General features: G+C 45.2%; 5 protein-coding genes and 1 long non-coding RNA gene across 8 annotated transcripts in view; 3 read left to right on the plus strand and 3 right to left on the minus strand.

Annotated features, from left to right (window-relative positions):
• The window catches only part of LOC144608865 (uncharacterized), a 32,584-nt gene extending 15,433 nt beyond the window's left edge, over positions 1–17,151 (minus strand). Inside the window, exon 1 of the mRNA XM_078427062.1 lies at positions 16,906–17,151. Coding sequence (XP_078283188.1) covers positions 16,906–16,943 — 38 coding nt within the window. The 5' untranslated portion in view covers positions 16,944–17,151. The remainder of the gene's footprint in view (positions 1–16,905) is intronic.
• A 101,434-nt stretch (positions 17,152–118,585) lies between these two features.
• mboat1 (membrane bound O-acyltransferase domain containing 1) lies at positions 118,586–204,177 on the minus strand. The gene is made up of 13 exons (XM_078427076.1): positions 204,059–204,177; positions 183,842–183,987; positions 167,606–167,683; positions 163,869–163,964; positions 154,642–154,697; positions 151,305–151,359; positions 150,965–151,148; positions 148,322–148,514; positions 143,439–143,542; positions 139,667–139,731; positions 135,907–136,039; positions 123,585–123,736; positions 118,586–119,759 (listed from the first exon to the last, which is right to left on the minus strand). The coding sequence occupies exons 1-13, from the start codon at positions 204,146–204,148 to the stop codon at positions 119,594–119,596; spliced, it is 1,518 nt and encodes a 505-aa protein (XP_078283202.1). The 5' UTR covers positions 204,149–204,177; the 3' UTR covers positions 118,586–119,593.
• A 25,960-nt stretch (positions 204,178–230,137) lies between these two features.
• LOC144608877 (transcription factor E2F3-like) lies at positions 230,138–279,570 on the plus strand. Its single transcript, XM_078427090.1, has 7 exons — positions 230,138–230,559; positions 258,679–258,790; positions 271,428–271,647; positions 272,891–273,049; positions 273,950–274,064; positions 275,124–275,262; positions 278,817–279,570. Exons 1-7 carry the CDS (start codon positions 230,374–230,376, stop codon positions 279,089–279,091), a joined length of 1,206 nt encoding a protein of 401 aa, XP_078283216.1. The 5' UTR covers positions 230,138–230,373; the 3' UTR covers positions 279,092–279,570.
• Positions 279,571–301,150: 21,580 nt separating this feature from the next.
• Positions 301,151–842,155, plus strand: cdkal1 (CDK5 regulatory subunit associated protein 1-like 1). 3 transcript variants are annotated; one of them, XM_078414892.1, is made up of 15 exons: positions 301,151–301,226; positions 305,120–305,283; positions 310,605–310,717; positions 379,243–379,327; positions 440,960–441,056; positions 454,195–454,243; positions 458,984–459,104; positions 471,399–471,502; positions 565,331–565,497; positions 604,847–604,992; positions 691,448–691,628; positions 728,639–728,701; positions 820,100–820,183; positions 827,395–827,559; positions 841,695–842,155. In XM_078414892.1, the coding sequence occupies exons 2-15, from the start codon at positions 305,123–305,125 to the stop codon at positions 841,872–841,874; spliced, it is 1,716 nt and encodes a 571-aa protein (XP_078271018.1). In that variant the 5' UTR covers positions 301,151–301,226; positions 305,120–305,122; the 3' UTR covers positions 841,875–842,155. The 3 variants fall into 3 exon arrangements, with proteins under 3 accessions (XP_078271018.1, XP_078271025.1, XP_078271010.1); XM_078414899.1 differs by lacking the exon at positions 301,151–301,226 and adding an exon at positions 303,004–303,988; XM_078414884.1 differs by lacking the exon at positions 301,151–301,226 and adding an exon at positions 303,983–304,116.
• A 206,318-nt stretch (positions 842,156–1,048,473) lies between these two features.
• Positions 1,048,474–1,098,922, minus strand: LOC144608882 (uncharacterized). The gene is made up of 3 exons (XR_013549250.1): positions 1,098,856–1,098,922; positions 1,062,531–1,062,608; positions 1,048,474–1,048,603 (listed from the first exon to the last, which is right to left on the minus strand). It is a non-coding gene; the product is annotated as an uncharacterized LOC144608882 (long non-coding RNA).
• sox4b (SRY-box transcription factor 4b) lies at positions 1,094,338–1,097,634 on the plus strand. The gene has a single exon (XM_078414908.1). The coding sequence runs from the start codon at positions 1,094,839–1,094,841 to the stop codon at positions 1,095,991–1,095,993; it is 1,155 nt and encodes a 384-aa protein (XP_078271034.1). The 5' UTR covers positions 1,094,338–1,094,838; the 3' UTR covers positions 1,095,994–1,097,634.
• Positions 1,098,923–1,147,500: the final 48,578 nt, after the last annotated feature.

Consider the following 1,147,500-nt stretch of genomic DNA (forward strand, 5'->3'; position numbering starts at 1 on the left):
TGGAATTCTCTGCCTCAGAAGGCAGTGGAGGCCAGTTCGTTGGATGCTTTCAAGAGAGAGCTGGATAGAGCTCTTAAGGATAGCGGAGTGAGGGGATATGGGGAGAAGGCAGGAACGGGGTACTGATTGAGAGTGATCAGCCATGATCGCATTGAATGGCGGTGCTGGCTCGAAGGGCTGAATGGCCTACTCCTGCACCTATTGTCTATTGTCTATTGTCTATTAACCTGTACTTGATGTTGCACTCCAAGAAGCACATGGTCCTTCACAAATCAATCAACCAATTCCAATGGCAAGGGAAACAAGACGATTGGAGCTGATGGATCTGTTGCAGCCTTCATCCGCCTTCACAGCCGTCGAGTTCAAGATAACTTCGTCCGCCTGGTCTGCCATTGACAATAGACAATAGACAATAGACAATAGGTGCAGGAGGAGGCCATTCGGCCCTTCGAGCCAGCACCGCCATTTAATGTGATCATGGCTGATCATTCTCAATCAGTACCCCGTTCCTGCCTTCTCCCCATACCCCCTCACTCTGCTATCCTTAAGAGCTCTATCCAGCTCTCTCTTGAATGCATTCAGAGAATTGACCTCCATTGCATTCTGAGGCAGAGAATTCCACAGATTCACAACTCTCTGACTGAAAAAGTTTTTCCTCATCTCAGTTCTAAATGGCCTACCCCTTATTCTTAAACTGTGGCCCCTGGTTCTGGACTCCCCCAACATTGGGAACATGTTTCCTGCCTCTAACGTGTCCAACCCATTAATAATCTTATACGTTTCGATAAGATCTCCTCTCATCCTTCTAAATTCCAGTGTATACAAGCCCAGTCGCTCCAGTCTTTCAACATATGATAGTCCCGCCATTCCGGGAATTAACCTAGTAAACCTACGCTGCACGCCCTCAATAGCAAGAATATCCTTCCTCAAATTTGGAGACTTGTGGGTTCTTAATCTGGACCCTCATCCTCGACCTCACCGCCATGGGTGGCCCTACCAGAAGCTAGTGCTTCCGACGGCATCGCTCTCAGAATCAGGGGGGCAAGCAAGCCTCTTCACCACGACAAGGTGAACGACCCGAAGAGGTGTCAGGTGTTCCGAAGTACAGTGAAAAACTTTTGTTTGCGTGCTACCCAGTAAAAGAAAAGAATTTACATAAATGCAATCAAGCCGTCCAATTCACAAATAAAGGATAAAGAGTACAATATTCAGTGCAAAATGTAATATTGAAACACGATAAAGTACAATTAAAGATAGTTCAAAGGTCTCCATTGAGGTAGATGGCAGGTCAGGACCACACGCTAACTGATGAGAGGACCATTCGGTTGCCTGATAACAGCTGGGAAGAAACCTCCAGGCCTCCACTGCCTTCTGTGGCAGAGAATTCCACAAATTCACAACTCTCTGCGTGAAAATTTTCTTCTCACCTCAGTTTTAAATGGCCTCCCCTTTATTCTTAGACTATGGCCCCTGGTTCTGGACTCCCCCAACATTGGGAACATTTTTCCTGCATCTAGCTTGTCCAGTCCTTTTACAATTTTATACGTCTCCATAAGATCCCCTCTCGTCCTTCGAAACTCCAGTGAGTACAAGCCCATTCTTTCTAATCTTTCCTTATATGACAGTCCCGCCATCCCGGGGATTAACCTCGATAGACACAAAATGCTGGAGTAACTCAGCGGGACAGGCAGCATCTCTGGAGAGAAGGAATGTGTGACGTTTCGGGTCGAGACCCTTCTTAAGACCTTGGAACTTCCTTGCCCAAGATCACCTGTTGCCGGTCTTGGATTGTGCTGGACATTTCTTGCTTTCAGTCGTCCCCCCCCCACCCCCACCATCCCAAGTTCACAAATTTTAGGAGCAGAATTAGGCTATTCGGCCCATCGAGTTTACTCCGTCATTCAATCGTGGCTGATCTATCTCTCCCTCTCTCTACCCCATTCTACCGCCTTCTCCCCCTAGAACCCACAGTCCAAATAAGGCCAGGCTTACAAAGGTAGAGCAAGAGCACTACGATCAAGCCACACCGCCCAAACAAACTACCCAAAAGACTAGACTCGGGCATATAAACACACAGTTTAAAACTGAATCCCAGTGGTAGTGCACTGTGTTGGTAAGGTCGCTGTCATTGGCATCCCTCTACACCAAAGATAAGTGCTGTGGGCGAGCGTGAATAATGATGTGAAGGCAGATTCAGCAGCAGGGAAGCTGCTAATTGTTTGATTATACAGATCTCCACATTAATGAAGCACTATTCCATGGGTCTGGAGCATGGCAAGCTACCAAATTACCACCCTAACACTCAAGCTGTGAAAGTTGATTACTCATTAACCAGCCGCAGAGTGGCACAAGAGGCACTTTTTCTTTTTTTGCAGGCTATCTATCGGATGCGCAAAAAAACGTTCGTTTGCGACGCGGAGAAGGGGAGAATAAATGGGGTCTGCGATCTTTGGGTTTTTTTTAAGCAACATATTGTCCTTTAGCCCTTTGGGTGGCACGGTGGCGCAACAGTAGAGCCACTGCCTCACAGCGCCAGAGACCCAAGTTCGATCCTAACTACGTGTGCTTGTCTGTACGGAGTTTGCACGTTCTTCCCGTGACCTGCGTGGGTTTTCTCCGGGATCTTCAGTTTCCTCCCACGCTCCAAAGACGTACAGGTTTGTAGGTTAATTGGCTTGGTTTAATTGTAAATTGCCCCTTGTGTGTGTGCGTAGGATAGTGTTCGTGTGCGGGGATCTCTGGTCGGTGGGCACCCAGTGGGCCGAAGGGCCTGTTTCCACGCTGTATCACTAAACTATAAATAATGTTCTGTAGCATGTCAGGGTTGAACAATATCATGAGAATGAATGGCCAAATCACTGGATGGATTTAAGAGAGAGTTAGGTAGAGCTCTCGGGGCTAGTGGAATCAAGGGATATGGGGAGAAGGCAGGCACGGGTTATTGATTGTGGACGATCAGCCATGATCACAATGAATGGCGGTGCTGGCTCGAGGGGCCGAATGGCCTCCTCCTGCACCTATTTTCTATGTTTCTATGTCTATGTTTCTATGAGAAGAGTAAATCGGGTAGTCGCACAGAGTCTCTTGCGCGGGTAGACGCACGAGTCAGGGAATCGAGAACCAGAGGGCATAGGTTTAAGGTGAGGGGGGAAAGATTTAATAGAAATCTGAGAGGTAACGTTTTCACTCAAAGGGTGGTGGGTGTATGGAACGAGTTGCCCGAGGACGTAGTTGAGGCAGGGATTATCGCAACAGTTAAGAAACATTTAGAGAGGTACATGGATAGGACAGGTTTAGAGGGATATGACGCAGGCAGGTGGGACTAGTGTAGATGGGACATGTTGGCCGGTGTGGGAAAGTTGGGCCAAAGGGCCTGTTTCCTCACTGTATGACTCCAGGACCCTAATAAATCAGAAGTGGCGGCGCCTAACGGCTGCGGCTCGCTAGCAGTCTGTTCGTCTTTTTTCCTTTTTTTTTTGTTCTGTGTCGGTTTTGGGATGGTTTTTTTTTTTTTTTGGTTGTGTATGTGTGGGGGGTGGTGGTGGTGTGGGGGGGGGGGGTGAAACCTTTCTCTTTTAGGTCTCTTCCTCACGGCGCGGGGTGCGGCTCGGCCGCGGGGCCTAACATCGCCCGGCGCGGCTCGGCCGCTGGACTTAACATCGCCCGGCGCGGCTCGGCCGTGGGACTTAACAGTGCCCGGTGCGGCTTGGCCGCGGGGCCTACCATCGCCGGCCGCGGGACTTAACAGTGCCCGGTGCGGCTCGGCCGCGGGGCCTAACATCGCTGGTGCGGCTCGGCCGCTGGACTTAACAGTGCCCGGGCCGCGGGGCCTAACATCGCCCGGTGCGGCTTGGCCGCGGGGCCTTCCATCGCCCGGTGCGGCTCGGCCGCTGGACTTAACATCGCCCGGTGCGGCTCGGCCGCTGGACTTAGCTGCGCACGGCTCGGTCGCGGGGCCTTCCACCGCCCGGTTCGGCCGCGAGACGTCTCAGCGCCCGGTGCGACTCGGCCGCGGGGACTTCCATCCCCTTGCGGGGACTGTGCGGGTCGGTCGGGGACGAGCTGTCTGTCCGTGGGCGTGGGGAAGAGAGTGGAAGTTTTGTTGCCTCCATCACAGTGAGGGGGTGTTTGGAGTCACTGTGATGGACGTTATGTGTTGGGGCCATGTGTCTTGTGTTCTTTTTTGTGTGTGACTGCTATGTAGTTTCGTTCGGTACCTTGGTACCGAATGACAAATAAAGCTCTGTTGTTGTTGTTGAACTACACTCCTCATTGGAGAGGTAATGTAATGCCAGCACGAAGAGACACTGCTCTTTTTTACAAGGAATTACAATCTCAGCCTTTCTAGCCATCTACCACTCAAGCCAACTCTAAAAAAAGACATGAGTAGGAAGGAAATGTAGGTGCTGGTTTAGACCGAAGATAGATGCAAATTGCTGGAGTAACTCAGCGGGTCAGGCAGCATCTCTGGATGCAAGGAATAGGCGAGGTTTTGGGTCAAGACCCTTCTTCACACTGAGAGTCAGTGAGGAGGGAAACTCTCTGTCGTGGGCCTCCTCCACTGTCAGAGTGAGGCCAAATGCAAAGTGGAAGGACAGTACCTCATATATCGCTTGTGCAGCTTACAACCCAGTGGTATGAATGTTCTATTCACCAAAGGTTGAATATGAAAGTTCAAAACTCAACACCTTGATCGTTTCATTCGTTATCCGATGGCATTGAGCAATTATGACCAAACGCTCCTGAGGGTCGGCACGGTGGCGTGGTGGTAGAGTCGCTGCCTTACAGCGCCAAAGACCCAGGTTCGATCCTGACCACAGGTGCAGTCAGGATGGAGTTTGTACGTTCTCCCCATGGGGTTTGTTTCTCCGGGTGCTGCGGTTTCCTCCCACTCTCCAAAGATGGTCAGAGATTGTGGGAGGAATCCGAAGATCTTGGTGGTTTGCGTGGACCCGGCGGGCCGAAAGGGCCTGTTTCCGTGCTGTATCTCTAAATTAAACTAAACTGGTCCTACCTCCTGCATAAAGCCAAACTTCCTCTCAATGGCAACCAGGGTCAGGGAGACCCGGGGCATCTCCCTGCAGAGGCCCAGATTTAGTTTGCAGTTTAGTTTAGTTTAGCGATACAGAGTGGTAACAGGCCCTTCGGCCCATCGGGTCCACGCTGACCTGCGATCCCCGCACATTAATGCTGCCCGACACACACACACACACACACACACACACACACACACACACACACACACACACACACACACACTAGGGACAGTTTTTACATTTACACCAAGCCAATTAACCTACAAACCTGTCACGTCTTTAGAATGTGGGAGGAAACCGAAGATCTCCGAGAAAACCTATGCAGGTTTCTCATGGGGAGAACGTACAAACTCCGTACAGACAGGAGAAGGCAGGAACGGGGTACTGATTGAGAGTGATCAGCCATGATCGCATTGAATGGCGGTGCTGGCTCGAAGGGCTGAATGGCCTACTCCTGCACCTATTGTCTATTGTCTATTGTCTATTGACAGCACCCGTGGTCAGGATTGAACCCGGGTCTCCGGCGCTGCTAGCGCTGTAAGGCAACAACTCTACCGCCACACCACCGTGCCGCCCAGATTCACCACGCCACGCTGGATACATTACCTCTCCAATTTTCTTCTTTCGTGTCCATCATCCATGCTTCAAATGTTACATCACTGTGATCGTCCGTCCTGAAAAGGGCGCAAGCTTCTGGCGACAATCAGCGGGAGCCATCGCTTGTACAATAGATGATGGTGGTAGCAGAATTAGCTCAGGACACTTCCAGTTTCCAGCCCCGCGACATGGACGCTTCTGGTATGGGGCCGCCTCCCCAATAAAGAGTGCAGTGACTCTTGGCACTGATGGTTGTCAGAGAAGATTGAGGGGGGATCTTATAGAAACTTACAAAATTCTTAAGGGGTTGGACAGGCTAGACGCAGGAAGATTGTTCCCGATGTTGGGGAAGTCCAGAACAAGGGGTCACAGTTTAAGGATAAGGGGGAAGTCTTTTAGGACCGAGATGAGAAAGCTTTTTTTCACACAGAGAGTGGTGAATCTGTGGAATTCTCTGCCACAGAAGGTAGTTGAGGCCAGTTCATTGGCTATATTTAAGAGGGAGTTAGATGTGGCCCTTGTGGCTAAAGGGATCAGGGGGTATGGAGAGAAGGCAGGTATGGGATACTGAGTTGGATGATCAGCCATGATCATATTGAATGGCGGTGCAGGCTCGAAGGGCCGAATGGCCTACTCCTGCACCTATTTTCTATGTTTCTATGGTTCAGTTGCCTGATAACAGCTGGGAAGAAACTGTCCCTGGATCTGGAGGTGTGCGTTTTCACACTTCTGTACCTTTTGCCCGATGGGAGAGGGGAGAAGAGGCAGTGGCCCAGGGTGCGACTCGTCCTGGATTATGCTGCTGGCCTTGCATCTCTGGCAGCGAGAGGTATAAATGGAGTTAACGGAAGGGAGGTTGGTTTGTGCGATGGTCTGGGCTTGAATCATTGAACCGTTGGCATTGGTTTGACTATCCTTCTGGTCACTTTGGAGTATTTGATGGCGCGGACTCAGTGGGCCGAAGGGCCTGTTTCCTTGCTGTATCTCTAAACTAAACCAATCTGAGCCAAGGACTTTAAGCTTCGATGAGTCCAACATCAAAGTAAACAACTTCAGTGGAGTTACACAGATCAAATAGACTGAATCAAATAGATCAAACCAGATTTAATTGGTTAAATTAGTCAATCTGGTGTTTTCATAGTTTCACTCTTTCCTTTCTTTTAAGGGAGGTGGGTGTAAATCAGTGAGATGCCTATGTTTGACATATTTCATCATCTGTATGTAATGATGTGCAAGTAAGAAGATTCTGTAATAAAGCAGACTCTAGTTCACGTTCTCTGCAATAGGTCGCCCTTGTCTCTGAAGTATACATAGAAACAGTGAAAATAGGTGCAGGAGTAGGCCATTTGCCCCTTCGAGCCAGCACCGTCATTCGTTATGATCATGGCTGATCATCCAGAATCAGTACCCCAATCCTGCTTTCTCCCCTTATCCCTTGATTCCATTAGCCCTAAGAGCTAAATCTAACTCTCTCTTGAATACATCCAAAGAATTGTCCTGAATTGCCTTCTGTGGCAGAGAATTGCACAGATTCACAACTCTCTGGCTGAAAAGGTTTTTCCTCATCTCAGTCCTAAATGGCACTGCCTTGATTCCATTAGCCCTAAGAGCTAAATTTAACTCAGTCAGAGAGTTGTGAATCTGTGGAATCAAGGCAGTGCCATTTAGGACTGAGATGAGGAAAAACCTTTTCAGCCAGAGAGTTGTGAATCTGTGCAATTCTCTGCCACAGAAGGCCTAAGAGCTAAATCTAACTCAGTCAGAGAGTTGTGAATCTGTGGAATTCTCTGCCTCAAAAGGCAGTGGAGGCCAATTCTCTGAATGCATTCAAGAGAGAGCTGGATAGAGCTCTTAAGGATAGCGGAGTCAGGGGGTATGGGGAGAAGGCAGGAACGGGGTACTGATTGAGAATGATCAGCCATGATCACATTGAATGGCGGTGCTGGCTCGAAGGGCCGAATGGCCTCCTCCTGCACTTATTGTCTATTGTCTATTGTCTATTGAATACATCCAAAGAATTCTTAAACTATGACGCCTGGTTCTGGACTCCCCCAACATGGGGAACATTTTTCCTGCATCGAGCCTGTCCAATCCCTTAAGAATTTTATACAGGAGGGCAGGGACAACTGCTGCCCGGTAGAACGCAAGCTTTGCGGACAGGGGTGAACACTTGATCTCCAAACGCCTTTTATACTCAATATTCCTCAATTGTGTTGTTGCATTGAAGGCTACAGGGACTTTCATCGCTGATACGTCTCCAGTCGGCTCCAAAATTTAAAAATGTCCTACGGGGCTTCAAGGGCTCTTCATCAAGGGCGGCACGATGGCGTAGAATTGCTGCCTTACAGCGCCAGTGACCGGGTTCGATCCTGACTATGGGTGCCTGTTCTGTACGGAGTTTGTACGTTCTCCCTGTAACCGTGTGGGTTTTCTCCGGGTACTCCGGTTTCTTCCCACACTCCAAAGACATACAGGTTTGTAGGTTAATTGGCTTGGGTTTGTTTATTTCCAATTTCCGGTGCTGGCTCGAAGGGCCGAATGGCCTACTACTGCACCTATTGTCTATTGTCTATTGTATCATATCAGATCGTATACTTGGTATGTGTAAATTGTCCCTAGTGTGTGTAGGACTGTGTTAATTTGCGGGGATCGCTGGTCGGCGTGGACCTGATGGGCCGAAGGGCCTGTTTCCGCGCTGTATCTCTAAACTTAACTAAACTGTGATGGAAGGAACTGCAGATGCTGGTTTAAACCAAAGATGGACACAAAATGCTGGAGTAACTCAGCGAGACAGGCAGCGTCTCTGGAGAGAAGGAATGGGTGAAGACCTGAAGAAGGGTCTCGACACGAAACGTCACCTATTCCTTTCCTCCAGAGACCCGCTGAGCTACTCCAGCCTTTTTATGTCTATACTATCTGATTTGATTGATCAATAGCTTGCAAAACAAAGCTTTTCGCTGTACCTCGGCACACGTGACAAAAACAAAAACAAACGTAAACCTAATCCTGAACCCAAAGAGACATTGGAAGATGCATCACCAATGAGGTTGAGAGCTGTGGAAAGTCCCGAGAAAGAACGTGCTACAGACTCCAGAAGATAGACTCAGCGGGACAGGCGGCATCTCTGGAGAGAAGGGATGGGTGACGTTTTGGGTCAAGACCCTTCTTCACACTGAGAGTCAGTGAGGAGGGAAACCTTCTGTCCTGGGCCTCCTCCACTGTCAGAGTGAGGCCAAACGCAAATTGGAAGGGCAGCACCTCATATTTCGCTTGGGCAGCTTACAGCCCAGCGCTATGAATGTTCTATTCACCAAAGGTTGAATATGAATGTTCAAAACTCAACACCTTTATCGTTTCAATAGACAATAGACAATAGACAATAGGTGCAGGAGTAGGCCATTCAGCCTTCGAGCCAGCACTGCCATTCAATGCGATCATGGCTGATCACTCTCAATCAGTACCCCGTTCCTGCCTTCTCCCCATACTCCCTCACTCCGCTATCCTTAAGAGCTCTATCCAGCTCTCTCTTGAAAGTATCCAACGAACTGGCCTCCACTGCCTTCTGAGGCAGAGAATTCCACACCTTCACCACTCTCTGACTGAAAAGTTCTTCCTCATCTCCGTTCTAAATGGCCTACCCCATATTCTTAAACTGTGGCCCCTTGTTCTGGACTCCCCCAACATTGGGAACATGTTTCCTGCCTCTAATGTGTCCAATCCCCTCATTATCTTATATGTTTCAATAAGATCACCCCTCATACTTCTAAATTCCAGTGTGTACAAGCCTAATTGCTCCAGCCTTTCAACATACGACAGTCCCGCCATTCCGGGAATCAACCTAGTGAACCTACGCTGCACGCCCTCAATAGCAAGAATTCGTATTCCGATGGCATTGAGCAATTATGCCCAGTTGCTCCTGAGGGTCGGCATGGTGGCGCAGCGGTAGAGTCGCTGCCTTACAGCGCCAAAGACCCAGGTTCGATCCTGGCCACGGGTGCTGTCAGTGCGGAGTTTGTACGTTCTCCCCCCGGGGTTTCTCCGGGCGCTGCCCGGTTTCCTCCCACTCTCCAACGATGGACAGGTTTGTACGTCAATTGACTTCTGTAAAAATTGTAAATTGTCCCGAGTGTGGGGGACAGTGGACTATTGGGAATCGCTGGTCAGCTAGACATGGTGGGCCGAAGGGCCTGTTTCTGCGCCAAGTCAAGTCAAGTCAAGTTTGTTTGTCACAAGATGTGCAGTGAAATGAAAGTGGCAATGCCTACGGATTGTGCAAAAAAAATTACAATTACAGCATAAATTAATACAGAAATTTTTTTTAGTCCCTGGAGTTATAATAGTTAACAGTCCTGATGGCCTGTGGGAAGAAACTCCGTCTCATCCTTATGGCGGCACGGTGGCGCAGCGGTAGAGTTGCTGCCTTACAGCGAATGCAGCGCCGGAGACTCAGGTTCGATCCTGACTAAGGGCGCCGTCTGTACGGAGTTTGTACGTTCTCCCCGTGACCTGCGTGTGTTTTCTCCGAGATCTTCGGTTTCCTCCCACACTCCAAAGACGTATAGGTATGTAGGTTAATTGACTGGGTAAATGTAAAAATTGTCCCTAGTGTGTGTAGGATAGTGTTAATGTGCGGGGATCGCTGGGCGGCGCGGACTCGGTGGGCCGAAAGGGCCTGTTTCCGCGCTGTATCTCTAAATCTAAATCTAAAAATCCTCTCCGTTTTCACAGCGTGACAGCGGAGGCGTTTGCCTGACCGTAGCAGCTGGAACAGTCCGTTGCTGGGGTGGTAGGGGTCCCCCATAATCTTGATCTGCACCTCCTGATGTATAGGTCCTGCAGGGGGGCGAGTGTAGTTCCCATGGTGCGTTCTGCCGAACGCACTACTCTCTGCAGGGCCTTCCTGTCCTGGGCAGAGCTGTTAGCCACATCGCTAAACTAAAACTAAACAAAAAAAACGTGAAAATACGTGAATATTTGATTTGTTTGTTATTTCCAAAGCATCAATGGCTGCAGGGATTGCATTGGGACTGTTACCTGTCAGCCCTGGTCCCATGCAATGTTTCTGGCAACAAGTGGCTCGATTATGACCAATTACTCCTCTCACGAAAGTCCTGACTTATATCCACCCTCCCTCAGACTGGCTTCCAGCTGCCTGTCCCGCTGAGTTACTCCAGCATTTTGTGCCCATCTTCCTACATTCTGCCCATGCTACAAACTCCAATGTAGAATATGTCACTTGTGAGAAAAATTGATGGGTTTGCCAGGAATGTAATATGTGTGCCCCTGCAGTTTCCCGAGCTACAGTGAAGTATCACACAGAGCATTCAAATAAATATGCAGGGAACATTAAATAGAGTCTGCTTTATTTCAGTCTTCACACTTGCACATCATTACATACAGATGATCAAATATGTCAAACATAGGCATCACACTAATTTACACCCACCTCCTTTAAAAGAAAGGAATGAGTGAAACTATGAAAACAACAAATTTACTAATTTAACCAATTAATTCTGGTTGGAATTCTATTTAATCTGTGCAGCTCTACTGAAGTTGTTTACCTTGATGCTGGACTCATCTATATACTAAAACTCTAAGTATAAGAAGATAACTGCAGATGCTGGTACAAATCGAAGGTATTTATTCACAAAATGCTGGAGTAACTCAGCAGGTCAGGCAGCATCTCGGGAGAGAAGGAATGGGTGACGTTTCGGGTCGAGACCCTTCTTCAGACTGAAGACTCTCAGAACCTTGGCTCAATTCCAGCGGAGAAACGTCACCCATTCCTTCTCTCCCGAGATGCTGCCTGACCTGCTGAGTTACTCCAGCATTTTGTGAATACTAAAACTCTCGTTTGTTTGTTTGTTTGTTCCTGAACTGCAGCCAAAACGGTGCACGATAGCGCGACAATTTCAGGCCCACCTTACTCACCGTCGTCCCTTTGGTGCTAATGGAAGAAGTTTCGTTGAAATCGGTGTTATATTTTTAAAGTTATTCACATTTTAAAGTTTAAATCTATCTCTTAGGGGGGGAGGGGGGGGGGGAAGACGTTGGAGGGAGGGGGGTAGGACGATAAGGGGGGTTAAGGGGGATGGAGTGAGGGGGAGGGGAAGGAGGGGGAGGGCAGAGGGGGGTTGGGAAGGAGGGTCATTCGGAGAGTTTCTTGTTGTATACTGAGATTGTAGGAAGATTGTGGGTTTGAATATTGTAGGAAGATTGCGGGTTTGAATATACTCGTGGTGAGTTCTACCATTGTCGTAGATGACTTGATGCAAAGCATGACTGAAGAGGCTGAACAGTGGCACAGCGGTAGAGTGCCAGACACCCGGGTTTGATCCTGACCACGGGTGCTGTCTGTAAAGAGTTTGTACGTTCTCCCTGTGACCGCGTGGGATTTGTCCGGGTGCTCCGGTTTCCTCCCACATTCCAAAGGCGTACAGATGTAAAATCATTGGGTCGTCAGGTCATAAGTGATAGGAGCAGAATTAGGCCATTCGGCCCATCAAGTCTACTCCACCGTTCAATCATGGCTGATCTATCTCTTTCCTCCTAACCCCATTCTCCTGCCTTCTCCCCATAACCCCTGACAGCCGTACTAATCAAGAATCTGTAGGAAAGAACTGCAGATGCTGGTTTAAATCAGCAGGGCGGCACGGTGGCGCAGCGGTAGAGTTGCTGCCTTACAGCGAATGCAGCGCCGGAGACTCAGGTTCGATCCTGACTACGGGCGCCGTCCGTACGGAGTTTGTACGTTCTCCCCGTGACCTGCGTGGGTTTTCTCCGAGATCTTCAGTTTCCGCCCACACTCCAAAGACGTACAGGTTTGTAGGTTAATTAACTGGGTAAATGTAAAAATTGTCCCTAGTGTGTGTAGGATAGTGTTAATGTGCGGGGATCGCTGGGCGGCGCGGACTCGGTGGGCCGAAGGGCCTGTTTCCGCGCTGTATCTCTAAATCTAAAATCTAAATCTAACTCTAAATCGGAGGTAGACACAAAATGCTGGAGTAACTCAGCAAGACAGGCAACATCTGTGGCAAGAAGGAATGGGTGACGTTTCGGGTCGAGACCTCAAGGAGGGTCTCGACCCAAAATGTCACCCATTCCTTCTCTCCAGAGATGCTGCCTGTCCCATTGAGCTACTCCAGCATTAGGAGGTGAGGGATAGATCAGCCATGGTTAAATGGCGGCATAGACTTGATGGGCCGGGCAGCCTAATTCTGCTCCTATCACTTATGACCTGATGACCTTAATGTGGCAGCGTTGGACAGCAATTGGCACCGTAGCTGAAGGCCACAAGGCACTTTCACTCTCAGAACCTTGGCTCAATTCCAGCGGAGATAAGTAAGACGGAACTCTTCTCTCCTGCACAGATGCAGGGGGTTGTTATACATGTCCGTGGGACCTCAGTGGCAGGTTTTGATGATGTGATTACACCGTGTAAAACTGCTCATAATTTGCAAATAATGGACAATAAACTAAACCTGATTCACACAAGCCCCAGGGCTAATGGGCATATAAAGTGGAACTGTAGTTCTCCTTAGATTAGGGCACTCAAATCTTCCAAAAAAGAGCTTTTGATAATATACTCACATGAGGTTTCATCCTAATGCAAAAACCCTCTGGAATCTGACTTAACTGGGTTGGAAAGATAGAAGTGGAAAAGAAATGCATTATTATGGTCATGTATTTCACAAAATGCTGGAGTAACTCAGCAGGTCAGGCAGCATCTCAGGAGAGAAGGAATGGGTGACGTTTCGGGTCGAGACCCTTCATCAGACTGGTCATGTGATCATAAGATCATAAGTGATAAGAGTAGAATTAGGCCATTCGGCCCATGAAGTCTACTCTGCCATTCAGTCACGGCTGATCTATCTCTCCCTCCTAACCCCATTCTCCTGCCTTCTCCCCATAACCCCTGACACCCGTACTAATCAAGAATCTATCTATCTGTGCCTTAAATATATCCACTGACTTGGCCTCCAGAGTCTTCTGTGGCAAAGAATTCCTCAAATTCACCACCCAGAGATACATGACGAATCGTACTATAGGGATCTGTTCGAGTCTGTTCACCTGCGGTATTCCCTAGAAGTATAATGCCTCAATGGTTGTTTATTGTCACGTGTGCACTCCACAATGAAATCCTTGCTCAGGTCGTCATATGTGCCGTATTTATAAAAGAAAAGTCCAAATTCCACAGTCCGGTCCACATGCTGGATGTAATGGAGTGCCCCCGATCCAGGTAAGTCTTTGGCTGCAGCAGGGACTCATAAGGTCATAAGTGATAGGAGTAAAATTAGGCCATTCGGCCCAACAAATCTATTCCGCGTTTCAATCATGGCTGATCTATCTCTCCCTCCTAACCGCATTCTCCTCCCTTCTCCCCATAGCCCCTGACACCTGTACGAATCAAGAATCTATCTATCTCTGATTTTAAAATATCCACTGACTTGGCCTCCACAGCCTTCTATGGCAAAGAATTCCACAGATTCACCACTCTCTGACTAAAGAAATTTCTCCTCATCTCCTTCCTAAAAGAATGTCCTTTAATTCTCAGGCTATGACCTCTAGTCCTGGACTCTCCCACTGGTGGAAACATCCTCTCCACATCCACTCTATCCAGGCCTTTCACTATTCAGTAAGTTTCAATGAGATCCCCCCTCATCCTTCTAAACTCCAGCGAGTACAGGCCCAGTGCTGACAAACGCTCATCATAGGCTAACCTCCTCGTTCGTACCTGGGATCATTTGGAACGGAGATGAGGAAAAACTTTTTCAGTCAGAGAGTTGTACATCTGTGGAATTCACTGCCTCAGAAGGCAGTGGAGGCCAATTCTCTGAATGCATTCAAGAGAGAGCTAGATAGAGCTCTTATGGATAGCGGAGTCAGGTGGTATGGGGAGAAGGCAGGAACGGGGTACTGATTGAGAATGATCAGCCATGATCACATTGAATGGCGGTGCTGGCTCGAAGGGCTGAATGGCCTACTCCTGCACCTATTGTCTATTGTCTATTGACCCTCTCCAGAGCCAACACATCCTTCCTCAGATATGGTGCCTCGATCAGCCCTTGATCGGCTCGGCCCATGAACCGACGTCCCCCCTCCTCGTCCGGCCTCCTCTGTGTCCCGGGGTGGGGGGAGGAGGGGGGATGTCGGGGGAGAGCCTCCTACAGCCGACCTTGAAGGCACTGAAGGCAATACCCCTGGTCCCTCTCCTACCGGCCCAATTCTCACGTCCGTCGTCTCCAGCCGCTCCCTCCTCCTCCACTCCCCGGCCATCGGGGGGCGTGCTCGGCGGCAGCGCCGTGGCGGTAAACCCGGCCCGCTGCCGCACATGGGCGCTTGTACAAGATGGGTCTTTGTGCACAGTTTGACCTGAAGCTTCAGTGCTTAAGCTACCACTGGACTCCACAGAGTCAGAGAGTCTTCAAGTGACACAGTGTGGAAACAGGCCCTTCGGCCCAACTTGCCCACACCAGCCAACATGTCCCAGCTACATTCGTCCCGCCTGCCTGCACTTGGTCCATATCCCTCCAAAACTGTCCTATCCATGTACCTGTCAAACTGTTTCTTAGACGTTGGGATAGTCTCGGCCACAACTACCTCCTCTGGCAGCTTGTTCCATACATCCACCACCCTTCGTGTGATAAAGTTACCCCTCAGATTCCTATCAAATGTTTTTCCCTTCACATAGAAACACGGAAAATAGGTGCAGGAGGAGGCCATTTGGCCCCTCGAGCCAGCACCGCCATTCATTGGGATCATGGCTGATCATCCACAATCAGTAACCCATGCCTTACCTCGCCCCCATACCCCTTGATTCCACTAGCCCCTAGAGCTCTATCTAACTCTCTTTTAAATTTATCCAGTGAATTGGCCTCTACGGCAGAAAATTCCACAAATTCACAACTCTCTGGGTGAAAAAGTCCTTTCTCATCTCAATTTTCAATGGCCTCCTCTTTATTCTTAGACTGTGGCCCCTGGTTCTGGTTTGCTAGACTGTGGCCCCTGGTTCTGGATTGTTAGACTGTGGCCCCTGGTTCTGGTTTGTTAGACTGCGGCCCCTGGTTCTTGATTGTTGGTCTGTGGCCCCTGGTTCTGGATTGTTAGACTGTGGCCCCTGGTTCTGGATTATTAGACTGTAGCCCCTGGTTCTGGATTATTAGACTGTGGCCCCCTGGTTCTGGTTTGTTAGACTGTGGCCCCTGGTTCTGGATTATTAGACTGTGGCCCCCTGGTTCTGGTTTGTTAGACTGTGGCCCCTGGTTCTGGATTATTAGACTGTGCCCCCCTGGTTCTGGATTATTAGACTGTGGCCCCCTGGTTCTGGATTATTAGACTGTGGCCCCTAGTTCTGGATTATTAGACTGTGGCTCCTGGTTCTGGATTATTAGACTGTGGCCCCTGGTTCTGGATTGTTAGACTGTGGCCCCTGGTTCTGGATTGTTAGACTGTGGCCCCTGGTTCTGGATTATTAGACTGTGGCCCCCTGGTTCTGGATTATTAGACTGTGGCCCCTGGTTCTGGATTGTTGGACTGTAGCCCCTGGTTCTGGATTGTTGGACTGTAGCCCCTGTTTCTGGATTATTAGACTGTGGCCCCTGGTTCTGGATTGTTGGACTGTGGCCCCTGGTTCTGGATTGTTGGACTATAGCCCCTGGTTCTGGATTATTAGACTGTGGCCCCTGGTTCTGGATTCTTAGACTGTGGCCCCTGGTTCTGGAACCTACGAACCTTGAACCTACATCCTCTGTTCCTCCATTCTCCTACTCTGGGGAAAAGACTCTACCCGATCTATCGCTCCGGTGTGTTCCCAGTCAGGCAAAGCTTGCACACCAGATCTTGCACCCATTATCCTGGATTTAATAATGAACATTACATGGGTAGTGCAATATTTTCCGGGGATTTTGTTGCTTGTACATTCCTCAGGGGAGAGTTAAAAGAGTGACAGTCGATGCCGTTTACACATGATCTAATAAGGAAAAGAAAGAGAGTAATTTATGCATTACCTGCTGAACTGTCTCCCGGTCTCCCTTGAGGGAACCCGTGCATCGATCGCTCAAGCAATCTTCCCTCTCTCTCTCTCTCGCTCTCTCTCTGTCTGACACCGTTTGGTGTTTCATTATCAGTGTGTCTTTGCTGTAGCCCACCAGACCTTTTTTGATCCGGCATATTTTAAAGTGAAATCACTCGGGAGCTTTTCAGTCCACACGCCTTGTTACCGAAGGGAAACAAAAAGCGTGCAGCATCCCCCTGGAAATGTTGTCCCACTCACCTGGCCCACCAGTGCTTCTTTGGCTGTCCCGTTTGCATCAATAGACAATAGACAATATTCGATGATCATCATTATGAATGGATTCTCGAAATGTGCCTTCGCTCCCATTATTAACGGTTGCTGCTGGTTTCTCCTGCTTGCATAATTCATGAATGCCCGTTGCATTTACATATTTTAAGGGCATAAATTTCAATCCTTCAAACTCCTTCGCTCGGCAATGGGGGGCGAACCATGCAGAGAGTTCTCCCTGGAGAAAGGAAACAAACAGGGGAAAAAAAAGACTTAACCGTGCTTCTTTGCACCGCGATCGTAGAGCTAACTACACCACCACTTCACGGAGATAACTCTGTCCACACAAAAAAAAATAACAAGAGGAAGATTTCTCCCCTGCATTAATTATGGGAAACAGAATCATACATATCTTTCTCAAATTATTTTTTTTAAATTTCATTACAAATCGAATATCAAAGGGGCTCACCCCATGAATAGACAATGGACAATAGACAATAGGTGCAGGAGGAGGCCGTTCAGCCCTTCGAGCCAGCACCGCCATTCAATGTGATCATGGCTGATCATTCTCAATCAGTACCCCGTTCCTGCCTTCTCCCCATACCCCCTGACTCCGCTATCCTTAAGAGCTCTATATGAAGATATAATATGACTTAGAAACATAGAAAATAGGTGCAGGAGGAGGCCATTTGGCCCTTTGAGCCAACACCGATATTCATTGTGATCATTGGTGATCATCTACAATCATGTTTTTGATTGTGTTGTGTGTAGACTTATGTTTGTGAAAATTCCTGATCGCCAGCAATCTGTTCGGTTCCACTCTCCCTGAAAGCAGTGATGGTAGAAAGCCTGTCTAAAGTTGAGCATTGCAGATGGAGGTACACCCACCACCCTTTGTGTAAAAAAAGTTACCCCTCAGGTCCCCATTAAATCTATCCCCCATCACATTAAACCCCTATGTCCTCTGGTTCTCGATCCCCTACTCTGGGCAAGAGACTCTGTGCGTCTACCCGATCTCATTCCTCTCGTGATTTGGTACACTTCTATAAGATCACCTCTCCCTCATCCACCTGCACTCCAAGGAATAGAGTTCCAGTCTACTCAACCTCTCCCGATAGCTAAAACCCTCGAGGCCTGGCAACATCCTCGTAAATCTTCTCTGCACCCTTTCTAGCTTGACAACATCTGTTACCATAAACAGCATCAGTTAAAACAATAGACAATAGACAATAGGTGCAGGAGTAGGCCATAAGTTCACGAGTTCATAAGTGATAGGAGCAGAATTGGGCCATTCAGCCCATTACGTCTACTCCGCCATTCAATAATGACTGATCTAACTCTCCCTCCTAACACTATTCTCCTGCCTCCTCCCCATAACCCCTGACACCTGCACTAATCAAGAATCTATTTATCTCTGCCTTAAAAATATCCGTTGATTTGGCCTCCACAGCCTTCTGTGGCATTGGACGAGTTTAGAGGAATAGACAATAGACAATAGGTGCAGGAGGAGGCCATTTGGCCCTTTGAGCCAGCACCGCCATTCAATGTGATCATGACTGATCATTCTCAATCCGTACCCCGTTCCTGCCCTCTCCCCATACCCCCTGACTCTGCTATCCTTAAGAGCTCTATCTAGGTCTCTCTTGAAAGCATCCAGAGAACTGGTCTCCACTGCCTTCTGAGGCAGAGAATTCCAGAGAAAAAAGGACAAACGCAGGCAGGTGGGACTAGTGTAGATGGGACATATTGGTCGGTGTGGGCAAGTTGGGCCGAAGGGCCTGTTTGCACATTGTATGACTATCTGACTCTATATGCATTGAAAGAGCTTAGACACAAAGGAATGCAGGTGCTGGTTTACAAAAAAAGACACAAAGTGCTGGAGTAATTCAGCAGGTCAGGCAGCACCTCTGAAGGACATGGATTAGGCATCGTTTTGGGTCTGGACCTTTCATGAGAATGATTGCAGGATGGGGAAGAAGCTGGAAGAGAGGTGGGGGTATAGGACAAAGCCAGGCAAGTGATAGGTGGATGCAGCTGAGGGGTTGGATAGGCAGATGGTTGGTCAAATGCCAGAGACTGGGTGGCAGGGTGGCGCAGAGGTAGAGTTGCTGCCTTACAGCGCCAGAGCCCCGGGTTCGATCCCGTCTATGGGTACTGTCTGTACGGAGTTTGTACGTTCTCCCTGTGACCTGCATGGGTCTTTCTCCAGGTGCTCAGGTTTCCTCCCACACTCCAAAGACGTACAGGTTTGTAGGTTAATTGGCTTTGTACGGTTGTAAATTGTCCCAGGCGTGTGCAGGGTAGTGCCAGTGTGCGGAGATCGCTGGTCGGCGCGGACTCGGTGGGCCGAAGGGCCTGTTTCCGTGCTCTATCTCTAAACTATACAATGCAAAAGCCTGTGAGACGAGAGAAGGAGAGACACCTCCCGGTGGGCTGCTGAGTAGGCAAGGCCAGGGCCCTCGTGTATTAGTGGAGAAGTCGGTGTGGCGGCCGATGATGTCGCCGAATGACGGACGAGGACGGACCACGTGGAGGTGAGGACGCCGCTGCCGATGGAAGGAACAAAGGAGGAACAGGCGTGGGGGGGGGGGGAGGGGGGGAGAACAAAGGGACACTCTGTTACTTTGTCGGCGCCCTTTATGTTGCGACCATTTGCATACCTCGGGTATTGCAAGCAAAGAATTTCACCGTGACTTGTCTCATGTGACATATTCATTCATTCACTCAGAAGAGGCACGGGATGTGAAGCTAGTGTAAGGAGGCAGGGGAAGGGGAAAGGCGGGTCGGATTATGATTATGGGAGAAATGAAAGTGCATTCACGTGAGTAACGGTGAAGAGAGGGATGTGAGACCGCACCTGGAGTACTGTGTGCAGTTTTGGTCTCCAAATTTGAGGAAGGATATTCTTGCTATTGAGGGCGTGCAGCGTAGGTTTACTAGGTTAATTCCCGGAATGGCGGGACTGTCATATGTTGAAAGACTGGAGCGACTAGGCTTGTATACGCTGGAATTTAGAAGGATGAGAGGGGATCTTATTGAAACATGTAAGATTATTAAGGGCTTGGACACGTTCGAGGCAGGAAACATGTTCCCAACGATGGGGGAGTCCAGAACCAGGGGCCACAGTTTAAGAATAAGGGGTATGCCATTTAGAACTGAGATGAGGAAAAACTTTTTCAGTCAGAGAGTTGCGAATCTGTGGAATTCTCTCCCTCAGAAGGCAGTGGAGGCCAATTCTCTGAATGCATTCAAGAGAGAGCTAGATGGAGCTCTTAAGGATAGCGGAGTCAGGGGGTGTGGGGAAAAGGCAGGAACGGGGTACTGATTGAGAATGATCAGCCATGATCACATTGAATGGCGGTGCTGGCCCGAAGGGCCGAATGGCCTCCTCCTGCACCTATTGTCTATTGTTTATTGAAAATGGAGGGTGGGTATTTGTTGGTTAATTTTACACGACTGTTGGGTATTATTTGATTCATTGACTTCCTTTTATTGGTTTCGTTTTTAACCTATTGTGTACTCTGTCTGTAGACTGTTATGTTGCTGTGAGGAGATTCTTTGTTCCGTTTCAGCACGCATGACGTGTGGGCAGCATGGTGGCACAGTGCCAAAGTGTCTGTACGGAGTTTGCACGTTCTCCCCGTGACCTGCGTGGGTTTTTCTCAGAGATCTTCGGTTCCCTCCCACACTCCAAAGGCGTACAGGTCTTTTGAGGTTAATTGACTTGGCATAAATGTGAAATTGTCCCTAGTGTGTGTCGGGTAGTGTTAATGTGTGGGGATCGCTGGTCGGCGCGGACTAGGTGGGCGTGTTTCCACGCTGTATCTCTAAACTAAACTATAAAAAAAATATTCTTAACTCTTGACTTAACTCTGAAATGAAAATTGGAGAATTCAGTGTTCATACCTTTAGCTTGTAAGCTACCCAAGCAAAATACGAGGTGCTGTTCCTCCAGTTTGCATGTGGCCGCACTCTGACAATGGAGGAGGCCCGAGACTAAAAGGTCAGTGTGGGATTTTGAAGGGCAGTTAAAATGGTTGAAAGAATTTGCATTCACATCATTTTTTATCTTAAGAACAGCTCAAAGCACCTTCTTCACACCCCATTTAATTTTTCTTTTTGCAATTGAAACATCATCCTAACACGGGCAAATATAGCAACTGATTTATGCACAGCTTAACTTGATCTGGTTTTATTTGAGGGGCGAATGTCGGACAGAGAACTGATAGAGTCATAGAGTGATACAGCGTGGAAACAGGCCCTTCGGCCAAACTTGCCCACATCAGCCAACATGTCCCAGCTACACCAGTCCCACCTGCCTGCGTTTGGTCCATATACCTCTAAACCTGTCCTATCCATGTACCTGTCCAACTGTTTTTTAACGTCGGGATAGTCCCTGCCTCAACTATCTCCTCTGGCAGCTCGTTCCATACACACACCACCCTTTGTGTGAAAAAGTTACCCCTCAGGTTCCTATTGAATTTCCCCCCCCCTCATCTTAAATCAATGTCCTCTGGTTCTCGATTCCCCCGCTCTGGGCAAGAGACTCTGTGTGTCTCCCCGATCTATTCCTCTCATGATTTTGTACACCTCTAGAAGATCACATCTCGTCCTCCATGGAATAGAGTCCTAGCCTGCACAAGCTCTCCCTGTAGCTCAGAGCCTACAAGTCCTAGCAACATCCTCGTAAATCTTCTCTACACCCTCTCCAGCTTGACAACATCATTGGCTGTTACCAAGGCTGTTACCATAAACAGCATCAGTTAAAACGTTCATAAGGTCATAAGTGATAGGAGCAGAATAAGGCCATTCAGCCTACCAAGTCTACTCCGCCATTCAATCATGGCTGATTTGTCTCTCCCTCTCAACCCCATTCTCCTGCCTTCTCCCCATAACCCCTGACACCCACACTAATCAAGAATCTATCTAGACAATAGACAATAGGTGCCGGAGGAGGCCATTCGGCCCTTCGAGCCAGCACCGCCATTCATTGTGATCATGGCTGATCATTCTCAATCAGTACCCTGTTCCTATCTTCTCCCCATACCCCCTGACTCCGCTATCCTTAAGAGCTCTATCCAGCTCTCTCTTGAATGCATTCAGAGAATTGACCTCCACTGCCTTCTGAGGCAGAGAATTCCACAGATTCACAACTCTCTGACTGAAAAGGTTTTTCTTCATCTCAGTTCTAAATGGCCTACCCCTTATTCTTAAACTGTGGCCCCTTGTTCTGGATTCCCCCAACATTGGGAACATGTTTCCTGCCTCTATCGTGTCCAACCCTTTAATAATCTTATACGTTTCGATAAGATCTCCTCTCATCCTTCTAAATTCCAGTGTATAAAAGACTACTCGCTCCAGTCTTTCAACATATCTCTGCCTTAAACGTTTCCACTGACTTGGCCTCCACTGCCTTCTGTGGCAATGAATTCCACAGATTCACCACCCTCTGACTAAAGTAATTCCTCTTCCTCTACTTCCTTAAAGAACGTCATTTAATTCTGAGGCTATGACCTCCAGTCCTAGACTCACCCACTAGTGGAAGCATCCTCTCCACATCCATTCTATCCAGGCCTTTCACTATTCGGTAAGTTTCGATGAGGTCCCCCCACTCATTCTTCTAAACTCCAAAGAGTACAGGCCCAGTGCCGACATCACATGTTAACCCATTGATTTCTGGGATCATTCTCATAAACCTCCTCTGGACCTTCTCTGCACCCTTTCCATCTTGACAATCTCTTGGAGGCTGTTACCATGAACAGCATCACTTTTCATGCCCCCCCCCCCCATGAACTGTCTCCTTCTGATGGTCACGTCGCACAGCGACCCGGCACAGACAATAGACAATAGACAATAGGTGCAGGAGGAGGCCATTCGGCACTTCGAGCCAGCACTGCCATTCAATGTGATCATGGCTGATCATTCTCAATCAGTACCCCGTTCCTGCCTTCTCCCCATACCCCCTGACTCCGCTATCCTTAAGAGCTCTACCTTGCTCTCTCTTGAATGCATTCAGAGAATTGGCCTCCACTGCCTTCTGAGGCAGAGAATTCAACAGATTCACAACTCTCTGACTGCTATTTGCACTCAGACCTATTTGCACTTTATACTGTTTTAACTGTTTCTAATTTTGTTTCTCTGGGTTGTCTAAATTTCTGTTGATTAGCTAACTAATTTATTGCATCGAATGGAAGTCGCATTCCCAATCTCGTTGTACCCCCCTGTACAATGACAATAAAGATATATTGTATTGTATTGTATTGTGTTAAAACGGGCATGATTTTTTAAGAAAAATTGGTGCTTTGAGCGGTGCAGCTGTCTGCAGCTCACCACCGAGGAGTCTCGGGTGCACCATCGAAACAGGTGAACTGGGCTGAACAGGTGTTTAGCAGTTTTGTACACAGCAGTTAGGCATGAGATCCATACAATTACAAACTCCCCTCAGCAGAAGCCGCCCCGCTATAGAACTGCTTCATAGAGCCATAGATTGATACAATGTGGAACCAGGCCCTGTGGCTCAACTTGCCCACACCAGCCAACATGTCCCAGCTACACTAGTCCCACCTGCCCGCATTTGGCCCATATCCCTCCAAACCTGGTCTATCCATGTACCTGTCTAACTGTTTCTTAAACGTGGGGATAGTCCCTGCCTCAACTACCTCCTCTGGCAGCTTGTTCCATACACCCACCACCCTTTGTGTGAAAAAGTTACCCCTTCAGGTCCCTATTAAATCTTTTCCCTTTCACCTTGAACCTATGTCCTCTGGTCCTCGATTCACCTACTCTGGGCAAGAGACTCTGTGCGTCTACCCGATCTATTCCTCTCGTGGTTTTATACACCTCAATAAGCCGGAGGATAATGGGCGGGAGGGCTGTGTGTACACAATGCCATCTCCAGCTGAGCTATTACTGGGGCGGGCAATGACTGTAGCAGCCCACAGCTGCCTTCCCACAGGCCCTCACTGGTGAACGAAACAGAAACAATTCCTCAATTGCCCCGAGCAGGAGGGGAAGGAGGGGTGGGGATGGCGAGTAAATCGACCCGCACTGCCTTCCACATCGGAATATGTCCTCAGTCAGAGGCTGGTGAATCTGTGGAATTCGTTGCCACATGAGGCTGTGGAGGCCAAGTCAATGGATATTTTTAAGGCAGAGATAGATAGATTCTTGATCAGTACGGGTGTCAGAGGTTATGGGGAGAAGGCAGGAGAATGGCGTTGAGAGGTAAAGATAGATCAGCCATGATTGAATGGTGGAATAGACTTGATGGGCCGAACGGCCTAATTCTACTCCTATCACTTATGAATTTATGAACTTATATCTTCAACAGGTAACTTAATTTACTCAACCAACTTAACTCAACCATTTAAAACTGAGATGAGAAAAAACTTTTCCACCCAGAGAGTTGTGAATTTGTGGAATTCTCTGCCACAGAAGGCAGTGGAGGCCAATTCACTGGATGAATTTAAAAGAGAGTTAGATAGAGCTCTGGGGGCTAGCAGAATCAAGGGATATGGGGAGAAGGCAGGCACGTGTTACTGATTGTGGATGATCAGCCATGATCACAATGAATGGCGGTGCTGGCTCAAAGGTCCAAATGGCCTCCTCCCGCACCTATTTTCTATGTTTCTATGTTTCTAACTCTCTTCCCGAGTATTCCGTGTTGCAGTAAAAAAAACATTTTTGGTGAGAACCTGCTGATTTGCATTTGGTCGAGCGCTTTATGTCACTGTATGACAGCCTACCACAGTAACATTCGCATAATTTGCCTAGCCGTCCAAACGCTGAGAAGTGATTTAATATTTGCTGTCGCTACATCACAAGCTATTTCAGGGAAAGTTCCCTTATAGCGACCTTATAGCGACACATTTATCATGTGTGTATGTTAAACCTCGCATGTTCCGATGGGCGGCACGTTGGCGCAGCGGTAGAGTTGCTGCCTTACAGTGAATGCAGCGCCGGAGACTCAGGTTCGATCCTGACTACGGGCGCCGTCTGTACGGAGTTTGTACGTTCTCCCCGTGACCTGTGTGGGCTTTCTCCAAGATCTTCGGTTTCCTCCCACACTCCAAAGACGTACAGGTGTGTAGATTAATTGACTGGGTAAATGTAAAAATTGTCCCTAGTGTGTGTAGGATAGTGTTAATATGCGGGGATCGCTGGGCGGCACGGACTCGGTGGGCCGAAGGGCCTGTTTCCGCGCTGTATTTCTAAATCTAAAAATCTAAATCTAAAAATCTAACCAGTCTAGAAGTTACCTCCAGATCTAGCATAAAGCACTGTCAATTAGCAGTCATTCCACTGACTGGAAAGCATGCAACTAAAAGCTTTTCACTGTGCCTTGGCACACGTGACAATAAACTAAATTAGACTAAACTAAACTAAATTAAATGTGTGTTTGAAGGAACTGCAGATGCTGGATTAAACCGAAGATAGACACAAAATGCTGGAGTCACTCAGTGGGACAGGCAGCATCTCCGGAGAGAAGGAATGCATGACATTTCAGGTCACCTGAAGAAGGGTTTTCGACCCGAAACATCCATTCCTTCTCTCCAGAGAGGATGCCTGTCCCATTGAGTTACTACAGCAATTTGCATGTATCTAAACTCACCCTTTTCCCCTCTCCCTTTTAAAAAAAATATCTATTTATTTATTTATTTTCCGGTCAATACAATACAACAGATTGACCATACAGTTGTGAATTTAGAAGATTGAGGGGGGATCTTATAGAAACTTACAAAATTCTTAAGGGGTTGGACAGGCTAGATGCAGGAAGATTGTTCCCGATGTTGGGGAAGTCCAGAACAAGGGGTCACAGTTTAAGGATCAGGGGGAAGTCTTTTAGGACCGAGATGAGAACGTTTTTTTCACACAGAGAGTGGTGAATCTGTGGAATTCTCTGCCACAGAAGGTAGTTGAGGCCAGTTCATTGGCTATATTTAAGAGGGAGTTGGATGTGGCCCTTGTGGCTAAAGGGATCAGGGGGTATGGAGAGAAGGCAGGTATGGGATACTGAGTTGGTTGATCAGCCATGATCATATTGAATGGCGGTGCAGGCTCGAAGGGCCGAATGGCCTACTCCTGCACCTATTTTCTATGTTCTATGTTTCTATGAAAGTTAAATAGTGCAAAATCATTGTATCGAAAATAAAACAATATAATCACACATAATATTTTCTGACCGAAAAAAAAGGTGTAGGCAGAAGAGTTTATTGTGCCTACCCTTAATACTTAACAAAATATGATTTAAAAAAAAATCCAACATCATAAGTCAGAAGCAGATAAACGAGACATAGAAAGAAACACAAATATAGTCAAGAACCATCATTTCTGTCATGTTAGTCATTTCTCAGTGCTGATCACATATTTTGTATCGTTCAAATATAATATTTTTGAACATTTTCTTGAATTTACACATATTACTACAATCTTTTAATTCATTGTTGCAACTATTCCATACATTGACCCATTTAACAGTCACACGTCTATTTTTCACATTTGTTTTAACCCTCATTTTTTCAAATATACAATTTCCCCTGAGTGGATCCCTGCTCTCCCTCACTGAAAACGAACCTTGGATACAGTCAGGAAGTGTTCTTTCTTTTGCTCTAAACATTATTTTGTTGGCAAGTTGTAAAAGAAAGTATATGAAAATAACTGCAGATGCTGGTACAAATCGAAGGTGTTTATTCACAAAATGCTGGAGTAACTCAGCAGGTCAGGCAGCATCTCAGGAGAGAAGGAATGGGTGACGTTTCGGGTCGAGACGTCTGAAGAAGGGTCTCGACCCGAAACGTCACCCATTCCTTCTCTCCTGAGATGCTGCCTGACCCACTGAGTTACTCCAGCATTTTGTGAATGGGCAAGTTGTAAAAACGCACACCTCCAGATTCAGGGACTGTTCCTTCCCAGCTGTTATCGTGCAACTGAACCATTCTACCAACAACTAGTGAGCGGTTCTGATCAACTATCTACCTCATTGGAGACCCGAGGACTATCTTTGATGAACTTTACTGGACTTTATCTTGCATCAAATGTTATTCACGTTATCCCCTTTATCACAGGGGTCCAATCCGGCCCCGCGGGATGATTCGGGGAAGACCTGCGTTGTCATTCGTCATGTGGAGGACGGGCGGGTGGCATTTATTGCGGCATGTCGGAGGTTGTAGTTCGAGGGTAGGCGTGAGTAGTAGCCGGGAGGAAGGTTGCAGACTACAGCTCCCGGAGGGCGGGTAGCGCGACAGGAGGGAGGGAGGGTGCGGGCGGGCGGGCGGGCGGGCGCAGTGCAGGTTGCAGTCCCACCTGGTTCGGCGACGAGAGCCGCGGGTCCGTGGCTGTGGCTAGGGGTTGCCAACTATAGCACTCCCAAATATGGGACAGGATGACATCACCGCCCCGCGCCCCACGTGACCTCACCCAGCCAGCGGCCACGTGCTCCCGCTCCACCAATGCTGGCCGCCCGGGCCGGAAGGCGGGTTGCTATGCAACCTCCGTCAGGCGGTGCCCGGGCCTTCCGAGCCTACACTATTCCGACCCTTCCCCCCGGGCCTAATACAGGACAAGGGTGGTCCCGTACGGAACAAGCCAATTTAGCTCAAAATACAGGATGTCCCGGCTAATACGGGACAGTTGTGGGGGGGCTACAGTTCTCCACAGGGAGTGTTTGAGTTGATGGAGGTTAGACAATAGACAATAGACAATAGTTAAGTCCAATGGGACACTGCACACGGAAACAAACTTAGCTTGGCATCAACAATATTCATAAAGCTTTTCTTTTGATTTCTGTTTGTCCAAAGCAGATATAAATACTTCCTATATTGGTGTACATTTCATGCTACCTGTTGTAATGATTCTTCCATTAAAACTGTTGCCATAACAAAGCAATATTTAGAACCAGGAGCAGGCCATTCAGGCCCTCCTGGTACCATTCAAAAACAGCATGGGCAAGCGTTTATCTTAGCACCAAAGATAATAGAGCAGAGCAAGACAGGCCACTTGACCCTAAAAACCGTAGTCTGTCATGGCGCCATTTTAGTAGGCAGAAACTTGTAGAAACATTTAAAAAGGAAAATAACTGTGAGTTGATAGCTGAGATATATTCTGCATTTTTAAGGTATCATCACACGCACTGATTACACTGCGAGAGGCATAGCGAACGGCGGGTTCCACCCAGCTTTGTGTCATCCGCAAACTTGCTAGTGTTGCTTCTAATTCCCTGCATCAAGCTTGTCCAGTCCTTTTGTAATTTTATATGTTTCTGTAAGATCCCCTCTCATCCTTCTAAACTCCAGTGAATACAATAGACAATAGACAATAGGTGCAGGAGGAGGCCATTCGGCCCTTCGAGCCAGCACCGCCATTCAATGTGATCATGGCTGATCATTCTCAATCAGTACCCCGTTCCTGCCTTCTCCCCATACCCCCTGACTCCGCTATCCTTAAGAGCTCTATCTAGCTCTCTCTTGAATGCATTCAGAGAATTGGCCTCCACTGCCTTCTGAGGCAGAGAATTCCACTTTAGATTTAGAGATACAGCGCAGAAACAGGTTCTTCGGCCCACAGGGTCCGCACCGCCCAGTGATCCCCGCACACTAACACTATCCTAAACCCACTAGGGACAATTTAAAAAAAACATTTGCCAAGCCAATTAACCTACAAACCCGCACGTCTTTGGAGTGTGGGAGGAAACCGAAGATCTTGGAGAAAACCCACGCAGGTCACGGGGAGAACGTACAAACTCAGTACAGACAGCGCCCGTGGTCAGGATCGAACCTGCGTCTCCGGCGCTGCATTTGCTGTAAGGCAGCAACTCTAGCGCCGCCCTTCTTCATAAGACAATCTTCTTCATAAGAAATGAAACTCGTAAAGTGAAACACGTTGTAGTTATAGCAGAGACTGCGACGCATGAGAGCAGGTTGAAAGAACGAAGGCAACGAAAGCCGTGCACTACTTGTCTGGCCCGCATGAAGTCGCATTGTGCCCATTCCGGTCTGTGACCTAAAACGAGTTTGACACCCCTGCTTTATCATGTATCTATACGCTGTGGACGGCTCGATTGCAATCATGCGTTGTCTCTCCATTGACTGGTTAGTACGCAACAAAAGCTTTTCACAGTATCTCGGTACATGTGACAATAAACTCAACCGAAATTCGAAAAATGTTTCTAACATTCACCTTACTACTGTACGGATAATGTCAACGTTCAATTTAATTATTGGCACAGACGTCTTCCCAATTAATTGGATATTAGTTCATTAGCCAACAGAGTTAGTTATTATATTCTTATTACACCTTTGCTCAGTCCGCCTGGACCTACCTAATCTCCCACTTGCCAAACACATTAATTCTCCTTCCCATTCCTACACTGACCTTTCTTTCCAAGGTCTCCTCCATTGTCAGAGTGAGGCTAAACGCAAATTGGAGGAACAGCATCTCATATTTCCCTTGGGCAGCTTACAGCCCAGTGGTATGAATATTGATTTCTCTAACTTCAAGTAACCCCTGCATTCCCTCTCTCTCTATCCCTCCCCCACCCAAGTCGCACTAGCTTCTTGTTTTCACCCAACAAACAGCTAACAATGGCCTGTTTCCTTTTTATCTTTGTTACTTATTTGCCTATCTTTCATTCATTGTTCTTTATCTCTCTACATCATCGTCTATATCTCTCGTTCCCCTTATCCCTAACTAGTCTGAAGAATAGTCTCGACCCGAAACGTCACCCATTCCTTCTCTCCAGAGATGCTGCCTGTCCCGCTGAGTTACTCCAGCTTTTGGTGTCTATCATAGTTATTATATTCGCCCAGTACAGTACTATTCCGTCTCACCCTTTTCCCTCCCCACTCACTGAAAGAGTTACACCGCCATCTAGCAGCATCTTGCAGTAGTACAACTAGTCGAGCTTATGATCATGTGCACAAGTACAGTGAGGTACAGGTAAAGGGAAGTGTTGCAGTAGCATCACAGGTACAGAGAACAAAGAAGATGGAACAGCACAGCACAAGAACAGGCCCTTCAGCCCACAATGTCTGTGCTGAACATGATACCAAGACCATCTCTTATCTGCTTGCACATAATTAGTTCATAAGTTCATAAATAATCGGAGCAGAATTAGTCTATTTTGCCATTCAGTCATGGCTGATCTATCTTTCCCTCTCAACCTCAATTCTCCTGCTTTCTCCCCATAACCCCTGACACCCGTACTGATCAAGAATCTATCAATCTCCGCCTTAAAAATACCCATTGATACAGCCTCCACAGCCTTCTGTGGCATCTACATACTAAAACTTTTGTTTGTTTGTTTGTTTGTTCCTGAACTACAACCAAAACGGTACACGATAGCGGGACAATTTTAGGCCCACCTTACTCACCGTCGTCCCTTTGGTGCTAATGGAAGAAGTTTCATTGAAATTGGTGTTATATTTGTAAAGTTATTCACATTTTAAAGTTTAAATGTATCTCCTAGGGAGGGAAGGAGAGGGAGGGAGGAAGGGAGGGGGTGGAGGGAGGGAGGGGGAGGATGGAGGATAAGGGGGGTTAAGGGGGATGGAGTGGGGAGGGAGGGGAAGGGGGGAGGGGGAGGGGAGGGGGAGTGGAGGGAGGAAGGAGGAGGTGAGGGGGGAGGGGAGGAGGGGGTGGGGGGAGAGAGGAGGGGGAAGGAGAGGGTGCTGCAGGAGAGGTTCGGGCCCAATAGGTTCACTTGGTCTAGTATAATCTCTCTGTTCCCTGCAGATCCATGTGCCTCAACTACCACCCCTGGCCGCACGTTCCAGGCACCACCCTCGGTACGAAAGAAAACTTGACCCACACATCTTTTTCCTATCTCACCTTAAAACTGTGGCCTCTAGTTTTATATTTTTCCATCCTGACGTAATCCTCTCTCCCCCTCTTGATCTCTCTGTCTCCGTCATAGGGGACAGACTACAATACAATACAATACAATATATCTTTATTGTCATTGTACAGGGGTACAACGAGATTGGGAATGCGCCTCCCATACGATGCAATAATATAATTAGCTAGTCAGTATTAATTTAAACAACCCAATGAAAGAAATTGTAACAGTTTTAAAACAGAATAAAGTGCAAGTAGATCTGTGCCGGTTCACTGTGCGATGTGACCATCCGGCTCAGCAGGACCGGTTCATAGCAGCTATGGCCCTGGGGATGAAGCTGTTCCTGAGTCTGGAGGTGCGGGCGTAGAAGGCCTTGTATCGTCTGCCCGATGGTAGAAGTTCGAACAGACTGTTGGCCTTCATAACGAGGAGTTGAGTATAGGAGCAAAGAGGTCCTTCTGCAGTTGTACAGGGCCCTAGTGAGACCGCACCTGGAGTACTGTGTGCAGTTTTGGTCTCCAAATTTGAGGAAGGATATTCTTGCTATTGAGGGCGTGCAGCGTAGGTTTACTAGGTTAATTCCCGGAATGGCGGGACTGTCACATGTTGAAAGACTGGAGCGACTAGGTTTGTATACACTGGAATTTAGAAGGATGAGAGGGGATCTTATCGAAACGTATAAGATTATTAAGGGGTTGGACATGTTAGAGGCAGGAAACATGTTCCCAATGTTGGGGGAGTCCAGAACCAGGGGCTACAGTTTAAGAATAAGGGGTAGGCCATTTAGAACAGAGATGAGGAAAAACTTTTTTAGTCAGAGAGTTGTGAATCTGTGGAATTCTCTGCCTCAGAAGGCAGTGGAGGTCAATTCTCCGAATGCATTCAAGAGAGAGCTAGATAGAGCTCTTAAGGATAGCGGAGTCAGGGGGTATGGGGAGAAGGCAGGAACGGGGTACTGATTGAGAATGATCAGCCATGATCACATTGAATGGCGGTGCTGGCTCGAAGGGCCGAATGGCCTACTCCTGCACCTATTGTCTATTGTCTATTGTTGCAGGGGTGTGAAGAGTCTTTGTGGATGCTGGTAGCTTTTCTGAGGCATCGTGTGTTGTAGATGCCCTCCAAGGCTGGTAGCTGTGTTCCGATGGTCCTCTGAGCTCTATGGATTACCCGCTGAAGAGCTTTCCTCTCTGCCTCTGTGCAGCTGAGGTACCACACTGGGATGCCATGTGTTAGGATACTCTCTATGGTGCAGCGGTAGAAGGTCGTCAGCAGCTGTTGGGGTAGACCAGACTTCCTCAGTGTTCTATTGACTGACGTCTACTACAAACCTACCAAGTCCAACGTTATCTGGACTACACCTCCTCTCACTCCGCCTCTTGCAAAGATGCTATCCTTCACTCTCAATTTCGCAGTCTCCGCCTCAATGTGCTTCCAAGGTGATGTGTTCCACCAAGACACCAAATGCAGGAGAAATGTTCCCCATGTTGGGGGAGTCCAGAACCAGGGGTCACAGTCTAAGTATAAGGGGTGGTTGGCCATTTAGGACTGACATGAGGAAAAACTTCTTCACCCAGAGAGTTGTGAATCTGTGGAATTCTCTGCCACAGAAGGCAGTGGAGGCCAATTCATTGGATGTTTTCAAGAGAGAGTTAGATTTAGCTCTTGGGGCTAACGGAATCTAGAGATATGGGGAAAAAGCAGGAACGGGGCACTGATTTTAAATGATCAGCCATGATTATATTGAATGGTTCAAAGGGCTGAATGGCCTACTCCTGCACCTATTCTTCTATGTTTCTACGTTCAAAACATTCATGTGATAGGAGCAGAATTAGGTCATTTGGCCCAACAAAGTCTACTCCGCCATTCAACGATGGCTGATCTATCATATCATATCATATCATATATCTACAGCCGGAAACAGGCCTTTTCGGCCCTCCAAGTCCGTGCCGCCCAGTGATCCCCGTACATTAACACTATCCTACACCCACTAGGGACAATTTTTACATTTACCCAGCCAATTAACCTACATACCTGTACATCTTTGGAGTGTGGGAGGAAACCGAAGATCTCGGAGAAAACCCACGCAGGTCACGGGGAGAACGTACAAACTCCTTACTGTGCAGCACCCGTAGTCAGGATCGAACCTGAGTCTCCGGCGCTGCATTCGCTGTAAAGCAGCAACTCTACCGCTGCGCTACCGTGCCGCCCTATCTATCTCTCCTTCCTAACCCCATTCTCCTGCCTTCTCCCTATAACCCCTGACACCTGTATTAATCTGCCTTACAAATATCAATTGACTTGGCCTCCAAAGCCTTCTGTGGGAATGAATTCCACAGGTTCACAACTCTCTGATTTAACTTGGGCTAGCTATAGTCAGTGCAGGTGTGCTCTAGCAGAATAAATCAAAAGCTGCACCACGCATGGAGGAGGGCCGTCGGAGAGATAGGAAGGCCGTCGGTGAGAGAGGGGGGCCGTCGGTGTGATAGGAAGGCTGTCGGAGAGTGAGGGTGGCCGTCGGAGAGATAGGAAGGCCGTCGGTGAGAGAGGGGGGCCGTCGGAGTGATAGGAAGGCTGTCGGAGAGTGAGGGTGGCCGTCGGAGAGACAGAAAGGCCGACGGAGAGTGAGGGGGGCCGTCGGAGAGATAGGAAGGCCGTCGGTGAGAGAGGGGGGCTGTCGGAGAGACAGAAAGGCCGTCGGAGAGTGAGGGGGGCCGTCGGAGAGCGAGGGGGGCTGCCGTGAACAAAAGGGGACCTGGCGGGGGGAGGGGGTGGCAGGCAGTAGACAGGACTGTTCGGTGAACTTGTGTAACTTTGTCGGTGCCAGAAACGTGGCGACTCTTGTGTACTTCCTAGGTGAGGTCCGATGTATGATTCCAGAGAAAACCCACGCAGGTCACGGGGAGAACGTACAAACTCCACACAGACAGAGCCCGTAGTCAGGATTGGACCGGGGTCTCTGGCCAACGTCTTCTCCGCATGCTTCGGTTTCCTCCCACACTCCAAAGATGTGCAGGTTGGTAGGCTAATTGGCTTGTTATAAATGTAAATTGTCCCTGGTGTGTATAGGGTAGTGTTAATGTGCGGGGATTGCTGGTTGGCGTGGACTCAATGGGCCGAAGGGCCTGTTTCTGAGCTGTACCTCTACGCTAAACCAAAACTAAACTGAGCATCTTTCCTATAACATGGTGACCAAAAGAAATTTGTTGTTCGGGAGAAGCTATTCACTGGAATTTAGAAGGATGAGAGGGGACCTTATAGAAACATGTAAAATTATTAAGGGAGTGGACACGTTAGAGGCAGGAAACATGTTCTCAATGTTGGGGGAGTCCAGAACCAGGGGCCACAGTTTAAGAATAAAGGGTAGGCCATTGGGAACTGAGATGAGGAAAAACTTTTTCACACAGAGAGTTGTGCATTTGTGGAATTCTCTGCCTCAGAAGGCAGTGGAGGCCGATTCACTGGATACATTCAGAAGAGAGTTAGATAGAGCTCTTAGGGCCAGCGGAATCAAGGGGTATGGGGAGAAGGCAGGAACGGGGTACTGATTGTGGATGATCAGCCATGATCACATTGAATGGCGGTGCTGGCTCGAAGGGCCGAGTGGCCTACTCTTGCAGATATTTTCTGTTTATATGTTTCTACTCTTTCCATTTCAACACTGGTGACCATTGTCATGTAGTCTAAGCCTAGGGTGAAAGGTAGACTGAAACCGGTGAGTCTGAGGAAGGGTCTCAACCCGAAACGTCACCTATTCACTTTCTCCTATAAACATATAAACATAGAAAATATCTGCAAGAGTAGGCCATTCAGCCCTTTGAGCCAGCACCGCCATTCAATATGATCATGGCTGATCATCTAAAATCAGTGCCCCGTTCCAGCTTTCTCCTTATATTCCATTGATTCCTTTAGCCCGAAGAGCTAAATCTAACTCTCTCTTGAAAACATCCAGTGAATTGGCCTCCACTGCCTTCTGTGGCAGAGAATTCCACAGATTGACAACTCTCTGGGTGAAAAAGGTTTTCCTCATCTCAGTCCTAAATGGCCGACCCATTATTCTTCAACTGTGACCCCTGGTTCTGGACTCCCCCAACATCGGGAACATTTTCCCTGCAAAACTCAGGACTTGAGTGGGAAGGGACTTCAGATGCTGGTTTAAACCGAAGATAGGCACAAAAAGCTGGAGTAACTCAGCGAGACAGGCAGCATCTCTGGAGAGTAGGAACAGGTGACGTTTCAGGTCGAGACCCTTCTTCAGAACACTTAGGCCTTAATGTCTTGCAACCGTGATGCCACTTTAGCCTCTTCACAATCTCCTTATCCAGAAGCTCTGCTGGAAGATTTGCATGGCTTTGCAGAAATGAGCATTTAAAATCAACAGAAGGTTAGCAATAAAATAAAAAAGCCATTTGGCCTGCTCAGCTCATTGAAGATGCATGTTGAGGTGCCTTGAGGTGCTATTTATATGTCACGATGGCCATAACTAGACAGCTCATAAGCGACAAAGTTACGCGTGAGTTGTGGTCAGTGTCAGGATGAGGAGATAAAAAAAGTATTCCACAAGCCCACCTCATTACCATTTTAAATCGGTACTCGTCTGCCTTTTTCTATATTTTTCCCCACGGTGGCATCTGTTCTCAGTTCAGCTATCGTCTCCACCAAGCGAGAGAGATATATATATTTCTTTGCGGCGATCATGCGGAGGCTGCAAAGATGCCACTTTACAGTTCCTGGGAGGCCGGGTTGGATAATGCGGTAAAGCATGCGACGGAATTATAACTCGCAATTAACTCTGCAACCCAGGGCTGGAGGCGCGCTGGATTCGCCATCTCGCCTCGTTATCAAGATACCGGCATCCGATCGGCCCACCTGTACTTTAGCACGCCTCCGCAGGGTCCGACTGTGCGGGTAATTAAGTTAAAGCAGGCTGGTGCGGACGGTGGGGCCAGTCGACCCGTCTTAAAGGGGCGCTGCTCGTTACCGGAAGCTGGTGGTGAGAATTATTCACCAATCTGCTTGGGCAATCTGTTGGGAAACTTGTAGAATTCAGAGAATGGCATCGAGTGCTGCTGGAAGGTCATCAACTCGGTGAAAGACGCTCTTTGGTCTGCCCGAGCTTTGTTGACCTCCCAGCGGAGCGAGCTGTCCGTCGGGGAATGTTGCCGACTGGCAATAGACAATAGACAATAGGTGCAGGAGGAGGCCATTCGGCCCTTCGAGCCAGCACCGCCATTCAATGTGATCATGGCTGTCATTCTCAGTCAGTACCCCGTTCCTGCCTTCTCCCCATACCCCCTGACTCCGCTATCCTTAAGAGCTCTATCTAGCTCTCTCTTGAATGTATAAAGAGAATTGTCCTCCACTGCCTTCTGAGGCAGAAAATTCCACAGATTCACAACTCTCTGACTGAAAAAGTTTTTCCTCATCTCAGTTCTAAATGGCCTACCCCTTATTCTTAAACTGTGTCCCCTTGTTCTGGACTCCCCCAACATTGGGAACATGTTTCCTGCCTCTAACGTGTCCAACCCCTTAATAATCTTTTACGTTTCGATAAGATCTCCTCTCATCCTTCTAAATTCCAGTGTATACAAGCCTAGTCGCTCCAGTCTTTCAACATACGACAGTCCCGCCATTCCGGGAATTAACCTAGTAAACCTACGCTGCACGCCCTCAATAGCAAGAATATCCTTCCTCAAATTAGGAGACCAAAACTGCACACAGTACTCCAGGTGCGGTCTCACTAGGGCCCTGTACAACTGCAGACTGCTCGGTGCAGCCAACGCTAAGGCTCTGTGGGGGAGAACCACAGTCTAGGGTCCTTCCGCTGCTGGACATGGGGGGTAGGGTGTGGTGGAGAGAGACGCCCCTTCAAATAAGGGAAGGGATTCTATGTAAATTTCTGTGTAAATTTGGAAATGGATATCTGCATTGAATGTGTAACCTGTGGAAATGTCGGATGGGGTTTTTGAAAAGAGGATGGTTTGTAAGTATTTATTACTTGAATAAAGTATTTTTTGATTTAAAAAAAAGAAGCCAGCCAGCATTCCACTTTAGTTTAGAGATACAGCGCGGAAACAGGCCCTTCGGCCCACCAAATCCGCACCGACCAGCGATCCCCGCACATCAGCACCACCGTCCCACTGGGGACAATTTACATTTTTATACCAAGCCAACTAACCTACAAGCCTGCACGTCTTTGGAGTGTGTGGGAGGAAGCCGAAAGATCTCGGAGAAAAACCCACGCAAGTCACGTGCAAACTCCGTACAGACAGCACCCGTAGTCAGGATCGAACCTGGGCCACTGGCACTGAAAGCGCTGTAAGGCAGCTACTCTACCTCTGTGCCACCCAACGCCAAACAACACTATAGAGGTACAGCGCAGAAGTAGTCCCTTAAGCCCACTGATTCCGTGCCGACCAGCGATCCCACATAGGAGATTAGTGGGCAAAATTAGGGCACATGGTATTGGGGGTAGGGTACTGACATGGATAGAAAATTGGTTGACAGACAGAAAGCAAAGAGTGGGGATAAATGGGTCCCTTTCGGAATGGCAGGCAGTGACCAGTGGGGTACCGCAAGGTTCGGTGCTGGGACCCCAGCTATTTACGATATACATTAATGACTTAGACGAAGGGATTAAAAGTACCATTAGCAAATTTGCAGATGATACTAAGTTGGGGGGTAGTGTGAATTGTGAGGAAGATGCAATAAGGCTGCAGGGTGACTTGGACAGGTTGTGTGAGTGGGCGGATACATGGCAGATGCAGTTTAATGTAGATAAGTGTGAGGTTATTCACTTTGGAAGCAAGAATAGAAAGGCAGATTATTATCTGAATGGTGTCAAGTTAGGAGGAGGGGGAGTTCAACGAGATCTGGGTGTCCTAGTGCATCAGTCAATGAAAGGAAGCATGCAGGTACAGCAGGCAGTGAAGAAAGCCAATGGAATGTTGGCCTTCGTAACAAGAGGAGTTGAGTATAGGAGCAAAGAGGTCCTTCTACAGTTGTACCGGGCCCTGGTGAGACCGCACCTGGAGTACTGTGTGCAGTTTTGGTCTCCAAATTTGAGGAAGGATGTTCTTGCTATGGAGGGCGTGCAGCGTAGGTTCACTAGGTTAATTCCCGGAATGGCGGGACTGTCGTATGTTGAAAGGCTGGAGCGATTGGGCTTGTATACACTGGAATTTAGAAGGATGAGGGGGGATCTTATTGAAACGTATAAGATAATTAGGGGATTGGACACATTAGAGGCAGATAACATGTTCCCAATGTTGGGGGAGTCCAGAACAAGGGGCCACAGTTTAAGAATAAGGGGTAGGCCATTTAGAACGGAGATGAGGAAGAACTTTTTCAGTCAGAGGGTGGTGAAGGTGTGGAATTCTCTGCCTCAGAAGGCAGTGGAGGCCAGTTCGTTGGATGCTTTCAAGAGAGAGCTGGATAGAGCTCTTAAGGATAGCGGAGTTAGGGGGTATGGGGAGAAGGCAGGAACGGGGTACTGATTGAGAGTGATCAGCCATGATCGCATTGAATGGCGGTGCTGGCTCGAAGGGCTGAATGGCCTACTCCTGCACCTATTGTCTATTGTCTATTGTCTATCCCCACACATTAACACTACCCTGCACACACTAGGGACCATTTACATTTATACCGAGCCAATTAAAGGGTAGTGGGTGTATGGAACGAGCTGCCGGTGGATGTATTTGAAGCAGGTTCCTATCGCAACTTTTAAGAAACATTTAGACAGGTGCATGGATAGGACAGGTTTAGTGGGATATGGGCTAAATGCAGGCAGTTGTGACTAGTGTAGATGGGGAATGTTGGTCGGCGTGGGCAAGTTGGGCCAAAGAGCCTGCTTCCACGCTGCATGAGTCTACGATCCTATGACAATGTTAGGAATAACGTTACTGAGAGTGTGGATGAAATGCAGCAAGCTTATTGACATCACCCATTGTGGACTGTATTCAATGGTCTGACAGCTGCCGACATGCAGTGCTTCATCGCTCTTCCAACAGCCTGGGTGGCACGGTGGCACAGCGGCAGAGTTGCTGCCCTGCAGCGCTTTCAGCGCCAGAGACCTGGGTTTGATCCTGACAACAGGTGCTGTCCGTACGGAGTTTGTACGTTCTCCCCGTGACCGGCGTGGGCTTTCTTCAAGATCTTCGGTTCCCTCCCACGCTCCAAAGAAGTACAGGTTTGTATGTTAATTGGCTTTCTATAAATGTAAATTGTCCCTGCTGTGTGTAGAGTAGTGTTAATACAAGGAGATCGCTGGTCGGCGCAGACTCGGTGGGCCGAAGGGCCTGTTCCCACACTGTATCTCTGTGTACCTGTCTATCTGTTTCTTAAATGTTGGGATAGTCCCAGGCTCAACTACCTCCTCTGGCAGTTTGTTCCATGCACCCACCACCCTTTGTGTGTTCAAATGTTACCCCTCAGATTCCTATTAAATCTTTTCCCCTTCACCTTGAACCTATGTCCTCTGGTCCTCGATTCCCCTACTCTGGGCAAGAGACTCTGTGCATCTACCTGATCTATTCCTCACATCATTTTGTACACCTCTATAAGATCCCCCCTCATTCTCCTGCGCTCCATGGAATAGAGACCCAGCCTACTCAACCTCTCCCTGTAGCTCACACCCTCTAGTCCCGGTTACATCCTCGTAAATCTTCTCTGAACCCTTTCAAGCTTGACAATATCTTTCCTATAACATGGTGCCCAGAACTAAACGCAATATTCTAAATGCGGTCTCACCAACGTCTTATACAACTCCAACATGACCTCCCAACTTCTATACTCAATACTCTGACTGAAGGCCAAAGTGCCAAAAGCCTTTTTGACGACCTTATCTGCCAGCGACTCCTTTTGGCCATGTACATGGATAGGAACTGAATCGTCCAACCATAACCAGAGAGCAGTGCTGAATACTATCTACCTCTTTGATGTCCCTCGGACTATCCTTGACTGGACTTTGCTGGCTTCACCTTGCACTAAACATTATTCCCTTATCATGTATCTATACACTGTAAATGGATCGATTGTAATCATTCTATTGTCTTTCTGCTGACTGGTTAGCATGCAACAACAAAGCTTTTCACTGTACCTCGGTACACGTGACAATAAACGAGGAAGAGCCAGTGCTGCCGTCGCAGCTGCGGCTTGCCTGCAGTCCGTCTGTCTTTTGTGTTTTTTGTTGTTTTGTATGAATTGTAGTTTTAATATGGTGTGATGTAGTGTTTGTATGTTAGGCTTGGGGGGGGGTGGGAGGGAGGGAACGGGAACTGTAAAATTCTCTCTCCCAAACGGAGTCCCGACCTTTGTTTCTGTGTCGTGTCTCCGTTCCCGCTGCGGCCTACCACCGGCCATGCACCTGGGACCACTTGGGGCTCTGGTTCGCAGAGCCCGCGGCCCGGACTCACCACCTGCGGCTCTGGCTGCCTGCGGATGCTGCGGGAGCGGCTGCGACTCGTCTCCGGAGGCTCCGGCGCGGGCCGCCTGGACGTCGGAAGCCCGCAGGCCCCTGGGTGGGGGCCGACATCGGGACCTCCGGCAGCGGCAGCGTCTTCGCCCGCCCCGAATCGCGGAGCTTGGGTCGGCCCGCAGCGGACCTTTCACCGCCCGGCGGGGGCTTCAACGTCGGGAGCCCTGACCGCCCCGACCGCCCCGATGTGGCAACTCCAACAGCCTGACCGCGGGAGAAGACGGCAGGGGAAGAGAAAAGACATTGTGGCCTTCCATCACAGTGAGGAGGTGACCGGAGGAGACTCACTGTGATGGATGTTTTTTTTTTGTTTGGTGTTGGTTTATGATTGTATGTGTTATTGCATTTTTATTGATTATTCTTATTGGTCTTATTGTTCAACTGCGGGTAATGTTTCATTTCACTGCACATTTATGTGTATGTGACAAATAAACCACTATTGACTATTGATTGACTAAACTGAACTGAAACTGAACTGAACTGAGGAATAGGGGCCAAAAGCAGAATAGAAACATAGAAAATAGGTGCAGGAGTAGGTCATTCGGCCCTTTGAGCCAGCACCGCCATTCATTGTGATCATGGCTGATCATTCAAAAACAGTACCCCGTTCCTGCTTTTTCACCGCATATTCCTTGATTCCGTTAGCCCTAAGAGTTAAATCTAACTCTCTCTTTTAAACATCCAGTGAATTGGCCTCCACTGCCTTCTGTGGCAGAGAATTCCACAGGTTCACAACTCTCTGGGTGGAAAGGTTTTTCCTCATCTCAGTCCTAAATGGCCTACCCCTTATTCATAAACTGTGACCGCTGGTTCTGGACTCCCCCAACATGGGGAACATAGCTCACTGGGGACATGTTAGTGGGCATGGATGAGCTGGGCTGATGGGCCTGTTGCTGTACTGTATGACTCCATTTAAAAAAAGGTAGCCACTCCCACTTAGGAATTAAGTGAAAAATAATATTTTACGAATATTGCAGAGACATGTTTATGAATACTACAATGTCTATTCAGATAATTCCTTCCGTTAATTTATGTACAATCTGCTTTCCCTGGGTCTCTGCTGTTACATTAATAGGTGTGTGTTCATGCAGTAGCTGGATTAAAGTGAATTTCGCTTAATAAATATGATGTGTCTGTACATCAAAAATAAAAATTAAGATTGGGTTGGTAAACACCTAATTGATTCATTGTCTTTCAGGAATCCTATTCCCCTCTCGTTTCTGGGCTATATGTAGCTCCAACCAGACTGCACGCAATAGGGCAGCATGGTGGCGCAGCGGTAGAGTTGCTGTCTTACAGAGCCAGAGATAAATGTGAGGTTATCCACTCTGGTGGCAAGAACAGGAAAGCAGACCAATATCTGAATGGTGGCCGATTAGGAGAAGGGGAGATGCAACGAGACCTGGGTGTCGTGGTACACCAGTCATTGAAAGTAGGCATGCAGGTGCAGCAGGCAGTGAAGAAAGTGAATGGTATGTTGGCATTCATAGCGAGGGGATTTTCAGTATAGGAGCAGGGAGGTTCTGCTGCAGTTGTACAGGGCATTGGTGAGACCACACCTGGAGTATTGCGTACAGTTTTGGTCTCCTAATCTGAGGAAAGACATTCTTGCCATAGAGGGAGTACAGAGAAGGTTCACCAGATTGATTCCTGGGATGGCAGGACTTTCATATGAAGAAAGACTGGATAGACTCGGCTTGTACTCGCTGGAATTTACAAGATTGAGGGGGGATCTTATAGAAACTTACAAAATTCTTAAGGGGTTGGACAGGCTAGATGCAGGAAGATTGTTCCCGATGTTGGGGAAGTCCAGAACAAGGGGTCACAGTTTAAGGATAAGGGGGAAGTCTTTTAGGACCGAGATGAGAAAGTTTTTTTTCACACAGAGAGTGGCGAATCTGTGGAATTCTCTGCCACAGAAGGTAGTTGAGGCCAGTTCATTGGCTATATTTAAGAGGGAGTTAGATGTGGCCCTTGTGGCTAAAGGGATCAGGGGGTATGGAGAGAAGGCAGGTACAGGATACTGAGTTGGATGATCAGCCATGATCATATTGAATGGCGGTGCAGGCTCGAAGGGCCGAATGGCCTACTCCTGCACCTATTTTCTATGTTTCTATGTTTCTAAGTTCTTTATAATTAGAGAATTCAACGTTCATACCGCTGAGCTATGAGCTCCCCAAATGAAATATGAGGTGCTGTTCCTCCAATTTGTGTGTGGCTTCACTCTAGCAATGGAGGAGGCCCAGGACAGAAGGGTCAGTGTGGGACTCAACCCAGTCTATGGGCATAACACTGCCATTCCTTCCATTGGAAGCATCTACCATGAGGCTCTACCTCAAGAAGGTGTCATCTATCATCAAGGATACCCATTGTCTCCCCTCTTATCACTGCTCCTGTCAGGCAGGAGTTTTTTTTTAATTTCCAAAAATAAACATAATTCAGAATAAAAAATAAATACAAAACAATACAATACAATATATCTTTATTGTCATTGTACAGGGGTACAACGAGATTGGGAATGCGCCTCCCATACGATGCAATAAATTAATTAGCTAGTCAGTATTAATTTAAACAGCCCAATGAAACAAATTAGAACAGTTTTAAAACAGAATAAAGTGCAAGTAGATCTGTGCAGAGAAGGTTCACCAGATGGATTCCTGGGATGGCAGGACTTTCATATGAAGAAAGACTAGATAGACTCGGCTTGTACTCGCTGGAATTTAGAAGATTGAGGGGGGATCTTATAGAAACTTACAACATTCTTAAGGGGTTGGACAGGCTAGATGCAGGAAGATTGTTCCCGATGTTGGGGAAGTCCAGAACAAGGGGTCACAGTTTAAGGATAAGGGGGAAGTCTTTTAGGACCGAGATGAGAACGTTTTTTTTCACACAGAGAGTAATGCCACAGAAGGTAGTTGAGGCCAGTTCATTGGCTATATTTAAGAGGGAGTTAGATGTGGCCCTTGTGGCTAAAGGGATCAGGGGGTATGGAGAGAAGGCAGGTACAGGATACTGAGTTGGATGATCAGCCATGATCATATTGAATGGCGGTGCAGGCTCGAAGGGCCGAATGGCCTACTCCTGCACCTATTTTCTATGTTTCTATGTCTTTCTGCAAATAACATGGATTTGGTCAGCACAGACCCACCCAATAATAAATAGCCAATATGTGTGCATCTGTCAAGATATATGTGTGGGGAGGAACTGTTAAAGTGTGGAAACAAGGGGAAAAGATTTAATAGGAATCTAAGGGGCAACTTTTTCACACACAAAGGGTGGTGGGTGTATGGAACAAGGTGTAGTTGAGGCAGGGACTATCACAACGTCGAATAAGCAGTTAGACAGGTACATGGATAGGACAGGTTTGGAGGGATATGGACCAAACTCAGGCAGGCGGGACTAGTGTAGCTAGGACATGTTGGCCGGTGTGGGCAAGTTGGGCCGAAGGGCCTGTTTCCACACTGTGTCACTCACTGACTCAATGCAATGCTAGTTTAAACCAAAGACTGACACAAAAAGCTGGAGTAACTCAGCGGGTCGGGCAGCATCTCTGGAGAAAAAGGAATATGTGATGTTTGGGGTGGAGACTGAAGATGGGTGTTGATCCGAAAAGTCAACTGTTCCTTTCCTCCAGAGATGCTGCCTGACCCGCTGAGTTACTCCAGCTCTTTGTGTCTATCTTCTGCCAAAATATATGTTAGATGTAAAGTGCAGATTGTTATAACATTTAAGATACAATTCATCTATAAATTATAAGCCTTGGTTCAATTTTAATCGATAAAGTTAACTTTTTTTTGTGTTTAAGGATAAGGGGGAAGTCTTTTAGGACCGAGATGAGAACGTTTTTTTTCACACAGAGAGTGGAATTCTCTGCCACAGAAGGTAGTTGAGGCCAGTTCATTGGCTATATTTAAGAGGGAGTTAGATGTGGCCCTTGTGGCTAAAGGGATCAGGGGGTATGGAGAGAAGGCAGGTACGGGATACTGAGTTGGATGATCAGCCATGATCATATTGAATGGCGGTGCAGGCTCGAAGGGCCGAATGGCCTACTCCTGCACCTATTTTCTATGTTTCTATGTATGTCCTCCGGTTCTTGATGCACCTGGTCCCACCTGCTCTGGTTTGGTCCATATCCCTCCAGGCCCGTCCTATCCATGCCCTTCCCTGAACCAAGGCCACACACTGGCACACATCAGCCACCCAGGACTGGCACAGCACAAAAGTCTGACTTCCACCGCTTCTGATACTAGAAACTCACATGTTCTGATCATGAAGGTATTTTAATTGGTTTGGATGATCTTATTTTACATTCCAGTACCGTCTTCGACTTGCAGCTCGGTTCTTTGTCGCGATGCTAAATAGAATTAAATGAGACGGAGAGGGGAAAAAATTAGTGATGCCGCTTTTAATTCATCAGGGGATTTCACCCATGAAATTAGTTACATTCAAACCTCCTGGAAAATAAAGTATGCTAGCGTATTCAATTAACGTGACTGTATTCACTGCATCAGCGATGTTGAGACTGAGATGGGTCTGGATATATGCAGCATACTGCTGTTAAACCAGGGTGAGGTGAGCTATTGACTCCATCTGCACCTCACACTGCCTCGGCAAGGCCGGCAGCCTAATCAAGGACCAGTCTCACTCCGGCCACTGCCTCTTCTCCCCTCTCCCATCAGGCAAGAGGTGCAGAAGTTTGAAAACGCACACCTCCAGATTAGAAACATAGAAACATTGAAAATAGGTGCAGGAGGAGGCCATTCGGCCCTTCGAGCCAGCACCGCCATTCATTATGATCATGACCAGAGAGCTGGATAGAGCTCTTAAGGATAGCGGAGTGAGGGGGTATGGGGAGAAGACAGGAACGGGGTACTGATTGAGAATGATCAGCCATGATCACATTGAATGGCGGTGCTGGCTCGAAGGGCCGAATGGCCTCCTCCTGCACCTATTGTCTATTGTCTATTGTCTATTGTCTGATCTTCCACAATCAATAACCCGTGCCTGCCTTGTCCCCATATCCCTTGATTCCGCTAGCCCCTAGAGCTCTATCTAACAGCCCGATTCAGGGACAGTTTCTTCCCAACTGTTATCAGGTAACTGAACTATCCTACCAACAACCTGAGAGTGGTCCTGAGCTACTATTTACCTCATTGAAGCCTTCTGCCTATCTTTAAGTCAGACTTTACTGTACTTGATCTTGCACTCAACGTTATTGCCTTTATTAAGTATCTGTACACTGTGGACAGCTCGAATGTAATCATTCCCGCTGACTGGTTAGCACTCAACTCCTCTTCCCAGTCCCATACCAACATTTTTGTCCTTAGCCTCCTCCATTGCCAGAGTGAACCAACAGGTTACCTATTGGAACAGCGCCTCACATTCCACTTGGGCAACTTACGACGTTGACTTCTCCAATTTAAAGTAAAACCCTCCTCCTCTCCCCCTCTCGCTTTTCTAAGAACCCTCCCGCCCTGAGTCACGCCAATCCCTCCAATAAATCCCAGACCTCCAGTCATCCTAAGTTCATATGTGATAGGCCATTCAGCTCATCAAATCTACTCCGCCATTCAATTATGGCTGCACTTGCACTTTATTCTGTCTTAAAACTGTTACAATTTGTTTCGTTGGGTTATTGTTGTTTAAATTAATTAAATTATTGCATCGTATGGGAGGCGCATTCCCAATCTCGTTGTACCCCTGTACAATGACAATAAAGATATATTGTATTGTATAGTATCTATCTCTCCCCCATAACCCCATGTTCCTGCCTTCTCCCCTTAACCCCTGACACCCGTACTAATCAGGAATCTATCTATCTCTGCCTTAACAATATCCACTGACTTGGCCTCCACGGCCTTCTGTGGCAAAGAATTCCGCAGATTCACCACCCTCTGACTAAAGAAATCCCTCCTCATCTTCTTAAAGGAACGTCCTTTAATTCTGAGGCTCTAACCTCTAGACCTAGACTCTCCCATTAGTGGAAACGTGCTCTCCACATCCACTCTATCCAGGCCTTTCATTATTCTGTATCCATTGGCGACCTCCACAGCCTTCCGTGAACATCCTGCTCTCTTCCCCTTCTTCGCACAGTCATCTCCCATTCCCAAGTCCCTTGATTCCCTTTTATCCTCCCACTCTCCCCTCCCCTTTATCCCCTTCCACCCATATCCCTCCCTCTGGCTTTTCTCCTTACCGGACTTCCTTTAGTCTCCTTTGTCACTAAACAACGGTGTGCCAATCCAACCCCATCACCTGTATCCACCTATCACTTGCCAGACTTTGCCCTGCATCCACCCCCCTTTTGCAGCTCTCTCTCCCCCCCCCCCCCCTTGCTATGGTCAATGTGAAGAAGGATCCCGACTGGAAACATTGCCTGTTCATCCCCTCCAAAGGTGCTGCCACACACGCTGAACTCCAGCTCTACGACCATGTTTTAAACTGGACTCCACTGTTCGCATCTTTAAATCACTTCGTTCTCACCTCTTCCCCAGCCAACAATGGGCCATTGTGGGCTCCACCCTTCCTTGGTCATCTGTTGTCGGCCCTGCTTTGTTCTGGCCTTCAGTTCCCTCCCCTCTCCTCTCAGTCTGAAGAAGGGTCCCGACCCGAAGCATCACCTGTCCTTTTCCTCCAGAGATGCTGTTACCCCAGCATTGTGTGAGCATCTTTCCTTACTAGGATGACCAAAACTTAACACAATTTGGGCGGCACGGTGGCGCAGCGGTAGAGTTACTGCCTTACAGCGAAAGCAGCGCTGAAGATCCGGGTTCGATCCTTACTACAGGCGCCGTCTGTACGGAGTTTGTACGTTCTCCCCGTGACCTGCGTGGGTTTTCTCCGAGATCTTCGGTTTCCTCCCACGCTCCAAAGACGTACAGGTTTGTAGGTTAATTGGCTGGGTAAATGTAAAAATTGTCCCTAGTGGGTATAGGATGTTAATGTGCGGGGATCGCTGGTCGGCGCAGACCCAGTGGGCCGAAAGGCCTGTTTCCGCGCTGTTTCTCTAAACTAAACTAAACTAAACTAAAACAATACTTCAAATGGAGCCTCACCGATGTCTTGTCCAAGTTTAGCATAATGTCCTGACTTCTCTACTCATTTCCCTGACTGATGAAGGCCAACATGCCAAAAGCTATCTTCACCACTCGATCAACCTGCAATGCCATTTTCAGGCCCAGCATTTTCAAGCTGAAGTTAGGCACAAATTCCACTTCAAATGGAAGTATTAGTTCATAACACTCATCCTATTGTTAATTAAAATCTGAGCTTATTAGACTAAAGCTTCATAGAAACATAGAAAATAGGACCAGGAGTAGGCTGTTTGGCCCTTCGAGCCAGCACCACCATTCAATATGATCACGGCTGATCATCCAAAATCAATATCCCGTTCCTGCTTGCCCCCATATTCCTCGATTCCGTTAGCCCTAAGAGCTATATCTAACTCTCTCTTGAAAACATCCAGTGAATTGGCCTCCACTGCCTTCCTTCTGTTGCAGAGAATTCCACAGATTCGCAACTCTCTGGGTGAAATTTCTTTTCCTCATCCCAGTCCTAAATGGCCTACCCCTTATTCTTACACCTTGAACCCTGTTTCTGGACTCCCCCAACATCTGGAACATATTTTCCTGCATCTAACCTGTCCAATCCCTTTAGAAAAGGAATGTAGAATTAAGAATTAAGAAAAAGGAATTGATCTTACATTCAAAGGAGTGTCGGGCAAAAGGAATTAGGTCCAAAGTAGAAATATAGAAAATAGGTGCAGGAGGAGGCCATTCGACCCTTCGAGCCAGCACCGCCATTCATTGTGATCATGGCTGATCGTCCACAATCAATAACCCGTGCCTGCCTTCTCCCCATATCCCTTGATTCCACTAGCCCCTAGAGCTCTATCTAGCTCTCTCTCAAATCCATCCAGTGATTTGGCTTCCACTGCCCTCTGTGGCAGAGAATTCCACAAATTCACAACTCTCTGGGCGAAAAAGTTTCTTCTCACCTCAGTTTTAAGTCAGCCATAATCTTTGAACGCTTCCTGTCTTTGAACGCCACCTATATCCTTCCTTTGTTCCCGCCCCCCTGACATCAGTCTGAAGAAGGGTCTCGACCCGAAACGTCGCCCATTCCTTCTCTCCTGAGATGCTGCCTGACCCGCTGAGTTACTCCAGCATTTTGTGAAATAAATACCTTCGATTTGAACCAGCATCTGCAGTTATTTTCTTACATTGACCAGAGCAAAGGTGTTTTTCTGCTTTTGCTTGAAAAATCAAATATTGGTCACGACATCAGGCAGGATTCTTCACCGCTGTTCAGAATGCAATATCTGACGTCCACCCAGAAGGCAAGCAGAGTCACCGTGTAACACTGCGTTTCAAGTGTGACTGTGCAGCACTGCCTCCCTGTGTCAGTCTAGATTTACTGCTCAAATCCACAGTGGGAGTTCCCCACACAGCCCTCCAGACCCGGAGCGAGATAATAGACAATAGACAATAGACAATAGACAATAGGTGCAGGAGTAGGCCATTCGGCCCTTCGAGCCAGCACTGCCATTCAATGTGATCATGGCTGATCATTCTCAATCAGTACCCCGTTCCTGCCTTCTCCCCATACCCCCTGACTCCGCTATCCTTAAGAGCTCTATCTAGCTCTCTCTTGAATGTATTCGGAGAATTGGCCTCCACTGCCCTCTGAGGCAGAGAATTCCACAGATTCACAACTCTCTGACTAAAAAAGTTTTTCCTCATCTCTGTTTTAAATGGCCTACCCCTTATTCTTAAACTGTGGCCCTTTGTTCTGGACTCCCCCAACATTGGGAACACGTTTCCTGCCTCTAACATGTCCAGCCCCTTAATAATCTTATACGTTTCGATAAGATCCCCTCTCATCCTTCTAAATTCCAGTGTATACAAGCCTAGTCGCTCCAGTCTTTCAACATATGGCAGATCATTCATCAAATAACTAAACCAATTTCTGAAAAATAAAAATGCACTATTTTAACACCTTTTTTTTTACACTGCAGTTTTATGGAGTTTTACAAGTTCACTGCGATCTTAACATTAGAAGCTGCAAATATAAATTTGATTGGTGAAAAGATAGCCTTACATTTTGTGTGTCGTGTGCAGATATAGCTTTCCCTCTCTCTCCATCCCTCCCCCATCCTAGTTCTCCGATCAGCCTGACTGTCTGCCTGATTACAGCCTGACTGTCTGCCTCATTGTCACCTTCCCCTAGCGAACAATGACCTATTCTAAAGATAGACACAAAATGCTGGAGTAACTCAGCGGGACAGGCAGCATCTCTGGAGAGAACTTTCGGGTCGAGACCCTTCTTCAGATTCAAGGGTCTCGACCTGAAACATCACCCATTCCTTCTCTCAAGGGATGCTGCCTGTCCCGCTGAGTTACCCCAGCATATTGTGTCCAACTTCAGTTTAAACCATTATCTGCAGTTCCTTCCTACACAATGATCTATTCTACATTTTCCTTATCTTCTTCCCTTCTGATCTCTCGTTTTTCACACCTTACCCTTCCATATCTCTATGTCTCCCTCTGCCCTGACTCTCAGTCTGAAGAATAAGAAAATAACTGCAGATGCAAGGTTTGGGCGCCAAGCCATTCCGGCAGACTAGACCCGTCTGAGACCCACGAACCAATAAATATACCTTCCCAAAATACCTGGCTCCTTGCCTTTATCAACACGCTACAGCCTCACATTTAAGCCACATTTATTGGAATACAACATGGGTAGCCACACATTACTTGCTGCCGACCATCACCCATATCTAGGAGTCGAATTAGGCAAAGAACTAAGTTGGGCACGGTAGCGCAGCGGTAGAGTTGCTGCTTTACAGCGAATGCAGCGCCGGAGACTCAGGTTCGATCCTGACTACGGGCGCTGTACTGTAAGGAGTTTGTACGTTCTCCCCGTGATCTGCGTGGGTTTTCTCCGAGATCTTCGGTTTCCTCCCACACTCCAAAGACGTACAGGTATGTAGGTTAATTGGCTGGGTAAATGTAAAAATTGTCCCTAGTGGGTGTAGGATAGTGTTAATGTGCGGGGATCGCTGGGCGGCACGGACTTGGAGGGCCGAAAAGGCCTGTTTCCGGCTGTATATATATGATATATGATATGATATTGGTCAAGTGTCTAACAAAGCAGATAGAACGCTCGGCCTTCTTAAAAGAAATTTCCACGCATGTAGTACATCCGTCAGAGAGAACGCCTACAAGTCCTTGGTCAGGCCTAAATTGGAGTATTGTGGAGCTGTGTGGGATCCTTTCAACAACAACAACAACAACATCACCCTGGAGAAAGTACAACGCCGAGCAGCCCGCTTTGTATGTAACGACTACGAGCGCAAATCAAGCGTGAATAATATGCTGACTTCTCTCGGATGGGATACCCTAGAGCTCCACAGAATCAGGCGAAGACTTATTGCAATTTACAAGGAGATTCACAGAATCACGCCATCAAATCCTCCGTCATCCCAGAGCACCAACCGCCATGAAACAAGACAAAATACCGGTCCTTACATCATCAACTCGCTGAATTTTAATAAACTTTGCTACCAATATTCCCTTTACCCAAGGGCGATAAGGGAATGGAATATGTTACCACCCAACACATGCGCCTCTCCCGATGTTCAGTCATTTGAAAAGGGGATTGAGCAACTAGATCGCCTCAACGTGGTCAAACAGGCCCACTCCAAAATGTAATCATTACTCTACTCACTCTGACCTGCGCGAGATAACCACTTATGAGGTGTCTGTGCAATAATCAGCCAGAACCAGAACCAGAATCAGCGTTCAGTTATCATGGCCTGCTAGACACAGGTTCAGTCATCCCACGTCATTTGACAACAGCAGCAGTGAGTCTGAAGGATTGCTATCGTTTATTAAACATCAAGGTAGTTTAGTTAGTTTACAATAGACAATAGACAATAGACAATAGGTGCAGGAGTAGGTCATTCAGCCCTTCGAGCCAGCACCGCCATTCAATGCGATCATGGCTGATCACTCTCAATCAGTACCCCGTTCCTGCCTTCTCCCCATACCCCCTCACTCCGCTATCCTTAAGAGCTCTATCCAGCTCTCTCTTGAAAGCATCCAACGAACTGGCCTCCACTGCCTTCTGAGGCAGAGAATTCCACACCTTCACCACTCTCTGACTGAAAAAGTTCTTCCTCATCTCCGTTCTAAATGGCCTACCCCTTATTCTTAAACTGTGGCCCCTTGTTCTGGACTCCCCCAACATTGGGAACATGTTTCCTGCCTCTAATGTGTCCAATCCCCTAATTATCTTATATGTTTCAATAAGATCCCCCCTCATCCTTCTAAATTCCAGTGTATACAAGCCTAATTGCTCCAGCCTTTCAACAGTTTAGTTTAGAGATACAGCGCAGAATCAGGCCCTTCGGCCCACCGAGTCCGCGCCGACCAGCAATCTCCGTACACTAAGACTATCCTACACACCAGGGACAATTTTACAGTTTTGCGGAATCCAATTAACCTACAGACCTGTACGGGAGTTTGGGAGGAAACTGGAGCACCCGGAGAAAACCCACATGGTCACGGGATCCCAAACATTATGGAGGGCACTGTATGTGTTTTTATTGTCCAAGTGTTGCAGTGCAGAGTGGAGACCCAGCGAGATCGTATCCCCTGTTGATCTATTGTGGCGACACGCAAATTGTAGTGAGTCCAGGTTGTTGCTGAGGTAGCAGTTGATAAGACCCATAATAGTGAATGTTTCCTTTTAGTTTAAGAGCTACAGCAAGGAATCAGGCCTTTCAACATACACCAGACCATTCACACTAGTTCTATGTTAATCCATGTTCACATCCACTCCCTACACACTAGACACAACCTTTCAAGACCAATTAACTGCAAATCAGCATGTCTTTGGGATGTGGGAGCTAAATGTTATTTTAGTTTAGTTTAATTCAGTTTGGAGATACAGGCCCTTCGGCCCACCGAGTCCGTGTCTAGCAGGCCATGATAACTGACGTTCAAGTTGCCGAACAATGCCATGATGCAATCAGTCAATATGCTCTCTACTGTACACCTGTAGAAGTTCAAGAGAATCCTCTTTGAAATACCGAATCTCCGTAATCTTCTCAGGAAGTAGATGTGCTTTCTTTATAATTGCATCAGTGTGCTGGGTCCAGGAAAGATCTTCGGAAATATGCACGCCCAGGAATTTGAAGTTTTTGACTCTCTCCACCATCCTGTTGATATAAACAGGATTGTGGGTCCTCATCCTTCCTCTTCCAAAGTCCACAATCAGTTCATTGGGTTTACTGATACTGAGAGCCGGGTTGTTGTGCTGCCACCATTTGTTCAATCGGTCGATCTCACTTCTATTCCCCATCTGTAATTCGTCCAACAACGGTGGTGTCGTCGGTGAACTTGAAAGATGGAGTTCGCACTGTGACTGGCTACACAGTCATGAGCATAGAGTGAGTAGAACGTGCAAACTCCGTACAGCCAGCACCTGTAGTCAGGATCGAACCCGGGTCTCTGGCGCTGTGAGGCAGCAGCTCCACCAGCTGTGTCCCCCATTTTAAATATTCAACAATATCAGCTTGAGAATGTAAATTATGCAGGTTTAAACCTTGGGATTTAAAACGAGCACCTGAACAGAGACTTGAACTCAGATTAAAAATCTGATGCTCTCCAGACTGCTACCCAAGCTTGACAATGAAGGAATTCACTGCATAATCTATATTTTGCCATTAATCTGGAGTTTGCAACTGTGACATTAGTTGACAACAAACAAGTTTTGAAAGACGCATCAAGGTGGCACGGTTGCGCAGTGGTAGAGTTGCTGCCTTACAGCGCCAGAGACCCAGGTTCCATCCTGACTGCGGTCCGTACAGAGTTTGTACGTTTTCCCCAGGAGCTCCGGTTTCCTCCCACACTCCAAAGACGTATATGCTTGTAGGTTAATTGGCGTGGTAAAATTGTAAATTGTCCCCAGTGTGTGTAGGATAGTGTTAATGTGTGGGGATCGCTGTTCAGCACGGTCTTGGTGGGCCTGTTTCTGCGCTGTATCTCTAAACTAAACTAAACTAAACAATCATTTCAAAATAGCCAAATGCTTCCAAATATATATATATCAATGCTCCATTTAGAGTGCAATGGTGTCATCAGTTCAGATCGTACTTTGGCTTTAGACTTGGTTTTCTTGGTTGAGTGCTTATCCTGGTGTCAAGAGCACAAGTAGATTTTAGATTTCGATTTAGAGATACAGCACAGAAACAGGCCCTTCGGCCCACCGGGTCCGCGCCGCCCAGCGATCCCCGCACATTAACACTATCCTACACCCACTGGGGACAATTTTTACATTTGCCCAGCCAATTAACCTACAAACCTGCACGTCTTTGGAGTGTGGGAGGAAACCGAAGATCTCGGAGAAAACCCACGCAGGTCACGGGGAGAACGTCCAAGCTCTGTACAGATGGCGCCCGTAGTCAGGATCGAACCTGAGTCTCCGGCGCTGCATTCGATGTAAGGCAGCAACTCTACTGCTGCGCCACCGTGTCGCCCTGATGTGCCGAATGGCCTTATTCTCCTCCTAGGACTTAGGAACACATGAATTTATGAACTCCTAGTTTATGAACATTGCTAGTTTAGTTTAGTTTAGTTTAGTTTAGTGTAGTTTAGTTGATTTGAGTTTATTGTCAAGTGCACCAGGGCACAATGAAAATCTTTTGTTGCATGCTAACCGTACAGCTTGGGAAGCTAACCACGATAAGACTGTAGTTTGCGTTCCCATTCTCAATTATATCATCGAGGGGATGGATGTAAATGAGGCCAGATGCTCTCCCATTGGGAAGGAAGGGAGATCAGATGGCACACCAGCTGTGTGGCTCCTGGTAAGAGACTCATCTGCCTGTCCTCCAGCTAGGTAATGTTGCGTGACCCGAGGAACTAGTAACAACAAAAAAAGAAATTGTCACAGAAAACATTAACAGATAAATTGCCCAATTAAACCAACCAGTTTGTTTTTTGGTGAGAATCCTCAAAGCTGTTCAGTTTGTCAACTTTTGAATGAAAAGATTTTAGAAACATAGAAAATAGGTCAGCTATGATCACATTGAATGGCGGCGCTGGCTCGATGGGCCAAATGGCCTACTCCTGCACCTATTGTCTATTGTCTTTAGGTGCAGGAGTAGGCCATTCGGCCCTTCGAGCCAGTGGCGCCATTCAATATGATCATGGCTGATCATCCAAAATCAGTACTCCGATCCTGCTTTTTCCCCATATCCCTTGATTCCGTTAGCCCTAACAGCTAAATCTAACTCTCTCTTGAAAACATCCAGTGAATTGGCCTCCACTGCCTACTGTTTTTTTGACAAGATTTGATCATTGTTCAGCAGGTCTTTTTTGCGTTTACCAAATATAACTTTTACTTTAGTTTACTTTAGTTTAGAGATACAGCATAAAAATAGGCCCTTCGGCCCACCAAGTTATAAGTTCACAAGCTTATGTTCATAAGTTATAGGAGCAAAATTAGGCCATTCGGCCCATCAAGTCTTCTCCGCCATTCAATCATGGCTGATCTATCTTTCCCTCTCAACCCCATTCTCCTGCCTTCACCATAAAATATCCATTTATTGACCTCTACAGCCGTCTGTGGCAATGAATTCCACAGATTCACCACCCTCTGACTAAAGAAATTCTAGCACATCTCCTTTCTAAAGGTTTGTTCTTTTATTCTGAGGCTATGACCTCTGGTCCCAGATGCTTCACTAGTGGAAAAATCCTCTCCACATCCCCCTCTATCCAGTCCTTTCACTATTCGATATACAATAATATCTGAAAACTGAACACCTTTAATTTTCTAATTCTGCCTGTACACAGTGTGTGATTTTGAACCTCGGATCAACGATCCCGATATATGATTGTACATGGCTGCTGTTGATCTAACTTCTCATCTAAATTTTCGTTATTTTACTAAATATACCTTCTTAAGATTGGTACAAATTAAGATGATCATATTGAATGGCAGTGCAGGCTCGAAGGGCCGAATGGCCTACTCCTGCACCTATTTTCTATGTTTCTAAGATTGATAGTTCTTTCAAGCACTCAACATTTATAAGAGTTGCAGACTTACAAAGCCAGAGTCCCGGGTTCGATCCTGACCACGGGTGCTTGTCTGTACTGAGTTTGTACGTTCTCCCCGTGAACTGCATGGGTTTTCTCCGAGATCTTCGGTTTCCACCCACGCTCCATATGACGTACAGGTTTGTAGGTTAATTGGCTTGCTGTCAATGTAAATTCTCCCATGTGTGTGAATGATAGTGTAAGTGTGCGGGGATCTGTGGTCGGTGCGGACACAGAGGGCCAAAGGGCCTGTTTCCGCACTGTATCGCTAAACTAAACTAAACTAAACTAAACTAAACTAAACTAAACTAAACTAAACTAAACTAAACTAAACTAAACTAAACTAAACTAAACTAAACTACAACAAATTAGCTTTGCAGCCCCCCTATAAAACATTGCCTTGCCTTTTAAAACTAACAAAGGACATTTAATTTACAGAAGGGTCAGCAGAAATAATGAGCCAGGGGATAGAATCTAGACAAAGGCCATCTACTCCACAGGAGGACCCCGACAGGAGGTCTTATTCATGTTTAGCCTGACTTCAAAATTTGGATCATCTTTGAGTTTGAGTTTGAGTTTAGTATATTGTCACGTACATCAAGGTTCAGTTTAGTTTAGAGATACAGCGTGGAAACAGGCCCCTCGGCCCACTGAGTCCGCACCACCAGCGATTCCCGCACACTAACACCATCCTACACACACCAGGAACAATTTTACATTTTATACCAAGCCAATTCGCCTACAAACCTGTACGTCTTTGGAGTGTGGGAGGAAACCGAAGATCTCGGAGAAAACCCACGCTGGTCACGGGGGGAACGTATAGACTCCGTACAGACAGCACCCGTAGTCAGGATCAGACCCGGGTCTCTGGCGCTGTAAGGCAGCAACTCCACCGCTGAGCCACCGTGCATTTTACTATTTGAGAACCACAGCTACAAACATTTGCTTTTAGAATAGACTTTAAAAATACTGGGAATTGCTATCAATGTAAATTCTCCCGATGGTGTAAGTGTGCGGGGATCACTGGTCGGTGCGGACTCAGTGGGCCAAAGGGCCTGTTTCCGCACTGTATCGCTGAACTAAACTGAACTAAGTTAAACTGAACTACAACAAATTAGCTTTGCAGCCCCCCTGTAAGGCATTGCCTTGACCTTTAAAGTCAATCTTGACAAACCAACTTCCCAGTAAATTTTTTTGGGGGGAATTTTACCTCAAATTCGGAGAGGATGTGAAAACGGAGAGGATGAGACGGAGTTTCTTCCCACAGGCCATCAGGACTGTTAACTTTTATAACTCCAGGGACTAAATTTTGTCTTCTCTGTATTAACTTTAATTTAAGAAAATAACTGCAGATGCTGGTACAAATCGATTTATTCACAAAATGCTGGAGTAACTCAGCAGGTCAGGCAGCATCTCGGGAGAGAAGGAATGGGTGATGTTTCGGGTCGAGACCCTTCTTCAGACTGAATTTATATTCGGGTCGAGACCCTTCTTCAGACTGAATTTATATTTATATTTATATTTATATTTATATTTATATGAACTTTAATTTATATGCTGTAACTGTAATTCTTTTTTGTGCACAATCCGCAGGCATTGCCACTTTCATTTCACTGCACATCGTGTATGTGTATGTGACAAATAAACTTGACTTGGCTTGAATAAAATTCTGGGTAACCGGATCTAAGTGGAAAACTGTCATTAAAAATAGGTGAATGTAATGTTGTCTTATTGTTCGAAGCACCCTCAAGATTTGCAACAATGCAGGACAAATGGACGTTTTTTGAGAGGATTGCATAGAATATATAAAATTGTAGACAGCTGTTTGGCACGACAGAAAAGGTGCCTTTACCTTTTTATCAACTGCGGTGGATTTTTTTTTTTGTCTATCCATTTTTCCACCTGATAAAAATAGTTTCCAAAGCCTGAGGGGCGGAATGAATAGGGAAACGTGGTATCAGCAGTTAGATTAGACTGTCAGCTTCAAACAGCCTCATGAGCACTTCCCTGCGAGAGTGCAGATAAGAGGGAAAAGGTGAATGTGAACACTTGTCACACCAGATGGTGCCTTTGATTCGAAGTAGGAAGGGAGAGGAGGAGGAGGAGGGGGGGGATGGGGGGTGGGAGGGGGGGGGATCTGCATTAGGCACTGCTCCACGGCTGGGGTCCTGTCCTTGAACATTCTAGTCGTAGATCAACAGTCCATTTTAAACACAGGAGATGAGGACACGATTCCAATGACTTCTAAACATTTGATAGCGCATTTGCCACCAAGCTCAAGGTTTTCCTTTGTCTGCCCAACATAAAACAGCCGGAGAGTGGCGTGCTGCGTGGAAAAAATCTATGAGAGCGTCAGAATCTATGAGAGTTTTTAGCCCTGTTAAATTCTATAAACATTTGGCTGGAGATTGCCCCTACTGAAATAATTCTAACATATTGTGCGCAAAGTCATGAGAGGAACAAAATCGGGTAGACGCACAAAGTCTCTCGCCCAGAGTAGGGGAATCGAGAATCAGAGGACATAGGTTTAAGGAGAGGAGGGGGAAAGATTTAATAGGGACCTGAGAGGTAACGTTTTCACACAAAGGGTAGTGGGTGTATGGAACGAGCTGCTGGAGGAGATAGTTGAGGCAGGTGCTATCGCAAGGTTTAAGAAACGTTTAAGGACAGGTTTGGTGGGAAATGGGCCAAACACAGGCAGGTGGGACTATTGTAGATGGGACATTTTGGTCAGTGTGGGCAAGGTGGGCAGAAGGACCTGTTTACACACTGTATGAACCTATGACTCTATGCCTCTACTGAGTATGACACAAATGAATGTATAGACATTGAGAATGTCAGAAAAGTTTTTATACCATGCTTGTTTTGTATATGTTTCATATACCGTGCTTGTTTTGTACATGCATCAACTTCCGTAGGTCACACCACAGGGAATACGCCCCGATCTTTATCAACGGGGACAGTGTGGAGAGAGTGTCCAGCTTCAAGTTTCTGGGCACTCACATTTCAGAGGACATAACATGGTCCAATAACACTGCTGCGCTGGTCAAGAAGGCACAACAACGACTGTTCTACCTAAGAACACTGAAAAAGTCTGGTCTACCCCAACAGCTGCTGACGACCTTCTACCGCTGCACCATAGAGAGCATCCTAACACACGGCATCCCTGTGTGGTATCTCAGCTGCATGGAGGCAGAGAGGACAGCTCTTCAGCGGGTAGTCCATAGAGCTCAGAGGACCATCGGAACACAGCTACCAGCCTTGGAGGGCATCTACAACACATGATGCCTCAGAAAAGCCACCAGCATCCACAAAGACTCTTCACACCCCTGCAACAGTCTGTTCGAACTTCTACCATCGGGCAGACGATACAAGGCCTTCTACGCCCGCACCTCCAGACTCTGGAACAACTTCATCTCCAGGGCCATAGCTGCTATGAACCGGTCCTGCTGAGTGAACAGTGAACCGGCACAGATCTACTTGCACTTTATTCTGTTTTAAAACTGTTCTAATTTGTTTCATTGGGCTGTTTAAATTAATACTGACTAGCTAATTAATTTATTGCATCGTATGGGAGGCGCATTCCCAATCTCGTTGTACCCCTGTACAATGACAATAAAGATATATTGTATTGTATTGTTTTGTATTTATTTTTTATTCTGAATTATGTTTCTTTTTGGAAATTAAAAAAAAACTCCTGCCTGACGGGACCAGTAATAAGAGGGGAGACAATGGGTATCCTTGATGATAGATGACACCTTCTTGAGGTAGAGCCTCATGGTAGATGCTTCCAATGGAAGGAATGGCAGTGTTTTGCCCATAGCCTGGGTTGAGTCCCACACTGACCCTTCTGTCCTGGGCCTCCTCCATTGCTAGAGTGAAGCCACACACAAATTGGAGGAACAGCACCTCATATTTCATTTGGGGAGCTCACAGCTCAGCGGTATGAACGTTGAATTCTCTAATTATAAAGAACTTAGAAACATAGAAACATAGAAAATAGGTGCAGGAATAGGCCATTCGGCCCTTCGAGCCTGCACCGCCATTCAATATGATCATGGCTGATCATCCAACTCAGTATTCTGTACCTGCCTTCTCTCCATACCCCCTGATCCCTTTAGCCACAAGGGCCACATCCAACTCCCTCTTAAATATAGCCAATGAACTGGCCTCAACAACCTTCTGTGGCAGAGAATTCCACAGATTCGCCACTCTCTGTGTGAAAAAAAACTTTCTCATCTCGGTCCTAAAAGACTTCCCCCTTATCCTTAAACTGTGACCCCTTGTTCTGGACTTCCCCAACATCGGGAACAATCTTCCTGCATCTAGCCTGTCCAACCCCTTAAGAATTTTGTAAGTTTCTATAAGATCCCCCCTCAATCTTGTAAATTCCAGCGAGTACAAGCCGAGTCTATCCAGTCTTTCTTCATATGAAAGTCCTGCCATCCCAGGAATCAATCTGGTGAACCTTCTCTGTCCTCCCTCTATGGCAAGAATGTCTTTCCTCAGATTAGGAGACCAAAACTGTACGCAGTACTCCAGGTGTGGTCTCACCAATGCCCTGTACAACTGCAGCAGAACCTCCCTGCTCCTATACTCAAATCCCCTCGCTATGAATGCCAACTTCTACTAATACTACCCCTCCCTCCTTGCCCCCTTCCCCCGCCCTAGTCATTTAACCCTTAAGAATAAGGGGTTGGCCATTTAGGACTGAGGTGAGGAAAAAAACGTTTTTCACCCAGGGAGTTGTGAATCTGTGGAATTCTCTGCCACAGAAGGCTGTGGAGGCCAATTCACTGGATGTATTCAAGAGAGAGTTCGATATAGCTCTTAGGGCTAACAGAATCAAGGGATATGGGGAGAAAGCAGGAACGGGGCACTTATTTTGGATGATCAGCCATGATCATATTGTGTAAGAAAATAACTGCAGATGCTGGTACAAATCGAAGGTATTTATTCATAAAATGCTGGAGTAACTCAGCAGGTCAGGCAGCATCTCAGGAGAGAAGGAATGGGCGATGTTTCGGGTCGAGACCCTTCTTCAGACTGATCATGATCATATTGAATGGTGGTGCTGGCTTGAAGGGCCGAATGGCCTACTGCACCTATTTTCTGTGTTTCTATGTTAACCCATTCCACAGTTCCCCACATTGTATGCCTCTTGAGATCACACCTTCTCTAGCCAACAGTGGGCCCACCAGGGCACCTTCTTGCCAGAGGTTATTTGTTGCCTGCCCCAATCGCTCCTGGTCTTTCCTCGCCTCCAGCTCCCCACAGTGGATGTGGACATATGGAACGAGCTGCCTGAGGAGGTAGACGAGGCAGACACTGCAACAACATTTAAAAGACATTTGGACAGGTGCGTGGATAGGATAGGCTTAGTGGGATATGGGCAGATGGGACTAGGTATAAATCTAAGCAGAGTCTGGAATTTAAGAAGGGTCTCAACCCGAAACATCACCCATTCCTTCTCTCCAGAGATGCTGCCTGTCCCGCTGAGATACTCCAGCTTTTTGTGTCTATCTTCAGTTTAAACCAGCATCTGCAGTGCCTTCTTACACACTAAGTCTTAAATGATGTGAACAGTATTTTATGTTTTTAAATATCTAATAAGAACAGGGTACTGATTTTAGATGATCAGCCATGATCATATTGAATGGCGGTGCTGGCTCGAAGGGGCGAATGGCCTCCTCCAGCATAAGAAAATAACTGCAGATGCTGGTACAAATCGAAGGTATTTATTCACAAAGTGCTGCAGTAACTCAGCAGGTCAGGCAGCATCTCGGGAGAGAAGGAATTGCCGACCTGCTGAGTTACTCCAGCACTTTGCGAATAAATACCTTCGATTTGTACCAGCATCTGCAGTTATTTTCTTATACTACTCCAGCATCTATTTTCTATGTTTTCTATATTTGGTACAATGTGCACTAAATGCTATAATCTATACATTTTATAGATTAAAAACAATATAAAAATAGTTGTGGGTGGAAAACAAAGTGAAAAGTAAATCAATTTTGAGAAGAAGATTTAATGCTAAAGAAACGAACATAGCTAATTGTACATTTGACAAGAGTTGTAAATCGAGGTCCTTTAAGTCACGTTTGACTTATGGTTTAATATTCCATGCACTATTAGGCTAATAACTAATCACATTTTCCCAGCTAAATATAAATACGTGATTTATTCAACTGTGGGGGTGTGGGTCATGTTCACCATGATACAACCTGAAAGGAATTTGAGGGCAAAGAGGGCAATTGACAATTTATCAAAAGCATGAAACGCTACAATGATTACATATTTCGCTGAAAGGAATGGCGCTGAATATGATCGCAATGATTTCTTCCAGTAAGTATTCTGCATTATCTGAAACAAGCCCTCGTCTCTCTAGTCTCCATATTAAAATAAATGAGGACCCAGGAGATGTGTTACAGAATACTGCCCTAGCTTTTCTTTCCCCACCGAGAACTATTCACGGGGAATGTTAAGGTTGAGTCAGGCAAATCGTTAATATGTATAAAGTGTTCAAAAGCTGGAGGATAGGAATGGGGTAATGAGGATAAGCAGGGAATTCAGACATAAATATTTCACACGCTAACAGTTCGTGCATGGATTTTGTAACGTGGGGAGTTCATTTAAATGCAAATAAGCGTTCGTCGGCACCGGGCCTACACCCGCTGGAGTTTAGAAGAATGAGGGGGGGGGGGGGGGAACCTCATTGAAACGTGCAGAATAGTAAAAGGCTTGGATAGAGAGGATGTGGAGAGGATGTTTCCACTAGTGGGAGAGTCCAGGACCAGAGGGTACAACCTCAGTTCTTTTGGACTGACGTTCTTTCAGGAAGAATTTATTTAGTCAGAGGGTGGTGAATCTGCAGAATCCTTTGCCACAGATGGCTGTGGAGGCCAAGTCAGTGGCTATATTTAAGGCAGAGATAGATAGATTCTTGATTAGTATGGGTGTCAGATGTTATGAGGTGAAGGCAGGAGAATGGGGCTCGGAGGGAGAGATAGATCAGCCATGATTGAATGGTGGATTAGACTTGATGGGCTGAATGGCCTAATTCTACTCCTAGAATAAGAAAATAACTGCAGATGCTGGTACAAATCGAAGGTATTTATTCACAAAATGCTGGAGTAACTCAGCAGGTCAGGCAGCATCTCGGGAGAGAAGGAATGGGTGACGTTTCGGGTCTTGGGAGACCCGAAACATCACCCATTCCTTCTCTCCCAAGATGCTGCCTGACCTGCTGAGTTACTCCAGCATTTTGTGAATAATTCTACTCCTATCTCTTATGATCTTATGAAATAGTCAAAATTATTTTAAGTTATTTTGAACTATTTTATCTGCACTCTCAATTTAAAAGTAATCTGGTGATTCTCTAAGGCAAAACATTCAAGCCACAATTGTACATGAACACAATTTTGGGAAATTGACCTTCCTCAGTCCAAGCTTTGAGTATAATAGCTGGGAGGTCATGCTGTAGTTACATAAGATGTTGGCGAGGCCGCATTTAGAGTATTGCGTTCAGTTCTGGACACCATGTTACAGGAAAGATATTGTCAAGTTGGAAAGGGTACAGAGAATATTTGCCAGGACTCGAGGGTCTGAACTATAGAGAGACGCTGAGCAAGCTAGGATTCTACTCCTTGGAGCACAGGAGGATGAGGGGTGATCTTATGGAGGAGTACAAAATCATGAGAGGAATAGATCGGGTAGAGTAATTTACCCAGAAGAGGTGAATCGAGAACCAGAGGACATAGGTTTAAAGTGAGAGGAGAAAAATTTAATAGGAATCTGGGAGACATGTTTTTTACACAAAGGATGGTGGGTGTATGAAACAAGATGACAGAGGAGGTAGTTGAGGCAGGTAGTATCGCAGTGCTTAAGAAACATTTAGACAGGTACTTGGATAGGACAGGTTTAGAAGGATTTATTCACAAATGCTGGAGTAACTCAGCAGGTCAGGCAGCATCTCGGGAGAGAAGGAATGGGTGACGTTTCGGATCGAGACCCTTCTTCAGTCTGAAGAAGGGTCTCGATCCGAAACGTCACCCATTCCTTCTCTCCCGAGATGCTGCCTGACCTGCTGAGTTACTCCAGCATTTTGTGAATAAATCGATTTGTACCAGCATCTGCAGTTATTTTCTTATACTACAGGTTTAGAAGGATATGGGCCCAACACAGGACGTTGGGACCAGTGTAGATGGGACATGTTGGTCGGTGTGGGCAAGTTGGGCCGGAGGGCCTGTTTCCCCACTGTATGAATCTATGAGTCTATGACTCAGATAAACAAAATGTCCACCCTTCGATCCATGCTTCCGACTATTGAGCTAAAAGTCAGAAATCTACGTCAGTCAGATGTGCAGTCTTAAACATTGTCATCAGTATGGATAGAAATGAGAAATTGTAAGGGTAAAAAGACCCTAATGGGAGTTATCTATAGGCCCCCAAACAGTAGCCTCGACATAGGGTGCAAGTTGAATCAGGAGATAAAATTGGCGTGTCAAAAATGTAATGCTACGGTGGTTATGGGAGATTTCAACATGCAGGTAGACTGGGAAAATCAGGTTGGAAATGGACCCCAGGAAAGAGAGTTTGTAGAGTGCCTTCGAGATGGATTCTTAGAACAGCTTGTACTGGAGCCTACCAGGGAGAAGGCAATTCTGGATTTAGTGTTGTGTAATGATCCTGATCTGATAAGGGGACTAGAGGTAAAAGAGCCATTAGGAGGCAGTGATCACAACATGATAAGTTTTACTCTGCAAATGGAAAGGCAGAAGGGAAAATCGGAAGTGTCGGTATTACAGTATAGCGGATTACAGAGGCATGAGGCGGGAGCTGGCCAAAATTGACTGGAAGGAGGCCCTAGCAGGGAAGACGGTAGAACAGCAATGGCAGGTATTCCTGGGAATAATGCAGAGGTTGCAGGATCAATTTATTCCAAAGAGGTGGAAAGACTCTAAGGGGAGTAAGAGACACCTGTGGCTGACAAGGGAAGTCAGGGACAGCATAAACATTAAGGAGAGGAAGTATAACATAGCAAAGAAGAGTGGGAAGACAGAGGATTGGGACTCTTTTAAAGAGCAACAAAAGTTAACTAAAAAGGCAATACGGGGAGAAAAGATGAGGTACGAGGGTAAACTAGCCAATAATATAAAGGAGGATAGCAAAAGTTTTTTTAGGTACGTGAAGAGGAAAAAAATAGTCAAGGCAAATGTGGGTCCCTTGAAGACAGAAGCAGGGGAATTTATTATGGGGAACAAAGAAATGGCAGACGAGTTAAACCGTTACTTTGGATCTGTCTTCACTGAGGAAGATACACACAATCTCCCAAATGTTCTAGGGGCCGGAGAACCTAGGGTGATGGAGGAACTGAAGGAAATCCACATTAGGCAGGAAATGGTTTTGGGTAGACTGATGGGACTGAAGGCTGATAAATCCCCAGGGCCTGATGGTCTGCATCCCAGAGTACTTAAGGAGGTGGCTCTAGAAATAGTGGAAGCATTGGAGATCATTTTTCAATGTTCTATAGATTCAGGATCAGTTCCTGTGGATTGGAGGATAGCAAATGTTATCCCACTTTTTAAGAAAGGAGGGAGAGAGAAAACGGGTAATTATAGACCAGTTAGTCTGACATCAGTGGTGGGGAAGATGCTGGAGTCAATTATAAAAGACGAAATTGCTGAGCATTTGGATAGCAGTAACGGGATCATTCCGAGTCAGCATGGATTTACGAAGGGGAAATCATGCTTCACAAATCTACTGGAATTTTTTGAGGATGTAACTAGGGAAATTGACAAGGGAGAGTCAGTGGATGTGGTGTACCTCGACTTTCAGAAAGCCTTCGACAAGGTCCCACATAGGAGATTAGTGGGCAAAATTAGGGCACATGGTATTGGGGGTAGGGTACTGACATGGATAGAAAATTGGTTGACAGACAGAAAGCAAAGAGTGGGGATAAATGGGTCCCTTTCGGAATGGCAGGCAGTGACCAGTGGGGTACCGCAAGGTTCGGTGCTGGGACCCCAGCTATTTACGATATACATTAATGACTTAGACGAAGGGATTAAAAGTACCATTAGCAAATTTGCAGATGATACTAAGTTGGGGGGTAGTGTGAATTGTGAGGAAGATGCAATAAGGCTGCAGGGTGACTTGGACATGTTGTGTGAGTGGGCGGATACATGGTTTAATGTAGATAAGTGTGAGGTTATTCACTTTGGAAGTAAGAATAGAAAGGCAGATTATTATCTGAATGGTGTCAAGTTAGGAGGAGGGGGAGTTCAACGAGATCTGGGTGTCCTAGTGCATCAGTCAATGAAAGGAAGCATGCAGGTACAGCAGGCAGTGAAGAAAGCCAATGGAATGTTGGCCTTCGTAACAAGAGGAGTTGAGTATAGGAGCAAAGAGGTCCTTCTACAGTTGTACCGGGCCCTGGTGAGACCGCACCTGGAGTACTGTGTGCAGTTTTGGTCTCCAAATTTGAGGAAGGATATTCTTGCTATGGAGGGCGTGCAGCGTAGGTTCACTAGGTTAATTCCCGGAATGGCGGGACTGTCGTATGTTGAAAGGCTGGAGCGATTGGGCTTGTATACACTGGAATTTAGAAGGATGAGGGGGGATCTTATTGAAACATATAAGATAATTAGGGGATTGGACACATTAGAGGCAGATAACATGTTCCCAATGTTGGGGGAGTCCAGAACAAGGGGCCACAGTTTAAGAATAAGGGGTAGGCCATTTAGAACGGAGATGAGGAAGAACTTTTTCAGTCAGAGGGTGGTGAAGGTGTGGAATTCTCTGCCTCAGAAGGCAGTGGAGGCCAGTTCGTTGGATGCTTTCAAGAGAGAGCTGGATAGAGCTCTTAAGGATAGCGGAGTGAGGGGGTATGGGGAGAAGGCAGGAACGGGGTACTGATTGAGAGTGATCAGCCATGATCGCATTGAATGGCGGTGCTGGCTCGAAGGGCTGAATGGCCTACTCCTGCACCTATTGTCTATTGTCTATTGTCATTTAATGTTGAAACAAAGAACTGCAGATGCTGGTTAACACACAATAGGGCACAAAGTGCTGGAATAACTCAGCGGGTCAGGCAGCATCTCTGGTCGTACTAGCTTCACTGTCATCCTGTTGCATTAACTGCCTGTTTAACCTGTTATCACCTACCTCACAGCCAATAATGGACCATAGTAGGCTCCACCTTTCCTTGATCATCATTGTTTTTTCAATATCTTTCATTCATTTGGTCTATGTACCATCTATATTTCTCGTTTCCCTTACCCCTGACTCTCAGACTGAAGAAGGGAACTTTATTGCCTTCCATCACAGTGAGGAAGGTGGAATCCACTGTGGTGGATGTTTATGTTAGCTTTTATATAGTTGCTTTTCACTTAGTATGGCTGTATGGTAATTCAATAGACAATAGACAATAGGTGCAGGAGTAGGCCATTCGGCCCTTCGAGCCAGCACCGCCATTCAATGTGATCATGGCTGATCATTCTCAATCAGTACCCCATTCCTGCTTTCTCCCCATACCCCCTGACTCCGCTATCCTTAAGAGCTCTATCCAGCTCTCTCTTGAATGCATTCAGAGAATTGTCCTCCACTGCCCTCTGAGGCAGAGAATTCCACAGATTCACAACTCTCTGACTGAAAAAGTTTTTCCTCATCTCAGTTCTAAATGGCCTACCCCTTATTCTTAAACTGTGGCCCCTGGTTCTGGACTCCCCCAACATTGGGAACATGTTTCCTGCCTCTAACGTGTCCAACCCCTTAATAATCTTATACGTTTTGATAAGATCCCCTCTCATCCTTCTAAATTCCAGTGTATACAAGCCTAGTCGCTCCAGTCTTTCAACATATGACAGTCCCGCCATTCCGGGAATTAACCTAGTAAACCTACGCTGCATGCCCTCAATAGCAAGAATAGCATAATTCAAATTTCACTGTACCTTAACTGGTACATGTGACAATAAACTGACCTTGAAATTTTGACCCGAAGTGTCATCTATTCCTTTTCTCCAGAGACACTGACCCGCTGAGTTACTCCAGCTTTTTGTGTCTACCTTCGGTTTAAACCAGCATCTGCAGTTCCTTCCTACATATCTCGGGGGAACATGGCTAGGTGATGTTTCGGGTCGAGACCCTTTTAACGTGATTTGGCATTTGATCCACTCAAAAAAATCCAACAAATAACTCAACTTTGCCATAGAAAGGTTGATCGTAAAGGGTTGAAAGACTTATGTAGAGTGAAATTGTATTGGACATTATTGATTGTCCTGTCTAGATGCAATTACCAGAGGGAGTCTGGCAGTGAGACCCAAAGGAATAGTGTCTAGCAGCTTTGCTTAAATTTAGATCTCTCTCTCCTCTCTACAGAATATACATAGTGGTATCGCACTTCAGGCACGGTACTTAGTAAATCAGCATTAGCCTGTATGGATCATGCGACATGGCCAATAAGCAGGTCAAAAATGATATAAAGAGGGGCAGCACAATGATGCAGCGGTAGAGTTGCTGCCTTAGAGAGCCGGGTTTGATCCTGACTATGGGTGCTGTCTGTACGGAGTTTGTACGTTCTCCCTGTAACGTGCGTGGGCTTTCTCCGGGTGCTCCGGTTTACCTCCCTCACTCTAAAGACGTACAGGTTTGTTGGTTAATTGGCTTTGGTAAAATTGTAAATTGTCCCTTGTGTGTGTCGGGTAGTGCAAGTGTATGATGATCGCTGGGCGGCGCGGACTCGGTGGGCCGAAGGGCCTATTTCTGCGCTGGAACTCCAAGCTAAACTGAGGTTAAATAAACAAAAATGATCCCTTATTAGTAGATTTTGCAGAATTATAATAGCAGAAGATTAAAATTGCTGACTTGCCTTTAATAGTCTCCAGACGATTGACCACCCATTATGTATCTGCGTTATTAGACTGCATAAATCTACAATATTTGAACAACTGCTTATTTATTGCCTTATTTATTTTATTTACCCACAGTTGAGGCAAAGGCCAATTACTCGCAATCTGCAAACTATCACCAACAGATTATTCAGGTTGTTCCGCGATCTTTTTCTTCCCCGGTTTTCTCGGCAGTAGTACGACGACATTCATAAGTTCATAAGTTCTGGGAGCAGAATAAGGCCATTCGGCCCATCAAGTCCACTCCGCCATTCAATCGTGGCTGATCTATCATTCCCACTCAACCCCATTCTCCTGCCTTCGCCCCATAGCCCCTGACACCTTGCAATTACGTGGCGTATAAATATTTCAAGCTGGTTTCTCGCTGCAGAATTTGGCAAAAAATATAAGTGACAATCTAATCACTGGTCTGGGAACGTAGGAGACGGGACAGATGCTTCAGGGAATCCAAGTCAGTAAGTTACAGATTAAAATCAAGAGTCAAGAGTGTTTTATTGTCATGTGTCCCAGATAGAACAAAGAAATTCTTACTTGCAGCAGCACAACAGAACATGTAAACATAGTACACTGTAAACAATATGATAAACGTGAGAGAAAAAAAGTTCAGTGTGTGGATATGCTGTATACACATACTCACAAATACACACATATATAGATCATATATGTGTGTGTGTGTGTGTGTGTGTGTGTGTGTGTGTGTGTGTGTGTGTGTGTGTGTGTGTGTGTGTATGTGATATATATATATGTGTGTGTGTGTGTGTGAGTGTGTATGTGATATATATATATGTGTGTGTGTGTATGTGATATATATATATGTGTGTGTGTGTGTGTGTGTGTGTGTGTGTGTGTGTGTATGTGATATCTATATATGTGTGTGTGTGTATGTATGTGATATATATATGTGTGTGTGTGTTTGTGATATCTATATATATGTGTGTGTGTGTCTGTATATATATATATATATTTGTGTGTGTGTGTTTGTGTGTGTGTATGTGATATATATATGTGTGTGTGTGTGATATATATATATATATATATATGTGTGTGTGTGTGTGTGTGTATGTGATATATATATATATATGTGTGTGTGTGTGTGTGATATATATATGTGTGTGTATGTGATCTATATATATATGTGTGTGTGTGTGTGTGTATGTGATATATATATATATATATGTGTGTGTGTGTGTGTGTGTATATATATATAAATATATTTATATTCACAAAATGCTGGAGTAACTCAGCAGGTTAGGCAGCATCTCAGGAGAGAAGGAATGGGTGATGTTTCGGGTTGAGACCCTTCTCTCCTGAGATGCTGCCTGACCTGCTGAGTTACTCCAGCATTTTGTGAATAAATACCTTCGATTTGTACCAGCATCTGCAGTTATTTTCTTATATGTATATATATTTCTATATATGTGTGTGTATCTACGTATATAGATATATATACACACATAAGTACACACATAAAAACACAATAATAGTGCAATAATGACAATAATAGTCTATGTAGTTCAGAGCTTATTTGAGATTGCAGTGTTTAATAGCCGAATGGCTGCAGGGAAGAAGCTGTTCTTGAACCTGGACGTTACGGGTTTTAAGGCTCCTGTGCCTTGCTCCTGACATGGCATTGATGCTGGCTGACTGAGAGCAGGTTGTCAGCTGCTGGGGAGGACGCATTGTATTTTAGACAAGAGCTGACATTTCATTTGCGTCTGATAGTTTATGGCTCGTGTATACCTTTTATCAATTCCTGTACCATAAACCCTGGACACAATGCTGACAATTCCCTCGCATCCAAAGTTGGTGCCTCACATACGACTGTGTCAAGTATTGTCAAAAGCGCACTGGGTAAAAGCAGGCATTGCAATCAATGTCTATCTGATTTTGTGCAGTTCTTTGTTGCGTTGCTGTCAAATATCACACAAAGCCAACTGGGTTTGAGTTGACAATTCACTACTGCCTGGCGGCAAGTGGCTGGAGTATGAAGCTTAGCTCATTCTCCAGTGTATACAATTTGCCGTTGCACCTCTACCTCTGTTCTGCCTCTACAAAGTGACTCAATGACATCTGTGAAGAAACCAAAGTGTGCCCTGTAACAAAGAGCCAACAGCTATCTGATAAAGCAAATTATTCACAAAATGCTGGAGTAACTCAGCAGGCCAGGCAGCATCTCAGGCGAGAAGGAATGGGCGACGTTTCGGGTTGAGACCCTTCTTCAGACTGATCACGTTTCGGGTCGAGACCCTTCTTCAGACTGAGCAACCATCCCAACAATGTATAAACTCCACATAGACATAAAAAGCTGGTGTAACTCAGCGGGTCAGACGGCATCTCTGGAGGTTTACTAGGTTAATTCCCGGAATGGCGGGACTGTCATATGTTGAAAGACTGGAGCGACTAGGCTTGTATACACTGGAATTTAGAAGGATGAGGGGGAATCTTATTGAAACATGTAAGATTATTAAGGGCTTGGACACGTTCGAGGCAGGAAACATGTTCCCAATGTTGGGGGAGTCCAGAACAAGGGGCCACAGTTTAAGAATAAGGGGTAGGCCATTTAGAACTGAGATGAGGAAAAACTTTTTCAGTCAGAGAGTTGTGAATCTGTGGAATTCTCTGCCTCAGAAGGTAGTGGAGGCCAATTCTCTGAATGCATTCAAGAGAGAGCTGGATAGAGCTCTTAAGGATAGCGGAGTCAGGGGGTATGGGGAGAAGGCAGGAACGGGGTACTGATTGAGAATGATCAGCCATGATCACATTGAATGGCGGTGCTGGCTCGAAGGGCTGAATGGCCTCCTCCTGCACCTATTGTCTATTGTCTATTGTCTATTGAAAAGGAATAGCTCATTCTCCAGTGTATACTGGAATAGGTGATGTTTGGGGTCGAGTGAAGGGTCTCGATCTGAAACGTCACCTATTCCTTTTCTCCAGAGATGCTGTCTGGCCCGTTGAGTTACTCCTGTTTCTCGTTTAAACCAACGTATCTTCGGTTTAAACCAACATCTGCAGTTCCTTCCTACACGTATAAACTCCATGTTGATAAGATCATGAGAGGAATAGATCGGGAAAATGATTTTACCCTGTGTAAGGGAATTGAGAACCAGAGAACATAGAATGAAGGTGAGTGTGTGTGTGTGTGTGGGGGGGGGGGGGGGGGGGGGGGGGGTGGAGATTTAATTGGAACAGAGGGACAACTTTTTTACACAAAGGGTGGTGGGTACATGGAATGAGCTGCCGGAGGAGGTAGTAGAGGCAGGTATTATCACAATGTTTAAGAAACCTTTAGACAGGTACATGGATAGGACCGATTTAGAGGGATATGGGCCAAACGCAGGCAGGTGGGACTAGTGTAGATGGGGCATGTAGCCTGATAGTTGTTGGGAAGAAACTGTTCCTTTTTTTTGCAGTTTAGTTTAGAGATACAGCGCAGAAACAGGCACTTTGGCCCACTGGATCCGCGCCGACCAGCGATCCCCGCATATTAACTCTATCCTACACACACTCGGGACAGTTTTTATATTTACCAAGCCAATCGACATACATACCTGAACCTGGACGTTACAGTTTTCAGGTACCTGTAACTTCTTCCTAATGGGAAGGGTGAAACGAGAGCGTGGCCAGGGTGATGTGGGTCCTTGATGATGCTGGTCATCTTTTTGAGGAATTCTCTGCCTCAGAAGGCAGTGGAAGCCAATTCTCTGAATGTATTCAAGAGAGAGCTGGATAGAGCTCTTAAGGATAGCGGAGTCAGGGGGTATGGGGAGAAGGCAGGAACGGGGTACTGATTGAGAATGATCAGCCATGATCACATTGAATGGCGGTGCTGGCTCGAAGGGCCCAGCGATCCCCGCACATTAACACTATCCTACACACACTAGGGAAAATTTTTACATTTACCCAGTCAATTAACCTACATACGTGTACGTCTTTGGAGTACGTCTTAGGGATCACTGAGACATGGCTACAAGAGGACCAGGGCTGGGAACTAAATATTCAGGGGTACACAACGTATAGAAAAGACAGACAGGTGGGCAGAGGGGGTGGGGTTGCTCTGATGGTAAGGAATGATATTCATTCCCTTGCAAGGGGTGACATAGAATCAGGAGATGTTGAATCAGTATGGATAGAAATGAGAAATTGTAAGGGTAAAAAGACCCTAATGGGAGTTATCTATAGGCCCCCAAACAGTAGCCTCGACATAGGGTGCAAGTTGAATCAGGAGATAAAATTGGCGTGTCAAAAATGTAATGCTACGGTGGTTATGGGAGATTTCAACATGCAGGTAGACTGGGAAAATCAGGTTGGAAATGGACCCCAGGAAAGAGAGTTTGTAGAGTGCCTTCGAGATGGATTCTTAGAATAGCTTGTACTGGAGCCTACCAGGGAGAAGGCAATTCTGGATTTAGTGTTGTGTAATGATCCTGATCTGATAAGGGGACTAGAGGTAAAAGAGCCATTAGGAGGCAGTGATCACAACATGATAAGTTTTACTCTGCAAATGGAAAGGCAGAAGGGAAAATCGGAAGTGTCAGTATTACAGTATAGCAAAGGGGATTACAGAGGCATGAGGCGGGAGCTGGCCAAAATTGACTGGAAGGAGGCCCTAGCAGGGAAGACGGTAGAACAGCAATGGCAGGTATTCCTGGGAATAATGCAGAGGTTGCAGGATCAATTTATTCCAAAGAGGTGGAAAGACTCTAAGGGGAGTAAGAGACACCTGTGGCTGACAAAGGAAGTCAGGGACAGCATAAACATTAAGGAGAGGAAGTATAACATAGCAAAGAAGAGTGGGAAGACAGAGGATTGGGACTCTTTTAAAGAGCAACAAAAGTTAACTAAAAAGGCAATACGGGAAGAAAAGATGAGGTACGAGGGTAAACTAGCCAATAATATAAAGGAGGATAGCAAAAGTTTTTTTAGGTACGTGAAGAGGAAAAAAATAGTCAAGGCAAATGTGGGTCCCTTGAAGACAGAAGCAGGGGAATTTATTATGGGGAACAAAGAAATGGCAGACGAGTTAAACCGTTACTTTGGATCTGTCTTCACTGAGGAAGATACACACAATCTCCCAAATGTTCTAGGGGCCGGAGAACCTAGGGTGATGGAGGAACTGAAGGAAATCCACATTAGGCAGGAAATGGTTTTGGGTAGACTGATGGGACTGAAGGCTGATAAATTCCCAGGGCCTGATGGTCTGCATCCCAGGGTACTTAAGGAGGTGGCTCTAGAAATAGTGGAAGCATTGGAGATCATTTTTCAATGTTCTATAGATTCAGGATCAGTTCCTGTGGATTGGAGGATAGCAAATGTTATCCCACTTTTTAAGAAAGGAGGGAGAGAGAAAACGGGTAATGATAGACCAGTTAGTCTGACATCAGTGGTGGGGAAGATGCTGGAGTCAATTATAAAAGACGAAATTGCTGAGCATTTGGATAGCAGTAACGGGATCATTCCGAGTCAGCATGGATTTACGAAGGGGAAATCATGCTTGACAAATCTACTGGAATTTTTTGAGGATGTAACTAGGAAAATTGACAGGGGAGAGTCAGTGGATGTGGTGTACCTCGACTTTCAGAAAGCCTTCGACAAGGTCCCACATAGGAGATTAGTGGGCAAAATTAGGGCACATGGTATTGGGGGTAGGGTACTGACATGGATAGAAAATTGGTTGACAGACAGAAAGCAAAGAGTGAGGATAAATGGGTCCCTTTCGAAATGGCAGACAGTGACCAGTGGGGTACCGCAAGGTTCGGTGCTGGGACCCCAGCTATTTACGATATACATTAATGACTTAGATGAAGGGATTAAAAGTACCATTAGCAAATTTGCAGATGATACTAAGCTGGGGGGTAGTGTGAATTGTGAGGAAGATGCAATAAGGCTGCAGGGTGACTTGGACAGGTTGTGTGAGTGGGCGGATACATGGCAGATGCAGTTTAATGTAGATAAGTGTGAGGTTATTCACTTTGGAAGTAAGAATAGAAAGGCAGATTATTATCTGAATGGTGTCAAGTTAGGAGGAGGGGGAGTTCAACGAGATCTGGGTGTCCTAGTGCATCAGTCAATGAAAGGAAGCATGCAGGTACAGCAGGCAGTGAAGAAAGCCAATGGAATGTTGGCCTTCATAACAAGAGGAGTTGAGTATAGGAGCAAAGAGGTCCTTCTACAGTTGTACCGGGCCCTGGTGAGACCGCACCTGGAGTACTGTGTGCAGTTTTGGTCTCCAAATTTGAGGAAGGATATTCTTGCTATGGAGGGCGTGCAGCGTAGGTTCACTAGGTTAATTCCCGGAATGGCGGGACTGTTGTATGTTGAAAGGCTGGAGCGATTGGGCTTGTATACACTTGAATTTAGAAGGATGAGGGGGGATCATATTGAAACGTATAAGATAATTAGGGGATTGGACACATTAGAGGCAGGAAACATGTTCCCAATGTTGGGGGAGTCCAGAACAAGGGGCCACAGTTTAAGAATAAGGGGTAGGCCATTTAGAACGGAGATGAGGAAGAACTTTTTCAGTCAGAGAGTGGTGAAGGTGTGGAATTCTCTGCCTCAGAAGGCAGTGGAGGCCAGTTCGTTGGATGCTTTCAAGAGAGAGCTGGATAGAGCTCTTAAGGATAGCGGAGTGAGGGGGTATGGGGAGAAGGCAGGAACGGGGTACTGATTGAGAGTGATCAGCCATGATCGCATTGAATGGCGGTGCTGGCTCGAAGGGCTGAATGGCCTACTCCTGCACCTATTGTCTATTGTCTATTGTCTATTGAGTGTGGGAGGAAACCGAAGATCTCGGATAAAACCCACGCAGGTCACGAGGAGAACGTACGAACTCCGTACAGTACAGGGCCCGTAGTCAGTTTCGAACCTGAGTCTCCGGCGCTGCATTCGCTGTAAGGCAGCAACTCTACCGCTGCGCCACCATGCCGCCCAGAGCACGCAACCAAAGCTTTATCCTATACCTCGGTACACGTGACATCAACCAAACTGAGTATTTTGATCTGGGGGGCACTGGCTGAAAATGGTGGAAGCAGATTTAAAAGTAACTTCTCGAAGGAAATTAGATATTGAATTTGTCAAGTAAAAATATTCAATACTGTAGAGCAAGAGAGAATGAGTCATCGAGTCGTACAGCATGGAAACAGGCCCTCTGTCTCAACCTACCAACATGTCCCATCTACACTAGTCCTGTGTTTGGCATGTATCCCTCTAAACCTGTCCTATCCATGTACTTGTCCAAACATTTCTTAAAGATGGCACCTGCCTCAACTACCTCCTCCGGCACCTTGTTTCATACACCCACCACCATTTGTGTAAAAATGTTACCCCTCAGATTACTATTATATTTTTCCTCCCTTACCTTAATCCTATGTCATCTGGTTCTCAATTTCACTTCTCTGGACAAAGAGACACTGTGCGTTTACTCGATTTATTCGTCTCACTATTTTGCATTTGTTAATCAATTTTGTCTGTGCCTGGCATAATTGCACATCCTGCACGGGCACCTGTAAAATTGATGAAAATGGTAATCTCTACCAAGATAGACATGGTAAACAACAACAAAAAACGCCTCATTCTAAGGCATCGCTAAATGTCCCTCTGCAGATATCCTTTCTAAAACACATTTTTTTGTGAAAATATTCTGCAGCGAGTCTGTGGCCTTTAAACCGACGTTCGACAAAGTTATCGCTCGGGACTGAACCCATGCCGATTTCTTCCATTGTCTGCGCCTTTCAGCTAATCTACGGCAGCGGTGGAGGGAAAGGGCGCTTTTTCAAAGTTGTAAAGAAGGCAAGGCAACCTGGCTGGAGGCTGATATCGGCTGGGTTTGCCATTTGAAAGCGTGCCCTGCCAGGATCCCATTCTCAGCCACACAAGTAACAGCGTCTGATAGCAGCCGTGAGCAACAGGTGACTGACTCCTGGTGGAAAGGAGATTGGGTCACCTCATTGTTTGCCTTTTTTTCCTCCTCCTTCCCCCCCCCCCAACCTACTTCTTTGTTCTTCACACAATAAAAGTTTTTTTTTTAATAAACTGAAAGGTTCTTGCACCCCGTTCGCCGGTGATAAAATGAAAGGAACCAGTGAGGTATGGTACAATGTGACAGTGAAAGGCAGGAGCTCGTCAGACAATACCAAACGTGTGAGACTGAGATAAGGAGGCTGTCAGAGATTAATCCCGCCAGACCTGATTGTTTTCTTTAATACCGGGCCTGCAAAAGCGCGTGATAAGTTGCTGAGTAATTTGGATTTCTGTGGAGGAAATAAGGTTCAGGTGTGTTTTGTAATTGATTTTTTTTTCCCGGATTTTAAAAAGGGAAAGGGAGAAGAAGAAAAATTAAATGCAGAGCCAATTGCCGTGACCGTACTTATCTTCAGAAACCTGTTCAATTAGCTTTGTTCTTGGAGAATATATCTCTTAAGCGTTATTTAACAAGGCATCAACTAAATATCCTGTTTGATTTTGTCACTCGAGGACAAAGCCTCCATCCGAAAATAAATAGGCTATCAGATTCAAACAGATTTTCTTATTCCTCATATCATTCCTCACAACTTCAAGGGTTACTCTACTTTTTTTTTTTGTCGATAGCTAGGCTCGCCTTCATATACTTACAAAACCCTTCTGTTTGGCCCCAAGAGCAAACCTTTAGTCATTTTTTTTGTCCTCTGTGGCGTGCTGCAAAATGCTGATATGGATATTAGGCCCCGCGACAAATAGCCAGTCTTGCGAATGAAATTCACCCCCAGAAAAGCAAAATTATAAAGAGAGTGCAGAACGTGCGATAACAACCAATAATAATTATTTTAAAAACACTTGAAGGAATATTCTTGCAGCCACGTGACACTGAAAAAGCAGGGGATCGTGCTAAAAACCAAAGCTGCTCCATTTTCCCCAACAACAGGATGAAATGAACTTGCTTTGACGTGGTGATGTGGATGAATATGAATACAATACAATATATCTTTATTGTCATTGTACAAGTACAATGGCTTGTATTCATTGGAGTTTAGAAGGATGAGAGGGGATCTTATAGAGACATATAAAATTATAAAAGGACTGGACAAGCTAGATGCAGGAAACATGTTCCCAATGTCGGGCGAGTCCAGAACCAGGGGCCACAGTCTTAGAATAAAGGGGAGGCCATTTAAAACTAAGGTGAGAAGGAACGTTTTCACCCAGAGAGTTGTGAATTTGTGGAATTCTCTGCCACAGAGGGCAGGGGAGGCCAAATCACAAGGAATGTGCCTTGGTGCTCCGCTCACAAATGACAACACAAACATACAGTTAACAATTAAAAATAAAGCATAAACACATCAAAACAATACAACATTATGGTCTAAACACGTGGGTGAAAATAAACCAGAGCATAAAAGAGACTACAGACTTTGGTTATTGAGTAGAACTACCACTCGTGGAAAAAAGCTATTTTTATGTCTGGCTGTGGTTGCTTTGACAGTCCGGAGACGCCTTCCAGAGGGAAGTGCTTCAAAGAGTTTGTGGCCAGGGTGAGAGGGGTCAGAGATGATCTTGCCCGCTCACTTCTTGGCCCTTGCAGTGTACAGTTCGTCATTGGGGGGAAGGTTGCAGTGTAGGATAGTGTTAGTGTACGGGCGATCGCTGGTCAGTGCGGACTCGGTGGGCCGATTGGCCTGTTTCCGCACTATATCTCGAAACGAAACTAAACTAAACTAAACCTGCTCGGACTTTGTTTCCGTTTCCATCACCCACTGATATGGAGGATAAACATAGATCATCACGATCCCACCAGTCTTGGAGCTGCAGAACTAAGCGGACACCAGAAATAAACAATTGCCTTTTCTTTACGTGAAAATAAGAAACAATTGGAATGTGCAAAGATAAGAAATCATCGGCGTGATCCATTATTCCAATGATAGTCGGAATCACGGGCAATAATTTAACCAAAGGACATTTGGTCCAAACCCAACAGATATATAAATGTGGAGATAAACATCACCTACCGGAGTTGATGAATTCAAATATATTTACACAGAGAAAATAACTTTAGTTTGGTTTAGAGATACAGCGTGGAAACAAGCCCTTCGGCCCACCGAGTCCGCACTGATCAGCAATCCCCGCACATTAACACTACCCTACACACACTAGGGTCAATTCACACTTATACCAAGCCAATTCACTGCCTCAGAAGGCAGTGGAGGGCAATTCTCTGAATGCATTCAAGAGAGAGCTAGATAGAGCTCTTAAGGATAGCGGAGTGAGGGGGTATGGGGAGAATGCAGGAACGGGGTACTGATTGAGAATGATCAGCCATGATCACATTGAATGGTGGTGCTGGCTCGACCTATTGTCTATTGTCTATTGTCTAATTAAACTACATACCTAGTGTAAATGGGACATGTTGGGCAATGTGGGCAAGTTGGGCCGAAGAGCCTGTTTCCACGCTGTTTGACTCTATGACTCTAAGGATCAGGAAAGCATACTGTACGCTTGCACTCATTGGTAGGGGCATTGAGTATAGAGTCAGGAAGTCATGATTCAGCTTTGGAGAAATTTGGTGTGGCCGCATTTGGAGTATTGCGTGCAGTTCTGGTCGGCCCATATCAGGAAGGATGTGGAGGCAATAGACAATAGGCAATAGACAATAGACAATAGACAATAGGTGCACGAAGAGGCCATTTGGCCCTTCGAGCCAGCACCGCCATTCAATGTGATCATGGCTGATCATTCTCAATCAGTACCCTGTTCCTGCCTTCTCCCCATACCCCCTGACTCCGCTATCCTTAAGAGCTCTATCTAGCTCTCTCTTGAATGCATTCAGAGAAATGGCCTCCACTGCCTTCTGAGGCAGAGAATTCCACTTTGGAAAGGGTGCAAAGGAGGTTTACCAAAATGATGCCTGAATTAGGAGGTATTAGCTGCAGGAATAGTGTGTAGGAAAGAACTGCAGGTGCTGGTTTAAATCGAAAGGAGACACAAAATGCTGGAGTAACTCAGCGGGTCAGGCAGCATCTCGGGAGAGAAGGAATGGGTGACCCGAAACGTCACCCATTCCGTCTCTCCTGAGATGGTGCCTGACCCGCTGAGCTACCCCAGCATTTTGTAGCAACTGGGAGAGGTTAGACAAGCTTGGATTGAATTATCTAGAAAGCCAGTGGTTGCGGGTAGATCTGATAGTAGTATATAAAATTACGAGAGGCACAGAAAGGGTAGACAGCCATAACCTTTTTTTCCAAGATGGACGAATCAAATACGAGAGGGCATAACTTTAAGGTGAGAGGGGCAAAGTTTAAAGGAGATGTGTGGGGCAAGTTTTTAATACACAGAGGAAGGATAGTGTGGCATGGCGGTAGAGTTGCTGCCTTACAGCGAATGCAGCGCTGGAGACCCGGGTTCGATCACGACTACGGGGGCCGTCTGTACGGAGTTTGTACGTTCTCCCCGTGACCTGTGTGGGATTTCTCTGAGATCTTCAGTTTCCTCCCACACTCCAAAGACGTACAGGTATGTACGTTAATTGGCTTGGTAAAAGTAAATAATTGTCCCTCGTGGGTGTACAGCAGGATAGTGTTAATGTGCGGGGATCGCTGGTCAGCGCGGACCCGGTGGGCCGAAAGGACCTGTTTCCGCACTGTATCTCTAAACTAAGCTAAGCTAAACTAAACAAATGCCTGGAACACACCCCCGGGGTTGGTGTCGAGGCAGCTACGATTGTGACTTTTGGAAAGGTAGAGAATAGAGGGATATGGATTATGTGCAGATAGATAAGAGGTGGTCTTGGCATTGTATCGGTACACTCAATCACAGCTGATCTATCTTTCCCTCATAACCCCATTCTCCTCCCTTCTCCCTATAACCCTTGACACCCGTACTAATCAAGAATCTAGCAATCTCCGCCTTAAAAATATCCATTGACTTGGCCTCCACAGCCGTCTGTGGCGATGAATTCCACAGATTCACCGCCCTCTGACTAAAGAAATTCCTCCTCATTTCCTTTCCAAAGGTGCGTCCTTCTATTCTGAGACCTTGCCCTCTGGTCCTAGACACTCCCACTAGTGGAAACATCCTCTCCACATTCACGTGGCAAAAAGAATTTCACTGTGCAGTTGCACAAGGGACAAATAAAGTGCCATTGAACTCCATCCAAGCCTTTCACTATTTGATGTTTCAATCATTCTAAAGGGCCTGTCCCACTTAGGCGATTTTAAGGCGACTGCCGGCCACTAGGCTGTCGCCGACAGTTCGCCGGGGTGTCGCGGGCATGATCGTGAGGAGTCTTCCAAGAATCGTAGTGGATCTCAGCACGTCACTGAGAAATCATCCGGAGTGAAATTTCTCAGCCACAGCTGGCTTGTCGCCAGGTATCGTTGCTTATTGCGGGCGCTGCCGCATGCTGTCCCCAGGTTTGCTAGGTTCTCTCAGATGCATTTAGAAGCACATAATATTAAAATAAGTAAAGTCATTTCAAAATACCATAAAATGCTTGTGTTTAACCAATTTATTTACCGTCAGGACATTTGACAGGTAGATTGGAGGCGACAGTTTGACGGTCAGGTAAGCGTGGGAATTTTTGTGAGGTTTATGGCCATCAGCAATTACATTTAAAGTGGGCTCCCAACCCAGATATGCAACCCAGAAACCAGATATGCATCTCCCGTACATTTTCAAAGAATGCCCACACTTTTCCACTGAACCACTTTTTTTAATACAGCTATTAATAAACTGGAAGTCAATCCAGTTTATGCCTTGTTACTGTGAACCTTGGTTTTTAACCAACCCATACAAGGTGTTATAGTTCAAAACTCTCAAGTACTTACCAACTTGTCAGTGATTTCAGCGAAAATTAGGACACCGGAGAAGCATTGACAGCGTGGGAATTTTGCGATGTTTCCGAAGACGCTGTAATCTCGACCTGACTCGACATTGTCGTGGTCATTGTCGTCGGGTAAAAGAAAATTTTGGCGATCTGCTACAACTTTGACAGATCGCCTAAGTGGGACAGGCCCTTAAGTTCGCCTTCTTGAGGTAGCGCTTCATGTATGTATTCGGAGAAGAGGAAATTAAAACCACAAATGACTCAGTGAAAGAAGTAGAAGTTACACAAACATAGAAACATATAGAAACATAGAAAATAGGTGCAGGAGTAGGCCATTTGGCCCATCGAGCCAGCGCCATTCAATATAATCATGGCTGATCATCCAAAATCAGTATCCTGTTCCGGCTTGCTCCCCTGTATCCCTTGATTCGTTTAGCCCTAAGTGCTAACTCTCTCTTGAAAACATCCAGTGAATTACCTCCTGCCTTCTGTGACAGAGAATTCCACAGATTCACATTCCTTCTGACAGAAAATCAAAATTCACAACTGTCTGGTGAGAAAGTTTTTCCTCATCTCAGTCCTAAATGGCCTACCCCTTATTCTTAAACTGTGACCGCTGGTTCTGAACTCCCCCGACATCGGGAACATTTTTCCTGCATTTACCCTGTCCAATCCTCTAAGAATGTTATACATTTCCATAAGCACCACCGGGTGGCGCCAGCAATGGCTGTCTCGCCAACAGCCAGTCTGTCCCTTTCTTCTTTGTTGTTTTTTTAGTATGTGTTAAATGTATGTTTTTAGTGTTCTTTAGCTTGTTTTATGTGGCGGGGGGGGGGGGGGGTTGGGGGAAACTTTTTCTAATCTCTTACCTCGACGGAGATGCGATTTTTTTCCGTATCGTATCTCCGTCTGCACTGCGGCCTAACATCGAGGAGTTGGCGGCCTTTGCTTGAGACCGGCCTTCGAGAGCTCCACTGCAGGGAGCCTAGGGGACTTTAACATCACTTTGCTAAGGATCGACCTCTGGGCTCCCACTGAGGGTGCCTGCGGACTTTAACATTGTGGAGCTCGCGGTCTCTGGTCAGAGCCCGACTTCGGGAACTCCAAGCCACAGGAGCTTCAATCGCCCCGACACGCGAGCTTTGATCACCGGCTGAGGGAGCATCGATCGCCCCAACTGATGGTCTGACTGCCCCGACCGCGGGAGAAAAATGAGGGAAAAAGATTTAAACTTTATTGCCTTCCATCACAGTGAGGAATGTGGGGAATCCACTGCGGTGGATGTTTATGTTAACTTTTATGTAGTTGTGTGTCTTGTTGCTTTTTTAGTATGGCGGTATGGTAATTCGCATATCACTGTACCTTAATTGGTACACGTGACAATAAAAGACCTTTGAAACCTTTGAAACCATTGAAGATCCCCTCTCATCCTTCTAAATTCCAGTCAATACAAGCCCAGTCGACCCATTCTTTCATCATATGTCAGTCCCGCCATCCCGGGAATTAACCTGGTGAACCTACGCTGCACTCCTACAATAGCAATAATGTCCTTCCTCAAATTAGGAGACCAAAATTGCACACAATACTCCAGGTGTGGTCTCACCAGGGCCACAAGAGACACGGTGGCAAAGCAGTAGAGAGCTTTCAGCCCCAGAGACGCAGGTTCGATCCCGACTACAGGTGCTTATCTGTACGGCGTTTGTACGTTCTCCCCGTGACCTGCATGGGTTTTTTCCGAGATCTTCAGTTTCCGCCCACACTCCAAAGGCGTATAGGTTTGTAGGTTGATTGGCTTGGTATAAATGTAAAATTGTCCCTAATGTGTGTAGGATAGTGTTAATGTACGGGGATCGCTGGTCGGTGCGGACTCGATGGGCTGAAGGGCCTGTTTCTGCGCTGTATAACTAAACTAAATGAAACTAAACAAAACTGAAATAAGTAATTTTTTATATCAAGATTCACTTCACCATAATAATTTATATAATCAGATACAGAACCTACAGAAAATGCAATTTCAGTTTTTCAATTCTTTTTCAATTCATTTTTCTCCTTCTCAGAGACAAGGTCTGTGGAAAATGGAGCAGGAATTGGATCCACTCTGAAACAAATTAATGTGTTGATTTTGACACTGGAGTAAAATTGAAAGTGTAGTTTTACAGACCTCTGGAGATGGTGACTCTGGAGTGATATCATTACAACAGGAGCAATGCTTGTTACAGGCATGACCTTAATCACCGAACCAATAAACTGCTTCAAGCAACTTAAAAGGATATCAGCCATCTTAAATTACTTACCCCAAAATTGAGAAATCAGACAGGACAGATGTAAAAATACTATTAAACCAGATGCCGTTTTTATGGCATGAAGGCCAGCAACGTAATCAAGGACAAGTCGCACCCTGGCCACTCCCTCTTCTCCCCTCTCCCATCGGGCAAAACGTACAGAAGTGTGAAAACGCACACCTCCAGATTCGGGGACAGTTTCTTCCCAGCTGTTATCAGGCAACTGAATCATCCTACTGCAACCAGAGATCAGTATCTACCTCATCGCTGACCCTCAAACTATCTTTGATTGGACTTTACTGGCTTTACCTTGCGCTAAACATTATTCCCTTATTGTGTATCGGTACACTGTGGACGGCTTCATTGTAATCATGTATTGTCTTTCCGCTGGCTGGTTAGATTTAGATTTATTTAAATTTAGAGATACAGGCCCTTCGGCCCACCGGGTCCGCACCGCCCAGCGATCCCCGCACATTAACACTATCCTACACCCACTAGGGACAATTTTCACATTTGCCCAGCCAATTAACCTACATACCTCTACGTCTTTGGAGTGTGGGAGGAAACCGAAGATCTCGGAGAAAATCCACGCAGGTCACGGGGAGAACGTACAAACTCCGTACAGTACAGCACCCGTAGTCAGGATCGAACCTGAGTCTCCGGCGCTGCATTCGCTGTAAGGCAGCAACTCTACCGCTGCGCCACCGTGCCACCCAGAGCACGCAACCAAAGCTTTATCCTATACCTCGATACATGTGACATCAACCAAACTGAGTATTTTGATCTGGGGGGCACTGGTTGAAAATGGCGGAAGCAGATTTAAAAGTAACTTCTCGAAGGAAATTAGATATTGAAATTGTCAAGTAAAAATATTCAATACTGTAGAGCAAGAGAGAATGAGTCATCGAGTCGTACAGCATGGAAACAGGCCCTCTGTCTCAACCTACCAACATGTCCCATCCACACTAGTCCTGTGTTTGGCATGTATCCCTCTAAACCTGTCCTATCCATGTACTTGTGCAAACGTTTCTTAAAGATAGCACCTGCCTCAACTACCTCCTCCGGCAGCTTGTTCCATACACCCACCACCATTTGTGTAAAAATGTTACCCCTCAGATTACTATTATATTTTTCCTCCCTCACCTTAAACCTATGTCCTCTGGTTCTCAATTTCACTTCTCTGGGCAAGAGACACTGTGCGTTTACTCGATTTATTCGTCTCACGATTTAGGTATACCTCTGTAAGATCACCCCTCAACCTCTTATGCTCCAAGGAACAGAGTCCTAGCCTGCTCAACATCTCCCTGCAGCTCAGACCCTCGAGGCCTGGGAACACCCTCGTAAAATTGTACTTAGACAATGATAAACCCTTACTTGGTTTAGTTTAGTTTAGTTCAGTTTAGAGATACAGCGCAGAAACAGACTCTTTGGCCCACCGAGTCCGTACCTATCAGCGATCCCCGTGCACTAACACTATCCCACACACACAAGAGACAATTTAACATTTATACCAAGCCAATTAACCTGAAAACCTGTACGTCTTTGGAGTGTGGGAGGAGAACGAAGATCTCGGGGAAAACCCACGCAGGTCACGGGGAGAACGTGAAAGCTCTGTACAGACAGCACCCGTAGTCAGGATTGAACCCGGGTCTCCGGCGCTACAAGGCAGCAACTCTACCGCCGCACCACTGTGCCACCCGATGATAAACCCTTATTCGGTTTTAGCAGACAAACGGCAATAGCACTCCCCACCATTCCCCGCTCTCCCCCACATAGTCTGTTGTAACGAGGGTTTATGGTGGGACTAATAGGTTTAATTTGTATATACTGAACAACCACAGCTGCACAGGTTATTGCAGTTATAAGGTCATAAAGTCATCAGGAATAGGAGTAGAATTAGGCCACTTGGCCCATCAAGTTTACTCTGCCATTCAATCATGGCTGAACTATCTCTCTCTCCTAACCCCATTCTCCTGCCTTCTCCCCATAACCTCTGATACCTGTTCTAATCAAGAATCTATCTATCTCTGCCTTAAATATATCCACTGACTTGGCTTCCACAGCCTTCTGTGGCAAAGAATTCCACAGATTCACCGCCCTCTGACTAAAGAAATTTCTCCTCATCTCCTTCCTAAAAGAACATCTTTTAATTCTGAGGCTGTGACCTAGACTCTCCCACTAGTGGAAACATCCTCTCCACATCCACTCTATCCAAGCCGTTCACTATTCTGTATACTTCAAGTCAAGTCAAGTCAAGTCAAGTTTATTTGTCACATGCACATACACAATGTGCAGTGAAATGAAAGTGGCAATGCCTGCGGGTTGTGCACAAAAAAGAATTACAGTTACAGCATTTAAATAAAAGTTAATACAGAGAAGATAAAATTTAGTCCCTGGAGTTATAATAGTTAACAGTCCTGATGGCCTGTGGGAAGAAACTCCGTCTCATCCTCTCCGTTTTCACAGCGTGACAGCAGAGGCGTTTGCCTGACCGTAGCAGCTGGAACAGTCCGTTGCTGGGGTGGCAGGGGTCCCTCATAATCTTGCTTGCTCTGGATCTGCACCTCCTGATGTATAGGTCCTGCAGGGGGACGAGTTCTGCCGAACGCACTACTCTCTGCAGGGCCATCCTGTCCTGGGCAGAGCTGTTCCCAAACCAGACTGTGATGTTGCCGGACAGGATGCTCTCTACAGCCCCAGAGTAGAAGCAATGAAGGATCCTCAGAGACACTCTGAATTTCCTCAGCTGTCTAAGGTGGTAAAGGCGCTGCTTTGCCTTACCCACCAGTGCGGCAATGTGTGTTGTCCATGTCAGATCCTCTTTGATGTGGACTCCCAAGTATTTAAAACTGCTCACCCTATCCACAGTAGACCCATTTATCTCCAGTGGCGTGTACGTCCTTGGATGTTGAGCTCTTCTAAAGTCCACAATCAGCTCCTTCGTTTTTTTGACATTCAAGAGGAGGCTGCTGTCCTGACACCAGAGTACCAGATCAGCCACCTCCTCCCAGTAGGCCCCCCTCATTCTTCTAAACTCCAGCGAGTACAGGCCCAGTGCCGACAAAAGCTCATCATAGGTTAACCCATGATTAATGTTAAGAACTGCCAACCGAGTTCACAAAGCCCAAAACCAGCTGTGACTTCTGGCTTTATGCATTGAACTCATCCAGAGTTTGCTGCACCATTTGCTCAATTAGTTTCGCCATTGTAGCGAGAGGAAAATGAAGGCTTCTTCATTCAATGTTATAAAGGTTTTTGACGCAGAGATTGAAGTCAAATAATTCTTTTCTATCACTTTGGTGACCGTCGGACTATCCTTGATCGGACTCTACTGGCTTTACCTTGCACTAAACATTACTCCCTTATCATGTTTCTGCACACTGTAAATGGATCGATGGTAATCATGACATGGTGGCGCAGTGGTAAAATTGATGCCTTACAGTGCTTTCAACACCGGAGACCCGGGTCCGATCCCGACCACGGGTACTGTCTGTACGGAGTTTGTATATTCTCCCCGTGACCGCATGGGTTTTCTCCGAGATCCTCGGTTTCCTCCCACACTCCAAAGACGTACAGGTATGTAGGTTAATTGGATTGGTGTATGTGTAAAATTGTCCCTAGTGTGTGTAGGATAGTGTTAATGTGTGGGGATCGCTGGTCGGCGCAGACTCGGTGGGCCGAAGGGCCTGTTTCCGCCCTGAATCTCTAAACTATCTCTAAACTCTAAACTCTAAACTAATCACAAAATGCTGGAGCAACTCAGCGGGACAGGCAGCGTCTCTGGAGAGAAGGAATGGGTGAGACAACTTCTTCAGTAATCGTGTGCCTTTCCGCTGATTGGCTAGCACGCAACAAAAGCTTTTCACTGCACCTCGGCACACGTGACAATAAACTAAACTGAATGAGCTAGTTTCCTTGGATAGATGGTTCTGAAATCGCAGGTGATCGATTTAAACATCAGGAGGAAAGTGATGATTTTTACTTTCGAGAAGCTGCCGTGTCGTGGACTGTACGGCAGATTCAATAAGGACCTTCAAAAGGCGGTGACAATGGAATTGAAAAGGATGAAAATTGCAGGTGGAGGGGAAGAAGAACAAATGCTTTAAAAGGGATGTCAGAGACACAATGTCAAAAGGTTTTCTTCTGTTCTCTCTGATTCCAAAGTTATTTGGTTAATGCAGTACCAAAGCCAGCATGAAGGCACAAATGAAACCAGGGCACACATATTGAGCATGGGGATAATGCTGGAGAACATTGTAGATGAATGGGACTACAAAATAGAGTCCCCGTACGCCATCTTTCTGCACTTCTGCTGCTCCGAGACAATTCTTAACGTCCCTGTGTTTTACCCTCACCCGATCAATGATAAATTGTATGGCCAGGGCACCTTGTCCCAGACGGGTATGAATAAAATAAATATCACTCCCTGCGATTCGACAGATGATCCACCAGCATGTGCCGACCTGGAGCACGCTGGTAAGGTGACATTCAGGAATTTAGCTCGGTGAGCAGATTGACTTTGGAATTTCTCTGTCTGTTTAGGGTGGGGGGGGTTAAAAACAGAGCTCAGGGCATCTGAGCTCATCCTCCTGCCCCCCCCCCCACCCCTCTATATCCCCTCCCCCCCCTGGCAACGCTTAGAATATGCTTCAGTTCTGGCACAGTCACGTTCACCTTGATCAGGGATGCACTCCAGATGTTACCTTGGGCTTGGGCTTGGCACGACTTTCATCATCTTTATCCCTTTCCCTTCCACAGCTTAAGTGCAGCCACGTTGGCGCTGGGGTAGAGCTGCCGCCTTGCAGGGTTCGATCCCGACTACGGGTGCTGTCTTTACGGAGTTTGTACTACACGTTCTCGAGAGCATGCAAACTTGCTTCTCTATCTCCTTCTCAATGTATGATTGTACATTAACGGCGCGGTGGCGCAGCGGTAGGGTTGCTGCCCTACAGCGGCAGAGACCCAAGTTCGATCCCCACTGCGGGTGCTGTCTGTGCGGAGTTTGTACGTTCTCCCCGTGACCACGTGTGTTTTCTCCGAGATCTTCGGTTTCCTCCCACGCTCTAAAGACGTCCAGGTTTGTAGGTTAATTGGTTTGGTATAAGTGTAAATTGTCCCTAGTGTGTGTAGGGTAGTGTCAATGTGTGGGGATCGCTGGTCAGTGCGGACTCGGTGGGCCGAAGGGCCTGTTTCCGCGCTGTATCTCTAAACTGAACTAAACTTAAAGTTGCTGCTTTTTAATTGACACTGAAATTATAGTTTTAACATGCTGAAGACTATTTTTGACCAACATGTCTGAACCATCCTTTTAAGGAGTTAGCTTTAACTTATTGAAAAGAATTGTTTTTTGTTTGTACATTGGTTCCATTCAGACTTAATCCAAATTTAATTTTTGGGTTAATGGAATATTTTGGAATCATTTTAGGCCCTGCTCTCGATAGGTCTGTGTTGTGTGATATAAGGAGAACAAGTAGAATCTGGGACCATGTAGGGAGAGTCATAGAGTCATAGACCCAGACAGCATGGAAACAGGCCCTTCGGCCCAACCTGCCCAGGCCGACCCATCTCCACGAGTCCCACCTCCCTGTGACTGGCACCAAACTTTTTAAAAAGGGAGGAAGAGAGAAAATGGGGAATTATAGACCAGTTAGCCTAACATCGGTAGTGGGGAAAATGCTAGAGTCAGTTATTAAAGATGTGATAGCATCACATTTGGAAAGTGGTGAAATCATCGGACAAAGTCAGCATGGATTTACCAAAGGCAAATCATGTCTGACGAATCTTATAGAATTTTTCGAGGATGTAACTAGTAGAGTGGATAAGGGAGAACCAGTCGATGTGTTATATCTGGACTTTCAGAAGGCCTTCGACAAGGTCCCACATAGGAGATTGGTGTACAAATTTAAAGCACACGGTATTGAGGGTTCAGTGTTGAGGTGGATAGAAAATTGGTTGGCGGACAGGAAGCAAAGAGTAGGTCTCCTAACCTGAGGAAAGACGTTCTTGCCTTAGAGGGAGTACAGAGAAGGTTCACCAGATTGATCCCTGGGATGGCGGGACTTTCATATGAGGAAAGACTGGATAGACTGGGCTTGTACTCGCTGGAATTTAGAAGACTGAGGGGGATCTTATAGAAACATATAAAATTCTTAAGGGGTTGGAGAGGCTAGATGCGGGAAGATTGTTCCCGATGTTGGGGGAGTCCAGAACCAGGGGTCACAGCTTAAGGATAAGGGGGAAGTCTTTTAGGACCGAGATGAGAAAACATTTCTTCACACAGAGAGTGGTGAGTTTGCCTGTCTACCCTATTAATAACTTTCATAATTTTCTAAACTTCCATCAGGTTTTCCCTCAGCCTCCAATGCTCTTAAACGCCACAATTAATCTGCCTTCACCACCACCCCTTTGCTTTTTACAGACCGCAGGTCTCCTTCAGTTTAGTTTAGTTCAGTTTAGTTAGTTTAGTCATCTGTACTGACTGAGGTTACAATGAAAAGCTTTTGTTGCGTGTTATCCAGTCAGCGGAAAGACTATACATGATTCAATACATTCTTGCTATTGAGGGCGTGCAGCGTAGGTTTACTAGGTTAATTCCCGGAATGGCGGGACTGTCATATGTTGAAAGACTGGAGCTACTAGGCTTGTACACCCTGTAATTTAGAAGGATGAGAGGAGATTTTATCGAAACGTATACGATTATTAAGGGGTTGGACACGTTAGAGGCAGGAAACATGTTACCAATGTTGTGGGAGTCCAGAACAAGGGGCCACAGTTTAAGAATAAGGGGTAGGCCATTTAGAACTGAGATGAGGAAAAACTTTTTCAGTCAGAGAGTTGTGAATCTGTGGAATTCTCTGCCTCAGAACGCAGTGGAGGCCAGTTCTCTGAATGCATTCAAGAGAGAGCTAGATAGAGCTCTTAAGGATAGCGGAGTCAGGGGGTGTGGGGAGAAGGCAGGAATGGGGTACTGATTGAGAATGATCAGCCATGATCACATTGAATGGCGGTGCTGTCTCGAAGGGCCGAATGGCCTCCTCCTGCACCTATTGTCTATTGTCTATTGATTCCAATCGACCCATTTACAGTATGCAGATACATGATAAGGGAATAACGTTTAGTGCAAGGTGAAGCCAGTAAAGTCCGATCAAGGATAGTCCGAGGGTCACCAATGAGGTAGATAGTAGTTCAGGGCCACCCTATGACTTTATGACTCCAGCTATTGGCAGCATTATCAGATTTTTACTTCATCCAAATGACTGCCGCCTGGCACTGTGAATGAATGAAAATTGGTTGTTGGAAACAGCGCAACGGCACGTTAATAGAGTAATTATGATAGCACACTTAAGATATATCAATACCTCACATAATTGCTGATTGTAATAATCTGATGGAAGGTAAGTGGAGCACTTGCTCATTAATAGATGGTGTTTTCTATTTACAAGATAATAACTTCTCAATGAATACTGTGCATGACGCAAAGCTACAGAACCCAGATAGACACAAAAAGCTGAAGTAACTCAGTGCATTTTAGTTTATTGTCACATGTCCGGGTGTCAGGGGTTATGGGGAGAAGGCAGGCGAATGGGGTTAGGAGGGAGAGATAAATCAGCCATGATTGAATGGCGGAGTAGACTTGATGGCCCGAATGCTGGAGATGCTGGAGTCAATTATTAAAGAGGTAATAACAGTGCATTTTGATAGCAGTAAAAGGATAAGTCCAAGTCAGCATGGATTTATGAAAGGGAAATCATGCTTGACTAATCTTCTGGAATTTTTTGAGGATGTGACAAGTAAAATGGATGAAGGGGAGCCAGTGGATGGAGTGTATCTAGACTTTCAGAAAGCCTTTGATAAGGTCCCGCACGGGAGATTGGTGACGAAAATTAGAGCACATGGTATTGGGGGTAGGGTGTTGACATGGATAGAAAATTGGTTGGCAGACAGGAAGCAAAGAATAGGAGTAAACGGGTCCTTTTCAGAATGGCAGGCAGTAGCGAGTGGAATGCCGCAAGGCTCGGTGTTGGGGCCGCAACTGTTTACCATATATTAATGATTTGGAAGAGGGAATTAGAAGCAACACTAGCAAGTTTGCTGATGACATAAAGCTGGGTGGCAGTGTAAACTGTGAAGAGGAAGTTAGGAGGTTGCAGGATGACCTGGACAGGTTGAGTGAGTGGGCAGATGCGTGGCAGATGCAGTATAATATAGATAAATGTGAGGTTATCCACTTTGGCGGCAAAAACAAGGAGGCAGATTATTTTCTCAATGAAGATAGGTTAGGTAAGGGGGAGGTGCAGCGAGACCTGGGTGTCCTTGTACACCAGTCACTGAAAGTTGGCGTGCAGGTACAGCAGGCAGTGAAGAAAGCTAATGGAATGTTGGCCTTCATAACAAGAGGATTTCAGTATAGGAGTAAAGAGGTTCTTCTGCAGTTGTATAGGGCCCTGGTAAGACCACATCTGGAGTATTGTGTACAGTTTTGGTCTCCTAATTTGAGGAAGGACATCCTTGTAATTGAGGCAGTGCAGCGTAGGTTCACAAGATTGATCCCTGGGATGGCGGGACTGTCATATGAGGAAAGATTGAAAAGACTAGGCTTGTATTCACTGGAGTTTAGAAGGATGAGAGGGGATCTTATAGAAACATATAAAATTATAAAAGGACTGGACAAGCCAGATGCAGGAAAAATGTTCCCAATGTTGGGCAAGTCCAGAACCAGGGGCCACAGACTAAAGGGGAGGCCATTTAAAACTGAGGTGATAAAAACACTTTTTCACCCAGAGAGTTGTGAATCTGTGGAATTCTCTGCCACAGAGGTCAGTGGAAGCCAATTCACAGGATGGATTTAAGAGAGAGTTAGATAGAGTTCTAGGGGCTAGCGGAATCAACGGATATGGGGAGAAGGCAGGCACGGGTTATTGATTGGGGACGATCAACCATGATCACAATAATAATAATAATAATAATAATAAACATTTAATTTATATAGCGCTTTTCCAAGTGCTCAAAGACGCTTTACAAAAACAGTCATGACATAAAAACAAACAGACGAACTGTCCTGACGGAGAAGCGGCGAACAAACAGCGCCAGCGTCCTCTCACGTCAGGGTCCGGCAGTAGACAATAAAGAACACAAGACACACAATTACCATTTTAACACAAACAGCCATCACAGTGATTGCTCCAGGCACACCCTCACTGTGATGGAAGGCAAATAAAAGTTTTATCTCCTCCTCATTCTTCTCCCGTGGTGCCACGAGGCGATCGAGGCTCCCGACTTTTGAAGCCCCCACCGGACGATGGAAAGTCCCAGGGCCGAGCCGAGCAGGCCGATGAAGGTCCTGAGCCCCCACCGGGCGATGGAAAGTGCCGCGGCCAGGCTACGCAGGGCGATGAAGGGCCAGCGAGCGGGTCGATCAAACCTCACGCTCCGGGGCGGTCGAAGCTGCTACGGCTGGAGCTCCCGAAAGCCAGTCGCCAGCCAGGGACCTGCGAACTCCAGATGTTGCGGTCTGCAGGGCCCACGGCCGAAGCCTCCGAGATGGTAAGTCCAGGCCCTGCGACTGGAGTCATCAAGGTCGATCCCAGCTGGAGGCCATGGAGTTAGACCGTAGCGCGAACGGAGATACGACACGATAAAGGTCTCATGAGGAGGAGATTTGAAAAAAAATGTTTCCCCCACCCCCCCACCACCCCCCCCCCCCCCACACATACACAGAGTTAAAAATAGATCAAAACGTACATTTAAACGATGACAACAGACAAAAACAAAAAAAAGACAGAGAGACTGCCGGTGAGCCGCAGCTGCAGAACGCAGCCACGCCCCTTAATGATGGCGGTGCCGACTCAAAGGGCCGAATGGCCTCCTCCTGCACCTGTTTTCTATGTTTCAATGAATGGGTCTAATTCTGCACCTATTATTTATGACCTTATGACCTCCTGTACCGAGGTACAGTGAAAAGCTGTTGTGTGCCACCCAGTCTGCGGAAAGACAATACATGATTACGAATGAACCATTTACAGTGTATAGATACATGATAAGGGAATAACGTTTAGTGCACGGTAAAGCCAGCGAAGTCCGATCAAGGATAGTCTGAGGGTCACCAATGAGGTAGATAGTAGTTCAGCGCTGCTCTCTGGTTGTGGTAGGATGATCCAGTTACCTGATAACAGCTGGGGGGGGAGGGGGGCAGGGGGTGATGTTATGGGTCGAGACCATTTCTTTAGACCGAGAGTCGGGGGAAAGGGAGACAAGCAAAAAAAACGGTGACGTAGAGAGATATAGAACAAGTGAATGAAAGATACGCAAAAAAGTAACGATGATAAAGGAAACGGGCCATCGCTAGCTGTATGGCTGGGTGAAAACGAGTTACAGTCAATGAGACTCAACAAGATGACTTTGAAGCTGGTACGACTTGGGTGGGGGGGCGGGGAGAATCCAGCGTTAAATGTGCCAGGGAGACATATTAAACTATTTCTCAATCAGCGTTTATTATGTATTAATAAAGCAGGGCGCATGATGGTATCAATATTCATGAACTTCATTTCTAATTCTGTACTTGGAGGTTTACTGAGATATTACTAATTCATCAGTCCAGTTCTCCTGCAGCTGTTTTAATATTAAACACATGTTAATTATTTAGAGCATTGTTATTACCATGTTATGAAACAACTGTTCTCTTGCTTTCGTTGGGCTGTTGGCATTGTTGCTTTGTTCAATGGCAAGTATTAGTTTGTAGCATGTGTGGAATACAGAATTGCACATCACATTTGTAATGGGCGTCATATACTGCGTATAAAAATGATTATAATGATACTCCGTGATCATAAAGGTGGCGCAGCGGTAGAGTTGCTGCCTTCCAGCCTAGAGACCCAGGTTCGATCCTGACTACTACGAACCTCTGATCCTCTATATTCTGCACACTGTATCTTCCCCTTCACTCTATCTTTTAGAGATACAGAGCGGAAACAAGCCCTTCGGCCCACTGAGTCCGCGCCGACCAGCAATCCCCGAACACTTACACAATCCTACACGCACTGGGGACAGTTTACATTTACACCAAGCCAATTAACCTACAAACATGTACTTTTATTTTACAATAGGTGCAGGAGGAGGCCATTCGGTCCTTCGAGCCATCACAGCCATTCAATATGATCATGGCTGATCATTCTCAATCAGTACCCTGTTCCTGCCTTCCCCCCATACCCCCTGACTCCGCTATCCTTAAGAGCTCTATCTAGCTCTCTCTTGACTGCATTCAGAGAATTGGCCTCCACTGCCTTCTGAGGCAGAGAATTCCACAGATTCACAACTCTTTGACTGAAAAAGTTTTTCCTTCTTTGGAGTGTGGGAGGAAACCGAAGATCTCGGAGAAAACCCACGCAGGTCACGGGAAGAACATACAAACTCCGCACAGACAGCACCCGTAGTCGGGATCGAACCTCGGTCTCCGGCGCTGTCAGCACTGTAAGGCAGCAACTCTACCGCTGCGCAGCCGTGCCCATTGTAATGGAGTTTGGCTTGATTGTATTTAGGTATAGTATTGTCTGATTTGATAGCGTGCAAGCTTTTCACTGCACCTCGGTTAATTGGCTTCCGTAAATTGCCCCTAGTGTGTGTAAGATAGTGTTAATGTGCTGGTCGGTGCGGACTCGGTGGGCCATAGGGCCTGTTTCCGCTGTTTCTCTAAACTAAACTAAACTAAATTTCTGCTTTTCGTGTCACTGTTGAACATTCGCCTTTATTATAGTTCCTCGTGACCAGAAAGTGGATGTAGGGTTATTAAAAATAATGTGCTTTCTGCTCCTATGTTCCTGCCTTTGGGGCTGTGAAGTAAAATGTATGAATATGTAATACTGTGGCCACTTACATCATTACACTCGGTTAAATCTGCTACCAATGGGGCAGAACCCATGAATCTAGTCAGGAGTTTGAGGAAATGAAATAGCCGGCACAGTGGCACAGCTAATTGAGCTGCTGCCTCACATAGAAACATAGAAACATAGAAAATAGGTACAGGAGTAGGCCACTCGGCCCTTCGAGCCTGCATCGCCATTCAATATGATCATGGCTGATCATCCAACTCAGTATCCCGTACCTGCCTTCTCTCCATACCCCTTGATCCCTTTAGCCACAAGGGCCACATCTAACTCCCTCTTAAATATAGCCAATGAACTGGCCTCAATTATCTTCTGTGGCAGATAATTCCACAGATTCACCACTCTCTGTGTGAAAAAAACTTTCTCATCTCGGTCCTAAAAGACTTCCCCCTTATCCTTAAACTGTGACCCCTTGTTCTGGACTTCCCCAACATCGGGAACAATCTTCCTGCATCTAGTCTGTCCAACCCCTTAAGAATTTTTAAAGTTTCTATAAGATCCCCCCTCAATCTTCTAAATTCCAACGAGTACAAACAAAGTCTATCCAGTCTTTCTTCATATGAAAGTCCTGCCATCCCAGGAATCAATCTGGTGAACCTTCTATGTACTCCCTCTGGAACAGTGCCATATACCTAGGTTCGATCCTGACGTCAGGTGCTGTCTGTGAGACTTTTGCACATTCTCCCCGTGACCACGTGGGTTTCCTCCGGGTGCTCTGGTTTCCTCCCACACTCCAAAGACAAAGACTTTTTACTTCAAGACTTTAGACTTTAGAGATACATTCTGGAAAGAGGCATTCTGCCCACCGAGTCCACGCCGACCAGCGATCACCCCGTGTACGAACACTTTCCTGAACACCAGGCCCAATTTAACAATTTGTATCAAAGCCAATTAACCTACATTACAAACCTGTATGTCCTTGGGATGTGGGAGAAAACCAGAGCACCCAGAGAAAGCTCATGCGGTCACAGGGAGAACGGTACAAACTCCGTAAAGACAGCACCCGTAGTCAGTGTAGGAAAATAACTGCAGATGCTGGTACAAATCGAAGGTATCACAAAATGCTGGAGTAACTCAGCAGGTCAGGCAGCATCTTGGAGAGAAGGAATGGGTGATGTTTCGGGTCGAGACCCTTCTTCAGACTGATGTCAGCGGGAGCAGGACAAAGGAAGGATATAGGTGGAGACAGGAAGACAGTGGGAGAACTGAGAAGGAGGAGGGGAAGATAGGGACAGAGAAACTATCTAAAGTTGGAGAAGTCAATGTTCATATCGCTGGGCTGTAAGCTGCCCAAGCGAAATATGAGGTGCTGTTCCTCCAATTTCCGGTGGGCCTCAGTTTGCGAGTCTTGGTGGAGTCCATTTTGCCATCATGGAGTCCATGAGGCCCACCGGAAATTGGAGGAACAGCACCTCATATTTCGCTTGGGTGACGTTTCGGGTCGAGACCCTTCTTCAGACTGAAGAAGGGTCTCGACCTGAAACGTCACCCATTCCCTCTCTCCTAGATGCTGCCTGACCTGCTGAATTACTCCAGCATTTTGTGATATCTTCGATTTGTACCAGCATCTGCAGTTATATTCCTACTCATATTTCGCTTTATCATCTTTCAATAGACAATAGACAATAGACAATAGGTGCAGGAGTAGGCCATTCGGCCCTTCGAGCCAGCACCGCCATTCAATGTGATCATAGCTGATCATTCTCAATCAGTACCTCGTTCCTGCTTTCTTCCCATACCCCCTGACTCCGCTATCCTTAAGAACTCTATCTAGCTCTCTCTTGTATGTATTCAGAGAATTGGCCTCCACTGCCCTCTGAGGCAGAGAATTCCACAGATTCACAACTCTCTGACTGAAAAAGTTTTTCCTCATCTCTGTTCTAAATGGCCTACCCCTTATTCTTAAACTGTGGCCCCTGGTTCTGGACTCCCCCAACATTGGGAACATGTTTCCTGCCTCTAATGTGTCCAACCCCTTAATAATCTTATACATTTTGAAAAGATCCCCTCTCATCCTTCTAAATTCCAGTGTATACAAACCTAGTCGCTCCAGTCTTTCAACATATGACAGTCCCGCCATTCCGGGAATTAACCTAGTAAACCTACGCTGCACGCTCTCAATAGCAAGAATATCCTTCCTCAAATTTGGAGACCAAAACTGCACACAGTACTCCAGGCGCGATCTCACTAGGGCCCTGTACAACTGCAGAAGGACCTCTTTGCTCCTATACTCAACTCCTCTTGATCATCATTACTTTTTGCATAAAAAGTTTCATTCGTTCTATATCTCTCTGCATCACCGTCTATATCCTGCGTTTCCCTTTCCCGTGACTCTCAGTCTGATGAAGGGGCTCGACATGAAATGCCACCCATTCCTTTTCTCCAGACCTGACCCGCTGTGTTACTCCAGCTTTTTATGTCTACCAGGATGTTACCTGGGCTTGTGAGCTTGAGTTGCAGAGAGAGATTCGATGGACTTGTATCTAGGAGACTAAGAGGTGACCTTATTGAAGTGGACAAGATCATGATGACCGTGAATAAAGTTAACACAGTCTCTTTCCCAGGGTAGAGGATTCTAAAGCTGGAGGGCACAGATTTAATCAATGGTTTAGTTTAGTTTAGAGATGCAGCATGGAGACAGGCCTTTCACCACCCCCCCCCCCCCCCCCCCCAAAGCCAACGATAACTAGTGATGGCCTGTATGCTATTTCTAAAGGGCGGCACGGTGGCGCAGCGGTAGAGTTGCTGCCTTACAGCGAATGCAGCGCCGGAGACTCAGGTTCGATCCTGACTACGGGTGCTGTCTGTACGAAGTTTGTACGTTCTCCCCGTGACCTGCGTGGGTTTTCTCCGAGATCTTCGCTTTCCTCCCACACTCCAAAGACGTGCAGGTTTGTCGGTTAATTGGAGTGGGCAAATGTAAAAATTGTCCCTAGTGGGTGTAGGATAGTGTTAGTGTGCGGGGATCGCTGGGCGGCGCGGACACGGTGGGCCGAAGGGCCTGTTTCTGCGCTGTATCTCTAAAAAAAATCTTTAAAAATCTATTCTACGCACTAGGGACAATTCACAGAAGCCGAGTAGCCACTAAACTTGCACATCTTTGGAATGTGGGAGCACCCGGGGAAAACCCACACGGTCACAGGGAGAAGGTAAAAACTCTGTACAGTTAGGATTTTGGTACGGCAGCGCAGTGGCGTAGCGGTACAATTGCTGCCTTACAGTGCCAGAGACCTGGGTTCGATCCTGACCACAGATGTTATCTGACAATAGACAATAGACAATAGACAATAGGTGCAGGAGTAGGCCATTCGGCCCTTCGAGCCAGCACCGCCATTCAATGTGATCATGGCTGATCATTCTCAATCAGTACCCCGTTCCTGCTTTCTCCCCATACCCCCTGACTCCGCTATCCTTAAGAGCTCTATCTAGCTCTCTCTTGAATGTATTCAGAGAATTGGCCTCCACTGCCTTCTGAGGCAGAGAATTCCACAGATTCACAACTCTCTAACTTAAAAAGTTTTTCCTCATCTCTGTTCTAAATGGCCTACCCCTTATTCTTAAATAGTGGCCCCTGGTTCTGGACTCCCCCAACATTGGGAACATGTTCCCTGCCTCTAACGTGTCCAACCCCTTAATAATCTTATACGTTTCGATAAGATCCCCTCTCATCCTTCTAAATTCCAGTGTATACAAACCTAGTCGCTCCAGTCTTTCAACATATGACAGTCCCGCTATTCCGGGAATTAACCTAGTAAACCTACGCTGCACGCTCTCAATAGCAAGAATATCCTTCCTCAAATTTGGAGACCAAAACTGCACACAGTACTCCAGGTGCGGTCTCACTAGGGCCCTGTACAACTGCAGAAGGACCTCTTTGCTCCTATACTCAACTCCTCTTGTTATGAAGGCCAACATTCCATCTGCATTGAGTTTGTACGTTCTCCCCGTGACCGCGTGGGTTTTGTCCGGGCGCTCCGGTTTCCTCCCATACTCCAAAGACGTTCATGTTTGTAAGTTAACTGGCCTCGGTATAAAGATTATAAATCGCCCCTAGTGTGTGCAGGACAGTGCTTGTTTGTGCACAAGGATCGCTGGTCGATACGAACTCGGAGGGTCGGTTTCCTCGATGCATCTCGCAACCAAACTAATGACATGATTTGTGATCAAACGGGCAATTTGAAGGCTCTGAATTATGAAAAGATATATTTAGAGATTTTATAAAAATCGTCCGATTGAACTGGAAGGGACCGTTTCAGCGCTGTATCTCAAACCCAACTAAAACCAAACAAAATATCAAATAGGCCAGAAAGAACTTCTCAAGGGTTTGAAAATAAATAAAAATCCGCTCGTGTACAAAGAGAATCATCGTAGATTAATTGGATTAATTTGCAACCGTTGCTAAAGAGGGCAATAAAAATTTGACATTGCAGATGTGTTAATTATGCGATCATTTGAGCGTCGTATCTGGAAACACAGGGCCAGATTTATAAATCTTTCATTAAAGAAAAAAAATGATTGCAACATATTGCTTGTATATATATGTGACACGCGCTCTGGCTGTGAATTGCCTGGTTCGGTTACACAATGAGAGGCTGAGTTTGTTCCACCATCTGCTGGCTGTGTAGGTTCAGTTTTGTGCAGCAGCTGCTGGTGTAGGATGAGACAAATTATGGATAATTAATCAGCAGACAGTTTTTCATAAAGGCCCGCACGGGCGATTATTTGGGGCTGGGTGGCAAACAGAGCGAAGGAATTAATTGCACGGCTAAATATCCGCTGTGTAAACTATGTTATTAAATGAGCTATCAGCTGCATATTCGTGAAGAATAGTGCATTTTATAATGATGAGCACTTGACGGCACTGGGCCTCTACACGCTGGAGTTTAGAAGGATGAGGGGGTGGAGGGGGACCTCATTGAAACTTACCTAATAGTGAAAGGCCTGGATAAAGTGGACATGGAGAAGATGTTTTCACTAGTCGGAGGTACAGGTGTCAGGGGTTATGGGGAGAAAGGCAGGAGAATGGGGTCAGAAGGGAGGGATAGATCAGCCATGATTGAATGGCGGAGTAGACCTGATGGGCCGAATGGCCTAATTCTTATCCTGTTCCTTATGACCTTATGACCTGACGAGAGTCTTAAAAATATCCATTGACTTGGCCTCCACAGCCTTCTGTGGCAATAAATTCCACAGATTCACCCAACTCTGACAAAAGAATTTCCTCCTCATCTCCTTCCTAAAGGAACGACCTTTAACTCTGAGTTAAAGGACGTTCCTTTAGGAAGGAGATGAGGAGGAAATTATTTTGTCAGAGTTGGGTGAATCTGTGGAATTCTTTGCGACAGAAGGCTGTGGAGGCCAAGTCAATGGATATTTTTAAGGCAGAGATAGACAGATTCTTGATTATCATATCATATCATATCATATCATATCATATATATACAGCACGGAAACAGGCCTTTTCGGCCCACCAAGTCCACGCCGCCCAGCGATCCCCGTACATTAACACTATCCTACACCCACTAGGGACAATTTTTACATTTATGGGTGTCGGGGGTTATGGGGAGAAGGTAGGTGAATGGGGTTAGGAGGTAAGGATAGATCAGCCATGATTGAATGGCGGAGTAGACTTGATGGTGTGAATGGCCTAATACTGCTCCTGTCTGTTATGAACTTATGAACTTGTGACAGGATGAGGTTGCAGGAAAACTTCATTTACAGTGCATTTGAAGCCAAAATGCATTAAATGTCTCTGGACATTCTCATTGTAAAAGCAATAAAGCAAAACAATGACCTCCTTAGAAGGCTTTGGTAATCCGTTATGTCCCCAACAACTCTCACCAATTTCTACAGATGAGTTGAAGAAAGCATTTCATTGGGATGCATCACAGCTTGGTTTGGGAACAGCTCCATCCAAGACCGCAAGAAGTTGCAGCGAATTGTGGACGCGCCCAGACCATCACACAAACCAACCTCCCTTCCATTGACTCCATTTACACCTCGCGCTCAGGGCCGTCTTAACGCATGGGCCTGATGGGCACTTGCCCGGGGGCCCACGAGCATAGGGGCCCCATGCTGATCTGTGTATGTTAAGTGACTTGCAATAAATAAATACTACTTTAAAAATGTAGGTTCAATAAGTGCTTTTTTCGCAACATTTTCGGTCACTACGTGCTTCTCACAGCGATCTGTAAGTACTTTTCGCAACAATGTAGCACCCTAAGTCCATCGCTAAGTGCTTTTCGGTAAGTGCTTTTCGCCGGCACGACAGGGGGGGGGCTGGTAGGGAAAGGGGGGTGGGGGAGAGTAACGGTAGGGGCCCCAGTACACTGCTTTGCCCGGGGGCCCATAATGCTGTAAAAACGGCCCTGCTCGCGCTGCCTCGGCAAGGCCAGCAGCACAATCAAGGACGAGTCGCACCCTGGCCACTCCCTCTTCACTCCACTCCCATCAGGCAAAGGTTATAGAAATGTGAAAACACACACCTCCAGATTCAGGGACAGTTTCTTCCCAGCTGTGATCAGGCTACTGAACCATCCTACCAACAACTAGTTTAGTGTAGTTTAGACATAGGGAGCGGAAACAGGCCCTTCAGCCCACCGAGTTCGTGCCAACCAGCGATCCCCGTACACTAGCATTAGCACTAACTAGAGAGCAGTCCTGAGCCACTATCTACCTCATAGATAGACCCTTGGACTATCTTTGATCGGACTTCACTGGCTTTATCTTGCACTAAATGTTATTCACGTTATTCCCTTTAGTGTGCATTATAGATGGCTCGATTGTAATCATGTATTGTCTTTCCGCTGACTGGTTAGCACGCAACAAAAGCTTTTCACTGTACCTCGGTACACGTGACAATAAACTAAACTCAACTAAACTTAATATTAGTCAATTGAAAATAGTTGGAAGCATGGATTGAAGGGTGGACATTTTGTTCATCTGAGTCATAGAGTCATAGAATGATACAGCGTGGAAATAGGCCCTTCGGCCCAACTAGCCCACACTGACCAACATGCCCCATCTACATTACTCCCACCTGCCTGCGTTTGGCCCATATCCCTCTAAACCTGTCCTATCCATGTGCCTGTCCAAATGTTTCTTAAATGTTGCGACAGTCCCTGCCTCAACTACCTCCTTCGGCAACTCGTTCAATACACCCACATTCTGTGTGAAAAAGTTGCCCATCAGATTCCCATTAAATTTCTCCCCCTCACCTTAAACCTATGTCCTCTGGTTCTAGATTCCAATACTCTGGGCAAGAGACCCAATCTATTCCTCTCATGATTTTGTGCACCTTGTTAAGATCACCGCCCATGCTCCTGCGCACCAGGGAATAGAGTCCTAGCCTGCTCAACCTCTCCCTACAGCTCAGGCCCTCGAGTCCTGGCAACATCCTCGTAAATCTTCTCTGCAGCCTTTCCAGCTGGACAACATCTTTCCTATATCATGGTATCCAGAACTGAACACAAATGTGGCTTCACCAATGTCTTATATTACTGCGACATGACCAACATTAGTGAAACTTCGGTACTCAATACTCTGATTGATGAAGGCCAATGTGCCGAAAGCCTTTTTGACCACCCTATCTACTTGTGATGCCACTTTCAAGGAACTATGTACCTGCATTCCTAGATCCCTCTGCTCTACGAATGCTCTATGTGATCCTGCTATCCCCTGCTCTTCCACGTGCCTATCCAAATGCCTCTGAAACGCCACTATCGTAGCTGCCCCCACTACCATCACTGACAGTGTGTTCCAGGCTCCGCTCCACTATGTAAAAAACCTCCCTCACACATCTCCATTACACTTCCCCCCATCTCACCATATAGCTTTGCCTATATGTTGGACATTTGTTGGACATTTCCACCCTGGGGAAAAGGGTTCTGAGGGTCAACAGTCTCAGCCTCGCTCTTCGTAAGTCCATGTGCCTTCAGTGGCAATGAATCCCACAGATTCACCACCCACTGAGAGGAATTCCTCCTCATCTCCTTCCGAAAGGAATGTCCTTTAAATCTGAGACTTGGACCTCTGGTCCTAGACTCTCCCGCGAGTAGAAACATCTTCTCCACATCCACTCTGTCCAGGCCCACAAGCCCAGAACTTCTCCTTGAAACTTTGTCCCCGTCTTCTTGAGATGATGTCTTCCAGTCCTATTTCTGCCCCTAGGAAAAAAGTTCTGACTGTCTACCCTATCTATGCATCTGATAATTTAAAATACTCCCCTCAACTACTGACACTCCAGACACAGTCAGAGAGTTGTGAATCTGTGGAATTCTCTGCCTCAGAGGGCAGTGGAGGCCAAGTCTCTGAATGCATTCAAGAGAGAGCTGGATAGAGCTCTTAAGGATAGTGGAGTCAGGGGGTATGGGGAGAAGGCAGGAATGGGGTACTGATTGAGAATGATCTGCCATGATCACATTGAATGGTGGTGCTGGCCCAAAGGGCCGAATGGCCTCCTCCTGCACCTATTGTCTATTGTTTATTGTCTATTGAAAACAATCCATGTTTGTCCAACCTCTCCTTATAGCTAGTGCCTTCTAATCCAGGCAGCATTTTGCTCACTTTGCTAGTTCTCCATTTCCCTCCACATATTGTTTGGTCTAGAATGATGTCTGCAAACTAAAATAATCATTACTCATGGGTTAATAGAAAAAAAATCATTTGGACAGGTACATGGAAAGGATAGATTTAGAAGGATAATGGTGCAAACGCAGGCAGGTGGGACTAATATAGATGGGGCATGTTGGTCAAGTTAGGCCAAAGTGTCTGTTTCCACAGTGAATAACTCTATGACTCTGACTCATATGGGTTTATTCTAGGGTTGCCAACTTTCTAACTCCCAAATATGGGACAAGGTGACCTCACCCAGCCAGCGGCCACATGCTCCCGCTCCAACAATGACGGCCGCCCGGGCCGGGAGGCGGATTGCTATGCAACCTCTGTTAGGCAAACACATTCGCCCCGCTTCCCAAACACACTCAGCCCCGCTCCCCGAACACACCCGGCCCCGCTCCCCGAACTCCGTTAACAGTAACAAGCTCCGTTAGCCAATACTGTCCGGGCCTACAGTGTTGGGGCCTACAGTGTCGAGGCCTGCAGCGGCCCGCAGGCCTAATACGGGACAAGGGCAGCCCTGTACGGGACAAAAAAATTTAGCCCAAAATACGGGATGTCCCGGCTAATACGGGACAGTTGGCAACCCTAGTTTATTCATACAGCTTTATAGGACTTTGGTTAAGCCACGTTTGGAGTATAGAGTGTAGTTCTGGTCGCCTCATTACAGGAAAGGATTTGGAAGAGGTGTAAAGGAGGTTTACCAGATTGTTGCCTGGATTAAGTGGTATTAACTACATGGAGAGGTGGGACAGACTTGGATTGTTCTCTCTGGAATGTCGGAGTTACGGGGAGAGCTGATGGAAGTATATATAATTCTGACAGGCATAGACAGGGTAGACAGTCAGAAGATAGACACAAAATGGTTGGAGTAACTCAGCGGGTCAGGCAACATCTCTAGTGAAAAGCATTAGGCAGCGTCTTCGCCCGCCCCGGATGGCGGGGCTTGGGTCGGCCCGCTGCGGACCTTTCACCGTCCGGCGCGGCCTGGAACGTGGCAACTTCAACAGCCTGACCGCGGGAGAAGACGGCAGGGGAAGAGAGAAGTCATTCTGGACTTCCATCACAGTGAGGAGGTGACTGGAGGAGACTCACTGTGATGGATGTTTCTTTTTGTTTTTGTTTGTGTGGGTTGTGATTGTGTGTGAAATTGTTTATTTTTATTGCTCTATTGCTGGACTGTGGGTGAACTTTCATTTCACTGCACATCTTGTATGTGTAGGTGACAAATAAACTTGACTTGACTTTTGGGTCAGAACCCTTCTTCCACCCCTGGGAAAGAAACTCCCTCGATCAGAACACTTCGGCCTTCAGTCAGAATCTTTTTCGCAGGATGGTAAAATCAAATACTAGAGGGCTCAGCTTTAAGGTGAGAGGGACAAGGTTTAAGGAGATGTGCGAGGCGACCTTTTTACACAGAGGGTGGTGAGTGCCTGGTTTTGTGAATGATCATACAAGAATGATTCCAGGAATGTGTGGGTTAGCATATGATGAGCGTTTGACAGCACTGGGCCTGTACTCGCTGGAGTTTAGAAGGTTGAGGGGGGGACCTCATTGAAACTTACAGAATAATGAAAGGCGTAGACAGAGTGGATGTGAAGAGGATGTTTCCACTGGTGGGAAAGTCTAGGACCAGAGGTCACAGTCTCAGAATTAAAGGGCGCTCTTTTAGAAAGGAGGTGAGGAGGAACTTCTTTAGTCAGAAGGGAGTTAATCTGTGAAACTCATTGGCCAAGTCAGTGGATATTTTGAAGGCAGAGATGGACAAATTCTTGATTAGAATGCGTGTCAAGGGCCATGGGGAGAAGGCAGGAAAATGGGATTAGGAAGCAGAGATCAGCCATGATTGAATGGCAGAGTGGACTCGATGGACCGAAAGGCCTAATTCTACTCCTATAACTTGTGAACTTGTGGTGGATGCAGATACAATGTATATAAGAGGCTTTTGGATGGTCTCATGTATATGCAGGGAATGAAGGGTTGTGGATAATACACAGTTTGATCTTGGCATCATGTTGTGATGACAGAGTCATGTTGTGGCCATCTGGGCCTGTTATGGGCCTGTTCTTGTGCTGTACTGTTCTTTGTTCTGTGTTCATTTCATATTCAATCTTCCTACATTCTAGGTTTACATTAGGGTGGCGGTTGAGTTGCTGCATTACAGTGCCAGACACCCGGGTTTGACCCGGACTACGGGTGCTGTCTGTACGGAGTTTGTCCATTCTCCCTGAGACCTGCATGGGTTTTCTCCAGGATCTCCGGTTTCCTCCCACACTCCATAGACGTACAGGTTTGTAGGAAGTCTGAAGAAGGGTCTCGACCCGAAACGTCACCCAATCCTTCTCTCCTGAGATGCTGCCTGACCCGCTGAGTTACTCCAGCATTTTGTGTCCACCTTCGATTTGAACCAGCATCTGCAGTTATTTTCCTACAGGTTTGTAGGTTAATTGGCTTGGTTCTAAATGTAGCAATTGTCCCCCAGTGTGCGTAGGATAGTGTTAATGCGCGGGGATTGCTGGTCGGTGCAGAATCGGTGGGCTGAGGAGGGCTAGTTTCCATGCTGTATCTCTTAACTAAACCAAACTGAACTGAAATAAGTAATCTTTTACATCACGAATCACTTCACTATAATATTCACAAACACTCACAAATGGTGAGACCATTTTACAATGTCCACATTTTTTCAAGATGAGTGATAACAAGCAACTGTCCAAACCAACCGATCTCATCTCACTAAATGGGCTCCAGAGGTTTTATTAAAAATCAACATAGATTTCTCCCTTGTTTGCCAGAGACAGTATGTGGGGTAACAGCAGGGACATCACATGCTGGTTGTTAATCAGCAAACGCCCACTCACTTCAGGCATTGACTGTCATTGAGCACCACCTGCTGGCCTTTCTTTCACATTACAACAAGAATGGTTCAATTGTTCAATGGTTTGACGGTTCTTTATTTCAGTTTAGAAACATAGAAACATAGAAAATAGGTGCAGGAGTAGGCCATTCGGGCCTTCGAGCCTGCACCGCCATTCAATATGATCATGGCTAATCATCCAACTCAGTATCCTGTACCTGCCTTCTCTCCATACCCCCTGATCCCTTTAGCCACAAGGGCCACATCTAACTCCCTCTTAAATATAGCCAATGAACTGGCCTCAACTACCTTCTGTGGCAGAGAATTCCACAGATTCACCACTCTCTGTGTGAAAAAAACGTTCTCATCTCGGTCCTAAAAGACTTCCCCCTGATCCTTAAACTGTGACCCCTTGTTCTGGACTTCCCCAACATCGGGAACAATCTTCCTGCATCTAGCCTGTCCAACCCCTTAAGAATTTTGTAAGTTTCTATAAGATCCCCCCTCAATCTTCTAAATTCCAGCGAATAAAAGCCGAGTCTATCCAGTCTTTCTTCATATGAAAGTCCTGCCATTCAAGGAATGTCGTTTAGAGATAAAGCACAGAGACAGGCCCTTCGGCCCACCGGGTCCGTGCCATCCCCGCACATAATCACTATCCTACACACAGTAGGGACATATTACAATTTTTACCGAGAAAATTAGCCAACAAACCCTGTACGTCTTTGGAGTGTGGGAGGAAACCAGAGCACCCGGAGAAAACCAATGCAGGTCGCGGGGAGAACATACAAACTCCGTACAGACAAGCACCCATAATCAGGATCGAACTCGGGTCTCTAGCGCTGTAAGGCAGTAATATTTGGAGGGAAATTCTTTGCGCAACCCACAAATACACAGCTGCCATATTTTACCATATTTACAAAGAGAAAGAAAAAGTCCAAACTATGAACTCCAAATCTGGTCCACATATGATCATATGTAGGTTAATTGGCTGGGTAAATGTAAAAATTGTCCCTAGTGGGTGTAGGATAGTGTTAATGTGCGGGGATCACTGGGCGGCACGGACTTGGAGGGCCGAAAAGGCCTGTTTCCGGCTGTATATATATGATATGATATGATATGATAAGGTTATAAGGTCATAAAGTCATACGAGTAGAATTAGGCCATTCGGCCCATCAAGAATACTCCGCCATTCAATCATGGCTGACTTATCTTTCCCTCCTAACTCCATTCTCCTGCCTTCTCCCCATAACCTCTGAACCTGTACTAATCAAGAATCTATCTATCTCTGCCTTAAAAATATCCACTAATTTGGAGACTTGGCCTCCACAGCCTTCTGTGGCAAATAATTCCACAGATTCACCACCCTCTGACAAAATAAATTTCTCCTCATCTCGTTCCTAAAATAACATCCTTTAATTGTGAGGGTATAACTTCTAGTCCTGGACTCTCCCACTAATGGAAACATCCTCTCCACATCCACTCTATCCAAGCCTTTCACAATTCTGTATGTTTCAATGAGATCCCCCCTTATTCTTTTAAACTCCAGCGAGTACAGGCCCAGTGCCAACAAACGCTCATCATAGGTTAACCTACTCATTCCTGGGATCATTCTGGTATTATTCTGGACCCTCTCCAGAGCCAGCACATCCTTCGTCAGGTAGACACAAAATGCTGGAGTAACTCAGTGGGTCAGGCAGCATCTCTGGAGAGAAGGAATGGGTGACGTTTTGTGTTGAGACCCTTCTTCAGATCTTCACATCAGTCTGAAGAAGGGTCTTGACCCGAAACGTCACCCATTCCTTCTCTCCAGAGATGCTGCCTGACCCACTGAGTTACCCCAGCAGTTTGTGTCTACCTTCGATTTAAACCAGCATCTGCAGTTTTCTTTCCTAAGATTATTAAGGGGTTGGACACGTTAGAGGCTGGAAACATGTTCCCAATGTTGGGAGAGTCCAGAACCAGGGGCCACAGTTTAAGAATAAGGGGTAGGCCATTTAGAACGGAGATGAGGAAAAACTTTTTCAGTCAGAGAGTTGTAAATCTGTTGAATTCTCTGCCTCAGAAGGCAGTGGAAGCCAATTCTCTGAATGCATTCAAGAGAGAGCTAGATAGAGCTCTTAAGGATAGCGGAGTCAGGGGGTATGGGGAGAAGGCAGGAATGGGGTACTGATTGAGAATGATCAGCCATGATCACATTGAATGGTGGTGCTGGCTCGAAGGGCCGAATGGCCTACTCCTGCACCTATTGTCTACTGTCTATTGATCCCAGGAATGATTGGGTTAACATTTGATGAGCATTTGTCTGCACTAGGCCTGTACTCACTGGGGTTTAGAAGGATGAGGGGAGATCTCTTTGAAACTTACCGAATAGTGAATAGAGTAAATGTAGAGAGGATGTTTCCACCTTTGGGAGAGTCTAGGGACAGAGGCCATAGCTTCAGAATAAAAGGATGTACCTTTAGAAAGGAGATGAGGAATTTATTTAGTCAGAGGGTTGTGAATCTGGGGAATTCATTACCACAGATGGCGGTGGAGGCCAAAACATTGAGTATTTTTTAAGGCAGAGATTGACAGATCCTTGATTAGTACGGGTGTCAGGACTTATTGGGAGAAGGCAGGAGAATGGGGTTGAGAGGGAAAGATAGATCAGCCATGATTGAATGGCGGAGTAGACTTGATGGGCTGTATGGCCTAATTTTGCTCCTAGAACTTATGAACTTACGAACTTTGCAATTAATAATTCGATAAAGCTAAGATACACCTTTCACCCAATTGTCAGGGATGTGCCTAAAATATTAGCATGAATTCGGCACAAGATTTAACCTTATCTGAAGTGATTTTTTGGGCTCTTGAGTCAATGCTGGATACTCCAGGCCCAATCTCTCCCAAACATGCAGGGTTATTGCCCCTTGCGTGTCTGAGTAATAGATTTGCACCATTGTGGTTACCTAGTATTATTGTTATTAATTCATTGTGTTATTGATTATTATCTATTTATCTGTGCATTATAGCATTTCCAGCAAGTAAGAATTTCATTGTTCGCTGTTCCATTGCCAATACATGTGACATTGAAACACCTGTAACATATAGGAACTGCAGATGCTGGTTTCTACCAAAGATTACACAAAATGCTGGAGTAACTCAGCGAGCCAGGAAGCAGAGAGCCACAGAGTCATAGAGTGGGGAAAAAGGCCCTTTGGCCCAACTTGCCCACACAGACCAACGTGCCCCATCTGCACTGGTCCCACTTGCCTGCGTTTGCCCCATATCCCTCTAAACCTGTCCTATCCATGTACCTGTCCAATTGTTTCTTAAACATTGCAAAAGTCCCTGCCTCAACGATCTTCTCTGGCAGTTCATTCAATACACCCACCACCCTTTGTGTGAAAAAGCTACCCCTCAGATTCCTATAAAATCTTTCCCCCATCATCTTAAAGCTATGCCCTGTGGTTCTCGATTCCCCGACTCTGTGTCTACCCGATCTATTCCTCTCATGATTTTACACATTTCGATAAGGTCACCCCTAATCCTCCTACGCTCCGACACTGGGCCTGTACTCGCTGGAGTTTAAAAGAATGCGGGGGGACCTCATTGAAACATACAGAATAGTGAAAGTCCCAGCCTGATCAACCTCACCTTATATCTGTGACCCTTGAGTCCCAGCAACATCCTCATAAATCTGCATCTTTTCCAACTTAACAACATCTTTCCTATAGCATGGTGTCCAGAACTGAACACAATACTCTATATTATAATGCTGAGGCTCTATAAGGTGCTGGTAGGGCTGTATTTGGAATATTATGAGCAATGTTGGAGGGATGTAATGCTGAGGCTCTGTAAGACGATGGTAAGGCCGTATTTGGAGTATTGTAAGCAATTTTGAGCACCTTATCTGAGGAAGGATGTGCTGACTCTGGAGAGGGTCCAGAGGAGGTTTACAAGAATGATCCCAGGAATAAGTAAACTAACCTATGATGAGTGTTTGTCGACACTGGGCCTGTACTCACTGGAGCTTAGAAGGATGAGGGGGGACCTCATTGAAACATACAGAATAGTGAAAGGCTTGGATAGAGTGGATGTGGAGAGGATGTTTCCACTAGTGGGAGAGTTTGGGACAAGATGTCATAGCCTCAGAATTAAAGGACGTTCTTTTAGAAAGGAGATGAGGAGACACTTCTTTAGTCAAAAGGTGGTGAATCTGTGGAATTGTTTGCCACAGAAGGCTGTCGAGGCCAAGTCAGTGGATATTTTTAAGGCAGAGATAGATAGATTGTTGATAGGTAAGGGTGTCAGAGGTTATAGGGAGAAGGCAGGAGAATGGGGTTAGGAGGGAGAGATAGGTCAGCCATGATTGAATGGCGGAGTAGATTTGATGTGCCAAATGGCCCAATTCTACTCCTATCACTTATGACATGATCTTAAATGTGGCCTTACCAACGTCTTGTATAACTGCAACATGACCTCCCAACTTTTATACTCATCTCTGCTGAAAGTGGATAGGTGACGTTTCTGGTCGGGACATCTGGCTTAAACAGCTGCCTGACCCGTTGAGTTACTCCAGTACTTTGTGTCTACTCTAAGCTCTTGACTCTTTCCTGTTTAAGTGGTTGCAGATATCAAGCTCAATTACTGGAGTAACTTCACTACCAATTTCCATCCTGCTCGTAAATATACTTGGACTATCTCCAACATCTCCCTACCATTTCTGGACCTCACCATCTCCATCACAGGAGGCAGACTAGTGACTGACATCTACCATAAACCCACTGACGACCACAGCTATCTGGACTACACTTCTTCCCACCCTGTCTCCTGCAAAAAGTCTATCCCCTACTCCCAATTCCTCCGTCTACGCCGCATCTGCGCCCGGGATGAGGTGTTTCACACTAGGGCATCAGAGATGTCCTCATTCTTCAGGAAACGGGGCTTCCCCTCTTCCATTATAGATGAGGCTCTCACTAGGGCCTCTTCTATATCCTGCAGCTCCGCTCTTGCTCCCCCTCCCCCCATTCGTAACAAGGACAGAATCTTCCTCGTTCTCACCTTCCACCCCATCAGCCAGCATATCCAACAAATCATCCGCCAACATTTCCGTCACCTCCAACGGGACCCCACCACTGGCCACATCTTCCCATCCCCTCCCCTTTCTGTGTTCCGCAGAGACCATTCCCTCCGTAACTCCCTGGTCCACTTGTCCCTTCCTATCCAAACCACCCCATCCCCGGGCACTTTCCCCTGCAACCGCAGGAGATGCAACACCTGTCCCTTTACCTCCCCCCTCAACTCCATCCAAGGATCCAAACAGCCTTTCCAGGTGAGATAGAGGTTCACCTGCACCTCCTCCAACCTCATCTATTGTATCCGTTGCTCTAGATGTCAACTTCTTTACATCGGCAAACGCAGGCTCGCCGATCGTTTCGCTCAACACCTTCGCTCAGTCCGCATTAACCAATCTGATCTCCCGGTGGCTGAGCACTTCAACTCCCCCTCCCATTCCCAGTCTGACCTTTGTCATGGGCCTCCTCCAGTGCCATAGTGAGGCCCACTGGAAAATGGAGGAACAGCACCTCATATTTCGCTTGGGCAGCTTGCAGCCCAGAGGTATGAACATTGACTTCTCCAACTTTAGATAGTTCCTCTGTCCCTCCCTTCCCCTCCCCCTTCCCAGTTCTCCCTCTATCTTCCTGTCTCCACCTATATCCTTCCTTTGTCCCGCCCCCCTGGCATCGGTCTGAAGAAGGGTCTCGACCCGAAACGTCACCCATTCCTTCTCTCCTGAGATGCTGCCTGACCTGCTGAGTTACTCCAGCATTTTGTGAAATAAATACCTTCGATTTGTACCAGCATCTGCAGTTATTTTCCTACACTGAGCCCAATTACTGGGATAGGTTCCAGCACTTCTCATGTTTCCCACTAGAGGGGGTAACATTTCATTTAAAAAATGCCAATAAACTATTCCCACTGCACTGCCAGTGTGTTGAAAGGGACCCGATGTGTCAAGTGTTAATGTAATTTATCATTATTTGAATGGCCCCATAGCAGAAGCGTCCATGTCGCGGGGCTGGAAACCGGAAGTGTCCTGAGCTAATTCTACTACCACCATCATCTATTGTACAAGTGATGGCTCCCACTGATTGTCGCCGGCAGCTCACACCCTTTCAGGACAGATGATGAAAGTGATGTAACATTTGAAACATGGATGATGGACATTGAATTACATTCTTGCATTTAACAGAAAGGGCATGGCGGTTTTACACAAGCACTCAAGATCCATAGTTTAGTTTAGTTTAGTTTAGTTTAATTCAGTTCCGTTCAGTTTAGTTTATTGTCACGTGTACGGAGATACGGTGAAAATCTTTTGTGGCATGCTAACCAGTCAGTGGAAAGACAATACACGATTGCAATCGTGCCGTTCACAGTGTACAAATGCATGATAAAGGAATAACGTTTAGTGCAAGGTAAAACCAGTAAAGTTCGATCAATGATGGTCCGAGGGTCTCCAAATGAGGAGGATAGTATTTCAGGACTGCTCTTTAACTGGGGTAGGGTAAGTCAGTTGCCTGATAACAGCTGGGGAGAAACTGTCCCTGAATCTGGAGGTTTGTGTTTTCCGCAGTTCTATATTCATTAGTACATTTGTATCGATACTCTCATAATCTCAAGACATCCCTTCAAAGGCAGACTGCCGTAAAGACTCCCACAAATGTCAATGCGTTTGAAGTACCTTCACTATTACATTGGTCGGAGTTATGCTTGCACAGAAGCTCCTATACCAGGGGCGGCACAGTGGCGCAGTGGCAGAGCTTTACAGAGACAGAGACCCGGGTTCAATCCTGACCTCAGGTGCTGTCTGTGTGGAGTTTGCATGTTCTACCTGTGACCATGTGGATTTGCTCCAGGTGTTCCGGTTTCCTCCCACATTCCAAAGACGTGCAGGTTTGTAGGTGAATTGGTTTCTGTAAATTTTCCCTAGTGCATGGGATAAAACTAGTGTATGGGTGGGCGCGGACCCAGTGGGCCGAAGGGCCTGTTTCCACAATTCCACGTTGTATCTCCAAACTAAACTAAACTAGCCCTGTAACTTTGTGTTTTTTGTACAAAAATGAATAGGGCAGAAAGTCATCTGAATATCCTTCAAATTCATTGCTATTCCATTTCCAAACTGAAGCTAATGCATGAACTATGAAACATCTCAGGAGAGAAGGAATGGGTGACGTTTCGGGTCGAGACCCTTCTTCAGACTTGACCCGACCCGAGACTTGACGTCTCGACCCGAAACGTCACCCATTCCTTCTCTCCTGAGATGCTGCCTGATCTGCTGAGTTACTCCAGCATTTTGTGAATAAATACCTTCGATTTGTACCAGCATCTGCAGTTATTTTCCTACATTAACTATGAAACATTGTTTTCATTCTTTGGTGTGCTATTACATGGGTGTTTTAATATTACAGATCCTTTGGCACCAAATGCAAAAAGGATACTTTTCATTGGTTGACCACTAATTTTGACATGCATTGCAATCATTAGTTTATGTTCGTACTCTGCTCAAAACCAGAACTCCACTAATGGGAACATTTTGACTGTTACAGGAGCTAAATCTTTCCACTGAGCTGTCCGTTTTTAATTTGTTTCAGATGTTGTACCAGATCTCAGAGGGCTTATAGTTCTCGACATTATGGGCCATTTTTGTGCAAATCCTTTCAGCATAAATTTATGATTGCTTTATCAAGAACAATAATACCTAAGGGGATTTTCATTTCAAAATATGGCATAGATGGTGTTATTAATGCACAAAATATTTAATAAAAATAATCAGTTCAGTTCAATTTAATTTATTGTCACGTGTAGCGAGATACAGTGAAAATGCTTTTTTGTTGCGTGCTAATCAGTCAGTGGAAAGGCAACACATGATTACAATCAAGCCACTTACAGTGTGTAGATACATGATATGTTGTGTAGGTCATAACTTCAGAATTAAACGGCGCTCTTTTAGAAAGGAGGTGAGGAGGAACTTCTTTACTCAGAGGGTAGTTAATCTGTGGAACATTGCCACAGAGGGCTGTGAAGATCAAGTCAGTGGATATTTGTAAGGCAGAGATAGACAAATTCTTGATTTGAATCTCCCACCAGTGGAACCATCCTTTCCACATCCACTCTATCTATGCCTTTCATTATTCTGTAAGTTTCAATGAGGTCCCCCCTCAACCTTCTAAACTCCAGCGAGTAAAGGCCCAGTGCTGTCAAACGTTCATCGTATGCTAATCCACTCATTCCTGGAATAATTCGTAAAATCTCCTCTGGACGCTCTCCAGAACCAGCACATCCTTCATAATTTATCATCTTGGGCATCAGTGCTTTGTAGCTGGAGAGGGCTGAGGACCTGAAATTCAATAACGAATTAGTCAATTAACCAAAAAGTCAATTAGGGTGGCACGGTAGTGTAGTGGTAGAGTTGCTGCCTTACAGCACCAGTCCTAAATGGCCTACCCCTTATTCTTAAACTGCGACTCCTGGTTCTGGACTCCCCCAACATCGGGAACATTTTTCTTGCATCGGCTCTGTCCAATCCTCTAAGAATTTTATGTTTCTAAAAGCACCACCGGGTGCTTATACCGGGAATTAACCTAGTGAACCTACGCTGCACTCCCTCAATAGCAATAATGTCCTTCCTCAAATTAGGAGACCAAAATTGCACATAATACTCCAGGTGCAGTCTCACCAGGGCCCTGTACAACTGCAGTAGGACCTTCTTGCAATGAAGACCAACATGCAATTGGCTTTCTTCACTGCCTGCTGTACCTGCATGCTTACTGATGTACAAGTACACCCAGGTCTCGTTGCACCTCCATTTCTCCTAATCTGCCACCATTCAGATAATAATCTGACAGTGGGATGGAGGAAATTGGAGCAGTCACTCAGTAGTACAGCAGTTTTGTACATGGGAGGTTGTGTCTCACAAATTTGATTGATTTTTTTGAAGACGTGACCTAAAAGGTTGATGAGGGCTGTAGATGTTGTGTACATGGGCTTCTGTAAGGCATTCGACAAGGTTCCGCATGGTAGACTGCTCTGGAAGGTTAGGATTGCATGGGATCCAAGGAGAGATAGCTGAATGGATAGCAAATTGGCTCCATGGAAGGAAGCAGTGGGTGATGATGGAAGATTGCTTCTCGGACTGGAGGCCTGTGACTAATGGTGTGCCTCAGGGTTCGGTGCTGGGCCCGATACTGTTTGTTATCTACATCAATGATTTGGATGAGAACATATAGGGTAAGATTCCTCTGCTGCCTGTATACCTGTTGCCATTTTCCATACTTTAAGGTTAGACTTTAAAGATATAACGCGGAAATAGGCTCTTCAGCCCACTAAGTCTGCAGCGAAAGGTGATCCATCCGTCCGTCCATCCATCCACCACAACCTCCCCCCCCCCCATATATACTAGCACTATTCCACACACTAGGGACAAATATTACAATTTTACCAAAGTCAATCAACCTATAAATCTGTACGTCTTTGGTGTGTGGGAGGAAACTGGAACATCCGGAGAAAACCCACACTGTCACAGGGAGAATGTACAAACTCCATACAGACAGCACCCATAGTCATGATCGAACCTGGGTCTCTGAGCTGTAAGGCAGCAACTCTACAGCTGCCAAACCGTGCTGCTCTTGCTGTATTTTTATATACTCTTAAGTCTTTATTTATCTACGAAATCTTATATGAGAACTTCATTTGTTCCTTTCCTGTAGCAAAATATATTTTTCTTGTGCGCAGTAGTGGGAGTAAGGAAACCACCTCAGACATTTCCCATTGTTGTTCTATTCATTTGCCAGTATTGCCGGCCATTTTATCCTTCCAAGTTCTATTTTTAGTCGTATAATTTTTAGCACTTCTCCAATTTATAAACCTGGTTCACTTCATTCATATGTTCTTCTTTAAACATAAGACATTATGGTGTGATCACCGAAGATAGACACAAAATGCTAGAGCAACTCATCCAGCACCAGGCAGTAATAGCCACAGGCAGCATCTCTGGAGGGAAGGAATGTGTGACGTTTCTGGTCGAGAGGTCTGAAGAAGGGTCTCGAACCGAAACGTCACCCATTCCTCTCCAGAGATTTCTCTCCAGAGATGCTGCCTGTCCCGTTGTTACTCTACCATTTTGTGTCTATCTCCTTCCTACTTACTCCTTAGCTCACGTTTCAACCAAAGATACTAGAGGAGCAAGATGGGCCACTCGACCCTAAAATCTGTAGTATGCCATGGCGCCATTTTAGTAGGCAGAAACTTGCAGAAACACTTAAAAAGGAAAATAACAAAAATCTGTGAATTGATAGATGATATACTTTCTGCATTTTAATGATATCATCACACATACTGATCCCCAAAACACTGATTACACTGCGAGAGGCATAGCGAACGGCGGGTTTTGCCTATTAAAATGGTGGCTGTTACGCTCCTTTGCATACTACACTTCAGTATAGGCGATTTCAATGGAGTGGTCCATCTTGTTCCTCTAGTATCTTTGGTTTCAACGTTCAGTCTTTATTCTTTTCCTTCTTGTCATTTCAGATCTTATTCATCTCCTACTTACAATTCCCCAGACATACCTATTTCCCTCTTCTTGTTGGCATAACCAGCACTTGTGCCATTCAGTCTCTCCTATGCTCCACCTTATGCTCCCTACTTTTCACACAGAGGGTGGTAGGTATATTGAACAAAATGAAGTAGTTGAGGCCGATACAATATCAACATTTAAAAGATAGTTGGATCGGTATTATAGATAGGATATGGGCCAGGCACATGGTGCATCTTGATTGGCATGGACCGGTTGGGCCAGAGGGCCTGTTTCTGTGCTGCATGACACTTTCTCTGGAACTTAAAACCTGTAATGCTCTAACATCAACCAGTTCTGATGAAAGGTCACTGGCTTGAAATATTAACTGTTTCCCTCTTCACATATGCAGTTTGACCTATTGAATATTTCCAGCATTCGGTTTTATTACTTCCAGCATCTATAATATTTTGCTTTTGATAAATAGATAATGATGACCAAATACCTTCAAATTGTCTCAAATGTCCACCAGGTATATTGGGAAGCAAATCTACTTTTCTTAACAAGTTTATCTTTTATCCAATACCAGACTCACAGGAATGTGATTGGTTTTTAACAGTTCTTTCAAATTACTTAACAAGCCACTCAGGTAAAGCATATTTAGGTACAGGGTATTACATTTTTGTGTGAGGTCCACATGCTAACAATTAATTAAAAAACCTTTACGTTTTCTCCCCCTTGTGTGCTTATTCGGCTTTTCCCTTGAATTCTTCTGCACAATTTGCTTCAATAACACTCTGTTGCAGCCATTTCCCACATTAGCCGCAGTTATTCCTGGAAGAATCCGTTAAAGCTTTAGTCATCCTCAAAAGAAGGATAGTGCAGCATGGTGGCGCAGCAGTAGAGTTGTTGCCTGACAGCGGCAGAGACCCAGGTTCGATTCTGACTACGAGTGGTGTCTGTACAGAATTTTTATGCTCTCCCCGTGAGCTTTCTCCGGGAGCTCCGGTTTCCTCCCACACTCCAAAGGCGTGCAGGTTTGTAGGTTAATTGGCTTGGTAAAATTGTAATTTGTCCCTAGTGTGCGTAGGATAGTGTTAATGTGCGGGGATCGCTGGTCAGCGTGGATTCGGTGGGCTGTATCTCTAAAGTCTAAGAACAGGGAAGTCAGTTCTTCAATGTTACACAGTCACAAACAAAAAATAACCTGCTTTCAAAAACAGGTTTGTCATCTTGTAAAAGACCAAATAGACAACACGCATGACACAAAATAAAATAAATAAATAGCTTTAATATATATATATTTTATATATATATATATATATATAAAATATATCTATACATAATATATATAGAGTATTGGCAACATCCAGTTTTCTATCAGAAAATCTATTAGCATACTCGAAAAGCTTTCTCACAAGCAGTTTTGATTTTTTATCAAAAATTGTATAAACAAAACAGAACACGGAATTATTACAAGTTTGGTGAAGTCATATTTAGTGCAATCAGTGGAAGTATTTGTTTTGATCTCAATCACTTTGTCAGTATACCTCAGCAACTCATTGAAACAATCTAGGGCTGTAAGTGTAACGAGTTACAACCATCCTCCTGCACTTTCTTTGACATTCTCCATCATCCAGCTAGATTGAGGGATGGAGGCAGTGGTGTATCCATCAAGGAGCTTCACTCCAGAAGAGGAGAGACCCACCATCCCCAGAAGAAAAAAAATAGTTCCCTATTCCTTCCAAACCATGACTTGGCAAAACATACCACATACAGCCTTGAGGCTCAGAAGGTATTACATTATCAAATCAATACATTGAACTTATGACCAAAGATTTTACTGTTTTCCAGTGTAAGAAGGCCAATAGTATGAATGGCTTAATGGCTGGGTCAATAGTGCTCTGCAGTAGGGAGGTATAAAAAGGAAGATCAGCTTCGAATAAAAGGACAGGTTTCAGAGCAATAGGTCCAGGAACAATGAAATCACTTGCACAGGTCTTTATATAAATATACTTCATCCAGAGTGTAAAAATAGTGTCCAAAAATTAATGGGACAAACATATCACTTTGAGCAAACAAAAAACACAAGTTTTGGCAAATATCAGCAATCCCTGGATTCCACAGTCACCCCAATGGTCCTGGTTCAATGGTGTGGCTCAGGCAGGGTTGGTGATAAGTGGCTGCACAATGCAGAGATTACTCTAAAACCACACATATGCATATACACACACTTCATTAGTCTACTCAATTCCTTCAATCATCACCGGGGCATTCTTGTAGTTAAGATCACTCAGGTGCAAACCACTGGATTTTTCTTGGTTTGCTTTTCTCCCTCAACAGTTTCCCACTGGCATTTCACATGTCCAGCATACTTAATTTCTACTGCTCCTTCTTGGACTGCAGGTGACCGGAGGCTGAGTGGGAGGAGTTGGCACTCAAAGAAGTCAGGTCGATTTTTGCCATCTTTTCAACAATCTTCAGTTTCCTGATGGTCAGAACTGGTAGCACAAGTGCGCACAGAATGTGAAAATGGAAATACATTGACCTTCAAAGCCAAGAGAGAGACAAAAACAAATTATTCAATGTGTGTACAGCACCAAGTACAATCACACCAAGTACAATCACACCATCCAGATGGCACACAACATAATGACCTTGCTGTTTTAATGTTCAACCAGATGATTCTTCTTACACTGGAATTATCTATGAACAGCTAACGTGACGTCGGTCGGCGGAACCAGGAGGGAGCTGGAGACGTCGGACGCAAGGAGCAAGGGCCGGTAGGAGGGTGAACCAGGGTACTACCTCCAACAGCCTCATGGTCGGCTGCAAGAGGCACCACCCGGGACGCAAAGATGGCTGGACGAGGAAAGGGACATTGGTTCGCGGGAACGGCTCCAATACATCGAGCTAGCGGGCCGACTGGACTTTGGAAATGGCACCAAAACACGGTAATATATGCAAAGAGAATTTCCTTGTGCAGTTGCATATGTGACAAATAAAGCATCATCGAACCATTCAATAAGGCAGCATCTCAGGAGAAAAGGAATGGGTGACTTTTCGGGTCGAGACCCTTCTTCAGACTGATCTGAACAGAAACTGGTGCAAAGCATAAATTAGCAGAGTTGAGTAAATACTCTAATGCAATGTGCCGATATTTGAGTTTGCTTTTAAACCAGTACTGCAATGTGAGTGAGTTGAATCTGGCAGCTGTTATAAGGGGATGCTCACATCTGGCCAAAAATAATCTAAATTGGAACTGGCTAGGCTGAAATCAAATTCTGGGCTCAGTTCAAATGCCAATTTTGTATAGCCAGAAAACTGAAGGTCAGCCAGTTCTAAATATTCAACGCTGAAAACGATTTTACTTGCCCTGCTGGATTCTATATTAAGCCAGGAACCAACTTGAATCACTGCTTTTCTCAAGATGTCTCACAATTGTATCAAGCCGCATCAAAAAATAAAATTCCCTGCAATAGCCTAAACAAATGGAGCCATCTGTCAGAACAACAACACCATCCAGTAGACAAGGGGTAAAACTAACATTTCACGAACAGCCAGTGTATATAGGCCAAGTGCGCCTCACTGTTGAAGAGCTGCTTAGTATCCAGTAGTGCAGATGTAATGAGCCTTTATTCAATCAATCTCAACATAAGCATTCGTGGAGTGGAGTTCATATGGAAGAATCTCCTTCAAAATAAAATACTTGTTTTATAGCATTTAGGTACAATAATACTACCTGGCAAATGATTTGATAGTCCATATGTTAGGGAAGTGAATCTATGGAATTCATTGCCATAGACGGCTGTGGAGGCCAAGTCATCAGGTATTTTTAAAGCAGAGATTGAAAGGTTCTTGATTAGTAGGGACATTAAAGATTACGGGGAGATGGTGGGAGAATGGGGTTGAGAAGGAAAAATAGATCAGCCATGATCGAATGGCTAATAATACTCGATGGGCCAAATGGCCTAAATGCCACTCCAATGTCTAATAAAGATGTGTATTATGGCTAGTAAATCTGGTGCCACATAGATCCAGTGACTCCATGCTGTTTGTATGGAGTTTGCATCGTCTCCCTCTTAACCGTTCATTTGTGCCCCCCCCCCTTCAGTTTCCCACACATCTCAAAGTTATGTTGGTTTGTCGGTTTAGACCATAACACATAGGAGCAAAATTAGGCCATTCGGCCCATCGAGTCTGTTCTGCCATTCAATCATGGCTGATCTATTTTTCCCTCTCAACCCCATTCTCCTGTCTTCTTCCCATTAAGGATATTTTTAATTCTCCTCCTTCAGTCAAATGGCAGATGGAGTTTATTCCAAGCAAGTCTGGATTATTGCACTTTGGGAGAATGAGCACAAAGGGAAAGTATACAGTTATGATCCTTAACGACTGATGTACAAAGACTTTGGGGACCTAGTCCATTGCTTCCTGAAAGTGGCAACAGAAGTAGATAAGAGTGGTAAAGAAGGAATATGGTATGCTTGTCTTCATCATTGAGGGCACAGTGGGGAAGTCATGTTGGAGCTTTACATAAACTTTGGTTAGGCCACATTTGGAGTATTGTATGCAGTTCGGCTCTACCGATTGCAGGAAGGATGGGGAGTCTTTGGAGAAGGTGTAGGAAAGGTGGAAAGGTTTACCAGAATGCTGCCTTGATTAAGGGTGTTAAAACATACACCATAGAACACTACAGCACAGGAAGAGACCCTTTGGTCCACACTGTCTGTGCTGAACATGATGCCAAGTTAAATTAATCTCCTCTATAACAACATCTTCCTGTACGGTAAGCCTCGATTTCCCCTCAGATCCAAAGGAATAATTTCAAATATCAGATGGAAACTGAACAAAACTCACTGTCATTCTTGAGCAAGTTTACATTTTCATTTCTCACTGGAATCTTAGAGTCCAACTTGTGCAGGTCATTTTGTAATTGTAATTAATTTATTAGCCAAATATGTAAACATACAAGGAATTTGATTTGCCAACAGTCATACAAAAAAGCAACAAGATACATAATCACATAAAAATTAAACATAGACTTAAACAGCCACCACAACGGTGTGCGAGAATCTCCAGGGCACACAGCAATAAGCAGAGACCCACAGCCATCACTAGTAAATCTGGTGCCAGCTGATTTACAGCTGATCTTTTTTGTCTGGGCCACACACACGCTCCATCACCGTGATGTGACCAGAGTTGACCAAGGTCAAGTATGCAGGGGGGAACTGCAGATGCTGGTTTAAACCAAAGATAGACACAAAATGCTGGAGTAATTCAGCGGGAGAGGCAGCATCTCTGGAGAGAAAGAATGGGTGACATTTTCGGGTCGAGACCCTTCTTCAGAGTCTGAAGAACTCTGAAGGAGTCTGAGTTCTGAAGGAGTCTGAACGGTCTCAACCTGAAACATCACCCATTCCTTCTCTCCAGAGTTACTCCAGCATTTTGTGTCTGTCTATGGCTGTCAATATCTGCATGGCACTCCCTCTAGTGGCCAGCCACTGGAGAGCAATGGAAATTTAGGAAGAAGGAAACGTTTTGAGCTCCTCAAGACTTTACTCACCCTGCTCCAAATATTTCTTGACCCATTTCCATTAACAACTTCGGTTATCAAAAAGCTTTAACTCGGGTGCAATAAAAAAACCAAACACACAATTGAACTAGAATCAAATCTCATTGTGGAAAATTTGGGAGTGCTGAGACTATACCCTCCTTGTAACTTAAACTTAGGTGTCTCAATGCACAAATTTATACTTCACAGAGCAAAAGCGCATACTCTGTTACGAATGGCTCTTCAACTGAACCTGGTGTTGATCTTTTCCTCAAAGTCATTAATAAACTTGACAATATTTACCCATCCATGTAAAGTAGAAACAATTTTCACTTTCATTGTACAGATGCACTTGGGTTCATGCATCACAATTCTACCAGATCAGAATTTCAAATTTTCTGGGTAGTTTAGTTTCCCCATACACAATCAAATAAACTTGTCCCATCCTTGGTCAGCCAAATGATAAATTATCTGCGTTACTGTGAAAAGCAAGAGGAGGATTACAAATATTTGTAGTTATGATTTTCATATATTTCCAATGCTTTTCGGAGCTTAGAGGTGAAATCCAAAAATCAGACAGCAGGTTGACTTTTACTTGTGTAGGAAGGAACTGTAGATGCTGGTTTACACCAAAGATAGACACAAATTGCTGAAGTAACTCAGCGGGTCAGGCAGCATTTCCAGAGAAAAGGAATAGGTGACGTTTCGGGTAGAGACCCTCTTCACACCGAGAATGGAATCTTCAGGCACAGTCTGAAGAAGGGTCTTGACCCGAACCGCCACTTATTCCTTTTCTCCTGACCCATTAGGTTGACTTACCTGTAGAATTTGATGGTAGGCTCTGTGGCCAGTAGAAGGAAAGGTGTTACAATATAGCATAGAGCCAGCTGAGTCGAAGCCCAAGTGAGAATATCATAGACAACTTTCTTTGTTTTAGAAGAAAGGAAGTAATGTCTGAAGTTGGTCCTCATCTACAAGGCAGGAGAAAAGCAAGAGGTTCAGAACAAAATTCAATAATAACAAAACTATTTCAAAACTTACGAGAAACAAGGAACTGCAGATGCTGGCTTACAAGAAAAGACAAAGTGCTGGAGTAACTTAGCAGGTCAAGCAGCATCGTTGGGGTTCATGGATAGGAGACATTGGGGTCAGAGTCCCTTTCGGGACCTGAAACATCACCTGTCCATGTTCTTCAGAGATGCTGCAAGACCTGCTGAGTTACTCCACCAGTTCGTGTCTTTTATTATTTCAAAACATTTTAGAAATGCATGCGGTCCCAATGCTCATAGGCTTCTTTAAAACACACATAATAGTGGCCTAGAAATTCATTAGCTCTTCCCATGACGTTCACAAACTGTGGTGGATCAAGCATTTGGATCAGATTCTCAATCACAATTCTAGCACAACAGAGCTTGCACATTTACCAGGCAATGCTTCCTTATGGGAAGCAAGAGCAGTGTCATCAAGTCATAGTTATAGAGCACGCAAACAGGCCCCTCAGCCCAACTTGTCCATGCCCCATCTACACTAGTCCCACCTGCCTGCATTTGGCCCATCCCTCTAAACCTATCCTATCCATGCACCTATCTAAATGCTTCTTAAAGGTTGCAATAGTACCTGCCTCAACTAGCTCCTCTGGCAGCTCGTTCCATACACCCACCAACAACCTTTGTGTAAAAAAGTTTCCCCTCAGGTTTCTATTAACTCTTTCCCCCCTCACCTTAAACCTATGTCCACTGGTTCTCGATTCCCCGATTCTGAGCAAAAGACTCTGTGCGTTTACCCAATCTCTTCCTCCCATGACTTTGCACACCTCCACAAGATCATCCCTCGTCCTCCTGCGCTCCAAGGAATAAAGTCCTAGCCTGCTCAAACTCTCCAGATAGCTCAGGCTCTTGGGTCCTGGCAACATCCTCGTAAATCTTCTCTGCGTCCTTTCCAGCTTGACAACATCTTTACAACAGTGCATGTGACCATTGTGAGCAGTACAATCTCACAGATCAATGGCACTTAGCCACGTAGCCAGCACAAAGAGCTCCAACATGACAAACTACCTTGCTTATCACACATGTGGACTGGTACATGAATGAAAGGTTTGGAGGGTTATGGGACAAATGCATACAAATGGGACTAGCTTAAATGGGCATCTTGGTTGGCAGTATCGAGTTGGGCTGAAGGGCTTTTTTCTGTGCAGTATGACTCGAAAATACCACTGAAAATGGTACAGCTAAATGAATGTGCCCGGTGCAGCTCGGCTGCGGGGCCTAACATCGCCCGGTGCGGCTCGGCCGCGGGACTTTACATCGCCCGGTGCAGCTCGGCCGCGGGACTTTTCATCGCTGGTGCGGCTCGGCCGCGGGACTTAACATCGCCCGGTGCGGCTCGGCCGCAGGGCTTTACATCGCTGGTGCGGCTCGGCCGCGGGACTTAACATCGCCCGGTGCGGCTCGGCCACGGGACTTAGCTGCGCAAGGCTTGGTCGCGGGGCCTTCCATCGCCCGGCTCCGCCGCGAGACGTTTCAACACCCGGTGCGACTCGGCCGCGGTGACTTCCATCCCCTTGCGGGGACTGTGCGGGTCGGTCGGGGACGAGCTGTCTGTCCGTGGGCGTGGGGAAGAGAGTGGAAGTTTTGTTGCCTCCATCACAGTGAGGGGGTGTTTGGAGTCACTGTGATGGACGTTTGTGTTGGGGTTAAGTGTCTTGTTTCTTTTTTTGTATGACTGCTATGTAGTTTCGTTCGGTACCTCGGTACCGAATGACAAATAAAGCTCTGTTATACTGTTATACTGTTATAATGGGGATGGAGTGATTTGAGAGGCTTGGGAGACTGTACTTAGATTCGGAGCTTGGGATACCGATATTTTATTCCTCCCTGGTTCATCCCTGAAGGCTGGTCCGATGCACCTGGGGAAGGGGTGAGGAATGGGTGGAGAACAGGTGGAATCAGGAGCCATTCTAAGCAACTAGCAGAAGGACTTAACAAGTTATAGCGAACATGACATTGGTCAGGTGTAAAGGCCCAGGAACCCTCAACAATATTGAAAATGGCATTGTTACCCAACAAGAAATGGTTGATTGGCCGCTATAAGCAACTGAGGGGGTTAAAGTTCAACCCAAGGCTGGGAGGGAAGAAACAGCCTTGGCATTTGGGTCGCGGTTAAACATGTGGGAATTCACAGGCTGGGAGGCACAGTCAGATTAGTGGGTAACTGGAAGAAGTGGGGCGGAGGGGAGGGGGTGGTGCAACGGGAGTTTCAGTCCGCTAGAACCGAAATCCATTATATAGAGGTCCATTATTGCAAGGCTTTTCCGTATTACACTTATCGGGATCAGGGAACATGGTTATTATTAATGTGGAGCTATGAACCTTACTAGCTAACTAATAGTAGAGGCCACGTTCTATCAACCACTGCTTTCCCCTGGAGGCCATTGTATTTTTTTCTCTCCATTCTGGTTTTCTCTCTCTTTCTCATTCCCAAAGCTTCACAGGCTTGCGCAAGTATCGAACCAGTTCTTGACTTTTTGTACAGCAGCTGGCATGATACCATAATACCATCACACAAATAAACCTCCCTTCTATTGACGCCATTTACACCTCACGCGGCCTCGGCAAGGCCAGTAACATGATCAAGGATGAGTCGCAACCTGGCCATTCCCCTTTCCCATCAAGAAAAACGTTTAGAAGTATGAAAACATCCCTCCAGATTCAGGGACAGTTTACTCCCAGCTGTGATCAGGCAACAGAATCATCCTACCACAACCAGAGTGCAGTCCTGAGCTACAATCTACCTCATTGGTGACCGTTGGACTATCCTTGATCGGACTTTGTTGACTTTACCTTGCACTAAACGTTATTCCCTTATCATGTATCTATACACTGTAAATGGCTCAAATGTAATCAGATATTGTCTCTCCGCTGACTGGATAGCTCGCAACCAAAGACTTTCACTGTACCTCGGTACACGTGACAATAAACTAAACTAAAAACTGATGAGTAAAGAAACTCAGTTAAGGCACCCAATGTTCATCAGGTAAAAGCAAAAACGTACACAGAGGTAACATGCACAGGCAGCATGTGGCCAATACTGCAGAAACATCTCAAGCCAAAGCAAAAACACACAAGTATTCATAATAGGCCTTGCTAATCATAAGGCAGCAGGCTATGTTCAATATGCCTTTGAGGCCCAAAAAGATCATGGAATATGATACCTTAGCTGTTAGTTCTTTCTGTTATCTTATCAGCATATTAATGTACCCTTAATGTGTTTCTGTTTACCAGAATCTTTGCAGTTCAGTAACTCAAACACCACTTTCTTATCACAATACAACCTACACACCATGACCTGTCCAACGCCAAGGAGTTCCTGCAAATTCACTTTGCCTCTGTGCCAGCTGGTTGTAGTAACAGAGGTTTAAAAGGGTTGTAGTTTTCAGCTTCAGAAACACAAAAGGCTAATTTGTATAATGCCTGAAAACAGGCAAAGGTATTGCGCTGTGGATTTACCACACACCTGTTGCTTCTGAAGCATCCTGTTCAGCAACAGGGATGTAATGCTGAGGCTTTATAAGGCATTGGTCAGATCGCATTTGGAGTATTTTGTGCAGTTTTGGGCCCTATAACTGAGGAGGGATGTGCTACGATTGGAGAGGGTCCTGAGAACGTTTGCTACAATGATCCCAGGAATGGTTGGGTTAACAAATAATGAGTGTTCCCAGCCTGTACTCACTAGCGTTTAGCGGGGACCTCATTGAAACTTACCGAAAAGTGAAAGGCCTGGATAGAGTGGTTGTGGAGAGGATCATAAGGTCATATGTGAAAGGTGCAGAATTGGGCCATTCGGCCCATCACGTCTACTCCGCCATTTAATCATGGCTGATATATCTCTCCCTCTTAACCCCATTCTCCTGCCTCCTCTCCATAACCACTGACACCTGTACTAATTAAGAGTCTATATATCTCAGCCATAAAAATATCCATTGACTTGGCCTCCACAGATTTACCACCCTCAGACTAAAGAAATTCCTCCTCGTCTCCTTTGTAAAGGAATGTCCTTTAATTCTGAGGCTGTGACCTCTGGTCCTAGACTCTCCCACAGCATCCTCTCCACATCTACTCTATCCAAGCCTTTCACTATTTGGTAAGTTTCAATGAAGTCCCCCTTCAGGGGAGTAAGAGGCACCCGTGGCTGACAAGGGAAGTCAAGGACAGCATAAAAATAAAAGAGAATAAGTATAACATAGCAAAGAAGAGCGGGAAGCCAGAGGATTGGGACTCTTTTAAAGAGCAACAGAAGATAACTAAAAAGGCAATACGGGGAGAAAAGATGAGGTACGTAGGTAAGCTGGCCAATAATATAAAGGAGGATAGTAAAAGCTTCTTTAGGTATGTGAAGAGGAAAAAAATAGTTAAGGCAAATGTGGGTCCCTTGAAGACAGAAGCAGGGGAATTTATTATGGGGAACAAGGAAATGGCAGACAAGCTGAACCAGTACTTTGGATCTGTCTTCACTAAGGAAGATACAAACAATCTCCCAGATGTTCTAGTGGCCAGAGATCATAGGGTGACGGAGGAACTGAAGGAAATCCACATTGGGCAGAAAATGGTGTTGGGTAGACTGATGGGGCTGAAGGCTGATAAATCCCCAGGGCCTGATGGTCTGCATCCCAGGGTACTTAAGGAAGTGGCTCTAGAAATCATGGACACATTGGTGATCATTTTCCAATATTCTATAGATTCAGGATCAGTTCCTGTAGATTGGAGGGTAGCTAATGTTATCCCACTTTTTAAGAAAGTTGGGAGAGAGAAAACAGGAAATTATAGACCAGTTAGTCTGGCATCAGTGGTGGGGAAGATGCTGGAGTCAATTATAAAAGACAAAATTGCGGAGCATTTGGATAGCAGGATCGTTCCAAGTCAGCATGGATTTCCGAAGGGGAAATCATGCTTGACTAATCTTCTGGAATTTTTTGAGGATGTAACTAGGAAAATGGACAGGTTAGAGCCGGTGGATGTAGTGTACCTTGACTTTCAGAAAGCCTTCGACAAGGTCCCACATAGGAGATTAGTGTGCAAAATTAGAGCTCATGGTATTGGGGGTAGGGTACTGACATGGATAGACAATTGGTTGGCAGACAGAAAGCAAAGAGTGGAGATAAATGGGTCCCTTTCAGAATGGCAGGCAGTGACTAGTGGGGTACCGCAAGGCTCGGTGCTGGGACCGCAGCTATTTACAATATAATTAATGACTTGGATGAAGGGATTAAAAGTAACATTAGCAAATTTGCAGATGACACAAAGCTGGGGGGCAGTGTGAACTGTGAGGAAGATGCTATGAGGTTGCAGGGTGACTTGGACAGGCTGTGTGAGTGGGCGGATGCATGGCAGATGCAGTTTAATGTGGATAAGTGTGAGGTTATTCACTTTGGTGGTAAGAATAGGAAGGCAGATTATTATCTGAATGGTGTCAAGTCAGGAAAAGAGGACGTACTACGAGATCTGGGTGTCCTAGTGCATCAGTCACTGAAAGGAAGCATGCAGGTACAGCAGGCAGTGAAGAAAGCCAATGGAATGTTGGCCTTCATAACAAGAGGAGTTGAGTATAGGAGCAAAGAGGTCCTTCTGCAGTTGTACAGGGCCCTAGTGAGACCGCACCTGGAGTACTATGTGCAGTTTTGGTCTCCAAATTTGAGGAAGGATATTCTTGCTATTGCACCAGCACTCCCAAGTCCCTTTACACCTCCAATTTCTGGATTCTCTCCCCATTTAGAAAATAGTCGACGGTTTTATTCCCACTACCAAAATGCATAACTCCACTCTTTGCTACACTGTATTCCATCTGCCACTTCTCTGCCCACTCTCCCAACCTGTCCAAGTCCTTCTGCAGAGTCCCTGCCTTTTCTACACTACCTGCCCCTCCACCTATTTTTGTATCATTGCAAACGTGGCCACAAAGCCTTCAATCCCCTCATCCAAATTACTAATATGCAACATGAAGAGTAGCGGCCCCAGCGCCGACCCCTGCAGAACTTCGCCAATCACTGGCAGCCAACCAGAAAAAGTCCTGTTTATTGCCACTCTTTGCTTTCTGCCATCCAGTCAACCTGCTGTCCATGCTAGTATCTGCCCTTTGATACCATAGGCTCTCATCTTCCTTAACAGCCTCACATATCGCACCTTATCAAAGGCTTTCTGAAATCCTAGGTAAATAACATCCACTGACTCTCCTTTGTCTGTCCTGCTATTTACTTCTTCAAAGAATTCCAGCAGAGTCGTCAGGCAAGAAGATCTCCCCGTCACAAAACCAGGCTGACTTTGGCCTATTTTATCATGATTCTTTAATATCATCCTTTATTATGGAATCTTACCAAAATCTTACCAACCACTGAAATCAGACTAATCGGCCTACAGTTTGCACTCTTCTGCTTTGCTCCCTTCTTCCACAACGTGCTAATATTGGTAATTTTCCAATCGTCTTGAACCACTCCTGACTCTAGTGATTCTTGAAAATATCACTATTAATGCCTACACAATCTGTAAAACCACCTCTTTCAGAACTCAGGGGTGCAGTCCATCCAGGGCCAGGTGACTTATCCACCATCAGACCTTTCAGATTCCCAGGAACTTTCTCCAGTTTGAATATGACAGACAATGAGAAAACATTTGCATCTACAGGGGGGAGCTGAGCGAAGGATCATAAACACATAACAGTAATTAGCAATCCAGTTGGGAATTAAGATTCAACATTCTCTGCCTCAGAAGGCAGTGGAGGCCAATTTTCTGAATGCATTCAAGAGAGAGCTAGCTAGAGCTCTTAAGGGTAGCGGAGTCAGGGGGTATGGGGAGAAGGCAGGAACGGGGTACTGATTGAGAATGATCAGCCATGATCACATTGAATGATGGTGCTGGCTCGAACGGCTGAATCCTGCACCTATTGTCTAACATTCACAAGGTACTTACAAGATATAGTGCAGAACTTGCTACAAGTCTTCAGGACAACTGACAAAGGTGCTGGGGGCATGTGATTAACATAAGTGAGAAGAGAGTACTGTAAAAGCTGACATGGTCAGACAAAGAGGAGTGAAAGGATGTCCACGTGGAGCAGAAACATCAGCAAAAACCAGATGGGACAAACAGCTACTTGATTGTTATAAAAATCCAGAGTTTTCAGTTATGTACAATAAGTAACCCTATGATTGCTTTGTAAAGATCATAAATCCATTTATAGCACCTCTTGAAAATATTGCTGAGGCTTTGCCTTTCTTTCAAACAAATGACTGACTCGGATGACAGGAGAAAGTTAGGAGAAACTAATTAGTATTTTCAGCAAACACAGCTAACCACAAACACGCAGCAGAATCTATTTTAAAACAAAGCAGAACGCCTATTTTAAAATAGATTTTTTTTAAAATCAGAAAAGCTTCTCTCAATAGACAATAGACAATAGACAATAGGTGCAGGAGTAGACCATTCAGCCCTTCGAGCCAGCACCGCCATTCAATGCGATCATGGCTGATCACTCTCAATCAGTACCCCGTTCCTGCCTTCTCCCCATACCCCCTCACTCCGCTATCCTTAAGAGCTCTATCCAGCTCTCTCTTGAAAGCATCCAACGAACTGGCCTCCACTGCCTTCTGAGGCAGAGAATTCCACACCTTCACCACTCTCTGACTGAAAAAGTTCTTCCTCATCTCCGTTCTAAATGGCCTACCCCTTATTCTTAAACTGTGGCCCCTTGTTCTGGACTCCCCCAACATTGGGAACATGTTTCCTGTCTCTAATGTGTCCAATCCCCTAATTATCTTATATGTTTCAATAAGATCCCCCCTCATCCTTCTAAATTCCAGTGTATACAAGCCCAATCGCTCCAGCCTTTCAACATACGACAGTCCCGCCACTCTATAATCTTTACTATCTCGTACTCCTTTGGCCAATTTCTTTTGAATTAAACATTTAACAAGTTTAGTTTTAACAATATCTGCTCAGCGTGTTTTGCAGTACAGATCTAACACCGATTTTCCAGCATCTTCGGTTCCAGGGCCTTTTCTGGATTATCCGTTTTGCCAGACCAACAGTGGTTGCAGCCTACGAGAGAAGTCCAACAGTTCCCGCAACAGTCCACCTAGGCTGTTGAAGAGCTGAAATACCGGCGTGCAAAGTCAGCCTCGGAATGCGGTTATGGGAACAGATCTGGTTAGGCCAGATTCTGGAACTCCGGCCACAGGGGATGAATTTGGCTCGCTGATCGGCCGCGGAAGTCGGCTATGGGAACAGATCTGCCGAGGTGGGGGATTGGATTTCAAGTATGATCTTGTAATTTTGTCCGGATTTAAGGAGGTGCTGGGCCACCAGTTACCAGAATTTTGTTAGTGGACCTGTACTTTCCAATCCATATCTCTATAATCTTTACTATCTATATCTCCCATAATCCATACCTTTTACAACCTTCCAAGACATTTGACCTCGTCAGTTCTGGTTTCATGTACATGGTGACCATGCCTTCAATTACCTATGTAATTGAAGGCATTGATTACATAGGTAATTGAATTACCTACTACCTTCTGGAATTCCCTCCAATAACCTCTTTTTCCTAAAAACTGCGTCATTGACCAAATGTACATCTGTTTTCACACTGCTCTGTGAACTTGTTGTATATTTTCTCTGTTAATGGACTGAGCGCTATGCAAAGCCAAGATGCTGCTGTTAACTTTACCCGACCACCATATTCCTAGGGCTTGGAATTTCCATCTCCCCCTTGAGCTTTCCAAAACAATAGAAAATTGCAGATCTGTTGTGAAGTAGATGTATGGTCATTTACAACAATATTATAAGGTTGTTAAAATCAGCACTATTATACATTGCACTGTGATCCCTGGGACCAAGATTAATTGTAAAAACTAATTAGGTTGGGTTAAAATTGCAACTAAAAAAAATTGAAACTAATCGGATGCTAAGGGGAATACATCAACAGGAACCAAGATGATCATTTAAATGTTGTAATGAGACTACCTTCATTCTAATGGTATCACAGAATGCTGGAGTAACTCAGGTCAGGCCAGGCAACATGTAGGAGAGAGGGAATGGGTGACATTTCGGGTCGAGACACTTCTTCAGACTGAAGGCATGGTCAATTGAAGGCATGGTCACCATTCATTCTAATGGTGATCGCATGGTCACCATTCATTCTAATGGTGATCGCATGGTCACCATTCATTCTAATGGTGATCAGGTAGTCCCGAGGTGCCTGAAGGCTCGGCGGTTCTCAGGACCCACCAGAAGGCTTTTCGGTCGGCAGGATCCACCAGAAGGCTCATCAGGGCCCGCCCGAAGAATCATCGGTCAACGGGACCGGTAACCTGTCGAAAGGCTCATCAGATGGCGTAACCGGGAGGGAGCTGGAGATGTCTGGTGCTAGGAGTGGCAAGTAGGTGGGTGAACCGGGTAATGCCTCCAGCACCTTCAGGGTCGGCTGCCGGAGGCGCCCCCGGGACACAAAGATGGCCGGGCGAGGAGACAAGAGGGACGTCGGTTCATGGGAACTGCTTCAGTATATTGAGTGCACGGGCCAACCGGACTTTGGGTTTTGTATAATGACGAAAATGGCGGCGTCTGCACGTGTAATATATGCAAAATGAATTTTGCTGTGCAGTTGTATATGTGACAAATAAAACACTATTGAACTATATTACATATAATCAATTCCTGTCACAGATCAACTGGACGATTATATTGCCATTATCAGATTATATTTCCATTATCAGAGTAACAGTTTTGCTTGCTGAATAGAAGAGTGCCCTTCATGTTCTTTCCATGTACTTCTTCCATATAAAATGAGCTCTGCTTTAATTTTTTTTTGCTGGGATGGTGAAGATCACAAGCCAGGGTAGCTGCATATGAAGTTCCTGTGTCTTAGGGAGGCCTAAGCTGAATACAAGATAACTTAAGCATGGTGTACATGTACAATTCAAAATGCACTGTGGCTTCAACATAGGTTTATGTGAGCAGTTATACAATGCTGTCAAAGGGGAAACGCCCTGGTTAACAGAGAATCTTGAACATTTGTCAGCAAGATGAATTTAACATGTGCTTGTTGCCATGATGAACATCTATTCAAATAAACCATAAATGAAATCAGTACCTCCCACGCAGATCATCCCAGACCCTCACCTTAGCTCCCATCTGGTTCTCATCTGTGTCTGCCTCTTGGCAAAATAAATATTGATAATTTAGACTTTAACTTTGGAAGCATAGTAAAGAGAGCTAGCTTATGACACAAAATTTGGCTATGTAGTTGACACAAGGAAAGGTTTGGACTGCAGGAATACATGTCTGGCTTGGTCAGCTGGGAGGAAAATAAAATAAGTGGGAGGATACTGAATGATGAAGAGGAACAGATGGACCTTACATACAGAATGTCAAAAACAGCAGAACATGGGAACACGGCAGTTAAAAAGGCTATTATATTCTAGCTGAGGCATAGAATACGAGAGGAGGAAGACAGTTAGAACTGCCACAGCCTTAGCTCTGGTCACCAGATTACACATGATTACATGAGGGGTGCAGAGAAAGTTTATAATAATCATATAATACAGAAACCCTTGGATTCACCAATTCTATACTGCCCATCAAACACTCATTAGTTTAGTTTGGTTTAGAAATACAGCGAGGAAACAGGCTCTTCGGCCCACCGAGTCCATGCCGCCCAGCGATCCCTGCATATTAACACAATCCTACAAACACACTTGGGGCAATTTACATTTATACAAAACCAAGTAACCTACAAAACTGTACGGCTTTGGAGAGTGGTAGGAAACCGAAGATCTCGGAGAAAACCCACATGGTCACGGGGAGAAGTACAAACTCCGCACAGACAACACCCACAGTCGGGATCAAATCCGGGTCTCTGGCGCTGAAAGCGCTGCAAGGCAGCAACTCTACCGCTACACCACCGTCCCGCCCAGTACACTACACTCATCTACACTAATTCTATTTTATTCTCTCCACATTTCCATCATCTACTCAACCACACACAAGAAGCAATTTACTGTGATGAATTAACCCTCGCCTCTGGAAGGCAGAAGGACCCAGCCACATATTGGCGACACACTAGTGCTGCCTTACAGTGTCAGAGACCAGGATTCGATCCTGACCATGGGTGCTGTCTGTACAGAATTTGTACATTCTCCCTGTGACTGCATGGGTTTTTCTCCGGGGGCTCTGGTTTCCTCTCACATTTGCAAAGACTTGGTTTGTAAGTTAATTGGCTTTGGTAAAAATTGCAAATTGGCCCTAGTGTGTAGGATAGTGTAAGTGTACAGGATGATCGCTGGTTGGCATGGACTTGGTGGGCTGAAGGGCCTGTTTCCATGCTGCATCTATAAAGTCTAAAGTCACACAGACAACACAGGTCAGGGTTGAAATGGGTTCACTAGAGCTGTGAGCAATAGCTCTACTCCCCACACCATTGTTCCCTTGACATGGAATAAGGGATTATGCAAGAGAGCTCTTTTCCCCATGCCACATACACAATGGGTGAACAGTCTTTGGCTGTGTTGTGAATTTTCTGTGACGCTATCTAATTGAAACAGGACCGACGGAGAGTTGAACGAGGAGGGCCGCCGACCACGACAGGCGATCCAACAGAGGGGATGGGAGCCGCCGAGAATGTGGGGGACATGGTGGGGAGCGCCAAGCAAAGGGTGGACCATGCAGGGGGGTGCCGCCACGAGCGAAAGGGGACCCAGCAGGGGGACGGGTCGCCAAGACCGTAGGGAGACCCGGCGGGGGGTGGGTGCATGGCTGCCTGTTGCCATGTGCAGTGGCAGGCAATAGAGAGGAGTGTTCAGTGAACCTTTGTAACATTGTCGGCGCCAAAACGTGGCGACACTTGTGCACTGCTACATGATTTTACCGGGTTGCATGCAAACAAAGCATTTCACTGTACCTAGGTAATTGTGACAATAATGTATCATTGAATCATTAAATCCGCATACAATAGGAGAGTGGCTAACCTTAAGAGAAATCAGTGTTACTTTTAAGAGTTAGAAATCAGTGAATATCTTCCTGCAGTTTATTTAATGCTTAAGGTAAGAAATTATATCAACCAGTAAACAAGCATCTTCATGCAGTGGATAGGTACTCACCGTTCTTGCAGCAAGTGTGATAGGGATTGCAGTGACAAAAGTGAAGTAATAGCCAGGGTACACTCCATGCCACAAGGCTGAAAGTATGAATGTTAGAGCAGTGGGGAAGAAGGGAGCCCGATTGTAGCAGACACTGAGGAAGATAGAAAAGGACAATGCTAGAAGAAACTTGATGAGAAAGTCAGATTTGCTCTGCATTATTACCCACTACGAACACCAAATTGGCTCTATGTGCTATAGTCGGTATTATCTCCCATACTATCTGCCAACCAACGGTTGTTTCAGACGCAGTGAGTTGATCCAAAATGGCATCCATATCTGATAATATTGTGCACCATCAAATTGGAAGTTACATGTTCATGTGCATAATAGACATATGAATAAACTTGCATTTAAAAAAGTACCTTTCACTGTCATTAGTTCAACTCTAATGAGACAAGTTTGCTTTTGTACATAAACATGAAAATCATATTCTACACAGCCAGGTTGCACAAAAGAACCAGATAACTATCTCTGGTAGCCAGATCGAGCGAGGGGGGACAGGGAAGGGGAGAGGGAGTCACTCACCTTGGCCCCGTGCCGCCAGCGCTGAAGCCAGAGCGAGCCATGGACCCAAAGCTTCTCCTGCAGCACGGGACCAGGATTCTCCTGCAGATGGACCCAAAGCCTCTCCTGCAGATCGTCAGCAACGGCCATCTTGTTGGACCCTCTGCCGCGGGGCTGCACCACGGGAGGAAGGTCAGGCGCGGGGCACGCCGGGACGTGTACCTGTCCTCCCAGCGGGAGTTAGCGGCAGTTCGTGGGCTCCGCTGCCCCCCTCCCCCTCATTGGCTGCAAATCTCTCCTGCATTGGTCCAGCACCCTCTCCTCCCCCGCTCCCCCTCTGACTCACCCACTCCATCCCCCTCAACCCTCCTCCTCCCCTCCCTCACCAACTCCATCCCCCCTCAACCCTCCTCCTCCCCTCCCTCACCCACTCCATCCCCCCTCAACCCCCCTCCTCCCCCCCTCAACCACTCCATCCCCCTCAACCCTCCTCCTCCCCTCCCTCACCAACACCATCCCCCCTCAACCCTCCTCCTCCCCTCCCTCACCCACTCCATCCCCCCTCAACCCTCCTCCTCCCCTCCCTCACCCACTCCATCCCCCCTCAACCCGCCCTCCTCCCCCACTCAATCTCCCCTGAACCCTCCTCTTCCCCCCCACTCACCCACTCCATCCCCTCTCAAGCTCCCTCCTCCCCTCCCTCACCCACTCCATGCCCCCTCCTCCCCCACTAAGTCGGGGAGCATCTGCAATAGATGGACGGGCCCCAACTGCGCAAATGCAGACTGATGCCAAAAACACTGCTTGTCCTCCTGGCGGGGGGGAGGGGGTGGGGGGGACGACGACGACGACGTGGGGCAGGTGAATGGGTGAGGGAGGGGCGTCAGTCTTCCCGGCGGGGGGGGGGGAGTTAGCCCCCCTCCCCCATTGGCTGCGACTCCAGTCATTCTGGCGGATCCTACCCTCGGCAGTCATCGTGGCTCGCCCCTCATTGGCCGTCACTGAGGCGGGTCCCATTGTGACGTCATTCGCTGAACATGGCACGCATCGGTTTAATAAGGAACTTTAAGAATATAATACCAACTTGAATGAAACTTGGATGAAGGTGTCCCCAGGGCAAAGGTGAGTATGGTGGTGCTAAAACTGTTGCGCTATTGTGTACCGTTTTTTTTCGTGCATCGTTTTTTTGCTATTGTTGTCTAACGAAAACAGCCTGAATCCATTAGGATGCGATGGCTAACTTAATGTTTGATGGGGATGGAACAGGTTAACTTTTCATTATATTCCAGTGCAATTTTATAATTTGTATTGGAAGTCACAGAGAGAAATCAAACAGGCTTGCAACAGTTAGTCAGTCAGCTACAGCCTTATATGTCATCAGTCCAGAGTGATAAAATGGCATGTCCAGGACATTGCATCCATGAATCAGCAGTTACAGGTATTAGAAATTGATTGAATTCCTACTTAGCATATGATTCTAATTTATCAATGAAAGGTGAGGATTGCTAATGGGTAGTTCAACCTGTTCAATGATAAGTTTTGTTTTCACTATTGACCATGACCCGAGTATACTCGGGGGTGGCACTGAACAGGTTAAGACAATGAGACTTGACCAACTAGTATTCATTCTGGAAAAAAAGTTCCTTTCTATTGCATTTAATTGATTCCTTCTGCCAACTGGATCTTCATCATTTTCTTGTTCTTTGGCCTCAAAGGCATTTAAAAGTAACAAACACATCTCCAAGGTCACACACAACCCTTAATCTCTGAAATAAAACATTTATTTTTCTCAATCTAATCAAACTTTGGTTAAATATTCCCCGATAAGGTGACGTCGAGGGTCCACTTACAGTAGCCAACACATAATAATCGGAACATTCATTGCAATAATTTAATGAATAATTCATCATTGTTACATGGAATATGGGTGCACTCTCCTTGTGGGAGGAGTTGGCTGCGCCTAACGGCTGCGGCTCTCTGGCAGTCTGTTGTCTTTTTTTCTTTTTTTTTTGTTTGTGTCGGTGTTGGGATGGTTTTTGTTTCTGTTTTTGGCTGTGTATGTGTGGTGGGGGTGTGTGGTGGGGGTGTGGGGTGGGGTGGGGGGGTGGGGCGGGGGGAAACCTTTATTTTATTAGGTCTCTTCCCCGGGGCGCGGCTCGGCTGCGGGCCTTAACATTGCCGGCGCAGCTCGGCTGCGGGACGTTTCAGTGCCCGGTGCGGCTCGGCTGCGGGCCTTAACATTGCCGGCGCAGCTCGGCTGCGGGACGTTTCAGTGCCCGGTGCGGCTCGGCTGCGGGCCTTAACATTGCCGGCGCAGCTCGGCCGCGGGACGTTTCAGTGCCCGGTGCGGCTCGGCCGCTGGACTTAACATCGCCCGGTGTGGCCGCGGGACGTTTCAGTGCCCGGTGCGGCTCGGCCGCGGGACGTTTCAATGCCCGGTGCGGCTTGGCCGCTGGACTTAACATCGCCCGGTGTGGCCGCGGGACGTTTCAGTGCCCGGTGCGGCTTGGCCGCTGGACTTAACATCGTCAGCGCTGTTCGGCCGCGGGACGTTTCAGTGCCCGGTGCGGCTCGGCCGTTGGACTTAACATCGCCCGGTGTGGCCGCGGGGCGTTTCGGTGCCCGGGGCGGCTCGGCCGGGGGGCCTTCCATCCCCTTGCGGGGGCTGTGCGTGTCGTTTGCCTCGGTAGGGGTCGAGCTGCCTGTCCGTGGGTGCGGGGGGAAGAGAGGGGAAGTTTTGTTGCCTCCATCACAGTGAGGGGGTGTTTGGAGTCACTGTGATGGATGTTTGTGTTGGGGTCGGGTGTCCTGTGTTCTTTTCTTTTTTGCTGTATTTTGTGTGACTGCTGAAATTTCGCTCGGTGTTGTGCCGAGTGACAATAAAGTGTTGTTATGTTATGTTATGTTATGTTAGCTGGAACGCACTGGCAGGGGAGCTGATAGCAGATATGTTATTGGCACTCAAGAGACTTTTAAATCGGCACATGGATGTGTGGGGAATGGAGGGACACGGATCATGTGAAGTCAGTGGAGATTAGTTTAACTTGGCATTATGTTCGGCAGGGACATTGTGGGCCAAAGTGCCTGTTCCTGTGTTGTTCTATTCTTTGTCTCAAGACGTACTTTATTTAATTTATGCAGAATTGTGATAATTATTGATCCTGTATTATTTTGAAGAACCTCTTTAAAGGCTGCATCTAATTGTCTTGCTTACCTCTTTAGCCAAGCTCCAGTTTGAATGTTCCAACTGTCTAGACACATTTTAAAACTTGTAGCAGTCTGCAAAAGAAAAGTAAAAGTGCAGAAAGTTGTCAGTAAATAGAATACAGGAATTTCCCCCAGGGAAAAGCAAAATTTTCCCATACCACTGTCTGATTAAAGGAACATTTCTACCATCTTTATCACCATCAATGTCAAAATATTTATTTTAAAGTGGAATTTCTATTTATCAATCAATAAAAGTAACTTCAGACTTTAATTTAGAGATACAGCGTGAAAACAGGCCCTTCGGCCCACCAAGTCTGCGCCGACATGCGATCATCCCAAACACAAGCATTACCCTGCACATTAGGGACAATTTGCAATTTTACCAAAGCCAATTAACCTACAAACCTATACATATTTGGAGTGTGGGAGGAAACCAGAGCACCCAGAGAAAACCCACTTGGTCATAGGGAGAACGTACAAACTCTGCACAGACAGCAGCGATAGTCAGAATCGAACCTGGATTTCTGGCTGTGTAAGACAGCAACTCTACCGCTGCACCATCGTGTTGCCCTTAACTCACTATCACAATCTTTAAAATTATTTTGGGACAAGAATATTATTTCAACCATTCCTCTTCTGTGATATTCAAGTGTCAGAGGTTAAGGGGAGAAGACAGGAGCATATGGTTAGGAGGGAGAGACATATCAGCCATGATTGAATGGCAGAGTAGACTTGATGGGCCAAATGGCCTGATTCTGCTCCTATCAGTTATGATCTTATTCATTAGGTAAGCATTTACAAAGAACATATGTACAGAGCAGTTTGATGTAGAACTCCAAAACATATGCAATTCCTGGAAATGGCCAATCAACTGTAACAATATTCTTTGCCTTTGAGCAATACTACCAGATGTATCATCGGAACATGGAATCATTATATCAATTTCAAGAAATTTAAAAAAAAGGAAAACATTTGGAATAGAGCAGAATAGTGTTACTTGACCCACGGATCATGAAACTTATTTCCTTGCATGCCAAATACAAATAGCCAAACATATTCCAAAATGACTCGCATTTCCAAAGTTCAAAAATCCCTATTGATTTAAGAAATAACCAACCATATACCTATATTTTCAACTCGAGAACTTGTACTTTCCATTGCAATTCACTTAAATTACTCAGCTTCAGTACTGGTGACAATTCTTATTGAGAATAATAAATGCATACCATTAATTACAATTGTATGACACAGGTAGCATGTCACATCTGATGAGGGGGATTTAAACAATTAAAACTAGCTCGGACCACTTAAATACAGTTATAGTCAAGAGTATTTCAGATTGATTTAGTCTGCTGAGTTACTCCAGCACTTTGTGTCGTTTTGTAGGGACATACGGATTAGCGGGGGGGTCTCGAACCCTCGGTTGGGCTAACGAGGCACGAGATGCGGGAGCACGGGATATAGTTGTGTCTGGCGACCAGCTGGAAAGATGAGATTAGATTATTATACCTAGTTAAGTAGTGTGTGTCCAAAAGCTGCAGTTTTTGCAAATACCTTTGAATAAAGACTTTGAACAAAGACGCTCGTTGTGGACTCACTACAGTTTCACCTTAAAACTCGAGCCCATGCTCTACACCAGCGAACCCTTCTTCACCATCTACTACATGGTCCGGTTGACACGGCTGTTATTGCGTTCACATCTTCCAAGATGAAGTATGTCGGGGACTCCAGGGGAGAAGAAGGAGGTGGCGGTGCAGGGGGGAGCAGAAAAATTGTCCCTAATGTGTAGGATAGTGTGAGTGTGCGGGGTGATTGCTGGTCGGTGTCGACAGTGGACCGAAGGGCCTGTTTCAACACTATCTAAAGTCTAAAGTAAAGTAAAGAAATGGATAGGCAACATTTTGGGTCAGGACACTTTAGTTTAGTTTAGAGATACAGCGAGGAAACAGGCCCTTCGGCCCTCTGGGTCCACGCTGACCAGCGATCCCCGCATATTAACACTATACGACACACACTAGGGACACTTTTTTTACATTTACCAAGCCAATTTACCTACATACCATGGGTTATCTATGTATTTGGAGTGTGGGAGGAAACCGAAGATCTCTGAGAAAACCCACGCAGTCACGGGGAAAATGTACAAATTCTGTACAGATAGCACCCGTAGTCTGGATCAAACCCAAGTCTCCGGCGTTGCAAGCGCTGTAAAGCAGCAACTCTTCCGCTGCGCCACAGTGCTGCCCGTACTTCTTTAGATACGACAGATGCTGCTCAACCCACTGAGTTACTGCAGCATTATGTATTTTCCTTAAGATTCCAGCATCTGCTGTTTCCTGTCTCCTCAATGAAAATCTTGGATGGATATCACAGTAGACCAGCAACCTGATCGCCAACAGATCTCTTAGACTGCAGTGGAACCATCTTAAACCGACAGTCCTGTGTCAGTGGGGAAGTCATATTGATCTAACCATAGACATTCTGCCTGTACCCATCGATCAACTCGCCCAACTTTCTGCCGTGCACAAAGAGGTGTGATGCATTACTAGCAGTCCATTGGAAATCTGCAGTCCAGGGTACCAGATGTCAGGAACACTCCATTGTGAATCAGGCTTGAAGCCAGCACTGGAACTGAGTGCAGAACACAGAGGAAATGCACTGGAGGAACATGAAAAGGATGAACGATTAATGTTTCTAATCAATGATTTGGACATTTAGTTTGGAATATCTATTTTATGTCGAATTTGGATAGTGGCCAAGAAAATTCTGCAATGGCTGAGAGAGTGTAGCCATGATATTAGACGGTTAGTGACTGTGAAGTGGGATGGCTTTTATTGTATCTCAGTCACACTAATTGCTTTAAAACAGTTCAGATAGGAAGCAGTTGCAGATGGCCTCCTCCCTTGCACATCCCCGTCCACAGTTGTTTGTCACATAGTTTGTGGCACGGGCTGAGGTTTCACATTGGCGAGGTTGTCAAGTATACAGCATTTCACCACAGCTCTTGACACCCACTCTGCTGAATACTGTGGAGCTTCCCCTGAATCACCGGGCAGCAGTCTTGTTTCAGGACAATGACCTGTTCTCATATTCTGGGTGGCAGTGTAACATCTGTTATCTGCACGATGCCCACGTGTATGGATTCAGCAGTCAAGTCAATGAGCAGCCTTACGTAGAACATAGAAAAATACAAGCCCATCAACCCGCAATGTCAGCGCAGAACAACATCCAAGATAAACTAATCACATCTGCCTGCCCGATCCATATCCCTCCACTCCCTATCTTTCCGTGTGCCAAAAGCCTCTTAAACGCCTCTATCGTGTCTGCCTCCACCACCACTCCTGGCAGCAGGTTTCAGGCACTAATTGGCTTCGGTATAAAAATGTAAATTGTTCCTAGTGGATGAAGGATAGTGTTAGTGTGTGGGGATCCCTGTTCGGCGCGTCGAAGGGCCTGTTTCCATGCTGCATCTCTAAGTTTTAAAAAACGGAACTGCAATGTGCTCTTCTACGGAAACTATTCCACCATGGTCACAATGGAATTCCTAGCTCCAATTTAGGTTGAAAAAGACGTTAGATGTGCACCTGCCACTCGGAAAAGGACAGGGGTGCATGGCAGTGCCCAGATCAATTTTACAATTGCCACAATTTCACTCCAAAAAAGATAATCTAACCCAGATAAAATCAAATCTTACATGACTGCCACCTCTAAAGAAGAAATTGGACATTACTTAATTTCTAGGCATTGGTTTACATAATCTAAAATACATTCAAGAATCTCACCTCAATATTCCAGATGTTTAGGTTTGAGATTAAGTCCCATCGCAAATTGCCATTTTTATCAAGGCCATTGAAGCCAAAGCCACCTGCATTATTGACTGTGTCAGCTAAAGGGAAGCAGAAAACCATATAGTTATTGCACAAGTTACATTACGAAAGAACATCAATTTACTGGAACAGTTAAACCACAATCCTTATTTCATTCTATAAATGAAAAAAATATGCCATTGCAAAGGATAGATTCTACTTGAAATGAATATGAACAGTTATAAACTCCCTCCATCACTATTAGCTCTGAATCCTCCAGACCTCCTCACCCTCCCCTCCTGGGGCATAGATGACCCATATAGACAACAAATTTGAATTAATTGGAATTTTACACATTTTGGAACAATTACATTTTTAGTTGAGTTTAGTTTAAAGATACAGTGCAGAAACAGGACCTTCGGCCCACCGTGTCCACGCTGACCATATATTAGCACTAGGGGCAATTTACAATCTTCAGCAAAGCCAATTAACCTACAAACCTGTACATCTTTGGAGTGTGGGAGGAAACCGGAGCACCAGGGGAAAACTCACACGGTTAAGGTGAGAACATACAAACTCCGTACAGACAGTACCCATAATCAGGAATGAACCCGGGTCTCTGTTGCTGTAAGGCCGCAAATCTACCGCCATCATGCCGCCCAAATTAGTTGAGATTGGTTCTAAGTAACTCTTTCCATTGGGTTAGGAAATATTTAAACTGGAAAATTCCAATATTCCAGCAAGTTTGGGACTTTAATGGTGCCAGATCAGCAGATTTTCTTGACATGGAATGCATTTGTATTGATATAGATGGGTCTCGACCTAGAAACATAGACATAGAAACATAGAAAATAGGTGCAGGAGTAGGCCATTCGGCCCTTCGAGCCTGCACCGCCATTCAATATGATCATGGCTGATCATCCAGCTCAGTAGCCTGTACCTGCCTTCTCTCCATACCCCCTGATCCCTTTAGCAAAAAGGGCCACATCTAACTCCCTCTTAAATATAGCCAATGAACTGGCCTCAACTACCTTCTGTGGCAGAGAATTCCACAGACTCACCACTCTCTGTGTGAAGAAATGTTTTCTCATCTCGGTCCTAAAAGACTTCCCCCTTATCCTTAAGCTGTGACCCCTGGTTCTGGACTCCCCCAACATCGGGAACAATCTTCCCGCATCTAGCCTCTCCAACCCCTTAAGAATTTTATATGTTTCTATCTATAAGATCCCCCCTCAGTCTTCTAAATTCCAGCGAGTACAAGCCCAGTCTATCCAGTCTTTCCTCATATGCAAGTCCCGCCATTCCAGGGATTAATCTGGTGAACCTTCTCTGTACTCCCTCTAAGGCAAGAATGTCTTTCCTCAGGTTAGGAGACCAAAACTGCACACAATACTCCAGGTGCGGTCTCACCAAGGCCCTGTACAACTGCAGCAGAACCTCCCTGCTCCTAAACTCAAATCCTCTTGCTATGAATGCCAACATACCATTCGCTTTCTTCACTGCCTGCTGCACCTGCATGCTTGCTTTCAATGACTGGTGCATCATGACACCCAGGTCACGTTGCATCTCCCCTTCTCCCAATCGGTCACCATTCAGGTAATACTCTGCTTTCCTGTTCTTGCCGCCAAAGCGGATAACCTCATTTATCCACATTATATTGCATCTGCCATGCATTTGCCCACTCGCCTAATCTATCCAAGTCACTCTGCAGCCTCCTAGCATCCTCCTCGCAGCTAACACTGCCACCCAGCTTCGTGTCATCCGCAAACTTAGAGATGTTGCATTCAATTCCCTCGTCCAAATCATTAATATACACTGCAAATAACTGGGGTCCCAGCACTGAGCCTTGCGGTACCCCACTAGTCACTGCCTGCCATTCCGAAAAGGACCCGTTTATTCCTACTCTTTGCTTCCTGTCCGCCAACCAATTTTGACCTGAAATGTCAATACCTTTTTTAGATATTACATGGTATTATAGGAATTTACCAATTAACCTGGTAACCTTAAAGAGAATGTGGGAAATTGAACCTGGTCAGTTTGAACGGCGCACGGAAAATGGAGTCCCACAAAGCGGAATAGACCAGGTTAATTACTCGGATGAAAGGGCTATCCTTATTAAGAGATTCTAAACAGTTTGGGTCTGATTTACTTGGAGTTTAGAAGAATGAGGGGTGACCTTGTTCAAACATACAAGATCCTCAGGGGACTTGGCAGGGTATATGTTGAAAAGTTTGCACTAGTGGGAGAGTCATGAAAGAGGTGACATAGCGACAATTGTGTGAATTGTGAGGAAGATGCAATAAGGCTGCAGGGTGACCTGGACAGGTTGTGTGAGTGGGCGGATACATGGCAGATGCAGTTTAATGTAGATAAGTGTGAGGTTATTCACTTTGGAAGTAAGAATAGAAAGGCAGATTATTATCTGAATGGTGTCAAGTTAGGAGGAGGGGGAGTTCAACGAGATCTGGGTGTCCTAGTGCATCAGTCAATGAAAGGAAGCATGCAGGTTCAGCAGGCAGTGAAGAAAGCCAATGGAATGTTGGCCTTCGTAACAAGAGGAGTTGAGTATAGGAGCAAAGAGGTCCTTCTACAGTTGTACCGGGCCCTGGTGAGACCGCACCTGGAGTACTGTGTGCAGTTTTGGTCTCCAAATTTGAGGAAGGATATTCTTGCTATGGAGGGCGTGCAGCGTAGGTTCACTAGATTAATTCCCGGAATGGCGGGACTGTCGTATGTTGAAAGGCTGGAGCGATTGGGCTTGTATACACTGGAATTTAGAAGGATGAGGGGGGATCTTATTGAAACATATAAGATAATTAGGGGATTGGACACATTAGAGGCAGATAACATGTTCCCAATGTTGGGGGAGTCCAGAACAAGGGGCCACAGTTTGAGAATAAGGGGTAGGCCATTTAGAACGGAGATGAGGAAGAACTTTTTCAGTCAGAGGGTGGTGAAGGTGTGGAATTCTCTGCCTCAGAAGGCAGTGGAGGCCAGTTCGTTGGATGCTTTCAAGAGAGAGCTGGATAGAGCTCTTAAGGATAGCGGAGTGAGGGGGTATGGGGAGAAGGCAGGAACGGGGTACTGATTGATAGTGATCAGCCATGATCGCATTGAATGGCGGTGCTGGCTCGAAGGGCTGAATGGCCTACTCCTGCACCTATTGTCTATTGTCTATTGTCTAAAATAAAGGGCCAGTCATTGAAAACTGAGGTGGAGATATTTTTTTCTCTGAGGGCACTAAATCTCCGGGTCTCCGGGTTTCTCTGTTAGTGTTGAAGACCAGGTCATTACACTTATTTAAGGTGGAAATAAATACATATTGGAAAGATCAAGGAATTAAGAGCTGTGGGGCAGAGGTCAGCATACATCAGCCATGATCACATTAAATGGTGGGGCACGATTGAGCAGCCTGGCGGCTTATTCCTGCTCCTATTTTCTTGCGTTAATATTTGTCAAAGTTTATATCGTTAAATCACAATTTACCTCTGATTAATGTCAAAAAGGGATTAAGTTTTAACTTCTGTTACTAATTTCAAATATATTATTTTGACAGAGGCATATCGGTTGTGGTATGAAAACCTAGTGAGAGAACCTAGTTTTATATAGACAAGCATTTTTCTTTATAAAGTGACATCTTTTACTTTCTCATCTCTTTAGATCCAAAATTTAATTGCAGACAGATATGTTAACTAAATTTCATTATGCCAGACTTTTTTCTTTTAATAGATGCATTTGATCAGTGTTTTATGATGAGTATGAAGGATTCTAAACCTTGGCAATTGCAAACTTTCCAAAGTGCACTCACAATAAATTAGGGAATAAAAAGATAAGAATATTATAAACATGTTATAGACAATGGATTATTTTGCTGCTATTGATCTTGACAACCATACAAAACCACAATCTGAGCTTAAAAAGAATGGCCTAGAAATCGAAGCGTGGGGTAAAAGGCAAACTATATGGGCATATGGGTGTCAGGGGTTGTGGGGTGAAGGCTGAGGAATGGGGTTAGGAGGGAGAGAAAGATCAGCCATGATTGAATGGCGAAGTAGACTTGATGGGCCGCGGCCTAATTCTGCTCCCATCACTTATGACCTGATGGCATTGTGCATTGAATCAAAAAACAAGCATCAACGCATTTCCAACATCTGGGGAAGTTTATTTTGAAGCCGACAGATTTCCCATGATATTATTTTCAGATAGTCTTTGAGATGGCACATGTTTAGAAAGTTAGCTGCAAACCTGATTCAGTAATTCTGTGAAAAATACGAGAACAAGTGAGCGAGAAAGTGAGTGTGAGAAAAATGAAACCGAGAAAACAATATCTATTTAAGTCAATCTAATTCATTGGAAATCCAGGAACTATCTTGGGAATGGGGACAGAGTGGAAGGGAAATTAAAGTGTGCAACTATTTTTTCTTTATTAGTCAAATTCCACTTCCCCACCAAAGCTGGTTTCAAACAGTTCATTATAAAAATAAAACATTATAATAGATCTTACAAATTGAATCCTTCCCAATTTTCACCTAAAGGTTTTCCAATAAACAACATTTAAAAAGTTTAGATTTCTAAGATCAAAGTGCCCTATTGTTTCGAGATTTAGGTTGATTACTGTCATGTGTACCAAGGAAGAGGAGAGAGCTTTTTTTCACATACTATCCAAACAGTTAAGATGTACCATAAGTACACACAATAAGTCAACAGAAACTTTTTGTTAACTTCTGAACTTGCCAATTCCCGTTGCTTTTCTTATTTCTCCATGACGTTCAAATGAAGATTGAAGAAGCTTTAATCCATCATAAAAATGTAAATACGGCATTAACGTATAGTCAAGCAGACAGACCAAAATACTCTACCTAAAGTCCATGCAAAATAATATTTGGGTCTAGACGCATGTACTGAGATGAAGAGGTAACAGAGTCTCCAGAAGAATGAGGATTCACTTATAAACTTATCATCCACGTTATAGGAGATAGGAAAGTTCTTTGTGATTCCCATGAACCAGACCATACAGATGAATGTGATAATCATTTTGTTTGCTACAGCTCTCTAGAAAAACAAAACAAATCCAACAAAAGATATAATGTTTAGATAGCATTGTGTCATCAGCAAAAGCATTTCTAGGTAGGGATAATAAGTCAAAAGTGAATAACAATGCAATAAATTAATATTAAAACAAAGCGATTTTGAGTCAAGAGACCTTGGTCATGAGGTTACAGATACTTAAGAAACCAAAAATAAAATACTGACTCGTAATAACAACAAAGGGGTATAAAGTGGAATGCCCTAGTATGTGCACACTGGGATTCTGATGCATGATTGTTCAGCAGGTTAGCAGGAGACAAGCCCATGATCAATGAGAAGGCGGCCTGCAAGAGAAAATGCAGTGTAGCTTCCCCTAGAATCTGAAGAGTCCCGATCCAAAACGTCATCTATCCACAATCTCCAGACATGCTGCCTGACCCTTTACATGGATAGGATAGGTTGGGAGGGATATGGACCAAATGCTGGCAGGTGGGACTAGTGTAGCTGGGACATGTTGACCGGTGTGGGCATGTTGAGCCGAAGTGCCTGTTTCCACACTGTATGACTCTATGACCCGCTGAGTTACTACCAAAGAGTAACTTGTGGAAGTTATTTATTCACAAAATGCTGGAGTAACTCAGCAGGTCAGGCAACATCTCGGGAGAGAAGGAATGGGTGACGTTTCGGGTCGAGACCCTTCTTCAGACTAAGAAGGGTCTCGACCCGAAACGTCACCCATTCCTTCTCTCCCGAGATGCTGCCTGATCTGCTGAGTTATTCCAGCATTTTGTGAATAAATACCTTCGATTTGTACCCGCATCTGCAGTTATTTTCTTATACAACGTGGAAGTTAATCAGTGGAATTTTTTTTAAATTTTTTTTTAAATTAACATCATCAGATTCAATATACAGCTTACTTGCTATTGACCACCTTCTGACAGAATTCCAGCATAACATGGGGAAACAGAGTGGCGCAATTTATAAAGAGCTGCCACCCCACAGCCCTAACTGCTCATGCTCAATCCTGATCTCCAGTGCTGTTCGTGTGCCGAGTTTGCACATTCTTCCTGCAACCATGTTGGTTTCTCCCAGGTGTACAGTTTCCTCCCACATCAGCCAATCATCCCTGTCCCGCCTGCAACTGGTCCAAAACGCCGCAGCGAGACTCCTGATGGGTACCCGTAAAAGGGACCACATCACGCCGATTCTGGCCTCTCTCCACTGGCTCCCTGTACGGTACAGAATCAACTTCAAGCTCCTCCTATTCACATATAAAGCCCTAAATGGACATTCCCCCCCCCTACATCAAAAATCTTCTAACCCACCTCTCTAACTCCAGGTCCCTCAGGTCGGCCGACTTGGGGCTACTCACTATCCCGCGGTCTAGGCTTAAGCTCAGGGGTGACCGCGCTTTTGCGGTTGCAGCTCCTAGACTGTGGAACAGCATCCCTCTCCCCATCAGAACTGCCCCCTCCATCGACTCCTTTAAGTCCAGGCTCAAAACCTATTTCTACTCCCTAGCGTTTGAGGCTCATTGAGGAGGCGCTGTGAACTGTTTTGTATGTGCTGTTATGTTTGTGTGCTACTGTATGTTTCATTTTTTCCTTAGTACCTAATCAGATGTACAGCACTTTGGTCAACGTGGGTTGTTTTTAAATGTGCTATCCAAATAAAATTGACTTGACTTGACATTCTAAAGATATGCAGTTCAGCAGGTTAATTGGGCACTAAGTTATCCCAGTGTTCAGGTGAATGGTAGAATTTGAGGTGGTTGATGGGAATGAGGCAAGAATAAAATGGAAGTGTAAATGGAGGCTTGATGGTCGGTGTGGACTCAGCACGCTGAAGGATCTGTTTTTGCTGTATCACCAAGGCTAAATTGAATCAGTGACAAATGTATCGTGCATGCATTAGCACGTGGATGTTCACCAAAGAATTAGAGAACACAATATTTGTTATTTCAGCACTCACTGCTAACATTGAATAGTACACTGGCCTTCAAATATAATCCAATGTGCAGCACGAGATGGATTCAGATTCCCCAGATATATTTTAACAATTGAACTATGCAGTTTGCAGAAAGGACAGACTTGCAGCTGACTGGTTAGGTTGAATTCAAGCTCAAGTCCTGGGAAGTTTAACACAAAGCGCTGGAGTAACTCAGTGGGTCAGGCAGCATCTCTGAAGAAAAATAGGTGACATTTCAGGTCAGAACCCTTCTTCACACTAAGAAGGGTTCTGCCCAAAATGTCATCTATTCCTTTGCTTCAGGGATGCCGCTTGACCCGCTCAGTTACTCTGCGTCTATCTTCGGTATAAACCAGCATTAGCAGTTCCTTTCCTCCCCAGAAAGTTTAGCCTTTTGCATTATCCAGTTTTAACACACTACCTCTCCAATCAAGTTACCATGCATGTAAAAAAAAAGCACAATCCCAAGAAAACACATCACAGAATCAATAGCATTGAATACTCGCCAACGGTGAAGGATCAGGGAACTTAGTGTAGCCACTTTGCTTCCAATGGTCTTCTATTAGTTTCATGTTTATATGATTTCCTTCAATAAAAGCAATATAGTCCTTGAAATTGCAGGTCGGTCCAGCCAAGATACCTAGAAAATTCAGGTGATAGCTGCAATATTCTAGTAAAGTAGGCCTTGCACTGTAAATATAAAAAGAGGAATTCATCCCTGATGTTATATTCATGCTGTATCTCTAAACTAAATTAAGTTATAATGAATTGAGCTGGAAGCAGCCATATGTTCAATTTGGATTAAAAACACAAAAGTGAAGTTAAACGTGGACCTTCATATCTTACCTGACAGCAAGACTGCGCTGTTCAGTTGTCAGTTCTTCATCTTTACGACCCATCCCTATTGAAAATTAGAAGGAAGAAATTAGTGGAAAACACCAACATATGATCTGTGCCCCATTAATGGCAATGCAGACTTTTAAAGTTCTGAAATGTAAGTGATTCAAAGCCATAAAAGACTTTCACAATACATATCACCAGTATTGGTATAAGATGTTTTCGATGGTGCATCAAGAGAAGTTGGCAAAAGTCATTGGAGACATGTCAAACTTCCTGAGTCTTCTGAGGAAGTAGAGGCATTGGTGTGTTTTCATGGCCATTGCTCCAATGTGGTTGGTCCAGGACAAATTGTTGGTCATAATTAGGCCTTCGAATTAGACGTTCTTAACCCTCTCCACCTCGACCCTGAAGTCAATAACAGCTCCTTCATCTTGCCGATACTGAGGGAGCGGTTATCTTCTTGACACTATGTTACTAAGCACTATATATCATTTTGGTACTGTGTTTCGTCATTCAAAATCTGGTTCACTGCAGTGATATCATCTGTGAAGTTGTGAGCAGAGAGTACAGTAAGGGACAGGGAATGTATCCTCCAGTGTTAATAATACTCACAATTGATGTTTTGTTGCCTCTCCTCGCTGGTTGTGGCATATGGGTCAGGAAATCAAGCATCCAGTTGCGGGGGGGGGATTCCGACATCCTTGCAATACTTGCAATTGGCCTCTCAGCTAATACCGTATTCTCAATATATCTCGGCGCTCTGAAGCTTAACTTAGACATGTACCAACAGGAGCTGTTCAGTTCAACGGGAGAACAAAATCCTCTATAGACAATGCTTTTTCACCACTAGCCTCCAACTTTTATTGACAATATACCACAAAACAGCATTCACCCTCAATTTGCCTTCCTGCTTCTTTTCGCCCCATTCAGCAATCTGCTTTACTTTCTGCTTCGAGCGTGCTGAAAGAATTTTCACATAGTGCTACTCTCCAACTTAATCTACACAGGCCATAAATACTGTGCAGCATCTGAATTGCATCACTCACAAGCATATTTCTGAAACGGAAAACTGATATCTGTTCATTATTTCCAGATTTACTTCAGTATGTTGTCTTTCAGAATCTTGGCAGCCTCTCCAATTTAAAATATCATTTGGATGTCTGTGAAAATAAAAATATAAAACACAGGAACCGGCAAGCAGACCAACTGGTCCAGCCTAATGTTTATTTGGACACCTTCCAAATGCCTTCATCGCCCTTTGACAGCTTATCCTTTTGTTCCTTTTATCCTCAAGTAAATATCTAGATGCTACAATGTTATCCACCTCAACATCAACGTTATGCACCTCAACCGCGAGATTAAATTTCCCAGTATACGAGCACTCTTTGCGTGACAAGGTTTCTTCTGAATTTATTGTACAAACGATATTGACAAGCTTCAATTTATGACCCCTAGTTTTGCGCCCCTGTGGGATTAACCTATACATATCCAAGTTTGTTGTAGTAATAGAAGACAAACTCCAGGCAACCCCCACGATGTAGGGGCAAGTGTGGTTTGCATTCAGAGGAAAAAGTGCACAACATGATTTTCTGTAATGTGAAGCTGCATCGTCAATGCATGCACCAAGAAAGCAAGTTAGAAAAAAAATTAGACTTTAATTTAGTTTAGAGATACAGCGCAGAAGCAGGCACTTTGGCCCACCGAGTCAGCACCGACCAGCGATCCCCGCACACTAACACCATCCTACACACTCTACGTAAAGGAAAAAAAATAGAACATAGGACACTTTTCAGTTGACCATTTCCTTGGTTTCTAATTAGATGCAAATGTACCAAATTTAAAATTTAACTCCTGCTCTTTCTTTGTTTTAGTGATGTGAAAGAGACTGGTATTTCAGGTAGAAATGAAAACAGAAAATACAAACTCTCAGCAGGTTATGCAGCATTCACAGAAAAAAACCCAATTAACATTCAAGGCTAAGGACGTTCTACAGAATTAATTTTTTTTAAACCATGTTTGTTTCTCTCTCGATAGATGCTACCTGGCCTGCTGAGTATTTTAAATCTTTTCTTTATTTCACTTTTGCATTAATTACAGGTTTTAAAATTTGTATTTGGTATTTCAGGTAATACCACTTTCATGACATTCCTCAGACAATCAAAATCTGGATTAAAAATGGTATTCAATTCATTAAACCTGGCTACAGGGTATGATAATTTAGTGACGGAACATTTGAAGTATCCGTAAAATGTCATCTAATCATAACCTGGTGTTGAAGATTGCCAGTACTTCTGCTGTATTCACATGCACATTGGGGTCTACAGCTTGATTAAATAAAAATTCTCCATGAATCATTACTTTCTGTTCTGCAAAAGCAGTTCTTATTTTTTTTTTAAAGGAATATAAATGTGCAACAACAACTTCCAAAACATTAATGGAAACCCTAAAATATACCAATGCAGATTCTTACATTCCTTTTCAGACATCAGGGGTGGTCCCTTGAAACTCACCTGGATCTTCTTATTGTATTACCATGAAACTCCATGGATTTTTATATTCCCCTCATTCTCCTTTTAAACTTAACGGTTGTACTCATCGAAAATGTATACTACTAGGTAACACAGTTTTTAAAAATGAATTTATAAATATGTTGGAATGTTAGGCTGGCCTGGTGACACAGCCGTTGAGTTGCTGCCTTACAGTGCCAGAGATCCTAACTACGGGTGATGGTACGGAGTTTGTACGTTCGCGCCATGACCAGCGTGTGTTTTCTCCGGGATCTCTGGTTTCCTCCCACAAAAACAAAGGTTTGCAGGTTAATTCGCTTGGTAAAATTGTAACTTGTCCCTAGAGTGTGTGTAGGATTGTGAAAGTGTGCGGGGATCGTGCGTCGGTTCGGACTCAGTGGGCCGAAAGGCCTGTTTCTGTGCTGTATCTCTAAGCTAAACTATTAATAAGAAAAACAAACAAATTCAGGTGCTTTTGTTTAATTTTTAAATGGTGAATCCAGCTTCTGCTGACTTGTGTCACCTCTTTAAATGTTGAGTCTTCCTCATATCCAAAAATTGGTGAGGAAAGAGGCCAAGGATTACAATGTTTCCTGGTGACTCATCCAGTACCGCAAGACTCTTCCACATCCTCAGTCACACTGCAAATGCATCCAAGGCATTGATGTTTGAACACATGTTGCTATACTTAACAAAGTAAATGCATCCTGGAAGTTGCATTGCACAGATTTGCCATGACGGTTATTCCATGCACACAAACACAAAATTACAATAATTTACTGGGAGAAAGAAATTTAAAGAAGTTTTACACTAATCATAGATCATCAGGATCTTACCATCATGTATTTGAAAGGCAAGGCTGGTGACCTTCTGGGTGACTATCATCAGAGGACTAGAAAGGAAAGGAAAATAGCTTCAGCTTTTCTTTGACATGGAGCCAATAATGTAAGGGCGGCACGGTAGCGCAGCGGTAGAGTTGCTGCTTTACAGCGAATGCAGCGCCGGAGACTCAGGTTCGATCCTGACTATGGGTGCTGCACTGTAAGGAGTTTGTACGTTCTCCCCGTGATCTGCGTGGGTTTTCTCCGAGATCTTCGGTTTCCTCCCACACTCCAAAGACGTACAGGTATGTAGGTTAATTGGCTGGGTAAATGTAAAAAATTGTCCCTAGTGGGTGTAGGATAGTGTTAATGTACGGGGATCACTGGGCGGCACGGACTTGGAGGGCCGAAAAGGCCTGTTTCCGGCTGTATATACATGATATGATATGATATGATATGATATATGATATGACATGCAAAAATTCTAAATGTGACTTAGCCTTATTGTCATGAGGGGGAGGTCTCATTGAAACCTACCAAATAATGAAAGGCCTAGGTACAGTAGATGTGGAGAGGATGTTTCTGGTGGTGGAAGAGTCTAAGACCAGAGGGCACAGCCTCCAGAATAAAAGGAGGAGGAATTTATTTAGCCAAAGGGTGGTGAATCTATGGAATTCATTGCCACAGATGACTATGGAGACCAATTCATCGGGTATTTTTAAAGTGGAGATTGATAGGTTCTTAATTAGTAAGGGTGCCAAAGATTACGAGGAGAATGGAGTTTTTGAGCAAGAAATAGACCAGCCATGATCAAATTGCGGAAGTTCAATGGCCTAATTCTGCTCCTATGTCTTATGACCATAGTCATTTCTTTCGGATCCCCAAGAGCCCAATCACAATGTTCAACTTTAACATAAAATGAATGAACTGGAATTCTTGATGTACAACACCCACCAATTTTAAACTTTTGCTGCATTAACTCTCCTTAAATGTGTAATTGGCAGGGTTTATTCTTTCTGAATTACTGGCACCACCATTCCAAAACACTGAGCGAATGACTTTGGTTATTAATTATTTTGTGGGTAGTTGTTCAATGTTTCATGTTGAATATTTTGATTCTGAAAATTTATAGTTCAGGTTTTAATCATTTTGTTTTCTTGCTCGTGATAATACAAGTTACCAAAACCTGTGATTCAGCAATTAATATATACAATGCTTAAAACAATAATTCATACATGGATAGTTAATAATTTTTTTGACACAGTATGATATGATATACATTTGGGTTCGAGATATTTAACCAAATATAAATTGGCAATGGAATTAGAAATGATAGGATACTGGATATATATATATATCTCAAAATTCACTGCTGTTCTTTTAATTTCCCTGCTCAAGCGTGTTCATCTGTCCCTATTTGTGTGTTGAGCCTGATGACAATACTTCACAATACTTTGGAAATCACTTCCTTTAACAAAGACAGCTATTCTGGGGTACATTTTTCTGAAATTGAAAAGAGGCAGCCAATTCAGTTGGAATTATGTTTTTTTTTTTTTACATCATATTTTGACAAAGAAATAATCATTGACATTTTGAACTACACCCATAGGTGCAAAGTAAAAGGAAAGAAAACAAGGGACCACATCAGAGTAAAGTAGTTTAATATTAGGGTGCTGTGAAAAGACAATAATGTAACCATAGCACACTGTTTCTGAAATATGGCTGAGTAGAACACCGTGATGGCAGATTAATTAAGGACATTCTTTTACATCTTTAAGAGACATGAGCATTGTGGTCAAGGTCAGTATTTACTACTCATCCCTAACAGCCCTTGAGAAGTGAGTCGTCTTCTGAACCGCTGCAGTTCTTCGGGTCAAGATACTCACACAATACTACTGAGTCCGGAGTTCCAGAATTTAGACCAAGCCACACATGGATCGGCAACACATTTGCCCAGTAGGGCGGTGTATGAATTGGAAGGGAAATGGAGAATTGATCGATAGTAAATAACCCAAGGTTAATTGATTTTTGATCCACACCGAAAACATTTTCAAAAGCTGTAGTCGTCCTGTGCTTTACCTGTTGTGTTAACTAGGTACCTGTGATTCAAAAGTGCACCCTTTTCTGCCTCACTGGCCCACAAAATTAAACATTATTACTCATTGTGGAAACAAGATATTTCTTCTATAACTTTAATTTTAGATGAAATGCTCCTGGCTGGGAGATATGAAATCTCATATTAAACTGAAATATTAAACTAGCTTTAAAAATATTGTCTCACCCACAAAACAAATGCAGAACAGTTTTACATATTACTTTCAGTCATAGAAAAAGAAAATAGGTGCAGGAGGAGGCCATTTGGCCCTACAAGCCAGCACCGCCATTCATTGTGATCATGGCTGATCATTCACAATCAGTAACCCGTGCTCTTCAAAAAAGGAAATACTTTGTTTCCAAAATAAATAATAGTTATTAAAATATTGCAACATTACAGATTATAAATTGCACTTTCAGTTCTACATTGCACTTTCACTCCTAATTATGTCTCATAACTAGTGGAGAGAATTCTTCAGGATTGGATTTACTCCCATTTGGAAGAGAATTGAACAGACTTGGATTGTCTGGGGGGACAGGGAAAAGGCACTGACGTCGGCCCCGTTTCTCCTGCGGGCCTCTCCTTCGTGGAGCCGAAGATCTCCTGCAGTTTGGCTGCAATCAGCGGCGGGGAACACTGGCAACAGCATGGACCCGTTGCCGAGCGGGGAGCGTCTCCCGGGGCAGTGGGTGGGTGAGAGTGGATAGGGAGAAGACACTGACCTCGGCCCCATTTCTCCTGCTGCGATCGGCGGGGACAGCCATCTTGATGGACCCTCTACCGCTACCTCTGCGGCACGCTGCGCCATGGGAGGAAGGTCAGGCGCGGGGCACTCCGGGACGGGTGCCGGTCCTCCCACTGGTCCTCCCCGGGGGGTGGGGGGCGAACGCATTTATTAAAGTTTTTTAGATAAATTGTTTTTAAAAAGTAACAAAAGTGGGTTTATTCTCACCACAGGGGAATGGTGAGTAGGGTGGGCCTAAAATTGTCATGCTGACCTGTACCGTTTTGGCTGTGTAGAGGGCATGGTTCACACATAAACATATACACACAAAGAAACCGAGAGTTTTAGAGATGGATGAATGGATGGATGGATGGATGGATGTATGTATGTATATATGTATGTATGTATGTATGTGTGGGGCAAGTTTTATTTAAGAGAGGGTGACGACTGCCTTCGCTACACTACCAGGGTGGTGGTTGAAGCAGATACATTAGTGGCATTTGTCAGATTTTGGAAAGGCATATGAATATGCTGGGAATGGAGGGACATGGGTTGTGTGCAGGTAGATAATAGACAATAGGTTGTAGGTTGTAGGTATGTAGGTTAATTGACTGGGTAAAAATGTAAAAATTGGCCCTAGTGTGTGTAGGATAGTGTTAATAGTGTTAGTGTGTGGGGATCACTGGGCGGTGCAGACTTGGTGGGCCGAAAAGGCCTGTTTCCGCGCTGTATCTGAAATATGAAATATGAAAAAAAAATATGAAATAGGTGCAGGAGTAGGTCATTCGGCCCTTCGAGCCAGCACCACCATTCAATGTGATCATGGCTGATCACTCCCAATCAGCACCCCGTTCCTGCCTTCTCCCCATACCCCCTGACTCCGCTATCCTTAAGAGCTCTATCTAACTCTCTCTTGAATGCATTCAGAGACTTGGCGTCCACTGCCTTCTGAGGCAGTGAATTCCACAGATTTACAACTCTCTGACTGAAAAGGTTTTTCCTCATCTCCGTTCTAAATGGCCTACCCGTTATTCTTAAACTGTGGCCCCTGGTTCTGGACTCCCCCAACATTGGGAACATGTTTCCTGCCTCTAACGTGTCCAACCCCTTAATAATCTTATATGTTATAAGTGATGTGCAAGTAGATAAGTCCTTGCATCAAGTTCGGCAGATATTGTCGGACAAAGGACCTGTTCTGGTGCTGTACTGTTTGTTGTATGTTCTAAGATCACCGAATTTTTTTTTTTTAAATCAGCAATTTTAGAAATCAACAATCAACTTATGTTTAGTGCTTCTGAAATAGTTTTGGTAGTGCATTTATAGATTTTACGGATATTCCTCAGAAGGACACGGTGGCCAAATAGCTATCATTATTCTGAGGATACGTTCAAATCTCACCATAGAAATTGAATTTAGCAAAACCAGGTCTTTTGTGACATTGGATCGGAAACAATGACTGTAAAAGGAAAACAGAAGGTTATTAAAAACCCAAACTGGTTCACTTATGTTCTTGCCAAACCTCTTGCTGAAACTGCACATGACCCCAGCTCCATATTACTCTCAATAAGGGTTGCCCAGTGTCTTAGACATAGACAGAGAAAGTAGGTACAGGAGGAGGCCATTTGGCCCTTCGAGCCAGCACCGCCATTCATTGTGATCATGGCTGATCATCCATAATCAGTAACCCGTGCCTGCCTTCTCCCCATATCCCTTGATTCCGCTCGCCCCTAGAACTCTAACTCTCTTTCAAGTTCATCCAGTGAATTGGCCTCCACTGCCTTATGTGACAGAGAATTCCACAAATTCACAACACTCTGGGTGAAAAAGATTTTTATCATCTCAGTTTTAAATGGCCTCCCCTTTATTCTTAGACTGTGACCTCTGGTTCTGGACTTCCCTAACATTGGGAACATTTTTCCTGCATCTAGCTTGTCCAGTCCTTTTATAATTTTATATGTTTCTATAAGATCCCCGCTTATCCTTCGAAATTCCCGTGAATACAAGCCCAGTCTTTCCAATCTTTCCTCGTATGATAGTTCCGCCATCCCGGGGATTAACCACACTGCCACCCAGGTTTGTGTCATCTGCAAATTTACTCGTGTTACTTTTAATTCCGTCATCTAAATCATTAATGTATTTTGTAAATAGCTGCTGTCCCAGCACCAAGCCTTGCGGCATCCCACGAGTCACTGCCTGTCATTCTGACAGGGACCAGTTTATTCCTACTCTTTCAAGATTCAAGATTCAAGATATCTTTATTTGTCATCCTTTTGGACGAAATTTAGTCACCCACAGTCCAATAATAAAAGCAATAAAACAAACAAATTACACAACCCCACCCAACGCACAAAAAAAGAAACATCCATCACAGCGAGTCTCCTCCAGTCCCCTCCTCACTGTGATGGAAGGCCAGAATGTCTTTTCCCTTCCCCTGCCGTCTTCTCCCGCGGTCAAGCTGGTGTCGTTGCCACGTTCCAGGCCGCGCCGCCTGGTGGAATGTCCACAGCGGGCCGACCAAAGCCCCTCGATCTGGGGCGGGCGAACACGCTGTCGCTGCCGCTGTTGCTGCACGTCTGGGCGGTCGTGGCTCCCGACATTGAAGCCCCCGTCAAGCAGAGAAAAATCCCGCGGCCTTTTTCAGGCCGCGCCGGATGGTGAAATGTCCGCGGCGGGCCGACCCAAGCCCCGCGATCCGGGGCGGGCGAACACGCTGCCGCTGCCGGAGCTCCTGATGTCGGCATCCACACGGCCCGAGCCTAAGGCTAGTCGCAGCCGCTCCTGCAGCCTCCGAGGACGGCCAGCTCCGCTGATGGTGAGTCCGGTCCGCGAGCTCTGCGAACCGGAGCCCTGGAGGCCGCCAGCTCCAGGAGTTGGGCCGATGGTAGGCCGCAGCAGGAACGGAGACCCGACCCAGAAAACAAAGGTCAGGTCTCCGTTCGGAAGGGACACATATTACAATTTTACAGTTCCCCCCCTCCCCCCCACATACACACATAGTACACAAACACAAAAACACGATATCACAACTACAATTTAGACAAAAAAAACAACAAAACACAGAGACAAACGGACCGCAGGTAAGCCGCAGCTGCTAGGGCAGCGCCGCCATTTTGGGTACATTCCTTCTTTGTTTCCTGTCTGCCAACCAATTCTCTGTCCATGTCAATACCCTACCCCCAATACCATGTGCTCTAATTTTACCCACTAATCTCCTGTGTGGGACTTTATCAAATGCTTTCTGAAAGTCCTGGTACACTACATCCAATGGTTCTCCTTCATCCAGTTTATTTGTCACATCCTCAAAAAATTCCAGAAGATTAGTCAAGCAGGATTTCCCTTCATAAATCCATGCTGACTTGGACCAATCCTTTCACTGTTATCCAAATGCGCCGTAATTACTTCTTTAATAATTGACTCCAGCAGGCTAACTGGTTTCCCCCTTTACTCTCTCGCTCCTTTCTTGAAAAGTAGGATAACATTAGCTACCCTCCAATCCACAGGAACTGATTCTGAATCTATAGAACAGTGGAAAATGATCACCAATGCGTCCACGATTTCTAGAGCCACCTCCTTGAGTACTCTGGGATGCAGACCATCAGGCTCTGGGGATTTATCAGCCTTCAGTCCCATTAGTCGACCCAATACTATTTCTCACCTAATGCAGATTTCTTTCAGTTCCTCTACCTCCCTAGGTCCTCTATCCACTAGTACATCTGGGAGATTGTTTGTATCTTCCTTAGTGAAGACAGAACCAAAGTACCTGTTCAACTCTTCTGCCATTTCCTTGTTTCCCATAATAATTTCACCTGTTTCTGCCTTCAAGGGACCCACATTTGTCTTTACTAATCTTTTTCTCTTAACATACCAAAGGAGCTTTCACTATCTTTCTTTATTTTCTTGGCCACCTTACCCTCGTACTTCATCTTTTCACCCCGTATTGCCCTTTTTGTTACCTTCTGTGGTCCTTTGAAAGTTTCCCAAACCTCTGGCTCCCCACTACTCTTTGCTATGTTATACACCTTTTCTTTTAGTTTTATACCGTCCCTAACTTCTCTTGTCAGCCACAGTTGCCTCTTACTCCCCTTAGAATCTTTCTTCTTCTTTGGAATGAAATTATCCTGCATCTTCTGGATTATGCCCAGAAAATTCCTGTCATTGCTGTTCCATCGTCATCCTTTTCCAGTTGACCTTGGCCAGCTCCTTGCTCATGTCTTCATAGCCCCTTTGTTCAACTGCAACACTAACACTTCAGATTGAACTTTCTCCCTCTCAAATTGTAGACTAAAACTTATCATATTATGGTCACTACCTCCTTTACCTTGAGTTCCCTTATAAAATCTGGTTCATTAGAAAACACTAAATACCAGAATTGCCTTCTCTCTGGTAGGCTCCAGTACAAGCTGCTCTAAGAATCCATCTCGGAGGCACTCTACAAACTCCCTTTCTTGGGGTCCAGAACCAACCTGATTTTCCCAGTCTACCTGCATATTGAAATCTCCCATAACCACAGTGGCATTACCTTTACATGCCAATTTTAATTCCTGCTGCAACTTGTACCCTATATCCAGGCTACTGTTTGGGGGACTGTAAATAACTCCCATTAGTGTCTTCTTACCTTTACAATTCCTCAATTCTATTCACGGTGACTCTATATCGTCAGTCTGATGTCACCCCTTGCAAGGGACTAAATTCCATCCCTCACCAACAGAGCTACCCCACCTCCTCTGCCAACCTGCCTGTCCTTTCTATAGGACGTATAACCCTGAATATTCAGTTCCCAGTCCTGATCCTCCTGCAGCTATGTCTCTTTCAAGGAAAAGAAAATCGACAAACATCCTTGAGAAGACTCGATTCCCTGATAATTCAACATAAAGTATAATTAAAAGAAAACAGTATTAATTATGCTAGCTAAACATCCTTTCTTAGAAATTAGATCATGTCACACCACATTTTTCTACATCACACCAATCACATGCAATTTCTATTAAAAATAAATTGGAGGCAACCATCAGTGACATAGACAAAAGACTTCCGAGGTCTGCAATTTTATTAGCGTAGAAAGAGCCCCAACAATTCCTGGACAACATCTCCAGTTTTTCTTTAAATCCTAGAGGGATGAAGCATATTCTTACAAAAACTGGATGTCTCCAGAATACTAATGGCCAAAGCAAGCTCTCCTTCTTGGACTATCTAAGCCCAGAGAGATCCACGGAGAGGCAATCATTAGAAAAAGCCCTCAACCAACACCTCAAGCTCATCTCCATATTCTCACTCTGGATCTGAGAACTCTCAGGGAGAGCTGCTCCAATTGACCCTCAAAGAAATCAGGGACAGACAATATACATTACATAGTATAATCTAGATCCCAATAGAGAAAAAAACTCTGCAGCAAAAACTAGCCCCTTCAACCCAACTTGCCCATGCTGACCAAGATGACCCATTGACACTAGCCTCACCTGCCCACATTCCTCTAAACCTTGTACCTGTTCAAATGTCTTTTAAATATTGTTACAGTACCTGCCTCAATACCTCCTCTGGCAGCTTGTTCTGGCATCCTCTGTGAAAATGTTGCCCCTCAGATTCCTATTAAATCTTTCTCATCTCACCTTGAACCATATGCTGCAGCATGCTGTTAATGTTTTATTTTATTCAAATATTGAATAATGTCATATGACATTATATAAATACATTAACCGTCACATTTATACACAAAATGCTGTTAAATGTGTTATTTACCATGTCCACAACAAGTAGAGTCGAGAGTAATGTTGGCTCTTGTTACAAAATTCAATAAATGCTCAGTTATCTCACAGCCAACATGCCACAATATACAGCACACCAAGATCTTTTTTGCATCTGATATAGCAACCATGAAAAGGCTCAACTTACCAAAAGGATCCACTGAGCATAAAGGAAAAGAAGAAACAGATCAACATGACAGACGTCACATAACAGGAAGCTCAGTGATTGAAATGAAGGCTAAAAATAACCATGAAGGTGTCTTTAAAATGTCAATAAATTAATTTAGCAGGTTATCACAGTGCCACACCTTCTCATCACAAGAGGTTTCAATATTTTATGGACCCTTGAAGGAACAATCATGGAAGCTTCATGGATACGACATTACACCAGGAATTACAGAACAGATTTCAAATCCGACTATTGGCAGTGGGAAAACACAGTGGAAGCATGCAAAGAGAAAGCAGAGCTGGGTTTCACTGAACAAAAGGGCAGAAGTCAAGGTATTCCTCCCCACTTCACTCAAGCACCTTTCTTGGCCTCTCAGCTGTTGCACTAATGGACTGGCTAAATGATGAACTCTCTTATAAAAAAGTAGCGATAATCTTGCATCTTGAATATGTTAAGGGCCTAATGTTTTAAATACTAAATCACAAACAAAGCAATATCTGAAAAAGAACTCACCCGGAGAAATCTGTGGAGAGCAGCCCATAATTGAAGATATATACTCTACTAATTTGGCACACTGTGAGATAGCCCATTGCTACTACAAATGAATACCTAAAGGAACAAGAAACAAAACAATTATCACCATGTTGTTATATGCAGAGAAAGGATAATGGCAGCCTCTATTTTCCGGAAAGGCAGGTTCTCAATTTCCTCATCTCTTCTGCAAATCTCTTCTGGCATCCGGTTTAATGGGAAACAATCAACTTTCATCCACTGTTTTCATACAAGTCAAAACCCACACACACTATGTAGTCAAGGAGAAATTATATGCTCTGTGGATAGTTCTCCCATGATTCAAAAGATTATAGGGTGATTGGTTTCCATGAAAAGGAACATTAGGTAGCTAAAGAAAAAACATTTCCGTTAAGAGTGATAGATTGATTAATTGAAACATACAACATGGAAACGGATCCTTTGGCTCACCAAGTCCATGCCGACCATCGATCATCCATTCACACTGGTTCTGTGTTATCCTACTTTTGCATTCACTCCCTTTGCAGTGGGGGCAATTTACAGAGGCAAGGTAACCTGCGAAACCGCACATTTTTGGGATGTGGGAGGAAACCCAGGCAGATTATTATCTGAATGGTGTCAGATTAGGAAAAGGGGAAGTACAACGAGACCAGGGTGTCCTTGTACATCAGTCACTGAAAGTAAGCATGCAGGTACAGCAGGCAGTGAAGAAAGGTAATGGTATGTTGGCCTTCACAACGAGAGGAGCTGAGACTAGGAGCAAAGAGGTCCTTCTGCAGTTGTACAGGGCCCTGGTGAGACCACACCTGGAGTATTGTGTGCAGTTTCGGTCTCCTAATTTGAGGAAGGACATTCTTGCTATTAAGAGAGTGCAGCGTAGATTCACGAGGTTAATTCTCGGGATGGCGGGACTGTCATAAGATGAAAGAATAGAGCAAATCGGCTTGTATTCACTGGAATTTAGAAGGATGAGAGGGGATCTTATAGAAACATATAAAATTATTAAGGGATTGGACACGCTAGATGCAGGAAACATGTTCCCGATGTTGGGGGAATCCTGAACCAGGGGCCACAGTTTAAGAATAAGGGGTAGGCCATTTAGAACTAAGATGAGGAAAAGCTTTTTCACCCAGGGAGTTGTGAATTTGTGGAATTCTCTGCCTCAGAAGACAGTGGAGGCCGATTCACTGGATACATTCAAAAGAGAGTTAGATAGAGCTCTTGGGGCTAGCGGAATCAAGGGATATGGGGAGAAGGCAGGAACGGGGTACTGATTGCGGATAATCAGCAATGATCACATTGAATGGCGGTCCTGGCTCAAAGGGCCGAATGGCCTACTCCTGCACCTATTGTTTATGTATCTATGGAACTCAATGTCAAATGGAGGAGCTGAATGGAGATCTCTTCACTGTTCCACAACACAAGGACAAATATATGCTTTCCACATTTATCAGGACAAATACATACTTTCCACATTTATCAGTCAGGTCCTGCACTGAGCCTCAACAGCACAGCCAGTAACAGTCGCTTGGATTTTCAGAAGACCTTTGATAAGGTGCCGCATGTGAGGCTGTTAAACAAGATGAGAGTCCATAATATTTGAGGGAAGATACTAGCTTGAGAAGATTGGCTGAACAGATGACAACAAAGAGTGGGAATAAAGGAGGTTTTCTTTTGTTGGCTGCCAGTGGTGTTTCACATGGGTCAGTGTTGAGTCAGCTACTTTTCATGTTGTATAGAAATGATTTGGATTGACAACCACATTTGCCGATGATACAAAGATATGTAGAGGGGCAAGTAGTGTAGAGAAAGCAGGGACTCTGCAGAAGGACTTGGACAAGTTGGGAAAGTGGCCAAAGAAGTAACAGATGGAATACAGCGTGGCAAAGTGTGCAGTCATGCACTTTGGTAATAGGAATAAAGACATAGACTATTTTCTTAATGGGGAAAGGATTCAGAAATCTGAGATGCACAGGGTCTTGGGAGTGATAGTGGAGGAGTTCCAAAAGGATAATTTGCAAGTTGAATCGTTAGTAAGGAAAGTAAATTCAATTTGAGCATTCATTTCAAGAAGACTAGAATATAAAAGCAGGGATGTACTGCAGAGGCTTTATAAGGCCCTGGACAGACCGTATTTGGAGTATGATGAGCAGTTTTGGGCTCCACATCAGAGGACTAACATTGGAGAAGGTTCAGAGGTGGTTTACAAGAATGATCCCAGGGATGATTGAATTAACATTTGATGATTGTTTAACTGGTCTGAGCCTGCACTCGCTGGAGTTTAGAAGGATGAGAGGGTATGTCGAAACTTACCAAATAGTATCGTAGAGTGATACAGTGTGAAAACAGGCCCTTCGGCCCAACTGATCACACCGGCCAACATGTCCCAGCTACACTAGTCCCATCTGCCCGTGTTTGGTCCATATCCCTCCAAACCTGTCCTATCCATGTACCTGTCTAACTGTTTCTTAAATGTTGGGATAGTCCCTGCCTCAACTACCTCCTCTGGCTGCTTGTTTCATACACCCACCACCCTTTGTGTGAAAAAGTTACCCCAGAGATTCCTATTAAATCTTTTTCCCTTCACCTTATACCTATGTCCTCGATTCACCTACTCTGGGCAAGAGACTCTGTGCGTTTACCCGATCTATTCCTCTTGTTATTTTGTACACCTCAATAACTCCTCATCCTCCTGCGCTCCAAGGAATAGAGTCCCAGCCTACTCAACCTCTCCCTATAACTCAGACCTTCTAACCCTGGCAAAATCCTTGTAAATCTTCTCTGTACACTTTCCAGCTTGGCATCTTTCCTTTAACATGGTGCCCAGAACTGAACACAATACTCTAATTGCAGCCTCACCAACGTCTTGTACAACTGCAACATGACTTCCCAACTTCTATACTCAATACTCTGACTGATGAAGACCAATGTGCCAAACGCCTTTTTGACCACTCTATCTACCTGCAACACCACCTTCAAGGAACCATACACCTGCACTCCTAGATATCTCTGCTCTACAACACTCCCCAGAGCACCACCATTAACTGTGTAGGTCCTGCCCATGTTAGGCTTCCCAAAATGCCACATCTCACATTTCTCTGCATTAAATTCCATCAACCATTCCTCAGCCCACCTGGCCAATTGATCAAGATCCTGCTGCAATTTTTTACAAGCATCTTCACTATCTGCAAAACCACCCACTTTTGTATCATTTGTAAACTTGCTAATGTTTGGCCTGAAAAGTGAAAGGCCAGGAGATAGTGGATGTGGAAAGGATGTTTTCATTAGTAGGAGAGTCTAGGACCAGAAGGCATAGCCTCAGGATTAGAGGATGTACCTTTAGAAAGGAGATGAAAAGGAATTTCTTTGCCACAGCTGCTGTGGAGGCCATGTCTTCGGGAATTTTAAAATTGGAGATTGATGGGTTCCTGATTCGTGAGGGGATCAAAGTTCACAGGTAAATGGAGTAGAATGGGGTTGAGAGAGAAGGATAGATCAGCCATGGTTGAATGGCGGAGTAGACTCGAAGGGCCGAACGGCCTAATTCTGCTCCTCTGACTAATGAACAAAGATCAAAAAACAGGTCAGGTCTCATGAATGTAGAAACTTAATCAAAATAACTTAAAGTAATAAGTATTGTCATATTTTGACGTAAAATAGTAACCCGGTTGACTTAAAACCGCGGAAATATTTTCAAACTGATTTTATTCAAACCATACCTGTGTATATTTGAGATGCTTGCTTTTGTCATAATGAAGTAGCATAAAGAAACTTCTATAAAAATATGTAAAGAGTACCTGGAGAAGAAGCAGTAAAAAAGGTCAGACATCTGGCTTGAAATTACAAATACAGAAAACATAACATTTAGCTCTCTGTCACTCAGTCACAGCCAATTTGTACCTCAACTCCATACTATTGAACACTTGTGCCAACAGATTGCCAATATGGATCCACCACCGATTTTCTGGCTCCCTTGGTTCCAGAGCCTTTCTGGATTATCCGTTTTGCCGGACAGGCCCGTTGAGTCCGCTTCAACCAGCGATCCCCATACACTAACACTACCCTGCACACTCGGGACAATTTACAATTTTTACCGAAACCAATTAACCTACAAATCTGTACGTCTTTGGAAAGTGGGAGGAAACCGGAGCAACTGGGGAAAACCCACGCGGTCACGGAGAGAATGTACAAACTCCATACAGACAGTTTTCATGGTCAGGATCGAACCCAGGTCTCTGGCGCTGTAAGGCAGCAACTCTACCACTGCGCAACCACACCGCCCCTTTTGGGGCCGGATCACCAGTTGCTGGAAAAATCAGTGGTGGACCTGTATCAGTTTCGTAATTTTCAATTGATCTTATCTTAACTGCATTTAGGTACCTAGATTTCTGTGAACACTTTACCACCAGACAAGAAAATTTTAGGACTTCTTAAATGACACATTAAACCAAGGCCTTGCCGATGCTTAAAGTGAGTGGAAAAGATCTTACAGTATTATTTTAAAGCAGGTACAGACCCGGCCAACATTTATTCCTCCCAACATGTCTGCTAAGTTGTGGTACCGGCTGGCCACTCTGGTCTCGTCCTCTTTATTTGTCACCATGATCCAGAGGAGGTTCGTGAACTTCTTCTGGGGTGAGAGGAATCACTGGGTCTCTGCTGGGTTTCTGAGTCTACCGTTGGAGGGCAGTAAGCCGCTGGTTTGCGTCCGTACTCAGGTGACGGCTTTCCGTCTCTGGACCCTGCGGAGGTACATGTACTCTGAATTCCCTCCTAAATGGCACGCGATGGTGACGTACTTTTTCCGCCAGGGGCGCTGCCTCCGGGAGGGCACACAGCTCCCGATAGCGGGCATGTCGACGCGCTAGGTGGGAGTTGCCTGGCTTTTACTGTGATCTCCTTAAAGCCAGGAATCTGGTCACCTTCAGCCAGGGCGCTGCTCCTCAGGGAGAAGGTGGTGGTGTAACTGCGAGAGTGGTCGGTCCTCACCCTGTCACAGTGGGCGTCGAGGAGAGGCATGTGCTTGGAGCGATTCCGACCGAGCTTACCCCCGCTCCGTTGGAATTGCTTATAGGACCCACGGCCCAGATCCCTTCCCGAGAGCCAGCCACACACAACATGAGCCGCCTTTCCAAGATGCCCAGCATACCGTCCCGTGACGCGGAGAGGCACGTATTGTACAGGCTGCTCCTGCACACTCTCAACTTCCTCGCCCTCGTCTTCCATCAGGACACACCCTGGCGGTCCGTGTTACCACCTGACGGTGGAAGGCAGTAAGACCCAGTGGAGGTCTCTCGATGAGGGAGTCCTCCCCCTTTACATCGGGGACCTGGAGTGGAGAGTGTTGCACAGAGCTGTGGCCTGCAAAACAGGAACTTAAGCCAGTTCATGGACTCGCCAGCCGCCTATCACTTCTGTGGTGAGGAAGAGACCGTGTATCATTTGTACTTACAGTGTGAGAGGTTGCAGCCCCTGTTTGAGTATCTGAAGGGGCTGCTCCTCAAGTTTTGGCTCCATTTTAGCCCTGCGCTCCTGATTTTTGGGTACCCAGTACAGAGGGGGGCAGGTCGGGAGTGAGGAGAGGGTCTTCCTGTCAGTCTGATCCTGGGCCTGGCCAAGATGGCCATTCGCAGGTCCAGGCAGCGGGTAGTCGACGGCCGCACAGGGGTTGGCTGCCTGCCCCTTTTCCGGGCTTACGTCTGTGCTCGCGTGTCCCTGGAGAGGGAACACGCGGTGTCCACGGGAACGCTGGAGACCTTCTGTAAACGCTGGTTGCCGCGGGAGGTCGAATGTATTATTGACAAAGTTGGCGGAATTTTAATTTGATAACTGTTTTGTTTATAAACTGCCAATATAGGCAGCTTTTGATTTGATTGCGTTACTACTTTGTATGTTTGTTTTGTTTTGGAATAAAGTATTAGTAAAAAAAAATTTTTTTTAAGATTATTTGGTCATTATCAGAATGCTGTGACAGTTTGTTGTGTGTTCTTCCATTGGAAATGTCCTGAAGTCATAGAGTAATACAGTGTGCAAACAGGCCCTTTGGCCCAACTTGCCCACACCAGCCAACATGTCCCAACTACACTAGTCCCATCTCCCTGTGTTTGGTCCATATCCCTCTAAACCTGTCCTATCCATGTACCTGTCTGTTTCTTAAACATTGGATAGTCCCAGCCTCAACTACCTCCTCTGGCAGCTTGTTCCATACACCCACTAGCCTTTGTGAGAAAAAGTTACCCCCCAGATTCCTATTAAATCTTTTCCCCTTCACCTTGAACCTATGTCCTCTGGTCCTCGATATTGGAATCTCCTGAAAGTGAAACGATAGAGGTGCCTATATACATCAAAAAAAATTTAAAAGTTGGAACCAGAGTCATACAGAACAGAAACAGGCCCACCTCGTCAATGCCGACCAATATGTCCCATCTCAGCTTCTCCCATTTACATGTTGACATCTCTCATAACCTTTCCTATCCATGTTTATGTCTAGTGTCTTTTAAATGCTTTGATAGTACCGGCCTCAACCATCTCCTTGGGCAGCTCATTTCATATACCCACAATCCTGAGTGAAAAAGTTGTCCCTCAGGTTTCCATTAAATCTAGCTGTTTCCACATTAAATCTACATCCTCTGGTTCTTTATTCTTCCACACCCAACACTGTCTATTTTTGAGAATTTTCCCGAACAGTCTGTGACCCATAGCGCTATGGCCATAGCGCTATGTTTAAAGCCCATAGCGCTATGTTCAAAGCCCATAGCGCGATGTTTAAACCCCATTGCACTGCAACTGGTAGCACTATATTTAGAACCCATAGCGCCTCAGCCGACAGCTCTTTGTTTAAATTCCCACGCACTAAGCCGACAGCGCTCTGTTCAAACCTTTGCGCGCCAAACCGACTGTGTGTATTTTCTGTGGCTTTGAGTTCAGCAAGATTATTTCTCCATTACAAACACAGCATGTTAAACATTACAAATTGTGTGTATAAAATCAATCACATTTCCAGTGGTGCTCCTGGAAGGATTGTTAGGACAAATAATCAATTCCACTTTATGTAATCTGTATCATCAGTATAGTATGGCTGTATGGTAACTCAAATTTCACTGTTCCTTAATTGACAATAAACTGACCTTGAAACCTTGAGTGAATCCACACCCTGTTTTCTTTTTCCAACTTAAAGGAATATTTGATATTCAGCACCATTGGAGTTTACAGCGCCAAGAAGCTAACTAGCTCAATAAATCTTTGTTAATTTTCAGCTCGAACTAACCAATAATAAACCTGCTGTATTCCCATATCTCACCCAGAACTTGGTAATTTATTTTGCTTTAAATATTAATCCATTTACAGCATAAAAGATGTTTGATCATATTATGCCTCTGTGGGCATAATCTACTGTTCATTTATCCGCTCTTTATAATATCTTTAAAGTGTCACTGGCTCAACTGCATTCCATTTTCTAACACTCTCAACAGTTCCATATTTATGGCTCAAAAAGCACCGATTTCCCAAGCAGAGGGAAAAACACTTCTCGAAGTTTTCCCTGCTCCACTAGAAATTATCTTAATAGCTCCTGTCATTGTTCATCATTAGTTTCTCATCGCTGTTATCACCCTATTTTATCATTGTGTTTATTCTGCACTGCCTGAAAATTCAATCACCCCAACACTCGTTACAGCACATTTTGCAATTTTTACTGGGGTGTGGATGTTGCCCGTGGGACTGACAATTCCTGTCCATTCCGAACTCAGTCCTCAGTCAAGATTCAGTCACATTGCAGAGTGTTCAGAATAACAACAGACCAACTAACAGACTTCCTACTCTGTGGGAAACAAGTAAACAGATATATTTTCATGGGTCGGCACAGTGGCGCAGAGGTAGAGTTGCTGCCTTACAGCCCCAGTGACCGGAGTTCGATCCTGACTTCAGGTGCTTGTTTGTACGGAGTTTGTACGTTCTTCCCGTGTCCCGAGTGGGTTTTCTCCAGGATTTCCGGTTTCCTCCCACAATCCAAAGACGTACAGGTTTGTAGGGTAACTGGCTTGGTAAAAATTGTAAATTGTCCCTAGTGTGTGTAGGATAGTGTTAGTGTGTGGTGATTGCTGGTCGGTACATAGGGACTTGAGATGCTGGTGTAAGATTCCCAAAAGGTTAATTTGCAGGTTGAGTCGGTAGTAAGGAAGGCAAATGCAATGTTAGCATTCATTTCGAGAGGATGAGATTATAAAAACATTGTTGTTGTAATGAGGATTTATAAGACCACAGTATGTAAGTCCAGGAATGGCAGGACTGTCGTATGTTGAAAGACTGGAGCGACTAGGCTTGTATACGCTGGAATTTAGAAGAATGAGAGGGGATCTTATTGAAACATATAAGATTATTAAGGGATTGGACACGTTAGAGGCAGGAAACATGTTCCCAATGTTGGGGGAGTCCAGAACCAGGGGCCACAGTTTAAGAATAAGGGATGGGCCATTTAGAACGGAAATGAGGAAAAACATTTTCAGTCAGAGAGTTGTAAATTTGTGGAATTCTCTGCCTCAGAAGGTAATGGAGGCCAATTCTATGGATGCTTTCAAGACAGAGCTAGATAGAGCTCTTAAAGATAGCGGAGTCATGGGGTATGGGGAGAAGGCAGGAACGGGGTACTGATTGTGAATAATCAGCCATGATCACATTGAATGGAAGTGCTGGCTCGAAGGGCCGAATAGCCTCCTCCTGCACCTATTGTCTATTGTCACATTTGGAATTTTCAGAACAGTCCAGAGGAGGTTTACAAGAATGATCCTTGGAATGAAGTTATCCGATGATAAGCGTTTGTCGGCACTGGACCTGTACTCGCTGGAGTTTAGAAGAATGAGGGGGGGACCTCTTTGAAATGTCCAGATAGTGAACGGCTTGGATAGAGTGGATGTGGAGAGGCTGTTTCCACCAGTGGGAGAGTCTAGGACTAGAGGTCATAGCCTCAGAATTAAAGGACATTCTTTTAGGAAGGAGATGAGGAGAAATTACTTTAGTCAAAGGGTGGTGAATCTGTGGAATTATTTGCCGCAGAAGGCTGTGGAGGCCAAGTCAGTGGATATTTTTAAGGCAGAGATAGATTATTGATTAGTACAGGTGTCAGAGGTTATGGGGAGAAGGCAGGAGAATGGGGTTCAGAGGAAGGAATAGATCAGCCATGATTGAATGACGGAGTAGACTTGGTGGGCCAAATGACCCAATTCTACTCCTATCACTTCAAGGTTTCAGGTTAGTTTATTGCCCAATTAAGGTACAATGAAATTCGATTCAATAAAAATAAAAAATAAAAAAGCAACAAGACACACAACTACATAAAAGTTAACATATACATCCACCACAGCAGATTCCCCACATTCTTCACTGTGATGGAAGGCAATAAAGTCCAATCTTCTTCCTCTTATGGCCTGAAACGTCACCTAGTCCTTTTCTCCAGAGATGCTGCCTGACCTTTAGGGTTGCTCCAGTATTTTGTGTCTATCTTTGGTGTAAACCAGCATCTGCAGTTCCTTCCTACACATGCTGTCCCAGGAACAGCTATCACTGGGTACTGCGAGGATAACTAGGTCTAACCTGCACAAGCTGGGCAGGGACTCACCAGGCACATTGCTTCCTTGCCTTATATTGTTCAGAGACTTACCACACCCAGCTGCACCAACCACACACCAGCTACCTCCCCCATGGCCAGGGAGGGTGCCCATCACCTCCCTGTTCTTGGTCCCTGATGGTGGCCTCAATGTCCTACACCACCACACTGATCACATAACACATCATTGCCCCCAATCATTGGATCCCCGCTCCACCATCTTTCTCCACCATCCCACTCCCCACACAGCATACCCTTATTCTGCTGTGTCCCTTCCACGTGTCTCACTGCCCCCATCCCTGGCCACCCCCAGCAGCCTCTGCCACAATTAGGTCTATGTTTGGTGCCCATCCCAGGTCCCCGAACCTGGTCCCAGACAGCACACTGTCATCACCAGAAGTGTGCATTTCAATCACAATAAGGATATCACTCAAGTTTACCGCAGGTTAGGGGACAGGTGGCAATTAAAGCTGTTTGTCAATACCCCAAGTCAATGACAAGAATCATTGGCAACCATGGCTTTCAAGTTCGATGTAATTAGATGCCCAAAACTACCAATGCAACCTTCCCTTTGCCTTATACATTTATCATTAGTACTTTGTTTGCCTGCTCCATTCACTACCCCAAAGTGTTTCTTTTTATCACTGCGATGTTACCTCTCAAAACTTGCACTCATGTCATTTGCATCTTCTTCCCCCCCTTAACTTTCCTCGCTAATCGTTCAACAATCCATTGATTCATCACTCTTATTCCTCATTTCCTCTTTCTAAATCCATCACACAACACTTTTCCAAATGTAGTCATTTTTACCATTGCCTGCCAATCCCACCAACATTTATTTTTAAACTGTTGAGGCCCCTTAACTTCTCCTCATTCTATTTTGCCAGTAAGGCAACCTAAGCCATATGTCAAGAGCACTTGGAACTTTTAATGATCCAAAACATCATTGGATTAAAATACAAAACATCTGCATACTGACAACTTAAACAATTGAGCTCAAAGGCATGATCGTTATGTATCAAATATGTTTCATATTAGTTACCAAGGTTTATCTGCTGGAAAAATGATCTAGGATGATAGGCTTCCCTTTTGCTCTCATATTGGCCTTTGTTAGCTTCTGATCTGCAAACAATGTTTGTTAATCTCAGATATAAGGATGGAAGTGATTCCCATAAAGAAAGTTAAAGAGGAGCAGCTGAGTTAGACTGTGATGGAAGTTATTGTTCAAATACCTAGTGTTGTGCAAATGGCAGTAGACCGCACAACATTATGCTGCTGGGAATGAAATTTTAAACCTTAAGGCGTGAGAAATAATCATCAAGGAGGAGAAAGAACTGGAGAACCAAACATCCCATCCATCACATGTTTGCTCCTCCCCCTTGGTCCCTCAAGTAAATCTTTGCCTGTTACTGTCCAACCCCGACACCAGACCTCTAAACTACAATCCCTCAGTCCTTTCCAACTCAACCCTACCTTCTGGGCCAAAGTGCTGGAGTGATTCAGCGGTTCTGGCACCATCTGTGGAGGACATGGATAGGCAACATTTTGGGTGGGGACCCTTCTTCAAGCTCTGAAGATGGGTCCCGACCCAAAGCGTCGCCTATCCATATCCTCCAGAGATGCTGCCTGAGCTGCATCTCTTTTTTGTAAACCAACATCTGCAGTTCCTTATGTCTAAATATCGGTCTAAAATTGCCATTCCATATCACTCCACCTGGTCTTTCCCAGTTACAGGCACTATTCCCAATGTCCACAGCTGCAGTTTTATCATTGTTTCTTCCCCCCCAGACCCTCAACCTGACTATTTCCTGAGCACCCAAGGTAGGGTTTGGAATCTTTAGCAATAAACAAAGTGCTGGAGCAAAAAATAAAAGATTATGTAGGAGCAAGGAACTGCAATATAAAATATATTACATTGAGGGCCTGCATTAAATCTGTCAGGACATCTGTTTCTGATGTTCTGGAATCGATCCTCTTACAAACAGGCTCCCTATCTGCATACACTTCAGTCATCAAGACTGGAACCTTGCAGGAGATCGGAAAACAGAGCATTTGTTTATATTTGTTTAATTTCTAATGTGGACATGTTTCCAGATGAAAGTATGGCAATCAAAACTAAGTGAGTAATTTAGGAAACTACTGCAACTAAATTAAAAGGCAAGATTAATGATAATTTCATACAGGTCCACCAACAATTTTCCTGCATCCTTGGTTCCAGAGCCTTTTAGGATTATCCGTTTTGCAAATTTGAGCCACCGATCGGAATGGGAAGAAGAGTTGCAATGGTTAACAACTGGGAGATCCAGTACGTCTGCCAAGGCATTTAATATAGCATTCCTCTCATGAGCTTGCCAATATTTTGGGAAATTTATGTGAAATGGTATTTGATAGAACAGCTACAATGGAGGTTGCAGGAGTGCACAAAATCGTACATAATTTTATCATTGGTGCATTTATATTCATGATGTTACTGTTCAAAGCGACAATAACTTGTTATAGCCCCTCTGTCTATTTTCACATGGGTTTCCAGAACTAAATGTTATAATATCATATTTGCATAATTAAAATGAAATTTGAAATTTGAATAGTTTCATTAAAAAATTGTACGTAAACAAATTGCTTGTTCCTTGTGTCTTTATATTTCTTGCACTCCAGCTAATGGATTCCATTTGCTTATGAGAATAAGTATAATATCTGATTTCACATGCTATGCTGGAAAACTGAATCAAACACAATAACAACAGCTAAGATAAAAATTGCAAATGTTGGACATTTTAAATAAAAACAGAAAACAGAAACAATCTACCCACTTTGATCGGTAGTATAAAATTATTTATTCACCTCACACAGGAAAGATGGAAGACTTGAAAGTTTTTGAATCCCTTCTCCTAACCACGACAAGTATTCTGTAAATCTATCCTTTTGAGTACTTTTGATTGTGTCCCAAGATTTTCCACTGCGTCTCAATGTCCAATGTTGCCTGACCATAACTCCTGCATTTTTAAGTTCCTACAACTTAGCAGTATAAGTCCAAGCTGTTTATTAGGGACTAAATGGCTTAAGTTCTTTCTTAAGTTCTTGCACAATCACCTTTAACTTAGAGATGCTTCTGTCCCCTCTACTGTAAACACACTAATAATTGATCTTTACAAAATGTGTGATCATCGTGAGCATCAGAGTAACTGAGTAAGTTCTTAAAGGGTCAAAGAAGGCATGGAAAACCAAAACTTGCACATACATATCAGCAAAGCAAAATGCAGCAAGATTGCAAGAGGTCATGCTATGACGAGAATCAAAGTATGCTAGGTCTTTTGGTCTATTCATCTTAGAAATATGGTTTGAAGCATTTTATCGGGATGCATCACAGCATGGTTTGGGAACAGCTCCATCCAAGACCGTAAGAAATTGCAGAGAATTATGGACACAGCCCAGACCACCACACAAACCAATCTCACTTCCATGGACTCCATTTATACCTCATGCTGCCTCAACAAGGCCACCAACATAATGAAGGATGAGTCACACCCTGGCCACTTCCTCTTCTCCCCTCTCCCATTGGGCAAAAGGTACAGAAATATGAAAATGCACACCAGATTCAGGGACAGTTTTCCCCCAGCTGTTACCAGGCAACTGAACCATCCTATCAACAACTAGAGAGCAATCCTGAGCTACTCTCCACCTCATTGGAGACACTCTTCGATCTTTAATGGAACTTTACTGGATTTTATCTTGTACTAAGCTTTATTCACATTATTCCCTTTACCGTGTATCTGTACTCTGTGGGTGGCTCGATTGTAATCATGTATTGTCTTTCCGCTGACTAGTTAACACGCAACAAAAGCTTTTCATTGCACCTCGGTACAATAAACTAACCAAAACAGCAACAAGCCAAAACAACTTTTAGGATCTTGTATCAATGTTATATTTGTCTGCATTCCTTAAACTTACACAAGTTAAAATTAAATGCATTGCAATTTTTTTTATATTTGATGATTAACAGAATATGGATCTATCTTCCTGCAAAAATCAGTAAAGAGCTTCATCTCATTGCTGAAGGAAACCTCTCTACTTTATTGGAAAGGGCTTGTATACTCTGGAATTTAGAAGGATGAGAGGGGATCTTATTGAAACATATAAGTTTATTAAGGGATTGGACACGCTAGAGGCAGGAAACATGTTCCTGATGTTGGAGGAGTCCCGAACCAGGGGCCACAGTTTAAGAATAAGGGGTAGGCCATTTAGAACGGAGATGAGAAAAAACGTTTTCACTCAGAGAGTTGAGAAGCTGTGGAACTCTCTGCCTCAGAAGGCAGTGGAGGCCAATTCCCTGGATGCTTTCAAGAGAGAGTTAGATAGAGCTCTTAATGATAGTGGGGTCAAGGGATATGTGGAGAAGGCAGGAATGGGGTACTGATTGTGGATGATCAGCATGATCACAGTGAATGGCGGTGCTGGCTCGAAGGGCCAGTTATTGTCTATTGAGTGCTGGAGCAGCTACATTCGCATTAGAACCATTTGAAGCCTTTCTATCAATAGACAATAGATGCAGGAGTAGGCCATTCAGCCCTTCGAGCCAGCACCGCCATTCAATGCGATCATGGCTGATCACTCTCAATGAGTACCCCGTTCCTGCCTTCTCCCCATACCCCCTCACTCCGCTATCCTTAAGAGCTCTATCCAGCTCTCTCTTGAAAGCATTCAACAAACTGGCCTCCACTGCCTTCTGAGGCAGATAATTCCACACCTTCACCACTCTGACTGAAAAAGTTCTTCCTCATCTCCGTTCTAAATGGCCTACTCCTTATTCTTAAACTGTGGCCCCTTGTTCTGGACTCCCCCAACATTGGGAACATGTTTCCTGCCTCTAATGTGTCCAATCCCCTAATTATCTTATATGTTTCAATAAGATCCCCCCTCATCCTTCTAAATTCCAGTGTATACAAGCCTAATTGCTCCAGCCTTTCAACATACGACAGTCCCGCCATTCCGGGAATTAACCTAGTGAACCTACACTGCACGCCCTCAATAGCAAGAATATCCTTCCTCAAATTTGGAGACCAAAACTGCACACAGTACTCCAGGTGCGGTCTCACCAGGGCCCGGTACAACTGTAGAAGGACCTCTTTGCTCCTATACTCAACTCCTCTTGTTACGAAGGCCAACATTCCATTGGCTTTCTTCACTGCCTGCTGTACCTGCATGCTTCCTTTCAGTGACTGATGCACTAGGACACCCATATCTCGTTGAACATCCCCTCTTCCTAACTTGACACCATTCAGATAATAATCTGCCTTTCTATTCTTACTTCCAAAGTGAATAACCTCACACTTATCTACATTAAACTGCATCTGCCATGTATCCGCCCACTCACACAACCTGTCCAAGTCACCCTGCAGCCTTATTGCATCTTCCTCACAATTCACACTACCCCCCAGCTTAGTATCATCTGCAAATTTGCTAATGGTACTTTTAATCCCTTCGTCTAAGTCATTAATGTATATCGTAAATAGCTGGGGTCCCAGCACCGAACCTTGCGGTACCCCAGTGGTCACTGCCTGCCATTCCGAAAGGGACCCATTTAGCCTCACTCTTTGCTTTTTGTCTGTCAACCAATTTTCTATCCATGTCAGTACCCTACCCCCAATACCATGTGCTCTAATTTTGCCCACTAATCTCCTATGTGGGACCTTGTCGAAGGCTTTCTGAAAGTCGAGGTACACCTCATCCACTGACTCTCCCCTGTCAATTTTCCTAGTTACATCCTCTGGTTTCCCTTAGACATATCATTTCCCATACTCTGAGCTTTCAATTATTTCCTGCTCACTTGCACTTGGCTAAAATAGCATTCAAGCCTGTAAATTCTACTCTTGCAAGATTCAGTAAAGAACTTCATTTAAAACAAACATCAAGAATGTACTAAAAATGAACTACAAATCCTGCAGATTTTTGTGGAAGGGGACAACTCTCGACTTGGCAATAACCGACACTAACATAATTAAAACCAGAAAGTTTTCTGTGAGAAATCTTGGTGCAGACTCACACCCTACTTAGTAGTGTTGCCAAGAGTAGCACTTCACAAAAAAGCTAGTGTTCAACAGGCTTGCAGACAACCATTGGGTAAATAACTAATACTTTCTTGCAAACAAGAACCTGTAAATTACATTTGCTCCCACAGATCATATCCTTTTCCTCAGCTATCAATGGTAAACTTTAATTAGTGCTCTGCAATACCACAATGTTCTTCTCTTCTAAACTTAGACATCAAATAACAAGAGCTGAAAGCTAAATAACCGTATGAGTGAGATGTCTGTAGGTAAGCTATTGTTTACTACAGTACAGCTATTGTAAGCTACAGTACAATATTTGGAATCCCCCTTGTAGAAGCCATAAATCCGCTTTAATCTTTAAATATTTTTTTTATTTGTCCTTAAAATGCTATAATTAAGTCATTCTGTTTGCAATTAATTAATTTATTCAGATTGAGTAATTACCTGTTTTAATCCAATCCACATTCCAAGCTAAATTGCTGGATGAACATTGGTCTCACCTCTTCAAAGTATGGATTCACAGTCTGAAGAAGGGTCTTGACCCAAAATGTCACCCATTCCTTCTTTCCAGAGATGCTGCCTATCCCGCTGAGTTACTCCATCATTTTGTGTCTACATTTGTCCAACCTCTCTCTCAAAGCTCTATTAATCTGAATTATTCCTTAATTCCTGAATGATCTCCCCTTTGCTCTATTTGTTATATTTGAGTTTGACAATTGTATTTATGAATGGTATGTATATCTGATCTGTTTGGATAGCATGCAAAACAGAGCTTTGCACTGTACCTCGCTACATGTGACAATAATAAACCTAAATTTAATTAATCAGTCACAAAGTGCTGGAGCAACTCAGTGGGTCAGGCAGCATCTCATAGAAACATGGAAAATAGGTGCAGGAGTAGGCCATTCGGCCCTACAAGCCAGCACCGCCATTCAATGTGATCATGGCTGATTTTGTTAGCCCAAAGAGCTTTCTCCAACTCTCTCTTGAATACATCCAGTGAATTGGCCTCCACTGACTTCTGTGGCAGAGAATTCCACTCAACATCTCCTCAAGGTATGCCTACTTTGAAGACATTCTCCTTCTCTCTGCCTGACCCGCTGAGTTACTCCAGCACTTTGTGTATTTTTCTTTATTGTAATCGTAATTTTATTAGCGAAGTATTTTTTGCAAAATACAAAGAATTTGATTTGCCATACAGTCAATAGACAATAGACAATAGGTGCAGGAGTAGGCCATTCAGCCCTTCGAGCCAGCACCGCCATTCAATGCGATCATGGCTGATCACTCTCAATCAGTACCCCGTTCCTGCCTTCTCCCCATACCCCCTCACTCCGCTATCCTTAAGAGCTCTATCCAGCTCTCTCTTGAAAGCATCCAACGAACTGGCCTCCACTGCCTTCTGAGGCAGAGAATTCCACACCTTCACCACTCTCTGACTGAAAAAGTTCTTCCTCATCTCCGTTCTAAATGGCCTACCCCTTATTCTTAAACTGTGGCCCCTTGTTCTGGACTCCCCCAACATTGGGAACATGTTTCCTGCCTCTAATGTGTCCAATCCCCTAATTATCTTATATGTTTCAATAAGATCCCCCCTCATCCTTCTAAATTCCAGTGTATACAAGCCTAATTGCTCCAGCCTTTCAATATACGACAGTCCCGCCATTCCGGGAATTAACCTAGTGAACCTACGCTGCACGCCCTCAATAGCAAGAATATCCTTCCTCAAATTTGGAGACCAAAACTGCACACAGTACTCCAGGTGCGGTCTCACCAGGGCCCCCCGATACAACTGTAGAAGGACCTCTTTGCTTCTATACTCAACTCCTCTTGTTATGAAGGCCAACATTCCATTGGCTTTCTTCACTGCCTGCTGTACCTGCATGCTTCCTTTCAGTAACTGATGCACTAGGACACCCAGATCTCGTTGATCAGTCATACCAAAAATAGCAGTAAGACACACTACATAAAATTTAACCTAAACATCCACCACAGTGGCTCCACCACATTCCCCACTGTGATGGAAGGCAAAAAAGTCTTATTTCTTTCCTCCTTTTGTAAACCAGTATCTACGGTTCCTTGTTCCTAAATAATCAATGTAAGTCCCAGATGCAGTAAATTCCACACAGAACCTGAACAACCCTCTCACCAATGAGAGAGCAGTCCTAACCTCCTACCTACCTCATTGGAGACCTTCAAACTATTGTTAATCAAAGTTTACTGGACTGTATCTTGTACTAAATATACCCTTTATCCTGTGTCGATAGACTGTGGACGGCTTGATTGTAATCACATATTGTCTTTCTGCTGACTAAATAGCATACAACCAAAACCTTTTCACTGCACCTCGGTACATGTGACAATAATAAACTGAACGAAACTAAACTAAGAAATTCACTTCCCAGTTTCACAACAAGATAGCATGATAGTTTCCACTTGGGTAGCCTACAAGCCAACTATACGAACACTGAATTCTCCAATTTGGTGGGCACCCATTTCTCCCACTATCCTGCTCCTCTTCCTGCATCCACCGCCCAACCGTTCTCATCCACCCACATCCCTCCCTTTGTCTTCGCATTTTACTCTTCTTCTCTCTTTGCATGACCCCCATTTAATATCCTTTTCATCTATAGCCCTTGTCACTTACTCCACCCATCTGCCAATCAAACCCTCCCCATCACTTGTATCCACCTATCAATTGCCAGGCTTTGTCCTGCCAAAACCTCTCTTTTCTAGTTTTCCCTGCCCACCCACAAACAAACCAATCAGTCTGAAGAAGGGCCACGACCTGAAACGCCACTTTCTCCTGTCCCTCCACAGATGCTGCCTGATCCACTGAGTTACCCCAATATTGTGTGTTTTGCTCAAGATTCCTATAACTCCAGTCTTGCACATCCTTTATACTCCCCACGTGTCCTGTAAATGTCCGCAACTTCATGCATGCCTTTAATGCATGAAGATAGCTCGAGGTGTTACAAAATGTGTAGAAAGGAACTGCATATGCTGGCGTATACCGAAGATAAGACACATAGTGGTGGAGTAACTCAGTGGGTCAGGCAGCAACTCTGGAGAAAAAGGATGGGTGACGTCTCGGCTCAGGACCCTTCTTAACACTGAAAGTAGAAGGGAGGGAATTGGAGAAAGAATAAGGATAGAACATAGCAGGGCCGGCAACAGATGACCAAGGAAGGGTGGAGCCCATAATGGCCCAATAGTTGGCTGGGGAAATGGTGATAATGAAGGGATATAAGGATGCGAACAGTAGAACTAGTAGGACAACTAGCGTGAGGGAGGGAGGGAGGGAATGCAATGGTTACTTGGAACTGGAGAAATCAACGTGCATACCGCTGGGTTGTAAGCTGCCCGAGCGAAATATGAGGTGATACAAGTTGCACAATCAATGTCAAAGGAAAAGATATATGAAAAGGGGACAAACATCTAGATTAATAATGCACAAATGACTGACAGTGAACTGATGACATGCAGAAGTTCAGGAAGGGAATTCCAGAGCTCAAAGTCAGGACAAGTTAATGTGCAGCTGTCAGCCTGAGGAAAGATAGATGGATAAAGCTTCAGAGCCAGACCAACACAGCTCTCCAAAAAACAATGATATTGGATGATCACACAAGACATGAACATGTGAAACCACCAAAAAGATGCGTCTTTAGTTGTGCAGCACAGCTTAAGTCTCTGGATTGGATCTTAAACCCACAACTATCTGACAATAAGACATAGAGTGCTATTATTGAGCCAGGTTTGACATTGAGCTGCCAGAGGTAGCTGAGCCAGGTAGTGTTGCGACGTTTATAGAAACATTTAGACAGGTACATGGATAGGACACGTTTAGAGGAAAATGGACCAAATGTAGACAGGGAGGGACTAGCGTAGGTGGGACATATTGACTGGTTGGGCCGAAGTGCATATTTCCAGGCTGTAAGACTCAATGATTTCATCTGTTTCGTGGCACCCGAGTATACTCGGGTCATGGCCAATAGTGAGAAGAAACTTGGAAGTGAACATTTCTTCAAAAAAAGTCACAAATGGATCATCACAATTATCAAAGTATTCCATCCATAAATTTTCCAATGGACTCAAACCTCCTGTTACTGATTAATAAAATACATATAGAGTAATTAATTGGCACTTTTCACATTTAAACATTTTGAATTAATTAAAAACATGAAGTGTTCAAAGTGGCTATATTTTGTATGTCAACTGCATTTGGGATTTCATTCATAAATATATAGTGGATGGTGAGATGATGAAAATAACATGATCAAAATAAACGGTGCCATTTTTACACTTACCATCCAAAGCAGAAGATAGCAAAATATATACCAATCATTGTAACGACCACATGACGTACAACAGTCCCCGCTCTACTGGGACTGAGGTAAAGACGGAACCAGAAGCCAGCGAACAGGGCAAACAACTGACAGACTGTAAAATTAACCTGAAAAAAAAAAGTGCAGCTTGAGCAAACAATGGTCAGATTTTGATTCCAGTTCTATTTGTTGCAATGTTTTCTGATAGTCATACAATGTGGAAATAGGCCCTTCGGCTCAACCTGCCCATGCCAACCAAAATCGCCCACCCCCCCTCTACTCTTGTCCCACCTACCCACGTTTGGCCCTTATCCCTCTAAACCTTTCCTATCCACGTAACTGTCCATATGTATTTGGCAGCTCATTCCAGCCTGTCCATGGAAAAAGTTGCCTCTCTCACATTGAACCGGTGTCCTTGGGCTCTTGATTCCCCCACTCTGGGGGAAAAAAAACATTGGTGTATTCACCCTATCTATTCCCCTCATGATTTTATAAACAGATCAGTCACTTAATTTGTTGCAGGAAATTATAAGAAACCCACATCTAAAATGGATGACGCAACCACAGCAGACAAAAGTTACTATTCATTTCCTATTCTCTCATCAAATTATCTGAGTTACCATTCATTTAGAATTTTGAAGTGCTGGATAATATTGGCTTTCTACGTCCAGAAGTCATTCGTGAAAATGGCTGTTGCTCATTCTCAGGAAGGGAAGTGCATCATCTATGAGTCAGGGTCAAGGCTATGATAAGGGGCTAGAGGTGGAAGATGAGGAGGGGGGTGTTGATGCTCTGGGGCAGGGGAAGAGGGCCCATGATCACAACTGAGGGATAACTGGGGGATTTGCTGCTAAGTGGACTAAGGGTATTCAGGATTTGGGGAAAGGTGATCAGGGCTTCGCTAATAACATTAAAGGATGGGATTGGATGTGCGGGTGGGGATGCTAGAACAGTTAAATATTAAGAAAGTCAAGTCAAGTCAAGTCAATTTTATTTGTATAGCACATTTAAAAACAACCCACGTTGACCAAAGTGCTGTACATCTGATCAGGTTCCAATGGGAAAAAAATGAAACATACAGTAGCACGCAAACAGTTCACAGCGCCTCCTCAATGAGCCTCAATCGCTAGGGAGTAGAAATAGGTTTTGAGCCTGGACTTAAAGGAGTCGATGGAGGGGGCAGTTCTGATGGGGAGAGGGATGCTGTTCCACAGTCTAGGAGCTGCAACCGCAAAAGCGCGGTCACCCCTGAGCTTAAGCCTAGACCGCGGGAAAGAGACTTATTTGAAAGAATTAACTGACACATTTGGCATGGCGTTGGAAGAGTTAGTTTTCTCAGTCATGGCCAGTCATGGTTGCACTTGGGATAAATCAGTTCAGTTTCTCCCCATGATGCTCCAAGACAAGAGAAGCATGTGAAGCAATGGGGAAGTTGTAACAAGTGTACAAGGATGACTCATTATGTCGAGTGCCATGTACATTTCGCAATGTGCGATTAAATAATCCATAACTGGTGCAGGGAGCAGGGTTTCAAGTTTCTGGATCATTGGGACCTCTTCTGGGGGAAGTATGACCTGTACAAAAAGGACGGGTTGCATCTGAACCCGAGGGGAACCAATATCCTGGCGGGGAGATTTGCTAAAATAACTGCGGAGACTTTAAACTAGTACGGTTGGGGGGAGGGACTCAAACACAGATAGCTAATAGGCAGTGTGTGAGGCAGGAGGCAGAAAAGGGAAACACTCAGACCCAATATGTAGGAGAGAAAGAAGGGAAAAGAAATAAACTGAGAATAAGAAATGATGGGTCCCTTAAATGTGTATATTTTAATGCTAGGAGCATTGTAAGAAAGGTGGATGAGCTTAGAGCCTGGATTGACATCTGGAAGTATGATGTTGTGGCGATCAGTGAAACATGGTTGCAGGAGGGTTGCGATTGGCAATTAAATATTCCAGGATTTCATTGTTTCAGATGTGATAGAATCGGAGGGGCAAGAGGTGGGGGTGTTGCATTGCTTGTCAGGGAGGATATCACAGCAGTGCTTTGGCAGGACAGACTAGAAGGCTCGATTAAGGAGGCTGTTTGGGTGGAACTCAGAAATGAGAAAGGTTTAGCAACACTTATAGGGGTGTATTATAGACCGCCAAATAGGGAACGAGAATTGGAAGAGCAAATATGTAAGGAGATAGCAGATATTAGTAGTAAGCACAGAGTGGTGATTGTGGGTGATTTCAATTTTCCGTATATAGACTGGGAATCACATTCTGTTAAAGGGCTGGATGGTTTGGAGTTTGTAAAATGTGTGCAGGATAGTTTTTTGCAGCAATACGTAGAGGTGCCTACCAGAGAAGGGGCAGTGTTGGATCTCCTGTTAGGAAATGAGATGGGTCAGGTGACGGAGGTATGTGTTGAGGAGCACTTTGGGTCTAGTGATCATAATGCCATTAGTTTCAATATCATTATGGAGAAGGTCAAATCTGGACCAAGGGTTGAGATTTTGGATTGGAGAAAGGCTAATTTTGAGGAGATGAGAAAGGATTTAAAAGGAGTGAAATGGAAATTGTTGTTTTATGAAAAGGATATAATAGAGAAATGGAGGATATATAAAGGTGAAATTTTGAGAGTACAGAGTCTTTATGTCCCTGTTCGGTGGAAAGGAAAGAATAATAATTTGAAAGAGCCATGGTTTTCCAGGGAAATTGGACACTTGGTTCGGAAAAAGAGGGAGATATACAATAAATATAAGCGGCAGGGAGTAAATGAGGTTCTTGAGGAATATAAAGAATGTAAAAGGAATCTTAAAAAGGAAATTAGAAAAGCGAAAAAAAGATATGAGGCTGCTTTGGCAAGTAATGTAAAAGTAAACCCCAAGGGGTTCTACAGATATGTCAATAGCAAAAGGATAGTGAGGGATAAAATTGGTCCATTAGAGAGTCAGAGTGGACAGCTATGTGCTGAGCCGGAAGAAATGGGGGAGATATTAAACAATTTCTTTTCTTCGGTATTTACCGAGGAGAAGGATATTGAATTATGTGAGGTAAGCGAAACAAGTAGAGTAGTGATGGAAATTAGGAGGATTAAAGAAGAGGAGGTACGGACACTTTTGAAGAATATAAAAGTGGATAAGTCTCCAGGTCCTGATAGGATATTCCCTAGGACATTGAGGGAAGTTAGTGCAGAAATAGCAGGGGCTATGACGGAAATATTTCAAACGTCATTAGAAACAGGGATGGTGCCGGAAGATTGGCGCATTGCGCATGTTGTGCCTTTGTTTAAAAAAGGTTCTAAAAGTAAACCTAGCAATTATAGACCTATTAGTTTGACGTCTGTGGTGGGAAAATTAATGGAAAAGATACTTAGGGACAATATATATAATTATTTGGATAATCAAGGCCTGATTAGAAACAGTCAACATGGATTTGTGCCTGGAAGGTCATGTTTGACTAATCTTCTTGAATTTTTTGAAGAGGTTACCAGGGAAATTGATAAGGGCAAGGCTGTGGATGTTGTCTATATGGACTTCAGTAAGGCATTTGACAAGGTTCCACATGGAAGGTTGATTAAGAAGGTTAAATCGTTGGGTATTAATAGTGAGGTTGCAAGATGGATTCAACAATGGCTGAATGGGAGATACCAGAGGGTAACAGTTGACAATTGTATGTCAGGTTGGAGGCCAGTGTCTAGTGGAGTGCCCCAAGGATCTGTGTTGGGTCCACTGTTGTTTGTCATTTACATTAATGATCTGGATGATGGTGTGGCAAATTGGATTAGTAAATATGCAGATGATACTAAGATAGGTGGAGTAGTTGATAGTGAGGTAGATTTTCAAAGTCTACAGAGAGACTTGGGCCTTTTGGAAGGGTGGGCTGAAAGATGGCAGATGGAGTTTAATGCTGATAAGTGTGAGGTGCTGCATTTTGGTAGGACAAATCAAAATAGGACGTACAGGGTAAATGGTAGGGAATTGAGGAATGCAGTGGAACAGAGGGATCTGGGAATAACTGTGCATTGTTCCCTGAAGGTGGAATCTCATGTGGATAGGGTGGTGAAGAAGGCGTTTGGTATGCTTGCCTTTATAAATCAGAGCATCGAGTATAGAAGTTGGGATGTAATGTTGAAATTGTACAGGGCATTGGTGAGGCCAAATCTGGAGTATGGTGTGCAGTTCTGGTCGCCAAATTATAGGAAGGATGTCGACAAAATGGAGAGGGTACAGAGGAGATTTACTAGAATGTTGCCTGGGTTTCAGCACTTAGGCTACAGAGAGAGGTTGAACAGGTTGGGTCTTTATTCTTTGGAGCGTAGAAGGTTGAGGGGGGACTTGATAGAGGTTTTTAAAATTTTGAGAGGGACGGACAGAGTTGACGTGGGTAGGCTTTTCCCTTTGAGAGTGGGGAAGATTCCAACAAGGGGACATAGCTTCAGAATTGAGGGACAAAGGTTTAGGGGTAACATGAGGGGGAACTTCTTTACTCAGAGGGTTGTGGCTGTATGGAATGGGCTTCCGGTGGAAGTGGTGGAGGCTGGCTCGATTTTATTATTTAAGAGTAAATTGGATAGGTATATGGATAAGAGGGGATTAGAGGGTTATGGTCTGAGTGCAGGTAGATGAGACTAGGTCAGGGAGAATGGTCGGCGTGGACTGGTAGGGCCGGACAGGCCTGTTTCCATGCTGTAGTTGTTATATGTTATATATGTTATAAATAGTAATTTTCATATTTCCCTCCAGGAGAAAAAAATACTTTTCAATAGCATTTTGCTGGAGAAAATAAAACATTGTATTCATAGGATTTTTTGGCAAAAGTCTTAAACTCATCAAGCTTTAAAAGTAAAGAACCAATGCTAACCAAATGGGAGATAAAATGTTACATATTTACAATATTTAGTCAAATTTTTCTGCTCCACAAATGCCTCCCCCTGTATCAGCCTACCCGATTAACATACCTTCCAATCCTTGCATCCTCTTGTAATTATATTGATTCCTCTTAAATGTAGCCATCTAATTTACCTCGGGTACCCACATCTAGCATTTTCTGCACTCTCTTCGACATCCAAGTAAAGAAGTCTTTCCAGCATTCCTGACGACCATTATTTGAGACATCAAGTTTATGTTTTACTCAAACGAAGTTGGTCGTATGTCAAATATCGCCATCTTAAATGCTTTAAAGCCTTTTTTGTCTCCTTGACTAATGTTACACATGTTGAATTATTCCCTGGTAAAAACTGAAGCAAACTATTCAGTATTTCTGCCAATTATAAATGTTTCAATCATATATTTTTACATTCCTGGATAACTTTTATTTGTAATAGTTTTTTTTCTGCTTGATTTAAAAAAAATATTTACAACCTGTGCACTTTTTGTTACTTTCTCATGTGAAAACTAGCATCCATTTATTCATTGTAGGAAAGAACTGTAGATGCTGGTTTAAATCGAAGATAGTCACAAAATGCTGGAGTAACTCAGCGGGACAGGCAGCATCTCTGGAGAGAAGGAATGGGTGACATTTCAGGTCATGACTCTTCTTCAGACTGATGTCAGGGCTTACTCCCAATTCCTCCGTCTACGCCGCATCTGTGCCCAAAATGATGTGTCCATACCAGGTCATCGGAGATGTCTTCATTCTTTAGGGAACGGGGGAGGGGTTCCCCCTCTTTCATTACAGATGAGGTTATCACTAGGGTTTCCTCGATGTCCCGCAGCCCCGCTCTTGCTACGCCTCCCCCCAAAGACGGAGTCCCCCTTGTCGTCACCTTCCACCTTATCAGTCGTCGCATACGGCACATAATCCTCCAACATTTTCGGCACCTCCAACGGGATCCCACGACTAACCACATCTTCCCATCTCCACCCCTTTCTGCATTCCACAGAGACCGTTCCCTCTGCAACTCCCTGGTCAACTTGTCCCTTCCCACCTAAACCATCACCTCCCCAGGTACTTTCCCCTGCAACCAACCGCGGGAGATGCAACACATGTCCCTATATCTCCCCTCTCGACTCCGTCCAAGGACCCCAACAGTCTTTTCAGGTAAGGCAGAGGCTCACTTGCACCTCCTCCAACCTCATCTACTGTATCCGCTGTTCCAAGTGTGGACTGTATATCGGCGAAACCAAGCGGAGGCTCGGCGATCGTTTGCTGAACACCTCCGCTCAGCCCACCTAAACCTAGCTGATCTCCCGGATGCTCAACATTTTAACTCCCCCTCCCATTTCCACACTGACCTTTCTGTCCTGGGCCTCCTCCATTGTCAGTGAGGCCCAGTGCGAATTGGAGGAACAGAACTTCATATTTTGCTTGGGTAGCTTACACCCCAGCTGTATGAACATTGACTTCTCCAACTTCAAGTACCCCTTGCTTTCCCCCTCTCTCCATCCCCTCCCCTTCCCAATTCTCTGACCAGTCTTGCTGTCTCCGACTACATTTTATCTCTATACCGCCCACTCCCCTGACATCAGTCTGAAGAAGGGTCTCGACCTTAGGCGAAGGGATTAAAAGTACCATTAGCAAATTTGCAGATGATACTAAGCTGGGGGGTAGTGTGAATTGTGAGGAAGATGCAATAAGGCTGCAGGGTGACTTGGACAGGTTGTGTGAGTGGGCGGATACATGGCAGATGCAGTTTAATGTAGATAAGTGTGAGGTTATTCACTTTGGAAGTAAGAATAGAAAGGCAGATTATTATCTGAATGGTGTCAAGTTAGGAGGAGGGGGAGTTCAACGAGATCTGGGTGTCCTAGTGCATCAGTCAATGAAAGGAAGCATGCAGGTACAGCAGGCGGTGAAGAAAGCCAATGGAATGTTGGCCTTCATAACAAGAGGAGTTGAGTATAGGAGCAAAGAGGTCCTTCTACAGTTGTACCGGGCCCTGGTGAGACCGCACCTGGAGTACTGTGTGCAGTTTTGGTCTCCAAATTTGAGGAAGGATATTCTTGCTATGGAAGGCGTGCAGCGTAGGTTCACTAGGTTAATTCCCGGAATGGCGGGACTGTCGTATGTTGAAAGGCTGGAGCGATTGGGCTTGTATACACTGGAATTTAGAAGGATGAGGGGGGATCTTATTGAAACATATAAGATAATTAGGGGATTGGACACATTAGAGGCAGGAAACATGTTCCCAATGTTGGGGGAGTCCAGAACAAGGGGCCACAGTTTAAGGATAAGGGGTAGGCCATTTAGAACGGAGATGAGGAAGAACTTTTTCAGTCAAAGAGTGGTGAAGGTGTGGAATTCTCTGCCTCAGAAGGCAGTGGAGGCCAGTTCGTTGGATGCTTTCAAGAGAGAGCTGGATAGAGCTCTTAAGGATAGCGGAGTGAGGGGGTATGGGGAGAAGGCAGGAACGGGGTACTGATTGAGAGTGATCAGCCATGATCGCATTGAATGGCGGTGCTGGCTCGAAGGGCTGAATGGCCTACTCCTGCACCTATTGTCTATTGTCTATTGAATGATCAGCCATGATCACATTGAATGGCGGTGCTGGCTCGAAAGGCCGAATGGCCTCCTCCTGCACCAATTGTCTATTGTCTATTGACCCGAAACGTCACCCATTCCTTCTCTCCAGAGATGCTGCCTGTGAAAGTAAGCATGCAGGAACAGCAGGCAGTGAAGAAAACTAATGGCATGTTGGCCTTCATTGCGAGAGGATTTGAATTTAGGAGCAAGGAGGTCCTACTGTTGTACAGGGTCCTGGTGACACCACACCTGGAGTATTGAACCTGACAGACTGGAGCGACTAGGCTTGTATACACTGGAATTTAGAAGGATGAGAGGGGATCTTATCGAAACATATAAGATTATTAAGAGGTTGGACACGTTAGAAGTAGGAAACATGTTCCCAATGTTGGGGGAGTCCAGAACCAGGGGCCACAGTTTAAGAATAAGAGGTAGGCCATTTAGAACGGAGATGATGAAAAACCTTTTCAGTCAGAGAGTTGTAAATCTGTGGAATTCACTGCCTCAGAAGGCAGTCGAGGCTAATTCTCTGAATGCATTCAAGAGAGAGCTAGATAGAGCACTTAAGGATAGTGGAGTCAGGGGGTATGGGGAGAAGGCAGGATCGGGGTACTAACTGAGAATGATCAGCCATGATCACATTGAATGGTGGTGCTGGCTCGAAGGGCCGAATGGCCTACTCCTGCACCTATTGTCAATTGTGTGCAATTTTGGTCTCCTAATTTGAGGAAGGACATTATTGCTTCACCAGGTTAATTCCCAGGATGGCAGGACTGACATATGATGAAGGAATGGGTCAATTGGGCTTGTATTCACTGGAATTTAGAAGGATGAGAGGGGATCTTATAGAGACATATAAAATCCTTAAAGGATTGGACAGGCTAGATGCAGGAAAATTGTTCCCAATGTTGGGGGAGTCCAGAAACAGGGGTCACAATTTAAGAATAAGAGGTAGGCCATTTAGGACTGAGATGACGAAAACCTTTTTCACCCAGAGAGTTGTGAATCTGTAGAATTCTCAGCCACAGAAGGCAGTGGAGGCCAATTCACTGGATGTTTTCAAGAGAGAGTTAGATTTAGTTCTATGGGGCAAAGGAATCACGGATAAGGGGAAAACGTGGAAAAGGGGTACAGATTTTAGATGATCAGACATGATCATATTGAATGGTGGTGCTGGCTTGAAGGGCCAAATTGCCTACTCCTGCACCTATTTTCTATGTTTCTATGAGATGCTGCCTGATCCGCTGAGTTACCCCAGCACTTTATGAGTGATTATTTAAGTTTAGGTTTATTATTGTCACATGTAGCGAGGCACAAATGAGTTTCAAAATGAATTTCTTGCTATGTATGATGGCCTGTCAAAGCAGGGCAGGACAGACAACGGTTTACTATTTGCAGGCTCACATCAACCAGTTACAAGATCAACTGCACAAACTTGAAGGTGGGATTAAAATGTGCTAAAATGATTGTGTGAGAAACCCAATGTCGACCATTTAACTGCACACTTCCCCACGTTTAGAAAACCTCTCTGGAAAGGCAGGTTGAATGATCACCACAGGCTATTGCTCACTAGAAACTGATACTAGCTGAACTTTAGGACTTAGTCAGTGTGTGTGTGGGCTTCCAGAGCTCTGTGCAACGCAGCAGTGGAATCAGAGAGCAAGAACTGTGACACTGGACATGGTTCAAAGGCAAGTTCAGTAATAAATACTGCAGCCCCACAGCTGCTTGAGTGACTGCGAAAGACCTCCTTCATAGTTGTTTTTGGGAGGCCATGCAGCAAGCTTGTGTTAAATTCGAGCATGGTTTGCGAATTCTGCTATTTGGTTTCCAAATCTGGGAGGTTAACTCGATTTTGCAGCTTTCCATGGCCACATCATCATGGGTTCCACCACAATGCAAGTATGAAGAAGGGTTCTGACCAGAAACGTAACCCATGCTTTTCATCCAAAGATGCCCTTTCATCCGCACTTTGTTATTCCAGCACTTTGTGTCTATCCTGGGTTCCACCAAGCTATGGTACAGTGTGAAGATAAACATAAAAAGCTGGAGCAACTCAGTTCATCAGGCAGCATTTCCGGAGAAAAAGATCAGGTGACGTTTGAGGTAGAAACCCTTCCTCAGACTAAGAGTCAGGCTATACATGTTACAGTGTGGCCTGGAAGAAGACCATGCCAAACACCAAGAAACTCAGGATAACAGCAAACAACTGCTTCTCCACGCCTGATGGACAGATATTAGATGGGATGCCCAGTTGGCGGATGGCCTTAAATCAGAGCGACAAGGTGCCGGCCGAGTATCCTTTAATTTCAAAAACCAGGGTCGCAGGTTTCCACAAGTTGGTAGAAGGATTAGATCAATTAAGAAGAACATTCTTACTGCCGCCAAGGTGGCCAGTGTCAAAAACTCTCAGAAGGGAGGGATGGACGAGTAGTAAAAGATTACTTGGACCAGCACTTGAAGAGTCATGGCCTGCACAACTACAGACCAGGGGCTTGAACGTGGACAATGTTGAGCAGCTCCTTTTCATCCAGCACTGGTAAAACAGGCCAGGAAATCTCCTTCTGGGTTATACATTTTCTTTGAAACTATTGCTAGGATCCTTCTTTGAGCATGAATGTCCAGGAGGTAGACACAAAATGCTGGAGTAACTCAGCAGGACAGGCAGCATCTCTGGAGTGAGGAATGGGTGTTGTTTCGGGGCCAGTCCCTTCTTCAGACTGAAAGTCGCGGGAAAGGGAAACCAGGAAGTCCAGGAGGCTCAGATGTTGAATCAAACTGTGGCTATGACATCCTGCATTCCAGAAACAAAATTCCCTTGACAGATTTGGTAACTACACTTTGCCAGGGACTCAAAGTCACCAATTCATCAACTTGTTTTCTTTTCGATTCTTCCAGGTATGTGCAGCAGACAGTTTGAATTTAATACAGTTGGCCAAGCAGAAGTGCAACATGCAGTCCACCAAATGCTATTTTCCCAGGCAGCCAATTACATTCGTTTTTAGGGTAGTCAAATAGCAAATTAATTTTGACTCTACCACTTCCAGGTGTCTGCAGGTGGCCATCAACTTACTTCTCATGACCATTCAAGAGCGGTCATGAATGGAGGGCTTCCATTCCATGAAAGAATAAATAGCTACAAAGAGATCTTTCTGTGAGTGTGTTGAAGATTCCCAGAAGCTAGCATGATGCCTTCATTCTAGGAAAATCCACCCAAGATTACTTCCCATCTCAAAGAAGACTAGTCAGCTACCAATGTATAAGGGAGATTCCCCTTAAATCATGGCTAATGATATCCGCAAAGCAATGCGAGAGCAATACAATCAAAGGCAATGCTGGTGAGTAAGCCATCAGTACATTAAAATTACACTTCAGAGGCCTGGATAAATGTGGAAACATGAGAAGTAATGGCATAAGGTCATGTGATAGGTGGAGAATGAGGGCATTCGGCCCATCAAGACTACACCATTCAATCATGGCTGATCTATCTCTCCCTCCGACCCCCAATCCCCTTCCTTCTCCCCTCAACCCTTGTACTAATCAATAATCTATCTATCTCTGCCTTAAAAATATCAATTGACTTGGCTTCCACAGCCTTCTGTGGCAAAAAAATCCACAGATTCACCATCCTCTGAAGAAATTCCTCCCCATCTCCTTCCTAAAGGAATGTCCTTTAATTCTGAGGCTATGATTGGTCTTCGACTCTCCCATTAGTGGAAACATCCTCTCCACATCCACTCTATCCAAGCCTTTCACTATTCGGTAAGTTTTAATGAGGTCCCCCCCTCATCCTTCTAAACTTCAGCGAGTAAAAAGCTGTCAAAAGGCTGAAATCCAGATAACAATGTGTAGTCCCCAAACATTGAAGAGAGCAGGGGCACTTCAACCAAGGAGTAGTAAAAACATGTGTAGGAAGCAGCATCTCTGGATAGACGGAATGGGTGGCATTTTGGTCGAGACCCGAAGGGTCTTGATCCGAAATGGCACACGTTGCTGGAGTCCCGCTGAGTTACTCCAGCATTTTGTGCCTATCTAGTAGTAAAAACCTGTAGGCAATGCAAGTGTTGTTATCTCCAGGGCCCCACCTCCTTTGTTGATAACAGTGTAATCAATTAAAGGCACAATTATAGGATCAATTATGCTCTTTTCCTGTAGGGAGGGAAAAAGGCTTTGGAATGCAGGTTACAACATGTATTAAACTGATGGAAGGAGAATATTTGCTGAAGTTTACTATAAGGGAGAGGCTGCACATCATAGAACATGCTGTCCACACTACGGCATAAAACAGGCCCTTCGGCCTACAATATATGTGCCGAACATTGTGTCAAGACCAACTCTTATCTACCTAGACATAATCGATTTCTCTCCATTCCCTGGATATCCACATGCCTATCCAAGTCTCTCTTAAATGTCGCTATCAAATCTGCCTTAAACACCACCCTTGGCAGCACATTCCAGGCACACACCACCTCTGTATAAAAAATGTTGCCCTGCACATCCCCTTTAAATTTTGCCCCTTTCACCCTAAACCTACGCCCTCTAGTATTTGAGTTTTTTTCCATCTTGGGAAAAAGGTTCTGACTGTCTACCCTATCTCTGCCCCTCATAATTTTATAATCTTTTATCAGTTCTCCCCTCAACCTCCGGCATTCCACAGAAAACAATCAAAGCCTGTCCAACCTCTCCGTGTAGCTAATATCCCTAATCCAGGCATCATTCTAGTAAACCTCCTCTGTACCCTTTCCAAAGCCTCCACATCCTTCCTGTAATGGGGTGACCAGAACGACATACCAAATGCAGCCTCCCAAAGTCCTAAAAAGCTGCAACACAACTTCCTGACTCTTGTGCCCAATGCCCTGACCTATGAAAGCAACCATCTCATATGCCTTCTTTACCACTCTATCTACTTGTGTTGCCACTTTCAGGAAATTGTGGACTTGGATCCCAAGATTCATCTGTACATCAATGCTGTTAAAGGTTATGCCATTAGTTATAATATTGTCCCCTTGACAACCAAAGTGTAACACCTCACACTTGCTCAGATTCAACTCCATCTGACATTTCTCCTTTGCCATGACTTGACGGGGTCTTTGAAGCGCTCCGAACAATGAATTCAAGGTTGATCATCACAATCCTGAGACAATCTCTCACTAGTTGGGAATATAATGTTTCTGGGGCATTCTCAACAGCTCCCCCAAAATCTCTGACAACATTCCTCAAGGTATGTTCTCTCTGACTATAATAGTTAGTAAAGAGGCACTGAACATTTAGCAGATGTGGTATGTCTCTTGTCCACTTTCTTTCCTTTGTTATGTAGTCAAGTTCAGAGCCCACCAAAAATCTTGGCCAAAAGGCATATTAAATAATAGTGTGGAAACTCAATCATCTATTTCACACCCACTCGGTTTAACTGGTTGCAAGTATGCTGTTGCTGCATTAGAGCAGTGACAAAAAAAGAGCTGCACTCAGGCCACAAATGTTACGTCAATTTTCATAAGCACATAAGTTCTGAGAGCAGAATTAGGCCATTCGACCCACCCAGTCTACTCCGCCATTCAATCATGGCTGATCAATCTTTCCTTCTCAACCCCATTCTCCTGCCTTCTACCCATAACCCCCACCATCCTTACTAATCAAACTGTTCCTTCTGTCTCAAAAAAATCAGATTAAAAGTTAACAAAACAAAACTTACAATTCCCTTCCTCACTTGGAATTTATAGAACATGATTCTGATACAGGGGCGATCCATCATCACATCAATACACATTTGATGACTGCTAAAGCATGGCCTGAATTTGTGGCCGATGGCAAAACAGAGAAGTTTGTTTTACTGACTTTGAAAGAACTTGTGACAAAAATCTGGCAACCTCTGTTGTGAGAATGTCTTCTCGGGTATTTCCTATTGTCAGATGTCGGTTCAGTGGGGTCCCTGATACGCAATAGTTGTGAATGTATCAATCTCTGTCCTGCTGAGAGTTTCCTGCATTTTCTATTTGGATTTCAGATTTCCAGCAACTGCAGTATTTTTTAAAGTTTTGTGCACTTTTGGATGCCCTAAACTTCCAGATAAATGTATCACAATTCATAACAAATAAAGCTAGCAGAACAAAAAACGTATCATAAACCCTTCACCTTCCAGCACGGTTTTTTAAACCTGGAGCCATTTCACAATTTTTACTAAACAGTCAATATTATGCTAATTTCCTGGCTCTGTGCATTACAATTTATTTCGCTATGAACACAGATAGAGCCAAAATCCTTATCTTAACTGGAATTTGACAGGCATCGATATTAATTTAGTAGAACGATGTGGTTCTCCAAAAACAGACTGCATAAAAAGGAATACAAGAATATTTTATGTATATAAACGACTAGTGGTTGCCAATAATCATTCTCTTTGCACGCCCTTGGTTGCACCTTCCTCTTAGGAAGCCCATTTTCAATCAATTCCATCTTAGTATTACTCCATTTCCAATCTATAATGTTACTCGGACATTTTGTCATCCTCTGCTTCATGCTCATTTTTCTTTACTGACTTCCAGAGTATATATATGAGGAATATTTTCTAAACCCTAACCTGGTTGAGTTTCAGAATCCAAACAGAACTGGGCTTGGGTTAGCACTTGATTGGGATTATGACTGTTAAGACCAGCTGATGTAGTTTTTCAAGAGCAGCTCCCGGCTCCTCTGAATAACCACATGACCGACCTTTGGGCATTACTGTCATGGGGATAGAGAAGACCTACACAGGGTTTGCTCCAGGCTGATATTTACAAGTCCAAATGGTGCAGGCGAACCCTGGAGCCGTATCCACCATTACTCTTCATGGTTTCTAGAAATGGTCTGCTCGCGGACAATAGAAATATTAAGTACGCAAATCTGGATGTAGAAACAAGGATCTGCAAATGCTGGTTTACAAAAAAATGGCCCAAAGTACTGGAGGAACTAAGCAGGTCCGACAGCATCCCTGGAGAACATGGATGCACAAGCCTTGTTGTGATTACATTTGGTGTTTTTATGCTACAATTCTTCATTTGTTATTCCCTCCATAAAAGGGGAATATCTCTGGGGCTTGGTTGATGACACTAGGTAGTACATTTACCTCCTTGCAGTAGAGAAAAGACATTCACACTTATATCACCATTCCTTATCGATCATTTTGGGTCTATTTTCAGACTTGCCCATATCAAGGACTGTATTGGCCTGCTGAGGAACCTGAAGAAGGGTCTCGACCCGAAACGTCACCCATTCCTTCTCTCCCGAGAAGCTGCCTGACCTGCTGAGTTACTCCAGCATTTTGTGAATAAATACCTTCAAGGACTGGCTACCAAAAACTTGTGTACATGATGGAAATACTTTTTCCCTCCTTTTTATTTGGTGTTCGGCAGAATTGATGCAACTACCGTTCTCCATATTCCACTTCACAACTATCATTGCCCCAATGGAACAAAACATCTTTTGGAACTTCCACTGATTTACCACAAAATATCTCACGTTCCATTTCTGGTCTGCTCCTAAACTCAAACTGTGTTCTGATAGGGTCTTCTGTCTGGAGTCAATGTCATATGAATATCAGAAACCAACTAGCTTATTTTCTTCTGTTATCATGCTTCTGAACGGTCCTTTCATAATAAGCTAGGCTATGGTCCAATTCACCTCTACCCCAATGTAGAAATTGGACTTTGTCTATGGAATTGATGCGTTATAATGTGTTACAGTGCTGAGAACTATATTCTGCACTCTATCTCCCCTATCTATTGTACCCGAGTTTGATTTGATTGTATGGTGTATCTGGTCTTTTTGGATAGCATGCAACACTATACCGCAGTACACATGAGAATAATAAATCTAAACTGACTTCTCCACCAGGATTCTCAACTCCAGCAATTCCTAATTTCTGTTCTGAGATTGTTAAACACTAAGAATGAGTCAAACCAGCTGTCAATCCAATATATATTAAAATAAATGCATAGGATGGAACTGCAGATGCTGGTTTAAATCGAAAATAGACACAAAAAGCTGGAGTAACTCAGCAATAAATACAAACTATTTGACTATTCTATACCTAGCTCCTTATTTAAAATTTAATTTGCAATTGAGCAACATTGAAAAGATTTGTGATATATTTGACTCTTTGGCGCAAGGCAGACACAAATACACTTCTCAGAATGGCAACATTTTGAATACTGTATAGTTTTTGAGGGGGATTTTGATCATGTCTGAAACAGATTTGCAGTTTCAATTAAAATGTCTTCATTGGAAAGATGCATCAAATAAAATGGACTGTAAAGTTCTGTAAGACTATGGAAATTCAGACTATTTTAGCAGCACTGAAAAATATTCTTTATTTCCTCCCACATCCAAAAGGCATGCCGGTTTGTAGGTTAATTAGCCTCTATAAAATTGCTAATGTGTCAGAAGTGGATAAGAAAATGGGATCACTTAGAACTAGTGTCAATGGGTGATTGATGATTGTTGTGGACTCGGTGGCTAGAGTCTGTTTCAATGCCGTCTCTCTAAAAATAAAAAAAGGCTAAAAATATTTATTTATAGATTTACATATGCAACTGGGAATTGGCATAGAATGAGTTAAGATTGGGACGTGAAGTCCCTCTCTACAGCTTGCTCTGGTTTTACCATTGTTGACCAAGCCACCATAAAAACTTGAGAAAGTTTGAACAGAAGTTACTTCTGGCACCAATTAAGTTTCCATGATCTTTTATGCTGATGGAAAGCAAACATTGAGCTGTGAGCACCACCCACAATACTGGCCATGCTTCCAGTTGAAATTAAATACCATGAAATTTTTGCCAATTAAATCTATTGATGGACCTTGGAGCATGCTCTTCCAACCAATTGAATTCCTTTTGAAAGTGTTTAATGAGCAAATATTTTTAGATCATATTATTGAGGTGACTGGGGAGATGTTGCTACTAAAAGTAGTTCTGTTATGTGACAAAATTATTCTTGCCAATCTTCATGAAACTATAAATAGATACAAAAGGTTGGAGTAACTCAGCGGGTCAGGCAGCATCTCTGGAGAGAAGGAATGAGTGACGTTTTGGGTCGAGTCCCTTCTTCAGATTGGTTAGGGATAAGGGAAACGAGAGATATAGACAGTGATGTGGAGAGATAAAGAACTATGAATGAAAAATATGCAAAAAAGAACGATGATAAAGGAAACAGGCCATTGTAAGCTGTTTGTAGGGTGACAATGAGAAGTTAGTGCGACTTGGGGGGGGGGGGGGGGGGAGGGGGGATAGAGAGAGAGGGAATGCCGGGGCTACCTGAAGTGAGAGAAATCAATATTCCTACCACTGGGCAGTAAGCTGCCCAAGCAAAATATGAGATGTTTTTCCTCTAAACAACAACATATACCACCTTTTAGTCACAAACTATGCCTGGGTTGCTAACAGTGCACAAAAACTCTACTTCATTACTTGTTCGATGTTAAGTGGGAAGTCAAAATCATGTACACATTGTTTTTGGATGGATCAGAAATAGAAAGAAATTGTAGATGTGGAAGCTGAGCCCCAGAGGATTGAAACTATGATGAGACTTTCAACAGCGCAGTTAGAAGCAGGCAATCTATATGGGGTTGAATTGTACTGCACCATTTTGTCGATGATTATGATCCATGAAGTTGAGGGTGGCATCCGGGAGCCAACCATGGTCATCCTGAACATTGTGTACTTTTCAGGATGCAACGTGACTTGGATAGGTTAGGTGAGTGGGCAAAGCCATGGCAGATGCAGTATAATGTGGATAAATGTGAGGTTATCCACTTTGGTGGCAAGAACAGGAAAGCAGACTATTATCTGAATGGTGGACGATTAGGAGAAGGGGAGATGCAATGAGACCTGGGTGTCGTGGTACATCAGTCATTGAAAGTAGGCATGCAGGTGCAGCAGGCAGTGAAGAAAGCGAATGGTATGTCGGCATTCATAGCGAGGGGATTTGAGTAGAGGAGCAGGGAGGTTCTGCTGCAGTTGTACAGGGCATTGGTGAGACCACACCTGGAGTATTGCGTACAGTTTTGGTCTCCTAATCTGAGGAAAGACATTCTTGCCATAGAGGGAGTACAGAGAAGGTTCACCAGATTGATTCCTGGGATGGCAGGACTTTCATATGAAGAAAGACTGGATAGACTCGGCTTGTCTAGAAGATGGAATTTAGAAGATTGAGGGGGGATCTTATAGAAACTTATAAAATTCTTAAGGGGTTGGACAGGCTAGATGCAGGAAGATTGTTCCCGATGTTGGGGAAGTCCAGAACAAGGGGTCACAGTTTAAGGATAAGGGGGAAGTCTTTTAGGACCGAGATGAGAACGTTTTTTTTCACACAGAGAGTGGTGAATCTGTGGAATTCTCTGCCACAGAAGGTAGTTGAGGCCAGTTCATTGGCTATATTTAAGAGGGAGTTAGATGTGGCCCTTGTGGCTAAAGGGATCAGGGGGGTATGGAGAGAAGGCAGGTACGGGATACTGAGTTGGATGATCAGCCATGATCATATTGAATGGCGGTGCAGGCTCGAAAGGCCGAATGGCCTACTCCTGCACCTAGTTTCTATGTTTCTATGTTTCTATGATTAAATTCCATCTGCAATGATGAATTTTTGGAAAGCCAAATAAGAAAATGACATGAACAGTAATGATAGGGTGCTAAAGAATGTTAATGAACAGAGGAGGGATATTGATGTTCAAGTCTACAGTTCCCTTAAAGAGGCAATTACTGGAAGCTTGCCTTCCTAGGTCTCGGCATAGAATACAAAAATTGAAATGTTATGTTGCAACTCCACAAATAACTGAATAAACTGTACTTCCAGTGTTGTGTTTAGTTGGACATAGAGTCACACAGCCTTTCTGCCCAATTTGCCCATGCCAACCAAGATGCCCCATCTATGCTAGAACCACCTGATGCATTTGCCCATCTATTTACTCAAACTCTCATCTGCTTGTTGTTTGTTCCTGAACTGCATCCAAAACATTACACGATAGCGCAACAATTTTAGGCCTACCTTACTCACCGTTGTCCCTTTGGTGCTAATGGAAGAAGTTGCATTGAAATCGGTGTTATATTTTTAAAGTTATTCACATTTTAAAGGGGAGGGGAGAGGGGAGGGGAGAGGTTTGGGCCCAACTGGTCCACTTGGTCTGGTATCCTTCTCCCTCCCCTCTCCTTCCCTCCCCTCTAAACCAAATGTCTTTTTAATGTTGTCATTGTACCTGCCTCAACTCCCTCCTCTGGCAGCTCATTCCAGAAACCCACTACTTTCTGTGTGAAAATGTTGCCCCTCGGGTTCCCATTAAATCTTTCCCCTCTCCCTTTAAACCTATGCCTTCTGGTTCTTGATTCCTCTACTCATAGTTTTTGACTCTGTGATTTTATACACCTCCATAAGATCACTCCTCAGCCTCGTGCATTTTAAGACATTAAAGTCCAAGCCTGCCTAACCTCTTCCTATACCTCAGTGCTCTGGCAACATCATCATTAATCTTCTCTGCACTCTTTTCAGCTTAAAAACATATTTCGGCAGGACGCCCAAACTGAACACAATACTCCACAGGTGGCCACACCAATGTGTTGCAGAATCATAACATAACATCCCGACTTCTCAATACCCTGACTGATGAAGACCAGTGTACCATAAGAAAATAACTGCAGATGCTGGTACAAATCGAAGGTATTTATTCACAAAATACTGGAGTAGCTCAGCAGGTCAGGCAGCATCTCGGGAGAGAAGAAATGGGTGACGTTTCGGGTCGAGACCCTTCTTCAGTCTGGTCGAGAAGGGTCTCGACCCGAAACATCACCCATTCCCTCTCTCCCGAGATGCTGCCTGACCTGCTGAGTTACTCCAGCATTTTGTGAAAAAAGACCAGTGTACTTCTTAGCCACCCTATCTATCTGTGACGCTACTTTCAGGGAACTCGGTTGCTGCACTCCAAGATCTCTCTTCTCTACCTCACTCCCTAAGGCTCTGCCATTGACTCTAAGGTCCACCCTGGTGTTCCTTCCGAAAATGCATTTATCTGTTTTAAACTCCATTAGCCATTCCTCAGCTCGCTTGCCCAACTGATCAAGATCTTGAGTAATTTTTGATTATCATCTTCATTATCTACCATACCAGCCACTTTAGTATCACCTGCAAACTTACTGATCAGGCCTTGTACATTTTCATAAATTCATAATTCCTGTCCCCATAATCTACCTTCCTGTTGAATTTTATTGGTAGCCAATAAAAGTTTCACTCTGTCAGAAACAAAGTTGTTTTTTTCATGAGTGCCATGTCGGGAACCTTCAGATTACACCTGCTGGAGATGAGCCAACTTCACAGCAATACCTCTCTGCTCATTCATCTGAGGCAGCATCCCGACCAGTGCCTACACCCACCTAAGCGGTCTGGTACCATGGACGGGCTTGCCACGGCAAACTTTAAGGAAGCCAATGCAGGCAAGGCAAGACAAGACAAGCTCTGACTGTAAACTTGGTCGGTCAAGAGCGAAGTTGGGCTGAAGGATCAGTGGTTATGGGGAGAAGGCAGGTGAATGGGGTTAAGATGGGAGAGATAGATCAGCCATGATTGATTGATTGATTGATTGATTGATTGAATGGCGGAATAGACTTGATGGAACCGAACGACCTAATTCTGCTCCTAGAACTAATATGAACTTAAATGTCCTGCAACTTATGAACATATGGCTGGAGTAGCGGCTGGCTTCTGTTCCTGTTTCTGGAGGTTTTCCCCTTACCTGGTCGAGCGGCACGTTGAGGAAGACACTGAGCGGGTGCAAGAGCGTGGAACCGGTGGTCCTGAAAGGAATGCTTGGCTGTTCTGCCATCGTACATGGTGGTGAGCTGAGCGTCTTGTTGTCTAGTCTTGGCTTGGCTTGGCTTGAGGGGTGGGGTGCAAAGTGAGAGGAGAGAGAGGAGAGGGAGGGGGCGGCGATGGAAGAGTGTCAACGCCGGACGGGCGCCGCTTCACACACGGTGCCGCCGAAGCCGCCGCCGAGCAACCAGCGAGCGAGCGAGCGAGCCAACAGCGCGCGCGCTCTGAGCTTCAACCGTCGGCGGCCGGGAGGGTGGGCTCCCCTCAAGTCCCGCGCATCACCTCAAGTCCCGCCCCTCCCCCTCAAGTCCCGCCCCCCATCAAGTCCCGCCCTCCCTTACCCGACCTCAGCCAATCCCGCGCCGCTCCCTGACGTCCGCCGCCTCCCATTGGGCTTCTGATTGGCCAGCCGGATTGTCAATCAAGGGGAAGGAGGTGTCGCGTGTGTGTGGGGGGTGGGGAGGGGGAGGGGGAGGGGGAGGGGGCGGGTCGTCGCGCCCGCTGTGGGGGCGGGGTCGTTGTCGTTGCCGTCGTCCGTATCAATGATGTCTGTGTGAGGAAAATATGTCACCATCACGACGGCTCCATCTCTGAGAGGAGGAGAAAACAAAAACTGGAACTTGCCCGGAGAAGTTTTACTTCGCGCAAAACTTTTTGCTTTCGCGAAGCGGCCGCTGAGAGTGAAGGGTGTGAGGGACAAGCTGCCGAAGGAGGAGGTAATTGCGGCAGGGGGGCTATCCCACAACGTTTAAGAAACAGTTAAGACAGGTACATGGTTGGATAGGGACAGGTTTGACTCCCAAGCAGGTGCGAGCTGCCACAAATGAATAGACACAAAATTGCTGGAGTAACTCAGCGGGGCAGGCAGCATCGCTGGAGGGGAGGATATTACAATAGACAATAGGTGCAGGAGGAGGCCATTCGGCCCTTCGAGCCAGCACCGCCATTCAATGTGATCATGGCTGATCATTCTCAATCAGTACCCCGTTCCTGCCTTCTCCCCATACCCCCTGACTCCGCTATCCTTAAGAGCTCTATCCAGCTCTCTCTTGAAAGTATTCAGAGAATTGGCCTCCACTGCCTTCTGAGGCAGAGAATTCCACAGATTCACAACTCTCTGACTGAAAAAGTTTTTCCTCATCTCAGTTCTAAATAGCCTACCCCTTATTCTTAAACTGTGGCCCCTTGTTCTGGACTCCCCCCAACATTGGGAACATGTTTCCTGCCTCTAGCGCGTCCAATCCTTTAATAATCTTATACGTTTCGATGATCCCCTCTCATCCTTCTAAATTCCAAGCCTAGTCGCTCCAGTCTTTCAACATATGACAGATATTGGTTTCTATATGAACTTCAAGTAACCTTTTTGGTAGTCACAAAATGCTGGAGTAACTCAGCGGGTCAGGCAGCATCTCTCTGGAGAGAAGGAATGGGTGACGTTTCGGGTCGAGACCCTTCTTCAGTCTGATATGGAAGGGTAAGGTGTGAAAACACAGATCAAAGCAGAAGCATGATCGAGGAAACGTGGGTCTGAAAAAGGAAGGGTCTCGACCCGATACGTCACCCATTCCTTCTCTCCAGAGATGCTGCCTGTCCCGCTGAGTTACTCCAGCATTTTGTGTCTACCTTCGATTTAAACCCAGCACCTGCAGTTTTCTTTCCTTCCAGTAACCCTTGCTTTCCCCCCTCTCTCCCCGTCCCATCCCCGAACCCAGAGTTCTCCGACCAGTTTCACAGTCCTCCTGATTATAATGTTTCTGTTTGTATGTCTCCTTGTCGCCTTCACCCCTCAGCTAACACTGAATCATACACAGATGGACACAAAATGCTGGAGTAACTCGGCGGGTCAGACGGCATTTCTGGAGAAAAGGAATTGGTGAAATTTCGGGTCGAGACCCTTCCTTCTTCAGACCCCGTTTCCTCGATCATGCGTATGCTTTGATCTGTGTTTTCACACCTTACCCTTCCATATCTCTATTCACAAAATGCTGGAGTAACTCAGCAGGTCTCCCCTGACTCTCAGTCTGAAGAAGGGTCTCGACCCTGAACGTCGCCCATTCCTTCCCTCCAGGGATGCTGCCCGTCCCGCTGAGTTACTCCAGCATTTTGTGTCCATCTTAAGTTTTATGTCGAGGAAGTTTTGTTTTACCAAGCGGCCGCAGGAAGGACGAGCTGCCAGGAATGAATGCTTGAAAATGTATCCTAGGTTACCACGTCGCCAAAGAGACTTTGGAGCGTCTAACGAGAGTTCCCGGGCTGTTACCTATTGCGATGACCTGTGGTAAACCTGCCAATCTCCAGTTACCTGATTAATTGCATTTTTGACAAACCTCCAAGGGAGTTTAAAGCTTGCACCCTTCTTAAATCGAATTTAGCCAGCCCTCTCGTGTTAATAATTGTGTAGATTAAATATAACTCCCACGTACAAATGCCAAGCCCTTGATTGTCGGTTTAACAGATCCACACATAGTTCGGTAAATGGCTTGGAATTTTCAACTCTGTCATTCAAAAGACACGTCGATTTACCCCCCACCACACACAAAACAACAACAAGATTGTTTGTATTCAGACAATGCTTTCAGAGTAAACGAGTTAAAGCTTGGCACCTGTTTTGCATTATCCGTTGGAAAGGTTATCCAAACACTGATTAGAATGCAAAGGCAATTTTTCCTCATTTCATCTCTTTGTGTTACTTCCAGAAACCCTGTTGTCACATACATGGGACAGAAAAGGCGACATAAAACAACAGCATGGCCAACTGTTTTATTTAGAAGCATAGTTTAAGTAGCTTGAAGAGGAATCTCAAACGGAAACTTTTCCTTTTCTCCATAGATGCTGCCTGACCCGCTGAGTTACTCCAGCATTTTGTGTCACTGTGGTGTAAACCAGTATCTACGGTTCCTCCTTCCTCCAGTCATTAGTTCTGATGAAACTTTGACTCCAGCACACGGGAGGGATTATGAAGCACTATCCCTAAATTGGGATGCCTGCAGACACCCGCCTCCATTTTTTTTAAAAGTCACATCGTGCTGGAGTAACTCATAAGGCCAGGCAGCATCTCTAGAGAACATGGATAGGTGACATTTCGGGTCAGGACTCAGTCTGAAGAAAGGTCCCACCCGAAACATCACCTATCCATGTTCTCCAGAGATCCTGCCTGAACCATTGAGTTATACCAACACTTTGTGTCTTTTTTTGTTAACCAGCATTGGAAGTTCCTTGTTTCTACATGTTGTCTTCATCTTAAGTTTATTTCATGATGGCTACAAGCCTAACTAATTGCTCCACTATATAGCCAAACTCAATGAAGACCATTGTCCAAACATGCTGCATCATTGCTATTTCTTGTTGTAATATTGTACATTACAACCAATAAAATTCCTACTAGAATGGAGCTAAAAGAGTCATATGGTGTGAAAACAGGCCCTTCGGACCAACTTGCTCCTATTAAAAACGAATGGGAAACTGTTCAACATACAATTCGCTGCACTCCAGAATCAAACCTCAATTGTTGATGGTCATGCGCATCTGGAAGCCAAGTTCAGATTCATTAACGTTCATTGAATCATTTAAACATTTAGGTCGTACATGCAACAACTGCAAGAGTAAGTTCCTTTACCAATCTTCCCTGGCTGTACAACAATGCCTTAATTTATCACTATGAATCTCTGGAAAATTTGGACCGTTTCTCAAATCCAGGGAAGATGTACATAGGTGAAAAGGTGAATTTCACCAATTTACTCAAGAAGAAGACAGATATATCCATCTCCATTCGTAGGTGATGCTGGAGCATGGCAACTCTAGACTGGATCGGGTGCCACTCAAGGAGACCGAACGTGGACTAGACCCATTTGAAAATGGGTCCAAAACCTGGCGACTCTTGCGTGTGGTCTCAGTGGACTATTTTTATACACTTGGTACGAATTGGGGATTGTGCATAGTTATGGCAATTCTTTACTGATTGTGTGCAAAAAAATAATAATTTCACTGTAAAAATGTGACAATAAAGAACCATTGACCATTGTGTACTGGTCCCAGAAGAAAATCCACTATCATCCAATACAATTGTTCCACTTTTCTAAATCTCTATAAACTGTAGTACTTGTGTATGGCTTCATTATACTCATGTACAGTATTTAATTGAATAGCATGCAAACAAAAACTTTTCACGGTGTCTCAGTTCACATGACAATAAACTAAACCAAAATTAGGGGATTGGACACATTAGAGGCAGGAAACATGTTCCCAATAAACTAAACCAAAATTAGGGGATTGGACACATTAGAGGCAGGAAACATGTTCCCAATGTTGGGGGAGTCCAGAACAAGGGGCCACAGTTTAAGAATAAGGGGTAGGCCATTTAGAACGGAGATGAGGAAGAACATTTTCAGTCAGAGAGTGGTGAAGGTGTGGAATTCTCTGCCTCAGAAGGCAGTGGAGGCCAGTTCGTTGGATGCTTTCAAGAGAGAGCTGGATAGAGCTCTTAAGGATAGCGGAGTGAGGGGGTAAGGGGAGAAGGCAGGAACGGGGTACTGATTGAGAGTGATCAGCCATGATCGCATTGAATGGCGGTGCTGGCTCGAAGGGCTGAATGGCCTACTCCTGCACCTATTGTCTATCTATGTGCAAACCTTTTGTTCTATCATTTTTAATCTTTTTTTCAATCTGGCATTTTCTATCAAAATGATGCCCAGCTGATATGGTTATTCCAAAGTGCCTAGGTCAAAACCCTTCAAACCTGCAGTGTCATCGTCAAGTGGGCAAGCTGAAAGGCAAGGAAAGTATTTAAAACTTTTGTGCAACATTACGAGACAGCTGGAGACTTGCAAACTGGACATCTATTGAATGATTAACTTTACATTAGTATATATTTATTCATTTTTATCAGATGGAATAGATAAACAAATACAGTTATTTCACAACCTTAGAATGCCCCAAATCAATTTTTCCAAACAATGGAGCATGTTTAGTTTAGAGATACAGCATGAAAACAGGCTCTTCAGCCCACAGAGTCCACCCCAAACATCCATCACATGTTCACACTGGTTCGATGTTATCCAATTTTTTAATCCACTCCTTACAGGTTAGGAGCAATTTTACAGGTGCAATTAACCTACAAACTCACAAGTCTTTGGTGGTGGGAGGAAATTGGAGAACCTGGAAGGAACCTATGCAGTTGCAGAATGAATGTGCAAACTCAACCATACAGCACCCAAGGTCAGGTTCAAACTCAGGTCTCTGGCGCTATGAGACAGGTGCTCAACCTGCTGTGCCGTCCAAAATATTTCAGAGCTGTAATGTAGGAAACATGGTAAATATGTTTTGTGAAGCCTTAGAATTATACAGGCTTTTCATTCCACTGACCATTAAACGCCCACTTACATTAATTCTCTGCGAATCCCATCTTTATATCTTCCCCGCATTCTTATCAATCCCCTCCAGTTTCTACCATTTGAATGCACATTAGATACAATTTACACACTCAGTGCAATTTTCATTGACCCAGTGCATCTTTGGGGTGTGGGAGGAAACCAAAACACCTGGAGAAAATCCATGCAGTCAAACGGAGAACATGCAAACTCACACAGATAAGCACCGGAGGTTAGGATTGAACTTGATTCACAGGAATTGTGAGGAAGGTCTATTGGCTGTTGAAAGAAGTTCTATTCCACTCCACTTTTTAATTCACAATCTGATGTACCAGATAATAATCCATTTAAAAAAATTAAGTTCGGTTGAGGTATCGGCCATCTAGGAATAACACTGAGATCTTTTATGGCCACCTCAGGGGTAGATAGCCTCGGTCTCATCTTAAATTTGATGGCAACTCCAAGAGAAGAGTTGACTGTAGGCCTCAGTCTTCGCAATGGAATTTAGGCAGATGAGAAGCAATCAAGGCTGCCCCTTATATGAGACATTTTCAATATGAAATGTTATTCTTCAGGATATTGCAACTCCTTTGAGTTTTATATCACAATGATGAAGTACACATTTGTTCTTTTAATTTTCCAGGATGTTGAATACCTGACATTAAAAGTTTGGAAGTCAATACAAATATTTTCCTTTGATCTTTGTATGGTGTGTGTAAAAGAGTGTCATTGGACCCACCATGTATAAAAACAATGAAAAAAAAATCACAAAAAATTCTACTAAAACTTCTGTACATGTAACATTGGAAAACTTAAGTTCAGCAAGATAAGTTTTATTGGAGGCAAACGAGCAATTAAAAAAATTGACCGACTGGTTATAAACTAGCAAAATGAATAGAAAAATGATGAGGTGAATCTTCCCCTTTCTCTGCAATTAAATATTGTTTCAATTTTAATGTTTCCAGTTATGATGTGATTTTGTCATTACCGTGAAATTCTAGTTGCTTCCACATATATTGTTTGAATTGCTGAATACTTTTAACATGTTCTTTTTTGTTTCAGATTTGCACTAATTTCTTACAATTTCATATTCTACTGTTCCCCACTTTTAATAGGGAAACTCGATAATGGAATGACTGGGTCCTGCTGCCCTCTCCCTCTTTAAACCATGCTACTTCTCACCATTCACAGCCCCCACCTCTCTGAACCCCCATCACCCCCCACATTACCTCACTCGAGTTCTCCAATTGAATTCTCTAATTTAAGATAACCTACAAACACACCGTTCTCCCTCCCCTTCCTCCCCCAAATTGTCCTCCTCTTCTTTCACCCCACCCCGCTCACTCCTCTTTCCTGAACCGTGGCGAACCTTGCACCAGTTTCCCCCTCCCCCTCCACCTACATTCCTTCCTCCAGCTTCATAATTTGCAAGTTTTCTATCTTCGAACTTCGTAACTCTTTATCCTTTTGGCTCACAACTTTTTTTTATCTCTGGCCTCTGAAGCCGCTGGTAAGAAGAGGCCGACTCGGGAGCTCCGTGCCGCGGAGAGTTTCAATCCGTCCCTACGCCGGAGCTTCGACCATCCTGACGCGAGGGCCTCGGACAGTCGGCAGCGGCGACTGCGGATGGTTCAACAGCCCCGACCGCGGGGGAATAAAGAGGAAGGTGATTGAATTTTATTACCTTCCATCACAGTGAGGAATGTAGAATCTGCTGTGGTGGATGTTTATGTTAAATTTTATTTTATGTGGCTGTGTGTCTTGTTGCTTTTTACTTAGTATCGCTGTATGGTAACTCAAATTTTACTGTATTTTAATTGGTACCTGTGATAATTATATTGAATCTTGTCCAGCAATCTTCCTATCAAAAAAGCCACTCGCCTGTGTTCATATTTTACCAGTCATGCTTTGTCCTGCCTCTCCTCTCTTCCAGCTTTCATTCCTTCCCCTTCTGCAATCAGTCTAAAGAAGCGTCCCGACCCAAAATGTCACTTACCCATGTTCTCCAGAGATGCTGCCTGATGCGCTGTTACTCCAGCATTTTGTGTCTTTCTTTGGTAAACCAGCAATTACAGTTTCTTGTTATTAAATTTCATGTTCTTGTTTTGTTCCGTCTGCTTGTTGTTTTGGTCATTTCTATTCACTGCAGTTGGTTAGATGACTTCAAAATATCATTAATATTTTTATCGCATTAAATTTGACAGCATCATGTGAAGTTAATTCAACATCAATATCAACTTGTGCTTTATGAAATATAATTTCCCATTTTTCAGTCATTCAAAAGAATGGTTGCAACCAAACAGGAAATTATATGTTTTATTAACCTCAGAATCCGTTGCATTTACCTGTAATTAACTTTCCTATTTGTTTTCTGATCATAGTTTGAACCTGTCTACATATATAGTTTATTTTAGTTATAATTGAATTTAAGTTCCAGAGGGAGTTTGATGTTATTCGGTTTGTTTTGGGTCCTGGGTCATTGAAGGAAATGTCTTCATCTTGTTAAATGCTCAATTCTTATCATACAATAGATGGTGCCCAATGGTTTCAAGTTTATTTGCATAATGAAAATCAAGTAAATTGGTTTCAGTCAAACAAAGACCTGGATATACTGCTCTTAAGAAGCAGTTGAGCAGGCGAGAATTTTTGCAAGGCCTTGGTGTTTATCTGCTCTGTTTATTTGGAAATCACTTAATCGCATGATTCCAATGGATCAGCAGACAACAGCTGGTTTGAAGAAACACTGTATGGTCTTATTGTTAAAAAAAATGAAATTTATGGTGCCCTGTGTAGTTTTGTAACACTGCACAATGTTACTTGGGGTCTAAGTACAAGACTAGATTATTCTTGTGGTAACTTAACACTTTCCTAACTTGCCTGGAACTCGGCACTCTAACTCATTCCAATAGTCTTGCAAAACAAAAAGATGTCCTTCTGGGGAAAAGCCTCTTCGAACAGGACTGTCTCAAATATTTATTGTTTATTTTTCAGTCAGTTATTGATTCCAACAGGCTTGATGTCACTGTAGGGACTTTGGTACTTTTAACACATCCTTAAAACTGCAGGACACTACTTGTTGAAGATATGGTGGTGCAGCCTTGAGTGATGTTTTATCACAGTGGCATGGTAGCACATTGGTAGAATTGCTGCCTTTCAATGCCGGTGACTTGCGTGGATTTCCTTCGGGTGCTCCGGTTTCCTCCCACGCTCCAAAGCGTCCAGGTTTGTAGGTTAATTGGCTTTGGTAAAATTGTAAATTGCCCCTTGTGTGTGTAGGATAGTGCTAGTGTGTGTGGATCGCTGATTGGCGCAAGCTCGGTGGGCTGAATGGTGTGTTTCCGTGCTGTATCTCTAAGCTAAACAAAAAAAAAATCTAAAAGCTCCCGGGATCAACATATGAACCTGACTGAGATAGTCTTAGAGTCATATAGCATGGAAACAGGCCCAGCGGTCCAACTTGCCTACACCGGCCAACATGTCCCATCTACACTAGTCCCACCTGCCCATATCCCTCTAACCCTATCCTGTCCATGTCCCTGTCTAAATGTCGCCTGGAGTTTTTGCCTTGCACATTTATTCTGTGTTTGCATTAGTTTGCATAAATAGTGCTCCGGCTTGTTCTCATACCCCAAAGTCATGCTGGTAGGCCAATTGTATGGGAAATTACCCTTTAATGGCAAAAAGAGCCAAAGGGGAGTTGGTGGGCATATGTGAAAGAGAATAACTCGGAGAGGTACATGCACAAAATAAGAGTGAACTCCTGGGAGCTGGAATAGACCCGATGGGCTGAATGGCTTCCATCCATGTTGCCATAAGTATAAAGTCCTGAAAAACTTTGGTCTTGACTTAAGGCTTCCCTGAGAGTCCAGTGTAACTGAGAAAATGAGCTGAGGCCAGGCAGACCAGGAAAATCTCAAGACAAGGGAAGAGGTGAAAAAAGGTCTCTACCATAGCCACTGAGGATAGAACCAGCGCAATTCTGAACCCAAGTACAGAAGTTTATTGAGAACACAGATCAGAATAGCATAGGAACAAGCCCTTCAGCCCACGGTGTCTATGCTGACCATTATGCCAAATTGAACTAATTCCATCTGCCTGCACATTGTCTATGACCCTCCATTCCTTGCCTGTTCGTGCTCCTTTCTCAATGTCTCCTAATCATTGCTGTTGTATTTGCTTCCATCACTCCCCCCACCCAACCGGCAGCACATTCCAGGCAGGTGCTACTCCTTGTGTAAAATCCTTGCCTGACATCTTCTTTGAACTTTCTCCCTCTCACGTTAAAAATATGCCCTCTAGTATTTAACTTTGACACTGTTTATATCAAAAGTAAACTTTGTACAAGTTATAGATAGGAAATACAATACAATCAGTAAATATCTTTATATTCATTCTGTCCTCAAATCAATGCAATGCATTAAAGCCACTCATGTATCCCTTTCAACTTAAACACTCAGGAAGTGTTTAACATGCTGTTATGCAGAACCACACCCCTCAGTGTTGAGTGGCACCAAAACGTTAGATTGTGATCCTTCCCCACAGAGCCCTTGCATTGGCTATACTGACCTCTGTTGCATCCTTCAGCATGTATTCCTGGTGCATGGAATGCCAAGGTCGGCAGTATTCATTGTCGGATATCTCATTACACTGGAAAACCAACAAATTTTATACGATCCAAAGTGCATCTTTCACCATATTGATGATCCTCCAGCAGCAGTTGATGTGTGTCTTAGTTTGTGTCCATGGATCATAGAGTCCTCTGTTACGCAGCTGTTGGGGAGGAGCCTCGGCAAAGACCCTTGCATCCTTTTGCGAGGCATTCTTGGCATCTCAGCTGTACAGTAGCCATCACACGGTCAGTGTGCCTTGAGAATGAGACTCCAACTACACAAGCTGACAATGAGGCAATCCACCAAGTGGCTTTGACAGCTTGCTTGGGAAACCATCCAATAGAATCTATAGTATTCTTCTCTCGCAGGCCTGCAGGATATTCCATGCAGCCCACTGCCTGCTGGACGTGGTCAACGTTGGACACAAAATGCTGCAGCAACTCAGGTAGGTCAGGCAGCATCTCTGGGGAACATGGATAAGTGACGTTTTGGGGCGGGACACTTCTTCAGACTGATTGCAGGATGGCGGGTAAGAAAGCTGGGAGAGAGAAGGGGCAGGACATACAAACATCGAAAATAGGTGCAGGAGTAGGCCATGTGGCCCTTCGAGCCAGCACTGCCATTCAATATGATCATGGCAGATCATCCAAAATCAGTACCCCGTTCCTGCTTTCTCCCCGTTTCCCTTGATTCTGTTAGCCCTAAGAGCTATATCTAAATCTTTCTTGAAAACATCCAGTAAATTGGACTCCATTGCCTTCTGTGGCAGAGAATTCCACAGATTCACAACTCTGGATGAAAAAGTTTTTCCTCATCACAGTCCTAAATGGCTTACCCCTTATTCTTAATAAACAGAGCATGGCCAGTAATAAGTAAACACAGATGCAGGCAGGTGGGACGAGTGTAACACAGGCAGGTGGGATGAGTTTAACGCAGGCAAGTGAGACTAGTGTAGATGGGATATGTTGGTCGGTGTGGGCAAGTGCGGTCTAACGGCCTGTTTCCACGCCGTATGACAGACGAGGGGATTATTTGACAGGCAGATTGTTGGACAAAGGCTAGAGGTGAAGAGGCAATTGTGAACCTGAGATAGCGTTGTAAAACACATGGCTGTGATAGCGGGTCCGGTCGTAGAGTGGTCAAAGCTCACTTTATACAGCAACTTTTTACGAAGGATAGTTAGGCTGGTCAAGATAGACACAAAGTGCTGGAGGCGGATCAGGCCGCATGTCTTTGGGATTTGGGATATGGGAGGAAACCAGACACCACGCGGTCACAGGGAAAACGTGAAAATTCCACACAGCCAGCAGCCGAGGTCACGATCAAAACCGGGTCTTTGGTGCTGTGAGGCAACAGCTCTACCAGCTGCACCACTGTGCTGTCCCGCACACCTTTCACAAACAGCTATTCATAGAGTTATAGAGTCATACAATTTCTTCTGATTTACAAGATGTAGGTATGCACCTCTAATTTGCCATGTTGCCTCACGATAATCTAATGCCATTTTTCTTTCGGACACCTGGCCTGACCAAGAAGACAACAATGGGGAAGTAGTTCCGTCATTCAGTTTATCACTTGTGGTCAGCAGCTCAGCTGCTGAGTGTTCCCATTGTGTAGAAATAGTTTTGAGGTTGAATCTGCACTCAGTGAGTCACCAGGCATGAACTGGTGCAGGGCAGAAGGAAATATTAACCCATGTGCCAGCTCCCAAATAGTGGCTTATGGGGAAGGTTGACTAATACGCACATTGAACAAATTTAGTTTAATTTAGAGATAAAGCGCAGTTACAGGCCCTTTGGCCCACCGAGTCCGCACCGACCATCGATCCCCGCACATTAACACTACCCTACACACACTAGTAATAATAATAATAATAATACATTTCATTTGTATAGCGCTTTTCTGGAAACTCAAAGACGCTTTACAGAGTAAGTAAAACATAAAAATAAATAAATAAACGAACAAAAAAAGGAAGGATAAGGAGAAGCGACGGTCAGTGGTTGAAGGCAGTGTTGAACAGGTGAGTCTTAAGTGATGTTTTGAATGTGGTGAGTGAGGAGGAGTCTCTGATGGTTTGAGGTAGTGAGTTCCAGAGGGTGGGAGCAGCGATGGAGAAAGCCCTGTCCCCCCAGGATCTGAGTTTGGTCCGGATGGGGGGGGACAGGAGGTTAGCAGCAGCAGAGCAGAGGGTGCGGGTGGGAGTGTGTCTGTGGAGGAGGTCAGTCAGGTAGGATGGGGCCAGGCTAGTGACAATTTTACATTCATACGAAGGCAATTAACCTAAAAACCTGTATGTCTTTGGAATGTGGGAGGAAACGGAAGATCTCGGAGAAAACCCATGTGGTCATGGGAAGAACGTACAAACTCCGTACAGACAACAATAGATAATAGGTGCAGGAGTAGGCCATTCGGCACTTCGAGCCATAGTCATAGTCGGGTCGAACTCTGGTCTTTGGCATTGTAAACACTGTAAGGCAGTAACTCTACCACTGCACCACCCTGCCACCCTTGAGGGATAATGATGGCCACCGTTGATGGAGATGGAGATAATGATGGCCACCGTTGATGGATGATCAGCCATGCTCATATTGAATGGCGGTGCAGGCTCGAAGGGCCGAATGGCCTACTCCTGCACCTATTTTCTATGTTTCTATGTCTTGAGGTGTTTTGACAGGTGTTACCAGATAAAAGTTAAATGACCAAAAGCATGAGGCAATACAGCTACAATCTTCTGTGCTGTTGTGCATGCAGCACGGAGCTTGTATTTTTCATTGTGGAAACCAGTTGACGTTGCATTCTCAACCTTGAATAAGGACAAGCAGAAGGTACCCAATGTCAGAGTGTTGCAGTGGGAACTGAGGCACCCACAATGTGACCTCTGATTGTCATAGGTTCATAAGTGATAGGAGCAGAATTAAGCCATTTGGTCCATCAGATCTACTCTGCCATTTAAATCATGGTTGATCTATCTTTCCCCTTTCAACCCTGCCTTCTCCCCATAACCCCTGACAAGCTTTCTCTCAACGTCAGCAGGACAAAGGAGATAGTGATCAACTTCAGGAAGCAAAGCGTGACACATAGCCCAGTTTGCAATGATGGTGCCAAAGTAGAGATGGTCAAAAACTTCAAATTCCTCGGAGTCAATATCACCAACAACTTCTGTGTAAGAAAGAACTGCAGATGCTGGTTTAAATCGAAGGTAGACACAAAATGCTGGAGTAACTCAGCGGGACAGGCAGCATCTCTGGAGAGAAGGAATGGGTGATGTTTCGGGTCGAGACCCTTCTTCAGACTCAACGGGTGACGTTTCGGGTCGGGACCCTTCTTTAGACTCACTGGGTGACTTTTCGGATCGAGACCATTCTTCAGACTCAATGGGTAACGTTTCGGGTCGAGACCCTTCTTCAGACTGAAGAAGGGCCTCAAACCGAAACGTCACCCATTCCTTCTCTCCAGAGATGCTGCCTGTTCCGCTGTGTTACTCCAGTATTTTGTGTCTATCACCAACAACTTCTCCTGGACCACCCATATTGAAGCAATGACTAAGAAGGCACTCCAATGCCTCTACTTCCTTAGAAGGCTAAGGAGGTTTGGCATGTCCCCTACAACTCTCACCAACTTGTACAGATGCACCATAGAACGCTTTTTATCAGGATGCATCACAGCTTGGTTTGGGAACATTTATTCACAAAATGCTGGAGTAACTCAGCAGGTCAGGCAGCATCACGGGAGAGAAGGAATGGGTGACGTTTCAGGTCGAGACCCTTCGTCACCCATTCCTTCTCTCCCGAGATGCTGCATGACCTGCTGAGTTACTCCAGCATTTTGTGAATAAATCGATTTGTACCAGCATTTGCAGTTATTTTCTTAAACTATTGGTTTGGGAACAGCTCCATTCAGGACCATAAGAAATTACAGCGAATTGTGGATGCAGCCCAGACTATCACACAAACCAACCACCCTTCTATTGATTCCATTTATAGCTCACGCTACCTCGGCAAGGCCAGCAGCATAAGAGTCACACCCTGGCCACCCTTCTCCCCTCTCCCATCAGGAAAATGGTATAAAAGTGTGAAAATGCACACCTCCAGATTCCGGGACAGTTTCTTCCCAGCTGTTATCAGGCAACTGAATCATCCTACCACAACCAGAGAACAGTCCTGAACTACTAGCTACCTTTGATGTCCCTCAGACTATCCCTGACTGAACTTCGTTGGCTTTACCTTGCACTAAACGTTATTCCCTTATCATGTATCTATACACTGTAAATGGATTGATTGTCATCATATGTTGTCTTTCTGCTGACTGGTTAGCACGCGACAAAAAGCTTTTCACTGTACCCGTGACAATAAACTAAACTAAACTTAACTAACTAAACACCCGTACTGATGAAGAATCTATGAATCTCCACCTTAAAAACATCCGTTGGCTTGGCCTCCACATCCTGCTCAGGCAATGAATTCCACAGATTCACCACCTTCTTCCAAAATAAATTCCTAAATTTCTAAAGGTACACCCTTTTATTCTGAGACGATGGCCTCTGTTCTGAGACTCTTCCACATCCTCTCCACATTCGCTTGATCCAGGCCTTTCACTATTCAGTAAGTTTCAATAAGGTCCCCCCTCATCTTTCTAAAGGAGTGTAGGGCCCAGTGCCGACAAACATTCATCATATGTTAACCAATCATTCCTGGGATCATTCTCATGAACCTCCTCTGGACCCTCTCCAATGCCAGCACATCCTTCCTCAGATGTGGGGCCCAAAACTGCTCACAATACTTCTAATGTGGTCTTATTTGGGAGTACTACAGTATTGCGAGTATTGCTGCTGCTATGACTTCACTACCAGTGTTAAATGGAGCTTTATGTCACACCACTCCTGCAAATAACCAGAATTGCTGAGGTGGTCATTCAGTTCCTCTTGTGTCCTTTTAACACATATTAGCTGGATCATCATGGCTCAGTATGGTAGCAATGGATTCAAAACATCATTGTTCACGCTGCACAGTTCCAGTAATACAAATCAAGTGCCTGTTACTGCCCATTCCAATTAGCTGTTGACCTATATCTCAGTAAGAATACACACTTGTACAATGCACCAGCATTGTTGGTGTGTTTGCTCTCGAGCCAGTTAGAACACAGAGGGTGGTGGGTATATGGAACGAGCTGCTAGAGGAGGTAGTTGAGGCAGGTACTAACTAGCACAACATTTAAAAATCATTTGGACAGGTACATGGATAGAACATAGAGCGATATGTGCCAAACGCAGGTAATTGGGACAGGCGTAGATGGGGCATCTTGGTTGGCAATGGTAAGTTGGGCCAAAGGGCCTCTTTCCCTGCTGTATGACTCTATGACAGCAGGGTCCATGATTTGGACGAGGGAATTGAATGCAATATCTCTAAGTTTGCGGATGACACGAAGCTGGGTGGCAGTGTTAGCTGCGAGGAGGATGCTAGGATGCTGCAGAGTGACTTGGATAGATTAGGAGAGTGGGCGAATGCATGGCAGATGCAATATAATGTGATTGAAAGCAAGCGTGCAGGTGCAGCAGGCAGTGAAGAAAGCGAATGGTATGTTAGCATTCATAGCAAGAGGATTTGAGTATAGGAGCAGGGAGGTTCTGCTGCAGTTGTACAGTCAAGTCAAGTCAAGTCAATTTTATTTGTATAGCACATTTAAAAACAACCCACGTTGACCAAAGTGCTGTACATTTGATTAGGTTCCAATAGAAAAAAAAATGAAAGCATACAGTAGCACGCAAACAGTTCACAGCGCCTCCTCAATGAGCCTCAAACGCTAGGGAGTAGAAATATGTTTTGAGCCTGGACTTAAAGGAGTCGATGGAGGGGGCAGTTCTGATCGGGAGAGGGATGCTGTTCCACAGTCTAGGAGCTGCAACCGCAAAAGCGCGGTCACCCCTGAGTTTAAGCCTAGACCGTGGGATAGTGAATAGCCCCAAGTCGGCCGATCTGAGGTACCTGGAGTTAGAGAGGGGGGTTAGAAGATTTTTGATGTAGGGGGGGGAGTGTCCATTTAGGGCTTTATACGTGAATAGGAGGAGCTTGAAGTTGATTCTGTACCGTACAGGGAGCCAGTGGAGAGAGGCCAGAATCGGGGTGATGTGGTCCCTTTTACGGGTACCCGTCAGGAGTCTCGCTGCGGCGTTTTGGACCAGTTGCAGGCGGGACAGGGAAGATTGGCTGATCCCAGTGTATAGGGAGTTGCAGTAGTCTAGGCGGGAGGAAATGAAAGCGTGAATGATTTTTTCTGTGTCGTCGAATTTGAGGAAAGGTTTGATTTTAGCTATGGTTCGAAGTTGGAAGAAGCTGGCTTTTACCACAGCGTTGACTTGCTTATCAAATTTTAATGCAGAGTCAAATATCATGCCGAGGTTTTTGACATGCGGTTTGACTAGGCAGGATAGGCTTCCAAGACTGCCTGTTATCAATTTGATGGAGTCGGGGGGGCCGAATAGGATGACCTCAGACTTGCTCTCATTTAATTGGAGGAAGTTCTGTGCCATCCAACATTTTATGTCCTCAAGGCAGTGTGAGAGGCTGTTTAAATTTGACTGGTTGTTGGGTTTCAGGGGGAGGTAAAGCTGAGTGTCATCGGCATAGCAGTGGAAAGAAATGCCGTGCCTTTGAATGATTTGGCCAAGGGGGAGCATGTATAGAGAAAAGAGAATGGGGCCTAGGATTGAGCCTTGTGGAACTCCGCAGGAGAGGCTAGCTGGAGCAGAGGAATAACTGCCTATGTTGATGGCGAAACTCCTATCTTTGCCTTGGTGAGACCGCACCTGGAGTGTTGTGTACAGTTTTGGTCTCCTAATCTGAGGAAAGACATTCTAGCCTTAGAGGGAGTACAGAGAAGGTTCACCAGATTGATCCCTGGGATGGCAGGACTTTCATATGAAGAAAGACTGGATAGACTAGGCTTATACTCGCTGGAATTTAGAAGATCTTATTGAAACATATAAAATTCTTAAGGGGTTGGAGAGGCTAGATGCAGGAAGATTGTTCCCGATGTTGGGGAAGTCCAGAACCAGGGGTCACAGCTTAAGGATAAGGGGGAAGTCTTTTAGGACCGAGATGAGAAAACATTTCTTCACACAGAGAGTGGTGAGTCTGTGGAATCCTCTGCCACAGAAGGTAGTTGAGGCCAGTTCATTGGCTATATTTAAGAGGGAGTTAGATGTGGCCCTTATGGCTAAAGGGATCAGGGGGTATGGAGAGAAGGCAGGTACAGGTTACTGAGCTGGATGATCAGCCATGATCATATTGAATGGCAGTGCAGGCTCGAAGGGCCGAATGGCCTACTCCTGCACCTATTTTCGATGTTTCTATGATATTATACAACCTACTATCACATTTTGGGGAGTGTTTGTTAATATTGCATGGAAAAACAAAAATGCTTTTACCTATACTGACATGGTGTTCAGTTATTGACCATGAAACAAGATAAAATCTTATAGAGTTGGAACAGGTCTCAATCCTTCTCTTAAGACCTTCTCATGTGCTTGAATCCCACTCCATTTGTGAATGTCGTGGATGTAATCGAATTTTGTAATTAGACAAGCCAGTTTGCTGTGTTGCTGTCACTGTAGTGCCACCAGCCTCTATGTGTGAATTGCTCAGAAGACAGGGAATTAATATTTGGAACTTTGCTGAATGCACACAAAGTCCCCTATCACATATAGCATCAAGATCATGAAGAAATGCACTCTCATCGTGAAGAGAATGTTGCAAAATTTGACAGAATGCCCAGGCCAAATAACTTTAAAAAGAAAGTAGAAATAAAGAACTGCAAGTTTATACTGGCCCTGATTTGTTCTGGCCTTTTCCTAACTCCAGTTTCTTCCACCCACCCCTCTACTTTCTCTCTGAAGAAGGGTTCTGACCCGAAACGTCACCCGTTCTTTTTCTCCAGAGATGCTGCCCGACCTGCTGAGTTACTCCAGCACTTTGTGTTTATCTTTGGTATGAACTTGTAGGAAGGAACTGTAGATGCTGGATAGACACAGACTGCTGGAGTAACTCAGCGGGTCAAGCAGCATCTTTGGAGGAAAAGGAATAGATGACATTATGGGTTGGGACCCTTCTTCGGAATCTGAAGAAACACTCAACTCAAAGCAACACCTATCCTTTTCTTCCAGAGATAGGTTACTATCTAACTGAGTTGCTCGAGCACTTTGAGTCTATCTTAACGTAAAAAGAAATATGTACATACTGTACAACATTTAATTCATGAGATTAGAAGCAGATAAGCCCATATATATTTTTATCATTAGTTCTGTTCCAGTGCAGAACAATGAAAGAGAAATAAAGCAATGTGGTAGTTTTCTTGCCTCTACTGAAGTAAGTCTATGTTCCTTGCCATGTTTGGAATACATTATCCAAGCAACCATTATTGCAGTAATGAGGAAATGCTGAGCAACAAATACTCCCAGTTTCCTGGCCAACGTTTATTTTCTGGACAATGGATTTGTTGGGCATTTAAACCAAGCCTTTGGCTGTGAAGTCCTGAGAAGGAAGCTAAATCATGTTCTTGTTCATTGAGGAGAGTTTCACAGTAATGGCACAGAACCTTTAATTATCCGTTATAACAAAAATAACTGTGAGTAACACATGTCTTCAATAAACTAACAAGGGAGTCTCCAAAACCCTGCAGGCACCACAGCAGGAACGGGAGAGTCTAATTCTGGCACAGTGGCGAGAATGTCTGGATCTTTTAAACAGCCATCGAGTGTTGGATTGCAGGCAACTTTGCTGGATACAAGAAGAATCCTTCTTCTTGCACTATGTTCCCCGTGTAAATTGCCGTGCAATGTTACAGTGCATTATTTTTAATGTATTTACTGAATGTATTCTTCCACCACTAATGTTGTGGTTTGGCTTACAGTGTGGAAACAGGCTCTTCGGCCCACCGAGTCCGCGTTGACTGGCAATCACCCGTACGCTAATTCTGTCCTACACACAAGGGACAATTTACAGAAGCCAATTAACCTACAAACCTACACGTCATTGTAATGGGGGAGGAAACCAGAGCACCTGGAGAAAAACAGACAGCATCCGTAGTCAGGATTGAACCCGGGTCTCTGGGGCTGTAAGGCAGCGACTCTCCCACTGTGCGTGACTCATTCACTTTCATCCTCCCGGACCCCACTGTACTCAGCCTGCAGTTCCACAGATTTCCTTGTACAGATTTGCACTTCAGTGCCAAGTTTGACAGTGAGTGTGTTGGCCACTTTTGTGTTTTAGTGCAGAAACAAGGAACCTCGGGTGCTGGTTTACAAATGAAGGGACAGAGTGGTGGAGTAGCTCAACAGGTCAGGCAGCATCTCAGGAGAACATGGATAGGCGACATTTCGGGTCGGGACCTTTCTTCAGACGGATTGTAAGAGGGGAAAGAAAGCAGGAAGAGAGGTTAACTGGCTTGGCTTGGTGTATGTGCAAATTGTCCCAAGTGTGCGTAGGATAGTGTTAATGTGCGGGGATCACTGGTCAGTGTGGACTCGTTGGGCCGAATGGCCTGTTTCCGCGCTGTATCTCTAAACTAAACTAAATCTGGTTTCTCACATTGGACTTTCATTATATAATTTGTTGTATTGAACAGAATATCTTTTCTCTGCACATCTTTTCTCACTGATAGAATAACTCTAATCATAGTTTTAATCAAGCCAGGCTTTATTGAAGGGAAAATAGGCCACAAAATTAGTCAAACAGCTAATTTTCTATCCTCTAAAAACACATAAAAAATAAAACATTTAGTTATCAAAAGAAATATGACAAGTATATTTAGAATTTATCATAGATAAATACAAGTGGACTTAATATAAATTAGTTAATTAAATGGATCATATGAATGAATTAATTTCATTTCAGTTATTAAAAAAATCTTTAAATCATGAATATTAGGTACAGATTGCTTTATAAAAGTTATATTTTGAAACCATTAAAAGCTCAATCTAGAGATAAGGAACTGCAGATACTGGTTTACAAACGACAACGCAAAATGCTGGAGTAATTCAGCAGGTCAGGCAGCATCCCTGGAGAACATGGATAGGTGACTTTTTGTGTCGGGACCCCTTCTTCAGACTAAATCTATCTGACTTGCCAAAAATGTGTTGAAATTCTACTGGCAACGCTTTTGTCATTAGTTCTTGCAACATACTTCGCCATCTAGTGGCTTGGAGAATTGATGTCAATAAATAAAACAACTAAGGGAAAGGATTTTATTTAGTTGAGTTAATTTTTATTTTGGTTTAGAGATACAACATGGAAACAGGTCCTTCGGCCCACTGAGTTCACCGACCATCGATCACCCATTTGTACTTGTTTATGGTATCCCACTTTCTCATCCACTCGGGACACACCAGGGGCAATCTTTACAGAGGCCAAATGACAGGCAAACCCTAACTAGAAACATAGAAAATAGGTGCAGGAGGAGGCCATTCGGCCCTTCGAGCCAGCACCGTCATTCATTGTGATCATGGCTGATCATCCACAATCAGTAGCCCGTGCCTGCCTTCTCCCCATATCCCTTGATTCCACTAGCCCCTAGAGCTCTATCTAACTCCAGATGCAACTAAATTTAAGGCAGCTCTTCTTCTCCAAGAAGCCTTTCTTGCTTAAGTCCGCACTCCGCCACCTCCAGTTTAAATTCCATTTGCAATATTTTGGAGGACCAAGAACCAAGAACTCTCTCTTAAATCCATCCAGTGATTTGGCCTCCACTGCCCTCTGTGGCAGAGAATTCCACAAATTCACAACTCTCTGGGTGAAAAAATTCCCTTCTCACTTCAATTTGAAATAGCCTCCCTTTTATTCTAAGACTGTGGCCCCTGGTTCTGGACTCCCCCAACATTGGGAACATTTTTCCTGCGTCTAGCTTGTCCAGTCCTTTTATAATTTTATATGTCTCTATAAGATATATAAGGGCGGCACGGTGGCACAGCGTTAGAGTTGCTGCCTTACAGCGAATGCAGCGCCAGAGACTCAGGTTCGATCCTGACTACGGGGGCCGTCTGTATGGAGTTTGTACGTTCTCCCCGTGACCTGCGTGGGTTTTCTCCGAGATCTTCGGTTTCCTCCCACACTCCAAAGACGTACAGGTATGTAGGTTAATTGACTGGGCAAATGTAAAACATTGTCCCTAGTGTGTGTAGGATAGTGTTAATGTGCGGGGATCGCTGGGCGGTGCAGACTCGGTGGACCGAAGGGCCTGTTTCCGCGCTGTATCTCTAAATCTAAATCTAAAATAATCTGAAGATCCTCTCTCTTCCTTCTAAACTCCAGTGAATACAAGCCTAGTCTTTTCAATCTTTCCTCATATGACAGTCCCGCCATCCCAGGGATCAATCTCGTGAAACTAGACGATTAATTGAATTAAAATCCGTTAATTTAGTTTACTACTATCATGTATACTGAGGTATACAGTGAAAGCTTTTGTTTGCATGCTATCCAGTCAAAGAAAAGACGATACACGATTATAATCAAGCTGTCCACTGTGCACAGATAAAGGATAAAGCAGCAGGAGCAAGCGTAAGGCGTACATATAAATGTGTGTGTGTGTGTGTGTGGGAAGATACTGCAGATGCTGTTTTACACCGAAGATAGACACAAAATGCTGGATTAACTCAGCGGGTCAGGCAGCATCTCTGGAGAAAAGGAATACGTGACTTTTTGGGTCAAAATCCTGCACGTGTGTGTCATAGTGTCATAGAGTGATTCGGTGTGGAAACAGGCCCTTCGACCCAACTTGCCCACACCAGCGAACATGTCCCAGCTACACTAGTCCCACCTGCCTGCCTTTGGTCCATATCCCTCCAAGACTGTCCTCGCTGTGTACCTGTCTAACTGCTTTTTAAAAGTTGGGATAGACCCTGCCTCAACTACCTCCTCTGGCAGCTTGTTCAATACACCGACCCACTTGTTGTGAAAAAGTTACCCCTCAGATTCACATTAAATCTTTTCCTCTTCACCGTAAACCTATGTCCCCTGGTCCTCAATTCACCTACTCTGGGCATGAGTGTGTGTGAGTATACATATATATACACAGATGTATATTTATATATAAAAAACACTGATGAGCCAAAACATTATGACCACCTGCCTAATATGCTGTTGGTCCTCTGTGTGCCACCAAAACAGTGCCGACCCGCCGTGGCATGGACTCTACCAGACCCCTGAAGGAGTCCTGTGGTACCTGGCACCAAAACATTAGCAGCAGGTCCTTCAAGTCCTGTAAGTTGCGAGGTGGAGCCACAGTGGATCGGACTTGTCAATCCAGAACATTCCACAGATGCTCAATCGGTTTGAGATCTGGAGAATTTGGAGACCAGGGCAACACCGTGAACACTTCATCATGTTCCTCAAACCATTCCCAAACAATGTGTGCAGTGTGGCAGGGCGCATTATCCTGCTGAAAGGGGCCACTGTCATCAGGGAATACCATTGTCATGAAGGTAGGAAAATAACTGCAGATGCTGGTACAAATCGAAGGTATCACAAAATGCTGGAGTAACTCAGCAGGTCAGGCAGCATCTCTGGAGAGAAGGAATGAGTGACGTTTCGGGTCGAGACCCTTCTTCAGACTGATGTCGGGGGGGCGGGACAAAGAAAGGATATAGGTGGAGACAATTTTCCATATTTCGCTTGGGCAGCTTACAGCCCAGCGGTATGGACATTGACTTCACTAACTTTAGATAGCTCCTCTGCCCCTCCCTTCCCCTCCCCCTTCCCAGTTCTCCCACTGTCTTCTTGTCTCCACCTATATCCTTTCGTTGTCCCGCCCCTCCCTGACATCAGTCTGAAGAAGGGTCTCGACCCGAAAGGTCACACATTCCTTCTCTCCAGAGATGCTGCCTGACCTGCTGAGTTACTCCAGTATTTTGTGATACCTTCCATTGCCATGAAGGGGTGTACCTGGTCTGCAACGATGTTTAGGTAGGTGATACGTGTCAAATTGACATCCACGTGAATGGCCAGACTGGGGGTTTCCTTGCAGAACGTTGCCCAGAGCATCAAACTCCCTCCAACGGCTTGTCGTCTTCCCACAGTGCATCCCCAGGTAAACCGCGCACACGTATACGGCCATCCACGTGATCTAAAACAAAACGGGACTCATCGGACCACTGCTCTAAGGTCCAATTGCTACACTCGTGTGCCCAATGTAGGCATTTTCAACGGTGAACATGGGTCATCATAGGCACTCTGACCGGTGTGCGGCTAGGCAGCCCCATACGCAGCAGGGTGCGAGGCACTGTTCTTCCCGTGACCACCATTAACATTTTCTGTGACTTGTGCCACAGTAGACCTTCTGTCAGTTTGAACCAGACGGGATAGCCTTCATTGCCTTTGCGTATCGATGAGCTTTGGACGCCAAACACACTGTCAGATCAACACACTGTCAGTTTGTCCCTCCTTGGACCACTGTTGGCAGGTACTCACCACTGCTGACAGGGAGCACCCCACAAGCCTTGCTGTTTCAGAGATGCTCTGACCCAGTCGTCTGGCCATAACAATTTGGCCCATGTCAAATTCGCTCAGGTCTCTACTGCCCATTTCTCCTGCATCCAACACACCAACTTGAAGAACCGACTGTTCACTTGCTGCCTAATATATCCCACCCCTTGATAGGTGCCGTTGCAACAAGATAATCAACGTTATTCACTTCACCTGTCAGCAGTCATAATGTTTTGGTTCATCGGTATTCATATACATATGTGTGTGTGTATTTCTATATATGAACACAAATATAGAGATATAACATAACAGAGCTTTATTTGTCGTTCGGTACCGAAGTACCGAACGAAACTACATAGCAGTCATAGAAAAAAAAAAAAAAAAGAACACAAGACACATAACCCCAACACAAACGTCCATCACAGTGACTCCAAACACCCCCTCACTGTGATGGAGGCAACAAAACTTCCACTCTCTTCCCCACGCCCACGGGCAGACAGCTCGTCCCCGACCGACCCGCACAGTCCCCGCACCGGGCGCTGAAACGTCTCGCGGCCGAACCGGGCGATGAAAGGCCCGCGACCAAGCCTTGCGCAGCTAAGTCCCGTGGTCGAGCCACACCGGGCGATGTCAAGTCCCGCAGCCGAGCCGCACCAGCGGTGAAAAGTCCCGCAGCCGAGCCGCACCGGGCGATGTAAAGCCCCGCGGCCGAGCCGCACCGGGCGATGTTAAGTCCCGCAGCCGAGCCTGTGTGTGTAATATAAGACTTTCTTCTTACATCACAGTGAGGAGGTGCCTGGAGGAGTCACTGTGATGGATGTTTGTGTTGAATTATGTAGTTGTGTGTTTTTGTTGCTTGTGACTGCCTGGTAACTAAATTTCGTTCAAACCTGTTTTTGAATGACAAATAAAGAAATTCAATTCAATTCATTTCAATATACGTGTGTGTATGGATATATTAAAATATGGATATATTATGGATATATCTTATCGAAACGTATATGATTATTAAGGGGTTGGACACATCAGAGGCAGGAAACATGTTCCCAATGTTGGGGGAGTCCAGAACAAGGGGCCACAGTTTAAGAATAAGGGGTAGGTCATTTAGAACTGAGATGAGGAAAAACCTTTTCAGTCAAGAAGGCAGTGGAAGCCAATTCTCTGGATGCATTCAAGAGAGAGCTTGATAGAGCTCTTAAGGATAGAGGAGTCAGAGGGTATGGGGAGAAGGCAGGAACGGGGTACTGATTGAGAATGATCAGCCATGATCACATTGAATGGCGGTGCTGGCTCGAAGGGCCGCATGGCCTCCTCCTGCACCAATTGTCTATTGTCTATAAAAGTTCAGTGTATACTGAATTTGTTTATCGCTTATTATATTGTTTGCAGAGTACGATGTTCACATATTCTGTTGCGCTGCTGCAAGTAAGAATTTAATTGTTGTGTTTGGGCCATTGTACAAAAAACCCCCACTCTTTTGACTCTTGACCCGCGGCAGTGGCGGCGGAGGAAGGTCAAAGGGAATCTCCTGTTGACGTCAGAGCGTGGCGTGGCGTGGCGTGACGTGTGCGCGGAGCCATGGCAACGGGGGAAGCCTCGCAAGCCGGAGGGATTCCCCGCCCGTCTCCAGCGCCCCGCAACCTCCCTGTCGGCCAATGGGAAGGCGGGGAGCGGATGACGTAGAGAAAGGGGCGGAATCTGCTCCGCCCTGCCCTCTCGTTGTCGACCAATGGGAAGGCAGGTCAGCTGGTGACGGGGCGGAATGGGGCGGGGCATGCAAATCATGTTCGAAAAAATGGCGGGAAATGCGAGTTTCGCGGGAGACTTTTACCCGCGAAAAGTGTCTCCCTGCCTTCATTCATTCATTCGTCGTCAGCTTCCTGGAACCATTTTCACAGCTTCGGGGCTGCTTTCGGGACTTTTAAATCGTTCGCGTCTGTGTGCCTCGCCTTCAATCTGCTGCCGTGACTGAGCCCACAGCCGCTCCGGGGGGGTGGGGGAGAGTGGGAGGGGGAGAGACCTCTCTCCAATTGGTATTGGGGGGGAAGGGGAGGCTGCTCCACGTTGCACTTACTTTGCACCCACTTGGCCCAAAGAGGAGTGGGGCTGACCCCACTTGGCACAAGGGGGAGTTTGCACCCTTGTCACTAATGGGAAGGGGCGGTCTGCACCCACTTAGCACTAGGGGGTGGTCGTTATTTTGTTCTTTATTTTCCCAGTGAAAGGTTATTTTTGTTATTTTGTTCTCTTTATTTTATTTCCTGGTGGAGGAGGAGGTAGAGAGTGAGGTGGGGAGAGAGAGAGAGAGAGAGAGAGAGAGGAGAGAAAGATGAGGGAGAGAGAAAGAGGGGGAGAGAGAAAGGAGGGGGAGAGAGAAAGAGGGGGAGAGAGAAAGGAGGGGGGAGAGAGAAAGGAGGGGGAGAGAGAAAGAGAGAAAGGAGGGGGAGAGAGAAAGGAGGGGGAAGGTAGAGAGAGAGGAGGGGGAAGGTAGAGAGAGAGAGGGAGGAGCGAGAGGGGGAGCTTTTTTTCTGTTCTGTATTTTATTTGCCCGCTGTAGGAGGAGGAGGAAGGAGAGGGGGCTGGTTGAATTTGTTCTGTCTATCTTTATTTTATTTCCCCCGGTGAAGGGGGAAGAGGAGGACCGAATAGATTAAATCCCGCCGGCTTGTGGCGAGAGGGGTTGGTTGTGAGTGTGAGAGAGAGAGAGAGGGGGTGAAAGAGAGAGAGAGAGAGTGTGTGTGTGTGGGAGAGTGTGTGCGAGAGAGAGAGAGAGAGAGTGCTAGAGTGAGAGATATGCGGAAAGGAAGGCAGCAGCACAGTCCGGCCGGAGCAGCACTGGAGAGACCGGCGGCCCACAGCGTGTTCGCCGCCAATGGCAGCCCCGAGGTCCGGCTCTTGACTCAAGTAGCAGCGGCGGCGGAGGGGGAGGGGGGCTGCTCCAGTCCCCGCAGGGCGGGCTTGTCGCCGGCCAGGACTCCGGTAAGTCGGGGCTTGTTGTGTGTCGTTGGGCCCGCAGCGAGTGTGGAAGGGGAGGCCCGAGGGGAGGGGGGGTATTTGACGAAAGGATGATGTTGACAGATCATCGCCCCTCTCTGGCCCGGGGCTCGCCTCTCCTCTCACCCCCCCGGCCCGGCTCCCTCAGCCGGCCGTGGCTTTTACTTCCCAACCCTCCCTCCTTTCGCTTCCCTCAGCCGGGCCAGACTTTCACCTCACTCCCCCTCCCCCCTCGGTCCATTCACCCCTCTTTTTACCTCAGGGCCTCCTTCTCCCGGGGCTGGGGCCCTCGCTCGGTTACCTTCAGCCGGCCCAGACATTTACCTCCCCCCCCCGACTGTCGATTCATTCCAACCCGGCTAGGCCCTTCCCTGTCTCCCCCCCCCCCCCGCCTGTTCCCTCTCGCCCCCCCCCCCCCCTTTTCCATTCCCCGGTCTGACTATCTATGGTTCATTCAGCCGGGCCTGGCATTTACCTCACCCTTGCCCTCTTCCCCCCCCCCCCCCGGCCTGTTCCCTCTCTCTCTCTCTCTCCCCGGCCTGTCCCCCCCCCCCCCCCGGCCTGTTCCCTCTCCCCCCGGCCTGTTCCCTCTCCCCCCGGCCTGTTCCCTCTTCTCTCCTCCCCCCCCCCCGGCCTGTTCCCTCTCTCTCTCTCTCTCTGTCTCCCCGGCCTGTCCCCCCCCCCCCCCCCCCGGCCTGTTCCCTCTCCCCCCGGCCTGTTCCCTCTCCCCCCGGCCTGTTCCCTCTTCTCTCCCCCCCCCCCCCCCCGGTCTGTTCCCTCTCTTCTCTCACCCCCCCCCCCCGGTTCATTCAGCCGGGCCTGGCATTTACCTCATCCTCGCCCTTCTTTCCTCCCCCCCACCGGCTTTCGGTTCATTCATCCGGCCATGCTTTTACCCCATCCCCCTCCTCTCCTCCATCTCCCCATCTCTCCCCCTCCATCTCCTCCTCCCCGGGCCCTCTCTGATCCCTCGGGCAGCCCCAGGCCAGACATTTACCTCACACCTCCCCCCCAGGCCAGACATTTACCTCACACCTCCCCCCCTTCTCTCTCCCCCAGGCCAGACATTTACCTCACACCTCCCCCCCCCCCCCTCTCTCTCTCCCCCCCCCCCCCCCCCCCAGGCCGGGGGGTTCATCCCACTCAAGGCCCCTTGATGTCGGCGCCCCTTTTCCCCATCATCAGCTCCTCTCTTCCACCCCACCCCAGGGTGCTGGAGGGAGGGAGGGAGGGAGGGAGGGGGTTGAAGGCTGAGCCGGACAGGCAAGGCTGGGCAAGGGCAGGCAGATCGACGGTGGCGCCCGCCGCGTGTGTCCACAAGGGCCTACCTAGAGTGCCTGCAAACCACCACCGCCGCCACCACCACAGCAAGTGCAGGCCCTGACTTAAATCCCCCCACCCCCACACCACCCTTCCCTTCTCAGCCTCTCTCCATTCGAGCCACCCCTCAACCCTTCTCGAACATCTGATTTTATTTCCTCCTGTCCTCTTCCACTTTAAAATGTTCAGAAGTTCACACAGGTCAGGGCAAAACGTGGCGCAAAATGCACGAAGAAAAATAAATCCTCTCATGATGTGCATAGACGGCCTTGTCCAAATCATCTATATACTAAAACTCTCGTTTGTTATCATATATATATATATATATACAGCCGGAAATTTATCTTGTTTGTGACTGAACTTCAGCCAAAACGGTACACGATAGCGCGACAATGTTAGGCCCACCTTACTAACCGTTGTCACTTTAGTGATAATGCAAGTAGTTTTATTGAAATCGGTCTTATATTTTTAAAGTTATTCACATTTTAAAGTTTAAAAGGAGGGGAGGAGGGAAGGGGGAGGACAGGGTGCTGCAGGAGAAGTTTGGGCCCAACGGGTCCACTTTGTCTAGTATTTATTAAAGTTGTGTTGATTTAGTGTAATACTTTCATTTTGCTTCCCCCCCCCCCACCTCACCTCACTTTCAACAAACAGATGTTTCTTAGTTTTAGTTTCTTCAGGCAATTCCTAAAAGTTTCATTTCAAAAGACACGAATTCCCATGAAATAATTTATGTTTGCTGCAACATAAATACATTTTAATTGATTAGAAATGGTTTATGTGCACCTGATATTAAATATTCCAGTCAAACTTGGTGTGCTGGGTGGTATGGACTTACTTTGCAAGGTGCCATCAGTCCACTCTTGAGGGGAAACCTTCCAAACTATGACTGGGCGAACAGTTGTTTTTTTTGTTCGGGTGTTTCAGTTTTAGATGAAGTTTGCAGCAATTTGAAATGTTAATAGAATGCGATCCAGTTTAGTTAACTTCAAGCAACTGTTTAAATTATGTGTAACTATCTTCTTCACTGTTTTAAAGCAGCAAGGAGCTCTAATTAAGCACGGTGCTTCAGCCAGCAGACATTTCAAAATGTCTTCTGCTTATTCCGGTTTCAAATTTAAAATATTCATTTTGCAAACCTAATCACAAGTGACCAATTTTATGTTGCATGTCTGAGGCAATCTCTTGATGATCGAATACAGCTTTGATCTCTTTCCCTAAAAAATGTACATGCCATAACTACTTGATTAGTATGGTTGTCAGGGGTTATGGGGAGAAGGCAGGAGAATGGGGTTTGGAAGGAGCGATACATCAACCATGATTGAATGGTGGAGACTTAGAAACATAGAAGAAACATAGAATTGATGGGCCAAATGGCCTAATTCTGTTCCTATCATTTATGAACATATGAACAGAGGGGAGAGCAGCGAAGGTTCAATAGGCTTGTTCCAAGGAGGGGTTGAGGAGAGGTTGAGTTGACTGTCGCCTGTAGAAATCTGAGGCATGAGGGATAATTTTGTTGACACTTTAAAATTGTTGAAGAGACTGTGCAAATTAGTGCCCCATACCTGAGGAAAGATGTGCTGGCTCTGGAGAGGATCCAGAGAAGATTTACATGAATGATTCCAGGAATGAGTGGGTTAGCATATGATGAGGGTTTGACAGCACTGGGCCTGTACTCGCTGGAGTTTAGAAGGTTGAGGGGGATCTCATTGAAACTTACAGAATAATGAAAGGCATTCGATAGAGTGGATGTGGAAAGGATGTTCCACTGGTGGGAGAGCCTCGGACCAGTGGTCATAGCCTCAGAATTAAAGGGCGCTCCTTTGGAAAGGAGGTGAAGTGAACTTCTTTAGTCAGAGGTTAGTGAATCTGTGGAACTCATTGCCATAGAGGGCTGTGGAAGCCAAGTCATTGGATATTTTAAGGCAGAGATAGACACATTCTTGATTAGAACGGGTGTCAAGGGTTATGGGGTGAAGGCAGGAAAATGGGATCAGGAGGCAGAGATGAGCCATGATTGAATGGCAGAGTGGACTTGATGGGTCAAATGGCCAAATTCTACTCCTATAACTTGTGAACTGCCAGACTACAATTTGGGGAGGATATTTCCCTTGGCTGAAAGTCAAGCACCAGAAGACATCTTCCCCAAATAAAGGGCTGGCCCTGTTGAACTAATTGAGGGGAAAAATTGCCACTCAGAGGCTGCTGAAACTTTGGAATTCTCTGGCCTGGAGTTCAAATGAACCTTACTCATTGTGTTCATTCAGAACGCTGATCAATGGTTCTGAGTCAAAGGAATCGAGGATCTGGGGATAGGGGTTGGGAAGTAGGCTGAAATAGCTGACCAGTCATACTCTCAATGAATGGTGGAGAAGTGCGAAGGGTTATATTCTAATAATCCATTGGGTTTGGGATTATTTCCTTCCCTACTACTAGGGATGTCAAATTACTCTTCGTTCTAAATAACTTAAATTTGTATGTTGTCCCATGCACTTTAGCTAAAGTTCTTAACTTTAAAAAAAATAGCTAGATTTTGACCAGTGATGTTCATGGAACCATACAGTGTGGAACCAGTCCCTTTGGCCCAACATGCCTACATCGACCAACATGTTCCTTCAACACTAGTCCACTTGACTGTGTTTGGACAATATCCCTCTAAACCTTTCCTATCCATGTACCCGTCGAATTGCTTCTTTAGTTTATGTACGCCTGATTTTAAACTTTCCATTTGCTAGATATCTGTATGCTACAAATGTAGATGTGGTAGATATGGTAAATTGCTCAGGGTGAAGAACAATTTACCATATCTAGTGGTAAGTATGGTTGGTCACATTTCACAAAATTTGGTGGTTTTTTTAATTTCTGTCATCACACAACTGTTTGCCGATAGCGAGCAAATTTTAGTGCCACGTCGTTGGCCTCAGCAAGATCCTTTACTGTGCGTGTGTCGTGCAGCATGTTACAGCTCAGGATATGTTCCATAGTTTGGAGGCCCCGTCCGCACTCTCAGTCTGCCACATCTTCAGTATATCCCCACTTCAGCATGCTCGATTTGCTCCTCCCCACGTCTGTTGAGACTGTGCCAGGTTATCCACGGTTGGTCGGAACCTGGTGGTAGTTTCTCAGAGGGATCGATTGCCATGTGAATGTCTTCTGGAGTTTTCTCTAGTCCCTCTTCCCAGAGTTTGAGCCTTCTGGACGATGCACTGCAGTCTAGGGGATGGGCAGAAGAGAGGAAACTTCCGTGTGATTTCAAACGCTGAGGTAGCAAAGGGTGGTCATGTGTTTCATCCTCTGATTTGGTGTTAAGATGTGAGAATTGAATACATAGTTTAATTCTTTCAGAGCTGCCCTTTTTGTAAGTTGCTTACGATCTGGTAATGTTATGTGGGAATGTTACCAATATGAGTATCAGCATACTACTTTCAGAAATGCATGTACTGACTGAATTTGGCTTAGTGTTGTTATGCTCCTGGTTGCCCAACTGGACTGCATAGCTCTTGCCTTTTTTTGATATTTAAAAAAAAAAAGAGGAAGCTCTTTAACTCCTCAGGTGACAAGGTAGCAGTTTGTCGCTTGTCAAATTGAAAGACACAAAATACATCTTAACTACAAAGGTGGCAAGATAGCAGTTTGTAGCTTGTAAATTGAAAGACACAAAAAGCCGGTGTAACTCAGGGGGACAGATAGCATATCTCTCTATATCACCGTCGATATCTCTCGTTCCCATTCCCCTGACTCAGTCTGAAGAAGGGTCTCGACCCGAAACGTCATCTATTCCTTTTCTCCAGAGGTGCTGTCTGACCCGCTGAGTTACTCCAGCTTTGTGTGTCCAGTAGTGGGAGAGTCTGGGACCAGAAACAGAATTTGGCTGCTTGGCCCAAACAGTTAATGTCAGCATTAATGCTCCACTCCCGACCCCTCTCTTCATCTTTCCTTGTCCACGTATATTGCTGTGACCCATAACTCCTTTCCGTTGTGAATTTGAACATAGTAAAACTGCACAAGAGCAGGATCTTCAGCCCACAAAACTTTGTTAAACTAATCTCCTCCGCCTTCACATGATCCATACCCCTCCATTCCTTGGACATACTTGGTCTCTCTAAAGCCCCTTGAGCACCACTAAGTATCTGCTTTCGCCACCACTCCTGACAGTGTGATCCAGCTACCCACCACTCGCTGTGTCCTACATATCACTCCACTTCTGACCACAAAGGTATCCCCACTTGTCTTTGACATTTCCACCCTGGGGGCAAGGAGTACTGACTGTTTACCCAATCTCTGCCTCTCAGAATTTTATATGCTTCTGATAGAAGCCTCCCCTGAACCACCGGTATTCCAGAGGAAAAAAAAATCCTAGTTTGTCCAACCTCTCCATCGAGATAATACTCTCTAATCAGACGGCATTCTGATAAACCACTTCGGCAGCCTCTGCAAAGCCTTCACATCCTTCCTGTAATGAAGCAACCAGAACTGCATACAATGCTCCAAGTGTGGCCTAAGCAAATTCCGAAAAGCTGCAGCATAACTTCACGATGCTTATTACAAGTGCCCTGACTGATGACAGCAAGATTACTATAAGTCTTTCTTTCCTGGTCTTTTCTACTTGTGTTGCCACTTTCGGGGAGTTGGACCCCAAGAACCTTCTGCACATCAATTTTATTTAGGGATTGGAGGTGACAAAAGGGAATTAGGGCGCTCGGATGGGAGATGGGAGTACGGAGGGAAAGGAGCAGGGCTGTGAGTTCATAATGTCATAAGTGATGGGAGCAAATGAGGCCATTCGGCCCATCAGTTCTACGCCATTCAATCATGGCTGATCTATCTCTCCCTCCTAACCCCATTCTCCTGCCTTCTCCCCATAACCCCTGACACCTCTACTAATCAGGAATCGATCTAGCTCTGCCATAAAAATACCCATTGATTTGGCTTCCGCAGACTTCTGTGGCAAACAAATCCACAGATTCACCACCCTCTGACTAAAGAAATTGCTTCTCAACTCCTTCCTAAAAGAACGCCCTTTAATTCTAAGGCTATGACCTCTAATCCTAGACTCCCCCACTAGTGGAAACATCCTCTCCACGTCCACTCTATACAAGCTTTTCACTATTCTGTCTGTTTCAATGAGGTCCCCCCTCATTCTTCTAAACTTCAGCGAGTATTGGCCCAGTGCCGACGAATGCTCATCATAGGTTAACCCACTTGTTCCTCTGATCATTCTTGTAAACCTCTGGATCCTCTCCAGAGCCAGGACATCCATCCTCAGATATGGTGCCCAAAATTGCTCTCTGTAATGCAAATGCGACCTTACCAGCACCTCAGCATTATAGATACATAGAAAATAGGTGCAGGGGTAGGCCATTCAGCCCTTTGAGCTAGCACCGCCATTCACTGCGATCATGGCTGATCATCCACAATCAGTACCCTGTTCCTGCCCTCTCCCTATATCCCTTGATTCCGCTAGCCCCAAGAGCTCTATCTAACTCTCTTTTGAATGCATCCAGTGAATCGGTGGGCGAAATGTGTGTGCAGTGGGGTTGAGGGATGGGGGAAGAAAATGGGTTGTATTGCTTGAAATTGGATTATTCATTGTTCATGCTGATGGGTCGTAGGTTGTGGTGAGGATGCCAAATTTGGTCAAAAAGAGAAAGGAAGCACATACACGGTTCAGGAAGATGAAATCAGGGCCTTTGAGCAATAGAAAGCAAGCAGGAAAGAACCTGAGCAGGCAATTGGAAAGGCCAAAAGAGGCCACGAAATGTCATTGACAAATTAGATGAAAGAAAAATCCCTCGCGTTTGCTGTCCAAAAACTAGGGAATTTGCCAATGGAGTGTCAGAGGATGTAGGCAAGGTTCTAAATGTGTACTTTGCATCTGTATTTGCCAAGAACATTTTAGAAGGATGAGGGGGGACCCTCCTTGAAGCTTATTGAATAGTGAAAAGCCTGCAGCGTCGATGTGGAGCGGATGTTTCCACTGGTGGGAGAGTCCAGAACCAGAGGAGGGCTTGGCCTCAATAAAAGGACGCATACCGTTAGAAAGTAAATGAGAAGGAATTCCTTTAGAGGGTGGTGAATCTGTGGAATTCATTGTCACAGGCGGCAGTGGAGGCCAAGTCATTGTTTAAGGCGGAGATTGACTGATTCTTGATTAGTGCAGGTGTCAGGAGTTATGGGGAGAAGGCTGGAGAATGGGGTTGAGTGGGAGAGATAGATCAGCCATGATTGAATAGTGGAATAGACTTGATGGCCGAATGGCCTAATTCTGCTCTTATGACTTATGAACTTAATACATCTATTCCATTGGTGTTAACTGTTCTCTTAAGTTCCACATTCTTGTCACACTTGGTGACTGTCTTATTCTTCTATTGTCTACTCTTCCTGTCAATAAAACACTTTCTTTTTGCATTATATACTGTAAAATCTTTCATGTTTTAAAAAGTCCTTTAAGCTACCCGTAGCCTTCTCAAGAGCAGAATCAGCCTATGTAGTCTCCAACCTTTGGTTATTTTTCCAATTTTTGCCTATACTGTCAGTTTTCAAAGCCGCAGCGAAATATTTAATGTTTTATTTGCTTTGGCTTGTTCGTCCAAGTCGAGATGCCCATTTCTGGAGACTTCTGCTCACTATAGTTGCTCTTTTGCTTTCATTATGGTTATAAAAACCTTTAATAAATTCTGCAATGTTTGCTTTGCTGACTTTAAAACTTGCTGCATAGTGGAATGGTTTAATGTCTGAACGTAGTTCTGTTGTATTTTGTTTAAAGTTGAGAAGCCTTTGTTTTGCTTGCGCTGAAATTCCACAGAGCTGTTAGGTCAGGTTTTGATAAGGTTTTCAAGACAAGCTACTGACTTGTTCATCTTTGCACGATGCAGAAGGACATTAAATATCTTCTAAAATCTTATCGAAATGTATAAGATTATTAAGGGGTTGGACACGTTAGAGGCAGGAAACATGTTCCCAATGTTGGGGGAGTCCAGAACAAGGGGCCACAGTTTAAGAATAAGGGGTAGGCCATTTATAACTGATATGAGGAAAAACCTTTTCAGTTAGAGTTGTGAATCTCTGCAATTCTCTGCCTCAGAAGGCAGTGGAGGCCAATTCTCTGAATGCATTCAAGAGAGAGCTAGATAGAGTTCTTAGGATAGCAGAGTCAGGGGGTATGGGGAGAAGGCAGGAACGGGGTACTGATTGAGAATGATCAGCCATGATCACATTGAATGGCGGTGCTGGCTCGAAGGGCCGAATGGCCTCCTCCTGCACCTATTGTCTATTGTCTTAAAATGGCAGGCAAATTAACAATGGTGCAGGGAGCCTTTGGTGTGACTAAATGGCATCGCCACACCTATCTGTACTCCTCAAAAGACCAGTAAGGGTGTCAAAGGTTATGGGGAGAAGGCAGGAGGATTAGGTTGAGAGGGAAAGATAAATCAGCCATGATTGAATGGCGGAATAGACTTGATTCATAAGCGATAGGATGAGAATTAGACCATTCGGCCCGTCAAGGAATGAGTGGGGAAACATATGATGAGCATTTGACGGCACTGGGTCTCTATTTGCTGGAGTTCAGAAGGATGAGGGGCACTGAAACTTACTGAATAGTGAAAGGCCTGGATAGAGTGGATGTGGAGAGGATGTTTCCACTCGTGGGAGAGTCTTGGATCAGAGGCCATAGCCTCAGAATTAAAGGACGTTCATTTAGGAAGGAGATGAGGAATTTCTTTAATCAGAGGGAGGTGAATCTGTGAAATTCATTGCCACAGAAGGTTGTGGAGGCTAAGTCAATGGATATTTTTAAGTTAGAGATAGACAGATTCTTGATTGGTACAGGTGTCAGGGGTTATGGGGAGATGGCAGGAGAATGGGGTTAAGAGGGAAAGATAGTTCAGCCATGATTGAATGGCAGAGCAGACTTGACTTATGATCTTGTGAAGACTGCTGGAGCCATTCTTTTTTAATGTTTGTGAATTTAGTTTATTCCGCCTCACATTTATTTTATAGGCAGCCATACCTTGTTGCTGGGTTTTAATCAAGGCTTTCACAAGGCCGTTACGTTGCAACATCTTGTACGTAGCCTTTGGAAGAAAGTTGCTGCAAGAGTAGAGACCAAACATTACAAAATAATTGTTCGATGGCCACATTGGCCTGGGATGTTTTAAGTAGAAACTTGTTGCCAAGTAAACTATACAGTTAACTGTAAACTTAGCTACTTTTACGTTTGGACATTGGAGGACTTGAGTCGATGGTTACAAGTTTTTTTTTTTGTCATGCCTCCATGAGTTGGAATTTTAATATTTTGCTTGGCTGTACATCATAATAACAACCAGAGATCAATTAAAAATGTCCCGCTGAGTTACTCCGGCATTTCGTGCCTATCTTCAATTAAACATAATATGCTTCAGCTTTGGTGACAGTGAAGGAGCTAAATCTGTTCCACGTCATTTTTGGAGAAGTTTAAATTGGTAAAGAAGAATCAGCACGGATTAACTTCAAGTAACACCTGCATTCCCCCCTCTTTCCATCCCTCCCCCACCCAAGTCATAAGTGATAGGAGCAGAATTAGGCCATTTGGGCCATCAAGTCTACTCTGCCATTCAATCATGGCTGATCTATCTCTTCCTCCTGAGGGAATGTGCAGACCAATTATCTGAGGTCTTCACAAAAATCTTCAACCTGTCCCTTTTAAAATCCACCATCCCTCCCTGCCTGAAGTCCGCCATAATCATCCCACTGCCGAAAAAGTCTGTCATCAGCGGTCTTAACGACTACCGTCCGGTAGCACTCACACCGGTCATCACAAAGTGCTTCGAGAGACTGGTCCTGCAGCACATCAAAGCCAGCCTCCCACCCACCTTCGACCCACACCAGTTTGCCTACAGAGCAAATAGGTCTACAGGGGATGCCATCGACACTGCTCTTCACACTGCACTGACCCACCTTGAACACCAGGGGAGCTATGTGAGGATGCTCTTCCTCGACTTCAGCTCTGCCTTTAACACGGTCATCCCGAGCAGACTGGTCACCAAACTTTCCGACCTTGGATTTTCCCAAACCATCTGCCAATGGATCAAGGACTTCCTGACCAACCGCCCCCAGACCGTCAAAATAGGTCCTCACCTCTCCTCCACCATTACACTGAGCACCGGCTCACCACAGGGCTGTGTGTTGAGCCCCATCCTTTACTCCCTCTACACTCACGACTGCGCCCCCACCCATCCCACCAACACCATCATCAAGTTCGCGGATGACACGACTGTGGTTGGACTCATCTCAGAAGGAGATGAGACAGCCTATAGGGATGAAATCCAAAGGCTGGCAGCATGGTGTTCCGTGAACAATCTGGTCCTGAACTCCTCCAAAACAAAGGAACTTATAATTGACTTTAGAAAAACCAGTGGAGATTACGACCCACTCTACATCAATGGGGTCTGTGTGGAAAGGGTACCAGCTTTCAGGTTCCTGGGTACGCACATCGCAGAGGATCTTACCTGGTCTACCAACACCATCACCACAGTAAAGAAGGCACAGCAGAGACTCCACTTCCTGAGGATCCTCAGGAAAACCAACCTGCAGGAGAAGCTCATGTTGTCCTTCTATCGCTGCTCCATCGAGAGTGTGCTGGCATACTATATAACCACATGGTATGCCAGCTGCTCAGAAAAGGACAGGAAGGCCCTTCAGAGGGTCATCACGACGGCCCAGAAGATCATCGGCTGCTCACTGCCCTCCCTGGAGCACCTGTTCAGCCTACGCTGCCTCAGTAGAGCAGGCAAAATAATAAAAGATCCATCCCACCCCGGCCACCGTCTGTTTGTTCATCTGCCCTCTGGTCGACGTTTCAGGTCGATCAAATCCCGAACAAACAGACTTAAGAACAGTTTTTACCCCAGGGCCATACGAGAACTGAACACTACCTTTGCACTAGGCAACACCGTTAAAAAATCTTGTACTTAATATAATTGTATTTATGTATTTATTTGTTTTGCATTTATTGCATATATGTTTGTACGCACCGTCAGGATTGGCTATTTTTTAATTTCGTTGTACTCGTTGCAATGACAATAAATGAATATTATTATTATTATTATTCTTGTGCCTTCTATCAATAGTTCCTGACACCCGTACTAATCAAGAATTTATCTATCATTGCCTTAAAAATATCCATTGACTTGGTCTCCACAGCCTTCTGTGGCAAAGAATTCCTCAGATTCACCACCCTCTGACTAAAGAAATTCCTCTTCATCTCCTTCCTAAAAGAACGTCCTTTAATTCTGAGGTTATGATCTCTGTTTCCAGACTTTCCTACTAGTGGAAACACCCTCTAGTGGAAAATCACCTCAGCTTCTTGTTCTCTCCCAGCAAACAGCTAACTATGGCCTGTTTCCTTTATCATCATTACTTTTTTTGCACATCTTTCATTCATTTGTTCTACATCTCTTGTTTTCCCTTTCCCCGATTCAGTCTAAAGAAGGGTCTCAACCCGAAACATCACCATTCCTTCTCTCCAGAGATGCTGCCTGGCCTGCTGAGTTCATCCAGCACTTTGTCTATCTTTGCTAAAGACTATTTGTGTTTGACTAACTCAATTTAACAAAAGAAATGAAGTAATTGAGATGGTGAAAAGGAATGCAGTGGATGTTGTTTACATGGGTTGTCAGAAGGCATTTGATAAGCTGATCAATGATTCCAGGAATGTGTGGGTTAGTATATGATGAGCGTTTGACAGCACTGGGCCTGTACTTGCTGGAGTTTAGAGGGTTGAGGGGGGACCTCATTGAAATTACAGAATAATGAAAGACTTGGGTAGAATGGATGAGGAGAGGATATTTCCACTCGTGGGAGAGTCTAGGACCAGAGATCATAGCCTCAGAATTAAAAGGTGCTCTTTTAGAAAGGAGGTGAGGAGGAACAGCTTTAGTCAGAGGGTAGTTAATCTGTGGAGTTCATTGCCACAGAGGGCTGTGGAGGCCAAGTCAGTTGATAATTTAAGGCAGAGATAGACAAATTCTTGATTAGTATGGGTGTCGAGGATTGTGGGGAGAAGGTAGAAAAATGGGATTATTTGGCAGAGATCGGCCATGATTGAATGGTGGAGTGGACTTGATGGGCCAAATGGTCCAATTCTACTCCTATTACTTGTGAACTTGTGAAGTAAAACAGAGGTCCTTGGAACTAAATGGTCAGTAGCATCCTGAGCAAGGAGTAAACTCTGAGGCAGACAACTAGAGAACAGTACAGAATGTATTTTCCCCCCAGACTGGACTGTGTCAGATGTGGTGAGATTCAGTGGTCAGTGCTATGACTAAGAAGGTCTGAAGAAGGGTCTCGACCCGAAATGTTACATACTCCTTTTCTCCAGAGAAGCCGCCTGACCCGCTGAGTTACTCCAGCATTTTGGTCTATCTTTAATGCTCTGACTAATTGTTTTTTGAAATGTATTTATGATTAGACATGAACGTGGCAGTCTTAGGTGTTGGTTCCGAGAGTGAGGGATTGTACTTGAGTAAAAAAAACAAGTGCTGGAGGAACTCGGTGGGTAAGACAACATCTGCGGATGGAAATGGGCAGACTATGTTTCAAAATGTGCAGAGAATGTAAAGCCTAGAATCAGAGAGGATAAAAATGGACCAAAAGGCGCAGCGGTAGAGTTGCTGCCTTACAGCGCCAGAGACCCGGGTTCATTCCTGACTATGGATACTATCTGTACAAAGTTTGTGCATTCTTCCTGTGACCACGGTGGCGCAGCGGTAGAGTTGCTGCCTTACAGCGAATGCAGCGCCGGAGACTCAGGTTCGATCCTGACTACGGGCGCCGTCTGTGCGGAGTTTGTACGTTTGCCCCGTGACCTGCGTGGGTTTTCTCCGAGATCTTCGGTTTCCTCCCACACTCCAAAGATGTACAGGTCTGTAGGTTAATTGGCTGGGCAAATGTAAAAAAAATTGTCCCTAGTGTGTGTAGGATTGTGTTAATGTGCGGGGATCGCTGGGCGGCATGGACCCAGTGGGCCGAAGGGCCTGTTTCCGCGCTGTATCTCTAAATCTAAAAAATCTAAAAACCATATGGGTTTTCTCCGGGTGCTCCGGTTTCATCTCGCACTCCAAAGACGTACAGGTTTGTGGGTTAATTGGCTTTGGTAAAAGTGTAGGACAGTGGGCTGGTGTGCAGGGTGATCGCTGATCGACGCGGACTCGGTGGTCCGAAGTGTCTGTTTCCGCGCTGTATCTCAGAAGTCTAAAGATGAGGTGGATGCACTGAATGGTTAGAGACGGGTAGATACATTTAATATGGGGAATTGGGAAGAGATGTCCTTCAGCAGAACAAGAGATCATTCAGACCAAATGGCACTGCTGTTGATGGCGTGCGGGAACAGGGCCCCCGGTGTGTAAATGCACTAATTGAAGTTGGCAGGACAGGGTGAAATTGCTTTACTAAAGCTATGGGGAATCTGAAATTCATAAACTGAGTTGCAGAGTGCAAGGTTGGGGGAGTTGTGTACCCACCTGTACAAAACATTGTTCGGGCCACAGTTGGAATGGTACACAATTCCGATCACCACACTTTCGAAGGGATGTGAATATCTTGGGCATTGAATTTAAAAAGTGGTGGAATTTACTCGAGGGGGAAAAAACAGAACTGGAGGAACTCAATGGGTCAGGCAGCGTCTGGGCAGGGAAATGGGAGACTAAATTTCCGGTCGGGGCCCTTCTTAAGAGTGATGGAGTAGCGCAAAAAAGCTGGAAAATAGAGGTTGGGGCGGGGCAAATTTTAGCAATTGATAAGTGGATACATAGAAACATAGGTGCAGGAGTAGGCTATTTGGCCCTTCGAGCACGCACCGTCATTCAATATGATCATGGCTGATCATCCAAAATCAGTACCCCGTTGCACTTTGGTCAACGTGGGTTGTTTTTAAATGTGCTATACAAATAAAATTGACTTGACTTGACTATATCCCTGATTCCGTTAGCAGGTGAGGGGTGAAAATAGTGACAAAGGCTAGAGGTGAAATGGAGACAAGGGTAGTTTAGTTTATTAGATTTTTTTTTTAGATTTAGAGATACAGCGCAAAAACAGGCCCTTCGCCCTACCGAGTCTGCGCCACCCAGCGATCCCCGCACATTAACACTATCCTACACACACTAGGGACAATTTTTACATTTACCCAGTCAATTAACCTACATAACTGCGCATGTTTGGAGTGTGGGAGGAAGCCGAAGATCTCGGAGAAAACCCACGCAGGTCACGGGGAGAACGTACAAACTCCGTACAGACGTAGTCAGGATCGAACCTGAGTCTCCGGCGCTGCATTCGCTGTAAGGCAGCAACTCTACCGCTGCGCCACCGTGCCTCACATACACCGAGGTTCAGTGAAAAGCTTTTGTGTTGCGTTTATCCAGTCAGCGGAAAGCCTATATGGAATATTGTACAATCAAGCTGTCCAGTGAACAGGATATAGGGAATAGAGAAATGGAAGATGGAGCCGGTGACAATGATGGAAGCGACGGGCGAGTCCGGTAGGAGAGGGGACCGGGGGTGTGGCTTACCGCACCCTCAAAATCGTCTGGGAGGCACCCCAGGGCACAAAGGTGGACGGGCCGGGGGGGAGTGACGTCACGTCCAAGGGAGACAATGTCTGGTGGCCTGCAGCAGCCTGGGGCTTGCCTGGATCGCAGAAGAACTAGAGTGGGGACTTTGAAAATGGCGCCACTTGCAAGCGGGCTCAGTGGACTATTTCTGTACGTTTGTCAGTCAGGGATGTGTTTGAGTATAGGAATACTGTACTGTTGTTGTTGTTGTTGTTCGTCCTTCGGGTTCGAAGATGACCATGACTTCACTTTCAGTTGGAGGATTGGTGACTGTGGGTCCGGAAGTGACTGGTGAGGCCAATCCGGGCCCGGAAGGCACGCCCACACGTAGGAATACTGTACTGGACTGTATGTAAACGAATGTCACTGTGCATTTACACGTGACAATAAAAGCACCACTTGAATGTTTAGTGCAAGGTTAAATCTGATCAAAGATACTCCAATGAGGTAGATGGTAGATCAGGACTGCTCTTTAGTTGGTGATAGGATGGTTGAGTTGCCCGATAACAGCTGGGAAGAAATTGCCCCTGAATCTGGAGGTGTGCGTTTTCACGCTTCTGTACCTCTTGCCTGATGGGAGAGGGGAGAAGAGGGAGTGACTGGGGTGAGACTTGTCCTTGATTATGCTGGTGGCCTTGCCGAGGCAACATAAGCAGGGATTTAATTTGCAAGCTGGGCGTATGGTATTTGGTCCAAGGTTGGAAGAGGTTGTGATTGAGTTGTAAAGGGAAGCTGTTCCCATCTGCAGGTTGTTCAAAGACCAGGAGGCAAGGGGTTTAGCATTTCTTACAGAAGATACAAGACACAAGGAAGACGTAGATATAAGGAACTACAGATGCTGGTTTACAACAAAAAAAGGCACAAAGTGTTGAAGTAACTCAACAGGTGTGACATCATCTTTGTTTAGTTTAGAGATACAGCGTGGAAACAGGTCTTTCAGCACACCGAGTCTGTGCCGACCAGCAATCCCCACACACTAACACTGTCCTACACACACCCAAGCCAATTAACCCACATACCGGTACATCTTTAAAGTGTGGAAACTGGAGATTCCAGAGAGAACCCACGCAGGTCACGGGGAGAACATACATACTCTCTACAGACAGCATCCGTAGTCAGGGTTGAACCCGGGTTTCTGGGCATGGGCAAGGTGGGCTGAAAGGCCTGTATCCATGCTGTACAGTTCTAAACCTTCATAAGCTATCGGAGCAGAATTAGGCCATTTGGACCATCAAGTCTACTCTGCCATTCAATCATGGCTGATCCTTCTCAAACCCATTCTCCTGCCTTCTCCCCATAACCCCTGACACCCGTACTAATCAAGATTCAGTCAATCTGTGCCTTTAGAATACACAATGACTTGGCATCAACAGCCATCTATGGCAGTGAATTCCACGGATTCGCCACCCACGATAGAAATTCTTCCTCATCTCCATTCTAAAGGTACGTCAGTTTATTCTGAAGCTCTGGTCCTGGACTCTACCGCTTGTGGAAACATCCCCTCCACATCCACAATATCCAGGCCTTTCACTATTCGCTATGTTTCAATGTCCCCCCCTCATCCTTCTAAACTCCAGCGAGGACAGGCCCAGTGCTGTCAAATGCTCATCATATGTTAACACACTCATTTTCTAAGCCTCCGCTGGAACCCTCTCCAATGCCAGCACATCTTTCCTTGGATATGGGGCCCAAAACTGCTTACATTGTCTCTGTTCCAGCATACAAAGCGGAAGAGAGGACTGGAACAGTCGTAGAATTGCAGAGCATGCAAACGGGCCCTTCGGGTCAGCTGCCTCACTGTGGAACCAGTGGTGGAGCAAGAAAATTAGAAGTGTGGATGAAGGAACATTCAAGAGAGAGCTAGATAGAGCTCTTAAGGATAGCGGAGTCGGGGGGTATGGGGAGAAGGCAGGAACATAGCGGTCTGGAGGCTTCCTGACCCTTGATGATCGGCGTGGACTCAGCGGCGCAGCAGCTGCAGCTGTACGGTCCACAGTCCCTGGCTCGCTGCATGATGACATGTCCTCCGGCTGTGCGGGTTGGCTCGGTGCAGAAGTGTCAGTGGTTGAGTTTTCAGTGTCCTGATCCAGTCCATCTCCCATGACTCTGAATCTCAGCTGATCTCCATGTCTCCTGTAGGTGATGTCGGTGTCTCCTCCTTGTACTTTGTAAGACACCGGTCCTGTTTGATCCACTATGACTCCAGGAATCCATTTGCGTCCTCCCCCAGCCGTATTGTATAAATACACTGGGTCATCCACTGAGAAACACCTGTCTGCTGCACGGAGGTCATGGTGAAACTTCTGCTTGTACTGTTTTTTACGAACAGCGGCTGCTGTGTCCGGACAGATGAAATCCAGACGGGTGCGCACGTGTCTGTTCAGAAACAGGTCAGCAGGTGACTGACCAGTAGTGCAGTTTGGTGTGGTGCGATACTGCATCAAAAAGATGGAGACCCTGTCCTCCACATCCATTGTGGTGTGTGTCAGCTTTTTCATTCCACCCTTGAATGACTGAACGTACCGTTCTGCCAGGCCATTCGAGGCAGGGTGACCAGGAGCACTTGTAGAATGAAGGATTCCATTCTGCTGCATGAAGTTTTTAAACTCCTCTGACGTGAACTGCGTTCCATTATCCGTGACAATGTGCTCCGGCAATCCATAAGCTGCGAACAGTCTTCTCAGTCGTGTGATAGTGGCTTGTGATGTGATGCTAGACATTTTAAACACCTCCAACCACTTGGAGTAAGCATCCACCACCAACATGAAAGTGTGTCCCAAAAATGGACCAGCAAAGTCTATGTGTAGTCTTTTCCAGCTCTGGCCAGGAAATTCCCATGGATGCAAAGGCACCTGACGAGGCATCCTTTGCTCCAATTGACATGACTCACATGCTCTGCAAACTTGCTCCACCTCTGCATCAACTTTAGGCCACCATACGTACTTGCGTGTTAGTGCTTTCATTTTCACAATTCCTGGATGGCCAGAATGCAGCTCCTTTAAAACAGTTTTTCGCAACTTTTCAGGAATCACCACTCTGGTGCCCCACAGGACACATCCTCGCTCTATTGAAAGTTCACATCTACGCGTGTGGAAAGCTTTCAGAGTCTCATCCACTTCAGCAGGCCAGCCATCCATGACAAATTTCAGCACCTTTGACAACACGTTGTCTGTGCGTGTTGCACGTGCCACTTGGTCTGCGTTCAGTGGAGCCTGCTCAAGATGTTCAGTTAACAGTGTGTATACGCTGTCAGTGATGGCTGTGGTCCCTGCGTCGTTTGTGTCAGGCAGCGGAACTCTTGAGAGGCCATCTGCATTACCATGTTTCCCTGAGGCACAGTACTCAATGTGATAATCATAGGCAGAGAGAATTATTGCCCATCTTTGGATTCGAGCTGCAGCCATGGTAGGCAGGCTTTTGTGTTCTCCAAACAGTGTTAGCAGGGGTTTGTGATCAGTCACAAGTTTGAATTTCCTCCCCCACAGGTATTGGTGAAACTTCTTTACACCAAAAATGAGCGCCAGTCCCTCTTTCTCAATCTGAGAATATTTCTTCTCAGCAGGGGATAATGTGCGTGATGAGAAGGCGATGGGGCGCTCCTCCCCTGTAGGCATTTTGTGTTGTATGACAGCTCCAATGCCATACGCTGAGGGGTCACAGGCCAGAGTGAGAGGAAGCTTTTGGTCATAGTGCACCAGGATCTTGTCACTTGTGAGCAGCGATTTGCACTTGTCAAAAGCTTTCTGCTCTCGACGTTTCCACTCCCACGACACCTGGTCTTTCAGCAACCTGTACAGGGAAGCAAGCACGGTGCTTTGGTTGGGCATGAACCGTCCATAATAATTCACTAGTCCCAAGAAAGCTCTCAGCTCTTTCACACAGGTGGGGGCTGGTGCATCCTTTATTGCTCTGACTTTCTCCGGTGACGGCTGAATGCCCTGGCTGTTTAACACATGACCCAAGTATTCGATTTGTTTCTTTCCAAACTCACACTTTGAGTCCCTGACTCTCAGTCCGCTCTCCTGCAGTCTCTGTAGCACTTTATGCAGGTTTTGCAGATGCTCTCGTTCAGTTTTTCCTGTGATGAGGAGATCATCCAGATACACCACTACATTCAGATCTTTCATGAGGTTCTCCATGATTCTTTGGAAGATGGAGGGTGCTGCGCTCACACCAAAAGCCAGTCTGTTATAGACAAATAAGCCTCTGTGTGTGTTAATGGTCAACAGTTTTTTTGATTCTTCCTCCAGAAGTACCTGCTGGTACGCTGAGGCGAGGTCAATCTTTGAAAACACCTTTCCTCCACTGAGGGTTGCCATCAACTCCTCTATCCGTGGCAAGGGACAAGTCTCTGTAGTGGCAGCTTGGTTTACAGTGAGTTTGTAATCTCCACACAGACGAATGGTATGGTCCTTTTTTTCAACCGGAACAACGGGTGCTGCCCATTCACTATGTTTGACTGGAGTAATTATATTGGCCTTTTCCAGTCGGTCCAATTCAGCCTCCACTCGTGCTTTCATGGCAAATGGCAGTGGACGGCTTTTGCAAAACTTTGGGCGGGGCCCCTGGTTCCACCAGAATTGTTGCTTTGACATCACGCAGAGTGCCAAGTTCATCTTTAAACACTTCAGCGTGTAACTCCAGTACATCCTGTATTGATGTCAGGTGAGGCATCTCCTTAATATGCTTTATGTCTTCCTGATAAGACTTGTCACTGGCATGTTTAATTTCTTTCCAGTTTAAGGTGAGCTTTTTTAACCAGTTCCTTCCACACAAAGCTGGTCCTGCTCCCTTTACCACAATCATTGGTAGCTGCTCACTCTGACTGTCATATTTGACAGTGGCTTCAAACTGTCCCAACACAGGAATAACCTCCCCTGTGTATGTCTTCAGTGTGACTTCAGCAAGCCCTAGTGGTTGCTTTAAAAAGGTGGTCTGGAACAACTCCTCTGAGATAATGCTCACGGCAGCTCCGGTGTCAATTTCTAGTTTGACTTCTTTGCCATTAACCACAAAACATGCCCGGTATGCTTGTTTACAGTTGTTGCCATTTACTAATGAAAACATTGGCAACACTATTTCCTCTGCCTCCACATACTTTGTGTTTTTATCAGTCTGTCGTTTATATCTGCTCTGTGTCGGTGCCGCCGCCACTTTTCCTCTGCATGCCCTTTTAATATGCCCGGTTTTACCACAGTTGTAACACTTTGCATCTTTAAAGCGACACACCTGTGGGCTGTGATTTTTGCCGTTACATCTATGGCAGTTCCTCCCCGTTTGCTTAACCGTGTGCGCATCCACTTTATGCACTTGGTTCGGACGTACCTCGTGTCCCCGCAGCTGCTGCGTGTCTCTCTCCGCAGTCTCCATGCTGAGGGCGATTTCAAATGCCCGTGCAAAAGTCAGGTTGGACTCCGACAACAGCCGTCGCTGGCTTGCCTCATTACAAATTCCACTGACAAAACGGTCCCGAAGCGTCTCGTTCAACGTCGCTCCAAACTCACAGTTAACTGCACACTGTTTCAGCTCCGCAACGTAACTGGTCACAGATTCATCCGCCCGCTGGTTGCATCGGTTAAAGCGGAATCTCTCCGCAATAAGCAACGGCTTGGGTTCAAAATGAGTCTTTAAAATGTTCACAATGTCATCGTAGGACTTATCTTTTGGCTTCAGCGGCTGCACCAGGTTCCTTAACAGACCATATGTAGATGCTCCCATCACACTTAACAGAGTAGCTACTTGCTTCTCCGCTGCAATGTCGTTAGCCTCAAAATACTGCTCTAAACGTTCCACATACGCCGACCAAGACTCTGTCTTCGGGGCGAACTCCCCTATGGAACCTATGATAGGCATTTTCTGCTTGTTTTATCCTCGTCGCCAACTTTAACTGTGGTGTATTATGATAAGAATCGACGAGTGAGACAGGTTAGCATACAACATATGGCTGCTTTACTTCAACACCACCAGAGAGTATAATCAGGTATCCCACAATGCTTTATACCCGGAACTACGGCAAGGCTCAGCTGCCAAAACACAAAACTCAAAATGGTAAATACACCACAGATCTGATGATGAAAAGAGCTGCATTTTGTTTCGTGTTTTTCAATTAATGAGCAGCGTTGAATAGACGGGAAGACGCAAGGAGGAGACGAAATGTGTAGGAAGGAACTGCAGATGCTGGTTCAAAACCGAAGATAGACGCAAAAAGCTGGAGTAACTCAGCAGGTCAGACAGTTTCGGAGGTTTCGACCCGAAGCATCACCATCAGGGGTTATGGAGAGAAGGCAGGTACAGGTTACTGAGCTGGATGATCAGCCATGATCATATTGAATGGCGGTGCAGGCTCGAATGGCCGAATGGCCTACTCCTGCACCTATTTTCTATGTTTCTATTTCTTCGGAGACGCTGAGTTACTCCAGGTTTTTGTGTCCATCTTAAATGCAAGGAGGAGTTGCCTTCCCCACAACGCAGCAAGGTGTGGATTAATAAGATCTTCCGACACTGCTATTTGTTTTCTATAATTTATCAAATTGTTATTTGAGGGATTACCATGGAACAGATTTGATAGTCATCCAGCATGGAAGCAGGCCCTTTGGCCCAATTCATCCATGGTAATCCCTCAAATGGCGGCACGGTAGCGCAGCGGTAGAGTTGCTGCTTTACAGCGAATGCAGCGCCGGAGACTCAGGTTCGATCCTGACTACGGGTGCTGCACTGTAAGGAGTTTGTACGTTCTCCCCGTGACCTGCGTGGGTTTTGTCCGAGATCTTCGGTTTCCTCCCACACTCCAAAGACGTACAGGTATGTAGGTTAATTGGCGGGGTAAATGTAAAAATTGTCCCTGGTGGGTGTAGGATAGTGTTAATGTACGGGGATCGCTGGGCGGCACGGACTTGGTGGGCCGAAAAGGCCTGTTTCCGGCTGTATATATATGATATGATATATGATACTTTCGTTGAAACGTACGGAATAGTGAAAGGCCTGGAGAGAGTGGATGTGGAGAGGATGTTTCCACTGGTGGGAGAGTCTGGGACCAGAGGCTATAGTCTCAGAATTAAAGGACATGCCTTTAGAAAGGAGACGAAGAAGAATTTCTTTATCATATCATATCATATATATACAGCCGGAAACAGGCCTTTTCGGCCCTCCAAGTCCGTGCCGCCCAGTGATCCCCGTACATTAACACTATCCTACACCCACTAGGGACAATTTTTACATTTACCCAGCCAATTAACCTACATACCTGTACGTCTTTGGAGTGTGGGAGGAAACCGAAGATCTCGGAGAAAACCCACGCAGGTCACGGGGAGAATGTACAAACTCCTTACAGTGCAGCACCCGTAGTCAGGATCGAACCTGAGTCGACGGCGCTGCATTCGCTGTAAAGCAGCAACTAGTCAGAGGGTGGTGAATGGCGCCTCTCCACGTCCTCCACAGATGCTGCCTGATCTGTGGAGCTACTCCAGCACTTTGGTGAGTTCTAGTGCTCCCCATCTTTTGGCTTTTTTTGAAGCACTGATGAAGTTGCCTTTATGTTTGGGGGTGGGAATGATGATTTGTCTGAGAATAAAGTAACTTGTATGTTTGTTGCAGGCAGGTCTTCCACTAGTGGGAGAGTCCAGGACTACCGGTCTGAATCAAAGGATGTTCCTTTCGGAAGGAGATGAGGAGGAATTTCTTTAGTCAGAGGGTGGTGAATCTGGAATTCTTTGCCACAGAAGGCTGGGGGCCAATGGATATTGACTGGAGGTCAATGGATTTTTTTAAGCAGAGATAGATAGATAGATTCCTGATTAGTATGGATGTCATGGGTTATGGGGAGAAAGCAGGAGAATGGGGTTAGGAGGGAGAGATAGATCAGCCATGATTGAATGGCGGAGTAGACCAGACCTGATGGGCCGAATGGCCTAATTCTGCTCCCATCACGTGACCTTATGGCCTTTTCTATTGAGGCAAAATTAATGTCACAGAGCAAAAAAAATGTAGCTCTTGCTTTTCTTTTCATTTTGCTTCATCATTTGACCCATCGTCCTCCACCTCCAAGCCCCTATTTGAAGGAATACTGTTGTGAAGTAACTGTGGGTCAGGCAGCATCACTGCAGGACACGGTGGTGTAGCGGGAGAGTTACTGCCTTTCAGCGCCAGAGAGCCGGGTTCGATCCTGACTACGGGTATTGTCTGTACGGAGTTTGTACGTTCTCCCAATGACCTGCGTTTATTTTCTCCGGGATCTCCGGTTACCTCCCACGCTCCAAAGATGTACAGGTTTGTAGCTTAAATGGCTTCGGTGACCCTAGTTTATGTAGTTGTCCCTAGTTTATGTAGAATGGTGCTAATGTGTGGGGATCGCTGGGTGGCTTGGACTAGGTGGGCCGAAGGGCCAGTTTCCCCACTGTATCTCCAAACTAAACTAAACTATAAAGGACATAGAAAGGCAACGTTTTAGGTCGGTTCCCTTCTTCACATGCAGAGTCTTCCAGAGATGCTGCCTGACCTGTTGAGTTTAGTTTAGAGATACAGCGTGGAAACAGGCCATTTGGCCCACCGGGTCTGCGCCGACCAGCGATCCCCACATATTAACACTATCCTCCACACACAAGGGACAATTTTTACATTCACCAAGCCAATTAACCTACATACCTGTATGTCTTTGGATTGTGAGAGGAAACTGGAAATCTCGGAGAAAACCCACGCAGGTGCGGAGAACGTACAAACTCCGTACAGACGGCGCCCATAGTCGGGATCGAACCGGGTCTCCGGCGCTGCATTCGCTGTAAGGCTTGTACTCGCTGGAATTTAGAAGACTGAGGGGGGATCTTATGGAAACTTACAAAATTCTTGAGGGGTTGGACAAGCTAGATGCAGGAAGATTGTTCCCAATGTTGGGGAAGTCCAGAACAAGGGGTCACAGTTTAAGGATAAGGGGGAAGTCTTTTAGGACCGAGATGAGAATTTTTTTTTTCACACAGAGTGGTGAATCTGGAATTCTCTGCCACAGAAGGTAGTTGAGGCCATTTCATTGGCTATATTTAAGAGGGAGTTAGATGTGGCCCTTGTGGCTAAAGGGATCAGGGGTATGGAGAGAAGGCAGGTACAGGATACTGAGTTGGATGATCAGCCATGATCATATTGAATGGCGGTGCAGGCTCGAAGGGCCGAATGGCCTACTCCTGCACCTATTTTCTATGTTACTCCAGCACTTTGTGCTCAATGCAAGATCCCAGCATCTGCAGTTCCTTGTGGCCCCTATTTGATGGGTTTTGTTTTGCCAAGTTGCGTAATGCTTTAATTATGTGTAGGGACGAACTGCAGATGCTGGTTCAAACCGAAGACAGACAGAAAATAGGCACGAAGGGGGGTCTCACAGCAAAACATCACATTCATTTTCTCCAGGGATGCTGTCTGACCCGCTAAGTTACTCCAGCTTGTTGTGTCTGTCTTCATGCAATCATATCAGTTCATAAGTGATAGGAGCAGAGCTAGGCCATTCGGCCCATCAAGTCTACTACACCATTCAATCATGGCTGATCTATCTTTCCCTCTTAACCCCATTCTCCTGCCTTCTCCCCACAACCCCTGACATCCGTACTAATCAAGAATCTATCTATCTCTGCTGTAAAATTATCCACTGACTTGGCCTCAACAGCCTTCTGTGGCAATGAATCCCATCATGTTTTAACTTACTTGAATACAATCACATTTTGGAAAATGAGCTGGTTTACAATTAATTGAAGTGATTCCAGGTGCTGTGATATCTAATCAGTAATTATTCTTGTCCCAAGGTTTCATTTGTAGATTAAGATGATTATGGTTAATTAGATTGAACAAAAACATAGCGATCTGCACTTGGTGGAATGTTCATTGCTGAGAAGAAATGCGGTTAATCAGTTATTTACTTGAACCTTTCAGTATATTAATCCTGGTTGACTGGGTCATGTTCACAATCCATCGGCATTGATAGTGGTGCACAGCAGGTCGATTGAGTTTACCTCCACCTCTGTGTTCTCATTGCCTGAATGTTTGAACTCTTTAATTCTCAAACTGTAACCCATATAGTTATATAATAACTGGTTTCAAGTTAGATTGGAATTGTGCAATTTTCAGATTTTACCACCAAGCTTGAGTTGCATGTTATTCCTTTGAAAGTCAACTTTGGGTAGGAAAGAACTGAGATGCTGGTTTGCATGGAAGATAGACACAGAATGCTGGAGTAGCTCGGTGGGACAGGCAGCATCCCCGGACAGAAGGAATGGTGACGCTGCGGGTCGAGACTCAGTCTGAAGAAGGGTCTCGACCCGCAGCATCACCCATTCCTTCTCTCCAGAGATGCTGCCTGTCCCACTGTGTTACTCCAGCATTTTGTGTCTATCTTTGTGAAGTCTTGTTGAGGTTCATTTTGCTCCTGTTGATGTCATTTTGCGTTTTGGAGTTTTTCCAAGAGGGTTTGTAAAAACAAAGAACTGCAGATGCTGATTTATTCCAAAGATAGACAAAGTGCTGGAGTAACTCAGCAGGTCAGGCAGCATCTCTGGAGATTAAGGATAGGTGATGTTTCAATTTGGGGCCCTTCTTCAGACTGGACATGAATTGTCACCTATTCTTTTTCTCCAGAGATGCTGCATGACCAGTTGAGTTACTCCAGAACTTTGTCTACATTCAAGTGGGTTTATTTGCCATATGGTCTGTTTAAAAACTGGATCAATGAAAATCTTACCTGGTGAAGGTTTAAATGGACATTAGAGCCAAAAGGACCAAAACAACAAATTAAGTAATATGTCAGTTATTGTAAGTAAACTAGACCATGATGGTACAAAAATCCAAATCATACAGAGCAACCATAGTAGTGCAAAGTCTAAAGTTGTTCTGTGCTGAGGTAGGGTTGTGGTTAATTTTGTGCTGGGTGCTTCAAGAACCTGCTGGTTGATGGGCAGAGGCTGTTCTTGAACCTGCAGATAATGTTTTTTGGGTCTTGCTCGTGCCCTGGCGCGGGAGAAAAATGAGGGAAGAAGATTAGACTTTATTGCCTTCCATCACAGTGAGGAAGTGGGGAATCCGCTGTGGTGGATGTTTATGTTAACTTATGTAGTTGCGTGTCTTGTTGCTTTCAGTATGGCTGTATGGTAATATGAATATCACTGTACCTTAATTGGTACGCGAGTCAATAAAAGACCTTTGAAACCTTTGAACTATTTTCTCTGCACTGATGTAGAAGGCATCGGGACTTGCTGCCTGGTGTTTGTTGACCGTGGCTTGTGGTTCAAGTATCAGTCGAGCGTCTGCCTGGGGTGGGTTGTGGACCGCAGTCATGATGAGGGAAGTGATTTCCCTTGGGAGATAGAAGGAGCACCACTTCACTGCTGGATGTTCTCGGCGGGGGGGGGGGTTGCTGAGGTGGACAAGACCGCCATGTCTGAGCGCAGCAAAGGGTTTACCTCGGGGCAGACACTGCCACCGTTACCACAAGACGGCACGGTGGCGCTGCGGTAGAGTTGCTGCCTTACAGCGAATGCAGCGCCGGAGACTCGGGTTCGATCCTGACTACGGGCGCCGTCTGTACGGAGTTTGTACGTTCTCCCCGTGACCTGCGTGGGTTTTCTCTGAGATCTTCGGTTTCCTCCCACACTCCAAAGACGCACAGGTATGTAGGTTAATTGACTGGGTAAAATGTAAAAATTGTCCCTAGTGTGTGTAGGATAGTGTTAATGTGCGGGGATCGCTGGGCGGCGCGGACCCGGTGGGCTAAAGGGCCCGTTTCTGCGCTGTATCTCTAAATATTTTTTTAAAAGACCATCACCTATCTCATCCTTTTGCTGATAATTCTGTCCAGTCCACACGATAGATCGAAATATGTGTGTATTAGATGGCTGTGTTTGGGGGAGCCCGGGATATGCCATGTTGATGAAACAAGGTACATGGCATTCCCTCAAGTCCTCAAACATCTTTTCCAGGGGCTTTAGGTTGGCCAAGAGGTGGTGGGGATGATTTCACTCCGTTTAGAGATACAGCATGGAAACGGGCTCTTTGGCCCACGGCGTCCACACCGACCAGCGATCCCCGCACATTAGCACTGTGCTACACACTAGGAACAATTTTACAATCATTTTTTTACCCAAGCCAAATTAACCTACAGGCCTACAGTACGTCTTTGGAGGGTGGGAGGAAACCGGAGCAGCCGAGGAAAACCCACGCTGGCAGGGGAGAAGCTACAAAGTCTGTACAAACAGCGCCCGTAGTCAGGATTGAACCTGGATCTCTGGCGCTTAAGGCAGTAACTCTACCGCTGCGCCACCGTGCCGCCCCATTACTTGGAGGTTGTCCCAGCAACCATATATCTGTGAACAATGGACATCACCTGCCTCATCCAGTTACTGTGCCTGCATGCGACTTCCATCCATCTGTGGATAGTAAAAAATTCACAACTTTATTTATACTGTCCAGCAGCTTGTCAGGATCACATGACGAGTCTCACCCCAGACATTCCCTCTTCCCCCCCCCCCCCCCCCTATCAGGCAAGTGGCACATAAGTGTGAAAACGCACACCTCCAGATTCGGGGACTGTTTCTTCCCAGCTGCTATCAGACAACTGATAGAGCGGTCCTATCAATCCTAGCAACAACGAGAGAGCGGTACTGACCTCCCGTCTACCTCATTGGAGACCCTCGGGCTATCTTTAATCAGACTTTACTGGACTTTATCTTGCACTAAATGTTATTGCCTTTATCCTGCAACTGCACATTGAGGACGGCTCGATTGTAATCATGTGTGGTCTTTCTACTGACTGCAGTGCGCTGCAAAAAAAAGTAGTTCACTACCTCGGTTCACGTGACACCAAAGCTAAACTTAATTACACCATCGATTTGTGTTTTTTTCCCCTCTAATGTTAGAAGTGTCAAATGGGAATCCCCAGAGATACAGTGTAGAAATAGGCCTTTCGGCCCAGCAAATCCACACCGACCATGGACTATGCATAAACACTGCTGTAACATGGTGAAACCAAAATGTATAAAAATATCCCTTTAATAAAATCTAACAATGTGCTCTTTAACCACATGTGATTTTCTTTTTTTCTATTACAAATCTCAAATTGTGGAGTACAGAGGCAAATAAATAAATGATGGGTCTTGGTCCCAAACACTATGGAGGGTGCTGTAAGATGTGTTCGGATGGGTCATTAGATTGTTTTTCATTGCTACAGGCAAAAAGAAGATTGGCATTGGATGAAAGTGACCATCATTATCTGACTGCTGACATGTGTACCCCAAAAGGAAAAGGAAGGGGTGCAATGAGAAGCCCAAGTAGTCCAAGAAGTAAGTGGAATCTGGTTGTAGCTTGTGCATTCAATGTTTTGTTTGGGACGTAAGTGATTAGGAGCAGAATTAGGCCATCCGGCCTACTCTGCCATTCAATCATGGCCGATCTATCTCACCCTCCTAACCCCATTTTTCTCCCTTCTCCCCATAACCCCTGGCACCTGTACTAATCAAGAATCTATCTGTGTCTGCTTTGAAAATATCCATTGCCTCCACAGCCTTCTGTGGCAAAGGATTCCACAGATTCACCACCCTCTGACTAACGAAATTCCTCTAATCTTCCTAAAGGAACGCCCTTTAATTCTGAGGGTATGACCTCTCGTCCTAGACTCTCCCACTAGTAGAAACATCTTCTCCACATCCACTCTATCCAAGCCTTTCACTATTCTTCCAAACTTCAGCGAGTACAGGCCCAGTGCTGTCAAACGCTCATCATAAGTTAACCCACTCATTCCTGGGATGAATCTTGTATATCTCCTCTGGAGCCTCTCCAGGGCCAGGCCATGACTTCCTCAGATATGGTACCCAAATTTGCTCACAATACTAATGAGCCTGCACTAGTTTACACAACATTTACGCTTATCAACTTATTTTTTCTTTGTGTTCTATGTTAACTGATAAATACATGGTAATATATTTCCTAGTATGTTTATTTATTGCACTATTATTGTTTGTTGATTTGTTTTTAATATATATTAAAACAAATATATATATTTGATATTTGTGTATATATATTTTAGATTAGTTTTTTAGTTTAGAGATACAGCGCAGAAACATGCCCTTCAGCCCACCGAGTCTGTGCCGACCAGCGTTCACTGCACAATAACACTATCCTATGCACACTAGGGAGAATTTATAAGAAAATAACTGCAGATGCTGGTACAAATCAAAGGTATTTATTTCACAAAATGCTGGAGTAACTCAGCAGGTCAGGCAGCATCTCAGGAGAGAAGGAATGGGTGACATTTCGGGTCGAGACCCTTCTTCAGACTGATGTCGGGGGCGGGACCAAGGAAGGATATAGGTGGAGACAGGAAGATAGAGGGAGATCTGGGAAGGAGGAGGGGAAGGGAGGGACAGAGGAACTATCTAAAGTTGGAGAATTTATAATTATACCAAGCCAATGAACCTACAAACTTGTACATCTTTGGAGTGTGGGAGGAAACCGGAACACCAGGAAAAAACCTATGCAGGTCACGGGGAGAACGTACAAACACCGTGGTCAGGATCGAACTTGGGTCTCTGGCGCTGTAAGGCAGCAACTGTACCGCTACGCCACCGTGCCGCGCCACCATCATGCTGGGGATAACAGTGTAAATTTTTAACACCTCGAATCTGGGGTCAACCTTTGGTTTGGTTGCAGGATTGTTCCACGAAAAGAGCTTGAGATGCAATATTAAAGTAACTGGGTGGCTCAGCAATTGCTGTAAACTTGATGGCAGCGATAAGCAGTATACTGGCAGATTTCCTGTTTCCACTTTTTTAAACTCAAATCTTTTAATGCTTTTATGTCAAAAAAATTTCAGTTTTCATCTTCTGCTTGGTTTTAATTAAACATTGTTTAAATACAAGTTGACAATAAGGATTTAGTTTGGCAAGATTATTTGGGTTATTGGAGTTCCTTGCTCAGCAGTTAAAGTTTCGAGCCTGCTCTCATGATGTGTTGTGAGCTGTAAAAATATTGTTTTGGATGGGGTTCAGTGCCATTTGCTGACTTCAATACTGGAGAATGTCACTGACTCCAAATAAATTATTTATTGCATTCGGATGCAATTTTAATTTTGGCCATCTGAAAATGCGCTCTTAGTTGAAGTCAAAGATAGATACAAAACGCTGGAGTAACTCAGCGGGGTCAGGCAGCATCTCTGGAGAAAATAGGTGCAATGTTTTGAGTCAGGACCCTTCTTCAGATTGATTGCAGAGGGCTGGCGGGGGAGGGGGGGGGGAGAGAACTGGGAGAGAAGGAGGGCTGGACGAAACACAGCTGGCAACAAATGCCCGTAGGTGAGGGAGTTTCCCTGGTAGGGAGATTGTTGGATAGAAGCAGAGATATGAGCTGCAAAAGCCCATAGTTGTGAACAATAAAGCTTGTTGAAAGACTTTTGGTGGAAGGGGTGGGGGGAGGGAAGAAAGCAACATCAGGTCAGCCAGGGTGGGATGGAGAAGGGGGGGGGGGGGGGGTGTTTGAAGTTGCCTGAAATTGAATGTTCATGCTGTTGAGAGCTACCTGAGCACAATGAGGTGTTGTTCCTTCAGTTTGTGTGTGGCCTCGCTCGGGCGATGGAGGAGGCCCAGGACGGAAAGGTCAGTATTGGAGAGTGTGGTCAGTATGTCAGACAACTTGGAGTGCCACTAGTCCTTGGCGGACCTAGCACAAGCATTCGGCAAAGCACTGAGTCCGCGCATGGTCTCGCCGATGTTCAGGGGCCCACATCGAGGTTGATGATGTTGTGCGCATGGATTTCAAAAAGGCATATGACAAGGTTCCACATGGTGGGCTGCTCTGAGAGGTTGCATCGCATGGGATCCAAGGTGAGATTACTTGCCTTTATTCCAATTTCAGAAGAGATTTTAGACATGAAATGATAACCTTGTTTCTCTTTCCACAGCTGCTACCTGATTTGCGGAGTATTTCCAGCATTTCAGTTAATTTAGATTTCCAGCAGCTGCAGTCTTCTTCAGTTTGGAAAACTGACGTTGTTTGCCTTCCTAATTACTGTACCCTGTAGGTTAACCTTCAGTTATTTGCAGGCAAGGACACTCTTAAATGTCTTTTCATTAAAAGAAAATACGTGGCTTTTTTTTATTGGAACATAGAGTAGTTCCAGGGAGTACAGCCCACAATAACATGATGCCAAGACTAGCTCTTACCTGCCTGCACATCATCCCTCTGTTCCCTGTATATACATTTGCCTATCCAAAAGTGCCATTAAATGCTGCTATCGTAGCTCCCTTTTAATTATTTTGTTTTGGGATATGACAATAAAACACTCTTGATTCAACTCGAACACCAACCCTGGCAGCACATTCTAGGCACTCACCACCCTCAAGAATCCATCTGTCTCTGCCTTAAATATATCTATTGACTTGGCCTCCACAGCCTTCTGTGGCAAAAAAATGAAACTTGCCCTGTATATCTGCTTTAAACTTTGCCCCTCTTACCTTAAAGTTATGCCTCTGGTATTTGATTTTTGGGGGGAAAAGGTTCTGACTTGCTCCCCTACCTATACACCTCATCGTTTTATCTAGTTCCATCAGGTCTCCCCGCAACCTCTGGCGTTCCAGACTAAACAATCCAAGACTGTCCAACCTCTCCTGGCAGCTAATAATGCGGTCGTGCAGCGTAGGTTTACTAGGTTAATTCCCGGAATGGCGGGACTGTCATATGTTGAAAGACTGGAGCGACTAGGCTGGAATTTAGAGGGATGAGAGGGGATCTTATCGAAACGTATAAGATTACTAAGGGGTTGGACACGATAGAGGCAGGAAACATGTTCCCGATGTTGGGGGAGTCCAGAACAAGGGGCCACAGTTTAAGAATAAGGGGTAGGCCATTTAGAACGGAGATGAGGAAAAACGTTTTCAGTCAGAGTGTTGTGAATCTCTGCAATTCTCTGCCTCAGAAGGCAGTGGAAGCCAATTCTCTGAATGCATTCAAGAGAGAGCGAGATAGAGCTCTTAAGGATAGCAGAGTCGGGGGGTATGGGGAGAAGGCAGGAACGGGGTACTGATTGAGAATGATCAGCCATGATCACATTGAATGGCGGTGCTGGCTCGAAGGGCCGAATGGCCTCGTCCTGCGTCTATTGTCTACCCACTAATCCAATCGACATTCTGTTAAACCATTTCTGCACCGTTTCCAAAGCATCCACATTCATCCTGTAATGGGGCAACCAGTGCTTCACGCAGTACTCCAAATATGGTTTAACCACAGACAGGCAACATCTCTGAAGAGAAGGAATGGGTGACGTTTCCATTGGCGAAACCCTTCAGACCCGAAACGTCACCCATTCCTTCTCTTCAGAGATGTTGCCTGTCCCACTGAGTTACTCCAGCATTTTGTGCCTATTTTTGGTTTAAACTAGCATCCTTCCTGCACATATGGTTTAACCACAGTTCTTTAAAGCTGCTTCATGACGTTTGGACTTTTGCACTCTGCGAAGACAGGCGTGTCAGAATCAGAATAACCGTTATTGTCATCCAAAAAAACAAGTCTTTTGGGCGAAATTCCGTCACCCACAGTCCAACAATAAGAGCAATAAAAATAAGCAATAACACACCCAATCACAAACCAACACAAAACAAAAATAAGAAACATCCATCACAGTGAGTCTCCTCCAGTCACCACCTCACTGTGATGGAAGGACAGAATGTCTTTTCTCTTCCCCTGCCGTCTTCTCCCGCGGTCAGGCTGTTGAAGTTGCCACGTTCCGGGCCGCGCCGGACAGTGAAAGGTCCGCAACGGGCCGACCCAAGCCCCGTGATCCGGGGCGGGCGAAGACATTGAATCCGACTTAAGCTGACTTTACCATTCTATCCAGTTGCGTTGCTGCTTTCAGGGAGTTATGGACTTGGACATAGAATTCTTAAGGGATTGGACAGGCTAGATGCAGGAAAAATGTTCCTGATGTTGGGGGAGTCCAGAACCAGGAGTCACAGTTTAAGAATAAGGGGCAGGCCATTTAGGACTGAGATGAGGAAAAACTTTGATGTGGAAAACTGAGATGTTATTTGATGTTGAAAAACTGAGATGTGGAATTCTCTGCCACAGAATACAGTGGAGGCCAATTCATTGGATGTTTCCAAGAGAGAGCTTGATATAGCTCTTTGGGCTAATGGAATCGAGGGATATGGGGAGAAAGCAGGAACGGGGTACTGATTTTGGATGATCAGCTATGATCATATTGAATGGCAGTGCTGGCTTGAAGGGCCGAATGGTCTACTGCACCTATTTTCTATGTTTCTATGGACCCCAAGATCTAATCTTTTATTTAAAGCAGATGACTTTGCATTTTCTTACATTGCATTCCATCTGCTATGTCATTGTTCCACTCGCCAGCCCCTTGGTAGCCTCCTGTAGCCCCTTGGCAGGCCTGTATTGCTGCAGAGCAATGCAAGTTTGCAGTTGATCTCCAAATGTGCATTGGTTTTTGTCGATTACGAGCAGTGCAGGTGCCACTCTGATCGCTGTGGCATTCGACTATCATAAGATCAGAAGTGATAGGAGCAGAATTAGGCCATTCTGCCCATCAATACTCTGCCATTTAATCAAGGCTGATCTATCTCTCCCTCCTAACCCCATTCTCCTGCCTTCGCCCCATAACCTCTGACACCTGTACTAACCAAGAATCTATCTATCTCTGCTTTAAATATATCCACTGTCTTGGCCACTGCAGGCTTCTGTGACAAAGAATTCCACAGATTCACCACTCTCTGAATAAAGTAATTCCTCCTGATCTCCTTCCTAAAAGAACATCCTATAATTCTGAGGCTATGACCTCTCATCCTAGACTCTCCCACTGGTAGAAACATCCTCTCTACCATGTTCTATGTTTACCAATAATTACATGATAATATAGTCCCTCAATCCATGTTCGCAATTTTATGTTTATTTATTGCATGATTATTGGTTATTGATTTGTCTGTTTTAATGCATATATATTTGAGTTTGGTTTAGTTTTATAGTTTAGAGGTGCAGCGCAGAAACAGGCCCTTCGGCCCACTGAGTCTGCACATACTCGCGATCCCCGCACACTGGCACGCACTATACTGCACACCAGGGACAATTTACAATCACCGAAGCCCATTAACCTCCAAACCTGTACTACTTTGGAATAGACAATAGGTGCAGGAGGCGGCCATTCGGCCCTTCGAGCCAGCACCGCCATTCAATGTGATCGTGGCTGATCATTCTCAATCATTCTGTGGAATGTGGAAAGAAACTAGCACCCGGAGAAAACCCATGCGGTCACTTGGAGAACACACAAATTCTGTACAGACTGCACTTGTGGTCAGGATCGAACCGTGATCTCTGGCGATGTAAGACAGCAACTCTACCTCTGTGCCACCATGCCGACCTTATATTGACTTTTTTTTCTTTTTTGTTTATTACGGGTTTTATAGTAGAGTACTACTATGTTTACATATCGGTTGTGCTGCTGCAAGTAAGAATTTCATTGTTCCGTTTTGGAACAAATGAAATAAAGCACTCTTGACTCTTCACTTATTTTGGGCCTCCTTAAAGCCTAAATGAGCTGTATTTATTGAATCCTCTTGCCTATTCTGCTAGTTGCAGCCTCAAAGAAAAAATCTAATCCATTGTCAAACATCGTTTCCTATTCATTATTCCATGTTGACTTTGCCCAGCTTTCTGATTATATTGGTTTTCTGTGCAAAGATATTAGATGATGATTATCTTTGTTTGCCAGTGGCTGGCTATCGGTATGTATGTTTAGTGCTGCTTCATTGAGGCCAGTTCATTGGCTATATTTAAGAGGGAGTTAGATGTGGCCATTGTGGCTAAAGGGATCAGGGGGTTATGGAGAGAAGGCAGGTATGGGATACTGAGTTGGATGATCAGCCATGATCATATTGAATGGCAGTGCAGGCTCGAAGGGCCGAATGGCCTACTCCTGCACCTATTTTCTATGTTTCTATGCTTCGGACCATGTTATTTTTCCAGCAGTCAATCCAGTTTAAATTCTTGTAAACTGTTGTTGAAAACCATAATGTCGATGCCTTAAAGATAAAATAACAAATCCAGTCAGGTATCTAGGTTCCTTGTTTGTCAACTACCTCTTGAAACTTTGTCCAGAATTTCATGTCCACTATTCTCTTGTTAATTCATATTGTGTTAATGAACGTTTAAATCTCCTTGCCCATACAAATTGGATGATATGACATGCTGAGGTTGCTCATTTAAGACTGGTTGTCTACATTTTATCTTCCTCAGGCTAAAAATGTGCTTGTATTTATTAAAGCAAAGATTAAAGTAAATGCACTAAGGAAAAAAAAGCTACGTTTTGGAATCTTCAGCCCATCTGTGAATCAGCTGCTCTGGTTAGAATGTCTGTTGTAATTGAGAATTTAAAGTATTTTCCTATTTCCATATATGGGATTATGGGATTATGTAAAAATTGTCCCTAGTGTGTGTAGGATCGTGTTAATGTGTGGGGATCGCTGGGCGGCGCGGACTCGGTGGGCCGAAGGGCCTGTTTCTGCGCTGTATCTCTAAATCTAAATTATGCACAAATTGTGTTTGAGCGGGAGTTGTAAATTAAGGCCAGCTTGGTTACGAAATGGAGTGCACTTATTCAATTCCCTTTTTCACAGATACAGTTGAATTTGTTTCCACTGCTTGACCGCAAAGCATTCCAGGTCATCCTAACACATTGGACTAATCTTTCTTTCATTTCAGCAGTTGGCCAGTTATCTTGTTTGTTTGTTGAATCCTGGGTGACCAGAAGCTGTTTCTTGTTCAAGCTTCTACCAGTGATAGATTTTGACTGCTTCTGGATCTCTTTTTTATCTTTTTTTTCCGTGTTTAGTTTAATTGAGAGATACTGTGCGGGAACAAGCCCTTTGGCCCACCTGGTCTGCGCCAACCAGCGATCCCCACAAGCCCACACTATTCCACGCACGCTGAAGACGATTTACAATTGCACGAAGCCAATTGGCCTGCAAGCCTGTACATCTTTGAAGTGGGAAGGAACTGGAGATTCCACTGGAAAACCCACGCAGGTCACAGGGAGAATGTGTAGACGGCACCCATAGTTAGGATCGAATCCGAGTCTCATAGAAACACAGAAAATAGGTGCAGGTATAGGCCATTCGGCCCTTCGACCCATTCAATATGATCATGGCTGATCATCCAACTCAGTATCCCGTACCTGACTTCTCTCCATACCCCCTGATCCCTTTAGCCACAAGGGCCACATCTAACTCCCTCTTAAATATAGCCAATGAACTGGCCTCAACTACCTTCTGTGGCAGAGAATTCCACAGATTCACCACTCTGTCCTAAAAGACTTCCCCCTTATCCTTAAACTGTGACCCCTCGTTCTGGACTTCCCCAACATTGGGAACAATCTTCCTGCATCTAGCCTGTCCAACCCCTTAAGAATTTTGTAAGTTTCTATAAGATCCCCCCTCAATCTTCTAAATTCCATTCTCTGGTGCTGTAAGGCAGCAGCTCTACCGCTCTGCCTCTGTGCTGCCCTTAGTACTGGAGTCCAGTTTAGTACTGGAGTCTGGGGGTGGGGGGGCTGTAAGGCAGCAACTCTACCGTTGTGCCACCATGCCATGTTATGGAGAGTGATTCCAGCCAAAAGTGTTGCCACGTAAAGTGGGGCTCTTGTCCATGGCACCATTGAAATATATTTGACTGGATCAATTTATCCTTTCAAAGGCGGCACGGTGGTGCAGTGGTAGAGTTGCTGCCTTACAGCGAATACAGCGCCGGAGACTCGGGTTCGATCCCGACTACGGGCGCCGTCTGTACGGAGTTTGTACGTTCTCCCCGTGACCTGCGTGGATTTTCTCCGAGATCTTCGGTTTTCTTCCAAACTCCAAAGGCGTACAGGTATTGGCTGGGCAAATAGACAATAGACAATAGACAATAGGTGCAGGAGTAGGCCATTCAGCCCTTCAAGCCAGCACCGCCATTCAATGCGATCATGGCTGATCACTCTCAATCAGTACCCCGTTCCTGCCTTCTCCCCATACCCCCTCACTCCGCTATCCTTACGAGCTCTATCCAGCTCTCTCTTGAAAGCATCCAACGAACTGGCCTCCACTGCCTTCTGAGGCAGAGAATTCCACACCTTCACCACTCTGACTGAAAAAGTTCTTCCTCATCTCCGTTCTAAATGGCCTACCCCTTATTCTTAAACTGTGGCCCCTTGTTCTGGACTCCCCCAACATTGGGAACATGTTTCCTGCCTCTAATGAGTCAATAGACAATAGGTGCAGGAGTAGGCCATTCAGCCCTTCGAGCCAGCACCGCCATTCAATGCGATCATGGCTGATCACTCTCAATCAGTACCCCGTTCCTGCCTTCTCCCCATATCCCCTCACTCCGCTATCCTTAAGAGCTCTATCCAGCTCTCTCTTGAAAGCATCCAACGAACTGGCCTCCACTGCCTTCTGAGGCAGAGAATTCCACAACTTCACCACCCTCTGACTGAAAAAGTTCTTCCTCATCTCCGTTCTAAATGGCCTACCCCTTATTCTTAAACTGTGGCCCCTTGTTCTGGACTCCCCCAACATTGGGAACATGTTATCTGTCCAATCCCCTAATTATCTTATATGTTTCAATAAGATTCCCCCTCATCCTTCTAAATTCCAGTGTATACAAGCCCAATCGCTCCAGCCTTTCAACATACGACAGTCCCGCCATTCCGGGAATTAACCTAGTGAACCTACGCTGCACGCCCTCCATAGCAAGAATATCCTTCCTCAAATTTGGAGACCAAAACTGCACACAGTACTCCAGGTGCGGTCTCACCAGGGCCCGGTACAACTGTAGAAGGACCTCTTTGCTCCTATACTCAACTCCTCTTGTTACGAAGGCCAACATTCCATTGGCTTTCTTCACTGCCTGCTGTACCTGCATGCTTCCTTTCATTGACTGATGCACTAGGACACCCATATCTCGTTGAACTCCCCCTCCTCCTAACTTGACACCATTCAGATAATAATCTGCCTTTCTATTCTTACTTCCAAAGTGAATAACCTCACACTTATCTACATTAAACTGCATCTGCCATGTATCCGCCCACTCACACAACCTGTCCAAGTCACCCTGCAGCCTTATTGCATCTTCCTCACAATTCACACTACCCCCCAGCTTAGTATCAACCCAAAACATCGCCTATTTATTTTTCTCCAGAGATGTTGCCTGACCCGCTGAGTCACTCCAGCATTTTGTGTCTATCTTTGGTATAAACCAGCATCTGCAGTTCCTTCCTATGCAGATGTTGGAGATCTGAAATTAGTTTGGTCTAGTTTAGAGATGCAGCACGGAAACAGGCTCTTCGGCCGAGTCTGCACCGACCAGCGATCCCCGCACATTAACACTATCCTCCACACACATCAGGGACAGTTTTTACACTTATATCAAACCAATTAACCCACAAACCTGCACATCTTTGGAGTGTTGGAGGAAACCGAAAATCTCCGGGAAAACCCACGTGATCACGGTAAGAACGTACAAACTCTCCGTACAGATAGCACCCATAGTCTGGTTCGAACCCGGGACTGGCGCTGCAAGCGCTGTAAGGCCGCAGCTCTACCGCTGCACCACCGTGCCGCCCATAAAACAGGGAAATGCTAAAACGCTCTTCAAGCCAAGTGTATCTGTGGCAAAGAAAGCAGAGTAAACATTTGGATCGAGGATAGAAGGGAAAACTGTAATTCTTTGCTTGCATACCTTGCCACGGTATGCAACAGTTGCCAATGAAGGGCACTTACAAAGTTCCAAATTCATCCCCACCCCCCACCCATTGTTCTTCAGAGGTTCTCATTGCTCCCCTCCCTCCCTCACTGCGGTCCCCGCACACCGGGTCCTCCATTGTCCATTGTTCTTCACAGCGCCCCCTCCCCCCACCAGGTCCTCATTGCTCCTCCCCCTCCCTCACTACGGTCCTCCCATGCTGGATCCTCCTTTGTTCCTTCCCTCGGCAGTGGCGTCAATCGGTCGGCGCCATCATCAACCGCTGCACTGACCTCTCCACTGACGCTGCCGGGTCCTCATGAGGCCACCATGCCGCCCACCCCAGGTGAGGGGCCCCGCCGGCCGCTTCCGAAGGATCCCAACCCGAATGTTCGTATGTCCATTCCCTCCACGGACGTTGCTTGACCCACTGAGTTCCTCCAGTGCTTTACTTTTTGCTTTTATCTTTCCCAGTTTTTGGCGGTCTTTGGTCTTAAGCAGTGTACAGAAACCACCTAACACGAATGTTTTCAGCATGTTTTCATATCTACTGCCCCTCACTCTTAAAACCTCCCCATTATTTAATCGAAGAACTTAATCAATGGCATAGGGACTTCTTTGTACTTGAGAGAATAGAACTACAGTTTTTTTTTGTAAAAAGACGGATTGAGTATATTTGTTCTCTGAAACAGGCTGAAAAGCTCTTTCTTTAGTGTGGTGATGTGAAATACCACTGATTTGACATTCAACCAGGATCGTGCTGGTACATTCTGTACTCGGCACCATAAAAATGTTCATGCCAGTGTACGGGGATTTCATTGAGACTGGTCTTGTGTTTCTAACAGTCCAAAGTTTAAAATCAAAAGGTCGTGTGTTGGTGGTGCACAATTTCTAAAAATGTTTCATACACTGAATTATCTTTGTCTTTGTGCACTATTTTTGTGTGTTTTTGTGTGTATATATACTCACACTCGCTATTTGTCTTTTGTGTGTGTATATGCGTGCGCATATATATTTCATAGATGTGTGTGTGTGTGTGTATATGTGCGCACACACAGACAAAAACACATACACACTCACATACATACACACAGACAAAAACACACGCACGGATGCATGCACATAAACAATAATAGTGCAAAAAGACAATTCAGCATATTAAAAAAGTGATATTTTCATTTATTATATTGCTTACAGAATATAATAAATATTCTATTGTGCTGCTGCAAGTAAGAATTTCATTATTCTGTCTGGGACAGATGACAAGAAAACATTCTTGGCACTTAACTCTTGAATTGGAGTTAAATTATATTGCTGGTGAGGATATTCTAAGTTTTTCCTGGTCTTTTACTTCCGACATGTTTGCAAGAGTAGAAATATTCCCATAACTAAATACTGACCTCTTTCACTATTCTGATAGGAAAAGGTATGTTTATGAAATCTTAAATGGATAATTGTGTAAATCATAGATGAATGGTCAATGTTATCATGCATTAGATTTTTCGTGTCTACTGGGAAAAATGTTGCTCAAATGTATTGAATTGCAATTTTTCTAATGTTGTTTATATTTGGGGCTTGTACCTTTTAAGTGTAAGCCCCATGAGGAAGCCAAAATTCTCCCACAACAGCCCATCAACCACTCAAACATAACTTCATTCTTGCAGGCAATTTACTTTGGACTTTAGAGATAACGGCGCAGAAACAGGCCCTTTGGCCCACCGAGTCCGTGTCGACCAGCGATAATCCCCTAACTAACCTACACACACTAGGGACAATTTTACAAAGTACCAAAGCCAATTAACCTACAGACTTGTACGTCTTTGGAATGTGGGAGGGAAGCGGAGCACCCAGAGAAAACCCACATGGTCATGGGGAACACGTACAAACTCCATTTAGACGGCACCCGTAGACAGGCTCGAACATGGGTCTCAGTTGCTGTATGGCAGCAACTCTACAGTTGCATCACTGTTGCCCCATTTTAAGCATTTTTACTGTGAGTTACCTCTGTGAACTCTGATAAATAAGGCTTTTGAGGTAGGTTAATTAATATCAGTTACGAACGGGCAATTGCTGTGCACAAGGCACCTTGTTGGAATACCACGGGATCAGCACTGGACCTCAACGTTTGAGAGCGGCAATGTTTAAGTTTGTATTTCACATGGTGCACGTCAGTGATGGTTTGTAATTCCTTCCTCGCCACAGCTCCCAGGTCCCCATCAGAGAAGACTCGCTACAATACCTCTCTTGTCCCCCTCACGAAGAACATCGTTCAGCTCCTGGGTCAATCGCCAGATGGTGTGCTGGATTTGAACAGGGCTGCCGACGTCTTAAACGTGCCGAAGCGAAGAATCTACGACATTACCAACGTGTTGGAGGGTATTCACCTCATTGAAAAGAAATCCAAAAATAACGTCCAGTGGATGTAAGTTCTCTCTTTAATTTCTGTTGCCGTACTATTTTCTACGTAACCTGGATATTTGCAGTGACTGGAGTTGAATTTCACGTGACTGGAATGGAATGACCCCAGTTTAGTTTATTGTCACGTGTACCGACCGGCATACAGTGAAAAGCTTTTATTGCGTGCTAACCAGAATGCAAAGAGTAATTATAATTGGAGTAATGACATTCTATCTTATTTTCAAAATGCTGCAGTAACTCAGCAGGTCAGGCAGCATCTTGGGAGAGAAGGAATGGGCGACGTTTCGGGTCGAGACCCTTCTTCAGACCCGAAACGTCGCCCATTCCTTCTCTCCAGAGATGCTGCCTGACCTGCTGAGTTACTCCATCATTTTGTGATACCTTCGATTTGTACCAGCATCTGCAGTTATTTTCTTATTCTTTCTTATTTTTGTTCTTTCGCGTCACCAAACTCTCATGGGATATTGCCACCATTGTTTCTTGTCCATTCTTAATTGCCCCTAAACGTAGAAGGCAGTTGAGAGTTGATCACAGCTCTAGGTCTGGACTTGCTTGTAGGTCAGGCAGGATAAAGATGGCAGGGTTCTTTCCTTTTCTGTAGAACATTGGTTTTTAGGTCAATATAGTGAATGCACTTGGTGTTCAATTTGCAGATGCATTTGCAAGACTACATTATCAGTTTTGCTGGACCAACAGAGCTTTGTGGGGGGTGGGGTCTCATGACTCTATGGGAACGTGTCCTCCACCCCCGGCCAGTCTGGAATTCTAGCGTCCCCGTGCACGTGGCAAATTGGACCCGCTGATCACCGCGGAAGTCCCGATGAGGTGGAGATCGGCCACCTCACCCGACCTTGGTGTCAGGGGAGTGTGTAAGGCGGGGCCTTTGGCTCACCAAGACTGCGCTGACCATCTGACACGAGTTCTATTATCTTACTTTCACATCCACTCTGCCATACTGTAGGGGCAATTCAACAGAGCCCAACTAACCAAACAAATCTGCACGTCTTTGGGATGAGGGTGGAAACTGGAGCAATCCATGTGAGGTCCAAATTTGCAAGGTGTAAAAGTTCAAAGATGTTGCATCCTTGAGCATTAAACCGATTGAGAAGTTGGCTATTCTTTGAGTTAATATAGAGACAAAATGTTCTTTTTTTTTTTTTACATTGACTTTTTGAGACTGGGAATTGTGTTTCAGTTGGTTAAGTTGAGTGGTTGATTAATTGCCATGGTGCTGCTCTATCTCCCAGGGGTTGCAGCCTGACGGACAAGGATGGTCTGCTGAAACGATGCCAGGGTCTCAACCGGGAGGTGGCAGAACTTAGCCTGAAGGAGAAGAAGTTGGACGACTTAATCCAAAGCTGCACCTTGGACCTCAAAAAGCTGACGGAGGACTCGGAAAACCAAAGATATCCTTGCTAAATTATTCCCCCAAATTCCCAACGGGTTTGCGAGAGCCTTGTTTTCACCGATAGGAAGTTCCGCAAACCAGTGCACGCAGTATGAAGAAACTTGTCAGAAGAGCAGCAGAGATGAGAAAAACATTTTTCGTAACAAGTTGCTTTGGACCAGGCTCGACAGCTTGACTGAGTTCGGTTGTCGATTTAAAAACAAAAAATTAAGGGGTAAAAAGGTGAAATTTGCCAGACCCGGGGGGAGGGGAGGATGTTAGTGGGAAAGCATGGGAGTAGAACTAATGGGATATTGGGCTGAATGTACTTTTTGACTGGTAACAAGATCCAAACTTGTAAGACATCTTTGAAAATTATATCAGTGAATGTTCCAGCGAAATGAGGAATAGACAAGCGATAAACATTGAGGGGGGAAAAACCCTCCATCTTTAATTCAGAGTACCATCGTCCAAAATGAAAAGCTAAGCTTAGATAAGTTGCTTATTTAGGTTTAAATGTATTATTAGCACTTGTACTGAGGTGCAGTGAAAAGTTTTGCTTTGCATGTTATCTAATCAAATTGGATAATGCTATACATAAATGCAATCGAGCCAAACTCAAGTAGAATATGTAGAGAAATGGCGAAGATTATGCAGAATGTAGTTCTCAGCATTATAGTTCACCATTTCCAGAGATAAAGTCCAATGTCCGCAATGAGGTAAAGGAGAGTTGGACTGATATCTATCTAGCTTATGGAAGGGCTGTGTGGAAGCCTGACAAGAGGGAAGATGTTGTTCCAGAAGCTGTTTCTGTTTTTTAAATGGGTGGAAACCACTTCATACTTTATTTTGAACTGCACTGACTGAATGTGAAGAATTGAATTGCGATGCTTGGTTCACTGTCCTTAACATCTACCACGTTAAATTACGTAACATATCAAGACATCAGAAAAATCCAGAGTTTGAAGGGCCAGGTGGTAATAGCTGTTAAAGCACCGCCTGAAACCAGGCTGGAAGTACCTGATCCTTACGATGTAAGTCTGGTCTCAGAGTTGGCCATATGAGATTTTGATCAATATTTGTAAAAGCAAGTGCCGATAATCCAAAATAAAATCGGAACATGACAAATGCAAGTCAGTGACGAGACACAAAGCTGGAGTAACTCGGGAGGGGGGGGGGGGGGGTCAGGCAGCATCTCTGGAGCAAAGGAATAAGGTGACGTTTGGACTCGAGACTCTTCAGACCAGGGCCCTTTAGAACGGAGATGAGGAAAAACTTTTTCAGTCAGAGAGTTGTGAATCTGTGGAATTCTCTGCCTCAGAAGGCAGTGGAGGCCAATTCTCTGAATGCATTCAAGATAGAGCTCTTAAGGATAGCGGAGTCAGGGGGTATGGGGAGAAGGCAGGAACGGGGTACTGATTGAGAATGATCAGCCATGATCACATTGAATGGCGGTACTGGCTCGAAGGGCCGAATGGCCTCCTCCTGCACCTATTGCCTATTGAGAGAGAGGAGAAAGGGAACCCAGAGATACAGGTGGTGATATTGCGAGATATAGAACAAATGAATGAAAAATATGCGAAAAGCATCGGTGATAGTGTAAAGGTGGATCCCACAATGGTGCGTTGTTGGCTGTGGGCTAGGTGATAACGAGTTATACAAACAGTGAAACTTAACAGGACGACGGTGAAACTAGTGTGACGACTGGGGGTGAGAGGGACAGAGAGAGAGAGAGGGAGGGGATGCAAGGCTTACTTCAAGTTGGAGGAATCAATATTAATGCCGCTGGGTTGTAAGCCGCCCAAGCGAAATATGAGGTCGTTACTCCACAATGGAGGAGACCCAGGACGGAAAGGTCAGTATGGGATGTGGAGTTTTTTTTGTAAAGCCTAGTCTCTTTATGGCATCTTTACATATCCCTCTGTTTACATTGATCAAAACAGAACTGATTGAGTTGCGCTTTTGAGAAATATTCATTGGAGTACATTTGCAAAGAAAATTTATATTTGGCCTATTTTTCAAGTGGATTGTGTTTGCCATCTATTTCACTAAAATGCTAACTCTCTATGACCATTGTCATTAATTTCATTCAGAACTTGCAGATACATTTGTCGAGTACGAGGGGGCCGATCGAGGTTTATTTATGTCCCGAGGATTCTGTGGCATCGAGTAGCCCATTGAAGTCCAGCAGCAAGGAACATTCTAGAAGTATTTCTCAGTTGCGTGTCCGAGGTACGCCCTATACAAAAAATACGGATGGAGAGAAGAGTGCGCATGCTACATGCTTCATCTTTTGTATTTGGCCTCATGGTAAAGTCAATTGGAAAATTATTAGGGAAGTAAAGGCTTGGTTGAAAGGAACTTGTTGCATTTAATGAAGAAATCCGGTGACAGTGCAACCTGGAGACCACACACTTGTATTTGATAACTCGTGCCTTGGGAATTTTGGATCAGTGCAGGTTTGATGGTTTTAAGTCTTGGAATTCCTTGGATTTTGAAACGATTCCAGTGGAAAAGGTAGTAAAGCCAAGCATTCTAAAAAAGACAGCTTAGAAATGAAAGTTACATGTCAGTTAAATATTTATAGTTTGATTCTGGTGTGGGGGGAGGGGTGTGGGGTCACAGAGAAAGAAGTACAGTGCCCTCCATAATGCTTGGGACAAAGACCCATCATTTATTTATTTGCCTCTATACTCCACAATTTGAGATTTGTAATAGAAAAAATCACATGGTTAAAGTGCACATTGTCAGATTTTAATTAAGGCAATTTTTATACATTTTGGTTTCACCATGTCGAAATTACAGCAGTGTTTATACATAGTCCCCCCCCATTTCAGGGCACCCTGATGTTTGGGACACAGCAATGTCATGTGAATAAAAGTAGCCATGTTTAGTATTTTGTTGCATATCCTTTGCATGCAATGACTGCTTGAAGTATGCGATTCATGGACATCACCAGTTGCTGGGTGTCTTCTCTGGTGATGCTCTGCCAGGCCTGTATTGCAGCCATTTGTAGCTTATGCTTGTTTTGGGGGCTAGTCCCCTTCAGTTTTCTCTTCAGCATATAAAGGGCTCAATTGGGTTCAGATTGGGTGATTGACTTGGCCACTCAAGAATTGACCATTTTTTGGCTTTGAAAAACTCCTTTGTTGCTTTAGCAGTATGTTTGGGATCATTGTCTTGCTGTAGAATGAACTGCTGGCCAATGAGTTTTGAGGCATTTGTTTGAACTTGAGCAGATAGGATGTGTCTATGCACTTCAGAATTCATTTTGCTACTATCATCAGCAGTTTTATCATCAATAAAGATACGTGAGCCAGTACCTTCAGCAACCATACATGCTCAGACCATAACACCCCCACCACCGTGTTTCACAGATGAGGTGGTATGCTTTGGATCTTGGGCAGTTCCTTCTCTCTTCCATACTTTGCTCTTGCCATCACACTGATGTAAGTTAATCTTTGTCTCATCTGTCCACAAGACCTTTTTCCAGAACTGTGGTTGCTCTTATAAGTACTTCTTCGCAAACTGTAACCTGACCATCCTATTTTTGAGGCTAACCAGTGGTTTGCATCTTGCAGTGTAGCCTCTGTATTTCTGTTCATGAAGTCTTCTGCGGACAGTGGTCATTGACAAATCCACACCTGACTCGTGAAGTGTTTCTGATCTGTCGGACAGGTGTTTGAGGATTTGTCTTCATTATAGAAAGAATTCTTCTGTCATCGGCTGTGGAGGTCTTCCTTGGCCTGCCAGTCCCTTTGTGATTAGTAAGCTCACCAGTGCTCTCTTTTTTCCAAATAATTGATTTTGATAAGCCTAAGGTTTGGCTGATGTCACTAACAGTTTTATTCTTGTTTCTCAGTCTCATAATGGCTTCTTTGACTTTCATTGGCACAACTTTGGTCCTCATGTTGTTAAACAGCAATAAAAGTTTCCAAAGGTGATGGAAAGACTGGAGGAAAGACTAGGTGATGAGAGCTCTCTTATACCTGCATTAAGGAGGCAATTAAACACACCTGAGCATTTACAAACACCTGCGAAGCCATGTGTTCCAAACATTATGGTGCCCTGCAATGGGAGGACAATGTATAAACGCAGCTGTAATTTCTACTTGGTGAAACCAAAATGTATTAAAATATCCCTTTAATAAGATCTGACAATGTGCACTTTAACCACATGTGATTTTTTTTCTATTACAAATCTCAAATTGTGGAGTACAGAGGCAAATAAGTAAATGATGGGTCTTTGGCCCAAACATTATGGAGGGCACTATGTTTTTGCAGAGAAGCCTTCAATATGAAAGGGAAATTGTGAGAAAATTGGTTTTGGAAGGAACTTCAGATGGTGGTTTAAACCGAAGATAGACACAAAAAGCTGGAGTGAATTGGCGGGCCAGGCAGCATCTCTGGAGAGAAGGAATGGGTGATGTTTCGGGTCGAGACCCTTCTTCAGACTTGCTGGATCAGGGGCTCCCAGTATAAAGTTTTATCTTTGTGTTTGCAGAAATCCTTTAGCGTGTTACTTGAGGTTGTGACTAATGGAGTACTGTCAGGTTCTGTGCTGTGCACAAAGCTGAAGGGAAAGGTAGTGCATTCAATTTTGAAGATGCTGCTCAGCCATTATATTTCTATCCGATCTGGTGAAATCTCAGACTGGCTGTCACTTTCTAGATTGCTATTCCCCTTGTCTTGTGTAGCTATTCCCTTTGGAGATAAAACAATTAGTTTGCTCTGTACTGCAGTTTGAGCTGCAGGAGTTTCATTACTCCATGCTTTGGCAAAATTGTTTTTTTTTTTGTTTTTGCTAAATATTCTTAAATAAAATAAAACCCTTTTTTTGTTTTTTAGTTAAAGGTGTTTATTGATCCCTACCTAAATGGTAGGAATAGTTTACACAGCAAAATAATTTTGTATTTCAAATCATTTTGTCTTGATATTCTTTGATCTATGTTCACATTTCTGATGTGCTTTAAGCATACGCCGTTGACATTCTCAGTGGTGTTTTTTTTCCCCTTCCCTTGGACAGAGTTCATTTGTGCAGTTATAGCCTCTGGTACAAAAAATGGGCATGAATGAGACAGTTTGCTTGAAGGAGGCCAGAATTTAAACCTCTTGTATATATTTCAACACGTAGATCCTTTGCTTAAAGCTACTTGATCTTGCGTGTCCTTTGCTTCCATCCCTTGCTGAAGTAGTTGTTCAGGTCCTTCACTGCCGGGCCTGTCGACACAAGGAACTGCAGTTAGTCATCGCACAAAGAAACAGGCCCTTCAGCCAAACCTGCCCACACTGTCCAAGATTTATCATCTACACTAGTCTCACCTGCCTGCATTTGGCCCATATCCCTCTATATCTTTCTGATCCTTGTACCTGTCGAAATGTCTTTTAAATATTGTAATAGTACTGGAATCTGTAGATCTCAAAGTGCTGGAGTAACTCAGCAGATCAGGCAGCATCTCAACCTGACCCATTGCATTATTCCAGTGTTCTACCTATCTCTGTCAGTTTATTTTTTTTTAAAGAAAAAGATTCACTCGATGAATTGATAATCACCCGAGTTTGACACACAATGCTGGAGTAACTCAGCGGGACGGGCAGCATCTCTGGAGAGAAGGAACGGGTGACGTTTCGGGTCGAGACCTTCAGATTTAATACATCCAGTTTGGTGGCGATTCCCTGGGTGAATAACTCATCGCTAGTATAATTGGATTGACATGGAAGTGGCATGTGTTCTTGAAACAGTTAAAAGAAATGAGTCCTGATTGTTTTAATTTGTCCTCTTGACAGACTTGGACATTTCAAATGGAACACAGCATGGAGACGATCCGGGCTCACAATTTTCGCACCTATCACCATTGAGCTCATTGAATAACCTTTTGCAGGAAACTGAAGATCAGATTTCATCGCCCATGGAAGAGGAAGGACTGTTTGTAAATTTGTCCCCGTCACTATCTCAGGAAGATTATCTGTTGAGCATTGGTGATAAAGCAGGAATCAGTGACCTGTTTGATTGTGATGTTGATAGGTTTTTCTCGATGGAAGGTTTTTATGTAAGTAATTAAGTGCCCTTCAATATTACATAATTGCCAGTATGGACCTGAAAACTCAATACAAGGTTGGGTGCTGGTGAGTGAATGGAAATCTGCATCAGTTATAGAAATAGTAATAGAACTTTATGCTGGTAAACCCACGACCGGATGCGTTGCCCTTAAGTCTATATCGGCTACTGAAATGACTTACATTGGTATTTTATATAAATTATGTATAAGCATGAAATGAAACTTCACTATTGAGCATCATTTCTGACTGGTGTGTTTTTTTTGGCCTTGGACATACACAATGTAACTAACTGTTCAAACATTTCAAATCCCGGTTAGCATTTTGACCAGTCTTCCAAGGTTGATTGATAAGTTGTTGAAATCCTTTTTAATTGAGGTGTGCGAATGTTGTGCAAGAAAACAATCTGTGAAGGGGCTGTCACTGTGCTGGCAATGGACACAAAAAGCTGGAGTAACTCAGCGGGTCAGACAGCATCTCTGGAGAGAAGGAATGGGTGACGTTTTGGGTCGAGACCCTTCTTCAAACTGAAGGAATCTGAAGAATGTCTCGACCCGAAATGTCACCTATTTCCTCCAGAGATGCTGTCTGACCCGCTGAGTTTCTCCAGTTTTTTGTGTCTATCTTCGAATTAAACTAGCATCTCCAGTTCCTTCCTACACACCCGACTGGCAATGCTTTGTTCTGTAGCTGTGCTTGAGTACTGCTGTCAGTGTGTATGTGGATTGGTAAATCTGCTTTTATTCTGCGTCACCTTGGGAGAGAAATAAATCTTCAGATGGCAATGAATCGATTTTTTTTTAAACCTTGGGTAGGATTTTAAAAACATATTTTAAAAACCTGCAGTTATTGGAAACTTGGATTAAAAACAAACTGCTCGCAAAACTCAGCAGGTCAGACAGCATCTGTGGGGAGAAGAAAACGGTCGATGTTTCGGGTTGAAGACTTTCCGTCAGGTCGGGTATAGTTTCTTTAAAAGGTTGAAGACTTGAAGTACGGCACAGTGGTGCAGAGGTAGAGTTGCTGCCTTGCAGCGCCAGAGATCTGGGTTCGATCCTGACTACGGGTACTGTCTGTACGGAGTTTGTACATTCTCCCCGTGACCTGTGTGGGTTTTCTCCGGGTGCTCCGGTTTCCTCCCACACACCAAAGACATACAGGTTTGTAGGTTAATTGGCTTGGTAAAATTGTAAATTATCCTGTGTGTGTGTTGGATAGTGTTAGTGTACAGGTGGACCGAAGGGTGTGTTTCCGTGCTGTATCTGTAAACAAAATTAAAGGATGTTTTTTTAAAAGAAAAATCCGAAGTTACAATTGTAGCAATAACTAGCAGCAGTCCCTCTTGTTCTTTTTGTAACCTGTACTTCCTATGCCCCATCCCTTTGTCTCCCAGCCCAGTGATGATCCTTTGTCTAAAGTGAAATCTGGCCGATACTGTGAGACGATCTTCACCGCTGGCATGTGACATGGAGAAGGTGTCTTCCTGTCACTCTTATCATGTTTGAGGTGCAACTGGCCAAGTAAGAGATAATTGAGATAAACCTATGCCACTGACCTCAGCCGAGTGTCTGCCCCATTCCAACAGCATGGGAGTATTGCTGAATTTATAGATTGGATTTGACAAAGTGCTTAAAAATAGCTTGATGAGTAAAAACGTCCTGCTTCATTGACCCGTCAAATGTGTACAAGCAGTTTTCAATGTCGAAATTGGAATCCTTGGACCAAAGACATAGTTAGTTAAGAGATCAGTCATCTTATTATAAGAAAATAACTGCAGATGCTGGTACAAATCGAAGGCATTTATTCACAAAATGCTGGAGTAACTCAGCAGGTCAGGCAGCATCTCGGGAGAGAAGGAATGGGTGACGTTTCGGGTCGAGACCCTTCTTCAGACTTTAAAAGGTTTTTGTAATTAACCTGACCTCTGTTGACAGGAACCATGTGCAGCAATAATTCTCCAAGTCTTCACCGCTGTGATTTCAAGCTCGGAAGTTGACATATTGACATGATATTGATCCAGCTCATCAAAATGTCATTCCCCGGAGGAACAGGCCCTTATTTGAATAATAAATGCAGTTACTGCAGATGCTGACACCATGGGTGGGGTCTGGAAAGTATAGAGAATGGGCTCCCTGCTATCTTGGGAAGAAGTGCAGTGTCTAATGTCGAACCAAGTCATGAAGACTACCTTTGAATGTAGTATCTTTGACCTGCCATTTGTTAGCTGATGTCAGCTCGGGCAGGAGTGGGGAGTGGTGCTCTGGCTGTGGCTTCAAGAAGGAGGGGATAGATCAACTGAGGGTTGACATGATTGAACTACATTTTGTATGTCTGATAGTCAAATTCATACACTTCCTTGATGGCTTGTATTGCAGCAATTTGGGTAGGACAATGAAGCTCAACTGGTGTTAACGCAAAAGTTACACATGCAAATCGATGCCTTCAGGAATGGAGAACTGGAAATCCAGTGTGATATATGGACTTTGCCTTTTGACAGAATTGTTGGAGACGGAGATGAAGTTTGATGTTAGGAGTGTGAATGTGTTTTTTTTATTTGTGTACTTTTGGGTGTGGCTTTCTTCATGAAGGAGGGGAGAGATCAACTGAGTTGATCACACCCTGAAAGAAATTACTACAAATATACCATGCCCTTGGATTGAGAGGAGGTGAGCAATATTGAACACTATTTTCCTAAAGCTTAGTCCTGATCCCTAGCGGATTTTGCTTGTCTATTAATTTTGCACATATTGAGCATTTCCATGTAATTGTCAAATATTTTGAAGGAGACATTTTGTGTGTCTCCAAAGGAGTAAAAACAAACCACTTACCTTTGAGTTACAACTTTAACACCTTGACATCAATTGTTAGGTCTTATGGTATTCTTGTGCTCATCTTTGAAGCTATTAAATTGGCATGTTTTTCAGTCTACCAAGTCTTCCAGCATGGAAATAGGTGCCTTTGTCCCATTCACTTTGCGGAGTCCCTCAAGCATCCTCTTGCTTTAACTCCATTTTATTTCTCTCTGCATTCTCATCATCTTACTCGCCGCAACCTCTTTCCCGCCACCAATTCTTCCACTTGCATGCATGTAAGACAATTTATAATAAAGTGTTAACCTAATGAATGAAAGATACAGCATGAAAACGGGTCCTTCAGCCCGCGAAGTCTATGCCGACCATCAATCGCACATTCACATTTGTTCTGCTATTCCACTTTCACACCCACTCCTTCCCAAATAGGGGCAATTTACAGTGGTCAATTAACCTACAAATGCATCTTTAGGATGTGGGAGGAAACCGGGGCACACTGAGGAAACCCACACAGTGGCAGAGAGAACATGCAAACTCCACACAGACGGCACCCAAGGTCTGGATTGAACTCTGTTCTGTGAAGCAGCAGCTCTATTGATAAAGCACACTTTTGGGCATGTAGGAGAGAGTGCAAATTTTACATGGCAGCACTGGAGGTCAGGATTGAACCTGGGTCGCTAAAGCTGAGGCAGCAACTTTAGTATCTTTAGTGCCACTGGTTTGGCAGTAAAGTGTGCTGAAACTTCAGGTGGTGGCGATGCATTAAATCCTTGTCCTTGTGTCAACTTGTTTACAATAAAGCAATACCAATGAATCACATCATTTCAATTTCAACATTTGAATTGTATTTAATGTTTTTAAAAAACCTAACCAAATTTTTCCTCGTCTTCAGTGTCTCTGCTATGGAATGGACATTGCTAGTCTGGTCAAAAGTCATGATATTTGATGGTGCTGGGACACGGGCACTCTGCCTTTGAGTTTAACAATGTTAAAATTGTGTGTCCTTATTCTGCCAATGTAATTTCCTGCTTTCCTGACTCGCTACCCATCCATCTCTCCCCCCCCACAACACCACTGCATCAATTCACCAACTTTGCATGCCCACAAAATGGCACATTGGTGCAGCGGTAGACTTGCAGTGCCAGAGACCCTGGTGACCATCTGTGATGTCTGTATGGAGTTTGTACCTTTTCCCTGTGGCCGCGTGGGTTTTCTCCGGGTGCTCCGGTTTCCTCCCACACACCCCAAAGATGTGCTTCAGTAAAATTGTAAATTGTCCCAAGTGTATAGGATCGTCCTGGGTGATTGCCGGTCGGCGTGGACTCGGTGGGCCGAAGGGCCTGTTTCTGCGCTGTATCTCTAAACTAAACTAAAACTACAACCACTAAAGCTCCAAGGCTTTACTTCATTCATACCATGTTCTTTCTGAGGCAAGCCTTTGGCTGTTTATGATCTCACTGCTGTAGTTTCATGTCCTTCTGCCTAGTACGTAATACGGTATTAGCTCAAACAAACAGGGATATCCATTATGATTATTTCTCAATTTTTTGGGTGAATGATTTGATCATTTGGACAATGTTATTGGTAAAACATTGTCTGCGCAGGTTTAATTTTTTTTATCCACTACCTGCAAAAAATCGATCTATTAAAATGTTAATCTTTGCAGGCATATGCAAAAATTATTTTTGAGTTTTGATCCTTTCAGACATGTTCCAACTTTATTCCTTTTGAATAAAGGCCCAGAACTTTGGCAACCTTGTTTTATGTTGTTGCAGTTGAAGCTGTACAGTCAGAATCCAATGTCGTTTAAGCTGTGTAAATGTGTACAGAAAGATCAGTGTAGGATGATGTAAAAAGGAACTAAAAGCATAAATATCCAGCACTGACTCTTGTGAATAGAAATCATGAAAAAGAATGATCTAATATTCTATTTAATTACTTAAGTGGTATTCATTGTTCTGCCTCTTTGCACATGTTTATTCACCACCAATGCATTTTCTCTGATTTTTCCAAAGTTAAGGTGGTTGCTGCCACTTTGTACCTTTGTAAAGTTTGGGTCACCTACATTTGTAATACATTTTTTCAAGAAAAGGTACCGATTCACCTTTGAGAAGGATGCTGGTTAAAATAAATTGTACATAACATTTATAAAGTGTGCATCACACGTTAAACCTGCACAATAGTAGCACAATTCTGCATTGTGGTGGTACATTGAACATGTTAAACTTTTTGAGCTTTGTGGAGAAGCTCCCCTTGAATTTCTAATGTTTAAACTTAGATCAGTGTGAATAAAATATTTGAATTTAAATGATGTATTTCTCAGGATTTTGATTAAACAATTATCTATGTATGTTGATGGGCAAAAGATAATTGGGGACATCTTGGGGTGAGATTAATTTAGGGCAAGTACCTAACTTGCCCAGAGTACATGGACACAATATAAAAAGCCAACATGGCGATTCCTCCTTTGGTTATGATATTTCAAAAATTTTGGAAGGATTTGGCAATTTAAAGGGAAGTGCTGAGCCACCGGGACTTCTCTACTTCGGCGAGACCAAACGCAGGCTTGGCGATCGTTTCGGTGAACACCTCCGCTCAGTCCGACTCAACCAACCTGATCTCCCGGTGGCTCAGCACTTCAACTCCCCCTCCCATTCCCAATCTGACCTTTCTGTCCTGGGCCTACTCCATTGTCAAGAGTGAGGCCCAGCGCAAATTGGAGGAACAGCACCTCATATTTCGCTTGGGCAGTTTACACCCCAGCGGTATGAACATTGACTTCTCTAACTTCAGGTAGTTCCTGCTTCCCCTCTCTATCCCCTCCCCCTTCCCAGTTCTCCCACTAGTCTTCCTGTCTCTGATTACATTCTATCCTACATACAATTACAGTGTTGGGCACATGTTACTGAGTGTGGATAATCAGCCATTATCACAATGAATGGCGGTGCTGGCTCGAAGGGCTGAATGACCTCCTCCTGCACCTATTTTCTGTTTCTATCTTTGTCCCTCCCCTGACATCAGTTTGAAGAAGGGTCTCGACCCGAAACGTCACTCTTTCCTTCTCTTCTGAGATGCTGCCTGACCCGCTGAGTTACTCCAGCATTTTGTGTCTTATCTTTGGCAATTTGAATGTCCTGCTCAAATTACAGACTTTAATCTTTTGAATAGTTGTTGGGACATTCTAAAGCACTTTGCACGAAAGGGACTAATTTTGAAGTGCACACGAATAAAATATGCAGGTGTAGCAATCCACCCCTTCATGGGTGTTTTGTGATTCAGCAGTGTTGTGGCTGATGCTTACCTTGTTGCCTTTTTTTCTGCACAATTCCTTTACCCTTAGATGCTGATGGATTGCTGGAGATGCAAGGAAGGACAAATGCTGGAATCTTGAGCAAAAAGCAAATAGTTGACGAGGAAGAGTGAAATGTAAAGCTGGGGGCAAGGGATATGGTGAGAGGGGACCCTCTTTCTTTATTTGACACACATTTGGCTCCTTTACAGCTCTGTCCTCTTGTCAATTCACCCATCTGCCAATCACCACCCCCTCAACTGTATCCACCTATGACTTGCATGGCAGATGCAGTTTAATGGGGATAAATGTGAGGTTATTCACTTTGGTGGTAAGGACAGGAAGGCAGATTATTATCTGAATGGTGTCAAGTTAGGAAATGGGGAAGTACAAAGAGATCTGGGTGTCCTTGTTCATCAGTCACTTAAAGTTAGCATGCAGGTACAGCAGGCAGTGAAGAAACCTACTGGCATGTTGGCCTTTATGACAAGAGGAGATGAGCATAGGAGTAAAGAGGTCCTTCTGCAGTTGTACAGGGCCCTAGTGAGACCACACCTGGAGTACTGTGTGCAGTTTTGGTCTCAATTTGAGGAAGGACATTCTTACTATTGAGGGAGTGCAGCGTAGGTTCACTAGGTTAATTCCCAGAATGGCGGGACTGTCGTATGTTGAAAGACTGGAGCGACTGGGCTTGTATACACTGGAATTTAGAAGATTGAGATGGGATCTTATTGAAACATAGGATTAAGGGATCGAACATGCTAGAGGCAGGAAACATGTTCCCAATGTTGGGAGAGTTCAGAACCAGGGGCCACAGTTTAAGAATAAGGTGTAGACCATTTAGAATGGAGATGAGGACATTTTTTTTCCCAGAGTTGCAAATCTGCGGAATTCTCTGCCTCAGAAGGTAGTGGAGGCCAATTCTCTGGATGCTTTCAAGAGAGAGCTAGATAGAGCTCTTAAGGATAGCAGAGTCAGGGGGGGTATGGGGAGAAGGCAGGAGCGGGGTACTGATTGAGAATGATCAGCCATGATCACATTGAATGGCGGTGCTGGCTCGAAGGGCCGAATGGCCTACTCGTGCACCTATTGTCTATTGACTTGCTAGTCTTTGCCCCATCTCCCAACTCTTGTTCAGATTCCCCTCTCCCCCGGAAGGATGGTCTCGATTCAACATCATCAGTCCATTTCCCTCCACAGGTGCTGCCTGACCTGCTAATTTACTCCAGCACTTTGTGTTTTGCAATAAATTTCTGGATATCGCTTTCAATAAATTTGAGTGAATCTTAAAATCTTGTACCTTTTTATCCTGAGATTGCGACTCTTAGTTCTGGACTTCTTAGCCAGGGAACCTTGAAGCCCTATAGGAATGTGAATTCCATTCACTGCCCATGTTAGACTTCCCAAAGTTCAACACTTCACATTTCTCAATTAAATTCCATCAACCATTCCTCAGCCCAACTCTTGTAATAACGGCTAACGTGCAATTTGCATTCCAGACACTTGCACCCGCACAAGCACGCAGGATTTTTGATATCAACGTTTGCTCATCCCTTGACTATTTAAGAATAGAATACTTGTCTCTTCTGTTTTGTGCATCAATGTGGATGACCTTACTTTTTACTTACTTTTCGGTCTGAAGAAGGGTCTCAACCCGAAACGTCACCCATTCCTTCTCTCCTGAGATGCTGAGTTACTTCAGCATTTTGTGAATAAATACCTTCGATTTGTACCAGCATCTGCAGTTATTTTCTTACAGAATATATTGATTAGTACGGGTGTCAGGGATTATGGGGAGAAGGCAGGAGGATGGGGTTAGGAGGGAGAGATGGATCAGCCATGATTGGCAGAGTAGACTTGATGGACTGAATGGCCTAATTCTGCTCCTATTACTTTTGACCCTATCAGCCATGTTCTCACTTGCTCTGCTTGTCCCCTTGAAGCTTCTGCTTCTTGCTCCTCCTTACAATCTTGCCAAAGTCAACTTGATAGTCAAACTTGCAGATATGACATTAAGCTTCCTCAGCAAATTGTTGATAGATTTGAATAATTGAAGTCTTGGCACTGATCCTGTGATACCTCATTAGTCTCAGCCTTAAATTCTAAGAAGGACCTCTTCATTACTTTTTAATGCATCATAACTAATTCTCAATACATACCTACACATTGCCCCAACTCCATGCTCTGATCTTTTATCAACCAAGCTCTGAGACCTTTTAATGAGAATGAGTGAAATATTTTTTTTTCTTCTGCTCTTTCACTCATTCCACTTTTCCTACCCTCTGAGCTCAGGCAGATTAACCAAATTATTTTCTGTTCCTAAACCCATATTTAGCTGGCAGTACGGTGAATAATCTCCCCAGTTGGTGGAGCCGCTGCCTTATAACACCACTTGGGTTTGATCCTGAACTCTGGCACTGACTGTAGAGTTTGCACGTTCTCCCTGCGACTGCGTTTCCACCCCAATTTCAAAGACGTGCGGGTTTGTAGGTTAAATGGCCTCTACGATTGCTCCTCTAGTTTCTTTAGTCGGAGGGTGGTGAATCTGGAATTTCTTGCCACGGTAGGCTGTGGAGGCCATCAGTGGATATTTTTACGGCAGAGATAGAAAGATTCTTGATCTTTACAGGTCTCAGATATCATGGGGAGAAGGCAGGAGAATGGGGTTAGGAGGGGGAGATAGATCAGCCATGACTGAACGGTGGAATAGACTTGTTGGGTCGAATGGCCTAATTCCACTATCACTTATGACCTTATTACCTAATGTGTTGGGATGGATACGAAAATGGCATAAAACAACAAGTGATTGATGGTCGGTGTGGACTTGGTGGGTTGAGGGACCTAGTCTTATTTGCTATATCTCTAAACAAAATCACCAGATAATTTGGTGAGTATTAAGAGTTAAATAGTTTTTACAATGTGTGAAGTAAATAGACTCTCCTTATGCCATTGCATTGGATATCCTGCTCCACCTGACAGTAAATGGGCTGTCGGTCTATATTTCATTGGTTGCTATCCTGTGAATGCAAGGCCGGATTAAGCTGCTGCAGGGCCTGTAGCATATGTCATAAAGGGGCTTTAAATTTTAAAAATGCACATTAATATTAAAACATAAATTATTTACTTGCATAGTAAACTAATTCAATTTTTTTTCATTTGCTGTACAGCCAGATAATACAACAAATATGTCTGACACTTCAGTAAAAGTATTACTTACATGTAGGTATCAATTTCAAATGTCAAAATTAACAAAACTACAATTTAAAAGTTACATCTTCTAGATTTAGCATGAGCAAATATGTTGACGATATTGGAAATGTCTATTTCACGCAGAAGTTCATGTTCAATTCTCATTAGAGTGAGCTTGTTCAATCTGTTTTGACCCATGATGCTCCTTAGTTCATTTTTAATCCTTTTCAGTTTTGAAAATGAGCGTTCTCCACTGCAGTCGGTAATCATGAGTGACAAATAGATGCGCCAGGCATGTTCTACATTTGGAAAACAAGACTCCAAAGAATAGTCAGTTATCAAGCAGTACAACTATAACTCTACGAGGTCTTGTTTGGTGCCAATATGAGATGCAAGATCAGTTTTCAACAGTTCAGTAAACTGCACAAATTCTTCACCAAGACTTTGTTCCAGATCTTCCGGATATGATTTGATAAGATTTGCTGACCTCTTTACAATCTCTTCAGGTGTAAACGACTAACTGATAAAGGAATCCAAATACCTTTTGATACGCTTTCTGGCGTTTTGACAGGGTAGAAAGCAAGCTATCAATAGTGGCAAGAAATGTTCGGCTTTTAATCTTCTGAGAAGGCGTTTGAGATTCAACAAGTAGATTAAGAGTGCTGGAACCACTGAAATCATCATATGTGGGATTTTGCTTGTGTTCTCTTCGAGTTTGTTGTTGATCATCTTCACACTCTGTCAGAACCTTGGCTTTTTGCTCAATGTCTGAAAAAGTAGACCGCATAGCTTGAATATATCCATGCAAAGATTCATAGTGTGCAAACTGTGTTCAAGTCTTGGCCAGAAGATTGCAAAGAAGCTGGTCGTTTGAAAACGCTGTAATAGTTGATCCCACAATATGACCATTATTCCTGTTTCCAATTTCATGGTTGAAAGTAGTCCACGAGCCTGTTGTCGACACTCCGCACGAGCTGACCACCTGGTATCTGACATTCTTTTCACAATGGGCGAATGAGCACCACCATCAGATAATGCAGCAGAAAGGAGATCCCACCGATAAGTGGAAGCAGTAAAAAATGTGTACAGGCTTTCTACGAAGTCAAAGAAAATTAATGCTTCTTGACAACGTTCAGCGGCGCACTTTCCAACCAAATTTAGTGAATGTGCAAAACATGGAATGTAATCCACAAACTCATTGAAGGCAGAGCTATAGTCAATGAATAGCATCCTCAAGTACGTGCCCTGTCTCTCCAGGTGAGTCAGGACAGTGTGAAGAGCCAGAGAGATGGCGTCCTCTGTGGATCTGTTTGCCCTGTATGCAAATTGATGCGAGTCCAGTGAGGCAGGGATGCTGGATTTGATGTGTGAGAGGACCAGCCTTGTAAAGCATTTCATGATTATTGGTGTTAGGGCAACCGGACAGTAGTCATTCAGGTTGGTGATTTTTGTTTTTTTTGGCACCGGCACGATGGTAGCTGACTTCAGGCACTTGGGAACCGTTGCTAGAGATAAAGACAGGTTAAAGATCCTGGTGAATACCTCAGCCAGCTGTTCAGCACAGTCCCTAAGTACCCTTCCTTGAATTCCTCCGGGCCTGCAGCCTTGCGTGGATTGACCCATCGCAGAGCGCGCTGTACATCCTTTGTGCTCAATGTTAAGACCTGTCCCTCCTCCATGGCTGGGGTTCTTCCACTCATGGTGGTGTTGCCGGTTTCGAAGCGAGCAAAGAAGGTGTTAAGCTCGTTGGCCAGTATGACATCACTGTGGGGGCAGTCAGGGCTGCTCTTGTAGCCAGTGATGTCCCTGACACCCTGCCACATGCTTCTGGTGTCCGTGGTATTGCAGTGGTCTTCCACCCGTTGCCTGTGGATGTCTTTGGCCCTTTTTATACCTTTGTTCAGGTTTGATCTGGCAACACTATGCTGAAGTGTCACCGGATTTAAAGGCATTGTTGCGTGCCTTTAACAGATTTTGTACCTCCTTGTTCATCCATGGTTTCCGGTTTGGGAACACTTTATTTCCTTGTCCACTGTGACAGTGTCTTCTTGTAATTCCCAAGCTTGTCTTGAATATACAACAGAGCCTGATCATGATGCCTCTCATCAATCATGATATTTGGATCATCGATTGTTCTCCGTTCTCTTTGAAGGTAATCTTTATACATTGAATTCTTGAAGCGATCCCATAATTGTCGAGTAGTGTTGATCTCAGCAATCGTCAGCAAAACAAACAAATCTCTCATTGCTTCGGGGAGTCTTGTCCGCTCAGCATCTTCCATCGTCTATTGCCAATGGTCGTCAGTTTGCAACAAACCTCTTTCTATGCAGACGTCTTTGAAGGAAGGAAGAATATGTCTGTCATGCGTCCTCGATGAATCGAAGGATACTGGCCCTTATTACGTGATGCAGAACCAGTCTCAAGTAGTAGAGGTCACATCTTGGAGAAACGGTATACACTCGTCCCAGAACGTTGGCTTCAAAAATACCTCGAAGATCTTCCACTATCTTCCCAACCTTCCTTCTTTGCCATTTCTTATTGTTCGTTGTGTAAAATCGGGGTACCTCAGCGTAGTACAGTGTTCTTGCAAATTGATCTTGAGAACACAATTCCATAAATTCAGTTAAAGTTGTTCTCGTGATATCCTCATTTCTCACCAGCCGACCAGCATTGACTCTGATGACAACTTGTTGTTCTTGTGGTAGATGTACCTGGAGTTGAATGACAGCGGGGCGTCCCTCATGAGTTGGAAATCCAAGGATTTATCTCACTGTTTCCGACAGACCAATGTATCTGCCAGTAAAGTACTGTGCAATTTCGTCATCCCTGTTAACTACAAAAACTGCTTGATCACTTCCCTTCAAGGTGTACTTGAAGACGTATTTGACCGAATTTACAGAGGAGCATATCTCAACGTTGATGTGACATTTGAACAACCTCAAGAGTTGAGCATTACAGGGCACCACCCATTCAGAAGTAATAGGTCGATCCCGACGTCCTTCTTGATGTCCCTGAAATCCTCCCATATCTGGAGATCGTCTCCTGTACAGAGGATGTGACTCATCTCCACAACTTGTGCTTTCGATAAACGGCTTCGGGAATCTCTTTCTGCCTCTTCCATTCTTCCAACATGGAGAGGTGTGATCGCAGTATGGTTCATGAACAGACCTCCCAACATTTGATTTTACAAATTCATAATTTTGATGTCCAAAATTCAGAACTTTACATCAAATTCATAATATGGCACGTAATGCAACTTTTCAGCAAAAAAAGGATGCACGCCAAATGCGCAGACGCGTTGCGCTACATTCATGTGTGAGAAACGACTATTATTTCCAACAGTGTAGTTCATGGACTACATGTACAATGTCAGGCCTACCATGAGTATATTCTGGTATTTATAGAAAGGTTATTGAACAGAAATGCTTTTTACAACAAAGAAAAAATTGTTTTGTTTTGGTTTTTCTATTTTGGTTTTTCCGTACACATCCCAATTCTCTTGATATTGAATAAAAGAACAATGATCATAAAATGTATGACTAAGTTATGAAGAAAGAATTTCATTTAAAACTGCACATACCTAATTTCAATGAAGACATACTTGCTCCAGTGGTCTTCAATAGCAAATCACAATGACCCGGCGGGGGGTGAGGTGAGGCGAGGCAGGGGCCCGGGAGCGGTGAGGCGAGTGGCGAGGCCCGCTGAGCGGAGAGGCCTGGCGAGGGGCGAGGCCCATCGGGCGGCAAGGAAAGGCCGGCGAGCGGCGAGGTGAGTCGAGGCCCGGCCAGCTTCGAGGCCCGACCCGGCGAGCGTAGCGACGAGGAGAGGCCCGTTGAACGGAGAGGCCCGCTAAAACGGCGAGGCCTGGACTGGTGACGTCGGGCATGCAGCGAGGCCAGGTGTGAGGCGGGGTGGGGCGAGCGGTGGGGCAAGTGTCAAGGCATGTGTTTTCTGGAGAAATGTGAGGCGAAATCGGAATGGCAGAAATGAAATAAGGCGGAAGTTTTCTGCCAAATTCGGAAGGGTTCGGAGGTCTGCATGAGCATAATGGACTGGGAGGAGCCAGAATTAAGGAATATATCTGGAGATGCAGAGACAGAGAGGTCAGACACGGAGAGAGAGATACAGTTCAGACCTGCGACAACGAGAGCTGAAAGCTTGGAGAGATACAAACTTGGTTATATTACTACTTCAATAAATGACTAATTAAACTGAAAATATGTTTGGAAAATCTCTTTGTTGGTTTGTGTCAAGTTCACTCCCACTCCATTTGAAGTAATGGCAGATGGAAAGGAATTGATTGGAAAGGACTGAAGTTGCCATTGCAAAGACCATCTTAGTGAAAGATGCACTTTGGTCTGCTTTAAGTTCATTGATCTTCCAAGAGACGTTCATGAGGGAATGCTGTCAACTGTCCCAAAAGACGTAGACTATTTTCTACATGGGGAAATAATTCAGAAATCGGAGGTGCAAAGGGACTTTGGAGTGCTGGTGCAGAATTTCAAAGTTAATTTGCAAGTCAAAACAGTACTATGGAACCCAAATGCAATACTTGCATTTATTTCGAGAAGGCTAGAGTACAAAAGTGGGTGTAACGCTGAGGCTTCAAGGCATGATAAGGCAAGAACGATTGGGTCAACAGATGATCAGCATTTGAAGACACTGGGCCTATACTCGCTGGATTTTAGAAGGATGAGCAGGGACCTCATTGAAACTTAGCGAATAGTGAAAGGCCTGGATTGAGTGAATATGGAGAAGATGTTTCCACTAGTGGGTGAGTCTAGGACCAGAGGCCATCACCTCAGAATAAAAGGACGTACATTTATAAGGAGATGAGAGATAACTTTCGTTAGAGTTCATAAGTTCTCGGAGCAGAATCAGGCCATTCGGCCCATCTAGACTATTCCGCCATTCAATCATGGCTGATCTATCTTTCGTTCTCAGACACAAAATGCTGGAGTAACTCAGTGGGTCAGGCAGCATCTCTGGAGAGAAGGAATGGGTGATGTTTCGGGTCGAGATCCTTCTTCAGACTGAATCTTTCGTTCTCAATCCTATGCTCCATAATCCCTGACACCCTTACTAATCAAGAATCTGTCAATCCCTGCCTTAAAAATATCCATTAACTAGACCTCCACAGCCATCTGTGGCAATGAATTCCACAGATTCACCACCCTGACTAGAAATTTCTTCTCATCTCCCATCTAAAGGTATGTCCTTTTATTAGGAGGCTCTGGACTCTCCCATTAGTGAGGATGGTGATTCTGTGTATTCCAGCATACTGCTGTACGTGCTGAAGGACACACTGAAGTTCAGCCACTGCAAAGGCTCTATGGGGACGGATCACCGTCTATCCCTGCTTCTCTACTGGGAATGGAGGGGCTGGTGTGGAGGTCTCTCCAAAGGGAGAATCACCGACATGAGTGGTGATGGTGCTTTTTGCCCACGAAGATATGCTAAAATGGGAACAGAAGGAACTGCAGATGCAGGAATCTTGAGCAAAACAAAGTGATAGGTCTTTGACACATCTCTCCCCCTTTTGATCTGTCTCCATCACTGATGTCGACTACAAACCCACCTCTTCCCACCCTGCCTGTAGCAAAGATGTTGTTCCCTACTCTCAATTTCTCTGTCTCCGCTGCATCTATTCCCAAGATGAGGCTTTTTATTCTAAGACATCCGAGGTGTCCTCTTTCTTGAGTATGTTTTCTTCACTCTCCCCCCTCCCCCAGGTTATAGATGGATCCCTCACCCGTGTCTCCTCTCCCAGACGGAACAAGGATAGAGTTCCCCAGGTCCATACCATTACCCCCAACAGTCTCTGCATCCAAAATATCTGCCACCTTCAACGTGATCCCACCACCAGTCACATCTTCCCATCCCCACCCCTTTCTGCCTTCAGCATTGACAGATTGCTCCAACCCTGTACACCCAAACCACCCCTGATATTTCCCCCTGAAACCACACTTAGGAAACACACTAACAAAACATGGTGTCAGATCGGGGCCTGCTTCAGGATCAATCGAAAGGACGACAGCAGACAACATTTGTGAGTAATTACTGCTGAGAGACAACTGTGGGGCCTACATTGTTTCCATTGATAGAGGGGCAGATTTATCAGGAAAATGGAGCAGCTGAAGCCCCCTAGGCAAATGAATTTTGAGGCAAGGGACCTGCCAATGGAGTGGAGACAATGGAGGGAAGAGTTTGAGCTCTATGTTGATTTGAGCATGGAAGGGAAGGAGGACGACAATGAGGAAACTGCTAATGTACCTAGTTGGACCGCAAGGGAGAGAGCTCTACCAAACGCTCGAGACACGGACGCCGGAGGGCAACGTACAAGAAGTTACGCTAGCGCAGGCACTCGATGCTTTCGAAAAGCATTGTCAACCCGTGAGGAACGAGACCGTCGACAGGTATAGATTCTTTATGCGGAGCCAAGAGAGAGGGGAGACTTTTGATTCGTTTTTAATAGAACTGAAGCTCTTGGCAGCTCTTTGCGGTTTCAGAGAGTTGAAGGATTCACTGATACGTGATAGAATAATATGCGGCATAAGGGATGACATGCTGCGGGAAAGACTTCTCCGAGAAACCTCACTTGACTTAGAAAAGTGTGTGAAGGCATGCCAGGCTTCGGTGCTGGCCAAGGCCAGAGTTGATGTCCTGGTAGGGGACCAGCGACAAGATGTCTGTGCAGTGAGACATGAGGGGAAACGGTACCAGCCAACCATAGAGTGCAAATATAGTGGATACAAACATGAGAGAAAGAAGGAGAAATGTCCGGCATATGGCAGGGAGTGTTTCAAATGCCATCAGAAAGATCATTTCGCCTCACAATGCAGGGAAAAGCAGGGGCAGCAGAAGAAAGAAAAGAAAGGGAAAAAACCTGTGCATGCAGTGGTGGAAGTGGAGAGTTCCAGTGATGAGTATGATGACAGTCAAGAGGTTGATGAAATTCACACAATGGAACTGCAACCAGAAGCAGGAAAAGCAGAAAGTGTGCACAGGGTTGAGGAGACTCAATTCCCAAAGAAAATCTTTGTGACCATGATGCTGAAAGGGAAGGAAGTAAAATTCCAGGTGGACAGTGGAGCCACATGTAACATAATTCCCAAGATGTATGCAAAGGATGTGGATGAAACCAAGCAAGTATTGTCCATGTACAACAATACGACAGTGGTGCCTCTTGGGAAAAGCACGATGAGACTGGTGAACCCGAAGAATGGAAGGAAATACAAAGTAGAGTTTGTAGTCCTGGAGGAAGACTGCATTCCAATCCTGGGAAGCTGGGCATCCCAGCAGATGGGGCTCATCTCAGTGTGTACAGAGAACATAATGACACTGAGTGGCAGTGAAATCCCTCTGACCAAGGAAATATTGATAGTGGAGTATGCTGATGTGTTTGAAGGGACAGGTAAATTTGAGGGCAAGTACCATCTGCTGGTAGCTGACAGCATAACGCCGGTGATCCACCCACCACGAAGAATCCCTGTAGCCTTACGGAGTAAGCTGAAAGAGGAGTTGGGCAGACTGACAGAAGCGGAAATAATTGCCCCAGTAGAGACCCACACACCATGGGTATCCAGCCTTGTGTGTGTACAAAAGCCCAATGGGAAGTTGAGAGTGTGTTTAGACCCGAGGGATCTAAACAAGGGGCTTAAAAGAAGTCATTACCCAATGACGACGATCGAAGATGTCCTCACCGATCTGAATGATGCCAAGGTCTTTAGCACGTTTGATGCCAAAAATGGGTTTTGGCATGTGGAACTGGATGATGAGAGTTCTCAGCTTACGATATTTAACACACCATATGGTAGATATAGGTGGAGACGCATGCCGTTTGGTCTGTCCACGGCCCCTGAGGAGTTCCAGCGACGACAGAACCAAGTGCTGGAGGGCCTGGAAGGAGTGAGGTCTGTTGCTGATGACATCCTAGTGTTTGGGAAAGGAAAAACGGCAGAGGAAGCAGAAAGAGACCATGACAGGAAGGTTAAAGCTCTGATGGAGAGATGTCGTGACCGTCACCTGAAGCTGAACATAGAGAAGGCAAAGCTGAAGGTGAAGGAAATCACTTTCATAGGACATAGAGTCTCTGCTGCAGGACTGAAACCAGATCCAGGGAAGGTAGAAGCCGTGCTACATATGCCTAACCCGACGGATGTCCAAGGAGTTCAGCGATTTATTGGCTTTGTTAACTACTTGAGCAAATTCCTTCCTGGATTAAGCGACCTATGTGAACCGCTACGCAAGCTGACACAGAAGGATGTAGTTTGGTGGTGGGCACAGGTGCATGACAGGGCGGTGATGGACATAAAGAAGCTAGTAACTGCCGAGCCAGTACTCAGATACTATGATCCATCCAAGGAGCTGACAGTACAGGCTGACGCGTCAGAAACTGGACTTGGTGCGGCGCTGATGCAGGAGGGCCATCCAGTTGCCTATGCCAGCAGGGCCCTGACGGATGCGGAGACCAGATATGCACAAATAGAAAAAGAATTGCTGGCAGTGATGTTTGGTCTAGAGAGGTTCCATGTGTACACATATGGAAGGCCAGTGAATGTGCAGTCAGACCATAAGCCACTGGAGATAATCGCCACAAAACCACTTCATCGGGCACCAAAGAGATTGCAGAGGATGCTGGTGAGGATGCAGACCTATGATGTGACAATAAGATACAGACCAGGGAAGGAGATGCACCTTGCAGACACGCTGAGCAGAGCATATATTCAGACTGGCAAGACTGACAAGACCATGAGAGAACTGGAGACTGTAAACCTGGCAAGGCACATCCCAATAGCACAGCCTCTGCTAAATGGCATAAGGGATGCAACAGGAGAAGATGAGACTATGCAGAAACTGCAAGAGGTGATCAAACGAGGCTGGCCAGAAAACAAGAAGGATGTTGACCCAGAGCTCATCTCCTATTTCCATGTGAGAGACGAGCTGAGTGTTGGAGATGGTCTCATATTTAGGGGAGAGAGAGTAATCATCCCTAAAGCCAGGAGACGCGACATGCTCACAAGAGTACATGATTCCCACATTGGTGTGAATGGCTGTCTAAGAAGGGCAAGAGAATGTCTGCACTGGCCCGGAATGAGTGCAGAAATCAAGGACTTCATACAAAAATGTGAGACATGTCAAGCTCAAGGGAAAGAGCAACCAAAAGAAACGCTGCATTCCCATGAAATTCCAGAGAGACCATGGGCGAAGGTGGGTGCAGATTTGTTCCACTTGGATGGAAGGAACTATTTGATCACTGTGGACTATTTCTCAGGATATTGGGAAATAGACTATCTAGAGAAAACACTGGCAGTGAATGTCATCCATAAAATGAAAGGCCAGTTCGCAAGATATGGAATACCAGATCAGCTCATCACAGATAATGGGCCACAGTTCACAGCTGAGGAGTTCAAGAGTTTTACCAAGAAGTGGCAGTTTGAACATACGAGCACATCACCCTATTATCCACAGAGTAATGGAAAGGCGGAGAGCAGTGTGAAAGTTGCGAAGTCATTGCTGAGGAAGGCTTAGGCTGCCGGAGCTGATCCTTACCTGAGCCTACTAGCTTTTCGCAACACACCAACACCTGGCATGAGTAGCAGTCCAGTTCAAAGATTGATGAACAGACGTACCAGGACCATTCTACCGACTACTCAGAGGCTGCTCAAACCTGAAATTCCAAAAAAAGTAAGAGATGAGTTGAGAGCAGCTAGAGACAGACAAGCAGATTACTACAACAGAGGATCTCAAGATCTGATTCCCCTGAAAGCTGGCGATCCAGTTCGAGTGAAGCCGACCGATAATCGACATCAGTCCTGGAGGAAGGCTGTGGTTGTAGGCCGTGTTGCGCAACCCAGATCTTATGAAGTCAGAACCGAGGACGGCGTCTATCGTCGGAATCGCCACCATCTGAGGAAGACCAACGAGCCATTTCATCACGTTGATGTTGACCTAGATGACCTGGTGACGTTGCCTGAACCGGAGCGAGAAAATCGACCTATGAGCCGACCACCGGTCCCTAGGGAGCATCAAACCCTGACAACAAGATCTGGTAGATGCTTTCGAAAACCACGCTATCTGCAGGATTATGTGCCCAAATAAGGATAGGGCCTGTACCTGTAGTTAAATATAGATGTAAAGGCTATGTTTAAAAAGTTAATGTTATATTTTCGGTTATAGTTTGATATGCATTGTTTTATGTAATGGCTAATAAAACTAAATAAATAAACAAACAAATTAATAGATAAAAAGGGAAAGGGAATGAGGAACCAGACATGTGTTGTTCAAAGTTTAGATAATTCCGAGCACTGAACTGTCGCAGTTCCAAGGGAGGAATATTTTGAAGCTACCACGGAAATGGATTGTCAAAGGCATGTTGGAAAATGGACTGTTGGAGACATGTTGGACTCAGTGAAATAAGATACCATGGAAGAATTTAATTTATGGCTATACATGTAAAGTTCCTGTACATATCTGTTTTGTATATAAAGGGGGATGTTATGGGAATAGCGCACCTGGTGGTGCAGTACCGGGGATATATTACCCATGAGGCATCCTGAATTACCCGAGAGTGATCCTGAATTAAAATGGCTGAACCCAAGACTCGAGTGTAAAGCCTCTGTTAATTAGTTGTGTAGCTGTACTGTAGCAGGTTACAGAAAGGAAACACACTAACAAAACAACTTGTCCCTATACCTCCTCCATCTAGGGATCCCAGCAGTTCTTCCAGGTGAGAAGATTCACATGCACCCCTTCCAACCTCATCTATTGCATCCAGTGTTTGCTGAAGTAACTCTGGGTTAAGCAACATCTCTGAAGAAGGGTCTCGACCTGAAATGTCACTCTCTGTATTATCTAATACCCCAGTTTCAACCCTGAAGTTTAGTTTCAAACTACAACGCGGAAACTGGCCCTTTGGCCCACCAAGTCTGAGCTGACCAGCGATCACCCCGTACATTAAAACTGTCATACACACACTAGGGACAATTTACAATTATACCAAGTTAATTAATCTACAAACCTGTAGGAAGGAACTGCAGATGCCGGTTTAAATCGAAGTATATACATAAACCATAAAGGTCGAATCGCCTTTATGGTTTATGTACATCATGTGAAAAATAAGATGAGAGAAATAGAGCATTGCTTTAAATCGAAGTTGCTTCTGGTTCCACACCAGAAGGAACTTTGAGATCTATTTATCTCTATCTCGTCTCACTCACACACACACATTCATATATATATATATATATATATATATATTTATGTTAAAATTGTGCAGAGTGTGTGTCTGAGCAATGCAAGGGAAACTACACAAAAGAGGGGGCTGGGGAGGAAGGATGGGAGGGAAGTGGGCAGAAACAGTGAGAAATAATAAAATCAGAGAAATTAAGCAGGGGGAAAACATTAAAAAATAAAAATAACAAAAAAATGTGAATTGATAGATGAGATATATTCTGCACGCCCCGACGTGCAGCGGCAGTGTCTTCACCAGCCCCGAATCGCGGTGCTAGGTCGGCCCGCTGCGGACCTTTCACCGTCCGGCGCGGCCTGGAACGTGGCAACTTCAACAGCCTGACCTCGGGAGAAGACGGCAGGGGAAGAGAAAAGACATTCTGGCCTTCCATCACAGTGAGGAGGTGACTGGAGGAGACTCACTGTGATTGGTTTCTTTTCTTTTTGTGTTGGTTGTGATTGTGTGTGAAATTGTTTATTTTTATTGCTCTATTGCTGGACTGTGGGTGACCTTTCATTTCACTGCACATCTTGTATGTGTATGTGACAAATAAACTTGACTTGACACATACTGTTTCTCCACAATACTGATTACACTGCGAGAGGCATAGCGAACGGCGGGTTTTGCTTACTAAAATGGCGGCTGTACCGCTCCGTTGTGTACTACACTTCAGTATAGGCGATTTCCACGGAGTGGTCCATCTTGCTCCTCTGGTATCTTTGCTGCTTACTAAAATGGCGCTGAAATGTACCCATGACCTACTACGGCTTTAGAGTCCAGTGTGCAGATCCATGTCTGGTTTTACTGTTATGCATCTGGTCCATAATCCAGGCCGGGTTTGTAAATTAGTGTAATGTATTTTTGGAGTAAAAACCAGACATGGATCTCCACAGTGGTCTACCTTGCTCCTCTGGTATCTTTGCTGCTTACTAAAATGGCGCTGAAATTTACCCGTGACCTACTGCGATTTTTTAGCGTCCAGTGGTCTATCTTGCACCTCTGGTGTCTTTGCTGCTTACTAAAATGGCGCTGAAATGTACCATGACCTTCCACGGTTTTTTAAAATCCAGTGGTCTATCTTGCTCCTCTGGTATCTTTGCTGCTTACTAAAATGGCGCTGAAATATACCATGACCTACCACGGTTTTTTAAAGTTCAGTGGTTTATCTTGCTCCTCTGGTATCTTTGCTGCTTACTAAAATGGCGCTGAAATGTACCATGACCGACCACGGTTTTTTAAAATCCAGTGGTCTATCTTGCTCCTCTGGTATCTTTGCTTCTTACTAAAATGGCGCTGAAATGTACCCATGACCTACTACGGTATTTTAGTATAAAATAACTGCAGATGCTGGTACAAATCGAAGATATTTATTCACGAAATGCTGGAGTAACTCAGCAGGTCAGGCAGCATCTCGGGAGATGCTTACTAAAATGGTGCTGAAATGTACCATGACCTACCACGATATTTTCGAGTCCAATGGTCTATCTTGCTCCTCTAGTATCTTTGATACTAGATGACGATGCCCCTCTCGCGCTCCGCGGCAGGAAGTGACGTCCAGGGAGATCTGGCGCGTGATGGCGCAGCGCAGTCGGAGCTCGAGCGAGTGAAGCCCATCGACGGTAAGTTGGCGGCGGACAGGCCGAGCGGGGAGAGGGGCACTGGGGCGGCCATCGGGCACGGCCGGGGAGAGGGGCAGCGGGACTGGGGGGGGAGGGGACAGCCGGGAGAGGGGTACGGAGGGAGGCTGGGCACGGACGGTCACGGCCGGCCAGTGAAAGTGGGACAGGGCCCACTGTGCACTGGGGGAGTGGAGCAGCGCCAGAGGGGCCTCAACACAGGGCGGGCAGGGGCAGGAGATTGGCAAGGCAAGGCAAGGCAAGGAGAGGAGCTGGTGGGAAGCGGAGGCTGGGCCTGGGGACGGGCACGGCCGGCTGGTCGGCCGGTGAAAGTGGGCCTCTCCTCTTCCACCGCCGGGGGAGAGGAGCTGTGAGAGGGGGCTAGAGGCAGCAGGACTGGGGAGAGGAGAATGGGCAGTGGGAGAGGAGCTGGGAGAGGGGCGAGAGGCAGCAGGACTGGGGAGAGGAGCTGGGAGAGGGGGCTAGAGGCAGCAGGACTGGGGAGAGGAGCTGGGAGAGGGGGCTAGAGGCAGCAGGACTGGGGAGAGGAGCTGGGAGAGGGGGCTAGAGGCAGCAGGACTGGGGAGAGGAGCTGGGAGAGGGGGCTAGAGGCAGCAGGACTGGGGAGAGGAGCTGGGAGAGGGGGCTAGAGGCAGCAGGACTGGGGAGAGGAGAATGGGCAGTGGGAGAGGAGCTGGGAGAGGGGCGAGAGGCAGCAGGACTGGGGAGAGGAGCTGGGAGAGGGGGCTAGAGGCAGCAGGACTGGGGAGAGGAGCTGGGAGAGGGGGCTAGAGGCAGCAGGACTGGGGAGAGTAGCTGGGAGAGGGGGCTAGAGGCAGTAGGACTGGGGAGAGTAGCTGGGAAAGGGGGCTAGAGGCAGCAGGACTGGGGAGAGGGGGCTAGAGGCAGCAGGACTGGGGAGAGGAGCTGGGAGAGGGGGCTAGAGGCAGCAGGACTGGGGAGAGTAGCTGGGAGAGGGGGCTAGAGGCAGCAGGACTGGGGAGAGGAGCCAGCTTAGATAGGGGCAGCGGGGCTGGGAACGGGCGCAGCCGGCTGTGAAAGCGGGCACCACCGGGGGAGAGGAGCAGCAGGTCTGGGGTTGGGCAAGGAGAGGAGCCGGGAGAGGGGCTGGAGGCAACAGGACCCTGGAGAGGCAGCAGGATCTGGGAGCGGGGGCAATGGAGAAGTGCCCGGGGCAATGGGGCTGGGACCGCCGCAGAGAGGAAGTAGGACCTGGGAGCTGGGGCAACAGGGTCCGGGAGAGAAGCCGGGGCAAGGCGTGAGACGGGGAACCGAGGACACCATACCTGGAAGGGGCTGCGGAAAGGATGATCGAGGCGCCAGGGGACGAGAAGTGGCACTCGGTTAGGATCGAGACTGATGTTGAACCAGAGCAACAGGCGTGTCCGGGGCTCGGATGGGACTGGAGTGGGATCGGATGTTCAGCGAGTTGGATAGGCCGACTGGGTGCTCTGCAAAGCCAGGCGCATGGTCCGTGTTACTGGCCGCATTGGCTCCCTTGGTTTGAGGGCAAGGATCTTATCTATAAATTTGAAGAGGGAAATTGCTTCTTACACATGTTTCGGCATCACGTTGAACTTTAAACCTGGTGCTGCCCATCAAGGAAGCCTCGGTTGATGCATGGAGAAGTTTGTGCCCGCTGCCCTTCATGCTCTTGAAGTCTGTTCATCTTCAGCACATCACGCAATGTAAACTTCATTAACATATTCTGCCTGGTTCTTCATCTCGGTCCTGAACTTGGAATTGAAGGAGGAATATTCCACGATTGGAGTCACAGGGTATGTGCAGTTGTTGGAGTAGGTCATCGCAGCCTCAGGATGTCACTGCAGGAGTTCCTTAGTTCATCAGAGACCTTCCTTTCGTCATAAGCCAACAAGTGGGAATGTACAAGAAGGAACTGCAGATGCTGGTTTAAACCGAATACTGACTGCACAACATTCAATTCAATACACCTGCCCTCTGAACTGAATCACTGAATTCCTCTTTGCAACAAGAACCACACAAGAAGATTCACACACAGGGAATGGCAGATGCCAGAATCTTGTTTGTAAAATACAAACTGCTGGGGTCAGTCAGCAGGCCAATCAGCATCTGTGGATGGAGTGACCCAATTTTGGTATTAGCCAACTTTTGTTTATGGCTGATGAGTTGCAAGTTTTATGAATAAGTGCCAGAGAAAGTCTTCAGTTGGCTAAAGCATTCTTTAGACTTACAGTCTTTAGAGATACAGCTTGGAATCCGGCTTTTCAGCCCACCGAGTCACCGACCAGTGATCACCCCGTACAGTGGCACTATCCTACACACTAGAGGAATTCGGACCACCGTGTTCACAGAGTGAACGTACAAACTCCCTGCACAAAGTACCCGTGGTCAGGATTGAACCCGGATCTCTGGTGCTATAAGGTAGCAGCTCTCCCCCTGCGCCGCTATACATCACTATCACAAGACTCTTCCTTGACATCTTGCTGTCAATATTAACCAGGATCTGGAGCACCCACATGTACACTGTGGCAACGACAAGATGTCAGAACCTGGATTCAAGCAGCAAATAGCTTGCCACTTGCAATAAATCTTGACATGATCGTCTGGTACAAGTCAGCAATGTAATTGAATCGTTTCCATTTATCTGGCCTCAACAACGTTCAAGAATCTAATATAAATCAAAGCAGTCGATTTATTAAGTTGTTGAAACATGCAAGTCATTCCATCGTCTTTCTTTGGCAGCAGTGTTAACCATCCAAAAGGTGCGCTTCATTGACTCGTGAAGGCCTTCAATGAGAATCACCCCACCCAACACATGTCTGCTATCTAGAAAGGAGTATAGGCAGCAGCAGTGAAGAAAGAAACAATGCTTCAAGATGACTTTTCACTGGTATTACTTTGAGCACACATTTTCAGTACAAAGGCCTTCATCAGTCAGTATTTTCAGCACCTTAGCCTTCATCAGTCAGACTATTGAGTTGGGAGTTATATAAGACATCAACAGAGTAAGGGAATTGCGAACCAGAGGACATAGTTTTCAGGTGAGGGAGGAAAGATTTGATAGGATCCTGAGAGGTAACTTTTTTACACAAAAGGTGGTGGGTGTACAGAATAAGCTGCCAAAGTAGGTAGTTGTGACAGGTACTATCGAAACTTTTAGACAGGTACATGGATAGCATAGGTTTGTAGAGTTAATGGCCATACACAGGAAGGTGGGACTAGAGTAGACGGGTCATGTTTGGCCAAAGGGCCTGTTTCCACGTTGTATTACTATGACACATCTGTAACATCGGTAGTGATGGTTGACAAATTTTGTTCTTGATTGTGAATTTTGGATCTGATAAGGGGAGAGCACAGTTGCATGTTTACATCATAACTTCACTGAGTGTTTTGGTTATGGCCAGGACTGCTGCATGCTTTTCTACATTGCTGAATGAGCCAGTTTTGGCCTTGTGTCATCATGGTGACAGCAGGGTCAATTATATTCTGGGACAAGAGGTTACAGAGTTGTGGAATACAAGGTTAAGAAACATTTACACAGGTACGAGGATAGGACAGGTTTATAGTTGTGTGGACCAAATGCTGTCAGGTGGGACTTGAGTAGACTGGTCATGTTGGGCTGAAGGGTCTGTTTCCACACCGTAACACTTTATGACCCTATAAGTCTGCTACAGATGGCATTGATGTACAGCTTTGAGGTTCTGGATCCTTTTGGATTCGATACCATTCAACATGGTGATAGTTTTACATAATATAACAGAAGCCGTCTTCAGTGGGAAGAGGAAATTTTCTTACCATTACAAATACGAGAACTTGTTTAAAAGTAAGTTATATGGGCATTAGTTCCAAATGTTTAAAATTTGTAATGAAATTATTGAGTGCTTGTGTTGCAGAACATGCCTGCTATTTGTGATTCGTTAGTGGAGGACATTGAAGATATTGTATCAGCGCAAGATCCAACACCTCATGACCGATTGCTGGCGAGGAAGAGCATTGTGCCTCGTGTTAGAAAGAGAAATAAACAGGATGAGTTGACGGAAGATTTGCAGGCTGACAGGTGAGTTCCAATTCCCTCATTTGCCACCTCGTGTAGAAACCCTTTCTGTTGTGATTCTATCTCAACCTTCGTTCTGGGGGACTTGAATAATGAGAGTAAAGTTTTTGTAATGAAAACAGAAATAAAAAGCAAGATATTTGGATAATCAGTTACTTTTTCCCCCCGTCTCTTATGTGGTGCATCTCACATTTGTTATATTTTAGTCTGCTGGAACTATTCCAGAATCAGTGTTTTTTGAAATTCCCAACGAACATGTAGATTTCTCTGCATCCATCCCGTCTAAAAAGCTTGGGTGTAGGATTATCCAGTTCTGGGAATTTGTTGACTTTTAGTCCCTTTTGTCTCTCCAGTATTTCCTTTCTTTTTGTTATTTCACGTTTTTCATTTTAGTTTATTTTAGTTTAGAGATAGAGCAGAAACAGGCCCTTCGGCTCACGGACACCACGCTGACCAACGATCCCTGCACATTTACACTATATATTATACCAAGACAATTAACCTACAAACTTGTATGTCTTTGGCGTGTGGGAGGAAACCGGAGATCCAAGAGAAAACACACACAGGCCATGGGGTGAACGTACAAACTCCGTACAGACAGCACCCGTAGGCCGGTTCGAACTCGGGTCTCTGGCGCTGTAAGGCAGCAACTACCCCTGTGCCACCCACAAAATGTTTTTGGATTTTCTCAATTTCTGATACATTTACTGTATCTGTCTTCACAGAGAATACAGCATATTTGTTGAATGCTTTAGACTATTATGCAGCAGGTAAATAAAATTTTGAACCAAGGGTTTAACTAGATAATATGAACCAAATGAAACTAAGGACGGGTGAACTGCAGAATGTGTTTTAAATGTAGTGAATGTAATATCCTCCACCAAATGATCCAGAAAGGTTGAACAGAAGCATGTAGAAACAAGAAACTGCAGATGCAGATGCTGGAGAAACTAAGTGGGTCATGCAGCATCTCTGAGGAAAGGGATAGGTGACATTCTTCAGCAAAAGTATACTAGTTGAGAATGAGTTCTGGGGAATTCGAGAGGATCAGTCAAATTTCAAGAGAAGACTGTTTAATGGGTTGATGTCCCCAAAAACCAACATGTAGCCATTCGGAGGAACACATCCAATTTCATTTTGAATTGTTGGGGAATGTCTGCGCTTTACACCCTCCAATAAATTGTTCCAGACGTCTGTGATTGTGATAAGATTTGTTTTGGAATTTTTCTTATTCCCTGTTTAGCGGTAACACCCATTCTCCTTCACTTGTTTGAATCAATTAGCCTTTCTGCGTAGATCAGATCTGGAGACCCAGTTTCCAAAGTAACTTTTAGGCGATTCTCTCGTTCCCGATCAAAATATCATTATAATCCATTTGGCTCTTGTAATGCAATCAGTGTTCCCTTATTTATGACTCGTGTTATGGAAGAGCGCATCATAGCAGAGCAGTACTAGAGAAATTAAAGGGATTAATAGGAAACAAATTCTGAGCACTTGATAGTCTGCATCCCATTGTTGTGAGATATGTGTCTACAGAGATACTTGATCTATTTAGTTACGTATATGTTCATAAGTTATAGGAGCAGAATTAGGTCATTTGACCCATCAAGTCTACTTCACCATTCAATCGTGACTGCTATCTTTCCCTCTCAACGCCATTTTCTTGCCTTCTCTCAATAACTACTGACAATGTTCTATCCATGTCCCACGTTCTATCCAAATTCTGTAGAATCTGAAATAAGAATGTAACACTGCTCTTTATAAAGAATGGGGAAGAGAACGGCGAGGTGTAAACTACAGGTAGTTCTACGATAATGCAAGTTTCCATATCACAAATTAGATATAATGCGAGCAATGAATTTGGGAGCATTTTGTATGATGCTGGCCAAATTGATTATTGCAAGGTTTCGATCAGGATCTGCACTTAAAAGCTACCTTGAAAATTGACAAGCAGAAGAAAAAAACTTGTCTTGCACAGAAAAAGCCTAAATGAAAATAATATTGTTTCTGTGCAACCGCTCACCACAGCAATCAGATACCATTGTCTCTTGAGAACGCAGTCTGTCAATTTCACCACAGTGACTGTTGAAATTGATAAGCCGAACCGGCACCCATTCCGACTCTCCAGAGATGCTGCCTGTCCCGCTGAGTTACTTTGATATTTTGTGTCTATCTTTGATTTAAACCCGCATCTGGAGTTCCTTCCTACACAGAAATTGATAAGCAATTACTTCCATTGACACTTGTGCAATGATGTGTATTAAACTGTGCAACATAAGGCCTTTAGTATTTTCAGCTTGCAGTAAATGTAAAGCTATTGGCAAGACCTTTTTGTTTTTGAAAATCCTGCAGGGGGATTAAAGAAAAGTCGTTCATAAGGCATAGGAGCAGAACTAGGTCATTTGGCCCATCGAGTCTACTTCACCATTCAATTGTAGCTGATCTATCTTTCCCTCTCAGCCCCGTTCTCCTGCCTTCTTCCCTTACATAACCTTAGGCACCTACTGATCAAGAACCATTCAATCTCCGCTTTAAAAATACCCAATGACTTGGCTTCCGCAACCGTCTATGGCAAAGAATTTCCTGGATTCGCCACCTTCTGACTAAATAAATTGCTGCTCATCTCGTTTCTAAAAGTAGGTCCTTTTATTCGAAGGCTGTGCCCTCTGGTCCTGGACTCTCCCACTAGTGGAGACATTCTCTCCAAACATACATATCTTCATACATACATTTACATACATACATATTCATAAGTCGCAGGGTGTCCAGCACCTAATTGACTGTAATATGGAATGTCCTCAAGACATCTCCATTAACCTTCCCAAGTTCCCAAATCTAAATGTCTTTGCCTTAAAAACAGGAAAAATATTCATTGACTGTTATTTTCTACCAGACCAAGTGGACCCATTGGGCCCAAACCTCTCCTGCATTGGTGCAGCACCCTCTCCTACCTCTTTCCCCCATCCCTCTTCCCCCTCCCCCCCACTCCATCCCCCTCAAACCCCCTTATCCTCCCTCCTCCCGCCCCCACCCTCCTTAGGAGATAGATTTAAACTTAAAAATGTGAATAACTTAAAAAATATAACACCGATTTCAATGAAACTTCTTCCATTAGCACCAAAGGGACGACGGTGAGTAAGGTGGGCCTAAAATTGTTGCGCTGTCGTGCACCGTTTTGGCTGTAACAAACAAACAAGAGTTTTAGTATATAGATAATACGAGGTTTCCTCAGAACTATGGCATTCCAGCAGAACTACTTGTATTTGTAAGATAGGTAGGGGATGGTGGTAAAGGCAACTGGAGGGAAGAAGTCACCACTGATTGGAGCAATACCCAAGGCAAAGGAAAATGTTAAAGCTTATTGGAGGCCAATCTTCTGGATCATTTCATAGAACAAAGAACAGTACAGTAGAGCAGAGGGCCAGGCCCTTCGGCCCACAATGTTTGTGCCGAACATGATGCCAAGACTAATCTTATCTGCCTGCACACAATCCATATCCCTCCATTAGAGGGGAAATAGGTGCAGGAGGAGGCCATTTGGCCCTTCGAGCCAGCGTTGCCATTCATTGTGATCATGGCTGCCTTCTCCCCATATCCCTTAATTCCACTAGCCCCTAGAGCTCTATCTAACTCTTTTAAATTCATTCAGTGAATTGGCCTCCCCTGCCCTCTGTGGCAGAGAGTTCCACAAATTCACAACTCTGGGTGAAAAAGTTTTTTCTCGCCTCTGTTTTAAATGGCCTCCCCTTTATTCTTAGACTGTGGGGCCTGGTTCTGGACTCCCCCAACATTGGGAACATTTTTCCTGCATCTAGTTTGACCAGTCCTTTCATAATTTTATATGACTCTATAAAATCCCCTCTCATCCTTGTAAACTCCAGTGAATACAAGCCCAGTCTTTCCAATCTTTCCTCGTATGACAGTCCTGCCATCCCGGGGATTAACCTCGTGAACCTACGCTGCACTGCCTCAATAGCAAGGATGTCCTTCCTCAAATTAGGAGACCAAAACTGCACACAATACTCCAGATGTGGTCTCACCAGGGCCCTGTACAACTGCAGAAGGACCTCTTTACTCCTATACTCAAATCCTCTCGTTATGAAGAACAACATGCCATTAGCTTTCTTCACTGCCTGCTGTACCTGTATGTTTACTTTCAGTAACTGGTGTACAAGGACACCCAGGTCAAGTGGCACTTCCCTTTTTCCTAATCTGACACCATTGAGATAATAATGTGTCTATTTGCTCTTGCCGCCAAAGTGGATAACCTCACATTTATCTACATTATACCGCATCTGCCATGCATCTGCCCACTCACTCAACCTGTCCAAGTCACCCTGCAACCTCCTAGCATCCTCTTCCCAGTTCACACTGCCACCCAGCTTTGTGTCATCTGAAATTCTCTGCATATTCACATGCTTATGCAAATGTATTAAATACCACCTTCATATCTACGTTCCAAGCACTCACTGCCCTCAGTGAAAAAAACAAAAATAACCTGCTCCTCATATTTCTGCTAAACTTTACCCTTCAAAATTATGGCCTCTTGTCGTTGATTTTTTTCCATTCTGGAAAGTATTTTATTTTTCCATTTGATAATCCCAGTATCAGCATTCTCTTGGTTACCATTGAATTGGAAATGAAAGTGGACTCTGTTAAGTAAATACACTGGCTGTAAGTGCAGGTTGGAGCTTGGTGTGCAGTATGTCTGCGCTCCTAAACCGTTAAATAAAACATGTCGTGAGAAATAAAGAGCACGTCTCCAATAATACTTTTGATGCTGGTTTTAAAATATACTCTTTTCATCACCGTAAACGTGAACTTCTTCAATCATGGTCATAGTCTATCTACACTGTTTACATTTTGCACTGCATCAGCTTTAAAGCATGTGATTGTATATCACATGTGATTGCATGTGCGTTCAATAGGATTTCAGTATTTCACCTCTGCCGAAATATAAAGATAGCAAGTGCATGGGAACATTTTCATTTAATTTTCCTTCTAAGTTATTGACCACTCTTTTTTTGGTAATAAACCACCATTTCTCCATTGTCACTGAGTGAAAATACTGAAAGTAACAAAAACTGTGATCGTTGCACATTGATGTGATCACAAACCATTCAAATAGGTAGTTTAATCAACTCTTGCATTTTGAATTTGCACATAAAGGATATTTTTGTGATTGTATTTATGGTGTTGCTAAACTGATATTACTAATAGATTATCTTTTTACTGTTAATGTGACTAGAATAGAAAATTATGTAAAACGACTTGAAATTTTGAGTTTAATTATTGTTTTCATTACTTTTTCAAATTATTTGCAGTGTTATTCCTGGTACACAGACAATTTGGGTGAAGACTTGGGGTTGTTCACATAATAATTCAGATGGCGAATACATGGCAGGTCAACTAGCCGCCTATGGGTACAAAATTACAGGTAAATACCAAATAAAGTGCCTTCTATAATACTCATAATCACGGAATTTTATCGTAGCAATGTAAACAATGTTTTCTGGTGGTATTTTAAGTTTCCTTTGAAAGTACTTCAAAATTGGATTTTAAGTTTCCTTTGAAAGTACTTCAAAATTGGATTACTGACCAGAATCACTACTTGATAGCTTATGTTAATTGCTATGTTTTGCAAAGTGTGTTTTGTCACTGTTCAACTGTATTCTTCCCGACTCTTTTAAAATGGAATTTAAATTACAGAGAAATTCATCTTTATAAAGTTCTTGAAAATCAATAGGATGGCAGTAATGTAAGAATAAGTTGACACCATTTTTACATTATTTATATCGTTTAGTTTTAACAGTGTTGCAAATAAGTTGTGCCATTTAAAAAAAATCCCAGCCACTTAAAGTTTATGGTGTAGAAAGATGTTCCCTTTGATCTAGCATTTTCTACCAGTACACTACATTATTGTCTACCTGTACACTACAATATTGTTCCCATACACTACATTATTATCAACCAGTATAATAATTATTATCTAAGATAGACCCAAAAGGCTAGAATAACTCAGCGGGACAGGCAGCATCTCTGGATGGAAGGAATGGGTGACGTTTTGGGTTGAGACATTTCTTCAGTCTGAAGAAGTGTCTCAACCCGATACATCAGCCATTCGTTCTATCCAGAGATGCTGCCTGTCCCACTGAGTTACTTCAGCATTTTGTGTCTATCTTTGGTGTAAACTAGCATCTGCAGTTCCTTCTTACTAATAATTATTATCTATCAGTATACTATATTATTTTCTGCTAGTGTATCACATTAGAACATAGAACAGTACAGCACAAGAATAGGCCCTTCGGCCCATAATTTTTGTGCCGAATAGGATACCAAGACCATCTCTTACCTACCTGTGCATAATACTTATCCCCCCCCCCCCCCATTTCCTGCATATCGTTATGCCTATATGTGAAGTCTCTTAAATGTTACTATTGTATCTGCCTCGACCACCAACGGTAGCGCAATCCAGGCTTTCACTACCCTCTGTATAAAAAAAAAAGTTGCCCTGCATATATCCTTTAAACGTTGCTTCTCTAACATTAAAACTATGGCCTCTAGTATTTTATTTATCTATCTTGAGTGAAAGGTTCTGACTGCCTATCCTATCTGCCTCTCATAACTTTATATACTTCTATCAGGTCTCCCAACAATCTCTGGCATTCCAGAGAAAATAATCCAAGCCTGTCTAACCTCTCCCTGCAGCTAATAGCCTCTGATCCAGGCATCATTCTGGTAAACCTCCTCTGCATCCTTTCCAAAGCCTCCACATCCTTCCTGAAATGGGGTGACCATAACTACACACAATATACCAAACGTGGCCTAACTAAGTCTATAAAGCTGCATCATGACTTTCTAACTCTTATATCCTATGCCCCTATGCACACCATATGTCTTCTTTACGACTCTATCCATTTGTGTAGGAAAATAACTGCAGATGCTGGTACAAATCGAAGGTATCACAAAATGATGGAGTAACTCAGCAGGTCAGGCAGCATATCTGGAGAGAAGGAATGAGTGACGTTTTGGGTCGAGACCCTTCTTCAGTCTGAAGAAGGTTCTCGCCCCGAAACGTCACCCATTCCTTCTCTCCAGAGATGCTGCCTGACCTGCTGAGTTACTCCAGCATTTTGTGATATTATCCATTTGTGTTGTCACTTTCGGGAAGTTGTAGACTTGGGCTCCAAGTTCGCTCTGCACATCAATGCTGTTAAAGGTCACGCCATTAGTTGTATTTTTTGCCCATTTGTTTGACCTCCCAAAGTGCAACACCTTATACTTCGTTGGATTAAACTCCATCTGCCGTTTCTCCACCCATTTCTGTAGCCAGATCTACATCCCGCTGCATACCATGACAGTCTTCCACATTGTGTTCGTTCGTCCATGTTTACATCCAAGTTATTTATATATATCACAAACAGCAGAGGTCCCAGCAAAGATTCCTGTGGAACCCCACTGTTCACAGATCTCCAGCTTGAATATTGTCCTTCCATCACAACCCCGTGTCTTCTATCAGTAAGCCAATTCTGAATTCATACGACCGAATCACTATTAATCCCGTGCATTTTATTCTTCTGGACCAGCCAACCATAGGGGACTTTATCAAATGCCTTGCTAAAACAACATCCATGTAGAAGCTACCCTCATCGATCACAATTGTCACCTCCTCAAAACATTCAATCAAGTTGAGAAGACATGACCTTCTGTGTACAAAGCCCTGCTAACTGCCCTAATTAACCCATTCTCTACCAAATGGAAGTAAATCCTATCCTGAAGAATCCTCGCCCAATCCCAGTAGCATCCCTATCACTGTCATGAGGTTTACCGGCCTATAATTCCCTCGATTCTCTCTACTTTTCTGGTCGAGATCCTTCTTCTGACGAGTCTGAGGAAGGGTCTCGACCCGAAAAGTCACCCATTCCTTCTCTCTAGAGATGCTGCCTATCCTGCCGAGTTACTCCAGCATTTTGTGTTTATCTAAGCATATTAGTATTTTCACTGTCCTCCATATCCTTATTGGATTGTTTTTGCTGTTGTCTAATCATTTTGCCATAATCTGAATCAGAGATTAACAATCTCCACCCATACAGCAGTTTTGTTTTCCAAAATAATTGTGTTTGAATTGTCATATAATAAATGCATGGTCAAGATTGGAGACCATGGACTGAATGTACTTGGAGCAGAATGGATACAAAATTGGCTACGTAGCAAATGAGGTGTTAAGGTGGGTGGTTGCTCTGCAAGGATGCGTACTCAGCCCCTTCTTTACTCCTTATCTACCCACAACTGTGCAGCCAAGTACAAATCCAACTCAATTTACCAATTCGCAGATGACACCATTATAGTGGGCTGGATATCAAGTAATGACGAGGCAGACTACAGGAAGGAGATTGAGAACGCTGCGACCTGATGTCAAGACAACAACCTTTCACTTAATGTCAGCAAGACAAAGGAGATAGTGATCGACTTCAGGAAGTGAAGTACATACATTGACGGTGCCAAAGTAGAGTTGGTTAAAAGCTTCAAGTTCCAAGGAGTAAATATCACAAGCAACTTGTCCTGGACTCGCCATATTGAAGCAATGGCCAAGAATGCACACCAACGCCTCTACCTCTTTAGCAGGTTTGGGAAGGCCAACGCGTCCCCAACAACTCTCACCAACTTCTACAAATGCGCCGTAGAAAGCATTTTATTGGGATGCATCGCAGCATGGTTTGGGAACATCTCCATCCAAGACCACAAGAAATTGCAGAGAATTGTGGACACAGCCCAGACCATCACACAAACTAACCTCCCTTCCATTGACCACCTGCACCACGTGCCTCGGCATGGCCACAGCATAATCAAAGACGAGTCTCACCCCGTTCCCTCCCTCTTCTCTCTCCCATCAGGCAAGAGGTGCAGAAGTGTGAAAACGCACACCTGCAGATTCAGGGACAGTTCCTTCCCAGCTATCAACAGGCAACTGAACCATCTGATCAACAACTAGACAGCGATCCCGAGCTGCCATCTACCTCATGGGAGACCCTTCGACTACCCTTAATCGAACTTTACTGGACTTTATCTTGCACTAAATGTTATTCGCTTTCTCCTGTATTTGTACACGATGGGCAATTTAATTGTAATCATGTTTAGTCTTTCTGCTGGCTGGATAGCACGCAACTTGGTACAAGTGACAATAAACTAAACTAAACTGGAGGGATGTCATTATGCCGGAAAGAATGCAGAGATTTACGAGGATGTTGCCGTGATTTAAGGGGCTGAGCTATAGGAAGAGGATGGGCAGGCTACGACTATTTCTTGGAGTGCAGGAGGATGAGGAATGTTTGTACAGAGATGTACAAAATCATGAGAGAAGTAGATAGCGTGAATGCACAGTATTTATCCTAGGACGGGAATCAAGAGGTAAGGCCATAGGTTTAAGGTGAGATGGGAAGATTTAATACGACCCTGAAGGGCAAATTTGTCACCTCGAGGGTAGTGGATATATGGAACAAGCTGCCAGAGGAGGTAATTGAGGCAGGTACTATAATAGCATTTAAAAGACTCTGGGACAGGTACGTGGATAGGATGGATATTGGGCCAAATGCGGGTGGATGTTGGGCCAGGACTGGGCCCGGCTGCTGTCTGAGCGAGGAGAGACGTCGGTGAGCGAGCAGGCCTGTCGGCAAGAGTGGAGGGGTGTCGGAGAGACATCGCCCACTTGAGTGTCGGTCAAGGATGGACCCGTGTGAGTCCCGGCGGTCAGTGGAGGACGCACCAACGAGAACAAGGAGGAACCCGGCGTGGGGGAGCCACTGAGAACAAGGAGGGACCTGGCGTGGGGGGTGGGGGGGACCGAGAACAAAGAGTGGGCGGGGCCACTGAGAACAAGGAGGGGCCTGGCGTGGGGGCGTCACTGAGAACAAGGAGGGACCTGGCATGAGGGGGGTCACTGAGAACAACGAGGGACCCGGCATGGGGGGGGGGGGGGGGGGGACTGAGAACAAAGAGGGAAGGTGGGGATGAAAGGGACTATATTGAATATTCTTGTAACTTTGTTGGCGCCCTTTATGTGGTGATTCTTGCATACTAGTCTCACTATACTAAGTACACGTGACAATGAAGTATCAATCAAATGGGACTATCTTGATTGACATCCACAAATTGGGCCGACGGACCTCTTCGTGCTGTACGACTGTCTAAGTGGAGGAGCAAAATTAGAAAACTGAAGAAGGGTCTCGACCCGAAACGTCACCCATTCCTTCTCTCCTGAGATGCTGCCTGGCCCGCTGAGTTACTCCAGCATTTTGTGAATAAATTCCACAAGTACATGCACTGCACAGCACTCTTCTCCTTTGTATGTCATTCCATTGGCATTATCAGTTTACTGAGGCAACTCTGTTACAATTTACTCTGTTACAATTAGAAGAGCATCCTGGTTTAATCATGTATTAGTTCTTGCCGAGCTACCAGAGGAAAAGGTTGCAAAAGCCATTACTATCAAAAGGGCACGATGTGAAGCAAACCACCTTATAAACAAAAAACTAAACTGAATGGGTAGTCACAATGAAACTGTGAATGGAATACTCAAAATCTTGGACGCATGACAGCAACACCAGCCAGGAGAGTTCTATATTTAACATTTATAACCAACCCACAAGCTTCAACTTTTCAATTTAATCATATCATCATATCATATATATACAGCCGGAAACAGGCCTTTTCGGCCCTCCAAGTCCGTGCCGCCCAGTATAACATTTCATCACGAAAGCTTGACCCGCAAATGGCTCCCAGATGCCTTCATCTTTTTTTCTCCCCCTTCAGCTCAATCTTTTCATTCCCAGTCAATGAAGCAGAGTAGGATTCAGCAGAGCAAGACCACCCGCACCCCATCCCACCACCACCAGCAGCTGATAAAATTGAAAACTGGGTTTATTTTCAAGCTGCCAGTCTGATAACAAACAGATGCTGGGTCAGTCCAATGTAAGCACTTAAAGGCACAAGGAGCCTGTTGTCAATGAGAACATGCAAAGGCAAGTTGGAAAAGGCACTGTAATGCCATTTAGTCATACACTGGTCTCACATTCACCATTCAAAGACATTGTTGGTTAAAATAATCCTGTAATCAAATGCTGCAACAGGATAGCTCCTAATGTTGTCACATATTCCTGATGTGGAAGTTAATCCTTGGCTGCGTTTTAAAACGGAGATTCCTTTTTGTAACAAATTAACTTTCACTGTATTCAGGTTAACAAAACAATATCAACCTAGTTGATCTTGGCCAAGAATGAATATCTTTAGAATAACTTAAGTGCACACAAAGCAGACACAGTTGCTTAGTTCTAAATTATCACCATATCTCTTTTCATTTTCACTTTTATCATGTTTTTATTCAAAGCTCTGGATTTGAAACCTGTCCTATTCCTCCCAAAACCTATGCATTTTTCAACCTTTTATTTTTCATTTACCATTACCAATGGGGCGGTACAGTGGTGCAGCGGTGGAGTTGTTGCTGTACAGCGCCAGAGACCCGGGTTCGATCCTGACCATGGGTGCGGTTTGTACAGAGTTTGGAAGTTCTCCTGTGGATTTCCTCAGGATGCTCCAGTTTCCTCCCATACACCAAAGATGTGCAGGTTTCTAGGTTAATTGGCTTCTGTAAATTGTTAAGTGTCCCTCGTATGTAAGTCAGCGTGGAAGGGCTTGAAGGGCCTGCTTCCGTTCTGTGTCTCTAAAGTAAAGTAAATTTTACCTACCAATTTTTGTTCCAATCTACCCGAACCAGACAGAAATTGGCAAAAAAAATTGTTTTTTTCCCTCAGTTTGAATTTTGGTTTTTTTTCCCTCACATTAACTCTATAAGAGCGATTTAAAAACATTCTTATCTCCAATATTATGTTTGTGATTTGTGAATCCCCTAAGGGTGAACTTTTGTTACCCGAACGGCCGTAATGTGGAGGTGCAGAGAAGTTGCCAACACGAGATTATTAAATTTGAAGGTGTAGGGAGGAACAGCAGATGCTGATTTAAACCAAAGACAGATACAAAAAGCTGGTGTAACTCAATACGTCAGGCAGCATTTATGGAGAAAAGGAATAGGTGACGTTTCCGGTCGAGACCCTTCCCGAAACATCACAAGTTCCTTTTCTCCAGAGATGTTGCCTGACCTGCTGAGTTACTCTATCTTTTTGTGTTTGTCTTTTATTAATAAATTTGACATTGATAGGAACATGACATTGTGAGTAGATGACTGTACAAGATTTTGTGACTAATGACTCAGATATGAGAATTTAAATCCCAGCACAACAACTGGGGATTTGCATTCAGTCAATTGGATAATCTACCGTAATTTGAAATAGTTTGAAATAATGGTGACCCTGTCACATACAGACTTGTAATAAACCTCTCTTTCGGGGAAGGTAAAGAAAATGTGAGGTAAAGTTCATTTTTGCCGACATCCCCATTCCTCCAAATGCTTTAGTTTAGTTTAGAGATACAGCATGGAAGTAGGCCCTTCGGCCCACTGAGTCCACGCTGAACAACGATCCCCGCACATTAACACTATACGCACACACTAGGAACAATTTACTATTTTACCAAGCTGATTAACTTACAGACCTGTATGTCTTTGGAGTGTGGGATGAAACTGGAAATCCTGGGGAAAACCCATGCAGGTCACGGGGAGCACAAAACTCCGTACAGATAGCACCCGTGGTCAGGATTGTGGTCAGGATTGAACCCGGGTCCCTAGCGTTGTAAGGCAGCAACTCTACCATTGTGCCACTGTGCCTCTCCGTCTAGCCAGCTGTTCAGCTGTATCAAAACTTGTGCTTTAAAACTGCCAATGTGAAAAGGAAATGTGGGATCACTGAACTTAATCTGATGCATCTTCAGACTAGGAGTTGCACGATGGCTCCTCTAGCCTTCTTTGCCAATCAGCAAAGTTACAGTTGAGCTGCTGTCCACTTCCTGATCTCTCTAATGCCTGTTTTTTTTCTCTGTGACTACTTATCACTCAGATTTAGCCTTCTATTCGGTGGGCTTCATCAGTGTCCACGATAGCAATTAATTTGGTGAGAACGAATGATGAGGTTTGTGTCCTGTGGTAATAATCTTTCTTGTTTGAAGCATTTGGTAAACTGACTGTGCACAGTCTTTTGGCCACAGTAGGGGGAATCGAGAACCAGAGGACATGAGGTGAGGGGCGGGGGGGGGGGATAGATTTAATAGGAACATGAGGGGTAACTTTTACACACGGAATGGTGGGTGTGTTGAATGAGCTGCCTGAGGAGGTAGTTGAAGCAGGTAGTATCGCAACATTTAAGAAACATTTACAGATACATGGATACGATAGGATTAGAGGGATATGGGCCAAATACAGGCAGGTGGGACATGTTGGTCAGTATAGGCAAGTTGGGCTGAAGGGCCAGTTTCCGTGGGGTAGAAAATTGGCTTCATAGAAGGAAGTAGAGAGTGATGGTGGAAGGTTGCTTCTCGGACTGGAGGACTGTGACTAGTGGTGTGTCTCATGGTTCGGTGCTTGACCCATTACTGGTTCCCATCTATATCTATGATTTGGATGAGACCATACATGGCAAGATTAGCAAGTTTGCTGATGATTTTGTGGATGGTTTTGTAGATAATGAAGATGGTTGTGCAAAAATTGCAGCAGGATCTTGATTAATTGGCCAGGTGGGCTGGGGAATGGTTCATGGAATTTATTACAGAGAAATGTGAGGTGTTGCATTTTGGGAAGTCTAACATGGGCAACACTTACACAGTGAATGGTAGGGCTCTGGGGAGTGTGGTAGAGCAGAGGGATCTTGGAGTGCAGGTGCATGGTTCCTCGAAGGTGGAATTGCAGATAGATAGGGTGGTCAAAAAGGCTTTTGTTACATTGGCCTTCGTCAGTCAGAGTATTGAGTATAGATGTTGGGAGGTTATGTTGCAGTGTATAAAACTTTGGTGAGGCTGCATTTAGAGTATTGTGCTCAGTTCTGGGCACCATGTTGTAGGAAAGTTATTGTTAAGCTGGAAAGGGTAGATTTACGAAGACGTTGCCAGGACTAGAGGGTCTGAGCAATAGGGAGTTGAGTAGGCTGAGATGCTATTCCTTGGAGTGCAGGAGGATGAGGGATGATCTCATAGGAGTATATAAAATTATGAGAGGAATAGATCGGGTAGATGCACAGAGTTTCTTGCCCAGAGTAGGTGAATCAAGGACCAGAGGACATGGGGTTAAGATGAAGGGGAAAAGATTTAAAAGGAATTTGAGGGGTACCTTTTCACACAAAGGTTGGTGGGTGTATGGAACAAGCTGCCACAGGAGGTAGTTCAGGCTAGGACTATCCCAACGTTTAAGAAATAATTAGACAGGTACATATATAGGACAGGTTTGGAGGGATAAGAAGCAAACGTGGGCAGGTGGAGCTAGTGTAGCTGGGACTTGTTGGCTGGTGTAGGCAAGTTGGGACAAAGGGCCTGTTTCCACGCTGTATATCTCAATGACTATATGCCTCTATGACTAATCACATGTCTAATTTTTCACATGCAAATGCAGGCACTCATGTCTCCTACAAATGTTAAGTGTACCTGTTGAAGGTTGTAGAGCAATTGAAGAAAACTAGTGCTAAAATCTGCAAAGTTTGATCTAGTCCATCTGCAAACTCCTTGGTGTCTCATCTAGATTTTCCATAACTGTCTAGAAACATGACAGAAAACCTTTCTTTTGATAAACAAACAAGTGTTTGTAACTGCTCTGTTTTATTAGTAAAATCTGTTGGGCAAAAGCCACCTATAGCATATGAGCTCATGTATTGAATTCCATCGTTTTAAAGGTATTATTAAGTGGTTTATTAAACAAATAGGAATTTTATTAGCTGCTGGGCATATTAAATAGTGGTGGCTGTACTCAAACCCTAAAGAAAATCACAATAACACTTTTCATCAAATAGGCTGCATCAAATAGGCTCTTTATACTTTGTGTTTTTAACGTTAACCAGCCTGGTTATGCACTTCTCGTATGTTTCTACAAACAGTATATTTTTATTGTCACCTCGCTATATACAGGCACAAAAAACATTCTCACTTGTCTTTATATTTCTGATGCCTTGAAGATAACACTGCTTATTTATCATAATTTGGAAGCTATCCAGTTTTCTTAACCAATAATGTTTATTTAACTGCATTGCGGTGATTTAAAACATAGTGTGAAATATAAATTTTCATGACTAATCGTTGCAGACTGCATTGGTTTCAAAACTGCTTTTTACTGATTAGCTGAATTAGATTTGAATGACTATTTTGCATTCTGTACGCAATAGCAGCAAGATGGAAAGTTTACCTCAGTACGTTTTATTTCAGTTGAATGAGCTGTGCAGTGTGTATGTGTACATGGCTGGCAGTATATTTGAGGGAGAGCTTGTGTATTCTGAAGCATGGGAGGCCTATTACGTAATCTGGAATTGTACACTGCTGTGAAAGAATGCTTAGTTGGTTGAATGGATAATTTACACCCCTGTCTTCCACCGTGTGGAATAAAGCAAACTTTCTCTTGATATATTCAGTGCCAAGGATTCAGTTTGCAATAACTGAATCGGTTCCATTAACTAAAGCCATTTCTACACAAGTACCTTGCTTGTGAACAATGGCGTAAAGGCCTTTCTTGCCTCCCCTCTCCAACATAGTGCAGTCTGAGGGTAGACTTCATGGATTAGCCTATAACAGAAATAGATGAGCGAGAGAAAATAAACTGTATGCTACTTAAGAGTCAACTGTGGTCAGTTTAAGTAGCATAATAAAGTACTACTGCTATTTTCAGGTGGTAGAGAATATGGTTTTCTTTGTATAAACAAATATTCAGCATCCATGTGGGCATCACGGTGGCACAACAGTAGAGTTGCCTTACAGCGCCAGAGACCTGGGTTCGATCCTGACCATGTATCTATACACTGTAAATGGCTCGATTGTAATCATGTATTGTCTTTCTGCTGACTGGATAGCATGTAACAAAAGCTTTTCACTGTACCTCAGTACACGTGAAGATAAACCAAACTGACTACGGGTGTTGTCTGTACGGAGTTTAGTGAGTTCTCCCTGTGACCACGTAGGTTCTCTCCGGGTGCTTCGGTTTCTTCCCACACTCCAAAGACGTACAGGTTTGAAGGCTAATTGTAAAGTTTCCCTAGTGTGTGAATGATAGTGTGTGGGGATCGCTGGTCGGCGCAGTCTTGGTGGGCCGAAGGGCCTCTTTCCGTGTTGTATCTCTAAACTAAAAAAATACTAAATCTGTTGAATATTGGTATTTATATAAACAAAGCAAAACTCTTAAGGTCTCTAACATTTTCAGACATTGTGAGATAAAAATGATATGATGTTGAGCAAAATAAATTATACCATAGAGCCTCAGGTTCTCCATTAGACTATCTTACATACATATCAGGTGGAGGTGCTATTGTTTACCACAGGGTTTGGGACTTGCGTAACTGAGAACCCAGTCTAAGAACTTAGCCGGAAACCTACAACCGAAAATTTCCTTAGACTTCTTCCTGTTTTAGACTAAGTTACTTGTTCCGAAAATCAATTATTTGCATCGTTTTCCAATGCACAGAAAACAGTCCGTTGGTGCACAGAGCTGCGGTGAACAATTTTCCACTCTTATGTGCCTTCTATATAACAAGAGGGTCAAGCTGAGCTAGTGTAGCTTAGTTAGTTAGTTTAGTTTATTGTCACCTGTACTGAGGTACACTGAAAAGCTTTTGCTGCGTGCTAACCAGTCTGCTGAAAGACAATACATCACAATACAATCGAGCCATTTACAGTGTACAGATACTTGATAAAAGGAATAATGTTTAGTGCTAGATATAGTCCAGTAATCTCTGATTACAGACAGTGCGAGGGTCCCAATGAGATAGATGGTAGCTCAGGACCTCTCTCTACTAGTTGATAGGATGGTTCAGTTGCCTGATAACAGCTGGGAAGAAACTTCCTGAATCTGGAGGTATGCGTTTCATACTGCTTGCCTGAGGGGAGAAGAGGGTGAGACCCATTCTTGATCGTCTTTCACTCGTCCAGTATTTTGAGTGTTAAAACAGTAACATTTGACTCTTGCGCTAAGATAAGGCGCAACCATATGTGGAAATACACTCACACTGGCCTTTAAGAGGACACAGGCAAGGTTCAACAAGGAACTGCAGATGCTGGTTCACAAAACAAGGAGACAAAGTGCTGGAGTACTCAGCGGTGGGGTGGGGGAAGTAAGCTGGAAGGGACAAAGCCTGGCAAGTGAGAGGTGGATACGGTTTAGGGGTAGAGGATGAGGTTTAATAGGCAGATGGTTGGACAAAGGCCAGAGATGAATGTTCAGGTAGGACATTCTGTTCAGGTAGGACATGGGGGATGAGGGGGTTGAGATGATTTACCTAAATTGGAGAATTCAATGTTAACAAACCTCAAAATTCACCACCTTGTAGTGGGAGAGAAGAAAGCTGGAAGAGGGTAGAGGCGTGACGAAGTGTGGCGTACAATAGCTGAACACAGGTGAGAGGGGTTTATTGATGGGGTTTTTTGATAAAAGCAGAGCGTGTGCAACAGGGTGAAGAGTTGCAAATTGCAAAGCTAGAGGGAGGCAAGTGGCTGGAGCGGAGGGGGATGGGAGAAATAGGTGGGACTCCAGGTGGGGCGTGGCGGAGGAGAAGAGGAGGAAGGGGATGGGATGGGAAGAAAAAGGGGAGCGTAGGGGGAAAAGCCAGAACCACTAGATGGCAGTGTTTAACAGCAAATTGCACTGGCATTTCACATTGTATCATATCATATATCATATATATACAGCGCGGAAACAGGCCTTTTCGTCCCACCAAGTCCGCGCCGCCCAGCGATCCCCGCACATTAACACTATCCTACACACACTAGGGACAATTTTTTACATTTTACCCAGTTAAATTAACCTACATACCCGAGTTTTAGAATCAAAGAGAGAGAGAAGCACAGTGCACCAAGTCTGCACCAAACATCAAGCTCCCTCTTTACACTAATCCTATATTACTCGCTTTTTAAACTATCTCTCCACATTCTCATTAGATCCCCTCAGATACTACCGCTCGCCCACATACTGGGGGCATTTTGCAGTGACGAGTTAACCTGCCAACTCTCGGGTCTGGGATGTTGAAGAAAACCGGAGCAACTTGGGGGAGAACCACGTGGTAACAGAGAATGTTCGCTGTTGTCGCTTGAAGTCAGGATTGAACCCAGGTCCCTGGCGCTGTGAGGCAGCAGCTTTATCAACTGCACCACTCCCATTTTATTTAGAATTTCAATGATTATTGTGGTAGTCAATTTAAAAGGGAGTGAAGCCATTTAAAAGAATATCTGGGTATTTGGAGGTTACCTAATTGTACAATTCAATGTTCAAACCAATGGGTTATTAGCTACCCAAGCAGATTATGAAGTGCTGTTCCTCCAGTCTGCATGTGGCCTCACTCTGGCCAGGACAGTAAGGTCAGTATGGGACTGGGAAGTGGTTAAAATGGTTAGCAACCAGGAAATCCAGTAGGCCTTGGAGGACCAAGTGCAAGTGTTCAGCAAAATGGTCGTCAAGTCCACGCACGGTCTTGTTGATGTGCAGGAGGCCACATTGGAGAAAACCAGATGCAGTAAATGAGGTTAGAGTGGGTGCACGTGAACCTCTGCCTCACCTGGGGTCCCTGGATGGGGGCGAGGGAGGACGTATAGGGACAGGTATTACAGGTGAAAGGTGACGACTTAGGGGAATTCTATTCTTGTTCACTCTGGGGCAAGGTGGCGTGAGAGCTGAACCACGGTACACAGAGTAGACGCTGGTGAAGGATCCATCTATAACTGAAGGGGAGAAACCATGCTTATAAACTGATTATCGCCAGAACCACTAGATGGCAGTGTTTAACAGCAAATGGCACTTGCATTTCACATTGTATGTTTTAGAATCAAAGAGAGAGAAGCACAGGAACGGGCCTTTCAGTCCACCAAGTCTGCACCAAACATCAAGCCCCCTCTTTACATTAATCCTATATTACTCGCTTTTTAAAATATCTCTCCACATTCTCATTAGATCCCCTCAGATACCCCGCTCGCCCACATACTGGTGGCAGTTTTCAGTGACGAGTAAACCTTCCAACCCTCAGGTCTGGGATGTTAAAGAAAACCGGAGCAACTTGGGGGAGAACCACGTGGTAACGGAGAATGTTCGCTGTTGACGCTTGAAGTCAGGATTGAACCCAGGTCCCTGGCGCCGTGAGGCAGCAGCTTTATCAACTACACCACTCCCATTTTATTTAGAATTTCAATGATTATTGCGGCAGTCAATTTAAAAGGGAGTGAAGCCACTTAAAAGAATATCTGGTATAACTTGATTTTTAAATCTAGGGTTTGAAAAACATAATTTATGGAACATTGAGCAAAATGCCAAGTGCTGGAGTAACTTAGCTGATCAGGCAGCATCTGTGGAGGGAATGGTTAGGCGATGTTTGGGTCCTGACCCAAAATATTACCTAACCATTCCTTGCGCAGATGCTGCTTGACCAGCACATTGTGTTTTGGAATGTTTTGTAGACTTTTTTAACCAGAAGATGGCAGTGACGAACAAGAAATGAGCGTCGTTCGAAGGCTGTGTATGTTTTCGTCCTTATAAATTTACATATTCTGTATTTTTCGCATGCATCAGCAAATAAAGTTGAATAGCTAAAGCACTGAAAATTGAAATTTAAATTTAGGCAAGAGATTAACTCTTTTAGGCAAAAATTTATGGTACTGAAACGAATTTGTAGGTTAACTAAAAAGATCAACTATTGGTGGAATATGGGGCTAAGTATTAAAGTTTTAAATTGATGTGTGGCTCATTTGGTGAAAATACTGGGGATGTTAATGACTTATTGATAAGAAGGTAAAGGATTTGGGAAAAACAGTAAGGGAATGCATACTGTTCTGGTTCCCGAAATTGTGGTGCAGTTGTTAGCTGATGGAAATGATCACATCCAATTAAAGCTAAATGGTGGCATGGGAGCAATGTTACGCTGCACACCTTTGTGTCCAATGAGAAGTGATCGCGTTCCTCCTGACCCACTACTTGTATTCACGGAGGTAAACTAGCAAGGTGGCTTGCGACAGTTAAAAGTTATTGATTGTGCCGGCAGTGATTTTTATTGAGAAAAAATCAATCCTTTTGGGAAGAGATGAGGACTCGGACAATAAAAATCTAGTGGTGCAGAGAGATACATATGATATGTATGTTGTCTGTGCACACAACCTGATGGAAATAACATGGTATGGCTGGCAGTGCCTTGCATCCAGATACAGCACTTTAATTAAGGTTGGTTTTAGGACTGTGTCATATTATTCTTGGACTATTTATTCATAATGTGACATCTACTACCTTGTTTTGAATTGTAAACAGTGTATGATCGCATAATTTTTTTTGAAGGCTGCTTTAGAATTCGGACACAATGATCGATGTTATTTCATTAAAACCTGAATGCTGTATAATAAATAAGCAACAGACCATTTTATCTGTATAGGTAGATCTTAAAAGGATTGATTCCAGCTGTTTCTCACGACACAGCCTTCAGTTGCTTTTCTTGATGTTTTACTTGCAATACATTTTTTTTAAAGGTTTAAAAACATGCAGATAGTTATGTTGATACTTCTAATGAAGTGACAGAAACTGAAAGTAAAAACTTGTAGGATTAAGAACAGCTGAGGCTTTTTATTTCTGCGTAACATAGCTCATTTTGAATCAAAGACTACACTGTTGTTAAAAGAAGCACGTTTCCTTCGTAGCAAAAGGGCCGCAGATTTTATTGCATCGCATTGAGGGATAATTACTTTGGAGATAAATACCACAACTGGTCAATGTATTATTCAATATTATTCAAGGATGAGAGACTTCAGTGATGTAGACAAACTGGAAAACAGGGTTGTAATCCTTGTGACAGAGATTGAGGAGAGATCTGATAGACACATTCAAAACCATGAAGGGTATAGGGAGAGTGGGTAGCAAATCATTTCCATTAACGGTTAGTACCAAGTAGATTTTGTTAGCAATGTATATCAATGACTTGGACTTTCTAAAATTGCAGGTGGTGCAATGCTTGGAAGCAGTGAATTTAGTTTAGTTTAGTAATTCAGCTCTGAAACAGGCCCTTGGGCCCACCGACTCTGTGCCGACCACCGATCCCTGCACACTAAAACTATCTGACACACACACACACACGCTGCGGAGTTCCACAAAGCTCCATCCTAGGCCCCATTCTCTTCTCTCTATACATGCTCCCCCTTGGCCAAATCATTCAAAGGCAAGGCATTGGGGGCGTGGCTGTGTTCTGCAGCTGCGGCTCACCGGCAGTCTCTCCGTTTTTTTTTTTTGTGTTTTTTTTGTCATTGTCGGTCTTAAATGTACGTTTTGTTTTATTATTAATTTTGTGTATGTGGGGGGGTTGGGGGAAACCTTTTTTTCAATCTCCTCCTCAACGGAGATGCGACCTTTACCGTGTCGTATCTCCGTTCGCGCTACGGCCTAACATCGTGGAGTCGGCGGCCTCCAGCTGGGATCGACCTCGAAGACTCCGGTCGCAGGGCCTGGACTTACCATCTCGGAGGCTTCGGCCGTGGGCCCTGCAGACCGCAACATCGGGAGTTCGCAGGTCCCTGGCTGGCGACCGGCTTTTGGGAGCTCCAGCCGTAGCAGCTTCGACCGCCCCGAAGCGCGAGGTACAATCAACCCGCCCGCAGGCCCTTCATCGCCCTGCGTGGCCTGGTCGCAGCACTTTACATCGCCCGGTGGGGGCTCAGGACTCTCATCGCCCTGCGTGGCTCGGCCCTGGGACTTTACATCGCCCGGTGGGGGCTTCAAGGGGTTGGGAGCCTCGACTGCCTCGTGGCGCCACGGGAGAAGAATGAGGAGGAGATAAGACTTTGCCTTCCATCACAGTGAGGGTATGCCTAGAGCAATCACTGTGATGGCTGTTTTGTGTAAAAAATTGTATCTGTGTGTCTTGTGCTTTTTGATGTCTGCTGCCGGACCCTGACGTGAGAGGACGCTGGCGTTGAGTATTCGCCGCTTTTCCGTCAGGATAGTTTGTCTGTTTGTCTTTATGTTAAATGTATTTGTAAAGCGCTTTGAGCATGTGATAAGGCGCTATATAAAATAAATATATTATTATTATTATTATTATTATTTCTTTCCACTGCTATGCCGATGACACTCAGCTTTACCTCCCCCTGAAACCCAACAACCAGTCAAATTTAAACAGCCTCTTACACTGCCTTGAGGACATAAAATGTTGGATGACACAGAACTTCCTCCAATTAAATGAGAGCAAGTCTGAGGTCATCCTATTCGGCCCCCCCGACTCCATCAAATCGATAACAGGCTGTCTTGGAAGTCTATCCTGCCTAGTCAAACCGCATGTCAAAAACCTCGGCATGATATTTGACTCTGCATTAAAATTTGATAAGCAAGTCAACGCTGTGGTAAAAGCCAGCTTCCAACTTCGAACCATAGCTAAAATCAAACCTTTCCTCCAATTCGACGACACAGAAAAAATCATTCACGTTTTCATTTCCTCCCGCCTAGACTACTGCAACTCCCTATACACTGGGATCAGCCAATCTTCCCTGTCCCGCCTGCAACTGGTCCAAAACGCCGCAGCGAGACTCCTGACGGGTCCCCGTAAAAGGGACCACATCACCCCGATTCTGGCCTCTCTCCACTGGCTCCCTGTACGGTACAGAATCAACTTCAAGCTCCTCCTATTCACGTATAAAGCCCTAAATGGACATTCCCCCCCCTACATCAAAAATCTTCTAACCCCCCTCTCCAGGTCCCTCAGGTCGGCCGACTTGGGGCTACTCACTATCCCGCGGTCTAGGCTTAAGCTCAGGGGTGACCGCGCTTTTGCGGTTGCAGCTCCTAGACTGTGGAACAGCATCCCTCTCCCCATCAGAACTGCCCCCTCCATCGACTCCTTTAAGTCCAGGCTCAAAACCTATTTCTACTCCCTAGCGTTTGAGGCTCATTGAGGAGGCGCTGTGAACTGTTTGCGTGCTACTGTATGTTTCATTTTTTTCCTTAGTGCCTAATCAGATGTACAGCACTTTGGTCAACGTGGGTTGTTTTCAAATGTGCTATACAAATAAAATTGACTTGACTTGACTTGACACGCACACGAGGGACAATTTACAATTTTACCAAGCCAATTAACTGACAAACCTGTTTGTCTTGAGTGTGGGGGAAAACCGGAGATCCCAGAGGTAACCCACGCATGTCACATGGAAAACGTACAAACTCCGTACAAACAGGACCTGTAGTGAGGATCGAACCCCGGTCTCCAGTGCTGTCAGGTGGCCATGCTGTCCACATTATGAGGAGAGCAATTGATTCTAAGCAGATATAGATGGTTGACAGAAACGGCTTTTAGTAATATTTTTTAAAAGTCTTGTGTTGGATTAGCAAATAAAGTATACAATTCTTCTTTTCTAGAACACAAAGTACTGGAGTAACACAGTGAGTCAGACAACATATCTTGAGGGCATGTTATCCAGGGGTGCTGCCAAACCCGCTGAGTTACTCCAATGCTTTGCATTCTGTGCGAGATTCCTGCATCTGCAGTTTCTTCTATCTCCATAAAATTCTTGTAGCCTAGTGTCCTCTTCGCAATTTATCAGCAGATTTGGTAATCGTATCTGCTAGTCATCTTAAGAAATTGTAAGGTTGAAGCATTCCCAATGGCAAGTCATGAATTGCCATTTAATTGTAATGTGTTTTTGTTGATACCTGTTATTGTGACTTCAGGAACTGGGGGATGCCAAGTGCAAATGGCAGCAGAGTGCTCCATCTCCTACACTGCTCACCAACTGGCCTTGTCAAGCAACACTAACTCCACCATGAACCCTCCCACTACTTTAGAATGCATAGACGCAGGGTGGAACCAAGTTATCACCAGCCCTAAGGCACTGTCTTACAGGAGGTTTAGTGACTCATGTTTCTTGTGTTGTTGGCGAACCTGGATACAAGATTTTGTTTTCCTTCACGAATATGAGTTGAATACAATGAATAGTTGTTACCAGACCATTCGTCATAGCCTGTCAATTTGGACATTATTTCCTCTTCCCACACTCCAAAACAACTCATGTCACAACCGGGTCAAGGATTTCCTGAGAAAGACACAAGATGCTGGAGTTACTCAGCAGGTCAGTCATAATCCATAGGGGATGTTTCGGATGCTCCGACCTGAGATATTTGTGTTCTGACCCGAAACGTCATCTATTCATGTTCTCCCGGGATGCTGGCTGACCCGCTGAGTAACTCCAGCATTTTGTGTCTTTCCTAGGTAAACCCGCACCTGCAGTTCCTTGTTTATATGTCATTGGGAGCAGAATTAGACTTCGGTCCAGCGAGTCTACTCAATCATTCAATCATGGCTGATTTATCTTTCCTTCCCAACCCCATTCGTCTTATAATCAAGAACCTGTAATTCTACACTTTAAAAATACCCAATGATGGCCTCCACAGCCGTCTGTGGCAGTGAATTCCACAGATTCGCCACACTCTGGCTATAGAAATTCTTCCTCATCTCTTTTCGAAAGTTGAGTTATTTTTTGTTGAGACTGCCCTCAAGAATTTCTTTTCAGTTCTATGGTATAAGTGATGACCTCTTTTGAGGGATACCTGGAATTTTAAAACTAAATAAGTACATTATGGACATTTCTCTTAATGAGTTACAACTTTAAAAAAAATTAGGTCAGATGAAGGGATGTTATTCTTGAACCTGGTGGTCACAATTTTTCAGGTACCTGTACTTTCTTCCTGATGCTAGGAGTAAAATGACAGCATTGCAAAGCTGCCGTGGGTCTTTGACGATATTGGCTCCCTTTGATGCAGTGCCCCTGATAGATCTTCACCAGTGTTTTAAATATTTAAAAAGCCGTGTATTCACAATGTCATTCTTTTCCTTGGAATTAGTAGATTTCCATAGAATGTACAGCACAGGAATGTATCAATCCATCAGTCTGAAGAAGGGTCTTGAACAGAAACGTTACCCATTGCTTCTCTCCAGAGATGCTGCCTGTCCCGCTGAGTTACTCCATCATTTTGTGTTTACGGTGTAAACTAGCATCTGTAGTTCCTTCCTACACATTTAGACTGCTTTTCAAAATGCTTTACAGCTGCTCAAATGATTTTAAAAAATGTAGTCACCAACAAGTGGAGAATATAGTCAAGCTTGTATACAGCAGTATATAGAAGTGAGACTAGTTGCTGGCTAGTCCTGCCATAGTGGACATTCCTCTGACTAGGTGCTTAGTCACATCTTCTAAAAGTTTCAGTCCAATTAATGGATTATCTAAATCCATGCAAATCGTCTTAAATCAGCTCCCCTAACTATACTAACGTTCTGATACCTGGTGTTAAGCTAAATAGAGTCTTACAGGCGGAAACAGGCCCTTCGACCCAACTTGCCCACACCGGCCAACATGTCCCATCTACACGAGTCCCATCTACCTGCATTTGGCCCATATCCCTCCAAACCTGTTCTATCCATGTACCTGTCTTCTAAATGTTTCTTAAACTTTATGATAGTACCTGCTTCAACTACCTCCTCTGGCAGCTCTCTCCATACATCTACCACCCTTTGGGTGACAAAGTTACCCCTCAGAATCCTATTAAATCTTTTACCCCATACCTTAAATCTATGTCGTCTGGTTCTCGATTTCACTACTCTGGGCAGGAGTTTTGAATTCACTTGTTTCTTTCTCAACTTTCTCATAAGGCAGAGCAGCATGAGAGCTTCTGGGGTTTATCAGAATGGTCCCAGCTTTTCAGAATGACAAGAGCATCTTTAATATTTTCATTTATGCCCTTTAAGCTAGAGACGGGAACCAACTGGTTCCTTGGGGTTTGTCAGTTTTTATCACCACTATGATCCTCATTTTGTTTATATTTTGAGGAATCTGTCTCCCTGATTGAATATTTGTTTTCTTTAATGTCTAACATGCCATCTCTGAACATTAACATCTCTGGTGTAAAGCAATCATTTAAACTCTCCTTCATTTCTAATACTAGTTGTTGTTACTTAAAGGGCCCCACATTACTCTTGACTGCTGTCTCAGCGGATATAATTTTATTTAGTTTTGATATTTCTTAGGATTCCTTTTTGATTCTGGTAGTAGTATACACTCTAAATGGCTTGATTGCCATCATGTGTTGTCTTTCTGCTGACTGGTTGGCATGCTACAAAAGCTTTTCACTGTACCTCTGTACACATGACAATAAACTAAACTAAATAAACTTGCTGGCTGCATTGTCACTTTATCCTCTATCTCTTCTAGTCACAAGCATCTGTCCTGGTTTTTTTTTGCTCTGTGTACTTGGAGTGTGTGCCATGCCCCTTTTAGTTATCCATGGCTTAATACTAAAGCACAAGTTCTCTCCTCTTTCACATGAAATTCCCCTTGAATAAGGTCTACATATTTTGTTTCACTGAAGGGTAAGTTGGAGGGGTGGTCTGTATCCCATGGCATCGAAGCAAGCCTTTCCTAAAACCTGAATGAGCAGTTGAGCAGTTTAGAGATACAGCACGGAAACGGGCCCTTCGGTCCACCGAGTCTGCGCCGACCAGCAATCCCCGTTCATTATTAGCACTGTCCTACACATTAGGGACAATGTACAATTTTTACCAAAGCCAATTAACCTACAAATTTGTACCTCCTTGGAGTGTGGGAGGAAAACGGAGCACCCGGGGAAAACCCACACGATCACGGGGAGAACGTACAAACTTTGTTCTGACAGCACCAGTCTGAGTCTCTGGCGCTGTATGGCAGCAACTCTACCACCATGCCACCCCTAATTTCGCCCTTTCAGGTATTGCACTTAATACTTAACAAATCATAATTGTTCTAATGTAAATATTCATACCATAACAGGTTATTTATGAAATCTGAATGAATGTTGAGTACCAAATCTAATTTGGCCTGATGCTTTATTGGTGCACACTTACAATTCTATACACTGTCATGCATTGCCATTTCAGATAAATGGTTAAGCAAAAGAAAAAGTACAGGTAGCATCTCTGGAGAACTGAAGAATGTCCCAACCCAAAACATTACCTATCCATGTTCACCAGAGATATTGCTTGCCCCGCTGGTTTACTCCAGCACTTTGTGCTTTTTTGGTGTAAACCAGCATCTGCAGTTCCCTGTTTAGTTTAGTTTAGAGATACAGTGCGGCCCACTGAGTCTGCACTAACCAGCGATCCACGCACATTCACACTATCTTACACACATTAAGGACAATTTACATTCATACCAAGCCAATTAACCTACAAACTCGTACGTCTTTGGAGTGTGGGAGGAAACCGAAGATCTCGGAGAAAACCCACGCGGTCACGGGGAGAACGTACAAACTCTGTACAGACAGCACCCATAGTCGGGATCGAACCTAGATCTCTGGTGCTGTAAGGAAGTAGCTCTTCCGCTATGCCACCGTGCCGCCCTGTTTATTCAGGTAGTCGTGGTTTACCTAGCAATATATTTGAAAGTTAAAACTTCCTATTAAAATCACTGTGTCTTTGCTGTGTGATTTGTTCAAGATCTGCATTACGCATTATGCCATGCAAAGCTAGTAAAAGTGACATACACACATCTCCAACTGGATTTGACAATCCTTTTCTGTTCTTAATTCTACCTGTAGGATCTTCACTCTGCATATCTTTTGTGATATTTTCTTTCATCATTGATGTCTATACATTTAGTTCCCAGCCCTGTTTGCATCCAATTCATAATGATGTTTTCAATATATTCCTCCAAGTTGAATTTGTGTTATTGATTGAGTGTGTCGCTTGATGTTGTGTATGTATAAAGAGCCTTCATTTGGTCCATACTCTAACCCATCCTCTGCATTTTTTAATCATATTTATTATTAATTTCCTCTGCCTGCATGTGATTCATATCCCTCTTTTCTCTGCTGATTTAAAGGCCTCTTAAATGCCACTATTGGATATGCCTCTATCACATCTGCCTGTATCACCATCTCTGGTAACGCATTCTAGGCACCCACCATTCTCTTGTGTAAAAAAAACACGTGTTCTGCACATTCCCATTAAACTTTATCTTTCTCACTTTATAGCGATGCTCTCTAGTCTTTGATACTTCCACCCTGGGGAAAGAAGGTAGTATATAACTTTTGGTAGACACAAAATGCTGGAGTAACTCAACGGGACAGACAGCATCTCTGGAGAGAAGGAATGGGTGACGTTTCGGGTCGAGACCCTTCTTCAGATTGAAGTCTGAAGAGACCCATCTTCAGTCTAAAGAAGGGTCTTGACCCGAAACGTCACCCATTCTTTCTCTCCAGAGATGCTGCCTGTCCCACTGAGATATGCCAGCATTTTGTGTCTACCTTTGATTTAAAGCAGCATCTGCAGTTCTTTCCTACATAGTATATAACTTTTGATACAAATTTATCCTTTTAGCTAATCTTTGATCAACTTTCTTACTATGCCTTTCTCCATCTCCATAAGTCATAGGAGCAGAATTAGGCCATTCGGCCCCTCGAATCTACTCTGCCATTCAAACATGGCTGATCTATCTTTCCCTCTCAACCCCATTGTTCTGCTTATGAAACCCTCACACACTTACGAATCAAGAACCTGTCAATCTCCGCATTAAAAATACCCATTGACGGCCATCATAGCTGTCTGTGGCAAATAATTCCACAGATTCACCACCCTCTGACTAAAGAATTTTCTCCTCACCTCCATTCTAAAGGTGTCCTTTTATTCTGAGGCTGTGCCCTCTGGTTCTAGACTCTCCCACGAGTGGAGCCATCCTCTCCACATCTACTCTATCCAGGCCTTTCACTGTTTGGTAAGTGTCAATTGGGTCTCCCGTCATCCTTGTAAATTAGCAAGTACAGGCCCAGAGCTGTCATAGGCTCATCATATTTGAACCCAATCATCCCTGGGATTATTCTTCTTGTTGCACTCATGAAATGTGGAAGAGTAAGGGGTCTTAAAAGGCATTGTATAAATGGAAGTTGCTAAGACAGATTGAAAATTCAAACTTACGTTCCGAGATAAAAGGCATGATTAGTGTTGAAATTGTACAATTGGAAGCTTGTGACTTGAAGTTGCTACCTTTCTGGTGAAATGTAGATTGCTTAATTTTCCTGTTATGAAGAGCATAAAAGTTCACATGATATTTCTTTCGAGAATTGCAGGGAATACTTTCAATGTTCTGGCTAACTATTAAAACCAATAAATCAGAGGAATTGGCCATGTATGTGCATGGTTAATAGTTTCTCGTACTATAAATGCTGCTTGAACTGCTGAGTATTTCCAGCATTTTTCCTCCTTCCTGCAGATGCTGGGAATCTGAAATATCTTTTTGTTTTAATCATTATTTTATTTGCTGTGGTTGAGGTCTTCTTTTGCACATAGAAGTCGGGTTCGTTCTAAGGAGAAGGGTGACTGCATTTCATGCGTAATTCATTCTGCCTGTGCAAACGTTGGCGGGTGCATCCATCCATGGAACAGCAACTTTCTTTTGTGCTTTAGTGTGAAGTAGACAGGTGGGAACCATAAAAACGGCACTGAGCTTGAAACGTCTTCTTGGGTAGTCCCTTGGTACCAAGATGATTTGCTTCCATTTCTGTTATGAGACGGCTGAGGGGACCAATCTTCTGCAGATGGGGCAGTAAATATCTGATAGGCTAGTTTGGAGAGAAGGAATGGGTGACGTTTTGGGTCGAGACCCTTTTTCAGACATCTTCAACATCTGCAGTCCTTTCCTACACATCTTGACAGGATAATTTGATGGGTAGTTTTGGAGGAGATGTGTTGCTTCCACCATGAGGAGCAAGTTCTCAGCTAATGACTCTTCAGTTTGGAAGGGCTTGCAAGAACTCACCAGTTACAAGAGGAAAACCTTGGACAATCGTCAACTGACCAACGACCTGAAAGAGTTCTCCTGCAGGTTTGAAAAACAGAAAAATAACCCTGGGACCCCCTCCCCCAATCACCTCTTCACACTTACTCACACCCTGACTGTTCTGCAAAGACTGGACCCTTCCCCACCCAATCCTCCCCGATCACTACTTCACACCTACTCACAGCCTGACTCCAGTCGGCAAAGACTGGCCCCTTCCCTTCCCTTCCCCACCTCTCTGCAATCACCACTTCACACCCACTTACAGCCTGACTCCAGTCTGCAAAGTCTGGGCCCTCGTCCACAACACACCCCCTCCTTGCTGCCCCACATCAGTCTGGCCACTTCTCCATCTTCAACAATAGAAATTGAGGAGGTGAAGTTATTCAGGAGACTGAAAAGCTGGAAATCTCCAGGACCGGACAATGTTTCCCCCTCTACCCTCAAGCTCTGTGCCGACCAACTGGCACCGTCTGCACAGACATTTTCAACCAGTCCCTGCAAACCTGTACTGTCGCTGCCTGAGTCAAAGTCTCCACTATTGTCCCTGTACCCAAAAAGACAAGGGTCACTGGTCTTAATGATTACAGGCCTGTTGCACTGACCTCTAGTCATGAAGACCTTTGAAAGACTTGTGCTGGTCCAGTTGAAAAACATCACAAACTCCCTGCTAGACCCTTTGCAGTTTGCATATCGGGCCAATAGATCGGTGGATGACGCAGTCAACCCAGGCCTGCACTTCATCCTCCAGCACCTAGACCGCAAGGGGATCTTTGCAAGGATTTTGTTTGTGGACTTTAGCTCTGCATTTAACACCATTGTGCCAGAGCTACTACACTCCAAACTCTCCCAGCTGACTGTGCCTGAACCCCTCTGTCAGTGGATCATAAACTACCTGACAGACAGGAAGCAGCATGTGAGGCTGGGAAAGCACATCTCAGACCTGCAGACCCTCAGCATAGGAGCACTGCAAGACTGCGTACTCTCCCCTCTCCTTTACTCTCTCTACACCAACGAATGCACCTTCACAGACTCCTCTGACAAGTTTTCCAAGTTTGCAGATGACACAACCCTGATTGGACTGATCCAGGATGGGGAGGAATCTGCCTACAGATGGGAAGTGACATGGCTGGTATCCTGGTGCCTTAGTAACAACCTGGAGCTCAATGCTCAAGACAGTGGAACTGATTGTTTGCTTTAGGAGAGCTCCCCCTCCCCTCCCCCTACTCACCATCAACAACACCACAGTCACATCTGTGGAGTCATTTAAGTTCCTTGGAACCATCATCTCCAAAGACCTTAAATCGGGGGCCACCATCGACTCCACAGTCAAAAAGGCCCAACAGAGGATGTACTTCCTGCGGCAGCTGAGGAAACACAATCTGTCACAGGCAATGATGGTCCAATTCTATACCGCCATCGTAGAGTCCGTCCTCACCTTCTCCATCTGGTTTGGCTCAGCACCAAGCACGACATCCGGAGGCTGCAACGAATCGTTTGATCAGCTGAGAAGGTTGTTGGCTCCAACCTTCCCCCCATTGAAGAACTGTACACTGCAAGGGCCAGGAAGCAAGGGGGCAAGATCATCTCTGACCCCTCTCACCCTGGCCACAAACTCTTTGAAGCACTTCCCTCTGGAAGGCGAGTCCGGACTGTCAAAGCAGCCACAGCCAGACATAAAAAAAGCTTTTTTTTCTGCAAGTAGTAGCTCTACTCAATAACCAAAAGTCTGTGGTCTCTTTTTGCTCTGGTTTATTTCACTCGCATGTTTAAACTGTAATGTTGTATTCTTAATGTTTTATTGTTTTATGCTTTATTCGTAATTGTTTACTGTATGTTCGTGTTGTTACTTGCGAACGGAATACCAAGGCACATTCCTTGTGTGTGTGTACAAACTTGGCCAATAAACCTATTTATTCATTCATTCATTCATTCATTCATGTTTGGTGTTGGTTTATGATTGTATATGTTATTGCATATTTTGTATTGCTTATTTTTATTGGTCTTATTGTTGGACTGTGGGTAATCTTTCATTTCAGTGCACATTTATGTGTATGTGACAAATAAATTGACTATTGACTATTCATTCATTCATTCATTCATTTACCGTGGATGCCTGTATGTTCTTCACAAATGGACTCCAGGTACCCCCTAACTGCATCCTGAGTGCTCCGTTGATACTGGTGGATTACTGTCACATTTACCGAGTTAAAGCGATAAACCGTTTCTGTATGCCATTTAATCCAATCGCACAAGTACATTAAGCTGTGCAAAATATAAAATGAACAGAGTGCGAAACAAATGGTTACAGCTACAGAGAAAGTTCTGAAGCATTTGGGAAGATTTGGCATGTCAGCGAGGATTCTCTCAAACCTGAAGGTTTCCTGGCGCTAGGCATCTCTGCTTGGTATGGAAGCTACTCTGTTCTCGACCATCGGAACCAGCAGAGAGTGGTGAACCCAGCCTAGTCCATAAGTTTTAGGAGCATAATTAGGTCATTCAGCCCATCAAGTCTACTCTGTCATTCAATCTTGGCTGATCTATCTTTCTCTCTCAACCCCATGCTCCTGTTTTCTCCCCATAACCCCTGAATACTGACTAATCAAGAATCTGTCTATTTCCACCGTAAAAAATATCTATTGACTTGGCTTCCACAGCCGTCTGTGGCAATGAATTCCACATACATGATCCATCACAGTCCTGTCAGTTACCTCCATCTAGTCCACCTTAACTGTGCGTTGCATCAGGAAGGCTGGACGTATAATTCAGGATACCTGGCACCCTGACCATTTCCTTTTCTCTACCTTCTGGGAAAAGATGCAGGAGCTTGAAAGCTCAGATATCCAAACTAAAGAACAGCCCCCACAACCGAATGTGAACTAGCTTAGATGGAGCATCTTGGTCAGCATGGAAGAGTTGGGCTGAAGGGCCTGTTTCCGTGCTGTATGACTCTAGTGTGAACGGGTAATCGATGGTCAGTGTGGACTCGGTGGGTTGAAAGGATGTTCAATACTGCATCTATAATTTAAAAAACAATTAAAACTATCAGTCTCTTGAATCAGTTACCTCTTTCTTTCATACCCCACTCCTGAAGGTGCTGCCATATACTCTTACTTTTAACCCTACTTCATTTGGTCATTACGTTATTGTACTTTTGCATTATGGAGCTTTTTTGCACTGTAATCTTGTACCAATCTGATGTTTTGCACTTTATTAAACACTTTGTGTTTATTATTTAATTGATCATCGCTGTGTATTTACTGTTTAATCTGTGAGCTTCATGTGAACAAAGAATTTGATTGCACCCTGGTATATATGACAATAAACTAATCTGATCTGATCTAACCTGAGATGACTAAAACCAACCGACAAGATAGATGAGGGTCGGCAGTGGATATGCGTCCATGGATTTTATTAAAGCATTTGATAAAGTCCCCCATGGCTGGCTGATCCAGAAGATTAAGATGCACTTGATTCACAGTGACTTAGTTTGGATTCCGAACTGGACTGCTGATAGACGACAAAGAATTGTGGTGGAAAGGTGTTTTTCTAGCTGGAGGCTTAAGAACAGTGGAGTTCTGCAGGGATCTGTGCTTTGTTTGTGATGTGTATGCATGTAGATAGGTTGGTTCGTAAGTTTGTAGATTTTAGAGATACAGGGCGGAAACAGGCTCTTCGGCCCACCGAGTTTGCGCCGACCAGCGATCACCCTGTACACTAGCACTATCCTACACACTACGGACAATTTACAATTTTACCAAAGACAATTAACCTACAAACCTGTGCGTCTTTGGAGTATGGGAGGAAACCAGAGCACCCGGAGAAAACCCATGCAGTTACAGGAAGAATGTACAAACTCCGTACAAATAGCACCCATAGTTAGGTCCCTGGCACTGTAAGGAAGCTACTCCACCACCATGCCCCTGTGCTGTTCTAAATCGTCACCAAGATTGCTAGGGTCGCGGACTGCGAGGTAGGCTGTCAAAGTATGCAGTGGGATATAGATCAGCTATAAAGATGGGTGAATAAATGACAGGAGGAAAATATATAGGTATCACAAAATGCTTGAGTAACTCAGCAGGCCAGGCAGCATCTAGGAGAGAAGGAATGGGCGGCGTTTCGGGTCGAGACCCTTCTTCAGACTGAAAATATATATTTATGAAAAATACAGGAGGAAAATATATGGATAATTGCAAGACCCTCGACTGCAATGATGTAGAGAGGGATCTTGGGGTCCAAGTCTATAGCTCCATGAAAACGGCAACACATTAGAGTGGTAAAGACGGCATTATGGTATGTTTGCCTTCATTGATTGGAGCATTGAGTAAAGAGGCAGAAACAATAGGTGCAGGAGGAGGCCATTCGGCCCTTCGACCCAGCACCGCCATTCAATGTGATCATGGCTGATAATTCTCAATCAGTACCCCGTTCCTGCCTTCTCCCCATACCCCCTGACTCCGCTATCCTTAAGAGCTCTATCCAGCTCTCTCTTCAATGCATTCAGAGAATTGGCCTCCACTGCCTTCTGAGGCAGAGAATTCCACAGATTCACAACTCTCTGACTGAAAAAGTTTTTCCTCATCTCCGTTCTAAATGGCCTACCCCTTATTCTTAAACTGTGGCCCCTTGTTCTGGACTCCCCCAACATTGGGAACATGTTTCCTGCCTCTAACGTGTCCAACCCCTTAATAATCTTATACGTTTTGATAAGATCTCCTCTCATCCTTCTAAATTCCAGTGTATACAAGCCTAGTCGCTCCAGTCTTTCAACATATGATAGTCCCACCATTCCGGGAATTAACCTAGTAAACCTACGCTGCATGCCCTCAATAGCAAGAATATCCTTCCTCAAATTTGGAGACCAAAACTGCACACAGTACTCCAGGTGCGGTCACACTAGGGCCCTGTACAACTGCAGAAGTAACTCTTTGCTCCTATACTCAACTCCTCTTGTTATGAAGGCCAACATTCCATTGGCTTTCTTCACTGCCTGCTGTACCTGCATGCTTCCTTTCAGTGACTGATGCACTAGGACACCCAGATCTCGTTGTACGTCCCCTGTTCCTAACTTGACACCATTCAGATAATACTCTGCCTTCCTATTCTTACCACCAAAGTGGATAACCTCACACTTATCCACATTAAACTGCATCTGCCATGCATCCGCCCACTCACATAACCTGCCCAAGTCACCCTGCAACCTCATAGCATCTTCCTCACAGTTCACACTACCACCCAGCTTTGTATCATCTGCAAATTTGCTAATGGTACTTTTAATCCCTTCATCCAAGTCATTCATGTATATTGTAAATAGCTGCGGTCCCAGCACCGAGCCTTGCGGTACCCCACTATTTACTGCCTGCCATTCTGAAAGGGACCCATTTATCCCCACTCTTTGCTTTCTGTCTGTCAACCAATTTTCTATCCATGTCAGTACCCTACCTCCAATACCATGTGCTCTAATAGTAAGATTAAACGAGAACTTACCAGTTCGAAGTTTGATCTGTATTTTATGAGGAGTTACGATGAGGGATTACGTGAAGACCCCGTCCAGCACGCATGCGCGACATTCTTCAAAGCAGCGGTGTGGATTCACAGAAAAAAACACAACGATTGAAATAAATATAGTAAAGAAAAAATAAGAACTTAATTACCAGTTGATCTGTATAATAGAGGGTGGGAGCGGAGGGCACGTAATCCCTCATCGTAACTCCTCATAAAATACAGATCAAACTTCGAACTGGTAAGTTCTCGTTTAATCTTACTATTTTATTTCGGAGTCACGTGAGTGACTACGTGAAGACTTCAAAGCTCTGTGATTCCGAACCGTGTACCAGCTCATGCTTCACTCACTGTCTGAAGACCTTAGAGGGAGGAAGTATGTTATCGCGATCAAGAACCTGTTTGTGAACAAAAAGGTTTATTAATGACAACAAAAAACAGAGAGCTCCCCAGGGCTTAAATTAAATATTATCTGCAGACTCTAAAATTCTGTCTGCAAATGTAGCAGGTTGCGCCAGCGGTTTATTATAAAACCTTTGGAAAGTTCTTTCCGAGGACCATCCTGCTCGGCCAGAATATGGTCCATAGGCACGTCCATTCGACTAGCCGCCGACGTAGATGCAGCCCTGGTGGAGTGAGATTTGTAAATATTAGTATTGACTCCCGCGGACTTAAGCACCTGCTTGAGCCACCTTGAAATGGTTTGGCTCGTCACCTGACCATGAGGCTTCTTGTGGCTTATCCATAAGGCTTTTTCTCTCCCTCTTAAGTTGTATGTTGTGTCTATGTAATTGGCGAGATGGGTCTTGGCACACAGCCGTGGTTCAGATGAATATGCCCAGAACTCCATGACTGGAGGCGTGGTACCTGGTCTAGTTTGTTTGACCAGTCCCTGAATATGGAATGTGAAACAGTCCAATGACTCTGTCATGCTGTCCAGCCTCAGAAGGTGGAGGGACTGTACCCTTTAAGCTGACACTAGTGCCATGAGCATGACTGATTTCAGTGTAAGTTGTTCCAGCGTGAGTGCCCTGGGCGGTGGCCATCCCCTAAGGTACGTCAGCACAATGCTGACATCCCAGATCTGAGTGTACCTTGGTCTGGGGGAGTTAGTGTTAAAAATGCCCCTCATGATTTTGATTACTAGTGGATGGGACCCCAAAGCCAGTTGTCCTGCTGCTGGAACCAAATAAGCTGACAACGCACTCCTGGCTGTATTTATGGCGCTGTTGTAGATAGTTCCTGTTTTGGAGCAATACCGTTCCCATTTCCTTATGTTGGTCAGGTATTGTCTCCTGGTGGACTCCCGGTGGGATGCGGTCATCATGTTGATGGCGTCCTCAGACAGTCCCAGGCCCAGTAAAGGTCTTTTTAGAATCTGCAAGCCCGGAGATTGACTCTGTCATGGCACGGGTGACTAATGCCTGACACTGGGTGGATTAATAATTCCGGACTGCTGGGGAATTCCAACGGTGTTTCGACAGCCATGTCGAGGGCCACTGGGTACCATGGCTGTGTAGGCCAGTCGGGTGTTATCAAGATTCCTGAAGCGGAATTCAATTGAATCTTGCGTAATACCCGACTGATGAGGCAGAAGGGAGGAAAGGCATAAAAGAACATTTTCCCCCAATACAGCGTGAATGCATCAACTGCTGCTGCCTCAGGGTCTGGTTCCCAAGCGACATACGTTGGTACCTGGTGATTCAGCCTGGATGCAAATAGATCGATATCTGGTGTGCCATATTGCTTTGTAATTTCGGCAAATACTTTGGGATTTAACATCCATTCGATGTTATCGTTAAATTTGCGTGACCTGGTGTCTGCCACTGTATTTTGCTTACCTGGTAGGTAAGTTGCTGGTAACCAAGTATGTCTTTCGACACACCATTGCCAGATTAGGTTGACCAATTTGTCACACGATATCGACTTTACACCACCCATGTGGTTGATATAAGCCACCACCGTGGTATTATCTAATTGCAACCGGACATGTGCATGATCCGTATTAGATGAATATGCTTTTAAACCATAAAACGCACCCAACATTTCTAAATAGTTGATACCCCGTGTCTGTAGGCAAGATGATTCAGAATTAGTCCATCTGCCCCCTGTGCTGGATTGCATGTTAGTTGCTCCCCAGCCCAAAGCACTTGCATCCGTTTGAATGGTTAATACTGGGTTGGTGATTATTATGGGACTGGAAACTGAGCCTAATGTTCCTTGTCCACCATTGTAACTCTGGAATGGATTCAGCAGTTAAATACATAGCTCGGTCAAGTGACCTGAGTTTTGCTTTAGTGCGTGCACTTTTGCTCTTTGTAAATTTTGGTAGTGCAAAGGCCCAAATTGTACAGCTGGAAAAGCTGCTACCATTTTACCAATAACTCTAGCTACCTGCCGTATGGTTGGCTGACGTTTATGCAGTAGTTCGTGGCATGTTAGTGTCAATTGTGATGCTTTCCCCTTCTGCGAACAGTATCAATCGTAAATCCAAGATAGTCCATGGTAGTGGACGGTGTAAAATTGGATTTATCTGGATGTATGACAAACCCCAAAGTTTCAAACAAACGTTTGGTGGCTGCTACTGCCAAAATAGCTGTCTCCAAGGTTTTCCCTACTATTAAAATGTCGTCTAAGTACGCCATGACTATATGCTTTTGTTTCCTCAATAATGCGAAGGCGGGTTTTAAGATTTTAGTGAACAACCTTGGAGCGGAGGTTAGTCCATTTGGTTTTAAATTGCCATAGCTATTTACGATGCTCCTTGTGTATGGGTACTGAGTAGTAGGCATTTTTTAAATCAATGCCTGCTAGAAAGTACCCTCTAGAAATCAAAAGTCTGGCGGTTTCAAAGTTTCCATCTTAAAATGTGTATACTTAACTGACTCGTTTAACGTAGTTAAGTCAATGATGATGCGACATCCACCATCTTTTTTAGTTTTAGTGAAAATATTAGACACAAATTCCAAAGGTTGATGTTTTGTTCTTTCAATGACACCTTTTGCTAGTAGCCTCACAAGTTCAGCTTGACCCTCTTGTTTCTCTTTGACTGAGAGGGTGAATACCCTTTGGGGTATATGCTGAACTGGCGGAATGTTTTCATGAACAAAGTCAATTTTATAGCCATGAATGCAGCTTAGTATGTACTTGTCATTAGTGATGGTTTCCCATGCATCCAAAAACAAGTGCAATCTCCCCCCTGATAGTATAGAGCCCCTACTGCTCATATGCTGAGAGGAACCAGACCCACCTACCTCCATGGTTACTGGTGCTACTTCTGCCTCTTCGCTGGGCGATGAGGTGTCTGCTGGGCTGTAGAGGGCTGCTGTTGAAGTTGTTGGGGGTGGCGCATTTTCCATGGGGTCCGCTCTGGGCCCTGGCCTAAAAAGGCTTACGGGGAATGGTTGCGGACCCCGAGCTTTCACCAGTCCCATATGGTGGTCTACGACTGGTGGACGCCGTGAGGTACTGCCGCCTGGGTTTGTTAGGTCTGCTCGGTCCCAAACCTGCCCTCACGAGACCAAAGGTCTTGGATTCTTCCTCTAGGTTTTTCACCTTTTTTGGAAGGTCCTTTCCAAAAGCAGAATTGGAGGTTCTGAACCCGGTGTTTTGCAAAGTCCCGCAAACTTAGGGTTGAGGGCAGGCTTGATGATTTCCTTGGTGCACAGCAGAGCTAATGTATCTTGCTGATTTGTGGAGATGTCCACACCATCAATGGACCGAGCATATAATGTCATCCCTGCAGTCAGGGGTTTAAGGATTTTCTGGAGCTTCAACTCCAGGTTCCTGATGTTCTGCCCCAAATGTCCCCAAATTTGGCTGTTTACAGCTGGTACATTCAATGATGTACAATTTTCTGGGGCTGAATATAGTTTAAGAGCCTCATTGACCACCCGTTCTTGTAGGGGTTTTGAGGACAGGTGGTCAATGCTGGCTGCAAGTTTCGGCTCTAAAGGCCGACCCCCTCGTGGAATGACCACGTAGCGGTTGACCACACCCAGCAGCTCTTCCTGATCCTGTACACTCTGCGTACTCCGGACATCTTCAGCCAAGAACCCATCTTGTTGACCAGCCCAGACCTGGTCGCCAATGCTGCCTTCAAAAGAAGGTGAGGCAATGGCCAGTGCCGTAAAGGGCACTGCGGGAGTACCTGGGCTCCCTTGGCGAGTCTGCTGCTGCTCTCTCAGCAGATCTCGCTGGAGCATTTGCTCCATAAGCCGTTTTCGGCTTAGGCGGCTGCCAGTGCCGCTCTGTAGCGGTGTGGCATCTTCATCCGAATCGTCGGATACTACCGCCCGGTTCTGGCTGCAGGTACCTCCAGCTCGCTGCTCAGGCTGCGCTAGCGGTGCTGGGCTCGGCTCGGTAGTTTGCCGCCTCTTGCCCCCCCTCCAAAGAACGTTCCTCAACGGAAAACGAACGGGGGCGAGCTGCAAGTTTCTTCCCTCTGGTCTGGAACATAAAACAGACAACAGAGAAAATACTCACGGCCACGGTAAAACTTACCTGTCGGCCCGACTTTTCAAATTGTAGCGGGAGCACCTTGAACTCCCGTTCGTCGCGCTGCACTGCTTGAACGCTAATGTCGCGCATGCGTGCTGGACGGGGTCTTCACGTAGTCACTCACGTGACTCCGAAATAAAATTTTGCCCACTAATCTCCTATGTGGAACCTTGTCAAAGGCTTTCTGAAAGTCAAGGTACACCACATCCACCGGCTCTCCCCTGTCACATTTCCTGGTTACATCCTCAAAGAATTCCAGAAGATTAGTCAAGCATGATTTCCCCTTCGTAAATCCATGCTGACTCGGAACAATCCTGTTACTACTATCCAAATGCTCTGCAATTTCGTCTTTTATGATTGACTCCAGCATCTTCCCCACCACTGATGTCAGACTAACTGGTCTATAATTTCCCGTTTTCTCTCTCCCTCCTTTCTTAAAAAGTGGGCCAACATTAGCTACCCTCCAATCCACAGGAACTGATCCTGAATCTATAGAACATTGGAAAATGATCACCAATGCGTCCATAATTTCTAGCGCCACCTCCTTAAGTACTCTGGGATGCAGACCATCAGGCCCTGGGGATTTATCAGCCTTCAGTCCCATCAGTCTACCCAACACCATTTCCTGCCTAATGTGGATTTCCTTCAGTTCCTCTGTCACCCTAGGATCTCTGGCCACTAGAACATCTGGGAGATTGCTGGTATCTTCCTTAGTGAAGACAGATCCAAAGTACCGGTTCAACTCGTCTGCCATTTCCTTGTTTCCCATAATAAATTCTCCCGCTTCTGTCTTCAAGGGACCCACATTTGCCTTGACTATTTTTTTCCTCTTTACATACCTAAAAAAGCTTTTACTATCCTCCTTTATATTATTGGCTAGTTTACCCTCGTACCTCATCTTTTCTCCCCGTATTGCCTTCTTAGTCATCTTCTGTTGCTCTTTAAAAGAGTCCCAATCCTCTGGCTTCCCACTCTTCTTTGCTTTGTTGTACTTCTGCTCTTTTATTTTTATGCTGTCCTTGACTTCCCTTGTCAGCCACAGGTGTCTCTTACTCCCCTTGGAATCTTTCCTCCTCTTTGGGATAAATTGATCCTGCAGCTTCTGCATTATTCCCAGGAATACCTGCCATTGCTGTACCACCGTCTTCCCTGCGAGGGCCTCCTTCCAGTCAATTCTGGCCAGCTCCTGCCTTATGCCTCTGTAATCCCCTTTGCTATAGTGTAATACTGACACTTCCGATTTTCCCATCTCCCTCTCAATTTGTAGAGTAAAACTTATCATATTGTGATCACTGCATCCTAATGGCTTTTACCTCGAGTCCCCTTATCAGATCAGGTTCATTACACAACACTAAATCCAGAATTGCCTTCTCCCTAGTAGGCTCCAGTACAAGCTGTTCTAAGAATCCATCTCAGAGACACTCCACAAACTCTCTTTCCTGGGGTCCATTACCAACTTGATTTTCCCAGTCTACCTGCATGTTGAAATCTCCCATTACCACCGTAGCATTACATTTGCGACATGCCAGTTTTAGCTCCTCATTCAACTTGCACCCTATGTCGAGGCTACTGTTTGGGGGCCTGTAGATAACTCCCATTAGGGTTTTTTTACCCTTACAATTCCTCATTTCTACCCATACTGATTCTACATATCCTGATTCTATGTCACTCCTTGCAAGGGAGTGAATAACATTCCTCACCAACAGAGCGACCCCACCCCCTCTGCCCACCTGTCTGTCTTTTCTATATGTTGTGTACCCCTAAATATTCAGTTCCCAGCCCATGTCCTCTTGTAGCCATGTCTCAGTGATTCCCACAACATCATAGTTGCCAATGTCTAACTGAGCCTCAAGCTCATCCACTTTATTTCTTATACTTCGCGCATTTAAATACAACACTTTAATTTCCGTATTCACCTCCCCTCTCACACCGGTCACAATTGGCCCTGACCTTACTCTCTTATCCCTTCTAGAACTTCCCTTCCCATTCATTCGAGAGTCCTTTGCAATTTCTCCTGTATTTGCTTCCCCTTTAACTCCATCTCCATATTCCCAGTTTGTCAACCCCTCCCCCCCACTACTTAGTCACAGTAGCGCAGCGGTAGAGTTGCTGCTTTACAGCGAATGCAGCGCCGGAGACTCAGGTTCGATCCTGACTACGGGTGCTGCACTGTAAGGAGTTTGTACGTTCTCCCCGTGACCTGCGTGGGTTTTCTCCGAGATCTTCGGTTTCCTCCCACACTCCAAAGAGGTACAGGTATGTAGGTTAATTGACTGGGTAAATGTAAAAATTGTCCCTAGTGGGTGTAGGATAGTGTTAATGTACGGGGATCACTGGGCGGCACGGACTTGGAGGGCCGAAAAGGCCTGTTTCCGGCTGTATATATATGATATGATATGATATGATATGAAAGTCATGATGCAGCTTTATAAGACTTTGATTAGGCCGCATTTGAATTATTGAACGCAGTCCTGGTTGCCCCATTACAGGAAGAATGTGAAGGCTTTGGAAAGCGTCCAGAAGCAGTTTACCAGAATGCTGACTGGATTTGGGGATATTAGCTGCAAGGAGAGTTTTGAAAGACTTGAATCGTTTTCTCTGGCGCGTTGGAGGTTGAGGAGAGACCTAATAGAATTAGAAAAGTTACGAGAGGCATAGGATAGTCAGTCAGAATCTTTTTCCCAGGTAGAAATGTCAAAGGCTCGAGGCAAAGATTTAAGGTGAGAAGTGAGAGGGTCATTGTTTAAAGGAGAAGTGTTATATAGAGAGGGGTGGGTTCTTGGAATTTGCTGCCAGGGGTGTTGGTGGAGGAGGCGGATACATTAGTAGCATTTAAGAGCCTTTTAGATAGGTACATGGATGTGCAGGGATATGGATCATGTGCAGGCTGATGATATTAGTTTGTTTTGGCGTCATGTTTGCTGCAGACATTGTGGGCTGAAGAGCCTGTTGCTGTGCTGTACTGTTCTATGTTCTAATGTGCATGTACATTAGGTAGCTGGTATCATGGTAACAGAGTCGTAGACTGATACAGCATGGAAACAGGCCCTTCAGCCCAACTTGCTCACACAGGTCAACATGTCTCATCTTCACTAGTCTCACCTAATATACGATACGATAAAACTTTATTTATCCCAGGAGGGAAATTGGTCTGCCATCAGTCATAAAACACAAGTTACATGAAGCATGAAATTAAAGTGATGAGTGGAAAGTCCAGGATTGGGGATGAGCAAAGATTGGGGAGGGGGAAGGGAGATCAGTCTACCCCATGACAAAAGGGGGAGGGGTTGTACAGTTTGATAGCCATAGGGAAAAAGCTACACAGTGAAATTCCTTTTGCACATTTACACATGCAGGCGCTGCCATGTTTTGGCGCCATTTCCAAAGACCAGTCCACCGTGCGTTCGGTGTATTGATATCTATCAAGGGATATCAATTGATATCTATCAAGGGATATCAATTGATATCTATCAAGGGATATCAATTGATATCTATCAAGGGATATCAAGCCTCTCCTGATAGACAATAGACAAGAGGGGCAGGAGTAGGCCATTCGGCCCTTCGAGCCAGCACTGCTATTCAATGTGATCATGGCTGATCATTCACAATTAGTACCCCGTTCCTGCCTTCTCCCCAAACCCCTGACTCCGCTATCCTTGAGCTCTATCTAGCTCTCTTTTGAAAGCATCCAGAGAATTGGCCTCCACTGCCTTCTGAGGCAGAGAATTCCACAGATTTACAACTCTCTGAGTGAAAAGGTTTTTCCTCATCTCCGTTCTAAATGGCCTACCCCTTATTCTTAAACTGTGGCCCCTGGTTCTGGACTCCCCCAACATTGCGAACATGTTTCCTGCCTCTAATGTGCCCAATCCCTTAATAATCTTATTTGTTTCAATAAGACCCCCTCTCATCCTTCTAAATTCCAGCGTATACAAGCCTAGTCGCTCTAGTCTTTCAACATACTACAGTCCCGATATTCTGGGAATTAACCTAGTGAACCTATGCTGCACTCCCTCAATAGCAAGAATATCCTTCCTCAAATTTGGAGACCAAAGCTGCACACACATGATCTCTCTACATGTTTATTTGTATTGAGATTGAATGACAGTTCAATGCATTTACTGCTGCAGTCTGCAGTCTGGAGTGGCTCAAGAAAATGTCATAAGGTCATAAGCGATAGGAGTAGAATTACGCCATTCGGCTCGTCAAGTGTACTCCGCCATTCAATCATGGCTGATCTATCTCTCCCTCCTAATCCAATTCTCCTGTCTTCTCCCCATAACCTCGAACACCTGTACTAATCAAAAATCTATCTATCTCTGCCATAAAAATATCCACTGACTTGGCCTCCACAGCCTTAGAGTCATAGTCATAGAGTCCTACAGCACAGAAAGAGGCCCTTCGGCCCATCGTGTCCGCGCCGCCCGTTACCAAACACAGTCTAATTTTAATCCCATTTTCCCGCATTTGGACCGTAGCCCTGAATGTTGTAGCATTTCAAGTGCCTTGTGTGGCAAAGAATTCCACAGATTCATCACCCTCTGACAAAATAAATTTCTCCTCCTCCTTTCTAAAAGAACGTCCTTTAATTCTAAGGCTATGACCTCTAGTCCTAGACTCTCCCACTGGTGGAAACCCTCTTCTCCGCATCCACTCTATCCAAGCCTTTCACTATTCTGTACGCTTCAATGAGGTCCCCCCTCATTCTTCTTAACATGTGCCTTGTCCATCTACTGTGTCTTATGTTTGCCTCAGCTGTTAAATAATGGTAGCGGGTCACTTTGTCATTGCCGACAAAAGTGGCTAAATTGGAGAGAAAGACATCTGGTGGGAATGCATCTCTGCTGAAAGTATGGGATTCAATCGGAAAAAGTTTAGTTTAGTTTAGAGATACAGCGTAGAAACGGGTCCTTCTGTCCACCAAGTCCACGCCGATCATCTTGCACTAGCACCTTCCTACACTCGAGGGGCAATTTTCAAATGTACCAAAGCCAATTAATCTACAAACCTGCACGTCTTTGGGGTGAGAGACAAAACCGAAGTACCCAGAGGAAATCCACACGGTCACGGGGAGAATGTACAAACTCTGAATAGACAGTACCCGTAATCAGAATCAAACCCGGGTCTCTGGCGCTGTAAGGCAGTAACGCTATCACTGCACCACTGTGCCACCCACATTACAGAAAGTAGCGATACGGACGATTTTGTGTGAACGGACGGAGCCCCTTCGCAATGTGTGGGCCGCATATCATTGAAATATCTGTTTGAGGCTTTCAAATGATTTAAAGATAAACTGTTTAATGGTTATCTGAGTTAAATGTTACATATTTTATTGTTTAATGACCAGGTGAAGTGTTCAGTCATAACTTGAAATAATTGTGTCTTATACATTGAATTTTCTATGTTGGCACTATATCACGTCGATCCTCCCAATGTTTTAAATATAAAAACAGGCGTGTACTCACAATGGCATTATTTTCCTTGGGGCTTATTAGATTTGCATAGAATGCACAACACAGGAGTGAATCAATCACTTCTACTAGTACATTCCAGATTGTTTTTCAAAATCAGTCTGAAGAAGGGTCTCGACCCAAGACGTCACCCATTCTTTCTCTCCAGAGATACTGCATGTCCCGCTGAGTTGCTCCAGCATTTTATGTCTATCTTTGTTTTTCCAAATACTTTACAGCTGTTGAGTTACTTTCAAAAAGATAGTTACTAATGTGTGGAAAAGCCGTCAGTTTTGTTCACAGCAGTAAACAGGAACGAGAGGCCATGAAGGGCCTGTTCCTGTGTTGATTGTTCTATGATTTATGACTATTGCAATGTTGAAGAAATATTTAGACAGGTACATGGATAGGACAGCTTTAGAGGGATATGGGCCAAAAGCAGGTAGTTTAGATGGGGCATGTTGGTCGGTGTGGATAAGTTGAGACGAAGGGCCTGTTTCCACACTCTATGACTCCTTACTGCCAGGTCCCAGAGAATGGGTGGGATTCATAATAGATTTCCTCTGTTCCACTTTGAATATTTCTCAAAAATCTTTGATTATCTGAGAATGAAGATTTTACCTAGTTTTAATGTCTCATCCGAAAGGCACCATCTCCTGCAACGCGTCAATCTTTCAAAACTTTGTTCAAATGTTAGTCTGTAATCTCAAGTCGTAAGAATGTAATAACAAGGAGATGTTTGCAGCCCGATCAGAAGTGTCTTAATAAAGTAATCACATTTCACTGTATCAATCTATGCTTTATTAAAACGCAAAAGGTTTAAATAAAATGGCAGAAATAAATACGTAATGGGGTTGGGATAAAGATGATGAATGAGGTGATTTGTGTAGGAAGGGTCTCGACCCGAAACGTCACCCATTCCCTCTCTCCTAGATGCTGCCTGACCGGCTGAGTTACTCCAGCATTTTGTGATACCTATGAATGAGGTGATGATCACAGTGCTATATAACAGGAAACAGGGCTTACAGGCCACCAGGCCTCAAGCGACCATCAAATGCCCATTTGCGCTAATTTTTCCCAGAGGCCATTTTTGTTTCCCCTACAATTCCTATCAACTCCCCCCAGATTCTCTAACTCACCTGCACTCTGGGGGAAGCTTACAGTAGTAAACCAACCAACCATCTTGCACATTTTTCGGATGAGGGAGGAAATCCACAATGTAATCGGAAGAACACACAAACTCCACACAGATATCACGGTGGCACAGCAGTAGAGTTGCTGCCTGACAGCGCTTGCAGTGCCAGAGACTTGGGTTCGATCCCGACTACGGGTGCTGATGTACGGATTTTGTACGTTTTCCCCGTGAACGCGTGGGTTTTCTCTGTGTTCAGTTTCCTTCCACACTCCAAAGACGTACAGGTTTGTAGGTTAATTGGCTCGGTATACGTGTAAATTGGCCCTAGTGTGTGTAGAATAGTGTGAATGTGCGGGGATCGCTGGTTGGTGCGGATATGGTGGGCCGATGGGCCTGTTTCTGCGCTGTATCTTTTGAAAAAAAGTCAGGATGGAAACTAGGCCGCCAATGCTATAACACAGAGGTCTACAATCTGCTCCACTGCTACCCTCAACACTTGAATACATTCTGAAATTTTTTTAGAGCTATTTTATTTATGTCTCGATTATTTTTATATCTCATTTTGCACAATCATATTGATCAACTGCAGTTAGGTATTCTGGATATGTAATTACCAAAGGCAAAAGCATATTTTAAAAAAAAGTTTAGACTTTTCAATATGATTATTTGGCCAATTTTTGTTTGTTTCAAAGCGAGGTCATTCTTTAGTGTCCTTTGTTTAAAATAGGAGAACTAGTTGACAATTTGACATTTTTGTTTTGTGCAAGGTAAAAAATGTTTCAGCATCAAATAACATTGCTTTGCACATTTCTGGTAATGTTGACAAGATTGTTATGATTAAATATGGAGTTTACTTGAAATTTAGAATTTATCTTCTGGTTTCAGCCAGTTCCCACATAAGAGTGATGTTAAAATTATGGATTAATACACTTTCTTGCATTCTATTTACTTATATTGTTATAGGAAAATATGTGGATGGGAATCACACATTTCAACTGCTGAAATATTTTTCAATGCTTCAGGAAAACCTAACTTGGTGTTTTGATATTGTGCTAATCTGCCCAGTTTGGGGAAAGTGACATCCCAAACACTTGGAGTCATAGCATCATACAGTGTTGAAACAGGCCCTTGAGTCCAACTTGCCCATGCCAACTAACATGCCCCATCTACACTAGTCACACCTGCCTGTGTTTGGCCCATATCCCTCTAAACCCATCCTATCCACGTATCCGTCTAAATGTTTCTTGAACATTGTGACTCGACTACCTCCACCGGTAGCTCGTTCCATACACCTACCAACCTTTGTGTAAAAAAGCTGCTGCTCAGGTTCCTATTAAAATTTTCCTTCCTCACCGTAAACCTATGTCCTCTGGTTCTCGATTCCCCTACTCTGGGTAAAAGTTCTCTTTCCAGATCACTTTGTTCCTGACTTGACAATCTGTAGGTCTAAAGTTTCTAAAGGTTCCGGACAAAAGGAGCCCGATAAATGTGTTGTTTCATAGTAGGTAATTCTAAACTGTCTTTTAAAGTAGTTGATTTGTCACATGTTGTTGTGAGATCACCTGCTGTGCTTGAGAGTACATAGTGGTAATGACTGAAATATTTAAAGCCAACTGCAATAAACTGCAAAGAACAAGCTTGCTTTGATTAAACATGCAAAGTGCTGAAATAGCTCAGCATGTCAGGCAGCATTTCTGGAGAATGTGGATATGTGACATTTTAGGTCAGTACCTTTCTTCAGTCTGAAGAATTGACCGATCCAAAATCCCATCTGTCCATTCCCTCCACAGATGTTGCCTGACCCTCCAGGTTACTCCAGAACTTTGCGTTTTACTCGAGATTCCATCATGTGCAGTTCCTGTGTCTCCAAGGTTGATTTGATTTTTGAATTACTGCTGCAAAACCTTAATAATTTGTTGATCTTGCTAATCACATGTATTTCATTACTGATAAAATTACAGCTGTTCATATTTGGCCCACCGAGTTCGCACTGACCAGTGATTACCCCCACACTAGCACTACCTTAGGCACTATGGACAATTCACAGATTTTATCAATGCCAATTCACCTGCAAATCCGGAGAAAACCCACGCAGTCATAAGGAGAACGTACTAACTCCATACAGACAGCACCTGTGGTCACGATCGAACCCGGGTCTCTGGCGCTGTAAGGCAGCTACTCTACCACTTTGCCATCGTGACCCTAATTAGATTATCCAGTGGTTGTATGGTAGCCTATGTATAAAATTGGCAGATTCTGCACTCTAACAGTAACTGCATGTCAGAAGTTGTATGTTGTCTGGAAAGAACTTTGGAATATTCTGAAAGGGAGGTGAAAAGCTTTTGAAAAACACAAGTCTTCATTTTAATTTTATCTTTTAATGTATAAGGAAGTTTATGTTTTGGACAACTAAATCACTTTTAGGTTGTAATTACATTTTGGAATCTAAAGCTTTATTTCGATATCACAGTTGAATTTTTGACCAACGTCTTGAACTTCCAGCCATCCAGGCAGCATCTGTGGAGGGCATGGATAGGCGTCGTTTCGGGTCAGGACCCTGCTCCAGTCTGATATATTACCTATTCACATCCTCCAGAGTTGTTGCCTGACTTGCTGAGTTCCTCCAGCACTTTGTATTCCAGCAAGACTCCAGCATCTGCAGTTCCTTGTGTCTTCATTGAACAGGAAATGTATTATATTGAATTGGAAAAATCATGTGTGAATAGCTGCCGTGTGGAATGTTTGCCAACTGGATGCTAGGTTGGGAAGAAATGAGGGGAAAGTATTCCATCCAGTTTTTCATTTTGGTCTCAGCAACACTGATTTCCCTTCGCACAGCAACACTGATCGTTCGCACAGCTGAGAAGGTTGTTGGCTGCAATCTTCCCCCCATCGACGAACTGTACATTGCAAGGGCCAGGAAGCGAGCGGGCAAGATCATCTGTGACCCCTCTCACCCTGGCAAACAAACTCTTCGAAGCACTTCCCTCTGGAAGGCGACTCCGGACTGTCAAAGCAGCCACAGGCAGACATAAAAACAGCTTTTTTCCCCACGAGTGATAGTTCTACTCAATAACCAAAGTCTGTAGTCTCTTTTTTGCTCTGGTTTATTTTCACCCACATGTTTAGACCGTAATGTCAATAGTCAATAGTCGTTTATTTGTCACATACACATAAATGTGTAGTGAAATGAAACATTACCCGCAGTTGAAACATTAAGACCAATAAGAATAATCAATAAAAATGCAATAACACATACAATCATACACTAACACCAAACAAAAGAAACATCCATCACAGTGAGTCTCCTCCAGTCACTCCTCACTGTGATGGAAGGCCACAATGTCTTTTCTCTTCCCCTGCCGTCTTCTCCCGAGGTCAGGCTGTTGAAGTTGCCACATCGGGGCGGTGGGGGCTCCCGACATTGGAGCGCCGCGCCGGACGGTGAAAGGTCCACGGCCTATTCCAGGCCGCGCCGAACGGTGAAAGCTCCGCGGCGGGCCGACCCAAGCCCCGCGATTCGGGGCGGGCGAACACGCTGCCTCTGCCGCTGCCGGAGCTCCCGATGTCGGCCCCCACCCAGGGGCCTGCGGGCTTCCGACGTCCAGGCGACCCGAAACATCACCTATTCCTTTTCTTCAGAGATGTTGCCTGACCCGCTGAGTTACTCCAGCATTTTGCATCTATCACTGATTTGTATTTGTCATGTTCTGATTTTATTTTGTATTATCAGCACTTGCTTTTCTGTTTTATCTCTTCTGAATAGATTGGTCTATTTGCTGCCCTGTTTCTTCAGCTGTATTCAGGAGAAACCTGTCAGTGAGCCCTTATTTACATCTATTTGCACAAGAACCCCATTAGAAAGGTGTTGACAAAAAGCCATCTGCTGTGTAGCCACAATGTTTGCGGTGATAAGGGCTCCTGCAGCAAAAGCACACAGACTTCAGGAAAAATCATGAAACAGGCCCTTGCCAACGGCCATGCGTAATGACTTAATTAAAAATTACCTTCAACAGTTAAAAAAACAAAGGCATTGCACAGACAGCTGCTTCATGTATGGCCTTTGAGGTATTTTTTGGGGAACCTTAATAATCATAATCCATTTGTTTAAATGTATAAAGCTGAAGTGTCGCAGGTTGAAACTTGATTTTTCTGTAATGGTTGTGTAGGATGGTTTCAAAATGTTTTTCAATGTATATTGTTTATGGTTTTATCACAAATTAGAAATCTTTGAGGGTTTTTTTACTTCCCAACAGTGACTTAACAGGTAGTCAGTCTGTTCAGCAAAACGATTGATTTGTGGAAATAAATGTAGGATTTTTATGTTCACAGTAAGTGATAGGAGCAGAATTAGGCCATTCAGCCCTTCAAGGTTGATTTTAAAATTGACACACCAGCATGTATGCTACATAATCCCTGGACCGTTTTAATGAGAGACCAAATAAAGATTTTCAGAGTATTTGTGAATAAAGGAGCGAATGACTTGTTGAAAGAGTTCTTTTGAAGGCTTGTCAGATTAGGAACATGATCTTTATTTGTAGTTTCAGAAAAACAGAAAACATTTGCAGTTGAATAGGTCAGAATATATGAATATAGAACTCCACAAGTCTTGTAATTTAATAATTTCATTATCGCTGCAAATATATCTTATGGTTACCAAGCCAATTTGACATATTAATTTGATTAAATGGATTTCAGATTTATGTAAACTGAATCTGATACCTTTTCACCATCACCTTTTCCAATTCTTGGATTTATCATGTGGACGCCTAATTCAAATTTTAAACCTGATATTGGTATTGATTTACTATTGTCATGTGATATAGAGTGAAAAACTTTTGTTTTGTGTGCTATCCGGGCAAATCAATCCAGATGCATGTACATCAGATAGTGCAAAAGAGTAAATAAACAGTGCAGAATGTAGTTTTAGAGTTGCAGAGAAAGTTCTGATTAAAAAAGTGCAAGGTAAATTGGAAGATCGGGAATTCATTCTGCAGTCTCTTGTGTCCCCGCTGTTCCAAAGAAGCTCAGTGCAAGCGGAGAGCAGCACCTCATCTTCTGAAAGCAAATTGCAACTGTCCAGATAATTAACTATCCTAAAACACATCAACTGAAGGTAAATATGATCTTGTGTAGGAAGGAACTGCAGATGCTGGTTTACACCAAAGATAAATCAAAGGGGACGATGCTTAAGAAAATGTTTAATGGTACATCGTTAGTTGAGGGAAAATCGCATGTTTCTGTGATAGCAAGTCTCGGTTAAAACGTGTTCGTAGAGCTGGAGAACAGGAGCAAACAAAGAGGGGGAGCAACGAGAGAGGGTGTTGCAGAACTCTCGTCGGAGAGATGAAGGGAACTTCGTCAAAGCAGGCATATCTTGATGAGATTTTGCTGTGGAGCAGACAAAATGTGTAGGAAGGAACTGCAGATGCTGATTTACACTGAAGATAGACACAAAATGCTGGAGTAACTCAGCAGGACAGGCAGCATCTCTGGAGAGAAGGAATGTGTGACGTTTTGGGTTGAGACCCTTCTTCAGACAGAGCCAGGGGAGAGGGAGACAGAAAGAAATGGAAGCGTAAGATGTGAAAACACAGATCTAAATATGATCTGGCTTATTGCATTTATTTTTTACTCTTAAGTTGCCTTGCAAAGGTTGTCATTTTTAATCATTTGGTTATGAGGCATTTTATTTCTAGATTTACAACAGTACAAAAAAACCTTTGTTTATTATTTTAAATGGATGTGACGATGATTACTGATGTATCCAAGTGTCATTAAGTTGAATTTGATTTACTTAAAACTGCTGAGCAGAAAATATTTCTGAGTGCTCCTAAACTATTCCCTTTTTATATTAGATCAGATCTGTTTCGTTGACAGAATCATTTTACCTGGATGAACATGATAACATTTTTCCTTAGATTTCCTGTGAATTCTCAAAGTATTTATTTCATTTTTGATAGTTGTGTTTAACGTCCACCCCTTCAGACGCCTGCTGGATTAGAACTGAAATGCCATGAACATTGTTTTCACTTAACGAATGAATGAATGAATGAATGAATGAATGAATGAATGAATGAATGAATGAATGAATGAATGAATGAATGAATACTGTATTGTCATATGTGACGGGTTGCAATGAAATTCTTTGTTTTGCATACTCAAGGTCCCCCCACTCCGCATCCTCCTTTGTTCTCCCCCCCCCCCCCCCCCACTCACGGCTGTTCCCCCATTGCTCTTGATGACCAACTATTTGTTTGATTGTGAGGACTAACTCACTTCTGGTCTGTTGGCAAGGCATTGATTTCTCACACAGCAACTTGAACTGAAGACGTACTGTTGTGCCATTTGAAACATTTACAACAATGCAGTCAATTTTTCAGAGCCTGGATAATACATTTCATAGAACTCATTTAATTGATATTGACTTCCACCTCGTAGCAAGCATAGGAATGCATCAAAATCAAGAAGGTACTGAACCTGTGATTAGTCTACGACCAGAAACCACAGCCTCAGAATAAAAGGACATACCTTTAGAAAGGAGATGAGGAATTTATTTAGTCGAACGGTGGTGAATCAATGGAATTCATTGCCATAGACGGCTGTGAAGGCCAAGTCATTGGGTATTTTTAAGGCGCAGATTGATCGATGGAGATGCGATTTTTCACCGTATCGTGTCTCCGTCCCCATTGCGGCCTAACATCGTGAAGTGGTGCAGCCGTTCCTGGAGACCGGCCCGGCGCTTCAACCCGCGGGGACTGCGCGGACTTATTGGGAGCTGCGATCCTTGGCCGAGGATCGTCTGTGAAGAGCTCCAACCGCTCCAAAATTACCCTTCGGCCCACAATGTCTGGACTGAACATGATAGGTTTTTCTGCCTCCATGAGACCAATATCCCTCAATTCCCTACATATCCATGTGTCTTATCTAAAACTCTTAAATGCCACTATTTAACATGTTATCCAGTCTGTCTACACCACCACCCGGTGGCATAGTGGCGCAGCCGTAGAGTCGCTGCCTTTCAGCACCAGAGACCTGGGGTCGATCCTGACTACGGGTGCTGTCTAATAATAATATAGTCCTTTATTCGTCCCACACCGGGGAAATTTACAGTGTTACAGCAGCAAAGTGGATAGCAAGAGAGCAAGAGAGCAAGAGATCATTCATTATAAATAAATAAAAGATACATAAATTGTCATCAGTTTTCTGTGTGTTCTTAGCTGTTATTGTTGACTCGTCTGCTGGGAGCAGTGCTGGTTGTGCAGTCTCACAGCAATGGGAAGGAAGGACCTCCTATATCTCTCCTTCACGCACTTGGGGTGAAGGAGTCTGTCACTGAAAGAGCTACTCAGTGCATGAGTGTCCTGCATGGGGTGGGAGTCATTGTCCAGCAGCGCTGTTAGCTTTGCCATCATCCTCCTCTCACCATCTGCACTGAGTCGAGGGGGCAACCCAGGGCAGAGCTGACCTTCCTGACCAGCTTGTCGAGTCTCTTCCCTTCCACCGCTGAGATGCTGCTGCTCCAGCAGACCACTCCATAGAAAATGGCCGATGCAACCACTGTGTTGTAGAAGGTCCTTAGGAGTGCCCCCTGCACTCCAAAGGACCTGAGTCGCCTTAGCAGATAAAGTCTGCAGAGCTGTGCCTGAAGTCCGCAGTGTACAGGGTGAACAATAATGGAGCTAGCACTGTTCCCTGCGGAACCCCAGTGCTGCAGACCACCCTGTCCGAGACCAGGTCCTTTGTCCTCACATATTGTGGTCGGTTGGTGAGGTAGTCCAGAATCCAGGATGTGAGGTGGTGATCCACTCCTGTGCACTCCAGCTTGCCCCCCCCAGAAGCCCCGGCTGGATGGTGATGAATGCACTGGAGAAATCAAAGAACATGATTCTCACAGTGCTATCCGGTTTCTCCAGATGTGAAAGAGCTCTGTGTCGTAGGTAGATGATGGCGTCTTCCACCCCGATGCGAGTCTGGTAGGCGAACTGCAGCGGATCCATCTATATGGAATTTGTATGTTCTCATTGTGACCTGCTTGGGTTTTCTCAGATCCTCCAGTTTCTTCCCACATTCCCACAAAGACGTACAGACAGGTTGTAAATTGTCCCAAGTGTGCAGGATAGTGTTAGTGTGTGGGGATTGCTGGTTGGCGCAGACTCGGTGGGCCAAAGGGCCTGTTTCCATGCTGTATCTCTAAACTAAACTAAACTAAACTAAACTACCCCTAGCAGCGTGGTCCAGGCACTCTCCACCTCCCTCTGTAAAAAATAATTTGCACCACACATCTCCCTTAAACTTTGTCCTTTTCACCTTAAAGCTATATCTCTAGTCTTTGACATTTCCGACCTTTGAAAAAGATTCTAACTGTCGACTCTATGTATGCTTATAATTTTATCTACTTGTGTCAGGTCTCCCCTCAGCCTTCGAAGTTCCAGTTAGAAATAGCCCACGGTTGCCCAACCTCTCCTTACAGCTAATACCTTCAAATCCAGGCAACCAAACAGGTATTGACAATGCTGTGCACACCAAACAACTACGTGTAGATCAGTAACTTTTAAAGATCAAAACAAACATGCTGAATGTGCATGTTTGAGTGTGAAAGTCAACATTGCATGACAAAAGTAAATATAATGACCAATAAAACACATGGGCTGTTGAAGGAAATAACATTTACATTTATATTACACTTTTCAAAGCTCAGAATGTCTGAAACACGGTAAACAAAGTATTTTTGAAGAGAAGGCAACACTGATAGAGTTATAGAGTCATAGAGTGATACAGTGTGGAAACAGGCCCTTCGGTCCAACTTGCCCACATCAACAATGTCCCAGCTACACTAGTCCCACTTGCCTGCGCTTGGTCCATATCCCTCCAAACCTGTCCTATCCATGTACCTGTCTAACTGTTTCTTAAACGATGGGATAGTCCCAGCCTCAACTACCTCCTCTGACAGCTTGTTCCATACACCCACCACCCTTTGTGTGAAAATGTTACTCCTCGGATTCCTATTAAATCTTTTCCCCTTCATCTTGAACCTATGTCCTCTGGTCCTCGATTCCCCTACTCTGGGCAAGAGATCTGTGCATCTACCCGATCTATTCCTCTCGTGAAATAACACGGATTGCAATTATTTTTCTGATTTCATTAAATCTTTGAATGATCTACCTAAGGGAGAAGGCAGGAAAATGGGATTAGGAGGCAATCAGCCATAATTAAATGGCGGAGTAGGCTCGATGGGCCAAATGGCCTAATTATACTCCTATAACTTGTGAATTAATTATTCCATCCTACTTGTTGTTTCCATATACCTCTACGCTTTTCATTTTCAAGTATTTATAAGAAGTACAAGGCGTAGGCCAAACAGTCTCTCAAACTTGTGTCGGAAGGAACTGCAGATGCTGGTTTAAATGGAAGATAGACACAAAATGCCGGAGTAACTCAGCGGGACAGGCAGCATCTCTGGAGAGAAGAAATGGGTGACGTTTCGGGTCGAAACCCTTCTTCAAACTCTGAAGTCTGAAGAAGGGTCTCGACCCGAAACGTCACCCATTCCTGCTCTCCAGAGATGCTGCCTGAACCGCTGAGTTACTCCAGCATTTTGAGTCTATCAAGCTTAGCTTAGTTTAGATGGGAGATGAACATATGGAGGAGAGGTAAGGAGCAAGGTGACTATGGTGGTGTGAGATGGTTAGAGGAAAGTGTGCGTACCGAGCGGGGTGAGATTGTAGGGAGCGTGTAATGCTTGAAATTGGTGTGTTCCCTGTTTATACCCTTGGATTGTAAGCTACCTAGTCGGAATATGAAATGCTGTTCTTCCAATTTTGTTCTTTCAATTTGCAAGTAGCCTCACTCTGGCAATGGAGGAGGCCCAAGACAGAAAGGGCGACACAGGAATGAGTCTTAGAGTCATACAGCATGGAAACAGGCCCTTTGGCCCCACTTGCTCACGCTGACCACATGCCCCATCGGCACTCGTCCCACCTGCCTGCGTTTGTCATCTGTTTAATCATCGTCTGTTCCTTCCATCCACAGATGCTGCCGGACCCGCTGAGTCCCTCCAGCACTTTGCTTTTTACTGTAAAATTAGATTTAATTTCTATGACTCGGTTTTTACAGAGTCCAGTTCACAATTTTTCAGTATGCTGTTTCTTTTCAATTTCAGCGCCAACATTAATTTATACTATTGGTCTTGTTCAGATTTTTGACATTATTTTTGTTTCAGAATTTTTTTTTCTCTCAACCTTACATTTAAATAAACATTTTGCAATAAAACCATAATTTATAAATGTTGGCATGCAGTCATATTGCAGAAATGTTTAAACTTTAAGCCCCAATAATGTTTTTATAGATTTCCAGGCTATAACCAGGAGGCTTGGTATTTACTGTCACAGACTGTGTTTGCACTCCCCATAGTTGGTCTGGGCTAATGGTCAGTCTCCCACTGTTTGTCACAGTTCACTTGCAGTAAGTGAAGCAAATAAAAAGACGCCAAACAGCTTTCAATTCAGGTTTCCAACTGTTCGGTTCATAACGATGCCCACAGTAGTATAGTTGTTATTGTGCATAGAAGCTTGTTATGCTATTTTATTGAATTATTGCAAGTCATTTGCGTCTTATAATATCTCGCACAAGGTACGATCCAAGTACGTTCTTATTTTGAAGATAGAAACAAAATGGCGGAGTAACTCAGTGGGACAGGCAGCATCTCTGGAGAGGAATAGGTGAAGTTTTGGGTCGAGACCCTTCTTCAGACTGAGAGTCAGAGAGGGGAGGTAGAGATATGGAAGGGTACAAAGAGCATGTAAGGTGTGAAAAGGGCAGATCAAAGCAGTCAAGGAAATGTACATATTCACAAAATGCAGGAGTAACTCAGCAGGTCAGGCAGCATCTCAGGAGCGAAGGAATGGGTGACGTTTCGGGTCGAGACTTCAGATGCTGCCTGTCCTGCTGAGTTACTCCAGCATTTTGTGAATAAATATCTTCGATTTGTACCAGCATCTGCAGTTATTTTCCTACAAGGAAATGTACATTGTTGGTTATGGGGAAGGTGACAACGAGGCATACAAACAGTAAGATTAATCAGGGGGACAGTGAAACTAGTCATGGCACTAGGGCAGGGGAAGGATAGAGAGAGGGGAAAAGCAAGGGTTACTTGAAGTTAGAGAAATTAATATTCAAACCGCTGGGTAAGCTGTTCTTTGTCATTTTGTGTTTGAGTTTAGTTTATTGTCACGTGTACCGAGGTACAATAAAAAGGTTTTGTTGTCTGCTAACCAGTCAGCGGAAGGACAATACATGAAAACAATCGAACCTTCCATAGTGTACAGATACATGATAGGGGGGGGATTAATGTGAATAACGTGTAGTGCAAGATAAAGCTAGTAAAGTCTGATCAAAGATAGTCCAAGAGTCTCCAATGAGATAGATAGTAGTTTTTATCTTGATGTATTTCTGCGACTGGTGCCATTGCTCAAGAGTGAAACATACTTCCGTCCTCACTGCATGTGAATCTGTTCTTGAAAGTAGCTTGGGACAGATTTTAGAGCGTCCTTTAATCATTTCCACTGTATGAGGGCCTATGAGGGCATTGTACCAGGGCCTATTCCTGTACTCTGTAAATGTGAGCATCGGTTGATACACACTTACACTGATGTTTCTTGGTTTAATAACCAGTTTATGCACTTTTGCACAAGGTTTTCATTGCACCTGTACCTCACCTTACTTGTGCATAAGACAGTAAATTTAACTTAGAGTTATAGAGTCATACAGCGGGGAAACAGGCTCCTCGGCCCAACTTGCCCATGCTGACCAACATGCCCCATCTACACCAGTCCACCTGCCTGCTTTTGGCCCATATCCCTTTAAACCTATCCCATCCATGTACCTGTCTACACGTGGTGATAGCACCTGCCTCAACTACCTCCTCCAGCAGCTTGTTCCATACATCCACCACCCTTTAAGGAACAAAGTGCTATTGAGGACGTGCAGCGTAGGTTAATTCCCGGAATGGCGGGACTGTCGTATGTTCAAAGACTGGAGCGGCTAGGCTTGTATACACTGGAATTTAGAAGGATGAGAGGGGATCTTATCGAAACATATAAGATTATTAAGGGGTTAGACACGTTAGAGGCAGGAAACATGTTCCCAATGTTGGGGGAGTCCAGAACCAGGGGCCACAGTTTAAGAATAAGGGGTAGGCCATTTAGAACGGAGATGAGGAAAAACTTTTTCAGCCAGAGAGTTGTAAATCTGTGGAATTCACTGCCTCAGAAGGCAGTGGAGGCCAAGTCTCTGAATTCATTCAAGAGAAAGCTAGATAGAGCTCTGAAGGATAGCGGAGTCAGGGGGTATGGGGAGAAGGCAGGAACGGGGTACTGATTGAGAATGATCAGCCATGATCACATTGAATGGTGATGCTGGCTCGAAGGGCCGATTGGCCTACTCCTGCACCTATTGTCTATTGTCTATTGTAAAGTTACCCCTTAGGTTTCCAATAAATCTTTCCCCCCTCACCTAAAACCTATGTCCTCTGGTTCTCAATTCCCCTACTCTGTGCATTTACACGATCTATTCATCTCACGACTTTGTACACCTCTATAAGATCACCTCTCAACCTCCTGCGCTCCAAGGAATAACTTGATGATGCACAGTTTGGAATTGATTTAAAACTGTCTTGTTGCATTTCTTCCAAGGACATTAAGCCAGAGAGGAAACAATTATTCCAATATTTGAACTTAATTCAAATCTACTCTGCACAGTGAATAGACATTATGCTGAAAGGCTGCTGTATGTAGTTTCCTTTGATGCTTAAAATTATGTTGGATTTTCCTGCACTTTCCCTGGCTAATCCATGAATGAACCCAGCAATGAATGAGACCACGTGGCTGTCTCTGCCTTTACTGTCTGTTTTGTAGATCTGTTCATTCAGTCCCAGTCCCCTGCTTTTTTCCCCATGGCTATATGATTGCTTTTATTTTCAAACAATAATCCAATTTACATTTTGATGTTATTATTCAATCTGCTCCCATTATCTTTTTTTCAGCAGTGCATGACAGATGGCAGTAATTATAGGAGGAAGACATTTTCTAATTATTCCTCTGGATCTTTTGATTAGTACGGGTGTCAGGGGTTATGGGGCAAAGGCAGAAGAATGAGGTTGAGAGGGAAATCAGCCCCATGATTGAATGGTGGAGCAGACGATGGGCTGAATGGCCTAATTCCGCTCCCGGAACGTATGAACTTATGAACTTGCGAACTTTTGAGCTTTTGCTAATAACGTTAAATTAGTTTGATCAGATTGCTGACCCTTACGCTACCGAAAACAGATGCTATCACAAATCCCTTAATTTTGAACTTTTCTATTAGATCTTCTGCTGCAAGGAAAACAGTGAGCTAGTCTCCTGATGCAACTAAATTCCTCATTTTGCTCTGGTAAATCCCTGTCTGCACCCCCTCTGTGTCCTTGACAACCTGCCCAAAGTTTGGCATGCAGTATTAAGCATTAGTCTAGCTGAGGTCTAGCCAGCGTTTTATAAATATTTAGCGTAACTTCTTTGCTTTTGTACTATTAGGAAAGCCAAGAATCTTATACGCATATTGTGAAGATTATTAAAAAATCATGCTGTTTCAAACATTTGTGTGCACATAATCTTTGTGCCTGCACCTCTTTAAAATTACACCATTTTTATATTGGATCTTTGGAATCTAATTGATCTAGTTTCATCTACCAGGCTAGACACAAAATGCTGGAGTACCTCAGTGGGACAGACAGCATCTTGGGAGAGAAGGAATGGGAGACGTTTCGGGTCGAGACCCTTCTTCATCTACCAGGCATTTTGGTAACCCAACTGTTCTTTTGTTATGAAACATCGAAACATAGAACAGTGCAGCACAGGAACAGGCCCTTTGGCCCACAATGTCCGTGTCGAACATGGTGCCAAATTAAGCTAGCCCTACATGAGATTCATTGCCTGTGTATCCCGGCACCCACCACTCTGTGAAAAAAGAAAATTGCCTCACGCATCTCCTTTATAATTTCCTCCTCTCTCCTTAAAGCTATGCCCTTTAGTTTTTAACATTTCCACCCTGGGAAATGGTTCAGACTGTCTCTCATAATTTTGTAAACATCTGTCAGGTTTATGTTTAGGTTTATTATTGTCATGGAGGTACAGAGGTACAGTGAAAAGCTTTGCTTTGCGTACTATCCAATCACATCAGATAATATGATACATAATACAATCAAGCCAAACTCAAGCACTGGTTCACCACCAATTTTCCGGCAATTGGTGGTCCGGCACCTCCTATAATCTGGCCAAGATTGCGAGAGCGCACTTGAAATCCCCATGGATGTGGCGCCTCGGTCGGATGAGGCGGTCGATCTCGACCTCATCGAGACTTCCACGGCTGATCGGCGGGTTGAACTCTGGCACGGCCAGAGCCGGCAGATTCATTCCCATAGCTGACTTCTGTGGCTAATCGGCAGGTCAAATTTGCCCTCTGCGGCAGGGGCTCTGGAACTCCACTGGGACAAAGCTGGCAGATCTGTTGCCAAAGCCGACTTCTGAGGCTGTCTTTGTGAGCCGGTGTCTTGGCCCCCTGGTGGTTTAGGTGGTCCATTCTGGTATAGTTCGACTCCTCTCGGAGGCCGTAATCTCTTGGTCTGGCAAAACAGAGAAGGGGGAATGACTGGAGTGGAGTGGGACAAGTCTTTAATTATGTTGGCTGCTTTTTTGAGGCAGCGTAAAATGCAGATGGTGGAGAAATAAGAACTGTGCAATGGACTGGGCGACATCTATAACTCTCCGCAATTCCTTGCGGTCTCGGGCAGAGCTGTTCCCAAACCAAGCTGCGATATGACCCAAAAGTTGCTTGCAATGTTGCACCAGTATGAGGTCTTCCCTCATACTCCGATGATCCAGAGAAAATGGTCCAAGTTTGTCCAAACTCTTCTTATTGCTAATACCCTCTAATCAAGGCAGCATTGTGGTGAACCATTTCTGCATCCCCTCCACGTCTTTCCTGTAATGGGGGAACCAGAGCTGCACGCAATACTCCAAATGCAGCCTAACTGAATATATATAAAGCTGCAACATGAATTCCTGACTCTTAATGCCCCGACTGATGAAGGCAAGCAAAACATACAACTTCTTTACCACTCTATCTACTTGTGTTGTGATTTTCAGTGAACTACGGACTTGGACACCAGGATCCACACTGTACAAAAAGCTGTTCAGGATCTTTCTATGAACTGTATACTTTCCTCCTGTGGACGGCACAGTAACGCAGCGGTAGAGTTGTTACCTTACTGCGCCAGAGACTCGGGTTCCATCCTGACAACGGGTGCTTGTCTGTACGAAGTTTGTACCTTTACCCCATGACCTGCGTGGATTCTCTCCGAGATTTTCGGTTTCATCCTACACTCCAAAGACGTACAGGTTTGGAAGTTAATTGACTTGGTATAAATGTAAACTTGTCCCTGGTGTGTGTAGGGTAGTGTTAATGTGTAGGGATCGATGGTCGATGCGGACAAGGTGGGCTGAAGGGCCTGTTTCCGCGCTTTATCTCTAAACTAAACTAAACTAAACTAAAATTTGGCTTCCTTAAGTGCAATACCTCAAATTTGCTTACATTAAACTCATCTGCCATTTACCTGCACATATCTATAACAAATTATCCCCTTGCTAGCTATTGTATGCCAGAGCTTTGTGCTATTTGATAACTTTGAACAAGATCCTATCTAACCATTACAGCTCTGTGAAAATATATTGGGAAAAAAGAGCAGTGCTAGTCATATTGACTGTTTCCTGGAGTGTGTCACTGTGCTTCCAGCCACAATCATTCTTCACTACTCCCTGCTTCTCTCCATTAGCTACGCTTCTCTGCTTTCATTGGCTTCAATTTTATTAAATTTATATCCTGATACTTGGTAAATCGAGTTCCATCAATATAGCATATGAGACTTGACTCAGGCAGTAAGGTGCAAATGAAGGAGGTTTTAACTCTATATGGAAGAATCACGTGTGTTCTATGACAGTCTGAAGAAGGGTCTCGACCCGAAACGTCATCCATTCCTTCTCTCCAGAGATGCTGCCAGACCTGCTGAGTTACTCCAGCATTTTGTGATACCTTTGATTTGTACCAGCATCTGCAGTTATTTTCCTACACACGTATGTTCTATGTATATGTTGCTGTCTCGTCTTATTGACATTTTAAACCACGCATTGAATTCAGGTGGTCCACAGCCAATAAGTCTACAGAATTCACCTTTGCAGTATTGAGTTTATTTTATTGTCCAGTGCACCGAGGTACAGTGAAAAGCTTTTGTTGCATGCCAACCAGTCAGCAGCAAGACAATACTTGATTATAAATTAGCTATCCACAGTATACAGATACATGTTAAAAGGAATAATGTTTAGTGAAAGATAAAGTCCAGTAAAGTCCTATTAAAGGTAGTCCAAGGGTCTCTAACAAGGTAGAAAGTAGCTCAGGACCGCTCTCTATTTGTTGATAGAATGGTTCAGTTGCCTGATAACAGCTGGGAAGAAACTTCAGAAGTGCCGCTACAGTAAGAGAATAATGTGAATGACATTTAGTGCAAGATAAAGCCAGTAAAATCCAATCAAAGATAGTCCAAGGGTCACCAATGAGGTTGGTAGTAGTTTAGGACTGCTCTCTAGTTGTGGTAGGATGCTTCAGTTGTCTGATACCAGCTGGGAAGAAACTGTCCCTGAATCTGGAGGTGTGCGCTTTCACACTTCTATACTGTTTGCCGATGGTGAGGGGAGTGGAGGGAGTGGGCCGAGTGCGACTCATCCTTGATTATGCTGCTGGCCTTGTCGAGGCAGCGTGAGCTATAAATGGAGTCAATAGAAGGGAGGTTGGTTTGTGTGATGGTCTGGACTGTGTCCACAATTCGCTGCAATTTCTTTTGGTCTTGTATGGAACTGTTCCCAAACGATGCTGTTATGCATCCTGATTTTCTGTTGCTTAATATTATATGCCACATGATTGCACAGAAGAGGGTGCAGGAAAGATTCATCTGGATGTTGACTGGATGGACTTGTTTTCCTCAGAGTTGAAGAGTCTGGTGTGAGGGGGGGGGGGGGGGAGGGGCAGTTAGAAGTATTCAATTTCGTGAAGGCAACAGATAGGTTAGATAGTAGGAAAGTTTTCCTTGTAGCAGAGCTATCCAAAGCTAGAGAGGCTTGGGTTAGGGTAAGAGGGGATCTGAGGAAAGACATTTTTATCTCAAGAGTGTTTGGAATCTGGAACGTGCTCGACTGATGGGCCTATTTCTCTGTTGAAAGACTTGCTTGAAAACATGGAATGGCGGGTAAACTAAAGTTTATTTTCAATGCCTTAAAAATTAATCAACTGTTAAAACTGTCATGTTTAAGAACTTTGGGAAGGGCGCAACCTGACCAGAAAGTAGGATTTTCTAAGGAGCAGCGAAAACAGAGACTTCAGTAATTTCTCCTGGTGAATGCAGTCTAATTTTTCCAGAATATTGCTGTGAATACAATACAATATATCTTTATTGTCATTGTACAGGGGTACAACGAGATTGAGAATGGAGGAGTGGTGCATATAGAAGCAGCTGTTTTGAAGACAGAATTAGAATGTATCGCCCAGAGATACTGCATGTCCCGCTGAGTTACTCCAGCATTTTGTGTCTAAGAATATATCGGAGCAGGGTAACAGCGGTCCTGAATTTCCACATGCAACTGCTCGTGTGGAGACTACAGCAGTTGCTGTAAGAACAGCATTGACAATGAATCCTGTCTGCTTTGCTTCTTCTTCTTCTTCTTAAGCCCTTGGCTCCTCTAGGGAGCATAGGCCATTGACAAATGTCCTCCACCTCACTCGGTTGTTGGCGGTTCTTTCGAGATCTCCCCAGTTGAGCCCACTCCCAGACATTTCTGCCTGGACACCTCTTCTCCAGCTGTTTCTGGGGCGACCTCTTTTCCTTTTTCCTTGAGGGTTCCATTTCAGAGCTTGCCGGGTGATGTTTGTGGCAGGTTTTCTGAGGGTGTGTCCAATCCAACTCCATTTTCGCTCTCTCATCTTCCTTTCCGGAGTAGATAATGGACTGCCCACTGGCCAATTTGATCTCCCCTGACTGTGCCCATCTTGTTTCTGCCAAGCCCACGACTGAGAGATTGTAGCGCACCATTTTGTTGGCAACAGTGGCAGCCTTGCCAGCCTGGAACATGGTTCGGATGTTCCATGTCCCCACAAGGATGGATTTCTTTGGCGTCAGAAGGTGTGTCAGCTTCCCAGCGCCCTTGCGGGTTTGGCTGGGAAGCGTCATGTTCCCCGTCGCTGGGGCACCTTCTTCAACCAAGTGTGTAATTTGGTTTTCATTCGTCAAAGTTTCTGTAACTCACACTTTTTTCTAGGGTGGGGTAGTTAACCCCACGCCCAACCCTCAACTTGGAGGACCAGGGACTGCTTCGTCTGCCGCCTCACCCATGACCTGTCCGGTTTGGTTGAACCTGCCAGGGATATAAAACCCCATCCGGCATAGCTCACAGGATCACTGGAGTACGCAAGCCTCTCCACCACGTCAAGGTTGCAGTCCAGGGGAAGTGTCTGCTTTGCAATCATTATTAAAAAATCATCATTATAAAGGTGTCAGGGGTTATGGAGAGACGGCAGGAGAATGTGGTTGCGAGGGAAAGATAGATCAGCCATGATTGATTGGTGGAGTAGACTTGATGGGCCGAATGACCTAACTCTGCTCCTAGATCTTATGAACTTATGCACTATCACCATTAATTCCGTATCAATGCTCTTCTTCTAAGCATTGCCATCGCTTTCTGTTCAGTTCATACTTTATACTGAATTAAAAAAGCAAAGTAAATATGATTCTGTCCCAGTATTTGGTGTTGAGGACAAAGATTGAGCTAATATTTCATTTCATTATCTGAAGCATCACCTCTCAGTACTTGTTGACAGGACTGAAGAAGGGTCTCGACCTGAAAAGTCACCCATTCCTTCTATCCAGAGATACTGCCTGTCCTGTTGAGTTACTCCAGCATTTTGTGTCTATCTTCAGGTTTGTAGGTTAATTGGCTTTTGTAAATTGTCCTCAGTGTACAGGATGCAAAACTGGGATAACACAGAACTAGTGTATGGGTGATCATTGCTTGGCATGGAAGCGGAGGACCGAAGGGCTTGTTTACATGATGTATCTCTGAACTAATCTTTATCGACGTATTCATAATCATAGTTTAGAAGTACTGAAGAAGGGCCTCGACCTGAAACATCACGCATTCCTCTCCAGAGATGCTCCCTGTCCTGCTGAATTACTCCAGCATTTTGTGTCTATCTTTGGTTTAAACCCACATCTGCAGTTCCTTCCTACACATTTAGAAGTACTTTATTGGTTACAGTACCTTAGGACAAAAAATATATATAGCTACAGGTTTAAAAAAAAAATCATATGTCTCCAAATATAATATGACTCAAACTTGAAGATCTGCAAATGTTTCAAAAGATATGTCAAGGATAAGTCTAAAATTTAAATAATGATGTAGCTTCTCAGATCGGTATACTGTAATAATATTGTTAACAAGCAAAAATCAAAGAAAATCTTTGAAAAGGCATACTGAATTCTGAGCTGACAAATCTACACTTATCTGGCTAATTATTACTCACTTTGTGAGCTTTGAACTAGGGCTGCTTTTTCAAGTCTTTTATCCAAATTATGTTTCCATGTTGTATTACAGCTGGATAGCACAAGGTGTTGGCATTTAAAAAAGCTTTAGGCAACAAGCATAATCTCACGTTCCCACTCAGCTATTCGATTGTTCATATGCAAAGCAGTGGCCAGGTGTTTCTCTCAAGTTGGAGAAAAAAATCAGGGGTTGCTCTGTGGTATGATCGTACATCCACCGTAACAATAAGATTAGTGGGTAAAGTGTCTTGGACAAGTCATGGGCTGGCTACATTTAGTACAGCAAGGTGACTAATAAAGATTGATGAATGTCTGCAGGTTGCCAACCCCTTTAACCCCCCCCCCCCCCCCCCCCATTCTCACACTGAACTTTCTGTTTTGGGCCTCCTCCACTTTCAAAGTGAGGCCAAACGTAAACTGGAGGAACAGCACCTCATATTTCGCTTGGGCAGCATACAACCCAGCAGTATGATTATTGATTTCTCTAGCTTCAAGTAACCCTTACATCCCCTCTCCAAAGACGTACAGGTATGTAGTTAATTGACTGGGTAAATGTAAAAATTGTCCCTCGTGTGTGTGTAGGATAGTGTTAATGTGCGGGGATCGCTGGGCGGCGCGGACTCGGTGGGCCGAAGGGCCTGTTTCCGCGCTGTATCTCTAAACCTAAAAATCTAAAATCTCTCCATCTCCGTCTCTCTCCCACCCTAGTCATCGTAATAGTTTCACTGTTGTCCTGCATAGTTTCACTGTTTGCATAACTCGTCACCCACAATGAACCATTGTGGGCTCCACCTTTCCTTGATCATTGTTGCTGGCTTTGAACTGTCTTTTTGCATATATTTTATTAATTTGTTCTATGTACCTTTTCGTATCTCTCGGTTCCCCCCCCCCCCCCCCCCGACTCTCAGTCTGAAGAAGGGTCTCGACCCAAAACGTCACCAATTCCTTTTCTCCAGAGAGGCTACCTGACCCGCTGAGTTATTCCTGCTTTTTGTGTCTATATTCGGTGTAAACCAGCGTTGGTAGTTCTTTCGTACACACCTTGTGTTACGAAGTTTGAATCTTGTTCCACATTGCCCACTACTCGTGATGAGTAGTATAAACTAATGGTTTAATAAGATCAAAAAAATATTGTGGGTATAAATATTGATGGCCAGATAGACCAAGAGCTCTGCTGAAAGTTCATTGTTAGATGCTTTGTTCACAGATGGTGTTTGATCTTTTGAATATTTCCAGCATTTTTGTTTTTAATATCTAATTTCCAGCATCTGCTGTATTTTGCTTTATGACTTCTCTAAATATTTGTCAAAATATTTATGTTTTACATTCATCTTAACCATGGACAGGGTAAAAATAAAACATTAATTTCCGGGCATGTATCCAAATACTTGTAAAAAGTGAATGCCATTTGGAGAAATTTGGAAAATATTTTTTTCCTTGAGTTAAGTCAATATTATTTCACTGATCACATTTCTAAAGACTTCAAGGTCTTTTCAAGATCACTCCGGACTGTTTTGTATTGATTGCAGTTAATTATATTCAACTTTAATGCCCCATGGTTATACCAATGTCCATGTTCATTGCTGATGAAATAATGTGTAGGAAGGAACTGCAGATTCTGGTTTAAACTGAAGATAGACACAAAATGCTGGAGTGACTCAGCGGAAACAGGCCCATCAGCCCAACTTGCCCACACCAGCCAATATGTCCCACCTGCCCACGTTTGGTCCTTATCCCTCCAAACCTGGCCTATCCATGTACCTTTCTAACTGTTTCTTAAACGTTGGGATAGTTCCAGCCTCAACTATCTCCTCTGGCAGCTTGTTCCATACACCCACCACCCTTTGTGTGAAAAAGTCACCCTTCAGATTCCTATCAAATCTTTTCCCCTTCACCTTAGACCTATGTCCTCTGGTCCTCGATTCACCTGCTCTGGGCAAGAGACTCTGTGCATCTACCCGATCTATTCCTCTCATTCGTCTGATATTCCTGTTCTGAAGTGAACTTGGAACATAATCGGCAATGAATCATGCAATTGGCAGTGAAAACTGAAAATAATGAATGAAAGAAAATAAAATAATTAGAATACAATATAAGTTTGGGTGTTCACTTTGTATCCATTTAATATATGACAATGACATTTTCACTGTGGATGAAATCACTTGTTGATTTCTTAGTATTTTAGTAACTACTTTATATGGACTGTTTGCAAATGATTTGAATATCATCCATTGCTGGCACATTATTACTCTCTTTTTGCTTATTATTTACATGATCCTTGACTGAAACCCAGTGTTAAACAACTGATTTGTAGGCTGTTAACTGAAAGGCAGGTTTTCCATCTCAGTCATACTTGCTAGCTTTTGTATTCATAAAGGATTCATTGCAAAAGAATAAAACGCTGTGTAAACAAAAGGACTGCATTTTGCTATGGGAACTGAGTACAGTAAAATTCTGATAATCTACTGTATTTTTAATTTGAAATTCCAGTGATTTGGTTTCTTGTTCACTGGATAACGTTGCCCAGGCTCTCTTTAAAGTCTTCAGTGTCCTGTTTCCCGCACCGCTTTTAAACTCATGCGAGACCCATTTTTGCATACCCTTCAAACCTGCTCACTAGGAAATGCTTAGGAAGGAACTGCAGATGCTGGTTTAAATTGAAGATAGACACAAAGTGCTGGAGTAACTCAGTGGGACAGGCAGCATCTCTGGAGAGAAGGAATGGGTGACATTTCAGGTCGAGACCGAAGTCTGAAGAAGGGTCTCGACCCAAAATGTCACCCATTCCTTCTCTCCAGAGATTCTGCCTGTCGCGCTGAGTTACTCCAGCATTTTGTGTCTATCTTCACTAGGAAATGTATTGTACCAATACAAGTGGAGCATAGTGGCGTAACGTTAGAGTTGTTGCCTCACAGCGTCAGAGACCCAGGTTCAATCCTGACTACAGGTGCTGCCATATGTATTAGGGTTGCAAACAGGGTTGGTACATTTTCCCTATGATCGCATGTGTTTTATCTGGGTGCTCCGGATTCCTCCCACACTCCGATGCCTTACAGGTTTGTAGATTAATTGGCTTCTGGATATTGTCACTAGCCTGTAGGATCAAGCACCGTTGGTCAGCGCAGACTCAGTGGGCCAAAGGATCTGTTTTCATACTGTATCTTTAAACTAAACTAAATTAAACTAACATTATATATCACTTAAAAAAAAAAAATGAATGTAGGCATAAGGAACTGCAAATGGTAGAATCTTAAGTAAAGGAGCAAAGAGGTCCTTCTGCAGTTGTACAGGGCCCTAGTGAGACCGCACCTGGAGTAGTGTGTGCAGTTTTGGTCTCCAAATTTGAGGAAGGATATTCTTGCTATTGAGGGCGTGCAGCGTAGGTTTACTAGGTTAATTCCTGGAATGGCGGGACTGTCCTATGTTGAAGACTGGAACGACTAGGCTTTTGTATACACTAGAATTTAGAAGGATGAGAGGGGATCTTATTGAAACATATAAGGTTATTAAGGGATTGGACGCGCTAGAGGCAGGAAACATGTTCCCAATGTTGGGGGAGTCCAGAACCACAGCCACAGTTTAAGAATAAGGGGTAGGCCATTTAGAACAGAGATGAGGAAAAACCTTTTCAGTCAGAGAGTTGTGAATCTGTGGAATTCTCTGCCTCAGAAGGCAGTGGAGGCCAATTCTCTGAATGCATTCAAGAGAGAGCTAGATAGAGCTCTTAAGGATAGCGGAGTCAGGGGGGTATGGGGAGAAGGCAGGAACGGGGTACTGATTGAGAATGATCAGCCATGATCACATTGAAAGGTGGTGCTGGCTCGAAGGGCCGAATGGCCTGCTCCTGCACCTATTGTCTATTGTCTAAAATGCAAAGTGCTGGATGAACTCAATGGGTCAGGCAGCATCTGTGGAGCGACCCTTATTCAGACTTGAAAGTTTGGTGAGCTATTAATTAAAATAATATCAAATAGTTCGGAAAATCTGTCTGGCAGATCATAGGGAAAGTCCTGAGCGCGCCAGATTATTAGAGTTTCATTGTACATAGTGTAACCTCAATTATCTATTCCCCATGTCAAGACTTACATTCTATTTATTATAAAACTATTATTCATTCAAAGAGTACAATTGATTTCAACTAACCCATCCGCTGCCCATCTGTCACCTCAGTTCTTCTGCCCTCCACTGGCAACACCAACAACACCTCTATTTTAAAATTCCCATAATTTTCACATATCTCCACACCCTCATTCATCCCCATCACATCCTCCAGTCTAAGAAGTCTCCTGGATCTCAACCGTTGTCTAATTCTGGCTGCTCGCTCATCTTTAATTTGTGTTGATGCTAGACACAAAATGCTGGAGTAACTCAGCAGGACATGCAGCATCTCGAGAGAAGGAATGAGTGATGTTTTCGGTCGAGACCCTTATTCAGCCCACTGAGTTGCTGCATCATTTTGGTGTAAACCAGCATAGGCAGTTCCTTCCTACACATTTTGATTTGTGTTGCTTGCCATGGGGCAACATAATTTCAGTTGCTGATTTATATTATAAACTGTTTAATTAGGGGATGCAGGGACGCATGTTTTCTATACTTTGCTGCATGATTGAATTGTTTGTATTTCTTTTGTATGTACGGTGTCTTCTGTTAAGCTTGCATCACAGTAAGAGGAACAATTTAATCAGTGCCACACGTTTCTGTTTATTTGCCTGTACCCTTGTAATTTATCCCATCGCACACACATTCTCATGAATTCTCCTTTTTAAGTATTTTTGCCACTAACCTGAGGGGAAGTTTACAATAGCAAATTAATCTTCGAGCATGTCTCTACGATGTGGGAGGTAGGCTTAGCATTTGGGGGAAACCCATGTAGTCACTGAGGAGACACATATTACACACAGACTGTACCTGAGATTAAGATTGAATCTAGGTATATAACACCTAGACTGCACTAAGATGCTGCCTAATCGAGAGGGCTGATAACAAGAATGTTTCATTTTGTTTCATTTCTAATCCTTTCTTAACTGCTCTTACACTTCTGTAACTGTTGCACACATTTTAACGCTTAAAGCCTCTTCCCATTCCCATACCGACCTTTTCCCGTTTCCACACTGACCTTTCTGTCCTGATCCTCCTCCACTGTCAGTGTGAGGCCACACACAAATTGGAGGAACAGCACATCATATTTCGCTTGAGCAGCTTACTAGGTCTCGAAGCCCTCCGTTTCTTCCTCGACCGTAGAACCAGCCAATCCCCATCGACCAACACTCTCCTCCGCCTAGCAGAGCTGGTTCTTACCCTCAACAACTTCTCCTTTGACTCCTCCCACTTCCTCCAAACCAGAGGCGTAGCTATGGGCACTCGCATGGGCCCTAGCTACGCCTGCCTCTTTGTCGGGTACGTCGAACAATCCCTGTTCCAGACGTACACTGGCCCCATCCCCGAACTCTACCTCCGCTACATCGACGACTGCATTGGTGCTACCTCTTGCACCCATGCAGAACTCACTGACTTTATACACTTCACCTCCAATTTCCATCCTGCCCTTAAATATACCTGGACTATCTCTGACATCTCCCTCCCGTTTCTGGACCTCACCATCTCCATCACAGGAGAAAAACTAGTGACGGACATTTATTACAAGCCCACCGACTCGCACAGCTATCTGGACTACACTTCTTCCCACCCGGTCCCCTGCAAAAAGTCTATCCCCTACTCCCAATTCCTCCGTCTACGCCGCATCTGCGCCCGGGATGAGGTGTTTCAGACTAGGGCTTCCGAGATGTCCTCGTTTTTCAGAAAACGGGGCTTCCCCTCCTCCATTATAGATGAGGCTCTCACTAAGGTCTCTTCTACATCCTGCAGCTCCGCTCTTGCTCCCCATCCCCCCACTCGCAACAAGGACAGGATCCCCCTCGTTCTCACCTTCCACCCCACCAGCCAGCGGATCCAACATATCATCCACCAACATTTCCGTCACCTACAACAGGACCCCACCACTGGCCATATCTTCCCATCCCCTCCCCTCTCTGCATTCCGCAGAGACCGTTCCCTCCGCAACTCCCTGGTCCACTCGTCCCTTCCTACCCAAACCACCCTAACCCCGGGTACTTTCCCTTGCAACCGCACGAGATGCAACACCTGTCCCTCTACCTCCCCCCTCAACTCCATCAAAGGACCCAAACATTCTTTCCAGGTGAGACAGAGGTTCACCTGCACCTCCTCCAACCTCATCTATTGCATCCGCTGCTCTAGATGTCAACTTATCTATATCGGCGAAACCAAGCGCAGGCTCGGCGATCGCTTCGCTGAACACCTGCGCTCGGTCCGCATTAACGCAACTGATCTCCCGGTGGCCCAGCACTTTAACTCCCCCTCCCATTCCCAGTCTGACCTCTCTGTCATGGGCCTCCTCCAGTGCCATAGTGAGGCCCGCCGGAAATTGGAGGAGCAGCACCTCATATTTCGCCTGGGCAGTTTGCGGCCCGGTGGTATGAACGTCGACTTCTCCAACTTCAGATAGCTCCTCTGTCCCTCCCTTCCCCTCCTCCTTCCCAGATCTCCCTCTATCTTCCTGTCTCCACCTATATCCTTCCTTTGTCCCACCCCCCCGACATCAGTCTGAAGAAGGGTCTCGACCCGAAACGTCACCCATTCCTTCTCTCCCGAGATGCTGCCTGGCCTGCTGAGTTACTCCAGCATTTTGTGAATAAATCGATTTGTACCAGCATCTGCAGTTATTTTCTTATATTACAACCCAGCAGTATCAGTTATGATTTCTCTAATTTCAATTAACCCCTGCCTTCCCTCTCTCTCTGTCCATCCACCACCTTAGTTGTCCTGCTAGTTATCATTTCCATGGCCAACAATGGACCATTGTTGGCCCTTTAGTCATCAGTGTCAGGTCTGATCTGCTCTGTACCTTTCCATACCTCTAGTTTCCCTCTCCCCTGGTTCTCAGTCTGAAGAAGGGTCTAGATCCAAAACTTTACCTACTTCATTTTCTCCAGAGAGACTGTCTGACCTGCTGCGTTACTCCAGCGTTTCGTGTCTATCTTACACTTCTTGCGTCCTCTTCGAGTCATAAGGTCACATATCAGGGAAACAGGTAATTCAACCCACCATTCCTCTTTGACTGGTGGGCACCCACCTGTATTAATGCCATCTTCCGCCACTTGGCCCCTAGCCTTTAATGCCTAGATGATTCAAGTGGTCATCTCGACATCCCTTAAATTATGTCAGCGATTCTGCTTCCACCACTCTCCCCACAGTGTATTCCAGATGCTCGCCACTTTCTGGGTGAAGAAGCTCGCCCCTCCCAGAACCCTCTTGGATCCACTTGACTGGAGGCTCAAAAATTCTTCAATTGGTATTAAATTAAATGAAACACACCAACTGTGTTAGATACAAATACGAAAAGTGTGAAAGTGCACACCTTCAGATCCAGGGACAGTTTCTTCCCAGCAACAGCAATTGAACCATCCTATCAACAACTAGAGAACAGTCCTTAACTACTATTTACCTAATTGGAGACCCTCGGTCTTCCTTTCATAGGACATTACTGGCTTTATCTTGCACTAAACGTTATTCACGTTATTCCCTTTATCGTGTGTACACTGTCGACAGCTCGATTGTAATTATGTATTTTCTTTCCATTGACTGGCTAGCATGCAACAAAAGTTTTTAACTTTACCTCGGTACACTTGACACTAAACTAAACCAAACTGATTTTCTAACAGGCACCTTTTTCTCTCCACTTGCAGAAAATCCATCCAGTGCAGATTTATGGCTGCTGAACAGTTGCACTGTGAAAAACCCAGCTGAAGATCACTTCAGGAACTCAATTAAGTAAGTAAAATAAGAAGTAACCCACCAGTAATTCATTCTGAAATATTATTTTTGAAAGAACATTTGACATTTCATTCCCAAACCCTTATACTGATGTGAATTAAAATTTGGCACAATGGCATGGCAGTTTCAGCTTTCAATTTCCACCAAGTTCAGCAGAATTTACATCTATATACTGAAACTCTCGTTTGTTCCTGTACTACAGCCAAAATGGCACACGATAGCACGACAATGTTAGGCCCATCTTACTCACCGTCGTCCCGTGGTCCTATGGAAGGAGTTTCATTGAAATCGGTGTTATATTTTTAAAGTTATTCACATTTAAAAAAATTTAAAACCGTGCATGCGCAGTTGGGGCTCTGTTGATCTGCTACTTACGTAAGATGGCGCCGCATCCGCGCGTGCACTGAACAAACACGTCCGCGCCTGCGCAGTTGGGGCCCGTTGAGCAGGGCTCGGCCGCCTGCCTCTTGGGGGCGGGAGAGCCAGGCCTGGTGCCAGGGGAAGCAGCCGGAGCCTGGGCCTGGGCCTGGAAGTGACCGGTAACCGCGAGCCTCAGGTGGGCCAAGGGGAAAGTCGGCAGCAGCAGCAGTGGCGGTGAGGCCGGGCGTTGGTGGAGGTGAAGGCTGAGGCCTGGGCCTGGCGCTGGGCCTGCCCTCGGCTCCCCCTTCCCCCCTCCTCTCCCCGGCCGGCCTAGCGCCTTCCCCGCACCGCCCAGAGTCCAGCAGATCAGCAACAGTGGGAGAGCCGCCACCGTCTACCACTGAACATCCCCGCACCGGGACAGGACAGGACTCTTCCCCCCCCCACCCCCGCTCCATCAATGGTGGCCACCCGGACCGGGAGGCGGGTTGCTATGGCAACTGCGGGTTGCTCCCGAAAGGGAGGGGGGAGAAGGGGAGGGAGGAGGGGAGGGAGGGGGAGGAGAGGGGGGGATAGGAAAGGGGACGGGGAGTGGGGGTGGAGGAAGTGGGGGAGGAGAGGGTGCTGTACCAATGCATGAGAGGCAACCCTAGGGGGGAGGGGAGGGGGGAGTGGGGGAGGAGAGGGTGCTGCACCAATGCAGGAGTGGTTTGGGCCCAACGGGTCCACTTAGTCCAGTCAATGTTAATAGCCAAGAGTGAATGTTTCAAACAAAATATTATTCATTCTCAGCCTTATAGCAATCGACTGAATATTTAACTATTAAATTCTGATATGTTTTAGATGCTAGAATGCAACAAAACAGAAGTTCTGCAAATGTGTATATGTTTTAGAATACTTAATGATTTTATTTTTCTTGATTTAAAGTCTAAAGGTTTTCATGATTAAATAGATTTAGAGAATTAAACAAGTATATTTATAGATTTTAAAGATACTGACATCTGGATATCACTTATATACTCTTCAGTTTAGTTTAGAGATACAGCGTGGAAACGGGCACTTTGGTCCACCGTGTTTGCACCTACCAGCAATTATCGCACATTAACACTATCCTACACACACTAGGGACAATTTACAATTGTACTAAGACAATTAACCTACAAACCTGTACATCTTTGGAGTGTGGGAAGAAACCGGAGATTTCGGAGAACAGGGATAACGTAAAAACATCGTACAGACAAGCACCCGTAGTCAGGATCGAACCTGTGTTTCTGACGCTCCAGGGCAGCAAATCCAGTGCTGCACCACCTTCAGGTGATAAACAATATATAAAAATAATTCTATACTGAAAACTGCATTATTATCGAAATGGAGAGAGACTGCAAGTGAGTAAAATTCAGAGGGTTTGAGGTGTTCTAGTGCATGAACCACAAAAAAAGTTAGCTGGCAGGTCCAACAGGTATCTAAGAAGGTACACAGTGTGTATTTCTACTTATCTTCCTTTCATCATTGGATGTCCATGTTTTTCCTAATCCATTCAATTCATTGCCAGCATGAAAACACTAAATGGTTTCAATACAAGCTTTAGCCAGATTTTAATACAATAGAATAGTTTCATGGGTATAGAATAGCTGTTGGGCGTGATCAGAACATAAAATGTTTATTGCCAAGGTGTACCTATGCCCTATGATTTATTCTTACTTTCTCCGACAGCTTTCATGAAGTGCAAGAGCACTGTCTGTGCCTTTTTATTGAGCTATAAAAATTCAAGATAGGATTTGGCTCTCTGCTGACATAACAGTGGTTAAGCATTTGTAAGGCTGGTAAATAGGAACAGTAGAGCAAAGGAACAGGCCCTTCAGTCCACATTATTCACATTGAACATGTTGCAAAATTAAACTATTCTCCTCTGACTGTACGTGATTTATATCTCTCATTCCCTGATATATCCATGTGCCTTATCAAAAGCATCTGAAATGCTATTTTGCCAATGTAGCTTTGCCAGTTTTGTGAAAGATCTTTTTTGATTAGAGCTTGAGAGAGATACAGTGCGGAATCAGGCCCTTTGGCCCACCAAGTCCGCTCTGACAAGCGATCCCCGCACACAAACACTACCCTACACACACTAGGGACATTTTTTACCGTTTTACATTTATACCAAGCCAACTTGTACGCCTTTGGAGTGTTGGGGAAACTGGAGATCCCGGAGAAAACCCATGCAGGTCACGGGGAGAACATACAAACTCCGTACAGACAGCACACGTAATCGGGATCGAACCCGGGTCTCTGGCGCTGTAAGACATCAACTCTACCACTGCGTCGCCGTGCAGTCTTTTTTGATCTTGATGTCTTTGAAACAAGTTACACTTTTACTTGAACAGTTGTAGTACTTTGTGTCCACTAACATGCACACCTTTAACATCTCAAAGCATTTTATTTCATTATATTTATACGGTAGTCAATATTCTGAGGAATGGTTATCTTCATTGAACAGAGAAATCGAGCATCGCTTTGGGGTTGGAGTTGACGAGCGATTGAAGCTCAAGCAGAACAGTCTGTGTGCTAAACACGTGTACTTTTGCGTCTAAACTGACAGCCTTGTTTTTTAATGGAGTCTGAAAGGGTATGGATAAGCCTTCTTTCCCCTCTTTGATTGTCACGGCAGTCTAGTTTGGAGATACAGCGCGGAAACAGGCCCTTCTGGCCACCGAGTCCGCGCCGACCAACAATCCCCGCACACTATCGTACACACACTAGGGACAATTTTTAGACAATAGACAATAGACAATAGGTGCAGGAGGAGGCCATTCGGCATTTTGAGCCAGCACTGCCATTCAATGTGATCATGGCTGATCATTCTCAATCAGTACCCCGTTCCTGCCTTCTCCCCATACCCCCTGACTCCGCTATCCTTAAGAGCTCTATCTAGCTCTCTCTTGAATGCATTCAGAGAATTGGCCTCCAATGCCTTCTGAGGCAGAGAATTCCACAGATTCACAACTCTCTGACTGAAAAAGTTTTTCTTCATCTCAGTTCTAAATGGCCTACCCCTTATTCTTAAACTGTGGCCCCTTGTTCTGGACTCCCCCAACATTGGGAACATGTTTCCTGCCTCTAACGTGTCCAACCCCTTAATAATTTTACAATTATACCAAGCCAATTAACCTACAAACCTGTACGTCTTTGGAGTGTTTGAGGAAACCAGAGATCCCAGAGAAAACCCATGCATGTCACGGGGAGAACATACAAACTCTCTACAGACTGCACAAGTAGTCAGGATCGAACCCGGGTCTCTGGCGCTGTAAAGCAGCAACTCTACCGCTGCACCACCGTGCCAGTCCTGTAGCCTCAAGCATGATGTTTGTACTGAAAGAGAATGCTTGGAAAAGCTGAAAGAGAATTATTGGACATGCTGACCTATGCATGAAATATTAAAAGTAAAGCCTCTCTTGCAGTGTAGGTTGTTTAAATGGCTCTCCCCATTAAAAAAAACTGATGCCAAAGCTTCCCCAATGTTTCCTGCTCAAAACTCATTCCCTAAGTAACATCACAACTTGCATTTATATAGTGGCTTTATAGAGTGTCTTTATAAGTATGGCTTTAAAAGTGTCTTTAGTGGCTTTATAAATGTCTCTAGAAGCTACACAAGGGTAATACATAATGGAAACAGAATCTTCGGTACAACCCGTCCTTGTCAACCGAGATAAGATCATATGACATTGGAGCAAAATTAGGTCATTTTGGTCTTTTGAGTCTACTCTGCCATTCGATCATGGCTGATCGATTTTTTCCTCTGAACCCCATTCTCCTGCCTTCTCCCGGTAACCTCTGACATCCTTACTAATCAAGAACCTATCAATCTCCGCCTTAAAAATACCCTATGACGGCCTCCACCACTGTTTGTCCTTACACTAAACGTTTTTCCCTGTATCCTGTACCTGTACACTGTGGAAGCTTTGCTCTGTACCGTGGTATATGTGACAATAAACTAAACTAAACTCTGTCTAAAAAAATTCATAGAAACATAGAAAATAGGTGTAGGAATAGGCCATTCGGCCCTTTGAGCCAGCACCGCCATTCGATATGATCAAGACTGATGATCTAATATCAGTACCCCGTTCCTGCTTTCTCCCCATATCTCTTGATTCCGTTAGCCCTGAGCTATATCTAACTCTCTCTTGAGTACATCCAGTGAAATGACCTCCACTGCCTTCTGTGGCAGCGAATTCCACAGATTTACAACTCTCTGGGTGAAAAAGTTTTTCCTCATCTCAATCCTAAATGGCCGACCCCTTATTCTTAAACTGTAACCCCTGGTTCTGGACTCCCCCAACATCAGGAACATTTTTCCTGCATCCATCCTGTCCAATCCCTTAAGCATTTTATATGTTTCTATCATATCCCCTCTCATCCTTCTAAATTCCAGTGAATATAAACCCAGTCGATCCATTCTTTCATTATTTGGCAATCCTGCCATCCCAGGAATAACCCTTCTCATTTCTCCTCATCTCCATTCTAAAGGTACATCCTTTTATTCTAAGGCAAGATTCTCTAACCACTGGAAACATTCTCTCCACATCCAATCTATCTGGGCTATAACCACTCTATCTAGATGCCCCATCTCAGCTAGTCCCATTTATCTGCATTCCGGCCCACATCCATCTAAACCTTTCTTAATCACTCAGGGAAATTACAACTGTCAAGTGGTTGAGAAACAGTTAACATGGCATTTAATGGTGCTTTGGCTGTGAATGTTGTTTATTATGAGGGGGGATCTTATTGAAACATATAAGATAATTAGGGGATTGGACACATTAGAGGCAGGAAACATGTTCCCAATGTTGTGGGAGTCCAGAACAAGGGGCCACAGTTTAAGAATAAGGGGTAGGCCATTTAGAACGGAGATGAGGAAGAACTTTTTCAGTCAGAGAGTGGTGAAGGTGTGGAATTCTCTGCCTCAGAAGGCAGTGGAGGCCAGTTCGTTGGATGCTTTCAAGAGAGAGCTGGATAGAGCTCTTAAGGATAGCGGAGTGAGGGGGTATGGGGAGAAGGCAGGAACGGGGTACTGATTGAGAGTGATCAGCCATGATCGCATTGAATGGCGGTGCTGGCTCGAAGGGCTGAATGGCCTACTCCTGCACCTATTGTCTATTGTCTAAATGTAAGTTGTTCATTTCTAGCTTGGTCGACAGACTTAAAGTAATTGCTACTGCATTTCAGATTTACGGTGACAGTGTTACAAAGATGGGTATTGATTGGTGCAGAGAAATCAATTCAGTTGCCACAAGAAAATTATAATAATTTGGGACAGGATTGACCAAAAACACTGAAGTGAAAAGCCACTATTTTATGTAGGAGTGTGTAGGAAGGAACTGCGGATGCTGGTTTAAACCGATGATAGACACAAATAGCTGGAGTAACTCAGCGGGACAAACAGCATCTCTGGAGAGAAGGAATGGGTGACTTTTTATGTCTATTGTCAGCCACAATTTTATGTTCTTCAGTTGGACATCAAAATTCTACGACTGAAAAATATACCTGCTGCATGTTGAGATTTGAACTGAATTTCCTGCAGAGCTACTGGAGGTGGTTAATCATTAACGCATTATTGTTTGTGTACTTTAGATAAAGTGAATATGATCTCATTAGCGGCACAGATGCTGAACTGTAATAGCACACAATTTTTATTTCAGTTGGGCTTATGAAAAACATCTGTCAGGTTTGCAAAACCAGCTTTCATTTCACAGTCCGGTAATTTGCATATGTTTGTATCTCCACTATGTTTAAGATCTTTTTCCTTGCAAATTATTTAAATGTTCTAATAGAATGCTTTCCTTTGACTTTGGAGAGCTCTTAGATATTTGCATAAAAACAGCCAACTAAGCTTGAAACTATTTTGCATTTTTATATTCTGTTGTGATCCGGGCAGGATTTCAGGTGGATTTGTGTGCCTTTGTTCCAGATAGTCATTCGGGTGTCACTAAATTAACAACCCACATCATACGGAACTTATGAAGATCATGAATGTACACGCGAGTGTGTGACTGGAATTTTCCTGACTTTTCTCACAGGCTGTAATTTTAGCTTTGGTACAAAATGCATGAATAAAATAATGCTATATTAGCAAAATAATAGTAGAGAAAGGCGTAATGTGCAGGAAGGAACTGCAGATGCCAGTTTACACGGAGGATAGACACAAAGTGCTGGAGTAACTCAGCAGGACAGGCAGCATCTCTGCAGAAAGGTGACTTTAGATTCTCAGGAATGAACATTGGTTTCTCACTTAGAATTTGCCGCTATTCTTGCTGATAAAAATGAGAAAAGAACCATAATTCCCAGCAATTCTTGCTTATTAACTATTAATCAAGTTCCTACTCTATGCCTGATGCGAGTTTGTTTACTGTTAATTGTTTTTACACATTTTAAGGGGCAATTGCAACTCTTAACTACTCCATGTTATAAAGGGTTCTGTTGCCTTGGTTATACAAAGACGCTGAATTATATTGTCAAGTCACAAACATCAGAAGTACTACTGTGGGAGAAAAGAAACAACAGCCCTTTTTCTGTTCCTCCTCTCCACAAGAGAAAAAAATTGTAATAACTGGTTTGGTTTCTCTCCTCAAAAGCATGATGGTACATTCAAGATGTTATGTTTTGTTTCTGTCACCCTGTAAATAAATGAAATGTTTAGCAGACAACCTTGTAAATTTTGATTGATTTTTTCTTGTGTAAATCTAGATTTTACTGTAAATTCGAACACAATGCTTATACTGCATAATAAATCAGTTGTCTGATGAGAGCTTCATAACAGTTTGTGTGGAAAAGAATTGCAGATGCTGGTTTACACTGAAGATAGACATGAAAAGCCTGAGTAACTCAGGGGGTCAGGTGACATTTCGGGTCGAGACCCTTAATCGGCCAGACAGGCAGTCAGTCAGTTTAGTTTATTGTCATGTGTACCGAGGTACAGTGAAAAGCTTTTGTTGCGTGCGACACAGTCAGCAGAAAGATAAGACATGATTACAATCGATCCATTTGCAGTGTGAAGATACATGATAATGGTATAATGGTTTAGAAGTTTGCTTAGTTTTTTAAAAACAATTCTGCATCATATTTGTAAGAAAAGTGTAGAAACAAATAGGATGCAGAATTCTTTTAAAAACAACATGCATGTTCTGTTTGTTTATCTGAAAGATGCATTTGTAGCGTGTTGATAAAGGCAAGGAGCCAGGTATTTTGGGAAGGTATATTTATTGGTTCGTGGGTCTCAGACGGGTCTAGTCTGCCGGAATGGCTTGGCGCCCAAACCTTGTCCTTATATCTCTGAGTCCAGGACCGCCTCCCGGGACTGGTCCATTCCCGTGCCGAGGGGTCGGTAGTAGTATGGCCCGACCCTTGGGAGCCGCCACAGTACCCCCCCCCAGATCCGGAGGCACGAAACGCACTGGTGGTCGCACAACCCGACCGGACCGCGTACGGTAATCGGTCGACAGAGGGGCCGGCGGAGGCACAGTTGGAGAGACAGGCGGTGGGACCCGCAAAGGGGGGCGACCTCGTGGCCGAGGCTGGGCCACCCGCACCGGTTGGTCGATGTCTAAGTGGGCCGGCTTCAGGCGGTCAATTGACACGGCCTCCGGCCGGCCCCCCATGTCCAAAACAAAGGTTGTCTGCCCGTGCTCCAGCACCCGGTACGGGCCTTCATACGGCCTCTGGAGTGGCGCCTGGTGGGCGTCACGGCGCAGGAACACAAAGGCACAGTCCTGGAGGGCCGATGGCACGTAAGGGCGGAATGTCCCATGGCGGGACGTCGGCACGGGTGCGAGCTTGCCAACTCGCTCTCGGAGGCGATGTAGGGTGGATGAGGGCGGTTCCTCTCGCCCCGGCAACGAGGGCACGAACTCCCCGGGCACCGTGAGCGGAGACCCGTAGACGAGCTCCGCTGAGGATGAAGCCAGGTCTTCCTTGGGGGCAGTCCGGATGCCCAGCAAAACCCATGGTAGCTCGTCCATCCAATCGGGGCCGGCGAGTCGCGCCTTCAGCGCTGCCTTCAGCTGCCGGTGGAACCTCTCCACCAAGCCGTTTGCCTGCGGGTGATAGGCCGTGGTGTGGTGCAGCCGCACGCCCAACAGGTGGGCCATGGCCGACCACAGCTCGGAGGTGAACTGTGGCCCCCGGTCCGATGAGATGACCACCGGCACACCAAAGCGAGCAATCCAGTGCGCGGCCAACGCACGAGCGCATGTGGCTGTGGACGTATCAGCCAATGGTATGGCCTCCGGCCACCGCGTGAAGCGGTCCACCACCGTGAAGAGGTGGGTGATGCCCCGGGACGGCGGGAGCGGGCCCACAATGTCCACGTGCAGGTGGTCGAAACGGCGGCAGGGTAGACCGATCCCTTGGAGTGGCGCCCGGACGTGGCGTTGAATTTTCGACGTCTAGCACGGAATGCAGGTGCGGGCCCATTGGCCAACCTGCTTGCGCAGACCATGCCACATGAACCGCGCAGCCACCAATGAGATCGTTGCCCGGATGGATGGGTGAGCCAGCCCGTGGACCACGTCGAACACCCTCCTGCGCCACGCGGCCGGGACGATGGGGCGCGGCTGACCTGCCGACACATCGCAAAGTATCGTCGTTGCTCCGGGGCCGAGGGGAACATCCTCAAGGCGGAGGCCAGAGATGGCAGTCCGGTAGGCGGGCATCTCCCCGTCCGTTAGTTGGGCCTCCGCCAGGGCAGAATAATCAATGCCGGGTGCCACTTCTAACACGGCATTGATGGCGGGGCGAGACAATGCGTCGGCCACTCGGTTTTCCTTCCCCTCGATAAAGCGGATGGAGGTGGTAAATTCTGATATGTAGGCCAACTGGCGCTGCTGTCGGGCGGACCATGGGTCGGAGACCTTTGCCAGGGCGAAAGTGAGCGGCTTGTGGTCCGTGTAAGCGGTGAACGGGCGGCCCTCCAGAAAATAGCGGAAGTGACGAACGGCCAGGTACAGGGCGAGGAGCTCGCGGTCGAAAGCGCTGTACTTCTTCTGGGCGTTGTCGAGGTGCCGGCTGAAGAAGGCCAGGGGGCGCCAACCCCCGTCCGTGAGTTGTTCCAGTACGCCACCAACCGCCAACTCTGAGGCGTCCACTGTAAGGGCTGTCGGGGCATCCTCCCGTGGGTGAACAAGCAGCACAGCCCGAGCCAGGGCCTCCTTCGCGCCGTCAAAGGCTGTTACGGCCTCGTCGGTCCACACGACGGTCTTACGCTTGCCCGCCAGCAGCTCGTATAGCGGCCGCATGATGTGGGCCGCGGATGGCAGGAACCGGTGATAAAATGCCACCATGCCGACGAACTCCTGCAGGCCACGCACCGAGGACGGCCGGGGAAACCGGCGGATGGCGTCTACTTTGTCCGGCAGGGGAACCGCTCCTTGCGAGGACACACGGTGGCCGAGAAAGTCGATTGTGGCCACGCCAAAACGGCACTTGGCTAGGTTTATGGCCAACCCGTGTTCGCTGAGCCGCTGGAAAAGCTGCCGGAGGTGAGCACAGTGCTCCTGCCGCGAGCGGCTGGCTACCAAGATGTCGTCGAGGTAGACGAACAGGAAATCCAACCCGCGACAAACGCCGTTCATTAATCGTTGGAATGACTGTGCGGCGTTCTTGAGGCCGAACGGCATCCGCACGAACTCGTAGAGTCCGAACGGCGTGATGATTGCCGTCTTGGGTACATCCTCCGGGTGGACCGGGATCTGGTTGTAACCTCGCACCAGATCCACCTTTGAAAATATCGTGGCCCCAGCCAAATGGGCGTTGAAGTCCTGGATGTGGGGCACGGGGTATCGGTCCTCGGCGGTAGCGACGTTCAGCCGCCGATAATCCCCGCAAGGCCTCCAGCCCCCGTTTGCCTTGGGGACCATGTGGAGTGGAGATGCCCATGGGCTGTTGGAAGGGCGGACGATCCCCAAGGACTCCATCGTACGAAACTCCTGTCGTGCCAGGCGTAGTTTCTCAGGCGGGAGTCGGCGTGCTCGTGCGTGGAGGGGTGGGCCGGTAGTTGTGATGTAATGGTACACCCCATGCTTGGGGGTCGATGACCGGAATTGCGGGGCCATAATATCCGGAAAGTCCGCCAGCACCCGAGCGAAATGGGAGTCCACGGACGACAGCGGGCGTATAATCGGGTCATTCAGCCGCAACGCGATGGGCTCCATCGTGGCGGAGTGGACCAAGCGCTGCTGCCTGACGTCCACGAGGAGAGAATGAGCCCGCAGAAAGTCGGCCCCGAGCAACGGCTGGGAGACGTCGGCGATCGTAAACAGCCACGTAAAATGACTGGCGCCGAAAACGATGTGGACCGTGCGGACGCCATAGGTCTGGATAATGCTCCCATTTGCCGCGGTGAGGATGGGCCCCCGCTTCCCAGAACGAATGTCCAGCGGCGAAGGGGGCAGGACGCTCAGCTCCGCCCCGGTATCCACGAGGAAGCGGCTCCCGGACCGCCGATCCCAGGCGAAGAGGCGGTGAATCTGGCCGGCCACCGCAGGGACTATTGGTAGCCGGCCCGGGCGTTTTCCGGAAATGTGCACGGCTGGCGGCATTGTCGGGCTGCCGCACCCCAGCGCTGGTGGTAATAACACCAGTACCTCTTGCTGGTGCTGGCTGGAGCCTGCTGGTGTGGGACTGCAGGTGCACGACCCGCAATGGCCACCGGGGGCGATCTCGCAGGCCTCCGGGACGTAGCTGTCACTCCTTCCACAGCTCCCCCGCCCGACCGGAGAAAATCGGGCGCTTCTCGAGTGACGTTAAGCGCACTGACGTCATCACGGCGCGCCGCCCACAGCGCGTCCGCGCGCCTGCCGAGGGCCCGGGTGTCTTCCCAGGAGACGTCGGTGAGCTGCAGGCGAATGTCGGCCGGCAGCAGGTGCAGGTAAGTATATTCAAACATCAGGCACGGTCTGTGCCCGTCGAGCAGCGCGACCATCTCCTTCAGGAGGCTAGATGGGCGCCGGTCACCGAGGCCTGGCATGTGGAGGAGCCTTTCGGCCCGCTCCATTCGGGTTAGCCCGTAGGTTTGGAGCAGCAGCTCCTTAAGGGCTTCATATTTACCGTCGGCCGGTGGGTCCTGGAGGAACTCCGTTACCTCTTCGGCCGCGTCCTGGTCAAGGGCTCCCACCAGGTGGAAAAACCGGGTGTTATCCACTGTAATGCCCTGCAGCTGGAACTGGGCCTCCGCTTGGTAAAACCAAATGCGAGCCCGGGTGGTCCAGAAGGTCGGGAGCTTGATTGCTACCGCGTCGACAGCTGGGGCCTGGTCGGCCTGCGAGCCGGACGGGCGGTCGGATTCTGCTTTTGTGCCCATCCTAATGAATGGACCGTCGAGGTCACCAATGTAGCGTGTTGATAAAGGCAAGGAGCCAGGTATTTTGGGAAGGTATATTTATTGGTTCGTGGGTCTCAGACGGGTCTAGTCTGCCGGAATGGCTTGGCGCCCAAACCTTGTCCTTATATCTCTGAGTCCAGGACCGCCTCCCGGGACTGGTCCATTCCCATGCCGAGGGGTCGGTAGTAGTATGGCCCGACCCTTGGGAGCCGCCACACATTAATCATTATTTGCATTTTGACACAAGGAACTGTGGATGCTGGTTTATATTAAAAAAACAAAGTGCTGGAGTAACTCAGCGGGTCAGGCAGCATCTCTGGAAAATGTGGATAGGTGACATTTCGGGACCCTCTTTTGGACATTTATTTGATTTTGCCCATACATTTTCTGCAGTAAAATTTGTAATAGAATTTTACTACTTGATTATTGATGCTGAATTCTATACAGTTTACGAACATAAGTTCACATCAAAAGAATGCAATCCTTAGTTAGCTTTGATATATCCTGTCTGCTGAATTTTGCTTCAGATGAAACCCATCTATTCTAAAAGCAACCGATTAGGTCAAACATTTTGCAGCTCTGCGGACCCACTATAAAGCTCTAATGACAGGTATTACAGGGATGCCGCATAAACCTTAACCTACTTACGCTGATAACAAATTAGATTTAAGTGCAATATAATATTTTTACCATACATCTTCCACATGATCTTCCACATCTTCCACATTAGGAGCTGCACGGTGGTAGAGTTGCTTCCTTACAGCGCCAGAGACCCGGGTTCAATCCTGACTATGGGTGCTGTCTGTATGTAGTTTGAACGCTCTCCCTGTGACCTCCGTGGGTTTTCCCTGAGAACTTCGGTTTCCTCCCACACTCCAAAGACGCACAGGTTTGTAGGTTGTTTGGCTTGGTATAAATGTAAATTGTCCCTAGTATGTGTAGGATAGTGTCAGTGTGCGGGGATCGCTGGTCGGCGCGGACTCGGTGGACTTTGTATCTCTAAACTAAACTAAACTAAGCTAAACACTTTAAGTCTTTGGCCCATGCATTCTTTAATACAATACAATACAATACAATATATCTTTATTGTACCCAGGGGTACAACGAGATTGGGAATGCGCCTCCCATACGATGCAATAATTTAAGTAATTTAGACAGCTGCAACCCAACGAAACGAAACAGTTGTAACAGTTTTGGACAGGGTAAAGTGCAAGTTGATCTATGCGTTGTGGCCATCCGGCTCAGCAGGACCGGTTCATAGCAGCTATGGCCCTGGGGATGAAGCTGTTCCTGAGTCTGGAAGTACGGGCGTAGAAGGCCTTGTATCGTCTGCCCGATGGAAGGAGTTCGAACAGACTGTTGCAGGGGTGTGAAGAGTCTTTGTGGATGCTGGTGGCTTTTCTGAGGCATCGTGTGTTGTAGATGCCCTCTAAGTCTGGTAGCTGTGTTCCGATGGCCCTCTGAGCTCTATGGACTACCCGCTGTAGAGCTTTCCTTTCTGCCTCCGTGCAGCTGAGGTACCACACAGGGATGCCATGCGTTAGGATGCTCTCGATGGTGCAGCGGTAGAAGGTCGTCAGCAGCTGTTGGGGTAGACCAGACTTTTTCAGTGTTCTTAAGTAGAACAGTCTTTGTTGTGCCTTCTTGACCAGCGCAGCAGTGTTATTGGACCATGTTAGGTCCTCCGAAATGTGAGTGCCCAGAAACTTGAAGCTGGACACTCTCTCCACACTGTCCCCGTTGATAGAGATCGGGGCATATTCCCCGTTATGTGACCTACGGAAGTTGATGATCAGCTCCTTGGTCTTGGTGGTATTTAGGGACAGGTTGTTATCCGAGCACCAGTCCGCCAGGTTCTGCACCTCCGCTCTATAGTTTGTTTCATCCCCGTTGGTGATCAGCCCGATCACCGTTGTGTCATCTGCAAACTTGACAATGGTGTTGGTGTCGAATGCAGGAACACAGTCGTGTGTGAAGAGGGAGTAGAGCATGGGGCTCAGAACACAGCCCTGTGGTGTGCCGGTACTCAGGGTGATAGTGGAGGACAGGTGCGGGCCCATTCTCACTGCCTGCGGTCGTTCCAGCAGGAAGTCCAGGATCCAGTCACATAATGACGAGCTGAGGCCTAGCTGGTGGAGTTTGGTGATGAGCTTGGTGGGGATGACCGTGTTGAAGGCGGAGCTATAGTCTATGAATAGCATCCTCACGTACGTGCCCTTTCTCTCTAGGTGAGTCAGGACAGTGTGAAGAGCCAGAGAGATGGCGTCCTCTGTGGATCTATTTGCCCTGTATGCAAATTGATGTGGGTCCAGTGAGTCAGGGATGCTGGATTTGATGTGTGAGAGGACCAGCCTCTCAAAGCACTTCATGACTACCTTCAGCTCTTTTGTGAGATTATTCATCAAGTATATCAGGCACTTGATCCAGGATCACATTTTCAATCTGCTCTGTTGCTTGATTATGTCAATGAAACAATGTGGATGCTAAATTGATGTTAAAATATCAAGATTAGACGATTAGGGAGATGGGAGATGCTGGTACTTTGTGCTCCAGACAGCTCTTCGATGACCAAGTGCTGGAGTAACTTAGCGGGTCAGGCAGCATCTCTGGAGAAAATGGATGGGTGAGGTTTCTGTTTGGAACCCTTCTTCCCGAAATCTCATCCATCCGTTTTCTCCAGAGATGCTGCCTGACCCGCTGTTACACCAGCATTTTGTATCTATCTTCGGTATAAACTAGCATCTGTAGTTCCTTCCTACACATTTATTAGAAATAATTGGTTCGTAGACGTCGTGCAAGGGCTAAAACGAGGTTTGCTAATTCCTTGAAATTCATTTTCAATGCCCTTAATCAACTGGTACCATCTAGATGTAATGCTGGATGGTGCCTAGGGCTTATTCAACACAAGGCAGCAAGAAATAATTAATTTGCGATGAGGAAAAAGTGAAGTATCTTAAAACTAATCTTAATGTTAACCACGAAAGCTTCAAGTGAAGCCTCAAGTTATTAATACCAATCAGAATGATCCTTCTCCACACTGAGCAGGATGCCAAGAGACAATACCGGGACAAACTTGAGTACCAGTATAACCACTCGGACATACGGAGAATATGGCAAGGTCTGAATAAGATAATTGGCTGCAAAGCAAGGTTGAGCAACACCATTGGTGATAGTGCGGCCCTACCCAATGAACTGAATGGTTTCTATCATCACTTTGAGCAGAAGGCCAACAGGGCGGTGACACCTGGCCCTTCAGTGTGTCTCTCAACCTTCCTGAGGTTAAATTCATGAAAAGCAATTGGCCCAGACGGAGTTCCTGGCCGTATTCTTAGTAGCTGCGCAGTACAGCTAGCGGGAGTATTCGCGGACATCTTTACCCCAGTTTGCATTGACGATGCCGAAGTAGAGATGGTTGAAATCTTCAAATTCCTAGGTGTCAATATCACCAACAACTTCTCCTGGACCACCCATTTTGAAGCAACGACCATGAAAGCCCACCAACGCCTCTACTTCCTTAGAAGGCTTAGGAATTTTGGCATGTCCCCTACAACTCTCACCAACTTCCACAGATCCACCATAGAAAACATCTTATCAGGATGCATCACTGTTTGGTTTGGGAACAGCTCCATCCAAGACCGCAAAAATTGACGCAGCCCAGACCATCCTACAAACCACCCTCCCTTCTATTGGCTTCATTTGTACCTCACGCTGCCTCGGCAGGGCCAGCAGCATAATCAAGGACCAGTCGCACCCTGCCCACTCCCTCTACTCCCCTCTTCCATCAGGCAAGAGGAAAAGAAGTGTGAAAACGCACACCACCAGATTCGGGGACAGTTTCTTTCTTCCCACTGTTATCAGGTCACTGAATCATCCTACCACAACCAGAGAGCAGTGCTGAACAACTATCTACATCTTTGATGACCCTCGGACAATCCTTGATCGGACTTTGCTGGCTTTACCTTGCACTAAATGTTATTCCCTAATCATGTATTTATGCACTGTAAAAGGATCGATTGTAATCATGTATTGTCTTTCTGTTGACTGGTTGGCACGCAACAAAAGCTATTCATGTACCTCGGTACACGTGACAATAAACAAAACTAACTAACAGCTGACTAACAGAGTCAGTGAAGATATCGCATTTGAGCAAATCCTTGAACCTTTTCCTCTGTTCACCTATACATTTCCTAGCTTTGTGATGGCATTATTCGCTCTAATTCAGAAGGTTGTAAGATCAAACTTCATCCAAAACTTTGAGCATCCAAGCCAGCGAATGTGCCACCATAGCACCGAGAGAGCGCTGTATTGCAGCATGTATCTTCTTTGAAAGAGGTTAAGCTAGTATGTATAGACAAAAGGTACTAGAGGAACAAGCTGGACCACTCCATTGTAATCGCCTATCCTGATGTGTAGTACGCAAAGGAGCATAACGTCTGCCATCTTAGGAGGCAAAACCCTCCATTCGTTATGCCTCTCGCAGTGTAATCAGTGTTTTGGGGGAGCAGTATGTGTGATGATACCATTAAAAGAATATCTCTCAGCTATCAACTCACAGATTTTTGTTATTTTTCTTTTTAAATGTTTCTACAAGTTTCTGCCTACTAAAATGGCGCCATGACTTACTACTGTTTTTAGGGTCGAGTGGTCTATCTTGTTCCTCTACTATCTTTGGTATAGCCACAAATCTGGAGTAACTCAGCGGGACAGGCAGCAACTCTGGAGAGAAGGAATGGGTGACGTTTCGTGTCGAGAAAACATCACCCATTCCTTCTCTCCAGAGATGCTGCCTGTACCACTGAGTTACTCCAGCTTTTTTTTGTCAATCTTCGGTTTAAACCAGCATCTGCAGTTCCTTCCTACACAAGATAGTGTGTAGGTCCTCCTTATGAGGTAAATAATGCATTAACACCATTAAAAGAACAGGGACATCCGCTGCTATCTTGACAATATCTACATATGAGTCGGAGAGTCATACAGCGTGGAAACAAGCCCTTCGGCCCAACTTGCGCACACCCGACCAACATGTCCCACCTGCCTACGTTTGGCCCATACCCCTCTAAACCTATCCTATTCATGTACCTGTTTAAATTCACCTTAAACGTTGCGATCGTACCTGCCTCAAGTAATTTTAAGGTGAGGGTGGAAAAATTTCATAGGAACCTGAGGGGTTTCACACAAAGGGTGGTGGGTGTATGTAACGAGCTGTCGGAGGAGGTAGTTGAGGCAGGTACTATCACAAGATTTAGACAGGTAGACACAAAACGCTGGAGTAACTCAGCGGGACAGACAGCATCTCTGGAGAGAAGGAATGGGTGATAGAAACATAGAAAATAGGTGCAGGAGTAGGCCATTCGGCCCTTTGAGCCTGCACCGCCATTAACTATGATCATGGCTGATCATCCAGCTCAGTAACCTGTACCTCCCTTCTCTCCATACCCCCTGATCCCTTTAGCCACAAGTGCCATATCTAACTCCCTCTTAAATATAGCCAATGAACTGGCCTCAACTACCTTCTGTGGCAGAGAATTCCACAGACTCACCACTCTGTGTGAAGAAATGTTTTCTCATCTCGGTCCTAAAAGATTTCCCCCTTATCCTTAAGCTGTGACCCCTGGTTCTGGACTTCCCCAACATCGGGAACAATCTTCCCGCATCTAGCCTCTCCAACCCCTTAAGAATTTTATATGTTTCTATAAGATCCCCCCTCAGTCTTCTAAATTCCAGCGCGTATAAGCCTAGTTTATCCAGTCTTTCTTCATATGAAAGTCCTGCCATCCCAGGGATCAATCTGGTGAACCTTCTCTGTACTCCCTCTAAGGCTAGAATGTCTTTCCTCAGATTAGGAGACCAAAACTGTACACAATACTCCAGGTACTCCAGGTCGAGACCCTTCTTCAGATAGGTACATGGATAGGACCGGTTTAGAGGGATATGGGCCAAACACAGGCAGGTGGAAGGCCAGAGAGCAGTGCTGAACTATTATCTACCTCATTAGTAACCCTTGGACTATCCTTTATCGGACTTTGCTGGCGTTACCTTGGACTAAACGTTATTCCCTCATCATGTAGCTATACACTGTAAATGGCTCGATTGTGATAACGCATTGTCTTTCCGCTGACTGGTTAGCACACAACAAAAGCTTTTCATTGTACCTCGGTACACATGACAATAAACTAAACTGTAAACTGGAACTAGTGTAGATGTGGCATGTTGGTCGGTGTGGGGAAGTTGGGTTGAAGGGCCTGTTTCCACGCTGTATGACTCTCTGACTCCATGTTACAACTACAACTACATTTTGCAAGAATTTTATTGGCCGACAAGTCATAAGGCCATATGGTCATAAGTGATAGGAGACGAATTAGGCTTGTGCTTTGCATTAGGCGTTGGCATGTCCTAAATCACCAAAGGGTTTATAAATGCAAATTTCCTTTTTTCTGTATTAGTATAAAACTAGAATTTACAGGTTTCAGGGCATGCTTTCAGTGCTTTCCTGTAAGTTCACCAATGAAAGTGGATTAATTCTCTTGTTGAAGCATTTCTTTTCCATCATTGTGCCTTTTATAAGGCTCCTTCATTTGATACCACAACCAGCAAGGCCAATGTGTTTATAAGGAACACTTTGTTCATTTGTGCTATGCAATGTGCAGACCAGTACTACCAGTTTTTTTAAGCCATCCTGGCAGGGTTTTCAGACTCTGCCTCATATATTATTTAGTCCCTTTACTTAGCTTCCGTCACTGCCACTCGAGGTTCTATGATCCTCCTTACTTAGGTATAAGCCTAACCCACACTCTCAGCCACATGTTTTTTATCTGTACATCTAAATCATCGCCTGCCCTCATCTCCATAGAGTCATGCAGCGTGGAAACTGGGCCCTCATCACAACTTGCCCACACCGACCAACATGTCCCATCTACACTAGTCCCACCTGCCCGCGTTAGGCCATAGCCCTCTAAACCTATCTTATCCATCTACCTGTCTAAATTTTTCTTAAACATTGCAATAGTCCCTGCTTCAACTACCTCTTCTGGCAGCTTGTTCCATACGCCCACCTTATATTCTATTATGTTATAAAATATGTTTCTATGTTTCTAATCCGAAGATTCTCATTCATAAGATCAAGATTCCCACTTCTGCTTTAGTGTGGAAGTCTCACCAATGTTGGAGGTTGAGGGGAGACTTGATAGTAGATAAAATTATGAGAGGCATAGATGGGGTAGAGAGTCAGAACCTTTCTCCCAGGTGAAAATGCCCAACACTGTAGGGCCTAGTTATAATGTGAGAGGGGGAAAGTTTAACGGAAGATAGACACAGAGTGCTGGAGTAACTCAGAGGGTAAGGCAGCATCTCTGGAGAAAAAGGATAGGTGATGTTTCAGATCGGGACCCTTCTTCAGACATTTGCTCTTATACCAAGTTGACTTTGATTTAGCTCTTAGGGCTACCGGAATCTAGGGATATGGGGAAAAAGCAGGAATGGAGTACTGATTCTGGATGATCAGCCGTGATCATATTGAATGGCGGTGCTGGCTTGAAGGTCCGAATGGCCTAATCCTGCACCTATTTTCTATGTTTCCATGTTCTATGTTTACCAGCATCTGCAGTTCCTTTCTACATGAAAGTTTAAAGATGTGCGGTGCACATTTTTTTTACTCAGAGTAGTGGGGCCAGGAATGGTTTGCCAGGGCTGATGGTGGAGGCAGATACGATACTTGCATATGAGGCTTTTAGATAGGCACATGGAAGTGCAGGGAATGGTGGAATGAATCATGTACAATCAGGTGAGATCTGATTAACGGCATCATATTCGGCACAAACATTGTGGGCAGTTAGGCCCTTTCCTGCGCTGTGCTGTTCTACGATCTGTGTCAGAATCTCCTCTCACAGCGGAGTTCTTGCAGTCGGAAGGTACACACAAAATGCTGGAGTAACTCAGCGGGCCAGGCAGCATCTCGGGTGAGAAGGAATGGGTGACGTTTCGGGTTGAGACCCTTCTTCAGACCTTGCAGTCCTCTGCTGCCTAAGCATTCCCTAACTTCATGATCCTAAGTTATTGGAGCAGAATTAGGTAATTTGGCCCATCTAGTCTACTCTGCCATTCACTCACTTATAGCTGATCTATCTCTCGCTCTCAACCCCATTCTCCTGCCTTCTCCCCATAATCCCTGACACCCGTACTAATCAAGAATCTATTTATCTCGGCCTTAAAAATATCCATTGACGGCCTCCACAGCCTTCTGTGGCAAAGAATTCCACAGATTCCGACTAAGGAAATTGCTCCTCATTTCCTTTCTAAAGGTACATCCTTTTATTCTGATGCTATAGCCTCTGGTCCTAGACTCTCCCACTAGTGGAAACATCCTCTCCACATCCACTGTCTCCACGCCTTTCACTATTCAGTAATTTTCAATGAGGTCCCCCCTCATTCTTCTAAACACCAGCGAGTACAGGCCCAGTGCCGTCAAACGCTCATCATATGTTAACCCAGTCATTCATGGGGTCATTCTTGTAAAGTTTTAGAGCCTCATTCTCTGTATCCACTGTTTCCCTCACTCCCTCTGCTGTGAAAGGGTCATCACAGACATTTCTGTTTCATTGATATGTGCTGCACTGTCTTGGAAATCAAGCTCCATCACATCTCACCTCAGACCCAACCGACATAGCTTTTAAGTGACAGGAGCAGAATTAGGCCATTCGGCCCATCAAGTCTAATTCACCATTCAATCATGGCTGATCTATCTCTCCCTACTAACCCCATTCTGCCTGCTCCCTAAAACCCCTGACACCTGTACTATTCATCTATCTCTGCCGTAAAAATATCCATTGAATTGGCCTCCACAGCCTTCTGATGCAGAATTCCACAGATTCACCACCCTGTATAAACTAAGGTTTCACAGAGAAAAGATGGGTTGATTACATGAATACAGAAGGTTGCAATAAACTTCTGAATATCATGTGATTTGAAGCAAAAGGAAAATGATTATAACAATGAGAAAAGTGCGTGAGAGCAAAAGGTGCTGGTAAAATAGCAGAAAATCATCTGTTTGAAAGTACATTTTCTTCGCAACTTGATATAATTTGTTTTGCTGCAAAAATAAACCATTTGGCCCATAGTGCCCTTGCCAGCTGTAAGAAAATGATGTTCATGTCTAAATCCTCGACTGCTCTCCTTCAGAGGAAGAAATCTGCTGCCCTTGCCTGATGTGGTTAAATTTAACTCTGCTGGAATCTTAAGAGCCTTCTGAAATGGCTGAGTAAACCACTCAGTTATATCAAAACTGCTTTGTGAAGCAGAAAAATAATAAAACCAGATGGACCACCTGATATCGACCCAGACATTACATTCAGACATAGCAAAATCACTCCTAGCCTCTTAAATCTTTAATGATTTCTTCTCACAAAATTAAATTAAGAGAGCTGTGCTCATGACCATTCTGCTAACAGCTCGGCACAGATGCACTCACATATCTTGCATACTCGCTGGGTATGTCCTGATCCAAGAGCACAACAAAACCAACTGGAGGTGGCATTATAAAGGCTAAACTGCCAGAGGAGGTAGTTGAGGCTGGGACCATCCCAACGCATGTCGTCAGATCAAGCGCCTCTTCTTAATTGTCAACTATTGTCCACCCTGAGCTGATGAATCAGTTTGCCTCCGTGTTGAACACTGTGTTGCACTACAGCATGGTGGTACAGCAGTAGAGTTGCTGCCTAACACCGCCAGAGACCCAGGTTCGTTCCTGACTACGAGTGCTGTCTGTGTGTAGTTTGAGCTTATTACCTGCGACCAGATGGATTTTCTCCAGGTGCTCTGGTTTCTTTGCTCATTCCAAAGACGCACAGGTCTGTCAATTTTCTGTTGTAAATTGCCCCTAGTGTGTAGGATGTGAAAGTGGGATAACATGGAGCTAATGTGTGGGTGATGTGCGCGTAATGTGCGTGCGTGCGGTCGGCATGGACTCGGTGGGCCAAAAGGCTCGTTTCCACACTAACAGTAAATGAAAGAAGCATAGATGGTAACAAGGGCACAAAATGTATTCCGCATGGGATTTCACCACGGATGGCTTAGTAGCAGCACCACTGGCTGAGCTAACAGACTTGAAAGCCCCAGCTGGGACTGTGGTAGGTCGTGAATGATCCAACGAGGAATGAACCTGCTTGACCTCATCTGCAAAATCTTGCAACATGAAATCTTGCAACCTCTGCATGAATAACAAATAACGACCGAGCAATATGATTTTATTTTCATTCAGCGATATCCACGTAATTATTCCTTTGGGAATCAAATGATTACAGCGGTCCATAAATCACCAGGCTAGCATTAATATTACAATAAAACGAGCCGAATGAGTAGGCAGACAGACACTTATTGCTTTCATTAAACAGTTGATGAACTGCTCAGAAGGCAGCAATGACAAACAAATCTAGTGCTTGTCAACAATTACTTGAAATACTGTTTGCACCAGATCATCGTGATATGCAATGGGGGTATTTGTTATCTCAAAATAAAAGCGAAGCTAAGTGCAGTAACTCCAGGAGAAAGGCAGTATTTTGATGGGCAAGACCACAGCGGTTAAAATGTTTCTGCAGCATCTGTGATCAAATGATTGCCAACTTTTCTTCATTTGTCCTGAAGTCTCTGGGAATTAAATATTAAACCTCTGCTCATTACTGTGACAAATCCAGCAGTAAATTCAGTCAAGATTTTTTTTACCAACTACTTTTAAGAACTTGAGTTTATTAGTTATAATAACATTAAATATTGGGTAAAAAGTTTTGCCACGTAATGTGGTCATTTGATGAACACCAAGGAACACATCCAACCAGAGTTGGCTGTCATTGCTCATCATTTTCATGAAAGTGATATGTATTATTACGTGGCAGAAAATACATTTTCTTTGGATAGGCATATGGGTATGTAGGGAATGGAAGGATAAGGTCTATGTGCAGGTAGATAAGAGATGGACACAAAATGCTGGAGAAACTCAGTGGATTGGGCAGCATTTCTGGAGAAAATGGAGTAAGGTTTTGGGTCGGAACCCTTCTGCAGACTCAGGTGGGTCCTGACCTGAAATGTCACCTATCCATTTTTGTTGGATAAGAGATGGTCTTGGCATCATGTTCGGCACAGACATTATAGGCTGAAGGGCCTGCTCTTGTGTTTTACTGTTCTATGTTCATGGGTTGAATATTGTGCAAGGCCCCTTGGGCAACAGTGACCATAATATGGTGGAATTCTGCATTAGGATCGAGAGTGACATAGTTAATTCAGAGACTAGGGTCCTGAACTTAAAGAAAGGAGACTTTGAAGGTATGAGATGGGAATTGGCTAGGTTAAACTGGGAAATTATACTTAAAGGGTTGACGGTGGAGATGCAAAAACTTAAAGACCGATGAACTCCAAAAATTGTTCATCCCTGTCTGGTGAAAAAATAGAACGGGGAAGGTAGCTCAACCGTTGCTAACGAGGGAAATCAAGGACAGTGTTAAATCCAAGGAGAGGGCGTATAAATTGGCCAGAGGAAGCAGCAAACCGGAGGACTGGGAGAAATTTGGAACTCAACAAAGGGGTTGATTAAGAGGGGGAAAAAAGAGCACGAAAGAAAGTTTGCGGGGAATATAAAAACTGACTCTAAAAGCTTCTTTAGATATGTAAAAAGAAAAAGATTAGTGAAGACAAATGTAGTTCCCTTACAATCAGAGTCAGGTGAATTTATAATGGAAAACAAAGGAATGGCAGAACAGTTAAATGAATGCTTTGGTTCCGCTTCACTAAGGAAGGCACAATCTACCAGAAATACTAGGGGGCCGACTATCTAGTGGGAGGGAGGAACTGAATCCACATTAGTCAGGAAATGGTGTTAGGTAAACTGTTGGGACTGAAGGCAGATAAATCCCCAGGACCTGATGGTCTGCATCCCAGATTACTCAAGGAGGTGGCCCTAGAAATCATAGATGCATTGGTGATCATTTTCCGATGTTCTCTTGACTGGATCAGTTCCTGTGGAGTGGAGGGTAGCCAATGTAACTCCACCTTTGAAGAAAGGAAGGAGAGAGAATTCGGGGAATTATAGACCAGTTAGCCTTACATCAGTAGTGGGGGAGATGCTTGAGTCGATTGTTAAAGATATTATAGCAGCGCATTTGGAAAGCAGTGACAGGATCGGTCAAAGTCAGCATGAATTTTTGAAGGGCGAATCATGCTTGACTAATCTTCTGGAATGTTTTGAGGATGTAACAAGTAGAATGGATAAGGGAGAGCCAGTGGATGTGGTGTATCTGGACTTTCAAAAAGCCTTTGACAAGGTCCCACACAAGAGATTAGTGTGCAAAATTAGAGCACATGGTATTGGGGGTAGGGTATATGGTATTGACATCGATAGAGAACTGGATGGCAGACAGGAAGCAAAGGGTAGGAATTAACGGGTCCTTTTCAGAATGGCAGGCAGTGACTAGTGGTGTGCCGCAAGGCTCGGTGCTGGGAAACCAGTTATTTACAATATATATTAACAATTTAGACGAGGGAATTAAATGTGACATCTCCAGGTTTTTGGATGACATAAAGCTGGGTGGCAGTGTGAGCTGCGAGGAGGATGTTATGAGGTGCAGGGTGATTTGGATAGGTTGGGTGAGTGGGCAGTTGCATGGCAGATGCAGTATAATGTGGATGAATGTGATGTTATCTACTTTGGCGGCAAGATCAAGAAGGCAGATTATTATCTGAATGGTGTCAGATTAGGAAAAGGGGAGGTGCAACGAGACCTGGGTGTGCTTGTACATCAGTCACTGAAAGTCAGCATGCAGGTACAGCAGGCAGTGAAGACAGCTAATGGCATGTTGGCCATCACAGCGAAAGGATTTGAGTTTAGGAGCAAGGAGGTCCTACTCCAATTGTATAGGGCCCTCGTGAGACCACACCTGGAATATTATGTGCAATTTTGGTCTCCTAATTTGAGGAACTACATTCTTGCTAATGAGGGAGTGCAGCGTAGGTTCGTCCGGTTAATTCCCGGGATGGCGGGACTGACATATGATGAAAGAATGGGTCGACTGGGCTTGTATTCACTGGAATTTAGAAGGATGAGAGGGGATCTTATAGAAACATATAACATTCTTAGAGGATTGGACAGGCTACATGCAGGAAAAATGTTCCCAATGTTGGGGGAGTCCAGAACCAGGGGTCACAGTCTAAGAATAAGGGGTAGGCCATTTAGGACTGAGATGAGGAAATACTTTTTCACTCAGAGTTGTGAATCTGTGGAATTCTCTGCCACAGAAGGCAGTGGAGGCCAATTCACTGGATGTTTTCAAGAGAGAGTTAGATTTAGCTCAGGGCTAACGGAATCAAGAGATATGGGGAGAAAGCAGGAACGGGGTACTGATATTAGATCATCAGCCTTGATCATATTGAATGGCGGTGCTGGCTCAAAGGGCCGAATGGCCTATTCCTACACCTATTTTCTATGTTTCTATGAATTTCTTTAGACAGAGTTTAGTTGAGTTTATTGTCACATATACCAAGGTACAGAGAAAAGCTTGGATGTTTTCAAGAGAGAGTTAGATTTAGCTCTTGGGACTAAAGGAATCAAGGGATATGGGGAAAAAGCAGGAGTGGGTACTGATTTTGGATGATCAGCCATGATCATATTGACTCCAAGGGCCGAAAGGCCTAGTCCTGCACCTATTTTTCTATGTTTCTATACCTTGCCCTTATTTTATCAATCTTTTTTACATTACATAAAGATTTTATCAATCTTTTTTACATTATTCTCAAAAGCATGCACCAAACGCCTGCTGTTGGTAAACTCCAGGAAAACATCAAATGGGCACGAATGGAGATTAAACCCAGCAAATCCTGCAGTATTTCCATCGTCAAAGGCCGGCTGACTGACGAAAGGTTCCGCATCAACAACGAGACAATACCAACTGTCCTGGAGAAGCCTATCAAAAGCCTTGGGCGATGGTACACCGTACACCTCAAGGACGCAGAGCAGGTGGAACAACTCAGGCAGGATACAATCAGTGGCCTCAAGCAAATTAACAACACTGCTCTCCCAGGGAAGCTGAAGCTTTGGTGCCTTCAATTCGGTCTGCTGCCCCGACTCATGTGGCCAATTACCATCTATGAGGTCACTTTATCCCATGTGGACAGCTGGAGAGACTTGTGAACTCACAAGTGAGGAAGTGGCTTGGGCTACCGAGATGCCTCAGCAGCATAGGACTCTATGGGAATGGAGCCCCCTCACTGCCAGTCTCAAGCCTGGTGGAGGAATTCAAATGCGGCAAAGCAAGGCTGGACATGACACTAACAGAATCCCGGGACCCAATAGTTAGAGGTGTCGCTCCAACCCTAGCAACAGGGAAGAAATGGACTCCAGCAGCAGTGGTACAGGACGCAAAATCTGCCCTCCGACACCGGGACATAGTGGGCCATGTCCAACAAGGCCGAGGGAGCTTTGGTCTGGGAGCAATGAAACCTACCTGGTAAAAGGCTACTCCAGCTGAACGTCGGCACCTGGTGGTGGAGGAGGTGTGCCGCCAAGAAGAAGCAGCCAGGTGTGCCAAAGCTATATCTCAAGCCAAGCAAGGCCGCTGAATGAGGTGGGATGGCATTGAGAGGAGGAAGATCACATGGAGTGAGCTGTGGAACATGGAGTCAAGTATGTTGAGCTTTATTATCAGAGCCACATATGACATCCTTCCCTCTCCCACAAATTTAAATCTTTGGCTGGGAGAGGATCCAGCCTGCCCCCTGTGTGCAGTTCCAGCAAACCTCAAGCACACCCTGGTTGGCTGTAAGACCAGCCTAACACAAGGCAGATACACCTGGCGACACAACCAGGTGCTGAGGTGTTTGGCAGCTGCACTCGAGTGCAAGAGAGTTACCACCAACGCCATGCCTATCAATGCCCAGCTAACATTCCCGCAAATCCCATCGTTCATCCGGGAAGGAGAGAAACGGAAGACTACCACCTCGCCTCTCAACTCATGCCCACTGAGCGCAGCCAGAGACTGGGAAATGCGGGTTGACATAGGCCAGAGGCTTTCTTTCCCAGTTGAAATCGCAGCTACCAACCTGCGACCAGACCTCGTCCTCAGGTCCAACTCCTGTCGGCGTGTTTTCATCATTGAGCTGACGGTGCCCTGGGAGGAGGCTTTGGACGAGGCATTTGAAGGGAAAAGGCTGAGATATTCCAACCTTGCAGTAGAGGCAGAGGAGCGAGGCTGGAGTGTATGAATGCGTCCAGTGGAGGTGGGATGCAGGGGCTTTGTAGCCAGTTCCACCGCAAGGCTCCTGAGGGAAGTTGGAGTCAGAGGGCAGGCCCAAAGGAGGGCAATCAAAGAACTTGCAAATGCCGCGGAACGGAGCAGTCACTGGCTGTGGCTGAAAAGAAAAGATACTGTCTGGGCTGCCACGTGACCATCTAGAGGCTAACCATAAGACACACACCCAGGTCTGATCACCCTGCGGTGGGCCTGCCTCGACTGAGGGTGTCTTGTGATAAAAGGCCGAAACACCCAGTGACGTTGAGGTACACAACTGAAGATGTGTCTGAATGGTAGCAACATCACCTAGTGGTCACCCCCAAGAACAACACCAGTCAATTGTAGTGCAAACCTTAGGGATTGTAACATCTAGTCCTATTAATCAATTTGATTTTACTTTCATTTTGGGGAATGGAAATGGCATGATTATTGTTCATATGATTATGATGGTTGTTTAGCTGTGTCAAACCTCCAAGCGACATACCAAGCTATTACAGTTATATCCAGATACACAATTAATTTAATTTGAATACATAATCGCTGACCTCCTTGGGTTTAATGTTTTTAAAATAGCTTGATTCATATTTTAAAGGCCCTCTGCAGGCTTCTCCACTTTAAATTAAAGAGCTGAGAATCTCATGCAGAAATCTCCAACTTATTAAAAATGTATTTGGATGCATACTTAAAAGGTGCACCAATCAAACTTTGAGGAAAGCCAAATTTAAAAACCTTCATTTATTGGTTTTGGTTTATAAATGTCATGTTTTTAGTTATAGTTTGAGAGCCACAGTGTGGTAACAGGTCTTTCGGCCCACCGAGTCGGCGCCGACCAGCGATCCCTGCACACTAACAGTATCCTACACACTAGGGCCAACATACCATTTTACCAAAACCAAGAAACCTACAAACCTGTACGTCATTGGAGTGTGGGAGGTAACCGGAGAAACCCAGGCAGGTCACGGGGAGAATGTACAAACTCTGTACAGACAGCACCCATAGTCAGGATTGAACTGGGGTTTCTGGCGTTTTAAGGCAGCAACTCTATCGCTGTGCCATCGTGCCGCCCTTCAAGTCTACCGATATACAGTAAAATACTTTGCATGCTATTGAGCCAAATCCTACTGTATAACCCCAGTTCATTGGCTATATTTAAGAAGGAGTTAGATGTGGCCCTTGTGGCTAAAGGGATCAGGGGGTATGGAGAGAAGGCAGGTACAGGTTACTGAGCTGGATGATCAGCCATGATCATATTGAATGGCGGTGCAGGCTCGAAGGGCCGAATGGCCTACTCCTGCACCTATTTTCTATGTTTCTATGTTTCTATAATAAAAATTTACACAAGTACAACAGATACAGCAAAGAGAAAAATTCCAGAGTGCAGAATATAATGTTACAGTTGCAGAAAAAGTGCAAAGTATTCTGAATCTGGTGCTATGTGCCTTCATTTTTCTGTATCCTCTGCCCGATGGGAGAGGGGTGAAGAGGGAACCACCATGGCCTCAGGGAGGGATGGTGAAGTGTAGATTAAGTCAATGGTGGGGAGTTTGGTCAACGTGATAAACTGGGCTAATCTCTCTGCAATTACTTGCGGTTATGGGCGGATCTGTTGCCAAACCATACTGTGGTGCATCCCATTAGGATGCCTTTTACGATGTGTCTGTAGAAGTTGATAAGAGTCGTTGATGGCATGCCAAATTTCCATGGTTTAGTTTAGAGATACAGCGCAGAAACAGGCCATTCGGCCCACCAGGTCTGTGCTGACCAACGATCTCCACACACTAACACTATCTTACACACACTAGGGACAATTAAAAAAATTACCAAGCCAATTAGCCTACAAACCTGAACGGCTTTGGAATGTGGGAGGAAACCCACTCAGATCACGGGGAGAACGTACAGACTCCGTACAGATAGCACCTGTAGTCAGGATCAAACCCAGGTCTCTGGCGTTGTAAGAAAGCAACACTACCATTGTGCCACTGTGCCACCGTTAGTCTTCTGATGAAAGCGAGTGTGGATGTAATGGGGCAATTGGCCTTCTTAATGCAGTAAACTGCAATGGTCCTTTGGAGATGTGTACTGTGGATTAAACTCACTTGCGACAGAATTTAATTTTTTGTCTGAGTTAATAAAGCTGAAAAAAACTTTGAAAGCTTTCAACTGTCTTTGTTACTATCATTTTATTCTTTTGAAGACATTTATGAGAAGCTGCAGTTTATTTGCAAAATGTTTTTGCTGTCTCCTTCTGAAGCAGATCTTGTGGGAAATCAGTGAAATCAATAGGCAAGATTTGTGGTGGCAAATTCTCTGTGCCTTCACTGCAGATTTCCTGGGTGTCAGAGCAGTTAAAAACACTCGCAGGTCACAGGGGAAAAAAAAGAGGGCCAACTTGCAGGAATATTTGAAATTTAACATGCAAGGGATATTGGCTCTTCTCCCCATCCAGAAAAAGGCCATGAGCAAACTTGAATGGTATTGCCGGATGCAGCAAGATGTTTGTCGTAAATAACGAGATGAAGGCACAAGAAACGAGGAACCAAGCTGTGAGGATGCGTCCTTCCTTTTGGAAATTGGTTACAGATCCTCAGGAGATTTAAAATGATACATGGCCTCCACATGTTTTGATTCCACCGAAAATCTATTTGGCCAGCAAAAGGAAAGTGGGCTTCAATATATTTGATTCCCAGTGCTAAATTCCTCCTTCAATTTATGGAATCTCTCATATTTGCCTCATGCCCCGAGTTGCACCTACTCCAAATTCTCTGCCAGCCAAGCCTTGATAACAAGATTTGTGCGGTGTGTGACCAGTGGTTCTCAAGCCCTCTGCTCCAGTGATCCCTGCCCATCCAACTCACCTCTTACACTTCCCACTGTAAACTTGCAGCAAGATCCATTGCACGATTCTCCAAATTAACATCGATTTTGCCTTCATGACACAATGTTAAGTCTTGTTGAATACATTGTGTGTTACTCCACAAAATGCTGGAGTAACTCAGTGGGTCAGGCAGCATCTCTGGAGAGAAGGAATGGGTGACGTTTCGGGTCGAGACTCTTCTTCAGACCGATCAGTGTTTTGGGTCTACCTTCGATTTAAACCAGCATCTGCAGTTCTTTCCTACACGTGTGTTTTCAATACCCTTTTAGTAACCTCTTCATTGGCTTTGTGGAACATTATAGGGAGAAGGCAGTAGAATGGGGTTAGGAAGGAGAGATAGATCAGCCATGATTGAATGGCGGAGTAGATTTGATGGGCCAAATGCCCTAATTCTACTCCTATTCCTTACAACCTTATGACCTCATGGACATTCTTTGTTTCGGTCCTACACTGTGACCACTGAGCAAACATTTTCTCCATTACATTAATGACTGCATTGGTACTTCATTGTGGAATTTCCCCACTAACCTCCACCCTGCCCTCAAATTCATTTGGACCATTTCTGCCATCTCTGTCCGCTTTTTATTTGATCTCTCTGTCACTTTCTCAGGAGGCAAACTATCCACTGACATTTAATACAAAACCACCTGATTCCAACAGCTGCCTAGACTACACCTACATCCCGTCTCTTGTTGGGATGTCCTCCTCTCCTCTCAGTTTCTCTGCCTTGGTTCTCCAGATAAGGCCTATCACTCCAGAGCATGAGAGATGTCCTCATTCTTCAAGAAACATGATTCTCCCTCACTGTGATTGATGGTGCCCTCACTCACATCATCTCACAGGTTCACAAGTTATAGGAGTATAATTAGGCCTTTTTTTAAAAGATTTTTTTTTTAGATTTAGAGATACAGCGCAGAAACAGGCCCTTCGGCCCACCGGGACTACGCCGCTCAGCTATCCCCGCACATTAACACTATCCTACACACACTAGTGACAATTTTTACATTTGCCCAGCCAATTAACCTACATACCTGTACGTCTTTGGAGTGTGGGAGGAAACCGAAGATCTCGGAGAAAACCCACGCAGGTCACGGGGAGAACGTACAAACTCCGTACAGACGGCACCCGTAGTCAGGATCGAACCTGTCTCCGGCGCTGCCTTCGCTGTAAGGCAGCAACTCTACCGCTGCGCCACCGTGCCGCCTTGGCCTATCAAGTCCACTCCGCCAGTCTCTGATCTCTGCCTCCTCATCCCATTTTCCTGCCTTCTCCCCATAACCCTTGACACCAATTCTAATGAAGGATTTGTCCATCTCTGCCTTAAAAATATCCGCTGACTTGGCCTCACAGCCCTCTGTGGCAATGAGTTCCGCAAATTAACTACCCTCTGACTAAAGAAGTTCCTCCTCACCTCCTTTCTAAGAGAGCGCCCTTTAATTCTGAGGCTATGATCTCTGGCCCTGGACTCTCCCACCAGTGAAAACATCCTTTCCACATCCACTTTATCTATGCCTTTTATTATCCTGTAAGTTTCAATGAGGTCACTCCTCAACTTTCTAAACTTCAGCGAATAGAGGCTCAGTGCTGTTTAGCGCTCATCATATACTAACCCACTCATTCCTGGAATCATTCCTGTAAACCTCCTCTGGGCCCTCTCCAGAGCCTTCCTCAGATATGGGGCACTACATTTCCCACAATCTCCATTTCCGACATATCTGCTCTCACCCGGTCTTCCCCCCCAGATAGAGTCCCCCTGGTCTTCACCTTTCACACTTCCATTCTTCACGTCCAGCACATCATTCTTCAACACTTCCAACAGCTGTAGCATAGTCCCACCACATCGTCGCATCCCCACCCCTTCCTGCTTTCCACAAGGACAACTCTCTCTGTGATTCCCTAGTTCGCTCATCCCTGCCCACCCATCCTTCTGTCCTCTCAGGAGGTGCAACACCTGTCCCTACACCTCCACCCTCATCCAGGGACCCAAACAGCCCAACCAGGTGAAGCAGAAGTTCTTATGCATCTCCCCATTATGAAATGTAAAGGCAGAGTGAGGGTTGTAGGTGGAAAGTTTAATGTATATAAACAGCATGGACGCTGACCCATTGGCCCACCGAGTGCATGCTGACATCGATCACACGTTCACACCTGTTCTATGTTATCTCACTTTCTTATCCACTCCCCACACACTAGGGGCAATTAATCTACAAGCACACACATCTTTGGTATATGGGAGGAAACAAGTACACCTAGAGAAAATCCGTTCAGTCTTTAGTTTTCAGTTTAGAGATACAGTGTGGACAAAGGCCCTTTGGCGCACCAAGTCAGCACCGACCTACACAGGCATGCGGCAATTTACAATTATACCAAGCCAATTAACCTACAGACCTGTACGTTTTTGGAGCGTGGGAGAAAACTGGAGATCCCGGAGAAAACTCATGCAGGTCATGGCGAGAATGTGCAAACTCCGTACGGACAGTAGTGGGGATCGAACCCAGGTCCCTGGCGCAGTAAGGCAGCAGCTCTACCAGCTGCGCCACTGTACCACCCTGGAAAGCATTTTTTGGGTGATTTGAACAGTGCTGTTACTTGCTTCCTTGGATTTGGATCAACTTTTTCCCTGCTAAGTGCCTACAAATTGGATATTATTCCATAGAAGGTACAGATTAAACGAAAGGTGCTGGGTGCATTGGAAACAAAACATGCTGCATGTCACCTGAGCACAACATATGTATGTGCATATACAGTCCATCTGCCTGAATAGTAACCTACCCACCCGAAACATTACCCATTACTTCTCTCCAGAGATGCTACCTGTCCGACTGAGTTACTCCAACATTTTATGTCTATCTTTTGTATAGTAAATACGTTTGCTTGGGCAACATATGCCAGGAGAAGATTAATTTGGCTTAGAACATTCATTTGTCATATTGTTTTCATACCTACCTGGTGGTTGACAGATTTGTTGTGGAGGTAATCACACAAATCTTCTATATACTTGGGATTGAGTGCTTACCAGATTGCTGGTTTATTGACTCAAAATGTTGAGTCTCTTCCAGAAATCTACCACTATCCATCAACTTTAGCTTATGATAATACCACCCGACTGAACTGAATGCAAAGAGCAATTTTTTGGGCAGATCTGAAGAACCACATTAGTAGTTTTATCCAAATTATAATGGACTTATTGAATCCAAACACCAGTTCACAAGTTATTGTAGTAGAATTAGGCCAGTCGGACCAACAAGTCCACTCCGCCATTCAATCATGGCTGATCTCTGCCTCCTAATCCCATTTTCCTGCATTCTCCCCATAACCCTTGGCACCCGTTCATGAAACCAGTTGTTTCCTTTATAGCCGTTACTTTTTTTACATGTCTTTAATTCATTTGTTCTATATCTCTCGAGATAACTGGCTATTTCTCTTATTTCCCTTTCCCCTGACTCTCAATCTGAAGAAGGGTCTCGACATTCTGTTTACATATTCTGTTGTGCTGCAGCAAGTAAGAATTTTATTGTTCTATCTGGGCCATCTATATACTAAAACTCTCGTTTGTTTGTTTGTTCCTGACCTACAGCCAAAACGGTACATGAAAGCGCGACAATTTTAGGCGCACCTTACCTACGTCCCTTTGGTGCTAATGGAAGAAGTTTCATTGAAATTGGTGTTACATTTTTAAAGTTATTCACATTTTAAAGTTTAAATCTATCTCTTAGGGAGGGAGAGAGAGAGGGAGGGGGGGTGGAGGGAGGAGGGGGAGTAGTGCAGGAGGAGGGCGTGGAGGGGGGTAGGGAGGGAGGGGGAGGAGGGAGGATAAGGAGGGTTAAGGGCGATGGAGTGGGGGAGGAAGAGGAGAGAGGGAGGGGGTGGAGGGAGGGGGTTGGAGGGACGGGGGGGAGAAGGGGAGGGAAGGAGGGAGGGGGAGAAGGGAGGAGAGGAGGGAGGGAGGGGGAAGAGGGGGGTGAGAGGGGTTAGGGGAGGAAGGGAGGGGGAGGGGAGGAGGGAGGGGGAGGGGGAGTGGGGAGAGGGGGAGTGAGGGGAGGGGGAGGGGGAGAAGGAGAGGGTACTGCACCAATGCAGGAGGTTTGGGCCCAACGGGTCCACTTGGTCTAGTATGATAATAAAACCACTCTCTTGACTCTCTTGATCCGAGATTTCACCTATTCCTTTTCTCCAGAGATGCTGTCTCTGGTTGAGTTGACCTTAGTTACTCCAGCTTTTGGTGTCTATCACCAGTTGTAACACAGTAGGTGGCACGCTTAGCTTAGAGTCGGAAAGTTGCAGTGCCGTTCCAGGGATGTAAATGCTGAACTTGGTGGTTGACGTGCCAGAGCGTTGTTGGAAGTGCATCTTGTGGTAAGCGTGTTAAATTGCTTTCTCAAGTGAATGTCAAAGAAGATTTCATGGCATTAATTCAGTGGTGAGCAGGGAAATCGCCCCAAACGGCTTGGCCAATATATATTCCTCAATTAGCATTGTGTAGAAAAGAACTGCAGGTGCTGGTGCAGGTGCAGTGCCAGCTCCTCCTTAGCTGATGACCTGAACTCTTTTTATGCACGGTTTGAGACGGGTAACACCACCAGCTCGCCGTCTAAAAACAGCACCGAAGGGGCGCTGGCTAGCGAGGCTGGAGGGGGATCCACCCCTGGGGATGTGCACACATTCTCGGTGTCCGAGCATGAGGTGAGGTGGGCTCTGACGCGTGTGAACACGAGGAAAGCTGGAGGCCCAGATGGTATATCTGGGCGAGTACTAAAGTCTTGTGCTACTCAGCTTGCTCCAGTGCTCACCACAATATTCAACCTCTCCTTGGCAAAGTCCATGGTCCCTACATGCTTCAAAAGATCCATCATTGTACCGGTGCCAAAGAATGCCTCTCCAGCGTGTTTAAATGACTACCGACCGGTGGCCCTCACCTCGGTTGTCATGAAATGCTTTGAGAGGCTAATCAAGAAGCACATCTGTGCCCTCCTTCCTCGCAACATGGACCCACTACAGTTCGCATACCGTCCGAACAGGTCCACGGATGATGCGGTCTCCCAGGTTCTACACACCGCTCTCTCTCATCTGGACAGCCAGGGGGGCTATGTGAGGATGCTGTTCATTGACTTTAGTTCAACATTCAACACAATAGTCCCCAGCAGACTGGTTGAGAAGCTGCTGGAACTGGGGCTTAGCACCCCTCTGTGTGCCTGGGTCCTGGACTTTCTCACTGCCAGGCCCCAAGTGGTCAGGATGGGGGAACACACATCTAGCTCCCTCACCCTGAACATATGATCTCCCCAGGGCTGCGTCCTTAGCCCCCTACTGTACTCCCTGTACACACATGACTGTGGGGCCAGGTTCAGCTCAAACTCCATCATCAAGTTTGCTGATGACACTGTGGTGGTGGGCCGGATCTCCAACAACGATGAGAAGGCCTACCAGGAGGAGGTGGCTGATCTGGCACTCTGGTGTCAGGACAATAGCCTCCTCTTGAATGTCACTAAAACAAAGGAGCTGATTGTAGACTTCAGAAGGGCTAAACATTCAAGGACGTACACGCCACTGGAGATAAATGGGTCTACTGTGGATAGGGTGAGCAGTTTTAAATACTTGGGAGTCCGCATCACAGAGGATCTGACGTGGGCAACGCACATTGCCGCACTGGTGGGTAAGGCTAAGCAGCGCCTTTACCACCTTAGACAATTGAGGAAATTCAGAGTGTCTCTGAGGATCCTTCATTGCTTCTACTCTGGGGCTTTAGAGAGCATCCTGTCCGGCAACATTACAGTCTGGTTTGGGAACAGCTCTGCCCAGGACAGGATGGCCCTGCAGAGAGTAGTGCGTTCGGTAGAACGCACCATGGGAACTACACTCATCCCCCTGCAGGATGTGCAGATCCAGAGCAAGCAAGATCATGAGGGACCCCTGCCACCCCAGTAACGGACTGTTCCAGATGCTACGATCAGGCAAACGCCTCCGCTGTCACGCTGCGAAAACGGAGAGGATGAGACGGAGCTTCTTCCCACAGGCCATCAGGACTGTCATCTTTTATAACCCCAGAGACTAAATTTTTGTCGACACTAATAGTAACTTATTAAATTTATTTATATGCTGTAACTGTAATTCTTTTTTGTGCACAACCCGCAGACATTGCCACTTTCATTTCACTGCACATCGTGTATGTGTATGTGACAAATAAATTTGACTTGACTTGACTTGGTTTGAACCGAAGATGGACACAAAATGCTGGAGTAACTTAGCAGGACAGGCAGCGTCTCTGGAGAGAAGGAATGGGTGGCGTTTTGGGTCAAGACCCTTCTTCAGTCTGAAGAAGGGTCTCAACTCAAAACTTCACCCATTCCTTCTTCAGTGTATAAGGGTCTCTCTAGAGCAGGGGGCTCCACTTCAGGTGCTCCCGTACTGATTGTTAATGAGGAAGAAGTATTTCTGCCAATTCGATCAGACTGTGGTCCGTGGATGAGGAAGTCGAGGATCCATTTGCAGAGGGATACGCAGAGACCCAGTTCCGTGAGCTTGGTAACCTGCTTGGAGGGGATGATGGTATTGAACGCCGAGATGTAGTTTAATCCATTTTCACTCAGAGTTTCTTTGCAGAGTCAGCATAGAGAGGGGTTGATAATCTGGATTGAGGTTGGGTGGAGTGAAATTGAGGCAATAGATTTAATATATGCCATTGATGCCTACATCCTGATCCTGTGAATAAGTAGGGCAGCACCCAGCGACTCGAGGATAGTCCTAATCTTGGGCGGCGTCTGTATGAAGGATAAGTGTACAAGTGTAAATAATTGTAAAGTGATCTTGTAGAGGTGTATAAGATCATGAGAGGAATAGATCGTGTAGATGCACAGAGTCGCTTGCCCAGAGTAGGTGAATCGAGGACCAGAGGACATAGGTTTACGGTGAAGGAGAAAAGATTTAGTAGGAATGTGACGGGTAACTTTTTCACACAAAGGGTGGTGGATGTATGGAACAAGCTGCCAGAGGAGGTAGTTGAGGCTGGGACTAACCCAATATTTAAGAAGCAGTTAGACAGGTACATGGATAGGACAGGTTTGGAGGGATATGGACCAAATGCTGGCAGATGGGACTAGTGTAGCCGGGACAGGTTGGCCTGTGTGGGCAAGTTGGGCCGAAGGGCCTGTTTCCATGCTGTAAAATTCTACGACTCCACTAGACCAAGTGGATCCGTTGGACCCTTCCCCTTCCCCTCCACCCACTGACCCACTCCATCCCCCTCAACCCCCATTATCTCTTCCCCCTTCCCAACCCCTCCCCCCTTCCCCGCTCCGGTCCCCTCCTCCCTCCCTCCTCCACTCCCCCCTCCCCCGTCCCATTCACCCACTCCATCCCCCTCATCTCCCATTATCTCCCCCTCCCTCCCCCCTTCCCCACCCCTCTCCCCCTCTACCCCCTTCCCTCCCCTCTCTCCCCCTCCCCTCCCCACCCCTCCTCCCTCCCTCGGCCCGGACGCTGCCTAACGTCGGTGGGGGGGGGAGAGTCCTGTCCCACCCCGGTGCGGGGATCTTCAGTGCGGTGGGTAGACGGCGGCGGCTCTCCCACTGTTGCTGCGCCGATGCCGCTGGACTCTGGGCGGTGTGGGGAAGGCGCTGATCCGGCCGGGAAGAGGAGGGGGTCTTGGGAACCGAGGGCAGGCCCAGCACCAGGCCCAGGCCTTGCCTCCACCACCACCAACACCCGGCCTCACCGCCGCTGCTGCTGCTGCTGCTCCCGGCTTTCCCCTTCGCCCATCTCGAGCTCACGGTTACTCAGTCACGTCCAGGCCCAGGCCCAGGCCCAGGCCCAGGCCCAGGCTCCAGCTCTCCCGCCCCCAAGAGACAGGCGGCCGAGCCCTGCTCGTACCCGAGATCAACGGGCCCCAACTGCGCAGGTGCGGTTGCGGGGCCATCTTACGTAAGTGCCAGATCAACCGGGCCCCAATTGCACGGAGAAAACGCACATGGGTCACGGTGAGAATGTACAAACTCCGTACAGACAAGCACCCATGGTCAGGATCGAACTAAAGATGTAGTTTCTTACAACTCTTGCACCTGGCTCTTATAGGCAATGGTTTTTTGTTCAAACATTTGAGTGCTCTCATTTCACTGATGGTAACTTGACAGTCTTGTGTGGATTTCTGAGGTGGCATTGGCATAAATGTAAATAACATAATCTGTCCAAATTAAGCATCCAGCCTAATAGAGTGCAGATTCTGTTCAGTATGAAGAATGTAACCCTGCAAAGGATGAATGGTTCAATGGTAATTTATTGTCATCTGTACATAAGTAGTTGATTGTAATCATGTATAGTCTTTATGCTGACTGGATAGCACGCAACTGAAAACTTTTCACTGTGCCTTGGCACGCGTGACAATCAATCAAACTAAACTACAGTGAAATTCATTTTTTGCACAGTTCCATGTGAATGCTGCTGTACATTAGGTATTATACTAGGTATAAGTGTAAGATCGTAGATCGCACTGAATCCGTCTCTTGTGTACGGGCACTTTTTAGACGTCAATTTGTATCCGAGATTTTTTAAAAAATGTTAGTTTTAGTAAATGTCTTAGTTTGGCCATAAAGGTCCATTGTCCTGGTGGCGACACTAGATCGAGGTTGTTGGGGTCGGCCCAGCCAGGCAATGTATCGGTGTCCTCTGCCGCTGCTCTGTCGTTCCGTGCCGCTGCAGGTCGCACCCGTTCCGCACCCGTTCCGCACTTTCGATCTACTTGATTACAGTAAAAAGGATGTATTTTGAGTATTTAATTTTTTAAAGACATTTACATCATTTTTAATTCAGTTTGGTTTAGAGATACAGCACGGAAACAGGCCCTTCTGCCTATTGAGCCTGTGCTGACTAGAGATTCCCACACACTAACCCTGTCCTACACACACCAGGGCAAATTTACAAATTTACCAAACCAATTAACCTACAAACCTGTACATCTTTGGAGTGTGGGAGGAAACCGGAGCTCTCGATGAAAACCCATGCAGTCACAGGAGAACGTACAAACTCCATACAGAAAGCACCCGTAGTCAGGATTGAACCCAGGTCTCTGTAAGGCAGCAACTCTACCGCTGTGCCACCCATGTTCTTTGCCTACTGCTGCGACAATATCCTATTGACGGCCATGAAGTAAAGTTGCACTGCAACATATGTATGTACATGCTTGTCAACACTATCTGCTGTTAGACTGTGGTGCTTATCAAATGTGAAACCTGACAGTAGATGTTGGTTGGTCGTGCTATTCTGTCTGATAGCAAATACATTAATTAGCTAGGCAACAATACCTCTTTAATGTTGTCTGACAAAAGGAAATCCGGCCTTTTAGGTGTCCACATAATCAATGTGAACTGTCCTTCAACTTCTCAAGATTTGAATTATTTCCACGTTAAAGATTAGCCCATGAGTCAACCTATCTTCTCTTTTAATTCATTTACCGCAGGTCTTATTACATTCATTCTTTTTATCTTCATCGGCCATGTCCTGAGCTCTAAATCTTCCCAACTCAGTATTGCCATGATAACGCTGAACACAGCATTATCTTTCAAAGGGGAACTTAAATCTTTGGAGAATTAAGCATGAAAAATTAAAATATATTTAGTACCTAGCATAACATTTTGAATGTAAATTTACCATGCTCCTTTTCATTAATTCAAACAGAATGAAAAAAACATTTTATTATGTTTGAGGTCTGTTAAATTTAGCTAATTGTCTTCACCATTTAGAAACCTAGAAAGGTGGAAACGTTGATGCAGGGGTAGGCCATTCGGCCCTTCAAGCCAGCACCGCCATTCAATATGATCATGGCTGATCATCTAAAATCAGTACCCTGTTCCTGCTTTTCCCCCATATCCCTTGATTCCTTTAGCCCTAAGAGTTAAATTTAACTCTCTCTTGAAAACATCCAGTGAATTGGCCTCCACTGCCTTCTGTGGCAGAGAATTCCAGATTCACAACTCTCTGGGTGAATTTTTTTTTTCCTTATCTCAGTCCTAAATGGTCTACCCCTTATTTTTAAACTGTGGCCCCTGGTTCTGGACTCCCCCAACATCGGGAAAATTTTTTCTGCATCTAGCCCGTCCAATCCTTTAAGAATTTTATGTTTCTATAAGATCCCCTCATCCTAAATTCCAGTGAATACCCAGTCTTTCATCATATGTCAGTCCCGCCATCCCGGGAATTAACCTGGTGAACCTACGCTGCACTCCCTCAATAGTAATAATGTCCTTTCTCAAATTAGGAGACCAAAATTGAACACAATACTCCAAGTGCGGTCTCACCATGGCCCTGTACAACTGCAGTAGGACCTCCTTGTTTCTAAACTCAAATCCTCTCGCAATGAAGGCCAACATGCCATTAGCTTTCTTCACTGCCTGCTATACCTGCATGCTTATGTGTGGGGCAAGTTTTCACGGAGTGTCCGGAATGTGAGGGGTGGTGGAAGCAAATGTGATATTGGTGTTTCAAGAGGCTTTGGGATGAGTGTGGAGAGATATGAATCATGTGCCGGCAGAGAAGATTGATGCCTCGTTGTCACCTCAGGTAACAATATACCATTCTATATTGTCATTGGCATTGTCCCCTTTGATCTGTGTTTTCACACCTTACCCTTCCATGTCTCCCTCTCCCCTGACTCTCAGTCCACCTGAAATGTCACCCATTCTTTCTATCCAGAAATGCTGCCTGTCCCACTGAGTTACTCCAGGAATTTGTGTCTGTCTTTAGCATGTTTGGCACAAACATCATGCGCCGAAGGGCGTGTTCCTGATTCTATACTATGTTCCAGGTAGTCTGTGGAGTGATGTGCTCTTCATATCACTTACACATGCCTTCTGTGACATCTTGATGCATGGGCTCTTCTAGGTGTTCCAATTCTAGTTACTTCCAGTTGCTCCTATTTCCTCTAACACCCCTCTAACACGGGGCAGGTTGTTCGGTTCATTGATAACTGTAAATTGCCCATACTGTGTAGGTGGATGGCAGTGTCTCGGTGGGGGACAGGTGCGGATAAAAAGTAGGGAGAAAGGGATTAATGTAGGACTAGCTTCAGGGCAGCACGGTGGCGCAGCGGTAGAGTTGCTGCCTTACAGCGAATGCAGCGCCGGAGACTCAGGTTCGATCCTGACTACAGGTGCTGTACTGTACGGAGTTTGTACGTTCTCCCCGTGACCTGCGTGGGTTTTCTCCGAGATCTTCGGTTTCCTCCCACACTCCAACGACGTACAGGTATGTAGGTTAATTGACTGGGTAAATGTAAAAATTGTCCCTAGTGTGTGTAGGATAGTGTTAATGTGTGGGGATCGCTGGGCGGCGCGGACTCGATGGGCCGAAGAGCCTGTCCGCGCTGTATCTCTAAATCTAAATCTAAAATGAGCAGATGATTGTAGGTGTGCACTTGGTGGGCTGAATGGCCCTTATCTGTGCTTTATCTCTCTGTGACTCTATCAGGTTAACTGTTGTTTCTGCTGAAAGTTGCATCAGTTTTATTTTGGATTTTCTTTTGGCATTGTGGAATGCTTGCTACAGTTATTGGATTTATCTACCTTTTTCAAGAAACAGTTTTTTTTCCAAAGATAGACACAATAAGCTGGAGCATCTCAGCGGGTCAGACAGCATCTCTAGAAAAGGAATAGGTGACTTTTTGGGTCGAGACCCATCTTCAGACAGAAGGGGAAAGGGAAACGAGAGAAATAGATGGTGATATTGAGAGATACAGTACAAATGACTGAAAGATATGCAAAAAAAGTAACGATGATAAAGCAAACAGACCATTGTTAGCTGTGGGCTAGGTGAAAACGAGTTACAGACAACGAAACTCAACAAGACGATTCTGAAATTAGTACGACTTGGGTGGGGGAGGAATGGAGAGAGATGGGTTGCAAGGATTACTTAAAGTTAGAGAAATCATTATTCATACCACTGGGTTGCAAGCTGCCCAAGCAAAATTTGAGGTGCAGTTCCTCCAATTTGCGTTTCCAATCTTTTTCCAAAGTCTCTTTTCAAAGATTGCCTGTTTTCTGTGCAGTAGCCTATTCATTCTGAAATGTGAGATTAGAGTAGTTGTTTGTCTTCTGCATAGGCTTATTTCTAGTTAATTTTGGGAGTTCAAATGTATTATAAAGAAAACTTTCCAAAATCACCAATGAGGCCAAAACTACAGCAACAGTTCAGGGATCATCCATTAATTTCTTTACCACAAATTTTGCGATATAGATAACAGTGTGTCACTGTGTGTCACAACAGTGTGTCACTGTTGATGAGGGTTGGACAGGCTGCAATGCAAATTGCTGGAGGAAGGCGAGGAAAGGCTGGCTTTATTGTTTAGATGTTGAAGGAACAGAAGGCTCTGCCTTATGATTTGGAACAGATTCTAGCAACATCTTGCAGGCTCATAAACCTATCAGTGGGAGAGCAACGGTCGAATATTTAAAATACCATAGCTAGTTTGAAAACAAAATGTTGAGGTGAATTATTGATTTACTTGAATTTCTAACAGTGAAGTGTTGTAACTGGAATATTTAACAGTGTAGTGTTATCCCTACAACCTGCTGTGGGATTTAGTTTAGTTTAGTTTAGAGACACAACACGGAAACAGGTCCTTTGGCCCAACGAGTCTGCACCGACCAGGGATCCCCGCACATTACCACGATCCTACACTACGGACAATTTTTACATTTATACCAAGCCAATGAGCCTACATACCTGTACGTCTTTGGAGTGTGGGAGGAGACCGAAGTTCTCAGAAAAAACCCCACACAGGTCATGGGGAGAACTCACAAACTCTGTACAGACAAGCACCCGTAGCCAGGATCGAACCCGGGTCTCTAGCGCTGTAAGCGCTGTAGGGAGGCAAGTCTACTGCTGCACCAATCTTTTATCTTAATCTTAATCTTTTAAGTTTGGTTATCCTGACAGAAGTCTTCATCAGGGTGATGCCAAGCTTGCACTTCAGGAACTACTCACTGTCACCAATGCCCTTGAAACGAAATATCCCAAGGCCTTATTCATAATAGCCAGGGACTTTAATCAGGCCATGGAAGTTGGGAAGTTGTATAGAAATTGGTGAGGCCACTTTTAGAGTATTGTGTTCAATTTTGGTCACAATGTTATAAGGAAAATGTTATCAAGCTGGAAAGGGTGCAGAGAAGATTTATGAGGATGTTGCCAGGACTCGAGGGCCTGCTGTAAGGAGAGGTTGAACAGGCTCGGACCTTATTCTTTGGAGTGCAGGAGGATGAGGGGTGATCTCACAGAGGTGTACAAAATCATGACAGGAATAAATCGACTGAATGCACAGTCTTTTGCACAGTGGGGGAATTGAGACCCAAATGACATAGGTTTAAGGTGAGAAAGGGAAAGATTTAATAGGAACCTGAGGGGTAACTGTTTTACACAGCCAGGTGATCAGATTTACCAAAGTGCCGTCTGTGAATGGAGATGTCGGAGAAGGTCATTGAGGCAAGTACTATCATAACGTTCAGTCAGGTACATGGATTGGTCATGTTTAGATGGTTAAGGGCCGGGGGGGGGGGGGGGGGGGGTCTACGACTCTATGGCTAGGTCAACCTCAAGTGCACACTGCCAAATTACTATTAGCACATCTGCAGCCCAGCCAGAGGCCCAAACACCAAGACCACTGCAACACAAACATCAAAAACGCATACAGCTCCATTCACAGACAGCACTTTGGTAAATCTGATCACTGGCTGTGCTTCTTCTCCCAGCTTTCAAGCCGAAACTGAAGCGGGAGGATCCAGTGCAGAAAGTCATGCAGTGCTGGTCTGAGGATACAGATGAGATCCTTTGCAACTGCTTTGAGTCAGTGGACTGGACCATATTCAAGGATTCTGTGGGTAACCTAGATGAATATACCACTGCCGTCACAGACTTCACCAGCAAGTGTGTAGAGGACTGTGTGCGAAAGAACATGCATCCCCTGCAGGTTACTTTTGAAACACTGCAATGTCAGCACCCATCAGCGACAAAACCGCTGGATAATACACATTTCAGCATCTCCTGTTCATGGTCATGCTGATTTTTAAAATCAGATTTTAAGATATAATTAAGGCATTGTCGCTGGATAGGAAACACTGCTGGATTAATTGGCAAAGATGAATCGAGTTTGTGGGCGGCACGATGGCGCAGCGGTAGAGTTGCTGCCTTACAGCAGCAGAGACCCGGGTTAGATTCTGACTACAGGTGCTGTCTGTATGGAGTTTGTACGTTCTCCCCGTGACCGCGTGGGTTTTCAACGGGTGCTCCAGTTTCCTCCCACGTTCCAAAGATGTACGGTTTTGTTGGTTAATTGGCTTCGGTAGAATTGTGTGTGCTAGTGTGTTCGGTGATCGCTGGTCGGCGTGGACTCGGTGGGCTGAAGGGCCTGTTTCCGCTCTATATCTAAACTAAACTAAACTAAACTAGTTTTCAAGAGAGTTAGATTTAGCTCTTGGGGCCGAACGGCCTACTCCTGCACCCATTTTAACATGTAAATTAAGCTATACTAAAAATTTTCGAAGCAGGTAATAGTGACTGAGTAGCCACAGCCAGGATTTCCTTTACATTTTAACATGCATGCAGGGACAAGCAGATGTTCAGTTGCCTGTGATTAGATAAGAAGAGAGGTACTCCAAAATGTTCACATTGAGCCGTTTATTCCTGGCATATAATTTGAATTCTAAGTCTTTAAACATGCAAATGAGAGTAATTAGAGTAATCTTACATAAGATCTTTGAAACAGTTGAAGTAAACATTTCCCACCAAGTCCTTCCAATGGAATACCCATTATGCATAGCACAGTCGAAATAATGTGATTGATGAACTCAAATGCATGATTCAGTGATTCAATTATACTTTATTGTTACATGTACCTAGGTGCAGTGAAATGCTTTGCATACTACTCGATAAAATTATTTACCAGACCTCACCTAGGCAGTACACAAGTGCACAGAGACAGCGTAGCTCGTTATACTCAACTAATTCCCTATTAAAAATATTGCAAATGTTCAGAATGTTACATTTATTTGCCCAGAAACTTCTCTATGGCAATTTGGGGACTACAGATCCACCACCGATTTTTCAGCAACTGGTAGTGTAACATACCTTGAGGAGAACTGGTGATCCGGAGCCTACTTTAATCCAACCAAAATTATGAGAGTGCACTTAAAAATACTCCCAGAAATCCCCCTGAAAGTGTGATTTAAGATTTTAGATTTTTAGATTTAGAGATACAGCGCGGATACACCGAGTCCGCGCCGCCCAGCGATCCCCGCACATTAACACTATCCTACACCCACTAGGGGAGAACGTACAAACTCCGTACAGTACAGCACCCATAGTCAGGATCGAACCTGAGTCTCCGGCGCTGCATTCGCTGTAAGGCAGCAACTCTACCGCTGCGCCACCGTGCAGCCCTTGGGCAGGTGGGTCGGCCGATCTCATCCTCGTTGGGATTTCCACGGCTGATCGGTGGGTCGAATTTGCCCCCTGCGGCTGGGGCGCTGGAACTCCGGCCCAGTCGGAGCCGGCAGATCTGTTCTCACAATTGACTTCTGAGGCCGACTTCTGAGGCCCCTCGGCTGCCTGGACAGACCTTTCCAGTACCTACGGGCTCCTCTCGGATGCTGCGACCTCTGTTGGTCCGGCAAAACGGATAATCCAGAAATGCTCTGGAACCAAGGATGCCGGAAAATAGGTGGTGGTCTTGCATATTATTTTTTTGGTGGACGCACTATTGCAGTTGTACCCAAATCATGTATGTAGTGGAGTTTGCAAATGTTGTGGAGTTTCAGACTGAAGAAGTGTCTCAACCTGAAACGTCACTCATTCCTTCTCTCTCGAGATGCTGTCTGACCCGTTGAGTTACTCCAGCATTTTGTATCTACCTTTGATTTTAACCAGCATCGGCAGTTTTTTTCCTACATGAGTATCAGTCCAACGTGGCAGAAGTAAGGATTTAGTCTTCTGGGAGGGACTGACAAAATGGTTACCTATGTTGACAAAAGGAGCTCTGCATGGGGAATGATGTCACTTCCTATATCCCAGGGGTTATGAGGAGAAGGCAGGAGAATGGTGCTGAGAGGGAACGATAGATCCGCCATGATTGAATGGCAGAGTAGACTTAATGGGCCTAATGGTCAATTCTGCTCCGATAACTTATGAACTAGCCTGGAATTTGCAAGTGGAGCAAACACGAGGAAATGCCCAGTCAGATTTCCAGACACAAAGTAACCAGGGAACCAGGCATGCTTCCTCCATCCACCTTGCATTCTGAGGCACTCTGCTTTGAAGTAAACAATACAAGTATTTATATTACTTTTACGTACTTTAAACTTTATGTCCAATGCAATTCATGTAAAATTAAAAAAAGATGCCAAACAAATTCACAATAAAAATTTATCAAAATCAATTTTGAACCTTTAAGCTGGAGAACGTTCCTGGTTACCCCCTGTTACATGAGTTTCCTGACATCACACTGAATGGTCTGACAACAGTTCCGTGGTTTCCCTTGCCTTGTTCCACACTCCCTCACACAAAGATGCAGCACTGTTTGCAGGGCAATCATTTTCTCTGTATCTGTTTTCCAAACTGCCTGCTTTGAGTGTTGAGCTCTACCTCGCTATTGCTTCTCCCCCTGGCTCAAGGCTCATTTCCATTATTTTTGCAGCATCACAGGAGCATTGAATAATTTTACTGTATTGATCGTTGCACTCTTAAAGTTGGAGGGATCATGATTCTTAATCAATACTTCCTTCTCCAATAAACAACCTTTAAAATCCCAAGCCACCTTAATTTTTTCCATATTTCCCAACATTTTTTAGCCTTAATTCTTTACAACATTCACCTAGATTTTATCATCTTAAATAGTGGAAGTCAATTCCAGTTTGTTTTCCCATTTTGTTTTGAATTAACAAAGTGGTAAGTATTTTTTTTTGCTTAAATCACCTATTTGCATGAAATATCATTGGGGGTGATATTTGATTGCGTAATGTGTTCTCATTTAAATCCACAGTATTTATCCAAGATGTGAAATTGATAGGGTAATATTGGGCCTGTACTCACTGGAGTTTAGTAGGATGAGGGGGGATCTTATTGAAACTTACTAAATAGTGAAAGGCCTGGATAGAGTGGATGTGGAGAGGATGTTTCCACTAGAGATAGAGTCAAGGACCAGAGGCCATAGCCTCAGAAGAAAAGGAAGTAACTTTAGTAATTAGATGAGGAGAAATTTCTTTAGTCAGAGGGTGGTGAATCTGTGGAATTCATTGCACGGCCAGCTGTGGAGGCCAAGTCATTGAGTATTTTTAAGGCGCAGATTGACATATCCTTGATGACTAAGGGTGTCAGAGGTTACGGGGAGAAGGCAGGGTTGAGTGAAATGTAGATCAGCCATGATTGAATAAGGGGTAGGCCATTTAGAATGGAGATAAGGAAAAACCTTTTCACCCAGAGAGTTATGAATCTGTGGAATTCTCTGCCTCAGAAGGCAGTGGAGGCCGATTCTCTGGATGCTTTCAAGGTTACATAAATTGTGTTCTGTAGCAGGGAATCGATAGCCAGAAAGCATGGTTCACAAATGGACTGAAGATTATATGAGCAATCTGCTTCAACACAGAAAGTTTTTGTGTTCTGGATATTTACTATATGGATGATTGCCAGTTGGACTTTTGTAATGTTTATTGTGTCAACATTATTTGGGATTTGTAAGATTTTGTACACTTGTATATGTTTGGTGTCTGATTATTCGTAATGATAGATGATGTTTTGCCTATCTATGGTAGAGTAACTATTCCGGTCATATATGGGATCAAGTGCCTAAAATTTAACTGGAACCGAAAGAACGTTGTACTGGAGCATGACCTCAGCAGCCATTTTTAACTCTGGTGGGGCATAACTTATTTACAGGAAGAAATGGATTAAAGGTTTGAAACATTTCCGAGAACCATTCTTGTGAAATGTCTTTTACTTAGCAAATGTAAGGCTACATCTCTGAGGTGCTTTTTATGGTTTCATCCAAAGTGATTGTGGACATGCTTTAAGCAAAATCTGCAGCTGCTTTAATTATGGGGTTCTCAACATGAGGTTTAACATTTGCCACAAGTTTATGTAACTTGCCCATCAGAAGTAACATCATGAACCTGGTCCACCTGACCCAAAGTGCACTGCATAAAAATGAAAGGTGGCACAGCATTAGAGTTGCTGCCTTACCGCGCCAGAGTTTGGTCTGTGCTGTCGGTACGGAGTTTGTACGTTTTTCCCAGGTGCTCTGATTTCCTCCCATACTCCAAAGACGTACAGGTTTGTAGGTTAATTGGCTTTGGTAAAAATTATAAATTGTCTCTTGTGTGTAGGATATTAGCTAGTGTACGGAGATCGCTGGTCGGTGCAGACTCGATGGGACAAAGGGCCTGTGTCAGTGCTGTATCTCTAACCTAAACTAAACTAAACTATGAATTGTGGAAGTGGGTTCTACTGAAAGGCAGAATGTTTTCTCTTTGTTTAGTATGTTTAAGTAGTAGAGCAGCACAGGAACAGGCCCTTCAGCCCACTATGCCCACAAACCCTTCAGCCTAGGTTCACTAGGTTAATTCCCGGAATGGCGGGACTGTCGAATGTTGAAAGACTGGAGCGACTAGGCTTGTATACACTAGAATTTAGAAGGATGAGAGAGGATCTTATTGAAACATATAAGATTATTAAGGGATTGGACACGCTTGAGGCAGGAAACATGTTCCCAATGTTGGGGGGGTCCAGAACCAGGGGCCACAGTTTAAGAATAAGGGGTAGGCCATTTAGAATGGAGACGAGGAAAAACTATTTCACTCAGAAAGTTGTAAATCTGTGGAATTCTCTGCCTCAGAAGGCAGTGGAAGCCAATTCTCTGGATGCTTTCAAGAGAGAGCTAGATAGCGTTCTTAATGATAGCGGAGTCAGGGGGTATGGGGAGAGGAACGGGGTACTGATTGTGAATGATCAACCATGATCACATTGAATGGCGGTGCTGGCTCGAAGGGCCGAATGACCTACTCCTGCACCTATTGTCTATTGTCTATGAGGAAAACTCAAATTCATTTTGCACAGTGAGATGACAAAATATGGAACTAAAATGAAGGCCAAAGAAGTAGCATAGACTGAATTCATTTAAAGGGAGATTTAAAAGGGGCTTGTTAATATACCACAGTAGATAGATTCCAAACGGAATGAGAACACCAATTTATAGCATTCAGACAATAAGTATTTCATCACAATAATGAATATATGTCTCTCCCTCCCCATTTGGTTCAGTGCAACATCGTAACTCCAATGCACATGACCGGTCTTGTCCACTTCTCTCCAACCCACTCAATTCAAATATGGCCGTCATCAGTTATGCTGAATGAAAACCAAACCTGACAAATCCCACCAGTAGATACTTTATAATCCTGCCTGAGCATTTCTTAGCCCCATTACAAAAAAAAGGGAGTCTTTATATGTTTTGTTTTGATAATTCTAACTTGTTTAGGTTTGGGTATTCAAAAGTGACTGCAAATATTACTCTATGATTTTGATTGTTTACATTGAAAATTTGCAGAACAGTAAGTCTTTCAAACAGAAGTGGGGGGGGGGGGAGGGGGAGGATTCAGTATTAGCCATGCAGAAAGCAACATAAGTAACAAAAAAGTAAATAAAGTCATACAGCATGGAAACAGGCCCTTCCGCCCAACTTGCCCATGCCAACCACCATGCTCCATCTACACTAGTCCCACCTGCCTGCATTTGGCCCATACCTTAACCCTATCCTATCCATATACCTCTCTAAATGCTTCTTAAATGTTGCAGAAGTACCTGCCTCAACTACCTCCTCCAGCTGCTCGTTCCCTACACCCACCACCCTTTGTGTGAATAAAGTTGTCCCTCAGGTTCCTACTAAATTTCGCCTCCCCCATCTCGGGCCCAACCTAATTTGCCTTTACAGGGCAGGACTCCTTTGCACGGGAATGTGCGTACAAGGTCTGGCCGCCTCGTCCGGCTGCCCGACCATTTCTGCGCCTCTGGTTCTGGGGGGGGGGCACACACAGTACATAACCTGAGGCTCGTGAGAGGTCACGAGGAGTCCAAGAGCAGAAGATAAGAGAGTGGGGAAGGAGGGTGCGACTCACGGAATAAAGTGGTGTTGGATAACTCAGTGTGCTGCCTCATTCTTGGACGGACAGCTCCGTGTCCGCCCCCCCCACACCTGAAATTAAATTTGAGCCAAACAATCCCAAATTTCTGCTGTGATTAGTATTTCAGAGTTAGTTTGGACAGTGCACATATTTAACAATAATGGAATTGCGTTCCAACATGCAATTCAAGTTTGATAAATTGCACAACTTTCTGTTGGCCATTTGCAGATATTTTGTTGTCAAATATTTATTCTGTAGCCTCTGAATTTTATTGAGAAACATTACTCGTGGATAGTGGATTAGTCAGTCGTGAATATTTTAGGAACAATGTTCCGTTTCTGTTTGCAGGAAATTGATTTGAACTTTTCTGATGGTGCATGGATGGATTATAGATCGCGTTAAACAAAAGGGTGTCCAATTATAAAATGCTGCTTACCGTTATTGTGCGACTTTCCTACACTTTTATATTAACTTTCTCATTGGGATAATTTATTTTAAAATTGGTAATCAATGCAGTCCAATTTCCAGCCTCGGAGATTAATAGTTTTCCATTTAATACACCTTAATACATAATAAACATTAGGTATCGATATTAATTTACTATATTCCACTCCTTCCCATGCCTAGCTCCTTTTGTAATTGAGTTGGTGCATGTGGTTTGTGGATGGTAAAAGTTCGATCAAATCTTTTAAAGAAATGAAGGAGTTTTAGTTTCAGAGATACAGCTTGGAAACAAGCCCATGTAGGAAAGAACTGCAGACGCTGGTTTAAATCGAAAGTAGACACAAAATGCTGGAGTAACCCAGCGGGACAGGCAGCATCTCTGGAGAGAAGGAATGGGTGACGTTTCGGGTCGAGACCTTTCTTCAAGCCCTTTGGCTCACTGAGTCCACGCTGACCAATGATGACCCGTACACTAGTTCTACGTTATCCAATTCACCTACAAACCTGCACCTCATTAGAATGTGGGAGGAAACCGGAGCAACCAGTGAAAACTGTCACGGTGGATGTACAAACTCTGCAACGTCAGTACCAGTAGTCAAGATCGAACCCGGCCGGGTCTCTGGCAATGTGAGGCAGCAACTCTACCACTGCCCCAATGTCCCGCCCAGAAGCTTCAGCAGTTGGGCTAGATTTGGCCTCATGGTTCTGTAACCGTGTGACAAGTTCACAAGTTATAGGAGTAGAATTCGGCCATTCGGCCCATCGAGGCCACTCTGCCATTCAATCATGGCTGATCTCTGCATCCTAATTCCATTCTCCTGCCTTTCCCCCATAACCCTTGACACCCGTTCGAATCAATAATCTATCAATCTCTGCCTTAAAAATGTCCACTGACTTGGCCTCCACAGCCCTCTGTGGCAATGAGTTCCACAAATTCACCACCCTCTGAATAAAAAAATCCATCTCATTTAATTTCTAAAGTTACATCCTTTTCTTCTCAGGTAATGGCCTCTGGTCCTAGACTCTACCACCAGTGGAAACATCCTTTCCATATCCTCTCTATGCCTTTCATTATTCTGCAAGTTAACACCCCTTTTGTGACAGATACCATGGTAGTGGTACATATACAGGGCTACCTGGTAAGATTTAATGTGCATCAAGTAGTAAATGATCAGTTAAGTTTTTAGAGGTTGAGAACATTGTTGTGTGGTGACATTAATTTTAATTTTATGCCGTACACATTTATATGCTGTAAATGCTTGATTTTGTTTTTCTTCGTAACTAAACATAGAAACATAGAAAATAGGTGCAGGAGTAGGCCATTCTCCCCTTCGAGCCAGCAATGCCATTCAATATGATCATTGCTGATCATCCAAAATCTGTACCCCATTCCTGTTTTCCCTCTATATCCCTTGATTCCGTTAGCCCTAGAGCTATATTTAACACTCTCTTGAGAACATCCAGTGAATGGGCTTCCACTGCCTTCTGTGGCAGATAATTCCACAGATTCACAACTCTCTGGGTGAAAAGGTTTTTCCTCATCTCAGTCCTAAATGGCCCACCCCTTATTCTTAAACTGTGACCCCTGGTTCTGGACTTCCCCCAACATCAAGAACATTTTTCCTGCATCCAGCCTGCCCAATCCCTTAAGAATGTTACAGTAACTACATTACTGCTCCCTAGTTACTAATCCTCCTGCAGATGGAAAATCTTCTCATTATTTACTCTTATCTGCACACATTGACGACAATAAAGTTTTTATAAAATCATTTGCACTGACTTTTTTATCACATTCTCTATTAGTTAGGGCAAGGATGAAAATGTTACACACAAACAATATTGATTGCCCAGGGTAATTCTTGGCTGGTGGTAGAAAACCTGCTTCAGGAAAAGTCGCACTTCATCAATTTGGACATCAGACCCAAATTGGTCTGTCTTAATACAGTACAAGTAGAGATGGAAAAAATCTACAATTTATTGTTTGATATTTATGAGTGTTCATCTGGGTACAGCCTGAACTTTCCTTCATTCACTGTTTTGATAAACTGCTTGAGACATTCTTAAAATGCTTTAGACTTTACAAGGAAATCTTTGACAATGTGATTATCAACAGTTAGAGCAAGCTTGGAATATTAACATGCTTTATATCTACCAGGAATAAATAGTTCTTCAAAAATCTAATTGTACACAGCTAACATGGAAATTGTGCAGAAGGTGTAGGAAGGAACTGCCGATGCTAGTTTACACCGAAGATAGACACAAAATGCTGGAGTAACTCAGAAGAATTGGCAGCATCTCTGGAGAGAAGGAATGGGTATCGTTTTGGGTCGAGACCATTCTTCAAACTGAGAGTCAGGGGAGAGGGAAACTGGAGATATGGAAGGATACATAGAGAATGACAGATCAAAGCAGACGACGATCAAGGAAATGTAGAATGGTTCATTGTTGGCTGAAATTATGCAGATACAAGAATGCATTGAGTAGTCACAATGGATGTTGCCACTAATCCAGATGAAAATCTAACTGAAGAGAGTTAAGAGTGAAATATATTGAGGTATATGAGCCAATATATTGCTCCCAGTTCCATAAGCTCCAACCTTGTTCATAGATCTTCTGTGTGGATCTTTATCAAAAGCCTAAGGCACAAGGAACTGCAGATGCTGGAATCTTGAGCAAAAAATCTTGAGTAAAACTGAGGTGAGAAAGATTAAAATTGAGATGAGAAGGAATTTTTCTGGGAGTTGTGAATTTGTGGAATTCTCTGCCACAGAGGGCAGTGGAAGCCAAATCACTGGATGGATTTAAGAGAGAGTTAGATAGAGCTCATGGGGCTGGTGGAATCAAGGGATATGGGGAGAAGGCAGGCACGGGTTATTGATTGTGGACGATCAGCCATGATCACAATGAATGGCGGTGCTGGCTCGAAGGGCTGAATGGCCTCCCCCTGCACCTATTTTCTATGTTTCTATGTAACACAATATGCTGGAGTCACTCAGCAGGTCATGCAGCCTCACAGTCTGAAGAAGGGTCTTGAGTCTGTGTGGTGAATAACTGACATAGACGGCTGTGAAGGCCAAATCAATGGATATTTTTCAGGCGTAGATTGACAGATTTACAGAAGAAAGGGTTGTAAGGGAAAGATAAATCAACTATGGTGCTGTCGATTTGATGGGCTGAATGGCCTAATTCTGCTCCTAGAACTTATTAATTGAAACATTGTAGTGAGTCCAAACGAGCGATATTATCCAAAGACTTTATTGTCGATAAAACCCGTGACCAACGCAACGCACTTACTTTTGGACACTCACTAACTTCGCTCGCTAATCTAATCTCTAACCCCAGTTTGGCGCCAAACACTCAAATACCTCGCGCACCCGCACCACGTGATCCGTAAACCAATCCGAGGGTTCTAGACTACCTGGCCAATCCGTATGTCCCTACATGACCCCCCCAGAACCCTCGAAGGAACACGTAATCGCAGTCCCGCAAGTCCGACGGGACGTGGACTGCCGTGCTTCCGTGCCTGGAGGTCGGGACTGGAGCCAGAGAACCCACCCGCGCCCGGAGGGAACCCAAAACCGACGTGACGGACAGCGGCAAGGCGGGAGCAGAAGGGAGAATGTCACCCGGCACCCGCAGGGGCGAACCGTAGACGAGCTCGGCCGAGGATGTGCCTAGCTCAGCCTTTGGGGCCGTACGAATGCCGAGGAGGACCCAAGGCAGCTGGTCAGCCCAATCGTGGCCGGTCAGGCGAGCACAGAGGGACACCTTCAGCTGCCGATGTAAGCGCTCAACCATCCCGTTGGACTGGGGATGATAGGCGGTGGTCTGCTGTAAGCGGGACCCATACAACTGTGCCAGCGCGGCCCAGAGGGACGAGGTGAACTGGGCCCCCCGATCCATGGTGATGATAGCCGGGACGCCGAAACGGGCCACCCAATGCAACGCCAGGGCCCGTGCACAGGAGGCCGCCGAGGTGTCTGACAACAGGAGCGCCTCCGGCCAACGTGTAAACCGATCAACCACCGTCAGCAGATGAGTATAACCCCTAGAATAGGGCAATGGACCCACCAAATCCATATGGATGTGGAAAAAACGGACGGGGGGGGGACCTCGAATCTCTGGTATGGGGGCTGGACATGGCGATGAACTTTGGAGGTCTGGCACGGAATGCAGGCACGTGCCCAGGCTGCCACCTGCTTCCGCAGGCCGTGCCAGACAAACCGGGCGGCCACCATGGCTGAAGTCGCCCTGATGGACGGATGTGCCAGGCCATGAATGGCCTCAAAAACCTTACGCCGCAGAGCGGCAGGCACCACCGGGCGAGGGTGTGGAAGGGAAACGTCACACCACAACTTGGTACCTGTGGGGCCACACGCCACCTGTTCCAGACGCAGTCCCGAGGCTGTGGAGGTGTACACTGCGGCAGTTCCTTCCAGGCGCTGAGCCTCCGCTAGCTCCTGGAAATCCACCTGTCCGCCTACCACGGCTATGGAGGGAATGGCCGGCCGGGACAGGGCATCAGCAACAGCATTAAGCCTACCCGCAATATGACGGAGATCGGTGGTAAACTCCGAAATCAGGGTGAGGTGCCGCTGCTGGCGAGCCGACCACGGATCAGAAACTTTAGCAAAAGCGAATGTCAGAGGTTTGTGATCCGTGTAGGCCACAAAAGAGCGGCCCTCCAAAAAATAACGGAAGTGGCGGACCGCTAAATAGAGGGCCAGGAGCACCCTATCAAACGCACTATATTTGAGCTCGGCTCGCGAGAGCTGCCGGCTGAAAACGCCAGGGGCTGCCAGCGACCTTCGACCTGCTGCTCCAAAACCCCACCCACCGCCACGTCTGAGGCGTCCACCGTCAGAGCCGTGGGGGCGGAGGAGCGCGGGTGTACCAGCATGGTGGCGTTGGCGAGGGCCTGTTTGACCGCGACAAAAGCCGTCTCTGCAGCTGCGGATCATACCAACTCAGCGGGGTTACCCGCGAGGCATTGAAAAAGGGGGCGCATGACCCGAGCTGCTGCAGGCACGAACCGGTGATAAAAGTTCACCATGCCCACGAATTCCTGCAAACCCTTGATGGTCGTAGGGCGTGGAAAAGAGCGGACCGTGTCCACCTTAGCTGGCAAAGGAGTGGCACCGGCCGGTGTAACCCGGTGACCCAAAAAATCTACCGCCGACAGGCCGAATTGGCATCAGGCCGTGGTCTTGCAGCCTCTGGAATACAGTGCGGAGGTGGACTAAGTGCTCCTGGACCGAACGGCTGGCAATCAAAATGTCATCGAGGTAAATAAACGCTGGAATGCCTGAGCTGCGTTTTTAAGGCCGAAAGGCATGCGCAACCACTCAAACAACCCGAACGGAGTAATGGTAGCCGTCTTTGGAATGTCCGGCGGGTGGACCGGGATCTGATGATATCCCCGCACCAAATCGATCTTAGAAAAAATTGTAGCCCCCTCCAGGCTGGCTGAGAAGTCCTATATGTGCGGAATCGGGTAGCGATCCGGCCGTGTTGCCGCGTTAAGTCGTCGGAAATCCCCACATGGTCTCCACCCCCCAGATGCTTTGGAAACCATATGCAAGGGGGAAGCCCACGGACTACTCGAAGGCCGCACAATTCCCAGCCTCTCCAAGTTCAGGAACTCCTCTCGAGCCATGGCCAGCTTGTCGGGTGGGAGGCGCCGTGCCCGGGCAAAAACCGGCGGCCCCTCGGTCGGAATGAAATGCACGACCCCATGCTTCTCGGAAGGTCCATCGAACTGCTGAACGAGGAGCTGCGGGAAGTCCGCTAGGACCGCATCGAACTGGCCGGGGGCCGTGGTAATGGCCTGGGCGGGGCGGCGCTTGGAGGGGCCGCAGGCCCCGTACCTCGGGGCCGTACGCTAGCCGAGGGCTGCAGGCCCCTCCCGCGGACGTCTACGACCAACGAAAACGCCCATAGGAAATCCGCACCCAAAATGGCCTGGCCCACATCCGCAACGATGAAATCCCAACGGTAGGTCCTGGACTCGAAGGTCAGGGACATAGCCCTTTTACCGTAAGTGCGGATGGGGCTACCGTTCACCGCAATGAGGGGCGGCCCCTTCCCCCCCGCTTGAACTTCGCCGTCATAGGGGGGCACAATACTCACCACCGCTCCCGTATCCACCAGAAAAACGATCCCGGTACCTTGGTCCGTCGCATAGAGGCGGCAATTACGGCCAATCGAGACTGCCTCTACATTCGATCGGCCCAGGCATTTCCCGGAAACGAACACGGGGCTCTGCAGCTTCGAGCCTCACTGCCCCACCGCCGATGGAAGAAACACCAGCCGCGCCTATTCGGCCCTGTTGCTCGAGCCCGCGACCAATAAACATGTTCTGCAGCCCCTTCTTGGCGTGCTGACTGCGAAATAGCGGCCGATGCATCGCTCTCTCGGCCGCTCCACCGACTGCCGCTGGGCCTCGAGACCCGATTAACCGAGTCTCGGGTGTGTCGCTCCCTGACGAGCGCGTCGGCTTTCTCGGCGAACGCTACCGGATCTTCAAACGAGACGTCGGCCAACACTAGCCTGACGTCCCGGGGTAGTTTCTCCCGAAAAGCCGCTTCGAAAACCATGCACGGCTGATGGTCGCCTACCAAGGTCAGCATCTCGGTCATCAACTCCGACGGTAGCCGCTGCCCCAGCTCTGGTAAATGGAGGAGCTTCAGAGCCCGCTGGTTCTGGCTCCTGCCAAAAGTCCTTAGGAGGAGCCTCTTGAGCCCCACGTACTGCTCCGTTTGGGGTGGACTGGTCAGGTATTGACTGACCCGCGCAGCCACCTCCGACTGCAGACAGCTCACCAGGTGGTGGAACTTCTCCTGGTCTTTCTCCACCCTTTTAAGATGGAACTGAGATTCCGCCTGCACAAACCACAGGTGCGGCTGATAGGCCCAGAACGGCGGTAGATGAATCTCGCCCGCGCTCGCTCCCGCCTGCGACATGCTGCTGCTTCAATTCCTACGTTCGAGGTCACCAATGTAGTGAGTCCAAACGAGCGATATTATCCAAAGACTTTATTGTCGATAAAACCCGTGACCAACGCAACGCACTTACTTTTGGACACTCACTAACTTCGCTCGCTAATCTAATCTCTAACCCCAGTTTGGCGCCAGACACTCAAATACCTCGCGCACCCGCACCACGTGATCCGTAAACCAATCCGAGGGTTCTAGACTACCTGGCCAATCCGTATGTCCCTACAACATCACCTGTTCATTCAATCCAGAGAGGCTGCCTGACCTGCTGAGATTTTCTACCACTTTGTGTTTTTATAAAATGCATGCTGAATATTCAAACACACCATAATCACTGGTTTTGCCAGTCATTCCTCAAGGTGCTTCAGTAGATCACTCAAACATGATTTCTCCTTCACATAATTCTATTATTCTTTCCTTAGTTTCTCATTCTAATATCCTAGAAAACATAGAAACCCATACCATTCGCTTTCTTCACTGCCTGCTGCACCTGCATGCCTACTTTCAATGACTGGTGTACCACGTTATATCTATCAGCATCTTCCCTAATGCTAATGTTAGGCCAACAGGCTGGTAGTTCCCTCCTTTTTTAAATAGAGCAGTCACATTTGCTATTCTCCACTCTACAGGTACCATGTAAAAATCAGTTGTAAAAGGTGAGAACCAAAATGGTTCACCATCTCTTAACTACCTCGTGCAATACTTTGAAATACAGCTCATCACACCCTTGGACTTTTAGTGCAACAAAGATTCTCCAGCCTGGTTCCTCGGGATGGGGATTGGGGTGGAGGTTTGCAGTGTGAGCGGAGATTGCGTGAATGAGAATGAGAAGTGACCTGGTTGACACAGGCAAATATTTAGGGGATTCAACAGGGTAAATGCAGGATGGGCAGAGGTGGGGATAGGAGATGCTGACTGAATATCAAGATGCAGGCCTTTGTTCCAGAATGAGGAGTAGGTCAGTTAGAATGTAGGTTCGGCACGGTAGCGCAGTGGTAGAGTTGCTGCCTTACAGCGTCAGAGACCCGGGTTCGATCCTGACTACGGGTGCTGTCGGTACAGAGTTAGTACGTTCTCCCCGTGACCATGTGGGTTTTCTCGGGTGCTTCGCTTTCCTTCCACGCTCCAAAGATATGAAGGTTTGTAGGTTAATTGGTTTTGGTAAAATTGTAAATTGTCCCTAGTGTGTAGGATAGTGCTAAACTAAATGTTACTAAGGTGCATTTTCTTCAGTGAGATAAATCCATGAAATGCTCTCCCTTAAATGGCTGTGGAGACTCGGTCTTTGAGTTAATTCAAAACAATAACCCATCATTAACTGAGGCTCCATAGCTTTATTGGATAGCGCATTCCAAGCATTTATCAATTTCTCCTCATTTAAATTCTAAATTCATGTTCATAAGTGATAGGAAGAATTAGGCCATTCTGCCCATCAAGTCTAGTCTGCCATTCAATAATGGCTGATCTATCTCTCCCTCCTCATCCCATTCTCCTCCCTTCTCCCCATACATCCTAAATGGCCTACTCCTTATTCTGAGATATTTCTTTTCTTTCCTCAGTCAGCATCTCCATTCCATCACAGAAAGTGATGCTGAGGTAAAGATCAACTGCAATTTTGAATTGCAGGGTAGATTTGAAGAGCTGAACAACTTATATCTGTTGAAACGAGGAACTACAGATGCTGGTTTATAAAATAAGACGCAGAGTGCTGGAGTAGCTTAGAGGGTCAGGCAGCATCCCAGGAGAACATGGATAGGTGGCGTCTCAGGGCGTGACTCTTCTTCAAACTGATTGAAGGGTCTCAACCCGAAACGTCACCCATTCCTTCTATCCAGAGATGCCCCCTCTCCCGTTGAGTTACTCCAGCATTTTGTGTCTATCTTCTTATATCTTACATCCATTTATTACTTAGTTCTATTATAGGTTCAGTTTACCCTATTTCTAATAAAAGCTGTCATCAGAAATGTGCATATTCCTTTCCATAGATATGCTAATAGGTATTCCCAGAATTTTCTGCTTTGTTTCTAGTTTTCTAGTTTTTATCAGTTTCGTCCAGTTAGAATTAATTCTGTGTTCGGAGTAAACTGAATAAATGTTCTTGGCAAACTCTGTGAAAATATCCATTGCTGTTCTCGCTGTGTTGACATTCACAATATTTTGTGTTTTATTTGTGTAACCGAAATATGCTAGTTGGCGAAAAAGTACCCTGTCCCTCTTAAGCTTTGTTGATTGTATCACTTTCACTTAAGACTGGCCTGAAGTTTTTGAATTTATCAAATTGTCGTATGTACACATGGCTTGTGTATGTTTTGGTGAGGATCTATTGAACAAAAGGACAGCGCGATGGTGCAGCCTGGTGCCTTACAGCGCCAGAGACCCAGGTTCGCACCTGTCTATGGGTGCTGTCTAGGTTCTCCCTGTGACTGCGTGGGTTTTCCCTGGGTGCTCCGGTTTCCTCCCACACTCCAAAGGGATACAGGTTTGTAGGTTAATTGGCTTTGGTAAAGATTGTAAATTGACCCTAGTGCGTGGTATAGTGCTGGTCAGCGTGGACTAGGTGAGCCTGTTTCTGTGCTGTATCTCTAAACTAAACTAAACTAAAAGGTTTGTATCACAATCGCACATTTTAATGAGCTGAAGAACTTCCAAAGTGGTGATGGTAGTCAAGGTTGCAACTCTGAGAAAGCAGCAGCCAATTTGTGCACTACAGGATCCTATTATCAACAATGAGATAAATTACTAATTGATTCCTTTTGTATGTTAGTTCAGAGATAAATGTTGTGCTTTACTAAGGGTGAACTCCTTTGCTATCTCCCAGTCAAACTATGGTGCCCCAATATCTACTACGTAAGGATGCAATGAGGCCTTTGTTTAATGGTTCATTGAAGGTGACACTTCCATAAGTACTGAACTTATTATTGCACTGAAGTTTTAACTTTAGTTTAGTTTTAGAGATGCAGCATGGAAATGGGCCCTTCGACCCACCAAGTCACTATTTGATCACCTGTTCTTGCTCGTTCTATGTTATCTCACGTTCTGCATGTGCACATGTCCGCATGTGCACATGTCCGCATGTGCCAATTTTCTATTTCTTTCACATACTGTGGACTTGACGGGCATGTTTCAATCCAAAGGTCTCTTAAATGCCATTATTGTAGCTGCCTCCATCACCACCCTTTGTGTAAAAGAAAATTTGACCTGCACATTATCATTAAACTTTGCCCCTCTCACCTTAATGCCGTGCTCTCTAGTATTTGATTTTTCCATCCTGGGAATAAGGTTCTGACTCTGCTCTATCTTTTGGCTCTCATAATTTTATATATTTCTTTCCGGTCTCTCCGTAATCTCCGAAGTTCCAGAGAAAACAATCCAAGCCTGTCCAGCTCCACCCTGTAGCTAATAGCCCCTAATACCTGGGTATTATTCTGGTAAACCTCCTCTGCACCCCTTCCAAAGCCTCCACGTTCTTCCTGTAATGGAGCGACCAGAACTGCACTCAATATTCCAAATTGGGCCTCTTCAATGTGCTCTGAAGCTGCATCATGATTTCCTGACTCTTATGCTCAAAGGTCGATCGATGAAGGCAAGCATACTCAAACGATTTCTTCCCCACTCTTATCTAGTTCTGTTTTTTTTAGACAATAGACAATAGACAATAGGTGCAGGAGGAGGCCATTCGGCCCTTCGAGCCAGCACCGCCATTCAATGTGATCATGGCTGATCATTCTCAATCAGTACCCCGTTCCTGCCTTCTCCCCATACCCCCTGACTCCGCTATCCTTAAGAGCTCTATCAAGCTCTCTTGAATGCATTCAGAGAATTGGCCTCCACTGCCTTAGCTACAGCGTGGAAACAGGCCCTCGGCCCACTTTAGGAACTATTTACAATTTTACTGAAGCCAATTAACCTGCAAACCTGTAAGTCCTTGGAGTATGGGAGGAAATCCACGCAGGTCACGGGTACAGACATTACCCGTGGTCAGGATCGAATCTGGGTCTCTAGCGCTGTAAGGCAGCAACTCTACCGCTGTTGTGTTGCCACTTTCAGGAAGCTATGGACTTGATTGGATAGATGGATAAATAAACGTGCTAATGTGGAAATTGCAGTTTTATGACGTTAATTCGTTATTTGTAAAATATAACTCTAACTCTGTTTCTTCTTGTAATCATTTCAGAAAAGCTCAAGAACAAGACAAGAAAGTGGTAGTTGCTGGATGTGTTCCTCAGGCCCAACCACGGATGGACTACCTCAAAGGATTAAGCATTATAGGGGTATGAACATTCTTCCGCAGTTTCATCTTCAGAAGTCAGAAGAGAATTGTGTTCAGTTCTGGGCACCATGTTATAGGAAAGATACTGTTAAGTTGGAAATGGCGCAGAGAAGATTTACAAGGACTTGAGAGTCTGATCTGTAGGGTGAGCTTGAGCAGGCTGGGACTCTATTCCTTGGAGCACAGGAGGATGCAGTGTATAAGGTCTTATAGAGGTCTTATAGAGGTGTATAAAATCATCAGAGAAATGGACCGGGTATATGCACAGAGTCTCTTGCCCATAGTAGGGTACTCGAGAACCAGAGGGCATAGGTTTAAGACGAAGAGAGAAAGATTTTATAGGAATCCGAAGGGTAACTTTTTTACACGAAGGGTGGTGGTTATATGGAACGAGCTGCTGAAGGAAGTAGTTTAGAGATACAGCACGGAAACAGGCCCTTTCGGCCCACTGGGTCTGCCCCGACCCGACCAGCAATCCCCAGACCTTAACACTATCCTATACCCACTACGGACATTTTTAACATTTACCATGCCAAATAACCCACAAACCTGTACGTCTTTTTACGAAGCAATTTAGACAGGTACATGGATAGGACAGATTTAGAGGGATACCAGACCAAGTGGACCCGTTGGGCCCAAACCTCTTTTGCATTGGTGCAGCACCCTCTCCTACCCCCCTCCCCTCTTCGCCCCCTCCATCCCCCCTCCAACCTCCCTCCCCCTCCCCTCCCCCTCCCTTTCCCTTCCCTCCCCCTCTCCCCTTCCCCTCCCTCTTCCCCTCCCCCCACAACCCCCCTTATCCCCCCTCTTACCCCTCCGTCCCTTCCCCCCTCCCTCCATCCCCCTCCCTCCCTCCCACCCCCCCTCCCCCCAGGAGATAGATTTAAACTTTAAAATGTGAATAACCAAAAATATAACACCGATTTCAATGAAACTTCTTCCATTAGCACCAAAGGACGACGGTGAGAAAAGTGAGCCGAAAATTGTCGCGCTAATGTGTACAATTTTGGCTGTAGTTCAGGAACAAACAACCAAGCAAACAAGAGTTTTAGTATATAGATGGGGCAAATGCAGGCAAGTGGAACTAGTGAGGATGGGACATGTTGGTCAGCGTGGGAAAGTTGGGCCAAAGGGCCTGTTTCCGCACTGTATGACTCGATGACTATGACTCTGAGTCATTTCTTTAAGAGGTTTACATTGATTCTTGGACGTTTGTGATCCAGATCATACATTTTGTCTGGGTTCGAACTTGTTAAAAACTTTGAGATTTGTGTTTAACTTGGACTCGAATGTTTTCTCAATGCAACATCAAGGAAATTTTTTAACAAGTATCATCTTCTAACACTGAGCAAAATTTGTTTCCTTTGATTTTTTTTTCATGTCTTTCAGGTAAGGAAACCTTAACCCCAAGAATTCAGTTGAGGAGGGAATTAATTTCAATTGATCTGAAGCCTTTTCACTTTAATGGAGGTGGGCTTGGATGGGTTGGGAGCTTGCCAAGTACAATAAGATCATTAGGTTTGGCACATTAGCACCTCTGTTCACATCATTATTATATGGCATTGAGCTGATTTTGAATTAATTGAAACAAAATTAAATTAATGTCTCCAATACAGATTCCTCTGGGATCAGGAATCTTGCCAGGGAAAGGAAATAAAATTGAGCAGCACTTTATGGAATTGCATTAAGCTCAGATTCAAAGTCACTTCATCATTTTCCTCTAGCAAATATTGTGCAATGAATTCTTTAAGCAATAGGATTTTCACTGTTTTGAAGGTCATAGAAAGAGTAAGGAGATCATACTTCTCCTTGGAAAGAAATCACGAGCCATAAGAAAATAGGAGCAGGAGTAGGCCTCCGGGCCTTTCAAGCCTGCCCTGATATTTGATATGACCATGGCTGATCTATACTGGTCTCAACACTTTTGTGCTATTTCTCCCCCCCCCTCTACTCAATCGACCAAGTATTTATCCTGTGTAAGAAGGAACTGCAGGTGCTGATTTACACCGAAGATAGACGCAAAATGCAGGAGTAATTCAACGGGCCTGGCAGCATCTCTGGAGAAAAGGAATAGGTCATGTTTCAGGTCTCAACCCGAAACATCACCTATTCGTTTTTTTCAGAGATGTTGCCTGACCCACTGAGTTACTCCAGCATTTTGTGTCAATCTTTAAATATTTATCCACCACTCCTTCTTCTCCACTCTCCCATCGCGCAAAAGGTATGGAAGTGTTGAAAACGCACACCACTAGATTCAGGGACAGTTTCTTCCCAGCTGTTATCAGGCAACTGAAGCATCCTACCACAACTAGAGAGCAGTCCTGAACTACTATTTACCTCATTGGTGACCCTCGGGCTATCTTTGATCGGACCTTACCCAGCTTTACCTTGCACTAAACGTTATTCCCTTATCATGTATCTGTACAGTCTAAATGGCTTGACTGTAATCATGCACTGTTTTTCCACTGCCTAGATAGCACGCAACAAAAGCACTGTAACTCGGTAAACATGATAATAAACTAAACTAAAAGGAACATCTACCCTGTCAATCCTCCTAAGGATCTTATATGTTTGAATGCCACTCTTCATTCTTCTAAATTCCAAGATTTACACACCCAAACTGTTTAGTGTTTATTGAGAGGATAACTCACATCCCAGAATTAGCCTGGTGAATCTCCGCTGTACTGCCACCAATGTAACGATATCTATTTTTTGATAAGGGAACCAACACTTAATGTAGTACACCAGTTGAGGCCTCACCAACAGCCTTACAATTGCAGCAAAACCTCCCTAATTTGTAGACACCGGTAGCGCAGCGGTAGAGTTGCTGCTTTACAGCGAATGCAGCGCCGGAGACTCAGGTTCGATCCTGACTACGGGTGCTGCACTGTAAGGAGTTTGTACGTTCTCCCCGTGACCTGCGTGGGTTTTCTCCGAGATCTTCGGTTTCCTCCCACACTCCAAAGACGTACAGGTATTATGTAGGTTAATTGGCTGGGTAAATGTAAAAAAAAATAAAACATTGCCCCTAGTGGGTGTAGGATAGTGTTAATGTACGGGGATCGCTGGGCGGCACGGACTTGGAGGGCCGAAAAGGCCTGTTTCCGGCTGTATATATATGATATGATATGATATGATATGATGGCCAAAATGCTGTTATCTCAGTCATAGAGTCTTACAGCATTGAAACTGGCCCCTTGGGCCCAACATACACACAGCGGCCAACATGTACCATCTACATTAGTCCCATCTGCCTGCGTTTGGCCCATATCTCTCTAAACCTGTCCAATCCATATACCTAAATGTTTCTTAAATGTTGCAATAATACCTGCCTCAAATGCCTCGTCTGACAGCTCGTTCCATACATGCACCATCCTTGGCCCTTCAGGTTCCTATTAAATCTTTCCCCCCTCATCTTAAACCTATGTCCTCTGGTTCTTAATTCCCCAACTCTGGGCAAGAAGTTCTATGCATCTACCCGATCTAATCCTCTCATGATTTTATAGTTGTTGGATTTGCCTGCTAGCTTTTTTATGATTCATAACCCCGCTGAACCTCATTCCCTCTGAACCCCTCTGAACCTCATTCCTTTGCAGTCTCTCTCAATTTGGATAATATTCTTCTCACCAAAGTGAAGGAACACACACTTCCCCACAATAAACTCTATTTGTCAGGTTTTTTTCCGAATCACTCAATCCAGCTACATGCTGCTGCAAAATTACAACTTCGTTGGCACAGCATGTCCCTTCTCCTATTTTTGCATCAGGCAAATTTGGAAACCTTCCATATTATTCCTTCCTGATTAAATTAAATAGTGAAGAATTGAGGGCTACGACCTGACTTCTCCAGTACTGTAGTGGTTACCTCCTTCCAGTCTGAAAATAATCAATTTATTCTTGCTCTGTTTTCTGTGTGCCAATTTTTAATCCATTCTCACACACTTCGTTTGGCACCCTGAGGTTTAATTTATGCACCAGTCTCTTATGTGGCACCTTGTCAAATGCCTTTTGGAAATCTAAATAGATCACATAGATTCATAGAGTCATACAGTCCGGAAATAGGGCCTTCTGCCCAACTTGCCAACGCCTACCTACATATCTCATCTACACGAACTCCACCTGCCTGCGTTTGGCCCATATCTCTCTAAACCTATCCTATCCACGTACCTATCTAAATGTTTCTTAAACTTTGCAATAGTACCTGCCTCAACTACCTCCTCCAACGGCATGTTCCTTACACCCACCACCCTTTGTGTAAAAAGGTTACCCCTCAGGTTCTCATTAAATCTTTCCGCCCTTACCTTAAACCTATTGTCCTCTGCTTCTCAATTTCCCAACTCTGGACCAAAGACTCTGTGTTTTTACCCGATCTATTCCATTCATTATTTTGTACCCAATAATACGATCACTCCTCATCCTCCTGCACTCTAAGGAATAAAGTTCTAGCCTGCTCAACCTCTCTGCATAGCTTGCTTCCTAAAGTCCAGGTAACATTCTGGTAAACCTTCTCTGAACCTTTTCACTGATTCGAATAGTGAAAGGCTTGGATATAGTGTAGAGTCTAGGACCAGTCATAGCCTCAGAATTAAAGGACATTCCTTTAGGAAGGAGATGAGGAGGAATTGAGTAAGAGGGTGGTGAATCTGTGGAATTCTTTGCCACTGAAGTCTGTGGAGGCCGTCAATGGATATTTTTAAGGCAGAGGTAGATAGATTCTTGATTATTACAGGTGTCAAGGGTTATGGAGAGAAGGCAGGAGAATGGGGTTAGGAGGAAGCGATAGATCAGCCATGATTGAATGACGGAGTAGACTTGATGGGCCGAATGACCTAATTCTGCTTCTATCACTTATGACGTTATGACCTTTCAAGCTTGACAGCATCTTTCCTATAACATGGTGACCAAAGCATCTACAAGTTCCCATCTATTATCTCTCCCTGTCACATCCTCAAAGAATTCGAGCAAATTTGTCAAACATGATTTAACTTTCACAAAACCATGTTAACTAAGTTTAATTATATTCAGTTTTCTTAAGTGATTAACGTCATGCCAATAATTGCTGTTAAATTAATTGGCCAGAATTTTGTCAGCATCCATATATTCTCCACAGATCCCTGCTATAGTTGTGTGTAGACACAAAATGCTGGAGTAACTCAGTTGGTCAGGCAGCATCTCTGGAGAGAAGGAATGGGTGACATTTCGGGTCGAGACCCTTCTTCAGACTGATGTCAGGGGAGGAGCCGGGACAAAGATAGGATGTAATAGGAGACAGGAAGACTAGTGAGAGAACTGGGAAGGGGGAGAGGAAAGAGAGGGACACAGGAACTATCTGATGTTAGAGAAGTCAATGTTCATACCGCTGGGGTGTAAACTGCCCAAGCGAAATATGAGATGCTGTTCCCCCAGTTTGCGCTGGGCCGCACTATGGCATTGGAGGAGGCCCAGGACAGAAAGGTCAGATTGGGAATGGGAGGGGGAGTTGAAGTGCTGAGCCACCGGGTGATTAGGTTGGTTAAGGCGGACTGAGCGGAGGTGTTGAGCGAAACGATCGCCGAGCCTGCGCTTGGTCTCGCCGATGTAGAGAAGTTGACATCTGGAACAGCGGATACAATAGATGAGGTTGGAGGAGGTGCAAGTGAACCTCAGTCTCACCTGGAAAGACTGTTTGGGTCCTTGGATGGAGTCGAGGGGGGAGGTAAAGGGACAGGTGTTGCATCTCCTGCGGTTGCAGGGGAAAGTACCTGGGGAGGGGGTGGTTTGGGTGGGAAGGGACGAGTGGACCAGGGAGTTACGGAGGGAATGGTCTCTGCGGAACGCAGAAAGGGGTGGAGATGGGAAGATGTGGCCAGTAGTGGGATCCCGTTGGAGGTGGCAGAAATGATGGAGGATAATTTGGTGTATGCGACGGCTGATGGGGTGGAAGGTGAGGACAAGGGGGATTCTATCCTTGTTACGAATGGGGAGAGGGGGAGCAAGAGCGGAGCTGTGGGATATAGAGGAGGTCCTAGTGAGAGCCTCATCTATAATGGAAGAGGGGAACCCCCGTTTCCTAAAGAATGAGGACATCTCTGTTACCCTAGTGTGAAACACCTCATCCTGAGCGCAGATGCGGCGTAGACGGAGGAATTGGGAGTAGGGGATAGACTTTTTACAGGAGCCAGGGTGGGAAGAAGTATACAGGAAACAGGGTGAGTCAGTTGAAGGCCTCTGATATCCATAAATATTGGTCTCGGCCACAGTATTGAAATATCTGAAGTTCCCTTTTTTTAACTCCAGAGTTCTGATTTTATAAATATTATGAAACAGCATGTTCTTATCCAATAGACAAATAACACACTTTAGAGGTAGAGCTATGGTCAATATACTTTCAACAGGGGTGTATTCTATGATCTGTCACTGTTCACTAACTGCATTGAGTGGATCCCACTTCCAAACTCTCCCCATTAAATCAAGCAAGTTGGAAGCAACCTGAAGGGTCTCAACCAGAAACGTCACATACCCACGTTCTCCAGAGAACATGCTGCCTGACCCGTTGAGTTTCTCTAGCATTAAGTCCTTTTCTGTAAACCAACATCTGCTGTTCTGGTTCACTTGCACCTCCTCCAACCTCATCTACTGTGTCCGCTGTTCCAGGTGTGGACTCCGGTGAGACCAAGGGCAGGCTTGGCGATCGTTTCGGTGAACACTTTCATTCAATCCGCCTAAACCTACCTGATATACTGGTTGCTCAACACTTTAACTCCCTGTCCCACTCTAGCATTTTGTGTCTATCTTCGATTTAAACCAGCATCGACAGTTTTTTCTACACATCTGCAGTTCTTTGTTTCTACATTTTTTACATTATAGCTTTTCAATGGTTCAATGGTGGTGTCATTATTATCATGTGTACCAGGTACATTGAAATACTTGTTTTGCATACAGCACAGCAAAACTATCACCATACATACAGTGCCCTCTGTGATGTTTGGGACAAAGACCCGTCATTTATTTATTTGCCTCTGTATTCCACAATTTGAGATTTGTAACAGAAACAATCGCACGTGGTTAAAGTGCACATTGTCAGATTTTAGTAAAGGCCATTTTTATTCATTTTGGTTTCACCATGTCGAAATTACAACTGTGTTTAGACATAGTCCCCCCATTTCTCCTTGGTGGCTCTCTTCACCCCTTGTTCCTTCACAGCTGACCTCGAGGGCTTGGAAAGTAAGACCCCCCCCCCCAGGTTCCTATCAACGGGCCCTTTGTCCCAGCGTCTACAGCTGTCTATCACCACCTCCTCTCCAATTCCTAGTCCACAGCACCAGCAGGGGCCAGGCCTGTGGCCTTCTCTCTGGGGCTGGGGGCTTGCCGAGCCACCGGGGTCAGAACCATAAGGTCCATACCTTATGATCTGATCTCTGCATGGATAGCCATCAAAAACTGCATAGATTAGAAACAGCTTTTGATGAATATCCATGCAGATATTAGATAACAGATAACAGATTCGTGAGAAAACTCTTTAGTTTCAGTATATTTTAGATCTAATGTCTTCTCGCTTTTTAGGGAGTTTTTAATTGCATTATTTGTTTTCTAAAACTTCCACTCAGATGGAAAATCATGGTGGTTTTGGCATCTTGTAAAGTTCAATTATTACTTAAGCATTGCTAAAAAGGCATAAAGAATCATTCACTAAAGTGATTGTGTGCATTCCCAAATCTCAAAATTGCAATTGAAACCTCTGGCTGACGTTGTCTGTAATAATACATAACTCATCAACATTTCAAAACAGTATCTTGTGGTGTCTACACACACGCAATCAAAACTAACAAAGATTCTTTAATTCCTGCTCACTGCAATTTTAACAGAAGCCGACTGCAAACTTAATTCTGGAGATATTTTGATAAGCACAAAATTGATTGAAGCACTACGTGCACTGAGTATTGTAAATCTGTAGAACGTGGCAATACTGCTCATTTTCTGAACATTTTCAGTTTTTCTATTTAATTTCAAACAAGGGGGATTGTTCTACAAAGGATCGTACAAACTAAAGGATCGTAAAGAGGCATACAAACTAATCCAAGTTGGACTGTATCTTCCCAGTTTCCTCTTACCTCAAAGTAATCAAAGTTCTTAATGTCTAAACAGGAGCGGCACAGTGGCGCAGCAATAGAGTTGCTGCCCTACAGCGCCAGAGACCCGGGTTCGATCCTGACTACAGGTGATGTCTTTACGGAGTTTGTACGTTCACCCTGTGACCGTGTAGGTTCTCTCCGGGTGCTCCAGATTCCTCCCACACTCCAAACACGTACAGGCTTGTAGGTTAATTGGCTTCAACAGAATTGTGCATTGTCCCCAGCATGTAGGATAGTGCTAGTGTGCGGGGTGATCGCTGGTCGGCGCGGACTGGTTGGGCCAAAGGACCTGTTTCTGCACTGTGTCTCTAAAGTCTAAAGTCTTAAAAGAATATAAGCATATTTATCGTATTTTAAAGGCAGTAATGCCACTGACCACTGATAGGCTAGATGCACCCATAAGTCAGACTTGTAATAAAGTTCATTTGTGTGGTGAAGCTTTTCTCCTTGCCATTAGTTCCTGTATTGTGTGAGGATCTTCTTCCTCTGTCGTATGTCTTTTAGACCTGCAGCTCCGTTGAGGCGAGCCAGGCCAACGTGTCATCGTCCAGGTCAATCAGACCTCGTTCACCATTCGGTGGCCGGTATTTGGGGCAACTGGTGACTATGTGCTCCACTGTCTGTGTTGGGTCCCCACTCTCGCAGAAGGCACTGTCCACGAGACCCCACCTCTTCATCGCTACTCCTTAGCGTCCGACGCCTGTCCTCAAGCGATTGAGGGTTATCCATTGCTTTCGGGGCGGGTCCTGGCCAGGGACGTCCATGGGTTCACCGATGTAATGGTACAGCCTAGATGGTTCCGCTGACTTCCACTGGTCTCTCCATCTCGTCTTGACCCAGGTGGCCTTGGAAGTGTCAACCGGTGTTGTACAGAGCAGCTCGTGGGCTTGCATGGCAAAGGGGCGCCGTGACTTGAGGTGCACATGTCGTGGTGTCTCTGTGACGATCTGATGGAGAAGGTGGATAATAATGTGTGATTAAATATTGGGGAGGTACGCAGATGAAACAGAAGGGAAAACCTTGATAAATGATCAGAGAGAAGATAGGTTGTGGAAATGGAGGTGGCAATGGGGAAACATGGAAAGACAGTGGACAGTGAATGTCAAAAAGTGATATCTCAGGAGGAAAATTTAAAAATGCCTCAACCCAGGATATCATTTTGTGGATGGGAATGAAATTGAAAAAGACCCTCATGGCTAGTTTAGTTTGGTTTAGTTTAGAGTTACAGCGCAGAAACAGGCCCTTCGGCCCACCGAGTCCGTGCCAACCAGCGATCCCTGCACACTAGCACTGTCCTACATACACTAGTGGCAATTTACAATTATACCAAGCCAATTAACCTACAATCCTGTATGTCTTTGGAATGTGGTAGGAAACCAGAGATCCCGGAGAAAACCCACGCAGGCCACGGGGAGAACGTACAAACTCCGTACAGACAAGTACTCACCCGTAGATGGGATTGAACCCGGGTCTCTGGCACTGTAAGGCAGCATCTCTACTGCTGCGCCACTGTGCCGCCCTAGTTTAGTTTAGTTTAGTTTATTATTGTAATGTGCACTGAGATACAGTGAAATGCTGTTCTTTCGTAACAGTTTGTGTGCTGTCAAAGAAAAGACTATACATTATTACAATCAAGCTGTCCACGTTGTACAGATAAAGAGTGCAACATTTAGTACAAGATAAAGTCTACGACAGGTCTCCAAGGAGATCAAAGACAGCATTGTAAAAAATGCTTTTGCTGAACTAAAGATTTGAAACAGTGGAACAATTGTAATGGGTAATAGCAAATCCTCTTCTGGGACTGGCATGTAAAGAGTCGCCTGGCTTCGGCACAAGGAGAACTAAGCGTTTGTTTTGGATTCTAAAAGGGGAAATGAAGACAGGAATTTGGCTGGGGTGGTAAGAAAAGGACCTTTTTAGTAGGGGGAAGAGGAAACTCATGAAAATATTATCTGCTGAAGTTGAGGGAAGAGGGTGCTCCTTTCATCTGGTCGAACTGTACCCATAGAGAGATATCTAGTTGGTCATAAGGTCATAAGTGATAGGAGCACAATTAGGCCTGACTTGGCCTCTACAGCCTTCTGTGGCAATGAATTCCACAGATTCACCACCCTCCGACTAAAGAAATTCCTCCTCATCTCCATCCTAAAGGAACGTCCTTTAATAAGTGAGTTCGGTATCTCGACTGAGCATGTGCCGATCATGGGTCGCAGGGGCTAAACATTCTCGCCGGTTGATCTGCTGCGTGTATACAGACCTGTGTTTCATTCGTATTTTCCAGTTTTGCTTCGTAGAGGTAAGAAAATTCTGCTTTAAAAAATATTAATTAGGTGTATTTATGGTTAATTTGTACTCCGGTAGACACAAAATGCTGGAGTAACTTACCGGGACTGGGAGCATCTTTGGAGAAAAGGAATGTCTGATGTTTCAGGTCAAGACCCTACAGGAAGGGTCTTGACCTGAAACGTCAGCCATTCCTTCTCTCCAGAGATGCTGCCAGTCCCGCTGAGTTACTACAGCATTTTGTGTCCATGGTGTAAACCAGCGTCTACAGCTCCTTCTTACACGTTAAAAAATCCCCATGGTTGGTGCTTCATTGCGGGTTACAAAGCTCCCTCCCACCCCAGGCAATCTCATGTGTGCCGCCTCCCGACAGGTATATGCCCGCCTGTCCCAGGGACCACTCTCACGGCAGCGCTGGCTGTGAGGATTGAGCCTGTCGGGTGCCTCTCCATCAGGTTACAGGTGTTGCAATTGGAAACGCGCAGCGCGGGTGTGATCGAGGGAGCAAGACCCAGACAACCGGCTACAGGGAGCCAGTGCTGGCGAACACAGCCTCTGCTGGCACCGCCATCCCTGGCAGCAGCGTAGGAGAGGAGGAAGGAGGTTTGTGTGGAATGAGGGTGAGTTGGTGCAGCGCTCGTGTCTTCTCTGGGAGGCGGCACAAATGACATTGCCTGGGGTGGGGGGGGGGGGAGCTCTGTAACCCACAATGAAGTACTAAGCATGGGGATTTTTTTAACGTGTAAGAAGGAACTGTAGATACTGGTTTCCACCGAAGATAGACACAAAATGCTGGAGTAACTCAGCGGGACTGGCAGCATCTCTGGAGAGAAGGAATGGCTGACGTTTCAGGTCGAGACCCCTCTTGTAGGTTCTCGACCTGAAACGTCAGCCATTCCTTCTCTCCAGAGATGCTCCCTGTCCCAGTAAGTTACTCCAGCATTTTGTGTCTATCGGAGTACAAATTAACCATAAATACACCTAATTAATATTTTTTAAAGCAGTGTTTTCTTACCTCTATGAAGCAAAACTGGAAAATACGGTTGAAACGCAGGTCTGTGCACACGCAGCAGATCAGCTGGCGAGAATGTTTAGCCCCTACAACCTATGACTGGCGCATGCTCAGTCGAGATACCGAACTCACTTATTCTGAGGCTGTGACGTCTGGTGCACATCCACTCTATCCAAGCCTCTCACCATTCGGTAGGTTTCAATAAGGCTAAGCAGATCATTCCCTCTGTCGTGAAGTAGATTCTATTGTGGCTTAGCTTGCTGTTTAAAATGTAGATGGGGAAGAAACTTACTGCCTGTCATGCACTTAAACAGCAATATAGCAATGTATGGACATCAAATTCCACTCCCAAAGCAGTTGCAGCAGAGCTCAAATTTTAATAGTTCGATTATTCAACACATTTCAAAATCATCTTGGTATCATTGGGTAAAACAAAAAATACAAGGACATTTTAAATCCTAGAATAGAAAAATGTAAGGAGATCTAACAGCTATTTGAATTTAATAGTGCAAGATATTTGATTGTGTGACCTGGAAGAAAGTTCAGAAATAGACTTTAGGAAGTTTGGGATTCATTTGAGTGATGAGGGAATCTTAAGTAATACCACATAAAATGGGTACTAAAGGTTCTATTTTAATAATAGGTTAAAGTACAATATGTTCTGTCATGATTCTCTCTTGTGCAAGTGCAAGTTCAATTTTGTTACTAGTTTAGCTCAAGTCTTGGTTCCCTTGCTCAAAGACTCTGTATTAACGCTATCTATTCCTCTCATGATTCTATATACCTCTGTAAGATCACCCCTCAGACTCCTACCTTCCAAGGAATAGGCCACCCAACCTTGAGCGCAGGCCTTTGATTGAGAGCATCCCTGTAAATCTCTGCACCCTTTCCAGCTTATTGATCTCCTTACTAGAGATTTCCTGATTCTTGTACTCAATGTTTTGACCCTGGAAGGCAAGCAGACCATGTGCCTTTTCTTCCACTCTATCTACGTCAGAGATGTAGAGAGCTATTTCAAAGAGCTATGGACTTGCACTGTGAGATCCCTCTGTACATCAATGTTGTTACGTGTCTTACCATTAACTGTTTACTTTCTCCTTACATTTGACCTCCCAAAGTGCATCATCTCACACTCGCTGGGATTAAAGTCCATCTGCTATTTCTCTACCCATATCTGTAGCAGATCTAAATCGTGCTGTTATCCTTTGACAGCCTTCCTCACTGCCCACAGTTCCACTAATTTTAGCGTTGTCTGCTAACTTACTAACCAACCCATCTACATTTAAGTCTAAATCATAGATATATATGTCATAAACAACAGAGGCCCTATCTCAGAACACCCTCTGGAATACCACTGGTTGCAGATCTGCAGTCAGAATAACACCCGCCCATCACAACCCTCTGTTGTACATGGGTCAACCAGTTCCGAATCCAAACCACCAAGTCACCGTGAATCCCATGCATCTTAATCTTCTGGATCAATCCACTATGAAGGACTTTAATAAAAGTATGTAAAGATTGCCTGGAGCAGCTGAGAGTGCAAATCTTGCAAATAGCTACAGAAAATATATATTTTTTGATTTTGGTGCATTTGCAGGAGTGTGCGATATTTCAGCTTCAGACTTCATGGGTCTAGTCCATGACTGAATGTGTTCCCAGGAAGGGTGCCTAACAACCAGCAGTTACGAAAGTGAATTATTACAAGACTGTTCACATATTATTTTTTCCCTTTAGGTTCAGCAAATAGATCGTGTAGTTGAAGTTGTGGAAGAAGCAATTAAAGGTGAGTAGGTGGCCGCTTAAATTAGCTTGTATGTCTTCACTCATTTGAAACTAGAGGTAGGAACAGGCTGGAACTCATATCCGATGCTTCACCTGGTGGAATTGGTAGGGTGTCAGATGGGGGAAAATGAAGAGGTGAACGTGCCATTTGTCGTATTAACTTGGAACAATCCGTGCGTTCTGTGTATTTTTAGGGCCGAATCAATTTAAGGATTATAGTCGCAATGCAGTGCTGGCATGGTAACCTGTCGTGGTCCATCGCTGGCAAATGGTGTGTTTCTCAGCAAACCTGTGCTGTTAGTTTGAATTCCCAATTATTTTCCAGTATCTTGGAGGGGCATGCTGGGGCATAGTGTGGTACTGGTTGATGAAACGGTCACGGAAAAGGACACCGGGCATGAGCCCTCCCAATTGAGATAGTATGTGGATGTGTGCCATGTGGTTCAATTTATTCTAGTTCAGTTTAAAGATACAGCATGGAAACTGGCCCTTCGGCCCACCGTGTCCGCGCCGTCCAGCGATCCCCGTATGATAACGCTATCCTTCACACTGGGGACAATTTACAATCTTTACTGAAGCCAATTAGCCTACAGCCCTGTACATCTTTGGAGTGGGAGGAAACCGGAGCATCCGGGGGAAACCCACACGGTCACTGGGAGAACGTACAAACTCTGTACAGACAGCACCCGTAATCAGGATCAAACCCGGGTCTCTGGTGGTGGAAGGCAGCAACCCTACCACTGCGCCACTGTGCCTGCCCTAATTTAAGTACGATGTGATGGAATAAACGGAGACGTGGAACCTCTGGATTTCCAGGCAACTAACGTGTTTAAAAATAGATGGAGAGTGGAAGGAAGAGTTCACATTACTTATTGAGCTTGAATGAGTAAAACATTTTCTTGTTATTAATTCATATTTTCCATCTGATGGGGAAAGTGCATGATGATAAATAAATTCCAGCTGGCAATCAAAATTCCAGAATGTAGAATAAAAAATATTCTTAAGAATTATATATGCGTATCTCTCAGGTATGCATGCACGTCTTGCGATTGCAACAGCAACACTTTCCAATTACCGCGACTTTATACGATCATGATGAGGCACCCACGTGAAAACTACCCACTTTACAACAGCTGTATTTACGGTGGAATTACAAGTCAGTGAGGAGCAATTAATATATTCCTTTATTCGTCCCACACCGGGGAAATTTACAGTGTTACAGCAGCAAAGTGGATAGCAAGAGAGCAAGAGATCATTCATTATAAATAAAAGATACATAAAATGTCATCAGTTTTCTGTGGGTTCTTCGCTGTTATTGTTGACTCGTCTGCTGGGAGCAGTGCTGGTTGTGCAGTCTCACAGCAGCGGGAAGGAAGAACCTCCTATATCTCTCCTTCACGCACTTGGGGTGAAGGAGTCTGTCACTGAAGGAGCTACTCAGTGCAGTGACAGTGTCCGCCGGCATGGGCAACTTTGATTCCAGCAGCTCATTGACCGGAAGCATGTGATTTGGCTCCCTTAATAAAAGTGAGCTCTTCTGGAATATAACGTCGATTTTTGCGAGTTGGAAGGCTCACAAGACCCTTTGTGTTTCTGGCTGTGGATGCTGAGCTCACCAAAAATTATCACTCCTTAGGAAGTGCCTCTGGCATTGAGGCAGTTGCCAACCGATTTGACTGACAATGGAAGTAGGTGCTTTTCTTAGGTCAGACATTAATTAAATTCGATCACAAGAGTTTGTTTTTCTTGGTGGTATTTTGAATATTGTGACTCATTGTCATTGGCAGGAGATGCAAGTTTGGGATGAGAACTTAAATTGTTTGCTTCATTAGCTGCCGGCTTAATTGTTGAATGGCTGGGCTGTGACAGGGCAAGGGGATTGTGTGTGAGGACTGATTCAGTTTCCTGAAAGCATGTTTATGATCAGATGCTCATTTCAGCACAGTTGAAAGTTATTTTTCCGTCACAGAACCTCATTTAGAATTGTTTAGCTTTTATCTTGTGAACCGAGAAGTCAATTGAAAATGATGATTCATAACCTGTTGAAATCACAAGTATTCTCTCTAAATACAATACGGTGCATAAAAATCAGAAAAATTAATGACTGAACTGCTTGACATTCATAACATAATAACCAGATAGATGATTCAGTTCTTTAATAAAAATAGATTCGTAAGTCAGAACCGTAACATCATAAGCATCATGTGCTTAACATTTAATTATCCTTTTGATCTAATGGATCAACTCATAGCGAAAAATTGGGCGGCAAGGTGGCACAGCAGTGAAGTTGCTGCCTTACAACGCCAAAGATCTGAGTTCGAACCTGGCTACAGGTGCTGTCCGTACGGAATTTATATGTTCTCCTTGTGACCGAGTGAGTTTTCTCTGGGTGCTCCGGTTTCCTCCCACATTCCAAAGACGCACAGGTTTGGAGGTTAATTGGCTTCCTTAAATTGTAAATTGTCCTTAGTGTGCGGGGTGATCGCTGGCGTGGACTCGGTGGGCTGAATGGACTGTTTCCATGCTGTATCTCTGAAGTCTAGAGAAAATGTTGTTTTCCAGCTGGTGCAAGTATGTTCTTGAAATTTAATACACAGGGACCCCTGCATGCCCATCGTACACAAACCTTGGGTACAAGATGCTAATCACTGGGGATTGATGCAAGTTTAATACGCACTGATGGCCAGTGCTGTGTTAAACCTAACAAGATTGGTTTCAAATATAAATTGGAAGTGGTATTTAAAGGGACATAAAACTGCAAGAAGTCACATGAGTATCTGCCACTGTAGTGATTATTGGATTTCACTGAGCTGTCTCTGGAGTTTGCATTTTCAATTCAGGTAATCTGTAATGTGACAAGCAAGAAGTCATTTTTGCTTTTTAAAGAGAAGCCAATTAAACTGTGCTCTTGTAAGAGGGCTGTCAGGATATGCAGTGTACTGTACCCAGCCAGACTTGCAGTCCACTGGGCCACTTCGCTTTGTCTCTCCTTTCACAATGAAAGTTATTGCAACCTTAAGATCATAAGATCATGTGATAGGAGTAGAATTAGGCCATTCGACCGATCAAATCTACTCTGCCATTTAATCATGGCTGATCTATCTTTCCCTCTCAACCCCATTCTCCTGCCTTCTCCCCATAACCTCCGACACCCATACTAATCAAGAATCTATCAATCTCTGCCTTAAAAATATCCATTGACTTGGCCTCCACGATCCTCTGTGGCAATGAATTCCACATTCACAACCCTATGACTACAGAAATTCCACCTCATCTCCTTCATCAATATTCAGCTCTATTCCAGGTCCATTAAAAATTGACAGTGCCAGATTAAAAAAATATTTTTTTAAATTAATTATTAAAACCATAGAAAGCAGGGAAACATTCTGCACTTTTGATTTGTACCTTTGCAGAGATAAAGAAGCAGTTTCTTTCGGTCCCATTATAGATACATTGCAGTAACTTGTATCAATTATACAAACTTAAAAATAATGATCTAAGATTCATGAGACTGAGCTTCCCATACCATTGAGCTGTTTGTTGCCTCACAGCGCCAGAGACCCAGGTTCGATTCTGGTTACAGGAGCTGTCTATGGACTTTGCACATTCGCCTTGTGACCATGTAGGTTTTCTCTGGTTTCCTCCCACATTCCAAAGAGGTGTAGGTTTGTAGGTTAATTGGCTGAGATAAATTGCCCCTATTGTGTAGAATGCGAAAGTGGGATAACACTGAGCTGGTGTTATAATGCTGTGAACGGGATGGTCGATGGTTGGCGTGGATTCGGTTGGCCAAAGGGCCTGTTTCCACGCTGTATTTCTCTAAAAATAAAATGACAAATGCTGATGCTGTATTAAACCTCAAGCAAAATGGAAACGTAATCCATAGAGTCATACAGCGCAGAAATAAGCACTTCGACCCAGCTTGTCCATGCCGACCAAGATGCCACATCTAAACTAGTCCCATTTGCCCGCGTTTGGCTTACATATCTCCAAACATTTCCTAGCCATGAATCTGTTCAAATGTCTTTTAAATGCATTTAAACTGGATATGTGATTGGAAAAGGAACCGCAGAATTGTTTTTGCAAGTCAGTATTTGGAAAGTCATGCATTTGACAAATTATAATTGCACAATAATTTAAAAAACGGGTAATTCGATTTCATATATTTACTGATATTTTAGGAGTTAACCAAGAGAGAACGAGGCTGGAATTACAAGACACTCTTCTCATTGTTTTAAAGCATGTACTTGGTGACCAAAATATAGAGTCAGAGTCATGTAGCATGGAAACAGGCCATTCAGCCCAACTGCCTGGATTTGGCCCATATCCCTCTAAACCTGTCCTATCCATGTACCTGCCTAAACGTTTCTTAAACATTGCAATAGTCTCAACAATCACCTCCGGCAGCTCGTTCCATACACCCCCCACCCTTTGCTTGAAAAAGTCACCCCTCAGGTTCCTATTACATTTTTGTCCCCGCACCTTAAACCTATGCCCTCTAGTTCTTGATTCCCCTACTCTGGGCAAGAGACTCTGTGTGTGTGTCCACCCAATCTATTCATCTCATGATTTTGTACGGCTCATATATTTGACGATTAATTCTTAATTTCAAATCAAAAAATGCCTGGTGAGAGATTTTTTTAAACTTGTTTTACACAGCATTATATTTTTTCGAATATGAAAATTGGCATTTCAAATTGAAATTTTTGACTGAAATGTAAGGGTGTATTTTGATTTGCAGGTCACTCTGTGAGGCTACTGGGTCAAAAGAAGGAAAAGGGGAAACGGCTGGGGGGAGCTCGACTGGATCTGCCAAAGATTAGGAAAAACCCTTTGATAGAGATCATTTCCATCAATACTGGGTAAGCTTCTTTAAAATATACCCATCAAATATTCAGCAGTATTTCAGGATGCAATTTATTTTCAAGTGCTCCAACTTTAATTGAACGAGGTTTCCAAATGCACAGCACATCGGAAAATACACCACGGGGTTTATGCCATTTGCGAGATTTATTTTGTGATTTCATTGAATTATAATGCTGGACCGTTTTCGCCCGTGGTATCACCATGGATGCTTGGAGCTTTGTGTTTGTGAAGATCATTGTCCTTCTGTGATCAGTCTTTAATATCGATGCCTTTCCTCTTTGTTAATCAGCCACCTGAAAGTTCAAACACTCGGGCTAACATTGCCACGAGTTTGCACAAGTGATCTCGGAGGGGTTTTTAAAAAGGCATTTTAAAAGTATGAACAGATCGCGATCAACATGCCTTTGCATGGTTGAACAAGGCTATTTTTGCATTTCATCCTTTGATGATTTTAGTTCTATGTCTTCAAACCTCAATATGAAACTGAGGACAGAATGAATTGCAGATGCTGGTTTACAAAAAAAAAACAAAGTGCTGGAGTAACTCTGCTGGTCATCCCTGTAGAAAATGGATAGGTGACGATTCGGGTTAAGATCGTTCTTTAGACTAATTGTAGTGGGAGGGGGGCGAAAAAAGCTGGATGAGAGATGGGGGTGGGGCAAAGTTGGGCAAGTGAAAGGTGGATACAGGTGAGGGGGGGAGGTTGATAGGTAGGAGGGTGGACAAAGGCCTGAGATGAAAAGACAAAAAGTGTGAAATAAGGATAGAAGAAGCGCGAAATGTGAACCCAGAAGAAGGAATCTTGGTGGAAGGGAACAGAGGGAAGGGGAAACGGATAAGTGGTGCGCATCCAGGTGGGGCACAGGGAAGAGAGGGGAACTGTTGTGGGTTAGTCACCTAAGTGTTAATGTTCATATCGTCAGGTTGTAAGTTAAACAAACGGAATCTGAGGTCTGAGTGTGTGCTGGTTTTTTTTATAGAGATACAGCGCGGAAGCAGGCCCTTCGGCCCACTGGATCCCCGCATATTAACACTATCCTACACACACTAGGGACAATTTTTACACTTACCAAGCCAATTTGCCTACATGCCTGTACGTCTTTGGAGTGTGGGAGGAAACTGAAGATCTTGGAGAAAACCCACGCAGGTGACGGGGAGAACGTACAAACTCCGTACAGGTAGCACCTGTAGTCGGGATTGAACCCGGGTCTCTGGCGCTGCAAGCGCTGTAAAGCAGCAGCTCTACCGCTGCGCCACCGTGCCGCCGTTTTTTGTGATATTTGAGTGTGGTTCAGTTCTGGGTGTAAGTTTGAGTCTGAGTGTGTGCTGGGTCTATCAGCGCAACTCCTACAATATAGCAATGGAATATTACACTCCTGAACATTAATGAATGGTACATTATACTCCTGAATCCTGAATCAATTAAAGATCAGAATGAAAAGGAGCTTGCTTCATTAAAAAAAGTGAAGGTAGACACAAATTGCTGGAGTAACTCAGCAGGACAAGTAGCATCTCTGGATTGATGGATTGGGAGACGTTTCGGGTCAAAACACTTGTTCAGATGCAGTCTGAAGAAAGGTTTCGTCCTGAAACGTCACCCATTCCTTCTCTCCAGAGATGCTGCCTGACCCGCTGAGTTACTCCAGCATTTTGTTTCTACCTTCGATTTAATCCAGCATCTGCAGTTCTTTCCCACACATAGGGATCTTCAAGAAACATTGCCCCGAAAAGGCAGCTAATATCCCACATGCCCCTGGCCATGCTCTCATCTCGCTGTTACCATCGGGAAGAAGGTACAAGAACCTGAGATTCATTACCGACAGGTTCAAGAACAACAACTTCACATCAACCTTTAGGTTCTTGAACCAACCCACACAGCCCAACTTCAGCAAGTGGGGACTATAATGGACTTTGCATAGGTTCCACTTAATACTTCAGTTTGCACTATTAAGATCTGAATGTACCTAATATCACTGATAATTTTTTGTATCATTGTTTACCGTATATTTATTTGTTGTGTGCTGCATTCATGTGCCGTAAAGCTGCAGCAAGTAAGAATTTGATTGTTCCGTTCCTGGTGAATCGGTCATCAGGTCAAAAATGATAGGAGCAGAATTAGGCCATTCGGCCCATCTAGTCTACTCCGCCATTCATGGCTGATCTATGTCTCCCTCCTAACCCCATTCTCCTGCCTTTTCTCCATAACCTCTGACACCCATAGTATGCATCTGACAATTATACACTCTTCACTCTTAACTCGTGTCCAATAATGCCCTACAGTTAGTACCCTTAAAACTCCTGTTAAATGCTTTTCTAACTTGCCAGCAAGAAAATTATAGCTATAAATTTGGCTTTGCATTCATTGAGATTAAACACCGTTTACTTGACGGACTAATAAATATAGTCAATTTTCAGCTTTGCCTACTTTTTTCCCCTGACAGGTAATGGCCTTGCCAGAAAAGTGTAAAAATTCCACATAGTTACTTATTGGAAAAGGAAACAAGAAATATTTCAGCTGGCTTTTTGAAGCTGCTTTACTATTTATCAAAATCATGGCCTTTTCCTGCATTATCCCCATAGCCCCTGATTCCCTTAATATTCAAACATCTACCGATGTCCTGAATGAACTCAGTGATTAAGCTTCCCCAGCCCTCCTGGGTAGAGAATGCCAAAGATTAACTACCGCTTAAGTAAAAATATTTCTCCTCACCAAGTCTTGAACAAGGTGGCCTTTGTTCCTGAGGCTGTGACTCTCAGCTGTGAGCATCCTCCTTGAACCCAACATGTTGAGCCTTGTTAGAATTAGAGTCAGAGAGTCTTACGGCGTGGAAAAAGGCCCTTCAGCCAAACTTGCCCACGCCGGCCCATCCACACTAGTCCCTACTGACCTGCGTTTGGCCCAGATCCCTCTAAGTCTGTCCTATCCATGTACCTGTCTAAATGTTTCTGCCTCAACTATCTCCTTTGGCAGCTCGTTCCATGCATCTCCCACCCTTTGCATGGAAAAGTTACCCCTCAAATTCTTATTAAATCTTTTCCCCCTCATGTTAAACCTATGTCCTCTGGTTCTCGATTCTGCAAGTTTCAGTGTAGTCTCCTCTTAGTCTACCAAACTCCAGAAAATGCAGAACTAGCCTCTTTATACGGCAAACTGGTCATCACCTTATGAATACATCTTGTAATCTGTGGAGATGCAAGGAACTTCAGCTGCTGGAATCTTGAGTAAAACACAAAGTGCTGGAGTAACTCAGCGGGTCAGGCAGCATCTCTGGAGGGACTGGACAGGTGACGTTTCAGGTTGGGACCCTTCTCCAGACTGCTTGGAGTCAAGGGGAGAAAGCTGGAAAAGAATTGGAGGCGGCACAAAGCTTAGTAAGTGATTGGAAGGGGTGGCACAGTGACACAGCAGTAGAGCTACTGCCTTACAGGACCAGAGACCTGGGTTTGATCCTGACTACGGGTGCTATCGGCAAGAGGTTTGTGCGTTCTCCCCTTAATCGCGTGGGGTTTCTCCGAGATCTTCGGTTTCCTCCCACACTCCGAAGACATACAGGCTTGTAGGTTAATTGGCTTGGTATAAATGTAAATTGTCCCTAGTGTGTGTAGGATAGTGTTAGTGTGCAGAGATCGCTGGTCGGCGCGGACTTGGTGGGTCGAAGGATCGAACCCACGTCTGTAAGGCGGTAGCTCTATCGCTGCACCACCGTGTTGCCCTAATGTGGCTGAAGAATATCACTGGAGGCATGATTATTTTCTCAATGCCCCTCTGATTTATTATTACACAAATCATAATTTATTGTGTAATACCAAGAGGTGACATTGGCCTCTACTGCAAAATAAACTTATGTTGCAGTTTGGAATAACTAAATTTGTTTCTTTGCCTTGATCTGGCTTTTTGAGAATAATAACATGTTAAGGTTCCTTTCAAACAATTGTGTGAACCAGAGGCTTATAAAAAAACCTTGGTATAATTTGGTACCAACAAGAAATCAATCATGAAACATCCATTGTGGCTTTAACAGGAGGTGCTTTTCAGACAAGAATTAATATCCTTTAATAGGTGGAAGTTTGTAGTTTGAAAGGGAACTGCACATAATTAACAGACCAAGTGATCACACCCTGAGAATACGCAAATATTAAGTTAACCATGCAGCCAGAATTAATAATATTACTGGCACTTATATGAAATCCTGAACATCAGTGAAAAGTTCAGAAGCTACACTTATTTTTTCTGACTATTTAAATTCCTGGATTAGGGGATTTTCCCACTGCCTTGAAAAAGTGCGCTGCTCCCTGAATTATGCAATCATAGTTTCCTTGAACCAGGTTATGAGCAGCTCTAGTTTTTTTTTTTTTTGCTTTGTTTTCCCCTAATTTGTATTCTTCAAACTTAAAATGATTCTGCAGAAACACAATGTAAGTATACTTTAGGCTGAAAGGTCATTTTGAATCATGGACTGTCATCTTATCTGCGATTATCAGTTTATCTGGGGCAGCACTGTGGCGCAGCTGGTAGAGCTACATCCTCACAGCGCCCGAGATCGGGGTTCGATCCTGACCTCAGGTGGTGTCGCTGTAGTTTGCACGTTCTCCCTGTGCCCGCCCACATGTGGTTCCTTTGATGCTCCGGTTTCCTCACACATCCCAAAGGCGTGTAGATTTGTAGATTAATTGGCCTCTGTAAATTGCCCCTAATGTGTGGGGAGTGGATGAGAAAGTGGGATAACATGAAACTGGTGTGAGAAGGTGATAGATAATTGTGTGGATTTGGTGGGTTGAAGGACCTGTTTCCTTGCAGTATCTCTCAACTATACTGAATTAAACTTAACTATCCATGTCCTCCAGAGATGCTGCCTGATCCGTTGAGTACTCCAGCACTTTGCGTTCTATGCAATATTTAAACACCATTCAGTTTCTTGTGACTCCATTTGTTAGTACATGTGGTCTTGCCAACTTGCATAGTCATGCAGGACCACGTCCAGTGACAGACATAGCTCTGAGCTTGCCACTTCTAATCTTTAAAAGGACTTTAAATTTGTCGGTCATCCACTGGTAGGAAAACAACTGCAATTTACCAATTGGGACAGGTACTTGATAACTATTCCTATCAATCCTTTTGGAAAGATGAGGGGGGACATCTTTGAAACGTAGAGAATAGTGAAAGGCCTGGATAGAGTGAAGCGGATGTTTCCACGAGTGGGAGATTCTAGGACCAGAGGCCATAGAAGGCTGTGGAGGCCAAGTCAATGGAGGATAAGGTGAGATTGATGGGTTCTTGATTAGTATGGGTGTCAGGGGTTATGTGGAAAAGGCAGGAAAATGGGGTTGAGAGGGAAAGATAGATCAGCCATGATTGAATGACAGAGTAGACTTGATGGGCTGAATGGCTTAATTGTGCTCCAAGAACTTATGAATACAATGGGATAAATCATTAATGTTTCATTGACGAAAGATATTTAAAAAAAATAGTGTGTCATTTTGATTTCCTTTGGCCACAAGCTGCTAATGTAGCAATGGCAAGGTCAGCAGTTGTAATAATTGAGATTTGAATCATAGATTTTGTGTTTAGTGCAATTATTGTTATTAATCTGATTTTGGATCAGAAGTTAGCGTGATATATCGTGAATTCTACTGCGAACCTCCATCCAGTATTTGCTCTTGTAAGCATCAGCACTTTTGGGATTCCTGCACGAACGCGAGAGTCCCAGACTTGCCTGTCGGGATGTGCTGGCAGATCCTGGCTGTGTATCAGAATCTGGCTGTGTGTCCTGATTCTGTTTGTCAGATGCTACACAAGGGTGAAGGATGAACTTGCTGAATTCCCCAGCCTGAATTCCCCAGAACCTACTGTCTGAACCAAAGATAATAGAGGAGCAAGATAGACCACTCAACCCTAAAAACCGTAGTAAGTCATGGGTAAATATCAGCGCCATTTTAGTAAGCAGATTCTGTGTGCTAGACTGGGCAGTGTTCACAACTCTGCGATTTCTTCGTATATAAAATGTTTGCAAACAATTATTTTTGTTCAACTTCTTGGATAAGTTGATAGTGGATGTAGTGTACCTGAACTTTCAGAAAGCCTTTGATAAGATCCCACACAGGAGATTAGTGGGCAAAATTAGAGCACATGGTATTGGAGGTAGGGTATTGACATGGATAGAAAATTGGTTTGCAGACAAGAGTAGGGATTCACAGGTCCCTTTCAGAATGGCAGGCACTGATTAGTGGCTTGGTGCTAGGACCAAGCAAGGCTTGGTGCTAGGACCGCAGCTATTTACAATATACATTAATGATTTAGATGAAGGAATTAAAAGTAACATTAGCAAATTTGCAGATGACACAAAGCTGGGTGGCAGTGTGAACTGTGAAGAGGATGCTATGAGGATGCAGGGTGATTTGGACAGGTTGGGTGAGTGGGCAGATGCATGGCAGATGCAGTATAATGTGGATAAATGTGAGGGTATCCACTTTGGTGGCAAGAACAGGAAGGTAGATTATTACCTGAATGGTGTCAGGTTAGGAAAAAGAGAAGTACAACGAGACCTGGGTGTCCTTGTACATCAGTCACTGAAAGTAAGCATGCAGGTACAACAGGCAGTGAAGAAAGCTAAGTGAAGTTGGCCTTCATAATGAGAGGAGTTGAGTATGGGAGCAAAGAGGCCCTTCTGCAGTTGTACAGGGCCCTGGTGAGACCACACCTGGAGTAGTGTGTGCCGTTTTGGTCTCCTAATTTGAGGAAGGACATTCTTGCTATTGAGGGAGTGCAGCTTAGGTTCATGAGGTTAATTCCCGGGATGGCGGGACTGTCATATGATGAAAGAATGGAGCGACTGGGCTTGTATTCACTGGATGAGAGGGAATCTTTTAGAAACATATAAGATTATTAAGGGGTTGGACACGTTAGAGTCAGGAAACATGTTCCCGATGTTGGGGGTGTCCAGAACCAGGGGCCACTGTTTAAGAATAAGGGGTAGGCCATTTAGAACTGAGGTGAGGAAAAGTGTTTTCACACAGAGAGTTGTGACCCAACCAACCCATTATTTATGAAATCATATGCCCTAAAATTTATGGACCTAGTAGACTTTAGTACTCTACAAATAATGTTTAGAGCAAAAGAAAGAACACTTCCTGACTGTATCCAAGGTTTGTTTTCAGTGAGGAAGAGCAGGTATCCACTCAGGGGAAATTATATGTTTGAAAAAAAGAGGGTAGGGACAAATGTGAAAAATAGATGTGTGACTGTTAAAGGGGTCAATTTATGGAATAGTTGCAACAATGAATTAAAAGAGTGTAGTAATATGTGTAAATTCAAGAAAATGCTCAAAAATATTATATTTGAAAGATACAAAATATATGATTAGCACTGAGAAATGACTGACATGACAGAAATGATGGTTCTTGACTATATTTGTGTTTCTATGTTTTGTTTATCTGCTTCTGACTTACTTCTGAATTATATTTTGTTAAGTTTTAAGTGGAGGCACAATAAGCTTTGGCTTCTGCCTACACCTTTATTTTTCGGTCAGAAAATATAATTTGTGATTATATTGTTTTATTTTTGATACAATGATTTCGTACTATTTAACTTTCACAACTGTATTGTATTGACCGGAAAATAAATAATTATAAAAAAATTAAAAATGTGGAATTCTCTGCCTCAGAAGGTAGTGGAGGCCGATTCACTGGATGCATTCAAAAGAGAGTTAGATAGAGCTCTTAGGCCTAGTGGAATTAAGGAGTATGGGGAGAAAGCAGGAACAGGGTACTGATTCTGGATGATCAGCCATGATCATGTTGAATGGCCTATTCCTGCACCTATTGTCTATGTATCTATGAAATTAGGGACTGTTGTCAGAGACAAGCTCTTCAGGTAATCCATGACACGCAAAGATAGACTGCAATGTGTCTATTGTTCTTTCTTTTGTTGTGTTTGTACCCATATGTACCACCTCAATCCACTTTGAGTGGCTATCTACCAAAACAAGAAAATTATTATTCCTGTGTTCTCAAAAGTCCACATGAACCTCTGAAAAGGTCCAGTAGGCCATGACCATGTTTGCAATGGGGTTTGGGCAGGCCTACCTCTACAACTCTGACAGGTGCTACATTTGCTTGCCATTGCTTCTATGTCATTGTCCAATCCTGGCCAATACATGCAACCTCTGGCTGTAGACTTCATTCACACAATAACTGTGTGTTTCCTATGGAGTTCTTTAAGTAATCTTTGTCTTAAACAATAGGGTACTAGTACTCTGTGACCCCATTTAATACACCCTTGCTCACATGACAGTTCATGTCGTCTATTGTGATAAGGTTTTAGTTCATTAGTACATGTTTTTATTTCTGACCATCCACACAAAGTTTGTTCCTATACTTGTTTTAGCACTGTGTCCTTTTGAGTTTCAGCAGCAATTTCAGCTGCTATGACTGGAAAGTCATTGTCCACTGCTTCTGTGACATAGATAGCACCTTCAGTGCCAACATCTGATTCTTCATGAGGCAAACGCGACAATGTATCAGCGGTAGCATTTTCTTTTGAGCTGCGATACTCAATGCTGTAGTCATAATCAGGCTTCTGAACGGACCTTCCATAAGCTGGACACAATTCAATTCACCCCTACCCGTTGAGGATATTGGACTTTGACTAAGGAACTGCGGCCCGGTGGCGCAGTGGTAGAGTTGCTGCCTTACGGCGAATGCAGTGCCGGAGACTCGGGTTCGATCCCGACTGCGGGTGCTGCCTGTACGGAGTTTGTACGTTCTCTCCTCGACCTGCGTGGATTTTCTCCGAGATCTTTGGTTTCCTCCCACACTGCAAAGACATACAGATGTCTAGGTTAATTGGCTTGGCAAATGTAAAAATTGTCCCGAGTGGGTATAGGATAGTGTTAATGTGCAGGGATAGCTGGTTGGCGCGGACCTGGTGGGCCGAAAGAGCCTGTTTCAGCGCTGTATCTCTAAACTAAACTAAACCACTGCACTGCAATGCTGAGAATTATATTCTGCACGCTTTCAAACCATCTTCTTCTTTGCTCATCTTGTATATCTGATCTGTTTGGATAGCATGCAAAGCAAAGATTTTCACTGTATCTCGGTATATGTAACAATGAACCTAAATCTGAACACAAGGTGGATGATTATCCTATTGGCCCTGCAAACTGACAATCTAACCAAAACGCTATGATTGAAATGCTATGATTGTTCTTTTCATGGAAGGAGAACTCCATATACCCAATTCAGTAGCTTCTGGGCATAAAACACAAGTCTAACTACAGAATCTCCCCTATCTTAATTGTGTTAACAACTGTTGGAGGTATTGAGAATAAGCAATTCCTGTTATGCTTCTCACCTGTCAAATTTTCAAGGAACAAAAGTGATAAGATTTTGATAACTTCCCATTCATTTTTGTATACTTGGCACATACTGAAGAACCATCAGGAAATTTAGTTAATATTATGCTTATCAATAGCAAAGCCTGTTTCTTTCATGGGACTGATTGTTGAACTGAACTGCTGGACTCTGTGGGGAGGATGGCAGTCGATCAATTGGGGATCAGTTTGGTTTCATTGTGTAAAATTATTTTCTTCTTAGTGATTTAAGGTTACAAACATTATGGCCACCCTTCCAGATTACTTTGCACATAAAATTATGCCTGCATTCTCAGGAAATAGTTGGATGCTGGTGGAAGTTAACCAGCTAAATCTTTTAATCTGCTTATCATGAACCTGAGTCACACACAAAGGGAGACTATGGGTGGGTGGCAGTGGGTAGAAGTTGTAGGATCACTGATTTCTCAGTGATTTGCTGAGTCTAGTCGTAGCCTTTTAAAACGTTTTATTTGAGCACAACGGTTATACGGCATCAGAGCAAAGCATTAAAATATCTGTTGTCCTTAACTAAAAACTGAACATATCACAACTAACAAAACAAAGAAACAGTGGAACTGTAACTGAAAGACTGAACATGCCAAGCAGACCAAAGACACTGGACATTCACACAAACCTTTATACAGATTACACTGCTGAAAAACAAGCACGCTAGGAATGAGTGTCATAGAATCATGGAGCGATACAGCGTGGAAACAGGTCCTTCGGTCCAACTTGCCCACACCCGCCAACATGTCCCAGCTACACTTATCCCACTTGCCAGCATTTGGTCTATATCCCTCCAAACCTGTCCTATCCATGTACCTGTCTAACTGCTTCTTAAGTGTTGGGATAGTCCCTGCCTCAACTACCTCCTCTGGCAGCTTGTTCCATGCATCCACCACCCTTTGTGTGAAAAAGTTACCTCTCAGATTCCTATTAAATTTGTTCACCTTAAACCTATGTCCTCTGGTCCTCGATTCACCTACTCTGGGCAAGAGACTCTGTGCATCTACCATGGGTTAACATATGATGAGCGTTTGACGGCACTGGGCCTCTACTTGCTGGAGTTTAGAAGGATGAGGGGGACCTCACAAATAGTGAAAGACTTGGATAGGGTGGATGTGGAGAGGATGTTTGGATTAGTGGGAGTGTCTTGGACCAGCAGTCATAGCCTTCGAATAAAAGGACATTCCGTTAGGAAGGAGATGAGGAGAAATCTCTTTAGAGGCTGGTGAATCTGTGGAATTCATTGCCACAGAAGGCTAAGGTAGCCAAGTCAATGGATTTTTTAAGGCAGATATAGGTATAATTCTTGATTAGCACAGCTGTAAGGGGTTATGGGGAGAAGGCAGGAGAATGGGGTTGAAAGGGAGAGATAGATCAGCCATGATTGAATGGCGGAGTAGACTTGATGGGCTAAACGGCCTAATTCTGCTGCTATCACATGAACCTATCCTGATCTAAATAGGGTGATTGATGCCCTTTGAACACAGCTATCCAGGATGAGAGCCTCAAGGGTTAAATTGCTGTGCAGCTGGATGATACCTCACTGTTCACATGTTTTTGTACTAGACTTAACAGAGACACAGCTCTTGCAGCCCCCTTTCTTGTCAGAAACAACAATCCTGGGAGTTCACCCTGTACCAAGCACCACAGAATACGCCTCTGCTCCAAGCTTGATATCACAGTGAACTTCCATCCATTCTCTGCAAGAGGCTAATGCCATCAATAATGTGCAAGCTCCCACGAAAGTAAAGGGTGTGGTACTTTATACTGGGGAGATGGCAGACCAGGGTCAAGCTAAATTCTAATCTTAATCATTCTTTATTAGCCAAGTATGCTTTGCAACATACGAGGAATTTGATTTGCCATACAGTCATACCAATAAAAAGCAACAAAACACACAAAATACATTTTAACATAAACATCCACCATAGTGACTCCTTCACATTCCTCACTGATGGAAGGCGAAAAAAAAGTTCAATCTCTTCCCTTCTTTGTTCTCCCGCGGTCGGGGGCCTCGAGCCTTCCGTTGACGGGCGATCTTGGCTCCCTTAGCCGGCGGTCGAGCCCTCCACATCGGGGTGATCAAGCTCCCGCATCGGGGGGACCTCAGCTCCCCGTGCTGGGCGATTGGACCCCTGGTCTGGGCTAGTCGAACCTCTTGCGACTTTGGAGCTTCCTGACATCAGTCTCTACCTGAGACTGCGAGGTCCTCGAAGTTGAAATCCGCAGCCCGCAGTTGGAGTGTCGATCCCAGGCAAGGGATCGCAGGCTCCGATGGTAAGTCCACGACCCGGCGGTGGGGCTCAATGTCAATCTCGAGCAAGGCCGCCAGCTCCATGATGTTAGGCCTCAGAGCGACCGGAGATACGATCCGGAAAACAATTGCATCTCCGGCAACGTAAGGGATCGAAAAAAGTTTCCCCCCACCCCCCATGAAAAACAAACCAGAGAACATTAACACAAACTTTTAAAAACACACTAAAAATAACAAAAAAGACGAAAAGACAAGACAGACCGTTGGCGAGGCTGCCATCGCTAACGGCGCCACCTGGTGGACAGATAACATTTGGGGGTTGTTAAACGGCCAGCTGATCAAAGTGTAGGATCAACATGTTCCAGTAATGAGAAGGCATAAGGACAGCAAGATAAGGGAACCATAGGTGACCACGGAGGTTGTAAACTTGGTCAGGAAGAAAAAGATAGTATAGAACAGGTTTAAAAAAGTGGCATGAGGCAGCGCTTATGAGCAATATAAAGCGAGTGGGACAGAACTGAAGTTTATATTATCTCATAATTTTATATATAGATTGAATACATAATGAGAAGCATGCTTTTAGCCTCCTAATTTCCTTTCACTATATGTCTTAAATTTTGCTGCCATTTAGAGTGAAAAGTGTACTGTTCTTATTGCTGCAGATGCCTGAATGCTTGCACATACTGCAAAACCAAGCATGCGAGAGGAGAGCTGGCTAGTTACTCTGTGGAGGAGCTGGTAGACAGAGCCATCCAATCATTCCAAGGTAATATTTACAAATGAATACCTCACTAATGTTTTGGTCTGAAACTCAGGGGAAAAAAAAGCTTTATAATCTTTGCAGAATGTTGTGATTATTTTAAATGTAAAGCAAAAACGGTTATGGCAGAATATTGCTTTTTTTGCATCTGAGTGCGAAAAGCAAGGGGATGATTTGGTATTGTACTTCTGAGTTTTGTGTGTTTCACATTTTGCCAGAAGAGATTCTTCAATCGATGCATCAGATGTACATTTTCTCTGATAAACTGAAATAATTTGTGTTCTGCAGTTACAAGCGAGCAATTTTGGGCACTGTATGTGAGGAAAATATAGTGGCTCTGAAGAGGGTCCAGAGGTGGTTTACAAGAATGATCCCAGGAATGAGTAGGTTAACCTATGATGATTGTCAGCACTGGGCCTGTACTCGCTGGAGTTTAGAAGAATGTGGGAGGACCTCATTGAAACATACAGAATAGTGAAAGGCTTGGATAGAGTGGATGTGGAGAGGATGTTTCCACTTAGCCGCAGAAGGCTGTGGAGGCCAAGTCGGTAGATATTTTAAAGGCAGAGATATATAGATTCTTGATTAGTACAGGTGTCAGAGGTTATAGGGAGAAGGTAGGAGAATGGGGTTTGGAGGGTGAGATAGATCGGCCATGATTGAATAGCAGAGTAGACTTAGTGGGCTGAATCGCCTAATTCTACTCCTATAACATGTGACCTTGTGACCATTCCTTCGCTCCAGAGATGCTGCCTGTCCCGCTGAGTTACTTCAGCATATTGTGTCTACCTTTATAGACAATAGACAATAGATTATAGGTGCAGGAGTAGGCCATTCGGCCCTTCGAGCCAGCACCACCATTCAAAGTGATCATGGCTGATCATTCTCAATTAGTACCCCGTTCCTGCTTTCTCCCCATACCCCCTGACTCCGCTCTATCTAGCTCTCTCTTGAATACATTCAGAGAATTGGCCTCCACTGCCTTCTGAGGCAGAGAATTCCCCAGATTTACAACTCTCTGACTGAAAAAGTTTTTTCTCATCTCTGTTCTAAATGGCCCTTATTCTTAAACTGTGGCCCCTGGTTCTGGATTCCCCCAACATTGGGAACATGTTTCCTGTCTCTAACGTGTCCAACCCCTTAATAATCTTATATGTTTCAATATGATTGAAGTTCATTTTAAATGTATGAAAGTCCACAATACCTTTTAAAATCTAATTTCTACATGGCGTTACTTAAATGTTATCAGAATGGGAAGTGCTAGCTTTGAAACAGTTGCTTCGTCAATTCTTAGTCCCATAATCACGTTTCAATTCATTTTGACCAGCTTAGCACCCACAAAGTGGACATCAAATTCTTAGCCAGCTGTCTGTTTTGCCTGGTAATATCAAATTTAATGTGAGATAGGCACAATAAGCTGGAGTAACTCAGCATGACAGGCAGCATCCCTGGAATGAAAGAATGGGTGACGTTTCAGGCCGAGACCGTTCGTCTGAAGAAGGGTCTCGACCCAAAAGGTCACCCATTCCTTCTCTCCAGAGATGCTGCCTGTCCCGCTGAGTTACTCCAGCTTTTTGTGTCTATCTGCGGTTTAAACCAGCATCTGTAGTTCCTTCCTACAAATTTACTGTGAGGTTTTGTATCCACTGGACATCATGGGGATTCCATGCTGCAGTTTAAAGTTTCTGTGGCCAAAAGTGATTAGACTTAACTTTCAATTTTAATAAGATGCTAGACCAAGTGGACCCGTTGGGCCCATTCTTCGTAGAGGGGGGGGGGGGGGGGGGGGGCAGGGAAGGGGAGAGAGTGTGAGTGAGTGAGTGAGCCCTGGACCCAAAGCCTCTCCTGTATTGGTGTAGCACCCTCACCCCCCCACTCAATCCCCCTTCAACCTCCACCCCCGCTAACCCACTCCATCCCCCCTACCCCACCCCCACTTGCACCTCCCCTGCCCCCACTCCCCTCAGCCCTGCCTCCACCCCCCTTCCACCCTCCCCACCTCTATTCCCCCCTCCACCTCCCCTCACCCCCACCTCCCTCCCCTCCCCCCACCCCCACACTACCGGCCCGCACCCCACTCTCCCCCCCACCCCTACTCTCCCCCGCCCCCACACTTCCCTTCTCCCCACCCCACCCTGCCTCCTCCCCAGCCCTACTCTCCCCCCCCACCCCCACCCCCATTCTCTCCTCCCCCACCCCCCCACTCTCTCCTCCCCCACCCCAACTCTCACTCTCCTCCAACCCCCCCTTTCCCCTCCACCCCACCCTTTTCCCCTACCCCTTTTCCCAAACCCCCCTTTTCCCCATCCCCCCTTTTCCCCATCCCCCCTTCTCCCCACCCCCTCTCTCTCCACCCCCTCCCCCCCACTCTCCCCTCTTCCCCATCGCCACTGTCCGCCTTCCCCCCCACCCCCAATCTCTCTTCCCCCCACCGCTATCCCCCTCCCCCGCCCCCCACCCCCACTGTCCCCACCCCTCCGCCTCCCCTCTGCCACTCTCCCCCCGATCCCCACTCTTCCCTCCTCCCTACCCCAGCCTGCCCTCCTCCCCAGTCCCACTCTCCTTCCCCACCCCCTCTCCCTCACTCTCTCCTCCCCCACCCCCACTCTCACTCTCCCCCACCCCCCCTTTCCCCACCACCCCCCCTTTCCCCCTCACTCCCACTCTCTCCTCCCCCGCCCCCTCCTTCCCCACTCTCTCCTCTCCCCTCCTACCCCCACCCTCCCCTCCACCCTGCTCGGCCCCCAAGCCCACTCCCCTCCGCGGACCCGTTGACAGCACTTTAAAAAATGTGTCTGTGAATGAAATTTTTAAACTTTAAAATCTCTCTAACTTAAAAAATATATGACCAATTTAAATAAAACTTGTTTTAAACAGTCACCAGGAGAGTGGTGATTAAGGTGGCACTAAAATTGTGGCGCTATGGTTTACCATTTTGGCTGCAGGTCCACATTTCCACAACCAAATTTCAAAATCTCAGAGAGATATACATACATACACATATATATATATACTCGCGGCGGTTGTGGGGGAGAGTGCGACGGGCCCTTCGGTCCATCCAAGGTCCTCGTTGACCAGCGATCCCCGTACGGTAGCACTATGCCACACACTAGGGACAATTTACAATTCTTGCCGAATCGAATTAACCTATAACCTGTACGTCTTTGGAGTGTGGGAGGAAACCGGAGCACATGGAAAAAACCCACGCAGGCCACAGGGAGAACGTACAAACTCCGTACAGACAGCACCAGTAGTCAGGATCGAACCCGGGTCTCTGGCGCTGTAAGGCAGCAGGTCTCCCGCTGCTTCACCGTGATGTATTTGCATGGCAACCTGGGGTACTTTGCTGTCTTGTAGTTCCTGTATAAATACAGGTGGTTACCATTAAATTGGTGTTCACGTTGTGAATCTTATGTCTATTTCAAAATATAGCTTGATTATATTTTCTTGCATCAGGAAGAATATTTGTATATTTAAAACCATAAATACACAACATTTCACCCTTCAACTGTCGGTACCCAGTGTTGCCCATAACTACACGTCCTGGGAATGAAAGATTAACCAAAATACAAAGTGCTGGTGGAAATATCAAATACTAGAGGGCATCGTTTTTAGGTGAGAGGGGCAAAGTTTAAAGAAGATGTGTGAATCAGGTTTTTTTTACACAGAGTGTAGTGTGTGCTTGGAACTCGATGCCAGGGGTGGTGGAGACATATATGATAGTGGGGTTTTATGGGTATGCAAGGGATGGAGGAATATTGATTACGTGCAGGCAAATAAAAGTTGGCTCTGGCATCATGTTCAGCACAAACATTGTGGACTGAAGGGCCTGTTCCTGTACTGTACTGTTTTGTGTTAACTCAGTGGGCCAGGCAGGATCTGGGGAGGGAATGGATAGGCGACATTTTGGGTCAAGACCCTTCTTCAGACTACCTCGTATGAAAGATTAATCATGAGATCATGTGATTGGAGCAGAATTAGGCATTCGGCCCATCAAATCTACTCCGTCATTCAATCATGGCTGATCTATCTCTCCCTCTCAACCCCATTCTCCTGCCTTCTCCCCATAACCTCTGAAACATTAATATTATCTTAATAATATAAATAAATATATATAATTAAAGTAGTAATTGTACTTTCAATCTATTTAAATCCAGCATCTTCAACTTAACCTTAGTGCAAATTTATCTGTGCCACATTCTGACCAGACACAATGAAGGGTATTGACCCGAAACATCACCCATTCCTTCTCTTCAGAGATGCTGCCTGAGTTACTCCAGCATTTTGTGTCTTATCTTCTGACCAGAAATAATCTGACTGCATTTTCTGAATCCAGGTGTATCTGGCAATCTATGTGAGTGTTATTTTTATTATTTTACAACAGGAATTATTGTCTATTAGTTTGATCTTATGGAGGTGTATACAATCATTAGGGGAATAGATAGGGTAAATTCACAAAGTCTTTTACCCAGAGTACAGGAATCAAGAACCAGGTTTAACGTGAGGGGAAAGATTTGATAGGAATCTGAGAGGCATCTTTTTCCACACAGAGGGCGGTGGGTATATTGGAACGAGCTGCATGGGGAGGTAGTTGAGGCAGGTACTGTAACAGCATTTAAAAGACATTTGGACAGGAACCTGGATAGGAAAGGTTGTGGTATATGGGCTAAATGTAGTCAGGTAGGACTGGCGTAGATGGTGCAGGGATAATTTGGGTCTGTTTCTGTGCGGTATGATTCTAAAAGTGGTTTAACCCGCTGTTCCCGGGGAAAGGCTAAACTGCAACAAATGGATTAAATGTTTGCTCCATCTTGGCTACGACTCAAAAAAAAATTTTGAGTGATCAGTTTTTGACGGTTTAACTGCTATAAATGAATTACATGCCTGAGGAAAGTGAAAGGAAGAACTCTTATAGGGTGTTGAAAATATTCAGGTTACTTGTACCATTTAATTTGACACTATGCTGAGAAAAAGAGAAGTTAAAAGGTAGATGGGAACTGCTTCTAGTTTGTAACCATGGAAGTTTTTAGAAAAGGAACTGAAAAAATGCAGAACTGCCAATACCAGGGAACAGACTCTTACCTCATGTCAGTGCTCAAATCAAGTGCCTGTGTAATTATTCTTGTCTATTGAGCAGTGTTATCATGAAGCCTATTAGATTGGCAAATCCTTCAGAAAGCAAGCTGGAAATAACTCTGGCATTCTTGTATTCTATCACTAAAAGTGAATGATTTTCTCACATATAGTTTTTGGATATGCCACAGAAAGCTGTGGAGGGCAAGTCAATGGATATTATTAACCATATAACCATATAACAATTACAGCACGGAAACAGGCCCGTTCGGCCCTACCAGTCCACGCCGACCACTTTCTCTGACCTAGTCTCATCTACCTGCTCTCAGACCATAACCCTCCAATCCCCTCCCATCCATATACCTATCCAATTTACTCTTAAATAATAAAATCGAGCCTGCCTCCACCACTTCCACCGGAAGCTCAGGCGGAGATTGACCGATACTTGATTAGTATGGGCATCAGGAGTTGTGGGGAGAAGGCATGAGAATGGGGTTAGGAGTGAGAGACAGATCAGCCATGATTGAATGGCGGGGTAGACTTGATGGGCCGAATGACTTAATTCTGCTTTCATTTTACTTGTCACATCCTCAAAAAATTCCAGAAGATTAGTCAAGCAGGATTTCCCCTTCATAAATCCATGCTGACTTGGACCAATCTTTTTACTGCTATCCAAATGCGTTGTTATTACTTCTTTAATAATTGACTCCAGCATCTTAGTTACTTATGAACTTATGATATATCATTACCATAATGCAGTTAGTTTCAAAGTTACATAAGGTGGTCAATCCAATGGCAATTTCTTATTTGAGAATTTCAACTTTGGACATATTCAGTGAAGACTTAAGTAGTTTGTGCTTCTGCAGGAATATTTAAAGTTAAATGAGGAATTAATAATATAGTGGTTTCCTGCTCTGATTTAGGGTGGCACCGTGGCGAAGCGGTAGGGTTGCTGCCTTACGGCGCTAAAGACTCGGGTTCAACCCTGACTACTGATGCTGCCCGTTTGCAGTTTTTGGGTTCTCCCTGTGACCGCGTGGGCTTTCTCCGGGATCTTCGATTTCCTCCCACATTCCAAAGACATCAGGGTTTGTAGGTTTGTAGGTTAATTGGCTTCTGTAAATTGCCCTAATGTATAGGATAGAACTAGGGTGATTGTGGTCAGCATGGCCGAAAGGCCAGTTTCCATGCTGTATCACTAAACTAAATCTATGCTGTGAAATTCTCCTGGTAATCGGATTTGAACCTCTTTTTTTCCCCATATCCTTCGAATAAATGATCTTGATCTCTCAGTATCTTTTCAGGTATAATTTTCCAGAATTAAGATCTTTCATGGGAAATATACTTGACAAATTTGCATGACAATTGGAATAACTGCGACATTTAAAGGTGCTATGTGAATGCAAGCTATTACTTGAGCACCATCTTGGTTTGGTTCAGTTTAGAGATACAGCTCAGAAATGGGCCTTTCGGCCCACCGAGTCCCCGCCGAACAGCGATCCCCATACACTAGCAGTATCCTACACCTTAGGGACAATTTACAAATTTACCAATTAACCTACACACCTTTACGTCTTTGGGAAGTGTGGGAAGAAACTGGAGCACCCAGGGAAAACCCACGTCCACGGGATGAAGGTATAAACTCCGTATAGACAACAACTGTAGTCAGGATTGAACCCGGGTCTGTGGCACTGTAAGGCGGCAACTCTACCGCTGCACTACCCATCTTCTTTATCCTGAGAGCGAGAAAAAAGGCAGTCGTCAGATCAACAGCACTTTATGATTAGACAATACATTTTGGGTTGGGGAAACCCAACAGCAGCCAAGATGTTAGCTCTTAATAGACAATAGGTGCAGGAGGAGGCCATTCGGCCCTTTGAGCCAGCATCGCCATTCAATGTGATCATGGCTGATCATTCTCAATCAGTACCCCGTTCCTGCCTTCTCCCCATACCCCCTGACTCCGCTATCCTTAAGAGCTCTATCTAGCTCTCTCTTGAATGCATTCAGAGAATTGGCAGCAAGTAGGAGAGTACATTAAATATTGACAATATGTGGAACCAGCCACCGATAACCAACAATGCTGCTCCTTGATCCTGGTCTGAAGAAGAGTCTCAACCCGAAACATCACCTATTCCTTCTCTCCAGACTTGCTGCCTGTCCTGCTGAGTTACTCCAGCTTTTTGCATCTATCTTCAGTTTAAACCAGCATCTCCAGTTCCTTCTTACACACCCTTGATCTTCCCTGTTTGATACTATTGACCACAATAAGCACTTCCAACACCATTCTTGCAACTATGATGCCATATTTTATCCACTTGTCTTATACCAATAGCGTCGTACAGCACAGAAATGGGCCTTCCAGCCCACCATGCTCATGCTTACCTTTTTGCCAAGTCTCCATTTCTGATTCACATTATAGGTTATGTATCTTTGCATTTCCAAAATCTGTTATATTTATTGGGAAAAAAATAATTTTGTTTAGTGAAGATGATTTTTATTTCTCATATATAATAATCTGAACAGCATTTATGAACCATAACTAATTCAAGTCAGGTCGAATATAATGACGATGCTTTAGTAAATTGGTGGTCATTTTTGAAATTACACATCGTGTTATTAGAATCATGCAAGGGAATAATTTTGCCATGGTAGATTGGAGATAGATAATTAGATTAAAAATTGCTTATGTGGGTTACTTTCAACCGTTTAACTGGAACATGATTCAGTGCCACTCAGTAGCTTTGGTATTTATTAAAAGGAAACTATTAACTCAAGCGGCACATTTTTTGGATCAACTTCATAGACAAATAGGTGCAGGAGGAGGCCTTTTGGCCCTTCCAGCCAGCACCGCCATTCAATGTGATCATGGCTGATCATCCACAATCAGTAACCCGTGCCAGCCTTCTTCCCATATCCCTTGATTCCGCCAGCCCCTAGAGCTCTATAACTCTCTTTTAAATTCATCCAGTGAATTGGCCTCCACTGCCTTCTGTGGCAGAGACTTGCACAAATTCACAACTCTGGGTGAAAAAGTTTTTTTCTCATCTCAGTTTTAAATGGCCTCCCCTTTATTCTTAGACTGCGTCCCCTGGTTCTGGACGCCCCCAACATTGGGAACATTTTTCCTGCATCTAGCTTGTCCAGTCCTTTTATAATTTTATACCCAGAGAGTTGTGAATTCACCCAGAGAGTTGTGAATTTGTGGAATTCTCAGCCACGGAGGGCAGTGGAGGGCAAGTCATTGGAAGAATTTAAGAGAGAGTTAGATAGAGCTCTAGGGGCTAGTGGAATCAGGGGATATGGGGAGAAGTTGGGCACAGGTTACTGATTGTGGATGATCAGCCATGATCACAATGAATGGCGGTGCTGGCTCGAAGGGCCGAATGACCTCCTCCTGCACCTATTTTCTATGTTTCTGTTTCTATGTATCTACAAGATCCCCTCTCATCCTTCTAAATTCTAGTGAATAAACGCCCAGTCTTTCCAATCTTTCCTGATATGACAGTCCTGCCATCCCGGGGAATAACCTCGCTGCAGTGCCTCAATAGCAAGGATGTCCTTCCTCAAATTAGGAGACCAAAACTGCACACAGTACTCCAGATGTGATCTCACCAGGGCCCTGTACAACTGGATAAGGACCTCCTTACTCCTGTACTCAAATCCTCTTGTTATGGCCAACATGCCATTAGCTTTCTTCACTGCCTGCTTTTCCCGCATGTTTACTTTCAGTGACTGGTGTACAAGGACACCCAGGTCTCGTTTTACTGCCCCTTTTCCTAATCTGACACCATAATCTGCCTTGTTCTTGCCGCCAAAGTGGCTAAACTCACATTTATCTACATAATACTGCATCTGCCATGCATCTGCCCACTCACCCTGCAATCTCCTTGCATCCTCTTCGTAGTTCACACTGCCACCCAGCTTTGTGTCATCTGCAAATTTGCTCGTGTTACTTTTAATTCCATCGTCCAAATTATTAATATTTATTGTAAATAGTTGCGTCTCCAGCACCAAACCTTACGGCACTCCACTCGCCCCTGCCTGCCATTCTGACAGGAACCCGTTAATCCCTACTCTTTGTTTCCTGCCTGCCAACCAATTCTCTATCCATGTTAATACCTTACCCCCAAATACCATGTGCTCTAATTTTGCCCACTAATCTCCTGTGTGGGATCTTATCAAAGGTTTTCTGCACTACATCCACTGGCTCTCCTTCATCCATTTCACTTGTCACATCCTCAAAAAATTCCATAAGATTAGTCAAGCAGGATTTCCCCTTCATAAATCCATGCTGACTTGGACCAATCCTTTTACTGCTATCGAAATGCGTTGTTATTACTTCTTTAATAATTGACTCCAGCATCTTCCCCACCACCGATGTCAGGCTAACTGGTCTATAATTTCCCGTTTCCTCTCTTGCTCCTTTCTTGAAAAGTGGGATAACATTAGCTCCCCTCCAATCCACAGGAACTGATCATGAATCTATAGAACATTGGAAAATGATCACCAATGCTTCCATGATTTCTAGAGCCTCCTACTTAAGTACCCTGGGATGCAGACCATCAGGCCCTGGGGATTTATCAGCCTTCAGTCCCATCAGTCTACCAATACTATTTCTCGCCTAATGCAAATTTCTTTCAGTTCCTCTGTCTCCCTAGATCCTCGGTTCTCTAGTACATCTGGGAGATTGTTTGTGTCTTCCTTAGTGAAGACAGAACCAAAGTACCTGTTCAACCCTTCTGCCATTTCCGTGTTCCCCATAATAATTTCACCTGTTTCTGCCTTCAAGGGACCCACATTTGTCTTTACTAATCTTTTTCTCTTAACATACCTAAAGAATGTTCACAAATAGCCTATTTTTTGTGCTCCAATATGGTTATGTTACAACAGCATGCTATTTGCGGAGATGTTTTGACAGAAGGCTAAAAGTTTGATCAAAGAGATTTGCCAGGAGTGTCGCAAAGTGAGAGAAAATGGTGGCGAGAGATTCCAGCGAAGAACTGGGCACCTGAAGATATTGTTGGAACAATTAAAATTCAGGAATGTTCATATTACCAGATATGGAGTAGAGCAGAGATATTGGTGGGTTGTAGTGTGAAAGTGTGGAAGGAAGCAGTGGGGAAGAGAAATGTCTTTTTATACTTTACCCTAGAGATACAACGTGAAAACAGTCCCTTCGGCCCACCGAGTCCATGCCAACCAGTGATACTCATATTCTAACTCTATCCTACACATGAGGGACAATTTACAATTTTTACCGAAGCCAAATGAACCTACAAACCTGTAAGCCTTTGGAGTGTGGGAGGAAACCGGAGCACCTGGAGAAAACCCACTTGGCCTCAGCAAGAGCGTACAAACTCTGTACAGGCAGCACCCACAGTCAGGATTGAATCCGGGTCTCTGGCGATGTAAGACAGCAATTCTACCACTGTGCCACTGTGCCGTCCCAATGTCAAGGAGACATTTTCAAAACAAGGATGAAACTTTTAAACTGCAAGTGTTTCTTAATCAAAAGCTCTAGTAGAGCTTCACCACTGTAACTACTAAAATTGCGACAGAGCTACAGTAAGATATATTTTATAGAGAATAGTGTCAGATGTACAGAGAGGATGGAAATTGTCAAGGAAAGGCACAAAATATTGGAGTAACTGCGATTCAAGCAATATCCCTGGAGAACATGGATAGGTGACATTTTGGGTCGGGACCCTTCTTCAGTGATTGTTGTACAGAGTTTGTACATTCTCCCCATGACAGGGTGGGTTTTCCTCGGAGCTGCAGTTTCCTCCCACGATCCAAAGACGTACAGGTTTGTAGGTTAATTGGCTTGGGTAAAATTGTAAATTGTCCTGAGTGTGTGTAGGGTAGTGTTAGTGTGCGAGGATCACCGGTCGGCGTGGATTCAGTGGGCCAAAGGGCCTGTGTCCGCGCTCTATCTCTAAACTAAACTAAACTAAACTACTAAACTGAGGAAGGGTCTTGACCCGAAACATCACAAATTCCTTTTCTCCAGAGATGCTGCCTGACCCGCTGAGTTACTCCAGCATTTTGTGTCTCGCTTTGGTGTAAACCAGCATCTGCATTTCTTTTCTACACATGTGAAAATCAGACTCAGCTGTTTGTTAAACAAACTGGCTGAGCTATTGAAAAAGCTTTTTCAAATATTTAAGGAATTGGCTTCCTGGGGACAGCAGATGAAATATGCACGAGTTTCACCGTTGAGAATAATTCACAAGTATTAAACAATGTTTGACCAACTCAGCTATTTATATTACAGCTTAGCCACGAGGGTATCTTTCAAGCAAGCACCAAAATGGTTTTCATTTGTCCCCCTCATTCTGTTGACACACATTTGGTTTACTGACGGCTGTGTCAACTGAGGTCAAGTCCCTCAGTGTAGATTTAGAAACGAACTTAGGATCTTGCCAATTAGTAGAGCTTTGACCACTGCATTTTTTTTGCAAGCCTCATTTGCTGAGTTAATATTTTGAATCTAACATGCTGACATTCTAGCCTGGTTCCTTGTCTCCTGGACCTGATCCAGCGTCTGATGTTCATGCAGTTTCTTTGGCCGACCATCAGTTGTTTTACTTCAAAATATTAAATGGGTAATGTCCTCAGATATATTCTCTCAAACTGAAGTACCACTTCAGACCTTGGCTGAATTACCCATGCTTGTTTATATACAAATTTACAGGCAGTTTCTGATCTTTCATGGTTTACATTTAACAATATAAATAATATTGTCCCCATGTTTTAACAACATCCATATTAATTTCATTATATAATAAAAAGTAATAAAAGAGAACTGCTGATGCTGGTTTATACCAAAGATAGACACAGGGCGCTGGAGTAACTCAGTGTGTCAGGCAGCACGTCTGGAGAAAATGGATAAGGGATGTTTCGGGTCAGGAAATGGCCCGATTGCAATCATGTATTGTCTTTCCGTTGACTGGATAGCACGCAACAAAAGCTTTTCACTGTACCTCGGCACATGTGACAATAAACTAAACTGAACTGACCCTTTAGTTTCAAGACACAGCGTGGAAACAGACCCTTCGTTCCACCGAGTCCCCGCAACCAGTGATCACCCCGTACACCAGCACCATCTTACAAAGTAGGAACTATTTAAATGTTTTATCGAAGCCAATTAACCTACAAACCTGCACGTCTTTGGAATGTGAGAGGTAACGGGGGCATACGGAGACCACCCTCACGGTCACGAGAATGTACAATCTCCGTACAGGCAGCGGTGATAGTCAGGATCGAACCCTGGTCTCTGGCCTGTAAGGCGACAACTGTACCGCTGTGCCACTGTGTTGCTCTTCTTCAGATTTTTCTCCAGAAATGCTTTTGAGTTCATAAACCATAGGAGCAGAATTGGGCCATCAAGGCCCATCGTGTCTGCTCTGCCATTCGATCATGGCTGATCTATTTTTTGCGTTCAGTCCCTTTCCCCTGCCTTCTCCCTGTAACCTTTGACTTCCTTAAGTCACTTTGCTTAACCACATAACATTATTGTTTCTTATTTAGGTATAACAGATTAGATGACAGCTGTTCTTTCTCCTTAAAAAATTGCTGGAAAAAATTGCATGCTGCCAAATAGCATGCATTCCCTTTAAAACCCACATTCCTAACAAACAAGATCGCAAATAATAATTTAGAATTGTTCTTAAAGTTCTAGCCATAACAATGTCCATAGTTATTGAAGTAAGTTGCATTGCACAGAAAAGCAAGTTGAATTATATAGCAGTTTTAATGCAGCAAAACATTGCTTCACGCTTTCATTTTTAAAAAAATCACAATATCACAAGGATAGGCAGGACAAACTTGGTCAAAGGGATGAATCTTCAGGACCGTTTTGAAAGGAGATGGGGAAAATGGGAAGGCTTTGGGAAGCAATCACAGACTTGGGTTCCAATGGTTGAACATACCATGGCCCATGATTGAGCTAATTGGAAATGCCAGAGATGCCAGTATTGGTGTAGCCCAGAACAACAGCGAGCTGGAAGGTTACTAAAATCAAGGGAGGCAAGGCCATGGGGAGGGAGGGAGGGTGGGTGTTTGAAAATAAGGATCAGTGTTTTGATATTATTGTATTGCCTTTTCATAATTTCACAAGTTATAGGAGCAGAATAGGGCCATTTGACCCATCAAGTCTACTCCACCACTGAATCATGACATCTATCTTTCTCTCTCAACCCCATCTTCTTCCCATAACCCCTGACACCCTTACTAAGGACTCTAAACTTAGTATGACTCTAATATAGAATCTGTCAACCTGCGCCTTAAAAATACCCAATGACGGCCTCCACAGTGGCAATGAATTCCACAGATTCACTACCCTCTGACTAAAGAAATTCCTCCTCATCTCCTTTTTAAAAGTACGTCCTTTTATTCTGAGACTATGGCCTCTGGTCCTAGACTCTCCCACTGGTGGAAGCATCCTCTCCACATCCACTCTATCCAGGCCTTTCACTATTCGGTAAGTTTCAATGAGTTCCCCCCTCTTGGAGCAGAGCACAGGGATTGATGAATGAATGTGTCCCGGTGTGAATTGGGCGGCAGACCTTTGAATGAGTCGAAATTTAAAGAGGATATAGGATAGGAGACCAGGCAGAATATTGTCAAATTTTAAAGTAACAAATGCCAGGGTATGATTTCAGCTCTAGTTGGTTTGAGGGAGGCTGAGGTAGTGGCAGACACATATGATGAAAGTGGAGGGTATTGGTGTGGGGCACATGAAGCTGGAGGTCAGTTGCCCAGTTGCGGACGATCTGATTCAGCAGTTGACCTTGGGAAGATAGGCAGTCGGCAGCCAGGAAATGGAGCAAGTACCAATGGCATTGCCTTATTCAATACAGTATGTATTTGAGGAACACTCAAACAATAATTAATGCTTTATAAGCAGTATCATATATCAAAGAGAGTGGTATAGGGAATATAGTAGGGGCCTGAGAATGCATCCTTGTAGGGATGTGATATTTTCATTGGGGAGAACTACAAAAAAATATTATTTCTGTGTCAGTCTGAGTCAAGTGCGTTTTATTGTCATGTGTCCCAGATGGTACAATGAAATTCTTACTTGCAGCAGCACAACAGAAAGGGAGGGTCCCATCCCGAAACTTTGTCCGTCCATTTCCCTCCACAGATGTTGCCTGACCTTTTGGGCACCCTATCTGAGGAAGGATGTTCTGGCTCTGGAGAGGGTCCAGAGGTTTACAAGAATGATCCCAGGAATGAGTGGATTAACATTTGATGAGCGTTTGAAGGCACTGGGCCTGCACTCACAGGAGTTTAGAAGAATGAGGGGGGAGGCTCATTGAAACACACAGAATAGTGAAAGGTTTGGATAGAGTGGATGTGGAGAGGATGTTTCCACTAGTGGGAGAGTCTAGGACTGGAGGTCATAGCCTCAGAATTAAAGAATGTTTCTTTAGGAAGGAGATGAGGAAGAATTTCTTTAGACAGAGGGTGGTGAATCTGTGGAATTCTTTGCCACAGAAGGCTGTGGCGGCCAAGTGGATATCAAAGATATTTTTAAGGCAGAGATAGATAGATTCTTGATTAGTACGGGCATCAGGGGTTATGGGGAGAAGGCAGAAGGAGAATTGTGTTAGGAGGGAGAGATTCCCTTCAATTCGATCATCAATTGAATTGAAGGGAATTCAACTCTGTGTCCACGAAGTCCGTGTCGACCAGCGGTCCCCATTCATCAGCACTGTCCTATGTTCACATGACAATTCCGCCATTCAATCATGACTGATTGAAGTATGGAAGTATGGCTAACCAGCCGTTACCAGCCAGATTGCTTATTTCAATTAAAATGAATTCCTGCTCCAAGCATTGGAATATGTTAGGGTGAATGCACAGAGTCTTTTACCCAGAGGAGGGGAATCAAGAACCGGAAGACATTGGTTTAAGGTGAGAGGGGAAAGATATAGTAGGAACCCAAGTGGCAACTTTTTCACAGAGTGGGTGGTGGGTATATTGAACAGTCTGCTAAAGGAGGTAGTTGACGCAGGTAGTATAATGACTTTTTAAAGATATGTGGTCAAATACATGGATAGGAAAGGTTTAGAAGGATGTGGGCTAAAGGCGGGCAGTTGCAACTGGCATAGATGGGGCATTGTGGTCGGAATGGACAAGTGTGGCTGAAGGGTCTATTTCCTTGCCGTATGACTCTACGACTCTTAGCAGAAAAATATCTCAATTTTACATTTTCATTTTTCCTTACTACATGAGAAGGAGTAAAGAACTAGATTCTGCATTATAATTCTTAAAATGAAGTCCTCATTAAGTGTGGGCAACTGGCTGAAGTACAAATGTACAAATGTAAAAATGTTGTTTTTCTTTTATTAATTATAAACAGTTTACAGAAATCTCGAGCCAAGTATTGTTTTTCTTGGCAGACCACCTTCTTATCAGCACTTCAGTCCATTGGGGAAATTGGCTTATTTGAGAAAAGAATCTGCTGTTCTTGCAGGTCTGGCATGCATTGAACCTTGAAATTTTCTTTGAATTTTTTTACGACTAGCAATATGCACTTGCTCAACAATGCACTGTATTGGTGAACCTTGCACATGTGGATGAATCCAACCGAGATCATCACTATCTTCTGGAAATTCCATTGCTCCCCGGGAAAACATGGACCATTTACCATCTCCCTCAATGTCGAGCCAAGGGTATTTAATTGTCATATTATGGGGAGAAGGCAGGAACGGGGTACTGATTGAGAATGATCAGCCATGATCACATTGAATGGCGGTGCTGGCTCGAAGGGCCGAATGGCCTCCTCCTGCACCTATTGTCTATTGTGGAACATCAAAATTCTGACTTGCAGCAGCTGAACATGCTGCACATGCAATGCACATGCATAATATATGATCTTAAAATTACATAAATTAATAACCGCAGTATGTTAAAACAAAGTTCTTAATACAACCAAAGGCAGTCCATGGAAGTTCATAGTTGCTGTAGTAAGTATTGGGTAGTGCTCAAGAGCCTGACGGTTGCTGAGAAGAATCTATTATTGAACCTAAAAGGACACAAAGTGGTGGAGAACATTAACGGGTTAGGCAGCATCTCTGAGAACTCCAGTCTGAAGAAGTGTCCCGACCCGAAACATCACCTACAGCACGCATGTTCTCCAGAGATGCTGCCTGACCCGCTAAGTTACTCCAGCACTTTGTGTCCTTATGTGTAAACCAGCATCTGCAGTTCCTTGCATCTCTGTTCTTGAACCTGGTGGTCACGGTTTTCAGGCTCCTGTACCTTCTTCCCAATGGTAGGAGCGAAATGAGAGCATCGTCAGTGTGGTATGGGTCTTTCTGAGGCAACGTCTTCTAAAGATCCCTTTGATGGTGGGGAAGGACAGTAACTACGATGCAAAATCTATCCAGATGTCTTGACAACATCAAGTCTCAGTACAGAATGAGCTGCATAAATACAATGATTCTTTCAAATCATTTCCAAATGACCATTAAAAAAATCTGCTGTACAATTCTGCTTCTTTTTCTTCAACATCAGTTAAGATATTAAATAATGCAGATGGTATGATTAAAGTACAAGTAACATTTTTCTTTTATTAATTATTGGCAGAACTCTCTGTACCTGAAAGAATTCTTTCCAAACATAAGATTTATATGAAATGACAACAATTAGTAATTACATTGGGTCTACAAAGCTTTTCATGTTTCAATATTTTAAAATTTAGGAAACACTACTTCATAAAGTATAGATTTATTGACCACAGGATGTAATTCTTCACCTTTCCCCATTAAATTTTCCACAGATCTGCTGTTAGGGCCCTGAATCATTTTGTCTGACTATCATTCCTTGTCATCATCCATTTAAGTATTTCAGCCTTAGATACTAAAGCTTTTTTAGTTTAGTTTAGTTTAGTTTAGAGATACAATGTGGAAACAGGCTCTTCGGCCCACCGACTAGCGATTCTCGCACATTAACACTATCCTACACACCAGGGACAATTTACATTTATACCAAGCTAATTAACCTACAAACTTGTACGTCTTTAGAGCGTGGGAGGAAACAGAAGATCTCAGAGAAAACCCACACAAGTCACGGGGAAAACGTACAAACTCCGTGCAAAGAAGCATCTGTAGTCAGGATCGAAACCGGTTCTCTGGCGCTATAAGGCAGCAACTCGACCGCTGCTCCACCTTGCCGCTACCCCTCCAGGGTAATTTTGTACTACGCCACAGCCCGATTAATTTGATGTAAAAGGACACAAAGTGCTGGAATAACTCAGCAGGTCAGGCAGCATCTCTGGAGAACATGGATAGGTGTTGTTTAGGTTTGAGACCCTTCCTCAGACTGTCATTGTCCCCTTGCTGGGTCAGTCTAAAATTTGTGAAGGAATGCATTATGTGGGTCTTATTTAAAGTGGGCCATGAAAACAGCAACATGATTACCCTGAGCCCAGGAAGCTATTGCAGTCAGTGTAACCTGGTACCAACCCACTTGGTACTTTCCCTCCATCGTAAATTTCGAAGTGGGGATATTCATTAATTGCACAAGTTTCATTACCATTTGCAGTTCATAAATTCAGAAGTTCTAGGAGCAGAAATAGGCCATTCGGCCCATCCAGTCTACTCCACTATTCAATCATAGCTGATCTATCTTTTCCTCTGAACCCCGTTCTCCTGCCTTCGCCCCATAACCCCTGACACCCTTACTAATCAAGAATCTGTTAATGTCCGCCATAAAAATATCTATTGATTTGGCTGCCTTAGCCGTCTGTGGCAATGAATTCCATAGATTCACCATCCTCTGACTAAAGAAATTCCTCATCTACTTTCTAAAAGTACATCCTTTTATTCTGAGGCTATGGCCTCTGGTCCTAGACTTTCCCACCAGTGGGAGCATCCTCTACACATTCACGCTATCCAGGCCGTTCACTATGTTTCAATGAGTTCCCCCTCATCCTTCTAACAAGTACAGGCCCAGTGACGTCAAATGCTCATCATATGTTAACCCAATCATTGCTGGGATCATTCTCGTAAACCTCCCCTGGAACCTCTCCAGAGCCAGCACGTGCATCCTCAGATATGGGGCCTGAGGACAAAAGGACAAATACAGTGCTGAAACTAAGAGTTACAGGACCCTATATTCACAAGAAATTCAAAATAAAAGCAAATGCTGGGTCAGCCAATTTGGAGGGAAAAGAGTGAATTAATGTCACAAGTTAGTGACCTGTGACATGTATCGCAACTTGGTTTGGGAACAGCTTCATCCAAAATCGCTGGAAATTGCAGAGTTGTGGACCATCATGCAAACCAATCTCCCTTGGTGGAAGGGTCTCGACTTGAAATGTCACCTATTCCTTTTCTCCAGAGATGCTGTCTGACCTGCTGATTCTTGCTTTTTGCGTCTATCTTCAGTTTAAAGCAGCATCTGCAGTTCCTTCCTACACAAAGAAATATTGTAGTTGGGTTTAATGGTTGGAAGGTACTGTCGGCAATAGCAATTATGTTTACCTTTAGTATATCTTTCTCTTGCATAATGTTCACAGCTGTAGGAGGGTTTTGGCTGCATGTTTCCTTCTGTTTATACTTTGCAATTGATTTGGAGTAACAGAGAACACGAGAACAAAGATGTATTTGCAGTAGTCTTCAGACTCAGACCTTTGGGAATCAAGGTCCCAGTGTAACTTTGACCTACGAGGGCTTGACTCCAAACATCTGCGAACTTGACAACTCTGATAGAATGCACCTGGGATTAGAATTCCCATTTTGATGCCAACACAAATGAAGGATATCATCAGTTATCGCCGGTGGAGCAGAACAGAAAGTTATAGGTGGCTTGCTTATCCCGAGTTACACTTCATCGAGCATAATATTAAGAGAATTGTCAATATTTGTGGAGGAATCTGAGATTCACAACTTTACAATCCAGATGGGAAGCCTCCAAACTGTTAACGTGCAAAGATCAGGGAAGCATTTATAATAAATGCAAATAATATTCAACCCGAGATGCCAGAATTGTGACATTTTAAAACTTTCTAAGTTTAGGGTAGAAGTTCTGTGTTTCCTCTTGTGGGTAAGGCCAAATTGTGAACTACTGCAAAAGCAAGGAAGTATTAACTCCAATAGGGAATTCAAGTGAAGTTTCACCCAGAATCTTGAGCTTCCTACCAAATAGAATACCCAAGGCAAATAACGTGGCTACATTGTAGACCAAACTATCCAGGCACATGACCTGAGTGGGCTTTCTCCGGATCTCCGGTGTCCTCCCACACTCTAAAGACGTGCAGGTTGGTAGGTTAATTGGTTTGGTATAATTTAAATTGTCCCTAGTGTGTATGGGATAGTGTTAGTGTACGGGGATCGCTGGTCGGCAAGGATTTGGTGGGCCAAAGGGACCGTTTCTTAGTTGAATTTCTAAACTAAACTAAAAAAAGATGGGAGGCGATTTGCAATGGTAGTTGTGGGATTCTTGCCTTATTAGAAAAGTGCTACGAAAGTAGGGCCTTAAAATGAACGTAGTATCAGAAGCACCTGTGATTGTAAAGATGTTTGAATGACTTATGCAAGTTTTTGCATGCCGTTTGGCCACTAGAGTAGGGCAGAGGGGACTATGGCTTTAATGGACTTGAAGCACATCAAGAGCTAACTTCTAGAGAGAGGGATTAAAATAATTTAAAAGGCAAATTGCAAGGAATACAAGATGTTTATTTTTATAAAAGTTGTACATCACTGCTAATGTATCAAAGAGTCACAAAGTCATAGAGTGAAACAGTGTGGAAACAGCCCTTCAGCCCAACTTGCTCACACCGGCCAACAGGTCCCAGCTACACTAGTCCCACCTGCCTGCACTTGGTCCATATTCCTCCAAACCTGTCCTATCCATGTACCTGTCTAACTGTTTCTTATTCTGTAACTTGACAGCTTTAGACAAAACACATCAGTAAATGACTCATTTTCTGTCTTCTCATCTAGTTCAATACTCATGCAAAGCCATCTGCCGTTAAAGTTTAGGTTTACTATTGTCATGTATTCTGAGGCGCAGTGAAAGGTTTTGTTTTGTATGCTATCCAATCAGATGATTCCAAAAACATATTCACATTTACTGCAAGAAATTGCAGCAAATTGTGGACGCAGCCCAGACCATCACACAAACCAACCTCCCTTCCATTGACTGCATTTGAACCTGACGTTGCCTCGGCAAGGCCAGCAGCATAATCAAGGATGAGTCGCACCCTGACTACTCCCTCTCCTCCCCTCTCCCATCAAGTAAAAGCTATGGAAGTGTGAAAAAGCCCACCTCCAGACTCAGGGACAGTTTCTTCCCAGCTGTTATCAGGCAACTGAATCATCCTCCCACATCTGGGTGCTGAACTACTATCTCCCTCTTCGGTGACCCTCGGCCTATCTTTGATCGGACTTTGCTGGCTTTACCTTGCACTAAACGTTATTCCCTTATGTATCTATGCATGGTAAATGGCTCAATTGTAATCATGTATCGTATTTCCGCTGGCTGGTTAGCACGCAACAAAAGCATTTCACTGGACCCTAGCTTATCAAAGGACCGTTCAGAAGCCTGAGAACAAAGGGGAGGAATCTGTTTGTGAGTCTGGTGACGTGCACTTTCAAGCTTCTTTACCTTCTGCTGGATGGGAGAAGAAGGAATGACCAGGGTGGGACAATCCTTTGATTGTGTTGGCTGCTTTTCCGAGGTTGCCTGATGGAGTCAATGGTCGGAAGTGTGGTCTGTGTGATGAACTGGGCTACATCTATTACATTCAGTTATTTATTGCAGTCTTGGGCAGGGCTTCTCCCAAACCAAGCTGTATGCTTTTTATGTTGCATCAGTATGGGAGTCATTGAGATGCCGAATGTCCTCAGTCTCCTAAGGAAGTAGAGGTGTTGATGTGCCTTGATAGACACAAAATGCTGGAGTAACTCAGTGGGTCAGGCAGAATCTCTGGAGAGAAGGAATGGGTGACGTTTCAGGTCAGGACACTTCTTGCCTTCTTGGCTGTTTCTTCAATGTGGTTGATTTACAACAGATAATATTAACGCCAAAGAGTTTGAAGCTTTCAACCATTTCCACTTCATCACCATTGACCACTAGACGTTCACTTCATGTTTACTTAAGCAGGTCCTTTCCAAAAGCTGTCTGCGTTTAAAAAAAACACACACACGGATGTGTCGCCTTTAATTAATGTTCTTTCCTAACTCACTTTTGGGCTCCTGAGTCCCACCAAGCTCTCAGTAGGAGGCGAATCCAGCAGCCAATCCATCAAAATAATGTTCTCCCTTGATTACCAAGAGTCATAGAACCTCACAGCATGGAAAAAGGCCCTTTGGCCAAATTGCCCACACCGACCAACATGGCCCATCTACACTAGTCCCACTTGCCTGTGTTTGGCCCACATCCCTCTAAACCTGTCCTATCCGTTTACCTGTCTCATTGCTTCTTAAAGGTTTCGATAGTCCCTGCCTCAAAGTGCCTCATATTGGGCAGCATGGTGCCGCAGCGGTAGAGTTGCTGCCTTACAGCGCTTGCAGCGCCGGAGACCCGGGTTCAATCCCGACTACGGGCGCCGTCTGTACAGAGTTTGTACGTTCTCCCCGTTGCCGCGTGGGTTTTCTCTGAGATCTTCGGTTTCCTCCCACGTTCCAAAGACGTACAGGTTTGTAGGTTAATTGCCTTGGTGTATGTGTAAATTGTCCCCAGTATGTGTAGGACAGGGTTAATGTGCGGGTATCGCTGGTCGGCGCGGACTCGGTGGGCCAAAGGGCCTGTTTCCGCGCTGTATCTCTAAACTAAACTAAACTAAACTAAACTAAACTACCTCCTTCAACAGCATGTTCCTTACACCAACCACTCTTAGCGTGAAAAAGATACCCCTCAGAGTCCTATAAAATCTTTCCCCCTTCGCCTTAAACCTATGTCCTTCAGTTCTTGATTCCCCTACTCTGGGGAAGAGACCCTGTGCGTCTACCCGATCTATTCCTCTCTTGATTTCATATACCTCTACAAGATCATCCTCCTGCACACCATGGAATAGCTTCCCAGCCTGCTCAACCTCTCCCTATGGCACAGACCCTCGAGTCCTGGCAATATCCGTGTAAATTTTCACTGCACCCTTTCCAACATCTTTCCTATAACATGATGCCCAGAACTGAACACAATACTCTAAATACGGCCTCACCAAGCCTGTAGATTGGATCCTTTAGTCATTTCACAGCTCCACCTCTCCAACATGAGTCATAAAGTCAGAGTGATACAGTGTGGAAACAGGCCCTTCAGCCCAACTTGCCCACACCGGCCAATATGTCCCATCCACACTAGTCGCACCTGGCCGCGTTTGGTCCATATCTCTCCAAACCTGTCCTATCCATGTACTTGTCTAACTGTTTCTTAAATGTTGGGATAGTCCCAGTTTCAACTACCTCCTCTGGCATCTGGCAGCTTGTTCTGTACACCCACTATCCTTTGGGTGAAAAACATACCTCTCAGATTCCTATTAAATCTTTTCCCTTCACCTTAAACCTATGCCCTCTGCTCCTCGATTCACCAACTCTGGGCAAGAGACTCTGTGCGTCTACCCGATCTATTCCTCTCATGATTTTATACACCTCAATAAAATCATCCCTTATCCTCCTGCGCTCCAAGGAATAGAGTCCCAGCCTACTCAACCTCTCCCACTAGCTCAGACCCTCTAGTCATAGCAACATCCTCGGAAATCTTCCTTCTTAATTGGAAAGCCCATTTGAGCTTGAGCCTGCTACATATATATTTGAATTTTTCAGTGCTAGGCCCTAAAAGTTAATAATGCCAAAGACTTTATTAACACTGGGGCATGCTTGTAGTGCTGGAGACCCAGGTTCGATCATCCCGACAACGGGTGCTGTCTGTACAGAGTTTGTACGTTCTCCCCGTGACCTGCATGGGTTTTCTCCGAGATCTTCGGTTTCCTCCCACACTCCAAAGACGTACAGGTTTGTAGGTTAATTGACTTGGTGTATGTGTAAATTGTCCCTTGTGTGTGTAGGACAGTGTTAGTGTGCGGGGATCGCTGGTCGGTGCGGACTCGGTGGGCCGAAGGGCCTGTTTCCGCGCTGTATCTCGAAACTAAACTAAACTAAACAGTTTAGCAGGTAAACGGATAAAATCCAATTTTAAGGCAGATATTTTGCCCAGCGATGATTTTTTATATTTGAAAATGAATAAAACACAATTGATTCTTTGGGGAGTTTTCGCAAGTATACTTTGCGAAAGGTCAGGAAATCATCCATAGGGATTTCTTTCTGTAGAATCGGGTACCTTATTTAACAGGTGTAAGCTTTCTCTGTGGCCGTTCCAATTCTACTCTCGGCAGGTGAGTTATCTCCCTTGTAGACAATCAAAAACGTATTCCCCACATCTCAGTGGTTGGCGACTTGTGAATGCAAACCCGATTTCTGGTCTTTGTTCTGATTTCTTTGTCCTGTTTCCCGATAAAAGGACCAATTACAGGCTTTATGTACCGTTGCTTCAATAGGAGGTTAGCGTAGTTTGTGAACCTGCGCTCTTTATCGAATGAATACAGTTAATTAATTCTTCAGTGTTTTCATTCTGCGCCTCAACGATAGGCATTGAAATAACTAATGATTGTGGCTTCGGTAAGGTTTGGAGTTTCCATCCGAGGTGCTGCGGTTAGATTTTAATGTCTACAGATGCTTTTCCTGTCAAGTAGTGGAGAGGCTATTGTTTTGAGCTGGCACTTATTCTCGCATGCCCTTGAAAGATAAAATAGAGGAGGGCAGCTGGCAACGCGGCCACGGTTTAATCAATCGTCCTCGTGCACGCTGACATTAAGACGACGGTGACAAAGAAGCAAAGCTTGTGCCTTTAAATTTTGCATCGTCCTCCAAGAGAAACGAGAAGACAGAAACAGAGATTCAGCTGCCACGGCCAGTGTTTTGTCTGTCACAATTTGTTGCATTTGCCCTCTCTCATTACGGAGCCTTGTTATTGGTGCGGAGAAGATGACGCCATGGCTAGCAGTCCCAATTGGTGCCTCACGAACGAACAAATGATTTGACTGCGGCGGTGTTAAAGAAAGGGAGAGGGCACTGAGATATGAAGTCATGTCGTCTGAATTAAAGAAGGCAGCATTTGCGTGCAGATTACAAATACGGTGGCGAAACCTCAGTCAGCAGGCACAGCGATTTTTCAAGTGTAATGAAACAGAAGTACCATTTAAGTAATTATACCTCTACCAGGTGGTGCCCTGGGGCTGAGCTGTTGCAGAAATCGCTTGAGATGGTGGCTGTGCACATCAGACCATAGCTACACCATCTGCTCCTTCCTATTCACTCATTAGCTCCTCTGTCTCCTTTAGTTTGGGCTGGATTGGTTCTGTTATTGCATACACATGTACCCCCTTGTAATTCTGCGTTCGGGAAACTCTTCTGGGCATTGCAAGCTTGCTGCGCTTTCAAATGTGATTGAAATAGAAAATGTGTAGCGATAATCGTCATCTAATTGTAGTGCTAATTGTTTAACTCACACAGCACCAACGACCCTTTTGGCTGTGAGGCTGATACCGAGAAATGCTGTAGCACCTGAGGAATAAGTCACTGGGGAAGGGTAATAACATGGAAGAGGGAGGGGGAGGGGCCAAGGTCAGATGTTGGTGATTGATACGGTTTAGTTTAGTTTAGGGATACAGCACGAAAACAGGCCCTTTGGCCCACCGAGTCTGCACTGACCAGCGATTCCCGTACACTAACACTATCCAACACACTGGGGACAATTTACATTTACACCATGCCAATTAGGCTACACAATTTTGGAGTGTGGGAGGACACCGGAGATCCCAGAGAAAACCCATGCAGGTCACGGGGAGAACGGAAAACTCTGTACAAACAAGCACCCGTAGTCAGGATCGAACCCGCGTCTCTAGCGCTGTAAGGCAGCAACCTTACCGCTGCACCACCATGCCACCCTGGCGGGATGTCTTCTGCAGTCAGGAGCAGGGGTGAGTTTTGCATAGGAGGACTTTGAGCCTTGTGGTGTTGCTCTCTGTGATTTTTTGCATGGCCTTTTGTTATTATTTTCCTATCATAAATATTTCATTATGACATTTGACCTATTAACTCAACTCTAGGACTCGAGGTTTCTGAGCTTTCGGGACAGGTTGAGCAGGCTGGGACTCTATTCTTTGGAATGCAGGAGGATGAGGGGTGATCTTATTGAGGTGTACAAAATCATGAGAGGAGTAGATAGGGTAGATGCAGAGTCCCTTGCCCAGAGTAGGGGAATCAAGAACCAGGGGACATAGGTTTAAGTTGAAGGGGAAAAGATTTAATAGGAATCTGAGGGGTAACATTTTTACACAAAGGGTGATGGGTGTATGGAACAAGCTGTCAGAGGAGCTAGTTGAAGCAGGTACTATCACAATGTTTAAGAAACATTTAGACAGGTTCATGGATTGAATAAGTTTAGAGGAATATGGGCCAAATGCAGGTAGATGAGACTATGAGATGCAGGCAGATGAGACTATACTATATCCAGGCAAATGGGACATGTTGGTCGGTGTGGGCAAGTTGGGCCAAAGGGCCTGTTACCACACTGTCTGACTCTACGTAACTCTGTGTGACTCTATGACTACCCAATCTCATCATCCCCCCCCCCACCACCTACTTTCTTCCCTTCGATCCTCCTATCATCTACCTTCATTGGGGTAATTTACAGTAACCAAGTAACCAACCAGCTAGGGCATTGTTGGGATGTGGAAGGATACCAGACCACCAGGATTACTGAAGCTGTGAGATGGAAGCAGAATCTGCCGGGCCAATTTGCAAATCTACAAAAGAGAGGGAGATAAGCCAATGAACGTTGCTCAGTAATGATATAAGCTAAATGAAAGCTGCAACAAAGATAGATGTGACAATTAAATACTCTTGACTGTCTTCACTTCTTGAGTTCATTACAAACTTTCAGCATCTCTTGTGTGTGGACAATATCCAAGACATGTTTAAAAACAAAGAAAGTAGGTTCAGGAGTAGACCATTTAGCCCTTCGAGCCAGCACTGCCATTCAACATGATTATGGCTGATCATCCAGAATCAGTACCCCGTTCCTGCTTTCTCCCCATAATCCCTTGATTCCGTTAGCGCTAAGAGCTACATCTAACTCTCTCTTGAATACATCCAGTGAATTGGCCTCCACTGCCTTCTGTGGCAGAGAATTCCACAGATTCACAACTCTCTGGGTGAAAAGGTTTTTCCTCATCTCAGTCCTAAATGGCCTACCCCTTATTCTTAAACTGTGATCTCTGGTTCTGGACACCCCCAACAACGGGACCATTTTTCCTACATCTAGCCTGTCCAATCCCTTAAAAATTTTATGTTTCAAAAAGGTCCCCTCTCATCCTTCTAAATTAGAGTGAATTTCTCTTTGCTGGTACATCTGATGATATGGCAAAAAAAATTGTACTTACGATCATCAGACCTGTTATAGATCTGTACAAGAAGATGGACACAGAATGCTGGAGTAACTCAGCGGGACAGGCAGCATCTCTGGAGAGAAGGAATAGATGACGTTTCAATAGACAATAGGTGCAGGAGTAGGCCATTCAGCTCTTCGAGCCAGCACCACCATTCAATGTGATCATGGCTGATCATTCTCAATCAGTACCCCGTTCCTGCCTTCTCCCCATACCCCCCTGACTCCGCTATCCTTAAGAGCTCTATCTAGCTCTCTCTTGAATGCTCGTGTCAACACCCTTCTTCAGATGTGCATTGACTTCATCATCTATCACCAGTTTTCATAGAATTTACTGAGTTACAAACGTTGTAGAATTGTTGTGTTTTCTAAGACAAGGACATCTGTTTAGCTCAGAAAATTAATTATTTGCAGCAAATTGTCACAGATGCGTGTGACATTGGTCAATTATTTATTTTGCTTGCCTGTGCAATCAAACACAATTCTGCAGTGCAATCAAACACAATATCTGCAGTGAGGGCAGTTTTTTTGTTACTATTCATAGTGTAATTTTACTGATTGTTTGCCTTGTTGTCACCTTCCCCTCAGCTAACAATGATCCATTCTACATTTTCCTTGATGTTCGTCCCCTTTGATCTATCGTTTTCACACCTTACCCTTCCATATCTCTTATGTCTCCCTCTCCCCTGACTCTCAGTCTGAAGAAGGGTCTCGTCCCGAAACGTCACCCATTCCTTCTCTCCAGAGGTGCTGCCTGTCCCGCTGAGTTACTCCAGCATTTTGTGTTTATTTCCACTACTCACACAGTAAGGATCACATAACTGTACATCGGTAATGTGAAAGTAAACACAGTGCTCAATGCAAGGACAACGAGCAAAATGAAAGCTGCATCAAAAATAGATGTAGCTCTATTATTAGTCGTCGGTGAGAATGTTTCATAAATGTCCTGTAATTATTCACTTCTATAATATAACTGGATTGCTTGATCCTAAAATGTTTCCTGATCCTGCCTTTACTCCATCAAAACCACTTATCCAGCAAGCAGAACTGAAGGTACCTCAGAATATAAGTTCATAGAACAGTACAGCACATGAACACGCTCTTCGGCCCACAATATCTATGCTGAATATGATACCAAGACCATCACTTACAGTATCTTCCTGCACATAACCCATATCCCCCCACTCCCTGCATATCCATATGCCTATCCAAAAGTCTTTCTAACGCCACAAATGCCACTATGCAAATGCTTCAACCACCAACCCCAAGCAGCACGTTCCAGACACTCACCACCATCTGTTTAAATAATCTGCCACGCACATCTCTTTTAAGCTTTGTCCCTCTCAACTTAAAGCTGTACCCTCTGGTATTTGATTTTTCCATCTTTTGAAAAAGATTGTGACTGACTACCTGGTCCATGCCTCTCATAAATGTTATAGACTTCTATCAGATCTCCCCACATCCTCTGGCATTCCAGAGAAATCTACCCAGGTCTTTCTTTGTAGCCACTACATCCTAATCCAGGCATCATTCTGGTGAACCTCCTCTGCATGCTTTCTAAAGATTCCACATTTTTCCTATAATGGGGTCGACCAGAACTAGATGCAATGCTCCAAATGTGGCCGAACCAAAGTCCTATAAAGCTGCATCATGACATGGGAAGAGGTTAGATATGGCTGTGGTAGTCTTAACTGTACGCAGATACAGCTTAGATGTATTGGAGGTACTAAGAACTAACATCTATTTGAAATTATTGGGCTGGCACTAATTTGGATTAACTTAAATAGTGGCCAAGAATTTGTCTCTTTGGAAACCGCAATATTAATCAGTTACATTACAAACACAGCTCGAACAAATTCTCCATATTGGATCATTAGTCAACAGCAAAAATTGGTTTATTTTAGGGTAATACTCACACGCTGGAGCGGGAGCGACGTGGGGGGACAGCCGTGAAGAACAATGGAGGACCTGACATGGGGGGACCGCCGTGAGGGACGGAGGGAGAACAAAGGGGGACCCAGTGTGGGGGAGCGGGGAGGGACTTTAGAGGAGTTTAGAATCGTCTGCCCAGGGGATAAGTCTGCGTTCGTTTGTTGTTTGTTCGTTCGTTCCGGTGAAGAAGTTGTGCACACGGCAGCCAGACAACAATCTCTTTTCCTTTTCTTTTTTTTTCACTTTTAATTTGAAGTTTTTTTGTACCTTGTGTGTTGTGACTGTTGGTAGACCAATTTCCCTCCGGGGATGAATAATGTTTATCGTATCGTATCTGAACACTCATACCAACAGCAACTGCACTTCCAGGACTTTCGTCCTCATTGCCAGCTTTGGTTTGGACTGTTAAACCATTGTATCTGTCATAAAGTCCACAGATTACTGAAGACAATGTTAACAATGTCTGCTTTTCGTATTACCACAACATAAGCACTGGGCTTGCTTATCACTATATAAAATTTTATATAGGAAATATACTTAATTTTCTTTTTAAAAAAAACCTAATATAGCAAATATATGATCTCCCCATAAAAATCCTTCAGGCTTGACCGTGTGTTTGAGGTCATTGAATTTGTTATGACACTTTGTAAATGTCATGAATACTTGACTCGTGACAGTTTGACTTGAAAGTCACTTGTCTCCTGTACCTACTGGGAGTTTGTCTGAATGACTCCCTGGCCTTTAAAGGATAGACCACATTCTTTAATACCGTGCGTCTGTAAATCTTGGAAGCTGCATGCTTCATGGTTTGGCAATCGCATTGACTTCCAAGTCAAGTCAAGTCAATTTTATTTGTATAGCACATTTAAAAACAACCCACGTTGACCAAAGTGCTGTACATCTGATTAGGTACTAAGGAAAAAATGAAACATACAGTAGCACACAAACATAACAGCATATACAAAACAGTTCACAGCGCCTCCTCAATGGGCCTCAAACGCTAGGGAGTAGAAATAGGTTTTGAGCTTGGACTTAAAGGAGTCGATGGAGGGGGCAGTTCTGATGGGGAGAGGGATGCAACCACAGTCTAGGAGCTGCAACCGCAAAAGCGCGGTCACCCCTGAGCTTAAGCCTAGACCGCGGGATAGTGAGTAGCCCCAAGTCGGCCGACCTGAGGGACCTGGAGTTAGAGAGGTGGGTTAGAAGATTTATGATGTAGGGGGGGGAATGTCCATTTAGGGCTTTATATGTGAATAGGAAGAGCTTGAAGTTGATTCTGTACCGTACAGGGAGCCAGTGGAGAGAGGCCAGTTCGGAATGAGTTACAAAGTGCCTTCCACTTTCAACTGTGGACACTTTGGCATTAAAAGAATCATAATTTTCTGCTTTATAATCCATAAAATAAGCAGCTTAGCTTAGCAACAATTTTGAGTTAATCACTTTCAAGATTCTCCATGTCCATATTCTCTATGTCTGACATGGTGATTGATTTTCATTCTCATTTTTAAAACCATTCTCCCAAATAAATTTCCTTGACCCGACAAATGTGGGAGCAGAATTAGGCCGTTCGGCCCAACAAGTCTACTCCGCCATTCAATCACGGCTGATCTGTCGTTCCCTCTCAACGCCTTCTCCTGCCTTCTCCCCATAACCCCTGACATAGGTACTAATCAAGAATCTATCAATCTCCACCATATAAATATTGACTTCTCTAAGTTGTAGACCCATCTCCAAGTTTCTGTCAAGTACTCCCCATTCCATTTAGTATTGAATCACTCCAATCAATTCACTGTCCCTCTCACAGTGTAGAGCAACGGTTCCATCTAAGTTAACAAGCGACATTGGGATGTAATGTTGAAATTGTACAGGGCATTGGTGAGGCCAAATCTGGAGTATGGTGTGCAGTTCTGGTCGCCAAATTATAGGAAGGATGTCGACAAAATGGAGAGGGTACAGAGGAGATTTACTAGAATGTTGCCTGGGTTTCAGCACTTAAGCTACAGAGAGAGGTTGAACAGGTTGGGTCTTTATTCTTTGGAGCGTAGAAGGTTGAGGGGGGACTTGATAGAGGTTTTAAAAATTTTAAGAGGGACGGACAGAGTTGACGTGGGTAGGCTTTTCCTTTTGAGAGTGGGGAAGATTCCAACAAGGGGACATAACTTCAAAATTAAGGGACAAAAGTTTAGGGGTAACATGAGGGGTAACTTCTTTACTCAGAGGGTGGTGGCTGTGTGGAATGAGCTTCCGGTGGAAGTGGTGGAGGCAGGCTCAATTTTATTATTTAAGAGTAAATTGGATAGGTATATGGATGGGAGGGGATTGGAGGGTTATGGTCTGAGAGCAGGTAGATGAGACTAGGTCAGAGAAAGTGGTCGGCGTGGACTGGTAGGGCCGAACGGGCCTGTTTCCGTGCTGTAATTGTTATATGGTTATATGGTTATTGTCTGCGACTGCAGGAATGGAGGAAAGAAGCGCCTGCATTGTTACACTGTGACAACAGCTTTATGGCCTTCTGTGGAGCTTCTGACAAATGAAGCACACCATTGGTCACCAGTCTAATTTCATTTAGTTTGAGTTTAGTTTGCAGATACAGCGTGGAAACAGGCCTTTCGGCCCTCCGAGTCGGCGCCGACCAGCAAACCCCGCACACCAGCACTATTCTACACACTAGGGACAATTTACCATTTAACCGATGCCAATTGACCGACAAACCTGTACGTCTTTGGAGCGTGGGTGGGAACTAGAGCACTTGGAGAAAACACGCTCAGGTCACGGAGAGAACGTACAGACAAGCATCCATAATCAGGATCAAACCTGGGTCTCTGACGCTGTAAGGCTGCAACTCTACCGCTGCGCCACCGTGCCGCGCCCTTGTCCACTCATTCATTGTCCAGTGATGATGCCGACCAAGCTGATTTGTACTTTGTGTCACTCGGTTAAACACTGCCTTGATGTCAAGAGCAGCCACTCTGAGGTCGCCTCTGGAATTCAACCCTTTGGTCTTTGTTAAGTGAAAGGCTGTGCCGAGACCTGGTGCTGAATGTATCTTGTCAAGTCCAAGCTGTGCATTGGTGAGCAGGCTATAGGTGAATAGGTCATGGAGACATAAGAGTCATTCAGTTATTAAGGAATGCAATATTCTTTTGCTTGTTTTAATCTGAGCATTAAATATCTAAAATATCCTAGATGTTGTATAATTGTGGTGGAAAAACTGCTTGTTTTCTCCTTCATTGAGACATATAGAGTCCTACAGCGTGGAATCAGGCCCTTCAGCCCAACATGCCCACACTGACCAACATGTCCCATCTACACTAGTCCCACCTACCTGCGTTGGGCCCATATCCCTCTAGACCTGTCCATATACCTGTCTAATTGCTTCTTAAACATTATAATAGTCCTTGCCTCTGTTCTGGCAGCCCCCTTCATACACCCCCCCCCCCTTTGTGTGAAAATGTTGCCCCTCAGATTCCTATTAAATCTTTCCCCCTTTCACATTAAACCTATATCCTCTGGTTCTTGATTCCTCTACCCTGGGCATCAGATTATTCCTCTTATAATTTTATATAGGTCTGCTTGAAAGAACCGTTACAACACCTTCCATCAATCTGTTGACAGAGTAGATGGGCAATAATTAGTCATGCTGGATTTGTGGCCTGTTTCACGTTAACAGGACATACTTGAGATTGGTATTTGTAGTGTTTATTATTGTCACATGCACTGAGATACAGAGAAAAACTTAGTGCGGTATCCAGTCAACTCATACTATACATGAGTACAATCCAGCCATAAACAAGTATAATAGGTAATGCAAAGAAAATAAAATACCAGAGTGCAGAATGTAATGTTCCAGCATTATAGCATTACATTTTCAAAGAAACGTGCATATTAAAAATGTGCAAGGGCTGCAGCGACGTAGGCCGGAAGATCAGGCATGTGAGTCTGAAGAAGGGTCTCGACCTGAAACGTCACCTATTCCTTTTCTCCAGAGATGCTGCCTGACCCACTGAGTTACTCCAGCTTTTTGTGTACCCTCAGTGTAAACCAGCATCTGCAGATCCTTCCTAAACAGCGTTATGAGAGGACCGATCAGTAGTCTGATAACTGCGAGGAAGAAGCTGTTCCTGAATATGGTGGTACGTGCATTCAGGCTTTTGTATCTTCTGCCCGACGGGAGAGAGGAGAAGAGGGAATGACCGGGATGTAATTGATTATTGATTATGTTGAATACTTTCCCAAGGTAGCGTGAAATGCAGATGAGCTGAGGCGGTGGGGGGGGGGAGGTTGGTGTGACAGACAGGGCAATTTTCCACATTGCCTGGTAGATGGCACTGTTGTAACTGCAATGGAACGGCGTGGCTTTAGCAGCTAGTTGTAGAGCGGAAACCTTTTGCCTTTGATACCGTCGCTAGGATGCTGTCTGCTCCCATTGTTTTTGCTGCATTGTGCTTTCAACTTCTTCTTGCTGGCCTTTAGATAGAAGCAAATTGACTGAAAACTGGCTTCTGTGATCGCGGGGATCTCAGGAGGAAGCCAAGACAGATAATTCACTGCACCTGGCTAAGCGTGGTTGCAAATGCTCCAGTTTTTTTCTCTTTTGTACTCATGCTGGCTCGTGCCATTGTTAAGGATAGTGCTGTGCTTGGAGACTTTATCCACTCTCTGCCACTGTTTACAGCAAGAAGTACCAGGTCAGCTCTGATCTGTTGGTTGTGGAATTGCTCACCTTTGTCGATTTTCTGCCCTTTCTGCTACTGGAAAACACAGAACAAAGGGCATGGAACAGTACAGAAGACAGACACAAAAAGCTGGAGTAGCTCAGCGGGACAGGCAGCTTCTCTGGAGAGAAGGAACGGGTAACGTTTCGGGTCGAGACCCTTCTTCAGACCTGAAGAATGGTCTCAACGCAAAACGTCACCCATTCCTTCTCTCCAGAGATGCTGCCTTCACGCTGAGTTACTCCAGCTTTTTGTGTCTATCTTCGGTTTAAACCAGCAGTTGCAGTTCCTCGTTACACATGGAATAGTACAGCATAGGAACAGGCTCTTCAGCCAACATTTTCCATGCCGAACATTATGCCAAGATAAACTAACCACCTCTGCCTGCATGTGATCCATTTACCTCCATTTTCTGCACATCCATGTGCCTACAAAAAATAGACAAATAGGGGCGGCACAGTGGCGCAGCGGTAGAGTTGCTGCCTTACAGCGCTTACAGGGTCAGATACCCGGGTTCGATCCTAGCTACGGGTGCTTGTCTGTACGGAGTTTGTACGTTCTCCCTGTGACCTACAGTTCTCTGACAACTTCGGTTTCTTCCCACACTCCAAAGACGTACAGGTTTGTAAGTTATTTGGCTTAGTATAAATGTAAAAAATGTCCCTAGTGTAGGATAGTGTAAATGTGCGGGGATTGCTGGTCGGTCGGTGCGGGCTTGGTGGGCCGAAGGCCCTGTTTTCACACTGTATCTCTAAACTAAACTAAACTAAACTGAAACAATCAACGACCACACAAAAAAGAAACGAATACTCAAGTTCAAGAGACATCAAAGTGCTTCATAATAAAATTAGTATGTTTGAGATGTTCCGTTATGATGAATTAAATCTAGAAAAGAAACATGAATTGTCTCAAATAATGAAGCCGCTTACATTAGAACATAGAACGGTACAGGCAGCGTCTGGAGAGAAGGAATGGGCGATTCTTCTGACTGAGGGACAGGGTAGAGGGAAACAGATCGTAGAGCTGGAGAGTAGAAGGAATCACAGAGGGGGAGCAGCGAGAGAAGGAGCTCGTCGGAGAGAGGAGGAGCTTCAAAGTCGGCATACCTTGAGGAGATTTCGATATGCTCCCCAGACTCAGTCTTAAGAAGGGTCTCGACCTGAAACATCGGCCATTCCTTCTCCAGAGATGCTGTCTGTCCCGCTGAGTTTCTCCAGCATTTTGTGTCTACCTTCAGTGTAAACCAGCATCTGCAGTACCTTCCTATACATAGAACAGTACAGCCCAGGAACAGACCCTTTGACCTACAATGATGGGCTCAACATAATGCCAATAATCTAGTCGTCTCTACTTGCATGTGATCCCCCTATACACTCCATTCCCTGCACATCCATGTGCCAATTAAAAGCTTCTTAAATACCACTGTTGTATCTGCCTCCACCACTGCCCCTGGCAGCACGTTCCAGGCACACACCGCCCTCTGTAAAACAACTTGTAAAGTCCTCCAGAGGACGTCCTTTGTTGCAGCTTCTGCAGACTGGCACCTCATTACTTTTGCAGCTGCTGGTATTCCTTCCAGCACTCCTCATTTAACCAGAGATGGTTTATAATATAATAATGAGATTTTTAAAAGAGCCAACAGTGTCTTGGTGTGTGTAGGAAGGAAGCAGATGCTGGTTTACACTGAGGATAGACACAAAAAGCTGGAATAACTCAGCGGGCGGGACAGGCAGCATCTCTGCAGGGAAGGAATGGGCGATGTTTCTGGTCGAGACCCTTCAGACTATCCTGTGTCTGGGAGTGACTGCTCTTGGTGGCGTAAGTCAAGCATACTCAGGCAGAGGGGTCACGTGGGAGCGGCCATTTTGGGTGAGGCTTTGTTCTGAGTTGGGGTGGCTGCGTTTATGGGACAGTTCTCCCAATTTATACTCAGCTTAGTTTAATTCAGAGATACAGCGAGGAAACAGGCCCTTTGGCCCATCGAGTCCACACCAACCAGCAATCCATGCACAATGATACTATCCTACACACACTATGGACAATCCTACGTTACACCAAGCCAATTAACCTACAAACCTGTACGTCTTTGGAGTGTGGGTGGAAACTGGAGATCCCGGAGAAAACCCACGCGGTCACGGGGAGAACGTACAAACCTCATACATACAGCACCCCTAGCCTGGATCGAACCTGGGTCTCTGGCACTGTAAGCGCTGTAAGGCAGCAACTCTATCGTTGCACCACCGTGCCGCCATGCCACCATTGGTGTTTTATGAGGAGGATTTAGCCGGATTGATCTGAAAATGACGTCGTTGTGTCAGTACAAAGTCAGTGTCAAATGGACTGTCCCGTTTCACTCGTTTTACGTTTATGTAAATAACAAATTACTGTAATCGTACAGATGAATGACTTGCTATGCCATTTCATGAGCTATTAGGATTCCACCGCATTACTGAAGATCTAAAGTTACGTCAGGCCTGAGTTTGGCAGGTTACTCTCCATGAATGAACCACATGGGATTTTAACAACAAAATCAAAATAACTTTTAGCTCTTTATTACTGAGATTAGTCACTCTTTCATTTGGGAAGATCCTGCATTATAAACAAACTTTAAGTATTGGTATTGTTTTATTATTGTTACACGTACCGAGATACAGTGAATAGCTTATTGCATGAGCTATTTCATTAAATCAGATCATACATGAATACAATTCATAGAATCATAGAATACAGCGCTTTTGCGGTTGCAGCTCCTAGACTGTGGAACAGCATCCCTCTCCCCATCAGAACTGCCCCCTCCATTGACTCCTTTAAGTCCAGGCTCAAAACCTATTTCTACTCCCTAGCGTTTAAGGCCCTCTGAGGGGGTGCTGTGAACTGTTTATGTATGTGCTGTTATGTTTGTGTGCCATTCATTCATTGTATGTTCGTTTTTAGTACCTGAACTGATGTACAGCACTTTGGTCAATGTGGGTTGTTTTTAAATGTGCTGTACAAATAAAATTGACTTGACTCGACTCGACTTAAACAGGCCCTTCGGCCCAAATTGCCCACATCTGCCAGCATGTCCCATCTATACAAGTCCCACCTGCCTGCGTTTGGTCCATATCCCTCGATACCTGTCTTATCCATGTACCTGTCTAATTGTTTCTTAAACGTTACAATTCAGCTATACAGAAATGTGACAGGTAGTACAAGGAGAAATAGTTTTGTGGCAAAGTAGGGTTGCAGTTCCAGAGGAAAAAGTGATGGGACTGAAGGCTGATAAATCCCCAGGGCCTGATGGTCTGCATCCCAGAGTACTTAAGGAGGTGGCTCTAGAAATAGTGGAAGCATTGGAGATCATTTTTCAATGTTCTATAGATTCAGGATCAGTTCCTGTGGATTGGAGGATAGCAAATGTTATCCCACTTTTTAAGAAAGGAGGGAGAGAGAAAACGGGTAATTATAGACCAGTTAGTCTGACATCAGTGGTGGGGAAGATGCTGGAGTCAATTATAAAAGACGAAATTGCTGAGCATTTGGATAGCAGTAACGGGATCATTCCGAGTCAGCATGGATTTACGAAGGGGAAATCATGCTTGACAAATCTACTGGAATTTTTTGAGGATGTAACTAGGAAAATTGACAAGGGAGAGTCAGTGGATGTGGTGTACCTCGACTTTCAGAAAGCCTTCGACAAGGTCCCACATAGGAGATTAGTGGGCAAAATTAGGGCACATGGTATTGGGGGTAGGGTACTGACATGGATAGAAAATTGGTTGACAGACAGAAAGCAAAGAGTGGGGATAAATGGGTCCCTTTCGGAATGGCAGGCAGTGACCAGTGGGGTACCGCAAGGCTCGGTGCTGGGACCCCAGCTATTTACGATATACATTAATGACTTAGACGAAGGGATTAAAAGTACCATTAGCAAATTTGCAGATGATACTAAGTTGGGGGGTAGTGTGAATTGTGAGGAAGATGCAATAAGGCTGCAGGGTGACTTGGACAGGTTGTGTGAGTGGGCGGATACATGGCAGATGCAGTTTAATGTAGATAAGTGTGAGGTTATTCACTTTGGAAGTAAGAATAGAAAGGCAGATTATTATCTGAATGGTGTCAAGTTAGGAGGAGGGGGAGTTCAACGAGATCTGGGTGTCCTAGTGCATCAGTCAATGAAAGGAAGCATGCAGGTTCAGCAGGCAGTGAAGAAAGCCAATGGAATGTTGGCCTTCGTAACAAGAGGAGTTGAGTATAGGAGCAAAGAGGTCCTTCTACAGTTGTACCGGGCCCTGGTGAGACCGCACCTGGAGTACTGTGTGCAGTTTTGGTCTCCAAATTTGAGGAAGGATATTCTTGCTATGGAGGGCGTGCAGCGTAGGTTCACTAGGTTAATTCCCGGAATGGCGGGACTGTCGTATGTTGAAAGGCTGGAGCGATTGGGCTTGTATACACTGGAATTTAGAAGGATGAGGGGGGATCTTATTGAAACATATAAGATAATTAGGGGATTGGACACATTAGAGGCAGATAACATGTTCCCAATGTTGGGGGAGTCCAGAACAAGGGGCCACAGTTTGAGAATAAGGGGTAGGCCATTTAGAACGGAGATGAGGAAGAACTTTTTCAGTCAGAGGGTGGTGAAGGTGTGGAATTCTCTGCCTCAGAAGGCAGTGGAGGCCAGTTCGTTGGATGCTTTCAAGAGAGAGCTGGATAGAGCTCTTAAGGATAGCGGAGTGAGGGGGTATGGGGAGAAGGCAGGAACGGGGTACTGATTGAGAGGGATCAGCCATGATCGCATTGAATGGCGGTGCTGGCTCGAAGGGCTGAATGGCCTACTCCTGCACCTATTGTCTATTGTCTATTGTCTATTGTCCAGAATAAGGTAGATGGGAAGATCCACCTTTGCAATAATGAGATTTCACCTCCCATCCAGGGAGTACAACCCTTTGGATTACTGATCAGTGACAACTGTGGTGCTCCAAAATGTACCTGATGTACTTCTGAAAGTGGAACTTTCTTGTTAGTCAAGTAGAATATATATACTGTGCTGACTTCCTTAATTTCACCCACTGTCAACCTTCCGAGCAGCAACAGGAGATAGACACAAAGTGCTGGAGTAACTCAGCGGGTTAGGCAGCATCTCTGGAGACTAAACTGAGGAAGGGCCTCGACCTGAAACGTCACCTATTCCTTTTCTCCAGAGATGCTGCCTGACCCACTGAGTTACTCCAGCACTTTGTATCTATCTTTGGTATATACCAGCATCTGCAGTTCCTTTCTGCACAGTAGCAACAGATTTCTTCTTACGTGAAGTTCTGTGAACCTTTTTGATGTTTAGTGCAATGTTTAATTTGTAGCTTGGTGGATACAAATCACTTGAAACCTTGTATCAGAATAACAGGTTAGACATTAATGAATAAACAGAACGTGATAACGTTTGCACTCATTCAAAACCTGTCGCAAGCTATGTAATTAGTTCAGCTTGTTGCAAAATAATTAAAAAGTTACCTCTGTTATATTGCTTGAGGATTTAATTCCTAGGCTTGAAGAACCAGCGAGAAAGTATACGACTGGCAGCAGCACAGTGGAACATCTGGTAGAGGTGCTGCTTCACAGCGCCAGAGACCCTGGTTTGATCCTGACCTTGGCTGCCGTCTGTGTGGAGTTTGCACGTTCTCCCTGTGACCGCCTATGTTTCCACTGGGTGCTCCAGTTTCCTTTCACATCCCAAAGACATGCGGGTTTGTAGGTTAATTGACCTCTGTAAATTGCCCCAGGTGTGTAGGGGGTGGATGTGAAAGTGGGATAATATGGAACTAGTGTGAATGGGTGATCGGTGGTCAGCATGGATTCGGTGGGCTGAAGGGCCTGTATCCAAGCTGTGTCCCTAAATAAAATAAACTAAAGTAAGACTGCCATTTCAGAGCAGGAATGCAAGTCATGTTATATACAGATGCCTTAAAATGTATAATTTACTGTGTCGGACAGGAGCATAGGCCTACATTCACTCTGAATATTGTGGTGGTTGAGAATTCTAAGTGGTATTTATTTGCTAAATGTATACATTTTTAACTTTAATAGACAATAGACAATAGACAATAGGTGCAGGAGGAGGCCATTCAGCCCTTCAAGCCAGCACCGCCATTCAATGCGATCATGGCTGATCACTCTCAATCAGTACCCCGTTCCTGCCTTCTCCCCATACCTCCTCACTCCGCTATCCTTAAGAGCTCTATCCAGCGCTCTCTTGAAAGCATCCAACGAACTGGCCTCCACTGCCTTCTGAGGCAGAGAATTCCACACCTTCACCACTCTCTGACTGAAAAAGTTCTTCCTCATCTCCGTTCTAAATGGCCTACCCCTTATTCTTAAACTGTGGCCCCTTGTTCTGGACTCCCCCAACATTGGGAACATGTTTCCTGCCTCTAATGTGTCCAATCCCCTAATTATCTTATATGTTTCAATAAGATCCCCCCTCATCCTTCTAAATTCCAGTGTATACAAGCCTAATTGCTCCAGCCTTTCAACATACGACAGTCCCGCCATTCCGGGAATTAACCTAGTGAACCTACGCTGCACGCCCTGCGTAAGTGTTTACGTAAGTGTTAGCCAGTTGTTTCGGGAAAATAAAGAGCAGAAAACATGCACTTCAATTGGTTTCTTCCCAATCTTCTTACTCTATCAGTATAACATATTTCATCATCATATATCTATCTAGATTCCTGTTAAAACATCTATTCTATTTACCTCATCTGGTCTCTCTGGCAGCGTTTTTCAAATCTAATCTCTGGGTAGTGGAATTGTTTCTGAAGTACCATTGGATTTATCATTGTTCTGAAGAAAGGTCTCGACCCAAAACGTCACCTATTCCTTTTCTCCAGAGATGCTGTCGGACCTGCTGAGTTACTCCAGTTTTTTGTGTCTATCTTATGTTTATGACCTTTAGGTTTCATCTCTTCTCTCTGCTGACATTTTGTTTTACGAAAAATAACCTACGGTGTACTAACATTTTGTTGTACTGATTTATTTTCCTTTGGCATTGAGTTTGCTTGCAGGTTAAATGTAAATACTGAAGCAATGTCCAAGAAAACACAACAATGTCTTTATTTTCTTAGAAGTTTGGCATGTCCCCTACAACTCTCACCAACTTCTACAGATGCGCCATGGAAAGCATTTTATCGGGATGGTTTGGGAACAGCTTCATCTAAGACCACAAGAAATTGCAAAGAATAGTGAACATAGCCCAGACCATCACACAAACCAACCTCCCTTCTATTGACCCCATTTACATTCCACACTGCCTCGACAAGACCACCAGCAGAATCAAGGACGCGTCTCACCCCCTCCCTCTTCTCCCCTCTCCCATTAGGCAATAGGTACAGAAGTGTGAAAACACACACCTCCAGATTCAGGGACAGTTTCTTCCCAGTTGTTATCAGGCAACTGAATCATCCTATCATCAACTAGAGAGCAGTCGTGAGATACCATCTACCTCATTGGAAACCCTCAGACTATCTTTAATCCGACTTTACTGGACTTCGTCTTACAGTTAACGTTATTCACTTTACCATGTGTCTATACTGTGGACAGCTCGATTGTAATCTTGTATAATCTTTCCACTGACTGATTGGCACGCAACAAAAGCTTTTCACTGTACCATAGTACACATGACAATAAATTGGTTGATCATATTGCATTATTGGTTGATCATATTGCATTAACAGAAGGTTGAACTGAGGGTGCAAAAATATATTGAAGTGATGGGGCATCATTGGGGCAGGATCGAAGAGTTCATTTGGTCCAGTTGTAAATAATATGGCAAAAGGAGCTTCTTGTTGCTTGCTTGGAGAGAGTGATAGTTGCCTTGAAGAGATCCACAGAGAATGAGCATCAGAGGGAAAGGGTGGTGTTATCCCCTGGGAAAATCAACAATGCAATTGTAGGGGAATGGCAAGATTCACTATAGCACAGTAGCAGAACTGAAAGTAGATACGACCGAGGGGCAGAAAGAAGGGGCCCGAGGTGGGAAATCACAAACCAAGATATCTGGAGCTGCAGTCAAAATGCACTTGAGAATAACCAGAGAGCAGAATCGCTATTTATAGACAGCAAACATTCAAATTGATGTGATCGCAAAGCAGCACACTATAAAAATGTGTAGGAAGGAACTGCAGATGCTGGTTTAAACCGAAGATAAACACAAAATGCTGGAGTATCTCAGCAGGACAGGCAGCATCTCTGGAAAGAAGGAATGGGTGGCGTTTTGGGTCGAGACCCTTCTTCAGACTGAGGACGTTTTGGATTGAGACCCTTCTTCAGGCTGCCTGTCCTGCTGAGTTACTCCAGCATTTTGTGTATATCTACACTATAGAAATAAAATGTTTACTCTGTTCAGCTCTCTGTAGACGTTGTCCGACCTGCTGAGTAGCCCTGGCGATTTTTGGTTCTGTTTTAGAAATGCAGACAGTGGCAGATCGGGAAGCAAAATGCTGGAGTAACTAAGCGGGTCAGGCAGGTTCCTTGGAGAACATGGATTGGTGACGTTTTGGGTTGGGACCCTTTTTGAGACTCATTGCAATGGGTGGGGTGCGGGGTTGGGGGACAAGAAAGCTAGAAGGGAGGAGGGGCAGGACAAATCATGGCCGGTAATAGGTGAACACAGGCAAAGTCGTTTTTTGATAGGCACATGTTTGGGCAAAGGCCAGAATTGAAAAGCCAGAAGGTGTGAGACAAGGATTGAAGAGTCACGAATTGTGAAGCTAGAGGAAGGAATGTAGTTGGAGGGAGAAGGGAGAATTAGCAGTGAGTCCAGGTTGGGGGGGGGGGGGACTGCATGGAATTGGTTTATTATAATCATGTGGCTGTTGCACGCTAACCAGTCAAATCAAATCATACTGTACATTGTACAATCAAGACATGCACCAGTCACCAGGTAGTGCAAAGAGACAAATACCAGAGAGCAGAATATAGTTTGACATCACTGTACATTACAGTTACCAGAGGGAATTATAATAAGAAAAAAAGCAGCATGGTGGCACAGCGGTAGAGTTGCTGCTTTACAGCGCTTGCAGCGCCGGAGACCCGGGTTCGATCCCGACTACGGGTGCTATCTGTACGGAGTTTGTACGTTCTCCCATGACCTGCGTGGGTTTTCTCCGAGATCTTCGGTTTCATCCCTCACTCCAAAGACGTACAGGTTTGTAGGTAAATTGGCTTGATAAATGGAAAACATTGTCCCTAGTGTGTGGAGGATAGTATTAATATGCGGGGATCGCTGGACGGGGCGCACTCGGTGGGCCAAAGAGCCTGTTTCTGCGCTGTATCACTAAAATTAAAACTAAAAACGAAAAAGTTAAATAATTGAACTTCTGTGATGGCATGAAGTTGACTTGTAGATAGGTTGATGACAAGCTAAATGTGTTAACATGGCGCACAACCCAGGCGACTATTTGCATGCTGGCCACAAATCTCTTATTACAATCACTCCACACTCTTAAATCTCTACTCTTATCAAACTGTGCTGGCTTTATCTTGCACTAAACGTTATTCCCATATCATACAGTGTAAATGGCTCGATTGTAATCACGTATTGTCTTTCTGCTGACTGGATAGCACGCAACAAAAGCTTTTCACTGTACCTCGGTACACGCGACAATAAACTAAACTGATAAACTAATATCAACACAAATATGGAATTTTGTCTTGGGTGGTAAACAGTATTGTGAAAAAAAATGAATGCTTAGTGATATATATAGATTAATTGAATATTTTATTGCCAGCAGATGGTGTCAAAGGCATACTTATTATCTAACATGTTACCTTGTGTTTACTTGGGATTTAGTGTGTTGTAGTTGAACAACTATGAATAAATTAAACTTGCTTCCTAATAATCACCAGTTGTATTACAAAGTATGTGTAAACATAGTTTACATTTCAGAATCAGAAATCAGGCAAAATAGAATTCTTCCAATTCACAATAATGCATTGAATCAGGAGCATTTGATAATTTGCTTAATCAATAGGTATCTAGAATATATTGGTGCTGTTGCCTTTATAACCAATGGCCCAGTTTCTCTCGGGTTTTGCTGTTGATAAGATGATTCTTTGATCAGGGTTAATCAAACGGGTGGCGCACTGGTAGAGTTGCTGCCTTACAGCGCCAGGGATCCGGGTTCGATCCTGACTACGGGTGCTGTCTGTACGGAGTTTGCACGTTCTCCCCGTGACTGCGTGGGTTTTCTCCGAGATCTTCGGTTTCCTCCTGCACTCCAAAGATGTACAGGTTTGTAGGTTAATTGGCTTTGGTACAATTGTAAAATGACCCTAGAGTGTGGAGGATAGTGTTAATGTGCCGGGATTGCTGGTCGGTGTGGACTCAGTGGGCCAAATGGCCTGTTTCCGCACTGTATCTCTAAACTAAACTAAAAGTGTGACAGAAATTTAAAGGTTTCCATGGGGAATATTTGTATAGGGAATCAATGCGGTGCTTAATTATATATAATTGAGCATGACCTCATAATTTAGTGGCAGGTGGTATGAGTTCTGCTAAGAGCAGTACATAATGGCCATATTGTTCACCAGCTTGTGATCAACATACAGCACTTACAAATCTTTCCAGACAGCTTACCCTCTATTCACAACCTTCAGGTGAAGCGCTCATTGGAACCATCTTCCATCGCAAAACATCAAAACTGAACATTGAAAAAGAAGCCCTTGGTTGAATAATTAATCCGTTCATTGATAATACTCTTATTTTTGCAATGGGACATTTTACGATAGGCAGAGCAGTTTAGTTATAAGCAGTGCTTTGCTTGTAGGGCTGAGGTCTAGGGTTTAGGTTTATTGTCACATGTACTGAGATACAATGAAAAGATTTGTTTTGCAAGTTGTCCAAACAGATCAGATATACCATACATAGATGCAACCAATTCAAACTCAAATACAATAGGTAAAGCAAAGGGGAAATTATGGTGTAGTTCTCAGGGTTGTAGCTGCATCAGTTCATCAGTAGCCCTAAAGTCCAATGTCCCGTCCCCAATGGGGTAGATGGTGAAAGACGAAAATGTGCTGGTTAACATATCGTTCCTTGCTGTTCATGTCCATGGTGGATCATCGTCCTACGAGCTGCTTAAGCTGTTTAAGGAAGATAGACACAAAATGTTGTAGTAACACAGCGGGTCAGACAGCATCTCTGGAGAAAAAGAATAGGTGACAGGTTTAGGAATAGGAATTGGGTTTCGACCCGAAACGTCACCTATTCCTTTTCTCCTCAGATGCTGCCTGAAATTGAAAGAGTGTATGAAAATAAATTCTTGGGAGTGATAATAGATCATAAACTCTGTTGGAAACCTCACATCAAACATATCAAATCAAAACTGTCTAAATCCATTGCAATACTGCACAAAACTAAGGCCACCTTGAATCAAAATTCACCATTTACTTTATATTGCTCACTCATTATTCCATGTATTACATATTGTGTGGAAGTATGGGGAAACACCTACAAAACTAGCACTAATTCAATCTTTATATTGCAAAAAAGAGCTATAAGAATTGTCAATAAGGCTGGTTATAATGACCCAACCAACCCATTATTTATGAAATCATATGCCCTAAAATGTATGGACCTAGTAGACTTTAATACTCTACAAATAATGTTTAGAGCAAAAGAAAGAACACTTCCTGAACGTATCCAAGGTTTGTTTTCAGTGAGGGAGAGCAGGTATCCACTCAGGGGAAATTATATGTTTGAAAAAAAGAGGGTAGGGACAAATGTGAATAATAGAAGTGTGACTGTTAAAGGGGTCAATGTATGGAATAGTTGCAACAATGAATTAAAAGAGTGTAGTAATATGTGTAAATTCAAGAAAATGTTCAAAAATATTATATTTGAAAGGTACAAAAATATGTAATCAGCACTGAGAAATGACTGACATGACAGAAATGATGGTTCTTGTGTTTCTTTCTATGTTTTGTTTATCTGCTTCTGACTTATGAAGTGTTTTTTAAAATTAATTTTGTTAAGTATTAAGGGTAGGCACAATAAGCTTTGGCTTCTGCCTACAGCTTTTTTTTCGGTCAGAAAATATTTTTGATACAATGAATTCCTACTATTTAACTTTCACAACTGTATGGTCAATCTGTTGTATAGTATTGACCGGAAAATAAATACATTTAAAAAAAAGAAAAAAATGACTCTAGACACTAGTTACTCTAGCACTTTGTACCTATCTTCGGTGTACACCAGCATCTGCAGTTCCATCTTACACTAATTCTTCCCTTTGTTATCCAGATCTGTGTATAAAACATGAATAATCCCGTTTAAAACATGAAAAAGTCCGTAAAATGCAAATAGGATAAAATCATCAAATACTGAAGAGATCACTCTTTCCTTTTCCCAACCTGGTTATTTAAAATCAGTGTTTTGCTTTTTATTTTCTCAGACTTTTAGACAGGGTGGCATGGTGGGGCAGTGGTAGAGTTGCTGCCTTATCACGCCAGAGACCCGGGTTCAATCTTCACTACGCGTACTTGTCTTTACGGAGTTTGTCCGTTCTCCCCGTGACCTGCGTGGGTTTTCTCCGGGGATCTCCGGTTTCCTCCCACACTCCAAGGATGTACAGGTTAATAGCTTAATTGGCTTGGTATAAATGTAAATTGTCCCTAGTGCGTGCAGGATAGTGTTAGTGTGCGAGGATCGCTGGTCGGCGCGGACACAGTGGGCCGAAGGGCCTGTTTCCCTGCTGTATCTCTATACTAAACTAAACTAAATTAATTTTGAGTAACTGTGCTTGGTGTGATAGCCGTGGTCAAACCTTGACTCATTCAGAGAGGCAAATAGCTGAGAAGCTGCAGTTTTTCAAGGGTGGGGGCTCTCAGAACATCACACAGTGATTAAGCAACTTTTTTCACTGTGTTCACAATCTGCTTGTCTGGAAATATGTTTAGTAAACCAAGTACTTGTTTTTTTGCAATTTGCCCGCAAACTGGTAAAATCTTGTTTCTGTATTCTTTTTTTCTCTGTCTAAAAGGGCAACATGTTCAAAAAAGTCCATTCCGAGGCATGTTAACACTTTAGCTGAAGGTTGTTTCAAATACTTTCTCTGAAAAGCATTTTTCAAAAATAGAAGTTGAATATTTTAGGTGGTATTAACACTTGTCAATGACGTAAACCTATAAATTTCACATGTCAAAAATCTGCAAGAGACTCTCTAACCGCAGGTTGTGATGTTAAGTATAAATGTTCCTTTTTGCACAGTTGGTGTTATTTAGAGTCACAGAGTCTTACAGTGTGGAAACTGGCCTTTCAGTCCAATCTACCTACCCCGACCACCATGCCCCATCTACACTAGTCCCATCTGCCTGCATTTGGCCCATATCCCTCTAAATCTGTCCTATCCGTGTACCTGTCTAAATGTTTCTTAAACGCTGTGATAGTCCCTGCCTAAACTACCTTCTTTGGCTGCTTGTTCCATACACCCACCACCCTTTGTGTGAAAAAGTTACCCCTCAGGTTCCTATTCAATCTTTTCCCCCTGACCTTAGACCTATGTCTTCTATGTTCTAATTTCACATACTCTGGGCAGGAGACTTTGTTTGTCTACTTGATCTATTCCTCTCATGATTTTGTACACCTCTGTAAGATCACCCCTTGTCCTCTTGTGCTCCAAGGAATAGAGTCCCAGCCTGCTCAACCTCTCCCTATAGTGCAGGCTGTACACTGTTAATGGCTCGAATTTTAATCATGTATTGTCTTTCTGCTGACTGGTTTTCACTGTACCTCGGTACATGTGACAATAAACTAAACTGAAACAGGCCCTCGAGTCCTGGCAACATCCTCGTAAATGTTCTCTGCACTCTTTCAGTTTCACAGATAAAAAAAGAAAACACTCAATTGATGAATCATACACAGTTCTGTTTGTATGTTAGGTGTTACTGTAGAAATCTTCAGCGTCTAAAATATAATGATGACTAGACCAAGTGGACCCGCTGGGTCCAAACCTCTCCTGCATTGGTACAGCACCCCTTCCCTATCCCCTCCCCCCCTCCTCCCCCTCCGCCCAACCGTGGACCTGTTACCGGGCGGGGAGTGCCCCTGTGGCCGTGTGCGGGCAAGGGGGGACAGGGAAAAGGCACTGATCTCGGCCCCGTTTCTCCTGCGGGCTGGGCGTGGAGCCGATACGTCTCCTGCACGCCAGGACAGGCGCCGGTCCTCCACTGGTCCTCGCGGGGGGGGGACGCATTTATTAAAGTTTATTAGGTAAATTGTTTTATAAAAGTAACAAAAGTAGGTTTATTCAGACCACAGGGGAACGGTGAGTAGGGTGGGCCTAAAATTGTCGTGCTGTCCTGTACGGGTTTGGCTGTGTCGAGGGCATGGTACACACATCAACACATAAACATATAAACATATACATACAAACCACCCGAGAGTTTTAGTAATATACTAGACAAATATGGCCCCTGTTGGGCCCATTCCTCGTAAAGGGGGGCAGGGAAGGGGAGAGCGTGTGACTGAGGAGGCCACTCTCTCCTCCCCCACCCCCACTCTAACTCTCCCCCACCCCCACTCTAACTCTCCCCCACCTCCCCTTTCCCCACGACCCCCCTTTTCCCCACCCTCTCCTCCCCCCACCCCCCCATTCTCTCCTCTCCACCGCCAATCTCACTCCCCCACCCCCCCTTTCCCCACCACCCCCCTTTCCCCCACTCTCTCTTCCCCCACCCCCCATTCTCTCCTCCCCCAGCCCCACTCTTACTCCCACTCTCTCTTCCCCCCACCACCATACCCCCCCCCTGCTGTCCTCCTCCCCAGTCCCAATCTCTCTCCCACCCCCACTCTCTCCTCCTCTCACCCTCCCCCTCCCCCCCACTCTTACTCTCCCCCACCCCCCCTTTCCCCACCAGCACCCCTCTCTCCTCCCCCACCCCCCGCCTCCCCCACTCTCTCCTCCCCCTACCCTCACCCCCCTCCTACCCCGATCCTCCCCTCCACCCACTCGCCCCCCACGCCCACTCCCCTCTGTGGAGCCGTTGGCGACGAAAGCCCTTACCGAGCGTGCAGGGAGGAGGAGGGAGCGCCGGACTACTGGAGACGGGCAGCGCGGCAGCGGCTGTGGCCTAGCCGAGCTGGGATTACTTGCGGCTGTTTTGTGGGAGAGGGGAGAGAGGAGAGGGGAGAGGGGAGAGAGAAGCGAGGGGAGAGAGGAGAGAAGCGAGGGGAGAGAGGAGAGAAGCAAGGGGAAAGAAGGGAGCCCCTGATTGTGGGCGGGCAGCTCCGCTAACGGCATCCATCTTGTTTGTGCGAGTGAAGAGAGAGGCCGTGCATGCCCTATGGTGACGTCATACGCACAGCAGCCCTTGGAAAAATGTGTTTAGAAATTAGATTCTTGAACTTTAAAATGTCTCTAACTTAAAAAATATAAGACCAATTTAAATGAAACTTGTTATAAACAGTCACCGCGAGAGTGGTGATTAAGGTGGCACAAAAATTGTGGCGCTATGGCAAAATCACAGAAATACATATATAGATACATACGGATATATATATATATTATATATATATATACACACAAGATCTGAGTGTTAGTAGTAAGAGAAGATAGATAGACAGACAGACAGACAGACAGACAGACAGACAGACAGACAGACAGACAGACAGACAGACAGATAGATAGATAGATAGATAGATAGATGATCATACTACTTTATTGTCACTTATACAGTGACATTCTTTGTTTTTGCTTACAAAGTACACAAAAGAGTCGCCACAAAGGCGCCGACAAAGTTACAAAAAAGTACTTATCCCTTCTTCATCCCCTCCCCACCCCAGCTCAGCCGGGTCCCCGTTAGTTCTCGGCAGCTGCCTCTCATGCCCACCACTTTACGGGTGTGAAGAGGTCACATCATCACTGGTCAGTATTGCAGTTTTTGATGTTGCCGCTCAGTTCAATTTAGTTTATTGCCACGTGCACCGAGGTACAGTGAGAAGCTTTTGTTGTGTGCTAACCAGCCTGCTGAAAGACAATACATGATTACAATCGAGCCATTTACAGTGTACAGATACATGACAAGGAAATAACTTTTAGTGCAAGGTAAAGTCCGATCAAAGATAGTCCGAGGGTCCCCGATGAAGTAGATAGTAGTTCACGACAGCTCTCTGGTTGTGGTAGGATGGTTTAGTTTGGAGATATAGGGCGGGAACAGGCCCTTCAGCCCACCGAGTCCGCACCGACCAGTGATCCCCGCACATTAGCACGTTGTTGGGGGCAAAAATTGTAGGGGCAATGTTTTCATTCATACCAAACTAATTAACCTACGTCTTTGGAGTGTGGGAGGAAACCAAAGTTCTCGGAGAAAACCCCCGCGGTCACGTGGAGAATGTACAAACTCCGTACAGACAGGCACCAGTGGCCAGGATCGAACTCGGTGCCTCTGGGGCTGTAAGTGCTGTAAGGGAGCAACTCTACCGCTGCGCCACCGTGTCGGGTGATTTAAGTCTTTCAGTCCACGCAGCTGTAAGAGACGTTAGATGCATTCAATCACTTTGTAATCTTATCAGAGTTCGAGCCAGTGCGGGCAGGAATGGCTGTGCTCATGTTTCGCTGAACATCTGGCATGGCTGACAGGCAAACAAAGGTCGAGATATACTGATTTACCTGTGCAGTGGTCAAAGTGGCAGGTGTGCGATTGCTTCGTTCTTTTGTACAGCACCTGCTGTACCTTGGCGCAAATAAACAGCTGCTGTTTGCAGCCTGCTTCTTACCCCATAGGTGGTGCTGGAACGGGCCCAAGTATGCAGTTCTTACATGCCCTCTTTTTAAAGAGTAATTTCAGGGACTCAGTACAAATAGGATTGGATCAGAACACCTTGGCAGGTGGATTAAGCTCCTGCAATAGGCTTTGTGTCAATATAAATATAAATTGGTTTCAGTGCAAACTTTGTGCAAACTTTTACCTAATCCTGCCAATTGAAAACTTTTTAAAAAAAATTAGTTTAGTTTAGTTTAGAAATACAGATTGGAAACAAAGAACTGTGTCCTACATTATTCATGCATGAAACTTCACTGAAAAGTGACTTCCTTGAATGCATCTCCTAAAAACTTAGACCAGTGTTTTATTGTTTTTAAGGCACTTTAGTTTTGCAAACATTTTTGGACATGCAGAGTTATTATTGTTTGATAAATGATTAAGCAATGTGTTAAGTAAAATTCTATTCAAGACCCCCATTCTTTATTATATAAGTAATTGAGTGGAGATTTTCATAACTGACTTTTAGATTTTATAGATACAGTGCAGAAACAGGCCTTTCGGCCCACCGGGTCCGCACTGACGAGCATTCTCCGAACACTACACACAAGGGACAAATTACACTTTTTACTAAAGCTAATTAACCTACAATCCTGTACATCTTTGGAGTGTGGGAGGAAACTGGAGCGCCCGGAGAAAACCCTCAAGGTCACAGGGAGAACGTACATACTCCATACAGACAGCACCCATTGTCAGGATTGAACCCGGGTTTCTGGTGCTGTAAGGCTGCTCTACCACTGTGCCACCATGCCACCCTAACAGGCCTCAAACAGATTGTGCTTCAGGAGCAGGGATTGACAAGGCTTGTTCATTTTAGTTTCCTGTTCAAAAAACCTTTGTGTTCCTCAATTGTGGCTGTTTTCCTGATCCAAATTTTTTATCAATATAGATTTTTTTGATATTTTCTAAAATGTCGTAAGATTTAATTTACATATAATAAAGGACCAGGAGTAAGGATAAAATAAGAACTTTCTTTCCATTATATCTCTCCAAAAGTGTCCCTCATTATTCCAAAAAAGACACAAGGAGTAAGTCAGCAGGTCAGGCAGCAACTCTGGAGAATGTGAATAGGTGATGTTTCAGATTCTGAAGAAGGGGCTCAACCCAAGACATCATCTATCCATGTTCTCCAGAGGTACTGCTTTACCCGAAGATAGACACAAAAAGCTGGAATAACTCAGCGGCGGGTCTCTGGCAGCATATCTGGAGAAAAGGAATAGATGATGTTTCGGGTTGAGACCCTTCTTCAAACTCAAAACGTCACCTATTCCTTTTCTCCAGAGATGCTGCCTGACCCGCTGAGTTACTCCACCTTTTTGTGTCCAACTTCGGTTTAAACCAGCATCTGCAATTCCTTCCTACATAAACTGCTTGATCTGTTGAATTTAGTTTAGTTTAGAGATACAACATGGAATCAGGCCCTTCGTCCCACCAAGTCTGTGCCGACCAGTGATTACCTATACACTAGTTCTGTCCTACACACTAGGGACAATTTACAATGGTCCATTGACCTACAAAACTGCACAGCTTTGGGATGTGGGGGGAAACCAGAGCATCCGGACGAAACCCACGTGGTCACAGGGAGAACATGCAAACTCCGCAAGACACCTGTACTAATCAAGAATCTATCTATCTCTGCCGTAGAAATGTCCATTGACGGCCTCCACAGCCTTCTGTGGCAATGAATTCCACAGATTCACCGCCCTCTGACTAAAGAAATTCCTCCTCATCTCCATCCTAAAGGAATGTCCTTTAATTCTGAGTTAACCAATGCACCCTGACCCTTTCCGATTATATATTCAGAGCCCCATTTATAACGGAAACTGCCTGGCTAAATTCATAACAATGTGTTTGACAAAAGGTCTTAGTCCTGAAATTCTGTCCAACTGTGTTTCACTTTCCACAGATGCTGCCTGACCCATGAAGTGTTTCCAGCATTTTCCATGTTATTATTGTTTCTGACTACCAGCGTCTGCAGTTCTGTTTTGTTTTGATTTCCATCTGCTGTTCCACCTTTTTGTGTGCCATTTTCAATAACCCCATCTATCCCTTTTTATCTGACATGGCATGAAATGAGTTGAAAGTAACATCACCAAATGCACCTGATTGCAAGGATGGCTTCAAAGGATCAGCTGGGAGCCAACTTAGATCGTATGGGTGGAGTCGTGGCACAACCAGTAACATTGCCATTGACCTTGATTGGATGTGGTCACAAGGAACTGCAGATATTGGTTCACAAAAAAACCCACTTAGTCCTGGAGTAACTCAGTGGGTCAGACGGCATCTCCGAAAGACATGGATAAGGTCACGTTTTGATTCAGGGCCCTTCTTCTGACAAATTGTATTGGGAGGGCGCAGTGGTGAAAGCTGGAAAAGAGGTAGGGATGGGACAAGGACTGGCAAGTGATAGGTGGATACAGGTGAGTGGGGATTTTGATTGGCAACGTTTTTACACAAAGAGGGTGGGTGTATGGAATGAGCTGCCAGATGACGTAGGTGAGGTAGTTGAGATACTATCACAATGTTTAAGAAACATTTAGACAGCTGCATGGATAGGATAGGTTTAGAGGGATATGGGCCAAACGTAGGCAGGTGGGACTCGTGTAGATTGAACATGTTGGTGTGGGCAAGTTGGGCTGATGGAAGCTGTATGACTCTATGAGTTGGGTGTTTTGATCCGCATTTCCAGTTCAGGTTTAGATCCAGATTAGTTTATTATCATATACACCAGGGTGCAATAAAATTTCTTGTTCACATAAAGCATGTAGAGTAAACAGTAAATATGGTAATGACTGATGCAACAATAAATGCAACATGAGTGAAACACAACAGAATAGCACAAGATTATTGTGCAATCTGAAGTTATGCAAAAGAATATTAACGTGCAATGATGAAATAATTGAATGAGGTAAGAGTTAACAGTAAGAGGGCAGCACTGTGATGCAGTGGTAGAGTTGCTGCATTATAACGCAAAGGATCTGGGTTCGATCTGGGTTCGATCCTGACTACATGTGCTGTCTGTACAGAGTTTGTACATTCTCCCTGTGACCTCTTGGGTTTTCTCCAGGGTCCGGTTTCCTCCCACAGTCCAAAAACATCCAAGTTTGTAGGATGACACAAACTGCTGGAGTAACTCAGCAAGACAGGCAGCATTTCTGGAAAGAAGTTGCCTGACCCGCTGAGATAGTTCAGCATATTGTGTCTATCTTTGGTGTGAACCAGACATCTGCAGTTCCTTCCGACAGGTTTTGTAGGTTAATTGGGTTTGGTAAAATTGTAAATTGTCCCTCGGGTGTAGGACGATAACCAGTGTAAGGGCTGATCGCTGGTCAGTGCGGACTCCAAAGAGCCTGTTTCCGCGCTGTATCTCTAAAGTCTAAAGAGTACCTATAAAATGGAGATGGAGAAGAGTTTTTTTCGCCAGAGGGTGGTGAATCTGTGGCATTCATTGCCGGAGACAGCGGTGTATTCATTGTCAAAGACATGGGGTATTTTTAAACTTGAGACTGGTAGCTGCTTGATCTGTAAGGACATCAAAGGTTACGTTGAGAAGGCAGGAGAATGGGGTTGAGAGGGAAAAATGATCAGCTATGATCGGATGGCTCCTGTGTCTTATGGTCTTATATTACTGAATATAATTCCGCTTTGCACAGTCTGATTTTAACCTGGTTCTAAAAACGTTTGAATTAGACCCAGGGAAAAATCAATTCCTTCTAATGTATTAAAAGTGCCTTTGCAGACTCCTAGTGAAAATTCCGCCTGCATAAATGGTGTCAATTAGGATAAATGCCACTGGTGTGAAGAAACTGAGTCCTAACTGCTAAAGGCACCGAGCGCATACAATATGCTTTAAGAGAATTAACCCTTGTAAGCATCATGTTACGTTCGGCGATTCTCTAATAATATTTGTGGAACAATAGACAATAGGTGCAGGAGGAGGCCATTCGGCCCTTCGAGCCAGCACCGCCATTCAATGTGATCATGGCTGATCATTCTCAATCAGTACCCCGTTCCTGCCTTCTCCCCTTACCCCCTGACTCCGCTATCCTTAAGAGCTCTACCCAGCTCTCTCTTGAATGCATTCAGAGAATTGGCCTCCACTGCCTTCTGAGGCAGAGAATTCCACAGATTCACAACTCTCTGACTGAAAAGGTTTTTCCTCATCTCAGTTCTAAATGGCCTACCCCTTATTCTTAAACTGTGGCCCCTTGTTCTGGACTCCCCCAACATTGGGAACATGTTTAGGAAACAAGAATTACATAAAGAATTAGGAAATATGAAATTCCCTAAACTGAAAACAAGTTGAAGCAGAATATCCCTCAGTCTGAAGAAGGGTCTCGACCCAAAACGTCACCCATTCCTTCTCTCCAGAGATGCTGCCTGTCCTGCAGAGTTACTCCAACTTCTTGTGTCTATCTGCAGAATATCATGGCCTAAAAATATTGGCTTTGAATCCTCATCTCATACATCCAGCCAATTGTAGACTGTAGATAGATACAAAAAGCTGGAGTAACTCAGCGGGACAGCTAGAATCTCTGAGTTACTCCAACTTTTTGTGTCTATCTTTGGTTTAAACCAGCATCTGCAGTTCCTTCCTACACAATTGTAGACTGTTACTGGTTGTTAAGTGCAGAATGTATGTGTGTGTGCATAATTGTTTGAAGCCCATTAAAATTGGTGCATGCCTTCCAAACTAATATCAGGGTTGATCTATGAATACTGTTTTAAGTTTAGTTTAGTTTAGAGATACAGCGCAGAAACACGCACTTTGACCCACCGAGTCTGTGCCGACAAGCGATCCCCGCGCACTAACACTATCCTACACACACTAGGGGCAATTTACAATTATACCAAGCCAATTAACCTACAAACCTGTACGTCTTTGGAGTGATCTTGAGGTTTTCTGAAAAGATGAATTATGAGGGGCAGCACTATTCAATCTTCTTATCATGGAACATAAATTTATATTCATATTTAACATCGAGTGAGGGCAATTCCAAGTAATATATCTGCCACGGATCCATGTCTTCCACAGATGTTGCCTGGCCTGCTGTGTTAATCCAGCACTCTGCAGATTTTTTCTAAACTAGCATCATCAGCTCCATGTGTCCATGCTAAATTTGTGTAACCAGAATAAAAATGAAATGAGTATATGAGTAATGAGGGTGCCACAGTGGCACAGCTGTAGAGCTGCTGTCTCACTGCGCCAGAGACTCGAGTTCAATCCTGACCGCGGGTGCTGTTTGTACGGAGTTTGTATGTTCTCCCTGTGGCTGCGTGGGATTCATATCCAGCATGGACATTGTGGGTCGAAGTGTCTGTTCCTGTGCTCTACTGTTCTATGTTCTCCTGGAAGTGGCTTCATCATTTGGTACAATGCATCTTTCCATTCTACATTTCATTTGTCGCAACAGTACATCTGAAACCTGCTCATTTGGGCGGCATGGTGGCGCAGCAGTTGAGCTGCTGCCTTATAGTGCCAGAGACCCGGGTTCGATCCTGACTGAGGGTACTGTCTGTACGGAGTTTGTACGTTCTCCCAGTGACCTGCGTGGGTTTTCTCCGAGATCTTTGGTTTCCTCCCACACTCCAAGGACGTACAGGTTTGTAGGTTAATTGGCTTGGTATAAATCTAAATTGTCTCTCGTGTGGTGGGTTAGTGTTAAGGTGCGGGGAACGTTGGTTGGCGCGGACTCGGTGGGCTGAAGGGCCTGTTTCCGCGCTATATCTCTAAGATAAACTACTATGAAGCACTTTGATGTGTCTTGAGCTTGAGTATTCGTTTCTTTTATGTGTGGTCATCGATTGTTTTCTTTTTGTATGGCTTATAACAAATTAATTTGGATAAAAAAGTTACTTTAAAAAAACGTTTATTGCATCATACTTCTTCAGGAAGTAGTGTGTCAGTAGGTTATATTTGCAGATCAGTGGTGTGGGTTTGGAGTGGGTGTTATAGACAATAGACAATAGACAATAGGTGCAGGAGTAGGCCATTCAGCCCTTCGAGCCAGCACCGCCATTCAATGCGATCATGGCTGATCACTCTCAATCAGTACCCCGTTCCTGCCTTCTCCCCATACCCCCTCACTCCGCTATCCTTAAGAGCTCTATCCAGCTCTCTCTTGAAAGCATCCAACGAACTGGCCTCCACTGCCTTCTGAGGCAGAGAATTCCACACCTTCACCACCCTCTGACTGAAAAAGTTCTTCCTCATCTCCGTTCTAAATGGCCTATCCCTTATTCTCAAACTGTGGCCCCTTGTTCTGGACTCCCCCAACATTGGGAACATGTTATCTGCCTCTAATGTGTCCAATCCCCTAATTATCTTATATGTTTCAATAAGATCCCCCCTCATCCTTCTAAATTCCAGTGTACAAGCCCAATCGCTCCAGCCTTTCAACATACGACAGTCCCGCCATTCCGGGAATTAACCTAGTGAACCTACGCTGCACGCCCTCCGGTGGATTGGAGGATAGCAAATGTTACCCCACTTTTTAAGAAAGGAGGGAGAGAGAAAACGGGTAATTATAGACCAGTTAGTCTGACATCAGTGGTGGGGAAGATGCTGGAGTCAATTATAAAAGACGAAATTGCTGAGCATTTGGATAGCAGTAACGGGATCATTCCAAGTCAGCATGGATTTACGAAGGGGAAATCATGCTTGACAAATCTACTGGAATTTTTAGAGGATGTAACTAGGAAAATTGACAAGGGAGAGTCAGTGGATGTGGTGTACCTCGACTTTCAGAAAACCTTCGACAAGGTCCCACACAGGAGATTAGTGGGCAAAATTAGGGCACATGGTATTGGGGGTAGGGTACTGACATGGATAGAAAATTGGTTGACAGACAGAAAGCAAAGAGTGGGGATAAATGGGTCCCTTTCGGAATGGCAGGCAGTGACCAGTGGGGTACCGCAAGGTTCGGTGCTGGGACCCCAGCTATTTACGATATACATTAATGACTTAGACGAAGGGATTAAAAGTACCATTAGCAAATTTGCAGATGATACTAAGTTGGGGGGTAGTGTGAATTGTGAGGAAGATGCAATAAGGCTGCAGGGTGACTTGGACAGGTTGTGTGAGTGGGCGGATACATGGCAGATGCAGTTTAATGTAGATAAGTGTGAGGTTATTCACTTTGGAAGTAAGAATAGAAAGGCAGATTATTATCTGAATGGTGTCAAGTTAGGAGGAGGGGGAGTTCAACGAGATCTGGGTGTCCTAGTGCATCAGTCAATGAAAGGAAGCATGCAGGTACAGCAGGCAGTGAAGAAAGCCAATGGAATGTTGGCCTTCGTAACAAGAGGAGTTGAGTATAGGAGCAAAGAGGTCCTTCTACAGTTGTACCGGGCCCTGGTGAGACCGCACCTGGAGTACTGTGTGCAGTTTTGGTCTCCAAATTTGAGGAAGGATATTCTTGCTATGGAGGGCGTGCAGCGTAGGTTCACTAGGTTAATTCCCGGAATGGCGGGACTGTCGTATGTTGAAAGGCTGGAGCGATTGGGCTTGTATACACTGGAATTTAGAAGGATGAGGGGGGATCTTATTGAAACATATAAGATAATTAGGGGATTGGACACATTAGAGGCAGGAAACATGTTCCCAATGTTGGGGGAGTCCAGAACAAGGGGCCACAGTTTAAGAATAAGGGGTAGGCCATTTAGAACGGAGATGAGGAAGAACTTTTTCAGTCAGAGGGTGGTGAAGGTGTGGAATTCTCTGCCTCAGAAGGCAGTGGAGGCCAGTTCGTTGGATGCTTTCAAGAGAGAGCTGGATAGAGCTCTTAAGGATAGCGGAGTGAGGGGGTATGGGGAGAAGGCAGGAACGGGGTACTGATTGAGAGGGATCAGCCATGATCGCATTGAATGGCGGTGCTGGCTCGAAGGGCTGAATGGCCTACTCCTGCACCTATTGTCTATTGTCTATTGTCTATTGGAACTGATCCTGAATCTATAGAACATTGAAAAATGATCTCCAATGCTTCCACTATTTCTAGAGCCACCTCCTTAAGTACCCTGGGATGCAGACCATCAGGCCCTGGGGATTTATCAGCCTTCAGTCCCATCAGTCTACCCAAAACCATTTCCTGCCTAATGTGGATTTCCTTCAGTTCCTCCATCACCCTAGGTTCTCCGACCCCTAGAACATTTGGGAGATTGTGTGTATCTTCCTCAGTGAAGACAGATCCAAAGTAACGGTTTAACTCGTCTGCCATTTCTTTGTTCCCCATAATAAATTCCCCTGTTTCTGTCTTCAAGGGACCCACATTTGCCTTGACTATTTTTTTCCTCTTCACGTACCTAAAAAAACTTTTGCTATCCTCCTTTATATTATTGGCTAGTTTACCCTCGTACCTCATCTTTTCTCCCCGTATTGCCTTTTTAGTTAACTTTTGTTGCTCTTTAAAAGAGTCCCAATCCTCTGTCTTCCCACTCTTCTTTGCCATGTTATACTTTCTCTCCTTAATTTTTATGCTGTCCCTGACTTCCCTTGTCAGCCACAGGTGTCTCTTACTCCCCTTAGAGTCTTTCCGCCTCTTTGGAATAAATTGATCCTGCAACCTCTGCATTATTCCCAGGAATACCTGCCATTGCTGTTCTACCGTCTTCCCTGCTAGGGCCTCCTTCCAGTCAATTTTGGCCAACTCCTGCCTCATGCCTCCGTAATCCCCTTTGCTATACTGTACTACCCGACACTTCCGATTTTCCCTTCTGCCTTTCCATTTGCAGAGTAAAACTTATCATGTTGTGATCACTGCCTCCTAATGGCTCTTTTACCTCTAGTCCCCTTATCAGATCAGGATCATTACACAACACTAAATCCAGAATTGCCTTCTCCCTGGTAGGCTCCAGTACAAGCTGTTCTAAGAATCCATCTCGAAGGCACTCTACAAACTCTCTTTCCTGGGGTCCATTTCCAACCTGATTTTCCCAGTCTACCTGCATGTTGAAATCTCCCATAACCACCGTAGCATTACATTTTTGACACGCCAATTTTATCTCCTGATTCAACTTGCACCCTATGTCGAGGCTACTGTTTGGGGGCCTATAGATAACTCCCATTAGGGTCTTTTTACCCTTACAATTTCTCATTTCTATCCACACTGATTCAACATCTCCTGATTCTATGTCACCCCTTGCAAGGGAATGAATATCATTCCTTACCATCAGAGCAACCCCACCCCCTCTGCCCACCTGTCTGTCTTTTCTATACGTTGTGTACCCCTGAATATTCAGTTCCCAGCCCTGGTCCTCTTGTAGCCATGTCTCAGTGATCCCTACAACATCATACTTGCCCATGACTAACTGAGCCTCAAGCTCATCCACTTTATTTTTTATACTACGCGCATTTAAGTACAACACTTTAACTTCTGTATTCACCTCCCCTCTCACATCGGTCACAATTGGCCCTGCCCTTAATTTCTTTTCCCCTCTAGAACTTCTGTTCCCATTCTTCCGAGAGTCTTTTGCAATATCTCCTGTATTCCCTTTTTTTACCTCATCTTCATATTCACAATTTGTCAACCCCTCCCCCCCACTACTTAGTTTAAAGCCACAGGTGTCACACTAGCAAACCTGCCTGCCAGAATGTTTGTCCCCCTGCTGTTAAGATGTAACCCGTCCCTTTTGTACAAGTCACCCCTAGCCCAGAAGAGATCCCAGTGGTCCAGAAATCTAAATCCCTGCTCTCTGCACCAGCCCCTCAGCCATATATTCATACCCTCTATCTCTCTGTTCCTGGCCTCACCAGCACGAGGTACCGGTAGCAGTCCAGAGATAACCACCTTCGACGTCCTACTTCTCAGTGTTTTTCCCAACTCTCTAAACTCCCGCTGTAGCACCTCCTTCCTCTTCCGCCCGACGTCATTCGTGCCCACATGCACAACGACTTCAGGTTGATCGCCTTCCCTCACTAGGATTTTCTGAAGCCGGTCCGTGATGTGTTGAACCCTGGCACCAGGGAGGCAACAGACCATCCTCAAGTCCCTCCTGCTGCCACAGAATATTCTATCCGTCCCTCGGACGATGGAGTCACCGACCACTACGGCTCTTCCTGACTTCGGTCTCCCCTGTCGAGTATCCTTGCCAACAGGTCCGCCACTCGGACTGCAAACGTCTTCTGCCCCGACAGTTCCCAAGAGGGTATACCTATTTGCCATAGGCACAGCCATTGGGGTCTCCTGTAGTCCACGTCCACTCCCCCCTGAAACAGTCTCCCACCTTCGCTCGACCTGGACCCTTGGCGTGACAGCCTCACAATAGGTCCTGTCGAGGAAACTCTCGCATTCCCGGATGGCCCTGAGGTCATCCAACTGCCTCTCCAACTTCACCACACGTCCCTTCAGGAGCTGCACCTGGACACAGTTCTTGCAGGTGTAGCTCCCAGAAGCTCCAGCGACATCCCTGTCTTCCCTGTTGAAGGTCTCTTGATTGGTACTGAGGCATTCCTTGCGTACACGGAAGCTAGCTGATAGTACTGATAGAGTGGAATTCTCTGCCTCAGAAGGCAGTGGAGGCCAATTCTCTGAATGCATTCAAGAGACAGCTGGATAGAGCTCTTAAGGATAGCGGAGTCAGGGGGGTATGGGGAGAAGGCAGGAACGGGGTACTGATTGAGAATGATCAGCCATGATCACATTGAATGGCGGTGCTGGCTCGAAGGGCCGAATGGCCTCCTCCTGCACCGATTGTCTATTGACATTAAACTAATTCTTGCGCAGCTAACCTTGTTGTCATATGTGTAACTTTCGGTTGGAAGACTTTATTCTATTGAATGCAGAAGCAATTTTGGTTTGAATATGTTTGCATTCATCTTTGTAGTAGCAATTATCTCAAGTAATAGACAATAGTAACTGTTACACAGTTGCCCCTTGAAAATTGAATTGCGAGAGATTTTGTGCTCACAAGAGGCACAACAGTGTTTGCTTGGAAGAAAGCTACCCGTAAATTTTAGCTTTTAGACTTTAGAGGTACAGCGCGGAAACTGACCCTTCGGCCAACAAGTCCCTGCCGACCAGCGATCACCCCGTACACAAACACTAACCTACACACGAAAGACAATTTTACAATTTTTACCAAAGCCAAATAACCTACAAACGTCTTTGGACTGTGGGGATAAACCGGAAAACACATGGAGAAAATCCACGAGATCACAGGGAGAACATACAAAATCTGTACAGACAGCACCTGTAGTCAGTATCAAACCCGTGTCTCTGGCGCTGCAAGGCAGCAGGTCTACTGTTGCATCACAGTGCCGCCCTTTTTGTGACCTTAGCACTGAATTTATTTTTTTCCAGGATTAATTTCGGGATGTTTTTGGTTCCTAATGATATCACTGAGCAAGATGAGCAATATTAAGAACTCAAAGTGTTGGAGGTCTCAGCAGGTCAGGCGGCATCTCTGGAGACCATCCATGTTACTCTGAGTTACTCCAGCACTGTATCTTTTTTTTTAAACCAGCATCAGCAGTTCCTTGTGTCAACATTAAGAATTCATCAGTTTGTGAACTGGAAAATAGCAAGCAGTTTTATCATTCACTTCATTTTGCTTCGGGTAAACAAACACCCATAAAGAAGTAAAATATAAAATGAAAAATAACCAAAACCTTACCAAGAAAATAATTAAAATTAATAAAATTTTAATCATAGAATAGGAGAGTATTGTTATTCTATCCTTTAAAAATGAGTTGTTCAGCGACAGAATGGTTGTTCAATAAAGATTATAATAAGTCTGATATATATATAAATATATATATATATCATTAGTCTGAAGAAGGGTCTCGACCCAAAACGTAACCCATTCCTTTTCTCCAGAGATGCTGCCTGTCCTGCTGAATTACTCCAGCATTTTATGTCTACTTTCGATTTTAACCAGCATCTGCAGTTTTTTTTCCGAAAATTATAATAATATGTCTCTAGTGCTGCAAGGTAGAAACTCTACTGCTGCGGGTCGTAGTTAGAATAGTGTGGGACAAGATTTCCTTGTCACAAACCCCACGCTGTATCTCTACTCAGTCCTTGCCTTTCCAATTGTACATCAGTCCATTTCCTTGTAATGTTCTCCAAACATTTCCCCACCATGGGATTAAGGTTGGCACAAAGTGCTGGGGTAACTCAGCAGCATCTCCGGAGAAAAAAGATGGGTGACATTTCAGGCAGGATCCATCTTCAGACCCAAGAAGGGTCTGAAGAAGGGTCCCGACCCAAAATGTCACCGATCCTTTTTCTCCGGAGATACTGAGTTACTCCAGCACTTTTGTGTCTATCTTTGATATATACCAGCATCTGCAGTTCCTTTCTACACATTGAATTAAGGTTCACTGCTTGACTTCTGATTTATCCAAAATCTACTGCCAATGTGGAGTTCATGTAACTGAGTGCTACTTGAACGACGGTAATAAACATAATGAAAATAAAAGTGATGAGATTTGGCAAAATGCATCAAGTACTATATTGAAAAGGTCATAAGTCCACGATGCAGCAGGTTTTAGTTTAGTTAATAGACAATAGACAATAGAAAATAGGTGCAGGAGAAGGCCATTCGGCCCTTCGAGCCACCACCGCCATTCAATGTGATCATGGCTGATCATTCTCAATCAGTACCCCGTTCCTGCCTTCTCCCCATACCCCCTGACTCCGCTATCCTTAAGAGCTCTATCTAGCTCTCTCTTGAATGTATTCAGAGAATTGGCCTCCACTGCCCTCTGAGGCAGAGAATTCCACAGATTCACAACTCTCTGACTAAAAAAGTTTTTCCTCATCTCTGTTCTAAATGGCCTACCCCTTATTCTTAAACTGTGGCCCCTGGTTCTGGACTCCCCCAACATTGGGAACATGTTTCCTGCCTCTAACGTGTCCAACCCCTTAATAATCTTATATGTTTCGATAAGATCCCCTCTCATCCTTCTAAATTCCAGTGTATACAAACCTAGTCGCTCCAGTCTTTCAACATATGACAGTCCCGCCATTCCGGGAATTAACCTAGTAAACCTACGCTGCACGCCCTCAATAGCAAGAATATCCTTCCTCAAATTTGGAGACCAAAACTGCACACAGGTGCGGTCTCCCTAGGGCCCTGTACAACTGCAGAAGGACCTCTTTGCTCCTATACTCCTCTTGTTATGAAGGCCAACATTCCATTGGCTTTCTTCACTGCCTGCTGTACCTGCATGCTTCCTTTCAGTGACTGATGCACTAAGACACCCAGATCACGTTGTACGTCCCCTTTTCCTAACTTGACACCATTCAGATAATAATCTGCCTTCCAATTCTTACCACCAAAGTGGATAACCTCGCACTTATCTACATTAAACTGCATCTGCCATGCATCCGCCCACTCACACAACCTGTCCAAGTCACCCTGCAACCTCATAGCATCTTCCTCACAGTTCACACTGCCACCTAGCTTTGTATCATCGGCAAATTTGCTAATGGTACTTTTAATCCCTTCATCCAAGTCATTGATGTATATTGTAAATAGCTGCGGTAGGCCATTCGGCCCTTCGAGCCAGCACAACCATTCAATGTGATCATGGCTGATCATTCTCAATCAGTACCCCGTTCCTGCCTTCTCCCCATACCCCCTGACTCCATTATCATTAACAGAGATACAGCGTGGAAACAGGTTCTTCGACCCACCTTGTCCCCGCACATTGACACTATCCTACACACAGTAGGGACAATTTACATTTATACCTAGCCAATTAATCTACAAACCTGTACGTCTTTGGAGTGTGGGAGGAAACCGAAGATCTCGGAGAAAACCCACGGGGAGAACATACAAACTCTGTACAGACAAGCAGCCGTAGTCAGGAACAAACCCGGGTCTCTGACACTGTAAGGCAGCAGCTCTGCCACCATGCCGCCCATCCACCCTTAGACAATAGACAATAGGTGCAGGAGTAGGCCATTCGGCCCTTCGAGCCAGCACCACCATTCAATGTGATCATGGCTGATCATTCTCAATCAGTACCCCGTTCCTGCCTTCTCCTCATACCCCCTGACTCCACTATCATTAAGAGCTCTATCTAGCTCTCTCTGAATGCATTCAGAGAATTGGCCTCCACTACCTTCTGAGGCAGAGAATTCCATAGATTTACAACTCTCTGACTGAAAAAGTTTTTCCTCATCTCCGTTGTAGTTGTTTGTTGAAGAGTTTGACTATTTAACGGAACCATCAACGGTTCTCTCAGTTTTTACTGACCCCGATTAGAAAAGGGAAGGGCGGCTGTACGCCAAACCAACACTTGCAGTTGCATGGTGTAGAATAGTAAAAGTTGCCATGACAGCAAGATAGATGACGACTAGTGAGGGAGTCAGTGGAGATCCGGGGGGTTAAGTTGGCAAGGATAGCAAGCAAATCTAAAGAGTAAATGTCATTTCTCTGTGCAAAATCTGCTCTTTGTATTCTTGAACAGCTTTCCTTTTCAAGTTCCAGTTAATACACAGCCAACAATAATCAGGCTTTCAGGCATCGAAGCAAAAAGGATGATGCACAGTTGATCATGAAATAGGCTGCTTACTTTTGAAGATCAAAAGCAAATCTACTCTGCATTCCTCTGAAAAAGATAGTACATAGGATGGCTTTGATACTGCACTGGGATTAGAAAATATTTTTTATATCGGGACCTACAGATGAAGGACATACCAATGAAGGACATATTAAATACAAATTGAAGTAATTTGTCTTTTTTGTGCATGGCAATATATTTGAAAGATTATTAAGGGGTTGGACATGTTAGAGGCAGGAAACATGTTCCCAATGTTGGGGGAGTCCAGAACCAGGGGCCACAGTTTAAGAATAAGGGGTAGGCCATTTAGAACAGAGATGAGGAAAAACTTTTTTAGTCAGAGAGTTGTGAATCTGTGGAATTCTCTGCCTCAGAGGGCAGTGGAGGCCAATTCTCTGAATACATTCAAGAGAGAGTTAGATAGAGCTCTTAAGGATAGCGGAGTCAGGGGGTATGGGGAGAAAGCAGAAACGGGGTATTGATTGAGAATGATCAGCCATGATCACATTGAATGGCGGTGCTGGCTCGAAGGGCCGAATGGCGTACTCCTGCACCTATTGTCCATTGCCTATAAATTTGGACAGGAAAAGTAGTGTGAAGTTCCATTGAAATCCCTCGGAATTATTTCATGGAAAATAACAAACATAATTCGAGATCTATAATTGGCTTTGTATAATTGAAAATTGTCTCTCGTGTATATAGGATGATGTAAATGTGCCCAGATCGCTCGTCGGCACGGACTCGTTGGGCCGAAGGGCCTGACTACGCTGTATCTCTAAACTAAATTATGCTCTTTTTGAAAATTCGTCACTGTACTTAGCTCTCCAGATATTTTGTTCAATTGGCAAAATTGACATGGAAGTTCAATTGAAGGTTATTTGGCCTGCAAATCAAAATGTACTTTTTGACATCTGCTTTAAATTTAAGAGCTCTTACATCTTTGTGTCTGAAAGGAACAATACAAAATAGGGGATCAATGTCAGAATTCTGTCAGAGTGAATAATGCAGATCCACTTGAAGCTCCATCACAAGTGGAGGACAAAGATAGTGTTTATGTTGGATAGAAATGTCAACCCCAGTAAACAGGGGTCTGAAATTTGTGGTCATTGGAGAAGCAAGTTTCTGCTTCTGACCTTGAAGAAAACTCCCAATGACCTCAGGATCTCTGTGGTAACATCTTACCCTCTTCTGACGTTTGTTGCTGAAAGCTATCAGCTGATGGGGAAACTTTGACATCCAGCAGCTGTGAAGTCATATAGTTGATGGAGACGTCAATCATACTAAAATAAAAATTTAAGGGATAACAAACAAATCCAATGATTTCATTTAACTTAGTCTGTTAGCAGAACAAATGTACTCAAAGGCCTGAGACTCCATTCATTCAACAGACTATTTTGATGGGTGTGGATAGCAACTACAATTTCCAGAGTGTGTTCTTGATCTTGCTGCAATTATTCCCCCCCCCCCCCCCCAACTCTTCCCTGTGCCCCACCTGGTTGCATGCCCATTTATCCCATCCCTCCCCAACTCCACCCCCCAACCCCCTTCCACCTATTTTCTATCCTCCGGCTTCATATTTCACATCTCCTTTTCTCACAATCTTTGTCTTTTCATCCCTGGCCTTTGTCCATGTGATAATAAACCATGTGATAATAAACTCCCCTCCCCCTCACATGTTTGCACCTATCACTTACCAGGCTTTGTCCTGTCCTCATTACTCTAACAGCTTTCTCTCCCCCACTAAAGTCAGTTGGAAGAAGAGTGTCCTGCGATGCTGCCTGACCTCCTGAACTATAGTCCTCGAGTCATACAGTGTGGAAACAGGTCCTTCAGCCCATCTTGCCCACACCGACCATCATGTCCCTCTACACTAGTCCTACCTCCCTGTGTTTTGCCCTCTAACCCTGTCCTATTCATGTACCAATCTAATTGTTGCTTCTTACACATTGCGATAGAACGTCCCTGCCAGAAACTACCTCCTCCAGCAGCTCGTTCCAGACGCCCACCACCCTTTGTGTGAAAAAGTTACCCCTCAGATAAAATCTTGTCTCCTTCACCGTAAACCTATGCCCTCTGGTTCTTGATTCCCCTACTCTGGGCAAGAGGCTGTGTGTCTACCAAACCTATTCCTCTCATGATTTTATACACTTTTATTCAGCACTTTGTATCTATATTTGAACCCACAAGTACATTTCAAAGTGTAATGCTTTTTTTTTTGCTGCATCTACTGTTCTGTATTTACTGCAGAGGCCAATGGGCATGTTTGTGCATTATCATAATTTGTACTGCAAAGTCGATGCCATTATTACATTTGAATGGTTTTGAGCTGAAGCTGTGAAGCTCCATTCGAAAATAGTGCACTTACAGAGAGGTAAATTCACATGTTATTGGATTGAGGGTGGATGTCCAGACACTTGATCTTTGCTAGACACAAAATGCTGGAGTAACTCAGTGGGACGAGCAGCATTTCTGGAAAGAAGGAATGGGTGGCGTTTTAGGTCGAGACCCTTCTTCAGATCTTTGCTGATGTCTAAGCCATAAGCTGGATAACTCTTCACCAGAATTATTTTCAAGCTGCCTTTAATAAGGTACATTTATCAGGGTTACATCGGACATGTTAACTGTTCTCTCCAGGAGAGATGCTGGCTGACCTGGTAAGTATTTCTGGCATTTTCTATTATTAACATTTTTTAAAAAACTTTTCCCCAAGTTCTAGAAGATAGAGAAAGCAGATTTTACTGAGCTTGTAAGTTTAGGTTCTGAAACATTAGACTTATTCCCATGTTTTCAGGGCCGAACTGCACAATGAAATAATAAAACCAGCTTCAGTTTCAGATGGAACTCATTTGACTTCAAATAAATAACACTTTTACTTTACTAAATACATGAAGACACCAGCATTGAAAATGTTGGTTAGAAAGGCATTGATCAAGAAATCTCGATAAAGCATTACTCGAAATCAGAGTAGGGGAATCGAGAACCAAAGTACATAGGTTTGTGAGGGGTGAAATATTTAATGGGAACATGAGTGGGGGACCTTTATCAGAGTGGTTGGTGTATGGAACAAGCTGCCGGCGGAGGTAGTTGAGGCAAGTACTATCGCAACGTTTAAGAAACATTTAGACAGGAACATGGATAGGATAGGTTTAGAGGGATATGGGCTAAATGCAGGCAGGTGAGTCTAGTGTAGATGGGACATGTTGGCCGGTGTGGGCAAGTTGGGCCAAAGGGCCTGTTTCCACGCTGCAAGAGTCTGACTCTATGGCAACACTATAAGCATTTTGCCAATCAACATTATAAAGAATTCACAGCATTTGGTGTGAATGGAGAGGCACAGTATGAACATCTGAGATGTCCTCATTCTTTAGGGAATGGGGGTTCCCCTCTCCCATCATAGATGAGGCCCTCACTCATGTCTCATCAGTAACCCGCAGCTTCGCCCTTTGCTCCCCCTCCCCATAATCGCAACAAAGGCAGTCCCCACTTGTCCTTACCTTCCACCCCATCAGCCGTCGTATACAACACATAATCGACAATAGACAATAGGTGCAGGAGGAGGCCATTTGGCCCTTCGAGCCAGCACTGCCATTCAATGTGATCATGGCTGATCATTCTCAATCAGTACCCCGTTCCTGCCTTCTCCCCATACCCCCTGACTCCGCTATCCTTAAGAGCTCTATCCAGCTCTCTCTTGAATGCATTCAGAGAATTGGCCTCCACTGCCTTCTGAGGCAGATAATTCCACAGATTCACAACTCTCTGACTGAAAACGTTTTTCCTCATCTCAGTTCTAAATGGCCTACCCCTTATTCTTAAACTGTGGTCCCTTGTTCTGGACTCCCCCAACATTGGGAACATGTTTCCTGCCTCTAACGTGTCCAACCCCTTAATAATCTTATACGTTTCGATAAGATCTCCTCTCATCCTTCTAAATTCCAGTGTAATGCTCTGAAATTTTTGCCACATCCAACGGGATCCCACCACGAGCCACATTATCCGCTTTCCGCCTTTCGCAGAGACCGTTCCCTCCGCAACTCCCTGATTAACACATCCCTTCCCCCCAAACCACCCCCTCCCCAGGTACCTTCCCCTGCAACCGCAGAAGATGCAACACCTGTCGTTGGACCTCCTCCCTCGACTCTGACAGTCCTTTCAGGTGAGGCGGAGGTCCACTTGCCCCTACTCCAACCTCATCTACTGTATCCGTTATTCAAGATTTGGACTCTTATACATCGGCGAGACCAAACGCAGACTGGGCGATCGTTTTGCGGAAAACCTTCGCTCACCCCGCGTGAATCAACCTGATCTCCCAGTTGCTGGACACTTTAATTTTTCCTTCCCATTCCCACACTGACCTTTCCGTCCTCGGTCTCCTCCATTGTCAGAGTGAGGCTAAACGTAAATTGGAGGAACAGCATCTCATATTTCACGGACTAGTGGTATGAGCGAGCCGACCACTCATACCAGCCTTACAGCCCAGTCGTATGAACATTGATTTCTCTCACTTCAGGTAGCCCCAGCATTCCTTATCTATCCCTCCCCCACCCAAGTCGCACTAGCTTCTCATTTTCATCCTACAAACAGCTAACAATGGCCTGTTTCCTTTATCATTGTTACTTTTTTGCACATCTTTCATTCATTGTTCTTTATCTCTCCACATCATCATCTATATCACTCGTTTCCCTTATCCTTAACCAGTCTGAAGAAGTGTCTCGACCCGAAACGTCACCCATTCCTTCTCTCTAGAGATGCTGCCTGTCTCGCTGTTACTCCAGCTTTTTGTGTCTAACTACAGTATTCTTATTATTTCCTTGGTTGCTGATTCTGTTCAAAAGTGACTGGTTACTATTTTAATGGTTCAGTGCTTTCTATTTGCGATCAGATGCAGACTCTAGAGGAGTTTTACTAAATAAAAATGTCTTCACTGCCATATTCCATTAGTAATTCACTGCATCTGTGACTTTGAGTTTAATTTAATCTGCCTTTTTTCATTTGTCCCCATTAAGATTTTCAAAAGAACATTTTGAAACTTGAACAAGTAAATGCTATTATTTGCATTCACTTTTAAAATTGAATTTCCATACTTACTCAGTGGTGCTGGCGTTTTGGTTTTTGAAATAAATATTGACTAATATTTTCCATTTGATGAGGTGGGTTTCTTAATTTGTGTTTTTATCTGTTAAGTCCAAAAGAACTGGGGATTTCGATGCAAGGCTGACAAACATGTTTGACCAACTTAATGCATCTTATTGTAGAAATTACAGGAGAGTGTTTGTGTGGTTTGGTGACATGAATTCAGCTGAGAGGAAAAGGTTAAAACTATGAAAAATAAAATGTAATATGCGTAGTAACTCATTAAACAGTTAAATCACTTCCATCATCTGTGAGCAATGAGTATTGTAAGTTGTCTGTGATTTTCAGGATTATGTTCTCATAAAACATTTTGCTTGCTTTGCACCTGACATTTTCAAGTACTTAAAATGAGTTATTAGGAATTGTTCGCTGGCATTTAATAGCCCTTCGTAGCCTATCTGAGTTTTAGTAAAGCTGCCTTAGTGAAGTTAGCACAAATGTCACATGTTCTTGTAAAGTGAATCTGAAATTATGCTTTCCAAAATGGGAGACAATGTTAATATTTTGGGCATAAAGTGCTGGTGTAACTCAGCAGGGTCCGGCACCTAACCCTGTGTAAGAAGGACCAGCAGATGCTGGTTTATACCAAAGATAGACACAAAATCAGGTCAAAATCATCTCTGGAGAGATGGAATTGGTGACATTTTGGGTCGAGACCCTTCATCAGACCCAATTGATGAAGGGTCTCGACCTGAAACGTCACCTATTCCTTTTCTCCAGAGATGCTGCCGGTCCCGCTGAGTTGCTCCAGCACTTGGTGTTCTTTTGCACTTGCAGCTATTTGGTTCCAAATGTTAATATTTCACGGTTTCAGTACTGAGTGCTATTTGTCAGAATTATTTTATGCACGTCAAATCCGGAATTCTCAATGGCTCTGAGTGTGGAATAGCAAGACAAAGGGCAAGAGTGCAAAGAGCATTTGCTGGGTTACTGCCCAGAAGTGAGTCGTTCCACAGGTATGGGAAGTGAGCCCAAATTGCTGTTGTGGACACAAATGGTCATCTTAAATGCTATAATGATTCAATGACCGGTTCTGTGAAAAAACTACGAGTCACAAGCAGAAGATCCATTGTATATGGAGGTATCATGAGAAAGAAATCACAGGATTGGCCTCAGTTGTTGATGTGACTTACACCAGATTGTGTGAACCAACTCTCAAGTTAGATCTATAATGGAATGTTTAGTTTAGTTTAAAGATTCAACATTTCTGGTTGTGAATACTCTGTCTTTCACTTTGGCCCTCCCATGTTGGACCCCATCATAGAGTCATGGGAACAATCCCTGTGGCCCAACTTGCCCACGCCGACCAAGATGCCCCATCTCCCCTAGTCCTACCTTCCTGCGTTCACCCATATCCTTCTAAAAGTTTCCACGACCTGTCCAAATATCTTTTAAATGTTGTAATGGTACCTGCTTCAACTACCTCGTACAGCTCATTCCATATACCCATCGCCCTTTGTATGAAAAAAGCTTCCCCTCAGGTTTCTTTCCCTCTTTTCCCTCTCACCTAAAACCTACGCAGTGCAGTGGAGGTTCATGAGGTTAATCCCTGGAATGGAGGGACTGTCATATGAGGAAAGATTGGAAAGACTGGGCTTGTATTCATTGGAGTTTAGAAGGATGAGAGGGGATCTTATAGAGACGTATAAAAGTATAAAAGGACTGGACAAGCTAGATGCAGGAAAAATGTTCCCAATGTTGGGGGAGTCCAGAACCAGGGGCCACAGTCTAAGATTAAAGGGGAGGCCATTTAAAACTGAGGTGAAAAGAAACTTTTTCACCCAGAGAGTTGTGAATTTGTGGAATTCTCTGCCACAGAGGGCAGTGGAGGCCAATTCACTGGATGAATTTAAAAGAGAGTCAGATAGAGCTCTTAGGAGCTAGTGGAATCAAGGAATATGGGGAAAAGGCAGGCACAGGTTACTGATTGTGGATGATCAGCCATGATCACAATGAATGGCGGTGCTGACTCGAAGGGCCAAATGTCCTCCTCCTGCACCTATTTTCTATGTTTCTATGTCCTCTGGTTCTTGATTCGTTTACTCTGGATAATAGACTGTGCATTTACCCTACCTATTCCTCTCATGATGTTGTACTCCTCTGTAAGATCACATCTCATCCTCCTGCGCTCCAAGGAAAAAAGTCAAAGCCTGCTCAACCTCTCTAAAGTTCAGGCCAATATCCTTGTAAATCTTCTCTGCACCCTTTCCAGCTTAACTACATCGTTCCTGTAACAGGGTGACCAAAATGGAACAAAAAATGGAACGTACAACTGTGGCCTCACCAATGTCCTGTACAGTATGATCTTTCAGGATAGGGATATTCTTGGAGCTTGCCCCTTCCATTTGCGCTTTAATAATCCTCCACCATTCACAAGCAGATGCGGGTTTTGACCTCATTTATTGTTTATGAATGAGATCACTTGTCTCTGTGCGTTGTATGCTGTTTAGTTGGTAAGTGTTTTAGCATGGAGGTAAGTGTTTTAGCATCACGAAGCGAACACCTCATGGGTGTGGTGAGTCTGGTGTAATATTCTGTATTCCTCATTTGCGTATTAGCGCCATTGACAGGCTTAAGACCTTCAGAGATACAGCGCAGAAACAGGCCCCTTAGCCCACCGAGGAGTCTGAGCTGACCAGCGATCACCCTGTACACTAGTGTAAGAAAATAACTGCAGATGCTGGTACAAATCGAAGGTATTTATTCACAAAATGCTGGAGTAACTCAGCAGGTCAGGCAGCATCTCAGGAGAGAAGGAATGGGTGACGTTTCGGGTCCTTCAGTCTGACGAAGGGTCTCGACCCGAAACGTCACCCTGTACACTAGCACTACCTTACACACTACAGACAATTTACCTTTTTAACAAAGCCAATTAACCAACTAACCTGTACGTCTTTGGAGTGTGGGAGGAAACCAGAGCATGTGGAGAAAACCCACACAGTCACAGGGAGAATGTACATACATCGTACAGACAGCACCCATAATCAGGATGGAACCTGGGTCTCTAGTGTTGTAAGGCAGCAACTTTACCACTGCACCACTGTGCCGCCTTAGACACTGTGCAGACCTGATCATCTGCCTTTTGATCATCTTAGTATGTTTGATTTTAGTCAAACATATTTAAATTTAAAGTTTAATGTTGGAGAAAATAATCATCATTTAATATACTTTCAATTAAAAAAAACAGAGCAATCTTGTGTCCAGCCTCTTCAAACAGTTCAGATTACTGTATTTTATCTGCCATCTTTTAAGCATGAGTCAATTTATTTAAAAGTACTCTGTTTATTTTTCAACGGATGGACTATCAACGGACTAAATGGCATGCACTTTGTTCAGGAGGAAAAAAAACTTTGAAATAAGCTTGAAGGATTCCACCTGAAGGTCAAGCTCCTTTTGTAAATAAGCTTCCAATAAACATGGTTCACTGATGTAGATTCCAAATTTAAAACTTGTAAAATTGTTATTGTTGAGGGTGAAACTAATGCTGAACATCTGTAGAAAGGTCACGTCGTGACCTAGATTTAAGCAGCATTGTACCTGCAATATTCAAGACATTAGTAATCCTCGGAATCTTTACAATTTAAAGACAAATCTCCAGCATGCCTGGGGATGAAATACGAGAGATACTTAGATATATATATATATATATGCCTTCTTTATTTGCTGATTGACATTGGATATGCACAAATAAAACTCCCAGCTGAGTGACAAAAAGCGCTTAGATTTTGTTGTTGTTGCAGAAAGACAGGATAGTGTGAGGATGGACAAGTTCAGCGAGCATTGGCAAGGGCAAGGGCACGAGCAATTGTGGGCAGGTGAAAGAGTCATACAGCACGGAAACAGGCCTTTCAGCCCAATGCGTCCAGTCTGATGAAGGGTCTCGACCCGAAACGTCACCCATTCCTTCTCTCCAGAGATGCTGCCTGCCCCGCTGAGTTACTCCAGCATTTTGTGTCTATCTTCGCTCTCGACAGATCTGCTTGGCTTTTGTCTTATGGGCCTGTCCCACTTAGGTGATTTTAAGGCGACTGCCGGCAACTAGGCTGTCGCCGACAGTTCGCCGGGGTGTCATGGGCATGATCGTGAGGAGTCTTCCAAAGATCGGAGTAGATCGAAGTGGATCTCGGCGCGTCGCTGTGAAATGAAAACGGTTTGAAATTTCTCGGCGACAGCAGGCTTGTCGACAGGTATTGTTGCTTATTGCGGGCGCTGTCGCATGCTGTCCCCAGGTTTGATAGGTTCTCTTAAGATGCATTTAGAAGCACATTAGATTAAAATAAGTAAAGTCATTTCAAAATACCATAAAATGCTTGTGTTTAACGAATTTATTTACCGTCAGGACATTTGACAGGTAGATTGGAGGCGACAGTTTGACGGTCAGGTAAGCGTGGGGATTTTCGCGATGTTTTTGGCCTCAGCCATTACATTTAAAGTGGGCTCCCAACCCAGATATGCAACCCGGAAACCAGATGTGCATCTCCCTTACATTTTCAAAGAATGCCCACACACTTTTCACAAAAATCCACTGAACCACTTTTTAAATTATTTTTTTAAATACAGTTATTAGTAAACTGGAAGTAAATCCGGTTTATTCCTTGTTACAGTGAAGTTTGTTTTTAAAGTAACCCATACAAGGTGTTATAGTTCAAAACTCTCAAGTACTTACCGACTTGTCAGTGATTTCAGCGAAAACCAGGACACCGGAGAAGCATTGACAGCGTGGGAATTTTTGCGATGTTTCAGAAGACGCTGTAATCTCGACCTGACTCGGCATTGTCGTGGTCATTGTCGTCGGGTAAAAGAAAAGTTCGGCGATCTGCTACGACTTTGACAGTCGCCTAAGTGGGACAGGCCCTTCATTCTCTCTTGCTTCAGGTTTCCAGCCACAAACAAGTTCTGCAATTCGTAACAGCAGGATTGTTTGCTTCATAAATTCATAAGTTGTCGGAGCAGAATTAAGCCGTTCGGCCCATCCTCTGCTCCGCTATTCAGTCATGGCTGATCTATCTTTCCCTCACAACCCCATTCTCCTGCCTTCTCCCCATAACCCCATATACCCATAGTAATCTATGTATGGTGAGTTTATCCTGTATTCTTCCATCATTTACCGTTCTCCAGCAGGTCAGCTTTCTCTCTCAGATATTGGTTTCATCAGGATTCTCTTGTTCTATATCTTTTACAGACTCTCCTCCCAATGTTAAATGCACGTTTTCTCAGTTTTCCAAAAGAAAAGCTAAGTACTGGAGTAACCCAACAGGTTAGGCAATATCTCTGGAAGGCACGGATGATAGGCGTCGTTTCGGGTCAAAATTCTTCTTCAGACGCATTGGAGGCTGAAGAAGGGCCCCAACTGGAAACTTCACCTATCCATGTCCTTCAGAGATGTTGCCTGACCCGCTGAGTTACTCCAGCAAAAAAATATAAGTGCTGGAGTAACTCAGTGGGTCAGTCAGCATCTCTGCAGAACGTGGATATATGCCTTTTCGGGTCAGATCTGAAGAAGGTCCTAACCCAAAATGTCATCTATCTATGCTCTCTTGAGATGCTGCCTGACTCGCTGAGTTACTCCAGCACTTTTGTATCTTTTTTATAAACCAGCACATGCAGTTCCTTGTTTCTCTGTATCACCCAGTATGTTGCTTTTTGTTGTAAACCAGCACATGTAGTTCCTTGTGTCCACAGCTCTCACTTTTCCAGTTCTGATGAAAGGTAGTCAGTCTGATTCTCCTTGGCCTGTTGAGTATCTTCAGTATTTTTTGCTTTTATTTTTGATTTGCACTGTGCATTTATTGTGGTCAATGAAGCTAATTCTGTTCCTGTCATCATGTAATCTGTAGTTGGGGGAAGGGACATGATGTTTGGTAAAAAGTGTGCATTTTTACACAATGAGTAGATGGGTGTATGGAACAAGCTGCCAGAGGAGGTAGTTGAGACAGGGAATATCCCAACGTTTAAGAAACAGTTAGACGGGTACAAGGATACGGCAAGTTTGGAGGGATATAGACCAAACGAAGGCAGGTGGGACTAGTGTAGCTGGGACATGTTGGTCGGTGTGGGCAAGTTGGGCCGAAGGGCCTGTTTCCACACTGTATCACTCTATGACTCTATCTGTTGTCAGTGATGGAGGAGGTTAGTCTGAAGAAGGCTTCTGACCCGGAAATGTCACCTAGTCTTTTTCTCCAGAGACGTTGCCTGACCCACTGAGTTTCACTAGCGTTTTGAATCTATCCATGTTATTCTGTTATGTTGGACTCGTATATTCAATTTCAGCTTTCCGAAATCTATATAGAAGCTCTATTTATAATACTTGTTGGTTTAAAATAATGGAATCTAACTTTATTCCAAAATTAACACATCTTTAAAGGTAGAGAGCTGTTTATTCAGCATAAAATAGCATTAATAGAAAACATTAACACCTCTATAAATGCTATGTTATATAGATTAAGAATAAAGGAATAAAGTTCCATTATTTGAAACCAATTATAAATATTGCCAATAGAGCTTCTATAAAGATTTCTAAAAGCTGAAAGTGAAACTACGAGATGTTGTCATGCTGGAAAGGGTGCAGAGAAGATTTACGAGGATGTTGCCAGGACTCGAGGGTCTGAGCTATAGGGAGTGTTTGAGCAGGCTAGGACTCTATTCCTTGGAGCGCAGGAGGATGAGGGGTTATCTTATAGAGGTGTACAAAATCATGAGAGGAATAGATCGGGTAAATGCACAGTGTCTTTTGCCCAGAGTAGGGGAATTGAGAACCAGAGGACATAGGTTTAAGATGAGGGGGAAAGTTTTGCTAGGAACCTGAGGGGTAACTTTTTTACATAAAGGGTTCTGGGTGTATGAAACGAGCTGCCGGAGATGGTACTTGAAGGAGGGGCAATTGCAACGCTTAAGAAATATTTAGACAGGTACATGGATAGGACAAGTTTAGAGGGATACAAGACAAAGTGGACCCGTTGGGCCCAAACCTCTCCTGCATTGGTGCAGCACACTGTCCTTCCCCCCCTCCCCTCTCTCCTCAACCCCCCCTCTCCTCTCCCTTCTCCCCCACTCCCCCTTCCCTCCTCCCCCACTCCCCCTTCCCTCCTCCCCTCCCCCTCCCCTCCTTTTAAACTTTAAAATGTGAATAAGTTTAAAAATATAACACCGATTTCAATAAAACTACTTGCATTATCACTAAAGTGACAATGGTGAGTAAGGTGGGCCTAAAATTGTCGCGCTATCGTGTACCGTTTTGGCTGAAGTTCAGTCGCAAACAAGATAACAAACGAGAGTTTTAGTATATAGATGGGTCAGAAGCAGGCAGGTGGGACGAGTGTAGATGGAACACGTTGGTCAGTGTGGACAAGTTGGACCAAAAGGCCTGTTTCCATACTGTATGACTCTATAACTCTAATCATAAGTATTACAAATAGAGCTTCCATTAACCTCTATCAGGTTTTTCTTTTTGGATATAACACATGAAAATCAAAATTAACTGACAATATAACTGATTTAATTCTGTTTCCATTTTCTGTGGGTCCTGTCTCATTGCCCCATAGGATAATTCATACAGTCATTGTCTGCAATTGTATTAGTGCCAAGAGGTCAAGTCTATGACTCTATATTTCATCTCATTTGATAAATATTGCTGGTCCCACTCCAAGAAACATTTTTTTGACCGTTCTTACTCTAACGCCTGTCTATGCTTGGCTGGTGTTCTGCTACCAATAGGTTAATTTGATGACTTGAACAGTTTTGGATAAGAGCACTGTAGATCAGATTTGACTTGTCGCAGTCTTGAGCTGGTTGCTGCCGTTACAGATCATAATTACTGTGGCTAAATGCCAGTTATGTAAACAGAGCCAACGCTGTATACAATGAGCAATATATGGCAATCAGCACTTAACCGTTTGTTTGAGTAGTGGTTAATACATGAAAGTTTCTCCAGACCCTACAAATCTCATTATAACCTGAAGAAGGGTCTCAAGTCAAGTCAAGTCAAGTCAAGTCTACTTTATTTGTCACATACATACAAGATGTGCAGTGAAATGAAAGTGGCAATGCCTGCGGATTGTGCTAACTACAAAACAGAATAGAATTTTTTTTTTTAAAAGACACAACACAAAAAAAAAATTAATACAGTAAATTAGCTGCTGGTGATATAAGAGTTAACGGGAAGAAACTCCGTCTCATCCTCTCTGTTTTCACAGCGTGACAGCGGAGCCGTTTGCCTGACCGTAGCAGCTGGAACAGTCCGTTGCTGGGGTGGTATGGGTCCCTCATAATGTTGCTGGCTTTGGATCTGCACCTCCTGATGTATAGGTCCTGCAGGGGGGCGAGTGTAGTTCCCATGGTGTGTTCAGCCGAACGCACTACTCTCTGCAGAGAGTAGATCACAAACCAGATCTCGACCCGAAACGTCACCCATTCCTTCTCTCCAGAGATTCTGCCTGTCCCACTGAGTTACTCCAGCATTTTGCGTCTATTGTCATTATATCCTACATATTTAAGAACAGTTATTCACAAGGAAGTTTCAGTTTCAGCTTAGTTTATTGTCACGTGTACCGAGGTAAAGTGAAAGGCTTCTGTTGCCTGCTAACCAGCCAGCGGAAATACAATAGATGATTACAATTGAGCCATTTACAGTGTATAGATACATGATTAGGGAATAATGTTTAGTGAAATGTTGCTGTTGGAGTAGAGATTTAAGAGTGTGGAGCGATTGTAATCTGATTGTAAATTTGCTTCTGTGGCGAGCACGCAAATAGTCTCCTGGGTTGGGCGCCATCATGGAAGCACAAATCTGCTACAGTATTGGGCAGGAAAATGGCAAATGCAGTTTAACCCGAGCAAGTGTGAGGAGGTGCACAGTGAAAAGTTTTTGTTGCATGCCAAACAGTCAGTGGAAAGACAATACATGATTACAATCGAGCACCTGGAGTAGTGTGTGCAGTTTTGGTCTCCAAATTTGAGGAAGGATATTCTTGCTATTGAGGGCGTACAGCGTAGGTTTACTAGGTTAATTCCCGGAATGGCGGGACTGTCATATGTTGAAAGACTGGAGCGACTAGGTTTGTATACACTGGAATTTAGAAGGATGAGAGGGGATCTTATCGAAACGTATAAAATTATTAAGGGGTTGGACACGTTAGAGGCAGGAAACATGTTCCCAATGTTGGGGGAGTCCAGAACCAGGGGCCACAGTTTAAGAATAAGGGGTAGGCCATTTAGAACGGAGATGAGGAAAAACTTTTTTAGTCAGAGTTGTGAATCTGTGGAATTCTCTGCCTCAGAGGGCAGTGGAGGCCAATTCTCTGAATACATTCAAGAGAGAGCTAGATAGAGCTCTTAAGGATAGCGGAGTCAGGGGGTATGGGGAGAAGGCAGGAACGGGGTACTGATTAAGAATGATCAGCCATGATCACATTGAATGGCAGTGCTGACTCGAAGGGCCGAATGGCCTTCTCCTGCACCTATTTTCTATTGTCTATTGTCTATTGCCATTTACAGTGTATAGATACATGATAAGGGAATAACGTTTAGTGCAAGGTAAAGCCAATGAAGTCCGATCAAAGATTGTGTGACGGTCACCAATGAGGTAGAAAGTAGTCCAGAACTGCTCTCTAGTTGTGGTGGGATGATTCAGTTGCTTGAAGACATGTAAAACTACTTTTGCAGCTGTTCAACCTGATTTAGAAAAAAAAAATTATATACTTGGTTTGTTTGACTGTTTTGATAAGTGGGTTTCTGAGTCACCTCCAGTTCACAAAAAAACTTTTTTTAGTTTAGTTTAGTTTAGAAATACAGCACAGAAACAGGTCCTTCGGCCCACTGAGTCTGCGCCGACCAGCGATCCCCGCACACCAACGCTATGCTATACACACCAGGGACAATTTACAATTTTACCAAGCCAATTAGCCTGCAATTCTTTATGTCTTTGGAGCGTGGAAGGAAACCGGAGTTCCCAGGGAAAACCCACGTCGGTCACGTGGAGAACATACAAACGGCGTACAGACCGCACTAGTAGTCAGGATTGAACCCGGGTTTCTGGCGCTGTAAAGCAGCAACTCTACCGCTGCGCCACTGAACTGTCCAAGGGGAATCCCAAAGCATTTAATAACAACTTGATTGTGTTTGAAATACAGTAACTGTTACAATGATTGATTGATATGCAGAGGTGCCTCTGAGCAGCTTCAAGTTTAAATTCGTCAGCCCAAAGCACTGAAATTCCCCCCATAAACGACTTCAGTTCTCTTGTAGATCTCTTCACATAGAAACATAGAACATGATCAGTGATCAAGCACGGCCCATTCCCTGGTTTTTGACTTGTGTCAAATTCTCTCTGATAATTTGTTCTCCTATGAGGAAAGATTGGAAAGACTGTGCTTGTATTCACTGGAATTTAGGATGAGAGGGGATCTTATAGAAATGTATAAAATTATAAAAGGACTGGACAAGCTAGATGCAGGAAAAATGTTCCCAATATTGGGGGAGTCCAGAACCAGGGGTCACAGTGTACGAATAAAGGGGAGGCCATTTAAAACTGAGATGATAAAAAAACGTTTTCACCCAGAGAGTTGTGAATTTGTGGAATTCTCTGCCACAGAAGGAAGTAGAGGCCAATTCACTGGATGAATTTAAAAGAGAGTTAGATGGAGCTCTAGTGGCTAGCGGAATCAAGGGATATGGGGAGAAGGCAGGCACGGGTTACTGATTGTGGATGATCAGCCATGATCACAATGAATGGCGGTGCTGGCTCGAAGGGCCAAATGGTCTCCTCCTGCACCTGTTTTCTTTGTTTCTATGTTTCTATGTTTCTAATACTCCTGTGAAATGTGCCGAGATAGTTTATGTCTTTTAAAGCCATTGCGTATGTTGGAAGTGAAAGAGGTGTTGTTTCAAGTAGGTAGAAATGCTCAAAAGCTGAATATGTGATGGACCACCTGATATGTCCTGGTGCCTAGCTCAGAGCTGTGACACAACCAAAGAGCAGTGCTGAACTACCATCTACCTCATTGGTGACCCTCCGACTATCCTTGATTGGACTTTGCTGGCTTAACCTTGCACTAAAACGTTATTTATTCCCTGTTAGTTTTTAAGCAGAGGTACAGTGAAAAGTGTTTTTGTTGTGTGCTGTCCAGTCAGCGGAAAGACTACATACACATCAAGCCGTCTACACTACAGATAAAGGATAATCTTGCATCCACTGCTCTAGATGTCAACTTATTTATATCGGCGAAACCAAGCGCAGGCTCGGCGATCGCTTCGCTGAACACCTGCGCTCGGTCCGCATTAACAAAACTGATCTCCCGGTGGCCCAGCACTTTAACTCCCCCTCCCATTCCCAGTCTGACCTCTCTGTCATGGGCCTCCTCCAGTGCCATAGTGAGGCCCGCCGGAAATTGGAGGAGCAGCACCTCATATTTCGCCTGGGCAGTTTGCAGCCCGGTGGTATGAACGTCGACTTCTCCAACTTCAGATAGCTCCTCTGTCCCTCCCTTCCCCTCCTCCTTCCCAGATCTCCCTCTATCTTCCTGTCTCCACCTATATCCTTCCTTTGTCCCACCCCCGACATCAGTCTGAAGAAGGGTCTCGACCCGAAACGTCACCCATTCCTTCTCTCCCGAGATGCTGCCTGACCTGCTGAGTTACTCCAGCTTTTTGTGAATAAATCGATTTGTACCAGCATCTGCAGCTATTTTCTTATAATAAAGGATGTAATGTTCAGTGCGAGAAGTCCAGTAAAGTTCGATTAAAGATTGTTCGAAGATCTCCAATGAGGTAAATATGAGGTCAGGACCACTCTCTAGTTGGAGAGAAGATGGTTCAGTTGCCTGATTAGAGCTGGGAAGAAACCGTCCCTGACTCTGGTGGTATGCGTTTTCAAACTTTGTTCCTCTTGCCTTGTGGAAGAAAGGAGGAGAGGGAGTGGTAAGACTGGTCCTTGAAAAAAATAATTGATGCATCACAATATCAGTGTTCCTTCATCAATTCTGGCTCCAAATCTTGATATTCCCTCCACAACAACACCATGGGAGTACCTGCAACAAGTGAGTCATCGCTCATGGAATGTTTGTAAAAGAAAAGAATGATAGCATGTTGACATAATATAAATCTTATGAACAAATTTAATCATGTGCTAATTACAGTAAATGACACCAAACAGAGATATATATATATTTGCAAAATCTTATGAATAACACGTATTTTTAGGAAGAAAATGAGCTGCTGTGGTTCAAGGAGGTGACCTCTGCCATGTTCTCAAGGGCGATTAGTGATGAACAGTAAATCCCACTGTATTGCCCATGATGTCCACATCCCAGAAAATGAACAATAATGACATTTAAAAAAATACAATGGTAAAACTCCAATAATCCATGAAGCAATTGTCCAGCAATTCAGATGTCACGTGGTACTGTTTTCTCACCCTCCCTTTAAGCACTCTTAAGGTTATTAGGAATAGGAGTAGAATTAGGCCATTCGGCCCATCAAGTCTACTCCGTCATTCAATCATGGCGGATTTATCTCTCCCTCCTAACCCCATTCTCTAGCCTTCTCCCCTATGATACCTGTACTAATCAAGAATCTATCTATCTCTGCCATAAAAATATCCACTGACTTGGCATCCACAGCCTTCTGTGGCAAAGAGTTCCACTGATTCACCACCCTCTGACTAAAGAAGTTCCTCCTCATCTCCTTCCTAAAAGAACGTCCTTTAATTCTGTGGTAATGACCTCTGGTTTTAGCCTCTCCCACTAATGGAAACATCCTCTCCACATCTTAAGTCCTGTTTTCAGTACACCTTTTTTTATCTTATCTGGGCTCCCTTCCCAAGCTCCCTTTAAATTCACCAGGGCCCCATATCCCACATCCTTTTAAAATTCATTCGGCTCCCACTTCTCTCGTTCTCTTTAAACCCAATGGGGCCCATTTCCCATGCTCCCTTTAAACTCATTGGGAACCCATTTCCCACTTCCTTTTAAAATTTATTCTGCTCCCATTTCCTGTGCTCCGTTTAAACTCACCAGGGACTCATTTTCCCATCTGCCTTTCGACTCATTGGGGCCCCATTTCCTGTGCTCTTTTTCAACACACTGGGGCCCCATTTCCAGCATTTCCCTTAAACTTATCATCACCTCATTTCCTGCACTCTCTTCAAATTCATTGCAATCTCAATTCCCTTGCCCTCTTTAAAATCACATTGCCCCCAATTTCTGTATTCCCTTTAAACTCACTGGGGCCCCATTTCTGTACTCCCCTAAAACTCACCAGGACCCCATTTTCTGCACTCCCTTTCAAATCATTGGGACTTCAATTTAAACTCACTGGGACTTCATTCCTAGTTTAGTTTAGTTTAGTGATACAGCATGGAAACAGGCCTTTCAGCCCGCTGAGTCAGCACCAACCAACAATCACCCGTATAATAGTTCTACGTTATCCCAGTCTCATATTTACCAAATATGATTTATTTATCAAATTGACCGAAGCCAATTAACCTACAAATCAGCACGTCTTTGGAATGTGGGAGGAAAACAGAGCGCCCGGAGGAAACCCAGGTGGCCACAGGGAGAACGTACAGACTCTGTACAGACAGCACCTGTAGTCAGGATCAAAGTCAGGCCTCTGGCGCTGTAAGGCAGCAACTCTACCGCTGCACCACCATGCCGCCCTTCAACTCACCGACCCCATTTCACAGATTCTCTTTAAACTCATTGGGACTTCAATTCCCATGCCCCTTTAAACTCATGAGGCTCTCATTTCCTACACTTCCTTTAAACACACTGGGGGGGGGGCCCTCTTTGAATGCTTTTTATTAAGTGTACTGGTTCCCACGGACCCTTTAAACACAACAGGGCCCTGTTCCCCGGCTCCCTTTAAGCTCATCTGTCCTGGCTTCCTGCACCACCTTCGAACTCGCTGTTTTTAATTTACTATTCTCCCTTTAGACCCAACTGATTCACTAGAAAAATAAGTTATATCACTGTGATATAAGTGACAAAAAAGTGTGTTTGAATACGAGTAGTAATTTCTAATACTCCCCCGCAAGATATGATTTTCCCTCATGCCATATTGGGAGAGTGCTGTATTATTGGAGTTTTCCAATATACACATAAATTAATCAGATAATGTTAATAGATGATTGAACTGGGACATAGAGAAGAAACATGTCGATAGACACAAAATGCTGGAGTAACTCAGCAGGTCAGGCAGCATCTCTGGAGAAAAGGAATGGGTGACATTTCAGGTCAAGACCAAGACCCTTCTGCAGACTGAGAGTCAGGGGGGATGGAGACAAAAAGATATGGAAGGGTAATGTGCGAAAACCACAGATAAAAGGGGACAATGATCTAGGAAATGGAGAATAGTACATTGTGAGCTGAGGGGAAAGTGACAATGAGGCACATAATCAGTAATATTTAATCAGGAGGACAATGAATGAAGAGATGGATCTAAGTAAGGAACCAAGGAATTGCTCAATGCTGTATCTGTAAACTAAACTAAAGCAACTCTTATCTGACTGCACAGAATCCAAATCCCTCTATTCCCTGCTGATACAATAGTCTCTTAACTGCCACTATTGTATCTGCCTCTGCCACCGTGTCTCTGCCACTAGCCAGCACCGAGGTAGACTATCAGATGCAGTGGTTTCCAGTTACTAGCCCATCTTAGACAAACCTCTAACCAAGGGCACCTGGCAATCTGAGGTGTGCTGGGCCTCAAACAGCTAATAACTGGCCGCTTTCCTCAGCTGTCAGCAAGCACAAACTGATCCATTGAGTTGCGCATTTTCTTGATGCTTATTTTCAACAACAATAGGGCAGCACTGTGGCATAGGAACATAGAAACATAGAAAATAGGTGCAGGAGGAGGCCATTTGGCCCTTCGAGCCAGCACCACCATTCATTGCGATCATGGTTAATCATCCACAATCAGTAACCCGTGCCTGCCTTCTCCCCATATACCTTGATTCCACTAGCCCCTAGAACTCTATCTAACTCTCTTTTAAATTCATCCAGTGAATTTAAAAGTAAGGCAGCAGTAGAGTTGCTTGCAGCGCCAGAGACCCAGGTTCGATCCTGGCTACGGGTACTTGTCTGTACGGAATTTGTACCTACTCCCCGTGACCGCATGGGTTTTCTCCGAGAACTTCAGTTTCCTCCCACATTAAAATAGTCCCTAGTGTAGGATAGTGTTAATGTGCCAGGGATTGCTGGTCGGTGCGGACACAGTGGGCCGAAGGGCCTGTTTTCACGCTGTATCTCCAAACCAAACTAATCTAAAACTAAATAAACAATTTCACTTTTACAAGCCTTTTTGATTGTCAGTTTCCATAATGTTTGGTTGAATGGATCAGCTGAGATGAAGACCTTGTTTTGATCACTGACCTGTCGGTTTAGCCAATCAATATGTGAGGTTGAAAGCAGTACAATACCATTGCCATAAATTCGTCTAGCACTGATAATTACCTTTCACCATTTCTTCAGATTTTAATTCTGGTTGATAATTTAAATTAAAAAGGAATTTCCATTTGTCACACTTGTCTCTTCCTGTCTTAATCCCATCTTTTCATTCAGTTTGCTTTTTGTGCCGAATTTTCCATTGAATTAATTCAGACTCTGCATTGGTTGAGGAGTTGTAGAATTGTTTGCCGATTCACATGAATCAGAGGTCCTCTGTAGAAAGACCTTCAGTGTTTTGGTTCAGTACATAGGACAGCACAGGAACTCGACCCGAAACGTCACCCATTCCTTCTCTCCTGAGATGCTGCCTGACCTGCTGAGTTACTCCAGCATTTTGTGAATAAATACCTTGGGCTCACAGAGTCTGTGTCAAACATGATACCAAGATAAACTAATCTCATCTGCCTGCACATAATCCATATCCATCCATTCTCTGCATATCCATGCTCTTCTGAAGCGCCACTATCGTATCTGCCTCCACCCCCACCCCTGGCAGCGAGTTCCAGGCACCCACCACTCTCTTTGTAAAAAGAAACGTGCCCCGCATATCTCCTTTAAACTCTGTGCCTCTCACTTTAAAGATGTGACCTCTAGTCTTTGACATTTCACTGTTGGGAATCACTGTTGGTTTCAATGCACAATTCCGTAGAATGTTTAGTTTAGTTTAGTTTAGAGATGCAGCGCGGAAACAGGCCCTTCGGCCCACCGAGTCCACGCCGCCCAGCGATCCCCGCACATGAACACTATCCTACACCAACAAGAGACAGTTTTTACATTTACCAAGCCAATTAACCTACAAACCTGTAGGTCTTTGGAGTATGGGAAGAACCAAAGATCTCGGAGAAAACCTACGCAGATCACGGGGAGAACGTACAGACTCCGTACAGACAGCACCCGTTGTTAGGATCGAACCCCAGTCTCTGGCGCTGCATTCGCTGTAAGGCAGCAACTCTACCGCTGCACCACCGTGACCGCCCAAATGTCTGTGGCATATCTGTAAGTTGAATGAAATGAAACCCATATAGGCTTCACTAACCACCTCAAAAACCACAGAACCCCAGGATCATCCTCTACACCGAGGGACTGGCCCAGAAGAAGTGAAGAAAAATGATGTCTATAAATTTGTTAAAGCCGCAGAGTGATTCAGCATGGAAACAAGCCCTTCGGCCCAACTTGCCGACCAATATTCCCCATCTATACTTATCTCACCTACGTGCATTTGTCCCATATCCCTTTAAACTTTTCCATTTCCATGTACCCGCCCAATTGTTTTTTAAATGTTGTTATTGTGCCTCTTAACTATCTCCTCTGGCAGCTCGTTCCATATAGCCAACACCCCGTGGGTGGAAAAAATTGCTTTAAAATCTTTCCCCTCCCACCTTAAAAATGTGTTTGTATTTTCATGCAGAGTTTACCGGATTATGTGTTGTGCTGCTATCCATATATTTCTATTCAATGATCTTCCTGTTTCATTTTAAAACTCTTGAAGTTTGATGGTTTTGCACAATGAAATAAGTCAGAGGATCATTAATTCCAGCATGTGAGGCAACTGTCCTAAATCACCTTAGATGCTGCCTTACTTGCTGAATGTTTCCAAAATGTCTTGTTTGAACATAGAAAATACAGCGCATGAGCTCGCCCTTCAGCCCATCATGACTGAGTTGACCATGTTGACAATTGGAGAAAATGATTAGTTTACTTCGGGATAGATAAAAAGTGCTGGAGTAACTCAGTGGGTCGGGCAGCATCTATGGAGAAAAGGAATATGTGACGTTTCGGGTCGTAACCCTTCTTCAGGCTCAAAGTCAGGTTTGTAATAGACGTCAGTCGATAGTCTATCTCCTGTGATGGAGTCGGTGAGATCAAGAAAGGGAAGGGGGGTGTCCAAGATAGTCCAGGTGAATTTGAGGGCAGGGTGGAAGTTTGTGGTGAAGTTAATAAAGTCCATGAGTTCTGCATGGGTGCAGGAGGTAGCCCCGATGCAGACGTCAATGTGGTGGAGATAGAGTTGGGGGATAGGGCCAGTGTACGCCTGGAACAGGGACTGTATGCCATCTATATACTAAAACTCTCGTTTGTTATCTTGTTTGTGACTGAACTTCAGCCAAAACGGTACATGATAGCGCGACAATTTTAGGCCCACCTGACTCACCATTGTCACTTTAGTGATAATGCAAGTAGTTTTATTGAAATTTGTGTCATATTTTTAAAGTTATTCACATTTTAAAAATGGGCCCAAACTTTTAAACTTAAAAAAAGGAGGGGAGCGGGGGGGGGGGGGGGGGTGGGGGAGAAGGGGGGAGTGGGGAAGAAGGGAGAGGGGAGGGGGGTTGAGGAGAGAGGGGAGGGGGGGAGGACAGGGATGCTGCACCAATGTAGGAGAGGTTTGGGCCCAACGGGTCCATTTGGTCTAGTACCCAATAAAAAGGCAGGCATATCTGGGGCCCATGCGATTGCTCACAGCTGCACCTTTGACCTGGAGGATGTGGGAGAAGTTGAAGAAAAAGTTGTTATGGGTAAGGATCAGTTTTGCTAGGCGGTGGAGAATGTTTGATGAGGGAAATTGGCTGGGTCTGCGATCAAGGACTTTTTTTTCCCGACACGTTGGAGTCACTCAGCGGGTCAGACAGCTTCTCTGGAGAAAAGGAATACGTGGCTCTTCTTCAGACTGAGAGTCAGGGGGAGGGAAACGAGAGATATAGATGATGATGTAGAGAGGTACAAAATAAATGAATGAAAGATATGCAAAAAAGTAATGATGACGAAGGAAGCATGCCATTTATAGCTGTTTGCCCGGTGAGAACGAATGCAGACAATGAGACTCAACATGACGACTTTGCAGCTGGTACGACTTAGGTGGGAGAGGGATGGAGAGAGAGGGAATGCAGGGGTTACTTGAAGTTAATCTCTGGTGAACTTGGATGGTTGACATTTCGAGTCGGGAATCTACTTCAGACTGATTGTAGTAATTCTTTTTAAGGTGTCCGAAGAAGGGTCTCGACCCGAAACGTCACCCATTCCTTCTCTCCCGAGATGCTGCCTGACCTGCTGAGTTACTCCAGCATTTTGTGAATAAATCGATTTGTACCAGCATCTGCAGTTATTTCCTTATACTATTTTTCAGGTGTGATGCACATATCCTTTGAAATGCTGCAATCTTTTTTGTGTAGGAAAGAACTGCAGATGCTGGTTTAAATCAAAGGTAGACACAAAATGCTGGAGTAACTCAGCGAGTCAGGCAGCATCTCTGGAGGAAAGAAACATCACCCATTTCTTCTCTCCAGAGATGCTGCCTGACCCACTGAGTTACTCCAGCATTTTGTTTCTGCTGCAATCTTTTATTTGTTTTTCTCTGTGTTCTCCCCACAGCATAATTTTCCCAATTTCAATTTTCACATGTGATGTTTTCTAAAAAGAAGATAGCCGTTTTCATTATTGCATGCTTCTTCCTGCTCATTTGTTTATAAGGTCATTGGGGAGTGTGAGTGTTATTGTTGAACTTGTGCTGATAATATCCTTATTTTTCACTTCTGGTAAAGTGCTTCCTTAATTGTTGTGTTCTGTTGAGTGCGACCTAGAGGTTTTGGTTCTAATTGCCTTGTGAGGCAATTAATTCTCATGGAAGTTAGGTAAGACTTTTTTGATGATGATTTACTGTTACAGCTGTTTCCTCTTCATTTAATTTAACACCACAGCCCAACAGGGGTTTTCAATCCCCACCCAGTCTGCTCGAAGAATTGACTGTGTTTTTCCCTATTAGGAGTGTAGTTTCCATCCCTAATCCCATCTTCCTCACACAATACCAATAATCAGGCCAATTTTCCGTCATGATTCTCCTGCCCAAATAAGTTGAAAGTTGCTCACTGTTCAAATGGGAAAATGATGACTATTTTAAAAATGGCCCAGCATTTTATATTAAGAAACATAGAAACATAGAAAATAGGTGCAGGAGGAGGCCATTTGGCCCTTCGAGCTAGCACCGCCATTCATTGTGATCATTTCTGATCATCCACAATCAGTAAGTATAAGAAAATAACTGCAGATGCTGGGACAAATCAAAGGTATTTATTCACAAAATGCTGGAGTAACTCAACAGGTCAGGCAGTATCTCAGGAGAGAAGGAATGGGCGACGTTTTGGGTCGAGACCCTTCTTCAGAATCAGTAACCTGTGCCTGCCTTCTCCCCATATCCCCCAATTCCACAAGCCCCTAGAGCTTTATCTAACTCTCTTTTAAATTCATCCAGTGAATTGGCCTCCACTGCCTTCTGTGGCAGAGAATTCCACAGATTCACAACTCTCTTGGTGAAAAAGTTTCTTCTCACCTCAGTTTTAAATGGCCTCCCCTTTATTCTTAGACTGTGTCCCCTGGTTCTGGACTCCCCCGACATTGGGAACATTTTTCCTGCATCTAGCTTGTCTAGTCCTTTTATAATTTTATACGTCTCTCTAAGATCTCCTCTCATCCTTCTAAACTCCAGTGAATACAAGACTAGTCTTTCCAATCTTTCCGCATATGACAGTCCCTCCATCCCAGGGATTAACCTCGTGAGCCTACACTGCAATGTCTCAAGAGTGGCACATGGCATAGAACATAGAAACATAGAAAATAAGTGCAGGAGTAGGCCATTCGGCTCTTCAAGCCAGCACCGCCATTCAATACGGCTGATCATCCAAAATAAGTATCCCTGTTCCTGCTTTTCCCCCCCCATTAAATCCCTTGATTCCGTTAGCCCTAAGAGCTAAATCTAACTCTTGAAAACATCCAGTGAATTGGCTTCCACTGCCTTCTGTGGCACAGAATTCCACAGATTCACAACTCTCTGGGTGAAAAGGTTTTTCTTCATCTCATTCCTAAATGGCCTACCTCTTATTCTTAAACTGTGATCCCTGGTTTTGGACTTCCACCAACATCGGGAACATTTTGCCTGCACCTAGCCTGTCCAATCCCTTAAGAATTTTATATGTAAAAAAGCTGGTAGAGCTGCTGCCTGCCAGTGTCAGAAACCCGGGTTCGATCCTGACCTGTGTGGAGTTTGCACGTTCTCCCTGCGACTGCGTGGGTTTCTTCCGGGTGCTCTGGTTTCCTCCCACATACCAAGAACCTGTGGGCTTGTAGGTCAACTGGCCTCTGTACATTGCCCCTCGTGTGGGAGTGGATGAGAAATTGTATCTTTCAATCAATTCAATCAATTGAGTGTGAAGGGATCAAAAATAAATTGTAATTGCTATCTTCTGCTCTTTAGGTAGATTTTATTGAGTAATGGGGACATTAAAATATTTTATAATTAATGCATTAAAATATTTAGTTTAATTATAATTATAGTAATGATAAGTTATGAGTAATTTTCATTCTAACTTGAGGGAGGTTAATTTGTAATAAATAAGATAACTGGACCTATTTGTCTGTAAACAAGAAACAATGGATTATTTGTGTTTTGTTTTGTGTTTACCAGTGCAAACGGTTTTATTCATGTAATGTTTCACTTATCTTTTCAGTGGTAATCTTATTTCAGTAATATTTGAACAATCTTACAACATTAGCAGCTTGGAAAAAGCATTGAATCTTCAGTTTAGTTCAAAGGTACAGCACAGAAATAGTGTTGGAAGGAACTGCAGATGTTGGTTTAAATCAAAGATAGGCACAAAATGCTAGAGTAACTCAGCGGGACAGGCAGCATCTCTGGAGAGAAGGAATGTTTCGGGTCGAGACCTTTCTTCGGACTGATTGTAGTAGTGGAGAGAAAGCTTAAAGAGAGAACATGCCTTCCATCCATGTTCTCCAGAGATGCTGTCTGGCCCATTGAGTTACTCCAGCACTTTTTTGTATTTTTTTGTAAATCACCATCTACAGGTCCATGTGTCTGCACGTAAAAGCATTAGGATGAGGTCTAGAGGAGGTGTGTGAGAATAGATCTTAAGATAGAGGAACTATCGCTATATGGGTAAATTAGAGAGGCAGGGATTGTTTTCCTTTGTAAAGAGAATGCTGAGGGGAGATTTGATAGAAGCATATAAAAAGGTGTTTGGTCTGGTTAGAATGGATAATGGAAGACTATTCACTTTTGGCGGAATGTCAGAAAAAAAGGTCACAGGTATAAAGTGAAAAAGGTGTAAATTATAATGTTTTATTTTTAAATTGTCTGCTGTATTTCGTGTTTTTATCCTTTTGTGAGTAAAGCACCAACGCAAATTCTTTGTATGTATACATACTTGGCCAATAAATGTTTTATTCATTCATTATTCATTCATTCATCATTCATTCATTCACTCAATAGACAATAGGTGCAGGAGTAGGCCATTCGGCCCTTGGAGCCAGCACCACCATTCAATGTGATCATGGCTGATCATTCTCAATCAGTACCCCGTTCCTGCCTTCTCCCCATACCCCCTGACTCCGCTATCCTTAAGAGCTCTATCTAGCTCTCTCTTGAATGCATTCAGAGAATTGGCCTCCACTGCCTTCTGAGGCAGAGAATTCCACAGATTTACAACTCTCTGATTGAAAAGGTTTTCCCTCATCTCCGTTCTAAATGGCCTACCCCTTATTCTTAAACTGTGGCCCCTGGTTCTGGATTCATTCATTCAAGAGGAAGAAAATTAACAGTGACCACTAAATACATAGTTGGAATCTAATACAATGTTGGCATGCAGAGTCAGAAAACATGCCGCTCAGCCCAACCCGTTCATGCCAACCAAGATGCCCCATCTTAGCTTGTTCCCAATTACCCACATTTGGCCCATATCCACCTAAACCGTTCCTATTCATGCACCTAACCAAATGAGGAATATTAAATATCTATTATAGTGCCTGCCTCAACTACCTACCGTGGCTGCTCGTTGCAAATACCCACCGTCCTATGAGTGAAAAGTTTTCTCCTCAGGTTCCAATTAAATCTTTCCTCTTTCATCTTAAATCTATGTCCTCTGGTTCTTGATTCCCCTCCCCTGAGTAAAAAACTCTGTGCATTCACTCTATCTGTTCCTCTCATGAGATTATACACCTATGTCAGGTTATAGATTTAAGGTGAGGGGGACAGATTTAATGGGAACCCGAGGGGTAACTTTTTTACCGAAAAGGGTGGAAGGAGTATGTAACAAGTAGCCGGAGGAGGTAGTTGGGGCAGGTACTGTTGCATAGAAACGTAGAAAATAAGTGCAGGAGTAGGCCATTCGGCCCTTCGAGCCATGGCTGATCATCCACAATCAGTACCCCGTTCCTGTCTTCTCCCCATATCCCTTGATTCCACTAGGCCTAAAAGCTCTATCTAACTCTCTCTTGAAAGCATCCAGTGAATCGGCCTCCACTGCCTTCTGAGGCAGAGAATTCCACAAATTCACAACTCTCTGGGTGAAAAAGTTTTTCCTCATCTCAGTTCTAAATGGCCTACCCCATATTCTTAAACTGTGACCCCTGGTTCTGGACTCCCCCAATGTGGGGAACATGTTTCCTGCATCCAGCTTGTCCAATCCCTTAATAATTTTATATGTTTCTATAAGAACCCCTCTCATCCTTCTTTGCAGTGTTTAAGAAACATTTAGACAGGTAAATGGATAGGGTAGGTTTAGAATGGAATAATAGAATAGAAAAGAATGACTTTATTTGTCATTCAAAACAAGTTTGAACGAAATTTAGTTACCATGCAGTCACAACACTAAAAAAGTACAAAACACACAACCACATAATTGAACACAAACATCCATCACAGTGATTCTCCTCCAGGCACCTCCACACTGTGATGGAAGGTAAAGAAAGTCTTATCTCCTTCCTGCTTCTTCACCCCTGGTCGGGCAGTTAAAACTGCTGCATTGAGGCGATCGAGGCTCCCGACTCCGAAGCCCCCGCCGGGCGATGGAAGATCCCGCGGCCAATTTAGAGGGACATGGGCCAGAAGCAGGCAGGTGGGTCTAGTATAGATGGGACATGCTGGTTGGCGTGGGCAAGTTGGGCTAAACGGCCTGTTTCCACGCTGTATGACTCTAGGACCTGTGATCCAAGGAATAAAATAAGCATGCCCATCCTTTCCCTGTATTTCAGGTCCTTGTGTCCTAGCAACATCCGCGTAAATCTTCTGTGCACTATTTCCAGCTTTCTTAACATCCTAGAGCATCAGCTTAATGACATCCTTCCTATGACATATGGAGGTGATAGGTTCCTTTGAAAACAGTTCAGTGAATACGTGATAGAGGAAAACGTGTCAGGCTGGAGGGAAAGAGCTCGTGGTTGGAGCTGGAGAACCTGACGAAGGGCTGAATGACTGCTATGACCAGTCAATGATTCGAGTAAGGGGTGGCACGGTGGCGCAGCGGTAGAGTTACTGCCTTCCCGGGTTCCATAGACATAGAAACATAGAAACATCCTGACTACCGGTGCTGTCTGTACAAAGTTTGTACATTCTCCCCGCGACTGCCTGGGTTTCCCCCGGATGCTCCGGTTTCCTCGCATAGTCCAAAGACGTACAGGTCCGTAGGTTAATTGACTTTGGTAAAGATTGTATAAAACTGTCCCTAGTGTGTGGGATAGTGGTAGTGTACGAGGATTGCTGGTTGGTGTGGAATTGGTGGGCCGAAAGGCCTGTTTCTGCACTGTATCTCTAATGTAAACTAAACTAAACTTAAGTTGTTCTGTTTGATGAAGGGCTGAATGACTGCTGTGAAGATTTCTCTGATTCCAGCAATGTAAGCACCTACAGGTGCTGAACAGTGCATTGCATTGATCAGGATAGATTTTTTGAGTGCAGAAAATGCTACAGTTGACATGTTCTTTCCTCATGCAGAAGGTGTCTGTGAAATATGGCTGACCAGTGAAGACACCGGTGCTTACGGAAGAGATATCGGGACAGATCTTCCGACATTGCTTTGGAAACTGGTGGAAGTGATTCCTGAGGGGGCAATGCTGCGGCTTGGAATGACGAACCCTCCGTACATTTTAGAGCATCTTGAGGTATGGAACGATGAATGTCAACACTCCTAAAATACACTCTGACCTGGTGTGCAACAAATTCAATCCATTGTTTTGAAAAGATACTTAGGGACAATATATATAATTATATGGATAAACAAGGCCTGATTAGAAACAGTCAACATGGATTTGTGCCTGGAAGGTCATGTTTGACTAATCTTCTTGAATTTTTTGAAGAGGTTACCAGGGAAATTGATAAGGGCAAGGCAGTGGATGTTGTCTATATGGACTTCAGTACGGCATTTGACAAGGTTCCACATGGTAGGTTGATTAAGAAGGTTAAATCGTTGGGTATTAATAGTGAGGTTGCAAGATGGATTCAACAATGGCTGAATGGGAGATACCAGAGGGTAATGGTTGACAACTGTATGTCAGGTTGGAGGCCAGTGTCTAGTGGAGTACCCCAAGGATCTGTGTTGGGTCCACTGTTGTTTGTCATTTACATTAATGATCTGGATGATGGTGTGGCAAATTGGATTAGTAAATATGCAGATGATACTAAGATAGGTGGTGTAGTTAATAATGAAGTAGAGTTTCAAAGTCTACAGAGAGACTTGGGCCTTTTGGAAGGGTGGGCTGAAAGATGGCAGATGGAGTTTAATACTGATAAGTGTGAGGTGCTGCATTTTGGTAGGACAAATCAAAATAGGACGTACAGGGTAAATGGTAGGGAATTGAGGAATGCAGTGGAACAGAGGGATCTGGGAATAACTGTGCATTGTTCCCTGAAGGTGGAATCTCATGTGGATAGGGTGGTGAAGAAGGCGTTTGGTATGCTTGCCTTTATAAATCAGAGCATCGAATATAGAAGTTGGGATGTAATGTTAAAATTGTACAGGGCATTGGTGAGGCCGAATCTGGAGTATGGTGTGTAGTTCTGGTCGCCAAATTATAGGAAGGATGTCGACAAAATGGAGAGGGTACAGAGGAGATTTACTAGAATGTTGCCTGGGTTTCAGCACTTAGGCTACAGAGAGAGGTTGAACAGGTTGGGTCTTTATTCTTTGGAGCGTAGAAGGTTGAGGGGGGACTTGATAGAGGTTTTTTAAATTTTAAGAGGGACGGACAGAGTTGACGTGGGTAGGCTTTTCCCCTTGAGAGTGGGGAAGATTCCAACAAGGGGACATAACTTTAGAATTGAGGGACAAAAGTTTAGGGGTAACATGAGGGATAATTTCTTTACTCAGAGGGTGGTGGCTGTATGGAATGGGCTTCCGGTGGAAGTGGTGGAGGCAGGCTCGATTTTATTATTTAAGAGTAAATTGGATAGGTATATGGATGAGAGGGGAATGGAGGGTTATGGTCTGAGAGCAGGTAGATGAGACTAGGTCAGAGAGAGTGGTCGGCGTGGACTGGTAGGGCCGAACGGGCCTGTTTCCGTGCTGTAGTTGTTATATGGTTATTATATGATTATATTGATGATATTGATTTGATTATTTACTAGGAATCTGAGGGGTAACTTTTTCACACAAAGGGTGGTGGGTGTATGGAACAAGATGCCAGAGGAGGTAGTTGAGGCAGGGACTTTCCCAACGTTTAAGAAACAGTTAGACAGGTACATGGATGGGACAGGTTTGGAGGGATATGGGCCAGACTCGGGCAGATGAGACTAGTAGAGCTGGGACATGTTGGCCAGTGTGGGCAAGTTGGGCCGAAGGGCCTGTCTCCACACTGCATCACTCTATGACTCTATGACGGATATGGGACAAATATAGGCAAATAGTTTTAGCTTAGATGAGTCATCTTGGTCGGCATAGACGAATTGGGCAGAAGGGCCTGTTTCCATGTTTTATGATTCTATGACTCTATGAATAAATAGATCCTTGTGGAATCTGGAGTTTCGGTTGAGTGATATAGTATTTCAATGGCAGAGAATATTGTCAGCTACATTAATAATGCCAAAGACAAACTGGAGAAAGTGACAAGAGATTGATAAAGCCCGTCGCCAGCATTAAGAAAAGTTCTGGAGGAACTGTGGATGGAATGGAAAGGCGACATTTTAGTCGATACCTTTCTTCAAACGGATCTGAGTAAGTCTGAAGAAGGATCCCAACCCAAAATTGATTCCATCCTGACTCTCTGAGTTCCTCCGACACTTTCTATTTTGCTCATGATTCCAGCACCTGCAGTTCCTTGTCTTCAAAGGGACAAATTGTTCTCATCTCTATACGGCCTTCATTGTTTTATTTCCAGAAGATAGCCGTTATCTCACCCAGAGTTGACTAGCGAATCGGTGCTAAGTTTTGTTCTGATAATCTCTTGTACCAACTCCTCTGTTTGAGGGAGCCTTTCCAGGGTTTGTCTTTCCTTAATTTAAAAGCTGAGCCCACTTTGTTTCCACAGACTTGCCACATTTCTTTCAAGGACACATAGTGCTGGAGTAACTCAGTGGGTCAGGCAGCATCACTGGAGAACATGGATCGGTGACGTTTCGGGTCGGGCCCTTCTTTTCCTGACCTGAAACGTCACCTATCCATGTTCTCCAGCGATGTTGCCTGACGATGTCTGCTTAGGTTGAGCAGGCTTGGACTCTATTTCTTGTAGCAAAGGAGGATGAGGGGTGATCCTATAGAGGTGTACAAAATCATGAGAGGAATAGATGGGGCACAGAGTCTCCTGCCCAGAGTAGGGGAATCGAGAACCAGAGGACATAAGTTTAAGACGAGAGGGGAGATTTAATAGGAACCTTTTCACACAAAGGGTGATGGGGGTATGAAACGAGCTGCTGGAGGTGGTAGTTGCGCCAGGTACCATCACAACGTTTAAGAAGCTTTAGACAGGTCCATGGATCGGACAGTTCTCGAGGGTTATGGGCCAAACACAGGCAGATGGGACTAGTGTAGCTGGGTTACGATGGCCGATATGGGCAAGTTGGACTGAAGGGCCTGTTTCCACGCTGTATAACTATGACTTTGACTCGAGTTACTTCAGCACTTTGTGTCCTTTTGTGTAAGCTAGCATCTGCAGTTCCTTATTTCCACATTTCTTTGATATTTTTGAAATAAGGAAGTGGCCTTGAACCAGTGCTAACATTCCTATCAGCATAGCCAATGACTCTTTCCTACTTGATTATATTCAACCCACCCCAAAGACAGCAACTTACTTAAAGAAAAACTGAGGATTTTTCTATTACTCCAGAAATTATTTTGACTATAATTTTCTGTTCTGTTAAAGGGAACAAAATTATTCTGTCAGCCTTGAAGAAGGGTCCCAACCCAAAATGTCACCTTCTCCAGAGATGCGCCTACCCGCTGTTACTTTGTGTCTATCAGCAAAATGATCGCTATATTTCCTTGCAGATAACACTGTGAGAAGTAATTTCTTGTACAGTTATTTTACAAGATGTTCACGAGCTTGAGATTAAATATGGTTCTTAGTTTTAATTTAGTTTAGTTTAGAGATACAGCGCGGAAACAGGCCCTTCGGCCCACCGAGTCCGCGCCAACCAGCGATCTCCACACATTAACACTACCCTACACACACTAGGGACAATTTTTACAATTATACCAAGGCAATTAACCTACAAACCTGTACATCTTTGGAGTGTGGGAGGAAACTGAAGATCTCAGAGAAAACCCACGCGGTCACGGGGAGAACGTACAAACTCCGTTCAGACAGCACCCATAGTCGGGATTGAACCCAGGTTTCTGGCACTGAAAGCGCTGTAAGGCAACTCTATCGCTGTGCCACCATTTAATATTAACATCAGTATCTGAAGAAAAAATGTACATCATATTCGGAATGAACAGTTAATATTCCAGTTAAAATTCTCAATACTTTTCACTATGAGAGTTCTGAAAGATTGCAGCACAGAATTCATTCTTTTCTCCAAGCCTATTCCATCTAATTTTACCCAGTTAATTCCCAAACTATTTATTGCTTTTTTCAAAGCAAATATCTAATTCCCTTTTAAAAAATTCATAAGCTGCGATTTGTGACGAGCAAATCTACATTCAACCTATCCTCTGTTTGAGGTAATGGTTTATAAATTTTCCGTTTTAATTTGATAATCGTTTGTGTATGTATGAAAGTAATGTAATGGACAGAAAGATGGCATTATATTTGGGAGCTTTGTCAATTAATGAAGGCAAGCAAGCTGTGATTTTACTGCTATAAATTCCATCCTTTCAATGCACACTTGCTAATTGCCGTTGAAAAATGACTACCTATAACTTGGATCACTTCTGTCAGCGTTTTGCAGATGGGAAGTTGTGTCTGTGACCATTTTCAGGTCAAATCAGACCGAAGATAAACTTTAACCGGGCTTGTGACCATGATGAAGATTTACAGAGAAATCTGGACCACATTGTCCAAGGCGCACCCAACACACAATGCTCCCAGGAGAGTATGATAAAATGCTGCAGTACCCTGCAACTCCAGAGAATATATATCATCGCTGAGTTTTCTGTTGATCTGTAAGAAGTGCTCAGCGCTCTTTATTATTGTAACAGGACAGAACAGAAATAGGTTTGTGATCCATCAAAACACCAAAACCTGGTCCTTGGCTAATTTGATTCACTCCACATTTCTATCTCTCTTTCACTGCTCTGTCCCACGCAAGGCATCATGGTGGCACAGCGGTAGAGTTGCTGCCTTACTGCGCCAGAGACCCGGGTTCGATCCTAACAATGGGTGTTGTCTGTATGGAGTTTCTAAGTTCTCCCCGTGAACTGAGTGGGTTTTCTCCGGGTTTCCTCCCACACTCCAAAGATGTACAGGTTTGTAGGCTAATTGAGTTGGTGAAATTGTAAATTGTCCCTGGTGTGTGGTGATAGATAGTGTCAGGGATCATCCGCTGGTCGGCGTGTGTAGGATAGATAGTGTCAACGTACAGGGATCATCCACTGGTCGGTGTGGACTCGGTGGGCCGAAAGGCCTGTTTCCACGCCGTATCTCTAAACTAAACTGAATGTATCTAATATTGGTAATTTGCCCAACTCTTGGAGGAGAAACATGGAAATTATGCTTCAGTTTGAACCAGAAACTAAATGTTCAGGATATGTCAGCACTCAGGTACTTCCACTGGTCACTCCTCCTCCTGCTACGTGAACAAAAGTCTGGTCTCATCACATCTGTGTTTATAATAGTGACCATTATATAACTCAATTGGATAGCAACTGAAGAGGGACAGATTAAGTTGTGCTTGCAGTGTTTTAATGAGGGGTTGTCATTTTGTCTTGTTAGGGAAGTACAAATTAAGTGCCTTTTATAGTTTCTGCTCCGTTGAATAGCAATTAAAAATGTCCAGTCAGATGACAGTTTTTTTCCTGGCTTTGACGATATATTCATAGTTGGACCTTGAGTGGAAGGGCCCAATTATACAGTCTTTTCTTATTTAATATCTGGAAAGAATAATAACAAATGAGATGAACGGAAATCGTGTGCTAACATCTCACAAGGTCAATTGAGGTTGCAAAGTAAACTCTTTTTGAAAATGTGATAATAATTGCTTTATGTCAGCCCACTTGGTTTTTGTGAATATACAACTAATTGCGTTGCAGACTTCAATAAAGCTTTGGTAAATTCTGTTAACCTAGTAGATATAATCAGCATCAGACTAAGCATCCTAACCTCATGGGATTATATTTTCTTTTAAAATTTAGCAGTGGATAAACCTAGGCCCTTGTCTAATGCAATGTTCACTCCTTGCCCTTTATCAGATCAGCGATACCCCTGATCTTTTTAGTTGAAAGAGCCAGTAGTGTTTCTAAGCTATTTAATACCAAGTTACGTTTGGAGTTACAGTGTACGGAAACAAGCCCTTCAGCCCACTGAGTCCACACTGACCACCGATCATCATTAAATGTTGATTGCCCCTACTGTCTCCTCCTACACACTAGGGGCAATGAATCTACAAATCTGCGCGTGTTTGGAATGAGGGAGGAAATCGGAGCACCCAGTGTATATCCATGCAGCCAAAGGGAGAACATATGACTCCACACAGAAGCACCGTAGTCAGGATCGAACCCATGTCTCTGGTGCTGTGAAGCAGCATCTCTCCCACTGTGCCGCCCTAACTGATGTACTGATTTTATAATATACGAGTGGGAAAATCGTTTGTCCCTTTCCCCTTCTAGCTCAGTTATGCAAAACGTATTCTGTATTACTGCAACTTCTATTCCACCTCAGTGCAATTAACATACTATTGAGATGCTGGTTTACACAAAAGGACACAAAGTGCCGGTGTAACTCAGTGGTAATGTCACCTTTCCATGTTCTCCGGAGATGCTGCCTGACCAGCTGAGTTACTCTGGCACTTATTGCTTAATATCTCTGGATGTTCTTTGAAAATAAACAGAAAAAAATCATAAGGCTGACAGAATGTTGGCATCCAACAGCTGGGGATTTGTAAGCGCGCCATATTTTTGGAAGGGTAGATTGTTTAAGGTGCTAGTGCAGCATATGATTAATTTGAGGAAGGATATTATTGCTATTGAGGGCGTGCAGCGTACGTTTACTAGGTTAATTCCCGGAATGGCGGGACTGCCGTATGTTGAAAGACTGGAGCGACTAGGCTTGTATACACTGGAATTTAGAAAGATGAGGGGGAATATTATCGAAACATATAAGATTATTAAGGGGTTGGACACGTTAGAGGCAGGCAACATGTTCCCAATGTTGGGGTAGTCCAGAACCAGGGGCCACAGTTTAAGAATAAGGGGTAGGCCATTTAGAACTGAGATGAGGAAAAACATTTTCAGTCAGAGAGTTGTGAATCTGTGGAATTCTCTGCCTCAGAAGGCAGTGGAGGCCAATTCTCTGAATGCATTCAAGAGAGAGCTAGATAGAGCTCTTAAGGATAGCGGAGTCAGGGGGTATGGGGAGAAGGCCCAGGGGGTATGGGGAGAAGGAACGGGGTACTGATTGATAATGATCAGCCATGATCACATTAAATGGTGTTACTGGCTCGAAGGGCCGAATGGCCTCCTCCAGCACCTGTTGTCTATTGTCTATTAACCCTCCAAACCTGTCCTTGTACACCTTATAAACCTTGTACAAGACATTGAAGTATTGTGTTCAGTTTCGGTCTCCCTGCTATCGGAAGAATGTCAATTAGCTGGAACTAGTGCAGAAAAGATTTACGAGGATGTTGCCAGGACTCAAGGGCCTGAGTAAAGGGAGAGATTGGTTAAGCTAGGACTTTATTCCTTAGAGCGCAGAAGGCTAGGGGGTGATCTAATAGAGGTGTGTGAAATCCTGAGTTGAACAGATGGGTGAATGCACATGGGTATCTTTTACCCAGCGTGGGGAATCAAGAACCAGAGGACTTAGGTTTAAGGTGAGAGTGGCAAGATTTAATAGGAAGCTGAGGGGCAATGTCCTTAAATAACAACATTTAAAGGACTGGTACTTGGATAGGAAAAGTTTAATGGGATATGAGCCAAACACAGGCAAATGGGATGGGGCATCTTTGTCAGCATGGGTGACTTGGGCTGAAGGGCCTATTTCTGTGCTGTACGACTCAATGACTCAATATTTGCCCCTCTGGCTATTGTTTTCTTTGTACTGGCTGTTGTACTTGTGTATGGCATGATTATACTCAACTATGAGTTGTATAGGAAGGAACTGCAAATGCTCGTTTACATCAAAGATAGACATAAAATGCTGAGGTAACTCAGCGGGTCAGGCAGCATCTCTGTTTCTATGTTTTTGTGTCTATCTTCAGTTTGAACAAGCATCTGCAGTTCCTTCCTACACTATGATTATGTATATTGTTGTTTTTTGTGAGCTGCTGGCTGGAAATCTCAGGGGGGGCACAGTAATATGACCTGGGAATCAACACATCATTGTTCGTTATCCACAGTTGCTGATCATGTGAAATAGCATCCTGCGGTTCATCATACATTCTAGTTAGTTAGTTAGTTTAGTTAGTAACTTTAGTTTAGTTTATTGTCATGTGTACCGAGGTACAGTGAAAAGCTTTGGTTGCGTGCTAACCAGTCAGCGGAAAGACAATTCATGATTATAATCGAGCCATTCACAGTGTAAAACATGATAAAACATGATAAAGGTAAGGTAGACAAGGGTAAGGTGACTCCTCCATTGTGTCTACCTTCGATTTAAACCAGCATCTGCAGTTTTTTTTCCCCATGATAATGGTAATACCATTTAGTGCAAGATAAAGCCAGTAAAGTCCGATCAAGTGTAGTCCGAGGGCCTCCAATGATGTAGATAGTAGTTCAGGACTGCTCTCTAATTGTGGTAGGATGGTTCAGTTACCTGATAACAGCTGGGAAGAAACTGTCCCTGAAGCTGGAGATGTATGTTTTCTCACTTCTATACCTCACTTCTATACCTGAAACGGGGCTTCCCCTCTTCAATTATAGATGAGGCTCTCACTAGGGCCTCTTCTATATCCCGCAGCTCCACTCTTGCTCCCCCTCCCCCCATTCGTAACAAGGACAGAATCCCCCTCGTTTTCACCTTTCACCCCATCAGCCAGCGTATCCAACAAATCATCCTCCAACATTTCCGTCACCTCCAACGGGACCCCACCACTGGCCACATCTTCCATCCTCTACCCTTTCTGCATTCCGCAGAGACCGTTCCCTCCGTAACTCCCTGGTCCACTCGTCCCTTCCTACCCAAACCACCCCATCCCCGGGCACTTTCCCCTGCAACCGCAGGAGATACAACACCTGTGCCTTTACCTCCCCCCTCAACGTCATCCAAGGACCCAAACAGTCTTTCCAGGTGAGACAGAGGTTTACCTGCACCTCCTCCAACCTCATCTATTGTATCTGCTGCTCTAGATGTCAACTTCTTTACATCGGCGAAACCAAACGCAGGCTTGGCGATCGTTTCGCTCAACACCTTCGCTCAGTCCGCCTTAACCAACCTGATCTCCCGGTGGCTGAGCACTTCAACTCCCCCTCCCATTCCCAGTCTGACCTTTCTGTCATGGGCCTCCTCCAGTGCCATAGTGAGGCCCACCGGAAATTGGAGGAACAGCACCTCATATTTCGCTTGGACAGCTTGCAGCCCAGCGGTATGAACATTGACTTCTGCAACTTTAGATAGTTCCTCTGTCCCTCTCTTCCCCTCCCCCTTCCCAGTTCTCCCTCTATCTTCTTGTCTCCACCTATATCCTTCCTTTGTCCCGCCCCCCTGGCATCAGTCTGAAGAAGGGTCTCGACCCGAAACGTCACCCATTCCTTCTCTCCTGAGATGCTGCCTGACCCGCTGAGTTACTCCAGCATTTTGTGAATAAATCTCGCCATGTCATAATCTGCAGTTACTTTTTTCGTGATTTTTCTTTAAAAATCAGATAAACGAGGATTTGTTTTGCCCAAATTGCAATTGCTCGAGAGAAAAAATTGGATTTGAATATCTTGACTTCTTTAAGGACAGCGTCACGCTGTGTTGTTTCAGTGTTTGGAACGCCCATGTACTTTGCTAACAAGCCCGATCTGTGCGTGATAATCAGCTTAGTGCATTTCACATAGGAGTGAGGATGAGGAAGCACAATTCTTGGACCTAGGGCAACCTGCAATCTGTGCTGCCATCTGAATTCTCAAGATCTGGCCATGTGTCAATGGATTACACTCACTGTGATTTATTAAAATGAGTAGAAAAAGTTACTTGGTCGAAAATGTTTCAATGGGTGTGAAAGGCTTAACGTCATTTGGTTTAGAGATCATAATCATAATAATCATAATCATACTTTCTCAGCCAAGTATCTTTTTGCAACATACGAGGAATTTGATTTGCAATACAGTCATACCAATAAAAAGCAACAAAACACACAAAATACATTTTAACATAAACATCCACCACAGTGACTCCTCCACATTCCTCACTGTGATGGACGACGAAAAAAAAAGTTCAATCTCTTCCCTTCGTTGTCCTCCCGCGGTCAGGGGCCTCGAGCCTTCCATTGACGGGACGATCATGGCTCCCATAGCCGGTGGTCGAGCCCTCCCCGTTGGGGCGATCAAGCTCCTGCATCGGGGGGATCTCAGCTCCCCCACGCCGGGCGATCGGACCCCGGGTCAGGGCTAGTCGAACCTTCTACGACTTTGGAGCTTATCAACATCAATCTCTACCCGAGGCAGCGAGCTCCTCGATGTTGAAATCCGCAGGCTGGTTGGAGCGTCAATAGACAATGGACAATAGACAATATGTGCATTCGGCCCTTCGAGCCAGCACCACCATTCACTGTGACCATGGCAGATCATTCACAATCAGTACCCCGTTCCTGCCTTCTCCCCATATCCCTTGACTCTGCTATCATTAAGAGCTCTATCTAACTCTCTCTTGAAAGCATCCAGAGAATTGGCCTCCACTGTCTTCTGAGGCAGAGAATTCCACAGATCCACAACTCTCTGAGTTGCTTCGATCCCATGCAAGGGATCGCAGGCTCCGATGGTAAGTCCAATGGCCCCGTGGTGGGGCTCAAAGTCAGTCTTGAGCAAGGCCGCCAGCTCCATGATGTTAGGCCGCAGAGCGCCCGGAGATACAGCATGGAAACAGCCGCATCGGCCCACTGATTCCATGTCGACCATTGAACAAAAGAACCATGGAATCATTGACCATCGATCACCCGTTCACGCCAGTTCTATGTTATTCCGCTTTCACGTCCACTCCTCACAGAGAAAGGCCAATTTACAGAGGGCCGATGAACCTACAAAACCGCACGCCTGTGGGATGTGGGAGGGAACCAGAGTCACAGGGAGTGTGTAGGAAGGAACTGCAGATGCTGGTTTATATCGAAGATAGACACAAATTGCTGGAGTAGCTCAGCGGGGCAGGCAGCATCACAGAGAGACTGTGCAAACTCCACACAGATGGCGCCCGAGGTTAGAATCAAATCCAGGTCCCTGGCTTTCTGGCGCTGTGAGGCAGTAGCTCTACCAGCTGCGCCACCATACCACCTCATGTGAGAAGTTGTCTTCAATGGCTATAGGACTGTTAACAGAACATAAAATTCATGTACATAGAGATAGATAATGGATTTTTTTTCAGAGATGGGTATTAAGCTGTAAAATATAACATGATATAAAATGGAATTGGATAAATATTTGCAAAAATGAAGTATTATTTGATGGGGAAAGAGCTGGAAATTAAAATTTGTGTTGATAGCTTCATTTAAAGAATCCAATTTAGGGCAGCACGGTGGTGCAGCAACAGAGTTGCGCCAGAGACCAGGGTTTGAACCTGACTACAGGTGCCGTATGTACAGAGTTTGTACGTTCTCCCCGTAACTGCGTAGGTTTTCCCCAGGTGCTCCGGTTTCCTCCCACACTTCAATGGTGTACAGGTTTGTAAGTTAATTGGCTTTGGTAAAAGATTGTCAATTGTCCCTGGTGTGTGGGAGTGTAAGGGGGATCGCTGGTTGGCGTGGACTCGGTGGGCCGAAGGATCTGTTTCCACGCTACATCCCCAAACTAAACTAAACCAAACTAAAGAACTGCGTTGCAGCATGTGTAATGCTGTGAGAAGCAACATCAATATTTTAAGTGCATAACCAGGTCATCAGTGTAAACAAACTTTAGGGCCTGCAAGACACAAGAGATTTCAAATGCTGGAATCTTGAAAAAGAAACAAACTGACAGAGGAACTCAACGGGTCAGGCAGCATCTCCAGAGGGAAGTGGACAGACGATGTTTCTGGTTGGGACTCTTCTTCAGACTGAGGGAGTAGAGGAGGAAATTCAGATTGATGGTGGAGAGGAATCATTCCCCCACCCCCCTCATCCTCTCTATTAGTCTGAAGAAGGGTCCCGACCAGAAATGTCTTCTGCCCATTTCCCTTCATAGATGATGCCTGACCCGCTGAGTTCCTCCAGAAATAGTTTTCTCTTTGGTTGCATGCATTTTCTTTTATAACAGCACTGGCTTAATGATGGAAGACAGAGGGTTGTGGTGGAAGGACAACATTTAGACTGATGTCTGTGACCAGTGGGAATTTAGTCGGGATCTTTGTTGGCACCTCTGCTCTTTGTGATATATATAATATATATATATATAGATATAGATATAAATGACTTGGATGTAAACATAGGTAGGTAGGTAGGTTGGTAAATTTGCAGATGACACCAAGATTGCTTGGGTTGTGGACTGTGAGGGAGGCTGTCAAAGTGTACAGTGGAACATAGATCAGATACAGAAATGGGCAGAGAAATGGCGGATGGAGTTTAATGTGGGCAAGTGTTGCAAAATTGCACTTTGGGAGGTTGAATGCAAGAGGAAAATAGGCAATTAATGGCAAGGCTCATAACAGTATTGATATTCAGAGGGATCTTGGGGTCCAAGCCCATAACTCCCTGAAAGTGGCAACACAAGTAGATAGAGTGGTAAAGAAGGCTTATGGTAAGCTGGCATTCATTGTTCAGGGCATTGAGTCTAAAAAAACAGAAAGTCATGATACATCTTTATAAAACTTTAGTTAGCTGCATTTGAAGTATTTTGTGTGTAGTTCTAGTTGCCTCATTACATGAAGGCGGTGGAAGCTTTGGAGAGGGTGCAGAGGAGGTTTACCAGAACAATGCCTCGAATAGGGGATATTAGCTATAGGGAGAGATCGGACAGACATGTATTATTTTCACCGGAGTAAAATTATATTTACAATATATAGTGCAGTCAGAACATTATTCCCAGGATGAAAACATCAACTACTCGAGGGCATTGCATTAAGGTGTGAGGAGCAAACTTTAAAGGAGATCAGTGCATCAGTCACTGAAAGGAAGCATGCAGGTACAGCAGGCAGTGAAGAAAGCCAATGGAATGTTGGCCTTCATAACAAGAGGAGTTGAGTATAGGAGCAAAGAGGTCCTTCTGCAGTTGTACAGGGCCCTAGTGAGACTGCACCTGGAGTACTGTGTGCAGTTTTGGTCTCCAAATTTGAGGAAGGATATTCTTGCTATTGAGGGCGTGCAGCGTAGGTTTACTAGGTTAATTCCCGGAATGGCGGGACTGTCATATGTTGAAAGACTGGAGCGACTAGGCTTGTATACATTGGAATTTAGGATGAGAGGAGATCTTCCATTTTCTCCAGAGATGCTGCCTGACCTGCTGAGTTGCTCCAGTAATTTGTGTCTATCTTTGGTATAAACTAGCATCTGCAGTTCCTCTTTATTGCATTAAACAGGTTTATGTCATGATTTCTCCTTACCATTCTAGGCAAAAGAAATGCAGTACGTTAATACGTTTTGAGTTTTAAAAAACTAATCCGCATAATATTGTAATATATTGAAATCTTCCATTTAAGTTTATAATACCATGTATATGTTTCTTTGGCCAGTCATTCTAAACAATGGTCTAAACAATAAACTGTTTGATTTTAAGCATTCCCGGTTTCCACTCTACATAATATCAGCAGCCTTAATTACTTCCCGTTTGCTTTTCTCAAAATTTATTTTCTGGTTATTTCCATTTGGGAAATAATTAACAAAGCTATGTAGACTGGGTGTGTATCAGATGATGGGAAAGATCCTATGATCCATTTTCAAAACAAACCATATATTCCCTCCACCCCCCACCCCCTGAAAAAATGGTGGAAGAGTGGAGGATACCTTTCTATTGAAATTTCTGCCTTTATGTAGAATCTACAGGGATGTAATGCTGAGGCTCTATAAGGTGCTGGTCAGGCCGCATTTGGAGTATTGTGAGCAATTTTGGGCACCATATCTGAGGGAGGATGTGCTGGCTCTGGAGAGGGTCCAGAGGACATTTACAAGAATGATCCCAGGAATGAGTGGGTTAATGTATGATGAGCGTTTGTCAGCACTGGGCCTGCACTCACTGAAGTTTATAAGAATGAGGGGGGACCTCATTGAAACGTACAGAATAGTGAAAGGCTTGGATAGAGTGGAGGTGGAGAGGATGTTTCCACTAGTGGGAAAGTCTAGGGCTAGAGGTCATCGCCTCAGAATTAAAGGGCGTTTCTTTAGGAAGGAGATGAGGAGGAATTTCTTGTCAGAGGGTGGTGAATCTGTGGAATCCTTTGTTACAGAAGGCAGTGGAGGCCAAGTCAGTGGATATTTTTAGGGCAGAGATAGATAGATTCCTGATTAGTACGGGTGTCAGAGATTATGGGGAGAAGGCAGGAGAATGGGGTTAGATGGGAGATATAGGTAAGCCATGATTGAATGGCAGAATTAACTTGATGGACTTAATGACCTTATGACCCAATGACCTTCAACATAATTCCGACCAAACTCATCTCCAAACATCTGAACCTAGCACTCACCTCAGCAACTGGATCCTCAACGTCCTGGCACATACACTGCAATAAATAAGGATAGGTGATGTAATATCCTCTATAATAATTCTCGAACAATAACCGGATGTAGTACAGGAAGGAGCTAGAGAGCTGAGTAACGTGACGTCAAGACAACAATCACTCCCTCCACGTCAGCAAAATGAAGGAGCTGGACTTTATTTCGAGAGGACTTGTTTACAAAAACAGGGATTTAATGTTGCGGCTATATAAGGCACTGGTCAGGCCGCATATGGAGTATTGTGAGCAATTTTGGGCATCATATCTGAGGAAGGATATGTTGGCTCTGGAGAGGGTCCAGAGGAGGTTTACAAGAATGATCCCAGGAATGAGTGGGTTAGCATATGATGAGTGTTTGACGGGACTGAGCCTGTACTCGCTGGAGTTTATAAGAATGAGGGGGGACCTCATTGAAATGTGCAGAATAGTGAAAGGCTTGGGTAGAGTGAATGTGGAGAGGATGTTTCCACTAGTGGGAGCGTCTAGGACCAGAGGCCATTGCCTCATAATTAAAGGACATTCTTTTAGGAAGGAGATGAGGAATTTCTTTACTCAGAGAGTGGTGAATCTGTGGAATGCTTTACCACAGAAGGCTGTGGAGGCCAAATCAATGGATATTTTTAAGGCAGAGATTGATAGATTCTTGATTAGTACGGGTGTCAGAAGATATGGGGAGAAGGCAGGAGAATGGAGTCAGGAGGGAGAGATAGATCAGCCATGATTGAATGGCAGAGTAGACTTGATCAGCCGAATGGCCTAATTCTGCTCCTAGCACTTATGATCTAATGATGTTGTGAGCTAGACATTGACTTTAGGAAGCGGGATGGAGTACATACCTCAGTTATATCAATGATGTTGAATTGGAGAGCCTCCCTCAATCTAGTCGCCGTACTAGTTTCACTGTCATCCAGTTGAGTTTCACCGTCTGTATAACTCATGATCACCTACCCCAGAGCCAACAATGGTCCATTGTGGGCACCACCTGTCCTTGATCATCGCTGCTTTTTGCACATTTTTCATTTGTTGTTCTATGTACCTTTTATACTTCTCGTTTCCCCTTCCCCTGACTCTCCCTAACCAGTCTGAAGAAGGGTCTCGACCCGAAATGTCACCTATTCCTTTTCTCCAGAGATGCTGCCTGACCCGCTGAGTTCCTCCAGCTTTTTATGTCTCTCTTCCATGTTGAAGTGGAGATGGTCGAGAGCTCCAAGTTGCTGGGCGTAAACATCGCCAACAATTTGTCCAGGTCCGACTACATTACACTACGACCAAGGAGGGCGGCACGGTAGCGCAGCGGTAGAGTTGCTGCTTTACAACGAATGCAGCGCCGGAGACTCAGGTTCGATCCTGACTACGGGTGCTGCACTGTAAGGAGTTTGTACGTTCTCCCCGTGACCTGCGTGGGTTTTCTCCGAGATCTTCGGTTTCCTCCCACACTCCAAAGACGTACAGGTATGTAGGTTAATTGGCTGGGTAAATGTAAAAATTGTCCCTAGTGGGTATAGGATAGTGTTAATGTATGGGGATCGCTGGGCGGCACGGACTTGGAGGGCCGAAAAGGCCTGTTTCCGGCTGTATATATATGATATGATATGATAAGCCGCCAACTGCTCCTAAATCCACAGACGACTAAGGAAATTCAACATGTCTCCAATTACTTTTATCAATTTCTACAGATGTACTCTAGAAAGCATCCTATTGAGATGGTATTTATTCACAAAATGCTGGAGTAACTCAGCAAGTCAAGCAGCATCTCAGGAGAGAAGGAATGGGCGACGTTTCGGGTCGACCTGACTTGCTGAGTTACTCCAGCATTTTATGAATAAATACCTTCAATTGTACCAGCATCTGCAGTTATTTTCTTACACATCCTATTGAGATGCATCATAACGGTTTGCCACTGCTGTGCCCAAGAACACAATACATTGTAGAAAGCTGTGGATACAGCCCAGTTCATCAAGCATACCAATCTCCCTCCATCAACTCCCAATTATACATTAGACAATGTATAATAGCAAGAATATCCTTCCTCAAATTTGGAGACCAAAACTGCACACAGTACTCCAGGTGCGGTCTCACCAGGGCCCGGTACAACTATAGAAGGACCTCTTTGCTCCTATACTCAACTACTCTTGTTATGAAGGCGAACATTCCATTGGCTTTCTTCACTGCCTGCTGTACCTGCATGCTTCCTTTCAGTGACTGATGCACTAGGACACCCAGATCTCGTTGAACATCCCCTCTTCCTAACTTGACACCATTCAGATAATAATCTGCCTTTCTATTCTTACTTCCAAAGTGAATAACCTCACACTTATCTACATTAAACTGCATCTGCCATGTATCCGCCCACTCACACAACCTGTCCAAGTCACCCTGCAGCCTTATTGCATCTTCCTCACAATTCACACTACCCCCCAGCTTAGTATCATCTCCAAATTTGCTAATGGTACTTTTAATCCCTTCATCTGTCATTAATGTATATCGTAAATAGCTGGGGTCCCAGCACCGAACCTTGCGGTACCCCACTGGTCACTGCCTGCCATTCCGAAAGGGACCCATTTATCCCCACTCTTTGCTTTCTGTTTGTCAACTAATTTTCTATCCATGTCAGTACCCTACCCCCAATACCATGTGCTCTAATTTTGCCCACTAATCTCCTATGTGGGACCTTGTCGAAGGCTTTCTGAAAGTCGAGGTACACCTCATCCACCGACTCTCCCCTGTCAATTTTCCTAGTTACATCCTCAAAAAATTCCAGTAGATTTGTCAAGCATGATTTCCCCTTCGTAAATCCATGCTGACTCGGAATGATCCTGTTACTGCTATCCAAATGCTCAGCAATTTCGTCTTTTATAATTGACTCCAGCATCTTCCCCAGCACTGATGTCAGACTAACTGGTCTATAATTACCCGTTTTCTCTCTCCCTCCTTTCTTAAAAAGTGGGATAACATTTGCTATCCTCCAATCCACAGGAACTGATCCTGAATCTATAGAACATTGAAAAATGATCTCCAATGCTTCCACTATTTCTAGAGCCACCTCCTTAAGTACCCTGGGATGCAGACCATCAGGCCCTGGGGATTTATCAGCCTTCAGTCCCATCAGTCTACCCAAAACCATTACGCTGTACAAGCTCTACTTCCTCAGAAGATTGACGATGGGGATGTTGATGAGTACTCCCGTGAGTCCTCTACAGGTGTGTGGTAGAGAGCATATTGACTGATTGCATCACAACCTGATTCGGCAACTCGGACGACTACGAACAAAGAAATAAAGTGGTGGACACTGCCTGGTCCAAATTGGTACTGACCTCCCCACTGTCAAAGGGATTCACAGGACGTGTTGTCTCATAAATGCAGTCTCATTAAGGACCCACACCACCCTGGCTACAGTTTCATTTCACTTCTAACATTAGGAAGAAAGTACAGGAGTCTGAAAACTGGGATCACTCGGTTCAAGAACAATTTCTTCCCACAACCATCAGGCTCTTGAACACCACACATACTAACTAAACTAGGAACTACAAATTAACTTAGTTACTTCAAGGAATTTTGTCTTTTTGCCATAATACAACAGGCAGCGAAGAAAGCAAATGGCATGTTAGCCTTCATAGGGCCCCATAGCAGAAGCGTCCATGTCCCAGGGCTGGAAACTGGAAGTGTCCTGAGCTAATTCTGCTACCACCATTGTCTATTGTACAAGTGATGGCTCCCACTGATTGTCGCCGGAAGCTTGCGCCCTTTTCAGGACGGACGATGACAGTGATGTAACATTTGAAACATTGATGATGGACACGAAAGAAGAAGCCTTCATAGCGAGAGAATTTGAGTACAGGAGCAAGGAGGTCCTACTGCAGTTGTACAAGGCCCTGGTGAGATCACATCTGAAGTATTGTGTGCAGTTTTGGTCTCCTAATTTGAGGAAGAGCTAATGTGTTATGGAAAATCACAATAGGACAGATTTTAAGGAAGGTAAACACCCCGCCCCTCCCATCTCGGTTACACAGGGGTCACCTGTACAGTAGAACGGTCTGATTAATTTAACACCCTCTTAACTGCTAAATTATGCTTCATTAGAATTTGCTTAAATAGGAAGAAATCATTTAAGAATTGAAATTTAAGTTGTTAGTAGACTGGTACTTAATCAATTTTAATCAGTGTATGTAGGGAAATGGACCCTATTTACCACATGAATGTGTATTTATGGAAATTAATCATATTTTAATAGTGCTTGTGACCATGAGATAACATTAAAAAGAAAAATACCAGCTGAACAATGTTAATTACACGAAGACATCAAACTAAAGAGGCCAATGACTGTTATTGGTGGGAGTGCCCACTCTGATAAAATCATTGCAATATTAATTTACAAAGTCCACTGAGCTACTGAGAAATGTGTAAAACAAGGCAGAGTACAGAACTGGTAATATATTGGATAAACTATGAAGATTGGACACGCCAAATCATCTCATATCTCTGACTTGTGTAAACCACAATCTAACTCCAGTGTTACAATGTTCTATACTTTGGGGTACCGATAGGGGCAGCACAGTGGCGCAGCGGTAAAGTCGCTGCCTGGCAACTGTAGTTACTTTGTGGGAGGAAGCAGGAGCTCCTGGAGAAATCCCACGCGGTCACAGGGAAAACGTACAAACTCCATACTGCCAGTTTGTACCTTCTCCCCGTGACCAGCATTGGTTTTCTCCAGGATCTCCAATTTCCTCCCACACCAAACACACAGAGGCTTGTAGGTGAATTGGCTTGGTGTAATTGTCAATTGTTCCTAGTGTGTGTAGGATAGCGTAAGTGTGCGTGGATCGCTGGTCGACGCGGACTCAGTGGGCAGAAGGGCCTGTTTCTGAGCTGTATCTCTGTATCTGTATCCTGCCAAATCCCCAGTGCCAATCCCCATTGTCATGACTAATGCTGCTGGTTGTAATTATCCAGCCAGGCAAAGCTTGGCTTCGGTTTCGGATGTCGGTGGTTTTAGCTCGGCTTCCTGGGCTGGGTGAGTTGTTGGGTTTCAGTGCCATCTGCTTCAACCATTTCGATCCATCATTGAAGTGAGAGGCAAGCCAGAAATTTGCTTTGAACACATAAAACAGCTCTGATCAAATCAGTGTTTAAACTTGGACTTTAATAGAATTTAATGCATGCCATAATTTAATGTGAAATTTGATCTTGCTAAATGGGGAGAGAATTCAGAAATCGGAGGTCCAAAGAGACTTGGGAGTGCTGATGCGGGATTCCCAAAAAAATATTTTTAAAGTCGAATTGGTAGTAAGGAAGGCAAATGCAATGCTAGTATTTATTTCTAGAGGACTAGAGTATAAGTTCATAAGTGATAGGAACAGAATTAAGCCGTTCGGCCCATCAAGTCTACTATTCAATCATGGCTGATCTATCTTTTCCTCTCTACCTCATTCTCCTGCCTTCTCACCATAACCTCTGTACCTGCACTAATCAAGAATATAAAACCAGTCATATAATGCAGAGGTTTTATAAGGCACTGGTCAGATTGCATTTGGAGTATTGTGAGCAGTTCTGGGCCACATATCTGAGGAAGGATGTGCTGACGTATGAGAGATTCTAAAGGAGGTTTCGAGAATGTTCCTAGGAATGATTGGGTTAACATACGATGAGCATTTGATGGCACTGAGCCTGTACTCGCTGGAGTTTAGAAGGATGAGGGGAGGCCTCATTGAAACTTACTGAATAGTGAAAGACCTGGATAGAGTGGATGTGGCGAGGATGTTTCCACTAGTGGGAGAGTCTCGGACCAGAGGCCATAGCCTCAAAATAAAAGGACCTACCTTTAGATAGAAGATGAGGAGGGAGTACTTTAGTCAGAGGGTGGTGAATCAGTGGAATTCATTACCACAGACGGCAGTGGAGGCCAAATCAATGGATATCTTTATAACATATAACATATATAACAACTACAGCATGGAAACAGGCCTGTCCGGCCCTACCAGTCCACGCCGACCATTCTCCCTGACCTAGTCTCATCTACCTGCACTCAGACCATAACCCTCCAATCCCCTCCTATCCATATACCTATCCAATTTACTCTTAAATAATAAAATCGAGCCAGCCTCCACCACTTCCACCGGAAGCCCATTCCATACAGCCACAACCCTCTGAGTAAAGAAGTTCCCCCTCATGTTACCCCTAAACCTTTGTCCCTCAATTCTGAAGCTATGTCCCCTTGTTGGAATCTTCCCCACTCTCAAAGGGAAAAGCCTACCCACGTCAACTCTGTCCGTCCCTCTCATAATTTTAAAAACCTCTATCAAGTCCCCCCTCAACCTTCTACGCTCCAAAGAATAAAAACCCAACCTGTTCAACCTCTCTCTGTAGCCTAAGTGCTGAAACCCAGGCAACATTCTAGTAAATCTCCTCTGTACCCTCTCCATTTTGTCGACATCCTTCCTATAATTTGGCGACCAGAACTGCACACCATACTCCAGATTCGGCCTCACCAATGCCCTGTACAATTTCAACATTACATCCCAACTTCTATACTCGATGCTCTGATTTATAAAGGCAAGCATACCAAACGCCTTCTTCACCACCCTATCCACATGAGATTCCACCTTCAGGGAACAATGCACAGTTATTCCCAGATCCCTCTGTTCCACTGCATTCCTCAATTCCCTACCATTTACCCTGTACGTCCTATTTTGATTTGTCCTACCAAAATGCAGCACCTCACACTTATCAGCATTAAACTCCATCTGCCATCTTTCAGCCCACCCTTCCAAAAGGCCCAAGTCTCTCTGTAGACTTTGAAAATCTACCTCACTATCAACTACTCCACCTATCTTAGTATCATCTGCATATTTACTAATCCAATTTGCCACACCATCATCCAGATCATTAATGTAAATGACAAACAACAGTGGACCCAACACAGATCCTTGGGGCACTCCACTAGACACTGGCCTCCAACCTGACATACAATTGTCAACCGTTACCCTCTGGTATCTCCCATTCAGCCATTGTTGAATCCATCTTGCAATCTCACTATTAATACCCAACGATTTAACCTTCTTAATCAACCTTCCATGTGGAACCTTGTCAAATGCCTTACTGAAGTCCATATAGACAACATCCACAGCCTTGCCCTTATCAATTTCCCTGGTAACCTCTTCAAAAAATTCAAGAAGATTAGTCAAACATGACCTTCCAGGCACAAATCCATGTTGACTGTTTCTAATCAGGCCTTGATTATCCAAATAATTATATATATTGTCCCTAAGTATCTTTTCCATTAATTTTCCCACCACAGACGTCAAACTAATAGGTCTATAATTGCTAGGTTTACTTTTAGAACCTTTTTTAAACAAAGGCACAACATGCGCAATGCGCCAATCTTCCGGCACGATCCCTGTTTCTAATGACGTTTGAAATATTTCCGTCATAGCCCCTGCTATTTCTGCACTAACTTCACTCAATGTCCTAGGGAATATCCTATCAGGACCTGGAGACTTATCCACTTTTATATTCTTCAAAAGTGTCCGTACCTCCTCTTCTTTAATCATCCTAATTTCCATCACTACTCTACTTGTTTCGCTTACCTCACATAATTCAATATCCTTCTCCTCGGTAAATACCGAAGAAAAGAAATTGTTTAATATCTCCCCCATTTCTTCCGGCTCAGCACATAGCTGTCCACTCTGACTCTCTAATGGACCAATTTTATCCCTCACTATCCTTTTGCTATTGACATATCTGTAGAACCCCTTGGGGTTTACTTTTACATTACTTGCCAAAGCAGCCTCATATTTTTTTTTCGCTTTTCTAATTTCCTTTTTAAGATTCCTTTTACATTCTTTATATTCCTCAAGAACCTCATTTACTCCCTGCCGCTTATATTTATTGTATATCTCCCTCTTTTTCCGAACCAAGTGTCCAATTTCCCTGGAAAACCACGGCTCTTTCAAATTATTATTCTTTCCTTTCCACCGAACAGGGACATAAAGACTCTGTACTCTCAAAATGTCACCTTTAAATATCCTCCATTTCTCTATTATATCCTTTTCATAAAACAACAATTTCCATTTCACTCCTTTTAAATCCTTTCTCATCTCCTCAAAATTAGCCTTTCTCCAATCCAAAATCTCAACCCTTGGTTATGGCGGTGATTGACAGATTCTTGATAGGTAAAGGTATCAGGGGTTATGGGGAGAAGGCAGGAGAATGGGATTGAGAGGGAAAGATAGATCAGCTATGATTGAATGGCAGAGTAGACTTCATGGGCTGAATGGCCTAATTCTGCTCTTGGAACGAATGAACTCAAGATTTGATTGATCACTGCTTGGTGGAGGAAATGATTGATACAGTTGGGCCATCTGTGTTTCTGATGCAACGGGAAAGGTCAGGACATAGAGTTGCAGAATGCGTGGGGTTGAAATGGCCAGCATGAATCTTTAGGTTTAAGTTTATTATTATCATTTGCACTGAGGAACAGAGAAAATCTTTTGTTTGCCTACTATCCATTCAAATCAGATAATGGAATGGAACCAAATTTGGAACAGATCGGGTAAATGCACAGAGTCTCTTAGCCAGAGAAGGGGATTCATGAACCAGACGACACAGGTTTAAAGTCAGAGGGGAAAGTCTGAACAGGAACCTGAGGGGCACTTTTTTCACACCTACGATAATGAGTATATGGATTGAGCTGCCAGAAGAGGCAGGTACAATAAGCAGGTACCTGCTTGAGGCAGGTACAATAATAACATTTAGAGTCATAGAGTGATACAGTGTGGAAGAGGCCCTTCGGCCCAATTTGCCCACACCGGCTAACATGTAAAAGACATTTTGACAGGTACACGGATAGGAAAGGTTGAGACGGTGATAGGCTAAACGTGAGCAGGTGGGACTAGTGAAGATGGGGCATCTTGGTTGGCATGGGCAAGTTGGGCCGAAGGGCTGTATGACGTTAGGACTTGAAAATGTTATACTGGAATATGGGATAGGACACACTCCCATTTGTAAGAGAATGGGTTAAATAGGGACAGTCAGCGTGGCTTTGTACGTGGCAGATCACATCTCCCTAACGTGATCGGGTTTTTGAGGAGATAACGGCGGTGATCGATGAAGTGATGACTCTAAGTTCCTCGGAATAAATATCATCAGTAACAAAACGTTTGTGGGTATCCACGAAAAGGAAGGACTCAGTGACGGCCTGTTATTTTTGGTATCATAACTATTCAAATAAACTCTGGTTAGAATGGAGCTAATGCTACCAAGAGGAGAGAAATATTGCAGGGCTTCAGCAAGGCACGTAATGTTAGACAGATTTCTGTTTGGTGTTGGGTCCCCTGCCAATGACTTGCAAAACCATCTGCTGTGCACAGCAATCTCTAGAGCATTATTTAATTTCAATGCTGGATTGCTTTGTTTCAGAGGGCCAATATTAACTGTGGCCCTGACGAGTTCTGCACAAAATACCAATAAAGGATTTTATCTAGCTTTTGCAACTAATTGAGGTATTTATTCAAAATAGTTGCCATGGGCTACAAGAGATGGGACTTATCCGAGGTGTCTAACCATGCTGCATGAATATTACTGCTTCATTAAGCTGTCAATGATATTCTGTCTTATGGTTGCAATGACTCTTATGGACATTATAATGTAATCAAAAATCATTTCTCATGTAATTTAGTCTTCAGAAATGTTTAATGTAGCCGGTGATCAAATGTTTGCGAGCTCTCTGCTGTGATCTGAGGGAAATGTAAGCACAATGACCATTGCTTTCCATGGATGCCCATTCTCCCCCCAAAACATTAATTTCATGTAATTTATTGAGTTGATTTTGAAGCATAACCATCCATAACCAATGCAATATAAAAATGTAACCTTTCCTGAGGCATCGATGCAGGCTCTGCTTTGTTCTGTACCTACCCATACTGTACCTCTAGTTACTCACGCACCCTGACTCAGTCTGATGAAGGGTCTCGACCCAAAACGTCACCTATTCCTTTTCTCCAGAGATACTGCCTGAGTTATTCCAGCATTTTGTGTCTATCTTCGGTGTTACGTATTCAGCAATAGTCAGGAAATCTTAAAACAAAAAAGCGTTTCCAGTAAGTGCCCCCACCTTCTGCATTCATTATCTCTTGATTGCCGCCCTATCACATGCATTCCCTTTGTTCTCTCTCCCTTCCCTTTTCCAGCGACATAAAACATGTTTGTTTTCTGACTTTTACCAAGTTTGGTGTTGGACATTGGAGGTTTGATGAAAGGACATAAACCCAAAAACATTTAACTGCTTTTCTCGATCAAATCTTGCCTAACCAGCTGAGCTTTTCCACCATGCAATTAAATAATTATCAATGCTTTCAGTAAGACTAAAACCACAACCTGAAGAAGAAGTGCAGCAGAAAAATCCTTCAAAAATATTAATATAAATTAAATATATCGCTGAATAGAAACCTACATCTCACTTCCACCAATTAACAATGCCCCATGAAAATTGTATTGTTCTTATGACAGTTGTTTGTGAAGATTTCACATGCAAAGCAATATTTTTTTAATGATAGAGCCATAGAGTGATACAGTGTGGAAATAGGCCTTTCGGCCCAACATGTCCCAGCTACACTAGTCCCACCTGCCCCCGTTTTGTCCATATCCCTCCAAACCTGTCCTATCCATGTACCTGTTCAATTGTTTCTTAAATGTTGGGATTGTTCCTACCTCAACTGCCTCCTCTGGCAATTTGTTCCATACACCCAGCACCGTTTATGTGAAAAAGTTACCCCAAAGATTCCTATTACATCTTTTCCCCTTCACCTTACACATATGTCCTCTGGTCCTCGATTCACCTACTCTGGGCAAGAGACTCGGTGCATCTACCCAATCTATGCTTCTCATGATTTTATACACCTCAATAAGATCACCCCTCTTCCTCCTGTGCTCCAAGAAATAGAGTCCCAGCCTGCTCAACCTCTCCCTATAACTCAGACCCTCTAGCCCTGGCAACATCCTTGTAAATCTTCCCTGTACCCTTTCCAGCTTGACAGCACCTTTCAAATAACATGGTGCCCAGAACTGAACACAATAGTCTAAATGCGGCCTCACCAACGTCTTATACAACTCAACAAGACCTCCCAACTTCTATACTCAATACTCTGACTGATGAAGGCCAATGTGGCAAACGCCTTTTTGAGCACCCTATTTACCTGCGACTCCACCTTCAAGGAACCTTGCACCTGCACTCCTAGATCCCTCTGCTCTACAACATTCCCCGGAGCCCTACCGTTCACTGTGTAAGTCCTGCCCATGTTAGACTTCCCAAAATGCAACACCTCACATTTCTCCGTATTAAATTCCATCAACCATTCCTCTGCCCACCTGGCCAATTGATCCAGATCCTGCTGCAATCTTTCACAACCATCATCACTATCTGCAAAACCACCCACTTTTGTATCATCTGCAAACTTGCTAATCTTGCCCTGTATGTTCTCATCCAAATCATTGACATAGATGACAAACAGTAACGGGTCCAGCACCAAACCCTGAGGCACACCACTAATCACAGGCCTCCAGTCTGAGAAGCAACCTTCCACCATCACCCCATGCTTCCTTCCATGAAGCCAGTTTTTTCTCCATTCAGCTATCTCTCCTTGGATCCCATGCGATCTAACCTTCCACAGCAGCCTACTATTCTTCCTCGTAATCCAAGGCTTCCGAATTTCCAAATTCAGAGTAACTCTGAAGAAGGGTTTCGACCTGAAACATTACCTTTCCATGTTCTCCGTGGAAGCTGCTGACCCACTGAGTTACTCCAGCAGTTTGTGTCATTCTTAAATAGAATCTTTATTGCAAGTATAGGTTGACCGCATTAGTTGTTTTAGGTTCACTTTCAGGGATCTCTCTTTAATTATCCTAAAGTGTATGTTTTGGCCTAAGAATTTATCAAATTAAAAGAGTTGCTGGAGTTTGTCATGTTTTTGTTAAAGGAGAATGTCAATGTAAAGTGGCTAGCATTTAACAAAGTTCATAAGTTGTAGGAGTAGAATGAGGCCATGAGGCCCATCAAGTCTATTCGACCATTCAATCATGGCTGATCTACCTTTCCCATTCAACCCCATTCTCCTGCCTTCTACCCATCATTCCTGAAATCCTAACTAATCAAGAGTCACCTTAAAAATATCGATTGACTTCGTCTGATCATTTTCCAATGTTCTATAGATTCAGGATCAGTTCCTGTGGATTGGATGGTAGCTAATGTTGTCCCACTTTTTAAGAAAGGAGGGAGAGAGAAAACGGGTAATTATAGACCAGTTAGTCTGACATCAGTGGTGGGGAAGATACTGGAGTCAATTATAAAAGACGAAATTTGATAAGTAAAATGGATGAAGGAGAGCCAGTGGATATCGTGTATCTAGACTTTCAGAAAGCCTTTTATAAGGTCCCATACAGGAGATTAGTGGGCAAAATTAGAGCACATGGTATTGGGGGTAGGGTATTGTCATGGATAGAGAATTGGTTGGCAGACAGGAAACAAAGAGTAGGAATAGACGGGTCCCTGTCTGAATGGCAGGCAGTGGTGAGTGGAGTGCCGAAAGGCTCGGTGCTGGGGCCGCAACTATTTACAATATATATTAATGATTTAGATGATGGGATTAAAAGTAACACGAGCAAATTTGCAGATGACACACAGCTGAGTGGCACTGTGAACTGCGAAGAGGATGCTAGGAGGTTGCAGGGTGACTTGGACAGGTTCAGTGAGTAGGCAGATGCATGGCAGATGCAGTAAAAATGTGGATAAATGTGAGGTTATCCACTTTGGCGGCAAGAACAAGTAGGCAGATTATTATCTCAATGGCGTCAGATTAGGAAAAAGGGAAGTGCAACGAGACCTAGGCGTCCTTGTACACCAGCCACTGAAAGTAAACATGCAGCTATAGCAGGCAGTGAAGAAAGCTAATGGCATGTTGGCCTTCATAACAAGAGGATTTGAGTATAGGAGTAACGACGTCCTTCTGCAGTTGCACAGGGCCCTGGTGAGACCACATCTGGAGTATTGTGTGCAGTTTTGGTCTCCTAATTTGAGGAAGGACATCCTTGCTATTGAGGCAGTGCAGCCTAGGTTCACAAGGTTAATCCCCGGGATGGCAGGACTGGACAAACTAGATGCAGGAAAAATGTTCCCAATGTTGGGGGAGTCCAGAACCAGGAGCTACAGTCTAAGAATAAGGGGGAGGCCATTTAAAACTGAGGTGATAAGAAACTTTTTCACCCAGAGAGTTGTGAATTTGTGAAAACCTCTGCCACAGAAGGCAGTAGAGGCCAATTCACTGGATGAATTTAAAAGAGAGTTAGATAGAGCTCTCGGGGCTAGTGGAATCAAGGGATATGGGAAGAAGGCAGGCACGGTTCACTGATTGTGGATTCACAATGAATTGCGGTGTTGGCTCGATGGGCCAAATGGCCTCTTCCTGCACCTATTTTCTATGTTCTATGTTCGATAGACTTTGATAAAATTTACCCTTGCCCTTGTGAGCTGAAGTTTGTGCTGTGGTTCATGAAGTGAACTGGTGAATGTGGCAAATGGTTACCATTCTGCTCTTGTTTTGGGTGATTTCTAACAAGGAATGAAAATATGCAAATTATTGAAAAAGGAAGCACTTTTTTCACCCTACATGCCAATTAATCTTAAAATCTTGGACTTTTGACAAAACATCACAGGTCTATGCTGATTTTTTTTTTAAAGACTGGCTGGCAGGTACCCATTTTTGCATACTTCCTTGTTAAATGTTCCATTCATTTTAAGCCAAGCCGACAATATGTTTGTGCATTTAAAAAAAAAATTATAGTGAATTAAGAAATGTAATTTTTAGGGAGCTTTACACTATTCAGTTGCATCGTGCGGTTATGAATGTTATATGATTAGTGGCAAATCATCGCCTTTTGTGACCATTTTATTTCCACTTTCACCCAGAACTCAGAATAACAAGGCTCTCCGAATAATGACAGCAGTGCGTAATTGCTGCTTGCTGCATTTCCATCTGTAATCTCCATTAATAGATATTTACAATAAAACTATGAGAATGCAAGAAACTATTACTTGGGAAATGGGATTGCATTACAGATAGAAGACCGCCCCTCGCCCCCTGAGTTATTTCGAACACCTAACATGACCTCACTTAGTATTTTATTTCACAGGGAAACTAGAACATAGAAAAGTACATCACAGAAAACAGGCCCTTTGGCCCTCCATGTCTATGCCGAACATAAGGCCACGACCATCTCTTATCCGCCTGCACTTTAAGCATATGTGTAGGAAAGAACTGCAGATGCTGGTTTAAATCGAAGGTAGACACAAAATGCTGGAGTAACTCAGCGGGACAGGCAGCACCTCTGGAGAGAAGGAATGGGTGATGTTTCGGGTCGAGACCCCCGAAATGCCACTTATTCCTTCTCTCCAGAGATGCTGCCAGGATTTTGTGCTACCTGCACTTTATTCTCTATTCCCTGCAAGTCTGTCCAGCCTCTTTCTGTAGCTAAAACCCCCTTAATCCAGGCATCATTCTGGTAAACGCCCTCTTTACCCTCTCCAAAGTCTCCAAATCCCTCCTGCCCTGGGGTGTCCAGAACTACATGCAGTGCTGCAAATGCAGTCTAACTAACGTTCCTAACTAAAGCTGCATCATGATTGCCTGATCTTGTACTCAACGTCCCAATCAATGAAAAGGCAAGCATACCCATATGCTTTCTTTACCACTCTATCTACTTTCAGGGAGTTATGACTTGGACCTCAAGAAACCTCTGCGCACAACGCTGTTGAGGGCGTTGCCATTCATTATATATTTCCCCCCAACCATTGACCTCCCAAGGTCCCACACCTCGCACTTCCTCAGATTATACTGCCCATTTCTGTGGCTGATCTATATCCCACTAAACACTTTGATAGTCTTCCTCACAGTCCACCACCCCAACAATCCTGCGGCTACCTGCAGACTTACATACCAACCCGTCTAGAATGTACTAGACCATTTAGAATGTACTCGACCATTTAGAATGTACTAGACCAAGTGGACCCGGTGGGCCCAAACCTGTCCTGCATTGGTGCAGCACCCTCTCCTCCCCCTCCCACCTCCCCTCCTCGCCTCCCTTCCCACCCCCCCCCCCCCTCCCTCCCTCCCCCTTCCCTCCTCCCCCCTCTTGATTCTTGATTAGAACTGGTGTCAAAGGTTATGGGGAGCAGGCAGGAAATTGCGATGAGGAGGCAGAGATCAGCCATGATCGAATGGCAGAGTGGACTCGATGGGCCGAATGGCCTAATTCTACTCCTATGTGAACTTGTACAATTGTAAATCGTCCCTAGGATAGGGTTAATGTGCGGAGATCACTGATCTTTGGGGAATTATCATGAATCTGTCAATCTGCGTCTTAAAAAATATAATTAGGATACAAGCGGCTCGAGCTTGGTAATGTGAGGCCATTTGCAGTCAAATACAAGACTGATTACACCCTCAAAAGAGTATTTAAAAATCCATAGCATAAGCACACCAATAGACAACTAAAGGCAAAGCCTTTGATCATCGTAATAGATTATTTTTTGTTCTGACACTAAGCCTAACTTTGTTCCCTTGGCAGTGACAACTGTCTGCTGTATTCCCTTCAATCTTCCAGGATATTATCCTTTTTTCCCCAGTATGGATAATTTGTTCTTTCTTCCATATGTTTCTGTTTTGTAAGCCTTATTAGCAGTCACTTTTTTAAAACGAAGGGTTAGATTTTGGCTTTTAATAAATAAAATAGAGTTTCTGAATTTTAATAGCCTTTGTCGGTCATATCTAGAGATGCTTATGAGTCTCTCTTGACGCACATTATTCTCACACAGCCTGTGCAATGCTAATCTTAAGGACGGTTAACTCATATGGCCAATATCTGTCAAATTAAACGTGATCATTCACCCCAATAAACCTTTCAATCATGACCAAACAAGCTGTGCAAATAACCAGTTAAATAACTCGAAAGCATTTGGCAGTGTCACCCGTAAGGATGGAGAAACATGACAAACCATCACCAGGCCTGGATAGAGTGGACGCCATATCATGTGATAGGAGTAGAATTAGGCCATTTGGCCCATCAATCCGATGCCATTCAATCAAGACAGATCTATCTCTCCCTCCTAACCCCATTCTCCTGCCTTCTCCCCATAACCTCTGACGCCTGTACCAATCAAGAATCGATCTATCTCGGCCTTAAAAATATCCACTGACTTGGCCTCCACAGCCTTCTGTGGCAAAGAATTCCACAGATTCACCACCCTCTGACTAAAGAAATTTCTCCTCATCTCCTTCCTAAAAGAATGTCCTTTAATTCTGAGGCTATGACCTCAGAGCCTCTAGGGCGGCACGGTGGCGCAGCGGTAGAGTTGCTGCCTTACAGCGAATGCAGCGCCAGAGACTCGGGTTCGATCCTGACTACGGGCGCCGTCTGTACGGAGTTTGTTCGTTCTCCCCGTGACCTGCGTGGGTTTTCTCCGAGATCTTCGGTTTCCTCCCACACTCCAAAGACGTACAGGTATGTAGGTTAATTGATTGGGCAAATGTAAAAAATGTCCCCAGTGTGTGTAGGATAGTGTTAATGTGTGGGGATCGCTGGGCGGCGCGGACCCGGTGGGCCGAAGGGCCTGTTTCCGCGCTGTATCTCTAAATCTAAATCTTAATCTAGTCCTGGACTCTCCCACTAGTGGAAACATCCTCTCCACATCCACTCTATCCAAGCCTTTCACTATTCTGTATGTTTCAATGAGGTCCCCTTCAATGTTCTGAACTCCAATGAGTACAGGCCCAGTGCCAACAAACGCTCATCATAGGTTAACCTACTCGTTCCTGGGATCATCCTCTGGACCCTCTCCAGAGCCAGCACATCCTTCCACAGATATGGTGCCCAAAATTGTTCAAAATATTCCAAATGCGGCCTTACCAGTGCCTTATAGAGTAAGAAAATAACTGCAGATGCTGGTACAAATCAAAGGTATTTATTTCACGAAATGCTGGAGTAACTCAGCAGGTCAGGCAGCATCTCAGGAGAGAAGGAATGGGCGACGTTTCAGGTCCCCAGTATTACATCCCTGTGGAGAAGATGTTTCCACTAGTGGGAGAGCTTGGGACCAGAGGGAACAGCCTCAGAATAAAAGAACTCACCTTTAGTAAGATGAGGAGGAATTGCTTTAGTCAGAGAGTGGTGCATCTGTGGAATTCATTGTCACAAAAGGCTGTGGAGGCCAATGGTTATTTTTAAGGCAGAGGTTGATGGATTCTTCATTAGTAAGAGTGTCAGAGATTATGGGGAGAAGGGGGGTTGAGAGGGAAAGATGGATCAGCCATGATTGAATGGCAAAGTAGACTTGATGGGCCGAATGGCCTAATTCTGCTCCTATAACTTATGAAAATGAAAACAATTTCTTTTTTTTTTAACAGTGTTAATCAGACATTTTCCTTTCTTAGAAAAGCTTTTTACGTTTTTAAAAAGTAATTCCGGAACAGTAGTTGAAAGTACCAATAATGTGAGCTGCTGCAGTTTGGAACACCAGCAAGGAACCCTGTAGAGACCTGTTCCTTTGCCTGAAGCTGAAGGCTTAGGTTTTACTTCAATCCCAAAAGTAAGAACTTTACATATGCTGTGGTTTGCGCCTACTTTCTTTTTACTTCTGTTTCTAATTTATCCGATTGTTTGAGACCCATATATCGGAGGTAAAGTTTACACCCTGCCACAGTGGAACTAAAATGCTCGGCAATAAGCGAAACAGAAAGTGCTGGAGGATCTCAGTGGGTCAGGCACCATCTGTGGACAGACGGCATGTCGGGTGGGGACTCTTCTGCAAATTGCCTGAGGAACGGTCCCGACCCGAAACGTCGATCATCTGTCCATTTCCCTCCACAGATGCTACCTGGCTTGCTGAGTTCCATCAGCACTTTGTGTTTTGCTTGCGATTCCAGCATCTGCAGTCTCTTGTGCCTCTGTGGTGCAATTGAGTCTGAAATTATTGGGTTCAAGTCCCCATACCCCCAAAAACTAGGTTGAAACACCAATCCAGCATTGAAGCTGTGCAAAGGAGGTACAAGGAACTGCAGGTGCTGGTTTACAAAAGAAGACCCAGAGCGCTGGACTAACTCAGCGGGTCAGGCAGCATCTCTGGAGAACGTGGATAAGTGATGTTCGGGTCGAGACCCTTCTAGCACTGTTGAAGGTTCTGTTTTTCAACTCGCATCCTGTCCCTGTAGATACAAAGGATCATATCATATCATATCATATATATACAGCCGGAAACAGGCCTTTTCGGCCCTCCAAGTCCATGCCGCCCAGCGATCCCTGCACATTAACACTATCCTACACCCACTAGGGACAATTTTTACATTTACCCAGCCAATTAACCTACATACCTGTACGTCTTTGGAGTGTGGGAGGAAACCGCCCAAGGCACTATTCAAAGAATATTAGAGTCATAGAGGCATACAGTGTGGAACCAGGCCCTTTGGCCCAACTCGCCCACACCGACCAACATGTCCTATCTACACTAGTCCCACCTACCTGCATTTGGCCCATATCCCTCTAAGCCCGTCCTTTCCATGTACTGTCGGAATGTTTCTTAAAAGTTCTGATAGCAACTGTCTCAACTAACTCCTCCGACTTAGGCATTTATTTTGGCTTCCTGGCCGATATTTATCTGTAAATCAACTTCACTAAAATAAATCGGCAGATTGTCCTCGTGTTGATGTTTGTGCCCTTGCTCTGTGCCAGTTATTATCTGCATAAGTGACAGGAGCAGAATTAGGCCATTCGACCCATCAAGTCTATTCCACCATTCAATCATGGCTGATTTATCTTTCCCTCACAACTCCGTCCTCTTGCCTTCTCCCCATAACTCCCTGACTCCCGTACTAATCAATAATCTATTTATCTCTGCCTTAAAAATATCCATTGACTTGGCCTCCACAGTCTTCTGTGGCAATGAATTCCACAGATTCACCACCCTCTGACTGAAGAATTGCTGGAATAATGTGATGCATGGCTGCCCGGCTGTGTGAAGTGTCAAGTATTAAATTGGGTCTGATTTGAAAAATAGTTTGGGAAGCCCTAAGCTAGAAATAAATGCAAATGTATTTTTATAATCATTGAGAACTAGGTTTGGGGATTTAAAGAATCAAGGCAGTACTGTGGCTGTGCAAGTCAACATTTCTCCATAAATTGACACTAGATCTAACAATGCTTTCTGTGCATTAATATTAATGTACTTAACATCACCCTCACTGTATTCCTTTCTGCAGTCCTCATGGTTGAAGCGAGATATAGATTCTTGTAGGAACTTATACAAACACTGAGCATGAGATCTAAGTCTAATGCTGTCAGTGCCTGACATCTCATCATGATTGCTTGTGACAGTGTAGCATTCAAGACCCGTCAACTGCTGGAATTGTGAATTATTTTTATCCTGTTTTAACTATTCCCCAATCATCCCCCTTCCTTGTGGGGTGAACAAGCTGAAGATTAGTATCTAGTTTAGTTTAAAGATGCAGATGTAACGCAGAAGCACTCAACCTGAACACACTAGGGACAATTTACAATTTTACCGAAGCCAATTAACCTCCAAATCTGTACGTCTTTGGAGCATGGGAGGAAACCGGAGCACCCGGAGAAAACCCACGTGGTCACAGCAGGATCGAACCCGGGTCTCTGGCGATGTACGGCAACAACTCTTCCACTGCATCACCATGCTGCAACATGGTCTAAAAAGGACACAAAGTGCTGGAGTAACTCAGCAGGCCAGGCAGCATCTCTGGAGAACATGGATAGGTGATGTTTCGGGTGAGGACCCTCTTTCAGACTCATTATCTTTTCACATTTTTTTTACTGTACTGTAAGGAGAAAAAATACACTTTTTTGGGCGATGGACCCAAGTGCTGGAGTAACTCAGCGGGGTTGAGGGGGAGAAATAGATCAGCCATGATTGAATGGCGGAGTAGACATGATGGGCAGAATGGCCTATTTCTATCACTTATGAACTTATGAACTTAATATGAAGTTATCCATCCGAAATCACTCGTAGTGCTTTACTAGCAGAAATAGCATTAGTTATTTGAATAAGATCTGGACTCCCATGTCCAAGACTTGCTTTTATTCAAATTAGTAAATTCCAGTGATTCATTTGAGACAGGTAAAAGCAAAATATCAAGTTCTAGTCAATAGCACGGTGGCACAGCGGTAGAGTTGCGGCCTTACAGCGCCAGAGACCCCGGTTTGATCCTGACTATGGGTGCATGTCCCCTTGACTTGTGTGGGTTTTCTCCGGGTGCTCCGGTTTCCTAGCACACTCATAAGACATACAGGTTTGTAAGTTAATTGACTTGGTATAGTTGTAAATTGTATTTGTAGTTTAGCGTTTGTGTGTGGGGATCGCTGGTCAGCGCGAACTCGGTATCACTAAACTAAACCTAAACTAAAAGCTCAAAAATGCTTCTGACAAGAGAGTGCTAAATCATATCTTTTGGACATTGAATGGAATTATCTTTGCTGTTCATTCCAACACCCTTGCCCCCACAACAGTCAATATCCTGCATCAACATCAACCACTGTCCTAACTGGCCCAACCGCATGCAATCTGTGGTTGCAAGATATCAGAGGCCACATATTCAGTGGCAATAATTTTTGTGTCAGTTAACCACTTTCAAAATTTTCAAGGCAAGCGGCAACATTGCGGTAGTGCAGTATGGACATTCTTGTGCATTCCAAGTCTCTGATAAAATGACATGTTCAGTAATACACAGGGAGTTCCAAAGTCATATCTGGTTGCTCTGTATCAACCAGGCTTTGATTGCCCCTCCTCTCTTTCACCCACCCCCCCCCCCCCCCCCACTCTCCACAACTCAGAACCACCGGGTGGTGCCGTAATGGCTGCCTCGCCAGCAGTCTGTCTCGGCCTTTTTCTTTCTTTGTTGTTCTTAGTATGTTTTAGTGTTCTTAGTATGTTTTAGTGTTCTTTAGGTTTGTTTTATGCTGGGGGTGGGGGGAAGGGGTTGGGGTAAACTTTTATTAATCTCTTACCTTGACGGAGATGCGATTTTTTTTTCCTGTATCGTATCTCCGTCCGCACTGCCCAAACATCGAGGAGCTGGCGGCCTCATGCTGGGGATTGACTTTGGGAGCACCAACCTTGGGAGCTTGCAGGACCTAACGTCATGGAGCTGGCGGTCCCTGTCGGGGATCGACCTCGGAGCTCCAACCGCAGGAGCTTGCAGACTTTAATAACATCGTGGAGCTCACGGTCCCTTGGTTTGGGATCGACTTCAGGAGCTTCAGGCCGCAGGAGCTTCGACCGCCCCGATCGCGGGAGCTTCGTCCGCCCCGACGTGGGGGCTTTGATCACCGGCTGTGGGAGCTTCGATCGCTCAGACTGCGGATGGTTCAACTGCCCTGACCGCAGGAGAACCAAGAGTGAAAAAGATTAGACTTTATTTCCTTCCCTCACAGTGAGGAATGTGGGGAATCTGCTGGTGGATGTTTATGTTAACTTTTATGTAGTTGTGTGTCTTGTTGCTTTATCTGGTATGACTGTGTGGTAAATCGAATTTCACTGTACCTTAAATGGTACACGTGACAATAAAATACCTTTGAACCCCCCTCCCCAAAGAAGGGTCCCGACCCGAAATGTGACTTAACCATGTCCTCCAGAGATGCTGCCTGACCTGCTTGAGTTACTCCAGCACATTGTGTCTTCTGGTTGCTCATGGTTCTTCTCAGACTGTAAACATGCATTATAATCTATACATATATCATATTATACTGTGATATAATACTACTTAGCTATATTGCGCTTACGACTTAAACCTTCACAAATTTACGTTTAATTAATAAATTCTGTTTTGAAGTCTCTTTGATCTTTGGAATTCCACTGGTGCTGCTTGCATCGACTCTGGGGATCTGTGGGCCATTGAAAATATTCGTATCTGAGTTTTCAGTTCCATTGTGAATCAGCTCCTCTTCAAAAATTGCGCCACGTGCTTCAACACTATATTCAAATCTAAATCTTCCTCGGTATTCACATGGATATCTCATTCTGTGATCAAAGGATCAACGTTAACCTTTCTGTATCACTCACCTGTACTTGTTTGATTGAAAGATGCAGCATGGAAACAGGCCCATCAGGTCACTGAGTCCATGCCATCCATCGATCACACATTCACACTAGTTGTGTGTTATCCCACTTTCGCATCCATTCCCTGCACACTCGGGGCAATTTTACAGAGGCCAATTAACCTACAAACTCGCGCTTCTTCGGGATGTGGGAGGAAACCCGAGAAGAAACCCATCCAGTCATAGGAAGAACGTGCAAACTCCACGCAGACCGCACTTGAGGTCAGAATTGAGCCCGAGTCTCTGGCCACTGTGCAACCCTTACACACAAGATAATTCTTGGGACCATGGAACTCCATATCCTCTCCAGTAAGTCTGGTATCCCTTTTTGCCATTTAGTTCTGTCTAGTTCTGTCAGTAAATGAACCCGACCCTTTTCTGGGTCTCGACCCGAAACGTCACCCATTCCTTCTCTCCAGATATGCTGCCTGTCCCACTGAGTTACTGCAGCGATTTGTGTCTATCTTCTGATCCTTTTAAAGCATGAGTCACAATGTTCACTTTGTTTCAACTACCTTATATCCTGCATTTTCTCTTAATGAATATTTCTCTAGGACGTATTGATCTTCAGTTCTAGAAACATAGAAAATAGGTGCAGGAGGAGGCCGTTTGGCCTTTCAAGCCAGCACCGCCATTCATTGTGATCGTGGCTGATCATCCACAATCAGTAACCTGTGCCTACCTCCTCCCCATGTCCCCTGATTCCACTAACCCCTAGAGCTCTAACTAACTCTCTTTTAAATTCATCCAGTGAATTGGCCTCCACTGCCTTCTATGGCAGAGAATTCCACAAATTCACAACTCTCTGGGTGAAAAAGTTTCTTCTCACCTTAGTTTTAAATGGCCTCCCCTTTATTCTTAGACTGTGGCCCCTGGTTCTGGACTCCCCTGACATTGGGAACATTTTTCCTGCATCTAGCTTATCTAGTCCTTTTATAATTTTATACGTTTCTATAAGATCCCCTCTCATCCTTCTAAACTCCAGTGAATACAAGCCCAGTCTTTCCAATTTTTCCTCATATGACAGTCCCGCCATCCCAGGGATTAACCTCGTGAACCTACGCTGCACTGCCTCAATAGCAAGGAAGTCCTCCCTCAAGTTCTGACGAAAATCTATTAATCAAGACTTCCTTCATGACTTGCTTTAGTGCCTCTTTCACTGTGTGTTCTAATCTCTCAGTTTGAGAATGGATGATAATGAGATATGAAGCATTTTGATCCCATTTCATAAATTGTTTGAATTGAATTGTGAGCCATTTTCGAAAGTAATCCCTCGGGAGATCAAATGAGAGGGTTTTTAAAGTGCATTCAGTATGACGCCCATATGCTTTCCCACGATGTATTTTGAATGGATGTCCACTCGCACAGGGAAGATATTTGTGTGGACATATTCGCAAGGTTTTGGATTGCTACTCTATGACCTTGAGTCTGCATGATCTGAGGCCTCGCGATTTACTGGCTCTTCCAAGTGCAGCCAATAATTTTCCTCAGCACTTAATTGTTTTTTTAGCGAGCCTGCGAGCTCAACATGGGGACTGTAGGCAGACAATTCCATTTTAGCTGAAAAGCCTGTTGAACGGTGGCGTGGAGGTAGAGTTGCTGCCGTACAGCGTCAGAGACCCGGGTTTGATTCTGACTACAGGTGCTTGTCTGTATGGAGCTTGTACGTTCTCCCCGTGACCTGCATGGGTTTTCTCCGGGATCTCTTGTTTCCTCCCATACTTCAGGTTTGTAGGCTAATCGGCTTGGTGTAATTGTAAAGTCTCTAGTGCGTGTAGGATAGTGTTAGTGTGTGGGGATCACTGGTTCGGTTAGCCAAAGGGCCTGTGTCCATGCTGTATCTCAAAACTAAACTAAACTAATTACAGGCTGAGTACGGAGAAGTTAGTTTGGCACAGTGGCACAGCTGGTAAAACAACTGCCTCAAAGCCTCAGAGACCCAGGTTCAATCCTGACCTCGGGTGTGTTTGTGTGGAGTTTGCATGTTCTCAGGGGGCTCTGGTTTCCTCTCACATCCAGTTTTGTACCTCTAAACTAAACTAAACTAAACTAAAATAAACTAAGGTGCATTATAGCCAGTCACGCCATGTTCCCAAGGCTTAAAGATGTTTCAGAGTTATTAGACATACCTTCCATGGAACAGGAACATTGTTTAAACTTCCTACTTGCCTGTCTGCAAAATCTTTTCTCACCATGATTTGAACTACTCGAATGTGCTGGTTCTGATTAGTTGCATGACTGCTTTTTTTGGGGGCGAAGGCAGGAGAATGGGGTTAAGAGGGAAAGATAGTTCTGCCACGATAGGGCTAATTCTGCTCCTACAATTTATGAACATGAACAATTTGAGCCGGTTTGAGAAAGAATCTCTAAATGCCAAAAATATAATTGAAGTATACATAAGGTGATGGATCTAACTAATGTTTTTGCATGTTATTGATTAAGGTTGGAGACCCTCGGTCTATCCTTAATCGGACTTTACTAAACATTATCTTGCACTAAACGTTATTCACTTTATCATCTATCTGTACACTGTGGACGGCCTGTTGTAATCAATCATGTATAGTCTTTCTGCTGACTAGATAGCACATAACAAAAAACAAAAAAAAAAGCTTTTCACTGTACCACTGTACCAAACTAAACTAAACTAAAAAGGTCAGCTAATGAACAATTCAAGTTTTAAAAAGGCAACATTGATTTTCAGAATTACATTGCTGAGGAAAATGCTCTGTTACTCCATTACAAACATAATTATTATCTATTCCTGTATTTCACACAGGAGTTTATTTTAGCCTGATAATTTAAATCGATTTGCTATCAAATGTCATTTTGATCTTCATTCCTATCGGCATCGCTCAGGATAAATGATTTTTAAACCGTCTTAAGTGGTGTTTTATCCATTTAAGAGACACTTTTTTGATCTGGTACTGATGGATTATTTTATTTCTTTTTGCAGGAAATGGCAAAAATCCTCCTTCATCCCAGGGTGTATTCCTTTCTTCATGTGCCAGTTCAAACTGGATCAGATAGTGTGCTAATGGACATGAAACGAGAGTACTGCATAGCCGACTTTAAACAAGTTGCAGATTTCTTGAAGGAAAGGTAGGTAACTTTGAATGCATCTAATTTTCAACAGCAGGACTTCAAAGTCAAGTACAGGTTCTGTATATCACCACTACATCGTTTATAAAGATTAAGTAACGTGAATAAAACGATTAATGTGGTTTTTAACCACTCCTTGGTGTTATTTCTGTGCCTTTGCATGATCACCATTGTGTTTCAAAATACTTGTGTAAATACTCGAGCGCACACTATTTGGAATGACTAAGCCGTATTGTATATTTGAAGTTCGCTGTTCAGCTGCTGTTTCTGTTCCTGTGGTTTCACTCCAGCTGGCCCTTCTTAATTATGAGCTGAAACGTTTCCAAGTGAATTTAGTCAATCAACAATTTGACTGCAATTTTAGGTCGCGTTGTAATACCTGCGCAGTCACAGCTTTCAACAACCTCTATTTCGTTATGTTGTCTAAACATTGCATGGTTTTGAAAATATCAATCCTCTAAACCTTCCCTGCTCAGAAGGGAACATTCCCATCCGAGGCTCTGCACGTAATCACTCTCCCTTATCTCCAGAAGAGTCCGTCTCTTCTCCCCATACTCTCAAGCCATCAGATCCTTTCTAAAGTGTGGTGCTTAGAACTGGACCAAATGATATCATCTGGGACAGAGCTTTTAGTTAGCAAAACCTACTGCATTATGTTTGTTTTGAATTTTTATTCATGTTACTTCATCGTTTGGCCATAACTTTGTTAACGTTGTCCTGATTGAAAGATTTGTACAAATGAACTCTATTCAACACTCACTCACACTTCCCATCTCTCTCTCTCTCTCTCTCTCTCTCTCTCTCTCTCTCTCTCTCTCTCTCCTCTCTCTCTCTCTCTCTCTCTCTCTCTCTCTCTCTCTCTCTCTCTCTCTCTCTCTCTCTCTCTCTCTCTCTCTCTCTCTCTCTCTCTCTCTCTCTCTCTCTCTCTCTCTCTCTCTCTCTCTCTCTCTCTCTCTCTCTCTCTCTCTCCCTCTCCCTCTCCCCCTCCCCCCCCCTCCCTTCCTCCCTCCCTCCCTCCCTCCCTCCCTCCCTTCCCTCCCCATAATAAATTCACCCTTTTCTGTCTTCAAGGGACCCACATTTGTCTTAACTAATTTTTTTCCTCTTCACATACCTAAAGAAGCCTTTACTATCCCCCTTTATATTCTTGGTTAGCTTACCTTCATATTTCATATTTTCTCCCCATATTGGCTTTTTAGTTACCTTCTGTTGTTCTTTAAAAGTTTCCCAATCCTCTGGCTTCCCGCTCATCTTTGCTATGTTATAAGTCTTCTCTTTTATTTTTATACTGTCCTTGACTTCCGTTGTCAGCCACAGTCGCCTCTTACTCCCCTTAGAATCTTTCTTCCTCGTTGGAGTGAAATGATCCTGCATCTTCTGGATTATTCCCAGAAATACCTGCCATTGGTGTTCACCATCATCCCTGCTGGGGTCCCTTTCCAGTCAACTTTGGCCAGCTCCTCCCTCATGCCTTCATAGTCCCCTTTGTTCAACTGCAATACTGACACTTCTGATTTTACCTTCTCCCTCTCAAATTGCAGATTAAAACTTATCATATTATGGTCACTACCCTCCTAATGGTTCCTTATCAAATCCGGTTGATTACACAACATTAAATCCAGAATTGCCTTCTCCCTGGTAGGCTCCAGTACAAACTGCTCTAAGAATCCATCTCAGAGGCATTCTACGAACTCCCTTTCTTGGGGTCCAGTACCAACCTTATTTTCACAGTTTACCTACATGTTGAAATCTCCTATAATCACTTTAGCATTACCATTGTTACATGCCAATTTTTACTCCTGATGCAACTTGCACCCAATCTCCAGACATATAAGAAAATAACTGCAGATGCTGGTACAAATCGACGGTATTTATTCACAAAATGCTGGAGTAACTCAGCAGGTCAGGCAGCATCTCGGGAGAGAAGGAATGGGTGACGTTTCGGGTCGAGACCCTTCTTCAGACTGAAGAAGTACTCCCTGTACCAGTCTGAAGAAGGGTCTCGACCTGAAACATCACCCATTCCTTCTCTCCCGAGATGCTGCCTGACCTGCTGAGTTACTCCAGCATTTTGTGAATAAATACCCAATCTCCAGACTACTGTTTGGGGGCCAAACTCCCATTTGGGTCTTTTTGCCCTTACAATTTCTCAGTTCTATCCACAATGACTCTACATCTTCTGATTCCATGCCACCCCTCGCAGGGGACTGAATTTTATTCCTTACCAACAGAGCCACCCCACCCCTTCTGACCACCTGTCTGTCCTTTTGATAGGACGTATATCACTGAATATTCAGTTCAAGAATATTCTGATCCTCTTGCAGCCATGTCTCTGTAATTCCCACAGCATCATACTTACCCATTTCTAACTGAGCCTCAAGCTCATCCGCTTTATTTCTTATACTTCACGCATGCATATCTAACACTTTTAATTCGGTATTCACCTCCCCTCTCACACCAGTTCCTATTTCACCTGACCTTACTCTCCTAACCCGTCTTGAACTTTTTGTCCCATTAATTTAGGTGTCTTTCGTAACTTTTCCTGTACTCTCTTCCCTTTTAACTCCATCCTGATACTCTCAATTTATCAACCCCTCCCCCCGCTATTTAGTTTAAACCCACCTGTGTAGCACAAGCAGACCTGTCTGCCAGGATAGGTTTGTCCCCCTCCAGTTAAGGTGTAACCCGTCCCTTTTGTACCGGTCACCCCTACCCCAGAGGAGATCCCAGTAGTCTATAAATCTAAATCCCTGCTCCCTGTACCAGCCCCTCAGCCACACATTCAGATCCCCTATCTCCCTGTTCCTGCCCTCACCAGCACGAAGTACTGGAAGCAATCCAGAGATAACCACCCAAGAAGTCCTGCTTTTTAGCCTTCCTAACTCTCCAAACTCACATTGCAGAACCTCCATCCTCTTCTTCACAGACCCACCTCCCTCTCCCTCTCCCCCTCTCCCCCTCTCCCTCTCCCTCTCCCCCTCTCCCTCTCCCTCTCTCCCTCTCCCTCTCCCTCTCCCTCTCCCTCTCCCTCTCCCTCTCCCTCTCCCTCTCCCTCTCCCTCTCCCTCTCCCTCTCCCTCTCCCTCTCCCTCTCCCTCTCCCTCTCCCTCTCCCCTCTCCCCTCTCCCCTCTCCCCTCTCCCCTCTCCCCTCTCCCCTCTCTCCTCTCTCCTCTCTCTCCACATCACTCTCTCTCTCCACATCTCTCTCTTTCTGGCATTAAGCTGGGTGCAGCTCAATTAGTTAATGCATTGATAGCCGCAGAACCAGGGAACCAATAAAAAAAGATAGGCTCCATGAATTGCTCAGTCTTTTACAAGACCAAGCCAAAGGAGGTGTTAAACACAGGGCCACCTTCAGCTGAAAGATGTCTTTTAGTAACTCATAAAGAGAGTGACTCACCTGTAAAGGATGAGTCAGTGCAAGTAAATACAAAAATATATTGTTAATGGAAGCAAAGTGCAAACAGTCCCAACACTGCCAAAGCGTCACGTCTTTTTTGCTGAACTCTCCCCTCCTCACCTCTGGGTCAGGAACCCCATTCAAATGACTGGTGACTTCACTGCTGACTTCCATCATTCAGCTGGTCTGATCTAACAGCAAGCTCTCTATTTCCACAATGTTCGTGCCTATGAGGGCCTCGTTATTCGGACTTTGTCAATGCACTTCGGCTGGTTCAAGTCAACCCTCTATTGAAATTAACTTTCCATTCAATTTTAAATCTAGTCATAAAGCAGTTGGGATCTCTGGATAGAAGGAATGGGTGACGTTTCGGGTCGAGACTCTTCTTCAGACTGAGAGTCAGGGGAGAGGGAGACACAGAGATAAGGAAGGGTAAAGTGTGTGAAAACGAGAGTCTCCCACTCCCCTGACTCTCAGTCTGAAGAAAGGTCTCGACCCGAAACGTCACCCATTCCTTTTATCCAACGATGTTGCCTGTCCCGCTGAGTTACTCCAGCATTTTGTGTCCATCTTCGGCGTAAACCAGCATCTGCAGTTCCTTCCTACACACAAAGCAGTTGGGATTTGTTTTGCAGGTTGTCACTTGCCCTCTGTAACCCCTTGAGGTTGCGGGGAGATCTGATACTGTAGACTTAAGGGATACAGAGCAGTAACTGGCCCTTCAGCCCACTGTCTGCGCCGACCAGTGATCACCCCGCACTCTCACACTAGTCCTATACACTGGGGAGAATTTACAATTTTACCAAAGCCAATTAACCTACAATATCCCAAGATAGACACAAAATGCTGTAGAAACTTCGCGGGAAAGGCAGCATCTCTGGAGAGGAATGGGTAATGTTTTGGTTCCAGACCCTTCTTCAGACAGGAGAGAGGGTCTAGAGAGAGGTAAGGTCCGAAAACGACAGATCAAAGTGGATGGTGATAAGGAAATGTAGAATGGTTCATGTTAGCCTTCAAACCTGTACATCTTTGGAGTGTGGGAGGAAACCGTAGCACCCGGAGTAAACCCACACAGGTCACGGGGAGAACGTACATACAGACAGCACCTACAGTCAGGATCCAACCCGGGTCTCTGACGCTGTAAGACAGCAACTCTACCGCGACGCCACCCCAAATAGATGTATATAAAACGATGAGGGGCATAGATAGGGTGACAGTCTTTTCCTCAAGATGGAAAAATAAAACACCAGAGGACATAGCTTTAAAGTGAAAGGGGCAAAGTTTCAAGGGGAATGGCAGGGCATGTTTTTTACACATCGGGAGGTGAGTGCCTGAAACACAGTCAGGAATGGTGGTTCAAGTAGATACGTTAGTGGCATTTAAAAGAGTTTTGGATAGGCAGGGAATGGAGGGATCTGGATTATGTGCAGGTAGATGAGTGATAATCTTGGCATCATGTTGGATACAGGACAATGTGGGCTGAAGGGCCTGTTCTTGTGCCGTACTGTTCAATGTTCTATGTTACTTTGAAAGTTGAAATAAATTGTAACTGTTGCCTGGAAATTCTGTTGTGTGGCAGGTGCATCACATAGCTGAATTCATAAGGGAAAATTGAAACCTGCATTGATTGTGAAGTCCATGATTTTCTATTGTATGTGAAAACCTAGCACAAGGTGCTCCCATTCAAATGGAAATAACTTCCTAAAGTTTCCTTCACACTCGTGCCGCATAGGTATCTTGACACCGCACTCAAGGACGAGTGGCACCATGGCCACTCCCTCTTCTCTCTCCCCTCGGGCAAAAGGTGCAGAAGTGTGAAAACGCACAGCTCCAGATTCAGGGACAGTTTCTTCCCAGCTGTTATCAGGCAACTGAACCATCCTACCACAACTAGAGAGCAGTCCTGAACTACTATCTACCTCATTGGAAACCCTCGTATTATCTTTCATCAGACTTTACTGGCTTTATCTTGCACAAAACGTTATTCCGTTTATCATATATCTGAACGCTATGGATGTCTCGATTGTAATCATGTATTGTCTCTCCACTGACTGGTTAGCACACAACAAAAACTTTTCACTGTACCCCGGTACACGCGACAATAAACTAAACTAAACTAAACTAAACTAATGCAAATTTATGCCTCCACAAGACATAGGAACTACGTTGTCTTGTTTCAAGTGGGATCTGCCCTTGAAGGACTGGCCTTTAAAACCTTTGATGGAACTTGAGTTCAGCTTTCGCTTAAGTGAAAGAAAACTTACTCCCTCTACCCACACCCACAACAAACCTGCTTTTCTCAGCTTACTGTGCAAATACAAAGCAAAGACTTTGAGTGGATTAAGCATGTAAGACCTGTTTTTATTTCTTGGACCTTGTGCACAATAGAATTTGTTCAGCAAGTCTTCAATCTTAAATGTGCCTTCTCGGGCAGCACAGAATTTCTACATCTGTCTGGTGAGAAAATGCTCACCTGCAGTAAAACGCCAAGACTGGTTCCAAGATGTACCAATTATTTGCTCAAAATATATATCTAAAGAATCCCAGTGAACTCTATTATCCATTTACGTTATGAAAAGTACTGCCAACAGTTTGAACAAAGTTGTCTCCAACAATGCATCTTGTCCGCTGTGGTTTATACAAAATGGTGCCGGAAACATAGAAACATAGAAAATAGGTGCAGAAGGAGGCCATTTGGCCCTTCGAACCAGCACCGCCATTCATTGTGATCGTGGCTGATCATCCCCAATCAATAACCCGTGCCTGCCTTCTCCTCATATCCCTTGATTCCACTAGCCCCATGAGCTCTATCTAACTCTCTTAAATCCATCCAGTGATTTGGCTTCCACTGTCCTCTGTGGCAGAGAATTCCACAAATTCACAACTATCTGGGTGAAAAGGTTTTTTCTCACCTCAGTTTTAAATGGCCTCCCCTTTATTCTAAGACTGTGGCCCCTGGTTCTAGACTCGCCCAACATTGGGAATATTTTTCCTGCAAATAGCTTGTCCAGTCCTTTTATAATTTTATATGTTTCTATAAGATCCCCTCTCATCCTTCTAAACTCCAGTGAATACAAGCCTAGTCTTTTCAATCTTTCCTCATATGTCGGTCCCGACATCCCAGGGATCAATCTCATGAACCTACGCTGCACTGCCTCAATTACAAGGATGTCCTTCCTCAAATTAGGAGACCAAAACTGTACACAATACTCCAGATGTGGTCTTATCAGGGCCCTAAACAACTGCAGAAGAACCTCTTTACTCCTATACTGAAATCCTCTTGTTATGAAGGCCAACATTCCATTAGCTTTCTTCACTGCCTGCTGTACCTGCACGCCAACTTTCAGTGACTGGTGTACAAGGACACTCAGGTCTCACTGCACCTCCCCTTTACCTAACCTAACTCCATTGAGATAATAATCTGCCTCCTTGTTTCTGCCTCCAAAGTGGATAACCTCACATTTTTCTATATTATACTGCATCTGCCACGCATCTGCCCACTCACTCTACCTGTCCAGGTCATCCTGCAACCTCCTAACATCCTCTTCACAGTTTACACTGCCACCCAGCTTTGTGTCATCTGCAAACTTGCTAGTGTTGCTTCTAATTCCCTCTTCCAAATCATTAATATATATGGTAAACAGTTGCGGCCCCAACACCGAGCCTTGCGGCACTCCACTCGCCACTGCCTGCCATTCTGAAAAGGACCCATTTACTCCTACTCTTTGCTTCCTGTCTGCCAACCAATTTTCTATCCATGTCAACACCCTACCCCCAATACCATTTGCTCTAATTTTGGTCACCAATCTCCCGTGCGGGACCTTATCAAAGGCTTTCTGGAATTCTAGATACACTACATCCACTAGCTCCCCTTCATCCATTTTACTTGTCACGTCCTCAAAAAATTCCAGAAGATTAGTCAAGCATGATTTCCCTGTCATAAATCCATGCTGACTTGGACTTATCCTTTTACTGCTATCCAAATGCACCGTTATTACCTCTTTAATAATTGACTCCAGCATCTTTCCCATCACCGAAGTCAGGCTAACTGGTCTGTAATTCCCCGTTTTCTCTCTCGCTCCTTTCTTGAAAAGTGGGATAACATTAGCTATCCTCCAATCCACATGGCAACTTGTGTACTCTCTCAGTGTAATCTATTCCTACACTCTTGTACTTAAGTGTGAATGTAACAATGTATAGTAAGATCTTTACCGAGCTGCATGCAAAATAGGATTTTTTGTACCTAGGTTAAAAAACATTTGAGTAGAAAGGAGCTGCAGATGCTGGTATATACCGAAGATAGATGCAAAGTGCTGGACTAACTCAGCGGGACAGGCAGCATCTCTAGGGGATAAAGGATGGGTTACGTTTCTGGCCGGAACCCTTCGTCAGACAGTCTGAAAGACTTAAAAAACATTTGAACAGGTACATGGATAGGTTGGGTTTAGAGAGATATGGGCTAAACGCAAACGTTAGTCGGTGTGGGAAAGTTGGGCCGAAGGGCCTGTTTCCACGTTCTATGACTCTATGGGTCCAGGTACATGTGACAATAAACTACCATTGGGCCATTGTGAAGTTTATTCTTCTCTTCATGCATTTTGATTTGGAGTCATCCTGGTCTGGATAACTCAAATGGAATTTGTTTAAATGTTTGAACTATTTATAATTACATCTTCCCAATCCCCAGCTCCCTGAAAGTGGCAACACAAATAAATAGAGTGGACAAGAAGACGTATGGTGTGCTTGTCATAGGTCAGGGCATTGATGATGATGATACTTTGATGATATTTTATTGTCACTTTTCCCTAGCTAGGTACAGTGAAATACAAAGTACACAAAAGAGTTGCCACAAAGGCACTGACGAAGTGCTCATCTCTTCTTCGTTCGCCCACCTCTCCACACCGACCAACATGCCCCAAGTACACTAGTCCCACCTGCCTTTATTTGGCCCAGATCCCTCTAAACCCATCCTATCCATGTACTTGTCCAAATATTACTTAAATGTTGTGATAGTACCTGCCTCAGCAACCTCCTATGGCAGCTTGTTCCATAAATCTTTCCTATCCGTGTACCTATCCAAATGTCTTTTAAATGTTGTTATAGCACCTGCTTCAACTACCTCCTCCAGCACCTCCCATCCTTTGTGTAAAAAGGTTGCCCCTCAGGTTCCTTTTAAATCTTTCCCCCCTCACCTTAAACCTATGTCCTCTGGTTCTTGATTGCCTTACTTTGGGTAAAAGACTCTGCATTTACCCTATCTATTCCTCTCATGATCTTATAGGCCTCTGTAAGGTCACCCCTCAACCTCCTGTGCTCCAAGGAGTGAAGGAATAAAGCCCTAGCCAGGTTGCTAAACACTTTAATGCCCCTTCCCATTCCCACACTGACCTTTCTGTCCTGGGCCTCCTCCACTGTCAGAGTGAGGCCCAGCGCAAATTGGAGGAACAGCACCTCATATTTCATTTGGGCAGCTTACACCCCAGCGGTATGAACATTGACTTCTCTAACTTCAAGTAACCCTTGCTTTCCCTCTCTCTCCATCCCTCCCCCTTCCCAGTTCTCTGACCAGTCTTAATGTCTCCGACTACATTTTATCTTTAACTTCTCCCAGCTAACAATGATTTATTCTACATTTTCCTTGATCACATTCCCTTAGCCCTGTTTTCACACCTTCACACTTTCTTATCTATGTATCTCCCTCCTCCCTGAAGAAGGGTCTCGACCCAAAACCCATTCCTTCTTTCCAGAGATGTTGTCTGTCCCACTGAGTTACTCCAGCACTTTGAACCTATCTTTGGTTTAAACCAGCATTTGCAGTTCCTTCATACACAAGTCCTAGTCAGTCCTGATCTGAATGACACAACCATTCTGCATGTGAACAATCAGAAAACCGTTGAACTACCAATTTTATTTTCTAAAATGGAAGTATCTCCGCAGACCAGTAATATGGATTAATGCTGAAATTGGGGGTAGAATCCTGTAAAATTAGGATTTTGTTTTGATTGTTGCAAACATTAATCATGAGAGTGTACGTTTTCACTCAAAGGGTGGTGGGTGTACAGAACGAGCTGCCGGAGGAGGTAGTTGAGGCAGGGACTATTGCAACGTTTAAGAAACAAATAGGTACATGGATAGGACAGGTTTCCAAGGACTTCCAGATTCAGGGATAGTTTCTTCCAAGCTATTATCAGGCAACTGAATCATCCTACCACAACCAGAGAGCAGTCCTGAACTACTAACTACCTCATGGGTGACACTTGGACTATCCTTGACCGGACTTTGCTGGCTTTCCCTTGCATTAAACATTATTCCCTCATCATGGATCTAAAAGCTGCAAATGGCTCGATTCTAATAATGTGTTGTCTTACTGCTGACTGGATAGCAAAAGCTTTTCACTGTACTTTGGAACACGTGACAATAAACGAAACTAAATTAAAATATGGGCCAAACACAGGCAGATGGGACTAGTGGTCAGAGTGGGCAAGTTGGGCCGAAGGGCCTGTTTCCACACTGTACGACTCTATGACTCTAATATTTAAATTGTAAACTAAGCCTCAGCAGAGAGAAGAAAAAGCAAATAAGTATATTCAGGGTCCACTAAGTGTCCTTGTGTATTGAAAGGGATGTACTGTAGGTCGGGTGGGGTTCTCTTATTCACCTTGTTTGCTGAATGGCTCCAGGAGGACTGTTTATTTGCATTTTATGATAGTCACCCATACCTTGGAACAAATCCTCAATTTCAGCATGTCAAGATACAGTTTTTAACTCTATAGGCTCCAGCTTTTATCGATATGTGGATTGTAGCAGCATGCATTCATCCCTGCAAGCTGTCACAAACTTGTAAACTTTTACGTTGAACGGAATTAGCAATCGTGGCGAAACATTAATCATTTCTCTGAAGTGAGTGCTAGAATTTTATTTTAGTGCCATTTAGACACCGTGTTTTGTTTGTTGCCTAGCCACTGAAACTGTCAATTTTGTTCCATGATTATATTGCACCATTTCTTGGCAGGCAGTGTATGTTGAGAGAGACGCAGAGGTTAAAGCGGGTCATTTTGTTGAGCGGGAAAACAGGTAGTTTTGGTGGCTTTTCCTACAATGACTGTTTTAATGATTTGCATGGGCTTGCGGCAAGGTCATGAGATGAGGAAGGGCTTAAGCACTTTGTAAAGAATGTTTGTTGCATTCTTTTGCAACTCCCTATACTGTAACTCCCTATACACTGGGATCAGCCAATCACCCCTGTCCCGCCTGCAATTGGTCCAAAACGCCGCAGCGAGACTCCTGACGGGTACCCATAAAAGGGACCACATCACCCCGATTCTGGCCTCTCTCCACTGGCTCCCAATATAATACAGAATCAACTTCAAGCTCCTCCTATTCGCATACAAAGCCCTAAACGGGCTTGCCCCCCCCCCCCCCCCCCCCCCCCCCATATCAAAAATCTTCTAACCCACCACTCTATCTCCAAGTCCCTCAGGTCGGCCGACTTGGGGCTACTGACTATCCCGCGGTCTAGGCTTAAGCTCAGGGGTGACCGCGCTTTTGCGGTTGCAGCACCTAGACTGTGGAACAGCATCTCTCCCCATCAGAACTGCCCCCTCCATCGACTCCTTTAAGTCCAGGCTCAAAACCTATTTCTACTCCCCAGTGTTTGAGGCCCTCTGAGGGGGTGCTGTGAATTGTTTATGTATGTGTTGTTATGTTTGTGTGCCATTGTATGTTCTTTTTTAGTACCTGCACTGATGTACAGCACTTTGGTCAACGTGGGTTGTTTTTAATTGTGCTATACAAATAAAATTGACTTGACTTGACTTGACTTTGATGTGCTGAACTGTGAAGACATGTCTTGTTTCCAATGTCTTAAGCTATCTTAAAGGTGTGTGCTCGTTGTATTTTCAACTGCTCGTTTAATAACACCCCTCCTCAGTGAGCTCCGCCGTACCTCAGATATACTTGTTTGTCAAGCAGTTACGTAAGTTCATCGGTCATAGAAGCAGAATTAGGCCATTTGGCCCATCGAGTATGGAAGCATGCAGGTACAGCAGGCAGTGAAGAAAGCCAATGGAATGTTGGCCTTCATAACAAGAGGAGTTGAGTATAGGAACAATGGGGTCCATCTGCAGTTGTACAGGGCCCTAGTGAGACCGCACCTGGAGTACTGTGTGCAGTTTTGGTCTCCAAATTTGAGGAAGGATATTCTTGCTATTGAGGGCGTGCAGCGTAGGTTTACTAGGTTAATTCCCGGAATGGCGGTCCTGTCATCTGTTGAAAGACTGGAGCGACTAGGCTTGTATACACTGGAATTTAGAAGGATGAGAGGAGATCTTATCGAAACATAAGATTATTAAGGGGTTGGACATGTTAGAGGCAGGAAACATGTTCCCAATGTTGGGGGGGTCCAGAACCAGGGGCCACAGTTTAAGAATAAAGGGTAGGCCATTTAGAATGGAGATGAAGAAAACCTTTTCAGTCAGTGAGTTGTAAATCTGTGGAATTCTCTGCCTCAGAAGGCAGTGGAGGCCAATTCTCTGAATGCATTCAAGAGAAAGCCAGATAGAGCTCTTAAGGATTGCAGAGTCAGGGGGTATGGGAAGAAAGCAGGAATGGGGTACTGATTGAGAATGATCAGCCATGATCACATTGAATGGTGGTGCTGGCTCGAAGGGCCGAATGGCCTTCTCCTGCACCTATTGTCTATTGAGTCTACCACACCGTTCAATTATGGCTGATCTATCTTTCCCTCTCAACCGCATTCTCCTGCCTTCTCCCCACAACCTTTGACACCCCTACTAATCAAGAACATGTCTATCTCCACTTTAAAAATATCCAAAGACTTGGCGTCCTCGGCCATCTGTGGTAATGAATTCCGCAGATTCACCTCCCTCTGACGTTCTAATGCTATCTTGCCATCTGCCTTGCGTGAAACAATGGGCTATAATGCCTTGATTAGAGCAATACCCAGCACCACACGCACACTTGCAGCTCACTTTTCATTTTCCCCCAAATTAAATTAGGGCAGCACAGTGGAGCAGCGGTAGAGCTACTGCCTTACAGCGCCAGAGATTTGGCTTCGATCCTGACTACCGGTGCTATCTGTACGGAGTTTGTACATTCTCCCCATGACCTGCTTGGGTTTTCTCTGGGTGTTCCGGTTTTCTCCCACTCTCCAAAGATGTACAAGGTTTGTAGGTTCATTGGCTTGGTTTAAATATAAAATAGTCCTTCGTGTGTGTGGGGTAGTGTTAATGTGGGGGATCGCTGGTCGGTGCGGAACCGGTGGGCCAAAAGGCCTGTATCTCCACAACTAAAACTAAAAAACTAAAACTAAAACATACATACTTTTTTGCAACAGTTCCACTGCCAACTATCATCCATGGCCCTTTGCAGTTCAACTCATCTCTGACATCCACACCAGCACGTTACTGTACAAGCGTGATTTTCTTCATACATTTTCTTCTCCCTTACAATGTTTTTTAAAGTAAATCTATTGCTTAGATCATTGGGACATCTTTGGGCTAATTATGAAATTGAAGGCTGTACAAAATAGTTCAAGGCATTTGACAACAGTAACGTGTCAAAAAGCCATCAGGGCAGTGTCAGGGTGTGGCTGTCGTTCAGTTCAGTCAGCCCCTTAGGGTTGTGCAAATTATGTGTAGCTGCAGGAAAAGTCCAGTGTCTAGTACAGGTAACAGGCTGGATCGCGTGAGGCTTCAAACAATGTAGAGGGGGAGGGTGACATGGTTACCAGGATTGGACACGTCTGAAATCTGTTGACAGATGGTAATGCCTTGTCCTCAATATCTTTCGTTGGAGTTTAGAAGGATGAATGAAGGGGGCCCTCATTGAAACATGCCAAATAGTGAAAGGCCTGGATAGAGTGGGTATGGAGAGGATGTTTCCACTAGTGGGATGTTTCCACTAGTCTAGGACCAGAGGGCATAGCCTCAGAATAAAAGGTCATTCCTTTTGGAAGGAGATGAGGAAGAATTTATTTTGTTGGAGGGTGGCGAATCTGTGGAATTCTTTGCCACAGAAGGCTGTGGAGGCCAAGTCAATGGATATTTTTAAAGCATAGATTGATAGATTTTTGATTAGTACGGGTGTCAGGGGTTATGGGGAGAAGGCAGGTGAATAGGGTTGAGAGGGAAAGATAGATCAGCAACCTCCACAACTACCCTTTGACTACTTCCTCGAAGCAAATTTTAGCTCATCTTGGATTCCATGTGCTCTAATTTTTCAGACTAGCCTACCATGCAGGACTCTTTGTAAGGCCTTTCTAAAGTTCATATAGATACTTGTAGACAATGCTCACTGCTTTTTCCTCATCAATCTTCATGGTGACCTCTTCAAAAAACTCTCAAATTTGCGAGCAATGACAAAGTCATGGTAACTATCCTTCATCATCCATGCCTGTCCAAATTTAGTAGATCTTACAACAGATGGGTAAAGGTGATCCAATTGATGCGCTATATTGGACTCTGAGGTATTTGTTGGCATGCCACACAGGAGATTATTGTACTGAATCAGCGTGGAGCTTTTAGATAATATCCAGGCATGTTTTGAGGATTTGTTAACATGTAAGGGCAGAGGAAGAAGGTGTTCATTTTCGTGTTGGGAAACTGTAATAGCCACAGTTGTTCACAACCTACGTTGATGATTGAAATGAGGGGAGCAAGTGAAATAGTGATGCTAGTTTTACGATGATACAAAGCTAGGTGGCAGTATAGGCTGCAATGAGGATGCAGAATGCTTCAACTGGATGTTGATAGGCCAGTCGAGGTCATGGCAGACTCATGTGGAAACATGTGAAGACATCCACTTTAGTAGGAAAAAATAGAAAGGTGGAGTGTTAAATGGTGCGAGATTGATACGTGTTGGTGCTTTGAACGACCTGGGTGTAATTAGTTTAGTTTAGTTTAGAGGTGCAGCTGGGAAACAGGACCTTTGGCCCTCCATGTCCACGCTAAACATGTGATCATCCGTACACGAGTTCTGTCCTACACACCTGGGGCAATTTGCAGAAGCCAATGAACCTACAAACCTGCACATCTTTGGAATGTGGGGGGAAACTGGAACTCCCAGAGAAAACCCACATGGTCACAGGGAGAACGTACAAGCTCCACACAGACAGCACCCATAGTTAGGATTGAACTCGAGTCTCTGGTGCTGTCAGGCAGCAGCTCTACTACTGTGCCACTGTGTCGCCCTTGCGCACAAATAACTGAACTTTAACACGCAGGTTGAGCAAGCAATTGGTAGTAAAGATGTAAAATGGTGCCTTTAATTGCAAGGGATCTGAGTAAAGATATTTTGAAGCTATTATATACATTTGGGATACTGTGGGATACTGTGTCTAGGCCTGGTCTCCCCACCACAGGGAGTGTATACTTGGAATGGAGTGAGTGCAGCAAAGGTTTACCAGAGTGATTCCTTGGACGGTGGGATTGTGTTATGAGGAGACTGGACTACTATTGTATGGAGTAAGGAAGAATGAGTGGTGTCCTCATTGCAACATACAATAATCTTACCAGACCTCGCACAAAAGATGTGGAGTTGATGTTTCTACTGATAGAGGCGTCCAGAACTAGAAGTCATGCCACAAAGCCATGAGACACTAGGAGCGGCAGATGCCTGTTTAAAAAAAACCCACAAAGTGCTGGAGTAACTCAGTGGGTCAGACAGCCTCTCTGGAGAACATGGATGACATTTCTAGTCGGGACGATTCGCGTTGGGACCCTTCTTGAGACTGGTTGTTATAGAGGGAAGTGTGAAAAGAGGATGGGGTGGGTCCACCACTTCTCCAGCTTTCTCACCCCCCCCCCCTCCCCAAAATATAACCAGTCCGAAGAAATGTCCTGACCCGAAATGTTGTCGATTCACATCCACAAAAGTAAAGAATCGGCCAAACAAGAAAGATGAGGAGAAATTATTCCACCCAAACTGTGCTGAGTTTTGTTTTTGGAATCCTCTACTTGAGTGGGCTCTGGGGGTTAAGGTGCTGAGTGTATTCATAAAGAGATAAATATGTTTTTATATATTACGGGCAAGGGATTAGTGCAGGAAAATGCTACGATGTAAAAGCTCAGGCATTGAATAGCAGACTCTGTACAAGTAGCTGACAACCCACCAGTACAACCATTTTTTATGTCCTTTGATTGTTGAGCTATGCAACGTTGTCATGTAAATTTAAATTAAAAAAATTACATATGCTGGAATTCTGAAAAAGAAAAAGAAAATGATGGAAAAACTCAGCTGTTCAGTCAGCATCTCTGGAAAAATAAGCTCCCAAGAAACCAGTGAATAATGTTTCACAATGCAGATTCTTGATTAGTAAGGGTGTCAGAGGTTATAGGGAGAAGGCAGAAGAATGGGGTCGAGAGGGAAAGATAGATCAGCCATTATCGATGGACAAAATGGCCTAATTAGATACATGGTTAGGTGCAATAGGTGGAGGAGTAGGCCATTCAGTCCTTTGAGCCAGCACCGCCATTCAATGTGAACATGGCTGATCATCCACAATCAGTACCCTGTTCCTGCCTTCTCCCCATACCCCTTGATTCCGCTAGCCCTAAGAGCTCGATCTAACTCTCTTTTGAATGCATCCAGTGAATCAGCCTCCACTACCTTCTGCGGCAGAGAATTCTACAAATTCACAACTCCATGTGTGAAAAAGTTTTTCCTCATCTCAGTTCTAAATGCCTATCCCTTATTCTTAAACTGTGGCCCCTGGTTCTGGACTCCCCCAACATTGGGGGAGTGCAGTAATATGTTTCCTGCATCTAGCGTGTCCAATCCCTTAATAATTTCATATGTTTCTATAAGATCCCCTCTCATCCTTCTAAATCCCAGTGAATACAAGCCCAGTCGCTCTATTCTTTCATCATATGATGATCCTGCCATCCCATGAATTAACCTGTGAACCTACGCTACACTCCCTCAATAGCAAGAATGTCCTTCCTCAAATTAGGAGACCAAAACTGCACACAATCCTCCAGGTGTGGTCTCACCGGGCCCTGTACAACTGCAAAAGGACCTATTTACTTCTATTCTCAAATCCTCTCGTTCTGAAGGCCAGCATGCCATTAGCTTTCTTCACTGCCTGCTGTACCTACATGCTTACTTTCAGTGACTGATGTACAAGGATACCCAGGTCTTGTTGTACTTCCACTTTTCCAAACCTGACACCATTTCCCAGTTCTCCCACCAGTCTTACTGCCTCCGACTACATTCTATCTTTGTCCGGCCCACTCCCCTGACATCAGTCTGAAGAAGGATCTTGACCCGAAACGTCACCCATTTCTTCTCTCCAGAGAGGCCTCATGTCCCGCTGAGTTACTCCAGCATTTAGTGTCGAGCTTCAGTTTAAACCAGCATCTTGAGTTGTTTCCTACACCATTCAGATAACAATCTGCCTTCCTGTTCTTGCAACTAAAGTGGATAACCTCACATTTATCTACATTAAACTGAATCTGCCATGCATCTGCCCACTCACCCAAGTCACCCTGTATCCTCATAGCATCTTCTTCACAGTTCACACTGCATCCAGCTTTGTGTCATCTGCAAATTTGCTAATGTTACTTTTAATTCGTTAATGTATATTGTAAATAGCTATTAGCTGCTCCTAGAACTTATGAATAAAGTACTGGGGTAACTCAGCGGGTCAGGCAGCATCTCTGGAGAAAAAGGATAGATAACATTTCGGTCTGAAATGGGAAATGTTATCCAGAGATGCTACCTGACCCACTGAGTTACCCCAGTACTTTGTGTCTATCATCTTCAAGCAGTGTTACTTTAACATAGTCTAACCAACATTCCCCAGCAAGCTAATGTTGGTGTCACTTCATTAAATGCCTTTCTCATTTCAAATTTAAGGAACACATAATTGAATTTCAGAGAATTAGGCCGAGCAATGTTGATAGTTGTGTTGTTGAGAGGTGTTTTGCCCTCCCATGCTGCCTGGTCTAACTGGTTTGCTGCACCATTACCGGTTGAGGTTTATATTTTTTGTTATGTGTTTATTGTGGGGCTGGGATCCAGAATTTCCGCCCAGTCACAATGTTCATTTTTAGCAACAGCTGCTGTTGCCTGTCTGAACAGTGATTGGCCCCTTGCCAGAAGTGCTGCGAAGTGCAATTGTTCTCCGCTGTGTAAAACCTTTAAGCGGTAACTCCACTTGCTGTGGCGGGAGTGATTTACTTTGTCACAAGAGCCTGACTCATGTACCTGATCTGATCAACAAAATAATGGCTCCAGTAGTTAGGTCAGACAGTTCATTTGCAAATTGTGGTCAGTTGGAACACGTGACCACAAATACCAAGGACTGCACCGGTTGCTTTCCTGCCGTTCCGAGCTACTGATGCAGTTAACCCAAACAACGCATTGTTTTCTTGGTATGGATGTCTGATCCCTGGCTCTTTGGTCACAGGTTTATCATTTCTCTCCGTATCCTAAGTAGATTAACAGAAATGAAAACCCCGAACATTGCATAAACTTGCATTTTATAGTTGGCTGTCTGTTTAAAATGTCAACAAGGGTTCCGAATTATTTCCAGTCCTTTGCTTTGTTTTCAAAGATTTGAGATCATTAACTGACATGCTAGATCTGTTTAGTAGAGTTTACACTTGCATTAATCAGTTCTTTTTTGCGAAGTCTTGAATAAAATATTTTAACATGGGGCCTATTTGAAACTTCTGGCATTAGTCTGAAGAAGGGTCTCGGCCTGAAACATCACCCATTCCTTCTCTCCTGAGATGCTGCCTGTCCCGCTGAGTTACTCCAGCCTTTTGTGTCTATCTTTGATGTAAACAAGCATCTATAGTTCTCTCCTACACTTTTCTGTCGTTATTGTTAGTTTTCAGTTCAGATGGGCAGAGTCATGGAGTTATACAACACGGAAAAGGCCCTTTGGCCCAACTCATCCATGCTGAACAAAATCTCCCATTTGGCCCATTACCCTCCAAACCTTTCCCATCCATGTACCTGCCCAAGTGTCTTTTAAATGCTGCCTCAACTAACTCCACTGGCAGTTTGTTCCATATTTCACCACCCTCTGTGTGAAGAGCTGCCCCTCAGGTTCATATTAAATCTTGGTCCTCTCACCTTAAACCTATGTCCTCTGGTTTTTGATTCCCCTACCCTGGGTAAAAGTCTCTATGCATTCACCCTATCTATTCGCCTTATGATCTTACACACCTCAGATCACCCCTCAGCCTCCTGCGCTCCAAGGAATAAAGTCCTAGCCTGCCCAACCTCTCCCTAGAGATCAGCCCCTCAAGTCAAGGTAACAACCTCATACATCTCTGCACTCTTTCCAGCTTAACAACACCTTTCTCTAGCAGGGTGACCAAAACTGTGCACAATACACCAAATGTGGCCTCACCAACGTCTTTAACAATACCTTGGTATTACATTTAATTTGCCAATGCCTTTGTATATCTATAGCAAAGATTATTGCTCGATCAGACAATAGACAATAGACAATAGGTGCAGGAGTAGGCCATTCAGCCCTTCGAGCCAGCACCGCCATTCAATGCGATCATGGCTGATCACTCTCAATCAGTACCCCGTTCCTGCCTTCTCCCCATACCCCCTCACTCCGCTATCCTTAAGAGCTCTATCCAGCTCTCTCTTGAAAGCATCCAACGAACTGGCCTCTACTGCCTTCTGAGGCAGAGAATTCCACACCTTCACCACTCTCTGACTGAAAAAGTTCTTCCTCATCTCCGTTCTAAATGGCCTACCCCTTATTCTTAAACTGTGGCCCCTTGTTCTGGACTCCCCCAACATTGGGAACATGTTTCCTGCCTCTAATGTGTCCAATCCCCTAATTATCTTATATGTTTCAATAAGATCCCCCCTCATCCTTCTAAATTCCAGTGTATACAAGCCTAATTGCTCCAGCCTTTCAACATACGACAGTCCCGCCATTCCGGGAATTAACCTAGTGAACCTACGCTGCACGCCCTCCATAGCAAGAATATCCTTCCTCAAATTTGGAGACCAAAACTGCACACAGTACTCCAGGTGCGGTCTCACCAGGGCCCGGTACAACTGTAGAAGGACCTCTTTGCTCCTATACTCAACTCCTCTTGTTACGAAGGCCAACATTCCATTGGCTTTCTTCACTGCCTGCTGTACCTGCATGCTTCCTTTCATTGACTGATGCACTAGGACACCCAGATCTCGTTGAACTCCCCCTCCTCCTAACTTGACACCATTCAGATAATAATCTGCCTTTCTATTCTTACTTCCAAAGTGAATAACCTCACACTTATCTACATTAAACTGCATCTGCCATGTATCCGCCCACTCACACAACCTGTCCAAGTCACTCTGCAGCCTTATTGCATCTTCCTCACAATTCACACTACCCCCCAACTTAGTATCATCTGCAAATTTGCTAATGGTACTTTTAATCCCTTCGTCTAAGTCATTAATGTATATCGTAAATAGCTGGGGTCCCAGCACCGAACCTTGCGGTACCCCACTGGTCACTGCCTGCCATTCCGAAAGGGGTGGCAGAAAATATAATTTGATGGAACGGTAACGGTTTTAACATTTACCAAGAATTCCATTTTATTATTGGTTAGTAATGACTATAGGAAAGTTAAGGAGAATCCACTCAAACTAGTGGAAAACCTTAGCACTTCAATGAATCTGCAATTAAGATGATCACAAAATGGATTACATTTGACAGAATCATTGGCCAGAATTGAAGGTCACAAAATGATTTTCCTTGTGCCTCAAATCTAGCTCAATACATTGTTTCAAAACATTTTAATACCCTTGAGACTCAATAAAGCTTAAGAATGACTTTGATGGAAAGGATGTTCACAGAAAATGTTACATCGATTGCCAAATAAATCAATTTTCCGTTTTAAGTACAATTTTAAGTATGTACTTGCTTTGCATTGTGATATTTAGTCATTTGCAGTTGGCTAGTATTTTACCTTCCAAAAAAATTAAACTATGCAACATGAATAGTAGCTCCATTATTATTTTGAAACATTACACAAATACACCTTGTGGTTTTATCAATTCTGCTTTGTGGTGCCTGACAGGCTGGGTAGTTTGTGATCTGATGCTCCCGTCTTTTCATTTGTGCAGTGCATCTGTGGGCTTACAATACATGGATTTGAGGTTTCTAATAAAAATCATCTCTCTTTCACTTTCCCTCTTTCCCACTTGGGCAATGGGAGAGTCATCCAGCAAAGAAACAGAGTCTGAAAGGTCCCGACCCGAAACGTTGCCTATCCATATCCTCCAGAGACGCTACCTGACCCCTAAGTTACCCCAGCATGTCGTGTTGAGGACAGCACAGTGCCGCAGCGGTAGAGTTCCTGCCTTACAGCGCCGATGCTGCCTGTACATAGTTTGTACATTCTCCCTGTGACCATGTGGGTTTTTTCAAGGTTTCAAGGTCAGTTTATTGTCACATGTACCAATTAAGGTAAAGTGAAATTTGAATTACCATACAGCCATACAAAAAAAAGCAACAAGACACGCAACTACATAAAAGTTAACATAAACATCCACCACAGCGGATTACCCACGTTCCTCACTGTGATGGAAGGCAATAAGGTCCAATCTCCATCCTCTTCATTCTCCCGCGGTCGGGGCAGTCGAACCATCCACAGTCGGGGCGATCAAAGCCCCCGTAGCCGGCGGTCGATGCCACTGCGTCGGAGCGATCGAAACTCCCGCGTCGGGGTGGTCGAAACCCCTGCGGCTCGGAGTCTCCGATGTCGGTCTCTAACCAGAGACCGCGGGCTCCGTGATGTTGAAGTCCTGCAGGCTCCCATGGTTGGAGTCCCAAAGATGACCCCAGAAAGGGATCGCGAACTCCGTGATGATAAGCCCACAGGCTCCTGCGACGGAGCTCCTGGTCGACCTCCAGCAAAGGCCGCCAACTTCGCGGTGTTAGGCCGCAGTGCGAACGGAGATACGACACGGAAAAGGTAAGAGATTAGAAAAAGTTTCCCCCAACTCCACCCCCCCCCTGCATAAAACATGCTAAAGAACACTAAAAAACATACATTTAACACTTACAAAACAGACTCAATCCAACATTCCACATTCCAAAGATGCAAAGGTTTGTAGGTTAATTGGCTTCTGTAAATTGTCCCTAGTTTGTAGGGTTGAACTTGCGTACGCTGGTCGGCACGGACACGGTAGACCAAAAGGCCTGTATCTCTAAACTAAACTAAACTATAAACAAGATTCCAGTAACTGTAGTTCCTTGTGTCTCCAGGAAACAGAGACATTTGGACCATGTCCATGCCAACCAATAATTGCCCATCAATGGTCATCCTGTTTACTGGCACTTAATCCATAGTCTTCCAAGCATTGGTGATCCAATGCTCATCTCTATGCTTCTTCAGTGTTGTGACAGTACAAAAGTTGGGAGGTCTTGTTGCAGTTATATAAGACGTTGGTGAGGCCGCATTTAGAGTATTGTGTTCAGTTCTGGGCAACATGTGAAAGGAAAGATGTTGTCAGGCTGGAAAGGGTGCAGAGAAGATTTACAAGGATGTTGCCAGGACTCGAGGGCCTGAGCTATAGAGAGAGGTTGAGCAGGCTAGGACTCTATTCCTTGGAGCGCAGGAGGATGAGGGGTGATCTTATAGAGGTGTACAAAATCATGAGAGGAAGAGATCGGGTAGATGCACAGAGTCTCTTGCCCAGAGTAGGGGAATCGAGAACCAGAGGGCATAGGTGTAGTGGGGGGGAGATTTAATAGGAACCTGAGGGGTAACCTTTGGATGGTGGATGTATGGAACGAGCTGCTGGAGGTGGTAGTTGGGGCAGGTACTATGGCAACGTTTAAGAAACATTTAGACGGGTACGTGGATAGGACAGGATTGATGGATATAGGCCAAATGCAGATAGATGGGACATGTTGGCCGGTATGGGCAAGTTGGGCTGAAGGGCCTGTTTCCATGTTATTATCCACCACCCACTTAGACAGTGCACCAGATTCTAATACCTCTTTGGATGAGTTCTCTAACCTTCTTCCCCCATCATAAATTGTTCCTGGTGTGTAGAATAGTGTTAGTGTATGGAGTGATCGTTGGTCCAAAATCTAAAGTAAAGTTTAAAGATTAGAAGGAAGAGGAATCGCCTTTCAGTCCAGCATTGGAACACCTTGTAACACTTTCACAGTGATATTATTAAAGCCATAGACATCTTATTTGCTTCCTGTTTGGAGGTTTCTGCTTCACTTGTGTACTGCACTTCAACATTTTGTTAAGGTTACTGTGGCTGGGCCTTTGAAACATTTTAGAGTACTTTGTAAAACTATGAATAGACTGTCTCCAAGTACGTTCTATGAAAACGCCAACTGATATTTCACCTGTATCTCAACCTTGGTACAGTAATTGATCTGCGTTTTATGTAAATACCATCTTCTTTCACCATCTGGTTAAACCCTTTCCAGGACTAAAGATGTCTTGTCAGGTTATACAAGGTTACAGTGAGACCACACACAGAGTACCTCGAAGTTTTAGTTTCCTAGCCTACGGAAATATGAAATATAAGGGGAAGCTAGTCAATATAAAAGGGGATAGAAAACACTTCTTCAGATATGTAAAGAGTAATACAGTGGCAAATGGAGGTCAAGTCATTGAGTATTTTTTAAAGCGGAGATTGACAGATTTTTGATCACTAAGGGCATCAAAGGTTATGGGAAGAAGGCAGGAGAACGGAAAAGATAGATCAGCCATGATTGAATGGCGGAGCAGACTCAATGGGCCGAACAGCCTCATTCTGCTCGAATTACTTTTGAAGATGAACTTATGAAAGATGCATTTGCCATAAAGGCAGTCTTGCCATAAAGGCAGTGGCAATGAAAGATTCCCAGACTGGTTCCTGTTATGGTGGAGCTGCCATTTGAGGAGAGGTTAGTTTGACTCATTTTGTATTCCCCTGAGTTCAGAAGAATCAGAGAGGATCTAACTGACACTATAATAATTCTGACAGGACTGGTGAGACTGAATGTAAGCAGGAACTTGCCACTGGCTTAATGGTCCAAAAAATGAAGTCCGAATAAGTTTGATTAAAGATAGTTGTTCAAAGGTCTCTAATGAGGTAGATGGGAGGTATGGTCCGTACTCTAGCTGATGAGAGGACCATTCAGTTGCCTGATAACAGCTGGGAAGGAATTATTCCTGAATCCGGTGACATACGTTTTCAAACTTAGAGTCAGAGGGTCAAAAAGACGTACTTTAGTACCTCTTGCCTGATAGGAGAGGAGAATAGAGGGAGTGATCGGGGCGAGACTGGTCCTTGATTATGCTGGGGGCCTTGCCTTGCTGGCTTACGATACGATAGAACTTTATCCCAAGAAGGAAATTGATCTGCCAACAGTTGTAAAACACAAAATACATGAAACATGAAATTAAAGTGACGAGTGGAAAGGATTGGGCTTGTGCAAAGATTGGGTAGGGGGGGAGGAGAGTCAGTCGACCCACGACAAAAGGGGGAGGAGTTGTACAGTCTGGTAGCCACTGGGAAAAGGGATCTCCTGTGGCGTTCTGTGCTGCATCTTGGTGGAACCAGTCTGTTGCTGAAGATGATCCTCAGGTTGACCAGTGTGTCATGGAGGGGGTGAACTGTATTGTCCAAGATGCTCCGCAGTTTGAGGAGCATCTTCCCCTCCAAGACCACCTCCCGTGGATTCAACTCCGCCCCAGGATGGAGCCAGCCTTCCTGATGAGCTTGTTGATCCTGTTGGCGGCCGCGGCCTTCGCCCTGCTGCCCCGGCACACGGCAGCGAAGAGGCCGGTGCTGGCTACCACCGATTGGTATCCTTGCACTACTCAAGGAGAAGGACACGGTGATAGTCCACATCATGATGCAGTAATTATAAGGCAAGAAGGCAAGAATTCTAAATGCCTGATTAAAATCAGTGGAATGATTTACAGTGCATTTGTTTGGTTAAAAAGTATTAGTGGTCCAGATGCTAGCATCTAAATCAATGAATTATTGGACTGAAGCGGTAGACAAGGTAATGCAGCTTTCATGTCAAATGATTATATTAGCAAATAATTCACTGATGTAGAAACATATTTATGTATTTATGGCCTCGGCAAATGAAGAGTAAATAAAATGGCCAGTTAGAGCACAGCCTGTGCTACATTAGAGAGCAAAGACTTAATAATTCTTAGGTGATATATAGCTGAACTATATTGTTTTTTTTATCCAAGTTGAATAATGATTAAATAGCAATATCACTAATAGCCAGGGTGAGTTAAGGTCATATAAAACTTTGCAGTCAAGTTTCCATTAACTTTTGAAGCGTTACTGCAGGTTAAAAAATAATTAAACCTAAACCTCTTTGCGGTACGCTTTGCTCTGAACTAGACAGAACAAGAGATGTGTGTGTGTGTGACCATGTATTGGTATATATGACCAAGTGTAAACACAATTAAGGCACGATGACAGAAATCCCTGGAGTACCGCACCTGGAGTACTGTGTGCAGTTTTGGTCTCCAAATTTGAGGAAGGATATTCTTGCTATTGAGGGCGTGCAGCGTAGGTTTACTAGGTTAATTCCCGGAATGGCGGTACTGTCATCTGTTGAAAGACTGGAGCGACTAGGCTTGTATACACTGGAATTTAGAAGGATGAGAGGGGATCTTATCGAAACGTATAAGATTATTAAGGGGTTGGACACGTTAGAGGCAGGAAACATGTTCCCAATGTTGGGGGAGTTCAGAACCAGGGGCCACAGTTTAAGAATAAGGGGTAGGCCATTTAGAACAGAGATGAGGAAAAACTTTTTTAGTCAGAGAGTTGTGAATCTGTGGAATTCTCAGCCTCAGAGGGCAGTGGAGGCCAATTCTCTGAATACATTCAAGAGAGAGCTAGATAGAGCTCTTAAGGATAGAGGAGTCAGGGGGTATGGGGAGAAAGCAGGAACGGGGTACTGATTGAGAATGATCAGCCATGATCACTTTGAATGGCGGTGCTGGCTTGTCTATTATCAGGCAGCATCCCTCGAGAAAGAGAACAAGTGACGTTTTGGGTTGGAACCTTATTAACCAACTTGTTCGATAGACTCACTGCTGATTGACGAGCTGGTTTATTTTGTGTCTCTGCCTATCTGAGTAAAGCCAGATACAAGGTACGGGTACAGCACAAAATTCCCTCCACACCCTTCTTCAGGTCTGAAGAAGGGTCGCGACCCGAAACGTCGCCCATTCCTTCTCTCCAGTGATGCTGCCTGTCCCGCTGAGTTACTCCAGCATTTTGTGTCTACCTCCGAAATGTCACATGTTCTCTTTCTCCAGAGATGCTGCATGATCCGCTGAGTAGCTGCAGCACTTTGTGTCCATCTTTGGTATAAACCAGGATGTGCAGTTCCTCCGACATATGGAATAAAAGCTCTTTGTTCCATTCTGAAAAATTAGACATCCACTTGCATTCTCAGCTTCTGTGGTTAGGTAGATCAGCATTTCCACAGGGCAGATCCTCTTGCTCCAGAGTCACTGGCATCCTGTTCCTACCCACGCTGTTTGTTCCAGTATGGCATTGGAACAAGAACAATTGGCACGTGACTAGCTGGAATCTCAGAACCTTGCTGACAGCATGTCTGAGGCTCTAACCCCAGGCACAAATGTTGTGAAAGCTGTCAGTGTAATTGGAGCCACTGAATGTTTGGAAATGCAGAAGCTTGAAAATAAATTGTTTAAAAACGTTAAATACTTTAAAAAACTTTTAAGAAAGCTTAAAAGCACATCGAGTGATGAGTCTATCGAACAACTTGGTTAATAGTGTTCCAACCCGAAACGTCACCTGTTCCTTTTCCTCCAGAGATGCTGCCTGGCCTGCTAAGTTACTCCAGCACCTTGTGTCGATCAAGGATTCCTTGACCAGTTCAGGTGCAGGGATTTCTGGCCTCATTACTTAATTGTGTTTACACTTGGTCAGATATACCAATAGATGGTCACACACTCTCTTGTTCTGTCTAGTTCAAAGCACATCTACAAATGATCGTTTCGCTGAACACCTTCGCTCAGTCCGCCTGAACCTACCTGATCCCCGGTTGCGAAACACTTTTATTTTCCTTCCCATTCTCACACTGACCTTTCTGCCCTAGGTCGCCTCCATTGTCAGAGTGAGGCTAAACGCAAATTGGAGAAACAGCATCTCATATTTCGCTTGGGCAGCTTACAGCCCAGTGATATGAATATTGATTTCTGTAACTTTAGGTAGCCCCGGCATTCCCTCTCTCTCTATCCCTCCCCCACCTAGCTTCTCATTTTCACCTAACAAACAGCTAACAATGAAGAATGACACAAAAAGCTGGAGTAACTCAGCGGGGACAGACAGCATCTCTGGAGAGAAAGAATGGGTGACTTTTCGGGTCGAGATCCTTCTTTAGACCCATTCCTTCTGTCCAGTTACTCCAGCTTTTTGTGTCTATCTTCGGTTTAAGCCAGCATATGCAGTTCCTTTATACACATAAACAGCTAACAATGGTCTGTTTCCATTATCATCGTTACTTTTTTGCATATCTTTCATTCATTATTCTTTATCTCTCCAAATCATCGCCTATATCTCTCGTTTCCCTTTTCCCTAACCAGTAACCAGTCTGAAGAAGAGTCCCGACCCGAAACATCACCCATTCCTTCTCTCCAGAGCTGGTGCCTGTCCCGCTGAATTATTCCAGCTTTTTGAGTTTATCTACAAATCAATTAAAATAATTGAAACTAACTTTAAAAATAAGTGATAAGGGCACAACTGTGAAATGTGAAAATGCACATCTCCAGATTCAGGGACAGTTTCTTCCCAGCTGTTATCTGTCAACTGAACCATCCTTCCAACAACCAGAGAACAGTGCTGAACTAGTATCTGCCTCATTGGAGATCTTCAGACTATCTTTGTTTGGACTTTTCTGGCTATATCTTGCACCAAACGTTATTCACAATATTCCCTTTATCATGTATCTGCACACTGAACGGTTTGATTGCAATCATGTATTGTCTTTCCGCTGACTGGTTAGCATGCAACAGAAACTTTACTGAAGAAGGGTCTCGACCCGAAACGTCACCCATTCCTTCTCTCCTGAGATGCTGCCTGACCTGCTGAGTTACTCCAGGTTTTTGTGACACCTTCGCTTTACACTACCTCGGTGCACGTGACAATAAACTAAACTCAACCTGATTCTCCTGAGAGCCAATGTCTCTTATTCGTTTGGAGAGAAAAGTGACTGTAGATACTGGAATCTTGAGCAAAACAAAAAATGCTGGAAGAACTTAGCAGGCCAGACAGCTTCTGGAGAGGGAATGTGCAGGCGATGTTTCAGGTCGGAACCTTTAGATTTAGTTTAGTTTAGTTTAGAGATACAGCGCGGAAACAAGACCTTCGGCCCACTGAGTCCGCACCGACCAGCGATCCCCACACACTAACACCATAATAAACACACTAGGGACAATCTACACATATACCAAGCCAATTAACCTACAAACCTATACGTCTTTGGAGTGTAGGAGGAAATCGAAGATCTCAGAGAAAACCCACACCGTCACGAGGAGAACGCACGTACTCTGTGCAGACGGCATCGAGTTCGAACCCAGGTCTCTGGCGCTACAAGCGCAGTAAGGCAGCAACTCTAACGCTGCGCCACCATGCGGCACTTCTTCAGACTCTAATTCTTTTAGTGGAAATTCTTGGTTAAACTTCCCACACCGGGGAAGTTTACACGGTTTGAACAGTCACGGATTCAGCAGCAACTTTCCTTCTGCAATAGCTAAGCAGTCTGTGAAAGATCACACCAGCTTATTGGGCTGGAAGGAACTGTTGATGCTGGTTTACACTTTTTTTTTGTAGGATGGAACTGCAGATGCTGGTTTATCATTCTACATTTCCTTTTGCACCTTACACTTTGATCTGTCGTTTTCACACCTTACCTTTCTATACCTCTAGTATAAGAAAATAACTGCAGATGCTGGTACAAATCGAAGGTATTTATTCACAAAATGCTGGAGTAACTCAGCAGGTCAGGCAGCATCTCAGGAGAGAAGGAATGGGTGACGTTTCGGGTCGAGACCCTTCTTCTATACCTCTAGATTCACTTTCTCCTGACTCAGTCTGAAGAAGGGTCTCGACCCGAAACGTCACCCATTCCTCTCTCCAGCGATGTTGCCTGTCCCGCTGAGATACTCCAGCTTTTTGGGTTTGCTTATTGTGCTACTGCTAAACAAAAGCTGCAGTCAAGATGGAGACTGAGACTTTCAGGGTGGAATCTCAGTAGGTTCTGGCATTAACGAATGGTTCAATCTACAGATGCAAGCATATTGTGATTTTTCTGATTAAAATGACTTGCCATTAAAAGAGAAAGCAGCTGTCCTTGCCTCGCTTCACCCACTACTACAACCCAATTGTCAGCATTCTTGCTAACCATTGTTGTCCTTATCAAGAGTGCTGTTATATATGCATCCAATGTAAAAGGTGATACCCCTTGGTATTCACTGTATGAAAATTCACTCTTCGGTAATGACCATTTGAAGAGCAATTGATGAACCCATGACAGGATTGTCTTCGTTAGAATCTTATGAACATACTGTGCTCTATTTCAGTGCATATTTTAACTGCATTAAGTGTGATGTTCAATAAAAACCAACAAGTGAACAAATACCGCAGTGAATCTTTGTGCAGGTCATGACTAACCATTTGAGCATGATTTGGTTCCCATTGGATTTCATTGTACCAAGGCCGCTTGATGCCACTCAGTCAATGCTGTCCTGATGTCAAGGGCAGTCACTCTCAGTTCAGGTCTTGGATTCATGTTTGGACTCAGACTGTGATAGGATATGCAGTCGAGTGGTCCTTAAGAAACCCAAGTTGAGCTTCGATAAGTTGGAAAGTAAATGGCACTTGATCCCACTGTCGTTGGCACCTTTGATAATTGTTGGTGATTAGGGAAGTAATAATTAGACTAATTGGATTCGACCTTTTTGAGGGAAGGGAGTTTTGCCTTGTGTCCTTGCTAGTATTTTACCCTAAATATCATCAAAAGAAAAAACATTATCGGTTCATTGTTACGTTTCTGTTTATGGAAGTTTGCTAAATGGAAAGTGATTGTCATGTTTTTTACGTTGCAACAGTGTGTGTGTCGTTCCATGAAATATTGTGAGGACCATGGCAGAATCACTGGAGTTGTTGCGGGGCCAAGATTCATCCTGACCTCCAGTGCCACCTGTGTGGAGTTTGCACACTTTCTCAGTGACCTTGTGGTTTTCTTCCAGTTTCCCCCCATTTTCTCCCACGACCTACAGATACATGGGAAAACGCAAAGTGCTGAAGTTACTCAGCGGATCAGGCAGCATCTGTGGAGAGTTCATAAGTGATAGGAGCAGAATTTGGTCATTCGGCCCATCAAGTCTACTCCGCCATTCAATCGCAGCTGATCTATCGTTCCTTCTTAACCCCATTCTCCTGCCTTCTCCCCATAACCCCTGTTACCCGTACTAATCAAGAATCTATCTCCACCTTAAAAATACCTATTGAAGGCCTCCACAGTCTTCTGTGGCAAAGAATCCCACAGATTCACCACCCTCTGACTAGAAAATAGATAGAATACCTCAATTTTGAGAATATCATATTGTTCCTGTAAACAGGGTAATCTCTTACTTGTAAAGCAGATATAATTCCAACAGACAAACCATGTTGAAAGTTCTTGGGAGGTCAAATTGATATCAAAAGACTATGCATGCGAGCAGGTTATATTTATCTTTCCTAATAATTAAGATTGTGGCCAAAAGACTCATTCTAATCATAGTCAAACATGTAAGTACTTGATCATAACTGTTTCACCATTGTGTAAAGATAAGGTATGCATTTCGCCGTGTCAAGATAATGAACATTCACCTCTCTTAGAAATGGTGTTAATAAGCCATTGGTGAACTGGAACGGTAGAATGAAAAAGAATCTTTATTACATTCTTGCTAAGAACACAAAGCAGACATTAGCATGCCCTCTGCAAGTTAGCAGTTTAGAACGATTCCTCAAATGACCCTGTTATGCCATCTAGAACCGCAGGGACAGACAGCAAATTGGTGCCTGGGTTCTTTGAAAAACATGGGCTTTTTAGTATGTGGTTTCTTTCTTAATTGTGTGCATTTTCTGTTCATGGGCTTTGAATTTATTCTGCCAAGAAACAAGCTCCAGAAAATTGGATTTCATCTTTGTGTATGTGCATGCTCATACAGCACTAATGCTGAGTCAAACCCCTTGCTAAAAAACTCATGCAAGTGGCCAAAAATATGTTAATAGGTGCAGCCTGGTAGTTTGCATGGGGAGTCATGCATTTAAATGGGAGCTGTGTGTTCCTCACAAAGAATGCTTGGAAAGATTCCAACTGTGCTGACTCTGCTGTGCTGATTTGTGTGAAAAGTCTTAAAGGATCATAAAAGGTCCTATAAAAGTGATAGGGAGGCGCTACGATCTCTTGTATCTTTGAGTACCCACTTATGCCTTGGTTCCTAAACCATGTGCAGCTTGCAGCTCTGAAGTGAGTTGTAATAAAAAGAAAAGGCTGCAGGCAGTTTGGAGCAATCCATGAAGTGGTCTCACATTTCCTGAGGATTGAAAACTCAGGCTGGCAGATGCTGTGGCTGGACCTTTACATTGCTCCATTGCTCATCCAAGCCTGATGTCATAGATTCATAGAGTGTGGAAGCAGACCCTTTGGCCCAGCTTGCACAAACCGACCAACATGTCCCATCTACAATACAATACAATACAATATATCTTTATTGTCATTGTACAGGGGTACAACGAGATTGGGAATGCGCCTCCCATATGATGCAATAAATTCATTAGCTAGTCAGTATTAATTTAAACAACCCAATGAAACAAATTAGAACAGTTTTAAAACAGAATAAAGTGCAAGTAGATCTGTGCCGGTTCACTGTGCGATATGACCAAGCTGTTCCTGAGTCTGGAGGTGCGGGCGTAGAAGGCCTTGTATCGTCTGCCCGATGGTAGAAGTTCGAACAGACTGTTGCAGGGGTGTGAGGAGTCTTTGTGGATGCTGGTGGCTTTTCTGAGGCATCGTGTGTTGTAGATGCCCTCCAAGGCTGGTAGCTGTGTTCCGATGGTCCTCTGAGCTCTATGGACTACCCTCTGAAGAGCTTTCCTCTCTGCCTCCGTGCAGCTGAGATACCACACAGGGATGCCATGTGTTAGGATGCTCTCTATGGTGCAGCGGTAGAAGGTCGTCAGCAGCTGTTGGGGTAGACCAGACTTTTTCAGTGTTCTTAGGTAGAACAGTCATTGCTGTGCCTTCTTGACCAGCGCAGCAGTGTTATTGGACCATGTTAGGTCCTCCGAAATGTGAGTGCCCAGAAACTTGAAGCTGGACACTCTCTCCACACCGTCCCCGTTGATAAAGATCGGGGCGTATTCCCCGTGTGACCTACGGAAGTTGATGATCAGCTCCTTGGTCTTGGTGGTATTTAGGGACAGGTTGTTATCAGAGCACCAGTCCGCCAGGTTCTGCACCTCCGCTCTGTATTTTGTTTCATCACCGTTGGTGATCAGCCCGATCACCGTTGTGTCGTACACTACCCCCACCTGCCTGCGTTTGGCCCACATCCCTGTAAACTTGCCCTATCCATGTACCTGTCCAAATGTATCTTAAACGTTGTGATAGTACCTGCCTCAACTACCTCTTCCATTCCATACATCCCACCACCCTTTGAGAGAAAACATTACCCCTCAGGTTCCTGTTAAATCTATCCCCCCCTCACGTTAAACCTATGTCCTCTGGTTCTCGATGTGTGCCTAGTTTTGTTGTGAGTGTTCGACAAAAATTGTAGGTTGTGTGGAAAATTTCTGTTACATTCAGAGCGGCATGGTGGTGCAGCGGCAGAGTTGCTGCCTTACAGCACCTACAGCGCCAGAGACCTGGGTTCGATCCCGACTACGGGTGCTCTCTGTACGGAGTTAGTACGTTCTCCCCGTGACCGCGTGGGTTTTCTCTGAGGTCTTTGGATTCTTCCCACACTCCAAAGTCGTGCAGGTTTGTGGACTAATTGGCTTGGCATAAATGTAAATTGTCCGTAGTGTGTGTCGGATAATGTTAACGTGCGGGGGATCACTAGTCAGTGTGGACTCGGTGGGCTGTTGGGCCTGTTTCCGCGCTGTATCTAAACTAAACTAAATTAAATTAAACTAAACTAAACTACATAGAGTCATAGAGAGATACAGTGTGGAAACAGGCCCTTCGGCCCAACTTGCCCACACCGTCCAACATGTCCCAGTTATACTAGTCCCACCTGCCTGCATTTGGTCTATATTCCTCCAAATCTGTTCTATTCATGTACCTGTCTAACTGTTTCTTAAACGTTGGGATAGTCCCAGCCTCAACTATCTCCTCTGGCAGGCAGCTTGTTCCATACGACCACCACCATTTGTGTGAAAAAGTTACCCCTCAGGTTCCTATTAAATCTTTTCCTCTTCACCTTGAACCTATGTCCTCTGGTCCTCAATCCCCCTACTCTGGGCAAGAGACTCTGTGCATCTACCCGATCTATTCCTCTCATGATTTTACACACCTCTTTCAGATCACCCCTCATCCTCCTGCGCTCCAAGGAATAGAGACCCAGCCTACTCAACCTCTCACTGTAGCTCAGACCCTTTAGTTCTGGCAACATCCACACAAATCTTCTTTGAACCCTTTCAAGCTTGACAACATCCTATAACATGGTGCGCAGAACTGAACACAATACTTTAAATGCGGTCTCACCAATGTCTTATACAACTGCAACATGACTTCCCAACCTCTACACTCAATACTCTGACTGATGAAGGCCAAAATGCCAAAAGCCTTTTTGACCACCTTATCTACCTGCGACTCCACCTTCAAGGAACCATGCACCTGCATTCCTAGATCCCTCTGCTCTACAACACTCTGCTTATGTGCTTTTTCCCCAATGGATTTTTAGCCCGTGATTTGCTTCAAAATTAAAGAGCTGTTTTGGGACCCTCACTGTACGATTGGGGGTGAGAGGAAGATTTACTTTTTTTGTAATTTAATCAATTTTTCCTTAATGGTGTGAAAATTCATCTGTATTTTACGGGAAACTAACAACATAAGAAACATTACCTAGTGAGTAGTAACACTAATAAATCTAACGTATCACGCAGATTTCTTAAACAAAGCAATATATATGTTACAACGTGGCTCCTAGAAACATAGAAAATTGTTGCAGGAGCCCTTTGAGCCAGCACCGCCATTCAATATGATCATGGCTGATCATCCAAAAGCAGTACCCCATTCCTGCTTTTTCCCCATATCCCTTGATTCCGTTAGCCCTAAGAGATAAATCTACCTCTCTCTTGAAAACATCCAGTTTGTCGTGTGCAGCCTCGCATTGCACACTTCTGCGACTGATTTAACTTAATTTAAAATAATGATTTTATTGAAAACCCTGTATTGGATGCCTGTGAAGATAGAAAGGTATTACTTTTTAACGAATGCATCTGGAGTATAAATGACATTTTACGCCTTACTGATGTTGAGCATGTTCCAAGTCTTTGCTTTTCTGATCTGGGTAACTGATGTCTGTGATGGTATTCACATGCAAACAAAAACAGCCTGGTAATTCCACATGGAGATTTCACCGCTGTCTCACAATCCAGTCACCTTTACGGTTATCTGTGTAGGAAGGAACTGCAGATGCTGGTTTAACCGAAGATAGACACAAAAAGCTGGAATAACTCAGCGGGTCAGGCAGCATCTCTGGAGAAAAGGAATAGGTGAGGTTTCGGGTCGAGACACTTCTTCAGACTGGAGAAGTGTCTCGACCCGAAATGTCACCTAATCCTTTTGTCCAGAGACGCTGCCTGACCCGCTGAGTTACTCCAGCATTTTGTGTCTATTTGTGGTTATCTGTTTTGTTGCCATTGAATGATTAGATGCAAACTTTCTAATTCTCAGTACACCAAACACACTGTGCTTGCATCTACTCTCAGGGACTGTGCTCGGCAGACAATTATTTTAAAACTGGTTATGTCAATGGGGGAAATCTTATAGAATTTATCGGTTTTTGCATGTACATTCTCACACAAGTCTGTAATAGGTCTGAAGAACCAGTCTGAGGAAGGCTCCCGAAACGTCACCTATCCATTTTCTCCAAAGATGCTGCCTGAACCGCTGAGTTACTCCACCATTTTAGAGTCATAGATTGATGCAGTGTGAAAACAGGCCCTTCGGCCCAACTTGCCCACACCGGCCAACATATCCCATGTCCCACCTGCCAGCATTTGGTCCATATCCCGCCAAACCTGTCCTATCCATGTACCTATTTATTCACAAAATGCTGGAGTAACTCAGCAGGTCAGGCAGCATCTCGGGAGAGAGGGAATGGGTGACGTTTCGGGTTGAGACCCTTCTTCTGAAGAAGGGTCTCGACCCGAAACGTCACCCAATCCCTCTCTCCCGAGATGCTGCCTGACCTGCTGAGTTACTCCAGTATTTTGTGAATAAATACCTTCGATTTGTACCAGCATCTGCAGTTATCTTCTTATACTATCCATGTACCTGTCTAACTGCTTCTTAAATGTTGGGATGGTCCCTGGCTCAACTACCTCCTCTGGCAGCTTGTTCCAATCATCCACCACCCTTTGTGTGAAAAGGTTACCCCTCTGATTCCTATTTAATCTTTTTCCCTTCACCTCAAACCTATGTCCTCTGGTCCTCAATTAACCTACTCTGGGCAAGAGACTCTGTGGGTCTAGACATTTTGTGTATTTCGTTCCCACTGTTACTGAAGTGCAGTGAAGAAGATTCATTTTTCTCCCTTTTTTTCTGGATTTATGGATATTAGCTAGCAGGAGAGATTAGACAAACTGAGATGGTTATCTCTGGAACCCTGGAGGTGGAGAAGAGACACAATAGAAGTACAAGCACCTCACGAAAAGCAGTGTGTAATTCAAAAACATGTAAATTAAACATGTATGTGACTATGCTTTCAGCAGTAAATTTGAGCGTGTTATTCCAAAAATACCCATGAGTAAATCAAGCTTTAGTATTAAAGGAACAAGCGCATTTTTTCAAGAACACAAATCGAACACGCATAAAATGAGAGGTACCTGTATATAAAATCATGATAGTGTAGACAGTCAGAACCTTTTTTAGGGGTTATTGATTAGTACGGGTGTCAAGGGTTATGGGGCGAAGGCAGGAGAATGGGGTTAAGAGGGAAAGTCAAACCAACCATGATTGAATGGTAGAGGAGACGTGATGGGCTAAATGGCCTAATTCTGCTCCTGTACCTTATGAACCATGAGCTTTTTCCCATTGAATGATGTGTCAAGGACTAGAAACCACTGCTTTAAGGTAAGAGGGGCAAAGTTTAAAGGAGATGTGTGGGGCAAGTTTTTTACACAGACGGTGGTGGGTGCCTGGAACATTTTGCCAAAGGTTCTGTTGGAAGCAGATACAATAGCGCTAATTAAGAGGCTTTTAGATTGGCACATGGATATGCAGGGAGTGGAGGGAATTGGATCATGTGCAAACAGATGAGATTAGTTTATCTAGACAACATGTTCAGCATGTACATTGTGGGCCAAAGAGCCTGTTCAACATAAGGTCATAAGGGATAGGAGTAGAATTAGGCCATTCGGCCCATCAAGTCTACTCCGCCATTCAATCGTGGCTGATCTATCTCTCCCTCCTAATCCCATTCTCCTGCCTTCTCCCTATAACCTCTGACACCTGTACTAATCAAGAATCTACCTCTGCCTTACAAATATCCCCTCACATAGCCTCCACAGCCTTCTGTGGCAAAGAATTCCACAGATTTACCACCCTCTGACTAAAGACATTTCTCCTCATCTCCTCATTTCCTTCCTAAAAGAACATCCATTAATTCCTGTACTGTATTTTTCTATGTTCTATGCTCCCCACATTATCCTGACCCTTAAAATCCTGCAGATTAATTGCATGGTCCAAGTTAATTTATTTTGAGTCATAAGAAAGATCCCGACCTGAAATGTCACCTATCCACGTTCTCCAGAGATGCTCCCTGACCCGCTGAGTTACTCCAGCACGTTGTGTTCTTAATTTATCCAGTAGATTTGATTTGCCTCTATGGGCTCTGTCCCTCAAACTTTAACTAAAAACTACAATTGGACTTGTCGCTATCTTTCTCCCTTTGTATCCTCCTGAAGGCAATTTTATGGAGCGCACATCCTCAATTATAGTTCCCTAGTGCCTTGTAAATTGGAATCTCTTCATATGTAATCACCATCAGTCAGTGACAGCAGCCAATTAAGTAGACAGACACCAAATCTGAACATGTCCCTTTCGTCCACAATGTCCACAGATGTTTAGTTTATTATTGTCACATGTACTGAGGTGCAATGAAAAGCTTTTGTTTGCGTGCTATCTAGTCAAAGAAAAGACTATATGAATGCAATCACAGCACCTCATATTTCGCTTGGGCATCGTACAACCCAGTGGTATAAATATTGATCTCTCTAATTTCAAGTAACCCCTGCATTCTCGCTCTCTTTGTCCCTCCCCCATGCTGGTCGTCCTTCTAGTTTCATTGTTCGTTATCACTTTCTCCACAGACAACAATGGATCAATGTGAGCTCCTTGGCCATCAGTGCCGGCTCTTAATTTCACACGTTCACAAGTTATAGGAGTAGAATTAGGCCATTCGGCCCATCAAGTCTACTCCGCCATTCAATCATGGCTGATCTCTGCCTCCGAATCCCATTTTCCTACCTTCTCCCCATAACCCTTGACACTTGTTCTATCTGTTTAAATCTCTGCCTTAAAAATATTCCCTGACTTGGCCTCCACAGCTCTCTGTGTCAATGAGTTCCACAGATTAACTACCCTCTGACTAAAGAAGTCCCTCCTCACCTCCGTTGTATAAGAGCGCCCTTTGATTCTGAGACTATGACCTCTGGTCCTCGACTCTCCCACCAGTGGAAACATCCTTTCCACATCCACGCTATCTATGCCTTTCATTATTCAGGTAGGAGCAGGGAACACTTGGGAGCGGGGGGGTGAGCCAGGCCTGGTGCCCGGAGGCTAAGCCTGGCACCACGCTCTGCCGTCTAACTCAACTAAACAAACTGTGGAGATTGTTTGAAGTACATACTTAACTTGGAAACACTAAGATATGAACCACATTATGGTTTGCTTTAGATCAATGCACCAGTTCAGACTTAGTAGTTTTGTACATAGTACATGATGAGAACAAATCACTGTGATATACCAGTGGAGTTTCCAGAGTTCCCAGAGGAGGTACTTTTGTGTAGAATTCTGCAGCTCAACTTTCTTCATTAAGTATTAATTATTGCTGTGCATTGATCTTCATATATTTAACAGTAAAATTGACGGGCTTGTCTGGCCTAATAAAGTCTTGGTTCCTGTTTTCCATCCTATTAAAACCACCATCGTTGCAGTTATTTCTACATGCTGAATGCTTCATAATTGTAACACGTGTTTCATTAGGAGAAAGTGTAGTGTGCTACAGATATGGCAAATAGCTAACATTACACCTGTCGGGGCACAAAGTGCTGGAGTCATTCAGCAGGTCAGGCAGCATCGCTGGACAACATGGATAGGTGACACTTTGGGTCGGGACCTTTCTTCAAACTGAAGAGGGGTCCCGACGCGAAACATAACCCATCTATGTTCTCCAGAGATGCCGCCTGACCCGCTGTGTTACTCCAGCACTTTGTGTCATTTTGTATAAAGCAGCATCTGCAGTTCCTTGTTTCTATGTTGCAACGTAATTCCTGTATTTGAAATGGGCGATAGAACGTGTCCAGGAAATTATGAAACAATCATCTCGCCATCAAGGTGGGAAAAATAATCCCTTCTAAAGCAAAGAACGAACAACTAGAAAGGATGGGACCTCTGGTAACAGCGGGACCTGGCGTGGGGGTTCTTTATAACTTTGTAAGCGCCCTCTATGTGGTGACTATTTGCATACCTTAGGTATGCAAACAAAGAATTTCACTGTGACTTGTCACATGTGACAAAGCATTCATTCATTCATTCATTCATTCATTCATTCAATATGGTCAGAGTCATAGAATCAGTGGACCACAAAAATATTAACAATAAAAGGTAGCATCAGAGATTTACAAAGCCATAAAGAAAACTAAACCAAGCACTAGGGTATATTGCTCGAGGAATGGACTTGAAAAGTCTGAAAGTTATACTAAACCCATATCAAACCTGACAAACAAAGACACAAAGCACTGGAGTATCTCAGCGGGTCAGGCAGCATCTCTGGAGAACATGGATAGGTGATGTTTCGGGTTGTGACCCTTCTTCAGAAGAAGGTCCTGAGCCAAAAAGTTACTTATCTATGAAATAAATATTATGAATTAAAATGTGAAAATGGAATAGAGGGTTACTTAAGACACAAAAAGTTGGAGCAACTCAGCGGGACAGGCAGCATCTCTGGAGAGAAGGAATGGGTGACGTTTCGGGTCGAGACCTCAGAGGGTTACTTAGAAGCTTTGTTTAGAGATACAGCATCAAACCAGGCACATCGGTCCTCCAACTCCACATCGATCATCGATCACCCGTTCGCTCATGTTCAATGTGATCCCACTTTCGCATCAAGTCCTTACACACCAGGGTCAATTTTACTGAGGCCAATTAACCTACAAACCCATGGGTCCTTGGGACGTGTGAAGAAACCGGAGGAAACCCACATGGTCACTGGGAGAATGTGCAAACTCCACATAAATAACATCCGAGTTCACGATTCACAGGTCTTTGGGCTGTGAGGTAGCAGCTCTACCAGCTGTGACACTGTGCCATCCTGTGTGATGCATTTAGATGAGAAGGATGGGATGAAGTCCAAATGGAACATAAACTCCTGCATGAACTGTCGGGCCAAATGGCCTGATTCCTTGCTGTATAAGTTCATCAGTGATAGGAGCAGAATTAGGCCATTCGGCCCATCAGGTCTACTCCGCCATTCAATCATGGCTCACCCTACAAACAGCTTACAATGGCCTGTTTCCTTTATCATCGTTACTTTTTTGCATATCTTTAGACAATAGACAATAGACAATAGACAATAGGTGCAGGAGTAGGCCATTCAGCCCTTCGAGCCAGCACCGCCATTCAATGCGATCATGGCTGATCACTCTCAATCAGTACCCCATTCCTGCCTTCTCCCCATACCCCCTCACTCCGCTATCCTTAAGAGCTCTATCCAGCTCTCTCTTGAAAGCATCCAACGAACTGGCCTCCACTGCCTTCTGAGGCAGAGAATTCCACACCTTCACCACTCTCTGACTGAAAAAGTTCTTCCTCATCTCCGTTCTAAATGGCCTACCCCTTATTCTTAAACTGTGGCCCCTTGTTCTGGACTCACCCAACTCCTTTCAATCATTGTTCTTTATATTTCCACATCACTGTGAATATCTCTTGTTTCCCTTATCCCTAACCAGTCTGAAGAAGGGTCTCGACCAAAACGTCACCTATTTCTTCTCTCCAGATGCTGCCTGTCCCGCTGAGTTACTCCAGCTTTTTTTGTCAAATCATGGCTGATTTACCTTTCCTTCTTAACCCCATTCTCCAGCCTTCTGACACCCGTAACCCCTGACACCCTTACGAATCAAGAATCTATCCATCTCTGCCTGAAAAATATCGATTGCCTTGGCCTGCACAGCCTTCTGTGACAATGAATTCCATAGATTCACCACCTTTGGTGTATCATTTGTGTAATTCTGTTTAGTTGAGGCTGTTGCAACGTTTCGGTTTTGTAGTACATGGATTTGTATTGCACAAGAACAGGTTGAGGCAGAAACGTGGTGGTGAGGTAAATTAGCCACGATTTTACTGAATGACAGAACAGGGACAAGGGGCGGGAAATGGCAAACTCCAGCTTCTATTTTTTTTTAACGTGATGTTTGCCTTTGACTGAGGAACAGTATGAGGTGCAGGTAAATCACATGAGAACAAAATACGGTCTGCAAAATAAAGAAAGTAAATACATGATTTCAATGTGGAACTATGCATGCCTGCAGCAGGGAGGCCAATTAAACCATCACTTCTTTACTGACTATCAAAACTAACCCTGCTGTCTCTGTCTCTCCTTTTTACAGCTCTGTATTTTTCCTCGACAGAACATTTGAAGGTTACAATGAATCTTTATGTAACACCATGTTATTTTAAGTTTCAGCAAATTCATATCAATTTTCTGTTCATTTTGTTTGTTACTTTGCTTCTTAACCCTTGATCTAATTGACTTGCATGAATTGCCCACGGGCTGACCGGTCTGCTCCTGTCTTAATGCTCTTTTAATCTTGCAAATTTGACTCTCATCATCATACATAATTAATCATTCACACCCAATAACTATTTCAGTGCTCTTTAGTTTAGAGATACAGCGCGGAAACAGGACCTTCATTCCGCCGAGTCTGTACCGACCAGCGATCCTCGCACATTAACACCACCCGACACACACCAGGGACAATTTTACATTCATATCAAAGCCGATTAACCATAGGACAAAGACCCATCATTTATTTATTTGCCTCTGCACTCCACAATTTGAGATTTGTAATAGAAAAAAATCACATGTGGTTAAAGTGCACATTGTCAGATTTTATTAAAGGGTATTTTTATACATTTTGGTTTCACCATGTAGAAATTACAGCTGTGTTTATACATAGTCGCCCCATTTCAGGGCACCATAATGTTTGGGACACATGGCTTCACAGATGTTTGTAATTGCTCAGGTGTGTTTATTTGCCTCCTTCGTGCAGGTATGAGAGAGCTCTCAGCACCTAGTCTTTCCTCCAGTCTTTCTATCACCTTTGGAAACTTTTATTGCTGTTCGTCAACATGAGGACCAAAGTTGTGCCAATGAAAGTCAAAGAAGCCATTATGAGACTGAGAAACACGAATAAAACTGTTGGAGACATCAGCCAAACCTTAGGCTTACCAAAATCAACTGTTTGGAACATGATTAAGAAGAAAGAGAGCACTGGTGAGCTAACTAATCACAAAGGGACTGGCAGGCCAAGGAAGACCTCTACAGCTGATGACAGAAGAATTCTCTCTATAATAAAGAAAAATCCCCAAACATCTGTCCGACAGATCAGAAACACTCTTCAGGAGTCAGGTGTGGATTTGTCAATGACCACTGTCCACACAAGACTTCATGAACAGAAATACAGAGGCTACACTACAAGATGCAAACCACTGATTAGCCACAAAAATAGGATGGCCAGGTTACAGTTTGCCAAGAAGTACTTAAAAGTGCAACCACAGTTCTGGAAAAAGGTCTTGTGGACAGATGAGACGAAGATTAACTGATATCAGAATGATGGCAAGAGCAAGGTATGGAGGAAAGAAGGAACTGCCCAAGATCCAAAGCATCCCACCTCATCTGTGAAACATGGTGGTGGGGGTGTTATGGCCTGGGCATGTATGGTTGCTGAAGGTACTGGCTCACTTATCATCATTGATGATACAACTGCTGATGGTAGTAGCATAATGAATTCTGAAGTGTATAGACACATCCTATCTGCTCAAGTTCAAACAAATGCCGCAAAACCCATTGGCCGGCGGGTCATTCTACAGCAAGACAATGATCCTAAACATACTGCTAAAGCAACAAAGGAGTTTTTCAAACCTAACAAATGGTCAATTCTTGAGTGGTCAAGTCAATCACCCGATCTGAACACAATTGAGCATGCCCTTTATATGTTGAAGAGAAAACTGAAAGGGACTATAACCCAAAACAAGCATAAGCTTACAGGCCTCACCAGAGAAGATGCCCAGCAACTAGCTATATCCATGAATCGCAGACTTCAAGCAGTCATTGCATGCAAAGGATATGCAACAAAATACTAAACATGACTATTTTCATTCATGACATTGCTGTCTCCCAAACATTATGGTGCCCTGAAATGGGGAGACTATGTATAAACAGTGCTGTAATTTCTACATGGTGAAACCAAAATGTATAAAAATGTCCTTTATTAAAACCGGACAATGTGCACTTTAACCACATGTGATTTTTTCTATTACAAATCCCAAATTGTGGAGTACAGAGGCAAATAAATAAATGATGGGTCTTTGTCCCAAACATTATGGAGGGCACTGTACAAACCTGTACTTCTTTGGAGTGTGGGAGGAAACCGGAGCTCCCGAAGAAAACCTATGCACGTCACAGGGAGAACATACAGACACCTTACAGACAAGCACCTTTAGGCAGGATCGAACGTGGGTCTCTGGCACTGTAAGGCAGTAGCTCTAGTGCTATGCCACTGTCTTTTGCCACACCTTTGGCTTTTTTTTGTAGTTAATATTTCCTTTCAATTATGTATTAAAAGTGTTATCATATTCCATTCTGTACCTTCTAATTTAATTTTCTGCCTTTCTTCTGCATCTTTTGTATTGTTCAGGATTATTTTTAATTTAATAACTTAATTATATCTTCTTTGGACCTTATTTTTCGTGATTGTATCTATTTAGCCACATAACTTTGATACACCCCATTTCATCTTAAATGTCATATTTTTGAACACCATCTACTTGTTTAACTGCTGCTCGCTACTGGCTCGTTAACCTTTTGCTTAGTTTTTTTTGGCTGCTTAGCTAATTGGAGACAAATCTTTTCTCTCAACAAAGTTTGTCCCTCTATAACCCAGCCACCTTCCCACACCCAGCATCTTTAACTCTAATTAGATTTTCACTGTCACATTGAGTCATAGAGTCATACAGTGTGGAAACAGACCCTTCGTCTAACTTGCCCACATCGACCAACATGTCCCATCTACACTAGTTCCACCTGACTGCTTCTCATTTTCCTCTAAACCTGTCATCTCCATGTACCTGTCTAAATCTTTCTTAATGTCGAGACCCTTCTTCAGACCTGAAACGTCACACGTTCCTTCTCCCCAGAGATACTGCCTGTCCCGCTGAGTTACTCTCACTTTCAGTGTCTATCTTCGGTTTAAACTAGCATCTGCAGTTCCTTCCTGCTTACCTCCTCCGGCAGTTTATTCCATATACCCATCACCCTTTGTTAATTAAGTTACCCCTCAGGTTCCTATTAAATCTTTGCCCCCCTCACCTTAAACCTATTTCCTCTGGTTCTCGATTCCCCGGTGCGTTTACCCGATCTATTGCTCTCACGATTTTGTACACCTCTGTAAGAACAAGTCTACCTATCTTATTGTTTTTTTGCCAATCGAATACTCACCATTTAATTCACCCATTACATGTTCCTGCTCATACTCCAGTGTGGAAGTTCATTCAATAAGTTTATTTATTTCAGTTCACTTTCGTTATCGTTTTTCGCTCCATTTATTTTGCATTCTATACCCACTCCGACATTGAATTTGGTATTCTCTCATTTAGTTGTACAGACCACAAGGTCCATAATGATTTTTTATTCAGTTTGCCTCATCGAACTCAACTATGAAAAGTGGCTGAGCTCTGAGTTGCATTTGATAATTGTTGGGATTGGATTGATTTTTCAAAATGTCTTACTTTATTTAATGCAGATGCACTAGTGGGCATTTATTTTGGAAGCTTTTCATAGCAATATACAATTTGCTCGCATTTTGTTGAGCATGCACTAATGTTAAATGGTTTCGTATAGCTCTTTTAAAGTCAGTAAATTAGGCTATTCATAGGTTCAATGGTGCTTTTATTGTCACATGTGTGAAGTACAAATGCACAGTTCAATTATTTTAGAGAGAGAGCCGACCTCGAAGGCACGGTTGGTCAGACCCCAGTTCCTTCTCCTCTCCTACCGGCCTCGCTCCTCGCCCGTCGATTCTGTTGTCATCACCGGCTACAATCGTTTTGGTCTTCGGGGGACGAGCTCGGCGGCTCCCCCTGCAGGCCACGGTCCGCCAGGTCTTGCGTTCAACCGCAAGGTGCCGGGTCGGCAGCTTCCACCTGTTTTTTTGTTACCAACTATTTAATCAACTATTTACAAAAATACACACAAAAATATAAACAAACCCATCACCATAATACAAAATAAGCAAATATTCTTAAATATTAAATAACTATTTCCCCATCCCCATCCAGGATACATTCCACCTCCCGCGATGCCCAGCGGTCCCAGAAATCCCCCAGGGTGCCCGTGGACAGCGCGTAGTCCCTTTCTATTACCACCCGGGCGTGGACGTAACCCCGGAAAAAGGGGAGGCAGCCAGCTCGGGCAGAGCCCTCTTCCGCCTGGCGCCGTGACTCGCGGATGGCCAGCTTGGCCAGGCCCAGGAGCAACCCAACCAGGACATCTTTGGCCCCCCTACCTTCTCCCCTACGCACAGGGTGTCCAAAGATGAGGATGGTGGGTGTGAAGTTCAGTCAGAAGGCAAGGAGCAGCCCCTTTAGATATTGGAACAGGGGCTGCACCCTCACACGCTCCATGTCCAAGTGGTACACAGACTCTTCCAGCCTGCAACAGTGGCAGGCGGCTGCCAAGTCTGTGAACCGCGAGAGAAACAGGTTGCAAGGGACTCCTCGGTGCAGTCTGCAGCCCTCTGGGAGCTTCCACCGTTTGTGCACTTATTAAGATTGCTTCAATACATCACATATTTAGCTTCAAGAATAAGAAAACACGTACCAGGTTATCATTCTCAAATCATCAAAAAATACTTTTGAATAGAATGGGAAAAAAAGAAGCAGTTACCTCAAATGATATTGGCTAATTACATTGTTCCATTTTACGTTTATGATCATACAAATATATTTTACTGTATCATTACTCCAAGTACAGATTTAAGCAATTTGTAGGAAGCAGAAACTCTCCCACTTTGCAAAAAAATGTTGAATCATATATTTCAAATTTGAGTTCCATGGTAAAACTCTAATCTGTCTCTCGTCGTAAACTCTGTCCCATACTTTGTAAATTGTGGCTCTTACAACATTAAGTTCAGTTGAAGATCAGCACAACCACTTTGGATCTATCAAAATGGGGTGGTATTGAACAAATAGAATGATTGATTTGACTCGATCAATATGAGGATTAAAGTACACAGGTTTTCAGTAGGAAGGAACTGGTTTAAACAGAAGATAGACACAAAATGCTCGAGTAACTCAGCGAGACTGGCAGCATCTCTGGAGAGAAGGAATGGATGATGTTTTGGGTCGAGACATCGCGTTATTTAAGAATAAGGGGTAGGCCATTTAGAACGGAGATGAGGAAAAACTTTTTCAGTCAGAGAGTTGTGAATCAGTGGAATTCTCTGCCTCAGAAGGCAGTGGAGGCCAATTCTCTGAATACATTCAAGAGAGAGCTAGATAGAGCTCTTAAGGATAGCGGAGTCAGGGGGTATGGGGAGAAGGCAGGAACGGGGTACTGATTGAGAATGATCAGCCATGATCACATTGAATGGCAGTGCTGGCTCAAAGGGCCGAATGGCCTCCTCGTGCACATATTGTCTATTGTCAATTGAGACCCTTCTTCAGACTAGTCAGGGGAAAGGGAAATGAGAGATAGAGACAGTGATGTGGAGAGATATAGAACAGATGAATGAAAGATATGCAATAAAGTAATGATGATAAAGGAAACAGGCCATTGTTAGCTGTTTGCTAGGGGAGAACGGGAACCTGATACGAGTTGGGTTGGGGAGGGGTGGAGAGAGAGGGAGTGCAGGGGTTACTTGAAGTTAGAGAAATCAAAACTCCAACCACTGGGTTGTAAGCTGCCCAAGCGAAATATGAGATACTGTTCCTCCAATTTGCGATTAGCCTCACTCTAACAATGGAGGCGACCGAGGACAGAAAGGTCAGTGTGGGCATGGGGAGGGGAATTAAAGTGTTTAGCGATCGGGTGATCAGGTAGGTCCAGGCGGACTAAGCAAAGGTGTTTAGCAAAACAATCGCCCAGTCTATGTTTGGTCTCACTGATGTATACGAGTCCATTTGGGTATGGGGAGAAGGCAGGAACGGGGTACTGATTGAGAATGATCAGCCATGATCACATTGAATGGCGGTGCTGGCTCGAAGGGCCGAATGGCCTCCTCCTGCACCTATTGTCTATTGTCATATCTTGAACAATGGATACAGTAGATGAGGTTGGAGGAGGTGCAAGTGAACTTCTGCCTAACCTGAAAGGACTGTCGAGGTCCCTGGACAGTGTCGAGGGAGGAGATATAGGGATAGGTATTGCATCTCCTGCGGTTACTGGGGAAGATACTTGGGGAGGGGGGTGGTTTGGGTGGGAAGAGACATTAACCAGGGATTTGCATAGGGAATGGTCTTCCCATCTCCACCCCTTTCCGTCCTCTGCAGAGATCGCAACTCCCTCCGCAACTTCCTGTTGAATTTGAAATGCTAAACATCTACTTAGGGCGGCACGGTGGCGCAGCAGTAGAGTTGCTGCCTTGCAGTGCTTGCAGCGCCGGAGACCCGGGTTCGATCCCGACTACGAGGATGAGAGGGGATCTTATCGAAACGTATAAGATTATTAAGGGGTTGGACACGTTAGAGGCAGGAAACATGTTCCCAATGTTGGGGGAGTCCAGAACAAGGGGCCACAGTTTAAGAATAAGGGGTATGCCATTTAGAACAGAGATGAGGAAAAACTTTTTTAGTCAGAGAGTTGTGAATCTGTGGAATTCTCTGCCTCAGAAGGCAGTGGAGGCCAATTCTCTGAATGCATTCAAGAGAGAGCTGGATAGAGCTCTTAAGGATAGCGGAGTCAGGGGGTATGGGGAGAGGGCAGGAACGGGGTACTGATTGAGAATGATCAGCCATGATCACATTGAATGGTGGTGCTGGCTCGAAGGGCCGAATGGCCTACTCTTGCACCTATTGTCTATTGTCTACTACAGGTGCTGTCTGTACGGAGTTTGTATGACCTCCCCGTAACTGCATGTGTGTTTTCACCGAGATCTTCGGTTTTCTCCCAGACATACAGGCTTGTAGGTTAATTGGCTTGGGTTTGTCTACTTGGTATAAGTGTAAATTGTCCCTCGTGTGTGTAGGCTTAGTGTTAATATGCAGTAATCACTAGTCGGTGTGGCCTCGGTGGGCCGACGGGCCTGTTTCCACACTGTATCTCTAAACTAAACTAAACCAATTAATATATTGCTGTTACTCCCTTCTCCAAGCTGTGGTGTTTCTCACTTTAAATATTAAGTTTATAGCCCTTGCTAGTGGAAAATATAAGTTGCTCAGTGAAGAGGCCGTTACTTTGAAGTTGTGATTTAGAATAACATCTCAAAGTTGCAACTCAGAAGTTGAAGGACATTTATTCTGTTGTATGTACAGGCCTGTTTATTAGGCAAATTCTAGGTTAATTTATATCTGTGATGGTTCAAAGATACATTTTTGGACGAGGGAAATCATTCAGCTTTGCAAAGAAATTACTATCACAGGAAGCAGCTGCCTCTTGAGTAATTACGGAACGTTTGCCTGCGATATCCTACTGATGTTCATCATGTTAAATTCCGTTTTGCCACAGGGGAATGAAAAGCTAGGATCTAATGATATTAAAGCTGTTAACAAATATATGCGGATGTACATTAATTGTGAATAATTTGAATATAATATTTGTTACAAAAGCTAAGATCAACAAATCACATTGTGAAATAGAGGTTACTGGTTCCACTGCAAAATAAAATTTTAAAAAAGACCGTAAAATTCTGTTGTATTGAGCACGTTTTTAATGGACTATGCGCTTGCTTGAAACAATGAATTCATCGTCCACAGGGATCTGCATTCCACTTGCACTTGATATATTCTACTGCACAGTTCCATGCTTTCACATGAAGGTCCGTGCAGCAGTAACATTGATCATCATGCAATCTGTTCCTTGGGGAATCAGGAATTATGAGACGTGGTTTCAGAATAGTGGATCATACATCTCAGAGGGAAACGAAGAAGAATATCTTCCCTGAGGTCCTAGATCTTTGGAAGCAATGCCAAAGGCCAAAACCAGAGAGATTTTTGAGGTAGAGACACAAGGAACTGTCGGCGATGGAATCTTGAGCAAAACACAGCACGCTGGAGGAACTCAGCGGGTCAGGCAACATCTGTGGAGGAAATGGACGGACGGTGTTTCGAGATGGGAGCTTTCTTCTGTCTCAGTCTGAAGAAGGATCCCGACGTCAAACATATTCTGTGCATTATCTCTACAACATAGAGTCGCAGTCTTACAGCGTAGAAACAGGCACTTCGGCCCAACCTGCCCACACTGGCCAACTGGTCCCACCTGCCTGCATTTGGCCCATATCCCTCTAAACCTGTCCTGTCTGTCTGTCTGTCTGAATGTTTCTTAAACGTTGCGATAGTACCTGCCTCATCAACCTCCTCAGGCAACTTGCTCCATGCACCCACCACCTTTGAGTGAAAAAGTTTCTCCTCAGGTTCCTATTAAATCTTTCCCCCTCTCACCTTAAGGTACTAAGGTTATAAGGAATAGGAGTAGAAATAGTCCATGCGGCCCATCAAGTCTACTCCGCTATTCAATCATGGCTGATCTATCTCTCCCTCCTAACCCCATTCTCCTGCCTTCTCCCCATGACCCCTGACGCCCATACTAATCAAGAATCTATCTATCCCTGCCCTAAAAATATCCACTGACTTGGACTCCACATCCTTCTGAGGCAAAGAATTCCACTGATTGACCAGTTGTTGCCTGACCCTCTGAGTTCCTCCAGATGTTTGAAGAGTAGGGGAGACACGAATTATGGGGATCAAGCAGGAATGTGGAGTTGAGGCCAAGAACAAATTGGTCCTGAACCTGTTAATGGTAGAGCAAACTTGAAAGTTTATTTGGCTTATTTATTACGTTCCGCATTTCGAGGAGCAAGGCCTGCACAAATCAGAGACCATAAATGACAGTCAGGAAGCCCACTACTGAAGCCAATCATCACATAGATCAGGTAGACATACAGAGTCACTTGCCCAGAGTAGGGGAATCAAGAACCAGAGGACATGGGTTTAAGGTGAGGGGGGAAAGACTCTTATAGGAATCCTAGGGGAAACTTTTTCACACAAAGAGTGGTGGGCGTATGGAACGAGCTGCCAGGAGAGGAGGTAGTTGAGCCAGGGACTATAGCAATGTTTAAGAAACATTTAGACAGGTACATAGATAGTACAAGTTTAGAGGTATATGGGCTAAACGCAGGCAAGTGGGACTAGTGTAGATGGGACATGTGGGTCGGTGTAGGCAAGTTGTGCCGAAGGCCCTGACTCGATATTCATTTCACTGACAATGTTTCTCAGGTTGCAGTTAAGACTGCACTTTTGAAAATAGGGAAATAGGTTTTGATGTGGAATCTGACCTTTCAGATCCATGCACCAGATGAAAGTCTCTGACAGAACAATGTTCTATCATCTGTTGTGGTCTATCATTCTAAGTGAAGGCTTCATTGAAGCTAAACCATTGTCTGAAGAAGAGTCTCGAGCTGAAACGTCACCCATTCCTTCTCGCCTGAGATGCTGCCTGTCCCGCTGCGTTACTCCAGCATTTTATGTCTATCTTCCATTGATTTATGAGCTTTCACCAAGGCAGGAGATTGCACTTTTGTGTTCCTTGTGTGACTTTGAAAGTAATATGTGGTTACTATGAAAACCCAACATACATGATTCTCATGTACATGACGTGTCTGTAAGGAAGTTGTGGTCCCAGACTAAACTAACTCAGTCCTTTTTGCAGCTAAAGATAGCCACAAAGTGCACGAGTAACTCAGCGGGTCAGGCAGCAACTCTGGAGAAAAAGGATGGGTGATGTTTTTAAGGTTGGGATCCTTCTTCAGGCTCAGCAAACTTGAGCCCTTAAGTATTCTGGACCATTGTATTATCTTCAGTGGAGATTTAACTGTTGATTTATTTTGCTGAAGAAGAAAAATAAAGTAATCTTGGTCAAATTAACTTTGCCAGAGGTTGAGGTGACACGGTGGTGCAGCGGTAGAGTTGTTGCCTCACAGCGCCAGAGACCCGGGTGCTGTCTGTACGGAGTTTGTACGTTCTCTCCATGACCGCATGGGTTTCCTCTGCGTGCTCCGGTTTCCTCCCACATTCCTACTCCTACAAGTCTGTAGGTTAATTGGCTTCAGTAAGATTTGTCAGTTGTCCCTGGGGTGACGGATAGTGCTAGCGTATGGGGATGACTGGTTGGAGTGGACTCGGTGGACCAAAGGCCCTGTTTCCATATCTACAAACTAAAATAAACTGGTCAGATATGTTGTATCAATTGGCATAATTGAAGCTGAACGAGAAAAGGTGTTAAAGTTAAAGGGGTAGCCATGGACACTCGATGGGCCCCAGCTAGACTATGCTGCAAGTTCAAAGTGTAGCCATGGGCACTTGCATGGGCCCCAGCTACAGTATGCTGCAAGTTCAAGGTGTAGCCATGGGCACTTGCATGGGCCCCAGCTATGCCTGCCTTTTGTCAGTTACGTTGAACAGTCCTTGTTTCAAGTGTCACTTGACCCTTACATATTACGTGCCTCAATATAGTTCTTTTTCTGCAGTTTCCCTCCATAGGGGTGTGGGTGAGGAGGTTGGGCAAAATTAGAGCTGTTTGAAGAGTGGAACAAGCAGATGATGTGACCGAACAAATAGACAAATGTTGAAGATAAAGAAAAAAAGTTGATAGGTTGATGTGGATGTTATGTTTTGTGTCACCTTGAAGTCCATCTTCAAGATAAAGAACGGAGACAGCACTTTGTGTCGTAGTTCTCTTTTAATAATTGCATCTATTAAAATGGCTTTTACAGACTTCTTATTCTGCAACTGTTCGTGCTATCTAGATCGCGTGACTTAACCACCTCATGCACTTAATTTGCAAATTACGACCCAGTTTCAATTGTAGCAATTTAAATTGGTTGCAAGGAAACCAAATGCCAAAAGCATTTATTTCAAGAGGGCTAGAATACATAAACAGGGATGTAATGCTGAGGCTTTATAAGGTGCGGGTCAGGCCGCATTTGGAGTATAGTGAGCAATTTTGGGCACCATATCTCAGAAAGAAGGTGCTGGCTCTGGAGAGGGTCTGGAGGAGGTTTACGAGAATGATCCCAGGAATGAGTGGGTGAACTCATGAGCGTTTGGCAGCACTGGGCCTGTACTCGTTGGAGTTTAGAAGAATGATGGTGGGCCTCATTGAAACTTAACGAATAGTGAAAGGCTTGGATAGAGTGGATGTGCAGAGGATTTTTCCACTAGTGGGAGAATCTAGGACGAGAGGTCATAGCCTCAGAATTAAAGGACGTTCTTTTAGCAAGGAGATGAGGAGGAATTTTTTTAGTCAGAGAGTGGTGGATCTGTGGAATTCTTTGCCACGGAAGGCTGTGGAGGATGTCAATGGATATTTTTACGGCAGAGATAGATAGAGTTTTGATTAGTACGGGTGTCAGTGAAAAGGCAGGAGAATGGGGTTGAGAGGGAGAGATAGATCAGCCATGTTTGAATGGCAGAGTAGACTTGATGGGCCAAATGGCCTAATTCTGCTCCTTTCAGTTATGTAACAATATAACAGTGGATTTTTAAAAATTGCTCAGTTCTGATAAAGGTGAGCAGAACATAAGGTGAAGATTTGATCAAACATGTATTTGGATGGGAAAATACATCACAGAAACAGGTTCTATGGCACACCGACTATCAACCACCCATTTATACCAATCCTACAGTAATCTAATCCAACTTTATTCTCTTCATATTGTTAACAATCCCCTCCCCTCCAGATTCTACCCACCCACCTACACACTAGGGACAGTTTACAAGGCCCAGTTAACCTGCACTTCTTTAGGATGGAGGGGGTCGAAACTGGAGCACTCAAAGGAAACCGACACAGTCTCATGGAAAACGTTCAAACTGCAGAGGCTAAGATTGTACCCTGGTCTCTGGCTCTGTCAGGCAGTAGCTCTACCAGCTGCGCCACTGTGTCGCTCCTATTCTCAAGAGCATTTTTATGCATGTGCTGTGCTGAATGTTGTCGATTTATTTAGGGTTGTCATGGTCTTCAATGTACAGACCAGATGGAAGGTAATTTACAATGCATGGAAATGAAGTTTCAAGAATGGTTATGCCTTCTTTTGCTCTAATCACTCAATTTAATTCATAAAAATCCCATCATAAACCTCAGCAAAGCCCCAGTATAAAGTGGATAATGCTCTTTTGATGTGAATATGTTAAAAGTTCACTCCTTCGCTGGATGAGTTTTGAAGCCACAGCAAATTGTGAAATATATTCATTATAGGCAAGAGAACAGCTGCTCTTTTTTTAATAAATTTGCAAGTGCTGAAAAAAAATCTTCAGTGTTTTGATTGAGTCAGATGTAGCATCAGTATTTCATCCCGAGACCTTGATTATACAGCTTTGGATTTATCAGCCAGGTATAAATGAATCCAAAAAATACAATTTGAAATGCATTTAATAGGCTCCTGGGACCCTATTAAATACAAGCGACGATGGATCGAACATTTCATCCAGGACTTTAGAAGGACCACAGGTCTGTCACTGATTTCATTGAAGTAACCCATTTAGTTCACTAATGATTGACATCATGCCAACGCTAGTAGTGTAAAATAATGACTCGGTATTTTATACAAGAAAAAGTTTGCCTGTTGCTACTGTTTCCTTCATGACTCAGTGAACGTTTAAATAGTCATAGAGTGGAAACAAGCCCTTCGGCCCAACTTGCCCACACCGGCCAACATGTCCCAGTTACACTGGTCCCACCTGCCCTCGCTTGGTCCATATCCCTCCCAACTTTGTCCAATCCATGTACCTGTCTAACTGTTTCTTAAACGTTGGGACAGTAAATCTCGGTGACTTGGGACTTCTTCTGAATTAAAGATGCTTTATATATGTGCAATTTTAGTGCTGATAAAATGTAGCTGTCATCCGACAAGGATGGACAATGACTTCACCCTATTGATTTCCAAATCTTGTATTTACTGTATGTAGCTCATACCAGTATTAGAGCTGGCTTCTTTTGCTGGGAGCAATGCTTTTTTTTTGTAGTATATTCAATATCAGTCATATAATTAACTCCTTTCAGGAGTGAGATTAAGTTCATAAATTCTAGGAACAGAATTAGACCATTCGGCCCATCAAGTCTACTCTGCCATTCAATCATGGCTGATCTATCTTTCACTCTCAACCCCATTCCCCTGCCATCTCCCCATAACCCCTGACACCCGCACTAATCAAGAATCTGTCAATCTCCGCCTTAAAAATATCCATTGACCTGGCTTCCACGGCGGTCTGTGGCAATGAATTCCAAGAAGTCTTGTGTGGAAAGAGCTCCTATCTATTTTATTTAGTTTTCAATAGAATTGAAGTTAGAGTCATACAGCCGGGAAACAGACCCTTTGGCCTAACTTGTCCAAGATGGCCCATCTGAGAACATAGCACGTTGAACAGTACAGCACAGAAACAAGCCCTTCAGCCCACAATGTAGAACATTGTTAACTGTATGTTTGTGTTGCCATTTGTGAGTGGAGCACCAAGGCACATTCCTTGTATATGCACATACTTGGCCAATAAACTTATTCATTCATTCATTCATTCATGATGCCGAGACAAACTGATCTCATTTGCCTGTACATCATCCTATATCTCTGTATTCCCCGCACTTCCATGTGCCTATCTAAAAGCCTCTAAAACTTGTGTTTAGTTGGGGAGTACTGTAACAGGATAAATTATTTATAATTAATGAATTATGAAGTGCTTTGAAAGTTTGGTCATGACGCATATGAACTCCTACCATAGCAAGGACCTGGACCCAGTACAATTTGCCTACAATAGAACAAAGGGGGATAGACACAAAAAGTTGGAGTAGCTCAGCGGGACAGGCAGCATCTCTGGAGAGAAGGAATGAGTGACGTTTCGGGTCGAGACCCTTCTTCAGACATAAGGGAAACGAGGATACAAAAGGGGGATACAACCTCGCTAGCTCTCCACTCTGCAGGGGACCACCTGGACAACAAGAACTTGTACATGGCTGTTGTTCAACGACTACAGTGCGGAATTCAACACTGTCACCCCCTTCAAACTTGTTATCAGACTCAGAGAACTGGGTTTCTGCTCATTCCCATGCAACTAGCTCCTCGACTTCCTCATCAGCAGACCACAAGCGGTAAGAATCGGCAGCAACACTTCCTCCTCGATAACTATCAAGGAGCACCTCAAGGCTGCGTGCTCAACCCCCTGCTCTAATCTATTCCCATCATTGTGTAAATTGTTGGATGAACAGCGGATAATAATTAGTCAGAGTATAGGAGGGAGATTGATTGTCTGATTGAATGTGCCAGAACTATAATCTTGCTCTTAACATCAGTAAGACCAATGAACTGATTATTGACTTTAGAACAGGAAAGCTAAGGATCCATGAACCTGTCTTCATCACCAGGTCGGTGGTAGAGAGAGGTCCTAGGTGTGGATATCTCTAAATATCTGTCCTGCACCATGCAGTCACAACAAAAAGCCTTCACTGCCTCTACTTCTTTAGAAAATTGAGATTTGGTAAATTGGCGAATATTCTCTTGAACTTCTGCAGTGACACAGTGGAGAGCATACTGACTGATTGTATCATGGTCTGGGTTCAGCAACTCAAGCTCCCAGGAATGAAGAAGATTACAGAGAGGGGTAGACACTGCCTGGTCCATCTCAGGTATTGACCACCCCACCATTGAAGGGATCAAAACGAGGCTCCACTTCAAAAAGGCAGCCAATATCGTCAAAACCTCACATCACCCTGGCCACGCTCTCATTTCACTCTTACCATCAGGTAGAAGATATACAAGTCTGAAAACAGGGACTACTGGATTTCTAGAATAGTTTATTTTCATCAAGCATCAGGCTATGGAACACTATACAACACTAACTCAACTGTAAACTTCAGTTGTCTGTCTTTGAAGGAACAAGGAACTGCAGATGCTGGTTCATTAAAAAAAAGACACAAAGTGCTGGAGTAACTCGGTAGGTCAGGCAGCATCTTTGGAGAACATGAATACGTGACGTTTCTGGTCGGGACCCTTCTTCAGACCCCAAAGAAGTTTGAAGAAGGGTCCCGACCCGAAACATCACCTCTCCATGTTCTACAGAGGTGCTGCCTTACCCATTAAGTTACTCCAGTACTTTTCATGGACTGTCTTTGGTTGCAATAAAGACTCCAGGTTATTTTGCACTAGTATTCTGGTTATTGATTTATTCAATTTTGTTTCAATTTTTTTAGTTTTAGAGATACAGTGCGGAAACAGGCCCAATGGCCAACCGAGTCCGCGCCGACCAGCGATCCCCGCACATTAACACTACCCTACACACACTAGAGACAGTTTTACATTTATACCAAGCCAATTAACCTACAAACCTGTATGTCTTTGGAGAGTGGGAGGAAACAGAAGATCTTGGAGAAACCTACGCAGGTCACGGGGAGAACGAACAAACTCCGTACAGACAAGCACCCATAGTCAGGATCGAACCCAGGTCGAACCCAGGTCTCTGGTGCTGTAAGGCAGTAGCTCTACCGCTACGTAAGGCAGTAGTTCTACCGCTACCGTACCACTTAGGATTTGTTTCTGTTTATTATATATGATATGTGTATTGCTTATTAAAATGCTGCAAGTAAGAATTTCATTTCACATATGACATTCAACACTCCTGACTTATATTTAAGTCTAAGGTTCGCCTCTAAGCCTGGCAAATGGGGGTTGAAGAATTGATAGGAAAATCTACTGAGTTCACTGACGTGCTTCACCCACCTTTCAACTGGCGGTAGCAGAGAACATTGATTTCAGTTCATATGCTGCAATCTGTTCAATCTAACATGGCATTTTGGATCACTTTGCCATAAGATTAATCTTCTGCTCAAAATGTGAACTAACTTAAGCCCAGCCATCTGGACCTTCTGCCTGGACTCCAGACCTTGTGCATGCAAACAGATGGGTTGGGTTGCCTTTTCCTGCTTTGTGACTTGGTGTGTCAGTCGGAGATTGCATGCTGCAGCCATGATCGGAGGTGGCTGACAGAAGGAGATGATGGATAAACCGGGCCATTTAAGTTCCTTCCATCGCAAATACAAATTTAAAAAAGGGACAGGAAGGAGAAGAAGGGTCCCGATCCGAAACGTCATCTGTCCATTTCCTCCACAGGTGTTGCCTGACTCAGAGTTCCTTCAGCACTTTGTGTTTTGCACAAATAAAGGCCAGTTATTCCTTCAAGCTTGTATTCCTTATGTGGTGCAACCCTCTATTTATCTTAGACTGTAACTACTTAGACTACTCTTTGTGGTCCCGAAGCTTCGTATAATGTGTGAAAATGAAATTGTTTAGCGCTGCATTTTATTTATTGACTCTTTTACTTAATTCAGAGGGTGGCACGGTGGCGCAGCAGTAGAGTTGCTTGCTGCCTTACAGCGCCAGAGACCCGGGTTCGATCCTGACTACGGGTGCTGACTGTAAACATAACCGAAGCGTTTAATAACAGAACTCGTGAATGCTGTTTTTATTTCTTAGTAGTGTGACATCTTGGAAATAAAGCGATATTTATGGTGTCGCTTAAAGGAAGAGAGGGAGAGAGAGAGAGAGAGAGAGAGAGAGAGAGAGAGAGAGAGAGAGAGAGAGAGAGAGAGAGAGAGAGAGAGAGAGACAGAGAGACAGAGAGAGAGAGAAAAGGAGAGAGAGAGAGAGAGAGAGAGAGAGAGTTGAAACAGGGAAATTTAGGGGAGGAAAGTCCAGAGCTTGGAACAGTGCAATGATGACAATTGGGATACACAAGCGGCCAAAAGTGTAAGAACAAAGAGATGGCAGAATATTGAAATGCTGAAGATAAGGAAGGGAAGAGCAACTCAGAAGTGATGCATTTAAGAGTTTGAAGCCATGCTGGAAACACCAAATCCTTTCCAGTTATTGCCAATGCTGCCGTGCCTCCTATGAGTTCCAAGCCTTTTGGTTTTGCTTCGGTAAAAGATCAATGCCATTTTTTAATACGTACCCTTAAATTTCTCTTCCATTGACATTTAATTTACTGGAAGTATCAAATTATTTGTAATAATTACACCGTGACATCTTGTCTCCACATGGGAATTCAATGGGGAATAATTGAAGCAAAATGCGCCACAATATATTAATGACATGAAAATTAACAGATAAATACATTTGTCCCAATGTAATGAACATGGAAAAGTTCAGTGACTGCAAACAAATGCAGTCTAATTAATACAAATGATAAGCCAAGTGTAGAATTGGGAAGCAGAGTTATTGATTCAATGAATGAGACAGCCTGGTCCCATTCATTATTTTCCGAGACTTTTCTCTTCCCAGATTGACAATGAAGGCAAGCTTCCAATAATGCCCATTATCCTCAGGTGCCCTGCCAAATTAGCTGTTTGTGTTTGCACAGAGACTTATTTTATGTAGAAATTTTAATTGAAGCAATCTGGCACGCATTCACACATATTGCTAAAACCCTGCTATAGGAAAGATGCCATTAAGCTGGAAAGAGTACAGAGAAGTTTTACGAGGATGTTGCCAGGACTTGAGGGCCTGAGCTATGAGGAGAGGTTGGGCAGGCTAGGACTCTAAGTTTCTTAGACGTGGAGGAGGCTGAGTGATGATCTTATAAAGGTGTTATCAAATATTGCAGCCCAATGTTAATCAGCTAGGCAAGTGGGCTGAGGAATAGTTAATGGTGTTTAATGCAAAGTCAAAACAGACCAGACTTCCCACTATTGACTCCATCTACACTTCATGCTGCCTCGGAAAGGCAGCCAACATTAACATAATCTGAAGGGTCCCGACCCAAAACGTCATCTATCCATTTTCTCCAGAGACATTGTCACACCCGCTGAGGTACTCCAGCACTTTGTGTCTATTTTCAACAGAGTCAAAGACTTGTCCCATCTCAGTCATTTCTTCCTACTCCCTGCCCCTGTTGGGTAGCAGGTACAGAAGCTTAAAAGTGTGCACCACCAGACTCGGGAACAACTCCTTCCCCATTGTTATCAATCTTCTGAATGGTCCTAGATGAAGGTAGGTCTTCAGTTTCCTCCCATATTCCAAAGACATAGAAACATAGAAAATAGGTGCAGGAGGAGGCCATTCAGCTCTTCGAATCAGCACCGCCATTCATTGTGATCATGGCTGATCGTCCCCAGTCAATAACCCGTACCTGCTGCTTCCCCATATTCCTTGATTCCACTACCCCCTAGAGCTCTATTTAACTCTCTCTTAAATCCATCCACTGATTTGGCTTCCATTGCCCTCTGTGGCAGAGAATTCCACAAATTCACAACTCTCAGGGTAAAAAAGTTCCTTCTCACCTCAGTTTTACATGGCCTCCCCTTTATTCTAAGACTGTGGCCCCTGGTTCTGGACTCGCCCAACATTGAAACAGTTTTCCTGCATCTAGCTTGTCCAGTCTTTTTATAATTTTATGTGTTTCTATAAGATCCCCTCTCATCCTTCTAAACTCCAGTGAATACAAGCCTAGTCTTTTCAATTTTTCCTTATATGACAGTTCCGCCATCCCAGGGATCAATCTCGTGAACCTATGCTGCACTGCCTCAATTACAAGGATGTCCTTCCTCAAATTAGTAGACCAAAACTGTACACAATACTCCAGATGTGGTCTTACCAGGGCCCTATACAGCTGCAGAAGAACCTCTTTACTCCTATACTGAAAGACGCACAGTTATGTAGGTTAATTGGCTTGCTGTATGTGTAAATTGTCCCTTGAGAGCATAGGATGGTGTTAATGTGCGGGGATCGCTGGTCGACACGGTCTTGGTGGGCCGAAGGGCCTGTTTCCGCGCTGTATCTCTAAGAGGAATATGGGGAGAAGGCAGGCACGGGTTACTGATTCTGGATGATCAGCCATGATCACAATGAATGGCAGTGTTGGCTCGAAGGGCCAAATGGCCTCCTCCTGCACCTATTTTCTATGTTTCTAAACTAAACTGATACACAACAATGCTGAGAACTATAATGCTGCACTCTGTATCTTCCCCTTTGGTTTTTGTATTATACCTGACTTTGACTTGTTTGTATTTATATATGGTAAATCTGAACTGATATAATAGCCTGCAATACAAAGCTTTCTCTGTATCTCGGTACACTTGACAATAATAAACCTAAACCTAAAGGGATCAAGGAATCAGATTATTGTTATCCTTCTTAGTTTAGAGACACAGAAGGTAATTATCGCAACATTGGAAAGGTCCCCTAGGTTTGAAATTGTAGATTAAATCGGGCACCATTTTTGTTACCTGAATAAATTAGTTTAGTTTAGAGCTCGGCTGTGGAAACAGGCCCTTCGGCCCAACGAGTCTGCGCTGACCCACACACTAGTTGTATCCTACATGCTGGGGACAATTTACAGAAGTGAATTAACCTACAAATATGCACATCTTGGGAATGCAGGTGTTAACCGAAGCACCTGGAGAAAAACCACACGGTCATAGGGAGAACGTTCAAACTCCACACAGACAGCACCCATAGTCAGCATCGAACCCGGGTCTCTGGTGCTGCTAGGCTGCAACTCTACCGCTGCGCCACCGTGGTGTTCTTTGCTCATCTGATAGTTTGGATTGATGATTTGTGTAAAATACTGTAATTTATGGCAGTACAAATATTAAATGTTTATTGATTCACAAAATGCTGGAGTAACTCAGCAGGTCAGGCAGCATCTCAGGAGAGAAGGAATGGGTGACATTTCGGGTCGAGACCCTTCTTCAGACTGATGTCAGGGGGGCAGGACAAAGGAAGGATATAGGTGGAGACAGGAAGACAGTGGGAGATCTGGGAAGGGGGAATGGAAGAGAGGTACAGAGGAACTATCTAAAGTTGGAGAAGTCAATGTTCATACCACTGGGCTGCAAGCTGCCCAGGCGAAATATGAGGTGCTGTTCCTCCAATTTCCGGTGGGCCTCACTATGGCACTGGAGGAGGCCCATGACAGAAAGGTCAGACTGGGAATGGGAGGGGGATTTGAAGTGCTCAGCCACCGGGAGATCAGATTGGTTAAGGCGGACTGAGCGCAGGTGTTGAGCGAAGCGATCGGCGAGCCTGCGTTTGGTTTTGCCGATGTAAAGAAGTTGACATCTGGAGCAGCGGACACAATAGATGAGGTTGGAGGTGCAGGTGAACCACTGTCTCACCTGGAAAGACTGTTTGGATCCTTGGATGGAGTTGAGGGGGGAGGTAAAGGGACAGGTGTTGCATCTCCTGCGGTTGCAGGGGAAAGTGCACGGGGATGGGGTGGTTTGGGTAGGAAGGGACAAGTGGACCAGGGAGTTACGGAGGGAATGGTCTCTGCGGAACGCAGAAAGGGGAGGGGATGGGAAGATGTGGCCAGTGGTGGGGTCCCGTTGTAGGTGATGGAAATGTTGGTGAATGATTTGTTGGATACGCTGGCTGGTGGGGTGGAAGGTGAGAACGAGGGGGATTCTGTCCTTGTTACGAATGGGGGGGAGGGGGAGCAAGAGTGGAACTGCGGGATGTAGAAGAGACCCTAGTGAGAGCCTCATCTATAATGGAAGAGGGGAAGCCCCGTTTCCTGAAGAATGAGGACATCTCTGATGCCCTAGTGTGAAGCACCTCATCCCGGGCGAAGAGGTGGCGTAGACGGAGGAATTGGGAGTAAAAAAATGTTTATTGATAATCATTGTGTCGAGCTACTATAGTTGTCATGGATTGTTTTGGCATTAGCTGGTTTGGAGTTGTTGGACTTAAATCATTGAACCTGCTTTTCTACATATGCAACAGTTCTAGTATTGTTCCTAAGGAGAATAACAAATTGTGCTTGACTTAGAAAATAGGCTTGAGACAGGTTGCACAAGAGAAGTGTGTTCACTTACCACACAGTTGTTTATTCTTTATCAGCAGGACTTTGTTCACATCTCAGTTTGTGTGAGTTGGTTCATGGCCAAATGTGTTTAACTGCGCCACTTAATGTCTTGGCTGCAGCATCCGGACCATTAGCAGACCGAAAATGTTGATACCAACAATGGCTTCTAGCTCTGGCCTCACACTGATGAATTTGCATTCTTTAAATACAGATTTTAATTGTTAACATGAAGCTGACAACACGTGAAAGTTTTACGACCCAATTTGTTATGCGAATGCTTGCAGAACGTACAGAAACAACAAACTGCAGGTGCTGGTTAATGCACAACTAGACACAAAGTGCTGGAGTGCCTCAGCAGGTCAGGGAGAAGCTCTGGAGAAAATGGATACGGTGACATTTCAGGTCGAGACTCTTTTTCAGACTGAGCACTCCTGCACTTTGGGACAGTTATATCAACTCCAAACTCACCCTCCAACGTTCTCATGAAGAAGGGTCACGACCCGAAACCTATCCAAGTTCTCCAGAGATGCGGCCCGACCCGCCGAGTTACTCGAGCACTTTGTGTCCTCTTGATCACTTTGTGTCCAAGGAGGTGGCTCTAGAAATTGTGGACGCATTAGTGATTATTTTCCAATGTTCTATAGATTCCGGATCAGTTCCTGTGGATTCGAGGGTAGCTAATGTTATCCCACTTATCAAGAAAGGAGGGAGAGAGCAAACGGGAAATTATAGACCAGTTAGTCTGACATCAGTGGTGGGGAAGATGCTGGAGTCAATTATAAAAGACGAAATTGCGGAGCATTTGGATCGCAGTAACAGGATCGTTCTGAGTCAGCATGGATTTACGAAGGGGAAATCGTGCTTGACTAATCTACTGGAATTCTTTGAGGATGTAACTAGGAAAATTGACAGGGGAGAGCCGGTGGATGTGGTGTACCTCGACTTTCAGAAAGCCTCCGACAAGGTCCCACATAGGAGATTAGTGGGCAAAATTAGAGCACATGGTATTGGAGGTAGGGTACTGACATGGATAGAAAGTTGGTTGACAGACAGAAAGCAAAGAGTGGGGATAAATGGATCCCTTTCAGAATGGCAGGCAGTGACTAGTGGGGTACCGCAAGGCTCGGTGTTGGGACCGCAGCTATTTACAATATACATCAATGACTTGGATGAAGGGATTAAAAGTACCATTAGCAAATTTGCCGATGATACAAAGCTAGGTGGCAGTGTGAACTGTGAGGAAGATGCTATGAGGTTGCAGGGTGACTTGGACAGGTTGTGTGAGTGGGCGGATGCATGGCAGGTGCAGTTTAATATAGATAAGTGTGAGGTTATCCACTTTGGTGGTAAGAATAGGAAGGCAGATTATTATCTGAATGGTGTCAAGTTAGGAAAAGGGGACGTACAACGTGATCTGGGTGTCTTAGTGCATCAGTCACTGAAAGGAAGCATGCAGGTACAGCAGGCAGTGAACAAAGCCAATGGAATGTTGGCCTTCATAACAAGAGGAGTTGAGTATAGGAGCAAAGAGGTCCTTCTGCAGTTGTACAGGGCCCTAGTGAGACCGCACCTGGAGTACTGTGTGCAGTTTTGGTCTCCAAATTTGAGGAAGGATATTCTTGCTATTGAGGGCGTGCAGCGTAGGTTTACTAGGTTAATTCCCGGAATGGCGGGACTGTCATATGTTGAAAGACTGGAGCGACTAGGTTTGTATTCACTGGAATTTAGAAGGATGAGAGGGGATCTTATCGAAACGTATAAGATTATTAAGGGGTTGGACACGTTAGAGGCAGGAAACATGTTCCCAATGTTGGGGGAGTCCAGAACCAGGGGCCACAGTTTAAGAATAAGGGGTAGGCCATTTAGAACAGAGATGAGGAAAAACTTTTTTAGTCAGAGAGTTGTGAATCTGTGGAATTCTCTGCCTCAGAGGGCAGTGGAGGCCAATTCTCTGAATACATTCAAGAGAGAGCTAGATAGAGCTCTTATAGCGGAGTCAGGGGGTATGGGGAGAAAACAGGAACGGGGTACTGATTGAGAATGATCAGCCATGATCACATTGAATGGCGGTGCTGGCTCGAAAGGCCGAATGGCCTACTCCTGCACCTATTGTCTATTGTCTATTGATCATTTGTTCACTCTTTGCTGAAGAATGGTCAACAAATGTATATTCTGGAATTCAGGCCTACATTTGGAGCATCGCAACTACTTCTTGCAAGGCAAATAAGTGTAGCTTTCATATTCCAGTGTACAAACTTGGTACTCTTGTGCATGCAGAGGTGACAGAGCAGGCACTGTGCTGGAAGTAACACTGTTGGAGCTGTGGAAATTGTCTCCTTGCCAGTTCTCTAGGCTTTATTTTGCAACTACCTGTAAAACTGGACTTCGTGTTTCAGGACAGGTGAGAGAGACATCCGGGTGACTCATTGTGGACAACAGGCATGACGCTGCAACACTGTTGAGGTCTACAATAGACAATAGACAATAGGTGCAGGAGGAGGCCATTCGGCCCTTCGAGCCAGCACCGCCATTCAATGTGATTATGGCTGATCCCTGGCTCTTTCCCTGGGCCATAAGAACTGTGAATGGAAATACTTGATTTGATGTGACTCTCACTTTCGTCGCACTTTTTAAAATATTTTCAGCATTTTAGGTGTAAAACGTATTTATTATTTATTAGGTTTTTTATTGTTTTTTATTGATATTGGTATTTGTTATGTTGGTTCCTATGTTTGTGCGATTGTCTTTGAAAGATTTGCACTGTCGCACTGTTTCAGATGTAGCACTTCTAATTTCGTTGTACTGTTTGTACAATGACAATAATGGCATATTATTATTATTATTATATTATTATTATTCAGTCTACAGCTTGCCAAAATGCCATTTCTCTTGGTTTTATTTTGCAACTGCTATGAAACTGGGCTCAGATTTACAGAGCAGGTGAGAGGGATGTCATGATAATATCATGTTTTCTTCTTGACCCTCATTGGAGAGGGTGACGTTTCGGGTTGAGACCCTTCTCCAGAAAAGTCAACTACTCGTACTATCCAGAAGTTCTGCCTGTCCCACTGAGTTACTCGAGCAATTTCACAAGTTTACAAGTTATAAGAGTAGAATTAGGTCATTTGGCCCATCGAATCAAGAATCTATCTATCTCTACCTTAAAAATATCCAATGACTTTGCCTCCACAGCCCTCTGTGGCAATGAGTTCCACAGATTAACTACCCTCTGAGTAAAGAATTTCCTCCTTTCTAAAAGAGCGCCCTTTAATTCTGAGGCTATGACCTCTGGTCCTAGACTCTCCCACCAGTGGAAACATCCTTTCCACATCCACTCTATCTATGCCTTTTATTATTCTGTAAGTTTCAATGAGGTCCCCCCTCAACCTTCTAAACTCCAGCGAGTACAGGCACTTCAGAGATACAGCACGGAAACAGGCACTTCAGCCCACCGGGTCCGCGCCGTCCAGCGAACCCCGCACATCAACACTATCCTACACCCACTAGGGTCAAATTTTACATTTACCAACCCAATTAACCTACAAACCCGTACGTCTTTGGAGTGTGGAGGAAACCGAAGATCTCGGAGAAAACCCATGCAGGTCACGGGAAGTACGTACAAACTCCGGACAGACAGCACCCATAGTCAGGATCGAACCCGGGTCTCCGGTGCTGCATTCGCTGTAAGGCAGCAACTCTACCGCTGCGCCACTATGACTGCCCAACTATATCAACCCACTCATTCCTGGAATCATTCTCATAAACCTCCTCTGGACCTTCTCCAGAGCCAGCACATCCTTCCCCAGATATTGGGCCCAAATTTGCTCACAGTACTCCAAATGCGGCCTGACCAGTGCCTGATGGAGCCTCAGCATTACATCTCCATTTTTGTATTCCAGTCCTGTTGATATAAAGGCTATTTGCCTTCCTTACAATTCGACAATTTGTGTCTATCCTTGGTGTAAACCAGCATCTGAAGTTCCTTCCTACACATAGACATATTGGATCTGGTTCTCATGTTACCCAACTGAAACCATTTACTTTTGGACCCTCAAACTTTAGTCACGGTCCTGAGGATCATAAGGAAAATATCATGGCAGCTCAAATTTCCTCATGTCATGGATTGTTTAAAAAAGTAATTCACATTGTGAAAAACAAAAACAAAATCAATTCACTAAAAGGAAGACACAATAAATAAGAAGTGTCAGGGGTTATGGGAAGAAGGCAGGAGAATGGGGTTGAGAGGGGGAGATAGATCAACCATGATTGACTGTCGGAGTAGACTTGATGGGTCGAATGGCCTAATTCTGCTCCTATAACTAATGAACTTATGAAGTGCATAAGAAGAGCATTTGGCGTAGCTGGTAGAGCAGCTGCCACACAGTGCCAGGGAGCCAGGTTTGATCCTGACCTCGGGTGCTGTCTGTGGGGAGTTTGCACGTTCTCCCTGTGACTGTGAGTTTCCTCTGGGTGCTCCAGTTTCCATCCACATACCAAAGAAGTGTGTTGGTAGGTTAATCGACCCCTAGTGTGTAAGTGAGTGGTGGAGTCCCATGCAAGGGAATTATCTAAAATCTTCTACTGTTTAGTTTCGTATATTCAGTAGATCTTTGTTTCCATAATATTTCTGAAACATTCTTTTTGTACCTTCTGGCTGGTAAATAGGATTAATAGAGATGGGTTAGAGTCTTGGTCATATATTCATACAGCATGGAAACAGGCCCTTTGGCCCAAATTGCCCACGCTGACCAACATGCCCCATCTGCACTAGTCCCACCTGCCTGTGTTTGGCCCATATCCCTCTAAACCTATCCTATCCATGTACCTGTCTAAATGTTACAATTGTTTTTATAGTACCTGCCTCAACAACTTCCTACGGCAGCTTGTACCATCCATCTTTCCCATCCATGTACCTGTCCAAATATCTTTTAAATGGTGTTATAGCCCCTGCTTCAACTACCTCCTCTGCCAACTCATTCCATAGACCCACCAGCCTTTGTGTAAAAAAAGTTGCCCCTCGGGCTCCCATTAAATCTTCCCCCCCTCACCTTAAACTCTTAAGGATAGCGGAGTCAGGGGCGTGTGGGGAGAAGGCAGGAATGGTGTACTGATTGAGAATGATCAGCCATGATCACATTGAATGGTGGTGCTGGCTCGAAGGGCCGAATGGCCTCCTCCTGCACCTATTGTCTATTGTCTATTAAACCTATGTCCTCTGATTGGTGGCAAGAACAAGAAGGCAGATTATTATCTGAATGGTGTCAGATTAGGAAAAGGGGAGGTGCAACGAGACCTGGGCGTCTTTGTACATCAGTCACTGAAAGTAAGCATGCAGGTACAGCAGGCAGTGAAGAAAGCTAATGGCATGTTGGCCTTCATTACGAGAGGATTTGAGTTTAGGAGCAAGGAGGTCCTACTGCAGTTGTACAGGGCCCAGGTGAGCCCACACCTGGAGTATTGAGTGCAGTTTTCGTCTCTTAATTTGAGGAAGGACATTATTGCTATTGAGGGAGAGCAGCATAGGTTCACCAGGTTCATTCCTGGGATGGCGGGACTGACATACGATGAAAAAATGGGTCGACTGGGCTTGTATTCACTGGAATTTAGAGAGGGGATCTTGTATAGAAACATATAAAATTCTTTAGGGATTGGACAGGCTAGATGCAGGAAAAATGTTCCCGATGTTGGGGGAGTCCAGAAGCAGGGGTCACAGTTTAAGAATAAGGGGTAGGCCATTTATGACTGAGACTTTTCCATCCAGAGAGTTGTGAATCAGTGGAATTCTCTGCCACAGAAGGCAGTGGAGGCCAATTCACTGGATGTTTTCAAGAGAGAGTTGGATTTAGCTCTTAGGGCTAATGGAATTAAGGGATATGGGGAAAAAGCAGGAATGGGGTACTGATTTTGGATGATCAGCCATGATCATATTGAATGGCGGTACTGGCTCGAAGGGACGAATGGTCTACTCCTGCACCTATTTTCTATGTTTCTTTGATTCTTTATTCCTCTACTCTGAGTAAAGGACTATGCATTTACCATATCTATTCCTCTCATGATCTTATACACCTCCCTCCATGAGATGACCTTCGCTCAGTCCGCCTTAACCAACCTGATCTCCCGGTGGCTGAGCACTTCAACTCCTCCTCCCACTCCCAGTTTGACCTTTCTGTCATGGGCCTCCTCCAGTGCCATAGTGAGGCCCACCGGAAATTGGAGGAACAGCACCTCATATTTCGCTTGGGCAGCTTGCAGCCCAGCGGTATGAACATTGACATCTCAAACTTTAGATAGTTCCTCTGTCCCTCTCTTCCCCTCCACCTTCCCAGTTCTCTCTCTATCTTCCTGTCTCCACCTATATCCTTCCTTTGTCCCGCCCCCCTGACATCAGTCTGAAGAAGGGTCTCGACCCGAAACGTCACCCATTCCTTCTCTCCTGAGATGCTGCCTGACCTGCTGAGTTACTCCAGCATTTTGTGAAATAATTACCTTCGATTTGTACCAGCATCTGCAGTTATTTTCTTACACACTCGATGAGATGACCCCTCATCTTCCTGCACTTCAAAGAATGAAGTCCTAGCTTGCTCAACCTCTCCCTGTAGGTCAGGCCCTCGAGTCCTGGCAACATCCTCGTAAACCGTCACTGTACCCTTTCCAGTTTAACAACATGTCTCCTACAACAGGGTGACCAAAACTGATCGCAATACCTCAAATTTATTTGATGATAGGCAGGGGTAGGGTGGGCCAAACGGCCCCTGTTTTGTAAGTTGCAAGATTCTGTAACGCCTTGACTCTAAAATAGTGAGCTTGCTGTATAGATTCATCTTAACTGTTACAACCCTTTGGGAGGAAGACTTTTCAAGCATTGATTTAAAATCAGTGGATTATACATGATTGAAAAAATGTCATCTGTCTGGTTGAATTTGTCCTCCTTTAAATAATTTAAGCGTCATGGATGGATGTACTCATCTAGGTACTGCAAGCTCCAGAGATTGCACTGACACTGAAACAAGCAGCAGTACTAATACCCTTTATATGTCAGCACATCTTTAATAATGCAATGTTCATTCCAGATTACTAAAGTATGCACTTACTGTTATTTTCATTAAAACCATATATTTAAACTGTGCAATTCCACATTCCCAGTTTTCATTGTCTAGTCGTTGGTATTTTTGAAATATCGTTTACTTCTGGGTCTAGGCCAGTCAGGATTCAGAACCATGAAACGAGCTTCAATTTGCAAAGTGAATGATAGGAATCCAAAAGGCAAAAAGAAAGAGGCCAAGGAAGAGTTTTGTATATCTGTGTGAGTATAAAAAAATAAGAATATTTAGAGTATTGTGTTCAGTTCTGGGGACCATGTTATAGGGAAGATGTTGTCAAGTTGGAACGGGTGCAGAGAGGATTTACGAGGATGTTGCCAGGACTCGAGTGTTTGAGCTATAGGGAGAGGTTGAGCAGGCTGTGACTCTATTCCTTGGAGCTCAGAATGATTAAGGGTGATCATATAGAGGTGTACAACATCATGAGAGAAATAGGTCAGTTGGACACACAGAATCTCTTGCCCAGAGTAGGGGTATTGGAAACCAATGGACATAGGTTTAAGGTGAGGGGGGAAAGATTTAATAGGAATCTGTGGGGTAACTTGACCCGAAATGTCACCCGTCCTTTTCCTCCAGAGATGCTGCCTGACCCGCTGAGTTACTCCAACACTTTATGTCTATCTTCGTTATACACCAGCATCTGCAGCTCTTTTCTACACATTGAAAAGTACAGCACAGTACAGGACAGTCTCTTTAGCCCACAATGTCTGTGGTGAACAAGCTGAGAGCCCAAGCCTTCCGTCCACATCTGCCCAGCATCCTTCTGGCGAACGTCCAGTCCCTGGAGAACAAGCTGGATGACCTCAGGGCGAGGATCGGATTCCAGCGGGACATAAGAGACTGTAACATCTTCTGTCTGACCGAAACATGGCTGACCATGCTGGTGCCGGATCAGGTGATCTGCCCAAACAAGTCCTTCACTGTTTTCCGTGCGGACAGAACGGAAGAATCCGGGAAATCCAAGGGCGGAGGAGTTTGCTTCATGACCAACAATAACTGGTGCAACCCTTGGAATATTAAGACGCTTTCTCGCTCCTGCTCGCCGAACCTGGAGCATCTAACTATCTATCTCATGCCGTCCATTCTACCTTCCCCGGGAGTTCAGCTCGGTGATCATCACAGACGTCTATATTCCACCGCATGCGGACACCGACGTGGCACTGTCGACCCTGCACGATGTGTTGTGTCGACACCAAAACAACAACCCTGATGCGGCTGTGCTGGTGGCTGGAGATTTTAATAGGGCAAATCTCAAAAAGGTCATGCCCAACTTCTACCAACACATCACGTGTGTCACCAGGGGGGAAAGAACTTTGGACCACTGCTACACGCTGTTCAGGAAAGGCTACAAGGCCGTTTCTCTCCCTCCTTTTGGAAAATCTGACCACGCTGCCATTTTCCTGCTGCCGGAATATAAACAACGGATAGTACGGGAAGCGACAGTGACAAGGGACGTAAAGCGGTAGTCTGACCATTCAGAGGCCATGCTGCAAGATGCACTGAGCGATGTCGACTGGAACATGTTCCAAGCAAGTTCCAGAGACGTCAGTGAGTTCGCGGAAGTGGTTACGGACTGCATTGCAACAATAGCCGATAACATCGTCCCCACGGTAAAGGTTAGTATCTTTCCTAATCAAAATCCCTGGGTGGACAGGTCTATTTGCGTTGCCTTGAATGCTCGCACCGCTGCTTACAACTCTGGCCTGGCATCCGGCAATATGGACGACTACAAGGTAGAGTCCTACCGACTGCGAAGGGCAGTGAAGGACGCAAAAAGGAGGTACAGGGACAGGATGGAGTCGCAGATGGAGCAGCAGGACACCAGGCGCCTTTGGCAGGGGCTACGGACTATAACTAACTACCGGTGCACCCCCCCCCCCTCAACTGGAAGTGCCGGCACCTCCCTAGCTAATGGCTTGAACTCCTACGCACGATTCGAGACGGGCAACATTACCTCTAGCTCGCCATCTAAAAACAACACTGCCAGCGCGCTGGCTAGCGAGGCTGGAGGGGGATCCACCGCTGGGGATGTGCACACATTCTCGGTGTCCAAGCACGACGTGAGGAGGGCTCTGACGCGTGTGAACACGAGGAAAGCTGGAGGCCCAGATGGTATATCTGGGCGAGTACTAAAGTCTTGTGCTACTCAGCTTGCTCCAGTGCTCACCACAATATTCAACCTCTCCTTGGCCAAGTCTGTGGTCCCTGCATGCTTCAAAAGATCCATCATTGTATCGGTGCCAAAGAATGTCTCTCCAGCTTGTTTGAATGACTACCGACCGGTGGCCCTCACCTCGGTTGTCATGAAATGCTTCGAGAGGCTGATCAAGAACCACATCTGTGCCCTCCTCCCTCGCAACATGGACCCACTACAGTTCGCATACCGTCCGAACAGGTCCACTGATGATGCGGTCTCCTAGGTTCTGCAAACCGCTCTCTCTCATCTTGACAGCCAGAAGGGGGGCTATCTGAGGTTGCTGTTCATTGCTTTTAGTTCAGCTTTCAATACAATAGTCTCCACCAGACTTGCTGAGAAGCTGCTGAAACTGGGGCTCAACACTCTCCTGTGTTCCTGGGTCCAGGACTTTCTCACCGCCGGGCCCCAAGTGGTCAAGATGGGGAGACATACATCTAGCCCCCTCACCCTGAACACAGGATTCCCCCCAGGGTTGCGTCCTTACCCCCCTACTGTACTCCCTATACACACATGATTGCGTGGCCAGGTTCAGCTCCAACTCCATCATCAAATTTGCTGATGACACTGTGGTGGTGGGCCTGATCTCCGAGAACGATGAGAAGGCCTACCGGGAGGAGGTGACTGATCTGGCACTCTGGTGTCAGGACAGCAGCCTCCTCTTGAATGTCACAAAAACTAAGGAGCTGATTGTAGACTTTAGAAGGGCTCAACATCCGAGGACGTACACGCCACTGGAGTTAAATGGGATTACTGTGGATAGGGTGAGCAGCTTTAAATACCTGGGAGTCCACATCACAGAGGATCTGACATGGACAACACACATTGCCGTACTGGTGAGTAAGGCAAGGCAGCGCCTTTACCACCTCAGACAGCTGAGGAAATTCAGAGTCTCTCTGATGATCCTTCAGTGCTTCTACTCTGGGGCTGTAGAAAGCCTCTTGTCCGGGAACATCTCAATCTGGTTTGGGAGCAGATCTGCCCAGGACAGGAAGGCTCTGCGGAGAGTAGTGCGTTCGGCTGAACGCACTATGGGAACTACACTCGCCCCCCTGCAGGACCTATACATCAGGAGGTGCAGATCCAGAGCCAGCAACATTATGGGGGACCCCTACCACCCCAGCAATGGACTGTTCCAGCTGCTACGGTCAGGCAAACGCCTCCGCTGTCACGCTGTGAAAACAGAGAGGATGAGACAGAGTTTCTTCCCGCAGGTCATCAGGATTGTTAACTCTTATATCACCAGGGACTAATTTACTTTATTAATTTATTTTTTGTGTGTCTTTTAAAAAAAAAATTCTATTCTGTTTTGTAGTTTTAGCACAATCCGCAGGCATTGCCACTTTCACTGCACATCTTGTATGTGTATGTGACAAATAAAGTAGAATTGACTTGACTTGACTTAAACTGTTCTCATCTGACTGCACATGATCCATACTCCTCCATTCCCTGCATATCCATGGAGGCCAAAGAGACCAATGAAACATATAAGATTATTAAGGGGTTGGACACGTTAGAGGCAGGAAACATGTTCCCAATGTTGGGGGAGTCCAGAACCAGGGGCCACAGTTTTAAGAATAAGGGGTAGGCCATTTAGAACGGAGATGAGGAAAATCTTTTTCAGTCAGAGAGTTGTAAATCTGTGGAATTCACTGCCTCAGAAGGCAGTGGAGGCCAATTCTCTGAATGCATTCAAGAGAGAGCTAGATAGAGCTCTTAAGGATAGCGGAATCAGGGGGTATGGGGAGAAGGCAGGAACGGGGTACTGATTGAGAATGATCAGCCATGATCACATTGAATGGTGGTGCTGGCTGGAAGGGCCGAATGGCCTACTCCTGCACCTATTGTCTATTGTCCTTTATATGTCATTCATTCATATTTCAATTTGAATCCTCTTACAAGCTTCTACCATCTTTTCCTCCACCACCACCACCCCTGATGGCACATTCCAGACACCCACCACCCTCTGTGTAAAAAACTTGCCCCGCGCATCTCCTTTGAGCTTTGCCCCTCTCACATGCAAGCTATGCCCTCTTTAAAATCAGTGAATGAATAATTCCTTTGTAAAAATATACACCTTAACATCATCGTCCCCACACAAGCTAATAATGCAGCTGATTAGTTTTCTCTTTTGAAAAATATTTAATTTTGCGAGACCAATTTCCTTTATGTGCCATTCATATTTCAACTTGAAGCAGTTAGATCTATTCAAGAAAGGACTGAAAATTTGCTGGAAATATTTCACATGAGATTTTAAAAACTCTTAAAATAATTGTATAGAGTGAAAATAAAGAGCCTGATATAACAAATCTTAAATGAATCAATACAAGGACCTTGAATCTTTCACCAGAAATAATGAAGTATGCTGAAACAACCTTGTATGGGTGTGATCTTGTTGGCATGGGAATTAAATAATGAGCTTGTTAAAATTGGATTATTTTTTAACAAACAGTTTTCTCTAGGATGTGATCCCATCACGTGTTATAATGTCAGGAGATTGTTGGAAATTTCATGCTGTGCTAGTGAGCCATATTCCATCTTCTCTTATGTTGCCAGTCCTACCTGTCTTTTATTCACAAAATGCTGGAGTAACTCAGCAGGTCAGGCAGCATCTCAGGAGAGAAGTAATGGGCGACGTTTCAGGTCAAGACCCTTCTTCAGACTGATCAGTTTGAAGAAGGGTCTCGACCTGAAACGTCACCCATTCCTTCTCTCCTTAGATGCTGCCTGACCTGCTGAGTTACTCCAGCATTTTGTGAAGAAATACCTTCGATTTGTACCAGCATCTGCAGTTATTTTCTTACACAGTCCTACCTGTCTGTGAATTGCAAACGACCTTAATATCCAAGCATTTATTTCCTAACAAATGTAAAAGATTTGAATTACTTGAGCTTTGGTTTAGTTTAATTTCAAGAAACAGCGCGGAAACAGGCCCTTCGGCCCACCGAGTCCGCACCAACCCGTGATCCCCGCACACTAACACTACCCTACACACACTAGTGCCAATTTACATTTATACCAAGCCAATTAACCTACAAACCTGTACACCTTTGGATTGTGGGAGGAGACCGGAGATCTCGGAGAAAACCCACGCGGGTCACGGGGCGAGCGGACAAACTCCGTACGGACAGTACCCGTAGTCAGGATCGAACCCGGGTCTCTGGCGCCGTGAGCGCTGTAAACCTGCAACTCTACTGCTGCGCCACCGTGCTGTCCCTAAATGGCAATTTGTTATGGTATTTCTTCATTATTCAAACAAACCTTCGCAGCAGTCCTTTACGAATAGTCTGCTTGTTCATGATTCATAGACCATTGAAGAAAAATTGGAGAGAATTGCGCATAGTTTAAACCATTAAAGGAGAACAAATACAATATCTCCATAATTGGATTTGAATATTGGTTTTGATTTATTGAAATTAATTTTTGTTCTTTTGCATAATTTAAGGCTGTAAGTTCAGAGTGGGTGGAATGGAGTATTGTAGGTCAGTCTCTGTCAACGGTCATGCTTTTTAAAACCTTTTTTATTATGCTGACATGTCAGTTCATTTTATTGCTTGTCATGGTTCAGCAACAAACAGTACTGACCTTACTACAGATGGGAGTAAGGGGCTAAAAAACTAGTTGAAACAAGGAACTGCAGATGCTGGTTAATACACAAAAGGACACAAAGTCCTGAAGTAACTCAGGAGCTGTTAAGTCAAGTAACCACACTTCACGCTGCCTAGGCAAGGCCACCAACATAATCAAAGATGAGCCCCACCCCGGTCGCTCTCCCTTCTCCCCTCTCCCACCAAAGAAGAGGCACAGAAGTGTGAAAACGCACACTTCCAGATTCAGAGACAGTTTATTCCAGCTGTTATCAGCCAACTGAACCATCCTACCAACAACTAAAGAACAGTCCAAAGCTACCATCTACCTCATTGGAGACCTTAGGACTATATTTAATCAGACTTTACTGGAATTTGTCTTGCACTAAGCGTTATTCCCTTTATCCTATATGTGTACACTGTGGACAGCTTGATTGTAATCATGCATTGTCTTTCTGCTGATCGGATAGCACGCAGCAAAAAGCTTTTCACTGTACACGTGACTATAAACTAAACTAACAGTGCAGGAAAGAACTCCAGATGCTGGTTTACACCGAAGATGGACATAAAGAAACAGATAGACACAGTTTAAGAATAAGGGGTAGGCCATTTAGAACAGAGATGGTGGCGCAGCGGTAGAGTTGCTGCCTTACAGCGCCGGAGACCCGGGTTCCATCCCGACTACTGGTGCTGTCTCTATGGAGTTTGTACGTTAAACTCCTTAAAAGTCAAAAATTAGTTTAGTGTTATTCTCCCTTTTTCCAAAAGGTTTGGAGGATCATTTGATGGCATGTGGTTTGCTGAAATGTTTCTGAAGCGGATTTCTACACCCTTCTAGCTGCGCTTTAAATATGCCAGAAAATCTAAGCAAGAATGATGCACTATATAGTTGTGGGAGCAGAAACTCGCCTCTGCTATAGTCTAAAGCTCTTTCAGTCTAAATCAATAGCAAAATCAGGACTAAAAATTAAGGAACATCAAAAGATGGAGCACAAGTGCCCCATGTCACTGTTAATGCATCTCGTTCACTGAGCAGTCACAGAGGCCAGAGATAAGAACAATGGGTGGAGAAGTGAGTGGACGTCCGGGTAGGGCCCAGGGGAAGGAAAGGGGGGGGGGGCAGAGAGAGAGGGGGGGTATGGGGGAGAAAAGAGGCATCTGGGTAAATAACCCACACCCCTCTCTTTCCTTTTCTCCCTTATATTCACTGGGATTTAGAAGGATGAGAGGGGATCATATAGAAATATATCTAAAGGGATTGGACAGGCTAGATGCAGGAAAAATGTTCCCGATGTTGGGGGAGTCCAGAACCAGGGGTCACTTTTTAAGAATTAGGGGTAAGCCATTTAGGACTGAGATGAAGAAAAACTATTTCACCCTGAGAGTTGTGAATCTGTGGAATTCTCTGCCACCGAAGGCAGTGGAGGCCAATTCACTGGATGTATTCAAGAGAGAGTTAGATTATAGCTCTTAGGGCTAACGGAATCAAGGGATATGGGGAGAAAGCAGGAACGGGGTACTGATTTTGGATGATGAGCCATGATCATATTGAATGGCAGTGCTGGCCTATGGCCTATCCATGCTACTCTTGCACCTGTTATCTATGTTTCTCCTCCATACCATCCCTCTCTTCCACCCTTCCCTCCCTTGTGCCACACCTGGACTCCCATCTATTTCTCCCCTCAATCCCCGCCGCCCCACCTCCCCCGCTATTTTCCTCCTCCAGACTTCACAATCTGCAACTCTTGAAACCTGTTTTGCACCTAATGTTCTTATCTCTGGCCTTTGTCCCAACCATATGCCCGTCAGACCAAAAACCCTCGCTTGTATCATCCGATTACCTGCCACACTTTGTCCTGCCTCTGCCCTTTTCCAGCTTCCTTCTCTAAAACCCCACCCCCAACATCAGTCTGAGGAAGGATCTCAACCCAAAACATCACATATCCATGTTCTCTGGGGACGCTGCCTGACCTGCTGAGTTACTCCAGCACTTTGTGTCCTTTCACTAAAGTGCTGCTTTTTTTTGTTGCAATTCACTATTTTATTTTATGTGACCCAAGCTTTCTATCGGAGAACTGAAATTTTCCACTTTTGCTGATATTGAGCAAAATCATTGTGTTCTTTGAAAAAATGCCAACAAAATCCTATATTTCAAAGCTACCCGTCTCTTTTGGATCCAAACGTGGATCAGGAAATCCTCCGTTTATGTGTCCACACAATCGCAGCATTTATTCCGACGGTAGCACAGATTTATCCAAGGCGTCAAGGAAAGAAAAACCACAATGTGTGTATTTTACACTCCCTATTAAATAGGAATCTTTTAATTGTAGCTAGACACAAAAAGCTGGAGTAACTCAGCGGGGACAGGCAGCATCTCTGGAGATAGGGAATGGGTGACGTTTCGGGTCGAGTCCCTTTTTCAGACAATCTTCCTCCATTAATCAATCGTGTAATAGGTAAATCCATCACATGATTTGATAGTGATTCATAAGTGCTTGGAAGATTTGTTTAATTGTTGACCTGTGCTATTGGTAAACCCTGTGGTCTGTGAAGGGAAGAATCAGACAGCAGCAGTTATAGGTGTTTTACTGGAGCCATGCATTTCACACAAAGGTGTCTGTAACCATCAATTAAATTAGTCTGTTGAAAATTAGTCCCCTTAAATAGTAATTATTAACCCGTACTTTTAATTGTCCTTCGTAACCGGTCTGCGATAAACATTAACTTAATTTCCAAGGTATTACTTTATGGAAGATTTTGGTGACAATAGCCAATCTACAAATCTTCGTTAATGAGTTATTAAATTATTTTTCTTTAAGTTCAATTTAACTAGAAACCAAAGTGCTTAATAATGACTTCACACAGAAAGCATTTTTTCTTTTAACTCCCTCTCTCCCTCTCTCCCTCTCTCCCTCTCTCCCTCTCTCCCTCTCTCCCTCTCTCCCTCTATCCCTCTCTCCCTCTCTCCCTCTCCCCCTCTCCCCCTCTCTCCCTCTCCTTCTCTTTCTCCCCCTCTCTCTCCCTCTCTCTCTTTCTCTCTCCCTCTCTCTCTCTCTCCCTGTCGCTGTCTCTCTGTCTCGTACTCTCTCTGTCTCGCTCTATGTCTCTCTCAAATTCCAGTGGCATTTTCACGTGTAGTGAGAGACACATTATGAATGGATATAAGGCAGTGCTGATTACCTTTGCTAAATCCATGCACGATTTGCAGAATCCAATGCAAAACAATATATATTAGAAACAGATTCATCATGAGGGACAGTGTATACTAAATTCAGTTCAACCACTAAATCCATCACTTGTAAATAATTAAGCCCTTATTTATTGAATAAACTGGTCATGTGCAGGATTAGCCCCAGAATCAACTGGTTAGATCAGATGGCTTGTTTATGCAATAATTAAAGGATTTGTTCATTTTTAAAAAAATGCAGACTCTTATGCAGGAAACAAGGTAACTAACTTAAGTGAAAAGGTTCCACAAAGAGAGACCTAGAAAGCTAGAAAATACGTGCAGGAGTAGGCCATTCGGCCTTTCGAGCCAGCACCGCCATTGAACATGATCATGGCTCATCATCCAAAATCAGTACTCCGTTCCTGCTTTCTCCCCATATCCCTTGATACTATGATATTGAGATACTATGATACTATGATATCACACAAGAACATGATATTAATAACAAGGAGACGTGCTCTAAGTGACGTTCCTAGCGAGGGAAGGCGATCAACCTGAAGTCGTTGTGCACGTGGGCACGAATGACGTCGGGCGGAAGAGGAAGGAGGTGCTACAGCGGGAGTTTAGAGAGTTGGGAAAAACGCTGAGAAGTAGGACGTCGAAGGTAGTTATCTCTGGACTGCTACCGGTACCTCGTGCTGGTGAGGCCAGGAACAGAGAGATAGAGGGTATGAATTTATGGCTGAGGGACTGGTGCAGAGAGCAGGGATTTAGATTTCTGGACCACTGGGATCTCTTCTGGGCTAGGGGTGACTTGTACAAAAGGGACGGGTTGCATCTTAACAGCAGGGGGACAAACATTCTGGCAGGCAGGTTTGCTAGTGTGACACCTGTGGCTTTAAACTAAGTAGTGGGGGGGAGGGGTTCACAAATTGTGAATATGAAGATGAGGTAAAAGGGAATACAGGAGATATTGCAAAAGACTTTCGGAAGAATGGGAACAGAAGTTCTAGAGCGGAAAAGAAATTAAGGGCAGGGCCAATTGTGAACGATGTGAGAGGGGAGGTAAATACAGAAGTTAAAGTGTTGTACTTAAATGCGCGTAGTATAAAAAATAAAGTGGATGAGCTTGAGGCTCAGTTAGTCATGGGCAAGTATGATGTTGTAGGGATCACTGAGACATGGCTACAAGAGGACCAGGGCTGGGAACTGAATATTCAGGGGTACACAACGTATAGAAAAGACAGACAGGTGGGCAGAGGGGGTGGGGTTGCTCTGATGGTAAGGAATGATATTCATTCCCTTGCAAGGGGTGACATAGAATCAGGAGATGTTGAATCAGTATGGATAGAAATGAGAAATTGTAAGGGTAAAAAGACCCTAATGGGAGTTATCTATAGGCCCCCAAACAGTAGCCTCGACTTAGGGTGCAAGTTAAATCAGGAGATAAAATTGGCGTGTCAAAAATGTAATGCTACGGTGGTTATGGGAGATTTCAACATGCAGGTAGACTGGGAAAATCAGGTTGGAAATGGACCCCAGGAAAGAGAGTTTGTAGAGTGCCTTCGAGATGGATTCTTAGAACAGCTTGTACTGGAGCCTACCAGGGAGAAGGCAATTCTGGATTTAGTGTTGTGTAATGATCCTGATCTGATAAGGGGACTAGAGGTAAAAGAGCCATTAGGAGGCAGTGATCACAACATGATAAGTTTTACTCTGCAAATGGAAAGGCAGAAGGGAAAATCGGAAGTGTCGGTATTACAGTATAGCAAAGGGGATTACAGAGGCATGAGGCGGGAGCTGGCCAAAATTGATTGGAAGGAGGCCCTAGCAGGGAAGACGGTAGAACAGCAATGGCAGGTATTCCTGGGAATAATGCAGAGGTTGCAGGATCAATTTATTCCAAAGAGGTGGAAAGACTCTAAGGGGAGTAAGAGACACCTGTGGCTGACAAGGGAAGTCAGGGACAGCATAAAAATTAAGGAGAGGAAGTATAACATAGCAAAGAAGAGTGGGAAGACAGAGGATTGGGACTCTTTTAAAGAGCAACAAAAGTTAACTAAAAAGGCAATACGAGGAGAAAAGATGAGGTACGAGGGTAAACTAGCCAATAATATAAAGGAGGATAGCAAAAGTTTTTTTAGGTACGTGAAGAGGAAAAAAATAGTCAAGGCAAATGTGGGTCCCTTGAAGACAGAAGCAGGGGAATTTATTATGGGGAACAAAGAAATGGCAGACGAGTTAAACCGTTACTTTGGATCTGTCTTCACTGAGGAAGATACACACAATCTCCCAAATGTTCTAGGGGCTGGAGAACCTAGGGTGATGGAGGAACTGAAGGAAATCCACATTAGGCAGGAAATGGTTTTGGGTAGACTGATGGGACTGAAGGCTGATAAATCCCCAGGGCCTGATGGTCTGCATCCCAGAGTACTTAAGGAGGTGGCTCTAGAAATAGTGGAAGCATTGGAGATCATTTTTCAATGTTCTATAGATTCAGGATCAGTTCCTGTGGATTGGAGGATAGCAAATGTTATCCCACTTTTTAAGAAAGGAGGGAGAGAGAAAACGGGTAATTATAGACCAGTTAGTCTGACATCAGTGGTGGGGAAAATGCTGGAGTCAATTATAAAAGACGAAATTGCTGAGCATTTGGATAGCAGTAACGGGATCGTTCCGAGTCAGCATGGATTTACGAAGGGGAAATCATGCTTGACAAATCTACTGGAATTTTTTGAGGATGTAACTAGGAAAATTGACAAGGGAGAGTCAGTGGATGTGGTGTACCTCGACTTTCAGAAAGCCTTCGACAAGGTCCCACATAGGAGATTAGTGGGCAAAATTAGGGCACATGGTATTGGGGGTAGGGTACTGACATGGATAGAAAATTGGTTAACAGACAGAAAGCAAAGAGTGGGGATAAATGGGTCCCTTTCGGAATGGCAGGTAGTGACCAGTGGGGTACCGCAAGGTTCGGTGCTGGGACCCCAGCTATTTACGATATACATTAATGACTTAGACGGAGGGATTAAAAGTACCATTAGCAAATTTGCAGATGATACTAAGTTGGGGGGTAGTGTGAATTGTGAGGAAGATGCAATAAGGCTGCAGGGTGACCTGGACAGGTTGTGTGAGTGGGCGGATACATGGCAGATGCAGTTTAATGTAGATAAGTGTGAGGTTATTCACTTTGGAAGTAAGAATAGAAAGGCAGATTATTATCTGAATGGTGTCAAGTTAGGAGGAGGGGGAGTTCAACGAGATCTGGGTGTCCTAGTGCATCAGTCAATGAAAGGAAGCATGCAGGTTCAGCAGGCAGTGAAGAAAGCCAATGGAATGTTGGCCTTCGTAACAAGAGGAGTTGAGTATAGGAGCAAAGAGGTCCTTCTACAGTTGTACCGGGCCCTGGTGAGACCGCACCTGGAGTACTGTGTGCAGTTTTGGTCTCCAAATTTGAGGAAGGATATTCTTGCTATGGAGGGCGTGCAGCGTAGGTTCACTAGATTAATTCCCGGAATGGCGGGACTGTCGTATGTTGAAAGGCTGGAGCGATTGGGCTTGTATACACTGGAATTTAGAAGGATGAGGGGGGATCTTATTGAAACATATAAGATAATTAGGGGATTGGACACATTAGAGGCAGATAACATGTTCCCAATGTTGGGGGAGTCCAGAACAAGGGGCCACAGTTTGAGAATAAGGGGTAGGCCATTTAGAACGGAGATGAGGAAGAACTTTTTCAGTCAGAGGGTGGTGAAGGTGTGGAATTCTCTGCCTCAGAAGGCAGTGGAGGCCAGTTCGTTGGATGCTTTCAAGAGAGAGCTGGATAGAGCTCTTAAGGATAGCGGAGTGAGGGGGTATGGGGAGAAGGCAGGAACGGGGTACTGATTGATAGTGATCAGCCATGATCGCATTGAATGGCGGTGCTGGCTCGAAGGGCTGAATGGCCTACTCCTGCACCTATTGTCTATTGTCTATTGTCTATTGACTGAAGAAGGAGGTAACATTCAGTCACTGGGTGCCCTGTAGATGTTTAAAATAGAACAGTACAGCATAAGAGACTATCTACCTCTTTGGTGACCCGCGGGCTATCCTTGATCAGACTTTACTGGCTTTACCTTGGTCTATATGTTATTCCCTTTTCGACTGGGCTTACATTCACTGGAATTTAGAAGGATGAGAGGGGATTTTATAGAAACATATAAAATTCTTTAGGGATTGGACAGGCTAGATGCAGGAAAATGTTCCCGATGTTGGGGGAGTCCAGAACCAGGGGTCACAGTTTAAGAATAAGGGGTAGGCCATTTAGGACTGAGATGAGGCAAAACCTTTTCACCCAGAGAGTTGTGAATCTGTGGAATTCTCTGCCACAGAAGGCAGTGGAGGCCAATTCACTGGATGTATTCAAGAGAGAGTTAGATACAGCTCTTAGGACTAATGGAATCAAGGGATATGAGGAGAAAGCAGGAACGGGGTACTGATTTTAGATGATCAACCATGATCATATTGAAAGGTAGTGCTGGCTCGAAGGGCCGAATGGCTTACTCCGGCACCTATTTTCTAAGTATCTATGTATCTGTACACTGTGAATGCTTCAATTGTAATCACGTATTGTCTTTCTGCTGACTGGTTAACATGCAATAAACGCCTGTCACTGTACCTCGGTACACGTGACAATAAACTATACTGAAATGAGGAACAGCTGAAATAAGTCTGAAGAAGGGTCTTGATCCGAAATGTCACCCTTTCCTTCTTATCTGCCTTTCCCGCTGAGGTACTCCAGCACTTTGTGTCTATCTTCGATAAGAACAGGTCCTTCAACCCACAGTGTCTGTGCGAGCATGGTGCGAGGGCCATCACCTATCTACTCGCTCATAACCCATATCCCTCCATTCCCTGGCTATCTAATAGTCTTTTAAATGCCATTAACGTATCTGCTTCAACCACCACCCTTGGTAGTGCGTTCCAGTTACTCACTACCCTCTGTGTTTAAAAACTTGACCCGCACATTTCCTTTAAACTTTGCCTCTCTCACCTTTATAATATGGCCTCCAGCATTTGACCGTAAAGCTATGCCCTATTGTATTTGCTTTCTCTCACTCTAGTGTTTTCAAACAAAAGTAATCATTTATGACTTACATTGCTAATCACACCTGGGTCAATCACGCCTGTACATCTCTTGACTCGTCTACTATCTCAGTATTTGTCAGACATTCAAAACTGGAAGAGTGGAGATTTCCTTTCATTATATATGGGAGGCAAGGTGGCATAGCGGTAGAGTTGCTGCCTTCCAGCGCTAGGGACTCGGGTTCGATCCTGACTACGGGTGCTGTTTGTACGTTCCTCTTGTGACCGCATGGGTTTCTTCCGGGTGCTCTAGTTTCCTCCCACGCTCCAAAGACGTACGAGTTTGTAGGTTCATTGGCTTCGGTAAAGATTGTAAATTGTCCTCCGTGTGCAGGATAGTGCCAGTGTGCGGGGTGATCGCTGGTCGGCACGGACTCGGTGGGCCACAGGGCCTGTTTCCTCGCTGTGTCTCTTTAGTTTAAACTAAAAAAAAAAATTTTTTAACTCCTTGCAGTGAAAGCATGCTTTTTGTCATGTACTAAAAACTGAGCACGGCAGCATTGTGTTTTGCCTCTGAAAAGTGGATTCGTTAACTTCAAAGGAACTATAAATCTCAAATGTAGAGTGCAATGCGCAGCATCGTACTGTAATGCTTGCTTTGCAATCTCAAATGTGAGCTCTGATTGTTAGCCACCTACTCTATCACAGCCTTCGTAACTGTCCAAACGATACTGTTGAAAAACTGGTGTTACGTTAGACCCCAACCTGCGCTTTGGCCCCATGGTCATTATCATTAAAACCTTCTATATCCATCCCAACATAACAGGTATAACAGAGCTTTATTTGTCGTTCGGCACCGAAGTACCGAACGAAACTACATAGCAGTCATAGAAAAAAAGAACACAAGACACATAACCCCAACACAAACGTCCATCACAGTGACTCCAAACACCCCCTCACTGTGATGGAGGCAACAAAACTTCCACTCTCTTCCCCACGCCCACGGACAGACAGCTCGTCCCCGACTGCCTCAGAACTTCTGCTGCCAGAACCCTCATCCATAACTTTGTTATCTTTAGACTTGACTTTGTTATCTTTAGACGAATTTAGAAGGACGAGAGGAGATCTTATCGAAACGTATAAGATTATTAAGGAGTTGAACACGTTAGAGGCAGGAACCATGTTCCCAATGTTGGAGGAGTCCAGAACAAGGGGCCACAGTTTAAGAATAAGGGGTAGGCCTTAGAACTGAGATGAGGAAAAACCTTTTCAGTCAGAGAGTTGTGAATCTGTGGAATTCTCTGCCTCAGAAGGCAGTGGAGGCCAATTCTCTGAATGCATTCAAGAGAGAGCTAGATAGAGCTCTTAAGGACAGCGGAGTCAGGGGGTATGGAGAGAAGGCAGGAACGGGGTACTGATTGAGAATGATCAGCCATGATCACATTGAATGGCGGTGCTGGCTCGAAGGGCCGAATGGCCTCCTCCTGCAACTATTGTCTATTGTCTGCTCCAGTGTCCTCCTGACTCCCCCTCATCATCCTCCCAGCAAATGAGATCATCCATAACACTCCTTGAATACTCATAGTCACCTATTCGCATGAAGTCCTATTTACGCATTACCCAAAGGCTGCATTCTACAGTTATACCTGGGCGTCCAGATTCCTCTGTACATTTGCACAGTCTCACACCATTTAAATAACACGGTTACTATTCCCCCCAAAAAAAACCTACAACTGCATGGCGGCACAGTGGCGCAGCGGTAGTATTGCTGCCTTACAGCGCCAGAGACCCGGGTTCGATCCTGACCACTGGTGCTGTCTGTACGGAGTTTGTACGTTCTCCCTGTGACTGCATGGGTTTCCTCCCGGATGCTCTAGTTTCCTCGCACTCTCCAAAGACGTACGAGTTTGTGAGTTAATTGGCTTCAGTAAAAACTGTAAATTGTCCGTGATAGTTGAGGCCAGTTCATTGGCTATATTTAAGAGGGAGTTAGATGTGGCCCTTGTGGCTAAAGGGATCAGGGGGTATGGAGAGAAGGCAGGTACAGGATACTGAGTTGGATGATCAGCCATGATCATATTGAATGGCGGTGCAGGCTCGAAGGGCCGAATGGCCTACTCCTGCACCTATTTTCTATGTTTCTATGTTTGTAGGGTAGTGTCAGTGTGCGGGGTGATCACCGGTCGGCACGGACTCGGTGGGCCAAAGGGCATGTTTCCACACTGTATCCTTAAAGTCTAAAGTAAATGTCTATTTATAATGTTTAGGTTACATTTCATTTCAAGACTTTAATTTTTTTTAAATTGTCGTTATCATTGAAATGGAATGCTTGTGGATCTCTCCAGAAACTATTTAGGCTTGCATTAGAAAATAAAAGCAATCATTTAAAAAACATTAAAATCATTAAATGAATAATCATCAACATGTTAGTCAATAGGCATGCAGGAGGAGTTAAGTCCAACACAAAGTGCTGGAGTAACTCAGCGGATCAGTCAGCATCCCTGGAGAACATGGATGAGTGACGTTTTGGATCGAGACTCTTCTTCAGACTGAAGACCCAAAACGTCACCTACCCATGTTCTCCAGGGATGCTGCCTGACCCGTTGAGTTGGTGATGATAATGATGATACTTTATTGTCACTGGTACCTACAGTGAAATACCTTGTTTTTGCGTACAAAATATACAAAAGAGTCGCCACAAAGGCGCTGATAAAGTTACACAAAGTACTCATCCCTTCATCGTTCCAGGTTCACTAAAGTTACTCCGGCACTTTGTACCTTTTTTGGTAAACCAGCATCTGCAGTTCCTGGTTTCTGCAGTTCAATGCAAGTGTATTTAATATATATAAAACCGGCTGAATTAAATGAAACATCTACTCAGTGTTTTGCTGGCAGCTGCTTCTTTCTTTCCATCGGTTTCACTGGGGTTATTTGTACTTCCCGCAATTTAACCTGGCTTGGACTCAGAAGGCAGACTTCCAGGCTTAAGAACTGGGAAATGTGAGGAGTTCTGAGGAATCGTGAGGATTGCATCGTAGCTCAACACAGATGTACCCAGACTGAGTGGGCTGCTGGGAAACAAAGTTAGAACCTGACCGACTGCTGATAATTCACACCCGAGAGTGGGGCGGCGGTAGAGTTGCTGCCTTACAGCACCAGAGACCCGGGTTCGATCCTGACCACGGGTGCTGTCAGTACGGAGTTTGTACATTCTCCTTGTGACCACGTGGGTTTTCTCCGGGTGTCCTCCCACACTCCATAGACATAGCTCTATTAATGATGCAATTCACAAGCAGATGACACTATGGTCCTTCCAAAGTGTAACCTCTTAGTATTTATAGAGTTTAGTTTAGTTGAGTTTAGAGATACAGCGCGGAAAGAGGCCCTTTGGCCCACTGAGTCCGTGCCGACCAGCGATCCACGCGCATTAACACTATCCTACACACACGAGGGACAATTTACAATTATACCAAGCCAATTAACCTATAAACCTGTACATCTTTGGAGTGTTGGGGGAAACCGAAGATCCTGGTGAAAACCCACACAGGCCACGGGGAGAACGTAGAAAACTCCGTACGGACAAGCACCTGTAGCCAGGATCGAACTCGCGTCTCTGGCACTGGAAGGCAGCAACTCTACCCCTGTGCCACACAGGTGCCGCCCCTAGATTTAGAGGATTAAATGTTCAATGTGCAGGCAAAATGAGGAATGATGATGATGTGAAAGAAACATGCATCAAATACCATGGTTTTGCTTCCATCGGTTTGTGGAGGGCACGTTTTTTCAAAGATTGAAGACAGCCGTAGAAAATAGCGATTCCAAACTTCTGTCTTCTATAGTAATAGAGCCATACAGTATGGAAACAGGCTCTTCAGACCAACTTCCCCTTGTTGGCCATCTATGCTTGGCCCACTGTCCTGCACGTGGCCAATATCCCTCTAAACCTTTCCTATCTATTCTTATGTTAGTTCAAATAATTTCAGGGTGAAGAATTATTCTAACAACAGGAGAATATTGACGTTATGGTTTGATTTCATGTTTTTATCTTGTTCCTGCAGAGAAAAAAACCAATTCTGCGTTTGTAACACAGCGCACTTGGCACAATAAATATCCTAGCAGTTTGCAGAACAGGCAATTTAAAATGTAATATTCATCTTCTCACGCAGGGCGCCAGGAATTACAATTGCCACAGATATTATCTGTGGCTTTCCTGGGGAGACTGAAGCGGATTTCAAAGAAACTCTGCGACTCGTACAGGAGTACAAATTTCCGAGTCTATTCATCAATCAGTTCTACCCGCGCCCAGGAACTCCTGCTGCCAAAATGGAACAAGTGCCTGCCCAAGTGGTGAGTTCTTTATTCAGACAAATTCTCAATTTGTTTTTAGGAACTGTTACGGGTGAAGCCATTGATACAAAAAAAATCTTTAACAAAGCTCAATCAAGAGCTAGATAGAGCTCTTAAGGATAGCGGAGTCAGGGGGTATGGGGAGAAGGCAGGAACGGGGTACTGATTGAGAATGATCAGCCATGATCACATTGAATGGCGGTGCTGGCTCGAAGGGCTGAATGGCCTCCTCCTACACCTATTGTCTATTGTCTATTGTCTAAGGTTGATTGGCTTGAACAGGTTGGACAGACTGAGCAGCGGTACAGTTGCTGCCTTACAGTGCTTGTAGCACCAGAGACCCGGGTTCGATCCTGCCTACGAGTGTTTGTCTGTACAGAGTTTGACCGCGTGGGTTTTCTCTGAGATCTTCGCTTTACTCCCACACTCCAAAGACGTACAGGTTTGTAGGTTAATTGGCTTGGTGTAAGTGTAAATTGTCCCTAGTGTGTGACAGTGTTAATGTGTGGGGATTGCTGGTCGGTGCAGACTTGGTGGGCCTAAGCGCCTGTTTCCGCGCTGTATCTATAAACTAAACTAAACTAAACTAAAGGTTGATTACAATTTCTGTTATGTGTGCGTGGAAATAGGACCTTCGGCCCAACTTGCCCACACCATCCAACATGCCCCAATCCATACTAGTCCCACCTGCCCGCGCGCATGGCCCATAGGGGCGGCACGGTAGCGCAGCGGTAGAGTTGCTGCTTTACAGCGAATGCAGCGCCGGAGACTCAGGTTCGATCCTGACTACGGGTGCTGCACTGTAAGGAATTTGTACGTTCTCCCCGTGACCTGCGTGGGTTTTCTCCGAGATCTTCGGTTTCCTCCCACACTCCAAAGACGTACAGGTATGTAGGTTAATTGGCTGGGTAAATGTAAAAATTGTCCCTAGTGGGTGTAGGATAGTGTTAATGTACGGGGATCACTGGGCGGCACGGACTTGGAGGGCCGAAAAGGCCTGTTTCCGGCTGTATATATATGATATGATATGATATGATAGCCGTCTAAATCTAACCTATCCGTGTACCTGTCCAAATGTCTCTTAAACGTTACGTGTATTAAACGTCAAGTTGGTGTGAGGAAGCAAAAGTCCCAATTTTTCAAGTCTTCTTAATTGCCTGCATTGCGTAAACTGGTCTAATCATGAACCTGGAAATGATGGCAACATACATCTGTTTCACCTTTCCGGCTTCTTTTACAGAACGCTCAGCTAATATTATTAAATACTTGACTGGCCCCATATATTGCTGCAGCAGATTTCTGCTTCGGCTAACAGCACGAGCTGCTTTTCACACGGGTTTTTTCAACCATCAAGGCCGACGAGGTAAACGATGAGAAGCAGGATAATGATGAAACACTTGCGCTTCACAAAATCAGGATTATTTTTGCAAGTCCTGATTTGAAGGCAAATCAAATGAACAGGAGCAGTGAACACTCCACTGTAGCAAATCGTCACAAACTCATTTCTGCATTCTTCACACAATAACCCCTCTGTTTGAAGCTTCCAACAGGAGCCACATTTTAAAAAAGTGCAACCATAAGAATGTTGTACATACTTTTCCCCCTCCCCCAATTAACCAGCAAGCTATAAATAGTACAGCTTATACACACGGTCACAACACGAGTCTACAGAAAATGTTATTCTATTTATTGCCCAGACAGACATTTTTGCAGTATTATTTGGTGCCTGCTACTATTTTACTGTCTAATCTGATAAATACATTTTGTTACATTAATATTTATTATTTGGCATATAACAACTCAGCACTATGAATTCATAGAGCTGAGGATGACTGGACAAACCCTTATTTAGGCGTGTGTGTGTGTGTCATGGTTCTGTGGTCGACATGGCTGCACAGTGCTAGAGTTGCTGCCTCACAGCATCGGAGACCCGGCTTCAACCCTGACTATGAGTGCTGTCATATCATCATATCATATCATATCATATATATACAGCCGGAAACAGGCCTTTTCGGCCCACCAAGTCCGTGCCGCCCAGCGATCCCCGTACATTAACACTATCCTACACCCACTAGGGACAATTTTTACATTTACCCAGCCAATTAACCTACATACCTGTATGTCTTTGGAGTGTGGGAGGAAACCGAAGATCTCGGAGAAAACCCACGCAGGTCACGGGGAGAACGTACAAACTCCTTACAGTGCAGCACCCGTAGTCAGGATCGAACCTGAGTCTCCGGCGCTGCATTCGCTGTAAAGCAGCAACTCTACCACTGCGCTACAGTGCCGCCGTACCGTGTCGGTACGGAGTTTGTACGTTCTCCTCGTGACCTGCGTGGGTTTTCTCTGAGATCTCCAGTTTCCTCCCACACTCCAAAGACGTAACGGTTTGTAGGTATAATTGTAAATCGGTCCTGGCGTGTGTAGGTTACTGTTAAGGCGTAGGGATCGATGGTTGGCGCGGACTCAGTGGGCTGAAGGGCCTGTTTCCGCACTGTATCTCTAAACTAAACAAATCTGTGAACATGGAGTCTGTAAATACTTTTAAAACTTGTCGTATCTTTAACTTATCCCTTTTAACATTCAGAGCGAGAATTTCAAGATGTTTGCTGTGTTTTTTACGTAATTGGATTCCTTCACGACTGGTATCCATAATCAGTAAATGCATTGCAGATGTAAAAGGGGGTGTGCGAATGAAAGAACAGTTTGTGGGAATATGCATTCCATAAGTTTCAACATGGTTGAAGGTGATGACCTATTATTCAAAAACATTTTCTTTGCTATTTATATTCCAGCTGTTCCCTCAAGTAACCTAATCCGGCCATCCTATGGGATCTGTAACGGATTTCTTTCCAGATAAAATGACAGTTTAATAATGTGAAATAAATGTCCAGATATGGAGATGGTTTTGGTGCAGTAAAAATATATATATGGCATCAGGAACACTGCCAGTATAAATGTTTATACTGGCAACGTTGAAGAGGGGGTCGATTTTTGTTCCTGTAGATATTGTACCATCCCTCCTCCAGAATGATGAAAAATGTAATGAGGCGCAGCGGTCGAGTTGCTGCCTTACAGCGCCAGAAGCCCATGTTCGATCCTGCCTGTGGGTGCTTGTCTGTACGTTCTCCCCGTAACCTGCATGGGTTTTCTCGGGTGCTCTGGTTTCATCCCACATTCTAAAGACGTACAGGTTTGTAGGTTAATTGTCTTGGTTCAAATGTAAATGACCTCATGCGTGTGTAGGATAGCGTTCGGACTGCGGGAATCGCTGTTCAGCGTGGACTCAGTTTCCACACTATCTCTAAACCAAAACGTAAACTAAAGAAACAAAATGGTGATTTGATTGAACCTTTGAATGATTGATAGTTTTTTTCTATAACTTGCTTATCTCTGCTTTAGTTCATCTCTTAACGTGAATTGAGTGTGATAGAATGATGCTGAAAGGCAGATGGGATTGTGGTTGATAGTAAATTGGCAGGGATTACATCTGTCTTGGATTGTCTTTAGATTGCATGGGATCTAGAGAGAGCTAAGTGGAAGGAAGCAAAGGGTAATAGTGGAAGGTTATTTTTCGGACTGGAAGCTTATGACGAGTGGTGTGCCTCAGGGATCGGTGCTGAGCCCACTGTCATTTGTGGCTTATGCCAATGATTTGGATGAGAATGTGGAAGACATGATTAGTAAGTTTGCACCTGACGCTAAAGTGGTGGTATTGTAGATAGTGAAGATGGTTATCACAGATTACAGCATGATATTGATCATTTGGGCAAGTGGGCTGAGGAAGGGTTAATGGAGTTTAATGCAGACAAGCGCAAGATGTTGCGAGGATTTGTGGGCCTGAGCTATAGGGAGAGGTTGGGCAGGAGAAGGAGATTCTCCTGCATTCAAGGAGGTGGTGTTGGGACTCTTGAAGAGCATTAAGGTGGATAAATCCCCAGAACCTGATGGGATTTGGCCCAGATTATTGAGAGAGGCAAGAGAGGATTACAGGAGCCATGACAAAGATCTTTGTGTGTGCTTTAGTCATGGGTGAAGTTCATGAAGATTGGAAAGTCGCTTAATGCTTTTCCTTTATTTAAGAAGGGGAGTAGAGGAAATCCAGGGAATTCTAAACCACCGAACCTCACATCAGTGGTAGGGAAACGAATGAAGAAGATTCTTTGGGATATGATTTACTCCCATTTAGAAGTGAATGGGTTAATTAGAGACAGTCAGCATGGCTTCGCACGTATCAGGTTGTGCTTTATTAACTTGATTGGATTTTTTAAGGAGGTGACAAAGGTGACCGATGAGGATAGGGTGGTGAACATTGTCGACATGGATTTTAGGAGGCATTTGGTAAAGTCCCCCATGGTAGGCTGACCTAGTAGATTAAGATGCACGGGATTAACAGGGATTTGGTCATATGCATTGAGAACTGGGTTACTGAAACAAGGTTGTGGTAGAAACCTAGATATCCATGACCAGAAGAGTTCTGCAGGCATCTGTGCTGAGATATATATCTTTGTATATATATATATAAATGATGTGGACATAAATGTAGAAAGGTTAGTTAGTAAGGTTGAGAAGATGACACCAAGATTGCCCGAGTCGCAGACTGTGAGGAAGGCTGTCAAAGTACACAGCGGGATATGTATCAGCAGCAGAAATAGGCGGAGAAATGGCAGATGGGGTTTATGACTGATCAAGCAAGAAATGAGGTGTTGCTCTTTGGGGCGTTAAATGTAAGGGGTAAATATACAATGTAAAGTGGTATCTTGGGGTCCAAGTCCACAACTACCCGAAAGAATGATGTGATGGATGTGGAGCCTGGTGGTGAAAGGTGAGCACCAGGGGAACAGCCCCTTGTATTTCGCTTGGGCAGCTTACAACCCAGCGTAATGAATATTGGTTTCTCTAACTCCAAGGAACCTTTGCTTTTCCTCTCTCTCTCCTTCCCTCCCCCACCGTAATTCTCAGACTAGTTTCACTGTCCTTCTGATTACTTTTACTGATTCAATACCTCGTTGTCACCTTCCCCTCAGCCAACAATGAATCATTCTACATTTCCTTATATTCGCCTGCTTTGATCTGTCATTTTCGCACCTTACCATCCATATTTCTAGTCTCCCTCTCTCCTGACTCACAGTCTGAAGAAGGGTTTCGACCCGAAACGTCAGCCATTCCTTCTCTCCACCTGACCTGCTGAGTTACTCCAGCATTTTGTGTCTATCCAGGGGAACTCTATCTTTGTTCCAACTACATAGGGGGGTTTGAGAGCAGAACTCGGAACATAGAGGAAACGTGGGTGGGAGAATCTATCTCCCACAATTCATAAGTGATAGGAGCAGAATTAGGCCATTCAGCCCATCAAGTCTACTCCGCCATTCAATCATGGCTAATCTATCTTTTCCCTCCAAACCGCATTCCTCACAGCTGAGGGGGAAACCATGTTTACTTAACAAAGACATCTTGGATATCACAAGTTCACAAGGTATAGTAGAATTAAGCCATTCGGCCCATCGAGCCTACACTATTCACCAGGCTGATCTCTGCTTCCTGATCCCATTTTCCTGTCTTCTCTCCATAACCCTTGACACCCGTTCTAATCAAGAATTTGTCTCGCTCTGCCTGAAAAATATCCACTGACTTGGCCTCCACAGCCCTCTGTGACAATGAGTTCCACAGTTTAACTACCCTCTGACTAAAGAAGTTCCTCCTCACCTCCTTTCTAATTCTGAGGCTATGACCTCTGGTTCTAGACTCTCCCACCAGTGGAAATATCCTTTCCACATCCACTCTATCTATGCCTTTCATTATTCTGTAAGTTTCAATGAGGTCCCCCCCTTAACCTTCTAAACTCCAGCGAGAATGTCCGAGAATGGAAAGCCTCATCTTAGGAGTAGATGCGGTGGAGATGGAGAAATTGAGAGTATGAATGGCACAATATAACTTTGTCAAAGTAAAACTTAAAGCTGATGTTCAGATGTTAAATAGAGTAATAAATTGGAGAATTCTTACACGAAGATCAAACTATTCATAAAAAAAATATTTTGAATGTCAAAACAATTTTAAAAATCACATTGGTCAAAGATGAAATAAATTAATTGTGAGATAAATGCAATTTTATGCACATAATTAAACAACAATAGAATAACAATATTTTGCCTTTGGTGTGATTTAAAATTCACATTCTCGCATTTACAGCCACCCACAAGGTTGGCTCCACCTGTCTTTGAAATTTCCCCCAGTCCTCCAACTTTCAGATCACAGCGCTCCTCCAAAACTGTGTGGGAAGGAACTGCAGATGCTGGTTGAAACCAAAGATACACACAAAAAGCTGGAGTAACTCAGCGGGTTAGACAGCATCTCTGGAGAAAAGGAATAGGTGACGTTTCGGGTCGAGGCCCTTCTTTAGACTGAGAGTCATGAGGTCATAAGTGATAGGAGCAGAATTATGCCATTCGGCCCATCAAGTCTACTCCGCCATTCAATCATGGCCGATCTATTCTCTCCCTCCTAACCCCATTCTCCTGCCTTCTCCCCATAACCCCTGACATCCGTACTAATCAAGAATCTATCCATCTCTGCCTTAAAAATATCCATTGACTTGGCCTCCACAGGCGAGAGCAAAGTGTTTGAAATCCTCGCGGGGTCTTACAGGGAGACACGCTGGCACCCTTTCTCTTTGTCATTGTCCATGATTATGCAATGAGGCAGGCGCTCAAGGAACACGAGGACCTCGGCTTCACAATCACCCCCAAGGCGTTCGAGAAGAATCGGGTCAGTCAACTTGTCAGACCTCGACTTCGCTGATGACATCGTCCTGCTGTCAGGCCAATTGGGGAGACACAAGAGCTGCCTGGCAGGGTCGAGACGGAGTGCGAGAAAGTGGGCCTCAACCACAATGCCAAGAAGACGGAGTACATGGCGTTCAACAGTGGGGACCATGAGCCTCTTAACACCAGTGGGGGTGCATCTCTCAAGAAAGTGGAGGTCTTCAAGTACCTGGGAGCGAGGATACAGAGCTCGGAGAATGACATCAGGAAGAAGAGTTTTCCAGAATGAAATATAGCAGGTTACTGATTACCATGATATAATGATCAGTAAGAAGAATGAGGGATAAAACTGTTTGAAAAAACTAGACACCATGATTGGAATTAGGTAGAGCCTTACTGCCAGAGGCTGTTTTGTTTATTTGTTGGAAGGAACAGCGTATGTTAGTTTACAACAAAGATGGACACAAAATGCTGGAGTAACTCAGCGGGACAGGCATCAACTCTAGAGAGAAGGAATGGGTGACGTCTCGGGTCGAGACCCTTCATCAGACTGATGTCAGGGGCTCTCATAGAGTTACTCGAGCATTTTGTGCCTGTTTTGTTTATGATGTGATTTGGGGTTTAAAGCAATGGTTTAGTTTACTTTCATCATACAGTGAAGAAACAGGCACTTCGAACCACCGAGTCCACGCTGACCAATGATCATCCAACACACAAGGGACAATTTGCAGAAGCCAATTAACCTACAAACCAGCACGTTTTTGGAACATGGGAGGAAACCGGAGAACCGGGAGAAAACCCACGCGGTCACAGAGAGAACATACAAACTCCATGCAGACAGCACCCGTAGTCAGGATCGACTGGATCTCTGAAGCTGTAAGGCAGCAACTCTACCACTGCACCACCGTGCCTCCCCTCCAACCAAGTGAATGTATTTAACAATGAAAGCTTCGTATTCAACAATACAGTCTGAAGAAGGGTCTCGACCCGGAACGTCACCCATTCCTTCTCTCCAGAGATGCTGCCTGTCCCGCTGAGTTTCTCCAGCATTTTGTGTCTACAGTCTGAAAAATCAATTTACGGGAAGAGAAGGAAGAAGAGCAGTGAATGGCCTCCACAAGTGGGAGGCAACACCAGAGCTGATGCGGTCAATGCAAACCTCAAAACCAGTACGGAAATTGGATGCTCGCTGTGATAAATAGAGGCCTACGAGCTAGTGTTGTGGCTGTTAACTCTGTTATTGCAACAGCTGGAACGTGTTGTCAGTGTGTTAGGCGGTGCTTGCTACTTTGCTACCTTCGCTCTGATCCCTTGTTGCATCCGTCGTGATTCCTGCCACAGCTTCAGCCCCGTGTCATCGTCTAAGCAGTAAAAGAGGATGAGGAGGGTGCATATAATCACACCGTGGTTGGAAGAGTGCTTTTTCCCCGCTGCGGAAGTTGCAACCTGTTCAAAGCCACAGAATCGAGGCCACCACTACCACAGTCGTCTCTCAACCGTAAGCAGTCCTGTGGTTTACTCCAAAGTACATCCAACTCCAAAGCTGTTTTCTGCTGGTCACTCCTGACAGCTGAATTCAGTATTGATTTTTTTTTCTCCCTTTAAACCATTTTACATTGATCAGCGCATTAAAAATGAGGTGTTTATTTGCATTGCATTAAACGTGCGTGTTAACAACAATGAATTGACAGGCCCCCAAAAAGGAAACTCATCTTGTGTATTTGCTGCAGAAATGACAGTTCCTGTTGGCTCCACATTTTTCAGGTAGAGAGACTAAATATTTGCTGCCTTATAGCACCAGAGACCCGGACCTGCTGAGTTACTCCAGCACTTTGTGTTTTTTTTGCTAATAAACTAATCTGTTCTGATCTGACATTATAATGCATTTATAAATATGTACTAGTAAAGTAAGGAAGAGGTGTAGAAAATGGAACTGCAAAGGGCACAGTGCCGGCACAGTGGCACAGCGGTAGAGTTGGTACAGAGCCAGAGACCCGGGTTCAATCCTGATCACGGGTGCTGACTGTACGGAGTTTGTACGTTTTCCCCGTGACCACGTGGATTTTCCCCAGGGGCTGCAGTTTCCTCCCACACTAACGACGTACAGATTTGTAGGTTAATTGGCTTCGGTAAAAATTTGTAAATTGTTCCTGGTGTATGGGATAGTGCTAGCATACGAGGTGATTGCTGATCAGCGCGGACTCGGCGGGCCTGTTTCTGCACTGTAATCTCTAAACTGAACTAAACTAAATTTAACAGTGCCTTTAAGTTCAAATCTCTGCACAATCTATCATCTTCTGTCATCACACACAGGCGTAATAGAGCAACCCATCAACTAACAAACACTTCAATTTCCCCCATGTAATGCATTATTAAAATAGCTGCTGTTCGGTTTGAGTCAGTCGCTCTTGAGTCTGTGAGACTTAAAAATTATGATATTAATCTCTCCTCCCTTCGTGAACACCCATTGTTAGTACAACTCAGGCTTGGCCTTTTATGTGGGAAATTATTATTGCCATAAAGCCACATCCTACCACTCCTTGCAGATTATATCAGAACAAAGCACTGCATTACCTTAAATATTTAGTCTATTTAAATTATCTATTTGTCACATAGTAAGTTATTAGATTCAGTTCTCTAACATGATTACATTTAAGACTTTGTTAGAAATATATTGAGGTATTTTGATCTCTCCCAGCAAGATGAATTGTTTTCATTGGTGCTGAACTTGACTCCTCAAAGATAGACACAAAATGCTGGAGTAACTCAGCGGGACAGCCAGCATCTCTGGAGAGAAGGAATGGGTGACATTTCGGGTCGAGACTCTTCTTCAGACTAGTTAGGGATAAGGGAAACAAGAGATATATGCGATGATGTAGAGATAAAGAACAATGAATGAAAGATATGCAAAAAAGTAACGATGATAAAGGAAACGGGCCATTGTTAGCTGTTTGTTGGGTGAAAACGAGAAGCTGGTGCGACTTGGTTGAGGGAGGCATAGAGAGAGCGGGAATGCCGGGGCTATCTGAAGTTAGAGAAATCAATATTCATACCACTGGGCTGGAAGCTGCCCAAGCGAAATATGAGATGCTGTTCCTCCAATTTGAGTTTAACCTCACTCTGACAATGGAGGCGACCTAGGGCAGAAAGGTCAGTGTGGGAATTGGAAGGAGAATTGAAGTGTTTAGCAACCAGATCAGGTAGGTTCAGGCAAACTGAGCGAAGGTGTCCAGCGAAACGATCGACCAGTGCTGACTCCTCAAATTCAGTTGTCTGAAGAAAGTACAATGTTCTGATCTACTGGATTTACTTTTGTGTATTCTGGCTTTTTGTCTATTAAAACAAGTTGCAGATAATATTCACAATTCCACGACTAATAATAAATTCCAGGATAAGAATTAGGCCATTCGGCCCATCAAGTCTACTCCGCCATTCAATCATGGCTGATCTATCCCTCTCAACCCCATTCTCCTGCCTTCACCCTGTAACCACTGACACCCGTACTAATCAAGAATCTGTCAATCTCCGCCATAAAATACCCATTAACTTGGCCTCCACATCCATCTGTGACACTGAAGTCCACAGATTCACCACCCTCTGACTAAAGAAATTCCTTCTCATCTCCTTTCTAAAGGTTCGTCCTTATATTCTGAGGCTATGGCTTCTGGTACGAGACTCTCCCACTCTTCCACTCCAAAAGGTTATTGAGTTGCAAAATGATTGACATTTTGTTTTGTTTTCAGAGTTGTTTGGCAAAATTCATATTGAATTCTCATAATTTCACGATGAGTCATATATAACCACACCTTTGTTTTGCATTACTGGATTGTGATTAGAATTGGACAGTATATCAACTTAAACTTGACTTGAACTCAGAAATCCGATGAAATAGTCATCAATTGTCTGGAGGAGAGCAGCTCGTAAAGCACTCAATATCGGGTGGCGCAGTGGCGCAGCGGTAGAGTTGGTGCCTTACAGTGCTTGCAGCACCGGAGACCAGTGTTCGATCCTGACTACGGGTGCTGTCTGTACGGAGTTTGTACGTTCTCCCCGTGACCCGCGTGGGTTTTCTCTAAGGTCTTCGGTTTCCTCCCACACTCCAAAGACTTACAGGTATTGTAGGCAAATTGGCTTGGTATAAGTGTAAAAAATTGTAAATGCAAAATTCGTCCCCGGTGTGTAGGATAGTGTTAGTGTGCAAGGATCGCTGGTCCATGTGGACCCCGGTGGGCCGAAGGGCCTGTTTCCGCGCTGTATCTCTAAACTAAACTAAACTATATAGATTTTATTGCGGCATTTCAGTCCAATGTTATGCTGATTCATGCAATCCTCACCATCCGGATTGTAAACTGGATATAATCTTATCTGCAGAGAATGATTCTTCAAAATCTTGGTTGCATTGTGTTAGGCGTGATAGCATACAGTTTGGTTAGGTGCCAGGAAGTATTTGTTTTCAGTGAGTCATTGACCGGCTGAAAAAAAGATTCACCAGCCATATGGTAAATATGTATTCATTACTGTCCTTCAAAAGGGAGCAACTTGAGCTCCTGAGAGTTGAGGATGTCTCTGGTCATCAAAATTAAGTAGGAGAGCAACTGTTTATTAGTTATCAAATCCCTCGGAACTTGTGTGGTTTCCTTCAGGAGTTGCAATAGAATTTCCTGCAAACCTTTTCCCAGTTTAATCAGTTTTTCTTTGTCTTTCCCATGAGTTTTGTATGACTGGAACATGCCCTCACTGACCTCAATACATGCAAGGGGACAAACAAAATTTGAAACGGATATAAGGATTAATCAGCGTTGAAATTGGGTGGGTAAATCATAGACTCTTCTTTAAGGAATTCCAGATGCTGGTTTACAAAAAAAGGACCCAAAGTGCTGAAGTAACTTGATGGGTCAGGCAGCATTTCTGGAGAACATGGATAGGTGACATTTTCGGGTCGTGACCTTTCTTCAGAGAGGTTTCAGGGGAACGGGTGAAAAGAAAGCTGGGAGTGAGGAGAGGCAGGTAAAAGCATGGCAGGTGAACGTAGATGAGAGGGGGGTTTGATAGGTAGATGGTTGGGTTCAAAAGATGGTTGGGGAACAAAGGCGAGAGATTAAAACAGATGGTGTGAGACAAAAGAATTGAAGGGTTGCGAATTGCGAAGCCAGAGGAAGGAGTGGAGTGGGAGGGGAGAAATGGGTGCAAGTCCAGATGGGGCACAGGGGAGGAGGGTGGGGGAAGAAGGGGGGTGGGGGAGAAAGGGGAGGGATAGGTAGACGCATGTTGAGGTGTAAAATACTCTAATTTCTATTTATTGTTCAAAATGACACACCACTCAACCATTTTCTCCAACAATGAACCTCTTTAGAATGCAACTTCAGATGAATATATTCAGTCCCTTCGTCATATATAAATGGTTTCAGACAAATCAGATTTACAGCATTGTTTGTTTAGTTCAGTTTATAGATACAGCACGGACACAGGCTCTTCGGCCCACCGAGTCGACGCCAACCATTGATCACCCTTTCACACATGTTCCATATCATCCCACATTCTCATCCACTTCCCAATTTAAAGAGGTCAATCAACCCACAAACCCGCACGTCTTTGGGATGTAGGAGGAAATCCGGAACACCCGGTAGGAAGCCACGAGGTCGCAGGGAGAACGTGTAAACTCCTCACAGACCGCACCTGATGTCAGGATCAAACCTGGGTGCCTAATGCTGGGAGGCAGCAGCTCCATCAGCTGCACAACTCTGCTTGGATTTGTTTTCTTAAAGTTCGATTCATTCATTGCAGCAGACCATAACACAAAATTAGTGGCTCCTGCCTCTGTTAAACTAGGTCAAGTTTCAAAGAAAATAATGTACCTTGGCTCCTGGTGCATGATATTGCCTGAATACAAAGACTGACTAAGAGTATATTTTGATAATAATCAAATGCAGTTCTTCTCTTCATGATCAATCTACCACAATGACTTGATTTCTGCTACAAAATTTGCAAATCACTTTCCCTTTTGAACCATTTGCTTCATCCCTGCATATTAAAGGTTTAATTTTTTTTAACATATTTTCAAAGCTAGGGTGTTCTATTGATATTCTGTAATATGTGGATCTCCATGCAGTCCCCATGTTACGCAAGCATTCTGTTGTAAAGTCATAGAGTTATACTGCAGAAAACTTCAACCCAACTTGCCCAAGCCGACCAAGATGCCCATTTACACCAGTCCCACCTGCACATAGATACATAGAAAATAGGTGCAGGAGTAGGCCATTCGGCCCTTCGAACCAGCACCACCATTCAATGTGATCATGGCTGATCATCCACAATCAGTGCTCCTGTTCCTGCCTTCTCCCCATTTCCCTTGATTCCGCTGGCCGTAACTAACTTGCCCTATCCAGCTCTCTTTTGAATGCATCCAGTGAATCGGCCTCCACTGCCTTCTGAGGCAGAGAATTCCACAAATTCACAATTCTCTGGGTGAAAATGTTTTTCCTCATCTCAGTTCTAAATGGCCTACCCCTTATTCTTAAACTGTGGCCCCTGGTTCTGGACTCCCCCAACATCGAGAACATGTCTCCTGCATCTGGCGTGTTCAATCCCTTAATAATTTTGTTTGTCCCAGACCCTTCTAACCCTTTCCTGTCCATGTACCCATCCAAATGTCTTTAAAATATTGTCATATCTGTTCCTGAAAAGTGTCCGTAAACTGAAGTCAGAAACAAATATAAACATTTATTGGTAGAGGTAGGAACTGCAGATGCGGGTACATACCGGGGATAGACACAAAATACTGGTGTAACTCAACGGGTCTGAGGACCTCATATTTTGCTTGAGCAGCCTACAACCCAGCCGTATGAATATTGACTTCTCCAATTTCAAGTAACCCCTGCATTCCCATCCTCCCCCCCTCCCCCACCCTTGTCATCCTACTAGTTCCACTGTTCGTATCCTTGTATCCCTTCATTATCACCTCTTCCCCAGCCAACAATGGACCCTTATTGGCTCCACTCTTCTTTGGTCATCTATTGTCAGCCCTGCTTTCTTCGGAACATTTATTGATTGTCTTCCCCTTTGTAGTGTGGAGGCAGAATGTCTAATAGCTAGTTTTGATACCCTTAACGTATCAATAGACGTGACGTTATAGAAACATAGAAAATAGGTGCAGGAGGAGGCCATTCGGCCCTTCGAGCCAGCACCGCCATTCATTGTGATCATGGCTGATCGTCCCCAATCAATAACCCGTGCCTGCCTTCTCCCCATATCCCTCGATTCCACTAGCCCCTAGAGCTCTATCCAACTCTCTCTTAAATCCATCCAGTGATTTGGCTTCCACTGCCCTCTGTGGCAGAGAATTCCACAAATTCACAACTCTCTGGGTGAAAAAGATTTTTTTTACCTCAGTTTTAAATGGCCTCCCCTTTAATCTAAGACTGTGTCCCCTGGTTCTGGACTCGCCCAACATTGGGAACATTTTTCCTGCATCTAGCTTGTCCAGTCCTTTTATAATTTTACATGGTTCTATAAGATCCCATCTCATCCTTCTAAACTCCAGCAAATACAAGCCTAGTCTTTTCAATCTATCCTCATGTGACAGTCCTACCGTCCCAGGGAGCTATCTCGTGAACCTACGCTGCACTGCCTCAATTACAAGGATGTCCTTCCTCAAATTAGGAGACCAAAACTGTACACAATACTCCAGATGTGGTCTTATCAGGGCCCTATATAGCTGCAGAAGAACCTCTTTACTCCTATACTGAAATCCTTTTGTTATGAAGGCCAACATTCCATTAGCTTTCTTCACTGCCTGCTGTACCTGCACGCCAACTTTCAGTGACTGGTATACAAGGACACCCAGGTCTCGCTGCACCTCCCCCTTACCTAACCTAACTCCATTGAGAAAATAATCTGCCTCCTTGTTTTTGCCACCAAAGTGGATAACCTCACATTTATCTATATTATACTGCATCTGCCACGCATCTGCCCACTCACTCAACCTGTCCAGGTCACCCTGCAACCTCCTAACATCCTCTTCACAGTTTACTCTGCCACCCAGCTTGTGCTGGTGTTGCTTCTAATTCCCTCTTCCAAACCATTAATATATATGGTAAACAGTTGCGGCCCCAACACCGAGCCTTGCGGCACTCCACTCACCACTGCCTGCCATTCTGAAAAGGACCCGTTTACTCCTACTCTTTGCGTCCTGTCTGCCAACCAATTTTCTATCCATGTCAACACCCTACCCCCAATACCATGTGCTCTAATTTCAATGTTGTTTGATGAGGTTTTTTTTCACAAGCGTGAATAGATGAGATTGATGCCTTAAATGAGCTCTCATTGTGAACTGGTAACTGTGTTCTTAAAGATAATGTATCTGTTTGTCGACAGCAGGAGATTACATGTAAACAGTTAATGCAAAAAACAGTACCTTTAGAAAGGAGATGAGGAGGCATTTATTTTGTCAGAGGGTGGTAAATCTGTGGAATTCATTGCCGCAGATGACATTGGGTATTTGTATAGCGGAGTTTGCTAGGTTCTTGATTATTATGGATGCCAAAGTTTATAGGGAGAAGGCAGGAGAAAGGAGTTGAGAGGGAGAGATAGATCAGCCATGATTGAATGGCGGAGTAGAGTCGATGGGCTGAATGGCCTTATTCTGCTCCTACGAGTTGAGTTCATTGTCACGTGTACTGAGGTACAGTGTAAAGCTTCAGTTGCGTGCTAAGTAGTCAGCGAAAAGACAATACATGATTACAATTGAGCCGTGCACAGATACATGATAAAGTGAATAACGTGAATAATGTTTGGTGCAAGATAAAATCCAGTAAAGTCCGATCAAAGATAGTCCGAGGGTCTCCTATGAGGTGGATAGTAGCTCAGGACCGCTCTCTAGCTCACGGCAGGATGGTTCAGTTGCCTGACAACAGCTGGTAACATATGTTTTCAAAAATTATTGGAAAATCTCAATCTTTTGGATTTACTAGCTGATACCCTGTTCCATATCTTATTGCATAATGGTAAGTACCTTCCCTGCCTTGAAAATGCTTAAACGTTTACGAGCATGTTTGTGTAAAGTTGGTTTTTCATAAGACAGGACTTTTGTAACCTAGGAAGTCCCATTTGAAAGCAAAGTTTATGGATTATGTGGCAGTATCACCAAACCACTGGATGGATTTAATTGAACTAACAATCATTCACTTAAATTGGGATCGGCCATGAGTGAATGGCAGGGTTGACTTCATGCACTGAATGGCCTAATTCTGCTCCTATAACTCATGAAATTATATTTTGATGATTATATGATTAAGAATATAATCGGTGGCGCAGCGGTAGAGTTGCTGCCTTACAGCGAATGCAGCGCCAGAGACTCAGGTTCGATCCTGACTACGGGCGCCGTCTGTACAGAGTTTGTACGTTCTCCCCGTGACCTGCGTGGGTTTTCTCCGAGATCTTCGGTTTCCTCCCACACTCCAAAGACGTACAGGTATGTCGGTTAATTGACTGGGTAAATGTAAAAATTGTCCCTAGTGTGTTGTAGGATAGTGTTAATGTGCGGGGGATCGCTGGGCGGCGCGGACTCGGTGGGCCGAAGGGCCTGTTTCCGCGCTGTATCTCTAAATCTAAAAAAAAAATCTAAATAAATCTTTAAGTTCTGAAGATAGTCCATATTCAAAGTTTATATTTCAATTTCAAACTTCAATTTTAATAAATCTATCAGACCTTTCTTTTGAGATACAACAAACATTAGGGTTTGCCTTGTTGGCACATGTTTAGAATTATGTGTACTATATGCATATTTATACATATATATAAAAACTAGCAGGTTTATTGTGGGATTCAATTTTAACTGTCATATCAACCCATTCTGTTCTCCACCCTCCACCTTGAAATGTCACCTTTCCATTGGAAAAGTGTCAAGTCTGATTTGATCCTTTTTAAGGCAATATCGTCTTAGTAAATCCAATTGAGGATCCAGAAGGATGGACTATTTAAATATTAAGTATTATTGACGTAAAGGATGGAGACATAGCATTGAGTTCAATATCAGAAACTTCCATTTTCATAATTGGTATTTTCTAGTTTAATCAAAATTAATGAAACTTGCAGAAGGTCATAGGTGATTGGAGCAGAATTGGGCTATTCGGCCCATCAAGTCTACTCCACCATTCAATCATGGCTGATCTATCTCTCCTTCCTAACCCCATTCTCCTGCCTTCTCCCCATAACTTCTGATGAGAATCTATCTATCTCTGCCTTAAAAATATCCACTGACTTGGCCTCCACAGCCTTCGGTGGCAAAGAATTCCACAGGTTCACCACCCTCTGACTAAAGAAATTTCTCCTCATCTCCTTCCTAAAAGAACGTCCTTTAATTCTGAGACTATGACTTCTAGTCGTCGACTCTCCCACTAGTGGAAACATCCCCTCCACATCCACTCGATCCATGATTCTGCTCATGATGGTGAAATTGTGTTTGCGAGGAGACTGGTGTTTTGCTATGCTCTTTGGGGAGAGTTGTCAATCTTGAATGGTAACGTGGAAAGTAATAATTCTGTGCTGTGACAATTGCAGCCACTTGCACATTACTCTGTTAAAAATGACGGCAAATATTTGAAGCCCCTTCACAGCATTATAATCAAGTAATTTGTTACGTGCTACAACGCAAGAAGTTACTGTATGAGATGATTTAATCAATGAAATGGATTTTAAGGGTGTCTTAAAAGAAGTACGAGTTGAAAATATCTACAAAGGGAATATCCATTCCTAAAGACTTAAACAATTGTTGGCATGAATCTTGGTGCTGAGTGTTGGCTTTCAGGAACGATAAAAGAGGCTGTAAATTGAGGAATACTCAAAGACATCTCGTGCACATAAGGCACAAGGTTACAGTTACAGTTACAGTTTACAGTTTAGTTTATTGTCACGTGTACCGAGATACAGTGAAAAGCTTTTGTTGCATGCTATCGAGTCAGCGGAAAGACAATACATGATTACAATCGAGTACACAGATACAAGGTCAAGGTTTCAAGGTCAGTTTATTGTCACATGTACCAATTAAGGTGCAGTGAAATTTGAGTTACCATACAGCCATACAAAGTGAAAAGCAACAAGATACACAGCCACATAAAATAAAAGTTAACATACACATCCACCACAGTGGCTGCCCACATTCCTCACTGTGATGGAAGGTAATAAAGTTCAATCTTCTCCTTCTTTATTCTCCCGCGGTCGGGGTTGTTGAACCATCCGCAGTCAGGGCGATCAAAGCTCCCGCAGCCGGCGATCCGAAGCCGTCGCGTCGGGATGATTGAAACTCCCTCGTCGGGACGGTTGAAACTCACCGTGGCTTGGAGTTCCCAAATCGATCTCTAACCAGGGAATGCGGGCTCCACGATGTTAAAGTCCACAGGCCTGCTGTTAGAGCTCTCCACAGTCGATTCCCGGCAAAGGCATTGCAAGCTCCACGATGGTAGGTCCCCGCGGTGGCCACGGTTGTAGCGCCAGGAAAGGCCGCGCCACTCCACGATATTAGGCCGCAGTGGGGACGGAGATACGATACGAAAAAAAATCACATCCGCATACATTTCAGGAAAGCCTCTTCCTCAGAGCTGTTACCAATTTGGTTGATTTTTAGAGATTTTTTAGAGATTTAGAGATACAGCGCGGAAACAGGCCCTTCGGCCCACCGAGTCCGCGCTGCCCAGCGATCCCCGCACATTAACCCTATCCTACACACACTAGGGACAATTTTTACATTTACCCAGTCAATTAACCTACATACCTGCACGTCTTTGGAGTGTGGGAGGAAACCGAAGATCTCGGAGAAAACCCACGCAGGTCAAGGGGAGAACGTACAAACTCCGTACAGACGTAGTCAGGATCGAACCTGAGTCTCCGGCGCTGCATTCGCTGTAAGGCAGCAACTCTTCCGCTGCGCCACCATGCCGCCCCTTTTTTTGGATATTTTTAAGGCAGAGATGGATAGATTATTGATTAGTACAGTTGTCAGAGCTTATGGGGAGAAGGAAGGAGAATGGGGTTAGGTGAGAGAGACAGCCACGATTGAATGGCGGAGTAGATGTGATAAGCCGAATGGCCTAATTCTACTCAGATCGCATGACATTATTTCCTGGAGAATATGAGGTCAGGGAAAGGAAAAGTGTGAGCGACAGGAGAAGGAATGTGATGCTGAAGCTGGGGTGAATGAGGCCTGATGGAGGAGGAGGTGGTTGAAATGTTCTCAATCTTCATGAGAGAAAAATCCATCAGCTCTTCACAATGGTTTCAAGGTGAGGGTCAAGTAGACGGAGGGTTGGGATTTAAAAAGATAGTTTGCTGGAGGTTTTCTTAGCATTCCAAAATCATCTTGTAACAGAAAACAATATTGACAGCAGGCCCTAATAAAACTGTCGGGTTAAAGATTAAACAATAGACAATAGACAATAGACAATAGACAATAGGTGCAGGAGTAGGCCATTCAGCCCTTCGAGCCAGCACCGCCATTCAATGCGATCATGGCTGATCACTCAATCAGTACCCCGTTCCTGCCTTCTCCCCATACCCCCTCACTCCGCTATCCTCAAGAGCTCTATCCAGCTCTCTCTTGAAAGCATCCAACGAACTGGCCTCCACTGCCTTCTGAGGCAGAGAATTCCACACCTTCACCACCCTCTGACTGAAAAAGTTCTTCCTCATCTCCGTTCTAAATGGCCTACCCCTTATTCTCAAACTGTGGCCCCTTGTTCTGGACTCCCCTAACATTGGGAACATGTTATCTGCCTCTAATGTGTCCAATCCCCTAATTATCTTATATGTTTCAATAAGATCCCCCCTCATCCTTCTAAATTCCAGTGTATACAAGCCCAATCGCTCCAGCCTTTCAACATACGACAGTCCCGCCATTCCGGGAATTAACCTAGTGAACCTACGCTGCACGCCCTCCATAGCAAGAATATCCTTCCTCAAATTTGGAGACCAAAACTGCACACAGTACTCCAGGTGCGGTCTCACCAGGGCCCGGTACAACTGTAGAAGGACCTCTTTGCTCCTATACTCAACTCCTCTTGTTACGAAGGCCAACATTCCATTGGCTTTCTTCACTGCCTGCTGTACCTGCATGCTTCCTTTCATTGACTGATGCACTAGGACACCCAGATCTCGTTGAACTCCCCCTCCTCCTAACTTGACACCATTCAGATAATAATCTGCCTTTCTATTCTTACTTCCAAAGTGAATAACCTCACACTTATCTACATTAAACTGCATCTGCCATGTATCCGCCCACTCACACAACCTGTCCAAGTCACCCTGCAGCCTTATTGCATCTTCCTCACAATTCACACTACCCCCCAATTTAGTATCATCTGCAAATTTGCTAATGGTACTTTTAATCCCTTCGTCTAAGTCATTAATGTATATCGTAAATAGCTGGGGTCCCAGCACCGAACCTTGCGGTACCCCACTGGTCACTGCCTGCCATTCCGAAAGGGACCCATTTATCCCCACTCTTTGCTTTCTGTCTGTCAACCAATTTTCTATCCATGTCAGTACCCTACCCCCAATACCATGTGCCCTAATTTTGCCCACTAATCTCCTATGTGGGACCTTGTCGAAGGCTTTCTGAAAGTCGAGGTACACCACATCCACTGACTCTCCCTTGTCAATTTTCCTAGTTACATCCTCAAAAAATTCCAGTAGATTTGTCAAGCATGATTTCCCCTTCGTAAATCCATGCTGACTCGGAATGATCCCGTTACTGCTATCCAAATGCTCAGCAATTTCGTCTTTTATAATTGACTCCAGCATCTTCCCCACCACTGATGTCAGACTAACTGGTCTATAATTCCCCATTTTCTCTCTCCCTCCTTTCTTAAAAAGTGGGATAACATTTGCTATCCTCCAATCCACAGGAACTGATCCTGAATCTATAGAACATTGAAAAATGATCTCCAATGCTTCCACTATTTCTAGAGCCACCTCCTTAAGTACTCTGGGATGCAGACCATCAGGCCCTGGGGATTTATCAGCCTTCAGTCCCATCAGTCTACCCAAAACCATTTCCTGCCTAATGTGGATTTCCTTCAGTTCCTCCATCACCCTAGGTTCTCCGGCCCCTAGAACATTTGGGAGATTGTGTGTATCTTCCTCAGTGAAGACAGATCCAAAGTAACGGTTTAACTCGTCTGCCATTTCTTTGTTCCCCATAATAAATTCCCCTGCTTCTGTCTTCAAGGGACCCACATTTGCCTTGACTATTTTTTTCCTCTTCACGTACCTAAAAAAACTTTTGCTATCCTCCTTTATATTATTGGCTAGTTTACCCTCGTACCTCATCTTTTCTCCCCGTATTGCCTTTTTAGTTAACTTTTGTTGCTCTTTAAAAGAGTCCCAATCCTCTGTCTTCCCACTCTTCTTTGCTATGTTATACTTCCTCTCCTTAATTTTTATGCTGTCCCTGACTTCCCTCGTCAGCCACAGGTGTCTCTTACTCCCCTTAGAGTCTTTCCACCTCTTTGGAATAAATTGATCCTGCAACCTCTGCATTATTCCCAGGAATACCTGCCATTGCTGTTCTACCGTCTTCCCTGCTAGGGCCTCCTTCCAATCAATTTTGGCCAGCTCCCGCCTCATGCCTCTGTATTCCCCTTTGCTATACTGTAATACCGACACTTCCGATTTTCCCTTCTGCCTTTCCATTTGCAGAGTAAAACTTATCATGTTGTGATCACTGCCTCCTAATGGCTCTTTTACCTCTAGTCCCCTTATCAGATCAGGATCATTACACAACACTAAATCCAGAATTGCCTTCTCCCTGGTAGGCTCCAGTACAAGCTGTTCTAAGAATCCATCTCGAAGGCACTCTACAAACTCTCTTTCCTGGGGTCCATTTCCAACCTGATTTTCCCAGTCTACCTGCATGTTGAAATCTCCCATAACCACAGTAGCATTACATTTTTGACACGCCAATTTTATCTCCTGATTCAACTTGCACCCTATGTCGAGGCTACTGTTTGGGGGCCTATAGATAACTCCCATTAGGGTCTTTTTACCCTTACAATTTCTCATTTCTATCCATACTGATTCAACATCTCCTGATTCTATGTCACCCCTTGCAAGGGAATGAATATCATTCCTTACCATCAGAGCAACCCCACCCCCTCTGCCCACCTGTCTGTCTTTTCTATACGTTGTGTACCCCTGGATATTCAGTTCCCAGCCCTGGTCCTCTTGTAACCATGTCTCAGTGATCCCTACAACATCATACTTGCCATTAATACCAAAAATATGATTTAGTGGTCCACCATCGAGTTATACAGCATGGAAACAGGCCCTTTGGCCCAACTTGCCCATGCTGACGAAGAGACCTATCTGTGTTAGTCCTATCTGCCCACATGTATCCCATTAAACTATCCTTATCCATGTACCTGGCCAAATGTTTCTTAATATCTGTTCTCCTGGACTTAACAAATGGTGTAATAGGTGCATTTGACATCCACTGAGTATTTATTCCATCGAAACCAGTGAACAGATATAAAAGCCAGATATATATATATATCTATATATCTATATATATATCCTTTACATAGCTGGTGATTCTGAATTCCCATAAGGTAGGTGTTGAATGTGTAGAGTTTCTCTCTGCCCTTTTTCCTCACACTTCCCTTCCACTATCTCTCCTCTCCCTCTCTTGTCGTTTTGTTGCTCTTCTGTCCATCCCATTGTATCACCCTTTCTTGTGTAAAGGAACATGTACATTTTCTCTCTTTCAAAGAAATGCTATCGTTTCATGATTCTGCCCTCAACTTCCTTGTAAATCGTTCCGAAAGCAAGCTCATGCTGTTTTTTTCCCCCCCTTATTTCTTGGCCAAGGAGTCCGTTTATTTTTATCAGCTCAATGTCTCAAACTTCACAGTCTGTTTCAGAATTTCCAAATCAATCTACCAAGAGGTTTTTCACACAGGTAGGGTTTCTGTTTACCTTTGCCCCACGTCGAGATCTGCAGTGTTTGAGGTTATACACAATAAAGCCACTGTCAATAGATTATTAGCAATTCAAAACAACGTCATCAAAATCATTTGCGGACTCATTTACGGAACATAAAGAAAAAACGCTGAATTCAAGAGTCAAGAGTGTTTGTGTTGTGTGTGTGTGCATGCGTGCACACATGCATGTGTGCAGTGGGTGTATGCGTGTGTAGATATTTCCTATACCTATTGTCGCAGTATGAGATGCTTAAAATTGAAACTCTTCTCCTTGCATTAAGAATTCTGGCCCTGATTACTACTTTTAAATAATTAATACCATTGCCATGAACATCATTTTAAAAATGTGACTTAAATTAGCCTGTAAAGTTCAATTGCATGTTCCTGTGTTTTTAACAGAGCTATGTAATTTAAAACCAATTTCTCACATGATGTGTAATGACGACCACTTTCAGTTTGCATTTCTCAAGTGGGCAGGTTTTGTCATGAGTAATCTTCTGTGACCTCCACTGTGGCTTGCATGTTTGGAGCAACGAGGATGTTGTGATTTCCTTTGCAAATATCCTTGCAGAGGAAGTCGGACAATGTTGGCCTGGAGGCATCCATCATTGGGCACTCCTGGGACAACTAAGTTCAGGCGTTTTCAGCATGTCAATGAAATATTTAACTAAATTCTGTTTGCCCCTCTCTGATTTCCAGAAAGCACCACAATCTGCATTCCCTCCCGAACTGTGATAGCGGTAGATTTCCTGATCCTAATTTGCTAAGTTCCCTGATCCAAGCCCATGTGATTTATATGCTTGATCACGTCAGTGGTCTGTCTCAGGAAAAGAGAACTGGGCAATGTTTCACTTGGTCTCTCCTGTAACAGAGTTTTATTGTACTGCATTACACCAAGAAGAAGGAATGGGTGATGTTTCGGGTCAAGACCCTTCTTCATTTACTTTTATTGGGGAATGGAATGATAAATTGATGGAGGTTTCCTTAAAGCAGACAGGGACAGAAGACTGTTAAAGTGTTTGGTTGAAGACTTTTGTAGACTGTGGGCGGTTGATTGGTGCATGATTTAAAAGCCCATCCAGGGACACATTTGCACCAGCTGCTTTCTGAGAGTTTACCCTCAAGATCTTCTGTAGTGGAGATAGTTCATAAGTTCTAGGACCAGAATCAGACCATTCGGCCCATCCGGTCTACTCCACCATTCAATCATGGCTGATCTATTTTTTCCTCAACCCCATTCTCCTGCCTTCTCCCCTTCACTCCTGACACCTTTACTAATCAAGAATCTGTCAATCTCTGCCTTAAAACTATCCATTGCCTTGGCCTCCACAGCTGTCTGTGACACTCCATACACTAGATACACAGGACTCATGGGGATGTGCACCATAGCAGAATGTTGCCTGTTTAAAACAGGCATTAAACTCATTGACCTCATCTGCTTGAGATGTGTCATTGCCAGAGATTGTCCCTGATTCTGGCTTGCCCATGTCCAGCAACCTCCACAAGCCCAAGGCCAATCTATATGGGCAACTAAAGGACCAGCATCCACTGTTGAAGTTATAGAAAGCCTGAAGGGTCCCGCCCCGAGATGTCACCTATCCATGTTCTCCAGAGATGCTTCCTGACCCGCTGAGTTACTCCAGCACATTGTGTCCTTTTTGAGGAAATTAATGGTCGTCCATGTTTGAAATGAACTTACCTGAAAACAACAGATCTGATAGTACATGTGTGACTGTATTTATTCTCTGCTCCAGGGGGTATCATTCAAACTTCTACTAAATATTGTGCATGTCTAGAAGTGCAGCTATTCATTTGATGCATCTATCAAACCTTGTCACAGATTTTTAAAAACACACATACTTTAGACTTTGGAGATACAGCGTGGAAATAGACCGGTGGCGCAGCGGTAGAGTTGCCGCCTTACAGCGAATGCAGCGCCGGAGACTCATGTTCGATCCTGACTACGGGCGCCGTCTGTATGGAGTTTGTACGTTCTCCCTGTGACCTGCGTGGGTTTTCTCCGAGATCTTCGGTTTCCTCCCACACTCCAAAGACGTACAGGTATGTAGGTTAATTGGCTGGGCAAATGTAAAAATTGTCCCTAGTGGGTGTAGGATAGTGTTAGTGTGCGGGAATCGCTGGGCGGCGCGGACCCGGTGGGCCGAAGGGCCTGTTTCTGCGCTGTATCTCTAAATCTAAAAATCTAAATCTTTCAGCCCACCAAGTTCGTGTTGACCAGCGATCACCCCATACACTAGCACTATCCTACACACTAAGGACAATTTACAATTCACAGGAGCCAATGAACTTACAAACCTGTATGTCTTTGGAATGTGGGAGGAAACCGAAGCACCCGAAGAAAACCCACGCGGTCACAAGGAGCGTACCAACTCCATACCTCCAGCACCCGTAGTCAGGATTGAACCTCGGACTCTGGCGCTGGAAGGCAGCAACTCTACCGCTGCGCCATAGTTGAATTTCTAGGCCAATATCCTTCATCCTTAATGAAGTGAAACCTCTCATGGTGCCTTACGGGAACCATTACCTAAAGTAAAATTGGCATTCAAGAACAAGAAAATACATTATAATTAATGACTAAAAACTTGGTCAAAGAGATAATGCCTTCAGCAGGTGACAGAGGAGAAGAGGTGGAACAAGAAAATGGTGGGTATGTGGAATGAGATGCTGGAGGAAGTAGTGGAGGCAGATATAATCATAACTTTTAAAAGACATTTGGTAAATGGATAGTAAAGGTTCGGAGGAATAAGTGCCAAACATGAGCAAATGGAACTAGCTTAGATGTGGCGTCTTGCTCAGCATGGACGAGATGGACCAAAGGTGTTGTGCCTGGGCTCTATAACTCTATAACTCCTTGACTGTATGTTTCAGAGCTTTGGCACCAAGCAGATGAGAATATGGGAGTCAGTGGCAGAACAAGCAGCACTGTGGCGCAGCGATAGAGTTGCTGCCTTACAGCGCTTGCAGCATCAGAGAACCGGGTTCGATCCCGACTACGGGCGCTGTCTGTACGGATTTTGTACGTTCGCTTTGTGACCGCGTGGGTTTTCTCTGAGATCTTCGGCTTCTTCCCACACTCCAAAGACGTACAGGTTTGTAGGCTAATTGGCTGGGTATAAGCGTAAATTAGTGTTAGTGTGCGGGGATCGCTGGTCGGCGGGGACTCGGTAGGCTGAAGGGGTTGTTTCCGCGCTGTGTCTCTAAACTAAACTAAGCTAGACAAATCCAAAGCAGCCAATTATCATTATATCAATCTACTCTCAGTGAAGTGCACAGGAAGCCAAAATTAGAGTAGCGCAGTGTTCTCAGGATGGGGGAACTAAGATTTTGAAATGAGGAAGGGTGACATGATCAGGAGATTTTAAATTTAAAATGTTGGTGCACCAGAAGACCCACGAGCACAAGTAATGGGTGATTGAGTAAGAGACAAAATGCAAACAATACAAGTACTTGTGTCAGGGGTTATGGGGAGAAGGCAGGAGAATGGGACTAAGAGGGAGAGGTGGATCAGCCATGATTGATTGGCGAAGTAGACTTGATGGGCCGAATGGCCTAATTCTGCTCATCACTATGAAGTTATGAAGCAGCAGGGCATTGCATTAGTTCAGGTTAATGGAGCTGCACAGATAAGAAGTGTCAGCCTAGATTTCTCCTCAGATCAGCTGCTAAAATGCACAACAGAATGACATATAAATGAGACTGCTACAAGATGAGCCAGCTCAACCCCACTGAGTCACGTACGTTCAGGCACTCACTTCCTTTGCTTTATCTTTAGAATCGCACCTGTCAAATGTCTATCCCTTTGGAACCTTTGGGAGGGGAAAAAAATGTGCTTCCGTTCTCTGGTAACGTGTGAAAATTATTTTGAAAATTCAATACGATAAAATGCCTGATCAGTGTCACAACACTATCAGGTTTTAAGCCGTACATTTACAATCTGTTCATCGCTGGCCTGGGTTCACAAGAGAGGCAATGTGTGTGGGACTGCTCTTAAGTTTCAATCTTGCCCTGAAAAATCATTGGACTGCACCCCCACCAGCAGTCGGTGGTGTCACCGAACTGAAACGTTGTTGACTTAAAGTCAAACCTGACAACTCAGCTGCTGGTCATCAGAAGAAAATTCATGATCTCAGCGACTGTCACACTCTTAAAAACATGAAACCAAATCCCATTGTGTGCACAAGAGTTCAACACTATAAATAGCCGAATCCGCTCTTGTTAAAGTAGCACAGTTGTGGCAGACAGTACAAAAAACTGCAGTGATCTACAGCCAAGGGACGTCTGAGTGCCTGGACTCAATAACGTTTTAATTTTCTGATTCAGAACTACTAGGTTAATTCTGTTTAAGTTTAGTTTAGATATACAGCGCGGAAGTTGACCTTTCGGCCCACCGAGTCCGCACCGACCAGCGATCACCCCGTATGCTAACACTATCCTACACACTCAGGACAGTTGACCTATAAAGCCAATTAACCTACAAACCTGTACATCTGTGGAGTGTGGGAGGAAACTGGGGCACCCGGAGGAAACCCACGCGGTCACGGGGAGAACGTACGAACTCAGTACTGATAGCACCAGTGATCAAGGTCAAACTCGGGTCCCTGGCGCTGTAAGGCAGCAACTCTACCGCTGCGCCACCGTGCTGCCCCTAAAAATTAATTAACAGCCTGCACATTTTTTCATTAATTCATTTTTCACGATCAGGGATTGGTGATAAGGCCAGTTTTTATTACCCATCCCTAATTATGGGTTAAACGGTGGTGGTGAGCCATCTCCTTGTGCTGCTGCAGTCCTGGTGAAGATAAACCCATAGTGCGGTCGGCACAATGTTCCAGGCTTCAGACCCATCAAAAAGAACATTGAAATATTTCCACGTCAGGATATTGTGCAACTTGAAGATGAACCTGCAGATGGAAGTGTTTAGTTTAGTTTAGATTAGTTTAGTTTCGAGATACAGAGTGGAAAAGGTCCCTTTGACGCACTGAGTCTACGCCGAACAGGTCACCTGTACTCCAGTTCTTTCCTACACTTTAGGGGCAAATTACAGACGCCAATTAACCTACAAATCTGCACGTCTTTGGAGTGTGGGAGGAAACCGGAGCACCCGGAGGAAACCCACACTGTCACAGTGTGAACGTGCAAGCTCCGTACAGCCAACACAAGAGGTCAAGATCGAACCCAGGCCTCTGGCGCCTTAAGGCAGCAACTCTACCGCTGCGCCACCATGCCTGCCCACTGTGTTCACTGAGGCTTTCAACCTTGGTGGTGGAGGTTGCAGGTTTGTGAGGTGTTCTCAGACTAGCCAAGACAACCACTTCCCAAATGGGCAGCTCAGTGCCTTACCACTCCATCTTCCACTTTGCCAACGACACGGAAATAAGTGGGAGGGTATGTTGTAATGATGATGGTGTGACTCTGCGACAGGTTTAGATGGGTTGAATGAGTGAGTGAAAACTTAGCAATTGGCGTTTAATGTGGAAAATCGAGGTCGTACACTTCAATAATAAGAATTAAATGAGACTTATCTAAAAGGAGAAAGACTGCAATCGAGCAAAGTACTGAGGGAGCTGAGACTTTACAAAACGTTGTCGGGCAGGTGCTACTTGTAGTTAGCAAATGGTCTATTGCAAGAGGTTTGGTGTTTGGGAAATGGGAAGTATTATAATTGTAGAGGAGAGGTCACACCTGGAATTGGTTTGGTTTTGGTGCAGTTTTGGTCTCCTTATTGAAGAAAGGATATGCTGGTGTTGAAGGTAGTGCAAAAGAGATTCACTTGGTTGATTCCTGAGATGAGAGTGTTGACCTCTTGCTAGTTGTAAGTCATCCCCATATCCGAGGGTTTAAACAGTATCTGCAGTTCCTTCCTACCCATATCCGAGGGACTGCCTAAGAAGAAGAAGCAAGCAAATAACTGTAGTGCATTCTGTAAATGATACTGCAGTCATTAGGTATTGGTGAAATGATGAACATTTAGGTTAATGTTTAGTCTGTCTTTCTACTCATGGTAGACACAAAATGCTGGTGTAACTTAGCCGGACAGGCAACATCACTGGAGAGAAGGAATGGGTGACGTTTCGGGTCGGAAAAGGGGTAGGCAGCCGGCCTGCACAGAGCCCTCTTCCGCCTGGCGCCGTGAGTCGCGCAAGGCCAGCTTGGCCAGGCCCAGGAGCAGCTTTTGGCACATTGGCCTTCATGAGTCAAGAGTATTGAGTATAGAAATTGGGAGGCCATGTTGTAGTTATATAAGGTGATGGTGGGGCCACATTTAGAGTATTGTGTTCCGTTTTGGGCACCTTTTGATGTAGTAAAGATGTTGTCAAGCTGGAAAGGGTGCAGAGATGATTTACAAGGATATTGCCAGGACTCGAGAGTCTGTGCTATAGGGAGAGATTGGGTAGGCTAGGACTCTTGGAGTGCAGGACGATGAAGGGGTGATCTTATAGAGGTGTACAAAATTGTGAGAAGAATAGATCAAGTAAATACACAGAGTCTCTTGTGCAGAGCAGGGGAATCGAGAAGCAGAGGACATAGTTTTAAGGTGAGGGGGAAGGATAGGTTTAGAGGGATATGGGCCAAACGCAGGCACGTGGGACTAATGTAGATAGGACATGTTGGTCGGCGTGGGCAAGTAGGGCCAATGGGGCTATTTCCACGCAATTTGTCTCCACGACTCGAACTATGACTATATGCATAATAAACTAACCAAAGACAAAATAGGGAATAAGAGTCCAGCATTCAGCATTGTCCATTAATTCTTAATTAAATGCATTAAATCTAGAGGAAATTTCCAAAATATGAAGAATAATGTATGTTTGTTTTGCTGCGATACTCTGTGTTTTTAACTCTGGGTTTGCTTACATAACAGAGGGATTTTTTGTTTCTTGAAAATTAGTATATAGCACAACACAGGTGATAAAAGGGTATGACGATGTAGAGGTTATTTCAGTTTAAACCTGAGAATGAGGGTTTGATAAAACAGTGTTGTAGAATGTTTATATGCTTTCCTTAATGGGCAGACTAAGGTTTGCAGGCATTGCCTCCTTATTCCAATGCCTAATTTTGTTTTAGTTCAGTTCAGTTTAGTTTATTGTCACGTGTGTCATTGCACAGTGAAACGTTTTTGTTGCCTGCTAACCAGTCACCAGAAAGACAAAATATGATTACAATCGAGCCATTCACAGTGTACAGAAACATGATAAGGTTTGGTCTCGTTTAATTTATTGTCACGTGTACCGAGATACAGGGAAAAGCTTTTGTTGCGTGCTAGCCAGCCAGCGGAAAGACAACACATGGTTGCAATCGAGCCATTCACCGTGTGCAGATACATGATACATTTAGTGTAAGGTAAAGCCCGTAAAGTCTGATCTAAGATAAGAGGGGGACTTAGTGTAGCAATTCTTGGGCATTGAAAAGTTAGTGTTAAACATTTGGTGTATGATGGACCAATACATGGTTTGTGCAAGGATGTGAAAAGAAAAAGTACTGGTCGTGTATTGCCCAACTCAGGGTGAGCAACAGAACATATCTTGCATGCTCAACGTGCTAACTGGCATTAACATGACTGTAAATTGTGGACAAGAGGTGTCACAGAGGGGCAAAGGCAAGACATGGGGAGTGGAGCATCAGTCTGCATGGGAATTGGCATCCCCAGGTCGAGTCATGGCATGGTTTAGTTCAGTTTAGAGATACAGCGTGGAAACAGGCTCTTCAGCCCACCGAGTCTGCGCTGACCAGCGATCATCCCGTACACTGGCTCTATCCTACACACACTAGGGACAATTTACAGAAGCCAATTAACCTGCAAGCCTGCACGTCTTTTGAGAATCCTCATTCTCAAAGATAGCATGGCCCAGCACATGAGTGCCAAAGACAGGGTGGCACGGGGGCGCAGTGGTAGAGTTGCTGCCTTACAGCGCCAGGGACCTGGGTTCGATCCTGACTACGGGTGCTTGTTTGTTCAGAGTTTGTACGTTCTCCGGGTTTTCTGGTTTCCGCGCACACTCTAAAGACGTACAGGTTTGCAGGTTCATTGGCTTGGTATAATTGTAAATTGACCCTAGTGTGTAGGATAGTATTAGTGTGCGGGGATCGCTGGGGTGTAAACTGCCCAAGCGAAATTTGAGATGCGGTTCCTCCAATTTGCGGTGGGCCTCACTTTGACAACGGAGGAGGCCCATGACAGAAAGGTCAGACTGGGAGTGGGAGGGGGAGTTGAAGTGCTGAGCCACCGGGAGATCGCCGAGCCTGTGTTTGTTCTCGCCGATGTAAAGAAGTTGACATCTGGAACAGCGGATACAATAGATGAGGTTGGAGGAGGTGCAGGTGAACCTTTGCCTCTGCAGTTGCAGGTGAACCTGGAAAGACTGGGTCCTTGGATGGAGTCGATGGAGGAGATAAAGGGACAGGTGTTGCATCTCCTGCGGTTGCTGGGGAAAGTGCCTGGGGATTGGGTGGTTTGGGTGGGAAGGGACGAGTGGACCAGGGAGTTACGGAGGGAACGGTCTCTGCGGAAAGCAGAAAGGGGAGGAGATGGGAAGATGTGGTCAGTAGTGGGATCCCGTTGGAGGTGACGGAAAACTTGGAGCATAATTTGTTGTATACGCTGGCTGATGGGGTGGAAGGTGAGGACAAGGGGGACTCTATCCTTGTTACGAATGGGGGGAGGGGATTTTTGTGATACCTAAAGTGGAAGTAGACACATTTTTGGAAGATGGGTAGTTGAAGACCATGGGGATTTGCATAGAGAAGTCGAGCATGGGGTAGATCATCCATGATGATACTGAATTTCAGAGCAGGCTTGAGATGGCAGGTGGCCTACTATCTGCTATTTTCTTTTGTTCTTGAGGAGATAATCCTAATGTCAAGCACGCAGGGGGGCAGAGATACTAATGCCCAGCACACATACAGAGATTTGTAGTGGGTTTGAGATCTTGACCTATTCAATCCCAACTATGGGTGCTGTCAGTACGGAGTTTGTACGTTCTCCACGTGACCACGAGGGTTTTATCGGAGATCTTCGGTTTCCTCCCATAATCCAAAGACATGTAGGTTTGTAGGTTAATTGGCCTGGTATAAATGTAAATTGTCCCTCGTGTGTGTAGGATAGTGTTAATGTGCGGGGATCGCTGGTTGGTGAGGTCTCGGTGGGCCGAAGGGCTTGTTTCTGTGCTGTATCTCTAAACTAAACTAAACTAAATTCTTAGTGTGTTGGAAAGAACTGCAGATGCTGGTTTAAATCGAAGGTAGACACAAAATGCTTGAGTAACTCAGCGGGATAGGCAGCATTTCTGGAGAGAAGGAATGGGTGATGTTTCGGGTCGAGACCCTGCTTCAGACTGATGTCAGGGGAGTGGGCGGGACAGAGATAGAATGTAATCAGAGACAGTAAGACTGGTGGGAGAACTGGGAAGGGGAGGGGATGGAGAGAGAGGGAAAGCAAGAGCTATATGAAGTTAGAGAAGTCAATGTCCATACCGCTGGGGTGTAGGCTACCCGAGCGAAATATGAAGAGATGTTCCTCTAATTTGCCCTGGGCCTCACTCTGATAATGGAGGAGGCCCAGGACATAAAGGTCAGATTGGTAATGGGAGGGGGAGTTAAAGTGCTGAGCAACTGGGAGATCAGGTAGGTTGATGCAGACTGAGCGGAGGTGTTCAGCGAAACGATCGCCGAGGCTGTGCTTGGTCTCGCCCACATACAGATCTTTCACGAGAAAGATAGGTCAATAGTTCAATAGTGCTGTATTTGTTAATATAAGGAACTGCACATTGAAATCCTTTTTGCATTTCCAACACATGCTGGAACGCCATTTTTGGCACCGTTATTCAAATTCCAATCTCCGGTCGGCCCATGCGCCCGACGTACTGGAGTAGCTCCCGCGAACCGACGTCCCTCTCCTCTCCTCGCGCGGCCATCTTTGTGTCCCGGGGGTGCCTCCTGCAGCCGACCCTGAAGGTGGGCCTCCTACCGGCCCACTCCTCGCGCTCGACGTCTCCAGCTCCCTCCCGGTTACACTGTCCCGACGACCACCGAGCCCCGTGAACCATCTGGCGGGTCCCGCCAACTGACGAGCCTACGGGCGGGCCCCCGGTCCCACCGACCAACGAGCCTTCAGGCGCGCATGATGGCCGCGGCACCTGAGGAAAGCCTCTGTAAAGGCTGCAGTGGTTTAAGAAGGCACATTTCCATCACCTTCTCAAGGGCATTTAGTTGCGAGTAATAATTTTTGACCCTCCTGATGATGGCCAAATGAGAATAAATTGTTAAATAATATGATAAAGTGAAATTGTGTTCGTAATGAATTCATGTTGACTCTGATCATTATGCTGAGTAACTGCCAATATTTGGAGTTATGAGTTATGACTCACTGCACTAAATAGTTTATATCCCATCAAATATTTAATGGAGGAATTGACACTAATGGGTATTTGGATTAGTGACATGCATTACATGATTCATGACAGCCTATGCAAATTAAAACATGTTGCTTTTTGCTCTTTAAATGTGTGCTCGTCTGTAATAAAAAAACATCTGGGTGTAAACCGTGAAACAAAAACAGTTCCAAGAAGGTGATTGATCAAAGGGTAAGCACTAGTTGACTCATACTTTTTCAAGATGTCTTCTTGTAACTGATGCTGGTCAATAACAGATCATAATCAGGTAACAGCCCTTTATGGTCAGGTCATGATCCCTGAACTTACAACAACTGGGACTTGAAAATGGCGCCAAACCAGCGACTGAATACTGTGTAGGATGGAACTGCTGATGCTGGTTTAAACCAAAGATAGACACAAAATACTGGAGTAACTCAGGACATAAATGCGGGGCAGGTTCTCTCAGCTGGAGAGAAGGAATGGGTGACGTTTCGGGTCGAGATCCTTTTTCAGACTGAGAGTCACGGGAAAGGGAAACGAGAAATCTAGACGGTGATGTAGAGAGATATAGAACAAACGAATGAAAGATATGCGAAAAAGTAACGATGATAAAGGAAACAGGCCATTTCTGTCCTAGGCCTCCTCCATTGTCTTTCTGTCCGAGGCCTCCTCCATTGTCAGAATGAGGCTAAACACAAATTGGAGGAACAGCATCTCATATTTTGCTTGGGCAGTTTACAACCGATTGGTGTGAATTTTGATTTCTCTAATTTCAATGCGTTCCCTCTCTCTCCATCACTCTCCCACCCAAGTCGCACCAGTTTCTCGTTCTCACCTGACAAACAGCTAACGATGGCCTGTTTCCTTTATCACAGTTACTTTTTTGTCCTTTTGATGTCCTGTTCTAACTGCAGTCCTGAGCTATGTACCTCATTGGAGACCCACGGACTCACGTTGATCAGACTTTACTGGCTTTATCTTGCACTAAATGTTATTCGAGTTATTCCATTTATTGTGTATCTGTACACTGTGGATGGCAGATTGTAATCATGTCTTTCCGCTGACTGGTTAGCATGCGACAAAAGCTTTTCACTGTACCTCAGTACACGTGACAATAAACTAAACTCAATAAACTAAACTCAAACTCATCTCCAGCACACTAAAACCCCTGTCCCACTTAGGCGATTTTTTAGGCCACACAGTTGGTCGCCTGTACGGTTGTGGGTCGTCTCCAAAGAGTCGTAGCGTTTTTCTGGTCGCCGCTGGATTTTGAAATGTTAAAAAAATTTTGTCGACTTTTGGTTTGACGCCAATGATCGTAGCTTGACGTCTCCTGACGTGGGCGCTGTCGTAGGCTGTTGACAGGTTGTCGCCAGGTGACGTAGGCTGTCGCCGGCGCTGACTTCGTTGAATTCCATTGGCGACTACCTACGTCAACCGGCAACAGGTACCGGCGTCAAAACCGGAGGCCAAAATGACGTGAATTGCCTTCAGATGTCGCCGATGCGGTCGTAACTTGTTGCGGGTAGACGTAGATTGACTTCAGTTGTCGTAGGTTGCCGCCTGCGTGGTCATAGGTTGTCGTAGGTGCGGTCATAGGTGGACACCCTAAGTCGCGACGATTGGGACACCGGTTGTCGGTAGCTTGACGTCGATTAGGCGGTAGGTTGTTGTAGCTTGTCGTAAACATTGTCGTAGGGGGGGTCCAGTCACCGTTTTGTTCGGCGAACTGCTACGACTTTGCAGCCGCGAAAAAAAAGGCCTAAGTGGGACAGGCCCCCAAGGCTTGCAAAATATACTGTCTATTGTTTGCATCAACTCACCAAGTGCATCAACTCACCAAGTTGACATTGGCCGCATATCCTTCCCCTGACACCAGACTGTCTGGGTTAGATGAGCAGCAGCATTATTGGCATCCACTCAAAGCCAAACATCATTCTTTGGAGAACATGACTTGGTGACAATATACTGTCATTGGATCAACTTCCTATGATTCTTATCTAACTGCATTTGTAGGTCTTCCATCACAACAAAGAATAAAATGATACAAGTGGAAAAACCTACAACATCTTTTCAGAGCAGTTGATGATGGCATAAATGCTGAGAAACTCAACACGTGTCATATCCTGAGAACAGTTCTGACGAATTATCTTTTTTTTCTCATTTTCATAACACAATATATATTTAGCACCTATTACGTAGAAACAAAGATCTACAGATGCTGGTTGACACACTAAAGGACACAGAGTGCTGGAGTAACTCAGTAGGTCAGGCAGCATCTCTGGAGGTGACGTTTCGGATCGCGACCTGAGGTGTCGCCTATCCATGTTCTCCAGCGATGCTGCCTGACCTGCTGAGTTGCCCCAGCACTTTGTGTCCTTTTCTGTACAACCCATTGTGAATCGTTGTACTTTGAAAATGTTGGGACAAATGAAGTATATTTGTACTTTGTAAAAATCTTTCTCCAAACCCCAAGTGAACTTAACATTATGGATGTGAAGAGAACTGTTGGTCAGCAAGTCGTGACTGCCCACTGAAGAAGGGTCTTTTGGTTAATTCTGTTTTTCTTTCTGCATTTTCTGTTTTTATGTTTGGAGTAATTTATGACTTTTTTAGAAAGATTTCACAGAGCCCAATTACAAACATCAATGGATGCAATTGTTTTATTTTTTAAAGAACTTCCAGGGTAATATGCTAACTTAAAAACTATTTAAGTGTTGTTCCTATGATATCAGAGACCCGGATTCGATCCTGACTATGGGTGCTGTCGGTACAGAGTTTGTACGTTCTCCCCGTGACCTGTGTGGGTTTTCCCCCGAAACTCTAGTTTCCTGCCACACTCCACAGATGTTGGCTTCGGTAAAACTTGTAAATTGTCCCTCGTGTGCAGGATCGCTGGTCAGCACAGATTCAGTGGGCAGAAGGGCCTGTTTCCGCGCTGTGTCCCTAAATTAAACTAAACTATGTTAAAGCGTAACGATCTTGTATCCAAGTCTGCATATTTGGCTTCCATCAGTTGGCTGTGTGTTAAATATAACTGTAAAAAGCACCAGAAGCTACCGTTTTCCAATTTCTATCGACCAGAAATATATGCAGCAGACCTTCTGCTGGCATGAAGTAAATTGCAACCTCATCTATGTTTCACCTTGACATCTATGAGCTGGACTGTAATGGAATCTCCACAGAAAATGCATTCTGAGCTTCAAATATTATTTTATTGTAGGCCATCCATGGGTGATGAACACCCAACTTATTGACACGCTCCATATTATTACTAAATTCAAAAATCCAATGTACATTCATTCCTACGAGCGACAGAACGAGTTTCCGCTCTCACACCACTTTTAGTAATTGTTCCTTCTTATTATTCTTGTGTCCTTTTGAAGCAATTCATTACAGTACTTTAGACTTTAGAGATACAGTACAGAAACAGGTCCTTCGGCCCACCGCGTCCGTGCTTTCCCGTGATCACCCCATACACTAACGCTCTTGGGAAAATTTACAATTTACCAAAGCCAATGAAACTATCAAACCCACACGTCTTTGGAATGTGGGAGAAAAACCCACGGGGAGAACGTACAAACTCTGTATAGCACCCGTAGTCAGGATCGAACCCGGGTCTCTGGTGCTCTAAGGCAGCAACACTGCCGCTGCGCCACAGTGCCGCACTATGGAGCTATTGTGTGATTTTTATGTACTTTCTGACTTATGGACAAAATCAACCTATGGACATCTGTAAAAACAGAACCCGTTCATTACCTGGGGATGGTTACATGATCGTGAATATTTTTTTTCAGTTGATGCAATTTTGCTTTAATGTTCTAATTGCTTTGCTTGCATTATTCACAATTTAGATTACTTCTAAATATTGGTTACATTTTTTGTTCCAGAAAAAGCAAAGAACCAGGGAGCTGTCTCAGCTGTTTCAGTCGTACACCCCGTATGATCACAAGGTAAGATGGCTCTGCCATACATTCTAGTCCAGGAAAACCTTCCCACTACTGCTCGCAAAATTATTTGAGTTAGATTCAATAAAACCCCAATACTTCGTTAAGCTTTTAGGTGGTGCCGGACTGCAACATTTCCAGACTCTCGGATGTTATTAATGTCTCAACACACTTTTAGATCACTTTATAATTAAAAAAACTGTTACACTGTACTGGAATAAATTTTACAGTGAACCCGGTGAGTTGAAATCAAATATGGATACCTGGGTCCTGGTGAGTTGAATGGAACACATGGACTGGGGCCCCAGTGAGTTGAAAGAGACCAGATGAGCTGGGGCCCTTGTGAGTTAAAATGGAGGCATGAACTGGGGCCCTGGTGAGTTAAAATGGAGGCATGAACTGGGGCCCGAGTGTTAAAATGCAGACGTAAACTGGGGCCCTGGTGAATTAAAATGCAGGCATGAACTGGGGCCCTAGTGTTAAAATGGAGGCATGAACTGGGACCCTGGTTAGCTAAAATGCAGGCGTGAACTGGAGCCCTAGAGTTAAAATGGAGGCATGAACTGGAGCCCTGGTGAGTTAAAACGGAGTGTGAAAAACATCACTTGATGAGACAGATGCAGAACAGTTATGATTTTTGAATAGATGCACAAAGTGACAAATTATCTGTTTACTGCAGCGCAGCAGAACTCTCAGAAATTAATTGCAAGAGTAGCTTTTTCACAAATCCCCAAGAACTGCCGTATCCCACATCTTGTAAAAGCTTTTACCTTCAGTTAATTTTTTTTATCCCAGATGTGTTCTCTCGTTTTATCATTGTGTTTGAGTTGTGTAGTTTACAGATCATTTGACTCACAGTGTTAAACAGTGGCGCAGCTGGTTGATGGGATTCGTACAGACAGGCCAAAAGATCGGTGTGGACGTGGTGGGTCGAAGGGCCCATTTCTGTGCTCTACAACTCTATGACTGACTCTACATCTCACCATGTCCATGGTGAATCTGTGGAATTCATTGCCACAGATGGTTGTGGAGGCCAAGTCAGTGGATATTTTTAAAGCATAGATTCTTCATTAGTAAGGGCGTCAGGGGTTATGAGGGAAAGATAGATCAGCCATGATTGAATGGCAGAGTGACGATGCGCCGAATTGCCTAATTCTGCTTCTAAAGCGTATGAACTTATGAACTCTACAGAAGACAGTTGTCCAACATCTTATGGATGAAAGGAAATGCAACCAAGTGGGGCTCCAACTTTATCCGTACAAACATTAATCCGTCCCACTTTGGATCTATGAGGTTTAACGTTTGTACAGCATTGTATTTGGGCGGCACGGTGGCACAGCGGTAGAGTTGCTGCCTTGCAGCACCAGACACAGGTTCGATTCTTACTATGGGTACTGTCTGGATGGAGGTTGTACGTTCTCCCTGTGACCGCATGGGTTTCGTCCAAGTGCTCCGGTTTCCTCCCACATTCCAAAGACATACAGGTCTGTAGGTTAATTGGCTTCTGTAAATTGTCCCTAATGTGAAGGATAGAACTAGTGTATGGGGTGGGGTTTGTTGGCGTGGACTCGGTGGGCTGAAGGGCCTGTTTCCATGCTGTATTTCTGAACTAAACTTAAACTAGCAGTTTGTTTTCTCCCGTTGTAGAAACATTAAACCTCCCCACAGTGCCGAAGACCCACCAGCTGGATGGAATTTGGCACTTGTTCAGTTTTCCTGGCTATAACGTTCGGGTTACAGCTTTGGATCTTTAGACATTAGAGATACAGCGGGGAACCAGGCCCTTCAACCCACTGAGTCCACACCGACCTGTGATCACCTCGTACCCTAACACTATCCTACACACTGGGGACAATTTACAGTTTTTACCAAATCCAATAAACCTGAAAACCTTTGGAGTGTTGGAGGAAACCGGATCACCTGGAGAAATCCCACGCAGGTCATGGGGAGAACGTACAAACTCCGTACAGACAGCACCCGTAGTAAGACAGCAACTCTACCGCTGCGCCACCGTGCCTCCAGGCAATGTTGAAGTTTAATCTTCTGATTAATCACCGTGTTCACTTCAAGATACAGATTTGCTATAGTTCTTTTGAACAAACTTGGAATTTGTTTACAGTATTGAGATTTTATGTTTCTTGACAAGGGCCCGTGATTAATACCTGTTGTTCAACCATGGATGCATGTATGGAGTCATTTAAGAGTATTTGCTGCCCATGAAAATTTATTAGGGCAATTACATCGCCATTATTTTTATTCAAATTGGTCTCTCGGGCTATAAAATTTCAGACAAAAAGGTTGTTTTCTATCGAGAACAATGCACTGCCGTGAGTTACAAGACAGCCTTACACAACTCACCCATTTTGGAGTAGTACGATTTGGGAAGTGTACCTTCTGGCTATTTCAGTGTTCCTCAGAAATATTGTCACTTGCACTTTGAGAGTTACCATTGATGATGTCCCGGTGCATAATTTTTGATTTGTTTCCAGCTGCCTTTTTCTGTGCGTATCAAAAATTCTGAGCCAAGTTAGTTTTGAGGTGAGAAGATATTGAGTCTAATAATTTACACAGATACGAGAAAAGGCTGTAAGGTTCTTTATGTTTGCACAATCCTTTTCACCCTCCCACACAGTGCTTTTCACTCGTTTGTGGAGGGTTTGGAATTAAACCAGCTTGTACTTCCAAGCCCTGTATAAATGCTATATATTGAACACGAACAGTTCATTTCTTTTTGACATTTACGTTGATGTTTGTACATTATGACTTTGTAAAGTTCAAGGTTTTTTGGGAATTTAATTTATTTTCCCATTTGGACCTTATTTGAGCAGATTTTCGGTTCTCCTCATTCTGAAATAATAATTAAGTGGAAAGTCAATTTGATCTGCAACAAACTTTCATAAGTACACTTTTTTTTCTGTTTGAAGTAAAATTATATCCAATTTCCTAAATCCCTATCTTAATATATACCTGTAAATTTGAAGTGAATAGTTTGAAGTGATGAATCAAGGATGAATCTCACCCCAGTCACTCCCTCTTCTCCCCCCTCACATCGGGCAAGAGATACAGAAGTGTGAAAGCGCACACCTCCAGAGTCAGGGACATTTTCTTCCCAGCTGTCATCAGGCAACTGAGCCATCCTATCAACAACTAGAGAGCAGTTCTGAGCTTCCATCTACCTCATTGGTGACTCTCGGACTATCTTTAATTGGACTTTACTGGACTTTATCTTGCACCATATGTTATTCCCTTTATCTGTATCTGTACACTGTGGACGATTGTATAGTCTTTCCGCTGACTGGATAGGACGCAGCAAAAAGCCTTTCACTGTGCCACAGTACACGTGACAATAATCTAAACTTAACTAACCCGAGCCTGAAAACTGTAACATCCAGGTTCCCAGCTGAGACCCTTCAGATTCTGAAGAAGGGTCTCGACCCGAAACGTCATCCATTCCTTCTATCCAGAGATGCTGCCTGTCCCGCTGAGTTACTCCAGCATTTTGAGTCTATCTTCGGTGTAAACCAGTTCCTTCCTAAACATCTAGGTTCCCTACAGCCATCAGGCTATCACACACTACAACCTCCAAATAAACTCTGAACTACACGGTCTTGGGTGCATTGGTTTTGTCTTTTGTTTATTATATTATTTATAAGAGTACGATATTTATATATTCTGTTGTGCTGCTACAAGTAAGAATGTCACTGTTCTGTCTGAGACATATGAGAATAAAACACTCTTGACTCTCTGACACTAGTTTTGGAGCCTCTACCCTGATTGAAGGTCGACAGATTAACTGTAAAAAAACTTTCCACCACTTCAACTGAAGCAAAACCTCCTCTTCCTGCCTGCACCTTGCCTGCTTCCTAATCTCTGCATTTAGAAAGAGTGCTATCTATGTATCAATTTAAAAGATATTTCTGTTATAAGTAAAAATAGCATATTGTTTGGCTTTCTTTCTAAATTTATCACTGTCTTCAAACATCCATGGAATATAATTTTAAAATACCACCAGCAATGATTTATGCTTGGACAATGCAAGTCTATTTTTAATGCAGCCAACTGTGCCAGGACTAGAGGGTGTGAGCTATAGGGAGAGGTTGAGTAGGCTGAGTCTATTCCATGGAGCGCAGGAGCATGAGGGGAGATCTTATAGAGGTAAACAAAATCATGAGAGGAATAGATCGGGTAGATGCACAGTCTTTTGCCCAGAGTAGGGGAATCGAGGACCAGAGGACATAGATTCAAGGTGAAGGGGAAACGATTTAATAGGAATCCGAGGGGTAACTTTTTCACACAAAGGGTGGTGGGTGTATGGAATAAGCTGCCAGAGGAGGTAGTTGAGGCTGGGACTATCCCATTGTTTAAGAAACAGTTAAACAGGTACATGAATAGGACAGGTTTGGAGGGATATGGTCCCTCGCAACAAAAGCTTTTTACTGTATCTCAGTACACGTGACAACAAACTAAACTGGAGGTATCACAAAATGCTGGAGTAACTCAGCAGGTCAGGCAGCATCTCAGGAGAGAAATGAATGGGTGACGTTTCAGGTCGAGACCCTTCTTCAGACCCTCAGTCTGAAGAAGGGTCTCGACCCGAAACGGCACCCATTCCTTCTCTCCTGAGATACTCCAGCATTTTGTGATACCTTCGATTTGTACCAGCATCGGCAGTTATTTTCCTACAGACTAAACTGGATGTGGGAGGAAAGCAGGCCACGTTCATTAAGGGGCGAAGGGCCTGTTCCTGGGCTATTTTTTTCAAACTTACTTATTCGGGATTACTCAAGATATAATTTACTTATTGGTTGCAGCAAACTGGCCAACCGTGTGTGAATTGTGCTCCCAAAAAGCCTCCATGTAGAATATAGATGAGATTGATTATTTATTGTTTGGGGTTTTTTTTTTAATGCACCCTCAGGCGATTTTTGATTTATTTATAGAAATAATGGTGATAGATATTTAAAGAAGGATATTTCAAGCTGGCAATTACGTGGCTGTCTCTATTGCCTGCCTACTACATCAGTTTCTGCAGACTCCCAAGAGCCCAAATGACTTTTGCATTACTTTGAATTACAGACGATGGCTGCTGTTTGCAGCCACTTGCCCGTGATCTCTTTTGAGCTTGCTGCTACTTCAGACCCGCAACGCTGCACCACAGTAGCATTTGGAGCCGTATCATTTACAGTATCCCAATATGCTCTATGGTTCCCAAGATGGTATTAATTTAGAAAAATAAAAATCAGCTTTGATTTAGTAATTTCAGACATGCTGTAGAATTTTATTCCAGCTGTTTATATGCAATGTATATTACACACGCTCTAACTCACTACTGGATTGTTTTTGCCATTGGTATTGCTTGATATGAATTATTACATAATACTACACTAAATTTATTTCAGTCATTTCTTACCGGTATGAATGTCTGTGAGTGTAAATCTGTTGAGAACCAAGCCTTGGATCCCTGCCCCCAGAGGGAGTAATGATTCAAACCAGTGGGGCAATGTATAGAAATTTTGTAAAACGAGTACTGTATGAGATGCTCTCATGCTTCACGTGGTCATTTAGACATCAATAATTGAAAACTGAGGTTTTATTTCTCTCAGTTCCACCAAAGGCATGCAGGTTTCTGTTTAGTTTAGTTTAGTTTTGAGATATAGCGAATCTCAAATAGATTGCGAATAGATTGTTCTGCTTAACAAATTTCCAGACAGAGGCCCTTCGGAAAGAGGCCCTTCGGCCCACTGAGTCCACGCCGACCAGCGATCCCCATACACTAACACTGTCCTACACACACTCGGGACAATTTACAATTTTACCGAAGCCAATTAACCTACCAACCTGCACGTCTTTGGAGTGTGAGAGGAATACAGAGATTCCGGAGAAAACCCACGCAGGTCATGGGGAAAACCTACAAGCTCCCTACAGACAATACCCATAGTCAGGGTGGAACCCGGGTCTCCAGCGCTGTAAGGCAGCAGCTCTACCGCTGTTCCACACTGCACGTGCGTGTGTTACCAGGACCTTTACAGCTGAATTAATGCAGCAGGGTATAGCTTGCTGACATGCTGAATTTCATCATATTCAAAGAATTATACATCACGAAAACTGGCCCTTCATAAGTTCATAAATTATAGGTGCAGAATTAGACCATTCAGCCCATCAAGTCTACGCCATTCAATCATGGCTGATCTATCTTTCCCATTCAACCAAATTCTCCTGCCTTCTCTCCATGACCCCTGACACCCTTACTAATCAAGAATCCGTCAATCTCCGCCTTAAAATATCATTGACTTTAGCTCAACTTGTCCATGCCGACCAAGATGCCCCACATAAGCTAGCCCATTTGTCTGCGTTATCCCCATATCCTTCCAAATCTTTCCAATCCATGTACCTGTTCAAGTGTCTTTTAAATGCTGTTATAGTACTAGCTTAACTATCTCCTCCGGCAGCTCATTCCATTTATCTACCACCCTCTGAGTGAAAAAGCCCCTCCGGTTCCTATTAAATCTTTCCCCCCTCACCTTAACTCTTTGTCCTCTGGTTCTTGATTCCCCTACTCTGGGTAAAAGACTGCACATTCACCCCATCTATTCGCGCCATCACGTATACACCTCTGTAAGATCACCCATTCAGCCTCCTGCACTCCAGACTTAGCCTGCCCAGCCTCTCTGTGTAGCTCAACTCCTCGAGTCCTGGCAAGATTCTCGTAAATCATTCCTGGATATAGTCTATGTGAATACATTTGAACAATTTTAGTTTAAAAACAAAAGCAGTGATTGTATAAAAATTGGTCCTTAGTAATATGAATGTCTCCATCTTCCTCTGCTTTTGGGCTTCGATGAGCTTGTTAGGATGCTAAAGCTGGCAATGCAGATAAACTGCTGCTGCGAAAGATCTTGGAGCAGAAAATTGTCTTCATTTGCATTCATTAAGTGCACAACATTAAAGTGAGTGATAGTTATTCTGCACTTCCCAAATTTGGTTTCATTTACTGGGTCATTTACTAGGAACCATCCTACCAACAACTAGAGAGCAGTCCTGAACTACTATCCACCTCATTGGAGACCCTCGGACTATCTTTGATCGGACTTTACTGTACTTTATCTTGCACTAAACGTTTTTCACGTTATTCCCTTTATCATGTGTCTGTACACTGAATGGCTCCTCAGATTCCTATTAAATCTTTTCCCCTTCACCTCAAATTACATTGACCTGCATGCAGCTTTCTTCCTGACTGATTGCAAATTGATTTGCCTTGTTTTCTTATTCTGATTTTTAGTTGATAGACTTACACACCATTGTTATTTTTTAAGAATCCGAGGGATTTTACATGTGACTCTTCAGTAAAAGAAGAGAATTATGGTTACACAGGTCTTCTGTGGTGGTCTAATGAATCTTTCTGCCTGTAAAATTGATTTGTAATAAATTACCTTCTCAACATTTTCATCAACATAATTAACCATTAAAGGGCCTATCCCACTTAGGCGATCTTTTCGGCGACTGCCGGCGACTGTCAAAGTCGTAGCAGATCGCCGAACTTTTCTTTTACCCGACGACAATGACCACGACAATGCCGAGTCAGGTCGAGATTACAGCGTCTTCTGAAACATCGCGAAATTCCCACGCTGTCAATGCTTCTCCGGCGTCCTGGTTTTCGCTGAAATCACTGACAAGTCGGTAAGTACTTGATAGTTTTGAACAATAACACCTTGTATGGGTTATTTAAAAACCAAGCTTCACTGTAACAAGGAATAAACCGGATTTACTTCCAGTTTACTAATAGCTGTATTTAAAAAAACAATTTTTAAAGTGGTTCAGTGGATTTTTGTGAAAAGTGTGTGGGCATTCTTTGAAAATGTAAGGGAGATGCATATCTGGTTTCTGGGTTGAATATCTGGGTTTGGAGCCCACTTTAAAAGTAATGGCTGAGGCCAAAAACATCGCGAAAATTCCCACGCTTACCTGACCGTCAAACTGTCGCCTCCTGTCAAATGTCCTGACGGTAAATAAATTGGTTAAACACAAGCATTTTATGATATTTTGAAATGATTTTACTTATTTTAATATTATGTGCTTCTAAATGTATCTTAAGAGAACCTAGCAAACCTGGGGACAGCATGCGACAGCGACCGCAATAAGCAACGATACCTGGCGACAAGCCAGCTGTCGCCGAGAGATTTCAAACTGGTTGATGTCTCAGCGACGCGCCGAGATCCACTACGATCCACTACGATCTTTGGCAGACTCCTCCCGATCATGTCCGCGACACCCCGGCGAACGTTCGGCGACAGCCTAGTCGCCGGCAGTCGACTTAAAATCACCTAAGTGGGACAGGCCCTTAAAACTCCAGAAACATAAGTACCTATAAACTTAATACCCATAGACTTAAAGTAGCTATGTGCATTTACTACAGTCCATCAGTTTATGTTTAGGTTTAGATTTATTATTGTCACGTGTACCTGAGGTAGAAGGAAATGCTTTGCTTTGCATGCTGTCCAATAAAATTAGATGATACCACACATAAATATAATCAAGCTAAACAATGAGTAGAGCAGAGGGAGAGATACAGAGTGCTGAATATCGTTTTCAGCATTGCAGCACATCATTTCCATTGACAAATTCCAATGTCCGCAATGGTTTAGAGGTAAATTGGACAGTACCCCAGCTTCTGGAAGGACCGTTCAGAAGCCTGATAACATTGTCACTATCGTAGCGTTCAAGAAACATTTAGACAGGTACATAGGAGAGGTTTAACAGGACATGGGCCGAATGCAGGCAGGTGGGACTAGTGTAGATGGGACATGTTGGGCGGTGTGGGCAAGCTGGGTCAAAGGGCCTGTTTCCACACTAAGACTCTATGAGAGTCAGGAGTGTTTTATTGTCATATGCCCCAAAATATAACATTGAACTTCTTACTTGCGGCAGCACAACTAGTAAACATAGTACTCTGTGAAACCAATAATAAACAACAACAAAAAAGGAAGGTATATATATATATATATATATACACACACACACACACACACACACACACACACACACACATATATATGTATATATCTATAAAATTAAAATAATAGTGCAAAGACAAAAATAATGCCCCCAAGTCCATGTAGTTCTGAGCTTATGACTCTATAACATAGGGGAAGAAGCTGTTCCTGAGTCTAGTGGTAAGTGCATTTAAGCTTCTGCAGCTTCTGCCCGATAGGTGCTGGGAGCCTTGTATCTTGTTTCTCTGCTGCAGTCTCTCTAAAAGGTTAAAAGATGAGTAAGTACTTTTCAACATCTACAAGGGATGATGCAGCCCTGTAATTGAGGGGCCTGATCATAATGGATTTACTAACCTACTGCTAAACCTTCCTGTAATTACCTCTTAACATGATAAGGTCTGCATCATGGAACAGTGCCTGAGGAAGGAATAAACCTCTCATTCAAAACTCATGTAGAAAGCTCTGACTCACCACAGCATCCTTAATATGTCTCGAGTGCTCCAAGCCATTACTCCGCTTAAGGTCGTAAGTGAGAGGAGCAGAATTGGGCCATTCGGCCCTTCAAGTCTACACCACCCTTCAATCATGGCTGATTTATCTCTTCCCCCCCAACCTCATTCTTCTGCCTTCCCCAGAATTAGGCCATTCTCCTGCCTTCTCCCCATAACCCCTGACACCCGTACTAATCAAGAATCTATCTATCTCTGCTTTTAAAATATCCATTGACTTGGCCTCCACAGCCTTCTGTGACAAGGAATTCCACAGATTCACCACCAACTGACTAAAAAAATTCCTTCTCATCTCCTTCCTCAAGGAACACCCTTTAATTCTGAGGCTTTGACCTCCAGTACTAGACTCTCCCACTAGTGAAAACATCCTCTCCACATCCATTTGAGCTACTGTCTCACAGGAACATTCAATGAATAATTTGCATATGGCAATGTTCCTCACAGTGTAAAGTGAGCTATTGATCTGTTTAAGAACCTCTGTCTTAAGAAAGGTTCTGACCCCACTGGCAGCATAGTGGCGCAGCGATAGAGTTGCTGCCTTACAGCGTCAGAGACCCGGGTTCGATCCTGACCACAGGCACTGTCTGTACAGGGTTTGCACCTGTGACCTGAGTGGGTTTTATCAGGGTGCTCCGGTTTCCTCCCACACTCCAAAGACGTGCAGGTTTGTAGGTTAATTGGCTTCGGTAAAATTGTAACTTGTTCCTAGTGTGTGTGGGATAGTGTTAGTGTGCGGTGGTTGCTGGTCGACGCGGACTCAGTGGGAGAAAAGGGCTTTTTTCCACACTGTGTCTCCAAACTAAATTGAACTGTCGCCTATATACTCCCTCCGTAGATGTTGCCTGAACCGCTGAATTACTCCAGCACTTTGTATTTTGCTCACGATTCCGACATCTGCAGTTCCTCGTATCCCTAATACTGCCTGGTCGCTTTCTGCCATTCATAGTCATAGAGTCATACAGCATGGAAACATACGCTTCGGCCTAAACTTGCCCACGCCGACCAACATGTCCCATCTACACTAATCCCACCTGCCTGCATTTGGTCCATGCAGTTATTCCATATGTTAAAGGCCTTGGTAACTGTTTCAAACCGTCCCTAATAAACAGAGATTTTAAAAACAGAAGAAATTAATCTGAATTATTTAAGGGAGTATTTTAATTTATTTACTAAAAGTATTTAAAAGCACACTCATTAAAAACATTAATATCAATCCAAATTTTTTTAGAATGCCAAAATTCCAGGTTGTGACCCGAAATGTCACCTATTCATTTTCTCCTGAGATGCTGCCTGATCCGCAGAGTTGCTCCAGCATTTTGTGTCTGTCTTTGGTACAAAACCAGCATCTGCAGTTCCTTCTTATCCGTAATCTCAACTGCTCGGCCGGTACTGATGCCTGCAGTGTGCACCTGGCTTCTCAGCACATAGAATTATGAGAGGCTTGGATAGGGTAGATAGTCAAAACTTTTTTTCCAAGGGGAAAACAGTCAAATGACCAGAGGGCACAGCTTCAAGGTGCGGGAGGAAAAGTTTAAAGAAGATGTACGAGGCAAGTATTTTTTACATAGAGGGTGTTGGATGTCTGGAGCACGCTGCCAGGGGTGATGGTGGAGGCAGATATGAGAGTAGCGTTTAAGAGGCTTTTGGATAGGCATATGGAAATGCAGGGAATAGCGGGATATGGATCTTGTGCAGGCGGAGGAGATTAGCTGAAATTGGCATCATATGTGGCACGGGCAATTTGGCCCAAAGGGCCTGTTCCTCTGCTATACAGTTTAGTTTTAGTTTAGAGATACAGCGTGGAAACAGGCCCTTCGGCCCTCTGAGCCCTCGTCGACCAACGATCCCTATACACTAACACTATCCTACACACACTAGGGACAAGTAACAATTTTACCAAGCCAAGTAACCCACAAAGCTGTACATCTTTGGAGTGTTGGGGGAAGAATAATAATAATAATAATACATTTTATTTGTCATATATAGATTGGCACGGGGTCAACGGTACAATGAAATGTATTTGACAAGACAACGGGTCACCTCAGCAGTAATATTCCAAGGATAAATAAGATTTTTTTTTTAAAGAAAAAAAAAAAAGCCGGATCACCCGGAGAAAACCCATACTGGTCACGGGGAAAACATTCAAACTCCGTACAGACAGCATCCGTGGTCAGGATCGAACCCGGGTCTCTGGCGCTGTAAGGCAGCAGCTCTATTGATGCGCCACCGTGCTGCCCCAGTGGTTCTCTGTTCTAATTGAGCTCCGCAGTAGATAGTGCTGAGTTTCAGAACCAGGGGTCACAGTTTAAGAATAAGGGGGAGGCCATTTAGGACTGAGATGAGGAAAAACGTTTTCACCCAGAGAGTTGTGAATCTGTGGAATTCTCTGCCACAGAAGCCAATTCACTGGATGTTTTCAAGAGTGAGTTAGATTCAGCTCGTAGGGCTAATTAATCAAGGGATATGGGGAAAAAGAAGGAATGGGGTATTGATTTTGGATGATCAGTTAAATGGGGGTGCTGGCTCAAAGGCCTACTCCTGCACCTATTTTCTATGTTTCTGAGGCAGAGCTCATTTGATCTCCAGTGCGTTCTATCCTCTGCACTGCACATACGGATGCTGAAGTTAAAAATGTACTGAGCAGGAGAGTGGCACCGCGGCAACTAGTCTCCTTCATTATCATAACTTTGCATCGATTTCTGAACATTTGCTTAAACTGTGATATTTTAATTACAGGGTTCAATCGCCAAAGCTTTAGAGTATGAAAAACCACACTGTCAGAATATGTACTTGGTTACAGTGTTGGTTTTCCAGACCCATTGCAGCTTGTGTTGCAATTCTCTTTGATCTTTCACGATCCAGGCAAAAATAAAATTTGTGTGGAGTATGTGTTGGTCATATGTTCCTATATTCCTTCCACTTATTCTCCTTTTAATATTACATGGATGTGGATGTATGTTTTTGAATGAAAAATTAAATATGTCTTTATATTCCTACAAGAGGAATTTGAAGTAACTAATCTGAATCTGAATTGACCTTCATTCTGATCTAAACTTGAATGAGTGAGGAGGTTGCACGATGCTTTGATCAATCTGAAGCAGAAAATGGTTTGAATTCATACTGCCTTTCACATTATGTGCATTAAGTCTGCTCTGACTTCCAGCTGACAGTAAAAGGCATTAATTATGAATAACAGCTCAACATGAAAGGCATTAAGAAGACTTCAGCCACACTAAGGGGTTCAAACACGCTATTACCATGAGAGCAAAGCCCAGGTAGCTTCTGAAATCATGTGAATCGTCAAATGTTGTTCCAGTTTTACAAGGTTAGAGATTTTGTTGAATTTACAGGAGAAATTCAGCCTTGTGCAGATGATAATGGTGGGTTTAAAGAAAAAATAAATGAAGTCTTGAATCTATGTGGTACCTTTCGTATCCTTTTCAAGATGTCCCTAAAACCCTCTACAATAAATGTAGTTTAGTTTAGTTTATTTGTCATTCTACTCCTTACAGATCATGCAACGAATGGGACGAAACAGAGTGCCTCCGGGGGCCATAGTGCAATACAAATGCAAAACATATAGACAGGGGATGACAGTGCAGTACAATACGATACAGTACAATACAATTAGACAGTGCAATACAATACAATACATATAGACGGGATTAAAGCATGTAAACAGTAAAAGGTAAAGCATTTAAATCACTATTATAATACCAGCAAACACAGTTGCTGCTTTACACATAGTCGGGTTTAGGTTTATTATTGCCATGTGTACAATGAAAAGCTTTGTTTTGCATCCTATCTATCAGATCAGATAATACTTTACAAAAATAGATTTTAGATTTAGAGATACAGCGCGGAAACAGGCCCTTCGGCCCACCGGGTCCGCGCCGCCCAGCGATCCCAGCACATTAGCACTATCCTACACACACTAGGGAGAACTTTTACATTTGCCCAGCCAATTAACCTACATACCTGTACGTCTTTGGAGTGTGGGAGGAAACCGAAGATCTCGGAGAAAACCCACGCAGGTCACGGGGAGAACGTACAAACTCCGTACAGACGGCGCCTGTAGTCAGGATCGAACCTGAGTGTCCGGCGCTGCATTCACTGTAAGGCAGCAACTCTACCGCTGCGCCACCGATACAATCAAATCAAACTCGAGTACGATAAAGCAAAGGGGAAGATAGTGTAGAATATAGTTCTCAGCATTAGTCATAGAATTATAGGGTCATGCAGTGTGGAGACAGGCCCTTCGGCCCAACTTGCCCACACCAACCAACCTGTCCCATTTACACTAGTCCCACTTGCCTGCATTTGGCCCAGAACCCTCCAGACCTGTCCAATCCATGTACTTGTCTAATTGCTTCTTAAACGTTAAGATAGTCCCTGCCTCAACTACCTAGAACATCAGATCCTTAGTCAGAGTCTAATGTCCACAATGGAGTGGAGGTGAATCAGACAGTACCCTCGCTAATGGAAGGACCCGTTCAGAAGCCTAATAATAGAGGGGAAGAAGCTTGTAGAGCGTGTTTTCAAGCTCCTGTGCCTTCTCCCCAAAATTGCACACAATACTCCAGTTGCGGTCTCACCAGGGCCCTGCACAACTGCAGTAGGACCTCCTTGCTCCTAAACTCAAATCCTCTCGCAATGAAGGCCAACATGCCATTAGCTTTCTTCACTGTCTACGGTACCTGCATGCTTACTTTCAGTGACTGATGTACAAGCACACCCAGGTCTCGTTGCACCTCCCCTTTTCCTAATCTGACACCATTCAGATAATAATCTGCCTTCCTGTTCTTGCCACCAAAGTGGATAACCTCACATTTCTCCACATTATACTGCATCTGCCATGCACCTCACCCAACCTATCCAAGTCACCCTGCAGCCTCATAGCATCCTCCTCGCAGCTCACACTGCTCCCAGCTTTGTATCATCCACAAACTTGGAGATGTCACATGTAATTCCCTCATCTAAATCGTTAATATTTATGTTGATAATAATGTTGATAAGACACAGGAAATAGTTCCCATGGTCCGCCACAAATAATTCTGAGCATTCAGTAGCAGTATCATCAGTTCAATCTTGCTCAATGACATTCCGTTTCTCTACCTCTCAGTCCTCTGTTAAGCCACTCCTCAAAGTGTACTCCTTGAACCAATTTTAGCCATTTGTCCAACGCACTTCAATCTCACTTCCAAATTCTATTGGATTACTTTACAATACACCTTGAGTCATCACAAAGTTATCAAATGGGTGGTACAGAGACACAGCAGTAGAATTGCTGCCATACAACGCCAGAGACCCGGGTTCAATCCTGACTTCGGGTGCTGTCCATACGGAGTTTGTACATTCTCCCTGTGACCTGCGTGGGTTTTCTCCGGCTGCTCCGGTTTCCTCCCACACTCCAAAGACATGCAGGTTGGTAGGTTAATTGGCTTCAGTAAAATTGTAAATTGTCCCGAGTGTGTGGGATAGTGCTAGAGTACGGGGTGATCGCTAGTCGGCGTGGACTCGGTGGGCCGAAGGGCCTGTTTCCGCTCTATATCTCTGAAGTCTAAAGTCTAAATATAATTTGGAATTGAGACCAAAATGGATTGAACGCATTGAAACTGAAATATAATCACTAGCTGCTGTTGTTTTTCCAGCTGGCAAAGTTGCGGTTATGTAAAAGCCCAATTACAAATCACTATTCGTTGACCTCTGACATTTGGCATATGGGTCAGTGGGATTTTGGAGAAGTTGACAATCGACCATGTGAGACTAAGTAGAGGGGAACTTTTGATTATTTGTCAGTTTACATTATCAATCAAGTGGAGTCAGCATTGCTTCTATTATGCCAGTTGATTAAACTTTCACTATAAAAACAAACAGAATCTGCTGAGATAGTATAACATTTACACCTACAAACCTTCCAATGGTGGTGTTCTATTAATCAACAGCACCCACTGTATGACATCCTGTTACTGATTTACAGTTTGCCCTCAATAATTATATTGCAATAATTACATCACAAAGTTATATTGATAGGTCCAGATCTCTCCATAAAGGGGAAAACAGTTCCAGACTGGCATGGTGTTGCAGCGGAAGAGTTGCTACCTCACAGCGACAGAGACCCGGGTTCGATCCTGACTACGGGTGATGTCAGTACGGAGTTTGTACATTCTCCCCGTGACCGCGTTGGGTTTCTCCAGGTGCTCCGGTTTCCTCCAACACTACAAAAACACTACAGGTTAAAGACGTACAGATTTGTAGGTTAATTGGCTTCAGTAAAAACTGTAAATTGTCCCTAGCGTGTAGGATAGCGCTAGTGTACGGGGTGAACGTTGTTCAGCGCGGACTCGGTGGACCGAAGGGCCTGTTTCTTAGCTGTGTCTCTAAACTAGACTAAACTAAACTAAATATCTCCATGCATGAAGAAAGGTTCTGAAAACTGACAGCTATGTTTGCATTTCTGCACAATTTTAAAATTCACTTTGATCTTCCAAACCCACTGCTGTTGGCTCTTAAGTTCAATGGCTCATCATCAAATCATTTCAAACCTCATTCAACTAGGAAGCTCCTTTTAAAACGGTTAAAATACATTATGTTCCCCACCCCCTCAGATTACAAGTAGATAAAATGACCTTCTCAGAGAGCAGAAAGGAAAGCCATCCTGCTCAGAAGGAGGGATCAATAAACTTCAGATGGTTTATAGTATAAAGCAAAAATGCGTGCTTGATCAAGGGCAAAAGAAAATGCACCATTTACCACACAAAAAAAGAGAAAATAGCACTTTAAAAGCTGCAATTACCTTCAGGTTCAGAAACATTCAGAAACTGATTGAAGTTCATGACTTATTAAAATCATTAAAGTAAAAGACGCTTTGTAACCTGCTCGTGTGTGGTTATTTTATCCGGGCTGATATTTATCCCTCAGCATTGCTAATGTAATATACAGCTGTAATGGTCTTGATTCTTGAAGCTTGGTTAAGGTACTTGCTTGAAGATATGTTGGAGCTTTAAAATATTCCAGGTTTGATTCTTTTTGCTTTTTTTGCTCCAGCTCACATCACGAATTTGCTCTGATGAGGGAATTGGCCAAGCCGCAGGAGGAAAAATCATTGCACTTTTTAATGGCTGTTTATTGATCCTTGCTTGAGGATGTTGTTGTGGTGACAGAATCGTGCTTCACAGTGATGGCCTTCTTTTTTCTCCATTGCATGGCCCCAATTGCCTGTCGGCACTCACCCTTTATATCACGAATAGACACGTCGGTGAAGTGAAGATGGAACTTGCGAAATTCTGGTTCAGTGTGAAGCATTATTATTAGCAATGGCAGGAAAAAACCTAAATGACTTCATGGTGCAATCTGCAGCATTGGGTTTTGTCTGCTTCAGCAGATATTTTCTAGTGTGTGTTTAATCATCTGGATGGGAAAGAAAGAGAGGATGAAAGAAAGATGGAGAGGGTTCAGTTTAGCTTCATTTCAATTCAGTTTAGTTTATCGTGTACTGAGGTACAGTGCTCACGGTGGCACAGCGGTAGAGTTGCTGCCTTACAGCGAATGCAGCGCTGGAGACCCGGGTTCGATCCTGACTACGGGTGCTGTCTGTATGGAGTTTGTATGTTCTCCCCGTGATCTGCGTGGGTTTTCTCTGAGATCTTCAGTTTCCTCCTACTCTCCAAAGACTTACAGGTTTGTAGGTTAATTGGCGTGGTAAATGTAAAAATTGTCCCTAGTGGGTGTAGGATAGTGTTAATGTGCGGGGATCGCTGGTCGGCGCGGATCCGGTGGGCTGAAGGCCCTGTTTCCGCGCTGTATCTCTAAACTAAACTAAACTAAACTACAGTGAAAAGCTTTTGTCGTGTGCTACCCAGTCAGCAGGAAGACAATGCATGATTACAATCGAGCCATTCGTGGTGTACGGATACCTGATAAGGGAATAAAGTTTAGTGCAAGGTAAAGCCAGTGAAGCCCGATCCAAGATAGTCCGAGGGTCTCCGCTGAGGTAGTTAGTAGTTCTGCACTGCTCTCTGGTTGTGGTAAGATGGTTAAGATTCCTGATAACAGCTGGGAAGAAACTGTCCCTAAATCAGGAGGTGTGCGTTTTCATACATCTATACCTTTTGCCCGATGGGAGAGGGGAGAAGAGGGAGTGGCCAGGCTGCGACTCGACCTTGATTATGCTGCTGGCCTTGCCGAGCCAATGTGAGGTATAAATGGAGTCACTGGTAAAAGATAGGTGGGAGGGAGTGAGACATAGAAGGAGAGAGGGGGAAATAAAGAGGGAGAGAGAGAAGTAGGAGGAACAGAGAGGAAGAGAAAAGGGGAAGAGTGAGTTTAGAGTTTAGTTTATTATTGTCACGTGTACTGAGGTACAGTGAAAAGCCTTGCGTGCTATCCAGTCAGTGAAAAGACAAAACATCATGACAATCGCACCATCTACAGTGTCCAGATACAGGATAAAGGGAATAACATTTAGTGCACGATAAAGTCCAGTACAATCCAATTAAAGATAGTCCAAGGGTCTCCAATGAGATAAATGGTAGGTCAGGACCGATCTCCAGTTGGTGATAGGATGGTTCAGTTGCCTGGTAAGAGCTGGGAAGAAACTATCCCTGAATCTGGAGGTGTGCGTTTTCACACTTCTGTACCGCTTGCCTGATGAGAGAGGGAAGAAGAGGAAGTGACTGGGGAGAGAGTTGTCCTTGGTGATGCTGGTGGCCTTGCCGAGGCAGCATAAAATGTAGATAGAGTGAATGGAAGGGAGATTGTTTTGCGTGTTGGTCTGAGCTAAGTCCACAACTTTCTGCAATTTCATGCGGTCTTGGATGGAGCTGTTCCCAACCCGTATGACTCTATGACTCTCGAGGACTGTACAAAAGCCCTGATACATGGCATATTCCTACTGTGTTAGGGAATTGAGTAATGTCTCCAACAATCTGTCCATAAACTACAATTGGAATAGCTAAACCTTAATGCCAGCAGCCATGATGCTTCTGTTATCTGCCTTCTTTGCAGAAATTAAAAGATATCCTAATTTTTTTAAGTATGTTTGAAATGCCCTGGAGTTCCCAATGACCTGAATATTTATTCCACGTTGAGACAAATTCTTAAATTCTTTGAAACCTTCACATGTACACTTAACGATGGCGCAGCGGTAGTGTTGCTGATTTACAAAGCCAGAGACCCAGGTTCTATCCTGACTTCGGGTGCTGTCTGTACAATGTTTGTACGTTCTCCCCGTGACCTGTGTGGATTTTCCTCGGGTACTCCGGCTTCTTCCCAAACTCCAAAGATGTACAGGTTACTAGGTTACTTGGCTTGGTAAAATTGTTAATTGTCCCTAGTGCGTGTAGGATAGTGTTAGTGTGCGAGGATCGATGGTCGGCGCAGTCTTAGTGGGCCGAAGGGCCTGTTTCCACGCTGTACCTCTAACCTAAACTAAACTAAACCTAGGCAGTCCCTGGTATTCAGCACTCCCATTGCATATTTTACCAGATGCGTAAACAAGAAAATGTTTTGAGAGCTTTCTTTTCCAAGCCAAAAAAATAAGTTGACAGAAGCTTTTGAGTGGAAATCCAGAAATGTTTCCTTTTAGCATTTTTCAAAACTCTGCTCATTATTATATCTGTTTTAACACGCTTCGACGCCGAAACTCAGCTTAGTGTTTTGTCAGCTTTGAGCTGTAGGTGGTCAACTCCCTCAAACCCCTGCCTCGTGTGGAGTAACATTTTACAGCTGTTCCTGTGAAGTGTGTGCAGCTGGATGTCATGGTGCTAATTGAATGGTGCGATTCACAGTTATTTTTCCATTACCTCACTTTTTCGTGTTGGTCTAACTTGATTTTGACTGCCTGCTACCCCCCACATACTTTCCTCCCCCATCGCGTCCTAGTTTCAATGGCGAGGAAGTGTCACCTGCTGCAGAAATTCACTGTTCGGCTCTTTCGCTAACCCCGACACATCAGTTTAAAGCTTTCTTTGCTGAAATGAGCCATTAGGATTTAAATACTAAATTGTTGTAACTTTTCGGTTTTGACAAAGTTGTACTTTGAGTTTAGTTTAGAGATGCAGTGTCAGGGTGGCGCAGCAGTAGAGTTGTCGCCTTCCAGCACCAGAGACCCGGGTTCCATCCTGATCATGGGTGCTGTCTGAATGGAGTTTGTACATTCCTCCCGTGACCTGCATGGGGGGTTTTCTCCGGGAGCTCCGGTTTCCAAACTCCAAAGACATTCAGGTTCGTATGGTAAGAAAATAACTGCAGATGCTGGTACAAATCGAAGGTATTTATTCACAAAATGCTGGAGTAACTCAGCAGGTCAGGCAGCATCTCAGGAGAGAAGGAATGGGTGACGTTTCGGGTCGAGACCCTTCAGTCTGAAGAAGGGTCTCGACCCGAAACATCACCCATTCCTTCTCTCCTGAGATGCTGCCTGACCTGCTGAGTTACTCCAGCATTTTGTGAATAAATAGGTTCGTATGGCAATTGGCTTGGTAAAACTGAAAATTGTCCCTTGTGTGGAGGATAGTGTTAGTGTGTCAGGATCGCTGGTGGGTACACACTAGGGATAATTTACAGGTTAATTACCCAACAAACCTACACGTCTTTGGAATGTGGGAGGAAACCGGTGCATCCAGAGGAAACCTACATGGTTACAGTGAAAACATACAAACTCCATACAGACAGCACCCGTAGTCAGGTTCGAACCCAGGTCTCTGGCGCTGTGAGGCAGCAACTCTGCCGCAGCGCCACCGTGCTTCAACACATCAATTGAAATAATCCCATAGTAAATGGAATATCACCCCACTGTACAAGAAGGGAGCAAAGCAGAAGAGTGGAAACGATGGGCCGGTTAGCCTGACTTTGGTGGTTGGTAAGATTTTAGAGTCAATTATAAAGGATGAGGTTACGTAGTACTTGGAAGTTCACGATAAAATAGGCGAAGACAGGAGTTCTTTGAGGACGTTAATAGCAGAACAGACAGAGGGGAGAATGTGGATGTTGTTCACCTAGATTTTCAGGCCTTCGATAAGGTGCCGCACGTCAGGCTGCGAGGGAAGATAAAAACGCGTGGTATTGAAGGGAGGATACGAGCATGGATAGCGAGTTGGCTGTATGGCAGAAGGCAAACAGTTGCAATAAAAGGCACTTTTTCAGGTTGGCTGCCAGTGACGAGTGGAGTCCCACAAGGGTCAGTGCTGGGGCCGCTTCTCCACGATGTATATTAATGATTTGGATAAGGTGATTGGCGGTTTTGTGGCCAAGTTTGCAGATGATGCTGATAGGTGGAGGGGCAGACAGTGTTGAGGAAGCAAGGACTCTGTGGAAGGACTTGGACAGGTTTGGAGAGTGGGCAGAGAAGTGGCAGATGAAATTCAGTGTAGCAAAGTACGAAGTCATGTATTTTGGTAATAAGAATAAAGGCGTAGATTATTTTCTAAATGGAGAGAGAATCCAGAAATCGGAGGTGCAAAGGGACTTGGGAGTGCTGGTGCAGGACTGCACCAGCACTCCCAAAAAGTTAATTTGCAAGTCGAATCAGTAGTAAGGAAGACAAATTCAATGCTAGCATTTATATCAAGAGGACTGGAATATAAAAACAGAGATGTAATGCTGAGGCTCTATAAGCGGCTGGTCAGGCTGCATTTGGAGTACTGTAAGCAAATTTGGGCCCCATATCTGAGGAAGGATGTGCAGGCTCTGGAGGGGGTCCAGAGGAGGTTTACACGAATGATTCCAGGAATGAATGGGTTAGCATATGATGAGCATTTGACCGCACTGGGCCTCTACTCGCTGGAGTTGAGAAGGTTGAGGGGGGACCTCATTGAAACTTACCAAAAAGGTATAGAAGTGTGAAAAGGCACACCTCCAGGTTCAGAGACAGTTTCTTCCCAGCTGTTTATCAGGCAACTGAACTATCCTACCACAACCAGAGAGCAGTCCTGAACTACTGTCTATGTCATTGCAGACTCTCAGACTATCTTTGATTGGACTTTACTTTATCTTGCACTATTCATGTTATGCACTTAAGGGCCTGTCCCACTTAGGCGATTTTAAGGCGACTGCTGGTGACTAGGTTGTCGCCGACAGTTCGCCGGGGTGTCGCGGGCATGATCGTGAGGAATCTTCCAAAAATCGTAGTGGATCTCGGCGCGTCGCTGAGAAATCATCCGGTTTGAAATTTCTCGGTGACAGCTGGCTTGTCGCCAGGTATCATTGCTTATTGCGGGCATGGTCGCATGGTGTCCCCAGGTTTGATAGGTTCTCTTAGATGCATTTAGAAGCACATAATATTAAAATAAGTGAAGACATTTCAAAATACCATAAAATGCTTGTGTTTAACCAATTTATTTACCGTCAGGACATTTGACAGGTAGATTGGAGGCGACAGTTTGACGGTCAGGTAAGCGTGGGAATTTTTGCGATGTTTATGGCCATTAGCCATTACATTTAAAGTGGGCTCCAAACCCAGATATGCAACCCAGAAACCAGAAATGCATCTCCCTTACATTTTCAAAGATTGCCCTACACACTTTTCACAAAAATCCACTTAACCACTTAAAAAAAAATTTTTTTTAATACAGCTATGAGTAAACTGGAAGTAAATCCAGTTTATTCCTTGTTACAGTGAAGCTTGGTTTTCAAGTAACCCGGGCAAGATGTTTTATTTCAAAACTCTCAAGTACTTACCGACTTGTCAGTGATTTCAGCGAAAATTAGGACGCCGGAGAAGCATTGACAGCGCGATGTTTATGGCCATCAGCCATTACATTTAAAGTGGGCTCCGAACCCAGATATGCAACCCAGAAACCAGATATGCATCTCCCTTACATTTTCAAAGAATGCCCACACACTTTTCACAAAAGTCCACTTAACCACTTTAAAAAAAAAAAATTTAATACAGCTATTAGTAAACTGGAAGTAAATCCAGTTTATGCCTTGTTGCAGTGTAGCTTGGTTTTTAAGTTTTCCTTAACAGTCTAAGTGTGTCATCCAATTTATACGCTACCCAAGCTAATCAGCAAAAATAATATCCGATCGTTGCAAGTGTAATTAATCTAGACTGGTTTTTCCAAAGTGAATGGGGAGTTTCCAAGCTGAATACTGGGTGATCGATGTACAAGTGGAATCTTGCTAAATGTACTATGCTAACTAGCCAATTTTTTGCATTTAAAAAAACATCTTAACCAATGAAGGTGCAGAAAAGCTCAAGGGAAAACATTGACAGCACTCAAGGCCCTGAGCTATCGGAAGAGGTTGAGCTTGCTGGGACTCTATTCTTTGGAGTGCAGGAGGATGAGGGGTGATCTTATAGAGGTGCACAAAATCGAGAGAGGAATAGATTGGTTAAATGCACAGAGTCTCTTACACAGAGTAGGGGAATCGAGAACCAGAGGACAAAGGCTCAAGGTGAGCGGGGAAAGATTTAATAAACATAGCACAAAAAGTAAGGAAATTTGTGTTTGGTAGATTATTTCTTTGTTGTAACAATGCTTCTTGGCAATAAATCTTATACCGTTGGAAAGCCTGTTACTTCCCTTTTAAATGGTGCCACATTTGTAAGGAACATGCATTTGTGGGATGAGCAGCAGAGCTGAGTATGTGGGTTGCGCCCACGAAAAATCTGCCAAATCTTCTCTGCCAATGCCAAACAGCTTATTCTGCCATTGACTCTTGTTCGGTGTTGTTTGGTGGATTGGATGATTGAAGTCTGAAGAAACAAGACATATTGGCAATTTAACAATTTATTCATTTAATAAACAGGAGCCTCAGTAGCGTGTGGAAGAACCATACACAGCCACAACAGCCTGGCACCTCCTCCTCATGCTGGTCACCAGCCTGGTCACACACCGTCGTGGGATGGCGTCCCATTCTTCAACCAGCATTTGTCGCAAGTCAGCCAACGTGGTTGTGTTGGTCACTCTGGAACGAACAGCACGCCCAAGCTGATCCCACAAGTGTTCAATGGGGTTGAGGTCAGGACTGCTGGCAGGCCATTCCATCCTCTCCACTCCCAAATTCTGGAGGTAGTCTCTGAGAAACCCAGCTCTGTGGGGGCGAGCATTGTCATCTTGGAGGATAGAGTTCGGTCCCAGACTGTGGAGATATGGGATTGCCACTGGTTGCAGAATCTCATCTCGATATCTCTCTGCATTGAGATTGCCTCCAATGATGACAAGCCTCGTTTTTCCAGTGAGGGAGATGCCGCCCCACACCATCACATTGCCTCCACCAAAAGATGTTACTCTATCGGTGCAGCAATCAGCATAGCGTTCTCCGCGTCTTCTCCACACTTTGACCCTATGATCCAACTGCCGTAGGCAGAATCTGGACTCATCGCTGAACATAACGTTCCTCCACATGTTCAGGTTCCAGTGCACGTGTTGCCGACACCAGCACAAACGGGCCTGACGGTGAAGGGCAGTCATGGCAGGCCTCCTGGCAGCCCTATGAGACCGGAGATCGGCTGCGTGCAGTCTGTTCCGAATTGTCTGGGCAGAGAGCCGTCGGCCATATCGTCCTGCAAACCTTGACTGCAAATCTGTAGAAGACAGCCTACGGTTCCTAAGTGTTGACAGGGTGAGGAAACGGTCTTCTTCGGGTGTCGTCCTCTTGGGACGCCCACTTCGCAGCCTGTCTCTGACATCCCCCGTTATATGGAACTTGGCCTTCACTTTGGAGATGGTACTAGGGCTCACTCCGAATAATGCCGCAACTTGGTTTTGCGGAACACCAGCTTGAAGTTGCCCTATCGCACGGGCCCTATCCAGATCAGTCAAACGTGGCATGCCGATTCTTGGAGCAGACACCTACTGACCACTGTAGCAGGGCCCATGCTCACAGATGCTGCCAATCAGGTGCCAATCAGGCACCTGATTGTCAGCACCTGGGGGTACCAGAAGCTCAAAACAAGAGTCAATAGCAACAGCAGAATAAGCTGTTTGGCATTGGCAGAGAAGATTTGGCAAATTTTTCATGGGCACAACCCATATACTCAGCTCTGCTGCTCATCCCACAAATGCATGTTCCTTACAAATGTGGCACCATTTAAAAGGGAAATAAACAGGCTTTCCAACGGTATAAGATTTATTGCCTAGAAGCATTGTTACAACAAAGAAATAATCTACCAAACACAAATTTCCTTACTTTTTGTGCTATGTTTAGTAACCCGAGGGGTAACTTTTTCACACAAAGGGTGATGGGTGTACGGAACGTGCTACTGAAGGAGGTAATTAAGGCAGGTACTATCGCGACGTTTAAGAAACATTTATACAGGTACATGGACAGGACAGGTTTGGAGCGATATGGGCCAAATGCAGGTCGGTGGGACCAGTGTAGATGGGACATGTTGCTTGGTGTGGGCAAGTTGGACCAAAGGGCCTGTATCCACTCTATGACGCTGAAAAAGGGTTAGGATAGCAATAGAAATATTTACCAAATATTTCCTTTGGCAGATATTTGTTGGTAATATCTTCTCCTTTTGGAGTGCATTGTTAATGAAAAGAAACAAAATAAAACTGGCTAATGACTAATATGTTGTTCCTGATAAATATTATTCCAATGTGCACTAAATGGCAATAACTACCGTAACAGCAACATAGTTCAAATAAATGAGTTATGGTACTAATTCATAAACCATTTCATATAAAACCGCAGGTGCTGGCAGACCAGCAGAAGCTAACTATATCTGAGGACACGTTGATTATTTGAATTGAGTAATGAAGCAATTCAAAGCTGCCAAAAGGGCATGTGTGCTGCTTTATCAAGGCACAAGTTAACAGCGTGTTTCTCAATCTTTTTAACGGCTGGGTCAAGCCCGTCTGTAATTCCTCACGTTTACGCTGCCCTCTCCAGTTGCGCTTTTGTTGGAAATATAACAGGAGACAGACTTAACAGGGACTATATAAAATGAAAAGATGAGATATTATTGCACCCTCAGGATACATCTGTCACCAGAGAAGAGCAGGAATACCATCTGTTAAGCTCGCTGCAAAATTACTGTCTGAAAAATGTTAATGTTATCAGATATTAGAATATGCGTTTACATTTTTAATGGTGTAGGCTGTAAGAAGACGTTCATGCTGTGGGCATACATGCATTTGGGAGCCTGATTGCCATAACTTATTTCAGCTAGGTTCTTAATAATCAACGAAAGAGGAGAGAAATCCTGGGCCAGATTGTTTTTTTGAAGGTTCCAGCAACATAGAAAATGGGTGCATGAGTGGGCTATACAGCCCCTTGAGCCATGATCATGGCTGATCATCCAGAATCAGAACCCTGTTCCTGCTTTCTCCCCATATCCCTTGATCCCATTAGCCCTAAGAGCTATATCTAACTCTCTCTTGAATACATCCAGTGAATTGGCCTCTTCTGCATTCTGTGGCAGAGAATTCTACAGATTCACAACTCTCTGGGTGAAAAAGTTTTTCTGCATCTCAGTCCTAAATGGCCTACCCCTTATTCTTAATCTGTGATCCCTGGTCCTGGACTCCCCCAACATGGGGAACAATTTTCCTGCATATAGCCTGTCCAATCCTTTAAGAATTTTATATGTTACTATAAGATCCCTTCTCATCCTTCTAAATTCCAGTGAATATACTGTAAGCCCAGTCGACCCATTCTTTCTTTCATCATTCATCACATATCATTGGATTGCCTAAATCAGAAGGTTTGAGATGAGACTTTCGGTAATAATGGCTCGTGCACTCCACCTGGCAGTAAACGTTACTTTAAGGTTGTGTATTTTAGTGATCACATTTATTATAACAATTTCAAATTATGCGGCCAGTAATGAAAAGTTTTCAAATTCAGGAATACTTCGGTGAAACATTTTTGTCTCTTGCCGAAGAATCTGGATGTTTGGCATTTTTTAATGTCGTAAGACAAAATTTAGTAGATGTTTAGAGTATTGCTGGGTTCCATCTGAAATACCAACATTCCCTATTGAGACATGAGAGACTGCAGATGCTGGGGTCTTGAGTAGAAAAAACAAAGTGCTGGAGGGTTCTTGATTAGTACGGGTGTCACAGGTTATGGAGGGAAGGCAGGAGAATGGGGTTTGGAGAGAGAGATAGATCAGCCATGATTGAATGGCGGAGTAGACGATGGGCCGAATGGCCTAATTCTGCTTCTATTCCTATGACCTTATGGTAGACACAAACTCCCCTATCCTGTGATAAGTCATACCACTGCGGTTTCTTCATGAAACCATTTTAAGTCTACTCTCAAATATATTGCTTTTTAACAAATGAAGTTAGTTATAGCAGAACCAGAGCTGAACACGTTTTGCGGGAGGAACTGCAGAGGTCGGGCAGCATCCGTGGAGGGAATGGACAGGCGATGTTTAGGGTCCAGGCAACTTGGAGTTAAGACCAAAAGACAGAGGAGCAGAATTAGGCCATTCAGCCCACTGAGTCTACTCCACCATTCAATCGTGTACTGATCTTTTGTTCCCTCTCAACACCATTCTCCTGCCTTCCCCCTGTAACATATGATGCCCTTCCTAATTAAGAATCAATCTCCACCCTAAAAATACCCAATGTCTTGGCTTCCGCAGCCACCTGCAGCAATGAATTCCACAACCTTACCACCCTCTGGCTATAGAGGTTCATAACAGTTCAGTCGAAAATATGTTGGGGAAAGAATGGAACATAGCTTCAGAGGGACGTGGTGAGTGGGCCGGTAGGAGAGGGACCGGGGTAATGCATCCAGCGCCTTCAAGGTCGGCTGCAGGAGGTGCCCCCGGGACACAAAGGCAGTCAGGCGAGGAGAGAGACGTGGGTTCACCTGCCAAGCCGGTTGAAGGTAACAGGGGAGGCCCTACAACGGCCTGGGGCTTACCTGGATCAGGAGCCACTCCAGTACATCCGGACCTTGGACTTTTTGTAAATGGTGTCAAAATTTGGCGGCTCGTGTTTGTGTGATCTGTGCAAAAAATAATTTTGCTGTGCCTTGCACATGTGACAATAATGCACCGAAGAGAGACATGCTGGAGTATCTCAGCGGGACCGGCAACATCTCTGGAGAGAAGGAATGGGTGACGTTTCGGGAAGAAGGGTCTTGACCCGAAACGTCACTCATTCCTTCTCTCCGGAGATGCTGCCTGTCCCGCTGAGTTATTCCAGCATTTAGTGTCTATCTTCGGTGCAAACCAGCATCTGCAGTTCCTTCCCTGGCAACAAAGCACCATTGAACCATTGGCAGGGTTTCCGTGAGGTCTTTTGGTCCCATCATGTAGTCTACACTTCAAAGGATTCAATAAATAACCTGTCAAATGCAGAGGACTTCAGGGAATCGCCCATCAAAGGATTCCATAGATAGAAACATAGAAAATAGGTGCAGGAGGAGGCCATTCGGCCCTTCGAGCCAGTACCGCCATTCATTGTGATCATGGCTGATCGTCCCCAATCAATACCCCGTGCCTGCCTTCTCCCCATATCCCTTGATTCCACTAGCCCCTGGAGCTCTATCCAACTCTCTCTTAAATCCATCCAGTGATTTGGCTTCCACTGCCCTCTGTGGCAGAGAATTCCACAAATTCACAACTCTCTGGGTGAAAAAGTTTTTTCTCACCTAGGTTTTAAATGGCCTCCCCTTTATTCTAAGACTGTGGCCCCTGGTTCTGGACTTGCCCAACATTGGGAACATTTTTCCTGCATCTAACTTGTCCAGTCCTTTTATAATTTTATATGTTTCTATAAGATCCCCTCTTATCCTTCTAAACTCCAGCGAATACAAGCCTAGTCTTTTCAATCTTTCTTCATACGACAGTCCCGCCATCCTAGGGATCAATCTTGTGAACCTACGCTGCACTGCCTCAATTACAATGATGTCCTTCCTCAAATTAGGAGACCTGTAAGATGTGGTCTTACCAGGGCCCTATATAACTGCAGAAGAACCTCTTTAGTCCTATACTGAAATCCTCTTGTTATGAAGGCCAACATTCCATTAGCTTTCTTCACTGCCTGCTGTACCTACACGCCAACTTTCAGTGACTGGTGTACAAGGACACCCAGGTCTCGCTGCACCTCCCCCTTACCTAACCTAACTCCATTGAGATAATAATCTGCCTCCTTGTTCTTGCCGCCAAAGTGGATAACCTCATATTTATCTATATTATACTGCATCTGCCACGCATCTGCCCACTCACTCAACCTGTCCAGGTCACCCTGCAACCTCCTAACATCCTCTTCACAGTTTACACTGCCACCCAGCTTTGTGTCATCAGCAAACCTGCTAGTGTTGCTTCTAATTCCCTCTTCCAAATCATTAATATATATGGTAAACAGTTGCGGCCCCAACACCGAGCCTTGCGGCACTCCACTTGCCACTGCCTGCCATTCTGAAAAGAACCCGTTTACTCCTACTCTTTGCTTCCTGTCTGCCAACCAATTTTCTATCCATGTCAACTCCCTACCCCCAATACCATGTGCTCTAATTTTAGTCTAATTCCAGTTGGCCATTCTATCTGGGTAATCAATTATTCGACTTCCTCCTTTACTCTTTTCCATAACCCTGCAATTTTCTCCTATCCAAGTATTTATTGCGTTCTCTTTTACAGGTCACCAATGCATCTGCTTCCATTACCTTTTCAGCTGGTGCATTTCAGATCATGACTTGGTCTAAATGTGTTGACACTTCATGTTGATGAGTAAGTGAGTTGCCTTAGGAGGTAGTTGAACCAGGCAATATAACAGCATTTAAAAGATACTTGGAGAGGAAAGGTTGAGATGGATATTGGCCAAACACTGGCAAATGGGGCTTGGTTAGATGGGGCATCTTGGTCGGTGTGGACAGGTTGGGCCAAAGGGCCTGTATCCATGCTGTATGGCTCTAAGTAGTTTATTGGTGTATTGCAGTTCCTTCTTTTATAACTGGCACTCACTATTCAGTGTACGGTACCTGCAAGGTACATTGGTTTTAGACAGGAGCAGCAGTAAGCCACACTGTCCCTCAGGTCTGCCCTGCCATTCCATATGATCTCGGCTGATCTGTCCCAGGGCTCAACTCCTCTTCTGAGCCTGTTCCTCACAGCCCACGATTCCCTCATCTTTCAAGAATGTATCTATTTCCTCTTTAAATATTCCTGATGATCAAATTCAGCACCCTCTTCAGGAAGACACAAAGTGCTGGAGTAACTCAACAGGTCAGGTAGCATCCCTGGAGAACTTGGGTGGGTGACGTTTCGGGTCGAGACCCTTCTTCAGTCTCTAGAAGGGTCTCAACGCAAAACATCACCTCTCCATGTTCTCCAGGAATGCTGTCTGACCCAATGAGCTACTCCAGCATTTTGGATCATTTTGTGTATTAACCAGCATCTACAGTTCTTTCTTTCGATCCTCTGCATGAAGTTCCCATGCACCTCAGTTTACAATGATCACCCCCTAATCTTATAATTTTATACATTATCATTGTTTCTACTCTTCTTGGTCTACTTTTTTTACTGCTGATATTGATTCGTAATAATATTTACTAGAGGTCATCTTTAACAACCAGAACGCTGATATATATTCTTGGATGGGGTTAAAGCTAATCGCCTATGTTTCCCATCCCATAAGATTGGTTGAAGTTTAGGGTCGAGACCCCTCTTCATTCTGAAAGTCACGGGAAAGGGAAACAAGAGATATAGATCATGATGTAGGGATATAGAGAACAAATGAATGAAAGATATGCAAAATAGTAACAGTGATAAAGGAAACAGGCCATCGTTAGCTGTTTGCTAAGTGAGAACTAAAACCTGGTGTGACTTGGGTGGGGGAGGATGGGGAGAGAGGGAATGTCGGGGTTACTTGAAGTTAGAGAAATCAATATTCATACCACTGGGTTGTAAGCTGCCCAAATGAAATATGAGATGCTGTTCCTCCAATTTGCATTTAGCCTCATTCTGACATTGGAGGAGGCCTAGGACAGAAAGGTCCGAGTGGGAAAGGGTAGGGGAATTAAAGTGTTTGGCAACTGGGAGATCAGTTAGGTCCAGGCAGACTGAGCGAAAGTGTTCGGCAAAATAATTGCCCAGTATACGTTTGGTCTTACCGATGTAAAGGAGTCCACATCTTGAACAACAGATAGAGTAGATAAGTTGGAGGAGGTGCAAGTAAACCTCTGCCTAACCTGAAAGGACTGTCGGGGAGGTATAGGGACTGGTGTTGCATCTCCTGCGGTTGCAGGAGAATGTATCTGGGGAGGGGGTGGTTTGGGTGGGAAGGGATGAGTTAACCAGGGAGTTGCAACTGGCAGGATCTGTATTCATTCCATTCCTTTTAACCTTGAGAATATGAACAACGATAAATAAATGCTCAAATTCCCTTTATTTAAATTTTATGTGCAGTTGTGCCCTGGAAGTTGGGCAAATAGGCATGCAGCAGACAGAGAGCAATATAAAATGCTAATAAAATGTCAAACACTGTTATTATGTAGGTTTTACTGATTGAAGATAGACACAAAATGCTGGAGCAACTCAGTGGGTCAGGCACTTTTACTAATCGAACATTGGTTACAAAGCCTTTTATTGTTTCTTGATTAATAATATCAGTCATGTGCAAAACAATTCACTGGTAATATCTTCAATACTATTTTGGTTTTGGCTGCATAGCACTGTTAGGAATTTGAATAGATCCAAATCTTTTACTGCATTCACCTAAACATCCTAGGACATTCTTTTCATTGTCAAAAGTGGCCAGTTTTGTGTGCAACCACTCTTTAACAACAGTCAGAACCACTTTCCCAGGTGAACATTTCAAAGCCTAAAGGAGATTTGAGGGGGGAAGTTTTTTTACACAGAGTGTGTGAGTGCCTAAAATACGCTGTCAGGGCTGGTAGTGGAAGCAGGTGTGATAGTGGCGTTTAAGAGGCTTTTAGATGAACACATAGACATGCAGGGGTATGGAGCAATAAAGATAATGTACAGGCAGAGGAGATTGCTGTAAAGGACACAGAGTGCTGCAGTAACTCAGCTGGGTCAGACAGCATCTCTGGAGAACATGGATAGGTGACACGGGTCAGGACCCTTCTTCAGGCTGATTGTAAGGGGGGGGCATGCGGGAAGAAAGCTGGGAGAGACTAGAGGCAGGACAAAGCGTGGCAGGTAATAGGTGAACAGAGGCAATGGGGGGTTTTGATAAGCAGATGGTTGGAACAAAGTACAAAGGTTAAAACAGGAGGTGTGAGACTGAAGGATCGAACAACTGCAAATTGTGAAGCCAGAGGAAGGAACAGAGGGGGAGGGGGGAAATCGATGCAAGACCAGGTGGGGAACAGGAGGATGGGGGAAGAAAGAGGGGCTGTGGGGGTGAAAGGGCTCAGAGGGGTTTTGGAGGTCACCTAAGATTGGAGAATTCAACGTTAATACCATTGGATTGTAAGCATTGGGGTTGAGAGGGAAGGATACGTCAGCCATGGTTGAATGGCAGATTAGACTCGATGGGCCGAATGGCCTAATTCTACTCCAATGACTGATAAGCTCATATTCATGAGTTGCTTGTCCTCCAACTTGTGTGTGGCCTCACTCTGGCAATGGAGGAGGCCCAGGACAGAAAGGGCAGAGCGAGAATGGGAAGGGGAGTTAAAACACTAATCGGTAGATCCAGTAGGCCTTGGCGGACCAAGCACAAGTATTTGTCGAAATGTGTTCGGAGATGACTTTAACTTGGCATCATGTTCCCCCAGAGATTAAGGGCTGAAGGGCCTGTTTTTTGTGCTGTTCTGTCCTATGTTCCATGACTATAATCAAAAAACATCAAACCCTCTACAAATGACACCAAAGCAGCCATGTTTTGTTGCATTATGTAGCTTGTTTAGTTTAGTTTAGTTTAGAGATTCAGCACGGAAACAGGCCCTTCGGCCCACCAAGTCCGCACCGACCAGCGATCCCCGCAGATTAACACTATCCCACACACACTAGGGACAATTTACATTTATACCAAACCAATTAACCTACAACCTGTACGTCTTTGGAGTGTGGGAGGAAACCGAAGATCTCGGCGAAAACCCGCGGGGAGAACATACAAACCGTACAGACAGCACCTGTAGTCAGGATTGAACCAGAGTCTTAGGCGCTGTAAGGCGGCAACTTCACCGCTGCGCTGCCGTGCCGCTTGTGTTTTGTAACATTGCTGTCGTGACTGGATCTTCTGTACTAAACCATAACAACACTAATTTTACAACAAATGCAAACTCAAACTTTTCATGAAGATTTTTATAGATTCAGATGAAGATATAATATCATGATTCATCATTTCTCTATTGTCCAGCTTGCGCTATTTATTCATGACATTTTATCTCGGTATTGAAGAAAGGCCAGATGCTCTGAAAGGCAGGCAGTGGGTAGAATAAATACATTGTTAAAGCATAAAATGTAAATTTAGAGGGTCTTTGCAGAAAATATACAGCAGTAATAAAGGATGTTTTTATTCTTTTTGCAATTATAATGTAACATTGGCAAAACAAAAACTTCTTCACAGAAGAGCCTTCATCTCCTAAAGCTAGCCCATGTATTGGTAACCGAGTGAATGAATGGTTAGTTTTTTTGTCTAGTTTAGAGATACAGAGTGGAAAGTGCCCCTTCGGCCCACTGAGTCCACCGACCAGCGATCCCAGCACGCTAATACTACCCTGACAATTTACAATCATACCAAGCCAATTAACCTACGTCTTTGGAGTGTGGGAAGAAACCGGATATCCAGGAGAAAAGCCACGCAGGTCGTGGGGAGAATGTACAAACTCCGTGCCGACAAGCACCCGTAGTCAGGATCGAACCCGAGTCTCCGGAGCTGTAAGGCAGCAACTCTACCGCTGCGCCACCGTGCCGCCGTGCTTTAAGTGTTAATGCATTTATTAATTGTTTGCTCATGGAGTATTCACCAGAAGCATATTGAATACTGATGGGAAGGTGGGAATTATGTCAAGTAACTTTGAAAGGAAGGATAGGCAGGGAGAGATGAATTAACATGTTGAGGCTGAAGTGTGTTTACTTTAATGCAAAGCGTATTATGGATAAAGCAGCTAAACGTAGAGCCTTATTCACAAAATGCTGGAGTAACTCAGCAGGTCAGGCAGCATCTCAGGAGAGAAGGAATGGGCGACGTTTCGGGTCGAGACCCTTCTTCAGACTGATGTCAGGGGGGCGGGATAAAGGAAGGATATAGGTGGAGACAGGAAGGCAGTGGAAGATCTGGGAAGGGGGAGGGGAAGAGAGGGACAGAGGAACTATCTAAAGTTGTAGTCTCCACCTATATCCTTCCTTTATCCCGCCCCCCTGACATCAGTCTGAAGAAGGGTCTCGACCCGAAAAATGTCGCCCATTCCTTCTCTCCTGAGATGCTGCCTGACCTGCTGAGTCACTCCAGCATTTTGTGAATAAATACCTTCGATTTGTACCAGCATCTACAGTTATTTTCTTACACTAAACCTAGAGCCTTGATCAGTGCATGGAACTCTGATATTGTGGTCATTGTAGAGACTTGGCTGGGAGAGGGACCAGACAAATAGCACAATGTTTCAGGGTTTTGATTAGGTTTAGGGGAAGTAAAAGAGGTGTTTAGTTTAGTTTAAAGATATAGCATGGAAAAGGGCCCTTCTGCCCACCGAGTCCACACCACCATCGATCACCCGTTCACACTAGTTCTATGTTATCCCACTCCCTGCACATCCCACATCCCAACACCACATGCCTTTGGGATGTGGGAGGAGACCGGAGAACCCAGAGGAAGCCAACATGGGTAACGCACAAACTCCACACAAACAGCAGGGTCAGGATCAACCCGGGGTCGCTGGAGCTGTGAGGCAGCCGCGCTATCGGCTGCGCCACTGTGGAGGAGTTGCATTACGAATCAGGAAGAACATCATCGCTGCACTCAGAGTGAGCACAGTGGAGGGTTCAATCGCTGGACCTTACAGATAGAGCACAAAAATAAGAAAGATGCAATCACACCGATGAAATTGACTATCCGCCTTCCAATGGCCAGCAGGAGATAGAGGGACAGATATGTAGACAGATTAGGGAAAGATGTAAAAGCAACAGAGTTGGCTTGGTAGGTGACTTTAACTTCCCCAACATTCACTGGGTTTTCCTTAGTGCAAGAGGCTTAAGCAGGGTAGAATTTGTTAGGTGGTATCAAAGAGGGTTTTTTGATCGGCAGATGTTTGGACAAAGGCCAGAGATGAAAAGACAAAGGCGAGAGTTGTGAAGCCAGAGGAAGGAATATACATAGAAACAAATAAAATAGGTGCAGTAAGCCATTCAATATAATCATGGCTGATCATCCAAAATCAGTACCCCGTTCCTGCTTTCTCCCCATATCCCTTGATTCTGTTAGCCCGAAGAGCTATATCTAACTCACTCTTGAAAGCATCCAGTCAATTGGCCTCCACTGCCCTATGTGGCAGAGAATTCCACAGATTCACAACTCTCTGGGTGAAAAGGTTTTTCCTCATCTCAGTCTTAAATGGCCTACCCCTTATTCTTAAACTGTGACCCCCCTGGTTCTGGACTCCCCCAACATCGGGAACATTTTTCCTGCATCTAGCCTGTCCAATCCCTTAAGAATTTTATACGTTTCTATAAGATCCCCTCTCATCCTTCTAAATTCCAGTGAATACAAGCCCAGTCGATCCATTCTTTCATCATATGTTCAGTCCCGCCATTCCGGGAATTAACCTGGTGAACCCAGGTGATAGGTGGACAAGTGGGGCACAGAGGAGAGAGGAGGAATAAAGGCAGCGGAAATGGGGGTGTTTGTGGGGCTGGTTACTTAAATTTGGAGAATTCAATGTTCATGCCAATCAGTTGTAAGCTACCTATGCTGAATATGAGGTGCAGTACCTCCAGTTTGTGTGTGGCCTCACCCTGGCAATAGAAGAGGTCCAGGGCAGAAAGGTCAGTTTGGAAATGGAAAGAATACTGGCCTTCCTGTCCTGGGACTCCTTCATTACGCTTCACAATTCATATATTTTGTTGTATTTTTTGTAAACCAGCAACGGCAGTTCCATTTGTCTACAATTAATGCAGGGTAATTAGGAGGACCAAAAGAGGCCACAAAATGTCATTGCTAAGTCATAGTAAAGAGAATCCCAAGGAATTGAATGCATTCATTAAAACCAAGAGGATAAGGTAAGGGAGAAGGTAGGACGACTAATGGATAAATTAGGGAATTTATAGTTGGAGCTGAGGCTGCAGGCAAGGTACTAAATTATTACTTTGCATCTGTATTCACCAAGGTGAACATCATGAAGTGAACATCATAGTGAGATCAGTGTGGCATACTAATATACTCGGGCACTTCGAGATCGAGGAGGTTGTGTTGGGTCTCTTGAAGAGCATTAAGGTGGATAGGTCCCCAGGGGCTGATGGGATCAGTCCCAGGTAGGGTTGCCAACTGTCCCGTATTAGCCGGGACATCCCGTATATTGGGCTAAATTGGTTTGTCCCGTCCGGGACCATCCTTGTCCCGTTTTAGGCCCGGGGGGGAGGGCGCTGTAGGCCCGGACATGGTAGGCCCGGGGGGGAGGGCGCTGTAGGTCCGGACAGTGTAGGCTAACGGAGTGTGTTCGGGGAGTGGAGCCGAGTGTGTTCGCCGAACGGAGGTTGCGTAGCAATCCACCTCCCGGCCCCTGTATGACTCTATGAAAAGAAATATGGATAATGCAGGAAATTATAGGCCGATGAGCCTCGTATGAGTGGTAGGGTAACTATTGGAGAGGATAGAGACCACAGCTTTAAGGTGAGAGGGGAAAAGCTTAAAGGAAATGTGCAGAATACGTTTTTTTTTCTGTGGAGTGTGGTCGATGCCTAGAATTGATAGAAACATAGACACAAAAAATAGGTGCAAGAGGAGGCCATTTGGCCCTTTGAGCCATTTGATTCACTGTGATCTTGGCTGATCATCCACAATCAGTAACCTGTGCCTGCCTTCTCCCCATATCCCTTGATTTCACTAGCCCCATGAGCTCTATCTAACTCTCTTTTAAATTCATCCAGTGAATTGGCCTCCACTGCCTTCTGGGGCAGAGAATTCCACAAATTCACAACTCTCTGGGTGAAAACGTTTTTTTTTACCTCAGTTTTAAATGGCCTCCCCTTTATTCTTAGACTGTGGCCCCTGGTTCTGGACTCCCCCAACATTGGGAGCATTTTTCCTGCATCTAGCAGGAAATGGTGGAAGCAAATACAATAGTGGCATTTAAGAGGCTTTTAGATTTGCAAGGAACATGCCTAGTGCACATAAATATGGTTATCCGGGGAACGGAGAGAACGTGCAAGTTGAAGGAATTAGTTTAATTTGGCATCATGTTTGGCATGGGCATTGTGGGCTGAAGGGCCTTTTCCTGCGCTGTGCTTTTCTATGTTCTGCGGTTTTGTGTAACCTACCCAAAGAAAAAAAAGCCTCTCTTAGATAACTGAAATCTGCTATTTTGATGGAAAAATATTCTTAAACTAAGGCAGCAAAGTTCACATAAATAAAGCTTGTCTTCACTTGATCTGGAGTTCCGTATAAATCGGGTCACAATAATGTCAGGAATGAACGTTGACTTAAAATGGCAAATGTTGGAAGCAAAGAACAGTGGTCATCTTTCATTGCCATCCAGGTAAGACTACTGTAACATTTCAGGTATTAGCTTCCAGGCTTGTTTGGAGCCAAGTCACATTTTCCAACAGTAATTCCATCTAAGAGCTCGGTAGCTGGTAAATATCATGGGAATCCACAGCAATGTAGACTCCCTCTGTCCTAGAATATTGGACTTTACTGATATATTTAAGGCAGAGATAGATAGATTCTTGATTAGTATGGGTGTCAGAGGTTATGATGAGGAGGAAGATAATGTTGTTCAAAATACAGGACAGAAAAGCTCTTTTCAGTGGGATATTTTCTCTGACATTTATCTTTACAGTGATAGGACAGGTTTAGACCATAATATCATAAGAGATAGGAGTAGAATTAGACCATTTGGCATATCAGGTCTACTCCGCCATTCAATCATGGCTCATCTATATCTTCCTCCTAACCCCCATTCTCCTGCCTTCTCATCATAACCTCTGACACCCATACTAATCAAGAATCTATCTATCTCTGCCTTAAATATATCCACTGACTTGGCAAAGAATTCCACAGATTCACTATGTTTAGAGGGATATGGGCCAGATGCAGGCAGGTGGGGCTAGTGTAGATTGGACATGTTGGTGTGGACACGTTGGCCGAAGTGCCTGTTTCCACGCTGTATAACACTATGATTCTATCTCCAACTCAAGAAGCTAAATTTAAAAATAATTTATGAAGCTTGAATCTAAACACAGAACAGTACAGCACAGGAACAGGCCCTTCGGCCCACAATGTCTGTGCTGAACACGATGCCATGATAATCTCATCTGCATGCACATGAGCCATATCCTTCTAGTCCCTACATATTCATGTACCTATCTAAAAGCCCCTTAAACGCCACTTTGCCTCCACCATCACCAATGGCAGCATTTTTCGGGAACCCACCACCCGCTATGTAAAAAATAAACTTGCTCTGGGCATCTCCTTAAACTACATTCCTTGATTTTGGCCAAGCACTTTGAGCTAACAGCTGCTTAATGAAAGCCACAGGTACCAATTTGAAAACCTTGAGAAATTCGATGTAACCATTGCCTTTCTTCTTCAGTTTTACAGCTTTCAGAAATGTTGTACAATCAAAGTCTGTCCTCACAAGTCGCTTTTGACAAATGGTTCACAACGAAGTTACGGGTAGCACGGTGGCCTGGCGATATAGTTGCTGCCTTACAGCGCCAGAGACCCAGTTCAATCCTGACTATGGGTACTTGTCAGTACGGAGTTTGTACGTTCTCCCCGTGACCTGCGTGGGTTTTCTCTGAGAACTTCGGTTTCCTCCCACACTCCAAAAACGTACAGGTTTGTAGGTTAATTGGCTTGGTACAAAATGTAAAATTGTCCCGAGTGTGTGTAGGGTCGTGTTAATGTGCAGGGATCGCTGGTCAGTGCGGACTCAGTGGGCCGAAGGGCCTCTTTCCGCACTGTATCTCTAAACTAAACTGAATTACACTAAAGTAGCTTAGTTTATAGTTTTCCCGCTCTTGATGCAGATTTAATGCCTGGCACATCCCAAGAGATGAAGTCACACTGTACCTTGCAGGATGGTTGTCTAACAGACTGTGGGGCTTCAACTTACTTCTGAGTTGACACAGATGGAGGACGACTACAGGCCATACCATCTGCCATCTACCCCATTGGCAAGCGTGCATCTTCCTGGTGACTAAGCGCTTTAGCACAAATCATTCATACAACACAGGCCATCGGCCAATCTGACTTGGCATTCCTCCCTTGTCAGGATGCCAGCCCATCTCATCAACGGACAAATGAAAAGTCCACGGAGTTACAAGACAATGCAAAAAAGTATGCCAAACTGTTCTTCATTTCAGGAAGGAGTAGATCGAGTGGACACACAGAGTCCCACCATCGAGAACCAGAGGGCCTCGGTTTAAGGCAAAGGGGGAAAGATTTTATAGGAATCTGAGGGGTAACTTTTTATAGGAATCTGAGGTGGTGATGTATGGAACAAGCTGCCAGTGGAGGTAGTTGAGGCAGGGAAAGGTTTAGAGGGATGTGAGCTAAACACAGGTAAGTGGGTCTGGTGTAGATGGAACATTTTGGTCGTTATCCTACACACCAGGGACAATTTACAACTTTACCAAGCCAATTAGCCTACAAACCTTTCCGTCTTTGGAGTGTGGGAGCAAACCGGAAACCCACGCAGGTCAAGGAGAGAACGTACAAACTCCGTACAGCCAGCACCCATAGTCAGGATCGAACCCGGGTCTTTGGCGCTGTACGGCAGCAACCCTCCTGCTGTACCACCGTGCCACCCTTCAGTACATCAGTTATTTTAACTGAAATTGGGAAATTAGAATGAATATTTAACATGCTAACAATTAAAACCAACTGTAATTTATCCGTTCACTGAGTCAGACCAGCAGGTAACTGTACAGTCCACTACTTTTCCTCCTTTAAGAATTAATGACAAAAGTGCTGCCTCGTAAAATGGAATAACAGGGGCTTCAGGCAAAGCTGCAAGGGATCGCTATGCCTTAACTGGAGCATTGAGGCTTGGTATTACATCATCTCAGCTACAGCCACAGTAAAGGCAGTAAATGTTTAAGAAACATTTAGACAGGTACATGGATAGGACAGATTTAGAGGGATATGGGCCAAATGCAGATAGGCGAGACAAGTGTAGATGGGACATGTTTGCAGGTGTGGGCAAGTTGGGCCGAAGGGCCTGTTTCCACTCTGTAAGACTCTATGACTATAGTAGGAAATTGAGGTTGTGCAAAACAAGAGAAGGCAGGGATCATCGGGTGGGTTGACTGCTCTGGTCTTGATTGAGTGAAAGGTGAATTTGTTGGATTTCTGGTGAGGACAGCGATGGATGTTAAACTATCTATGAATGCACTTCCCACGAGCGCTGAGACAAAAAAAGGTGTCAACACAGTGGACTGCAGATGCTGGTTTACAAAAAAAGACTCAAATCTGTCTTCACTAAGGAAGATACAAACAATCCCCCAGATGTTCTAGCGGCCAGAGATCCTAGGGTGACTGAGGAACTGAAGGAAATTCACATTAGGCAGGAAATGGTGTTGGGTAGACTAATGGGACTGAAGGCTGATAAATCCCCAGGGCCTGTTGGTCTGCATCCCAGGGTACTTAAGGAGGTGGCTCTAGAAATCATGGACGCATTGGTGATCGTTTTCCAATGTTCTATAGATTCAGGATCAGTTCCTGTGGATTGGAGGGTAGCTAATGTTATCCCACTTTTTAAGAAAGGAGGGAGAGAGAAAACAGGAAATTATAGACCAGTTAGTCTGACATCAGTGATGGGGAAGATGCTGGAGTCAATTATAAAAGACGAAATTGCAGAGCATTTGGATAGCAGTAACAGGATCGTTCCGAGTCAACATGGATTTACGAAGGGGAAATCATGCTTGACTAATCTTCTGGAATTTTTTGAGGATGTAACTAGGAAAATGGACAGGGAAGAGCCGGTGGATGTAGTTCGACAAGGTCCCACATAGGAGATTAGTGTGCAAAATTAGAGCACATGGTATTGGGGGTAGAGTACTGACATGGATAGAAAATTGGTTGGCAGACAGAAAGCAAAGAGTGGGGATAAATGGGTCCCTTTCAGAATGGCAGGCAGTGACTAGTGGGGTACCGCAAGGCTCGGTGCTGGGACCGCAGCTATTTACAATATACATTAATGACTTGGATGAAGGGATTAAAAGTAACATTAGCAAATTTGCAAATGACACCAAGCTGGGTGGCAGTGTGAACTGTGAGGAAGATGCTATGAGGTTACAGGCTGACTTGGACAGTCTGTGTGAGTGAGCGGATGCATGTCAGATGCAGTTTAATGTGGATAAGTGTGAGGTTATCCACTTTGGTGGTAAGAATAGGAAGGCAGATTATTATCTGAATGGTGTCAAGTTAGGAAAAGGGGACGTACAATGAAATCTGGGTGTCCTAGTGCATCAGTCACTGAAAGGAAGCATGCAGGTACAGCAGGCAGTGAAGAAAGCCAATGGAATGTTAGCCTTCATAACAAGTGGAGTTGAGTATAGGAGCAAAGAAGTCCTTCTACAGTTGTACAGGGGCCCTAGTGAGACTGCACCTGGAGTACTGTGTGCAGTTTTGGTCTCAAAATTTGAGGAAAGATATTCTTGCTATTGAGGGCGTGCAGGTTTACTAGGTTAATTCCCGGAATGGCGGGACTGTCGTATGTTGAAAGACTGGAACGACTAGGCTTGTATGAGTGTGGATCCTATACCTTTTTCCCAATGGCAGGAATGAAATTAGTGTTTGGCCAGGGTGGTGTGGGTCTCTGATGATGCTGTCTGCCCTCTTGAGGCAGCGACTCTTGTAGATCCCTTCGATGGTGGGGATGGCATGATGGACTGGGCAGTGTTCAATTATTTCGCAGAACACCTTCGCTCAGTCCGCCTTGGCCTACGCAATCTCACGGTTGCCAAACACTTTAACTCCCCTTCAGATTCCCAAGCTGGCCTTTCTGTCCTGGGCCTCCTCCACTGTCAGAGTGAGGCCAAAATGCAAATTGGAGGAACAGCACATCATATTTTGCTTGGGCAGCTTTCTCTAACTTCAAATAACCCTTGCGTCCCCGCTCTCTCCGTCCCTCTTCCACTCTAGTCGTCATACTAGTTTCACTGTCATCCTGCTGAGTTTCGCTGTTTGTATTACTCATTATCACCTTCCCCACAGCCAACAATGGACCATCGTGGATTCCACCTTTCCTTGATCATCGTTACTGACTTTGATTTGTCTTTTTTGCATATGTTTCAATTATTTGTTCAATGTACCTTTTCGTATCTCTCTGTTCCATCTCCCCGACTCAGTCTGAAGAAGGGTCTCAACCCGAAACGTCACTTATTCCTTTTCCTCCAGAGATGCTGCCTGACCCACTAAGTTACTCCAGCATTTTGTGTCTATAGTCAGGAATGTGCTTGTGTATGAGACTTTCTGGGCATCGTTTACAAGTTACGTTAGTAATGAATGGTAGCCGTCATAGTTCACTGACAGGAAACATTCTGAGAGTTTCCAAGGATCGCTGAGGCAAAATTCTGAGTTCCTCACTGGAATAAAGGAGAATTTGCTTTCTAAAATTTGGGTAAATCAGGTGATATATTCAACATATTTTAGTTGAGCAAACATTCAGCACAGATCATTTTAATTTGTCAGTATTATTTGGAAGAGTTTAATAAACAAAATAGTTCAAGGCACACTCAATATTTAATGTTAGTGCCTACAAAATAACCACATTTAGATGAAGAACATTAAGCTCTCGGTTTGCCAGCTGTCTGTATTTAATATAAATATTCCTCGCCGGCTTGTTTCCAACAGATTAGATGGAAATGGGTGTGCTTAAGGAGCTTTGTGGATTATTTTCACATTTGCATCGTAAGGTTTATTTTACAGCTTTGTTCTGCCTTACAGTATTCTCTGAAGTAAACAGTTCGGCCTTATCTTACCACCACAAGCCGAGTCTAGCATCTGGCGAAGCCGAAGCACTCAGTGCATCAAATTACTCTGTTCAAACTGTTGTTTATGGCAGGCCCCATTTAGTTAAAGCTCTTCTTTCCGTTGCCCTCAGACTGCACCGTCTGCAGTGATCTGATATGTCACCACTGTATTACACAGGGAAGGGATGTCAGCCCATTGGTGATTAGGGCAGCATGCCAGATAACTGCGGGCACCGGGTGTCTCTCCCTCTCAACAAGAGAGTTTCTTTAAAAAAAATCATGTTGTTGTATTTTGCCTTGAGCCTCTCTCGTGTTGAAACGGTCCTGCAGCCCGCTCGCCTGTCTGCGTTTCTTTCTCGTGTAGGAAGGAACTGCAGATGCTGGTTTCAGACCGAAAATAGACACAAAACACTGGAGTAACTCAGCGGGACAGGCAGCATCTCTGGAGAGAAGGGATGGGTGACGTTTCGGGTCGAGAAAGAAGGGTCTCGGCCTGAAACATCACAAACATCACCCGTTCCTTCTCCTCCGAGACGTTGCCTGCCCCGCTGAGTTACTCCAGCCTTTTGTGTCTATCTTTTGCTTTTCGTCCTCGTAGCGCTTGATTTCCGTGGATGTGCATATTAATAAATGCAGAGCAAAAACTCCACTGGCAGTTCCAAGTCACTTGTTGAACATTTGGAGTTCAGAATCAAAACATTGGAATGAAAATCTCCTTTTTAAGATCAAAACCACACCTTTACGTTTAATGATTTCCATTCAATCAATATCCCCCAAAATAGAACATAGATCATAGAAAAACGAGCCCTTCAGCCCACAATGTTTGTGCCGAACAAGATGCCAAGTTAATATATTTCTCATTGATGGTTAAATGAATGCTTATATTCATTAAATTTGTCGTCCTTGAATTTCCTTATATTCCTGTCTACTAAATATATTTTCCCTGTAGAACAAGTTTTAATAATAATATATTTGTTCCCTTTGAGTAAAAGTTTGATTTTCAGTTTCAGTTTGGTTTATTGTCACGTGTATCGAGCGAGGTACAGTGAAAAGCTTTTTTTGCGTGCTATCCAGTCAGAAGAAAGACAATATGTGATTACAATCGAGCCATTTTCAGTGTATAGATACATGATAAGGGAATTGTTTAAGAAGATCATAGTTAATGTAAGAAATATTGCTGTAGGAGTAGATATTTAAGAGAGTGGAGCGATAGTTGTACGAGTTTGTAGATCTGCTTCTGTGGCTAGCACACAAATAGGCGTCTGGATTAAGTGCCATCTTGGGAAAAAAATGGTGCCGTCTTGCAAGAACGTTTTAATAATAAAATATTTGCTCTCTTTGAAAAAAGGTTCCCTAGAAATTGAATAGTTCAGATTTAGCCGATTGGTCAACAAAACTAAATTTTCCTGAACGTCACTGGCATTTAAATTAAGATCTTTTTGTTGGGCCCTTTTGTTGTGTACTTATCCCCACATAATAAAGCAGCCTCTTCCAGCTCCTGTCCACCTGCTTTTTCAAAGGAGTTGCCCCAAATTGGCTAATCCTATTACTTCCTGTGACTAGGCTCTGAAAAATGATAAGCTTTGGCTAGGTTTTACCGATCATCGTCCTGCAGCTGTAACTGCTGAGTAGTGAGATCTGGAGTTTAGAGGTCAAGTCATTGGATCGGCCATGATTTAATGGCGGAGCAGACTTGATGGGCCAAATGGCCTCATTCTACTCCTATGTCAAAAGGTCTTATGAGGGCATTTGTCACCCATTCATGCAGTAGAATAATTTCCATTGGGGGAGGTGGGGGGAGTTCTGTGTATCTACAGAACTCACAGTTGCTGTATCATTTCTGCACTGATCTCAGAGAAGGAGGTCAGACCTTAAAAGACGTCTCTCATGGCACCCATTGCTGTAATAGATTGCTGTGCATGTGAATAAAAACATCAGGGACCGGGGAAAAAGAAGTCTCTCGTGCATGTGTGAATATCAATCCCTCCACCCACTATAAGTCACAATGCTCTGATGAAGTCCCATGCCACAGTTGTACTACACTGATGTGTACACTCATCAATCTTATAACATTGCAGCAGTTTAGTGTTTGTTTGCTTTTGTTGCTTGTTATCCAGTCAGCGGAAAGACAGTACATGATTACAATCGAGCTATTTACAGTGTATAGATACTTGATAAAGGAGTAATGTTTAGTGTTAGGTAAAGCCAGTAAAGTCAAATCATAACATGGAGGTGTTGTGATTATTGCAACGCTTCTGCATATGAATTGAGTGAAAAATAAATATTGGCAGAGCAAGTGAGCAGATCATCCTTTGGTTTGTCAGCGGGACGGGCAGCATCTCCGGAGAGAAAGAATGGGTGACGTTTCGGGTCGAGACCCTTCAGAATGAGAGTCAGGGGAGGGGGAAATATAGAGATAAGGAAGTGTAAGGTGTGAGAAAGAAACATCAAAGGGGTTGGAGATCAAGGAAAAAGTAGAATAGATCATTGTGAGCTCGGAGGTGACAATAAAGCAAACAGAGATAAAATGTAATCAGGGACAGTCAGACTAGTTGGAGAACTGGGAAGGGGGAGGGATGGAGAGAGAGGGAAAGCAAGGGTTACTTGAAGTTAGAGAAGTCAATATTCATACCGCTGGGGTGGAAGTTGCCCAAGTGAAATATGAAGTCCTGTTCCTCCAATATGCGCTGGACCTCACCCTGACAATGGAGGAGGCCCAGGACAGAAAGGTCAGTGTGGGAATGGGAAGGTGAGTTAAAGTGTTTTGCAACCGGGAGATCAGGTAGGTTTAGGCAGACTGAGCGGAGGTGTTCAGCAAAACGATCGCCGGGCCTGTGCTTGGTCTTGGAAACCTACCTCTGTGTCTCCCCCTCCCATTACTCTCAGTCTGAAGAAGGGTCTTGACCCAAAACGTCACCCATTCCTTCTCCCCAGAGATGCTACCTACAAACCTGTGCGTCTTTGGAGTGTGGGAGGAAACATGAGCACCCGGAGAAAACCCATGCGGTCAAGGGGAGAACGTGCAAACTCCATACCGACAAGCACCCTTAGTCAGGATGGAAGCTGGGTGTCTGGTGCTGTAAGGCAGCAACTCTCCCGCTGCGTCACCTGGAGTTGTGCTCGTTCCCGTGAGCCAGAGTGGTTGGCAAAGACAAACGACTTGAAACGGAATGGTGCGGAGGGCATAAGCAGTTGCGAATCTGAAGATCCAAAGGGTTTGGATAGTGGATTAAAAGAAAAACAGATGGTTGGCAACTGTATACACAAGGAGTCATAAAGTCAGTTTTCATAGCAAGAAATTGACTTGCTATGTGCTATGTAAGTACTTCCCAAACACATTTCGCAAATGTAAATTTAAATCCTGTCATTTGTAGCAATAAAGGAATTTCACTCATTGAGTCACCCTAAACCAGTGTTCTTCACTGAAGACTTCATTAGGGTGTATGGTGAGTTTAGGTTAGTTCAGAGATGCAGCGCAGAAACTGGTCATTGATCCCACTGTCCCACTGACCAGCAATCCCCATACACGAACACTATCATACAAGGGACAATTTACAATCTTTACCGAAGCCAATTAACTTACAAACCTGTAAGTCTTTGGAGTGTGGGAGGAAACCAGAGCACCCGGAGAAAACCCACGCGATCACGGCGAGAACCCGTACAGACAGAACCCGTAGCCAGGATTGATCCCCGAGTTTCTGGCACTGTAAGGCAGCAACTCTACCGCTGCACCACAATGCCACGGTGGCGCAGCGGTGGAATTGCTGCCTTACAGCGAATGCAGTGCTGGAGACCCGGGTTCGATCCCGACTACGGGTGCTGTCTGTACGGAGTTTGTACGTTCTCCCCGTGACCTGCATGGGTTTTCTCCAAGATCTTCGGTTTCCGCCCACACTCCAAAGATGTGCAGGCTTATAGGTTAATTGGCTTGGTAAATGTAAAAATTGTCCATAATGGGTGCAGGATAGTGTTAATATGCAGGGATCACTGGTCGGTGCGGTCCCGGTGGGCCTGTTTCCACACTGTATCTCTAAACTAAACTAAACTAATGTGCCTATATTTCAGTTATATATCATTGCTTTATATTGCTGGCATTTGAGAGCTGTCCTAGCTTTAGAAGTTACTGGTTTTTCCAAGTATTATAGGTGATATAAATATTGACATCAACATGCCAAGAATCTTGGGTTTTATTACCCTAAGCAGGTGGTAGCCCATGTAAAACAGCCGTATCGTTGTTGCTATTAAAATAATTCTACGAAAAGCTAGGCTGTCATTCAAATAAAGAATATATGGTCATGTCCACTTGTTGTGGATTATATTTATTTTGTTTGTTATTGGTGTTTACTATTTTTAACTGTTTATCTTTCCAACCCTTGATCATATGTAAGCAATATGGGGATGTGGTAAAATGGGGTATGCTGGTAAATCTGTGGAATTCACTGCCTCAGAAGGCAGTGGAGGCCAAGTCTCTGAATGCATTCAAGAGAGAGCTAGGTTGAGCTCTTAAGGATAGCGGAGTCAGGGGGCATGGGGAGAAGGCAGGAACGGGGTACTGATTGAGAATGATCAGCCATGATCACATTGAATGGTGGTGCTGGCTCGAAGGGCCGAATGGCCTACTCCTGCACCTATTGTCTATTGTCTATTCACTATCGGGCTTAAAATCTTTTTTTTTAAATAAAGGTGCAATGTCTGAATAGATATTTGAACACGTTGCTAGGGGTGATGGTGTACAAGTTCACAAGTTATAGTAGTAGAATTAGGCCATTCGGCCCATCGAGTCTGCTCCACCATTCAATCATGGCTGATCTCTGCCTCCTAATCCCATTTTCCTGCCTTCTCCCCATAGCCCTTGACACCCATTCTGGTCAAGAATTTGTCTATCTCTGCCTTAAAAACATTCACTGACGGCCTCCACAGCCCTCTGCGGCAATGAGTTCCACAGATTAACTACCCTCTGACTAAAAAAAAGTTCCTCCTCACCTCCTTTCTAAAGAGCACCTTTTAATTCTGAGGCTATGACCTCTGGCCCTAGACTCTTCCATCAGTGGAAACATCCTTTCCGCATCCACCCAATCTATGCCATTTCATTATTCTGTAAGTGTAGGTAGATATAGTTTAAGAGGCTTTCGGATAGGTATGTAGGGAATGGAGAGATAAGGATCGCATGCAAGCAGGGGTGATCAGTTCACTTGGCATCATATTCGGCACGCACAATGTGGGCCTGTTCAGTTTAGTTGTCACGTGTACCGAGGTACAGTGAAAAGCTCTTGTTGGATGCTAACCAGTCTGCGGAAAGACAATACATGATTACAATCGAGCCATTCACAGTGTACAGATACATGTGCTGTACTATTCTATGTTCTATGTCTAAAGAAGATGCAATGTGAGAAGAATTGATAGAATTCATTTCATGGAATTGGATATGAAAATCAGTAGGTATTCCTGTATGGGCACTTTATATCAAGGACATCTTAAAAAAAAATTATAATTACAATTTTAAAAGGCTTGTTGCTGTCATTTTATAAATTAATTCCGTATATTTCCAGAAGATACACAGTTGAGGGATTTGATGGGAAAATAATTTGAGGATGAGACTGAAAGCAATGGGCACCTGTTCTTATGTTATGTTTTATTGGTACACTTTGTACCAGAGAGAGTGCCAAGACACTTACTTCTCTGTTGCTGTTTATATTTTATTTCCCCACCACTCACTCCCCCCCCCCCCCCCCCCCCCCAATTCAGGGTTTGTTTTATAAATGTGTCCTTTTGGTCAAACCTTAGCTCTTGTCTGTGCATTACTCAGTAATATTTCCAGATACGATAGAACTTTATTTATCCCAGGAGGAAAATTGATCTGCCAACAGTCATAAAACACAAGATACATGAAAAATGAAATTAAAGTGGTGAGTGGAAAGGATTGGGGATGTGTAAAGATCGGGGAGGGGGGGGGGAAGGGGGGGAGTCAGTCTATCCCACGACAGAAGGGGGAGGAGTTGTACAGTTTGATAGCCACAGGGTAAAAGGATCTCCTGTGGCGTTCTGTACTGCACCTTGGTGGAACCAGTGTTATGTACATTATTAAACTTATAGAACAGGACAGCATGGAAACGGACACAATGTTTGTGCCGAACACGATGCCAACTTAAACTGATCTCATCAGCCTGCAAATGATCCATATCCCTCTATTTCCTGTACTTCCTCGTAAACGCCACTAGTGTATCGGCCTCCACCACCATCCCTGGCAATGCATTCCAGGCCTCCACCACACTCTGTCTAAAAAACTTGCCCCGCACGTCTCCATTAAAGTTTTCCTCTCTCACCTTATCACTATGCCCTCTAGTTTTGGACATTTCCACTCTGGGAGAAAGGATCAGACTGTCTCCCTATCGATGCCTCTCATCATTGTACATACCTCTATCAGGTACCCCCCTCAACCAGCGACGTTCCAGAGAAAACAATCCAAGTTTATCCAACTCACCATGTAGCTGAAACTCTCTAATCCAGGCAGCATTCTGGTAAACCTCCTCTGTACCCACTCCAAAGCCTGCATATCTGTGCTGTGACTGCACACATACATATGCACACCGATCAGCCAAAATATTATGATCACCTGCCTAATAGGCTGTTGGTCCTCCGTGTGCCGCCAAAACAGCGCCGACCCGCCGAGGCATGGACTCTACAAGACCCCTGAAGGTGTCCTGTGGTATCTGGCACCAAAACATTAGCAGCCGATCCTTCAAGTACTGTAAGTTGCGAGGTGGAGCCGCTGTGGATCGGACTTGTCGATCCAGAACATCCCACAGATGCTCAATCGGATTGAGATCTGGAGAGTTTGGAGGCCAGGGCAATATCGTGAATACTTCATCATGTTCCTCAAACCATTCCCGGACAATGGGTGCAGTGTGGCAGGGCGCATTATCCTGCTGAAAGAGGCCACTGCCATCAGGGAATACCATTGCCATGAATGGACAATAGGTGCAGGAGTAGGCCATTTGGCCCTTCGAGCCAGCACCGCCATTCAATGTGATCATGGCTGATCATTCACAATCAGTACCCCGTTCATGCCTTCCCCCCATATCCCTTGACTCCCCTATCTTTAAGAGCTCTATCTAGCTCTCTCGTGAAAGCATCGAAGGGGTGTACCTGGTCTGCAACGATGTTCAGGTAGGTGACACGTGTCAAATTGATGTCCACGTGAATGGCCTGACCCAGGGTTTCCCAGCAGAACATTGCCCAGAGCATCACACTCCCTCCACCGGCTTGTCGTCTTCCCAGTCGGTTCGGACCAGACGGGATAGCCTTTATTGCCCTCGCGCATCGATGAGCCTTGGGTGCCCAACACCCAGTTTGTGGTTTGCCCCTCCTCGAACCACAGTCGGTAGGTGTACTCACCACTGCTGACCGGGAGCACCCCACAAGCCTTGCTGTTTCAGAGATGCTCTGACCCAGTCGTCTGGACATAACAATTTGGCCCTTGTCAAAGTCGCTCAGGTCTTTACTCCTGCCCATTTCTCCTGCATCCAACACATCAACTTCAAGAACTGACTGTTCACTTGCTGCCTAATATATCCCACCCCTTGACAGGTGCCATTGTAACAAGATAATCAATGTTATTCACTTCACCTCTCAGTGGTCATAATGTTTTGGCTGATCGGTGGTTCTAAGACTGATGAACAATTTGATTGCTTGCAGAGCAGCATTATGAGTTTAGATGAACGTTTTATTTTACAGGAACTTGCAATGGATTCCTCACATATTCAAAATTACATCATAATTTATTGCACCAAGGAACCAAAGTAGAGGAAAAATTAAGGTGCCAGTAAATGTAGGTTACAGGGTTTCATTGCAAGATTTGCCATGCAATAAATTGTGCCAAAAAATACAATATCACAGAGCCAAGGTAAACCAGAGGTTTGCCTGCTCATTTCTTTCAACATTGGAGGAGGTCACTGAGGTAATCACAGGCTGCCTCAAAGGCAGGTAAAGAGAGGGAAAGGATTAGTTTATTAGTTTCCAGAATGTCTTCACTCTCTCTTTCTCACAGAGAGAGAATAGTAATGAAAGGAAAAGGTAATATGAGGTAAAGGATGCACTGAATGTGTGAAATTATCAAAATAATATAATCCAAAACTCAGTTCAACATTGCAATAACACCTTCACTTTACTCATAATTGTAAAATGATGAATCGAACATCACTTACCTTTTTTCAATATTCTCTATCAACTGAAAGACTCCTTATTTAGTTTTAGAGGTACAGCTTTGGAAGCGGGCCCCTCAGCCCACCGAAGATAGACACAAAAAGCTGGAGTAACTCAGCGGGACAGGCAGCATCTCTGGAGAGAAGGAATGGGTGACATTTCAGGTCGAGACCCTTCTTCACTCCTCCCTCAGCTCACCGAGTCCAGGCCAACCAACGATCACCTGTATTCTAGTTCGATCCCACACACTAGGAACAATTTACTAGTTCTATCCTACACACATGGGCCAATTAACCTACAAACCTGCTTGTCTTTGGAGTGTGGGAGGAAACTGGAACACCCAGAGGAAATCCATGCGGTCACAGGGAGAACGTACAAACTCCACACAGACAGCACCCGTAGTCAGGATGGAACCCGGGTCTCTTGCGCTGTAAGGCAGCAACTCTACCGCTGCAACACTGTGCTGGCCAAACTTTATACTGGCTTTATTGTTCCAACCAGCAGTTTGAATTAATAGGTGTTTTTTTAACCTGAAATTAGCCTACTATTTGAACAAATTTGGCAAAGGAAGCATGATTGTTTATGAAAAATTAAATACTTTAAATGTTGTGGCCTATTCCTGATGCATATAGTTGAAAGTCTCTGATCAAAGTAAATTTCACTCTTGAGTAGTATTCTTTTACAATGAAGGCATCCAGGCCAAAATTCATTTAATACCTTACAAATGATTAATGATTCCTAAGGTTCATCGTTTCTTTAACTCAGTGATGAGTTCTAGCAACTAAATTGAGTGCACTTAAGATTGATTTAAGGGACTTTTCATCTCCCATTGAACAATAGTTCACTGCTTGAAGTACCGTGGTCTTGCTGAATATCTGACGTGTTTTTAAATTGTTCTTTGTACAGTTGTCCTTTAAGTCTCAGTGCTATGAAGTATCCTGCACATTGTTAAAAGTTAAGAAAGTCATCATCCTATATTATTATTAAAGGACAATAAAAGGACAATTGGCGCGGTGGTAGAGACCCGGGTTCGATCCCGACTACGGGATGCTATCTGTGCAGAGTTTGTACATTCTCCCCGTGACCGCATGGGTTTTCTCTAAGATCTCTGGTTTCCTCCCACACTCCAAAGAGGTACAGATTTGTAGGTTAATTGGCTTGGTATGTGTAAATTGTCCCTAGTGTGTGTTGGAATGTGTTAATGCGCAGGGATCGCTGGTCAGCACGGACTCGAAGGGCCTGTTTCCGCGCTGTATCTCTAAACTAAACTAAACTTAACCGAAGCTCTGAGGGACAGCAATTGAATAATAGATGCACATTAGAGTGATAGAGTCAAATAGCACGGAAACTGGTCTTTTGGCCCAACTTGCCCATGCCGACCAAGACTGCCAATCTAGGCTGGTCCTATCTGCCTGCATTTGGCCGATATTCCTCTGAACCTTTCCTATCCGAATTGAATTCTCACCAAAGTACTTTTCCAAATGGAATCAGTTATTTAACGATGGCTACCATAAATTTAATTTCTGTTGGATGCTAGATTTATTTCCCAGGTTCCACAGATTCAGCTATAGAATTCGCTGATTGAAAAAGGCATACTGTGAGGAGTCAAGTCAAGTCAAGTCAATTTTATTTGTCACATACACATACACGATGTGCAGTGAAATGAAAGTGGCAATGCCTGCGGATTGTGCACAAAAAAGAATTACAGTTACAGCATATAAATAAAGTTAATAAGTTACTATAGTGTAGAGAAAAATTTGTCATCATTCATCATTCATCGTATATTAGAAAGATGGTAAACGATAGCAAAAGAAACATCGTACACCTCCGCTCAATCAGCCTAAACCTACCTGATCTCCCGGTTGCTAAAAACTTCAACTCCCACACCCATTCCCACATTGACCTTTCTCTCCTGGGCCTTAAAATGGCCAATAAGTCACTCTTCCATTTATATTTTTTTATATAATTAAGTTTGCCAAAAAACAGTTAAATCTACCTGTGTGTGAGGTATGTGTACGCATGCATCTATTTAGGACATCGTGTGGCTGATATACTTTTTGCTATACTTTGTAACACAAGAGAAATCTTTATATCACAATTTTAAAGTAGGAAAACCTATTAATTTCCCATTTCTTTCCTCTGCACCTGGAGAAAAAAACAGCCCCCAATCTGACCAGAACATTTCCTCGCAACACCAATTATCCTCTAATTGGCCTGTCTGTTAACAATTAACCATTAAGTAACTTTAGAACTATTTATCGTAGTGTAATCTTGTCACCTTAAAAGGGCAGGCCATATTTTATGCACCACCTTAGCAACTGAATCACCCTTACAAAAATAACGAACTAGAAAAAAAACACTGTTCCAATTAGTCTGGACCATATATGATATGCAGTGAAGATATTTGTAACCCATTTGGGCTATATGATCTCCTGGGAAAGCCAAAAATAATACCCATTCCTTCTCTCAAGCTGCTTGACCCGCTGAATTACTCCAGCATTTTGTGTCCAACTTCGGTGTAAACCGGCATCTGCAGTTCCTTCATAGAGTCATACAGTGATGCAGCGTGGAAACAGGCCCTTCGGCCCAACTTGCCCACACCAGCCAACATGACCCAGCTACATTAGTCCCACCTGCCTGCGTTTGGTCCATATCCCTCCAATCCATGTTCCTGTCTAACGGTTTTTGAAACATTGGGATAGTCCCAGCCTCAACTACCTCCCCTGGAAGTTTGTTCCATACACCCATTGTGAAAAGGTTACCCCTTACATTTCTATTAAATCTTTTCCGCTTCACCTTTAACCTATGTCCTCTGGTCCTCGATTCACCTACTTCCTACACATTTCCTCTACATAATTTTCTCTTTGTTGGACTAAAAGGAGAGAGGAACATACTAGTTTAGTTTATTGTCACGTGTATCGAAGTACAGTGAAAAGCTTTTGTTGCACGCTATCCAGTCAGCAGAAAAACAATACATGATTACAATCGAGTCATTTACAGTAATTTACATGATACAGGAATAACGTTTGGTGCAAGGTAAAGCCAGCAAAGTCTGAGCAAGGATAGTCCGAGGGTCACCAATGCGGTAGATAGTAGTTACCGCTACGCCACCGTGCCGCCACGCGGTAGATGTAATTCTAACCAATGGATAATCTTTCCCTGATCTCATTTGTTTAGTTTACTTTAGAGACATAGCATTAAAACAGGCCCTTCAGCCCCCCAAGTCCATGCCGACCATTGATAACCCGTTTACAATAGCTTTATCCCACTTTTGCATCCATCCCTTTCACACTAGGGGCTATTTACAGAGGGCAATTAACCTACAAACCCGCACGTCTTGCGAATCTGGGGGGAAACCAGAGTACCCGGAGGAAACCCACATGGTCACATGGAGAAAGTGCAAACTCCACGCAGACAGTAACCGAGGTCAGGATCGAACAGGTGTTGTGAGACAGCAGTTCCACAAGCTGCACCACTGTGCCACCCTTAGTTAAGGGATTGCTTAGCTCCATCTTAAGCATGGCAATGCTGGTGTTTCCGCCCACTCCAAATACGTAGAGGCTTGTAGGTTAATTGGCTTCTGTAAAAAAAAAAGTGAATTGTCCTAGGTGTGTAAGATAGTGCGAGTGTACGGAGTGATCGCTGGTTGGCGCGGACCCAGTGGGCCGAAGGGTCTCATTCAAAGTTGTATCTTTAAAGCCTTAAAGGCTAAAGTCTAGTGGTTTGCCAGTACTTTAGTCAAAGGGTGGTGAATCTGTGGAATTCTTTGCCACAGACGGCTGTGGAGGCCAATGGATATTTTTAAGGCGGAGATTGATAGATTCGTGATTAGTAAGAGTGTCAGGGGTTGTGGGGCAAAGGCAGGAGAATGGGGTTGAGAGGGAAAGATAGATCAGCCATGATTGAATGCCAGGGTAGACCTGATGGTCCTAATTCTGCTCCTTGAACTTATGAACTTATGAATGAAAGCGTGCTGATGCTGTTCGGTTGAAATAAGTGGCAAACAACTGTGATTTCCTTCCCTAAAGTGAAGTGCTTTGCCTTTCACTTTGAGCAGGATTGTAGTAATGGATCCGAACATATTTGCTCAGCTTGAGCAGGAGTTGCTATAGCTTAGCAGTTTTTCACCACATTTCCTCTGATCCTGTGTATTACGGGGCTTAGGGTGGCACGGTGGTGCAGCGGTAGAGTTGCTGCCTTACAGCGAATGCAGCGCCGGAGACTCAGGTTCGATCCTGACTACGGGTGCTGTCTGTACGGAGTTTGTACGTTCCCTCCGTGACCTGCGTGGGTTTTCTCCGAGATCTTTGGTTTCCTCCCACACTCCAAAGACGTAAAGGTATGTAGGTTAATTGGCTGGGCAAATGGTTTTTTTTAAAAATTGTCCCTAGTGTGTGTAGGATAGTGTTAATGTGCGGGGATCGCTGGGCAGCGCGGACTCGGTGGGCCGAAGGGCCTGTTTCCGCGCTGTATCTCTAAATCTAAAAATAAATTAAAAAACTATACAGAAGGATGTAAAGGTGGCCAATTGGCTACCAAGATAGTGAAATCATACAGGTAGAAGCAGAGTGGAAAGGCTGTGCTTACAAAAACAGGTTGGACATAATGTGAATGAAGTCGAGCTGCAATATTTTTCTGGTATGTAGGTGTTGTTTTCAAAAACCCTTCAAAAAACATTGCAGTGCACATCCTATTAATGCACAGCAATATAGACCAAGAGATCCAAGTTCAAAGCTTAGCCCCGGCTGACATTCACACTTGGGCTTCTACCAGATGGTGAGTTTTCAATATTGGCTCGATTGGTACCATATCAGTCAACATGCCTTGCCAGTGAAAACTAGCCAACATTCATTGCACTTTGGGCTGCTTGTGAATACCAGCTGGCCATGGAACAGTAAAAGTCACTGCGGTATCTACAGACACCCATCTGTTTAGTACATCGCAGATTGCAGCTTGGGATATGATAGCATGAGGTGAAGAAGCATATTCCACATCACACTAAAAAATTGACTAATCAGCCTGCCTCGCCGAAAAGGATATACCAACAATTTTGCGGGCGGCATGGTGGCGCAGCGTTAGAGTTGCTGCCTTACAGCGCTTACAGCGCAGAAGACACAGGTTCCATCCTAGCCACGGGTGCTTGTCTGTACGGAGTTTGTACGTTCTCCCCGTGACCTGCGTGGGTTTTCTCCGAGATCTTCGGTTTCCCCCCCACACTCCAAAGACGCACAAGTTAGTAGGTTAATTAGCTTGGTATAAGTGTAAATTGTCCCGAGAGTGTGTCGGATGGTGTTAATGTGCGGGGATTGCCGGTCGGTGTGGACTCGGTGGGCCGAAGGGCCTGTTTCCCCACGCTGTTTCCGGTATCTCTAAACTAATCTAAAGATGCGGCTAACCACCCAGATCCCTGCTCTACGAAGCAGCAGGAAATCTTAACGAGCAACATCAAAAACAGCAGGTAATTTGTTTTCAGCAATTGCTGACTACCACTATCCTTTCAGTGATATTGTGCAGTGCCAGAAGTGGAAGACCACAAATTCAAATTATTTATGTGCCTCTTGAGGAATGGAAATTAAAATCTTCTCTTCCAGTTTAAAAAGAAAACAACTGCTTCTATTTATGTGTTTCTTGTAAATGGCCTGCACTACTTCAAAGGAGAGTGATCAAACAAAAAGTTTTCTGTCGAATCAACAAATGATGTTACTTAGAGTGAGGTTTTAAGAGCGTGTAAAAAGAAAGAGGAAGCTATGATGAGATTTAAGGAGGGAATTCTGAACCTTAGGTCGAAGAGCAAAAGGCACAACCAACAATTGTAGAACTTTGAAACTTGGGGATGCAAACTTCACATTCAATGCCTATCCATCATGTCATCCAATTGCTGACCTCTTCTACCTCCCACCCACTGCCCTTCCCCACCTTGTCTGTTACTTAGATTTGGAGACACAAGAGATCGCAGATGCTGGAATACTGAGCAATAAACAAAACTGCTGGAGGAACTCAGGCAGCATCCGATGAAGGTACCCCAACCCAAAACATTGCCTGCCCATTTCCCTGTACAGATGCTGCCTGACCTACAGAGTTCCTCGAAGAAGGATCTCGACCCGAAACGTCCTTCTATCCAGAGAAGTTGCCTGTTCCGTTGAGTTATTCCAGCATTTTGTGTCTACACAATGTGCAGGAAGGAACTGCAGATGCTGGTTTAAATCGAAGGTAGACACAAAATGCTGAAGTAACTCAGCAGGACAGGCAGCATCTCTGGAGAGAAGGAATGGGTGACGTTTCGGGTCAAGACCCTTCCTACATGAGTTCCTCCAGTTGTTCGTTCTTTTGCTTCCTTAGCCAGAGGGTGGTGAATCTGTGGAATTCATTGCCACAGACGGTTGTGGAGGCCATCATTGGGTATTTTTACAGCAGAGATTGATAGGTTCTTGATTAGTAAGGGCGTCAAAAGTTACATGGAGAAGACAGGAGAATGGCGTTGAGAGAGAAAAATAGATCAGACATGATTGAATGGCGGAGCAGACACGATGGACCAAATGGCCTAATTCTGCTCGTATGTCATGGTCTAATGGTCTTAATCATATCATATCATATCATATATATACAGCCGGAAACAGGCCTTTTCGGCCCACCAAGTCCGTGCCGCCCAGCGATCCCCGTACATTAACACTATCCTACACCCACTAGGGACAATTTTTACATTTACCCAGCCAATTAACCTACATACCTGTACGTCTTTGGAGTGTGGGAGGAAACCGAAGATCTCGGAGAAAACCCACGCAGGTCACGGGGAGAACGTACAAACTCCTTACAGTGCAGCACCCGTAGTCAGGATCGAACCTGAGTCTCCGGCGCTGCATTCGCTGTAAAGCAGCAACTCTACCGCTGCGCCACCGTGCCGCCCTTGTTTCTCTCTTTCTCAGTTCTGATGAAGGGTCTTCAACTCGAAACATTGACTAGTTTCACTGATGTTGTTGGACTGCCTGAGTTCTTTGGGCATTTCTGTTTTTGTTTCATATTCCAGCATCTGCAATTTCATTTGTTTTTCATAAGAGTTTAGAGGTGGACAAATGCAAAGTACACAGAAGATTGTGTGTGGAAATTACTGAGAGATTGGGACAAGAGAGAGTCAAGCGTTTTTTATTGCCATATATCCCGAAACAACAAAACGATGAAATTCTTACTTGCCCCAGCATATATATATATATATACTAACTTCAAATAACCCTTGCTTTCCCTCTCCATCCCCTCCCCTTCTAAGTTCTCACACTAGTCTTGCTGTCTCCGACTACATTCTATCCCTGTCCCACCCACTCCCCTGACATCAGTCTGAAGAAGGGTCTCGACCCAAAACGTCACCCATACCTTCTCTCCAGAGATGCTGCCTGTCCCGCTGAGTTACTCCAGCATTTTGTGTCTACCCTATATACAAACAATAATAGTGCAAAGTAAAAAGAATAATACCCCCAAGTCTATATAGCTCTGAGCCTATTTGGACGTTGTAGTATTTGATAGCCTGATAGAAACATAGAAACATAGAAAATAGGTGCAGGAGGAGGCCATTTGGCCCTTTGAGCCAGCACTGCCATTCATTGTGACCATGGCTGATCATCTACAATCAGTAACATGTGCCTGCCTTCTCGCCATATCCCTTGATTCCACTAGCCCCTAGAGCTCTATCTAACTCTCTTTTAAATTTATCCAGAGAATTGGCTTCCACTGCCTTCTGTGGCAGAGAATTCCATAAATTCACAACTCTCTGGGTGAAAAAGTTTCTTCTCACCTCAGTTTTAAATGGCCTCCCCTTTATTCTTAGACTGTGGCCCCTGGTTCTGGACTCCCCCAACATTGGGAACATTTTTCCTGCGTCTAGCTTGTCTAGTCCTTTTATCATTTTATACGTCTCTATAATATCCCCTCTCATTCTTCTAAACTCCAGTGAATACAAGCCTAGATGGTTGTAGGGAAGGAGCTGCTCCTGGACCTGGACGATACAGTTTTCAGGCTCCTGTGCCTTCTCCCCGATGGCAGGAGTGAAATAAGTGTGTGGCCAGGGTGGTGTGGCCAGGGTGATGAGGCAGCGACTCTTGCAGATCCCTTCGATGGTGAGGAGGTCAGTATCCGTGATGGACTGGGAAGCGGTAGAGAAGTTTGAAAACGTGTGGAAATTAAGACCATGTTTTGCATTTCGAGCCCACTGTACGTTAGAAACAAAGGATGTCAAGAGCATTTGATATTACCAATACTTTGAATCTCTATCACAATCACTGTTCTCAACAGAACACTTTTATAAGCAAACCAACTCACAACCCAGAAAAGAATGGTACATCAAAATTATTAAGGGGCTGGACAGTCGAGATGCAGGAGACATATTCCAAATGTTGGGGGAGTCCAGAACCAGGGGCCACAGTTTAAGAATAAGAGGTAGGCCATTTAGGACAGAGATGAGGAAAAACTTTTTCACACAAATAACACCCACTTTTGTCTCACCTGCAATGGACATTTATACAGATGGGAAGTGTGTAAAGGGCTATAGACCAAATTTGGGCAAAGGGGACTAACCCAATATGCCAACTTGGTCGGCAAAGTTATGCTGAAATACCATCCACTTTTGTATCATCTGCAAACTTGCTAATCTTACCATGTACTGTACGTTCTCATCCAAATCATTGATATAGATGACAAACAGTAATGGGCCCAGCACCGAACCCTGAGACACACCACTAGGCCTCCGGTCCAAGTAGCAATCTTTCACCATCACCCTCTGCTTCCTTCCATGAAACCAATTTTCTATCCATTCAGCTATCTCTCCATTGATCCCATGTGTTCTGACCTTCCAGGGCAGCCTACCATGTGGAACCTGGTCGAATGCTTTGCTGAAGTCCAAATATACAACATCTACAGCTCTACCCTCATCAACCTTTTTTGGTTAGATCTTCAAAAAACTCAATCAGATGAGACAATCTTAGAATTTTGTTTTTGAATCATTCATAATTCTATTTGTCAGCTACTTATTAATCCGTCCTTGGAGGCAAGATTCTCTTTCCGTTGTCTTGTCTTTCCGCTCACTGGTTAGCACTCACAATTTAAGGTACTCTTCTCCAAGAAGCCCTTGTTGTTTAAGTCCAAGCTCCGCCACCTCCAGTTTAAATTCCATTTGGAATATTTTGGAGGACCAAGAACCAAGAACAAAAGCTTCTCACTGTGCTTTGGTACACGTGATAATAAACAAAACTCAAACTCCCTCCATTCCCTGCATGTCCATCTAAAACCCTCTGCCTTCATCACCACCCTTGGCAGTGCATTCCAGCACCCACCACTCTTTGTAAAAAAAAACTTGCCCCACACGTCTCCTTTAAACTTTGCCCCTCTCACCTTAAAGCTATGTCCTCTAATCTTTGAAATTTCTAATCAGGAAAAAAGGTTCTGACCATCTACCCAATCTATGCCAATGTCCACCCTATTTATGTCTTGGATTATAAAGCTCCCATTAGATTCTCCCTATGAACATTTGATTGTCTGTACTGAAATCCACCCATCTTACTGACACTGCAGGGTTGGTTTCTGTCAATTTCTAAATTTGCTGCAGTATTGGCACCTTTTCAATATTTTCTGTTTACCAAGGCCTGGCTAGAGTGGATGTGAGGAGGATGTTTCCAATAATGGGAGAGTCTAGGACCAGCGGCCATAGCCTCAGAATAAAAAGACGTGCCTTTAGGTCGGAGATGAGGAGGAATTTATTTAGCCAGAGGGTGGTGAATCTGTGGAATTCATTGCCAGAGACGGCTGTGGAGGACAAGTCAATAGATATTATTAAGGCGGAGATTGACAGATTAGTAAGGGGGTCCGGGGTTTTGGGGAGAAGGTAGGAGAATGGAGTTGAGAGGGAAAGGTAGATCAGCCATGATTGAATGGCAGAGTAGACTTAGACAATAGACAATAGACAATAGGTGCAGGAGTAGGCCATTCAGCCCTTCGAGCCAGCACCGCCATTCAATGCGATCATGGCTGATCACTCTCAATCAGTACCCCGTTCCTGCCTTCTCCCCATACCCCCTCACTCCGCTATCCTTAAGAGCTCTATCCAGCTCTCTCTTGAAAGCATCCAACGAACTGGCCTCCACTGCCTTCTGAGGCAGAGAATTCCACACCTTCACCACTCTCTGACTGAAAAAGTTCTTCCTCATCTCCGTTCTAAATGGCCTACCCCTTATTCTTAAACTGTGGCCCCTAGTTCTGGGCTAAATGGCTTAATTCTGCTCCTAGAACTTATGAATTTACGATAAATTAGTTTACATATTGTTGTTTCAATCTTAACCTGATGTGGAAGATAAATGCAAAATGCAGCATGGGTGTAGCGGTAGAGTTGCTGTGTTTCAGCGCCAGAGACCCGGGTTCGATACTGACTGCGGGTGCTGTCCGTACAGAGTTTGTATGTTCTCCCCGTGACCTGCGTGGGTTTTAACCGAGAACTTTGGTTTCCTCCCACACTCCAAAGACGTACGTGGCTTGGTATAAATGTAAATAGTCCCTAGTGCGTGTAGATAGTGTTAATGTGCGGGGATCGCTGGTTGGTGTGGACTTGGCAGGCCGAAGGGCCTATTCGGGCGCTGTATCTCTGTATCTCCAAACTGAATTAAACTCAGTGGGTCAGGCAGCATCTCTGGAGAAAAAGGAAGGGTAGCGTTTCGGATCGGAGCCCTTCTTCAGACATCTTAGTTGCACATAAATCCTTCTGAATAATGGGTAGTACCTTACACCTTTTACAAGGCGATACTTTAACAAGGTGCACTGAGATGTATCTGAAGAGATGGCATACACCATGCTCAAAGGTGGATGCAGTCCAATGGCAAATGTAACAGCTGTCATCATAGGGCCAGGCCACTATCTTGTGGCCAAGTGCGCAGCCTCTCTTTAGAGACAAGTGATGTGGCATTTTGCTCGTGGGCCTCTCCAGACCGTCCTCACAAAGTGACCGTGTGGCTAGCAGATGGTCGTGAAATCCCAACTGGTTCAGAAATTCCCTCCGGGTAGGAAACCTCCCAAGCTGTACATCGCTCCAGTCCTACATCGACTACCGTCACCCCTAACTGCCTAGCAAGCTACTGAGATGTCTCAAGTAACAGAAGTCAAGGATGGGCAGTTTAAAGGATGTACTTTCAAGTGACAGCAAAATCCCCAAATTATATTTTAAAATAATATTTGCTTTATATTATGGTGGCATAGCGGTAGAGTTGCTGCCTTAGAGGGCCAGAGACCCACGTTCGATCCTGACTCTGTACAGAGTTTGTACGTTCTCCCCGTGTCCATGTGGGTTTTCTCTGAGATCTTCGGTTTCCTCCCACACTCCAAAGACGTACAGATTTGTAGGTTAATTGGCTTGGTATAAATTAAAAACAATTGTCCCTAGTGCGTGTGTTGGATAGTGTTAATATGCGGGAATCGCTGGTCGGCAGAGACTCGGTGGGTGGAATAGCCTGTTTCTGCGCTGTATCTCCAAACTAAACTAAACTAAATTAAATATTTCTGAGAATTAACCCAGAAAGCATGAGTCACCCAGGGTATCTGCACCAACGGGAGATTGTACAATATTCCACTTCAGCACTGTGGTAACTGTCTGCTGGTTCAACAGTGAAATATTATACAATGATGAGGGGGGACCTCATTGAAACCCACCGAATACCAAAAGGCCTCGGTAGAGTGGATGTGGAGAGGATGCTTCCACTCGTGGGAGAGTCTAGATCCAGAGGGCACGGTCTCAGAATAAGAGGACGCACCTTCAGAATGGAGATGAGGAGGAATTTCTTTACCCAGAGGGTGGTGAATCTATCAAATTCATCGCCAAAGGTGGCTGTGGAGGCCAAGTCCAAACGGCTATTATTAAAGCCGAGATTGATAGTTTCTTGATTAGTAAGAGTGTCAAAGATTAAGACCGGAGAATGGAGTTGGGAGGGAAAAATAGATCAACCATAATTGAATGGTGGAACAGACTCGATGGCCCAATGGCCTAATTCTGTTCCTATGTCTTATGATCTTATGATGTCTGTCCCATGAATTGTGATATTGAGGAGCACATACATTGCAAGTTACAAATAACTAATATTTATCTGCTCTTCAATACCACAATTCATGGGAAACCTGCAGGCATCATAAGATCATAAGACAGAGGAGCATAGGACATATTTTGTCTGCTCAAATCTTAATCTAGCAATCGCTATGCTTCAGATATTATGTAACTAGAATTAAGATTTTGATAAACACAACCCGGTCCATCACACGTATTGACCTAGGTAGACACAAAATGCTGGAATAAATCAGCGGGTCAGGCAGCATCTCGGGAGATGACGTTTCGGGTTGAGACCCTTCTTCAGACTGATTTGTTAACCTCCCCACCAACGAAGGGATCTATAGGAAATTCAGCCTCAAAAAGGCAGCCAGCATTATCGAACGCACACTACCTTGGCCACCCTCTCATTTCTCTCCTACCACTGGGAAGAAAGCATAGGAGTCTGAACAAGGGTCTCGACCCGAAACGTCACCCATTCCTTCTATCCAGAGATGCTGCCTGACCTGCTGTTATTCCAGTATTTTGAGTCTATCTTAGGAGTCTGAAAACCGTGACCACCATCGATCCGGGACCCTTCTTCAGGTTGAAGAATGGAGCCGACCCGAAACATCTCCTATCCGTGTTCTCTAGAGATGCTGCCTGACTTGCCGAGTTACTCCAGCATTTATTGTGTTTATTAATTTATCGAATTTTTGTTTATTATATATTATCTATCCGTTCTTAAATTCATAAGTGATAGGAGCAAAATTAGGCCATTTGGCCGATCAGGTCTACTCTACCATTCGATCACGGCTGATCTATTTTTCCTTCTCAACCCCATTCTCCTTCCTTCTTCCCATACCAATCAAGGTTCTGTCAATCTCTGCCTTAAAAATATCCATTGATGGCCTCCACAGCCTTATGTGGCAGTGAATTCCACAGATTCACCACCTTATGAGTAAAGAATGTCCTCCTCATCCCCTTTCTAAAGGTATGTCCTTTTATTCTGAGGTTATGGCCTCTCGTCTGAGACTCTCCCACTAGTGGAAACATCACATCCACTCTATTCACTATTCGAATTGTATAGATCTGTTATGCTGCAGCAAGTAAGAATTTCATAGTTTGTTCTGTAATCGGTACACATGACAATTAAACACTCCTTCAGTACTCACACTTTTCAATGAGGTTTTTGGCGGCATTTTCAGCGGCAATTGTCTTGTCAGCTTGTGGAGGTAGGAGCTGGCACATGGACAGTGAACCTGGAACATCCGATGGGAACTGTGGTTCCAGTATGGCGGAGCTGGCATTCTAGGCAAACCTCCCGTCACGAAGACTAATTACTAAAACCATCAGGTGCGAATCTGTATCTCATGGACCCAGTTTCACGTTCACACGTTAGCATTTCAAACAGATGGTCAGAACAGGTCGACATTTTGCGGAGACGGAAGTGTTGGCACGGAGCTTCCAATCCCAACACACTGTCGTCTATTTGCCTCGCATGACATAAGTAGTCATTTATTCCAAGCATGGATCTTCCTTGCTGACATATGGTGGAAAAGATAATGAGCCCGTCACAATCTCCCTTTCTTCATCCCACCTCCTTCACCTCGCCCCCATCCCCCCCCCCCCCACCCCAACAAATATGCTGGCTTTACTGAAACTTAAACATTTAGCTTAGTTAGGAACGTAGAAACATAGAAAATGGGTGTAGGAGTAGGCCATTCGGCTCTTCGGGCCAGCACTGCCATTCAATATGATCGTGGCTGATCATACAAAATCAGCACCCCTTCCTGCTTTCTCCCCATATCCCATGATTCCGTTAGCCCTAAGAGCTGTATCTAACTCTCTCTTGAAAACATCCAGTAAATTGGCCTCCACTGCCCTCTGTGGCAGAGAATTCCACAGATTCACAACTTTCTGGGTGAAAAGGTGTTTCCTCATCTGTCCTAAATGGCCTACCCCTTATTCTTAAACTGTGACCCCTGGTGTGTAGGTTAGTGTCAGAGTACGGGGATCGCTGGTCGGCGCGGACTCGATGGGCCGAAGGGCCTGTTATCGCACTGTGACTCTAATCTAAATTAAAGTGCTGATCATGACGAGAGACTATTACGGAAACAGATCCTGAACAGGCACATTGAAGGAATCCAAAATAGAAATAAGGCTTTTCAGTGCTGATCTTACAAAGGGCGGCTTAGCTAAGTATGAAGAAGGATCAAACCATTGCTGAATTAGCATATCACCAGGTAAAGCCACAAGCCCATCGAAGAGGCATCAGTGAAAGGTGTAATAAATGAATCTGTGAATTCATTGCCACAGACGGCTGTGGAGGCCAAGTCAATGGATATTTGTAAGGTGCAGATTGATAGGTTCTTGATTAGTAAGGGTGTCAAGGGTTATGGGGAGACGACAGGAGAATGGGATTGAGAGGGAAAGATAGATCGGCCATGGTAGTGCTGGCTTGAAGGGCCGAAGGGGCTACTCCTGCACCTATTGTCTATTGTCTATTGACTTGATGGGCCAAATGGTCTTATTTTGCTCCTACAAATTATAATTGCAAATTTTAGGCAATTATTGGTGGAGGTGTTCATTCAGGGGAATTCAAAACATCCAGTTTGTTATATCGTCTCTCATTTTGGAATTTCTTGCAACCCCCGAGAAGTATTTTCGCATTGATGTATGGAAATGCAATTAATATATGTCCCGAGCAAACAAATGCCCTGGCAGGAAAGCTTGTTTATGGCAAATTTGCTCCAGAATAACTTTAATAATAAATTGAGTAGAGCGTTTTTACTTTACAGACTGCAGTTATTATAATTAACAGCTGCTCCTGAGGTCTGTACTAATTCTTGGAAGCCAACTCTATGGCACCATTTCAGCCTTTGTCCTCAAAAGATGCACTCAAAATTTGTCCTCAAAATTTGCTTCTGCAGGGAAAAGCTTACGACCCATTTGATTTTGTGAGATGTTACTTGGAGAGGCTTGAGTTCCTGCTTCAGACGGCATGTGCAATTGAGTATTTTGCTTAATAAATAAACAAGCGATCAAAATATCCTTTTAATGACGTTCCTGCAAAGGGCATAAGCGTTAAAAGGGGTCACAGCGTGCCTGACTCAATTTAGACAGGGGCTGAATGCCAACATTTTCCAGTGAAATAGAAAAACTGCTAAACTGAAGAAAGTACGTTGTGCTACTGTGCACTGAAATGTTAATCCCTGGGCACTCCTCGTAGCATATCAACCCACTCGCTGTGAGACATTAACACTAGGCAAACTGTAAATAATCTAACACCAATGTAAATCATAAGCCGGTGAGGCCATAGTATCCACAACACTCAGAACCATCTGCCCTCACAAGAAACAGAAAATTACATGCATTGTACGTTCATTCTTGTTCAGTTGGGATAAGGCCTTAAGGAACACACCTGCGCTCGTACAAGAGACATACAGTACATATTAATAGGACGTAGAACTTTGAAAGGTACAAGGTGCCAAGATAAATGATCTTGCATGTGATCTTGCATAAATATCTGCTTGCATGTGATTCATATGTTCATAAGTCATAGGAGCAGAATCAGACCCATTCGGCCCATCGAGTACTCTGCCGTTCAATCTTGGCTGATCTATCTTTCCCTCTCAACCCCATTCTCCTGCCTTCTCCCTATAACTTTTGACACCCTTGCTACAAGAATCTGTCAATCTCAACATTAAAAATACCCAATGACTTGGTATCCACAGCCGCCTGTGCCATACCCCTCCATTCCTTGCATATCCAAGAAGTGCTATCCAACAGCATGTCGGAAGGAAGTGCAGATAGACACAAGATAGATACAAAATGCTGGAGTAACTCAGCGGGACAGGCAGCATCTCTGGAGAGAAGGAATGGGTGACATTTCGGGTTGAGACCCTTGTTCAGACCCGACCCGACCCGAAACGTCACCCATGCCTTCTCTCCAGAGATACTGCTTGTCCCGCTGAGTTACTCCAGCATTTGTGCCTATCTGATATCTAAAAGGCTCTTAAACACCACAATAGGCCTTTCGAGCCAACACCGCCATCCATGATCACATTGAATGGCGGTGCTGGCTCGAAGGGCCGAATGGCCTCCTCCTGCACCTATTTTCTATGTTTCTAATCGTATCTGCCCCCACCACCTTCCCTGGCAGCGTGTTTTAGTTTACTGTTAAACATTGTTTAAAAAACTCGCCCAGCACATCTCCTTTAACTTTGCCCTTCTCTCTTTAAAGTGCCTCTCCGCTTCTTTTCTAACTAATTGAGGTGTCTTTAACAAAAGCATAGCAGCATCTCACTTCAAAACAGCAACCAATGAGCTTTTGGACGTAAGTAAATAGCAGAGAGGGACACAAAGGCAGCATCTCAGGGGACCGTGGATAGGTGACATTTTGGGTTGGGGCTCTTCATCAGACTGATTGTGAGGGGGCGGGGGGGGGGGGGGGGTGGAAACAAGCTGGAAGAGAGAAGGTTTCACAGTGTTTGAGTGCAGGGTGGAAATTAGTAATAAAGTTAATGGTCAGTGAGTTCTGCATGGGTGCAGAAGGTAGCACCGATGCAGACGTCAATGAAGCGGAGGTAGAGTTTGGTGATAGGGCCTGTGTACGCCTGGAACAGTGATTGTTCGACGTACCCTACAAAGAGGCCGAGAGGAGGAGCAGGATAAAGCCTGGCCGGTAATAGGTCGGTGCAAGTAGAGAGAGTTTTTTGATAGGCAGAAGGTTAGATAAAGGCCAGAGATGAAAAGACAGAAGGTGTGAGACAAAAGGATTGAAGGGTTGCGAATTGTGAAGCTGGAGGAAGGAACAAAGGTGGAAGGGGGGAGATGTCCAGGTGGGGCACAGGAGAGGGGGGGCGGGGGAGGGGGGCGGAAGGGGATATAAAGAGGGATGAAGGAAGAAAATATTATTATTGTTATGTAAAATAAAATGATCCTGTTTCTCAGAAAGATATTTCTCAACATCCATGCCTCTTTACTTTAGTTTAATTTAGTTTAGAAAGTCTTGCAGACTTAGGAAAGAGCGGTTTTAGCTCCATAATTCTATCCTTCCATTCAACCAGATCTATTTCAAAAACCATCTAGCACTAAAATTCAGAGGTATAGTTTAGTTTAGTTTATTGTCACAGGTTGTTGCATGCTAAACAGTCAACAGAAAGACAATATATGATTACAATCTGATTAAAGATAGTCTGTGGGTCTCCAATAGAGGTAGATAGTAGTACAGGACTGCTCTCTGGTTGTTGGTAGGATGGTTCCGTTGCCTGATAACAGTTGAATATCTAACTCCGAACCATAATATGCTTAGATAGACACAAAATGCTGGAGTAACTCAGCGGGTCAGGCAGCATCTCTGGAGAAAAGAAATAGGTGACGTTTCGGGTCGAGATCTATTGCTTTTCTCCAGAGATGCTGCCTGGCCCGCTGAGTTACTCCAGTATTTTGTGTCTATCTTTGGTGTAAACCAGCATCTGCAGTTATATCCTACACATAATGTGCTTAAGCAGCTTTCTTGTCAACATCTTACATGGGCAATGGTGAGGAAATAACGAAAAAATATTTTAAATATTTCATATTCTACCACTGTAAACATCCAAGATAAGATAAAATCTACACTGTCAACTTATATCTTCCATAATTCACACTTCCTCTGCCAAATAGTTTAGTTTACTTTAGAGATACAGTGCAGAAACAGGCCCTTCGGCCCACCGAGTCCGCACTGACCAGTGATTCCTGCACATTAACACATCCTTCACACACTAGGGGCAATTTTTACATTATTTTTATACTAAGCCAATTAACCTACAAAGCTGTTAGTCTTTGGAGTGTGGGAGGAAACCAAAGATCTCAGAGACATACAAAATTATAAAAGGACTGGACAAGCTAGATGCAGGAAAAAATGTTCGCAAATGTGGGCGAGTCGAGAACCAGGGGCCACAGTCTTAGAATAAAGGGGAGGCCATTTAAAACTGAAGTGAGAAGGAACTTTTTCACCCAGAGAGTTGTGAATTTGCGGAATTCTCTGCCACAAAGTGCGGTGGAGGCCAAATCACTGGTTGGATTTAAGAGAGAGTTAGATAGAGCTTTAGGGGCTAGTGGAATCAAGGAATATGGGGAGAAGGCAGGCACGGGTTATTGATTGTGGATGATCAGCCATGATCACAATGAATGGCGGTGCTGGCTCGAAGGGCCGAATGGCCTCCTCCTGCACCTATTTTCTATGTTTCTATAAAACCCACATGGTCACGGGGAGAACGTCCCAACTCCATACAACAAGCACCCATAGTCAGGATCGAACCCGGGTCTCTGGCGCTGTAAGGCAGTAGCTCTACCTCTGCGCCACCATGCCGCCCTAATAGTTACACAATTTTAGGACCATAGAACACAGTCCGGACGGACTTGCCTCGCTGGGGGAGTGACAGAGCAGTCTGCAGTAAATTGTTTATGCAAGAATGACAAGAAAGTAAATCACTGCACGAGAGAGTTATCCAAATTGTTATCCATAATAATTTTACATGTTGCGACTTTTAGAAGGTGGCTGCTATCTCCAGGTCCTTGATGCCAGTTTATTGGCAGGTGTCATAGTTTGACGACGTTGAGAGCTGTGAGACTTATCCCCGCCGGTATTACTTAGCTTTGAACACTCTTCACACGGGACGAGCAGTAGGATGGCAAAATGCAAATTTCAAGCTCCACCGATTACAAACAGCACTCAGGAATTAATGAGTTTAGGCGCTCATCTTGTTGATGCCTCTGTAATCTTCTTATGCCAGTGTCAGCAGCTGAATCTGGCTTAAACAGAAATATGGTAATTCCATGCTCAGGGTGGAATCCTCCATTTTCTGAAGATCAGAAGGTCCCAGTCAGACTGCCGGGAATGTATGCCAGTTAATAATGAGCCGGGGGATTGGCTGGAGGTTGCAGCGTAATCTTAACAGGGGTACGTGCGTTCTTTATTTTTCATTTCCACAAGGAACCGTGGGCCAGTAAATCCTGTTATCATCCCTACTTGTACGGTGCTCTTCTGCCTTCGTGTCTTGGCTTTGCTTCTTGGCTTGTATAACAAGCAGGCGGATGACTGCCCAAGCAGCAGACTCACAATGGCAGGGTCAACCTATATCTGGAGCAGAGCTGCCACCATTCTTCGCCGTTATTTAAAGACGAGACCTGGCTATCTAAACAGAGCTTCAGTCAAAAGAACGTTGTTTTCAAACAAGGAGAACAAGGAAACGAAAGGGTCCAGAATGTGCAGTATACTGTACCAGAAAAGGTTTCAAAAACAAGTGTGTTTTAGTTCTCATTATCTTCCATTTTCTCAACGTGAATGTTTTCTAAACATAGAGGTTTACAAAGTCATAAGAGGAATAGATCAGGTAGACGCACAGAGTCTCTTGCCCAGAGGAGGGGAATCGAGAACCAGAGGACATAGGTATCGAGTGAGGAGGTAAGATTATGGAGTTAGTTGAGGCAGGTACTATCACAACGTTTAAGAAACATTTAGACAGGTACATGGATAGGACAGGTTCAGAGGGATATGGGCCAAAGGCAGGCAGGAGGGGCCATCTAGACACGTAGATGGGACCTGTGTAAGAAGGTACTGCAAATGATGGTTTAAACCAAAGATAGGCACAAAAAGCTGGAGTAACTCAGCGGCACAGGCAGCATCTTTGGAGAGAAGGAATGGGTGACGTTTTTGGGCCGAAACCCTTCTTCAGACTGGTCAGGGATAAGGGACACGAGAGATATAGACGGTATTTATTCACAAAATGCTGGAGTAACTCAGCAGGTCAGGCAGTATCTCAGGAGAGAAGGAATGGGTGACGTTTCGGGTCGAGACCCTTCTTCAGACTGATGTCAGGAGGGCGGGACAAAGGAAGGATATAGGTGGTGATGAGTCTGACGGTATGTTTATGTTGTCATTTGTGAGCGGAGCACCGAGGTACATTCCTTGTATATGTATACTTGGCCAACAAACTTATTCATTTATTCATGTGGAGAGATAAAGAACAATGAATTAAAGATATGCAAAAAAGTAACGATGATAAAGGAGACAGGCCATTGACATGTTGATTGGTGTGGGCAAGTTGGGCTGATGCTGTATGACTCTATGATTCTCTGTGAAATGATTTGCCAAATTCAGTTCAAATTAAGGCAGTTGTATGTCAAGTTACCGATTCAGTACTAAGCAATGGATTTGAAACCATTCAGACATTGCATTTCAAAATTAATGATGTGTAATTCATTTGAGCAGTATCTTACCACTTCACCTTGGGCAACTTGGCACATGTGCATTTGAGATAGTTTACATCTAAATTCTGACTTTTGGGAGATTTAAAAAACTGCTTCATCAATAAAAATGGTGGTTATATAAAATGTTCTTACTGGTTTTCTAAAAGTCATAGTGCAAATTGCAAAGTAACTAATCCTAGCAAGTCATGACATATTTGTACGCCATTTCAAGCTTTCCAAAACGTTTAACAACGCTGCTGATTGAGAAGGGTCTCGACCCGAAATGTCACCTATTCCTTTTCTCCAGAGATGCTGTCTGACCCGCTGAGTTACTCCAGCTTTTTGTGTCTATCTGCTGATTCCTATCTCTAATTGTGGGACATTTTGCTTGAGTGTCACAGCTCTGTGAAAATAAAGAATATCCCCATTAACCCACGATGTTTCACGAAAAGTAAGCCTCAGATCTAAAAGAGATCACTTTCTTCCACTGCAAAGAGTTCAAAAATTCATAAATTCTAGGATCAGAATTAGGTCATTCGGCCCATCGAGTCTACTCTGCCATTCAATCATGGCTGATCTATCTTTCCCTCTTAACCCCATTCTCCTGCCTTCTCCCCATAACCCTGACACCCGTACTAATCAAGAATCTGTCAATCTCCGCCTTCAAAATATCCATTGACTTGGCCTCCACAGCCGTCTGTGGCAATTAATTCCACACATTCGTTCCCTTCTGACTAAAGCAATTCCTCCTCATCTCCTTTCTAAAGGTACATCCTTTTATTCTGAAGCTATGGCCTCTGATCCTAGACTCCCTCACGAGTGCAAACTTCCTCTCCACATCCACTCTATCCAGGCCTTTCACTATTCCCCCCAGTGAGGTTCCCCCACTCATCCTTCTAAACTCCAGCGAGTACAGGCCCAGTGCCGTCAATTGCACATCGTATGTTAACCCACTCATTCCTGGAATCATTCTCATAAACCTCTTCTGAATCCTCCCCAACGCCAGCACATCTTTCCTCAGATAAGGGGCCCAAAATTGCTCAATACTCCAAATGTGGTCTGACCAGTGCCAACAAACTGTTCCTCAGTACAGAATGCACAACCACTTGTCACTCTCTTCTCTTGTCACGTTAATGCGCTTGTCACTTTCACGCTCCGGCCACCACAAGCATAATTAATCATCTTCCGTGAGCCTCTGTATTCACATCACAATATTTGCTCATACCTTCCCTCCCCCTGCCCAGCGTGGGGTTCTTACTGTGTAGGAAGGAACTGCAGATGCTGGTTTGAACCGAAGATACTCACAAAAAGCTGGAGTAACTCAGCGGGACAGGCAGCATCTCTGGAGAGAAGGAATGAGTGACGTTTCTGGTCGAGACCCTTCTTCAGACAGTTTAAAGAAGGGTCTCGACCTAAAACGTTCCCCATTCCTTCTCTCCAGAGATGCCGCCAGTCCCCCTGAGTTACCCCAGATTTTGTGTCTATCGTGGTTTTCTTACTAACAGCCTTAAGAAATGTTTTGGCTAGTTTTCAAAATATTTGAACAAGGTAGGAAGAGAGTGTTGCAGTTTAACAGAAAAATACCTCTTGCCTTTCGTTTTTGAATTGTGTTTAGTTTAGAGATACAGAGCAGAAACAGCCCTTCGGCCCACCGAGTCCGTGCCGTCCAGCGATCCCCGTACACTAACACTATTCAACACACAATAGGGACAATTTACAATTTTACCAAGCCAATTAACCTACAAACCTGTAGGTCTTTGGAGTGCAGGAGGAAACCTGAGATCCCGGAGAAAACCCACGCAGGACACAGGGAGAACGTACAAACTCCGTACAGACAAGCACCCGTAGTCAGGATCGAACTCAGGTCTCTGGTGCTGTAAGGCAGCAACTCTACCACTGTGCCACCCTTATTTCACATCTGCTATTTTACTAAAATACCAGATGGAAATTTAGCCCCTCTGGAACCTCTGAAATTCCTTTTCTGCTAATTGGAAAAAATATCAAAGTTCTTTAAATGTCAACATATATTTAAGTTACTTCATGTGACATAAGTAGTACTGAGAGTTGGTTGCAGGTGACAAGGGTAAATTTCAAATTAGTCCTGAATATAATGATTAAATTAAATCCTAAGAAACTGATATTAAAACTCAAAAAGTAGTTGTTTTTTTAGCAGTGTAGTGAAGTCAGACAGGGGTAGATAGTCGCATAAGTTCCACTTGTTAAACACAAAGTGCTGGAGGAACTCAGCAGGTCAGGCAGCATCTGTGGAGGGAATGGACAGATGATGGATCAAGTCGGGGCCCTTCTTCGGACTGATTGGAGTAGGTTTTGTACCGCCTCCACCTCCCCTGTCCACCATTCTCTCTCTCTCCCCCCCTGGTCGGGGAAAGGATCGTGAGTCTAAAGAAGGGTCCTTATTTGCTGATCAAGGATGCGCTTAGGTAGGGCAATACTATACTTTGTAAGAAAATAATTTAATTGTGTGTTTGGCATATACGACAATAAAAGCACTATTAATTAAATTTGAACCATTGATTAACATTAATGATTTAATTAATTAATTTAGACCAGTTTTGGGTGGCATGGTGGCGCAACGGTAGAGTTGCTGCCTTACAGCGCCAGAGACCAGGGTTCGATCCTGACCAAGGGTACTGTCTGTGCGGAGTTTGCGCATTCTCCCCTTGACCTCGTGGGTTTTCCGCGGGTGCTCAGGCTTCCTCTCCCACTCCAAAGATGTACAAAGTTTGTAGATTAATTAGCTTCGGTAAAAATTGTAAATTGTCCCTAGCATTTAGGATCGTGCTTCAGGAAGGGGTGCCCGCTGGTTGGCACAGACTCAACTCTAGTTTAGTTTTGTTTAGAGATACAGTGCAGAAACAGGCCCTTCGGCCCACCGAGTCTATGCCGACCAGTGATCACCCCGTACACTACCACTAGGGACAACTTACAATTTTTACCAAACTACTCATATGTTTTTATGAAAATATTTAAGTTTATTTTAACTGTATTTTAAATATCATTTATAAAGCCTTTGACAGCTGATAGGTAAACAATAGGCCCAACCCTAACCCTAACCCTCTTCAGGAGATGGACAAGACCCAGTCTACTTTTGGACTGATCTTGCTGCTGATTCTTTGCCATGTGAAGCCCATGCTCCTTCACTGATTTTTCCCCTCCCTGACCCACAGCATATGGAGTCACAAAGCCCAGACACAGACCCTGCAGTCCAACTTGCCCGTGCCAACCAAGGTGCCCCATCTGTGCTAGTCCCACCTGCCATTGGTCCTTATCCCTCTAAACCTTCCACCCATGTACCTGTCCAAAAGTCCTTTAAATGTTGTTGCACCCAATCACAATACTATAGTTGTTATTGTATTTCCGTGCACTGATTTTGAATTGAATTGAATTGAATTGACTACTTTATTGTCACATGTGACAAATCACAGTGAAATTTGTTGCTTGCATACATGCTTGCAAACTATGCTTGCTTGCATACCCACGGTATTTTACTGATCTCATGCCCCAACATTGATCATGCCCCTCTCTGACACCCTCACACATTGAATCTGTCCTTCTGTGCCCTATTCACAGCACAGTACCGCGTAGAAACATAGAATTTGGGAGGTCATGTTGCAGTTGTACAAGACGTTGGTGAGACCGCATTTAGAATATTGTGTTTAGCTCTGGGCATCACGTTGTAGGAAAGATATTGTCAAGCTTGAAAGAGTTCAGAAAAGATTTACGAGGATGTTGCCAGGACTAGAGGGTGTGAGCTACAGGGAGAGGTTGAGTAGGCCGGGTCGCTATTGCATGGAGCGCAGGAAGATGAGGGGTGATCTAAAAGAGGTGTACAAAATCATGAGAGGAATAGGTCGGGTAGATGCACAGAGTCTCTTGCCCAGAGTAGGGGAATCAAGGACCAGAGGATTTAGGTTCAATGTGAAGTGGAAAAGATCTAATAGGAATCTGAGGGGTAACCTTTTCACACAAATGGTGGTGGGTGTACGGAACAACTTGCCTGGGGAGGTAGTTGAGGCTGGGACTATCCCATCATTTAAGAAAAAGTTAGACAGGTACATGGATAGGACAGGTTTGGAGTGATATGGACCAAGCGCACGCAAGTGGGACTAGTGTAGCTGGGATATTATTGGCCAGTGTGGGCAAGTTGGGCTGAAGGGCCTATTTCTACACTATATCACTCTCTGACTCTATGACCCTTTGGTCCACACTTCTGGGCTGAACTTGATGCCAAGACTCACCCTTAACTGCCTGCACATAATCCATATCCTTCCATTCCCTGCATCCTGCATATCCATATGCCTATTCAAATGTCTCTTAAATGGCACTATTGTATCTGTCTCCACCATCACCCCCGGCAGCGCGTTCCAGCATTCACCACCCTTTGAATAAAAATACTTGCCACGCACATCTGCTTTATACTTTGCCCTTCTCACCTTCATGCTAAACCCTGTGGTATTTGATTTTTCCATCCTTGGAAAAAGGTCCTGAATGTCTATGTTATCTATGCCCCTCGTAATTTTACATAACTTCTAGCAGGTTTCCCCTCAACCTCCAGCATTTCAGGGAAAACAATCCAAGTCTGACCAACCCTATAGTTAATACCCCCTAATCTAGGCATCATTCATTATTATGATTCTGCTGCTGCCCAAACCTTCTGAGCTTTGAATCTTCCATCTCCCCCTCCCCATGTTATGTCTGGTAGTCTTTGCTTTGTCCCTTTCATGTCGTATGTTGAAAGGCTGGAGCGATTGGGCTTGTATACACTGGAATTTAGAAGGATGAGGGGGGATCTTATTGAAACATATAAGATAATTAGGGGATTGGACACATTAGAGGCAGGAAACATGTTCCCAATGTTGGGGGAGTCCAGAACAAGGGGCCACAGTTTAAGAATAAGGGGTAGGCCATTTAGAACGGAGATGAGGAAGAACTTTTTCAGTCAGAGAGTGGTGAAGGTGTGGAATTCTCTGCCTCAGAAGGCAGTGGAGGCCAGTTCGTTGGATGCTTTCAAGAGAGAGCTGGATAGAGCTCTTAAGGATAGCGGAGTGAGGGGGTATGGGGAGAAGGCAGGAACGGGGTACTGATTGAGAGTGATCAGCCATGATCGCATTGAATGGCGGTGCTGGCTCGAAGGGCTGAATGGCCTACTCCTGCACCTATTGTCTATTGTCTATTGTATCATTGATTCCGAGGACTCCCAATTCCTTCTCATTGATTCTGCCTGCCTTTGCTACAGTCCCTATAGGATCTACAAGAGTTGCTGCCTCAGAAAGGCAGCCAGTATTCATCAAAGACCCACATCACCCTGCCATGTTCTTATTTCACCCCTGCTGTCAGCAAGAAGTTTAGGAGTCTGTAAACCATGACCTCCAGGTTCAGGGGCAGCTTCTTCCCAACAAGCATCAGGCTCGTGAACACCACAAACGCCAACTGTGAACTGTCCTGGTTGCACTCGGGTCTTCAGGGTTTCAGTTTGGTTTTAGTTTAGTTTAGAGATACAGCCCTTTGGCCCAACGAGTCCGCACCAACCAGCGATCCCCGCACATGAATACTATCCTACACACAAGGGACAATTTACATTTTATACCAAGCCAATTAACCTACAAACCTGTAGGACTTTGAAGTGTGAGTAGAAACCGAAGATCTCGGAGAACACCCATGCAAGTCACAGGGAGAATGTGCAAACTCTGTACAGGCAGCACCCGTAGTCAGGATCGGAACCGAGTCTCTGGCGCTGTAAGGAAGCAACTCTACCATTTCGCTGCCTCAATTTATTTTTAATTTATTGACCTTGTTTATTATGTTATTTATGAATGCTGTGTTTACAAACCTGATATGCTGCTGCATGTAAGAATTTCATTGTTCCGTTTTCAGTAGTTATGACAATTAAACACTCTTGACTTGATATGGAACATGTGCAGGCAGAGGAGATTAGTTTAACAAGGCATCATGTTCGGCACAGGCATTGTGGGCCGAAGGGCCTGTTCCTGTGCTATGTTCCATGTTCTAATTCTAACTTCAAAACACCTAGAGCGATGGTGCAGCGGTAGAGCTTCTGCCTTACAGGGCCAGAGACCCGAGTCCTGGGTTCGATCCTGACTACGGGTGCTTATCTGTACGGTGTTAGTACATTCTCCCCGTGACCTGTGTGGGTTTTCCCCGTGTGCTCCGGTTTCCTCCCACACTCGAAAGACGTACAGGTTTGTAGGTTAATTGGCTTGGTATAAATGTAGATTATCACTCGTGTGTGTAGAATACGTGTGTAGGGGATCGCTGGTCGGTGCGGACTCAGTCGATCGAATGGCCTGTTTTCGCGCTGTTTCTCTAAACTAAACTAAACATAGGACTCCTCGAGCAGACTCTTGCAAAATGCCTTATTGACGACAAAGCACCTCAGGATGCCCAAGACTATGAAAAATTATCTAAAGATGGTGATATTTCCAACACATGCTGCTCCCTGCTACTTCCTCACGATATATTTGACTGTTGAAATAATGTGAATACATTTCTCTAAGGCATTTTTCATATCTGTTTGTCGGGAACAAAATATTCTAAGAAGGCTCAAGCTCATTTCTGTTTCATGCGCATTTAAGAAATAACATTAAACATTAGTGTCACATTGATCACATTTAATTAATCCCCGACTTTGTTCTCATGCAATTCCTCGGTGATTCTGCTGCGATGCAGCCATATGGCATTGGAAGTAACCTTCTGAGCCACTGCACCCTCTTATTTACAGGAGCAGTGAACAGTCACAGCGCTGCAGGAGTCCTCTACACTGAACCCTCATGCGTTTGACTGGGGCAAAATTACATGGGAGCAGCAGGGTAACGGCGCACTGTATCCTAATTAAGCCATTAAAAACAAGTGCATCGGTTTCAGTGTGTGCGCCATTCACCCTGAAGCATGCACAGGAGGCCGAAAAAAGTACATTAAACTGACCCTGTTTCAAACCCCTTTTAAATCATGTGGGCCTTATTCATGGTGGGGGGCAGAGCAATTGCGATTCAGTTGTCTGTAATGAGATGCATTGCCCCATGTTGAAAGGCTGAGGCTTCCTTTTTGTTCTGCTAATCAAGCAGTATTGGGAGCCTGACTGCCTTCAATTTCCAGCTAATCCCTCGTGGCTTTCTTTCCCCCACCCCCCTCTCACCTCACCACACATCCCCCAACAACAGGGCTGGCTGGCTGGCTTGAAGCAATAGGCAGGCATTATTTTTAAAGATAGACACAAAAGGCTGGAGTAACTCAGCGGGACAGGCAGCATCTCTGGAGAGAAGGAATGGGTGACGTTTCGTGTCGAGACCCTTCTTCAGACTAGTGTCAGGGGAAAGGGAAACGGGGGATCTAGACAGTGATGTAGAGAGATACAGAGCAAATGAACGAAAGATATGCAAATGAACAAAAGATATGCAAAAAAAAAGTAACGCTGATAAAGGAAACAGGCCATTGTTAGTTGTTTGCTAGGTGAGAGCGAGACGCTGGTGTGACTTGGGTGGGGGAAGGTTGGAGAGAGAGGGAATGCCTGGGTTTCTTGAAGTTGGAGAAATCAAGATTCATACCACTGGGCTGTAAGCTTCCCAAGCGAAATGTGAGGTGCTGTTCCTCCAATTTGCATTTGGCCTCACTCTGACAAGGAGGAGGTTTAGGACAGAAAGGTCAGTGTGGGGAATGGGTAGGGGAATTAAAGTGTTTGGCAACTGGAAGATCAGGTAGGTCCAGATGGACTGAGCGACGGTGTTCAGCGAAACGATCGCTCAGTCTACATTGCAAGTGCATCTCTGCCTAACCTGAAAGGACTGTCGGGGTCTAAAGATTCCTGCTTGGTTGTGGAAATCCCTGGGCAGGCAGCGCCAGTGGTTTCCTGGCTTCACTCCACCACTAGAATGCAGGTCGGCTTCAACAGTGGAGCAAGAGTGCCAGAGGACATGGGTTCAAGGTGAAGGAGAAAATATTTAATAGGAATGTGAGGGGTAACTTGTTCACACAAAGGGTGGTGGGTGTATGGAACAAGCTGCCAGAGGATGTAGGCTGGGACTATCCCAACGTTTAAGAAACAGTTAGACAGGTACATGGATAGGACAGGTTTGGAGGGATATGGACCAAGGGCAGTCAGGTCAATAGTCAATAGTCAATTTATTTGTCACATACACATAAATGTGTAGTGAAATGAAAAATTACCCGCAGTTCAACAATAAGACCAATAAGAATAAGCATAAAAATGCAATAACACATACAACCATAAACCAAACAAAAGAAACATCCATCACAGTGAGTCTCCTCCAGTCCCCTCCTCACTGTGATGGAAGGCCAGAATGTCTTTTCTCTTCCCCTGCCGTCTTCTCTCGCGGTCAGGCTGTTGGAGTTGCCACATCGGGGCGGTCGGGGCTCCCGACATTGAAGCGCCGCGCCGGGCGGAGAAAAATCCCGCAGCCTGTTCCAGGCCGCGCCGGACGGTGAAGGGTCCGTGGCGGGCCGACCCAAACCCCGCGATTCGGGGTGGGCGAAGACGCTGTCGCTGCCGGAGCTCCCGATGTCGGCCCCCACACAGGGGCCTGCGGGCTTCCGACGTCCAGGCGGCCCGCGCCGAAGCATCCGGAGACGAGTCGCAGCCGCTCCCGCAGCCTCCGAAGGCAGCCAGCGCCGCAGGTGGTGAGTCCGGGCCGCGGGCTCTGCGAACCAGAGCCCCAGGTGGTCCCAGCCGGAGGCCGCCAGCTCCAGGTGCTTGGCCGGTGGTAGGCCGCAGCAGGAACGGAGACACGACACAGAAAACAAAGGTCGGGTCTCCGTTCGGGAGAGACACTTTTACAGTCCCCCCCCCCCCCGCCCCCCACCACCCCACATAACACACACCCACTAACACTACATCATATCTAAACTACAATTCAGACAAAAACAACAAAAAAGACAAACGGACTGCAGGCAAGCCGCAGCTGCGAGGGCAGTGCTGGCTCCTCCTCCTCTGGGACTAATGTAGCTGGGACATGTCGGCCGGTGTGGGCAAGTTAAGCGATGGCCCTGTTTCCACACTGTATCACTCTATGACTCTTAAGTGTTTGTTGAGGCTCCCCAGCACTTGCACAGTTTGCCCTGCTGCAGAATGTGCTAGACCATCCATCAGAATGTATTCAGAATTTGTTTTAAATAGATTAAACAAAATATTTATTGTTTATGTAATTTTACACACGGAAACCTGGATGAATTGATGAGCACAGAAGTTGGGAGGCGCATTTAGAGTATCGTGTTCAGTTCTCGGCATCATGTTATAGGAAAGATGTTGTTAAGTTGGAGAGGGTAGAGAGAAAATTTACAAGGATGTTGCCAGAACTCGAGGGTCTGAGCTATGGAGAAGGTTGAGTAGGCTAGGACTATTCCTTGGGGCGCAGCAGGATGAGAGGTGAATTTATAGAGGTATATAAAATCATGAGAGGAATACATCAGGTAGATACACAGTGTCTTGTCCAGAGTGGGGGAATCGAGAACCAGAAGGCATAGGTTTAAGGTGAAGGGGCAAAGACTTTGTAGGAATCTATTACTTTTTCACGCAAAGTGTGGTTTGCATACGGAATGAGCTACCGGAGGAGATAGTTCAGGCAGGGACTATCGCAACATTTAAGAAGCAATTAGACAGGTACATGGATAGGTCAGGTTTGGAGGGATATGGGCCAAACACAGGTAGGTGGGACTAATGCAGATTGGACATCTTGATCGACTTGGACAGATCGGGCCGGGGGCCTGTTTCTGTGCTGTATGACTATGTCACTGGAATTTAGAAGGATGAGAGGGGATCTTATCGAAACATATAAGATTATTAAGGGGTTGGACACGTTAGAGGCAGGAAACATGTTCCCAATGTTGGGGGAGTCCAGAACCAGGGGCCACAGTTTAAGAATAAGGGGTAGGCCATTTAGAACGGAGATGAAGAAAAACTTTTACACTCAGTGAGTTGTAAATCTGTGGAATTCTCTGCCTCAGAAGGCAGTGGAGGCCAATTCTCTGAATGCATTCAAGAGAGAGCTAGATAGAGCTCTTAAGGATAGCAGAGTCAGGGGGTATGGGGAGAAGGCAGGATCGGGGTACTGATTGAGAATGATCAGCCATTATCACATTGAATGGCGGTGCTGGCTCGAAGGGCCGAATGGCCTCCTCCTGCACCTATTGTCTATTGTCAACGTGGAAACAGACCCTTTGGGCCACCGAGTCCGTGCATACCAACGACCACCCGTACATTAGTTCCATGTTATCTCAGTTTTGCATCCTACACTAGCACTATCCTACTCGGAACAATTTACAATTTTTACCAAAGCTAATTAACCCAAAAGAAGCCAATTAACTTCTTTAGTCAGAGGGTGGTGAATCTGCGGAATTCTTTGCCACAGAAGGCTGTGGAGGCCAAGTCAGTGGATATTTTTAAGGCAGAGACAGATAGATTCTTGATTAGTACAGGTGTCAGACATTAGGGGGAGAAGGCAGGAGAATGGGGTTAGGAGGGAGAGATAGATCAGCCATGATTGAGTGGCAGAGTAGACTTGATGGGCCGAATAGCCTAATTCTACTATCACTTAGAATAGAATCACTTAGAACTAGGTTATGATAACCTAGAAACTTGTACGTCTTTGGAGCATGAGCGGAAACCGGAGCACCCAGAGTAAACCCATGCAGTCACAGGGAGAACATACAAACTCCGTACAGACAGCACCCATAGTCAGACAATAGACAATAGACAATAGGTGCAGGAGGAGGCCATTCGGCCCTTCGAGCCAGCACCGCCATTCAATGTGATCATGGCTGATCATTCTCAATCAGGATCTGGGCTAATGTGTATTTTTTTTAATTTATTTGTTGATGGGGTGTGAACACCCTTGGCATTTATTGTCCATCCCTGGTTGCCTGTGAGCTGAGGAGGCAGTTAAGAGTCAGCCACATCGAACCGATGACGATGGCAAATTTAATTCCTTGAAAGGTATTAGCGAACCAGATTGGTTTCTGCAACAATCCAGTAGTTTCATGGTTACCTTCACTGAGACTCGATTTTTAAAAATAATTGCTTGAATTTAAATTGACCAACTGCTCTGGTGGGATTAGAACTTGACTTTCTGGATCATTGATCCAGAAATCTACTTACTAATCCAGCAGTTTAACCATTACATCACTCTAACCGTTCAGTATTGATATTTGCATTTACTTAAGATGTATACTATGATTTGTTTTTTCTGAAATGATTCTTTATTAGCAAGGTACATAGAAAGGTTTTGATTTGAATTCGTCTGGTTAGCTTAATCCCTGAAAATTAACTTAATTACTACTCCTAATGCCTTTATTCACAAAATGCTGGAGTAACTCAGCAGGTCAGGCAGCATCTCAGGAGAGAAGGAATGGGTGACTTTTCGGGTCGAGACCCTTCTTCAGACTGATGAACTCCTAATGCCTTGTACTATTTAGTCAGTTTTGCTTCCAAGATGGTGCCCAACCCAGGTGACTATTTGCGTGCTAGCCACAGAAGTAGATCTACAATCACAGATTACAATCGCTCCACGCTCTTAAATCTCTACTCCTATAGCAACATTTCTTGCTTTAACTATGATCTATACACTGTAAATGGCTCGATTGTAATTGTGTATTGTCTTTCTGCTGACTGGATAGCATGCACCAAAAGCTTTTCACTGTACCTCAGTACACGTGACAATCAACTAAGCTGTAACTGTAACAGTGACTGGAGGAAACTATATGAAGCATCTCAGTTATCTTCAAAATTTTTGTTGTCATTGGTGACCCAGTGAGGCAGCAAATGGAGCCATTGTCTCACGATGCCAGGACCTTGGGTGTGGGTTATCCGAAAGATATGTGGGTGGGGAGGGTAATTGGCCACTGTAAATTGATGCTAGTGTATAGGTGAGTGGTAGTGGGAGAGATGATGGGAATACGGGTAGAATAAAAAATGGGATTAAGGCAGAATGGTCAGCGTTGTCACAGTAGGCTAAAAGACCTTTTTCCCTGCAATACCTCTCCATGACTTCCATTTGCAATTAGCGTTGTGCATAATGCAGCATCATGTAATATCTCTCCATGACTTCCATTTGCAATTAGCATTGTGCATAATGCAGCATCATATAATATAGCACTTGCAGTGCCGGAGACCCGGGTTCGATCCTAACTATGGGTGCTGTCTGAACGGAGTTTGTACGTTCTCCCCATGACCTTGTGGGCTTTCCCCGAGATCTTTGGTTTCCTACCACACTCCAAAGACGTACAGGTTTGTCGGTTAATTGGCTTGGTATAAGTGTAAATTGTCCCCAGTGTGTCCCGAGTGCGTGTGGGATAGTGTTAATGTGCGGGGATCGCTGGTCGTTGCGGAGTCGGAGGGCCGAGGGGCCTGTTTCCGTGCTGTATTTCTAAACTAAACTAAACTTCAGGAATGTCCTCCGTACCTCAGAGATGATTTTACCCTGAACAATGTACCTGGACAATGTATCTGGTAAACTATCACGGTTCCTTGAGCAACCATGGCTTCAATCAGTTGCTTGAACAGACAATGGTGAGGGCAGAGTAGAAATAAGGAACTGCAGGTGCTGGTGTACAAAAAAAATGCACAAAGTGCAGGAGTGAATCTGCAGGACAGGCAGCATCTCTGGAAAACATGGATAGGTGTGGACATGATTGAGTTGAGTAATTGTGTCCATGTCACTTCAAACATTTTGGGAAAGGGAATACCATCACTTTTTTTTGATTTCCTGGCATTCAGACTCCAGAAATTCCAGAAAAGTAAAGCAACCTCAAAATCTCGGGTCCCATCGTAAAATTACAGTGTGGAAACAGGCACTTTGGCCCAACTTGCCCACACTGGCCAGCATGTCCCATCTACACTAGTCCCACATGCCTGCATTTGCCACATATCCCTCTAAACCTGTACCTGTCTAAATGTTTCTTAAATGTTGCGATAGTAGCTGCCTCAACTACTTCCATACTTGTTCCATTCACCCACCAGTTTGTGTGAAAAAGCTACCCCTCAAATTCCTATTAAGTCTTCGGATTAAATTATTTGTATGGAATTCTCTCATCAACCAGCCAACACAATAAGTGTTTTTGCTCAATTGATGTCTGAAAAGTGGAGCTTTTTTGCCAATGTCAGACCTGAGGACATACTCACCAACAATTTACTTTAGCCCCGAGTTGCACAAATTTGCAACATGCAAAAATCTCTGCAGTTGACTTAAAATGTCACCATAAAATTTTCATTATGTCTGCATATGAGAGCTCACCATAGCCAGCTGGCTCATTAATGTATCATAGGTTTCAGGGACCGCAGCTCGCAAGAATTTCACTGTCTCCTTTCACAAGTGCCACATTTCTCTCCCCTGTACCCTCCCCATTGACCTTGATGCCTCAGGAATGCATCCATTTGTTCCAAATGCAGGGCTAATGCCTGTGTCTTTCCAGCTCCCTGACATAGCTGGCGTCTCCACTCCCTGCTATTGTTTCTCTCTGCTTCCATCACCGTACATCACTGTCCTGTTGTTCCCTCAAGCTGCAACATCACAAATAGGTTTCCAGCGCAGTGTTGTGTGTTGCTTTACGTTGCTGAAAGCACATCGGAATTGACAGAAGCTGGTAGCTATAAACATAACATCCATTATTAAAGGCAGTGGCACTCAATTAAATCGCTGTGTCTGGTGTGTGGCAACGTTATCAAGATCGAACCATGAGAAGCGTGCGATTGTTAAATGTACCCTTGCAGGTATATACACACACGACGGTAGATTTATATAAATATATGCACTGCGCCAAGATAAATGAGGGGATGATCTCCCTACGATGACATCGGTTGAGAAATAAATGGTGTCCAAGATGTCAGGAGGAATAGCCACTGCATCTTTCAACAGCGCACTGGCAGCACTGTAACTCAGGGGTGGGTTGGGCAGTGTTTTAACGTCGGAAGGATTAGCTGAATGTGCCGTGTAAGTAAAAAGCTATCAATTTGCAACGGTTGACAGCGTGAGGTGTACAACTTCTCATTTCAATGCAGCCAGCCAAGTTTCCGATTGTAATCTTCAGCCTCATCGCAGATCCAGACAGACAGGACAGGTGTCTGTGGAAACTGATTGAATTCAGAAAATTGATTTATTTTTTTTTGACTAATGAAAACCTTAATAATGAATGATTTTACACTGGGCGGGCGGGGGGGAATGAACATTTTCCATTTCAATGATTTGAAAAACTCAGCTTTCTAATCCAAAAAACAGATTTCAACAATCATGTCCGTACTGGGGCTACATTAACAGGTTTATTGATTTTAGTGACGGTGTATCCTATATTGATTGGTTCGCAAGGACAATCCATTGCAGAGAAAATATCAAAACCAATCTACAGAAACTATCTGGGGGCCCTGGAATGAAGGTGAAGTTATTGTCAAGGATTTAGAATGTCAGGAGGGGATGATTTTTTTGGGTCTGCTCGTTTCTGTATTTGAACAATATTTTCACAAAATGCAGCATCAGCAAATATATGATTTGTAGATTTGTACAAACTCATTTGTAAGTGAAGATGCTTGTTATGTCTAACTTGTTTCTGAGCATATCCTTTTCCTTGCCTCGGAGACTGAGTGTCTGAACTATTTATAACCTGCCCCACTAAAAGTCCCCATTAATGTACTGCAGCCCACACCAACCCTAAACATGTCAATAAAAAAAAAGAAGCGATAGCTGTGGAAAGTGGAGCAGGGTGTGCAATTGAAGATGAAACCATATGTACCTCATGAATCATACATTCCTCAGGATGTAAAGGTTCAGCTGACATGTTATGCATTCACTACAGACAACGTTTTAAATCAAAGCATCAAAAATAACTTCGTTTCAGATAAGTTCCAATAACTCCGGATATGGAGTGAAATATCTCAGCCGATGACTCTTAGTATTTGAATATGATAGAGTTTAGATTATTGGTTTGTAGAGTCATAGAGTGATATAGGTGGAAACAGGCCCTTCGGCCCAACTTGCCCACACCAGCCAATATGTCCCAGCTACAGTAGTTCTCACCTGCCTGTGTTTGTTCCACATCCCTCCATACCTATCCTATCCATATGCCTGTCTTAACTGTTTCTTAAACGTTGGGATAGGCCCACTGCCTCAACTACCTCCTCTGGCAGCTTGTTGCACACACCCACCACCTTTTGTGCAAAAAAGTTACCCCTCAGATTCCTATTAAATCTTTTCCCCTTCAGAAATAATTTAGTTTCTTAGTTTGGTTAATTTAGTTCTTTAGTTTCTTCGTTAACTTAATTTGGGTTGCACAGTGACGTAGCGGTAGAGTTGCTGCCTTACAGCGCCAGAGACCCAGTTTTGATCCTGACTACGGGGGCTGTCTGTACGGTGTCTGTACGTTTTCCCCGTGACCTGCGTGCGTTTTCTCCGAGATGTTCGGTTGCCTCCCTCTCACCAAAGACGTACAGGTTTGTAGGTTAATTGTCCTGGTATGGATACAAAGATACATAGACAATAATGCAGGAGTAGGCCATTTGGCCCTTCGAGCCAACACCGCCATTCAATATGTTCATGGTTGATCATCCACAATCAGTACCCCGTTCCTGCCTTCTCCCCATACCACTTGATTCCGCTAGCCCTAAGAGCTCTATCTAACTCTCTTTTGAATGCATCCAGTGAATCGGCCTCCACTGCCTTCTGAGGCACAGAATTCCACAAATTCACAACTCTCTGTGTGTAAAAGCTTTTTTTCATCTCAGCTCTAAATGGCCTACCCCTTATTCTTAAACTGTGGCCACTGGTTCTGGACTCCCCCAACATCGGGAACATGTTTCCTGCATCTAGCGTGTCCAATCCCGTAATAATTTTATATGTTTCTATAAGATCCCCTCTCATCCTTTTAAATTCCAGTGAATACAAGCCCAGTTGCTCCATTCTTTCATAATATGACAGTCCCGCCATCCTGGGAATTAACCTAGTAAACCTACGCTGCGCTCCCTCAATAGCAAGAGTGTCCTTCCACAAATTAGGAGACCAAAACTGCACACAATACTCCAGGTGTGATCTCACCAGGGCCCTGTACAACTGCAGAAGGACCTCTTTGCTCCTATACTCAACTCCTCTCGTTATGAAGGCCAACATGCCATTAGCTTTCTTCATTGCCATTAGCTTTCTTCACTGCCTGCTGTACCTGCATGCTTAATTTCAATGACTGATGTACAAGGACAACCAGGTCTCATTGTACTTCCCCTTTTCCTAACCTGACACCATTCAGATAATAATCTGCCTTTCCATTCTTGCCACCAAAGTGGATAACCTCACATTTATCCACATTATACTGCATCTGCCATGCATCTGTCCACTCACCCAACCTGTCCAAGTCACCCTGCATCTTCATAGCATCCTCTTCACAGTTCACACTGCCACCCAGCTTTGTGTCATCTGCAAATTTGCTAATGTTACTTTTAATTCCTTCATCTAAATCATTAATGTATATTGTAAATAGCTGCGGTCCCTGCTATAAATGTAAAAATGTAAAATTGTTCCATGTGTGTGTAGGGTAGTGTTAATGTGCGGGGACCGCTGATCGGTGTGGACTCGATGGGCCGAAGGGCCTGGGTGAGACTGGTCCTTGATTATGCTGGTGGCCTTGCCAAGGCAATGTGAAGATCATAAGTGATAGGAGCAGAATTAGGCCAGTCGGCCCATCAAGTCTACTCCGCCATTCAATCACGGTTTTTCTCTCTTAACCCCATTCTCCTGCCTTCTCCCCATAACTCCTGACACCCGTACTAATCAAGAATCTATCTATCTCTGCCTTAAAAACATCAATTGACTTGGTCTCCACAGCCTTTCGTGACATTGAATTCCACAGATTCACTACCCTTTGACTCAAGAAATTCCTCCTCCTCTCCTTCCTAAAGGAACGTTCTTTTAATTCTGAGGAGCATAGATGGAGTCCATGGGATGGAAGTTGGTTTGCTTGATGGTCTGGCCTACATCCACAACTCTGCAGTCTTGGATATCTCCACCAGATTTGATTGGGAAGAGAGTTTCAATTTTCCCAACTCTCTGAACAATATTTTCTGTCAGTACCCTCGAATTTCCCAGTCATAATTTTTAAGTCACAAACATTTGTACTGGACTTCTCTGCCAGAGGATACGTGAACGCAGGGCGGAAAACTGCGTGTCTTACTGGGACGTGAAGGCCCAGGTTTGGTTCCGACGCTTCACAGAGACTGCTGAGTGCTGTAATTGGGCTTGGCAGCTCAAGTGTTGGCAGGAGGATTAGGCAGAGTCCTTGCTCCTCATCACTATGACTCCTCTTGAAAAATGTGCCTGGGTGTGAGACAACAAGAGACAACAGATGGAGCTAAACTCTCAGATTTTCCCGCGTTGCCAATATTCACACATGTAGAATGTTCATTCGGGTGGGGAAAATGAATGACCTCTGGTATGGACTTACACAGAATGCTGAAGAGTCAAGAGTATTTTATTATCGTATATCCCCCAGACAGAACAATGATATTCTTCCTTCCAGCAGCACAACAGAATATTTAAACGGAGGACTCTGTAAACAATATAATAAACGAGAGACAAAAGTTCAGTATATGTATGTATGTATGTTTGTGTCTGTGTATGTATGTGCGTAAGTCTGAAGATAGATGCAAGAGCAACTCAGCAGGACAGGCAGCATCTCTGGAGAGAAGGAATGGGTGACGTTTTGGCTCGAGACCCTTCTTCTGTGTGCATATACTATACACTTTATAGTTTTTACATGTAAATATATATATGTGTATATGTATGTATATAGTGTGCATATGGCGTTTCTACACACATAACCACATGAAAACAAACAATAATAGTGCAAAAAATACAAAGCCAGTGCCCCCAAGTCTATGTAATTTAGAGGAACAAAAAAAACTGCAGATGCTGGTTTAAATCGAAGGTAGACGCAAAATGCTGGAGTAACTCAGCGGGTCGGGCAGCATCTCAGGAGAGAAGGAATGTGTGGCGTTTCGGGTCGAGACCCTTCTTCAGACTGAGCATTTCAGTCTGAAGAAGGGTCTCAACTCGAAGCGTCACGCATTCCTTCTCTCCTGAGATGCTGCCTGACCCGCTGAGTTTCTCCAGCACTTTGTGTCTACCAATGTAATTTAGAGCTGATTTGGAGGCTGTAGTGTTTAACAGCCTTCTGGTTGTAGGGAAGAAGTTGCTCCTAAAACTGGACGTTACAGTTTTCAGGCTCCTGTATCTTCCTCCCGATGGCAAGGGTGAAATGAGTGTGTGGCCAGGGTGGTGTGGGTCTCTGATGATGCTGGCTGATTTTTGAGGCAGCGACTCCTGTAAATCTCTTCAGTTGAGGGGAGGGAGGAACCCGTGATAAACTGAGCAGTGTTGACTAATTTTTGCAGTCTTCTTCGCTTCTGGGCATTCAAGTTGCCGAATCAGATAAGGTTGTCCAAACAAGAGCTGATATCATAGATGGGACAATGGGTGAGGTATTTGTTGCCTTGTATACAAAGTTAATTCCTTTTCAACAGAGTTTGGGCTAAAATTCTGTTAAAACCTGATAATGGAATGATGAAAGAATCAAGGCCTCAAGTCAATACCCGTCAACTTGTAAAATCAAAAACAGAAAAATAAATAGAATTTATGCTGGACTCCTGAACACCAATCTGAACAGCAGTCTGAAGAAGGGTCTCGACCCGAAACGTCACCCATACCTTTTCTCCAGAGATGTTGCCTGACCTGCTGAATACTGACCTGGATATTGTGACTAGCTCGATTGTAATCATGTATTGTCTTTCTGCTGGCTGGTTAGCATGCAACAAAAGCTTTTCACGGTAGTTTAGTTTAGAGATACGGCACGGAAATAGGCCTTTCAGCCCACCGAATCCGTTCCGACCAGTGTCATCCCATACACTAGCACTATCCTGCACACACTCGGGACAATTTACAATACTACTAAGCCAATTAACCTACAAACCTGTACGTCCTTGGAGTGTGGGAGGAAACCAGAGCACCTGGAGAAAACCCATGCAGGTTACAGGGAGAATGTACAAACTCTGTACAGACAGCACCCGTAATCAGGATCGAACCCGGGTCCTTGGCGCTGTAAGGCAGCAACTCTACTGCTGCGCCTCCATGCCGTACCTCAGAACAAGTTGCACGGTGGCGCAGCGGTAGAGTTGCTGCTTCACAGCGCTTGCAGCGTCGGAGACCCAGGTTCGAACCCGACTACGGGTGCTGTCTGTACGGAGTTTGTACGTTCTCCCCGTGACCTGCAAAGGGTTTTCTCCAAGATCTTCGGTTTCCTCCGACACTCCAAAGACGTGCAGGTTTGTAGGTTAATTGGCTTGGTAAATGTAATAATTGTCCCTCGTGTGTTTAGGATGGTGTTAGTGTACGGGGATCACTGGTTGGCACGGACCCAGTGGGCTATATGAGCTATCTGTGCGCTGCATCTCTAAAACTAAAACTAAAACGTGACAATAAACTAAACTGAACTGAACTGAATGATTGATTTGCAGAGCAAAATGGTTCAAGGAACATGAACGTCAACCAACAGCAACTTTTGCACAAGGCATTGCCATGAGTTTTCTGTGGACTCATTTTTTCTTCTGAATAAGTTGGCCAAAGGACTTCATTTTGTAACAAGAAACTGCAGAAGCTGGTTTACAAATAATTCCAATGCAAGAGTTCTTATTTTAACTTTGCTGGCGCCAGGCAAATTCAATGCTAGCATTTATATCAAGAGGACTGGGATACAAAAACAGAGACCTTTGGCATGTTCATCTAATGCTGATCAATTCATTAAGTCCAGTCTTCACGCGAGCTATTAAATAGAGGAACCAAATACCTCACACAATCATGGTCCCACAATACAATTTCCCTTTTCAGGCTATGTAAGCTAACACAATAGTTCCACAGCAACTTTCTGCATCCAGCCTGCTATAATCATATAGTGTGTCGGAAGGAACTGCAGATAGTCTTTGTTTAGTCTTTCCGCTGACTGGTCAACACACAAAAAGTTGCTTATCACTGTACCTCAGGACACGTGACAGTAAATTAAACAAACTCATGCACATTTTGCCTGCATTTTTGGAGAATGATCCATGTTGATAGTATTGTTGCACACTTCCTGATTCCATTGCTGACGTTGGCTTGGACAATCTACACCAGGCTTGCCTTGGGAGATGGCTGAGAGATAGGGACTGATTGAAGTCTTTCTCAAAAAAGATAAAATACAATACAATACAATATATCTTTATTGTCATTGTACAGGGGTACAACGAGATTGGGAAATAAATCTCTGTCCTTGTGTAAGATTTAAGGCTTACGAAATTGCTCTTTAAATTCTAGTTCTTCCTTTATCCAGCTTTCTGAGGTATGTTTACTCTTTTTTCAGGTGGGGACGAGGCAACATGTTTTGATAACAGAGGAATCATTTGATGGCCAATACTACGTCGCGCACAACAAGTTTTACGAGCAGGTAAGTCAACCAAGGTTCTCTCCCGTTGTCTGGAGTAAATTGACAATATTTGTATTAAACCGGCAACACATATCCTTAATTCTTTCATAGATTAATGGCCTGAGATCCAATAATCTGGGGCAGCACAGTGGCGCAACAGTTGAGTTACAGCATCAGGGACCCGGGTTCAATCCTGACCATGGATGCTGTCTGTATGGAGTTTGTACATTCTCCCCGTGACCTGCATCAGTTTTCTCCGGGAGCTCCAATTTCCTCCCACACTTCAAAGACGTACAGGGAGTCTGAAGAATGGTGTCGACCCGAAACGTCACCCATTCCTTCTGTCCAGAGATACTGCCTGTCCCGCTGAGTTACCCCAGCATTTTGTGTCCATCTTCGGTTTAAACCATCATCTGCAGTTCTTTCCTACAGGTTTGAAGGCTAATTTGTAAATTGTCCCTAGTATGTGTAGGATAGTGTTAGTGTGCCGGGATCGCTGGTATGCACAGACTCGGTGGGCCAAAGGGCCTATTTCCGCAATGTATCTCCATTGTTTCTTGGAATTACAGAGACATGGCTGCAGGAAGATCAGGTCTGAGAACTGAATATTCAGGGTTTATACGTCCTATAGAAAGGATAGGCAGGTGGGCAGAGGCGGTGGGATAGCTCTGTTGGTGAGGGATGAAATTCAGTCCTTTGCGAGGGGTGAGAAAGGGACTGATGATGTAGAGTCGCTGTGGATAGAATTGAGGAATTATAAAGGTAAGAAGACACTAATGGGAGTTATCTACTGGCCTCCAAACAGTACTCGTGTGAGTTAGGAAGTTTGTCTTCTTGCCACAGCTTAAGTCATTTTTTATAAATTGAGTGAGCTTTGTAAGCCACTGTATGGCCTTTTCAGAAAGTTGCATTGAGATCAAGATAGGATGACATGGTCTATTGTCTGATTCAGATAGCTCGTTCACTGAAAAGAAGGAGTTTGATTGCATCTGTGTATTCAGTGGCCACACCACTCATCTAACATTGGGGAAAGATCATAAGTGATAGGAGTAGAATTATGCCATTCGGCCCTTCAAGTCTACTCTGCCATTCAATCATGGCTGATCTATCTCTCCCTCCTAGCCCCATTCTCCTGCCTTCTCCCCATAACCTCTGACACCCCTACTAATCAAGAATCTATCAACCTCTGCCTTAAAAGTATCCTTTGACTTAGCCTCCACAGCCATCTGTAGCAATGAATTCCACAGATTCACCTGACTCTGACTAATGAAATTCCTCATCTCCTTTCGAAAGGTACGTCCTTTTATTCTGAGGTTATGCCCAATGGTCCTAGAATCTCCCACTAGTGGAAACATCCTCTCCACATTCATTCTATCTAGGCCTTTCACTATTCGGAACGTTTCAATCTATCTATCCCTGCCTTAAACATATACACTAACGGCCTCTCGAGCCTTCTTTGGCAAAGAATTCCACAGATTCGCCACCCTCTGACTAAAGAGATTTCTCATCATCTCCTTCCTAAAAGAACCTCCTTTAATTCTAAATATAGTTAAGAACTTTGAGGCTGGTGAAACATAGGGAACCATACAAATGGGATTTAAATGTGGTCATTGTTTTGGACAATGCTCTTATCCCATTTTTTGTGGCAAGGTGGCTCAGCAGGTAGAGCCGCTGCTTCGAAGCGTCAGAGACCCGGGTTCAACCCTGACCTCAGGTGCTGTCTGTATAGAGTTGGCACGTTGTCCCTGTGAGGATGAGCAGGTTAATTGGTTGCTGCAAATTGCCCCTACTGTGGAGGGGAGTGGCTGAGATAGTGGGATAACAGCGAACTAGTTTAAACGGGTGATTGATGGTCGGCTTGAGTTTGAGTTTAGTTTGTCATTTGTACCGAGGATCAGTGAGAAGCTTTTGTTGCGTGCTGAGCAGTTAGCGGGAAGACAACACACGATTACAGTCGAGCCATTCACAGTGTACAGATACATGATAAAGGGAATAACGTAAAGAACGTTTCATCGAGTCAAGTCAAGTTTATTTGTCACATACACATAAATGTGCAGTGAAATGAAAGATTACCCACAGTCCAACAACATGCAAGATAAATCCAGTAAAATCCGATCAAAGATAGTCTGAGGGTCTCCAATGAGGTAGATAGTAGTTCAGGACTGCTCATGGTTGTGGTAGGATGGTTCAGTTGCCTGTTAACAGCTGGGAAGAAACAGTCCCTGAATCTGGAGGTGTGTGTTTTCACACTACCATACCTTTTGCCAGAGGGGAGAAGAGGGAGTGGCCAGGGTACGACTCGTGCTTGATTGTGCTGCTGGCCTTGCCGAGGCAGCATGAGGTGTAAATGGAGTCAATGCAAGGAAGGTTGGTTTGCGTGATGGTCTGGGCTGTGTCCACAATTCTCTGCAATTTCTTGCAGACTTGGATGGGGCTGTTCCCAAACCATTCTGTGATACATCCTGATAAAATGCTTTCTACGGCGCATCTGTAGAAGTCATTGAGGGGCTAGAGTTCCGGAATGGGATCATGGAAACCATAACCCCGAGATGGGGTGGATGTAGGGAATAGAGGGTACATTCTGAGAGACCCTCAGAGGGTACATTCAGAGAGGGTACGTTCAGATAAGGATCTGTGAGTTACTGATGGTTCACACAACCTGTTTGTGTGAAAGATTACCTTCTTACAGTGCATTGCGTTCAGTAGAATACCGATGCTAATGTTACTGGATCAACAACGCAATGTGAAGAAAGACATCTTGGTCAATAGAGCAACCTTTGAAACCGTACAATAGACGAATCTTTAGAAGAAAGCAACAAAATGGCGTAAAGTGCATGCGAATGTGGAGTGCAAAAGAAAAAATATATTAATAATAAATTAGACTCTTCGAACTTTGATTCTTTTGCAGATTGGTATTAAGTGCTTTTTGTTTTCTCAAGGCAGTGCTTCATTGAGCAGACATTTCTTTTGAAAGTACTAGCAGGTTGATTTTGGATGTCAATGCCTCCATCACGCCCATCATTTTGTGAGGAACACAAGCACTAAAGTAAATAACATCTGTGTCTAAAAGGTACTCAGGCACAGATGTATCTGCAACTGCAGGCCATGTGGCAGTGTGAATCACAGAATGGTGGGTGATTCTGTGCAGGGATGGAAAGCTGTGTGAGACTTCTCGTTCCCCTTGCAATCATAATTCGTCATTCACATCAAGAATACGGTCGCCGAACTGTGAAACATTAATCATGTTCCTTAATGCAGAAACCCAAAAGAGAAAAGAAAATTGTTTGCCGATTTTTAAACTTGAGACCTCTTTAAACTCACTTTTTAAAATACATGTATAATTGTGTTGCGAGGAATTAGACACCAGGGGAATTTTCCGAACAAGACATAAATCCAGGCGATCCATGTGATATGCAGACAGTCCCTGGGGGCGTTGTAGTTTTCACAGCAAGAAAATAAGTTCAGAAGATGTGGCAGAATGATGGAAGCAGTTTAAAGGAGCTGTGTCCTCATGAAAGCACGGCTGACAATTCACGTTGTCGACCTCCCCGTGGTGAGCCCTGTCAACTGACCTCAGTCAGGCGAACGACAACAAACAGAGACAGCAGAAGCAGAAGCAGCTTCATAACTTCTGCTGCCTCAAACGCAAGAAGAAGACAACCATTTTCTGTTCGTACTTGGGGGGAAAAGCAAGTGATTCTTTATTTTTATCCAGTATTTCACAATTCGGAACCATTAACAGTAGGATCACATAGAGGTAAACCAAAAATTTCTTCCGAAAGTCAGCAAAAGTTTAACCTAATGTTGCCAAAACCACATTTGGGGAACTTTTCATTTCGACCGTAAAATGGTTGAATAATACAAACATAGAAACATAGAAAATAGGTGCAGGTGTAGGCCATTCAGCCCATCAAGCCAGCACCGTCATTCAATATGATCATGGCTGATCATCCAAAATCAGTACCCCTTTCCTGCTTTCTCCTCATATCCCTTGATTCCCTTTGCCCTAAGAGCTATATCTAACTCTCTCTTGAATACATCCAGTGAATTGACCTCCACTGCCTTCTGTGGCAGAGAATTCCCTAGATTCACAACTCTCTGGGTGAAAACGTTTTTCCTCATCTCAGTCCGAAATGGCCTACCCCTTCTTCTTAAACTGTGACCCCTGGTTCTGGACTCCCCAACATCGGGTACATTTTTTCTTCATCTAGCCTGTCCAATCCCTTAAGAATTTTATATGTTTCTAAAAGATCCTCTCTCATCCTTCTAAATTCCAGTGAATATATGCCCAGTCGACCCATTCTTTCATCATATGTCAGTCCCGCCAACCCGGGAATGAACCTGGTAAACCTGCGCTGCACTCCTTCAATAGCAAGAATGTCCTTCCTCAAATTAGGAGATCAAAACTACACACAATACTCCAGGTGTGGTCTCACCAGGGCCCTGTACAACTGCAGTAGGACCTCCTTGTTCCTAAACTCAAAGCCTCTCACTATGAAGGCCAACATGCCATTTGCTTTCTTCACTGCCTGCTGTACCTGCATGCTTACTTTCAGTGACTGATGTACAAGCACGCCCAGGTCTCGTTGCACCTCACCTTTTCCTAATCTGACACCATTCAGATAATAACCTGCCTTCCTGTTCTTGCCACCAGTAGACAACCTCACATTTATCCACATTATACTGCATTTGCCACATCTGCCCACTCACCCAACCTATCCAAGTCACCCTGCAGCCTCATAGCATCGTCCTCACAGCTCACACTGCCTAGCGCTGGAGAATGAGGGGTGATCTAATAGAGGTGTATAAAATCATGAGAGGAATAGATCGGGTAGATGCACGGGTAGGGTCACTTGCCCAGAGTAGGGGAATCGAGGACCAAAGGACATAAGTTTAAGGTGAAGGGAAAAGATTTAATAGGATTCTAAGAGGTAACTTTTTCACACAAAGGGTGGTGGGTGCATGGAACAAGCTGCCAGAGGAGGTAGTTGAGGCTGGGACTATCTCATAGAAACATAGAAAATGGGTGCAGGAGTGGGTCATTCAGCTCTTCGAGACAGCACCGCCATTCAATGTGATCATGGCTGATCATCCACAATCAGTACCCCGTTCCTGTCTTCCCCCCCACCCTTTAATTCCGCTAGCCCTAAGAGCACTATCTAACTCTTTTTTGAATGCATCCAGTGAATCAGCTTCCACTGCCTTCTGAGGCAGATAATTCCACAAATTCACAATTCTCCGTGTGAAATAGGTTTTCCTCATCTCAGTTCTAAATGGCCTACCCCTTATTCTTAATCTCAACGTTTCAGAGACAGTTAAAAGTCCCAAGGTACATGGATAGGACAGGTTTGGAGGGATATGGACCAAACACCAAAGGGCTTGTTCCCACGCTGCATCACTCTTTGATTCTGTGACTCTATGATAGACAATAGATAATAGGTCCAGTAGTAGGCCCATTCGGCCCTTCGAGCCAGCACCACCATTCACTGTGATCATGGCTGATCATTCTCAATCAGTACCCCGTTCCTGCCTTCTCCCCATACCCCCTGACTCCGCTATACTTAAGAGCTCAATCTAGCTCTCGCTTGAATGCATTCAGAGAATTGGCCTCCACTGTCTTCTGAGGCAGTGAATTCCACAGATTTACAACTCTCTGACTGAAAAAGTTTTTCCTCATCTCCGTTCTAAATGGCCCACCCCTTATTCTTAATCTGTGGCCCCTGGTTCTGGACACCCCAATATTGGGAACATGTTTCCTGCCTCTAACGTGTCCAACCCCTCAATAATCTTATATATTTCGATAAGATCCCCTCTCATCCTTCTAAATTCCAGTGTATACAAGCCTAGCCGCTCCAGTCTTTCAACATATGACAGTCCCGCTATTCCGGGAAATAACCTAATAAACCTATGTTGCATGCCATCAATAGCAAGAATATCCTTCCTCAAATTTGGAGACCAAAACTGCACACAGTACTCCAGCTGCGGTCTCACTAGGGCCCTATACAACTGCAGAAGGACCTCTTTGCTCCTATACTCAACTCCTCTTGTTATGAAGGCCAACATTCCATTGGCTTTCTTCACTGCCTGCTGTACCTGCATGCTTCCTTTCAGTGACTGATGCACGAGGACACCAAGATCTCATTGTATGTCCCCTTTTCCTAACTGATATGCAGGGAATGGAAGGATATGGATCACGTGCAGGCAGACGAGATTAGTTTACCTTGGCATTATGTTCACCACAGACAACATGTTCCCAATGTTGGGGGAGTCCAGAACAAGGGGCCACAGTTTAAGAATAAGGGGTAGGCCATTTAGAACGGAGATGAGGAAGAACTTTTTCAGTAAGAGAGTGGTGAAGGTGTGGAATTCTCTGCCTCAGAAGGCAGTGGAGGCCAGTTCGTTGGATGCTTTCAAGAGAGAGCTGGATAGAGCTCTTAAGGATAGCGGAGTGAGGGGGTATGGGGAGAAGGCAGGAACAGGGTACTGATTGAGAGTGATCAGCCATGATCGCATTGAATGGCGGTGCTGGCTCGAAGGGCTGAATGGCCTACTCCTGCACCTATTGTCTATTGTCTATTGTGTATTGTCTAATATGGGCTGAAGGGCCTGCAATGGACTGCAATGTAATCTTCTATGTTCCATGTTCAGACTGTGGTTGGATAGTTCTGAATATGAGTTCTATGCTCTTTGAACCAGAGAGATGCTTTATAAATATGGATGGATTCCCATGATTGGCACAAAGGAAAGAAAGGATGGAGTACATTAGTGGCAATGGCAGCACAGGATAAAGCCACAGTAAAAGCAAACTAAACAGTCAATGAGATGCAACCATAACATTAATCTGAAAGAAAATTTACCACATTGCAAAGAAAGTCACAAATCCATGATGATGAATTAGCATTCTCTTCTTCAATGTTACATTGCCGAACTACTAACTACCTCATTGGTGACCCTCGGACTATCCTTGATTGGACTTTACTGGCTTTACCTTGCACTAAGTGTTATTCTCTTATCATGTATCTATCTGTACACTGTGAGTGGCTCGGTTGCAATCATGTATTGTCTTTCTGCTGACTGGTTAGCACGCAACAAAAGCTTTTCACTGTACCTCGGTACATGTGGCAATAAACTAAATCGAAACTGAAACTTGCAGTTCACTGAAATGTCTATGCCTTGGTTACCCATGTCTTTAAATCTGATATGAGTGGGGTTTTTTTCTCCTTCCCCTTCAGGTTCTGGTGCCTAAGCAGCCCGAATTTCTGGGGAAAATGATTGAGGTGGACATTTATGAAGCAGGGAAGCATTTTATGAAGGGGAAGCCCGCAGACAATGGAAAGATTCACACTCCTTCAATAGTCAGGCCACTGCAGAAGGGTGCGGTTTCAGGCCTCACGGAGGTAGGTGGCAGCCTTGACTTCACTTAACATTCTCATGTTGTAAAACTTGACAGAGTGTGAAATTAAACTGTGTATCTGATTTCTGAGCATCATTTGATCTTGTCTGCAAGAGCAAATGCCTTTGACTTACTGCCTCGCAAAAATCACACACGGCACTAAATTAATGCATGGGAAAGTATTTGTAGGAAGGAACTGCAGATGCTGGTTTTTTTTAGAGATACAGCGCGGAAACAGGCCCTTCAGCCCACCGAGTCCGCGCCGCCCAGCGATCCCCGCGCATTAACATTATCCTACACACACTAGGGACAATTTTTACATTTACCCAGTCAATTAACTTACATACTTGTACATCTTTGGAGTGTGGGAGGAAACCGAAGATCTCAGAGAAAACCCACGCAGGTCAAGGGGAGAACGTACAAATTCCGTACAGATGGCGCCCGTAGTCAGTGAGCATTCGCTGTAAGGCAGCAACTCTACCGCTGCGCCACCATTTACACCGAAGATCGACACAAAACGCCGGAGTAACTCAGCGGGTCAGGCAGCATCTCTGGAGAGAAGGAATGGGTGACCTTTCGGGTCGAGACCCTTTCTTCAGACAGTTTAAAGAAGGGTCACGACCCGAAACGTCACCCATCCCTTCTCTCCAGAGATGCTGCCTGTCCCGCTGAGTTCCTCCAGCATTTTGTGTTTATCTTAGGAAAGTATTTTTGCTTGTGTAACTCAGCACTAGTGAATTGCTCTGAGAAACACGCATCACTAATCTAAAATAAAGATTTAAGATATTTTATTAATGAGTTTAAAAAAATAACGTTTTATGTGCCTTTAATAGTTAGAACTTTGCTCATGGCGCACCTGAGTGCTTTTAAACCTTTTGCTTTAAAAGGGATGATAACAATTTTCCAAGACAGAAGCTACTATCAGTTACATTAGTGCAGACTTGTGTTGCCTGAGGAAGAAATCAGCCTTGAACAGACACTGCAATTTTTACAGCCGATCTATTGAAGTCAAAGTGACTTGTCCTGTGGTTGTTTGAAATATGTTTCTCCTCTGACTTTCATGATGGAAAGTGACAATGGAGTATTAAATGTTTTATTTCAGCCAGTGGTGTGAGTTATAGTCTTATGCATTGAAACAGGCTCCTCAGCCCATCATTGAGTACCTTTAATAGAAACATAGAAACATAAAGAATAGGTGCAGGAGTAGGCCATTCGGTCCTTTGAGCCAGCACCGTCATTCAATATTATAGACAATAGACAATAGACAATAGACAATAGGTGCAGGAGTAGGCCATTCAGCCCTTCGAGCCAGCACCGCCATTCAATGCGATCATGGCTGATCACTATCAATCAGTACCCCGTTCCTGCCTTCTCCCCATACCCCCTCACTCCGCTATCCTTAAGAGCTCTATCCAGCTCTCTCTTGAAAGCATCCAACGAACTGGCCTCCACTGCCTTCTGAGGCAGAGAATTCCACACCTTCACCACCCTCTGACTGAAAAAGTTCTTCCTCATCTCCGTTCTAAATGGCCTACCCCTTATTCTCAAACTGTGGCCCCTTGTTCTGGACTCCCCCAACATTGGGAACATGTTATCTGCCTCTAATGTGTCCAATCCCCTAATTATCTTATATGTTTCAATAAGATCCCCCCTCATCCTTCTAAATTCCAGTGTATACAAGCCCAATCGCTCCAGCCTTTCAACATACGACAGTCCCGCCATTCCGGGAATTAATCTAGTGAACCTACGCTGCACGCCCTCCATAGCAAGAATATCCTTCCTCAAATTTGGAGACCAAAACTGCACACAGTACTCCAGGTGCGGTCTCACCAGGGCCCGGTACAACTGTAGAAGGACCTCTTTGCTCCTATACTCAACTCCTCTTGTTACGAAGGCCAACATTCCATTGGCTTTCTTCACTGCCTGCTGAACCTGCATGCTTCCTTTCATTGACTGATGCACTAGGACACCCAGATCTCGTTGAACTCCCCCTCCTCCTAACTTGACACCATTCAGATAATAATCTGCCTTTCTATTCTTACTTCCAAAGTGAATAACCTCACACTTATCTACATTAAACTGCATCTGCCATGTATCCGCCCACTCACACAACCTGTCCAGGTCACCCTGCAGCCTTATTGCATCTTCCTCACAATTCACACTACCCCCCAACTTAGTATCATCTGCAAATTTGCTAATGGTACTTTTAATCCCTTCGTCTAAGTCATTAATGTATATCGTAAATAGCTGGGGTCCCAGCACCGAACCTTGCGGTACCCCACTGGTCACTGCCTGCCATTCCGAAAGGGACCCATTTATCCCCACTCTTTGCTTTCTGTCTGTTAACCAATTTTCTATCCATGTCAGTACCCTACCCCCAATACCATGTGCCCTAATTTTGCCCACTAATCTCCTATGTGGGACCTTGTCGAAGGCTTTCTGAAAGTCGAGGTACACCACATCCACTGACTCTCCCTTGTCAATTTTCCTAGTTACATCCTCAAAAAATTCCAGTAGATTTGTCAAGCATGATTTCCCCTTCGTAAATCCATGCTGACTCGGAACGATCCCGTTACTGCTATCCAAATGCTCAGCAATTTCGTCTTTTATAATTGACTCCAGCATTTTCCCCACCACTGATGTCAGACTAACTGGTCTATAATTACCCGTTTTCTCTCTCCCTCCTTTCTTAAAAAGTGGGATAACATTTGCTATTCTCCAATCCACAGGAACTGATCCTGAATCTATAGAACATTGAAAAATGATCTCCAATGCTTCCACTATTTCTAGAGCCACCTCCTTAAGTACTCTGGGATGCAGACCATCAGGCCCTGGGGATTTATCAGCCTTCAGTCCCATCAGTCTACCCAAAACCATTTCCTGCCTAACTTGGATTTCCTTCAGTTCCTCCATCACCCTAGGTTCTCCAGCCCCTAGAACATTTGGGAGATTGTGTGTATCTTCCTCAGTGAAGACAGATCCAAAGTAACGGTTTAACTCGTCTGCCATTTCTTTGTTCCCCATAATAAATTCCCCTGCTTCTGTCTTCAAGGGACCCACATTTGCCTTGACTATTTTTTTCCTCTTCACGTACCTAAAAAAACTTTTGCTATCCTCCTTTATATTATTGGCTAGTTTACCCTCGTACCTCATCTTTTCTCCTCGTATTGCCTTTTTAGTTAACTTTTGTTGCTCTTTAAAAGAGTCCCAATCCTCTGTCTTCCCACTCTTCTTTGCTATGTTATACTTCCTCTCCTTAATTTTTATGCTGTCCCTGACTTCCCTTGTCAGCCACAGGTGTCTCTTACTCCCCTTAGAGTCTTTCCACCTCTTTGGAATAAATTGATCCTGCAACCTCTGCATTATTCCCAGGAATACCTGCCATTGCTGTTCTACCGTCTTCCCTGCTAGGGCCTCCTTCCAATCAATTTTGGCCAGCTCCCGCCTCATGCCTCTGTAATCCCCTTTGCTATACTGTAATACCGACACTTCCGATTTTCCCTTCTGCCTTTCCATTTGCAGAGTAAAACTTATCATGTTGTGATCACTGCCTCCTAATGGCTCTTTTACCTCTAGTCCCCTTATCAGATCAGGATCATTACACAACACTAAATCCAGAATTGCCTTCTCCCTGGTAGGCTCCAGTACAAGCTGTTCTAAGAATCCATCTCGAAGGCACTCTACAAACTCTCTTTCCTGGAGTCCATTTCCAACCTGATTTTCCCAGTCTACCTGCATGTTGAAATCTCCCATAACCACCGTAGCATTACATTTTTGACACGCCAATTTTATCTCCTGATTTAACTTGCACCCTAAGTCGAGGCTACTGTTTGGGGGCCTATAGATAACTCCCATTAGGGTCTTTTTACCCTTACAATTTCTCATTTCTATCCATACTGATTCAACATCTCCTGATTCTATGTCACCCCTTGCAAGGGAATGAATATCATTCCTTACCATCAGAGCAACCCCACCCCCTCTGCCCACCTGTCTGTCTTTTCTATACGTTGTGTACCCCTGAATATTCAGTTCCCAGCCCTGGTCCTCTTGTAGCCATGTCTCAGTGATCCCTACAACATCATACTTGCCCATGACTAACTGAGCCTCAAGCTCATCCACTTTATTTTTTATACTACGCGCATTTAAGTACAACACTTTAACTTCTGTATTTACCTCCCCTCTCACATCGTTCACAATTGGCCCTGCCCTTAATTTCTTTTCCGCTCTAGAACTTCTGTTCCCATTCTTCCGAGAGTCTTTTGCAATATCTCCTGTATTCCCTTTTACCTCATCTTCATATTCACAATTTGTTAACCCCTCCCCCCCACTACTTAGTTTAAAGCCACAGGTGTCACACTAGCAAACCTGCCTGCCAGAATGTTTGTCCCCCTGCTGTTAAGATGCAACCCGTCCCTTTTGTACAAGTCACCCCTAGCCCAGAAGAGATCCCAGTGGTCCAGAAATCTAAATCCCTGCTCTCTGCACCAGTCCCTCAGCCATAAATTCATACCCTCCATCTCTCTGTTCCTGGCCTCACCAGCACGAGGTACCGGTAGCAGTCCAGAGATAACTACCTTCGACGTCCTACTTCTCAGCGTTTTTCCCAACTCTCTAAACTCCCGCTGTAGCACCTCCTTCCTCTTCCGCCCGACGTCATTCGTGCCCACGTGCACAACGACTTCAGGTTGATCGCCTTCCCTCGCTAGGATTTTCTGAAGCCGGTCTGTGATGTGTTGAACCCTGGCACCAGGGAGGCAACAGACCATCCTCAAGTCCCTCCTGCTGCCACAGAATCTTCTGTCCGTCCCTCGGACTATGGAGTCACCGACCACTACGGCTCTTCCAGACTTCGGTCTCCCCTGTCGAGTATCCTTGCCAACAGGTCCGCCACTCGGACTTCCGCCACTCGGACTGGAAACGTCTTCTGCCCCGACAGTTCCCAAGAGGGTATACCTATTTGCAATAGGCACAGCCACTGGGGTCTCCTGTAGTCCACGTCCACGTCCACTCCCCCCTGAAACAGTCTCCCACCTTCGCTCGACCTGGACCCTTGGCGTGACAGCCTCACAATAGGTCCTGTCCAGGAAACTCTCGCATTCCCGGATGGCCCTGAGGTCATCCAACTGCCTCTCCAACTCCACCACACGTCCCTTCAGGAGCTGCACCTGGACACAGTTCTTGCAGGTGTAGCTCCCAGAAGCTCCAGCGACGTCCCCGTCTTCCCACATCCTGCAGGAAACACACCGCACCAACTTTTCCGCCATCACCTTGTGCCTATAACCAGCTCTGGCTTAAAACAATCGGATCCTCCTCACCTCAGCCTCCTCGCCGAAGACTCGCAGCCAAAGACTCGCACTTTTCTCACTGGGCTGCACCTGAACAGGGCTGCACCCTTTTGTAAGCCTTGCTTATATCACCAATTTAAATTGCCTGATTGTCCAATTTACCTGACTTCTCACTTAAACTGCCTGTTCAACTGTGATTAGCACTTACTTTACTGCTCAGCCAACGGGCGTCCTTGCTCTGCTCCCGGACTTTTCAAATTGACTACTACTTCCTTTTGGCGCTCTTTTTAAACTGCCTGTTCAACTGTGATTAGCACTTACTTTACTGCTCAGCCAACGGGCGTCCTTGCTCTGCTCCCGGACTTTTCAAATTGACTACTACTTCCTTTTGGCGCTCTTTTTAAACTGCCTGTTCAACTGTGATTAGCACTTACTTTACTGCTCAGCCAACGGGCGTCCTTGCTCTGCTCCCGGACTTTTCATGGCTGATCATCCAAAATCAGTATCCCAATCCTGTTTTCTCCCCATATCCCTTGATTCCGTTAGCCCTAAGAGCTCTATCTAACTCTCTCTTGAAAACATCCAATGAATTGGCCTCCGCTGCCTTCTGTGGCAGAGAATTCCACAGATTCACAACTCTCTGGGTGAAAAGGTTTTTCCTCATCTCAGTCCTAAAATGGCCTACCCCTTATTCTTAAACTGTGACCCCTGGTTGTGGACTCACCCAACATCGGGAACATTTTTCCTGGAATTAGCCTGTTCAACCCCTTAAGAATTTAATATGTTTCTATAAGATCCTTCTAAATTCCAGTGAATATAAGCCCGGTCGACCCATTCTTTTAAAAACCCCTCTCCTGAGATGCTGCCTGACCTGCTGAGTTACTCCAGCATTTAGTGAATAAATACCTTCGATTTGTACCAGCATCTGCAGTTATTTTCTTTCACCATATGTCATTCTTTCACCATATGTCAGTCCCGCCATCACGGCAATTAACCTGGTGAACCTATGCTGCACTCCCTCAATAGCAAAAATGTCCTTCCTCAAATTAGGAGACCAAAACTGCACACAATACTCCAGGTGTGGTCTCACCAGGCCCCTTTGTTCCCTGCTGTATTTGCATGCTTACTTTCAGTGACAGATGTAATGTACAAGGATACCCAGGTCTCGTTACACCTCCCCTTTTCCTAATCTGACACCTTTCAGATGGGGATTACACCGAAGATAGACGCAAAATGCTGGAGTAACTCAGCGGGACAGGCAGCATCTCTGGAGGGAGGGAATGGGTGACGTTTAGGGTCAAGACCCTCCTTCAGACTGAGTCAGGAGAGGGAGTCCAGAGATATGAAAGGGTAAGGTGTGAAAATCAGAGATCAAAGGGGACAAAGCTCGAGGAAAATGTAGAATAAATCATTGTTAGCAAGGGGAAGGTGACAACGATGCATACAATGTAAAATTTAATCAGGAGGACAGTCTGGTTGGGGAACTAGGATGGGGGAGGGATGGAAAACAAGGGTAACTTGAAGTTGAAGAAGTCAGTATTCATACCGCTGGGGTGTAAACTGCCCAAGCGAAATGTGAGGTTCTGTTCCTCCTATTTGCATTGGGCCTCACTCTGACAGTGGAGGAGGCCCAGGACAGAAAGGTCAGTGTAGGAATGGGAGGGGGAGTTAAAGAGTTTAGCAACTGGGCGATCAGGTAGGTTTAGGCGGACTGAGCAGAGGTGTTCAGCGAAACGATCACCGAGCCTGCGCTTGGTCTCGCTGATATACAGGAGTCCACACCTGGACCAGCGGATACGGTAGATGAGGTTGGAGGAGGTGCAAGTGAACCTCTGTCTCACCTGAAAGGAGTCGAGGGAGGAGGTATCGTACCTTTCACCCTTTTTGGAACTGGCCAATTCTGGCTTAAACGGAAAATGTTGGTTACCTGATATTTTGAGTTCTTATTGGTTAATTAGTTGCCCAGTTGCAGTTGGTTTACAAGTTGTCTGGTTATAATGGAAAGGAGTTGGGCAGAAGCACAGAGGTGTGATTCCCTAAACTTACATTGGGCTTAACTAGTGAGCATTGAGTGTCAGAGTGGGATAAAGAATTAAAGTAATTGGTCATTAAAAGACATTTGGACAGGTACATGGATAGGACAGGTGTAGAGGGTTATGAGCCAAACACGGGCAGGTGGAACTACTGTAGATGGGGCATCTTGGTCAGCGTTGTCAAGTTGGGCTGAAGGGCCTGTTTCCATGCGGTGTAACTCTATAACTAGAATCTTTGCATGAGGTGTGGATACAAAAATCCCGTGGAGTGGCACGGCGACGCGGCGGTAGAGTTGCTGCCTTACAGCGCCAGAGACCCGGGTTCAATCCTGACTCCGGGTGCTGTCTGTATGGAGTTTGCACATTCTCCCCGTGACCTGCGTGGGTTTTCTCCTCCCACATTCCAAAGATGTACAGGTTTGTAGGTAAATTGGCTTCTGTAAATTGTAAATTGTCCCTAGTGTGTAGGATAGTGTTAGTGTACGGGGTGATCGCTAGTCGGCGATGACTCGGTGGGCTGAAGAGTCTGTTTCCACGCTTTATCTCTAAAGTAAGCCAAACTAAACTTTTAAAACTTTAAGACCTTAAAACTCAATTTGCTGTAATGACAGTTTTGTGTGGGATGGAAGAGTTATAGTTTTGTAAGATAAACTGTAATTTGTTGAAAAATATTTCTTTTACACATGAAAGGGGGAGAAGTCATTCCTCAGGAGGTTTTCCTATACTTGCCATTTTCAGGTACCATGTTTTCTGTGCTGCGTGAACTTTGTTGAGGGCAGGCAGTACAGTTTTGGGGAAAATTGGGTTGTTGCAAGGATATTAGGGTCAGTGAACTGACTCTTGTAAATTAAGCTCCACATTACGGGAATTGGATCAAAAGCCAAGGATTTTGTGTAGATTTGACTCAGTATGTTTACAGGGAAAGGTTGGGTTTTATAAATGTCCTTCAAAAGGGCTTTGTGCGAATGTGGAGCATCACCATATGATGTGATCCAACAAGCCTTTGGAGTTGGCCAGTTTGACTTTGGTCATTAGAGATACAGCGTGGAAACAGGCCCTTCTGCCCACCGAGTCTGTACCGATCATCCCGTACACCAACACTATCCTACACTCCAGGGACATTTTACAATGATTACCGAAGCCAATTAACCAACAAACCTGTATGTCTTTGGAGCGTGTGACGAAACCGGAGCACCCAACTCGATTGTAATGATGTGTTGTCTTTCCGCTGACTGGTTAGCACGTGACAAAAGCTTTTCACTGTATCTCGGTACATGTGACAATAAACTAAACTGAAACCCACTTGGTAACAGGGAGAACATATAAACTCCACACAACCAGCACCCGTAGTCAGGATCGAACCTGGGTCTCCGGCGCTGTAACGCAGCAACTCTACCGCTGTGGCGCCACTGCGCCGCTCCCATTTGGTTACTGGTAAAAAATAAGCTAGCCAAGTGGTTTGATGATTTGATTCTTTCATTGAACCTATAAAACATGTTTTCAGTGCCTCACTCGTTTAAATTCCTCTTTGTAATTTGTCGTTCTTATCATGTAAAATTCTTAATTCGGAGCAAGAAAATTGATGGCTGAAGTTTGGTGCAATGACCCCGATTCTGATCAGTGCCTTTGCCAGGTCACCTTGTGCTCGGCAAGCAAATATTTTTCATGGTCTCGCGGGCTCGAGCTCCCACAACTCCAGGGCTTGGTTCAATACTGTGCCTATCACAACAAATTTATGTTCTCTGAGCAGACCAAGCTACAATCTTTAACCCATTAGACTGAAGTCTGCTCACTGAGCCACACAAACCACAGACCCAGAATGAAGCACAGGAAACTAAACGTTATTTCAGCCACGAACACGATGCAGGATTAACGTTGTCCAGTTTAGTTTATTGTCACGTGTACTGAGGTACAGTGAAAAGCTTTTGTTGCGTGCTATCCCGTCAGCACGTTTAGTGCAAGGTAAAGGCAGCAAAGTCCGATCAAGGATAGTCCGAGGGTCACCAAAGAGGTAGATAGCAGTTCAGCACTGCTCTCTGGTTGTGGTACGATTATTCAGTTGCCTGATAACAACATTCAGTCCCTGAATCTGGAGATGTGCGTTTTCATCTGTTGCCTGTGGGGAGAGGGGAGAAGAGGGAGTGGCCAGGGTGCGACTGGTCCTTGATTAAGCTCCATTTCAGGTAGAAATGGAGTCAATAGAAACATAGAAAATAGGTGCAGGAGTAGGCCATTCGGCCCTTCGAGCCAGCACCGTCATTCAATATGATCATGGCTGATCATCCAAAATCAGTAACCCGTTCTGGCTTTTTCCCCATATCCCTTGATTCCCTTATCCCTCGCTAGATCAGCCATGATTGAATGGCGGAGTAGGCTTGGTGGGCCGAATGGCCTAATTCTGCTCCTATAACGTATGACCTTATAACAATCGCTAACTTATGTCTCGAATGGCCTGCCGTCTAGTCGGTTCCTCTACATATTGGTTTAAAAACCCATCCCGTATACATTCCAGGAAATCCTCCTCCTCAGCACTGTTACCAACTTCTATCGGAATAGAAGGGAGGTTGGTTTGTGTGATAGTCTGGGCTGCATCCACAATTTGCTGCAACTTCTTGCAGTCTTGGATGGAGTTGTTCCCAAACCATGCTGTGATGCATCCTGATAAAATTATTTATACGGTGCATCTGTAGAAGTTGGTGAGAGTTGTAGAGGACATGCCGAACTTCCCAAGTCTTCTAAGGAAGTAGAGGCGTGGTCCACGAGATGATGTTGGTGATATTGACTCCTAGCAATTTGAAGCTTTCAACCATCTTCACTTTGGCACCATCAATGCAAACTGGAGTGTGTCCTGAAGTCAATCGCTAATTGACTTGGTATGAATATAAATTGTCCCTAGTATGTGTAGGATAATGTGAACATGCGGGGATCGTTGATCGGTGCGGACTCAGTGGGCCAAAGTGCCTGTTTCCGTACTGAATCACTAAGCTAAACCAAACCACTGCAATACAGAGCCCAAAAAAACAAACTAAGAAATGACTTGTATCTCTGCTAGTCCACACAATGGAAGGCGTTTTGCACTGTTGGGAGAATGGTGTAAAGTTCAGTGGAAAGAAAGTGGGTAATATCAACAAGCAACCAGTTTTTGTTACCACTGGCCTTCAAGTCCCATATAAAAGTGTAATGTCCCCACCATCTTCCCAACAGTGGTTTAGGTTTAGGTTTACTATTGTCCTGTGTACCGAGGTACAGTGAAAAGCTTTGTTTAGCATGCAATCCAATCAAATCCGATAGTACAATCCATAAATTCAATCAAGTCAAACTGGGCCTCTACTCTTTGGAGTTTAGAAGGATGAGGGGGGACCTCATTGAAACTTACCCAATAGTGAAAGGTCTGGAGAGAGTGGATGTGGAGAGGATGTTTCCATTGGGAGAGTCTAGGACCAGAGGCCATCGCCTCAGAATAAAATGACGTTCCTTTAGGAAAGAGATGAGGAGGAATTTCTTTAGTCAGAGAGTGGTGAATCTGTGGAATTCATTACCACAGAAGGCTGTGGTGGCCGAGTCAATGGATATTATTAAGGCGGAGATAGATAAATTTGTGATTAGTACGGGTGTCAAGGGTTATGGGGAGAATGCAGGGGAATGGGGTTAGGAGGGAGAGAAAAGGGGCGGCACGTCGGCACAGTGGTATAGTTACTGCCTTACGGCACCTACAGATCCAGAGACCTAGGTTCGATGCTGACCACGGGTGCTTGTCTGTACAGAGTTTGTACACTCACCCCCGTGACCTGCGTGGGTTTTCTCTGAGAACCTCGGTTTCCTCCCACACTCTAAAGACGTACAGGTTTGTAGGTTAATTGGCTTAGTATAAATGTAAATCGTCCCTAGTGTAGGATAGTCTTAATGTGCGGGGATCGCTGGTCGGTGCGGACTTGGTGGGCCGAAGGGCCTGTTTCCGCGCTGTATCTTTAAATTAAAGAGAATCGTAGTATTTGTTGCAGCAGTGAATAGCAGTTTGACTAACAAGTGCAAATATGGACAATAAAGGGGGCGGTGTGCCTGCCTGTCCCTTGGGTCACTGCGGCAGAGATAAGATCGGCCTTCCCCAGGGTGAACCCGCAGAAAGTAACTGGCCCAGATGTAGTCCCTGGCCATGTCCTTACGACAACCTATTGGGAACATTCGTGGACATGTTTAACCTCTCCCTACTCCTTTCTATAGACAATAGACAATGGGTGCAGGAGGAGGCCATTCGGCCCTTCGAGCCAGCACCACCATTCAATGTGATCATGGCTGATCATTCTCAATCAGTACCCCGTTCCTGCCTTCTCCCCATACCCCCTGACTCCGCTATCCTTAAGAGCTCTATCTAGCTCTCTCTTAAATGCATTCAGAGAATTGGCCTCCACTGACCCACCCGCTTCAAGAAGACCACTATCATCCCAGTGCCAAAGAAAAGCAAGACCTCGCGCCTTAATCACTACAGTCCAATAGCTTTGACATCCATCATCATGAGACTTACTAATTATGCCATGTAAGTTGTCATCCAAATCATTGATATAGATAACAAACAGTAACGGGCCCAGCACGGAACCCTGAGGCACACCACTTAGTCACAGGCCTCCAGTCCGATAAACAACCTTCCACCATCACCCTCGGCTTCCTTCCATGAAGCCAATTTTCTATCCAGTCAGCTATCTCTCCTTGGATCCCATGCGATCTATCCTGCCAGAGAAGCCTACCATGCGGAACCTTATTGAATGCTTTGCTGAAATCCATACATACAACTTCTACAGCTCTGCCCTCATCAACCCTTTTGGTCACATCTTCAAAAAAACTCAATCTGATGAGACACGATCTCCCATGGACACAACCATGCCAACTATCCTTAATCAGCCCTTGTCCATCTGAATGTATGCCTATCTTATCCCTCAGAATACTCTTGGGTAACTGTCTGACCACAGATGTAAGACAATCTACAAGTCCCCAGACGACAATCGACAATAGGTTCAGGAGTAGGCCATTCGGCCCTTCGAGCCAGCACCGCCATTCAATGTGATCATGGCTGATCATTCTCAATCAGTACCCCGTTCCTGCCTTCTCCCCATACCCCCTGACTCCGCTATCCTTAAGAGCTCTATCTAGCTCTCTCTTGAATGTATTCAGAGAATTGGCCTCCACTGCCCTCTGAGGCAGAGAATTCCACAGATTCACAACTCTCTGACTGAAAAGGTTTTTCCTCATCTCAGTTCTAAATGGCCTACCCCTTATTCTTAAACTGTGGCACCTTGTTCTGGACTCCCCCAACATTGGGAACATGTTTCCTGCCTCTAACATGTCCAACCCCTTAATAATCTTATACGTTTCGATACGTTACGACACCACATTAGTGGGCTGGATATTGAATAATGATAAGGCGGAGTACAGAAAGTAAATTGAAAACATTATAACTGGCATCCAGACAACAACCTCTCCCTCATGGGCAGTACAGTGGCGCTGCAGTAGAGTTGCTGCCTAAAAGCGCCTGAGAACGGGTTCGATCCCTACCACGGACGCTGTCTGTACGGAGTTTGTACGTTCTCCCCGTGACCTGCATGGGTTTTCTCCGAGATCTTCAGTTTCCTCCCACACTCCAAAGATGTACAGGTTTGCAGGTTAATTGGCTTGGTATAATTGTAAAATTGTCCCTCGTGTGTGTGGGATAGCGTTAGTATGCACGGACTTGGTGGGCCGAAGGGCCTGTTTCCACGCTGTATCTCTAAACTAAACTAAACTAAACTAATATCAGCAAGACAAAGGAGATAGTAATTAACCTCAGGAAGCGATGCAGTGCACACACCCCATTCTAGATTGATGGCACCTAAGTGGAGATGGTCACATGCAGTATCCATGTTCTGCAGGGATGCTGCATGACCCACTGAGTTACTCCAGCATTTTTGTGTCATTCCTTATATTCCTTAAACCAGCATTTGCAGTTCCTTGTTTCTTCATTGGGTATCTCATGGGTAAAGAGTTGAAGTCAGTTTTCTTGTAACAGATTTTACCCCTTTGACTTTTTAATATGTGCTACAGAATCATCCATGGTTGCTCTGTCCAACATTTAGAGATTTTTGGAAATGTAACATTGCATGCGCTTTGGTTGATCGACGGTTTCAATTTTCACGCTTAACTGAGCGTGTCTCGATGACATAATAATCCTGCATCATTAGGCCAGGGCTGACTGCTCCCCTATCAGGTGTGGAAAACCGCAGAAGACTTCAAAATGCAAAACATTGTGTTATGGCTGCCGAAATGAGGAACTAACTGAACGCTTCAGATCGTGCATCCAAACTGACCAAGTTATGAAAAGATCACTAGTTTTAGCTTCTTGGTCCTTTAATGTTTTACAACCTTGTTTGATATTATTTATTTCGCGAAAAGATTGCTTCACCTCAAAATTGATCCTGTGTGCTAATTTAAATTCAGTAGCAATATTCCTGTCCTAATGAACAATGGCATCAAATAACGGGCCTTCTTTTTCCACAACACCCCTTCATTCTCCCTCTCTCTCTTACTTCTCCCTCTCCCTCTCCCTCTCCCTCTCCCTCTCCCTCTCCCTCTCCCTCTCCCTCTCTCTCCCTCTCCCTATTTCCCTCTCTCTATTTCTATTTCCCTCTCTCTATTTCTATTTCCCTCTCTATTTCTATTTCTCTCTCTCTATTTCTATTTCTCTCTCTCTATTTCTCTCTCTCTATTTTTTCTCTCTCTCTCATTCTCTCTATTTCTCTCTCTCTATTTCTCTCTCTCTCTCTCTCTTTCTCTCTCTCTCTCTCTCTCTCCAGGAATTCAAGCCCTTCAGTGAGAATGGATCAGCTCTTCCTGCATATCACTTCTGGGGCATTGAGAAGTACTTCAGCACAGGCCTGTTGCCATGGAACCTGAAAAGCTCCAGAGTGAAGACACTCTACATGGCGCTGGCTGTGTTGACAGTGATAACGGCAGTAACTATGGCAATATTCTGATCGGTCCCTTGCTGTCAACGGAGTTGCATTCTACATGTGAAGAGATCCGGGAGATGTTGTTTCAGTATATTTACACAAATGAAGAGAATATTTTTTAAGGTGGATGCAGTGGTTGAACTTTAAAAACTATTCTTTTATTTAATTTTTATTTCTAAAAGCCAGCCATTTTTTATTTTTGCCAACATGAAAAATCATGTTCCTGTGTGTATACCATTTTTGCCAGCAAGAAAAAATATTTTTATTCGTTTTGGAAATTTACCTCTGAGATTTTACATGTACAAGACTCAATAAAGCAATAAAATTTGCTGTCAGTTTTATATGCACTTATTTCCCTTTCTTGTAATATGTGGTAGGCAGCACAGTGGCGCAGCGGTAGAGTTGCAGCTTTACAGCGCCAGAGACCCTGGTTCGATCCTGACTACGGGTGCTGTCTGTCAGTCTCAAAACATTGCATTTGGATCATTGACGTTCTGTTAACTTGATGAAACTCTGTTAATGGGAGAACAAGCAAGACCAAAGTAAACAGAGTCACTTCCAAACAACAAACTCAAATGCTATGGTAAATATGGTTAAAATTTTAAGAGGGACGGACAGAGTTGACGTGGGTAAGCTTTTCCCTTTGAGAGTGGGGAAGATTCCAACAAGGGGACATAACTTCAGAATTAAGGGACAAAAGTTTAGGGGTAATATGAGGGGTAACTTCTTTACTCAGAGGGTGGTGGCTGTATGGAATGAGCTTCCGGTGGAAGTGGTGGAGGCAGGCTCGATTTTATTATTTAAGAGTAAATTGGATAGGTATATGGATGGGAGGGGATTGGAGGGTTATGGTCTGAGAGTAGGTAGATGAGACTAAGTCGGAGAAAGTGGTCGGCGTGGACTGGTAGGGCCGATTGGGCCTGTTTCCGTGCTGTAATTGTTATATGGTTATATGGTAAGCTATGGCAAGTCCTCCCCTTTTGTTTACAGCAAGACTCCAGCAATGGAATAAACTGATAAATGTGTACCACCTTGAAGCTTTCTATACAGTCATATATGGTACCATTCAACACACTTCCACGTCCCTGATGTGATATGACCTCAACCCACTTCAGTTAATATTTCGTGGGCAGCTCGGTGGCACAGCGGTAGAGTTGCAGTCTTACTTTAACAACTCCCAATTATTTTAGGATTTACTGCCAAGTTCATGGATGGAATGGTGAAAAAGAAGAATACAATTGCCATGAAGTTTGCTTAAGTCATTAAATTCTCCTAAATTGTGAGTTAAAATTTACAAATGAGGAGGCATTTCCTGGCTGATCTATCTTTCCCTCTCAACCCCATTCTAATGCCTTCTCCCCAAAACCCCTGACACCCATACTAATCAAGAATCTATCAACCTCTGCCTTAAAAATATCCTTTGACTTAGCCTCCACAGCCATCTGTGGCAGTGAATTCCACAGATTCACCTGACTCTGATTAATGAAATTCCTCATCTCCTTTCTGAAGGTATGTCCTTTTATTCTGAGGCTATGCCCAATGGTCCTAGAATCTCCCACTAGTGGAAACATCCTCTCCACATTCACTGTATCCAGGCCTTTCACTATTCGGTACGTTTCAATGAGGTCCCCCTCATCCTTCTAAACTCTAAATTTGGTTGTCTGATGGAACTATCCAATTCAACCCTTTACCCTTCCCTCTCCCTGTAGCCCTTTTGTTAAATAAAAGTTTTTTTTAAAAAGAAAATTAATCACAGAGTCCGCAATATAAAAAGTCTGACGATTGGGTACAATTCCTAAAGGCTTAAGATGACTGGGGCAGGGGACTGGTGGTGAACTGTGCTCAAAGTGAGTGAAGGTAAGAAAGTAAATGGGGAAAATGATAATGCAAATTCCTTTTACAGCATTAAGTGTAATAATGGCTGTTAGTTTCGTGAAATTACAGTACATTAAACCTTTTGCAGTCCTATTGTTTCGTTTACAGCTCCTTTAATTACGTACTTTATGGAAATAATTAGAAAATTAGAGGAACAAGTGGGGTTATGGCATCGTTAATATAATTTTGTTCATGTTTGCCGATATATTTTTTGCAACCATCTGCTCAGTTCAAAGATAGCGCGTAAACAGGCCCTTCGGCCCACCGAGTCTGCGCCGACCAGCAATCCCCGCACATTAACACTATCCCACATCGGGGCAATTTACATTTATTCCAAGCCAATTAACCTACAAACATGTACGTCTTTGGAGTGTGGGAGGAAACCAAAGATCTCAGAGAAACCCACGCAGGTCACGGGGAGAACGCACAAACTCAGTACAGACAAGCACGCATAGTCAGGATCAAAACCGGGTCCCTGGCGCTGTAAGGCAGCAACTCTACCACTGTGCCACCCACAAATAAAACATTTTAGCAGAATATAGGGAGCAGGAAAGGTTTAGGGAGGGAATTCCAGAGCTCAGGTCTTGGCAGCTGAAAAATAATTCAGGATTGTAAAAACACCACCAGTAAGAACAGACCATCCTGGATTCCCAAGCTCATGAAATCCAAGCAGACAAGCCAACTGTTTCAAATACAGGTCAAACAGATTCGTTGCCATGCCTCAAAGTAAATCTGGAAGCAAAGAAAGTTAAATTAATGGCTTGGTTTAGTTTAGAGATACAGCGTGGAAACAGGCCCCTCAGTCCACCGAGTCCACACCAACCATCGATCACCTGTTTACACTAGTTCTGTGTTATCACACTTTCCCATCCCCTTAGGGGCAATTTACAGAGGCCAATTAACCTACAAACCCGCACATCTTTGGGATGTGGGAGGAAACTGGAGCACCTGGAGGAAACCCACCTGCTCACAGGGAGAACGTACAAACTCCACACAGACAGCACCCGAGGTCAGGATTGAACACCCGGGTCTCTGACGCTGTGAGGCAGCAGCTCTACCAGCTGGGCCACCGTGCTCGGCTTCTTGTTGATATGTAACCTTTGGTGTCTGTTACTTTAATTTTCACGATTGAAGCTTTTGCTTTAGGTTGAAGCTCATAGCTGCACATGAGTCAGTAATGGTGCAGTCATTGTCTTGACACTTTAGAGATACAGCAAGGAAACAGGTCCTTTGACCCATCGAGTCCAACGCTGACCAGTGATGACCCCGTACACTAGCATTACCTAGGGACAATGTACAATTTTACCCAAGCCATTTAACCTACAAACCTGCACGTCTTTTGAGTGTGAGAGGAAACCGGAGCACCCGGAGAAAACCCATGTGGTCACAGGGAAAACGTACAAACTCTGTACAGACAGCACCCATCATCAGGATCGAACCTGGGTCTGTGGTGCTGTAAGGCAGTAACTCTACCGCTGTGCCACCGTGCACTATCCATAATTGTGGATAGTACAATTGTCACTGTTGCTGCAAGAAGCCAATATCTTATCTAAATGTTCTGTGAATTCTGAAAAATGAAAGTAATCTGCTGTCACACCTTAGCTTTCACACAGAATCCCCCCACCCCAAAGCCATAAACGCAGTCAAGAGAGGCAATTTTCTTTTCATGGTTTAAAATTAAATCTCTTTCCCATGTGCTTTTCCGTAATAGGCTCTGTCACATTGATACAATTTAACAATTCTGAACCAGGAGAACCTCACTGGTCATGTAAATTAAACGTATTTTTCAAAGCCAGACTGATGTCAGGGGGGGCGGGAGAAAGGAAGGATATAGGTGGAGACAGGAAGTTAGAGGGAGAACTGGGAAGGAGGAGGGGAAGAGAGGGACAGAGGAACTATCTAAAGTTGGAGAAGTCGATGTTCATACCACTGGGCTGCAAACTGCCCACGCGAAATATGAGGTGCTGTTCCTCCAATTTCTGGTGGGCCTCACTATGGCACTGGAGGAGGCCCATGACAGAAAGGTCAGACTGGGAATGGGAGGGGGAGTTGAAGTGCTCGGCCACCGGGAGATCAGTTTGGTTAATGCGGACCGAGCAGGTGTTCAGCGGTAGAGTTGCTGCCTCACAGCGCCAGGGACCCTGGTTCCATCCTGACTACGGGTGCTGTCTGTACGGAGTTTGTACGTTCCCCCCGTGACTCATGTGGGTTTTCTCCGAGATCTTTCAGTTTTCTCCCACACTCCAAAGACGTACAGGTTTGTAGGTTAGTTGGCTTGGTGTAAATGTAAATTGTCCCTAGTGTGTGTAGGATATTGTCAATGTGCGGGGATCGCTGGTCGGCGGGGACTCGGAGGGCCGAAGCCCCTGCTTCCGCGCTGTATCTCTAAACTAATCTAAACTAAATGCCTCCTACAAGATATTTTCAGCATTGATAACACCCCAAGCACAGTCAGCATTGAGGAGCTCCAGCAGAAGTTTGCGAACTATATTTCTCCCAGATCAAAACGAATACAAATTTGACATATAAGTGTGCCGCTGAATGTGTTTGAAGTAGTCAACTTCTCCAATCTCGTTGCCATCCGTCTGTCAATTGACGCCTCAACTGTGCTTGTTTTTAGTACCAAGGTTTTAGAGATATCTTAGCAATTGTTTGTACTTTCCACATGTTTCAAGCACATCGATAAAATGCACCAGCACACATCGCCACGGAACACCGAGTTATTTCAGAATAGTCTTTGAAATTGTTTTCTAAAAATATGGAGCATGTGACACTCTGCTAATCATATCAGCTTTTCAGCCTTTACAAAAGTAAATTCACGGGGAAATTAAACGATGCTCCAGGCAACAGACCAGCAAAATGGTGACAGGCTTTCCTGCTTCACATCTACAATCTGAGCTTGAAAACACTTCATAGAGTCAAACGGCGTGAAAACAGTCCCTTCGGCCCAACTTCCCCACACCGACCAATATGTCCCAGCTGCACTAGTCCCACCTGCCTGCGATGGGACGATATCCCTCTAATCCTATCCTATCCATGTACTTGTCTAATTGTTTCTTAAACGTTGCAACAGTTCTGCCTTGACTACCTCTGCTGACAGCTCGTTCCATACACCCACCACCCTTTGTGTGAAAATGTTACCACTCAGATTCCTATTAATTTTTTTCACCCTCACCTTAAAGTTATGTCCTCTGGTTCTCAATTCCCCTACTCTGGGCAAGAGACTCTGTGTGCCTACCCGATCTATTCCTCTCATGATTTTGTACTCTTCTATAAGATCACCCCTCATCCTCCTGCGCTCCAAGGAATAGAGTCCCAGCTTACTCAGCCTCTCCCTCTAGCTCAGGCCCTCGAGTCCTGGCAGCATCCTCGTAAATCTCTGTACCCTTACCAACTTGACAACATATTTCCTGTAACATGGTGCCCAAAACTGAACACAATACTCTAAATGCGGCCTCACCAACATCTTACACACTGATCAGCCAAAACATTATGACCTGATGAGCCAAAACCTTATGACCACCTGCCTAATATGCTGTTGGTCCTCCGTGTGCTGCCCCATACGCAGCAGGGTGCGATGCGCTGTGTATTGTGACACATTCCTCCCGTGACCACCATTAACATTTTCTGTGACTTGTGTCACAGTAGACCTTCTGTCGGTTCGGACCAGACAGGATAGCCTTCGTTGCCCTCACGCATCAATGAGCCTTTGGCGCCCAACACCCTGTCGCCAGTTTATGGTTTGTCCCTCCTCGGACCACTGTTGGTAGGTACTCACCACTGCTGACCGGGAGCACCCCACAAGCCTTGCAGTTTCAGAGATGCTCTGACCCAGTCGTCTGGCCATAACAATTTGGCCCTTGTCAAAGTCGCTCAGGTCGTTACTCCTGCCCATTTCTCCTGCATCCAACACATCAACTTCAAGAACTGACTGTTCACTTGCTGCCTAATATATCCCACCCCTTGACAGGTGCCATTGTAACGAGATAACCAATGTTATTCACTTCACCTGTCAGTGGTCATAATGTTTTGGCTGATCGGTGTATAACTTCATCTTTAAAGATCTTTTTAAAAATCTGTTTGAGCAAACGTAGAATTTGTCCAATGGTATAATTTGGCATCAGTTCAAGAACGAGGGGGGAATTAGAAAAGCAAATATTAGGGAAATTGCAGATAGCGATAAGAATAATAGGGTTGTAATAGTTGATGACTTCAACTGTTGACTGAGATTGCCCCCCCTCCCGGAGAATGATAGAGTCAGTCATACAGCATGATTAGTACAGGTGTCAGGGGTTATGGGGAGAAGGCAGGAGAATGGGGTGAGGAGGGAGAGATAGATCAGCCATGATTGAATGGCCTAATTCTACTCCTATCACTTATGGCCTTATGAGCATGGAAACAGGCCATTCAGCCCAACTTGCCCATGCCAACCAAGGGAACCTTTTTCCTTGCTGTACGACTCTATGACTCGAAAACAAAGGAACAATGAAATTCTTGCTGCAGCTTAACAGGCCTGTCAATGCAATAAAGCACAGATAAACATAAAATAATCAAAAATTAATATTATGGTAACCGTGGCCCCCGTAACAAAAGCATCCACCTCATGGGGCTGGAAACTGGAAGTGTCCTGAGCTAATTCTGCTACCACCATCTTCTACTGTACAAGTGATTGTCGCCGGAAGCTTGCCCCCTTTTCAGGACGGACGATGATGGTGATGCAACATTTGAATGATGGACACGAAAGAAGATGGTAACCGTAACAGCGCAAACACAGAAGTCTGCTATGACACCAAACACACGGTCCATAGAGGAGTTACTGAGGTTAGTGTTATGCAGTGTACAAGAGCCTGATGCTTGCTGGAAGAAACTGTTAATAGACAATAGACAATAGGTGCAGGAGGAGGCCATTCGGCCCTTCGAGCCAGCACCACCATTCAATGTGATCATGGCCGATCATTCTCAATCAGTACCCCGTTCCTGCCTTCTCCCCGTACCCCCTGACTCCGCTATCCTTAAGAGCTCTATCCAGCTCTCTCTTGAATGCATTCAGAGAATTGGCCTCCACTGCCTTCTGAGGCAGAGAATTCCACAGATTCACAACTCTCTGACTGAAAAAGTTTTTCCTCATCTCCGTTCTAAATGGCCTACCCCTTATTCTTAAACTGTGGCCCCTGGTTCTGGACTCCCTCAACATTGGGAACATGTTTCCTGCCTCTAACGTGTCCAACCCCTTAATAATCTTATATGTTTCGATAAGATCCCCTCTCATCCTTCTAAATTCCAGTGTATACAAGCCTAGCCGCTCCAGTCTTTCAACATATAACAGTCCCGCCATTCCGGGAATTAACCTAGTAAATCTACGCTGCACGCCCTTAATAGCAAGAATATCCTTCCTCAAATTTGGAGACCAAAACTGCACACAGTACTCCAGGTGCGGTCTCACTAGGGCCCTGTACAACTGCAGAAGGACTGTTCTTGAACCCTTATCCCTCTCAACCTTTCCTCACCATGTATCTGCCCAAATGTCTTCTAAATGTTGGGATAGTACCTGCCACAACTACCTCCTGTGGCAGCTTGTTCCGTAAACCCACCTCCCTCTGTGTGAAAAAGTTCCCCTTCAGGTTCTTATTAAACCTTTCCCCTTTTACCGTAAACTTATGACTCTTGGTTCTTGAAATCGCCGTACTCTGGCTAAAAGACTGCAACAACCCTATCTATTCCCCTTGTGATCTTATACAAACCCTGCAAGACCACTCCTCATCCTCCTACTCTACAAGGATTATAGTCTTAGCCTGCCCAACCTCTCTATGGTTCAGGCCCTGATGTTCCTAACAGGAGACAACACTCAACCTCCTGTTGGGAAACGAGACAGCGCAAGCAATCAGTGGGGGAGAACCTTGGGACCAGAGACCAGAACTCAATTACCTCTAAAATAATTATAGAAAGAGATGATAGCTGTCTTTTTCACACAATCAAGAAGTCTAAAACTAGGGAGCATCAATTTAATGTGGGAGGGAAATTTAGAGTCATAGTGAGTCGTAGAGCATGGAAACCTGCCCACCAGCCCATCCTGTCCACACCAACCCATCTACACTTGTCCCACCTGCCTGCCTGCCCATATCCCTCTAAACCAGCGGTTCCTAACCTGGGGGTCGTTTGGGGTTTTTCTGGGGGTCTTGAAGGGGTCATAAATGAAATGATCCCATCCCATTGACTGAATATTGGCAGACATGTTTTCATAAATGGGGCTGGTTTTCTTTTTTCAATTTTTGTTTTGGGGCTTAAGGTACTGACCAAGAATGCCTGATGGGGATGTGGGGCCAAAAAGGTTAAGAACCACTGCTCTAAACCCTCCACCATCACCCTCTGCTTCCTTCCACGAAGCCAATTTTATATCCATTCAGCTCTCTCTCCTTGGGATCCCATGCGATCTAACCTTCCAGAGCAGCATATCATGCGGAACCTTGTCGAATGCTTTGCTGAAGTCCATGTATACAGCATCTACAGCTCTGCCCTCATCAACCTTTGTGGTCATATCTTCAAAAAACTAAAGGGTCCTGAGGGGCAACCTTTTCATAGGGGATGGATGTTTAAGGAACGAGCTGCCAGAGGAACCTATAGAGGCTGGAATAATTAGTTTAAAAGGTATATGGAATGGAAAGGTTTAGAGGAAGTGGGCCAAATGCAGGCAAGTGGGACTAGCTCAAGTAAACATCTCAATTGGCATGGACGAGTTGGGCCGAAGGACCTTCTTCCATGCTCTTTGAATCTACAATGTTTTCAAGAGAAAGTTAGACAATAAACAATAGGTGCAGGAGGAGGCCATTCGGCCCTTCGAGCCAGCACCGCCATTCAATGTGATCATGGCTGATCATTCTCAATCAGTACCCCGTTCCTGCCTTCTCCCCATACCCTCTGACTCCGCTATCCTTAAGAGCTTTATCTAGCTCTTTCTTGAATGCATTCGGAGAATTGGCCTCCACTGCCTTCTGAGGCAGAGAATTACACAGATTCACAACTCTCTGACTGAAAAAGTTTTTCCTCATCTCAGTTCTAAATGGCCTACCCCTTATTCTTAAACTGTGGCCCCTTGTTCTGGACTCCCCCAACATTGGGAACATGTTTCCTGCCTCTAACGTGTCCAACCCCTTAATAATCTTATACGTTTCGATAAGATCCCCTCTCATCCTTTTAAATTCCAGTGCATACAAGCCTAGTCGCTCCAGTCTTTCAACATATGACAGTCCCGCCATTCCGGGAATTAACCTAGTAAACTATGCTGCACGCCCTCAATAGCAAGAATATCCTTCCTGAAATTTGGAGACCAAAACTGCACACAGTACTCCAGGTGCGGTCTCACTAGGGCCCTGTACAACTGCAGAAGGACCTCTTTGCTCCTATACTCAACTCCTCTTGTTATGAAGGCCAACATTCCATTGGCTTTCTTTACTGCCTGCTGTACCTGCATGCTTCCTTTCAGTGACTGATGCACTAGGACACCCAGATCTCGTTGTACGTCCCCTTTTCCTAACTTGACACCATTCAGATAATACTCTGCCTTCCTATTCTTACAACCAAAGTGGATAACCTCACAGTCTCTTCTGCGACTTCTCTGAAACCTCCACATCCTTCCTGTAACGGGGTGAGCAGAACTGCACTCAATACTCCAGGGGCGGCCTAACCAAAGCCCTATAAAACTGCAACAAGATTTCCTGACTCTTACACTCAGTGCCCCGATCAATGAAGGCAAGCATACCAAACATCTTCTTTGCCACTCCATCTACCTGTGTTGCCACTGTCAGGGAGCCTTGGACTCGGACTCCAAAACCCCCCTGTACATCAATGATGTTAAGGGTCTTGCCACTGGTATACCTTTCTCTTAGGTTCGACCTCTTAAAGTGCAACACCTCACACTTGTTCGGATTAAACGCCATTTCCCAGCCCATAAATGTAACTGACTTATATCGTGCTGCATCCTTTGTCAGCCTTCACCACTGTCCGCAACTCAGCCGATGTTTGTGTTGTGCACAGTTACTAACCAACTCCTACAGCCAGAATAACTGTATCCCTCCACAACTGCCCTCTGTCTCTGATTTTCCTCTACGCAGATGCTCATAAGTTCATAGGTTATAGGAACAGGATTAGGCCATTCGGCCCATCAAGTCTGCTCGGCCGCTCAATCGTGGCTGATCTATCTTTCCCTTCCAACCCCCTTCTCCTGCCTTCTCCCCGTAACCCCTTTCACTCTTACTGTCAATCTCCGCCTTAAAAATACCCGTGGACTTGGCCTCCACAGCCGTCTGTGGCAATGAATTCCACAGATTCACTAAAGAAATTCCTACTCGTTTCCTCGCTGGATGCTGCTAGATCCGCTAAACATTTGCAAGGGTTTTTTTGGCTATTGTTTCGCAAATTGCTGTCTGGATTGCAACATGTTAGGAGAGAAATTTTAAGCTTTACGTTATAGACAATAGACAATAGACAATAGGTGCAGGAGTAGGCCATTCAGCCCTTCGAACCAGCACCGCCATTCAATGCGATCATGGCTGATCACTCTCAATCAGTACCCCGTTCCTGCCTTCTCCCCATACCCCCTCACTCCGCTATCCTTAAGAGCTCTATCCAGCTCTCTCTTGAAAGCATCCAACGAACTGGCCTCCACTGCCTTCTGAGGCAGAGAATTCCACACCTTCACCACTCTCTGACTGAAAAAGTTCTACGCTGTATTGCGCGGCTAAGTCTAACTGTGAACTCAAGCCTTGATTTCACATTGAGTGAGACAGGGCTCAGATGACTTGCTTGTTAATGCACATCGAAAGCATGGCTATATTTCAATTTAAATTCTGCTCATACAAGATGATTGAAAATGACCATGCCAAAGGCTTTTATGTTGAAATGTTATCACGATGGCTTTGCAAAATGTAATTAAGGAGTATCAGTTTATATCACTTGTTTTGCAGACATTTAATAATGCCTCAACTTATGTATAATTCACCATTCTTTGCTGAATGATTTTAATTCTCATAAGCATGGGGTAGGATAAAGAAGTGATAAATTATTTAAAATGTGCGTTATTGCACCACGAGAAGATTAAGATAGGAAAGTGTACATTAACTACACTGCATGGCGGCGCAGGGGTAGAGTTGCTGTCTTGCACCACCAGAGACCCAGGTTCCATCCTGACTACAGGGTGCTGTCTGTACGGAGTCCGTACGTTTTCCCCGTGACCTGCGTGGGTTTTCTCCGAGATCTTCGGTTTCTTCCCACACTCCAAAGACGTACAGGTTTGTAGGTAAATTGGCTTGGTATGAATGTAAATTCAGTTTAGTTTATCATCAGTTTAGTTTGATGTCATGTGTACCACCGAAGTGCAGTGAAAAGCTTTTGTTGCGTGCTAACCAGTCAACAGAAAGACAATACAAGATTACAATCGATCTATTTGCAGTGTGTGGATACATGATAAGGGAATAACATTAGCCCTAGTGTGTGTGGTCAGAGCGGACTTGGTGTTTCCGCACTGTATCTCTAAACTGAACTAAACCATATTTAAAGAAAGAACATTTGATCTCAGATAAAACAAAGGAGGAAGGAACAGTGTGTAATTAAAATGGGCAGTATGAATATGAATGCGGTCTGTATCGCAGTGTGGATCGAAGAGATCCTGCTGAGTCCCTGTCTGATTAGTTACAATGCATCTGCTCTGCTTCCCAGTACCCATCTGCAGTGCTGATGCGAATTACATTCTCATTGCATCAATCAGAATAATAACATCCAAAGATGTCAGCCCTGAATGACTCCACGTCTTTGCAATGTGGCAGAGCGATTGCCAAAGCCTTTTTTCTCAGACATCACCATGGCTAAGTTTCTATCTCTCTCTTTGAGCACTGCCATGAATCACAGACGACATTTAAACATAGTAGCTGTCTCATCCATTCTCCCTAGAATGACAAACCTAACCTAATTATGCTTCTTTCCCAGACAGATTATATTAAGCTCACGAGTGCAACAGAAACTAATGTTAACTTGACGCTAAAGTAGTTTATGACAATAAAAAAAAAGTCAAATGAAAGCTGCTTCATTCTCAATACACAACGTATACTCCCTATCCCGACTTGGAGAGATTCTCTGCCGCCTCACCCACCCCATTGTGCATTGATGGTGCCAAAGTAGAGACAATATCACCCAACAACTTCTCCTGGACCACCCATATTGAAGCAATGGCCCAGAAAGCACACCAATGCCTCCACTTCCTTAGAAGGCTCAGGAGATTTGGCATGTCCTCTACAACTCTCACCAACTTCTACAGATGTGCCACAGAAAGCATTTTATCGGGACGCATCACAGCTTGGTTTGGGAACGGCTCCATCCAAGACCGTAAGAAATTGCACCGAATTATGGACGCAGCCCAGACCATCGCACAAGCCAACCTCCCTTCTATTGATTCAATTTATACCTCACGCTGCCTCGGCAAGGCCAACAGCATAATCAAGGATGAGTCGCACCCCGGCCACTCCCTCCTCTCCCCTCTCCCATCCGGCAAAAAGGTACAGAGGTGTGAGAACGCACACCTCCAGATTCAGGGACAGTTTCTTCCCAGCTGTATCAGGCAACTGAACCATCCCACCACTGAACTACTATCTACCTCTTTGGAGACCCTTGGACTAGCTTTGATCTGACTTTACTGGCTTTGTCTTGCACTAAATGTTATTCACGGTATTCCCTTTATCATATATCTGTACATCGTGGATAGACAATAGACAATAGACAATAGGTGCAGGAGGAGGCCATTCGGCACTTCGAGCCAGCACCGCCATTCAATGTGATCATGGCTGATCATTCACAATCAGTACCCCGTTCCTGCCTTCTCCCCATACCCCCCTGACTCCGCTATCTTTATCTAGCTCTCTCTTGAAAGCATCCAGAGAATTGGCCTCCACTGCCTTCTGAGGCAGAGAATTCCACAGAATCACAACTCTCTGACTGAAAAAAGTTTTCCTCATCTCTGTTCTAAATGGCCTACCCCTTATTCTTAAACTGTGGATGGCTCGACTGTAATCATATATTGTCTTTCTGCTAACTTGTTAGCAGGCAACAAAAGCTTTTCACTGTACCTCGCTGCACGGGACAATAAACTAAACTGAACTGCATCAGGTACTAATGTTAACTTGACACTGAATTAGTTTACGACAATAACAAAAGTAAAATAAAAGCTGCTTCAATCTAAACACACAAAAAAGCATAAATGATAGGAGCAGAATTAGGCCATTAGGCCCATCAAGTCTAGTCCGGCATTCAATCATAGCTGATCCATCTTTCCCTCTCAACCCCATTCTCCTGCCTTCTCCCCATAACCCCCGATACCCTTAAGGGCCTGTCCCACTTAGGTGATTTTAAGGCGACTGCCGGCGACTAGGCTGTCGCTGAATGTTTGCCGGGGTGTCGCGGGCATGATCGTGAGGAGTCTTCAATGAATCGTAGCGGATCTCGGCGCGTCGCGGAAAAACTTTCCAGATAGAAATTTCTCGGCGACAGCTGGCTTGTCGCCAGGTATCATAGCTTATTGCGGGCGCTGTCTGTCGCATGCTGTCCCCAGGTTTGCTAGGTTGTCGCAGATGCATTTAGAAGCACGTAATATTAAATTAAGAAAAGGCATTTGAAGATACCAGGAGATAGTTGTGTTTAACCAGGTCGAGATTACACCATCTTTGGAAGCTTCACGGTAAAAAGGCATAAACTGGAAGCTTCACGGTAAAAAGGCATAAACTGGATTTACTTCCAGTTTACTAATAGCGGTATTAAGAAATTTAATTTTAAACGTGGTTAAATGGATTTTTGTGAAAAGTGTGTGGGCATTCTTTGAAAATGTAAGGGAGATGCATATCTGGGTTCTGGGTTGCATATCTGGGTTGGGAGCCCACTTTAAATTTAATCGCTGATGGCCATAAACATCACGAAAATTCCCCCGCTTACCTGACCGTCAAACTGTCGCCTCCAATCTACCTGTCAAATGTCCTGATGATAAATAAATTGGTTAAACACGAGTATTTTATGGTATCTTCAAATGACTTTACCTATTTTAATATTATGTGCTTCTAAATGCATCTAAGACAACCTATCAAACCTGGGGACAGCATGCGACAGCGCCCGCAATAAGCTACGATACCTGGCGACAAGCCAGCTGTCGCCGAGAAATTTCACTCCGGTTGACTTCTCAGCGACGCGCCGAGATCCACTACGATTCTTGGAAGACTCCTCACGATCATGTCCGCGACACCCCAGCGAACTGTCGGCGACAGCCTTGTGGCCGGCAGTCGCCTTAAAATCACCTAAGTGGGACAGGCCCTTAAGGGTTTACCCGCCGAAGCAAATTAATGGACGAATTTTAGTGGTTTGGAATGTTCTGGCAGTTTTCACAAAGGAAGGCATGGGGGACAGAGAAGGAAAGATTCCACTTTAAGAGTGACACCTCATTATCCAAAATGCAATCCCTCCCATTTTTCCCCCCGACCTTTCTGACCTGGGCCTCCTCCATTGTCAGAGTGAGGCCCAGCGCAAATTGGAGAAACAGCACCTCATATTGGGCTTGGGCAGCTTGCATCCCAGCGGCATGAATATTGATTTCTCTAACTTCAAGTAACCCTTGCTTTCCCTCTCCCTCCATCTCTCCCTCACCCAAGTCGTACCAGCTTCCAAGTCATCTTGTTGAGTCTCATTGTCTGTTCTCGTTTTCACCTAAACCACAGCTAACAGCCTGTTCCCTTGATCACCGTAACCTTTTTTGCAGATCTTTTATTAATTTGTTCTCTATCTCTCTACCTCACCGTCTAAATCTCTCGTTTCCCTCTCCCCTGACTCACATTTTGTCTGCTCCAATCTTGTATGGGCTAGTTGTTTTTAAGAGGTGTTTAATAGCTGTCACTAATTCTACGGACTCAAGAGCTGCTGCACTTGGAGAATCGCAATACTGCTTGTGCCTTGAGAATAGTCCTAATCTCTCTCCAACAAAGATAGTCAAATGCATTTTCATGTGAAAAGCAACATTGGATGTGCAGATGGTAGATTTTGATCAGTGTGTGAATATAGTGTGGTTTTGCATTTGGAAAAAAAGCCCCCCCACCTCTGGAATGGATTATTTTTAACAACTATTGACGTTTCCTCTGCAGAATAGTTAACTCCCATGTTTTATCTTTACCGTTCTCAATCAGAGGCTGACTGAAAGCGAGCCCTTCTCTTTATCTGAGTGTGAACGCAGACTGCCATCAGAGATATTTCCAAACGAGAGGGTGGCATGGTGGCGCAGCAGTGGAGTTGCTGCCTTACAGCGCCAGGATGTCAGGGGTTATGATCCGGACACAAGTGTCAGAGGGTGGTGAATCTGTGGAATTCTTTGCCACAGAAGGCTGCGGAGGCCAAGTCAGTGGATATATTTAAGCCAGAGATAGATAGATTCTTGATTAGTATGGGTGTCAGGGGTTATGGGGAGAAGGCAGGAGAATGGGGTTAGGAGGGAGAGATAGATCAGCCATGACTGAATGGCAGAGTAGATTTGATGGGCCGAATGGCCTAATTCTGCTCCTATCTCTCTTATTACCTTCTGACCTATGAGACCCGGATTTGATCCTGACTGCGGGTGCTGTCTGTATAGAGTTTGTACGTTCTCCATGTGACCTGAGTGGGTTTTCTCCAGGTGCTCTGGATTCCCCCACACTCCAAAGATGTGCAGGTTTGCAGATAAATTGTCTTTGGTAAAGTTGTAAATTGTCCCTAGTGTGTGCACGGTCGCGTTAGTGCGCGGGGATCGCTGGTGGGCACGGACTCGGTGGGCCCATGGGCTCGTTTCCACCCTGTATCTCTTAACTAGACTGGACTAGAGCACGGAAATAAAAGCATTGAAAAGTTTCAATCTTGGGTGCTCGTATCAAATCACGTTGGATTTGCAGTGCCAAGCATCGCAGTGTGGGTATGCTGCCATTTAAGGAGTAATTGATCTCCTCTTTATCAATTTACCCTATCAGCTTGCCAATGCCCCTTAAATGCACCCCTTTTACTCCCCTTTCATACCGGCCACATGCAAACTGGAGGAACAGCACCTCATAGTCTGTTTGGGTAGCTTACAATCCAATAGCTTACAATGACCATTCAATTCTCCAATTTTAGGTAATGTCCAACTACACCCGCCCCTCCCCCCTCCCCCAACACACCCCCCCCCCCCCCCCCTTCTTTCTCTCCTAGTTACATCACAGGGGGATGGATGCATAATCAAAATGGGATTTGGGGATTGATAGAAACATAGACAATAGGTGCAGGAGTAGACCATTCGGCCCTTCGAGCCAGCACCGCCATTCAATATGATCATGGCTGATCATCCACAATCAGTACCCCGTTTCTGCTTTCTCCCGATATCCCTTGTTTCCATTAGCCTCAAGAGTTATATCTAACTCTCTTTTGAATACATGTAAAATGAATTGGCCTCCACTGCTTTCTGTGGCACAGAATCCACAACTCTCTGGGTGAAAAAGTTTTTCTTCATCTCAGTCCTCAATGGCCGACCCCTTATTCTTAAACTGGGACGCCTGGTTCTGGACTCCCCCAACATCGGGTACATCGACAAGGAACCAAGTGTCCCGTAACCTGAAACTTTGCCCATATTTTTTCCCCGGCACTTCGTGCCCCACCTTGGCAGACACAAGGAACTACAGATGCTGGTTCATACACAAAAAGACACAAATTGCTGGAGTAGCATAGCAGGTCAGGCAGCATCCATCCCTGGTCAACGCGGATAGGTGACGTTTCAGGTCCGCAGAAGGGTCGTGACCCAAAAAAGTCCCCTATCCGTGTTCCCCACAGACGCTGCCCGACCCGCTGAGTGACCCCAGCACTCCGCAACCCTCTTCCCACAATGCACGCACTGCCCCCCCCAACATGACTACTCTGATGTTCAAAGGCCTGATGAGAGAAGCATGTTTCAAGGAAGTTCTCAGTGGGGAAGCATGTCGGGACTTTGAATGAGCCACACACAGTGTGGAGCTGGAGATACCACAGGACTTTATTCAGTGCAGGGAGACGCAAAGAGACACAAACCTAGCGGGAGAATCTCCTGGGAGTTTCTTATGGAAGAACCTTCTTTGGCTCAAAAACGGACTGAGATTTTACACTCCTAAGAACAAAGAAAACAGCGAGTGTTTAAATTACAATTTCACTGGTTACAATTGCACAGTGTACTCTAATATTTAGGGCGGCACAATGGTACAGCTGTTAGCTGCTGCCTCACAGCGCCACGAACCTGGGTCCGATCCTGATTTCCAGTGCTGTCTGCGTGGAGTTTGCACGCTCACCTGTGACTGTGTAAGCTCCCTCCGGGCACTTCGGTTTTCTCCCACATCCCATAGACGTGCAGATTTGCAGGCTAATAGGCCTCTTTAAATCAGTCATAAGATCAATTAAGAGAGACAGGAGCAGAATTAGGCCATTTGGCCCATCAAGTCTACTCCGCCATTCAATCCTGGACGATCTATCTCTCCCTCCTAACCCCATTCTCCTGCCTTCTCCCCATAACCTCTGACACCCGTACTAATCAAGAATCTATCTGTCTCTGCCTTAAATATATCCACTGACTTGGCCTCCACAGCCTTCAGTGGTAAAGAATTCCACAGATTCACCGCACTCTGACTAAAGAAATTACTTCTCATCTCCTTCCTAAAAGCACATCCTTGAATTCTGAGGCTATGACCTCCAGTGCTAGACTCTCCTCTCCCACTAGTGGAAACATCCTCTCCACATCCTCTCTATCCAGGCCCAGTGTGGCTCCTAGTGTGTAGGCAGTGGATGAGTAAGTGGGATAGGATAGGAGTGGTGTGAATGGGGTATCGACTCAACTACCTCCACCGGCAGCTCGTTCCATACACCCTCCACCCTTTGTGTGAAAAAGCTACTCCTCCCTGAGTCAAATCCAACTTCCATCCTCCCTCAATCCCAAACTCCAGTCATGTTCATAAGAGATAGGAGCAAATTAGGCCATTCAGCCCATCAAGTCTACTCCGCCATTCAATCATGGCTGATCTATCTCTCTCTCCTAACCCCATTCTCCTGCCTTCTCCCCATAACCGCTGACACCCATATTAATTAGTAATCTATGCCTCTCTGCCTTAAAAATATCCATTGAGACTGTATTTGGAGTCCATGCAGCCTCATCACCTCAAGGCCAATTTCTCAATCTCGGTCTTTCTCTCAAGCTTGCTACACAGAGGAAAGGTCTATGGTTAAGGAAAGTATGTGTGACCTTTCCAACTGCTCATGCTGTCTGGGGTTTTGCATGCATTGAATTTTGCGAATAGACAGGCTTTTAAAGAAGGCAATTGTTGACCACTGTGTACAGTGTGTATATACAATGCTCCTTGCAAAGTGTTAATGGACTTCTCGGCTGTAAAGTCAATTCATATCAGACTTTTTTTAATTCAAGAATTTATAGTCAACAATAAACATTCCTCTAGTATTCTGGTTGTAATATAAAAATCTTCACCATGGGAATCCTTAAAATATTAACAGCAATTTGTAATGAAAAATAGTAAGGAATTCGTGGTATAAATTGTGTTTTATTAGCTGAATGACTCGAGTAATTGATTGTTATAATTTCCAACATTTTACAGGGGAGCCACAAACATTAACAGTGAATTGATGGATGTGACTTCATTATGTAAAGTGTGTTGTTATTTAATTCTGTAATACATTCAGACACAACCAATGATCTTAATGATTTATGGGCTCACTTGTGGATTTTCTAAGTAAAGGTCATGGACATGGAAAATGTTTCTGAATTCATTGATGCGGTCAATTACTGAATCCTCTTCACATGTTCTTCTTCTACTCAGACGGTCCCTGAGCATCAAGGGTGACTCAGAAGTTTTCTAAGTTCTAGGAACGGATTTAGGCCATTCGGCCCATCAAGTCAACTCCGCAATTCCAATCATGGCTGATGTACCTTTCCCACTCAACCCCATTCTCCTGCCTTCTCCCCATAACACCTGACACTAATCAAGAATCTGTCAATCTGCGCCATAAAAATACCCAATCGCCCCTAGGCCAACACTTTCCGACACAATTAGGGACGATTTACAATTTTGCCGAAGCCAATTAACCTACAAACCTTTGGAGTTTGGGAGGAAACTGGAGCACCCGGAGAAAACCCCACATGGTCACAGGGAGAAGGTACAAACTCCGTACAGGCAGCGCCCGTGGTCAGGATCGAACCCGGGTCTCAGGCTCCACTCTGCCACCCAAATCTCTGAGAATTTCCTGAGAATTTCTAATCCATGTGAGGTGTTGTATTTTGGGCAGGACCTAAACAGTGAATAGTAGGGCTCTGGCGAGTGTTGTAGAGCAGAGGGATCTAGGAGTGCAGGTGCATGGTTCCTTGAAGGTGAAGTCACAGGTAGATAGGGTGGTCAAAAAGACATTTGGCACATTGGCCTTCATCAGTCAGAGTATTGATCATAGAAGTTGGGATGTCATGTTGCAGTTGCGTAAGACATTGGTTTCAAGGTTTCAATGTTTCAAGGTCAGTTTATTGTCACATGTACTAATTGAGGCGAGGCTGCATTTAGAGTATTGTGTTAAGCTCTGGGCACCATGTTATAGGAAAGATATTGTCAAGCTGGAAAGGGTATAGGGAAGATTTACAAGGATGTTGCCTGGTCTAGAGGGTCATAAGGTCATGAGGTCCTAAGTGATAGGAGCAGAATGAACCATTCGGCCCATCAAGTCTACTCCGCCATTCAATCATGGCTGATCTATCTCTCCCATTCTCCTACCTTCTCCCCATAACACCTGACACCCGTACTAATCAAGAATCTATCTATCTCTACCTTCAAAATATCCACTGACTTGGCCTCCACAGCCTTCTGTGGCAAAGAATGTCACAGATTCAACACCCACTGACGAAAGAAATTTCTCCTCATCTCCTTCCTCAACGAAAATCCTTTAATTCAAAGGCTATGACCTCCAGTCCTCGCCTTTCCCACCGGTGGAACCATCCTCTCCACATCACTCTATTCAAGCCTTTCACTATTCTTTATGTTTCAATGAGTTCCCCCCTCATTCTTCTAAACTCCAGCAATGACAGTCCCTGTGCCGACAAACGCTCGTCATAGGTTAACCTACTCATTCCTGGGATCATTCTTGTAAACCACCTCTGGGCCCTCTCCAGAGCCAGCACATCCTTGATGCCCAAAATTGCTCTCGATATTCCAAATGCGGCCTTACCAGCGCCTTATACAGCCTCACCATTACATCCCGGCACAGTGGCGTAGCGGTAGAGTTGCTGCCTTACAGTGAATGCAGCGCCGGAGACTCAGGTTCGATCCTGACTACGGGCGCCGTCTGTACGGAGTTTGTACATTCTCCCCGTGACCTGCGTGGGTTTTCTCCGAGATCTTCCAAAGACGTACAGGTATGTAGGTTAATTGACTGGGTAAATGTAAAAATTGTACCTAGTGTGTGTAGGGTAGTGTTAATGTGCGGGGATCGCTGGGCGGCACAGACTGGGTGGGCCGAAGGGCCTGTTTCCGCGCTGTATCTCTAAATCTAAAATCTAAAAAAAAAAATCTAAAAAATCCCTGTTTTTGTATACAAGCCCTCTTGAAACAAATGCTAGTATTGAGTTTGCTTTCTTTAGCACCGATTCGACTTGCAGATTAACTGTTTGGGAATCTTGCACCAGAACTCCCACCTCCGATTTCTGGATTCTCTCCCCATTTAGAAAATAGTCTACGCCTTTATTCCTACTACCAAATTGCATGACTCCGCACTTTGCTACACTATATTCCATCAACAGCTACACTAGTCCCACCTGCCCGCGTTTTGTCCATATTCCTCCAAACCTGTCCAATCCATGTGCCTCTCTAACTGTTTCTTAAACGTTGGTATTTATTCACAAAATGCTGGAGTAACTCAGCAGGTCAGGCAGCATCTCAGGAGAGAAGGAATGGGTGACGTTTTGGGTCGAGACCCTCGTTGTGATAATTGCAGCCTCAACTGCCTCCTCTGGCAACTCGTTCCATACACCCACCACCCTTTGTGTGAACAAGTTACGCCTCAAATTCCTATTAAATCTTTTCCCCTTCACCTTAAACCCATGTCTTCTGGTACTCAATTCACCTACTCTGGGCAAGAAACTCTGTGCGAATACCCGATCTATTCCTCTCATAGAAACATAGAAACATAGAAAATAGGTGCAGGAGTAGGCCATTCGGCCCTTCGAGCCTGCACCGCCATTCAATATGATCATGGCTGATCATCCAACTCAGTATCCCGTACCTGCCTTCCCTCCATACCCCCTGATCCCTTTAGCCATAAGGGCCACATCTAACTCCCTCTTAAATATAGCCAATGAACTGGCCTCAACTACCTTCTGTGGCAGAGAATTCCACAGATTCACCACTCTCTGTGTGAAAAACAACTTTCTCATCTCGGTCCTAAAAGACTTCCCCCTTATCCTTAAACTGTGACCCCTTGTTCTGGACTTCCCCAACATCGGGAACAATCTTCCTGCATCTAGCCTGTCCAACCCCTTAAGAATTTTGTAAGTTTCTATAAGATCACCCCTCAATCTTCTAAATTCCAGCGAGTACAAGCCGAGTCTATCCAGTCTTTCTTCATATGAAAGTCCTGCCATCCCAGGAATCAATCTGGTGAACCTTCTCTGTACTCCCTCTATGGCAAGAATGTCTTTCCTCAGATTAGGAGACCAAAACTGTACGCAATACTCCAGGTGCGGTCTCACCAATGCCCTGTACAATGCCACGATCTTATACACTGCTTCAACTGTTAGTGGATGGCGAGTTTCTAGACTTGGATAAAGTGACGAGTAGAAGGCAACATCAATGAAGATAACACGGAGATCAGCCTTCTGCCGATGACCCAGAGGCGTGCAATGCCTGGCAAGTGCACTGAAAGAAGATAGGGGATCACCCCTTTGAAGGGGCCGTGTGTGTTCGCATTTCAAAGGGCCATAACTAATTCAAGTGCTTTCTTCGTGGATTTGTCCAGCGTCAGAGAACTGAAAGCAGATGTTAAGAGCAGGAAGGAAGCACAAACAAAATTAAAAGGAAAATCGTAAACTGCAGGCGCTGAAAATCTGAAGTAACAGCAGAAAATGCAGTAAACCCCCGTCCCTCACGCTGTGGTGGGTACTTGGAACAAGATGCCAGAGGGGGATGTGCAGGAAAATAACTGCAGATGCTAGTTCAAATCGAAGGTAGACACAATATGCTGGCTCTGGAGAGGGTCCAGAGGTGGTTTACAAGAATGATCCCAGGAATGAGTAGGTTAACCATGATGAGCGTTTGACAGCACTGGGACTGTCATTGCTGGAGTTTAGAAGAATGAGGGGGGAACTCATTGAAACATAAAGAATAGTGAAAGGCTTGAATAGAGTGATGTGGAGAGGATGTTCCTTGAAGGTCAAATCGCAGGTACATAAGGTGTTCAAAAAGGCTTTTGGTACATTGGCCTTCATCAGCCAGAGTATTGAGTGTAGAAGTTGGGAGGTCATGTTGCAGTTGTATAAGACGTTGGTGAGACCGCATTTAGAATATTGTGTTCAGTTCTGGGCACCGTGTTATAGGAAAGATGTTGTCAAGCTTGAAAGAGTTCAGAAAAGATTTACGAGGATGTTGCCAGAACCCGAGGGTGTGAGCTACAGTGAGAGGTTGAGTAGGCTGGGTCTCTATTCCTTGGAGCGCAGGAGGATGAGGGGTGATCTTATAGAGGTATACAAAATTATGAGAGGAATAGATCGGGTAGATGCACAGAGTCTCTTGCCCAGAGTAGGGAAATTGAGGACCAGAGGACATAGGTTCAAGGTGAAGGGGGAAAAGATTTATAGGAATCCGAGGGGTAACTTTTTCACACAGAGGGTGGTGGGTGTATGGAACAAGCTGCCAGAGGATGTAGTTGAGGCTGGGACTATCCCATCGTTTAAGAAGCAGTTGGATAGGTACAAGGATAGGACAGGTTTGGAGGGATATGGACCAGGCGCAGGCAGGTGGGACTAGTGTAGCTGGGACATGTTGGGACGAATGGCCAGTTTCCACACTGTATCACTCTATGACTCTATTTGGAATGGTACATGGATAGGAAAGGCTTAGAGGGATATGTGCCAGGTTTGCAGGTAGACAATAGACAATAGACAATAGGTGCAGGAGGAGGCCATTCGGCCCTTCGAGCCAGCACCGCCATTCAATGTGATCATGGCTGATCATTCTCAATCAGTTCCTGCCTTCTCCCCATACCCCCTGACTCTGCTATCCTTAAGGCAGGTAGGCAGGTTTGGTTAGGACTAGCGCAGTTGAGGCATCTTGGTTGCCGTGGGCAAGTTGGGACGAAGGGCCTGTTTCCCTGCTGTACGGCTCAATGACTCTATGACTCTAAGTCAGTCAGGAACCTGTGAAAAGAGATACAGTTAATGTAGTATGGTCCACAATCACGCAAAATCATGCAATTTACAGCAATCCACCTCCTCCTATTTGTCCTCAATAAAACTCCCCCTCCAACTTTAGGCACAGAATGGTGAGTCTAAGAATTATGAGTATAAGCCTGAGGGTCTGTTGGTGAGAGGGGGTAAAATTAAAATGTTAAAAAGACATTTGACAGGGACATAGAGAATAGGGGTGTCAAGGTGTATGGGCCTAATGCAGGCAAATACTGCAGACAGGTTGAGGAATATAAGAAAATAACTGCAGATGCTGGTACAAATCGAAGGTATTTATTCACAAAGTGCTGGAGTAACTCAGCAGGTCGGGCAGCATCTCGGAAGATGAAGAAGGGTCTCGACCCGAAATGTCACCCATTCCTTCTCTCCCGAGATTCTGCCCGACCCGCTGAGTTACTCCAGCACTTCGACAGGTTGAGGAAGATACCTTGGTCAGCATGGAGAGGTTGGGCCGAAGGGCATTATGCCATCCTGCACCACTCTTGACCTCATGGCATTCTGCACACATTTCATTCACCTGCCCATATCATCCAGAGGCTTCCTGTTTAGGTGTAGAGTGCAGGAAGGAACTGGAGATGCCGGTCTAAACCGAAGATAGGCACAAAATGCTGGAGTAACTCAGCTGGGACAGGCAGCATCTCTGGAGAGAAGGAATGGGTGACGTTTCAGGTTGGGACCCTTCTTCAGACTGTAGAGTTGCTGCCTTACAACGCCAGGGACCCGGGTTTGACCCTGTATGGAGTTTGTACCTTCTCCCCGGGACCTGCGTACGTTTTCCCCAGGTAATCCGGTTACCTCCCACACTCCAAGGACGTAAAGGGTTTATAGGTTAATTGGCTTTGGAAAAAATTGTAAATTGTCCCTCGTGTGTCGGATCGTGCTAGTGCACGGGATGATCGCTGTTCGGCGTGGACTCTAGTGGGCTGAAGGGCCAGTTTCCGCTCTGTGTTTCTAAAGTCTCAAGTCTATCCAAGTCATTGACGGCCACTTGACATCATGTGCAACTTTAAATATCAAACGTTACAAATAACAAGTTGGACAATGCAACTGTTCACTTTAACAACATTGGGATGCCAGCCTGGATTTTTTGCCTGATCATTTTGAACAAGTCAAGTCAAGTCAAGTCAAATTTATTTGTCACATACACATACTCGATGTGCAGTGAAATGAAAGTGGCAATGCCTGCGGGTTGTTGCACAAAAATAATTACAGTTACAGCATATAAATAAAGTTAATAAGTTACTAAACATAGCACAAAAAGTGTCGACAAAAATTTAGTCTCTGGGGTTATCAAAGTTGACAGTCCTGATGGCCTGTGGGAAGAAGCTCCGTCTCATCCTCTCCGTTTTCACAGCGTGACAGCGGAGGCGTTTGCCTGACCGTAGCATCTGGAACAGTCCGTTACTGGGGTGGCAGGGGTCCCTCATGATCTTGCTTGCTCTGGATCTGCACCTCCTGATGTATAGGTCCTGCAGGGGGACGAGTGGATATTGCAAATTTGCAGATGGCACAAAGCTGGGTGGCAGTGTGAACTGTGAAGAGGATGCTATGAGGATGCAGCGTGATTTGGACAGGTTGGGTGAGTGGGCAGATGCATGGCAGATGCAGTATAATGTGGATAAATGTGAGGGTATCCACTTTGGTGGCAAGAACAGGAAGGCAGATTATTATCTGAATGGTGTCAGGTCTGGAAAAGGGGAAGTACAACGAGACCTAGGTGTCCTTGTACATCAGTCACTTAAAGTAAGCATGCAGGTACAGCAGGAAGTGAAGAAAGCAAATGGCATGTTGGTCTTCATAGCAAGAGGATTTGAGTTTGGGAGCAAGGAGGTCCTGCTGCAGTTGTACAGGGCCCTGGTGAGACCGCACCTGGAGTATTGCGTGCAATTTTGGTCTCCCAATTTGAGGAAGGCCATTCTTGCTATTGAGGGAGTGCAGCATAGGTTCACAAGGGTAATTCCCGGGATGGCGAGACTATCATATTATGAAAGAATGGAGCAACTGGGCTTATATTCACTGGAATTTAGAAGGATGAGACGGGATCTTATAGAAGCATATAAAATTATTAAGGGATTGGACACGCTAGATGCAAGAAACATGTTCCCGATGTTGGGGGAGTCCAGAACCAGGGGCCACAGTTGAAGAATAAGGGGTAGGCGATTTAGAACTGAGATGAGGAAAAACCTTTTCACCGAGAGGGTTATGAATTTGTGGAATTCTCTGCCTCAGAAGGCAGTGGAGGCTGATTCACTGGATGCATTCAAAGGAGAGTTAGATAGAGCTCTTAGGGCTAGTGGAATCAAGGGATATGGGGAGAAGGCAGGAATGGGGTACTGATTGTGAATGATCAGCCATGATCACATTGAATGGTGGTGCTGGCTCGAAGGGCCGAATGGCCTCCTCCTGCACCTATTGTCTCTGTATCTATGAAGCAGGATCTCTGGCGCTGTAAGGCAGCATCTCTGCTGCTGTACTACCGTTCCGCCTGAAAACTCAAAGCTAACACTTACATTTAACACATCAGATTAACGATAGTACGTTCAACAATGTCGGTTTTTTTTCTCTCTAAGCTATATCAAAGGATTTGTGAACAAACCTCGAGCCCACAGCATTCCAGCTGTGAGACGCAAGTGCTATCAATTGGAGTGGTTGCCGAGACCTGAATTTCTGCAATTTTTCTGCCAATTTAAAACGCTGCTTGGTGAAATGTCAATGTTTACTTACTCTGATGTAGTGAAAACCTTCATCAGCTGATTTTCATGGGACTGTGATTCTTCAAAGTTATGTAAAATACCTCAGCGACCCAACTTCTAAGACCAGAACCTAACATTCTCTGTAAAGTAATGAAGTAACGGTTCAAATTATTGAATAAAATAATCTTGCATTCTTTAGTTTAGTTTAGTTTAGTTTAGTTTAGTTTAGAGATACAGCGCGGAAACAGGCCCTTCGGCCCACCGCGTCTGCACCGACCAGCGATCCCCGCACATTAACACTACCCAACACAATAGGGACAATTTTACATTTATACCAAGCCAACTAACCTGCAAACCTGTACTTCTTGGGAAACATAGAAACATAGAAACATAGAAAATAGGTGCAGGAGGAGGCCATTTGGCCCTTTGAGCCAGCACTGCCATTCATTGAGATCATAGACAATAGACAATAGACAATAGGTGCAGGAGGAGGCCATTCGGCCCTTCGAGCCAGCACCGCCATTCAATGTGATCATGGCCGATCATCCACAATCTGTACCCCGTTCCTGCCCTCTCCCCATATCCCTTGATTCCGCTAGCCCGAAGAGCTCTATCTAACTCTCTTTGGAATGCATCCAGTGAATCAGCCTCCACTGAGCGTGGGAGGAAACTGAAGACCTCGGGAGAAAACTCACGCAGGTTATGAGGAGAACTTACAAACTCCGTACAGACAAGACCCGTAGTCAGGATCGAACCTGGGTCTCTGGCACTGCAAGGCAGTAGCCCTAACGCAACACCACCGTGCCGCTCGCCCTACCCTGCAAGACATTTTGTGCTTTAACCTATTTCAGGCCTCCACTGCTCTCTGTGTAAAAATACATGCCATACATATCTCTATTAAACCTCCCCCATCCCCCACCCCATCTTATAGCTGTGGCTTCTAGTGTTGGACATTTCCACCCTGTGAAAAAGGTTCTGACTGTCTACCCTATCCGTGCCTTTGCGGCGAATTGTGGACGCAGCCCAGACCATCACACAAACCAACCTATTGGCACCATTTATACCCTAGGCTGCCTTGGCAAGGCCAGCAGCATAATCAAGGACGACTCCCCCCTCTTCTCCCCTCTCCCATCAGGCAAACGGTGCAGAGGTGACAAAACGCACACCTCCAGATTCAAGGACAGTTTCTTCCCAGCTATTATCAGGCAACTGAATCATCCTACCGCCACTAGAGAGCTGCGCTGAACTACTATCTACCTCATTGGTGACCATCGGACTATCCTTGAACGGACTTTGCTGGCTTAACCTTGCACTAAACTTTATTCCCTTATCATGTATCTAAATACACTGTAAATGGCTTGATTGTAATCATGTCTTTTTGCTGACTGGATAGACAATAGACAATAGGTGCAGGAGTAGGCCATTCGGCCCTTCGGCCCTTCGATCCAGCACCACCATTCAATGTGATCATGGCTGATCATTCTCAATCAGTACCCCGTTCTTGCCTTCTCCCCATACCCCCTGACTCCGCTATCCTTAAGAGCTCTATCTAGCTCTCTCTTGAATGCACTCAACAAAAGCTTTTCACTGAACCTCGGAAACACGTGACAATATATAATAATTTTATACACTTCTCTCCACAATCTCTGACGTGATATTCTTCTATCAAGTCTCCCCTAAACTTCATTCTTTTGCCGGTACTCAAGGGAAGTAGTGGGGAGTCTGTTTGACCTGCGTGGATGAGGGGCAGCAGGTTTCATGGAGAAAAGCACCGTCAGTCTGTCCAAGGGCCCTGAACTGCGGCATACGGACTCCACCCAAAACATCACCTATCCAGAGATGCTGCCTGACCCGCTGCGCTACTCCAGCACTTTTGTGTCTTTTTTTTGTAAACCAGCATCTGCAGTTCCTTGTTTCTCCATAAACTTTCATGGTCACACTTTTGGACTTTATACTGTAGAGATTCAGTACAGAAACAGGCCCTTCGGCCCATCCAGTCCGCACCGACCATCGATCACTCGTTACGCCAGCACAACCCTACACACTATTTACAATTTTTTTTCCCCAAAGCCAATTAACCTACAAACCTGTAGGTCTTCGAAGTGTGGGAGGAAACCGGAGCACCCGGAGAAAACCCACACGGGTCACAGGGAGAAAGTACAAACTCCGTAGAGACTGCACCCGTAGTCGGGATTAAACCAGGGTCTCTGGCGCTGTAGGGCAGCAACTTTACTGTTGCTCCACCATGTACAGTGGATATTTCTAAGGCAGAGATAGATAGATTTTTGATTAGTACAGGTGTCAGAGATTATGGGGAGAAGGCAGGGGAATGGGGTTAGGAGGGAGAGATAGATCAGCCATGATCAAATGGCGGAGTAGACTTGATGGGCCGAATGGCCTAATTCTACTCCTATCACTTATGACCTTATGACCGTCCAGAAGTCAGGTGACAATATGTCATTTATTGTTAACAGAAAGACCTTAGAGGATCTTTTGCACAGGGCAGTTCCGCGATCGGGGCAGCTGGTAGAGCTGCTGACTCACAGCGTGTTCGATTCTGTCCTCGGGTGCTTCTGTGTGGAGTTTGCACGTTCTCCTGTGACCAGCCAGAGAAGGTGCTTGCTGCAAGCACAATAAAAGCTTTTAAACGACACTTGGACAGGTACATGGAGAGGAAAGGCTTAGAGCGATGTGGACCAAATGGGACTAGCTTAGATGAGGCATCTTGGACGTGTTGGGCTGATGGGCCTGTTTCCATGCTCTATGTCTCTCTATCACTCTTTGATCAAATGGGTTTCCTCCAGGTGCTCTGGTTTCCTACTACCTAAAGACATGTGGTTCTATCAAATTGCCCCTTGTGCGTAGGGAGTGCATGACAAATTGTGACAATGTGGAACTAGTGTGAGCAGGTGATTGACGTTTGGCATAGAGTCGGAGAGATGAAGGGCCCGTTTCCATGTCGTATCTCTAAGCTAAACTGAGGAAAGAGGAGGAACTGCTCCTTTCCCTCGGGGTTTTCCCTTGCATTATCTACCATCAGTTCTGTGTTTTCATTCCCGAAGGGCGGAGCAGCGGTAGAGCTGTTGCCTTGCAGCACCAGGCACCCAGGTTCAATCCTGACTACGGGTGCTGTCTATACAAAGTTTGTACGTTCTCCCTGTGACCTGCATGGATTTTCTCCGAGATCTTCGGTTTCCTCCCACACTCCAAAGACATACAGGTTTGTAGGTTAATTGGCTTGGTATAGATGTAAATTGTCCCCAGGGAGTCCAGAACCAGAGGCCACAGTTTAAAAATAAGGGGTAGGCCACTTAGAACGGAGACGAGGAAAAACTTTTTCAGTCAGAGGGTTGTAAATCTCTGGAATTCACTGCCTCAGAAGGCAGTGGAGGCCAATTCTCTGAATGCATTCAAGAGAGAGCTAGATAGAGCTCTTAAGGATAGCGGAGTCAGGGGGTATGGGGAGAAGGCAGGAACGGGGTACTGATTGAGAATGTTCAGCCATGATCACATTGAATGGTGGTGCTGGCTCGAAGGGCCGAATGGCCTACTCCTGCGCCTATTGTCTATTGTTAGTGAGTGGGGATCACTGGTTGGCGTGAACTCAGTGGGCCGAAGGGCCTGTTTCTGCACTGTCCCTCTATCTAAACTAAACTAAATTCCTTTGAGTAGCTTTCAGATCCCACACAGCAACTTACATTTTGTCCCAGCTCTACAAGAAAATCCATGCCTCTAATTCTGTGCAAATCTGCTGTGTAAAAACTGTGGGGTAATTGTACGACCATTTTAAATGGAACTTCTTATATGGATTATATATTTTGATACAAGCACCATTTACACTGTGATATTGTTGTGTGGATGTGCATTATTTGTCATGCTGACCATTCTCAGCATCGGTGGCACGGTGGCACAGCGGTAGAGTTGCTGCCTTTCAGCGCCAGAGACCCGGGTTCGATCCTGACTACAGGGGGTTGTCTGTGCAGAGTTCTTGTACGTTCTCCCCTTGACCACGTGGGTTTTCCCCGGGTGCTCCGGCTTCCTCCAACACTCCAAAGACGTACACGTTTGTAGGTTGATTGACTTTGGTAAAGATTGTAAATTGTCCCTAGTGTATGGAATATTGCTAATGTGCAGAGATCGCTGGTCGGCACGGACTCGGTGGGCTGTGGGACCTGTTTCCGCGCTGTATCCCTGAACTAAAGTAAACTAAACTAAACATTAACTGCAGATGTTGGCATTTTTTAGTCCAGACGCTGTGATTTGAATTTGAATGCGAAACAGCATTAAATGGTCTTCTTGTCAGCGTATAAAATATGATTGATTACTGCTCACTATTGAAAAGCTGCAGGTCTAATGGGAACACGGCCTAAATATCACCAGAATTTTTAAATGAATTCCCAGATCACAAATAACGCAACAAAGTGCAGCTTTCCTTTGAGAAGAGGTTCCAGCAGAATGCAAAACCTGGTGAATACCGCCTTTTGATTTTAACATTTTGGCGATGATGAACTAATAACTATCAGCAATGAAACTAATGCGATATTCCACTGCAAAGTATTCAATATGAATGCCAAGCTGGTGGTGACTTTTGACACTGGACTGCTTATTGACCTTCTAAATATCAGAGACAGTGAAAGCATTGCATTGGGAATTTCCATCCAGCCTAATGTTTTCCTTGACATTTTAAGATAACCCTTGGTTTAACATTCAAGAAGAGATAAATGCGGCAGGTTTATTTACAAATGGGAATTTCAAATTAAAATTGACTAAAATGTATTTCAAATTAAGATTGACGAAATTACAACCTTGGGTAAATTGGGTTAAACAAGCTAATCCTTCATTTGAAATTTATTGAATAAATATGAGGACTTCAGTGATCTTGTTTAAGTATTTTAAAATATATATAATTTATCGAGATTTAGGAGACGCTATTATAATTTTGTATATGCAATAGTCAAACTGAGCTGTATCTGGAATATCAGTATGTTCCAGACTGGGTAGAGAAATGGGGCTCTAAACCCCACTTTAAATGATCAGCCATGATCACATTGAATGGCGGTGCTGGCTCGAAGGGCCGAATGGCCTCCTCCTGCACCTATTGTCTATTGTCTATTGTCTAAATGCTAAATGTAGAGACACAGTGTGGAAACAGGCCCATCGGCCCACTGAGTCCATGCCAACCATCGACCACCCGTACACTATTTCTATGTTATCCCACTTTTCACATCCTCCACACACTGGGGGCAATTTACAGAAACCAATAAATCCACAAACCTGCACGTCTTTGGAATGTGGGAGGAGACCGGAGCACCCGGAGAAAACCCACGTGGTTCCTGGGATCAGTGAAACATGGTTGCAGGAGGGTTGCGATTGGCAATTAAATATTCCAGGATTTCATTGTTTCAGATGTGATAGAATCGGAGGGGCAAGAGGTGGGGGTGTTGCATTGCTTGTCAGGGAGGATATCACAGCAGTGCTTTGGCAGGACAGACTAGAAGGCTCGATTAAGGAGGCTGTTTGGGTGGAACTCAGAAATGAGAAAGGTTTAGCAACACTTATAGGGGTGTATTATAGACCGCCAAATAGGGAACGAGAATTGGAAGAGCAAATATGTAAGGAGATAGCAGATATTAGTAGTAAGCACAGAGTGGTAATTGTGGGTGATTTCAATTTTCCGTATATAGACTGGGAATCACATTCTGTTAAAGGGCTGGATGGTTTGGAGTTTGTAAAATGTGTGCAGGATAGTTTTTTGCAGCAATACGTAGAGGTGCCTACCAGAGAAGGGGCAGTGTTGGACCTCCTGTTAGGAAATGAGATGGGTCAGGTGACGGAGGTATGTGTTGAGGAGCACTTTGGGTCTAGTGATCATAATGCCATTAGTTTCAATATCATTATGGAGAAGGTCAAATCTGGACCAAGGGTTGAGATTTTGGATTGGAGAAAGGCTAATTTTGAGGAGATGAGAAAGGATTTAAAAGGAGTGAAATGGAAATTGTTGTTTTATGAAAAGGATATAATAGAGAAATGGAGGATATTTAAAGGTGAAATTTTGAGAGTACAGAGTCTTTATGTCCCTGTTCGGTGGAAAGGAAAGAATAATAATTTGAAAGAGCCGTGGTTTTCCAGGGAAATTGGACACTTGGTTCGGAAAAAGAGGGAGATATACAATAAATATAAGCGGCAGGGAGTAAATGAGGTTTTTGAGGAATATAAAGAATGTAAAAGGAATCTTAAAAAGGAAATTAGAAAAGCGAAAAAAAGATATGAGGCTGCTTTGGCAAGTAATGTAAAAGTAAACCCCAAGGGCTTCTACAGATATGTTAATAGCAAAAGGATAGTGAGGGATAAAATTGGTCCATTAGAGAGTCAGAGTGGACAGCTATGTGCTGAGCCGGAAGAAATGGGGGAGATATTAAACAATTTCTTTTCTTCGGTATTTACCGAGGAGAAGGATATTGAATTATGTGAGGTAAGCGAAACAAGTAGAGTAGTGATGGAAATTAGGAGGATTAAAGAAGAGGAGGTACGGACACTTTTGAAGAATATAAAAGTGGATAAGTCTCCAGGTCCTGATAGGATATTCCCTAGGACATTGAGGGAAGTTAGTGCAGAAATAGCAGGGGCTATGACGGAAATATTTCAAACGTCATTAGAAACAGGGATGGTGCCGGAAGATTGGCGCATTGCGCATGTTGTGCCTTTGTTTAAAAAAGGTTCTAAAAGTAAACCTAGCAATTATAGACCTATTAGTTTGACGTCTGTGGTGGGAAAATTAATGGAAAAGATACTTAGGGACAATATATATAATTATTTGGATAATCAAGGCCTGATTAGAAACAGTCAACATGGATTTGTGCCTGGAAGGTCATGTTTGACTAATCTTCTTGAATTTTTTGAAGAGGTTACCAGGGAAATTGATAAGGGCAAGGCTGTGGATGTTGTCTATATGGACTTCAGTAAGGCATTTGACAAGGTTCCACATGGAAGGTTGATTAAGAAGGTTAAATCGTTGGGTATTAATAGTGAGGTTGCAAGATGGATTCAACAATGGCTGAATGGGAGATACCAGAGGGTAATGGTTGACAATTGTATGTCAGGTTGGAGGCCAGTGTCTAGTGGAGTGCCCCAAGGATCTGTGTTGGGTCCACTGTTGTTTGTCATTTACATTAATGATCTGGATGATGGTGTGGCAAATTGGATTAGTAAATATGCAGATGATACTAAGATAGGTGGAGTAGTTGATAGTGAGGTAGATTTTCAAAGTCTACAGAGAGACTTGGGCCTTTTGGAAGGGTGGGCTGAAAGATGGCAGATGGAGTTTAATGCTGATAAGTGTGAGGTGCTGCATTTTGGTAGGACAAATCAAAATAGGACGTACAGGGTAAATGGTAGGGAATTGAGGAATGCAGTGGAACAGAGGGATCTGCGAATAACTGTGCATTGTTCCCTGAAGGTGGAATCTCATGTGGATAGGGTGGTGAAGAAGGCGTTTGGTATGCTTGCCTTTATAAATCAGAGCATCGAGTATAGAAGTTGGGATGTAATGTTGAAATTGTACAGGGCATTGGTGAGGCCGAATCTGGAGTATGGTGTGCAGTTCTGGTCGCCAAATTATAGGAAGGATGTCGACAAAATGGAGAGGGTACAGAGGAGATTTACTAGAATGTTGCCTGGGTTTCAGCACTTAGGCTACAGAGAGAGGTTGAATAGGTTGGGTCTTTATTCTTTGGAGCGTAGAAGGTTGAGGGGGGACTTGATAGAGGTTTTTAAAATTTTGAGAGGGACGGACAGACGTGGGTAGGCTTTTCCCTTTGAGAGTGGGGAAGATTCCAACAAGGGGACATAACTTCAGAATTGAGGGACAAAGGTTTAGGGGTAACATGAGGGGGAACTTCTTTACTCAGAGGGTTGTGGCTGTATGGAATGGGCTTCCGGTGGAAGTGGTGGAGGCTGGCTCGATTTTATTATTTAAGAGTAAATTGGATAGGTATATGGATAGGAGGGGATTGGAGGGTTATGGTCTGAGTGCAGGTAGATGAGACTAGGTCAGGGAGAATGGTCGGCGTGGACTGGTAGGGCCGGACAGGCCTTTTTCCATGCTGTAGTTGTTATATGTTATATGTTATAACGTGCAAACTCTGCACAGACAGCACCCGTAGTCAGGATCGAACCTGGGACCCTGATGCGGTGAGGCAGCAACTCTACCCCTGCATCAGCTGGCCGATTTGCTGATACAGATTGTAGTGGTGTTAAACCCACGTCTGCAGACAGGAGGATGTGTTCTGTGCGGCTGAGTATCCCGACATTCCAATCAGCATTCAAGGCTGGAATAAGTGCTGACCAGTGGAGGATCCATCACCCTGAACATTTAATTGTTCCTCTGGAATGGTTCAGGGCACAAGTGTTAAGATAATCGCAATTGCCAGAGTCGGCTGCCTGCCCCTCTTTCAGGCCTACATCCGTGCGCGCGTGTCCCTGGAGAGGGAACACGCGGTGTCCACGTGGACTCTGGAGGCCTTCCGTGGGCGCTGGTCACCGCTGGGGGTTGAGAGCATTGTAAATAATGAAGGCAACATTGTACTATAATGATTACTTGATGTATTGCAACCTCTGAATGTGGTTTTGATCTGATGTATCATGCGTTTGTGCTGAGTAAAGTCTTCGAAAAGGAAAAAAAAAGATAATCGCAATAATAATTAAATAAAGGCTCTCTAACTTAACATAAGAACTTGTGAAATTGGACTGCGCCTTGTCTGAAAAACTAACTTTGCAACACAAGCAGCTAATTCCCTATCGCATTCACACTTTAACCTGCCTATTTTGGGCCGCACAGAGTCGCAGCAGTGGAGTTGTTGCCTTACAGCGCCAGAGATCCAGGTTCGATCCTGCCTATGGCTAGTGTCTGTGTAGAGTTTGCACGTTCTCCCTGTCACTGCATGTGTTTAGTACAGTTTAGTTTGGAGATACAGCGCGGAAACAGGACCTTCAGCCCACCAAGTCCGCGCCAATCAGCGATCATTCCGTACACAAGTCAAGTCAAGTCAAGTCAAGTTTATTTGTCACATGCACATGCACGATGTGCAGTGAAATGAAAGTGGCAATGCCTGCGGATTGTGCACAAAAAAGAATTACAGTTACAGCATATAAATAAAAGTTAATACAGAGAAGACAAAATGTAGTCCCTAGAGTTATAAACGTTAACAGTCCTGATGGCCTGTGGGAAGAAACTCCGTCTCATCCTCTCCGTTTTCACAGCGTGACAGCGGAGGCGTTTGCCTGACCGTAGCAGCTGGAACAGTCCGTTGCTGGGGTGGCAGGGGTCCCTCATAATCTTGCTTGCTCTCGATCTACACCTCCTGATGTATAGGTCCTGCAGGGGGACGAGTGTAGTTCCCATGGTGCGTTCTGCCGAATGCACTACTCTCTGCAGGGCCATCCTGTCCTGGGCAGAGCTGTTCCCAAACCAGACTGATATGTTGCCGGACAGGATGCTCTCTACAGCCCCAGAGTAGAAGCATTGAAGGATCCTCAGAGACACTCTGAATTTCCTCAGGTGGTAAAGGCGCTGCTTTGCCTTACCCACCAGCACTATCCTGCTCGGGACAATGTACAATTTTTTAATTGAGGCCGATTAACCTACCAACTTGTACGTCTTTGGAGAGTGGCAGGAAACTGGAGCTCCCGGAGACAATGTACAAACTACATACAGACAGCACCCACCGTCAGGATCGAACCCGGGTCTCTGGGGCTGTAAGGCAACAACTCTACCGCTGGGCCACTGTGCCACCTCGCCATCCGGGTGCTTCGGTTTCCTCCCACATCCCAAAGACGTACAGGTTGTAGGTTAATTGGCTTTGGTAAAAATTGTAAATTTGCCCTGGTGTGTAGGATAGTGATGGAACTGTGGAGTGGTCGCTGGTTGGAGCGGATTCAGCAGGCCATGGGGCCTATTTTAGCGTTGTACCTCTAAAGTCTTGATTAATACAGGTGTCAAATGTTATGGGGAGAATGGGGTTGGGTGGGAGAGATAGATCAGCATCTATTGAATGGCAGAGTAGACTTGATGGACCGAATGGCCTAATTCTGCTCCAATCACATGCAACCTTATGACCTTACAAAGTCTAAAGACTAAATCTGTTTCCGGACTTCTGCACTATTCAAACTAGGCCGAAAGTCAGCTTGAGGAACTGCAACTCCTAATCCACCTGGGTATGTTGCAGGCTTCATGCCCCAACATTGAATTCAATTGGGCAGCTTACAACCCAACCCTATGAATATTGATTCCTCTAACTTCGAGTAACCATAAAAAGCCCAAATGCTGCTTAACAAACGTTCTAAATCTTACAGCACCAGAGACCCACCCGGGTTTGATCCTGACTACAGGTGCTTGTCTGTACAGAGTTTGTATGTTCCCCCCCATGACCTGCGTGGATTTTCTCCCGAGACCTCCGGTTTCCTCCCACACTCTGCGCCACTGTGCCACCACCAAACCGAGTGCTTTGGTTTACTCCCACATCCTCCCACATCCCAAAGACCTGCAGGTTTGTAGGTTAATTGGCTTGGTATACATGTAAATTGTCCCTAGCGTCTGTAGGATAGTGTTAATATGCGGGGATCGCTGGCCGTGTGGACTCGGTGGGCCGAAGGGCCTGTTTCTGAGATGCATCTCTAAGGCTTAAACGGAACTAAAAAAACTTTTTAAAAAGCTCGATTCATTTATATTCCTTCAAATAAATATTTCAATTTGCAATGATTTTTTTAAAATAATAGTTTTTTAAATGTTTGCATGCAATATTTCAGTTTCTCCATTAATCTGATTTTCATTTCATGTCGTAAAAGATGCGATTTTTTAGATTTAGATTTAGAGATACAGCGCGGAAAAAGGCCCTTCAGCCCACCGGGTCCGTGCCGCCCAGCGATCCCCGCACACTAACACTATCCTACACACACTAGGGACAATTTTTTTAACATTTTTACATTTGCCCCGCCAATTAACCTACATACCTGTACGTCTTTGGAGTGTGGGAGGAAACCGAAGATCTCGGAGAAAACCCACGCAGGTCACGGGGAGAACGTACAAACTCCATACAGACGGCGCCCGTAGTCAGGATCGAACCTGAGTCTCCGGCGCTGCATTCGCTGTAAGGCAGCAACTCTACCGCTGCGCCACCGTGCCACAATGAGGCATGAGGCAATGGAAAGGTTTAAGTATGAGGAAGATAAATTTAAAATCAAGGATAACAGTCCCTAGGAGCCGATGACAAGCAGAAAGCACTGGGCAGTTAAGCCCCTGTCCCAATTAGGCGACTTTTTAGGCAACTCCAGGCGACTAGGCTGTTGCCACGCGGTCGTCGGGGTGTCGCCTGTATGGTCGTGAGTCGTCTCCAAAGAGTCGTAGCGTCTTTCTGGTCGCCGCTGGAATTTGAAATGTTTTTTTTAAATTGCCGACTGCTGGATTGACGCCAATGATCGTAGCTTGACGTCTCCTGACGGGGGCGCTGTCGTAGGTTGTTGCCAGGTTGTTGCCAGGTGACGTAGGTTGTCGCCGGTGCTGACTTCGGTGAATTCCATTGGCGACTACCGACATCAACCGGCGACAGGTACCGGCGTCAAAACCGGAGGCCAAAATGACGTGAATTGTCTTCAGTTGTCCCCGCCACGGTCGTAGCTTGTCGCGGGTAACCGTAGGTTGACTTCAGTTGTTGTAGGTTGTCGCCTGCGTGGTCGTAGGTTGTCGTAGGTGCGGTCGTAGGTGGACGCCCTAAGTCGCGACGATTGGGTCGCCGGTTGTCGGTAGCTTGCCGTAGCTTGACATCGACTAGGTGGTAGGTTGTTGTAGCTTGTCGTAGACATTGTCGTAGGGGGGGTCCAGTCGCCGGTTTTTCGGGGTCCTGCTACGACTATGACAGTTGTCGGCAGTCGCCTAAAAAATGGCCTAATTGGGACAGGCCCTTAGGGAAACATAACTCAGCATCATTTAGGAAATGGCAGAAGAGCTTTCAATGAGATTAAGTTTGTAGTGTCAAGAGCCAAGAATGTTTGATTGTTTATATCTTTTTGGTACATTGCCCATCATCAGTCAGGGAACTGAGTATAAAAATGTGAAGGAAATAACTCCAGATGCTAGTTTACACCGAAGATAGACACAAAATGCTGAGGTAACTCAGCGGGGCAGGCAGTATCGTTAGTTTTTTAGTGCAGAGAGGGAGTGTAACAGGCCCTTCGGCCCACTGAGTCGGCACCAACCAGCGATCCCCGCACACTAACACTATCCTACACCCACTAGGGACAATTTTTACATTTACCAAGCCAATTTACCTACATACCTGTACGTCTTTGGAGTTGAGTTTAGTTTAGTTTAGAGATACAGCGTGGAAACAGGCCCTTCGGCCCACTGGGTCCTCGCCAACCAGCGATCCCAGCACATTAACACTATCCTACACCCACTACGGACAATTTTTACATTTACCAAGCCAATTAACCTACAAACCTGTTCGTCTTTGGATTGGGGGAGGCAAGCGAAGATCTCGGAGAAAACCCACGCAGGGAGAACGTACAAACTCCGTGCAGACAGCACCTGTATTCAGGATCGAACCGCGGTCTCTGGAGATGCAAGCGGTGTAGGGCAACAACTCTACTGCTGCGCCACTGTGCCGCCCAAAACCTTCTATCTTGGATAGAAGGAATGGATGACGTTTTGGGTCGAGACCCTTCTTCAGACTGAGAGTCTACTTTGCATGCCTCTTTTCACTTCCTCAAATTTGGAGACCAAAACTGCACACAGTACTCCAGGAGGAGGCCATTCGAGCCAGCACCGCCATTCAATGTGATCATGGCTGATCATTCTCAATCAATAGGGTGAATGCACAGAATATTTACCCAGGGTAGGTGAAACAAAAACCTGAGGGGCAACTTTTTCACTCAGAGGGTGGTAGGTATATGGAACGGGCTGCCAGGGGAGGTAATAGAGGCACGTACTATAACAGCATTTAAAAGACACTTGGACAGGTACATGGTTAGGAAAGGTTGAGAGGGATAAGGACCAAACGTGGAAATTGGGACAAGCTGAGATGGCGCATCTTGGTCGGCCTTGATGAGTTGGGCTGAAGAAACTTTGTCCTTGCTGCACGACTCGATGACACTATAATGAACAATTAAATTCTTGCTGCACCCTAACAGGCTAGTCAATAGACAATAGACAATAGGTGCAGGAGGAGGCCATTCGGCCCTACGAGCCAGCACCGCCATTCAATGTGATCATGGCTGATCATTCTTAATCAGTACCCCGTTCCTGCCTTCTCCCCATACCCCCTGACTCCACTCTCCTTAAGAGCTCTATCTAGCTCTCTCTTGAATGCATTCAGAGAATTGGCCTCCACTGCCTTCTGAGGCAGAGAATTCCACAGATTCACAACTCTCTGACTGAAAAAGTTTTTCCTCATCTCAGTTCTAAATGGCCTACCCCTTATTCTTAAACTGTGGCCCCTTGTTCTGGACTCCCCCAACATTGGGAACATGTTTCCTGCCTCTAACGTGTCCTTGCACAAGGACTGGGTAAGAAAATCACCTGAGGTAGTTGAGGCAGGTACTATCGCAATGTTTAAGAAACGTCTAGACAGGTACATGGACAGGACAAGTTCAGGGGGATATGGGCCAAATGCAGGCAGGTGGGACTGGTGGAGATGGGACATGTTGGTCGACGTGGGCAACTTGGGCCGAAGGGCCTTTTTCCACACTCTATGACTCTATGATTCAGTGACTCTATGATGGAATCAAATAACATCGTGAATACATTGACATATGAATACACTGAGTGTGTTGTATAGGCTATGATCCTGCTTGCAAACAATACTATCAGAATATCATAAAATAGATCGTTTAGCAAACGAGTGTTATGAATCAGGAACTATTTTATTCCACACTCTCCTGATAAGAAAGCTTTCATTCCCAAAATTTTGATTTGCAAAATGATTTGATGGTAAGGAAGGCAAATGCAATGTTCAAATTCATTTCGAGGGGTCTAAGAAGTAAATGCAAGGATATAATGCTAAGGTTTTATGTGCTGATGAGGCCGGATAATGAAATAATGGGCAAGGAAAGGAGAGTCTAGAACCAGAGAGAACTGCCTCAGAATATAAGGACATTCCTTTAGAAAGGAGATGGGGAGAAATGTATTTAAATAAAAGGTGGTAAATCTGTGGAATTCATTGCCTCAGATGGCTGTGGAGGCCAAGACATTGAGTGTTTTTTAAAGTGGACATTGACATGTTCTTGATTAGGAGAGATGTGAAAGGTTATAGGGAGAAGGCAGGGGAATGGGGATTGAGAGGGAAAGATAGATACAGCCATACAGTGTGAAAACTGGTCCTTTGGCCCGATTTGCCTACACCGACCAACATGCCCCATCTCCATGCGCCTCACCTGCCTGCGTTTGGCCCATATCCCTCCAAACCTGCCCTATCCACGTACCTGTCTAAATGTTTCTTAAATGTTGCAATGGTTCCTGCTTCAACGACCTCCTCTGGCCGCTTGTTGCTGATCGACTAGGCCGGTAATTGAATTAAAGATACAGGGTAATGTTCTCCTTTCATCTCTGGAGGATCTGGGATCCAATCCAGCCCAAATAGATTGGATGAAGATTTTCCTGAACTGCTGGCTGGAAGGGCCTGTGCAGAATCAGTTGAGACAGTCTGACATTAACTCATTTCCTTAGGGTCATCGAGCTAATCTGTCTGCAAATTGTCACCAAGTTGGCATTTTACCAGGGTGCCATCATGTGGTGACTAATCTCGCAGATGGCCCTCGTATTGCAAAAGAAAGGTGGACTCACTTTAGCACCTGCTGCAGTTTATACTCTGGTGATTAGCTCCATTCAGATCTGGCAAGGAACATTTTTGAACGGATTGGGGGCAAATCAATTATATTGCAATCTGCGAATATACATCTGCACATTCCATAATGCATAATATCTGATTATAAACTGGTTTAGCAAGTTACTAATAATTAAGATGTGTCTGGATTTTTCATGAACTGTACAGAATTCAGTTATTTAAAAATAACAATTAAATAATCTGTGGTATAAAAAGGGAGGATATAGTTTCGTTTGGAGATACAGGCCATTCGGTCCATCGAGTTCGCGCCGACCAACGATCCCCACATGCTAACACTGATCTATACACACAAGGGGCAATTTACAATTATACCATGTCAATTAACCTACAAACCTGTGCACCTTTGGAGCGTGGGAGGAAACCGGAGATCCCGGAGAAAACGCACGCAGGTCACGGGGAGAACGTGCAAACTCCGTACAGATAGCACCCGTAGTCAGGATCGACCCCGGGTCTCTGGCGCTGTGAGGCAGCAACTCTACCGCTGCGCCACAGTGCACCACAGACCATCAAATCAATGACCAAGGCATGCATCTGGATTGCACAGTGAATGTACAAAGAGAGATTGCTGTCGTAACACGGGTGGCACAGTCGTGCAGCTGGTAGAGTTGCTGCCTCACAGCGCCCAGAGACCCTGGTTCGATCCTGACCTTGGGTGCCGTATGTGCGCAGTTTTCACGTTCTCTCTGACCACGTCGGTTTCCTCCGGGTGCTCCGGTTCCCTCCCACATCTCAAAGACGTGCGGGTTTGTTGGTTAATTGGTCTCTGTAAGTTGCCTGGAGTACGTACAGAGTGGATGAGAAATAAGGGGATAACTTAGAAAGAGTGTGAATGGGTGATCAATGGTGGGCGTGTACTTGATGGGCTGAAGGGCCTGCTTCCGGGCTATGTGTCTGAACTAAACATTTTATGACAATAATTGTTAACGAATTAAATTGTGCAACCAACATTTTTTCAAGGCAGAGATTGATAGATTCTTGATTCGTACGGGTGTCAGGGGTTATGGGGAGAAGGCAGGGGAATGGGATTGCAAGGGCAAGAAAGATCAGCCATGATTGAAAGGCAGAGTAGACTTGATGAGCTGAATGGCCTAATTCTGCTCCTATCACTTACGAAACTTAAGAAATTGTGACCCTTTGTGTTCAGGAAGTGTACATTTTGTGCAACGGTTACAGGTCTTGTGGGGTGGCACAGTAGCACAACTGTTGGACCCACGTTCGATCCTGACCTCGTGCGCTGTCCGTGTAGAGTTTGCATGTTCTCCCTGTGACTGCATAGGTCACCTCCATAAGTGCTCTAGTTACCACCACATCCCTAAGGCATACGGGTATGTAGGTCGATTGGTCTCTGTAGATTGCCCCGAGTGTGTTGGCAGTGGAGGCGAAAGTGGAGTAACATCGAACTAGTGTAAATACATGATCGATGGTTGGCATGGACTCTGCGGGCGGGGGGAACTGTTTCCATGCTGTGTCTTTCAATCGATCAATTAATCAATCATTGACCTCTGGTGAACCTTTAGCCCACTGTGTCTAGTCTTGCCATGAAGTACCGATCCATACTAATCTCATTTTCTAGCACTCAGCCCATAACCTATTATTCGCTGGATGTTGTACGCAGTAGCAGCATATCATAAATATTCTCAGTGAATGCATAAGTAGAAAATAGAAAGAGAGTAAACTAGCACGGTGGCACAGCGGTAAAGCCTGCCTTAGAGTCCCAGAGACCCGGGTTCGATCCTGACCAAGGGTGCTTGTCTGTACGGAGTTTGTTCGTTCTCTCCGTGACCTGCATGGATTTTCTCCGAGATCTTTGGCTTCCTCCCACACTCCAAAGACGTAAAGGTTTGTAGGTTAATTGGCTTGGTGTAAATGTAAAATTGTCCCCAGTGTGTGCTGGGTAGTGTTAATCCGCGAGGATCTCTGGTCGATGCAGATAGACCTGTTTCCGCACTGTATCTCTAAACTAAACTAAACTAAACTAAACATACAAACCAATATCTGAAATAATTAGTAGATTGTAAAAAGTTCAATTGGTAGTAGAAAGACAGAAATTGGCACAAAAAAAATGCTTGGTTCTCTGATCCTTACAAATAGAATTAAGCTGAAGGTCATACACAGTGATTCAATTATTTTTCAGATAAGTTACATGATAGTTCCTCTGGTGAATGGGAATGCTCCCATTGATATCATCAGTTGGTTTTTATGAAATTATGTTACAGGACTTTTAGTTCAGTTTCGAGATACTGCGCGGGAACAGGCCTTTCGGCCCATCGAGTCCGTGCCTTCAGCCTAACTTGCCCACGTCAACCAAAGTGCCCCATCTACACTAGTCCTACATACCTGCAATTTATGGCCCATATCCCTTTCAGGGTGAGACCCTTCTTCAGACGTGTAGTCCTTCACACCTTAAGGGAACCTTATGGTTCCCGGTGCTTCACAGTCATACATTCCCAACCAGCAGGCTTTATGTTAACTCCTGGGAAGGCAAAAAACAAATCAAAGACAAACTGTCAAGGAAAAGGGTGGAATACTTCTCCTTGATCTCCTTAGTCAATCAAAACTCTTGCAGAATGTCCAGATTTATTATGAGGGGGTGGCACAGCAGCGGTAGAGTTGCTGCCTTACATTGCCAGAGATTCGGGTTCCATCCTGACTACGGGTGATGTCTGTACGGAGTTTGTACGTTCTTCCAGTGACCGCGTGGATTTTCCATGGGAGTTCCAGGAAAGATATGGGTGGAAAGCAGAAACAGGGTACTGATTTTGGATGATCAGCCATGTTCATATTGAATGCCGGTGCTGGCTCGAAGGAAGACCACGATCACCCCAGAGCCTAAGAAAAGCAAAGCTTCATGTCTTGACGACCACTGTCCAGTGGCCTTAACAATTGTTTAAATAATATCCCGCGTTTCTATTCTTCCTTCAAAATTTCCCTTCATTATAGACAATAGACAATAGACAATAGGTGCAGGAGGAGGCCATTCAGCCCTTCGAGCCAGCTCCACCATTCAATGTGATCATGGCTGATCTTTCTCAATCAGTACCCCGTTCCTGCCTTCTCCCCATACCCCCTGACTCCGCTATCCTTAAGAGCTCTATCCAGCTCTCTCATTGCTCGCCATTTGCCAACATTTTGTCCACTCATCCAGCCTGTCTGCATCCCTTTGCAGAATCCATATATTCTTCTCACAGTTTACTTTCTCATCTATCTGTGTAGCGCCAGGAAATATGAATATATTACATTTGGGGCCTTCCTCTATACAACTTACATTGTAACTAGCTGAGGCTTCAGTGTTGATCTATGAGGCACTCTACTAGTTAAAGCTTGGCAACTTGACAATCACATGTGTTGGCCTTTGGCTAGCGGTGGATGACGCAGAGGTCAAGGACGGGATCATTAGTCTCCTTCTTGTTGGAGATGTTCCGTTCCTGGCATGAGCGTGATGTGCTTGTAACCTGCCACTTATGAGCCCACATCTGGAACATACTGTAGATCAGTTCAGTTCAGTTTAGTTTATTGTCACCTGTACCAAGGTACAGTGAAAAGCTTTTGTTGCGCGCACTAGCCAGTCAGCGGAAAGACAATACGTGATTACAATCGAGCCAGTCACAGTGTACAGATTCACGATATAGGGAATGACGTTTAGTGCAAGGTAAAGCCACCAAAGTCCGATCAAGGATAGTCCGACGGTCTCCAAATGAGGTAGCTAGTAGGTCAGGAAGGCTCTCTAGTTGGTGGTAGGATGGTCCAGTTGCCTGATAACAGCTGGGAAGAAACTGTCCCTGAATCTGGAGGTGTGCGCCTTCACACTGAGGTAGATAGTGTGAGGTAGATATCTACCAATGAGGTAGATAGTGGTTCAGGACCTGTTCAGCCAGTAGTTCAGTAGTCATTAAGGTCATGCTTGCTCATTCACTGAAAAATTAGATTTGGTCTTCTTGAATTCATGATCCTGACCAAACTCTTCCGAGTTCCCCACAAGATGTCAATGGTTCCGACCTTAACACATCCTATCCCCACTTCCACCACACCCAGCCCAGAAGGCCACTGACATCTGTTGTTAGCCAGACGTTAAGCTTTGTGCTCAGACACAAGCTCTTTCAGAATGTTTATTTTAAAGTAAAACAGCATGAAATAAAACAGAGACACATGTAGAAACATTATAGCCACTTTCATATAACACCATTAACAATCTGACATGCTGGTTGTACTTTAAACAGAATTTTATCTTGCTTGAAATTCCTTTCAAAGCGGTGGCATTTCAGGAAGGGGGGATGGTTAGAAAGATCATTCAAATGGGAGTAGAGTAGATGAGGCTGAGTTGCATTTTCCCAGTGCTCTGTGGTGGTGACTGCTGTAAGTAGTCCAGGTCCCATAAGAACATATAAAGAATCGGGGATCGTCACAGCTTGGTTTGGGAACAGCTTCATCCAAGACCGCAAGAAATTGCGGCGAATTGTGGATGCAGCCCAAAGCATCGCGCGTTCCAACATCCCTTCGATTGACTCAATTTACACCTCACGCTGCCTCGGCAAGGCCAGCAGCATAATCAAGGACGAGTCGCACCCCGGCCACTCCCTCGTCTCCCCTCACCCATCGGGCAAAAGGCATAGAAGTGTGAAAACGCACACCTCGGGATTCAGGGACGGTGTTTCTTCCCAGCTGTTATCAGGCAACTGAATCATCCTACCACAACCAGAGAGCAGTGCTGAACTACGATCTACCTCATTGGTGACCCTCGGACTATCTTTGATCGGACTTCACTGGCTTTACCATGCACTAACATTATTCCCTTATCACGTAGCATCATTACACTGTAAATGGCTCGATTGTAATGATGCATTGTCTTTCTGCTGACTGGTTAGCACGCAACAATAGCTTTTCACTGCACCTCGGTACACGTGACAATAAACTGAACCGAATCACTGCAGCCCAGTGCTTTTATCGTGATGGTACATGCCTGTACGGTATATAGAGTCACAGAGTCATTGAGTCATAGAAACAGAAAAAAAGGTGCAGGAGTAGGCCATTCGGCCCTTCGAGCCAGCACCGCCATTCAATATGATCATGGCTGATCATCCACAATCAGTACCCCGTTCCTGCTTTTCCCCCCATATCCCTTGTTTCCTTTAGCCCCAAGAGCGAAACCCAACTACTATCATTGAATCATTGAAACGTACAGCATGGAAACAGGACCTTCAGCCCAACTCGGCCATGCCGACCAAGATGCCCCATCAAAACCAGACCCACTTGCCTGCTCGTGATCTATTTCCCTCCAAAACCCTTCCTACCAATGCACCTGTCCAGGTGACTGCACCTCGAAAACGTTATGAACCAGATTTACACCTTTTTAGAATTTTTATATATTACAAAAAGATCGTGAAAGATTAAACAGGATAATTTATTGATTAAGTTTGGCAGTCAGGCATCTAAACAGCTTCAGCAACTTACAAGACAACGATCTGTCACAGTCATCGTCAGCAGAGAATGATATGTATACCGGCATATTTTTGTTGACAGAAAAAATAATAGACAATAGACAATAGGTGCAGGAGGAGGCCATTCGGCCCTTCGAGCCAGCACCGCCATTCAATGTGATCATGGCTGATCATTCTCAATCAGTACCCCGTTACTGCCTTCTCCCCATACCCACTGACTCCGCTATCCTTAAGAGCTCTATCTAGCTCTCTCTTGAATGCATTCAGAGAATTGGCCTCCACTGCCTTCTGAGGCAGAGAATTCCACAGATTCACAACTCTCTGACTGAAAAAGTTCCACAGACGCTGTTTGACCTGCCGTGTGCTTCCAGCATTTTTCAGCATTTACGGTGGGAAAGAAATAATTCAGTATGTCTACATAATTGGAGTGATTTTCGTCAACGGTGATCCGAGACTGGAGTGGGGCCAGCTCTGCAGAAACCCTTTGCCAAGGTATTTTTGTTTCTCCCACCCATTAGTTTAAAAATAATTGTTTTCAAATGTTCAGATTGTAACCTTTGGTGGATCAGCCCGGTGGTCAATTTGATGACTTAGCCATCTGTTCTATGGGTATGTTAACAGACCATGGCTTTCGCTGGCTGTCTATCTCAGCCTACAGTAAAATAGGAGTCATGTTTAGGGACTAGCAGCTGGAATCATGCACTAGTGATCCAGAGACGTGAGTTTCAGTCTCATTACAGCAGCTTAGTTTAGATCATAAGTTCTAAGAGCAGAATTAGACCATTCGTTGCATCAAGTCTACTCTGCCATTTAATCATGGCTGATCTATCTTTCCCTCTCACAAATTGCTGGAGTAACTCAGCAGGTCAGGCAGCATCTCAGGAGAGAACAATAACCATATAACCATATAACCATATAACAACTACAGCACGGAAACAGGCCCGTTCGGCCCTTCCAGTCCACGCCGACCACGCTCCCTGACCTAGTCTCATCTACCTGCACTCAGACCATAACCCTCTAATCCCCTCTTATCCATATACCTATCCAATTTACTCTTAAATAATAAAATCGAGCCAGCCTCCACCACTTCCACCGGAAGCCCATTCCATACAGCCACCACCCTCTGAGTAAAGAAGTTACCCCTCATGTTACCCCTAAACTTTTGTCCCTCAATTCTGAAGCTATGTCCCCTTGTTGGAATCTTCCCCACTCTCAAAAGGAAAAGCCTACCCACGTCAACTCTGTCCGTCCCTCTCAAAATTTTAAAAACCTCTATCAAGTCCCCCCTCAACCTTCTACGCTCCAAAGAATAAAGACCCAACCTGTTCAACCTCTCTCTGTGGCTTAAGTGCTGAAACCCAGGCAACATTCTAGTAAATCTCCTCTGTACCCTCTCCATTTTGTCGACATCTTTCCTATAATTTGGCGACCAGAACTGCACACCATACTCCAGATTCGGCCTCACCAATGCCCTGTACAATTTTAACATTACATCCCAACTTCTATACTCGATGCTCTGATTTATAAAGGCAAGCATACCAAATGCCTTCTTCACCACCCTATCCACATGAGATTCCACCTTCAGGGAACAATGCACAGTTATTCCCAGAGTCCCAGATCCTGTCAAAAGTCCTTGAAAAGGCAATTCTAAACCAATTAGTGCCCTACCTGCACCAAAACACCATCCTGGAAAGTTTCCAGTCAGGTTTCAGAGCCCACCACAGCACAGAGTCTGCCTTGTTGAAGGTACACAACGACCTGCTTCTCGCCATCGACACCGGCGACTGTGCAATCCTGCTCCTTCTCGACCTCAGCGCAGCGTTCGATACAGTGGACCACACCATCCTTATTGACCGTCTCCGGTACGCGGTTGGCATTGATGGCACTGCCCTGAGCTGGTTCGCTTCGTACCTCAAAGATAGGAGTTTCGCCATCAACATAGGCAGTTATTCCTCTGCTCCAGCTAGCCTCTCCTGCGGAGTTCCACAAGGCTCCATCCTAGGCCCCATTCTCTTCTCTCTATACATGCTCCCCCTTGGCCAAATCATTCAAAGGCATGGCATTTCTTTCCACTGCTATGCCGATGACACTCAGCTTTACCTCCCCCTGAAACCCAACAACCAGTCAAATTTAAACAGCCTCTTACACTGCCTTGAGGACATAAAATGTTGGATGGCACAGAACTTCCTCCAATTAAATGAGAGCAAGTCTGAGGTCATCCTATTCGGCCCCCCCGACTCCATCAAATTGATAACAGGCAGTCTTGGAAGTCTATCCTGCCTAGTCAAACCGCATGTCAAAAACCTCGGCATGATATTTGACTCTGCATTAAAATTTGATAAGCAAGTCAACGCTGTGGTAAAAGCCAGCTTCTTCCAACTTCGAACCATAGCTAAAATCAAACCTTTCCTCCAATTCGACGACACAGAAAAAATCATTCACGCTTTCATTTCCTCCCGCCTAGACTACTGCAACTCCCTATACACTGGGATCAGCCAATCTTCCCTGTCCCGCCTGCAACTGGTCCAAAACGCCGCAGCGAGACTCCTGACGGGTACCCGTAAAAGGGACCACATCACCCCGATTCTGGCCTCTCTCCACTGGCTCCCTGTACGGTACAGAATCAACTTCAAGCTCCTCCTATTCACGTATAAAGCCCTAAATGGACACTCCCCCCCACATCAAAAATCTTCTAACCCCCCTCTCTAACTCCAGGTCCCTCAGGTCGGCCGACTTGGGGCTATTCACTATCCCGCGGTCTAGGCTTAAGCTCAGGGGTGACCGCGCTTTTGCGGTTGCAGCTCCTAGACTGTGGAACAGCATCCCTCTCCCCATCAGAACTGCCCCCTCCATCGACTCCTTTAAGTCCAGGCTCAAAACCTATTTCTACTCCCTAGCGTTTGAAGCTCATTGAGGAGGCGCTGTGAACTGTTTGCGTGCTACTGTATGTTTTCATTTTTTTTCTATTGGAACCTAATCAGATGTACAGCACTTTGGTCAATGTGGGTTGTTTTTAAATGTGCTATACAAATAAAATTGACTTGACTTGACTTGACTCTGTTCCACTGCATTCCTCAATTCCCTACCATTTACCCTGTACGTCCTATTTTGATTTGTCCTACCAAAATGCAGCACCTCACACTTATCAGCATTAAACTCCATCTGCCATCTTTCAGCCCACCCTTCCAAAAGGCCCAAGTCTCTCTGTAGACTTTGAAACTCTACTTCATTACTAACTACACCACCTATCTTAGTATCATCTGCATATTTACTAATCCAATTTGCCACACCATCATCCAGATCATTAATGTAAATGACAAACAACAGTGGACCCAACACAGATCCCTTGGGCACTCCACTAGACACTGGCCTCCAACCTGACATACAATTGTCAACCATTTCCCTCTGGTATCTCCCATTCAGCCATTGTTGAATCCATCTTGCAACCTCACTATTAATGCCCAACGATTTAACCTTCTTAATCAATCTTCCATGTGGAACCTTGTCAAATGGCTTACTGAAGTCCATATAGACAACATCCACAGCCTTGCCCTTATCAATTTCCCTGGTAACCTCTTCAAAAAATTCAAGAAGATTAGTCAAACATGACCTTCCAGGCACAAATCCATGTTGACTGTTTCTAATCAGGCCTTGTTTGTCCAAATAATTATATATATTGTCCCTAAGTATCTTTTCCATTAATTTTCCCAACACAGACGTCAAACTAATAGGTCTATAATTGCTAGGTTTACTTTTAGAACCTTTTTTAAACAAACATGCGCAATGCGCCAATCTTCCGGCACCATCCCCGTTTCTAATGACGTTTGAAATATTTCCGTCATAGCCCCTGCTATTTCTGCACTAACTTCCCTCAATGTCCTAGGGAATATCCTATCAGGACCTGGAGACTTATCCACTTTTATATTTTTCAAAAGTGTCCGTACCTCCTCTTCTTTAATCCTCATAATTTCCATCACTACTCTACTTGTTTCGCTTACCTCACATAATTCAATATCCTTCTCCTCGGTGAATACCGAAGAAAAGAAATTGTTTAATATCTCCCCCATTTCTTCCGGCTCAGCACATAGCTGTCCACTCTGACTCTCTAATGGACCAATTTTATCCCTCACTATCCTTTTGCTATTGACATATCTGTAGAACCCCTTGGGGTTTACTTTTACATTACTTGCCAAAGCAGCCTCATATCTTTTTTTCGCTTTTCTAATTTCCTTCTTAAGATTCCTTTTACATTCTTTATATTCCTCAAGAACCTTATTTACTCCCTGCCGCTTATATTTATTGTATTTCTCCCTCTTTTTCCGAACCAAGTGTCCAATTTCCCTGGAAAACCACGGCTCTTTCAAATTATTATTCTTTCCTTTCCACCGAACAGGGACATAAAGACTCTGTACTCTCAAAATTTCACCTTTAAATATCCTCCATTTCTCTATTATATCCTTTTCATAAAACAAAAAGTTCCATTTCACTCCTTTTAAATCCTTTCTCATCTCCTCAAAATTAGCCTTTCTCCAATCCAAAATCTCAACCCTTGGTCCAGATTTGACCTTCTCCATAATGATATTGAAACTAATGGCATTGTGATCACTAGACCCAAAGTGCTCCTCAACACATACCTCCGTCACCTGACCCATCTCATTTCCTAACAGGAGGTCCAACACTGCCCCTTCTCTGGTAGGCACCTCTACGTATTGCTGCAAAAAACTATCCTGCACACATTTCACAAACTCCAAACCATCCAGCCCTTTAACAGAATGTGATTCCCAGTCTATATACGGAAAATTGAAATCACCCACAATCACTACTCTGTGCTTACTACTAATATCTGCTATCTCCTTACATATTTGCTCTTCCAATTCTCATTCCCTATTTGGCGGTCTATAATACACCCCTATAAGTGTTGCTAAACCTTTCTCATTTCGGAGTTCCACCCAAACAGCCTCCCTAATCGAGCCTTCTAGTCTGTCCTGCCAAAGCACTGCTGTGATATCCTCCCTGACAAGCAATGCCACACCCCCACCTCTTGCCCCTCCGATTCTATCACATCTGAAACAATGAAACCCTGGAATATTTAATTGCCAATCGCAACCCTGCTGCAACCATGTTTCACTGATCGCCACAACATCATACTTCCAGATGTCAATCCAGGCTCTAAGCTCATCCACCTTTCTTACAATGCTCCTAGCATTAAAATATACACATTTAAGGGACCCATCATTTCTTATTCTCAGTTTATTTCTTTTCCCTCCTTTCTCTCCTACATATTGGGTCTGAGTGTTTCCCTTTTCTGCCTCCTGCCTCACACACTGCCTATTAGCTATCTGTGTTTGAGTCCCTCCCCCCAACCGTACTAGTTTAAAGTCTCCGCAATTACCTTAGCAAATCTCCCCGCCAGGATATTGGTTCCCCTCAGGTTCAGATGCAACCCGTCCTTTTTGTACAGGTCATACTTCCCCCAGAAGAGGTCCCAATGATCCAGAAACTTGAACCCCTGCTCCTTGCACCAGTTCCTCAGCCACGTATTTATCCTCCACCTCACTCCATTCCTATTCTCACTATCGTGTGGCACAGGCAGTAAGCCTGAGATTATTGCTTTGGAAGTCCTTTTTTTTAACTCTCTTCCTAGCCCCCTAAATTCTCCTTTCAGGACCTCTTCCCTTATCCTACCTATATTGTTGGTACCTATATGTACCACGACCTCTGGCTCATCTCCCTCCCCTTTCAGGATATCCTGGACACGCTCAGACACATCCCGGACACCGGCACCAGGGAGGCAAACCACCATCCGGGTCTCCCGACTGCGTCGACAGAATCGCCTATCTGACCCCCTCACCATAGAGTCCCCTATTACTATCGCTCTCCTCTTCCTTTCCCTACCCTTCTGAGCAACAGGGCCGGACTCCTTGCCAGAGGCCCGGGCACCGTCGCTGCCCCCAGGTAGGCTGTTCCCCCCAACAGTACTTAAACAGGAGTACTTATTTCCAAGGGGTACAGCCACCGGGGTACTCCCTAGTCCCTGCTCCTTGCCCCCCCTAACCGTGACCCACTTGTCTACCTACCGTGGTCTTGGAGTGACCACCTCTCTGTAACTCCTATCTATAACCTCCTCACTCTCCCTGACCAAACGGAGGTCATCAATCTGCCGCTCCAGGTTCCTAATACGGTCCCTTAGGAGCCCCATCTCGTCGCACCTGGCGCAGATGTGGATGTCTGGAAGACTATCAGACTCCCAGATTCCCCACATCCGACACCCAGAACAATAAACTGCCCTGGCACTCATACTCCCCAAACAAAGCCCCGTGCTCAGTTTCTAAACCTACCGCCCGGCCGCTGCTCCACCCGCTCCAACCGCCCACCCAAAAGACCCAAAATATTTTTCCCTCAACCCCATTCTCCTGCCTTTGCCCCACAGCCCCTGACACCCTTACTAATCTGTCAATCTCTTCCTTATAAATATCCATTGAGTTTAGTTTTGTTTAATTTCGAGATACGGTGCAGAAACGGGCTCTTCCGCCCACCAAGACCACTACAAACCAGCGATCCCTGCACATTAGCACTATCCTACACATCAGGAATAATTTTACAATTTTACTGAAGCCAATTAACCTACAAATCTGTACGGTCTTTGGAGTGTGGGAGGAAACCAGAGCACCCAGAGGAAATCCATGTGGGTCATGGGGAAAACGTAAAAATTCCGTACAGACAGCACCCGTAGTCAGGATCGAACCCGGGTCTCTGGCGTTTTGAGGCTTTAAAGACGTACAGGTTTGCAGGTTAAGAGGCTTGGCATCACTGTAAATTGTCCCTAGTGTTTGTAGGATAGTGTTAGTTTAGTTTAGAGATACAGCACGGAAACAGGTCCTTCGGCCCACCGAGTCCGCACCGACCAATGATTCCCACACACTAACTCTATCTGACAACACAAGGAACAATTTACATTGACCCAGCCAATTAACCTACAACCTGCACGTCTTTGGAGTGTGGGAGGAAACCGAAAATCTCGGAGAAAACCCACGCGGTCACGGGGAGAACGTACAAACTCCGTACAGGCAGCACCCGTAGTCAGGATCGAACCTGGGTCTCTGGCACTGTGAGCGCAGTGAGGCAGCAACTCTACCGCTTCGCCACCGTTAGTGTGCGGGGATCGCTGGTCGGTGCGGACTCGGTGGGCCGAAGGGCCTGTTTCCTCGCTGTATATATAAACTAAACTAAACTCAAGTGTGCTGTTAAATTTATCCCTGCACCTGTAATATCTGTTGGAGAATAGTTATATTTTGCAAATGAGGTTTTAAGCCGTGACCCCATCTGTCCTCACAGGTGGATATAACGTTCCCTGCGGTGAACCTTCGAAGAAGAACCAGGAACTTCTCCCCAGTGTTTTGGCCAATATATATATATTTCTCATCCAGTCACAAAAGCACATTAATTGGTCATTAGCACATTGTCGCCCATAGTCCTTGCTGTGCCCAAATTGATAACTACTGTGTTCCCTGCCTTACATCAATAATTAAATCTCAAAATTATTTAATTGTTTGCGACGTGCTAGAGGGCAGCCTGTGGTGATAAATGATGGTGTAGACAAACATAAGCTCATTCTTTTTAATTACATGTGGAGGAGGTAGAGGGAGAAGGTGCACAGATTGCCACCTCATTTATAAACGCATTAATACTATACTTGGGCTGACTAATAATAAGGCCCACAGGCCAAGGAAAGGAAAGGCAATTGTGCCCATGGAGTTGCATCCCAAAATGGCAAGTTTGCTAAGGATGGAGAAACAAGGTGTATTTTAGGTGACGTTGAACACATGTGCTAGCGAGTGTAAATAGTGTCGGCTCATAGAGTTGTAGAGCACAGAAGTGAACCCTTCAGCCTACCATGCAGAGGAAGGAAGTGCAGATGCTGGCTTACACCAGGCACAAAATGGCGGAGTAATTCAGCGGGTCAGGCAGCATCTCTGGAGAAAGGGAGTAGGGTAACGTTTTGGGTCCTGAGCAAGGGTCTCGTCACCTATTCCTCTTCTGTCTCAGAGTCCTAGAGTCATCGAGTGATACAGTGTGGAAACAGGCCCTTTGGCCCTACACCGGCCAACAATATCCCATTCTTTCATTTTGAGTCTACCTTCAGCCTACCGTATCCATTTTGATCTTTCTGCCCAGTTAAACTATTGCCATTTGTCCAACTTGGGTCATTACCCTTATAGACAATAGACAATAGACAATAGGTGCAGGAGTAGGCCATTCGGCCCTTCGAGCCAGCACCACCATTCAATGTGATCATGGCTGATCATTCACAATCAGTACCCCGTTCCTGCCTTCTCCCCATACCCCCTGACTCCGCTGTCTTTAAGAGCTCTATCTAACTCTCTGGAAAGCATCCAGAGAATTGGCCTCCACAGCCTTCTGTGGCAGAGAATTCCACAGATTTACAACTCTCTGACTGAAAATGTTTTTCCTCATCTCCGTTCTAAATGGCCTACCCCTTATTCTTAAACTGTGGCCCCTGGTTCTGGACTCCCCCAACATTGGGAACATGTTTCCTGCCTCTAACGTGTCCAATGACCCAAGCAACAACATCACGTCCATCGCCAAGAAAGCCCAGCAGCGCCTCTACTTCCTCCGCAAACTGAAGAGAGCGGGAGCCCCCACACCCATCATGTACACTTTTTACCGAGGTGCCATCGAGAGCATCCTCAGCAGCTGCATCACTGTGTGGTTCGGAAGCTGCACAGCCTCCAGCCGCAAGACCCTGCAGCGCATAGTGAACACTGCTGAGAGGATCACTGGCGCCTCACTCCCAACACTCCTGGTCCTTTACACCGCCCGCCTCACCCGCAAAGCATTGAGCATTGTGGGTGACCCCTCCCACCCCTCCAACAGCCTCTTCACCCTCCTGCCTTCAGGGAGAAGGTTTCGCAGCCTGAGGTCAAGCACCACCCGACTAAAGAACAGTTTTTTCCACCAGGCTGTCAGGATGCTGAACTCTCTCCCCTCCCTTCCTCCTCTCTCCCCTGCCCCTATGGGACCTGGACTTTAACACCCCACACACACGCACATCCAGCACCAGACACTTTTTAAAAAAAAATAAAAATTTGAAGTGACTATATTTTATATTTTATATTTTATGTTGATTGTTGTTTGCTGTGCCTTTTGTTTTATGCACTTTGTTCCTCGGGATTGTGGGAAACGGTATTTCGATTTTCTGTCTGTGTAAACTGGCTGAGGATTGACAATAAAATTGACTTTGAACTTGAACTTGAACTTTGAATCCCTTAATAATCTTATATGTTTCAATAAGATCCCCTCTCATCCTTCTAAATTCCAGCATATACAAGCCTAGTATACATGTGTATACAATCCTTCTATGCCTTCAGCCTATTTAAGTGCTTATCCAAAGGTCTCTTAAATGAAGCAATTGTATCTGTTTCCTCTGGCAGTGTCCAGATATCAATCACATTTTGTACCCATCAGATGACCGTTGAAATAATGATTTTCCTCTCATCCTAAATCTATGCCCTCCTGTTTGGAATATCCCTGCCAAGGATGAAAGATTTTGACTTTCCACTCTACTTATGCCTTACATTATCTTACATACTTCTTTCAGGTTTCTTTGGGGTGGCATGGTGGCGCAGTGGCATAGTAAGTAGAGAGATGAGGGCCAAAAGCAGGCAGGTGGGACTAGTGTAGACATGAGGCACATTGGTCGACATGGGCAAGTTGGGCTGAAGGGCCAGTTTCCATGCTGTATGACTCTATGACTTTCACTCAATGGCACCGGAAGGAATCTGGATGGGTGCTTGAGGAGATGTCTTTTATTGGTACATAGTCAGTACGTTTGCCAATAGGCCAAAGGTCTATCCATCTTCCTCACTATTTCCAGGAGCTTCCCATTTTTTTGCCAGAATTTTCCTGCCTTCTCTCCTCTGGGCTTGTTCCCTGCTGTTTCCCAGGTTACCATTTTTACACGACAGTCCTTTCTGTAATTTAATTATAATGTGACTCCAGGCAAAATCCAGCTTCTTCTCTATGTTTAGTTTAGTTCAAAGACACAGCGCGGAAACAGGCCCTTCGGCCCACCAGCGGTCCCCGTCCACGAGCACTATCCTACACACTAGGGACAATTTACAATCTTTATCAAAGCCAATTAACCTACAAACCTGTACGTCTTTGGAGTGTGGGAGGAAACTGAAGCACCCGGGCAAAACTCATGCAGTCGCAGGGAGAACGTACAAACTTTGTGCAGTACCGTGGGTCAGGATCGATCCTGGGTTTCTGGCACTATAAGGCAGCAACTCTACCGCTGCGCCAACGTGCCGCACTTTAATATCAAATTTAATATATGTTCCTATTACTTCACATGTTACATCTGATTTCTCTTGGTTCCATTGAAAAATTAATGGACATAAAATGCTGGAGTAACTCAGCGGGACAGATATTGAAATCGCTGTTATATTTTAACTCAGCGGGACAGATATTGAAATCGGTGTTATATTTTTAGTTATTCACATTTTAAAGTTTAAATCTATCTCCTAGGGAGGGAGGAGGGGGGAGGGGGGAGGGAGGAGAGGGGGATGGATAGAAAAAATAGGTGATGTTTCGGGTCGATACCAGAGATCTATCCAGAGATGTTCCCTGTCCCGATGAGTTACTCCAGCATTTTGTGTCTATCTTTGGTTTAAACCAGCATCTGCAGTTCCTTCCTACAACAAAAGGTCAGTGACCTGAAACATTAATCTTGTTTTCCCTCCATAGGTGCAGCTTGATATGCTGTGGATTTTCTGTTTTAATTTTCGACTTGCAGCAATTGTAATATGATCTATCTATATACTAAAAGTCTCGTTTGTTTGTTTGTTTGTTCCTGAACTACTGCCAAAACGGTGCAAGATAGCACGACAATTTTAGGCCCACCTTACTCACCGTCGTCCCTTTGGTGCTAATGGAAGAAGTTTCATTGAAATCGGTGTTATATTTTTAGTTATTCACATTTTAAAGTTTAAATCTGTCTCCTAGGGAGGGAGGAGGGGGGAGGGAGGGAGGGGGGATGGAGGAGGCGAGGGAGGAGGGGGGAGGAGGGGCAGGGGATGGGGGGAGGGGGAAGAGGGGGAGGGGAAGAGGGGTGTGCTGCACTAATGCAGGAGGTTTGGGCCCAACCGGTCTACTTGGTCCAGTGGTTATTTAATATTCTATCCCATTGATAAAAGGAAAGTTTATTATCATTACTTTGTACTTCATTTATTTCTGTCATTTGTCAATAATTTGAAGGCATCTGTTCTTGCTCTTGTACCTTTTATTGTTATGAGAGTCATTGAACAGTACAGCTTAGACCCAGGCCCTTCGGCCCACAATGTCATAAGGTCATGTTCATAAGTGATAGGAGCAGAATTAGGCCATTTGGCCCATATAGTCTACTCCCCCATGCAATCATAGCTGATCTATCTTTCCCTCCTAAACCTATTCTCCTACCTTCTCCCCATAACCCCTGATTCCCGTAATAATCAAGAAACGATCTATCTCTGCCTTACAAATATGCAATGACTTGGCCTCCACAGCCTTCTGTGGCAAAGAATTCCACAGATTCACCACCCTCTGACTAAAGAAATTCCTTCTCATCTCCTTCCAAAAGGAATGTCCTTTAATTCTGAGGCGATGCCCTCTAGTCCTAGACTCTCCCACTAGTGGAAGCATCCTCTCCGCATCCACTCTATCCAAGCCTTTCACTATTTGTCTATCTCCACGCAAAAACATGATGTCAAGTTCAACTAATCTCATCTGCCTGCACGTGATCCAAATCCATCCACTCCCTGCATGTCCACGTGCCTATCTAAAAGTCTTTTAAAAGCTTTTGTATTTGCCTCCACCATTGGCAGCAGGTTCCAGGCACCCACCTCTCTCTGGCAAAACAAATTTGTTGACTAGTGAGTAGAAAGGAAAACTGGTTGCTGTGTAAGAAGGATAGACACAAAATGTTGGAGTAACTCAGCGGGACAGGCAGCATCTCTGGAGAGAACGAATGGGTGACATTTCGGGTCGAGACCCTCCTTCAGTTTGATGAAGGGTCTCGACCCAAAACGTCACCCATTCCTTCTCTCCAGAGATGCTGCCTGTCCCGCTGAGTTACTGCAGCATTTTGTGTCTATCTTCAAATACTCCAATGCTCTAGGTTGTATCTCTTGTATTTAAGCAGCACAACAGCCATTTTCATTCTGTCACCTTGCCTTTAGTGATTGTCTCATGAGTCTATCACCTTGCTAATGACTAAAAATATTAATTTGCACCTTAATGTGACAAACCATATCAATGCGCGTCCAACGATGATTTGTTTTGGATGATTTCAGTGTGATGTGCAATAGGATTAGATTTGGGTTGATCGTGTGAAAGCTGGTAGAGGTGTAAACTTGCTCCTGTACTTTTTAACATTATGAGACTCACATAGAACAGTAAAATGTCCTTCGGCCCACAATGTCCACACGAAAACGTAATGCCAAGTTAAATTAATCTCATTTGACTGCACGTGATACATATCCCTTCACTCCCGGCATATCTACATGCCTATCCAAAAGCTTTTTAAATGCAATTGTATCTGCCTCCACCATTGGCAAGCATGTCCCAGGCACCCACCTCTCTCTGGTAAAACAGATTTGTTGACTAGTGTGTAGGAAGGGAAACTGGTTGCTGTGTAAGTAGGAACTGCCGATGCCGGTTTATACCGAAGATAGACACAAAATACTGGAGTAACTCAGTGGGACAGGCAACGTCTCTGGTAAGAAAGAATGGGTGACGTTTCAAGTGAAGACCCTTCTTCAGAATGTGTCTATCTTAAGATTTGTTGACTACTCTGATCAGGGATGCAAGGATTAGCAGATTACAATATTTTTACAAAATTTAATATAATGTATGTAGGTTAATTGGCTGGTAAATGTAAAAATTGTGCCTAGTGGGTGTAGGATAGTGTTAATGTACGGGGATCACTGGGCGGCACGGACTTGGAGGGCCGAAAAGGCCTGTTTCCGGCTGTATATATATGATATGATATGATATGATAAATTATTTTATCAAAAATAATGACGAAAATGTCTGTTGGTATTTGTATTGTTTATTGCAGCAATCCTTGATGACAACATATTAAATAATTTGGCCAGATTAATTTGTGGTAAATGTTTGATTAAGTTTTCACACTTTGGGTGTTGACTGTATGTTGTAAAACTCCACATCCAGCTGCAATCTTGAGATTTGTCAACAATTCCATCAACTATTTGACCTCCCACATGCTAACCAGGTTCAAATACTCCAATGTGTAGGAAGGAACTACAGATGCTGGTATACACCGAAGATAGACAAGATCTCAAGGTAACATCCTCATTCCAGGTATTCAATGAACCTTCTCTGCATCCTCCCCAACTCCATCCAACGACCCAAACAGTCTTTCCAGGTGAGACAGAGGTTCACCTGCACCTCCTCCAGCCTCATCTATTGCATCCGCTGCTCTAGATGTCAACTTCTTTACATCGGCGAAACCAAACGCAGGCTCGGCGATCGTTTCGCTCAACACCTTCGCTCAGTCCGCCTCAACCAACCTGATCTCCCAGTGGCTGAGCACTTCAACTCCCCCTCCCATTCCCAGTCTGACCTTTCTGTCATGAGCCTCCTCCAGTGCCATAGTGAGGCCCACCGGAAATTGGAGGAACAGCACCTCATATTTCGCTTGGGCAGCTTGCAGCCCAGCGGTATGAACATTGACTTCTCCAACTTTAGATAGTTCCTCTGTTCCTCTCTTCCCCCCCTTCCCAGTTCTCCCTCTATCTTCCTGTCTCCACCTATATCCTTCCTTTGTCCCGCCCCCCTGACATCAGTCTGTAGAAGGGTCTCGACCCGAAACGTCACCCATTCCTTCTCTCCTGAGATGCTACCTGACCTGCTGAGTCACTCCAGCATTTTGTGAATAAATACCTTTGATTTGTACCAGCATCCGCAGTTATTTTCTTACACAAAATGTTGGAGTAACTCAACCGGACAGGCAGCATCTCTGGAGAGAAGGAAAGGGTGACGTTTCGGGTTGAGACCCTCCTTCAGTGTGAAGAAAGGTCTCGACTCGAAACGTCACCCATTCCTTCTATCCAGAGATGCTGCCTGTCCCGCTGAGTTACCCAGCATTTTGTGTCTATCTTCAAATACTCCAATGCTCTGGTTGTATCTCGTGTAGTACGACAGCCATTTTAATTTTGTAACCTTGCCTTTGGTGATAGTCTCATGAGTCTACCACCTTGCTAATGACTAAAAATATTAATTTGCACCTTAATATGACAAAGCATTTCAATGTGCATCCAACCATGGATTTGTTTTGGATGATTTCAGTGTGAGGTGCAATGGGATTAGATTTGAGTTGCTCGTGTGAATGCTGGTGGAAGTGTAAGCTTGTTTGGTTTGATGTTATCTGTTGGGACTTGCTCAGTCTCTTTCTCATTCCTCATTCCTGAAGGCTGGATGAAGCATTCCACCTCATTTTGACCCCCACCTCAATCTACAAACCGTCCAATTACAATTACAATTAACACTTAGAGAGACTCAAAAAGCTGGAGTAACTCAACGGGTCAGACAGCATCTCCGGAGAAAAGGAATTAGGTCGAGACCCTTTGAGTTACTCCAGCTTTTTGTGTCTATCTTTGGTTTAAACCAACAGCTGCAGTTCCTTCCTATACAATTAACACTTACGTGGTCGAGAACCATAGGGTTAATGGTGAGCATATAGCTCTTCGACATAAGCAGCTGCTAAATTGATATGTATTGCTAATTATGGTTAGAAACTACAATGTCTTTCTAATTGTGCTTTCCATAATGCTACAGAATGCTATAGCGTAGACACATAGAGTCTGTGGAAACAGGTCCTTTGGCCCAACTTGCCCATACCGGCCAACATGTGCCATCTACATTTGTCCCACCTGCCTGCGTTGGCCCAAATCCCTCTAAAACCAGGCCTATCCATATGGGTACCTGCCTAAATGTTGCGATTGTACCTGCCTCAACTATCTCCTTCGGCAGCTCGTTCCATACACCCACCATTCTTTGTGTGAAAAAGGTACCCCTCATGTTCCTATTAAATCTTTTTCCCCTCACCTTAAACCTATGCCCTCTGGTGCTCGATTCCCCTACTCTGGGCAAGAGGCTCTGTGCGTCTACCCAATCTATTCCTCTCATGATTTTGTAGAACCTCTATAAGATCACCATCCTCCTGCAACATGACCTCCCAACTTCTATACTCAATACTCTGACTGATTGAGTATAGGAGCAGGGAGGTTCTTGAGTATAGGAGCAGGGAGGTTCTGCTGCAGTTGTACAGGGCATTGGTGAGACCACACCTGGAGTATTGCGTACAGTTTTGGTCTCCTAATCTGAGGAAAGACATTCTTGCCATAGAGGGAGTACAGAGAAGGTTCACCAGATTGATTCCTGGGATGGCAGGACTTTCATATGAAGAAAGATTGGATAGACTCGGTTTGTACTCGCTGGAATTTAGAAGATTGAGGAGGGATCTTACAGAAACTTACAAAATTCTTAAGGGGTTGGACAGGCTAGATGCAGGAAGATTGTTCCCGATGTTGGGGAAGTCCAGAACAAGGGGTCACAGTTTAAGGATAAGGGGGAAGTCTTTTAGGACCGAGATGAGAAAGTTTTTTTTCACACAAGGAGTGGTGAATCTGTGGAATTCTCTGCCACAGAAGGTAGTTGAGGCAAGTTCATTGCCTATATTTAAGAGGGAGTTAGATGTGGCCCTTGTGGCTAAAGGGATCAGGGGGTATGGAGAGAAGGCAGGTACGGGATACTGAGTTGGATGATCAGCCATGATCATATTGAATGGCGGTGCAGGCTCGAAGGGCCGAATGGCCTACTCCTGCACCTATTTTCTATGTTTCTATGTTTCTTCAGACTCTCGACCCGGAAAGTCACCCATTCCTTCTCTCCAGAGACGCTGCCTGTCCCGCTGAGTTACTCCAGCATTTTGTGTCTACCTTTCAATTTAAACCAGCATCTGCAGTTCTTTCCTGCACAAGCAGCCTGTCCCGCTGAGTTACGCCAGCATTTTGTGTCTATCGTCAGTGTAAACCAGCATCTGCAGTTCCTTCCTACACATTATACAATCATTCGGTCAAAATCAACTATCCTAGCACATCTTCCCTGCACATTGAGTGACTGCTACTTTATCGTAACAGATGGGTAACCACTTATCTGGTATTTTTTCCCTCTTTTTAAGATGTTTTTATTTGACATGTCTTATACCCAAATAAGGGTATTTTTACATTTTATACGTCTTATATATAAGATATAAGGTGGGGGCTCAGGACCTTCATCGGCCTGCTCGGCTCGGCCCTGGGACTTTCCATCGCCCAGGGGGGGCTCAGGACTTTCATCGGCCTGCTCGGCTCGGCCCTGGGACTTTCCATCGCCCGGTGGGGGCTTCAAAAAGTTGGGAGCCTCGATCACCTCGTGGCACCACGGGAGAAGAATGAGGAGGAGATAAGACTTTTCTTTGCCTTCCATCACAGTGAGGGTATGCCTGGAGCAATCACTGTGATGGCTGTTTGTGTAAAAATTGTATCTGTGTGTCCTGTGCTTTTTGTTGTCTACTGCCGGACCCTGACGTGGGAGGACGCTGGCGTTGTTTATTCGCCGCTTTTCCGTTAGGATAGTTTGTCTGTTTGTTTTTATGTTGATTGTTTTTGTAAAGCGCTTTGAGCACCCGATAAGGCGCTATATAAAATAAATGCTTATTATTATTATTATTATTATTATTATACCCAAATAAGGGCACGGTGGCGCAGCAGTAGAGTTGCTGCCTTACAGCGAATACAGCGCCGGAGACTCAGGTTCGATCCTGACTACGGGCGCCATCTGTACGGAGTTTGTACGTTCTCCCCGTGACCTGCGTGGGTTTTCTCCGAGATCTTCGGTTTCCCCCCACACTCCAAAGACGTACAGGTATGTAGGTTAATTGACTGGGTAATATGTAAAAATTGTCCCTAGTGTGTGTAGGATAGTGTTAATGTGCGGGGATCGCTGGGCGGCGCGGACCCGGTGGGCCGAAGGGCCTGTTTCCGCGCTGTATCTCTAAATCTAAAAAAATGTACCCCTGGTTAAATAAAAACAGTTAAGCAATGTGGAGTTGTCCCTCTACATCCCACTATCCAGCTGCACTCTCGTGAGCAGGCACAAAGATTGTAGGCAGCAGGTCAGAGGTTTGCGAGCTGGGCTCTCCACATTTCTGATCTTTTTCAAAGATTTTTAAACGTTTATCTTTTACAGAAAGCTTGCAGAAATAACTGGAAAACCATTCTTCAGTTCGTCTAATTGGCGGAACGGTGGGTGGAAATGTTTGAATATCCGAATCTATATATTTTTTATAGTGAGTAAATGTATCCATGATAATTAGTGTGCTTATCCATTTCTACCCCAGCATTCCTGGCACTATCATGTTGGAACCACTGATGTATCTGTGATTCACCTTCATTGACACATCTCCAACAAAAGCCAACGGGGATATCCTATTACCAGGACTGACCTCTAGTTTCCTGGAACTGAAGATTAATCTTTTGGGAAAGACCTGGAAGACAGCATTTATTTTGTTCATTGAGCACTTCTATCTATTAGTTATGATATTAGAAACGGAGAAATATAGAAACAATGAAATTAGGTGGAGGAGGAGGCCATTTGTCCCTTCGAGCCAGCACCGCTATTCATTGTGATCATGGCTGATCATCCACAATCAGTGTGGACTAAGGGAGCTGTACTATGCCACTGTGGCGCAGTACAGCACAGGAACAGGTCATTGTGCCTCTGGGTGCTCCCGTTTCCTCCTACTCTCCAAAGACATGCAGGTTTGAAGGTTAATTGGCTTTGGAAAAGTTGTAAATTGTCCCAAGTATGTGGGATAGTGTTAGTGTACGTGGTGATTGCTGATCGGCGCGGACTTGGTGGGCCGAAGGGCCTGTTTCCGCACTGTTTCTCTCAAGTAAAGTCTAAAGGTCGACGTTGTACACCTCTATTGGTTCTTTCACCCTCTTGACCCATTAACCAACAGAAACCTTCTCGTCATATATTCTGTTTGAGCTCTCTGTTATTTTGACTACACTCCTGTTCCTGTCAACCTTTTTAGCTTGAGGAAGAGCAGTCTCGACTTCTCCAACCCATCTCCAGAACATGGCGACACGGTGGCGCAGCAGAGTTGCTGCCTTACAGCGGCAGAGACCCAGTCTGACGATGACTACGGGTGTTGTCCGTGCGGAGTTTGTACGCTCTCCCCCTGACCGCATGGGTTTTCTCCGGGTGCTCCGGTTTCCTCCTACACTCCAAAGACGTACAGGTTTGAAGGTTAATTGGCTTCGGTAAAATTGTAAATTGTCCCTAGTGTGTGTAGTGTGCGGGGATTGCTGGTCAGCATGGACTCGGTGGTCTGAAAGGTCTGTTTCTGCGCTGTATAAACTAGACGAAACTAAACTAAGCTAAACTACAGGTGATCCAATGAATATTTGGCATTGATCTCTTCTACTTGACTCTTTAACCAACAGAAACTTTCTTGTCATTTATTCTTTTTGAGCTCTTCTTTTGTTGATCACTCTCTTATTTGTACGGGCCTTCTACGCCCACACCTCCAGACTCAGGGACAGCTTAATCCCCAGGGCCATAGCTGCTATGAACCGGTCCTGCTGAGCCGGATGGTCACATCGCACAGTGAACCAGCACAGATCTACTTGCACTTTATTCTGTTTTAAAACGGTTCTAATTTGTTTCATTGGGTTGTTTAAATTAATACTGACTAGCTCATTAATTTATTGCATCGTATGGGAGGCGCATTCCCAATCTCGTTGTACCCCTGTACAATGACAATAAAGATATATTGTGTTGTATTGTATTGTGTTGTATTGTATTGTATTGTATTGTATTTCCTGTCAACCTTCTTTGACTGAAGAAGAACATTCTCAACATCTCCAGCCCTCTCCTGAACACATTCCTTATTCCTGGCGTCGACACAAAATGCTGGAATAACTCAACGGGACAGGCAGCATCTCTGGAGAAAAGGAAGGGGTGATGTTTCGGGTCGAGACCCTTCTTCAGACTGGGGTAAACATTCCCCTTACCTCTCCCCTTCTGAACGCACAGCCGCCCGCTCACTCTGCAACCACCCCGACATTATCATCAATCCCGCCGACAAGGGAGGTGCCGTGGTAGTCTGGCGCGCTGACCTCTACCGGGCTGAGGCCCGGCAACAACTTTCAGACACCTCCTCCTACTTATCCTTGGACCATGGCCCCACAGATAAGCAGTTCCTTCTTATACCTTATTCTTTAGTTTAGTTTAGTTTAGTTTATTTTAGAGATAGCGCCTAAACAGGTCCTTCGGCCCACCGAGTCCGCACCGACCAGCGATCCCCGCACATTAACACTATCCTACACACACTAGGGCTAATTTGTTTAAACATTTTATACCAAACCAATTAACCTACAAACCTGTATGTCTTTGGAGTGTGGGAGGAAACCAAAGATCTCGAAGAAAACCCACGCAGGTCACGGGGAGAACGTACAAACTCCGCACAGACAAGCACCCTCAATCAAGATCGACCCCGGGACTCTGGCGCTGTAAGGCAGCAACTCTATCGCTACGCCACCCTGCCACACTGGCAGCTTCTTCAATACCTCCTCCGCTCCTGGAGTACTGTGTGCAGTTTTGGTCTCCAAATTTGAGGAAGGACATTCTTGCTATTGAAGGCGTGCAGTGTAGGTTCACTAGGTTAATTCTCGGAATGGCGGGACTGTCGTATGTTGAAAGACTGGAGCGACTAGGCTTGTATACACTGGAATTTAGAAGGATGAGAGGGGATCTTATTGAAACATACAAGATTACAAGGGATTGGACACGTTAGAGGCAGGAAACATGTTCCCAATGTTGGGGGAGTCCAGAACCAGGGGCCACAGTTTAAAAATAAAGGGTTGGCCATTTAGAACGGAGATGAGGAAAAACCTTTTCAGTCAGAGAGTTGTGAATCTGTGGAATTCTCTGCCTCAGAAGGCAGTGGAGGCCAATTCTCTGGATGCTTTCAAAAGAGAGTTAGATAGAGCTCTTAAAGAGAGTGGGAGGAAACCACAGGGGGTATGGGGAGAAGGCAGGAACGCGGTACTGATTGTGAATGATCAGCCATGATCACATTGAATGGCGGTGCTGGCTCGAAGGGCCGAATGGCCTACTCCAGCACCTATTTGAAAAGTCCGGGAGCAGAGCAAGGACGCCCGTTGGCTGAGCAGTAAAGTAAGTGCTAATCACAGTTCAACAGGCAGTTTAAAAAGAGCGCCAAAAGGAAGTAGTAGTCAATTTGAAAAGTCCGGGAGCAGAGCAAGGACGCCCGTTGGCTGAGCAGTAAAGTAAGTGCTAATCACAGTTCAACATGCAGTTTAAGTGAGAAGTCAGGTAAATTGGACAATCAGGCAATTTAAATTGGTGATTTAAGCAAGGCTCACAAAAGGGTGCAGCCCTGTTCAGGTGCAGCCCCCAGTGAGGGAAGTGCCCAGTGAGGGAAGTGCCCAGTGAGGGAAGTGCCCAGTGAGGGAAGTGCGAGTCTTCGGCGAGGAGGCTGAGGTGAGGAGGATACGATTGTTTTAAGCCAGAGCTGGTTATAGGCACAAGGTGATGGCGGAAAAGTTGGTGCGGTGTGTTTCCTGCAGGATGTGGGAAGACGGGGACGTCGCGGGAGCTTCTGGGAGCTACACCTGCAAGAACTGTGTCCAGGTGCAGCTCCTGAAGGGACGTGTGGTGGAGTTGGAGAGGCAGTTGGATGACCTCAGGGCCATCTGGGAATGCGAGAGTTTCCTCGACAGGACCTATTGTGAGGCTGTCACGCCAAGGGTCCAGGTCGAGCGAAGGTGGGAGACTGTTTCCGGGGGGAGTGGACGTGGACTACAGGAGACCCCAGTGGCTGTGCCTATTGCAAATAGGTATACCCTCTTGGGAACTGTCGGGGCAGAAGACGTTTCCAGTCCGAGTGGCGGACCTGTTGGCAAGGATACACGACAGGGGAGACCGAAGTCTGGAAGAGCCGTAGTGGTCGGTGACTCCATAGTCCGAGGGACGGATAGAAGATTCTGTGGCAGCAGGAGGGACTTGAGGATGGTCTGTTGCCTCCCTGGTGCCAGGGTTCAACACATCACAGACCGGCTTCAGAAAATCCTAGCGAGGGAAGGCGATCAACCTGAAGTCGTTGTGCACGTGGGCACGAATGACGTCGGGCGGAAGAGGAAGGAGGTGCTACAGCGGGAGTTTAGAGAGTTGGGAAAAACGCTGAGAAGTAGGACGTCGAAGGTAGTTATCTCTGGACTGCTACCGGTACCTCGTGCTGGTGAGGCCAGGAACAGAGAGATAGAGGGTATGAATTTATGGCTGAGGGACTGGTGCAGAGAGCAGGGATTTAGATTTCTGGACCACTGGGATCTCTTCTGGGCTAGGGGTGACTTGTACAAAAGGGACGGGTTGCATCTTAACAGCAGGGGGACAAACATTCTGGCAGGCAGGTTTGCTAGTGTGACACCTGTGGCTTTAAACTAAGTAGTGGGGGGGAGGGGTTAACAAATTGGGAATATGAAGATGAGGTAAAAGGGAATACAGGAGATATTGCAAAAGACTCTCGGAAGAATGGGAACAGAAGTTCTAGAGCGGAAAAGAAATTAAGGGCAGGGCCAATTGTGAACGATGTGAGAGGGGAGGTAAATACAGAAGTTAAAGTGTTGTACTTAAATGCGCGTAGTATAAAAAATAAAGTGGATGAGCTTGAGGCTCAGTTAGTCATGGGCAAGTATGATGTTGTAGGGATCACTGAGACATGGCTACAAGAGGACCAGGGCTGGGAACTGAATATTCAGGGGTACACAACGTATAGAAAAGACAGACAGGTGGGCAGAGGGGGTGGGGTTGCTCTGATGGTAAGGAATGATATTCATTCCCTTGCAAGGGGTGACATAGAATCAGGAGATGTTGAATCAGTATGGATAGAAATGAGAAATTGTAAGGGTAAAAAGACCCTAATGGGAGTTATCTATAGGCCCCCAAACAGTAGCCTCGACTTAGGGTGCAAGTTAAATCAGGAGATAAAATTGGCGTGTCAAAAATGTAATGCTACGGTGGTTATGGGAGATTTCAACATGCAGGTAGACTGGGAAAATCAGGTTGGAAATGGACCCCAGGAAAGAGAGTTTGTAGAGTGCCTTCGAGATGGATTCTTAGAACAGCTTGTACTGGAGCCTACCAGGGAGAAGGCAATTCTGGATTTAGTGTTGTGTAATGATCCTGATCTGATAAGGGGACTAGAGGTAAAAGAGCCATTAGGAGGCAGTGATCACAACATGATAAGTTTTACTCTGCAAATGGAAAGGCAGAAGGGAAAATCGGAAGTGTCGGTATTACAGTATAGCAAAGGGGATTACAGAGGCATGAGGCGGGAGCTGGCCAAAATTGATTGGAAGGAGGCCCTAGCAGGGAAGACGGTAGAACAGCAATGGCAGGTATTCCTGGGAATAATGCAGAGGTTGCAGGATCAATTTATTCCAAAGAGGTGGAAAAACTCTAAGGGGAGTAAGAGACACCTGTGGCTGACAAGGGAAGTCAGGGACAGCATAAAAATTAAGGAGAGGAAGTATAACATAGCAAAGAAGAGTGGGAAGACAGAGGATTGGGACTCTTTTAAAGAGCAACAAAAGTTAACTAAAAAGGCAATACGAGGAGAAAAGATGAGGTACGAGGGTAAACTAGCCAATAATATAAAGGAGGATAGCAAAAGTTTTTTTAGGTACGTGAAGAGGAAAAAAATAGTCAAGGCAAATGTGGGTCCCTTGAAGACAGAAGCAGGGGAATTTATTATGGGGAACAAAGAAATGGCAGACGAGTTAAACCGTTACTTTGGATCTGTCTTCACTGAGGAAGATACACACAATCTCCCAAATGTTCTAGGGGCTGGAGAACCTAGGGTGATGGAGGAACTGAAGGAAATCCACATTAGGCAGGAAATGGTTTTGGGTAGACTGATGGGACTGAAGGCTGATAAATCCCCAGGGCCTGATGGTCTGCATCCCAGAGTACTTAAGGAGGTGGCTCTAGAAATAGTGGAAGCATTGGAGATCATTTTTCAATGTTCTATAGATTCAGGATCAGTTCCTGTGGATTGGAGAATAGCAAATGTTATCCCACTTTTTAAGAAAGGAGGGAGAGAGAAAACGGGTAATTATAGACCAGTTAGTCTGACATCAGTGGTGGGGAAAATGCTGGAGTCAATTATAAAAGACGAAATTGCTGAGCATTTGGATAGCAGTAACGGGATCGTTCCGAGTCAGCATGGATTTACGAAGGGGAAATCATGCTTGACAAATCTACTGGAATTTTTTGAGGATGTAACTAGGAAAATTGACAAGGGAGAGTCAGTGGATGTGGTGTACCTCGACTTTCAGAAAGCCTTCGACAAGGTCCCACATAGGAGATTAGTGGGCAAAATTAGGGCACATGGTATTGGGGGTAGGGTACTGACATGGATAGAAAATTGGTTAACAGACAGAAAGCAAAGAGTGGGGATAAATGGGTCCCTTTCGGAATGGCAGGCAGTGACCAGTGGGGTACCGCAAGGTTCGGTGCTGGGACCCCAGCTATTTACGATATACATTAATGACTTTGACGAAGGGATTAAAAGTACCATTAGCAAATTTGCAGATGATACTAAGTTGGGGGGTAGTGTGAATTGTGAGGAAGATGCAATAAGGCTGCAGGGTGACCTGGACAGGTTGTGTGAGTGGGCGGATACATGGCAGATGCAGTTTAATGTAGATAAGTGTGAGGTTATTCACTTTGGAAGTAAGAATAGAAAGGCAGATTATTATCTGAATGGTGTCAAGTTAGGAGGAGGGGGAGTTCAACGAGATCTGGGTGTCCTAGTGCATCAGTCAATGAAAGGAAGCATGCAGGTTCAGCAGGCAGTGAAGAAAGCCAATGGAATGTTGGCCTTCGTAACAAGAGGAGTTGAGTATAGGAGCAAAGAGGTCCTTCTACAGTTGTACCGGGCCCTGGTGAGACCGCACCTGGAGTACTGTGTGCAGTTTTGGTCTCCAAATTTGAGGAAGGATATTCTTGCTATGGAGGGCGTGCAGCGTAGGTTCACTAGATTAATTCCCGGAATGGCGGGACTGTCGTATGTTGAAAGGCTGGAGCGATTGGGCTTGTATACACTGGAATTTAGAAGGATGAGGGGGGATCTTATTGAAACATATAAGATAATTAGGGGATTGGACACATTAGAGGCAGATAACATGTTCCCAATGTTGGGGGAGTCCAGAACAAGGGGCCACAGTTTGAGAATAAGGGGTAGGCCATTTAGAACGGAGATGAGGAAGAACTTTTTCAGTCAGAGGGTGGTGAAGGTGTGGAATTCTCTGCCTCAGAAGGCAGTGGAGGCCAGTTCGTTGGATGCTTTCAAGAGAGAGCTGGATAGAGCTCTTAAGGATAGCGGAGTGAGGGGGTATGGGGAGAAGGCAGGAACGGGGTACTGATTGATAGTGATCAGCCATGATCGCATTGAATGGCGGTGCTGGCTCGAAGGGCTGAATGGCCTACTCCTGCGTCTATTGTCTATTGTCTATTGTCTATTGTCTATTGGCAACTCGTTCAATATAACTACCATCTGTTGTTTAAAAGGTTACCTCTCAAGTTCCGACCAAATCTTTCCCCCCTCACCTTGAACCTATGTCCGCTGGTTCTTGATTCCCCAACTCTGGTTACGAGACTCTGTGCCCCTCAGGTACAAAACCATGCTGACCATCCCTAATCAGCCCTTGTCCATCCAAATGCTTGTTTAGGAAGGAACTACAGATGCAGGTTTAAACTGAAGATGGACACAAATTGCTTCAGTAACTCAACGGGACAGGCAGCATCTCTGGAGAGAAGGAATGGGTGATGTTTCAGCTCAAGACCCTTCTTCAGACTACAGAATGCATGTTTAGTTTAGTTTTGTTTAGCTTAGTTTAGATACAGCGCGGAAACAGGCCCTTCGGCCCATCGGGTCCGTGCCGACCTGCGGTCTCCTAGCACTATCCTACACACTAGGGACAATTTACAATTTTACAGAGCCAATTAACCTGCAAACCTGTACGTCTTTGGAATGTGGGAGGAAACCGTAGCACCCGGAGAAAACGCACGCAGGTCACGGGGAGAACGTACAAACGTCAGGATCGAACCTGGGTTTCTGGCGCTGTAAGGCAGCCACTGCGCTGCATGCACATCTTATCCCACATCTTATCCTCTGTAGTAACTTTCCAACCGTAATCCAACAATTGTAAGCAGATACCGTGGGGCTTGTGGTATCTACTGTACATGTTAAGATACGTTGCTTTTCAGAATGAAGAAAGTGAGGGAGGGCAACTGGATTCTGGAACTCAAACGCGTAAACCTGGACAATGTTTGACTTTTAAAGCCAGACTAATTCGAAAGGGAAGAAGATAATTTGTAAATAAGCTCGCTCATGTCCCAAAGGAATCTTCTGATGAAATTGTCATGAAATAAAATGACAGGATGTTTAGCTTCTGTTGTTATTACACTCCAGGCAAATGCGTAGTGATTTGGATTTGGTATTGAAATTATTTATTTAGTTATCAGTGTCTCGGAAATACAGAGGTCCGGATTGTTGGCACAGTCAAACAAGAGTGGTCAAATGAGGACAAAACTGGGAGAGCTCCCACAAATGGGTCTTGTGATGGTCGATTATTTCTTTCAGTATAGCTGACAGCAGCTCTACGCCCAGAGCCTGACTTTGAGCCAAGGCTTTAGCTTTTAAAGGACTCATAAAAGCTAAAGCCGACTCCAGCGGCTTGTACTCGCTGGAATTTAGAAGATTGAGGGGGGATCTTATAGAAACTTACAAAATTCTTAAGGGGTTGGACAGGCTAGATGCAGGAAGATTGTTGCTGATGTTGGGGAAGTCCAGAACAAGGGGTCACAGTTTAAGGATAAGGGGGAAGTCTTTTAGGACCGAGATGAGAAAGTTTTTTTTCACAAAGAGAGTGGTGAATCTGTGGAATTCTCTGCCACAGAAGGTAGTTGAGGCCAGTTCATTGGCTATATTTAAGAGGGAGTTAGATGTGGCCCTTGTGGCTAAAGGGATCAGGGGGTATGGAGAGAAGGCAGGTACAGGATACTGAGTTGGATGATCAGCCATGATCATATTGAATGGAGGTGCAGGCTCGAAGGGCCGAATGGCCTACTCCTGCACCTACTTTCTATGTTTCTATGTTTTTATAAACATTAAGTAAACGGGGTAGCATGGAGGCTGAAGAAGGGTCTCAACCCGCGACGTCACCTATTCCTTTTCTCTAGAGATGCTGTCTGACCCGCTGAGTTGCTCCAGTTTTTTGTGTCTGTCTTCGGTTTAAACCAGCATCTGCAGTTCCTTCCTACACATGGAGCCAATAATGATATACAGATGCCAACTTCTACAGATACGCCGAGGAAACCATTTTATCGGGATGCATCACGGTTACCTCAACTGCATCGTCTGAAATTGCGCTCCATATACATGGCACCCTTTTGAGGTGAAAATAATGCCCCCCAGGTTCCTAAGCATACCAACTTTCTTAGAAGGCTTAGGAAGTTCGGCATGTCCCCAACAACTGCCACCGATTTCTGCAGATGCATCACAACATGCTTTTGGAACAGCTCCATCCAAGACCGCAGGAAATTGCAGCGAATTGTGGACGCAGCCCAGACCATCACACAAACCAACCTCCTTTCCATTGACTCCATTTACACCTCACGCTGCCTCGGCAAGGCCAGCAGCACAATCAAGGACGGATCACACCCTGGCCACTCCCTCTTCTCCCCTCTCCCATTGGGCAAAAAGTATAGAAGTGTGAAAACGCACACCTCCAGATTCAGGGACAGTTTCTTCCCAGCTGTTATCAGGCAACTGAACCATCGTACCGACAACTAGTGAACAGTCCTGAACTGCCATCTACCTCATTGGAGACCCTCGGACTATCTTTGATTGGACTTTACTGGCTTTATCTTGCAGTAAATATTATTCCCTTACCATGTATCTGTACACTGTGAATGGCTCGATTGTAATCATGTATTGTCTTTCTGCTGACTGGTTAGCACGCAACAAAAGCTTTTCGCTGTACCGCGGGACACGTGACAATAAACTGAACTGAAACTGATATGCGACAGTTCCGTCTGCTTTGGGCTTTGCCGTATGATGGAACTTTGGTTCATTAAACCATTTCCAGGTGGTGAATCTGTGGAATTCATTGCCACAGATGGCTGTGGGGACCAAGTCAGTGGATATCTTTAAGGCAGAGATTGACAGATTCTTGATTAGTATGGCTGTCAGGGGTTATGGGGGGGAAGGCAGGGGAATGGGGTTGAGAGGGAAAGATAGATCAGCCTTGATTGAATGGCGGAGTAGACTTGATGGGCCGAATGTCCTAATTCAGTTCCTAGAACGCATGAACTTATTTTACCACTGTCCTAAGTTACACCGACCAACATGCCCCATCTACACTAGTTCCACCTGCCTACGTTTGGTCCACATTCCTCTAAACCTATTCTATCAATGTACTGATCCAAATAGTTCTTAAATGTTGCAATCGCACCTGCCTCAACTACCTTCTCCGTCAGCTCGTTCCATCCACCCACCACCCTTTGTGTAAACAAGTTACCCCTCAGGTTTCTATTACATTTTTCACCCTTCACCTTAAACCTATGCCCTATGGTTCTTGATTCCCCCACTCTGGGCAAGAGACTGTGCATTTGCCTGATCTCTTCCTCTCATGATTTTGTACACCTCTGTAAGATCACACCTGCGCTCCAAGGAATAGAGTCCTAGCCTGCTCAACCTCTCCCTATAGCTCAGGCCCTTGATTCATTGCAACATCCTCGTAATTCTTCTCTGCACCCTTTCCAGCTTGAATGAATCGACTGGGCTTGTATTCACTGGAACTTAGAAAGATGAGATGGGGATCTAAAAGAAACATGTCAAATCCTTAAGGTATTGGACAGGATAGATGCAGGAAAAATGTTCCCAATGTTGGGGTGTCCAAAACCAGGGTCACAGTTTAAGAATAAGGGGTAGGCCATTTAGGACTGAGATGAGGCAAAACGTTTTCACTCAGAGAGTTGTGAATCTGTGGAATTCTCTGCCACGGAAGGCAGTGGGGGCCAATTCACTGGATGTTTTCAAGAGAGAGTTAGATATAGCTCTTAGGGCTAACGGAATTAAGGGATATGGGGAGAAAGCAGGAATGGGGTACTGATTTTGGATGATCAGCCATGATCATATTGAATGGCAGTGCTGGCTCGAAGGGCCGGATGGCCTACACCTGCACCTATTTTCTATGTTTCTTACATCTTTCCTATAACATGGTGCAGAGAACTGAACTCAATACTCTAAATGCGACCTCGTCTTATATAACAGCAACATGACCTCCCAACATCTCTACTCAACACTATGACTGATGAAGGCCAATGTGTCGAAATTGTTAGCATTTTATGAGTAATATTGCAAAGGCCGATTGCAAAGGTCGAAATAAATATATAGGTATTTTAGCATCAGATGGTCACAAATTGGATTCACATTAGGAGAAACTGAGATAAAAGTCCGAGACATTCATTTCTAGTTATAAAACACATCATGGGCAGTACATTATTATTTTGCTCCAGCCTGACATACTTTTTGCTCTGAATATAAGGCTGAATTAGTGCAAGAATCTTGGAATTCAAGCGTGTGCTGACCTTTACGGAGTGCTCCAAACTTGCTGACCATTCCAAACTTGTTAAGATAATTATACGCCAATATGTCTAGTGGCACAAATAGCACTGAAAGCAGTCACTGTTAGTTCTCCGTTTTGAAATATTAAACGTTGCAATAGTACCTACTGATACTCTACTGATTCCCAAATTTTTTCTTGCATCAATAACTTGTAACCATGTATTATTTTGTTAAACGATGAGCTACTAACCTCCGCTTTCAACATTGACAAACCTTTTGAAATCTCTAACTTGATCATCTATCCTCAATTCACACTTGGGTATTCATCGAGTCATAGAGTGATACAGTGTGGAAGCAGAACCTTTGGCCCAACTTGCCCACATTGGCCAACATGTCCCATCTACGCTAGTCCCACCTGCCTGCATTCAGTTAATATCCCTCCAAACCTGTCCTATCCATGCACCTGTCTAACTGTTTCTTAAACGTTGGGATAGTCCCAGCCTCAACTACCTACTCTGGCAGCTTGTTCCTTACATCTTATGGGGGATCTTATAGAAACTTACAAAATTCTTAAGGGGTTGGACAGGCTAGATGCAGGAAGATTGTTCCCGATGTTGGGGAAGTCCAGAACAAGGGGTCACAGTTTAAGGATAAGGGGGAAGTCTTTTAGGACCGAGATGAGAAAGTTTTTTTTCACACAAAGAGTGGTGAATCTGTGGAATTCTCTGCCACAGAAGGTAGTTGAGGCCAGTTCATTGGCTATATTTAAGAGGGAGTTAGATGTGGCCCTTGTGGCTAAAGGGATCAGGGGGTATGGAGAGAAGGCAGGTACGGGATACTGAGTTGGATGATCAGCCATGATCATATTGAATGGCGGTGCAGGCTCGAAGGGCCGAATGGCCTACTCCTGCTCCTATTTTCTATGTTTCTATGTTTCTATGATCATCTATCCTCAATTCTCACTTGGGTATTCATAGAGTCATAGATTGATACAGTGTGGAAGCAGACCCTTTGGCCCAACTTGCCCACACCGGCCAACATGTCCTAGCTACGCTAGTCCCACCTGCCTGCATTCGGTCCATATCCCTCCAAACCTGTCCTATTCATGCACCTGTCTAACTGTTTCTTAAACGTTGCGCGAGTCCCAGCCTCAACTACCTACTCTGGCAGCTTGTTCCGTACATCCACCACCCTTTGTGTGAATAGGTTACCCCTCAGATTCCTATTAAATCTTTTCCCCTTCACCTTAAACCTATGTCCTCTGGTCCTCGAATTCCCCTACTCTGGGCAATAGACTGTGCATCTAACATGGTACCCAGTACTTGTACTTTCCTTCGTACTTTTTTATTTCCTATTGGATTGTTTTCCTTAATTTATTGACTTCAGTTTATTTTCATCGCACTCAATTCACCCTTTTTATCATCCCTCCTTTAATGGTCTCGGTTTAATGGTTTCAGCTGATATTTATATATCCTAAAGATATTATTAATCTTTCTCTTTTATTAGGTTGCAATGCTTTGCAGTGCGCAATAAAAAACACCCAAGATTTAATTTGTAGTGTTTCATTATGTGTGTTGGCCCCAAAGTTATTAGGACGCATTCCCAAGTACCTTTCTTTTAACAGTCTGAGGGCGGCACGGTGGTGCAGCAGTAGAGTTGCTGCCTTAGACCCAGTGCCGGAGAACCCGGGTTCGATCCCGACTACGGAGTTTGTACGTTCTCCCCGTGACCCGCGTCGGTTTTCTCCGAGATCTTCGGTTTCCTCCCACACTCCAAAGACGTACAGGTATGTAGGTTAATTGACTGGTCAAATGCAAAAATTGTCCCTAGTGGGTGTAGGATAGTGTTAATGTGTGGGGATCGCTGGGCGGCGCGGACCCGGTGGGCCGAAGGGCCTGTTTCCGCGCTGTATCTCTAAATCTAAAATCTAAAAAATCCTGGAGTAACTCAGCGGGACAGACAGCATCTCTCCATTTCTTCAGTCTGAAGAAGGGTCTCGACCCGAAACATCACCCATTCTTTCTATAAGGTTAATTGGCTTGGTATAATTGCACAATTGTCTCTGGTGTGCGTGGGATAGTGTTAGGCTATGGGGATCGCTGGTCGGCGCTGACTCGGTGGGCCGATGGGGCTGTTTCCGCACTGCATACTCTCAACTATACTGAACTAAACTAAACTAAACTAAACTAAGACGTACAGGTTTGTAGGTTAATTAGCTTGGTTTAAATGTAAATTGTCCCTAGTGTGTGTGGGATAGTGTCAATGTGCGGGGATCGCTGGTCGGTGCGGACTCGGTGGGCCGAAGGGCCTGTTTCCGCGCTGTATCTCTAAACTAAACTGAACTAAACTACTGGCATACTGGCAGAGAGTTGTGAATCTGTGGAATTCTCTGCCTCAGAAGGCAGTGGAGGCCAATTCTCTGAATGCATTCAAGAAAGAGCTAAATAGAGCTCTTAAGGATAGCGGAGTCAGGGGGTATGGGGAGAAGGCAGGAACGGGGTACTGATTGAGAATGATCAGCCATGATCACATTGAATGGCGGTGCTGGCTCGAAGGGCCGAATGGCCTCCTCCTGCAATAGATATAGTCTATTGTCTATTGTCTATTGTCATGCCTCATCACTGTAATGTGGACGAAGAGGCCAATATTCCCCCTTCAGATGCTCCAGTGAAAATCGGTCAATCGATGGTGGCTGCGACATTTCACGGGGTAAAAATTGCTTCTGCTTTCCCTGGAGTAACAAAAGAGACATCATTTTGTGTGAAACCATGAAACACTCGTACATGAAACTCATACCCCATGAAAGGTATCCCAGAAAGCCGCACGATGGGAGCACCTTGGCAAGTCGCGGCCAAGGCCGTTAGGCCCGGTTCGCCCATCATGACGTGGAGGGGGGCACGGTGGCGCTGAGGTAGAGTTGCTACCTTACAGCGCTTGCATCATCGGGGACCCAGGTCGTTCCTGACTACCGGTGCCGTCTGTTCGATCTCCCTGTGACCTGCGTGGGCTTTCATGAGAGGAATAGGTCGGGTGGACGCACAGAGTCTCTAGCCCAGAATAGGAGAATCGAGAACCTGAGGACACAGGTTTGAGGTGAAGGAGGAAAGATTTCATAGAGATCTGAGGGGTAACTTTTTCATGCAAAGGGTGGTAGGTGTTTGCAATGAGCTGCCAGAGGGGGTAGTGGAGGCAGGTACTATCGCAACGTTTAAGAAACAGTTAGACAGGTACATGGATAGGATTGGTTCATATCAAAAGATCATAAGATCATAAGTGACTGGAGCAGAATCAGGCCATTTGGCCCATCAAGTCTATTCCGCCATTCAATCATGGCTGACCTATCTCTCCCTCCTAACCCCATTCTCCTGCCTTCTCCCCATAACCTCTGACACCTGTACTAATCAAGAATTTATCTATCTCTGCCTTAAATATATCCACTGATTTGGCCTCCACAGCCTTCTGTAGCAAAGAATTCCATGGATTCACCACCCTCTGACTAAAGAAATTCCTCCTCAACTTCCTAAAAGGACGTCCTTCAATTCTGAGGAAGGGTCTCAACCCGAAACGTCGCCCATTCTTTCTCTCCTGACCCGCTGAGTTACTCCAGCATTTTGTGTCTACCTTCAATTCTGAGGCGATGACTTCTGGTCCTAGACTCTCCCACTAGTGGAAACATCCTCTCCACATCCACTCTGTCCAAGCCTTTCACTATTCTTTAGTGGGATATGGGCCAAATGCAGGCTGGTGGAATTGGTGTAGCTGGGACAATTGTTGGCCGATGTGGTGAAATTGGGCTGAAGGGCCTGGTTTCGCACTGTATCACTCTATGATTCTATGACTCTAGTGCATGACTCAATGGAGATTCTTCTGATCCCGTACAAAATAAGTGTGCTGATGAAGTTCCCATTGTGGTCTCAATGTGACTGCAATGGATGTGTGGCTTCCTGGTTAAGGTGTGATTAAAGTTAGGTATTGGAACGGTGTAGTGGCGGAGGTAGCAGGAGAATTACCCGGTCCTCAATTAAACATTTGAGGAAGGAAGGAAAAGAAGAGAGTAATGATTCTCCCGTGACTCCATGACTCATTGACCACACTGATAATTGAAGAAATCCATTGAGGCAAGGCACTAGAGACTGGGGCAGATGTGCCATTGTACTCAGCATGAGCAAACATGTCCACGATGGTATGAGAGGGGAAACAATGACAGGGGAGTGTTGGAGCCTGAATAAGGGTCCCAACCAGAAATGTCACTTGTTCCTGTTTTGCACAGACGCTGCCTGACCTGCTGAGTTACCCCAGCACTTTGTGTCTTTTTTAAAAACCCAGCTTCTGCAGTTCCTTGAGCGACATCCCCTTTGATGTCTTGTTTTCACACCTTACACTTCCTTATCTCTGTGTCTCCCTCTCCCCTGACTCTCAGTCAGAAGTATCTATTCCCGAAATGTCACCCATTCCTTTTACCCAAAAGATGCTGCCTGGCCCGCTGAGTTACTCCAGCACTTTGCGTCTTTTTTTTAAACCCAGCTTCTACAGTTCCTTGAGCGACATCCCCTTTGATGTCTTGTTTTCACACCTTACACTTCCTTATCTCTGTGTCTCCCTCTCCCCTGACTCTCAGTCAGAAGTATCTATTCCCGAAATGTCACCCATTCCTTTTACCCAAAAGATGCTGCCTGGCCCGCTGAGTTACTCCAGCACTTTGCGTCTTTTTTTTAAACCCAGCTTCTGCAGTTCCTTGAGCGACATCCCCTTTGATGTCTTGTTTTCACACCTTACACTTCCTTATCTCTGTGTCTCCCTCTCCCCTGACTCTCAGTCAGAAGTATCTAGTCACCCATTCCTTCTACCCAGAAGATGCTGCCTGTCCCGCTGAGTTACTCCAGCATTTTGTGTCTGTCTTCGGTGTAAACCTGCGTCTGCAGTTCCTTCCTTTGCGTTTCATCAGCAATTCCTTGTTTCGACATGATGTAGCTGTGCAAGGTAGGAGTAAATAAACTAGGAAGTTCTAAGGCCAGGAAACAGTTTCATTTAAAAAAAAGTAGAAAATAAAAAAGCCCAAAATAAAAATGAAGCTTACACACGCTTTTAAATGTCAACAGAAAGACTGACACTGTGGTCCTCAAACGAGAAATAAAAAAACGATGATTGCTTTACTGCCTATTAATGTGTGATGAAGCCTGCAATCAATTTGATAGGCCATTTATTTTATTTATGACTGACTCATGCTATTGTGCCCAGCATTGTATTCCTACTCCATATTTAGCTAATGCAATCAACATGCAAGCTGTTGCATATTGACTGAGCCCAGACCATCAGGCAAACCACCCAACCTTCCATTGATCCCATCTGCACTTCATGCTGCCTCGGCAAGGCCAGCAGCATAATCAAGGCCTAGGCTCACTCCCTCTTCTCCCCTCTCCTTTGAGGCAAGAGCTACAGGAGTGTGAAAAAGAACACCTTGTAGCGACCATAGGGATTGGTCCTGAGAGTCGAACCCTCGGATTGGCCAGCAAGATCACATGGTGGTGCGACCATAGGGATTGGTCCTGAGAGTCGAACCCGCTGATTGGCCAGCAAGGTCACGTGGTGGCTTTGGGGCCCAAAACCAGGCAGTGGGAAGAGAACTTCGATTATCATATCATATCATATCATATATATACAGCCGGAAACAGGCCTTTTCGGCCCACCAAGTCCGTGCCGCCCAGCGATCCCCGTACATTAACACTATCCTACACCCACTAGGGACAATTTTTAACATTTACCCAGCCAATTAACCTACATACCTGTACGTCTTTGGAGTGTGGGAGGAAACCGAAGATCTCGGAGAAAACCCACGCAGGTCACGGGGAGAACGTACAAACTCCTTACAGTGCAGCACCCGTAGTCAGGATCGAACATGAGTCTCCGGCGCTGCATTCGCTGTAAAGCAGCAACTCTACCGCTGTGCTACCGTGCCGTGAACAGTTTGAGTTAATGGTTGTCTGTAATCTCGTTTGTTATCCTTTGTAATTGAATATTGCTGCCGCAATAAACTTCTTTAACAAAGTACAAGCCTCCAGACTCGCCATAACCTCCAGATTCAGGGACAGATTCTTCCCAGCTGTTATCAGGCAACTGAACCATCCTATCAGGCAACTGAACTCATCCTATCACCAACTTGAGAGAGGTCCTGACCTACCATCTACCTCATTGGAGACCCTTTTTCTATCTTTAATCGGACTTTACTGGACTTTATTGGGCACATTATTGGCAACAGTGCTGAACACAAGATTCAACTGTAAGCTCCTTATGCCGGTTTACCCACTAAACAAAAGTCAGATTCATTTCTGGTTTCTGGAGGGAGAGTCCTGTATCTGTATACTGTGGACAGAATGATTGTAATCATGTATTGTCTTTCCGTTGACTGGATAGCACGTAACAAAAAAAGTTTTACACTGTACCTCGGTAAACGTGACAATAATAAACAAATCTAAACTCAGCTAAACTAAGCTAAGCTAAACTAAACTAATGTAACCTAAAAAAGGAACAGCAGACGATGGAATCTTGAAAAAAACACAAAGTACTGGAGGACCTTAGAGCATCAGGCAATATCTGGGGAAGGAATGGGTAGGTGACCTTTTGCGTTAGAAACATTCTTCTTTCGTATGTCAACAACGGTCAAAAGTGGCAATTGGTGCTTCAGAGTACCACAGTTGACGCTTTGCTGCAAATTTTGCCAGTTCCACAGAACTACCCAGGGTGGACGACCAGGACGTGAAGCAGCTCCCACCCCATAGAAACATTGAAAATAGGTGCAGGAGTAGGCCATTTGGCCCTTCGAACCAGCACTACCATTCAACATGTCCATGGCTGATCATCCAGAATCAGTACCCTGTTCCTACTTGTTCCCCATATCCCTCAATTCTGTTAGCCCTTAGAGCTATATCTAACTCTCTCTTGAATATATCAGGAGTTGGGCCCCTTCTTCAGACTGAATTACTGTTGAGGACGAAGTGGACGATGCAGACGGTGATGATTGTTGGAGGTCAGTCCTCCCAGACGCATGATGTTGCTGCAAGAGCTCCTCAGGGCGATGTCCTAGACTCAACCATGTTTGCTGCTGCTTCAATGACTTTCTCACCATTATGCCTGTAATCGGAGTGCTCATTGATGTTCGAGCAATGTTCAATTCCTTTTTGAAGTTCCTCAGCAAATGAAGCAATCGATGCCTACGTGCGGTATGATCTGGTTAACATTCAACCATAGCTGGAAAGTGTATATGACTTCTTAACTGTCCTTGATAACAATAGTGCCCCTTTTATTGCAATAAATGGTGAACTAATGACACCTCACAAATGACATTCAACACTGTGGACATAGAGCAAAGAACACAGAGTAGTTCAGCACAAGAACAGTCCGTTTGGCCCTTGCACTCCCTCTCTCGCTGTTCGTCCCCCATCCTGGTCGGCTTGCTAGTTTCACTCTATTAGATTAGTCGAGGATGATTTTCCTTTCATAAATTTATATTGATTCTGTTGAATCACATTATCATTCTCTAAATGCCTTGACATCCTTCAGAATAGATCTCAATATTTCCTTGCATCTGATATCAGGCTAATGGATCAGCGGTTCAGTTTTTTTCTTCCAATAGACAATAGACAATAGGTGCAGGAGGAGGCCATTCGGCCCTTCGAGCCGGCACCACCATTCAATGTGATCATGGCTGATCATTCTCAATCAGTACCCCGTTCCTGCCTTCTCCCCATACCCCCTGACTCCGCTATCCTTAAGAGCTCTATCGAGCTCTCTCTTGAATGCATTCAGAGAATTGGCCTCCACTACCTTCTGAGGCAGAGAATTCCACAGATTCACAACTCTCTGACTGAATTTTTTTTTCCTCATCTCAGTTCTAAATGGCCTACCCCTTATTCTTAAACTGTGGCCCCTTGTTCTGGACTCCCCCAACATTGGGAACATGTTTCCTGCCTCTAACTTGTCCAACCCCTTAGTAATCTTATACGTTTCGATAAGATCTCCTCTCATCCTTTTAAATTGCAGCGTATACAAGCCTAGTCGCTCCAGTCTTTCAACATATGACAGTTCCGCCATTCCGGGAATTAACCTAGTAAACCTACGCTGCACGCCCTCAATAGCAAGAATATCCTTCCTCAAATTTGGAGACCAAAACTGCACACAGAACTCCAGGTGCGGTCTCACTAGGGCCCTGTACAACTGCAGAAGGACCTCTTTGCTCCTATACTCAACTCCTCTTGGTATGAAGGCCAACATTCCATTGGCTCCTGAAATAGTAGGGTCACAGTTGCAACCCTCCAATCTGCGGTGATTCAACTTGAATCTGTAGAACTTTGAAACCAGATAACCAGAGAGTTCACTCTCCGCTAATCTTTTGGACGAAAGTCAAAAAGGGCTTTGTAATGTGTAGGAAGGAGTTGCAGATGGTGGTTTAAAACGACGATGGACACAAAATGCTGGAGTAGCTCTGGGGAGAACCGAGGCGAGAAAAAACTTTTTCACCCAGAGAGTTGTGAATTAAAACTGAGGTGAGAAAAATCTTTTTCACCCAGAGAGTTGTGAATTTGTGGAATTCTCTGCCACAGAGGGCAGTGGAGGCCAATTCACTGGATGAATTTAAAAGAGAGTTAGATGGAGCTCTAGGGGCTAGCGGAATCAGGGGATATGGGGAGAAGGCAGGCACGGGTTACTGATTCTGGACGGTCAGCCATGATCACAATGAATGGCGGTGCTGGCTCGAAGGGCCAAATGGCCTCCTCCACCTATTTTCTATGTTTCTACGGGAAGGAATGGTTGACAGTCGGGTCGGACTAGTTAGGGAACAGGGAAACAAGAGATATAGATGATGATGGAGAGAGATAAAGAACAATGAATGAACTTATCAGTAACTTTATCATTGTTACTTTTTTCCATATCTTTCATTCATTATTCGGCCATGATCAAATGGTGGAACAGACTAATTCTGCTGCTACCTCTTATGGTCTTATGGTCTAAATCAATAAAACTGAGAGTACAGTGCAATTTACATGAATGCATTTTCGCTCCAATGTTTTTGAATGAGTTCTTTCTCAGTCCGTCTTCAAAGGGATTTGAATATTTATGCTGGTTTGGGTCAACAATCAATCAGAAGCCGAGAGTAATGGCTGTAAGGCAGGAACTCTGTGGTAGGTTAGATGTGAAAGTTTTTATCAGCTCACAGGCGGTAGGTGATGTTTCAGCTCCTGTTTAGAAGTGAGTGATAGATTGGGAATGATTCTGCTGAGATGTCGAGCTTGCAGTCAAATCAACTGTGATATTATTGATTTGGTGAGTAGGCATGACAAGACATTGACATCTGTTTATCTGTTTGTCCCGTGACATTATTTTGCAAGGAGATGCCACTATGCACTATGATAAAATGTATGTGTCAGGTTGTCATAAGGTCATATGAAATTGGAGTAGAATTAGGCCATTCGGCCCATTAAGTCTACTTCGCCATTCAATCATGGCTGATCTATCTCTCCCTCTTAACCCCATTCTCTACCTTCCCCCCATAACCTCTGACACCTGTACTAATCAAGAATCTCTATCTACTCATCTGCCTGTCTGTCTGTCTGTCTGTCTGTCTGTCTGTCTGTCTGTCTGTCTGTCTGTCTGTCTGTCTGTCTGTCTGTCTGTCTGTCTGTCTGTCTGTCTGTCTGTCTGTCTGTCTGTCTGTCTGTCTGTCTCTGCCTTAACAATATCGACTGAAGGCCTCCACAGCTTTCAGTGGCAAAGAATTCCACAGATTCACCACCCTCTGACTAAAGAAATTCCTCCACATCTCCTTCCTAAAAGAACATCCTTTAATTCTGAGGCTATCACCTCTAGTCCTGGACTCTCCCACAAGTGGTAACATCCTCTCCACATCCACTCTATCCAAGCCTTTCGCTATTCTGGATGTTTCAATGAGGTCCCCCCTCATTGTTCTAAACTCCAGTGAGTACAGGCCCAGTGCTGGCACACGCTCATCATAGGTTAACCCACTCATTCCTGGGATCATTCTTGTAAACCTTCTCTGGACCCTCTCCAGAGCCAGCACATCCTTCCTCAGATATGGGGCCCAAAATTGCTCACAATATTCCACATGTGGCATTACCAGCACCTTATAGAGCCATGTTGACTAAGTTGGCACATTAGGCTCGTCTCATTACCCGTATTTGGCCCACAATCCTCTAAATTCTTTCTATCCACATATCTCTCCAATTGCTGTTTAAAGTCATAATTGTATCCACTTCTATTGTTTCCTCAGGCTATTACGTTATTAGAATGGAGATGAGGAGGAATTTCTTTAACCAGAGGGTGGTGAATCTGTGGAATTCATTGCTACACGTGGCAGTGTAGGCCACGCCATTTTTAGTTTAGAAGAAAAACTGCAGATGCTGGTTTAAATCGAAAGTAGACACAAAAAGCTGGAGTAACTCAGTGGGTCAGGCAGCATCTCAGGAGAGAAGGAATGCATGACGTTTCGGGTCGAGACCCTTCTTCAGACTGATGTCAGGGGTGGGGGCATGTTCCCAATGTTGGGGAGTCCAGAACAAGGGGCCACAGTTTAAGAATAGGGGGTAGGCCATTTAGAACTGAGATAAGAAAAAACTTTTTCAGTCAGAGAGTTGTGAATATGTGGAATTCTCTGCCTTAGAAGGCAGTGGAGGCCAATTCTCTGAATGCATTCAAGAGAGAGCTAGATAGAGCTCTTAAGGATAGCGGAGTCAGGGGGTATGGGGAGAAGGCAAGAACGGGGTACTGATTGAGAATGATCAGCCGTGATCACATTGAATGGCGGTGCTGGCTCGAAGGGCCGAATGGCCTCCTCCTGCACCTATTGTCTATTGTTTATTGTCTATTGAAAGATTTGGAAGGATATGGGCCAAACGTGGGCAGGTGGGACGAGTGTAGAGGGGGTATCTTGGTCGGTATGGCCAAGTTGGGCCGAAGTACCTGTTTCTGTGCTGTTTGAATCTGATCACAGATCGAGAATTCCGCCTTAATTCTGACAAATGCTGAATATATTTTATCTTATCTCCCAAAAGCAATGGAATAACTTGCCTGGCGAAAGTTCTCTTCCCAGAGCTGCAGGAGAGGTGATATCATGTGTGGACATGGACACTGGTCGCATTCCATTCACAAAGATTTTTACAGACACTCAGCTTGGAAAAACTTCATGGGAAAGCTGGGGTGGAAACGTTTCCAGCTTTTTATATAACTGGAATCTAGGTTCACACCAGTGGTGCCAAAATCTTTCATCTGATTCTTTTCAAGGAAATGGGTTTGTTGCTGAGACTTAGTCTGAGAAATTCAGTTCTAGGGTACAAGCTATTGAAGCAGCGCTGAAGTGAATTATGGATTCCAAGCTTGTAATTGATTACAAGCAGTAATTGATGTCATATCATGCCTGGCAGAAAATGAAAATAGAGGTTCTCGCGTCAAATGCATGCATCTCAAACCTTGTGACTATCATGGGATCGACAATAGACAATAGACAATAGGTGCAGGAGGAGGCCATTCGGCCCTTCGAGCCAACACCTCCCTTCAATGTGATCATGGCTGATCATTCTCAATCAGTACCCTGTTCCTGCCTTCTCCCCATACCCCCTGACTCCGCTATCCTTAAGAGCTCTAACTAGCTCTCTCTTGAACGCATTCAGAGACTTGGCCTCCACTGCCTTCTGAGGCAGAGAGTTCCACAGATTTACAACTCTCTGACTGAAAAAGTTTTTCCTCATCTCCGTTCTAAATGGCCTACCCCTTATTCTTAAACTGTGGCCCCTGGTTCTGGACTCCCCCAACATTGGGAACATGCTTCCTGCCTCTAACGTGTCCAACCCCTTAATAACCTCTTAAAGATGGCGTGAATTGCTGTGCAAGGTACAACTTTTTCAGTCAGAGAGTTGTGAATCTGTGGAATTCTCTGCCTCAGAAGGCAGTGGAGGCCAATTCTCTGAATGCATTCAAGAGTGAGCTTGATAGAGCTCTTAAGGATAAAGGAGTCAGGTGGTATGGGGAGAAGGCAGGAACGGGGTATTCATTGAGAATGATCAGCCATGATCACATTGAATGGCGGTGCTGGCTTGAAGGGCCGAATGGCCACCTCCTGCACCTATTGTCTATTGTCTATTGGATGCTTCCTAGGTGAAACTGGCACAAGGCAGCACAGTGGCGCAGCTGATAGAGATGCCGCCTCACAGCGCCGGAGTCCCGGGTTCGATCCTGACCTTGGGTGCTGTCTGTGTGGAGTTTGTACGTTCTACCTGAGGGTCCTGCTTGGGGTCTCCTCCGGATTCCTCCCACGTCCCAAAGACGGGCGGGGTTGTAGGTTAATTGGTATCTGTAACAAAAGTAAATCCTCTTAATATCATATCATATATCATATATATACAGCCGGAAACAGGCCTTTTCGGCCCTCCAAGTCCGTGCCGCCCAGCGATCCCCGTACATTAACACTATCCTACACTATCCTAATGTGCATGGAGTGAATGAGAAAGTGGAATAACGTAGAACTAGTGCCAACGGGTGATCAGTCAGAGTGGATTCTGGGCTGAAGGGCCTGTTCCTGTGCCTTATCTCTAAATTCTAAACTAAATTCAAAAGTGCATAATAAATTAGTTTAGTTTAGTTTAGTTTAGTTTCGAGATACAGCGTGGAAACAGGCCCTTCCACACCGCCCAGCGATCCCTGCACATTAACACCATCCTACACCCACTAGGGACAATTTTAACATTTACCAAGCCAATTAATCTCAAACCTGTACGTTTTTGGAGTGTGGGAGGAAGCCAAAGATCTCAGAGAAAACCCACGCAGGTCACGGGGAGAACGTACAACTCCGTACAGACAGCACCTGTAGTCGGGATTGAACCCAGGTCTCTGGTGCTGCATTTCCTGTAAGGCAGCAACTCTACCGCTGTGCCACCGTGACCGCCCAGTCCGAATTCAGTCCGAATATAAGAAACAAGCTCTACCCCTGCTCTCTGTATCACTGAGACTCCCAAACCGTTTCTGTTCCTGTAGGAAACTCCTTGAAATCCTACCTATCAGACTGAGAAAAAAAGTATCTATTTACATCGTACGAATATCATTCACATGTGGAATGGTTTCTATGCTCACTTCAACTTGAGACTTTTGACTTTAGAGATAAGAGAGTAGAAACAGGCCCTTCGGCCCACTGAGTCCACGCCGACCGGCGATCATCCCATACACTAGCACTATACTATACACTCGGGACATTTTACAATTTTACCGAAGCCAATTAACCTACAAACCTGCACATCTTTGGAGTGTGAGAGGAAACCGGAGCACCCGGGGAAAACGCACGCAGGTCATGGGGAGAACGTTTGCTTTGTTGTTACCTTCTCCCACCTAACAATGATCTCTTCTACATTTTACCGTGATCTCCACCCCCCTTTGTCCTGTTTTCACACATTGCACTTCCTTATCTATATATCTCCCTCCCCCCTGACATCAGTCTGAAGAAGGGACTCGACCCGAAACGTCACCCATTCCTTCTCTCCTGAGATGCTGCCTGACCTGCTGAGTTACTCCAGCATTTTGTGTCTACCTTCGGTTATTCCCTTAGGACTCTGCTCCTCCTTATGCAACTGGATCCCCCAACTTCCTCATCGGCAGCCCACAATCAATTTGCATTGGCAACAATACTGCCACCTCACTGACCATCAACACAGAGGCACAAGATTGTGTGCTCAGTCCCTTGCTTATTTCTCTCCATAGATACAATAGTTGCGGGCAAGAGGCTTTTAGATAGGCACAAAGTAGTGTAAGGAAGTGCAGGGAATAGAGGCATATGGATCATGTACAGGCAGATGAGATCAATTTAACTTGGCATCACGTTCGGCACAAACACTGTGGACTGAATGGCCCGTTCCCATGTCCGCTGCCTTCTGAGGCAGAGAATTCCACAGATTTACAACTCACTGACTGGAAAAATTTTCCTCATCTCCGTTTTCCTCACTGCCCTCTCCCTTCGGGCAAAAGGTATAGTACTGTGAAAACGCACACATAGAAACATAGAAACATAGGTGCAGGAGGAGGACATTTGGCCCTTCGAGCCAGCACCGCCATTCAATGTGATCATGGCTGATCATTCTCAATCAGTACCCCGTTCCTGCCTTCTCCCCATACCCCCTGACTCCGCTATCGTTAAGAGCTCTATTCAGCTCTCTCTTGAATGCATTCAGAGAATTGGCCTCCACTGCCTTCTGAGGCAGAGAATTCCACAGATTCACAACTCTCTGAGTGAAAAGGTTTTTCCTCATCTCACTTCTAAATGGCCTACCCCTTATTCTTAAACTGTGGCCCCTGGTTCTGGACTCCCCCAACATTGGGAACATATCCAAGTGTGAAAACACACACATAGAAACATAGAAACATAGGTGCAGGAGGAGGACATTCGGCCCTTCGAGCCAGCACCGCCATTCATTGGGATCATGGCTGATCATCCACAATTAGTAAACTGTGCCTGCCTTCTCCCCATATCCCTTGATTCCACTAGCCCCTAGAGCTCTATCTAACTCTCTTTTAAATTCATCCAGTGAATTGGCTTCCACTGCCTTCTGTGGCAGAGAATTCCACAAACTCACAACTCACAACTCCCTGGGTGAAAACGTTTCTTCTCACCTCAGTTTTAAATGGCCTCCCCTTTATTCTTGGACTCTGGCCCCTGGTTCTGGACTCCCCCAACATTGGGAACATTTCTCCTGCATCTAGCTTGTCCAGTCCTTTTATAATTGTATATGTCTCTGTAAGATCCCGTCTCATTCTTCTAAACTCCAGTGAATACAAGCCCAGTCTTTCCAATCTTTCCTCTTATGAGAGTCCCTCCATCCCAGGGATTAACCTCGTGAACCCACGCTGCACAGCCCCAATAGCAAGGACGTCCTTCCTCAAATTAGGAGACCTCTGGATTCAGGGACAGTTACTTCCCAGCTGTTATCAGGCAACTAGAGAGCAGTCCTGAGCAACTATCTACCTCATCGGGGACCCTCGGGCTACCTTTGATCGGACTTTACCTTGCACTAAATGTTATTCCCTTATCGTGTATCTGTACACTGCGAACGGCTGGATTGTAATCATGTATTGTCTTTCTGCTGACCGGTTAGCACGCAACAAAAGGTCTTCACTGTACCCTCAGTACACGTGACAATAAACGGAACTAAACTATACTAAACTAAGCTATACTAAACTGCATCTTACAGGTCTATCAGACATGGATTAAATAAAGCAAGGGAGAAGAATGTCAGAAGTGGAATATAACCAGCAGTTCTCTCTGTTTCTGCACATTTCTGCAGTGAAAGCAACCAATTTCCATATCAAGCTTTTACGTACAGTTTTGGGACCCATTTGTCTCGTAGGTCCACAGCTAAAATGGGTCCATATATTGTAAGCTCAGTTACCAGGGACTGGGAATCCCTATAGCTAATTAATTTTATTTCCAATCGTTCTTGAACAGGCTATAACTCACTTAAGGTTTCATTACCTCTGATTGCAGCAAATGTTACTTGAGGGAAATAAAAAATCATATTGTGCAGTGTTCTCCATGCTCCTGACCCGTGCTGGCAAGCTTGAGGGTGATAGATACAGATGTACCCTTCACAGAATCTAATATATTTTGAGTCGGAAGGAACTGCAGATGCCGGTCTAAACCGAAGATAGACACAAAATGCTGGAGTAACTCAGCGGGACAGGCAGCATCTCTGGAGAGAAGGAATGGGTGACATTTCGGGTCGAGACCCTTCTTCATAGAAACATAGAAACATAGAAAATAGGTGCAGGAGTAGGCCATTCGGCCCTTCGAGCCTGCACCGCCATTCAATATGATCATGGCTGATCATCCAACTCAGTATCCCGTACCTGCCTTCTCTCCATACCCCCTGATCCCTTTAGCCACAAGGGCCACATCTAACTCCCTCTTAAATATAGCCAATGAACTGGCTTCAACTACCTTCTGTGGCAGAGAATTCCACAGATTCACCACTCTCTGTGTGAAAAAAAACTTTCTCATCTCGGTCCTAAAAGACTTCCCCCTTATCCTTAAACTGTGACCCCTTGTTCTGGACTTCCCCATCATCGGGAACAATCTTCCTGCATCTAGCCTGTCCAACCCCTTAAGAATTTTGTAAGTTTCTATAAGATCCCCCCTCAATCTTCTAAATTCCAGCGAGTACAAGCCAAGTCTATCCAGTCTTTCTTCATATGAAAGTCCTGCCATCCCAGGAATCAATCTGGTGAACCTTCTCTGTACTCCCTCTATGGCAAGAATGTCTTTCCTCAGATTAGGAGACCAAAACTGTACGCAATACTCCAGATGTGGTCTCACCAATGCCCTTTACAACTGCAGCAGAACCTCCCTGCTCCTATACACAAATCCCCTCGCTATGAATGCCAACATAACATTCGCTTTCTTCACTGCCTGCTGCAGACGCTGAAGAAGGATATCGACCCGAAATGTCACCCATTCCTTCTCTCCAGAGATGCTGCCTGTCTCGCTGATTCACTCCAGCATTTTGTAAGTTCCTCATGGTGCCAGGTCTTTCAAGAAATATTGTCCGGAATTTATTCTGTTATGGTGAATGAGAAAACCTAGCTATGTTCTAAAGGCCATAATAGATGAGTGAAAAATTGAATGTGGTTGAAGCCATTTCACACTCTGAAGCCAATTACTGTACCAGTCTGTAAACTGGTACAGTAATTGGACATTCATTCCATCAGATATATAGTAGGATAAAAGAGCGTAGACACAAAATGCTAGAGTAACTCAGCAGGTCAGGCAGCATCTCTGGAGAAAGGGAAGACCCTTTTCCTTCTTACACATTTTGTCAGCACCACTGCAAAATCTCCTCAAGGTATGCCGACTTTGAAAAATTTCTCCTCCACTCTCCGATGAGAGTCTGATAAAGGGTTTCGACCCGAAACGTCACCTATTTATTTTCTCCATAGAATCTGGAGCATTTTGTGTCTATCTTTGGTGTAAACCAGCATCTGCAGTTCCTTCCTACACACGATAATGGAACTGCTCCAATAGGAGAGTTGTAAATCTGTGGAATTCTCTGCCTCAGAAGGAGGCCAATTCTCCGACTGCATTCAAGAGAGAGCTAGATAGAGCTCTTAAGGATAGCGGAGTCAGGGGGTATGGGTAGAAGGCAGGAACGGGGTACTGATTGAGAATGATCAACCATGATCACATTGAATGGTGGTGCTGGCTTGAAGGGCCGAATGGCCTATTCCTGTACCCATTGTCTATTGTCTATTGTCTGTAGGACACAGAGGAATAGATCGAGTAAATGCACAGAGTCCTTGGGCAGGATTAGAGGAATTGAGAATCAGAGGATATAGGCTAAAGATGAGGGGAGAAAGGTTTAATAGGAATCCGAGGAGTAACCTTTTTCCAAAAAAGGGTGGTTGATATATGGAAAGAGCTACTGGAGGAAGGAACTGCAGATGTTGGTTTACACCGAACATAGACACAAAAGGTTGGAGTAATTCAGCGGGTTCAGAAAGAGTTCAGAAGAGATTTACGAGGATGTTGACAGGACTAGAGGGTGTGAGCTTTTGGGAGAGGTTAAGTAGGCTGGGTCTCTATTCCATGGAGCGTAGGAGGATGAGGGGAGATCTTATAGAGGTGTACAAAATCATGAGAGGAATAGATCGGGTAGATGCACAGAGTCTTTTACCCAGAGTAGGGGAATTGAGGACTAGAGGACATAGGTTCAAGGTGAAGGGGAAAAGATTTAATAGGAACCCGAGGGGTAACTTTTTCACACAGAGGGTGGTGGGTGTATGGAACGAGCTGCCAGAGGAGGTAATTGAGGCTGGGACTATCCCATCGTTTAAGAAACAGTTGGACAGGTACATGGATCGGACAGGTTTGGAGGGTTATGGACCAAGCGCAGGCAAGTGGGACTGGGGTAGCTGGGACATTGTTGGCCGGTGTGGGCGAGTTGGGCCAAAGGGTCTGTTTCCACACTGTATCACTCTATGACTCTATCTATGACTAACTCAGCGGGACAGGCAGAATTCTCTGGAGAAAACAAACAGGTGACGTTTCGGGTTGAGACCCTTCTTCCGACCGTAGAACTGGAGAGCAGGGGGAATCACAGAGGGGGAGCAGTGAGAGAAGATGATGCAGAACTCTCATCGGAGAGAGGAGGAGAACTTCTTCAAAAGTCGGCATACCTTGAGGAGATTTCACAGTGGTCTCGACCCGAAACGTCACCTATTCCAATTGAATTACAGAGCATTTTAATGGCTTCTTCTGGTCCTATTTCTTATGTGTGACTTAAAGGGACAGGAATAATTTGCCCTTGGATGGTAAAACGATAATTGAGGACTGAGATGAGGAAAGACTTTTTTACCCAGAGAGTTGTGAATCTGTGGAATGCCCTGCCATAGAAGGCAGTGGAGGCCAATTCAGTGGATGTTTTCAAGAGAGATTTAGATATAACACTTGGGGCTAACGGAATCAAGGGATATTGGAACGGGGTACTGATTTTGGATGATCAGCCATGAACATATTGAATGGCGGTGCTGGCTCGAAGGGCCGAATAGACAATAGACACTAGACAATAAGTGCAGGAGGAGGACATTCAGCCCTTCGAGCCAGCACTGCCATTCAATGTGATCATGGCTGATCATTCTCAATCAGTACCCCATTCCTGCCTTCTCCCCATACCCTCTGACTCCACTATCCTTAAGAGCTCTATCTAGCTCTCTCTTGAATGCATTCAGAGAATTGGCCTCCACTGCCTTCTGAGGCAGAGAATTCCACAGATTCACAACTCTCTGACTGAAAAGGTTTTTCCTCATCTCAGTTCTAAATGGCCTACCCCTTATTCTTAAACTGTGGCCCCTTGTTCTGGACTCCCCCAACATTGGGAACATGTTTCCTGCCTCTAACGTGTCCAACCCCTTAATAATCTTATACGTTTCGATAAGATCTCCTCTCATCCTTCTAAATTCCAGTGTATAAAAGCCTAGTTGCTCCAGTCTTTCAACATATGATAGCCCCGCCATTCCGGGAATTAACCTAGTAAACCTACGCTGCACGCCCTCAATAGCAAGAATATCCTTCCTCAAATTTGGAGACCAAAACTGCACACAGTACTCCAGGTGCGGTCTCACTAGGGCCCTGGTCAACTGCAGAAGGACCTCTTTGCTCCTATACTCAACTCCTCTTGTTATGAAGGCCAACCTTCCATTGGCTTTCTTCACTTCCTGCTGTACCTGCATGCTTCCTTTCAGTGACTGATGCACTAGGACACCCAGATCTCGTTGTACATCCCATGTTCCTAACTTGACACCATTCAGATAATACTCTGCCTTCCTATTCTTACCACCAAAGTGGATAACCTCACACTTATCCACATTAAACTGCATCTGCCATGCATCCGCCCACTCACACAACCTGTCCAAGTCACCCTGCAACCTCATAGCATCTTCCTCACAGTTCACACTACCACCCAGCTTTGTATCATCTGCAAATTTGCTAATGGTACTTTTAATCCCTTCATCCAAGTCATTAATGTATATATCTCTTCATCCAAGTCATTAATGTATATACATACATTATGCAGGAATTGTGCAGCAATGGCCCATTCCTGCACCTATTTTCTATGTTTCTATGATAATGCAACCATTAAACAAGAAAAATCATACATCTCAGACACAATATACTTTCAAATGGAACACCACGAACAGAATAAATCTTTGACAGGGCTGCAGTGTGACTCAGCTAGGAGGCCTGTTGCCTCACAGTGCTTGAGTCCCGGATATAATCCTGACCTCCAGTTTTGACTGTGTGGAGCTTGCTTGTTCTCCTTGTGACTGTGTGAGTTTTCTCTGGGTGGTCCTGTTTCCTTCTGCATCCCAAAGATATGCAGGTTGAGAGGTTAATTGGTGAGTTGTCCCTAATTTGAAGCTGAGTGGTAACATATGGGGCCTCGTGAGAGACGGTAAGAATAAAAGTTATATGTTTAATAGAAATAGTTTAGTTTAGTTTAATTTATCTTAGTTCAGTTTAGTTTAGTTCGGTTCAGTTTAGTTTAGTTTTGTTTACGATATGCTATGATAGAACTTTTTTTGTCCCAGGAGGGAAATTGATCTGTCGACGGTCATAAAATCACAAAATACCTGCAATCAACTGACGAGTGGAAAGGATTGGGGAATTGCAAAGATTGGGAAGGGGGTGGGGGCGAGGGAGGGGGGGGGGGGGGGGAGGAGGGGAGTCAGTCTCAGTCTACCCCACGACAGAAGGGGATGGGGTTGTTCAGTTTGATAGCCACAGGGAAGAAGTTTAGTTTAGAGATACAGGGTGGAAATAGCCCCTTCTGTCCACCATGGTCGACCAGCAATTACCCTTGCATGAGATCTATCCCACACACCAGGGGCAATTTACAGAAGCCAATTAACAGACAAACCTGCACGTCATTGGAATGTTGGAGGAAACCAGCTCCAGAGACCCAGGTTCAATCCTGACCACGGGCTGTCTGATTTTTAGATTTAGATTTAGAGATACAGCGCAGAAACAGGCCCTTCGGCCCACCGGGTCCACGCCGCCCAGCGATCCCCGCACACTAACACTATCCTACACCCACTAGGAACAATTTTTACATTTGCCCAACCAATTAACCTACAAACCTGTACGTCTTTGGAGTATGGGAGGAAACCGAAGATCTCGGAGAAAACCCACGCAGGTCACGGGGAGAACGTACAAACTCCGTACAGATGGCGCCCGTAGTCAGGATCGAACCTGAGTCTCCGGTGCTGCATTCGCTGTACCGCTGCGCCACCGTGCCGTCTGTACGGAGTTTGTACGTTCTCCCTATGACTGCATGCCAGGGGAGTTATTTGAGGCAAGTACTATAACAACATTTAAAAGACATTTAGACTGGTACATGGATAAGAAAGGTTTGGAGGGATATGGGCCAAACGTAGGCAGGTGAAATTAGTATAGATTTGGCATCTTCACTGTACCTCGGTACATGCGAGACCATAAACTAATTATAGATTTGGTCGGCATGGGTACGTTGGGCTGAAGGGTCTGTTTCCGTACTGTTATGGCTCGATGCCTTTCTACGACTAAATTAAGGTTCCACTTGTGGAATGGGGATGGTGGAACCTAGCCTCAGGAGATTGGAGATAAATTTGATTGGAATTGTGGTGGTGCAGGTGGAGCTATCTATATACTAAAACTCTCGTTTGTTTGTTTGTTTGTTCCTGAACTACAGCCAAAACGGTACACGATAGCACGACAATTTTAGGCCCACCTTACTCACCGTCGTCCCTTTGGTGCCAATGGAAGAAGTTTTATTGAAATTGGGGTTACATTTTTCAAGTTATTCATATTTTAAAGTTTAAATCTATCTCCTAGGGAGGGAGGGAGGAGGGGGGAGGGATAGAGGAGTGAGGGAAGGAGGGAGGAGCGAGGGAGGGAGGGGGAGGGAGACGAGAGGAGGGAGGGGGGGATAAGGGGGATGGAGTGGGGGGGAGGGGAAGGGGAGGGAGGGGGGGTGGAGGGAGGGGGAGGAGGTGGAGTGGAGGGGGAGGGGGTGGAATGGAGGGAGGGGGGAGGGAGGGGGAGGGAGGGGGAGGGAGGGAGAGTGGAGGGGAGGGGGGAGTAGGGGAGGAGAGGGTGCTGCACCAATGCAGGAGAGGTTTGGGCCCAACGGGCCTACTTGGTCTAGTAGTCAATAAATAGGAGTTTGATGTAGGTGTCCTTGTTATCCAGATGTTGCAGGGATGAGTGCAGGGCCAGGGAGATGGCACTCTCCATGGATGTTGCAGCAGTAGGTGAATTGCAATTGATTATACCTGTCTGGGAGGCTGGAGTTGACAAGTTGGGGTGGTGGGTGTAGGGAGCAAGCTGCTGTAGGGGGTAGTTGAGGCAGGTACTATTGCAATGTTCGAGAAGCATTTGGACAGGCACATGCATAGTTCAGTTTATTGTCACATGTACCAAGGTACAGTGAAAAGCTTTTGTTGCGTGTAGAGAGAGTGTCCAGCTTCAAGTTTCTGGGCACTCACATTTCAGAGAACCTAACATGGTCCACTAATCCAACAGTCTGTTCGAACTCCTTCCATCGGGCAGACGATACAAGGCCTTCTACGCCCGCACCTCCAGACTCAGGAACAGCTTCATCCCCAGGGCCATAGCTGTTATGAACCGGTCCTGCTGAGCCGGATGGTCACATCGCACAGTGAACCGGCACAGATCTATTTGCACTTTATTCTGTTTTAAAACTGTTCGAATTTGTTTCATTGGGTTGTTTAAATTAATACGGATTAGCTAATTAAATTATTGCATCGAATGGAAGTCGCATTCCCAATCTCGTTGTACCCTGTACAATGACAATAAAGATATATTGTATTGTATTGTGTTGTAACCAGTCAGCGGAAAGACAGTGCATGATTACAATCGAGCCATTTACCCCAGTGTAAGTATTCAATGATCAGGGAATAACGTTTAGTGCAAGGTAAAGTCTGCTCAAGATTAGTCTGAGGGTCACCAATGAGGTGGGATAGTAGTTCAGGACTGCTCTCTAGTTGTGGTAGGATGGTTCATTTGCCTGATAACAGCAGGGAAGAAACTGAATCTGAGAACATTGTTGGCTGCAACCTTCCCCCCCATTGACAAACTGTACACTGCAAGGGCCAGGAAGCGAGCGGGCAAGATCATCTCTGACCCCTCTCACCCTGGCCACAAATTCTTTGAAGCACTTCCCTCTGGAAGGCAACTCCGGACTGTCAAAGCAGCCACAGCCAGACATAAAAACAGCTTTTTTCCACGAGTGGTAGTTCTACTCAATAACCAAAGTCTGTAGTCTCTTTTTTGCTCTGGTTTATTTTCACCCACATGTTTAGACCGTAAAGTTGTATCCTTCTTGTTTTGATGTGGTTATGCTTTATTCTTAATTGTTAACTGTATGTTTGTGTTGTCATTTGTGAGCGGAGCACCAAGGCACATTCCTTGTATATGCACATACTTGGCCAATAAACTTATTCATTTATTCATTCATTCATTCATTCATCTGGAGGAGTACGTTTTCACACTTCTACACCTTTTGCCCGATGGGAGAGGGGAGAAGAGGGAGTGGCGGGGGGAGAACAGGTATAGGACAGGTTTGGAGGGATATGTGCAAGGTGCAGGCGGGTGGGACTAGTGAAGATGGGAAATGCTAGTGGGGGTGGGCAGATTGGGCCGAGCGGCTTGTTTCCACGCAGCATGGCTTTATGACTCGATAAGCTTTGTGATCTTGAACTACTTCATGATTTTGGATCATGTATAGTCAATAGTCATTAAGACACTCCACCTTGCGTTCTTTGTCAGCGGGTTGTCAGTGGTCTTCTTAAAGCAAAGATAGACACAAAATGCTCGAGTAACTCAGCGGGACTGGCAGCACCCCTGGAGAGAAGGAATGGGTGACATTTCGGGTCGAGACCCTTCTTCAGACTGGTCAGGGATAAGGGAAACGAGAGATACAGACGATGATGTGGTGCAGAACTCTCTTCAGAGAGAGGAGGAGAACTTCTTCAAAGTAGACATACCTTGAGGAGATTTTGCAGTGGAGCAGACGACCGCCCCGACGAGGCAACTTCAACAGCCTGACCGCGGGAGAAGACGGCAGGGGAAGAGAAAAGACATTCTGGCCTTCCATCACAGTGAGGAGGTGACTGGAGGAGACTCACTGTGATGGATGTTTCTTTTTGTTTGGTGTTGGTTTGTGATTGTGTGTGTCATTGCTTATTTTTATTGTTTATTTTTATTGGTCTTATTGTTGGACTGTGGGTAATTTTTCATTTCACTGCACATTTATGTGTATGTGACAAATAAATTGACTATTGACTATTGACTATTGAAATGTGTAGGAAGGAACTGCAGATGATATTTTAAACCACAGATAGACACAAAAAGCTGGAGTAACTCAGCGGGACGGACAGCATCTCTGGATAGAAGGAATGGGTGATGTTTCGGGACGAGACCCTTCTTCAGACTGGTTAGGGTTAAAGCAGGTGGGAACCACAGAGTGGAGTAGGGAGGGATTAATGATGTCGGTGAATACTGGAGGAGCCAGCGCTGCCGTTGCAGCTGCGGCTTGCCTGCAGTCCGTCTGTCTTTTGTGTTTTTTGTTGTTTTTGTATGAATTGTAGTTTTAATATGGTGTAGTGTTTGTATGTTATGTGGGGGGGAGGGGGGGGGGGAACGGGAACTGTAAAAAATTCTCTCTCCCGAACGGAGACACGAACTTGTTTCTGTGTCGTGTCTCCGTTCGCGTTGTGGCCTACCACCGGCCATGCACCTGGGACCACCTGGGGCTCTGGTTCGCAGAGCCCGCGGCCCGGACTCACCACCTGCGGCGCTGGCTGCCTGCGGATGCTGCGGGAGCGGCTGCAACTCGTCTCCGGAGGCTCCGGCGCGGGCCGCGTGGACGTCGGAAGCCCGCAGGCCCCTGGGTGGCGGCCGACATCGGGAGCTCCGGCAACGGCAGAGGCAGCGTGTTCGCCCGCCCCGAATCGCGGGGCTTGGGTCGGCCCGCCGCGGACCTTTCACCGTCCGGCGCGGCGCTCCAATGTCGGGAGCCCCGACCACCCCGACGTGGCAACTTCAACAGCCTGACCGCGGGAGAAGACGGCAGGGGAAGAGAAAAGACATTTTGGCCTTCCATCACAGTGAGAAGGGATTGGAGGAGACTCACTGTGATGGATGTTTCTTTTTGTTTGGTGTTAGTGTGTGATTGTATGTGTTATTGCATTTTTATTGATTATTCTTATTGGTCTTAATGTTTCAACTGCGGGTAATGTTTCATTTCACTACACATTTATGTGTATGTGACAAATAAACGACTATTGACTATTGACTACTCCTGCCAACTGGTCCGTGCAAGGGTTGAGAACAAGGCACTGCTCAGGAAAAATGAACAAAGCATGACACCAGGCCACATAAAATATCGTGGATAAACAAACACCAGATCAAAGAGGGAACTCCAAAGGAATATCTTAAAGGAGGATAGTGAAATCGAGAGCCAGGAACATGCAGGGAGGAAATTCCCAAGTCAACTGAAGGCATGTCTGCCAACAGTGGAATAAAGACAATGAGTATTTCACAGCAGGAGAGCAATGCAGAAAGCGGAGGACAATTGAACATGAAGGGGGAAACAACGTTATGTTAATTGGAAGATGACTGATTGTCTCGATTTCTTTTCTTTCACGAAAATGAGAAAAACCCAGCCTTGGTTTTTTTTGGCAAATGTGATTCCAGGACTCGTTGAGGATGTAAACATGCTCATTGAAATTTTACAGCAATAAACAACCGCAAAACTCAGCCAGATGTCGACCCACCAGGTACTATCGCAACGTTTAAGAAACAGTTAGAAAGGTACATGGGTAGGACAGGTTTACAATACAATACAATACAATACAATATATCTTTATTGTCATTGTACAGGGTACAACGAGATTGGGAATGCGCCTCCCATACGATGCAATAAATTAATTAGCTATTAATATATAAAATTAAATTATTAAATTAAGTTATAAATTAATTAATTATTCAATATGTGCCAAATGCAGGCAGGTGGGACTAGTGTAGATGGGACATGTTGGCCGGTGTGGGTAAGTTGGGCTGAAGGGCTTGTTTCCACACGGTATCACTCTATGACTGTATACACTGGAATTTAGAAGGATGAGAAGAGATCTTATCGAAACGTATAAGATTATTAAGGGGTTGGACACGTTAGAGGCAGGAAACATGTTCCCAATGTTGGGGGAGTCCAGAACAAGGGGCCACAGTTTAAGAATAAGGGGTAGGCCATTTAGAACTGAGATGAGGAAAAACCTTTTCATTCAGAGAGTTGTGAATCTGTGGAATTCTCTGCCTCAGAAGGCAGTGGAGGCCAATTCTTTGAATGCATTCAAGAGAGAGCTAGATAGAGCTCTTAAGGATAGCTGAGTCAGGGGGTATGGGGAGAAGGCAGGAACGGGGTACTGATTGAGAATGATCAGCCATGATCACATTGAATGGCGGTGCTGGCTCGAAGGGCCGAATGGCCTCCTCCTGCACCTATTGTCTATTGTCTATTGTCTATGACTCTGTGACACTGCTTGCATTAGGTGAGCATTTATAGTCCTTTGTTATCGGAGGCCTGTGCCTCATCTTTCGCCACTTCATGTGACATAACTATAGTCTTGCAATGTTGTAGCAGAGTGGCATAGTGGTAGAGTTGCTGCCTTACAGTGCCAGAGACCAGGGTTTGATCCTGACTCTGGGTGCTGTCTGTATGGAGTTTGTACGTTCGCACTGTGTCCTGCGTGGGTTTCCTCCCACATTCCAAAGACTAGCAAGTTTGGAAGTTAATTGGCTGCTGTAAATTGTCCCCAGTGTGTAGGATAGAATTAGAGTAATGGTGATCATTGGTCAGCATGGACTCGGTGGGCTGAAGGGCCTGTTTACACACTGTGTCTCTAAACTAAATTAAACATCAGCCTAAAACTCACTGACAAATGGAGACACAAGAGACTGCAGATGCTGGAATCTTGAGCAAAACCCAAGGTGGTGGAAGAATTCAATGGATCAGGCAGCATCTGGAGAGGGAAAGGACGGGTTTGAAGATAGACACAAAGTGCTGGAGTAACTCAACGGGTCAGACAGCATCTCTGGAGAAAAGGAATGGGTGATGTTTTGGGTCGGGACCCTTCTTCAGACTGATTTGTCTTTAAATCTGAATAACAGAATCACAAACTGTTAGATTGAATAAAAAGAACTGAAGGAGCCTTTAGGGCCTGTCCCATTTAGGCTATTTCTTAGGCGACTGCCGGCGATCATCAAAGTCGTAGCAGATCGCCAAAATTTTCTTTTACCCTACGACAATGTTGAGTCAGGTTGAGATTAAACAGTCTTCGGAAACAACGCAAAATTCCCACGCTTATCAATGCTTCTCCGGCGTCCTACTTTTCGCTGAAATCACTGACAAGTCGGTAATTACTTGAGAAGTTCGAAATATAACCTCTTGCCCGGGTTACTTGAAAACCAAGCTTCACGGTGACAAGGCATAAACTGGATTGACTTCCAGTTTACTAATAGCTGTATTAAGAAATTTAATTTTAAAAGTGGTTAAATGGATTTTTGTGCGGAGTGTGGGCACTCTTTGAAAATGTACGGGAGATGCATATCTGGGTTCTGGGTTGCATATCTGGGTTGGGAGCCTACTTTAAATGTAATTGCTGATGGCCATAAACATCGCAAAAATTCCCATGCTTACCTGACCGTCAAACTGTCGCCTCCAATCTACCTGTCAAATGTCCTGACAGTAAATAAATTGGTTAAACACAAGTATTTTATGGTATCTTCAAATGACTTTCTTAATTTAATATTATGTGCTTCTAAATGCATCTAAGACAACCGAGCAAACTTAGGGACAGCATGCGACAGCGCCCGCAATAAGCAACGATACCTGGCGACAAGCCAGCTGTCGCCGAGAAATTTCAAACCGGTTGATTTTTCAGCGACGCGCCGAGATCCACTACGATTCTTGGAAGACTCCTCACGGTCGGTCATGCCCGCGACACCCCAGCGAACTGTCGGCAACAGCCTAGTCGCCGCCAGTCGCCTTAAAATCGCCTAAAGTGGGACAGGCCCTTTTGCTACTCTGGCATGTTATGACGAGGGAAAGCACTGGGAAACATGTATTAGAAGTTTAGTTTCGTTTAGTTTAGTTTAGAGATACAGCGCGGAAACAGGCCCTTCAGCCCACAGGGTCCGCACCGACCAGCGAACCCCACACATTAACACTATCCTACACACACTAGGGACGACTTTACATTTACACCAAGCCAATTAGCCTACAAACCTGTACATCTTTGGAGTGTGTGAGGAAACCGAAGATCCCGGAGAAAACCCATACAGGTCACGGGGAGAACATACAAGCTCCACACAGACAAGCATCCATAGTCAGGATTGAACCCGGGTCTCTGGCGCTGTAAGGCAGTAGCTCTACCGCTGTGCCACCGTGCCGCTCCAGTGAAGCTTGATTAACTCCTGTCCATTTAACCTGAGGCAGGAGGCATAGATACTTGTCTCTCCATCCAAATATCATACTGAAGTGCACAGCCAGCAGAAACCATGCATTTATTCCATTAGTACGGAGCCACAGGTACAATTGTACGAGCGGCTGATGCCAGTCGATGCTAGTTATTCCTGATAGGAGTATATAAATGATGTTTAGATTAGTTTAGTGTAGTTTAGTTTAGTTCAGTATAGTTGAGAGTATGCAGTGCGGAAACAGCCCCATCGGCCCACCGAGTCAGCGCCGGCCAGCGATCCCCATAGACTAACGCTATCCCACGCACACCAGAGACAATTGTGCAATTATACCAAGCCAATTAACCTTATAGAAAGAATGGGTGATGTTTCGGGTCGAGACCCTTCTTCAGACTGAAAAAATGGAGAGATGCTGTCTGTCCCGCTGAGTTACTCCAGGATTTTTTAGATTTTAGATTTAGAGATACAGCGCGGAAACAGGCCCTTCGGCCCACCGGGTCCGCGCCGCCCAGCGATCCCCGCACATTAACACTATCCTACACCCACTAGGGACAATTTTTGCATTTGACCAGTCAATTAACCTACATACCTGTACGTCTTTGGAGTGTGGGAGGAAACCGAAGATCTCGGAGAAAACCCACGCGGATCACGGGGAGAACGTACAAACTCCGTACAGATGGCGCCCGTAGTCAGTAGACGGCGAACCTGAGTCTCCGGCGCTGCATTCGCTGTAAGGCAGCAACTCTACCGCTGTGCCACCGTGCCGCACATTTTGTGTCTATCTTCAGTGTGAACCAGCATCGGCAGTTCCTTCCTACACAATTAACCTACAAACCTGTACGTCTTTGGAGTGTGAGTGGAAACTGGAGATTCTGGAGAAAACCCACACGGGTTTAGTTTCGATTAGGGATACAGTGCAGAAACAGGCTCTTCGGCCCACCGAGTCTGCATAGACCAGTGATCCTCGCACATTAACACTGCCCTGCACACACGAGGGACAATTTTACATTTATAACCAAGCCAATTAACCTGAAAACCTGTACATCTTTGGAATGTGGGTGGAAACCAGAGCTCCCAGAGAAAACCCACACGGTCTCAAGGAGAACGTAAAAGCTCCACACAGCCAGCACCCGTAGGCAGGATCGAACCCGGGACTCTGGCGCTGTAAGGCAGCAACTCTACCGCTGCGCCACCTTGCCACTACATTACAAGACTATAGTCTGTGCGGAGTTTTTACATTCTCCCTGTGGGTTTGCTCTGGGTGGTGGTGGAGGCAGATAGTTTCATTTAGGAGGCTTTTATATACTGCAGGTTCATGAATATGCAGGGTGTGGAGGGATATGCATTATGTGCCAGCAGATGAGATATCTTTATCTTAGTGTCACAAGTTCACAAGTTATAGGAGTAGAATTAGGCCATTCGGCCCATCGAGTCCACTCCGCCATTCAATCATGGCTGATCTCTGCCTCCCAATCCCATTTTCCTGCCTTCTCCCCATAACCTTTGACAACCGTTCTAATCAAAAATGTGTCAATCCCTGCCTTAGAAATATCCACTGATATCATGTTTTTGGCACAGACATTGCGGGCCGAAGGAAAATATGTTGAGATCATGGCAGGATTGGACATGTGCTAACAATGTTCTATGCCAAAAATTCCGGTCAGTGGAGGAAAATCCAGGTTTAATTTACTTCTGGGAGAAATATGTTTGGAAACCTAAGGAGTACTTATTCCTCCTTTGATGTCTTCCTCGTGCTTGGTCAAAAACACTGTGGCCAATGTCCCAGGAGCTTTTACAAATTCCTAGATGACTGGATAGCTCTCAACAAAAACGCTTTTCACTGTACCTTGGTACATGTGATACTAAACTAAACTAAACTCAACTAAACGGTCTTTGACATTTCCCTTCAGTCATAGAGTCATAGAGTGTGGAAGCAAGCCTTTCGGCCTAAGGTGACCACGCCGACCAACATGTCCCATCTACACTAGTCCCACTTGCCTGCATTTAGCCCAAATCCCTCTAAACGTATCCTATCCATGTACCTGTCTAATTGGTTCTTAAACGTTGCGATAGTCCCTTTCTCAAATACCTCCTCCGGCAACTCGTTCCAACCTTTGCGTGAAAACGTTACCATCAGTTTCTGAAGAAATAGGCCCGTTGGCTCTACTTGCCCACACTGACCAAAATGTCCCATCTACACTATTCCCATCTGCTTGTGTTTGGCCCATATCCCTCGAAACCCCAGTCTAAATGTTTCTTAAATGTTGCGATAGTAACTGCCTCAACGACGTCCTCTGGAAGCAGCTTGTTCCATACACCCACTCACCCTTTTGTGAGAAAAAGTTACCCCTCAGGTTCCACGATTAAATCTTTCCACGATTTGGTACACCTCTATAAGATCACCCCTCACTCTCCCGTGCTCCCAGGGATAGAGCCCTAGCCTGCTCAACCTCTCCCGACAGCTCGGGCCTGTGAGAGTCCTGGCAACAAACATTAGTTTGTTTTGCTAAGGCGGTAATTGAAGTTTTATGTTTGGTTTTGTTGCAGTTGGCGGGTGTGAATCACGCTGTTTTGGGGCATTTCCCAGCTGAAACTTGGGCGAAATCTACAAAGGGTTTAATTAGTATAGTTAGCATTCAAATGATATGTTTGGTGCTTCGCTGCCCAGGCAGCTGTGATGTGGGTGGTTGTCCGAGGGCATAAACATGACAGCAAAGCTGCAATGACTACCACTGGCACGCATTGTATACACTGGAATTTAGAAGGATGAGAGGAGATCTTATCGAAACGTATAAGATTATTAAGGGGTTGGACAATAGGTGCAGGAGGAGGCCATTCGGACCTTCGAGCCAGCACCGCCATTCAATGTGATCATGGCTGATCATTCTCAATCAGTACCCCGTTCCTGCCTTCTCCCCATACCCCCTGACTCCGCTATCCTTAAGAGCTCTATCTAGCTCTCTCTTGAATGCATTCAGAGAATTGGCCTCCACTGCCTTCTGAGGCAGAGAATTCCATAGATTCACAACTCTCTGACTGAAAAAGTTTTTTCTCATCTCAGTTCTAAATGGCCTACCCCTTATTCTTAAACTGTGGGGACTTGTTCTGGACTCCCCCAACATTGGGAACATGTTTCCTGCCTCTAACGTGTCTAACCCCTTAATAATAAGTGTTTATTAGCACTTACCAATGACCACGGAGTCATAGAGCATGGAAACAGGCCCTTCGACCCAACTTGTCCATGCCAACCCAGATGCCCCACCTGTGCTAAGCTAAACCTGCACAATTATAAACCAAACCTTTTTTCTTCCAGTTATAGAAAACAAATCTATAAACTTGCATAGTGTTTTTTTGTGGTGGTATGTGTAAGGCTTAGCAGCACATCTCACAGAGTCATAGAGTCATACAGTGTGGAAACAAACCCTTCGGCCCAACTTGCCCACACAGACCAACATGCTCCATCTACACTAGTCCCACCTGTCCGCGTTTGGCCCATATCCCTCTAAACCTTTCTTATCCACGTATCTGTTTGGATAGAGTGCAAAACAAGCGTAAACCTTATTAAGGTTTAAAGTCCTCATTAAAGTCTGCATTAACATAGAAACATAGAACGTAGAAAATAGGTGCAGGAGGAGGCCATTTGGCCCTTCGAGCCAACACCGCCATTCATTATGATCATAGCTGATCATCCACAATCAGTAACCCGTGCCTGCCTTCTCCCCATATCCTTTGATTCCACTAGCCCCTCGAGCTCTATCTATTAACTTTCAGTAATCATCTTCCTCACCTCCAGAAACCATGCTATAAATGGCTCTTGAGGAAAGTAATTCCTGTGATGGATTTTTAAAAGAATTAAGGGCAAAGGCTCAGTGGGGAAAAATGGCTGTCAGCCAGTATCAACAAATATCAAAACTTCTTCCTATTGGGATGACTGAGTTGAAAATGAACACTTCACAATTGATGCAGGTTATCCTCCTGAACGATTAGAAGGATTTCAGCCAAGGAAAATACTCCCAAGTTGACAAGCATGACGAAAATAAAAGGCATGGAAATCAAAAGCTCACGCCCAGTGTAGAAGGAAGGATAGATATGATCATTAGGACGAGTTGAAAAGATCAGAGCTTAGCTTAGTTTACCTTAGTTTAGTTTAGTTTAGTTTAGTTTAGAGGTACAGTGTGGAGACTTGCCCTTCGGCCCATCGAGTCCCTGCCGACCAGCAGTGGCCCCTACACTAGTACGATCCTACACGTTAGAGACAATTTACAATTTTACCGAAGCCAATTAACCTACAAACCTGTACATCTTTGGAGTGTGGGAGGGAACTGGAGAACCCGGGGAAAAACCATGCGGTCATGGGGAGAACGTGCAAACTCCACACAGACAGCACCCGTCGTCAGGATTGAACTTGGGTCTCTGGCGCTGTAAGGCAGCCACTCTGAAAAAATCGGAGCTGGATTTCAGATCACAAGCATATGTGGGGCAAATCGATCATGTAAATACGTATGGGTGTTGGTATGTTATTGTCACGGTGAAATTGGTTTTGCATGGTGTCCAGACAGTTCAGAGCACTACAACAGGTAGCACAAAAGAGAAAGTAAAACAGAGTGCAGAATACAATGTGTGGCGTCAGGGATGACTCTGGGTTCGGTAATGACCACACCGACACCGTGGTAGGGTGAACGCACGTGATCTAGTTTATTTACAATGGTAGGAAAGTCCAGGTCCACCTCAGGGCACTGCCCCTCATCGTCAGGATGCATGTGAGGGGGCGATGGCAATCTCAGGCTTGTCCCGGCAGCTCAGTCCTGGTACTAAAGGAGGTGGCTCTGGCGATCTCAGGATGGTCCCGGCAGCTCAGTCCTAGTCTCAAAGGAGGGGGCTCAGGCGATCTCAGGCTTGTCCCGGCAGCTCAGTCCTAGTCTCAAAGGAGGGAGCTCTGGCGGTCTCAGGCTGGTCCCGGCAGCTCACCCATGGAGGGGAGTAGGGGGGGGATGGGGGGCTGTTGCCACTTGCGGCGGAAGGCAGTCGATAGGACTGTTCGGTAAACATTTGTGATTTTGTCGGCACTTGTGTGCTACCCAGGTGAGGTCTGCTACATGATCTTACTGGATTGTACACAGAACAAAGCATTTCACTGCAAATTGGTACATGTGGCAATAAGGTATCATTGAATTATTGAGAGGAAGCATTTGCGGTCTCAGGCTCGTCCAGGCAGCTCAGCTTTGAGCTTGAAGGGGCGCTACTGGCGGGCTCTGCGTCACCATGGCCACTCATTCCTTGCCTCTGTGTGTGGGTGCAGTCCCTTGCTGTCTGTGGGCACGTAAGACAATAGACAATAGGTGCAGGAGTAGGCCATTCAGCCCTTCGAGCCAGCACCACCATTCAATGTGATTATGGCTGATCATTCTCAATCAGCATCCCGTTCCTGCCTTCTCCCCATACCCCCTGACTCCGTTATCCTTAAGAGCTCTATCTAGTTCTCTCTTGAAGGCATTCAGAGAATTGGCCTCCACTGTCTTCTGAGGCAGTGAATTCCACAGATTTACAACTCTCTGACTGAAAACGTTTTTCCTCATGTCCGTTCTAAATGGCCTACTCCTTATTCTTAAACTGTGGCCCCTAGTTCTGGACTCCCCCAACATTGGGAACATGTTTCCTGCCTCTATCGTGTCCAACCCCTTAATAATCCCAGTCTGACCTTTCTGTCATGGGCCTCCTCCAGTGCCATAGTGAGGCCCACCGGAAATTGGAGGAACAGCACCTCATATTTCGCCTGGGCAGTTTGCAGCCCAGTGGTATGAACATCGACTTCTCCAACTTTAGATAGTTCCTCTGTCCCTCCCTTCCCCTCCTCCTTCCCAGATCTCCCTCTATCTTCCTGTCTCGACCTATATCCTTCCTTTGTCCCGCCCCCCTGACATCAGTCTGAAGAAGGGTCTCGACCCGAAACGTCACCCATTCCTTCTCTACCGAGATGCTGCCTGACCTGCTGAGTTACTCCAGCATTTTGTGAATAAATCCCTTAATAATCTTATATGTTTCGATAAGATCCCCTCTCATCCTTCTAAATTCCAGTGTGTACAAGCCTAGCCGCTCCAGTCTTTCAACATATGACAGTCCCGCCATTCCGGGAATTAACCTAGTAAACCTACGCTGCATGCCCTCAATAGCAAGAATATCCTTCCTCAAATTTGGAGACCAAAACAAGAGGCACTGGCAGTCTCAGGCTTGCCCCGGCCACTCAAACTTGGCCTCAGTGGAGGCGCTGGTAGACTGGGGCTTATCCCGGCAGCTAAGTCGTGAACACACGGTGGCGCTGGTGGTCTTGGGTCTGTCCCAGTGGCTGTCTTCCTCCAACCTGCAACAGGAAAACACAGGGAGGCTCCAGTTAACGTTCAAGTAGGCCAAACCAATATCAACTAATTGGACTGAGCTGTTAACAATGATGCTGAGGGTTGGCTTCTCCAGCGATAGGGATCGGAGTGGCATCCGAGATAGGGGGCGCTGTCACAGGTGTTACAGCAAGAGAGAAAGCTGCACAAAAAGTACAAAGGATCACAACGAGGTAGATTTTAAAAAAAGTACAAGGATCACAACGAGGTAGATTTGAAGATCGGGAATATTAATTCTTCATGTACTACCTACCTTTCACATTTTTACATGCCATTTCTCTTCTCATGTGAAGAGGAGGAACTAGGAAGTGTATCTTTCTTTGTTATAGTCATAGAGTCATCGAGTCACAGAGTGATTCAGTGTGGAAACAGGCCCTTCGGCCCAACTTGCCCACACCGGCCAACATGTCCCAGCTACACCAGTCCCACCTGCCCCCGTTTGGCCCATGTCCCTCCAAACCTGTCCTGTCCATGTACCTGTCTAACTGTTTCTTAAACGTTGGGATAGTCAATAGACAATAGACAATAGACAATAGGTGCAGGAGGAGGCCATTCGGCCCCTCGAGCCAGCACCACCATTCAATGTGATCATGGCAGATCATTCTCAATCAGTACCCTGTTCCTGCCTTCTCCCCATACCCCCTGACTCCGCTATCCTTAAGAGCTCTATCAAGCTCTCTCTTGAATGCATTCAGAGAATTGGCCTCCACTGTCTTCTGAGGCAGTGAATTCCACAGATTTACAACTCTCTGACTGAAAAAGTTTTTCCTCATCTCCGTTGGGCCTACCCCTTATTCTTAAACTGTGGCCCCTGGTTGCATTGTTACACAGTGTGGAAACAGGCCCTTCGGCCCAACTTGCCCACACCGGCCAACATGCCCCAGCTACACTAGTCCCACCTGCCCCCGTTTGGTCCATGCCCCTCCAAACCTGTCCTGTCCATGTAACTGTCTAACTGTTTCTTAAATGTTGGGATAGTCCCTGCCACAACTACCTCCTCTGGCAACTTGTTCCACATACCCACCACCCTTGGTGTGCAAAAGCTACCCCTTGGATTCCTATTGAATCTCTTCCCCTTCACCTTAAACCTATGTCCTCTAGTTATGTATATTTCTTAACACACCATGCTTCATTGAACACCCAGTACTCTCTTAAAACAAATGCCTTCCTTGTCTCTACAGCTTGTCATTACAAGTCTCATCTGCTAGACCTTCCTTAACGATATCTCCCCCTTTTATCTTTATGTTTTGTCTGCGTGCGTTTTCTATTATTTTTGCTCCCACTCCTGCAAATAGCTGAAGTGACTTTGATCATTATCTCTTTATTCCTACAGTTCAAAAGGTTTAGAAAAAAAAAATTAAGGTCACGGGGCTAATGTTTTTAAATGCTAACAAAGACAGCGTTTAAAAAAAAAAATCAGGGCTTGATGCAATTTATGAACCCTTAAAGGATTTGTGGTTACTTTTTGAAGTGAGAGGTTTTTTGACGACTTTTACTGAGCCAGCTCCCCTGGCTCCCACTCATTGATTGGAGTGCAGGCCAGACAGGCTTGGGTGGGAGATGACCGTGAATGCATGTTTTAGTGTTCTTCAACAGTGTCTCGTGTACAAAATCATGAGAGGAACAGATCGGAATACATCGGGTAGATGCACACAGTCTCTGGCACAAAGTAGGGACATTGGGGACCAGAGGACATCGGTTCAAGGTGAAGGGGAAAAGATTTAATAGGATTCTGAGGGGGGTAGCTTTTTCACACAAAGGGTGGTGGGTGTATGGAACAAGCTGCCAGATGAGGTAGTCGAGGCTGGGACTATCCCAACGTTTCAGAAACAGTTAGACGGGTACATGGATAGGACGGTTTTGGAGGGATATGGACCAAGCGCAGGATGGTGGGACAAGTGTAGCTGGGACATGTCGGCCGGTGTGGGCTATATGGGTCATTGGGCCTGTTTCCACACTGTATCACTTATGAAGGTATTTATTCACAAAATGCTGGAGTAACTCAGCAGGTCAGGCAGCATCTCAGGAGAGAAGGAATGGGTGACATTTCGGGTCGAGACCCTTCTTCAGACTGATGTCAGGGGGGCGGGACAAAGGAAGGATATAGGTGGAGACAGGAAGATAGAGGGAGATTTGGGAAGGAGGAGGGGAAGAGAGGGACAGAGGAACTATCTAAAGTTGGCGAAGTCGATGTTCATACCACTGGGCTGCAAGCTGCCCAGGCGAAATATGAGGTGCTGTTCCTCCAATTTCCGGTGGGCCTCACTATGGCACTGGAGGAGACCAAATGGTGATTGGATGAAAGCATTAGGTTTTAAATTCTTTAAATATTTGGGTTGCGAATAAAACAGATAAAATAACATTCAATTAATAATAATGGAGGCTTCAGATCCAGGGAAAGTGGGAAAATGGAGTGGACCCCATGCAAGATGGAGGAGGAGGGTGGAAGTGTGGTCAAGATAGCTGTAGACCTGCCATGTTTTGCATCATTCCAGTTTCCCTGACCTCCCACTTATGAGACTATTTATACACCGGGGGTTGTTATTATTTCAGTATCTCTGTACATTACATGGCTGAGTAGTGTCATCAAAGTCTGATTCCTTTATAGAAACATAGAAGCATAGAAAATAGGTGCAGGAGGAGGCCAATCGGCCCTTCGAGCCAGCACCACCATTCATTGTGATCATGGCTGATCGTCCCCAATCAATACCCCGTGCCTGCCTCCCCATATCCCTTGATTCCACTAGCCCCTAGAGCTCTATCTAACTCTCTCTTAAATCCATCCAGTGATTTGGCTTCCACTGCCCTCTGTGGCAGAGAATTCCACAAATTCACAACTCTCTGGGTGAAAAAGTTTTTTCTCACCTCAGTTTTAAATGGCCTCCCCTTTATTCTACGACTTTGGCCCCTGGTTCTGGACTCGCCCAACATTGGGAACATTTTTTGCTGCATCTAGCTTGTCCAGTCCTTTTATAATTTTATATTTCTATAAGATCCCCTCTCATCCTTCTAAACTCCAGTGAATACAAGCCTAGTCTTTTCAACCTTTCCTCATATGTCAGTCCCGCCATCCCAGGGATCAATCTCATGAACCTACGCTGCACTGCCTCAATTACAAGGATGTCCTTCCTCAAATTAGGAGACCAAAACTGTACACAATACTCCAGATGTGGTCTTACCAGGTCCCTATACAACTGCAGAAGAACCTCTTTACTCCAATACTGAAATCCTCTTGTTATGAAGGCCAACATTCCATTAGCTTTCTTCACTGCCTGCTGTACCTACACGCCAACTTTCAGTGACTGGTGTACAAGGACACCCAGGTCTCGCTGCACCTCCCATAACCTAACCTAACTCCATTGAGATAATAATCTGCCTACTTGTTTCTGCCGCCAAAGTGGATAACCTCACATTTATCTATATTATACTGCATCTGTCACGCATCTGCCCACTCACTTAACCTGTCCAGGTCACCCTGCAACCTCCTAACATCCTCTTCACAGTTTACACTGCCACCCACCTTTGTGTCATCCGCAAACTTGCTAGTGTTGCTTCCAATTCCCTCTTCCAAATCATTAATATATATGGTAAACAGTTGCACCCCCAACACCGAGCCTTGCGGCACTCCACTCGCCACTGCCTGCCATTCTGAAAAGGACCCGTTTATTCCTACTCTTTGCTTCCTGTCTGCAAACCAATTTTCTATCCATGTCAACACCCTACCCCGAATACCATGTGCTCTAATTTTGGTCACCAATCTCCCCTGCTGGACCTTATCAAAGGCTTTCTGGAAGTCTAGATACACTACATCCACTGGCTCCCCTTCATCCATTTTACTTATCACGTCCTCAAAAAATTCCAGAATATTAGTCGAGCATGATTTCCCTTTCATAAATACATGTTGATTTGGACTTATCCTTTTAGTGCTATTCAAATGTACCGTTATTACCTCTTTAATAATTGACTCCAGCACCTTTCCCACCACCGAAGTCAGGCTAACTGGTCTGTAATTCCCCGTTTTCTCTCTCGCTCCTTTCTTGAAAAGTGGGATAACATTAGCTATCCTCCAATCCACAGGAACTGCTCCTGAATCTATTGAACATTGGAAAATGATCACCAATGCGTCCACTATTTCTAGAGCCACCTCCCTGAGGACCCTGGGATGCAGACCATCAGGCCCAGGGGATTTATCGTCCTTCAGTCCCATTAGTCTACCCAATACAATTTCTCGCCTAATGAAAATTTCTTTCAGTTCCTCTACCTCCCTAGATCCTCTGTCCTCCAGTACATCTGGGAGATTGTTTGTGTCCAAAGTACCTGTTCAACTCTTCTGCCATTTCCTTGTTACCCATAATAATTTCACCCGTGTCTGCCTTCAAGGGACCAACATTTGACTTTGCTACTCTTTTTCTCTTAACATACCTAAAGAAGCATTTATGATTTCCTCTGCTTGCATTGCATGTTTTTTATTTAATTTCCTCTCTCACTGATTCTATTAAACTGTCTGTCTGCCCTTTAAAGCTTTTTTAAAAGCTGCAGATCGGAAATATTAACCATTCTGCTTCCCCCACAGATGTCGGTTACCTTGATGAGGATTTCCGGCATTTTCCGTCTGTGATCTAAGATTTTTTTTTTTAGTTTAGTTTAAAGATACAGTGCGGGAACAGGCCCTTCGGCCCACTGAGCCCACGCCGACCAGCGATCCCCGTGCACGAACACTATCCTACACACAAGGGACAATTTACAAATTTTACCAAAGCCAAATTACTCTACAAATCTGTACATCTCTGGAGTATGGCAGGAAACCGGAGCACTCGGAGAAAACCCATGCAGTCACAGGGAGAACGTACAAACTCCGTACAGACAATGACCGAGGTCAGGATCGAACCCAGGTCTCTGACGCTGTACGGCAGTAACTCTACCGCTGCGCCACCATGCCTGCCCAGCATTTCCAGCATTTTTGATATTTTGGGCTTTACTAATTTGGTATATGGAGCTGTAGTAGTTTTGTAGTAGGAAAAAAAAACTGCAGATGCTGGTTTAAATCGAAGGTAGACACAAAATGCTGGAGTAACTCAACGGGTCAGACAGCATCTCGGGAGCGAAGGAATGGCTGACATTTTGGTTCGAGACCCTTCTTCAGACTCCGTAGTAGTAGTTTGTTTCAGTTTGTCCTAGACCTTGTAGTACTCTGTTACAGTTTGACCTAGACCTTCAGTTCAGCTTAAGTTCAGTTTAGTTTATTGTCACGTGTACCGAGGTGCAGTGAAAAGCTTTTGTCGCGTGCTAACCAGTCAGCGAAAGACAAAACATGTTTACAACCGATTTAGTGTGAATAAACCTCCAGAGCCAGATACAGCTTATGGAAATGTGAACCTTGTGTATGAAAAAAGAGCCTCAAAAATACAATGAACCAACGATCAGAAAATGTGCCAAAAGTTAAGACTGTACTGCGCACTGTACCTCAGTGACGGTAAATCAAATAAGTGCCACCTACATGTACTTTTTTTATGGAAGGCAACATTTAGGCAAGGTACCTGTGGTTACCAGATGCATGGGACTCGTGAGCTGCATTTTCTCACCAATTTGAACATGGTGCAAAGAAAAAGCATAGAAACAAAGTACTGCAGAGTGCTGGTTAATACGCAAGAGGACACAAAGTGCTGGAGTAACTCAGCAGGTCAGGCAGCACCTCTGGAGAACATGGATAGGTGACGTTTCGGCTCTTCAGTCTGAAGAAGGGTCCCGACCCAAAACAAAGAATTGCAGATGCTGGTTAATACTCAAAAGGATACAAAGTGCTGGAGTAACTCAACAGGTCAAGCAGCATCCCTGCAGAACATGGATAGGTAACGCTTTGGGTCTTCAGTCTAAAGAAGGGTCCTGGCCCGAAATGTCACCTATGCATGTTCTCCCGAGACGCCGCCTGTCCCGCTGAGTTACCCCAGCCAGCATTTTGTGTCCCTTTGACGCAAGGAAATGTTGCTTTTATAAAGATAACAAACTAAATGTCTTGCCGGAAGAGTGTTCTGGATAACGTTTGCTGTCACTGCCTAATGGCTATTATGATGAAGATATTTATTTAGTGTAGGCTTAGCTAACCAGCCTTGTCCCAACAGGATCTGATTCTTGGTGAGCTTAGAGGGAGCGCCAGAAACAGGACCTTGGCCAGCTGAAAGAGAACATGGGAACCAATGTCCCGCTGAGTTTACGAGAATGATCCGAGGAATGATTGGGTCAACATCTGATGATCGTTTGATAGACAATAGACAATAGACAATAGGTGCAGGAGGAGGCCATTCAGCCCTTCGAGCCGGCACCACCATTCAATGTGATCATGGCTGATCATTCTCAATCAGTACCCCGTTCCTGCCTTCTCCCCATACCCCCTGACTCCGCTATCCTTAAGAGCTCTATCCAGCTCTCTCTTGAATGCATTCAGAGAATTGGCCTCCACTGCCTTTTGAGGCAGAGAATTCCACAGATTCACAACTCTCTGACTGAAAAAGTTTTTCCTCATCTCCGTTCTAAATGGCCTCCCCCTTATTCTTAAACTGTGGCCCCTGTTTCTGGACTCCCCCAACATTGGGAACATGTTTCCTGCCTCTAACGTGTCCAACCCCTTAATAATCATATACGTTTCGATAAGATCTCCTCTCATCCTTCTAAATTCCAGTGTATACAAGCCTAGCCGCTCCAACCTTTCAACATATGACAGTCTCGCCATTCTGGGAATTAACCTAGTAAACCTACGCTGCACGCCCTCAATACCTTTCTCTTTGGTGCCACAGGTTTTTACCTAGGTTAATAGAAACTGAGCTTCTAAAAAATATATGAGCCAGGTACCAGGTATCTAATTATTTGCTGTCATCCTCCTTGTATTACCTTTTTAAATGGACATCTGTATTAGGTATTGCATTCCACCTATTTAGTTTAGTTTAGAGATACATGGAAACATAGAAAAATAGGTGCAAGAGTAGGCCATTCGGCCCCTTTGAGCCAGCACCGCCATTCAATATGATCATGGCTGATCATCTAAAATCAGTATCCCCATGCCTGCTTTTTCCCCATATCCCTTGATTCCTTTAGCACTAAGAGCTAAATCTAACTCTCTCTTGCAAACATCCTGTGAATTGGGCTGCACTGCCTTCTGTGGCAGAGAATTCCACAGATTCACAACACTCTGGGTGAAGAAGTTTTTCCTCATCTCAGTCCCAAATGGCCAACCACCCCTTATTCTTAAACTGTGACCCCTGGTTCTGGACTCCCCCAACATCGGGAACATTTTTCCTGCATCTAGCTGCCTCATACAGCATGGAAAATAGGCCCTTAAACCAAATCGGGTCCACAGGGCGCATCAATCACCCGTTCATAATAGTTCCCTGTTGTCCCACTTTCTCATCAACTCCCTACACTGTGGGGGCAATTGACAGAGGCTAAATAACCCTGAAACCCGCGCATCCTTTCGATGTGGGAGAAAACCGGAGCACCCTGAGTAAACCCACGAGGTCACAGGGAGAAGGTGCAAACGTCACACAGGCATCACCTGAGGTCAGGATCGAACCTACGAACCTGGCGCTGTGAGTCAGCAGCTGACCAGGGCAGTCCTGTTTACGGAGTTGGGGAGGAGATAGAAGAAGTGACTGATTGCCACAAGCAAGAGACATAGAGCAATGGCTGCGAGCCAATATCTCCTGTTGGAACAGGCCCTTCGGCCCAACCTGCCCATGCCGACCAAGATACCCACTTACGCTAGTCCCACCTGCCTGCGTTTGGCCCCTGTCCCTCTAAACTTTTCTTATCCATGCACCTGTCCAAATGTCTTTTAACTGTTGTTATAGTACCTGCCTCAACTACCTCCTCTGGCAGCTCGTTCAAATTCACCCACGACACTTTTAGGTGTGGTGAGCTAAATCTTGGTCAAAAGGATGTTTTTCCTCATCTCCGTCCTAAATGGCCTACCCCAAATTCTTCTGGTTCTGGACTCCCTCCCCCCAACATCGGGAACATTTTTCCTGCATTTACCTGTCTAATCCCTTAAGAATTTTATATCTTTCTATGAGATCCCCTCTCGTCCTTCGAAACTCCAGTGAGAGGGAGACACCGAGATAAGGAAGGGCAAGGTGTGAAAATTGGACATCAAAGAGGTTGAGATCAAGGAACATGTAGAATAGATCATTGTTAGCTGAGGTAAGGTGGCATACAATCAGTACAATAAGTTCCTCCCCTATCTCGGTTCTTTTACGGTTGGATGCTTAATGATCAAGAAACAGTTAAAGGGCTTTTAAAATTCACGTTCCTTTGCTCAAACAAAAAAGAAAGTTGGACTGTTGATATTTCATTCATGTTGATTTAAAAATATAATTTGACTGTACAATGGGAAATGCCAACTATGCAAATTGTGTGCAGGCAAGCATTTACAACTTGATTCCTTCGTGCAGTAGAAATATCACATGTTGGGCAGCACGGTGGCACAGCGGTAGACTTGTTGCCTTACAGCGAATGCAGCGCCGGAGACTCAGGTTCGATCCTGACTACGGGTGCTGTACTGTACGGAGTTTGTACGTTCTCCCCGTGACCTGCGTGGGTTTTCTCCGAGATCTTCGGTTTCCTCCCACACTCCAAAGACGTACAGGTTTGTAGGTTAATTGGCTGGGCAAATGTAAAAATTGTCCCTAGTGTGTGTAGGATAGTGTTAGTGTGCGGGGATCGCTGGGCGGCGTGGACCCGTTGGGCCGAAGGGCCTGTTTCTGCGCTGTATCTCTAAATCTCGGGAAAAAAATCTCTAAATCACATTCCCACAGCAAAGAATAATCTGTTGTGAAATGGGTTTGGCTGTGCGGTGAAAATGACAAAAATCAGGGTTGTGTACGAAAAGGAGAGTTTAGTTTAGTTTAACTTAGAGATACAGCGGGGAAACAAGCCCTTCGGCCCACTGAGCCTGCACCGACCAGCGACCCCCCAGTTTCAGTTTCAGTTTCAGTTCAATTTATTGTCACGTGTACTGAGGTACAGTGCAAAACATTTTGTTGCGCGCTAACCAGTCAGCAGAAAGACTATACATGATTACAATCGATCCATTACAGTGTATAGATACATGCTAAGGGATTACCGTTCAACGCGAGGTAAAGCCAGCAAAGTCCGGTCAAGGATAGACTGAGGGACTTCAGGGGAAGATAGTACACAAAATGCTGGAGTAACTCAGCGGGACAGGCAGCATCTCTGGAGAGAAGGAATGGGTGATGTTTCGGGTCGAGACCCTCGCTGGGTTACTCCAGCTTTTTGCGTCTACAGTTTAAAGCAGCATCTGCAGCTCCTTCTGACACAGAGGTAGATAATAGTTCCGCGCACTGCTCTCTGGTTGTGGTAGGATGATTCAGTTGCCTGATAACAGCTGGGAAGAAACAGTCCCTGAATCCCATTACACTAACACTATCCTACACGCACTTGGGACAATTTACAATTTTTACCAAAGCCATTTAACCTACAAACCTGTACGTCTTTGGAGTGTGGGAGAAAACAGGAGAGATCCCAGAGAAAACCCGCGCAGGTCACGGGAGGGGGGGGAAATGGACAAATTCCGTAAAGATAGCACCCGTAGTCAGGATCGAACCTGGGTCTCTGGCGCTGTAAGGCAGCAACTCTACCGCTGCGCCACCGTGCTGTTTGCTGGAGGAAGCCACATCCCCTCGATCCCTTTCTCTCTTCTACCAGCTGGCCTGCGCTCTTACACATCCCCCCGCTTCCCACCTCACCCCACAGCCCCACTCTCACCCTGATCCCTTTCCCCTTTCCCCCACTTCCACTGGTCTCCTTCCTCCCCTCACCCCTTTCTGCCCATCTATCACCACCCCTCCTGCTTCAGTTTCATTCTTTACCTTCGACACAAGGAACTGCAGAAGCTGGTTTACAAAAAAAAAAAGTGCTGGAGTAACTCAGCGGGTCAGGCAGCATCTCAATAAAACACGGGTCGTAAGGAAGTATAAGAAAATAACTGCAGATGCTGGTACAAATCGAAGGTATTTATTCAGAAAATACTGGAGTAACTCAGCAGGTCAGGCAGCATCTCATGAGAGAAGGAATGGGCGACTTTTCGAGTCGAGACCCTTCTTCAGTCTGAAGAAGGGTCTCGACCCGAAACATCGCCCATTCCTTCTCTCCTGAGATGCTGCCTGACCTGCTGAGTTACTCCAGGATGTTGTGAATAAATACGGGTCGTAAGGAAGGTCACGACTCGAAACGTCGCCTATCCATGTTCTCCAGAGATGCTGCGTGACCCACTGAGTTACCCCAGCACTTGGTTCCATTCTTTACCTAACCTACCTCTCAGATTCCAGAATCAGCTGCCTCTGCTTCTCCGCTTACCACCCCCCAACTTACTGTTGCTACCCCCACCCTTCCATCAACCAAGCCCTCCTGACCTGCATCCATCTATCACTTGTGTTAGGAAGGAATTGCAGATAGACACAAAAGGCTGGAGTAACTCAGCGGGACAGGCAGCATCTCTGGAGATGCTCTGGAGTTTCAGGTGGTCTCGACCCGAAACGTCACCCATTCCTTCTCTCCAGAGATGCTGCCTGTCCCGCTGAGTTACTCCAGCATTTTGTGTCTACCTTCCATCTATCTTGCCCCCGGCTCTGTATGCTGGCCACATCCCCCCTACTCTTTCAATCTAGATAATTGATTTCAATTGAAAGCTTGCATAGATGTCAGAGGTTGAGGGGAGACATGGGGAGAAGGCAGGAACGGGGTACTGATTGAGAGTGATCAGCCATGATCGCATTGAATGGCGGTGCTGGATCGAAGGGCTGAATGGCCTACTCCTGCACCTATTGTCTATTGTCTATTTTCTATTGACATGATAGAAGTATATAAAATTATGAGGCATAGTGCCTCACAGCGTGGAAACAGGCCCTTCGGCCCAACTTGCCCACACCGGCCAACATGTCCCATCTACACTAGTCCCATCTACATGCGTTTGGCCCATATCCCTCTAAACCTGTCCCGTGGAATTCTTTGCCACGGACGGCTGTGGAGGCCAAGTCAATGGATATTTTTAAAGCATAGATTCTTGATTTGTACGGGTATCAGGGGTTATCAGAATCAGAATCAGAATTACCTTTATTGTCATCCAAAAAAAAAAGTCTTTTGGGAGAGATTTCGTCACCCACAGTCCAACAGTAAGAGCAAAAAAATAAGCAATAACACACACAACCACAAACCAACACAAGACAAAAAAAAAGAAACATCCATCACAGTGAGACTCCTCCAGTCACCTCCTCACTGTGATGGAAGGCCAGAATGTATTTTCTCTTCCCCTGCCGTCTTCTCCCACGGTCAAGCTGTTGTAGTTGCCACGTTCCAGGCCGTGCCGGACGGTGAAAGGATAAGGCAGGAGAATGGGGTTAGGAAGGAGGTTAATTAGAGTCGGTAAAAGTTGTAAATTGTCCCTCGTGTGTGTAGGATAGTGATAGTGTACGGATAGTTGGTCAGTGCAGACTCGATGGGCCGAAGGGCCTGTTTCCGCACTGTATCTTGAAACTAAAAACAGGACAGTTTAGTTTAGTTTTGTTAAGTTTATTGTCACATGTACCATGTACCATGTACGGTGAAAAGCTTATGTTGAGTGGAAAGACAATACATGATTACAATTGAGCGATCCACAGATACATGATACATGATAAGGAAATCATCTATCACTGAATCATCCTACCACAACCAAAGGTATAGAAGTGTGAAAATGCACACCCCCAGATTCAGGGACAGTTTCTTCCCAGCTGTTATCAGGCACCTGAATCATCCTACCACAACCAGAGAGCAGGGCTGAACTACTATCTACCTCATTGGTGACCCTCGGACTATACTTGATCGGACTTTGCTGGTTTTACCTTTAACTAAACATTATTCCCTTATCACGCATCTATACACTGTAAATGGCTCGATTGAAATCACGTATTGTCTTTCCGCTGACTGATTAGCACGCAACAAAAGCATTTTACTGTACCTCGGTACACGTGACAATAAATTAAACTAAACTAAACTAAACAAAAGGTAGACACAAAGAGTCTGAAGAAGGATCTCGACCCGAAACATTACCCATTGCTTCTCTCCAGAGATGCTGCCTGTCCCTCTGAGTTACTCCCGCAGCGGTAGAGTTGCTGCCTTACAGCGAATGCAGCGCCGGAGACTCGGGTTCGATCCTGACTACGGGCACCGTCTGTACGGAGTTTGTACGTTTTCCCCGTGACCTGCGTGGGTTTTCTCCGAGATCTTTGGTTTCCTCCCACACTCCAAAGACGTACAGGTATGTAGATTAATTGACTAGGTAATATGTAAAAAAAAAAAAATTGTCCCTCGTGTGTGTAGAATAGTGTTAATGTGCGGGGATCGCTGGTCGGCGCGGACTCGGTGGGCCGAAGGGCCTGTTTCCGCGCTGTATCTCTAAATCTAAATCTAAATCTAAATCTACTCCAGCATTTTGTGTCTACCTTCGATTTAAACCAGTCCTTTCCTAAACTAAACTAAACTAAACTAAACTAAACTAAACTAAACTAAACTAAACTAAACTAAATTAAAGTAGCTCTGATAGAAAGAACCCGATTTTAAAAAAATCTGATGAAATGATCCATGTTGAAGTGCAAAGGTTGAATAAATTTAACATTCCAACCTTGACAAAGATCTTTGGGGCGGGTGAAAGAGCTTTGGAAGTAATCCTTTGGTGGATTAGATTACCATGCTCTCACCATCTGCTGGTCTGGCATATTAGTCATTCGGCAGCCACACACGCTCCCAAGCTGGCTCTGTGCATATCTCTACCCTCCAGGTATTTTGTGAGAAGTCACAAGAGAGACATTCTGCATTGTCGTAAAATCCATGTTTCAAAACAACGGCGTTTTCTCCAACACTGCACCAGGTCTAGACAGATGTACAATAATGAAGAAGGGGAGGGGGTGGGGGGGAAGAAAAAAAAAAAGGTTTTCAACGCCTTCAGGTTGAAAAATGATGTTGTTTAGTTTAGTTTAGAGATAGAGCGCGGAAACAGGCCCACCGAGACTGCACCGACCAGCGATCCCTGTACATTAACACTTACGCTACACACACACACGCTATGGACACTTTTCTTACACTTACACCAAGCCAATTAACCTACAAACCCGCACGTCTTTGGAGTGTGGGAGGAAACGGAAGAACCCAGAGAAAACCCAGGCAGGCCACGGGGAGAACGCACAGACCCCGTGCAGACAAACACCCGTAGTCGGGATCAAATCTGGGTCTCCAGCGCTGCAAACGCTGTAAGGCAGCAACTCTAACGCTGCCCCGACGTGCTGTCCCTGTTAGATTGATGAGATGAAGCAACCAACCCGTGTAAATTGCTACGCTAATTCCCAGTTGCCACACTTCACTGCGATGGCTCTGTCTGAACCTGCCTGCAACAAGGTTGATGAACTGATTAACGAAGCTGGTGGGAAGCCATTCTACTGACGCAATGTGGTATGAATTAGTTCAGTTCCCTCTTGGCCTGTTTCCTTTATCATCCTTCACTGTTTGCATATCTTTCATTCGTTGTTCTTTATCTCTCTACTTCATCGTCTGTATCTCTCGTTTTCCTTATCCCTAACCAGTCCGAAGAAGGGTCTCGACCCGAGACGTCACCCATTCATTCTCTCCAGAGATGCTGCCTCTCCAACTGAGTTACTCCAGCTTTTTGCGTCTATCTTAGGTTTAAACCAGCATCTGCAGTTCAATAGACAATAGACAATAGGTGCAGGAGTAGGCCATTCGGCCCTTCGAGCCAGCACCACCATTCAATGTGATCATTGCTGCTCATTCACAATCGGTACCCCGTTCCTGCCTTCTCCCCATACCCCCTGACTCTGCTATCTTTAAGAGCTCTATCTAACTCTCTCTTAAAAGCATCCAGAGAATTGGCCTCCACTGCCCTCTGAGGCAGAGAATTCCACAGATTTACAACTCTCTGAATGAAAAAAGTTTTCCACATCTCCATTCTAAATGGCCTACCCCTTATTCTTAAACTGTGGCCCCTGGTTCTGGACTCCCCCAACATTGGGAACATGTTTCCTGCCTTTAGCGTGTCCAATCCCTTAATAATCTTATATGTTTCAATAAGATCCCCTCTCATCCTAAATTTCAGCGTATACAAGCTTAGTCGCTCCAGTCTTTCAACATATGACAGTCCCGCCATTCCGGGAATTAACCTTGTGAACCTACGCTGCACTCCCTCAATAGCAAGAATATCCTTCCTCAAATTTGGAGACCAAAACTGCACACAGTACTCCAGGTGCGGTCTCACTAGGGCCCTGTACAACTGCAGAAGGACCTCTTTGCTCCTATACTCAACTCCTCTTGTCATAAATGCTAACATGCCATTAGCTTTCTTCATTGCCTGCTGTACCTGCATGCTAACTTTAAGTGACTGATGAACAAGGACACCCATATCTCTTTGTACTTCCCCATTTCCTAACTTGACACCATTCAGATAATAATCTGCCTTCCTGTTCTTTCCACCAATGTGGATAACCTCACACTTATCCTTCCTACTCAGTCCCCTCGTAACAGGCTGCACTCTCAAATGCAGTACCACAATAATTAGTTCACAAAAACACAGGTCTAAAATTCATCAGAACTGCCAAGAAGGATTATATAATCCTTGAAGCGATGTGTTTCGCAGTCTAAGTGTGCCAATTGTAAACATAGAACAGTACAGTACAGGAACAGGCCCTTCGGCCCACAATGTCTGGGTTGGCCATTATGCCAAGACCGAGTCTTATCTGCTTGCACATTATGCATATCCCTCCATCCCCTACATATTCATGTGCCTATCCAAACGACTCTTAAATGCTACTATCCTATCTACCTCCACCACCACCCCTGGCAGTGTGTTCCAGGCACTCACTACCCTCTGTGTAAAAAGCTTGCCCTGAACATCTCTTTAAAGCTTTGCCCCTCTCACCTTCAAGCTGTTTTCTAGCATTTGATATTTCATAAGTGAAAGGAGCATAATTAGGCCAATTGGGCCCATCTAGTCTACAATCAAGGCTGATCTATCTTTCCCTCTCAACCCCATTCACAATGCACAAAAGCGTTAACAGGTCTAAATCTTGAAATTCCCTCCCCAAAAGGACCAGGAAAATAGCTCATCACTGTTTTCACAAGACAGTTACTTTTTATTTAAGTGATAGGAGCAGAATAAGGCCATTCAGCCCATCAAGTCTACTCCACCATTAAATCATGGCTTATTTACCGTTCCCTCTTGACCCCATTCTCCTGCCTTTGCCCCCATAACCACTGACACCCGTACTAACCAAGATATTTCCATCCTGACTCAACCCTATCTAAACCTCTGTTCATTTTGTACACTTCAGACAGGTCTCCCCTCAAACTCCGGTGTTTCGGTGAAAAACAAACCACGTCTGCCCAGTCTCTCCTTGTGCCTAACACCCCGTAATCCAAGCATCGTTCTGTGAACCTCCTCTGCACCTCTTCCAAAGCCTCCACATCCTTGCTGGGATGGGGCGATCAGAACTGCACGAAACACTCCAAATGCGGCCCAAACAAAGTCCTATAAACCTGCCATCGTGATTTGATATTTACAGAAGTCGGAATAAAGAGAGAAACAGTGGTGCAGGGGAGGGTTTGGAAGCAAGATAGGCATTTTACAGTGTCTGAAGAAGGGTCCTGAGCCAAAACATCACCCATCCATTTTCTCCAGAGATGTTGCCTGACCCGCTGAGTTATTCCAGCAGCGTGTGTTCATCTTAGGCATTTAGGAGAGGGGGGGGGGGGGGGGGAGGGAGGAGGGGAGGAGAGGGTGCTGCACCAATGCAGGAGAGGTTTGGGCCCAACGGGTCCACTTGGTCTAGTTCATATATAAAACCATGAGAGGAGTAGATCAGTTAGACGCAAAGAGTCTCTTGCCCAGAGTACCTGAGGACATAGGTTTAAGGAGAGGGGGCAAAGATTTAATAAGAATCTGAGGGGTAACTTTTTCACGCAAAGGGTGGTGGGTGTATGGAACGGGCTGCCAGAGGAGGGGGTCGAGGCAACGTTTAAGCAACGTTTAAGAAACATTTAGACAGGTGTATGGATGGCACAGGTTTAGACGGATACGGGCCAAACGCAGGTGGGTGGGACTGGTGTTGATAGGGCATGTTGGCCGGCCTGGGCAAGTTGGGCCGAAAGGACTGTTTCCACACTGCAAGACTCTATGACTCCTTGACTCTATCTGATTGTTTCTCAGCCCAACATGTCTATCTGTTTTTTATTTATGACTTACAGGATATAACTTGCATCATATTTCACCTTACAGCAACTTTGTTTTGTTCATCCTACTCTCCCCACCCTTTTCTCGAGCTACCAAATCCCACCGGGAAAAGCGATTCCACATTTTCATCCCTTTTAACGCATTGTCAAAGTGAAGATTCTTCCCGCGTGAAGCCAGATATCTATTTTGAGCAGAGTCTATTTTTCCATGGAGCTCATCGCCAGGCGTCTGTAATCTTATCCCCATCTGACGTCAGCAACAAAAGCGAGATCACCAGCTGTTTTCCGACCCACTCCGTAGCCCAAGGGCATTGAGTCTCATGGCAGCAATCCATACACCATGTCATAGAGTCACAGAGTGATACATCGTGGAAACAGGCCCCTCGGCCCAACTTGCCCACACCGGCCAACATGTCCCAGCTACACTCGTCCCTGCGCTTGGCCCATATCCCTCCAAACCTGTCCTATCCATGTACCTGTCTAACTGTTTCTTAAACGTTGGGGTAGTCCCAGTCTCAACTACCTCGTCTGGGTGTCCCATACACCCACCACCCTTTGTGTGGACCCCCATGTGTAAGAAGGGACTGCAGATGCTAGTTTAAACCGAAGATAAACAGACTGGAGTAACTCAACGGGTCAGGCAGCATGTCAGGAGAAAAGGAATAGGTGACGTTTCGGGTCGAGACCCTTCTTCAGACTATATATAAGCTATGCTGGTTCAATATGTAGAAATAAGGAACTGCAGTTATCATATCATATCATATATATACAGCCGGAAACAGGCCTTTTCGGCCCACCAAGTCCGTGCCACCCAGCGATCCCCGTACATTAACACTATCCTACACCCACTAGGGACAATTTTTATATTTACCTATATACCTGTACGTCTTTGGAGTGTGGGAGGAAACCGAAGATCTCGGAGAAAACCCACGCAGGTCACGGGGAGAACATACAAACTCCTTACAGTGCAGCACCCGTAGTCAGGATCGAACCTGAGTCTCCGGCGCTGCATTCGCTGTAAAGCAGCAACTCTACCGCTGCGCCACCGTGCCGCCCGTACGGTTTACAAAAAAAAGACACAATGTGCTGGAGTAACTCTACAGGTCAGACAGCGTCTGTGGAAGCATGGATAGGTGACGTTTGACCCGTCCTGAAACATCACCTATTCATGTTCTCCAGAAATGCTGCCTGACCCGCTGAGTTTACTTTAGATTTTAGACATACAGCGCAGAAAAGGGCCCTTCAGCCCCCTGAGTCTGTGCCGACCAGCGATCATCCTGGACATGATCACCATCTTACGCACAAGGGACAAATTACTATTGTGGTATCAAATGCATGAGCTAATCTACAGAAGATGATCACAGAAGATTTCATTGCTATACCCTTCAGCACATCAACAGAGGTTGGGTTCAAACAATATCAAAGAGAAGATTCTTCTACAGGTTGCTTAATGAGATGAGGAAAAACTTTTTCAGTCAGAGAGTTGTAAATCTGTGGCATTCTCCGCCTCAGAAGGCAGTGGAGGCCAATTCTCTGAATGCATTCAAGAGAGAGCTAGATAGAGCTCTTAAGGATAGCGGAGTCAGGGGGTATGGGGAGAAGGCAGGAACGGGGTACTGATTGAGAATGATCAGCCATGATCACATTGAATGGCGTTGCTGGCTCGAAGGGCCGAATGGCCTCCTCCTGCACCTATTGTCTATTGTCTATTGAAACCGGAGCTCCCAGAGAAAACCCACGCAGGTCAAGGGGAGGACGTACAAACTCCGCACAGACAGCACCCGTAGTCGGGATTGAACCTGGGTTTCTACCGTCGTAAAGCAGCAATTCTACCGCTGCGCCACCGTGCCGCCCCCAATTGAGAGAGGCTGAAGATTGGTATATTTTCATTTAATCACGCTGCACACAGATTTGTTGATCTGTGCCGTCCAATTTCTAGGCTGTTTGTTTTGCTGAGTTTCTTCGCATTCATTAGTACATTCTTTGAGCTGAAGGCTATGTCTCTTTCACCCTGAAAGGATTTATACATTTCATGGACTTTTAAACAAACTGTTGAATGGATGCATAAAGCTTCACTTCAGGCAAGCCTTGCTTAAAGGATTCTCTTTCTCTATTAAGATCTCGGCAGAGGCAGACACCTGTGTTTGCAAGCAGCTGTTCTTTCTTAAGATGTTAACTCATAAAAGGTGGGTTGCATGGTATGTCTTTGTGTCAGTCGAAATGTGTGGGAAGGAACTGCAGATGCGGACAAAATGCTGGAGTAACTCAGCGGGACAGGCAGCACATCTGGAGAGAAGGAATGGGTAGCGTTTTGGGTCGAGACCCTTCTTCAGACTCTGAAGAAGGGTCTCGACCTGAAACATCACCCTTTCCGCTGCCTGTTCCGCTAAGTAACTCCAGTTTTTTGTGTTTGTCTTCAGAACTTCTCCAACTTTAGATAGTTCCTCTGTCCCTCCCTTCCCCTCCCCCTTCCCAGATCTCCCTCTATCTTCCTGTCTCCACCTATATTCTTCCTTTGTCCCGCCCTCCTGACATCAGTCTGAAGAAAGGTCTCGACCCAAAACGTCACCCATTCCCTCTCTCCTGAGATGCTGCCTGACCTGCTGAGTTACTCCAGCAGTTTGTGAATAAATACCTTCGATTTGTACCAGCATCTGCAGTTATTTTCTTATACCACCTTCAGACGTGTCAGTTCAATATAAATGATCTTTCCCTTCAGATCCACATTCAGATTTCTGTTTTTTAAAATTAATTTAAAAATAAAAGGCTTAAAACACAGAAACTATGCGAAACAGGGCAAGAAACAGACTACTACAGGAATTCAACGGGCCAGGCAGCATCTGCAGGGGGAAAATGGACATTCATCATTATAGGTTGGGAGCCTTCTTCAGACTGGTGGAGGAGAGGGGAGATGGTTGGTAGAAAGAGGTGGGGGGTTAGAAATTTAGTGTAGTTTCGAGATACAGCGCGGAAGCAGGACCTTCGGCCCACCGGGTCCGCACCGACCAGCAACCACCAGCGATAGAATAATGAAAGGCTTGGATAGAGTGGATGTGGAGAGGATGTTTCCACTAGTCGGAGAGCCTAGGACTGGAGGTCATAGCCTCAGAATTAAAGGACGTTCTTTTAGGAAGGAGATGAGGAGAAATTTATTTAGTCGCAGGGTGGTGAATCTGTGGAATTATTAGCGGAGTCAGGGGGTATGGGGAGAAGGCAGGAACGGGGTACTGATTGAGAATGATCAGCCATGATCACATTAAATGGTGGTGCTGGCTCGAAGGGCCGAATGGCCTCCTCCTGCACCTATTGTCTATTGTCCATTGTCTCAGGCTGCGGAGGCCAAGTCAGTGGATATTTTAAAGGCAGAGATAAATAGATTCTTGATTAGTACAGGTGTCAGGGGTTATGGGAAGAAGGCAGGAGAATGGGGCTAGGAGAGAGAGATAGATCAGCCATGATTGAATGGCGGAGTAGATGATGGGCCGAATGGCCTAATTCTACTCCAATCACTTATGACCTTATGACCTTTGTGATCCCTGCACACTGACACCATCCTACACACCGAAGGGTCAATTTTACAATTGCACCAAACCAATTGACTTACAAACCTGCACATCTTTGGAGTGTGGGAGGAGACCGGCGCACCCGGAGAAAACCCACCCAGGCCACGGGGAGAAGGTAGCCAGGATCAAACCTGAGTTGATACGATGAGGAGATTCAGCGAGGGGCACCATCCAATGCCGGGGTGTGGGGGGGGGGGGGGGGGGGGGGGGGGGAGGGGAGGGGGTAACCATGTTCCCTGAAGCAAGAGGACATTTCAGATGGACAGGGGTGGAAAGCCCTACTACGTGCGCAGTTGTGGCAGAGTTGGTAAAAAAGGCAAGAAAGGGATGGAGTCCTTTCAAGAGGCACGGTGGCTGGAGCGTGTAGTAAAGGCATCTGTGGGAGTCGGTGGATTTGCTGAACAATATTTTGTGCGGCACGGGGGGTGCAGCGGTAGAGTTGCTGCTTTGCAGCGCCAGTGGCCTCGGGTTCGATCCTGTCACAGTCTGTCCGGTTCACTCACCTGCCAGCCACGCCCACCACGTTAAGCCAACTCCCCTCACCTGTTCACTCACCTGCTCCAGATCACCAATCAAGCCAGCATATAAACCCTTCCTGCACACACGCTCTTTGCCAGATTGTTCTTAGCCCTCATGCAAGACTCGCCAGCATTCTCTCGGACTGATTTCCCGTCGCCGACCCTGCCTGCTCCCGACCCTCGCGCCTCGTCGTCGCCCTGGTGAACGCCTCAGTCTTCTGTCCCCGACCACGAGCAGGTAGAAATAAAGCTCATTCCAAAACTACTTCCTTGGTTCCGTGTGCTGCATTTGGGTCTACCTGCGGTCTGTTACAGATCCTGACTAACGGGTGCTGTCTGTGCGGAGTTTGCACGTTCTCCCTGTGACCCGCGTGGGTTTTCTCTGGGTGCTCCGGTTTCCCTCCCACACTGTAAAGACGCGCAGGTTTGTAGGTTACTTGACTTCCGTGCAAACAAAAATGTCCCTAGTGCGCGTAGCATAGTGCTGGTGTGCAGATGGTCGTTGGTCGGCGTGGACGCGGTGGGCCGAAGGACCTGTCTCCACATTGTATCTCTGAACCAATAAACTGAACTAATACTTATAAGATGCGTTGCAGTAGAAATCGTAGCAAAACATTTTTTTTTTTCTCAACACATTGTGAAGAACTCTTTGGAATGGTTTGCGATTGCAACCATTTCTGGTTTGAATAACACAGCTGCAGAAATGTCCCAGGGGATTCCCAATAACAATTTATCCTTGCATCAATAATGTGATTTCCATATCAATTGTGATTCCCGATGTAAAGCCTGTGGAAATAGGTCACAGTGCTGCAAGGAAATGCCTGTCCTTGATTATTCCCTGAACCACCATACTCTCCCAGTGATTTATTCACAAAATGCTGGAGTAACTCAACAGGTCAGGCAGCGACTCTGGAGAAAATGTATAGGTGAGGTCTCGGGTCGCGAGCCTTCTTTGTCCCGACTCGAAATGTCGCCTAACCATTTTCTCCACAGACGCTGCCTTACCAGAGTGCTGTGAGAAGGAACTGCAGATAGACACAAAAACCTGGAGTAACTCAGCGGGGCAGGCAGCATGTCTGGAGAGAAGGAATGGTTGACGTTTTTTCGGGTCGAGACCCTTCTTCAGGCTGGTTAGGGATAAGGGAAACGAGAGATATGGACGGGGATGTGGAGAGACAAAGAACTATGAATGAAAAATATGCAAAAATGTAAGGGTGATAAAGGAAACAGACCATTGATAGCTGTTAACTGGGTGAAAATGAGAAGCTAGTGCAACTTGGGTGGGGGAGGGATAGAGAGAGAGGGAATCTACCTGAAGTGAGAGAAATCAATATTCATACCACTGGGCTGTAAGCTGCCCAAGTGAAAAATGAGATGCTGTTCCTCCAATTTGCGCTCAGCCTCACTCTGACAATGGAGGAGATCGAGGACAGAAAGGTCTGTCTGGGAATGAGAAGGAGAATTAAAGTGTCCAGCAACCGGGAGATCGGGTAGGTTCAGACGGGCTGAGCGAAGGTGTTCCGCGAAACGATCGCCCAGTCTGTGTTTGGTCTCGCCGATGTTTCAGAGTCCACATCTTGAACAACGGATACAGTAGATGAGGTTGCAAGTAGACCTCTGCCTAACCTGAAAGGACTGTCGGGGGCCCTGGACAGAGTCGAGGGAGGAGGTATAGGGACAGGTGTTGCATCTTCTGTGGTTGCAGGGGAAGGTACCTGGGGAGGAGGTGGTTTGGGGGGGAAGGGACGTGTTAACCAGGGAGTTGCGGAGGGAACGGTCTCGGCGGAAGGCGGAAAGGGGTGGAGATGGAAAAATGTGGCTAGTGGTGGGATCCCGTTGGAGGTGGTGGAGATTTCGGAGGATTATATGTTGCATGCGACGCCTAATGGGGTGGAAGGTAAGGGCTAGGGGGACTAGGGTCTCCTTTTTGACTAGGGGGAGGGGGAGCAAGGGTGGAGCTGTGGGGTACCAAGGGGACATGAGTGAGGGCCTCATCTATGATGGGAGCTCCCGTTCCCTAAAGAATGAGGACATCTTGCATGTCCTGGTGTGGAACACCTCAACCTGGGTGCAGATGCGGCGTAGACGGAGGATCTCTCCATATCACCTTCTCTATCTCTCGTTTCCCTTATCCCTAACCAGCCTGAAGAAAGGTCTCGACCCGAAATGTCACCCATTCCTTCTCTCCAGAGATGCTGCCTGTCCCGCTGAGTTACTCCTGTTTTTTGTGTCTGTCTTACCAGAATGCTGCCTGGATTAGAGGCTATTGGCTGGAAGGAGTGGGTGGAGAAGATAATCCAAGTTTGTCTACCCTCTCCTTCTAGCTAATAGCCTCAAATCCAGACAGCATTCTGGTAAGACAGCGTCTCTGGAGAAAATGGATAGGCAACGTTTCGGGTCAGGACCCTACTTCAGACTGAAGAAGTCTGAAGGGTCCCGACCCGAAACTTCGCCTATCCATTTTCTCCAAACTGTTGCCTGGCCCGCTGCGTTACTCCAACATCTTGTGTCTTTCTATGGTATTAACCAGCTGTGATGTCTTGAGAGGCCGGGAGCTTTTCTCTTGGGAGGTGTGGGTGCCGGAAATGAAGACAGAAAAGTTCTTGTTTTCAAACTTAAATTCCATATATTTAGTCTTTTCCAAAAACAGGTAAACTTAATTGTTTGCAGACAGGTACACAAAACCAAAACAGGTAGTTAAATCAAAACTGTAGCTTGCTGCCTTCTTACAAAACATAACTCAAACTGCCCCTGCCCCTGCCCCTTCCAGAGGCAATCAGCTCTACTGGTTCAGCTGGGCAGCAATCAGTGTCAGCAGCAATCAGCAGCAGTCAGTGTCAGCAGCAATCAGTGTCAGCAGCAATCAGTGTCAGCAGGGCAGGCAGCCCTGCTGACTATGGGGTTTGTAGTCTTTTGCTGGCAGCCATGATGGTTTGTAGTCCTTGTTGCATTCACCGGGAGGAAATGTATTTCCCCTCTATGACTCTACCTCTCATGATATCACACAGCGTTTGCAGTTCCTTTTTATCAGCATTCTGGTAAATTTCTTCTGCACTCTCTTCAAAGACCCCTCTCCCAAACAGGTAGGTGGATAGATCATAAGATCATAAGTGATGAATGAATGAATGAATGAATGAATGAATGAATAAGTTTATTGGCCAAGTATGTGCATATACAAGGAATGTGCCTTGGTGCTCCACTCACAAATGACAACACAAACATACATTTAACAATCAATTAAGAATAAAGCAAAAACACATCAAAACAGTAATGATACACCATTACGGTCTAAACATGTGGGTGAAAATAAACCAGAGCAAAAAAGAGACTACAGACTTTGGTTATTGAGCAGAACTATCACTCGTGGAAAAAAAGCTGTTTTTATGTCCGGCTGTGGCTGCTTTGACAGTCCGGACTTGCCTTCCAGAGGGAAGTGCTTCAAAGAGTTTGTGGCCAGGGTGAGAGGGGTCAGAGATGATCTTGCCCGCTCGCTTCCTGGCCCTTGCAGTGTACAGTTCGTCAATGGGGAGGGGAAGGTTGCAGACCTTGTGTATGCATGCTTGGCCAATAAACTCATTCATTCATTCTAGGAGTAGAATTAGGCCATTAGGCCCATCAGGTCTACTCCACCATTCAATCATGGCTGATCTATCTCTGCCTCCTAACCCCATTCTTCTGCCTTCTCCTCATAACCTCTGACGCCCGTAGTAATCAAAGGAAAGGTTCGGAGGAACATGCGCCGGGAGCCACCAGGTGCGACAGGCTGGGTTGGGCAACTTGGTCGGCAAGGCCGAGTTGTGTGGAAGGGCTTGTTTCTGTGCTGTACAGTCTGTGACTCTTTGATTGTATGCTGTTAATCTTTCACCCTCAATGGTGCCAGACATCTATTTTCTTCTATCCTTGACAACCTTCAATCCCATGGTACCATGGTCCTTCCAGGATTTACCATGTCCTCTCAGATCACAGGATACTTCAAAGGACTCCAGTTTGTGTTTGGTTTAGTTTAGAGATACAGCATGGAATTTCCCTGGTCCACTCGCCCCTTCCTACCCAAACCACCCCATCCCCGGGCACTTTCCCCAGCAACCGCAGGAGATACAACACCTGTCCCTTTACCTCCCCCCTCAACTCCATCCAAGGACCCAAACAGTCTTTCCAGGTGAGACAGAGGTTCACCTGCACCTCCTCCAACCTCATCTATTGTGTCCGCTGCTCTAGAAGTCAACTTCTCTACATCTACGAGACCAAACACAGGCTCGGAGATCGTTTCGCTCAACACCTTCGCTCAGTCTGCCTTAACCAACCTGATCTCCCAGTGGCTGAGCACTTCAACTTCCCCTCCCACGCCCAGTCTGACCTTTCTGTCATGGGCCTCCTCCAGTGCCATAGTGAGGCCCACCGGAAATTGGAGGAACAGCACCTCATATTTCGCCTGGGCAGCTTACAGCCCAGCGGTATGAACATTGACCTCTCCAACTTTAGATAGTTCTTCTGTCCTTCTCTTCCCCTTCCCCTTCCCAGTTCTCCCTCTGTCTTCCTTTGTCCCGCCCCCCTGACATCAGTCTGAAGAAGGGTCACCCATTCCCTCTCTCCTGAGATGCTGCCTGACCTGCTGAGTTACTCCAGCATTTTGTGATACCTCCGATTTGTACCAGCATCTGCAGTTATTTTCCTACACAGCTTGGAAACAAGTTCTTCGGCCCACCGAGTCCGTGCTGACCAGCGATTACCCGTATGCGAACCCTATTCAGTTCAGTTCAGATTGGTTTATTGTCACGTGTACCGAGGTGCAGTGAAAAGCTTTTAGTTGCGTGCTAACCAGTCAGCAGAAAGACAATACATGATTACAATCAATCCATTTACAGTGTATAGATACATGATAAGGGACACTGCTACACACTTGCTTGCTGGATATCCTACACACTAGAGACAATTTACAATTCCGACCAATTAATAATTCAGGCAACTGAATCATCCTACCACAACTAGAGAGCTGTGCTGAACTAATATCTACCTCATTGGTTACCTTCGGACAATCCTTGATGGCTTTACCTGCACTAAACGTTATAGGCGGCACGGTGGCGCAGCGGTAGAGTTGCTGCTTTACAGCGAATGCAGCGCCGGAGACCCAGGTTCGATCCTGACTACGGGCGCCGTCTGTACGGAGTTTGTACGTTCTCCCCGTGACCTGCATGGGTTTTCTCCGCGATCTTCGGTTTCCTCCCACACTCCAAAGACGTACAGGTTTGTAGGTTAATTGACTGTGTAAATGTTTTTTTTTAAATTGTCCCTAGTGAGTGTAGGATAGTGTTAATGTGCGGGGATCGCTGGGCGGCGCGGACTCGGTGGGCCGAAGGGCCTGTTTCCACGCTGTATCTCTAAATCTAAATCAAACCATGTATCTATACACTGCAAATAGCTCGATTGTAATCATATATTGACTTTCTGCATGTAACAAAAAGCTTTTCACTGTACCTTGGTACACGTGACAATAAACCAAACTGAACCACAAATTGTACTGCTCCCTGATCCTACATCTGATCTCTAAAGCCATGACATTTCCGTACATGGTGTTTGAATGCTATTTGGCTGGAATTTTATTTGGAATATATGTAAACACCCACACTGGGTAGAGAAGCTCCAGGCTCTGCGCCTATCCTCATACAATGTTGTGCTTTTACTCCCTCTTGCCCTTTGATATTTCATGCATAGTATCAATTGGGTTTGCAGATGCACCAAGTGTTTCACTGTGCATATTCATCAGTGTTCCACAGTGATAAATGCCATTGAAATTCTCGTTTGAACTCGAGTGAACTTCCTTTCCAGGGGACTGAGACCAGGGTTGCTTTTGTTTTCTCTGCTGGCTCCGGGTCACTTTTCACCAGAAGTGACCCTCAGCTCGAGGCTATCCGTGACAAGTCGCCTTGTCTGGGCAGTCAGCTTACTGTGAGCGTCAGCGTACCATGAAGGTTGATTTCCTGCTTCTGGATTGCCGCAGTCTAGCCGGGTCTGTCTGAAACAGTCTGAGGCCATCTGGCTGTCTGAAAAGGGGTAGAAAAAGACTAAAAGGGTGTAGGAAGGAACTGCAGATGCTGGTTTACACTGAAGACAGACAACAAAATGCTGGAGTTTAGTTTAGTTTAGTTTAGCACAACAGAACATGTAAACATAGTACACTATAAACAATATCATAAACAAGAGAGAAAAAACGGTCCCCGAAAGTAGATAGAAGAAGTGGTAAAGAAGGTGTATCCTGTATATAGTGGAGTTTTGAGTCACGATTGTTCAATGGTTCTTTATTATCACATATGCACAGCACAGTGAAATACTTTTGCACAGTGGCGGTAAGTTGGCACAGTGGTCGAGTTGCTGCCATATTAGCGCCAGGGACCCGGGTTCAAACCTGACTAAGGGTGCTTGCCTGTACGGAATTTGTACGTTCTCCCCGTGACCGCGTGGGTTTTCTCCGAGTGCTTTGGTTTCCTCCCACACTCCAAAGAGTGTGTAGGCTAATTGGCTTTGGTAAAATTGTAAATTGTCCCTCGTGTGTGTGGGATAGTGCTAGTGGACGGGGATCGTTGGTCGGCGCGGATCCGGTCGGCCGAAAGGCCTGCTTCCCCGCTGTGTCTCTAAACAAAACTAAATTGAACAACCATAAAATGCCATATTTGCTATATTTTGGTGCCATTTACATAAAAAGCTGTCCAAAGTCTAAAGTCCAGTCCACATGATGGAAGTATGGATCCAGGTAAGCCCAGGTTTGAGTTTGAGTTTGAGTTTAGTTTATTGTGCAGTGAAACGGTTTTGTTGCATGCTATCCGGTCAGCAGAAAGACAATACATGAGAACAATCGAGCCATTTAGACAATAGACAATAGACAATAGGTGAAGGAGGAGGCCATTCGGCCCTTCGAGCCAGCACCGCCATTCAATGTGATCATGGCTGATCATTCTCAATCAGTACCCCGTTCCTGCCTTCTCCCCATACCCACTGCTATCCATTTATTGTGTATAAATACATAGAAACATAGAAACATAGAAAATAGGTGCAGGAGTAGGACATTCGGCCCTTCGAGCCTGCACCGCCATTCAATATGATCATGGCAGATCATCCAGCTCAGTAACCTGTACCTGCCTTCTCTCCATACCCCCTGATCCCTTAAGCAAAAAGGGCCACATCTAACTCCCTCTTAAATATAGCAAATGAACTGGCCTCAACTACCTTCTGTGGCAGAGAATTCCACACACGTGATAAGGGAATAACGTTTAGTGCAAGATAAAGTCCAGCAAAGTCCGAGAAAAGATAGTCTGAGGTTCTCCAATGAGGTAGATGTAGTAGTTCAGGACTGCTCTCTAGTTTTTGGTAGGATGGTTCAGTTGCCAAGCTGATAACAGCTAGGAAGAAACTGTCCCTGAAACTGGAGGTGTGTGCTTCCCCTTGTTGCCCTTGGTTACTGAATCTTCCTTTAGCTACCTCTCTTTGGGCCTAAGATAGACGCAAAATGCCGGAGTAACTCAGCGGGACAGGCAGCATCTCTGGAGAGAAGGAATGGGTGACTGTTCGGGTCGAGATCCATCTTCAGACCATTCCTTCTCTCCAGAGATGCTGCCTGTCCCGCTGAGTTACTCCAGCATTTTGCGTCTGTCTTCGGTGTAAACCAGCATCTGCAGTTCCTTCCTACACATTGCTCTGTGCCTAGATGGTTTCCTGTACCCGGTGTGGGCGGGCAGCTCTATTCCCGTCCTCAGTAATACAGAAAGACAATCCAGGACAAACTATTCTTTATTCAATTATGACAAATTGCAGTGAACCCGTGTACTCATAATTGAATTTTCTATCTCTGAAATTAAATTTAGCGAGATAAAAGCATCATAAAGAAATAATAATTTCATTAAACCTATTAAGTAGCCTTTTAATTCATTTCACTGGATAAAAGCCTTTCTTGAAAAGTCTGGTCTTACTCAGAGCTTTGTCAGAGGAGCAATATCTCGAGTCTAAAGTCTCCAAGGGTGAATCAGTATTATTTATTCCAACACATTTTTCGGCTCGACAGCGCAGCGGTAGTATCTGCTGCCTTACAACACCAGAGACCCCGGTTCGATCCTGACCACGGGTGCTTGTCTGAACAGAGTTTCTACCTTCTCCTGGTGATCTGCGTGGGTTTTCTCTGGGTGCTCCAGTTTCCTCCCATACTCAAAAGCTGTACGGGTTTGTAGGCTTGGTATAGTTGTAAATTGTCCCTAGTATGCGTAAGACAGTGTTAGTATTGGTTTGCGGGGATCGCTGGTCGGCACAGACCTGGTGGGCCGAAGGGCCTGTTTCCGCGCTGTATTTCTAAACTAAACTAAAATCACTCAAATCAAGTTTATTGTGGGCTTTTATTTTAAACAAAGACGACGTGCGTGTCTAGTTTAGTTTATAGTTTAGTTTAGAGATACATCACAGAAACAGGCCCTGTGGCCCATCGAGTCTGCACTGACCAGCGATTACCCAGTACAACCAGCCAGCACTATCTTATACACTAGGGACAGTTTTTACATTTATACCAACCAATTAACATACGAACCTGTGCGTCTTTGGAGTGTGGGAGGAAACCGAAGATCTCGAAGAAACCCCATGCAGGTCACGGGGAGAACGTACAAACTCTGTACAGACAAGCACCCGAAGTCAGGATGGAACCCGGGTCTCTGGCGCTGTAAGGCAATAGTTCTACTGCTGCACCAAGATGTATTGCCTCAAAAATATAAAGAGATAAATTATACTCATTTCTGTTTTTTTGTTTATGCTCGGCATGGAACAAGAATACAAAAGATTGGGGAGCTACCTGTAAATCAGTCTCCCTGAAGCAGGGTCCGAACACGAAACGTCACGTATTCCTTTTCCCCCGAGATGTTGTCTGACCCGCTGTTATTCCATCTTTTTGTGTCTACCCCTGACACATACAGCACCTCAGGTCAGGGCACGGTGGCGCAGCAGTATAATTGCTGTCTTACAATGCCAAGGACCCGGGTTCAATCCTGGCTACGGGTGCTTGTCTGTACGGAGTTTGTACGTTCTCCCCGTGACCTGCGTGGGTTTTCTCAGAGATCTTCAGTTTCCTCCCACACTCCAAAGACGTACAGGTTTGTAGGTCAATTGGCTTGGTATTAAAATGTAAATTGTCCCTAGTGTGTGGGATAGTGTTAGTGTGCGGGGATAGCTGGTCGGCGCGGACTCGGTGGGCCGAATGGCCTGTTTCCGCGCTGTATCTCTAAACTAAAATTCTGAGGCCTAATGTCATTAAGTTCTCCCCGTGAGCTGCCCAAGTCAATACAATATCAGCTGAAGCCAATCAAAATCGACCAACCAACAAGAATAATAGACAACATTTAGACGGACTGGGAATATTATTTGTGGCCTATTTCCAATTACAGCAGTGGCATTTCAAAAATCCTCGTCACATCAACAATGAAAATGTCACGTTGCTCTTATTTGTCTCGTGTCTTATAGAAAAAGACTGACGTGGCTTTTTATAAATGTGGTAGAGAGACCCCATGGTTAATTCAGGAGGTCTCCGGGGCATTTTATCAATACATGTGATGCTAGTGAGTGAAATCATGCAGCTTCCAAATGTCACCTTCACTTAATGGGTCTGAAAAATTATAGGTTTTATTTTAACTCTTGAGTGGGTCAGTTGTCTGCCTGATAGAATGTCCCTCACAAGGACTGGGCCACATTAGGGTCGGCCACGGTGGCGCAGCGCGGTAGAGTTGCTGCCTTACAGCGCTTGCAGCGCCGGAGTCCCGGGTTCGATCCTGACTACGGGAGCTCTCCGTACAGAGTTTTTTTTAACGTTCTCCCCGTGACCTGTGTGAGTCCCTCCCACAATCCAAAGACGTACAGGTATGCAGGTTAATTGGCTTGGTGTATGTTTAAATTGTCCCTAGTGTGTGTATGATCGTGTCAATGTGCGGGGATCGCTGGTCGGCGCCGACTCGGTGGGCCGAAGGGCCTGATTCCACGCTGTATCACTAAACTAAACTAAAAATTAGCTTCAGACTGACGAACAGCTTGTACCCCGGGACAGTTCTATTAACACACTTCCTCCACCCAAATCCAACAATATCCTCCTCCACCTACTCCCTCTTCCTGTTGTTCATAAGTTCATAGGTTTTAGGAGCAGAATTAGGCCAATCGGACCATCAAGTCGTTAGTCGGTAGAGTCAAAGAGCCGGGTTTGATCCTGACGAAAGGTGCTTATCTACCTGCACATAACCCATACCCCCCCCCTCATTCTCTGTATATCCGCACACCTATTCAAAGTCTTCTAAATAGACAATAGGTGCAGGAGGAGGCCATTCGGCCCTTCGAGCCAGCACCGCCATTCAATGTGATCATGGCTGATCATTCTCAATCAGTACCCCGTTCCTGCCTTCTCCCCATACCCCCTGACTCCGCTATCCTTACGAGCTCTATCTAGCTCTCTCTTGAATGCATTCAGAGAATTGGCCTCCACTGCCCCCTGAGGCAGAGAATTCCACAGATTCACAACTCTCTGACTGAAAAAGTTTTTCCTCATCTCCGTTCTAAATGGCCTACCCCTTATTCTTAAACTGTGGCCCCTTGTTCTGGACTCCCCCAACATTGGGAACATGTTTCCTGCCTCTAACGTGTCCAACCCCTTAATAATCTTATACGTTTCGATAAGATCCCCTCTCATCCTTCTAAAATGCCACTAACGTATCTGCTTCAACTACTACCTCTGGCAGGGGGTTCCAGACACTCAATGATTCACTAATACTAGGCAGCACGCAAGCGTTGCCACGTTTTGGCGCCGGCAAAGTTACAACTGTTCACGGAGCAATCGTATCTACTGCCTGCCGCCGCATCGATGGCATCATTCTGGTAAACCTCCTCCGATCCCGGTCAGATCCTGACTGCGAGTGCTGGTCCGTACAGAGTTTGTACGTTCTCCCCGTGACCTGCGTGGGTTTTCTCTAGGGCCTCTGGTTTCCTCCCACACTCCAAAGACGTACAGGTTTGTAGGTTAATTGGCCTGGTATAATTAAAAAATGGTCCCGGGTTGGTGAAGGATTGCGTTGGTGCGCGGAAATCGCTGGTCGGCGAGGACACGGTGGGCCGAAAGGCCTGTGTCTCTAAAACTAAAAAAAACTAAAACTTAGTCCACTCCCCCATTCAGTCATGGCTGATCTGTCTTTCCCTCTCAACCCCATTTCCCATTGTTGCTCCGACTGTGATATGTGCCGACTGATGAGATACTTGTGGATAGACATCAGTCTGAAGAAGGGTCTCGACCCGAAACGTCGCCCATTCCTTCTCTCCCGAGATGCTGCCTGACCTGCTGAGTTACTCCAGCATTTTGTGAGTAAATACCTTCGATTTGTACCAACATCTGCAGTTATTTTCTTACACTTCTTAAGATACTTGTGGATAAAATGTAAGCATACTCACTTTAAATGGATAGTGTATTGGAGAATCTAACTGGAGCAAGTTATTTTGTGTTAAATTATTGTTCTGACAGGGCGTTGCAGCGGTAGTGTTGCTGCCTTACAGCGCCAACGACCCGGGTTCAATCCTGACCACGGGTGCTGTTTGTACGTTCTCCCCGTGATCTGTGTGGATTTTCCCAGGGGGCTCCAGTTTCCTCCCACACTCCAAAGACGTGCAGGTTTGCAGGTTAATCGGTAAAGATTGTGAATTATCCCTCGTGTGTAGGATAGTGCAAGTGTGCGGGGATCGCAGGTCGGCGTGGACTCGGTGGACCGAAGGGCCTGTTTCCGCACTGTATCTCCAAACCGAACGAACTATATGTGAAGCATTTTGACAATATGCAAAATTAGTCTTCTTAAATTAATTTGGCACTCTGGACAGAGTTGTATTATGGTGATCTGCCTTCGACTGATCATTGGATTGGAGTTTGATCCAGAGACCTGTTAATCATAATTGCATTGATTCCGAAGGCAACAGTAGCTTATCTTTAACTCCCTGCATCTGAATCCAAACCACTTAAGTGAGATTCAGACGCTTAAGTGGGTACAAGCAGTTTGAGGGAGTAGATATGGCTATCTCTGGTTTTAGAGAGCATTGTAAATCGGCTTCCTCGGGCAAATGATTTATGGTGATCATTTTTCATTCTCAGCGAAGCGGCGCTCGATAGTCCCAATCATACATTTCATTTTATGGCCAGAGTTCACATTAGTGTTGCAACTGCGCACACTTACAGAGCAAGCAAAGGATTTCGTCGGACTTCCTTTTAAATCACGCCACAGGAATAAATTCATCAACTTTAACGCTGGATTAAAACACAGAGTGCAGAACAGGTAATAGAAACATAGAAAATAGGTGCAGGAGTAGGCCATTCGGCCCTTCGAGCCTGCACCGCCATTCAATATGATCATGGCTGATCATCCAACTCAGTATCCCGTACCTGCCTTCTCTCCATACCCCCTGATCCCTTTAGCCACAAGGGCCACATCTAACTCCCTCTTAAATATAGCCAATGAACTGGCCTCAACTACCTTCTGTGGCAGAGAATTCCACAGATTCACCACTCTCTGTGTGAAAACAAAGTTCTCATCTCGGTCCTAAAAGACTTCCCCCTTATCCTTAAACTGTGACCCCTTGTTCTGCCAACAATAATAGGCCAACGAGGCAGCATTACCAGAATGTTTGACTGTGCAATAAAAGCTGTCAGTTTGGATTTCAATGTCAATTCACGCCGATATTTAAATGTTCACAGGGGTAAATCTGTTCACTCCGAGAAAGCTTCCAAATTAGCTCGGCACTATGTAGACGGCCACTATGTAGATTTGCCCTTCTTCACTACTCTTGGTCGTTTCATTGTTTTTATATGTACAGTATGCATGTGTGTATCTTTATATAAGGTCATAAGGAATAGGAGTAGAGTTCAGCCCATCGAGTCTACTCCGCCATTCAATCATGGCTGATCTATCTCTTCCTCTCAACCCCATTCTCCTGCCTTCTCCCCATAACCCCTGACACCTGTACTAATCAAGAATGTATCTATCTCTGTCCAAACCTTTCACTATTCTGTATGTTTCAATGAGGTCCCCCCTCATGCTTCTAAACTCCAGTGAGCACAGGCCCAGTGCCGACAAACGCTCATCATAAGTTAACTTACCTGGGATCATTCTTGTAAACCTCCTCTGGACCCTCTCCAGAGCCAGCACATCCTTCCTAGGATTTGGTGGCCAAAATTGCTCACAATATTCCAAATGTGGCCTGACCAGCGCCTTATAGAGCCTCAACATTACATCCCTGTTTTTGTATACAAGCCCTCTTGAAATAAATGCAAGCATTGAGTTTCCTTTCTATGTATGTATGTATGTATGTATGTATGTATGAGGACACAAGATGCTGGAGTAACTCAGCGGGACAGGCAGCATCTCTGGAGAGAAGGAATGGGAGACGTTTCGGGTCAAGACCCTTCTTCAGGCTGAAGGTATGTATGTATGTATGTATGTATGTATGTATGTATGTATGTATGTATGTATGTATGTATGTATGTATGTATGTATGTATGTATGTATGTATGTATGTATGTATGTATGTATGTATGTATGTATGTGTGTGTGTATGTATGCATGTATGTATGTATGTGTGTGTGTGTGTGTATGTATGTATGTATAAATGTATGGATGTATGTGTGTACGTATGTTTAGTTTAGTTTAGTTTTATTTAGTTTAGAGATACAGCATGGAAACAGGAAACATTCCGCACTGACCAGCGATCAATGCACACTTACACTATCCTACACTTACACCTACACTTACACGTGCTCTATCCTATAAACACTAAGGACTACTTTTTTGAAACATTTATACCAAGCCAATTAATCTACAAACCTGTAATTCTCTGGAATGTGGGAGGAAACTGAAGATCTCGGACCCTAAAACCCACGCAGGTCACAGGGAGAACGTACAAACTCCGTACAGACAGCACCCCTAGTCAGGATCAAACACGGATCTCTGGCGCTGTAAGGCAATAGCTTTACCACTGTGCCACCATGCCACCCATGTATGCAAGCATGTATGTATGCATGTATGTATGTATGTATATATGTATATGTATGTAGATATGCATGTGTGTATGTGTGAAGTCAATGTTCATACCGCTAATGACAGATCGACTGTCGGAACCTATAGTCCGGGCTTCTCCAACTTCAGATAGCCCTTGCTTTCTCTCTCCATCCCCTCCCCCTTCCCAGTTCTCTACTACTTACTGTCTCCGACTACATTCTATCTTTGTCCCGCTCCCTCCCCTGACATCAGTGTGAAGAAGGGCCTCGGCCCGAAATGTTACCCATTCTTTCTCACCAGAGATGCTGCCCGACCCGCTGAGTTACTCCTGCATTTTGTGTCTACCTTCGATTTAAACCAGCATCTGCAATTCTTTCCTACACATGTACTGTATGTATATATACTGTATATACGCACAGGCACACACACACGCACACGCACACACACACACACACATACACACACACATATTTTTTTTCATTTACTATCAAGTACTATAATTACATATTCTGTTGAGCTGTTGCAAGTAAGAATTTCATTGTTCTCTGGAATATATGCCAATAAAACACTCTTGACTCTCGAAGCTACTTTCTAAGGCATGCTGATAATGATCTTTATTCAGGCACAGATTAAAGATTCAAATTACTGTTTTGTTTTAGTTGTAGTTTGCAACTCCCTCCCATGCTTGACACCTCCTCTAACTTCATCTACTGCATTCTGAGCTCCCGATATTGGCCTGACTGTGAGATGTGCTGACTGATGAGACACTTGTGGCTAAAACGTAAGCATACTCACTTTATATAAATTTAGATGGTGTATTGAAGAATCTAGCATCAGCGCAAGTTATGATTCAGTTTGTTGGGATCTGATGGTGTCTGCATTCTCGTCGTTATATTACATCCTTAACACCAAGTGACCAAAATTCTGATTTATAGAAACACTTCCCCATGAATCACGTGTGAATTTTATGGCAATAATAAACCTGAACCCAATAGAACACAGAACAGTGGCACGGTGGCGCAGCGGTAGAGTTGCTGCCTTACAGCAAATGCAGCGCCGGAGACTCAGGTTCGATCCTGACTACCGGCGCCGTCTGTACGGAGTTTGTACGTTCTCCCCGTGACCTGCGTGGGTTTTCTCCGAGATCTTCGGTTTCCTCCCACACTCCAAAGACTTACAGGTATGTAGGTTAATTGGCTGGGCAAATGTAAAACATTGTCCCTAGTGTGTGTAGGATAGTGTTAGTGTGCGGGGATCGCTGGGCGGCGCGGACCCGGTGGGCCGAAGGGCCTGTTTCTGCGCTGTATCTCTAAATCTAAATCTAAAAGTACAGCACGAGAACTGGCCCTTCGGCCCGCAATGTCTGTGCCGAACATACTGCTAATTCCATCCACTTTTTCTTCTTCTTTCGTGTCCATCACCCATGTTTCAGATGTTACATCACTGTCATCGTCCGCCCTGTAAAGGGCTCAAGCTTCCGGCGACAATCAGTGGGAGCCATCACTTGTACAGTAGATGATGGTGGTAGCAGAATTAGCTCAGGACACTTCCAGTTTCCAGCCCCGCGACGTGGACGCTTCTGCTATGGGGCCATTCCATTACCTTATCGACCTGCTAATAACCCATACCCCTCCATTCCCTGCATATCCATTTGGCTAATCAAAGGCTACTAAATGCCACTAACGTATCTGCTTTGACTGCTGCTCCTGGCAGCATGTTTCAAACTCAATTGATTCAATAATTCAATGGCACTCTATTGTCACATGTCTAAGGTACAGATTAAGGATTCAGATTACTGTCTGGACTCGAGGGTGTGAGCTATAGGGAGAGGTTGAGTAGGCTGGTTCTCTATTCCATGGAGCGTAGGAGGATGAGGGGCGATCTTATAGAGGTGTATAAAATCATGAGAGGAATAGATCGGGTAGATGCTCAGAATCTTTTACCCAGAGTAGGGGAATCGAGGACCAGAGGACATAGGTTCAAGGTGAAGGGGAAAAGATTTAATAGGAATCCGAGGGGTAACTTTTTCACATAGAGGGTGGTGGGTGTATGGAACAAGCTGCCAGACTAGGTAATTGAGGCTGGGACTATCCCATCATTTAAGAAACAGTTGGACAGGTGCATGGATGGGACAGGTTTGGAGGGTTATGGACCAAGCGCAGGCAAGTGGGACTAAGGTAGCTGGGACATTGTTGGCCGGTGTGGGTGAGCTGGGCCGAAGGGCCTGTTTCCACACTGTATCACTCAATGACTCTATGTTTTGGTTGTAGTTTGCAACTCCCTCCCCTGCTTGACAATATAGTTTATTGTGCACCTTCTCCAACCTCATCTACTGCATTCGGAGCTCCTGATATGGCCTCCTTTACAGAGAAACCAAGCGTAGACTGGGTGACCATTTTGCTGAACACTTGTGCTCCGTCCACCAAGGCCTGCTGGATCTTGCGGTTGCCAACCATTTCTGTTCGCCCTCCACATTCCCAAATTGACCTTTTTGGCCTGGGCCTCTTCCATTGCCAGAGTGAGGCCACACGAAACCTGGAGGAACAGCACCTCATATTCCACTTGGGTAGCTCACAACCCAATGGTGTGAACATTGAATTCTCCAATTTTAGGTTACCTCCTTATTTCACAGCTTTTGTCATTTCATCTATGGTCTTCATCTAACTATCTGCCACTTTAGAAACCTCTCTCACCTGTATCCACCTCTCCAAAGCCTCCTCATCCATCCTGTAATGGAGTGGGCAGAACTGACTGCAATGGTCCAAATTCAGAATGACTGACAATGACTGACTGACATGAATGACAGGGCGGCACGGTGGCGCAGCGGTAGAGTTGCTGCCTTACAGCGAATGCAGCGCCGGAGACTCAGGTTCGATCCTGACTACGGGCGCCGTCTGTACGGAGTTTGTACGTTCTCCCCGTGACCTGCGTGGGTTTTCTCCGAGATCTTCGGTTTCCTCCCACACTCCAAAGACGTACAGGTAGGTATGTAGGTTAATTGATTGGGTAAATGTAAAAATTGTCCTTAGTGTGTGTAGGATAGTGTTAATGTGCGGGGATCGCTGGGTGGCGCGGACTCAGTGGGCCGAAAGGCCTGTTTCCACGCTGTATCTCTAAATCTAGAAATCCTATGAAGAAGATAGACACAAACTCAGAATGTCAGGCAGCATCTCTGGAGAAAAGGAATAGGTGACGTTTCGGGCGTAGACCCTTCTTCAGACTGAGAGTCAGGGGAGAGGTAAACTAGAGGCATGAAAAGCCACAGTCATGACATCCTCTTATGTCCAATAACCCCAACCTATGAAAGGAAGCATACCATATGCCTTCTTTAATGGAAGTTTAACCAAGGGGGTGAAACCTACACACTGTAAATGGGACGATTGTAAACGTGTATTGTCTTTCTGCTGACTGGTTAGCACGCAACAAAAGCTTTTCACTGTACCTCGCTACATGTGACAATAAACTAAACTAAACCAAATGTAAGATTTAGAGTTTGTGTTTGTATACAGACGCCTGCCTTAATGCTGGCTTAAAAAGTAGTTAATCTTCAGAGAAAGAGTCAGAGAGAAGAAAAAAAACGCTGCTTGCAGCGAAGTAAACATATCTTGCTGTTTGTGCATTATTTATAACACTTTATAACATTATGTGTCTGCATTGTTAGTGCCCTCTCCAATATTTATCCTCATATTTGTGTTATAGAGTCATAGAGTCTAACAGTGTGGGACAGGCCCTTTGGCCCAACTTACCCACACCGGCCAACATGTCCCATCTACGCAAGTCCCACCTGCCTGCGTTTGTCCCATATCCCTCTAAATCTGTCCTATCCATGTACCTGTCTAAATGGTTCTTAAACATTGCGATAAAACAATAGACAATAGACAATAGGTGCAGGAGGAGGCCATTCGGCCCTTCGAGCCAGCACCGCCATGCAATGTGATCATGGCTGATCATTCTCAATCAGTACCCCGTTCCTGCCTTCTCCCCATACCCCCTGACTCCGCTATCCTTAAGAGCTCTATCTAGCTCTCTCTTGAATGCATTCAGAGAATTGTCCTCCACTGCCTTCTGAGGTAGAGAATTCCACAGATTCACAACTCTCTGACTGAAAAAGTTTTTCCTCATCTCAGTTCTAAATGGCCTACCCCTTATTCTTAAACTGTGGCCCCTTGTTCTGGACTCCCCCAACATTGGGAACATGTTTCCTGCCTCTAACGTGTCCAACCCCTTAATAATCTTATATGTTTCGATAAGATCTCCTCTCATCCTTCTAAATTCCAGTGTATACAAGCCTAGTCGCTCCAGTCTTTCAACATATGACAGTCCCGCCATTCCGGGAATTAACCTAGTAAACCTACGCTGCACGCCCTCAATAGCAAGAATATCCTTCCTCAAATTTGGAGACCAAAACTGCACACAGTACTCCAGGTGCGGTCTCACTAGGGCCCTGTACAACTGCAGAAGGACCTCTTTGCTCCTGCACTCAACTCCTCTTGTTATGAAGGCCAACATTCCATTGGCTTTCTTCACTGCCTGCTGTACCTGCATGCTTCCTTTCAGTGACAAAACGAGCTGCCTCAACTACTTTAGAGTAGAAAAGAGTTTAGGAATGCTTTCTAATTTCTTTGAAAGCATGGGCGGTGCTGGCTCGAAGGGCCAAATGGCCTCCTCCTGCACCTATTTTCTATGTTACTTCCTCTGGCAGTTGAATCCATGCACTCACCACCCTTTGTCTGAGGCTTGTGCGTTTGCGTGACCTTGCTCTGTACAAACTGGCTATCCCATTTTATTCATTTACCATATTGACTTTAGTGCATTTCAAATGCACTGACAGTAAATCTCCAAACCATTCCGTGTATTTGAGGTCATGAAATTACATCAGAAAAATGCCTTCCTTTCTTTGATTACCCATAAATTCTTGAGAGGATTATATTTGATGTTTTGAATGATCAGTTTTCTTTTCCTTGCTGGTGTGAAGCATTCTTGAGATATCAGTTTCCAAATCAACAGTGCAATTATCTGAAAAGACATTGATCGGCGAACTTGCTGCTGTATGTGGGACTGAGGGAAAAAAAATCGTCAAGAATGGCTCCATAATGCGGTGGCATCAGCGGTAGACCTGCTGCCATACAACGCTTACAGCGACAGTCCCGCCATTCCGGGAATTGTGGAGAGCGCAGTGAAATTCTTTTGCACAACCCACAAATGTGCCATCACCATATTTTGATGCTGTTTGCAAAGAAAAAGAAAAAGTCCAAAGTCCAAATCTGGTCCACATGCTGGTAGTACAGGAGGGCCCCTGATCCAGGTGAGCCCAGGTGAGCCCAGGTAAGCACAGGTAAGCCCAAGCCTGCTGCAGGCCTGTAACCCGACCACCACCTCCCTCCTCAACTCACCGGTCTTTGGGACTTCCCCTGCAGCCAGTGGTCCAGTTCACTTTTTTTTAAATGCCAGTAATATGTTTGAATGCTGGGTTCAAAAACCTGCACTTTATTTCCAGTTCCAAGATTATGCTACTTTATGGCTTTTAATGTCAATTTGTGGCAAATTATTTCATCACCTTAAGAGCGGGCACGGTGGCGCAGCGGTAGAGTTGCCGCCTTACAGCGCTTGCAGCGCCGGAGACCCGGGTTCGATCCCGACTACGGGCGCCGTCTGTACGGAGTTTGTACGTTCTCCCCGTGACCTGCGTGGGTTTTCTCTGAGATCTTCGGTTTCCTCCCACACTTCAAAGACGTGCAGGTTTGTAGGTAAATCGGCTGGGTAAATGTAAAAATTGTCCCTTGTGTGTGTAGGATAGCGTTAATGTGTGGGGATCGCTGGGCGGCGCAGACCCAGTGGGTCGAAGGGCCTGCTTCCCTGCTGTATCTCTAAACTAAACTAAACCTTGACCTGCACCCAAGAGAAGATTGACTGATTGTGCCAAAAGTTATTTCACTTGGAATCTTCTAGCAGCTGGTAACAATCACGGAAACTTTCGTGTCTTCAGTTTAGCATCAATTCAATCTCGTACCCTGGAGATGATCAGCCTGTAGTCTAGTCCATTATTGGGTATGATTAATGTTGATAATGTAGAGCATTTCCCCCAGTGGTAAATCTATCTTGCTCAGTTAGCCTAGTTCATTTTAAGAGCTTTATGTTGAGAATTTCTGCATGTTTAGTTTTGTTTAGTGTGGATACTGCCAGGGCAGTCTTAACGCATGGGCCTGATGGGCACTTGCCCGGGGGCCCATGAGCATAGGGGCCCCATGCTGATCTGTGCATGTTAAGTGACTTGCAATAAATAAATACTACTTTAAAAATGTAGGTTCAATAAGTGCTTTTTTCGCAACATTTCCGGTCACTAAGTGCTTCTCATAGCGATCTGTAAGTGCTTTTCGCAACAATGTAGCACCCTAAGTCCATCGCTAAGTGCTTTTTGGTAAGTGCTTTTCGCCGGCACGACGGGGGGGGCGGGTAGGGGGAGAGTAACGGTAGGGGCCCCAGTACACTGCTTTGCCCGGGGGCCCATAATGCTGTAAAAACGGCCCTGGATACAGCACGTAAACAGGACCTTAGGCCCACTGAGTGCCCTCCGACCAACGATCCCCGCACACTAACGGTATCCTACTTACTCTAGTGACAATTTCAGTTCAGTTCAGTCTCGTTTATTGTCACGTTTACCGAGGCACAGTGAAAAGCTTTTGTTGCGTGCTAACCAGTCAGCAGAAAGACGATACCCGATTACAATTAAGCCATTTTACAGTGTACAGATACATGATAAGGGAATAACGTTTAGTGCAAGGTAAAGCCATCAAAGTCCGATCAAGGAGAGTCCGAGGGTCTCCAATGAGGTAGATAGCAGTTTGCAGTTCAGCACTGCTCTCTGGTGACAATTATACCAAGACAATCTATATACTAAAACTCTCGTTTGTTATCTTGTTTGTGACTGAACTTCAGTCAAAACGGTACACGATAGCGCGACAATTTTAGGCCCACCTTACTCACCATCGTCACTTTAATGGTAAAAATGGTAGTTTTATTGAAATTGGTGTTATATTTTTTAAGTTATTCACATTTTAAGGTTTAAATCTATCCTCGGGAGGGGGGGAGGGAGGGAGGGAGGAGGATAAGGGGGATGGTGTGGGGGGAGGGGAAGAGAGGGGAGGGGCAGAGGAAAGGGGGAGGGAGGGGGGGATGGAGGGAGTGGGGGAGGGAAGAGGGAGGGAGGGAGGGAATGAAGGAGGGGGGAGAAGGGAGTGGGGGGAGAGGGGAATTTGGAATGGGGGAGGAGAGGGTGCTGCACCAATGCAGGAGAGGTTTGGGCCCAACTGGTCCACTTGGTCTAGTTAGTCTATAAATCTGTACGTCTTGAGTGTGGAAGCAAACTGGAGCTCCAAGAGAAAACCCATGCAGGTCACGGGGAGAACGAGCAAACTCCATTCAGACAGCACCCGTGGTCAGGATCGAACCCGGGTCTCTGGCGCTGTAAGGCAGCAACTCTACCGCTGCGCCACTGTGCCGCTATATTGAATCGCAGAGGGAAAATCAACATGGCTGTACTAAACTGTTGCAAAATGACTTCCTTTAAACTTTTCACTGCTGCAGTAGGATCTTTTAACATAGAAACATAGAAAAATAGTTGCAGGGGTAGGCCATTTGGCCCTTCGAGCCAGCACCACCATTCAATATGATCATGGCTGATCATCTAAAATCAGCACCCCGGTCCTGCTTTTTCCACATATCTAGCGCTAGATCTAACCCTCTCGTGAAAGACCTTTATCAATGGTTCAATGGGACTTTATTTGTCACATGTACCGAGGTACAGTGACATTCATTTTTGTGTACAAATATCATTAAGCATAAGCACAAAGATACATCTTAGATAAGCATCGCAGATACAGTAGAAGTGTATCGGAGTAGTACACTAGGAGAGTATGTAACGTGGCTAGATTTTGCGCCATTTTCAAGTCCTGGTGTAGAGTTCTTAATCTGCAGTGGAGCAGCAATAAAGTTGCTGCCTTGCAGCGCCAGAAACCATAATCATGCCATCCATCCACTGTGTCCAGATACAGGGTAAAGGGAATAACGTTCAGTGCAAGTCCAGTAAAGTCCGATTAGCCTGAGAATAGAAACATAGAAAATAGGTGCAGGAGTGAGCCATTCGGCCCTTCGAGCCAGCACTGCCATTCAATATGATCATGGCTGATCATCCAGAATCAGTACAGGTGCTTCCCGTCTTATGACGATTCGACTCATGATATTTCGACTTTGCGATGGTGCAAATGGCAGCGATTCTTAGCGGGACGCAGTTCGCTTCTGGCCACGTGGTCGAGTGTATTCAATGCATTTCGACTTACGATATTTTTGGTTTCCGATGGGTTTCCTGGAACGTAAGTTGAGGAGCACCTGTACCCCGTTCCTGCTTTCTCCCCGTATCCCTTGATTCCGTTAGCCCTCAGAGCTAAGTCTACCTCAGATGGAAGAAGCACTTTCCCTAGACAACCTCAAAAGGTCTTCAAGTAGGAGCCTAAAGGGCCTGTCCCAGTAACGCGATTTTTTAAGGCGACTGTCAAAGTCGTAGCAGATCGCCGAAATTTTCTTTTACCCTACGACAATGACCACGACAATGACCACGACAATGCCGAGTCAGGTCGATACGAGTCACTTTTTTTGTGAAACTAGCAGCTGACTAAGAGATTACACCGTCTTCGGAAACATCGCGAAATCTCCCACGCTTACCTGACCGTCAAACTGCCGCCTCCAATCTACCTGTCAAATGTCCTAACGGTAAATAAATTGGTCAAACAAAACTAGCTTCTGGTATCTTCAAATGCCTTTTTCTTAATTTAATATTACGTGCTTCTAAATGCATCTGCGCCAACCTAGCAAACCTGGGGACAGCATGCGACAGCGCCCGCAATAAGCTACGATACCTGGCGACAAGCCAGCTGTCGCCGAGAAATTTCTACCAGGTAAATTTTTCCGCGACGCGCCGAGATCCACTATGATTCATTGAGGACTCCTCACGATCACGCCCGCGACACCCCGGCAAACGTTCGATGACAGCCTAGTCACCGGCAGTCGCCTTAATATCGGCTAAGTGGGACAAGCCCTTTAAGAAGCAGAGGACAGGAAGAACGTGTACAAAAATAGCATAAATACAATTTATTGATTTTTGGCTTAAATTTCAATGATAAGTTTGGTTCATTGGAGATCTTTTAGTGGTTGCTTCTGTTTTTGCATTGTGGCCAAGGTGAATTACTGGAGAACGTGGGACTGTTGGTGAATAGAGGGACCTGGTTCAGTTTAGTTTATTGTCACGTGTACCGAGGTACAGTGAAAAGCTTTTGTTGCGTGCTATCCGGTCAGCGGAAAGATAATACATGATTACAATCGACCCATTCACAGTGTACAGATAGATACATGATAGGGGAATAACGTTTAGTGCCAGGTGAAGCCAGTAAAGTCCAACCAAGGATAGTCTGAGAGTCACCAATGAGGTAGATAGTAGTTCAGGACTGCTCTCTGGTTGTGGTAGGATGATTCAGTTGCCTGATAACAGCTGGGAAGAAACTGTTCCTGAATCTGGAGGTGTGCATTTTTACACTTGGTTGCTGTTAACTGTGTTGCATTCATTTTACTTGCCGGAGAGCAGTATACTCTGATTGTAGGCACATTGTTAATGAGTGCGTGGAGAGTTATGAGCCGTGCCAACAGTAGATAGTACTTGTTGCCGAACAGCAACTTTTTTGGTGTGCCTTGGTGGCTCAAACACCCAATGCTCAGTGGACTGGTGCAAAATTAATTCAGAAAATTATAAAGACACAAAATGATGAGAGGCATAGATAGGGTGGACAACTAGAATTTGGATGGGCACAAAATGCTGGAGTAACTCAGCGGGTCAGGCAGCATCTCTGGAGAGTAGGAATGGGTGACGTTTCGGGTCGAGACCCTACTTCAGACTGATGTCAAGGGAGTGGGCGGGTCAGAGATAGAATGTAGTTTGGATAGGCATATGGATATGCAGGGAAAGAATTGATATGGATTTCGTGCAGGCAGATTAGTGCTGGTCTAGGCATCATGTTCGGCACAGACATTGTGGGCCAAAGGGCCTGTTCCCATGCTGCACTGTTCTATGTTCTAAAATGAAGGCTTTAGACTTTAGAGATACATCGTGGAAACAGGCCCTTCGGACCACCGAGTCCACGCCGACCAACAATCACCCCACCCCGTACGCCAAAGACAATTTCCAGGATCCAATTAACTTGCACCACTTGGAATGTGGAAGGAAACCGGAGCACCTGGAGAAAACCCACGTAGTCACGGGGGAAAATTTACAAACTTCGTACAGCCAGCACCCATAGTCAGGATCGAACCCGGGTCTTTGGCGCTGTAAGGCAGCAACTCTACCGCTGCGCCACTGTGCCACCCCAGCTTTGTGATAAGACTTTGTGAGCATTGTCAGGTAGCCACCTGCATGATTTTCAACCATTGTGGGCCGAGGGTCTCCCCCCTCAATCTTCTAAACTCCAGCGAGTACTGACAAACGCTGACAGTGCTGACAAAAGCTCATCATGTGCTAACCCACTCGTTCCTGGGATCATTCTTATAAACCTCCTCTGAACCCTCTCCAGAGCCAGCACATCCTTCCTCAGAAATTGCTCACAGTACTCCAAAGACGTACAGGTATGTAGGTTAATTGGCTGGGTAAATGTAAAAATTGTCCCTAGTGGGTGTAGGATAGTGTTAATGTACGGGGATCGCTGGGCGGCACAGACTTGGAGGGCCGAAAAGGCCTGTTTCCGGCTGTGTATATATGATATATGATACTCCAAATGTGGCCTGACCAGCGCCTCACGGAGCCTCAGCATTACATCCCTGCATGGTGTCCAAATAGAACAGACGCACGATACATAAATACAATCAGCTGCAATAGATAGAGCAAAGGGGGAAGATTCGGAATGCAGGATATAGTTAGCATTGTAGTGCATGAAAAGTATTAAGTGTGATTAGGAGTATGGAACTGGACATGCCATATGGAAATCAGTCTGCTGTAAGCGGGCCCCAATACCTACAGGCTCTGAAGCATGATTTTGGATGGAAAAATTAGATTAGCCGGATACCCTCCATTAAGTCAGTGCAGGTGTTGTTTAACAGCTTCAGCGGAGGGAGGGGGGTTGAGGAGGGGCGAGGGTGGAAGGGGAAGGGGGAGTGGAGGTGAGGGGGAGGGGTGGAGAGGGGGGGGGAGAAGGAGAGGGGGGGAGAAGGAGGAGAGGGGGGGAGAAGGAGGAGAGGGGGGGGGAGGAGGAGAGGGTGCTGCATCAATGCAGGAGAGGTTTGGGCCCAACTTGGTCTAGTATCCAATTATATTTCGAAAACTATTGCTGAATCTGCTTCCACCACATTTTCAGATGGGATGTTCCTGGTCGTATCCATTTACAAAGTAATTTATTTTCTCGTCGCACTACCTCTTTTTTTTGATCAATCACCTTAAATCCACACAGTCTGAAAATCCAATTTTCTGCCACTGAAGAACATTTCTCTGCAGTTACTTTACCAAAACCCTTTAGAGTTTAAAAAAATAATCTATAAAACCTCTCCTGACCATTTTCTGCTAGAAGGATGTGAATACTCATTTCTCTGGTATATTTGGTAATGGCTGGATTTTCACTGAACTTCTGCAGTTGTACAGAGCCCTAGTGAGACCGCACCTGGAGTACTGTGTGCAGTTTTGATCTCCAAATTTGAGGAAGGATATTCTTGCTATTGAAGGCGTGCAGCGTAGGTTTACTAGGTTAATTCCCGGAATGGCGGGACTGTCATATGTTGAAAGACTGGAGCGACTAGGCTGGTATACACTGGAATTTAGAAGGATGAGAGGAGATCTTATCGAAACGTATAAGATTATTAAGGGGTTGGACACGTTAGAGGCAGGAAACATGTTCCCAATGTTGGGGGAGTCCAGAACAAGGGGCCACAGTTTAAGAATAAGGGGTAGGCCATTTAGAACGGAGATGAGGAAAAACTTTTTCAGTCAGAGAGTTGTGAATCGGTGGAATTCTCTGTCTCAGAAGGCAGTGGAGGCCAATTCTCTGAATGCATTCAAGAGAGAGCTAGATAGAGCTCTTAAGGATAGTGGAGCCTGGGGGTATGGGGAGAAGGCAGGAACGGGGTACTGATTGAGAATGATCAGCCATGATTACATTGAATGGCGGTGCTGGCTCGAAGGGCCGAATGGCCTCCTCCTGCACCTATTGTCTATTGTCTATTGTCTATTGCCTATTGTCTATCATCCTAGGTAGAATTCTATTAAATCTCCACTGCACTTCCCCTGGGACTATGTAAGCTTGCCGTGGTTGTGAGCTAAAATTAGACACATTGGCTTGGAAGGCAGGCATGACACATTTGAAATATTATGTACAACAAGATTGATTACAAGGTATGATTGGCACCAAATCCGTTTGGCACGTCTGCTGAGAATGTAAATTGCTGGAGTCTACCTGCATCTACATATCGCTTTGCCTTGGCAAGACCACCAGCAAGCAGACTGAGGGAAGGTCTCGATCGAAAACGTCACCCATTCCTTCTCTCCAGAGATGCTGCCTGTCCCGCTGAGTTACTCCATCTTTTTGAGTCTCTCTTCGGTTTAAACCAGCGTCTGCAGTTCCTTCCTGTGCTTCAGTTTTATATGAGACGATGGTGAGGCCACATTTCGAGTAATGCATTCAGTTTTGGTCACCCATGTTATGGGAAAGACGTCAATAGACAATAGGTGCAGGAGGAGTAGGCCATTCGGCCCTTTGAGCCAGCACCGCCATTCAATGTGATCATGGCTGATCATTCTCAATCAGCACCCTGTTCTTGCCTTCTCCCCATACCCCCTGACTCCGCTATCCTTAAGAGCTCTATCTAGCTCTCTCTTGAATGCATTCAGAGAATTGGCCTCCACTGCTTTCTGAGGCAGAGAATTCCACAGATTTACAACTCTCTGACTGAAAAAGTTTTTCCTCATCTCTGTTCTAAATGGCCTACCCCTTATTCTTAAACTGTGGCCCCTGCATCAAGCTGGAAAGGGTGCAGAAAAGGTTTACGAGGATGTTGCCAGGACTCGAGGGCCTGAGCAAAAGGTAGAGGTTGAGCAGGCAAGGGCTGTAATCCTTTGAACGCAGGAGGATGAGTGGTGATCTTATAGAAGTGTACAAAATTCTGAGATTATGAAAATTAAGAACCCAAGGATATGGGTTTACGGTGAGGGGGAGAAAGATTTAATGGGAACCTGTGGGGTAACTTTTTCACCCAAACGGTGGTGGGTGTATGGAACGAACTGCCAGAGGAGATAGTTGAAGTAGGTGAAGCAGGCAACGCTTAAGAAACATTTGAACAGGCACATGGATAGGACAGGTTTAGAGGGATATGGGCCAAACACAGGCAGATGGGACTGGTGTAGATGGGACACGTTGGTCGGTGTTGGACCAGAGGGCCTGTTTCCACACTGTATGACTTTTTGACCCTATAACCCTAACCATAGCCAGAGATTTGGACGTGTTTTTAAACTCTGCCTGACGATACACACACATACACACGCGTGCGTTCTTGTTTGATCTGCAAATAGAATAAAAGTCACATAAACTACCGTATAGTTACATAAAGCACCAGGAAAACACATGGCCTATGTTGTGAATGTTTCTCCTCCTTCTGCAAACAAATTGAGGCCTGAAGTGGTTGTGCAACAAAACTTGAATTGCTGGAATGAATTTTCTTTATCAGCATATCTGGTGAAGTTGGTAAACCACTGATTAAATTGTATAGTTGCGGTGTCATTTTACTTACCACAGAGCTATTAGAGTTCATTCGATGATAAATTTCAAATTAATCAACTATCTAAAATAAATGGATAGATAGATAGTCATAGACAGAGCCATACAGTATGGAGTCAGGCCCTTCAGCCTAACTCGTCCAAGCCGACCATAAGCTAACCCCCTTTACCTGCATTTGGCTCATATCCCTCTAAATCGTCCCTATGGTTTAGATTTTTTTTGATTTAGAGATGCAGCGCAGAAACAGGCCCTTCGGCCCACCGGGTCCATGCCGCCCAGCGATCCCCACAGACACTAACACTAACACTATCCTACACCCACTAGGGACAATTTTTACATTTGCAAAGCCAATTAACCTACATACCTGTACGTCTTTGGAGTGTGGGAGGAAACCGAAGATCTCGGAGAAAACCCACGCAGGTCACGGGGAGAACGTACAAACTCCGTACAGACGGCGCCCGTAGTCAGGATCGAACCTGAGTCTCCGGCGCTGCATTCGCTGTAAGGCAGCAACTCTACCGCTGCGCCACCATGCCGCTCCAGGTAATTACCAATAATTAACAGGCTTGAGTCAAGGAAAAGCAGTACTGTTGTTTCTTTGTGTAGCAGCTAACTAGAATATGTGTGATTATTCTGCGAAACCAAAACGTTGCTTTTTTTAATTTTTAATTCTTACTGACAAATTTAAAGCAATGAAATCCCAAAAACAATAAAGTCTGAAGAAGGATACTGACCCAAAACATTGCCATCCCTGCCCTCTAGGGATGCTGCCTGACCCACTGAGTTACTCCAGCACTGTGTGTTCAGGTTATAGGAGCAGAATGAGGCCATTCGGCCCATCGAGTCTACTCCGCCATTCAATCAAGGCTGATCTATCTCTCCCTCTCAACCCCATTCTCCTGCCTTCTCCCCATAACCCCTGACACCCGTACTAATCAAACTAATCGACCGTTCTACGCAAAATTCTGGTATTTGCAGTTCCTTGAGTCTCCAATGAAATCTTTGCTCTTTCTTTCCATTTACAATCCATAAGCTCTGGAATCAACTAAAATTATGGCATTTCCACTGGTACCTTAAGGGCCTGTCCCACTTAGGCGATGTTTTAGGCGACTGCCGGCGACTGTCAAAGTCGTAGCAGATCGCCAACATTTTCTTTTACCCGACGACAATGACCACGACAATGCCGAGTCAGGTCGAGATTACAGCGTCTTCGGAAACATCGCGAAATTCCCACGCTGTCAATGCTTCTCCGGCGTCCTAATTTTCGCTGAAATCACTGACAAGTCGGCAAGTACTTGAGAGTTTTGAACTATAACATCTGCCCGGGTTACTTGAAAACCAAGCTTCGCGGTAACAAGGCATAAACTGGATTGACTTCCAGTTTACTAATGGCTGTATTAAGAAATTTAATTTTAAAAGTCGTTAAATGGATTTTTGTGAAAAGTGTGTGGGCATTCTTTGAAAATGTACGGGAGATGCATATCTGGGTTCTGGGTTGCATATCTGGGTTGGGAAAAAATGTCCCTAGCGTGTACAGGATAGTGCTAGTGCGCGGGGATTGTTAGTCAGTGTGGACTGAAAAAGTTGTTCCTCATCTCAGTTCTAAATGGCTTACCACTTATTGTTAAACTGTGGCCCCTTTTTCTGGACTCCCCCAACATTGGGAACATGTTTCCTGCCTCTAACGTGTCCAACCCCTTAATAATCTTATACGTTTCGATAAAATCTCCTCTCATCCTTCTAAATTCCAGTGCATACAAGCCTAGTCGCTCCAGTCTTTCAACCTATGACAGTCCCGCCATTCCGGGAATTAACCTAGTAAACCTACGCTGCACGCCCTCAATAGCAAGAATATCCTTCCTCAAATTTGGAGACCAAAACTGCACACAGTACTCCAGGTGCAGTCGCACTAGGGCCCTGTACAACTGCAGAAGGACCTCTTTGCTCCTATACTCAACTCCTCTTGTTATCTAGGAAACGTTTGGATAGGAATATGGATCAACAGGGGAATGGAAGGATACGGACTAAGTGCAGGTAGATAAGAAATGGTCTTGGCATCATATTTGGCACAGACATTGTGGGTCAAAGGGCCTGTTCTTGTGCTGTACTGTTCTATGTAAGCGCATTTGAAGTGTAGTCTTTTACCGTAATATAATATATGTGGTGGCCAATTTGCCCACGGCAGGGTACCAAAAGACAGCTATTTGATAATCTGTGTCCCTTGATGTTGATTTGTGGGGATAACCCAGGAGATAAGGCCCTTCCTTTATAATTCCTTGAGATTTTCTTCTGAGAACCTTTCCATCTGAGTGGATAGATGAGGCTTTTTTTCAACAGCACGATTTAATGACAGCTGTTTTTTTCTTAGATTTAGATTTAGAGATACAGCTTGGAAACAGGCCCTTCGGCCCACCGAGTCCGCGCCGCCCAGCGACCCCCACACATTAACACTATCCTACACACACTAGGGACAATTTTTACATTTTACCCAGTCAATTAACCTACATACCTGTACGTCTTTGGAGTGTGGGAGGAAACCGAAGATCTCGGAGAAAACCTACGCAGGTCGCGGGGAGAACGTACAAACTCCGTACAGACGGCGCCCGTAGTCAGGATCGAACCTGAGTCTCCGGCGCTGCATTCGCTGTAAGGCAGCAACTCTACCGCTGCGCCACCGTGCCGCCCGCTGTTGTGGCAGTACAGTGTTCCTTCAGTACAGGAGATTAAATTCTCAAACGTAACACTTACAAAGATTTTTTTACTCCAGTCGTCCTTCAGAGGGTCATTGTAATGTTGCAATCAAAGGTGGCACAGCGGTAAAGTAGATGCCTCACAGCGCCAGAGACCCAGGTTCCATCCTGACCACGGGCGCTGTCTGTACGGAGCTTGTACGTTCCCCCCGTGTCCTGTTGGTTTTCACCGGGAGCTCCGGTTTCCTCCCACACTTCAAAGACGTGCAGGTTTGTAGGTTAATTGGCTTGGTATCATTGTAAATTGTCCCTAGGTGTGTGCAGGATAGTGCAAGTGTGCGGGGATCGCTGGCCGGCGCTGACTCGGTGGGCCGAAGGGCTTGTTTCCGCGCTCTATCTCTGAAAAAAACTGGACGAGGCTTTTGCTTCGCAACACGATTCACTGGCAGCAAACGTGGCTGTACAGTATTCCTCCGGTCCAGGAGGCGAAGTGGAAATATTAGCACCTACAAAGACTGGAATTTCACACGCCAGTTTTTCTCCAGAAGGTAATTTCAATGTTGCAATGGAGGAAATGCAAAATCCATCAGAGCTTGAGAAGAAAATGATGTGTTGATATAAATATTTGAGTAAGAATGGGTGTACCTGATGATCAACTAAATGACTAACCAGGGCAGGCTGGATCCAAGTGCAATGAGATAATTGAAAGCAGAGGTGTTGGGTGTGGTGTTTGAAAATATGTCAAGTTGTTGACTAATGTTTTAGCAGAAGGGAACTGCCGTGCCGGGTTATCAAGGCAATGAAAGGATCATGGACGCAAATAAATAATAGAGCTTACAAATCAGAAATGAGCAAGAAGAACATCTGTCTCAGCTGTCTGCTTCCACGCTGGGTAACCTTTCCAGATGGTGAGTGCTCTACCCGATCATGATCTAGAAACATAGAAAATAGGTGCAGGAGTAGGCCATTCGGCCCTTCGAGCCTGCACCGCCATTCAATATGATCATGGCTGATCATCCAACTCAGTATCCCGTACCTGCCTTCTCTCCATACCCCCTGATCCCTTTAGCCACAAGGGCCACATCTAACTCCCTCTTAAATATAGCCAATGAACTGGCCTCAACTACCTTCTGTGGCAGAGAATTCCACAGATTCACCACTCTCTGTGCGAAAAAAAACTTTCTCATCTCGGTCCTAAAAGACTTCCCCCTGATCCTTAAACTGTGACCCCTTGTTCTGGACTTCCCCAACATTGGGAACAATCTTCCTGCATCGAGCCTGTCCAACCCCTTAAGAATTTTATAAGTTTCTATAAGATCCCCCCTCAATCTTCTAAATTCCAGCGAGTACAAGCCGACTAGAGAACATAACTAGAGATCAAGTCAAGTCAAGTCTACTTTATTTATCACATACACATACAAGATGTGCAGTGAAATGAAAGTGGCAATGCTTGCGGATTGTGCTAAACTACAAAACAGAATAGAATTTTTTTTTTAAAAAGACACAACACAAAAAATAAATTAATACAGTAAATTGGTGATATAAGAGTTACAAGTCCTGATGGCCTGTGGGAAGAAACTCCGTCTCATCCTCTCTGTTTTCACAGCGTGACAGCGGAGGCGTTTGCCTGACCGTAGCAGCTGGAACAGTCCGTTGCTGGGGTGGTAGGGGTCCCCCATAATGTTGCTGGCTCCGGATCTGCACCTCCTGATGTATAGGTCCTGCAGGGGGCGAGTGTAGTTCCCATGGTGCGTTCAGCCGAACGCACTACTCTCCGCAGAGCCTTCCTGTCCTGAGCAGAGCTGTTCCCAAACCAGATTGAGATGTTGCCGGACAAGATGCTTTCTACAGCCCCAGAGAAGAAGCACTGAAGGATCCTCAATTTCCTCAGCTGTCTGAGGTGGTAAAGGCGCTGTCTTGCCTTACTCACCAGTACGGCAATGTGTGTTGTCTATGTCAGATCCTCTTTGATGTGGACTCCCAGGTATTTAAAGTTGCTCACCCTATCCACAGTCATCCCATTTATCTCCAGTGGCGTGTACGTCCTCTAAAGATGTTGAGCCCTTCTAAAGTCCACAATCTGCTCCTTAGTTTTTTGTGACATTCGAGAGGAGGCTGCTGTCCTGACCAGTGTGCCAGATCAGCCACCTCCTCCCGGTAGGCCTTCTCATCGTTATCGGACATCAGGCCCACCACCACAGTGTCATCAGCAAACATGATCCCAGGAATGAGAGGGGTTAACGTACGACGAGCGTTTGTCGGCACTGGGCCTGTACTCGCTGGAGCTTATAAGGATGTGGGGGGACCTCATTGAAACTTACCGAATAGTGAAAGACCTGGGTAGATTGGGTGTGGAGAATGTAGGAAGGAACTGCAGATGCTGGTTTAAACCGAAGATAGAAACAAAATGCTGGAGTAACTGAGCGGGACAGGCAGCATCTCTGGAGAGAAGGAATGGGTGACGTTTCGGGTCGAGACCCGCTTCTCAGATATGGAGAGGATGTTTCATAGCCATTTATTCACAAAATGCTGGAGTAACTCAGCAGGTCAGGCAGCATCTCAGGAGAGAAGGAATGGGCGACGTTTCGGGTCGATATAGTCATAGCCTCAGAATTAAAGGACGTTCCTTTAGGAAGGAGATGAGGAGAAATTTCTTTAGTCAGAGGGTGGTGAATCTGTGGAATTCATTACCACAGAGGGCTATCGAGGCCAGGTCAGTGGACATTTTTAAAGGCAGAGATAGGTAGATTGTCGATTGGTGTAGGTGTCAGGGGTTATGGGGAGAAGGCAGGAGAATTGGGTTAGGAGGGAGACATAGATCAGCCAAGATTGAATGGCGGAGTAGACTTGATGGGCCGAATGGCCTAATTCTGCTCCTATCACATGATCTTGCGAACTTATGATGAAGGTACAAGGCTGACTGCATTCATCTCCAGCATCTACACATGGTCACATTCTGCCAAAGGCCACTGGAACAGCAATCAGGTCACTGTTCCAGCTGCACTCTGCACTCTCCTGCCCATCTCCCACAAGGGGAATTATCATGCCTCTCTGGCTGATGGAGGCTTTGTCGTTTGGTTAATTTATTGTCACGTCTACCGAGGTACAGAGAAAAACCTTTGATGCGTGCTGACCAGTCAGCAGAAAGGCAGGACGTGCTTTCAAGCGAGCCATTATACATGATAAGGGAATAACGTTTGGCGCAAGGTAAAGCCAGTAAAGTTTGACCAAAGATAGTCCCATTGTAGTTCAGGACTGATCTCTAATTGTGGTAGAGACCCTTCTTCAGACTGATGTCAGGGGGGCGGGACAAAGGAAGGATATAGGTGGAGACAGGAAGATAGAGGGAGATCTGGGAAGGGGGAGGGGAAGAGAGGGACAGAGGAACTATCTAAAGTTGGAGAAGTCAATGTTCATAACACTGGGCTGCAAGCTGCCCAGGCGAAATATGAGGTGCTGTTCCTCCAATTTCCGGTGGGCCTCACTATGGCACTGGAGGAGGCCCATGACAGAAAGGTCAGACTGGGAATGGGAGGGTGAGTTGAAGTGCTCAGCCACCGGGAGATCAGATTGTTTAAGGCGGACTGTCCCCACCTATATCCTTCTTTTGTCCCGCCCCTTCCCCTGAAATCAGTCTGAAGAAGGGTCTCGACCCGAAACGTCACCCATTCCTTCTCTCCCGAGATGCTGCCTGACCTGCTGAGTTACTCCAGCATTTTGTGAAATAAATACCTTCGATTTGTACCAGCATCTGCAGTTATTTTCTTACACTAATTGTGGTAGGATTGTTCATTTGCCTGATAACAGCTGGGATAAAACTGTGTCGTGCGTTTCAAAGGGTGCAGAGAAAGGTTACCCTGAATGCTTCCTGGATGAGGTGGTGTTACCGACAAGGAGATGCTGGACAGACTTGGACTGTTTTCTCTGGAATGCTGGAGGCTGAGGGGTGATCTTATAGTGGGCGTACAAAATTATGAGATACCTAGATTGGGTAGATGCACAGAGTCTCTTGCCCAGAGTAGGTAAATCGAGAACCAGAGGACATAAGTTTAGGGTGAGGGGGGGAAACATTTTATAGGAACCTGATGACTAACTTTTTCACAAAGGGTGTTGGGTGTATGGAACGAGCTGCCAGAGGAGATTGTTGAGATGGGTACTATCACAACGTTTAAGAAATATTTAGACTGGTACATGGAAAGGACAAGTTCAGAGGGATATGGGCCAAATGCAGGCCAATGGAATGTTGGCCTTCATAACAAGAGGAGTTGAGTATAGGAGCAAAGAGGTCCTTCTGCAGTTGTATAGGGCCCTAGTGAGACCGCACTTGGAGTACTGTGTGCAGTTTTGGTCTACAAATTTGAGAAAGGATATTCTTGCTATTGAGGGCTTGCAGCGTAGGTTTACTAGGTTAATTCCCGGAATGGCAGGACTGTCATATATTGAAAGACTGGAGCGTCTAGGCTTGTATACACTGGAATTTAGAAGGATGAGAGGGGATCTTATCAAAACATGTAAGATTATTAAGGGGTTGGACACATCAGAGGCAGGAAACATGTTCCCAATCTTGGGGGAGTCCAGAACCAGGGGCCACAGTTTAAGAATAAGTGGTAGGCCATTTAGAACGGAGATGAGGAAAAACCTTTTCAGTCAGAGAGTTGTAAATCTGTGGAATTCACTGCCTCAGAATGCAGCTCTTAAAGATAACGAAGTCAGGGGTATGGGGAGAAGGCAGGAACAGAGTACTGATTGAGAATGATCAGCCATGATCACATTGAATGGTGGTGCTGGCTCGAAGGGCCGAATGGCCGACTCCTGCACCTATTTTCTATTGTGTATTGTCTAGGTGGGACTAGCGTAGATGGGTCATGTTGGTCGGGGCAGGCATGTTATGCCAAAGTGCGTGTTTCCATGCTGTATGACTCTATGACTCTCAATGACTCTAAGTGTATAAAATTATAAGAGGATTGGGGTAGACAGTCAGAACCTTTTTCTCAGGAAGGGAAATGTCAAAGACAGTTGAGTTTAGTTGAGTTTAGTTTATTATCACGTGCACCAAGGCACAGTGAAAAGCTTTTTCGCTGAGAGCTATCCAGTCATCTACGAATTTGTAAAATGAGTTGGAATTTTACTTGGCTGTACAGGCGTGGGTATATAAGGAGTAAAGAAGGGGGCTGAAAAGGCATCCTTGCGGGGTACCAATATTAAGGATTATTGTAGAGGATGATTTGTCCCCTACCCTCAATGATTAGGGAGAAGGGGAATCGAGGACCAGAGGACATGGGTTCAAGGTGAAGGAGAAAAGATTTAATAGGAATCCGAGGGGTAACTTTTTCACACAGTGGGTGGTGGGTGTGTGGAACAAGCTGCCAGAGGAGGTAGTTGAGGCTGGGACAATAGCCAATAGATAGCAGGAGTAGGCCATTCGGCCCTTCGAGCCAGCACCACCATTCAATGTGATCAAGGGACTATCCCATCGTTTAAGAAACAGTTGGACAGGTACATGAATAGGACAGGTTTGGAGGGTTATGGACCAAGCGCAGGCAAGTGGGACCAGGATAGCTGGGACATTGTTGGCCGGTGCGGGCGAGTTGGGCCGAAGGGCCTGTTTCCACACCGTATGTATCACTCTATCATTGTGATCTGTTGGTCAGGAAGTTGAGGATCCCATTGCAGAGGTCAGTGCTGACTCCAGGTTCCACGAGTTTGGAGAGGAGCTGGGATGGGGTGATGGCATTGAAAGCAGAGTTGCAGTCAGATTGCAATCGTGTACGGAATGTAGATGGATAAAAAGCATATTTTAAATAAAAGGATGTGGTCAAAAGGACACGTGTCTTTCTCAGCAAAGGTTTAGCATTGCAGTTGATGAAAGGTTGATTTGGAAAGAATTGTGCCATTATGCCATCAGGAGCTGAAACCTGGGGGGGAGGGGGGGGGGGGGGGGAGAGGGAGGAGGGGGGAGGGGAGGGAGGGGCGGATTCACATATGGGGAGGCCGGTGAAGATAATGATGATTTGCTCTTTTAGTGGATAGTTTGCTCTCTTTTTCTACGGTGAGTTTGTTCTCTACCAGCACACGGGAGATTAAAGAGGTGCTTTGCAAAATATTACAGGGGCAGATAGAAAAAGGCTGTTTTCACCGGCGGGGAGATGGGAAACATGTAGAAAATTGGTCGGGAAAACAGTGGGCCGTTAATCATTTATCTGGAATTTTCCGACTAAAAGGTTAGTGGAAGAAGGGCAGTTGTAATTTTGCAGAAAGGAATTGGATAAATTATGTACTTGAAAAGAGTAAAAACACATTGCTTCGAGTAAACAGCAGAGGCATGGCACTAAATCTTGTCAGAACATCACAGCAGTGGACCATCTGGCTCATCAGGTCTCTCCTATTAGTACCATTCCCCTTCCTCTTAGAAACATAGAAAATAGGTGCTGGAGGAGGCCATTCGGCCCTTCGAGCCAGCACTGCCATTCATTGTGATCATGGCTGATCGTCCCCAATCAATAACCCGTGCCTGGCTTCTCCCAAAATCCCTCGATTCCACTAGCCCCTAGAGCTCTATCTAACTCTCTCTTAAATCCATCCAGTGATTTGGCTTCCACTGCCCTCTGTGGCAGAGAATTCCACAAATTCACAACTCTCTGGGTGAAAAAGTTTCCTCTCACCTCAGTTTTAAATGGCCTCCCCTTTATTCTAAGACTGTGGCCCCTGGTTCTGGACTCGCCCAACATTGGGAACATTTTTCCTGCATCTAGCTTGTCCAGTCCTTTTATAATTTTACATGTTTCTATAAGATCCCCTCTCATCCTTCTAAACTCCAGTGAATACAAGCCTAGTCTTTTCAATCTTTCCTCATATGACAGTCCCGCCATCCCAGGGATCAATCTCGTGAATTTACGCTGCACTGCCTCAATTCCAAGGATGTCCTTCCTCAAATTAGGAGACCAAAACTGTACATATTACTCCAGATGTAGTCTTACTAGGGCCCAATACAACTGCAGAAGAACCTCTTTACTCCTATACTGAAATCCTCTTGTTATGAAGGCCAACATTCCATTAGCTTTCTTCACTGCCTGCTGTACCTGCACGCCGACTTTCAGTGACTGGTGTACAAGGACACCCAGGTCTCGCTGCACCTCCCCCTTACCTAACCTAACACCATTGAGATAATAATCTGCCTCCTTGTTTCTGCCGCCAAAGTGGATAACCTCACATTTATCTATATTATACTGCATCTGCCACGCATCTGCCCATTCACTCATCCTGTCCAACCTGTCCAGATCACCCTGCAACCTCCTAACATCCTCCACAGTTTGCACTGCCACCCAGCTTTGTGTCAAAGGGGGACCAGGCGCGGATACTGTGTATACTTTGTAACTTTGTCAGCACCCTTTACGTAGCGACTATTTGCATACCTTGCATACCACAGCAAAGAAATTCACTGTGACTTATCACGTGACAATAAAGTATTCTTTTACAAACCAGACTAGTGACTGACATCTACTACAAACCCAACGACTCCCACAGCTATCTGGACTACACTTCTTCCCACCCTGTCTCCTGCAAAAAGTTTATCCCCTACTCCCAATTCTTCCGTCTACGCCGCATCTGTGCCCGGGATGAGGTGTTTCACACTAGGGCATCAGAGATGTCCTCATTCTTCAGGAAACAGAGCTTCCCCTCTTCCATTATAGATGAGGCTCTCACTAGGGCCTCCTCTATATCCCGCAGCTCCACTCTTGCTCCCCCTCCCCCCCCCCATTCGTAACAAGGAAAGAATCCCCCTTATCCTCACCTTCCACCCCATCAGCCAGCGTATACAACAAATTATCCTCCAACATTTCCTTCACCTCCAACGGGACCCCACTACTGGCCACATCTTCCGATCTCCTCCCCTTTCTGCGTTCCGCAGAGACCGTTCCCTCCGTAACTCCCTGGTCCACTCGTCCCTTCCCACCCAAACCACCCCATCCTCACTTTCCCCTGCAACCACGGGAGATGCAACACCTGTCCCTGTACGTCCCCCCTTGACTCCATCCAAGGACCCAAACAGTCTTTCCAGGTGAGACAGAGGTTCACCTACACCTCCTCCAACCTCATCTATTGTATCCGCTACTCCAGGTGTCAACTTCTTTACATCGGCGAGACTAAACGCAGGCTCGTCGATCGTTTCGCTCAACACCTTCGCTCAGTCCGCCTTAACCAACCTGATCTCCCGGTGGCTGAGCACTTCAACTCCCCCTCCCACTCCCAGTCTGACCTTTCTGTCATGGGCCTCCTCCAGTGCCATAGTGAGGCCCACCGGAAATTGGAGGAACAGCACCTCATATTTCGATTGGGCAGCTTGCAACCCAGCGGTATGAACATTGACTTCTCTAACTTTAGATAGTTCCTCTGTCCCTCTCTTCCCCACCCCCTTCCCAGTTCTCCCACTGTCTTCCTGTCTCCACCTATATCCTTTCTTTGTCCCACCCCCCTGACAAGTTTACATTAGTTCATTGGATGCTAATTCTCTGAGTATGGTGTGAAAATCTTTTGCACAATGAAGACTAAAAATGTTTCATTTTTCCTGTGCATTCAGCGAGATAAATAATGAAATGAACTAGAGAGGAGATACAAGGCACTGCAGACACAATAAAAGACACAAAGTGCTGAAGTCACTCAGGGGAGTCAAGCAGCATCTCTGGAGAACATGGGTAGACGATGTTTCATGTTGGGACCCTCTGAAATGAACCATTTTAGGATATATTTACGAGTAAGGGTCCTGACCCGAAACGTGGCCCACCCCTGTTCCTCAGAGCTGCCGCCTGACCCGCTGAGTTACCCCAGCACTTTGTGTACTCCAGTATTTATTCCAAATAGCTGTGCAAATTTCATTCACTCTACAAATGTCGAAAAATAAATTCTCCAAATATTTCAAATGCTTCCAAAAAAATGAATCATTCTGTCATGCCCTTGTGAAAACCATAGTGTGTTATAGTACAAATGTTCTCATGACACTGTACAGTAGGTTTAGTAAACCCAAATCGTAATTTTTCAGTAATAAGACTCTATTGGCACAGAAAGACATTCAGGTCCGTTCTACAAAACGATAACATGAACTGTTTATATTAACGTCCCTTAGATTTTCCACACAGTTTATATTTTTCTTGGTGAGTAAATAAGACCAGCTTATTACTTAATGGACAAAAACACTGTGAATTTATAAAATGCTGTTCACAGAAAAATATTTTCCATGAGAGGAATAGATCGGGTAGATGCACAGAGTCTCTTGCCCAGAGTAGGTGAATCGAGGACCAGAAGACATAGGTTCAAGGTGAAGAGGAAAAGATTTCATAGGTATCTGAGGGGTACCTTTTTCCACACAAAGGGTGATGGGTGTATGGAACAAGCTGTCAGGGGAGGTAGTTGAGGCAGGGGCGATCCCAACATTTAAGAAAGTTAGAAAGGTACATGGATAGGACATGTTTGGAGGGATATGGACCAAACGCAGGCAGGTGGGACTAGTGTAGATGGGACATGTTGGCCGGTGTGGGCAAGTTGGGCTGAAGGGCCTGTTTCCAAACTGTATCACTCTATGACTCTATGACTTAATGAGAGCTATGAGAACGGTGGGTTGAAGGTGGGGGCAATTGTGGTAATTGAAAGGGTGATCAGAAGATAGGTTATATAGTTTTAAGGATGAAACCAAGGGCTTCTATGATACATTTTAAATTGTCACCATGGCCCAAAGTGGTTTATAGCCAAAGAACCATTGAAATGCCCACACCGACCAAGATATAAGATCACGTATAAGATTATTAAGGGGTTGGACACGTTAGAGGCAGGAAACTTGTTCCCAATGTTGGGGGAGTCCAGAACCAGGGGCCACAGTTTAAGAATAAGGGGTAGGCCATTTAGAACGGAGATGAGGAAAAACCTTTTCAGTCAGAGAGTTGTGAATCTGTGGAATTCTCTGCCTCAGAAGGCAGTGGAGGCCAATTCTCTGAATGCATTCACGAGAGAGCTGGATAGAGCTCTTAAGGATAGCGGTGTCAGGGGGGTATGGGGAGAAGGCAGGAACGGGGTACTGATTTGAGAATGATCAGCCATGACCACATTGAATGGTGGTGCTGGCTCGAAGGGCCGAATGGCCTACTCCTGCACCTATTGTCCATTGTCTATTGTCTAACATGTCTAACATGTCCCATCTACATTAGTCCCACCTGCCTGCGTTTGGCCCATATCCCTCTAAACCTGCCCTGTCCATGTACCCGTCCAAATGTTTCTTAACATTGTGATAGTCCCTGCCACAACTACCTCCTCCGGCAGCTCGTCCCATACGCCCACCACCCTTTGCATAAAATAATAACCCCTCAGTTTCTATTGAATCTTTCCCCCCTCACCATCAATCTATGTCCTCTGGTTCTCCATTTCCCAGCTCTGGGCAAGGGACTGTGTGTTTACCCGATCTATTCCTCCCATGATATTGTACACCTCTCCTCATCCTCCAGCACTTCAAGGAATAGAATCCCAGCCTGCTCAACCTCTCCCTGTAGCTCAGGCCCTTGAGTCCTGACAACATCCTCGTAGATCTTCTCTGCACCCATTCCAGCTTGTCTCTGCACCCTTCACAGCTTTCCAACATTTAAAAGGCATTTGGACAGGTATATGGATAGGAAAGGTGCAGTGGGATATGTGCCAAACGCGGGCAGATGGGGCACCTTGGTCGGCACGGGCAAATTGTGCTGAAGGGTCTGTTTCCGTTTTCCATGACTGTATGACGTTATGACTTCAATGTAGCGCTGCAGTGTTGGAGGAGTGGTCTTTCAGAAGAGATATTAAATCAAAGTCCTGTCTTCTTTCTCAAATGAACATTAAGGATCTCAAGGTAGACACAAAATGCTGGAGTAACTCAGCGGGACAGGCAGCATCGGGAGGGAAGGAATGGGTGACGTTTCGGGTCGAGACCCTTCTTCAGACTGTTGTCAGGGGCTGATGTCAGGAGATTAAGGATCTCACGCCACCATTTTATAGACCATGGGAATCATCCTGGTGATTTGGTGAATATGTTATTCTAAATAACATTTATTAACAATTAAACATCCGTTTTTTCAAAGATGATTCAATTAATGTCACAGTGCCATGTATGGAGCCCACTTTGCAAAAATTACCAGTTGGATTTATCTTTGATATAACAATTCAAAGGAACCTTTTTGGTTTTAAAATGCTTTGGGAATCCCAAACAATGCTGTACAGATTTATAGAGTCACAGAGTTTAGTTTAGATTAGTTTATTGTCAAGTGCACCGAGGTACAGTGAAAAACTTTTATTGTTGCGTGCTAACCAGTGCACATGACAATAAGCTAAACCGAACTAAACCAGCTCGTTCCATATACGCACCACACTGTGTGAAAAAGTTGCCCCCTCTGGTCTTTAATTTTGCTTTCTCTCATCCAAAGCCTCTGCCCTCTCGTTTCGTATTCCCCTACCCTGGGGAAAAGGCTGCCTATTCACCTCATCAGTGGCCCTCTTGGTTTTACACACCTCTCTACGATCAGCCGTCAGCCTCCGCAGCTCCAGGGAATAAAGTCCAAGCCCATTCAACCTCCCCTTATAACTCATATCCTCCAAAACCAATAACATCCTCGTAAATCTTCTTTGCACCCTTTCCAGTTTATGTCAGACACGCATGGAACGGAATTGGCTCTTTAGATCAACATTGCAACAATGATCTCGCCCGTGTTTGTGTTCCTTTGCCTCTTATTTATTGCTGTGTAAAAATCCGAACATCTGTTTTAACTTGCATTTCGACATCATCAATCTGGATGACTGCCTCAGTGGCAAAGGGGAGGGGTCGCACAATGTTAAACTGCTGAAATTAAGAAGGGTTGAATTATAATGGGTTTACAGTAAGGTGAAGGAGAAAAGGATTTGCTTAAATTTCCCAAACTTTATGGAATTATAACTGAAAGCTATAGTATAGAAACATAGAAAATAGGTGGAGTAGGCCATTCAGCCCTTCGAGCCTGCACCGCCAATCAATATGATCATGGCTGATCATCCAGCTCAGTAACCTGTACCTGTCTTCTCTCCATACCCCCTGATCCCTTTAGCCACAAGGGCCACATCTAACTCCCTCTTAAATATAGCCAATGATCTGGCCTCAACTACCTTCTGTGGCAGAGAATTCCACAGACTCACCACTCTCTGTGTGAATAAATGTTTTCTCATCTCGGTCCTAAAAGACTTCCCCTTATCCTTAAGCTGTGACCCCTGGTTCTGGACTTCCCCAACATCGGGAACAATCTTCCCGCATCTAGCCTCTCCAACCCCTTAAGAATTTTATATGTTTCAATAAGATCCCCCCTCAGTCTTCTAAATTCCAGCGAGTACAAGCCGAGTCTATCCAGTCTTTCTTCATATGAAAGTCCTGCCATCCCAGGGATCAATCTGGTGAACCTTCTCTGTATGTTGAAAGCTTTGGGATGTTTCAAAACCTTCAAATTAAAGAAACAATGTTTATTTAGTTTAGGAAGGAACTGCAGACGCTGGTTTCAAACCGAAGATACTGTACACACAAAAAGCTGGAGTAACTCAGTGGGACCGGCAGCATCTCTGGAGAGAAGGAATGGGTGACGTATCGGGTCAAACTAATCAAGTCTGAGGAAGGGTCTCAACCCGAAGCGTCACCCATTCCTTCTCTCCAAAGTTGCTGCCTGTCCTGCTGAGGTACTCCTGCTTTTTGTGTTTATTTAGTTTAGTTTAGTGTAGTTTATTACCACCTGTACCGAGGTACAGTGAAAAGCTTTTGTTGCGTGCTGTCCAGTGAGCAGAAAGACAATACACGATTACAATAGAGCCATTTACAGTGTGTAGATACAAGGGGATAACGTTTAGTGCGAGGTAAAGCAGGCAAAGTCCGATCAAGGATAGTCCGAGGGTCACCAAAGAGGTAGATAGTAGTTCAGCGCTGCTCTCTGGTTGTGGTGGGATGATTCAGTTGCCTGATAACAGCTGGGAAGAAAGAAACTGTCCCTGAATCAGGTGGTGTGCGTTTTCATGCTTCTATACCTTTTTCCTGATGGGAGAGGGGAGCAAAGGGAGTGGCCAGGGTGTGACTCGTCCTTGATTTAGTGAAGGTATGTACAGGTTTCTCTGTTAACTAATATCCAGTAAACTAGGGTCTGATAGATCTTTAATCTTTTACCATATCTTTCACTCATTTGTCTCATGTACCGTCTATGTCTCTCGCTTCCCTCCCCCCTGACTCTCAGTCTGAAGAAGGGTCTTGACCCGAAAAGTCACCTATTCCTAGGGTTGCCAACTGTCCTATATTAGCCGGGACATCCCGTATTTTGGGCTAAATTGGCTTGTCCCGTATTAGCCCAGCAGGCCGCTGTAGGCCCGTGGGCCGTTGTAGGCCGGGACAGTGTAAGCTAAGGGATGTATGTAAGGGGAGCGGGGCCGAGTGCGTTCGCCTAACGGAGGTTGCGTAGCAACCCGCCTCCCGGCCCGGGCGGCCATCGTTGGTGGAGCAGGAGCACGTGGCCACTGGCTGGGTGAGGTCACGTGGTGACGTCACCTTGTCCCGTATTTGGGAGTGAGATAGTTGGCACCCCTACCTATTCCTTTTCTCCGGAGATGCTGCTGGACCTGCTGATTTACTCCAGCATTTTGTGTTTATCTTCAAGATCTTTAACTGCTGCACTTTGAATTTGGAAACATTGCAACTGTGAGGTGTTGCTGGGCCATGACCAGCTTTCATAAGTAGAAACTGGCAGTGGGACCCCGATCTGCATGTGGCTAATTTCCATTTGTCATAGAGTCATAGAATCATACAGTGTGAAAACAGACCCTTTGACTCAACTTGCCAACACACCGACCAACATGTCCCATCTACACTCGTCTCACCTGCTGGCATTTGGCCCATATCCCTCTAAACCCGTCCTATTCATGTACCTGTCTAAATGTTTCTTGAAAGTTGCAATACTACCTGCCTCATGTGCCTCCTCCTCAGTCTGAAGAAGGGTCTCGGCCCGAAACATCGCCCATTGCTTCTCTCCTGAGATGCTGCCTGACCTGCTGAGTTACTCCAGCATTTTGTGTATAAATACCTTCGATTTGTACCAGCATCTGCAGTTATTTTCTTACGCTACCTCCTCCGGCAGCTCGTTCCATACACCCACCACCCTTTGTGTGAAAGAGTTACCCCTCAGGTTCCTATTAAATCTTTCCCCCCCTCAACTTTGCGTTGACCCGATCTATTCCTCTCATGATTTTGTACTCATCCATAAGATCGCCCCTCATCCTCCTGCGCTCCATGGAATAGAGCCCTAGCCTGCCCAACCTATCCCTATAGCTCAAGCCCTCGAGTCCTGGCAACATCCTTGTAAATCTTCTCTGCACACTCTTGTATTGAAAATCCTGCCTCTCTTACTGATTGTGACTGCCGCTGTCTCCATGGCCTTTTTCTCTCTAACTAGTCTTCATTCGAGTTACTGGAAAATGCAGCACCCATCTGGGACGTTATTTCAAACTCAGACTAATCTAAAAAAGAACACAAACTTATGGAGTAACTCAATGGTTCGGGTAGCATCTCTGGAGGATACAGATAGGATACATTTCTAGTCGGGACGCTTCTTTAGTCCTGAAGAAAGACCCTGACCTGTAACGTCACCTCTCCCTGTCCTCCAGAGATGCTGCCTGACTGAATTAATCAAGCATCTGGGGTTCCTTGTGTCATAAGATCATAAGTGATAGGAGTAGGATGAGGCCTTTCGGCCCATCGTCTACTCCACCATTCAATCATGGCTGATCTATCTCTCCCTCCTAACCCCATTCTCCTTCCTTCTTCTCATACCTCTGACACCTGTACTAATCAACAATCTATCTAACTCTGCCTTAAAAATGTCCACTGACTTCGCCTCCACAGCTTTCTGTGGCAAAGAATTCCACAGATTCACCACCCTCTGACTAAAACAATTTCTCCTCATCTCCTTCCTAAAAGAACGTCCTTTAATTCTATGGCTGTGACCTCTGGTCCTAGACTCTCCCACTAGTGGAAACATCCTCTCCACATCCACTCGATCTAATCCAAGTATTGTACAGTACAGTATAGGATAAAAATAAATGGATGGAGAAATGTTGATAAAATGTTAAGGAAGAAACTGCAGATACTGATTTACACAAAAGATAGACATAAAATGCTGGAGTAACTCAGCGGGCCAGGCAGCATCTCTGGAGAGAAGGAATAAGTCACGTTTCAGGTCGAGACACTTCTTCAGGCTGACCAGTCTGAAGTAGGGGCTCAGCCCGAGCACTTCACCCATTCTCTTTCTCCATAGATGCTGCCTGACCCGCTGAGTTACTCCAGCATCTTGTAACTATCTGAGATACACAGGTAGTTCTTCCAAGAGCAGCACAGAAGCTGAGGCAACGACCAGTTCAGACATTACAACTTTCTGTTGCTCCCTCATGCAATGAATAAGTACATAGAGCCATGGAGTAAAACAGCATAGAAACAGGCCCTTCGGTCCATCTTGTTCATGCCAACCTAGCAGGATGCCTCATCTAAGCTAGCCCATTAGTCAGGGGTTATGGGGAGAAAGGAGGAGAATGGGGTTAGGAGGGAGAAATGGATCAGCCATGATTGGATGGCGGAGTCGACTTGATGGACCATTTAGAACGGAGATGAGGAAAAACCTTTTCAGTCAGAGAGTTGTAAATCTGTGGAATTCACTGCCTCAGAAGGCAGTGGAGGCCAATTCTCTGAATGCATTCAAGAGAGAGCTGGACAGAGCTCTTAAGGATAGCGGAGTCAGGGGGTATGGGGAGAAGGCAGGAACGGGGTACTGATTGAGAATGATCAGCCACGATCACATTGAATGGCCGTGCTGGCTCGAAGGGCCGAATGGCCTCCTCCTGCACCTATTGTCTATTGTCTATTGAATGGCCGAATTCGGCTCCTGTCACTAATGAACTTATTTGACAATATCCCTCTAAACCTTTCCGATCCGTGTGCCATTTAAATGTCATTATTGTACGTGCCTCAACTACTTCCACTTGCATTGAAAAAGGTGAAGCAGATCGAACCGTAAAAAACAGTATTGCACGCTGGAGCGCCAGGCAGCAAGTGAAAGGCTAAAGAAGGCGCACCAAACGACCTTTCAATTCTTAAGGGCACGTTTGCACACAGACGTCTGGTAGCTTTGTGGTTAATCTACTGCACTGGCCGCCGGAGATCTGGAGTATTGGTGCAGAGGTCAAAGCAGCTAGGGGCCCCTGGTCATCGCCTGGATCGAGGATCGGAGGTGGTGGAGGGAGGGAGAGGGTGATGTCAGTGGATGCTGGACAAAGGGGTCTGGTAAGAAGAACCGGGGGGGGGGGGGGGGTTCTCACCTTCCACACCCTCGAGGTCGGCTATGGGAGGCTCCCCTACCACCCCCCCCCCCCCCCCCCCCGGGTGATGTGTGTAGAAAGGAACTGCAGATGCTGGTTTACGCCGGAGACAGACACAAAATGCTGGAGTAACTCAGCGGGACAGGCAGCATTTCCGGAGAGAAGGGATGGGTGACGCTTCGGGTCGAGAGGCTCCCTCAAACCGAGAGTCAGGGGAGAGGTATGGAAGGGTAAGATCATGTCATAAGTGACCATTCGGCCCATCAACTCTACTCCGCCATTCATTCATGGCTGATCTATCTCTCCCTCCTAACCCCATTCCCCTGCGTTCTCCCCATAACATCTGTATTAATCAAAAATCTATTTATCTCTGCCTTAAAAAAATATCACATTGACGGCCTCCACAGCCTTCTGTGGCAAAGAATCCCACAGATTCACCACCCTCTCCTCATCTCCTTCCTAAAAGAACGTCCTCGAAATCTGAGGCTTTGACCTCTAGTCCTCGACTCTCCCACTAGTGGAAACATCCTCTCCACATCCACTCTATCCAGGCCTTTCATTATTCTGTACGTTTCAATGAGGTCCCCCCCACCTCGTTCTTTTAAACTCCAGCGAGTACAGGCCCAGTGCTGCCAAACGCTCATCATAGGTCAGGTGTGAAAAGGACAGATCAAAGCAGACGAAGACGACCAGGCGAGGAGAGGGACATCGTTTCGCGGAACGACGGAAATGGACCTTTGTGGCCATCTGCAGCTGGAACTATAAAATGGCACCAAAATGGCGCCCCTTGCACAAGGACTCCGTGGACTGCTCTGCACAATCTGTGCTGACTGGGGTGATAGTCTGGCTGGGCTGTATGCAAAAAAATGTATTTCACTGTACCTGGTGCATACATTAAAGAAACCATTGAATATAAATTAAATTCATCTGTAATTTAAACGCAAATATCTGCACCCTGGTGAACGTGGAAACACTTGATTGCTCCCATAATGTTTTCGAGGGAAGAGATCCATCAATGTGGTTAACTCGAAGGTAGACACAAAATGCCGGAGTAACTCAGCGGGACGGGCAGCATCTCTGGAGAGAAGGAATGGGTGACATTTCGGGTCGAGAGACACTGCCCGTCCCGCTGAGTTACTCCAGCACTTTGTGTCCACCTTTGATTTAAACCAGCATCTGCAGTTCTTTCCTGTACAAATGTGGTTAACTCTTTCACTGACTTTTGCCAGCAAAATCCAAATACCATGAATCAGATTATATTTCCAAAGGAAAGAGTTTGCACATTTAAGTAGCTACAATTTATACTCTCCGAACTGCATCTCTAAATTAAAAAAATTAAACTTGTTGATGTTTACGATTTTGAAAATACCAAATGTGGATGACATTTGGATAACATGTGGATAACATAGCAAAATATTCAGTTCCTATGAAGTGGTTCCGTTTATAGTTTAGCTTGGTCTTATAAAATGCATCTGCAAAACTGAAAAAAAAGATTCTGAAAATTTCCCGACAGATGTCTAAAAATAGATTTGTTTTATTCTGCAATATACATCAAATGTATATTTATTTTAGAGGCACAAGGAACTGCAGATGCTAGTTTTCCCAAAAAGGACACAAAGTGCCGGAGTAACTCAGTGGGTCAGGCAGCATCTCCGGAGAACATGGACAGGTAGACATTTCGGGTCGGGTCGGTATCTCTACCTGGTTTTATTAAAAATGGCCTTTTATTCCAATAATCAGACTGTGCTGAGATTTTAACACCTTGGTTTTATACTGAAGAAAAATTATAACTAAACAATACATTTGTAAGCATTGAGGTGCTGATTCTGTATGATAGGTCCTTGCCTTAGTACTGCAAAAAGACTAATAGGACTCAATTGAAAAAGCAAATTTCAGGGATGAAAGTGACTGAGAACCATACTGGATTTGTTCTGTTCAACTGAGGACCAACGAATTGTACACCAGTTGAGAAACAAAGCATTTTATTTAATGTGACGGTTGTCTTAAAACATGTATCTGTCTGTTCAGATTGGCATTAGATACAGTGTGGTACTTTAGATTACAGTGATTCATTTTCTTTTTTTTTTAAAAAGCACTGTTAAAGATTTTAATCTCTGAAGACTGCATGTTTTGCACTTAATAGGTCACTTACCTTGTATTAAATGGCAACCGGGGAAAACAAAGGGATTTGAAACAACGCTGTTACGATAGGGATATTTACTTACAGTTTTGTGGACAAAAGAAACCCTGTTCGGATTTTTTTAAATTTGCTGCCCACGATTTTTATAAGGCTTTTTGTGCTGATAAAGTACAATCCCATAGCTTTCTAGGCAGATGTAAGTATATTTTGTAAGAAGATTCTACGCTGGTTGATTTTGATTAATGCTCCCTCAATTAATATTGTAGGCATCTTGGATCATCTGTAAGGTTGATTGCGCAGATTGATAGTCTTTTTTTTTTTGTCATGGTCTTCATCCTCTGTTCATTTATAGGTGGGATTCCCCCTGCAAACAATGGAATGAGCAGCACCAGCCTGCACTGAGAGTTTTATTCGAGAACGCTGTGCTGTGCAGTCTTTTAAGGACCCTTATTTTTGACTGGGAATCATTTATCGGGTTAAAGCCACCACGTTTAGCTCTAAGCGGCCGGTTTAAACCACCACTGTGAATGATATCAGAAGACTCCTGGAAAACAGAACTGATCCTTACCATGGCCACAGATTTGAGAAATGGAAAAAAAAACCTTTCCAAATCCTGCAGCGCGCTGAATCAGCACGATAAAACCAGAAAAGAAAAAGACACACGATGAAGGAAAATTCTGTCAGGACAATCCGTTTACCTCTATCACCGTTAATAACATTTAACTCAATACAGCCTCGTGGTGGAAGTGCAGTCACTGCAGTATTATCACTGAGGGATCGGAATGTTTATTCATATTAAGCACCCACCTTTTGGCAGCCTGTCAGATCCCAATTGAAATTTCCTCTTCGCGTTATGAATTTTTCTACATTTATACAAAATTCCGATCGTACCAACCTATGCGAAAGGTGAATCCGGGACGATTTAATCCATTAATTATTCAGCTGCAAGTGCCTGGTGGAATTGCTATGTGCGCAAAGGGGTTTTGGTGGCATTTTGCAATGCAGACTCTCCATTAAGGCTTTCGTTTTTTTTAAATTCCTTCAAAGGCATCCTCTCTCCCCCCCCCCCCTTTGTACAACTGTCCCTGGAGGGGCTGTGGCTCACGTGCCATATGCATCAAATTGGCAGCAACCTAAACGTGCTACTGACTCCTGATGCAGCCTGCACTGCCTGTGATATATATATATTTTATTTTGCTTTTGGCTCGTCAAGACACTGCAACCTGGCCTTGAGTGCAGCTCCTGAACTGGAGGCAGAGATAAGCAAAGGAACATCCAGGGTAACAAAGATCGCACATCCAGGTGATAGCACCTCCGCTCCCCCCCCCCCTTGTTAACCCCCGGTGTCGTTTCTCTCCCTCGGCTGCGTCGCACCTCTTCAAGTGAAATCCCTCGAACGGTCGAAGAAAAGCAGGTTGCTCTATTAATCCCGGTAGCTGAGGCAGGGATGGAGGCAGGCACCGAGAGACGGTTTAATCCCGACGCCGCTGCAGAGCCGTGCCGGATGGGTCCAGGCGGTCGGGAATTTATTTATTTTTGTTGTGTTTTTTGCAGCGGCTTAAAAGCTGCGGCGTGGTGACTGCGTGCAACTCCGCTCTCTCCGGCAGTCTCCAAGGCAGTTGTGCAGTGCAATCCCCGGGATCCTCCACACGATGGCCAATGATGTTTGGTACCAGGCAGCTGCTGCCCCTGCATCCAACAAAGATATGAAGGGGGGAAGTGGGTCAGGCAAAAAAAGCTGGCCTTTAATTTGAGTCCTGCGCCGAGCGAGAGAGCCAGGAGCCGTTGTCAGTCCGCTGCTGTTATTGCGGTCCCTGATCTCTGTTAAGACTGGAACATCAATTTTGCAAAACAATTTTTTTTTTTTTTTAAAAAGAGGCCGTGATGAAACAGTTGATGAAAACTACTGTATCCTCTGTCTCAACCCTTGCAGGTATGTCGGCATGGCACAGGAAATATTTACAAAGAGCCATCCTTTCTCGCAGCCTCCCGTGCCCTCGATTGTGGATGCAGACTTCTTCAATGGTCCCTCTGCCTTAACTGCATGCCAGGAAAATTAACCTGTAAATCCAGCAGCCAGTTTCTTCTCTCTTCTTTTTTCTTCCCCCCCACCCCCCCATCCCACCCCACCTCCCTTTGTTTCCGCCCGCCGGTAATATCCATCGGAGCGGTGGCGGCGGCGCGGGCGAGACGGGATCCGGTCTCTGCTTTGTTCCTGCTGCATTGGCTGCTTTGCCGCACTGCGACTGGGAAGCTGCAGCAGTCGGAGCCACGGAGCTCTCTGGCAGAATTGCGATCGTGAGGAGAACCAGCAGCACAGTGACACTGCAGTCAGCTGACGTTCTGTGGTGTTATCATTTCAGTGGTGCTCCTCCGCAGGCTTTCCCCCGGCATCCGCGTGTGGCGTCGCACGCCGAGTGAGGGGGGGGGGGGGAATCATCCTCCTCCTCCCGGTGACGGGGGAAGGTCCCGCCGAGCGCACGCACGCACCCGCGCGCGCCCTCAAGAAGACGTCCTCTCCCTCTTCTACCTGCCTCGAAGATCAACAGTTTGTGTAACTTTTTTGGCAGGTGCGTAGAGGATCCCCACTTCCCCTTGATGCAGAAGCCGCAGCAAACTTTCCCCCTACCTGCCTGCCAGGTGAAATGCAGCAGCATTAATCGGATCTGCGAATAAATATATTTAATCCACCCCTCAGCTACAGAGCTGCAGTTCCTGTCGACAGTTTCCTTGGCTGCTGTAACCCCTTAACAGGCTGCGCTGTGCAACTTTCCTCTCCAGCCGGCTGCTTAGCATTGGTTCACGTTTAAAAATAGCACGTCCCAAGTGGTGGCCGATTCTCAAAAGGTTTGCAGCAGAATATTTAAACTATGCATTAAATGAACAATGGGTGGAAGTGTGTGTGCTTTCTAAGATGATGCTCTGCTTGACATGCACCTCATTTTAGACTTACAGAGTCATTTTCCATTTTGGAACGTCAACATCGAGAGCAGTTTAAAGAGTATAAGAAAATAACTGCAGATGCTGGTACAAATCGAAGGTATTTATTCACAAAATGCTGGAGTAACTCAGCAGGTCAGGCAGCATCTCAGGAGAGAAGGAATGGGTGACGTTTCGGGCCGAGACCCTTCTTCAGACTGAAGAAGGGTCTCGACCCGAAATGTCACCCATTCCTTCTCTCCCGAGATGCTGCCTGACCTGCTGAGTTACTCCAGCATTTTGTGAATAAATACCTTCGAGCAGTTTAAAGAGCTTTGCAACAAATACGCCACGGCTTCAATTAAAAGGACGATGCAGGATAAGGGCGATAGGGCGCAGTTAAAGACGGATCCAATAATAACAATGGAATAACAGCAAATTAAAAATATATATTTTTCGGGTATATATATTGGGTATTTATTGGGGGTATATATTGGGTATTTCTGTCCCTTGTTCGGGTGTTTAAACTTCAATGAATATGCACTGAAGATAGACATAAAGTGCTGGAGTAACTCAGCGGCTCAGGCAGCATCTCTGGAGAAAAAGGATGGGTGACGTTTTGGGTCGGGACCCTTCTTCAGAGCCCGGCACTTTGTGTCATGCTGCCTGACCCGCTGAGTTACTCCAGCACTTTGTGTATAAGCCAGCATCTGCAGTTCCTTTCTACACATGAATATCCACTGTGCTGGTATTGCATAGTGTTCAGGTACAGGCAGCACGGTGGCACAGCGGAAGAGTCGCAGCCTTACAGCACCAGAGACCTGGGTTCGATCCCCACTACGGGTGCTGTCTGCATGGAGTTTGCACGTTTCCCCCATGACCTGCGTGGGTTTCTCCAGGTGCTCCTCTTTCCTCCCGCATCTCCACAGACATACAGGTCTGCAGGTTAATTGGCTTCGGTAAAAATTGTAAATTGTCCCGAGTGAGTGTGTAGGATAGTGTTAGTGTAGGGGGATCGCTGGTCGGCACGGACCTGGTGGGCTGAATGGCCTGTTTCCGTGCTGTCTCCCTGAATTCTAAATATCAATGAGATGGAGCGATTTACTGAAATCGCAGCAATGATTTTGTTTCTGTTAATTGTCCCCATCCTCACCACCACCACCATAACCCTCTTCCCAAATTGTATACTCCTCCACATTCCCTTCGTAATCCACAATGTATAAGCTAGTGTGGAAACAAGGAATTGCAGAGACCGTCTGCAGAATGGTCCCGACCCTGGTTACCTGGCCATGTTCTCCAGAGGTGCTGCTTGACCCGCTGAGTTCCTCCAACTCTTCGTGTCCATAATCAGTTACTGGCATCGAGCGGTCATTTAGATGCAGTTTGAGATAGCTACCAGAAATGGCACAAGAATGATTCAGAAGTGAAGAGTACTCTAATTTCCTTCTATCCTTATCGAAGATGCTGATGACAATTTAGATTAGTTTAGTTTAGAGATACAGTGCGGTAACATGCCCTTCGGCCCGCCGAGTCCGCGCCAACCAGCGATCCCCGCCCACTAACACTATCCTACACACGCTAGGGATAATTTCCAATTGTTTCCAAGCCAATAGGCCAACAAACCTGTACGTCTTTGGAGTGTGGGAGGAAACCGAAGATCCTGGAGAAAACCCGTTCAGACAGGACCCGTAGTCAGGATGGAACTCGGGCCTCTGGCGCTGTAAGGCAGCAACTTTACCGCTGTGCCACCATGCCGCCCAGTTAGGACCAGTTTGGCAAAATGTTTCAAAATGCTTGGCCTAGACACAATGTCCATCTGCCCAAACCACACTGAGTAATTGTGATAGGAATAATCCTGTGGAAAAGTGGCCATCGGAGCCAAAGGGAGAGCCTTTCATAGCTGAAACCAAAAAGAAGATTTAGTTTAGTTTAGTTTAGAGATTCAGCGTAAAAACAGGCAAGTCACGGGGAGAACGTACAAACTCCATACAGACAGCACCCGTAGTTGGGACCGAGCCCAAGATGGTTTGGGATTGTCAGAGACCAGACTTTGCAATCTCACAACCTTGCTGCAGGTGAGTTTCAGGGAAGCATTAGCTGAGAAGGTGAAAGGGGTCCATGAATGAATTGACTGCATGTTATTCACTACCTGTTGTACATGAGTGTTTTTACATGCCACATCAGATAGGCAGCGACAGTTCGATTAAGTAAAACACTATAACCCTTGTCCCTCTATGACACTGATGACAATGATGGCACTCAATGACCATGAAGATTCACAAGGATGTTGTCAGGACTCGAGGGTCTGAGCTACAGGGGGAGGTTGAACAGGCTCGGACTCTATTCTTTGGAGCGCAGAAGGATGAGGGGTGATCAAAATCATGAATAGATCAAATAGACACACACAGAGTCTCTTTCCCAGAGTCGGGGAATCGAGAACCGGAGGTGAAGGGGGAAAGATTTAATAGGAATCTGAGGGGTAACATTTTCACACAAAGGGTGGTGGGTGCATGGAACGAGCTGCCGGAGAAGGTAGTTGAGGCAGGTACTATCGCAACGTTTAAGAAACATTTAGAGAGGTACATTGATAGGAATAGGAATAGGAATAGGAATACTTTATTGTCACATGTGACCAGGCACAGTGAAATTCTTTGCTTGCATACACAATGTATACAAATAGCGGCCACCTACGAAATTACAAAGCAGGCAGACTCCTCCTTTTGTCCCCCCCCCCCCCCCCTACCATTTTTGTTGCTTCCAGCTCTGCAGAGGTACCCAATCTTGTGTCTGTAGGTCAGTGGGTTGTGAAGCGAATCTGCAATTTTAGCAATAAAAACATAGCGATTTGTGGCTGCAAATGCTTGGAATTTGTAAATAATTTCCTACATTTTAAAACGGTGCTGTAAGAGGTTTATTAGAGCCTGGGGAATCAGGGACTAGTGTTCACGATGTAAGGATAATGAGAAGCCATTCAGGCTGGGAAGAGGAGGTGGCACGGTGGCGTAGTGGGTAGGGCCACTGCCTTGCACCGCTAGAGATTTGCATGGTTATTTTTCAATGGGTTATAGACAATAGACAATAGACAATAGGTGCAGGAGGAGGCCATTCGGCCCTTCGAGCCAGCACCGCCATTCAATGTGATCATGGCTGATCATTCTCAATCAGTACCCCGTTCCTGCCTCCTCCCCATACGCCCTGACTCCGCTATCCTTAAGAGCTCTATTCAGTTCTCTCTTGAATGCATTCAGAGAATTGGCCTCCACTGCCTTCTGAGGCAGATCTGATCCTTCATTGAATCCGTTCTGATCCTTCATTGAATCCGTTGTGATGGAATCGGCCTGACCCAATGGTAGGGATAGTTTCCCGAGTCTGACCTAATGCACTTCTTTTAGCTGAGAAGGCCGATTACAACAAAAATATTGATTGGGATCGCCACAATCACAGTATTCATTTCAGGTAGATTTGCCATCTTTCCCATCTACACATGAGACAATATGATAACTGATGAGGAGGGGCCTGCCACCTTTGAGGGAGAATCCTAGACAGTGACTTCATGGATTTCATATGCGGGTAATATTTTGTGTAAATCAACGTTTTGTTATCCACAGGCATCTGTAACATCATGGATTTTGGGGCAGCACATAGAAACATAGAAAAATAGGTGCATAGAAACCAATTAATCTTCAAACCTGTACGTCAATAGACAATAGGTGCAGGAGTAGGCCATTCGGCCCTTCGAGCCAGCACCGCCATTCAATATGATCATGGCTGATCATCTAAAATTAGTATCCCGTTCCTTCTCCCCATATTCCTTGCTTCCTTTAGCCTTAAGAGCTAAATCTTCCGCTCTCTTGGAAACATCCAGCGAATTGGCCTCCACTGCCTTCTGTGGCAGAGAATTCCACAGATTCACAACTCTCTGGGTGAAAAGAGGTTACGGTGAAAAGAGAACGGTAAATCTGCTGGCTCGCTGCGCCAGAGACCCGGGTTCGATCCTGACCACAGGTGCTGTCTGTACGGAGTTTGTACGTTCTCCCCGTGACAGGGTGGGTTTTCTCCGGGTGTTCCTGTTTCCTCCCACATTGTCCCTGTTTTGTAGGATAGAACTAGCGTACAGGTGATCATTGGTCGCCCTGGACTGTGTGGGCCGAAGGGCCTGTTTCCGTGTTGTATCTCTATTCTAAACTAAGCTAAAAGACTAAACTAGCAGAAGAATTCCCTTCGTCTTCAGATCATGGGTGCTCAGTGGTGAGGATTAAGGAAGAACAGCGAGGATCTGAAGATTTAAAAAAAAGGAATGGAAGGGTTTGGTGAAGAACATTGGAATCAATGGAAGATAGACACAAAACGCTGGAGTAACTCAGTGGGACAGGCAGCATCTCTGGAGAGAAGGAATGGGTGACGTTTTGGGTCGAGACACTTCTTCAGACTGATCAGTTTGAGGAAGGGTCTCCACCCAAAACGTCACCCAGTCCTTCTCTCCAGAGATGCTGCGTGTCCCGCTGAGTTACTCCAGCATTTTGTGTCTATTTTTGATTTAAACCAGCATCTGCAGTTCCTTCCTACACATTGGAATCAATGGTCCAGCTTGGTCACCAACAGATCCCAATTGGAAAGGGTAGGGGACAAATCATCCCCTGCGATAATCCTCAACATTGGTGTTCCTCAAGGATGTGTTCTCAGACTCTTCTTTACTTCTTGTACACCCACGACTGTGCAGCCAAGTACAAATCCGATTCCATCTACAAATAGGAAGATGACCCCTCTCTGACTCCTCTCTCCCTGGCCACAAACTCTTTGAAGCACTTCCCTCTGGAAGGCGACTCCGGACTGTCAAAGCTGCCACAGCCAGACATAAAAACAGCTTTTTTCCCCCAAGTAATAGTTCTACTCAATAACCAAAGTCTGTAGTCTCTTTTTTGCTCTGGTTTATTTTCACCCACATGTTTAGACCTTAATGGTGTATCCTTATTGTTTTGATGTGTTTACGCTTTATTCTTAATTGTTAACTGTGTGTTTGTGTTGTTATTTGTGAGCGGAGCACCAAGGCACATTCCTTGTATATGCACATACTTGGCCAATAAACTTATTCATCATCGTAGTATAAGAAAATAACTGCAGATGCTGGTACAAATCGAAGGTATTTATTCACAAAATGCTGGAGTAACTCAGCAGGTCAGGCTGCATCTCGGGAGAGAAGGAATGGGTCGAATCATTTCATTATTATTATCATTATGACACCACCATTGTGGGCCGGATATCAAATATTGATGAGACGGAGTAGAGGAAGGAGATTGAGAACCTCGTGACGTGGTGTCAAGGAAACAACCTTCCTCTCAATGTCAGCAAGACGAAGGAGATAGCGATCGACTTCAGGAAGCGAAGCCGCACACATACAGTTTGCGATCAGGTTTATAAAGATTATTATTGTGTTACCTGAAACGTGAGAATTAATTTACCGCTTGGGAACTTGAATTCTGTTGATCCATTGATCCTTGTAATCAAATTGATATTCCATCATGGTAACAGGGAACATAAATTCACTTAACTCAATGGGTTGGGGATTGAAGCTAGCCTGAAGGTCAGCAGCGATGTTGTGATTGCAACATCCTGAAATAAACCTGGTTCCTTCATGCCCATCAGAGAAGGACAACAGCCATCCTCAGCTCATCCAACCTACATGTGTCTCCAGTCCCACGAAAGCCGTTGATTCGCAATTGTCTCCGCAGTCCAGAAGCAATTAGAGATCATCGGCATGGAAACCTGTAAAAACAAGGAAAAGGGGCTGTGTATTTGATTTTACAACCTTAAAATAAGCTGTGCAAAAATATTTATGTTCATCTCACTATTCCGAATATTCTATTCCCATTTAAAAAGGCAATAACAGGCTTAAATGAGAGCAATAATGAGTAGGTAATGCTGAGCTTATGTCGGTATGTTATAGTTTTTAATTGCACTTGATGAGAGTTTAGTTTAGTTTAGTTTAGAGATACAGCACGGAAACAGGCCCTTCAGCCCACCGAGTCCGCGCTGACAAGCAATCCCCGCACACTAACGCTATCCTACACACACTAGGAACAATTTACAGTTATATCAAGCCAATTAACCTACAAACCTGTACGTCTTTGGAATGGGGGGAGGAAACCGGAGATCCCGGAGAAAACCCACGCAGGTCACGGGGAGAACGTACAAACTCCGTACAGACAAATACCCGTGGTCAAGATCGAACCCGAGTCTCTGGCGCCGTGAGGCAGCAACTCTGCCGCTGAGAGAAAACAGGTCATCAGATGATTGAAGGCATCATAGATCAATAGACAATAGGTGCAGGAGGAGGCCATTCGGCCCTTCGAGCCAGCACCGCCATTCAATGTGATCATGGCTGATCATTCTCAATCAGTACCCCGTTCCCGTCTTCTCCCCATACCCCCTGACTCCGCTATCCTTAAGAGCTCTATCTAGCTCTCTCTTGAATGCATTCAGAGAATTGGCCTCCACTGCCTTCTGAGGCAGAGAATTCCACAGATTTACAACTCTCTGACTGAAAAAGTTTTTCCTCATCTCAGTTCTAACTGGCCACCCCTTATTCTTAAACTGTGGCCAAAGTGAACAAAGTGAACTGTGATCAAAGTGAACAGTTTGTGTCACTCGTGGCCCCTCGGTCTGATGAAGGATGGCGACCGGATACGCCACCTATTCCTTTTCTCCAGTGATGGATGCTGCCTGACTTACTCCAGCATTTTGCGTCTATCATCAGTTTATGCCACTGGGTGGCCGAGTGGTATTAAGATCTTGGGCGATCCCTCAGTGCAAATTATAGGGTAATATTGGGAAACTTTAAAAATAACTACATGGGTCAGCTGTCCAATAATTTGTACTATTTAACACTGAAACTGTAAAAACTTTTGAAAAATTGCTCTTGGTTCCAAGCAATACTTTTTCACCAAACAAAAACCCGCTTATTAAGCCACTGGATCAGAGCAATAATTATATTGGCCTCTGAAGAATTTGACCTCATTAGAACCTTGCTAACCCTCTGGCACGTCACCCAGTTTCGATTCTGTAGTGTTTATATTGCTTTCTCTTATTATCCAGCCAGAGAGATTCAGTAGCAACAGAGAAAGTGCCTTATTAAAACAGCAGAGATTAGATCATTTATCAGCTTACTTTAACCAGTGCTACAGTGAATTGTTCGCCCAACAGTTTTTTCCAAAGATACTAGAGGAACAAGATGGACCACTCCATTGAAATCGCCTATACTGAAGTGTAGTACGCAAAGGAGCCATTTTAGTAGGCAAAACCCGCCGTTCGCTATGCCTCTCGCAGTGTAATTAGTGTTTTGGGGGAACAGTATGTGTGATGATACCATTAAAATGCAGAATATATCTCATCTATCAATTCACAGATTGTTGTTATTTTTCTTTTTAAACTTTTCTGCAAGTTTCTGCCTACTAAAATGGCATCATGACATACCACGGTTTTTAGGGTCGGTTTTTAGGGTCTAGTTTATTGGGTTTTTTCTCCCTACTATGCTTACAATCATAGTCATAGAGTCATGTGGTGTGGAAACAGGCCCTTCGGCCCAACTTGCCCACGCCGACCAACACGTCCCAGCTACACTAGTCCCACCTGCCAGCATTTCCCTCCAAACCTGCCCTATCCATGTAATCTGAGTTAAAAAAATTGGGTGTTCACACATGCATTCCCCTAACCAGTAAGAAAATCGTGGAAAAAACAACACTACAAAAGGTGGCGGCACAGTTGCACAGTCATAAGGTCATAAGTTCCAGGAGCAGAATTAGGCGATTCGGCCCATCAAGTCTACTCCACCATTCAATCGTGGCTGGTCTACCTTTCCCCATCTCAACCCCATTCTCGTTCTTTCTCTCCACAACCCCTGACACCCTAGAGTTCCTGCCTTACAGCACCAGAGACCCAGGTTCGATCCTGACTACGGGTGCTGACTGTATGAGATTTGTACGTTCTCCCGGTGACCGCGTGAGTTTTCTCCGGGTGCTCCCGGATTCCTCTCACACTCCAAAGAGACGTGCAGGTTTGTAGGTTAATTGGCTTCAGCAAAATTGTAAATTGTCCCTAGTGTGTATGATTTTCGCTAGCGTACGGGGTGATCGCCGGTCGGTGCGGACTCGGTGGGCCGATGGGCCTGTTTCCGCTCTGTATCTCCAAAGTCTAAAGATGAAGCTGTTCTGCTGCTGGACTCCCATCAGATGGCATGGCCTTTTTCTCTCATCCTTTCTAAATTTCTGGTTGAAAGGGGCAAAAGTTGTTTGTTTGTGGAAGACGTTTGCAGCACTGGAATTGGCTATTTTAATATTGCTAAAATAGATTATCTTCAAATCGAGGGCGTTTTTTCATCTCGGTCAATCCCTCTTCTCCCCTCTCTCGTTGGGTAGTAGATACAAAAGTTTGAAAACATGTTTCACCAGACTCAGGAACAGCTTCCTGCCCTCTGTTATCAGACTTCTGCACGGTTAACCCATAAATTAAGGTGTTGTCCCAATCTTCCAATAGACAATAGGTGCAGGAGGAGGCCATTCGGCCCTTCGAGCCTGTACGCACCGCCATTCAATGCGATCATGGCTGATCATTCTCAATCAGTACCCCATTCCTGCCTTCTCCCCATACCCCCTGACTCCGCTATCCTTAAGAGCTCTATCCAGCTCTCTCTTGAATGCATTCAGAGAATTGGCCTCCACTGCCTTCTGAGGCAGAGAATTCCACAGATTCACAACTCTCTGACTGAAAAAGTTTTTCCTCATCTCAGTTCTAAATGGCCTACCCCTTATTCTTAAACTGTGGCCCCCTGTTCTGGACTCCCCCGACATTGGGAACATGTTTCCTGCCTCTAACGTGTCCAACCCCTTAATAATCTTATACGTTTCGATAAGATCTCCTCGCATCCTTCTAAATTCCAGTGTACACAAGCCTAGTCGCTCCAGTCTTTCAACATATGATAGTCCCGCCATTCCGGGAATTAACCTAGTAAACCTACGCTGCACGCCCTCAATAGCAAGAATATCCTTCCTCAAATTTGGAGACCAAAACTGCACACAGTACTCCAGGTGCGGTCTCACGAGGGCCCTGTACAACTGCAGAAGAACCTCTTTGCTCCTATACTCAACTCCTCTTGTTATGAAGGTCAACATTCCATTGGCTTTCTTCACTGCCTGCTGTACCTGCATGCTTCCTTTCAGTGACTGATGCACTAGGGACACCCAGATCTCGCTGTCCGTCCCCTGTTCCTAACTTGACACCATTCAGATAATACTCTGCCTTCCTATTCTTACCACCAAAGTGGATAACCTCACACTTATCCACATTAAACTGCATCTGCCATGCATCCGCCCACTCACACAACCTGTCCAAGTCACCCTGCAACCTCAACGTTGTGGACATTGGACTTTTTTCCTCTGGAGCTGGAACTCTACTATGCTCTAAATGTACATTTGGTGTTTTTCTCCTTGCACTACCTGTTGCACTTATGTACGGATTGATTGTACTCATATAGTATGATTTTATTTGGTTTAGTTTAGTTTAGTATAGTTTAGTTTAGAGATACAGTGCAGAAACAGGCCCTTCGGCCCATCGAGTTCGCGCCAACCAGCGATCCCCACATATGAACACTGTCCTGCGCACACTGGGGTCAATTTACATTTACATAAAGCCAAATAACCTACAAACCTGTACATCATTGGTGTGCGGGAGGAAACCGAAGATCTCGGAGAAAACCCACGCAGACAACGGGGGAACGTACAAATTCTGTACAGACAGCACCCGTAGCCAGGATTGAACCCGGGTCTCTGGCGCTAAAAGTTACTGTAAGGCAGCAACTCTACCACTGCGCCACCGTGCAGTCCTAGTTTAGTTTAGATTTGCAGTATGGAAAGAGGCCCTTCGGCCCATCTTACACCAGCACTGTCCTACACACGAGGGACAACTTAGAATTTCAGCGGTTATTTTTAAGGATATTGTGACAATAAGACACCTAAACTTAAACAGAATTAGCTTAGATGGGGCATATTGTTCGACAAGGATCAGTTGGGACGAAGGGCCTGTTTACTGTGCTTTGGACAATAGACAATAGACAATAGACAATAGGTGCAGGAGTTGGCCATTCGAGCCAGCACCACCATTCAATGTGATCATGGCTGATCATTCTCAATCAGTACCCCGTTCCTGCCTTCTCCCCATACCCGCTGACTCCGCAATCCTTAAGAGCTCTATCTAGCTCTCTCTTGAATGCATTCAGAGAATTGGCCTCCACTGCCTTCTGAGGCAGAGAATTCCACAGATTTACAACTCTATGACTGAAAAAGTTTTTCCTCATCTCCGTTCTAAATGGCCTACCCCTTGTTAGAGGGGGTGTCTGGTCTACCCCAACAGGTGCTGACGACCTTCTACCGCTGCACCATAGAGAGCATCCTAACGCATGGCATCCCTGTGTGGTACCTCAGCTGCACGGAGGCAGAAAGGAAAGCTCTACAGCGGGCAGTCCATAGAGCTCAGAGGGCCATCGGAACACAGCTACCAGACTTGGAGGGCATCTACAACACACGATGCCTCAGAAAAGCCACCAGCATCCACAAAGACTCTTCACACCCCTGCAACAGTCTGTTCGAACTCCTTCCATCGGGCAGACGATACAAGGCCTTCTACGCCCGCACCTCCAGACTCAGGAACAGCTTCATCCCCAGGGCCATAGCTGCTATGAACCGGTCCTGCTGAGCCGGATGGTCCCAACGCATAGATCAACTTGCACTTTGCCCTGTCTAAAACTGTTACAATTGTTTCGTTGGGTTGCTGTTGTCTAAATTACTTAAATTATTGCATCGTATGGGAGGCGCATTCCCAATCTCGTTGTACCCCTGGGTACAATGACAATAAAGATATATTGTATTGTATTGTATTGTATTGTATTGTATTGTATTGTATTGTATTGTATGTGCCACAGAGGCAGTTTAGTTCAGAGTTACAGCGGGCAAACAGGCCCTTCGGCCCACAGAGTCCGCACTGACCAGAGATCACCGCATACTAACACTATCCTACACACTAGGAACAATTCACAATTATATCAAGCCAATTAGCCAACATACCAGTATGTCCTTGGAGTGTGGGAGGAAACAGAAGATCTCGGAGAAAGCCTACGCAGGTCACGGGGAGAAGGTACAAACTCCGTACAGGCAGGATTGAACCCGGGTCTCTGGCGCTGTGAGGCAGCAACTCTACCGCTGCGCCACCGTGCCGCCCAGTTGCTTCCCTGCTGTTCTCAGATGTGCTCCAGGGCTGAGGGGAGGGGCGGGGAAGGTGCATGTTCACAGGAGCAATTCTGTGCAACATCTGTCATTAATGCTCTCTCCAGCTGTATCCTGTTTCTCTGCCACTCAGATTAATAAGTGGGAAGAGAAGGTAACATTTAAAAAATCTATATAATTAAGTGCAAACAGTATGAGTGTGTGGTATCGCCCCTTTTGGACATGTATAAACCAATAAATGGAGGTGGTGCAATCTATCCTTTTTTAAACAAGTCTAGGCCAATACTTTTTGTGTGCGATTCGCAGAAAAGTTAAAACCTAACTTAAACCACATAGTCATAGAGTGATACAGTGTGGAAACGGGCCCTTCAGCCCAACTTGCCCACACCGACCAACATGTCCCAGCTGCACTAGTCCCACCTGCCTGCGTTTGGTCCACATCCCTCCAAATATGTCCTATCCGTGTACCTGTCTAACTGTTTCTTAAATGTTGGGATAGTTCCAGCCTCAACTACCTCCTTCGGCAGCTTGTTCTGAACGCCCACCACCCTTTGTGTGAAAAAATCACCCCTCAGATTCCTATTAAATCTTTTCCCCTTCGCCAGTAGACGATAAGCCGAATGGCATAATTCTGCTCCTAACACTTATGAGAACTTATGAGAACGCCACCAATCATCCAATTACAGATATTAATTAGAAATTAAAACGGTAAATGTTTGCCAGCTTGTAGGAGATATTCTCTTATCTCTTCAAACTGTGTGGGAGTGTTTTGATAAACCTGCTTATTTTCTTAGAATGCAGATAGAATACCAGAGCAAATTAATTATCTTGCTCTGAGATGAACATGAATATTATTCTACCAAATCTGAATATTCCTCCAAACAAGGCAATATCATGAAGATAGACACAAAATGCTTGAGTAACTCAGCGGGTCAGGTAGCATCTCTGGAGAAAATGAATAGGTAATGTTTTGGGTCAGAACCCTTCCTCAGACTGAAAGTAGATATGGGGGGGGGGGGGGGGGGGGGGGGGCAAGAAAAGGCCAGAACAAAAAAGTCAGAACATTATTTTATTCTGGCCTTTTCTCACCTCCACTTTATTTCCCCCTCCCACCTCTCACCCACCACTACTTTCAGTCGGTAGAAGAGTTCCGAACCCGAAATGTCACCTGTTCCCTTTCTCCGGAGATGCTGCCTGACCCTCTGAGTTACTCCAGCATTTTGAGTCTGTCTTCAGTGTAAACCAGCATCTGCAGTTCCTTCCCACACACGGGGAAAGGGTTTCAGTTGAATTAATTTATCCGCGACATGCAACGACAGAAATTAAAATTGAGCAGAAAAGCAGAGACTGAGAATGTGGTGAGGTTGGGAAGGAAAGGGGTTGAAGTCAAGTCAAGTCAAGTCAAGTCAATTTTATTTGTATAGCACATTTAAAAACAACCCACATTGACCAAAGTACTGTACATCTGATTAGGTTCCAATGGGAAAAAAAATGAAACATACAGTAGCACGCAAACAGTTCACAGCGCCTCCTCAATGAGCCTCAAACGCTAGGGAGTAGAAATAGGTTTTGAGCCTGGACTTAATGGAGTCGATGGAGGGGGCAGTTCTGATGGGGAGAGGGATGCTGTTCCACAGTCTAGGAGCTGCAACCGCAAAAGCGCGATCACCCCTGAGCTTAAGCCTAGACCGCGGGATAGTGAGTAGCCCCAAGTCGGCCGACCTGAGGGACCTGGAGTTAGAGAGGGGGGTTAGAAGATTTTTGATGTAGGGGGGGGGAGTGTCCATTTAGGGCTTTATACGTGAATAGGAGGAGCTTGAAGTTGATTCTGTACCGTACAGGGAGCCAGTGGAGAGAGGCCAGAATCGGGGTGATGTGGTCCCTTTTACGGGTACCCGTCAGGAGTCTCGCTGCGGCGTTTTGGACCAGTTGCAGGCGGGACAGGGAAGATTGGCTGATCCCAGTGTATAGGGAGTTGCAGTAGTCTAGGCGGGAGGAAATGAAAGCGTGAATGATTTTTTCTGTGTCGTCGAATTGGAGGAAAGGTTTGATTTTAGCTATGGTTCGAAGTTGGAAGAAGCTGGCTTTTACCACAGCGTTGACTTGCTTATCAAATTTTAATGCAGAGTCAAATATCATGCCGAGGTTTTTGACATGCGGTTTGACTAGGCAGGATAGACTTCCAAGACTGCCTGTTATCAATTTGATGGAGTCGGGGGGCCGAATAGGATGACCTCAGACTTGCTCTCATTTAATTGGAGGAAGTTCTGTGCCATCCAACATTTTATGTCCTGAAGGCAGTGTAAGAGGCTGTTTAAATTTGACTGGTTGTTGGGTTTCAGGGGGAGGTAAAGCTGAGTGTCATCGGCATAGCAGTGGAAAGAAATGCCGTGCCTTTGAATGATTTGGCCAAGGGGGAGCATGTATAGAGAGAAGAGAATGGGGCCTAGGATGGAGCCTTGTGGAACTCCGCAGGAGAGGCTAGCTGGAGCAGAGGAATAACTGCCTATGTTGATGGCGAAACTCCTATCTTTGAGGTATGAAGCGAACCAGCTCAGGGGAGTGCCATCAATGCCAACCGCGTACCGGAGACGGTCAATAAGGATGGTGTGGTCCACTGTATCGAACGCTGCGCTGAGGTCGAGAAGGAGCAGGATTGCACAGTCGCCGGTGTCGATGGCGATAAGCAGGTCGTTGTGTACCTTCAACAAGGCAGACTCTGTGCTGTGGTGGGCTCTGAAACCTGACTGGAAACTTTCCAGGATGGTGTTTTGGTGCAGGTAGGGCTCTAATTGGTTTAGAATTGCCTTTTCAAGGACTTTTGACAGGAATGGCAGTTTGGAAATGGGTCTGTAGTTGCTAGGCAAGGTGAAATGGTGGAGCTTGGAAGGATGAGAAAAGGGCCTGTCCCAGTTACGCAATTTTTAAGGCGACTGCCGGCGACTGCCAAAGTCGTAGCAGATTGCCGACATTTTCTTTTACCCGACGACAATGACCACGACAATGCCGAGTCAGGTCGATACACGTTACTTTTTTTGTGAAACTAGCACCTGGCTAAGAGATTACACCGTCTTCGGAAACATCGCGAAATTCCCACGCTTACCTGACCGTCAAACTGCCGCCTCCAATCTACCTGTCAAATGTCCTGACGGTAAATACATTGGTTAAACAAAACTATCCTCTGGTATCTTCAAATGCCTTTTCTTAATTTAATATTACGTGCTTCGAAATGCATCTGCGACAACCTAGCAAACCTGGGGACAGCATGCGACAGCGCCCGCAATAAGCTACAATACCTGGCGACAAGCCAGCTGTCGCCGAGAAATTTCTATCTGGAAGACTCCTCACGATCAAACACCCCGGCAAACGTTCGGCAACAGCCTAGTTGCCGACAGTCGCCTTAAAATCACCTAAGTGGGACAGGCCCTTTAGGTCATGGATGGACATTAGTAAATGAAAGATAATCACCATTTAACATTGGATTGAGTAACAATTTCCACCTTCCTGATCCAACTTCAGTTCTCTCATGTCAAACCATGGCTTTTTAAAGTTCAAGTGCTGCTCTCAAAGATTCATTGCAAATACTTATTATCAGGCTCTATCTTCTCCGGTTTTGATAGATGTGTTTTTGGGTGATTGCAGTAAGCAGACAGCACCCATAGTCAGGATCGAACCCGGATCTCTGGCGCTGTAAAGCAGCAACTCTACCACTGCGCCACCGCGCTGCCTGATTATCTCCCACATTCCAAAGGCATGCAGGTTTGTAGGCCTCTTGGCTTCTGTAAATTGCCCCTAGTGTGTAGGATGCAAAACTGGGATACCAGAACTAGTGAACTTGATTGTTGGTCCGCATGGACTCGGGGGGGGGCCAAAGGGTCTGTTTCTACGCTGTATCGCTCAACTAAACTAAACTAAACTAATGGGCCAGCCATGAGACCAACACCAGCCATGGAGGAATCCCGACCGAAGACTTGTTTTACAAAATGATAACAAAGTGGAATTCTTTATCCCTTTATGCCTATATTCAAGGTTGTAAGGTAAAAGCTGACACAAGGATCTTCTTTTCATTCTCTCTCTCTCCTTGCAAATTCCTTTAGTTTAGTTTAGTTTAGAGATACAGCGCCTAAGCAGGCCCTTTGAGTCCGTGCCGACCAGCGATCCCCGTACACTAGCACTATCCTACACACTAAGGACTAAAGCCATGATCACATTGAATGGTGGTGCTGGCTCGAAGGGCCGAATGGCCTACTCCTGCACCTATTGTCTATTGTCTATTATCTATTGACAATTTACACTTTACAGAAACCAATTAATCTTCAAACCTGTACGTCAATAGACAATAGACAATAGGTGCAGGAGGAGGCCATTCGGCCCTTCGAGCCAGCACCACCATTCAATGTGATCATGGCTGATCATTCTCAATCAGTACCCCGTTCCTGCCTTCTCCCCATGCCCCCTGATACGTCCTTGGTATGTGGGTGGAAACTGGAGCACCTGAAAAAAATCCACGCAGTCACAGTGAGAACGTACAAACTCCATACAGGCAGCACCCATAGTCAGGATCGAACCCAGGTCTCTGGTGCTGTAAGGCAACAACTCTACCACTGTGCCACCCTGTAGCGATTGTAAGGTAAAATCTGACACGAGGATATTCTTTTTATTCTCTCTACCTCTAATTGCTACAAGTTAAATCCTTTATTTCACTCATAGAAAAGAAACATGGAAACATGAAAAAATAGGTGCAGGAGGTAGGCCATTCGGCCCTTCAAGCTAGCACCACCATTCGTTATGATCGTGGCTGATCATCTAAAATCAGTACACCGTTCCGGCTTTTTCCCCAATATCCCTTGATTCCTTTGGCCCTAAGAGCTAAATTTAACTCTCTCGTGAAAACTCGTGGCTTTGTCAGTGGTGAGCCTGCCAATCATGCTGTGCGAAGCAACGTCATGTGATTGACCGGTTCACCTCTAGTTTCCCTCTCCCCTGACGCTCAGTCTGAAAAACGGTTTCAACCCAAAACGTCACCTGTTCCCTTTCTCCGGAACTGCTGCCTGACCTGCCGAGTTACTCCAGCTTTTTATGTGTATCTTCGGTCTACAGTTGTGTAACGTCTACAGTTCTAAATGGTGGCCGATTAGGAGAAGGGGAGATGCAGCGAGACCTGGGTGTCGTGGTGCACCAGTCATTGAAAGTAGGCATCTAGGTGCAGCAGGCAGTGAAGAAAGCGAATGGTATGTTGGCATTCATAGTGAGGGGATTTGAGTATAGGAGCAGGGAGGTTCTGCTGCAGTTGTACAGGGCATTGGTGAGACCGCACCTGGAGTATTGCGTACTGTTTTGGTCTCCTAATCTGAGGAAAGACATTCTTGCCATAGAGGGAGTACAGAGAAGGTTCACCAGATTGATTCCTGGGTTGGCAGGACTTTCATATGAAGAAAGACTGGATAGACTCGGCTTGTACTCGCTGGAATTTAGAAGATTGAAGGGGGATCTTATAGAAACTTACAAAATTCTTAAGGGGTTGGACAGGCTAGATGCAGGAAGATTATTCCCGATGTTGGGGAAGTCCAGAACAAGGGGTCACAGTTTAAGGATAAGGGGGAAGTCTTTTAGGACCGAGATGAGAAAGTTTTTTTTCACACAGAGAGTGGTGAATCTGTGGAATTCTCTGCCACAGAAGGTAGTTGAGGCCAGTTCATTGGCTATATTTAAGATGGAGTTAGATGTGGCCCTTGTGGCTAAAGGGATCAGGGGATATGGAGAGAAGGCAGGTACGGGATACTGAGTTGGATGATCAGCCATGATCATATTGAATGGCGGTGCAGGCTCGAAGGGCCGAATGGCCTACTCCTGCACCTATTTTTCTATGTTTCTACACATGTGATTTCTGTGTTCACACTCCCTCCTTCCCTCTCGCCCACACTTACAGTACTTCATCTCCTTCCCTCTCCCCACCTCACTATTATTAAACGTTCCATGTTAAAACGAAATAATCTTAAATTAAATACCAGCTGTTCAAATACAATCTCAGCAGTTAATGGGGGGGATGCAATTTGCATGTGATAAAAACTTCTAAACTTCCCAGCACCTGGTTTTCTGCTGTCGAACCAAACTAAACCATGCCATGTGTATGCAAACAGTTCCCTTATGTCAGTATTTCTGAAAGCTTTATCAGAACAAAAGTCAGGCACAAGGAGGCTCTTTTACAACAGGGTTGCCAAAGGTAGCGACTTGGGTAAACAAACAGCCAGGTGGTCAGACTTGTTGACTGCTACCTATCACCCATCTGTTCTACTTCACACTGCCTGCACTCAGAGCCAGCTCAGGGCGGCACGGTGGCGCAGCAGTTGAGCTGCTGCCTTACAGCGCCAGAGACCCGGGTTCGATCCCGACTACGGGTGCTGTCTGTGGGGATTTTGAACGTTCTCCCCGTGACCTGCGTGGGTTTTCTCCGAGATCCTCGGTTTTCTCCCACACTCCAAAGACGTACAGGTTTTTAGGCTAATTGGCTTGGTATGAATGTAAAATTGTCCCTCTCGTGTGCAGGGTAGTGTTAGTGTGCGTCAGTGCGGACTCAGTGTACCGAAGGGCATATTTCCGCCCGTATCTCTAAACAAAACTAAATAGACAATAGACTCCCCCAACATTGGAAACTAAACTAATGCCTGCTTCTTTCTTGGTGGAAAAAGCTGCACATTTATTCAGCCAATTCCCAGGTGCAAGGCGATACACACTGTGTCGTGCCGGGCTCAACCCACCAGTTCCATTAGTTTCAAAGGTTTCAAAGGTCTTTTATTGTCATGTGTACCAATTAAGGTACAGCGATATTCGATTAGTTTAGTTTAGTTTAGAGATACAGTATGGGAAAAAAGTCCCTTCGGCCCACCGAGTCAACGCCAACCAGCAACCCGCACTATCCTACGCACTAGGGACAAATTACCGAAGCTAATTAACCTAAAAAACCTGCACGTCTTTGGAGTGTCGAAGGGAAACCAGAGCACCCGGGAAAAACCCACGTGGTCATGGTGAGAATGTACAAACTCCGTACAGATAGCACCCGGAGTCAGGATCGAACCCGGATCTCTGGCGCTGTAAGGCAGCTGCCACCGTGTCACTGTGCCACCGTAATGTGATACAATGAATAAGTCACATGTGATACAATGAATAAGTCCTCCTGCATGTATTGGTACATTGCGATCAAGAGGCAATGACATCTATTGTACAGTGCCCTCTCACCTTGACAGGAGTGTATTAAGGTCATTAATGTTGAATGAACAATGGCCCTCAAACTGCTATACATGTGTAATGGAGATTATGTTGTACAGTAGCATACCTGGACAGGTGTTTACAGGGAACTGTGACACCAGCTTATAGACACTAAATGCTGGTGTAACTCAACGGGTCAGGCAGCATCTCTGGAGAAAAGGAATAAGTGACGTTTCCGGTTGAAGCCCTTCATCAGATCCCTTCAGGTGTTGGTCTAAAACCAGATTTTTAGGTTTAGGTTCACTATTGTCACATGTACTGAGGTAGTGTAAGGGAAATAACTGCGGATGCTGGTTGAAATTGAAGGTAGGCACAAAATGCTGGAGTAACTCAGCGGGTCAGGCAGCATCTCAGGAGAGAAGGAATGGGTGACGTTTCGGGTCGAGACCCTTCTTCAGGTAGAGTGAAAAGCTTTGTTTTGAATGCTATCCCGACAGATGGGATATATCAGGTAAAACTCAAGTGCAATAGATAGAACAAAAGGGAAGATATATGGTGTATCACTGATATAGTTCTCAGCATTGTGATGCATTGTAGTGCATCAGTTCCATAGACAGAGTCTAATGTCCTCAATGGGGTAGGGGTGAATTGGACAGCACCCCAGCAGATCTACCCCAGATCAGAGAGGGGAAGAAGCAGCCCCTGAGTCTGATGGTGCTCACGTTCAAGTTTATGGGCCTCTATACGTTGGAGTTTAGAAAGAAGATAGGCAGGGGGAGGGGGATCTCATTGAAACTTACCGAATAATGAAAGGCCTGGATAGAGTGAATGTGGAGAGGACGTCCACGATGTGAGAAAGGTGATGAGGAGGAATTTCCTGAGCCAGAGGTTTGTGAATCTGTGGAATTCATTGCCACAGAAGGCTGTGGAGTCCGTCATAGGGTATTTTTAAAGCAAAGATGAACAGGTTCTTGATTAGTAAGGGTGTCAAAGGTTATGGGGAGAGTGCAGGAGAATAGGGCAGATGGGGAAAGGTAGATCAGCCATTGAATGAACGGTGGAGTAGACTTGATGGGCTGAATGGCCTAATTCTGCTCCTATGAAATTCTGTACCGTCTAGCGGTTGGGCAGGGAGTAGATGGAATAGCCGAGGTGGGACACTAAAGTCCCTGGTATTTAACTGTCCAGCTTTAGATTTAGATTTTTAGATTTAGAGATACAGCGTGGAAACAGGCCCTTTGGCCCACCGAGTCCGCGCCGCCCAGCGATCCCCACACACTAACACTATCCTACACACACTAGGGACAATTATTACATTTACCCAGTCAATTAACCTACATACCTGTACGTCTTTGGAGTGTGGGAGGAAACCGAAGATCTCGGAGAAAACCCACACAGGTCACGGGGAGAACGTACAAACTCCGTACAGACGGCGCCCGTAGTCAGGATCGAACCTGAGTCTCCGGCGGTGCATTCGCTATAAGGCAGCAACTCTACCGCTGCGCCACCGTGCCGCACTTACAGGGCATCTGCCATCACTGTCCCTAGCACACAGTGTGTACAAATACCTCCAACGTAAACACAGAGTCAGAGAGTGATACAGCGTGGAAACAGGCCCTTCGGCCCAACTCGCCCACACCGGCCAACATGTCCCACCCACACTAGTCCCACCTGCCTGCATTTGAATAAATGAATGAACGATACTTTATTGTCACATGTGATCATTCAAATCAAATTTATTTTACCATTTTTGTTTAATTTCGTTTTGAGATACAAAGTGGAAACAGGCCCTTCGGCCCACCGGGTCGACCCTGACGAACGATCACCTGAACATTTTTTCTGCGTTCTCTCATTTTCTCGTCCTGTTCACCAGGGGCAATTTACAGAACCGAATTAGCCTGCAACCTTGCTGGTATTTGGAAGAATAAAAAGAGCACCCAGAGAAAACCTACGCGGTCACAGCAAGATGGTACAAACTCCACACATACGGAAACTGTAGCAGCTAATAATTGAGGGCGTGCAGCGTAGGTTTACTAGGTTAATTCCTGGAATGGCGGGACTGTCATATGTTGAAAGACTGGAGCGACTAGGCTTGTATACACTGGAATTTAGAAGGATGAGAAGAGATCTTATCGAAACGTATAAGATTATTAAGGGGTTGGACACGTTAGAGGCAGGAAACATGTTCCCAATGTTGGGGGAGTCCAGAACCAGGGGCCACAGTTTAAGAATAAGGGGTAGGCCATTTAGAACTGAGATGAGGAAAAACATTTTCAGTCAGAGAGTTGTAAATCTGTGGAATTCTCTGCCTCAGAAGGCAGTGGAGGCCAATTCTCTGAATGCATTCAAGAGAGAGCTGGATAGAGCTCTTAAGGATAGCGGAGTCAGGGGGTATGGGGAGAAGGCAGGAACGGGGTACTGATTGAGAATGATCAGCCATGATCACATTGAATGGCGGTGCTGGCTCGAAGGGCCGAATGGCCTCCTCCTGCACCTATTGTCTATTGTCATGTTTCTTTTATCAAACAGCTAACAATGGCCTGTTTCCTTTATCATCATTACTTTTTTACATATCTTTCATTCATTGTTCTTTATCTCTCTACATCATCGTCTATATCTCTCGTTTCCCTTATCACTAACCAGTCTGAGGACGGGTCTCGACCTGAAACGTCACCCATTCCTCCTCTCCAGAGATGCTGCCCGTCCCGTTGAGTTACTCCGGCCTTTTTTGTGTCTACCTTCGGTTTAAAACAGCATCTACAGTTCCTTCCTACTCGTTTGGTCAGGATGGAATCCAGGTCTCTGGCGCCATGAGGCAGCAACTCTACGGCTGTACCGCCCCAGCTGAATTGAATACTACTTCTCACCGTCATTGCAACCAGGTAGTTTTCTCTCTCTGGCAGTCGGGTCTAAGGTAGTCTAAGCTGATTCTACTCAACACGGCACTGGAGCAAGCTGCAAGACACTGGTAACCAAGTGTGCATGCCGCCAAAGTGTGAAGATTTGTCAGAGCTCCCACCCTTGGCTCACCCACCCTTCCCAAATATATATTTTTGTTGAGCAAAAACCAAAAAAAAGCTCGCCACACGTGTGTGAATTCATGCGTGTGAATTGCTGAGAACTTCGGAGTCTGAAGAGGGGTCTCGACCCGAAACGTCACCAGTTCCTTTTAGACAATAGACAATAGGTACAGGAGGAGGCCATTCGGCCCTTCGAGCCAGCACCACCATTCAATGTGATCATGGCTGATCATTCTCAATCAGTACCCCGTTCCCGCCTTCTCCCCGTACCCCCTGACTCCGCTACCATTAAGAGCTCTATCTGGCTCTCTCTTGAATGCATTCAGAGAATTGGCCTCCACTGCCTTCGTTACCCACTTTCTCATCCACTCACTGCACATTAGGGGCGATACTTTCACAGAGGCCAATTACCCTTTGGGATGTGGAAGGAAACCAGAGCACCCAGAGGAAACCCACACAGTCACAGGGAGAACATGCAAATTCCGCACGGACAGCAACCTAGTTCAGGATCAAACCTGGGTCTCTGGCACCGTGAGGCAGCAGCTCGACAGGTTGTACCGATGTGCCACCCCTCTCATTCCCTTCCGCTCTCAGTCTGGCTGCACTATTACCAGCAGTTAGACAATAGGTGCAGGAGTAGGCCATTCGGCCCTTCGAGCCAGCACCGCCATTTAATGTGATCATGGCTGATCATTCTCAATCAGTGCCCCGTTCCTGCCTTCTCCCCATACCCCCTGACTCCGCTATCCTTAAGAGCTCTATCCAGCTCTCTCTTGAAAGCATTCAGAGAATTGGCCTCCACTGCCTTCTGAGGCAGAGAATTCCACAGATTCACAACTCTCTGACTGAAAAAGGTTTTTCCACATCTCTGTTCTAAATGGCCTACCCCTTATTCTTAAACTGTGGCCCCTTGTTCTGGACTCCCCAACATTGGGAACATGTTTCCTGCCTCTAACGTGTCCAACCCTTTAATAATCTTATATGTTTCAATAAGATCCCCTCTCATCCTTCTAAATTCCAGTGTATACAAGCCTAGTCGCTCCAGTCTTTCAACATATGACAGTCCCGCCATTCCGGGAATTAACCTAGTAAACCTACGCTGCACGCCCTCAATAGCAAGAATATCCTTCCTCAAATTTGGAGACCAAAACGGCACACAGTACTCCAGGTGCGGTCTCACTAGGGCCTTGTACAACTGCAGAAGGACCTCTTTGCTCCTAAACTCAACTCCTCTTGTTATGAAGGCCAACATTCCATTGGCTTTCTTCACTGCCTGCTGTACCTGCATGCTTCCTTTCAGTGACTGATGCACTAGGACACCCAGATCTCGTTGTACGTCCCCTTTTCCTAACTTGACACCATTCAGATAATTCTCCAGAGATGCTGTCTGACCCGCTGAGTTGCTTGCTCTCCTTCACCTTTTGTGCCTACCTTCGGCTCTTCAGCATTGAATTCCATTTTCCCTCTCACATTCCCCACCTTGTATTAATATCCAGTTCAGACCATCCTGCTGAGCCCACAATGTCGGTGAGGTTCAGAAACGAGGAGCTGCAGATGCTGCTTGATACCAAAGAGCCCCAGCACTTTGTCCCTATCTTTGTGCAGATAAGGCTGTTTGAAAAGAAACTACTTCATTATTCAGTGAACATTGAACAAAATATTTGAATAAGTACCTTGTAATACTGGTAAATTATTAATTGAAACAGATATCGGCAGCTGCTGTATATTATATTACTGATAAGATAAGCTGTTGTACACCTGCCATGTGCAAACAAATCATGCCATCTACTACAGGACACTTGAAATCATACTTTTCAGTAAAGGTGTTACATTTTTAACAAACCAAGATAAATTTGGAAAAATCATTCATGCTGCCATACTTCGTAAAGTATTTGTTATACACTCACATCTGTTTCAAAGTCAGGCGCAGCTGAACATACAATGTGGTATGATTATATTTAATTGACCTTTTTAATAACACAATGAAGAGACGTCCTTTTTTTTAAAAAAAATCCCCTGAAGGTATTTTTTTTTTTTGCAGAGCGTTTTCTTTGGTTTATTGTCACGTGTACCTACGTCAGGAGATCATAAGTGATAGGAGCAGAATTAGGCCATTCGGCCCATCAAGTCTACGCCGTCATTCAATCATGGCTGATCTATCTCTCCCTCCAAACCTCATTCTCCTGCCTTCTCCCCATAACCTCTGACACCCGTACCAATCAAGACTCTATCAAACTCTTCCTTAAATATATCTACTGACTTTGCCTCCACATCCATCTGTGGCAAAGAATTCCACAGATTCACCACCGGAGGTATGGTGAAAAGCTTTTGTTGTGTGCCACCCAGTCAGCAGAAAGACAATACATGATTACCATCGAGCCATTCACAGTGGTAAGGGAATAACGTTTAGCGCAAGGTAAAGTCAGCAAATTCCGATCAGGTATAGTCCGAGGGTCGCCGAGGAGGGAGACAGTAGTATCATTCAGATTAATTACATTTTGAGGTGACATTGTGGATAAAAGGGGTGGCACGGTGGCGCAGCGGTAGAGTTGCTGCCTTACAGCGAATGCAGCGCCAGAGACTCAGGGTCGATCCTGACTACGGGCGCCGTCTGTACAGAGTTTGTACGTTCTCCCCGTGACCTGCTTGGGTTTTCTCCGAGATCTTCGGTTTCCTCCCACACTCCAAAGACGTACAGGTATGTAGGTTAATTGACTGGGTAAATGTAAAAATTGTCCCTAGTGTGTGTAGGATAGTGTTAATGTGCGAGGATCGCTGGGCGGCGCGGACTCGGTGGGCCGAAGGGCCTGTTTCCGCGCTGTATCTCTAAAAAAAAAAATCTAAAATCAAAAGTTGAACATTAATTTTGTTGTTAGGACCATGAGTGAGTGGATTGGTTTTACAACTGAAACGCTCGTGTTTCTTTGCAAGAATATGGACGAAAGAGGTTTGCATACACTTGAGAGTATTTTGCAGATTAATTAAGCCTCGCCCTTGATTTACTGGGACATATGGCACACAATGTTGTAATGAATAGGGATAAATATCAATTCAAGGCACCCCACAGACACCTTCCCTTAGCCCAACTGTCGTTTGCTTGTATGGCTAAGCAACCAGAAACACACTTGTACTCTTGTTTTATATCCTGCTGTCATTTCACACTCACTGTTTCCATCAGTTTTGGGGAACAGATCGGGTAGGTGCACGGAGCATCTTGCCCAGAGCTGGGAAATCGGACCATCGTCATCTATTCATGTCCTCCACAGATGCGTAGGAAGGAACTGCAGACGCTGGTTTAAACTGAAGAGAGACACAAAAAGCTTCAGTAGACCAGTGGGCCCAAACCTCTCCTGCATTGGTGCAGCACCCTCTCCTCCCCCCCCCCTCCCCTTCCCCCCCTTCCTCCCTCTCCCTCCCTCCTCACCCTCCCCCCTTCACCCTTCCCCCCACTCCATCCCCATCAACCTCCCTTATCCTCCCCCCTCCCTCCCTCCCCCTCCCTCCCTCGGAGATAGTTTTAAAGTTTAAAATGTGAATAACTTTGAAAATATAACACCGATTTCAATGAAACTTCTTGCATTAGCACCAAAGGGACAACGGTGAATAAGGTGGGCCCTGAAATTGTCACGCTACCGTGTACCGTTTTGGCTGTAGTTCAGGAACAAACAAACAAACAAACGAGAGTTTTAGTATATAGATTAGATCGAGCAGCGCAGTAGCATAGCGGTAGAGCCAGTACTTTGCTCCGCCAGGGACCCGGGTTCGATCCTGGTTACGGGTGCAGTCTGTACAGAGTTTGTATGTTCTCCCCATGACCTGCGTGGGTTTCCTCCGAGATCTTCGGTTCCCTCCCACGCTCCAACGACGTACAGGTATGTAGGTTAATTGGCTGGGTATAAATGTGTCTATATAAAAAAAACAGTCCCTAGTATGTGTAGTGCAGTGTTAATGTGTGGGGATCGCTGGTCGGTGCAGACCCGGTGGGCCGAAGGGCCTGTTTCCGCACTGTATCTCTAAACCAAACTCAACTAATCTCTGACCCACAGGGTGTGTACAGTGGCACAGGGGTAGAGTTGCTGCCTTACAGCGCCGGAGACCCAAGTTTGATCCTGACTATGAGTCAGATTAATTGGCTTGGGTAAAACAAAATTGTAAATTGTTTTAATTTTTTTTTAAAGTTATTTAATTTATTTGTCATATGTAGGTTGGCACAGGGTCGAAATTGGGTAAAACACAACATGCTGGAGTAACTCTGAGTCAGATGGCATCAGATGTGCGGCACGGTGCCGCAGCGGTAGAGTTGCTGCCTTACAGCGAATGCAGCGCCGGAGACTCAGGTTCGATCCTGACTACGGGCACCGTCTGTACGGAGTTTGTACGTTCTCCCCGTGACCTGCGTGGGTTTTCTCCGAGATGTTCGGTTTCCTCCCACACTCCAAAGACGTACAGGTATGTAGGTTAATTGACTGGGTAATATGTAAAAATTGTCCCTACTGTGTGTAGGATAGTGTTAATGTGCGGGGATTGCTGGGCGGCGTGGACTCAGTGGGCCGAAGGGCCTGTTTCCGCGCTGTATGTCTAAAATTCACTGAATACATTCAAGAGAGAGCGAGATAGAGCTCTTAAGGATAGTGGAGTCAGGGGGTATGGGGAGAATGCAGGAACGGGGTACTGATTGAGAATGATCAGCCATGATCACATTGAATGGCGGTGCTGGCTCGAAGAGCCGAATGGCCTCCTCCTGCACCTATTGTCTTTTGTCTATTGTCTATTGAAACAGGCCCTTCGGCCCACCGAGTCCACTCAATCACTAGTTCACACTTTTTTCCATGTTACCCACTTTCTCATCCACTCTCTGCACATTAGGGGCAATACTTTCACAGAGGCCAATTACCCTTTGGGATGTGGAAGGAAACCAGAGCACCCAGAGGAAACCCACACAGTCACAGGGAGAACATGCAAATTCCGCACGGACAGCAACCTAGTTCAGGATCAAACCTGGGTCTCTGGCACCGTGAGGCAGCAGCTCGACAGGTTGTACCGATGTGCCACCCCTCTCATTCCCTTCCACTCTCAGTCTGGCTGCACAATTACCAGCAGTTAGACAATAGGTACAGGAGTAGGCCATTCGGCCCTTCGAGCCAGCACCGCCATTCAATGTGATCATGGCTGATCATTCTCAACCAGTACCCCGTTCCTGCCTTCTCCCCATACCCCCTGACTCCGCTATCCTTAAGAGCTCTATCTAGCTCTCTCTTGAATGCATTCAGAGAATTGGCCTCCACTGCCTTCTGAGGCAGAGAATTCCACAGATTCACAACTCGCTGACTGAAAAAGGTTTTTCCACATCTCAGTTCTAAATGGCCTACCCCTTATTCTTAAAGTGTGGCCCCTTGTTCTGGACTCCCCCAACATTGGGAACATGTTTCCTGCCTCTAACGTGTCCAACCCCTTAATAATCTTATACGTTTCGATAAGATCCCCTCTCATTTTTCTAAATGCTGGCTTGTGATCAAACAACCTCTAACATTTTGTGAAATAATTGTGTACAGTTTTGTTCTATTGTGTACAGTTTTGGTCTCCTAATTTGAGGAAGGACATCCTTGTAATTGAGGCAGTGCAGCGTAGGCTCACGAGATTGATCCCTGGGATGGCGGGACTGTCATATGAAGAAAGATTGAAAAGACTAGGCTTGTATTCACTGGAGTTTAGAAGGATGAGAGGGGATCTTATAGAGACATATCCAATTATGAAAGGACTGGACAAACTGGATGCAGGAAAAATGTTCCCAATGTTGGGCGAGTCCAGAACCGGGGGCCACAGTCTTAGAATAAAGGGGAGGCCATTTAAAACTGAGGTGAGAAGGAACTTTTTCACCCAGAGAGTTGTGAATTTGTGGAATTCTCTGCCACAGAGGGCAGTGGAGGCCAAATCACTGGATGGATTTAAGAGAGAGTTAGATAGAGCTTTGGGGGCTGATGCAGTCAGGGGATATGGGGAGAAGGCAGGCACGGGTTATTGATTGTGGACGATCAGCCATGATCACGGTGAATGGCGGTGCTGGCTCGAAGGGCTGAATGGCCTCCTCCTGCACCTATTTTCTATGTTTCTATATTTCTATGTAATCATGCGATGTCTTTCCACTGACTGGTTAGCACGCAACAAAAGCTTTTCACTGTACCACGGTACATGTGACAATAAACTAAACTTAACATGTTGGTCATAAAATCAGCTACTAGTGGCACCAATAAACACGTGGCCAATCGTGTTGTTATTGTAGTTCTACACAGTAGGGGCTATATTTTTACAGAGGCCAATTAACCAGTTAGGAGCATTAGTAGGCCACTCATAGCATCATGCAGGCACACAGCATTGAAACAGGCCCTTCGGCCCAACTTGCCCATGCCAATAAAGATGCCCCATCTGCATGGGTCCCACCTGCCCACATTTGGTTGTGTGTGCGTGTACGTGTGTGTGTGTGTGTGTGTGTGTGTGTATGTATGTATTTATACATGTATGTATGTATATATACACTGATCCTTCTTCTTCTTAGGCCCCCTTGGTCATGGCTGAGGGGTGGGATATATTAGGCAGCAAGTGAACAGTCAGTTCTTGAAGTTGATGTGTTGGATGCAGGAGAAATGGGCAGGAGTAAAGACCTGAGCGACTTTGACAAGGGCCAAATTGGCATGGCCAGACGACTGGGTCAGAGCATCTCTGAAACGCCAAGGCTTGTGGGGTGCTCCTGGTCAGCAGTGGTGAGTACCTACCGACAGTGGTCCGAGGAGGGACAAACCACAAACCGGCGACAGGGTGTTGGGCGCCCAAGGCTCATCGATGCGCGAGGGCAACGAAGGCTATCCCGTCAGGTCCGAAAAGAAGGTTCTACTGTGGCACAAGTCACAGAGAATTTTAATGCTGGTCACGTGAGGAAAGTGTCACAACACACAGTGCATCGCACCCTGCTGTGTATGGGGCTGCACACGGAGGACCAACAGCATTTTAGGCAGGTGGTCATAATGTTTTGGCTGATCGGTGTATCTACTATATATATATATATATATATATATATATATACACGCGCACACATACGTACACATTAAAACAAACAATAATAGTGCAATAATAACATAATAGTCTATTGTAGTTCAGAGCATATTTGAGGTTGTATTGTTTAATAGCCTGATGGTTCATATCATATCATATCATATATATACAGCCGGAAACAGGCCTTTTCGGCCCTCCAAGTCCGTGCCGCCCAGTGATCCCCACACATTAACACTATCCTACACCCACTAGGGACAATTTTCACATTTACCCAGCCAATTAACCATTGAACCTGGATGTTAGTTTTCAGGCTCCTGTACCTTCTTCCTGATGGCAGGGGTGAAATGAGTGTGTGGCCAGGGTGCACGGGTGTATAGCATAGTATGTCTATCTTAAGTGTGGATACTGGGCAGCTTTAAGTCAGAATAGTGTCTTTTTGAACGTGCACACTCCTGGGTAATGAATGTATGTAACACAGCTTATTTTCGGTGTGGTAATGCTCATATGTTTCGGGTGAAGTGTACTTTAGATAGAATTGTAGGATGTGGTTGATGGAATATTGCAGATGAAGCCAAGGAATAGGATAAACAATTTTAGATTACACTTGAATGGATTCTAGATGGCAAAGGAAATTTGAAACATCCAAGTAAATCATTTACAAATGGAGAGGACAATGAATGAAAGAGAGGCAGAAAAGTAAGGGTGATAAAGGAAACAGGCCATTGTTAGCTGTATGTTGGGTGAAAGCGAGAAGCAGGTGCGACTTGGGTGGGGGGAGGGATAGACAGAGAGGGAATGCTGGGGTTACTTGAAGTTAGAGAAATCAATATTCTGGGCTGTAAGCCGAAATATGGGATCCTGTTCCTCCAATTTACGTTTGGCCTCACTCTGACAATGGAGACAGATGGTGGAATCTGCAGCAAAATACAAAGTGCTGGAGGAACTCAGTGGGTCAGGCAGCATCTACGGAGAGAATAGACAGAGCACCTTTTGGGCATGGACATTTGTTCAGACTGAACATAAGGAAGAAAACTTGCTCGCTTTTACAGGTTGCGGCCTGGAATATACAAATTGGGAGTTTCTTTGCAAACCTATAAACACTGGTTAGATTACACTTGTGTAAAACAAGGAACTGCAGATGCAGGTTTACACCAAAGGACACAAGTGCTGGAGTAGCTCAGCAGGTCAGACAGCATCTCTGGAGTACATGGATGGGTGCCGATTCTGGTCAGGACCCTTCAGTATTTTTAGCTCTTAGTTGAGTTTAGTTTAAAGATACAGCGCGGAAACAGGCCCTTCGTCCCAGCGAGTCCACGACCCCCTCACATTAACACGATCCTACACACACTTGGGACAATTTTACATTTACACCAAGCCAATCAACCTGCAAATTTGTACGTCTTTGGAGTGTGGGAGGAAAGTGGAACAGCGGGAGAAAACCCACGCAAGTCACGGGGAGAACTTACAAACTCCGCACAGACAAAGCACCCGCGTTCTGGATGGAACCCGGGTCTCTGGCGCTGTAAGGCAGCTACTCTACCGCTGCGCCACCGTGCTGCGCTCTAATTGAGTCGATGAGAGAGACGTGTTTGCATCGGAGAGAGTACGGAGGAGATTCATTGGGATAGTATGTGGGAAGGAACTTTAAACCAAAGATGGACACAAGAAGCTGGAGACACTCAGCGGGTCAGGCGGCAGCTCTGGAGAAAGGGAATAGGTGATTTATTGGGTCGAGACCCTTCATCGGAATATTGCGTGGATTGGAGGATTGACTATTGACTATTGACTAATCAGTTCTGCGGAGAGATTGGATAGGCTGGGTTTGCTTTTTATGGGACAATGGAGACTGAGTGATAACCTGATAAAGTCACAGTGTCTGAGATTGATAATAGACAATAGACAATAGGTGCAGGAGGAGGCCATTCGGCCCTTCGAGCCAGCACCACCATTCAATGTGATCATGGCTGATCATTCTCAATCAGTACCCCGTTCCTGCCTTCTCCCCATACCCCCTGACTCCGCTATCCTTAAGAGCTCTACCCAGCTCTCTCTTGAATGCATTCAGAGAATTGGCCTCCACTGCCTTCTGAGGCAGAGAATTCCACAGATTCACAACTCTCTGACTGAAAAAGTCTTTCCTCATCTCAGTTCTAAATGGCCTACCTCTTATTCTTAAACTGTGGCGACTTGTTCTGGACTCCCCCAACATTGGGAACATGTTTCCTGCCTCTAACATGTCCAACCCCTTAATAATCTTATACGTTTCGATAAGATCTCCTCTCATCCTTCTAAATTCCAGTGTATACAAGCCTCCTTGATAAAGCACAGAAATAGACCCTTCATCCCAACTCATCCACACTGACCAAGATATCAGCTGAGTGTTTGCCCCATATCACTCTAAACCGTATCCTTTAGATGTTGTAGTTATACCTACTTCTACAGCTGCACCTAGCAGCTCTTTTTATCCACCGTGTGTAAACGTTGCCTTTCAGGTGTATTTTCAATCTTTCCCCTCTTACCCTCCAACTACGCCCTCTAGTTTTATACTCCACTACCCTGACGAAAAGACTGTGGCCATCCACCTTATCTACATCTACTGTGGTGCAGCAGCAGAGTTGCTGCCGGGTTCAATCCCAACCACGGGTGCTGCCTTGTACGGAGTTAGGTCATTCTCCCACTTCACTGGAGTTTAGAAGGATGAGTGGGGATCTTATGGAGACATATAAAGTTATAAAAGGACTGGACAAGCTAGATGCAGGAAATTTTTTCCCAATGTTGGGGGGAGTCCAGAACCAGGGGCCTCAGTCAAAGAATAAAGGGGAGGCCATTTAAAACTGAGGCGAGAAGAAACCTTTTCACCCAGAGAGTTGTGAATTTGTGGAATTCTCTGCCAACAGGGGCAGTGGAGGCCAATTCGCAGGATGAATTTAAAAGAGAGTTAGATAGAGCTCTAGGGGCTAGTGGAATCAAGGGATATGGGGAGAAGGTAGGCACGGGTTACTGATTGTGGATGATCAGCCATGATCACAATGAATGGCGGTGCTGGCTCGAAGGGCCAAATGGCCTCCTCCTGCACCTATTTTCTATGTTTCTATGTTTCTATGTGGATTTTCTCTGGGAGCTCCAGATTTCTCCCACTCTCCAAAGATGTGCAGGTTTGTAGGTTAATAGGCTTGGTAAAATTGTAACTTGTCCACAGTGTGTGTAGGATAGTGTTAGTGTGCGGAGATCGATTATTGGCGCGGACTCAATGGGCTGAAGGGCCAGTTTCCTCGCTGTATCTCTAAACTAAAATAAACTAAACTAATCCCCCCTGATTTTATATCCCTCTATAAGGTCGCCCTCAACCTTCTATGCCCTCGTGGGAAAAGTACCACCCTATCCCAGCCCCTCCTTAAGCCCTCAAGTTCCGGTAACAATCTTGTGAATCTTTTCTACGCCCTTTCCAGCTCAATTACATCCTTCCTATAGCTGGGCAATAGAACTGCAGCCAATACTCCAAGTGTGGTCTCACCCGTGATTGGCACATTTGCAACACGGGCTCTTATACTCAATGCCCTGACTAATGAAGACAAACCTGACAAATGCTCAGGAAGGAACAACAGATGCTGATTTACGCAAAGATAGACACAAAATGCTGGAGTAACTCAGCAGGTCAGGCAGCATCTTTGGCGAAAAGGAATAGATTTTTTTTTTTAGATTTAGAGATACAGCGTGGAAACAGGCCCTTCGGCCCACCGAGTCCGCGCCGCCCAGCGGTCCCCGCACATTGACACTATCCTACACCCACTAGGGACAATTTTTACATTTACCCAGTCAATTAACCTACATACCTGTACGTCTTTGGAGTGTGGGAGGAAACCGAAGATCTCGGAGAAAACCCACGCAGGTCACGGGGAGAACGTACAAACTCCGTACAGACGGCGCCCGTAGTCAGGATCGAACCTGAGTCTCCGGCGCTGCATTCGCTGTAAGGCAGCAACTCTACCGCTGCGCCACCGTGCCTCCCATAGGTAATGTTTCAGATCGAGAAGGGCCTAAACTGGGCTAAACAGAGACGCAGCGGAAGATTGCTGCCTTACAGCGCTTGCAGCGCCAGAGACCCGGGTTCGAACCTCACTACGGGCACTGTCTCTATGAAGTTTGTACGTTGCCCCCGTGACCACGTGGATTTTCTCCGAGATCTTCGGGTTCCTCCCAAACTTCAATGGCGCACACGTATTTTGGTTAGTTGGCTTGGTATAAGTGTAAATTGTCCCTAGTGTGTGTAGGACAGTGTCAATGTGCGGGGATTGCTATTCGGCATAGACTCGATGGGCCGAAGGGCCTGTTTCTGCGCTGTAACATTAAACTAAACTAAAACTAAATTATCACCCTCTGCCTATTTCCACTTAGCTGATTTTGTATCCAATTAGCTAGTTCACCCTGAATTCAATTTGGTCAAACATTTTGCACTATCGTGAGAGATCGTTCAACTTTGGAGATACAGCGTGGAAACAGGCCCTTCGTCCCACCGAGTCCGCACCAACCAATGATCACCCCCGTACACTAGCACTCTCCTACAATCTAGGAACAATTTACAATTCACAGCAGCCAATTAATCTACTAACCTGAATGTCTTTGGAGTGTTGGGCACCCAGAGAAAACCCACATGGTCACAGGGAAGAACGTACAAACTCTGTGCAAACAGCACCCAGAGTCAGTATAGAACTCGGGTCGCTATAATATAGCAACTGTAAGCCTGCAGGTATGTAGGTTAATTGACTGAGTAAACTCTACTGCTGCGCCACTGTGCGGCCTAAACTTGTCAAAGGCTTTTGTTAAAGTCCAGAGGTTCATAAAATTATAACAGGTACAGATAGGGTAGATGATCAAAATGTTCTTCCCATGATGGGGGGGGGGGGGGGGGGGGGGGTAGTAAAAAAAGTGCACATTGGCTTAAGATGAGAGTTTTAAGGGGAATCTGAGGGGTTAGAATTTAGGTCATAAGTGATAGGAGCAGAATTAGGGCATTCGGCCCATCAAGTCTACTCCGGCATTCAATCATGGCTGATCTATCTCACCTGCCTTCTCCCTATAACCCCTAACACCCGTACTAATCAAGAGTCTATCTATCTCTGCCTTAAAAAATATCCATTGATGGCCCCCACAGCCTTCTGTGACAAAGAATTCCACACATTCACCACTATCTGACTAAAGAAACTCCTCCTCACCTCCTTCCTAAAGGAACGTCCTTTAATTCTGAGGCTATGACCTCTAGTCCTGGACTCTCCCACCAGTGGAAACATCCTCTCCACATCCACTCTATCCAAGCCTTTCACTATTCGGTAAGTTTCAATGAGGTCCCCCCACATTTTACACAGAGTGGTTGATATCTGGAATATTTGCCAGAGGAGGTGTTAGAATTCGATATAAAATGATGTTCAAGAGGCATTCAGACGGACACTTGAAAAGGCAAGGCATAGAAGAATATGGACTTAATGTGGGCATATAGGATTAGTGTGGACAAGCCAAAAAGTGGGCAGACATTAAAAGTCAAGATAATTACACCATTTAAGAAATTATCTTTAATATATTTCTTATTATAATAGATGCAGGAGGAGGCCATTCGGTCCTTTGAGCCAACACCGCCATTCATTGTGATCATGGCTGATACAATACAATACAATACAATACAATACAATACAATACAATATATCTTTATTGTCATTGTACCCAGGGGTACAACGAGATTGGGAATGCGCCTCCCATACGATGCACTAATTTAGGTAATTTAGACAGCAGCAACCCAACGAAACGAACAGTTGTAACAGTTTTGGACAGGGTAAAGTGCAAGTTGATCTATGCGTTGTGGCCATCCGGCTCAACAGGACCGGTTCATAGCAGCTATGGCCCTGGGGATGAAGCTGTTCCTGAGTCTGGAGGTGCGGGCATAGAAGGCCTTGAATCGTCTGCCCGATGGAAGGAGTTCGAACAGACTGTTGCAGGGGTGTGAAGAGTCTTTGTGGATGCTGGTGGCTTTTCTGAGGCATCGTGTGTTGTAGATGCCCTCCAAGTCTGGTAGCTGTGTTCCGATGGCCCTCTGAGCTCTATGGACTACCCGCTGTAGAGCTTTCCTTTCTGCCTCCGTGCAGCTGAGGTACCACACAGGGATTCCATGCGTTAGGATGCTCTCTATGGTGCAGCGGTAGAAGGTCTTCAGCAGCTGTTGGGGTAGACCAGACTTTTTCAGTGTTCTTAAGTAGAACAGTCTTTGTTGTGCCTTCTTGACCAGCGCAGCAGTGTTATTGGACCATGTTAGGTCCTCCGAAATGTGAGTGCCCAGAAACTTGAAGCTGGACACTCTCTCCACACTGACCCCATTGATAGAGATCGGGGCATATTCCCCGTTATGTGACCTACGGAAGTTGATGATCAGCTCCTTGGTCTTGGTGGTATTTAGGGACAGGTTGTTATCCGAGCACCAGTCCGCCAGGTTCTGCACCTCCGCTCTATAGTTTGTTTCATCCCCGTTGGTGATCAGCCCGATCACCGTTGTGTCATCTGCAAACTTGACAATGGTGTTGGTGTCGAATGCAGGAACACAGTCGTGTGTGAAGAGGGAGTAGAGCATGGGGCTCAGAACACAGCCCTGTGGTGTGCCGGTACTCAGGGTGATAGTGGAGGACAGGTGCGGGCCCATTCTCACTGCCTGCGGTCGTTCCAGCAGGAAGTCCAGGATCCAGTCACATAATGACGAGCTAAGGCCTAGCTGGTGGAGTTTGGTGATGAGCTTGGTGGGGATGACCGTGTTGAAGGCGGAGCTATAGTCTATGAATAGCATCCTCACGTACGTGCCCTGTCTCTCTAGGTGAGTCAGGACAGTGTGAAGAGCCAGAGAGATGGCGTCCTCTGTAGATCTATTTGCCCTGTATGCAAATTGATGTGGGTCCAGTGAGTCAGGGATGCTGGATTTGATGTGTGAGAGGACTAGCCTCTCAAAGCACTTCATGACAATCGGCGTTAGGGCAACCGGGCGGTAGTCGTTCGGGTTGGAGATCTTTGCTTTTTTCGGCACCGGAACTATGATAGCCGACTTCAGGCACTTGGGGACCGTAGCCAGAGATAATGACAGGTTAAAGATCCTGGTGAATACCTCAGCCAGCTGTTCAGCACAGTCCTTCAGTACCCTTCCTTGAACACCATCCGGTCCTGCAGCCTTGCGTGGGTTGACCCTTTGCAGAGCGCGTTGTACCTCCTGTGTGCTCAGTTGCAAGACCTGTCCCACCGCCTCAGCTGGGGTTCTTTCACTCAAGGTGGTTTTGCCAGTTTCAAAGCGGGCAAAGAAGGTGTTAAGCTCGTTGGTCAATGCCATATCGCTGTGGGGGCAGGCAGGGCTGCTCTTGTAGCCAGTGATGTCCCTGACACCCTGCCACATGCTTCTGGTGTCCGTGGTGTTGAAGTGGTCTTCCACCCGTTGCCTATGGGTGTCTTTGGCCCTTTTAATACCTTTGCTTAGGTGTGATCTGGCAACACTGTATGCTGAAGTGTCACCAGATTTAAAGGCATTGTTGCGTGCCCTCAGCAGGTTCTGTACCTCCTTGTTCATCCACAATCAGTAACCTGTGCCCAAGTTCTCCTCAGATCCCTTGATTCCACCAGCCCCCAGAGCTCTATCTAGCTTTCTCTTAAATTCATCCAGTGATTTGGCTTCCACTGCCCTCTGTGGCAGAGAATTCCACAAATTCACAACTCTCTGGGTAAAAAGGTTTCTTCTCACCTCAGTTTTAAATAGCCTCCCCTTTATTCTAAGACTGTGGCCGCTGGTTCTGGACTCGCCCAACATTGGGAACATTTCTCCTGCATCTAGCTTGTCCAGTCCTTTTATAATTTTATATGTCTCTATAAGATCCCCTCTCATCTTTCTAAACTCCAGTGAATACAAGCCTAGTCTTTTCAATCTTCCCTCATAGGACAGTCCCGCCAACCCAGTGATCAATCTCGTGAACCTACGCTGCACTGCCTCAATTACGATGACCTTCCTCAAATTAGGAGACCAAAACTGTACACAATACAATAGACAATAGGTGCAGGAGGAGGCCATTCGGCCCTTCGAGCCAGCACCGCCATTCAATGTGATCATGGCTGATCATTCTCAATCAGGACCCCATACCCCCTGACTCCGCTATCCTTAAGAGCTCTATCTAACTCTCTCTTGAATGCATTCAGAGAATTAGCCTCCACTGCCTTCTGAGGCAGAGAATTCCACAGATTCACAACTCTCTGACCGAAAAAGGTTTTCCTCATCTCAGTTCTAAATGGCCTACCCCTTATTCTTAAACTGTGGCCCCTCCAGATGTGGTCTTACCAGGGCCCTATACAACTGCAGAAGAACCTCTTTACTCCTCTTTACTAAGATAATTTGACACTGCTTGCAGATTTGCATTAATCTTCCTTGGTAACTTTGTGGCCGAACCAAAACGACCTTTCCTCATTGTCTGAGAGTTGAGGAGTTTGGGGAGGCATGTGGTAGGGTTTCTGCCTTACAGCACCAGAGACCTGGTTTCCATCCTGACTACGGGTGCTTGTCTGTGCGAAGTTTATACGTTCTCTCCATGACCTCCATGGGTTTTCCCCGTGAGCTCCGGTTTCCTCCCACACTCCAAAGACGTACAGGTTTTTAGGTTAATTTTTCCTAGTAAAATTGTTAATTGTCCGTCGTGTACGTAGGATGTTGTTAATGTGCGGGGATCGTTGGTCGGTGCGGACCCGGTGGGCCGAAGGTCCTGTTGCCACGCTGTATCTCGAAACTAAACTAATGTTAAAATGTCCAAAAATATAACAGTGACAAATAGTGTGAGAAATCTGGTTTTCATTCGAACTAAGTTGGGAGACAATTGTCCAGATACCTCAGACCTAAATTTAGTTTAGCTTTTTAGTTTAGAGATACAGTGCGTAAAACAGGCCCTTCGACCCACCGAGTTTGTTCCAACCAGCGATCCCTGCACATTAACACTACTATCCTGCACACTAGGGACAATTTTACAATTTTTATACCAAGCCAATTAACCTACAAACCTGTACGTCTTTGGAGTGTGGGAGGAACTCGAAGATCTCGGAGAAAACCCACGCAGGTCACGGGGGGAACGTACAAACTCCGTACAGACAATCACCCCTAGTCACGATCGAACCCAGGTCTCTGGCGCTGTAAGGCAGCAACTCTACCATTACAACACCTGATTCATTTTACGCTGTTGATCTCAAACTTTTGTTGCCCAGTGGATGGAAGGCAAAATGTATTTGACGTGAATACATAATCACACTTTGTGGCATTGTTAGTTTGCTGCAGATGCAGTGAATGAGGATTAGCAATCGCATTTTGAACAAGTTTGTTATTTTTTGCAAAAGGGAAAGAAAGAGAGCCACCACTTTACGGGGATAGGAAGCCGAGCTGCAATGTGCACACAAAAGAGTCCAGGATCAAACTCCTTGTGTAAGTATGATCAGCTCAGACCTCTTTTCAAAAGGAATAATGGACTTGAACATTAATGGACACCCTCTTACATCTGCCAGTGCTGGCAACAGAAGAAACCACAAATTACAAGTTAAAATCAGATTGGCAGTCTATTAGTCCTGAGGATGAGAGACACACGCATGCAGCCTATTCATCTGATTGCAGATGGAGTACTTTTCATGACAAGGGCTTCTTTTCAATTTGATCCCAGCCTGACTTTCCCAACACAATAAGACGTTTTGTTCCCATTCAGTAATATTAGGACCGCCTTCACCCTCTGCAAAGCAGAAACTTAAACATAAACACCCTTCCTCATCTCCCAGATGAAAAATAATTAACATATTAGCCCATTGTAATTATGCTCACTGTCAAGTGTTTTTGCCCCAACATGAACTGACTGCCACGCCGAAAAATGGCTGAATTCCGTGCACTTTTAAAACAGGGTTGTCAACCTTATTTTGAGGAAGGGTCTCAACCCGAAACGTCACCCATTCCTTCTCTCCGGGGACGCTGCCTGTCCTGCTGAGTTACTCCAGCTTTTTGTGTCTATCTTAACCTATTTTGAAACGCCTGAATTAGTGACCCGTGGAAAAACTGGATCACCACATAGGTTCTTGACATCTAATGTTAATTGATATTCCCAATTTAACTAAAACATGTATTGATAAATTGATTAAAAATAGTTACGTTCGCATTGCCTCGTTGCCGAATGGAAAGGCCGAGTGAATGTTTTCCAGTAAATAGTAAACTGTTAAGTCCGGAAACCTGGAATAAAAACATAAATACAGGTGGCAAACCAATTAACACCTAAAAAATCATGGGTGTAATCTTTCGCCTGAAGTTTAACGTAATTCAGGATAATTCAGGAAGATGCCATTGTATTCCTAACAATACTACACCTCAGCGGGACAAGCAGTATCTCTGGAGAGAAGGAATAGGTGACGTTTCGGGTCAAGACCCTGCCTCAGACTGAGAGTCAGGGAAAAGGTATTCCTGACGTGCTGTGGGTTGGTTGGAGAAGTGGAGGTACAGTTGTTGCATGATCGGGTAGAAGGAGAAGGTGCATGGCGAAGCACAGATTGATCTACAGTAAAGTACTCTCGGCGATCGCTTCACTCAACACCTGCGCTCAGTCCGCATTAACCAATCTGATCTCCCGGTGGCTGAGCACTTCAACTCCCCCTCCCATTCCCAGTCTGACCTTTCTGTCATGGGCCTCCTCCAGTGCCATAGTGAGTCCCACCGGAAATTGGAGGAACAGCACCTCATATTTCGCCTGGGCAGCTTGCAGCCCAGCGGTATGAACATTGACCTCTCCAACTTTAGATAGTCCTTCTGTCCCTCTCTTCCCCTCCCCCTTCCCAGATCTCCCACTGTCTTCCTGTCTCCACCTATATCCTTCCTTTGTCCCGCCCCCCTGACATCAGTCTGAAGAAGGGTCTTGACCCGAAACGTCGCCCAGTCCTTCTCTCCTGAGATGCTGCCTGACCTGCTGAGTTACTCCAGCATTTTGTGAATAAATACCTTCGATTTGTACCAGTATCTGCAGTTATTTTCTTATACTACAGTAAAGATGTGAACAAAACAAAATCTGAAACTAATCTGGCAAGTGTGCTTTTACTAATATGGTCATGATGAGAGAGTGGTCCTGAGCTACTATCTACCTCATTGGTGACCCTCGGACTATCCTTGATCGGACTTTGCTGGCTTTACCTTGCGCTCAAAGTTATTCCCTTGTCATGTATCTATACAGTGTAAATGGTTCGATTGTAATCATGTTTTATCTTTCTGCTGACTGGTTAGCACGCAACAAAAGCTTTGCGACCGCGTGGGTTTTCTCCGAATACTCTGGTTTCCTCCCAACTCCAAAGACATACAGGTTTGTCGGTTAATTGGCTTCTGTAAATTGTAAATTGTCCCTATTGTGTGTAGGATAGTGCTCATGTACGGAGTGATCGTTGGTCAGTGTGGACTCGCAGGGCCCAATGAGCTGTTTCCATGCTGAATGTCTAAAGACTAAAGATTGATTGTGGGGCGGGGGTTGGGAAGAAAACTGGGAAAGGTGAGAGGCAGGACAAATCGTGAACGAAGCTCCTCAAAGGGTGATGGAAACAATAACCTTGTTTCTTGTCAGTTCCATGTCAGGGCTAACGAGAAACTTGCTAAGCAAAGTTGTTGGGTGAAGCCAGGAATGCTAAGTTCTGATGGTCCACAGGTGGGCCTTCATCTTATTGAATAGTGCATCGGGCTCAAGGGTCCGTGGTCCACAACTGTTCCTAATTCATGCACATATTTGTGTTTATTTTCAGCATAGCACAACCTTACATTAGAACGGAGATGAGGAAGAACTTTTTCAGTCAGAGAGTGGTGAAGGTGTGGAATTCTCTGCCTCAGAAGGCAGTGGAGGCCAGTTCGTTGGATGCTTTCAAGAGAGAGCTGGATAGAGCTCTTAAGGATAGCGGAGTGAGGGGGTATGGGGAGAAGGCAGGAACGGGGTACTGATTGAGAGTGATCAGCCATGATCGCATTGAATGGCGGTGCTGGCTCGAAGGGCTGAATGGCCTACTCCTGCACCTATTGTCTATTGTCTATTGTCTTACCAACAGCATTATTTGGATCTAGAATAATGAAGCTAAGATCTAGTGGTAGAGTCTAGGACCAGAGATCGTAGCCTCAGAATAAAAGGATGTACCTTTAGAAAGGAGATGAGAGGTATTCTTTAGTCAGAGAGTGGTGAATCTATAGGATTCATTGCCACAGACAGCTGTGGAGGCCAAGTCAATGGATATTTTTAAGGCGGAGATTAACAGATTCTTAATTAGTATGGGTGTCAGGGTTTAGACAATAGACAATAGGTGCAGGAGTAGGCCATTCGAGCCAGCACCGCCATTCAATGTGATCAATGCTCATCATTCACAATCAGTACCCCGCTCCTGCCCTCTCCCCATACCCCCTGACTCCACTATCATTAAGAGGTCTATCTAAGACAGCGGAATGGGATTGAGAGAGAAAGACAGATCAGCCTTGATTGAATGGTGCAGTGGACTTGATGGGCTGAATAACCTCCTAGAGGTTATTCTAACCTCTGGGAGGTTATCCAGAGATCTAGAACATCTAGAGATGGTCCTAGAACATGAACTTAAATAGGCCAGGAATTCTGTAGGATGAAATAATGATAACCAGAGAAATGGTGAAATCTTGTCATATAGTTGCTATTGATTATATTCTGAGACTTCTTATGTATCTGTTGTGACAACATAAATCTGAACATTCTGGGATCTTATCAAAATGTATAAGATTATTAAGGGGTTGGACACGTTAGAGGCAGGAAACATGTTCCCAATGTTGGGGGAGTCCAGAACAAGGGGCCACAGTTTAAGAATAAGGGGTAGGCCATTTAGAACGGAGATGAGGAAAAACTTTTTCAGTCAGAGAGTTGTGAATCTGTGGAATTCTCTGCCTCAGAAGGCAGTGGAGGCCAATTCTCTGAATGCATTCAAGAGAGAGCTGGATAGAGCTCCCCCCTACATCAAAAATCTTCTAACCCCCCTCTCTAACTCCAGGTCCCTCAGGTCGGCCGACTTGGGGCTACTCACTATCCCGTGGTCTAGGCTTAAGCTCAGGGGTGACCGCGCTTTTGCGGTTGCAGCTCCTAGACTGTGGAACAGCATCCCTCTCCCCATCAGAACTGCCCCCTCCATCGACTCCTTTAAGTCCAGGCTCAAAACCTATTTCTACTCCCTAGCGTTTGAGGCTCATTGAGGAGGCGCTGTGAACTGTTTGCGTGCTACTGTATGTTTCATTTTTTTCCTTAGTACCTAATCAGATGTACAGCACTTTGATCAACGTGGGTTGTTTTTAAATGTGCTATACAAATAAAATTGACTTGACTTGACTTGACTTAAGGATAGTGGAGTCAGGGTATATGGGGAGAAGGCAGGAACGGGGTACTGATTGAGAATGATCAGCCATGATCACATTGAATGGCGGTGCTGGCTCGAAGGGCCGAATGGCCTACTCCTGCACCTATTGTCTATTGTTATTAGACTCAAGTTTTCTAGTTTTCCACATTTTTAGCACCAGCTATTTCTGTTTCAATTTTAGATTTCCATCAATCCTATTTTAGGTTGGTGGAGAGGGGTGCAGTAAGATACAAACCATGTTCTTTTCATTCTGTTGTTGTAAATACAGGCTTTTCTAGACTGTTTTTCTTAGGCTGGGACTCCATTCCTTGGAGCGTAAGAGGATGAGGAGTGGTCGTAGAGAGGTGTATAAAATCATGAGAGGAATAGATCAGGTAGATGCACAGAGTCTCTTGCCCAGAGTAAGGGAATCGAGGACCAAAGGACATTGATTTAAGGTGAAGGGGGAAAGAATTAATAGGAATCTGAGGGGTAACTTTTTCACACAAAGGTTGGTGGGTGTATGGAATGAGCTGCCAGAGGAGGTAGTTGGGGCAGGGACAATCACAATGTTTAAGAAACAGGCAGGTGCATAGATAGGACAGGTTTAGAAGGATATGGGCCAAATGTAGGCAGCTGGGACCATTGTAGCTGGATCATGTTGGCTCGTGTGGGCACGTTGGGTCGAAGTGCTAGTATCCATGCTGTATGACTCTATGACCAGGACAATCCTTACTAGTAAAGCAAATATGGACACAATCACAATGACTGAATTAGAAACCAACTAACTTTGATTAGATTTGTTCATATTGAATTTGCATGTTAATAGATTTCACGGTATTCAGTTCAAAGCAAAACTGTACAGCTAAATCAGAAGCAGTTAGTCTCAGTACTGATCAAAGTACTGATTTTGAACAGCATTATAATTATTACTACAATCAATTTTATATTTTGGATATAAATGTCTATTTTTAGTAGTGAGGGTGCATGTTGCATTTGGAAGGCAAATGCAATGCTTGCATTTATTTCAAGAGGACTGGAATATAAAAACAAGAATGTAATACTAAGGCTTTATAAGGTCTGAAGAAGGGTCTCGACCCGAAACGTCGCCCGTTCCTTCTCTCCTGAGATGCTGCCTGACCTGCTGAGTTACTCCAGCATTTTGTGAATAAATACCTTCGATTTGGACCAGCATCTGCAGTTATTTTCTTATACTACTTTATAGGGCTGCATTTGAGCAGTTGTAAGCAGTTTTGACTCCCTTATCTGAGGAAGGATGTGCTGGCATTGGAGAGGGTCCAGAGGAGGTTCATGAGAATGATCCCAGGAATGAGTGGGTGAACATATGACAAGCATTAGACGGCACTGTGCCTGTACTCGTTGGAGTTTAGAAGGATGAAGGGGGGACCTCATTGAAGTTTACCGAATAGTGAAAGGCCTGGATAGAGTGGATGTGGAGAGGATGTTTCCACTAGAGGGAGAGTCTAGGACCAGAGGCAACAGCCTCAGAATAAAAGGGATGTACCTTTAGCAAGGAGATGAGGAGGACATTCTTTACTCATGAGGTGGTGAATCTGTGGAATTATTTGCCACAGAAGGCTGTGGAGGCCAAGCCAATGGATATTTTCTAAGGCCGAGATAGATTCCTGATTAGTACAGGTGTCGTGGGTTATGGGGAGAATGCAGGAGAATGGGGTTAGGATGGAGAGATAGATCAGCCATGATTGAATGGCGGAGAAGACTTGATGGGCCGAATGGCAGAGTAGACCCTCCCTCCCATCATTTCCTCCTCTTTCCCCTCCTCTCCTCCCCTTTCCCCCCCTCCCTCTCCTCTCCTCTCCTACACCTCTCTTCCTCCCCCCTGCCTCCTGCCCCCCTCCTCTCCTCTCCTGGACAGGTTGTGCGAGTGGGCGGATGCATGGCGGGACTGTCATATGTTGAAAGACTGGAGCAACTAGGCTTGTATACACTGGAATTTAGAAGGATGAGAGGAGATCTTATCGAAACGTATAAGATTATTAAGGGGTTGGACACGTTAGAGGCAGGAAACATGTTCCCAAATGTTGGGGGAGTCCAGAACAAGGGGCCACGGTTTAAGAATAAGGGATAAGACATTTAGAACTGAGATGTGGAAGAACTTTTTCAGTTGGACACGTTAGAGGCAGGAAACATGTTCCCAAATGTTGGGGGAGTCCAGAACAAGGGGCCACAGTTTAAGAATAAGGGGTAGAACTGAGATGAGGAAGAACTTTTTTCAGTCGGAGAGTTGTGAATCTGTGGAATTCTCTGCCTCAGGAGGCAGTGGAGTCCAATTCTCTGAATGCATTCAAGAGAGAGCTAGATAGAGCTCTTAAGGATAGCGGAGTCAGGTGGGTATGGGGAGAAGGCAGGAACGGGGTACTGATTGAGAATGATCAGCCATGATCACATTGGATGGCGGTGCTGGCTCGAAGGGCCGAATGGCCTCCTCCTGCACCTATTGTCTATTGTCTTCTCCTCCACCTTCCCTCCCCCTTTTGTTTGGGCAGGTCTGCCGCGGCAGCTGCCGTTCAAGCCCCACCCTCTGCCTCTACTCTCTCGCCAGCAGCACACAGCCAGCAGCTGAACGAATGAATGAATGAATGGATGAATGGAGCAGGGAGAAAGGGTTGTCATTGTGTGTGCCAGGCGCCCGCTGCCCTCCACGCCGCCCCTTTTGTCCTCCTCCAATTCCAAAGAAGGCACCATCAACTGGTTCAGCGGTTGAAGGTGCACAAATCAAAAGAAAACGAATCAAAAGAGTCTGAAACGCCACACGTCCCTTCTCTCCAGAGATGCTGAGTTGCTCCAGCGTTCTGTGTGTCAATCTTCGGTGCAAACCGACATCTGAAGTTCTTCCCTCCACAAAAGAAAACATCCTTTCTCTTGGAAAACATCCAATGTCCTTGATCAACGTCTGCTTCGATCTGTCGTTTTCCCACCTTACCCTTCTATATATCTCTAGACCCCCCCCCCCCCCTTCCCCCCTGACTCTCAGTCTGAACAAAGGTCTCGACCCGAAACGCCACCCATTCCTTCTCTCCAGAGATGCTGCCTGACCTGCTGAGTTACTCCAGTGTGTGTCTTGTGTGTAAAACAGCATCTGAAGTTCCTTCCTATACACACACACAAAACCCCTCCTGTTCTGGCTGGATCTTAAACCCTCTGTTTCCCCTCAGTGCACAAACTCAGACTCACGAAATTATTCGTTTTTGGTGCTTTTTTTAAAAGATTTAAACCCAGAGCCCGCCCCTTAGTAGCACGCTGTGCAAACGCTTAATGTTGCAACGTGCAATCCTCCGCTGGGGGTACTTTTACTTGCAAACTTTTACTGCAACGTCCCTCACTACCAAAACAAGAATCAACAACAATCTTACCAGCAGAATAACAAATGCAGCGGTCTAACTCGCCAAACAAACTTTTGCATTGAACTGCTGACTGTCTGGAACTTGCCTTACCTCCTCCCCCCCCCCCCCCCCCACTCCAAACCGCAGCAACAGCCCACGCTGCAACGCTTGGCATTTCTGGTCGTTTGACATTTGTTTTAAGATGCTTGACATTTGGTAATGGTGAAAAGCTGCTGTTGTAATTTGGTTCGGCGGAGCTCTGGCGGGTCTTTGACCTACCGGAGGATTTCCGTTCGTTTAGAATTTACATTTATGCATGTAATGCGAGTTTGTGCGGTATTATTATATATTTTTAACGATCCCTCTTTGCCTCAGGAGCAAGGTCGGTTTAGGTTCAGGTTTATTATTCTCTGCATTAGGATCCTTAGCTTAAGGCTTTGGGAAAGAAAGGCTTTTGGAAATGACATTAGGGTGAATCAATTTCTTCCTGTTCTCTGGGTTAGATGGAGTGGAGGGCCAACTCATTGCATTATTGATAGGGGGGGGCTAATCTGCCTCCCCCAACCCCCACCCCTCCCCCCCTCCCCAGCCCTCTCCCCCCTCCTCCCCCACTTGGGAGATTTGTACTGAAAATGCTTCCAATAATCCGGTCCTTCATTTGCAAATCGTGGTAACCCCCTTCATGGTATTCATCAGGTCAAGGTCTTGCCTCTTGGGAGTCGAGAACTGAGTGAGGCAAATTCTGGTGGGCTTCTGCAATTCAAAACCGCAGCCCTGCTCCCTGCCAGGACTTTACAGAAACGATGGAATCTTTTTTTACACCCCCCCCCCCCCCCCCCCCCCCAATAAACTAGCTCCTGATGCATTTAAAAGCGTGTGAATTGCAATTAGCAGACACATGTGCACGTTTGTAGAAATCCTCTAAGCATGGCTGTGGGTTAATCCACTGGGTGTACGGTTACAAGTGTGTGTGGTCCAGAGGAGTGCTGTTGGCCCTGGACTTTACAAAGGGAACACTTTGCTTGAACTTTGCTTGAATTTGGTCGGCAGAAAGTGGGATAGATTGCTGGAACTGGAGGGGAGGGGGTGTAAGAAGGAACTGCAGATGCCGGTTTAAACCGAAGATAGAGACACAAAAAGCTGGAGTAGCTCAGCGGGTCAGACAGCATCTCTGGAGAAAAGGAATCGGATGTCGGTAATAGGTTGACCGAACCATCCGACCGCAACCAGAGAGCTCAACTGCTATCTACCTCTGACTACCTTTGATCGGACTTTACTGGCTTTACCTTGCACTAATGGCGGGACTGTCGTATGTTGAAAGACTGGAGCGACTAGGCTTGTATACGCTGGAATTTAGAAGGATGAGAGGAAATCTTATCAAAACATATAAGATTATTAAGGGGTTGGACACGTTAGAGGCAGGAAACATGTTCCCAATGTTGGGGGAGTCCAGAACAAGGGGCCACAGTTTAAGAATAAGGGGTAGGCCATTTAGAACTGAGATGAGGAAAAAAAAATTCAGTCAGAGAGTTGTGAATCTGTGGAATTCTCTGCCTCAGAAGGCAGTGGAGGCCAATTCTCTGAATGCTTTAAAGAGAGAGCTAGATAGAGCTTTTAAGGATAGCGGAGTCAGGGGGTATGGGGAGAAGGCAGGAATGGGGTACTGATTGAGAATGATCAGCCATGATCACATTGAATGGCGGTGCTGGCTCGAAGGGCCGAATGGCCTCCTCCTGCACCTATTATCTATTGTCTAAACGATATTCCCTTATCATGTATCTGTACACTGAGAATGGCTCGATTGCAATCATGTATTGTCTTTCCGCTGGCTGGTCAGCACGCAACAAAAGCTTTTCACTGTACCTCGGTACACGTGACAATAAACTAAACTCAACTCAGATGTTCCTCACGACATCCACATTAGTCAAATGGAGCGTAAATTTTAAGATGGTGCCAAGAGTGCCAGTCAAGTAGGCTGTAGAAGGGTCCCGATCCAAAATGATCCATCAATCCACGTCCTCCAGGAATGTTGACCTGACCTGCTGAGTTACTCCAGCACTGTGTGGTCCACTCGCACGCTGCTTTTATTGTTTTCTTCTCCCTGACTCTAAATAACAATACTCTTCATGAAGAACAAGCTGCCAGAGGAGTTGGTTGAGGCAGGGACTACACCAACATTTAAGAAACAGTCAGACAGGTACATTGGCTATATTTAAGAGGGAGTTAGATGTGGCCCTTGTGGCTAAAGGGATCAGGGGGTATGGAGAGAAGGCAGGTACAGGATACTGAGCTGGATGATCAGCCATGATCATATTGAATGGCGGTGCAGGCTCGAAGGGCCGAATGGCCTATTCCTGCACCTATTTTCTATGTTTCTATGTTTCTATGGATAGGACAGGTTTGGAGGGATACGGACCAAACGCAAGCAGGTGGGACTAGTGTAGATGGGACATAGAAACATAGAAAATAGCTGCAGGAGGAGGCCATTTGGCCTTTCAAGCCAGCACCGCCATTCATTGTGTAGGAAAATAACTGCAGATGCTGATACAAATCGAAGGTATCACAAAAAGCTGGAGAAACTCCAGCTTTTTATGATACCACCATTCATGATGATCATGGCTGATCATCTACAATCAGTAACCTGTGCCTGCCTTCTCCCCATACCCCTTGATTCCACTGGCCCCTAGAGCTCTATCTAACTCTCTTTTAAATTCACCCAGTGAATTGGCTTCCACTGCCTTCTGTGGCAGAGAATTCCACAAATTCACAACTCTCTGGGTGAAAAAGTTTCTTCTCACCTCCGTTTTAAATGATCTCCCCTTTATTCGTAGACTGTGGCCCCTGGTTCTGGACTCCCCCAACATTGGGAACATTTTTCCTGCATCTAGCTTGGTCCAGTCTTTTTATAATTTTATACGTCTCTATAAGATCCCCTCTCAGCCTTCTAAACTCCAGTGAATACAAGCCCAGTCTTTCCAATCTTTCCTCATATGAACTGAACTGAGGTTGGCTCCAGCGAATAAAACTGCTTGCATTTAAAATTAGTGCTCCCTAATTGAAGGGTGTTTTTACCGTAGCCTCCAGATTTTGTTTTGCCATCAACAGTTATTGAGGTAGTAGAACCTCAATTCTTAAGAGTCATAGAGTGAAACATCATGGAAACAGGCTCTTCAGCCCAACTTGCCTACACCGGCCAACGTGTCCCAGCTAAAACCGTCCCACCTGCCCGCGTTTGGTCCTTATCCCTCCAAACCTGTCCTATCCATGTATCTGTCCAACTGCTTCTTAAATGTTGGGGTAGTCCCTGCCTCAAAGACTTCCTTTGGCAGCTTGTTCCTCATGAAACATAGAAACATAGAAAATACGTGCAGGAGTAGGCCATTCGGCCCTTCGAGCCTGCACCGCCATTCAATATGATCATGGCTGATCATCCAGCTCAGTAACCTGTACCTGCCTTCTCTCCATACCCCCTGATCCCTTTAGCCACAAGGGCCACAAGGGCCACATCTAACTCCCTCTTAAATATAGCCAATGATCTGGCCTCAACTACCTTCTGTGGCAGAGAATTCCACAGATTCACCACTCTGTGTGAAGAAATGTTTTCTCATCTCGGTCCTAAAAGACTTCCCCCTTATCCTTAAGCTGTGGCCCCTGGTTCTGGACTTCCCCAACATCGGGAACAATCTTCCCGCATCTAGCCTCTCCAACCCCTTAAGAATGTTATATGTTTCAATAAGATCCCCCTCAGTCTTCTAAATTCCAGCGAGTATAAGCCTAGTCTATCCAGTCTTTCTTCATATGAAAGTCCTGCCATCCCAGGGATCAATCTGGTGAACCTTCTCTGTACTCCCTCTAAGGCTAGAATGTCTTTCCTCAGATTAGGAGACCAAAACTGTACACAATACTCCAGGTGCGGTCTCACCAAGGCCCTGTACAACTGCAGCAGAACCTCCCTGCTCCTATACTCAAAAGTATATGAAGAGTACTGTTATTTATAGTGAGGGAGAAGAAAACAATAAAAGCAGCCTGCGAGTGGACCACAAAGTGTTGGAGTAACTCAACAGGTCAGGTCAGCATTTCTGGAGGACGTGTTGTAGTGAGTCCAAAACGAGCGTTATTGTTCAAAGGTCTTTATTCATAGGTAACCGTAACAAACTGCAACTCTTACTTTGGACACACACTACTTAACTAGCCAATACAATCTAATCTCATCTCTCCAGCTGGTCGCCAGACACAACTATACCTCGCGCTCCCGCATCTCGTGACTCGTTAGCCCAACCGAGGGTTCGAGACCCCCCCGCTAATCCGTATGTCCCTACATGACCCCCCCCCCCCAGAACCCTCGAAACCGTACCTGACGGGTGCCCGGACCTCCCTCCCGGAACGCGTACGGAGGGGGGAAACCGATACCGCCAATGTGACGGGAGGCGGGGAGGTCGCCGCCGCCGGAGGCGATGGAGGGGCCCCGGAAGCGGAGGGCGTAGGCGACGGAGAGCGCTTGATTGGGAACGGGGGCCCGGGCCCAACCATAGGCGGCGGGGGGCTGAGGGGTGGCAAACAAGGCGCCACCGACACAGGGAAGTCCTGGTCCAAATGGGCCGGCTTGAGCCGGGATACGGAAACGAGTTCCTGGCGATTACCCACCTGTAAGGTAAAAGTGACAGCCCCTCTCTTCAGTACCTGAAACGGGCCCTGATAAACCGGCTGAAGAGGGGGGCGGTGGGAATCTTTCCGCAGGAACACGAAATCACAGTCCCGCAAGTCTGACGGGATGTGGACCGCCGTGCTTCCGTGCCTGGAGGTCGGGACTGGAGCCAGAGAACCTACCCATGCCCGGAGGGAACCCAACACTGACGTAACGGGTGGCGGCAAAGCGGGGGCGGAAGGGAGGATGTCACCTGGTACCCGCAGGGGCGAACCGTAGACGAGCTCGGCCGAGGACGTGCCTAGCTCGGCCTTTGGGGCCGTACGAATGCCGAGGAGGACCCAAGGCAGCTGGTCAGCCCAATCGTGGCCGGTCAGTCGGGCACAGAGGGACGCCTTAAGCTGCCGATGGAAGCGCTCCACCATCCCGTTGGATTGGGGATGGTAGGCGGTGGTCTGCTGTAAACGAGACCCATACAACTGTGCCAGCGCGGCCCAGAGGGACGAGGTGAACTGGGCTCCCCGATCTGTGGTGATGATAGCCGGGACGCCGAAACGGGCCACCCAGTGCAACGCCAGGGCCCGTGCACAGGAGGCCGCCGAGGTGTCCGACAATAGGAGCGCCTCCGGCCAACGTGTAAACCGATCCACCACCGTCAGCAGATGAGTATAACCCCGGGAATAAGGCAATGGACCCACCAAATCCACGTGGATGTGGAAAAAACGGATTGGGGGAACCTCGAAACTCTGGTATGGGGGCTGGACATGGCGATGAACTTTGGAGGTTTGGCACGGAATACAGGCCCGTGCCCAGGCCGCCACCTGCTTCCGCAGGCCGTGCCAGACAAACCGGGCGGCCACCATGGCCGAAGTCGCCCTGATAGACGGATGTGCCAGGCCGTGAATGGCCTCAAAAATCTTACGCCGCAGGGCGGCAGGCACCACCGGGCGAGGGTGTGGAAGGGAAACGTCACACCACAACTTGGTACCTGTGGGGCCACACGCCACCTGCTCCAAACGCAGTCCCGAGGCTGTGGAGGAGTACACCTCGGCCATTTTTTCCAGGCGCTGAGCCTCCGCTAGCTCCTGGAAATCCACCTGTCCGCCTACCACGGCAACGGAGGGAATGGCCGGCCGGGACAGGGCATCAGCAACAGTATTAAGCCTACCCGCAATATGACGGACATCGGTGGTAAACTCCGAAATTAGGGTGAGGTGCCGCTGCTGGCGAGCTGACCACGGATCAGAAACCTTAGCAAAAGCGAATGTCAGAGGTTTGTGATCCGTGTAGGCCACGAAAGAACGGCCTTCCAAAAAATAGCGGAAGTGGCGGACCGCTAAATAGAGGGCCAGGAGCTCCCTATCAAAAGCACTATATTTGAGCTCGGCTGCGTGTTCAGATCACGTCGGGGTCACCAATGTAGTGAGTCCAAAACGAGCGTTATTGTTCAAAGGTCTTTATTCGTAGGTAACCGTAACAAACTGCAACTCTTACTTTGGACACACACTACTTAACTAGCCAATACAATCTAATCTCATCTCTCCAGCTGGTCGCCAGACACAACTATACCTCGCGCTCCCGCATCTCGTGACTCGTTAGCCCAACCGAGGGTTCGAGACCCCCCCGCTAATCCGTATGTCCCTACAGAGTATTGATGGATCATTGTGGATCGGGACTCTTCTACAGCCTACTTGACTGGCACTCTTGGCACCAACTTAAAATTTACGCTCCATTTGACTAATGTGGGTGTGGTGAGAAACTTGAGTTTAGTTTATTGTTGCGTGTGCCGAGGTACAGTGAAAAGCTTTTGTTGCGTGCTAACCAGACAGTGGGAACAAAATACATGATCTCAACCGAGCCGTCACAGTGTATAGATATATATATATATGACAAAGGGAATAACTTGAATAACGTTTAGTCCAACGACAAAATACGCTGTATGTACACACTGAAGGTGCACCTGCCAAGTCACTGGCACCCAGCCCCAAGACTTACATCATGAGGTTTGTTCACAAAATCCTGGAGTAACTCAGCAGGTCAGGCAGCATCTCGGGAGAGAAGGAATGGGTGACGTTTCGGGTCGAGACCCTTCTTCAGACTGATGTCAGGGGGGGCGGGACAAAGGAAGGATATAGGTGGAGACAGGAAGATAGAGGGAGATCTGGGAAGGAGGAGGGAAAGGGAGGGACAGAGGAACTATCTAAAGTTGGAGAAGTCGATGTTCATACCACTGGGCTGCAAGCTGCCCAGACGAAATATGAGGTGCTGTTCCTCCAATTTCCGGTGGGCCTCACTATGGCACTGGAGGAGGCCCATGACAGAAAGGTCAGACTGGGAATGGGAGGGGGTACATCATGAGGTACTGGTTACACCATTACCTGCGGAACTTCATTTTTTTAGATAGTGCATTCCAGATCTTTAAACGCTCCATGTCAACAAAACTCCGAGTTTACTTCTGGTGCCCTTTCCAATGTAGTTAGTTGATTATTATTGTCACGTGGACTTGGTGAGTCACAGGTAGAGCAGGTATAAAAAGGGTGCAAACAGCAGGTTAGCGGTCTTTGAGTGCAGGTCGGGCAAAGCAGCAGCAAGAACGACCGTTGGCCGGGAGACCGGGAGCATTGCAGTGGCCCGATGGGCCCCAGCTCCGGGAGACCGGGAGCATTGCAGTGGCCGATGGGCCCCAGCTCCGGGAGACCGGGAGCATTGCAGTGGCCGATGGGCCCCAGCTCCGGGAGACCGGGAGCGGCACAACGGCCAATGGGCCCCAGCTCCGGGAGACCGGGAGCAGTGCGGTGGCCAATGGGCCCCAGCTCCGGGAGACCGGGAGCAGTGCAATGGCAAATGGGCCCCAGCTCCGGGAGACCGGGAGCATTGCAGTGGCCGATGGGCCCCAGCTCCGGGAGACCGGGAGCATTGCAGTGGCCGATGGGCCCCAGCTCCGGGAGACCGGGAGCATCGCAGTGGCCACGCCAGAAAATTCACCCTGTGCTGAGGAAGCCAACACCCAGTACCAGTACCTGTGCCACAAAAAGGTGCTGGAACTCAGCCAGACGATGTACATGCGGGAGGAGAAGGACGGCCTGGAACTCTAAAGGACAATGGAGCTGAAACTGGCATCCTTAAACGTGCGCAGTGTGAAGAGCACTGCGCGATGTGTAACCGCCTTGCAGTACCTGGCCAAGGTAAAGGCGGATGTGACTTTTCTACAAGAGTGTGGGCTGCCACACCTTCGCTGCTATCGGAGGTGGTCGCGTTGGTGGCCCCACGGATTGTCGGTATGGTCGGGGGGGCAATGATTGTCGTGCGTCCGGTCTGGGGATCTTGCTGCGGGGAGGGGGCTTCACCATCACTGAGGTAAGGGAGGTGGTTGGGGGGCGTCTCCTGGTGGTGGATGTAATGTACCGTGGTTCTCCGCTCCGGCTGATTAATGTGTATGCCTCACCCAGGCGGAGCGAGCGGTTGGCCGTCCTCCAGCAGCTCCCACCGCTGCTGGCCACGTCTAGACCGCTCGTTCTGGCCGGTGACTTCAACTGCATCATCGATGCGGCTGGACGATCCGGCAGTGCCAACCACAGACTGGACGGCACCTCCAAACTCTTGGTGGAGACGGTCAAAGATGCAAAGCTGCGCGACGCCTTCAGCAACCCTGCAGGCGGAGCCCAGCCGCGGTTCACCTGGTCAGGACCGAACGGTTCAGCCCAGTCCCGGATAGACTTCCTCTTCACATCGAGGGCCGTCACGGTCAGACACACCGACCTCGCGCCGGTGTTCTTCTCTGACCACTGCCTCCTTCAGGCCACCTGTCACCTACAGGAGGACCGGAAGGCGGGCAGAGGGACGTGGTAGTTAAATGCGGAGCTGTTGACCCCGGAGAACGTTGAGGAGCTAAAGAGGGACTACGCATGTTGGAGAACTGTGAGGCCCCTCTTTGACTCCCCGACACTCTGGTGGGAGGCAACAAAGGAGAACATCAAGAAGTTCTTCGTCTCCAAAGGTGTTCAGAGAGCAAGACAGGGTAAGAGGGAATTGTGTCAACTCCAGACAGATTTACAGCAACTGCTCTTTCTGCAGAAGAGAGGGGTGGATGTGAGGGAGGAACTGAGAGAGTTGAAGAGCCGGCAAGCTCGGCTCTTTACCTCTGAATCCTCCAAGATCATCTTCCGGTCCAGGGTCCGCCATGTTGAGCAGGATGAGACGTGCTCACGTTACTTCTTCCATAAGGTTCACAGGGGGAGCTCTGTGATCAACAGCCTTAGGGAGGAGGACGGCTCGGTAACATCCTCGCAGACAGACATGCTAAAGATCTGCAGATCCTTTTATAAGGATCTGTACGATAAAAAGACCACAGACAGCACCGCCTCCCAGAACTTCCTGTCCTCCATCACGGAAGTCTTGGACGACAGCAAGCGGGAGAGTCTGGACCAAACACTGACCCTGGAGGAGCTGACTCGCTCCATCCGTTCCTTTGACTCGAGTAAAACTCCCGGAGGTGATGGCTTACCGGCAGAGTTGTACTCGGCTCTGTGGGACTGGGTGGGCCCGGACCTGCTGGAAGTGTACAACGACATACTTCTAGCCGGCAGCATGTCAGACTCTATGAGGAAGGGCAGCATCACCCTGATCTACAAGCAGAAGGGGGAGATGAATGACATAAGGAATTGGAGACCCATCACATTGTTAAATGTAGACTACAAGATCCTGTCTAAGGCCATCGCCAACCGGGTCAAGTCTGTTCTGGGACAGGTGATCCACCCGGACCAAACCTGTGCTGTACCTGGCAGGAAAATCTCAGACAGCCTGGTGCTGCTGAGAGATACCATTGCCTACGTGCAGGACAGACGGGTGGATGCCTGCCTGGTCAGCTTGGACCAGGAGAAGGCCTTCGACAGGATATCGCACACGTACATGAGGGACGTGCTCTCCAAAATGGGCTTTGGGGAGGGAATCAGGAAGTGGATACAACTGTTCTACACCGATATCTGTAGTGCAGTCCAAATTAATGGGTGGGAATCAGACAGCTTCCCCGTCAGGTCTGGAGTCAGGCAGGGTTGCCCTCTCTCCCCTGTCTTGTTCGTCTGTTGCATTGAACCCTTTGCCGAATCCATCAGGAAGGATGCGAGCATAAGAGTGACATTGCCAGGCAGTGGGGGCACTCAGGTCAAGGCCTCCCTGTACATGGACGATGTCGCCGTCTTCTGCTCGGATCCAGGGTCGGTCCGCAGACTGATCAGCGTCTGCGACCACTTTGAGTTGGCCACGGGGGCCAGGGTAAACCGCAGGAATAGCGAGGCCATGCTCTTTGGCAACTGGCCCGACCGATCTTCCATCCCCTTCACCATCAAGCCTGACTTCCTGAAGGTGCTGGGGATCTGGTTCGGGAAGGCTGAGGCATGTAACAAAAATTGGCTGGAGTGGATAGCCAGGGTGGGGAAGAAGCTGGAGCTGTGGAAGCAGCGCTCCCTCTCCATCACGGGGAAAAACCTGGTCATCAGGTGTGAGGTGCTCTCGGGGCTGCTGTACTTGGCGCAAGTGTGGCCCGTCCCTCCCTCCTACGCCAAGGGGATCACCCGGGCCGTCTTCCGCTTCATCTGGGGGTCGGCGATGGACCGGGTGCGACATGTACAAGTCGGCAGACAACGGGGGTAAAGACGTGCCCAACGTCGCCCTCATTCTGATGGCCACCTTCGTGTGTGGCTGCATCAGGCGGAGCATAGACCAAGGCACGTGGGCACCAAAAGCCACTAGCTGCTGAGGTTCTACCTGTCCCTGGTGTTGCGAAGGATGGGCCTGGCGCAGATGCCACGCAATGTGCCAGTCAGCTGGACATTGCCGAACCATCTGTCGTTTGTGGAAAGGTTCTTCCGGACCAACACCTTGGACCACAAGTCCATCGGGCAGTGGTCAGCACGGAACGTCCTGCAGGCACTGCAGGGGAATGACTCCATGGATCCTGTGGCGTGGTTCCCAGAGCAGACCGCCCAGCTTGTCTGGCAAAATGCCTCATCGCCAGAACTCACCAACAAGCACCAAGACCTGGCTTGGCTGGCGTTGAGGGGAGCCCTCTCAGTCAGATCCTTCCTGCACCGCCGGAACCTCACTACCAGCGCACGCTGCCTCCGGGACGGCTGCTACGGAGAGGAGACGGTGGCCCACCTCTTCACAGAGTGTGGATTTGCCAAGAGAGTCTGGAGAGGTCTACAGGGGTCCCTGTCACGATTCATTCCGAGCAGCTCCGTCACAGAGGACTCTGTGCTCTACGGACTGTTCCCAGGGACGCATTCCGAGACTGACATCGAGTGCTGCTGGAAGGTCATCAACTCGGTGAAAGATGCTCTTTGGTCTGCCCGAGCTTTGTTGGCCTCCCGGCAGAGCGAGCTGTCCGTCAAGGAATGTTGCTGACTGGCCCGCTGCAGACTGCAGAAGTACGTGCTGAGGGACGCACTGAAGCTTGGTGCAGCCAACGCTAAGGCCCTGTGGGGGAGGAGCACAGTCTAGGGTCCTTCCGCTGCTGGACATGGGGGGGCAGGGGGTGGTGGAGAGAGATGCCCCTCCAAATAAGGGATACTGGGTAAATGTATGTAAATGTCTAAATGAATGCCTGTATCGAATGTAACCTCCGGAAATGTCGGATGGGCTTGTTTAAAAATATGTTTTGTAAATGATATTTATTATTTGAATAAAGTATTTTTTGATATTAAAAAAAAAGAAGAAAAAAAAAAGACCGTTGGCTGGACTTGGTGAGTCACAGGTAGAGCAGGTATAAAAAGGGTGCAAAGTGCACTTTAGCAGTCTTTGTGTGCAGGTTGGGCAAAGCACATACCTTCAAGCTCATCAGAGAAAGGAAGGTGAGGAGTGAGTGTGGGGATTGGCTGAACAATTAGATTGGAAGATTGGTAAATTGGACAATTAGTCAATTTAGCATCTGGTACAAGCAAAGCTTGCTCAAGGGGTGCAGCCCTGTCTGAGAGTGCCCCCCTGTGAGTTCCAGTGCCCCCCCCCCCCCCTCCCGTGAGTTCCAATACAATGCAATACAATATATCTTTATTGTCATTGTACCCAGGGGTACAACGAGATTGGGAATGCGCCTCCCATACGATGCAATAATTTAATTAATTTAACTGACAACAACCCAACGAAACCAGTCCCCCCCTGTGAGTTCCAGTCCCCCCCTGTGAGTTCCAGTGCCCCCCTGTGAGTTCCAGTCCCCCCCCTGTGAGTTCCAGTCCCCCCCTGTGAGTTCCAGTGCCCCCCTGTGAGTTCCAGTCCCCCCCCTGTGAGTTCCAGTCCCCCCCCTGTGAGTTCCAGTCCCCCCCTGTGAGTTCCAGTCCCCCCCCCCTGTGAGTTCCAGTCCCCCTCCCTGTGAGTTCCAGTCCCCCTCCCTGTGAGTTCCAGTCCCCCTCCCTGTGAGTTCCAGTCCCCCTCCCTGTGAGTTCCAGTCCCCCTCGCTGTGAGTTCCAGTCCCCCTCCCTGTGAGTTCCAGTCCCCCTCCCTGTGAGTTCCAGTCCCCCTCCCTGTGAGTTCCAGTGCCCCCCTGTGAGTTCCAGTGCCCCCCTGTGAGTTCCAGTGCCCCCCCCCCGTGAGTTCCAGTCCCCCCCTGTGAGTTCCAGTGCCCCCCTGTGAGTTCCAGTCCCCCCCCCCCCCCTGTGAGTTCCAGTCCCCCTCCCTGTGAGTTCCAGTGCCCCCCCCCTGTGAGTTCCAGTGCCCCCCCCCCCCCGTGAGTTCCAGTCCCCCCCTGTGAGTTCCAGTGCCCCCCTGTGAGTTCCGGTGCCCCGTGAGGAAAGTGCCCATCTTCGGCGAGGAGGCTGAGGTAGGACGTCACACCTAACACTGGAGAGGGTGAGGCGCAAGAAGGAATTGCCAAGCAAGCTGATTCAGTGTGATGCTTGCAGGATGTGGGAGGTCAGGGACACTGCTGGTGCCTCTGGCTGCTACAAGTGCGAGAAGTGTATCAAGGTACAGCTCCTGAAGGACCGTGATGGGGAACTGGAGAAGCAAGTGGATGACCTCAGGTTCGTCCGAGAAACTGAGTCGTTCCTCGAAGTCCTACAGTGAGATTGTTACACCAAAGGTACTGGAAGAGAGAAGGTGGGTGACAGTGAGAAATGGAAGGACACATGGAGTGCAAAAGGTCCCCGGGTGTTGTGCCTCTTGAGAACAGGTTCACCCACTTGGAAGCTGTCGGGGAAGACGTCGTTGCCACACTGAGCGGCAGACTGGCTTGCGAAGCAAAAAGTGCTGTTGAGCCAAAACCAAGGAGGCCATCGTCAGGCAACGCCCTGGTAGTAGGAGACTCCATTGTGAGAGGTACGGACAGGGGTTTCTGCGGCAACAGATGGGATTCGAGGATGGTGTGCTGCCTCCCTGGTGCCAGGATCCAGGATGTCACGGACAGAGTGCAGAAAATCCTCGAAGGGCGAAGGTGAACAGCCGGAAGTGGTGGTGCATGTTGGCACAAACGATGTCGGAAAGAAAGGGATGAATATTCTGCAGCGTGACTTTAGAGAGCTTGGAAAAATACTGAAAAGCAGGACCTCCAGGGTGGTTATCTTCCAGTTCCTTGTGCTGGCGAGAGCAGGAACAGGGAGATACAGGACCTGAATGTGTGGCTGAGGAAATGGTGCAGGGGGCAGGGATTTAGTTTCTTAGATCACTGGGATTTTTTGGGGGGGCAAGGGGGAATTGTACAAAAGGGACGGATTGCACCTTAACAGGTGGGGGACCAGCATTCTGGCAGGCAGGTTTGCCACTGCTACACAGGTGGGTTTAAACTAAATAAGAGGGGGGGGGGGGGGGGGGGGGGGGAGAGTCAAATGGGATAGTCAAGGATGGAGTTAAAGGGAAAGAGAGTAAAGGGATTGTTAATGACCACACAATTAATGGGAAAGAAAGCTCGCAGAGGGATAGGAGAGTATGGCCAAGTGTAATGGGGATATATGAATGGGTTTATTCCACTGACTCCATTTAATACCTCATGCTGCCTCGGCAAGGCCGGCAGCATAATCAAGATTGAGTCGCCCGCTGGCCACTCCCTCTTCTCCCCTCTCCCATCGGGCAAACGGTATAGAAGTGTGAAAAACGCACAGCTCCAGATTCAGGGACAGTTTCTTCCCAGCTGTTATCGGGCAACTGAACCATCCTACCACAACCAGAGAGCAGTCCTGAACTACCATCCACCTCATTGGTGACCCTCAGACTATCTTTGATCAGACTTTACTGGTTTTACCTTGCACTAAACGTTATTCCTCAATCATGTATCTGTACACTGTAAATGGCTCGATTGTAATCGTGTGTTGTCTTTCCGTTGACTGGATAGCACGCAACCAAAGCTATTCACTGTACCTTGGTACACATGACAATGAATTAAACTGAAAGTATGGTATCTAAACATATGTACAATACTCCACCTGAGGTCTCACCAGCAAATTGGAAAGGGTTAATGTTTTTTCTAAAGAAACAGACTAGAAACAGGCCTTCATCCCACCAAGTCCATGCCAGCCATTGATCATCTGTTCACACTAGTTCTATGTTGTCCCACTTGCTCATCCACTCCCTACACATTTGGGGGCTATTTACAGAGGCCAATTTAGCCACAAAGCCACATGTCTTTGGGATGTGGGAGGAAGCTGGAGCATCAAGAGTAATCCCGTGCAGTCACAGGGAGAACATGCCAACTCCACACAGACAGCCCTGGTCTCTTATGCTGTGAGGCAGCAGCTCTTATCAGCTGCGCCACTGTGTCATTATCGCATGCTCTAGATGACGCATCAAATGGTTCCTTTTTTTTTACGTCAGGGAGGCTGACGCCAAATTAAGGATCCAATACATTCCAAGTTCCAATTTTGAAAGAAAAAAAAAAGAAGAGTTTTCCAAAATGATCCAAATAATGTGTAATGTTGCATTGGGTTTAATGCATAAGTTTGTTTGTGGAATTCTCTGCCACGGAAGGCAGTGGAGGCCAATTCACTGGATGAATGTAAAAGAGAGTTCGGTAGAGCTCTAGGGGCTAGCGGAATCAAGGGTTATGGGCAGAAGGCTGGTACTGGTTACCGATTGTGGATGATCAGCCATGATCACAATGAATGACGGTGCTGGCTCGAAGGGCCAAATGACCTCCTCCTGCACCTATTTTCTATGTTTCTGTTTCATAACTTCATAAGTGATAGGACCAGAATTAAACCATTCAGCCCATCATGTCTACTCCGCCATTCAATCATGGCTGATCTATCTCTCCCTCCTAACCCCATTCTCCTGCCTTCTCCCCATGGCCTCTGACACCCGTACCAATCAAGAATCTATCTATCTACCTTAAAAATATCCATGAACGGCCTCCACAGCCTTCTGTAGCAATAAATGTACCCACAAATTCACCACCCTCTGGCTAAAGAAATTCCTCCTCAACTCCTTCCTAAAGGTACGTCCTTTTACTCTGAGGCTATGACCTCTGGTCCCAGACTCCTCCCCACCAGTGGAAACATCCTCGCCACATCCACCCTATCAAGGCCTTTCACTGTTCTAACTCTCTCTGCAGCAACTAGATTGGTTCCTGTGATGAAAGTGTTTCTAGTGAGAAAATATTATCTTTGGCCTGGACGGGTGATGTCAATGTAAGATGCTGAGAGACATTCACAATGTAGCCGTTGAAAAGCTTTTATTTTCTGGTGAGCTTCAAAGGTGAGGATAAGGGGTCAGCCATTTGGTACGAGAATGAAATCTTTGGAATTCTTTCCCTCGTCGAGCTATAGGTGCTCAGTCACTGGATGAATTCAAGGTAATGTAGGAAATAGGTTACACGGCAGTACAACTTGATTGTTGTTGCTGTACTCAACCCGGGCTAATAGACAATAGACAATAGGTGCAGGAGGAGACCATTCGGCCCTTCGAGCCAGCACCGCCATTCAATATGATCATGGCTGATCATCCAGCTCAGTAACCTGTACCTGCCTTCTCTCCATACCCCGATCCCTTTAGCAAAAAGGGCCACATCTAACTCCCTCTTAAATATAGCCAATTGAACTGGCCTCAACTACCTTCTGTGGCCAGAGAATTCCACAGACTCACCACTCTCTGTGTGAAGAAATGTTTTCTCATCTCGGTCCTAAAAGACTTCCCCCTTATCTTAAGCTGTGACCCCTGGTTCTGGACTCTCCCTAACATCGGGAACAATCTTCCCGCATCTAGCCTCTCCAACCTCCTTAAGATTTTACATGTTTCTATAAGATCCCCCCTCAGACTTCTAAATTCCAGCGAGTACAAGCCCAGTCTATCCAGTCTTTCCTCATATGTAAGTCCGCCATCCCCAGGGATTAATCTGGTGAACCTTCTCTGTACTCCCCTCTAAGGCAAGAACGTCTTTCCTCAGGTTAGGAGACCAAAACTGCACACAATACTCCAGGTGCGGTCTCACCAAGGCCCTGTACAACTGCAGCAGAACCTCCCTGCTCCTAAACTCAAGGAAGTTAGAGAAAGTGTAGACTGCAGAGGGAATGTGCCCGGAGGCTTAGAATCACTCTTTAGATTTTACTTTAGAGAAACAGTGCGGAAACAGGCCCTTCAGCCCACCAAGTCCACTCTGACCAGTGATGCACTAACATTATCCTACACGCTAAGGACAATTTACAATTTTTACTGAAGCCAATCAATCTACAATCTATCAAGTCCAGAACAAGGGGTCACAGTTTAAGGATAAGGGGGAAGTCTTTTAGGACCGAGATGAGAAAGTTTTTTTTCACACAGAGAGTGGTGACTCTGTGGAATTCTCTGCCACAGAAGGTAGTTGAGGCCAGTTCATTGGCTATATTTAAAAGGGAATTAGATGTGGCCCTTGTGGCTAAAGGGGTCAGGGGGTATGGAGAGAAGGCAGGTACGGGATACTGAGTTGGATGATCAGCCATGATCATATTGAATGGCGGTGCAGGCTCGAAGGGCTAAATGGCCTACTCCTGCACCTATTTTCTATGTTTCTACAAACCTGTACGTCTTTGGAGTGTGGGAGGAAACCAGAGCACCCGGAGAAATTCCAGCTGGTCACAGGGAGAACGTACAAACTCCCTATAGACATCACCTGAGATCAGGATTGAAGTGGGGTCTCTGATGCTGTAAGGAACCAACTATACTGCTGCACCACTGTGTCACCCTGAAATCAGTCTTCATTTTATTGAAATGGCGAGAAAGTTCAGGTGGCTAAATGGCCTACCCCAACTTTCTCTTTCCATTGCCCTTGCACTTCAGATCACACTGTGATTTGTGGCAACTTCTTGGCTGCATACTGGCTATGACATTTCCAACATTAGTTGAGGCAGATACTATCATGACACTAAAAGACATTTGGACAGGTACATGGATAGGAAAGGTTTAGAGGAATTTAGAGGAATATTAGAGGAAAATGCAGGCAGGTGGGACTAGTGTAGATGAGGCATCTTGGTCGGTGTGGGCAGGTTTAGAAGGATGAGAGGGGATCTTATCGAAACGTATAAGATTATTAAGGGGTTAGACACGTTAGAGGCAGGAAACATGTTCCCAATGTTGGGGGAGTCCAGAACAAGGGGCCATTTAGAACTGAGATGAGGAAAAACTTTTTCAGTCAGAGAGTTGTGAATCTGTGGAATTCTCTGCCTCAGAAGGCAGTGGAGGCCAATTCTTTGAATGCATTCAAGAGCTAGATAGAGCTCTTAAGGATAGCGGAGTCAGGGGGTATGGGGAGAAGGCAGGAACGGGGTACTGATTGAGAATGATCAGCCATGATCACATTGAATGGTGGTGCTGGCTCGAAGGGCCGAATGGCCTCCTCCTGCACCTATTGTCTATTGTCTATATTGGGCAAATAAGAGCCTGATTTCTTGCAGTATGAATCTATGACTCTATTGCAGTCTCGTTTAGTTTAGAGATACGGCACGAGAACAGGCCCTTCGGCCCACCGAGTTCGCACCGACCAGCGATCCCTGCACATTAACACGACCCTACACACACAAGGGACAATTTTACAATTTTTATGCCAAGCCAATTAACCTACAAACCTGAACGTCTTTGGAGTGCGGGAGGAAACCGAAGATCTCGGAAAAACCCCACAAAGGTCACGGGGAGAACGTACAAACTCCGTACAGACAGCACCCGTGGTCAAGATCGAACCCAGGTCTCTGGCTCTATAAGGCAGTAGCTCTACCACTATGCCACCATGCTACCCTATACACCATGTTAACCATGTCATGCACATTTTAAAACGAATTAATTGGCAATTAAGCATTTTGGGACATTTCAAAACGTGTTTTCTTCTTTGCAGTCTGTTTCAATCATAGTTCTAATGGCAGAATAATCACATTGTGGTACTAGTCTGGCCACCATTATCTGAAATGATCTTTTAAGATAATAATTAAATATGAGAGTTTAATATAACACTGTGGCGGCTCCCAAGGGTCGGGCCATACCACTACCGACCCCTCGGCACGGGAATGGACCGGTCCAGGGGGGCGGCCCTTTGCTACGGTTATAAAGGACGAGGTTTTGGGCGCGATTTCACTCTGGCAGACTTGACCGGTCTGACAACCGTAATAAAATCAAACCTCCCGAAATACCCGGCTCCTCGCCTTTATTTTGGGCTTTTTCGACGCACCACAATAGTTTAAATATGAGATAATTAAATATTAGGTATGTTTAGATATGTACCTGTGACATATCTAAACATACCTAATACCGGTTTCGCAAATAAGTCATACTTAAGTGAAGCTCACTGCTTCAACTGTTTGATTCACTTGAATGAATGGCACAATGTAGCTGTGAATCACATTTCCCACAGTCGGATATAATTCAACGAGAATCGTGGAGATGTTATTTTTGACCTGAACATCTCTGACTCTGGTGACACATTGGTCTTAACGTTTCCTGCTCCATAGATGTGGTCAGGCCTGCCGAGTGCTCACAATCTTGTGTATCGGTTTAACGCGTCCTAACAAATACTAGCCATGTAGCAGATCATACCACACACCTCCTACGAGTCTCCCCATCAGTTCACCTCCCCATGACCTCCCCCCCCACCCCCCCCCCCCCCTCCTTACACATACTTGCATCAAGTCAGACTGGACACCAAGACTACTGCACCAGACTACAGACACCAGACTACTGCACCAAGTCAGACTACAGACACCAGACTACTGCACCAGACTACTGCACCGTCATACTACAGATACCAGACTACTGCACCAGACTACTGCACCGTCAGACTACAGATACCAGACTACTGCACCAAGTCAGACTGGGCACCAGACTACTGCACCAAGTCAGACACCAGACTACTGCACCAAGTCAGACTACAGACACCAGACTACTGCACCAAGTCAGACTGGACACCAGACTACTGCACTGTCAGACTGGGCACCAGACTACTGCCCCAAGTCAGACACCAGACTACTGCACCAAGTCAGACTACAGACACCAGACTACTGCACCAGACTACTGCACCAGGTCAGACTGGACACCAGACTACTGCACCGAGTCAGACACCAGACTACGGCACCAAGTCAGACTACAGACACCAGACTACTGCACCAGACTACTGCACCAGACTACTGCACTGTCAGACTACAGACACCATACTACAGACACCAGACTACAGCACCAAGACTACTGCACCAGACTACTGCACCAGACTACTGCACCAAGTCAGACTACAGACACCAGACTACTGCACCAGACTACTGCACCAGACTACAGACACCAGACTACTGCACCAGACTACTGAATCATCCTACCACAACCAGAGAGAGCAGTGCCGAACTACTACCTACCTCTTTGATATCCCTCGGACTATCCTTGATTGGACTGCTGATCATGCATCTGTACACTGTAAATCCCTTATCTGTACACTGTAAATGGCTCGATTGTAATCGTGTGTTGTCTTTCTGCTGACTGGTTAGCACGCAACAAAATCTTTTCACTGTACCTCGGTACACGTGACACTAAACTGAACTGAAACTGAGACTGATACGTTACGGTGGTGCCATGTTTGGGGGTATCGATCATTGCATAGTTAACAATACCAACAATGATTGCCCTCCATTGAATTATAATTACATTTGGCACTGAGAAGCTACATTTTTTACATTTCAGGCAGGTATTAGCAGAAACCATTACTTTGTCTGAGTGACAATGTTTGGACATGTTGCTTTGACCCCACATACTACTGTGAGCTTGAACATTTGGAACTTTTATATCAAACCTTGGTATTAGTTACCCACCAAGCTCCAATGCACGTGCCCCCTCTCATTATTTTGGAAGATCATATACTAATTAAAAAACAGTTAGACAGGTACAAGAGTAGGACAGGTTTGGAGGGATATGGGCACATGCAGGCAGGTGGGACTCGTGTAGCTGGCCGGTGTGGGCATATTGGGCCGAAGGGCCTGTTTCCATGCTGTATGACCCCATGAGATAAACCCAATGAGGAGGGGTTTCAAGGAGCTCCAAGTGCAGCAATACATCGCACCCTAACATGACACTCCAGCAGGTACGTAGACAGGAGATATTTTGAGGGACATGGGTCAAACACGGGCAAATGGGACTACCTTATATAGAAACATAGAAAATAGGTGCAGGAGGCGGCCATTCGGCCCTTTGAGCCAGCACCGCCATTCATTGTGATCATGGCTGATCGTCCCCAATCAATAACCCGTGCCTGCCTTCTCCCCATATCCCTTGATTCCACTAGCCCCTAGAGCTCTATCTAACTCTCTCTTACATCTATCCAGTGATTTGGCTTCCACTGCCCTCTGTGGCAGAGAATTCCACAAATTCACAACTCTCTGGGTGAAAACATTTTTTCTCACTTCAGTTTTAAATGGCCTCCCCTTTATTCTAAGACTGTGGCCCCTGGTTCTGGACTCGCCCAACATTGTGGACATTTTACCTGCATCTAGCTTGTCCAGTGCTTTTATAATTTTATATGTTTTTATAAGATCCCCTCTCATCCTTCAAAACTCCAGAGAATGGAGCACCTTGCCTAAGATTATTAAGGGGTTGGACACGTTAGAGGCAGGAAACATATTCCCAATGTTGGGGGAGTCCAGAACCAGGAGCCACAGTTTAATAATGAGGGGTAGGCCATTTAGAACGGAGATGAGGTAAAACTTTTTCAGTCAGAGAGTTGTGAATCTGTGGAATTCTCTGCCTCAGAAGGCAGCGGAGGCTAATTCTCTGAATGCATTCAAGAGAGAGCTAGCTAGATAGAGCTCTTAAGGATAACAGTCAGGGGGTATGGGGAGAAGGTAGGAACTGATTGAGAATGATCAGCCATGATCAGACTGATGGAGAAAGGAGAAAGTGTGACTGGTTAACAATATGAAGTTGGAAAAAAATCCAACGGATGCTAATTTTGTGTGTGTGTGTGGGGAAGGGGGGGGGGGGATTGTGTGCTCTCTATTTTCTTTCAGCCACCCAGGGTTCTAAGTAGGGCTCCAAATTACAGCAACTAAATTACAGATGAGTATATAGGCGCAGTACCGCCACCTACCGTTTCACAAACCCGTGAAGTTGACGCGATTGAGCACAAATGTCAGCTTTTCGTGGGTTTTAATGGGAGTTATTTTTTGCATGATGCGATTAACTACACGTAGTTGAAACCTCGTGCAGCCTAGCACACTGTATCTATGTCAATAACCTCTTTGCCATTTAAAACGCGCATTTGTTTGGATCAGAGTCCGATTAAATGTGGGCTCCTTTATCGGATATTAGTTCGAATCTACTCATTGGACTAAATTTTAAAGCTACACAGTGCGAAGATGACATCCTTCAGAATTATTACCTGCATTAAGTTGCTTTAAAAACATGCCAAATTCAACCAGCGTTGCATTATTATTCCTCTCTCTCGGTTTAGCCTGAACAAACCTCTATGTGCTATAAGAAGATAACTGCAGATGCTGGTACAAATCGAAGGTTTTCATTCACAAAATGCTGGAGTAACTCAGCAGGTCAGTCTGAAGAAGGGTCTCGACCCGAAACGTCACCCATTCCCTTCTCTCCCGAGATGCTGCCTGACCTGCTGAGTTACTCCAGCATTTTGTGAATAAAAACCTCTGTGTGCATTTGGGGCACTTGCGTTTCATCCGAAATCTGTCAAGACGATAAAATGTGGTCGCCAACCAATGCGTTTGAGGCGCCTCTTTTTTTGTTTTGTTGCTATACTCAACCCACCTAATGTGCCTTTTTTGTGCTACTGCTAGTGTTCTTACGATTCTCCTGGAAACGGAGGGGGAGGGAAACACTACAAGCGCCGAATCCGATGTGTTGTTCAGCGCGTGTTTTATGTCTGTGTGCTGTAATGAACTGCTTAATGTTATTAAAGAGCAAAGGAACGGGTTCCTGTGTAATCCCTTTTGGAGTAGATAATACATGCAGGTGTGAGCCAAGGCAGAACTCCTTCGGAGTGTTTCAGGGGCTGATTTTCGCTTTGAGCGAAACTGCAGCCTATCAATTATGGACAGTTTTGCACGATATCGTGTCAATTTCGCGAAACTTAACATAAGTGGACGAGCTGTCAGCGTGTACGCGTGAGAGGGGGAGGGAGAGAGAGAGAGGGGGGGGGTAGAGAGGAAGAGAGGGGGAGGGAGAAGAGAGAGGGAGAGGGGGAAGAGAGGGGGAGGGAAAGAGAGAGGGGGAGGGGGAGAGAGAGGGGAGGGGAAGAGTGAGGGAGAGAGAGGGAGAGAGTGAGAGAGGGGGAGAAAGATAGATAGATAGATAGATAGATAGATAGATAGATAGATAGATAGATAGATAGATAGATAGATAGATAGATAGATAGATAGATAGATAGATAGATAGATAGATAGATAGGGGAAGAGAGGGGGAGGGGAAGAGAGAGGGCGAGAGAGAAGAGAGAGGGCGAGGGAGGGAGAGGGGAGTGAGAGGGGGAGAAAGAAAGAAATATAGCTAGAGAGAGAGGGGAGAGGGGGAGGGAGGGGGGAAGGGGAAGAGAGAGGAGGAGATGGGGGGGAGAGAGAGGGCGAGGGAGGGAGAGAGAGAGGGGAAGAGAGAGGGCGAGGGAGGGAGAGAGAGAGAGAGGGGGAGAGGGAGAGGGAGGGGGGGGGGCAGGGGAGTGAGAGAGGAGGAAAAGAAAGATAGATAGAGGGAGAGGGGGGAGAGAGGGAGGGCGGGGGAAGAGAGGGGGAGGGGGAAGAGAGAGGGAGAGGAGAGAGAGAGAGGCAGACAGACAGAGACAGACATACATACACATACATACATACATACATACATACATACATACATACATACATACATACATACATACATACATACATACATACATACATACATACATACATACACGCACACGCTCTCTCTCAGACACACACACATACATACATACATACATATATACACGCACACTCTCTCTCTCTCTCACACACACACACACACACACACACACAGAGTCAGACCAGTTTCGCCCAAGACCGAGCGTTGTGCTGCTTCGTGTCTCGAGTCGGGCTGATGCCAGTTTGGGGAAGAGGCGCAGCGTTAATTTAGTGCCGGGAGTTGGAGAGAGGCGGGGGGCGTCTAGGGAAGGGATGGGGGGAGGGGGGAGAGAGAGAGAGAGAGAGAGAGAGAGAGGTGAGGGAAGAGTGGAAAGGATGGGAGGGGGAGGGGAAGGGGCGGAATAGGGGGAAGGGAAGGGAGGGAGAGGGATGGGGCGGAGGGAGAGGGAGGGAGAGGAACGGGAGGTGGTGGAGGAGGAAGGCGTAAAGGATGGAGGGGAGGGAGAGAGAGGGATGGGAGGAGAGGGGAGGAAAGGAGGGGAGAGGGAAGGGATAGGGAGGAGGGGAGGGAGAGGGGAAGTAGAGGAGGGGGAGAGATAGAGAAAGGGGTAGTGAGGGTTGGAGAAGGGAGCGGGGAAGAGGAGGAGGGGAGAGAGAGAGAGGGGTAAGGGGTGGTGGAGGAGGGAGAGGGGAAGAGGAAGGGAGAGAAAGAGGTGGTGGGAGAAGAGGAGGGGGAGGGAGAGAGAGAGGTAGTGGGGAAGAAGAGAAGGGGAGGAGGGGGGGTAGAGAGGGAGAGGGGAGGGAGCGGTGAAGAAGAGAAGAAGGGGAGAGGAGGAGAGGGGATGAGAGGGGTAGGGAGGGGAGAGGGGAGAAGATGAGGGGGAGGGAGAGAGAGAGAGAGAGAGAGAGAGAGGTAGAGGGGAAGAAGAGAAGGAGGGGGTAGAGAGGGAGAGGGGAGGAGAGAGGTAGGGAGGGGGTGGTGGAGGGAGAGGGGAAGAAGGGGAGGGGAGGAGTAGAAGGAGGGGAGGAGGAGCGGGAGGGGAGGAAGGGAGGGAGAGGGAAAAAGAGAGAGAGAGGAGGGGGAAGAGGGTGAAAGTGCATGAGCAGCCTTGCCCCCTTTAAGCTCCACTGTGTGTCAACTGGAATGAGAGGAGGAGGGGAGGAAGGGAGGGAGAGGGAGGGAGGGAGGGGGAAAAGGGGGAAAGTGCATGAGCAGCCTTGCCCCCTTTAAGCTGTCTGGGTGTCAACTGGAATGAGGGGAGGAGGGGAGGAAGAAGGAGGGAGAGGGAAAGACAGGGGGAGAGGAGGGTGAGAGTGCATGAGCAGCTTTGCCCTCTTTAAGCTCCACTGTGTGTCAACTGGAATGAGGGGAGGAGGGGGGAGGGAGAGGCAAGAGGGAGGGGAAAGCGGAAGGGGAAAGAGGGAGGGGAAAGGGGGACAGGGAGGGAGAGGAGGGTGAGAGTGCATGAGGAGCCTTGCCCCTTTAAGCCCCACTGTGTGTGAACGGGGAGGAGGGGGATGAGGGGGAGAGAGAGGGTGAGGAGAGTGCATGAGCCTTGCCCCCTTTAAGCTCCACTGTGTGTCAACTGGAGGGAGGGAGCGAGAGAGGGAGGGAGGGAGAAGAGGAGGAAGAGGGTGAGAGTGCATGAGCAGCCTTGCCCCCTTTAAGCCCCACTGTGTGTGAATGGGGATGAGGGGGAGAGAGAGTGCATGAGGAGCCTTGCCCCTTTAAGCCCCACTGTGTGTGAATGGGGATGAGAGGGGGAGGGAGAGGGAGGGGAGGGTGAGAGTGCATGAGGAGCCTTGCCCCTTTAAGCCCCACTGTGTGTGAATGGGGATGAGGAGGGAGGGGGAGGAGAGTGCACGAGCCTTGCCCCTTTAAGCCCCACTGTGTGTGAATGGGGATGAGGGAGGGTGAGTGTGAGAGTGCAGGAGCCTTGCCCCTTTAAGCCCCATTATGTGTGAATGGGGATGAGGGGGAGGGGAGGGTGAGGAGAGTACATGAGGAGCCTTGCCCCTTTAAGCCCCACTGTGTGTGAATGGGGATGAGGAGGGAGGGGGAGGGTGAGAGTGCATGAGGAGCCTTGCCCCTTTAAGCCCCACTGTGTGTGAATGGGGATGAGGAGGGAGGGGGAGGGTGAGAGTGCATGAGGAGCCTTGCCCCTTTAAGCCCCACTGTGTGTGAATGGGGATGAGGAGGGAGGGGGAGGGTGAGAGTGCATGAGGAGCCTTGCCCCTTTAAGCCCCACTGTGTGTGAATGGGGATGAGGTCAGGCCGAGCGCTTGTGGCTGCAGGCAGCGGGCGCCCACTGGGCGGCCAATGGACCAATGGGAGCGGCGGGGGCGGCGCGGGCCCCTGGAAACAGACGCGGTCTGGGCGAGCGGCGGCCGCCCATTGGCTGCGACCGGGACACCTTTAACTCGACGTCACCGAGCCCGGGACTGGATAAGAAGCCGCCGCCGCCGACGCGAGTTCGCGTCTGGTTTAAGCCGCAGACCCAAGTTTTTTTTTTCTCTCCAATATATAACTCAGTCTTCCCGCATGGTCACAGGGGGAAGGTTGTGCCAAAGTATATACAAAAAAAAAGTATATACAAAGTATATATATTTTTAAAAAAAATAATAATAATAATAATACAAGAACCAGGGGTCTCTCCTGCGAAGGCGAGGGGGCAGCCTGCAAAAAGCATCCTGCAAATAGCAGAGAAAGCAAGAAAGAAAAGTGCCAGCTGACCAAACTGCTACAATCTACATATAAAAAAAGAGAAAGCCTTTCTTTTTTTTGGTGTTGTTCTCTCACCCCTCACTGAGCCACAATATATTGTAGGGGGGACGAGCGAGAGCATGGTGCAACAGACGAACAACGCAGAGAACACGGAAGCGGTGCTCGTTAGAGAGCCTACCGACTCCGGCGCCGCTGACCTGGGCATTGCCTGCTCGCCGGCGGCGGACTCGCTCGCTTCGGACGGGGAGAAAACGGACGAGCCGAGCTGGTGCAAGACGGCCAGTGGGCACATCAAGAGACCCATGAACGCCTTCATGGTGTGGTCGCAGATCGAGAGGAGGAAGATCATGGAGCAGTCGCCGGACATGCACAACGCGGAGATCTCCAAGCGCCTGGGCAAGCGCTGGAAGTTGCTCAAAGACAGCGACAAGATCCCTTTCATCCGTGAAGCCGAGAGGCTGCGACTCAAGCACATGGCGGACTACCCCGACTACAAATACAGGCCGAGAAAGAAGGCGAAAAGTGCGGGCAGCAGCAAGCCGGGGGAGAAGAGCGAAAAGGTCAACACTAAACCGTCGGCGAAAAAGAGCAGTGGAGGCGGCAACGGTAGCTCTGGCAAGTCCAGCAAAACGCACAAGATCATCTTGGCCACGCTCACCAAGGCTCCTCCGACTGTCCACCAACACCCGCAGTCAGGCACCACTACTTCCAGCACAAACACTAACAACCAACAGGCAATTTACAAAGCGCGGACCAGCGCCGCTTCCAAGCACATTGTAGATAAGAAACTAAAAGAGAGGCGGTCGTTCGGGGCTCTGGGCAGCACGTCTTGTTCAGCCGCCGTGCCAGCCAGCCCGACCCTCAGCTGTTCAGCCGAGCCCATCGACCCGGTCAGTTTCTATGAAGACGTGGCCGGCGGCGGGACTGGGGCGAGGGTGCCCGACTCGCCCGTGGACCAGCGCAAACACCCGGGCAGCTTGAGATCGATCTCCCCGGCCCCTTCCACCACCCACTCCTGTTCCTCTTCGTCCCTGGCCTCGTCTTCCGACGAAGAGTTTGAGGACGACCTAATGGACCTCAGCTCCAGTCCGACTTTCGAGAACATGACACTGGGCAATTTGAGTTCGTCTCTGGACAGAGATTTGGAGTTTAATTTCGAGCCGGAGTCGGCGTCTCATTTCGAGTTCCCAGACTACTGCACGCCAGAGGTGAGCGAGATGATTTCGGGGGAATGGCTGGAGACAAGTATTTCAAACCTGGTGTTCACGTATTAAAACGCGACGAGCGAAAGAAAACTGATTTGCTGTTTTATCTTGGAGCGAAATGAAAAAAGGGGGGGATCGTGAATTGAAGTCGTTGTGATCCGAATGCTGTAAAATCGCGTGATCGATAAATGCCCGATCGCTAGTCTTTTCAACAGCAGACAAACAACAACAACAAAAAAATCGACGTGTTTTAGGAGGGGAGCGAGAGACGTGTTTTAAGGAGGACTGCGATTCCAAATGGGGGGTGGGGGGAACAAAAACTGCCCAGACTAGAGTCTGGATTGAAAAGGAAAACCAGAAATTGTTTTGCACGTAATGAGAGAACGCGGCCGTGGCATTAGGGACATGGTCGTTTTAAAAACCGTGGAAAGAAATCGCCAAAACAGATTATGTTGGTACAGAAATGTATCTATCTACACGTGAGGTCTTTCGTACACGCGAAGAAAAGCGTTTCTTCCGAGAGTGGTCGTATTGGATTACTGTGTTTCTCTGGGTTCAGAGCATGTTCCCAGATTCTGTACAGATTGGAACAGTCAAAAATTGTTCGGACAAGTCGACCAGATAGATGGCGCTCTGTATGATTCCTACCAAGACACCAGCCTTTAAAATTCCTCTTTTTTTTATCATTAACGCAAACTCAAATCTCCGCGGGACTGCATTTACTGGACCAAATTTCCTCAAAAGTTCCATAAATTCCACAAATACTACAAACAAAAACACGAATTTATTGTCACCGATGTCTCATCCTCGTATTGATTTTGTTTTGTTTTTTTCTTCCTTGTAAATGTAATCAAAAACCATTTTTTTATATGGATGTATTTATACCGGCCAAATATTTTGACTTTTTTTTCGTAGGCCTTGTTAAACCTGCACCGTTTTATCTCCTTCACCGAAGGGCTAGAGTTAAACTTTTAATTTTATATTTAAATGTAGACTTTGACACTTTAAAAAAAAAAGACAGAGAAAGATGAGACGTTTGATTATTTTCTCAGTGTATTTTTGTAAAAAATATAAAGGGGGTGTTAATCGGTGTTTATCGCTATTTGGGTTTCCTGATCACGAACAAAGAGGCCAATGTCACAATGTTGCCTCTTTTTTTATATATTCCACATGTTTACACACTTCAATCTGCAGGTTTTTGTACCGCGAGGCTGCATGTTGGCTTCGCCTGCTGTTTCTGAGCAGATGTCATGGCTCACAACAGCCCTTCCTGTCTATTCTAGCTGATGTATCTCTTTTTATAGTATTTAAAATATGGTAAACCATTTGGACACTTTTACCATTTGAAACAGGTGACCCTCAAGCTTCCTTTGAACTGATTGCAGTCTGGCTGCGGTCAAGTAAACAAATGTTAGCGAAATGTAATGGGAGTAATCAACGAGAAATGTGTACCCATTTCAAGCTTTCGAAGGTTGAGCATCAAGGTAGACGACAGGGGATGCTACACCTTTCTACCAATTAAGTGGCGCTCCTTAAATGGCGCTTAATCACTGGATATCAAATGTTGATTTGAGTTCGCTACACAAATAATGTGTTTCTCATTCTGTAATGATAACTAGTATTACTTCTTATAACTTGTCGGCAAAATATTATTGTTTTGGCATGAAGCTAGCTTATATAATTCCAAAATCAGGTGTAGTTGTTGTGGGAAGGGGGGGGGGGAGGGGTGGAATATTGAGAAGAGGGGGTTGGGAGGAGAGCGCGAACGCCTTTGTATATTTAAATCTGTATTATATCAACATGAGACTGGGTTACTTGTGTGTGTCCAAAACTATCGCGACAGGCATTGAGGCAGCAACCGCGAAAAGAAATTTTGGTTGCTGTCCGATTGTTAGTTTAAAAAAAAAATCTGTTATTTTAACTTTATTATTATTTTTAACTCATCCTGTGCAATATGCTGTGTATAGTCTGTCAGATCATGCCTCAACACAACTTTTTATTTTGGAAAAAAAAAATCATGCCAGCTAATCATGTCAAGTCACTGCCTGTCAGATTGTCGATAAACTTGTAAATAGTTATTTGAGAGAAAGAGACAGAGAAAGAGAGAGAGAGAGAGAGAAGGTAATAAAAAATCAGCTGGAACTGAACCCGAACCACGAGTCCCTGTTTTAATGCAGAGAATCGGGGTGGGATGGAGTGAGGGGGGGGGGGGGGGGGTGGGGAGGGAGGGGGAAATAGAAACAGCGCCAATCTGCGAAACACCATTTTACTTACACTAAACGTCTACACGCAGCAGGCGTGACTAAAAAGACTTTTAAAATATCATTCCAAACACTAAGGACTCAGCAAAAAAAAACCAACAAGGTTCAAAGAACCGAAAGCGATAGCACTGTCTATGTTTATGTGTGTATGGGTGGGGGGGGGGGGGGGGGGGGAGGGTCAAAATAAGTCATACGAAATGTTAATTTTCACGTTATTTCTTGTCGATTTCAAAAATAAACAAGCCACGCATCTCTCTATGTTGTCTGAGTGGTTGTCTTTAACTCTTGTGACATAGAGAAGGGTCGTTTGAAATGGGACAAGTGCGAGCCAGGATTTTTTTTAACCAGGAGACGTGTTCCAGCATAGATACAGAGAATGGGCTCAGATACAGATAATGGGCTCAGATACAAGCTTTGTACCAGCATCGTTTCCCCTCCTATATAACACGCTAATCTGGTGTCCTGATACAACCCCGATCCTCTCCCCCACCCCCCTCCTCCCCCTTCCCCCCCCCCCCCCCCCCTCTCTCCCGTAATAGACCTGAACCAGTCCGAAGGCTTCAAGGCCAGAGTTCATTGGGGGACATCTACCGTCACCATTTTTCGCCCCCTACCCCGGAGGGGGGTTTTGTGTTTTTCTTTTGGAAATCCTCTGCATTTCAATACTCACTTTGGTCTGAAATGCCGCTTGATTTCGCCAGGAAGTACGCGATTAGGCCAGTCGGACGAGTAGGTGGTGGGGGAGGGGAGGGGAGGGGACATTGTGTCGTCTGGACCAGAAAGACTCCGAACAACGCGTGTGTCTGTGCAGTGAAACTGGATACAGGGCTATTCATAAAGCTTCACAATGAGCTTCAGCTACGGTAGCCGCTGGGTTTCGCTGGCCTTGTAGCATGTTATTGCGCACTGTTTCAGCATTTCGACAGCCGCTTACTTCCATGGCCATTAACACTTTTGGTTCTAAATAGATTTATTTTTTTAAAAATCGAGGTTGGCAAAAAACAAAAACAAAAACGAATAACGCAGTTGTTAAGTCCCCGGCAACATCTTAAAGCGAGTAGGGTTGTATTTGAAGCAAATTCAGTCTGATGAACACTTTCCCCTCCCCCCACCCCCTCCTCCCCTCGCCCCCTCTTCACACGATCCATTACAAAGAGCCGGCGCACCTCTTTACAACCGGGTGCGGGGGATTCCTGTATTCCAACGTTAAAACCTGGAGCGAAACTACAAGCAGCACTTTGGCGAATTGATTCCAAGGGGAGGGATCCCGTGGAGGTAAACGGACCCAGGCTGGTTGGGAATTGCGAGGGCGAGCAGTATCCGTCTTCATCTCCTCGCTATGCTCAAGCCGTAGTAGTAGTTAGGCAAGGGAGACTTGTAAACCATTTCAGAAGTAAGGCAACAAAAAGTTTTATCGCCCTGTAACCGAGTTAGAAGAAAAAAAACCCCAGAAAAGTTCGGGGATGGAACCAGATACCATTTGACAAAAATAATGTTGGATTTAAACATATGAAGTGGGCAGGGCAAGCATTTATTCACAAGGCAGTGACTGGGTCGAGCTGGGCCAGACAGACAGACCCTCGTGAAAAAACAAGTCAGAGAGCGGTCGTGATTTTGTAAAGAGGGCCCCATCGTCCCTGTTAGAGACCATCCATAAGGTTTCAAAGGGAGCCGTATAACCCACTTGGAAAAACACTTGCACTGAAATTATATCCCTTGAAGCCGAAATTACCAAGAGAGAGTAGTGAGTGAGAGCTTTAATATAAAAAAAATGGCGACTTGTTTTTTTTTGTAGTGCGGGACTGATTTGCCTTAGTTGTATTTCAAATGGATTGAGGATAACAAAAAAAAAAGCCCAGCATTATACGGGTTGTATGATTATCAATTGTTGTATTAGAAAAAAAAAAGGCCTGTAAATCAGTGGACTTGTTCGCGCCAGGCGTTATCTTTTAGCAAAAGAGAGGGTCACTGATAATGTAAACTTGTGGGTGCAGTCACGGTTTCGCAGTTAACTATCCACATTAAGCAGAGGGTGGGCAGAAACGGCAGCCATCTCTTCAAGGGTAGGAGAAGCAAAATAAAAAAGGCAATCTTGTCTGAATACGTCTGGAGGTAACAAAAAAAAACCCGCAACCCTGTTTTATTCAGTGGTTTGGCGTAAGATTTCGGGCAAATTTGGAGAATAAAAACCCCAATTGCCAAACTAGGTGAAATGAAACAACACATTCTCTCTTTGAAAATAATATTCCTAACCTCAGAAGGTAAAGTCGCCGTTTGCACAATTCATTTGCAGACTTGTTTGATGTGATGTCCCCCATCATGTACACTTTAATGTCACATTTCACTAAAACATCCAGGCCTAGCTACATTAAGACGAGACTTTAGTGAAGGCGGCATTTAAACAGCGAATTTTCCCTTGGAGTTTTTAGTAAATGCGGGAAATTAAAGGGAAATGTAATCTTGTGGAATTGACTGAATCTATTCCCCCCCCTTCTTATTGTGTGGGAGAAGACTGTAAAATAAGACCTTAATTGTAACGCGAACATTAACAGAATTTGTACCTTCACTTTATCATGGTCAAAGGTGTATGGCTCTTTAGCGTCATTAAAAGCCATTGTTTTCTGTTTAGGACTGGGTTTAGCTATTCTTTAAGCCTTAGAGCCCGGTCTCGTTTTGGGTGGGGAGATGCAATCTACGTTAGATTTAGATTTCGGGTCAGTAGAAACCAGTATGGAGCGAGTGACATACAATAAATACTGCGTAGATTTCGGTTTTAAGCGTTAGATAAACCGTGATCTAATTTAAAAATAACTACTGTAGGATTTATGTTGGAAGAAGCTACAGTTTTGTTGAAGGATAGTTGGCTAAGCTTTTCGTTGCATCTTGTTTAGGTTTACAGTAGAGTGGAGCCACCACCCTTACATTTCGAAGTAGGCCTTGTTTGGGGTTACGGATAATTCTTGCATGGGACAGCTATGGACATTAGCATTAGGCTCAACTTCGGGTGAAGTCTTATCTACACCCAGTGATGGATTGTGTTTCCACTCTGGTGTAGATTTAGATTTGGGCGGAGGTGAAGGAAGAGGGTTTCTTGTTTACGTTTGGCTCGGGGCAGTTGTAGTGGCTGGGTACCGCCTTGTTTATAGGGTTATATTGCTTTAAAGTTAGATGTTGTTCAAGCGAAAATAAATTGGAGTATTTTGGAAGAATTGAGATTCCACAGGAGATAAAACGATTGATAAACTAAGATTGCCAGAAGCGGCAGATTTGAATACATGCGTAGCGATGAATGAAAGTGGTAATTATGACGTGAGGTATAATTTCCTTTCTACCCACAAGGTAAAATCCTACATAGTGGGTTTGAGGTTCGTGAAATGAAAATATTCGATATCACAAGCAGCACGACATTACCTGGAAATCTACTATATCCCAAAAAGTGAACAGAAACGCAATGATTTCTTGCATGGATTGGCATCTTAAGTTTAACAAGCACGGTACATCCACAGTAATGTTAATTTGCTCAGGCGTGCAGTGGAGGATGCAAGAAAACAGGCAAAGATGGGTGAGGGAATTTCCCAATGCACATACAAGATTAATGCACAATGCCCCATTTACAATTCGCTCCCTTTTCCTTCGTTTGTGCCGTTTCACAGCAGGTAGTCTTGGAGGCTTTCGCCCTGTTATTAAAAGCAGCAGATCATTCCAATCTCAAGGTCAATTCAGGAAATGGCTCTTTTTTTTAAAATAAAGGGAAACGTTTCCTTTGTATACATTTTCGCACTGGCTCGTCAGCTGTGTGGACTCGTTCTTCCCTTGGTTTTTTCTTTGTAAACCTTCTCGGTTGTGGCGGGAAGAAACGTAGTAACCTCTTCCCCTCTCACTCGCAGCAGAACAACTTTTTTTGGTTCTTCAGATGTGTTTGGCGTTTAGTAGTGAGGTGTTACAACGGAAAGCCTTTCTTGTTTGCATTCCGCGAGGGGGTTCTGAGGCGGAATTGTTTGTTTGTTTGTGATGAGCAAACACGAGAAAGACACAACACATCATCTCTGGGAGCGGGCCGGTAATTTTGGAAAACAGCATTTGCTAAAAAAGAGAGTGGAATCTTGCTCGGTGAATTTCTTGAAGGCGACCTTTTGTTAATTAATAAGCGCACGTGCTACATTAGCATCCAGATTTTCTTGGTGCATTTTTTTTCCTCCAATTTGTGGCTAATATCTGTGCCTCATCTTTCTAGCAACGTCGTGTTCTGCTGAACGGTGCGGGAAGCCAGGGGCGCGGCAGATGCAACTCCCCAGCTTATAGAAACATGGAAAACATAGAAAATAGGTGCAGGAGTAGGCCATTCGGCTCTTCGAGCCTGCACCGCCATTCAATATGATCATGGCTGATCATCCAACTCAGTATCCCGTACCTGCCTTCTCTCCATACCCCCTGATCCCTTTAGCCACAAGGGCCACATCTAACTCCCTCTTAAATATAGCCAATGAACTGGCCTCAACTACGTTCTGTGGCAGAGAATTCCACAGACTCACCACTCTCTGTGTGAAGACCATGGCTGCCGCTGTCTAAGGAGGCTGACGTTAGGATGAATTGCATTCGTTATCCCACTCTAACATGGTTCCACCACGCATCCCTCCACTTCCCCTTCCTGCCGCAGTACTTGAAAATGCCCTTTCTGTGTCACAACTTCAACACGGTGCCAGAGCGACACTGTTAAACTAGGCCTTACTCTGCCCCTGCAAAGCTGTCTGTCACCCTTTGTTACTCTCCGTCACACCGTCGCTCCCCCAATACTTCTCCTCTGTTGCCCAGCCAAGAAAACCTTGCCTAGAAATTGAAACCCCCCTGATATTCATCCTCCAAACGACACGTTTAAAAAAAAAAGACTCGATGTAGATCACGTCAGCGTTAATTTCCGAGTGAAAATGTGGCCATTTGGCAAATTGGAATCCACAAAAAAAAAAGCAAAATGTTGGAATTTCTCAGCAAGTCAGGCCGCAATGATTTAAACAAAAACCCCGCACACAGAGTGCACGTTTCAGATCCCAGGCCTTTGGTCAATGTTGAAAAATGTAATGTTGGTCAGAAAGAGGGCAAACGCCGGATAGAATATGTGTGGCAGTCTAACGCGTGGTGATAAATGGTTGACGGGAAACATGGTAGAGAGAAATCTAAATCATAATTCATGATTTATGACAAATCATGAGAGGGAATAATCACGATGTAAATTCACGAGAGGAATAGACCGGATAAACGCACATAATCTCTTGCCTGGAGTAGGGGAATCGAGAACCAGAGGACAGAGGTCGAATGTAAGGGTGGAAAGATTGAATGGGAAAGATTGAGGGGTAACACAAAGGGTGGTGGGTGTATTATGGAAAGAACTGCCGGAGGAAGTAGTTGAGGCGATGCTTATGAAACATTTAGACAGGTACATGGATAGGACAGGTTTGGAGGGATGTGGGCCAAACGCAGGCAGGTGCGCCTAGTGTAGACGGGACATGTTGGTCGGTGTGGGCAAGTTGGGCCGAAGGGCCTGTTTCCACGCTGTATCACTCTAATTGGGTGCTGAGGTCGGCAATGAAGACTCAATTAAAACGTTTCCACTGATATCGGTGTCTGGCTCAATGTCTGTCAGCTTCAGTTTTAAATGCTCAGGAAATTTGAAACCTCATCATTAGTCGTCACATCACTGATGGTAATGTTTTTGACAATATCATAAATTTCCAATGATTCTATCTCCGTTGAAGAGTTTAAAAAAACAGGATTATGGATTTAAATTAGTAGAGAGGTTTATTTTCACGAAGATAGCGGCTCCGGATCGAACCGGCTCTCTTGAGCCGGGCAGCAGCACAGTGGTAGAGTTGCTGCCTTACAGCGCCAGAGACCCGGTTCGATCCCGACTACGGGCGCTGTCTGGACGGAGTTTGCACGTTCAATAGACAATAAACAATAGGTGCAGGAGGAGGCCATTCGGCCCTTCGAGCCAGCACCGCCATTCAATGTGATAATGGCTGATCATTCTCAATCAGTACCCCGTTCCTGCCTTCTCCCCATACCCCCCTGACTCCACAATCCTTAAGAACTCTATCTAGCTCTCTCTTGAATTGCATTCAGATAATTGCCCCCCGCTGCCTTCTGAGGCAGAGAATTCCACAGATTCACAACTCTCTGACTGAAAATGTTTTTCCTCATCTCAGTTCTAAATGACCTACCCCTTATTCTTAAACTGTGCCCCCTTGTTCTGGACTCCCCCAACATTGGGAACATGTTTCCTGCTTCTAACGTGTCCAACCCCTTAATAATCTTATATGTTTCGATAAGATCTCTCATCCTTCTAAATTCCGGTGTATACAAGCCTAGTCGCTCCAGTCTTTCAGTCCCGCCATTCCGGGAATTAACCTAGTAAACCTACGCTGCACTCCCTCAATAGCAAGAATATCCTTCCTCAAATTTGGAGACCAAAACTGCGTAAGAAGGAACTGCAGGTGCTGGTTTCAACCGAAGACAGACAAAAAAGCTGGAGTAACACAGCGGGACAGGCAGCATCTCTGGAGAAAAGGAATGGGTGACGTTCGGGTCGAGCCTCTTCTGAGGGTCTTAAGTCCCTTCTTAGGGTCTCGACCCGAAAGGTCACCCATTCCTTCTCTCCAGAGATGCTGCCTGTCCCGCTGAGTTACTCCAGCTTTTCGTGTCTATTTTCGGTTTGCACGGTTCGCCTTGTGTCCGCGTGGGGTTTCTCCGGGTTCCTCCCACATTCCAAAGACTTTGTAGGTTAATTGGCTTCTGTAAATTGACCCTAGTGTGCAGGATGGAACTGGCGTGCGGGCGATTGCTGGTCGGCGCGGACCCGGTGGGCCGAAGGGCCTGTTTCCACGCCGTGTGTCTCTGAAGAAAAACGGGGACAGAGGCAGAAACCTTTGTCACTTTTAAACAGTACTTGACACCTCGTATCCTGGAGGACTGTGATCCTAGTGCTGGGTGGCGAGGATAGACACAAAATGCTGGGGTAACTCAGCGGGACAGGCAGCATCTGTGCTGAGAGGGAAGGAATGGGTGGCGTTTTGAGTCGAGACCCTTATCCAGGGTGAGTTTGGGTAGCCCGTGTTCAACCAGCTCTCACGAGATGGGACGAATGGCATGTGTTTTTTTGCATGGTAAAGGCGCTGAACACATGCTGCGACCCTCCCCACAACCCCCCCTCCCTTCACTCATCTACCCCGCGCCCTGGCGACAGTGGGGCGGATTGTGGCGCAGAAACACACAGTCAGGTGCAATGATCGCGCACACGGACAGGGCAAATTGCAGGTTCACGCTTCCCCCCCCCCCCCCCCCCCCCCCACGTTTTTCCCACCATCTCCACGACGACTTTTCATTCAGCTGCAACGAGGTGAATGCCTCGAAGTGCCGAGATTCTCCAAAATGCTCAGCGTGGCGAGGCAAGCTGACAGCAAGCAGCTGCACGTTTGGAGACAGGCAGGAAATGCCCAGGTCCCGTTTCGATGCACACAATTCAGAACGAAACCAGCCAGCATGGGGGTTCTCGTGTGTTTTGGACCCATTTTTGTTGTTGTGGGGGGTGGTTTTGCTTAGTGTTATTACTAGGACACATATTTAAGGTGAGGGGGGGGGGGGGATTTAATAGGAACCTGAGGGGTACCGTTTTTACACAAAGGGTGGTGGGTGTATGGAACGAGCTGCCGGAGGAGGTAGTTGAGGCTGGGACTATCCCAACGTTTAAGAAATGTATAGACAGGTACACGAATAAGACAGGTTTGGTGGGATATGGACCAAACCGCAGGCAGGTGGGACAAGTGTAGCTGGGACATGTTGGCCGGTGTGGGCAAGTTGGCCCCGTTTCCACACTGTATCACTATGAAACGTCGCCCGTTCCTTCTCTCCTGAGGTGCTGCCTGACCTGCTGAGTTACTCCGGCATTTTGTGAATAAACACCTTCCATTTGTACCAGCATCTGCAGTTATTTTCTTACACTATGACTACGACTCTGAGTGTGGGTGAGAGGGGATGGGGGGGGGGATACAGGAGTGATGGTTCACGGAGCCTGACCTCCCACCAGACAGATCAAGTGGCAGGTTCGCAGCTCTTTCAGGCTTGGAATGTGAATGGTCTGGAGTCCGGATATCCACCATCCTCGCGTCCTCCCACGTCTTCGGGATATCTCTGAGAGGGAACCAATCTCGGGGTTTTATTTGTTGCTTTTGTTTGTGTAGACAATAGACAATAGGTGCAGGTGGAGGCCATTCGGCCCTTCGAGTCAGCACCGCCTTTCAATGTGATCATGGCTGATCATTCTCAATCAGTACCCCGTTCCTGCCTTCTCCCCATACCCCCTGACTCCGCTATCCTTAAGAGCTCTATCTAGCTCTCTCTTGAATGCATTCAGAGTATTGGCCTCCACTGCCTTCTGAGGCAGAGAATTCTACAGATTCACAACTCTCTGACTGAAAAAGTTTTTCCTCATCTCTGTTCTAAATGGCCTACCCCTTATTCTTAAACTGTGGCCCCTGGTTCTGGACTCCCCCAACATTGGGAACATGTTTCACGCCTCTAACGTGTCCAACCCCTTAATAATCTTTTACGTTTCGATAAGATCCCCTCTCATCCTTCTAAATTCCAGTGTATACAAGCCTATTGATGTTCAATAGCAGTTGTTAGGAGGCTGCTGAACTCGCACTTTCAAAACTGTTACATGGGCACTGCGCTTAGGGCGTGGACGTTTTCTCGACGGGAATCTAAAGGCGATCTGGCGGTTGGATTATCACGACCGCAGCTGTGTGCCGATTAAAACCACTCGAGAACTGCGCCGCCGCCAAGTCGTAGCTGGTTAACATATGATTGTGCATGGTCTGCAGAACCAATAAAACCTCGGTCATTTAAGCGGCCGGTTCTTGAGGGTAAGATTAACACACTCCTACCTCGCCACACTTTTTTTTTACGCCAAGCATCTCTATTTAGATTAGGTTAGAGATAGAAACATAGAAAATGGGTGCAAGAGTAGGCCATTCGGCCCTTCGAGCCAGCACCGCCATTCAATATGATTATGGCTGATCTTCCAAAGTCAGTACCCCGTTCCTGCCTTCTCCCCATATCTCTTGATTCCGTTAGCCCCGAGAGCTAAATGTAACCCTCTCTTGAAAACATCCAGTGAATTGGCCTCCGCTGCCTTCTGTGGCAGAGAATTCCACAGATTCACAACTCTCTGGGTGAGAAAAAAAATCCCCATTTCAGTCCTAAATAACCTATCCTTTATTCTTAAACTGTGACCCCTGGTACGACATGAAAACAGTCCATTCGGCCCACCAAGTCCACGCCAACCTCTGATTTGTCCCGTACCTTTTCATCCCTCTAGTTTCACTCTCCCCCTGACTCTCAGTCTGAAAAAGGGTGTCCCGGAACGGCGGGACTGTCATATGTTGAAAGACTGGAGCGACTAGGCTTGTATACACTCGAATTTAGAAGGATGAGAGGAGATCTTATCGAAACGTACAAGATTATTAAGGGGTTGGACACGTTAGAGGCAGGAAACATGTTCCCAATGTTGGGGGAGTCCAGAACAAGGGGCCACAGTTTAAGAATAAGGCGTAGACCATTTAGAACGGAGATGAGGAAAAACGTTTTCAGTCAGAGAGTTGTGAATCTGTGGAATTCTCTGCCTCAGAAGGCAATGGAGGCCAATTCTCTGAATGCATTCAAGAGAGAGCTAGATATAGCTCTTAAGGATAACTGAGTCAGGGGGTACGGGGAGAAGGCAAGAACGGGGTACTGATTGAGAATGATCAGCCATGATCACATTGAATGGCGGTGCTGGCTCGGAGGGCCGAATGGCCTCCTCCTGCACCTATTGTCTATTGACCCGAAAGGTCGCCTATTCCTTTTCTTCAGAGATGCTGCCTGTTTCGCCGAGCGACTCCAGCATTCTGTGTCAATCTCCGAAACCAATGATCACCCGTGTACGCTGGTGCTATGTTACACCACTTTCCCATCCACTCCCTGCACACTGGGGGCAATTTACAGAGGCCAATTGACCTACAGATCAGCGCAATCTTCAGGACGTGGAAGGAAACAGGAGCACCACGAGGAAACCCACGCGGTCACTTGCAATCTCCACATAGACCACACCCGTGGGCAGGGGGTCGAACCCGGATCAACGGCTCTCGCAGCTGCGCCACTCTGCATGTGCATGTGTGAGTGAGTGAATGAGTGAGAGAGAGAGAGAGAGAGAGAGAGAGAGAGAGAGAGAGAGAGAGAGAGAGAGAGAGAGAGAGAGACTGTAGCTTGCGTGCACGCATCAGTGCACAAATCGTCGCTACAGACATGAATCGTCTCGCCGGCGCTGAGGCAAAGCAGCTTGGTCAACTTGTAACCACAGTAGTCACATGAAAGGTAACGGGATCTTATAGAAACTTACAAAGTTCTTAAGGGGTTGGACAGGCTAGATGCAGGAAGATTGTTCCAGACGTTGGGGAAGTCCAGAAAAAAACTTTCTCATCTCGGTCCTAAAAGACTTCCCCCTTATCCTTTAAGGATAAGGGGGAAGTCTTTTAGGACCGAGATGAGAAAGTTTTTTTTCACACAGAGAGTGGTGAATCTGTGGAATTCTCTGCCACAGAAGGTAGTTGAGGCCAGTTCGTTGGCTATATTTAAGAGGGAGTTAGATGTGGCCCTTGTAGCTAAAGGGATCAGGGGGTATGGAGAGAAGGCAGGTACGGGATACTGAGTTGGATGATCAGCCATGATCACATTGGATGGCGGTGCAGGCTCGAAGAGCCGAATGGGCTACTCCTATTTTCTATGTTTCTATGGGAGCGCCACTCTCTCCACGCACCGTCTCCCACCGCGGTCTCCCTCTAATCCTCTCTCTAATCTACAAAAACAGGAGAAGGAATGTCTGAGAGCTTTCCAACGCGCCCTATAAAAGAGGATTTGTGACGCTATCTGTTTCATGGTTCTTTAATAACAGTGAAATCCGAATAGGGCGGATTACATGGGCAAGGCCGGTCTGAGCAAGGCACGAAATTCTAATGCGCCTTAGCGCCAGTCATTAAAACATATCTGCGTGGAAATTGTTTAACCCTCGCGAAAGGCACGCACCCAGGGCGAGTTGTCGAGTTTAACTTGTCTCCCGGTCATAGAGTCATAGAGTGATACAGTGCGGAACAGGCCCTTCGGCCCAACTTGCCCACATCGGCCAACATGTCCCAGCTACACTAGTCCCACCTGCCTGCGCTTGGTCCATATCCCTCCAAATCGGCCCCGTCTATGTATTCCTTCTCTCCCGAGATGCTGCCTGACCTGCTGAGTTACTCCAGCATTTTGTGAATAAAAACCTTCGATTTGTACCAGCATCTGCAGTTATTTTCTTATACTATGTATTTGTCTAACTGTTTCTTAAAGGTTGAAATAGTCCCAGCCTCAACCACCTCACTTGGCTGCTTGTTCCATACACCCACCACCCCTTGTGTGGAAAAAGTTACCCCTCAGGTTCCTATTAAATCTTTTCTCCGTCACCTGCGAAAGATTAGGACTTTCATGGCTTTACGCATCCTGTACGTTCTCGCATTCACGGTTCCGGACCGTTTGCGGTCTGAAGTGCACCAAGGGGATTGGCACAAAGTGTGCAGGAAGGAACTGCAGATGCTGGTTTACGCCCAAGATAGGCACACAATGCTGGAGTAACTCGGCGGGCCAGGCAGCATCTCTGGAGAGAAGTAATGGGCGACGTTTCGAGTCTGAAGAAGGGTCTCGACCCGAAACATCACCCAGAGATGCTGCCTGTCCCACTAAGTTTCTCCAGCATTTTGTGTCTATCTTCTCTTTGGAACAAAAGGTCCTCGACATGGGAAAGCGTTACGCCCGACTCTGGTGCGCAAATTGTGCATGTTGCAACACGATATGACCAGTCTCAAGCGGAAGCGAAGTCCACCGGTGAATTGGACCGGGTGCTTGTGGATAGAGATCGCGTCAAGCATGTATCCGGTATGCCCCGCCCTTCTCTGCCTTGCCTTTAGAAGGATGAGAGGAGATCGTATCGAAACGTATAAGACTATTAAGGGGTTGGACACGTTAGAGGCAGGAAACATGTTCCCAATGTTGGGGGAGTCCAGAACAAGGGGCCACAGTTTAAGAATAAGGGGTAGGCCATTTAGAACTGAGATGAGGAAAAACTTTTTCAGTCAGAGAGTTGTGAATCTGTGGAATTCTCTGCCTCAGAAGGCAGTGGAGGCCAATTCTCTGAATGCATTCAAGAGAGAGCTAGATAGAGCTCTTAAGGATAGCGGAGTCAGGGGGATATGGGGAAAAGGCAGGAACGGGGTACTGATTGAGAATGATCAGCCATAATCACATTGAATGGCGGTGCTGGCTCGAAGGGCCGAATGGCCTCCTCCTGCACCTATTGCCTATTGCCTGCTCTAATGTGCAACTAACGAACTCCGTTTTTATTTTCCATTTACACCAGGAATACCATCCCCACCCTCCACCCCTTTGAGAGTTGCCTGGGGTAGCAGGTAGTGTCGAGTCCCAGCCTAGACACGGAGACGTTATTGGCTGTGAGCGCCTGCCTGGGTTTCAAAGGCTTGTGACATTTATGACCTAATAGATTACTCCCTCTGCACTTATTTGAAAATTTCATGTCAAGCACAGCACTAACGTGCTGGGATGTCTGCTATCTCTCGCTCTCGTCATATAGTCATAAAACTGGCCCTTCGGCCCAACATGCCCACAACGACCAACATGTCCCATCTACACTAGTCCCACCCACATTAGCCCATATTCCTATAAACCTGTCCTATCCATGTACCTGTCCAAATGTTTCTTAAACGTTGCGCCAATACCTGCCTCAGGTACCTCTTCTGGCATTTCGTTCCACACACCCATGTGTGAAGAAGTTACCTCTTAGGTTCATATTAAATATTTCCCCCTTCACCTTAAACCTATGTCCTCTGGTTCTCGATTCTTCTACTCTGGGCAAGAGACTCTGTGCGTCTACCCGAACTATTCCTCTCGTGATTTTGTACACCTCTACAAGATCACCCCTCATCCTCCAGCGCTCGAAGGAATAGAGTCCCAGCCTGCTCAACCTCTCCCTGTAATTAAGGCCCTCGAGTCCGGGCAAGATCCCCGTGAATCTTCTCTGCACCCTTTCCAGCTTGGTGGCCTTCCAGCCTGGCGTGTGGCCATTGACAACATCTGACTCAGTTTGCAGTCCTTCCATTCCGGGAATTAACCTAGTAAACCTACGCTGCAAGCCCTCAATAGCAAGAATATCCTTCCTCAAATTTGTAGACCAAAACTGCACACAGTACTCCAGGTGCGGTCTCACTAGGGCCCTGTACAACTGCAGAAGGACCTCTTTGCTCCTATACTCAACTCCTCTTGTTATGAAGGCCAACATTCCATTGGCTTTCTTCACTGCCTGCTGTACCTGCATGCTTCCTTTCAGTAACTGATGCACTAGGACACCCAGATCTCGTTGTACGTCCCCTGTTCCTAACTTGACACCATTCAGATAATACTCTGCCTTCCTATTCTTACCACCAAAGTGGATAACCTCACACTTTTTCAACCCTGAGACCCGGCTTTCCTTCGTTGCGTGGCAAGTAACTGCAGATGCTGGTTTACACCGAAGACTTGCGCTATTGTGGACTCCGCCTTTCCCGGGTCACCGGTGCCGGCTCAGATTTGTTCTGCACCTTCTCATACCTCTAGTTTCTCCCTCCTCTGACTCTCAGCCCGAAGAAGGGTCTCGACCCGAAACGTCGCCAGTTCCTTTTCGCCTGAACCGCTGAGTTACTTCCCCGTAGTGCCTTGGCGTTGACTGCACAGAGCTTCCAGTGCGTCCCTCGGTCTTGAATGGGCCAGATCGGAACATCTCGCTCTGCTGGGAGATCAACAAGTGGAGAGGTGATGTTCAGGGTTGGGACCCTTCTTCAAATTGATTGTTGCGGGGATGGGGAGAGGAGAGACAGGACAAGGGGGCTTGGGGAGGTTGATCGGCAGATGGTTGGAACATAGACTGGAGATCAGAGTATAAGGCGTGAGGGACCGATTGACGAGTTTCAAATTGTGAAGCCAGCGGGAGGAATGTAGCAACATAGAAACAGAGAAAATAGGTGCAGGAGGAGGCCTTTTGGCCCTTCGAGCCAGCACCGCCATTCATTGTGAACATGGCTGATCATCCACAATCAGTAACCCGTGCCTGCCTTCTCCCCATATCCCTTGATTCCGCTGGCCCCGAGAACTCTAACTAACTCTCTTTAAAATTCATCCAGTGAATTGGCCTCGACTTCCTTCTGTGGCAGAGAATTCTACAAATTGACATCTCTCTGGGTGAAAAAGTTTTTTCTCACCTCAGTTTTAAATGGCCTCCCCTTTATTGTTAGACTGTGGCCCGCGGTTCTGGACTCCCCCAACATTGGGAACATTTTGTCCTGCATCTAGCTTGTCCAGTCCTTTTATAATTTAATGTGTTTCTATAAAATCCCCTCTCATCCTTCTAAACTCCAGTGAATACAAGCCCAGTCTTTCCAATCTTTCCTCGTGGGACAGTCCCGCCATCCCGGGGATTAACCCCGTGAGCCTACGCTGCACTGCCTCAATAGCAAGGATGTCCTTCCTCAAATTAGGAAGGAGGGCACGGGGATGAGAGAAATAGGTGTCGGTCCAGGCGAGGCACAGGGTGGGGTGTGGGGGGGAGGGGGGGGGGGGGGGGTAATAGGTTAGTTTATGAACAGTGAGATCTTGGTGTGATAGGCCACATGATCTTCTGTATGTGAGATTTTATGATTCTGAGAAGAAGTGACTAAATAACCTATTCTAGGAAAGAAAGATGCAGGTTTAAATCGAAAGTAGATCCGAAATGCTGGAGTAACTCAGCGGGTCAGGCAGCATCTCGGGAGAGAAGGAATGGGTGACGTTTCGGGTCGAGACTGATTCTTCAGACTGATGTCAGGGGAGAGGGCGGGACAAAGATAGGATGTAGTAGGAGACAGGAAGACTGGTGGGAGAACTGGAAAGGGGGAGGGGAAAGAGAGGGACAGAGGAACTATCTGGGTCGGGACCCTTATTCGAATACACTTTCTTGTCCTGTGGTGTCAGAGTGACGGTATTAGACAAGATAAACACCAACATACCTTAAAACCAAAATGACTATCGGTCATAGAATGAAATGGAGTACAAAAAATGAACACAAAACATATAGAACATAGATATATAGAACATAGAACATATAGAATATAGCACACAATGTATGTGCCGAATATGATGCCAACGTGGAAACAGGCCCTTCGGCTCAACTTGGCCACACCGACCAACATGTCCCATCTACACTCGTCCCACCTGCTTGCATTTGGTCCATAACCTTCTAAACTGTCCTATCCATGTATCCGATCCGTCCAAATGTCTCTTAAACGTTGCGATAGTACTTGCCTCAACAACCTGTTCCTGCAGCTCGTTCCATACACCCTTTAAGTGAAAGCGTTACCCCTCTGGTTCCTATTAAATCTCCCCCCCCCCTCACCTTAAACTTATGTCCTCTGGTTCTCGTTTCCCTACTCTAAGCAGGAGACTCTGTGCTCTGTTCCTCTCATGATTTTGCACACTTACTCTCATGACTTTGGACTCCAAAACAAACCCATTTGGTCCACATGTTCTGTGTTTTATACATGAAATAAACACACTTCAGCTTATCAACGTCACTACCTTGCACAAACTCTTTAGCCATGTATTGAATTGCACTACTCTTTCCATTCTTTCTTTGCCTCACTACTCATATCATGGGCAGTGACCTTGAGAATACAACCCTGGAGGTCCTTTTATTAACCTACTACCTAACTATAATTTTTAAGGAATGATTGGGTTAACAGATGAAGAGCGTTTCACAGCACTAGGCCTGTACTCGCTAGAGTTTAGAAGGATGAGGGGGACCTCTTTGAAACTTACCGAATAGCGAAAGGTCTGGATAGTGGACGTGGAGAGGCTGTTTCCACCAGTGGGAGTCTCGGACCAGGGAGACCAAAGCCTCAGAATAAAACGACGTACCTTTACAAAGGAGATGAGGACGAATTTCTTTAGTCAGAGGATGGTGAATCTGTGGAATTCATTGCCACAGACAGCTGTGGAGGCCAAGTCACTGGATATTTTTAAGGTGGGGAATTACAGATTCTTGATTAGTATGGGTGTCAGGGGTTATTGGGGGGCAAGGCAGGAGAATGGGGTTGCGAGGGAAATATAGATCAGCCATGATTGAATGGCGGAGTAGACTTAATGGGCCGAATGGCCTAAGTCTACACCTATAACTTAAGCACTATTGAACTTATCTGTGCAAGAAGACATTCCCCTTCCTACCTGTGTCATTGCTACCAATATGGACCCTGGTCTCTGGCTGCTCACCCTCCCCTCTCAGAATATGATGTGCTCTGTTGGAGCCATCCTTGATTGACCCTGACATCAGGAATGTAACACATCACCCTGGATTCTCACGTGCAACCACAGATATACTTGTCTGCATTGCTGACTATAAAGTCCGGTTTCACTATTGTTTGCCTAAATGTAGCCCTCTCTTGGTGTTGCCAGGACCCGAAGGACTGAGCGAGAAAGGAGTCCGAAGAAGGGTCTCAACCCAAAACGTTACCTATTCCTTTTCTCCAGAGATGCTGCCTGACCCGCTGAGTTACTCCAGCTTTTTGTGTCTATCATCGAGCTTTCGGGGGTGGTCGAACAGCCCAGGGCTTTATTCCTTGGGGCGCAGGAGGATGAGGGGTGATCTTATCCAGGTGTACAGAATCGAGAGAGGTAGAAATCATTGAGTCTTTTGCCCAGAAGTTTCGGGGAATCGAGAACCAGAGGACATAGGTTTAAAGTGATGGGGAAAGATTTAATGGGAACTTGAAGTGTAAAATTTTTCACACAAAGCGTGGTGGGTTTATGGAACAAGCTGCCGGAGGAGGTAGTTGAGGCAGGTACTCTCGGAACGTTTTAGAAACACGTGGACACGTATATGGATAGGGTAGGTTTAGAAGGATGTGGACCAAAAGCAGGCAATAGACAATAGACAATAGGTGCAGGAGGAGGCAATTCGGCCCTTCGAGCCAGCACCGCCATTCAATGTGATCATGGCTGATCATTCTCAATCAGTACCCCGTTCCTGCCTTCTCCCCATACCCCCTGACTCCGCTATCCTTAAGAGCTCTATCCAGCTCTCTCTTGAATGCAGGTGGGATTAGTGTCATGGGGCATGTTGGGCGATGTGGGCAAGTTGGGCCGAAGAGCCTGTTTCCACGCTGTATCACTCTCTGACTCTGACACGCGTATGTTCCGCATTGTGTCCAATTGCCTATTCAAGGTAGATCAATAACATAGCTTGGCACTAAGAAGAGGGGAAAAAAACGCTCAAATGTATTGGATTAAAAAAAATCAAAAAAATCTATTTTTCTCGTAAATTCAGCCGTCAAGTGTTGACACGGGGTGAACTCGATCAGGCGAAATGCGAATATGTAATCCAGTGCCCATAAGCATAATCAAGATAATTGGATAATAATAACGCCATTTTGCTGTCATTTTCAAAAGGTGCTGTTCGACCACAATTCAAAATCCAGATGTTTCTTTGTACAGATGTGCTCCAGCAGAGTGGTGTAAGGAACACGTCGTTCCTATGTTGCTTTACAGCCCAAATTACCCATTTATTTCCGAACTCAATCCAAAGCTTTTGCTGACTATAACGTTCCATTCCTGCTTTTTGGAAATTTGTAGGACTTTCGCATCGACTTAATAGACAATAGACAATAGACAATAGCATAAGAAGATAATTGCAGATGCTGGTACAAATCGAAGGTATTTATTCACAAAATGCTGGAGTAACTCAGCAGGTCAGGCAGCATCTCGGGAGAGAAGGAATGGGTGATGTTTCGGGTCGAGGCCCTGCTTCAGACTGAATAGATTCAGATCAGAATAGATTGAAGCTTCTGTTCAAAAATTCAAAGACACCCTCAGACTGAAGAAGGGTCTCGACCCGAAACGTCGCCCATTCCTTCTCTCCCGAGATGCTGCCTGACCTGCTGAGTTACTCTAGCATTTTGTGACAATAGACAATAGGTCTATTGGTCTTATGGGGAGAAGGCAGGAGGATGGGGGTGATGGGCCGAGTGGCCTAATTTGCCCCTAGTACTTATGAACTTACATTTATCTTGTCGTTGGAAGACAGTCAGTTTAAGAGGGGGGGAAAAAGACACAAAGTGCTGGAGTAACTCAGTGGGCCAGGCAGCATCTCTGGAGAACACGGATAGATGACTTTTCGGGTCGGAACCCTTCTTCAGTCTGAATAGATTCAGATCAGAATAGATTGAACCTTCGGTTCAAAAGTTTAAAGACACCCTCGTGTCTTTTTTTCATAAACTAGCATCCACAGTTCCTTACACCCTCTAGTCATTTTAAGGAGGGTTTTTTTCTGCAAGGGCGAGGGAAAGTGCAAAGTTTGTTATTTGATCCAGCTTGTCGCCTTTTTTGGCTAAATTGCCCCATACTGGGGAGGATTAAGCAGACTTCCGAACAACTTTGGTCAGCGACAATCCATTATCAACTTCCATCTTGCCCCAACCCAGTATCAACTGAGATCAGATTTGAACTCGTTAATTGCTTCAGTCAGAGAGTTGTGAATCTGTGGAATTCTCTGCCTCAGAAGGCAGTGGAGGCCAATTCTCTGAATGCATTCAAGAGAGAGCTAGATAGAGCTCTTAAGGATAGCGGAGTCAGGGGGTATGGGGAGAAGGCAGGAACAGGGTACTGATTGAGAATGATCAGCCATGATCACATTGAATGGCGGTGCTGGCTCGAAGGGCCGAATGGCCTCCTCCTGCACCTATTGTCTATTGTCTATTGAAGGAAGGAACTGCAGATGCTGGTTTATACCGAAGACGGACACAAACAGCTGGAGTAACTCAGCGGGTCAGACAGCGTCACTGGAGTGAAAAAAAAGACGGCCGATGTTTCGGGTCGGAACCCATTTTCAGCCTGAATAGATCCAATTCAGAATAGATGCAAACTTATACCACCGACTTGATTGAAGATTTGGGCGCACGTCGGTAAGGTTCCAAGCTTGCGATATAGATGATAGACACAAAATGCTGGAGTAACTCAGCGGGACAGGCAGCATCTCTGGAGAGAAGGAATGGGTGACGTTTCGGGTCGAGACCCCTCTTCAGACTGCGATATGGATAACGGGCTGCGGGTCTTTGTATGTGCGTAAGGATTGTAAATTATTACCCCAACAAAACACAGACAACGGTATGAATATTGACCTCTAAATTAGTAACATCTGCTTCCCTTCTCTCTCCATCCCTCCCCCATCCCAGTTCTCCGACCAGTCTGACTGCCCCCCCCCCCCCGATTACATTGTACCTCTGTTTTTGCTTTGTGTCACCCTCTCCTAGCTAACAATGATATATTCGACATTTTCCTTAACCATCATCACTTTTGATCTCTTACACTTCCTTATCTCCGTATCTCCCTCTCCCCTGACTCTCAGTCTGAAGAAGGGTCTCGACCCGAAACGTCACCCATTCCTTCTACCCAGAGATGCTGTTTGGCCCGCTGAGTTACTCAAGCATTTTAGAAACATAGAAACATAGAAAATAGGTGCAGGAGGTAGGCTATTTGGCCCAAGAGCCAGCACTGCCATTCAACATGATCATGGCTGATCATCCAAAATCAGTACCCCGTTCCTGCTTTTTCCCCATATCCTTTGATTCCTTTGGCCCTAAGAGTTAAATCTAACTCTCTCTTGAAAACTACTCCAGTATTTTGTGCCCATCTTTGGTGTAAACCAGCATAAAGACATCGAGTGATGCGGTGTGGATACTGGCCCTTCGGCCCAACTTGCCCACACTGGCCAACATGTCCCAGCTACACTAGTCTCACCCGTCTGCGCTTGGTTCATATCCCTCCATACCTGTCCTATCCATGTACCGGTCTAACTGTTTCTAGATCGTTGGGATAGTCCCTGCCTCAACTACCTCCTCTGGCAGCTTGTTCCATACACCCACCACCCTTTGTGTGAAAAAGTTACCCATTTAGATTCCTATTAAATCTTTTCCCCTTCACCTTCAACCCATGTCCTCTGGTCCTCGATTCCCCTACTCTGGGCAGGAGAATCTGTACGTCTACCCGATCTATTCCTCTCACGCATCTGCAGTTCATTCCTACAGATAATTGCTTCCTAGCTCCAGGCGTCAGTTCATAAAGATTTCGGGTTTCTTTACACGACTACTGATAACACACAAGTCAATCTGCAGAGAGATAGGGAGACACAGACTGCACAGAATAAAATATTCAGCCGGGATAGAGGCGGAAGCAAAGGCCTTATTATGTAGGGTCTCAGAAAAAAAAGACCTAAAAGCTGAACAGATATATCCAATACATTCAAATCCATGCGTAGGATGGAACTGCAGATGCTGGTTTACACCGAAGATAGACACATAATGCTGGAGTAACTCAGCGGGGCAGGCAGCACCTCTGGAGAGAGGGAAATGGGCGACGTTTCGGGTTGAGACCCTTCTTCAGACTGAGAGTCAGGGGAGAGGGAGACGCAGAGATAAGGCTGCATAAGGTGTGAAAACGAGACATCAAAGGGGATGCGGCTGAATGGGAAATCATTGATAGCTAGGAGAAAATACTCTAGGATAAATATAAATACTTATATTCCTTCATCAATACAAATACATTTAAGAAATTGCGTAAATACGTGTTGGAGATTTGGGAAATAGAGTGGCGGAGTAACTCAACGGGTCAGTCAGCATCTCTGGAGTACTTGGATAGATGTCCACAGATGGATCCCGACCTGAAACGTCACCTGTCCACGTTCCCTAGAGATGCTGCCTGGCCCGCTGAGTTACTCCAGCACCTTTTGTCCTTTTATGTAAAAAGCAGCACCTGCAGTTCCCTTTTTCTACGTTTTGCAGAAATGGGACTCCAGTTTCATTGGAGTTGGGGTTAGTGGCGGGGCATGTGGAGGACATAACACTGACAAAGATTCTGCATAAAAGTACCCGATGGCCTTGGACTCACCGGCATTGGCATTACGTTCATGAATTGAGAAGTCATTTGCGAATAATTTGTGCCGCAGGGCAGCTGTGGAGAACTCGACATCACGTAACTAGTTGAAAATAGGGCGTGATGTACACCACAGCAAATCAGAGCAGTTTACTCAGAAAACAGAGTCTATTTAAAGAGCACAAGAACTAGAATAAGAAAATAACTGCAGATACTGGTACAAATCGAAGGTGTTTATTCACAAAATGCTGGAGTAACTCAGCAGGTCAGGCAGCATCTCAAGAGAGAAGGAATGGGTGACGTTTCGGGTCTAGACCTGAAGAAGGGTCTCGACCCGAAGCGTCACCCATTCCTTCTCTCCTGAGATGCTGCCTAACCTGCTGAGTTACTCCAGCATTTTGTGAATAAATACCTTCGACAAGAATTAGAAGCTACGCCAACTTCTTCCTGAAAAAAAGCGTAAAGGTATGTGCTCTGGATTTAAAAAAAAAACATGTATTGAAAGATCAGATGTATATAATCACATATTCACTGTGTAGGAAGGAACTGCAGATGCAGGTTTAAACCGAAGGTAGACCCAAAATGCTGGAATAACTCAGCGGGGGACAGGCAGCATCTCTGGAGAGAACGAATGGGTGACGTTTCGCGTCGAGACATTTCTTCAGACTGAAGAAGGGGTTTTGACCCGAATCGTCACCCATTACTTCTACCCAGAGTTGAGTTACTCTGGGTAAAGACCACACATGATCACTATCGAGCCATTCACAGTGTACAGATACATGATAAAGGAAATAAGGGTTACAGTTTACAGTTTAGTTTATTGTCACGTACCGAGGTGCAGTGAAAAGCTGTACTTTTTGTTGCACGCTACCCAGTCAGCGGAAAGACAAGATTCAAGATTCAAGATTCAAGATAGCTTTATTTGTCATCCAAATTGGACGAAATTCAGTCACCCACAGTCCAACAATAAAAGCATTAAAATAGGCAGATTACACAATAAAGCATTAAAATAGGCAAATTACACAACCCCAAAAACACACAAAAAAAGAAACATCCATCAAAGAAACATCCATCACTGTGAGTCTCCTCCAGTCCTCTCCTCACTGTGATGGAAGGCCACAATGTCTTTTCCCTTTCCCAGCCGTCTTCTCCCGCCGTCAGGTTGTTGTAGTTGCAGGCCGTGCCGGACGGTCCGCAGCGGGCCGACCCAGGCCCCGCGATCCGGGGCGGGCGAACACGCTGCCGCTGTTGCTGCACGTCGGGGCGGTCGTGGCAATGGCCATGATTTAGTGCAAGATAATGGCAGTAAAGTCTGCTCAAAAAACAAAATTCTGTGTTGAGAGTGTAAGATCTTTGCAGCCATTGGCAACATTACGTCACAACTGCACCGGCTCATATTTAGTGATAGCATACTTGAAATTGCTGAAAAAGGAAAACACGATTTAATACCTAAAAGCACCATGTTACATCTCCAACTGTGAAACTGTTGCGAAACGTATTGATTTCCTTTGTAGATCAGTGTTAAAGAACTTCGGAGCTTCACAACTTCATGTTCCTGTGCAGCTGAAAAACTGGTATTGACTGGACAATGTGGGAGTGGGGACATTAACTGATGGGTCAAGACTCAAGAGTGTTTTCTTGTCATGTGTCCCAGATAGAACAATTACATTCTTACTTGCCTCAGCAAAACAGAATATGTAAACAAATGTGTACAGTAAACAATATAATAAACGAGAGAGAAAAAAGTTCAGTGTGAGTATATATACACATACTCACAAATACACGTATATATATATGTACATACACACCCACACACACACATTGCACAATGATCAATTCCATTCAGAAAGGAAACAGTCGGGCCATGCCAGCAGATAGCAAGGTCTAAATAACATTCAGTTCAGGTTTTTTAGTATAGAGATATACAGCGCTGAAACAAGACCTTCGGCCCACCGAGTCCACACCGAACAGCGATCCTCGCACATTAACACACACTAGGGACAATTTACACTTATACCAAGACAAATGTGCCCAATTAGCCGACAAAATCTGTACGTCTTTGGAGTGTGGGAGGAAACTGAAGATCTCGGAGAAAAGCCGAGCGGTCACGGGGAGAACGTACAAACTCCGTACAGACAAGCACCCATAGTCGGGATCGAACCAAGGTCTCTGGCGCTGCAAGCGCTGTAAGGCAGCAAATCTACCGTTGGGCCTTTTTGATGGATGCATCTCAGCCTGGTACGGCAACTGTTCTGCTCTTGACAGCCTGAACCTACAGAGAGTGCTGGACACAGCCCAGTCCATCACAGGCTAATCCAGTCAATCTTTATGATGCATCACATCAGGTAAATAGAAGAATCGTCAGCAGTGCTTCTTATCGTGGCCATTCCCTTTGCTTCCTTCTATTTTCTGAAGGAAGGTGCATGAGATTGAAAGCTTGGACCTGCAGACTGAAGAACAGCTCTTCCCCACTGGATTCACACGCCTGACCCAAACAATTCTTTCCACCCCCTTCCCGGAAATGCTACTACATACTCTTAAACTTAATTCTACGTTATTCAGTTATTCCGCAGTTGTACAGATTGCACTATATGACTGATTTGCCCTTGAGATTATCATATTGATCATTACTGCATACATACTGTTTAGTCTGTGAGCTTCATGTGAACAAATAGTTTCTCTTGCCCCCCCCCCCTCCCCCCATTTTCGTAACAAGGACAGAGTCCTCCTTGTCCTCACCTTCCACCCCATCAGCCAGCGTACCCAACAAATTATCCTCCAACAATTCCGTCATCTCCAACGGGATCCCACTACTGGCCACATCTTCCCATCCCCTCCCCTTTCTGCTTTCCGCAGAGACCGTTCCCTCTGTAACTCCCTGGTCCACTCGTCCCTTCCCACCCAAACCACCCCCTCCCAGGTTTGTACGTTTTCCCTGTGACCTGCGTGGGTTTTCTCCAAGATCTTCGGTTTCCTCCCACACTCCAAAGACGTACAGGTATGTAGGCTAATCGGCTAAGTAAATATAAAAATTGTCCCAAGTGGGTATAGGATAGTGTTAATGCGCGGGGATCGCTGGTCGGCGCGGACCCGGTGGGCCGAAAGGGCCTGTTCTCACGCTGTATCTCCACCCCAGTAACGGACTGTTCCAGATGCTACGGTCAGGCAAACGCCTCCGCTGTCGCGCTGTGAAAACGGAGAGGACGAGACGGAGTTTCTTCCCACAGGCCATCAGGACGGTCAACTTTTATAACTCCAGAGACTAAATTTTGTCTCCACTATAGTAACTTTATTAACTTTATTTATATGCTGTAACTGTAATTCTTTTTTGTGCACAATCCGCAGGCATTGCCACTTTCATTTCACTGCACATTATGTATGTGTATGTGACAAATAAACTTGACTTGACTTGAGTTACTCCAGTGTTTTGTGTCTATCGTCACCTATCCATGCTCTCCATAGACATTGATTTCTCTAACTTCAAGCAACCCTTGCATCCCCTCTCTCTCCGTCCCTCCCTCACTCAAGTCATTGTGTGACTTCACACAAAGCGGCCTTGTTGAGTCTCATTGTCTGCAACTCGTTTTCATCTAGCCCACAGCTAACAATGGCCTGTTTCCTTTATCATCATTACTTTACTTCATCATCACTACGTTGTCGACCTCCCCGTGGTGAGCCCTGTCAACTGACCTCAGTTAGGCGAACGACAACAAACAGAGACAGCAGAAGCAGCTTCATAACTTCTGCTGCCTCAAACGCAAGAAGAAGTAGATTACTTTTTTTTGCATATCTTTCATTCATTTGTTCTATATCTCTCTATATCGCCATCTATAGCTCTTGTTCCTTTTCTCCTGACTCAAATTCTGACGAAGGGTATCGACCTGCTATTGAGGGCGTGCAGCGTAGGTTTACTAGGTTAATTCCCGGAATGGCGGGACTATCATATGTTGAAAGACTGGAGCGACTCGGCTTGTATACACTGGAATTTAGAAGGATGAGAGGAGATCTTATCAAGACGTATAAGATTATTAAGGGGTTGGACACGTTAGAGGCAGGAAACATGTTCCCAATTTTGGGGGAGTCCAGAACAAGGGGCCACAGTTTAAGAATAAGTGGTAGGCCATTTAGAACTGAGATGAGGAAAAACTTTTTCAGTCAGAGAGTTGTGAAACTATGGGATTCTCTGCCTCAGAAGGCAGTGGAGGCCAATTCTCTGAATGCATTCAAGTGAGAGCTGGATAGAGCTCTTAAGGATAGCGGAGTCAGGGGGTATGGGGAGAAGGTAGGAACGGGGTACTGATTGAGAATGATCAGCCATGATCACATTGAATGGCGGTGCTGGCTCGAAGAGCTGAATGGCCTCCTCCTGCACCTATTGTCTATTGTCTATTGAAACATCACCTATTCCTTTTCTCCAGAGATGCTGTCTGACCCACTGAGATACTCCAGCTTTTTGTGTCTATCTTCGGTTTAAACCAGCATCTGCAGTCCCTCCCTACATGTTCTTCATAGATGTTGCCTGACATGCTCAGCTGCTCTGGCACTTTGTGTCTATTTAGCATTTTCAGATCTTTGGTGTATCCAAAATTCCGGTGAATAGACCTGATAATTAACACCCGCTATTTATGTCAGGGTGTCAGGGGTTATGGGGAGAAGGCAGGAGAATGGGGTTAGTGGGGTGAAGTAGATCAACCATGATTAAATGGCAGAATAGACTTGATGGGCTTAATGGCCTAATTCTTCTCCTAGAGAATTCATGTTGAACAGAGAATTCATGTTGACATATAAATTCTTCCATTGGGTATGGGTGAGGGTTTTTTTGTGGCTTTGGATGTTGAGAGAATTTCTAATTCAATGTAAAGCATTCAATAGAATATTGCTCAATTTAATACCAATATTTATGACAATATTCAATATATCAAACAATATTCTGGGGAGAAGGCAGGAACGGGGTACTGATTGAGAATGATCAGCCATGATCACATTGAATGTCGGTGCTGGCTCGAAGGGCCGAATGGCCTCCTCCTGCACCTATTGTCTATTGTCTAATATTGATGGGCCAAATGGCCTAATTCTACTCCTATCACTTAAGGCCTTATAACCTTATAATTCTTGTATTCACTGGAATTTAGACGGATGAGAGGGGATCTTATAGAAACATATAAAATTACTAAGGGATTGGACAAGCTAGATGTAGGAAACATGTTCCCGATATTGGGGGAGTCCAGAACAAGGGGCCACAGTTTGGGATTAGGGGGTGGGACATTTGGAACTGAGATGAGGAAAAACTTTTTCACACGGAGAGTTATGAATTTGTGGAATTCTCGGCCTCGGAAGGCAGTGGAGGCCGATTCACTGGATGCATTCAAAAGAGAGTTAGATGGAGCTCTTAGGGCTCGCGGAATCAAGAGGTATGGGGAGAAGGCAGGAACGGGGTACTGGTTGTGGATGATCAGCCATGATCACATTGAATGGCGGTGCTGGCTCGAGGGGCCGAATGGCCTACTCCTGCACCTATTGTCTATTGTCTATTGTCTATTGTTTTTAAGGCAGGAACGGGGTACTGATTGTGAGTGATCAGCCATGAGCACATTGAATGGCGGTGCTGGCTTGAAGGGCTGAATGGCCTACTCCTGCACCTATTGTCTATTGTCTATTGTCTTTAAGGCAGGAACGGGGTACTGATTGTGGGTGATCAGCCATGATCACATTGAATGGCGGTGCTGGCTCGAAGGGCCGAATGGCCTACTCCTGCACCTATTGTCTATTGTCTATTGTCTTTACGGCAGGAACGGGGTACTGATTGTGGGTGATCAGCCATGATCACATTGAATGGCGGTGCTGGCTCGAAGGGCCGATTGGCCTCCTCCTGCACTTACTGTCTATGTATCTATGTATGCATCTGCTGTTGCTGAAACATTGCGACTGTGTTACTATCAGCAAGGTCCTAGATGCATCAAAAAGACCATCCACCAGTTAATTAGCACAGCGCGTGTCTGCTTGATAGGACTAGGAGTAAGTCATTCTGCTTATCAATCTAGCTGCATTATAGTGTTAGCAATAAAACCCTTGCTGGATTCAATTCCAGTTCCTCATCTCTTAATATTCTTTAATTTCCTTTTATCCCGAGAAACGGAGAAGTGTTGTTGACAAGACTGAGAGAAACTCCCCGCTGTTTTTCCAATAGTCCCGAGTAATAGGATGCAGAGAAAGTGATAACATTAATGTCTAATCAAAGTTTAATATTTCCTACAACATGACAGATTAACAAAAAACCTGAATAGAATTTCATCTTCTGGGACCGGTTGCTGTGCTCGGGGGGAAAAAAAAAAGAAGCTCCCTTTATCTTTTCAGTCGCACTAATTCACGGAATTGATTTCTTGTGTTTGGGACTCCAGCCCATAATATTACAAATGGCACAATTGGAGGAACAGCGCCTCAGACTTGGCATGGGCGCGATTGATCTCCCTAAACACTTTAAAAACGGACTGAAGAAGGGTCTCGACCCGAAACGTCGCCCATTTCTTCTCTCCTGAGATGCTGCCTGACCCGCTGAGTTACTCCAGCATTTTGTGAATAAATACCTTCGACTTGTACCAGCATCTGCAGTTATTTTCTTACACTTTAAAAAACTTAAATACTTTAACTCCCCTCCCGTTCCCAATCTGACCTTTCTGTCCTGGGCCTTCTCCATTGTCAGAGAGAGGCCCAGCGCAAATTGGAGGAACAGCACCTCATATTTCGCCTGGGCAGCTTACACCCCAGCGTTATGAATGTTGACTTCTCTAACTTCAAGTAACCCTTTCTCTCCATCCCTCCCCCATCCGAGTTCTCCGCCCAGTCTGACTGTTCTCCTGATTACATTTTTATCTTTGTATGCCTTGTGGTCATCTCCCCCCAGCTAACAATGATCTATTCTGCATTTTCCTTGATCCACGTCCCCTTTGATTTCTCGTTTTCACACCTTACCCTTCCATATCTCTGCGCCCCTCCTCTCCCGCGACTCCGTCTGAAGAAGGGTCTCGACCCGAAACGTCACCCATTCCTTCTATCCGGAGATGCTGCCTGTCCCGCTGAGTTACTCCAGCATTTTCTGTGTCTATCATCGGCACTTTAGTATGCACCAGGTTCCACCGTCAAGTGAAGGAACTGATGGAGGCACCAGAAGGATTTAGGATCCAAATATCCATATTGAAGTGCATGGATGGGACAGGGTTGGAGGGATATGGACCAAGTGCAGGCAGGTTTGGGATTAGTGTAGCTGGGACATGTTGGCCGGTGTGGGTAAGTTGGGCCGAAGGGCCTGTTTCCACACTGCCCATTGTTAAATGGGTAGCTGGAAGAAATACTGATGCCACATCGATATTCATATAACTGCTCACAAAATGCTGGAGTAACTCAGCAGGTCAGGCAGCATCTCAGGAGGGAAGGAATGGGTGACGTTTCGGGTCGAGACCCTTCAGGGGCATGTTGGGCCGAAGGGCCTGTTTCCACACTGTATCACTCTGTGACTATGAAGAGGAATAAGTTTCGAGGACGTCACATGGACTCGAGGGCCTGAGCTATAGGGAGAGGTTGAGCAGGCTAGAACTTTATTCCTTGGAGCGCAGGCGTAATTTTATAGTGGTGCTCAAAATCATGAGATGAATAGATTGGGTAAAAGTACAGAATCTTTTGTTCAGAGGGGGGGGGGGGGGGGAATCGAGAACCATAGGGCATATGGGATCTTCAGGGTCTCGACCCGAAACGTCACCCGTTCCTTCTCTCCTGAGATGCTGCCTGACCCGCTAAGTTACTCCAGCATTTTGTGAATAAATACCTTCGATTTGTACCAGCATCTGCAGTTATTTTCTTACACTTCATATAACTGCTTATACTTGTGTACAATAACCCCATTGGGATACCTGTTGTACCCGGGTTACCTGTGTGTACGGGATAGATGTCCCATCTATCGTGTTTAGACGGGACCGCTGCTTTCTCTGTTCATGCTCGGGGTTTTTGTGGGTCTTTGCAGCTGTCGTGTGTCCTTCAAACTCGCGAGTAGAGAAACGTCTTATTTCTCTGTCCACCTGATTTATACCTGCGGTTCTGGCTCTCGTTTACACCTGGTCTTGTGTCCCCGTCCGTCCCCGCCGGCGGCGCCGCAGATTGACAGGGCTGTTTTGTGGCGAAGAAGATAGCGCTCGGGCTATCATTCCGACTACAAATGACAGTTGTTGGGGGCCACTCTCGCGGTCGATTGAACTGTACAAGAATCCCATGTCGCCATTGATAATGTCATATTTAAAAAAAAAACTTTACCAATCACGGCTTGTGGGCGACACCGAGGAAAGCCGTGTAAATAAATAGCGGGTTATTTATGAATTCTGCCGTATCGACAACACTTAAATGTGAAAGATGGGTGATCTTTGACATTCGCTGTATGAGCTGCAATCCCGTTCCACCATCAAGCTTTTGGGTGTGAGTCTCCGACGACTTCAATACAAGGGTTAATGAACCCCCTGTGAACTGAACATAGAGTGTCAATAATTTTTAAGTATGTTGTTAATGGCAAATAACTCATACAGTGATACAACGTGAAAACAGGCCTTTCGGCCCAACTTGCCCCTGCTGACACCACATGCCTCATCTGAAAGTAAGCTCGCAGGTACAGCAGGCAGTGAAGAAAGCTAATGGCACGTTGGCCTTCATAACGAGAGGATTTGCGTAGAGGAGCAAAGAGGTCCTTCTGCGCTGGTGAGACCACATCTGGAGTATTGTGTGCAGTTTTGGTCTCCTCATTTGAGGAAGGACGTCCTTGCTATTGAGGCAGTGCAGCGTAGGTTCACGAGGCTAATCCCTGGGATGGCGGGACTGTCATATGAGGAAAGATTGGAAAGGCTGGGCCTGTATTCACTGGAATTTAGAAGGATGAGAGGGGATCTTATAGAGACGTGTAAAATTATAAAAGGACTGGACAAGCTCGATGCAGGAAAATTGTTCCTAATGTTGGGCGAGTCCAGAACCAGGGGCCACAGTCTAAGAATAAAGGGGAGGCCATTTAAAACTGAAGTGAGGAAAAAACTTTTTCACCCAGAGAGTTGTGAATTTGTGGAATTCTCTGCTACAGAAGGCATTGGAGGCCAATTCACTGGATGAATTTAAAAGAGAATTAGATAGAGCTCTAGGGGCTAGTGGAATCAAGGGATATGGGGAGAAGGCAGGCACGGGTTACTGATTGTGGATGATCAGCCATGATCACAATGAATGGCGGTGCTGGCTTGAAGGGCCAAATGGCCTCCTCCTGCACCTATTGTCTATGTTTCTGTGTTTACACTAGTCCCACCTGCCCGCGTTTGGTCCACATCCAGCCAAACCTGTCCCATTCATCTTTCGCCTTTGTCATTCTACTCATCTGCAAATCACCCCCCCCCCCCCCTCCCCTCCCACCCACTCCCCCTCACGTACGAAACATAAAATGGTGGAATAATTCAGCTGGTCAGATGCTACTAGATCAGCGATGTTTCGGCTCTGATGAAGGGTCCCGAGTCGACCCGAAGCATCGTCTGTCCGCTCGTTTTGCAGAGATGCTGCCCGACCAGTTGCATTAGCCCAGCATATATGTGTTTCACTTAAGACGCCAACATTAAAAGCTCCTTGTGTCCTCCTCACCTGTATCCACCAGCCACCTGCTAGGCTTTGGTCCGTCCCCACCCCCCTGCCAGCTTTCCCCACCCTCCCGAGTACAATTCTTGCTATTGAGGGCGTGCAGCGTAGGTTTACTAGGTTAATTCCCGGAATGGCGGGACTGTCATATGTTGAAAGACTGGAGCGACCAGGCTTGTATACACTGGAATTTAGAAGGATGAGAGGGGGTCTTATCGAAACGTATAAGATTATTAAGGGGTTGGACACGTTAGAGGCAGGAAACATGTTCCCAATGTTGGGGGAGTCCAGAACAAGGGGCCACAGTTTAAGAATAAGGGGTAGGCCATTTAGAACTGAGATGAGGAAAAACATTTTCAGTCAGAGTGTTGTGAATTTGTGGAATTCTCTGTCTCAGAAGGCCGTGGAGGCCAATTCCGAATGCATTCAAGAGAGAGCTAGATAGAGCTCTTAAGGATAGCGGAATCAGGGGGTATGGGGAGAAGGCAGGAACGGGGTAGTGATTGACAATGATCAGCCATGATCACATTGAATGGTGGTGCTGGCTCGAAGGGCCGAATGGCCTCCTCCTGCACCTATTGTCTATTGTCTATTGTCTACAATCAGTCTGAAAATGAGCCCCGACCGAACCCAAACGTTGGCTAGACTGCATATTCTCTCTGCACCTCGCCTGACTAGCTGAGTTACTCCAGCACCTTTGTGTTTTTAAGTCATTCGAATCTTTTTTTATTAACTAATTAGAAACATAGAAACATAGAAAATAGGTGCAGGAGTAGACAATTCGGCCCTTCGAGCCAGCACCGCCATTCAATATGATCATGGCTGATCATCCACAATCAGTACCCCTTTCCTGCTTTCTCCCTATATCCCTTGATTCCGTTAGCCCTACGATCTATGTCTCACCCTCTCTTGAATACATGTTGTGAATTGGGCTCCACTGCGTTCTGTGGCAGAGAATTCCACAGATTCACAACTCTCTGGGTGAATTTTTTTTCCCCTCATCTCCGTTCTAAATGGCCTACCCCTTATTCTTAAACAGTGGCCCCTGGTTCTGGACTCCCACAACATTGGGAACATGTTTCCTGCCTCTAACGTGTCCAACCCCTTAATAATCTTATATGTTTCGATAAGATCCCCTCTTATCCTTCTAAATTCCAGTGTATACAAGCCTAGCCGCTCCAGTCTTTCAACATATCCATTGATTCCGTTAGCCCTAAGATCTATGTCTCACACTCTCTTGAATACATGTTGTGAATTGGCCTCCATTGCCTTCTGTGGCAGAGAATTCCACAGATTCACAACCCTCTGGCTGAAAAATGTTTTCCTCATCTCACTCCTAAATGGCCTACCCCTTATTGTTAAACTGTGGCCCCCTGGTTCTGGACTCCCCCAACATCGGGAACATTTTTTCCTGCATCCTGCCTGCCCAATCCCTTAGACACAAATTAGACCAGTGTCTATTTATTTACTTTATTTATGATTTCAATTAAATATTGGGAACATTAGACCGCGAAACTTAATTTCTTGAGTGTTGGTCCTAGACTTTGACTTGAAATGTTCCTAGTTAGCCGGCGCCAGAGGCTGAGCCAAGCAATGTCTAGACCTGACTGACTTAAACACAAAGTGCTGGAGGAACTCGACGGGTCAGGTTCGTCCAACGCATTGTGTTTTGCTCGTGTTTCCGGCACCTCGTGTCTCCTGACCGGAGTTCCCACTCCGAGATGACCATTGGAGCACAGGGAAGATGGACACAACATGCTGGAGTAACTCAGCGGGACGGGCAGCATCTCTGGATGGAAGGGTAAGAAAATAACTGCAGATGCTGGTATAAATCGAAGGTATTTATGTCACAAAATGCTGGAGTAACTCAGCAGGTCGGGCAGCATCTCAGGAGAGAAGGAATGGGCGACGTTTCGGGCCGAGACCCTTCTTCAGACTGGACGGAAGGTATGGGTGACGTTTCGGGTCGTGAGTGACCGTCAGAGTCTCGACCCGAAACGCCACCCATTCCTTCTCTCCGGAGACGCTGCCGGTCCCGCGGAGTTACTCCAGCATGTTGTAGAAACATAGAAACATAGAAAATAGGTGCAGGAGTAGGCCATTCGGCCCTTCGAGCCAGCACCGCCATTCAATATGATCATGGCTGATCATCCAACTCAGTATCCCGTACCTGCCTTCTCTCCATACCCCCTGATCCCTTTAGCCACAAGGGCCACATCTAACTCCCTCTTAAATATAGCCAATGAACTGGCCTCAACTACCCTCTGTAGCAGAGAATTCCACAGATTCACCATTCTCTGTGTGAAAAAAAACTTTCTCATCTCGGTCCTAAAAGACTTCCCCCTTATCCTTAAACTGTGACCCCTTGTTCTGGACTTCCCCAACATCGGGAACAATCTTCCTGCATCTAGCCTGTCCAACCCCTTAAGAATTTTGTAAGTTTCTATAAGACCCCCCCTCAATCTTCTAAATTCCAGCGAGTACAAGCCGAGTCTATCCAGTCTTTCTTCATATGAAAGTCCTGCCATCCCAGGAATCAATCTGGTGAACCTTGTGTGTCTATCATCGGTGTAAACCAACATCTGCAGTTCCTTCGGACACGTTAGAGGATACGGTCTCGCCACCACTCGGATTACCCGCTACATACATCTCAAAGACGTCGCCACCACTCGGATTACTGAAGCCTGACCCAGCCTCTCATCTTTCAAGCGGGTTCGGCCAGGAAGGAACTGCAGATGCTGGTTTTAAACCGAAGATAGACACAAAACGTAGCTCAGTGGGACAGGCAGCATCTCAGAAGGGACTCTCGACCCGAAATGTCACCCATTCATCCTCTCCAGAGATGCTGCCTGAGTTCCTCCAACGTTTTGTCTCTACCTTGGGTTCATCCAGGATCTATCTACCTGTTGGTGTCCTAACTCGCTTTGGTTTATGATTTATTATTGTTGTCGCATATCGAGAACCAGCAGCAGATACAGGTTTCAGATTCGGGGGGTGAAGGGGGAATTATTAAATAGGAGCCTAAGGGGTCACTACTTTACTCAAAGGGTAGTGGGTGTCTGGAATGAGCTGCCGGTTAAGGTACTAGCGCACTGTTTAAGAAACATTTAGATTGAAACATGGATAGGATGGGTTTAGATGGATGTGGGCCAAACGCAGGCAGGTGGGACTGGTGTAGATGGGACATGCTGGTCGGTGTGGGCAGGTTGGGCCGAAGGGCCTGTTTTCACGCTGTATGGTTCTATGTAGGGAATGCAGTGGAGAAAAAAAACTTTTGTTTGTGTGCTATACAATCAGAGAACCATAGAAACATAGAAAATAGGTGCAGGAGGAGGCCATTTGGCCCTTCGAGCCAACACCGTCATTCATTGTGATCATGGCTTTTCATCCACAATCAGTAACCCGTGCCTGCCTTCTCCCCATATCCATTGATTCCGCTAGCCCCGAGAGCTCTATCTAACTCTCTTTTTAATCCATCCAGTGAATTGGCCTCCACTGCCTTCTGTGGCAGAGAATTCCACAAATTCACAACTCTCTGTGTGAAAACGTTTTTTTTTTCTCACCTCATCTTTAAATGGCATCCCCTTCATTCTTAGACTGTGTGGCCCCTGGTTCTGGACTCCCCCAACATTGGGAACATTTTTCCTGCATCTAGCTTGTCCAGTCCTTTTATAATTGTATACGTTTCTATAAGGTCCCCTCTCATCCTTCTAGAATCCAGTAAATACAAGCCCAGTCTTTCCAATCTTTCCTCGTATGACAGTCCCGCCATCCCGGGGATTAACCTCCGGCTGCACTGCCTCAATAGCAAGGACGTCCTTCCTCAAATTAGGATAACATATCAGGTAATGCAACATATGAATACAACCAAGCCACGTACAGTCTGAAGAAGGGTCTCGATCCGAAACGTCACCCGTTCCTTCTCTTTGGAGATGCTACCTGTCCCGCGGAGTTACTCCAGCATTTTGAGTCTACCTTCTCTATAAACCAGCGTCTGCAGTTCCTTCCTGCACATGCACAGGGACACCTGGTAGATCGAAGAGGAAAATACCGGGGCGCGGAATATAGTTTTCAGCGTTGTGGCATAACAGTTCGAGAGAAGAAAAAAAAGTCCAATGTCCGCATTGAGGTAGGTTGGTAGATCGGGTGATCTGTGCCCAAGCTAATGGAAGGAAGAACCGTTCAGAAGCGTTCAGAACCGAGTGGTTTCTGTTCCATTCACGACTTATCTGAATCCCTATTAACCCAACAACGCTTCTCAATGTTAAATGTTCAATGTTACATTGCATTCCCTCAATTTCAACCCCCATCGTGTTCTCGCTCCTCTTGATCTCCTCGTCCTTCCTGGCCCGACCTTCAAATTTCCCCCTCACCGACCCCTTCGTCGCCCATTCCTTTTCCCCTGAGATGCTGCCTGACGTGCTGAGTTACTCCAGCATTTTGTGTCTGTCTTCGGTTTAAGCCGTGCATCTGCAGTTCCTTTCCACCGTGTCGCCCAATAGCCCGCTCCCTCGGCACATTTCAACATCTCAGTACTTCAGCTCAGCCTGAAGAAGGGTCCCGACCCGAGATGCATTCAAGAGAGAGCTAGATAGAGCTCTTAAGGATAGCGGAGTCAGGGGGTATGGGGAGAAGGCAGGAACGGGGTACTGATTGAGAATGATCAGCCATGATCACATTGAATGGCGGTGCTGGCTCGAAGGGCCGAATGGCCTCCTCCTGCACCTATTGTCTATTGTCTATTGTCATTCAAATTTAATGATGAAAACGTGAACAACTTCCAAGACCAACTTTTCGCAAAGGCAGATATCATAGAGTCACAGAGTCATAGAGCATGAAAACAGGCCCTTTCGTCTAACATGCCCAGCCGACCAACATGTCCCATCTGCACTCATGTCCCATCTGCCCAACATGTCCCATCTGCCTGTGTTTGCCCCATATCCCTCGAAGCTTATCCTATCCATGTACCTGTCTAAATGTTTCTTAAACATTACGATTGTCTCTTCCTCAACTACCTCCTCCAGCATCTCATTCCATTTACCCACCACCCTTTGTGCAAAAAAGGTACCCTTCAGTTTCCTGTTAAAACTTTCTGCCCTCACCTGCCTCAGAAGGCAGTGGAGGCCAATTCTCTGGATGCTTTCAAGAGAGAGTTAGATAGAGCTCTTAAGGATAGCGGAGTCAGGGGCTATGGGGAGAAGGCAGGAACGGGGTACTGATTGAGAATGATCAGCCATGATCACATTGAATGGCGGTGCTGGCTCGAAGGGCCGAATGGCCTCCTCCTGCACCTATTGTCTATAGACAATAGACAATAGACAATACGTGCAGGAGTAGGCCATTCAGCCCTTCGAGCCAGCACCGCCATTCAATGCGACCATGGCTGATCACTCTCAATCAGTACCCCGTTCCTGCCTTCTCCCCATACCCCCTCACTCCGCTATCCTTAAGAGCTCTATCCAGCTCTCTCTTGAAAGCATCCAACGAACTGGCCTCCACTGCCTTCTGAGGCAGAGAATTCCACACCTTCACCACTCTCTGACTGAAAAAGTTCTTCCTCATCTCTGTTCTAAATGGCCTACCCCTTATTCTTAAACTGTGGCCCCTTGTTCTGGACTCCCCCAACATTGGGAACATGTTTCCTGTCTATTGTCTATGTCACCTATTATCCACGTTTTCCAGGGCCCGCTGAGTTATAGTCACTTTGTCTCACCGTCGTTCGGTATTGGTCTCTTAGTCCCACATTCACGACCAAACTTTTGGCCAAGTGCTCTGCTAGCTCCTCACCGGGTCTTCGGTTAGTTGAGGCTCCACGAGGTGTTTTTTTGTTGTTGTTGTTTTACGACAGGAAGGAAGCTATGTAAATACCAAGTTGTTACAAACTGTGGGGCTTTTATTTGCTTAACGTGAGGTTTTCTCCCTACCCTACCCTATTGCAACGTTCTGGTTACCCGGTGCACGGGACACATGGTCAACCGTGTCTGAAGAAGGGTCTCGGCCCGGAAAAGTCACCTATTCCTTCTTCACCAGAGATGCCTGCCTGACCCTGCCCGAGTTACTCCAGCACTCCGTGTCTCTCTTTAGTGTCTTCAGTTGGACTTTCACTGAATATTGAAGAGGAGAGCGTGGAACAGGGTCGACCAACGGGCTACTTGTTAGAGAGTTAGATAGAGCTCTCAATGGTAGCGGAGTCAGGGGGGTATGGGGAGAAGGCAGGAACTTGACACTGTAGATCTTATGGAAACGTATAAGATTATTAAGGGGTTGGCCACGTTAGAGGCAGGAAACATGTTCCCAATGTCGGGGGAGTCCAGAACCAGGGGCCACAGTCTAAGAATAAGGGGTAGGCCATTTAGAACTGAGACGAGGAAAAACTTTTTCAGTCAGAGAGTTGTGAATCTGTGGAATTCTCTGCCTCAGAAGGCAGTGGAGGCCAATTCTCTGAATGCATTCAAGAGAGAGCTGGATAGAGCTCTTAAGGATAGCGGAGTCAGGGGGTGTGGGGAGAAGGCAGGAACGGGGTACTGATTGAGAATGATCAGCCATGATCACATTGAATGGCGGTGCTGGCTCGAAGGGCCGAATGGCCTCCTCCTGCACCTATTGTCTGTTCTCTATTGTATGCACTGTGCAGGAAGGAACTGCAGATGCTGGTTTACCCCAAAATGCTGGAGTAACTCGGCGGGGACAGGGTCTGAATAGGGGTTATTCACAAAATGCTGGAGTAACTCAGCAGGTCAGGCAGCATCTCGGGAGAGAAGGAATGGGTGATGTTTCGGGTCAAGACCCTTCTTAAGACTGAAGAAGGGTCTCGACCCGAAACCGTCACCCATTCCTTTCTCTCCAGGGATGCTGCCTGACCCGCTGAGCTACTCCAGAGTTTTGTGTCTGTCTCCGCTGCACACTATCATTGTCCTTATCTCTTGCTGGGATTACTTTAATAAACAAAGGCAACGCTCGGTTATTGCGGCAATGCCCTTCAGATGTGAAACGAATGCTTCCAGACTCACTGCCCTGACTTTATTCCTTTGTTTACCATCGATACTTTTTTTTTTGCATATTCATTCATTGTTCTTTATCTCTCGACATCACCGTCTATATCTCCCGTCCCCCTTATCCCTAACCAGTCTGAAGAATTGGTCTCCACCCGAAACGTCACCCATTCCTTCTCTCCAGAGATGCTGCCCGTCCCGCTGAGTTACTCCAGCTTTTTGTGTCCATCTTCGGTTCAAACCAACATCTGCAGGCAGTTCCTTCCTACACATTATTCCTTTCTTGGCGTCTTCTGGGCAAATGTTGCCTTCTGCACGAAATGTCCTGGATGAGATTGTGTGTGTGCGTGTGTATGTGTTGGAGAGAGATAGAGAGAGATAGAGAGAGAGAGAATGTGTATGTGTGTGTGTGTGTTGAAGAGAGAGAGAGAGAGATAGAGAGAGAGAATGTGTGTGTGTGTGTTGGAGAGAGAGAGAGAGAGAGAGAGAGAGAGAGAGAGAGAGAGATAGAGAGAGAGAGAGATGTGTGTGTGTGTGTGTGTGTGTGTGTGTGTGTGTGTGTGTGTGTGTGTTGGAGAGAGAGAGAGAGAGATAGATAGAGAGAGAGAGAATGTTTGTGTGTGTGTGTGTGTGAATGGTCTAGGCATCTTTTAGGAGATGCGGTAGTTTACATTGGCATTGACCTCTTGAGGTCCCTATTTGGCGGAGCGCGCTGACCAGTAACCCCGGGTCTTGCGTTCCGGTCAAGTTGGAGGGTGGGCGTGGGGTGTGGGGGGGGGGGGGGGTGAAATGGACACGGTTTCATTTTGTGCTTCTGGAGGAACATTGCTTCCGACCGATGTCTCTTGTCCACTCCTCTTCGCCACCATGGCTCCCAGCCTACAGGTTTCTGATCTGAACAACTAACTTCTTCTCCATTTCTCCTCTTCCCTCTCCTCCTCGTTCACTCTTGTTCACTCACACCTTCACTCTCTCCCTCCCTCCCTCCCTCCCTCCCTCTCCCAGAGCTCGGTTCAAAGGAGGCAACGAGCCAAACGGGGCGCGGTCTGAACCCTTTCCGAAAACCAGCACAAAGAGAAAGGGGAAAAAAAAAAAAAGTATTGTCAAGATCTCCAAACTTCGTTTCAAATAAGTAAATGCGACCTTGACCACGATTTTTTTTGTTGTTGTTGAAAAAACCTATAAACTCTCTGTCTCTCACGATGCCTTGTGTGTGTGTGTGTGTGTCTTGTGTGTGTGCGTGTGTGTGTCTTGTGTGTGTGTGTGTGTGTGTGTGTGTGTGTCTTGTGTGTGTGTGTGTGTATGTCTTGTGTGCGCGCGTGTGTGTGTGTCTTTGTGTGTGTGTGTGTGTGTGTGTGCGCGCGTGTGTGTGTCTTGTGCGCGCGTGTGTGTGTGTGTGTGCGCGCGTGTGTGTGTGCCTTTGTGTGTGTGTGTGTGTCTTGTGTGCGTGTGTGTGTCTTGTGTGTGTGTGTGTGTGTGTGTGTGTGTGTCTTGTGTGCGTGTGCGTGTCTTTGTGTGTGTGTGTGTGCGTGTGTGTGTCTTGTGTGTCTTGTGTGTGTGTGTGTGTGTGTGTGCGTGTGTGTGTCTTGTGTGTCTTGTGTGTGTGTGTGTGTGTGTGTGTGTGTGTCTGTGTGTGTGTCGGAGGGAGGGGGGGTTTGGGTGTGGAGGAGGAGGTGGGGGGACCCGATGTGAATGTTAGCACTATGGGATGGCGAGGGAGCGGCAGGGAGAGAGAGCAGAGAGAGCGAGAGAGGGAGTGAGTGTGCGCGTCAGCACCAAAGTTAAATACAAAGGGGTTGAACGCGTTGGCGAGAGAGGAGTTTCCTTTGTTCTCGTCAAAGGGCTTGAGAGAGATCGGAGAGAATGAACCCTGGCAAACCACTCCGAACACTCCTGGAGGGCTTGCAAGCTGTGGCCGCAGGTGATGTCCATGTGCATGCCTCAAGGGTAAGTTTCCTTTTTAAAAAAACGCGTTTTATTTCTAATATATTGACACCCCTTCGCTGTGAAGTATGTATATATATATATATATTTTAAAGTTGAAGAAATGGCCCTCTTTCCATTAGATGCTAAGCGGGCGCCGATAAACTTTTTTTTGCTTTCTTGGTTCCCCTTTCTGTATTGTATTGTTTCTCCGGCAGAATAAATTGCCGAGACATTTTTTGTTTTTGTTGTTTTATATTGATGCCTCACAGTGAGACGCGCAACAGGTAAGAGAAGTGAACGCGAACTGACGCCTCTCCTTTGTAGCTGCTGCAGTCATATTGTAGTCTGAAGGCCCCGACTCCGGTCTTTTGTTCTCACTTTGGGGATCATCAACACTGAAAACAAGCGTCTTGTGCAAGAGAGAGACCACCGAACCGGCAACCATTCTCCGCCAATGCATCGACTGCCCGTCCCCAGAATAGCCCTCCAAAAAAACCCCCAAATTACAAGGTGATATATATATATATTTTTTTCACAAGAGGTGATGTCCCGAAACAAAGATGAGATCGGCGAAAATCTCAGTTCAAGGCTTTTTTTAATTTTAAATCGCTGCTGACCTGTGCTAAAGGTCTCATTTTTATTCGTTAGTCAACTCGGGAGATGTTGACATTTTATGCTTCTGTTGAAATGAAACTCAATGAAAACGTATCGCAGAATTTTTCTTTTTAAAAGCAGAGAAATTCGGAAGAAGAAAAAAAAATCTGACAATGGGATCGAACTTGTGGGGAAGAAAAAAACCCCCACACACTTGCGATCTTTGCAGTAGTTAGTTGCCACTGTTTACGAAGGAGTGGGAAGACAAAAATCCTCAATATATCGATCTCCTCGCCCTCTCTGTCCAATAACCTCAGCCTCAGCACTAACATTTCTCCGGTTTCTTCCACAGTATTGAACGGAAAAAAAAGTTGGGTCTTCCAGCAATAGTTAACGCGCCAGATTGTTAATACATTTCCATATATAGATTCTCTCCTCCAAAAGAATAGGCTACAACAGTCTGGGTTAATATATAGGATGAATATAATCCTGTTTTATTCGTATCCGCGGCGAATTGGGGGTGGGGGTGGGTGGGTTGGGTAAGAATATCAACAGTAGACAAAAAAACCCCAATTGTACGGGGCATCTTCTTCAGTACGGAGCTGGGTTGAACAATCCGATAACAGGGATCGCCCGAGACCAACCCTTGTTCATCCAAGTTCTTTGTTTAGTGCCGTGGTCAGTCCTCACTACTTTAAGTGTTATGTTATTCTTTGTCTTAAACTCATTTCCTCGTAGCCTTTGTTTGCCCCTCTCTCCCGGTGCGTCTTCTTTGAGGATAAAGCGATCGGAATAGTTTTGATACTCGCACTGGAAGAATATTTGGGTTCCCTCCCCCCCCCCCATATCGACTGCAACCCGAAGATTGAACTTATCTTTCACCCATTTGACTGGGAAACTCGTTCTCCAGCAATCTTCATGTAAGAAAGAAAATAACTTTTTTTTTAGATGCTTCGCAATGGTGGGGGATTAGAAATAATACCGTTTGAGGAGGGGTGGTGCGACTTTTAACAAGTCACATTCTGGGTTCATGGATCATGCACACATTACATGAAATCCAGCCGGTTTATTACGGACCATTACAAATCTGGCCAAACGCGCCATTGTTTTATTCGAAGGTATTTATTCACAAAATGCTGGAGTAACTCAGCGGGTCAGGCAGCATCTCGGGAGAGAAGGAATGGGTGACGTTTCGGGTCGAGACCCTTCTTCAGACGTACAGATGCCCGTACAATTGTTTTATTCGAGGTCTCTCTCGGGCGCGGTTTATAATGTCAGAGTTACACAATAGATTATGGGGCCATTGCAGACGGATGAATTTTAGTGTGCGGGCAGAATTCACAGCCCATCCATAATCAGATATGAACGGGAATCGGGGCGACCCCTTCGTGGTTAATTTTGTGGTTGAGATTTCTAGCTTCTCCACTTTTGGCCGTGTTTAACCAGCGAGTTCAACCACTCCCCTTGTTCTTTTGTTACCCAGGGAATCCTGGTGAAGCGGACTCTTGTATGTTAGGTAGCGCGTCTATTCAGTCAATTCTTCGATTGCTCCCCTTTTCTACTTTTATTTTCTTTGTCGTTTCGCTCTGTTAACACTTATTGACCCCAGAATTGTTTTTTTTTCAAAAACAAATCTATCGTTTCCAACTAATCTTATCACAAAAAGTTTTAACTATAACAAAGAATTATCATTCGCAATACGCGGTGCTGCCCTCTCGCCTTCCTCGTTGGAGACCATTGAACTATCCCAATCGGACTTCAATGATATATATTTGCACTAAATGTCGCGCCCTTACTCCTTTATCTTTGCACTGTGCCCGGCTTGGTTGTATTCAAGTGTAGGAAGGAACTGCAGATGCTGGTTTAAACCGAAGAAAGACATACAGTGGGACAGGCAGCATCTCTGGAGAAAAGGAATCGGTGACGTTTCGGGTCTGAAGAAGGGTCTCGATCCGAAACGTCACCTATTCCTCGATTGCATTAATGTACACTGGACCTCGGTACACGTGACAATAATACACTAAACTAAACTAAATATATATTTACAGGAGAAAAAGAATAGGAGATGTTTCTGGTCGAGACTCTACCCAAAGCTTCACCCATTCCTTTTCTCCAGAGGTGTTGCCTGACCTGCTGAGTTACTCCAGCATTTTGTGAATAAATACCTTCGATTTGTACCAGCATCTGCAGTTATTTTCTTATACTATATATATATATATATATATATATATATGTTTACTGTTCGGATAAAGAGTAGAAACGTGCAAATGCCCGCGTTATTTTGGTATGGTGCATGTTTTCACGCACCGCAATTAAAGAAGACTTTAGTTAAAGAGGTTTAGTTTTTGTACGCAGTACCATGTTCCAAAGAGAACAAAGAAAGTTCCATTGTGGTGGCGTTTGCAATGAAGTTCTTTATCATCTGCTTTGCAGCTAAGCATTCATCTTTCAGTGCAACGTTGTTAAAGTACCTCTCCACCGTGGACGGCTCGATTGTAATCATGCACTGTCTTTCCGCTGACTGGTTAGCACGCAACAAAAGCTTTTCACTGAGCCTCGTTACACGTGACAATAAACTAAACTGTAAACTGTAAACTAATGCACATAAAACCATCAACCAGAATATAAAACAACATCAATTAAAATCCTCAGCGACCACTGGGACCCGATAGATTAGTGACCAGAGATTGTGAATTCACCTTGCACCTGTTGATTGGAGGTAAATTGTTTGATAACTGCAGGGGGAAGTGTGTTCCGAGTAAAACCTCTGTCCTTTGTTTAGGAAGATAGTCACACGAAGCTGGAGTAACTCAGCGGGTCAGACAGCATCTCTGGAGAAAAGGGATAGGCGATGTTTCGACGTTTTTCTCCAGAGTTTCTGCCTGTTACTCCAGCATTTTGTGTCTATTTTCGGTTTAAACCAGCATCTGCAGTTCCTTTCTACACATTTCCTTTGTTTAGGAATACTTATAGTGGCAGAATCAAAAGATATGTTCATCTCAATCCATCTGGATGTAAGAAAGCCAAACTTGTTCTGTTCTTTCTTCCTTGTTTTAGTGTTCCCTTGTTTTTCTTCTTCCCCCTCTCTCGTTGGTCATTGCTTCTAATCACAATTTAATTAAACCCGTCACACACCGCTGAAGGAATCTTAAATTGCTACCTATAATAAGCATAGGAGAATACCATGTAAATGGCTCGATTGCAATCATGTATTGGTCTTTCTGCTGACTGGATAGCAGGCAACACAAGCTTTGTACCTCGGTACATTTAACATTCAACTAAACTGATGTTAATGCTCAGGGATGTTCAGGGATGCAAATAGTACAGATACCTCTGACAATCGAATGGTATAACATATATAACATATAACAACTACAGCATGGAAACAGGCCTGTCCGGCCCTACCAGTCCACGCCGACCATTCTCCCTGACCTAGTCCCATCTACCTGCACTCAGACCATAACCCTCCAATCCCCTCCTATCCATATACCTATCCAATTTACTCTTAAATAATAAAATCGAGCCAGCCTCCACCACTTCCACCGGAAGCCCATTCCATACAGCCACAACCCTCTGAGTAAAGAAGTTCCCCCTCATGTTACCCCTAAACCTTTGTCCCTCAATTCTGAAGCTATGTCCCCTTGTTGGAATCTTCCCCACTCTCAAAGGGAAAAGCCTACCCACGTCAACTCTGTCCGTCCCTCTCAAAATTTTAAAAACCTCTATCAAGTCCCCCCTCAACCTTCTACGCTCCAAAGAATAAAGACCCAACCTGTTCAACCTCTCTCTGTAGCCTAAGTGCTGAAACCTTTATATTTAAAGATTTAAGGGTAGAGTGAATGTGGAGAGGATGTTTCCTCGCGTGAGAGAGTCTTAGACCAGAGGCCACAGCCTCAGAATAAAAGGACATACCTTCAGAAAGGTGATGAGGAGGGATTTCTTTAGTCAGATATTGGCGAATCTGTGGAATTCAATGCAATTCAAGTCAATATTTATAAGGTAGAAATTGACAGATTCTATATTAGTATGAGTGTTAGGGGTTATGGAGAGAAGACAGAAAAATGGGTTTGAGAGGGTTTGACCCGCTGAGTTACTCCAGCATTTTGTGAATAAATACCTTCGATTTGTACCAGCATCTGCAGTTATTTTCTTACACTACCTGTTGCTCCACTGCGATTTCTCCTCAAGGTACGTCCACTTTGAAGAAGTTCTCTTCCTCTCTTCGTGCTGCCTGACCTGCTGAGTTACTCCAGCATTTTGTGAATAAACACCTGAGAGGGAAAGATAGATCAGCCATGATTGAATGGCAGTGAACTTTCGATGGGCTGAATGGCCTAATTCTGTTCCTATAACTTATGAAATCACAGAGAATTCGTGTCGACATATAAAGTCCTCCGTTGGGTATGGGTGTTTGTTTTTTTGTTTCTTTGGATGTTGAAAGGATTTCTAATTCAATGTGAAGCAATGAATAGAGTATTCCTCTAATTAATACTATGAACATTGACTTCTCTCACTTCAGATAGTTCCTCTGTCCCTCTCTTTCCCCTTCCCAGTTCTCCCGCTAGTCTTCCTGTCTCCTAATACATCCTATCTTTGTCTCGCCCCCTCCCCTGACATGTCTGAAGAAGGGTCTCGACCCGAAACGTCACCCATTCCTTCTCTCCAGAGATGCTGCCTGACCCGCTGAGTTACTCCAGCATTTTGTGTAGACACAGATTTGTACCAGCATCTGCAGTTTTCTTTCCTACAAATATTTATGGCAATCTGTTTTACAAATGTAAATCAACTCTATTTACAAATTACAGAACAAGTGAGATAAGGTCTATTTCTGATGAGGATCCACCACTCTGACCAAATGAAAGTAATTGCCCAAATCTTAAAAAAAAAGTTTTTGTGGTACTTTCTTATAAAAGAAAACTTTTGAAAGTTTTACAGCCTGCATAAAGATGTAAAATCTCTGTAATAGATTTTGGAGAAACTATCACTGAGATGAATTGTAGTTGGATAGAAGACATATTTTACTCACTGGTCAGTCTCATTCATAACCCAACATAAGAATGTTAAATTGTTCATTTTTCAGCAGGTACCCGTGAAGATGGTCTTTGACCTGACTTATTTCAGCCACCAAAATCAAAATCCATCACGCCGTTTCTTTCTTACACATTGCTAGACTTTACCCTGAATTTTCACAACAAAGTGTAACAAATTATTTTCCTCAAGGAATTCTTCTGGAATTCCGTGTAAAGTATACCCTTTAGTTTAGTTTAGTTTCGAGATAGCGTGGAAACAGGCCCTTCGGCCCACCGAGTCCGCACCTACCAGTGATCCCCGCACGCTAATACTATCCTACACACCCTCGGGACAATTTACAATTTTACCAAGCCAATTACGCTTACAAGCCTGTACGTCTTTGGAGTGTGGGACGAAACCGAAGATCTCAGAGCAAACCCAGGCGGTCACGGGGAGAAAGTACAAACTCCGTACAGACAGCACCCGTAGTGGGGATCGAACCCAGGTCTCCGGCGCTGTAAGGCAGCAACTCTACCGCAGAGTTTGCCTTTCAAATTAATTGACCTTTAATCATAAATTGAGTTTTGCACTAAGATAATGGTTCAATAGTTTAATGGTGTTTTTTTTGTGTCTCATGCGAAGTGTAAACACACAGTGAAATTATTTTCTTCCAAACAGTCCAGTAGAGTGTTGCCACACCCAAGCACACCTCCGATTATCAAGTGTACAGAAACAGACCACTGATCCCGTGTGTAAGAGGCGCCATGTTTTGGACACATTTTCAAAGTCCAGTCCAAGCTCTAGTTGTTGTAATTTAGAATGAATGTTTAGTTTAGTTTTTTTTGTTCCGAGATACAGTGGGGAAACAGGCCCTTCGGCCCACCGGGTTGGCGCCGACCAGCGATGCCTGCACATTAACACTATTCTACACACACTGGGGACAATTTTTACATTTACCAAGCCAATTAACCTACACACAATACAATACAATATATCTTTATTGTCATTGTACAGGGGTACAACGAGATTGAGAATGCGCCTCCCATACGATGCAATAATATAATTAGCTAGTCAGTATTAATTTAAACAACCCAATGAAACAAATTGTAACAGTTTTAAAACAGAATAAAGTGCAAGTAGATCTGTGCCGGATCACTGTGCGATGTGACCATCCGGCTCAGCAGGACCGGTTCATAGCAGCTATGGCCCTGGGGATGAAGCTGTTCCTGAGTCTGGAGGTGCGGGCGTAGAAGGCCTTGTATCATCTGCCCGATGGTAGAAGCTCGAACAGACTGTTGCAGGGGTGTGCAGAGTCTTTGTGGATGCTGGTGGCTTTTCTGAGGCATCGTGTGTTGTAGATGCCCTCCAAGGCTGGTAGCTGTGTTCCGATGGTCCTCTGAGCTCTATGGACTACCACCTGTACGTCTTTGGAGTGAATGAATGAATGAATACTTTATTGTCACATGTGGCAAGTCACAGTGAAATTCTTTGCTAGCATACCCAAGGTATGCAAAGAGTCGCCACATAAAGGGCGCCGACAAAGTTACAAAGTGTCGAAGTATCCCGCGCCAGGTCCACGTTTGTTCATGCCCCCTCCCCCACCCCTACGCTGGGTCCTTTGTTCTCCCACCTCCCCCTCCCTCACGGCAGTTCGCCCCTCACTCCAGGTCCACCTTTGTTTCCCACCCTCCCCCTCATGGCAGTCCCCCACGCCGGGTCCGCCTTTGTTTATCTCCCCCTCACGGTGGTTCTCCCTTGCCCGGTCCTCCTTTGTTTATCTTCCCCTCACGGCGGTTCCCCCTTGCCCGGTCCTCCATTGTTTATCTTCCCCTCACGGCGGTTCCCCCTTGCCCGGTCCCCCTTTGTTTATCTTCCCCTCACGGCGGTTCCCCCTTGCCCGGGCCCTCCTTTGTTGGCTTAAGAATATGTATTTTACCTCACTAACAAATATTTTCTTCTGCTAGGGGAGGCACCGCAGGAAGTTTCACATCCACCCCCCTGAACGTAATGTGGACGAACAGCCAATATCAATCGTTACAATTTCAGACAGCCATGCATCAATGGATTCACAAGTTTGTTTTTGCAAACTCACCAGATGACGGTAGAACATCCAAAATATATCGCTAGGTTTACTTTACTTTCTAAGTATTTATACATGAAGAGCAATGGCTACAAGGTGAGCTGACCAAAAATGGAAAGGATTTGGACTTTGCTCAATGGCTTCATTGTCAATTATTTGTTGCAAGTTCAATTTGGGATTCTTCTAATTTGAAAAATGGGAACTATTGGCTGTCAAGACGATAACCGTACAAAGAGTTGGATTCAACGTATCAGGTATGTCCCTTATCTTTTGCTGAACGGTTATCAGTGTCTTCATACTCAAATGATGAAAATCCATTTTTATATATCTTTCACGCTAACGTTTCCAAATGGCTGATCGTTAATAATAGTGTAAAACAAATTTTGTAAAAACTGATTTGGTGGATTACACAGAATGATAGTGTAATACTTCTCATGTTCACAAGAAAGTTGAAAAATATCAATCATCACAATGGAGAACGTCCAATGTTACTGATGCAGTTAAGTTAGAATAATTGCAAAGGCAAGAAGACAAAAAAATGGAGTAGCAAGGGAACTACTGCCTTAAAGCGCCAGAGAGCCGGGATCGATCCTGACCAAGGGTGCTGTCTGCATGGAATTTGTACATTTTCCCCATGACCTGCGTGGTTTTTCTCCAAGATCCTCGGTTTCCTCCCACACTCCAATGTCATACAGGTTTGTATATTGTATGTTGTAAATTGTCCCTTGTGTGTGTGGGGTAGTGTTAATGTGTGGGGATCGCTGGTTGGCGTGGACTCGGTGGGCCGAAAGGACTGTTTCCATGGTGTATCTCTAAACTAAACCAAACGAAACTAAACGAATCTAAATGAACAAAAACGTATTTAGCATTTGTGTAGGAAGGAACTGCAGATGCTGGTTTCACATCCTCTCCACATCCACTCTATCTATACCTTTCATTATTCTGTAAGTTTCAATGAGGTCCCCCCTCAACCTTCTAAACTCCAGCGAGTACAGGCCCAGTGCTGTCAAATGCTCATCGTATGCTAACCCACTCGTTCCTGGAATCATTCTTGTAAACCTCCTCTGGACCTTCTCCAGAGCCAGCACATCCTTCCTCAGATACTGGGCTCAAATCTGCTCACAGTACTCCAAATGCGGCCTGACCAGCGCCTTGTAGAGCCTCAGGATTACATGTCTGACACGGCATGATATTCACAGTTAATTGCAGGACCCTGGGAAGTGTCGTAGAGCCGTGGGATCTAGGTGCAGATACATAATTCCTTGAAAGTGGCGCCACAGGTAGATAGGGTGATCATAAGTTCATGTGTCTGAAGAAGGGTCTCGACCCGAAACGTCACCCATTCCTTCTCTCCCGAGATGCAGCCTGACCTGCTGAGTTACTCCAGCATTTTGTGAATAAATACCTTCAATAGACAATAGACAATAGACAATAGACAATAGGTGCAGGAGTAGGCCATTCAGCCCTTCGAGCCAGCACCGCCATTCAATGCGATACCAGCATCTGCAGTTTTGTACCAGCATCGATTTGTACCAGCATCTGCAGTTATTTTCTTATACTATAAGTTCAGAATTAGGCTCACAAAAAAAACAGATTGTTGGTGAAATTCAGTTTAGTTTAGTTTCGAGATACAGCACGGAAACAAGCCCCATCAGCCAACCAAATCTGAGCTGACCAGCAATCCCCACACACTAGCACTATCCTACATACTCGGAGGACAATTTACAACCTTTACCGAGGCCAACTAACCTACAAACCTGTACGTCTTTGGAGTGCGGGAGGAAACCGAAGATCTCGGAGAAAACCCACACGGTCACGGGAAGAGCGTACAAACACTATAAAGACAGCACCCGTAGTCGGGATCGAACCCTGGTCTCTGGCGCTGTAAATGCTGTAAGGCAGCAACTCTACCCGCTGTGCCACTGTCCCGCCCTGGAGGGCAAGGAGTCACAGGTGCTGCATGCCAGCAAAGGGTAAGCACCCCAGCACTTTGTTTCTTTTTTTG

Source organism: Rhinoraja longicauda, chromosome 2, assembly GCF_053455715.1.
Source record: "Rhinoraja longicauda isolate Sanriku21f chromosome 2, sRhiLon1.1, whole genome shotgun sequence".
Classification (NCBI taxonomy): Eukaryota; Metazoa; Chordata; class Chondrichthyes; order Rajiformes; family Arhynchobatidae; genus Rhinoraja; species Rhinoraja longicauda.

Excerpts from the sequence above, each read along its gene's own strand:
- mboat1 (XM_078427076.1), bottom strand. The coding sequence starts at position 204,148 with ATGGCAGAACAGCCAAGCATTCCTTTCAGGACCACCGGTTCCACGCTC. Across the intron at positions 151,149-151,304 it reads CAGCGCAGTCTTGCTGTCAG|TGCAAGGCCTACTTTACTAG; the intron begins GTAAGATATGAA and ends TTATATTTACAG. Across the intron at positions 143,543-148,321 it reads TTATTTTGCATGGACTTTAG|CTGACACAGTCAATAATGCA; the intron begins GTAGAGTATTTT and ends GCTTCCCTTTAG.
- LOC144608877 (XM_078427090.1), top strand. The coding sequence starts at position 230,374 with ATGCGGAAAGGAAGGCAGCAGCACAGTCCGGCCGGAGCAGCACTGGAG. Across the intron at positions 258,791-271,427 it reads AAGCCCAAGTAGTCCAAGAA|CTCCCAGGTCCCCATCAGAG; the intron begins GTAAGTGGAATC and ends TCCTCGCCACAG. Across the intron at positions 271,648-272,890 it reads AAAAATAACGTCCAGTGGAT|GGGTTGCAGCCTGACGGACA; the intron begins GTAAGTTCTCTC and ends TCTATCTCCCAG.
- cdkal1 (XM_078414884.1), top strand. The coding sequence starts at position 304,093 with ATGCTTCAAGATGACTTTTCACTG. Across the intron at positions 379,328-440,959 it reads CACTTCAGGAACTCAATTAA|AAAAGCTCAAGAACAAGACA; the intron begins GTAAGTAAAATA and ends TAATCATTTCAG. Across the intron at positions 604,993-691,447 it reads GCAGATTTCTTGAAGGAAAG|GGCGCCAGGAATTACAATTG; the intron begins GTAGGTAACTTT and ends CTTCTCACGCAG.
- sox4b (XM_078414908.1), top strand. The coding sequence starts at position 1,094,839 with ATGGTGCAACAGACGAACAACGCAGAGAACACGGAAGCGGTGCTCGTT.